At 54.2% G+C, this 1021468-nt stretch overlaps 379 protein-coding genes across 379 annotated transcripts; 189 read left to right on the forward strand and 190 right to left on the reverse strand.

Annotated features, from left to right (window-relative positions):
• Positions 1 to 210: 210 nt before the first annotated feature.
• A1O7_00983 (uncharacterized protein) lies at positions 211 to 504 on the reverse strand (the record flags this gene model as incomplete). Its single annotated transcript, XM_007755022.1, has 2 exons — positions 211 to 412; positions 491 to 504. 2 exons carry the CDS (start codon positions 502 to 504, stop codon positions 211 to 213), a joined length of 216 nt encoding a protein of 71 aa, XP_007753212.1.
• Positions 505 to 1646: 1142 nt separating this feature from the next.
• On the forward strand, positions 1647 to 3375 carry A1O7_00984 (uncharacterized protein; the record flags this gene model as incomplete). Its single annotated transcript, XM_007755023.1, has 2 exons — positions 1647 to 1920; positions 2093 to 3375. 2 exons carry the CDS (start codon positions 1647 to 1649, stop codon positions 3373 to 3375), a joined length of 1557 nt encoding a protein of 518 aa, XP_007753213.1.
• A 436-nt stretch (positions 3376 to 3811) lies between these two features.
• Positions 3812 to 5647, reverse strand: A1O7_00985 (uncharacterized protein; the record flags this gene model as incomplete). Its single annotated transcript, XM_007755024.1, has 1 exon — positions 3812 to 5647. One exon carries the CDS (start codon positions 5645 to 5647, stop codon positions 3812 to 3814), a length of 1836 nt encoding a protein of 611 aa, XP_007753214.1.
• A 1883-nt stretch (positions 5648 to 7530) lies between these two features.
• A1O7_00986 (uncharacterized protein) lies at positions 7531 to 8211 on the forward strand (the record flags this gene model as incomplete). Its single annotated transcript, XM_007755025.1, has 1 exon — positions 7531 to 8211. The coding sequence occupies one exon, from the start codon at positions 7531 to 7533 to the stop codon at positions 8209 to 8211; it is 681 nt and encodes a 226-aa protein (XP_007753215.1).
• A 70-nt stretch (positions 8212 to 8281) lies between these two features.
• On the reverse strand, positions 8282 to 9562 carry A1O7_00987 (uncharacterized protein; the record flags this gene model as incomplete). The annotated part of the gene is made up of 1 exon (XM_007755026.1): positions 8282 to 9562. The coding sequence occupies one exon, from the start codon at positions 9560 to 9562 to the stop codon at positions 8282 to 8284; it is 1281 nt and encodes a 426-aa protein (XP_007753216.1).
• Positions 9563 to 9855: 293 nt separating this feature from the next.
• Positions 9856 to 10758, forward strand: A1O7_00988 (uncharacterized protein; the record flags this gene model as incomplete). The annotated part of the gene is made up of 2 exons (XM_007755027.1): positions 9856 to 10077; positions 10126 to 10758. 2 exons carry the CDS (start codon positions 9856 to 9858, stop codon positions 10756 to 10758), a joined length of 855 nt encoding a protein of 284 aa, XP_007753217.1.
• A 1007-nt stretch (positions 10759 to 11765) lies between these two features.
• Positions 11766 to 12092, forward strand: A1O7_00989 (uncharacterized protein; the record flags this gene model as incomplete). Its single annotated transcript, XM_007755028.1, has 3 exons — positions 11766 to 11780; positions 11833 to 11942; positions 12005 to 12092. 3 exons carry the CDS (start codon positions 11766 to 11768, stop codon positions 12090 to 12092), a joined length of 213 nt encoding a protein of 70 aa, XP_007753218.1.
• Positions 12093 to 12508: 416 nt separating this feature from the next.
• On the reverse strand, positions 12509 to 13132 carry A1O7_00990 (uncharacterized protein; the record flags this gene model as incomplete). The annotated part of the gene is made up of 1 exon (XM_007755029.1): positions 12509 to 13132. The coding sequence occupies one exon, from the start codon at positions 13130 to 13132 to the stop codon at positions 12509 to 12511; it is 624 nt and encodes a 207-aa protein (XP_007753219.1).
• Positions 13133 to 13555: 423 nt separating this feature from the next.
• Positions 13556 to 14466, reverse strand: A1O7_00991 (uncharacterized protein; the record flags this gene model as incomplete). Its single annotated transcript, XM_007755030.1, has 3 exons — positions 13556 to 13915; positions 13968 to 14298; positions 14351 to 14466. The coding sequence occupies 3 exons, from the start codon at positions 14464 to 14466 to the stop codon at positions 13556 to 13558; spliced, it is 807 nt and encodes a 268-aa protein (XP_007753220.1).
• Positions 14467 to 15710: 1244 nt separating this feature from the next.
• A1O7_00992 (acetylornithine aminotransferase) lies at positions 15711 to 17195 on the forward strand (the record flags this gene model as incomplete). The annotated part of the gene is made up of 1 exon (XM_007755031.1): positions 15711 to 17195. The coding sequence occupies one exon, from the start codon at positions 15711 to 15713 to the stop codon at positions 17193 to 17195; it is 1485 nt and encodes a 494-aa protein (XP_007753221.1).
• Positions 17196 to 17207: 12 nt separating this feature from the next.
• On the reverse strand, positions 17208 to 18173 carry A1O7_00993 (uncharacterized protein; the record flags this gene model as incomplete). Its single annotated transcript, XM_007755032.1, has 2 exons — positions 17208 to 17881; positions 17930 to 18173. The coding sequence occupies 2 exons, from the start codon at positions 18171 to 18173 to the stop codon at positions 17208 to 17210; spliced, it is 918 nt and encodes a 305-aa protein (XP_007753222.1).
• A 786-nt stretch (positions 18174 to 18959) lies between these two features.
• Positions 18960 to 20243, forward strand: A1O7_00994 (uncharacterized protein; the record flags this gene model as incomplete). Its single annotated transcript, XM_007755033.1, has 1 exon — positions 18960 to 20243. One exon carries the CDS (start codon positions 18960 to 18962, stop codon positions 20241 to 20243), a length of 1284 nt encoding a protein of 427 aa, XP_007753223.1.
• A 1920-nt stretch (positions 20244 to 22163) lies between these two features.
• Positions 22164 to 23097, forward strand: A1O7_00995 (uncharacterized protein; the record flags this gene model as incomplete). The annotated part of the gene is made up of 3 exons (XM_007755034.1): positions 22164 to 22395; positions 22446 to 22980; positions 23031 to 23097. 3 exons carry the CDS (start codon positions 22164 to 22166, stop codon positions 23095 to 23097), a joined length of 834 nt encoding a protein of 277 aa, XP_007753224.1.
• Positions 23098 to 24153: 1056 nt separating this feature from the next.
• Positions 24154 to 26262, reverse strand: A1O7_00996 (uncharacterized protein; the record flags this gene model as incomplete). The annotated part of the gene is made up of 1 exon (XM_007755035.1): positions 24154 to 26262. The coding sequence occupies one exon, from the start codon at positions 26260 to 26262 to the stop codon at positions 24154 to 24156; it is 2109 nt and encodes a 702-aa protein (XP_007753225.1).
• Positions 26263 to 26491: 229 nt separating this feature from the next.
• Positions 26492 to 27061, forward strand: A1O7_00997 (60S ribosome subunit biogenesis protein NIP7; the record flags this gene model as incomplete). Its single annotated transcript, XM_007755036.1, has 1 exon — positions 26492 to 27061. The coding sequence occupies one exon, from the start codon at positions 26492 to 26494 to the stop codon at positions 27059 to 27061; it is 570 nt and encodes a 189-aa protein (XP_007753226.1).
• An 852-nt stretch (positions 27062 to 27913) lies between these two features.
• A1O7_00998 (uncharacterized protein) lies at positions 27914 to 28764 on the reverse strand (the record flags this gene model as incomplete). The annotated part of the gene is made up of 3 exons (XM_007755037.1): positions 27914 to 28528; positions 28570 to 28689; positions 28738 to 28764. 3 exons carry the CDS (start codon positions 28762 to 28764, stop codon positions 27914 to 27916), a joined length of 762 nt encoding a protein of 253 aa, XP_007753227.1.
• Positions 28765 to 29966: 1202 nt separating this feature from the next.
• A1O7_00999 (uncharacterized protein) lies at positions 29967 to 32354 on the forward strand (the record flags this gene model as incomplete). The annotated part of the gene is made up of 1 exon (XM_007755038.1): positions 29967 to 32354. One exon carries the CDS (start codon positions 29967 to 29969, stop codon positions 32352 to 32354), a length of 2388 nt encoding a protein of 795 aa, XP_007753228.1.
• A 333-nt stretch (positions 32355 to 32687) lies between these two features.
• Positions 32688 to 35252, reverse strand: A1O7_01000 (uncharacterized protein; the record flags this gene model as incomplete). The annotated part of the gene is made up of 2 exons (XM_007755039.1): positions 32688 to 34003; positions 34058 to 35252. The coding sequence occupies 2 exons, from the start codon at positions 35250 to 35252 to the stop codon at positions 32688 to 32690; spliced, it is 2511 nt and encodes an 836-aa protein (XP_007753229.1).
• Positions 35253 to 36406: 1154 nt separating this feature from the next.
• On the reverse strand, positions 36407 to 37372 carry A1O7_01001 (uncharacterized protein; the record flags this gene model as incomplete). The annotated part of the gene is made up of 1 exon (XM_007755040.1): positions 36407 to 37372. The coding sequence occupies one exon, from the start codon at positions 37370 to 37372 to the stop codon at positions 36407 to 36409; it is 966 nt and encodes a 321-aa protein (XP_007753230.1).
• A 1152-nt stretch (positions 37373 to 38524) lies between these two features.
• A1O7_01002 (6-phosphogluconate dehydrogenase, decarboxylating 2) lies at positions 38525 to 40291 on the forward strand (the record flags this gene model as incomplete). The annotated part of the gene is made up of 5 exons (XM_007755041.1): positions 38525 to 38538; positions 38628 to 38812; positions 38865 to 39316; positions 39367 to 39795; positions 39851 to 40291. 5 exons carry the CDS (start codon positions 38525 to 38527, stop codon positions 40289 to 40291), a joined length of 1521 nt encoding a protein of 506 aa, XP_007753231.1.
• A 681-nt stretch (positions 40292 to 40972) lies between these two features.
• On the forward strand, positions 40973 to 41791 carry A1O7_01003 (uncharacterized protein; the record flags this gene model as incomplete). Its single annotated transcript, XM_007755042.1, has 2 exons — positions 40973 to 41103; positions 41161 to 41791. 2 exons carry the CDS (start codon positions 40973 to 40975, stop codon positions 41789 to 41791), a joined length of 762 nt encoding a protein of 253 aa, XP_007753232.1.
• Positions 41792 to 46558: 4767 nt separating this feature from the next.
• On the reverse strand, positions 46559 to 48672 carry A1O7_01004 (uncharacterized protein; the record flags this gene model as incomplete). Its single annotated transcript, XM_007755043.1, has 2 exons — positions 46559 to 46839; positions 46932 to 48672. The coding sequence occupies 2 exons, from the start codon at positions 48670 to 48672 to the stop codon at positions 46559 to 46561; spliced, it is 2022 nt and encodes a 673-aa protein (XP_007753233.1).
• A 686-nt stretch (positions 48673 to 49358) lies between these two features.
• A1O7_01005 (uncharacterized protein) lies at positions 49359 to 50950 on the forward strand (the record flags this gene model as incomplete). The annotated part of the gene is made up of 2 exons (XM_007755044.1): positions 49359 to 49796; positions 49847 to 50950. 2 exons carry the CDS (start codon positions 49359 to 49361, stop codon positions 50948 to 50950), a joined length of 1542 nt encoding a protein of 513 aa, XP_007753234.1.
• A 914-nt stretch (positions 50951 to 51864) lies between these two features.
• Positions 51865 to 54882, reverse strand: A1O7_01006 (uncharacterized protein; the record flags this gene model as incomplete). The annotated part of the gene is made up of 1 exon (XM_007755045.1): positions 51865 to 54882. The coding sequence occupies one exon, from the start codon at positions 54880 to 54882 to the stop codon at positions 51865 to 51867; it is 3018 nt and encodes a 1005-aa protein (XP_007753235.1).
• Positions 54883 to 56147: 1265 nt separating this feature from the next.
• Positions 56148 to 58469, reverse strand: A1O7_01007 (uncharacterized protein; the record flags this gene model as incomplete). The annotated part of the gene is made up of 3 exons (XM_007755046.1): positions 56148 to 57886; positions 57943 to 58156; positions 58209 to 58469. 3 exons carry the CDS (start codon positions 58467 to 58469, stop codon positions 56148 to 56150), a joined length of 2214 nt encoding a protein of 737 aa, XP_007753236.1.
• A 717-nt stretch (positions 58470 to 59186) lies between these two features.
• On the forward strand, positions 59187 to 60353 carry A1O7_01008 (2-oxoisovalerate dehydrogenase E1 component, beta subunit; the record flags this gene model as incomplete). The annotated part of the gene is made up of 1 exon (XM_007755047.1): positions 59187 to 60353. One exon carries the CDS (start codon positions 59187 to 59189, stop codon positions 60351 to 60353), a length of 1167 nt encoding a protein of 388 aa, XP_007753237.1.
• A 737-nt stretch (positions 60354 to 61090) lies between these two features.
• Positions 61091 to 62614, reverse strand: A1O7_01009 (uncharacterized protein; the record flags this gene model as incomplete). Its single annotated transcript, XM_007755048.1, has 1 exon — positions 61091 to 62614. One exon carries the CDS (start codon positions 62612 to 62614, stop codon positions 61091 to 61093), a length of 1524 nt encoding a protein of 507 aa, XP_007753238.1.
• A 464-nt stretch (positions 62615 to 63078) lies between these two features.
• Positions 63079 to 66000, forward strand: A1O7_01010 (uncharacterized protein; the record flags this gene model as incomplete). Its single annotated transcript, XM_007755049.1, has 3 exons — positions 63079 to 64134; positions 64183 to 64369; positions 64418 to 66000. 3 exons carry the CDS (start codon positions 63079 to 63081, stop codon positions 65998 to 66000), a joined length of 2826 nt encoding a protein of 941 aa, XP_007753239.1.
• A 237-nt stretch (positions 66001 to 66237) lies between these two features.
• Positions 66238 to 67716, reverse strand: A1O7_01011 (homogentisate 1,2-dioxygenase; the record flags this gene model as incomplete). The annotated part of the gene is made up of 3 exons (XM_007755050.1): positions 66238 to 66419; positions 66490 to 67589; positions 67646 to 67716. 3 exons carry the CDS (start codon positions 67714 to 67716, stop codon positions 66238 to 66240), a joined length of 1353 nt encoding a protein of 450 aa, XP_007753240.1.
• Positions 67717 to 68455: 739 nt separating this feature from the next.
• A1O7_01012 (uncharacterized protein) lies at positions 68456 to 68950 on the forward strand (the record flags this gene model as incomplete). Its single annotated transcript, XM_007755051.1, has 1 exon — positions 68456 to 68950. One exon carries the CDS (start codon positions 68456 to 68458, stop codon positions 68948 to 68950), a length of 495 nt encoding a protein of 164 aa, XP_007753241.1.
• Positions 68951 to 69790: 840 nt separating this feature from the next.
• A1O7_01013 (uncharacterized protein) lies at positions 69791 to 70966 on the forward strand (the record flags this gene model as incomplete). The annotated part of the gene is made up of 1 exon (XM_007755052.1): positions 69791 to 70966. One exon carries the CDS (start codon positions 69791 to 69793, stop codon positions 70964 to 70966), a length of 1176 nt encoding a protein of 391 aa, XP_007753242.1.
• Positions 70967 to 72384: 1418 nt separating this feature from the next.
• On the forward strand, positions 72385 to 73838 carry A1O7_01014 (uncharacterized protein; the record flags this gene model as incomplete). Its single annotated transcript, XM_007755053.1, has 2 exons — positions 72385 to 72451; positions 72511 to 73838. The coding sequence occupies 2 exons, from the start codon at positions 72385 to 72387 to the stop codon at positions 73836 to 73838; spliced, it is 1395 nt and encodes a 464-aa protein (XP_007753243.1).
• Positions 73839 to 75146: 1308 nt separating this feature from the next.
• Positions 75147 to 77042, forward strand: A1O7_01015 (uric acid-xanthine permease; the record flags this gene model as incomplete). Its single annotated transcript, XM_007755054.1, has 3 exons — positions 75147 to 75486; positions 75558 to 76502; positions 76555 to 77042. 3 exons carry the CDS (start codon positions 75147 to 75149, stop codon positions 77040 to 77042), a joined length of 1773 nt encoding a protein of 590 aa, XP_007753244.1.
• Positions 77043 to 79142: 2100 nt separating this feature from the next.
• On the forward strand, positions 79143 to 80886 carry A1O7_01016 (uncharacterized protein; the record flags this gene model as incomplete). The annotated part of the gene is made up of 4 exons (XM_007755055.1): positions 79143 to 79309; positions 79361 to 79486; positions 79540 to 80635; positions 80695 to 80886. 4 exons carry the CDS (start codon positions 79143 to 79145, stop codon positions 80884 to 80886), a joined length of 1581 nt encoding a protein of 526 aa, XP_007753245.1.
• A 1499-nt stretch (positions 80887 to 82385) lies between these two features.
• A1O7_01017 (uncharacterized protein) lies at positions 82386 to 84191 on the forward strand (the record flags this gene model as incomplete). Its single annotated transcript, XM_007755056.1, has 1 exon — positions 82386 to 84191. One exon carries the CDS (start codon positions 82386 to 82388, stop codon positions 84189 to 84191), a length of 1806 nt encoding a protein of 601 aa, XP_007753246.1.
• Positions 84192 to 85172: 981 nt separating this feature from the next.
• On the reverse strand, positions 85173 to 86799 carry A1O7_01018 (uncharacterized protein; the record flags this gene model as incomplete). Its single annotated transcript, XM_007755057.1, has 3 exons — positions 85173 to 85495; positions 85562 to 85720; positions 85782 to 86799. 3 exons carry the CDS (start codon positions 86797 to 86799, stop codon positions 85173 to 85175), a joined length of 1500 nt encoding a protein of 499 aa, XP_007753247.1.
• Positions 86800 to 87480: 681 nt separating this feature from the next.
• On the reverse strand, positions 87481 to 88713 carry A1O7_01019 (uncharacterized protein; the record flags this gene model as incomplete). Its single annotated transcript, XM_007755058.1, has 3 exons — positions 87481 to 87635; positions 87721 to 88431; positions 88494 to 88713. The coding sequence occupies 3 exons, from the start codon at positions 88711 to 88713 to the stop codon at positions 87481 to 87483; spliced, it is 1086 nt and encodes a 361-aa protein (XP_007753248.1).
• Positions 88714 to 89276: 563 nt separating this feature from the next.
• A1O7_01020 (uncharacterized protein) lies at positions 89277 to 91348 on the reverse strand (the record flags this gene model as incomplete). The annotated part of the gene is made up of 7 exons (XM_007755059.1): positions 89277 to 89483; positions 89532 to 90678; positions 90728 to 90831; positions 90879 to 90927; positions 90981 to 91123; positions 91173 to 91232; positions 91286 to 91348. 7 exons carry the CDS (start codon positions 91346 to 91348, stop codon positions 89277 to 89279), a joined length of 1773 nt encoding a protein of 590 aa, XP_007753249.1.
• An 875-nt stretch (positions 91349 to 92223) lies between these two features.
• A1O7_01021 (uncharacterized protein) lies at positions 92224 to 92952 on the forward strand (the record flags this gene model as incomplete). Its single annotated transcript, XM_007755060.1, has 1 exon — positions 92224 to 92952. The coding sequence occupies one exon, from the start codon at positions 92224 to 92226 to the stop codon at positions 92950 to 92952; it is 729 nt and encodes a 242-aa protein (XP_007753250.1).
• A 479-nt stretch (positions 92953 to 93431) lies between these two features.
• On the reverse strand, positions 93432 to 94439 carry A1O7_01022 (uncharacterized protein; the record flags this gene model as incomplete). Its single annotated transcript, XM_007755061.1, has 1 exon — positions 93432 to 94439. One exon carries the CDS (start codon positions 94437 to 94439, stop codon positions 93432 to 93434), a length of 1008 nt encoding a protein of 335 aa, XP_007753251.1.
• A 764-nt stretch (positions 94440 to 95203) lies between these two features.
• A1O7_01023 (uncharacterized protein) lies at positions 95204 to 98071 on the reverse strand (the record flags this gene model as incomplete). The annotated part of the gene is made up of 1 exon (XM_007755062.1): positions 95204 to 98071. The coding sequence occupies one exon, from the start codon at positions 98069 to 98071 to the stop codon at positions 95204 to 95206; it is 2868 nt and encodes a 955-aa protein (XP_007753252.1).
• Positions 98072 to 98796: 725 nt separating this feature from the next.
• On the reverse strand, positions 98797 to 100727 carry A1O7_01024 (uncharacterized protein; the record flags this gene model as incomplete). Its single annotated transcript, XM_007755063.1, has 7 exons — positions 98797 to 99539; positions 99590 to 99858; positions 99910 to 100129; positions 100183 to 100336; positions 100385 to 100505; positions 100561 to 100584; positions 100636 to 100727. 7 exons carry the CDS (start codon positions 100725 to 100727, stop codon positions 98797 to 98799), a joined length of 1623 nt encoding a protein of 540 aa, XP_007753253.1.
• Positions 100728 to 102936: 2209 nt separating this feature from the next.
• Positions 102937 to 103888, forward strand: A1O7_01025 (uncharacterized protein; the record flags this gene model as incomplete). Its single annotated transcript, XM_007755064.1, has 3 exons — positions 102937 to 103179; positions 103219 to 103546; positions 103635 to 103888. The coding sequence occupies 3 exons, from the start codon at positions 102937 to 102939 to the stop codon at positions 103886 to 103888; spliced, it is 825 nt and encodes a 274-aa protein (XP_007753254.1).
• Positions 103889 to 104110: 222 nt separating this feature from the next.
• A1O7_01026 (uncharacterized protein) lies at positions 104111 to 104899 on the reverse strand (the record flags this gene model as incomplete). Its single annotated transcript, XM_007755065.1, has 1 exon — positions 104111 to 104899. One exon carries the CDS (start codon positions 104897 to 104899, stop codon positions 104111 to 104113), a length of 789 nt encoding a protein of 262 aa, XP_007753255.1.
• A 686-nt stretch (positions 104900 to 105585) lies between these two features.
• Positions 105586 to 107625, forward strand: A1O7_01027 (uncharacterized protein; the record flags this gene model as incomplete). The annotated part of the gene is made up of 1 exon (XM_007755066.1): positions 105586 to 107625. The coding sequence occupies one exon, from the start codon at positions 105586 to 105588 to the stop codon at positions 107623 to 107625; it is 2040 nt and encodes a 679-aa protein (XP_007753256.1).
• A 1383-nt stretch (positions 107626 to 109008) lies between these two features.
• Positions 109009 to 110283, forward strand: A1O7_01028 (uncharacterized protein; the record flags this gene model as incomplete). The annotated part of the gene is made up of 1 exon (XM_007755067.1): positions 109009 to 110283. One exon carries the CDS (start codon positions 109009 to 109011, stop codon positions 110281 to 110283), a length of 1275 nt encoding a protein of 424 aa, XP_007753257.1.
• Positions 110284 to 110729: 446 nt separating this feature from the next.
• On the reverse strand, positions 110730 to 114719 carry A1O7_01029 (uncharacterized protein; the record flags this gene model as incomplete). The annotated part of the gene is made up of 1 exon (XM_007755068.1): positions 110730 to 114719. One exon carries the CDS (start codon positions 114717 to 114719, stop codon positions 110730 to 110732), a length of 3990 nt encoding a protein of 1329 aa, XP_007753258.1.
• A 717-nt stretch (positions 114720 to 115436) lies between these two features.
• On the reverse strand, positions 115437 to 116513 carry A1O7_01030 (uncharacterized protein; the record flags this gene model as incomplete). Its single annotated transcript, XM_007755069.1, has 3 exons — positions 115437 to 116093; positions 116155 to 116237; positions 116294 to 116513. 3 exons carry the CDS (start codon positions 116511 to 116513, stop codon positions 115437 to 115439), a joined length of 960 nt encoding a protein of 319 aa, XP_007753259.1.
• A 1206-nt stretch (positions 116514 to 117719) lies between these two features.
• Positions 117720 to 118438, reverse strand: A1O7_01031 (mortality factor 4-like protein 1; the record flags this gene model as incomplete). Its single annotated transcript, XM_007755070.1, has 3 exons — positions 117720 to 117866; positions 117955 to 118068; positions 118130 to 118438. 3 exons carry the CDS (start codon positions 118436 to 118438, stop codon positions 117720 to 117722), a joined length of 570 nt encoding a protein of 189 aa, XP_007753260.1.
• A 123-nt stretch (positions 118439 to 118561) lies between these two features.
• On the reverse strand, positions 118562 to 121232 carry A1O7_01032 (uncharacterized protein; the record flags this gene model as incomplete). Its single annotated transcript, XM_007755071.1, has 3 exons — positions 118562 to 120409; positions 120541 to 120784; positions 121060 to 121232. 3 exons carry the CDS (start codon positions 121230 to 121232, stop codon positions 118562 to 118564), a joined length of 2265 nt encoding a protein of 754 aa, XP_007753261.1.
• Positions 121233 to 122807: 1575 nt separating this feature from the next.
• Positions 122808 to 123656, forward strand: A1O7_01033 (uncharacterized protein; the record flags this gene model as incomplete). Its single annotated transcript, XM_007755072.1, has 1 exon — positions 122808 to 123656. One exon carries the CDS (start codon positions 122808 to 122810, stop codon positions 123654 to 123656), a length of 849 nt encoding a protein of 282 aa, XP_007753262.1.
• Positions 123657 to 124123: 467 nt separating this feature from the next.
• A1O7_01034 (fructose-1,6-bisphosphatase) lies at positions 124124 to 125348 on the reverse strand (the record flags this gene model as incomplete). The annotated part of the gene is made up of 4 exons (XM_007755073.1): positions 124124 to 124570; positions 124624 to 124696; positions 124752 to 125156; positions 125215 to 125348. 4 exons carry the CDS (start codon positions 125346 to 125348, stop codon positions 124124 to 124126), a joined length of 1059 nt encoding a protein of 352 aa, XP_007753263.1.
• Positions 125349 to 126078: 730 nt separating this feature from the next.
• On the reverse strand, positions 126079 to 128036 carry A1O7_01035 (uncharacterized protein; the record flags this gene model as incomplete). Its single annotated transcript, XM_007755074.1, has 7 exons — positions 126079 to 126118; positions 126178 to 126374; positions 126429 to 126618; positions 126694 to 126746; positions 126800 to 127161; positions 127513 to 127780; positions 127857 to 128036. The coding sequence occupies 7 exons, from the start codon at positions 128034 to 128036 to the stop codon at positions 126079 to 126081; spliced, it is 1290 nt and encodes a 429-aa protein (XP_007753264.1).
• A 368-nt stretch (positions 128037 to 128404) lies between these two features.
• A1O7_01036 (uncharacterized protein) lies at positions 128405 to 130315 on the reverse strand (the record flags this gene model as incomplete). The annotated part of the gene is made up of 1 exon (XM_007755075.1): positions 128405 to 130315. The coding sequence occupies one exon, from the start codon at positions 130313 to 130315 to the stop codon at positions 128405 to 128407; it is 1911 nt and encodes a 636-aa protein (XP_007753265.1).
• A 4354-nt stretch (positions 130316 to 134669) lies between these two features.
• On the forward strand, positions 134670 to 136268 carry A1O7_01037 (uncharacterized protein; the record flags this gene model as incomplete). Its single annotated transcript, XM_007755076.1, has 1 exon — positions 134670 to 136268. The coding sequence occupies one exon, from the start codon at positions 134670 to 134672 to the stop codon at positions 136266 to 136268; it is 1599 nt and encodes a 532-aa protein (XP_007753266.1).
• Positions 136269 to 138060: 1792 nt separating this feature from the next.
• Positions 138061 to 139715, forward strand: A1O7_01038 (uncharacterized protein; the record flags this gene model as incomplete). Its single annotated transcript, XM_007755077.1, has 5 exons — positions 138061 to 138093; positions 138161 to 138233; positions 138280 to 139127; positions 139192 to 139352; positions 139403 to 139715. 5 exons carry the CDS (start codon positions 138061 to 138063, stop codon positions 139713 to 139715), a joined length of 1428 nt encoding a protein of 475 aa, XP_007753267.1.
• Positions 139716 to 141131: 1416 nt separating this feature from the next.
• A1O7_01039 (uncharacterized protein) lies at positions 141132 to 142992 on the reverse strand (the record flags this gene model as incomplete). Its single annotated transcript, XM_007755078.1, has 6 exons — positions 141132 to 141205; positions 141298 to 141803; positions 141894 to 142206; positions 142268 to 142338; positions 142433 to 142592; positions 142644 to 142992. The coding sequence occupies 6 exons, from the start codon at positions 142990 to 142992 to the stop codon at positions 141132 to 141134; spliced, it is 1473 nt and encodes a 490-aa protein (XP_007753268.1).
• Positions 142993 to 143674: 682 nt separating this feature from the next.
• On the forward strand, positions 143675 to 144294 carry A1O7_01040 (uncharacterized protein; the record flags this gene model as incomplete). The annotated part of the gene is made up of 2 exons (XM_007755079.1): positions 143675 to 143780; positions 143852 to 144294. The coding sequence occupies 2 exons, from the start codon at positions 143675 to 143677 to the stop codon at positions 144292 to 144294; spliced, it is 549 nt and encodes a 182-aa protein (XP_007753269.1).
• Positions 144295 to 145703: 1409 nt separating this feature from the next.
• A1O7_01041 (uncharacterized protein) lies at positions 145704 to 146488 on the forward strand (the record flags this gene model as incomplete). Its single annotated transcript, XM_007755080.1, has 2 exons — positions 145704 to 145706; positions 145757 to 146488. The coding sequence occupies 2 exons, from the start codon at positions 145704 to 145706 to the stop codon at positions 146486 to 146488; spliced, it is 735 nt and encodes a 244-aa protein (XP_007753270.1).
• An 835-nt stretch (positions 146489 to 147323) lies between these two features.
• A1O7_01042 (uncharacterized protein) lies at positions 147324 to 149155 on the forward strand (the record flags this gene model as incomplete). Its single annotated transcript, XM_007755081.1, has 3 exons — positions 147324 to 147537; positions 147592 to 148889; positions 148946 to 149155. 3 exons carry the CDS (start codon positions 147324 to 147326, stop codon positions 149153 to 149155), a joined length of 1722 nt encoding a protein of 573 aa, XP_007753271.1.
• Positions 149156 to 149772: 617 nt separating this feature from the next.
• Positions 149773 to 154533, forward strand: A1O7_01043 (uncharacterized protein; the record flags this gene model as incomplete). Its single annotated transcript, XM_007755082.1, has 4 exons — positions 149773 to 149870; positions 149979 to 150408; positions 150469 to 154144; positions 154199 to 154533. The coding sequence occupies 4 exons, from the start codon at positions 149773 to 149775 to the stop codon at positions 154531 to 154533; spliced, it is 4539 nt and encodes a 1512-aa protein (XP_007753272.1).
• A 529-nt stretch (positions 154534 to 155062) lies between these two features.
• On the forward strand, positions 155063 to 155932 carry A1O7_01044 (uncharacterized protein; the record flags this gene model as incomplete). Its single annotated transcript, XM_007755083.1, has 1 exon — positions 155063 to 155932. The coding sequence occupies one exon, from the start codon at positions 155063 to 155065 to the stop codon at positions 155930 to 155932; it is 870 nt and encodes a 289-aa protein (XP_007753273.1).
• Positions 155933 to 156627: 695 nt separating this feature from the next.
• On the reverse strand, positions 156628 to 158659 carry A1O7_01045 (uncharacterized protein; the record flags this gene model as incomplete). Its single annotated transcript, XM_007755084.1, has 4 exons — positions 156628 to 156939; positions 156997 to 157122; positions 157177 to 157708; positions 157767 to 158659. The coding sequence occupies 4 exons, from the start codon at positions 158657 to 158659 to the stop codon at positions 156628 to 156630; spliced, it is 1863 nt and encodes a 620-aa protein (XP_007753274.1).
• Positions 158660 to 159580: 921 nt separating this feature from the next.
• On the reverse strand, positions 159581 to 160243 carry A1O7_01046 (uncharacterized protein; the record flags this gene model as incomplete). Its single annotated transcript, XM_007755085.1, has 1 exon — positions 159581 to 160243. The coding sequence occupies one exon, from the start codon at positions 160241 to 160243 to the stop codon at positions 159581 to 159583; it is 663 nt and encodes a 220-aa protein (XP_007753275.1).
• A 239-nt stretch (positions 160244 to 160482) lies between these two features.
• On the reverse strand, positions 160483 to 163318 carry A1O7_01047 (uncharacterized protein; the record flags this gene model as incomplete). The annotated part of the gene is made up of 3 exons (XM_007755086.1): positions 160483 to 160795; positions 160863 to 161003; positions 161073 to 163318. 3 exons carry the CDS (start codon positions 163316 to 163318, stop codon positions 160483 to 160485), a joined length of 2700 nt encoding a protein of 899 aa, XP_007753276.1.
• A 783-nt stretch (positions 163319 to 164101) lies between these two features.
• On the reverse strand, positions 164102 to 164632 carry A1O7_01048 (uncharacterized protein; the record flags this gene model as incomplete). Its single annotated transcript, XM_007755087.1, has 2 exons — positions 164102 to 164232; positions 164293 to 164632. The coding sequence occupies 2 exons, from the start codon at positions 164630 to 164632 to the stop codon at positions 164102 to 164104; spliced, it is 471 nt and encodes a 156-aa protein (XP_007753277.1).
• Positions 164633 to 165125: 493 nt separating this feature from the next.
• A1O7_01049 (uncharacterized protein) lies at positions 165126 to 166274 on the forward strand (the record flags this gene model as incomplete). Its single annotated transcript, XM_007755088.1, has 4 exons — positions 165126 to 165224; positions 165303 to 165518; positions 165606 to 166116; positions 166168 to 166274. 4 exons carry the CDS (start codon positions 165126 to 165128, stop codon positions 166272 to 166274), a joined length of 933 nt encoding a protein of 310 aa, XP_007753278.1.
• Positions 166275 to 169507: 3233 nt separating this feature from the next.
• A1O7_01050 (alpha-ketoglutarate-dependent 2,4-dichlorophenoxyacetate dioxygenase) lies at positions 169508 to 170622 on the forward strand (the record flags this gene model as incomplete). The annotated part of the gene is made up of 3 exons (XM_007755089.1): positions 169508 to 169660; positions 169720 to 170399; positions 170469 to 170622. 3 exons carry the CDS (start codon positions 169508 to 169510, stop codon positions 170620 to 170622), a joined length of 987 nt encoding a protein of 328 aa, XP_007753279.1.
• Positions 170623 to 171082: 460 nt separating this feature from the next.
• A1O7_01051 (actin like protein 2/3 complex, subunit 5) lies at positions 171083 to 171658 on the forward strand (the record flags this gene model as incomplete). Its single annotated transcript, XM_007755090.1, has 1 exon — positions 171083 to 171658. One exon carries the CDS (start codon positions 171083 to 171085, stop codon positions 171656 to 171658), a length of 576 nt encoding a protein of 191 aa, XP_007753280.1.
• Positions 171659 to 171881: 223 nt separating this feature from the next.
• A1O7_01052 (uncharacterized protein) lies at positions 171882 to 173606 on the reverse strand (the record flags this gene model as incomplete). The annotated part of the gene is made up of 1 exon (XM_007755091.1): positions 171882 to 173606. One exon carries the CDS (start codon positions 173604 to 173606, stop codon positions 171882 to 171884), a length of 1725 nt encoding a protein of 574 aa, XP_007753281.1.
• Positions 173607 to 174026: 420 nt separating this feature from the next.
• A1O7_01053 (uncharacterized protein) lies at positions 174027 to 175103 on the forward strand (the record flags this gene model as incomplete). Its single annotated transcript, XM_007755092.1, has 1 exon — positions 174027 to 175103. One exon carries the CDS (start codon positions 174027 to 174029, stop codon positions 175101 to 175103), a length of 1077 nt encoding a protein of 358 aa, XP_007753282.1.
• A 314-nt stretch (positions 175104 to 175417) lies between these two features.
• Positions 175418 to 176112, reverse strand: A1O7_01054 (40S ribosomal protein S7; the record flags this gene model as incomplete). Its single annotated transcript, XM_007755093.1, has 2 exons — positions 175418 to 175867; positions 175951 to 176112. The coding sequence occupies 2 exons, from the start codon at positions 176110 to 176112 to the stop codon at positions 175418 to 175420; spliced, it is 612 nt and encodes a 203-aa protein (XP_007753283.1).
• A 972-nt stretch (positions 176113 to 177084) lies between these two features.
• A1O7_01055 (alcohol dehydrogenase) lies at positions 177085 to 178294 on the forward strand (the record flags this gene model as incomplete). The annotated part of the gene is made up of 3 exons (XM_007755094.1): positions 177085 to 177261; positions 177319 to 177925; positions 177987 to 178294. 3 exons carry the CDS (start codon positions 177085 to 177087, stop codon positions 178292 to 178294), a joined length of 1092 nt encoding a protein of 363 aa, XP_007753284.1.
• A 451-nt stretch (positions 178295 to 178745) lies between these two features.
• On the reverse strand, positions 178746 to 179834 carry A1O7_01056 (uncharacterized protein; the record flags this gene model as incomplete). Its single annotated transcript, XM_007755095.1, has 3 exons — positions 178746 to 179307; positions 179565 to 179649; positions 179759 to 179834. The coding sequence occupies 3 exons, from the start codon at positions 179832 to 179834 to the stop codon at positions 178746 to 178748; spliced, it is 723 nt and encodes a 240-aa protein (XP_007753285.1).
• Positions 179835 to 180650: 816 nt separating this feature from the next.
• On the reverse strand, positions 180651 to 181662 carry A1O7_01057 (uncharacterized protein; the record flags this gene model as incomplete). Its single annotated transcript, XM_007755096.1, has 2 exons — positions 180651 to 181143; positions 181193 to 181662. The coding sequence occupies 2 exons, from the start codon at positions 181660 to 181662 to the stop codon at positions 180651 to 180653; spliced, it is 963 nt and encodes a 320-aa protein (XP_007753286.1).
• Positions 181663 to 183486: 1824 nt separating this feature from the next.
• On the forward strand, positions 183487 to 184425 carry A1O7_01058 (uncharacterized protein; the record flags this gene model as incomplete). Its single annotated transcript, XM_007755097.1, has 1 exon — positions 183487 to 184425. One exon carries the CDS (start codon positions 183487 to 183489, stop codon positions 184423 to 184425), a length of 939 nt encoding a protein of 312 aa, XP_007753287.1.
• Positions 184426 to 185083: 658 nt separating this feature from the next.
• A1O7_01059 (uncharacterized protein) lies at positions 185084 to 187825 on the reverse strand (the record flags this gene model as incomplete). Its single annotated transcript, XM_007755098.1, has 2 exons — positions 185084 to 185179; positions 185276 to 187825. The coding sequence occupies 2 exons, from the start codon at positions 187823 to 187825 to the stop codon at positions 185084 to 185086; spliced, it is 2646 nt and encodes an 881-aa protein (XP_007753288.1).
• Positions 187826 to 189340: 1515 nt separating this feature from the next.
• Positions 189341 to 190701, forward strand: A1O7_01060 (aquaporin rerated protein, other eukaryote; the record flags this gene model as incomplete). The annotated part of the gene is made up of 6 exons (XM_007755099.1): positions 189341 to 189543; positions 189595 to 189781; positions 189833 to 190018; positions 190069 to 190110; positions 190161 to 190233; positions 190280 to 190701. 6 exons carry the CDS (start codon positions 189341 to 189343, stop codon positions 190699 to 190701), a joined length of 1113 nt encoding a protein of 370 aa, XP_007753289.1.
• Positions 190702 to 191188: 487 nt separating this feature from the next.
• A1O7_01061 (uncharacterized protein) lies at positions 191189 to 192805 on the reverse strand (the record flags this gene model as incomplete). Its single annotated transcript, XM_007755100.1, has 1 exon — positions 191189 to 192805. The coding sequence occupies one exon, from the start codon at positions 192803 to 192805 to the stop codon at positions 191189 to 191191; it is 1617 nt and encodes a 538-aa protein (XP_007753290.1).
• Positions 192806 to 193489: 684 nt separating this feature from the next.
• Positions 193490 to 196356, forward strand: A1O7_01062 (dolichyl-phosphate-mannose-protein mannosyltransferase; the record flags this gene model as incomplete). Its single annotated transcript, XM_007755101.1, has 3 exons — positions 193490 to 193752; positions 193805 to 195839; positions 195886 to 196356. 3 exons carry the CDS (start codon positions 193490 to 193492, stop codon positions 196354 to 196356), a joined length of 2769 nt encoding a protein of 922 aa, XP_007753291.1.
• A 412-nt stretch (positions 196357 to 196768) lies between these two features.
• Positions 196769 to 197740, forward strand: A1O7_01063 (RP/EB family microtubule-associated protein; the record flags this gene model as incomplete). The annotated part of the gene is made up of 5 exons (XM_007755102.1): positions 196769 to 196782; positions 196840 to 196911; positions 196963 to 196997; positions 197045 to 197122; positions 197190 to 197740. The coding sequence occupies 5 exons, from the start codon at positions 196769 to 196771 to the stop codon at positions 197738 to 197740; spliced, it is 750 nt and encodes a 249-aa protein (XP_007753292.1).
• Positions 197741 to 199890: 2150 nt separating this feature from the next.
• Positions 199891 to 201278, forward strand: A1O7_01064 (uncharacterized protein; the record flags this gene model as incomplete). Its single annotated transcript, XM_007755103.1, has 3 exons — positions 199891 to 200322; positions 200372 to 200593; positions 200646 to 201278. The coding sequence occupies 3 exons, from the start codon at positions 199891 to 199893 to the stop codon at positions 201276 to 201278; spliced, it is 1287 nt and encodes a 428-aa protein (XP_007753293.1).
• An 805-nt stretch (positions 201279 to 202083) lies between these two features.
• On the forward strand, positions 202084 to 202980 carry A1O7_01065 (uncharacterized protein; the record flags this gene model as incomplete). The annotated part of the gene is made up of 1 exon (XM_007755104.1): positions 202084 to 202980. One exon carries the CDS (start codon positions 202084 to 202086, stop codon positions 202978 to 202980), a length of 897 nt encoding a protein of 298 aa, XP_007753294.1.
• A 2400-nt stretch (positions 202981 to 205380) lies between these two features.
• Positions 205381 to 207389, reverse strand: A1O7_01066 (uncharacterized protein; the record flags this gene model as incomplete). The annotated part of the gene is made up of 2 exons (XM_007755105.1): positions 205381 to 207099; positions 207159 to 207389. The coding sequence occupies 2 exons, from the start codon at positions 207387 to 207389 to the stop codon at positions 205381 to 205383; spliced, it is 1950 nt and encodes a 649-aa protein (XP_007753295.1).
• Positions 207390 to 208655: 1266 nt separating this feature from the next.
• On the reverse strand, positions 208656 to 210842 carry A1O7_01067 (uncharacterized protein; the record flags this gene model as incomplete). Its single annotated transcript, XM_007755106.1, has 1 exon — positions 208656 to 210842. One exon carries the CDS (start codon positions 210840 to 210842, stop codon positions 208656 to 208658), a length of 2187 nt encoding a protein of 728 aa, XP_007753296.1.
• A 3107-nt stretch (positions 210843 to 213949) lies between these two features.
• A1O7_01068 (uncharacterized protein) lies at positions 213950 to 215014 on the reverse strand (the record flags this gene model as incomplete). The annotated part of the gene is made up of 1 exon (XM_007755107.1): positions 213950 to 215014. The coding sequence occupies one exon, from the start codon at positions 215012 to 215014 to the stop codon at positions 213950 to 213952; it is 1065 nt and encodes a 354-aa protein (XP_007753297.1).
• A 1694-nt stretch (positions 215015 to 216708) lies between these two features.
• A1O7_01069 (BUB protein kinase) lies at positions 216709 to 220930 on the reverse strand (the record flags this gene model as incomplete). Its single annotated transcript, XM_007755108.1, has 2 exons — positions 216709 to 219807; positions 219926 to 220930. 2 exons carry the CDS (start codon positions 220928 to 220930, stop codon positions 216709 to 216711), a joined length of 4104 nt encoding a protein of 1367 aa, XP_007753298.1.
• Positions 220931 to 221375: 445 nt separating this feature from the next.
• Positions 221376 to 221907, forward strand: A1O7_01070 (uncharacterized protein; the record flags this gene model as incomplete). The annotated part of the gene is made up of 2 exons (XM_007755109.1): positions 221376 to 221440; positions 221496 to 221907. The coding sequence occupies 2 exons, from the start codon at positions 221376 to 221378 to the stop codon at positions 221905 to 221907; spliced, it is 477 nt and encodes a 158-aa protein (XP_007753299.1).
• A 301-nt stretch (positions 221908 to 222208) lies between these two features.
• On the reverse strand, positions 222209 to 223186 carry A1O7_01071 (40S ribosomal protein S4; the record flags this gene model as incomplete). The annotated part of the gene is made up of 4 exons (XM_007755110.1): positions 222209 to 222271; positions 222324 to 222618; positions 222695 to 223023; positions 223079 to 223186. 4 exons carry the CDS (start codon positions 223184 to 223186, stop codon positions 222209 to 222211), a joined length of 795 nt encoding a protein of 264 aa, XP_007753300.1.
• Positions 223187 to 223552: 366 nt separating this feature from the next.
• Positions 223553 to 224770, reverse strand: A1O7_01072 (aspartate-semialdehyde dehydrogenase; the record flags this gene model as incomplete). Its single annotated transcript, XM_007755111.1, has 3 exons — positions 223553 to 224358; positions 224420 to 224659; positions 224716 to 224770. The coding sequence occupies 3 exons, from the start codon at positions 224768 to 224770 to the stop codon at positions 223553 to 223555; spliced, it is 1101 nt and encodes a 366-aa protein (XP_007753301.1).
• A 1380-nt stretch (positions 224771 to 226150) lies between these two features.
• Positions 226151 to 227601, reverse strand: A1O7_01073 (uncharacterized protein; the record flags this gene model as incomplete). Its single annotated transcript, XM_007755112.1, has 3 exons — positions 226151 to 226553; positions 226603 to 227227; positions 227277 to 227601. The coding sequence occupies 3 exons, from the start codon at positions 227599 to 227601 to the stop codon at positions 226151 to 226153; spliced, it is 1353 nt and encodes a 450-aa protein (XP_007753302.1).
• A 6294-nt stretch (positions 227602 to 233895) lies between these two features.
• Positions 233896 to 234819, forward strand: A1O7_01074 (uncharacterized protein; the record flags this gene model as incomplete). The annotated part of the gene is made up of 1 exon (XM_007755113.1): positions 233896 to 234819. The coding sequence occupies one exon, from the start codon at positions 233896 to 233898 to the stop codon at positions 234817 to 234819; it is 924 nt and encodes a 307-aa protein (XP_007753303.1).
• Positions 234820 to 239158: 4339 nt separating this feature from the next.
• Positions 239159 to 241030, forward strand: A1O7_01075 (uncharacterized protein; the record flags this gene model as incomplete). The annotated part of the gene is made up of 1 exon (XM_007755114.1): positions 239159 to 241030. One exon carries the CDS (start codon positions 239159 to 239161, stop codon positions 241028 to 241030), a length of 1872 nt encoding a protein of 623 aa, XP_007753304.1.
• A 490-nt stretch (positions 241031 to 241520) lies between these two features.
• On the reverse strand, positions 241521 to 243635 carry A1O7_01076 (uncharacterized protein; the record flags this gene model as incomplete). Its single annotated transcript, XM_007755115.1, has 8 exons — positions 241521 to 241727; positions 241855 to 241918; positions 242041 to 242090; positions 242148 to 242332; positions 242386 to 242560; positions 242612 to 243233; positions 243286 to 243411; positions 243466 to 243635. The coding sequence occupies 8 exons, from the start codon at positions 243633 to 243635 to the stop codon at positions 241521 to 241523; spliced, it is 1599 nt and encodes a 532-aa protein (XP_007753305.1).
• A 1679-nt stretch (positions 243636 to 245314) lies between these two features.
• Positions 245315 to 246313, forward strand: A1O7_01077 (uncharacterized protein; the record flags this gene model as incomplete). Its single annotated transcript, XM_007755116.1, has 1 exon — positions 245315 to 246313. One exon carries the CDS (start codon positions 245315 to 245317, stop codon positions 246311 to 246313), a length of 999 nt encoding a protein of 332 aa, XP_007753306.1.
• A 337-nt stretch (positions 246314 to 246650) lies between these two features.
• A1O7_01078 (uncharacterized protein) lies at positions 246651 to 247652 on the forward strand (the record flags this gene model as incomplete). Its single annotated transcript, XM_007755117.1, has 1 exon — positions 246651 to 247652. One exon carries the CDS (start codon positions 246651 to 246653, stop codon positions 247650 to 247652), a length of 1002 nt encoding a protein of 333 aa, XP_007753307.1.
• Positions 247653 to 247914: 262 nt separating this feature from the next.
• On the reverse strand, positions 247915 to 248738 carry A1O7_01079 (vesicle transport through interaction with t-SNAREs 1; the record flags this gene model as incomplete). Its single annotated transcript, XM_007755118.1, has 3 exons — positions 247915 to 248002; positions 248072 to 248493; positions 248559 to 248738. The coding sequence occupies 3 exons, from the start codon at positions 248736 to 248738 to the stop codon at positions 247915 to 247917; spliced, it is 690 nt and encodes a 229-aa protein (XP_007753308.1).
• A 610-nt stretch (positions 248739 to 249348) lies between these two features.
• Positions 249349 to 250881, forward strand: A1O7_01080 (uncharacterized protein; the record flags this gene model as incomplete). Its single annotated transcript, XM_007755119.1, has 1 exon — positions 249349 to 250881. One exon carries the CDS (start codon positions 249349 to 249351, stop codon positions 250879 to 250881), a length of 1533 nt encoding a protein of 510 aa, XP_007753309.1.
• A 3-nt stretch (positions 250882 to 250884) lies between these two features.
• A1O7_01081 (uncharacterized protein) lies at positions 250885 to 252120 on the reverse strand (the record flags this gene model as incomplete). Its single annotated transcript, XM_007755120.1, has 1 exon — positions 250885 to 252120. The coding sequence occupies one exon, from the start codon at positions 252118 to 252120 to the stop codon at positions 250885 to 250887; it is 1236 nt and encodes a 411-aa protein (XP_007753310.1).
• Positions 252121 to 252707: 587 nt separating this feature from the next.
• A1O7_01082 (uncharacterized protein) lies at positions 252708 to 255425 on the forward strand (the record flags this gene model as incomplete). Its single annotated transcript, XM_007755121.1, has 1 exon — positions 252708 to 255425. One exon carries the CDS (start codon positions 252708 to 252710, stop codon positions 255423 to 255425), a length of 2718 nt encoding a protein of 905 aa, XP_007753311.1.
• Positions 255426 to 256099: 674 nt separating this feature from the next.
• A1O7_01083 (uncharacterized protein) lies at positions 256100 to 257143 on the reverse strand (the record flags this gene model as incomplete). Its single annotated transcript, XM_007755122.1, has 1 exon — positions 256100 to 257143. One exon carries the CDS (start codon positions 257141 to 257143, stop codon positions 256100 to 256102), a length of 1044 nt encoding a protein of 347 aa, XP_007753312.1.
• A 2850-nt stretch (positions 257144 to 259993) lies between these two features.
• A1O7_01084 (uncharacterized protein) lies at positions 259994 to 262115 on the reverse strand (the record flags this gene model as incomplete). Its single annotated transcript, XM_007755123.1, has 2 exons — positions 259994 to 260533; positions 260580 to 262115. The coding sequence occupies 2 exons, from the start codon at positions 262113 to 262115 to the stop codon at positions 259994 to 259996; spliced, it is 2076 nt and encodes a 691-aa protein (XP_007753313.1).
• A 2058-nt stretch (positions 262116 to 264173) lies between these two features.
• Positions 264174 to 265650, reverse strand: A1O7_01085 (RuvB-like helicase 1; the record flags this gene model as incomplete). The annotated part of the gene is made up of 3 exons (XM_007755124.1): positions 264174 to 264635; positions 264688 to 265235; positions 265287 to 265650. 3 exons carry the CDS (start codon positions 265648 to 265650, stop codon positions 264174 to 264176), a joined length of 1374 nt encoding a protein of 457 aa, XP_007753314.1.
• Positions 265651 to 265966: 316 nt separating this feature from the next.
• On the forward strand, positions 265967 to 267301 carry A1O7_01086 (uncharacterized protein; the record flags this gene model as incomplete). The annotated part of the gene is made up of 1 exon (XM_007755125.1): positions 265967 to 267301. One exon carries the CDS (start codon positions 265967 to 265969, stop codon positions 267299 to 267301), a length of 1335 nt encoding a protein of 444 aa, XP_007753315.1.
• Positions 267302 to 267622: 321 nt separating this feature from the next.
• A1O7_01087 (uncharacterized protein) lies at positions 267623 to 268372 on the reverse strand (the record flags this gene model as incomplete). Its single annotated transcript, XM_007755126.1, has 1 exon — positions 267623 to 268372. One exon carries the CDS (start codon positions 268370 to 268372, stop codon positions 267623 to 267625), a length of 750 nt encoding a protein of 249 aa, XP_007753316.1.
• A 1018-nt stretch (positions 268373 to 269390) lies between these two features.
• A1O7_01088 (uncharacterized protein) lies at positions 269391 to 273002 on the forward strand (the record flags this gene model as incomplete). Its single annotated transcript, XM_007755127.1, has 1 exon — positions 269391 to 273002. One exon carries the CDS (start codon positions 269391 to 269393, stop codon positions 273000 to 273002), a length of 3612 nt encoding a protein of 1203 aa, XP_007753317.1.
• Positions 273003 to 273609: 607 nt separating this feature from the next.
• Positions 273610 to 277695, reverse strand: A1O7_01089 (xanthine dehydrogenase; the record flags this gene model as incomplete). The annotated part of the gene is made up of 1 exon (XM_007755128.1): positions 273610 to 277695. The coding sequence occupies one exon, from the start codon at positions 277693 to 277695 to the stop codon at positions 273610 to 273612; it is 4086 nt and encodes a 1361-aa protein (XP_007753318.1).
• Positions 277696 to 278491: 796 nt separating this feature from the next.
• On the reverse strand, positions 278492 to 281249 carry A1O7_01090 (uncharacterized protein; the record flags this gene model as incomplete). Its single annotated transcript, XM_007755129.1, has 4 exons — positions 278492 to 279135; positions 279201 to 279327; positions 279386 to 280600; positions 280653 to 281249. The coding sequence occupies 4 exons, from the start codon at positions 281247 to 281249 to the stop codon at positions 278492 to 278494; spliced, it is 2583 nt and encodes an 860-aa protein (XP_007753319.1).
• A 1094-nt stretch (positions 281250 to 282343) lies between these two features.
• Positions 282344 to 284070, forward strand: A1O7_01091 (uncharacterized protein; the record flags this gene model as incomplete). Its single annotated transcript, XM_007755130.1, has 4 exons — positions 282344 to 282632; positions 282688 to 283579; positions 283616 to 283781; positions 283831 to 284070. 4 exons carry the CDS (start codon positions 282344 to 282346, stop codon positions 284068 to 284070), a joined length of 1587 nt encoding a protein of 528 aa, XP_007753320.1.
• Positions 284071 to 285762: 1692 nt separating this feature from the next.
• On the forward strand, positions 285763 to 287934 carry A1O7_01092 (uncharacterized protein; the record flags this gene model as incomplete). The annotated part of the gene is made up of 1 exon (XM_007755131.1): positions 285763 to 287934. One exon carries the CDS (start codon positions 285763 to 285765, stop codon positions 287932 to 287934), a length of 2172 nt encoding a protein of 723 aa, XP_007753321.1.
• A 2046-nt stretch (positions 287935 to 289980) lies between these two features.
• A1O7_01093 (uncharacterized protein) lies at positions 289981 to 291207 on the reverse strand (the record flags this gene model as incomplete). Its single annotated transcript, XM_007755132.1, has 2 exons — positions 289981 to 290030; positions 290103 to 291207. The coding sequence occupies 2 exons, from the start codon at positions 291205 to 291207 to the stop codon at positions 289981 to 289983; spliced, it is 1155 nt and encodes a 384-aa protein (XP_007753322.1).
• Positions 291208 to 291686: 479 nt separating this feature from the next.
• A1O7_01094 (ATPase) lies at positions 291687 to 293345 on the reverse strand (the record flags this gene model as incomplete). The annotated part of the gene is made up of 1 exon (XM_007755133.1): positions 291687 to 293345. One exon carries the CDS (start codon positions 293343 to 293345, stop codon positions 291687 to 291689), a length of 1659 nt encoding a protein of 552 aa, XP_007753323.1.
• A 298-nt stretch (positions 293346 to 293643) lies between these two features.
• Positions 293644 to 295468, forward strand: A1O7_01095 (uncharacterized protein; the record flags this gene model as incomplete). The annotated part of the gene is made up of 2 exons (XM_007755134.1): positions 293644 to 293990; positions 294040 to 295468. 2 exons carry the CDS (start codon positions 293644 to 293646, stop codon positions 295466 to 295468), a joined length of 1776 nt encoding a protein of 591 aa, XP_007753324.1.
• A 1230-nt stretch (positions 295469 to 296698) lies between these two features.
• Positions 296699 to 297646, forward strand: A1O7_01096 (uncharacterized protein; the record flags this gene model as incomplete). Its single annotated transcript, XM_007755135.1, has 1 exon — positions 296699 to 297646. A coding segment is annotated over one exon (948 nt), but the record flags the coding sequence as incomplete, so codon positions are not given.
• A 321-nt stretch (positions 297647 to 297967) lies between these two features.
• A1O7_01097 (N-acetylglucosamine-6-phosphate deacetylase) lies at positions 297968 to 299282 on the forward strand (the record flags this gene model as incomplete). The annotated part of the gene is made up of 2 exons (XM_007755136.1): positions 297968 to 298315; positions 298428 to 299282. 2 exons carry the CDS (start codon positions 297968 to 297970, stop codon positions 299280 to 299282), a joined length of 1203 nt encoding a protein of 400 aa, XP_007753326.1.
• Positions 299283 to 300021: 739 nt separating this feature from the next.
• Positions 300022 to 303993, forward strand: A1O7_01098 (uncharacterized protein; the record flags this gene model as incomplete). Its single annotated transcript, XM_007755137.1, has 5 exons — positions 300022 to 300122; positions 300216 to 300399; positions 300456 to 300866; positions 300919 to 302362; positions 302414 to 303993. 5 exons carry the CDS (start codon positions 300022 to 300024, stop codon positions 303991 to 303993), a joined length of 3720 nt encoding a protein of 1239 aa, XP_007753327.1.
• A 1254-nt stretch (positions 303994 to 305247) lies between these two features.
• On the forward strand, positions 305248 to 307719 carry A1O7_01099 (uncharacterized protein; the record flags this gene model as incomplete). Its single annotated transcript, XM_007755138.1, has 1 exon — positions 305248 to 307719. One exon carries the CDS (start codon positions 305248 to 305250, stop codon positions 307717 to 307719), a length of 2472 nt encoding a protein of 823 aa, XP_007753328.1.
• A 630-nt stretch (positions 307720 to 308349) lies between these two features.
• Positions 308350 to 309727, forward strand: A1O7_01100 (uncharacterized protein; the record flags this gene model as incomplete). The annotated part of the gene is made up of 3 exons (XM_007755139.1): positions 308350 to 308474; positions 308535 to 308725; positions 308775 to 309727. The coding sequence occupies 3 exons, from the start codon at positions 308350 to 308352 to the stop codon at positions 309725 to 309727; spliced, it is 1269 nt and encodes a 422-aa protein (XP_007753329.1).
• Positions 309728 to 310111: 384 nt separating this feature from the next.
• Positions 310112 to 310962, forward strand: A1O7_01101 (uncharacterized protein; the record flags this gene model as incomplete). Its single annotated transcript, XM_007755140.1, has 2 exons — positions 310112 to 310426; positions 310498 to 310962. 2 exons carry the CDS (start codon positions 310112 to 310114, stop codon positions 310960 to 310962), a joined length of 780 nt encoding a protein of 259 aa, XP_007753330.1.
• Positions 310963 to 312399: 1437 nt separating this feature from the next.
• A1O7_01102 (uncharacterized protein) lies at positions 312400 to 313344 on the forward strand (the record flags this gene model as incomplete). Its single annotated transcript, XM_007755141.1, has 2 exons — positions 312400 to 312535; positions 312650 to 313344. The coding sequence occupies 2 exons, from the start codon at positions 312400 to 312402 to the stop codon at positions 313342 to 313344; spliced, it is 831 nt and encodes a 276-aa protein (XP_007753331.1).
• A 1138-nt stretch (positions 313345 to 314482) lies between these two features.
• On the forward strand, positions 314483 to 316764 carry A1O7_01103 (acetyl-CoA synthetase; the record flags this gene model as incomplete). The annotated part of the gene is made up of 5 exons (XM_007755142.1): positions 314483 to 314536; positions 314606 to 314634; positions 314691 to 316164; positions 316216 to 316248; positions 316330 to 316764. 5 exons carry the CDS (start codon positions 314483 to 314485, stop codon positions 316762 to 316764), a joined length of 2025 nt encoding a protein of 674 aa, XP_007753332.1.
• Positions 316765 to 317459: 695 nt separating this feature from the next.
• Positions 317460 to 317736, forward strand: A1O7_01104 (uncharacterized protein; the record flags this gene model as incomplete). Its single annotated transcript, XM_007755143.1, has 2 exons — positions 317460 to 317568; positions 317624 to 317736. The coding sequence occupies 2 exons, from the start codon at positions 317460 to 317462 to the stop codon at positions 317734 to 317736; spliced, it is 222 nt and encodes a 73-aa protein (XP_007753333.1).
• A 222-nt stretch (positions 317737 to 317958) lies between these two features.
• Positions 317959 to 324062, forward strand: A1O7_01105 (uncharacterized protein; the record flags this gene model as incomplete). Its single annotated transcript, XM_007755144.1, has 4 exons — positions 317959 to 321534; positions 321768 to 322013; positions 322063 to 323868; positions 323961 to 324062. The coding sequence occupies 4 exons, from the start codon at positions 317959 to 317961 to the stop codon at positions 324060 to 324062; spliced, it is 5730 nt and encodes a 1909-aa protein (XP_007753334.1).
• Positions 324063 to 326148: 2086 nt separating this feature from the next.
• Positions 326149 to 326382, forward strand: A1O7_01106 (uncharacterized protein; the record flags this gene model as incomplete). The annotated part of the gene is made up of 1 exon (XM_007755145.1): positions 326149 to 326382. The coding sequence occupies one exon, from the start codon at positions 326149 to 326151 to the stop codon at positions 326380 to 326382; it is 234 nt and encodes a 77-aa protein (XP_007753335.1).
• Positions 326383 to 327290: 908 nt separating this feature from the next.
• On the forward strand, positions 327291 to 328031 carry A1O7_01107 (uncharacterized protein; the record flags this gene model as incomplete). The annotated part of the gene is made up of 3 exons (XM_007755146.1): positions 327291 to 327344; positions 327398 to 327490; positions 327540 to 328031. 3 exons carry the CDS (start codon positions 327291 to 327293, stop codon positions 328029 to 328031), a joined length of 639 nt encoding a protein of 212 aa, XP_007753336.1.
• Positions 328032 to 329620: 1589 nt separating this feature from the next.
• Positions 329621 to 331333, forward strand: A1O7_01108 (methylmalonate-semialdehyde dehydrogenase (acylating); the record flags this gene model as incomplete). The annotated part of the gene is made up of 2 exons (XM_007755147.1): positions 329621 to 330817; positions 330917 to 331333. 2 exons carry the CDS (start codon positions 329621 to 329623, stop codon positions 331331 to 331333), a joined length of 1614 nt encoding a protein of 537 aa, XP_007753337.1.
• A 612-nt stretch (positions 331334 to 331945) lies between these two features.
• A1O7_01109 (calnexin) lies at positions 331946 to 333761 on the reverse strand (the record flags this gene model as incomplete). The annotated part of the gene is made up of 3 exons (XM_007755148.1): positions 331946 to 333127; positions 333174 to 333587; positions 333642 to 333761. 3 exons carry the CDS (start codon positions 333759 to 333761, stop codon positions 331946 to 331948), a joined length of 1716 nt encoding a protein of 571 aa, XP_007753338.1.
• A 364-nt stretch (positions 333762 to 334125) lies between these two features.
• Positions 334126 to 334938, forward strand: A1O7_01110 (methylthioribulose-1-phosphate dehydratase; the record flags this gene model as incomplete). The annotated part of the gene is made up of 3 exons (XM_007755149.1): positions 334126 to 334222; positions 334279 to 334780; positions 334830 to 334938. The coding sequence occupies 3 exons, from the start codon at positions 334126 to 334128 to the stop codon at positions 334936 to 334938; spliced, it is 708 nt and encodes a 235-aa protein (XP_007753339.1).
• A 443-nt stretch (positions 334939 to 335381) lies between these two features.
• A1O7_01111 (uncharacterized protein) lies at positions 335382 to 335798 on the forward strand (the record flags this gene model as incomplete). Its single annotated transcript, XM_007755150.1, has 1 exon — positions 335382 to 335798. One exon carries the CDS (start codon positions 335382 to 335384, stop codon positions 335796 to 335798), a length of 417 nt encoding a protein of 138 aa, XP_007753340.1.
• A 527-nt stretch (positions 335799 to 336325) lies between these two features.
• A1O7_01112 (6-phosphofructo-2-kinase/fructose-2,6-bisphosphatase) lies at positions 336326 to 339316 on the forward strand (the record flags this gene model as incomplete). The annotated part of the gene is made up of 1 exon (XM_007755151.1): positions 336326 to 339316. One exon carries the CDS (start codon positions 336326 to 336328, stop codon positions 339314 to 339316), a length of 2991 nt encoding a protein of 996 aa, XP_007753341.1.
• Positions 339317 to 339485: 169 nt separating this feature from the next.
• On the reverse strand, positions 339486 to 339815 carry A1O7_01113 (uncharacterized protein; the record flags this gene model as incomplete). Its single annotated transcript, XM_007755152.1, has 1 exon — positions 339486 to 339815. One exon carries the CDS (start codon positions 339813 to 339815, stop codon positions 339486 to 339488), a length of 330 nt encoding a protein of 109 aa, XP_007753342.1.
• A 353-nt stretch (positions 339816 to 340168) lies between these two features.
• A1O7_01114 (uncharacterized protein) lies at positions 340169 to 342649 on the forward strand (the record flags this gene model as incomplete). Its single annotated transcript, XM_007755153.1, has 1 exon — positions 340169 to 342649. One exon carries the CDS (start codon positions 340169 to 340171, stop codon positions 342647 to 342649), a length of 2481 nt encoding a protein of 826 aa, XP_007753343.1.
• Positions 342650 to 342918: 269 nt separating this feature from the next.
• On the forward strand, positions 342919 to 343898 carry A1O7_01115 (uncharacterized protein; the record flags this gene model as incomplete). The annotated part of the gene is made up of 2 exons (XM_007755154.1): positions 342919 to 343690; positions 343750 to 343898. The coding sequence occupies 2 exons, from the start codon at positions 342919 to 342921 to the stop codon at positions 343896 to 343898; spliced, it is 921 nt and encodes a 306-aa protein (XP_007753344.1).
• Positions 343899 to 344305: 407 nt separating this feature from the next.
• Positions 344306 to 345454, forward strand: A1O7_01116 (uncharacterized protein; the record flags this gene model as incomplete). Its single annotated transcript, XM_007755155.1, has 1 exon — positions 344306 to 345454. One exon carries the CDS (start codon positions 344306 to 344308, stop codon positions 345452 to 345454), a length of 1149 nt encoding a protein of 382 aa, XP_007753345.1.
• Positions 345455 to 346593: 1139 nt separating this feature from the next.
• A1O7_01117 (uncharacterized protein) lies at positions 346594 to 347825 on the forward strand (the record flags this gene model as incomplete). Its single annotated transcript, XM_007755156.1, has 2 exons — positions 346594 to 346824; positions 346881 to 347825. The coding sequence occupies 2 exons, from the start codon at positions 346594 to 346596 to the stop codon at positions 347823 to 347825; spliced, it is 1176 nt and encodes a 391-aa protein (XP_007753346.1).
• A 1239-nt stretch (positions 347826 to 349064) lies between these two features.
• Positions 349065 to 351304, reverse strand: A1O7_01118 (esterase/lipase; the record flags this gene model as incomplete). The annotated part of the gene is made up of 3 exons (XM_007755157.1): positions 349065 to 351102; positions 351154 to 351238; positions 351298 to 351304. 3 exons carry the CDS (start codon positions 351302 to 351304, stop codon positions 349065 to 349067), a joined length of 2130 nt encoding a protein of 709 aa, XP_007753347.1.
• An 828-nt stretch (positions 351305 to 352132) lies between these two features.
• On the reverse strand, positions 352133 to 353544 carry A1O7_01119 (uncharacterized protein; the record flags this gene model as incomplete). The annotated part of the gene is made up of 3 exons (XM_007755158.1): positions 352133 to 352919; positions 352967 to 353385; positions 353434 to 353544. 3 exons carry the CDS (start codon positions 353542 to 353544, stop codon positions 352133 to 352135), a joined length of 1317 nt encoding a protein of 438 aa, XP_007753348.1.
• A 631-nt stretch (positions 353545 to 354175) lies between these two features.
• On the reverse strand, positions 354176 to 354737 carry A1O7_01120 (mitochondria fission 1 protein; the record flags this gene model as incomplete). The annotated part of the gene is made up of 3 exons (XM_007755159.1): positions 354176 to 354505; positions 354556 to 354649; positions 354700 to 354737. The coding sequence occupies 3 exons, from the start codon at positions 354735 to 354737 to the stop codon at positions 354176 to 354178; spliced, it is 462 nt and encodes a 153-aa protein (XP_007753349.1).
• Positions 354738 to 355072: 335 nt separating this feature from the next.
• A1O7_01121 (kinetochore protein spc24) lies at positions 355073 to 355774 on the forward strand (the record flags this gene model as incomplete). The annotated part of the gene is made up of 3 exons (XM_007755160.1): positions 355073 to 355099; positions 355148 to 355545; positions 355597 to 355774. 3 exons carry the CDS (start codon positions 355073 to 355075, stop codon positions 355772 to 355774), a joined length of 603 nt encoding a protein of 200 aa, XP_007753350.1.
• A 1092-nt stretch (positions 355775 to 356866) lies between these two features.
• On the forward strand, positions 356867 to 358260 carry A1O7_01122 (uncharacterized protein; the record flags this gene model as incomplete). Its single annotated transcript, XM_007755161.1, has 3 exons — positions 356867 to 356923; positions 356975 to 357403; positions 357451 to 358260. 3 exons carry the CDS (start codon positions 356867 to 356869, stop codon positions 358258 to 358260), a joined length of 1296 nt encoding a protein of 431 aa, XP_007753351.1.
• A 177-nt stretch (positions 358261 to 358437) lies between these two features.
• A1O7_01123 (thioredoxin reductase) lies at positions 358438 to 359517 on the reverse strand (the record flags this gene model as incomplete). The annotated part of the gene is made up of 1 exon (XM_007755162.1): positions 358438 to 359517. The coding sequence occupies one exon, from the start codon at positions 359515 to 359517 to the stop codon at positions 358438 to 358440; it is 1080 nt and encodes a 359-aa protein (XP_007753352.1).
• A 495-nt stretch (positions 359518 to 360012) lies between these two features.
• Positions 360013 to 361065, forward strand: A1O7_01124 (uncharacterized protein; the record flags this gene model as incomplete). The annotated part of the gene is made up of 1 exon (XM_007755163.1): positions 360013 to 361065. One exon carries the CDS (start codon positions 360013 to 360015, stop codon positions 361063 to 361065), a length of 1053 nt encoding a protein of 350 aa, XP_007753353.1.
• A 304-nt stretch (positions 361066 to 361369) lies between these two features.
• A1O7_01125 (malate dehydrogenase (oxaloacetate-decarboxylating)) lies at positions 361370 to 363177 on the forward strand (the record flags this gene model as incomplete). Its single annotated transcript, XM_007755164.1, has 2 exons — positions 361370 to 362409; positions 362457 to 363177. 2 exons carry the CDS (start codon positions 361370 to 361372, stop codon positions 363175 to 363177), a joined length of 1761 nt encoding a protein of 586 aa, XP_007753354.1.
• A 44-nt stretch (positions 363178 to 363221) lies between these two features.
• A1O7_01126 (uncharacterized protein) lies at positions 363222 to 364247 on the reverse strand (the record flags this gene model as incomplete). Its single annotated transcript, XM_007755165.1, has 1 exon — positions 363222 to 364247. The coding sequence occupies one exon, from the start codon at positions 364245 to 364247 to the stop codon at positions 363222 to 363224; it is 1026 nt and encodes a 341-aa protein (XP_007753355.1).
• Positions 364248 to 365026: 779 nt separating this feature from the next.
• Positions 365027 to 366541, reverse strand: A1O7_01127 (uncharacterized protein; the record flags this gene model as incomplete). Its single annotated transcript, XM_007755166.1, has 3 exons — positions 365027 to 365116; positions 365180 to 365401; positions 365453 to 366541. The coding sequence occupies 3 exons, from the start codon at positions 366539 to 366541 to the stop codon at positions 365027 to 365029; spliced, it is 1401 nt and encodes a 466-aa protein (XP_007753356.1).
• A 406-nt stretch (positions 366542 to 366947) lies between these two features.
• Positions 366948 to 368056, forward strand: A1O7_01128 (uncharacterized protein; the record flags this gene model as incomplete). Its single annotated transcript, XM_007755167.1, has 3 exons — positions 366948 to 367169; positions 367216 to 367717; positions 367764 to 368056. The coding sequence occupies 3 exons, from the start codon at positions 366948 to 366950 to the stop codon at positions 368054 to 368056; spliced, it is 1017 nt and encodes a 338-aa protein (XP_007753357.1).
• Positions 368057 to 369546: 1490 nt separating this feature from the next.
• Positions 369547 to 370011, forward strand: A1O7_01129 (uncharacterized protein; the record flags this gene model as incomplete). Its single annotated transcript, XM_007755168.1, has 1 exon — positions 369547 to 370011. One exon carries the CDS (start codon positions 369547 to 369549, stop codon positions 370009 to 370011), a length of 465 nt encoding a protein of 154 aa, XP_007753358.1.
• A 3413-nt stretch (positions 370012 to 373424) lies between these two features.
• Positions 373425 to 374919, forward strand: A1O7_01130 (uncharacterized protein; the record flags this gene model as incomplete). The annotated part of the gene is made up of 3 exons (XM_007755169.1): positions 373425 to 373646; positions 373731 to 374820; positions 374876 to 374919. 3 exons carry the CDS (start codon positions 373425 to 373427, stop codon positions 374917 to 374919), a joined length of 1356 nt encoding a protein of 451 aa, XP_007753359.1.
• Positions 374920 to 376347: 1428 nt separating this feature from the next.
• Positions 376348 to 379773, reverse strand: A1O7_01131 (uncharacterized protein; the record flags this gene model as incomplete). The annotated part of the gene is made up of 1 exon (XM_007755170.1): positions 376348 to 379773. The coding sequence occupies one exon, from the start codon at positions 379771 to 379773 to the stop codon at positions 376348 to 376350; it is 3426 nt and encodes a 1141-aa protein (XP_007753360.1).
• Positions 379774 to 381636: 1863 nt separating this feature from the next.
• On the reverse strand, positions 381637 to 383445 carry A1O7_01132 (uncharacterized protein; the record flags this gene model as incomplete). Its single annotated transcript, XM_007755171.1, has 2 exons — positions 381637 to 382985; positions 383049 to 383445. 2 exons carry the CDS (start codon positions 383443 to 383445, stop codon positions 381637 to 381639), a joined length of 1746 nt encoding a protein of 581 aa, XP_007753361.1.
• A 2049-nt stretch (positions 383446 to 385494) lies between these two features.
• Positions 385495 to 388214, reverse strand: A1O7_01133 (uncharacterized protein; the record flags this gene model as incomplete). The annotated part of the gene is made up of 2 exons (XM_007755172.1): positions 385495 to 387920; positions 387971 to 388214. 2 exons carry the CDS (start codon positions 388212 to 388214, stop codon positions 385495 to 385497), a joined length of 2670 nt encoding a protein of 889 aa, XP_007753362.1.
• Positions 388215 to 388722: 508 nt separating this feature from the next.
• A1O7_01134 (uncharacterized protein) lies at positions 388723 to 391711 on the forward strand (the record flags this gene model as incomplete). Its single annotated transcript, XM_007755173.1, has 4 exons — positions 388723 to 390084; positions 390131 to 390302; positions 390350 to 390709; positions 390756 to 391711. The coding sequence occupies 4 exons, from the start codon at positions 388723 to 388725 to the stop codon at positions 391709 to 391711; spliced, it is 2850 nt and encodes a 949-aa protein (XP_007753363.1).
• A 259-nt stretch (positions 391712 to 391970) lies between these two features.
• Positions 391971 to 393738, reverse strand: A1O7_01135 (uncharacterized protein; the record flags this gene model as incomplete). The annotated part of the gene is made up of 4 exons (XM_007755174.1): positions 391971 to 392759; positions 392811 to 392957; positions 393013 to 393618; positions 393679 to 393738. The coding sequence occupies 4 exons, from the start codon at positions 393736 to 393738 to the stop codon at positions 391971 to 391973; spliced, it is 1602 nt and encodes a 533-aa protein (XP_007753364.1).
• Positions 393739 to 398758: 5020 nt separating this feature from the next.
• Positions 398759 to 399352, reverse strand: A1O7_01136 (uncharacterized protein; the record flags this gene model as incomplete). Its single annotated transcript, XM_007755175.1, has 1 exon — positions 398759 to 399352. One exon carries the CDS (start codon positions 399350 to 399352, stop codon positions 398759 to 398761), a length of 594 nt encoding a protein of 197 aa, XP_007753365.1.
• Positions 399353 to 400831: 1479 nt separating this feature from the next.
• A1O7_01137 (uncharacterized protein) lies at positions 400832 to 402586 on the forward strand (the record flags this gene model as incomplete). Its single annotated transcript, XM_007755176.1, has 3 exons — positions 400832 to 401836; positions 401896 to 402231; positions 402284 to 402586. 3 exons carry the CDS (start codon positions 400832 to 400834, stop codon positions 402584 to 402586), a joined length of 1644 nt encoding a protein of 547 aa, XP_007753366.1.
• Positions 402587 to 402714: 128 nt separating this feature from the next.
• A1O7_01138 (tRNA (guanine-N7-)-methyltransferase) lies at positions 402715 to 403793 on the reverse strand (the record flags this gene model as incomplete). The annotated part of the gene is made up of 3 exons (XM_007755177.1): positions 402715 to 403244; positions 403340 to 403551; positions 403627 to 403793. 3 exons carry the CDS (start codon positions 403791 to 403793, stop codon positions 402715 to 402717), a joined length of 909 nt encoding a protein of 302 aa, XP_007753367.1.
• Positions 403794 to 404177: 384 nt separating this feature from the next.
• A1O7_01139 (uncharacterized protein) lies at positions 404178 to 407248 on the reverse strand (the record flags this gene model as incomplete). Its single annotated transcript, XM_007755178.1, has 2 exons — positions 404178 to 407002; positions 407053 to 407248. 2 exons carry the CDS (start codon positions 407246 to 407248, stop codon positions 404178 to 404180), a joined length of 3021 nt encoding a protein of 1006 aa, XP_007753368.1.
• Positions 407249 to 407693: 445 nt separating this feature from the next.
• A1O7_01140 (uncharacterized protein) lies at positions 407694 to 408440 on the forward strand (the record flags this gene model as incomplete). Its single annotated transcript, XM_007755179.1, has 1 exon — positions 407694 to 408440. One exon carries the CDS (start codon positions 407694 to 407696, stop codon positions 408438 to 408440), a length of 747 nt encoding a protein of 248 aa, XP_007753369.1.
• Positions 408441 to 409938: 1498 nt separating this feature from the next.
• Positions 409939 to 411531, reverse strand: A1O7_01141 (uncharacterized protein; the record flags this gene model as incomplete). Its single annotated transcript, XM_007755180.1, has 1 exon — positions 409939 to 411531. One exon carries the CDS (start codon positions 411529 to 411531, stop codon positions 409939 to 409941), a length of 1593 nt encoding a protein of 530 aa, XP_007753370.1.
• Positions 411532 to 412881: 1350 nt separating this feature from the next.
• Positions 412882 to 414594, reverse strand: A1O7_01142 (gamma-glutamyltransferase; the record flags this gene model as incomplete). Its single annotated transcript, XM_007755181.1, has 4 exons — positions 412882 to 412919; positions 412998 to 413368; positions 413462 to 414382; positions 414437 to 414594. The coding sequence occupies 4 exons, from the start codon at positions 414592 to 414594 to the stop codon at positions 412882 to 412884; spliced, it is 1488 nt and encodes a 495-aa protein (XP_007753371.1).
• Positions 414595 to 415823: 1229 nt separating this feature from the next.
• A1O7_01143 (uncharacterized protein) lies at positions 415824 to 417593 on the reverse strand (the record flags this gene model as incomplete). The annotated part of the gene is made up of 2 exons (XM_007755182.1): positions 415824 to 416764; positions 416861 to 417593. The coding sequence occupies 2 exons, from the start codon at positions 417591 to 417593 to the stop codon at positions 415824 to 415826; spliced, it is 1674 nt and encodes a 557-aa protein (XP_007753372.1).
• Positions 417594 to 420149: 2556 nt separating this feature from the next.
• A1O7_01144 (uncharacterized protein) lies at positions 420150 to 422837 on the forward strand (the record flags this gene model as incomplete). Its single annotated transcript, XM_007755183.1, has 1 exon — positions 420150 to 422837. The coding sequence occupies one exon, from the start codon at positions 420150 to 420152 to the stop codon at positions 422835 to 422837; it is 2688 nt and encodes an 895-aa protein (XP_007753373.1).
• A 262-nt stretch (positions 422838 to 423099) lies between these two features.
• A1O7_01145 (uncharacterized protein) lies at positions 423100 to 423701 on the reverse strand (the record flags this gene model as incomplete). The annotated part of the gene is made up of 3 exons (XM_007755184.1): positions 423100 to 423257; positions 423311 to 423619; positions 423671 to 423701. 3 exons carry the CDS (start codon positions 423699 to 423701, stop codon positions 423100 to 423102), a joined length of 498 nt encoding a protein of 165 aa, XP_007753374.1.
• Positions 423702 to 424560: 859 nt separating this feature from the next.
• Positions 424561 to 426603, forward strand: A1O7_01146 (uncharacterized protein; the record flags this gene model as incomplete). The annotated part of the gene is made up of 1 exon (XM_007755185.1): positions 424561 to 426603. The coding sequence occupies one exon, from the start codon at positions 424561 to 424563 to the stop codon at positions 426601 to 426603; it is 2043 nt and encodes a 680-aa protein (XP_007753375.1).
• Positions 426604 to 428776: 2173 nt separating this feature from the next.
• A1O7_01147 (aryl-alcohol dehydrogenase AAD14) lies at positions 428777 to 430290 on the reverse strand (the record flags this gene model as incomplete). Its single annotated transcript, XM_007755186.1, has 5 exons — positions 428777 to 429469; positions 429542 to 429692; positions 429754 to 429842; positions 429948 to 430031; positions 430156 to 430290. 5 exons carry the CDS (start codon positions 430288 to 430290, stop codon positions 428777 to 428779), a joined length of 1152 nt encoding a protein of 383 aa, XP_007753376.1.
• Positions 430291 to 432006: 1716 nt separating this feature from the next.
• A1O7_01148 (ATP-dependent RNA helicase DED1) lies at positions 432007 to 434159 on the reverse strand (the record flags this gene model as incomplete). The annotated part of the gene is made up of 3 exons (XM_007755187.1): positions 432007 to 432101; positions 432154 to 433904; positions 433957 to 434159. The coding sequence occupies 3 exons, from the start codon at positions 434157 to 434159 to the stop codon at positions 432007 to 432009; spliced, it is 2049 nt and encodes a 682-aa protein (XP_007753377.1).
• A 731-nt stretch (positions 434160 to 434890) lies between these two features.
• A1O7_01149 (peptidyl-prolyl cis-trans isomerase B (cyclophilin B)) lies at positions 434891 to 435966 on the reverse strand (the record flags this gene model as incomplete). Its single annotated transcript, XM_007755188.1, has 4 exons — positions 434891 to 435168; positions 435256 to 435407; positions 435454 to 435719; positions 435778 to 435966. The coding sequence occupies 4 exons, from the start codon at positions 435964 to 435966 to the stop codon at positions 434891 to 434893; spliced, it is 885 nt and encodes a 294-aa protein (XP_007753378.1).
• Positions 435967 to 436320: 354 nt separating this feature from the next.
• Positions 436321 to 436738, forward strand: A1O7_01150 (30S ribosomal protein S13p/S18e; the record flags this gene model as incomplete). The annotated part of the gene is made up of 2 exons (XM_007755189.1): positions 436321 to 436365; positions 436430 to 436738. The coding sequence occupies exon 2, from the start codon at positions 436481 to 436483 to the stop codon at positions 436736 to 436738; it is 258 nt and encodes an 85-aa protein (XP_007753379.1). The 5' UTR covers positions 436321 to 436365; positions 436430 to 436480.
• A 431-nt stretch (positions 436739 to 437169) lies between these two features.
• A1O7_01151 (uncharacterized protein) lies at positions 437170 to 440915 on the reverse strand (the record flags this gene model as incomplete). The annotated part of the gene is made up of 3 exons (XM_007755190.1): positions 437170 to 439525; positions 439574 to 440859; positions 440889 to 440915. The coding sequence occupies 3 exons, from the start codon at positions 440913 to 440915 to the stop codon at positions 437170 to 437172; spliced, it is 3669 nt and encodes a 1222-aa protein (XP_007753380.1).
• Positions 440916 to 441864: 949 nt separating this feature from the next.
• Positions 441865 to 444195, forward strand: A1O7_01152 (uncharacterized protein; the record flags this gene model as incomplete). Its single annotated transcript, XM_007755191.1, has 2 exons — positions 441865 to 443950; positions 444017 to 444195. 2 exons carry the CDS (start codon positions 441865 to 441867, stop codon positions 444193 to 444195), a joined length of 2265 nt encoding a protein of 754 aa, XP_007753381.1.
• Positions 444196 to 445008: 813 nt separating this feature from the next.
• A1O7_01153 (uncharacterized protein) lies at positions 445009 to 446645 on the reverse strand (the record flags this gene model as incomplete). The annotated part of the gene is made up of 2 exons (XM_007755192.1): positions 445009 to 445317; positions 445365 to 446645. The coding sequence occupies 2 exons, from the start codon at positions 446643 to 446645 to the stop codon at positions 445009 to 445011; spliced, it is 1590 nt and encodes a 529-aa protein (XP_007753382.1).
• A 1789-nt stretch (positions 446646 to 448434) lies between these two features.
• A1O7_01154 (uncharacterized protein) lies at positions 448435 to 449094 on the reverse strand (the record flags this gene model as incomplete). Its single annotated transcript, XM_007755193.1, has 1 exon — positions 448435 to 449094. The coding sequence occupies one exon, from the start codon at positions 449092 to 449094 to the stop codon at positions 448435 to 448437; it is 660 nt and encodes a 219-aa protein (XP_007753383.1).
• Positions 449095 to 449911: 817 nt separating this feature from the next.
• Positions 449912 to 451158, forward strand: A1O7_01155 (branched-chain amino acid aminotransferase; the record flags this gene model as incomplete). Its single annotated transcript, XM_007755194.1, has 2 exons — positions 449912 to 449948; positions 450053 to 451158. The coding sequence occupies 2 exons, from the start codon at positions 449912 to 449914 to the stop codon at positions 451156 to 451158; spliced, it is 1143 nt and encodes a 380-aa protein (XP_007753384.1).
• A 353-nt stretch (positions 451159 to 451511) lies between these two features.
• Positions 451512 to 452771, reverse strand: A1O7_01156 (uncharacterized protein; the record flags this gene model as incomplete). Its single annotated transcript, XM_007755195.1, has 1 exon — positions 451512 to 452771. The coding sequence occupies one exon, from the start codon at positions 452769 to 452771 to the stop codon at positions 451512 to 451514; it is 1260 nt and encodes a 419-aa protein (XP_007753385.1).
• Positions 452772 to 453499: 728 nt separating this feature from the next.
• A1O7_01157 (uncharacterized protein) lies at positions 453500 to 454047 on the forward strand (the record flags this gene model as incomplete). The annotated part of the gene is made up of 2 exons (XM_007755196.1): positions 453500 to 453834; positions 453885 to 454047. 2 exons carry the CDS (start codon positions 453500 to 453502, stop codon positions 454045 to 454047), a joined length of 498 nt encoding a protein of 165 aa, XP_007753386.1.
• A 165-nt stretch (positions 454048 to 454212) lies between these two features.
• A1O7_01158 (uncharacterized protein) lies at positions 454213 to 454941 on the reverse strand (the record flags this gene model as incomplete). Its single annotated transcript, XM_007755197.1, has 2 exons — positions 454213 to 454707; positions 454759 to 454941. The coding sequence occupies 2 exons, from the start codon at positions 454939 to 454941 to the stop codon at positions 454213 to 454215; spliced, it is 678 nt and encodes a 225-aa protein (XP_007753387.1).
• Positions 454942 to 456112: 1171 nt separating this feature from the next.
• A1O7_01159 (small nuclear ribonucleoprotein B and B') lies at positions 456113 to 456814 on the reverse strand (the record flags this gene model as incomplete). The annotated part of the gene is made up of 2 exons (XM_007755198.1): positions 456113 to 456691; positions 456755 to 456814. 2 exons carry the CDS (start codon positions 456812 to 456814, stop codon positions 456113 to 456115), a joined length of 639 nt encoding a protein of 212 aa, XP_007753388.1.
• A 584-nt stretch (positions 456815 to 457398) lies between these two features.
• A1O7_01160 (60S ribosomal protein L11) lies at positions 457399 to 457980 on the forward strand (the record flags this gene model as incomplete). Its single annotated transcript, XM_007755199.1, has 2 exons — positions 457399 to 457549; positions 457604 to 457980. 2 exons carry the CDS (start codon positions 457399 to 457401, stop codon positions 457978 to 457980), a joined length of 528 nt encoding a protein of 175 aa, XP_007753389.1.
• Positions 457981 to 458776: 796 nt separating this feature from the next.
• A1O7_01161 (uncharacterized protein) lies at positions 458777 to 460292 on the reverse strand (the record flags this gene model as incomplete). Its single annotated transcript, XM_007755200.1, has 2 exons — positions 458777 to 460105; positions 460155 to 460292. The coding sequence occupies 2 exons, from the start codon at positions 460290 to 460292 to the stop codon at positions 458777 to 458779; spliced, it is 1467 nt and encodes a 488-aa protein (XP_007753390.1).
• A 1386-nt stretch (positions 460293 to 461678) lies between these two features.
• On the forward strand, positions 461679 to 462818 carry A1O7_01162 (uncharacterized protein; the record flags this gene model as incomplete). The annotated part of the gene is made up of 1 exon (XM_007755201.1): positions 461679 to 462818. The coding sequence occupies one exon, from the start codon at positions 461679 to 461681 to the stop codon at positions 462816 to 462818; it is 1140 nt and encodes a 379-aa protein (XP_007753391.1).
• A 643-nt stretch (positions 462819 to 463461) lies between these two features.
• Positions 463462 to 465858, reverse strand: A1O7_01163 (eukaryotic translation initiation factor 3 subunit B; the record flags this gene model as incomplete). The annotated part of the gene is made up of 4 exons (XM_007755202.1): positions 463462 to 463884; positions 463944 to 465489; positions 465538 to 465683; positions 465736 to 465858. 4 exons carry the CDS (start codon positions 465856 to 465858, stop codon positions 463462 to 463464), a joined length of 2238 nt encoding a protein of 745 aa, XP_007753392.1.
• Positions 465859 to 466359: 501 nt separating this feature from the next.
• A1O7_01164 (uncharacterized protein) lies at positions 466360 to 467385 on the forward strand (the record flags this gene model as incomplete). The annotated part of the gene is made up of 5 exons (XM_007755203.1): positions 466360 to 466366; positions 466420 to 466556; positions 466613 to 467050; positions 467099 to 467152; positions 467200 to 467385. 5 exons carry the CDS (start codon positions 466360 to 466362, stop codon positions 467383 to 467385), a joined length of 822 nt encoding a protein of 273 aa, XP_007753393.1.
• Positions 467386 to 468130: 745 nt separating this feature from the next.
• A1O7_01165 (uncharacterized protein) lies at positions 468131 to 470682 on the forward strand (the record flags this gene model as incomplete). Its single annotated transcript, XM_007755204.1, has 2 exons — positions 468131 to 468649; positions 468703 to 470682. The coding sequence occupies 2 exons, from the start codon at positions 468131 to 468133 to the stop codon at positions 470680 to 470682; spliced, it is 2499 nt and encodes an 832-aa protein (XP_007753394.1).
• Positions 470683 to 471301: 619 nt separating this feature from the next.
• A1O7_01166 (uncharacterized protein) lies at positions 471302 to 473820 on the reverse strand (the record flags this gene model as incomplete). The annotated part of the gene is made up of 5 exons (XM_007755205.1): positions 471302 to 472273; positions 472323 to 472382; positions 472439 to 472465; positions 472516 to 473313; positions 473365 to 473820. The coding sequence occupies 5 exons, from the start codon at positions 473818 to 473820 to the stop codon at positions 471302 to 471304; spliced, it is 2313 nt and encodes a 770-aa protein (XP_007753395.1).
• A 1665-nt stretch (positions 473821 to 475485) lies between these two features.
• A1O7_01167 (uncharacterized protein) lies at positions 475486 to 477492 on the forward strand (the record flags this gene model as incomplete). The annotated part of the gene is made up of 7 exons (XM_007755206.1): positions 475486 to 475635; positions 475696 to 475957; positions 476054 to 476149; positions 476206 to 476423; positions 476476 to 476815; positions 476868 to 477086; positions 477251 to 477492. 7 exons carry the CDS (start codon positions 475486 to 475488, stop codon positions 477490 to 477492), a joined length of 1527 nt encoding a protein of 508 aa, XP_007753396.1.
• A 445-nt stretch (positions 477493 to 477937) lies between these two features.
• A1O7_01168 (uncharacterized protein) lies at positions 477938 to 478621 on the reverse strand (the record flags this gene model as incomplete). Its single annotated transcript, XM_007755207.1, has 2 exons — positions 477938 to 478477; positions 478577 to 478621. 2 exons carry the CDS (start codon positions 478619 to 478621, stop codon positions 477938 to 477940), a joined length of 585 nt encoding a protein of 194 aa, XP_007753397.1.
• A 1593-nt stretch (positions 478622 to 480214) lies between these two features.
• On the reverse strand, positions 480215 to 486016 carry A1O7_01169 (uncharacterized protein; the record flags this gene model as incomplete). Its single annotated transcript, XM_007755208.1, has 1 exon — positions 480215 to 486016. One exon carries the CDS (start codon positions 486014 to 486016, stop codon positions 480215 to 480217), a length of 5802 nt encoding a protein of 1933 aa, XP_007753398.1.
• Positions 486017 to 487734: 1718 nt separating this feature from the next.
• A1O7_01170 (uncharacterized protein) lies at positions 487735 to 491154 on the forward strand (the record flags this gene model as incomplete). Its single annotated transcript, XM_007755209.1, has 2 exons — positions 487735 to 488124; positions 488182 to 491154. The coding sequence occupies 2 exons, from the start codon at positions 487735 to 487737 to the stop codon at positions 491152 to 491154; spliced, it is 3363 nt and encodes a 1120-aa protein (XP_007753399.1).
• A 951-nt stretch (positions 491155 to 492105) lies between these two features.
• Positions 492106 to 494811, forward strand: A1O7_01171 (uncharacterized protein; the record flags this gene model as incomplete). Its single annotated transcript, XM_007755210.1, has 1 exon — positions 492106 to 494811. The coding sequence occupies one exon, from the start codon at positions 492106 to 492108 to the stop codon at positions 494809 to 494811; it is 2706 nt and encodes a 901-aa protein (XP_007753400.1).
• Positions 494812 to 495512: 701 nt separating this feature from the next.
• On the reverse strand, positions 495513 to 497147 carry A1O7_01172 (uncharacterized protein; the record flags this gene model as incomplete). Its single annotated transcript, XM_007755211.1, has 2 exons — positions 495513 to 495700; positions 495776 to 497147. The coding sequence occupies 2 exons, from the start codon at positions 497145 to 497147 to the stop codon at positions 495513 to 495515; spliced, it is 1560 nt and encodes a 519-aa protein (XP_007753401.1).
• Positions 497148 to 498865: 1718 nt separating this feature from the next.
• On the forward strand, positions 498866 to 499768 carry A1O7_01173 (uncharacterized protein; the record flags this gene model as incomplete). Its single annotated transcript, XM_007755212.1, has 1 exon — positions 498866 to 499768. The coding sequence occupies one exon, from the start codon at positions 498866 to 498868 to the stop codon at positions 499766 to 499768; it is 903 nt and encodes a 300-aa protein (XP_007753402.1).
• A 732-nt stretch (positions 499769 to 500500) lies between these two features.
• On the reverse strand, positions 500501 to 501109 carry A1O7_01174 (uncharacterized protein; the record flags this gene model as incomplete). The annotated part of the gene is made up of 1 exon (XM_007755213.1): positions 500501 to 501109. One exon carries the CDS (start codon positions 501107 to 501109, stop codon positions 500501 to 500503), a length of 609 nt encoding a protein of 202 aa, XP_007753403.1.
• Positions 501110 to 502053: 944 nt separating this feature from the next.
• A1O7_01175 (uncharacterized protein) lies at positions 502054 to 502872 on the reverse strand (the record flags this gene model as incomplete). The annotated part of the gene is made up of 1 exon (XM_007755214.1): positions 502054 to 502872. The coding sequence occupies one exon, from the start codon at positions 502870 to 502872 to the stop codon at positions 502054 to 502056; it is 819 nt and encodes a 272-aa protein (XP_007753404.1).
• Positions 502873 to 504332: 1460 nt separating this feature from the next.
• Positions 504333 to 505193, forward strand: A1O7_01176 (uncharacterized protein; the record flags this gene model as incomplete). Its single annotated transcript, XM_007755215.1, has 1 exon — positions 504333 to 505193. The coding sequence occupies one exon, from the start codon at positions 504333 to 504335 to the stop codon at positions 505191 to 505193; it is 861 nt and encodes a 286-aa protein (XP_007753405.1).
• A 279-nt stretch (positions 505194 to 505472) lies between these two features.
• Positions 505473 to 508379, reverse strand: A1O7_01177 (uncharacterized protein; the record flags this gene model as incomplete). The annotated part of the gene is made up of 3 exons (XM_007755216.1): positions 505473 to 505937; positions 506010 to 508216; positions 508271 to 508379. The coding sequence occupies 3 exons, from the start codon at positions 508377 to 508379 to the stop codon at positions 505473 to 505475; spliced, it is 2781 nt and encodes a 926-aa protein (XP_007753406.1).
• A 532-nt stretch (positions 508380 to 508911) lies between these two features.
• On the reverse strand, positions 508912 to 510144 carry A1O7_01178 (uncharacterized protein; the record flags this gene model as incomplete). Its single annotated transcript, XM_007755217.1, has 3 exons — positions 508912 to 509776; positions 509825 to 509904; positions 509956 to 510144. 3 exons carry the CDS (start codon positions 510142 to 510144, stop codon positions 508912 to 508914), a joined length of 1134 nt encoding a protein of 377 aa, XP_007753407.1.
• Positions 510145 to 513499: 3355 nt separating this feature from the next.
• On the reverse strand, positions 513500 to 513837 carry A1O7_01179 (uncharacterized protein; the record flags this gene model as incomplete). Its single annotated transcript, XM_007755218.1, has 2 exons — positions 513500 to 513669; positions 513741 to 513837. 2 exons carry the CDS (start codon positions 513835 to 513837, stop codon positions 513500 to 513502), a joined length of 267 nt encoding a protein of 88 aa, XP_007753408.1.
• Positions 513838 to 516387: 2550 nt separating this feature from the next.
• On the forward strand, positions 516388 to 521100 carry A1O7_01180 (alpha amylase; the record flags this gene model as incomplete). The annotated part of the gene is made up of 2 exons (XM_007755219.1): positions 516388 to 520959; positions 521014 to 521100. The coding sequence occupies 2 exons, from the start codon at positions 516388 to 516390 to the stop codon at positions 521098 to 521100; spliced, it is 4659 nt and encodes a 1552-aa protein (XP_007753409.1).
• Positions 521101 to 522099: 999 nt separating this feature from the next.
• Positions 522100 to 523655, forward strand: A1O7_01181 (uncharacterized protein; the record flags this gene model as incomplete). The annotated part of the gene is made up of 2 exons (XM_007755220.1): positions 522100 to 522468; positions 522624 to 523655. The coding sequence occupies 2 exons, from the start codon at positions 522100 to 522102 to the stop codon at positions 523653 to 523655; spliced, it is 1401 nt and encodes a 466-aa protein (XP_007753410.1).
• An 819-nt stretch (positions 523656 to 524474) lies between these two features.
• A1O7_01182 (3-deoxy-7-phosphoheptulonate synthase) lies at positions 524475 to 526080 on the forward strand (the record flags this gene model as incomplete). The annotated part of the gene is made up of 5 exons (XM_007755221.1): positions 524475 to 524480; positions 524560 to 524617; positions 524694 to 525596; positions 525689 to 525884; positions 525954 to 526080. The coding sequence occupies 5 exons, from the start codon at positions 524475 to 524477 to the stop codon at positions 526078 to 526080; spliced, it is 1290 nt and encodes a 429-aa protein (XP_007753411.1).
• Positions 526081 to 528291: 2211 nt separating this feature from the next.
• A1O7_01183 (uncharacterized protein) lies at positions 528292 to 529062 on the reverse strand (the record flags this gene model as incomplete). The annotated part of the gene is made up of 1 exon (XM_007755222.1): positions 528292 to 529062. The coding sequence occupies one exon, from the start codon at positions 529060 to 529062 to the stop codon at positions 528292 to 528294; it is 771 nt and encodes a 256-aa protein (XP_007753412.1).
• An 863-nt stretch (positions 529063 to 529925) lies between these two features.
• Positions 529926 to 531536, reverse strand: A1O7_01184 (uncharacterized protein; the record flags this gene model as incomplete). Its single annotated transcript, XM_007755223.1, has 1 exon — positions 529926 to 531536. The coding sequence occupies one exon, from the start codon at positions 531534 to 531536 to the stop codon at positions 529926 to 529928; it is 1611 nt and encodes a 536-aa protein (XP_007753413.1).
• A 778-nt stretch (positions 531537 to 532314) lies between these two features.
• On the reverse strand, positions 532315 to 533765 carry A1O7_01185 (uncharacterized protein; the record flags this gene model as incomplete). Its single annotated transcript, XM_007755224.1, has 2 exons — positions 532315 to 533498; positions 533549 to 533765. 2 exons carry the CDS (start codon positions 533763 to 533765, stop codon positions 532315 to 532317), a joined length of 1401 nt encoding a protein of 466 aa, XP_007753414.1.
• Positions 533766 to 533792: 27 nt separating this feature from the next.
• A1O7_01186 (uncharacterized protein) lies at positions 533793 to 534299 on the reverse strand (the record flags this gene model as incomplete). The annotated part of the gene is made up of 1 exon (XM_007755225.1): positions 533793 to 534299. One exon carries the CDS (start codon positions 534297 to 534299, stop codon positions 533793 to 533795), a length of 507 nt encoding a protein of 168 aa, XP_007753415.1.
• A 1147-nt stretch (positions 534300 to 535446) lies between these two features.
• A1O7_01187 (uncharacterized protein) lies at positions 535447 to 536628 on the forward strand (the record flags this gene model as incomplete). Its single annotated transcript, XM_007755226.1, has 1 exon — positions 535447 to 536628. One exon carries the CDS (start codon positions 535447 to 535449, stop codon positions 536626 to 536628), a length of 1182 nt encoding a protein of 393 aa, XP_007753416.1.
• A 352-nt stretch (positions 536629 to 536980) lies between these two features.
• Positions 536981 to 538507, forward strand: A1O7_01188 (membrane dipeptidase; the record flags this gene model as incomplete). The annotated part of the gene is made up of 1 exon (XM_007755227.1): positions 536981 to 538507. The coding sequence occupies one exon, from the start codon at positions 536981 to 536983 to the stop codon at positions 538505 to 538507; it is 1527 nt and encodes a 508-aa protein (XP_007753417.1).
• Positions 538508 to 540756: 2249 nt separating this feature from the next.
• Positions 540757 to 542459, forward strand: A1O7_01190 (uncharacterized protein; the record flags this gene model as incomplete). The annotated part of the gene is made up of 4 exons (XM_007755228.1): positions 540757 to 541012; positions 541063 to 542033; positions 542085 to 542239; positions 542288 to 542459. The coding sequence occupies 4 exons, from the start codon at positions 540757 to 540759 to the stop codon at positions 542457 to 542459; spliced, it is 1554 nt and encodes a 517-aa protein (XP_007753418.1).
• Positions 542460 to 542537: 78 nt separating this feature from the next.
• Positions 542538 to 543349, reverse strand: A1O7_01191 (uncharacterized protein; the record flags this gene model as incomplete). The annotated part of the gene is made up of 3 exons (XM_007755229.1): positions 542538 to 542939; positions 542989 to 543233; positions 543289 to 543349. 3 exons carry the CDS (start codon positions 543347 to 543349, stop codon positions 542538 to 542540), a joined length of 708 nt encoding a protein of 235 aa, XP_007753419.1.
• A 586-nt stretch (positions 543350 to 543935) lies between these two features.
• On the forward strand, positions 543936 to 545761 carry A1O7_01192 (uncharacterized protein; the record flags this gene model as incomplete). The annotated part of the gene is made up of 4 exons (XM_007755230.1): positions 543936 to 544035; positions 544092 to 544712; positions 544775 to 545088; positions 545162 to 545761. The coding sequence occupies 4 exons, from the start codon at positions 543936 to 543938 to the stop codon at positions 545759 to 545761; spliced, it is 1635 nt and encodes a 544-aa protein (XP_007753420.1).
• Positions 545762 to 546040: 279 nt separating this feature from the next.
• Positions 546041 to 546829, reverse strand: A1O7_01193 (uncharacterized protein; the record flags this gene model as incomplete). The annotated part of the gene is made up of 1 exon (XM_007755231.1): positions 546041 to 546829. The coding sequence occupies one exon, from the start codon at positions 546827 to 546829 to the stop codon at positions 546041 to 546043; it is 789 nt and encodes a 262-aa protein (XP_007753421.1).
• Positions 546830 to 550626: 3797 nt separating this feature from the next.
• On the forward strand, positions 550627 to 551964 carry A1O7_01194 (glycerol-3-phosphate dehydrogenase [NAD+]; the record flags this gene model as incomplete). Its single annotated transcript, XM_007755232.1, has 2 exons — positions 550627 to 550709; positions 550755 to 551964. The coding sequence occupies 2 exons, from the start codon at positions 550627 to 550629 to the stop codon at positions 551962 to 551964; spliced, it is 1293 nt and encodes a 430-aa protein (XP_007753422.1).
• Positions 551965 to 552463: 499 nt separating this feature from the next.
• On the forward strand, positions 552464 to 554692 carry A1O7_01195 (uncharacterized protein; the record flags this gene model as incomplete). Its single annotated transcript, XM_007755233.1, has 1 exon — positions 552464 to 554692. One exon carries the CDS (start codon positions 552464 to 552466, stop codon positions 554690 to 554692), a length of 2229 nt encoding a protein of 742 aa, XP_007753423.1.
• Positions 554693 to 555766: 1074 nt separating this feature from the next.
• On the reverse strand, positions 555767 to 558652 carry A1O7_01196 (uncharacterized protein; the record flags this gene model as incomplete). Its single annotated transcript, XM_007755234.1, has 1 exon — positions 555767 to 558652. One exon carries the CDS (start codon positions 558650 to 558652, stop codon positions 555767 to 555769), a length of 2886 nt encoding a protein of 961 aa, XP_007753424.1.
• A 315-nt stretch (positions 558653 to 558967) lies between these two features.
• A1O7_01197 (uncharacterized protein) lies at positions 558968 to 559720 on the reverse strand (the record flags this gene model as incomplete). The annotated part of the gene is made up of 1 exon (XM_007755235.1): positions 558968 to 559720. The coding sequence occupies one exon, from the start codon at positions 559718 to 559720 to the stop codon at positions 558968 to 558970; it is 753 nt and encodes a 250-aa protein (XP_007753425.1).
• A 1402-nt stretch (positions 559721 to 561122) lies between these two features.
• Positions 561123 to 562326, forward strand: A1O7_01198 (homoisocitrate dehydrogenase, mitochondrial; the record flags this gene model as incomplete). Its single annotated transcript, XM_007755236.1, has 3 exons — positions 561123 to 561150; positions 561212 to 561252; positions 561304 to 562326. The coding sequence occupies 3 exons, from the start codon at positions 561123 to 561125 to the stop codon at positions 562324 to 562326; spliced, it is 1092 nt and encodes a 363-aa protein (XP_007753426.1).
• Positions 562327 to 562879: 553 nt separating this feature from the next.
• On the reverse strand, positions 562880 to 563953 carry A1O7_01199 (uncharacterized protein; the record flags this gene model as incomplete). Its single annotated transcript, XM_007755237.1, has 3 exons — positions 562880 to 563013; positions 563120 to 563796; positions 563859 to 563953. The coding sequence occupies 3 exons, from the start codon at positions 563951 to 563953 to the stop codon at positions 562880 to 562882; spliced, it is 906 nt and encodes a 301-aa protein (XP_007753427.1).
• A 451-nt stretch (positions 563954 to 564404) lies between these two features.
• On the reverse strand, positions 564405 to 565898 carry A1O7_01200 (uncharacterized protein; the record flags this gene model as incomplete). The annotated part of the gene is made up of 1 exon (XM_007755238.1): positions 564405 to 565898. One exon carries the CDS (start codon positions 565896 to 565898, stop codon positions 564405 to 564407), a length of 1494 nt encoding a protein of 497 aa, XP_007753428.1.
• A 718-nt stretch (positions 565899 to 566616) lies between these two features.
• On the forward strand, positions 566617 to 567693 carry A1O7_01201 (uncharacterized protein; the record flags this gene model as incomplete). Its single annotated transcript, XM_007755239.1, has 1 exon — positions 566617 to 567693. One exon carries the CDS (start codon positions 566617 to 566619, stop codon positions 567691 to 567693), a length of 1077 nt encoding a protein of 358 aa, XP_007753429.1.
• A 1197-nt stretch (positions 567694 to 568890) lies between these two features.
• A1O7_01202 (uncharacterized protein) lies at positions 568891 to 570550 on the forward strand (the record flags this gene model as incomplete). Its single annotated transcript, XM_007755240.1, has 2 exons — positions 568891 to 570247; positions 570330 to 570550. 2 exons carry the CDS (start codon positions 568891 to 568893, stop codon positions 570548 to 570550), a joined length of 1578 nt encoding a protein of 525 aa, XP_007753430.1.
• A 2037-nt stretch (positions 570551 to 572587) lies between these two features.
• On the reverse strand, positions 572588 to 575570 carry A1O7_01203 (uncharacterized protein; the record flags this gene model as incomplete). The annotated part of the gene is made up of 3 exons (XM_007755241.1): positions 572588 to 573762; positions 573804 to 575244; positions 575298 to 575570. The coding sequence occupies 3 exons, from the start codon at positions 575568 to 575570 to the stop codon at positions 572588 to 572590; spliced, it is 2889 nt and encodes a 962-aa protein (XP_007753431.1).
• A 977-nt stretch (positions 575571 to 576547) lies between these two features.
• A1O7_01204 (pyruvate kinase) lies at positions 576548 to 578452 on the reverse strand (the record flags this gene model as incomplete). Its single annotated transcript, XM_007755242.1, has 7 exons — positions 576548 to 576875; positions 576929 to 577762; positions 577810 to 577931; positions 577984 to 578064; positions 578117 to 578163; positions 578217 to 578261; positions 578335 to 578452. 7 exons carry the CDS (start codon positions 578450 to 578452, stop codon positions 576548 to 576550), a joined length of 1575 nt encoding a protein of 524 aa, XP_007753432.1.
• A 772-nt stretch (positions 578453 to 579224) lies between these two features.
• Positions 579225 to 579636, forward strand: A1O7_01205 (uncharacterized protein; the record flags this gene model as incomplete). The annotated part of the gene is made up of 3 exons (XM_007755243.1): positions 579225 to 579230; positions 579284 to 579366; positions 579492 to 579636. 3 exons carry the CDS (start codon positions 579225 to 579227, stop codon positions 579634 to 579636), a joined length of 234 nt encoding a protein of 77 aa, XP_007753433.1.
• A 763-nt stretch (positions 579637 to 580399) lies between these two features.
• On the reverse strand, positions 580400 to 582646 carry A1O7_01206 (uncharacterized protein; the record flags this gene model as incomplete). Its single annotated transcript, XM_007755244.1, has 1 exon — positions 580400 to 582646. One exon carries the CDS (start codon positions 582644 to 582646, stop codon positions 580400 to 580402), a length of 2247 nt encoding a protein of 748 aa, XP_007753434.1.
• Positions 582647 to 583837: 1191 nt separating this feature from the next.
• On the forward strand, positions 583838 to 584941 carry A1O7_01207 (uncharacterized protein; the record flags this gene model as incomplete). The annotated part of the gene is made up of 1 exon (XM_007755245.1): positions 583838 to 584941. One exon carries the CDS (start codon positions 583838 to 583840, stop codon positions 584939 to 584941), a length of 1104 nt encoding a protein of 367 aa, XP_007753435.1.
• A 5296-nt stretch (positions 584942 to 590237) lies between these two features.
• On the forward strand, positions 590238 to 592202 carry A1O7_01208 (uncharacterized protein; the record flags this gene model as incomplete). Its single annotated transcript, XM_007755246.1, has 4 exons — positions 590238 to 590832; positions 590894 to 590974; positions 591035 to 591083; positions 591149 to 592202. 4 exons carry the CDS (start codon positions 590238 to 590240, stop codon positions 592200 to 592202), a joined length of 1779 nt encoding a protein of 592 aa, XP_007753436.1.
• A 1206-nt stretch (positions 592203 to 593408) lies between these two features.
• A1O7_01209 (uncharacterized protein) lies at positions 593409 to 594712 on the reverse strand (the record flags this gene model as incomplete). Its single annotated transcript, XM_007755247.1, has 4 exons — positions 593409 to 593519; positions 593601 to 594002; positions 594059 to 594296; positions 594420 to 594712. The coding sequence occupies 4 exons, from the start codon at positions 594710 to 594712 to the stop codon at positions 593409 to 593411; spliced, it is 1044 nt and encodes a 347-aa protein (XP_007753437.1).
• Positions 594713 to 595844: 1132 nt separating this feature from the next.
• A1O7_01210 (uncharacterized protein) lies at positions 595845 to 597560 on the reverse strand (the record flags this gene model as incomplete). Its single annotated transcript, XM_007755248.1, has 4 exons — positions 595845 to 596074; positions 596160 to 597169; positions 597222 to 597279; positions 597326 to 597560. The coding sequence occupies 4 exons, from the start codon at positions 597558 to 597560 to the stop codon at positions 595845 to 595847; spliced, it is 1533 nt and encodes a 510-aa protein (XP_007753438.1).
• Positions 597561 to 600183: 2623 nt separating this feature from the next.
• On the forward strand, positions 600184 to 600679 carry A1O7_01211 (uncharacterized protein; the record flags this gene model as incomplete). Its single annotated transcript, XM_007755249.1, has 2 exons — positions 600184 to 600268; positions 600333 to 600679. The coding sequence occupies 2 exons, from the start codon at positions 600184 to 600186 to the stop codon at positions 600677 to 600679; spliced, it is 432 nt and encodes a 143-aa protein (XP_007753439.1).
• A 163-nt stretch (positions 600680 to 600842) lies between these two features.
• A1O7_01212 (uncharacterized protein) lies at positions 600843 to 601458 on the reverse strand (the record flags this gene model as incomplete). The annotated part of the gene is made up of 2 exons (XM_007755250.1): positions 600843 to 600954; positions 601019 to 601458. 2 exons carry the CDS (start codon positions 601456 to 601458, stop codon positions 600843 to 600845), a joined length of 552 nt encoding a protein of 183 aa, XP_007753440.1.
• Positions 601459 to 603450: 1992 nt separating this feature from the next.
• Positions 603451 to 603648, reverse strand: A1O7_01213 (uncharacterized protein; the record flags this gene model as incomplete). Its single annotated transcript, XM_007755251.1, has 1 exon — positions 603451 to 603648. One exon carries the CDS (start codon positions 603646 to 603648, stop codon positions 603451 to 603453), a length of 198 nt encoding a protein of 65 aa, XP_007753441.1.
• A 4002-nt stretch (positions 603649 to 607650) lies between these two features.
• A1O7_01214 (uncharacterized protein) lies at positions 607651 to 608273 on the forward strand (the record flags this gene model as incomplete). Its single annotated transcript, XM_007755252.1, has 2 exons — positions 607651 to 607723; positions 607780 to 608273. 2 exons carry the CDS (start codon positions 607651 to 607653, stop codon positions 608271 to 608273), a joined length of 567 nt encoding a protein of 188 aa, XP_007753442.1.
• Positions 608274 to 611003: 2730 nt separating this feature from the next.
• On the forward strand, positions 611004 to 612636 carry A1O7_01215 (uncharacterized protein; the record flags this gene model as incomplete). The annotated part of the gene is made up of 4 exons (XM_007755253.1): positions 611004 to 611214; positions 611263 to 611561; positions 611615 to 611736; positions 611793 to 612636. 4 exons carry the CDS (start codon positions 611004 to 611006, stop codon positions 612634 to 612636), a joined length of 1476 nt encoding a protein of 491 aa, XP_007753443.1.
• A 1293-nt stretch (positions 612637 to 613929) lies between these two features.
• A1O7_01216 (uncharacterized protein) lies at positions 613930 to 617611 on the forward strand (the record flags this gene model as incomplete). Its single annotated transcript, XM_007755254.1, has 3 exons — positions 613930 to 616355; positions 616409 to 617015; positions 617069 to 617611. 3 exons carry the CDS (start codon positions 613930 to 613932, stop codon positions 617609 to 617611), a joined length of 3576 nt encoding a protein of 1191 aa, XP_007753444.1.
• Positions 617612 to 618136: 525 nt separating this feature from the next.
• On the reverse strand, positions 618137 to 618811 carry A1O7_01217 (uncharacterized protein; the record flags this gene model as incomplete). Its single annotated transcript, XM_007755255.1, has 1 exon — positions 618137 to 618811. One exon carries the CDS (start codon positions 618809 to 618811, stop codon positions 618137 to 618139), a length of 675 nt encoding a protein of 224 aa, XP_007753445.1.
• A 921-nt stretch (positions 618812 to 619732) lies between these two features.
• A1O7_01218 (uncharacterized protein) lies at positions 619733 to 619912 on the forward strand (the record flags this gene model as incomplete). The annotated part of the gene is made up of 1 exon (XM_007755256.1): positions 619733 to 619912. One exon carries the CDS (start codon positions 619733 to 619735, stop codon positions 619910 to 619912), a length of 180 nt encoding a protein of 59 aa, XP_007753446.1.
• A 25-nt stretch (positions 619913 to 619937) lies between these two features.
• On the forward strand, positions 619938 to 620506 carry A1O7_01219 (uncharacterized protein; the record flags this gene model as incomplete). Its single annotated transcript, XM_007755257.1, has 2 exons — positions 619938 to 620030; positions 620081 to 620506. The coding sequence occupies 2 exons, from the start codon at positions 619938 to 619940 to the stop codon at positions 620504 to 620506; spliced, it is 519 nt and encodes a 172-aa protein (XP_007753447.1).
• Positions 620507 to 622172: 1666 nt separating this feature from the next.
• On the forward strand, positions 622173 to 623359 carry A1O7_01220 (uncharacterized protein; the record flags this gene model as incomplete). The annotated part of the gene is made up of 4 exons (XM_007755258.1): positions 622173 to 622496; positions 622589 to 622918; positions 623061 to 623112; positions 623178 to 623359. The coding sequence occupies 4 exons, from the start codon at positions 622173 to 622175 to the stop codon at positions 623357 to 623359; spliced, it is 888 nt and encodes a 295-aa protein (XP_007753448.1).
• Positions 623360 to 623779: 420 nt separating this feature from the next.
• On the forward strand, positions 623780 to 624373 carry A1O7_01221 (uncharacterized protein; the record flags this gene model as incomplete). The annotated part of the gene is made up of 1 exon (XM_007755259.1): positions 623780 to 624373. The coding sequence occupies one exon, from the start codon at positions 623780 to 623782 to the stop codon at positions 624371 to 624373; it is 594 nt and encodes a 197-aa protein (XP_007753449.1).
• Positions 624374 to 624865: 492 nt separating this feature from the next.
• A1O7_01222 (uncharacterized protein) lies at positions 624866 to 626960 on the forward strand (the record flags this gene model as incomplete). Its single annotated transcript, XM_007755260.1, has 3 exons — positions 624866 to 625341; positions 625397 to 626227; positions 626297 to 626960. 3 exons carry the CDS (start codon positions 624866 to 624868, stop codon positions 626958 to 626960), a joined length of 1971 nt encoding a protein of 656 aa, XP_007753450.1.
• Positions 626961 to 628632: 1672 nt separating this feature from the next.
• A1O7_01223 (uncharacterized protein) lies at positions 628633 to 630555 on the forward strand (the record flags this gene model as incomplete). The annotated part of the gene is made up of 5 exons (XM_007755261.1): positions 628633 to 628846; positions 628910 to 629614; positions 629670 to 629837; positions 629892 to 630083; positions 630140 to 630555. 5 exons carry the CDS (start codon positions 628633 to 628635, stop codon positions 630553 to 630555), a joined length of 1695 nt encoding a protein of 564 aa, XP_007753451.1.
• Positions 630556 to 632191: 1636 nt separating this feature from the next.
• A1O7_01224 (uncharacterized protein) lies at positions 632192 to 632914 on the reverse strand (the record flags this gene model as incomplete). Its single annotated transcript, XM_007755262.1, has 2 exons — positions 632192 to 632841; positions 632875 to 632914. 2 exons carry the CDS (start codon positions 632912 to 632914, stop codon positions 632192 to 632194), a joined length of 690 nt encoding a protein of 229 aa, XP_007753452.1.
• Positions 632915 to 633360: 446 nt separating this feature from the next.
• A1O7_01225 (uncharacterized protein) lies at positions 633361 to 636969 on the forward strand (the record flags this gene model as incomplete). Its single annotated transcript, XM_007755263.1, has 1 exon — positions 633361 to 636969. One exon carries the CDS (start codon positions 633361 to 633363, stop codon positions 636967 to 636969), a length of 3609 nt encoding a protein of 1202 aa, XP_007753453.1.
• Positions 636970 to 638381: 1412 nt separating this feature from the next.
• A1O7_01226 (uncharacterized protein) lies at positions 638382 to 641909 on the reverse strand (the record flags this gene model as incomplete). The annotated part of the gene is made up of 5 exons (XM_007755264.1): positions 638382 to 638589; positions 638661 to 641173; positions 641223 to 641404; positions 641455 to 641677; positions 641727 to 641909. 5 exons carry the CDS (start codon positions 641907 to 641909, stop codon positions 638382 to 638384), a joined length of 3309 nt encoding a protein of 1102 aa, XP_007753454.1.
• Positions 641910 to 643241: 1332 nt separating this feature from the next.
• Positions 643242 to 644116, reverse strand: A1O7_01227 (uncharacterized protein; the record flags this gene model as incomplete). The annotated part of the gene is made up of 2 exons (XM_007755265.1): positions 643242 to 643382; positions 643436 to 644116. The coding sequence occupies 2 exons, from the start codon at positions 644114 to 644116 to the stop codon at positions 643242 to 643244; spliced, it is 822 nt and encodes a 273-aa protein (XP_007753455.1).
• A 621-nt stretch (positions 644117 to 644737) lies between these two features.
• On the reverse strand, positions 644738 to 646288 carry A1O7_01228 (uncharacterized protein; the record flags this gene model as incomplete). The annotated part of the gene is made up of 1 exon (XM_007755266.1): positions 644738 to 646288. The coding sequence occupies one exon, from the start codon at positions 646286 to 646288 to the stop codon at positions 644738 to 644740; it is 1551 nt and encodes a 516-aa protein (XP_007753456.1).
• A 1860-nt stretch (positions 646289 to 648148) lies between these two features.
• Positions 648149 to 649943, forward strand: A1O7_01229 (AAT family amino acid transporter; the record flags this gene model as incomplete). The annotated part of the gene is made up of 3 exons (XM_007755267.1): positions 648149 to 648375; positions 648432 to 649391; positions 649448 to 649943. The coding sequence occupies 3 exons, from the start codon at positions 648149 to 648151 to the stop codon at positions 649941 to 649943; spliced, it is 1683 nt and encodes a 560-aa protein (XP_007753457.1).
• Positions 649944 to 651187: 1244 nt separating this feature from the next.
• A1O7_01230 (uncharacterized protein) lies at positions 651188 to 654625 on the reverse strand (the record flags this gene model as incomplete). Its single annotated transcript, XM_007755268.1, has 1 exon — positions 651188 to 654625. The coding sequence occupies one exon, from the start codon at positions 654623 to 654625 to the stop codon at positions 651188 to 651190; it is 3438 nt and encodes a 1145-aa protein (XP_007753458.1).
• Positions 654626 to 656186: 1561 nt separating this feature from the next.
• A1O7_01231 (uncharacterized protein) lies at positions 656187 to 656867 on the reverse strand (the record flags this gene model as incomplete). The annotated part of the gene is made up of 1 exon (XM_007755269.1): positions 656187 to 656867. One exon carries the CDS (start codon positions 656865 to 656867, stop codon positions 656187 to 656189), a length of 681 nt encoding a protein of 226 aa, XP_007753459.1.
• Positions 656868 to 657294: 427 nt separating this feature from the next.
• A1O7_01232 (uncharacterized protein) lies at positions 657295 to 657649 on the reverse strand (the record flags this gene model as incomplete). The annotated part of the gene is made up of 3 exons (XM_007755270.1): positions 657295 to 657418; positions 657474 to 657505; positions 657572 to 657649. Coding segments are annotated over 3 exons (234 nt in total), but the record flags the coding sequence as incomplete, so codon positions are not given.
• A 656-nt stretch (positions 657650 to 658305) lies between these two features.
• A1O7_01233 (uncharacterized protein) lies at positions 658306 to 661258 on the reverse strand (the record flags this gene model as incomplete). Its single annotated transcript, XM_007755271.1, has 2 exons — positions 658306 to 661072; positions 661164 to 661258. 2 exons carry the CDS (start codon positions 661256 to 661258, stop codon positions 658306 to 658308), a joined length of 2862 nt encoding a protein of 953 aa, XP_007753461.1.
• Positions 661259 to 661693: 435 nt separating this feature from the next.
• Positions 661694 to 666194, reverse strand: A1O7_01234 (uncharacterized protein; the record flags this gene model as incomplete). Its single annotated transcript, XM_007755272.1, has 3 exons — positions 661694 to 662864; positions 662913 to 663479; positions 663526 to 666194. 3 exons carry the CDS (start codon positions 666192 to 666194, stop codon positions 661694 to 661696), a joined length of 4407 nt encoding a protein of 1468 aa, XP_007753462.1.
• A 1122-nt stretch (positions 666195 to 667316) lies between these two features.
• A1O7_01235 (uncharacterized protein) lies at positions 667317 to 668484 on the reverse strand (the record flags this gene model as incomplete). Its single annotated transcript, XM_007755273.1, has 5 exons — positions 667317 to 667499; positions 667552 to 667661; positions 667715 to 667773; positions 667892 to 668131; positions 668261 to 668484. The coding sequence occupies 5 exons, from the start codon at positions 668482 to 668484 to the stop codon at positions 667317 to 667319; spliced, it is 816 nt and encodes a 271-aa protein (XP_007753463.1).
• A 1280-nt stretch (positions 668485 to 669764) lies between these two features.
• Positions 669765 to 670832, forward strand: A1O7_01236 (uncharacterized protein; the record flags this gene model as incomplete). The annotated part of the gene is made up of 1 exon (XM_007755274.1): positions 669765 to 670832. One exon carries the CDS (start codon positions 669765 to 669767, stop codon positions 670830 to 670832), a length of 1068 nt encoding a protein of 355 aa, XP_007753464.1.
• A 260-nt stretch (positions 670833 to 671092) lies between these two features.
• On the reverse strand, positions 671093 to 671812 carry A1O7_01237 (uncharacterized protein; the record flags this gene model as incomplete). Its single annotated transcript, XM_007755275.1, has 4 exons — positions 671093 to 671270; positions 671318 to 671510; positions 671663 to 671719; positions 671788 to 671812. 4 exons carry the CDS (start codon positions 671810 to 671812, stop codon positions 671093 to 671095), a joined length of 453 nt encoding a protein of 150 aa, XP_007753465.1.
• A 441-nt stretch (positions 671813 to 672253) lies between these two features.
• Positions 672254 to 673645, forward strand: A1O7_01238 (uncharacterized protein; the record flags this gene model as incomplete). Its single annotated transcript, XM_007755276.1, has 2 exons — positions 672254 to 672960; positions 673084 to 673645. 2 exons carry the CDS (start codon positions 672254 to 672256, stop codon positions 673643 to 673645), a joined length of 1269 nt encoding a protein of 422 aa, XP_007753466.1.
• Positions 673646 to 674181: 536 nt separating this feature from the next.
• On the reverse strand, positions 674182 to 676365 carry A1O7_01239 (uncharacterized protein; the record flags this gene model as incomplete). The annotated part of the gene is made up of 3 exons (XM_007755277.1): positions 674182 to 675117; positions 675471 to 676209; positions 676268 to 676365. The coding sequence occupies 3 exons, from the start codon at positions 676363 to 676365 to the stop codon at positions 674182 to 674184; spliced, it is 1773 nt and encodes a 590-aa protein (XP_007753467.1).
• Positions 676366 to 677344: 979 nt separating this feature from the next.
• Positions 677345 to 680146, reverse strand: A1O7_01240 (trehalose 6-phosphate synthase; the record flags this gene model as incomplete). The annotated part of the gene is made up of 1 exon (XM_007755278.1): positions 677345 to 680146. One exon carries the CDS (start codon positions 680144 to 680146, stop codon positions 677345 to 677347), a length of 2802 nt encoding a protein of 933 aa, XP_007753468.1.
• A 1085-nt stretch (positions 680147 to 681231) lies between these two features.
• On the forward strand, positions 681232 to 682446 carry A1O7_01241 (uncharacterized protein; the record flags this gene model as incomplete). Its single annotated transcript, XM_007755279.1, has 1 exon — positions 681232 to 682446. One exon carries the CDS (start codon positions 681232 to 681234, stop codon positions 682444 to 682446), a length of 1215 nt encoding a protein of 404 aa, XP_007753469.1.
• A 1014-nt stretch (positions 682447 to 683460) lies between these two features.
• Positions 683461 to 684357, reverse strand: A1O7_01242 (uncharacterized protein; the record flags this gene model as incomplete). The annotated part of the gene is made up of 1 exon (XM_007755280.1): positions 683461 to 684357. The coding sequence occupies one exon, from the start codon at positions 684355 to 684357 to the stop codon at positions 683461 to 683463; it is 897 nt and encodes a 298-aa protein (XP_007753470.1).
• A 3167-nt stretch (positions 684358 to 687524) lies between these two features.
• Positions 687525 to 689381, reverse strand: A1O7_01243 (uncharacterized protein; the record flags this gene model as incomplete). Its single annotated transcript, XM_007755281.1, has 2 exons — positions 687525 to 687886; positions 687992 to 689381. 2 exons carry the CDS (start codon positions 689379 to 689381, stop codon positions 687525 to 687527), a joined length of 1752 nt encoding a protein of 583 aa, XP_007753471.1.
• A 1075-nt stretch (positions 689382 to 690456) lies between these two features.
• On the reverse strand, positions 690457 to 693524 carry A1O7_01244 (uncharacterized protein; the record flags this gene model as incomplete). Its single annotated transcript, XM_007755282.1, has 2 exons — positions 690457 to 693300; positions 693360 to 693524. The coding sequence occupies 2 exons, from the start codon at positions 693522 to 693524 to the stop codon at positions 690457 to 690459; spliced, it is 3009 nt and encodes a 1002-aa protein (XP_007753472.1).
• An 897-nt stretch (positions 693525 to 694421) lies between these two features.
• On the forward strand, positions 694422 to 695552 carry A1O7_01245 (uncharacterized protein; the record flags this gene model as incomplete). Its single annotated transcript, XM_007755283.1, has 1 exon — positions 694422 to 695552. The coding sequence occupies one exon, from the start codon at positions 694422 to 694424 to the stop codon at positions 695550 to 695552; it is 1131 nt and encodes a 376-aa protein (XP_007753473.1).
• Positions 695553 to 695962: 410 nt separating this feature from the next.
• Positions 695963 to 696590, reverse strand: A1O7_01246 (uncharacterized protein; the record flags this gene model as incomplete). Its single annotated transcript, XM_007755284.1, has 3 exons — positions 695963 to 696249; positions 696318 to 696453; positions 696507 to 696590. Coding segments are annotated over 3 exons (507 nt in total), but the record flags the coding sequence as incomplete, so codon positions are not given.
• Positions 696591 to 697833: 1243 nt separating this feature from the next.
• Positions 697834 to 699083, reverse strand: A1O7_01247 (uncharacterized protein; the record flags this gene model as incomplete). The annotated part of the gene is made up of 2 exons (XM_007755285.1): positions 697834 to 698248; positions 698305 to 699083. The coding sequence occupies 2 exons, from the start codon at positions 699081 to 699083 to the stop codon at positions 697834 to 697836; spliced, it is 1194 nt and encodes a 397-aa protein (XP_007753475.1).
• A 397-nt stretch (positions 699084 to 699480) lies between these two features.
• A1O7_01248 (uncharacterized protein) lies at positions 699481 to 701529 on the forward strand (the record flags this gene model as incomplete). The annotated part of the gene is made up of 3 exons (XM_007755286.1): positions 699481 to 700774; positions 700824 to 701101; positions 701167 to 701529. 3 exons carry the CDS (start codon positions 699481 to 699483, stop codon positions 701527 to 701529), a joined length of 1935 nt encoding a protein of 644 aa, XP_007753476.1.
• A 496-nt stretch (positions 701530 to 702025) lies between these two features.
• Positions 702026 to 702859, reverse strand: A1O7_01249 (uncharacterized protein; the record flags this gene model as incomplete). The annotated part of the gene is made up of 1 exon (XM_007755287.1): positions 702026 to 702859. The coding sequence occupies one exon, from the start codon at positions 702857 to 702859 to the stop codon at positions 702026 to 702028; it is 834 nt and encodes a 277-aa protein (XP_007753477.1).
• A 762-nt stretch (positions 702860 to 703621) lies between these two features.
• On the forward strand, positions 703622 to 704092 carry A1O7_01250 (uncharacterized protein; the record flags this gene model as incomplete). Its single annotated transcript, XM_007755288.1, has 1 exon — positions 703622 to 704092. The coding sequence occupies one exon, from the start codon at positions 703622 to 703624 to the stop codon at positions 704090 to 704092; it is 471 nt and encodes a 156-aa protein (XP_007753478.1).
• Positions 704093 to 705638: 1546 nt separating this feature from the next.
• On the forward strand, positions 705639 to 706388 carry A1O7_01251 (phosphoribosylglycinamide formyltransferase; the record flags this gene model as incomplete). The annotated part of the gene is made up of 1 exon (XM_007755289.1): positions 705639 to 706388. One exon carries the CDS (start codon positions 705639 to 705641, stop codon positions 706386 to 706388), a length of 750 nt encoding a protein of 249 aa, XP_007753479.1.
• A 1026-nt stretch (positions 706389 to 707414) lies between these two features.
• Positions 707415 to 709436, reverse strand: A1O7_01252 (uncharacterized protein; the record flags this gene model as incomplete). The annotated part of the gene is made up of 2 exons (XM_007755290.1): positions 707415 to 708570; positions 708622 to 709436. 2 exons carry the CDS (start codon positions 709434 to 709436, stop codon positions 707415 to 707417), a joined length of 1971 nt encoding a protein of 656 aa, XP_007753480.1.
• Positions 709437 to 710231: 795 nt separating this feature from the next.
• On the reverse strand, positions 710232 to 712080 carry A1O7_01253 (uncharacterized protein; the record flags this gene model as incomplete). Its single annotated transcript, XM_007755291.1, has 2 exons — positions 710232 to 711967; positions 712029 to 712080. The coding sequence occupies 2 exons, from the start codon at positions 712078 to 712080 to the stop codon at positions 710232 to 710234; spliced, it is 1788 nt and encodes a 595-aa protein (XP_007753481.1).
• A 637-nt stretch (positions 712081 to 712717) lies between these two features.
• A1O7_01254 (uncharacterized protein) lies at positions 712718 to 714358 on the forward strand (the record flags this gene model as incomplete). The annotated part of the gene is made up of 2 exons (XM_007755292.1): positions 712718 to 713228; positions 713280 to 714358. The coding sequence occupies 2 exons, from the start codon at positions 712718 to 712720 to the stop codon at positions 714356 to 714358; spliced, it is 1590 nt and encodes a 529-aa protein (XP_007753482.1).
• Positions 714359 to 715054: 696 nt separating this feature from the next.
• On the forward strand, positions 715055 to 717058 carry A1O7_01255 (STE/STE20/YSK protein kinase; the record flags this gene model as incomplete). The annotated part of the gene is made up of 1 exon (XM_007755293.1): positions 715055 to 717058. The coding sequence occupies one exon, from the start codon at positions 715055 to 715057 to the stop codon at positions 717056 to 717058; it is 2004 nt and encodes a 667-aa protein (XP_007753483.1).
• Positions 717059 to 717382: 324 nt separating this feature from the next.
• Positions 717383 to 718519, forward strand: A1O7_01256 (uncharacterized protein; the record flags this gene model as incomplete). The annotated part of the gene is made up of 1 exon (XM_007755294.1): positions 717383 to 718519. One exon carries the CDS (start codon positions 717383 to 717385, stop codon positions 718517 to 718519), a length of 1137 nt encoding a protein of 378 aa, XP_007753484.1.
• A 1577-nt stretch (positions 718520 to 720096) lies between these two features.
• On the reverse strand, positions 720097 to 721930 carry A1O7_01257 (uncharacterized protein; the record flags this gene model as incomplete). Its single annotated transcript, XM_007755295.1, has 3 exons — positions 720097 to 721613; positions 721669 to 721819; positions 721871 to 721930. The coding sequence occupies 3 exons, from the start codon at positions 721928 to 721930 to the stop codon at positions 720097 to 720099; spliced, it is 1728 nt and encodes a 575-aa protein (XP_007753485.1).
• Positions 721931 to 724296: 2366 nt separating this feature from the next.
• A1O7_01258 (uncharacterized protein) lies at positions 724297 to 725339 on the forward strand (the record flags this gene model as incomplete). Its single annotated transcript, XM_007755296.1, has 2 exons — positions 724297 to 724503; positions 724557 to 725339. The coding sequence occupies 2 exons, from the start codon at positions 724297 to 724299 to the stop codon at positions 725337 to 725339; spliced, it is 990 nt and encodes a 329-aa protein (XP_007753486.1).
• Positions 725340 to 725940: 601 nt separating this feature from the next.
• Positions 725941 to 726432, forward strand: A1O7_01259 (4-carboxymuconolactone decarboxylase; the record flags this gene model as incomplete). The annotated part of the gene is made up of 1 exon (XM_007755297.1): positions 725941 to 726432. One exon carries the CDS (start codon positions 725941 to 725943, stop codon positions 726430 to 726432), a length of 492 nt encoding a protein of 163 aa, XP_007753487.1.
• Positions 726433 to 726785: 353 nt separating this feature from the next.
• On the reverse strand, positions 726786 to 728252 carry A1O7_01260 (uncharacterized protein; the record flags this gene model as incomplete). The annotated part of the gene is made up of 1 exon (XM_007755298.1): positions 726786 to 728252. One exon carries the CDS (start codon positions 728250 to 728252, stop codon positions 726786 to 726788), a length of 1467 nt encoding a protein of 488 aa, XP_007753488.1.
• A 1929-nt stretch (positions 728253 to 730181) lies between these two features.
• Positions 730182 to 731439, forward strand: A1O7_01261 (uncharacterized protein; the record flags this gene model as incomplete). The annotated part of the gene is made up of 2 exons (XM_007755299.1): positions 730182 to 730541; positions 730597 to 731439. The coding sequence occupies 2 exons, from the start codon at positions 730182 to 730184 to the stop codon at positions 731437 to 731439; spliced, it is 1203 nt and encodes a 400-aa protein (XP_007753489.1).
• Positions 731440 to 732784: 1345 nt separating this feature from the next.
• Positions 732785 to 734016, forward strand: A1O7_01262 (uncharacterized protein; the record flags this gene model as incomplete). Its single annotated transcript, XM_007755300.1, has 2 exons — positions 732785 to 733308; positions 733362 to 734016. 2 exons carry the CDS (start codon positions 732785 to 732787, stop codon positions 734014 to 734016), a joined length of 1179 nt encoding a protein of 392 aa, XP_007753490.1.
• A 674-nt stretch (positions 734017 to 734690) lies between these two features.
• On the forward strand, positions 734691 to 735626 carry A1O7_01263 (uncharacterized protein; the record flags this gene model as incomplete). The annotated part of the gene is made up of 1 exon (XM_007755301.1): positions 734691 to 735626. The coding sequence occupies one exon, from the start codon at positions 734691 to 734693 to the stop codon at positions 735624 to 735626; it is 936 nt and encodes a 311-aa protein (XP_007753491.1).
• Positions 735627 to 735787: 161 nt separating this feature from the next.
• Positions 735788 to 736195, reverse strand: A1O7_01264 (uncharacterized protein; the record flags this gene model as incomplete). Its single annotated transcript, XM_007755302.1, has 1 exon — positions 735788 to 736195. One exon carries the CDS (start codon positions 736193 to 736195, stop codon positions 735788 to 735790), a length of 408 nt encoding a protein of 135 aa, XP_007753492.1.
• A 1159-nt stretch (positions 736196 to 737354) lies between these two features.
• Positions 737355 to 739682, reverse strand: A1O7_01265 (uncharacterized protein; the record flags this gene model as incomplete). Its single annotated transcript, XM_007755303.1, has 1 exon — positions 737355 to 739682. The coding sequence occupies one exon, from the start codon at positions 739680 to 739682 to the stop codon at positions 737355 to 737357; it is 2328 nt and encodes a 775-aa protein (XP_007753493.1).
• A 3546-nt stretch (positions 739683 to 743228) lies between these two features.
• A1O7_01266 (uncharacterized protein) lies at positions 743229 to 743580 on the reverse strand (the record flags this gene model as incomplete). The annotated part of the gene is made up of 2 exons (XM_007755304.1): positions 743229 to 743426; positions 743521 to 743580. 2 exons carry the CDS (start codon positions 743578 to 743580, stop codon positions 743229 to 743231), a joined length of 258 nt encoding a protein of 85 aa, XP_007753494.1.
• A 601-nt stretch (positions 743581 to 744181) lies between these two features.
• On the reverse strand, positions 744182 to 748133 carry A1O7_01267 (uncharacterized protein; the record flags this gene model as incomplete). The annotated part of the gene is made up of 2 exons (XM_007755305.1): positions 744182 to 747913; positions 747966 to 748133. The coding sequence occupies 2 exons, from the start codon at positions 748131 to 748133 to the stop codon at positions 744182 to 744184; spliced, it is 3900 nt and encodes a 1299-aa protein (XP_007753495.1).
• A 434-nt stretch (positions 748134 to 748567) lies between these two features.
• On the forward strand, positions 748568 to 755971 carry A1O7_01268 (1-phosphatidylinositol-3-phosphate 5-kinase; the record flags this gene model as incomplete). The annotated part of the gene is made up of 1 exon (XM_007755306.1): positions 748568 to 755971. One exon carries the CDS (start codon positions 748568 to 748570, stop codon positions 755969 to 755971), a length of 7404 nt encoding a protein of 2467 aa, XP_007753496.1.
• Positions 755972 to 756984: 1013 nt separating this feature from the next.
• A1O7_01269 (kynurenine 3-monooxygenase) lies at positions 756985 to 758340 on the forward strand (the record flags this gene model as incomplete). The annotated part of the gene is made up of 1 exon (XM_007755307.1): positions 756985 to 758340. One exon carries the CDS (start codon positions 756985 to 756987, stop codon positions 758338 to 758340), a length of 1356 nt encoding a protein of 451 aa, XP_007753497.1.
• Positions 758341 to 760264: 1924 nt separating this feature from the next.
• A1O7_01270 (phosphatidylserine decarboxylase) lies at positions 760265 to 763722 on the reverse strand (the record flags this gene model as incomplete). The annotated part of the gene is made up of 4 exons (XM_007755308.1): positions 760265 to 760504; positions 760554 to 763382; positions 763431 to 763475; positions 763528 to 763722. The coding sequence occupies 4 exons, from the start codon at positions 763720 to 763722 to the stop codon at positions 760265 to 760267; spliced, it is 3309 nt and encodes a 1102-aa protein (XP_007753498.1).
• Positions 763723 to 764504: 782 nt separating this feature from the next.
• Positions 764505 to 765950, reverse strand: A1O7_01271 (uncharacterized protein; the record flags this gene model as incomplete). Its single annotated transcript, XM_007755309.1, has 1 exon — positions 764505 to 765950. The coding sequence occupies one exon, from the start codon at positions 765948 to 765950 to the stop codon at positions 764505 to 764507; it is 1446 nt and encodes a 481-aa protein (XP_007753499.1).
• Positions 765951 to 766592: 642 nt separating this feature from the next.
• On the forward strand, positions 766593 to 767192 carry A1O7_01272 (uncharacterized protein; the record flags this gene model as incomplete). Its single annotated transcript, XM_007755310.1, has 1 exon — positions 766593 to 767192. One exon carries the CDS (start codon positions 766593 to 766595, stop codon positions 767190 to 767192), a length of 600 nt encoding a protein of 199 aa, XP_007753500.1.
• A 308-nt stretch (positions 767193 to 767500) lies between these two features.
• Positions 767501 to 769255, forward strand: A1O7_01273 (uncharacterized protein; the record flags this gene model as incomplete). The annotated part of the gene is made up of 2 exons (XM_007755311.1): positions 767501 to 767532; positions 767581 to 769255. The coding sequence occupies 2 exons, from the start codon at positions 767501 to 767503 to the stop codon at positions 769253 to 769255; spliced, it is 1707 nt and encodes a 568-aa protein (XP_007753501.1).
• A 528-nt stretch (positions 769256 to 769783) lies between these two features.
• A1O7_01274 (uncharacterized protein) lies at positions 769784 to 771968 on the forward strand (the record flags this gene model as incomplete). The annotated part of the gene is made up of 2 exons (XM_007755312.1): positions 769784 to 770692; positions 770739 to 771968. The coding sequence occupies 2 exons, from the start codon at positions 769784 to 769786 to the stop codon at positions 771966 to 771968; spliced, it is 2139 nt and encodes a 712-aa protein (XP_007753502.1).
• A 457-nt stretch (positions 771969 to 772425) lies between these two features.
• On the forward strand, positions 772426 to 774241 carry A1O7_01275 (uncharacterized protein; the record flags this gene model as incomplete). Its single annotated transcript, XM_007755313.1, has 3 exons — positions 772426 to 772635; positions 772686 to 773092; positions 773140 to 774241. The coding sequence occupies 3 exons, from the start codon at positions 772426 to 772428 to the stop codon at positions 774239 to 774241; spliced, it is 1719 nt and encodes a 572-aa protein (XP_007753503.1).
• A 1007-nt stretch (positions 774242 to 775248) lies between these two features.
• A1O7_01276 (uncharacterized protein) lies at positions 775249 to 776379 on the forward strand (the record flags this gene model as incomplete). Its single annotated transcript, XM_007755314.1, has 1 exon — positions 775249 to 776379. One exon carries the CDS (start codon positions 775249 to 775251, stop codon positions 776377 to 776379), a length of 1131 nt encoding a protein of 376 aa, XP_007753504.1.
• Positions 776380 to 777061: 682 nt separating this feature from the next.
• On the forward strand, positions 777062 to 779752 carry A1O7_01277 (uncharacterized protein; the record flags this gene model as incomplete). The annotated part of the gene is made up of 1 exon (XM_007755315.1): positions 777062 to 779752. One exon carries the CDS (start codon positions 777062 to 777064, stop codon positions 779750 to 779752), a length of 2691 nt encoding a protein of 896 aa, XP_007753505.1.
• Positions 779753 to 780976: 1224 nt separating this feature from the next.
• On the reverse strand, positions 780977 to 781159 carry A1O7_01278 (uncharacterized protein; the record flags this gene model as incomplete). Its single annotated transcript, XM_007755316.1, has 1 exon — positions 780977 to 781159. The coding sequence occupies one exon, from the start codon at positions 781157 to 781159 to the stop codon at positions 780977 to 780979; it is 183 nt and encodes a 60-aa protein (XP_007753506.1).
• Positions 781160 to 782863: 1704 nt separating this feature from the next.
• Positions 782864 to 783842, reverse strand: A1O7_01279 (uncharacterized protein; the record flags this gene model as incomplete). The annotated part of the gene is made up of 2 exons (XM_007755317.1): positions 782864 to 783570; positions 783632 to 783842. The coding sequence occupies 2 exons, from the start codon at positions 783840 to 783842 to the stop codon at positions 782864 to 782866; spliced, it is 918 nt and encodes a 305-aa protein (XP_007753507.1).
• Positions 783843 to 785544: 1702 nt separating this feature from the next.
• Positions 785545 to 786249, reverse strand: A1O7_01280 (acetyltransferase; the record flags this gene model as incomplete). Its single annotated transcript, XM_007755318.1, has 1 exon — positions 785545 to 786249. The coding sequence occupies one exon, from the start codon at positions 786247 to 786249 to the stop codon at positions 785545 to 785547; it is 705 nt and encodes a 234-aa protein (XP_007753508.1).
• A 252-nt stretch (positions 786250 to 786501) lies between these two features.
• On the reverse strand, positions 786502 to 787477 carry A1O7_01281 (uncharacterized protein; the record flags this gene model as incomplete). The annotated part of the gene is made up of 2 exons (XM_007755319.1): positions 786502 to 787355; positions 787411 to 787477. 2 exons carry the CDS (start codon positions 787475 to 787477, stop codon positions 786502 to 786504), a joined length of 921 nt encoding a protein of 306 aa, XP_007753509.1.
• Positions 787478 to 787821: 344 nt separating this feature from the next.
• Positions 787822 to 790317, forward strand: A1O7_01282 (SCY1 protein kinase; the record flags this gene model as incomplete). The annotated part of the gene is made up of 3 exons (XM_007755320.1): positions 787822 to 787944; positions 787996 to 788765; positions 788814 to 790317. 3 exons carry the CDS (start codon positions 787822 to 787824, stop codon positions 790315 to 790317), a joined length of 2397 nt encoding a protein of 798 aa, XP_007753510.1.
• A 2205-nt stretch (positions 790318 to 792522) lies between these two features.
• On the reverse strand, positions 792523 to 794521 carry A1O7_01283 (uncharacterized protein; the record flags this gene model as incomplete). Its single annotated transcript, XM_007755321.1, has 3 exons — positions 792523 to 794231; positions 794329 to 794366; positions 794421 to 794521. 3 exons carry the CDS (start codon positions 794519 to 794521, stop codon positions 792523 to 792525), a joined length of 1848 nt encoding a protein of 615 aa, XP_007753511.1.
• A 1051-nt stretch (positions 794522 to 795572) lies between these two features.
• Positions 795573 to 796082, forward strand: A1O7_01284 (uncharacterized protein; the record flags this gene model as incomplete). Its single annotated transcript, XM_007755322.1, has 1 exon — positions 795573 to 796082. The coding sequence occupies one exon, from the start codon at positions 795573 to 795575 to the stop codon at positions 796080 to 796082; it is 510 nt and encodes a 169-aa protein (XP_007753512.1).
• Positions 796083 to 797257: 1175 nt separating this feature from the next.
• On the reverse strand, positions 797258 to 799429 carry A1O7_01285 (uncharacterized protein; the record flags this gene model as incomplete). The annotated part of the gene is made up of 1 exon (XM_007755323.1): positions 797258 to 799429. The coding sequence occupies one exon, from the start codon at positions 799427 to 799429 to the stop codon at positions 797258 to 797260; it is 2172 nt and encodes a 723-aa protein (XP_007753513.1).
• A 2814-nt stretch (positions 799430 to 802243) lies between these two features.
• A1O7_01286 (uncharacterized protein) lies at positions 802244 to 804789 on the reverse strand (the record flags this gene model as incomplete). The annotated part of the gene is made up of 2 exons (XM_007755324.1): positions 802244 to 804087; positions 804138 to 804789. The coding sequence occupies 2 exons, from the start codon at positions 804787 to 804789 to the stop codon at positions 802244 to 802246; spliced, it is 2496 nt and encodes an 831-aa protein (XP_007753514.1).
• A 519-nt stretch (positions 804790 to 805308) lies between these two features.
• Positions 805309 to 806748, reverse strand: A1O7_01287 (uncharacterized protein; the record flags this gene model as incomplete). The annotated part of the gene is made up of 2 exons (XM_007755325.1): positions 805309 to 806138; positions 806196 to 806748. The coding sequence occupies 2 exons, from the start codon at positions 806746 to 806748 to the stop codon at positions 805309 to 805311; spliced, it is 1383 nt and encodes a 460-aa protein (XP_007753515.1).
• A 1224-nt stretch (positions 806749 to 807972) lies between these two features.
• On the forward strand, positions 807973 to 809040 carry A1O7_01288 (uncharacterized protein; the record flags this gene model as incomplete). Its single annotated transcript, XM_007755326.1, has 1 exon — positions 807973 to 809040. The coding sequence occupies one exon, from the start codon at positions 807973 to 807975 to the stop codon at positions 809038 to 809040; it is 1068 nt and encodes a 355-aa protein (XP_007753516.1).
• A 726-nt stretch (positions 809041 to 809766) lies between these two features.
• Positions 809767 to 811126, reverse strand: A1O7_01289 (methionyl aminopeptidase; the record flags this gene model as incomplete). Its single annotated transcript, XM_007755327.1, has 3 exons — positions 809767 to 810450; positions 810511 to 810903; positions 810986 to 811126. 3 exons carry the CDS (start codon positions 811124 to 811126, stop codon positions 809767 to 809769), a joined length of 1218 nt encoding a protein of 405 aa, XP_007753517.1.
• Positions 811127 to 813558: 2432 nt separating this feature from the next.
• On the reverse strand, positions 813559 to 814715 carry A1O7_01290 (uncharacterized protein; the record flags this gene model as incomplete). The annotated part of the gene is made up of 6 exons (XM_007755328.1): positions 813559 to 813640; positions 813692 to 813738; positions 813787 to 813874; positions 813922 to 814412; positions 814461 to 814527; positions 814579 to 814715. 6 exons carry the CDS (start codon positions 814713 to 814715, stop codon positions 813559 to 813561), a joined length of 912 nt encoding a protein of 303 aa, XP_007753518.1.
• Positions 814716 to 816197: 1482 nt separating this feature from the next.
• On the reverse strand, positions 816198 to 819212 carry A1O7_01291 (isoleucyl-tRNA synthetase; the record flags this gene model as incomplete). Its single annotated transcript, XM_007755329.1, has 1 exon — positions 816198 to 819212. One exon carries the CDS (start codon positions 819210 to 819212, stop codon positions 816198 to 816200), a length of 3015 nt encoding a protein of 1004 aa, XP_007753519.1.
• Positions 819213 to 819828: 616 nt separating this feature from the next.
• On the reverse strand, positions 819829 to 820806 carry A1O7_01292 (uncharacterized protein; the record flags this gene model as incomplete). The annotated part of the gene is made up of 1 exon (XM_007755330.1): positions 819829 to 820806. The coding sequence occupies one exon, from the start codon at positions 820804 to 820806 to the stop codon at positions 819829 to 819831; it is 978 nt and encodes a 325-aa protein (XP_007753520.1).
• A 522-nt stretch (positions 820807 to 821328) lies between these two features.
• On the forward strand, positions 821329 to 821654 carry A1O7_01293 (anaphase-promoting complex subunit 11; the record flags this gene model as incomplete). The annotated part of the gene is made up of 2 exons (XM_007755331.1): positions 821329 to 821502; positions 821550 to 821654. Coding segments are annotated over 2 exons (279 nt in total), but the record flags the coding sequence as incomplete, so codon positions are not given.
• Positions 821655 to 824133: 2479 nt separating this feature from the next.
• Positions 824134 to 825416, reverse strand: A1O7_01294 (oxidoreductase; the record flags this gene model as incomplete). Its single annotated transcript, XM_007755332.1, has 4 exons — positions 824134 to 824439; positions 824585 to 824674; positions 824733 to 824763; positions 824827 to 825416. The coding sequence occupies 4 exons, from the start codon at positions 825414 to 825416 to the stop codon at positions 824134 to 824136; spliced, it is 1017 nt and encodes a 338-aa protein (XP_007753522.1).
• A 567-nt stretch (positions 825417 to 825983) lies between these two features.
• Positions 825984 to 828620, reverse strand: A1O7_01295 (uncharacterized protein; the record flags this gene model as incomplete). Its single annotated transcript, XM_007755333.1, has 1 exon — positions 825984 to 828620. The coding sequence occupies one exon, from the start codon at positions 828618 to 828620 to the stop codon at positions 825984 to 825986; it is 2637 nt and encodes an 878-aa protein (XP_007753523.1).
• A 498-nt stretch (positions 828621 to 829118) lies between these two features.
• On the forward strand, positions 829119 to 829659 carry A1O7_01296 (uncharacterized protein; the record flags this gene model as incomplete). Its single annotated transcript, XM_007755334.1, has 3 exons — positions 829119 to 829279; positions 829335 to 829435; positions 829487 to 829659. The coding sequence occupies 3 exons, from the start codon at positions 829119 to 829121 to the stop codon at positions 829657 to 829659; spliced, it is 435 nt and encodes a 144-aa protein (XP_007753524.1).
• Positions 829660 to 829833: 174 nt separating this feature from the next.
• A1O7_01297 (uncharacterized protein) lies at positions 829834 to 830760 on the reverse strand (the record flags this gene model as incomplete). Its single annotated transcript, XM_007755335.1, has 3 exons — positions 829834 to 830449; positions 830509 to 830526; positions 830582 to 830760. The coding sequence occupies 3 exons, from the start codon at positions 830758 to 830760 to the stop codon at positions 829834 to 829836; spliced, it is 813 nt and encodes a 270-aa protein (XP_007753525.1).
• Positions 830761 to 831319: 559 nt separating this feature from the next.
• On the forward strand, positions 831320 to 832786 carry A1O7_01298 (phosphatidylinositol glycan, class M; the record flags this gene model as incomplete). The annotated part of the gene is made up of 1 exon (XM_007755336.1): positions 831320 to 832786. The coding sequence occupies one exon, from the start codon at positions 831320 to 831322 to the stop codon at positions 832784 to 832786; it is 1467 nt and encodes a 488-aa protein (XP_007753526.1).
• Positions 832787 to 833130: 344 nt separating this feature from the next.
• A1O7_01299 (uncharacterized protein) lies at positions 833131 to 834461 on the forward strand (the record flags this gene model as incomplete). The annotated part of the gene is made up of 2 exons (XM_007755337.1): positions 833131 to 833250; positions 833304 to 834461. The coding sequence occupies 2 exons, from the start codon at positions 833131 to 833133 to the stop codon at positions 834459 to 834461; spliced, it is 1278 nt and encodes a 425-aa protein (XP_007753527.1).
• A 576-nt stretch (positions 834462 to 835037) lies between these two features.
• Positions 835038 to 836924, forward strand: A1O7_01300 (uncharacterized protein; the record flags this gene model as incomplete). Its single annotated transcript, XM_007755338.1, has 1 exon — positions 835038 to 836924. The coding sequence occupies one exon, from the start codon at positions 835038 to 835040 to the stop codon at positions 836922 to 836924; it is 1887 nt and encodes a 628-aa protein (XP_007753528.1).
• Positions 836925 to 838367: 1443 nt separating this feature from the next.
• Positions 838368 to 840650, reverse strand: A1O7_01301 (uncharacterized protein; the record flags this gene model as incomplete). The annotated part of the gene is made up of 7 exons (XM_007755339.1): positions 838368 to 839262; positions 839335 to 839408; positions 839470 to 839946; positions 840001 to 840137; positions 840200 to 840271; positions 840333 to 840467; positions 840536 to 840650. The coding sequence occupies 7 exons, from the start codon at positions 840648 to 840650 to the stop codon at positions 838368 to 838370; spliced, it is 1905 nt and encodes a 634-aa protein (XP_007753529.1).
• A 1822-nt stretch (positions 840651 to 842472) lies between these two features.
• Positions 842473 to 843305, forward strand: A1O7_01302 (uncharacterized protein; the record flags this gene model as incomplete). The annotated part of the gene is made up of 3 exons (XM_007755340.1): positions 842473 to 842776; positions 842843 to 842998; positions 843049 to 843305. 3 exons carry the CDS (start codon positions 842473 to 842475, stop codon positions 843303 to 843305), a joined length of 717 nt encoding a protein of 238 aa, XP_007753530.1.
• Positions 843306 to 843483: 178 nt separating this feature from the next.
• A1O7_01303 (uncharacterized protein) lies at positions 843484 to 845391 on the reverse strand (the record flags this gene model as incomplete). Its single annotated transcript, XM_007755341.1, has 1 exon — positions 843484 to 845391. The coding sequence occupies one exon, from the start codon at positions 845389 to 845391 to the stop codon at positions 843484 to 843486; it is 1908 nt and encodes a 635-aa protein (XP_007753531.1).
• Positions 845392 to 846448: 1057 nt separating this feature from the next.
• On the reverse strand, positions 846449 to 847573 carry A1O7_01304 (uncharacterized protein; the record flags this gene model as incomplete). Its single annotated transcript, XM_007755342.1, has 1 exon — positions 846449 to 847573. The coding sequence occupies one exon, from the start codon at positions 847571 to 847573 to the stop codon at positions 846449 to 846451; it is 1125 nt and encodes a 374-aa protein (XP_007753532.1).
• A 1931-nt stretch (positions 847574 to 849504) lies between these two features.
• A1O7_01305 (farnesyl-diphosphate farnesyltransferase) lies at positions 849505 to 851076 on the reverse strand (the record flags this gene model as incomplete). The annotated part of the gene is made up of 3 exons (XM_007755343.1): positions 849505 to 849657; positions 849706 to 850954; positions 851009 to 851076. The coding sequence occupies 3 exons, from the start codon at positions 851074 to 851076 to the stop codon at positions 849505 to 849507; spliced, it is 1470 nt and encodes a 489-aa protein (XP_007753533.1).
• Positions 851077 to 851636: 560 nt separating this feature from the next.
• A1O7_01306 (uncharacterized protein) lies at positions 851637 to 853279 on the forward strand (the record flags this gene model as incomplete). The annotated part of the gene is made up of 2 exons (XM_007755344.1): positions 851637 to 852992; positions 853055 to 853279. 2 exons carry the CDS (start codon positions 851637 to 851639, stop codon positions 853277 to 853279), a joined length of 1581 nt encoding a protein of 526 aa, XP_007753534.1.
• A 1019-nt stretch (positions 853280 to 854298) lies between these two features.
• On the reverse strand, positions 854299 to 856311 carry A1O7_01307 (uncharacterized protein; the record flags this gene model as incomplete). The annotated part of the gene is made up of 1 exon (XM_007755345.1): positions 854299 to 856311. The coding sequence occupies one exon, from the start codon at positions 856309 to 856311 to the stop codon at positions 854299 to 854301; it is 2013 nt and encodes a 670-aa protein (XP_007753535.1).
• Positions 856312 to 856762: 451 nt separating this feature from the next.
• Positions 856763 to 858829, forward strand: A1O7_01308 (DNA polymerase kappa subunit; the record flags this gene model as incomplete). The annotated part of the gene is made up of 1 exon (XM_007755346.1): positions 856763 to 858829. The coding sequence occupies one exon, from the start codon at positions 856763 to 856765 to the stop codon at positions 858827 to 858829; it is 2067 nt and encodes a 688-aa protein (XP_007753536.1).
• Positions 858830 to 859947: 1118 nt separating this feature from the next.
• A1O7_01309 (uncharacterized protein) lies at positions 859948 to 861046 on the reverse strand (the record flags this gene model as incomplete). Its single annotated transcript, XM_007755347.1, has 2 exons — positions 859948 to 860708; positions 860815 to 861046. 2 exons carry the CDS (start codon positions 861044 to 861046, stop codon positions 859948 to 859950), a joined length of 993 nt encoding a protein of 330 aa, XP_007753537.1.
• Positions 861047 to 862640: 1594 nt separating this feature from the next.
• On the forward strand, positions 862641 to 863363 carry A1O7_01310 (uncharacterized protein; the record flags this gene model as incomplete). The annotated part of the gene is made up of 1 exon (XM_007755348.1): positions 862641 to 863363. The coding sequence occupies one exon, from the start codon at positions 862641 to 862643 to the stop codon at positions 863361 to 863363; it is 723 nt and encodes a 240-aa protein (XP_007753538.1).
• Positions 863364 to 864621: 1258 nt separating this feature from the next.
• On the forward strand, positions 864622 to 866262 carry A1O7_01311 (uncharacterized protein; the record flags this gene model as incomplete). The annotated part of the gene is made up of 1 exon (XM_007755349.1): positions 864622 to 866262. The coding sequence occupies one exon, from the start codon at positions 864622 to 864624 to the stop codon at positions 866260 to 866262; it is 1641 nt and encodes a 546-aa protein (XP_007753539.1).
• Positions 866263 to 867234: 972 nt separating this feature from the next.
• On the reverse strand, positions 867235 to 867757 carry A1O7_01312 (uncharacterized protein). The gene has a single exon (XM_007755350.1). It carries the CDS (start codon positions 867680 to 867682, stop codon positions 867350 to 867352), a length of 333 nt encoding a protein of 110 aa, XP_007753540.1. The 5' UTR covers positions 867683 to 867757; the 3' UTR covers positions 867235 to 867349.
• A 598-nt stretch (positions 867758 to 868355) lies between these two features.
• A1O7_01313 (uncharacterized protein) lies at positions 868356 to 868892 on the forward strand (the record flags this gene model as incomplete). Its single annotated transcript, XM_007755351.1, has 1 exon — positions 868356 to 868892. The coding sequence occupies one exon, from the start codon at positions 868356 to 868358 to the stop codon at positions 868890 to 868892; it is 537 nt and encodes a 178-aa protein (XP_007753541.1).
• A 931-nt stretch (positions 868893 to 869823) lies between these two features.
• On the forward strand, positions 869824 to 871127 carry A1O7_01314 (actin-like protein 2; the record flags this gene model as incomplete). The annotated part of the gene is made up of 3 exons (XM_007755352.1): positions 869824 to 869898; positions 869965 to 870108; positions 870171 to 871127. The coding sequence occupies 3 exons, from the start codon at positions 869824 to 869826 to the stop codon at positions 871125 to 871127; spliced, it is 1176 nt and encodes a 391-aa protein (XP_007753542.1).
• A 525-nt stretch (positions 871128 to 871652) lies between these two features.
• On the forward strand, positions 871653 to 872678 carry A1O7_01315 (uncharacterized protein; the record flags this gene model as incomplete). Its single annotated transcript, XM_007755353.1, has 1 exon — positions 871653 to 872678. One exon carries the CDS (start codon positions 871653 to 871655, stop codon positions 872676 to 872678), a length of 1026 nt encoding a protein of 341 aa, XP_007753543.1.
• Positions 872679 to 873468: 790 nt separating this feature from the next.
• On the reverse strand, positions 873469 to 874893 carry A1O7_01316 (pea pathogenicity protein 2; the record flags this gene model as incomplete). Its single annotated transcript, XM_007755354.1, has 5 exons — positions 873469 to 873720; positions 873960 to 874188; positions 874479 to 874526; positions 874604 to 874669; positions 874766 to 874893. The coding sequence occupies 5 exons, from the start codon at positions 874891 to 874893 to the stop codon at positions 873469 to 873471; spliced, it is 723 nt and encodes a 240-aa protein (XP_007753544.1).
• A 525-nt stretch (positions 874894 to 875418) lies between these two features.
• A1O7_01317 (uncharacterized protein) lies at positions 875419 to 876175 on the reverse strand (the record flags this gene model as incomplete). The annotated part of the gene is made up of 2 exons (XM_007755355.1): positions 875419 to 875897; positions 875950 to 876175. The coding sequence occupies 2 exons, from the start codon at positions 876173 to 876175 to the stop codon at positions 875419 to 875421; spliced, it is 705 nt and encodes a 234-aa protein (XP_007753545.1).
• A 1567-nt stretch (positions 876176 to 877742) lies between these two features.
• A1O7_01318 (uncharacterized protein) lies at positions 877743 to 879594 on the reverse strand (the record flags this gene model as incomplete). Its single annotated transcript, XM_007755356.1, has 2 exons — positions 877743 to 879331; positions 879402 to 879594. 2 exons carry the CDS (start codon positions 879592 to 879594, stop codon positions 877743 to 877745), a joined length of 1782 nt encoding a protein of 593 aa, XP_007753546.1.
• Positions 879595 to 880866: 1272 nt separating this feature from the next.
• On the forward strand, positions 880867 to 881112 carry A1O7_01319 (uncharacterized protein; the record flags this gene model as incomplete). The annotated part of the gene is made up of 1 exon (XM_007755357.1): positions 880867 to 881112. The coding sequence occupies one exon, from the start codon at positions 880867 to 880869 to the stop codon at positions 881110 to 881112; it is 246 nt and encodes an 81-aa protein (XP_007753547.1).
• A 6943-nt stretch (positions 881113 to 888055) lies between these two features.
• Positions 888056 to 889598, forward strand: A1O7_01320 (uncharacterized protein; the record flags this gene model as incomplete). Its single annotated transcript, XM_007755358.1, has 3 exons — positions 888056 to 888988; positions 889039 to 889344; positions 889395 to 889598. 3 exons carry the CDS (start codon positions 888056 to 888058, stop codon positions 889596 to 889598), a joined length of 1443 nt encoding a protein of 480 aa, XP_007753548.1.
• A 6121-nt stretch (positions 889599 to 895719) lies between these two features.
• Positions 895720 to 897054, reverse strand: A1O7_01321 (uncharacterized protein; the record flags this gene model as incomplete). The annotated part of the gene is made up of 1 exon (XM_007755359.1): positions 895720 to 897054. One exon carries the CDS (start codon positions 897052 to 897054, stop codon positions 895720 to 895722), a length of 1335 nt encoding a protein of 444 aa, XP_007753549.1.
• Positions 897055 to 897704: 650 nt separating this feature from the next.
• A1O7_01322 (uncharacterized protein) lies at positions 897705 to 899552 on the forward strand (the record flags this gene model as incomplete). The annotated part of the gene is made up of 7 exons (XM_007755360.1): positions 897705 to 897908; positions 897971 to 898004; positions 898056 to 898244; positions 898300 to 898412; positions 898463 to 898585; positions 898643 to 899159; positions 899212 to 899552. The coding sequence occupies 7 exons, from the start codon at positions 897705 to 897707 to the stop codon at positions 899550 to 899552; spliced, it is 1521 nt and encodes a 506-aa protein (XP_007753550.1).
• A 1514-nt stretch (positions 899553 to 901066) lies between these two features.
• A1O7_01323 (uncharacterized protein) lies at positions 901067 to 903668 on the forward strand (the record flags this gene model as incomplete). Its single annotated transcript, XM_007755361.1, has 2 exons — positions 901067 to 901915; positions 901968 to 903668. The coding sequence occupies 2 exons, from the start codon at positions 901067 to 901069 to the stop codon at positions 903666 to 903668; spliced, it is 2550 nt and encodes an 849-aa protein (XP_007753551.1).
• Positions 903669 to 904417: 749 nt separating this feature from the next.
• A1O7_01324 (uncharacterized protein) lies at positions 904418 to 908136 on the reverse strand (the record flags this gene model as incomplete). The annotated part of the gene is made up of 5 exons (XM_007755362.1): positions 904418 to 907068; positions 907145 to 907512; positions 907570 to 907697; positions 907753 to 907980; positions 908032 to 908136. The coding sequence occupies 5 exons, from the start codon at positions 908134 to 908136 to the stop codon at positions 904418 to 904420; spliced, it is 3480 nt and encodes a 1159-aa protein (XP_007753552.1).
• Positions 908137 to 909214: 1078 nt separating this feature from the next.
• On the reverse strand, positions 909215 to 912787 carry A1O7_01325 (kinesin family member 11; the record flags this gene model as incomplete). The annotated part of the gene is made up of 2 exons (XM_007755363.1): positions 909215 to 910246; positions 910298 to 912787. 2 exons carry the CDS (start codon positions 912785 to 912787, stop codon positions 909215 to 909217), a joined length of 3522 nt encoding a protein of 1173 aa, XP_007753553.1.
• Positions 912788 to 913270: 483 nt separating this feature from the next.
• Positions 913271 to 914863, forward strand: A1O7_01326 (isoleucyl-tRNA synthetase; the record flags this gene model as incomplete). Its single annotated transcript, XM_007755364.1, has 2 exons — positions 913271 to 913334; positions 913383 to 914863. 2 exons carry the CDS (start codon positions 913271 to 913273, stop codon positions 914861 to 914863), a joined length of 1545 nt encoding a protein of 514 aa, XP_007753554.1.
• Positions 914864 to 915431: 568 nt separating this feature from the next.
• On the forward strand, positions 915432 to 916744 carry A1O7_01327 (uncharacterized protein; the record flags this gene model as incomplete). Its single annotated transcript, XM_007755365.1, has 2 exons — positions 915432 to 915549; positions 915600 to 916744. 2 exons carry the CDS (start codon positions 915432 to 915434, stop codon positions 916742 to 916744), a joined length of 1263 nt encoding a protein of 420 aa, XP_007753555.1.
• A 1260-nt stretch (positions 916745 to 918004) lies between these two features.
• On the forward strand, positions 918005 to 919773 carry A1O7_01328 (uncharacterized protein; the record flags this gene model as incomplete). The annotated part of the gene is made up of 7 exons (XM_007755366.1): positions 918005 to 918282; positions 918339 to 918366; positions 918473 to 918673; positions 918721 to 918800; positions 918848 to 919405; positions 919463 to 919550; positions 919609 to 919773. The coding sequence occupies 7 exons, from the start codon at positions 918005 to 918007 to the stop codon at positions 919771 to 919773; spliced, it is 1398 nt and encodes a 465-aa protein (XP_007753556.1).
• Positions 919774 to 921464: 1691 nt separating this feature from the next.
• Positions 921465 to 922385, forward strand: A1O7_01329 (uncharacterized protein; the record flags this gene model as incomplete). Its single annotated transcript, XM_007755367.1, has 1 exon — positions 921465 to 922385. One exon carries the CDS (start codon positions 921465 to 921467, stop codon positions 922383 to 922385), a length of 921 nt encoding a protein of 306 aa, XP_007753557.1.
• A 932-nt stretch (positions 922386 to 923317) lies between these two features.
• A1O7_01330 (myo-inositol-1-phosphate synthase) lies at positions 923318 to 925039 on the reverse strand (the record flags this gene model as incomplete). Its single annotated transcript, XM_007755368.1, has 3 exons — positions 923318 to 923452; positions 923506 to 924268; positions 924321 to 925039. The coding sequence occupies 3 exons, from the start codon at positions 925037 to 925039 to the stop codon at positions 923318 to 923320; spliced, it is 1617 nt and encodes a 538-aa protein (XP_007753558.1).
• A 2224-nt stretch (positions 925040 to 927263) lies between these two features.
• A1O7_01331 (uncharacterized protein) lies at positions 927264 to 928841 on the reverse strand (the record flags this gene model as incomplete). The annotated part of the gene is made up of 1 exon (XM_007755369.1): positions 927264 to 928841. One exon carries the CDS (start codon positions 928839 to 928841, stop codon positions 927264 to 927266), a length of 1578 nt encoding a protein of 525 aa, XP_007753559.1.
• A 3314-nt stretch (positions 928842 to 932155) lies between these two features.
• A1O7_01332 (glutathione S-transferase) lies at positions 932156 to 933217 on the reverse strand (the record flags this gene model as incomplete). The annotated part of the gene is made up of 1 exon (XM_007755370.1): positions 932156 to 933217. The coding sequence occupies one exon, from the start codon at positions 933215 to 933217 to the stop codon at positions 932156 to 932158; it is 1062 nt and encodes a 353-aa protein (XP_007753560.1).
• Positions 933218 to 933658: 441 nt separating this feature from the next.
• On the reverse strand, positions 933659 to 934882 carry A1O7_01333 (uncharacterized protein; the record flags this gene model as incomplete). The annotated part of the gene is made up of 1 exon (XM_007755371.1): positions 933659 to 934882. The coding sequence occupies one exon, from the start codon at positions 934880 to 934882 to the stop codon at positions 933659 to 933661; it is 1224 nt and encodes a 407-aa protein (XP_007753561.1).
• Positions 934883 to 936495: 1613 nt separating this feature from the next.
• On the forward strand, positions 936496 to 936759 carry A1O7_01334 (uncharacterized protein; the record flags this gene model as incomplete). Its single annotated transcript, XM_007755372.1, has 1 exon — positions 936496 to 936759. The coding sequence occupies one exon, from the start codon at positions 936496 to 936498 to the stop codon at positions 936757 to 936759; it is 264 nt and encodes an 87-aa protein (XP_007753562.1).
• A 432-nt stretch (positions 936760 to 937191) lies between these two features.
• On the reverse strand, positions 937192 to 938056 carry A1O7_01335 (40S ribosomal protein S2; the record flags this gene model as incomplete). The annotated part of the gene is made up of 2 exons (XM_007755373.1): positions 937192 to 937707; positions 937787 to 938056. The coding sequence occupies 2 exons, from the start codon at positions 938054 to 938056 to the stop codon at positions 937192 to 937194; spliced, it is 786 nt and encodes a 261-aa protein (XP_007753563.1).
• A 398-nt stretch (positions 938057 to 938454) lies between these two features.
• Positions 938455 to 939117, forward strand: A1O7_01336 (protein sym1; the record flags this gene model as incomplete). The annotated part of the gene is made up of 4 exons (XM_007755374.1): positions 938455 to 938468; positions 938519 to 938573; positions 938623 to 938728; positions 938774 to 939117. The coding sequence occupies 4 exons, from the start codon at positions 938455 to 938457 to the stop codon at positions 939115 to 939117; spliced, it is 519 nt and encodes a 172-aa protein (XP_007753564.1).
• A 577-nt stretch (positions 939118 to 939694) lies between these two features.
• Positions 939695 to 940478, forward strand: A1O7_01337 (translation initiation factor 4E; the record flags this gene model as incomplete). The annotated part of the gene is made up of 3 exons (XM_007755375.1): positions 939695 to 939841; positions 939898 to 939993; positions 940041 to 940478. 3 exons carry the CDS (start codon positions 939695 to 939697, stop codon positions 940476 to 940478), a joined length of 681 nt encoding a protein of 226 aa, XP_007753565.1.
• A 2574-nt stretch (positions 940479 to 943052) lies between these two features.
• On the forward strand, positions 943053 to 944300 carry A1O7_01338 (uncharacterized protein; the record flags this gene model as incomplete). Its single annotated transcript, XM_007755376.1, has 2 exons — positions 943053 to 944130; positions 944185 to 944300. 2 exons carry the CDS (start codon positions 943053 to 943055, stop codon positions 944298 to 944300), a joined length of 1194 nt encoding a protein of 397 aa, XP_007753566.1.
• A 6173-nt stretch (positions 944301 to 950473) lies between these two features.
• A1O7_01339 (uncharacterized protein) lies at positions 950474 to 953536 on the reverse strand (the record flags this gene model as incomplete). Its single annotated transcript, XM_007755377.1, has 1 exon — positions 950474 to 953536. The coding sequence occupies one exon, from the start codon at positions 953534 to 953536 to the stop codon at positions 950474 to 950476; it is 3063 nt and encodes a 1020-aa protein (XP_007753567.1).
• A 469-nt stretch (positions 953537 to 954005) lies between these two features.
• On the forward strand, positions 954006 to 954947 carry A1O7_01340 (uncharacterized protein; the record flags this gene model as incomplete). The annotated part of the gene is made up of 1 exon (XM_007755378.1): positions 954006 to 954947. The coding sequence occupies one exon, from the start codon at positions 954006 to 954008 to the stop codon at positions 954945 to 954947; it is 942 nt and encodes a 313-aa protein (XP_007753568.1).
• A 2752-nt stretch (positions 954948 to 957699) lies between these two features.
• A1O7_01341 (uncharacterized protein) lies at positions 957700 to 959255 on the forward strand (the record flags this gene model as incomplete). Its single annotated transcript, XM_007755379.1, has 2 exons — positions 957700 to 958908; positions 958959 to 959255. 2 exons carry the CDS (start codon positions 957700 to 957702, stop codon positions 959253 to 959255), a joined length of 1506 nt encoding a protein of 501 aa, XP_007753569.1.
• A 1293-nt stretch (positions 959256 to 960548) lies between these two features.
• On the forward strand, positions 960549 to 964680 carry A1O7_01342 (uncharacterized protein; the record flags this gene model as incomplete). Its single annotated transcript, XM_007755380.1, has 3 exons — positions 960549 to 960915; positions 960962 to 961166; positions 961218 to 964680. The coding sequence occupies 3 exons, from the start codon at positions 960549 to 960551 to the stop codon at positions 964678 to 964680; spliced, it is 4035 nt and encodes a 1344-aa protein (XP_007753570.1).
• Positions 964681 to 966172: 1492 nt separating this feature from the next.
• On the reverse strand, positions 966173 to 966508 carry A1O7_01343 (uncharacterized protein; the record flags this gene model as incomplete). Its single annotated transcript, XM_007755381.1, has 1 exon — positions 966173 to 966508. The coding sequence occupies one exon, from the start codon at positions 966506 to 966508 to the stop codon at positions 966173 to 966175; it is 336 nt and encodes a 111-aa protein (XP_007753571.1).
• Positions 966509 to 967417: 909 nt separating this feature from the next.
• A1O7_01344 (uncharacterized protein) lies at positions 967418 to 969391 on the reverse strand (the record flags this gene model as incomplete). Its single annotated transcript, XM_007755382.1, has 4 exons — positions 967418 to 967519; positions 967663 to 967761; positions 967838 to 969111; positions 969202 to 969391. The coding sequence occupies 4 exons, from the start codon at positions 969389 to 969391 to the stop codon at positions 967418 to 967420; spliced, it is 1665 nt and encodes a 554-aa protein (XP_007753572.1).
• A 1486-nt stretch (positions 969392 to 970877) lies between these two features.
• Positions 970878 to 973217, reverse strand: A1O7_01345 (alpha-D-xyloside xylohydrolase; the record flags this gene model as incomplete). The annotated part of the gene is made up of 1 exon (XM_007755383.1): positions 970878 to 973217. One exon carries the CDS (start codon positions 973215 to 973217, stop codon positions 970878 to 970880), a length of 2340 nt encoding a protein of 779 aa, XP_007753573.1.
• A 774-nt stretch (positions 973218 to 973991) lies between these two features.
• A1O7_01346 (uncharacterized protein) lies at positions 973992 to 974195 on the reverse strand (the record flags this gene model as incomplete). Its single annotated transcript, XM_007755384.1, has 1 exon — positions 973992 to 974195. The coding sequence occupies one exon, from the start codon at positions 974193 to 974195 to the stop codon at positions 973992 to 973994; it is 204 nt and encodes a 67-aa protein (XP_007753574.1).
• Positions 974196 to 974408: 213 nt separating this feature from the next.
• A1O7_01347 (uncharacterized protein) lies at positions 974409 to 974744 on the reverse strand (the record flags this gene model as incomplete). The annotated part of the gene is made up of 1 exon (XM_007755385.1): positions 974409 to 974744. One exon carries the CDS (start codon positions 974742 to 974744, stop codon positions 974409 to 974411), a length of 336 nt encoding a protein of 111 aa, XP_007753575.1.
• Positions 974745 to 975263: 519 nt separating this feature from the next.
• A1O7_01348 (uncharacterized protein) lies at positions 975264 to 976840 on the reverse strand (the record flags this gene model as incomplete). Its single annotated transcript, XM_007755386.1, has 2 exons — positions 975264 to 976162; positions 976222 to 976840. 2 exons carry the CDS (start codon positions 976838 to 976840, stop codon positions 975264 to 975266), a joined length of 1518 nt encoding a protein of 505 aa, XP_007753576.1.
• A 2274-nt stretch (positions 976841 to 979114) lies between these two features.
• A1O7_01349 (uncharacterized protein) lies at positions 979115 to 980194 on the forward strand (the record flags this gene model as incomplete). Its single annotated transcript, XM_007755387.1, has 1 exon — positions 979115 to 980194. The coding sequence occupies one exon, from the start codon at positions 979115 to 979117 to the stop codon at positions 980192 to 980194; it is 1080 nt and encodes a 359-aa protein (XP_007753577.1).
• Positions 980195 to 981433: 1239 nt separating this feature from the next.
• A1O7_01350 (uncharacterized protein) lies at positions 981434 to 982497 on the forward strand (the record flags this gene model as incomplete). The annotated part of the gene is made up of 2 exons (XM_007755388.1): positions 981434 to 981553; positions 981610 to 982497. 2 exons carry the CDS (start codon positions 981434 to 981436, stop codon positions 982495 to 982497), a joined length of 1008 nt encoding a protein of 335 aa, XP_007753578.1.
• Positions 982498 to 982974: 477 nt separating this feature from the next.
• A1O7_01351 (uncharacterized protein) lies at positions 982975 to 984435 on the forward strand (the record flags this gene model as incomplete). Its single annotated transcript, XM_007755389.1, has 1 exon — positions 982975 to 984435. The coding sequence occupies one exon, from the start codon at positions 982975 to 982977 to the stop codon at positions 984433 to 984435; it is 1461 nt and encodes a 486-aa protein (XP_007753579.1).
• Positions 984436 to 987581: 3146 nt separating this feature from the next.
• On the forward strand, positions 987582 to 988181 carry A1O7_01352 (uncharacterized protein; the record flags this gene model as incomplete). Its single annotated transcript, XM_007755390.1, has 1 exon — positions 987582 to 988181. The coding sequence occupies one exon, from the start codon at positions 987582 to 987584 to the stop codon at positions 988179 to 988181; it is 600 nt and encodes a 199-aa protein (XP_007753580.1).
• Positions 988182 to 988567: 386 nt separating this feature from the next.
• On the reverse strand, positions 988568 to 990107 carry A1O7_01353 (ornithine aminotransferase; the record flags this gene model as incomplete). The annotated part of the gene is made up of 2 exons (XM_007755391.1): positions 988568 to 988753; positions 988842 to 990107. 2 exons carry the CDS (start codon positions 990105 to 990107, stop codon positions 988568 to 988570), a joined length of 1452 nt encoding a protein of 483 aa, XP_007753581.1.
• A 647-nt stretch (positions 990108 to 990754) lies between these two features.
• A1O7_01354 (6,7-dimethyl-8-ribityllumazine synthase) lies at positions 990755 to 991441 on the forward strand (the record flags this gene model as incomplete). The annotated part of the gene is made up of 1 exon (XM_007755392.1): positions 990755 to 991441. One exon carries the CDS (start codon positions 990755 to 990757, stop codon positions 991439 to 991441), a length of 687 nt encoding a protein of 228 aa, XP_007753582.1.
• A 197-nt stretch (positions 991442 to 991638) lies between these two features.
• On the reverse strand, positions 991639 to 992629 carry A1O7_01355 (20S proteasome subunit alpha 7; the record flags this gene model as incomplete). The annotated part of the gene is made up of 3 exons (XM_007755393.1): positions 991639 to 991962; positions 992014 to 992571; positions 992627 to 992629. 3 exons carry the CDS (start codon positions 992627 to 992629, stop codon positions 991639 to 991641), a joined length of 885 nt encoding a protein of 294 aa, XP_007753583.1.
• Positions 992630 to 993469: 840 nt separating this feature from the next.
• Positions 993470 to 994356, forward strand: A1O7_01356 (uncharacterized protein; the record flags this gene model as incomplete). The annotated part of the gene is made up of 2 exons (XM_007755394.1): positions 993470 to 993568; positions 993619 to 994356. The coding sequence occupies 2 exons, from the start codon at positions 993470 to 993472 to the stop codon at positions 994354 to 994356; spliced, it is 837 nt and encodes a 278-aa protein (XP_007753584.1).
• Positions 994357 to 994937: 581 nt separating this feature from the next.
• On the forward strand, positions 994938 to 997450 carry A1O7_01357 (uncharacterized protein; the record flags this gene model as incomplete). The annotated part of the gene is made up of 2 exons (XM_007755395.1): positions 994938 to 995177; positions 995234 to 997450. The coding sequence occupies 2 exons, from the start codon at positions 994938 to 994940 to the stop codon at positions 997448 to 997450; spliced, it is 2457 nt and encodes an 818-aa protein (XP_007753585.1).
• Positions 997451 to 998418: 968 nt separating this feature from the next.
• Positions 998419 to 1000590, reverse strand: A1O7_01358 (uncharacterized protein; the record flags this gene model as incomplete). Its single annotated transcript, XM_007755396.1, has 1 exon — positions 998419 to 1000590. One exon carries the CDS (start codon positions 1000588 to 1000590, stop codon positions 998419 to 998421), a length of 2172 nt encoding a protein of 723 aa, XP_007753586.1.
• A 576-nt stretch (positions 1000591 to 1001166) lies between these two features.
• On the reverse strand, positions 1001167 to 1003452 carry A1O7_01359 (glucosamine-fructose-6-phosphate aminotransferase; the record flags this gene model as incomplete). The annotated part of the gene is made up of 4 exons (XM_007755397.1): positions 1001167 to 1001387; positions 1001438 to 1003014; positions 1003066 to 1003297; positions 1003356 to 1003452. 4 exons carry the CDS (start codon positions 1003450 to 1003452, stop codon positions 1001167 to 1001169), a joined length of 2127 nt encoding a protein of 708 aa, XP_007753587.1.
• Positions 1003453 to 1004856: 1404 nt separating this feature from the next.
• A1O7_01360 (uncharacterized protein) lies at positions 1004857 to 1005754 on the reverse strand (the record flags this gene model as incomplete). Its single annotated transcript, XM_007755398.1, has 3 exons — positions 1004857 to 1004988; positions 1005042 to 1005658; positions 1005709 to 1005754. The coding sequence occupies 3 exons, from the start codon at positions 1005752 to 1005754 to the stop codon at positions 1004857 to 1004859; spliced, it is 795 nt and encodes a 264-aa protein (XP_007753588.1).
• A 1214-nt stretch (positions 1005755 to 1006968) lies between these two features.
• On the forward strand, positions 1006969 to 1010851 carry A1O7_01361 (histone-lysine N-methyltransferase SETD1; the record flags this gene model as incomplete). The annotated part of the gene is made up of 2 exons (XM_007755399.1): positions 1006969 to 1010695; positions 1010742 to 1010851. 2 exons carry the CDS (start codon positions 1006969 to 1006971, stop codon positions 1010849 to 1010851), a joined length of 3837 nt encoding a protein of 1278 aa, XP_007753589.1.
• A 1034-nt stretch (positions 1010852 to 1011885) lies between these two features.
• A1O7_01362 (uncharacterized protein) lies at positions 1011886 to 1012326 on the reverse strand (the record flags this gene model as incomplete). Its single annotated transcript, XM_007755400.1, has 1 exon — positions 1011886 to 1012326. One exon carries the CDS (start codon positions 1012324 to 1012326, stop codon positions 1011886 to 1011888), a length of 441 nt encoding a protein of 146 aa, XP_007753590.1.
• Between the last annotated feature and the right edge of the window lie 9142 nt (positions 1012327 to 1021468).

A 1021468-nucleotide genomic window follows, 5' to 3' on the forward strand; every position in this document is an offset into this window, starting at 1 on the left:
TTGTGCCGAGGAACAAAATGTACAAGAAGAAATATTAACAAAGTATGATTAATCATTCATTCGAGGATTGAATTGAATTGATCCAAGCTATTTCAGCTGTTGAAAGACTTTCATGAATGCCCTCATTGCAAGGATTGTCTGGGGTATCTTAGAACTCCTGCCGGCCTTCCTGCCATGTCCACCACATCTCGTTGTCGTTACAGAACATGTTTAGTGCTTTGCAGCCTCCTTGTGAACATCGGCCTTGCGGTTGTGTCCTTGCTCGTCAATTTTGTCACCGATAGCATCGAAGCCAGCCTGGGCACGGGTGTCGAGGGGAGCGTTGCTATCTTTGGCGACGTTCTTGTTGGCCTCCTTGGAAGCGGTCGAGCCAGCGCCGGAGACGGACTCCTTGACGTAGTTGACGGTGTTCCTGAGATTAAAGTCAGTTGCTGTTTGAGTCTCTAGTGAGGAATTCATCAGTGGGAGGTGGGAGGCGAGAGATACCTACTTGATGGAATCCATTGCGAAGAGTGGTGTATGTGACTGAAGTCTTGCAGTTGTTTTGTTTGAAGGAAGTTGTATGTTGAGTTGGTATGAGTCTGATGTTTCGTGATGGAGGAAAGTTTCTGAAGCAAGGTGCAATCTCAGTTTATATACACAAGAGAAGTCGACGCGTGAGCCCCTCCTTGTTGCCCCTCCCAGGCAAACACGCTGGTCAGCTGCTTCTCAGTGAAGCACGTCAACGGCTGGCTACGTCACTCGTGGTTCTTTGTTTCCCCTTTCGGAACGGCTCCAACTACGTCACTGACGTTGCTTGGATTCCTGCAAGGCACAAGCCTTGGCGTTGGCGGCCCCAGATCCTTTCATCGTGCCATGACCTGCTGTGACATGCCCAATCATCGAATTCCGCTCGCCACTACTGCCTCAAGTGCCTCTTTGGCACTGCCACTATTTGGCGATCGATCGACACGGTTGCGGTGGCACCCGTGGCTCGATCTGCGCTTGCGTGGCCGTGCTTCATTCTAGCTGCTTCTCCGTTTTCGTGTTCAGACCTGAGGTCACAGTGAACCGTGCCACAGGAACAGGTGAACATGTGAAGATGTCATGCCTCGGCAGTTCTTTTGTCCTGCGCAACGATGTAGTCATCGGATGACTGCGAGCGCCAACGCTTCGTGCCAGATTTGCCAAGCTCGGCGATGTTCAGCTTCGACACGGGTGAGGACGAGCAGCCGCCAACAGTATTAGACTGAGAACGTGTACTGATACCAGTGCGCTTGCAGCTACGTCTCGTTCCTTCCATCTATGCTCGTACAAATTTGAGCAGTTTGCATTTCTTCTGCTGCACTAACGGCTTGGGCTGTATGTCTACATCGGCAATTCACGAGCTGTTGCACGAATCAGAGATATTCAGCTCAACACGTGGTAGTGGTAATGCAGCGCTCATCTGCCTGCGAAATATTCTGCATGATATTTAAAAAGCTCGGTCATGAACGGTTTGAACGTCTATTGTTGCTTCCAATGGTTCCTGAGTTCTCGCGTGTCAACGGGTTTGCTCCCTTGCTCGTTCGGCGAGCTTACTACTCAGATCGATCATCTGCCTTCAGATTCACCAATCATATCCTTGAACTGAGTACTAGCTAATATCAGCCAAACGACCAGTCGCCATGGTTATGAGGACGCTACTTCTCACTGCACTCGCTGCCAGCCTTTCATTGGCATCTCCTTTTGAGCGAGCTGCGACGGCAGTCAACACAACTACGTGCAATGGGCAAACCTACGTATACCAGGCTCTGGCCGGCTACGGGTTCACTCCATCGGACTCTCGCGACAAATTTGGCGATACTGCTGGCGGCATCGGCAGTAGTGCTGCTATCGATCAGAAGTCGTGGGAAGTCGACAGCAACGGTGTCTACACAGGTATACTCTGGAGTCTTCCAGGTGAGTTGCCCTATCTCTAAAGCTGAACTTGTCGACCCGTACATTCATTCAGATAAGACGACGTGTCGGACATCCCATTCCAGTGTCTCAAATATACTCCAGTCGACAGCGTTTGAGTTGTCAATTGAGCAAGCCTTAGGGGTCGAAGGTACAGTCTCTGATGCCTTCACAGATCGCGGTTGGAATACTGAAGGCACTTTGAATTATCAACCTCGAGTTCATAAGTTCCAAATCACCTTCAAGCCTGACACGGTGTCGAACTCGAGCTCGCCCAACCTCCATTTGGAATATCTCGACACAATCCGCTTCACAGACCCTGTGGGAACACCCCTGACTGGCCTGGATCCTGACCAACAGCCGCCTTACCTTTCATTTCCTGGCTTCTCCGAGCTTCCATCCGCCACTTACATCGGGGATGGCTTTGGCGGCAATGGGACGGGCGGGCAAAGGGTCGTCGGCGACACTGAAGGTCTTGTTCTCGCCGACGACGGCTTCTGGATCTCAGACGAGTACGGGCCATACATTTTCCACTTCGACCACAGCGGGCGAATGACGGTCGCTATTCGCCCACCACCCGCAATCATTCCCCAGCGCAACGGCACCGATTCCTTCAACGCAGCCAGTCCACCAAGATATGACCCCAACATTACCACTACCCCAACGAATCCTACTAGCGGGCGGTCCAATAATCAGGGGCTTGAGGGCCTCACTTCCTCGCCAGACAGGAAGACCCTCTACGCACTCATGCAGTCCGCATTAGTCCAGGAGGGCGGTCGCAACGCCTCGACCCGCCGTCTCGCCCGCCTGCTCGAATACGACATCAGCGACGCGGCCCATCCCGTCTACAAGGCCGAGTATGTCGTTCCGTTGCCGGTCTTCGCGAACAGCACCCTCGTGGCTGCGCAGTCGGAGATCCACTTCATCAGCCCGACCCAGTTCCTGGTGCTTGCGCGTGATTCGGGTCGCGGCCACGGCCAATCCAACTCCCAGTCCCGATACCGCCATATCGATGTGTTTGACATCTCCAATGCCACAAACATCGCCAGTAGCGGAAGCAGTAAAGGGTACGACGCGACCACCGCGGCCGTCGCCTCCGTGGACGGCGTCCTTGCATCCACCGTGGTCCCAGCCACCTACTGCCCGTGGCTCGACTTCAACGTCAACGCCCAGCTCAACCGATTTGGTGTCCACAATGGTGGCGAGCAGGATGCCGGCCTTCTCAACGAGAAATGGGAGTCCATTGCCATTGCGCCTGTCAACCCGCCCTCGAACGCTGGGTGGAAGGACTGGCAGGCTGGGTCTCAGGGCGAATACTTCATTTTCAGCCTAAGTGACAACGACTTCATCACCCAGAATGGGTTCATGAATGGAGGGCAACTCCCGTATGCGGACGAGAGCGGGTATAGTCTGGATAATCAGGTTTTGGTCTTCAAGGTCTCCCTTCCTGTCGCGTAAGCTCAAGTACGCCCAGCCAGCAGGACGCCCAGCCCATGTCGGTTGGGAGAAAAGTCGATCGCGGGGGTATTTAAGGGCTCGACCGACTTATCATCTGTGCATCCAAGATACCTGCAGGTACGCGATTCACGCAATGTATATGAGACTGAGACAATCACATCAGCTTATGCAAGGTCCACGTGCATCATTGCGTATTAGCTCTGCTTTTCGAGATGGCTTACCCACGGTGACGCGCTTTCGGAATGACAAGCGTTTGTTTCGGAGTCTACAGCATGGTGAGCACAGCATGGAATATTCACTGTAAGCCACCTGGACCAAGTAGACGTACCTAAGTACCTTTTGGACTAAAAGTTCGAGTGCTTCGGTCAACAAGCGAGCTGCAAGTCATGGCGCCGCCGTCGCCGATGAAAACGAGGAAGGTAGGCGTATCAGTCGGCTAGATCAGAGCAGAACAGAACAGACAGTCTACATTCTCATTCTCATTCTTACTATAATGTACTTGCTGGTCGGGGAGGATCTCCCAGCATTGACTGCGCGTCCACGCTACTTCTCCCCTTTCTGCGGCTGACTTCGGTTGGGATTGGGTGTCCGGCTCGGACTCCAGAAACACTTCAATCCCAAAGCAAGTCGCCCGATCGGGGTAGATGCGCGTGGCGATCGCGGTGCGCTCGTTGACAAACACCTCGAGCGCGCTGACGTCGTAAAGGGCTCGCACGTCGAGCGGTTCCTGCGGCACGGTGCCAGTGCCAGACGTGTCACAAAAGCGGAATAAAGTATGAGGAGCCGTCTCCGGGGTCGTGTCCACCCCGGCAATGGTCGTGGATTGGGACCGGTCGATCACGAACGTCTCTTCCCTTGCGTCGAAGTACATGGTCGTACGCTGCTTGGCGTCGGCGGAGTGCAGCATCGATAGGCCCACGCGACGGGTGTCAAGGGCCAGCAAGCAGGATACGTCGATCTCCAGGTGCGCCGTCGGGTGGGGGAACATGGCTATACGGGTACTGGTAGCGTGCTTCATGGCTGGTGTGGGTGAGGGAAATGGTAACAGGTTGCCACGTAGCTTCTCGAGTGCGGGATGTGGGGCCGACGCCAGGGTGGATATGGTGTATGTGCCTTTGGGTTCGAGCGTTTTTCCGATCGAGGTGATCTTTGACAAAGCGGTCGCCAGCGCGCCGTGGACGGAGTGTAACTCGCTGTGCTTGACCACTCGTGGGAGGGAGAGCATCCCCGACCAGCACTGCCTGTCATGCCATATCTCGGGGAGGTCGTGCTCCTGCAGCCATCCGAACACTACGTGATGTTGCGAGATCGGGTCCCAGAATGAGTTGGCGGCATAGTATCTCCTGCCGTGGTCGAGACGGCCTCCGTAGTCGAATGTCATCGTCGGTTTCCCCTTGTCGTCTATTCCTATCCATGCGTGCATCCACATTTGTGCGTTGTGCGGCTTTCCCTGCTCTGACAGACATCCTTCCACGGACATGATGAGGTAGTCATGAGGTTGTGCTGATTTGTCAGTCGTGGACAGAAAATTACCGACTTCCCAGTTGACGCCGTAGTCGCCGGTCCATTGAGACGGCGTGTGGTTGATACATGGAGCACTCAACGGTCCTAGATATTCCCACGAGTTCAACGCGTCCTTTCCGATCGCGTACAGAAAAGCGGCGGGCGCTTTGTCTTTGATACCGCCAGACACAAGTCCGTATAAGCGTTTGCCAGGCTCTCTGCCAAGGGCACGGTCCATGGAATGCCACTCGGCCACATACGGATCGCGCCAGCCAATGACATCCAGTTCCGGAGGCGGTCCTGGGACAATGGGGTTGCCTGTGTACGGTATCCAAGACTTGCCGTCATCACGAGATGTTGCCATGTGGATACGCTCGGAGCCGCGGTCATACGGGAGCGTGTAGTGAATGGGAAGTCTCCGTGCAGAGGTGTACAGGATGGTCAGCACTCCATCGGCCTGACCATCCACATTCGTTGGTTGAAGACATCCCGTAAACACGCCTTTGCTACCACCGTCTGATTCTGGAATGATCGAAGGAGTGCTTAAGACCTCCCACGAACAGAGATCTCTGCTTCGCGCGTTTCCCCATGATATACTTTTCCAATGAGCCGATCCAGGATTCCATTGGTAGGCCACATGGTAGAGGCCCGTCCTGGGGTCGTAGCCGAGTCCGCACGCGTCGTTCATCCAGCCACTAGGGGCTTGCAGATGATATTGTGGCCGCCATCGCAGAAAGTCTTCACTGGGGGACAAATTCTTCGAGTCCATGCCGTTGAAAGGAGTACCGAGCCGCGTCCTCTGCGACAATGTGTCTCGTTCAGTGCATGAGAGGGGCAGATCGTCATTTGCCCCCAAATCAACTATGGCTCACTGGACTCTGGAGAGTCGCTCTTCAATAGCACGTCAGAGCAGGCTTCGGTCAGGTCGCGTCACTCGATGCTTCGAACATGATTTTGACGAGAATGCTCTGCAGGTACATTTCGACTGAGCCTTTCACAGTGGTGCAGCTGGTATCCAAGCTTGGGACATGGCAGAGCCACTGTATTCAGTACCACAGTTCATTTCTCAGAGTCCAGGATTGGCAGAAGGCTCCAGCAAGCAACGGAAACTCATCAGATTCGTGGTGAGATGAAGTTGCCATATGCGGGGTTATACTCCGCAAGGGCGGAATACAGCAGGCCATATGGTTAGACACGCACATCCACCAGTAGCCTTGCCAGCCTTGCCAGCCTTGCCGCTAGTGGGAAGGACTTTAAACTCTTCAGGGTGCAATATTTTTCCCTTTACTAAGCCAGTGCTGCCGCGCAAGCAGACTGGACCTTGCATCTGGCCGAATTATCACCCTTTGAACTGGTGACCATTTGCGAGGATGCAGGGATACTTATCGCTGGCCCCGATCACGCTGCCCCGTACGGAGTATACTTGTAGTACCGCGACTCGCCCACCAGCCACCGCAAGGCCGCCACCCGCAAAGACCCGGCCCGCGAAAGTGCTGGTCTCCTGAAGATGCGGGAAATGTAAAATCCCTCTTGCGACGCTTCACGCAGCTCGATATACCGCGCTTCATCCTCCTCTCAGATGCCGTCTTTCCTTTGGGATAGCACGCTGATTTCTCACCATGCACGTCTAGCCGGTCTGTACGAGTGAGACTGCTGACTCATTGCTAGGCACGCTGGGCACGCTGGAATCGTGAAGCTCACCTCATATCCATTACATATCTGGGGTGGAATGAGACGCTGCTTCGCTTATTGAGAGTCAGCCGCTCTTTCAGCCCTCTTCTTTGCCACCGGCACCGTTCGTCTAGCGAAATCCCAATTTGCGATTCCATAAGGCGTATGCACCTTGGCTGCAACCTCCCTATGAGGTGCAATGTGGCTCCCGTCTTTCTGATACCAGCTCGCATCGACGGTAATCAAGAGACCACCCGTGCCACCCCCCAGCACATCTTGCCGATCTTCCGTTGTCCTTTCCCTTGCATGTTCGGTTCTTGGGACCAGGGTCACGGGCGCACCAAGAAAACCACTCGCACACCGGGTTTGGCTGGGGCTATATCTTACAAAGGCCCTCTGGGCTTAGGTAAAGGCCGCCTAAGGAGCCCAGCAGCAGCATAGTCAGTCTTCCGGTTGCAACCTGTCCATAGAATATTCTTTCCATTATCAAAGGCGCGCAGCTGTTCTCGTCCAGGAATCTGTCCCTTTTCTTCTGTTGTGCCTTGCTTCGGAAACCAACCCGCCGAGTGTTACTTCTTGTCGGCACGACTTATCCGCATTTCCACGCATGCCTCGTCTATCGTCACGACGAGGTCCCAAGCCCCGAGCGACACCAACTCGACCACAATAAATGCGTCAATGATGGTATTTTGCCGACCGCGACTATCGTTTCCTGCTAGCTTGTTCCTTTGCCCTTCCATCATCGGCGATTACTCGGGGGAGGCCACGAGGCTACGTGATCACGAAGTCAACTCTCAGCAGCTCTACAACAAGAACTCCTCGCCACCACTGAACATCACAGGGCCTGGATGACCTGTTGACTCCTTCAAAAATCCCTCGAGTGACACCATTATACAACGTCAATCTGTCTTTCTGCATCTCCGAAATCCAGCAGCCAAACAATCACCAAGTCCAGCACGTCCAGCCCAACAACCAACAGAGATGGTCTCCAAGCACTCTAGTATAACAGTCCAAATCACCGAGCCGGAATCGCAGATGGAAACCCCAGGCGTCTCATGTTGGGATTTCGCATACCCAACTGGCAAATGCGACCCTGCGCCCACGAAAAGCTGTTACTTCTCGAAGTCGCACAAATCAAAGCAGGGTGAGCGCTTTCTCACGCCCACTGTTGGGCCGGCAAATGACATCTCGCACGGTGAACGACCTCGTCAGAAGAGCAAGAAGCGGAGCAAACACGCCGGTGAGACCTTAGAGCCGAGGACGTACCTCCTCTCCTCGCCGACGCCGGTCTCGATCACCTATCCGCAGACCAAAACCACCATCTCCACGCTTTTGTCCCAACCAAACACCAAACTCATCTACTTGGTTCCACAGGCGAACATTGTGTGTCCGAAGGTCTGCGAGTTGATGCGACTGCCCCGTGCAACGGGCAGCAAGTTCCAGGTCCTCCCTGTCCCGCCGGAGATCAAAATGAAGGCTGGAGGTAGCGACAGCTGCCCGATTAGCGACGTCATGGCCGTTCAGGAGGTTGTCCAAAAAGTGCTGAAGAATACGAAGGCCAGGAACTTTGACGGGTATATCGCCTTCGAAGACGAGCGGGAGGCATGGACCTTCTTGGAGCATGTCGGCAAGGGAGTGAAGTGTTCGGCGACGAGTGGTTGAGAGCCGAATAGGGATGGGCCCCTATCGGGCCAACCGTATCAAATCTGCCACCTGTTCATCTGTCTGTTAGTCAGCCTCGTTTGCGCCTCATCCAGCTCCAATGCCCCTTCACATCCTCGAGCATTTCCCTCCATTTCGGCAGGTCCTCGGCTCCAGGGCCGAGCCTCAGTTCGATCGCCTCAATGCACAACTTGGTGTATCTCTTCGCCCCTCTTTCGCTGCCGACGGAGTTATACACCAGTGCTGCGAGACAGTACGCCGGATCAAGATAGCCGTTCAGCCCTTCTTCACGGTGGATCTGAATGAGCCGTTCCGCTTGTTTGGTGCTGGCCGTAGAAGTCGGATCCGACCAGCGCGAGAGCGACCTTTGAAGAGCCGTGATCTCAGCGAGCGCCGCATCTCCGGCCTCGCCCCTCCGGCAGCGCGGGCACGTACATTCGAATCCGAAAGAGTCCGAGAGATACTTCTGTCGTTTCGCAAACCCATCCAACGGATTCGTGTACGCAATGGTGATCTCGTCGTCCTTTGCGATCGCCCTCGTCGCACGGACTGTATGCGCCAGAGCCGTCGAGTTGAATCCAAAGATGGCATTCGGCGCACAGTCGTGGTTGATCCGCGAGGGTTCGGGAATCACGGCAAGATGCGCCGTGCCACCAATGCACATCTCGAATGAATTCGCGGTGGCGACATCTTGCATGAAAAACGCTTTATCGTGGAACATAGTGGCGAGAGCGCGGTACGCGGCTCCTGTCCGAGCCGGCAAGCGGCTCACTGCGTGGTGGAGGAACGACTCCCTCTCGTTCTTCGGCAGGACGTTTTCTTTGTACGCGAGCAGGACGGGCGTGTACGACGTGGTCAGATCGCCCGGGTTTAGGGCATGGCTAGCGAACATACCAATACCTTTGCTGGGAGTCGTCTCGGTGTACCAGGCGTGGGTAGGGACGTTGATCGAGGGCTCGTAATCCACAGGGTGGGAGACGACGAGTGAAGCTACCGTTTCGGCGTGCTGAGGGGTGGTGAAGATGGAAATACCCCTTCCGTTACTGAATTTGGTGTCAGTATAGACGCATAACTTGCTTTGAATCCGTGCAAGGTGTTCTGTGCAGATGGGTTCATAGGACCACGGCGAGAAGGAGTTTTCACCCTTCACATCCAATCCGTCCAGCGTGGCGTCGTCGTCTTCGGTGTGCAGATCGAGCTCGAGTTCGCTAGACTGTAGAAGTCGTTCCAAAGCGATCTCGTACGCTGCCTCGGTGCGTTCGACCACTGATGTCGTGAAGACCCGTGGCACGCACAACGATAGACTCAATGCTACGATATGTCTCCAGATCCACAATAGTTTCCGGGCCATGGTTAGCGAAGGTTCTGACTCGCAACTACTCCCAGCTGCCACCGGACGCGGCCGAGGGTGATGCCGTCCTGTCGACTACAATGAGTCTGGACTTGTGTGCCGTTTCCGTGCCGGGTAAGTTAGTAGAGATAATAGGCTTTGAACAGCCTACCATGAGCCAAATGGAGGCAATGAATGAAGCCCCACACAAGTTCCCCAGCATCGGGGTCCCCACTTCTCTTATACTTAAATCGATCATCTGGAACTGCTGATCCTCGATCGGAATTCATCTCGACTCTAGGCATTTGAGAAAGATGAAGGCTCCCAAGTACGCAGAGATCAACGGCGGGGATGTCACGACGACAGTACAGTATCTCCAGCCCGGGTCGAAGAACATTCGATACTTTGGCAAGGGTAAAGAGGTGAACATTGGCAAGTACGACGATGTATCCGTCGTCATCCACGACGCGCGGCCCAACAAGGACGAGTATACGCTGGAGAATGGAGGATTCGCGTTAGTTCAGCATGATTCCAAAGTATGCTAATTACTACATTCAACGGTAGAGCCGAATTGACATGGACAGGTCACGGAATGGAACTCGCGCGAGCAATTGGACACGATCTACCCTGACGAGATGGCCGCGCTGGTCAAGTCGATGACTGGCGCGGACGACGTGGTCGTTGTCAGCCCGCCCGTGCTGCGCAAGACGTTGGCCGAAGTCGGCTTGGGACATCAGCCTCGCGCCGCAGACGTGCACACGGATTGGTCACCCGCAAATGCCGAAGAGACGGCAGTACGGCACGCAGATAAGGATGGAATAACGTACTCGCGCTGCATCTTCGTCAACGTCTGGCGCGCGTTGTCGCCTCCGCCGCAGGACTGGCCACTGGCTGTCATTGATGCGCGGACCGTCGGCGCCGACGAGGGCGTGGGTTACCCGATGATCATCGTGGACAAGATCCCCGAGACGCTGCCAATGGTGCCACAGCCATCGTATTTTATCGAGGGTGCCAATTTCAATTACAACCCAGAGCACCAATGGTGCTATTTTCGAGATATGAAGATTGACGAGGTTCTGGCGTTCAAGCTTTATGACTCCGATAGACATCGTGGGTCGCAGAGCTGGAGGTGTCCTCACACAGCCTTTTTGAATCCGGTGGAAGGGAGCTCACCAAGGGAAAGCGTCGAAGTTAGGACGATTTGTTATTTTAGATAACAACCCGATACTTGTGACCCCGAACAAGACATCGTGCAAAGTTACATTGATTTCCAATTGGTCCCTAGGTACTCAACGATAGAGATTTACACAGAGTGTAAGACGGGGAAACTTCGACGGGGCTTGCATTGGTAGCGGAGACCAGCCGGTATACTGGGGTACATGGAGCGAACGCGAAGGCTAGAGTAGGTAACAGCGAGTACGAGCGAAAAGGTGAGAGAAAACGTCTGGCTTTTCCCGGGGGTCCGCCGGAAAGGGCTGGCTGGGGTGCGACAAAAGCGGCACGTGTTGGGTGAGTCGCACGTGAGCTTTGGGTGGTTTCGCCCGTCCTGAATGGCCAATATCGAAGTCATAAAATGTTGCGGACTGCAAGGACTCAACAGGAAATGGTAGAGAGCAGGGTGTGGCTTGGTACAATGATACACAAGAACCTTCTGGCATGCCTTGTGCGTTAAGGCGGGGTTGCCTCAGCTCGCAGCGCGAGTGAGAGTTTTTGTCCTCGAAGTCGAAGTTGAACATCGGATTTCGGGTTGATACTGCGGTCTGCCTGCAGGAGGAACTGTGCGTGAATATCAGGTACTCCAGCCGGAGATGAAGTTCAATTGAGGTGAGGCAGAGAAGAGAGTGAATGCACCGAGTACGTAAACTTAGATGCCTGTGAATTTGTGTCTCAACCCCGGAGATCTTCCGATCGAGGGGCTGCGGTAATGCCCGACCATTACGTCATTGTCACTGTCCTCGTGCCCGTCGCCAGCCGCCTTGCCGCTATCAAATGCTCCTGAGAATCGAGGTTCATCCCACTGTCACCATCCCACCCTTCATCTTGTAACCTGTTGACCAAGATTCCCATTCTCTTGTGTCTTATAAGTAGGACTTTCTTTCCCAGCCACATTCTTCTTTGCTTTTCCAGCCTGAATCAGAGTCTTGACCACATCCTAGTTCGCTTTTCCAGCAATCAAACAACTCGAACAGACTCCCTTGCTTCTTTACCACCACTCACATCCAAGATGCCTCTCTTCAACGTGAGCTCTGCGCGTCAAAATCTAGATAATCCACACTGACGGTCATCTCAAGGTCACACTCAAAGAGAACGCCTCTCCAGAAGAGCTCAAGAAGGCGAAGGACAAAGCGACGGCCGATGGCGGGGAGATCAAGCACGAGTTCACCCTGATCAAAGGTTTCACGTAAGGGCTTCTCGAACTCTCTTTCTCACATCCCGCGAAGCTGACAAGTCTGCGTGTTATAGTGTTGAATTCCCCGAAGACAAGGTCGGCGTCCTCCAGACCAACGACCACATCCACGTCGAGCAGGACTCAGAGGTCAAGACACAATAGGCGAGTGCCTGGTGACCTTGTGCTTAGGAAGACAGTCGATCGGAGCTTTGACGAGATTTCACATGACATGAACGGGGAATGAATGGGCTTCAATTCTATAAACGAATCAAAAAAACACCTTCTTTTCTCTCCATTCCGGTGGGCCTGATGATACAGCTATGATGGCAATCATGGGGCCACAATGAATTGAGCACGTGGATGCACGGATGGCACGCGATCCACAGTATAGGGTCAAAACACCAGATCTGCATGAATGGTCCGGCACGTGGGATATTGGCTGATCGGATGGCACGAAACATCGCATCGAAATCCTCAGACGCACTGACACGCGGACGAACAGCTAGAATTGGAATCCAATGCTCATATTTGAAGCCATCGCCCTCCACTCCTATGCACGCCCCTCTCTTGATCTCACGCTAGAAATCTGTAGCCCGCCCATTATAAGTCCAATCTCCCGAAGCGCCCCATCGCAGCGGCTCGTTCTTGGGCCCTCCAACCTCGCCCGTCTTGGGATTGACATCGCCTTCAAACTCGGGCTGCGCCCCTCTGACCACATTGGGATGTAATTCTTCGCCCTTGCCCCTCGCCTCAATCACCTTGTCGTACATTTCCTTGAGCACTGAGGGCCCCGTTCCGCCCTCGGAGTCCTCGCTGGCGGTACTGATCCTGTCGACGCGCTGCGAGACCGTGGTCTGCGCGTCGGCGACTTCCGCGGCCGTCGAGTCAGGAGACTGGTTGATCCGCGGCGGGGCGCGCCGTTCTGACACGGGCGTCGAGAATGCGCCGGTCGACTGGCGCTGGAGGGACTCGAAGATTTCTTGCTCTTCCTTGGGCAGCCGCGGCGGGGCGGCCATGCCTTGGAAGGAGAACGAGGATGGCTCGTCTTTCTTGACACGGGGCGTTGTGCTCAGGTGGCGGCGGGCTGGGGAGGTGAATCGGGAGCGCTCGCGAGTGGCTGAGCGGGCGAGAGTAGGTGTGAAGAGATGAGCGCGGGGAGCCGCGCAGTGAGCTGCTCGGGGCACACTGATTGCGGTTTTCATTGTAGTGAGCGGGTGATACTGAGCCAGATACGTGTTTGGCTTTGATCCAGTACGAGTAGAGTGGTCACTCGTGCTCTGTCGAGTATGAGTAGCGAGGAGTGAAAGAGGGAGATCCAGATGGCAAATAAACTCGTGGGCCGCCACGCAAAGCCTAGAGTCTCCGAAGTCGCCCCAGCGAGCAACATATCCCTCGGCAAGATCCGTCACCATCAATGACGAAGTACATCCGTAATAGCAAGGTGTAATTGAACGAACCGCCATTTGAGGTTCTAACCATTAAATTGAGATATCATGCCTCCAACGACAAGAACAGCTCGAGATGAATATCTAGCTATCAAGGAGTGACCACCATAATCCTGAAACAGAAGAGAAACACCTTGTAGGCCCATCGCCTCCGAAGCTACCAGACCAGCACAATCAGAACTATGATGGAGCCGCTGCTGGAGTGGTTGTCGTTGCTACTGCACGTGTAGTTGACGCCGTGCTGCTCGATGAGCTTGCGCCAGAAGAGGGGGCTGCACCTCCCAGACCTGCTAAATCCGCAGCCCAAGCACCGCTGTTGAACTCGGCATTGACCTCGCTGATCTGTCCCGAAGGACTGATCGTGAAGGTGTCGATCCCTTTGACAGCGTATTGACCCGAGCCGATCCCTTTGGCAACCCATCGCCAGGCAATCTTGTTACAGGTGTTGAAGATCTCGAGGGTAGTCACAGTGGGAATAGGTGGCTGGCTGCCTTGACCGGCAATAAAGGCCTGCTTGCTGGGGAAGGTAGCCCCTCCGAGCTAAAGAAGGTTGGTCAATCTGCATGGGTTAAAGATCGAGCAGAAGACTCACAGGATACCCAGCGAGGAAATTGATGGAGTCGCTATTGTCTTTGAAGTCATCCGCCAACAGGGTAGTCGCCTTGAACGCGAAGTCTGGTGCTTGCGGAGCAGTCAACAAGGAAGAGAAGGTTTTGACGATGTTCTCGGCTTGAGCGGAGCTGAGACAGGTGTAGGTCGGCTGAGCGACTCCGAGACAGGAGCAAGCACTACTGTAACGGGTGTTCCCACCGCAAGCCGAAGCGTATGATGGAACCGTTGGAGTAGGCAGCGGACTGAAGAAAGCAGAGCAGTCTGCCTGACGAGTGGCTAGTGGCTGCGGAGCATTCGTGCCGGTCACGGCTCTTTGAAGCTGTTAGCATTACACTGCGGTCGGGAAGGTCGCCAGTCCTTTACCTGGCACAGTTGTCGGCAGCGCAGACCCCTCGCTCCTTCATGAACGGGTTAGATCCCCACGGGTTGGCGGCCACGAAGGGCACGGACGCGGAGACAGCAAAGAGAAGGGACTTCATGTCGAGAGGGGTTTGCAGGGGATATTGGGTTCAATGTTCTTCCTAGATCTTGTCTCAAGAGGCTGCCTCGCTCAACTCACAACGACCGCTGGGAGGGAGAGACAAGTCTTTTATCTCTGGTTCTTTGAAAAACACAAGCATGGTAAAGGGATCCGTGCATTCAAACCTACTACGGGATGTCTCAATCAACTTTGTAAACAATCTCAGACATCGGCGACCGGACCAGGGTGCGAAATACGAAGTCGAGCAAAAATAGACGCTGAGGGCATGTTTTCTCGGTTCTAGTCACGGGAGATGTCCAGGATATCGGACGACTTCGTGAAGTGCAAATCAGTTGGCTTCGAAAATGCTGCTGAAAGCCGACGCATTGTCGATGGATTGATGGCGCATCTGAATCAGGGACGGTCCAAGGGAGCCTAGAATTTGGAGATGTGGTCGGTATTGCAAGGAGTCCTAATAGAGCTGTTGTGGCGTAAGAGGAACACGAAGTATGCCAGTCAATCTCAGGTGGCAGTACCGGTTTGAAAAGTGAGCAGTCCGAACGCCAACTGCCAAATCGCAGAGGGGCTCCCTTGCATGGTTTTTCCGTAACTGAGTGGATTTCCTGGATCGGGAATGTAGGTCTCAGATGAGATCTCGCAGGTCCGCTTCAGCTTTGCCATGGGACAGGATACTATCGAGATGTGATACGGAGTTTGGAGCAACTCTTGAAATCGTGGCAGGAAAGGTGTCCCGTATACCACAGTACACTCAGCATGAGGGCTGAACAAAACAAAGCTGAGTTTTGTAGGCCAGCATCCACAACTTGGCCCTCTCAGACTGATAGCGGAAACCCGTGTATGCCAATAGCAGGACTGATTGGCTATACGAAGCATAGTCTCGATACCTAGGTATCATCGGTAGGAGGTCTGCCCTACTGAGTACCGCGTACCTGCTGTATGCAACTGACGTTGTAAAAGGTCAGAAAGGTCCTGCTTCACTCTGTACTCTTGGTTTCTTCTAGGCCAACTTTGGCATAGTCAATGACGGATGTGCTGAGACTCCCCGCACTTTTCTCCAAACTTTTCGTGACTTCACTGGTGACTCGAAGGGAAAAAATGTGATAAGGCGCGGTCGTTGTTCGCTTGAATCTCCTGCATGCTGACAGAAAAAGTCTTTGCTGTCTCGCTCTAGCCGTGCTTGCTCGCAATTGCCCTGGAGCTGCATCATAACACTTTGGCAAACTGCTCCATTGCTCTTGCAACATGGCCTTAGCAGCGGGCAGGAAACTCGCGTGCTCGCAGCTCTCGAAGCTGTCGGCTCCATCACAACGAGCTTCTCTGAGCCTGAGACGATATGCTCATGCTGCTGCCGTTCCAACCTCATCTAGCCTTCCGGCCCAGGAACAGGCACAAATCCGACATGAAACCTCCGTTCCCAACCCAGATCCTGCCCCAGACTCGCCCACCGCGGCGTTCCTCAATCAATCCGCTCCCTACATGGTCCCTACCTACGTTCGCCCCCCACCTATGATGGTGCAAGGAGACGGATGTTTCTTATTTGACAACGAAAATAGACAGTACCTGGACTTCACTGCTGGGATAGCCGTCAACTCTTTGGGGCATAATGACCCCGAGCTCAATAGGCTTATCGCGCATCAAGCTCAGAGGCTGATTCATGCGTCCAACCTCTACCACAATCCGTGGACCCCCACACTGTCTAAGACCTTGATTGAAGAGACACAGAAGCAGTCTCCTGGCTCTCAGCTGACTCAGGTCTTCATCTCGAACTCTGGTTCCGAGGCGAACGAGGCTGCCTTGAAGTTCGCGAGGAAGGTCACATATGCTAAAGACCCAAACACAAAGCAGAGGGATATTGTGTCGTTTCATGGATCCTTCCATGGGCGTACCTATGGGGCTCTCTCTGCAACCCCGAATAAGAAATACCAACCTCCGTTTGGCCCAATGCTTTCTGGTTTTCGTTATGGTCAGTACAACGATGTTGCGGCTGTCCCCGAATTGGTGAACGAGAACACTGCAGGAGTCATTGTGGAGCCCATCCAAGGCGAAGGCGGCATCAACGTTGCTACTGCCGAGTTTCTGCAGGCTCTCCGCAAGCGTTGTGACGAGGTCGGCGCAGTCTTGATCTTTGATGAGATTCAGTGTGGTCTGTCCAGGACTGGAGATCTCTGGGCCTACACTGCAACAGGAGTCCACCCAGATATCTTGACATCTGCCAAAGCATTGGGGAACGGTATCCCTATCGGAGCAACTATGGTGTCGGGTAAGACCGTTGCACCGCACATAAAGACGGGCGACCACGGCACGACCTTTGGAGGCAATCCCTTCGCCTGCCGCGTGGCACATCATGTCTTCGGCCGTCTCGCAAAATCCAAAATGCAAGAGGAGGTCAGGCGCAAGTCGACATTATTCTTCAGCTTCTTTGACACAATCAAGGAGAAATTCCCTGGTGTTGTCTCCGAGGTCAGAGGCAGAGGACTGATTGTCGGTTACCAACTCAGCGACTCCGCCAAGGACAAGGCCACAGAGATCATCACGGCAGCCCGAGAACGAGGTCTTCTGGTAATAACCGCAGGGGACGGCGTCATCAGAATCGTGCCGCCTCTCGTCATTTCTGACGAGGAGATCAACAAAGGTCTTGCAGTTCTCGAGGATGCCATTCGCGTGGTGTTCCAGAAAGCAGGCGAAGTCGAGGGCACCGCTGGTCAGCAGGAAATGGCTGCTCGCTGAGTCCACGTCTACTTACACCGTCTGTTGCCTTCTTTCTCCTTCAGGCACAACCATGCCATGGACGCCACGGTAATCAGGCCGCTCCGCTGGCTTCCACTTTCCTCCTAGGACCTTATCTTCATCCAGCAGCTTGAATACCTCTACTTTCAGAGGCCTGCAGCACTTGATCATCTCCTTCTCACTATCACTTCCAAAACCCCACAAGGACAGGTCCCCACCCGGGCATGTCGACAGTGCCATCAAGAGATCCTGTTCCGCAAAGAATTCTATATGGTCACCAGGTTGTGCAGGGCTTGGATTCATGAAGTATCTACCCTTGGAGTCCAAGCCGGTGACCTGGAACAGGTTGATCACATCGTGCACGTCTGACTCGTTGAGACCATACGGTAGTACGGCTCTGGTGAGATTGGAATGGCAGTGATAGTCGTACGATGCTTCTGGCCCGGAAAGCACAGTGTTGATATACGGGTCGCATCTGGTACCGAGAAGGTCGTGGACTCTACCACCCGTCTCGTCGACTCCATACCAAGAAAGGGAATCAGCGATAATAGTGACCAACGGTCGCATATACGGTAGGCAGGACCATAGCCTATCGAAGGTCGTGACGTGGGACGAGTAGAGCTGTTTTGTTCTAGAGGCCCAGAACCGCTCACGAGGGTTGTTTGCGTTCCAAATATTCAGATCGCCTAGACAAGGTCAGGAAGTGACAGATTAGACATTGTGTCGCGACATACCGACTTGAGGTCCCTCTGGTGTACTGATCCTTATAATGCTCTTCGCAGGAGCTTTCCAGGCACGTCCCGAGCGGATAGGCAAGACGAAAGAGTCGACAAGCTCTCTTCGGCCTTGCTGGATAGAGGTGTACAAGTCGTGGTCCACCGTAAGGGGTGACTCCGCCGTGGGTAGATACGCGGGATACGGTGTTGGAAGAGGCCTTCTCGCCTTCAAGCGTTCCTCGTCCGAGAGCTGGCTGGACATCATGCAACCCTTTATCCAAGATCAGATTCGAAATCTGTCTTTTGCTCTACTTGAGACTCATCTGAGCTTCCGATTTCGCGCTTCATGGAACGACGAACAGGATTTTATGCTCGTGATGACAGGTATGTCGCGGACATGTCCGAGGTGGACATTGCCCAGATCGGTCGTGCCGTGGCAGCCTCATGCAAGACTGACGGATTTTGGATTGGTTCGGCTTGCCACTGCAGTATGGCAGGACCTCTTGGGCTTCTTGAGTATTCATCTGGACGTGCAGAAGCATCAAATGCGCAGGCCGAACAACGAAGGAGCAAGATGAAGTTAGGCAGCCCGTGGCCTCTCCCTGCATGGGCGGCATGAACCATGACCAGTACATAAGAAGTTAGGCACTTCGCCATTGGCTTCATTGGTCCTTTCTGCCGCCCCAATGTATAGTCATCGACCGGCGAGCTGGACTTCGTATCAGAGCCCTTTGTAGGGCCTACTACAACGTGTACGTCTGCCATGGCTGGGCAAGGCAGACACGCCCCGAAGACACGTACTGCGTGCCTCACCTGCAAGAAGAGACGGGTCAAATGCGGACTCGAGCGACCGTGGTGTACAAGGTGCCTCAGGGCCGGACGAAAGTGTGATGGCTATCAGCTTTCTGTGATTGAAACGCGGCCATGCCCGTCGTCTGTACAGATTACTCTTGCTCGCCCCAGCAGTTCTTCATCGCTTCTCTCGGCCTTTCGAGCCACGGAATCAGAGTGGTTGGCATACGCTTTCTACACCAATAAGATCTCTGGCATGCTGGGCGGCGCTTTCGATGCGGATCTATGGCAGGGGCTCGTCATGCAAGTCGCCGACACTGAGCCGACCGTGCGGCACGGCGTCTTCGCTCTCGGAAATCTTTTCAGGCATCATGGCGTCTCGGACGGCATGTCAGAATGCGTGTGCCCTCGTTGTCGACAAGCATTGCGGCACTACAACAAGGCCATTTCTTCCTTTGCGGAATATATGCAACGGCCACCCGATCGGCAGGCGATTGATGTGGCTCTGCTGTCATGCCTAATCTTTATCTGTATCGAATCTTATCGGCTGAACGACAAGACAGCCATCTCTCTCATCTCAAAGGGATGCGGCATGATTGTGGAAGCCAGGCCAAGAGCACAGGAAACTCAGACCATCGCGGTTGATTCGGTGCTACGGAATCAGTTCGACCGACTGTGGCTGCTTTCGAGCATGTTCGGACACCATATACCTCGTCCGTCACAAAGACCTGCTCCGTCGATACTTACCGCTGCCGAGCTCCCCATTACTGGCACTGTGCAGACAGCAAGAGATCGCTTGCACGGGATTATAATACTCGTCCAAAGCCTCAGGCTCCGAGTGTTTCGGGCTCAAATGAAACCAATGGCCGTCTCGGAGTGGTCTGCGACGATAACCGCCCTTCAGGAAGAGCAACAAACCGTCTTACTTCTGTTGGAGAGCTGGCACAGCGACTTGCAAGGCCTGATCGACCGACAGGGTCTGCACTCTTTCCGCAATTCCCAAGCCTGGTCGATCTTGACCGTCCATTGGCTGATCACCAAAATCAGGGCCGGCGCAAGCACGGACCCTTCGAAGACAGACAGCGAAGATCAGTCCGAAGACTACAGAAATCTCGTGGCCGTCGCTGAAGAAAGTCTCATGCAGCATTCACAGGACTGCGAAGCGAACAACTTCTCATTCGAGCCTGGGTTTCTTCCAGCCCTCTATCTCACGGCGCGCAAATGTCGGGACTCACTCATCCGGAGGAAGGCTCTCGAGTTGATGTCCCTCGCAGGAGGGAAAGAAGGCTTGTGGTACAGGTCTGAACTAAGATGCATTGCGGCGAGAGTCATCGCACTGGAAGAGGGTCTCGCTGTGTTAGACTCACAAGACCAGCTAGGGTCGGTTGATCAGAAGCCCGTTCGCTTCTATGATATTCTCGCCGACCTGAACTACCGCCACGGTGGAAGGACGTACGTCAACGTTACGTATCTGATGTATGATGCAGACAGTGACTCGCGCTGGCGAACCGCGCGAGAGACGTTGACCATTACGGATTGAGGAGTGCATGTTTGTAACGACGGTGAGAGCACGCTCACGAAGAAGACGTTCTCGCAATGGGTCTGACGGGTGGAAACCGAACTCGATCGACGGGTCATCATCGTTGTCGTCAGGCATCGTGTTCATGTCATTGTCCTTAGCCTAGCCCTGCCTCTTCCCGGCAACCGGTTCCACTGGATGGAGCGAGGCGTCCGCCATATGGGTGGGGGGTTACGCGACGGGTAATGAGGCGCGTCAACGAGTAGCACAACGCCACTGGTCTGTGGAAGCCAAGTGGCGCAGCAGTGGCAATACCTTCAACACTCCTGCATGTATACACGATAGAATCTTCTGTGCTTGATCTCCGTGAGAAACAAATCGCACCGTTGTGGTCACTTCTCTCCATGCTACTGTCGTGCCCAGGACTGGGAAGGTGTGTAATGAAACCGAAGGACGGATCGGGCACCATTTCTAGTAAACACTCACGAGTGCACATTTCATGGTGTTGAAGGTGAAGAGGAGATTGACGCATTCGGACGGCCGTAATCATCCTCGCAATGTTGCTGACGCTGCTCAGACACAGTTGTGCCATACTTGCTGTCTGAGGCCCAACGGGGCCTCATCAGCCCATAGCCGCCACCTGTGGCTGACGGCTAATGGCGGCCCCCATCGCTCCTTGGCTGCATGAAGGCTCGGTTAGCGAGACTCGTCTTGATTTTCGACATCCCAACAAAAGTCGTCGCCGTACTGTGGTAAACTTGCTTTCACATGTGCATCCGATCCGCGCCAATGAACACATGTTTGCCGCTCGTGAGATCCATATTTGCATGTATGCGCAGCCCTGGAAAGTTGCGGGCACCAGCCATACTTCCCGGTCCGAAGTCTTATGGGGCCTGCACGACGTGCACTGTGCTTGCTCGGCGTGGAGGAACTCGCAAGGGTATCCGCACGCTCGGTGGAAGTTGAGGAATGTGGTATGACAGGATGATGATATGATTTTCCAACTTCCAAATCTGGGGACTCTTCGTGTTTGAATATGCCGTGCTTCGGAAAGCCCTGGTTTTTGCACAGCAAATCTTGTGTATAGCATCTCGTTGACGCTCGGTTGGCCTTCTGCTTCTTTTTCTCTGGCCCGATCGCGAGCCTTATCTGATCTCGGTCCGAAACCTGTTTGGCGAAAGTCTCGTACGGACTGACATTGTATGAGAATTCTTGCACTGGAAAATTGGGATATCATCGAGCTCGGACCTACAGACTTTATTGGTGGTGGCAACCCGACTTCTGCTATCGCTCTCGTTGCAGAGCTTGGTGGTTATTGATCTCGACAGACGTTCTCTTGAACAACTAAGCTCATTGGAACTCTTGATCGGAAAGCTGCGTGGGCAACAGCCAGATATCTGGGTACGTGATTGCGGTATGAAATCTGTCTGTTCGACATGTACAGTTTTCGACATCGACGTACCCGGCAAACTGCTTTCATGAAGTCATGGCTATTGGAGTTCGATTCTCTCAAAGCTCCCAGGGATTTGCCCGTGGACTGCTGTACTGCAAGTGCCGGACCTGGCGAATTTCCGGGAGCCTCCAGTCATCGCATTGACAGATTGCCTCACTGCTGCTGCCGAGCGATGCTGGTGCTTCAAACGCTGAATGGGCAAGCTCGAGTCAAAAATCCGGCAGTCACGACTCCATCCAGCGTCAGAATCTTGTCTTCGATCAAGCCTGAGTCACCTTTGGAACCGCAGTCGGGAAGCGTTTTCGTTCTTTGGCCTCATTGTTACTCACCTCATAGCCCTTGCTGACTATGATTTTTTGCCAGGGTCACCATCAGGCGCTTCTTCGCTGTCGCAAACGCTTACTTACCACCATCTCACGATCTTGACCTAGCTGGGTGTATCCTGTCCCGTCCATCTCCACCGACACAACCACTCGGTACGATACACAATGGTTTCGACGACCATCACTTTCGATAAGGACCATGTCCAACCTCCGGTTTTTGTCGCTGGCGGTTTCACCGAATGGGCACCCGTCGAGATGACGTGCGAGACGACGGAAGCGAACGGCTCACTCAAGCACGTCTTCTCCTACAGGACCGAACTCGAACCAGGCGAGTATCAGTACAAGTTTCGGTTGGGACCTGGTGATTGGTGGGTTCTGGATGAATCCGCGCAGAAAGGTTCGATATTCTGCATGGAGCTGGAGTTATCGCCACTAACCGTATCATAGCGACTGATGAGCTCGGCAATGTGAACAATGTCCTTTCGGTAGAAACCGAAGAACGCAAAGCCCCCTCGGAGCCACCCGCTGAGGCCATCCCAACTCCACTTCCACGTGTCCTGAACACAAAGGATGCCTACATTATGGAAGACGAGCCCACGGTGAACGGATCCGCGAACCATGAGCACTCTTCACAGCCCTATCCACCACCGGAGGAGGTTGTATCAAAGCTTGTTGACTCTCATACACCCAAGCAGCCAGCTGTTGACGTACAAGAGCCCATGGCAGAAACCGAGAAGCAGGGCCAGTTCAATCAGCAGGCTGGCAAGGAGTCGCGCGAGATTGTTACGCCAAGGAGCGAATCTATTCCTGATTTCGCTCCTCCGCCATACTCGGTTTCTGCGACTGGGGCCGTTCAGGAGTCTGGTGATAAGGTCCAAGTGGCGCCAGTAGCCGAAGCCGGTCCTCAAAAGCAACCAGCCAAGCCAGCAGCTAACGAGGATGAATCAGAACAGAAGAAACAGTCATTGGGATATAGCACAAAGTAAGTCTTTCATCATCAGCTACTCAACGCTGTCGCTAATCGTCGTCTAGGAGTCTATTGATGGTGGTAGTGCTGGTCGCAGTCCCTGTCGCTGTATCATACTACCTGCGTCGGTAGCGTCGATAGAACAATGATGTCGCCGGCCACGGCGTTCCTTGGCGGTGTACTTCTATCCACGACAGCAATATCTGATTTCCTGTTCTGTCTCTCTTCTTTCTTTCCGGCCCCCTTTCAGCCACACTCACATCCTCCATCGCAAGCACAAACTCTTTGGTGACCGACAGCCCTTCATCCTCAACCAGACGCTCAACACTCCCCTCATCAGCCCTCTTCAATATCACTCCCTCTGCGTACAATGGCAGAACGGCCTGTGGTGGGCAATGCGCCCGGTCGGGGACGACGAATTGATCTTCACCTTCCGGCTGAAAGACGCCCGCGGTTGGGACTGCGCGAGCAAGCAATGGTTCGAGCAGCCCAAAGAGCAGAAGAAATGAGACAGGAGCGAGCCAGAGGCATCTGGGGATGGATCTGGGGGCGGATCCTGAGGCTGAGACGGGGGTTGGGCGCTGTCTGGGGCTGGCTCGTGGGCGTTGGCCGGGCATTCACGGCACATAGAAATCCTAGGGCACGGTGGGCGTTTATCCCGCCCGTCGCATTCCAGAGACGTTGACGATGGCGGGTTTTCGGGTGGCAGCGCATGATGATGACGATGTCACAGCGACAGCGACGGCGTTCGGGCTATATCGAACGGGCCTTCTTCAGAAACAACAGCATGACACGGCGAACTGAGACAGGCAGCACCTGCACAGAAGAGGCGTTGAGACGGGTCTTGAGGAGAGTGTATGCTCTCTCGCTAGATGCGACTGATATGCACACATTACACATACACAACCTGTTTTATTCTCACCTGAGTCGAGTGCGACCTTTTCCAATGCTGCACACCCACCGCATATCGTCTGGGTGAGTCTCGCATGGCATTTCAGCCCATTGTTAACGTGACTCCACACTTGCTTGACTAGACATCTAGGTACCTGATCATCAAAGCACTTTCATTCAGTCATCAAACTGTTGTAAGTCCCTACGAACCTGAGCTACGTCTGGCGACCCCTAACCACGGCCTCAACCTCCCCAACATATACCCTCACCCTCGAAGCACCTTCATGCACACCAATATCAGTGCTCACGACCCAAATCCCTAACCACAGCCTCAACCTTCCCCACGGCCTCCCTGACGCTGGGACAGAAATGCCTCTTCAGAATCTCCACTTCCCACACCCCAGTGCCCACGCTGAGCACATTCGTCCCCTGGACAGAATCACTACCCCCGTTGAACACGCCATCCCCCTTGCGCTCATCACTGTACCACAGCGGTTCGACCTTGCGGCTATGTCTGTCCGCGATCTTGCCCAGCAGGGCCAGGACCGCGAGGCACGATTTCTCGGGCAGTTGTAATGAGACCGTCAAGAGGCGCTTGAAGAAGGCTAACGCCGTGAGTGTGGGTGGAGGGGAGGAGGGAGTTAATAAGATGGAGGTGAGGACTCGCGTGAGTAGGAGGATGGGGGTCGAGATGTTGATGTTGACTTTCATCATGCTCCTTCCACCGCCGTTGCCATTTGCGTTGCCGCTGCTGATACCATTGCCGCTACCGTTGCCATCACCGCCGTTGCGGCTCGGCGAATGCGGATCCGGCAGACGTAAAGATTTCGGCCCGAGTTCGATGTCTGCGTCCAGACCGAGCGGGTATATCGCGCGGTAGGCGTGCGCGGTGAAAAAGCTGAGGTCGAGATTCAAGGCCGAGGCCGCGCGGGAGGCGTCCTGGCCCGAGAGGAGCGTAAAGGCCGTCTGCGTGGCGAGGAGGGATTCGCGAGTCAGGTTGCGCAGCGTGGCGCCGTCGGCGTCGAGTGCCTCCGCCTCGTCTGTGAAAGCCCCGTCGGCGGCTTCGGCGTTGGCGACAATCTCCTTCAACGCCTCCAGCAGATCGCCAAACAGGTCCTGGTTGATCAGGTGGGCGTAGCGCGCCAGGCCCTCGAGCACCGCGCCCATCAGCCAGGGGACGCGCTGCTTGAGGACGCGAAAGTACGTCACGAAGACGAGCTTGAGGGTCTCGGACTGCAGTTTCTCGCGCTCCTCGTGGTTCACCAGCGCGGACGCCTCGGCCATGTCCTTCTCGACGGCTCTGCGTTCTTTGCGCAGTTTGCGCTCCTTTTTGGTCACGTGCTGCGACTTCTCCTTCTTGATCTTCCGCCCGTGGATCCTGGACGCTGCAGAGTCTGCGCCCCCTTCGTCTGTGTTGGTCGCGGGCGGGAGTTCCGACAACAGGCGCAGCTGGAAGAACGTGTTCAACGTTTCCTCCCGCACGCGATAATCTTTGGCCTTCATCGTCTTGGTCAGCAGACTGACTGCTTCGAGGGAGGGCGCGCCGTCTTCGTCGTTCGCAAAGAATTTCTCGAGCGTGTCAATGCACTTGCTGAACTCGGCCGTGGCCTCGCGGCTGCACAGCTCGTGCACCAGGACGGTTAACAACTCTGTGCGGAAATTGAAGTGCGGGACGGACAGGAGAAGCGTGCACACGCAGTTCATCGCCACGCTCCGCAACGACCGGTGCTCGACGTCGCCCTTGCGGTTCTTGGCAAGACTGCTCAACTGTTTCACGTAGGCGTGGTATCCTGTAACCAGGGAATGCTCGTATTGTCTCGTCTTGCGCACATCCTTGGAGATTTTACTCCCCAGTTCTTCATCCTTGTAGCTCCGTATTCGGTACCCGGGGATGTTATCCTTGTAGACGGCTGCTTGGGCCGCGAGCACGAGTTTCTGCACCGCAACGGGAGATGTGGGCATAGAGAGTTGGGCCAGCTTTTTGAATGATGAGGAGTGTTCTTCCGGATCCTCGTTGAGAAGGGTCGCTAGACGGGCGATTTCTTCTTTGGCCGACAGAACTTGTTGCTTTACCGGTACAGATTGTGGTTCAGGGTCGGTGGGGGGCGTAGATTGCTGAGCGGTTGCGGCCTCCTCGTCGGTGCCGGAGCCGAGAAAACTGTCCGAGTCTGCATCTTCGTCCTCGCGCGGCGCCTGGACTTGTCTGACCGTCCCTTCTGCGGTTTTGATAGGTAGCCTCGTTGATTCCTTGGTCTTCTTGCCCCGCGATCTTTCTTCATATTCTTGCTCGAGGTCCCAGTCCGCGACTCGGTTGAAGAGGTCGGCTGCCTTGACAGTTTTGGAGACTCTACTGTCGTCGATCGGCGGCGTCAACCGCCTGCGCTTTGCAGGCCGTCCGTGACCCATGGCTGTATCTGCCCGTAGAGAAGAGAGCCCGTCGCTTCATTGCAACAGCATGCGAAGTCGAGCATCAAAATTTCCACAAGAGTTTGCCCGAAGATTTTCCGCCCCGCAGAAATTATTTTGTCGTTCGATATGCGACAATCGGGATTCCTATTCAGTCACGCCTTTGCTTGCGACCGCCAGTCCAGCAGCTCTCCATAGACCCGTACTGCTCTGCATTCTCACAGTCAAGATGCGGCCCCTTACCGACACGGAGACTCAGACTCTCTTTACCAAATTGGCGAACTACACCGGCCGCTCGCTCACCCAACTCATTGCACCTTCCGATTCCTTGTCCTCCTCTAAAGACGACAGACATGTCTTCCGCCTGCACGAATCCCGCGTCTATTACGTGCGTCTCTCCCTCGCGAACCTCGCCACCTCAATCGCCCGTGACAACCTCCTCTCCCTGGGCACGTGTATCGGCAAATTTACGAAGACGGGCAAGTTTCGACTACACATCACCGCATTAGACGTGATCGCCCCGCATGCGCGATACAAGCTCTGGATCAAACCGAACGGAGAGATGCCCTTCCTGTACGGCGGCCACGTCCTCAAGGCGCATGTCGGAAGATGGAGCGAAGACTGTCCTGAACATTCGGGCGTCGTGGTTTTCGCCATGGACGATACGCCCCTCGGTTTTGGCGTGACTGCTAAGAGTACGGCCGAGGCGAGGAAGCTGGACCCTACGAATATTGTGGCCTTCAGACAGGGCGATGTGGGCGAGTATTTGAGGGAGGAGGATACGTTGTTCACGACTTGACGTGGCATGGAACGGGTGGTCGTTGGATGTTATTGGAGTACCAAATCTGGAAGCACGGCCCAGAAGAAATAGCACGAGCCGACAAGGGCACTATGATCTGCGCCGGTCGAGGAGTCGAGTTGAGACGTAAGCTCAAGGGATCAGTCAAGATTTATTCGTCTCTGGGTACACGTCTCATAGCTCGTCGGGCAGTCCTTTTAAAGGGTGCCGAGACAGGACGCAAACCGGCGGAGACTTCTGGAGAACTAGTGCCTATTTGTTGAAAGGAGATTCATGTTGAAAGGTAAGGTGATGAGGACGTCACCTCAACGTCCGGGCTCTCACCCGTATCTTGTGAAATTCCGCCAGAATCTCGACGCGACGGATGGGCAGCAGGCATATCAACACGGAGTGTCAGGTTTCGAATCGGAGAGTAAAGTCTTGACCGGGGTGGTGCAGGAAGCTGGTGGCGGAAGGATATTCCACTTGAAATGCGTTCGGCATACGATTTCAGAGGACCAGGTATAGGACGGACATTTCTCTCCACGAGACAAGATGTGGTAGACTCATTGTTCTGCGAGTTTAAACGAACAGGGTCACGGTTCTCATGTTTCAAATCCACACTTTTGGCTCTCATGGATTTTCACACACGCACAGTCAGTCAAAGGACACGGAGTCACAAATAATCGGCGGCGAGGTAATCACGCAATAGGTACTGGGCATTGACGACAAGTAGGCGCTTATACTCATGAAAAGACCAGACGCCTGGTTTCTGTACATATGGCAAGTCAGTGGCCCCAGCTCGCCTGGCTGCAGCGGTCTGCCACACAAGCCGGCGGACCCGTCTGCGAACCGCACTTTGGTGTTCTCTGTTTATTTCCCCTTGGAGACCAAATCCTCCACGCTTTTCCTGGCCTCAATTGTCTTCTCATCTGCCCATTCGACGGCCTCTTGTGTGATGCCCCGCGTCTGCTTCCACGCCTCCTGCACGAGCGCGCTGATCTGCGTATGCGTATCAGCAACCACGGGCACTCTCTTCTCATACTCCCAAATCAAGTGTGAAGTGTTCCGCATGGTCACGGGGATCAAATACCAGCCCGCGGCAATACCCACGGCCAGTGGGAATGTAGATCGCAGGATAATACCTCTGTTCCGCGAGATTATCGAGCCTGTAAGCGTCGCGACAAGGACGTAAATGGCTCCCGGGAGGAGTTGCTCTCCTGTCTCCGGCTTAGGAGCTAATGATGCGATGGTGTTGCTGAAGTCTGTTTCCTTGCGGAACGCCCAGGTAAGGAAGTTGTTGAAGGATGTCTCGGCGGAGAGAGAATGATGGTAGAGGAAGATCCGAGCATTCTTTACCTGTTCTGCGAGCCTGTCCGTTGGTGTGGGTGAGGTAGGGTTAGGTTGTGACACGGGTGAAGTGGCCGACGGTTGGGGGGTGGTGGGCGCGACTGGGTATGGGGAGTATATGGGCTTTTTCTCGGGGAGCTGGCAGAGAGTCAGCAGAGTTGCATGATATTCGCCCATACGGTGTTCCGCACTTCGTCTTTAGAGGGAGCTTCAGCGTAGGCTGTGCGGAAAGGCGACGGGATTGCTGAAACTTGAGTGCCCGCTGCTGCTCCTACGGCAAATATTGCGGCTTGACGCGACTGTCCTGGTCGTTAGCGAGGTCAGTTGGCTCAATCAGGAGAACTTACAGCTCGCAGCATCCTTATCCGTGCCATGCTGTTGGGTTGTTGAGCAGTCGTGGCTGCGGGCGCATGCTCGCAAGGAACGGTTCAAGAATCTTTGCATCGGAGCTCTGACGCAGCTGGGGCCAATCGGCATAGGGCTTGGCATCGGTGTCTTCACCTCATCTCGAACAACTGCTATGAAGAACATGGCCTCGTCCCCGTGTAGGCCAATCTCGCCGATCAAAATGTGGGAGCGCGATTCTCACACAATGTCACGCTTTTACCGCATTGGACGACAGTTCGCAAGGAGAAGGCATAGTTCCCATGAATACGAAAGACTCCTGGGTGGAGAAGACCCCTTGAGATTGAAGAAGCCTCAGAGAAAGCAGGTTCCTTAATGGAGCAGGCTGCTGATTTGCTGTATCCTCTCCATTCATCAGCTTCCGGAGGTCATGTCAACGAAAACACCATCAACAAATTTCCTGTGATATGGGAATTCTGGCCACGGTCGTGACACCTCCCTGCTGCTGTCTCATCGCCCGGCCCCCCAGGCAAGCGCCTCGGTCGCGTGCTGCAAATTACCAATAATCCCCATCTGCTGGGACTTCTGCTGAATTGTCTGGCTGACACACGGGGCATCTACTCATGAGCTGCGCGGCTCGGTCTCGTGGCGAAGCCGCTTTAGGAAGCTCCAAAGACTCTTGCGGACTTCAGCCTCCTGTCCGCCAGCATGACGTGGTACGCAAGGAAGTCGTCAACCCCGGTGTACGAAAGATGGCTTCGAAGTCATGGGCGTTCGCCAGGTCGACTTCGGAGAGCTCAGCATGGAGGGGTTCTCGACCCGAGCGCGAGAGCGGCTTGAGCGGACGTGTGGATGTCGCCGATCGCGACGGTTCCTACAGCGACGCTGGGGGCCTCCATCGTCCAAAAACGCTGTAAATTGTACTGTACACCCTTGCCAGAAACAAGCGCTAGAAAAGCAAGTGTCAGGCCTGGTGAGGTGAATGCTGGCCTACGTATGCCTCTCCTATAATAAGAATAGTGTCTCTGCGTTCAACGGTGGAAGAGCCCCGAGAGTGCGGCGCTGGAACAACAATGTTCCACCTACGCCGATACCGCAAGTCACGTCATTTCGCGCCTGCGCGATCAAAAGTCGCAAGGGTCTGATAACGCGCGAAAATCAACCTGCAGACGAGGGTAGAGTAACACTTACCGTGTGACAGAGTGAACCTGCTTCTAGGGCTGGTTGTATTATGCACAAACTGCTGCGGCGACAGCCATGGACTTGTGCCAGGTGCCTCCGCAAGCAGAAAAGGTACAACAGCACAGCTGCTGGCGTTGTAACCGCCGATAACACCTTTCGTTCTGCGTACCTGAATGGGAACGCTTCTGCTCACAGCAAAGGCGACAATGATCTCTTGCGCGAGGTGTTCAACCGGCGAAGCCTGTCCAAGGCCACCCCTGCACGACGATCCGGCTTGATAGGAAATACACTCCTGACCAACCCTAAAGGCTTTCAGAAGTTTGCGGAGACGTCGGTTGTGCAATGCAAGAGGTTGGTAGAGAGGACACTCGCTGCTTCGACAGTTGAGGAATACAAGACGATCCCTAGAGACTTGGATCGTCTTAGCGACCTGCTATGTCGAGTCATAGACCTGTCAGACTTCATCAGGAGCATACACCCCAGCGCCGACGTTGCCGCCGCTGCATCCGCTTCGTATTCTCTCATGTTCCAGTACATGAACGAGTTGAACACGACCACTGGGTTGAATGAGCAGCTCAAAAAAGCCTGGGACATGCCAGAAGTCCGGTCACAATGGAGCGAGGAAGAGAAAATGGTTGCAGTGCTCCTGATGAGGGATTTTGCCAAGTCTGGAATTCATCTTCCAGATAAGCAGAGGCATCAGTTCGTGTCGCTTTCGAACGACATTGTACAGCTCGGAAACGACTTCATCAACCAGATGGACCACGCGAAGGAGTATGTATCATTTTCAGCACGGCAACTGGATGGCCTAGACCCTACCATGATTCAAAGCCTCAAATACCGCGAACGAGCTCAGATTCCAGTTTCTAGCAGATGGTCAAAGATGGTCCTCCATTCGGCCAAGGACCCTGCAACCCGGAAAGAGATGTACATGGCCGAACGACGTGCCTCGGAGAAGACCATCATGACTCTGGAACAGCTGCTTCTCCGTCGAGCTCAGCTCGCCCAACTCACGGGCTTCGACAATTTTGCGCAAATGACCTTGGTCGAGAAAATGGCCAAGACCCCAGAAGCAGTAAACAACCTTCTCGAGTCGATCAACGCAAACAACAAGATCCATGTCCAGAAAGAGCTCGCACCACTCTTGGACCTCAAACGCAAAATGGACTCGAGCGCCAAAGACCTCGATCCATGGGACCACAACTATTTGCTCGCCAAATTGCATCAGATGGAAGGCGCCTCCGGACCACGAACCTCCAAATCGCGCTTACAAGAGAGCGCACGCTCGTACTTCGCCCTTGGGCATGTGATGCAAGGTCTCTCTAGTCTTTTCGACGCGCTTTATGGTGTGCGCTTTGTCCCGAAAGACACCGCCCAGGGAGAAATCTGGCACCCCGACGTGCGCCGCCTAGACGTCTATACCGACAAGCACGAACACATCGCCACCATGTACTGCGACTTATTCTCCCGTCCGGGGAAACAATCTCACCCGGCTCATTTCACGCTCCTATGCTCGCGCGAAATCTCCGACGAAGAAATCTGCGGCTGCGCCGAACGAGACGAGCCATTGAACAATGGTATGCCGACGCTCCAGTCCACGGATGATGCCTCTGGGAGGACCACACACCATCAGATTCCCGTCATCGCCCTCGTCTGTGGATTTCCCCATTCCCACAACGCCGATGAACCCGCCCTACTGAGCCAATACAACCTGATCTCCCTCTTCCACGAGATGGGCCACGCCATTCATTCCATCCTAGGCAGAACCTCCATGCAAGGCATCAGCGGGACCCGCGTGGCCACGGATTTCTCCGAACTGCCCTCCGTGCTCATGGAGTCCTTTGCAACAGACCCGTCGGTCCTGAAACTCTTTGCCCGCCACTACGAAACCGACGCCCCCATGCCGGAGGAACTACTTACTCTTCTCGCGTCGGAATCTTCCAGAGAAACATCCCGCCAGGGCGCTTCGAGCAACGAATCTCAGATCCTGATGAGTATCCTCGACCAGATATACCACGGTGACGGGCCCGTCCGGGCCCTCAACTCCGGCAGGTACGACTCCACCGCCGTGTACTACGACGTGTGGAACAAATTCGGCAGCATGCCCGAGCCGTGGGGCACGAGCTGGCAGGGGTTCTTCGGGCATTTGCACGGCTACGGCGCGAGCTACTACTCGTATCTGTTCGACACGGCGATTGCGCGACGCGTGTGGAAGGACGTGTTTCGGAGTGGAGAGGATGCCGGCGCAGTCGATAGGCGAGCGGGCGAGAGGTTCAAAGAGGAGGTCCTCAAGTGGGGTGGTGGGAGAGATCCGTGGCTGTGCCTTGAGGGTCTTCTGGGAGAAGGAAAGGGGGTCTTGGCAGAGGGAGGCGATGAAGCCATGTTGGAGGTTGGACGATGGGGCGTCGGTGCTGGCGGGGTGGGCGAGGTTGAGTAAAGCACCAATCTAAAAAGATGAGTGCAAAGAGATGGCTTCAGCGTATTAATAGCAGAGAAAGAGAAGCCTATCCTCAACCAACCGTTATTGCATCATATGTGTATCTCGACCTTTAAACACCCATAATCCATCAATCCGTCAACCCCGTCGAGCCGCGAACCGCAAAACGCTGCATAACTGCCGTCGGTTGTATCTGCATGTACGAAATTACGAAAGTAGTACCTAGGTAAGTATGTCCGGATCATTCTGAGCTTGCGTGGCCCAACCATTGCCTGTAAACTAACGCCCCCGCCAGCGAAAGCATATGCGTATGTGCTCGCCCTCGTCAATGCATCAATGCATAGCAATCTCAGGATAACCCCCACCGGACTGGGCTCCCGTAGTGACACTCCCTGTCATCTTTGCACCGCCCATCGCACCAGTCCCTCCACCACCACCGAGCATACCGCTGGTGTCAGCCGCGCCAGTCTCATAGCCACCTGCTCCTCCGGTGGTGGCGTCATGCATGCCACCTGCCAACGAGGTATCCACCCCGCCCATGGCCAGATCCAGGTCCGCGCTCGAGAAGGCGTCCCCGTCGAACAAGGGGTCCTGCCAGATCGTCGGCATGGAGAGGTCGAAGAAGCCTTCGAAGAGATTGTCGAGGTCGTTGAATGAAGAGTCGTAGAGCTCGAAGGAAGGGTGCGAGTCCATTGCAGCGGGATTGAAGGGGGCGGCCATGGAGCCGGAGCCGGACGTGAATGGGTGCGACGAGATGGCAGTAGAAGAGGCGTGGGGGTTGCCGTTTAGTGAGATATATCCCGGCATGGGTAGCCTGGAGGGTCGATTCGAGTTGATGTTGTAGGTGGCTGGGCCGTTCGAGGCAGGGACCTGGCTATACGCGGAGGTATAGTTATTCCCTACGTGTTGGGGAGTGGCCGCGCCGGTGCCGGTGCCGGTGCCGGTGTTAGCGGTTGTTGTGGGGGAGTCGAGAGTTGGCGTGCCTGTTAATGTCGGTGTAGCAGCGGTGCGACTTCTTCGGCCGCCGCTGCGTGCGGTGGAGGGAGAGACTGCTTTTCCCGCTCCTGGTGTGGCATTGGAGTGTGTGGCTGCGGCATCAGAGAGGACGTGCAGTCCATTACCTCCGCCGCTGCCGGATGATGCAACTGTAGGAGGACCACGCGTGCTTCCAGATGTTGTTGCAGGAGAAGCAGCGTAGCTAGGGTGGTGGCCTTTTCCCTCGAAAGGTCCGAATTTACAGGCAGTGACTTCGGCTTCCATCGCGTTGGCGATATTTGCGACGCTGGCTTTCCTCACACCCGTTTCCTTGAGACTCTTGAGTGCTTTCCTTCCAAGCCGGGCCATGGCGTCGGCTGTCCACCAATACGTGCTTAACGCTTCTAGCATTTCACATCTCGTTGCCAGGTCTGCTTGAGCCCGCTCACCGTCTTCAAAGGCGTTGTCGCGAAGGCCCCGATAGGTCACGGTCAACGTCAGACCGACTGCGTATGGAATGAGCGGAAGTGGTGGCACTGATAAGTGCTTGCCATCAGAAAGAAGGTCTTGGATTCGGCTGGCGGCGGAAATACGGCGCGCGTAGCTTGCAGTTGTCGGACCGCCAGCGCGACACGAGAGAATCGAGATGACGAGGTAGCAGATCTCCAGAACGTCTAAGAGCGTTAGCAAGCCTTGGTGGTGGTGGTATGTAGAAAAAGACCACATACTTTGTTCGGACCCATGGAGTAAGTCGGGATCAATCCCCTCCGCCAGAGAATCGTACGTGGGAAATTCTGTCTCCCATCCAGTGCAATCTGGGTCTGCAGTCGGTCTGTAGAATTCAATAACGTCATCGAGGAGATCGCCCAGCCTAAGCCACATGTTGATAACATTACTTCTTGGAATCGTGCTTTCCAACGGCGGGCGGGATATATCAATATCCCTGTTCGCAATCACGATCGGCCTACCGCCTAGACAAGCGTTAATCTTGTCAAGCGTCCAGATGGTCCACCACAGCATGCTTGACTGATCTTTGAGTGTTCTTCCAGGGGTGTGGATGTGTAGACCAGAGGTCCATGCATCGTGGATCGCCATGGACAGGTGTAGAGAAGAGTCCTCGATTCCGCCCGGACCATCATTATGCAGATGCATCAAAGTTAGGATCTGGATCTTCGTGACTCGGTCAGGTTCGAGATCTGCCTTCATTGCGGCGTCCAGGCCTGTGTGCAGGCTCCGAGCGAACGGGATTGGATCGAGAAGTGGCCCGTCATCATAGAGTCGCAAGTACGCTGCCGCCTCTTCAGTCTTGCAAGTCACCAGACATATCGCTTGCATCAAGAATATTGAGCATCGGCCTTCGCTATAGTCTTTGAGTAGCTTCATGCCGTTTAGTATCGGCAGGAGTCCATCAAAACATGCGATGTAAGTGGTAATCATGGCATCCTGAGTGGCTTTTGGCAGAACCCGGAAGGCTCCTACAGCCTGTAAATAGTTCCGTTGGTGGCCAGTCAACGTCCTGCGGCCGCCCTCCACTTTGCCATACTTTTCGACATTCAGCGGTGTTTTCTCCCCTGACTTCTGTGGAGGAGGAGGCCCCAGGTCGTCTGGCGGCAAGCTATCCTGGACATCTCGCGACTGTTCAATCCAAGTACCGACTCTACTGATACGTTGCGTGCCCTGTTTGCGTGATGATAGATCGGTCAATATCGACTCTGGGTTGAGGTCACCGACAAAGCGGATGGGTTCTTTGTGAGTCAGGTTGGGCAGTACTCTTTCCAGCCCATCCGTGTCGGCTTGCTGATCTGGCGGACGTTGAAAGGTGTGGTGACACCGCTTTTTGGCAGCTCGACATTTCTGACATGCCCGTGCTGCTCTCTTGCGGCTGGCAAAGGCCGCAGTGTCCGCTTCCCAGACAACTTGCATCGGGAGGAAATCGAGAACGAGCGCGATATGATGAAACAAGTAATGGTGGGGTGTGATGCCGACCTGAAAACTGCGATCTGGCCGAATACGGTGATCTACACAGATAGTGGCGGTGGTTTCAATGGCTCGCCGTATGATTTTCCCATACAATGGCATGGGCCATGGGTACGTCGGCAACAAGGGGACAAATATGAAGAGACCAGAAGCAAAGTACGGTGTGCAGTGGGTTGTGTCTTCGCATTGCCGCCGATCCCTCGACGAGTTTCTCTCGAACGGCCGTCCCGAGAGCGTCTCCTCCCATCGTCCTTCCACTAAACGGAACTAGCCACGTGTATTATGGTACAGTCCTCCGAATGCGTGGTCAACTCCACCGCAGAATCGGTGGTAGGAGGATCGGTGTGCAGACCATTGGAAATGCCTTTTGCACTATGCATTGCCTGCCTCTGCTAGTGGAATACCAATCATCTCGAATGGAACGTGAATCTCAGCTGGGCCACCTGACATGTACATAGTAAAAGGGTTCCCCTTGAGCCTGGAATTGAGATCCCCAGCATCGCTCCCCTCTTCATCACCATCACACCCGTTCTAGCTTCATCCTGGAAGGCCAGCACTCAGTCCAATTTCGATGTTGGAGCCCTAAACCGGCTGGTTTGCCCCAGATGTGAACGGGTCTTCATCTATCTGTTGCTCCCCACAAGCTCAGAGCTGTTGGCCTTGCACCAATGCCACCTTCAAGACCTCGACGGTACTAGCAACTAGATTCGGATAGTGGGCCGGCCATCAATGTTGATGGCTGCTCTGCGAATCTGGTAACTTGAGATTCCAGTGTAGCCCCACTAAGCTGGGGCGAAGTATGAGGCAGACAAGGATTCCTGGAGCGGCAGACAAACTTCGGTCCAACCATATTGTCGCCCAGACGTTGAAACAGCCACCTCGTGGTATACATATCGTCGTACTGGAATGTCCTTCTCTCCTTTATATCTCGATTCCATCCACATTGTTGAGAAGCTGCGGACTAGTCGTCCCTGGCGTGGAGCGGACAAGTGTATCAGCTGTGAGCCTCAGCCTTCGATCGGTCATTACAAGCCCAGGTCAAATGACTTCAGTCTCCTCCTGAGACCCTTGGCGCACATTCTTCCTTCCGGTCGCGTGGCTCAGCCGAGGACCTTCAGTCCGCCTTTCGTCTTCGGCTGCTTCTTCTGCACTCCATCGTTCTGCACCTTTCCATGTCCGCCAGCACTCTTGCCTTTGTTGTTCTGTTTCACTGTCGTGGGGCGCACGTCCGTATTCGCCTTCTTGATTGTAACGGGGTGGCTGCCTATATATTTGCCAGCCATATCCCTTGCAGCCCGGAAGTAATCATCTCCATCAGCAAAACTTACGAACCCGTAGCCTTTTGATTTTGTGGTTCGTTTGTCGCGGATGACGCGGGCCTTTTGTACCGAGGGGTACTGCGCAAAGGCCTTGAGCAAAGAGTCATCAGTCGTTTCACCCGCGAGGTTGCCGACGAAGATGCGGAAGTGAGCGGGGTCCCACTCCAGAAGTGTTGGGTCGGTCCACGTTGACCCACCGCCGCTACGGAGAACTGTCTTGGGCGTGGCATCCTTGCTATATGTTGTGGGATCTTTCTGGGACGTGGACGTGGTTGCGACCGAGGGCGAAATGTTATGCGACCCCGCCGTAGGCTTTGTGTTAGTGGCATTACCAGCATTGTTGTTCATGTAGGTGGATTGCCATTGCTGTATTTGAGCTTCGTATTCGGCGTCGTAATCAGCATATGCATTTGCAGACGAGGCAGCATCGGACGTCGCGACGAAGGGATTGCGGATTTGGGGAGCACTGGAGTATGCAGAGTCATATTGAGACTGCGCTCCCGGCGGTTGATATGGCGCTCCCAAGGTATAAGTCGCTGCAGGAGGAGTAGGAAATTGTGCTGGGCTGCTCGTGCGATAGGTGTTCGCGACCGACCTCGGCGCAAACGCTGTGATCGCAGGTTTCGTTACGCTGTTCGTAGCTGGTTTGAACGCCGGTCCCGCACTAAACGCTGAAGGTGGCGGTCGCGCAGGAAGCGACGCAGGAGGCTGAGCGGTGTTTAGACCTGGAGGCGGAGGGTACGACATGATGAATATGTGGTCTGGAACTGAGATTGCTGGTGTCAGTGACGTACCAGGTGCCCCTCCTGAAGCTGATCTTGTAGCGCAACAAGCGATCCTCGCTGCGAGGCCACAGAGACGCGAAGCGTGTTGATGGTGCGTATGCGTATGTGTACTTTTCTACGGCGAAAGTAGGGCGAGAGAGTTGCTGTCGCAGGACTTTCGAAATGGTCAATCACCGCAGCCTTGGAGCAACATCGAGAGACTTCGTGTACACAAGTACACAGGCATACAGGAAGTGGAATCGGCCAACGACGCAGGGAAGGTGTAGCGAGGCGCTAAAACAGAACTAGTATGAGCTAGTGGGACAAATCGGCCCAGTCGTTCCGCACGAGCAAATTTTCAAAAGTCGGTTTCAGGATTTGGTTGCTCGGAGTTTGCTACCTGCCGCATCGATTATTGCTACAAGGGCGACTGTCAACTCAAATGAGCCTCGTTGCCGCCTGAGAGTGTGCACCGCCGGAGTCAGTTCGGGAGGCATTTAACTCGAAAGCTGTCGAACAAATTGGCCGACAGCAGCAGCTGGTGGTGGCAGACCCGGCCGGCTATTTTCGGATTTGCTGAGGACCGCGATCCCGGCAATCGCAGCGTCACCATCACCAATGCTTGCCCGTTGTTCACTGCTGACTCAACCGGCTTGTGGTTATTCACGAATCCCAGCAGCACATGGCTTTCTTGCGGGTTGTCGCTGGCTTGTTCAAGCCTCATTCCCGACATCTGCGTAATCGCAGTCGTAAAGTAGACGCTTCATTGGGGAACCGACCGTGCCTCGATGAGTGGTCGAGAGGCATGGCCTGAGTAGTCAGCCAGCAGAGGGCGACTCAGTGCCCAAGGTTCCGATGCTAGGTGACTTGACTGCCCCTCCATGGAGCCCGTCTGCGAGAATTTGTTTGGTGGGGTTTAAATGCCTGTCCGTTGCTTGCGGTAATCCAGTCGCCAGCTCTAATCAACATAATTACTGCCAATTCCCGTCTCGCTCCTTCCTTTCCTCTTTCTAACCATTCGTGACTCTCGTCTTTTTCGGTGCATTAGACAGAGACTCGATTGAAGCCCTAGTCTTCTTCTACTTCACCCCAACCTTCTTATCAGACCAAGTCAATAGTCCATTCAGCCGTCAACATGTCGGGTCCAGTGTAAGTCTAATCGATTTTTCCAAGCTTCATTTGAGCGTCATACATTTCCTTGGTGATACCCCGATTGACGAGCAGGATGCTGACTATAGAGCGCGACTGGCTGGCCTCAAGGTCGGCCCTGCGCAGTCGGAACCCAGTGGTGATTTCGGTCTCATTGGCCTTGCGGTCATGGGCCAGAATTTGATCTTGAATGCTGCCGACCACGGTTTCACCGTTGTTGCGTTTAACCGTACTGTATCCAAGGTCGACCGCTTCCTCGAGAATGAGGCCAAGGGTAAGTTGCAACATCTGGTTCGGGGCCGATTTTGGGCTAACATGAACCGCAGGCAAGTCCATTGTCGGGGCCCACTCGATCGAGGAGTTCGTTTCCAAGCTCAAGAAGCCCCGCCGTATGATGCTTCTGGTCATGGCTGGCCCTGCCGTTGACGACTTCATCGAGAAGCTGCTGCCGTTCTGCGAAAAGGGCGATATCATCATTGACGGTGGAAACTCCCACTACCCCGACTCCAACCGCCGTACCAGATACCTTGCCGACAAGGGCATTCGATTCGTCGGAACCGGTGTTTCCGGTGGTGAAGAAGGTGCCCGTTATGGTCCTTCTCTCATGCCCGGTGGTAACGAGGAGGCCTGGCCATACATCAAGGATATCTTCCAGAGCATTGCCGCCAAATCTGATGGCGAGCCTTGTTGCGACTGGGTCGGTGACGAGGGTGCTGGCCACTACGTCAAGATGGTGCACAACGGTATTGAGTACGGTGATATGCAGTTGATTTGCGAGGTGAATTGATCCTCAACTGTGCTCTTGGACCACCACTGACTCCACTTCAGGCCTACGACATCATGAAGCGAGGTCTCGGAATGAGCTACGCCGAGATGGGAGAGGAGTTTGCCAAATGGAACAATGGCGTCCTCGACTCCTTCCTGATCGAAATCACCCGAGATGTCCTCCGCTTCAATGACGATGATGGCAAGCCGCTTGTTGAGAAGATCCTCGACTCCGCCGGTCAAAAGGGTACCGGCAAGTGGACTGCCATCAATGCTCTGGATCTCGGTATGCCTGTCACCTTGATTGGTGAGGCTGTGTTTGCCCGTTGCTTGTCTTCCATCAAGGAGGAGCGTACTCGTGCCGAGAAAGTCCTCAGCGGTCCCAAGCCCACTTTCAGCGGTGATCGTGCTGCATTCCTCAAGAACCTTGAACAAGGCCTCTACGCGTCCAAGATCATCTCATACGCCCAGGGTTTCATGTTGATGCAGACTGTAAGTTGACAATAAGCTGCATCCAAAATGCATATGTACTGACACTTTGGTGCAGGCTGCCAAACAATACGGCTGGAAGCTCAACAAGCCATCCATTGCCCTCATGTGGCGTGGTGGTTGTATTATTCGGTCAGTCTTCTTGAAGGACATCACGGCCGCCTACCGTGCCGAGCCCGATCTCGAGAACCTCTTGTTCAACGACTTCTTCAACAAGGCTATCCACTCGGCCCAGGAAGGCTGGAGAGACGTGGTGGCATATGCGGTCAAGGCCGGTATTCCCATGCCTGCATTCAGCACTGCTCTGGCCTTCTTCGACGGGTACCGCACCAAGGATCTCCCTGCCAACTTGCTCCAAGCTCAACGTGATTACTTCGGCGCTCACACTTTCGTCATCAAGCCCGAGTACGCCAACGAGAAGTACAAGTCCGGCGACCACATTCACGTCAACTGGACTGGTCGTGGTGGAAACGTGTCTGCATCCACTTACAACGCATAGTCGCATTGTGCATCCGTACAGGCATCAGTCTGGCGGTCTCTTTAAGGGATGAGATAAAGGGACGCGCTTGAAGCATCACTGCGCGCAGCCGTTTTCGTAAGGTTTCGGGTGTACATCCACGGCATAGATAGTGTTCATATTTGGGCTTTCTTGTGCCGGGGTCAATAAAAAGTGATGCTGCCGAGCTTGGCCCCTTTCCGGAATGCGGTGTAACTTAGATCCGGCCAGCCAATCAACAAGCCGTAGTCCGTAGTTCCCCCTTAGCGAAATAAGTTCATGCCTCAAAGCGCAACACCAACGGCAACCGCACCTGCACCTGCACCCGCACCTGTCAACTGCGGCACCTCGCGCTCATCAACTTCCTGAAGTTGTTGACCCGCGCTTTTCATTTTCTCTTCTTGTAATTTGCTTTTTTGCTTCCTCGTTCGCCTTGCGACCATTCGCATCTTGGCGCCCGGCGTATTCGTTTCGCTTTGAATTTTGGGCAAGCGAGCATCGTGACTGCCGGCACGAGCCAGGACTGTCGTTGCCTCATCATACCGACAACGAGTCGAGGCTGTCAATCAACCTCGTGCGCGCCTCTCATCACGGACAGCTTCGCCACCTGCGGCACCTTTGCAAAAGGACACTCATCGTCGTGATAGCCCCATCACCTGACGGACAGCCTGGCCTTGCATGAGGATGGCAGCCGACACTAAGCGCCAGAATGCAGGGACTAGAGTGCCGGTTGCTTTGCCCAAGGGCGAGCCATCTCAGCCCGCAGCGTCCTCGGTGTCGCAGGATGTGAGTCTGCAGCAAGCTATTGGAAGTCGGTAAGGCAGCACCAGAAGTGCAGGATGGCTGGTCGGCTTTTGCTGACAGTCCGACAGAGTGCGTGTCACCACAGCCGCGCCGATCCAGACCACCGTCGAGGGCACCGTTTACACAGCCGATCCCCTGACTAACCTACTTGTCCTCAACACCAACGCCGCCGTAGGCACGTCTTTGACTTCCGCCTCTCTTCTTGCCCCTGCCGGCATCTACCGAATCATTCCCATCTCGCAAATCAGCAGCTTTCAACTCCTCTCGCTTCCTCAGTCCTCGTCCGAGCCCGCCCCTAGTCCGGCCTTCAACGCGATCGATACCAATGCCGTTCAAGCACGGCTTGCTAAAAACATAGCCGTGCAGCAAGCGGCTCAAGCCCGCGTTGGTCCCAAGGGCACCAGCCCTGTCGATCAGGCTCTTTTTGACTCGCTTTCAAGGACCCATCCAGCTCGCTGGTCAGGGAATGTCATGATAATCTCTGATACTTTCCTCATCGAGAAACCATATGGCCAGTCAAATGTTCGTCACATTGATGGTCAGAGCGTTGGGGATCTGGAGCGGATGAGGAAGGTGGTCGACATGGAGCGGAACAAGATCACACTGAGGCTCGCAAAAGGCTCGCTTGATGGAAAAATCGGGTCTGATTCTTCCCTTGGCAAGGCTGCTGCGAATACCGTGATGAAGAAGGGTGGATGAGAAGAACAACGCTTTTTATGAAGAAACTACCAGGTGATTGCTGGAAATCGCTCCTGGAGGATACGACCAACAAATCCTTGGAGGGGTGCCTTTTGAGCTTCATGGCGGATACACCCAGCGGATGGTGTTTTCACAGGCTATCGACCTGCCAAGGCCTTGGAGACTCTACCAGGATATCACTCTGCGCTCTTCAGAGCCTCAAGAACCTGAAGTGGTGTCGCGATCAGCATGCCTCCGTGCAGGCGTCTTGACCACCACCACACAATCGCGAAGGGATGTGGTTCCCCACCGCGGATGGTGGTCGATCGGTGTCGGCTTTGACTGAAAAGTCATCAGGAGCCACGCACGGGCTGACTGTAACTTACGGTAGCTGTGTAGCAGTCTTGTTTGGCTGGCCGGAAAACAATACAAAACGTCCGGCTTCTGTCTTCACTCTGTTGTTCACTTACCTTTCCTCGCCGCACGTTATCGTGCCACTTGTGCCGGATCTAATCCAACTATTCCATACGTGGCCATCAGCGCTACAAGCTAAGAATTTCTTAGTGCCGCTGCTCCACGAATTGAACGAGACAGAGCTGGGGTCTCCTTTCGACTTCAGCCTCGCGAGCTTCTTTCTCTATGAACAAGTGATTAGTTAGAAGGCTGCTTCTGAGCCTGTGGTCCTAACCCAAGATAGCCATCCAGCAGAGGCGCAAGTGCTTGCCCTGCAATTTATAGCATGCAGCGCCGGGTCAGCTACGGAGTACGTACTGCACTAGGCCACTGTGCTACGCACTACGAGTTACGGAGTAATCTTCGATCTTTGGTTTCCCCATTCGGACAAGGCTGGATTTTGGAAGTGGAGAAGGGTGACTTTGCCTCTGCCCTGCAATTTTAGCTCGGTTGGAGGGATCGATCAATCGTCGGGCTGGGACCGGCTTGGACGCGTTGGTTCTGAGTATCGGATCTCTACTCCGTACTCCGTACTTCGTTCCAACACTGGGAGCCCGTTCTCGGGATCGCGGTTTCTGGGCCCCTTGGTTGTTCCCACCGGTGGAGTCGACAGAGTTGATAAGATGCAGGCATGGAGGAGGGGGTTGCAGTTCCCTTGGTTGGACCTACAGCGCGGAGTTGGTCAGTTCCAATTTCCGAGCTGTGGCGTAATTGTAGTATAACTAGTAGTTACCGGTATTTTAAAGGAAAGAACGGATTTTGAAAAAGTCTTAGCAACTACACTAGATATTATTTTAAAAACTTTTACTCTCTCTCTCTCTCTCTTTTTCCTCTTTTTATATAACTAATTATAATTTTATATATATTATTATTATCTATCCCTACTTCTATACTCTTCTATACTCTTCTAAATATTTGCTGTTATTACTTTATAATTTATAAAGACTTGAAAAGCACTAAAAAGCGATAATTTTAAGTATTAGCACGAGTTTAGATTAAGGCGTAATTTTAACTATAAAATTTTTACTTTATAATCACTTTACCTTTACTACTATACTTAATAAAAATATTAAAGATATATACTTATAAGACTCTACTAACTTCTAGTTATTACTAGTCCTTTATATAAATTTTTCTTTCTAATTATAATTAAAAGTTACTAGTAATTTTAATTAAGATTATATAGTAAAATACTAGCCGAGTTACTAGGCTAAACTAGTAATAACTAGGTTAGATAGTTAGTACTAGTAGTTACTAGTAATAATAGAAACGACTAGTTAAAACCTAGAAATACTAGCAATATAACTATTAATAACTAGTATACTCTAGTAAAGTATAGTAGCTACTAAGAGCGCGTAGATCTACCTAATATAGTATTACTAGTTACGCCTAGTTATTATAGCTAAGCTTCGCTAGATAGTACGCCTACTTACTAGTTACTAGAAATTACTAGTAAGGTTAAGTTATTTATAGTTAACTACTATTATAAGAATATACGGGTATTACTAGTTTAGACTAGTAATAGTATAATTATAAGTACTAATTACTAGGTATTACTTATCGTTATTAATAATTTCTAAGTGATCTTAGTATATATAGTAGCTTGCTCGTTATACCTTTATATATTATTAAGTATATAACTAGCTATTACTAGTTATTACTACTAACTTTTATAAGTAAAGATATATATCCTATAGGGATAATTCGAAAGTATATTATATATTAATACCTCGTAAGTACTATTACTACTTATTAATTATTATTACTAATTTTTATAAATTACTAGATAAGGTAAAGGTAGCTGTAGATACTAATCTCTTAAAGGTATTTATAATGGAAACTATTCTAGAACTAAGTAAGTACTATATATTAATTATTATTAGCTATACTAAATATTACTAGAAACTACTATAAAAGACTACTTATAAAGCGCTTATAACCTTTTAAAAAGTAGAAGTATATATTATTTTATAGATATTACTAGTTATTACTAATAATTTCTAGGAAGTTAGTGAAGAGTAAGGATATAATAACTATTAATAGTAATAACTAGTAAGTATTAATAATATATATAGTGTAAGTTTATAGAAATAACTAGAAATAATTAGGAGAAATACCTACGGAGTTCGGAGTTACTAGTAGTTACTAGGAATAACTAGTAACTATATTTAACGACGAGATTTATACTTATTAAGACTAGTTACTAGTAATAATACTTAGTATATAATCGTTAAATTTATCTTTATAACTAGTAACTAGTAATTACTAGTTATAGAAAATCCTAAAAAAGAGTATACTTATAATTTATAAGTAAGCTAAAAAAGACTACTTCTTTTTAGTATCCTTAAGCTATTCTTAATAAACTTTATACTATACTAGTAAATACCCCTCGGTAGCTATAAACTAATAATAATTACTAAGTATATATTATTTATATATATAAGAACTATTTATTAAAGAGGCGCTATATCTTTTCCCTTAAAGCTAATAACTTACGTATTTCCTAAAAAGTATTAATAACTTTAAGTAGTATCTAGTTTTAGAATTATTAAGAACTTACTCACGGGATTTCTTTTTAGCTCCTTTCTTTATAGAAGCAGGAATATTTAGCTTCCTCGAAATACTATTAATAGTACTAGTAAGCTTTAGTAGGGGTTAAGTTTAAAGCTTCTTAACGGTATATTTAGCTAAATCTTAAGAATCGCTTAATATTAGTTATCTATATATCTTTTTAGTATTTAGATAATCCTTTTAAGAGTTAGTAAGAATAAATTTAGCTTTTAATAAGGAGCTCTTTTAGCCGGAAGACTCTTAAGTATTAGTAAGTTTACTAGTAGCCTTTAGTAGCTTCTTCTTTAAAGAAGGTATAGTAGAGAATATTTGTCAGGAATGGCGACCAGAGCTTACTAAGCCTGCCAAGAGGACGCCTTCATCTCTCATGCAGCTCGCATGAGAGTCTTACCCTCCTTTCATGCTTTGAGTCCTGTTTGACCTAGAGGTCTAGGGACACCTAATATCATTGAATCCCACCACTATTACTCTCTGCCTATCGCTATAGGCTGTTCCTAACAATAAATAACTAATTTATATAATAGCTACTCGAATTCGAAAATTAATTAAAAAAGACGATAATTTCTCTCCGGACTTACTAGAAAACCTTAGTAATTCTTAGTTATTTATTATCCCTTTTAATTTTAAAGGTGTTTCTTTAAGTAAGATTTTAAAACTAAGCTTTATAAAACGAATATAAGCTAGTAAAATAACTAAAAGTATAGTAATTTCCGAGAAAGAGCGGGATTAATTACGACTTTAAAATTAAGAAAAGGCTTTAAAGCTAAGAGAGAGGGAGCTATATCTTCGTAAAGAGGAGTTTAATCTTCGGGAACGGGAGAACCTAGTAGTGTCTAGGACTAAATAGTCTCGCCTAGTTCTAATAAGTAATTCTTTTATTATTTTCTAACTTTATATTCTTTAGCCTTTAGTAGTAAGAAGAGATAACTAGGTAATATTACTATTATACTTAAGAATATTATAGTTTATTTAATCCTTTAGAATTAGAATTATTTATTTATCGGTAATAACCTTAATAATTCCCTAGGTATAGTAATAAAATTTATAAAAGGCTATATAATAAACTTTATTCCTAATATAACTAACTACTTCTAGTTATTACTAGATATACTTAGTAAATTCTAAGGGTAAAGTGTTTATAAAGTTTCTTTTTACTACCTTTTATTACCTGTATTTTACTAATTTTAGTTACTACTAGTAATTAATACAGCCACAGCCAAGATTTTCGGAAATTGGAACTAACTAACTCCGCGCTATAGGTCCAACCAACGGAACTGTACGCCCTATGGAGGAGGTCTCTGTTTCCATTTAGTCAGGGAGGTTTCAGCCTCGGCATTATCCGCCTGGAGACTTTATCGTAGCGGCCCGTGACTTGTGAACCAGCACCATAGGGCCGCGACCCGAAGGAAGGGAGCAGAGAGGGCGCAATCAGTCGTGTTCTGCATACGTCAACATGTGCCAGCCATTACCTAGTCACCGCGGCGGTATCGGGTTACAAGTGTCCGCTACCTCACAGTAATCTCGTCTATCAACACGAAGATCGCAACGCTCGACTAGATGCGAATATGGCCTCGACCCATCGCTGTCCAAATGACCATCTGAAGCCCAGGACCAATCTTTCTCGTCTTTCACAATCTAATGCCATGGCTGATGTCTTACAGAGACAGGCCGTTCTTGTTCGTGAAATAAGGGTTAGATCGCCCACTCCCCAATCTGACAGTAATTACCCCGGGGTCAATTCGGGCCGGTCAATCTTCACCAACCTCAAAACCCGACTGCCCAATCCCCTCTCGTGACCCTCTCCAGGTTAATAGCCGCAGAGACGTACGCGAGGTGAGAGAAAGCCTGGGGCGTGTTGCCCAGCTGCTCGCCGCTGATTGCAATTTCTTCCGAGAGCATCCCGACGTGGTTTCTGAAGTTGGTGACGGTCTCGAACATGCTGTTTGCCGTGTCGAAATACTTGCGGTCGTATTTGCCTGCGCGGATGAGCGATTCGATGAGCCAGAGCGTGCACATCACGAATGTGCCTTCACGGCCGCCAACACCTGAGCAATCTGTTAGTAAGTGTCTGTACACGAGGTGATGTAGGTAGGGGCGACATCATAAGGGGAAGTGAGAGGTGGCATGGGAGAAATACCATCATCTGTTTGCTCGTGGTCGTAGCGGAACACAAACCCGGCAGACGTGAGACCTCCTTTCTCCGGCGTGCGGAGGATGCGGTCGAGCGTGCCGACGAATTGGGGATCATTAGGAGCGATGAAAAAGACCAGTGGCGCGACTAGCACGGCCGAATCCAGCGTCGTGTTCGACTCGTAGCTTTGCACAAAGCTGTTGAGCTCGTAGTTGAACCCTTTCTGCATGACTTCCTCGTATATCGTGTCGCGTGTCTCTAGCCATTTGTTGCGGTTCGGACACGGGAAATTGCGCTTTTCGGAGAGCCGCAAGGCGCGGTCGACGGCAACCCACAGAAGCATTTTTGAATAGGTGAAATGTTGTTTGCGGCCGCGGACTTCCCAGATCGACATGTCCGGTTGGTTCCACACGCGGCAGACGAAGTCGGTGAGATAGCGGATGTCGAGCCACTGGGCGTAGCAGATGGGTTTGCCATGTTTATTGTACAGGTAGATTGCGTCCATAAGTTCACCGTAGATGTCAAGCTGAACATGGTCCGTTGCCGCGTTGCCGATGCGGACGGGCACACTGTCTTGGTAGCCCGAGAGGTGATCAAGTGTAAGCTCGGGCAAGTCTGTAGACCCGTCGATGCCAAACATCAGGGGCAAGTGATGTATTTCTCCTGGCCCAGAGGCTTCGGCGTTTTTACGCCATTCGGCAATTCTGGCAAAGATAAAGTTGATGTAAGCTTCGGCTTCTGCTGGGAAACCCATTTTCAGGAATACATAGACTGTAAAACTGGAGTCTCGGACCCAGGAGTATCGGTAGTCCCAGTTTCGAGGACCGCCGATCGCTTCCGGTAGAGAGAAGGTTGGGGCGGCACATATAGCACCAGTGGGATCGTAGGTCAACAGTTTCAGGATCAGCATGCTTCTTTCCACTTCCTGTTGGAAGCGACCGCGGTACAGGCAAGATCGGACCCAGCTAGTCCAGAACTTGTACGTCTCGTCTTCGAGATTGATCATAAGATCTTTTGTAAGATGAGGGCCAACACGACGGTTGCACATGATCATATAGACTTGTTGGCCTTCTTGGAGTTCGAAGTGAGCTCGACACGAACGGGTCTCGTTTTCGCTTGCTTTTCCATCCTTGGATTTGGCCGGTTGAAACATTGCGGGTGTATGGCTGAGAGGTTGGTCATGCGTGCAGTAGGTTGCGAAGAAGTCCGGAATGTCTTTGGGGTCGGTGCTGTCATTCTCATGAGGAACCCAAGAGATTTTCTGATGGTATGTGCCGTCCTCGCGTTTTACCTGCGTACTCTTCATCGAGCCTTGGTCGCGAGCATAGTCCGGTCGCGGAGAAAGCTCAATGTCGATTGACATCTTTCCCCGGACACACTCCAATTTTCTGACTAGGGTTGAACCACTCCATTTGTCCCGTAGCACCTTGTTGTGTTTTGACAAGGCAAAGAAGTCGGTCAGATCTACCACACCGTTCTCGTCAATCCACTTGGTCTGCAGGATGTTTGACGAGCCGCGATAGTTCTGCTTGCGAACCGTTGCACCCCGCGGACTAATACTCCAATGCCCTCCGTCGCCCTTGGTGGTGTCGAGGACTTTGGCGAAAACCGACGGCGAGTCGAACTGAGGCCAGCACATGAAGTCGATGCTCCCATTCTTGCCCACCAGTGCGCAGGTTCTCATGTCCCCTATCAGGCCATAGTCCTCAATTTGCTGGGGTTTCCCCAGAAGTAGTGCGTCGCCCATGACGGATTAATGATGACTAGTTGGAGGGGATTCCTTGGTGTATGGTTCAATCAACGTTCTTAGGTAGCTGTCCCAGTGCCAACGAGCGCAAAGGAGTGATAGCTGGCCGTGACGGACTGCAGAAGGCCTCCTAATGAAGCTATGAGAAGTGTTTCAGACGTGTATCACGGGGACGCACAAAAAGAGAAAGACGAGGATGACTAACGCACGGCAATACGAAGTGTGTAAGGCAAAAGCAATTTACCTACTTCATCGAATTGGAATAAGACTGTGGGGAGAATTGTGTGTTAATGGTACAATGAGTACCAGGTAGTCCTACTGTGTACTACGTAATGTGGTGATGATGTCGACTTTTCCAGGAGTCCCCGGGTTCTTTGTGCAATTGATAATTAGCTGGTGGGAGTGTCGGATCTGCATATCCGACACTAGCAAAAGACGCCTATTAACCGATAAGATCGCGGATACCCAGTAGGGCTGAGGACGAGGTACATACTGTACCGCTGACCCCTTGCCTGAGTTGTCTCAACACCCTCGTCTCCTGCTTTCCACGTCTCCACAAGACCCAGTGTGTCATCGTTCTTACTGTATGGAGATCAGGCTGTCTGTCGCTCGCTCATCCTCTGTCACTCCTTCCCTCTGACCTTCCATGACTCGATCGTTCCTCGCCGCAGTCTCACGTCCTTCCCATGGACACACCATCCTACACCGACCGCGTTTCAAGACCGTCTTCCGCAGCACCACCTGCGACAGCCGACGAGAATAGCTTGGTCATCAACTCCCGTCGTAAGTTCAGACGGCGAGGTACAGGCTCCGTGTCCGAGTCGAAAAGCGAAGGCTCAGAAGATGAGGCAGGCTCCATGTCGGAATCAGAAGAACATGAATTAGGTCTGCTGGACTCGGATGTGGAAGGCGATCAAGATGCAGAGACTGGCCTGAGTCGACATGACAGACGCAAATACATCAAGAGAAAGCGGCGGCGAGATGGCCTTGGTGCAAGGATTGCTGGCACCGCAGGCATATCCAATGATGAAGCGAGGGAGGCGGACAAGAATGTCCTGCGCAACCTGATCATCAACGCCGTCCTCATAGGCCTGTGGTACTTCTTCTCGCTCGCTATATCGATCGTGAGTCTAGTGCTCTGGTTTCCTGGCATTCATCTGACTGACTGGTGCAGTACAACAAGATGATGTTCTCATCCGACCACCTCGACTTCCACTTCCCTCTGTTCGCAACTTCGCTACACATGGTGGTCCAGTTTATATTGGCTTCTGCCGTCCTCTTGACGTTCCCATCATTACGACCATCCGTTCCCAGGAACCCAGACGGGTCAAACCCTTCAACACCACTCGTTTCACCTTTATTCTATTTTACACGGCTCGTGCCCACGGGTACTACGACCTCTCTCGACATTGGACTCGGCAACACCTCGCTCCGATACATAACCTTAACCTTCTACACAATGTGTAAATCATCGGTCTTGATCTTCGTCCTTGTGTTCGCCTTCCTCTTCCGCCTGGAAAAGCCGTCGCTCAAGCTCATACTCATCATCCTCACCATGACGCTGGGAGTTCTCATGATGGTCGCTGGCGAGACAGCATTTCACGCCCTCGGCTTCGCATTAGCCATTTCTGCTTCCTTCTTCTCCGGTTTCCGCTGGGCATTGACGCAGATCCTCCTCCTTCGCCATCCCGCAACGTCGAATCCGTTCGCGACAATGTTCTTCATCGCGCCAATCATGTTCGTCACGCTATTCTTGATCGCATGCGTCTCCGAGACACCCTCCGCAGTCATCACGGGTCTATTTCTCCTATTTAGGGAACACGGAGTGCTCAAAGCCCTGCTCCTGCTGATTGTCCCGGGTTGCATTGCTTTCTGCATGATCGCCAGCGAGTTCACCCTGCTCCAGCGCACAAGTGTTGTTACGCTCAGTATTTGCGGCATCTTCAAAGAAGTCGTCACCATCAGTGCCGCCGGCATTGTCTTTCACGATGAATTATCCGTGGTGAACATCTCGGGTCTGATCGTCACCATCATCAGCATCGCAAGCTACAACTACCTGAAAGTCGTCAAGATGCGAGAGGAGGCGAGAGAGAAACTGAAAAAGAGGGACGAGCGGCAATATCACGAGGTGGAGGATGAGGATAACGGTCTAGGCGACACACCGAACTCAAGTTCGGCCCCCTTGATCCGCAATGTAATAACTGCGGAGCCCGAGGCGGACACATCTACAAGGCCTGCTATGGGTTCTTCGGCAAAGCGGAAGGAAGCTACTGAGTGAACAAGACTTTTCTTATTTCCCTAGACTGCATTGATAGGAGTTCAGCATTCGCCGATGAATGGCACATTCGTACCGAGTTCGGCGCTCCGCTTCCTGCCTCTGATTCCCGTTGTCCTCTTCTATCATTTCGTTCCTGCGTCCACTGTGTCTCGTGTTGCTGTTCTTCATTCCTGCCTGCCCTCTGTCTCCCGTTGCTGTTCTTCATCCCTGCCTGCCTTGTGTCTCCTGTGCTGTCCTCCCTTCCTGACCCGTGGTTCGTAGTGCCGTCCTTCAGCCGCGGGCTGGATCGGGGCAATGCGCCATATCCGTCGTAGATATAATGCAGCGCTTGCTTTCGTTGATTCCGTTGAGTCCCTCTTGAGACATTTCATGTTTTGCCCTGTAATTCTGCTGCTGTCTTTCTGATGCGGGCTGGGCACAGCGCAATACAGCAGACTCGTCGTGATTCCAACGCGGCATATCCGTTTATTGGATTCCATTATGTCCTTTTGGGACACCTCTGGTTTGCCTGCATGGTCTGTAGCTGTCCTTTCGCTGCGAGCTCGTTCGAGGCATTGAAGCATGTTCGTCGTAGTTTCAATGCAGCGCTTGATTGTTGATACCATTATGTCCTCTTGGGACACCTCTGGTCTGCGCTGCGATGCTGTTGCCGTCTTTCAGCTGCGGGTTGGTTCGGGAGAATGCGGCATATCCGTTTGTTGGATTCCATTATGTCCTCTTGGGACACCTCTGGTTTGCCTGCATGGTCTGTTGCTGTCTCGGAGACGCGAGCTGGGTTAGGGGAAAGCGGCATATCCGTTTGTTGGATTCCATTATGTCCTCTTGGGACACCTCTGGTTTGCCCTGCAATCCTGCCGATTGTCCCTCAGCTGCGGGTTGGGTCAGCGCCTTGCGGCGGCATATTCTCCGTAATTTCACAAGCACTTTGACTCGTCGATCCACTTCCAGAGGTCCTCTTCTGACTCCTCTGGCTCTTGCGTGTTCTCGCTCGGTTCGTCAATCGCAGGCTGGGTCGTCTGAGCTTGAGTCTGGCCTTGCGGTTGCTGTTGTTCTTGGACCTGACCCGGTTGTTGCTGGTGAGGCTGCAGCAGATTCGCAAAGGGGTTTGCGTGCGTGTTCGTGTTCTGCTTCTTGACACCTTCACTCTGCACAGCCGTGCGCTTCACGCCTGCGAACTTGTGAGGACTCCCGGGAGCTTCATCTCGTGGTGATGGTTGTAGCTGGGCGACCTTTGCTTCTGCGGCGTCTGCTTTCTCTTTGTACATCATTGCTGACATACTTGAAGCTTCGGCCTGGTTCGACAAACCGCGGTTCTGCTGCTTGAGTTCCTCCATCTCAGACACAGTCTGCTTGAGTTCCTCGATTTCGTGTTTGAGAAAAGCATTGTCAATCAGTGCCTCGTTGTCAGCGTCGTCAACCGCCGTCTCGATCTGATCTTTGAGGTCCTGCTTTTCTTTCTCGAGCTTCGAGATCTTCTGCTTGTGATCCCAGGCTTGCTGGTGGAGCGTTCCTTTTTCTTCTTTGAGCTTCTCGATCTCGTCCAAGAGTCTTACGATGCGGTCGCCTTGGGCATTCAGTCGCTTGTTCAAGTCGTCAATCCACCGCTGGCGCATTTCTGCTGCTCTGGTAAGCTCTGAAATTGATGTGTTGGTGGACCGTCCTGTGGACGACTGACTTGGCAAGCTCGAGATGCTGGTTCCACCAAATTCGCTGGGGCGATGTAGAGTAGGGGTTCGCGGTGCAACGGGAGTTTGTGAGGTTGCCGGAGTTGGAGTTGTTGGAGGCTCGACCTCCATGTCGTCTGAGCGTGAGACGGAAGTTGGTGTAGATGCTGGTGCAGAATTCGCGGCGTCGACCTCCATGTCCTCCGGAGGGGGCATGGTCAGCTCGGCGATCGTTGCCACATAGCCTTTGATCTCGTCGTCCTTGGATCGACAGTATTCTTCTGCCTCTTGGAGCTTCTTCTGAAAGTCGCGCTTCTGTTGGTCGGCCTGGCGCTGAATCTGCTGAATCTGCTGTTGCCGCTGCTCTTTCTTCGCCTTCTCGCTGTCGCGATCTCTCTCGGCTTGCTCCTTCTTCTTCAGCAGCTCCTCTTGAGCTTGATGGTAGGTGTCATCTCGGCCCTTTCGGAGCCGCTCAAGGTCCTTGGCACAGGCGACCAGCTTCTGGGCATTGTCTTCTCGGCACCGATCTGCCTCCTTCCAGTGTGCTTGCCACTGCCCAGCGGCCGCATTGGACTTTTCGAGGTGTCCTCGGGCCTCTTTGAGCTCGCCTCGGGTGGCCCCAAGTTCTTGCTGGGTGGATTCCAGCTCCTGCTTGAGGGCCGCCCTTGCCGACACCTCCTGCCCAGCCTCCGCCTTCAGTTGGGAGTTAGCTGCCTTCAGAGAGGCAACTTCTTCTCCCAACGTCCGGACGTTGGTTCTCAAGGCCTCTTTGGCAGCGGCCTTGCCACGAACAGCTGCCTCAATATCCGCCACGCCGCTGTCGGCGGTGACGGTTGGGGAGGCAGCTGCTGCAGCAAGGCGCTCCTCAAGTACCTTGATCTGGGCGTCCTTCGCGAGGCTGTCGTTGAGGAGGTCGGCATTCAGCTTGGCCATCTCGTCTAGGTCCTCCTCTGCTTGCGCTTCTTTGTCCGCAAGCTTCTTCTCAGAGTCCGCCTTTGCGACTTCCAGCTTACGCTGGAGCGCATCGGCTCGCCCCTTCTCGGACGCAACGGACAAAAGAAGACCGGCCTTCTCGTTGCTGGCTGCAGCTCTCTCCGATGCGAGGGCAGTTGTCAAAGCTCGGACTTGCTCCTGAAGCTTTTCGGTCGCATCGGAGTCGGAAGCGTTCGCGGTCGCCAGCTGCGCCTGGAGCTCAGTGAGCTGTTCAGTGAGCTGGGCGACACGTGAACCATCCAGGTCGCTGAGCTTGTTAGTCGCCTCGAGTTCCTCCTCCAACGCTCTGATCACCTCGGCTTGATCCAGGATTTGCTGGTCCTTGCTTCGGACGAGCTTTTGCAGGAAGCTGACGCAGTCGACTGACGAGGGCAGCGACCGGGTGCCTCTTCTGACCAGGTTGCCGAGGTTGCCTTTGACCTGAGCGTACATCGTCTCCACCACCGAGTTCCTCTCTCGCAGCTGAGCGGCCTCCGCCTTGGCCTGTGAAAGCTCCTCTTCAAGCCGAGCTGCATCGCGCAGCGCGGCTAGAAAGGCTGTTTTCTGCGCGAGGACGTCGCATATTGGGGTCGTCACAAATGAGATGCCGGTGCATACTGCTCGCTTGCCATGTCGGAGGGCATTGATGAGGGTGGTTCTGGTGGCAGTGACATAGTGATTGTTGACGGGGTTGACGCAGAGCTTTCTCAGAAGACAGATAATCTTTGAGGCAAGCCAACCGACGGAGTAGACGAGGTTGTGGAGTAGCAGTAACAAGTACAGCCATATGTCGACGGAGTCCCAAAACCATGCCATCAGAGCGTCTTGAAATGCTGTGCCGCTATCATCACCGGTGAAGATAACACTGCCTAGAAATGGGAGAAACGTCCACCAGAAGCAGCCAACGACAACCGAAAAGGGGACTGTGCAAGCCAATTCCACCCAGTTATCTTCTGGCAGTGCGGGGACCCAATATGTCAAGATCGACAGTGATAGGAAAATGGCCGGTAGTAATGATAGAAAGTCTTTCATGAGGGATGGAAGGAGAAGTTGTTCGAAAGGTCTTTGAGGCATGATGGGCAATCCTGGTAAATCTTCTTTCCAAAAGCCGGGGAGAGGTCTTTCTCTGAGAATTGTGAAGAGGTGATCTTCTTTCCGCGCAGTGTAGAGAGGAGGTCTTTCTCTGGAAACTGTGAGGAGGTGATCTTTCTCTGAGAACTGAGTTGAAGATGTGATCTGTTGTCTGAGGACTGTGAAGAGGTGATGTTTGTCTGAGGCGAGGTGAAGAGGTGACATGTTCGCTGAAGACTGTGAAGATCTGATCTTTCTCTGAGAACTGTGTTCAAGAGGTGATCTGTTTTCTGAGGAATGTGAAAGTGTGATTCATCTCTCAAAATGGTGAAGAGGCAGTCTTGTTTCCGAGAACTGTAGAGAGGAGGTCGTCTCTGAGATCTGTGTCTAGGTGATCTTGTTTCCGAAAACTGTGAAGAGGTGATCTTTCCCTAGAGTGAGGCGGAGACGCGATCTTTCTCTGAGAGTTGTGAAGAGGACGTCTTTGTCTGAGAATTGTGTCTTTGTGTTTTTGCTCTGAGAATTGGGAGATGATCTTTCTCTGAGGACTGTGAAAGCTTGAATTTTTTCTGAGAACTCTGAAGACGTGATTTCTCTTTGACGATTGTAAAGTCGTGACTTCTCTCTGAGGACTGTAAAGACGTGGTCATGTCTCCAAAATTTGTAGGGATGAGGTGTTTCTTTGAGAATTGTGTCGTAGTCTTGCGCTGAGAAACAGTGAAGAGATGATCTTTCTCTGAAACTTGTAAGAGGTGATCTCTTTCGAAGATCTTGTGACTTGGTCTTTTTCTCAAGACTGTGAAGACGTGATTTTTCTCTGAGAAAGGAAGAGGTGATCTCGTTTCTGAGAGCGGTGGAGAGGCGACCTTTCTCTGAGAAGTGTCAAGAGGCAGTCTTTCTCTGAGGACAGTGGGGCAGTCTTTCTCTGAGGAGGAAGAGCAGTGCTCGAGGAAGGTTGTGCTGGAAATCAGACCAAAGGTCACCGGCGGTTGAATCTCAACTGAGGTCACCGACGCAGGATCTCGCACAGAGAAGGGCTGAGATAGCGCTCTGGTGAGAAGAAGATGGTCTCATAGAAGTTGAGACTAAGCAAGTAGCAGATGCAAGTGAGGAGCTTGCAGTAGCAGGGGTTGTGGAAGAAGTTGAAGGTGTTCGAAGAAGTGGAAAGATGAAAGAGAAAGGTCACTCACAGCACTGCCTCGACAGGTTGTGGGTTGTGAAGTGAAGACAGCAGGCTGCCAAGCGGCGGTGTGATTGTTGCGGCTTCACCATGAATGAGGTCTCCGAATAACCCACTGCCTGACCCGATTCCATCAATAGTGAATACATTACATGGCTGTTATTGTTATTGAGTCCGCCCAAACCGAGCCCGAAGCGCTCCAGTCGTCGACGACAATTGAAGAGTGTCCCCTTTTTGAGAAATGATGTCGATATTCAAGTGAGCACTTTTAATCTGCTGTTGTCGCTCTCCACCATGGCCACCAGCTCTACTAGTCGCCCAACAGTGGCTGGCGTTCTCCCTTGCCGTTGCCGCGCCCATGCTTCCGTTTGCGCCGCTTTTTCTTCTTCGAGTCATCTTCCGGATGGTCGTCTGGATTTTCTTGGTTACCACCTCGAAGTTTTGTGGTAGAGTTTCCGTTCTCGTCATATGAATGTTGCCCCTTGTTTGCCCCGGAATTTTCGTCCTCCTCGTTCGACTCGCTGCTCGATGTCATCTCAAGGACTACCTTCCGAAATCCATTGGTATCGACAATGTTTTCCGTGATACTACCACTCCTGGCAGGACCTTTGTGATGGTAATAAGGGCTTCTTGACTGCTGCCGGGATCCGGGTAAGCTTCCTATGGTGCTTTGACTGTCCATGGTCCTGACTGATGGCCGTTCTTGATACGTGTCTTGGTCAGGAGTGCCGTTGTGGTCGAGATCTTTGTCTAGTGGCGGCCCTGCTTGGACTGCTTTGTTCGCACTATGCGGTCTTCTTTCACTCGGCGAACCCGATATGGTATCATAACCCTGCTTCAAGGCTTGCACGCCACCACTGGCGTTCTTACCACCAGAACTGAGCAATCCTTCTCCAATGCCACCCTGGTATTCCGAGGCGGGTTCTGATATGCGGCGAGCCGGAGTTAGCCGACCCTCTGGCTTCGTCGCTGTGGCTGTCCCGGGCTTGATCTTCACTGTGTTGTATCGCGTGGTTCGGGGCCTGCTGGCCAGATTGGATGGTCCAAGATGCTTCAGGTGCTCTTTGATTTCGTCTGTGCTCGCATTTCTCCGACCAGCTTTGTTATCTCCACCCATACTGTTTGCGCTTGAGCGTCTCCTAGCGCCCACAACATCCTTCTTTTTGGGCGGATTTTCAGCCGTTTTGGCGCGTTGAAGATCATCTGGCGAGAGTATCTCGCTTTCGGCAATATCGACCAACTCTGGACCGGCGCCATTGACTGTTGAGGGCTCGTCAGGCAGGATATACGTTTTTGGAATGCGCCTGAACGGCGCTGCCATTGATCGGCGAATGGCTTTGTGTACGTCAATAAAGACATCAGATTCATCCACGATTTCTTCCCCAATCAGTTCTTCGATCACGTCTTCGAGCGTCACCACGCCAATCGCACCATGGTCCTCGCCTGGATACTCGGAGACAAGCACCATGTGAGATTTGCCCTCCTGGAAAAAGTTGACAATGTCAAGACAACTCGTGTCAGGACGAGTTTCTGGCAGGGTAGCTAGGGCGAAGTCTCGGACTGGTTTGGCGTCTTCAGGGTCATAGGTGATGAGCATCTTCACAAGGAGCATGCCGACAAAGTTGGAGTCATTGTCTGGGTGGTGAATGGGTATTCGGGAATATCCTTGGGACAGAATCTCGTCCATTGTGGCTTCATCGAGGACGTCATCGAGCGACAAGGTGAAGACATCGTCCATCGGTGTCATGATGCTGCCGATCGGCTTGTCCTTGAGGTCCAGGACTGCACTAATAATGGTCACCTCATCCGAATTGAGTTGTTGCCCGGCATCCCCCAAGCTCCTATGCAGGGAGACAAGTGTTTTCAATCCCGCCTTCTTGTATGTAGTCCCGTGATCTTCTCCCAGAAGGTAATCGAGGAGCTTGGCGGTTGGCCATCCGACAGGAGCTAGGAGCCACATTAGGGCCTGGACAAACGGTGCCATAAAAGCACCGATTGGCAAGCCGTAACGGACGCAAACGGACTGAGGGGCAATTTCGCCGAAGATCACTTCGAGTCATCAGCACAGGGCTTCATTGAATGGAGAGGAGGTGGGAAGGACATACCAATAAGCACAGTCGAACCCAGAACAGCAGGCCATCCGCCACCGAGGGACCGATCCAGCACGATAGGTAAGGTCTCGTTGGTGATGACATTGCTCAATAGCAAAGTGACAAGAACCCAATGCTTCCCACTGCGAAGCAATTTTAACACCTTTGCAGCATGCGCCCTCTCTTTACCTTCACCAGAATCCTTTATGACCTGGAGATATATCTCATCCTATGGGCGAATATTAGTGTCTGAATACGATTGGGGACGTCCCTGCACTCACTTGACCCATCAACGCTATCGTCAGACCTGCAAACGCTCCACCTAGCAGCACCAGCACCGCTGCGACAGTCAAGTATATCCATAGGCTTGGATCATCCGGAGGTTTTGCTTCTGGTTCGTCGGCTGAAGAGAATAGGTCTCTTGCGAGGAGGGGTGCGGCTTGTACAATCGGTAACCGTCCGACTGAAAGGAAGAGGGCCTTTGCAAGACCCAGGACCAGTGGCCGTCGGGCCAGGTACGAGTTCGTGGTTCGTGTGTTCATACTGCGATCAGAGCTGAGAGTTCGACTTCGACATTTTCGATGGTAGGTAAGAGCTTCCTTCGGTGTTCGATCCTTTCGTAGCCCGTTCAGCGAGTGTGATCGAGCGGTACCACAGATCAGAAGCTATGCATATTGACCTGAGTCTGTCGATGTGAAAGAAGTCAGTTGAGTAGCTGTGGGCAGAGAATTGAATGATTGGCGGAGCAAGCGGCTTTGCTGCGGACGACGATCGAAGGCTTGTGGAATTGCTTTGATAAGAATTACGAGTATCGACCTTCGGCGTACAGGCGTCTTCTCAGCGACAGATTCAAGCTCGAGTACTCGTACTCCGTACTATGTCAACTAATATGCCTATTTCATGCTCTACGAAGCTTGTAAGAAAGCAGTGGGCTGCACCCAGCTCGATTGATTCGATCTCCGCCTTTACTAGCATCGTAACGCGTCATCGTGCACGCAGGCGAATAGCTTGCCAAGGAGGCAATTTCGACGGGCCTACTCTGTACTCCGTAGACGAGCTAGCTACGGACGAGTAAACGACCTAGAATGGTGGTCTTGTCCGTGCCCCACAACCGCATCAGCGTTTGCGGCAGAGTGGCTGACCAGCGCGCGGTTATCCTCGGCATCCTCTTCGACGAGGACAAGGAGGTCTTCAAAACGCCCAAATTTCCTCTGCGCACTTGTTGACCTCGACGCAAGACAATCTCCCGAGCATTCACAATGCTTGCATGCCGGAGGAACGGCTCTATTCTCAGGCTGCTCAAGCCGACATCAATACAGCTTCGCCATGCGAGTCAAGCACCCTCGACCGCCCAACTAAACAAACCGATCGACTTCAAAAAGACAGCCATTCTACACCAATCACAAAGCAGTGCTCGCTCTGCCTTCGGTCTCTCACAAGATGCCCCAGTCGACTGGGTGAATCTCCATGGCGCCATCAACGCTTCTCTGCATCACGCCTTGAAGACTGACGAGAATGTGCTTCTCTTCGGAGAGGACGTCGCATTCGGCGGCGTCTTTCGATGTTCAAAGGGACTAAGCGATGAATTTGGAACAAGCCGAGTTTTCAACACGCCCCTAACTGAGCAAGGCATCGTTGGATTTGCAATCGGCTGTGCAGCCGAGGGCATGAAACCGATTGCAGAGATCCAGTTTGCAGATTATGTCTACCCAGCCTTCGATCAGTTGGTCAACGAAGCGGCTAAGTTTCGATATCGAGAGGGCGGGACAGGTGGAAACTGTGGCGGGCTCGTCGTCCGAATGCCATGTGGAAGCGTCGGACACGGCGCTTTGTACCACTCGCAAAGCCCAGAGTCGCTATTCACACATATCCCGGGTTTGCGGGTGGTGATGCCGCGATCACCAAGTCAAGCTAAGGGCCTTTTGACAGCGTCGATCTTGAGCTCGCGCGACCCCGTCATCTTCATGGAACCGAAAGTCCTGTATCGCGCCGCAGAGGAATTCGTTCCGAGAGACCCGTACACGTTACCACTCGACAAAGCCGAGGTCCTGAAGACGGGCAAAGACCTCACAGTCGTCTCTTACGGCCAACCACTTTATCTCTGCTCGGCCGCAATCGAGGCTCTAGAAAAGGAGATCAAAGGCCTGTCTATTGAGCTTATCGACCTTAGAGCTATCTACCCTTGGGATCGGGCGACGGTCATGGAGAGTGTAACGAAGACGGGCCGCGCAGTCGTGGTGCACGAGAGCATGTACAATGCTGGTGTAGGCGCAGAGGTCGCTGCCAGTATTCAGGAAGGGGCCTTTCTCAGGCTTGAAGCGCCCGTGGCAAGAGTCACAGGCTGGAGTACTCATCCCGGATTGATATTTGAGAAGTTTAATGTTCCAGACATAACGAGTGAGTCTCCCAGGCCTTCGGTAGGGTAAGACATGCTAACTGTGCTCGAGGAATCTACGACGCCATGAAGAGAACCTTGGAGTACTAAGTTCAAATGAACCGAGTCCCGTGCGGACGACTGCTGGACAAGGGAGCGATACTTGGGGGGCGCTCAGAAGTCGCCTCCTCTGTAATAGGATGCGCCAGCCTGGTAGGTATCACCAGCTGGTCTCGAGGAGTCCTACAGACCGAAAGCCAGGTCAAGCATAGCTACCGAGGCGCCAGTCGGTACGCCAAGCAATTAAACTTCTATTGCCGTGCAAAGCAGCAAGCAGCAAGTGACAAGCGAGTCTTTCTCATCAAAGTAACTGGCCAGGATAACGGGAAAGGCCGTCACGCCCCGCACAGGAACGCGAGCGGAGGAGATTTTATCCGCTCCGACAAGCGGAAAGCAAGGTGATGGGTTTATTCTTTCAGCACGGGCGACGGAAGGGAAGTGGAAGTAGTGCGGGAGACAGTGAAGGCACCAGTGCAGAGCCGATGCAGTTCGATCAGTCTGACAAGCGAACACGCTTCGCTGCTCATGACCGGCAAATATCGGGCATTTCTGACAGTGCTGGGTTTGAAGAAATGTATTTCTAACCCAGAGCACGATTCATTCTATCCATCCTGGTCGAGCAGATCCCAGCTAAGCAGGAGGACGCTCCCAATGAATTATGCTTCCCCAGTCGTCAATGCAGCCTTTGTTGTCTATGTCTTTCCGTGAGCCGCGCGCGAAGCTCGACACCTAGTACTCCTCCTTAAATACCATGACCTTCGGCTGTTCGGTTCCGCTGTTCTCATCGACTTCAAAATACGCTCTAAACAGCCCTCCACAGTTGAAGTCGAATACCACGCGTCCTTGCTTCTTCTTCGATTTCAAATCACCATCCCCCTTGTCACCACATATTCTGGCTGGTTCCTCCTCCTCACTCACCACTTCGATCCCAATAATTCCACCCTGGCCCTCTCCAGTCTTGCCCCACCGATCGCCCGCCGAGCGCTGCAACTGGCCTTGTTGTCCAGCAATAACCCTGACTGCATCAGTGAGAGGCGGAGACGGATGGTCCAGGCGACAGATTGAAGCAGCGGTGCGGCAGGCGTTCACTCGAATGAATGAGTCACCGTTGCCCGTGCCGCTCATCGCGACTGCGCGACAACGTTGGCGAACTGGTTGTCGAGTGTCAGCACAATGCGGGTTGTGGAGGGAAGGTGGTTGATAGGTGCGGTAAGCTGCGGTGGGCTGGGTGGTGTAGGAGGGAGGAGGGCTTTGTTCTTCATAGTATGGCGGTGAGTCTTCTGTTGCAATCACAGCAAGGCAGGGTCCCAAGAGGCTGCTGGTATGCGTCCAGATTCGGTCTAGGACTGGCGCCCTCCTACGTAGGTCGAGTAGAAATTGTTGCGATGGTTGCGAGCCTGGAGTGAAATTATTGGTGTTGTTGTACGTATCTTCGTGCCAGGCTTCGGCCCAAAACCCGGCACCTACTGTCGGCGTATCACCTATCCTACCCGCTTTCTTGTTTGTCAATCCTCCAGTCGAAGTCGCAACCGCCAGGTTGCCCCAAGAATCCAGACACACGGCCCCGACGGTTCCCTGGCTAGGGATTTCTTTCACTCCGTCCAAATCATCGTCGGCGGCTGAGACCCGCTCCGACAGGGGATCGACGGATGAAAGAAGATCGGCGAAAGTGTATGATGGGTTATTATTGAGACCCCTTCTGTGCTCCTCCCATCGTCGCTGGGTCCAGAACCACCGATCTGGCTTCTTCTCGAGTGCCTTTTCTTTCCACCCCCATTCTTCAACGTCTATGCCGCTGAGATGGCAATGCATGGAACTTGTGCCTCCCAATCCAGCGTCTTCGTCAGCCGTCACCAATACTTCTTTGGCCAGTAGAATGGGGTGTCTCGTGTTCCGGATGAGACTGACAGCAGCAGCACGCTTTATACCCCCCGTAGGGGGCCCTGCCGGATCAACAGAACAAACCATGACACTTGCCTCCATTTCAATAGTACCTCTTTCAGTAAAGACCGATCCTCGCCCGCAGTTGAACAAAACATCGTCTTCGAGCAGCGTAACAGCGTGACAGGCAGCATCGAGCGCCGAGGCGCCCGAGTCAAGCAGCTCTCTTGTCACGGTCAGGTTTCTGGAAAGGGAGGCACGATATCGTGTCCAAAGCTCCGGAGGGAGGTTGGCACGAGAAAGGGCGCCAGCTCCGCCATGGAGAATCAGCGTTGGTTTGAACGGACCGAGCTTTGTTGTCTTTTCAGTCATTCTGATGGCTGTACCGAGAAATAGAGATGAGCTTCAGGTCTCTTTATGAAGCGCGTAATCTGAGTCTCGGATCACGCCATCAGCAACCGAGTACCCGGTGATGTGAAGCCGTAATTTTGTCCTGTGAGTCAGGCAGAGCAATGACTATGCTTCAGCTTCAACCTGACGTGTTGAAGGATGAACTCAACAAAAAGTGTATGACACTACCTTATTTTACGGAGTTGTGAAAGAGAGACTGAGAAAAAGTCCGGGGCCTCTCGTCCCCGTAGAATTGGGCCCCGCCTACCTGGAGCTGCCGCTTAAGATGTGCCAATTTGGCGAATCAGGGTCCGAGACGCGTCCAAATCCAACACCTCTCGTCCACAAGCAGCAGGTAAGGGCGACCAATTAATCGTCCCAGCGACTCCTCCCTTGCTTTGTTCTTACTTCATGGTCACATCGTTTCTTTGACAGTCTCTTTTTCTATGGCCTCAGCTGACCGCCTCAAGCAGACTGGGCTACTCGATTCAAGCCCTACTCTGTCTAGGGAACCGCAGTCGCTTGACGACTCAGATGAGGACACGACTTCCGATGCTGAGGAACCTTCCTCTACCTCGAGACCATCTGGCCCTGTGAAACACCCAATCCATCGAGTCAACGCACCCGGTAGCGTCCAGGCTGTCGCAATCGATGATGATGTTCTCTTCGCTGGCACTCAAGGAGGCAACATCGTTGTCTGGTCACTCGAAACTTATGAGCTGCTAGCCTCTGTGTCCGCCCACAAAGAAAGCGTGCTTAGCCTGGTTCTATCTGAGGACAAAACACTCCTGTTCTCGAGTGGTGCCGACTCGATTGTGAACATCTGGGCCACGGCGTCCTTGCAGCGGCTGTACTCCTTGTATTCGCACTTTGATATTGGTGATGTCTTCTGCTCTGCTCATTCGTTGCGCACCCAGACACTCTTCTGGGGCGCCCAGAATTCCAGCATTCAGTGGTACAAGATCAGCACAGAAACTGGGTTGAAGTCTCCTGCGACATTCTCGCCGGGCTCCCGGAAACACCGATTCTTTGACTCGCTTGGGCCTGGAGGCATGACCAATGCAGTATCGGATGAAGATGGTCCAAACAACGACCTGGGTGGCCGCGTCTTGACGATTCCGAGCCAAAACTATCTCCCATATGCTCATAAGAGCTACATCTACAGCGTCCTGTTGGTGAAAGGGATAAGCGCCCACGACAAGGATGAAGAAGTCCTCATCACCGGAGGTGGCGATGGGACGATCAAACTTTGGACAATCGATAACCTGTCTTCTTGTCGGCCCACACAATTCACCAAGTTCAAGACTCCAGACTTGAGTGTCTTGAGCCTCTCATACCGGAACTTGTTTCTCTATGCCGGCTTGTCGGACGGGACCGCCAATATCTACAATCTTGCTTCAAATCAACTCGTCCAAAGGTTACAAGTGGGCCACGGTGATGTGAGCCAAATCATCTTGAGCATCGATAGTATTTGGTGCGGAACAAGTGAAGGATGGATCAAGGTGCGAACCCTAAATCACGGGCAAGGGTAGTGACTGACGCCTCGTCAGCGGTACAATGACCATTTCATGGAGACAGAATCCTGGCAAGCCGCGAAGGGCAAGATCCTTGCTTTGGGAACAATTACCACACCTGATCACGATGTTCTCGTTTCAGGCGGCAATGATAGCCTCGTCTCTTTCTGGGGAAGTCGAGGTGCCTCTGACGACCCCAGTGCCGCATCTGCAAGAAGCAACGGTGAGCATACCAGCAGTTTATGCCTGCTTTGAGTGCTGATGAGGTCAGATGAACTCGTGAACTCACTACGAGAATTTGTCGCTTTTCGTACAGTGGCATCAGCCTCAGCGCATGTTCGTGACTGCCATGAAGCTGTGACGTTCTTGCGGAAGAAATGCAACACTTTCGGTGCTGATACCCACCTCCTCTCACCTCAACAAGGTGTCAATCCAATACTATTGGCGAAGTTTCCCGCGTCCAACCCTTCAGCTTCGACCCGGTCCATCTTGTTTTACGGGCACTACGATGTTGTCGATGCCGAATACGACTCGAACAATCCACATCCAACATGGTATGGTGATCCCTTTGTCCTGCAGCCTTTGAGTTCCTTTCTCTATGGTCGCGGTGTAACCGACAACAAAGGCCCCATACTGGCGGCCGTATATGCTGTGGCTGACCTTGTCCAAGATGGCAAGTTATCATGCAATGTGACCTTTCTCATCGAGGGCGATGAGGAAGCCGGCTCTCGTGGTTTTCGTAAAACAGTTGAATCAGCCCATGATGCTATCGGCCCTGTTGACTTCGTCCTGTTATCCAATAGCTATTGGCTTGATGACCATATCCCCTGCCTCACGTTTGGTATGCGAGGTGTCATCCACGCCAGCATCACTGTTTCATCTAACAGACCAGACTTGCACTCTGGAATGGACGGAAAGTCCGTACAGCACGAACCGCTCAAGGACCTCACGGTCCTTCTTGCCAAGTTGGTCGGTCCATCCGGCACCGAAGTCACTATTCCAGGCTTCTACGACAGTGTTGATGCACTCTCTGAAGACGAGGTGAAAGGCTACGCCTCGATCACTTCATCTCTCCTACCTGGACATCCAGAAATCAAAAATGAGAAGTCTTTCGCCCTTTCACTTATGCAGCGATGGAGATACCCCAATCTGACTGTACATCGCATTGAAGTCCCAGAAGCAAAGACAGCTGTCACTATATCCGGGTCTGCAAAAGCAACACTGTCGATAAGGATTGTGCCATCCCAGACAGCCGAACAGATTGCACAATCATTGACACGGTACATCAAGGATGAGTTCGCCAAGCTGCAGAGCTCCAGTACCCTCACGGTTGCCATTACATCAAAAGCGGATCCTTGGCTTGCAGATGTGAGAAGCGAGATCTACGAGGCTCTCAAGGACGCTATAGTCGATATATGGAATCCTGACGTTGCAGTATCTCATCAGCGAGCTTTCAAGATAGCCGATGACATTAAGAGCAACCCATCTACCCCTTCTCGCCCTGGCCCTACACCCACCTTTTCCTCGCCGAAGTCGCCCACGTCTACCAAGAACCCTTTCTATCCAAACTCCTCGTCGTCGTCAACACCGACCCGGTCCTCCCATAGACGAGCTTCCTCATTAGCGGCCACTGGTTCCTTCCCACCTTCGGCACTTCCGCGTGAACCGCTGTTCATCCGCGAAGGCGGCAGCATTCCGGCAATCTCATTCCTAGAACACGAGTTTAACGCTCCTGCAGCAATGTTCCCTATGGGACAGGCAAGCGACAATGCACATCTGGATAATGAGAGGATGAGAGTTGAAAATCTGTATAAGGGACGGGAGGTGCTGAAGAGAGTGTTCGCGAGACTGTGATACAAAGGCCAGGGTACGACCTGAGAGCAGAACAAGAATGCTGAATATAAGGGTATTCGAAGTTGACGACTTTCGCAGCGCTTTTAAACCGTATACTATGGCGATGATAGTGCATTGCTGAGCATTTGCAGCCGCTTGGATCGGACGGTGACTACAATACGTGGCATCTCATATTCCAGATTCAGGGTCATGCAGAGAAGCGCAAACTGAGCATCGCCGCAGCACTGCACCCAGGGTTTACATCTTGGACGGCCTCGTCGGCTTTGGCCTGGGATTCGTGAGCGCCGCCTGCACAGCCCAGTCACTCAGGTAGAGCGGCGACTCAGTCTCGAGCAGGAACACGGTAATTCCGTCCGTCATCAACTTCGTCGGCTTCAGGTCCGCATTACGCGCTTTCTCAAAATCCTCTTCCGTCGCTCCTATCATACAGTTCAGCACAACAAGACAAGACCGAACAAAACAGTCAGCAAGGGTAATACTGGTACGTACCGTGTGTCGTCATTGGCGGATGGAGCCCTGCCACAAAAGGCTTGAATTCCCGCCCCTCATTGAAGGGGTGCTTCTTGTCCTGCTCGGTGATTATGGGCGCGAAGAACTCACTCATCGTATTCCGGTGGTAGTAGGGCAGCCAGAATGTATCCTCGGCGACCTGCCAGCGGGGTGGGATGATGGCAAAGTCCAATACGGCGGTGCCGGGCTCGCGGTGCGACGGTACCGTGAGGACGACGTACAGGCTGGGGTCATGTTCGTCGAAAGCGACGTTCCCAAGCACGCAGAACCGCGCGAGATCATACTTGTACGGGTAGAATGTGCCATGCCAAGCCGCAACGTCGAAGGGCGTGTGATCCTGAGTGCAGCGCCAGAGGCGTCCCGCCTGGCGGGAAACGATGGTATACTCGGCGTTCCGTGCCACGGCGACACCGTCCTGGAGCGAGCCATCGAAGTGCGCCGTCGGGATCTGGAAGTCTCGAACGTTGGCCAGGCCCGTGGAGCCTATGGCACCCAGGTCGGGCAGGCGAAAGTGTCCCTGGAATAGCTCGCAGATGTAGCCACGGCAGGATCCTGAGGGCAGGTTCACACGGTATCGGATACCGCGGGGAATGACGCAGATCTCATTCTGTCGGACGAGCAGATTGCCGAGCTCGGTGTGGATGTCCAGGGCGCCGGACTGCGGAATGATCAAAGAGTCGCCGTCGAGGGAGGAGAACACAGTGTTGGGTTTCATGGACTCTGTGGTGGAGAAGAGCCAGATGGCTAGACCGGTCTTGGTCGCCGGATCGCCGTTTCTAGCGAGAAGGTGCTGGGAAATCCAGTCCGAATTGTCTGGCAGGGGAACGGCAGGCCACATGTAGGAGTTGGGCGTGAGCGTGCTGGGTGTCTTCGGCGTGGCTGTGTCTGTGGATTCTTGGTCATACGGGACGAAGTCCTCGTGATCCAGCGATGAAGTGGCTCGGTACATCCATGTCTGGAGGTTGGTATCACGCGGTGCTGTGAAGGAGCTGCCGCTTATTCTCTCGGTGCGAAGGCCATAGGGAGGTCTTTGAGGAGTATTGTTCACGAGCGGATTGGCTCCTGGGAGGGCCTCTGATCTTGATACGCACTGTCAAATGGGATTTGAGTGGTAGGCCACATGGGTTGTGCTTACGAGTGGTAATTCCCAAAGCCTTGTAGGTAGGTGTAGTTGTCCTTGATGGCGAAGTCTGTCACAGGCGCCATGTTTGTTTCGCAGTATTACACATAATATGCCTCTGTTTCTTGAAGAGGTTGTCATCCGAGAGAGGAGAAGTAGGTTTTTTATATATCTCAGCCTTCGGCCACCAAGAAGACTCCGTCTGAATAAGCGACCAAGAGCATTCTCATAAGCATGGGGAGGCATTTACCAAACCTCCTCGTGAACAATGACACCCAAGAACCAAGGCTGAGGTGAGGCGGCATCTGTCGGTATCGTGATCTTTCTTGGGCTGCGAAATGCGGGGGATGAACTTCCCACGGCCTTCCGCTTCCAAGGCTGCGAACATCCGAGGCACAAGATGCACCTACTCTAAGAAGTATGCAGGCACTGCCTCCAGGCGATATAAAGCCATCGCTAGCTTGCTAGACCTCTTAGGAGCGCGTCGATGTCGGATTCAAAATGTCTTCCCCTGTGACACAGATAATCTACTTGACAGTCAATCCAGATAGAGATCTTGCAAACCCACGATCTGAAGCCGGCAGAAGATGGTCCGAAGCATTGGATTTGCTGGAAGGGCACGGCGGGTTCCGTCGCCTTTATTGGGGTCGATCACCTGAAGACAGGTCCAAAGTCCAGTTACATGTTGGTCGGTATAATTTCCATTGCATTTTCATTTGATTCCATGGAAGGACTCTATGAGCGCGGAACTTGCTCCAGCTGAACTTAACCGGATGCCCCTCCTCGCTATGTCCGTAATCTTGGCGTCGACTAATGGATGGGAGCATGACAGTTCGAGATCAACTCTCTCAACACCAAGACTTCCTCAACTCGCCTCGATTTTCGAAATTCCAGAGCATCCTCAAAGACGAGATCGAATCTCCGACGAGTCTATTAGTCCGTCACGCGTACATTAAGGAGTTTACTCCCGACTGTCAAGCATTGGGAAAGGGCGCCCCGTTCACTGGGTCGGCAATCTACGTTTCCACGGACGCCGCGTGGCATGAAGGTGCTTGGCCGCTGTGGACGCATGTCGTGAGATACGTGGATGGCTGTCTCGGCTGCGCAGGTGGCCCCGTCGTCGAGGCCGTCGACGGGCACGAAAACTCGTACATCGTCTATGTTGGCTGGGAGAGTATCGAGAAACATGAGGCCTACCATCATACCAAGCACTTTGAGCATCGGAGAGTCATTCTGGGATTGGGCAATAAGGGATATCGAGAGTATGGGCACGTCCAGTTTGAAGGTTCACGAGAGCAGCCCGCTGCATGGCGGCTGTGAACGAGTGGGTCGAGAAGTGGCAGGGCATTGTTCAGCTTGGCAATAAGTAATACGGAGTTTCGCTGCGTCTGTCATCTCACGAGAGTTTTAGTCATACGCCGTTGAGCTCCTTCCAATCTATGATAGTCTTCCAGAAGCGGTGCTGGCCGTGATGGTCAGCATTTTATCAGTTGCTGTGGTCGCCTGCCTCGCCCACGGAAAAATACCCCAGGTTTCCTTTAGGTGGCCAGAAATAGGCTGTTGTGGCTGTGTAGCGGTGCCTAGACCGACTGCAAGGTACTGGGGACTAACTAGATGGGGCTCTCCGGGCTCTGGCCCGGGCCTGAATAACCACCCAGTTGGACGAAACATCAGTCGCTCCACCCTCGTTTTGGTCGACCGCCATTCAACTTCATTGGACACGTCAAATGCGGTTTCAGACTTGATTCATCGGACGCTACGGAGTATTCCTCACGATGTCCTGATCGTCCGCCCAGAAATGGTGGGGCGGAGCTTTGGCCTGTGCCCGCCGGAGGGGACTTCGTCTCTGCGCTGCCACCCCAGATGTCCCCGTACGCGCGGCTGCGTGCTGGGCGCATGTTTCGTTCACCGAGTTTGTTCTTGTTCAGCACTCAGCCGCAACCAAGTCAAATCAATCCGTCTCTTCAGGTCAGAAGCTGGGCTTTTGAACCTTTCCTTGTTTTGTCGACTGCTTTGCTTGCGTTTCTGTTTCGGTCGCTGCTCTTTCTTTGTGCTTTGGATTTCGCTCAGTTGATATTCATTGAATTGGAACAATCACCACGACATCGTCGACGAAAAGCAAGCGAGCATTTCAATTTGGACCTCTACTCCCGTTCCAAGATGATCCTACGGCCTCTAGTATCCTGCCTCTCGTTCCTCAGCCTCAGTACCGCAGCGTCATTCAAACCGTCGATATCGGGACGACAGTCGACCTCCTGCAACAATTCGCCTTCCCTCTGCTCGAAACCCTACAACAGCATCGTCCACCTAGGCGCCCACGACTCTCCATTCCTTCGAGACGCCTCGACGGGATTCTCAACCTCAGGCAATCAGTACTATAACTCTAGCGTCCAGCTATCAGCTGGCGTGCGTCTGCTCTCGGCACAGGTCCACCAATCTAACGGAGAATACCATTTGTGCCATTCATCCTGCGACCTGCTGGATGCCGGAATTGTGTCGGACTGGCTGGAAGAGATCAAGACGTGGCTGGACAGCAACCCGAACGAAGTGGTGACGATCCTCCTCGTCAATTCAGACGATGCCACCCCACAAGAACTGGGTGCGCACTTCACGACGGCGGGAATCACAGATTATGCATACGTTCCGCCGTCCACAAGCGTACCTCCGTCCACAGGAGCATGGCCTACACTGCAAGAGTTGATCACCGCAAATAAACGGCTAATGGTTTTCGTCGCGTCGCTTGACAACCCAGCCTCCATACCAACGGAATATGCGTACCTTATGGACGAGTTTACGTTTATATTCGAAAACCCGTTCGAAAACGTCGATCCGAGTGACTTCACCTGTGACCCCGACCGGCCCTCGAGCTTGCAAGGAAATAGCCAAGGTGCAATCGCGTCGGGTCGCATGGCTCTCATGAACCACTTCCTCTATAAGGAAGGCCTCTTCGACATCGAGACTCCTGACGTGGACAAGATCAACGTCACAAATTCACCGGGCAATAGCATTGGCAATCTCGGCTACGCGCTTTCCACCTGTAATTCCCAATATGGCAGACCACCGACATTCACTCTTGTGGACTTTTTCGACGAAGGACCGGCCATCGCTGCCGTGGACGCCTTGAATGGAGTGGCGTCGCCGGTTGGACGGACACCTCTGCCTCCACGAGACACCAGGGAGGATATCGATCGGAGTCAGTCGAGTTTCCAAGGTGTCGTGGATTTGGTAAATGATGTTAAAGACGGGAAGAAACCTAGTGTCGGTGCATGGATCTGGGCTTCTGGGCTGTGGACTTTTGGCGGGATCAATCTAAGTGGCGGGAATGTTCTGGAATGAACATGAGTATCCGGCAAGGGAGCTGAAACGATCTGCGAAGGGCAAAGCGACCGTATGCTAAGTGATGGACGACTATCGGCGTTGCGGGACCGAAATTGATGATATGACACGACGTGATTGATATGGTTTTGGATAGGCTGAGCCTGCACGGATTCTAATACCACAATACGAGATACGGCTTCGAGTCGCTATCAAGCTCACAGAGCTCGCGATAGCGTTGAGCCCGGAACGATCTGGGAACTATCGCACCTTTCCTCAGCCGTTTCTTAACGATTCAAGGCTCAGGAAGACGGCCGTTTTGGTACAGCCTAGTTGCAGATACAAAGGATAGTGCATCAGCATGGAAGAAGCGCATCAACATACAGCTGAAGGGCAACCACGACGTACAACTAGTGAGAAATCCTCGGCAAGTGATGCTGGGGCAACAGATTCAACTGGCTATGGTCAGGAATGCCCACGATGGTCTCATCTTTGACCGGGTAGATGGCACTACTTGTCCAGGATGTTTGTCCATGCGGCCATCGAACAAGACAGATCATCGGTCGCAGACCGTTTTCCCTCAAGCCCGGACCAGGGTCCTCTGGTCGACTTGCCATTGCGGACCCTAGAGTGCAGAGGGGGAAAACACAGATCAGGTTACCCGCCACAAAGCTGACGGCTGGTCTCGCCTGACCTGACGGGGCTCACTAACATGGGAGACAACTCGAGCGCTGTGATAGAGTTGGGGAATGTTCAGCCACACCGGCAAGAGATGCGCAGACCGAGCAAAGGTCCTCCACGCCCAGCTGGGGCTAGGTTGTGGTATTACCGATGCCAGAAGGAAACCATAGGCGACAGCTAGAGGAATATATGGCATCGAGAAAAACGACGTCTTCTCCGTACTTGTCAATGATGACGCGGACGAGGGCACCCACGGATGTTGGGCCACTGCTGACAGTGTTGCAACTCATCCAGTATATGTTGTGATTGATGGGATATTCCATGCATGAAAGTATTCATTGCGCCGAAGGAGGCAACCCGCCTCGATTCACAGCTATCCCGGGTCCTTCTTCCTGAGTCTCGATGAGAGATACGTAGGTATCCGCCGCAAATCGAACAGAACCGATTCTGGTGTCACAAAATGTAGGCTTATGCTGGTTGTCACCTCATCGTAGAGGCCACCTTCCCTCCCTTGCCTTCCATTCATTTTCCCCGCAGTGTCACTGTGGTCGTCGCGTGGCAGTGGCTGGGCAATCTCGTCCCTGTCCATCCCCGAACCGAACGTCTTGGCTCCAGATTACGTTGCAGTGCATTTAACAAATTGTGGGGAGCTTCATTCTCTTCTGCCGGCTGCCTCTCTATTCCACCGACCGTGCTCAGCCGAGATACCTCTTTGCGAGTCATTCACTTGATTCGCGCCCAAATCTCGCTCGTCCATCATGGACTACTTCAAATCACTTGTGGGCGGCAAGCCGTCGCAGGCGCCCATTGTCGCAGAAGATGCAGGTAAACAAAGCTGTTTCTCCCCTGCACCAGTGCCATATACTTACCCGGTTCTCATTCAGACTTCGCCGACTTCGCGGCAGCTCCCCCTCCATCGCCGGCTTCCATCCCCGCCTCGCCAGCCGATGCGCAAGCAGCAAGTCCAACAGGAGCCAATCTCGCGGCAGGAGATCTACCCCGGCAATTGACCTACACGAAATGGTACCGAGTATGGGAGCGAACGCAGCTATCGGACTTCACCATGGAGGCCATCCTCATTCCTTTCCTCCTGCTTGCTCTGCTGGTGCACTTTTGGGGTACGAGGACGAACAGGCGCAAGGCGCGGAAATGGATCGCCGTGCATGAACCATTGCTGGAGCGAGAGTTTGCGCTGGTGGGTTACGGCCCGGCACCACAAGAGACAATAGAAGCGGCGTCCACCCCGGTAGACGCAAGCCTCTTCAAGGAGCTGGTCAAGAAGAGCGGGAACGGCGTGTCCGAGGATCTGCTCAAGGAGAAATCTGCCTATGAGTTCGAGTCGTATGCGACAGGCCGCCAGAACGTGGCCTTCGCCGACATCAAGATCTCCCTCAAGAGAAGGATGAACCCTCTGGTCTTGATCGCCGAGGAAGTCACGGGCCTCTTCATCGAAAGCATCAAGCCCAAGCCCGAAAGAATCGAAGCAGTCATCTATGCCTTCGACGGCAAGGAGAAGGACTTTGTGCCCCCTCCAGTGCCCGGCTCCGAGGAGGCAGGCAAGCAAAAGGGCGTGAGCAACTCGAGCTACGACCCGTTCGTCTTCGCCGTGGTCAATAAGCTGGCAATGCGTCGCCTGCGCGACGAACGCTACGACCTCTCCCTCACCTTCACCAAGGACAACGCCAAACTCCCCGAGTGGGCCACCGTCATGAGCGAGTCCGCCGAAGTCAGCGAATGGCTGCTCACCAAGGACCTCGTCGACGCCGTCAAGGAAGCCGGGCCGGACCACTTCCAGTATTTGATAATTACGGACCAACCGCACGACAAACCCACCAACCTGAACGAGACGGCGCAGAAGAAACGGCTGCACCTGGCCCTCAACCTGCCCTCGTCCGAGGAGCACTACTTGCACACCCTGCCGCTGTTTGCCCTCTTCCTGCGCCTGCCTGATTTTCTGGTCTCAAACGCAAAACTCCGCCCGGAGGTCTTGCGCAAGATCAATGCCACCCGCGACCAGGAGAAGAGCAAACTCAAGAAGATATCTGACAAGGAAGCCGAAGAGGAGCGCCTGAGGCAGCTGGATAAGTTGAAGAAGGAGGAGCGCGACCGCAAGATGAAGGGCATGAGCGCCGAGGAGCAGCGCAAGTTCCTGGACCGCGAGAACGAAAAGCAGCGCAAGAAGAACGAGAAGAAGATGACCCGCCGTGGTTAGGTGGCTATGTAGAGCAGCTAAGTCTTGAGTTTCTGTGCATAGTCCCAAGAAGCAGAGTCGCCTTGTTTGTTGTTATACCTCCAAGGCCGAGAGTCAGCTTGTTCATTGTACAGTATCTCGATGCGCCAGCAGCCAGCCGCCAGCCGCCAGCCAGTGCAAGCAGCGCCGGGTAGGCGGTACATCATATCCAAATGCACATCCGCAGCCCAGCTCATTTCGGCTTGTGCTGTGTTGCCGCGGAAAAAATTCATTTACAGTCTCGACAGTATATATCGTACCTAACTAACTTCCTTAAGTAGCTCGCCTAAATGGGATGAGTACATTACTGTATGCACTCACAAAAGCCAAAAAGGCCTGGCAAGATGGATGGCTGCTGCACACACACACAGACACACAGCTATCAGACAAACAAAACTATGTCAGGACCTGGGTATGTTGTGCCCTAACCCTCGACGCAGTGAGCGTCAGCTGTGAATACCAGGTCACAGTAGGGCACACATGTGTCTTGCTGCACGAGCTTTGAGCTCTATTTGACCTGATATCGGCCTGGGCTTTTAATGTAAGAGGTAGCGAGATATCGCCCCATAGTCGCATGCCGACCAAGATCGGACGTGCTCGTGCTCATCATCTCAGGCACATCAGGAGCAACTCGGCAACATACCTCGTAGTCTGCAGGGCTTTATCTCTAGGTCATGCCGTGCTACGTCAAACGTGCAACTATGCGAGCTGCACACCAAAGAGCGCCTATAATTCACGTGGAAGAAACAAGATGAGGTGGAAAATTCTTGTGACTGGCAAGATTGAGTAAAGGTGGAAGCTTATCTGATGTCGGTGGACACCGGGCCAATCAACGCTCCTGGATAAGCTTTATGGCGGGCCCCATGAGGGGCAGCTATCGGAAGGCGTGTTCCGACGACGCGTTTTGTCAAAGCAGCTCCCGATCTCCTCCCATTTATGGCTCCCTTCTGATTACTCTTCGCCGCCGCCCGAGGGTTGGGAGCTCGCTGGTGTGGATCTCCAGACGATCGGTCCTTGCAGACCAGCTCTGGCCATACGCCATATTGATATGCGAAAATTCGGTTGGTGGTTGCTCGGCGGAGCTGGCCATGGCCCGTCGAGTCAGAAACTCCAGATCGGTAAAAGAAGATTCTATATTAGAGCTCGGTGCCATGCCTCTGTCGGTCTTGGTCTTGTTACAGGCTGAACGGAGCTATTGAACACGAGCCCACCACAAATTCTGTTTCCTGCTCACCTCCAGCCGAACAATCGCAGACCTGATTTTCTCAAAGTGCCACCAGAACATTCACAATGGGTGAAGCACAGAGCCTCCCTCATATGGGACCGAAGAAGACCTTCGCCGACCGTGCCAACGGCTTGCGAAAGGCCCTCTTCACGAGGAAGGGTCTCGTCGGCGACTATGACTACGCGTTCCTCTTCCGACCGAACCTCCCTTTTCTCACCAAGACTCGCCGGGCATCACCGTTTTTCGGCCTTGACGACTCGATGCCGGTCGTCCTTGCTCTTTTGCTAGGTTTCCAGCATGCGCTTGCAATGTTGGCGGGCATCATAACACCTCCACTCATTTTGGCCGGCGCGGGCGGCGTCAACCTGCCTGTAGATTGGCAACAATATCTTGTTTCGACCTCTTGTGAGTTCGACTTTTCCCCCTATCCGTCGCTTTCCGTACGCAGGCATAGACTGACTGACTGATTGTTGCAGTGATTGTCTGTGGCATTCTGTCTTGTATCCAGATCACAAGATTCCATATCTGGAGGACGCCATATTACGTCGGAACAGGCTTGATCTCTGTTGTGGGCACATCCTTCGCCATCATTCCTGTCGCTACTGGCGCTTTCACTCAAATGTATGCCAACGGTAAATGCCAGCTGGATGCCGATGGCAACCGCCTGCCATGTCCCGACGCATACGGTGCACTGATCGGCACTTGCGCTCTGTGCGCCTTGGTGGAAATTGCGCTCTCTTTCCTGCCACCGAACGCGCTGCGGAAGATCTTCCCACCCATTGTCACGGGTCCGACGGTCATCCTCATCGGTGTGTCCTTGATTGAGTCGGGATTCCAAAACTGGGCCGGCGGTTCCGGTCTGTGCGCCGCCAGGCCGGAGAGCGGGCCGTTCCAAGTTTGTCCTCAGGAGGGCGCTCCTCACGCTCTCCCGTGGGGAAGTGCAGAGTATATTGGATTGGGATTCTTGGTCTTTGTGACCATCTTACTCTGCGAACGCTTTGGTTCGCCTATCATGAAGTCCACCAGCGTCATCCTTGGTCTCTTGACTGGCTGTATTGTCGCGGCAGCCTGCGGATACTTCGACAATTCGGGCATCAACTCTGCCCCAGTCGGCTCCTTCATCTGGGTGAAAACCTTCAAGCTGAGTCTTTACGGCCCACTCGTCTTGCCCATCATGGTGGTCTTCATCATTTGCGCTTGTGAGGCCATTGGCGACATCACCGCCACCTGTGATGTCTCCCGCCTCGAGGTCGAGGGTCGTCAGTTCGAGTCTCGCATCCAAGGCGGTGTCTTGGCTGACGGTCTCAACGGCTGCTTGGCTGCATTGATGACCATCACGCCAATGTCGACCTTCGCCCAGAACAACGGCGTCATTGCCTTGACACGATGCGCAAATCGCAAAGCCGGGTACTTCTGCTGCTGTAAGTCAAAAACTCACCGTCTAATGTCACGGTTGTCTAACGATTTCCGCAGTCTTTCTGATCGTTGCCGGTATCTTTGCCAAGTTTTCGGCCGCGCTTGTCGCCATTCCATCGTCAGTTCTAGGTGGCATGACCACTTTCCTCTTCTGTGCGGTGGCGGTGTCTGGAATGGCCATTGTCAACCGAGTCCCCTTCAACCGGCGAACTCGATTCATCCTGACGGCATCACTTGCTCTGGGATACGGCGCCACGCTTGTCCCCACGTGGTTCAACTATGTCTTCACATATCAGGGTGACAATCACGCACTTCGAGGCTTCTATGACGCGCTCGTGCTGGTCTGCGAGACAGGCTTTGCTATTACCGCGTTCGTGAGCATGATTCTCAACCTGACTCTGCCAGATGAGATCGAAGACATCCCGGCCGCAGAGCCCCAGCAGGATATGCTTGTGAAGCCCGGGTCTGATGCGGGAAGTTCGGCTGCTGAAGGCGTTGAGACCAAAGGCCAAATGAGTGTTGCGCCGGGCAAGGAGCTTGTGTAAGAATTTTGTTGTAGAAAGATACCCAGTTTCATAGTCAGACACGACTCTCACCCTGGAGAGGAGAAAGTCATTGTCCCAGCCCTTCCATGCTTGCCTGGGCTCATCTCTTGTCTGGCGCTCTTAGGTCGTTCGCCAAACATACCGCCGCATGTGGACTTGAGAGAATGGTAAGCTCGGCAATGCGCACTCTGCATTGTGAAAAGAGTCACAATGCTGCGCTCACTGCGGCCTCGGTCCAAAAGGGAAAACGGACACACCAGTCAGGAAAGGTCATCCCACCGATCTCCGAAATACTTGACTAGCTCTCACAATGCCGCGTGATATCTACTAGGCTCCGTGACAGATCGGGCGCACGTGGACGACGATCAGTTCAGATCACTGGCCAAAGCACTGATGGACTGGACGCACTAAGCAGGCGAGCGGGTGCTCTCCACGGCTGGACTATCACCCGGACACGTTATTTGGAAAGGTGGCAGTTTGGCGACGAGCATGTGCCGTGACGAGAGAAGCAGCGCGAAGCATTATTGGGCCGAGACTTGTGTCTGTTACCGTGTGGCGCAGGCGCTGCTCACCAAGCTTGGGTTGACCGTTGCCTCATTTCTGGTTCATCTCCGGCACAACTTTGTCGACCTTCCTCATTCTTGCTAATGCTTGACTGCCTTAGGGGCCATGGCGAGGGAACAATGGCGCCTCCTACTCAAATACCAGGTGCATGACAGACGCTCTCTTCCCTAAACATCAAGGAGGTGTTTCGAGCCACGAACGCAGGGCGCTGTCTTGCCGCAGATACACAAGTGGGCCGACGTTTATCCTCCGTCTCCTCTCAATTTAGCCTCATGCCTGCCGCCTTCTACACCCCAGCATCGACTTTACCCGTCTTGGGTGTTGAAGATGCGTGGCATGCCTGCTGCCACCGTGTTGCATCGCAACCTCCACTTGAAGAACACGCGACCGGACACAGCTGGTCTCATGGAGCACCATGGAGAAACATGAACAAATAATGGAGCTGCATCCAGTACCCCATGGGGCCGTGTCCGAAGATCAGCCTATGGGTCTCGTGTATCCTCGAATTTAGCCGGATATGCAGGAAGCTGGAGTTCCGCCCCAGCTAGTGGAGGAATACTCCTCATCTCATTGCTGGACGCGGACCGTTGGCTATTATCCGTCCAGCAAGAGCCTGGATCTCAAAGACGTGGAGGGAAATCTGGGGGAAAGGGGGAGGAGCTTCTCCCGCTTCTACGGGGGAAGTCTATGATGCAGGAGACTTTTCTTCGATGCGTCTTCGTCCGGCTCGATTGGACCGTAAACACGCGGGGGCCGCGCAAGTCGATCCAACTCCGCAAGCTAGACCCCGTCTTTTTGGGAGGGTCAGCAGGCGGTCTTTTGAGTCTCAATTACCCAAGGCCAAGGCTGAGGATAAATGCTTTCACCAAAGCGGAGGCCGACAGCGTTCGCCGCAAGGCTCTGGATGATCAATCATCTGCCACCCAGAAAGCCACGAAAGCGGTGACCACCACAAGACAAGTCTCAACCCCTGGTCAAGCATCGATCGAAAGGGATTGTCTGTCACCTTGGCGGATTCAAGCTATGCCGTAAGCAGCCTTCTAGCAACGCCAAACCTGGAGGCGAGCGAATCACACATCCGTCCGCGCGGTTGGCAATGCACCAAGACATGCACCACCAAACCTCTTGATCACTCCATTTGACACCAAGCCGGCTTTGATTACATTTTCAGACGGTCGAAGGGAAGGTCCTTCGGCGATGCTCCCATTCAGCATAGGCTTCGGGGATCGCGACTCGGTATCGATCCACACCCTGGGAACCAGGCTTGTCACCTTTAGCCAACCAAGCTTTGACTTCCGTGCTTCCATACCTTGCATCGAACATGCCAACCGTAATTCAGCCGGGACGTGAGACCTTTGCCATTATCGGCAGATAGCGTGGTTGCGAGGGTTGTTGCTGGAGACTGGCGTTCAAAGGTCACCATGCTCTGCATATATAATACCACGATCTTCCCGCCAGGGTTGCATCTGTTCCTCCAGACCAGCTTCGACATCTTGCACGGCACATAGCACACTGTCACATTGACCTGCCGTCACCATGGTGAATCTCAAGAAAGGTCCTACTCACGCTGACGATGTTGCCATTGCTCAGGCTGAGGCACCTGAACTTGAGAGGGTTGTTTGGCACAAAGATCCAGGCTTGAGGAAGCTGTATTTCTATGCCGCGATTATCTGTATCGCCTCCGCGACCACTGGTTACGATGGGTGAGTCTCCTGGGAACCATCAATCGGGGTTCGGGGGCTGATGGTGCGCAGATCTATGTTGAACAACATCCGTATCCTGCCTCAATGGACAGAATACTTCAACGACCCTCAAGGCTCCAACCTGGGCCTCTTGACTGCGCTTTACAGTATTGGATCCATTGCAAGCTTGCCAGTCGTGTAAGTCCAAGAGCCCAAGCGTTGTGTATATCCACTACTAACGGAAGCGCCAGACCCTTTGTCGCTGACCGCTTCGGCCGCAAGATTGCTATCATTGCGGGCTGCATCATCATGATCATCGCCGCGGCCATCCAGGGTGCTTCACAGAACCTTGCAATGTTCAAAGGCGGACGATTCCTGATGGGTTTCGGCAACAGCATGGCTCAGCTGTCCTCTCCTCTGCTGTTGACCGAACTCGTGCACCCCCAACACAGAGGTCGTATCACCGCCATCTACAACTGTCTCTGGAACTTGGGTGCCATCATCAACACGTGGCTGTCATTCGGAACAAAGCAAATCGGCTCTGAATGGTCATGGCGAATCCCCACCATTATCCAAGGTGCACCCTCAGTCATCCAGATCATCTTCATCTGGTGGATCCCCGAATCCCCCAGATGGTTGATCTCGAGAGATCGAGGCGATGAGGCTCTTGCGGTACTTTCCAAGTATCATGCCAACGGCAACAGCGCCCATCCCACCGTCCAATTCGAATACGCCGAGATCAAAGAGACCCTCCGTTTGGAGTTTATCGCGAAGAGGACGTCAAGCTATTTGGACTTCCTCAAGACCAAGGGCAACCGATACCGATTCCTCCTGGTCGCCTCCCTGGGTCTCTTCTCGCAATGGTCTGGAAACGGCCTGATCTCGTACTACTCTACCGACATCTACAAGTCCATTGGAATCACCAACGCGAACACCCAACTCGAGCTCAATGGCGGCATGGTTATCATGTCGCTGATCGTATCATGCACGTGCGCCTTACTCTGCGATCGGGTTGGTCGACGACCACTTTTCCTCGCCGCAACACTGGGCATGCTTCTCTGCTTCATCATCTGGACCATCTGCTCGGCCATCTACCAAGATACCGGCAACAAGGCTGCCGGCCAAGCAGTCATTGCATTCATCTGGATCTTCAACTTCTCGTACGCCTTGGCCTGGTCGGGATTGCTGGTCGCCTACACCGTGGAAATCATGCCATTCAAGATCCGCGCCAAGGGGTTGATGATTATGAACTTCTGGGTCCAGGTCGCGCTGGTCATCAACCAGTACGTGAATCCCTTGGGTTTCAAGCATCTGCAGCCCAACTGGAAGCTGTACACCATCTATACTGTGAGTCTTGTTTCCCCTTCCTCGAGTGGCAGAACCGTCTACTGACAACATTTTGACAGTGCTGGATTGGCTTCGAGCTCGTTTTCGTCTACTTCCTGTATGTTGAGACCAAGGGACCTACACTTGAGGAGATCGCCAAGATCTTTGACGGTGAGAACGCTGAGGTTGGTCACGTCGATTTCGACAAGACTGCTATCGTGTCGGGCATGGAGAAGAATGAAAGTTCTGTCGAGCACCGCGCGGTTGTCTAGACGCGTGCCGGCCCGCCCCAAGTCGGGTATACCGGCAGCAGAACTTTCAACTGAGGAAAGAACAAGACAGGTGCATATACAGCATAGTGACAGAGCGACCAATCTCTAATTCCGAGCCGTGGTACCAGGCCATAATGCAAGTTGATGGTGTGTAGTAGATCTGCACTCATTGAATGAATAATGTAAAGTTCTTTCCGATGTGCATGAACCTTAAGCTATCTAGGGAGTGCAGCTATAAGAGTACTCCTCCGGCGGCCGTATCTTAAAGAATATTTATAAAAGTAAACTGTACCACGCGTGTAGTCCTGTAAAAAAGGAAAAAGAAAACGAAGCCGCTTTCTAGATATGGCTATACCCAACTGGCCAAGCTGGTCTACTCCATATCTCACTCCCAGGGGAGTCGATTTGAACTTTGCCAAGTGAAACAGTAGTCGTGGCGGGATTCGAACCTCCGGCCAAGTCGATCGATGAGGTGGGACGGTGAGAAGAGAAACGCGACATGAACGCCTACTGGCCCGAAGCCAGTTTGACCGGATCCTGTCGAGACTATTACTTCTCTCGCCTATCTGGGGAGGCGCTTAATCACTTTTGTCGATTTTGGACCGTCGCCGAAGTGATTTGCTCTGACCTCGCCCAGATAGGGGTCTTGGTGATTTAGGAACATATTTCTGCCCTTCAAATTATGAACATTCGATTTTCGGTTGCCGAGGTCCATCTGTTTTTTTCTTCTTTTTTCTCTTTTGCTGGGGACAGTGAAGATTCACTGAGCTGCCTGGGCTGAACCAGGTATTGGGAACAGCCTCGCGCTCGTGATTGGGACGCCAAGCTTTCTTCACGTGATGCCTGGGCGCACGGTTCCAGCGTTTGAATGACCGGCCAGCAGCATTTTCATGGTTGAGGCTCCAAAGTCATGTTTTGTGCAAAGTTGCAGTTTTCTACGGGATAGAATCAAGAGTCAGATGCCCCTGAAGCTTCGATGAACCTACGACGAACCACATTATGTACGATGATGTCGAGATGCATATGCGCCGAAGAAGGCATGTGTGCCGGGGTTTGCTCCATGATTCCTTGAATTTCCGATGCTCGGGCGATCGGCTATTCGCCGTGAAAGCAAGAATTCTTCACATTGTCAATCTCGCTTCTCCAACACTGATGCCTGTCCGAAGCACAATAACAACAACAAATACACGCTGCTCCCGTCGTGTCCTAACTGCTACACCGGTATTACTACCATACGAGCCGATACTTTCCCACACCACGATTTCCTAGTGAAAGCATTGCAGCTGTGAACTGCCGACGGATGGGTGAGAGGCGCGTCATACGACCCTATCAGTCAATCTCCCCAACTCCGCCGCATCCCCAGGCATGTGCGCCGTCTGAGTGACCAGGCCGGCAACCGATTCCCATCGTACCATACAAACAGAAGATGGACAATCGCAACTGAGGGTCTTCATTACGTCCGCTCAAATAGGATCTCTACGTTCTAACGGACTTTCACAATGGCCTTCAACTTCAACTGGTCGCCGCTCTCGACTGATGCAGGCTTCCTCCCCCGGGCCCAAGAACTTCTCACCAATGCCCTCAATCGCGCCGACCCCAAACCTGCCATCATTGTCGACGACATCATTGTCAATGAGCTCAACCTTGGCAATGTGCCTCCCGAGTTGGAAATATTGGAGATTGGGGATTTGGCAGAGGATCGGTTCCGCGGCACTTTCAAGATGATGTACAAGGGGAACGCATATCTGACGTTGAAGACAAAAGTTCAGGCCAATCCGTTGAATACCTATCTACGGACGCGGTCTGCATTTGCGACACCACAACCGCTGGCTGCGGATACAGGGTTGACTATACCGCTCCAGATCACGTTATCCGAGTTCCGCTTGTCCGGATTTATCATTTTGGTCTTCTCACGGCAGAAGGGGTTGACACTGGTCTTTCGAAATGATCCGCTCGAGTCACTGCGCGTGTCCTCGACTTTCGACTCGATACCATTCGTGGCGAATTTCCTGCAAAAAGAGATCGAAACACAGTTGAGAGGGTTGTTGATGGACGAGCTGCCAGCGATCATCCATCGGCTCTCACTACAACTACTCGTTCCAGAGCGCAACGCGAGCGAAGAACGCAAACTCTCGGCAGTCCCGGTATCGAAGGACGAAGTCGTCATTGATCCACTAGCCAGCCCCCCACAAGATCCCGTCGACTCTACCGGAGCAGTCCTGACTCCTGCAGAGGTTGCTTCCTTATCGCTCGACTCGTCAATTGAAACCCAGTCGCTGTTCTCGCGCAAGAATCTCATCCGCCTGGCCACTCTGACCGACTCGCATAGGACTTTGTCGCTTTTCACGCCGTCGATTCGCGACGCTGTCTTTCGAGCCTGGACAGGGCCGCTGGAACGGGGAGAGATGCCAGGTCTTTTGACCCGGACAACAACCCCCGCCCTGTCCAGGACTCACTCGTACGCAGGCAGTCTCAGCACCACTACTGGCTATACCTTCGACAGCGGTTCTGCCAGACCGACTTTGCACAGCCATGTTTCTTCAAGTCATGGCTTGAGCATGAATAGTGGCAGACAGGGCCACCGAACACGGAAGAGAAAGAAGCGCGTTGTTGATTTACGCCCGCATCCAGAGACAGGAGAACCGGAAATGGTGGTCGATGATGGTTCCACAGCGGACTCGGCGAGTGTTTCCGAAAGCACCTCCACCGCGGCGTCTGTATTCTCAGCGCCCGCGGCTACCATGTCCTCGGATGCCAGCCAAGGTCTTAATCCTGTCACGCCACCGAGGAGTCCCACGTCGATCCAGCGAAGTGCAGCGTTAGCGGCCGTCAGACAGAGTCTTACTGATGGTGCTCCCGGGCCGAGCATTTCCGTCGACCGTGACGAGCCCCCTATGGACGTCCACCAAACACCGCGGGCTAAGGACGCCAACGCGACCATTCGCCTACGTTCGCGGAGAACCATACCCGCCACTTCCGACGATGACGAGACGCCTCGAGCATCGATGTACTTGGCGGGTCAAAAGGCGCCAGCCGCACCTGTTGCCAGTGACACAACAACAGCTGCAGGCGAAAAGACAGCCGTCCCAGCTCGAGCAGGGCCGTCTCGTCCAGGGTTTCCGAATTTCATGCAGTACGTCACGAGCTCCACCAACGCCACCTCTATCGCGGAGCAAGCGTGGATGATGAAAATGGCAAACGAAATGGCCCGGCGGTACGAGGAGGAACGGCTGAAAGGGAGCTTTGGCCTGGCTTCTCCAAGAGAAGAAGACGCGAATCCTCCTCCGCCTGCTTATGCGCAATGAGAGGCGTAACTCCCCTCGTATGAACCTTTCACGTTCAACTCGGTCGGTGCTTTTGAGCGGGCGTTTGAGGACAAAAGTGACTGGGGCCTAGCATAGCGTGGCCATTGTGCTTAGTGGTACAGGGTACAGAGTACTACTTGCCACCTAGCTAGTCTTTCTTTGTACCATCAATGTATGGTGTAATGGTGATGGTGTAATGAAGATACGACGCTACTGATGTATATAGAGAAGAGAGTAGACTATAGGGCACGGTACGCTTACTTTCTCTGCTCAGCTACAGTATGTACGCACTTTGAAACGAGAATCTTGCCCTGTCCACCGCGAAAGGGATGAGGATGGTTTGATCGTCGCGCTTGTGGCCGTGGTCGTGGTCGTGATCATGCCCATTCCTCTACCCGTGTTCATGGAGGGGTGAGGGATGGTCTGATTGCCACGGTCACGGCCATGGTTGTGGCCGTAGTCGTGCTCATGCCCCTTCCAACCGGTGCCCACGCTGCCGTTTGTACTGAAGCTGCTGCTGTAGCTACTGCAGCTTGGTGCCTACGTCGTGCCTAGGATGTAATTCGCTGTCGTGCGAATACTCGGTAGTATCGCAACCACTGCACAGTACAGAGTACACGAGAGGTCTACTATGTCACGGTTCGCTGCCACAGCCTTGGCTGTCAGCCTCGCCATATGACACTTCACCGGAGATGCTGTGCTCTGATTGGCTTGATTGCGCGCGTGTGCATCTCGCCAGAAACCATGACGGCGAGGCACTCTTTCGCAAACCTCTCTGTTTTGGAATTCATATCGTAATCACAACGCCAACGGTTGACTCAGTCAGCTCTGCTGACGCGCCGCGATAGTCTAGATATGTACCCGACAGGGTAAGCACAGGTACTCTAGTCTAATTGCCAGCACGTGACGGAATATAACTGTTGCGCTCACCCAAGTACTGCTGCTCGAGGCCCTGTCTCTACCACTTCTTGTTGCCAAGTTCTAGAACGTCTTCGCAAGCGGACTCCATCTCCTCAGGACCGGGCCCCAGAAGAAGAGCACATAGACGAGCACGACCAAGCCAATCGAGATGAACCCCAACGTCGAAAACGCCCACCTGACGTCCATGTTTGCAAACATGGAGACCCCAGCGTGCGCGCACCCTGCCGCGATGAGAAAACTGGGGATCAAGAAGGCTGCGATGGCACTGGCCGCCACGTTCGGATACGAGTCGGTGATGTAGTTGAGCATGGCGAGCCACAGGAGCGGATCGCAAAAGCCCAGGACCGCGCCCGCGACAACGGGTGACCAGAACGAAGTATCGCCTGCATCGAATGCGTCAGCAAAAAGTCTATAGAGTCATCGTCGTCCCGCAGATACTCCGTACTCACCGTCGCATGTCCACGCGAACCAGAAGAGGCTCACAGGGAACAGCCACACCCCTACCAAGGAGGTGAGGAACCGTGCTTCAGGCATGTGGCCATGCTTTAGCCGATGGCGTCGGAAGAGATATGTCTGGACCGGCACAAAGCAAAAGGTCACGGTGACACCTGGTTCCCTCGTTAGCGCCTTCAAGATTGGCCCTTTGAGCTTGGCACGACCACGACTAACCGACACAGAAGTTGAGGTACGTCAACGACGCACCAACGTAGCTGAGACCGTTGTTGACGACGAACACGCCAAAGACGCCATCGAGGTACAGGAAGAGTAATCCATAGGCAAAGCCGTTGTACAGCGCGAGTGAGAGGATAATCGGTTCCGTTATCATGATTCTCAGAGCCATGGTTGCCACGAACCTGATTTCCCGCAGGACAGACAGCTTGCTTGAACCCATGGCAATGTCTAGTTCGTTCTGGTCGACGCTACCCCGTCTTTTGACAGCTCTCGCAATGACGATCCTGGGAAGCGTCTCGGGCATGAAGCACAGGCCGAACGCGAACGCGCCACCAATGATGATGTTGATGTAGAAGATCCAGCGCCATCCGAGGTTCGGATTGATGCCGATCCACTCTCCTATCGGGCTGCCCAAGCTCGGGCCAAAGTTCGCAGAAGCCACGAACAGAGCCATGGGCTGCGCCGCTCCATCAGTATCGCCGAATAGGTCGGCAATTGTCCCAGCCACATTGCACAGGGCGACAGAGCCGGCGCAGCCGATCAGAAAGCAGAAGATGACCAACATGGGGTAGTTGTATGCCAACGCAGTGCCGATGTTGAGGATGGCATACATTGCGATTGAAAAGACGTACACCCACTTCCTCCCATTGATATCCGACAGTGGGCCTAAGAATGCGGGACCAACAGCAGTGCCGATGATGAACATGCTCTGTCCGAGGGTCGCGACCTGCGCAGAGCTTGTCCATTTCTCCATGATCAAGAATTCAACCGACACATAAGTTGTCGACGTCAGGGTGACAAACACCTGCAGAAGACAGTAGACAAAGACGATGGACCATTTCTTCCGGAGCGGCCACCTGATCGGGTGAGCTTCCGAGCTGGTCTGGATCATGGAGAGGAGAGCCAGGGGATCGTTTCTGTCTGTAGTGGCTTCGAGGTCGGCATTGGCTGGCATGGTTTTCTTTTTCTCTCTGGTGTCGGCCATGCCTTGCGGGGCAGAGGCTGTAATTGCCATGTTGAACGAACCAGGCAGGCTGTCAGGTGCAATATGGACTGAAGGCACTGGAGATTGCGGAGCAGGTGCGTGCTCCAGGCAAGACGAAAACCAACCCCGGAATGTCGACGAGGTGAACGAAGAGCCAACCCAGGGAAAAGTCGATCAAATATGAACGCACGACGGGGCTCGGCACCTAGTCGGAAGGAGGCCCACTGATGATGGAGCCATGCTGGGGGGGGATGAAGCTTGGGAGAGCTTATCACAAGGCTTGCATTTGAATCAGTCAAGCCGCCATGCCGTCGCTAATCGTCGCAACGTGCACTCAGCCAGAAGCAGGCACTGCTGCTCGGTTCCGAGGCGTTGTTACGCATTGTTATCTCGGGAGACCACGATGAACCAGTGACATAGCGAGAATTCGACGTCAACCACTGATAGCGGCATGAGACGGATGCTCTGGCTGTGACTCCAAAATGAGAATTTGCCTCGCGTCTGATGACGTGAAGCTGGATTTGATTTAGGAGAGATGCAAGATAGTGAGGAGAGCTAGTCTAGAACGCGTTAGCACATCTACTGTCGAGCACAGGCGCAAGTTGGCCCTTCTCGGAACCGGTGTAAAATTCAGCCGTATGAGGTCTCGAGGTGTACGGAGTACGAGCTATACAGTGCTTGCTCCTCAATCTCAAACCCGTGCTTTCTCTCCTACAACCCTGTAGCCAGAGCCTCCGTCCTTGACTGGCTGTTTGGATCAAAGTATGGCGCCTCCCCAATACCCACGGCCCGGTTCCCAAACCTCTCGCCCAGCCCATCATAGTCGAACGTGGCACAATGGAACGCACTCCGATTATCCCAGATAGCTATCCCGCCAATGGTATAGTTAGCGTCATATCCTCTCTCTCTGTGTGTGGGATTGTAAGATGCGAGAAACGCGTTCAGACCCACCGATATCGTGCTCGTTCCTCCACTTGAAGCGCACTTGCAGATCGTGGTTTTCAGCCACCATCCGCTTGAACTTGGCGAGTAGCTCATCACTCTCTTCGGCGTTCAATTCGTTAATCACTTTGGGGAACGACCCGATGGCAAAGACACTCTTCCACCCGGTGACCGGATTGGTTCTGACAACGGGGTGCACCGCCGTCAACGCCTTACCCGCATTCTGGGGGGATCCTCTGGGCTGATCGTACAGCGTCGTTCGGCCTGCCTCAGCGGCCCTGATGAACCCGTCCCCGATGAAAGTCGCAGTCAACCCTTCCAGAAATTTTTGGTACGTTGGACTGAACCGATCGTAGACCTCGTAACCAGAGGCCCAGAGCGTGTCTCCGCCGTTCTTCGGCAATTGCGTCAACCTCAAACTGGTATAATCGGCTGGACACTTCTCAAATTGGATGTCTGAATGCCACTGCGCGGCGTCGTACCTCCGGGGATTCTTGACCTCGCCATAGGCACCGAACAGCTTCTTGCGTGTCACGGAGCTGATGGTGCTGATTTCGTTGTCGTGCCCGAACTCGCTGGTGCCGTTCAACACGGGGTGGACGTGCAGCGTTGAGGTAGCGGGTTTGTTGGTCAACTCGCCCATGCGTTGAATGAACACCTTTTGCAGGGCGTCGGTAAGATTCATTTGCGCGCGGAAAAAGACAACGCCGCGCTCGGAGACTGCGGGGTGTGAGCGGAGGTGCCAAATGCAGCACATTAATGATTGCAAGGGGAGCACTTACTGGTGATGGCGAGGTCTCTCAACAATGTGTCCGCATCGGGGGAGTTGAGCAGGTCGTCCACGATGTTGACTTTCGGAAACTCCCGTCCAATGACTGGTGTTAAATCGTCTGATTCGAACTTCTCGTTGAGCAGTCCACTCTGCTGGAGTGGTTTCCTGGGGTATCCATGGTCATCACCATTCGAATGGCTGTTGGAGTACGTCTCGCCGAGTGAACCCATATTGAACTTCGCGTGGAATGATCTGGCAAGCTCGCAATGAAAAGACTTTCAAAACAGGTACTTGTCTCAGACATGGACATCAGCAATGATAAGATATAGGATCTTATGCGAACAGTAGATGGGTTGCACATGACGATCATCTCCGATATTGATCACGCAATCCATGCACGAATCAGCAAATGTGGTTCGTCTCAGTTTCTTCTCCTCACCTTGATGTGCCATCAGCGAATGAGGTACCTAACATCAAATAAATGCACATGTGGTATTGAGTAGAGGCTCGGCACGGACGTCCTTCTGGACCCTGCGGTAAAAGGTCACATTGTCTAAGAAGAAAGCTGTCCATGAACGCGTGTTTTGTTAACTGCCCAGATCACGCGCCGGGATCTGGGTACGATGACGAGGCCATTGGCTCCTGAAGTTGTCAGTTGAGGCGGCGAGGCCTCGAGGGACGCAACAAAACAACAATATTGGGAGAAACAGGCAGGCGCTATGCTTTTGACCACTTATCCATGTCGCTAACATCGAGGAAGAATGCAATGTATCCAGGGGCGGCGCCGTGTCTTCTATGACGCTTTCAAGGCTTTCACCTCTGAAACGAGTTGTTCCACCGTCTTGGTTAAAGTGCTGATCTGCCGTGACTGCTGTGCCAGAATGGCCTTCAGGTTCTTGATCTCTTGTTCTGTGGGGTTTGATGTCGAGGGTGATGTTGGCATGTTGGAAGCTTCGCCGTTTTCAGCGCTTTGCTCCTCGGGTAGTTCCTTTTCAGTCATCTAAATGATGTCAGCAGGTGTATCGAAGAAGACGCTGTAGCACTTTACCTTGTGGTTCGGAGCGGCTTCAGTAGAGTCTTTGTTTGCAGGTGGCGCTGAGGACTCAGCTTTCTCCGCAAGAGCTGCTGGCTTAGTCGCACTGGTTCGCTCGACAGGCTTCTCTACCTCCTCAAAATCTGATTCTTCGTCCGCCTCCTCTGTGGGTTCAGTGTCTTTGAACTTGTCGGCAGCAGACGCCATGGTAGCACCTTGCTCTTTCATTGAAGGGGGAGGAGATCGAATGGCTGCTGGTGTTGGTTCCGGAGCCGGCTCGGCAACTGCTTTCTTCGGTTCGACAGCCTTGATCGCTTCGGGAGCCTTCTTGACTGGCTTGGCCTCCTCCGCAGGAATTTCTTTCACACCGGTCCCCTCGTACAAGCTCTCCATGGAGATCTTTGGTGGCAATCCGTCAGCACCATCAAACCATTCTTTGCTGCTTACAGCAGGTTTCAAACCAGTCGTGGGTGGGTAGATGTCCTCCTGGAATGTTTCTGCTCGTCTGGGTACAATGAAGGAAATGGGTTCGATATAGCTGTCATTCACAGTCTTGTATGCTCGCGCAACTTCGTTCTCGTGAAGGTTGACGCCTCTCTTGGGCACGAAAGCGACTCCGCGTTGTGGGTCAGCTGACTTGTACTCCGAGAGGTATTCGAATCTGTCGTGCTCGTATTCGTAGTATCGGATGTTGCCGTCACCTCTACCAGCGAGGAACAGACATTGCGTGCCTTCGTCCCAGAATGGCATGCAGACTCCAGATATCGAGTCTAGCATCTGGAAGCCATCAACGGGTTCTTGGGCGTTTCGGATATCCCACAACGCCAGCTGACGGTCGCTCATCCTGGAGAAGCCGGTAGTGGCGATGCGATCATGTTCACCCATCCATACGGCTCTGCTGTTCTTCGCTCCGGCATGGCCCGCCCCTTCGTGGACTGGCTTCTCCTGCCGGGTGTCCCATATCCGCAGCTTCTTGTCTCGAGAAGTGGTGACCAAGAGGGAACCATTTGCGCTCCACGACAAAGACTGGATGACCTCGCCGACCTTCAGGGAGAGCTTAGAAGCACCAGATTCGATATCCCATATCTTCACGGTAAAGTCTCCAGCAGCTGAAGCGAGCACGTTTTCGGCTGCAGGGTTAAAGAGCACATGCCCTACTTTTCTGGTTGCGGTCAGTATATTTCGTTTGACGTGGAGCTTTGATAGCGTACTTGGGATGACCGCTGAGCTTTCCGACTGGGGCAATGTCCTGGATCTCGTCTGCAGGCAGGTCTATATGTAGCGTGAAGTCATCTGGGACCCTCCAGAGGAAGACCTGCCTAGGTCAATTCCAGTCCAAAACACATGATTTAGGAACCATACCTTCCCATCGTCGGAACCAGAGGCAATCAAGGAGTCATTGAAAGGATTCCTTCACTCTCTCAGTCCAAACACTCTTGCTGCATGTATCCTTCTAGCACTCACCAATCTGTGTCCAAGACCACTGCTGTATGTCCTCGGAAGAGCGGTATTCGTTCTGGAAGGCGCCCCTTCTCGCTTGTGGGAATGACAGCAAAGGCACCACCACCGCTACTGTCCCAGTTGAGTGCGAGGTATTCTGGATTGGCCTGAGGTCGTTAGCAAGGGAGGGTTTCACAAGCCGGACCTGAAGCGCACTTTGACCAAATTTGTGTCCCAGGCATTCTTTGACACTCGCAGATTGTCATAGCATTGTTCCTTTCCACATTTTAGCTGTAGCTCGTCCCGCCTGGAACCAAGCAGAGGCGCACCTTGCGAGTCGGACGACCAAACACGTGCCGGTATTTGGAGGAGCGCACAAAGCGGCCTGCCATGATTCGGGCAGTTAGACTAGAGGGTAAAGATACTCGAGGTAATGATGGACAGGTCAGGTCTTGAATTCCCCGAGGATCTTGTAGGGTCGGCTCAAACCAAGCTGAAGCAATTACAGTGCCATCTTGTCCTTTCGGGCTTTCTCTGAGCTGACCGCAGCCGCTGCCCGCAGCTCGAGCCCTTTCTTTCTTTTGCTCCAAATCCAGCTGTCGCGCACGGAGCCCCTCCAAGCCCCAATCGGCGCTTGGCTTTGAGGACCGATCGCTGCACTAACCCTTTTGGAAGCTACGGTGGACCATCACGTAATCAGCCGCTGTACGGAGGACTGAAAAGAGCATTCGATGCGGAAAAGCGAGTGCTCTCATTCTCCGCGCCCTGTTATTACCTTCCTATCTTTAATGTGTTTACACCATCGCCGGCGCGAGTGATGTTCGCTCCTGTGTTGGAGTCGTCTGCATGTCCGTCTTTGCCTCATCATGACGCTGTGGCCTTAGCACGGAGCTGGGGGAACTGTACAAAGGACTGTAACTGACACTTACCAGGAAGTGAACTAAAGGCAGCCATTTCTTTTATTTCCTTTGAATCTTTGTGAAGTTGACCTTTGTGATATTGTGAGGCTCTGTTTGACCTTTGTGCCGGTGGGGCCGTCTTTGAGGACTCATCTCCGCCACCATAAGGTTGACTTCTTTCCAAGTTTCGGCTCATGCTTCGCTCGAACCACGCGAAACTCGAAGTATCATTGTCTGCGCACCCGCTGCGCAAACAACAATTTTCGAGTTCTACTCCGACCGAATTCCAAGGTTCATCCATGTCTGATACACCACTGCCGGACTACACCTCAAGAGCCTCAAGTAAGCTCACCGCAGAACCCGTCAAGATGCATAACATGTACGTGGTTGACCCGGAGACCAACACCTCAGCTCTACCCTACCGAACCCACAACGAGAAGCTGGAGAGGCTATATCGCCGTGCTTGCTGTGGATCGGTTGCTGGCGTCCTCCTCTGGATTGTCCTCTTGTTGGTTGCCATCTTCGTCCCCATCGGTGTGCTCGTTGCTACAGGTCAGTTGGGATCCCACTCACCGCCACAGCTTCAGACTGCACCTCCGACCTTGACCTCATGGGTATTTCCAGCTACAGCAGCTTCGACTGCCGTGGTGGTTTCGATCTTGCCGGGTATGTCGACCACAACTGAGACGGTCGCGTCTATTGTGGGGTCCTCTGCAACCAGCGCCGAGACAGTCACGTCAGTGGTAACCTCGATCTCGGTGAGCATTGTGACCTACTCAGGACCCTCGACGGCCACCACCATGGAACCAGTCGCGACAACGGAGGTCCAAACTGTCACTGTGATTCCAGTGGAGATTACAACCCAAGGTGAGCGATCGATCAGTTTCACCACCATAGAGGTCACAACCACGACGGTCCTCAATCTTCCCACCGTCCACACCATCGAACACACCGTCACCTCGACAGGGAGCTTCATGGTCCATGCGACAACGTTGTCCGCGACTGCGACCCAGCCTTTCGTAAACCCTCTGGTAGGAGTTACAGTCCTACCGAAGTTGACTCCAACTGTCAGCTTCGTCAGCCTTGTGACCAACTGATGACGTGAGTTCTTTTGTTCCAAACAGACGAGAGAGAGAGAAAAGGAAGCTGATATGTATCGGTGTGAAGAAGAAGACGTACCAAACGTGCACATGGATCAAAATAAGATGCTGCCAGAACCGCCATTTCGCTTCATGTAAGTCCACACCTCCGTTCCTGTACATCTTATCCAGTAATTGCTTAACATGTCGCCGGTCAGTGTCCCTCGTACACAGCATGCGCGCTCCTGAATACTGGAGTATGTCCATAACCTCGCTAGACGAAGGGAAGAGCTGGTATAAGACGATCTTGTAGAGACGCCGTTGACTCAGTCGACGTGAGAGTCCGTACAGGACATATCATATCTTGTCGCCTCAGCCCTCCAGACCATCTACCCTGTAACATCCCCCATCACTTTACAATACCAGCAATCAGCAAGCTAATACCGCCCAGCTTGACACTATCACTCGCTCTCTCGTTCACTCATTCGCTCGCACACTCACTTTTCAATCCACTCCACGACCTCCACACGGTCTCCAACTCTAATCTTCCTACTAAACGGTTCAGCAAACGCATACCGCCCGAAACACGGCCGGTAAGGGAAACTAGGATTCACCCGCCGGTCTTTAGCGAGGAGCTTGAAGAGCTGTCTCTCCGGCGTGACGAGCCCGCCCGTGCGGAAATCCACATTGAGGGATTGGCATCGGACGGTACTGAAGACGAGGTCGAGTCTGATTGGCACCGTCGGATTCTCCTCGCATGCGATGTCCATGATGTGAAGTGTCTTCCACTGCTCCTCTGCGTAGGGTGCTGACTGCGAGTGCATTTCCTTCTCGTCGTCACTGATGTGTTGGCCAGCGTTATCGATGTGGATATTTGAGCGGAAGCGGGTGATCACGTCGTCGTCACTGGCCTCATCTCCTTCCCCTGCATCTGCGTCGATAGGGATGCGTGACTTCGCATCCTCTTCCGACGAGACTGTCGTGATTAACAGAGGTGCCGCGTCCGCGAATTGGATCTTGTGCGTGTGTAGTTCGTCTTGGTCGCCCTCCGTGGCTCTAAGCCATGATAGGATGCCTGTCTGTTGTCTTGGCTTGCGCGGAATCAGCTGCGGTGCGACAATCTCCCTCGTCCCAGCGCCGTCATCGCCACCTCCGCCGATATAAAGCAGCCTGGCTTTCTGTTCCAGGTGTTTGGAGAACCAAGCTGCAATGTCGTCACCCAAATCAAGCCCCGTTGCCCTTGTGCCGAAGATCTCCATGGTGAATTCTCTGGCGTCTCGCAGAGCCTGTGGGACGGGCGTCAAAGGGAACTCGATCTCCGAGCCACTGAGTGTATGCGTGACTCGCAGTATTGGAGATGGTCCTGACGTTGGGCGGGAGTCGATGGAGGGTTGGAACAAGCACAGCTTCGACAGCGTCTTGATGGTGAGATGCTCGCTGGGGTGTGCCTCAATATCCTTGATCAGGATGAAGGACCGATCATGTTTCAGACCTGTCCGGGTCATCTCCGCCTCGTCCACTTCGACGGGCAGGAGAGACTTGATGGGGTATATGAAGAGCTATCGACAACGGAAAGGGCGACCGAGTTAGCCATGCTAGACAACCTATAGACAGGGGTAGCTGGTGATTGGTTCGATGCAGACAGAAACGGGCGGCGATAGAAGGGAGCGAGAAGAAGCTCACCCGCTGGATATGCATCTTGTTTTGCTCTCAGTCAGAGCAACGGCCGACCCTCTGCTAAAGGGCTTTCAAAGGGGAGTATTCGCTCTCGGGGAACGTGCAACGATGCCAGGGTAATACTTCGACGCAATATTGGGGCGAAATAATTGGCATCCACTCTGCTGAGGCTAGTTCTCAAATTCTCACCTGAGAGTAGCTCGGCAGATATGTTCGGGCACTCCCAGGAAAATAAACAAACGAACAAAGTATATAAAGAAGACGGATTAGTGACGAACCGCCAAGCTCGACATCGAAACTCCTAACCGCATGAGGAATATGCGTTCAAGATGCCAGCGCACATGCCAGTATTCCATTACTTGAGTGTTTCGCATACCCTGAAGAAGGTTTCTGGAGGGTTATCTGATGTGGGCCGTTATATTGGTTCTGGTACCATCGGTATCGTTTAATCGCGGGTCCTGCCGTCAAGACATCCAAACATAATACCGAACCAGGGTATCTCGAGCACAAATTTGCCAATGGAGAATTTCGTCCCAATTAGATCCGTGTCGTGTAGCGTTCGCGTCGTATAGTGTTCGTGTCTTTAGGGAGTCTAGGCTTGATCCCTCACGAAGATAGCTGGGAAGAGTCCAGCATCTCCAGCATAGACTCCATGCCACCACTCATCATTGATCTCCTCAATTTCACAGACGTCGGCGTACTTGGGAAATGCAAGCTCGTCTGTGCCTTTGCCATCGTCGACGACAGGGTAATAACTCCACCGGGCCTGACAGACTTTGCCTGAGCCGCCGTCGGGAGGAAACTTCACGCCCGACTGAGGCAGAGTGGCCGTCCGAGCTCGAGTCGTGCGCCGAGTACCAGCTTCGTCGTCTCGCCAGCTCCACTCACCCCGAGCAGCTGACAGCGTCGAGGGATCAATTCGGTGGATGTTGCTCATCGTAAGCTTCCAAGCCGCCATGTCGTCGTCCGTCATTTTGGCACCGCCGACAATGTCCCGTACGATCACTCTTCTTTGATTGCCCTCGACATCTCGGTCGAACACAACGCTGACCATGCGATGACCTTCCGAACAAAGGCGCCAACCGTCGGGCCCATCTTCGCGATTTATCTGCCCTATCCTCACATTGTGAGCGTAGCAACTACCACAAATATCGTAGTCACCTTTGAGACTTGGGTCGTCTGGTGACGGTGTGGAATGCGTTGGACAGTGGAATCGGGTCTCCTCCGGCGAGATTGACCGAGAGCAGACGTCGCAGTTCGTGGTGATGACCAATGGTCGGAAATCAGCTCGTAGGCCAGAGTAAGGTCCAGTTACCGAAGTACAGCTGGAGGCCACGCTCTGTGCCGGAGACGGGTCACGTCTTCCACTACTGTAGGTGTTCAAGGTGGCGTTCCCGGGGCGCAGGGCTGCTCCGCCCACCTGCAAGCCTAGCTCATTTGGATCGTTTGATATACGGGCGGCAGGCAGCAGAGGATGGGTACAGCAGTGGTTAGTGTTCACACAGTCGTTGCAAAATCCCCATTCGCCCTCGTTGCAGACGTCGCAAGTCCAGAAGTAATCGTTGGCGAAGCGCCAGCATCGGTCACAGAAATTGCCTTCTCGTAGGCGAGATGCGGGATCTGAAGCGGCATGCCTCCTGCTTTGTGTCGGAGGCCTCAGATACTGTCGTCCGACCATTATATGCGGAAGCTCAACAGGTTGATTGTGCCTGCTTGGTGGACGGGATGCATTGAATTTGCGCATGGCCGCATCCCCAAACCCAAACCAGTGGTTGCATCCGCGCCCAGATCTGTAGCAACGGAGACAGAGATCCACTTTACAAGGGTCACAATGCTTGTAGACCTCATATTGGATGCTTTGTCTGGAGCATCGCGCGCACACAACGTTAGGTTCTTCAGACCTACTCGAGACGGTGGCAACACTTGATGCGGTGAGTTCTGGCGAGTCTGAGGTGGGTATCACGGTAGGTACTGGTCCGGTGGTTACGCTGGACATGACCGGTCGAGAAGAATCTATCCTTGGCGACTGTTGCCCAGGGGAGTCGACGTGAGCAGGACTCAAAGGTTGTCGGGTACCAGCGGCTTGCCATATCTCAGAAGCTCTTGGTGGAGTTCTTGGCTCTGTATTCGCTCTGTGTGCGTGTGATTGTTGCTGTGTGCGGTTCGCGGCGTTGCTATGCGATTGAGGCCTATTGGAGAGATCTGTGGCAGACCTGACGGCAGGATGAGGGACAGACTCACGGTCTGCCCTGGCGACAGACGAATCACTGCGCCTGCTCTCATTGGATGTCCGTCGCCGGTGTCCGGAGGGCTGAGGTAGAGACAACGACTGATCAGCTGTCGACTGAACAAACGATGTTGGAGGCCTTCCTTCGGAACCGCCAATGACAATACCGCGACTCGTCCTTGGACTTGGAGGCGCACCATCTCGATTGCTGCCCCTTGAAGAGTGGCGAGAACGACGCTCGGCTTCCTCAGGCTGCGGCTCTGCAGGTCTTGCGGGAGCGCCTGCACTGCCGTTACCATCACCAGCCTCTGCTCTTCTGCTGCGTTCGGCTTGCAGTTCCCTGTACCTCTGGGCGATGATCTCGCTGAGCTCATCTTGCTCTTGTTCTGTCAATTCGTCAACATTGATGCCATCTAGAAGGCCCGCGTCCAGAATCTCTTGCATAAGCTGTGCTTCATTCAAACTTTCCCCAGTGCCGGTTCCATTCTCCGAAGCACTGACCAGGGATATCAGACTCGCTTGATGGGCAACTGTCCGAGCTCCCCTCTGTCGCGCTTCAACAGCATCAGGATGGCGGGGTGAACTAGGTGGGGGAGACAGCAAGGCGAGGTCGGCGGAACTCGAAGACGTTCGCGTGCGTCGAGAAGCACCATCTGACTCTGAAGTCTGCTGCTCCTCATTTCTTTGCCTATTCCGAGCCTCTCTTCTCTCACGGCTTCTGCTGCTTTCGGTAGTGTGCCGTCTGCGATGGGCCGAGGCCGGATCCAAGTGCTGCTCTCGTCTGGCTCCCTCCGTCGGGGCCCTACCAATGGCGCGTGCCTCCTCTTCGCGTCTCTTTCTCTCCCTCCTGTGATGGCCCTCTTCCTTTGGCAGAATCTCATCGCCAGGCTTGTACACCTGCGCCATCTCCGCCTTTTCATCCGCAGTCCTGTCCTTGCCAGGGTTTGCGGCGAGAAACATCTCCAGGAATGTGTTGATCGTCGCATTCCGCTGAACATCCTTGACGGAAGCACGGCAGGTCGGACAGGTATATGGGTTCGCTGGCGGCGGACGGGTATGCGCAGCCTTTCGGTGCTGGTGGGAAAACCATTCTTTCAGGCAGGAGCCACAGAATGTGTGTAGGCAATCGAGCAATGTGCGAGGCTGGTAAAGAATCTCGGTACAGATGAAGCAGACGAGCTCCTTCTCTAGATTGACGAGACCCGTCGCAGGCGTTTCGGTCGTGGCAGCCATGGGGGAGTCGCGATCATGGTATCACAATGGTTCTCGAATGGCCATTCTTCTGGAATCCGACCCCGCAATCTTCCGTCTTTGCCTGAGGATTCAGCTGGCAGTACATGAACAGCACTTATGCAGAAATATCGACATGCGCCAAAGAGTCATGGCAAGCTGGAAACAGGGAAAGTGACACTTGACACTGTGGAGTCATCGTCGCAGTGAGGTTGAGATGAGGCAACTTTGAGCAGAGTCAAGGCGAACTGCATGCCCAACCAACGCCTATTTTTACTATTTTTACCTCGGGACGCAAGTCAATAGGATCTGGAGAAGCTCGTTTGGCTAGCTTGATCGGGGTTCCATATGCACGTCAGAAACTCTGATGTTGTCCTCAGCTCAAGCCTTGCCAGGATCGTTCACCTGCAAAGGAGTTCAGGGTCGCAATCAGCTGCTGGCTTGAAACTGAAGACCAAACCCTTGAGAGTAAGGAGGATATCACTCTTAGCCAAGTACTCCCGTCCGAAATCATGCTTAGCGAGACCTTCGCGTAGTGTCACAGAAATGCCAGAGCTGGTCAATCTTCCATCTAGCTAGCATGGCTGCCGGGGGTGTGACATGAGCCACTCATTCTCCTGACCTGTCCCTTGCTTGGCCATCAAACTCATGTCCAAGACGTCTTCGCTATCAAACCAGCAATCAAGTGTCGAACACCTTCTGCTTCCGCAAGTGAAGTGCCGTCCTGTTCAGGACGCCTCATTTTTCTCGACTGTTTGAGTCGTGTGACCAACCTCAGCATGGTCACTTTCCTGCCGCTCATGGTGGAGAGCGTAGCTCAGCTTCCTCTCAGCATCGACCTCGCCATGCTCTTCTCTCTTGATTTTGTTATACTCGACGCGAGTGTTCCACGGCTTGACATTGCTCAAGAAGAGCTCCTCAACTTCTTCGAGAGTCTTGCCGGCCGTTTCAGGGAAGCAGAAGAATACGTGAATGGTCATGGCCGTGCAGAACACACCAAAAATGATGTACACCTTCCACTTGATGTTGACAAATGCTGGAGGGACGAAGTATGAGAGGGCGAAGTTGAAGATCCAGTTGGCCGATGTGGTCAGAGCGACTGCCTTGCCTCTGACGCGCAGAGGATACAATTCGGGCGGATAAATCCACGATACCGGACCCCACGATGGAGCAAAGGACGCCACGAACAAATATGTGCAAGCGATGACACCCTTGGCCGCGCCACCGTGAATCTGCCAGGACTCTTCCTCGACGTGGTCGACTCCTCCAGGAGGGGCCGGAGAGCCATAAGAGGCCATCAGTCCGGCATTGGCATACATCCAAATAGCCATGAAGGTGGAGCCAATCATCAGTGGCCATCGACGTCCCCAACGATCGATAAACATGAGGGCGAAGATAGTCATGAAGACGTTGATGACATATTGAATCGACGAGGCCACCAGGTTCGTATTGCCAGAGAGACCAGCCATGCCTGTTGCCGGGGGTCAGCACGCGACCAAGAGACCAGGATGATCCGCCTACCAAAGACATAAGTGATGTAATACATCATTACGTTCATACCAGTAAGCTGGCTCCAGATCTGGGTGAAAACACCAATATGCGTTCGATTGAGCATCTTGGGCTTGAACAGCTCGAGGTATGTTACGTCGGCATTTCTGCGCTCGAACTCGCACATGTCCTTGATCTCGTTGAGCTCGAGCAGCACAAAAGGTGCATTGCGGTCGCCCTTTGCGTGAACAAGAGCCAAAACACCGTGGCACTCTTCCCAGCGATCTTTGCGTGCCAACCATCTGTACCCAGATCAGCGGTGACTCCACCCGGCTTCTGCGACTGTGGCTTACCTGGGACTCTCTGGAAGGAGGAAGAGGGCAAAGAAGAGGATGATGGCAGGAATCATTTGCAAGCCCCACGGAACACGGAAGGCAGCTACGCCATTGATGAAACTGCAGCCGTAGCTGATGTAGAACATGATCAGGATACCCCAGGTAATTGCCCACTGTTGGGCTCCGACCACTCGTCCTCGTTTGCTGGGAGGTGCCAGTTCGGACACATAGACGGGGACTGCCTCAAAGATTAGCATTGTGGGCTCCAGGGAGTGATTGGACATCAAGTACCTTGAGCAGAGCAGATACCGACACTGAATCCGTTGATGAAACGACCAACCACAAGCATGCCAATGTTCTGGGAAGCGCACACGATGATCGAGCCGATACACCAGATGACGGCACCAATTTGAATCGCTCTCTTGCGACCAAAGATATCAGACAACTACAGATATGTTAATCAGCAGTCATGGTGAACATCGCGGCCACGTACGAAGCCTGATGCTAGAGCACCGACGAATGAACCGCCAGGCATGGACGCAGTGATGCCACCCTGGACATCAGATCGGGGACCAGAGCATTGCGGAGGTCCATGCGGGCCTTGGTTGAAATAGCTGAAAGTCAGTCAGTCAACGCTTCGAACCGGTCCTGCTTATGGTGGAATAGTACCATTTGTACTGCTGCGTGCCGATGCTGTAATCTAGTCAGTTTGCATACACTTGACACTGTTCCTGTGCAACTCACATGGCAGACATCGAGGAGATATCGAAACCGAACAGGCCACCACCAATGACGGCAATGGCCGTGATGAAGTAGATGTTCCCTATCTGGTACATGTTGGCGACGAGGTTCGGTAAGCCAGTCGCGGCACAAAGAAGCTGTCTCGAGAGTCACCTGGGATAGAAGAAGGATGGACAGCTCTCAGGTGGCAGTTGGGCCTCTTGTAATCCGACAAGGCGGGGAATAGCGTCGTCCATATCAATGGATTGGACCAGGACCTGCGGCTGCAGGCAATGAGCGAGATGGTGTCGAGGGTGTTCCTGTGACCATCTGCGGAGAAATGTTACATGGCGCGTTCATTGCCCTGCTTCTCATGGTTGTACCCAACTGACAGGCGAACAGTCACATGTTTCGCTTGTGGAGAGATGGGAGGAGAAGCTGGAGATTGCACGGTTCCATGGTGTCCGAGGCATGGAGAGTCCCGAGCTCGAGGCTTTGCCTCGAATAAGCGTCAGCCACTTGAAGCTTGTCCTGCAGGCGCCATCGATGCCTTTTCGCCCAATCCCAATGTCTGTCTCGCTGCCAGGCTGGCGATTGCCGGGGCTAAAGGGCGCCAGGAGAAAAAGCCGAGCACGCTGTGAGCGCCACTGACCGCATTCCTTTGTTAAAAGTTGTGGAGAGCGTCCTTGGGAAACCTTCCATCAAGTGCTCGGCACGGCTAACAAGGCATGGCAGCTCCAGTAAGGGCATCAATGGTGGCCTGACAGCAACGGACTGTTGATCATTTAAGGATGCTCCGCACTGCCATCCACTGGGGTTTCTGTATGTTGATCAATGCAACCTCAAGTGTGAACGGCGACGAAGCGCTCCAATCCGGATGTCGTTTGATGTTGGCGACCAAACCAGTTGTACGGCGTATTTGGTCCATCTCGAGCTGGACACAGGTTGAGACAAGCTAACTGGGTACTCCTTCGCGTGCGAGGTACACAGCGCAACGCAATATGAGGTATCTCAGTTCCAGTTCTGGCATGATTTGCAGGTGTAGACTTACTGCATTATGGTAAATGATAGAAACAAGCAATTGGTAAGTCTGATTGCCTACGAACGGGGACAGAGATATTTATCCTGCGGGAGGCACTGTGCTCGAGGCGGTAACGCTCGAGGCAGTTACGCTCGAGGCAGTGACCCTGTCACTCAGATTATGTGACTACAAGATGTACTGTGAATGAAGGACCAAGATTCTAGACTCCATACTGCAAAAATTTTCCACTACGTAGCTATCAAGGCAGTCTTCACATAGGGGCATTCACCTAGTCCAACACTAGGTTCGAGATGCAGCCTTCGAACGCTCGCCGGATCGTCCACACGTGTGACTGTGCCGTTGCTGATCTCGTATCCCATACGAGCTGCAGCGCCCTTCTGGTGGATTCCGAGCCGCAAAGGATGCATTGCGACCGGGATTGCGATGCCGAATTTCGTTCTTGACCATGTCTGTTGCCACCAATGGCGTTTGACGTGTCGCCTACTGTGTACACAGTAAGCGAGGATATGAAATGATTCAACGGGGACTGAAGTAGCGAGAACTTCAAGTCCCACTCTGCTCTACTGGAGCTGTAAATAGCGCACATGTTCCTTGTTGCCGGCCGAGCAAGGCTGCGTAATAGCTCAGAAGCCACGTCGGGGACGTAAGTGTTAAGTCCACAAGTACTCCGTAGAATGCAGTGAATGGATGTATGCATAAAGGTATGCACGAAAGACTTGTCCTCATCCAGACCAGCTAGAGGAGGACGCATACATATAGCCCCACGGGCTGTTTGGGCTCTTGGTCAAACATACAAAGGAAGTGAGAGGTGAGCAGGTTCCTTGATCGAACACAACATATTGGCGGAGAATGTGATGCTGTACCTCTGACGTGTCCCCTACAACCGCCTTATACTCTCAGCGACTCGAGTAGGTCCAGTTGGATATATGCTATCATAGATTCACCACCGCTACCACCTCTACCATCTCATTTCGAAGTGAGACGGTTTCTCAACATTTCATTGGCTCTCCGTCGCCTCGCTTTCTGGACGCTGACTCATAACCACGGCACGCCCGCTGTTGGATTGTAGGTACTCATGTTCTAACACAGGCGTCGACATTGCGCAAATTATCTTGAGACGAAGGATCAGGTGATTGGAAACGGGCGCTGAGCAGCGTCACAAGCAGGTAGGAGGTGGATAGTTCAAAGCTGAATCCGCAACCACGTGGACGTCCAGAAAGCCACCGGCTTCTTCAGACAGAACTTATCGAGGTCGACAGGCGCTGCTACCGAGTTGACCGAAGATGGAGCCTCTCTCATTGTTACCCGGCTCCGAGGTCGCAGTCAAGCCGATCACATCCGAGGCCGACCTGCCCTTCTGCGCACGTTTGGCTGACAGAGCCGTGAAACCGGACCCATTCCATGAGTTCAAGGCTCGGTACAGTTCGCAGAACGTATACGAAGAGACACTGCAGAAATTGACCGAGTCACTGCGCGACGATCGAGGGAAGTATTGTTTGCTCAAGGCCGTCGTGCCGGCTTCATCGGTTATTGCGTCGGGGCAGAGCAAAGAGCAGACATCGTAGCGGTCTGGAGCGGACGACGCTGAGATCATCGTAGGGTTTGCGCAATGGCGGCGTGGCTATGTCGAAGTCCCCAAAATGGATCCTTTCGCGACACGCAAAGCTCCAGAGACGAATACAAGTCTTGATATAGGTATACCATGCGTGGCTAGCGCTGAAGCAAAAGAGCACGGTACACCTGGTGCGGATACAACGGACCTAGGTTCAGTGGCTGGTGCGAAAGTCCAAAACCCCCGAAAGACACAGCCCTTCTACTCCAATCCACACGATGAACTCGCACGGAAACTGATGAACACATATATCGGCACTATGCGAGGGAAGAGGCATGTGTGTAAGTCCAGGCTGGCCCACTCTGTATCTTGGTCCGCTTTCGTATTCTTGAGCTCGGACGTAACTGACCATGAAATCCATGTCCTCAGATCTCCACCGCCTGATCGTAGACCCTTCTTATCAGCGTCAAGGCATCGGGCAGAAACTGCTCAACTGGGGAATCGAGACAGCCGACCGGGAGAATATTGGCGCATGGCTCTTCTGTCGGCCAGCTGGGTATAAGCTGTACGAGCGAAACGGGTGGAAGGCTCTTCTTACGACTGAGGTAGACGTACCCGACGAAGATTTGATAGTTCCGCCTGTTGTGGTGATGTTAAGGCCGCCTGCCGGACACGGTGGATAGTGAGACTGATGTTCAGATATAAGACATGCGGTTGTTTCTCGGGCTCAGGCTTTATCTCTCACATATCAGCACAAAGGGTGCGGCACCAGTAAGTCGAGGCATAACACCTGTGCGGCTCTCGCGCGATTCACATCCTGAACAAGCTCGGCTGAAGTACTTCGCGCCGAGTAAATGGGAGTGGCGAGAGGACGTCCCATTGCCAATTTCTGCAAGCACAAAAAATCAAGTCCTCTTCTTCGTGGCATTCATGGTCGTTGCAACCTTGAAGGCGGAGGAGATCTCCACAAAGGCCGTGTACAGAACCCAGAGGGGTATGAAGACCCACAACGTATTGAAGAACACCAGGTATAACCAGAGGTAGACTGGATCATCTCCTGCAAGTGCAGTGTTGCCGCTAAGCCATTCTGGTGCAAAAGTCATGAACCCTCCATACAACTCTCCGGTTGCCAGCGCAATGACAGTGAACCAGAGTGCCGGTAGATATCGACCTTTGAGAGCCTCGTCTGCCGAATTGGTGACCTTTGTTATCAGATAGCATATGTACACCGCGGCAGGTCCAGCCAAGCCGACAGTAAGTATTTCCAGCGAGATGACCGTCAGGTCTGCTCCACCCCATCGTCGATCGGCTTTTGCATATTCTTGCCACAACCTCGCCATTGGCGCTTGCGAGTATAGGGCACCGTAGCGTCGGTCAGGTCGATTGTACAAGTAGGCTTGTGGCTCCCCGCCCCAGGCCGCCGGGTGCGAGATGTCTGGTGTTCTGGCAGGTAACTGCTGGTAGGAGAAGAAGCAGTGGTAAAGGTAGCTGCCCTCGATGATAAAGTGGGTCAGAAAGTCGTATGCATGCCACAAGAAGAGAAAGTACAGCTTCCTAGGCGTGGACTTGGGGAGAGCGTAAGCTGCTAATACCTGCGCCGACGGCATCAGGGAAAAGGCAATGGCGAGAGAGAAAGCAGTGCCGGCATCGAGCTTGAATGGTGGGCTTGCGGCCATCACCACGGCAGAGGCCATCGCGATTGCTCGGAGTGCCGATAGAGAGAGGAGAGGGGGAGCTGGCCAGATGTGCTGAGTGAAGCCTGTTCCAAGAAGACAGACGTTCTAACTGCCTCGTCGAACGGCCGATCACTAAATCAAATGCAGGAACCAACGGGTTGGTGATTACGGAGAAGTCGGGCTCGCCTAACCAGACCTAAGGAAGGCCCCAGGCTGTTTTTGGTCAAGGCCGGGCCAAGCCCTAGGAGGAAGTCCTTCCCCAGCTTTTCCAGCCAAACAGCCTCCCATCGTCTGGCTGCGCCCCGCGGTTGGGACTGCAACCCCACGCAGAACGAATAACATTTCACTCAGAACGAGGGGCTCGAGGGGCTCGAGGGGCTTGAGCCTAGTATTGGCACGCCTATTCTGGAGCATCGCGTTCAGCTCATCACACGACGCACATGGCTTGTTCCTGTCTGGACGATGTCATCCTCTGCTCTTCCCTTCCGGCACCCTGAAGCCTCCTCATGCCGTCGCGGTGACTAGACACTTCCTGCCCTCCGATCCTTCGCAGAATGCTCTGTCGCTAATGGCTTTGGGCCCGTGTCTCTCGAACCACTGAGCCGGTCTGGGCGACGCCGCATGACCTGAGCATACATCTCCAGGCCTGGCTCCCCGGCTTTCGTCTTTTGAGAGTCAGGACGGGTCTCGCGGATATCTCATGAATGGCTGACGGTTGGGAAGCTCAGCCTGAGACCGGCACTGAAGCCCAAACAGCAGCCGAACCACTCCAGTCACTGCTGCCATGCGATGCATGCAGGAAACGCAAGGTGAGGTGCAGCAAAGAAGAGCCTTGCGACCGATGTGTCGCGGCTGGGCTGTGGTGCACAAGAGACATTGTGCGAAAGAAGAGGGGCCCAAAGAAGGGTTCAGGCTCCGTGATTGCAAAGCTGCGAGATGAGAGCCAGGCATCGTCACCGCAAGATCAGACCCTACCTCCATTCGACCTATCTCCCTTGCAGCTGCAGATGCCTGCCTTGACCCGGACAGGGACCAACGACGTCCCATTGGAATCGCCACTGACCTCTCCAACCACTTCCCCCTTCGGCGAGACATATGGACCGACGATAGATCCTTTGAACGTCCCACGCTCTGTTCCTGTGATTCAAAATGGCACCGGTTTGGATCCTACCTCGCATACAGCATTTGCACAAGCAGGGATCCAATTTCGCGCCTCGTGGCAGATGCAGCCTTCCGAGCTTTTGCAGTTCCAAGCGCCTTTGTCGCCGAATGGATACATGTCAATAAGTGATCTCGCGCATGAAATATTCCAAGAGCCGCATTCTTCAATTCCACAGGACCCCCCTGCTAGGTCCATCATCCAGACGCCTTCAAGGACCTCCACTCCACTCACCAAACCCACATCGTTGGACGCATTATTGACCGGTATTCCCAGCGGCGGCGTTTCTCCATCTCCAACCACGGCCAGCTCGCCAAACCCGCTATATGGACCTAAATACCTGTATCGGAGTGATTCTGGGGATTTCCAGAATCCGTATCAGGCACAGATACAAGCCCTCGCTGCCGAGTTCGAGTTGTCGGCATATTTGATGACACAATGCATTCGCCAATACTTCCGACATCTCTATCCGATACGTCCGACGATCCACGAAGGTTCATTGCTTCTCCGACTTAATCGACATGACGAACTATCTAATGAAGAGAAGATTCTCATCCTGTCGATCTGTGCCAATACAGTTCTTCATGCAGCCCCGCAATCTGACCTCTCCTTGGACAAGAAGATGCAACTAGGGAAGCAGTTCGTGGAACTATGCCTCTTTTTACGTCGGCAGTATGACTGGGCCGAAACAGCCACCCTCTTGTCGATACAAGCTAGCTACCATATCTCTGTTGCGCTTTTTGAGCTCAAGAGACCCCGGGCTCATCATTTCTACCTGCGAGAGGCCATCTCTATGTCTATTGAGCAGGGTCTCCATCTTGAATCTACCTATGTTGGCATGGACCAGGTCCAAGCAATCTGCTCTCGGCGCACTTTTGCGCTCTTGTTTATTACGGAACGAGGCTTGGCCATTCTCCGCAACAAACCAGCCCAAATGTGCCGCTTGCCCCCGCTCTCCACGGAATACTTCGACGACCAGGATGGAGTCATCCTCGCTGGCTTTGCTGCTCTAGTCAATTTATTCTCTGTGCTGGACGAGAAATTCGTCCGTCTCTGGAGCTCAACATCACTCGACTCTGAGTCTTCCGGGTTCGAACCTTATGAGAACATAGCGGCGATTCAACACTCACTAAACGAGATGTCCTTTGAGAACTTCCACATGACGGACATACAAAAAGCAGACGTGCTTATCACACATCAATGGTTGCGTCTAATCTTTTGGCAGGCCTCTATGCGTCAGGGTCTAATCAGCTACAGTGCGCCTGATCCCATATTTTCCTCCACCTATCCTATCACCATCGCAAAGAGCCTGCATGCCATGATTGCGGATATTAGCCACAGTGCAATCCTCGTTCACGGCCTCGGGATATTCGAGAAGCTCTTTGAAGTTGCATATACGCTGATGGATGCCTTGACTATTGCCAACGCAAATTGGTCTGAGAGCCAGGAGCTACGTTACCTTTTCGATGTTCTGAATGCGAGTCCGAACAGTCAAAGCATCTATGTCAAGATGCTGAGAACAAAGATCGAGACAGAACGGAGCCCGGCAGCCAGTCCTCCACATCAGAGATCAGGCGTGTTGTAGTTGATATATACGAGAGCAACGACTCTGGGATATACGAGGGATGATTCCAATGGGTCTGAAGCTGCGGAGTATGGAATCATTGAACAACATACCCTGGGATAATGATGCATCGGATCGGCGATGCTATGTGCTGTCTTCAAATATTAACAACAGCAGTTCTGAACCACCATTACGGTCTACATATTAATTCTCGCAAGTCTCCAACATCTGCCGTTCACCATAGCTGGACTATAGCACAGATGATCAAAGTCTTCACACGCTCCTGCAGTCTGCACAAGACATTCTCATTCAAGCCTGGGCTAGCGTGACAAGCTTTCCGCCATGGAGTCTATACCCAAGCTTGCGGCCGCGGGGTGGAGATGGGCGCCATGAGCGGCAGCCTCCCAGCCACCCTCTCCTGATCGTCAAACTCACCACGAAGAGCACGTCCTCTCTGGCTGGCAAAGCACCAGCCTCTGTGGGAGCTGCATCACGGGTCGTCTATCTGAAAGCGTGTATTCCCACAAAGTAGGAGAGACTCTGTTATCTGCCGCAGCATCTTTATGCACAATCCAAGGTTGCAACCTTCCATTCTCAAGGCAGGGAGGGAAGGGACGGCGCATCACACCTTGTAGACGTACTGTGCGGAGATCGGACCGCCCTATGTCGGCGGTTTTGGCTTATCACAATTCATCCTCTAACTGGGGTTTGCTCTTACATATCTCTCACGTCTTTTAGAGTTTGTGCTACGGAACTCATCTAGTCGAGTTTTATAGCTAGCAAGTAACGAAATAGCTGGTCTAGCAGAGGAAATGAAGACGAGAATGAAGGGAGTTTGAAGATGCACAATGCCGTGAGTAGGAAGAGTCGGGCTGCCCAGCCAGTGGCATCTGTGTGAGTAGTCATGTCTTTGCATACTTCGCCTGTTGACGGAGTACACAGCGGTAGACGGCATAATTAAGTCTCCGTGGAGCGGGCGAGTGTGGCGGGGTACCCGTATTAGGAGTCCGCAGATGGGAATCGATTTGCCCATACACAGTACTTGAGTTTCCGCCGTCCCGCTTTTGAGCATACATTGAGCCAACGGGAGGTGATGCAGAGTTACAAGCCCCATGGCACCCGCCTCACGTGGAGCCGACGGCGCCACAGGTTGGACCAAGCAGGAGGTGGGCAACTCAGGCCAAGTGCCAAACGCCGGTACTTTCACTCCGCCAGTGACAAAGAGTCACCGTGACCTCATCGTGAAACAAAACTCGCGTTCGTAGTGCCTGGCAGGCAGCATCCAATGCATGCCAGTTTCCTCCCTACTAATAAAAGATAATTACCTTGGTTCCTCTCTCATCATCGTTCTACCTCCCAGTCTAACTCCACCACAGGACATCCACAAGCTACCGTACAGTCAGAATGTCGACCCCAACCAATGGATATCTGGCCGAAAAGGTGCCTGTCGTCGAGGTGCTCCCGGCGCCAGCGACGTCTACCCGTACGCCTCCAGCAACACGCAGCAGCCTGGCCTGCCGCTTGTTCAAAGGTGGCTTTGCCGTCATCAGCGTCCTGCTCGTTCTGAGACTCCTCCATCTCGGCTTCGACGCCTTCCCCCGCGGCTGCCACGGGCTGGGAGCGCACAAGTCTTCCGACTACCGTCCTCTCGATGACGGTGGTCACCAGCACCCATTTCCACCAATTGGGGACTGGAAGCCCTTTCAAGGTACTACTCACTTTGAATTCGAGCCCGCCGTTGCGTCTGGCTTCTCCGTCCGTGGAACCCAAGCCTTTGGCAAAGTCGTTTTTGAGACCTCCAAACTATCGGACAAAGTCGTCATCGACTTGGACATCAAGACCAGCAAGAAGGACAAGGATGGCCAAGTCACAGTCGAGGAAAAGAATGGCTACCTCACCGTGGACACACCTACCACGGGCAAAATGGAGACCTACTCCTCCGCCAGGATCCAGATCCCCTCTAACATCATTGGCAAGTTCGTAATGCCAGAGTTCCAGGTCGATGTTCCTCGTCACATGGTCGACTTCAGTGGTCTTCCCGAGTCCCTCGAGATCGACACGTTCAAGGTCCGCATCGGCCAAGGATTCGTCAAACCCGGGCCTGTACACACCAACACAACGACGATCTCTATTGGCAATGGCGCGCTGAAAGGCTCCCTTATCCACGCTACCTACGAGACCAACATTGATGTCGCTCACGGCAACGTCACCCTCGACATTCCTGACATCTCATCCGGCAACCAGGGCGCCACAAAAATCCACCTCGGCAACGGGCACCTGAAAGGCACGTTCTCCGTCTACAACTCCACCACCGTGGACGTGGGCTCGGGCGGTATCTACATCGGCGTTGACTTCAAACACTCCGACCCCCGCGCCAGCTTGTCGACGAAGATTGCGGCCGGAGACTCACGTGTGTACGTCAACTCTATCGCCGCCGAGCGTCTGCTCGAATCATCGCACACATCCATCAACGGCGACCAATTGATCACATACCCGTCCAACTTCCAGGGCACGATTGATGCGAGAGGTGTCTTGGGCGACATCAAACTTGCAGGCAAGGATCTTGCAGTTGAAAAGGTCGTCGGAGGTCTTGTGGGCCGACAGGGAGACAGCGACCGGAATAGCGTCAGCGTCAAGTCTGTCAGGGGCAAGCTGGACATTCTCGTCGGAGATGAGTAGCGGACGGCAGAAAAGGAGAAGCTCTGCCTGATTGACTATCATTACCCGAAGGCGAACGTCGTGGCCGAGAGTCAAGGTAGGCGGGCAGAGACGCATATCACCTCGGTCCTGGCACCTGGGATGGATGCATGTAGTGATTGTATGGTACTGTATTATAGTTGTGGCCTATGACAGCGAGTCAGGCTACCATCAAAAGTGATCGGGAGGTTTCGACAGAACTATGAATCCCTTTTTCAATCTTGTTTCCTGTGGCCCACCAACACTGACAGTGACAGCAACAACACACTATCGCATTGCATATCCAATCGGTAATAGCAGCTCTGTATGCCACAGCCTTGTTCGTAGCATATATCGTCTATATACACACAAGAGTACCCAAAGTCACGTCACATAGACATGACAATCACGATGTCAGACTTTTCCGATTATATATATCGTCACTGCCTTCATCGACCCAATCCAACGGACTTGCCCACGCCAGCGAGGTATCCCCCTCCAGCCTTTGCCGCGTTAATCCCCGTCTCTCCAGCCCTGCCGGCCACGTTGGCCGCCGAGCTCGCGACCCCTTTCGGGACTCCGACTCCGACTCCAGCTCCAGGCAGCGAGGGTGCCGAGCTTTCACCTTGTCGTTGCGCCGATGTGGGACCACCACTTTGCTTGGACGCGCCATCACTTGCTGTCCCTTTCCCCGTCCCCGTGCCTGTCCCTTTTCCTGGCCCTGATCCAGATCCAGAACCAGTGATGTTATTCCCCGCGCGCTTGCCCGCGCTCGATACAGCGCCGACCGCTTGACTCGCCGTGCCAGCGGCCGCGGCACCAGCATTCCCGGCCTCCTTCGCGGCGCTTCCACCTCCAGTGCTCCCAGACGGTATACTAGCTAACCTCTCACCAATCGCCGCCGGCGTGGGTGGTTGGGGAGTATGCGCCTGCTGCTGGCTTGACGCCCTCCTGGGCCCTAACTTTGGCGGCGGCGGCGGCGGCGATTTGATCCCACTCTCGCTCGCGCTGCTTATTCGCTCTACCAGGTTTGGTGTCGGGACAGATGTAGGAGGGGATTTCACCCCAGAACCAGACATTGCGCGACCGGGTTTTTGTGGCGGGGATTTTGCCCCAGAACCAGATGAGGCGCGATCGAGTTTTGGCGGCGGTGACTTTACGCCGGAAGAAGGGAGGCGGTCGAGTTTCGGAGGAGGGGACTTTAGTCCTGATGGAACTCGTTCCAGGTTGGGTGCAGGAGACTCTATACCGGAAGGGCGACGATCGAGCTTCGCTGAGGGCTTTTTCTCGAGTTTCGGTGGCGCGCTCTTCGCTGCATCGTCGGGGACATCTTTCTTTGCTTCCGAGGGTCGTTTCTGCAGTTTTGGTGGTCCAGGTTTCAGTTCAGGTTTCGGTTCCGGTTTCGGTTTCTTCGTTCCGCCGCCGCCTCCAAAGCCCAAGCTCGACATGCTGGGCAGATAGGATGCCGCTCGCGAGGTATAGCCCTGGCCTGTCTTGGCCGTGGTTTGGGCTCCCTCGGCGACAGTCTGGCCGGCATTCTGAGGACCACTGGTTACCACTTTTCCGGACTCGCCTGCGTTGTTCGTCACCGTATTTGTGGCATTCTGTGCCGTCTGTGCCGCGTTCTGTACAGTCGTGCCTGTAGCGTTGGAGACTTCTTCTGTCTTCTCCTTCACTGGAGCAGGCGTACGATCTTTGGCTTGATGGATTATTGGTGCCTGTTTGGCTGTGCGTTTTGTGGATTTGACGGCGGGATTCTCGGTCGGGTTTAGAGTATTCTCGACAGTCGGTGTGACCACGTCAGAGACGGTCCCTGCCGTGGTTTTGGCGGCGGAGGTGGCTCTATCTGCTCCTTTTGACGCGGATTCCGTAGGCTTTTTTGTAGCTGATTCTACCGGCCGCGATTTGGCTTCCTTTTTACCTTTACCGGGACTCGACAGTAATGGCATGCTTGGTAGGGACGGTAAGTACTGCGAGGCTTGCTGGGCGTAGCTTTGCGCTTGGCTCGTTACCCCCTCTGTAGCCTGCTGCGCTTGGCCCGTTAGCCCCTCTGTAGCCTGCTGCGTTTGGCTCGTTTCCCCCTCTGTTGCTTGCTGCGCTTGGGTCGTCTTGGCCGATTCGAGCGGCACGGATTTCTGCCCTGGGTCAGTCGCCGTCGTGCGGTTAACATATGGCATGCTAGGTAAATGTTTGTAGATATAGGTCGCATAGCTCTCCGTTGACGTTTGAACGTCTTTGGCCGTTTGACCCGCCACGTCGCCAGCCTCGGTAGGGTCCCGAGCAGCCTTTGCGAGGTTGCCGGCGACCTTCTGAGCGTCCTTTCCACTCGGCCCGCTCGGCATGTAGAAGTACTCGATCGCTCTCGTCACCAGGCTCTTCTTGGTCTGCTCCTGGATCTTCTTTTCCAGTTCGTCAGCTTCGGCTTCTCCTTCGGCAGCCTCGTCTACCTTGCCGCCATTCGATTCGCGTCTCAGAAGCCACTTTCTTTGAGCCGCAAGAGATTGCTTCTTCTCTTCTTCCTCCATCTTCGCCAGTTCTTCCTGTTCACGCTCGATGGCAGCCATATCGATATCCTCGAACCCGATCTTCTTCAGGATCGCGCCAATGAGATAGCGGTAGCGCTGATGGCTGCTCACATCTTCGGACACGTCGAAGTTCTCCACCGATGCCAAACCTTCGACCTTTTGTAAGCCGGCAACACCATATTGAATTGCGGACGTGCGGTACATGAACCCGAGGACATAGTCATTGACCGAATAGACGTTGACAAGTCTACCCGCCACCGCACTTCGAAGGACTCTCCAGTCGCTCGTATCGCTTGGTGTCGGAGCGCCGATCAAGACTGCATTTTCGACGAGACCGAATTCCTTACGTTTTGCCAGACTCATCAGGCAGGTGTAGATGACCCGGGCTCCTAGGGAATATCCGATTAGTGTGACTGGTCGTTCCCCTTGGGCGCGGTTGATCAGGGCGTCGGCCAAGACCTCGCCGGCTTTGTCGGCTCGACTTTTAGCGACGCTGAAGGGATTGTCGACGACCCTAGCCACTTTCATCAGCGCCATTGGCCACATCGCTGCTGCAAGATCGGCAAAAATGGTCTGTGCAATGATTTCCTTCTGAGCGTAGCTCCATGCGGCCGACTGCACCATCCCGTTCATGGCATTGCCCAAGTTCAACAACGCTTCAAGCTCGTATTTGAGGGCGAAAATCTCGGCGCCTGTCCCAAGAGACCGCCATGGCTTGACAACTTCTTCTTTCTCGGTCAGCCAGCCAGAAATGCCAATCGTGACGCGAAGCTTGTGGTCGTGTTCGCTGGCTTCCTGGGCGCCTTGGTCTTGGTCTTCACTCGTCTTCTTGCCGCTGCTGCCGTGGATCGGGAGGAACTGAAAGTCCTCAACCTCACGAGCATACGAGTCCATCATCTGGCCTGTCATCCTGCCACCATACGCGCCGAACAGACTTCCAACAAGAACCGAGCTCCCAGCCACAGACCCAAGATAGGCGGCTGCAGATGTTGCGCCCAAGCCCAATCCACCCATTACAGAACCGACACCTGCAGCCACAAGAGGTGCGGCCATGCCGCCGGTGACACCAAGAATGGCAGCTCCCGCGACGGTGGCATACCGGACCCTTCTTTTCCTCGTCTCCTCGTTCTCCTTGACCTTTCTCTTTATCTCGTCGTCTGCCGACATTTCCTTTGCCGCTTCGAGGAGTCCTTTGGCTGTAGCATACTCATCTTGCTCGAAGGTCTTCAGTGGCAATTTCAACGATGAAGTTAGGTTGAGCAAAAGGACGCGAGAGTATGCGTTGTAGTGTTCCAGCGACAAGAGCAGCAAAAGTAGTGAATGGAGAATCAGTGTCCGCTCGCTCATGGCCATCTTGGTCAAGGGAGTCCTCGTCGGCGGGAACAAATCCTTGAACTTGAGATTGATGGTGCGGTTGCCAGCTTCCATCACCTTGCCGGTGGTATTCGGGGCTTGCGGCTTCGCTTTATCGGCCCTTGCACCCTTCTGCATCTGCTCTTGAGCAGTCCTTTCCGAGTTCACGACTTGTCCGACCCGTAAGATGACCTGTTCGCGCCAGTCGTCGAAGGCCTTGAGAGAGTTCTTCTTCAGATTCTTCATTTTTAGTGTCGTAAGGTCCTTTTCCATGTCCGCCTTGAGTTTGCGCTCTCGGTCATAGGCGCCAACGTCGGCGTTCGCAGGGTCCGCCGCCATTAGCTTTTCATCCTCGGTCATTCCGGCCCGAAGAAGCTTCTTGTCCAGACCAGCCATTGCGTCGAAGTTGTCGATGATTAATTTTCGCATTGACTCGGTCGCATTGGCAACGAGTAAAGTCAGGTCGGCGCGCTGGCTCTCGTTCAGAATGGTGTTGAGGTCCGTCTCATCTTTGTTCTTTTGGCCCTCGACGGCCGGCTGAGAGGCTTTTCGCTCTGACATCTCGACTGCCAACTGTCTGAACTACCTGGAGACTAGCGAGATTTTGTGGCGCGAGGGCTGGACGAGAGTCAGGCTCATCAAACTCGGGGCAGCTGAGGCCGGCTTTAGTCAGGTTAAGTCAGCACACACCATTCCCAGCGGCAACGAAGCGGAATAGGCGAGATAGAAGACGTAGATAAGCGAGAAGTAGTCGATCACATTTAAACTCAAGAGCAAGGCAATCGGATGTCGAGGTGTGGCGGTGCAGGCCGATTTAATGGGGAGCCGAAAAGCTGGCAGGATAATGACGTATGACCGCGAGACAAGCTGTAATGGTGCTGGAATTCGACAAGCCAAATCCCTGCAGCCACGATCCTTGCTCCGAGGGTCAATATGCTGCAGAGAACCTTGTGGTGTTTGTGAACCGTGGTAGCGAGAGAGCGGAGAGGAAGTGTTTAAAAGTGTAAATTTCTTACTTCTTCATGGATATCGTTCCATCGTCCAGTCCTTATCCTTGCGTGGGCACGTCGTCTTCTTGGCTTCGCCAATTCCCAAGAACTCACCAAGACCTCTAGAAGCTCAAGTACCCTGGAATTGCATTGCTTGCCAGTTGATCACTCCAGTCGCCTTGCTTGTGCAAATGCTGACAAAAAGCCTGCCAGGAGCCAACCTAAAGAATGGTGCCAAAGCTGTTTCCGTGTCAACTGGACGTACACAACCTTTATCGGGACGTAAAACTTACCCGAACGTCTGCTTGATGCTGCGGACATAGTAGCCTTCCCAGTTTCTCTGCACCACCTCTTCCTGTCCAACAGGCACGCCAGTCCACGTCACCCGCATGTTGGTCACTCGGTCGACATCGTTCTGGTCAAAGACGATCTCCTGAGTGCTCATATGTCCTTCTGGCCATTGAGCTAATCGCCATGTCTGAACCAGCTTCTTAGGTGGATTAAGTTCAACAAACTCTCCGGAGACATTGCCGTCGAAGATGGCGAACTTCCCTCCAGGCTTGGCGCCTTCGAATACTCGAGGAGGTGCGCGTGTGAAAGCTGCCAGTCGCTGTGGGTCGGTGAAGGTCTGATACAGTTCGTCTGCCGTGGTGCGGAATTCATCTGTGGCGGTGACTGTGGTGGTGTTGACGGATGATTTGCCCGACGTCGAGGTGGTGGGAGCAGGCGACAAGGGTTTGCGTTCCTTCTCAGGGTGCCACGTTGGTGTTGCAAAGCCGCTCGACGGATTCGAGCCGGGTGCGTGTTGTAAATCTTTCCCGTGCTCTTCGATCAACGCTGGTCCGAACTTGGAGAAAACTGTTCTCAGTTGCGGAACTAGTTTTGAACGGACTAGATCTTTGACAGGCTGTTTCTCCTTCTTTTCCGAATAGATGTCTATATCGAACTGCAACGATGTTGTTAGTACTCACAACTACGCCTTGCGCCGTCGAGCGACGAGCACATACCACATAGTCATCAGCCTCTGTGTCATATGCGCATTCGGGGACTTTGATGCTGCCGCTGACGTCGGTGCCATCGTCGGTCTTCCCTGCATAAGTATGAGCCCTCTCTTGTCCATGCATCATGCCACCGGCGTGCTCGTACCTTCATACTCGAGCTGCAGCGAAACATCGAAGATCGATATAACTTTCCCTTTCCGCTGGCTCACTTCGACGTCGCCGTCCATTGAGATGAGTTTTGTGATCTTCGCCGACACTCCATTTTCTTCTGCCGAGACTTGTCTGACCTGAGTGTCCAGGTAGTCTTTCGACCAAGGGCCGGCATCTTTGGTGACCCAATGCCAGTTGTTTGGATTGTGGAGCATAACGGAAGGCAAGTTCGGGAGCCGCACTCAGGAGGTTTCAGGAAATATCTATCTCGGCTCGAGTCAGTGTTGAGTTCGGCTAGGAAACTTGATGGAAAACGAGTATGACAAGTGAAATATTCAGACTGTAGGCTAATTGCCATGATGCTGATCCGCATGTAAAGAGTACAAGTCTTCTCAGACTGGTGCCAGCTGGTGTCTCATCATTGTAAACAAAACAGAATGGCGCAATTTCACGTACCTATGCGTGAAAAAGACAAGCCAATGTGTATCAGAATCTGGTGCCGTCGCAAGGCATGAAAAGGATCGCCAACACTAGCTGAACTGGTTGCTCTGCGGTCAACCTGCAGTGCTTGGATAGCGAGCGTATATCAGATGGACATTGTAGCTAAATATCTGAGGACTGACGGGTGCGTGCATGGAAACGTCTAGCACAAGTCGGCCTGTGGGGTTTGCGACTGCGGTACGGAGGAAACAGTACACAGTACTGACTACGGCGTACCATATGCAGACAGAGCACACTCTTGTTAGTGCTCTGCCAAGCCGTAGCGCCGATGGAGGTGGGTAAAATCAAGCGCCCATGGACGTACTGTGTATAGACGACGAATGTCTCGCCTTTTGACTGTGCTCTCACGTACAATAATGCTCGCACAGACACCAGAAAGGTGTATGTTTGTCCCAGTCGTCGCTATTCCATGTGCAGGTGCAAATAGAGACAGTATCACACGCAACAGTGAAGGAGGCGGCCTCTTCTACTCGTTAACTTGTCTTGCAACCAGCCGCCCAAGCCTATTAATTGCCGGCTTTGTTGCGCACAAGAAGGAACTTGAAGAAAGCGGTGTTGAGACATGCCCTTGCATTGTGTATTATCATTGATGCTCAGCGCCAACTGGCCAGTGGGGGCATGACTCTCTGGATGTCGAGGTACCAAGTTGCCAATTGAGTCCATCCTCGATCCCATTTCCAAGCGAGGCTCGCCAGCAACGCCGCTTCCCAATGCACCTCCGCTCCAAGCATCAAGCATCACTTCACGTCATCTTGTGCCCATTCACTTCACAGCTACTGCGCCTTTCCACCTCGGCCCATAGCGCGAGTGACAGGTCTTTCTGCCTGCACTTGAGTGTCCTTCTGGGCGTCTTTTTTCGGGGAAGTTTTCTTCGGAGATTCCTTCTTCTGAGCATCTTTGTTTTTATCTTGCATCCGTTCCTAACGGGCATTCTCAACATACTCGGCACTCGGTTTCTCGTATTTGGCGCAGAAGAACTTGGAGCTATTGCGGGACAGCCAGGTGGAGAATTTGCTCAACTCGGTTTTCAGGCGGGATACAGCTTCAGCGTCCATATTTGTCTGGGCCTGCGTAAGGCATTAGCTTTTACACAACGCGATGGTGAGAGCCTGGCAAAAAGTCCGAGAACATGGTGAATAGAGAGGGAGGACTTACAATCATTTCAGGGAGATTGACAATCATGCGAGTAAGGTGTTCGGCGCCATAGCAGTCACCTGGACCTTTGCCCTCCCAGTCCTTGTACTTGCCGGATTCCCAGAGCTTGCGGACCTGTTGTCAAAAGAGCAACCGTTAGATGGTGCTGTTGCAATGAAACAGATAGATGATATACCTCTGCCAGCTGGCTTCGCTCAAAGCGATAAAGCAAGATCTTTCCCACCGCCTTCTCAAAGTACATTTTCAATCCCGCACAAAATTCCTCCAAGATGTCTGCCTCAGCAGACCCGAGGCGTCGGTTAATCTTCTCTTCGTTGAAATACTCGTCAATGATGAAGTTCGCAGGCGCTTGACTGGGAAGAGGGACGAGAAGCAGTGACTTTGTGACATTCTCCCAGTCGTCGACAAGGAGGTTCTTCAGGTGGTCGGGAACATTTATGCGGATCGACGGGCGCGAATAAAATGCATCTTCCTGTTCGTACATGACCAAGTAAGCATGGGTTATTCCGTGTTCGACGTCAAGATAATAAGGGTTTCAATTCTTGGGCAAGGACATTCAATCCTGGCACATGGATTCGACGTCCAGTGAATGGGGGAAAGAATCAGGCTAATTGGAACGTGGTCGCATGGGCAGCGGGCCATCCTGCGTGTTTGGAGTAGAGATAGATGCTGGTTCAGTCTTGACTCCGTTGCCCTGAGTGGTCCTGGAAAGGTTGCCTGGATTGCCGAGGACATAATGAGCTGTTCCAGAACCAACAACCTCACCTGCGAGCGCCAAATGGTCCAGCGTGGTAAGTTCTGGCTTCGGTGGAATTCTGGCGCGAAGAGGCAATGGCAGATTACTAGCACCCAGACCGGCGAGATCCTGTTGTCTGCTGTGGACACTTGTCGTGCGAATGTATTTCTGTTCACTCCCAATACTGGGATTAGAAGGCGCAAGCTCGGTGGAAACACGGGCAAGTTTGAGCAAAGTATTCGCACCCTCTTTGGCTCGTTCGGTTTCGACTTTGACCATGAACGAATGGATGATTTTGCATCCCTCGTGTTTCTGCCACGTGGTCCAGAAAGGTGAAGAGTCGGGAAGCTTCTTCAGAAGTGTCCAGGGGCGGTAGAGCAAGAGGTCATATCTCAAAAGGGCAAGAAGATCTATGCGAATGTCCTCGAAGACTGCATCCGGTATCAATCTGATTTCCTCATCTCCCCAGCCTTCTGGGAAGCATGTGCCGCTACGATTAACTTTCTTAAGAAGGAGGTGAGGCCATTTCAGAGCGTCAAAGGGTGTGCCAGACCCGGGTGGATCGACCTCTAGCTCAGCATAGTCTGGTGCGCCTTCCACAGACTCTTCAACGTCTGTCTCTGTCGCCTGAGAGTCGCTCTGGTCAATTGGAGAGGTGTAACCAGCGGAATCTGGCCCATCTGCAGCATGAGACTGTCCGGGAAGAGAGTCAATTGTGCCAGAAGAAGGACGCTTGATCGGCTTTGCAGGTGACTTTGCGTGAGCGGCGCTGCGAGTCTTTCTGATAGCAGGACCGGTTGAGGCCGCAGCGGCAGATCTTGTAACGCGACCGGCGACTTTGGCTGAGGCAGTCTTCACGCCATTTTCAGAAATTTCCGCCTGGGACTGAAGGGTGATTCTGGCACTGGACCTGGCAGATACTTTTCGGTCATTCTCGACAGGTGTCATTTCGCTATCCGCACTATCGCCATATTCGCTGCCAGAGAACTCCAGCTTTGCCTTAGGAATGGGCTTTCCAGCAGAGCTGGCCACACAAGATCTTCGAGAGTTGTTCTGAAGAAGAGGGACACCTTCGTCTCCGCTGCTTTCATTTTCCGGATCGCTAGACTCTGGCTTGACCGTTTCGTCATCTTCGGTGTTTGTGGGAGAAGAAGAGCCATCGGACTCAGACGGTGCGGCGGGGCGGCGAAGACGACTTTTCGACACGGAGCGACGTGCTAGCGGGGCGCGGGCAGCTTGAGGACTTGCTATACGGCGAGATTTGTTTACTCGGACTGCAATTCCCTTTCGTGCAACCACTTTGGGCTTCTTGGCCTTGGGCGAATGTTCTGGGGAGACTGCGCTAACTGACAGGCTACTTGGCGCCTTGGTGGTGCGTAGTGCCGAGACAGAAGGCTTTTCACTCTTGAGGGAGTCATCTCTTTCTGGTGCTTTTCTTTTCCTCGTTTTGACAGGTGAGCGGCTCGCGACAAGGGGCATCAATTTTCTGGATCTCTCAATTGCCATACCAGCTTTGATTGCGGCTCTGCGGGGCTGGTACACAAACTGTCGCAGGCCAGCTGGGTCATCTGGCTCTTGTGCGACGGTGTCCATGTTATCATACTCTTCTTCGGCTTCCTCTGACTCTTTGTCCGGATCCATGTTGTCGGTAATAGTGCTAGAGACAGGGGTATTGATGGGTCCTTGGTGTCCGATATCCAAATTGAGGCCAAGAGCGTTCTGCAAGGAATCCGGACTGACGAGAGAAGCAGGATCACGCGTGTCGTCCGATAGGGGCATCATTCCAGGGCAGATTTGATCACGGGGCAAACTCGACAAAGTGCACTTGTGGGACGGGAATCACCACTAACCTTTTCGATATCGTTATCACGAACACGCTTTGATCCTCTACCACCGCCAGCAGGGACTGATGATGTTCTCTCCTCTGAACCTCTTCCAGAACCGATCTCCGAACCTTGACCGCGACGAGACTTCGAGGTAGTCTTGGATACGGCCTTTTGCGCTTGAGTGTGTTCTCGACGGAGTTGGGCTGCTAGTTCACGGTTCTCGTCCGTCCACTTCCGCAAGCGTTCGAATGAGACCCAGTCGTCCCAACTGGAGAAGAAAAGGTTAGCTTGTGGACAACTGAGCATCAATAGGGCCGAGGTGAAGGCGAATCATTTGACGCGCAGCCGGCGGCAGTCAAAAGTACGAAGACAAGAAGTGAATCTCAACTTCGAACTGCGTGTTTCTGAGGGCGGTCACAGTCGGTACATCATTGGCCCTGATTTGAGGAAGACGGGAATATCGTGAGTGAGGGGAGGGCAGAAAAGGACATGGACTCGCAGGCAAGACAATGCAACAGCGACAGCGGAAGGACTGAGACTCACGTGTTCTTCCACCCTTTGTAGTGGATCTTGTACTCAAAAGGAGACTTGGGGTCTTTGGGTTCTGTTCGTCTCAAGTCTTGGATCTTTGCTTCGTACAGAAATTCACCATGAAAGCAAAGCACCTTCTCGTTGTTCTGGTAAGTCGATTTGCTCTCACCGGACTGTGGGGCCATGATATTGCGGAGACAGTCTTTGATCTGAGATTCACGACATGAGGCGATCCGATTCGAGACGGGTTGAGTTTGGGGATACTGTGAGAAGAGGGCTGCAGGTACAAGAAGAAAGATAGTCAGTCGTGGATGAGTGGAAGAGTCGAAGGCTGAGAAGGAGACGAAGTGAGAGAACGAGCCAAGATCGACGCTCATTGGCGGGCCAGAACGCGTCCATTTGCCGGAGTTTCCCCGGCGAGGGCGATGAACAGACGACAATAAACAGGCACGACAAGTAAAAGCATGTCGCAGCCAGTATGAGTGTCTAGCAATCACTGGTTCAGCGATGGATTTGCCATAATGCCGGGACAGAACGCCACGACATCTCGCTCTAAAGACGGCATCTCTGTGGACAAGCACCTCAGAGGCACTGAATCCTCAGCACCACCCTCATTGATGGTTCCCTCTCCAGAACGTCCAACCTCATCTCTACAGAACCCAAACATCAGCCGACCTGCTCATCGGACGTCTTCTCCCACAAAAGCAACCGCAGACATTAGTCCAGCTGTGGCCGCTACACCACTACTTCACCAGGCCCAGCCCGAACAAATTGAGGAACCGAACTGGCGGTTTCTGACCATCTTGGAATTAGAAAACCTCCTGGGATCTGACCATCAAGTGTGCCGACAGCGACGTGAACGATTATAGGGAGATCTTCAGCGTCAACAGAGCCACAAAGAAACCTACAGCGACGCATTCTCCATTGTTACTCCATGGGACCCTGGTGTGCTAGCCGAACTTGAGTACAAGCCGTTGCAAAATCCCTTGACGAGAGAGGAATTCGAAGAGCTTGTGAGACCTAATCACCCAGGTCGTCCGTCTCGACGTGAACGGCCAACCGACCATCTTGGAGAGCACAAGTTCAAACAGCACTTTAAGATCAATCCGAACATTCCGCTTACGTCCTCAGACTTTCCTCTACACCAACTTTACCAAACAATTGACGACGGAGAATCAGCTGGCAAAAGCGGCGTCCGCTTCTGATACTCCTGTCATACCCCTGCCAGCAGAAGAGAGTGGACAAAACGCATCCTGGCTCTCCGGAAACAAGGCACGGCCTCATTAGCAGCGTACAAGGACAAGGCTTGTCATCGTCAGGGACTCGCACTGTCGCTGCAGCGACACGAGCAGCAAGCGGATCAGACGCCAAAAAGGGCAAATCCATTACCTGATTCGGTCGGGGTCGACGTCGACGCGGACGACTGAGCGAGGTGAACGTTAGGAGGGTCACAGATACCTTCCATCATCAGGATAGCAAAGCAGCGCAAGCACGACACGACCGTCAGCAAGTGGAACATAGCAGGTCTCCCACCAGTGGACATTATTCAGGAGAGAGAGCTCCGATTTCAGTGCCTTGAACCCAAACTCGGAGACGGAGTCTCGACGAAAATAAGTGCTCCAATTTCGACCTACAACCTCATCATCGACAAGCGTCCCCCCTATCTCCCCCCCCCCCCCCCCCCCCCCCCACAAACACAATCGCCTGGCCCAACTCAGTTGACACTCGATCAACAACCTCAACCTGGATCTGACTTCAAAATGCCACCGACACAAACGCCGACAACGGCCCATCCCACCGAATCCCAAATCCTCCAATCCTACCTCCTGCACCCCTCCCCCCTGCCCACAATCGTACCATACACGTCCTTCCTGGCCCTGCTGCCAAAACACCAGCCATCCCGCGCCACCGAGCTGAAGCGCCTCTACCGCGACCTGGAGTTCCAACGGGCCGTCACCGTCGACGACATCCGCCGCCGCATCGAAAGAGAATGCAACAAGAGCGTATCCCTCACGGCCCAACTAGCCAGACAGGTCCGCCGGGAAGAGAATTTCAAACAGCAGCGCCAGCGGCAGCAACAACAACAACAAAAAAAGGATCGGAACCGAAGACGGAAGCGCAAGCGAGGTCCAGAAACCGAGCACAATCCCGATCACGACCACGACGACACGTACTCGTACACGTCAGACGACGACGGGGCCGAAACACCCCACCTCGACGTCAACACCCACACCCACATCCAGACCGACACGGCCCTGCACGACGGAGTCCCCCTCTCGAACACGCTACTTCAAGCAACAGGCCCGGGCCCGTCCAAGCACGGCCTGTACCATGACGGCTCATCGCTCCTGCTCGCGATGGACAAAGCGACGCAAGATCTCGGAGTCGAGATCGCGGATCTAGAAGCCGAGATTGCCGACCTGCGCAGGATCTGCGAAGGCACGGTCGGCGGACTGAGTGACTTGCGGTATGGGCGGTTCGGGAGAGCCAGAGGCAGTGGGAATGGGAACGGGAATAGCGTGAACGATGATGTTGGTAACGAAGACGGGGTGGCTGATGAAGTGCTCGGCGCGGTGGAGGAGTTCAAGGCGATGTTGGCGGGCAAATAAGTACCCAGTGTTGAAGGGGCGCGAGGGAGCCATCACATCGCATGGAGGGCCGGTTCCTCGGGTTTGGACGGCTGAGCTGAATATTCTAAGCGGCGTACGTGGTACTTACTCCGTATTCTTGTACTACGGTATTCTTCAATGATAGGTACGCCGACACCAACAGCATTACCATCACCATCACCCTTTCGTTGAGCATGGACGTTAGATAGACCGACGTAGGAAATAGACGACAGGTGATTTGATGTGACTTGATGTGACTTGGTAGGTCCGTCATATCAACATCCAATTAACGCCGTGGCGTACGCCAAATGGTGGGTACATACAGTATCGGCAAGTTCAGAAGTGAGAACCGACATCATCTCCGAGTCAATTGCTTAGTCGTTCTTATAACACGCGCGTGTATGTCCAATTCTCGCCCCTACCTCGGTGCCACCGGAATGTTTCGACCTACACCACTGGTCTCCAACTTACTTGTGCGCATCAACAACCTTTTCCATCTCCTCTTTGCTCCCCATGAATATGCCACTCCGATCGTGGATATGCTCCGGCTTGACCTCCATCATCCGCGTCATGTTGCTGTCCACCGCCATACCACCTGCATTCTCCATGACCATGGCCATGGGAGCACACTCGTACAGGATCCTCAGCTTGCCCTTGGGGGATTTCTTGTCGGCCGGGTACGCGAAGATACCGCCATACAGGAGCGTGCGGTAGGCGTCGGCAACCATGGACCCGATGTATCGAGCCGAGTAGGGCTTGCCGCCTTCCTTGGCCGGGTATTTCAGCGATTCGAAGTAGGCTTTCGTCTTGTCGGTCCAGTAGAGCGAGTTGCCCTCGTTAACCGAGTAGATGGCGCGTTTCTTGGGGATGCGCATGTTCGGATGGGTGAGGATGAACTCGCCGAGAGCATTATCCTGTACGCGCATAGCCGTCAGGACTGATTGGGCTTCTCCAAGGATTCACTTACCAGTGTGAAGCCATTGACTGTGCCACCTTTCATGGTGATGACCAGTTGAGCCGAGGCACCGTACATGGTAAATCTGCTGCTGTTAGCCGCTTGCAGTGTGCACCAGGGTCGTGGTCTTCTGATCTCACCCAGCAGCGAGCAGCTCCGTGCCCGGCATCAGCAGGTCGTCGGGGCTGGGCTTCTTCCCAACAACGCTGTCTGGCAACTTCATGATGCCGAAAATGGTGCCCACACTGACACCGGCGTCCAAATTGCTTGACCCGTCGATTGGATCACAGGCAACAACATATCGCGCATTAGGACTGTCGTCAAAGTATATGACCTCCTCCTCTTCCTCTGACACAAGTGCTCTGCACTTTCCTGAGCCCCGCATGGCTGCCACGAAGAGGTCATTGCCAATCACGTCAAGTTTCTTCTGGTCATCGCCGGTTGTATTTGACGAGCCGGCCAGTCCAGTGAGGTTGATCAACGTGGCTCGTCGAATGTAGTAGGCGATGGATTTAAAGGAAAACTGGAGAGCGTGACATAGTAATCTGCGTGATAGTCAGCTGCAAAGTTCCTGTGGTCAGGTAAATTCTGGTCCGGTCGCACGTGAAGTCACCTGTTGCTTCCTTGTGTTTGTTTTGCTCTTCCGTCAAGTGTCTGGTAAGGGTGATGATGTCTGTGTTGATCTTCTCGGTGCCGGTGCCAGTAGTATGGCCATTACTATCCCCGTTGGTTGCCATATTGCTCGTTATAGGAGATCAGAGGCGACAAGGTCGAGCTGGTAAGGGTGACGTCGAGGGCACGCGATGTATATGAGAATTCGGTGGAAGGGAAGCAGTGACGGTATGGATGCAGACAAGACTGGTTGGAGAATGAGCTGTAGACAAATCGAGATGGAGACGAAACAAGCACAGACAAAAATCCAAGACGTAGGGCTCTAGCAGGAGAAGCTATTCTTTTAATAAGGCGACGTTCATGACAATCAATTCCGACCAGCCCCATCTCGGGTGCTCGTGGCAGAGGGGGAAGCGCATCATTGTCAACATCACTGGTGTCCGAGTCTGGACGTTCGGGAGATGATGCAGGCTCGTCGACTGCGGAGAAGCCACCCACTCCCGCCTCCGACTGCTGGCCATTTGCGATGGTGGATGGGAAGCATTTGATGGGAGATGAGTGGAGGGGAGAGGCAGGGCGAATGGAGGGGCAACTACGGAGTACCGCAGTCGAGCTGATGCAAGCCGAGGAAAGATTCGCCCGGCTCATCCCGAAGGCCAGTCACGTGATTGCGTCTGGAACGCGAGAGAGATAAGAATTACCGCCGCACGACCGTGTCTCCTTCGACCTTTATCACAAGGCACAAGCGCTGCAGCCCATGTGCATTTACCGCAAACAGAATTCACAAAGAGCAAAGGCGAAAGGCCCAACAACCAAACAATTTCCGCACCATGTTCGGTGCACCATTGACCCGAGCTACGGCCGTCGGGTGGTTTCGGAGAGTGTCGCGCAGTATCTAGGGCTAGAATCTTTAGCCCAGGGGGTATCACAAAGATTTTGCTAGCGGCGAGGTACACTGAAAGGATCACCACGATCTCATCAATCACGCCTCGTTCAACTTCTCGGCTCGACGATAAAACGGCGGCAGTGGCTCTAATTTCTGTCTCAACACCCAACACTCGGAAATGCCACACGGCGTTCTTCATCTGGTAGCTCCTGTGCTTGCGGGTGCTGACGCTGAAGACTTGATCGAGTTCTTCGAGAGTCAGGGCCTGTGAAGTACGTTAACATCGCGCACTGAACATCAACGCAAGGCTCGAACCTACCTGGGTCTCGGGCACAAACAGAAGAATCAAACACCACAAGATGATACACCACGAGCCATACCAAGCAAAGGCACCTTGAGGCTTGAAGGCCGTCAGAAGATGCGGCCAGGTGAAACTGAGGATGAAGTTGAAGCACCATGTGGTCGCGATAGCGAATGACATGCCCACATCACGAACGTGCACCGGAAATCTGCGAGCCATGTCAGTTTTCGGTTTCAACAGTCGCTTCGAACGCAGCCGTCGTCTCCGAGTGGGAAGCACCTACGCCTCAGCCGAGTACGTGAAAGGCACAGGGCCTTCACCAGGCGAGTAGAAGACCTGGGAGAACAATATGAGTAAGACGGATGAGAGGAAACCCGATTTCCACACACCTCAAAAAGATACATTCCAGTGGTAACCATGCCGACCCTTGCCTTTGTATTATCGAACCAAAAGCTGAAGCCCGTCCACAGCAATAAAATGGCCAAGAAGGGGAATGTGAACAAGAAGAGATTTCGTCGTCCCCATCGATCAATGGTGAAGACTGCCGGAAGCGCAAAGACCCAGTTGAGGATGCCGGTGCCCATGGATGCGAGCAAGGCCGATGTCGTCGAATAACCCGACTCGATGAAGATAGTGGTCGAGTAGTAGGCCATCACGCTGAGCCCGTACCATTGTTGAGCCGAACATCGTGATCCAAGAGGCCCAGGTTGCTCGGCGGTTTCGCGGTACGGTAAAGAGCTCGACGAATTGCCTGAACAGGTTCTTGCCCTTGTGAGCCTTGCGTTCCAGTTCGACGCCGATGTAGGTGTAGTAAGTGTCTCTTGCTGCCTGCATATCGGTGAATCTCAGGCGGCGACCCCTTTGGAGCCTCAAGGACTCACCCAACACGAATCGAGCCAAGAACAAGTTGACCCATGAGTTTGGCGCGCCCTCCAGATAGAGGCAATAGCGGCAATGAAGCAAGAGATGAAAATGGTGCCGCGGCGAGCAAAGACCTTGTTGCACGGCTCCGTCAGCCAGCAACCCAGGATTGCACAGCACATTAGGACGAGTCAGCTGTCTACCCGAAGAGCAAGGTTGCTGCTGGAAGAACATAACTTACAGTATCGAGCGCCCACAACAAGCCCAGTCAGGTTGTCTACCATGCCCGGCGGAAAGCGGTCCGTGGGGATATTCAATTGCTTTAGGTACAATGCTTGCGCACCATTGTTGACGGTTTCGTCCATCCCTTGTCCGGCTGCTGCTAGTGAGCATATGACTACGAGCCAGTACAGCGTCTTCGGCTGATGCCACCGATGAGTTTGTTCTCTCTTGAGGACTTCTCGGTCCTCTGGCGTCAACTCGAGGATGCCTTCCGTTTCACGAGGGTTCTGAGCCACCGGGGCACCGCGGCGGAAGGCATCGATATGCTCTGCAAGGTTGTTGTCGCCGACAGAAGGCCTCGACCTCCTCAAGGAGTTGCTCCTTGGGGATGCCGCTCAGCGGGTTCTCGAACGCAGCACTCAGTTTGTCCTCATCAACGTCCACGAAGGACCCTTTGCGAGGTCGTGCATCTTCAACGGCAGCGGCGGTTCGCTCACTGTCAACGGAATGCTTTTCGTTTACGGACTTTTCGGTATGAGCCATGTTGCACAATGTGCGCTATGGTCAGTACTTGATCAAGTGTGTACATAATACGAGCAGCGCTGGGAACAAGCGAGGAGGGGGGCATCTACCACATGTGACTACGTTGCTGTGCTCGCATGCCCACCACCGTCAGTGCAGGGGCGGTAACAAGGCTTGCCTATGCAGCCGCTTCGATTCCCGGTGCGCATACTCCCAACAGTTCCCTGATAATATGAGCATAAGAGGGTTTCCAAGGGAAGCGCAAATACGCCAGTGTCATTATCCATGTCGTTCCATCATTAATCGTATCCTTGAGATAGTACTATACCCAAATGGTATCATGCCAGCATAGCTCTAACCAAATCGCTTGAACGCAGTGCGGCAGGTATTTATTCTTGTATAGATTCGTCCCAACCACCAATGTTTTCCAGATATCTCCTGACCTGCGCTTTCTTGCCTTGAAGCGCACTGCCTAGTGCTTCAAGCCATTGCTCCTCAATCATCGCCACTTGCTGCTTCAGTTCCGCAGTTGCTGCCGTCTCTTGATCGCGTCGCATGTCCTCGGGGTTGTCCCCGGACACTGGGCCGTCGAGTTCAGCGCGTGCCCTGCCCGCTTCGACAGCGCGGCATCTAGCTGCGAGGAGGCCGACCTTCACCTCATGCACCAGACAGTGGAGATTCGTCTGCGACTCGATGAACTGATAAGTCGATTTTTCCGCGTGGTCGAGCAGACTGTATAGATATTGCTGCGGGAAATCGCGGTACGCTGGGTTCTCCACGTACTCGGCATCCGGGATGGCGATCGGTCCTAAATCGTCCAGGTCATCCGGTATTCTTTGGACCACGTCCAAGAGTCCGGGAGCAATGTCCCAGAAGGCTGACGATTGAAGTTCTACTTCTCCACCAACACTTTTTGCAACGAGTTCCGAAAACTTTTGATAGCGGACCAATGCTTCGTCGAAGAATTCTTTGCGCCGCTGGAGGTTATCACGCGCGAAGAAGCTTTCGGTATCGCGAATCTTGTCCAAATTGCTGTTTTGATGATAGGGAAGCAGCACAATGGCTTTGTATTTGTCATTCCGCTCGGTGAGAAGGTCAAAGATGTCTTTGTAGATGGTCTCTCGAGTCTCGAACAACCACTTGAGCTGTGTCAAATATTCCAGGATCTCGGGTACTGCGTCGCCTTCCTGTTGTGGTCTATCAAGATTCTGAGCGCTTGTTTCAGCCACGAGTTGTTCTGTCAATCCATTGATGTGCGTCGTCAGCTGGGCGACTCGGTCGTTCAGCATCTCATGCATTGGATTAATCACCACATCTTGCAATGTGTCGAACTCTGCCTTCAGGCACGTCTTCTCGGATTCATTCTCCTGCAACCGGAGAACTTGTTCGGCTTCTGCTGCTTCGGTGTAGGTAATGCTACCATCGTATATCTGCGCTGAGATATTGGCCTTGAAGTTTTTCTGTCTGTCAGAGATTTTCCGCTTGTGTTCCGTGCGGAGGGCTTCCACGCTTAGGTTGTGTCTCGACCTCCTGTCTTTCAACTCACTCAGGTCACTCAACAGTCGGACAAGATTTCGGTATACGGACAACTTGGGATGGTTGTTGTTCACTGCGGGGTAGTGCCTCGGGTACGGTGGCGGCAAGGTAATGAATCTTGAAAAATCGAAACCCATTGGTGTCGAGGGATTCGCTGGCGTATCATCAGGTCTCGGTATCGGCTCACCATCGTCGTAGACACCAAAATGCTGCGGGTCGGACTTTTCCGGCGGATAGCCCTCTGCTGAACTATATACCGCATCGAGGTTTGTTGGCGTTGCGGCCTCGGACAGCACTTCATGCAATGAAAGCGTTGACAGGCCCATGTATTTCGATTCTCTTTTGGACCTTTTCAATTTGGTAGGCGCACCATCAGCTTCGGAACCTGTTTGTGATTGCCACCACCGACTTGCGGTCCTTCCACGAGAGCTCAACTCATCGTTACTCATGCTCGCGATCGGAGAGAGATCGGGGTGATACTCCTTAGACCAAAGCGTGTCTGATCGTTGAGGGGGGTCGATTCTAGTCGCATGCATAGGCGACTGTCTCGTGGCAGGTCGCCTATTGGTGCTATCCCGGAATAGACGCTGTCTGGCCTCGTCCGCATTGAAAGTACCATCAACGAATGGGCCTGGGCATCGTTCCCGTCGAATGTTCGACTCTTCGATGACGTACTGCATAAAGATCTCCAGTCTTTCGAGCTCGCTGTTTGCTTGGCACTCTTGAAGCAGAAATTCGTGATGCCTTCTAGATGTGTCCTGCATGAACGCATCATATTCACCACGACCAGGTTCTGAGACCGAAGAGGCAGTCGACGGCCGGACACTGTGGGCAGATGCAGGGTTTTTCTGGCTCAATGGGGGTGTTGGCAATGCTTTCGATGGCACAAGTGGCGTGTGGCTACTCCTTCTCGACAAGCCTGGAGGGTATGGCGAATCTATGGGCGTGGGTGCGTTGTCATAACCTCGATAACCAGATCGAGACCTGCTATTCGTGCGCAAGCCACGTCGCGCAGTCTCTGGGGTGGCTCGACCAGTACCGAGGGGTCCGAGTGTGGGCGAGTGTTCGGGACTGGCGGCTGCCGGGCTCATACCATCAAACCACGGGTCGGTATCAATAGTCAAAGCACTCAAATCTGCTACTTGACCTTCATGCAAACTCCGACGCTGCTTTCGGCGTTCGAGCAGGCCCTTGGCCGAGGAGACTCGAAGAGCAGCGCTTCTACTCAGCCCTGCAGGAAGAGACCCTGGCGGATCAAGGTTGGTAGTTTCAATGTGCAATGGAACCGGTGCTCTAGAGTTTGATCGCGACGCGGACTGGTCCCTCCAATTGGCAGGCGTAGGAGGCATCGGACTGAGGAGTGGAGCCCGCAATGGAATACGATGACTTGGTCGACCGCTAGGTCCAGTAGCTTGTGGCTGCGCCAGATTCCGAGACCCGCCTGTACTCTGCGACCTCGACGACGACGGAGGCGGGCCAGGCGGTGGGCCTGGCAGGGGCATCCCTGGATACCAACTCCTCTGTTTTGAGGACGACCGTGAGGAGGATCCATCGTGGTTGTTAACGCTGGCGTCATAGGAGGAAATAGGGCCTGCTGAAGCTGCTCTCCTCGAAGCTGGCGGTGCCGGAAGTGGTCCGTGACTCGGCTCTATTTGTGGAGGTTGAGCCATGCTTCGTTGCGCCGCTGCCGTATTGATCAAAAGACCAGTCACAGTGACAGGCCTGGTCATGCCCAAGGCAGAACCTGGCCGGGATCCGTGGTGCTGTGAAGAAATACTTAATCGGCTCGGCCGAGTATCAAAACCGCCGGCTTGCCCTGGAGGCAGGCTGAAGTACGGCTGTCCATTGGGTTCAGTTTGATTTTGACCGCTATCAGCCACTGATGTCTGGTTCGTTGGCGACAAGACCCCAACTGTGCTCGTCGGCGTGTTCGACTGCGTATGGTTGCCAGCAGTGAAAGTCGAGTCGGTGGGCGAGACGGTTGAGCCAGCACTTGTTGCCTCGCGAAGAGCAGCCAACGAGGCAGAGTATGGCGGAGGTGGATTGGGTATTCCATCTGCATCAATAATGAGTGGTGTTTACCTTGGACAAATTAGTCAACGTACCTTCTGCTTGTGGCCCAGAAGATCGGCCATCTAGCACCATCGACGCCCGTTGACTTCCTCCCACCCATTCTCTGGGGTCGTACGGAGCATTGTAGTTGCTTGTAACTCTTGCAGCCATTGGAAAGGCACTTCGTGGACTCGGCACTGGCGACGCAAGGTACGTTGGAGAGAGGGGACCCTGCAAGGCAGGCACCGAGCCTAGCGTATGGGTCGGCAGCCCACGAACGGAAGCAACGTTGATGTTCAATGGTGGTCGAGCTGGAAAGTGACCAAGCCGCAGGGGAGAGGCTGGAGGTCGGCCATCCCTTGGAGGTGGTGGAGGAAGAGGAACGATGACAGTGGGAGTCCGTGGGGACTGTTGATATTCAAATTGGGCGTGTTCAGCCGCAGGCAATGGTCGGCTGGCGAAAAGATGTTAGCCTCGCTATGATCTGTGACAAGAAACAAAATAGACGAGGTCAACATACACGGACATGTTGTGAAAGAGGTAGTCCTGCCCAAATGCCTGATGGAGATTGGTAGGCTAAGCGCCCACACGGCTCATGTCACATATGCCCACTGTGGCCATCGTGTTGTTCCGCCATTGTCGGCCAGGGTGATTGCGATTACGATTCCAACATCAGACCGAGCCTCACGCAGTGAGAACAGAAACCAAGCAGATTGTGTCTGGATCAGTTGATGCCCCAGGCGATAAGGTATGGAATAGCCAGAAGGAATTGTAGAAGTGGGGACTGGGGAGTGGCAGGTGTTGTTACTATTCTTTGCTCCAGGGCTGCAGGCCAAGCTTAAGTTAGAGCCATGCCGGCTTAGCTGAGCACCTGGCCGCTCGTGGCCGGAGAATATCTCGTGGTCTGGGCTGCCTGTCCACTACGAGGTATCATCGCCAACCTAAGGGAGCAGATTGGATGCTGACAGGATAGATGCGGGCAGGTGTGCAGGAACCTAGATCAGATGCGGGATGGTGTCGGATAGTCTCATTGGTAGTAAACCAATGGATGATGGCGAGGCGGCTAATGGTGCTTGGTCCAACACAAGTCACGTGATAAGTCAACGGACAGAACCTGCCCGCCGAGCGAGACTTATTCAAGCCTAGCGTATTCGGTCAACCTGCCTTGTTCACTTCTGTGTGATATTGGTTTCGACGCGATTTTCCGAGTTGGAGAAAATTTGGTACTGTTCGACTTCATTGTTGTCCTGCACCTCGAGAACACCTCCTGCCCTTTCGTGCTCTTCCTCCAAGAAGAATCTCTGACAAAGATGCCAAACTCTCATCATACTCAGCAGGGAGCGAGAGCTTCACACTGCAAATGTGTTGTAACAAACGACCCAAAGGAAATGCTAACTCGCAGGCTGCCCTGTCTGAACGCCAGACCCGTCCTGATCTGACACCGACAGATTTTACGCGACACACGTAGTAACACCGACCTTCTCCAGCTTGTCTGATGCCTGACAGCATGACCTGCGATGGGACTCAGCTAGAAAATGGAAGAGTGCAGGATAAACATACAGAAATGGTTCGTCCCACACAGGTCCTTGTCTCCCACAATGATGAATCTGCATACCGTAACAAACTAGAGTCTTTGATCTTACGGGACATGAAACTCAGTACGCAACGCACGTCAGTCTGATACTACGGAACCATCCACACGCTCTACAGTCTTGTCGCTGAGCTTCTAAAACTAACCTTGAGTACAGATATCCAACAGACGACTCCACCTCCTCCCTCGACCTCTCTGAGTTCTCTCTGCTGGGTATGTTCCTTCCACGTTATCTATCACACTCCGTTTATTATGATGATCTATATCAAAACAATATACGCTGGAAATTACCGGCTGAGGCCTTCGGGTCGCAGAAGATATCAAATGGCTATATCTGATTCTCCCAGTCACGTCGCAATCTTACTCGCTCAGCTCGGCAGCAATCATGCGCTAACAGTTGACCAGATCTAACGAGGTACGGTGACGATTGTTTCCTTGTCGCTGTCAAATCACCACTACTTGATGAATGGCACTGGGCTCCGACAGCCAAACACGGCTGGTCTTGATGGAAATGCCCTCTTGAGGCAGGCCTAGAAAACCTAGCCCACTGATTGGATCAGCTTCGATATCTGTCACCACAACCTCGTCTGCAATCATGCTGATCGTCTCAAGTGAGGTCGGGTTCACGTATGACGGTGCATTGTTCCGTGCCTCTGTGAGTACATGGCACTATGCTCTGGCCCTTTCCCAATGATGAACACTCTAGATGACGAGTCTTATTCAGCACGCTGATGCAGACACAACTCAAATTACCATTCATGCATTTCCTGAGTCCCACACTCATCAACAGTTCTCCTGCCTTCTGAGTATGCACCACTGACCTCACCTCAATCCAGACACGTTTCTAAGACAAGTATGTCGATACATTCACGAACTTTTTGACTCCATTGTGATGAATCGACACATTCAAAAGACAAGCATATGTCCAAGCCAACTTCGGTTCGCAAAGACGAAATTGTCAAGCCTGATATCCATCATTGTCGCCCTGCTCCTCAAAAAGCTACTATGGCAGGATACTGATACGCATCTTGCAGATGTGTTCTGTACCATGCTTCTGGCGTGAGTACCCTCAATGTTCTCCCCCAGTGTTTCTCTCCGAGGATGATTTATTCTACTTTATCACGACGGTCAACGTAGCATATGCTTTGACGACCACGGCCTTTGACCGGGCTTAGATCTGAATGCTTCGCAACCCTGCTTACTTCCCCAAGCAATTGCTCGCGCCATAGCTAACTTCTGTCAGCGCGGAAATAGTCACGGGATTGAATTATGGGAATATCTATGTCACATTGAGCCGGTGACAAGTTTCCCAGTGGCAGTGCTCACTTTCACCTGCTTCGGGACTTTCACATGTGGATGATCCATTATTTGTTACTTTCTCTACCATTCTTCAACCTTACCTCTCTTTTGCCTCCTTGTACACGAACCACTTGATCATTCCTTTCATTGTCTTCGAGGGTGGCACCCGATTCAGAATGGCAGCCACATATACCAAGGCCAGGCTTGAGCATGCCCTCAAAGCTTTCCGCGAAGCACGTATATCCTCCAAAGGTACCACGCCCAAGGTGCAACGTCATCTACGCGACGATTACCAATTCCGGCAAGTCAGAGCTACCAATAACCTCAATCAAGCCACTACTTGGGATGACCACGACGCGTCATCTGATGAGTACAATCCTGAAGCTCCGAAAAGGCGTCGGCTTCTTAACGCTCGAGCAGCTAGGGCTAAGCGCACTAAACAAGGTCAACAACCAGCGAACCCCACACATACCACAGCTGGGAAGCTCGAAGACCGCTTTGTACCTTTCCCTACCCTGCTGACTATTCGGTTTGGGTCTTTACGCGGTAGACTCCTCCTCGGTGAGCTTGCAGTTCAGCATGGCACAGGCTATGAGGTGAAGCACAAGAGCGACAGAAGGACCAGGAGAGATGGTCGTCGCGGATCGAACAAAACGTATCTGGAGCTCCAAGATGAGGAGAGCTGCAAGATCGACGAGGGAACCACCCGCAGTGGGCTCAAGAGGAAGATCGATTGTACAGCCAAGAACCCCGGGTCTCCTTCCTGCAACCAATCTAAGAAGCGATGCGCGACGAAAGACTGTCCAAACTCATCCTGCAAGCACCGCGATGTTGATCATATCAAGTGCGGTGCATCCAAGAACGAAGAAGAGTCGACTAAACTTGGAGAATCCGTAGGGTCGAAGCGGACTGAAACCATACATGTTGCACCTCCCTTGACTCCGTCTTCACTGTTGGCTCAGCCGACTCCGTCTCCCTCTCCAGTGGCCGAGAGGCCTATCGATAACTTGCGCAGACATTATGTTGAATTCCAAGCCATACTGGGCACCTCAGGATCGGTGGCTGGAACATCGCGCCAAAACCCTATCACCTTGGACTCACCCAGTCCATCCCCTAGGTTGGCGACCCCAATGCCGTTCTCCACATTCACCATTACCACGCCTTGGACTCATCCCATTAACTTCAAATATGCCGTTGATGCGGAGCCGTCGTGCCACTTCTGCGATGATTTCAGATACGGTATTTATGGGTATGGTCCCGTTGAAGCTGAGGTCGCACAGCGGGAAGATGGACAGCTACAGGAATGTGGTAAAGGGCACAGTTTTCAAGGAAAGGAGATGACGCGAATGTGCGTGGAGTGTTCACTCAAGCGTCTCCACATTTCGAGGTGTAAAGAACACTTCGTTCACCAGTTTGGCAACCCCGAGCACGCCCGGTTCAAGGCGTACATTGGGCAGTTACTGGACAAGCGCTATCCGAACGGGCCCGCCATCAAACTCGGCGTCTACTACACCTGTTCGCTATGTACGCAGCCTGCCTTTTGGCGATGTGTGGCCGACCAATCGCGAAATAGGTACGGGCAGAAGTTGGGAGCGGGGGAGGGAAAGGGCAGGGGGTGCGGATTGTTCTTGTGCAAGTCTTGCTCTGGCAATCTTCAAGCTGACAACGGTGTCCTTAAGAAGACCACAGTCCAGAAACCCAGTGGCCATGACTGCCGCCGGGCTGACATGGAGTTTCTTTTCCCGGGTAGCTTGCTTCACAAGGCATACAAATGACTTGGGGAGCGCCCGTGGTGAATTCGATTGGAGCATTGGAAGAGCTTCGAATCCAGGACAGGTCTTATCGTGTGCCTGATTTGGCTCTATGAATTGGAAAAGAATTGGAGGCATGGCCACAGCCCTTTTTCACGTATCTTAGTCGCCGCCGAGAGTAGCGGTGATGATCGCTGCAGCAAGGCACCTGGAACTAGACAAAAGCGGATGACCCAAGCCACCGAATAGATCTCGGGAGGCATGCATCTCGATGCACACACTACCTCAGCGCAGCTCCAAGAGATATTGCTTCGTGTTGTTAATGATGGCATGCCCACATTGACGCTGGTGACCGTCTTGAGGGACTTTGTCATGTTGTATGTAGGCCGATAAGCAAATTCTGGGGGCGATAAGAAACTGGGGGCAGCTGCGGCTTGTACCTCGCCTCCCACCGCCTGTCAACAGCTGAACAATCGTCCATCAACTGACTCTACTCTGCTACACGGCTTCAAGTCTCTAGGAGACGACAAGGTGCCGTACGTCCTTGTGATTCTCCCATCGTCCAAGTCCCTGTCTTGCCGTCGGCGCGTTTTCCCCGTGAGTCCATTAACAACACAGACTCCAGGCGGCGACCGACCGCTGCACGAGATCCGTCTGTTCTTCTTCCGAATCTCCATCAATCTGCACGCCTCGTTCCATCAACACAGCCTGATACTGGTGAATGAACCGCTACCGAAGACGACCTGCGTCTTGCATTGTCCATTGAGGCTGGATGTGACGTCCACAACGCGTCCCTGGACTCCCCCTCCCCAAAGCGAAGGACGACTGCGGGCAATCTGAACCCCACGCCCAACTTCACACCCAGCGGAATTGGACAAACCGGCTCAGTCGCACCGCAACCCAGGCTGGAGCCATGAGTTTCGTCCAATCCAGCCCTATAGCCATGTTGAGCAGGAGCGCATTGAACAGAACAATCCAACCGTCTGAAGTGAGCACACCTTTCATTTCATATCGCTTCTCATATTGGCCTTGACTCTCTGTTTGCTGCTTCGTTGTGCATTTCACTGCGCCGACCTTGGACAATCAGCTGCGTGGCTGGCCACGGGAGAATACTTGTTCGACGTCAACAATCCATCCCCGGATCCGGCATAAGATCTGATGGAGACTGCCCCTCAAAACGGCACCTAGTGGGGGGTGCCGCCCACCCTGCCAACCGAGGCACAATGCGAGTACTGTAGCAGGTGTGACGCAGATTGTTGGTACGCACCGCCAGCAACTCGATGACATCGGGGCACATGGTCCGATGGCCCGGCCAGGCGCCGGACATACTTTTTGTGCCCGCCAAACGAATACAGCCCTGCGACACAGCAATACAACAAAACGACACCGGACTACTGGTTTACCCTCTGCAAGGAGTAAAGCCGCGATCATTCCGTGGTTGGGTTGTGGGGAAGCAAGATCTCCCATCAGCCCTAGGCCAGTCCCTGATTTTTCCGAGACAGGCAAAAATTCAGTTTGGACGCATTTGGCCATTGGGAGGACGCCTTTTCTACTGGCACGCCCACTTGTCGTTGTCGTCGGAGAACCCCAGGAGCGTCGCCGTCGCTATTGACATCGACAGCCGCGTTGAATCCCACAAGGACGACATCGTCGCCAAGACCTGCGACTGAGGCTCTACCATTTCAAACACTCCCACCCACGATGGGGCCAGACGTGAGCGCGCACAATTCTCCTCGTTGATACGTTTGTTGTCTCTTCCTGTTGTGTCTTGCGTTGTTCCTGCTGGCCGTCAACCAGCGTAGACAAAGCCGCCATCATGGCGTTTTACGCTCTCCCCGCCCTCCACCAAGTATGCAGTTGCTCCTGTTTTGTCTGCGCGTCTTCCTAGCCTACAGATGCTAACCGGTCGGTTACAGGGCGATGTCACCCAGATCGTGGTGGTGATGGTCGGCTTGCCGGCCAGAGGGAAGAGCCTGATAGCAGGCAAAGGTACGCTGTGCCTATCGCAGTCTATCGAAGACGCTAACAAGTATAGTCAAACGATATCTGCGGTGGACCTCAGTCAACGCTGAGGTGTTCAACGTTGGCAAGTACCGACGAACAGACAACCCTCACCCGGACGCCAAGTTCTTTGACGTCAACAACCCCGAGGGCGAGAAGGCTCGAAAGGCGGCAGCGGAGGCGGCCGTCGCCGACATGTTGAATTGGTTCAAGAACAAAGAGAACAAAGTCGCCATTCTCGATGCCACCAATTCCACCAAATCCCGGCGCAAGTGGATCCATGACAAGATCAGCGAGGCCAACCTCCTTCACCTGTTCGTCGAGAGCAAATGTGACGACGAGGACCTCATCATGGCCAACATCCTGGAAGTCAAGACCACGTCGCCAGACTACATCGGCCAGGACCCCGAAGAGGCTGCCAAGGACTTCCGAGACCGCATTCGCAACTACGAGAAGGTCTACCAAACCATCGACGAGTCGGAGAGAAACTTGACCTACGTGAAGATCATCAACATCGGCGCCCGAGTCGTCATAAACCTCATCCAAGACTACCTGCAATCACGCCTGGTGTACTATCTTACGAACCTCCACATCAAGCCCCGAAGCATCTGGCTGTCACGACACGGTGAATCAATGTACAACCTAGACGGGAAGATTGGTGGTGACGCAGACCTGTCAGAACGCGGCCAACAATACGCCAAACTGCTACCAGCGCTGGTCAAACAGTCAGGCTTGCCGAAAGACGCTCCGCTCACGATATGGACCTCCACCCTCAAACGCACCGGTCAGACAGCGCGATATTTGCAGGAAGAACTCGGCTGGGAGAAGTTACAATGGAAGGCTCTCGACGAGCTCGACAGCGGCGTCTGCGACGGCATGACTGTGAGTTGGCACTTCGCATGATCTTCTTCCCCACTTTGCCGTGTAGTGATCTTTGTGACTTTAGTACCAAGAGATCGCCGACAAGTACCCCGAGGACTTCCAAGCCCGAGACGACGACAAGTACAACTATCGGTACCGAGGCGGCGAATCGTACAGAGACGTCGTCATCCGTCTGGAACCGATCATCATGGAACTGGAACGTAGCGAGAATGTCATGATAATCACGTAGGTGCCAGTCCTCCCTCCCCTATTTGTCTACGCTAATACCCCCACAGCCACCAAGCCATCGTCCGCTGCATATTCGCATACTTCATGGAGATCCCTCAAGAAAAGTCCCCCTGGATGGAAGTGCCACTACACACGCTCATGAAACTCACGCCAAAGGCATACGGCACAGAAGTGGAAAAGTTCAAGGCAGATATCCCCGCCGTGTCGACATGGCGGCCCAAGGGCTCCACGGCAAAACATCATGATAGTGTCAGTGAAGGGATGCCGGAGGTTGTCGTCGGCGAAGCCGAGGGGACAAGCACTAAGCTCAAGGAGGACTCGGTACCCAAGATCGTCATGACCGGATTGCCGATGCCATAATTAGGCAGCAGAGAGGCGTTGACATGTCGTCGAGATTAGGGTACGAGGCTACCACGGGTAGCAGAGAAGGGTTGAGCATGTTGTTATCTTCATGACTGGATCGCAGATACCATGGGCAGCAGAGAAGTGCGGAGACAAAGGGCATTGAATGCCGCAGCACCAGAGGCGAGCTACAGTGTCAAAGAGCTAGCTATGCATAGCGACGAGACGTCAGCTTCGCTGGTGAGCGAGAATCGCTAGCCAGGGGCGACACGGCAAAGTCGAGAACATAAACGTCCACTTCCACGGTTTCCACCTCCCTTGTTTGACCGTAGACTGTTCTCTCGTTCGTCCTGGCTCGAATGCGCTAATATGGAATGTCCTGTTTGAAGAAGTGAAGGAAATATCTCGTCCGCCCGACTTCTTAAGGGCGCATACTTATTGGAGCATGTAATGACATGAAGTGGACAGAGATCTTATCGTATTCAAGGTCACGACCAGACGATAAAATCATGAAGGGCTACAGTAACATAACATGGTCATCCGCCATTACAGTACGTAGGTATTGATCGGTGCGTACCTAGATAGGCACCAAGGCCCGACTGGTCAAGTATTCCAGCAAACTCAAAAGTACCTAGGTAAGTTTACTCTGAACGTACTGAAAGACATGCCTTATGATTGCAATGGCGATTGCGATTGCGATTGCGATTTTTTCTCGGCAGAAAACTTGTGTAAGAAGGATCTAAAGAAGGGTGTCGAGCGTGGAAGCCCGCTGCTGAGGGGGGGGGGGGCCTATGTACCCTGCTGAGCCCAGTTTTCGTCCCTTGTGTCGAAACCGCATGATTATTCCATGCCAGCATGAGGACTCGCGTCGCGACAAAACCAAAACTTCATGATCAGGCACATGCACACACACATACCACACGCCACGCGGCTGAAAGATGGGCTTGTCAGCTGGGGTGGGGGGGGGGGGGGGGTTTGGTCGGTCGTGTAGCATGTTGCAAGTGATGTGTTCGCCGTCTTCGGAGCTGAGCGGGCGGAGGTCTGCTCGATGCCGCACACATCGAAGCTGCGAGGAATGCTGTTTCGGCAGTGACAGAGGTCATGTCGATGCAACAAGGGGGGCTCACGCTTCATGCCAGCCCCAGGGGCGTTCAATCCACTCGGCAAAAAGGCAACGAGGTAGAGAGAGCGTCGATTCCTACGGTTACCACAGCAGGTCGAAAAACGACGATTCCTTCCGTTCGTCATGGGGATGAGTCCCGAACTCTAGGGTCTTTGTTACTCTTCATCACTCGGACAACAAAAGGCAGAACGCTTAGACTAGATTAAGCCCTCTGAAACTTGGAGCACACCTGATAGGTACAGAGTAGCCACTTTACATACTGTAATTAACCGTCAGAGTCGTGCCTACCATGTCAATCTCTTCGACGCTCATCAGCAAGCAAAAGGCTCGCCGACAGCACCGCTGTTGTAGGCGTCGACGATGAGCTTGACGGAGACGTAGGTTCCTACAGTTAGTGGGAGGTCATTAGTAAAGTCTTTCCCGTTGCGGGCAAAGCTCAAGGGCATAATGAAAGCCTGGTTGGCTCCAAAGACTCACCCGCAACACAAATGAAAGCCCCAGCTAGGAACGTTGCCATATTCACAGCGGTCTTGACGGGGCTCCCTGTCCATGCCCTCATCCCATACGTGCCTCTGACGTGTCCCTTGTCCAGCCCATGCCATGCGTCGTACAGCCAAAACGCGCCCGCGATGCCGTACGTATACCAACTGGCAAACAAAGAGGCGGCAATACTAACGAGGTACGCAAAAATAGGCACACCGACGGCCAGCACGAAGGCGGCGCCATTCGCAAGGATGATCAGGACCGTCCAGGTTCCCCAGCCGAGCATCGTGTGCTGGTGCAGGTGGCGGGTCCTGCGGAAGAGACGGATGAAGAACAATTTGGCGGCCGTGTGGGAGTATAGAGAGCCCGCGATCAGGAAGTTCGGCAGCGCGATACCGTACGTGGCTTTTGCCCACTTTGTCGGCAGGGACGAGAAGGCTGGTGACGCGACGGATGGTCCGAGGTACACGTACATCACAATGGCGAAGACGGCGTAGAACCTGCAGACCTCAAGTCAGTTGTTTACCTGGCTAGAGGTACAGATCCGAAACAGAGAGACATTTTTCCTGACGCGGGGTTTGTCAACTTACGTGGTGGCAAACACCTGTAACACCCAGGCAGCCTTCTTTGCGTCCTGAGGCCGCTTCATTTCCGAAATCAGGATGAAGAACATGAAATGGCCTGCATATGAAAAGACCGGGTTCGTAATGGATACGAATGCATCGTAGAAACTCGCTGAGCGCGCTATGTCGACGTGCCTTTCCGGTGCTGGGTGCGCTCCCGCTGCGGCCATGCCGACAAGCCCCGCCACGAGAATACAAATGCACGAAGGGATGCAGAGCCAGGACAGTTGATCCAGGGTTCGGGGGAAAGATAGGATGAGTGTTGGGATGGCGAATATGCCTGCCTCGTCGTCAGTGATTCGTCTTGGCTATGCCCGTGCCCATGGCCTTCGTTGACGCACCTGTATACCACATCAGGCAGAGCTTGTTGTCTGATAGCACGCCGAGAGTGATTTGACCGGCCAGTAGCTGTCTGTTCAGGTCAATTAGCATTTCCGATGCTGACGAGCAATGACAGGGGACTGTGTCGGAAACGGTCCCGGCTTTCGGTGATTGGGTGCACTCACGACCCCGTGGCACAGATGGCGAAGATGACAGTTCCGGCAGCTAGTATTTCGCGTAGGATCGGGCCTCCTAGGATCTTGCCGGCGTCACCCATATTGTGGACTTCTGGGTGGTTGAGCTTGAAATCAATGAGGACTAGCGAGGTATATAGCGCAAATATCCCTATGCGGCCGTGTGTCAGCGACATCGACCGGGGCTTTACGGTCATATTACCGAGAAACACAATCAAGATGACGCCGGGCACGATGCCTACTACGGCGGTAGCTGCTGGTAGTGAGAGCATGCCATTGGAAACGATCTCGGCGATCATGAGGACGGCCACGAGTGGCCAGGATAGCGTCTTGTACTTGATATCGGCGCCTTCCTCGTTGCCGAATACATCCCGGTCTATCATTGTCAGCCATCCGCAACTCGTGAATGGATAGTATCTGATTGATGTACCATGGTACCCGGCCGGCGCGCCGTCGATTAGATTCCCTGACTGGGTAGCGGATAGTCCTTTGGGTTCGACGACATCATCACCTGGGCCTCTATAGTCGTAGTTCTTCTCGAAACTGGACATTTCACGACAGTGGAGCGACGTCGCTCAGTGGGCTCTCGAACAGCGACGGCTCCCTAACGAGCAACGAGGTGTGGCTCCGATGGGCCTTTCCACAGAAGGATTAAAGGGACAGGATGTGTACAATCCGGAAGAGTCAAGGCCTCGCAAGACGGTCGTGGACGCCTGACGGCCGTGGGCATTTAAGCTCGTTATGCCCATGGTTATCGCGACGTTGCACCCTTTGGTGCCAAAAGAGGAAGGTCGGTAAGCTCTTGGGGAAGATTGTCGTGATAGAACCACTTGCAGCCCGTGGGATAGAGTTTCTCAGCAGCCACACCACTACTTCCAGCCACAGGCCAGGGTCGGCTTAGCGTAAAGTGGCTTGACCATGCTTGACCGCTCGACCTGCTGTGAGGGAATTCACGAAACACGAAAAGCTGCACATGCTGGAATTGCAATTGGGAAACTCGCCCGACCAATCATTGGTCTGGACGGCGCCCCACTGTTCGTCATTCCACTTGCGCTGGTCTGCAGTTCCAACTTGCCGTGGAAACCTGGCAGTGGGAGCTTCTGCTCTTTTGCCTGTTCCGTCATTGTCAACTCTACTCACAATCACCAACTTCGATTCTCTGCGCTCGTCCTTCGAGTCCGGCTCAGTTCTCCTTCACTTGCTGGCCTTGTTCTCCATCAGGCGCCCGACGAGATGAGTTACGCCGACATTGCTGCCAAAGGGCCCAAGCAGTCTCCAGAGGAGGTGCGTCACCCTGTCCTTCTGGTTGAGACTGTCCCTAAACTGACAAACAACAGGCGTACGTTGAAGCCAGGACGTTCGTTTCATGAGTGCGTAGCTGACTTCCAACCTTTAGGCGGGCCCCACCAGTTCCTTCGCTCGAACCATCCGAGTCTGAATCCGCAAGCTTGGTCGACGTCGATTCACCTCATGTCAGTTCCGTCACGTCCGATTTCCGAGAGCAATCGGTCAAGACGGACACCCAAGCTGAGAGACTCGAACACGAAGCGGAGGACAAGGCTCGTGCTGCGGCGAGGGAGATCTCTCACGATGCCGACAGCGCTAAGAAGAAGGCTGCCACCAAGGGCAAGCAGATCAAGGACGAGCTGAAGAAGGATGGCAACAAGTTGAACGAGAACAGGGATAATCCTGTGGTCATTGGCAACGCTCTCATCTGGGGCATTGCGACCGTCGCCATCGGATACGGCGCCTACCAGAAACATACCGAAGGCAAATTGGACTGGCAGCTGGCTGGGACCGTAGCTGGTGCCGTCGGCGCATTCGCTGTGGCCGATTATTTCGGCAGCAAGTAAGCTTGAGATATGACCTTGAATTGTGTGGACCTGAACTAACGGGTGTAGGTGGCTCCTGGAGAACAAGTATCCTCCCAAATAGACGATGATGGCCAGCGAGACCTAACTCCGCGTGGTTGGGATCGAAATTGTGTAATTGTGTATGGGCACTCTACTCGGTTGGACGGACAGGGCGGCTTCTCGCGTGCAAGCCTCTGGTGCCAGGTTTCTTTGCTCCGAAGAATATGATATCCCTTTTTCGATTTCCTGATTGCAGTGCTTCCATTTCCGCCACTAACCAAGGTTCTATTGCAGAACCTCGCAAGTGTCCAGCAAATCTGACTATGCTAACAGCCGTCTCCCTGCGCTTCGTGGTGCTTGTCCTTATGTGTCGGAGTGCCCGTCATGACCCTCGTCGATCTTCGAGTCAGGACATGTTACATTTCCCGCATGCGAGGAACACAAGAACGATTGCAATGCGACCATGACAACAGTGAAAAGCCTGCAAATTTCATCCTGCGCGTGGACGTCGAAATGAGGCTGAACTGAGGTGTTGAAAATTGAATGTGGGTTGACGGCAGGATACAGCAGGCTGAGGAATCCATTGATGGAATGAAGAACTAGCACCGGGTTCAAGATCGTGGTGTACAGCAGTACAGGATTCTTTCGGAGCAGTTGAGAAAAAGAGGGACTGTCCTCGGAGGACGTCTGTTCGTGACCCATTGAGTTGTTCTTGGGCCCAGGCAGGGTTGATCGAGGCGGACTTGTTTCTGCATTGCCGGACGCCATGCTGGGAGTACGAATGCGGGTTGCTTCTTGAGAGATAAGGGTCGGGAGGCTATTTTGTGCAAATACTGGCAACGAATAGTACTTCCGAAAGGAAAGAATGGTCTGGATTTGCTATTGGGTGAATTGAGGTGAGAGACATGAATGAAGACAGCGAGGAATGGTTTGTTCCTGCGCGGTCAAGGGGTGATACCTGCCTCAGCTTCACATAATTACAATAGGTCACAGCTGAGAAGTTGCATTGTCTTTAGTGCTAAAGAAGATCCTCATGAGAAGCCCATCGACACCACGAAGCAACATGCAACTGAGCCTCCAGCTCTCGAGAGTCGATGGCGATACTATAATACTCTCCCCTTGCATTCGAAGATAGACTTTGTTAGAGGTGACCTCTAGACCTTGAACCGACTGTGTATTCAACGTAGTACTGTGAGTTGGCACTTGTGCAGTGCAGCTGGTGGGCGGAATTCTCTCCATGACTTGACTGCATCATTTTTCCAGGGCTCAACCCGAAGAAAGCGAGCTGGAAGGACAGCCTGTCTTTCGACTATTTCTCGACAACATGATCCCTTGACAGATTCAACCTCTTCATTCATCACCGGATACCCTCGCCTTCTTTGTCAGTCCCTTTCTGAGTCTTCAGCAAGATGGTAAGCCGACAGTTGTTCCTGTGCGCCATGACCTCGTTAACACATTGCAGAACGTAGTCTTCAACCAAGCGCTCAAGCAGTCTACTGCTATTCGAAAAGACCTTGAGGCCTTTGCGCAGGCACCGGCTACTGCGTCTCCCGCTCTGCAAGGACAGATTTCCACGACACTGACGAGCCTATCGCGGACCCTCGAAGACTACCAGAATCTCTCACGAAATGAGTTGAACGAAGAGAAGAAAGAGAAGGCTGCGGAGCGACTGAAGAACTTTCGCGCTGATCTAGCTTCGTACCGCACACAGTTCGATCATCTCAAGAAAGAGCGAGACAGTGCTGTCGCAGCCAACAACAGGAACGAACTGTTGGGGAGACGGCCTCATCATGCGGCCACCCCAGAAAACCCGTACGCTCACGCCTCCTCGACTCAAAGTGCATTCGCGCCAGCGCATCGCAATACCCAGGATGGCTTGTCGTTTGGAGCCGGACCCAGCAACTACACTCGCGAAGAACATGCTCTTCGAGAACAGAATTTCTTCGACTCGGCCAACTCGCAGCTGGACGAGTTTCTAGACCGTGGTCGGGCAGTGCTCGGTGATCTGGCAAACCAGCGCGACATCCTCAAAGGCACTCAGCGCAAGCTCTACAGCGTCGCAAACACGCTGGGCGTCAGCGGTGACACCATCCGTATGGTCGAACGGAGAGCCAAGCAGGACAAATGGATCTTTTGGGGCGGCGCCATTATCTTCTTCACCTTCTGTTTCCTGGTCATTTATTTCTTGAGATAATCCGCGCACTTGACTTGATGTAACCAGATGCACCTCTCTTGCTGGAATCCGTCAGCCAACCGCCTTACCTGCTTGCAGTCTTGATGCTACTCGACCAGATTGTCGAAGAAAAGGGATGGCCGCGAGCAGTGCTCCGAGGACTTTGGCCCCGAGATCTAAGCTTCTTTTACAGCAAGCTCACAAGGAGTTGGCATCTCTCAGGCAAATCCATCTCAGCACTGATGATTTCATTCTGGATTGACGGTCCGAGACCTTGACAACACCAGGGAATGGGCGGCCTCCATTCACCCCTGTGCCACGGGAGCACATGCAACGCAAGTATGAGTCAGCAATTTCGCTGGCTTTGCGGTCTCCCCACGGCCATCATAGTACTCCGTATGGGCGAGTCGTTCCGCTCTGCTACTTTGTCAGAGAAGCCGAGTCAGGAAGATCGCGCGACAGAGGACTCAGGCTGGGAGCTCCAAGTCGAGTCATGCAGGGCGGACGCGGAGGTCCAGACCGCGGCCCACCCGCTCTCACCACTTCCCCGCAGTACCTGGGCACCACGCTGGTCCATTGGCTCGCCACGACCCGCCCACGTCTGTCATGGCCGTCCCTTGTCCACTGTTGCTCACGCTGGGGCATCTCAATTACCTCGGACCAAGCTGTGCCGGGCAGTACTAGATCAGGTACTGCTTTCATTTGCCGATCTACAAGTCTACCTTTTAAAACGGTCAACGCCTTTTCCTGCACTCACGCTGTGAATTGTCTTGTACCATTTGCCAAAGTACAATTCAAGGACACGCCCTTCTCTTCGATCTCTATCTAACCAGGACACGCTACCCAAACAGCAGCGATGGGGGGCGACATGCCGTGGCCTCAAGTGCCTGTGGGCAACAAAGATCACACCGAGGCAGCCGTGGTTATCATTGGCGCCGGCATCTCTGGCTTGTGTACAGCAATCGACTTGATCAAGAGGAACAATTGCAGAAACTTCATCATTCTGGAAAAGAGTGGAGGTCTCGGGGGTACATGGCGCGATAACAAGTACCCGGGATGCTGTTGTGATGGTAAGATCCGTCTGGTAGACATTTTGGCAGAGAGACACTAACACTCTGCGTCAGTATGGTCGCACCTGTACAGTTTCTCTTTCGAGCAGAACCCGGAGTGGACGAGAGAGTATCCTGGCCAAGAGGAAATTTTGCAGTACCTTATGGGAGTGGCCCAAAAATACGAGCTATACCGCTATGTTCGCTTCAACACCGCTGTTGAATCTGCGAAGTGGGACGACGCGGAGAAGAAGTGGAAGACAAAGGTATCCGTGCAAGGCGCCAAAGATGCAGAGTTTGGAAGCACATACACAATCACTTCAGACTTCCTCGTCTCCGCTGTTGGCCAATTAAACGTGCCAAAGATGCCTGATATTCCAGGCGTGGATGAGTTTCGGGGGAAGATGATGCACAGTGCTCGTTGGGACTGGAGCTACGACATACGAGGCAAGAAAGTCGCAATCATCGGCAATGGAGCGACAGCTGCGCAAATCATACCTGAAATTGCGAAAGAAGTTGGGCATCTCACCATTCACCAAAGGACACCAAATTGGGTCATTCCCCGTCTTGACTCTTCCATTCCTCCTTGGAAACGGAATCTGTACAAGTACATGCCCTTGATCCGACATCGCAAACGTGCCGACATGATGGACTACCGGGAAAGCTTCCATGCCGCCGTCTTCGACAACGCTTCCGCGACCGCGCAATTCATGGAGAAAGTGAGCAAAGATCACATGCGCGCACAACTCCCTGATCGTCCTGATTTGTGGGAGAAGCTGGAGCCAAAGTACTCGATTGGATGCAAGCGTGTCATCATCAGCGACGACTACTTCCCCGTGTTCCTTCGTGACAATGTCCGGTTGGAAACGGGCAAGATTGACAAGATCACTGAGAAGGGCATTGTTACTGATGGCAAAGAGGAAGAGTACGATGTCATTGTGCTGGCCACAGGCTTTCGCACGGTGGAATTCATGCACCCTATCGACATCACTGGCAGCGCCGGCCGGACCCTCTCAAGCATTTGGAAAGAAGGCGGGCAGGCACTTTACGGTGTCACCGTCGAGAGCTTGCCCAACTTCGGCATGCTCTACGGACCGAACACGAACCTTGGTCACAACAGCATTATCCTGATGATCGAGGCGCAGAGCAAATACATCAATGCCCTCATCAAAGAAGTCATCGAAGCCCGACGAAAGGGCCGCACCTTGGTGATTCAGCCCAAGGTCAAGAGGATTCAAGAATTCAATGACGAGATTCAATCGGAGCTGGAGAGAAGCAGTTTCGCCGATCCCAACTGCAACAGCTGGTACAAAGTCAAAGAAAGCGGCAAGATCACCAATAACTGGAGCCGGACGGTGGTCGACTATCAAAAGGTGAGATCTGATCAATACTGACCTCGAGACGCTCGTAATGCTGACTTGTTTGATAGCTACTGAGTAGTGTGGACTGGTCAGACTATGATCTCTCCGGCAGCAGCGCAGAGAAGCTCGCCGGGCAAAAGCCGACGTACATCGGGCGCGTCGTGGAAGAGTCGCAGGTTAGCTACAAGACCATGGGCCTGGCTGCCCTGAGCTTTGCGGCTGTGGGTATCGCCGCTGCTCTCCGACAGAAACAGGCGGGTAGACTGCGGTTTGGCTGAGGGACGGGATATGCTGGCATGTGCATCACGGACTGTACAGAACCGCAGGGCGCACTGATATTTGCAATTTTGAGACCGAGCACCAGCATCCATAATGTTTTGTGCGTGGCCTTGGGGGTATGGCGTGGGGCGATCGAGTCCAGTCGGGGGCGCAACCCGACAATCGTGGAAAGATCTCAGGAGAATTCGAGTTCCGGTGCCTCGCCCTTAGCCCCTTCCAGTTAAGCGTAGTGGTACCTATAACGAAATCATAGGCTCGCCCGTGCCAGTGGAGTAATTTGGTATGCACCTGCTACTGGTCGAAAAGAGACCGTCAGTCACTGCTTTCTGTTCAGTCTTTCCTCTCCTCCAGTTCCTCCCCCGAACTGAACGACCTGACGTGAATTTATTTTCAGCCAACTGTGACACCCAACCATCTAGCCACGAGCCGTATACTACGCCCTGTAGAACCATCCATATCCGCAAACCTGTCGTCCATCCTTCGACCCTACCCGCGCTTTTCGCACACTCGAGAACTCACGCGCCCACATACCGCATTTCGTCCTCGCATCCGTTAAGAAGCTGCTGTAGCGGACCCGGTCCACAATACGGCTTTTCCTCCTTCACACACTCACACGATGCCTTCTCCATTTGCACCAACCTTTGCCTCTGCGGCTGCGAGCACTAACGGGGACAGTTCGGCAAGCAGGAGGGACAACGGTGGCTCGGGTGATTGGTATGACAACGAAACTCTTTAAGAAAGCACATTCACTGTAGAAGCACAGTATCTTCAACAAACTTACCCCTCGTACCATTTTTGTTGACTATTTTGCCATATTTGCAGGTCTCGAAGAAATGTGAATGGTGCCACCCAGACCTTCCGCAGACCCTCTCTAGCCACCACGCCTTCACAGACACGCGAAAGCGGGACTGCCAGTGCCTCAGCTAACAACACCGGCGGCGTGTACATTCCTCCCCATCTCAGCGCCGCGAACTCCACCATGTCGCGCAATCCCCCTCCAGGCGATATGCGGTATTCCAAAGACCAGCTCCTGAACATATTCCAAACTTTAAAAGAGACGTCAGCTCTAGACAGGAATTTGGAAGATATATTCGCTGGCACCTGGGATCCTCTCGACAGCAAGAACGGGCTGGGGAACCAAGGCGCTGCGAGTGACGGGAAAGATCAGACGCCTGGACCTGAGGTTTGTTGGAACTACGGTGGGAATCCAGAACCTTTCGGCCTGGCAAACTTGACCGAGGAGGAGAAGCAGGTAAGAAACATTCTCGAGTCATGCGCGGGCCATGGACATGACGGCTGATGTCGGGAGCAGCTCTTTTCATCATCGGTCAACTCGCCTATCAAACCACAGCAAAATATCACCAAGGAGTCTACTGGGGTCGGGGTCATTGGTCGCAAAGCGTCATTATCGACATATAGCAACACTCCGGGGGCTTCAAGACCTGGCACTCGTCGGCGCGAAACGAGCGATTCATTCATGGGCAACGGCCCCCTCTCACCTGTAGAGGGAAAGACCTTTTTCCGAAACGAATCCAATACTGCAACACCTCCGCCCGCTCTCTTACGACGTCGAACGGACTACAAAGAGGAGGAAACCACGCCGACGAGCAAGGAAAATCAAGAGCCGGAGGAAACACCCGAACCACAGCCTCCATTACCTGGACTGCGACGAGCTGCAACTGGTCCTTTAAGTGCAGGAGGAAACCAGCTCTCTGCCTCGCCCTGGTCAGCAGGTGGGCAGGGTTCAACGTTTGGTTCCATGGGTACCTTTGGCAGCTTCGCCATCGGCGCTACAGCGACGCCGTCCGAATCGAGCGACAAGAGACCCGGTTTCGGCAGTGCTCGTGGTTCAAGTCGATTCAAGGATATCCTCCAATCCAAGGCAAGCTCGGAAGATGTCTCCCAGCTGGCCAAAGACAAAGGATTGTTTGGTGCCCTGGAAAACCTCCCTGAGGAGGACGCCGATCCCAGGCATGCCAGGCTGCGCGACGAGCTGAGAACTCGCCCAGGTCGTAGTGAGACTAATCCGTACGAGGATGATCCTATGCGAGCAGGAAGTGCAGCTCTCGGTGGGTCCCAAGACCCCGGTCCGGCCGTTCCTGGCATTGAGCGGATGGGTATGTCTGCATTTGGGGCCCATCATTCCATCGGGACCCGCGATTTCACCCATGATGATCCATATCAGCAAACACCATACGGACGAGCACAGAATCCCCATGAGCCGATGAGCCCGACAAACACTAATCCATATCAAAGCCCCCACGGCCGTATCGAAGACGAACAAGATACAAATGATTCCGCATCTCAAGCTTCAGGTCTTCCACACTTTGGTGGTGCTGCACCACGCCGCAATATGTATCCCAGCACCGATGAAGGGAGACATTCAGCGAGTGGTCTTCGTAGCGTCAGTGGCTTTGGCGGTCTACCTGGTTTTGGTGGTCTCGGAGGCAATCCAATGTGGTCTGCGGCAGGCATTGGGTCTGGCAAGCCGGCCATGGACCGTGGCATCGCGTCTGCATTTGGTGATCCGGTATTCGGTCCTTTGTCTGATTTACAGTCTCCCGGTGGTCTGGGAGGCGGCTTCAGTGGCTTCGGCTCTGCCGGTCGTGCGAGTCGACTCGGAGCTATGTTGCCGGCTGCCATGCAGGAACACGTCCGTGAGGATAGCAGGAATGAGGCGCGATCTTTCGAGTCTCGACCTGAAAGCGCTCAGCAGCATCCTATGCGCGATCCTTTTGACGTGACCTCTCGCAGACAAGACGACTTCCCTCGTGGATCCGGTGCGTTCGAGGACTCCCCCTCAATGAGGAGCGTGGAGGAGCCGGGAAATGGGCAGTACGGTCTTCCAGGCTCAGGACCCCCAACCAGCTCAGTTGCCATTTCTGGTGCAGGTCCACAAACCGGAGGACCAAGAGCAGGCGGATCGGAGAACTACCAATCCGGCCATGGTCTTAGCCAATCGAGCGGTAGCAGTTCCTCAAATCAATTGCCGGCGGCACAGCAGCGACAGATGGTCATGCCCGACCGTATGCGTTGGATCTATCGGGACCCTCAAGGCAATACGCAAGGGCCATGGTCAGGTCTTGAGATGCACGACTGGTTCAAAGCCGGGTTCTTTACTGCCGAACTGCAGGTGAAGAAGCTTGAAGACGCCGAATTCGAGCCGCTTGCTCAGCTTGTGAGACGTATTGGAAATTCTCGCGAGCCCTTCCTGGTGCCTCAAATCGGTGTTCCGCACGGTCCGCCAACCTCTGGTCCAGGGAACACCTGGGCGAACCCAGCCATACCACCGACTAGCGGCACTACTCAGCCGCCATTCGCGAATAGCTTTCCCAGTTTTGGCACTACTTTGACCGCGGAACAGCAGAATGCCTTGGAACGACGCAAACAAGAAGAACAGTACCTGATGGCGAGACAGAAGGAGCACCTTGCGCAACAGCAAATGGCGATGAAGATGCAGATGCAAAACGGCATGCATTCTTTGCAGCACCACTCAAGCGCCCACTCTCTTCAGAGTCAGCCCAGCTTCGGCAGCATCACCTCCCCTACAGGTTACCAACCATCCCCCATCCAGCCAATGATGCAACCCCAACAGCAACAGCCGGCACCCTTTGGTCAACACGCTGGCCCTGTTGGGGGACCAGCTTTCGGTCGCGAAGATGACATCCAGAATCTGATGGAACGCCTGAGTTTCAGCCAACGTGCGGGTCTGCCGTTTACCAGTGGCCCTTTAGGTCCACCTCCGCCAGAGGCGGGCCCTTCTTCCCAACAAGTCAACACGATGCTTCAAGATAGGGCTCGACTGCAGCTGCAACAGCAACAAGCCGATATGCGAGGGCATCAAGAGTCTTTTTTAGGCCCACAGGGTCGCAACGAGCGACTGGAGGAGTTCCACAGCCTACGTGGACAAGCAGACCTCCCGGCCGGTCGTCTCGGCCCTGACGAGCCGCGACAGCAACCCATTGGTGCTCCACGTCCCACAAACGAGCAGCCTATGCCGTTGGCATCGGCTAATCTCCCTGCACCTATCGGACATCCACCTGCTATTGCCAAACCAGAACCCGAGTCACTTTCTTTAGCTCAGCAAGTGCAGATTGCTGCCGCTAGTCAACAGGCGGCGGCTGAGGAAAGCGAGTGGGCGACGAAAGATACTCCGATTGAACACCCGCCTGTCTCGATCTCACCCTTGCCTGCCCCAGCGGCCCAGCGAAACCGACAACACGTTGCTGACGCTCTAGCTGCCGAGTCAAGGTCGGCTACTCAGACGCCGGTCGAGACTCCTCTTGCGTCTGTCGCTCCGTGGGCTGAGCGGATCGTGGAACATCCAAAAGGCCCATCTCTGAAAGAGATTCAAGAAGCTGAAGCCAAGAATGCCGCAGTCCAGGAGGAAGTCGCAAGACGTGCTCAGGCAGAGCAGGAAAGACTGGCTCTGGCGCAGAGTCAAGCTCCGGTTCCTGCGCCAGGCTTGCCATCGACGTCGACGTGGGGCAGTGCAGCCTCTCCCGTAACTCCTGGCTCTCAGGCGGCATCCGTCTGGTCTAAGCAAACACCTGCAAAGGTCGGAGCCGGAGCAAGTGCGGCACCCAAAAAGACTCTAGCACAGATCCAGAAAGAGGAAGAAAGTCGCAAACAACGGGCTGCAGCGGCCCAAGTCGTAGCCAATGCGCAGAATGCTGCCAACTCCGCTGCAGCTGCCGTGGGCAAGAGGTACGCGGAACTTGCCAGCAAAGCTGTCCCGGCTGTCCCAACCACGTCCGGAGGTGCGTGGACCACGGTGGGCTCTGGTGGCAAAGCCAAAGCACCCCCCGCCGTTGTTGCCACACCCCAGCCAGTGTCTCGGACCGTCTCTACTAGCAACACGCCAAAGACCCGACCGACGGTACAGACGGCCAGAAGCACCACCCTTCCAAATCAGAGCAAAGCCAATGAAGAATTCACCAAGTGGATCAAAGGGTCGCTCGGGAAGGGGCTGAATGCCGGGATCAACCGTGAGTCCACCCTTGACTATCTGCTTTGGTTCTTGTATGCTGACACGATTACAGTTGACAGTTTTGTGCAAGACTTACTTCAGCTCCCACCTGAGATCGAAATCATATCAGATAGTGTCTATGCGAGTTCACAGATCCTTGATGGGCGGCGCTTCGCTGAGGAGTTTGTCCGGCGCAGAAAACTTGCGGACAAGGGTGTGGTTGAATCTGCGGCTGGCGCTCAACCGATGATGGGTATCGGCGCTGGAGCGGACACGAAGGGTGCAGGTGCCGCGGGAGGTGGCTGGTCCGAAGTGGCGAAGAAGGGCCCAGCCAACGTTACCGCTGCGAAGGAGGAAGGGACTGCTCAGTTCAAGGTGGTGCCGACTAAGAAGAAGGGCAAGCGGTGAATGCGAGCAAGGGAACCTGGCTACGGGATACGGGGTTGTGCTCGGGCGTGTCCCTGCTATGTCTGTGGTGCGAATGCGAGTGTGATGAGAAACGCAAGCACGAGCGGGGAGTTATGTGGTTACGTAGTTGTCCCATGAGGTCGAGTCAGAGCAAATGAGAAGCGACTGAGTTGCAAATGAGATAGAATGCGAGCCGTGACGAAGAGTGCGTATATGATCGCAAGCAATACTTTGTACACGACCAGCGACGAATATCAATCACGTGAGACGCACTTCGCTTACCTAATAGCGCCAATGTCAGATCCGTCTTTTGAATCAACTGAGCGTCATTCGAACGGACAGCCAACTTCACCCAAGTTTCCATTCTGACAAGGCTTCCTCAATTACTGTCGTACAAGCAATAAAAAGCGGCATTGAGCATTTAGAGAGCGGCGTTATTTGCGCGAGGTTGTCTTGACTCTGCAAGCATTGTGGCCGCCTGTGGGAACCTTCAAGACCTTGCCTCAACGACTGGGGCTAATTAATTACCATGGCTATGCCCATGCCCAACCCCACGAACCCCCCTCTCCCCCTCTTACAGTATCAAGTCCTATCCTTCGACGTCTACGGCACTCTGATCGAATACAAGGCTCACGTCCTCGACGCCTTCCAACCGCTCCTATCCCGACTACCACCCTCATCACCATATCTCAACCCGGAGCCCTTGTCAAGCACGATCCCCGACTCGGCAACCGTGGGATCGATCGAGTTCCTCAAACTCTTCCAACGACAGGAAGACGCCATCAAGCTCGAGAAGCCGGTCAAGCGGTTCGACGTGATCTTGCAGGAGATCTGGCGACGCGTGGCGAAGGAATTGAATGTCGACACCTCCGAGGACGAGGCTCAAGCGTTCGGAAGCGAGGGCGTGATTGCGAGTTGGCCGACCTTCTCTGGCACTTTGGACGCGTTACGGACGTTGAGTCGGTATTTTAAATTGGTCGCGTTGTCGAATATCGATCGCTACGCCTGGGAGATCACGGCCTCGTCGGGTGCGAGCGGGCTTGGCGAGGTACAGTGGTGGAAAGTGTTCACGGCGGAGGACTTTGGCAGTGACGTCTCCCGTGCCGACGATGCCAAATTGGAGACTCTGATCAGGTATTGTGCCGAGCAGGGTATCCAAGGGGAAGGAATCCTGCATGTGGCGCAGAGTTTGGGGCATGATCAGGCGCCCGCGAAGAGGGTGGGGCTAAGTTCGGTGTGGTTGGTGGGGGATGGGCCGCGGTGGGGGAAGGAGGCGGAGAGTCGGATCGCGCTGGAGAGGGAGGTGGTGGGTTATGCTTGGAGGTTTCAGGATCTCAGGGGGTTCGCGGAGGAGGTTGCGAGAGTAGCGGAGGCTGAGAAGAACAGAGGGACTGGTTGAGGTGGTGCATTGGTATTTTATCATGCAATGACTGATGACTAACGGGGCCAGCATTATTCATGAGTGCCATGACTTTGCTTGTGTCCCGGTTGAGGCGTATGCTCTGCTCCGGCTGGCGTGGGCTACTGAAGGCGTAAGCTCGCATTCACGCATGGCAAACAAATCCCCTTGGCTCATCTTCTTCCCGAGTCTCCGTGGCCAACTTCTTGGTCCGGGCCCACGAGGTCTGTTCGGCGCCTCGATCGCCGGATCGGGATGTGAGGCTTATTTAGGTTGTTCTTCCCGGCACCCATTCAATGCCTACCTAGGTATATATCCCTCATACCAGTTAGAGATTGAGTCCTAATGCATATTGTGCGAGTCACTTTCCGGCCGAGAAAGGTCAAGGAGAGTCCCACAGCCTCTGGGGACTGCCCAAAAGGACCGAGAATCCGAGCGCTATATGCTGGAATTGTAGGGGGCCATCGTAGGGAAGCTACGCGGTGAGTTTGGCAAGAAAACACTCCCAGCCATCCGCAGCCTTGTACGCGCTCATTGGCTCGCAACGCCTCGACTGCCTTGTTCGGCATAGCGTTGACTGGGGGGCTGCTGTCAAATGTCTCGCCATCTACGCCAAGGAAGAGGATTAAAAGTCTGCGCGGGCTCTTTCTAGTCTGGCTGATGGTGTTATCGGTGCGGCGATACCAAGATATTGCTTATGTGACTTTCTGCGCTTGATCTGGAAGATGAAGACTCGACATTGCCGCCACTAAATGATCCTCCTCGTAGCACAAGACGTGGTAGTTCGTGCTCGTCTTCACCTCGTCATCGTCCGGGTATGCTGCTTCAGGCCACCTCAGAGTCTTGATGTCATCCCCCTCCATGGTATAGTGGACATCAGCGGCGTTGGCGAGATCTTTCATACCCCCTTCGTCATAGAAGACCTTGCCAATGAGAAATGGTATGGATTCCTCGTTTTCACCCATGTCAACAGCTCTTTTAGGAGGGTTGCCATCCGTTACGGGCACCTGTGTTGTTGTTACCGTTAGCGAAACCGTTCGAGTCCCAATTGCAGCTTCACTCACCCATTCGCAGTTTCCGATATCAACGAGAATTTCACAGCGATAGTAGTCTCCTTCTTCGGGGTGGAGAACCTTGGGCCTAGAACAGGTTTGCTTCGGATAGGCAATCCAGCTGGCGTCCTCCCGAAACTACGGAAGCGGTGTTAGCAAACTGACTGTCCTGTAACGAGCTTCATGGCATACCTCTCCGACGACCTTTCGACCGCCCACATGATATATCATGTAGTACATCTTCTTGTCACCCACACTGTCCATGAAATGTGGGACCGAGTCGCCCCAATCTTCCGGCCTGAAGCGTGAGAGCGGAACAGTCTTTGGCCATCTGGAAAGTCGTTCGCTAGTAAGAGAAGATTCCTTTGCCCGTTGTGGACCCAGGATAGCACGCAGAATCATCTCGATGCGGTCCACATGTGGCTGGAAGTGGTTTCGCCAGACTAGGCCGTCGGGACTGAGCAATGTGCGGATATCGGCACGAGCCATGCTAGACAGGTTGTCTCCACAAGGGCGGGTCTTATTGCGCTCCTGGGAGCGAGTGATGCTGTCGTATTGATAACTAAAGGTTCCGTTTTCCAGTGTCGAAACTTCAACGTCTCTATGCTTTGAGATTAGGAGGTCGAGGTCGGCAAGCCGAATCTTTGGACACAAAATGTCGTTTGCAGAGCCCGCATCGTTGATGTAGTATTTGAACGTGCGAACAAGGAAGTCATTCTCATATCTGCGCGCAAGGATCAGCATCCGGGAGAAAGGGAAGGCGCTCGCGGACCAAGTCTTACAGTGTTTCGGTCGTCAACAGACTTTCTCGGCGATTCTTGTATTGCTCCAGGAGTGATTGCATGACTTCTACACGCTCTTTCGCCAGCAACAGCAGGTTCTGAGAGTCAGACTCAATCATGATATCTTCCTTATCCAGCCTTCCGAGCAGGACATAGTAGCCACGGAGAAGGATTTCTAGAGCTGCTGCGGCTACGAAGCGAGGGAGGTGGTTTGTCTTGATGTAGTAGGTCCCGTCTGTCAGATTGTCGATGCCCCGCTCGATACGCTGCAAATGGACGTTCACGTTCTTGCGCTGCCTCTCGATCTGCACCTTCAGTTCGTTCCTCTTCCGACGGATAAGATCAATCGGAACGTTGCTGACACCTCTAGTTTCCACCTCCTTGAGGAATGGCACTGTTTCTTCTCGCAGAAAGTCTCGGATGGAGGCTGAGTCGGCTTGTAGATAAGTGACCTCATGGTCGTCGAAAGTGTCCTCCAACACTTCTTTGACGGCGACAACGACGCGGATCGATTCTGGCTCTAGATCTTTTGCTGTTTCGAATACTCCAAGATAACGCTGTCGCAGGACATCGGTCTGAGCTATAGTGTCGAGCTGCTTTGCACTCTCTTTGATGTCGTTCGCCAGCCCCTGCAGTATATCCGATACTGCGAGAAGCTGTTCAATCCCAAGGATAGGTGCTACCAGTGGCATGCAAATCTCGAGAAAGTCGTCTTTGTTGAGCTTTCCGGTGCCCAGCTCAGAGGCTGCCGCAAACAACTTTACACTCGACGGGTCCTTGACGGTCATGCCATTGGCAGCGAGGTTTTGTAGAATAAACCTCGGATCGACAGCCTGAATGGTCGAGGTCGATGATGTAGTTGATTGTGTCACCTTTGCTGTAGCTAGTGCCATGGTCGAAGGACAGAGCCACGGGGCTGGAAGGAGGAGTTTGGAAGGAGCCGAAACTTTGGCGCCATCTCAAGAGGTAATGCAGGAAACATTTCGCCGTTTATGCAACCTTTATGTCGTGATTGAAGGCCAGAATCCCACATACGGAATACTATCAGTCCAGAGCCACGAGCTGAAGGGCCAGGTCGATAATCGAACGAAGGAGCCATGCGAATCAATGTCTCAGGATCAGACCCTCTCGGTTGTCCTGCCGCATGGGGCTTCACTAACCTTTCTTGGTAGGTGCGCCCCTCCACGGTCTTGGCAACAATTACTGCCGAATTTTCTGATTGGTCCACGCAATTCTGGCGCACCACCTCTTCAGCTCTTCAGCCGCGGCTGCTGCCTTCACTGCATTCTGCTGAGATGAATCTGAGCCTCTGAGACAACAAACATATCTGGCCAGGGCTGGCCTCTCTTGGCTCTTCACGCCACCTTGGGAGGCGTCCATGGCGTCCCCGCCAGCAACTTCAAGTGTCGAGGAGGCGCATGTCTGGTCTGGGTGCCTTCGCTGCCTGTCCGAGCAAGTCACGACAATGACGGTATTGACCAATGGCCAGTCACCCAGGCACACCACGGAGGCGCGATGAGTGTCGTCGACGCGGCAGGAAGGTACACTGCCACGTTCCATCATACTGTAGTCGCTCAGAGCTAATGAAGTATCGACAGTGCGACATAGCCGGACCCGGATGCGTCAGATGCGCCTCGAGTGGCACCAAATGCGGCGGACCAAATAGTCGTCGTCCTCACGTCAACCGAGATGCTCAGAATTTGCACCCACAATGCCATCTGTTTAGACACGCCAGTGATGATATCCAGAACTAGGTACGTTCCACCAAGTGCCCTAGCCTTATCCGACTTATACAAGCCGTGCCAATACGCCTTCTACTTTGGGCTCCCATAGCCGAGAGATGTCCTCACTCCTTTGTTCGCCCTCGCACTTCTCCTCACCTGGCTGCCGTCCTTTTGCTTCAGATCTTGTTCTTGCTGCAGAACCTGTCGCTCGATATTTCTTACCGCTTCGGCCACCTTTCCACCAGCTTTGGGCGCAGGCTTGATTGGTTTGTCCGAATCCAAACTACCTTCTTCTTGTCCGGCATCCTGGTTTCCCTTCTTTGCCTGCTCGACAAGTTTGCCGACCGACTGAGTTGGCTTTTGCGTTACGTTGCGACTCTTCGGTTTTGTCTTCGTGCCAGTCGTTGAGCGCTTCTTGACCTTTGAGCCCTGCACACCTGATTTCCGCCTGTCGCCTCGTTTCGGCTGCTTGATCGGCGATTCGGGGACTGGTGGAGGGAGTGGCCTCTCTGGAGACCGGGATCGATGCTCATCGGGTTCCAAGTCCGGTGCAGTAACAGCTACATCCCGGCCTAGGGTTGACGGAACAATCGTGCTCCCAGAGGCGTCGCGCATTTCCACATCGCCGTGGTTTGAGAATGGCGACGGCGTCAATGAGCGATCCTCATACGCCGGAGTTGAATCCCGGGTCCAATCTGGTGGAGGGTATTCCGGTTCCACGCTCTGTCGGACGTCAGCCTGGCTAGGCAGCATCAGCTCGGGCTCCGCACTTTGTCGAACAAAGTCGCGCAGCACATCAGCATCATAGGAAGTCGAGGCGCCCGAGTCGGCTGGTGGACGCGGAGTATCCGGCCGACTTGGAGGTACTGGGCTTTGTCGACTAAATGTGGCGACAGGTGCTTGTATTGATGTTGCTGCGGCCGTCGGATGTAAGAAGCCACCAGTAACCGACGGAGGTGCTTCTGGCAGCCTTGAGGCTGCCTTGCCTTGGGTCAATCCTTCATGCGGTGGATGATTGAATTGGCCTGAAGGCCACGTCGATGCCGTCCGAGGGAACGTCGGAAGCGGTAAGTCCCCTTGTGGCTGTCCCCATTGATCTGGTGCAGATAGTGGCTTGCGACAATTGCATCGACCTGCCGGACAGTGACAAGCCCCATTAGCGCTGCAAGGGCAGTCGTGGTTTTCGCCTGGGACTCTCTTCTGCGCGAGCTTGAATAACCTTTCAGACTCAGGAATCCGTGGCCATAGACCCGAATGGGTTGATGGAAGTTCCATTTCCGCCTCCGCCTCCGTCTCCGTTCGAGGCTGACCGTGGCCGACATAATGCTCCTCGCAGCCCGCACAACTGCAAAGGCCAGGCAGACAGACACACCTCTGCTGCGTGTTGGCACCACCGCAACATGCCCCGTGCTGTTTGGCAGTCTCAGTCGGTGCTTGTGCATTACCCTCGCCCTCTCCCCATTTGAGCTCTGCCTCTTTGCGCAACTGTTCCGCTTGCTCGGTGTGGTCACAGCTTGAGCACGGACAGTATAGAGGATGACAGGAGCAGTTCGAAGTCTCGCCTCCGCAAGGACAGACACACGATCCCGTGTCCCCTCCTTCCGGTGATCCCTGACCATTATTGTCGTCCTCGTCCTTCCCCTTTACTTCGGCCTCCTCTTCCTCGTGCATTTTCTTTTCCTGCGTCTCTTTCTCCCTCCTCTTCTTCGCCCTCGTCTCCTCCACCAGAGCCTCAACCTCCAAGTCAATCGTATCCATCATATATAAACTCTGTTCCTCGCCCCAAAGATTTGAATCATGAGGCCCGCCCTTGCCGAAATGTTCCCCAAAGAACACGGCCTTCCTCCGCCTCTTAATCTCCCTGGCCCGCCACGCCCTCTCCTCCACCATCTCTCGTCTCTCATCCGGGCCGGCCTCAGATAATTGCTCCGCCTCGCCCTCCAGCGCGGGACCACGCTTGTCGCGCGTGTAGGGACCCCGTCCCTCCCGTTTGAGACGCTCATAATATAGGAGGCAGGCGTAATCTTTCTCGTCCGCGCTCAAGGGACGCAGGAGCGGCGCCCACGTCGATTTGGACTGTGTGGCGTATTGGGCGAAGCCTTGGGGTTTGGGTTTGGGTGGTGGAGACCCAGCTGGCTTCCAGTAGGGGTCGTCTTCTTCGGGGTTGTATCGGTCGCGGAGGTGTGCCCAGGGCTTCGAGTCGGAGAGGATATCTATTGTCTCGGGGCGCCGAGGAGGCCATGGATCATCTTCGTCGGAAGATGTCTGATCTGGAACTTGACTTCTATCTTGATGCTCTCCTCCTCTTTCGGCTTCGTCTTGGTGTTGGGTTTCACTGTGTGGTTCATCATGGTTAACGTGGTGGTTATGGTGATGGTGCTCGTCGGCCGAATAGTCTTGCTCTTGATCCCGCTCGTTCTCTTTCGTTTCGTCTCCACCATCAGGTATGCAATGGTACGCCCCTTCAGCATCATCCTCATTGTGTACCGCGCCTTGCTTTTCAGCATCATCCTCATCGTGTACTGAGTCTTGCGTCTCAGCTGGGGAACCACGTCCATTCTTACGTTCCTGCCCAGGCTGATCCACATTGTTCTTATTACCATCGTGACCGCCGCCGCCGTCGCCGTCCTTCTCTTCCCTTTGAGTTTTACTATCACCGTCATCATTAGCGTCTCCATCATTGCCGCTGTCATCGACAGCGGTGAATGACGCGTCTCCGGATCGGGACCCAAACCCAACACTTCCTCCCGGCTCTCCTGCCTCTCTTGTATCTTTTCCCTTCCCCTTCCCCTTCCATTTCCCTTCTTCCCCTCCAACTGCCACTGGCCCCAGCACGTCCACGAAGCCAAGCGTCGGATCGGGCTGGAATTCCCTCCGCGCGTCCCGTCTCTGTTTCGCCAGCTCCAATGGGTCGTCCTCCCACTGCGGGTTCTCGGTCCCTGGGGGCACGCACGGCCGGTCGTGCTCAGCCCACCCCTGCTCTGTGAACAGTGCGCGGAGGAGGGTCGAACTATTGGGTTTGCGGAGGGGATTTGCGTTTGTACTTGCATTCGCACTCGCACCCACAACCACACTCTCTCCGGCATCCGCACCTGCACCCGCATCCCCAGTCACGGTGTCCGTCGCATTCGAAGGTGAACTTGACGGTGCAGTCGCGTTCGCACCGCCGCTGTCGCTGGATCGGGTACATATATCCACATCTATATTCGGATCTGAGACTGGGATTGAGACTGGAATGCGCGGTGGAGGGAAAGACGTGTCTGGAGTCGCAGCTGTAGTCCCAGTGTCGTTCCCGTTCTGGGTCCGTGCTTTCACCCACGACGATACCTCCTCCATCGCCGCTTCCGAGGCGCTGTCGCCGAAGAGGGAGTCCATGTCTGAGGGGCGGGGTTGGTGGTTGCGGTCATGAGGCTCAGGTTCGGGTCTAGGTCCGGAGGGGGATCCAAATCCAGATACAGACACCTCAGCGTCACCCTGGCCTTCGCCTTCGCCTTCGGCACTATATCGTCGAGCCACGCCGGGTGGGCGACCACCACCTATGTCGTCAGGAGGTAATGTCGAGAATGGCGTGACGGGGGCACCGTCTAGGGTTGCCGAGTCTAATTCCGCGTACGGAGCGTAAGAGCCTGCGTAGTGGGTGGTGGGTTCGGCTTGCCCAGTGCTCGGCTGCTGCCGCCAATGCTGCTGCGATGCGGCCGAAAGCCCGCCGTTGACGTTCGCGGAATGGTTGCTCTGTTGATGCCGCGCTTCATCATGTGTATCGGCCTCGGGCTCTGCTTCGGCGCACCAGGCCTCGTACTCATCGTCTTCGAGCCAAGAAGACGGCATGGCTTTGCTCGGCCCTTCTGGACCTTTTTGGCCTCTTGGAGAATCCTCGCTTCGATTTGCCTTGTATGCGCGTCCGCTACTCCGTCTGTTGGTCTGTGAAGTACCGTGTCCCGGCGCAGAAAATAGATAGACGAATGGGGGATTCAAACCCTCGAAAATCTAACGCGACACTTCGATGAGTTGGGAGCGTAAGGTGAGTAAACAAACATAGTAACAGGAAATGGGAAGCTCGTGCAATCAAATTGGATTCGAGCGGCCGAAACAAGCGGAATGACGGGCCAACTGTAAATCTGTTGCCATGGTTGTGCCTCTTTCGGTGGGGTTGGAATGTGGTTGTCAATACCCTGGGACTTACATTCCACAAGACGACGACAGCCTAGGACGCGGCGGAGGCGGTGCTGTCGTGGACGGACACAAAGAAACTCCTATCTAACAAGGTCAGTGTCGAGCCGACTTCGGTTCGACTGGTCGTTGCGGAAAAGTGCGATAGTTTCCTTTGTCCTGCAAGGCGAGGCGACGGCCAAACCGAGGAGAGAAGAGTGTGAGATCGGAGAGGGTTCAAGCTGTACTTGTCGTGTAAAGTCTTCTTCATCATTGTGCACATTTGAGCGCGAGTCAGATGCATACCTTCGGCCATTGCTGCCTGGCTGCATCAAGTCCTATCACCACATGAACATATCCAAGGGACGACACCACCGTTCGATTTCATCGTGCTCGCCTCGATCATTCCTCCATCTAAAGACTGCTGCTTCACTTGGAAACTGAACTTCTGTCTCAAACCATCTAATATTGCGGGCCCAGGTCGCTTCTCGGCGCCATGACTGTCCAGCGCATACAGTCCTTGAATAGCATCCCGCCGACTATGGGATAGGCCCCGATTTTCATCTCATTCACCGCGTTGATTGTGAACAGACCTGCCACTTCCAGTCAGTAATTGTAGATATGCAAGGAGGAGAAAAACCGGTGATACTCACAATTCTCAACAAGCACTTGCTCGAAGTTGTGATAGCAATCGTCGGTACCATAGTCCGGCATGTGGATCCCGTTCCTATGCTTGTCGGTTGGGGAAGAACAACCGTTGTAGTCGAAGTGGAGTGCAAAGACGATCGGATAATTCTGGAAGAACGTCGCCCAGTATCCGGGGTAGTCCCACAGCTGGCAGATGCCGGGCACCACATGGTCCGCAGCATTGCCATTACCCTCGCGGATGGTGAAGTCCGAGCCCTTGTCGGTCAAAAGTTCGCAGAACCGCCAGAGGATGGTCTCCTTTTTTTCTTTCGAAAACGACCCGATGTCGAACGGCGAAAAGGGCATGCCCGTCGCCCAGGCTATATCCGCTTTGAATGTAGGAGTCGCGCACTGCACAGTATGTGGCGGAACTGGCGGTGTGGTTGTCTTAAATGCCGTCCAGGGGGCACACGAGAGTATACCGAGTCCCGTACCTGTTTGAACGCCAGGTATGACCGTCTGAATGGCCCAATCGCTGTCACAAGTGCTGGAACCGAGGTATGCAGTTCCTTCACAGGTGAGAATCGTCAAACTGTTGCGACCTCCCTGTTGTGCCAACGTCGTAGTCAGAGTATGTGGCCCTGAAGGGGCAGGCGGAATTGACGGCAGCGATACTGTCCCCGTCAACGGCACGCCTGAGGCTGAAAAGTCCCAGGGTCCTCCAGGGGTCGAACATCCAGTGGTGGAGGATATGAATTGCGACGTCACACGCGTACCTCCCGACACGACATCTCTCCATACGTTGCAGTCTGAGTCTGTCAGCACAGTTGTGTAGTACAACAACTCACTGGCTGTCAGCATGCCTGGCTCAAAGGAACTTGTCGACATAGTGGTACAGGGTCCGAAGCTAAACGGACCACATGCTGGCAGCACAGAGCCTGTCACAGTGGAGATTACGGTGGCTGAGATCACTTGCCCACCAGAGACAAGCTCGCTCCATACCTTGCCGTCCGAACTTGTTCGGGTCACCGTGTAGTCTAGCAGGCCCGTTGCGACAGACGCAGTCGTGACAGGAGGTTTGGATGACGTCTTCGGCGTGGACGACGTCTTCGGTGTGGACGACGTCTTCGGTGTGGACGACGTCTTCGGTGTGGACGACGTTTTCGGTGTGGACGACGGACTAGCCGTGCTGGATGATGTACGCGACGTGCTAGTAGGTGAGAAACTTGACGAGGAGAATGCAGACGTCGAGGTATTTACCATTGGCGTCTGAGTGGCGTTGTTGAAGGTTGCGAACTCCGTGCCATTTTCTGTGATGATGGGAAACTGAGTAATCCAGTTCGCAATCTGGGACGAAAGAGATGGGTCGTTCCACCATGGACTCAGCGTGCAAGCAGGGGCGGCCGACGTGAAGTTCAGAGAAGTTGTCGTGGATGCAGTGTTTGTGCCGGAGCAAGTTGCAACAGTCTCGCACGAAGTAATGGTGGTCAAATCGGTAAAGACAGTGCCGCTCGACGTCACATTGGACACCGTCTCACTGCACGTGATGTACGCTGACTCTGAGCAGGAGCTGGACGAGCTGGACGAGCTGGATGAACCGGACGAGCTGGATGAACCGGACGAGCCGGAAGAACTGGAGGAGGTGGAAGTACCGGAAGTACTGAATGATTGTGATGGATCCGGTGAACCTGATTGTTCACCTCCGGGTCCCGGCCCTGGGTTGCCAGTCGTGCATGGTGCTGCCGTGCAATGTGTGACAGGGAGCGTCAACGAAGCCGAGATTAACGGCGGAATCGGTGGGAAATGTGGAGGCGATGGCGGGAAAGGGAACCCGAACTTGCCCAAACATGGTATGTGGCAGTTTGAGAACAGACTGAGGATACATTTGACTGCATCACCAGCCACTGCCATCGGATTTCCGCAGCTATCCTTGCACAATGGGCCGAGGCATTTCCAGTCCAATGACGGGAAGACGATCCAGCCACCTGCGATGGTCTTTGTGCTGTAGGTGAGTGTGGTCGTGTATGATGCCGAAGTTGTACTAGAGTCTTTGTTCGTGATAGGGCAGCCGTTGACCAGATCCCATTGTGTTGTTGATGAATCGTAACAAACACCACTGGGGAGCGCATGTGAGGGTCCAGATGGCCCAGCAGTGACCGCACACCACCATCCCTCACCACAGTGTGACCCAGAGGGTCTGTTCTCATGGCATAGATCGTTTGAACCAAGCCAACACTGCGGGCATAGGCAGTGAGCTGAGCTCTGAACAGCGACGATGGCGTTCTGGTCATTGGTTGTCGTGCTGAAATCTTCAGAAACCGACAGTGGGTATGTCCAGCACCATGGCTCCAACGTATACCACGTCCAAATATTGGCTTCCGGAATCCATAAGTCGCTGTACGAACATGTAGGCTTCAGCCCGACCAAGGATACAGTAGGCAGGGACACTGTTGGCGGCGGCGTCAGCGTCGGCTCGAACACAGGACCCGGGACGTTCGAGGGGAAGGCGATAGTAACTGAGCCTGTACAGGAGTCGTCCGTGCATGTTCCAGTCGAAAGGTCGGAAGGGAGAGGCAGAGGTAGAGGTACGATTGTAACTCCGCTCTCGCTAGCCTGGGTGCTGTTTGTCGTGGAGGAAACGGAATTCGGGAGACCAACGCTGCCAGACTGACTGCTCGACGAGACTTGAACTGAGATAATGGTTGATCTAACCACAGTTACGAATGTGGTGTAGTCCAGAGTGACAGTGCTCGTGAGTAAGGCGACGACATCTGAGGTCTCATTGCTGGAAGAAGCTGGTGATGAAACGGATCCTGCGGGCAAAGTGCTATTTCCAGTGGACGATGCCGGGACGGCCGTCACTGATTCCTGCGCTAACGAAGACGCAGTTGAGGAGGTGCTTGAAGTAGAAGACACCGCCTCCTGGGACTGTGAAGACGAGGTCGAAGTCACCTCACTGGTGGATGTCCCACCTGTCGCCGCAGGCTGATCTGTCGGGGTGGAGCTAGAGCTGCTGCCGGCTGAAGCCTCACTGATGGATGTCCCACTTGTCGCCGTAGACTGATCTGTCGAGGTGGAGCTAGAACTGCTGCTGTCTGTAAGCTCACTCGTGGATGTCTCACTTGTCGATGCCGACTGATCTGTCGAGGTAGAGCTCATGCTGCTTTCTGATGTTGCACTGGAGACATCAGAAGACGCCGGTGATTCGCCGGATGAGGTGGTTGACAGTTCTACACTCGTGGAGGCCGAAGTCGTGGAGGTAGCAGAAGAAAAGCTTTCAGTCGGACTGGATGCGCTGGTGTCTGAGGCTGCAGAGCTGCTTGAGTTTGCTGAGCTACTGAGTGTTGGTGCAGGAGAGGTATCAACACTGGTCTCTGCGGTGACTGAGGCAGATTCTGCGGTAGTAGAGCCTGAGGAGTCTGCAGGTGGCGGCAAGACACTTGTTTCCGTAACAGTGAAAGTATTGATCTCTGAGGTGGTCTCTGTGACAGTATGCATGGGAAGGCTGGAACTGGTAGGCTCTGATCCGGGCTGCGTCCCAACACCTGTGACTGTCACATCAACGCCAGTAAATGAAGTAACTGTCTCCGTGCCCGTAAAGACGATCGTGACTGTGGGTGGGGACATCTCAGCGCTGCTCGTCATGCTCCAATCTTCCCAGGGACCGTGATCTAGGCAATGGTCAGTAAATGAGAACGTGGCAAGCGGAAGACTTACTGAATTGCGATTGCGATTGCGAACCACCACAGGCTGGACAATCTTCACCCTGCTCTGTGCGTTTCTCCTTGCTGCCGATCCATCGCGCATTTGTCGGACTGCACAGGCTCGTAATCAGGCCGAAGAGTAGGATGGTGAGTAAGGGAGCCATAATGGCTCGCGAGTAAGAGGGGCCCTCGAAAGGCGAAAACAGTGAGGTTGTGTTGATGGTCACAAGCCTGTCGATTTGAAGATGTGTTGAAGACAAAAGACCAAAAGTCGCGAGTGAGAAGAACGGCATACTTATGCGCAGATTGTCTGTTCTTCACTTTGTGCACAAAATCTCACTGCCTGTGAGTGAAGCCTTGGCGGAGTGATATTCGGAAGAAGCAGGGTATCGCTGGCATGACAGTGAAGAGTAGGTCGGACCCCTTCCTTCCGTGAATATTTCATTGTCACTTGGTACCAAGCCCCGAAGAGCAACTGGGTAGAAATGGCGAAAAAACATCCCTAGCAGTGAATTTGTGAATTGGGAAATCCTTTCGCTTCCATATGAATGAACTTGGGGAGGTTGTCAATTAAAACAGTCGGTCAGTTGTTACCTGAAGAGACTTGTTTTATGAAGGTTCTTTCCTGCAACTGACGGTCCTGAAATGGGAAGCCTAGAAGAAGTCATGGTTGGGGTGCCTTTTGGGTTATTGTTTCCACCCGTCTACCACTTCCTCGCATGAACATGGTTCTTACCTGTCACCGCCACGACCAGCAGCCCATTTGAAGCTTACCTTGGCTCGACAAAACTGAGAGTTCTCGGAAGCCAGCAGGCACCGGGTACCCACAATGCAAGTCCTTCCGTCTCCTTCTCCTTCAGCATTGATAATCTGACTCCTACTGTCGTTAACCAGACGCAGCCTTGAGGTAGAGTACAAGACTCCCTCTCCCAGCCGGACGGACGCAACCTTGCTCTGCAAGCTGTCGCCAGCTTCGGCTCACATCAAAAGTCTGCATGACTTGTAGAGTGTCATCATCGACATGACGTCAACAACCGGGGCAACAATATTGGAGTTGATTGATGGGGCGCTAAAGCGACGCATAAGAGTCGGAAGAGAATAAGAGGCCGGGTGGTTGAGCTAAAATAGCTTGATCGATCCAAGCACGGGCGTACAAGTTTGGAAGCGTGCGCGCCCAGCCGTAGTTGCCACCTGCATCAGAACCTCTTTCGAAAACCTGCAGATGCAATGGTTGCTTTTGGGGAGACGTCTGGTTGTATCTCGCTTCTCCGTTCGAAGAGGTTGATCTCCAATCTTCCCCGCACAACTTCTTGAAATACTCTGTGGGGAACCTCGAGGCTGACACTCTCTCCAGACAGGAGTGTACATGGGGCTTCGGCAGATGCAGTCAAAGCAGGCGGAGACTTGCCGATGTCTCCCCAAGCGTTGATATATTGGTAGTTGGGTACCGAGCACTTGCAACTCGGCATTAAATCAAACATTTAATACCACCGCTTCAGCCCTTGAGGTAGCCTGCTCATTCCGAAAAGCGACCACAATGCCTGGACTTCTTCTGACCCCGGAGACGGAGTTCAAGACTCTAAAGATCAAGAAACTGCACCCGACGTTCGCGGCCGAGATTGAAGGAGTGGACTTCTCCAAGCCTCTCGATGACGACGTTTTCAGGGAGATCCTCGCCGCATCAGCAAAGGTAGGAAAAGCATTGAAGGATGCTTGGTTGGTGTGATGGACCTGCTGACAGCTCCATAGTATGGCGTGATCGTGTTCCGCAAGACGGGGCTCGACGACACAGGCCACGTTGAGTTCTCCCGTCGATTCGGCGAGTTGGACGACATCAGACCGTACATGACCAATGGACGCAAGCCTCGATATGGCTACTACGAGCTGTTCGATGCCGGCAATATCGACCCAGACACCAACACAGTGCTCCAGCCAGATAGCCCGCGAGCCCAATACAACAAAGGCAATGCTCTGTTCCATGTTGATTCGTCGTTCAATCCTCGGAGGGCCTCATACTCGCTCTTGAAGGCGCACGAGCTGCCACCACCAAACACTGGCGGTAACACCGGCTTTGCTGACACTCGAACTGCGTGGGACGAGCTGGATCCTGAGTTGAAGGCCGAGCTCCTTGAGAAAGACTATGTCGGCGCTCACTCGTTGTACTCATCACGCAAGAAGGCGGCCCCTGAGTTCTTCAAGGACCTCAATGTGAATGACTACCCCATGCACAAGCACAAGATAGTGCAGAAGCACGAACCTTCCGGCCGGACGAATCTGTACATTGCTGCACATATGGACCATGTTGTGGACGTGTCACCAGAAAAGTCGAAGGAGCTGATGGACAAGCTCATGACCCATGCGACGCAGGAAAAATACACGTTGAGCATTCCGTGGCACGAACCAGGCGACTTGGTCATTTGGGACAACACGTAAGTGGCCTGCACCTTCGAAGATATTTGTCGTGTGCCAGAACCTGCATTGCTGACTGGTGGATTTAGCTGTGTCATGCATAAAGCTGAGGGCGGTTCTTTCGCTGGCAAGTATCGTCGGGACCTGAGGAGAACGACCGTGCATGATGACTCTCCGTGGGCGTGGGGTTTGAACAAGGAAGGCAAAGATGAGAGGCCGGGCTTCGCACTGTATGACTTGTGACCCTGTCAAACGATGAGCCGTATTGACTGTGAACAGTTTCAACCAAGCCCCGACGGCGGCAACGCCAGCATAGGGGGTTATGAAATAGGGTGGACGGGAGATGACGGGGAAGTAACGAGAACCTGAATCAGGCGAGGCTGGCCAAGGCGCCTGTCACGAGGCTGAACCAAAGACTCTTGGCCGATTACGTAAGAGGTCGAGGAGGCTTCTTCCGTTAGTTTGTCCCGCACCGCAGCATGCGTGCTCATGTATCTATTTCAATAGAGGCCATTATATCACTTCTCTCTCGTACACTCGTCCGCGTGGCAGCGTCTGTTGGCGCTCTTCGACAGCCGCACGCACACACTACTCTCCGAACCCCCACAGTAAACCTGTATTCAAAATCATCAACTGCCAATCTGGTTCCCCGCCGTCGTTCAGGCATAAGCGACCCTGCCGGCACATTCACTCTCCGGCAACCATGTCCAACATAAATTGGCGGACAATAAACATAGACGCCTACGACCCGGAGTCAGCGTTCAACTTCCCACGTTCCACCCTCCTTCCCGCAAACCTACCCGCCCCCTCAACATCGTCTGAATCTGCTCAAATAGGCCAACAAGTCCGACAACTGCTTCGCGCCGGAGACAGCGTAGGCGCCCTACAGTCCGCCCTTGAGACCGCCCCTTTCGCCGGTGACGAGGGCGCAAAACAAGTCCACCTCACCACCGTGCTGGAAGTGCTGCAGGGGATCAGACAGAGCGATGTGAGCCGGATATTGGCGGAGATGCTGAAACAACCGGGCGGCACGGCCCTGGGGGATACACTCATGAAGTACATCTACAAGGGTATGGCGAGCGGTACTGGAGGAGCTGGAGGCAAGGGAGTGAGTCCACAGGCCACAGGTTCAGGGTTCAGTCAGATACAATCACGAAACTTCGGAGAAGGTGGAGGCGGACAGGTCATGAGTGTGCTGCTGAGTTGGCACGAAAAGCTGACGGAAGTAGTTGGAGTGGGTGGGATAGTGAGGGTCATGAGCGATCGGCGGACGGTATGAAGCAGGTTACAATGCGACTGGGTGGCCAGGTGTGTCGACAACGACGCAACGACAAACGCGCGGAGCAAGACATAACAGCTCAGGAAGCCATCGTGCGCGACCAGAGCTTTAAGATCCACATCAGGAAGACCTTCGTGGCCAGCTCGATCAAGTCTAGTACACAAGGTATCGCAAGCACCCATCGTTTCTCTGAGCCCAGCCTTCCACTCATATTATGCTCCCTTCAACAATCCACCCGGCCAATCCCAAGAACCATCCAATAACTCAACTCCCTCTTCCCGTCGTCTGCCTCCCCATCTTCATCAAGCACTTTCTCCCTATCACGCTTTCTCCTCTCACCGATCCCTGCATCAGCATCTTCCGTGACCGTCCACTCTAGCCTCACCCGGATGGGAATCTCCACGACATTCTCGTCCTCGTCCAGCTCCTCGCCTTGCTTCCTGAAGATACTCGCTGGGATTATTTCAATGACTACGCTTGCCCAATTTCGTCCTTGGTCGTACAGTTTACCCGCGATTTGTTCTCCGCCTGCTGTGTTAACATCACCCGATGGAGCCGGTTTAGGCATGGTGTTCAATGCATCGTCCCAGGCGTCACTGTTCTTGCCGAGCTGAAATTGCGGGCAGAGGATTGTGACTCGGTGGCCGTGCTTCCCTGGCGTGGTATTTGGACTTCCCAAGCTGACAGACACGTCGTCGAAGAGGGGGTTGCGCAGCGTCATGATGAATTGCACAGGTTTCCCTGGGAAGAGGACTACGTCACTTCCATCTGGGCCCGATGGGAGAAGGCCGCCCGGGACTGGAAGTGGCTTGATGCTCACAAACGGGACGTAGCTGAGGGCGATCAGCTTGATGCGGTATCTGGCTGAGGAGATTTTAAGTTCTGGCCGGGTGAGAATGTGCTTGCATGTTGCGCATCGTTTGGAACGCTTTGTGCGCATGAGCGTTGGCATAGGTCGGAGTTCAGTGACTGTACGAGCTTGCGTGTTGCCGATGAAGGATGGGTACTGGAATTTTCGCTGTGAGGGTGTTGTTGTCTCGTCGAAATGACACGGTTTAGGGTGGGAGGGACCGGGGAGCTGAAGGCCTTCGCTGCTTGTCCGGGCCTCGCGCATAATCGTGAGCTTCTGTTTCGCTCGCTTCATGGAGTTTTCTCGGTTGGTATAGATATTCATGATTCGTTGGAGGGATGATGGTGATGAGTAGGCAATGTCGAGCGCGGACGCTGGGAAACTAGCATCTGTGGCTGACGACTCTGCGATCTGGTCCTTGTAGAATGCCCTCAGAGCGTTGAATCTTGCTGTGGCGTCCAATGACATTTGTGTCGTTGGTTCTTGCTTGTCTTCCGAGGTAGCCTCCAGCTCTTCTTGAGACAACGGAGGCCGAGATAATGATGACTTGCGGCCCAGAGAATCTTGATCATTGTGTGGCTTCTGCTGAGAGGGTTTGCGTGAGCCGCCGTTTGCTAGTCCGTCAAGCTGCCCACGAAGGCCTGTCGGCTTGTCGAACTTGATCCCGACGTCAAGAGTATTCCACATACAATAATTGCAGTTTAGGATGAAAGGACCGTCTTTCGTGTCTCCAATAGAAGTGGTGATCATCTGTGACCTACATATTGGGCAATGAAAACAGTTTCGAGGACATCTGTTCCCTTCCCCTCTCACCATTGCCCTGGGACTTTCGAACAGACAGTCTGGGCAATAAGTAGCGTTGATTTCTTCAGTCACGCAGCGGGGGCACTTGATCTCGTGACATTCTTCGCAGTACAACAAGTGCTCAGGAGGAAATAAAGAGAATGCTGAACGAGGATCCCTGGGATCGAATGTGTCTTCTCCACCTTGGATTTCTTCCAAGTCGACCTCCCTCGAAAGCCGCCCCGACTTGAGGGCCCTTCGTGAAGCATCTGAACAGGGGCAGGAGATGAAGGTGTAAGGGAAGGAGAGAGCCATGATGACCTTCTGGACACTCTCACATGCAGAAGCAGAATCTCATCGAGAGTACAGCAGCGATCCTCTCATACGGATACCTTGCCCGACTAGGTCGCAGACAAAGGCCGAAGAATCGGGAAGATTGTGCTGCTGCGTTAGGCAGGATGTAGGTATTACTGTGATGGCTGTCGCTTTGCCGATCTCACATCACAATAGCTGCCTCTCCAAAGATAGTATCTCATTGGGCTCTATCCCGCCAAAAGCTTCTCTATCGGGGCAAGCAGAAGACATCGCGTTGAGACGCGTCTGCGGCTAACCTTCCTCATGTCCGACTACAGGTATTGGCATCATTGACGACTAGAGCGGCAATGCCTGGGTGATTCCCCTTCTCTCTATCAAGCCAGGCATTGACTTGCCTGAGCTCCAGACACACTGTCAGATATGAAGCCGCTGACGCTGAGGCCGTGGCTTCCAACATCGGCTCTTCGACGGCGTCCCTACTTTCGGAGATGTTATGCAATCCAGGCACCGGGAGGTCCGACCCATCAAGTCTTCAACGAGACCGTCAAATACCTCCAGAAAGAAAGAACTGCTGCCAACGCAGAATATAGCAGGCAGGTGGACTATCTGAAAGATGAGGTGGCACAGAGGCTGGTCGATCGTCTGCTGGACATCAATCGAGAATTCCCGCGGGTCCTTGATCTGGGTGCAAACAGCCTTCAGATAGCACATGCGCTGTCAAAGCCACCTCTCATTGCGCCAGAGTTACCAGACGGGACGACAGAGCAGAAGATACCGCTCTCAGAACGGATCCACCACCTTACCTGCGCAGACATCTCTCCCGTATCTCTCCATCGGGACGATGCATTGCCCGCTCCCGCGGTTCCAATCACTCGGGAAGTTTTACCATCCCTCGAGACATTACCCTACGAAGCGAACACATTTGATGCTGTTATATCTTCGTTGTCTCTTCATTGGGTCAATGATCTACCCTCCGCGCTAGCTAGCGTGAACCACATCCTGAAGCCTGACGCTCCCTTTCTCGCGGCCATGTTCGGAGGGGATACACTCTACGAATTGCGTTCATCCTTACAGTTGGCTGATCTGGAGCGCCGGGGTGGCGTCTCCCCGCATATATCACCGTTGGCCGATGTGCGCGACATTGGCAGCCTCCTTGGGCGAGCAGGGTTCAGTCTCTTGACCGTGGATGTGGACGATATCATCGTGGAATACCCCGACACTTTTACTTTGATGACGGATATCCAAGCAATGGGAGAAGGAAATGCGATTCTGAAGTCCATGGGGGGGCCAATTCAGAGGGACGTTCTGTTGGCCAATGAAGCCATATACAGGGAATTGCATTGCAAAGAGGACGAAAAGGACAGAATCCCGGCCACTTTCAGGGTCATCTACATGATCGGCTGGAAGACTAGCAAGAACCAGCCACAACCTCTGGAGCGAGGGAGTGGGAGCATCAACATGAAGGATGTACTTGGGGGAGGAGACTTCGGGATGTAACATAACTCCTGTACAGAATTCAACAAAATGGACTCTCGGGCAGTTTGAACCATATCTTGTCTTCTATTCATCGGCTAAAGTCAACCGCCCAGAACTTTTGATGCTGCGTTGACTCTCAATCGAGTGGTATGGCATCTGTCTTCGAGCCGGGAACAATGCCTCAGTGGCCACACCTGTCACCATCCATTCCATACGATGCGGGTACATGCATAGTCATCGAGAACAACGACAGTCGTCGCGCACGCCGATTGTGCCTTCCTTTCGCCGTGGTACCATGTCTGCGTGGCGCTCTCGTCCCCTCGTCATCTCATCGCCTAGTAATCCGACGCGCTGCTCAAGGGGAACTCAAAGCCACAAACCCGTCCAGTCAGTTTCCGGTAGACCTCAGAGTAAGTGTCGAGTCTGTAATCAACGCCACCGCGCTCCTTCTCGTCCAAAACGACCTTCAACACCTTGCTTCCATCCTCCTTGGTCCTCAATCTCTTGCCCACAATCTCGACCGGGTAAACCACATCAGAGAGGATAGCATCGTGCACGGCCGTCAGAGTTCGAGAACGGGGACGCTTCTGGGTCTGGCTGGTGCGGGAGCGGTTGGAGCGCTTTGGGCGGGGCAGGATGCGGCGCATGGCCAGGATCAGGACGTGACGGTCAGAGAACTTCTTCTCGAGTTCGCGGGTCAGGCGTTGCTGAACTTTGTGGAAGCCGGCGAGGAGGGGCACCGGGACGAAGATGACAATGGCGCGCTTGCCGTGGCCAACTTCGAGCTATCGAGAATCAAAGGTATTAGTGCTAAGTCTTGGACTTCCACGCTTAGATTTCACGATGATCCGGTATCATATTGTCATACCTCGCGTGCAGAGACAAACTGGAGCGGTCTCAAGGCAACCTTGAGTTCGGGGATGTTGGTCTCGAGTTCATAGAGGGCGGTTGCGATGCTGGTTTCCAGCTCCGAAGGGTGTTGCCTCGAGGGGCTGTTGTGGGCGATCTTGTTGAGAGCTGGTTGAGACATGATTGCTACGAGGACTTGACGTGGTCTCTGCAATCAGGGGGCGTCTCGAGGATTGAAGGTTGTCAGTAGAAAGTGCCTTAGCGATGTCGACGAGAAGGTGCCAATCCACAATTCCTTCTGCAGCCGCCAAGCCCGCCAAGATTTTCGTGCATTGTGTGCTGCCATTCAGCTATCAAAGGCGCGCCGTACTGGATAGAGTACGCTTCTGCTCCTATGGTCGACCCTACGCCAAATCCCGCGGCTGCTCGCGAAACACGAGGGGCAGCCCCACCAACAAACTCGACTTCCTCGACGCTGGATTGTACAAGTTCTTTCCGGAGTAGCCGCTCGCCCACATGAATTGACCCTACCTGACTGCTGTCCTTGCATTATTCAGCAACGAGTCATGAATGTATCCTCCCGACCCTTTGTCGCAATCTAGCCGCCACCGGACCAATCCTCAAGAGCCCGGACGAAGACGGCCAAGCATATCATGCGGGGACAGTCTATCTACGAATCCAGCCTTCATCCGTCCTGTTCAAGAGGGCCTTAAAACGGGCCCATTTAAGGTATGTTGCGTCAGACAGAAAACGTCAACATTACTTTTGCTTTCAAATTCGGCAGATTGGAGCTCGAACTACCAATCGAGGTACCAAGATGACCTTTGCGTAAGGCTAGATCACATTCCTTGCGGTTCTCATTCACAAGAACGTCGCGACCCAGGCACTGTGTCAATTATTGGACATAAAAGACTCCATGTTCGACCAGTGGCCTCGTCTAAGGCAGGTGGAGCATACTAGTATGCTATATAAATGCGTTGTGACTTCATCTGTGAGCTTGACATCGGCATAGGTTCTTATCCCATTTCTCTCTCATCTCACGCTTGCTAGACTTCCAGTTCATCAGCATTTTAGTCTTCCTTCTGAGCGTGGTATCCCAAGATCATCGTCTTCCTCTCCCGTAACCCGAACAGGACCAGCCATTAAAGCAAATATGTCTCTACCAAAAACCACACCCGCCTGGGTCGTCGAGGCTAGCAACGCGGACAAGCCAGGCTGGGAGAACTTGAAATTTGTCAAGGACTATCCTGTCCCTGAACTCGGCGAGAACGACTGTCTTGTTCAGATCCAAGCCGTCTCCCTCAACTACAGAGACCTGGTGATTCCGAAGGTAAAGTATACAATCTCGCGAAGATGCCCGAGCCCTGGTTCCACTGACGGTCTGTAGGGCCAATATCCTCTGCCGCTAAATCTGCCCACTGTTGCATGCTCGGATGGCGCAGGTCGGATCCTGGCCGTCGGCTCCAAGGTGACTCAATTCGAAGAGGGCGACAAAGTCGTCACACAGTTCACGCAAAAGCACCAGCACGGCGAGCCGACTCCCGATATGTTCGACAGTGCCTTGGGCGGCGGCGCACCTGGTACTCTGCGCCAATACGCCGTCTTTCCAGCATGGGGCCTCGCTCGAGCTCCGTCAAATCTATCTCCCACCGAGGCAGGGACACTAACCTGCGCACCTCTCACGTCATGGAACGCGCTCTTTGGTTTGCAATCAAAAGCCGTCCAGCCCGGGGATGTTGTCCTCACGCAAGGCACTGGCGGTGTCTCGCTCTCAGCTATACAGTTTGCAAAGACCGCCGGCGCAACTGTCATTGCCACGACTTCGTCAGACGACAAGGCGAAACGGCTGGAGAAACTCGGCGCAGACATTGTCATCAACTACAAAACGGACCCGAACTGGGGAGAGACAGCGAAGAGGCTTTCTCCCGGCAAAGCTGGCGTCGACCATGTCATCGAGGTCGGTGGCCCTGGTACGATGGCACAGTCTCTAAAAGGTACGATCCATTGCTTCCCGCACCATTTTATTTGCCGTGCTGACCGTGCCTCCTTCTTCAGCCATCAAACTCGGAGGTGTTATTTCCGTGATTGGCTTTCTCGGCGGTGCCGGCCACGAGAAGGAACCAAGCACGCTCGAGGCCCTCACCGCCGGCTGCATCATTCGCGGCGTCTTGATTGGATCGAAGGCGCAGCTGGTGGCCATGAACCGTGCCATCGATGCCAACAACATCCACCCGGTTGTAGATGAGAAGATCTTCAGTCTGGACAATGCGCTCGATGCGTTCGAGTATCAGTGGCAGCAGAAGAACTTCGGAAAGGTGGTGATACAGCTAGCCGGACCGGTTCTAGGAGAGAAGGAGGGATGAGCCGAGACCGAAAAGGCCAACAATTATTCTAGGCGGTAGAGTAATGCGAAGTTGATTGGGAGTGTGCAATCAGGTATCGACACTACACACCTGCAGCTCAACGGAAGAGGCCAACACGGCTACAGGGGACATGTTGTCAAGTCCTTGGCCATCCTCAGTGCCCAAGTGATCGTAAACCGCAGTATCTAGTACACTGCATGTTCTGTTTAGATGACATGATTGCACGCCTGAAAGCCACCACGGCATGCGGTCGATTCGCATATCCCCGCTTTACAATCAACAATCGCAACACCCCCTCATACATGACAGGACTGACTCGCGTGTGCCCGATCAGTAATCTCTACCAAGTGCTATTGGCGCAGGGATTCCTGATCCCTTTCTCGCGGTACTTCTCGCCCTCGCCCTTGGCCGCTCCTTCCCACCCCTTGAGCCATAATACAGCAACAAACCTCTAGTAGGTATCCCTCTCGAACCACTTCGCAGCAGCATCATAGACCTTCTTCAAGACATCACCCCCCTCAAGCGCCCACAACCTCTCCGCGACACCAAGCCTATCGAGCATCCTCATTAAAGCCAGGACCATGACGTCCGCGTAAACAATCTCCTTGCCTTCAAGCCACACGCCGCCCTCATTCTCGGCATACCACCCCGCCAATTCCTTCCACAAGGGTTCCACGTCGCGGAACGCCTGCTCGGCGTTCTTGGCGTGGTACTCCTGCAGCGGCATGCCCAGGGTCTTCTCACGGTCCTGCTCGAAGTATTGCTTGGAGGGCGGATTCAGGAACGTGACGGGCACCAAGGGCATGAAGATGGGACGCACCGTGCCGACGAGTTTGGGCAGGAATTGTTCGGTGCGCGCTTGGTACGGCGAGTCGAGATGTAGTGAGGGGTCCGGGTAGAGGGCCTCGAGGCGGTCGATGATCTTGCGCGATTCCATCACGTATTCGCCGTTCGGAAGGCGGACCGTGGGAGAAGTATATTCGAAGGGGCCGGAGTCGTTGGGTGGGATGCCACTGGAAGTGTGTGAGCGAGGGAGCGATGGAGTGAGTGAGTGAGTGCCTGCGCAAGTGGATTCGGTGATGATGTGAAATTGCGACCACCCTTGAGACACGCCGCATGGAGTACGCAGTGGCCCAGACATTCAACAGGTGAAAGGGGCAAAAGGCTTCGGAGAAAGTGATCTGCCCTGAGTATCTATACAGAACGACGGCATCTTGACCAAAAACGCATCTGTACCTCACCTGAAGTGTTTGTTCACACCCACACTTACAGTTTCTGGAACGTCGGCTTCAAATCGGGATACTCGACCCACTCGGTCCTGTATGGCAGACCCTTGATGTTCAGCGCGAGCCGAGCTTGACGCAGACGCAGACGTTAGCAAGGGCGCAAACCATGATTGGCATCTCCTTCACCAACGTCACCGACAGCACCAAACACCGAAACCTCGCACGGACGCCGACTTACTCTTCCAAGGGTTCAGACTCCATGAGAATCCCTGCTTCGAGGGGAGATCATATAGGATAATTTCATCAGACGACATGGCGGTAGGCTATTGGTAGGTCGGTTGTCAGCGAGAGCTGACAGTGAGGGAGTGATGTGGTCAAGGAACCTGTGATGCAGATGCAGCAGGACGCGCTGTGGTGATCTCGAAGGGTGGGTTGAAGAAATCACAGAATCCTCAAGGCTTTCATATAGCTTGGGTGCTTGGGATCGTGTAGGTCAGGTAGAATCAAATATCGGATGAGACGAACGAGATGGACAATCACTCATTTGCTGTCGCAACGCGGGCATGGAGACATTCACAAACCCGCGTCCACGGAAACGAACTGACCATTTGGGCGTACTTATTAGGTGATCAAGATACCCCGTACTGCATGATGACGGATCTCTGCCCGATCGTTCTCTAGGTACGACCGCTTGCTTCCGAGGTGATGTCTAGGTGATGGAGCACGCTGTTATTCCTCGGCGAGGGGGCGAAATGTGAGGAACACTTCAACCCCGCATTGAGGACGCAGTTCCTCATTGCCCTGCACAGGCTATGTACGTTCTCTGCGCGTTTCAGGACTTCGTCCCGACACGCAATTTGTAAGCCACGATTGTCCGCGGCGTAAGGCGAGAAGAAGCATCTGGGGGCGAGGCGATCGCCTACGTTCTCGTAGAATTGCAGGAGCTTGGCAGCAACGACCATTCACAATTAAATGTTGTTACAGAAATAGTACGATTGCCGTTCGTTCAGTACATGACGTTTCTCATTGCTGGAGTCTGTATATCCATGTCGTACTTTTCCAAGGGCCGACGACAACGTAAAGAAATTTCGTTAAAATCATCAACTCCACGCTATCATAGCACATCCGCTTCAGTCCATGAAGCCGCGCTTTCCATCACCATCAGCATCGACACGAGGGTTCATCCGATCAGCCAAGCTGGGCTTTGCTCCTTCGGTCGTGCCCATAGGGCCGGCGCCTCTGGCTCCAAGGTGCCTGTCACCAACTCCGGTGCCAGTTTCGTGATGATGATTATCCCTGCCAATGCCACCTGAGGTGAGATCATGGCCAACACCACCAACACCAGAGTCGGTAGGACGGTGTGTCTTGTTGTGATCGCCGATACCACCGAGACCAGTGGTACCGGTTGTGGTCCCGGTGGTGTGATGGCCGCCGTGGAACTTCTCTTCAAGTTTCTCAAAGGTCGTGGAAAGCTTGTCATTGTATGGGCGGGGTGCACCCTCATACTCCTCGTGGCTTGAGTGTTGACCACCCACCAACGCACCGCCTGCTGCCTTGAACTCATCAAGGGTCTTCATGGGCAAGGCAGACAATCCGTGATGCTGAGCAGCGGCGTGATGTGTCCTGCAGAAAGTCATTACATGAAGGTTCGTTCTTCAGCGGACAAACTTACTCGTGTACAGGAATGGTGGTGTGGACGACCTCGGGCTGGATGGTTTCCTTGTGGATGACTGGAACGACGGTCTCGTGGACGTGGTGGTGAACGTGCTCGCCAGTCACGGTGGGGGCCGCAGCTTGGGTGTGGACGGTCTCGTGGGTTGTGGAGTGGCTCTTGAAGTTGGCCATCTCAGCGGCGAGCCTCTCCTTGGTCCTTGATTCGTCATCATGGTGAAACTCGCGGTGTTCAGCCGGGAGGATGTTATGAGTGTGTTTCTCTGGAAGCCTCTCTTGGTGAGTAAGAGGTTGCACTGTGGTGTGGTAGTGGTGCTGATGCACTTCACGGTCGACGGCTTGGGTGGCTTCCTCGTGGATGTGAGGCTTGACGGCTTCATGGGTGACGGCTGGGACAACGGTTTCTTCAACCGTGGTATGGTGGCCCCGATTGCCGGTAAGTTTCTGAACGGCTGCTCTTGCTGCTTCCATTGTGAATGTAGGTGGTCGTTTCTGGTGCTGATGAGAGGTAAAACTGTAATTGAACTGATCTACTTCTGGGGAGAGAAGTTCAAGGTACCTAGCGACCATTTATACACAGCCAGACGATATGAGACGCTACCACACTTTGTCCCATCTCGTAAGGTTGTGATATCATATTGAGCAAAGCTAAGCTTGGACTGGGCCCCTCGCTGTGAGGTCAGTGACCCGCAAGAGATCGCACTCACACAGTAGGGAAGTGTCGACAAAGGGAATCGACGTGATTGGGACTGATCTCGGCTATCAGCGTCTCCCTCCATCTGTCGATCAGATGCGGTAGCTAGAATTCGCCGAAAATGTCCTGCATATACCTAAAGAGGTGTCAGATCGTCACCGAACAAGCTTTGCATGTTTTTGGATTCAGATCTCATTATTTCCGTCCTGTGAAGGGCGTAGAGCGATCTCCACGGGAGCCTAAGAAACACTCACGGTCGCTGAAGGTTACGGTGGCCGTCGCAGTTACTCTCACGGAATCGAACGGTGTCTTCCTCATCCGTGGACCGTGCCGTCATGGGAAGGCACCTCTGGGTGGTATTGCATTTTCCAAGGTCGTGGTGCATCCCCATGCGTGAGAGGGGACAAGCCACATTCGATCTTACTCGCACACAGTAGCGCGCATGGTGCACCAGATGCGTCATGATACGCCCAACCGCAATGGGGAGATGATCCATCTCATGGTCAAATCCGGCTTGTGGCGAGTGATGATGATTGAAGTCAAAAGAGACCACTCGCTGACGTTGGGGTTCAAGCCACAGGCGGACAGCCGTTCAAGCCTCTCTCGGGGTTTCCCTGAAGTTCTCTGTGGCAGCCGTCGACGTTGACCTCATCATTCCAGGGCGTGGCTTCCGTTAGTTTCACCCGGGCCAATCCCTAAACAGGCCACCAGAGACCCGCCACTTTCGTGCTCTGGGAGCTAGGACGTGCCCTAAGGCGTTCCCCTAGTTAGTTAAAGCCACGTCCCGTGCTCGCCCGTGCTGAGCATCGGCCTGCTCTTCCTGATCAAGCCACCTGCCCAGTTTTTGTCGATCATGGTCCAATCCTTACGCGTGGCCGCAGCAATGGTGGGTTCGCCAGGGTCCCTGTTCTTGAGTTCACCTTCGTTTCCATGGGTATCCCTGAGCCATGTTCTTCTTTCACGCCGCGTTGGGTAAGGCCGTCGTTGGCCAAGATTTGACTTTGGATCCGTGCTTGCAAACGAGAGGATCGCTTCGAGCACTTCAGCTTAGCCAGGGTGAGCCGTTCTTGCGACGCAGATACCAGACAGGAGGTAGCTCGTGAGAACAGGTGGGTAGCGTGGAAAGGGTGTCTGTCTGTTGTGTGTCCCGTGAGTCTCTGCTCCCGATCTGCCCTTTCGATCTGCCTCGTGTATCTCAGCTCGGTAGGTCAACACCAGAAAGTTTCTGGAGGGGCACCACTTTTCTTTGCTAGAAGCTTCGTGGAGGAGTCATGGCCACTGCCGTGACGCCCACTCAACGTTTCGCAGACACGGGCCATGCCAATTGGAAGTGCTTTCCAGCTCCATACGTCATGCAGAGCGAACAAGAAAGAAGTCGCAGTCGGAGTCGAAGTCGCAGACGCAACCGCAACCGACGCCTCAGTCATAGCGACAACTCTCCGACACACCAATGGCGGGAAGAGCCCGTACAGCGTCCTGCTACAGCGGCTCCTACCGTCAACCATGACTCTGCCCATTCCGTCCCCCGGTCCCGGTCCAGAAGTCGTCTGAAAAAGCGTCCCTCGCAACATACTGTGAAGAATACTGCCACCACTCTTGCAATGTCCCAAGCCAGCTCTCATTCGCAAGGGTCACCTTCCAACCAGCAAAACACCTTTCCCTTGCCTCAGTTACCTCAGACAATTCCCGAGCGGCGCTCTTCGTTACGAAGGAAGCCCGTTGCTGGCAGTACAGACCAACCAAGACCAAAGAAAGACCCTCCGCCAGAGCTGAAGCCAGCACCGCCTACTCATGGACTACTTTCTATAAGACCTAAACCTTCTTTAACGGAGAGCAATACCAAACTCGACTCTGACAGCGACCGCTCATCATCGGCAGGTAGCATTCAGAGTCCCACCTTCCCTCCCCGAACACCGCGACACCAACCACTAGCACCGAACGATCCCTCTCCTCTGAACCCTCGCTACTATATCCCGAGCTCGGACTTCCCCAACGCAGGAGCCACGCCCCCGGTGCAGTCGCCCGGCGCCACTGCGCTGAGGCATGAACACGTGCTACTCCCTGCTGGCTTCAGACCAGGCAGGACTGAACACACCTACGTCGAGGAGGTCGTGAAGCCAGCAGTAACACACGAAGTTATCAGGAACAACAGGACAGAGATCGTGCAAGAAGAAATCACCCGAGAAATCCATGTCCATCACTACTACACCTACACGCAGCCCATCAAAGCAGTCGAAATCCTGCCTGCGCGGCACTTCATTGTTGACGGACAAACCGGCGAAAAGGTCGAGATCCCGCCGCCGGAGGGCTGGGTTATGCCTGCCAACATGCACCCGTACAAGCCAGATCTCAGCAATCTAGCCCCAGAGACACGGCATTACCTTGTCGATGACGAGCATCCCACAGGTGTCCTCGAGCCGGCACCACCGAACGTCCAGGAGCGGGAATCACAGCCCGAGTTGCGGAGGGAATCGCAGCCCGAGTTGCGGAAGAAGACGAGCGTGACTGGACGTTGGACTCCGTTTCCGAAAGTGAGGTGAATACCTACACCAAGGGGACGCTGTGTCGCCCAGTGTACGTTGCAATTTACTTGTCCGGCATGCTTGCTCTTCTCGCCATGCATCTGTATCATCAGCGTTTTTCTGAACGAGATATAATAAGACGGGGATTTGGAAAATGAGCTGACGCATTGCGATGTTTCCGGAGCGGATAAATCATGTAATTCTGTCTTGCCATATTATACCACGTGTTGTATATTATTCACCTTCGATACCCGATGAAGAGCAACAAATATCTGTCTTGTATCTCATCCTGTCTCTTTCATCCTGTCTAGTCTCGGTATCGGATCCAGGTCACGTTATCCATCCCGCCGTTGTCGAACCCTCATAAATCGATATACAGGTATTCCCAGTAAATGGATGTGGCGCAGGGTCGAAGGAGAGTTACGTAGCATAGTACGGCAACAAAGCGAAGGACAATTCATGCATGCAGGAGAGAAAATTTACGATGATGCAACAATGCAACCATGCATCCAAGACTCCATTGCAGCTATGTAGACTGGTTCGTTCCGGGGGCCTTGCACCAACACACCCCACCCGTCCAGACTACTGTGGTAATGTGGTAGAAAAAAGATGGGTATATGAACGACGGCGACGGCCACGGTGACTGCTACAGAACGCTTCTTTCAGCCTAATCATGTCATCGGTTCCGGTCGACGGGCGTCTGTCTCCATAGCGTATCGCCACTCAGGCGATTAACGCTTGCGCTGACAATGTTCCTCCACATGGACTGTCCCTCGCCACCGTCTCGCCCGTGCCCATGCCGTGGTCGCGCCATAGGGCCGCCCCTGGGCGTGCCTGCTGTGGCTGTGATTGTGCTGGAGGATTCCACGGACTCGTCGCCTCCCAGCAGGGGAACATCCGGGTCCTGGCCGAGTTCGATATCTTCATCCTCGCGACCGATGGTAGGGATGGGAATGGCGGCACTTGGCTCCTCGTTGACTGTCTGGGCGACGCGGTTCTGTATATCATCGCTCGTACTCTCGTCGTGGCGCATGCCGGTTTCGGCGCTGCTATCCTCCTCCTCGTCACCTTCGGCGACATGTGGTGCCCGCTGGCGGGCCATGCTCCGTACTACATCGCCCTTACAGATTGGGCAAGTCCGCCGCCTGGTCACCAGCCACGGCGTGATGCACTCGGCATGGAATTCATGTCCGCAAGGGAGGGACATGACTTGGCTTTCGCCATCGACGTACTCTTCGAGGCAGACGACGCATTCAACTTGCCGGCCAGTGTAGCGTTTTCGTTTTGCAGGTTTCGGAGAGGTGGTTAACTTCTCGTTTTGAGGGCTTCTGGGCTGTGAAAATTGACTCTCGGCGCTCGTGCCACCCGCGAAACTGCCTGCAGTCGTCTGCGAGCGTGGCCGAGGGCGCTGAGAGACGTTCTGACTCGTCGAGATAAGGAGTGGAGAGGTGGGTGATGCATGCTCTGGGGATGCTTGTGCCGATGTTGTCGAGGAGGCTGTGGTCATCGTATGGTATGTCCGGACTGGTAACCGGTCGACCACGGACTTTGGTGCACGCCATCTCCTTCGTCGGATACGCGAGCGCAGGAGTAGAAGTGCGTACACAACCGTCAAAGTCACGAGCGGACTGACGACCAGGACCAGTAGAGTGTCGAAGAACGGGCTGGTCGAGACGCTGGTAGGTGTGAGGGTTACCCACAAGCCAGTGTGCTCGTTGTCTTGTTCCGGTGCTGCTGAATTGGTACTTGGAACCTTCTCTCCCTGACTGCTCTGCTCTGCAGAAGGTCCTCCGTCCGACTTCTTTGGAGACGCACCAGACCGGAAGACATCGAGCCACGAGGCCCTTTCTCTACTTTGACGGTCCGTGTCATGGCCGTATCTTTGATTTGTAGGAGCTTTGCCACGGTTGAAGCGGTTCAGAGGTTCAGATTTCTCGTGATCATACTCTCCACTTCCCGGCGTGATGCTGCCGCCCTTGAGAGTGGCTTCTGGACTGCTTGATGTCTTCACCAAGCTGAGCGTATCTTGAACAACATCCTTCCCGGCCTTTCCGGCACTACTCGATGAGGTAGTGGCGGGCTTCGGTGCAACGAGGTCAGCGTCTCGCCAATCTTGGACACCAATTACGAAGTCGTCTTCGCCTGGGCGTTTCGCGCTCGTGGCTTTAGGCCTGGCTGCCGTTGCAGACGAGGTGGGAAGACTAGGGACCGTATTTGCCTCCTCCAAAGGATCTGGGCGTGCTTCTTCCTTCCAGTCTTCTACTAGCACCCATTCTACATTTCCACTGCTGGGAGGTCGGCGGCTGTCCTCGTGTTGCGAAAATGGAGAATTGTCGTCAAGGCCCATGGCTGACAATACATTGCCTACCCAGCTGTTGTCTGTTTCTTCCTTGTCCCCTTGTACAGTGGTAGCTCGCGAGCGCGAGGGCTTCGTAGATGTAAAAACAGGCTTGTTTTCCTCCTGGTTTTGGTTTGGACTTTTCCCGGAGTTCACGGTGTTGGTTTCCTCATCGCCCTTCTCTTCAGCTGGGACAAGCGAAGAGAGCAGATGAGCGGAAGTATATGACGTGAAGAGTGCCGGTATTGTGACGTTGGAAGTATCGCCCTTGGCATACATGATGGTCAACTGCGCACCCTTTTCGTTGTCTCCCACGATCAGGGCGATGCCTCCACGACGCTGAGCCCACTTGACCTTTTCCAGGAATCCGCAACCGCCCCGACTGAGCATGACGATCTTGCCTGCGATAGCAGCGCTTTCCTGTAAGGACTCAATATCGGCATGTGTAGGCGTCTTGTTCTTGTCCGACTCGGCTTTTGCAGGCTCGCCAGGTTGGCCAGAGGTTGCAGGGTTCGAATCACGAAGTGGACGGTGCAGATAGTCGTCAGTACCGTCGTCTTCGATTAGGGACCCATCCATTGCGACGTTGTCGTGTTCGGTCCCAATACTGTCCAGGCTTCTGGGCAGTCTTGTCTTTCCTCCATCGTGTGTGACAGCCGTCACGTGTTTGATGCTCTGTGCCTTTTCTTCAGCCCAACCTGGAACGTCTGAGCAACCAAGTTCCCATCCTGCTAGATGGAGATTCTCCTCCTTTAACAAGGCATCGTCCCCAAAACCCTTTCCTACCCATAGTTGTCCACTCAGCCCCCTCGATGGCAGGCTTGGTCCGAAGGCAGCAGGCCGCGCCAAGAAGAAGGTCGAGTTGTCGTTGGTAAGGCTAATGACAGCCGAGGGTGGAAACAAGGAGGAGGGGGTCGAGAATGAGAAGAGCGCCCTTAAGCGACTTGGCCTGGTATTGTAGCCAGCATTAAATGAATCTGCAGGGCTCTCGGCACCGGCCGCGACGAACGACCAGAAGGTCAGCGCTATAGGGAGAGCAACGAAGAATATAAGTAACAGTAGGAATCGAAAAGGACGCATGGTTGTAAGGTTAATAGTAAGAGGCTATTGCCACGGAAGGTCAGGAGACACAGAATAAGACTCGATGCATTGGCACTTCTTCGAACGTTGTGCAGGAGGACGGCACCCCGTCGATAAGAGGCTCTCAGTGGAGGTGGATAGGAGCGGTATGGCAAAGACTTTAGGAAAGATGGTTCTCCAAGTTGAAGTTGGCAACTGTCAATGCAGCCTGATCTGGATCAACAGACCACGGAGATCAGATGCGGGACAAGGACGAAATGCGTCACGTGATGTCGCCCAACTTCAGTGCCCGACGAGCCGAGACCGAGCCACAAAGTCCGGATTATGTACACAACATCGCAGAGCGCGATAACTGCTCGTACAAAGTAGAGCCCCTGAGCACCCGGATAGCGAGGGCACGGAGTACGTACTGTACCTACTACTCCGTATTCTGTGTACAATCATTAACTCCGTGTGTGCTGCCGTCTCCAACCTTAATCATGTTGAGGGGCTCTAAGCGATTCACTCAGTGCTGCCGCTCGTGCTCGGGTTACTTCAAGACTTTTGGCAACCCAAAGATTGCGCGTCGTACAGCGAATGTCCGCGTATGGACTTCGAACGGTGATGACATTGCTACCCGTCGGCGATCCGTATGACACGCTCGATCATGCACAATTCAGGACTGTGTATGCCTGAGGTGTGCACTAGGCACATTCATACGAGTACTGTGTAACTGAACCCTTCAGCAGTCGAGCCCGAGAAACAAAGTCCTGTGCCCGATGCCATCCACTGGTGGTCTCCAATGCTGCCGTGCTCCAGACCGTGCCTCTAGCCCACGTCAAGTGCCATAGCAGGACTTTTTGATCGCTAGACACTCTCGATCACTTGGCTCGCGCGTTAGTCGCCCCCATTTGCCTCCGCTTCAAGCTTAGGCGCACCGCATAGAGCCATTGGCTTCCACTGGTCTGCGGCTAAGGCTGGGCTGGAGGGCGCCATGCTCAACTGACACCGTACAAGGGTGCCTCTTTCGTCATCCAGAATGCCTGCGGCGACTCTCCATCTCAGCTGTCGATGCTCGTCTAGGTTCATCCCTTGACACTCGGCTAACATATGACGATCACCACATCGATTTCCGCGAGGCACTATCAAACCTCCACAAATCTTTCACCTAGGATCGTGAGTTTGCTCCATTGATGACCGGCTGCTTCGTGTGCCGCCGGGGTAGCGCCACCATGACTTTTTTGATGCCGCGTCGATCAAAACGACCCTTATCTGCACCATCTCAGAGCTGAACATGTTCTTGTGTTGTTCTTGATATCTTAGACTGCTTGCTTTGTGCTTCGTTGTCGCTCTTGTTTGTCCCAAAATCGTTCGGCTATCGAGTTCCGCCGTATCCATTGTGTTCAGCAGTGATACGGGAGCGATTACAGCCTCGTGTGTGAGCGACTCTTTCCCACCAAGTGTGGTCGCACCTTCCTCCTCCCGTTCGTGGTCATCAAGTGCGCGTGACTCAAGGGGCAAGAACGAACCGTGGCAATGGACAACATCAATGCGAGGGCTGGCTTTATGCCTGGTCTCTTTGGTCGACACAGAGGACCAAGGACCGGAGCAACACCTGCTGGTGCAGACGAGAAAATGCAAGGCCCAAAACCATCCTCATTCTTCATGAGGATCCCTAATAAGCCTCGAAATCACTTCATTGCCATGGCCGGCGAATTCGTTGGCACTTTTCTTTTCCTGTGAGCGTCACCTCTGACACGCCTGCGAGTCAAGACTGACAAGTCCTTCAGCTTCTTTGCTTTTGCTGGCACCCAGGTCGCCAACACTCCTCAAACCACAAGTGGCTCGCAGAGTACCGATCTGCCGCAGGGCCCGAACCCAATCCAGCTCCTCTACATCAGCCTCTGCTTTGGTTTCTCTCTTGCCGTCAATGCATGGATCTTCTTCAGAATCTCAGGAGGACTGTTCAACCCAGCTGTAGGTGACGCAAACCAGACGAAGAGATGATGTGGACTGATAATCTGCCAGGTGACCCTAGGTCTGTGTCTGATCGGCGCCGTCCCCTTCCTTCGAGGTGGTCTTGTCTTCATCGCACAAATACTTGGCGCTATTGCATCGGCCGGAGTTGTCAAGGCGCTGTTTCCCGGGCCTCTCGCTGTCTCAACATCTCTTAGTGGGGGAACAAGCAAGGCACAGGGTCTCTTCATTGAAATGGTACGCCTGTAGGGAAGGAGAGCCAGAAGAGCCTGCTAATGCCCCCTTAGTTCCTCACCGCTCAGCTTGTCTTCACCATTATTATGCTTGCCGTGAGTGGCCCAACAATCGGAGGCGATTGATCACTGACAACTTTCTGCAGGCCGAGAAACACAAAGGAACATTTCTCGCTCCTGTCGGCATCGGCTTGTCTCTCTTCATCGCTGAGCTAGGCGGTAGGCAGATCTTCACAACTGACAGATGAGTCCTGACAATTTGCAGGCGTCTACTACACCGGTGGATCTCTGAATCCAGCTCGAAGTTTCGGTCCTTGCGTGGCTAACCGCCGCTTCCCAAGTGAACACTGGATCTACTGGGTTGGACCCTTGCTTGGAGCTATTCTAGCTGCCAGCTTCTTTTGGTTCATCAAGAGCTGCGAATACCAGACTGCCAACCCAGGTCAGGACTTTGACGACCTCGAAGCTTCTGCGTACAAGCCAGAAGAGGATCTTACTCGGCCCGTTGTCAGCCCAACAGCTGTGATCCCTGACCGCTCGATCTCCCCTGTCGCTTCACGGCCGTCTAAGGAGGAGCGATCCGGCACGTATCAACCAGCTCGACTGGGTTCCGGTGCAACGAACACCACTCTAGGACCGGCTGCGAATGGCAACACAATTCATGATCGGACCACCGTTCCGACGTGATCTCGAAGGCAACATATTTGATTTGCTGGATGCGCCGCTTGTTACCCAAATCGCCCAGGACTTCTGGAAGTCATCCACCTTGTTCTTTATATTTCCACTGTGTGAACTATCGGATACCCCGTCCGTTCTGCTGCTTTCGTGTTCAAGCAAGTTTCTTGTGATTGTTGCTGTTGTATTGATGTACCACAATGTGCGTTGGACTGTGGTAGCTTGAAAAGCCCTCAAGGAGTGCTCGAACACTGCGGTTTTTGCAAGGTGTGTGGGCACAATATGTAATCAAGGAACATCTGTATTGAGGAACGACCTCAAGAGTCGGATTAGCGGCTATTGCCGTCATCAGATGGATTCAACCTCCACATGGTACACTGTATGTGGATACGATAATACATCTTATTGAATGGCTTCAAGCACGAAGCTTTGGCAACTTCTCTGGCTGCTCAATGCTCACGACTGAGCAACGGAGTCCCTCAAAATCAAGTTATTCGTCTCATGACTTGTACTTGTTGTGAATCTGGCGTATCTGTGCTTGCACGTCCGGTTTCGGGCCCTGCTGAGCCACTGGGTGGCCTGCAGCGCCGAAACCAGAATACTGTCCCGCTGCAGGTTGATTGTCCATCTTCAACCTCTTCCTCCTCTCTTCCTCTTCCTGCTCGCCCAGCACGCGGGCGGCTGCCTCTGCCACCGGATCGTTCACCTCCCCATCCGTGCGCGCTCTCAACCTCTTGAGGTTAGCAGCAACATCGGTGCCTCCCAGATTCGTCGTGCTGAACCTCGCGGCTGCCTTGGACTGCTGCTCTTTCCAGCGTGGATCCAATAATTCGATGCGAAGATGCGCGTCGAGTTCCGCAACGGGAATTTGTTGGCCGCAGTTGGGACACAAGGCCGTCGCGACGCGGGATTGCGCTGCGCGGGCCTGGGCGCGCGGGATGTAGTCCTGTTTGATGCGCATGGGGGGTTGCCCTGGTAGTTGAGGAGCTGGAGACGCGGTGGACGGTGGTTGTGGTTGCGGTGAGGCAACGGCGGCGGGAGGCGCGGGCGAATAAGCTTGTACGGGCACGAGTGCTGGAGCTGGAGACGGTTGAGATGGGAAGGGGGAGGGCGTGTATGCTGGGTATGCCTGTGCTGCGTCTGGAGCAGGAGCATGGCCGTTGTTCTGCTGCGGATAGTTCGCGTAGGGGTCGTTGTACGCGTAACCGTTCATGTCGTCTGACGGCATGGCTTCTTCGATGCGCATGTCCGGTCTGGCCAGACTCATCATGGCTTTCTGCTCGAGACTGGCGCTTTGGAGGTCGTTTAACGTCGTCGGAGGCGGCAGGTCCGCCTGTTCGTCTGCCTCTGTGAACAGGACTGTTTCCACCACGACGAAATCATGCCAGTCGATCTGAGCGTATGCTATCCTCTCGGCCTCCTCCGCCTCTTCCTTCTTTTGTTTTTGCGTCTCTTGCCATTTGATGTATTCGGAGCGTTTCTTCGCGGAGCCCAGCACCCGGAAGCGATCTTGGAGGTTTGCTTGAAGGACTTGGATGCGTGCTTGCTCGGCTTTTTGGCCCTCGAGACCCGTCTGGAGGAGGATGGTGTACTGGTCGACTAGACGCTGGAAGAAGTTGTACAGAGAGTGTTGGGGCCGAAGGAAGTCGAATTGGAAGTTCCGTGCTTCTCGTTGCGAGAGTGCGGTCATCCAGCTCTTGCCCTTGCGCGCGACGTGGAGTGCCGTCAGCTTGACGACTTCGAGGTCGAGGGCACTGATGTTTGGCATGCGCGCACTGAATTGGAACTCTGGCGGCGGTTCTGGGCCCTTGGGCTTCTCGGGCACAGGCGTCGCGTCGCCTGCCCTGCCAGCAGAGACAGCCGTGCCCCGTCCTGACTTGACCTCGGATAGTCGCCACTGGTAGAACGGAGCGTATGCGTCCTGAGGCGACAGGAACGAGAACTTGGGATTTGACTGCTCTTTGTCGCGGATGCGGTCTTCGAAGACAGATCCGTTGCGGGCGACGTAGCCTGCCGTCTTCTCTATGATTGCCCGGATGTCTTTAGGTGGTAGGACCACGCCTTCTGGAGGCTTCGAGACACTCTCTGGGAGGTCGGGTACGCCGTTGGCGGCCATGGCTGTTCGAACCAGCCCAGTGGTGGGCAGAATTGGTATGGTTGCCCCTCACTGCTTTGCTGGATTTTGTGTCAACAACCTGGATTCTTGGAGGGCTTCCAATCGTGAATGTGCCGCGGCAGCAGTTGAAAGGCGAAGTGCGTGGAATCTCAAGCTTGAAGCCAGGTTGACATGGACGTCGGCCAAAATGCGAACCTTGATGGAAATCTCAATGTGGCTAGTGCAGCCTGTGGCGCCAGGCTTGAGTGTGTGGAGATCGAGCCGGTTCTGAAAGGGGAGGGCAGCCGACGCTTACTGTGTAGGGACACCTAAACTTAGCATACGAGGTACGACGCGCATGTGCAGCATCGTGTAGCGCAGCGCAGGGCTGGCGGCATTTCGGTGCGGAGACAGACAATAACGAACAGTTGTCAATTGTTCACTTTCTCCTGAGTACCTGGGCTTCCAGTCTTCACTTTGGAGCTTCCCTTGGATGTTATTCCTTCGCGCTGTCTTCTTCTTGCTGGCCATGGTCCCTTGACCAGGACTTCCCTTCTCGTCTTTCTTTTCATCCTGATTTTCCCCTGAGCACCCTAACGCGAAGGGGCCGAAAAAGTCCATTGACCTCCCCGTCCGTTCAGCCTTCTCCCACCACCTTACGACACCATCCAATCCTACCGAGACCGGGACTTGCGTCTGCCCAAGATGGCGGCGACATCTGCGCGGAAGAATGCGGCCTCCCAGAAAGGTGCCCCTGCTTTAACGGCCAGTCAGACCGGCGCTGATGTCGTTCGGACCCAACCTGGTAAGAAGAAGCAGAGCTATGCATCAGAGGGAGTCACAGACAACGATGTGTTCTTGTTACCTATGAGCGACTACCAGGTCATGGCGCTGCTGACCCTGCTCGCTGCGGTGGTGCGCTTGTTCCGGATCTACCAGCCTACCAGTGTCGTTTTTGACGAGGTCCAGTAAGTCATGGTGGATGCGGAGCTGGGAAATCATTCACTGACAGATCGGTAGCTTTGGTGGTTTTGCGACAAAATACATCAAGGGCAAATTCTTCATGGATGTCCACCCTCCTCTGGCCAAGCTCCTCATCACTCTTGCTGGCTGGCTGGCCGGCTTCAATGGTGACTTCGACTTCAAGGATATCGGAAAGGATTACCTCGAGCCCAAGGTGCCGTACGTGTCGATGCGCCTGCTACCTGCCATCCTCGGAGTCCTCACCATTCCAACCATGTTTTTGACGTTGAAAGCATACGGGTGCAGGACAGTCACGGCTTGCTTGGGCGCAGCACTCTTGATCTTTGAAAATGGCTTGGTTACACAATCCCGCTTGATTCTTCTCGATTCGCCTTTGGTCATATGCACCGCCTTCACCGCTCTGGCGTGGGTATGTTTCACAAATCAAAATGAGCTTGGCCCCGAACGCGCCTTTGATGCTAGTTGGTGGTTCTGGCTTGCGGCTACCGGTCTCGGCCTGGGTGCAACTGTCAGCGTCAAGTGGGTTGGTCTGTTCACCATCGCCTGGGTCGGCAGCTTGACCCTTCTTCAGCTCTGGGTCTTGCTTGGTGACAGCGTGAACGTACCTCCCAGAAGGTGGGCTAAGCACTTTTTTGCACGTGTTTTCTGTCTCATCGTCATCCCGGTTGCATTCTACGTCGGCATGTTCGGTATCCACTTCCTCTGCCTGGTCAACCCTGGAGATGGAGATGGTTTCATGTCCTCCGAATTCCAGGCAACACTGAACAACAAGGGCATGGCCGACACTCCCGCGGACGTCCTCCTCGGGAGCGAGGTAACTTTGCGACACCACAATACTCAAGGTGGCTATCTCCACTCTCACCCTCACATGTACCCTGCGGGCAGCAAACAGCAGCAAATCACCCTGTACCCTCACAAGGACGAGAACAACATCTTCCTTCTTGAGAACCAGACTCAACCTGTCACTCCAGACAATGTCACCGTTACCGGTCCCCAGGCATGGGGCAACTTGACCGAGCCCATCAAGGACGGCGACGTGATTAGGCTGTACCACCTCATGACCCACCGTCGAGTCCATTCTCATGATGTTCGACCTCCTGTAACCGAAGCCGAGTGGCAGCAAGAAGTAACAGCTTACGGCTATGAAGGATTTGAAGGCGATGCCAACGATTTATTCCGCGTCGAGATTGTCAAGTCTATGTCCGATGGCGATGAGGCGAAGAAGAGACTCAGAACGATCCAGTCCAAGTTCAAGCTGGTGCACGTCATGACTGGCTGCGTGCTTTTCTCGCACAAGGTGAAATTACCCGACTGGGGCTTCGAGCAGCAGGAGGTTACCTGCGCTAAGGGCGGCACTCTTCCCAACAGCGTGTGGTATATCGAGCAGAACCACCATCCAATGCTGAATGAAACTGCCGAGAAGGTCAACTACAGGCACCCTGGCTTCCTAGGCAAGTTCTGGGAACTACAGAAGGTCATGTGGAGAACGAACGCCGGCTTGGTCGAGACACACGCTTGGGACTCTCGTCCAGGTTCGTGGCCCATTCTCAGACGTGGCATCAATTTCTGGGGCAAGGACCATCGCCAGGTCTATTTGCTGGGCAACCCGGCCATCTGGTGGCCCTCCACTTTGGCCATCTTGACCTATGTGGTCTTCAAGGCACTCTCCGTCCTCCGCTGGCAACGCAGCTGCAACGACTACTCCAACATCAACTTCAAGCGGTTCGACTACGAAGTCGGCCAGACGGTTCTGGGATGGGCATTCCACTACTTCCCCTTCTACCTGATGGCCAGACAGTTGTTCCTACACCACTATTTTCCGGCACTCTACTTTGCCATCATGGCTATGTGCCAGATCTTCGACTTTGTCTTCAATCGCATCTCCCTTCTTGGACTAAAGAAGCGACCTGAGTTTGCCTGTGGTGTCGCGGTCGCATTTGTAGCATTCGCCATTGGTGTTTTTACCTTGTACGCTCCTCTGATTTACGGCAACCCGTGGACACAAGAACAATGCAGAGCTGTCAAGCTGTTTGATACCTGGGACTTTGACTGCAACACCTTCCATACTGATGTAAGTGGCCATGTTGATGAGGATGACCTGCGCTAACCGAGGATAGTATGCCAACTATTCAACACCACTTCCTCCACCATTTGGAGACGCAACACCCACAGTTCCGTCGGTCCAGATCGACTCTGAGCGTAAAGATACACTTGGAGCCGCGATTTCTCAGCAAATCGGCGAAGGAAGAGTGATAGAGCAAGAGGAAAAGGTCGAATATCGCGATCAGGATGGGAATTTGCTGAACGAGGCGCAAGTCCAAGCGCTTTTGGCGGAGGGCAAAGCGTCATTCCAGACCAAGTACGAGACGCGGACAAAATTGGTGGATGAGCAAGGCAATGAGATCAACCCATCGGACGTCGCGCCACCTCATCCAGATGTAGAAGGTCAGAACCCGCAAACGAAGGGAGTCCCAGAAGAGCAAGCCAATAAGTCGCCAGCTGAAGCCGAAGCAGGAGGATCGGCGAAGAAGGATGTCGATGAGGGCAAGGCCAAACCCGCGAGTGATGCGAGCGAGGCGACGAAGTAAACGATGGTTGAATCTGGCCGAGTGAGGGAGATAGATGCAACGACCTTTTCAATGTAATAACAATGGCTACGAAAAGCGGCTTGGTGATATTTTTTGACATGTGCCTCAGTCTTCACCCTCACGTGACTCTCTGTTTACAGCGAGCACAGGCAGTGGGAACACCAGTGATACTGCACTTCCCCGTAGCAAATTAGTGCCCCTCTCGCCCTCAATCCCCAAAATTCAGGGAGCGCGTTGGCGGTTGCAGGTCAACACGGCGTCCTCGTCTCCCTGCGCAGCAACCACCGCCGCAACAAAACCGCCATCGTGTTGTCCTGACTCAAAGGCCTTGTCTTGGCTTGATCAGCTACTTTTCAGCTTTGCTATCACCGTGCTGTTGTCTGTCTCTACAGTAGTCCGCCTGCGCACAACGATGGGCGAGTCAAGGTAGGACAACTTCTGGCCAAACCCGCCGCTCATTACGCATCGCTAACTCACTTGCAGGCAAGAACTCCTCGCTTGGTTAAATGGCCTACTACAACTCAACATCACCAAGGTAGAGCAATGTGGGACAGGGTATGGCATACGACCACATTGGACTTCGCGATACTGATCTCCTATCGATAGCGCCGCTCTCTGCCAGTTATTCGACTCCATCTTCCGTAGGTTACCAGCGGTGTACTATGAGTGCGCGCTAATCAGATGACAGTTGATGTTCCAATGGGCCGAGTCAAGTTCAATGTGAATACAGAGTACGCCTACATACAGAACTTCAAGATACTACAGAGTACGTTTCTCCTCGAGACGGGGCGCATTCTCCTCTGATCGAACACCGACTGACGGTCACTTGATAGATTGTTTCACCAAGCATGGTATCGATCGAACCGTCCCAGTCGAGTCTCTCGTAAAGTGCAAAATGCAAGACAACCTCGAATTCCTCCAGTGGTCAAAAAGATACTGGGATCAATACTTTCCTGGTCACGAATACGACGCTGTGGCGCGGCGCAAAGCCGTCGGCGCACCTGCGCCCGCGCCCGCGCCCGCTGCGGCACCGCCAAGAGCCAGCACGGGGTCAAGCACGACTCGAAAGACGGGAACAACGCCCGTCAACAGACCAGGGCCACGAAGCTCAGGGACCGCTACCATTGGGTCCGCCGCACTCAAAGTTGAGAACGATCAACTCAAGGAAGCAATCAGCGGTCTGGAGAAGGAGAGAGACTTTTACTTTAGTAAATTGAGAGACATCGAGCTGCTACTCCAAACTGCTTGCGAACAAGATCCTTCCCTCGAAAAAGACGAGAACGGGTTGATCAAGAATATCCAGACGATCCTCTATAGCACAGAGGAAGGGTTTGAGATTCCGGATCTGGAAGCGAACGGCGCCGAGGAGCCAGAGACATTTTAGTTGCGTCGATGGAGGACGCTGGGAGTTCAAGATATTTCACTGTGTAAGACAGTTCTCATCGGACAGGTTCCGAAATTCCAAAAAGCGCATGAGAGGTAGCTTGCATAGACTGATGGCATCTAGCCATTAGTGTCTTTGAGTTTCGAATGAATGCTCGATTCCGACAGATAAGCGATGTCGTCGTCCCTGCGGCCATCACACCAGCCCAGTTACAGGAAGAGCGGCAAGTTACGTATCTTTGTCCCGTCCGCCAAGGCAGCAGACTGGGAGCCAATACTTCCCTACCACTCCCGGACACAAGACTCTAGTGGTTGGTGCAGGCTTGGCTCAGTCAAGGTGGGTTGCTGCTTATATACTTGGTAAGATAGCTGTGGGCAACGCCCACGGGTTCCCGACTCGGTTTATCACCAATGCGAAGCTGCAAAGCCTTCGTGGCGCCCACTTGATAATGACTGTCCACGTCAGTCGGTCCGGTTTATATTGAATCGGGTTGCTTGTTCATGACTCTCCCCTTGTCGTACTCATGAGTAATTGTCTGCCATGTACAGGCATCACCATAAGAGAAGTCGGCAAAGATTGCAGCCGGCAACCTTGCAAGGGGCAAAACGATATCCACCCCTTTAATCCCTCTCTCCGTTAATCATGCGTCCATCGACCTGTGAAACTGAGGGGAGCAAACGCAGCGACTGTTTTACCTTGGTGACACGGGCATAAATGTCCCTGCGCGCTGCTGACCGTGCTCGGCAAAAGGGCCCTTCAACCAGGAACAATCCTTGAAACCTCGAGAAGGCAAAAGACATAATTTTCTTGGGTGTTTGTACGCTGGGGACAGTCTCCCATTTCCTTGCACTACAATATACAGTAGGTGGCACGTGGACCCCTACTTACATAGCCTAATGCAGACATTCATCTTCCTGCAGGATGGGAGCTATACGACGAGGTTGCTGATGGCGTCCATGTGCAGGAATACATGAGCTAAGATGGTTCCGTTCCAGAAAACCGACAACACTGCGCGGACAGATGGGGGTTTTTCTTGCAATATGATTTGAGCCGGCATGTGCAGGATGAGGGCGTTCGCCTTGTGGGCGACGAGTTAGAATACTCGGCGTAGCGATCAACACAGCTACTTTGAAGGGCGAACAGGCATACCTCGAGAAAGACATACTGCTCTATTGCTTGACACTCAAGTGCAACGTCCAGCCGTCTATTCTGCCGTCTTCATCGGTCAGAACGCTATCCTCACTGAAGCTTTCGTCAGGTCTCATCCTCCATGGCGGGACCGTGCAGCCTCTGCAACCTAACTATTCTCCCGACTACTTCGAGAGAGCGGTTCTTACACCACGTCCAGGTGAACAATGGGTCGTTACACGTGTGGGCATGGATTTTCCAAGTACACTTGTATCCTGCTATTCGAAGGTCACTGGGCATGCAGATGGGTACTGGCGGTGACAGACGAGGTGTCTTGGATGCTGGAAGCACTGCACAGTTGTACTTCGCACGCACTCCGTCTTGGATACCTAGACATTTCCACAGTGCTTGGAGCAATGGGCTCACCGGCGAGGCTGCCTGTTTCAGAGGTGCTGTACAAGAGCGGTCACCCATACGCGCGCATTCTTGTTGTTGTGTGCTGCAATATTATACAGCATTGCTTACTTGATGTTCTCATGTCGATTATATTTGGCACGGCAATGATTACGCAAGTCGCCCAATCATTGCTGCCATGAGGATAAAGCTCCCAGCACGCAGTCGTAAATGGAGTATTGTACCTATCGGAGTATCCCGTGCTGTGTATGCGTGCCTCGCGTGCCTCGTAAGCGAGCTGAGAGATTCTCCAGATGCGGCCCACTTAACGCGATCTGCTAACAACCTGCAGGGCACCAACGTTAAACCAACGCGGCCAATTGGGCGCGCTTCAGGCATGGCAAGGCCCGACGGTTAGAGCCCGAAGATTGACGCTTGGTTGATCTTCGGGCCTCTGCACCTGCATTTCATTCCATGTTGATGCGTGTCTCGATACTTTCCAACGCGACCACCACAACTGGTATTCTGTCTTTGATTTTCGCGCTCTGGAGTAGATTGGTGTTTCCTCTCGCCAGCAGCCGACCTCTCGAACTCCTCCTTGCTTATAGCTCGATCGTGTCTCGCGCAAAATGACGACCGCGGCCTCCCCCGCCAGACGCGTCCTCGGGCCAAAAGACCCGAACGCGCCTCTACAACAACCCTCTAAGGCGTCGAGACCGGGGCTGCAGATTGTCGACACCGTTTCACAAAGGGTGTCCGCGAATGGGTCGCTTCTCACCAGTCCCCGAGCCGGTCAGAAACGCAAGCTGGAAGAAGTATATGAGTCTACACAGGCGGACTCGCGGGAAACAATCAGTGTACACACTCTATCCCAGGTCACGGCAATGCAGAGCGATGCGGTGTCTGAGGTCGAGGAGACTGCGCAGCCCTCGATGACTTGGAGCAAATCAACGCTGGACACATCTTTTGCCTCATTCCGTGGCTCGCAAGAAGAACCATCGCAGGTCGAGGCCGAGTTTCACATACATGAAGAGCCCAGCCAACAGACACTAGACACTATGGTATGTTCTATCACTTCGGACAGACAACAACTGCTAACCATGCATCCAGCACGCCGTCAGCTTCGCGCAAACCACGTCCCAGCTCGTGCCGCCTCTGCGTCCAAACCTGGTCAAAGAATCGTCTCAAGTCAGCCTAAGCATGTCAAGCTTGATCGACTTTGACAACAACCGCTCCTCCCAAGAGGAGGACATGCACATGATCGAGGAGCTTGAGGTACCTATACAGGTAGCCGCCGCCAAGGAGGATGCGAGGAAAGAGATGATGCTCGAGGTAGACCATCCATTGCTCGGACATCAGCCACAACGTACTGACATCACCCCAGAGAGCAGAAGCCCTGCGCACGCGATTACAGCTCGCCTTCTACAAGATACAAACCAACCAGATCATGACGCCACTTGCACGCCTGCAAGTGCCAAAGGACAGATCGTCGTCGCCCAGCTTACCAGCACTGTCGTCCTCCCCACGGTCCTCGTCAACCGTACGACCAGACCATAGTGAAACTACAACCATATCTCCCGAGTCTCGAGTTGCATTGGCACGTGCCCGAGCGACGTTGGGTCCTAGACCGGCTGTGCGCGCCCTGTCGACACTGCCCATACCGAAAATCACGCCCACCGCGTTCTCTGCCAGGTGGAATGACGAAGATAGCGGCCTCCGCGAAAGCAAACGTACGGGCCCCGCCCAGGAGGACCTACCGAGTAGTCCGCCTGTAGACGTCGGTCCGCGAGATGCCGCTGAAGAGTCAGGGGAGGCGGAACCGAAAACGCCCGAACATTTATCAAGCTCTGTGATTTGTGATCTTGAACGCGACGTCGATGAGAATGAGATTGTCAAGGGGAACAAGCTACGGCCACGTGCTCTCACCAGTAGTGTTGTCAAGGGCGAGGCTGCAAACAGCTTGCTTGAGCTCGTTAGGGCGGCCCGGTCGGCAAGGTCAGCAATGTCGGAATTGTGAGCGAGGGTTGTCGACGATGAGCTCCAGCGTACATATCTCAGGTACATGTGTAGGCTTCGTCAGCTCGCTCACCATGGGAAATCTTGTTATAATGAAAGCATGTCCTTCCGTTCTTTCAACTATCGCTTGGTCAGATCCGACCTTGCCTGGATCTCTTCGGCAACTTCGTCCTGGTATCAGTGTCAGGAGCCTAACAGCTCCGTGATCGTCCTGGGTGCATCCAGGCCGCCAAGTGACCTGATACGGATCATTGAAATCATTGACTCCCTCACTACCTAGGTACGTACTTGAGTGCTCAAACGAAGAACGCATGGTTCCGTGAAACACCTGTTTGTACTGTTGTGATTATCTGGTTTTCTACCTCGGCTCATTACAGTAAGTCAGCACCGGTTCGGTGAATGACTTGCACAGTGATCATGCACGCAGACACATGCATGGCACGTAGCCTCGATCTCGCATACGACAATCACCACTATGACCCGCAGGTAGGTAGGAACGTGACTACACTTCGAACGGGACGTACGATGATATATACCTGTACGCCCGTAGTCTCGATCCTGCAAACGACTGTTCACCCGATGGTCTGCGTGACTACTGTCCGAACGGGACTTGCAGTGATAGAAAAATGTGTTTGACGTACCGTCTCTCTTAGGGGATTCTGCAGATACAGTCCTATCTAGACTACATACGTCGGTAATAGCTGTCTCGCCGGCTGTTCTGCCTTACGTATTACAGTAAGATGGAAATAGATAATTGTACGAAGACTCTATGTGGACATGGATCTCTCGGAGACCATAACGTGACCATGGAGAGGACACACCACGTTTACAGATCGACACACCACCCTGTCCTCATCCACGCACATACCGACACCGACACCGACGCGGATCACACCTTCTCATTCATCTCACCCTCCGCCTTCTCCACCCGCTTGCGCCATTACCAGCACGGCTCCCCCCCCTCTCTCGATCCGATCACCACAAGACCATCCGTCATCTCATCCCCACCCCCCTCCTCCTATACCATTGCTACCGCCAGACGCGCCATCTCAATCCCTAATCCTACAACTCCCTGTCCCACCGCCCCCAACGCCCACGTCATATTCCACCGGCACTACACCGGCCTGGAAACCAGGCCGCGGCGATTCCCCGTCTGTATTTCCCCAGGTCGGGGCGTCATCGTGCGACAACCCTTCCTCATGCCGGGCATGTATGGTTGGACGTGTCTCAGTCGGGAGTGTGAGGTCGAGAGATGCGAAGAACGGGTCGTCACGTTTCCTGGCGACGTTCGGAGGTCGGTACCCGAACATACGGTTCGCATTGTGGGGAGAGTGGAGGTGGAGTTCTCTGTCTTGCAGGGGGAGGATGTTCAGGTCGAGGTTCATGGTGAGGGTCCTACCGGACTCGGGCGAGATGAGCGCGATGTGGTCGATGTCCGTACCGGCCGAGATAAAGGGATGGGGCTCCATGCGTCGCGCGATGGGGATGTTGAGGTGTCTGGGTCACGCAACGAGAGAGGCCTAGTGACAGGACCACTCCTAGTCAATCAAGACGCAGTCCCAGTTCGGATCAGAGCCCGTGCCTGGGTGGCTGCCGCGAATGAGGAGTTTTGTCCCATGGGAGGGACAGAGGGCGTGGGGATCTGGATCGGTGCTGAAGATGCGAGGGAGATCGGGTTCAGCTTGCGTGATGTTAGCAAGTGAGTAGTGAGTCTGGCGCAGCGGGTAAAGGGAGGCTGGTCTGGTCCTGGGATCTTCTTCCACATGATGTGGTCGTCGAAGTCCAATGACCTAGAGCGTGTCAGTACGGGGTACACTGTGGCTCTGGCGGGCATACCGGGACTGAAGGCGTTGTGTTTGTCCTGGTAGGTGGATGGGCGGTGACACCACGGTCTGGCTGACGATCCGGCTGGCGTGTTGGTGGTGGAGGATCCTGGCGACGGCGGAAACCTGAATGCCGCAGAGCGTCATGTGTAACCAATTGAGCATTGTTCGTCTGCTCCTCTGTCTTCGAGAGGCAATGTTGCCCCTACGCCGGTGATAGGGTATATATCAAGCGTGGTGTTCCTGCGCCGGAGGTCGGGCGTGTCTGACACTGCTTGATGAGGGTACCCTCGGCCGAGTCGTCCTTACGAGTGGCTAGATGGCTGGCTGACCGGCTGGCTGTATGGCTGGGCTGGCGAAGGCCAAATGCGTGAGACTGGAATCTTGGTATGCCTGCCGGACACACAGGGCCGGAGCGACAAGCGTGATTTCCCCTGATCGATTCCTAAGAGTGCTACGTAGTCGGGGATTGTCCATCAAGGAGCTTCTGGTTGAAGAATCGAATCATCGGTGGGTGGACTATTGTCTCTGGTGCCTCCAGCGAGCCAATTGCCAGACGGTAGGGTGGATTTTTGAGCAGCGAGGAGCCTAGAGAATACTGTGCCTCTGTCCAAGGCTTGTCGTAGAAGGTCCGTTCCCAGAAGACGGCTCGAAGGAATGCTGATTCCCGCCGGATGGAACTGTTGTTCGGTGCGAGCAAAGTCCTGCCCAACGATCTCGGTGCCTTACTGACCTGACGATCCTGCGCCATCTCCTCCAATATACCTCCCAGCCAGACGCCGGTGACATGACTGAGTTCGCGATCATCCACACCTGGTGACATACCTGAGTCCCCTCTCAGATCCGTTATGCTGGAGACCGGACTTGTAGGAGATAATCAATCACTTCCACAACTCGATTGTTGAGGCAAGTGAAGTGGCGGACAAACAGGAGGGTATACTTATATCCTCCTCATGTCCGCGAGTAGCTCTTCAATGCCCGCACTCACTTTGTCACAACCTTTCGGTCTCTTGATTTGGTACTGCTAAAAGCAATGGGACATCAGAATTCGTCCTCAAACCCGATCGTCGCCAACGTCAATACGGCGGAGACAAGGTGAAGAGATTCGCATGGAGGGCTTCCACATCGACCCCACAAGCAATGGCCACTCGAAGACCACGGAACACGTGCGTACCGCACTATCGGGCCAGTCCGGTCAGACGAGCAATTCAACTGCACGAAGATTGGGTGGCTGCGAAGTGTGGGCAAAGACGATGAGAAGAGCCCGGCCATGACGATGCGTCCAGCGCCGTTTTCTCTCTCGGGAAAGGCATCATCCTCCACAAAGAGCTGTAAGGCAGTCTTTCATAGTCTAACGGGTCACCGACCACTCCTTGGGCCGGCGGTAAGCAACTCGTCGACGGGACGCAGCAGGATGAAGTGATTAGACTGATGTCTATTGGCAGTCATTTTTCCTTTCACCGTCCGAGAATGGCACAACCTGAAGTCAAGGTACCATCGCAACAACCTCTGCGCCTCACCATCGTGGGACTGGATATTAGTGTGAAGGGACGAGCGTTGGCGCGGATTGGTTCCAAGGAGAGGGAGTTTAGTGCAACCAACGTATCGTGCTGGCGGGGAAAGACTCAAAGCCGATGTCTTGGGTATTGATAGAGGCTGGTTCTCACGCTGGAGGAAATGAGGCGGTCTGATGGCGGTGGTCGAAAGCGACCAGAAGAACAGAGCCAAGTCTGGAGGGTCGATTGTGAATTACACAGTAGACGTCAGCATGGCTCGGGGTTAAGCGGTGGAGACGGTATCAGCAGGATGCAGATAGCCGAGAAGCCCTGAACCCGCTGTTGGGGACGATGGCTCTGTGGACTAAAGGTCGTATATGCTCGTGTGCTGGTCTGGACACGGCGGTTGAAATGCATGAGCCGCTAAGCTATTGAGTGACGGCCAGAACATCAGCAAGTCGGCGGTGGAGGAAGCGCTGCCAATGTCACTAGGTATGTACGACTATGTATGAGCAGGCTGTAATACAGGTGTATCCGTCATGCCTTGTAAGATACATCACGCCAGCCAGTGAGCGGGGGCATCTTCACGCCGTAACAGACTGAAACTAATGGCCTGTAACGACCGTCGAATCCTAGTGCTGAAATGGACTCAGGGTCACATTCTCTAGGCTACCTCACTGCGCTGTACGAGGTGATGGGCTGGCACATACATCCCATCCCATCGCGAATACCCAAGCGCTGCCCCGCCGGCGAGATCGAGAATCCCTACGCTTTCATCCTCATCTCAACTAGACGGGCCAACATCGAACAACTTGCTCAAGGTCTCCTCCATGATCATTTCATCGTAGACGTACCTCCTGGAGAACAGCTCCTTCACACAACTGAACTGTAGATACCCGAGCCGCCTGGCCAGTCCTCCAAACTGCATGGAGAACCACGGCCGTGCCGTTTGCTGTGTGCTGCCGCTGACACTGTCATCACCGTCGTCCGCACACGGCGCCACCTTCCATTCTTTCTGATCCCAAAAGCCAGCTGCCTTGGCCGTCGTGGCCAAACCGGGGATCAGATTGTGAGGCATCTGCCTAGACACGTCTGCTTCGAAGCACGCTCCGATTGCCACGATCCACAAAAGATCTCGTGCTGGCTCTTGCGCATTGGCTTGCTCCTCTCCAAGGGCCGGGGTGTCAAGGCCGCATACGCCGCGAGATCCGACCGTGCCGCATCCTTCCGCGTACCCAAAGAGCAAGCTGTCAAGGATCTTGCTCCGTGCCAGCATGTCTGTATATTGAGTGGGCGCAGCGTACGTTGGGTGCCTGACGGGATGGGTCTCCAAGCTGAGGTAGATGAATAGTTGTGCTGCAAGACACAGACAGGACTCCCGCGATACCCGCGTGGACTCCTCTACGGATTGACAGTGAGAGATCTGGTGGATAGGATATTCTGATGACGATGGACATCGGGGTGGATGAGGGTGAAGGAAGTTCCAAAGCCGCATCTTCAAGGCCATCCTGCGCAGATAGGTCCAGCGGAAGACCGGGCCCAAGTGATCATCATCTGACCATTTGCCACGCCGCTTTATATTCTCGACGGCCACCAGTTCGCGCAGAGCCGCTAGGATCTCGGACAAGGTATCAGGAGTGTCGGCCAAGGGCTTGGTGGGCGGATTCGCCTCCAACGCCAGCGGAGAGGCATCGTCACTGAGTTGCCCTTGCCAAGGACCGGGGTCCCAGGCTGCAGGATCGATCTCTGTAGCTGTGTCTTTCACGACGGCGGATTTGGCGAAGAAGTTCACAAACAGTTCCCGGTACACCAAGGGAAGTCGTTGCAAGCCGCCCAGGAGCTGTACCAGCCGCAGGAGCGCACCTCGATGCTGTAGGCTCCGGTCACCGCCCCTTCGGATGGACTCGGAGTACTCGGCGCTCGCGAGGGGCCAGATCGTTTGTACGAGGAGCATCAGCTGCTCATCTGAGTTGTCCAATGTGTCGATCAACTCCCGGAGGAACTTGAAGCACTTCAGCGAATACTTCATGGATGTCTGTCGATGGTATGCCGCCCTTTCGGGCTGTGCAATGGCCATAAGATTGTACACGTACGAGAGGAGTCCGCTCATGGGGGCCTGGTGGGTGAAATACCTTCTGTACAGCAGCAGATGGGCGTTGTACAAGCTGCATCCTTCGCGACAGGCTTCGAGCTCGTCAGGCCAGTTGATTGCAAAGGTAAATGATTTGATATAGTTCAAGACGTCGTGATTGTCGGCTGTGATTGCAAGGGGCGTGGCGTCGAAGGGGTCGCACGTGGCGTCCGGCAGAGGTCCAGGTGTAGGGAGACATGCTGCAGCAGAAGTTGAGGCATCCGTAGGAGGATGTCCTCTACATATCTGATGCAATGGCGCGGAAGGGTGGACGATGCTAGACACGAGGCAGATGTCCTCCAGGCTTGGTTCGAGAGGTTTGCCACAGAAGCAGCAGTAGCCGAATTGCTGATCCGACGCCTCGGTTGGAACCTGCGCAACGTGTGTTAAGCAGGGGCATCCCACAGGCTGGATCGTTCTGCTTCACATACTTTGGACGGCGTCACTGGCAATGGACGCCTCTGCCGGCGTGACGAGGACGCCTCACGACTTGACGCTGATGCTGAATCCTCACTGCCCTTGGCGTTCTTCCTCTTCCTGTTCGGCCGGGAGAAGGAGGCGGCGCGCAAGGCTAGAGCACGGACTTCCTGCCGTTGTCGTTTGCATGGGAAATTGACAGGAGTCTTCGCGTTCATGAACAGCACGGGCTTGGAGGTGGCCATACCCACGGCGGCGACAGCGAAGTGGTTCCCATTGAGGTCCTCGAGGTCTGCTCATGTAGTGTAGAAGAAGTATCGGCTCTCATCGTCTAGCCAGGCTGTGGCCAGTCCCACTACATGGTATGGGACGGTCAGCATTAGTGACGGCGAAATCCCTACTCCTCGCCCCCCACGGCCAGTGGCTGACCAGCGCATTGAGGCTGATGACCAGAGAACTTAGTCATCGCGGCCACGGTCATGCAGCTAGGGAATCTTGCTTTCTTGGGCGAGTGTCTGGCTATGCACTGTCCCTGAAGGGGCAGCTCACAGGGCGATACCAGCCTCCATAGTAGGAAGGGTGGTAGGTTCGGAGTAGCGAGATCGAGACAAGGCGGCCAGAGACTGCACCAGCCGGATCGATGGCTTGCGTATCTATTGTACGGTGACTTTGCGACTGGGTACGAGCCAGTCGTCAGGTTAGGTAATTACCTAGGTAGGCTAATCGCTGGATCTAGCTCGCCCAAACCAGCAGTGTTCATGCAGGCACCTACAGCAGCATACACACGAGTACGAGTACACACTCTGTACTCTGTATGCTGCGGGCAGCTGTGGAGCAGTGGGTCCTGTCCTCGTTGTTGTCGCGCACTTCCTGTATACGTACCGTGTATACGGAATACAGTTCTGCCAACAGCAGCACGGGGTGTCGCCAGGCGAGTGGCGTAGGGCTACCAAGTCACTAATGCCTTGCGACAGCGCAAACAACCTGTATTCTGGCATAAGCTCCCCAAGGCAACATCCAACCTGGCCTTAGTGCTAGCTTAAAGGATTGGCATCAAGTACGCAAGGCATTGGTTCTGTGTGGTGTCTTCCGCTCATACGTCAAAATTCATCATCTCGTGATGGGAGAGCACGTTTCCAATGCTTCCCAGGACGACTCGCCGGCCGTCTGCATGGGGCGAGGCGATTCTCCATTCAAACGGCCCAATTTGTGCAATGGTAGAATACATTGATAGAAACCACTAACGCTCCACCATTCACCAAGCATTGCCACCATTCGTCATGCTGGGAGGCCCCCTCTGTATGTTCAAACACGTCGGTCATCAAGCCTGTTGATCTTCTGTGGTGTGGCCTAGTCATGTTTTCGAAATCAATCATTCACATAGAACCTGTCCTGCCAGCGCCATCGCGAATAGTTCAAACCAGTAGATAATCCACCAATGTAGAAACCGTGCTCCTCCACTTCGTACCATCCATCCCCACGGAGACCCTATCCCAGGCCGCCCTTATTCTTCAAGTGAAAGGGTCGTCTTTTGGTCGATAGTCCGGAATCTGACGCGAAAAGTGAGTGGGGTGAAAGGTACTGAATCCCGCTAGTCGCTCCCCGATGCTCATGGCTCCGTTCCCATGACTGGGCGTCGCGGCGAAGGCACTCGTGCTGATGAAAGGATCGCTCAGACTTGGCACATGGCGAGGGGTTTTCGCTCGATAGCTCCGCTTGTTCGGATCCAGTTCAAATGGACTGCCCAGACGCTTCTGAGCCGGGTCTGGCTCTGGTGGAGCTAGACCAGCAGGTCTACCTTGCACATTGGAGTTTGCCAGCGCGGTCAACGAGGTAGGCAGCGGCGGCACTGGCGGAATGCCGTCGCCGTCTGGAGTTTGAGTGATCGGTGGAGTGAAGAGACGTTCGAGGTGCTCCCGATTGTTCATAGATCCCATCGTTGCACCCCGGTTGCGGACTCGGATTCTTCGTTGATTCAGATCACCGGCACCGGTGAATACCAGCTCCGGTCGGATCTGAGGCTCGGGTATGAACGTCGTAGGCGTAGGGAGGTTGTTCAGCTCAGCATTCAACTTTTCAATATTGCTCCCACTTGGACTCAGTTCATCTTCGAGATTGTGTTGGGCACGTCGCTTGTTCACGTTCAACGATAACTCCGGTTCGAGTTTGAAAGGCGATAGCAACCTTGTTCCTGTCGCATGAACAGTCTCGAAATGGTTGTGGCTGATATGACGACGGTGCTGGCTATTTGAGTTACTCGATCCATTCCACGTGCTGTAGTTGAAAGGTGAAGCCAGACGCGGAATGTTGCTCGCTACTTGCAACTTGTCGGGCTCCGGGTTGATCCCCAGACCCGTACTTGTCGATATGGACATGCTGCCAGAGGAGCTGTTCACCGGGGTATTGAACCAATCATCCGACATCCGCTGACTGGGAGGAGAGTCGCCTGTCACTAGCTGTGCTAGAGGTGCAGTGGCACCGCTAGCGACGAGAGAGATCCCCAATTCTCGCGTAGCATATGTGGTGGACGCTGCGTCTTGGGCAGAAACCGACCGAGCAAGCCGCGACGGTGGTCGACGAGGAAATTGCTCATGGAAAGGCGATGGGCTTCTCGATTCACGCAACCGCTGATAATGAGCAGTAATGGTGAATTTCTCCTTGCAGAGCTGTTTCAGGCGTTTTCTTGTCGCGGATTCAGAAGGCCAAGAACCCCTTGCATCATTGTCCGTACGCAGGAAGTCATTTGGCTCGGGTGTTCTGTCTCTAAAATTGCTCCTGGACTCAATGATGTTTCGCATCTTGTACCGTTGGATGATTGGCTTAGACACCCTCGAGGCCTTCGACCACGTCTCCTTGGCTCTTCGGGCAACACGATGGCAAACACCGGTGGGCGGAATACTGCCAGGGACGGTTTTGAACGGGGTGACAGTAGGGTCAGCCAGGTACATCTGGTAGATATTGAACAAGTGGTTGTCCATTTCGATACTCCACTGCACATTGGCTTTCGATGTAAAGGTATTGACCCTCAGCTTTTTGTTCTTCCTGGATGGTGTATCAGGGATGATATTGACCTTGGTCGGAGAAAACGGGTCGAGGCATTCGTTTTCGGGGCTTGTTGCACTGCCATCAAATGATGTCGGCCGAGTGGTGAACGTATCGTCGGACGACGAAAATGAAGACTCCGACGCAGATCGACGCATTTCCCATGCACCGTTCTTGTAGTCAATCGGAGCAACCTTGGTTTGAGCGATCGGAGTACGCGGCAGTTGAGAGTCTCTCAAGGCGGAGAGCCTAAGTCTCTCACTGGGCGTAGGATCTGTAGAGCTGTGCGTACACGACGGTCTGGTCAGATGATGGTGGAATTCAATAGAAGGTAAAGCCGTGTCCGCGTCCGACACATCGTTGTCTTTTGGCGAGCTCGACGGGATGGGGATGTCTGAAGCAAAGAGGGTGGCAGGAAGCGCGTTGTTGCGCGATTGGAAGTTGTCAATTCCAAAGCGAGACCGGCGCAACCGACAGGTCGAGTGGTGCGGTGGAGGAGGCAGCTTCAATTCCGCGAAAGTCTGGTCTGGAGTCTTCGGGTCGTCAGCGCCGGTGAGTCCTAGAGGTGCGAAGTTCCGGGGAAGCGTTATCGACATCTGTGATTTGCGTTGCGCCGATGAGGCTAGAATTGTAGGTGATAGTTCTCGGTCGGCCATCGCGCTCGACGCGTTTTGCGACTCGTGTATTTTGATTCTGAGATAGCAACGAAGACGAACAGGAAACGCGCAGACCCGATTGCTGCAGGCTTCTGGGTATACGGAGTGTTACGGGAGCATGCTGCTGCAACGCGTGCGGGAAGCGGCTATGCAGCTATGCGATCATGGTTGTCTTGCGGTTGACAGGTAAGCGCCGGGATGGTTGGTGGTTGATCTCGCTGGCAAGCGAAGAAGAGGTCTGTCGTGGATTGGAGGATGAGAGTGAACGGTTCGGTTCAAGGGTGGTCTAATGCGACGGTAGAAAGTGTTGGACGCGCAGGTTGTCGACGCCGTCAGATCGGAGGTGGAAGATCGAGCCAGGCCGAGTGCAGTTGGGAAAATGACGGTGGCTGGGAAAATTGGGAGAAATTGGAGGAACCAGGGTAGTGAGACTAGGGTTCAGATCTGAACAGGGCCACGGCGATGATCGTGAGAGAAGTGGTAGAAAGTGTAGAGAGGCAGTTGAAAATGTGGTCGCTTTGCAAAGGATTTGTTTACAAAGTTGTTGACGTGAGGAGGGATGTGAGTGTTTCGGAGTGAGGATTGGAATGTTGGAAGTGGACAGTCTGGAGGTGGAAAAAGGTGGACGTAAAGAGGGCGAAGAGGAGGGACTGGCCCTGTTGGAGTGCAGCTGTCTGGTTCAGGGTCTCACACGCTCTGGTGGGCTCCTGGGCCAAGTGCTGTGGAGAGTCACGGGGGCACCAAGGATGGGGGCTCGTGCCCGTTTGAACCGCCGACCGGGTGGCGCGCCTATCGCAGGGCACCCATAGCCTTCGAAGGTGTGATATCTGGTGTGAATTGACTCAAGGACGTCCACAACGGCCGGAAGAAGTGAGTGCCGAAACAAGAAGAAGAAGAAGTGATCTCAAGAAGCAAGGAAGCCGAAAGTGAAGTGGAAGTGAAGTACAAGTGAGGGGAAGGAAATCTTCAGAAATGCGGTTTACATATCATGGCCTTGGAAGTTCATCATGTCCCGCGTCAGTGTTCAGCGTGCTTGCAGCGTTGTTCTGCAGGCGAAGAAGCAAGCGTAAATCGACGATGCTTCCACCAGGGAACCTGAACCACTCGAAAACATCGACTGTGTTTGGTAGTGTTTGTCTTACATTGCACGCTGCACGCTGCATCGAAGTGGATATCAGATGTCGAGAAGAATCGCCCTTCGACAGCTCTTTCCTACTGCTACTGCAAGAGCGATCCACGAAGTTTGCGCTTGTCCTCAACCCACTACCACTAATTCATCCTCTACTGCTTACGAGACCTGATGCCGTCCTCGTGAGTGCCCGCTTCACTTTGTCCGCTATGCCTACTTGTAGCTGCCCAACACAAAGCTGCGATGCACAGCACAGACTCGCGCGTTGTTCTTATGCTGCCCTTCTGCCAGTATCAGGAGACCACATGGACAGCCCCCGTCCAGCTTGCCCAGCTCCTTCTTACTTCCTACGCGCTCTGCTCAGTAGATAGCCGGTCTGCCAATAGCCCTGACTCCGAGTCTTTGGTCCGTCAACGTCGAAGACGCCGGGTACGACATGGTGTGGTCGTGTGCTCGGCTGGTAGCCCCATCATTGACGCGTCAAGCTGTAGGTTTCACCAGACGCGAAACCAACACGCCAGCGCTCCAACAAAGCCTGAGTGGCTCTACGGCAGCCAATCAGTGGCGTTATAAGGGCCCTGACGCCACCTTCGACTGCGAGCTCCATGCGCTTCTTTCGTTTGACGGACCGAAAGCCGCTGATGGCAAGGATCTTTCAACTTTGTTCAACAACAGCGGCATCTTGACAGCAAAGTTAATCGGGCATGCCGCTGCGCTTCAAGCTGCTCGGCATGTCACTTTTCTCTTGGGGGAAGACGCAATTGAAGGGTGAAAAGCAATTCGATTCGACCCTTCGATGGTTGAACCACCCGAAACCTTGTCCCTGTCCAGCTGCCGCACGACGCACTCGTCGTCGACCAACAAACACACGGGTCGAGCAAACAAGTACAAGTACTGGAGAGTGGAGTTCATGCCCCGGATTCAGTCGCGATAAAGGACTCACACCATACTCCCTTCATAACAGAGCGGCACAATAACCTTGTTTCGAGATGTCTCATTGCCCTTGCCTCCCGTCAACAATCCAAGTGGGATCACTTCCTTCCTGCACCTGTCATAACATGTCATATCCCTTCCAAGACTGTCAGTACGTACACAAGAAGGAAAGGAATGCTATTTGATAGACGAACCGATGGATAGAGTGAGTGGTGGTTACACAAGCAGTTCAACACTGAACTCTCCCCATGACCACTTCCAGCCATATCCACGACGTCAGCATCTCTGCTAGGCTCCATGCTTTGGCAGCTTCGGCAGGATATGCGTCCTGCTTTGCAAGCGCCCACTTCAGTACAGGTCCGAGTAAGTGACTCGAACCTTGACGTTGCGGCAGCCGAAATACGGGGTACAGGAAGCTAAAAGTCTGATACGTATGTGCGTGAACGCGCCGCACCTCGCTTACGACGCACAGTGCAAGATCTTGATGGACTCCCGTGTGCACCTCGCTTAATATGTACAGTGCAACATCTTGATGAACTCCCGGCTACATGGTATGCATCCGGACTACCGATACGCCAGTATTGCGCTGTAGGCCAGCCAACCGTGGCCGTCTCGGCTTGAGCTCGCAGCTTGACTGCGATCCGGGATCACGGCACTCGAGCATGGGATACTATCTCCGGACACTCGATGCATGGGAAATCCAGGCTCGCGTATCGTGTATTCGGGCCCGGGCTCTCTGTACTACAGGAGAGTACACAGTATGATATAACCTACACAATAGTCAAGACGAAGTACGCAGTATAGCAATGCTGGCAACGTAATGGAGCGTGCTATGCTCGTCTATGTATGTACCACCTGTCGTTGAACTGAGTTCTGGAAAGCCAGTGTCTACGTGGACACACCACATCGCATCATATCATCCATAAACCGAAGCTTGATCTCTATAATTCCATCCCATCCATCGCGCATAAGGAAGAGAACAATCAAGTCATTTCAACTCACTCGTGCGTGACCTGACCCTGCAATTTCGTCCACTCCACGCCCGTCAAGCCTTCCAGTTCGCGGCGACCTTGCCCTTGTCCTCCGAATGCTGCTTCGTATACGCCTTGGCCGCGACCTCGACCCTGCCGTTCCTTCGATACCCATCCTCCCAACTGCCCACAAGCGCGCGGATGGCTTCCTCGGCGACCATGACTCCGCGGTTGATGTCCTCGACGCCCGTCCAGCCCGGTACGTGCAGGAACGCGACCTTGCCCAGCCGTTCGCGCGCGAGCTCGCCCCGTTGCGCAATGGCAGAGGCAGATGCCGATGCCGATGCCGACGCACCCATCGCCGCCTCCGCCACTGCCGGGCTTCTGTCTTGGTCTTCCTCCGCTCCCCGCGCGTCCAGCCACCGCCGACTCAGACTCTCAAACAGGGCGTACTCGCACAGAAACCGGCCCGCGTCCGCCGACAGCTTGACCACGGCCTTCCGTCGATGTTCGTCCGCCTTGGTCGCGCTCGCGGGCACATTGCTCGTGCCCCACATGAGATGGACCGGGCCATGGCCGTGAGTGCGTGGCAGTCCGAGTACAGAACGGGCGTCGGGTTCAGGTGAGCGTCCATTCTGGGTCTGCGTACTGTCCATCTCGGCTTTACCCAAGAACCCCCGTTCCGCCAGGCCCCTGTTCACGCCCTCTTCCCACCGTCTCAGCACGTCCCCTTCCTCCCACCCCACGTACAGCACGTCCGGGACGTTCTCCCGCCGCCACCGCTGCTCGCCGCACGTCAGCCCGTCCGCGTCATCCACGTCTTTGATGCGGTAGTTGTCTCTGTGCGCGCGTGTCTCCAAGCTGTAGCAGTCCCGCCCACCGGCCATGCCGATGTGGAGGACGAAGTCCGGGTCCAGGGTTGAGAGCAGGGCCGGCACCGTCGTGGAGACTGTCGAGTACGAGACGCGCACGGCGGACGGGTGGACTATCAGTGTGATTTTGTAGGCTGCTGGGGATTTTGTACCCGTGGACGACGTGGCGCAAGGGTAGAGTTCGTCCGGGAGGGCCGAGGCGATCAGCCATGACGGGTTTATCAGGAAGGATTTGAAGGGCTGTGCAATGGATGGTTTGGTTAGCATGGTTCTGTCTCTGTCTCTGAGATGCGTGGAACGGGAAAAGTGACGTCCGTGGTTCCCTCCGAGGAGAAAAGGACTGCGTAGAATGAGACGACATCGCCCCTGGTATATAGGCTCGGGCGCGGCTGATCGATACAGCCCGAGAAAGGAAGCATCCATGCTGCATGCTGCGGATGCTCAACGCCAAACGCAACTGTGCAGGAGTGTGTATGCGCGGGCATGTAGTACTGCAGAACGAGGTGCCCTGCTGTGCCCTGCTGTGCTGCGAACCAAGTTTCCGCATTTTCGTTCCCTATCCCTCATACCGCCTCTTTGCCTCTTATTATGCCGAGTCATACGGCTCGCTGATCACACCATGATCTCCAAGACCGCGCAAAACCCGGCCGCCAGCAGCGTGGGAGATCCAAAGAAAGACAAGGAAAAAGAAAAGGAAGAAACCTACCCCGAACCCGGTGACCAACACCTTGACCTCCCTTGGTGGTGTCGCTTCATCCGCGCCCGCCTCTCCGACTTGCACGGCGCTTTCCTGCTGCAAGATTGGGTCCGGCGACGGAGGGCCCGCGTCGCCCATATTGTCTGATTGCGATCACTCGCCAGCTACGAGGTTTATGGGATTGCAGGCAAGACTTGGGCAATATCTTGATTGGTGATGTATATAGGTATGCTGACTGGCTCGGCTGCTGGCGGGCTATCGACGCGAATTCCTAGGTTCTTGGAGTCTCGGTCTAGAGGGGGAAGTAGGAACGGGTATAGTATGATACTGCGCCTCTTCCTGTTGCTGCGTTGCGTTGCGTTGCGGTGTGGAACGATATCTCGAGGGCAAAGGAGGAGGCCGAGGTTCTGTGCTGGGCGAAATCGAGAATGACAGCGTAGTGTAGACGATATGGCTGGTTGGATTGTTCGTTGGTCACGCCAATGTCAGCACCGTAGACACTGCATGTTGTGCTGCGCTGCTCTGCTTGCTTGCCACGTGTCGCAGACGATGTTTCAGGACGGTGTGAGAGCAGTCTCCGACTTGCTATCGAACGGGGAGACGGAGGAAGCACCCGATCGTTCCTTATCAAGGACTCGACACGCTCGGTACGAAGTAGCTCGTAAATCGACTTAGGTACTTAGTGCGGTACCGACGATATGAGCGTGCATCAAGGACTTCGCCGCCGCGCCTGGGCATGCGGTGATGTCAATTGCGATTGAGTAATTAATTTGGTGGACACACGACTCAGGTGCGACTCGATGCCGGGAATTATAGTACGAGGTACGGAGTACATGGACTGCCTTTTGGGGAGAGCCGAAGTCGGGAATCTCCCCCGCATTGGGAGAGACGGAGAAGATCAACGAGACAAGACTCGAGAATGGAGACTGGAGACTGGAGAATCAATGCCTAGTCCACGTTCCAAGTTCCAAGTCTCATTATGCTGGTTTCTCTCTCTGCCTGTCGAAACTCATGTCTTTGTCGAGATAACCTCGCCATGTTCTCTGAGGAATCTCCCGGTGATTACGAGCAAGCCACAACACCTGCAACACCTCCAACGCCTTGCTTGCTCGTTCGTGACTATTTCCAACCACACGATGCTGTATGATGAAATGAAGAAGAACACCAATCATGCCTATCCAAGGGCACTGTCGCCTCTCCTGTGTGATGCCCCGTCCTAACGGCCACGCCGAAAGAATCACACAACCTGAACCGAGCAAGTCGTTCATTTGCACACCAAGCGCTCCATCTTTCGCAGGCTTCCTCTCAAGTCACGGCCGCCCCTCTCGCCTTCGTCAACTAGCCACTTTTCCATCCTCGCCCTCACACGTCCGAGATTCTTCTGGATCGGCATCTCCTCTCCGTCCGCCACACAGCCAGGGTTCAGGAGGGTTGCGAACACGTCTCCCCAGACGTCTTTCTCCCAGTAGCGCTTGAAACTCTCTTTGAGCTTCCACGCCTTCTTCTGGCCAGGGCCCAGGGAGCTACCTGGTACGGGAACAGTGTCCATGTACTTGCCAAAGAGTAGAGAATGCATGATGCCCGCGACGCCGTGGTAGTCAATCTGCCATTTCCAGGGACGACACTCGCGGATCTCTGCACAGTCCTGAGGGCAAGAATCCCAGTCGGCGATGAATTGTGCATTGGGCTTGAACATGCGGGTGTCGATGCCTCGGCCAAAGTCGATCAATTTGATGCCTCTGCTGTTCCAGCCGTGGTTGCCTTCGGGGCAGTATGGAGCGGTGAGGTCGGCGGAAGTGTCGAAACGGACAAGGCAATTGTCCCCCTTCAGATCGCCATGGAGAATTCCCACGCGATGGAGATCCTCAAGAACCCGCAGGAGCTCAACGGCGAGCCACATGGCGACAACCTCATCAACGCCCTCAGCTGGCTTTCCGCCTTTGGTGTTGTCGATTCGGGCAGCATTAATGAGGTCGAGTAATGTTCCCTGTGGACTGTATTGGAGAATGATGAATGCTTCGTCACGATAGAGGTGGCATTCATGAGCAAGGACGATTGACTGCATGATGCGAGCTGCAGAACCAAGACGCTGCTTGACTGTGCGCAGGATATGGAATTCCCAGACAAGTGTGCCAGGAGGACATTCGGTCTTCACGGCTTCAAGATTCTCACGGCCTGAAGCAATGCCGTCAAAGGTTGGTGGGCTCTTGTTTTCCTTGTCATTTTCATCCAACTCTTGGCTTTCTCCAGGATCATAGCTATCCACCAGATACACCGGTGCAAAGGCACCTTCTCCCAGTTCTCGCTTGACTGCAAAGATTCGAGTGGTGCCTTCGAACTTGAGGACAGGCGGTACGGCTTTGGTAAGTGTCTTCTCACTCTGACTCTTTCGTGGGCTGGCCTTCGTTTTCGCCTTCATCTGTTTTTCGGCAAAGGACTTGAGAGTGTTGTAGCGACCGGACGTGGTGGTGGAATGATCGTAAAAACCCTTCTGGGTTGACAATGGGGGATAGACCGCAGTCAGGATCTGTTGGCGGACGGCATCATCACATGGATTGCACTGTAGGTCTGGTATGATGGGGCCTTTGCGGATATTTGTGAGTGGTGGTCTGGTCGTCGCTTGGGTCGTCGACAAAGGAGCAGGAGCCTTGAAGACGGCATCTGTGTCAATGTTTGACAACGCGAGTGGGGCTTCCAGCTCGGTAGACTTGCTGACGGGTTTCTTGTGCGGTGATGAAGTGGTCACTTCGTCCTCAGTTGCGCCAACTTCCCCGTGTTTTCTCTTCGCTGGGGATGCCGATGTAGGGGTCGATGCCTGTTGTTGTGGGCTGCTCAGGAGGAGATCTGCGACCCCCAGCTTTGACGGACTGTCATACTTGGATCTGCTGGGCGTCTTCGCATCGAAGTAGCCTGGAGCGCTGAAAGCGGTGGAAGGGGCAAGGGAGGACTCTGTGCGTTCTGCAATAGGTGTCATGAAGGGCAGTTTGTTCTGAGCCATCAACGCAGGGTCACGGTATGGTCGAGCAGGCGTCGGCTCGTAGTCAACAGGAGGCAGCGGGATGAAGCAAGGCTTGTGCTGGATTTCGACCTGCTCAGGAAAGTCGTTGTCGGTAGGGGTCACCAGAGACTCATCGTTGTGGGTTCTAGCGACGCGCGGTGGACCTGTTTTGCCTGCGCCCTCGTTGGTGCCTGCAGTAACGGCTTTGTCGTTACCAACCTCATCGACAGCTGCAGTGGCTGCCTCATCGTCGACGCCCTCGACAGGGACATCGGCATCGGCGTCGACATCACCAGCCATCAGGGCAATGGCCTTAGTGTCCAACTCGTCGAAATCACCATCGGCAATTGCAGCGATCGCTTGGGTGTCGAACCCACTCATCAGACCAGAAGTCTGAGTGGGATTCTGGCTGGACGAGTCGACGTTTTCCGTCATCTCCTCAGATGGATCTTCTTGCTTGTGTCTCCTCACAGTTCGGGTTGAAGAGGCTTTGTCCTTGGCAAGACGCGGCATGTCCTTGCTGACAGAGAATTCGGACCAAGAAGAGACACTTTCAGATTGGCTTCCACTCTGTGATTGTCCTCTGCGGATGGATGCCAAGGTATCGTCACCGAATTCACTGCTGGGCGCGGAGACCCGCCCAGTACCTGTACTCTCGCCCGCGGTGCTATACCCATCGTCGTCGGCGAATTCGGTGTCTTCACCGCTCTGAGTATCATCTTTGGCTACTGTTGGTTTGCGCAGGGGCTGGTTGAACATATCATAGATCTCATTCGTGGCGGCCTTGGAGTGAAAGGTCATTGTTGGTTCGGCTGCTGGGTTGTGCTTTCTCTTCAGCTTCCGGCCGGAAGGCGAATCCAATCGAGTCTTGACAGTCTGAGTTTCCTGCTTGACCTCTCGGACCTTGAGTCTTCTCTCTTTCTTCACTGGCTGTGAAGATTCTCGAGGGCCAGCCTCAGGCATGCCGACCATTGACTGTGTGGACACATCACAAACGTTAAAGCTCGAGTCTGGCTCCTTGTTCAGATCAGCCTTTTGTTGAAATGAGTGGGTGAGATTCTCAATATCATCTGGCTCATGGGACTTGGTGACCTTGGATCTGGATTTTGCGACTGGATTGCCAGTTGCTGGCTTCAGAGGAGACAAGTCTTTCTGCGGCCTCGGTGCTTTCAGCGCCCAGCCACGCGACATAGCTCGAAGTTCTTCAAAGCTGAACTCAAGATCACTATCAGGCGGGTAGACAGCTTCCAGGTTCACAAATACTCGTTCTGCTCGGCCGGTTCGTGGATTGACAACCTGGCTGGCTTGCTTCATTTCTAGCCTGGACGACGAATGCTTGCACTGTTCAGCTGGCACTGCGAATGCCTACAAGGAAACAGGTCAGTCGCTTTCTAGTCAACGGATACGATAGGTACGAGGCAGAAGGGCAACGGAAATTGGGATTGAGGTTGTCTGAGTCTAGGCACAGAAAGATCAATCATACCGGATCCTTGAAGACCTCCATTTTTGGTACGGCCCCCACCTTGCCGCCAGCCTTCAGCTTCTCCCCTGCCCACGGTCGAGCTTCGATGGTGTTCTCCTTTTTGCGCTCCTTGACAGATCCAATGCTATCCCATCCCTTGGCACCACCGGCAGTTGGAGGAGGTTGCTGAATATGTGTGGAATCTGAGAAGATGGCCATTTTGGGCTTGCCTGAACGCGAGGGTGCTGCAGCGCGTCGTTGCTGAGCTGCTTGTGGATCTTCACTCGTATGAGCAGAGGCGAAAGGATCAATCTTGGCAGCCAATGCTGGTCGAACAGTCGGCAATGCTGGAGAACTGGGCTCATTGTCGTTCTGTGCCCTGGCATCGAACCGTTGCTGGAAGTGATTGTATTTTCGCACCAGTCTTTCTGTAGGTCTGGCTTCGCGCTCAATGCCTAGCTTGTAGACTTCGTCTGCTTGCATCCACCTCCCTGCGCCTTCCAACCAGGCTGCAAACTCCTCGTAGAATAGACCCAGCCCTTCGCCTATGCCATGTCGAGCAAGGAATGCAAATGTCTCCCGAGGAGTATCGGAGAACAGGCGGATATAATGCAGCCATAACTTTAGATAACGGGGGTCGTTCTTGTAGTGCGAGGATGTAAGAAATGCCTTTGTGGCGCGCTCGAGCAGTGGTAAGAGTTGTGATTGGGGTGTTGCTTGGGCGGAGGGATAAGAGTTCAGAGTCCATCTGACATAGCGGTCATAGATGTCCAGCGGGTCGTCCGACTCTGCTATTGATTGCAGTTCAATTTCGTATTCTTGTCGGATCGCATCATTGAGTGTCTTCGTCTCTTCCAATGTAGGTGCTGTGTCTGCACCCCCTGGTCTGCCTGAGGGTAGTGGTGAGAGGACCGACGCCAGCTGTTTCGCCGAGCGGCCACTGGGTAAGGACTGAATGTTCTCTTTATGCGATTCTATAATGTCGAAGTTAATGAGGTCACTGTCAGTAGCGACAGCGGCGGCCATTGCTGCTGTATATGGCTGTAGTGCTACCCTTGCTGTCGTTAATGTATTGTCGCGCGATATATGCTGGATCAAAAACGTCAAGGTCAAAAGTGTCAAAGTGAAAGAGCCGCAAATGTCGTTGATGCTGATTGGACGGCCAATGGTTGCCATGCACACCGTAAACAAACAAAGGAGGACCCCAGTGGAGGCTCAGGCCGGCCATTCCTACCGAAGTTCAAGCGGCTCTGCTCTCCCCGCACGCTAAATGCTGACAACGGTCTTACTCTACTGTGAGACTACATGTAGGCTTGGGAGTGGTAGGCCTGAGATACATCCTGGTGCTTCTACCCAGGGTGCCAGGACATGTGAGGACAGATGATTGCTGCTTTTCCTCTCGTTCCTCGTTGCAGTAGTAGTTTCTCCTTCTTTTCAGTGTTGAACGAGAAGAATATCGCACCGCGACATGATGGCAATCTCAGCACTCCCCGCCTGGCCTTTGATTCTCTTCGGCGTCCTTGAGCCTGCCGCGCTGTATGATTTAGTACATCCATGAAGACGCTGAAGTTGCACACTGACCGATGAGCAGAGTCTGGGCCTATTTCATCACACTCTACGATCCACAACAATACTACGCCGATCAAGCTCCTCAAAGCTTGCGCTCGGATCATGTCTTTGCGCCCCAGTCCCTCTCGTTGACCTTACAGTTAGGCAACGTCTTCCTGCTCCTTGCAGCCATGGCAGTCATTTGCTGCTTCACCACTCACGCGGAAATCGCAAGGAGATATCTGATTGCAGTAGCGTTGGCAGATCTGGGTCACATCTATTCGGTGTACGGGGCGTTAGGCGACAAGGTCTTCTGGGACCTCAATCAATGGAATCAGATGACAGCTTCAAACGTTGGTGTCAGCGTCTTCTTGCACATCAATAGACTGTTGACCGTGGCCGGATTGTTCGGCAAGCTGGGCGCGGGTACAGATGCCAGTAAGAAGAGTCGGTAGGAGTGGAAACAGAAGAACAAAAACATTGTGTCCAAAGTCTCAGTTTGCGAAGGGTGTCTTCGATTCTCAGCGCAGCGGACTGGCTGGTTCTTCTTCAGCATGTCTTGACTCTCAGCTCACACCTGCTGAGTTGATCGATAGTCGGTGGGACGCCCGAGTGACATTTTTCAATGTGCCACGCGTTTGATTCTGCAGAGCTTCGAATCTATCGCAGATGTGGCTATGACACGGCAGTACTTCTGCCTGCTATTGGGTTTCAATTGTCATACAGTACATGTATGCTCAAGCCACCGTGATAAATTTAAGCACCACCCTTGGCCATCTGAACGGCGCGACGACGATCTCTCTCCTCGGCAATAGACAACTAGGTTCACCTATTAGAGAAGTGTCATTATAGAAAAACAGGGAAGAAATACCTTGACACCCTTGCCCTTAGGCAGACTGATCCACGGCTTTTCCTTGCCAATGATGAAGACGTTGTTCTCTCGAGTAGCGAACGAGTTGTCAATGGCATCCTTGATGTGAACGATGTTGAAACCGCCGTCGTGTCTCTCTCGGTGAGTGATGACACCGACACGGCCCATGTTACGACCACCAGTGACCATGGCAATTACACCGGTGTCAAAGCGGATGAAATCGGTGATCTTTCCAGTAGCAAGGTCGAGCTTGACGGTGTCATTGACCTTGATGGCCGGGTCAGGGTATCGGATCCTATTAATCCACGTCAGCATTTTTGTCTTCTCTTTCCGACCACAGCTTGGTCCAACGGCTGATAGATGCGACTTACGTTCGAGCATCATGCGTAACCAAGTATGGGATGCCTCCTCTGCCGAGTTGCACTCTCTTGACCTTGCCGAGTTTGTATTCTGCCTCAGCTTGTTCGATACGGTGAATGGCAAAGCGGCCCTTGGTGTCGTAGACCAGACGGAAGTGCTCTCCGGTCTTCTCAATTGAGATGACATCCATGTAGCCAGCGGGATAGGTGATATCTGTGCGGACCTTGCCATCGACCTTGATGAGACGCTGCATCAAGATAGCTCTCGTCTCGCGGTTGTTCAGGGAGTACTTGAGACGGTTTCGGAGGAAAACGATCAGAGGGAGGCAGTCACGGCCTTTCTGTACACTTTCTGTCAGCCGCTGCGTCCTGTGCGCAATATTGAGGACGACGAACGTGAGGTCCAGGGGACGCCTTCGGGGCATAGGCGCCCGAGAGCTTGTCCAAAAGCCAGTGCGAAGGCGCACTGAGACGCTTCTGATGTTTTTTCGGACCGCGACCCATTTTGATCTGATATTGGTGGTGATAGAAGAGGTGAACGATCGCAAGACGAGCCTTCGGAGACAATTGATTTCGCGGGTCGCAGGTTCGATTTACAAAAGTGGGCTAGTCTCTAAGCGGCTAGAATTGCCAAGATTTCTCCGTGCGGATTTCACCAGGTCAATGTGTCATTTGAAATTTCACCCTCGACGCTTTTCTTCCAAATGCGACTTTAGGCTTCAGGAACTTGAGAGATCTCATTTGCAATTCGACTGTCCTACCGTCAATTGATTTGATGCTGTAGCTTGATCAAATATCTCCTCGGCATCTCGTTCATCCCAAATCTGAATAGCAAGGAGCCCTGTATGGATGGAGCAGGACTGCCGCAGATCACAGTAAGCCCTGGATAATGGCAGCCTCTGCGTTCAGGATGGACGACCCTGCTGCACCAATAACAGTGTTGTGGCTGAGGGCTGCGAATCTGATATCGAAATGGGACCCCTTCGCCGCTTCGCGGACCCTACCGACACTGACGGCATATCCGCCAGAAATGTCTCTGTCAAGTCGCGGTTGCGGGCGGTCTGGCTCATCGAAGACCACAATAGCCTTCTCTGGTGCTGATGGACACCCTAGTTTCTGTGCCTCTGCCACGTATTCTCTCATAGCTGCCTTAACTTGCTCCGCACTTGGTGGGGGTCTTTGCTTGAACCTCAATGACACGAATGCCATGTGACCATCGGTGACCCCGACTCTAGTGCATGTAGCTCCCACGGTCAGGCCTGCCTGCTCCTCGAACGCTGTGGCTTCTGAGTTGATCGAGCCCAGGATCTTTTGAGCTTCGGTCTCAAGCTTGTCTTCCTCCCCAGCAATATATGGAATGACGTTATCCATGATGTCCATACTGGCGACACCGGGATAACCCGCACCTGAGACAGCCTGTTCTGTGAACACTTCGACGTCTTCGACGGGTCCAAATTTGGCCTGAAGTGCTGCAAAGGGGATAACGATCCCAATGACAGCACAATTCGAGTTGCACACGAGGAAACCTTTCTTGAGACCGAAGTGCTGCTGTTGGTGAGGGATCAACCTCAGATGTGACAGGTTGACGGTAGGCACAACCAGCGGCACCTTTTCATGTCGTCTGTAGTTCTTTGCGTTCGAGAACACGGGGATCTCAGCCTTCAAGAACTCCATTTCTGTGAAAAGTTAGTGTAAAGCCGAAAATGCAGAGTCCGTAGACGTGAGTGGGCCCCGTACCGACGTCCCCCGCTACATCGCTGTCCAAACCCGAGAAGACGAGCTCACAATCCCGGAAGTTCTCGGCTTTGCATTCCCTGACCACGAGACCTGCGAGCTCTGGAGATATCGGCCTTGCTTGCTTCCACCTGACGGCATCGCCGTAGGCCTTTCCTGCGGATCTTGACGAGGCTCCAACAGCCTGTAGATGGAGCGTAGGATGATCAGCCAGAAGGAGAATGAACCTCTGTCCCACAGAACCTGGTGACAACATCAGTTCAACCAAAAACGTATATAGACTGATGGATGTTACGGACCCGTGGCTCCCAATACGCCGCATTTCCTCTTTGCCTGTGACATGCCTCCTACCATGGTGAATGTGCTCGATCTGTAGCGGACAGCCTGGATTCGGAGGAGTTTCAAGAACGAAGCGCGTGAAATGAGCCCAGCTCAAGTCTGGTAATTGAGAGTATATAAGCTTCCACTCACTAGGCAAGCTGTTTTCTTGCGAGGACTGAAGTTGGAGTGTACAATTTGGGAGATGGAGAATTGCGGAACGGATTGTCGTCCGAACTTTGCATTGAGTCACTCCAGATCCAAATGTTGCGCGTTTGGGTTGTAATGACAGCCGCACGACGAATTTGTGGCGCACTCTTGTGGCTGCAATTCGTCGGCACGCACTCAAGGGACCCCGAGGATCGCAGACGACAGACCCATTCCTTCTCTTCCTATAGTTAACTACGCAACATGGCATTGTAGAGCACCTCTTGTTGTAAATGTACTTGGTGCATATCTCGCAAGGTCCTCCCCCTCCACGAATCAACCGCACGGTATCCCATGCGCGGCCGGAATTGCTGACAGCAGGTCTTGGCATCCCGGAAATCTGAGCACTGTGCAACAACTTAGGCATGAAGGTTCATTTTTATATGCTGGGGAGTGTTCAGTATGACTTCTCTACCTGTCCCTCAAGTTTTACGGTAAGAAACAAGCTGTGTAGTAGTAACTGCAGTGATGATGTACTGTGTATATCTCGGATCTCTCTACAGCTACAGTACACGCAATATCTTACGAATATTGTACGTAACAACTTAAAACTTGAGATATGAGTAACGAAGTCATGCCGAACACTCTCCAGCATATAAAAATTAACCTTTCATGCCTAAGTTGTTATACAATGCTCACATTTCCATGACTGCCAAGGATGCTGTCAGCAATTCCGGCTGCGCATGGGATACCTGGCTTGCGAGAGAGGTAAAGCTTTTGCCCCATTATCGGCCCTGACCCTTCGAGGCTGGGCGAGGCAGCCGCTCTTCATTCAGTCCCAGTGGCTCTCTCCTCCGAAATCGTCGACGTTCTTCCATCCTAGCTGCCGATGTTTGATGTGTAAGTCGTCACATCGGCTCGTGCTTGTGCTCCAAGCAAGTACGCACAATGGCTACAACAAAGACCAAGTAAGACTGATCACGATGTTGAATGGGCAACCGTGCTCACCGACTTGAGTCAAGGTCTTGGATTGCCCATTTCCCTGATTATATGTTCAAGTCAACTGAGCCAATCACGGGCATTCCTCATTCGAGCTGTTTCGAAACCAGTGTGAGGGAGATAAGCTCGCTATGCCGTGTTCGTACCGAGAGGTCGACATGAACATTATCCGAGTTGATGTGGAGTCGGTGGAAGAGGGGTTGACGACTGCATCTGCTGGCTCGAGCAGGACAATTCAAGCATGCAACGCTCCGCAAAAGCAATCTACTTTCAAGCTGGGGGAAGAAAGCACGAGAATAGCCCGGCCTGGATAAAGGCGTAGAGCACCATCCACCGGATAGCCAGCGAAGCTGTCCTCGGCTCGTCGGTCAGCTTGCACGCCAGCCATATGTACCATAACGGATACCCGGATGACAGCCTGGTGATGATCTGTACATGATAACTCGTCAGGGCGAGGATTGCCAGCAAAAGTTGCGGCAACGCAAGACTCATTATGATACGTTTTTGGATAGATGAGATCGATGCGGCTGAGACAGAAGACAGTCCTGGCACCAGACTCGAAGGGTTCCGTAAGGCATCGACCGCCGAGTATGTCAAGAGCCAAAGCGAGGGACCGGCGAGAAGAAACAACGGGAGGTTTGGCACCGTCCAGTAGCGGAATGGGCCTACGTTCCTAGGGCGTTGTGTTAGCATGATCGTAAGGTAGATTTGAACGGGCGTACCAGTAATGAGACTGCACCCAAGTGAAGATAGACGGGAGCGTCAGGTTGCACCAAGGTCTCCTGTCGTCAGGTTCCCGGCCATAGCAGTACTCCTTATAAGCCAAGAACTGCGGGTACGCCAGACCAATACCCACCAAGAGTCCACCAGCGACGAGCGACGCAAGTTTGGTCATCCGCACCGTCGAAAGACCCTGGTACAGGATGCTCAATGCCGTAGCTATCGCTTCGAAGAGGAATGGTATCCCAGCCAGGATCCCGTTGCTTCGAATTATAGTGGCGGCGCATGATGTAAGACCAGCCAGGACCATACTCGTAGATGCCGCTACGGTTTGATTTTGGTTGAACCGCTGAAGCGCATAAACAAAGCTGAGAAAGGCAGACATGGCCAGGAATGAGAAGAGGCTTTCTGAATATGGAGCCGAGAGAAAAACCCCTGCTGGAGAGATGATATGCAGCGCCGCAGCATTGAGAGGTACGTTAGAGTAGCTCAGACATTGCATTTCTTCAGCAATAGACTTGGTCAAAGCCCAAAGCTGAAGCACAGATAGCCAATGAGATGTGTGAGACAAAACAATGCCAGCGAGTGTTGAAGATAGTTGATCGCTTACGCCCAGCGCAGAAAGGACTGAGACGTTGTCAGCAGAAAAACAGGATGTCTGTTTTGGCGACCATACACCTCGCAGTTCGAGATATTCCTGTTGACAAGCCGATTCCAAACGCCCACTCCTGCTCGAAGACGTGTCCCTGTTGGGACATGTGCGTGAAGTATATAGCATCCCAGCGTACGAACTTTAGCCAGGAGCTAGGCATCGGTTCTGGGTTATTGAACGCGACATTGTCGCGGCCAGGGCGAGCGGCCAGGAGACTGGTCGACGTGTCGTATCCGACACCAGGGGCAGCCAGAACGAGTAGAGCGATTAAAGATTTCCAAACAACAAAGAGAGCGAAGAGGGCGAGAAGAGGTCGGTTTCGTCCATAGTTGGACCACAGTCCTTTCATCCTTTCTATATCACGTAGGAAGGAGGTTGTGCTTAGACCTACACGGTACACAGCACGTGTAGTAGTCCCCGTGAGATCTGTGGTTGTTTTGATCCACCCGACCAGAATGCTCCACCGAATTTTTGGGGCATCTCGGAACAACCTCGGCTTACGAAGAGTTGGCACTCGGAGTACGGACTAATCTAATTCCGGCTTCATCGGGTTGAGTAAAGTCCGGAGTATCTCATTCTCTGGTGAGGTGGACGATTCCCTTTGGGAGCAATCCCGCGATGGCCGCAAGTCCTTCCTAACCACAAATATTCAGCTTTTCTGGACTGCACCGTAGGATGATTCAAGTCCCATTCTGTTTATGCTTTCCTTTACTACGTCCTTGCATAGTAGTAGTCCTTCGACGCTCTTTTGGTGCCGGCAAAGGTAAAGAGTGAGGGGTGAGAGCCGGCCAAACGACGAACGGAGGTGGGAGGCAGGGGTATGTGCACACCGTGATTCAAGTGTATAGAAACTAGGCTGCTACGAACACGACATGGGCAACCTCTGAGATGGCTAGCAGATCTAAATGGCTGGTATGGCCAAGTTGGCCCATGGCTGAGCTGATGTAATCGACCGGGACACAAGGTCGCAGCTCACGATACGGTTTCCCACGATGAGATGGGCGAGAGAACCCGCGTGACGCGGGGTAGTAATCCAGACAACCAGGTCCAAATAATGCACGAGCATTCCTACATGCCATGCGGGTGCGAAGTGTCTCATCCCAGCGTGGTCAATGGGCCACCAGAAACTACGGAAGACGTGTGGCTACACCGGATCGCTCTTCAGATCGCTCGCCAAACCTCAATCCTTGGAGTTGTGATGAAGAATCCAGCGGAGAGACTAAAGAGGGATGGGGACGGAGCAGTGATTCGTTCTATGCGAATCAGTACTCCGTACGTGCTGCAGCTTCCTGATACAGTGTGAGATTTCGAAGGCTTGGAAGCATGGTCCTCGATTGTCAGGTGCACGCTGTTGCCAAGCGATCGGCCACATTGACGGCGCATCTGTCGTATAAGCTCGTAATCAATCTGTCCAGTTGATTCTTTGAGCATTGGTATCCGCAGAACTCGATCGAAGCTCCGGCGGATAGCGTGGCTGCCACCTACGCAATGCCGCACCGAAGCGAGGTGTGCATTTTTGGACAAGGTCGGATTTGGCTGGCGTGCTGGCTCGCAGGTCCAATATCGCGTAATTGTAGATGGAGATTGGGTTTGCAGGGGTCCGGCTGACTGAAGTAACGAGGAGGTCAATCGTCCAATCAAGCCAGCGGTTCTGGGCCTCGAGTCTAGACTGTGTGGATACAGATGTCCTGGAGGCCTGGGCTGCCGCATCGAGTGCTCCATGCAGATGATCGATCGAATGTTGTGTCGCTCGAGTCTGGTGGCCATGCTGTCAATGTGCGCCTCGAGCGTGCGCCATGTCGCAACCCCTGGCAACCACGTGGGAGTCTTTGTTCACGATCACTTCTCGACGATAGAGTTGGATACGAAGCCGCCCATATCAGGCAGTCGGTGCACCCGACTCTCGCCAAAGAGGACATCACGAGGTAGACTGTCAAAGCAAGCCAAGAATTTGTACTCACATCGTACCTACTGTGTAGACGTTCCCCAACCATCCCACAAACGCAAGGAGAACAGTGTCAGCGCCTGGCGCGACCCGATTCGCCCATAGACCGATCTGGCACACACAGGGGTCCGGAGAGCTCCAAGATTGCACGTTCATACCGAACGGGAATGCGGACAAGCTTGGCTACGCCTCTGAACAGTAGATGCCAGTGGGTACTGTTTGTGGCTTGCAGAAGTCAAAGCTCTTCCTTGAATCAGACCCAAGCCGATAGATAGATCGAACAGGTTGCGACGCATCTGAGATCTTCGAAGGGATTCGAACCGTGACTCCTGCTGCATCTCCCACAGTATGGCACATGCAACCTTGAGTCTGGATCGGTCCGTATGACAGGTTCTGTGTCAGGCTGCATGCTACATGGTCTGGACCATCATGGGCCCAAGCCACTGTTCGCGGCGGGTTGTCTTTTCCGTCATTGCTTGGCGTTAGGAGAGGTCAGGCTGAGGCGCAAGGCTGGAAGGCCAGCGCCTGTTGTCCCAAGGCGCCCTACGTCGTGAGAGAACCCGACGCGCCTTTGAACGAGGTGAAAATTAGCTCTTTAGCCCGGGTAGAAAAGCATTTCCGACTTGCTTCGGGGTTGGATCGCCGTTGGACGATCCTCAGGCGGCGAAGTTTTCCGTATTGGTGGGGCAAATAGGATTCGATCGAAGAGACACCCCTGGCTCTACTGTGTGCCCGGACGAAGCAGGACCGCGTCGCGCGGTGGCCCACCCCCGTTGACACGGTTAAGTCGGCTTGGATGCAGGAAAGACCCCGAAACGATATGGTTCGGACGCGAATCCTGTGGTGGACAACAGTTCTCGTAGGATACCGAACTAGACATGTCGTTGACGTCGATGGTGGCTTTGTGCACTCCGGACCAGAGGCCAATCGCGTCGCCGAAGGGCGAAACTGTCCAAATTAGCGACCTGCATACGGAGCATGATTCCTCAAATTTGCAGGAGACTACTCCGTAAAGGCCCCCCTGTCCCCCGAGGACCCTTAACCACCAGCATCGTTCCCGGAGGCTGTTCCCAGGTTGAAGGGAAACATACGAGAGCTCCTCCTGGGACTTTGACAGCCCCTGGTGCATCAGTCTCGCCCGTATTCTCATTCTAAGAGACACTGACTACTCGTACCTGATAGGGTGTCGACTGGTCAGAGCTTTCCCCGTGGCGGCCACGCTGCTGCCACGTTACAGTTGACAGTCAGGTGTCCATTTGCTTGCATATCGACAACATCCGCGATTTCGGATCCTGCGCGAAGATCAGGATAGCTGGATCATGCCCCTGCACGTTTATTCAGGTTCAACACGCCAGTGCGCCTCGCTAAAGGCAGTCACACTCATGCCGCACGATCAAGTCCGCATTACCGCCACTGGCCCCAGCGCCAGCTTTCAAGCATCTTCGTACGAGTATGTATCGCCTCGATGACCACTGTGCCCTCACGCGCAACCCCTCCATGTCAAGCCCCACGGACTGAGCGTAAGCCTCTGTCATTGGCCGACTGCTCTGCATGGTAGCTGGTCTCGGCATCGAAGACGTCTCCATAGAGACAGAAGCCTTCTGCCCACGGATCCTGTTGATTGTTAACGTGGAAGGGCGGAGCAGGGCATCGATGTCATGGCTGGCAAAACCAACATGTCGATCTGTAGGCCCATCTAACCTATTTCGAGCGGGACTGCCGCCAAGCAGTCCTCTTTGGTCCTGATCATGGCCCAGTTGGCGACGGGACTTTCTCCTTTGATCGACCACGCCAGCAGGAACGAGCTATCTGGGACAGCCACGTGCGACAAGCCTGGTGTCAAACACCCTTGCCGTTCGGATGGGCATCCGATGGACTTTTGGCGTGGTCTTCCTGCTTTCCGCCTGCAGTCGCCGGCTCCCAAGCCTCAAACCCGGAAGATGCTGTCGAATAGCACAAGAGGAGACACGTAAAATCTCGCAGCCTTCACCCTTTGATCGCGAAGGATCGATGCAGATCAAGGGGAAGGGGCGGATGGTGCTAGACCATGGTTAGCTGTGCCCTGCTCTAGCTCCATCTACAGGTGCAGTCTGTCTGCTGGCTTGATCCCCCCTGGTCCGACCCCCAGTGGTCACGAAGTGGCTTGCTTCGGCCCGGCCTGCTGACTTCACGTATTTACTCCCTGGGGACGACCGAATCTCGTCAGACATCGAAACGCGGTGCACAAGATCCCGGATGAAGCCGCTCATTCTCCCGATCACCTGGGCTCCTCTGGCATCATCTCGACCGGCATCGCTTGGCCTGGACAAACTGCCTCAAGCAGCACACCTCCGATCACATTCCTGCAGGATTCGCTCTTGCGCGTCTGCGTGTCAGCGTTGCGTCTTGCAGCCCGCCCAGATATCAACGTCCCCAACGAGTTGCCCTGTTGTGACAGCGAAAGCCACCAGTACTTGCACTGCTGTACAGGAGGGACACAAAAGGGCCGGTGGAGCGCTCGCGAACGGGAACGTTGTGGACTTCTCTGGCCTTTAGTGCATGCTGATACAGCGAATCTGGGGGGTCGTGGGTTGCCCAGGTTCGATGAGCACTGCACCCGAGGCAATGGTCATCAACTTCTCCAGAGTCGGCTCAAACGCTGTTACGTGCGACAATTACGACCCTGCAGCATGATATCCTCGCCGCCGCACCAGCTAGCATCGCCGTCCAAGCCATTGTCGAGGACTTCTCCATGCCCTGTCCTTATTCATTCTTACACCGGCTTGAGAGCACGCTGAGTTCGTGTTCCCTGCGCTCCGCTGTTTCGGCACAATCCTTGCCCTCTGTGTGGTAAAGGCCAGAGTCTTGCCTCCTCCTGACGACCTCATCTGGAGTTTCCCCAGCGATCCTTGAGATTGTTGCAGAAAACCTGCGCGTGCTGCTCGAGCAGAACCGTCCTATTCCACGCTGCCCGCCCTGTGCCGCGCGTCGCGCAATCTATCCCCTCCAAACCGAGTGTACAAGTAAATAGACAGAAGAACTGCAAATCTTCAGACTGCTCTCGGCGCATTTGCTGCGGTGGTCACCACCTGCCTTGACGGACCCGACTCCTCCGGACTAAGACAGGTATCTACTGGATTCGACACATGTCCTACCATACTACTCGGCCTGCATTTGCGACTGTACACGATTCGCACGTCATTCATCCGCATGCGCGCTTGCTCTTGCGCGGAATAAACGATTCTCACACCAACAGGCAGGCGTTGCCCAGCGTCTGCTCAGGCCTTTTGGTCACGTCTACCAACACATCTATGTACAGCACTCAACATCACTACAGCAATATCGCGATATAATTCTGCCATTATAACCCCCACTTTGCACCGTTGGAAAATCGCAAGCTTCTCGCTTTCCACAGAGCTAGCTCGCAATCGCCACGATCACGGTTCCTCACAAATTGTTAGCATTCTGATCAGAGGACCTTTTTCACAGACATGCCCACGCTAGAGAGCTTCAGAGTCAAATGCCTGGACAAGAGCTTGGTTGTGTGAAAATTGCGTTTGCTTTCCTTGCGCTTTTCGACTCAGGCGCCAAAGTTACCGGTCTACCGGGTACAGCACGACTTGGAATCGCATGCTGATTGTCTGAAGCCCGTCAGAACAAGGCAAAAGGTGTCCGCGCACACAGTGAGGACCATCAACCACATTTGCTCGGCCGCACAATTAGGACAAAGTCCTCGCTCCCACTCTACCACTTTACCTGTGATTTCGGGCTTGGTCTTCCCCCAGACCATCAGTTTTCTTTGGCTTGACCCGGCTCGACTCACCTCGAGCTCACTTCAGCGCAGCAACTTCCTCCACCAGCGCGGCTACGGAAGCTCTTCCAGTGAATTCTCCAACATTGTTTGAGTTGACGACAGCTCTACCTCCAGCATGAACGTCAGCCACGATCCTGATCGTGCCGAAGGCAACCACATGAGGCCCCCAACCATCCCACACCGACACAGGCGTGATCCCTACCTCACCCACCAAGTCAACACAAGGGCGGCGCAATACAGGTCGGTTATTAGCAAGACACATCCCGAAATGCAGACGATACCGTCGTTGCAAGGAGCAAAACTGACAAAATACCTGTACAACAGCGATGCATATGCGCTTACAGTACGACAGCTACCTAGTGTCTTTGATGTTCAGTGTCCTGCAAAGCAAGCGCAGCAAGCTCAGCGCCCCCGCATAGGTCAGTAACTGCGGCCTTACCCACTTTCAATGCTGATCACGCAGCAGGCAAAGCCAAGAAGAACATGCCCAGCAGAGGAGCCTGGATCGAACCTCCACCCGTCGTCGAACTACAAGTTCACGATGATGACCAGACCCGGTCTTGGCTCTTCAGCCCCTATCTATCCCTCGTGGCGGAGCTCTATCAAATCGACGCCCACGGTAGACCCATTCCGACGTCCTGTGTTGGTTCATTGGTCTCGTCTCTGAGCGCAGCCAAATTGCCCAACTTCCCACAGAGTATGTGTTTCCGGACCCTTGCTGCCTTGACGGTCTTTAACGACAAGCAGAACGCGGTTTCTTCGTTTTCACCGACATAATCCCGAAGTTCGAGGAGGACACAGCTGGTTCATACAAGTTCAAATTCACACTCCTAGATATGCGCGTCGAGTAAGTGCCATGTTCTTGTCTGCGCTCTCCTCTTGCTAACACGGAAACAGTCCAGAGAATGGCCATTTCGCACGCGTCATCAAAGACGTCTGGTCCCCTCAATTTGCCGGTTAGCATGGGTCATGTTGTTACGAACCCCTGGAGAGAGACTTACAATCTTGCAGTTGTGTTCCATCCCAAAGCTCCTCAGATACCGCCATCAACCCAATTATCCAAGGACCTGGCAGAATCCGGGGTCAAAATAAAGCTCAAGAAGACTGTAGTACGACGCCAGAACAGAGGAAAAATTGACTGGACCGCTCCAAAACCTACCACACACATTGGGCCAATGCCTGACAGCGTTGTTGGCACGCAGCATTTGGGCTATGCCAACTACTGCAAAAACGGGCCCCAAGATGTCGCTGTCATTCAAGGCGCCGACATCAGTGGACGTGTGACGATGCACCAACGACAGACGCAGTTAGCAACGGAATTTAAATCGGAACAGTCAACGTGGCAGCCCACGGAGCGGTGGATGGCGCCACCATCGGAACAATGGGCAGCATCCTCAACAGAGCAGTGGCCAGCGCCACCAAAACAGCATTGGACGTCGCCACCAACGGAGCAGCCGATATGGGCCCATCAGCATCAGCATCAGCATCAGCATAAATCCCATTCTCTATTCGCAACATCCGACGCCCCAGCAGCTCCTGTTACGCTTCCTACATGTCAAGGCTCCCTGGACGCATTGCTATCAGCACCGCTTCCTGAGGCGGCCTCAGGCATGCCACAAGCGTGGCAGACTCGTATGCAGTGCACTTGGCCAACAACGTATGCGGCGGCCACGTCTGGCTTCGAAGCAACCGCCAACGACCAGCAGGCGATGGCGCCAATTGATGCAATCGGGAACCAGGTGCCATCTTATGTGCCTGTATTCTTCGCCGAGGAGGAGCAAGAGGACGTCCAGTACTTCGGAGGTGGCATGGACAACTGGGGTCCATGATTGTGTTAACAGGGGGAGGAAGTGGTGTTTAAATACCTTTCATGGTGAGCGAATTTTGGCCCTGAGCCGGCGATACTGATAGATGGCGTGCACGAGCAAAGCACTGGCTCGGTACAAAGGGATCATCAAGGAAATCTTGTGCATACAAACGAAAAGCGTGCGTGGGTTATCCACTACCGATTATGTGGGTTTTGAACGGTCTTCCATGGTAGCTAGAATGAGAGAGAGTTTGGAGGACGAATGTTCTCCGACGTGGGACTTTTGTAGCATTTTTAGGTAGTGATTCTGAGTCGTTCGATAGTTGCAGTTTAAATCTACTGCACTGTTCATGTTGTCACTGATCGCACTGGATTCGCGGTATGTGCGATGCGATATGCGGTTCGGCAGCACCGGTGTTCCACGTACTACGTGTAGGGACGGGCGCCCCGGGCTTCGAGCCTGTGCTCCATCCACGTGCCCACCAGGCTCCGTGTGTTGATACAGCTTGGTGTCGCAGACCACATGACGGGAACATCGAGATTTTCCATTCGTTCTTGCCTGCGCGTTCTGGAAACACGGAGCGGAAATGGCACCTCGGCGAGGTTTTGGCTGCGGATGCGCAGGGTGCTCTGGTCTTCCCACTGTTCTGAATTCCGGATCACCAATTCCACATGTTATGACTTCGGTACCAGCACTCGAGAAGGGTACTGTCATCTGCGGAGAAACATGTCACTGCAATTTTCGAGTGTTGGAGCAGCGGCATACGTCGGATTAGCCCATGATGCATATCGAAAGGTCGACCAACCATCGGCCGAGCCATACACAGACAAGATAGCAAACCACTTCTTCTTTTGCAGCTGCAGCTCCGGCTCCAGCCCCCTAAAAAGACTGCTTGTTGTCTCTCCAATTTGTGTCTGATGCAACCTGTGCGAAATCCTGTCCCGTCCCTCGCCTTTCCGCGGGCTGTGGACCGCCAATCGCGAAAGATAGGAGGACGACTGCCTGGGTCTACCAGAAGTGCCAAAAGTGTAGCGAGTTCGGTGAAGTCAAAGTGTCCGTTATCACCGGGGGCAAACAAAGGAGCTGTGGTATTCTTGGGACCTTTTCTATGCATCAACGGTGATTTAGACTCAAATCGCCTCCGAGGGTGGTAGAAGTCAAAGTGAGCGAAATTAGGCTGCAGGGAGTAGAAAAGTCTGTTCCCTCACCAAGTATGTTTCATGAATCAGAAAGAAGCAGTGGCTGCCTATCAGATTCATGACCACATATTACTCGGATAGACGGCATTGAGACTCATGCCCAGAGTCTCATCTCAGACCGGCGACCCTGTGCCATTTCACCAGAGCTGAATTAAGATTTCGACTCCTGACTCACTCGATAATCAGGCCGGTCCACGTCCACGTCCAAGATCCCAAACGTCCTTTGTCTACGTCCTCGCCGGCATTCTCGAAGCACACTTTCTTTCAGGCACCCGTCCCGCGTATGGATATGAATGAGCAGGTTGCAAGGGCTCATGACGAGCGCTGGGCCCATTTGGCTGCGATCACGTCTCCTTATGGGCTTGGCGGGGCGTAGACAGGTGAAAGAATCGAGAATGTGGTTGGTACGTAAAGGCGTGCGACTGTGAGGTCGAAAGCGGGTCTCGGCCTCGGCGGAGGCGATGCAACATATACATTCTTAGCAATCGACCGGACAATACCAGAGGTAAGTGACGGTTGCTCCGGCGCCTTCTTCGAGATGATCCGGTCGGACGCAATCTGCCACCTGAGACCACATTTTGCAATGCCGCAACCTGTTCTTTTCTGGCTTTCTGTCATCTGGGCTCACTCAGCATCTCTTCGAATCGAATCCCCAGGGTGCAAGACCTGAGATCGCGAGGGCGTCGATGGTGATTCTTCTCGCCACAACGGCCGCCCTCCACGCGCAAGACATGTTGTCAGCCCGACTCATGGGCTTCGCTGCAGCCTGCGCCTTCTTGTATACGGCGCCACACTGCAGATGGAGGGTCATCAAACAAGGCGCCTGTCGAGACCCAGTGTAACCTATGTCACTCCCTACCTAATTTTTGCAGGTCCCGTCCCTCAAAGCCTACTGAAAAGTGGTCCCGCTCTGAGCGCGGTACTTGAGAGGCTGGCGGCATCGCAGCCCATCAGACCAGCGTAATTGCTTCATGTTCGCAGTATAGGGCGGTACACAGATCGATGGGACATCGGAACTCAAACAATGGATACAACAGGGCTGCTAACTGGACGCCGGCGAGCATTCAGCTTGCAGCCAGCAGATCTGTCGTCCTCGATCACCGCTGTCCCTCTCGACAAATGAAGAGACAGATGCTTCGGAATCAATGCTCCATATTAATTTGTGGATCACACTTACGTCCTCCTCCCTGACACTTCTCCAAATCTACCACATACTCGTCCTGCGTCTTGGGTATCACTTGTCGAGATGGCTCCTTTTGAACAATTATCCAACACCGAGCCTAACAAACAACCTAACCCTCCTGCCAGCTACTTGTCAGCTGATATGTGGTTAAGTATGTTAACGCAGATGTATAGCAAACTTGTTGAAAAGGAAAGGACGAAGCCAGAGGCCATTAGCGTCTTCGTTGTCACGGCTGAGTTGCATGGAGTCAGGAATGTCGTCGCAACTAAATTGCGTTAAGTCAGGAATGTCACATAGGTCCCCCGGGGTACTCGTTGTTACCGTTCCAACACATCCATAGAGACGCACTGCGAACTTTGTTGCTCCTCGTGCACCCACATCATACGCCTACTGAACACCCGACTGTACGAAGCTGACTAAGCGGGATGTTGCTGGAAGGTTTGGCCCCTGGCCTGCTGCCCGTCCAGTCCACGTTTTGCGGGTCAACGGCCAGACGGCATTCTTGAAGGGCCGCTCGAAGGCACATACGGACGGCGTACATTCCCGACAGGCGCCCAAGGCGCAGAAATATCGAAAGAAGCTTATCACGACGACCATGCGGCGGTTGACGCAGGATAGCGCGAACCTACCCTCGGTGTCGGGACTACGAGTCAAAGCTGGCCTCTGCCTTTTCGGACTCTGCGGGGCATGAGCTTCAACTTCAGCTTAGGGTGTTTCGACAACTTCAGTGACCTGGACTTCGTGCATTCTGATCCAGCTAAAGTAAAGAGTATATGACCTTCCATATCCTTGGGCATCTTTCGTACCCAGGATGCTAGGCTTGGCCCTTCAATGGTCGAAACATACGATCTAGTACCGGGTTCTTGTCGAACGGTCTCAGTACTGTTTTCCTGACTCGTGCTTTGAACCCATAAAATGGTGAATACTCCGACTGAAAACGTCTCGGTGGGTGGAAAGTTCTTGAGGGCGATGAGTGTGATTGTGCTCGATTCAACCGTCCACCCACAGTTGAGCGTGAGAACTCCTGATCGCGCCTAAGCCACACAACCTGCAATCTTCGAAAGGCACGCGCGCACGTGACAGGCTCGGAGCTAAGCCAGATTCGAAGTATTTGAGTGGTTCGCGCACCAAGCCACAGCGCACTATAGCTGACGCGTGGATTCTCCCACGCCATCACCTTCAAAATCACGTTCGACTGCGCTCAAACCAGCTCTTACAGTACCTGAGCACAAGATCGGGCAGCACAGCGGTGCCTGTAGAGCACGAGGGCTTTGGACCCAATTCAAGCGTTGATGGTTGGATGAAATCCGAATTGGCGCTGACCCGTCGCAGATGACAACCATGCCTGAACGACGTTCTCACACTCTGCTCAGACGAAACACAGACAAAAGTCAACGAAACCCATCAACCTGCCGCTTCGATACAGCTGTGGCGGTGAACTTGCAATCGAGTCTCTGCCAGACATACTCGCTCCAAATAGGGGACCTCTATTATCTTCCTCGATTCTATCGATACACCCACGGCGTCGATGTGAACAGTCTACAATCCCCACGCCATGATTCGTTCCACCGAACAGGTCAAGTGAATGCTTGAATGTTTCTTTAACCTGGTAGGGAAAAGGTATTTCTCATTGACCGTCACGTGGGAACAATGGCGCACTATTGTTCCTTTTCCCCATCTCCTTGTTCTGCCTGACCTGTTCACCAAATTTAGCTTGAATGCTATTGTTTGGCTCATTCATCGTTGAGGTGTGCGACTTTCAATGCACTATTCAGACAGCATCCATGATGCACACCAATGATCCGCTTCATGAATTTCCGGGTAAGAGAGCAGTCCTCGTCGAGCGTTCTGTAAACCATACTCTTCTCCTTCTTCAGCTCAAGCACAGTGATATCTCTGCCTCGCATATCAAGTCTGCTCTGTCACATCATACCGTCTCTCAGCCTGAATCTACCACTGTTGCTATTTCTCTTCAATAATGTCTGCACAAAAGTATGCAGTTTTCTTCCCCGAGGGCGATGGCTACCTTTTTTGTCGGCCGCTGGGCAATGGCATGGAGGGAGTCACCTCGATCGTCCGCTCCATCACGAACAACAAGAACTATGTGAGAAAGAAGACAAAGCCGACCTCAGCAAAAGCAAGCCACAGAGATGGAATCCGGTGCCCAGAAGTCGAGCTGTACGAAGAGTTCCCGAAGATCCCAGCCCTTGTGTGTTCTCAAGACTTCAATGTCCTCCCCAAAGACCACGCCTCTTACAGTGACTTCAAGTCAACGGCCATGATCTTCGACTACTGCAACGGAGGCTCGCTGGACCGTTTCTTCGCCGTGCTGGAACGAGAACGCATTTTGCCACCACAAGCTCTGGTCTTGCAACTGCTTGACCACCTGATGGAGGCCGTGGACTTTGTGCACCGGTACTGTGAGCCGCCCGTGATCCACCAAGATGTCCACGAAGGCAACATATTTCTCCACTTCCCCACCCCAGACAGCAAGCTCCTGGACTTTCTCCTAGGAGATTTCGGCCTGGCCGGACGAGCAGCAGAGGACTTGTTCGAGGTATCTGGAAATCCCGTCAGACGGCGAATGAGAGACCTGGCCTCGCTCCAACAAGAAGACGACCAAGCGCAGCAGCAATTCGCTGCTCGTCAAGCCGCTGGGACGCCGACCGCTGCCGACAAGCCCCCCGAAACACGCACACGACAAGTCAACAGGATGTTCGACGACATCAGCAACCTGTACGAGATCATCCACCGCTCCCTCGTCGGCCGCCACCAGCAACCAGAAACTGCCAAGTACGTCGCGCTGCGCCTCGATTTTTCGGACTGGCTGCGCGAACTGGGCAAACGGTACGCCGCCCGCGAGAACATCTGGCCCGGCACGTACAACCAGTGGGTGGACCTCCACCAGTACATCCGCACGTGGGCGGAGCAGGCGCGCCAACAGGCCGACAAGCTGCCAGACTTGCAGTGGACACGGCAGGACCGGTACCGAGACAACGTGCCCCCCAGCGACGCGCAAGTCGCAGCCCACCCGTGGACGTTCTACAACCAACATCTTCCACCAGAGGCCGACCAGCGGCTCAAAGCGCCCTGGCAGCACGCCCCGTCTCCCAGCGTCCAGCTGTTCGAGACAAGGCAGGAGCTGCTCCGCCAGGCGGCCGCCGTGCCGGGTCCATGGCGCATCGCGCGTGTGCGAACGGTCGCCACAGCTGCAGTGCTGCGCGTCGAGGCTGTAGAGGAGCACGCCTTCAACCTGCACGTACCGCGCCTGAGCGACAACCCGTGGAAGTTGCCCAACGGCCGCCACGTCAACGCCGACGACGTCGAGATGGAAGACCAGCTCGTCGCCACGGCGGTGGACGGCATTGGCGGGATCGACACGTTCATCGCGCGGTCTGAAGCCCTGTCGCTGAATGCCGCCGTAGCGGACGAGTTGGCCGACGATCTCTTCGGCGTGGACGAAGCGTGGTGCGCCAGGCTGGCCAGGCTGGCCAAGCAGGCGGTGGAGTCGACGTTGCAGGCCGAGGACGCCCCGCCGGCGGCGGCGGTCATACAATTGGCCCCTCAAGATGCGGCTGCCGGTGCGGTTGCTGTGTCTGTCGCGGCGGCTACGGCGGACGGTAACCTCCCCGTCCAGCCGGCCACGCAGGAGGCAGCAGCAACGCAGCTGGCGCCCGTCGCGAGGAGACGACGGCCACGCCGTCGGCAGGTGCGGACTGGGCCCAACGTCACCACGAGGGCGATGGCGCGGAGGGAGGAGATGGACAAGAGGAGGGTGACGAGGAGCATGGCGCGGGCGGCGGCGGTGGAGGCGGAAGCGGAGGCGGCGAGGAAGAAGAGGAAGGTTTGAAGGAGGAGGGGGGGGGGGGTGTCCGCAAACGAAAAGGAGTGACATGCCAGGAAAGCTGGCGTGATGATCATCAGGCAGGCAGGATGCGTTGCATAGTGCATATCGCACACCAGGCGTAGGCCATAAGGGACTTCAGAGACAACACAGCGAAAGTGATACCACCAGCCCAGCGCCGACGAGCACGTGCTTGAAACATGACATGACATCACACCGCACAAACCGCAGAGTCAAGTTCCCTTCAGGTTCGATGCACATCTAGATCCCTTTTCTACAGTAGTCCGCCCCCAGGAAAAGCTTCACATGGTGAGAATATGGCTTTCCCCGGGCTGTAATCGGTAGGACATGACCCCGTACTGTAGGACATGCACTTGACGCCACCACCGACGGCTACGTGAGGGCGTGACCACGTCTTCCTTCCAGCACCGCGCCCACAGTTGGTACGGTGCCTGCACCTTGCACCTTGCACCATCTCAAACGCGCTTAAAGTGCACTAAACGTGCTGTTTCTTCGGCGCACTAACGGTCTCCACCTCCGTCACCTCGACTTCATGCGCCATCTTCTCCTCCACGGCGTCGAGGTCCACGTGGGCGACCTGTGCGTCCTCGCCGTCGAAGATCTTGGCCACCTCCTCCAACGTGACGCCGCGGGTCTCGATGAAGAAGAAGATTACGAAGAGGGCTTCGAAGAGCAGCCAGCCCTGCGAAAAATCATGGAGTCAGTTTCGCAGTATGATTGGGGAAGCATGGGAAGGCGACTTGGTAGCGCAGGGCGGTAGTACACAATGCAGGCTGGAAGGGGGCATGTATGTTTGGGGTCATACGTACGCAGTAAATGGAGTAGAATCTCCAGCGGGGTTGGAGGTGGCTCAGGCCGATGGGGTTGATGTATCTGTTTGGTGAGCATGTCAGTGTGCATGCATGTCTTCTGAGCGGGGACTGTCTAGCATAGCAGGGGGAGGCCATAGACAGGATTAAGGTATGATATGTCCTGATACGAAATGCGCCACTTACTGGTTGAACACAAGCGCGGCTTGGACGAAGAAATTCATGAGCATCAGTCCCTGTGGAGATACATGGTCAGCTGTTTGTTACCAGGCGCTCGGTGCTCGCTCTCCCACCTTTGCGCGAAGTTTATACGGCATGATCTCGACGGTGTAGCCGACCAGCAAGCCCGACCAGGCGATGTTGTAGAAGACGCCATGTAGAAAAATGAAGAAGATGACCGTCTTGCCGGCGGCGAGGTTGCCCTCTAGGTCGTACAGCGCGGAGCAGGCGGTCCAGAGGACGAATGAGACGAACATGCCTGGGAGAGGTCAGTGAGTGGTTCGCAAAGGCCCTAGAAGCACACTCTTTTACCGAATGTGGCGGTGAGAAAAAGCGGCCGTCTGCCGAACTTATCCACCACTGCGGCGGCGATCAGTCCAACAATCAGGGACACGATGGTCTTGGAGCCGTTGATCTCGAACTGCTCGTTATGATCCGTAACGCCGATGCTCTTCATGACGAGCGCGAAGTAGTAGCTGGTCAGTCCCTGGTAGCAAGTTAGCATCAGGCTCACAGACTCAAGTTCGGCTCGACTCACGTTGCCGCTCCACTGGGAGAACAGGCCTAGCGCAATAACAAGCAACAGTCGGTATCGGTTACCTTTTGTCCGCAGAAAGTCCAGAAAGCTGCTGGATTTCTTTGACTCGAACTCCAGGCGCAGCGTCTCCCTGATTTCGCGGTACTCGAATTGAACGGTCAGGTCGGTCTCGTCGCCGTTGGAGTGATACTTTGCCAGCGTGGTCAGGGCTTCGGCGTGTCGGTTCTTGGAGATCAGCCAGCGCGGGCTTTCTGGGATGATCCAGATAAAGCAGAAGAGGATCAAAGTCGGGAAAGCCTGGAGGATCGAGGGGATGCGCCACGACCAGTTGTCCTTGATGGTGAAGGTGCCAAAGGTGATCCAGGTCGCCGCGATGGAGCCAATGTCCCAGAGCTGGTTGTAGACGGTGGTCACTCGGCCACGGTGCTGCGGATGGCACAGCTCGGTGAGGAGCAGAGGCGCCGAGTTGGAAGCCATGCTGTTGCCGAATCCGACGAAGAAGCGGCCAGCGATGAACATGGAGAAGTTCTGGGACGCGCTCTGGATGGCAACGCCAACAAAGAGAAAGATACATCCTGCCATTATGGCGATGCGTCGACCAAATATGTCGCACAGATACGGTCTGGAGGGCACTCTCAACACAGGCAAGCGGCCCTCGAAGGGGGCAAACTCACGCGAATGGTAGGCCAGCCAAGCTTCCGATGCTGTAAATCGACCCAAACAGGCCCAGGATGGACCCCGTAGGGTGCTTGAAGTAGTCTTGCCAGACGGGCAGGATTTGGAGGCCGTTCAACATGGAACTGGTCTTGTCAGTACGGCCGTGCGGTCAGACAAGGCTCGGGAGTAGCCCTCACCCATCATATCCAGTGGTTGCCGAGGCGAAGAAGAGCGCAATCGCCAGACCATAGAGCTTCCTCAGGCCGGGGTCTTTGTACCAGATTACGCGTCTCAGCTCAGGCGCCTCAGCGACGGCGACCTCTCGCTCCACCTTGTGCACCGGCTGCACTGCAACGATTCCGACCATGTTGGCGGCTCTTGCTAATCAGTCGACACGGGTGTATCTCTGCGGGATGCTCGAGCAGGAGAAGGGATTGGCAGTAGTGTCTGCGACAAGGAACTCCATCCTCGCTGCGCATATATGTTCTCCGTCCCATCCTGTTGATCACATTGCCGAAATTCTTAGTATGCGCGCTACCGGAGAGGTGCAGAGCTGTAGCCAACGCTGTCACGAGCATGTGTCGAACGGAACCTGCCACGAGCTCAAGAATCCCCCGCGTAAGTGTGTAACAATGGAGATACCTGATTTCAGCCTGCTTTAGGCTAATAGGAGAATGACCTGTGCGGCGACATATGGTGTCTAACATGTCGATCTTGCTGTGGAGGTTGGGGACATGTCTACCCCAGGTCCACACGTCCACTCGACGCCAGGGTCAAGCTGCATTAAGCTCAAAGACCCTCGGTACGGGTGTCATCTTATTCGCTCGTCTGTGCAGCCAGACAAAGCTTCGGAAACTCGGCAGGATTGCCAAGCTGCAGAAGTCCCCAGGCTCAGGGTCGCGTGAGGATCCACTTGGGCTCGGAGGCACGAAGTGTATAGCCGGCGGATGGCATATGGTCTCGTGCATCGCTTGTGGGAAGCTCTGCCCTGCGAGCCGACCTAGCCCCGGTGAAGTCGAGGTGGCGCGTCGGCATACGGAGCAGGGTGGGACTATCTAACAATGTCTTCCACGTACGCGAAGGGCAGGCACATAGCCCGCAACGATTGTAATGGAACTCTACTCTGGTACTTTAGACAAGGTGTATGTGTCGACAGATCAAGCAAATGGTCAAGACTCGAGCTGGAAGCCACTCAGGGGCATTGCCGAGTTCGGAATGTACTAGCCGCATGCGGTAAACACATCTTTGATAACCCAGCAAACCAAATTGGCCACCTTTGAGACCAACACACTCTTGGACGAACAGGCTCGTGATCTGAGTATAAATTCTGGAGTTTCCGCTCATACTGTAATAACGCGCGCAAAACTTTGACCGTGGTCGGCTGCTTCCAAGTTCATTCCTCCACTGTTGGCTTCTCCTCGTGCAATGCTTGGATAATTATCATGGCTCTAAGCTCAGTGCTATCAAGTGGAAGGAGATATCTAATTGTCCAAACGCGATCGACGCAGCACGGCACTGCTGATCCGTCCTCAAAAGACGCGGGGGCCAGCCACCTAGCCAGCGGACTCCGCAATTCGAGGTGGCGCCGAGGGCGCTTCCCCAACTTGGTGGAGAGAGCCGCAACAGCACTTGTGTACAGAGTACAACGGGGCAGTAGGTACTCTCCTATGCGGAGCGACAACCACATGAACGGAGAGGTGGCCGCCTGTCCGCTCGGACTTCTGATCCTGCAATTGACGGCTCGTTGGGCTTGGGAACCGTCTGGCGAAATGGTCCGCCAGCATCATGTGAGTCTAATCACGAATTCCGGCTAAATTCACGCTCTCGACGCACCGTATTGGTGAGTCGAGAATCGATCCGTTAGCAGGGCTGAATGAGTTCCGGGTCCTTGAGCTCATCAGGCCTCAGGCGATAAGAGTGAATATACGATCATATTCATTTCTACCCTGCATAACAGCCGACAGTAGCAGATCAATAACGACATCAAAGTCCAGCAGTACTACATCTAAGCGCACCTATATCCACACATAGCTGTCGGCCACCGATATGGAAGGCAGGACGTTCCAACACCTGACTCCGGAGCAAGTCGAGAGCTTCATGAAGCATGGGTATCTGCGAATCCCGGGCTGTTTTACGCGGGAGGTGGCAGAGGAATGGACGAAGAACGTTTGGGTGAGGCTTGGTTTTGATCCCAAGGACCCAGAAACCTGGACCACAGAAAGGACCAACATGCCGTCACATGAAGAGGTGGCGATCAAAGACTTTGCCCCCAAAGCCTACGATGCCATCTGTGAGTTGATCGGAGGAGAAGACCGAATCACAGAGCCATCCAAGGTATGGAAGGACAGCTTCATCGTCAATCTGGGCACCAAAGAGCACTTCGGCCAGGAGGCGCACCCCAAAGAGTTGACGGGCTGGCATGTCGACGGAGACTTCTTTGTGCATTTTCTCGATTCGCCAGAGCAAGGGCTGTTGGTCATTCCCCTGTTCACGGATATTCTCCCCAACGGCGGCGGCACCTGGGTATGCTCGGACGGCCCTGAGAAGATAGGAAAGTATCTGTACGAGCATCCCGAAGGCGTGCTCCCACGCATGACACCGGTCGGCGGCGGTCCCAAGAACTACGAAGACGGCCTGGAATATTACAACACGCTCGTACAGAGCTGCGCAGAATCCTCATTCCACGAGATGACCGGCTCGGTGGGAGACGTGATCCTCCTTCATCCGCTGATGCTGCATTCGGCCTCGAAGAACGGACGCCGCCTACCGCGGATCATTACGAACCCGCCGGTTTCGCTCGTCGAGCCTTTCAACTTTGACAGGGAGGACGAGAGCCAATACAGCCTTGTCGAGTTGAAGACGATCCAAGATATCGGAGGACAAGGAAAGCTGCGGGGCTGGAAAATCCAGGGCAAGAGAGCGGAGGTTGTACCAGAGAGAGTAAGACGGCAGGCAAGGATGCTCGAGGAGGAGAAGAGGCGTCTGAAGGAGAGGGAGCTGCAAGCTGGACAGGCCCAGTTGCCGCGTCCTGTTCCTGTGGCGTAGATTTTGGACGATAATCCAGCAGGGTTCAACGCGTGTAAGAGAGTTACCTACTGAATGTAAGACATGTCATACTCGAACAAGTTTGGTACAGTACCCAGGTCAGGTAGGATGTAAAGATTCACACTCGCTTCACCTGCCCGCCTCCCACCTGCGCATCTCCAACTCGCCGACAGCGGGCGAACATAGAGTACACAGTGAGACAGTATCTCAAGCTCACTCACAGACGCGCAATTGACGACCCTCGACACGCACCATCTTCCAGACCGACACCGTCGCCGCCGCTGCTTAACAGCATGCCCGCAGCCAAAGTGTCCGTCCCCGTACGCGCACCGCCTCCATGTCCCTAAAACCACCGCCTCTGCGCCCACACCCGCAACATGACGAACCATACGATCACGCCCACGACCCCGACTACGAGCTCACCATCCGCTTCTCAGCCTCGCTGCCAGACCTGCTCCTCTCCGTGCCGGCCTCTCTGAACGCCAACGCCGCGACACTGAAACAGCTCATCCGCTCGCGCATCCCAGACCGGTACGCGAAACATCGCATCCGCCTGATCCATGCGGGGAAGGCTCTCGCGGACGACGTGCCCTTGAGCACGACTCTGAAAAGAAATGTCTCGAGGCCACCCAGTCGGATCAGCACGCCCGGACCGTACGATGAGAGGAACAACGGGTCTACAAATGCTACTAGAGGAGGACCCGACGGTGGTGATCACAAAGGCAAACAACCGCTCCGAGATCCCCCCTCGGCGACCCATCAGCCCAGAATCTACATCCACTGCTCGATAGGCGACATTGTGCTCTCGGGCAAGGAACTCGCGGACGAAGCGGCGGCGGCGGCGGCAGCGGTTCAGGTGACAGGGGATGGAAATGGAACTGCCACTGGCGACGAGCCCAAAGCGAAACAGTCAGTGACAACGACGCCCGCGCCGCGCGGCTTCGACAGGCTTCTCAACGCGGGGTTTAGCGCCGCAGAGGTGCAGTCGCTACGTCTCCAGTTCCTCGCCATCCAAGCGCACACGCACACGCCGGACACAATGCCGAGTCCCAACACCCTCCGCGACATGGAGGACCGGTGGCTCGACGATTCGACGGGCGCTACGGGCGATCTGGACGGCACCACGGCTGGCGGTGGGATGGGCGCTAGTGACGACGACATGCAGGCCGGGGCGCTGGACGATATGATCTGGGGCACGGCCATGGGGTTCTTCTGGCCGGTCGGGTGTCTGATGTGGGGGGTCAGGGAGGAGGGGATATGGAGCCAACGGCGCAAGATGGCTGTCGTTGTGGGGTTTCTGTTGAATATTGGGCTGGGGCTTATACGGTATGGAGGGTGAACTCAATGATCGGTAAACTGAGGCTTATAAGGTATGGAGGTGAGCTCAACAACCGGTAGACATGCGCGAGGCATGAACCATGTTTATAGTGTGAAGCTTTTGGGAGGCAACCAAAACCTATTGCCAAAGGGGCGCTCTCGCCCCCTGATCACCATGGAATGACCGACCTCTCCTGCTCCCGCTACTCCTAGAAGCTATGTACAACGAAAAAGAATGGCGGTTGCCGTGCAACCACTCGAGCTATTACCCCTTCGTCTCGGGCTCATCTGAACTTGCTGTAAATAACGCCGATGATAAGAAGCACCAGCACCGTGATGATGGCGATCGTGATGATTCGATTCGTGGCCATCCTACAGCCAAAATCAATGGCAGGTCAGCTCACTGTAATCCCGTTGCAGAGGCGCAGGACGATATCTTACCTTCTGGCCATTCCCCTCAGCGTCTTGACACTTCGGTCCACGTAACCCTCGCTCTGCAGCAGATTCCGATGTGTGTTCTCAATGACATTCCGCTGTTGGTGTAGATCCGCCAACGTACTCGCACCGATCTGTTCCGTCTCGAGCGCTATCCTCTGTGATTCTCTAAGCCGGTCGGAGCTGCGTCCTAGGCGTTCCGTGCCCGAGAGCAACTGCTGGCGCTGTTCTAACTGCAAATCCCTCGGTCCGGATTCCGGGTCATCGGTGTAGCGGTCGCCGAAGAGCTGTTTGCGGTCGCTGTCGGCCATGGATTTCAGTTTTCGTGAGAGCGCGTCAACGTCGGATTGGTGGTTGCGGAAGCGCGAGTTGACCTTGGAGCGTTGCGAAGTGGGAATGTTGGATTTCTCGAGGTTCATCTGGTCGAGCTATAGACAAAAAGATCAGTGTGTGCCGTCCTCTGCTGTGGGTCGTGGGCGCGAGATATACATACCAGCTCTTTCGCCTCGTCGATGGCTCGTTCCGCTCCGCGGATGGCTGCTTTCTTCTCTTCGCCCGCCAGTTCGGGGATCTGGTCCAGCTTTTGATTCACATCTGCCTGTACGAGTTTGAGCTCGGCTTCGTACGTGCTGAATAACTCGGAGCCGGCGTCGGTGTCGAGAGGGCTCGACATTGTGGGTAACTCAACCTCCGAGAACTGGTGGGAAGCGCAAGAGTTGTGGACGGGATTCAGTGGCGCCTAGTTGAGTTTCAAACGTGGATCGCTTGCGGGGGAAAGTCAAGAGAGGGCTAGTGGTGGGCTTCGAAAAGGTGGTTCAGTAGATCAAATCGCTATTGCGTCGCGAGGAGGTTGGTGTGACGTCGCTGGGTGTTACTATGTGGACGTTTATGCTCTGGGGGAAGCATTCAGACAGCGGCTGATTGACGTCGACAACGAGGCCGCGGGCAGATCGCGAGCCGTTTTGGGAAGGAGCTGCCGCCGCTCTAGAGACTCAGCCTGATTGGATGACGGCAGAGGATCTTCCTGACCAGCTGAACCATGACTCTCAGCTCGATCACTAGCGACGCGGACCCGACAAGTCTCTAGACTTACAGCTCGAGCGCACCTTTGTTTTCTTGCCGAGTTCCCGTCATGAGGCTCTGCTCAGTTTGTGAAAGGAAGGTCCGCTCGGCGTGGTGATGAGACCAAGGTAGGCTAACTCCGAGCATTTTGATGAATGAGCAGCTGCGGCAGGGTCTCTCCTGGGTGTGCAGTGTACAAGCGGCCTGAATGATTTGCAGTAATGGGGAAGCGTGTGGCTGTCGTGGGTAGCGGTTGCTCGGGTATTGCTGCATTGTGGGCTCTCCGGAACGGTACTGATCATGAGGTCCATCTGTTCGAGGCTGCCTCGCGGTTGGGCGGACACACGAATACAGTTACCTACGAAGCCATGGATGGGCAGGAGGTCGTGGTAGACACCGGCTTCACTATAATGAACACTGCTACCTACCCGAACTTCATCCGATTCCTCAAGGTACTTGGTATACCGACCAGAAGGACCGAGATGACGTTCGCCGTTTCCCGCGATCAAGGTACTTTCGAATGGGCTGGCACGTCTTTGTCGTCCATCTTCGCACAAAAGAGAAACATCTTCAATCCTGGCATGTGGAGATTGCTATTTGACGTCATTCGTTTCAATGAGTTTGCCCTTGATCTATTGCAGGACCAACCAGAAAGTGAGCGAGATGCAGCCGGGGGTATGCCCAAGGCAACTGGCAAGCCGGCTCCAGAGGAAACGATTGGAGAATATCTCGACCGGGAGCATTACTCTCCAGAGTTTCGCGACAACTACCTCATCCCCAGGACTGCGGCCATCTGGAGCACAAGTCCTGATAAGAGCTCAGAATTTCCGGCCACGACATTTGTCCGTTTCATGCACAACCACCATCTGCTGAGGACGAATGCATCGCGTCCAGACTGGTTGACTATTTCTGGAGGATCGAACCAATACATCGATGCTGTAATGGAGCACTTTCCCAGCGATCAGGTACACCTCAAGTCCAACGTGACCGCCTTGACACCCACTAAGAGAGGCTCTGTCATCTTGACCGCCAATGAAAGAGACTATGTGTTTGACCATGTCATACTGGCCACACATGGTGACCAAGCGCTGAAGATCCTTCGGCCCATTGCGAGTACTCAGGAGGCTGAGATCCTGAGTGGATTTCGCACCGCCAGGTCTGTGGCGGTCTTGCATTCCGATGTCTCACTCATGCCCAAGAGGAAGGTCGCCTGGTCAGCCTGGAATTACATCGCCGAGTCGCCGTTTCCGCCATTGAGGAGCCAGACCGCCCCCAAGACGTGCCTGACTTATTGGATGAATCTGCTGCAACATATCCCCCAGGACAAGTTTGGCCCGGTGCTAGTCACACTGAATCCCTTGAACATGCCAGATCCAAGGCTAGCACAGGGTATCTGGGAGTACTCTCACCCTCTGTACAATGCTGCAGCGATCAGATCACAGCGACTGTTGCCCAAAATCCAGAATATCAGAGGCATCAGTTACTGTGGAGCATGGACCGGGTATGGATTCCATGAGGACGGCTTTAGCAGTGGTCTATCGGTGGCGACCAATCATCTTGGGGCGAAGCTGCCGTTCGAGTTCATAGACTCGACTTCCTCAAGGGGTAAGAGGCCTACTCTGACCATGAAAAATCATCTGCTGAGGCTGGTTATCCTTCTGCTCCAGATAGCTCTGTTGCTGGTCGAACGAGCGTGGCACGCCAGGACTGCGCTTTTGAACCGGCGGACGGCGTTAGCGAAGAAGACGAGTTGAACTTCATCCTGCAACGATGGCAAGGTCTGCGACCTGCCTCATCAAAGTCGTGCTCCCTTCCTCCTCTTCCACGTCCACCGTAATCGTAGTATGGGGTCGGCTTTTGTTGAGACCTTCCAGCAGTGTGCAAGCTTTGCAGATCTTCTGGCTCGACATGTAACCACACCGCTCACACTGACCCATGACTTGCTTGACAACCTTTCGCCGTCCTCGTTTCTTCTTGTCGTGGATGCTCACTTGACCATTGGCTTTCGTAGTTGGTGCTCTTATTTCGGTCTCTCGTTCAGCGGCGGCTTCATTGGCGACAAGAGTCTGCTCCATCTGAGCCATCGAGTCGCCAATCTCATTGCGACTTCCACAACCATTTGTTGTCTCGCCACCCGCTGCACAGGCTGCGGATCCTGCGACTTCTGGGGGAACAAGTGCAGCCATGTCCTCTCCACTCCTGACGATATCTAGGATGCTGCTAGGCCTGATCTTTTCCAGGTCTTTGATCAATGTTCGTGCACTGCCCCTGAACGCCTCCGGCGAATAAATGCACTCCGTACTGAAGTAGTCCAGCTTCTTGTGGTGTGCATAAAGAACAATCTCCTTCTCGTATGCGTACTTCAAGGGTTTGCTCCGTTTGATCTCGCTGGCAGCACTCGAGGTCACAATAGAAGTAGCTCTGGCGAGTCTGGGCAGATCACCACGCAGTAGGTTCATCATGACAGTTTCAGCGACATCATCGGCGTTGTGCCCGGTAACGACATGCTTGATGCCCAGCTTTGCAGCCCCTCGATCCAGTGCCTGTCTGCGAAAGACGCCACAGTAGGTGCAGTTTCCCTTCTTGCCTACCTGTGCCACGACCTGATCCATGGTCCAACCATAGAGCTGGTCGTATCCCACGATTTCAAGTGGCATGTCGTACTGCGCCGCATTTCGTTTCACTGTTTCCAGGCTGTCGTCTCGATACCCTTTGATGCCCTCGTCAATAGACAAGAGCACAAGATCCAGTCCATAGTCGTGGCGTTCGTTCAGTGTCTTCAACACAGAAGCGAGAACGGTTGAGTCTTTCCCGCCTGAGGCACCGATGGCGACGCGCTCCCCACGGCGGAATAAATTATTACTCACGATGGTTTCGTGGATCTCGTCTTCGAAGACAGATATGAAGCAGTGCTTGCAGATTTTCTGTGAGTTCTTGGGTCGAATGACCGCTGCTCGCGAGTCCTTGCAGACCTCGCACGGAAATGGGGGCATGCTCGTCTTACACGACAGATAAATATATGTCCGGACAGGTTTTGATGTTCGACTCGAGGCGAACGAATGTCTCCAAAATTATGGCGGTGCAAGCGGCATTTTGCGTCAGTCTCGCTACGGCGAAGTGTTACGTCCCGATGCGGAAGTTGTGGACAGAATTTCGTTCTTTTCCCAACCCAAAGACACGTCTTCCTTCTTGCAGGAGGTATTCTTCCCCGTCGCTCGCTCGAATGAAAACGACCTTGCAGGCGGAACTACGGTTCTCGCAGATTATCTGTTCGACTTGTCGTCACTGCGCCCAACGCCAGCCAGGAAACGCCCGCCGCTCATTTCATACCGCGCCTCGCCCGAGGACAACGCCGAGATCTTCAAATGTAGGCTCGCTCGGTAGCAGGGGTATTGGCGACGATGCGAAGAGCCATGGAGCTGCTCGATCGGACATAGTTAAGGAGGACGCAGACGACGATCAGCAGCAACCGTCCCCTCTCACTCATAAACCGCAGGCTCCCGCCCTCCCTCAGCCTGCCGACGCTGCGCGATCCAGGGATTTCTATGGCTCTCCAGCGAAGAGGAGGCTACGGAGTCGCATGAGCAAGGAGCCGGAAACGGATCTCCAAGCTCCAGAATGGTCGAAAGACAATAATATAGCACTATGGGGCGTGGACATACTTCCTGGGACTCCTTCAAAAGTCCACACTGTGGCTGCAGATTTGATTACCGGCGAGCCTCTGGAGCAAAACTTCTCCCCCGATTCAGGCGGGTCGTCTCCATCGGGTCCTAACGGTGAAGATGGCAGTACTGGCTCGATCCGGGAGGTGGAAGGAGGACGGTCGCCGGCAGAGACAACTTCAGAACTAGAGGGGCCATCACCCTCTGCCGGATCCGAGTCAAGCCCTGCAGCTTCTTCAAGATATTACGTTGTCGATGAGCAGTATGATGAGGTCTTGAGAACCGCCAGGGGCCTCTTACAAATGTCGCAGAATCAGACCTCGAATGGTGTCGAATCTTACAGAGATCATCTTCATCTTCAATATGCAGGCAAGGACGGAGACTTGCTTCTGGACCATCTCGTCCAAGAAGTTGCACGCAAACTCGGCTGTGATGTGATGGTGGTAGATGCTCAAGACATTGCAGACCTGATTAGCCGGAACCATATGAACCAGTCTACCGCGAAGGCCGGTCGCATGCTCAGCTACGACGTTCTGACAACTGCCTTCCCCGACCCTTCAGAGCCGGCTAAGCAGGAACAGCTCGACGAAGACGATGAAGAGAACGAGCTCGAGGATATGATGGACGACATGGATTCACCCCAGACCTCTCCCCGGATGGGAATGTCTATCTTGACTGCACGGCCTGGCGATATCATCAAGTCTCTAGTCGGGCGCTTTCCAGAGATGGGAGAAAGTACACGAGCCGAAGGTCAAGGGAGCATGTTTCGCATGGTGCCAGACTTTCTGGACCCTCAGAAACCTCGTGACGAGGCTGGGGCCCTTTCTGGAGTCATCTACAAGATGTTGAAGACCATATCCGATCGACCAACCTCACAATCACCAGTATCTAGTGACGAGCAGGCCCCTGACCTGAAAAAGCTGCGCGAGAAGACCGAGGAACAGAGCGGGGTGCCCCAAGGCGCGGTGATTGTCCACATCAGGGATTACAAGGCTATTCAAGATACCGTGGGCATCGGTCGGTCTTTTCTCGCGAATATGCAGAAACAGCTCGCCCAACGACGAGCAAAGGGCGAAAGACTCCTGCTCATTGGCACCGATTCTGCTCGTGACGACCAAGAGCCGTTCACCAAGGAGCGCATCCACGAATCGCAGGCAGGCTGGCTTGAACGCAAGTCGCAAAATATCATCCTCACGCCCGTCCTCCCTAACACCACCTCAAAGCTCGCCCTCCTTCACGACAGGAAGCAGCGCATCGCCGCAATCAACATGAGGCATCTCTGGGAAATGCTGAGATTCTGGAAACCGTCCGTCTTTGCCAACTTCGAACCAGGTTTCTGGCGACGGGATTTTTCCCACCTCTTGACTCCGAGTGACAGAGCTTGCCTCGAGCCGCAGGTCTGGACTTACCAATATGTGCAACGATTGGCTAGCTATATCGCTGGCGCTGCCCCCACGGATGCCAAGATTGCAGCAGACGCTGCCCCAGTACCTATTATCAGCGCGGCCACTTCGCACCTCAACCACAGCGATAACACCAAGATACGCTGGGCAGAGAAGCAGTCAAAAGAATCAAGGAAGGAAGTCCCAGAAAGGCATATGACCCGAGACAACCGACTCGCCAGAATACGTGCTTCGGCATCGAAATACGAGAAGCGTTTGCTGAGCGGCATCATCGAGGCCAAGAACATCACCACGACCTTCAACGACGTCCACATGCCAGTAGAGACGATTGACGCCCTCCAGACCTTGACCACGCTTTCCTTGACCAGACCGGATGCTTTCAAGTACGGCGTTTTGGCGTCCAATAAAATCCCGGGCCTCCTGCTCTACGGACCACCGGGCACGGGCAAGACGCTCGCCGCCAAGGCCGTTGCAAAAGAGTCTGGTGCCACCATGCTCGAAGTCAGCGCGGCAGACCTGAATGACATGTACGTTGGTGAGAGCGAGAAGAACGTCAGAGCGCTGTTCAGCCTTGCCAGGAAGTTGTCCCCGTGCGTGGTATTCCTGGACGAGGCGGACGCCATGTTTCGAGCTCGCAGCAATCAAGGCCCACGAGTCAGCCATCGCGAACAGCTGAACCAATTCCTCAAGGAGTGGGACGGCATGAGCAATGACTCGGCAAGTGCCTTTATCATGGTCGCGACCAACCGGCCGCATGATCTCGACGACGCAGTGTTGCGCCGTCTGCCGCGACGACTGCTAGTGGACCTGCCGACAGAGGCTGACAGGTTGGAGATCCTCAAGATCCATCTGCGCCATGAGACTGTGGCTGATGATGTCGACCTCGAAGAGCTCGCGAAGAAAACTCCCTTCTACTCTGGTTCCGATCTCAAGAACGTGGCCGTTGCGGCAGCGCTGAATGCTGTGCGCGAGGAAAATGAACTGGCCAGGAAGCATCAAGGGAAGGAACCGTATCAACACCCCGAACGACGGACCCTGACGGAAGCCCATTTTGACAAAGCTCTGGAGGATATCTCGGCCAGCATTTCGGAGGACATGTCGAGCTTGCGGGACATTAAGAAATTCGACGAGCAGTACGGCGACAAGCGAGGAAAGAAGAAGAAGGTGCCCAGGCTGGGATTTCCGGTGGACAAGGAGGATAAAAAGAAGGATACAATCAAGGTGAGGGATTGATGGGAGGATATGACTCAGTCTAATCGGGGTTGTGCATGGCGTTTCCGGCACGTCGAGACGAGTACTCTGGTGTGGCAGAGGAGAGGCTATTGTGACTTGAGATTTTTTTGAGGTCTTTGCAGCTCCAAAACCGTCAGCCATGATAGAGTACGTAGTACGCAGCTGGCTAGTCGAAACCCGGTCCAAGCAGGCAGCTTCGTGGCAGTCTGGCTGAAAGCAGGCCGTCCGCAAATGTATCGCATCTACCGGTGTTGTTGTGCTGTAGGTGTCCTTCCAACAGAGCGCCCGAGATCTAAGCATGCATAGATCTCTTGTCAAGCCACCTCTGAGTCCTCAACACGGACTGCAAGGAGAAAGAATAGTATGACAGGATTACTGCTCGTAACGAGCAACGACACACCTCTTCTCACATCGAGGTCGACTTTACTTCCCAATACACAAACACACGTATATGTACCTATATAGATGCTGGGTGGACGCACACTGCTCGTGTCTACCACGCCCATCACACATGGGACCGCCGTGCACGTCACGGTCACGGTCACGGTCTCGGTCACGGTCTCGGTCACCGTCTCAGAATATGCTATCAGCATACACAGCTACTGTATCGACTGCATCTATTGCATCTACTTTATTTATCTATTTATCTATTTCCATCCATCCCCTCTGTCTGTCTATACCCCAACCTTCTCCTCCACCGCCTCCTTCACCCTCCCGACAGCCCACTCCAACACCTGATGCATCCCCCAGTGCCCACCGCCCGGACACACATCGATGCCCTCCCTAGCACACACCTCCTCGTCAAGGATCTCCCCATCGACATTGCCCGCCTCGTACATCCACGCGTGATATCTCCGGTAGTTAGGCCAGACCACGTCCTCGACGTACCCGGGCGGATCTGTCCAGAAGCCTTCGAGCGTGACGTAGCCCGTGCGGGCGGCACGGCGGGTCAACGTCTGAGCACGCGTCGAGGGGATGAACAGTTTGGGGTGCATGATGGTGTGAGTCAAGGTGTATAGATGGTTTAGCTGGTCTTGAGAATGTGGATCTGATGACGTGGGGGCCGCGCCGGCTGTGGCTGTGGATGGAGGACCCGACGCGGTTCCTGACTCTGATGCAGGCGGCGGCGGAGGGGGAGGAGGGTAAAGCAGGAAGCCATCGACGATGTAGATCCTGATTTCTCTCGTGTCGATGTTTAGGCTTCCGGTCTCACGCTCGTGCTCTGCACCAGGAGGACGCCTTCTCGCAAGATCATCCAACCACGCCCTCATCTTCCCTTTCCACTCCTCCACATCCGCAGCCGACACGTGGGTCTCCGGCACGCTATTCTGGTCCTCCTTCGAGACACTGTCCTCGGGCAAGGATCCATATGCTAGAAGGTGTTTCAGCGTGTATTCGAACAGAGGGAGATCAAGCGAGCCGATGCAATCCCAGTCCTGGAGGTCGCGGGTGCCGAACTCGGCGGAAGAAACAGTCACGGTGGGAATGTCCTTGTCTGTCTTGTACGAGTCGTCTTGGTGCAGGATCGCCAGGCTGATGCTTAGCCCTGGGGATTCCAGGTTGGTAATCTCGCGCAACAGCCGGGCGAGGGTGGTCTTGCCGCTGGATGATGGGCCGGAGAGGCCGATGATGATGGTTTGGACTTGTCTCCGGGTTTCGGGCTGTGGATTATTGGCATCCTCATGCTGGCGTTGAGTAATGGATGCTGGCTTCTCCATGGCTGGGGAGGGGCGGAGGTTTGCGGCACGCCGGGCACGAAGCCAGCAACTTGGTGAATTAGTCGCACAGACTTAATTGACCGGGGGCTTACAAGAAGAACGGACCTGTAAGTCTGTCGCCTGCTCGGTACGGATGCAGATCTTGGGAGGTTCACGGAGTGGACGTCCGGCGGCGGGGTCGGGAGAGGAAAACCAAAACGTAGGCAACACGACGACAGAATGGGACTCTCAAGCACCGATATGCTGGCTGGATCTGAAGCCTAAGGCCGGGCAAAGTCTATGAAACAGTGGTAGTGACGACGGGTCTCGAGCCTTCACGACCGACCAGCGACGTCTTGAGGCTTCCCTCCTCATTGGGATTTGAGACATTGAAGCTTAAATCTGCCGAGACAAAGCTTGGCTGAAACTATATTTGACTCTTGCGCTGGCTCGGCTGGAATCTGATTTCACCTTCATCCCCAAATCACTATTACTATCTATTCAATAGGCTTTCAGGAGCTGCCACGTCATGCTAGACTGCGAAGGTCGTATGCTGGAAGACTCACCAGGCATTTTAATACTAGCAGAACCACCACGGCATTCGCAACTCTTAACATGTGTATATCAAGAAGATGGACTTGTACATTTTTTTTGAGGTTCCTCGACTCAACTGCCTGGCACCTGGACGTGAAGCAACCATCTACTATTTCTTTGGAAAACCGTCGGCTGCCTCACGCCTCTGGGGTGGACTGGGTTGGATTGGGTTGGCTCTGGGCTCGAGAATGGTGAGAGCGTTGTTCGTAGAGAGCGACATGTTGCATTTGACGAAGCCAGTTCTCGTGCCCTGTATCGCCTGCGACGGGGATGGCAGATGGATGACTGTCCTCCAAGACCAGCAAATCATGGTCTGAAGCGGCACTGCATTTATGCGTCACATGCATCATACCTCGACGGCGTGTCGCGATGTCATCGAATGCTCTGCTTATCGAGGCAAACACGCCGAGAAGCTGGAATCTCACACCGCTGCTCCCCACTTCCACCACCTCTCATATCTCGAGGAAAATCTTGATGCATCGTCCCGCCGACTCCCTTTTAATCGACATGTGGTGAAGCCGTACTGTGAGGTCCGTGGGCCGTGACGTCCTGGATCATATCCGGTATTGTCCGGCCTGGTTGTCTGCTGTCTGTACGCTCCTTCTCTGTGCGAGAAGCATCGTCTCTGCCTCACTGGGCCGACGACACGCGATACGTGCTCAGCACGCGGAATGTATACACACATACATAGGTACAGTACCTCCCTAAATACGTACCATACATACTAGTAGCTAGGTACACAGTACACCATGCGAGCAATCGGCCTAAAGAGGTTATGCAAATCAATACAAAGCAACGCAATGCCCATTGAGCCCCTCTGTTCTGCATCTTGTTCTCACAGCCCTGTTGGTGCCACGACGTCGTCGTCGTCGGTGGCGCGGCAAAAGGCTCAGGTATTCTTGAAATGTCCTCATCTGGCAGAGCCCATGCATGCGAGTAACGAGGTACTATCGGCCACAAATACCCCAGTTGGCGTGCCTTGTATACACTACGTACCTTTGTGCGTCCTCGTACTCCGTACTGCAACCACCCAGTGGCCCTGCCAGTAATGACTGGATACCGCTGAACCGGAGAGGCTTCCCTTCAGCCGCTGGACACACCTTCAAAATGCAGATCTCGAGGGTTCGGCGGACATCGAGGACAACATTCACCGCGTCACGTCGAGATCACCAGCCACTCCATCTACGTCCGGTGAAGCCATGTCTTCTGGCCCTGGATTGTGAACCCACGAGATCCAGCTGGAGTAGCAATTCGCAAATCCGCGGGCTCCTCGTATTCACAAATAAGAAAAATGCCGCAGCTGGTCTTTCCAATCATTAAATTGCCATCAGGGTAATCCCAGATCTATCTGTCAGCGAGCAGCAGCAAGACTCAATCAACATGACCTCCTGTCCTCAGTATCAACCCGACGCCCGTGCAGAATCGTACTTCTGCTCATGAACGACCCTCTCCCCGGCGCCAAACAATGATCGTCGTTGCCACCATTTCCGTTTTCATGAAGAATCGACTTCGCCGCGCTCCTGCTCCCCCATGTCTCGTTGAGTGCAAACTTCTTGAGCTCGTATGCTCGTGTCGCTTCGGGCGTCGTATGTCCAAGACGGCGAGGGATTCTGATCGGCCCTCGTAGGACCGCCGAATCCATGGAGACGAAGCTCGCAAAATCGCAAAAATAAAGGCGAGACACAAAATCATATGATACAGAATCCTTGAAAAATGTCCATCCACCCATGTTCTCCATCGGCAAGCCTTTGTATCGAAATGGCAGCCGAGGACAACCGACAATGGCGTATGTTGGGCAGGGGATATCTAGTGATCGACGCATTCCAGCCGTACATGTCCAGTGATGCCAATCGTTCTGTTCTTGAACTCCGACACCGACACCCAACCCCACAGGTGATTCCTATAATCGGGTATATGCAACTTCAAAACATAGACAACGACGATTGATACCGGACACTCCCGATCCGACGCCCTGCTCGAGCGCACCCGCAGACTGACGCAGGCGCCCCCCTATTTCGTGGCTCACTTGACTTCCTGCCAGGCTGCATTGTCAATCTGCCCATCCCGGACCCATGCTACACTTCGAACAGAAGACGGAGGATCAGCAAGAGGGTGCAACCCGTCGCCTCCTGTCTCATAGTCCACGTGGTCTGATTGCCGTGCGACCATGTCAGCAGATGGTAGTAGTACTGCTCGAAGCAGGCTCGGAGCAGGCTCACGCCGGGAGACCGCCTCCAGAAAGCGGCGTTTCCTGATTGGCCTGGATAAGTCTGCCGTCTATGCGGATCCCTTCTGCCTCTTTCCGCCCACTTTCGGACTGGCCTTGACTTTATTCGGTCCGTTCGGTTCCCCTTGGGCGTTTTCATCTTCCAGCTTGACAACACTAGCACGGCGCCTCTTGTTGGAAACATTAGGGCTCGTGTTCGTACTGGGCCCTTGACTGCCGCTAAGATTTGACCCTTGAGCGCTCATCTGGTGCATCATGGCCACACCCCCTACACCAGGGTTTTGCGCAGGGCTGGGCGTATGCACAGGGCCACCCATCATAGGTGAGCCTTGGGCTTGGGGGACATTGAGGTGTCCCATTGCCGGCGAGTTCATCATGTTAGGACCATTCATGCCGGGGTTCATTTGATTGGGAAACGCGATCTGCCCATTGGCTGCTCTTGCCATCTGATTGAGTCGCGCGTTGTTGACCTGGGCCATGTTTTGTGCATTCTCCTGCGTGACGCGGAGTAACGAGTCTTTGGGCGAAATGCCTGGATGCTGGTGATAATACTCCATGAGCGGACCCATGGCCGTCATGACCTCGGCAATCTTCGCATAGGTTAGTCATCGTTCACTCACTCCACAACCCACATACCTCTAAGAACTGAGAGATGTGTTGCGGCACACCCCATTCACCAACCCCCGAGCTAGGTATCACTGGTCCCATGATCGGCCCATTGGCCTTGCCTTGTGTCCGTTTGACGTTCTTGTTGGTGATCTTGGGACTCTGTTTCATTTCTGGTGACGAAGTTTGCAAGAGCGCATTCCGTGGAATGTACTCCTGCCACCCCGAGCAACTGATGTTGAGATGCTCGATCACTTGCATATCGTTGAACAGAACGCGTAGCTGCCCGGACGTCGTCACTCGGAGGTCGTTGTCAAAGACATATGTAAGACTCGCATTGCTGCTGGTGATGTGAACACCGCCATTGGCCGTCTTCGTCTGCGTGTGTTCATAAGATTGCAGAAGGATCTGCCTTACACCAGCGGCAAAGTATGAGTGGTAATATCGTGGTAGCGAGGGAAATTGTAGCTGGAATGATTTATCCCCTCCGGACTTGTTACTAAAGAACTGTTGCCTCAAAGATCCGAAAGGTGAAAAGAATTGACCTATGAGCTGTTCCCAATACTCCAGATCATGTGGTCGTTCTGGATTCGCCAGAAGGTCCTGATACATGATCAGTCGCAGGATACACTGACCTCCGAAAGCGTCTTGTTTTCCGAGGTCGGGCATCATCATGTTGGCAGGAGCATCGGGTTGCTGTTTGATCTGGGGTTCTTCTTCCGGTTCTGTCGTTTTCACAGGCGGGTTGGCTGGCTGAGTTGGCTGTGAACTGGGAGCGGGTTGTCCCTGGGGGGGCTGCTGCTTGGGTTGCGCGGGTTGCTGTTGAGGTTGTGTTGTGGGCGGAGGTTGCGGGGTAGGCTGTGTCTGAGGAGCTGGTGTGGGTTGTGGTTGTGGAGGTTGAGAGGTCTGCTCTTGTGAGCGTGTCATTTGCATTTGCTGCGCAGCCGCCCGTTGATTCTGCGCTGCGGCTGCCATCTGAATCGCATGTTGTTGCGCGTGGGCCTGAGCTTGCTGCGCTCTGAGCGCTTGCTGTTGGTTGTGTTGATGCTGTAGGCTCTGCATTTGGGGGTGGTTCGGATTCATTGGCATCTGCGGATGCATGCCCATACCCATCTTCATTTGTTGCAGCTGTGCCTGATTGAAGCCCTGAGCGTTGGGCATACCCATCGGCATCCCTTGCCCCTGGGCCATCTGTTGCATCATGCGCTGTCGCGCCATGAATTGTTGCTGTTGTGGCGTGATCATGCCCTGACCATAGTTCATCTGCGGATGGTTCTGCTGAAACATAGCTTGTTGTGGGCCAAGATGCGCATGCGCCATGGCCATGCCGTTATGCATAGGACCGGGCGCAGGTGTCCCAGCGCCAGGAGGCATGCCAGTCACCATCGGACCTTGAGTGACCTGAGGTGCAGACACTCCTGGATGCATGGCCTGCATCATACCAGGCCCAGGTTGACCTCCCATGTGAGCGGCGCCAGGATGCTGCATACCCATGGGATGAGCTGTGGGCATTCCAGGATGACCAGGAGCAATGCCCGCATGGTGGGGGAAAGGTTGGGCCATCATCTTCGGGAACGCTGACAGATGAGGTGTCGAAGCGCAAACGTGATCGAAGTGTAATCACAATAGCCGTTACTATCCTTGTCCTTCTCTTATTCTTCCCGGCTCCGATTCCTTCGGCCCCACTTCAGTGGCCGGAAAGACGATGTAATGTCTGGAACTGCAAAAGAGATATTACATTTGAATAACTTGATGGTCGAGTATGGTCGGAATGGTATTCTTTCGCCTTTCAGACGGAATGCCGCGCAGGTGTTTTGGGGAGAAGTGGTATGGGATGATGACTTCCCCGGGTTCGAGTCGCTTACGGGGCTTTCTCCAAGTGTCGCGACGAGGAGGACAATCAAATCATTTGACGGCAACAGTGGGAACCGATGCGCGTAGACGTTTCATGTTCTATCCAGCATCGTGGAAGAGGAGGACGAGGTGTAAAAGCGAGGAGCTGTGTGAAAATAAGTGATCCGAGTTGTCTGCGGGCGTGGTTGCGGTGTTATCGGGCTGTTGCTGGTACCCGTGATCCGCTGATCCTGGTAGAGAGTCACGCCGCGAAGGGTGCGGGAATTAATAGATGGCGTCCCGGAGCGAGGGAGATTGTGCTGATGATAAGAAAAAGAGCGACAAGAGATCAAATGCGCCAGTTGAAGCTGTATCGCGAGTCCGGCCTCAAGGACTTGAGCAAGGCGAGGCGGAGGTGAATAGTTGGTGAAGTCGCAGGTGCAGATTCAGGATCTGCAGGTGCGCAGGAGAGACAGACGGAGGATGCTGGGGGAAAGAGCCACCCACCGATGCGTCGCTGGCGGCCCAGTGCCACTTGGCCCGCCAAGCAATCAGCCTATGCCAGTTCGAGCACTAGCGGCTTGCGGTTTCAGAAATATATTTTCCTACCAGAACCAGCACCTATTTTTCTCCGACCACTTCCTCCTCGACTTCTCGAGATGATGCTTCTTTGTGATCTTCGACAATGGTGCTGACAGCGCAATGTATACGGTAGACGTGGTAAGCACCCCCCCCAATTCCCTCTTTCTCTTTCCCACCTCGAAGATGACAAAACCCAAATACTTCTTTCTACCCTGAGTCGTCCTTGAAGAAACATCCGGACTGTCAACGCTGGACAGTCTGTTACTAGCCAGTATATCATGTCTGATATTGTTATTTGCCTCCTCAGCCCGGCACAGTATGAGTGCGAGCTATTTACTGATTGAGGTTGCAGATCCTGACTCGTGAACGAGAATTCGCACGATCCTCGCTCCCGAGCACAGCTAATCTCTTGAATGAGAACTCGCACGATCCTCGCTTCCGGGCACAGCTATTTAAACTAAGGTCCGCCCTCAGTTTCCTGCCCTTCCGTCGACCTACCCTAGCAATGCTTTCCTATGATGAAAACCTTTCCACATTCGCAGTTTCCACGCTAGCCCTGGCATGCGAACCTACTTTAAGTCCAGGTGTCTTTGAGCGATTGCACTTCCTTGGATGTCTTACGGATCACAGCTAAACACATGATTTGACATTCGTCCGATCGTTCAATCGCTGACTAGCCTTTTCCATAGGTAATCTCGTCTTTTCACGCCCTCGGAAAGTCTCGCGAGAGGTGCCCTGCGTTTTTCGTGGCAGACGTCCCGTTTAGAATCGCTAGCTTCACGAGAAGAGCATACGGAGACTAAAAGGAGGAATTCCAATAGGAAATCAATAAAAAGATGTTCTGCTCGTCTTCCTACAACCGCGTGGAGTCTGGGACATAAACGATGCCGCTCAAGTACGATGAAATTTTCAGCTCCCTTTGCGTGGTCGTGACTGTTTTACATACGCTTCGCTCGGCACTCTCTGCACTTCACCTCATCTTGACCGCTGCTCTTCGGTTGTTGGGCGGTGTCGCGGCTTGAGAGGTGGCAGCCTTGTTGCTGTGTCCGGCGCGCGACAGGTCCCAAACCCGCTGGCGTGCGGCCATCATACTAGGCGGTAGCACGTATCAGATTCGGCGATGCCAGTTAGTTGGGCTCAAACCACTGCTTCTGGTGGTTGACGGCCGAGCTTCGTAATTTTCCATCCAATTGAATCTCCTCTCTTCCTTCAGCTGATAAACAATCCACCTGCCTGCTCTACGACCTTCGCGCTCCTCCTCGCGTCGATGAAGAGGTCTTCACATTCTGCGACGTCGTCTGGGGAGATCTCCGATCGCCCATTGACCTTCGCTAGGATACTGCTCGGTGTTAACAGCTGCAGAGCATACCGCAAGCTGACATTCGTGCCGTGTCGTGCTACCCTTTCCAGTGCCGGCTCTGATATTGAAAGACCCTCTGTCTTTGAGCGTAGTCGGATGATGGTCTGAACTTCTTGGGCATTGTACGGATGGGTTGGGATGATCAGAAGACGCGCAAGCAAGTCCGGAGGGATACCGTGAGCGCCCGTTATGTCTTGTGTACCACGAATGACGGTGTTGCCCCGATTCGAGGCAAGAATGACAATTGGGGCGATTGGAGATTCGAGAGCGCGGTTGAGGTATGTGAAACATTCGATGTCGAGCATGTGCACCTGAATTGCATGTTAGTATCTGCTTCCTCCCCAAGGCCTCGCCACTACGTACCTCGTCAATGAACAGGACACCGGGTACCAACTCGGCCACGCCCTGGTCAATGTACCGACTGACCACCTTGTTGATCTCGGCGCGGAGCTTGTCTGTGATCTCAGTCTTCTTCGGCTTCATCAGTTGGCCCATCATGCTCATAACATCCTGGCCACCCTGAGGTCGCGCATTGGCCATGTCCAAATCATGCAGAGTCACGTCTTGCACCACCTCTTTCTTCTTGTGGACCTCGCCCTTGGGGACGGGCACATATTCTTCGGCCTCGAGATCGAATTCGGTCGCGTAGGCGTCTGATCGGCCAACTCGCTTGCACGCGCCGGTGTTGGCTTCGATATAGATGACGTCGCCTACCGTGACTCGCTCTCGCTGGATGGCTTCGTATATGCTGGGGTCTAGACGTAGTTTCTTGGTGCCTTTGGCGGATTTGAGGGTGATGACAAGGTGGGAAATGGTGCGGCCAAAGCCACCCAGCGGATTTTCTGCTTCTTCGGGGAGGAGTTCGGTCACCTCGCCCTCGTATACTTCTTTGGTCTCGCGCACTCGCAAGCCTGGTTGAAGTTAGCCTGAGCTCGCAGCGCAGCCAAACGCGAACCGCATACCGATGGCTCTTCTGAAATTCTCCATCAATGCCTCTGTTTTCTTGACTTCTGTTGAGTAGACCTCACTGCCCACGATGGGACAGAAGGGTACTTTCGTCCCCAGCTCTTGTGAGACTGCTAGGGCCAGGGCTGTCTTGCCCGTACCAGGTCCGCCGGCCAACAGCACTGCTCTTCCGGACATCTTCTTCGCCTTGATCAGGTCCACGACCACTCCGCAGGCCTCGCGAGCCGCGGCCTGACCGACGAAACCATGGCCCGACGGCTCTGCAGTGCCGTCTGGTCTCAGACCCAGGCCCTTGATGTGAGTATGTGCCGCGGTCCTGTTTTCGCGCGCATTGCCCTTGACTTCGCTAATGTTGACCATGGCGCCGGACGGGTCGCACAGAGTTTGAACGGGTCAAAGATATTGCTTCAAGAAGACGAGAGAAGCCCAAGAAGAAGTATTAGGTCCGGGGTGTCGCGGTAATGAATTGTAGTTGTCGCGATCCTAGGGAAATGGAGTTGGAGCGCAGGCCCGAATCGCGCTAAAATTTGGGAAATTCAAATCGAACGAGACCACGCATTCCACTTCCATTGTACAGAATAACCACACTTGTACGCAGAGGACTCTTCCCCTTGCTCCCAATCCTTCACCTCCTCTCCCGGCCTTCACGCAGCTCGGATCGGGGCTCGCTGTGGAGATGGCGGCGCCGACCCAGATCACGAAGCTCCCAGAGGTACTCCGCAGTCCGAGCACGATCCAATATTTCGCCTACAAGCACAAGGTCAAACATTCGAACCCGTACTTCAAGCCTAGATTCACTTTCAAGCTCGAAGACAGACAACATACGCTTCTGGCAGAAAACAAATGGCGACATACAGATCCCTTGATGCCGCCATACCCCTACGGGGAGAACATGCATTTCCCCGAAGCGAACTTTGGTCTGTACGGGGGTGCAACGGTGCAGTCTGGGAGTAAGATCTCCAAAGGCAGGAATAAGGGCAAGACACTACGGCATTGGTTTCCCAATGTGCGGGTCGAGACCGTCAGAAGTGAAGCCTTGGGAAAAGAGCTCAAGTTGCCCATCACTGCCCGTGTCATGAGGACTATCGAGAAATGCGGTGGCATCGATGCATATGTCACGGGCATCAAGCCGGCGCGGATAAAAGAGCTGGGATTGCTAGGCTGGAAGCTCCGATGGCTCGTTATGACATCTCCCAAATACCGCGTTAAGCACGAACAGCAGCTGCAGAAATACAACCTCCCAAAGCACTACTCCCTAGAAGGCACCTTTGAAGATGCATGGAACGACGAGAACGTGAGAGCAAAGATGATCGAACAACAGGAGGCCGCATGGCAGGATTTGCGCCAGGCTGCTGAACGCTTCGAGAAGCATGTCCAGAAAAACTGGGTCGACAACGGAGAAAAAGAGTCATATGAGATCCCCAAGTTAGAATCACTCAACCGAGGCAGCGTCTACAATTTGAGTCTGCCGGAGCAATTAGAGGAACCGGATATCATCGAGGGGAGGTACAGGCGCCTCAGAACATTCAATGAGCAATTGACCCCGGCGACACGAGCTCAGGTGGTAGCGGGCGAGCGTGGCTCGGAGACCGGAGGCCCTGCGGAGCAGACCAGGCTATCGGATGACCTGCCTTCACGTGTCGAAGACTCAATCGAAGGGGTTACTATGAGCATGGAGGCGCAAGATCTCGGGGTGGATCCATTAAAAGACGACGCGCAAAGCATTGAGATGCGGCTTGAAGCCGTCAAGCAGATGATAAGGAATCATGCGCAGGATGCTGAAGCTGAGGCATCGACTGTGAGGGCCGATAAGGAGTTGGGCGACAAAGCGGAGGTCTTGCTGGCAAATGCTGCCGAGGACCACGTTGCCAAAATCGATCAACAAGTTACCGAGCGTGATGCTGAGAACCACCTTGAAGCAGCCCGAGAGGAGATGAAGAAGGACAAAGGGTCTCGGAGACATGGGACAAGTGAGAAGACAGGTGATGTGCCCCAATCCACAAAGCGATGAGCACAGTGACACCCAGGCAATAGACCGGCGAGTACTGCGCCGAAAGTTAGCCATTGTTCGAGTAACTCACGCTTTGGTGTGTTCTCGCATGAGCGGTAGCGAGATGGTCAGGACTGGGTTGAAGAGTGCCGAGCACCATCAACTGTATATCCAAGCATCTGTACAAAACACCTTGGCCCGTCACGACAGTCGGCTTTTTAAAGCCTGTCTGCGGGGATATTGAATACCCTCTTGAGGTAATAGAAATCTCCCACTACCATCTCGACATGTCATTGCTGATTTCGTTGTAATTTTACTCACGTCCCGTTGACTTTCCGAACATCACAAGCATGAGTCTCCACTGGCACCTGTTCCAGCACCCGCTGGCAGCTGTCCTTTCGCCTCCATAGTCTTCCATCTCGCGAACAGACTCCTGAACGCCGACGGATCCTGCGCTCCACTGACCTCCCAGACATCATTGATTTCGTAAAACGGCACGCCACTGATCCCCTTCATATGAGCTTCCTCGGCCATCTTATCGATCAATTCCCCATCCTTGCCCGACGTCAAATACTCGGTGATCTCCTCCTTGGTGCCCAGGTTGGCCTCGAGCCCGACCTCGACGAGCGTCTCAAGCGTCGTGATATCGACCTCCTGCTCGAAATACCTCCTCCAGAGGCCCAACATGACTTCATTCTGCGAGTGCTCGCCGCCCTTGCCCTGCGCCCAGTAGACAAGCCGATGTCCGTTCCGGCTGGGCCCCGTCATGCCGCCAAACTTGAAATTCAGCCCCTCAGCCTTGGACGTCTGCGTCATCATGGCTTCGATCTGTTTCGCGCGCTCGGGGCCGAACTTGGCGGCGTACATCTCCCTTCGCGGCCTCGAGGGGGCCGGGAAGGGCGGTGGCGCGGGACCGTTGCCTGTGGTTAATTGAGGTGGTGGCTGGAGGTAGAAGGGTAGGTATTTCAGACTGAACTTGTCGTCGGGGTGCTGCCTTTTGTGTTCGGCGATGGCGCGCGACAGGCGGTTATGGCCGATCATGCACCATGGGCACACGATGTCGCTGGTGATGGTGATGTTGTAGTTTGTCATTCTGGCGAAGAGGGGGCGGGTGGGCGTGAAGCGCATCAGTTATGGAAATGCTCCGCCGAGGAATGGGGGGCTTAATTGGGTTTTTATGTTGTCGATGGTTCACTTTCGAATCCTTCTCTGGACGACGACGAGAACCGAGGGTCGTCAAGATGTGATGGATTTGTCAGCCACGACTGTCGCTTGGGGGTGGAGTTCGGCTTCGGCTAATCTGTTCCGGGCCTGCGGAGGACTGCATTTCGCTGTCCGCTCTGGTTCTGCAAAGAGATAGACAAGCATCATCGCAGAGTGACTCTGCAGGTGGAAGCTGAGCATGGTCTGCTCTTGCGTTCGATTAGCAGTTGCGGAGCCAGTCACTGAGGCCGACAAGGACTGTTGTAGCTACGGCTTTTTCATTGCAACCGACCGGCGACTTACACGTAGCTACTCAGACGTCCATCGGGAGCACATCGATTCTTGATCGAGAAGCTCACCTGGTGGAATATGTAGTCGGAACGTTTAGCTCTGCTTTGGCCCCTGAAACGATCAGGCTGCAGTGCCGCATCTCAGCCTGCAGGAAAAGCCGTCGTCATGACCTTGGGTGGCGATGATTCTTGCAGCGAATCTCGTGCCTATATTTCTGTCAGACCAAATCAACTATCCATCTCTCTTCAAACGAGGCTCCCCTTTGACTTGCAAGCCATTCATCCGACGCACAACGTGATAGCACCCATCTTCTCGGGCGATAGACTCTTTCTTTCCCCTGAGGATGTCGGACCCTCCCTCACGTCTTGAGCATCGTCCTGATGATGGTGATGATCAACCCTTTGATACATGTCACTTTTTCTTGGGACCCGGGACAATTGACGGTCACATTAACGATCCAGCCGAAGCTTCGCAGAAACCGTCTTTGTCCCAGCCAGATCGAAAGGTATAGATCATATAATATTCTCAGGGGCATCTTCACTAAGCATTCCAGACTCATGAGCGAGGTGCAACTCCACGGTCTGCCGGTCGCTCAAATGACTCTGAACCTTCAAACATGGATCAGCATCATACACCGTCACCGGATGCGATAGATGACTATCTCGCGCTTGGTACAATCCGTCTAGTCCGACGTACAGGAAATGGTGAACAAGGCGCTTGGCACATGATCGGACCCAAGTACACGATATATCCTCACCCAGAAGTAACGAAAGGGGAGGCACGAGGATGGATTACGACTTCAGTTATTCCACATGTCAGCGATCCTGCCTACGCTTCATTGAAGGTTCACGCCTTGCCAGAAGATGTAAATCGAAGCAGTCGTGGGTCAATACAGCACCATAGGAAGCTACTGAAGTTGCTTGCCGATTTGATTGACACATCTGTCGAGGCTTGGTATGGCAGCTTCGACCCGAACTCGCCCATGCAAACATACAAGGAACCCGACTTCTCGCAGGAAGAATCTCTCTTCTACACCTTCAACACCTTGGCTTCGCCACAGATAACTCTCGGTGACGCCGGGACATTTGTGCACAATCAACAGGCAATGGCTGATGTTTTCCAGGACAGCATCATTGGCCTCAAGACGCAGTTATACCCGTATCAGAAGCGGTCGCTTGCTGCGATGCTACGGAAAGAGGTGCACCCTTCCAAGTCCCGTGATCCACGCAAGCCCCGGTTTCGAGACCTGAACGGTACCGAATTCTACTTCGATGCGCATGAAGGTGTCCTTCTCCGTCACCCACATCTGTACAGTGAGTGTCGCGGAGGGATCCTGGCAGAGACTATGGGCTACGGCAAAACCTTGATTTGCATCGCACTGGTCCTAGCCACAAGAGGTCACTATCCTGCCATCCCCGAAGGCAGGATCAGTACCGTTCCCGAAGAATATAACGAGCGGACACCAAGTCTACTCGCATTGGCTGCAAAGAAGATCAAACAAGCTGGAGTGCCCTGGAAGTCGCACTTTGCCGCTTTAGAAACAGAGGGGTACCATTTTGACAGCTGCACGGAGGAGTTGGCCAAGTATGATGGCGAATATGCTGAACCAATCTTCCACCCTACTACCCCAGACCGCAAGAATAAGAAACGGGAAGACTTCAGGATGCTGCGTCAGTCATTTGCCACTTTGCTCATCGTCCCGCTGAATCTGCTCGTGCAATGGCAGCACGAGATTGTGAAACACACTCATCCTGGTGCACTTGACGTCCTTGTGCTCGACTCGACGACAAAGGACATACCGCCCTGGAAGTCGTTGATGAAGTACGACATTGTGCTCATCACGAAAGCTCGATTCGAGCAGGAGTACCGAGATGATCACCTCAACCAGGCTAGGCAATTCAGAGGCTCAGAGAAATTTCGCTCCCAATTGACCGAAGTGCGATGGCTACGCGTGATCTGTGATGAAGGCCATGGTTTTGCCGGATCAAGCTACAAGACACATGCTGTGGCTATGCTGGATAAGATGTCGATCGAACGTCGGTGGGTCGTATCGGGCACACCGTCGCACTCTCTCCAGGGAGTTGAGGTCAATCTAGCACTGAACGAGACCAATAACTTCAACGAACTATCACGGGACCAGTCGATCAAAACAGCCTTGCAACGACGGAGGGCTAAGGAGGCAGTAGATGACGAGCTGAAAGACATGGAACGGTTGCGTGCCATCATCGTCAACTTTCTCAAGGTCCAACCTTGGGCAAATCAGAAAGGCGCCGACTATGCCGACTGGAAAAAGTATCTGCATCCTTTCGATGCGTCACAAAATCGACGTTTTGCGCCAGCTCTCAAGGCCATCCTCCAGTCGCTAATCATCCGACACCGGATCGAGGACATCGATGCTGATCTCTGTCTTCCTCCGCTTCACAATACCACCGTGTGCCTCGAGCCGAGCTACTATGACAAACTCAGCATGAATCTTTTCAGAATGGTCTTGACCTCCAACGCCGTCACCTCTGAAAGAGTAGACGAAGACTACATGTTCCAGCCCAGGAACCGCAAATATCTAGACGAACTCATCAACAACCAGCGGCGCTCAAGCTTTCACTGGGTGGGCTTCACTACGCACGAAGTCGCAGAAACGGTGAGGGTGAGCGGAAAATACCTTGACGAGCATCTGGACACCGTCTCCGATGGAGACGGCGCGCTCCTGACAGAAGCAATCATGAATGGCGAACGCGCCCTGAACGACTCGGGTTGGAGAGCGTTCTCCTTCTACCATGAGATAGGAGTCTACGTCAAAGATTTCCCCAGCGCTGCGGCGCAAGCTTGGGCCCTGAACAACGAACCCTCGGATCCACTCCTCCTTGGCACCAAGCAAGCCCGAGAAGCACAGCAGCATGTTCTGAAGCATCTTGAAGGCGGCGATCCTAGCTTCGGTCTTGTGGGAGCAGGATTTCGAGCAATGTTCGCAGCGCGCGGACGAGCCACCGAGGAATTGAAGGCTCGAGAGAAAGCACGCCCGAGCCCGAACGGCAAGCCTCCAACAGCCGGGACCGCAGAAGAACCGAAGATCAAAAACCAAGCATCTACGTTCTCGTCCCCTGTCCGTTCCTCCAAGGCCGAAACACTCCTGGTTGCTGGCCACAAGCGCAGTTTGTCGACCATCGGCGCTACGGTCACAGCGTCTCTGGCCAAAACCAAGGTCGTCGGCTTCACATCCGCAAAGTTGAACTACCTGTGCTCGCGCGTGCTGTCGTTACAGAAGAGCGAGAAGATCATCATCTTCTATGATTCCAACAACATTGCTTTCTGGATCGCCGAAGCACTCGAACTGCTCTCGGTCAAGTTCCTCATCTACGCCAACACGTTGGCGGTGGCCCGTCGAGCCGCGTACCTCGCGACATTCAACCAGTCAGACGTGTTCCGCGTGCTGCTCATGGACTTGAAACAAGCATCGCACGGCCTCCACGTCGCTGCCGCCACCCGCATCTTCATCGTGTCCCCCATCTGGCAGCCGGACGTCGAATCCCAAGCGATCAAACGGGCCCATCGCATCGGACAGACACGGCCTGTCTATGTAGAAACGCTAGTACTGAAGGGTACACTTGAGGAGAAAATCCTCAAACGGCGCCGCCAAATGAGCAAGGCCGAGCTGGTGAAAGCCGAAAAGAGCCTCCTGGACGACGACACAATGAATGGTGTTATCCGCGGGGAGGGCTTCCTGAAGATCACGGACAACGAGAAAGACCAGATGAAGGGCGGAACGCTAGATGAACCGGTCCCACTATTTGAAAGACGCGACGGACCATTCTCTGCAGACGGCACTGAAGACAGTGATTCGATTGTAGGCCTCGAGAGCGGGCGCTCTCCGAAGAAACGCAGAAAATGGTCAGCAAAGGGGAAGGAGACAGGAAAGGACAATGGTGGGAAGGGCTCGGAAAAGACCGTGGCATCTGCCGCTGCTGCGGACACGCTGCTGTCCCCGCCAGTCACGCCCGCCGCGCAGACGAGGTCCTCGATCTTTGGGGGTGGTAGTGGTAGTGGCACCGGTTCCCCTGTCACCACCGCGAAGCCGAAGAAGAGCGTGGGATTCATGATTGAGGCTACGAGTCACACGTCCCCGACTTCTGGGTCGGACCCCAGTTCTGGTTCCGGCACGGGTTATGGTACGGGTCCTTGTTTTAATCGTGGTCCTGGGCCTGGTCCTGGTTCCGGAGGAATGCTTACTTGAGCTCTTGCTCATCGGGCCGGGTTGACAGGGGCAAGATGACGTTGAGAAAAGCCCCAACGGTTCTTGAACTTTGCTCATTTACAATACAATCAAACAGAGATAGTGTAAAGGGCGCGTCAAAAGCCGTTGACGACGCAGATGTGAGCTTTATTCCAGGCGATCGGAGTTCATAGAGCGAGACGAGATATAGAACCGAATAATGGCTGAGCATATATCTCCGGAGTGAACTGGAACAAATGATAAGAGCTCCATTCTAACATATCACAAACCACAACCCGCAAACCATATCCCACGCCATGAGCCGTTGCCGAGCGACACGACGACGAGAGGTCATGATACCAGCTCGACGTGTCAGAATCTGCCGTGTGAGACCATGCCAAGGAGAATACTCCCCAATGAAAGGTCATGATACATATCAGACGGACGGATCGGACTCTGTCCTGTGAGACCACGCCATGGTGAAACCGTGAACGCCCCCATGTGGAAACACACACTGGAGACCGCCACAGCACAGCTTAAATTTATCTCAGTCCCCTTTCTTCACCTTGACCTCTCAAAACCGAGATGAAGAAACTCATTTCGCCCACTCCCTCGGCTCCACCGCGCATCAGATCGAGATGAAGAAACTCTTTTCCCCTTCCCTCGGCTCTACGGCGCATCTCTTGAGAATCGGATCCGCACAACTGATCCGGATCCTCTCGGGCGTGGCCGGGCTCCTCAGACTCAGCACCTCCTCCACACCATACTGCTTCCGCGCGGCCTTGAGGGCATCCCTGATGGCGAAGAAGACCGCACTGCCCATGAACAGCGGCGGCTCGCCGACGCCGCGCGACCGCTGGATCGTGCGCAGATTCTTCCACTCGACATCCTTGAGCAGCGAGACGTTCATGACCTGCGGAATGTCGCGGAAGCCGGGGATCTTGTAGGCGCCCGGACCCCTCGTGAAGAGCTGCCCACTGGCGCGGTGCCAGAGAGACTCCTCCGTGGTGAAGAGTCCTTGGCCCTGCACGTACGCGCCCTCGATCTGCCCGTAGTCGATGGCCGGGTTGATGCTGCGGCCGACGTCCATCTTGATGTCGGAGCGCAGGCACGTCCAGTCGCCCGTGAGCGTATCTATCAGGACTTCGCTCGCCGTCACGCCCTGCGTGAAGTAGAAGAACATTTTACCCGTGTTCTCCTTTGTCGGGTCATCGGGGTTGGGACCCCAGATGTAGCCGATCTCGGGCGTCTTGTAGAATCCATTGGCCGAGAGGTTGACGCGGTCAAAGTACGCTGCCGTGGCGAGCTGGTGCATCGAGGCCTTTGGGCCGAATTTCTCGCGGTACGGCGCCAGCCGCTCATTGATCTGCATGCATGCGTTGTACGCGGCGTAGCCGTTGAGATCGGATGAGGCCGACGCTGCCGTGCTGGATGAGTTGGCGACCGTGTTGGTTGCCGTTTCGGAAATGTGTACGTCCGTGAGAGGCACTTGGAGCGCTTCGGCGACGATCATGCAGATCTTGGTGTGCAGACCTTGACCCATTTCTGTGCCGCCGTGGGCGACAAGCACCGAACCGTCGTGGTAGATGTGCACGAGTGCGCCGGCTTGATTGAGGAATAGTGCCGTAAAAGAAATGCCGAATTTGGTCGGGATGATGGCAAGGCCTTTCTTCTGCCACTTGTGCGTGGCGTTGAACTCGTCGACGGCTTTGCGGCGCGCGTTGTAGTCAGATTCCTCCTTGATTTGCTTGTACATCAACGGGACATGCCAGTCCTCGAGGGCTTGCTTGAAATGTGTCTGCTCGCCGTCCTTGTAGAAGTTGATTTCGCGGAGGCGGTCGACGGGGATCTTGAGATGATCCGATATTTCCTCCATGTACGTTTCGGCGATGAACATGCCTTGGGGGCCGCCAAAGCCACGGAAGGCTGTGTTTGAGACAGTGTTGGTCTTGCACACCCGGCCGTCGACGTCTACGTTGGGGATATTGTAGCACCCATCGATGTGTGATAGGGCCCGGTCCACGACCGCAGCCGACAGATCTTGACACCATCCTCCGTTGTTGAAGACATTGCATCTCAGAGCTCGGATCTTGCCGTCCTTGTTGACTCCGACCTTCCAGATGGCCAGGAACGGGTGTCGCTGGCCAGAGGTCATGATGTCTTCGTCACGGTTGAGCATGCATCTAACTGGCCGCTTCACTTTGTTTGCTGCGACAGCACAGATTGTCGAGAGCTGGATTGATCGGGTCTCTTTGCCGCCAAAGCCGCCACCGAGACGCTTGACTTTGGAAACGATCTTGTTGGACTGCACGCCCAGAGCTTTTGCGATATAGGCCTGCGTTTCTGACGGATTTTGCGTGCTGCTCCAGACTTCCATTTCACCATCCTCTGGCTTGGGAATCGCGAGAGCAGCGTTGGTCTCGAGGTAGAAGTGCTCCTGCCCACCCATCCTGGCAGTACCCTCGAAGACATAGTCGCATTCTTGAAACGCTTTGTCGACATCACCTCTGCGGATGTACCGGTAGTGCGCGAAAAAGCTTTGCTTCTCTATCGCCTCTTCGATGGTATAGATAGCCGGCAGTTCTTCGTACTGGACCAGGACAGCACGGGCACCAGCAGAAGCTTGCTGAGGCGTATTTGCCAGAATCATACCAATGGGTTGACCCGCCGTGAAGACTTCGTCCTCGGCAAAGAAGACCTCGTCGCACACAGGCGCACCCCACCAGTTTCCCTTGGGATTCGGGAAATCGTGCCTGTCAACCCAGGCGGCGACACCTGGGAGTTGGAGCGCCGGGCTGGCGTCAACGCTGATCAGCTTCGCATGTGACTTGGTCGATAGAACGAGGCAGCCGATAAGCTCGTTCTTCTGTGTAGGGATATCGTCCGTATACTGGGCTTCTCCGGTGCACTGCTTCAGTGCCGCCAGATGCGGGTGTTCCTTCCCAAGAACCTTCTGCGAGTAAGCGACAGAAGCATCGTGGTCTTTGTGGCCTTTTGAGATTTCTCGCTCAATCTCTCCGACTACTTCTGTATCTGCTTCCTTGCTCGCTTCTTCGATCTGAACAAGGACTTCTTGGTAAAAGCGGTAGAAGAATCCCAAAGCCAAGGATTTCCTGTACCAGGCCATTCCTCCGGGCACGCCGAATGGAAGGTTGAAGTCGTGTTCCAAGGCACTCATTACTCCCTCTAGTGTCTGTGGATCTGTGAAGGTCTTTCCCACGATGTATTCAGACGCTTGTTTAGCTTCAATGGTGATAGGAGCCATTCCTCCGTAGACCAGGTTGGCGTTCTTGACCTTGTAGTTGTCGTCCAGCGCGACTCGCAGGCAAGCATTGACAATAGCGATATCGTCGTCTTTCCGCTTCGCCTGCTTGTACGATCTGACGTATTCTCCTTTCTCAGCGGTGATGGGGACTCTCATCGCTGCGATTACAGCATCTTCAGGCAAAGCGGTCACTCGGTAGCGCTTAAAGAAGCTGCCCATAGGTATCTCTGTAGTCTTCTTGAGGGACTTGGCAATCATAATCGAGTTTGTGGCGACGAAGACTGGATTCAGATCGGAGATGGGAGAAGCTGTTGCCAAGTTGCCCGCGGGAGTGCCAACGTTTCGGATTTGTCGACCTGCGAAGTACCTGATAGCTTTCTTGATGGCTTTAAATGGTTGTGCTTTGGCCTCGCCGTAGTGTTTGACAGCCTCGTCACAGATGTCTTCGAGATCTGTCAAGGCGACATTGCCACCAATCTCCAGGTAGTCATCATGGAACGAGTACTGTCGAAGTTCGGCAATATCGCCTACATATACTGAGGCCGAGTATTGGGCTGCCTTGAACTTGATCTCGATCTGGGTCTCAGTGCTACCACCAATCAACTTAGCAGCTGGGTGAGCGTTCTTGATCTCCAGCAGCTGCTCAAGAGTAACGGGCCTGTACCACTTCTTCCTCTTGTTCCCAAACGCGAGCGGCCTGAGCTCATGCTTCCTTAGTGCAGGAGGATAAATCAACTCTGTTGACGGATCGTAGTGAATGAAAGATGGCGGAGTATACTTCTTCTCAGGAGCGTCCACGTCGCTGGCGCCATTTGTGGCACCGTTGCAGGAACCCCCCTTGTCCATGCAGCAGCCAGAACCGCCGTTGGCAATCGACTTGCCACAAGACTTGTTGAAGCTCTGAGCTGCGTCGAGGATCGGTCGGTAGCCCGTGCATCGGCACAGGTTGCCATCGAAGTTTTCCTCGACCTCGATCTCTGATGCCCCAGGACCATTATTTCTCAGTAGAGCATACAAGCTCATGACTATACCCGGTGTGCAAAAGCCGCACTGGCTCCCACTTGCCATGGCGATCCGCTGCTGTGCGGGATGAGGGTTCTTGGAATTGCCAATGCCCTCGATAGTAACCACATGCTTGCCATCGACGCTGGCCAGGGGAGCCAGACAAGCGTTGACTGAGGCATGGTATATTTTCTTGGTGGTCGGGTTCAGTTGTGAGACCACCACCGTACACGCACCACATCCACCTTCTGCGCATCCCAGCTTTGTGCCCGTCAAGCCGATGCCTCTTAGATACTCCAACAAGGTGAGTTCTGGGTCCACCGCATCCAGCTCGACCCTCGTCCCATTGAGGTAGAAACGGAGTGTGTCGTCGTAGCTTTCGGTCAGTGAGGTGAGCGAGATGACGTTCTCCGCGCTGCCGGCTGGCTCAAGAACGCCCGGAGCCATCTCGCCTCGGGAGTTTGTCAACAAGAGTGAGGAGGCAGCAAAGTCAGCGGCCCTGTCAGGTCAGCATCCCACGTCGCTTTTGCACAAGTCGAGGCGAATGGAAACGGGCGAGGAAAATATAGAGGCAGATGTCGTACAAGCCGAAGTGTGGCGGGGTTCAAGAGGCGGAAGAGACAAACGAAACTCCCCGCAGGCACTCACTACAGCCTCTTATCGGCAACGGCCTGAGGCTACTCATCAATGCAAAAGCAATCTGTTTCATACGATTTTGATAGGAAACGGGATACGACGCCTTGACGCACGAATCACAGGGGGGCAATTGCAGCACAACTGAGATACTCGTCAAGATAGCTAGACATGGATCGCTAGTGAGGGGAGAGGGTAGTCGGCGTCCTGGCCAATCGCCTCCCATGGAATTGAGAGCTGGTCCCGCCTGTCTGCAGCTGCGGCGGTGGTGGTGGCTTTCTGCGGGCGGCGACCTCCGATGGTACGAGCGGCGCGTTCATCTGACTGGAAGTCGGCCGTCCTCAAAAGCCTGTAAGTACGGAGTAAGTACATAAGTGTACGAGCAATACCGAAAACACAGAGGAAGCATGGACAGCCGGGATGCCTTATCCGGTTGTACGAGTCCAATGGCCTTCATTTTCATCTCAACTCAGCTTGTCACTGAGACGGGTACAGCAACTATCGCCTTTTTTGACCCTCCAACCTCCGGCCCTCGTTTCCAAAGCAGCTCTCCAGCAGACGCTGTTCATATTATCTCACAAGCTGACCATCTATCCAAATGGTCCCTGTCTCATATCGCAGGCAGCGTGCGCTGAAGGTTCCACATAGCGTTCACCTCGGCTACGTTGTAGAAGGAGTCCGGCACCTTGTAGCCGCCCCATTCTCCTGGCAATTGCATGCACAGATAGGTTAGGACATCCTCTGTCCAATTGCCAGACCGGATCAACGCGTTCCGAATCATGATCATCGCCCGGTTACAGCTGTCTAAAGCAGCAGGTCTCCCCACCGCCAGGATGCGCTGGATGTGGTATTGGAATAGTCGGGCCTCGCATCCCAAACTTTCATTGAGTTCAAACTTGACCTGCACCGCCAGCTTTCCTGTTCCACGAACCGCGTTCCACTGTGCTGGCGTAGGTTCCGCAATGCTAGGGTCGATCTCGTCCAAATCCGCAAAGATGAAGTAGTCTGCCTCGTCCATGGCACGGTACACTGCCTGTCTGTGGCGTTCAATGAGGTTAGGCATCTGCCCCATGACATAGGGACGCTTTGGGATCTGGTAAGGGCGGATTGTGTCTTGGTCAATTGGTCCGGTGATCTTTCTTTGGCGGCATTCTAACACCCAGTGTCGTTGCATGTCATCGTAGAGGTGCTGCTTCTTGCAGTAGCGGGTGAAGCTCGACGTCCCACAGGCAGGGCAGATGACCACGTTGCGATCTGGACAGGTTCTGGGTGTTAGCAACTAAGCGTTGACGATGCAGTCTTGCGCACATCAGACTTACCCCAGCAGCTTGTCATGGCACGGCAATCGGGCTTGGGACATTTCAACAGCGGGTGGAAGCCGTCGAATTTGAACTCGGGCTGAGGAGGGGCGGGGTTTGAGGTCGCATATGGACCAAGGCTGTGTCTCTGCGGAAGGTTGTTAGCTGGAGATGAACAGAAAAGTATCATAATTTCAGTAACTCACATGAGGATTTGTAACGCCTTCCTTCTTAATCCTGCTTTCAACCATGCGGACTCCCTCTGGGCCTTTACCTTGCGCTTCTTCGGTCTTCTGATTAATATCTCGATCTTTCGCAGGTTGCTTTCCTTGCACTTCTCCAGTTGCTGATTTGACATCCAGAGCATCATTCGATGGATGAGGACCCACTTGACTGCTGGCAGAAGAGGGTATGTCGGTTTCTCTTCCAGAAGCTCTCTTATCGACGCATGGCTTTGAGACTGCCACGGTATTTGGTTTCTCGCTGGCATCTGCTATTTCTTTCTTGCTGAGGTTCTCGGGTGTCGATGCCGCTGCCCCTGTGCCTGAACTCTCCTCCTGAGTTTGTTGGCGTGTGGTGGGTGGAGTAGGCATAGGCGGCCCGCTGGAAGAAGTCGACTGAAGTGTGGACTTGTTTGGGACATTTGAGAATGCCGTTCTGTCTTCGTTCTTACGCAGGTCTTTGTCTCGGGAGTACTGTGAACCTTTATATGGCCCACCAGGCGACACTGCGCTTGGGGGAGGTTTGGGCGGCAGTGGTATTGTCGGACGAGTAGGAAGTCTCATTTTGGCTATGTCGCCTGCAAGGTGACTGACCTTCTGGTCTACTGAAGTCGGTGCCCCATCATTTGCTTGTGCCTGGTGCTGTGCAGATGACGAAACCTTCAGGCTAGATGGAATGAAGGGGAGTTTGGGGGCGATCGAACTCGGCATGTCGTCGACTGGGAGACCGGGTTCACGCTCTGCTGGAGGTAGTTCACTTCCTTCCGAAGGGGTTGAAGACTGCGTGGCTGCCTGCTTCTTTGGCTTCTTCTTCTTCTTCTTTTTTGGCTTCTTTGCCTTCATTGAGGTTTCATGGTTATTGGCCGTCGCCTCTTCAATTGGCGGCGCGTCCATGGCGTCAAGTGTTGAGGAAGATGAGATTTGTGATGAAGATCGTGCGCGTGTGTTCTCTTCTTGTACTTGCGAATCTGGGTCGGCGAAGGAGTCACTGTCACAGCCTGCCGGAAGGTTCTTCTCGTCACTGCGGTGGGACGACTCAGCGACCGTCTCTGAGGCGATCGTCGTCAGCCCCAGAAACTCTCCACGCCTAATCTCTTGCTGGAGCATGCGCCCTTCCCCAAGTCGACAGAGTTGCTCGTGAGCGGATCGACACTCAGAGAACAAATTTAGGCTTGCCAGGACGAGAGTTCCGTACGCTTGCTGGAGGACAGTCAGTACACGAAGAAGTCTCTAAGGGCGTCAAAGTCCGTACGAATTCAGTTTCAGTGTACCCAGGACAGAGAGCCGCAAACTCCGGGTGATCGAGCTTTGCAAAGACTTGCCACGACGATTTGACTTGGCTCATACCAGGAACATCAAAGCTGTGACACACAAGTTTGAAAAGTCCAGCCTCTTTCAGAGACTCATCCACGATCACTAAGTCTTCGTCATGGCAGCCGTGGAGTGTGTACTTGTTGCCTTTCGGACCGGTCCATGTGTGATACTGGTTCTCATGCTCTGGCTCTTTTCCTTTGGCGCGGTGCTCTTCCCGAAGCGGACTGAACTGGTCGTTCTGTTTCGTCCAGTCGAGCTCCTTCACTCCCTGGATACCCAGGGGCAAACGGTCACGGGCAAAGACACCCTTGCCGTCGAAGGCCCTCAGAAGCTGTTGGAGGATGCCACAGACGTGGCGGAGTTCCCCTGGCGACATCCCGTCAGGCGCAGCAAGCCCCACACAGAAAGCGAAGAGGAGGGCGCCAGCAGCCTCCGCAGAAAGCCGTACCAGGCGACGCTGCTCAAATTCGAGGCGCCCCCCTCTCCACCCGATGGTCTCGATAACCCCCTGGTCTGGGGATGGCACGAAGACCATCGTGTCACTCAAGGCTCTGGCATACGAGATGTAGGCCATCGACCCCCTGGCAGATCCCGTTGCATCAGCGCGTGGTGATGAGAATTGAAGGGCAGAGCTTACCTTGGCGCCATTACCGAGAACATTGACGGTGCCTCTGAGGCACTCATTGTCGACAGGTGGTGTGGATGTTGGTTAAGAGAGACTTGCTCAGAGACGCAGGCAAACAATGGCTTGTGATATACCCGAAGTGCGCCCGATGTCTGACGCTGCTTCACAACCATGGACAGTGCGGTCTGTTTAGCGCTAGACAGATGAAGGGGGACAACATGGGATGGGAACCTGCTCTACACAACTCACTGGTGATTGCTGTGGGGATATTCTTGGGATTTGTTTGCCACGATACAAACCCAGGACCAGCCCGACCCGACAAAGACTTCTACCGTCATGCCTGGTGTCTCCCTCTTGTGTTAATGCATATGGCCTAATAAGTCGATAGAGGCCCTCGGCACCATTTTCACCTTAACAGGGGTCGAAAAGGGAGGCTTCCGGGTCAGATAGAGGAAGCTGCCCTTCCATGCAAGCAGCATCCATCCTCATCCTCGAGCATCTTTGGAAGAGTTCGAAGCAGTGGTCAACGGAGCCGCATCAAGCTGCTCACAATTATACCACGGGTGTACCGGCTTGTTACAAAGTTCTCTAATAGCCGAAGCTTCGGCGGTACAAGAGTTCTGCGGCCTTTGGTGCTATTGGCGTTCTGCTGTTCCCGCCTAAGAAGCGTCTTCTTCCGTCATGTTCGCCAGGTTTTGGCTGGGTCCGGGGTTAAGTGAGTGAAGTTGGAAAAATGATTCAGGGGACGGAACTCTTTGGGAGAGGACGTCACGTGGAAAACACCATTTCAATCACGTGATGAACGGAATTCGAGGGAACTTTTCGCCGGACGCGGTTTCACGTTGTTCGAGGTTTGGTTTCTCTCTAGAGACTCCAAACTGGAACCTCACCAACCCCTCACACAATTCTCCTTCGCATCTCTTTGGGGCAATCACTAGGCTGTCACTTTTTCCACCCTGGTGCTCTTGATACGCTTTCCTCTGTTGTTCGTTCTCGAGCTCGTCATGGCTGATCTCAGCAACATCCTCGCTGCTCTCGCAGCGCAGAGGCAAGGAGGTACACCCTCACAAGCTCCTCCTCCACCTGTGCCTGGCATGCCGTATCCACCGCCTCAATATGCCTCTCCTCCTGGTAGCGCTGCGCCTTATGGCCTTCCTCAACCAATCAACTCTGGCAGCGTCGATCTGGGGGGCATCAAACCTATCAGCTCTGGGTCTGTTAGCATTGCCGACGCGATAGCCAAAGCTCGAGGAATCGCCGCCGAAAAAGGCCTCTCTTATGACCCAAGTCGACGTAAGACATTTCTCTGCTCTGCCCCACGCTTACTGAATTGATTACGTACGAATAGCTCCTATCAATCCCGACCCTAGAACCGGAAGCAGAGGCTATCGACGCTCGAGGTCGCCGTCCAGATCCCCTCCACGGCGAGACGGCTACCGGGATGCTTATAATCCCTACAGAGACGACAGACGGGCGAGCGACCGCGGATACAACAGAGATCGCTCTTTGTCCCCACGGGCTGCACCGTACTCTCCGGGAAGATTCAGAGATGACAGATCACCCGGGCGCGACCAGGGAGGTGAAGGTGAATCCGAAATTCTACCTCTAGATAAAGGCGTGGTCGGGCTCATCATCGGGCGATCTGGAGAAAATCTGCGACGGGTCGAAAATACCACGGGTGCTCGTGTCCAGTTTATGGACGGACCCGAAGTCCCGGGTCCTCAGAGACATTGCAGGATAACAGGGACCCGAGCTGCACGTGCCGCTGCCAAGAATGAAATCTTCAGAATCATCGATGACAACGAGGTTTCAAAGAGAGGCGGCCCAGCTCAAGAAAAAGTCCGCCACCAGAGCAAAGTCACGACAACGAAAGAAGGCGACAGTCTCCAAATGATGGTTCCTGACCGGACTGTTGGATTGATCATCGGACGTGGAGGTGAAACCATCCGCGACTTGCAAGACCGGAGCGGCTGTCACGTTAACATTGTCGGAGAGAACAAGAGCATCAATGGAATGCGACCTGTCAATCTGATTGGGAGTGCGTCAGCGCAGCAGTACGCGCGAGATTTGATCCTGGAGATCGTGGAAAGTGATCAGAAGGGCATTAGCGTAAAAGACCTGCACCGCGAACGAGAAGACTCGCACGGCGGTGGGGCCGGTGCGGGCGGCGGTGGTGGCAAGATCAACGATAGTATCGTCGTGCCCGGCGACGCAGTGGGCATGATCATTGGCAAAGGCATGTTGCAAGTAAGTCTTTTTACGTGTTTCGCTAACAGCTGCTTAGGGGGTGAGTCTATCCGTGATATGCAGAATCAAACAGGATGCAAGATCAACGTCTCGCCTGCAAGTGGACGAGACATTGAACGTGAAATCGGACTTATTGGCAGCCGCCACGCGATCGATGCAGCCAAGCGTGCTATTATGGAGAAGGTGGACGTTGTGGTAATGACGGCCTACGATTGCTTTCCGTGCACATGCTAACATGCCATAGCGTGCTCGAACTCAAGCTCGTGAACGTGAAAGTCGGGACGACTATGGAGACAGGTACTCGGGCCAACAAGCCAGCTATCCGGCTGCGGCTGGCCTCCCTGCGCAAGTGGCAGCACCTCCTCCAGCTGCTGGGGCTGCAGACCCTTATGCCGCCTATGGTGGCTATCAGAATTACCTCCAAATGTGGTACGCCGCCATGGCACAACAACAAGGTGGCCAGGGTCAAGGTGAGCAACGTTGAGGACGCGTTGAGGTGACCGACCGTGAGCTCGTGCATGTGGATCTCGACGTCTTTGCTGGATGACCCCTTGATCGATACGACAAGTCCGCTTCGTGTCATGGACCTCTCGATAACCTCTCGCTCGCACGCTGTCTTCGTCCGGTCGATTTGTACATGCTGTGACCTGATCTGAACCTGACTGGACCTCGCACACCATGGCATGCTTGAAACTTCTGCACATTGAAGCGGACCTTACGCTGCGGCACCTTCTGCCTTGACCATCATCGTATGCTCGACTCGGCAATCCTACAGCTTCGACGCTTCGCACATGTCGTCTTCTACGCGCAGACGTCCTTATGGCCAATCTGTCACTGTGCACTTCGCCTACAGACGGGCAAGACCTTTCTCGCCTGAACCAGGGCAAGAGACAATGTGATGAGACGTATCGAATAACGAGACGCGATTCTGGAGGGGAGCAACGCTTGGTACTGATATTCGCCGCTCCAATGAGTGACCTAGCCTGGAATTTTTCGCACAGAGCAGCACGCGGTGTTTTATGCTTTTACGTGGGCACTCTAGTTGCCTCGAGCCTCGAGCCTCGAGCCTCGTGGACGCAAGGCTGAAAGTATTCGAAAGGACACAGTGGGGAAGCGAGGGGACTTTGCGTCTGCACTAGTGAATACAGGGACTAGCGCATCGAACAGGGATTAAAACAGGGAATGATCTCAGTCTCGCTAGCGAGCGCCACAGCAAATTGCCGATCCCGTGGCTGACTGCCAGCATCTCATAAAAGCCTGCCTCCGCGTCAGTTGGCCGGCGTTCTTTTCTGTAGACACAATTGAGATCATCGGATTGCTTCGTGGTGTCTCCCCCTCCCAGCTGTCGGCTATCCCGCTGCAGGCACTGCACCTGTCCGCCTACAATGTCCAGAGACGTGCCCGGCGCCAATGTTGTCGGTGTTGCGCCACCAGTCGGGACAGGTTCTGGCAGCGCTGCAGCGGGATTTGGTGGTAGCTGGGAAGACGACGAAGTAGGCTGAGGAAACGCCTGCGCTGCCGTCTCATTTCCCGATGCGATCTCGTTTCAAGTTTGAATTCCACGTGAGAGCGCGTGTCTGGCGTGGAAGCGGCTCGGATGAGACGGTTGGTGGGCGCTTCTTCGGCCTGGTGGCGCTGTTTTTGGGCTGCGCGCCAACGTCCAGTTTGGATTCATCGACCACCAGCCGATGTTCTTGCACCACAACATGCAACAACTCTTTCGAAACATGACAATCTACAGTATTTCGGGAGGGCCTCTTGTGGCATGTTGTTGGTGTGTCTGCGGCCTGGCGCGGGGATCGGCTGGAAAAGCGGTACGTACTGGCAGAAGTGCCCTTCATTGTTCACTGCTGCTATTCTTTATTGTCACCGTCCCGCACAAAGCTTTACCAATAACCCTCCCTTCACCTGTCCCTCATTGTCGACTCCTTCTGCCTCCTGTGGCGTAACGAATTTTCTTTGTTGCTGTCAATAATAGATCTTTCTTTCGCATGTCTCGATGACTGCCTTTGTCACCTAATCCGCCCTGCGACTGTATCACTGCCTGTTTGCTCTGTGGCTTTCTCCCTTCGAATCTTGCAAATCATCTTCCTGCAACACTCTGCAGCACCTATAGCACGATCAAGACACTTACTTGGACTCGAACGTCAGATAATTTCCTGTCGATCTCAGCGCCATGTCTGCCCCGTCGGCCTTCGCGGCTGGCGCTTCTCCATCCATGCCTGCCGGCAGTCATGAGGTACGAGACTACTACTCCTACCAAAGCCCACCTCGGTCGCTACCACACACTGCACCATCCATCACACCCTACCTTGGCCTCCGGGCTCGATTATCGCAAATATGGATCAATCGATGGACCATCCTTCTCCTACTTGTCCTTGCTCGAACCCTTATCGCAATCTCTGGCATCGACCACAACCTGGCATCCGCTCGGCGCGAAGCTCTCTCGGCATGTTCAGACGTTGAATCGATGGGTTCTGCCATGGCCTCCATGCCTCACTACATGTCTCAAGGCGTGAACGAGCTGGCTGCCACTGGCATTGAGAAATCGGTCAACGGCCTGATTCAGATGTCGACGATGGGCGTAACTGCTGTTGAGGAAATCATGGTGTTTGTAATCGGGATGATGACCAACACCTACCTCTGCCTCATCACCTTTGCTGTCAGCGGAAGCCTGCACTCAGTTATTGGCGTGCTGGACTCCGCTCAAGATGGTCTCAACAAACTCACTCAGACGCTCGGAAAGGATTTGTCGGGCGCCGTAGACACCTTCGAAGATGCATACAACAGTTTCATCGGCAAACTCGAGAGCTTCATCGCTTTCGGACAAACTGTTGATCAGCCATCTCCTCTCAATCTCACTTCGGAGATGGATGCGCTGAAAAATCTCAAACTCCCAGCAAATCTTGACGCCGATCTCAAGAAACTCAACAACTCAATCCCTACATTCGATCAGGTCAAAAATTTCACTGAAAGCATCATCCGCCTGCCGTTCGAGGAAATCAAGGAGCTCATGAACGAATATGTGGGCAACTATACCTTCGATCGATCTTTGTTCCCCATCCCACAGAAAGAACAACTCAGTTTCTGCAGCGACAATGACGGGATCAACGACTTCTTCGACGGCATGGTTGACCTTGCTGCTCTCGCACGCAGAGTCTTTATCGGGGTGCTCCTTACCCTCGCAATCCTGGTCATGATCCCCATGGCGTGGCGCGAAATCAAGCGATACCGAAAGATGCAGGAACGCAGCCAACTGGTCGGCTCCAACGCTCAAGACCCCATGGATGTTGTGTACCTGGTCAGCCGACCCTACACCTCCTCCGCCGGCGTCAAGCTCTCCAACAATTTACAGTCGCAGCGAAAGAGGGACTTGGTACGTTGGGTTGTCGCATACGCCACATCTGACGCAGCATTATTCGTCCTTGCACTGGCCATCGCCGGCTTGTTCTCTTGCGCCTGCCAAGCTATGCTACTTCATTCGCTGGAGAAGGAAGTGCCAGACCTTGCCAATCAAGTGGGAGCCTTCTCCGACAAGGTCATCGCGTCACTCAACAATGCATCTGAGCAGTGGGCTATTAGTACTAACGCGGCCATCGAGGCGACGAACAAGGACATCAACCAAAACATGCTGGGTTGGGTCAATACGTCGACAACTGCGATCAATGATACACTTGTCGCATTCGTCGATCAGACAACGAAAGTCCTCAATACCACCTTTGGCGGCACTATATTGTACGACCCGATCATGGAAGTCCTCAACTGCCTTGTTCTGCTCAAGATTCAAGGGATCGAGAAGGGACTTACCTGGATTCACGACAATGCGCACATTGACTTTCCCCTGCTTCCGAATGACACTTTTAGCACAGGTGCTGTGGCCAGCCTGGCAGACTCTAGCAATCCTTCGGACTCATTTCTTGCCAGTCCGGGGGATGCTGCTAGTGACAAGGTTACCTCAGCTGTCGCCAGATTCATCGACGAGCTGGAAGAGGCCATTCGTACCGAAGCGATAATCTCAACTGTCATCTTGCTTGTCTGGATCTTTGTCGTATTCCTTGGCATTGCCCGAGCATTGATGCTTTGGTACGGCCGCGACAAGGTCCGAGGCGAAGGGGGCGCTCCCGCGAATGCTTCGACCATTGCACCAGGCAATGACTTTCGCTCCGACGACCAAGACCGGTACGCGGGATTTGCCGATATTCCGTTGAGCAACGTGAACAAGAATCGGCCAATGTCGCCTGCGCCCGAATACAGTCCACCAGAAAAGTCTGTTCCACATGAGGACGATTACCAGGATTCAAAGCTGGGATTCAGCGCGCGACACAACAGCAAGCACGGCTTTATTTGAGGGGAATTGGGAATGAAAATACGAGACTGGGACCGAGATTGTGTTGAGAAAACCAGAGTGAGAAATAAGGATCAAATATTCTACCATCTTGAGCAGACCTCCACCTATTCTGAGCTGAACAAAACCGGCCAGAGTTGCCATACAGTGGAGAGCAAATGAGACACTTGTGGAGAAACTATGGAATTCCGATCAGAAACATAACCGCGACAAATGAGCACACATATGGGTGGCAATGGTATTGTGCGCTGTGATGTTGAATGATGAAATGCGTTGTGGACGAAAAGCTCTCTTCTCTGTTCTGGACTGCCGAACCGCCCGGCGCAGGATCGAAACAAAAGCACCTGGCCATTTTACCACGCCGAAGAACAAAGAAGACCTTTGCCTCAAGGTCAACGACTGAGGGACTAGAGTTCCTTCCCTGCCCGTGAGTCACTCCTCTAAACCTGTTCCGTGTGATTCGTCTCCTCCCATTCGTCAAAACCGCAGCTAACAACAAGGCAGCTTCTCCGGTGGCACAGCACGGTTCTTTCTTCCTCCGGTGGAAAGACTACCTTGTCTGTTTCTCCGCCGACCTTTCGATAGCCCTCGATCCCCAGAGTGGCTGTCGCGCCTTGCCCCTACATTGTGCGGCCAGGTGTCAAGCAAGGCCTCGGTGCCGCGATCAGGCACTGTGCCGTATTATCGCAGCTGGAGTCGCGTGATGGAGTGGAATCATAAGTCCTAACGATCTATATGCCATCTGCCTTTGGTGCAGGTGGCATCTCGGGGACGAAGCAGGTTTTGCACGAGGATGTTCTGGGATCCACTGGCTTAGAGCCCCCTTCATCCCCTCTGTGGGGGTGTCGTTGTGTTGGCTCTTCCAACCCGGACCGATTCTCTGTTGTCGAGCTATGGACTCGAGGGATATCTCATGATTGTTGCGGTGTGCGCGTGGATGTCGAGACCCTCGTCCGCGGTTGAGGGCCACTTCCTCTCATTCAGCTTGCTCGTGCTCACGCGTGGTCGCCGTGTTTCTTCACCGATCTTCGGAGACGTTGGATGCAGGCGGCTTCGGGTGACAAGGGCAGACTGGAAAAGAGGATGGAGCTCCCACCCTGTGGATGAGTCCCCCCTTCGAAGTGGGCATCTGGCTTGTTTGTTTTCATTTCCTTTTCACCACGGCTTCTTCGACAGTGTGCACCTCCCGAAAACCAAAGGTCCGCTCGCACCGCATATCAAGTTTGGCGAACCATTGCACTCCGGTCGAATCGTGGCTGATGTACATATGCAACAAGCCAGAGAAGCTACTTCGGAGAAGGTCCGCCTCTGCACATGCTTCTGGTGGCATCAATTTCCAGCATGCAGATTTTGACGCCACCGGTATGCAGAAGTATGCGTCGAGGCGGACGGACTTGTGGCTTGCCCGAGTCCACCAACCAACCAACCCCTGAATCCCCTAAACAAAAAGAAAAATGCCGTGGGCTGGGGTCTGAGATCTATCTATTTATCTGTCTGTCTTCCTTGAAGGGTTGTCATTCACGGATCGAAGGAAGATTGCAGCTCGCATTAGTCAACTTAGATAGTCGAATAGATGGATAGGTGGATAGATGCCAATATCCAGCTCTAGCCTGACAAATTACTGTACTGTACGTGGACGCGGCTTGCTGTGTGCTCCTCAATAGACGATACAAGCCGGGAGTTCTTGAGTTTCTGGTACCTGTGCGGTAGACCTGACCACGAGCCATGCTTACAGCCTCATAACGAGTCAGGTAATTAGTTGCGCTTCTGGTGTCAGACACCGGTCGCTGAAGTTCCTTTATCACCAGGAAACAAGTCCTCGCCGCCTTTATCGGTATTAATCCACCCCACTTGTCACACATACAGCAAGCAAGCTGATTATCGAAATCCGTGCAACGTACAGCCCAGTCTGTCTAGGCTGGAATGGTAGCGGTGGAGCTGGGCATGGACATGCATATTCGAGTTCATAAGAGTATGGCTCGGCTCGGCTCTGCCATGACTACTCGGCACACACATGTGCTGTATACATGCCTCTCCTCCCGGGATTTCTCAAGGCTGCACATCGGCAGTTGCCACGCCCAGTTCACTATCCCCTTGGCCTGTTTGTCGTCTTTTGTTAGCCATCCAGCCATCCAGCCATCCAGCCACAATTGATCCTGGACTGGACTTACCGAAATACAAATACCATTTTCCCTTGAACTGCACGAGCCCCTCCGCAAAGACGACCTGGTCGACCTGGCCCTGCTGCTCGTTGCCCGCCTCGGGCACGAGGATCGGCCTCTCCAGCCGCGCAACAGGCCCGTCCCGCAACGCCGGCTGATACACGCCATCACTCACGTTCAGGGTCGGCCGAAACGAGCCGGACGGGTCGATCAGCATCTGGCCCACCGAGTACTGGTTCTGGGGGTATCCGACGCGGCCCGTCGTCATGCCGTTGTAGACGAGCAGCCATTTGCCGTCGCGGGTCTTGATCGGCGCGGGACCGGGCTCGATCAGTCGGTTCTCCCACGGGTTGACGGGTCCGGCGAAGTAGTTGTCGGCTGGGAGGGCCGTCCAGTTGAGCATGTCCGGCGACGTGGCGTGGTAGAAGAACGAATCGCCAAAGTACATGTGGTACAGGCCGTCGGGCGTCGGTTCACTCACGATGGCGCCGGACTTGGTGTGGTTGAGCCGCGGCGACGGCACGTCGATGTCGCTGTACGCGACGTCCTGGAAGCCCGGGAATAAAGGCGGGTGTTTCTTCCAGGTCAGCAGGTCCATCGAGGTCGCGAGGCAGAGTTGCGCCGTCACGTTGTCGTAGGCTGTGTACGTCATGTAGAATGTCCCGTTGACGCGGACGAGGCGGGGGTCCTCGGTGCCGCCGATCTGTTCCCATGGTTCCGTCGCGTACACGATCGGCCGGTTCAGACGGGTGAAGCTGACGCCGTCGGTCGACCAGGCGAGGCCGATAGACGAGGTCTTGGTCGAGTTCTGCGCACGGTAGAGCAGGAAGATGGTCTCGTTGAGGACAATGGCCGTCGGGTTGTACAGGAAGGCCGACTCCCAGTTGGCGGATGGGTTGGGGGTCAAGATCGGGTTCCTGGCATATTTGTTGAATGGGGCTATTGGGAAGATCGGGGCGGAATAGTTGGCTGTGTTCAGGCTGGTGGACGTCGTGATGTTGAAGGGCAGGACTGACGCAGTGCGCGCTGCGGACTGCTGTGCAAGGGACAGTGGAAAGAGAAAGACGAACGCGAGGTGAAGAACATGTGGAAAGCTGACGCCGGAAGAAAACATGGCGATACTCGGACAAACCTGTACATCTTGAGAGGCCACTGACTTGGATCTCTGCAGTGTCTTTATGTACCCATGCTTACGGGAGGCTCTGCTCCGCTTGGTCCCCATCGTCAGTGGCGTGCAACGACGTTACAACGGCGACAGATGGTAATGTCCAATGAAAAGTGGATGATCACCAAGCTCGTCATTTCCCCGGATGCCTGAGTGCCAGGGTTTCGATGGCATTTGTGGGGTTTCCTCCACTGCTCGCTTCGGTTCCTGTGCGTGTCGGGCGAAACGTACCTCGTAGGGAGAAAAGCATGAGCAATGCGGGGATTCGACCTTCGCTTCCTCTTCCTCTTCCTCTCCCTCTGTCTCCCTCGTAGGGCAGGATGATCCCAGAACGGCTGGTAATCCGCCCTGCGCGGTTGTGCATGAGCCCTTCTAGCGGACACGCATATCCTACTTCGAATTGCCTTTACCAGATCCAGATGCTCCCATCAGCCGGCCTCTCTTCTGACGGCTGCACCTCCATTCTCAAGCTTGATCTCGTCTTCGATGTCTGGATCCACCTTGTCGCCCAGGTCCCTGTCCTCAAGAAATTTTCTACCCTTCATCGCCTCAGGCACATACTCCTGCTTGACCCTGCCGTTCACGTAGTCTGGATTGTATTTGTACTCCGTGCCGTAGCCCAGTTCCTTCATTAGTCTCGTCGGCGCATTCCTCAAGTGAATGGGAACAGGTAAACCCGCCACGCCCGGTTCCTGCAATGCATGCATGACGTTGGCAAGGCCCCTGTAGGCCCTGGTCGATTTCGGTGCGAAACATAGAGCGATAGTAACGTGCGCAAGGTTAATTCTGCATTCCGGCATACCGATCTTCTCACAGGCCATGTATGCAGCAGTTGCGAGCGGGAGCAAGCTATTGTCAGCCAGTCCAACGTCTTCCGAGGCAACCACGATCATCCGCCGCGCTATATACAGCGGATCTTCACCACTCTGCAGCATGCGCGCGAGGTAGTACAGCGCCGCATCCGGGTCCGAGCCGCGTACTGATTTGTGAAACGCTGAGATGGTGTCATAGTGCTGGTCTCCTGCACGGTCGTAGACAAGCGTCTTGGTCAGGGATTGTTTCAGGGCTTCGATGGTCATGTTCGGTCGCGTAGAGAGGTCCATGGCCAATTCGAGGAGATTGAGGGCTGTGCGAGCGTCACCGTCAGCGAAGGCGGCGAGGTATTTGATCAGCTCGTCGTCCACCAGCTCTGAAGGGTTGTAATTGTCACGCTGGGATTCGAGCGCTCGATTCAGTATCGAGCAGATGTTCTCGTCTGTAAGCTTCTGTAGCGTGAATGTGCGACACCGGGAGAGCAGAGCATTCTGGACCTTGAAACTGGGATTCTCCGTCGTGGCGCCTATGAGTGTGACGTGCCCTGCCTCGACAGGACCCAGAAAGACGTCCTGCTGACTCTTGCTGAACCGGTGTATCTCGTCACAGAAGATGATGGTCTTTCGGCCGGTCAGGGCCAGTTCGCTTTTCGCTTCTGCGAAGATCTTCTTGCACTCTCCCACGCCTGAACTCGTCGAGTTGATCTCGACGAAACGGCTGCCCACCATATTCGCGATGACTCGCGCAATCGTTGTCTTCCCTGTCCCTGCACCGCCCCAGAGCACCATGCTAGGTACACGGTCTTGTTCGATAAGGCCTCTCAGCACCCCATTCGGACCTACTAAATCTTGTCCGCAGACATCGTCCAGGGTCCTTGGGCGCATGCGCTCAGCAAGAGGAGCTGCCTTTTCGAATGCATTTGGTTTGGGTTTCTTCACTGGTGGTACTTGGCCGTCGGCCGTACCATTCTGATGCGACCATTCATTCTGGCGATTGGCTTGCGAGTCCTCATCTTTTGACTGCGTCGAGGAGAAGGAGTCAAACGATCGCTTCACCGCCGTCGGTTTGGACTCGCTCGGAGAAGGGAGAGGTTGACTGGATGAGAAGAAGGAATATGCATCACGCTGTTTGGTGGCCGGTGTCTTGAAGGTTTTCCCGGCACCCGGAGTCGATGCGCTGGTTTCCTGCTCGATGTATTCAGTACAGTTCGAGTCGATGTGGTCATTAATGGTTGCTTGTTTGACAGACTTGCCGCAGATGGGGCACGCGACCATCATTGACACTGCATAGTCCGGCCTGCGGTTCGATTGGTAATTGCAGCAAAGCAGGAGATCAACAACACATGAGGCGCACCTGAGAGTTGGGGATGGTCCACCATGTCACAAAACACGCGGCGGGCGCGTTGGAGTGCACGTTGGGTGGAGTGCGCGTTGAGTGGATTCCCCGCCCTCGACGAGGCTGAGCATCTTACTGTACCGAGCCACGCGAGTCTACCATCCATCCTGCTTTGAAGCCAACCCTCGCTCAAGCATCGCCCCTTCAGGCTCTACAGACAACCATGGTCCCGTTGATATGCAGAGAGTTCGGCGTCTGCACCGGAATGATGAGCGCCTCATAATCCACTTCGACTACGACTGCTTCTACGCGTCTGTGGTCGAGAATGAAAACCCCGCGCTGAAATCGGTGCCATTGGCTATCCAGCAGAAACAGATTGTGGTGACGTGCAATTATGAAGCGCGTCGACGGGGTCTCCGCAAGTTGCAGCTCATCACCGAAGCCAAGAAAGTCTGCCCCGACGCTGTCATCGTCCTAGGCGAAGATTTGACGCGATTTCGTGACGCTTCCAAAGTGCTGTACAACTTCTTGCGGGAGTCCATATGGAGTGGAAGAGCAGAACGACTGGGCTTCGACGAAGTCTGGTAGGCCAATCTGCCCCAATACCCTGCAGTATGCTGATTGGAATGACAGGCTAGATTGCAGCGACATGGTGGACTACAACATGGGCTTGCTCAATCGCCACGATCTTGCTCACTCCTTCTTTTGCCTGAGCAAGGATGATCCTACCATCGGCTTCGAGTACGACGCATCTAATGTTTTTGGACCTACCTTTCCCTCAAAAGGCCTCCTCCAGCTCTCGGAGCAGGATGTGGGTCTGCGACTGCGCCTGGTGCTTGGAAGTCATCTTGCTCGGCACCTCCGTCATGAGCTGGAGTCTCAGAAGGGGTACACCGCAACTGTTGGCATTGCTACAAACAAATTGCTCTCCAAGTTAGTTGGCAATGTCAACAAGCCTAAAAACCAAACCACCATTGTGCCGCCTTATCATCCGTTGGGTGACGTTGAGGCGACAGTCACTCAATTCCTTGATGGGCACGACATCGGTAAGGTCCCTGGAATTGGATTCAAGCTGGCCCACAGAATCCGTGGTTACGTCCTTGGTCGAGACGCAGCCTTCTCCGAAGGGCTGGTGTACGGAGCGACAAAGGAATCCGTTACAGTGCTAGACGTTCGCACGTACCCTGGGATGGGACCTGACCTGCTGGAAGAGATTCTTGGTACTACGGGTGCACCAAGGGGAATTGGTGGAAAGATCTGGGAGCTCATTCACGGCATCGATGACACAGAGGTCGGCATGGCTAAGCGTGTTCCGTCCCAGATCAGCCAGGAGGACTCGTATATGAAGTACTTGCACACCTTCGACGAAGTTAAGAAACAGTTGCAGCTGCTGGGTGAACGCCTCATTCGGCGTATGCAAATGGACCTTCTCGAAGATGAAGACGAAGGCGAAGACACTGGCTCAGAGCCACGACGTCGTTGGATGGCTCACCCACGTACTTTACGGCTGACAACCAGACCTCGTCCTCCGCCCGGTCCAGATGGCGTGCGAGCCAGGACGTTCAATCGCATTTCTCGATCAGCTCCGATGCCCAACTACGTTTTCAATCTCAATGATCCAGCCACGGCTCTTGCGACCAGACTGGTTGATGAAGCACTAGTACCAATGTTTCGGAAGCTTCATCACGAGAAGGCTGGCTGGAATTTGAGCTTGATCAACATCGCCGCGACGAACATGGCAGAGACCGCGGCTGAGAGCAAAGACAGTGCAGGCCGCGACATTGGGAGGATGTTCAGGCGGCAGGACGAGGTGTTGAAAGACTTCAGAATCACGGATGAGCCGGACTGTGTCGACGACCATCCCAACTACGCCACCGCTGTTGTGCCTCAAAAGTCACCTGAACAGATACGGTCTGAAGCCCAGGGCGAAGTACTTGTGGCTGATGGGTGGGACACGGAAGATAGTGATCGCGAAGCCTGGGAACGGTGCGAGTTCTGTCAGAGCATCATGCCGGCGTACGCCTTCGCTGCGCATCGGAGGTTTCATGAGTTAGGTGGTTAAATACGGTGTAGACACATATACCAGCTCTTCCAGTGTGCGGCATAGATGCATCATCAAATGGCAAGACACTCCAGTAATCATGTACTGTGGTAGGGTGTCGAGTGAACATCGGCGCAGCGGCTCTACCGGCCGGCATCCCGCGCATACGAGTACTGTAGGTGGCTTATGTAGTCACGAGCGTAGCCAGGAGCCGAAGTAACTGATACGTCCTCCGTAGCATACTGCCTAATTCCTATGTAGGACGCATGGGATTTGGGACCACGACTCCCCATACGCCTACACAGCACATAGAACGCGAGCGGCTGATTGGAGCGCTATTTTCATCAGCTCTCCGCCGACCAGCTTTTGAGTTCGATGTTCTCGCCCCAATAGCATCTCTCAGCCGCTTGTTCTGGCCTCGCCCATCCTGCCATTCCACTACTCCGGGCGGATTGGTGCTGAAAATAGAGCTCAGCGGTTACGGATATGCGTTCGACGGCCACATTCTGCCTGATCACATCCTAATCTCGTCCCTGTATCCTGTTGCTCGTCCAAAGGAAGCGCCGACACTGCAAGCTAAGCATCCCACCCGCCCGGTGTCTGTTCCAGCTCAGCAGCCGCGTCCGACCCCGACAATTCCAGCAGCCACATCTTTTCCCTCCGCTTTGCAAGAGCTTGATCCGCGCACAGCCAGAACGGCAACTCCGCTGCTGCCAGCCCCAAGCACGCGAGATCTTGCCATGGAGGATTCTTCTTAGCTAGGCAGTGGCGGTAAATATGGCCACACGCATACTCCGGACAGGATCTCACATCGTGGCTTTCTTGGCCAGATGACGTGGTGGGCACGCGCCCATCGTGTCTCTTTTAAACTCCAGCTCATCAGCTGCTCATGTCCTTTGACTAAGTCAAGAGTTCTCTTACGGCTGCATATACACTGCTTGGTGCTGATGTGATGCCATGGATGCCCTGATTACCCTTTCCCTTTTTTCTACGGCCGCCTCGTGGTCATTCCGCTCAGGCTGAAGCGTCTAGGACTATTTGGAGACGATCTCACCCTCTGGCGTGCTTATGTGCCACCCCCAGAAGTTCCTGTTCTCGATTAATCCTTCTCGCTTGTGTACTTTTTATCCGCCTAGCTCATGCATAAGTACGGACAGGACACTTAAACGAGAAACGGGGAGTGCAAAAGATCACTTGCTTGATCTGATGAGTGGACCTTTGGTCTCCTCAGCTCGCACTTCAGAACCCAAAATGATGGCAATATCCGCCGTCCCGCCTTTGACGCACCTTCTTTATCAACATGATCCGATAACGTCGTTGTCGATGCTCCCTCCACAAAATGTCAAGCGTCTGGAGCCTTTGTCGCCGACAAAGAAACCGAAATTGTCGCTGAACACTGCCGATCTCGCCCCAACCTTTCATGGCACAGTAAGCCGGCAAAGTGGCATCACCACGAACTCCACTGCCACTCCCACCACATTGAACACGTTCAACAACACATTTGATCTTACATATCGACCATCCCCGGTGTCTACAGTGTCGTCACCAGGGACCCACTCTCGGTCGAAACCAAGCATACATCCGTCATCGCCCAACACAAGGATATCCAATCAGCCTTACAATCTGAACCTGCCATTTGGAGTCCATCCTATCTTGAAGAACAGTCCGCTTTGGAAGGACACTCGCCGTTCCTCGATCAGCGCAAGCCCGCGGTTAGCTGGGCTAAAAGTGCTCTTTCCGGCACCGAAGAAAGTAACGTTTCGAGTACAACTGGAGGATGAAATTGTCACGAAGCGTTATGTAGAGCGCCACGTCGACTTGAGCTCCTCGGAAGACGAATCAGCCCCATCAGAGGCAGACGATCGAAGTAACACAGCGAGTGATGAAGAGGCTGGCAAGGGCCGACCAACGATTCGAGTAGATGAGTTCTCGGTAAAAGGGAGGAGGAAACGGAAGTCTGTGGCGCTATCTCGATCTCCTGCGACTGAGATTGGCCGTGGTAGGAAAGACATGTCACGGAGTACATCAACTCGCAGATCGAAACGGAGGCGTAGGAGATGGGAATGGACCATACAGTTGGAAGGGGCCGAGAGTTCGAAAGACTCAGTGCCAGTAAAGGAGTCTGAAGATGTCGAAGGAGACCAAGCGTCAACAGGCATGGAACTGCCGATACCTCCTGCTCCCAGGGAGACGGAAAAGTTGGGGCCTGTTCATGAGGCTACAAGCCTCTCACTGCCAGGTGCTCAATCTGTTCTATGACGATTGCAGATTTGCATTCACAATGATATCAGAAGTTTCTCTCCGTTAATGTGCACATTCGGTCATGAGCAGATGATTCTCCCGTGTTTGTCGCCTGGCCCATACCGCAGCTTTGCAGAAAAGCGTAGAAGTTGTAGTCTCACCTGAGATCTCCGGTCGGTTTCCCGATGCCCCGAATCCTCCAAATTCGTTGTTTGGCTTTCCCGAGTCTGCACATCAGTCTGCCACGATTCTGACCTGCACAGCTCTACGTCTGGTATCATGGACCGAACGCTCAAATGCTTTACCAACTGTCTCCTCTGCGTCTCAGGCGAACTAGTAGCCCAGGACATTTACTTCAGTACAGAGCAAGGCACCATCACTCCGAACTACTATTACAGACAAGAAGGAGTTGAGAGAATAGATCTGGACGGTAAAATAGTGTCACCGGGTTTTCTGGATTTGCAACCCAATGGCATGAAAGGTGTGCACTTCACTCATCTGGCCCAAGGTGATGGCTTCGAGGACGACGAGCGGAAGTTGCAGGAGGTCAGCGAGATGGAAGCCAGTCACGGAGTTACGGGCTGGTGGGCAACTGTACCTACGGTCGATAGGCATCAATGGAAAGAGGTAGGCATGCGAGACGCATTCATATCTTATTCTACAAGTGCCCCATACCTGGCAGTCAAGGAAGATATTCTCCAGGCGTTCTACAAGGTTCTCGCTAAACGGCTCATCTTAGATATTGCCAACCTTGAAACCACGGACGTTCACTTCAGGGGCAGATTTGCTCGGCGCACACGTTGAAGGGCCATACATCAATGAGTCGAAGAAAGGGGCACATAACGCATCCTATCTGGTTGAGCCGACTCAAATATCTCCCTCCGAGTTGTATGGAGACGGCAGCCTCCGTGAAGCGGTCAAGCTGATCACACTGGCGCCCGAACTGCCCGGAGCCATTGCACTCATCGGCCAGCTACAGGAAGAATATCCTCACATCGTCATCTCCCTAGGTCACTCATCTGCCACGTATGACGAGGGCATCGCTGCTATGCAACTGGGTGCTCGAGCTCTTACTCACGTCTTCAATGCAATGAATCCTCTGCACCACCGCCTTCCTGGGCTTGCAGGACTCATGAGCACGGGCAAGTGTCACTACTCCATCATTCTAGATGGCATCCATTTGCATCCTTCCGTGGTAACGCTGTGCATGCGTACCGACCCGAGGAAATGTGTCTTCATCACAGATAGCATCGAACTCGCCGGGATGCCGGACGGGCTACACCCCGGGCACGGGCAGATACCACAACGGCAACTCAAGCAAGGCAACAGGGTGACGATTGAGGGCACAGACACGTTGATCGGCAGCTGCTGTACATTGGACGAATGTGTGCGCAATGCTGTGGCATTCACCGGCTGCAATCTGGCTGAGGCCGTGCAATGTGTCACAGAGAACATTGCTGATCTTATGGGCGAGAGGAAGAGGGGAAAGCTCGAGCCAGGAAGGAGGGCGGACTTCGCTATCTTGGATAGCGAGGGAACTGTCTTGGAGACGTGGATCAGCGGTAACAAGGTCTGGGAAAGTACGAGTGCATGATGTCCGAAAAGCGAGCATCCACGAGATATACAATATTCAAGGACGAGTCCATCGTAGGAAGACAACCTGAAACGCACAGCATGACAGTTGAATTGACACGGCTCAACGCAGATCGAGATTCCCAAACCCAATGAGGGCGATCACCATTCTATGGAGCCTCTGCTGCGCCTGTGGCTGTCCCCAGTGTTCCTGTTAGGGAAGCTTATCAGCCACTCTCGGCTACCTTCAGCTAGCTTGATGCAGCCTGCCATGTTTTTCGGCTCGCCGATGGTGCCGATTGCATAGGCGGCTTCGAATCTTGATCGGTCCTTAGGCGATTCGATTCGCCTAAACAGCCCACGAACGCCCAGCCTGACGCGTTCCATGGGCATATCCGGCTTGAAGCACGCTGAGACAAGCCACAAGCGTCTGTAGCGGTCGGTGAGCCACTCCACTCCTGGCTTCAGCTTCACTCAAGCTTCACCTGGAGAGCACAATTACGTCACACAGATATGGACAGACATCCCCGAGAAATTGCGGATGCCAGCCAAGTTGAAAACGACAATGCTGGCCCTGTCCCCGCTCCTGCAGTCGTGCCAGGACTGCGCTCGTTGTGCTTTATTCTCTCGTTCTTCTCGTTCTTCTCTTTCCTCCGTGATCAAGTGTCTGACATTGAGCCAAACCGGCTGTGCGTGGCCAATACCCCTGATCGTACTCTCACGTTGGCTTCCTTTGCCTCGGTGCCAGCTCGGAGATCAAGATGGCTGAGCAGCAGAGATCTGGCAAGCCGTGGAGCGGCACCAATCGGATACCTAACATCAAGGAGTTCGTTGACCGCCTCGACAGGGATAAGGCGACACGGTGGGTTCCTCTTGCGCTTGACGACTCCGCCGCTGCTGGAGCAGTCGTTGTACTCGTTCCGTAGTGGGCAGCGCAGCTGATGGATATCTGCAGAGACAAAGACATCGATGCACATAACAAGGGCCTTCAGACGCAGAAATACTCCTCCGAAGTCCAGCCACACAAGAATGAGAAGCCAAAGACAGAAGGGAAGACGGTGACCGATCCAGTCACTGGCAACCAAGTGGTCGTCGCCGATGTGGGCAAGGAGTATATGGAGCGAGCAGACAGTCCTCAGGTAAGGCTGCGCTCATCATCCAATCATGATCTCTTCCCAGAATAACACCATGCTAGCTATCTGTCCCCAACCAGAATCTCGGCAAGCCAACCACGGTTGGCACAGATCCCTCCCAGAAGAACCCCGAATACAAGGAGAAGCAAGATATCACCGCCCCTCCAGACCCCATCGCGGAGGGGAGCACTTCAGATGTGCCAATCCACGGCGAGAAGACGAATATTCTCTTCCATCCTACTCCCTCAGTCAGCTATGAGCCCATGTTTGAAGCTCTTGAGAAGCGAGCAGGCGGTCTTTGTATCGCTATCTTTCTCTCCGTCGTCATCCTCGGCAAGATGTTCGGTGGCTCACTCAAAGGGTTGATCCCGCTTGGCATGTGCCTCGCTTCGGGTATATGGCTCTGGATGAAGGAGGTCATCAGAAGCGGTAGGGAGGTGGAGTGGAGCAGTGAGCAGAGCAGAGGGGAGACTGTAAGTCCGACCAACTCCAACTCTTACCGCGAAGGGACACTAACATGTGCAGGCTGTGGCCAACCTCCTCCCAGAGTCCGTGGAATGGATGAACACCTTCCTGAGTATCGTTTGGGGGTTGATCAACCCGGAAATGTTTGCCGCAGTGGCAGACACGCTCGAGGACGTCATGCAAGCGTCCGTTCCAGGTGTCATCAACAACGTTAGAGTCGCCGAGATTGACCAAGGAAGCAACCCGATTCGAATTCTGAGCTTGCGAGCACTTCCTGACTCGAGAATGCACGAACTGAAGCAGAGCATCCACGAGGAGAACAAAAAGACCAAAGATCCGCAAGAAGCCGCCGCCGACGAAGAAGGCGGTGACTACTACAATCTCGAGATCGCCTTCGCCTATCATGCCAAACCAGCTGGTGCTTCTGCCTCTTCCAGAGCAAGGAACATGCACATGAATCTTGTCTTCTATCTGGGCATCAAGGGACTGATCGGTGTTCCCTTGCCCATCTTCGTCGAGCTGCAAGAGCTTGTTGGCACCGTCCGCTTGCGACTGCAGATGACTCCCGAGCCACCATTTGCGAAGAGCCTCACCTTCACATTGATGGGTGTACCTCATGTCCAAGCAGGCTGTATTCCAATGGTCAAGAAAGGGGTTAATATCCTCAACCTGCCACTGATCTCGAACTTTGTCAACTATGCAATTGGCGCAGCTGCCAGCATGTATGTCGCCCCTAAGTCCATGCAGCTTGACTTGAAGTCGATGTTACAAGGTGACGACATAACCAAGGATACCCAGGCGATGGGAGTGATGTGGATACGTATTCATCGCGCCATCGGGCTCAGCAAGCAGGATCGACGCGGCAGCAAACATGGTGGAAGTGACCCTTACATCAACTTGTCCTTTTCCAAGTATGGCAAGCCGATGTACTGCACCCGTGTTATTACCGACGACCTCAATCCGGTTTGGGAAGAAACTGCCGCTCTTCTCGTCACACCGGAACTCATCAAAGCCGATGAACAGCTCAGTGTCGAGTTGTGGGATTCGGATCGCAACTCAGCGGATGACATGGTCGGCAAGATCGAACTTTCCATGCAGAAAATGATACAACATCCTGGCAAGATGTATCCTCAAATCTCGAAACTTGCTGGTACTCAACAGGGAACAGAGATGCCCGGTGAGCTGCACTGGGAGGTCGGCTACTTCGGCAAGCCCAAGTTCCGCCCTGCTCTTCGCACCGACGGTAAGGACAAGAATCTGCCGCAGAATCTCCAAAACGATGAAAGGTTCCAAGACGAGAAGGGTACTATCGACAACGAGGATGCAGATGCTGTTGCTCACACCCCTCCTGACCCCTTGTGGCCAAGCGGTATTTGCAGTGTCATTGTCCACCAAATTGTCAACTTGGAGCTGGAGAACATCAAGGGCAGCGAGGGGAATCGGAAGGGTAGAGAGTTCGAGCCAGCCAAGGCTTATGGTGAAGGAACAGATGAGGAGTCTAACAGTAAGTCCTGTAGGTGATTTTCGTGCAGGGTTTGTGCTGACTACTCAACAGAACTGCCAACATCTTATTGCACCATATTGTTCAACGACGCGCTGGTCTACCGCACTCGAGCCAAAGCCGTTAGCAGCAAGCCAATCTTCAACGCTGGTACGGAACGATTCATGCGGGACTGGAGATCTGGGATTGTTACCGTCACTGTCCGTGACCAACGTAACCGCGAACATGATCCCATCCTGGGTGTGGTGCCTCTTCGACTGTCTGAAATTCTCACGACCAGTTCTCAGGTGACGAGATGGTATCCTCTCGATGGCGGCATTGGCTTCGGCCGCATCAGAATCTCGCTCCTCTTCCGGAGCGTGGAGACTCGCCTGCCTCCCAACATGCTTGGCTGGGACGTTGGCACCTTTGAGTTCATCTCTGACAGGATTGTGGCTACAGGCTGGAAGTCGAATACCAAGCTCAAGCTGAGAACCGGTGGAAGTACCGGAAAGATCCCCCGCAACCACTGCCATAGTAACGAAGCAGGGGACGGCGTCTTTTTCGACGTCTCCGCAGAAGCTAACAACCATGTTCGCTTGCCCATCAAACACCGATACCGCTCACCGGTCATCTTCGAATTCCATGTCACTGGCAAGCGTGGGGCGGCCGCCTATGCATCCGTCTGGCTCCAGAACTTGGTCGACAACGAAGAGACCTCCATCGACATCCCAATTTGGACAACCAAGAATGGCAATAGACTCGTGCAAAACTACATCACCGAGGAAAACGCCAAGGCGTTCATCGACAAAGGCTTGGAGGACTTGCAGGAGGTTGGGCGACTGCAGTTCAGAGGCCGCTTCAAAGCTGGTATGGATGAGTCCCACCGAGAATATATCATAGACAACGACACTCGCGAGACGTACGAAACATTCGAGGCATGCTTGACCGAGGGTGTACGCGAGCGAGTTGTCGAGAGTGAGGTGCCCGAACAGATTCAAGAACTCCACGAGGCCTCTCTACAGCAAGGTCGTGATATCCTGAATAAGGAGCTCTCGGAGAGGGAGAAGCGGATGTGGAGGAGTAAGTCTGGGGAAGACTGGTCCGGAGCCTTCAGCCATGACCCCAGAGCCTACACGAACAAGAATCACGAAAAGATTGCTGAGCCGGGAACGGATGCGCCACCTCACGATCCTTTCAACCCATCAGACGACGATGACGATGACGCCGAGCCGATTGACGACGACTCTTCGGAAGACTTGGGTATCACCGATGGCACCAACGCCCAAGAGGGCCAGTTCAGCAAGGGTCCCAAGGATGTCCATGGACTGGATGGGAACCGTGACGAATCAAACGGCTACGCAAATGGACGGCCAAGTGCAGATACCACTGCCACAGCGGGTACTGACTACACCACCATGACAGAGACCTCAACGAACTCGGTCCAGCCCGTGCAGAAGCGTGACAGTACTTTTGAGAAGAAAGCTGGGAAGCGGTCCGAAGAGCGCAAACACCGAGGTTTGTCGCAGTGGAAGCCAGCAAGGAATGTCAAGTTTGCCAAAGATGAGGCAAAGATCGGGATGGGTAAACTGAAGCAGAAACTTGGCATGGGCGGACTTAATGGCAGAGAGCCTGGTGTGGAGAGTGAGGCTTGAAGCGGCGTTGACCAGTACTAATATTCCAGCTTCATGACTCTTCCCAGTGAAGAAAAGGGCGTACGAAGGCGGAATCTTGTAATTGAGAACTTCGGATAATAGCATGCCTCGTAACAGAAAGAAAGAAAATAAAGTTGTCCACTTGTGATGGGCGCTGTGTCAGAAACGTTTGAGGCTGCTCGAGGAAAGGCTGCGACACAGCCGCTCGGCCGCCGGGGCCCCTGTGAATGCCATAGACGGGATGCCGAACACCGAGCTTCTGAGACAGCCGTGTACCGGCCACTGCTTCAGCAGGAAGAAGCACAATTGTCGGAATATATCGCGAAGCACCGCGTGTAAAGCGTAAGGAGAGGGCTTGGAGTCTTGGGAGCTGACATAGCTAGCCAGGATTGTCTTGGATCACCTACGTTTGCGCGTCATGCGGGCCGTCAGCGAGCAGTGATGCGTAACCACAGTAGGTATGTCACCCACCAGACATTCATTCATGCCGCCATCAGGATTTGCAAGCAGGCCGTCGGATATGGTTGCTTCGCCATAACTGCAGCAGGCATGCAGTATCGTAGCGACCTGCTCCCCTGGCTTGTGTTATTACCTGGCTGCTGGGTTTTTGGGCTGCGTTGCTGGTTGCCTGAGCGTGCAATATTTGTATACTTAGCGGACGGAGTTTTCTGTAACCGGGCAGTGATAGCCCCGGAGTGCTTGGCGGCCTCGTAAGACGCGGCCCAGCCGCCCAGTGATTCGGTCAGTGGTTCGTCGAGGTGGCTGCGCCCTCCACAACGCTGCGCCCATCGCCCGCACCAACGTTTGCCAGTCGCCAGTTGCCCGCCCGCTTCTCCCTGAACTTCTATCGCAGGCATCCCGTCGGTGACTTGACTGTAACCTCGTCCGGTTTTGCCGTCTGGGCACAAGACTGCACAGAACGCTATACATTCGCTGACTCTCGATCTTTGTTCTCCCCATCCTTCCGTGGACAACATTCACTCTTCGGTGCTTCTTCTTCTCGCGGAGAAAAGTAGTGTTACACTAATTGAGCTGTGCATTGGATATTGATATTCGCCACTGACGACGGAAGTGTACATTGACAGCAACCGATCCTTTACCACCTCTCAAGAGTCTGTACACGTATCCACCCTCAGACGAACGTTCGCTACACCAGAACACGGCCTGGACGACTTGTTTTGTGCTCAAATGCAAACCGTATCGAGTATATAAGCACCCTACAACCCGACCTTCAGCCTCACGGCTCAGCGCAGCATGCGCATTCTTCAAAGCCTTGCGGCGGTCGTCGCTTCGTGCCTGTACCTGACGTCCACCGCCGATGCACACTCGAAATCGAGAAACCCACTGAACTACCTATCGCTAGTTGAGAACCCTCGAATACACACGCCTTCACAGAGGGTACACTGTACCTCAAGCTTCGATCTTACATTTGACCTCCACAAAAGTACAGAGCATATTCGGCTCAGTCTTGAGCCCAATCATGACATCCTCCATCACGATTCGTACATCGAGTTCGTGGACAAAGATGGCAATGTCAGACATGCGGAGAAGATGCAACGGGAGGATCACAAAGTCTTTCAGGGTCAAGCATTCGTTGTCGGCGAGCACGGCGTCAATCAACATGTCGGCTGGGCCCGAGTTACAGTGAGAAGAGATGGTGTCAAACCTCTTTTTGAGGGTGCTTTCACCGTCATGGGCAATCACCATCATGTTCAGCTAAAGTCGAACTATATGGCCACCAAGCATGAACTGGATCCCGAGCTGGAAGAGGATGACGACGAGTATATGGCCGTTTGGAGGGATACCGATGTCAGCCGACAGAGTCATATCGACCTTAAACGCAGCGCCGGCCTAACCTGTGCTTCCGACAAGCTGGAATTCAATACTCATCCCGACCATCCCATCTACCGCGATTTGATGTTGAAACGAGACGATGGCTTCTGGAGCGACATGGGCACTATGGCCATCAACAACATGTTCGAAAAGCGCCAGAACATTGACGGCGGCGGTGTCGGTTCGGGTAATTCAGCTGGTGTCAATTTGGCTTCCACCATTGGAAGCACGGCCGGTTGTCCAACCACACGCAAAGTCGCCCTTGTCGGCGTTGCGAGTGACTGCACATACACGGCGAGTTTTAATTCCACCGATAGCTTGCGGCAGGACGTTATCAGTGTTGTCAACACTGCTTCTGAGCTTTACCAGTCCACGTTCAACATCACGCTTGGTCTCCGCAACTTGACAGTCTCTGACGCCGAGTGTCCCGGAACACCAAGTACCCAGACGCCATGGAATGTGGGGTGTTCAAGCAGCACGGATATCACGCAGAGACTGAACTTGTTCTCCTCGTGGCGTGGACAGCGGGGCGACGATAATGCGTACTGGTCCCTCTTTACGACTTGTAACACCGGGGCCGAGGTCGGCCTCGCGTGGCTCGGGCAGTTGTGCAATCACGGGGCAACTTCCCAGACAGATACGAGCGGCAATACCCAGAGCGTGACTGGAGCCAATGTCATTGCGAAGACCTCAACCTTGTGGCAAGTCTTTGCGCACGAGACTGGCCACACCTTCGGCGCCGTTCACGATTGCGATTCCAGCACGTGCGCCGACTCAAACGTCGTGAACTCCGGACAATGCTGCCCCCTGTCATCCTCTAGCTGTGACGCCAGCGCGCAATACATGATGAACCCATATTCTTCCCCTGGCATCACCAGATTTTCGCCTTGCTCAGTCGGCAACATCTGCTCAGCTCTGGGACGCAACTCGGTCCAGTCGCAATGTCTCACTGACAACAAGGGCGTTGTAACTATCAGTGGGAACCAATGCGGTAATGGCATCGTCGAGGAGGGAGAAGATTGTGATTGTGGTGGTGAGGAGTCTTGCGCGGGTAATTCATGCTGCAACCCTACCACCTGCAAATTCAACACAGGCGCAGTCTGCGACCCAAGCAACGAAGGATGCTGTACTCCGCAGTGTCAATTTGCTTCCAGTGGAACGGTCTGTCGCGCCAGCACAGGTCAATGCGATCCTGCAGAGACATGCTCGGGTACCAATGGAACCTGCCCGATGGACACCACAGCACCCGATGGAACGGACTGCGGCAACGGACTCGAATGTGCCAGCGGACAATGCACAAGCCGAGACTTGCAATGCAAGACTCTGATGGGTAGCTATACTAGCGACAACGACACCTATGCCTGCAACAGTCAGACGTGTACCCTGAGCTGCGCCAGTCCGGACTTTGGAGCGAACGTCTGCTACAGTATGCAACAAAATTTCCTGGACGGCACAACTTGTGGTGGTGGCGGACGCTGTGAGAATGGCGTCTGTAGGGGAAGCTCAATCGGTGGGGAGGTGAAGTCATGGATTGATGATCACAAGACGTTGGTGATCGCCCTGGCCAGCGCGCTGGGAGGTCTTCTACTCCTTGCTGTCCTCGGATGCTGCGTTCGCGCGTGCAGGCGACCGAGAGGGAAGCGAATGCAAGCCGTCGTGCCTGGCGCTCATAGGCATAGAGGCGGCGGTCACCGCAACGCCACGCGTGGATGGGATGGACCGCAGGTTCCGGACCAGATGAGAGACCGTGGGTATGGAGGTGGATGGCAACCACCCCCGACGCAGCAGCCGACGTCGCCGCAAGGCTGGTATCCTCCTCAGCCGCCGCCTGTTTATGCCGCGGGCGGCTATGGTGGGTATCCCCAGAACGGGCACACTGTTAGATATGCCTGAGGTATTTGTTACTAGAGGAGGACACGAGCAGTGTCTAGCACTCCTGAGGAGGTATCTGTAAAGTTTGGATATGCCTGTCAAGGCTGGAAGCATTGCATATTTGGTTGGCGTTCATATGCCTGTGGATCATTGTAGCTACGACCCCCTCTGATGAATAAATGTGAATCATGAACATACGAGGACTTTTGGTGCTCTCTTGCCGTTTGGCTGTCTCTCCCTTCCAGTCGCTCTGGTCAATCAGTGGCGGTCGGATAGCCGAGTCTATGGAGTTTTGCGTACTCCGTACGGAGTCTCTGCTTGGCATCAGATGTCGTCAGTCCAAGGAGTAAGCGGAGCTGCAATGATCCCGGTCCGATCTCGCAACAATGTGCAGCCCCTCACTGGTGAGATGTTAGAGTACCTGTGTCCACGCAATTCTCAATCGTGGATGCTCACCACTGACTGGCACGTGTGCGCCCTGAAGTGTAGTGTCCCCTTGATGCCCCTAGACGTCGACTCTGCAGTTGCGGCATGAACTTCAACCTCTCGCCTACTCACGGTAGCTCACTCGTGGTTCGGTCAGTCAGTCGCCAGGTCGTACGTGCGGAACAGCGCTTAACTTGGTCGCGCACCTTCTCTTCGCACCGCAGGATGGACGCCAAGTTTGCGCCTGCGAAGCGGGTGGCCGGGCAGAAGCAGGATGTCTGGTCCATAGTAAACGAGGCGGCCGCTGCGTCGCCTGTACAGCCCATCGTCAACATGGGCCAAGGGTTTTTGTGAGTATGCAGACACGCTCGCAGTTCGCAAGATTATGCTTCTGACAGCGCGCTCAACAGTGGTTACAACCCTCCCCAGTTCATCATTGACGCCGCGAAGAGCGCACTGGACAGAGTCGAATGCAACCAGTACTCGCCTACGAAAGGCCGCCCGAGGCTGAAGAAGGCCATTGCCGATGCATATTCACCGTTCTTTGGAAGGACGCTGAATCCGGAGACCGAGGTCACCATTACAACGGGAGCCAATGAGGGTAAGAGTCCGTCGTCAAAAATGTGGTACATATCCCTAACACTGTGCAGGCATGCTCAGCGCGTTCATGGGCTTCATCGAGCCAGGCGACGAGGTTATCATATTCGAGCCCTTCTTCGATCAATACCTCAGCAATATCGAGATGCCAGGGGGCACAATCAGATACGTCCCCATGCATCCACCGAAGGATGGTGCGGAACGGACGTCCTCGGCCGCGAACTGGACCATTGACTTTGACGAGCTCGAAAGGGCGTTTAACGAGAAGACGAAGATGATCGTGTTAAACTCGCCGCATAACCCGGTGGGAAAGGTGCTGAACAAGGAGGAATTGACGCGGATCGGCGACTTGTGCCTCAAGCATCAAGTTCTCATTCTCTCCGATGAGGTCTATGACCGCTTGTACTACGTCCCCTTTACGCGAATGGCCACACTATCGCCAGAGCTGGCCAAGATCACGATCACAGTGGGGTCGGCGGGCAAGAACTTCTACGCGACGGGCTGGCGCGTGGGATATCTGATCGGCCCGCCGGAGCTGATCAAGTACGTGGCCGCGGCACATACGCGCATCTGCTACTCGAGTGTCTCGCCTTTACAGGAGGCCGCGGCCATTGGCTTTGAACAAGCCGACAAGGTCGGCTTTTGGGATCAGCAGATCACCGAAATGAAGGGCAAGGTGGACCGGTTCTGCGAGGTCTTTGACGAGCTGGGACTCCCGTACTCCATCCCGGAAGGCGGCTACTTTGTCCTCGCGAACTTGTCCAAGGTAAAGCTGCCCCAGGGATACGAATTCCCGGACCATGTCAAGGACCGGCCGCGGGATTTCCAGATGTCGTGGTTTTTGATCATGGAGCTAGGAGTGGCGGCCATCCCACCCACGGAGTTTTACACGGACGAACGGGCACATCTTGCGGAGGACTGGATGAGGTTTGCCGTGTGTAAGAATGACGATGTTCTCGAGGACGCGAAGAAGCGGTTGAGGGGACTGAAGAAGTACATGGCTTGAGGGAGGATGGGCGAACAGGCTGGATGCTAGAATGCCAGCATGTAGGAGAAGATACAGCAAAATACGGGGATTTAGATGGGAACATATCTGCTCTTCGATGGTACATAGCAGCCTTGTTTCCCGGTTTGCCGGTCGCCGATTTGCACCAGTTGGAGACTGGGAGAGGAATTTGGCATCGGCATTTTCCCGAGTCGCGTCCGTTTGCGGCGGCACGCGTCCAGCTCGCTCGGCCTTTGTCCGGTCAACAACAAATACTGTACCTACATACCACCCGTTTTATCCCATACACAGCACACTACAGAGCACCTGCCGCCACCATTCACATTCATGCCGCGACCAAGGCAGTACAGGTGACAGTTGGCGCTTGGATGCCCCGCGCCGCCAATGTCGCAAGGAAATCTCGCCGCCTTCCCGGGTCGCAATGTCTACGCATCCTCGAGCAAGCTGCCCGACCGCACGGCGCAGAGACCCGGCACAGTTGGCGCACCTGCACCTGCGCCTCCCCAGCCGCAACACAACACACAATCGACCTTCGGGCGCCGGCCCGACACCCAAACAACATATCAGTACGCACCGCCTCTGCACCAGCAGGCGCAGGCGCATGCGATGCCCGGGGCCGGCCGACAGAGCACCACCGAGAAGGAACCCAACGCGCTGAGCGAGCTGAGCGAGGAACAGCGCGACGAGATCAATGAATCGGTGGGTGCTGCGCGTGCCTCCCCGTGAAATGTCGAAAAAGAAAAATGCTGACCACTTTCCCACGTCCCCAGTTCTCCCTCTTCGATCTCGACCGCGACCGCCACCTCGACTACCACGAGGTGCGCGTCGCGCTGCGCTCGCTGGGCTTCACCGTGCCCAAGGCCGAAATCGCCAACATCATGCACACGCAGGGCGTGCCGAAGCCGAGGTTCAAGAGATCGGGCCTGGGGCGAAATGCCACACAATCACATTCGTACCACGTCAGCCAGCTGCTGCTCGCGCAGGTGCCCTTCCAGCGGATCGCAGCCCAGAAAATCTTCGAGCGTGATCCCGCGGAGGAGGTCGAGCGCGCGCTGCTCCTCTTCGACCCGGAGCAGAGGGGGTATATCGAGGTGGACGATATACGGCGCGTGGCACGCGAGCTGGGCGAGACGGGGCTCACGGAGGACGAGATCCACGCTATGATTGAGGAGTTTGATTACGATGGCACGGGCAGTGTCGCGAAGGAGGCGTTTTACGCGATTTGTTTGCAATGAGAGTGAGTGGTCTTGAGATTGCAACACCTATTTGACGAACGTGACGATACCCATGACCATTGGCATTGGCGCTTTGGCTGCGAACTGGAACTGCATTGAACTTGGCCAGCTACGGCGTTTCGAAGTCTTTGGGATCTTGGAGAACTTGCGCCATCGTCCTGTCCTGGCCTGGCTTTGTGGTAATCTAATCAAGCTCAAGCGTCCTCCACCACAACGCGTGCCCTGCCGGCATCTGGCGTGATGCCGTGGAGGTTTGGTGGACGACAGTACCGGCTTCGGCGTCCTCATTCACCGGCCCTCACCCTCTCGGATCAGCAGCGTCACCCTCTCGGATCAGCAGCACACCGTCCTTGGCTCTTACATGTCTCACTCAGCCCGAGAAAATATGTGATGGTCAAAGTCGTGGAGCGCGTCTCACCAGAAAAAGACAAGTGCATCCTCCGCACGGCCATTCTATCTTAGCTTGTCTTCAGGTTATCACAAGCGCCGAAGACGGAACTATGTGACAAGAAATCGTACGAGATTCCTTCTCAGTGGTTTGGGATCCCGTATCTCAACTGGGCTACGCAGAAGTCATCTCCCAGGGTCATATCCGGGAGGGAGTCGACGTATGAAGGCCGTCGCGAGATCAAGGTAATCGGGCTTCGACAAGTACATCTCATGTCGGACCAAGGACCAAGGGGAGTGTCAGGGCCATCCATCTTTTTGCATATCGGAAACGTGTCTGCTGGGGGTCTGGCAGTAATTCGACCGCTAAGCGAGCGCGGGAGGGAGCGGGTATTTTGGGCATGGCATGACTTGGATTGACGGGGCAACATGCAGAGACATGCTCCGACCAGGACCGGAAAGAGGGTCGCTAGGGTGCAGGGCAATCGAAATGGCAAAAGTCACCGGAGAAGAAGGGACTCGAATGTGTAGCAATAGAGACAGAAATGTTGATGGTCAATCGATGCACCGGCAACAGCGACGTCATCGGCATCTGTGTACGGATTTCGTGCTTCTCCAACTCTTCGGGACCACAGTACAGTAATTTATCACTGAACAGTGTCACGGCAAACGCGACAAGTAGAGTTGCCACGCCCTGTCTCTGCCGTTCTTGGACTACTGTGGCGCTTCATCACCATCTATTGCTGTACTTGCCAGATTTCACGCGGTTTCGGGATTTCCTCGCACGGAATTTGCAATTGCACGATACCCGAAAGACCACAGCGTCTACGCCACGTTGTCCTTCCAGTGGCAGCCACAACCTTCTGGCGTTTCTCTCGCGCCACGACTCCTTGATCTCTCTGTTGAGCAGGGAATCTGGGTCCAGCATCGCTTCTGTTGCCGCAACTCCTTGATCTTCCTGTTGAGCAAGGACTCTGTGTCCAGCATCGCTTCTGCTGCCACAAGTCCTTGATCTCCCTGTTGAGCAAGGACTCTGAGTCCAGCATCGCTATGGCGGACGCAGAAGAAACACCGGCCCAGCGACAGGCGCGCATTCGGCGACAGAAGCGTGAAGCCAAAATCACGGGCACTGCGGCGGAAAGACTGGACAAGATTACGAGGCTTAGTGGGAGGACTCCGGAAAGCAGTGAGTCTTTCAAGAATGGGGTCGTTTGGCCTCATCAATAGGGCGCACCAGCCTCTCCCTACATTCAAGTATTGTCTGTAGCCAGCTCAAGCAAGCTAACTCCAAATTCCGCAGTGCGAAATGAATCGCCCGCGCCAACACCACCTGCCACTTCCACTCCACCGCCGCAGACATCGGCGCCGCCCGCAGCTGCGACTGCGTCACTGACACCGGAACAAGTGAATGTGCAGCAGGACTATTTGAGGGCTATGTTACGACAGCCGCTACCACAAGAAGGACAAGAACAAGGTCAGACACAACAAGAAGATCCGATGTTGAAGATGTTGCAAGCCATGATGGGAGGGATGGACGGCGCCTCTGACCCAAGCGCGCCGGACGGGATGGGTGCAATTCCCGGGCTGTCTCCCGATGACATCTCAAAGGCGACGGGCCTTCCTCCCTTTTTGACGAACATGGTGATGGGCAACCAGAAGGCTCCACCTAGCCCGGCCGAGATCCAAGCGACGCGGATCTGGAAGATCGTCCATGTGGTATTCGCAATACTTGCAGGGCTGTATCTGGTGTTCAACATCCACAACTCCACTCAGACGTATGGCGAGAATCCCCCGGCTCCCGCAACGTTCCAGAACCCGTTTATCGTGTTCTTGACCGGAGAACTGTTGCTGCAAAGTGCAAGGTTAGTAACCAAAGGCGGATCGGGCAAAAGGGGAATAGGGCTGTGGATTCAGATGGGCAAGGAACTATTCGGAGATGGCATGATTATGGTCTTCGGCCTGGGGCTAGCGGCCTGGGTCAAAGGAAGAGTCTGAATTTAGAAGGAGACAATACTGCGGTCACAGCGCAGTGGCAAAAGGTTTTACACTGGTCAGATGAGGTTTTTGAGAAGTTGCGGGCTTGACGGGCAAAGACTCTTATCGATGGACAAATTTGACGTGCCGATATGTACAGTACTGGGCCAAGAGGTCACGCTACGGCGTGGCCTGCTTGTCAACCGACCTTGGTGTCCGCTTGTGCCTATGTACCGGGCCCGTGTACCCCGTACAGACTTTCGGAGGCCTACGAGCTGCCGGCCTAGGCGCGACGAGGTTTCCGACCGATGATGCAAGGTCGAGGACTTGTGTAACCGACCGTGAGAGGCTCCTACCCGTGACAGTTGAGAGAAACCCCGCGTGCGGGGTTCTACTTAACGTGCTTTGTCCCTCGACGGCTCCTCCGCCAAAGAATCTCAACGACGTCTGATCATTAACGCCTTGGGTTGGGGACAGGCCCTCGTCGAAACAGATTGGGGCCATTGTCTCCTGACCATGGACGAAAAGATACGGATGATCTCACACTGCGGATGGGCTTTTCTGGCGCGTCAGCCACTGCATGGCGGATAAAAGGAAAGGGATGTTGGCGGGGCCTACCTGGTATCGTTGGTTGGAGGGGTGCTCGCAGGGCACTCCACCCTGTATCGAGGGGCAGCGCTGGTGGCCGACAAGATCCAATCGAAGCAGGTGCCGCTTTGCGGGGGCGCCCATCGCGACGCAGTGTCCCAAGCTGTTTCCGTAAAAACGGTCTTGTTTCGTTCTTGGGGTGACGATATGCCAATGCAAATCCGCGCGAATCTTCGACACAGCCAGGCGTGCAGGTCACTCGATCAAGCAGCCTCCCTTTGCTCCATGCTTGGTGACTGTGCGGCGTAGCGTCATCAGGATTTCCTGCCGTTGAGAGTCGGTGTTACACCATTCTATATTAGAGCTCCTGGTCTCCCCGCCGTGGCACGGGTCCTGTTTTCCTGGTGTCCACTCGCACTCGTCGTGCGCAACTAGAGCCCCCAGTACCCGAGTCACGATATAAACATAAGCTCGTTCCCGCTCCTGAGTAGCTCCAAGCTGGACTCCTACTCTCCCGGTTTCCCCAGCCCTTGCCCACCTTTAGTACCAGCTCACCGAGCAGCTCATCACAATGTCCGAAGGTGACGTCCCGCCTCCAAATCCCAAGAAGGATGGACCCGTCGTGGTAAGCAGACTTGGCTCCTTTCACCCGGATCTCGTGCCTCTCTGTAGAACTGACCACGCACACGCGCAGGCCGAAGCCCACCAGGTCGATACCTACCAGTATGCTCGCACAGCGCCCGTCCTCCACTGACTCGCTCGTGCTAATTCGGTCGCAGTGTCCCCAAACCGTTTTGGAAGAAGGGCCCTGGCAAGGCCCACATTAAAGACCTGGACGAGTACTGGGCCATGTACAAGGAGTCTATCGAGCAGCCAGACAAGTTCTGGGGTAAGATGGCCCGGGAACTGCTGGACTGGCAACGGGACTTCAAGACAGTCCACTCCGGTACGCTGGCCAACGGCGACAATGCCTGGTTTCTGGAGGGCCAGTTGAACGCCAGCTACAACTGCGTCGACCGCCATGCAATTAAAAACCCCGACAAGCCGGCCATCATCTACGAGGCCGACGAGCCAGGCGAAGGCCGTGTCCTCACCTACGGCGAGCTTCTGCGCGAGGTCTCACGGGTTGCCTACACCTTGACACAGATGGGCGTCAAGAAGGGCGACACCGTTGCGCTCTATCTCCCCATGATTCCTGAAGCCGTCATTTCCTTCCTCGCCGTGACCCGTATCGGCGCCGTCCACTCAGTTGTGTTTGCCGGTTTCTCCTCCGGCTCGTTGGCGGACCGAATCATCGACGCCAACTCCAAAGTGGTCATCACCACTGACGAGGGAAAGCGTGGTGGCAAGCTGATTGGCACCAAGAAGATCGTGGACGAAGCTCTCAAGAAATGCCCCGATGTCCACCGAGTGCTGGTTTACAAGAGAACAGGTGCGGACGTGCCCTGGACCAAGGGCAGAGACTTCTGGTGGCACGAAGAGACCGCGAAATACCCTTCCTACATCTCCCCAGAGCCCGTCGCGTCCGAAGATCCTCTGTTCCTGCTATATACGTCGGGTTCGACCGGCAAGCCGAAAGGCGTCATGCATTCGACTGGGGGTTACCTGCTAGGCGCGGCGGCGACTGGCAAGTACGTGTTCGATATCCACGACGACGACGTCTTCTTCTGCGGCGGTGATGTTGGTTGGATTACCGGCCATACCTACGTCGTTTATGCTCCTCTCCTCCTCGGTGTTGCGACCGTCGTCTTCGAGGGCACCCCAGCCTACCCCGACTTCTCTCGCTATTGGGACGTCATCGACAAGCACAATGTCACGCAGTTCTATGTTGCGCCGACTGCACTGCGTCTGTTGAAGAGAGCCGGTGATGAGCACATCCACCACAAAATGCACAAGTTGCGCGTGTTGGGCTCCGTAGGTGAACCCATCGCAGCCGAAGTCTGGAAGTGGTACTTTGAATCCGTCGGCAAAGAGGAGGCCCATATCGTGGACACATATTGGCAGACAGAGACTGGCTCTCATGTCATTACACCGATGGCTGGCATCACCCCCACGAAGCCCGGTAGCGCATCTCTGCCTTTCTTTGGCATTGAGCCTGCGATCATCGACCCGGTGTCGGGCAAGGAAATTGACGGCAATGACGTTGAGGGCGTCTTGGCTTTCAAGCAGCCATGGCCGAGTATGGCCCGAACCGTGTGGGGTGCGCACCAGAGATACATGGACACATATTTGAACGTTTACAAGGGCTATTATGTGGGTTTCTGTTCGAGCGCCGCAACAGACGTTTGGCTGACAAGATGACAGTTCACTGGTGACGGCGCTGGTCGTGATCACGAAGTACGTACTCCCCCTTTCCACTTCCGCATGTCCTCGTTGTGATTGTCCTATCGCCAGGAGCAAAGACTGATGATGACCCAGGGCTATTACTGGATTCGTGGACGTGTCGATGATGTCGTCAATGTATCAGGCCATCGTCTCTCAACGTCAGAAATCGAAGCTGCTCTGATCGAGCATGACGGTGTTGCCGAGGCTGCCGTCGTTGGCATCAATGACGAGCTCACTGGCCAGGCTGTCAATGCCTTTGTGTCACTCAAAGACGGCGTCGATCCCGGTGAGCAGATACGCAAGGATCTCGTCCTGCAGGTCCGCAAGTCCATCGGGCCATTCGCCGCACCAAAGGCCATCTTCGTCGTCGACGACCTTCCCAAGACTCGATCCGGCAAGATCATGAGGAGAATTTTGAGAAAGATCCTGAGCGGCGAGGAGGACAGCCTTGGAGACACTTCGACTCTGAGTGACCCGAGCGTGGTTGACAAGATCATTGAGACTGTCAAGTCGTCAAAGAAGAAGTGAAGGAGCAGCCATATTATATATATATACCCAATCATTGCCTCTGGTTGATTTCTGCCTGCAGTGAAGGAAGCACATAGCTTTTCGTAGTTGGATAGCTCTGCAGCATCTCACAATTCTCGGGCCGGCTGCCTAGCCACGTATTGTTCTGGACCGTAATCGATCAATGCGCCGCCTGTAAATAGATCCATCCCGTACGTGCCTGACGCGATGCCAAAGCACCAAAGTGCTGAAAGTGGTCAACGCACCAAAAGCACCAGAAAGTATCTGGTGGAAGTGGTGAAAGTGTGCCGTCGCTGAGTCATCATGATGGCGGTCATGTGATCGTCCCTGGACCTGACGAGTTGTCCAGCTCAATTGGAGACCCGCTTTCTGGTAAGCGCAGGCTCTATTCAACTCATCAACTTCGACCTCCTAGCGCGTCGTTGCTCGTGTCTGATCCATCCTTCTCGTCACAGGGAGATCCGGTGGCATGCTGGTAGTGGGAAGACGCCGTCTTGCACGACAATCTCTCCGCCGATAGCCGTGCTGCCTGGATCGCTTCTGCCCGTCGACTCGGACTAAAAGCTCGTCCCAGCGCGTCACCCACGAATTTCCTTCCCCCATCCTTACACACCTGATCTTCGTACGCTCTTTTGTGCTCCCTTTGATTCCTTTCCCTTTCGAAAATAGCGCGACGCGCATCAATCCCCGCCAGCATGTCTTTCGGCGGTGGCGGCGGCGGCGGATTTTCGTTTGGTGCGAGTAACACCAACAATCAGGGTGGTGGGTTTGGGGGCTTTGGCGCCAGTACGAACAATAACACAGGTAAGCAGATGTCACCCCCTCCGATGAGGCTGCAAGGCTGACTATACGGTATCAGGAGGCTTCGGTTCGAATACGAGCAATTCTGGTGGCTTCGGTTCCAGCACCGCGACCTCGAATCCGTTCGGGGGCAGCACATTCGGGTCAAACACAAACCCAGGAGGTACGTGACAGATGCGCGCAGGCAGCAGGCTTCACTCGTTCAACTGCCTCACCTGGCGATAATTCTTTTCCCCTTCATGTCGCGGTTCACCTTGCTTCCAACCTCTTTCTCGACCGACTGGTCAATGCGGACACAGCACAATGTCGAGATGGGGCAAGCCTTCGCAAGCTTCAAAGCGCAATGCGCCAATCTATTTAAGTCGTTCCGATGACGGAGATTCGTCTCACCAAATGGACACCGATAAACTAACGACCAGCTCTGCAGGCTTTGGGACCAACACCTCCACCACCGGCTCTCTTTTTGGCAGCAAGCCAGCGTCCAATCCCTTTGGCTCGACAGCCTCCAATACCGGCGGGGGGCTTTTCGGCAGCTCAACAGCCAACACTGGCGGCTTTGGCTCAGGAGGCGGGTTCGGAAGCAGCACCACGAACAATGCCTTCGGCAGCAATACTGGTGGTTCAGGCTTTAGCTTTGGCGCGACAAAGCCTGCGTTCGGCTCGACTACCAATTCTACCCCGTTGTTTGGCCAGGGTGGCTCAGGCACAACTGGTGGCTTTGGCTCGTCTTCAAGCCCCTTTGGCGCCGCGGGTAGCGGAACTGCTCTGAGCAATCAGTCCGTCCCTCCCTCAGAAGGCACAGCCTCGACGCCGTATGCGCCGACCTTGGAGAAAGAAGCCGCAGGCGTGTCGAGCAATTACCAGAGCATCAATTTTATGCCCCCATACCAGAAATACTCATTTGAAGAGCTTCGACTGGCAGATTACAATGCGGGTCGTCGTTATGGGAACAACACTGGCCAGGCTGGTGGATTCGGGACGAACAGTTTTGGTGGTTTCGGAGCAAGCAACACCGGTGGGTTTGGCAGCAATACCAACTCTAATCCCTTTGGCGGCGCTACGGCTACCACCTCGTCAGGCTTTGGCGGCAATACCTCAACGACTGGTTTCGGGAGTGGTGGGAGTGGTGGCCTGTTTGGGAGCAAGCCTGCTGGTGGCGGCTTGTTCGGCCAGCAGTCTTCAGCAGCTCCCTCAGGTGGCCTCTTCGGGACCTCGAACAATACATCAACTAATGCTTTCGGAGGCGGCGGCAGCAGCAGCACCGGCTTCGGATCTGGCGGAGGGCTCTTTGGGAATAACAACAACCAGAATCAGCAGAAACCTAGTTTGTTCGGCACCAACACCGGCAACACCGGCTCTTCGTTCTCGTTTGGCGGCAATACCAACACCTCCACCACAGGTACGGGCGGCGGCTTATTCGGCACCAACACCAACAATTCGAACACGGGTGCGTTTGGTGGAAATCAGCAGCAGTCTGCTGGACTATTCGGAAACAATAACAACACACAGCAGAAGCCTTCGCTTTTCGGCACCAACACGGGTGGTTTCGGAGGCTCGACAAATCAGAATCAACCTTCTGGGGGCTTGTTTGGAAGCACCACAAATACCAGCACTGGTGGCGGTCTGTTTGGCAACAATGCCAATACGAACACTGGCACCAGTGGTGGCTTGTTTGGAAGCCAGCCCAGTACAAACACTGGTGGAGGTCTCTTTGGGAGCACTTCCAATAACCAGCAGAAGCCCGGTGGTCTGTTCGGAGGTAGCACGTTTGGCGGCAACAACGCTTCCAATACAGGCACAGGTCTGTTCGGAGGGAACAACCAGCAGCAGTCAGGCGGCTTGTTCGGAAGTACCAACAACAACACTGGTTCAGGGTTCTCTTTCGGTAACAATGCCAACAAGCCAGCGACTGGCTCGCTTTTCGGGACCAGCACCAACCAGCAACAAGGTGGCTTTGGCAACAGCCTCTTTGCGCCGACCCAGAGCACTCAACAGAACCAGCAGCAATCGGAGTTCAAGACGTCGTCCTTGAATGATCCCAACCCTTACGGTCAGACGTCCATCTGGACTGGGCTGCCGGTCCCGACGCCTGACAACTCCAAGCCACTCTTCACCCCTTTGTCGGCGACTCAGAAGATGAAGGAGAGTCAATCCAAACCACCACCGAGTCTGAGATTGAACCAGTCTCGCTACATGACCCCACCTCGTCGGTCGGGCTTCGGATTCTCGTACTCAACATATGGTACCCCCAACAGCGCAGCCAGCACACCCGGCGGCAGTGGCTTGAGTGGCAGCATGTATGGTAGCCGGAGCTTCAATGGCGGCAGCTTCGGTCGTTCATTTGGAAAGAGTGCATCTGTCAGCAATCTGCGGTCTCATTTCAATGCAGATGGCAATGGCGTCCTCAGTCCAGATGCTTTCGCTGTTACCAATACTAGATGGTCCGGCGGCAGCATGCGCCGTCTGACTATTGATCGGAGCATACGAAACGATCTCTTCAGCCGACCTTCCTTGCCCGCTTTTCCGACGAACGGCCTTGACAAGTCCACCAACGCCAATACCGCACTCGCTCCAACGAATCTCGACTCATCAGGTGCGGAGCCGGCGAACAAGCTCAAGAAGCGAGTTAGCTTTGACAAAGATACCGCGGGGGGCCAGAATGGCGCCTCGAACGGTGAAGCTGGTGCTCTGGTGCCGGTCGAGGATGACGAAGACGAGCACGAGCGCATCAGAACCACGAACGGAAGTGCCACACCTGAAGCCGAGCCTGTCCGAGGGAATGAGCTTGCTGTTGTCCCGGAAGATCGTGAGGCCAGCGATGTATCCTCCCGAAAGGTAACCGTGCAGGCCAAGCCCGATCCTCAACCTGGCGACTACTGGATGAAGCCGACTCGTGCCGAACTCAGTAAGCTTCCGCGCGAGAAGTTGTCGCGGTTTGTTGGCTTCGAGGTGGGCCGGAAGGGATGCGGTAAAGTCGTGTTCAACGGCCCGGTCGACCTGACCAGCATTCCACTCGACGATCTGTATGAGAAAATCGTCGAAATTCGCCTCCGTTCGGTCACAGTCTATCCCGACGCGAGCTCCAAACCGCCAGTTGGCAAGGGACTGAACGTTCCTTCGACCATCTCGATCGAGAACTCTTGGCCCCGGGCTCGCGGCCAGCCGTCCTCGGCCACTAGCGGACCCATCTTTGACAAGCATGTTAATCGCCTCAAGAAGATGAACGGTACTGAATTCGTGAGCTACGACGTGGCTACAGGCGTTTGGACCTTCCGAGTTCCTCATTACACGCGTTACGGATTGGATTACGATGAGGATGACGAGTTGGGCCAGAGCCAACTCTCCGCTCCGCCCGACTCACTGACAAGCTCCCGATCTGCGGACCACTCGGGAATGGACATTGACAGCGAAGGACACGATGATTACGAGGATGAAGGTGACGATGACGACGATACCTTCGCATTCAAGCAGAAGACGCTGCCTGGTGGTTATGGTCGCCAGTCTGCCATCGAGTATGAGCGTGATGTTCCCTCAGCTCAGGAAGTCGAGGACGGTTCGGCAGATTCCGAAATGGAGGAAGACGACTATGAGGAAGAAAACCAGGACGAAATGAGCATGGCTGGTTCATACCCGCCTCCAGCGGCCAGTCCTGCCAAACCCATCCTCAAGGCTAGCACCATGGGGACGCCCCGCAAAGCCCTCATTAACATTGATGGCGACTGGGCGGAACAGCTCCAACGTACCATCAGCCCGCGGAAGCAGAATCGCGATGCGCTTCGAGAGGTCCAGAGCAAGGTGCTGCTGGATCGTGCATATGAACCAATCAAGCCGAGCTCGACGAGAATTGCGAACAAGAAGGACTTTCGAACCAGCATCGACATCATGCACTCTCTGTTCAGCAGACATGAGGAGAGAATGGCGGACTTGAAAGGGAGGAAAGGCAAGGCGCAGACTGAGCCGGATTTCGAGGTTTGAATTTCCTCTTTTTATCCCCCCATCACTCTTTCTTGACCCCTTGTGCTCTGATCCCTGCGGCGGGTTGGAATATTCAATGAAAGCTCAGGTGACGGGATGAACTTGATGCCCGGAATGTCAGACAGGGGTGCCAGGGATCAGAGACCAGGGCACGGTCATATTCCCCATAGCACAGATATGTAGGTAGTTCAAATGAAACACATTGCTGAAACATTTCGTCTTTCTAGTTTCCATATGCCAAGCGCGCAAAGACCTTCGACGACCAAGCTCAAGCCGATGCGATCGAACTCGGGGAAGACGACAAGCACTGGCACGCCAGTTTCAAGCCCCATTTCACGCCGACAAACAAGCTCATCTACAAGTCAGACGGATTGGCAGGTGATAAAGGCCGGACCACGCAGCTATTGGCACACAGTGAAGCGACTGGCAAAGAAGTTGTGGCTGCGTCGCTCGAGGCGGCCAATACCGAGGACGTGCGTGAGACTGTTACTCGTACCGATTTTTTGCTAACTCATCATCCAGGCCGCCGTGGACGTCAAAGTCCTTCTAACGGATGTGAAGGTTTCTGTCAAGGACAACGTCCCGTTTATCAAACACGACGCTCTCCCATTCTCGCAAGTCAAAGCTCACCTGGCCCAGCAAGTTGGTGGGGCCGACGAACTGGACGTCTACGAGCTGCTGCACGTCCTGTTCGATGACTACGAAGACGAATTCACCACCGGCCTGTCCCGCCAACAGCAGCAAGAGTATACGTCGCGGATCCGAAAGGACCGACTGTCGAAGTATCTGGCCGACCTTGTCTGGCGCCGCCACGGGGACCGCATCAAGGCAGCCTCCAAAATCAATGCCGCGACCGCTGCCATCCTCCAGTTGACTGCGAAGAACGTGCACGCCGCATGCGATGCGCTGATGCAGGAGGAGAACTTCCACCTCACATTGCTCGTGGCGCAGATCGAGCAAGCTGATTCGGCCTTTCAGGCAGATATTGCCACTCAGATCTCCGACTGGCGCGGACAGGCCGTCATCTCCGAGATGAGCGAAGAGATTAGGGCGTTGTACGAGATCGTCTCGGGAAATACTAGTATTGCGCAGGGTCGGCAGAACGTAGCCGTCGAGGACCGTGCCTCGACATTTGCCATTTCGGAGAAGTTCGAGCTGGATTGGATCCAGGCGTTTGCGCTGTGCTTGTGGTATGGAAAACACAAGAACGGCGACATCGGTGAGATCGTCGCGGACTTTCAGACCAAGTTGACCTCCAACCTCGAGTCGGCGACCCCGGTGCGCACCAACGGATCCGAGGATCCTCTATGGGTCGTGTTGAGGCTTTTTGCGAGCAGTACCAGCAAGGGCAACAAGGGAAGCCGAGCAAATGCTGCCAACGCCGCCGCCAAAGTCGAGAAACCGGTTCTGCCGCAGGCCTTGTCTGCGCTGTCTGAGCCATGGAACTCGCAGAAGACGTGCCGCCTGCACAACGCCATCGCCGCGGCGCTGTCCCCTGATGTTTCTATCGACCAAGAGAAAGCCGACGCCCTCGCCCTGACGCTGGCGTTTGAGCATTCGACCCGCGGAAACATTGTGGAGGCTGTATACGCGCTTCTGCACCTTAGCGACGCGACAATGCGAGCACGTCAGATCCAGGACCTTCTCGATCGCCACGCTGCGAGCCTGCCGGCACCATCTTCACAGTCCCGGCCGCTTTGGACTGCTCTTACCACGGCGTTCCACATCCCAACCACATGGCTGTATCGTTCAAAGGCGCTCTACGCGCGGTCATGCAACGAATCGCTCGCCGAACTCCACTGTCTCGTCCTGGCGACGGAGTATGCCCAAGCTCACGCGTGCTTACTTCGCCGCGTCGCGCCCCGGTTCGTCATTGATGAAGACTGGGAGGGACTAAGCAACGTGCTTGCGCGGTTCGGCGAGGATGCTGCACACAAAGTCGATGCCGCCGCCGCCACCGTCACGGCTTCAGCCGAGCAGGACACGAGTCCAGAATGGAAGAGCGGGGGAGGCGTCTATGCGGACTTTGTGGACCTAATGGCACTCATAGGTCCCGCACGCGCGTCGGGTCAAGGTCAAGACACAACTGAGAAGCGCAAGAACAAGACCGCTCTGCTTGAACGACTACAAGGCGGGCTGAGGGAATTGAGTGCGCGGTTCAAATCGGGCACAAGCAGCTCTGGTTCGGATTCGGATCTGGCGAAGGACCGAGAGAAGCTCGAGGAAAGAGTGGCGCTGCGCGAGATGGGCAGGGCCGTGGCCAGAGCGATTGAGCTGGAGAGTGAGACGGACAGTGACAGTGGCGATGACACCGGCATGGCCCACCAGGTAAGTACCGTGCGAAGTGTACAGCGCGTGGGTTTCGTTGCTGCAGGCGCACGCTTACGGAGGACTGACTTGCTAACCACTTTGTGACTTAGAAATCGATCCTCGATCTCCCACTCACCGCGGACGCGAGGTTGGTCCACGCGCGAGCTCTGGGCGTGGAATACTATTGTGGTGTCATGGCCGTGGCGCATTGACGTGGCGCATTGACGTTGATGTTGATAGACGGGCAGGCTGGGGATTTGTACTGCGCGCTAGAATTTACGATCGACGGTACGGAGCAGTGTTTTTTGTATGTCCTAATACCGAACCACGGGAACCACAGGAACCACAGGAAGCAGAGAGGGCAGAATGGACCGCGGTGGAATCACGATGGCGAGGGGGCTGGCTGGCGACCTCGCTAGCTGGTTCGTGTACTGTGCACGTATGTATCAAGGGAGAGATGAATTCGACTTCGAATCCGAGCCCCGCGTTGCTGGTTCAGCGTGAAGCACAGGGCGTACTAGATACCTAGGTAGGAACGTAGGAAAGGGAGGGACGAGCCTGGAGAAAAGAGTAATTACGTTTTGTATTCGAGAATTCGATTAATCCGCATACCGTCGGATCTGAAGCCGCGTCGATGCAGCGCGTGTCGGGCGGGAAGACAGGAAGGAGAATATGCATGCATGCATGTAACGAGACCGCGCTATCAGGGCCGCACTATGTACCTTGGTGAGACCTTCGATTGTTCCGTTTCTCAGGCGTGGCGGCAAGAGTGCTCGCCAGATACTCTCGCATGCTGCGCATGTGTGCCTGGGGGCATGTCCTCGATTGGTTGTCTGTCCTGTGTCTAGCACGGTATGTGTGTGTATGTTGTCCTGTGTCTAGGACGGTATGTGTCTGTATGTGCGTATATACCTATGCATGACGGATGACTCTGGCAGCGCAGTGTGAAGGCCTTGGTGCGGGGATACATATGGTCCGGTCCGGGATCCACATCATACTGGACGCTGTCTACCGTACTCTTGCCCATACGCTGTACATTGTATACTGTTCGCAGGAAAGTATTATATTGGGATACCGTACACTGTACAATGTATACTATGTACTGTGTATGGGGGCATAACCAATCCCAATAATGCTACACGCTCTCTGGGAGAGGCAAAGTCAGAAGCGAGAACGTAGGAAGCAAAGGAGGAGGAAGAGGGACGGAGACAGAGAGGAAAAGAAACAGAAACAGAAACAGAAACAGAAACGGGACAGGAAGGTGTTCAGTCCAGTGCCACCTTAGGCTTTGGTAGGTATGTAGGTACATAATTTTTAGTTATGGTATCGAGATCTGGTATAGTACCAAGATCAGGGATAGTATCGAGACCAGGGAATACTATCAAGATCAGGTATGGTATCAAGATCAGTATGGTATCAAGATCAGGTATGGTATCAAGATCAGGTATGGTATCAAGATCAGGTATGGTATCAAGAGCAGGTATAATATTATGATCAGGGATGGTATCAAGACCGGGCACAATAGGTGACGCTGAGTCATTGTCAGGCACGGCAGGCCAGTAGATGTGCTGCGCTGGGTTCTCTACAAGGCGTCCATTGACGCCGGACGATTTTGCGGAATGGCGTCCCACGAGGCTGACATGATACAGAACTGGGGAACGGCCGATCTAAAGGCTTGGCTGACAAACGTTAACGCCAGAAAGAGAAGGATGGGGAGTTATATATTCGGGCCTGAAGGCTGCGTCGACGCACGATACCCTCGGACCACCACCATCAGACTGGACATGATGACCCGCAAGGCCCTAGAAGGAGGGGGCATCGCCGGGCTGTGCCTCGCCCGAGGATTGCTTCAGTACTGACAGGTTGAGGTCCTCGGGTACGAGCAGGTACTGCAGCATAAGAATAAAGGAGTATCTCTCACGTTGCACGCCGATGCCATTGCCGCGATGGAGTTGATTGACCCGGTCATTAAGCAGGCGTTCTTCAGAAAGGCAAATAGTATGCTCGAGGGTGCCGAGGGGGAATTCGCCACGCAGGCCATGATGGCGGAAGGGAAGTATAAGGGTGAAGTGGTTGCTAGGCTGGGTTGCGCGTAGGGGAGGAAGACCGTGGCGAGGGTGGATCTGATGGCCGGTTATCAGGAGCTGCTCCCCAAGGAAAGTGTACTCCTGCAGAGGAGAGTAGAAGGGATTGAACGTGTAGAAGACAGCAGCGTTGGCCCCATATTCTCGGACGGCTCGACAGCCACGGCAGGTTGTCTCATTGGGGCTGACAGTATTCAAGGCTTCGCGAGTAAGAATGTGCTCGGCAGAGTATCCTGCTGCCCAGCCGGTTAACCATGGACGGTGCTACGAGGTTGAAGCAAAGATTCACATGGAGGTTGTGGAGGAAACATTATCGCCGCAGTTCCTCGAGTTTGTGCCCATCCTCTGTGGTCCTAAGGGGTTGTTCAATATGATGCCATTTGAGCACGGCAAGGCGATGACTATCGGTATATTCGAGAAGGCGCAGACAGATGAGGAAATTGTATAGCTGTTGGACCCGGACGACTGCCTAGACCACCATCCTGATTGTGTAAAGATGGGGGAGCATAGTTGCCATTCCCGTATGACGATGGCGACGGCCACGATGCTTACCTCTTCACTTGCAGCTGGTGCGAAGCGCGTAGCACGGGGACGAAGTCTTGGCCATACAGAACCACGACGCAGCGCCATACTTCAATAGAGGCAACGTGGTCATGATCGGGGATGCTGCTCACGCAACGTTCCCATTCATCGGGAATGGAGCAGCACAGGCGATCGAGGATGGAGCTGTACTTCACGCCCTCTTCACCCGTGTCAAGGACAAGTCGCAGCTCTCGACAGCTTTGCGGCCTTTCACAACTCATGGGCCCAAGAGCGTTGCGGGTTGTGGATTTGTCGACAAAGGCAGAGTCGACCTACTCGTATGGGTTTGACGGGTTTTGGAAGGAGGCGGACGGGATCGAAGCTCCGAAGGAGGAGTGGACGAAAATTGCTTCCTTTACCCACGATGTTGATTCGGCGACCTAGAACAAGATGGCCATTGCTCCTTTCAATAGACGATGTCTCAGGTATCGAAAGTGGTTCGTCCACGCGATGGAGAAGTTCTCGATGGACGGTGTTCAGTCAGGCTGTGAAGATAGATGCCGAGTACGTACTCCGTGCACTGTACTCTGTAATTAGCTGCTACGCGACCATGGCGGGGTAAACGCCTACAGCATTGTTGACACGTCAAACGCCAATCGTCAAGAAGGCACACCGCTGCTGCCAGTCCGTTTTGAACTACACATCAATGTTCCAATCTTTATGTTCCTTCTTTAGGCATCATCAACTCTAGAATCGCTTCGCGCCTCGTGTTGAGGAGCAGCAACAGTACATCCATCATCACCACTCACATAGTCCTCCCCCAATTGCGCGACCATGGCTGCACCAACTGAGATCACCTGCACCAACCTCTCCGGCAAGTTCGTGATGGTAAGAACTCATCACTCTGACCGAAAGGAAGGGACTTTGCTGACAGAGAGGAGAACAAATCGCTTTCGGACGATACCGACCCTATGCTTGCACTCCAAGGACTGAGCTGGCTTACGAGAACCGCAATCCGCCTGGCAACGGTCGTGGTACGTCGGGCACACCGAAACTGCCAGTGTCAAGACTGACTTTGGACAGCTCACGATTAAAGAGTACAAGCAAGACGACGTCTATCACATCGACATCACCTCAGTCGCCTCCGGCCTGACCACGACGCAAGAGAACCGCACACTCGATTGGGAAGAGCGAGAGCACGCTGACCGAATATTCGGCAACTGTCGAGGAAAGTCACGGCTATGGAAGGCAGGCGAGTTCAAGATGGAGGGTCCTGGGTCAGAAGAGGATGCGGCGTTCTTGCAGGCTCACAAGCTCAAGGACGGCCAGACAGACTCGAAGTTCTTGGACGACGAACATGTCCAGAGCTTGGTGAAGAATGTCGACGACGCTGGAGGGTGGCAGGCTGAAATGGTCTGGGGCTTTGAGGAAGTCAACGGCGAGAGGCGATATACCCGACGCGTTGTGGTCTGGAAGAATGCCGAGTTCCAGAGAGTCCGACTTGTGTATGACTACAAGGGACCGCCTGAGAAGCAGGACAATGACGAAGCGCATCTTGCATATGGGGAGGAATGAACAGACATGAACAGAAGGACGACGATACCCGTGAAGCCGAGCACATGCTCGTTAATGAGATAGATTTTGCTGGCAGGCTCGAGATTCCTTGTGTGTGTGCTCTTCTTTGAGCATGGATCAGGCGCGACGGTATGCCCCAGCCACGAAAGCTGACAAGATGATGAGATACTCCCCAATAGAAAGAGGCTGTGCCTTGATCATTCGTCTACCCGAGAGGTATCGTTTATTTGCGACGCGAAGCATACGCGTCGGCCTGCCGCACCTAGCACCGTGCGTACCCAGTGCCAGAGCAGTATCCAAGTCGACGTCACTTATGGAGTACCGGTCGAACACTTTTCCACGTCGTTGCGCGATTTTGCCTGTCGAGACCTTCATCTTGGGGAAAGTCTGCCGAGCTCTAGTCCGTTTTTGGTGCTCGACGCGCATCTGAGCGAGGCTTTCACCTTCGCACAGCCGTGCACGGCCAATCGCATCGGCCCTGACCTCGCAGCAGAAATCTCGCATGTTCCTTTTGACAAAATCATGGGCGTCAGCTGCGTGCAAATGCCTCAGAAAAGAGTACAATAATTTGCCAGCGGCGAGGCTCTGTAACTAGAGTACTCATCCGAGATGGTTATATAAAGGTAGGTTGCACCTCGTCTTGGCTGCATCATTGTCCACCAGACAAATCAACACGAACAAGATCTCCAGTAGCGGATAAACCGAACTAAATCAGCACAACCGTCACAACCAATCCAGCATCTAATCTTCCATACTATACAGTAGCACCAGTATATCACACACAATGTCTTTCTTCCATCACAACAACGAAGGTGAAGAGGAATCACCCCGTCGCCGCAACTCTGCCCGCGACCTTCAAGCGAAAGCATACGCCAAATGGGTATCCCAAGGTATCGTCAGAAAACACAGCAGACCCAGTGCTTTCGAGGCTGAAAGGGCTCGACGACATTTCTGGCAGGAAGAGGCAGCACGCTTTGGAATGGTCATGAGATACTGAACTGTACCATGCGCGGTCAGTAAGAGGTTTCTGAAGGCGCCTCTGTGGTTGGACTCTGGGAAGAATAATGGGGGACTGTATTAATACGAATAACACCATTATATCAAAATGAGCTCCGTACCAAGAATCCCATGCTGACTCGTAGCCGATAGGCCGTGGACAACCGATCTCCGGCTCTGTCATGACAATGCCAGCCCGAAGTCAGTGAGTCGGTCTCGGTCGGTCTTCTCCCCCTCAGGCCCTGCAGCCGCCTTGGCCGCCAATAGAAAAACAGCCGGATTGCGGCCAAAGAAAACCTCGGACGGGATTTTCTCGCCTCTTCGCCTGTTTGGGGGTTTCTCCGCATCTCGGATGCTGCATTTCATCACGGATTCTCTTCAATAAGCTGCTTGCTGGTGCTGCTTGCGAAATATTTTTGTGACGGAGAGATCTTGTTGTCTGGAGGGTGTGCACAGTATCTGAACCAGTTTCTTTCTCTCCACTCACCTTCCCATCACATCCTACGATGGCCGCCCGCCGGTCGCTAATGAGAGCTGTCCCCGCATTGACAGCCAGACGAGCAGCAGCACCTCAGATCTCAAGGACCCTCAGAATGTCGCCCAACGAGCAGATTGCGAAGCGGCGGCTGCATGCCACGACAAGGCACCTGGCTGCCACGAGCACGGCGGTCGCCGACTATCCCACCTCGCACGAGCAGATCAAGGACGTAGTCGACACGCACAACTTCATCGACAACGAGTTCGTGCCCTCCAAGACGTCACAATGGATCGACCTCAAGGATCCCGCCACCAACAACATGGTCACCCGCGTGCCTCAGTCGACCGAAGAAGAACTGAAAGCAGCTGTTGCGTCGGCAGAAAAAGCTTTTCCCAAATGGCGGGCCACATCCATCATGTCCAAGCAGCAGATCATCTTCAAATTGACGCACCTGATCCGGCAGAACATGGACCGCCTGGCCGCGTCCATCACGCTCGAGCAAGGAAAGACATTTGCCGACGCAAAGGGCGACGTCCTCCGCGGATTGCAAGTCTGTGAGACGGCCTGCGGCATCACAACCCAGCTGACGGGCGAGGTCATCGAGGTCGCAAAGGACATGGAGACACGATCTTACCGTGAACCCCTGGGCGTGACGGCAGCGATTTGCCCGTTCAACTTCCCGGCCATGATCCCTCTCTGGAGCATCCCTCTGGCGACAGTCACCGGCAACACGTTGATCCTGAAGCCCAGTGAACGGGATCCCGGTGCCGCCATGATCATCGCCGAGCTGTGCAAGGAGGCCGGCTTCCCGGATGGTGTCGTCAACATCGTCCACGGGTCCGCCAAGACGGTGGATTTCATCATCGACGACCCGGTCATCAAGGCCATTTCCTTTGTCGGCTCCAACCGCGCAGGCGAGTACATCTACACCCGGGGCAGCGCGCAGGGCAAGCGCGTCCAAGCCAACCTGGGCGCAAAGAACCACGCCGCAGTCCTCCCGGACGCGAACAAGAACCACGCCCTGAACGCCCTTGCTGGAGCGGCCTTTGGCGCCGCCGGCCAAAGGTGCATGGCTCTCAGCACGCTCGTCATGGTCGGCGAAACCAAGGAATGGCTCCCCGAGCTGGCCGAGCGCGCCAAGCAACTGACCATCAACGGCGGCTTCGAGCCCGACGCGGATCTCGGCCCCTTGATCAGCCCGGAGAGCAAGAAGCGCGTCGAGGACCTGATCAAGAGCGCCGAGGACGAGGGTGCCACCATCCTCCTGGACGGGAGAGGGCAGCACCCTCCCAAGTATCCCAATGGCAACTGGGTAAGTTCGAACCACCAAAATCTGTCTCATTCTCGCCCTCCTTTCCTTTTTTTCTTGCTCCTCACTCTTTTATGAGCTACCGTACTGACATCCCCCCAGGTCGGCCCCACCGTCATCACGGACGTCAAGCCACACATGAAATGCTACACCGAGGAGATCTTCGGTCCCGTCCTGGTCTGCCTGAACGTCGAGACCACCCAGGAGGCCATCGACCTGATCAACGCCAACCCCTACGGCAACGGCGCCGCCGTCTTTACCCGCTCCGGCCCCACGGCCAGCCTGTTCCAGAAGGAGCTCGAGGCCGGGCAGATCGGCATCAACGTCCCCATCCCCGTGCCGTTGCCCATGTTCTCCTTCACGGGCAACAAGAAGTCCGTCGCCGGGACGGGCCTGGCCAACTTCTACGGCAAGGATGGCATCAGGTTCTACACGCAGTGGAAGACCGTCACGAGCTTGTGGCGGGCCGAGGACGCCTTGGCCACCGACAAGCAGGTTGCGATGCCGACGCACTCTTAGCCGGGTGGCTGAAGGAGGGGCTTTCGCACAAAGAAGGTGAAAGCTAGGACTTGACTGGTTATCAACTTGTGTAAATCTGGGAAATTGAGAACCCCCATTTGACAAGGGCGTTTGGTCGAAGCGGCTTGTTCTAGTTGCGGAAAGTGTCTTAGGAACAAAATGACCAAAGCACATTCTGTACGCCTCTACACTGACGTGGGCTATGGAGAGGAGTGGTCCTCGTCGTGCCTGTGAACACGGCACTGGCTGTCCAGGCACATATCCGATCAATCGCAAATGTAACGGGCAAAAGTGTATTTGATAACATGAACTTGAATGCCATTTTGATGCTGCATAATCTCATAAACACTCCGGCACGCAGTCCTACTGTCTGTGAATCAACAGACAGGCTCGCTCCCCTTGGCTCGGCTTTTATTCTGATGTACAGTGAGACATATCTCCGTCGCAAGGTTCGGCATATTCGAGCTGCCGCCGATTTGCTAAGTAGCTGTGGCGCATCCTCCCAGTAGATCCTCGTCATCTTGACCGTAAGGTCAGACATTCGACTCTATTGCCTCTTCTCGAACCGCGTATCAGCCGTGCCATCAGACACATTCTCCGATTTATATCAGCCTACTCGGAGCTGCCAGTCGACCGGGTGACTCTCTTGTTGACTTCCGCCTTGACAGTCTCTGCGCCCCTGGTAGCTGCATCCTTGACCTTGGCCGCGGAATCAGCGGCCTGCTCCTTGGCCTGCTGTGCTGTTTTCTTGATGTCTTCCTTACTGGGAGCAGCGGCGGAACCACCGGCACCAGCAAGACCAACAACAATCGCAATGAGAAGGGCTAGGGCACCACCAATACCACCAGCAACCTCGGGCATAAACTTGATGGCCTCAATGGGATCCTTCTTTGCCAAGGTGATGAAGAGGTCGAGCTTCTCCTTGATAAACGTGACGGGATCCTCGGTGAACTTGAGGTCGGAAGGAGACTTGGGAATGTCGGCCGGCTTGGGTCTGCTCTGTTCATCTGCAGCTTCCTCAATGGGTCGCTTGACGTCGTAGGTCTCCTCACGGAACTTGGCAGCATCCTCGACGGAGTGACCAATGTAGATGTTGTCGAAGGTGATATCAGATTGCATGGTCCAGATCTCAAAGCCGATAGCGCCAATTGGCTCGAAGTTGGCAGGGGTCTTGTCCTCGAAGTAGTCTGGGTTGGGAATCTTGCGCGGTGCCCAAGGGCCCTTGTAGAGGGGGTTCTCGATGTAAGGAGCAGTCCATTTGCCCTTGTACAGGGGATTCTTTATCATTGGTGGAGACCATGGCCCACAGCCAGAAGCTTCTTCACACTTGGGGTTGGGAACCTGAGGGGGAATCCAGTCGCCATCTTCCTCGTCGTCCCAATCTTCTGGCTTTTCCGCTTCCGGGTCCGGGATCGTCAATGGTTCGTCCTCAAGCCAGTCATCAGGCTTTTCGGCGGTTTCATCGACAATCTCGTATGGCTGGTCCTCATCCCAGTCTTCTGGCTTGGTGGCCTCAGGATCAGGGATGCGGGCTTCTTCGACCCAGTCATCAGGCTTTTTGTCCTTGGGATCGTCAATTTCCTTGGCAGGGTTGACGGCAGGAGAAAAGTCTTCGAGAAGAGAGCCATTCTTGGCGGATTTGTTGTCAATCAACATCTCGAAGGTATTGTCCGGCTTCACGATGAGGGTGTACAAGGTGGTGAGCTTGCCAGTCTTGGCCTGGGGAGGACTCTTGAGGTGCTTCTCCTCGTACTCGCCAGTCTTGGGGTTCTTGTGTTGGAAGATGAAGTGAACCTGCAATTTATCAGATAGGCTAGTCAGATATCGTAGGCAAACTCACCTTGTTGGTCGCACCACACTTGTCTGGACCAAACATGATCACGTAGGGGGATGCATTGGAGAACTCTTCAGCGTGTAATTCCTTGTTCTCGCGCAGCAGCTTCATATACGCGCCACCACACTCCAAGCCGTTCTGAAGTTTGACCTCGTACTGGACCACCAGAGTTTTGTCCTTGTTGTTAACCGCCGTGGGGAATTTGGCAGAGATGGCATGGTGAGCAGCAGCGTTTTTCACCACGAGACCTTTGTCACCGACAATGCCGGGCAAGGCAGTAGGCTCTTCGACAGACCACTCGCCGACATATGCCCAGTCTTCATCACTCTTGGAGTCCTGCTTCTTAGCATGTGAAGGGGTCCATCTCGAGGACCAATCGTCGGTAAATTGTTCGAGGAAGGGAGCCTTAAGGTTTGTCGGCTACCATGAGGTCAGTATGTGCGCAGACGATGCGTAGCAGACATATTCACTTACCGTGAAGGTCGGGCGCTCAACGGCACTCGTTGAGGTCTCGACCTCCTCTTGTGCCAATGTGGTGCCGGCGAGGAGAGCCGATGCATAAAGGGCCGGAGCAATTGCTGCATTGAACCTCATGGCGGGCAACGAGCGTGGTGAACGAGTGCACAAGCAATTGACCCAGAACCTGAGAAGGGAGTCGAGGGAGAGGAGGAGGTCAAAGCGAAAGATCGGGTGAAAGTCGACCTCTGCGACAGATATATTTTGAGTTGCGGCGGGAGGCTTAAAGAAAGGTGTCTTTAACGAACCCGAACTCCACTAGGGGGAATTTCAAATGTCACTCAGGACCCAAAGATCGGTGAAGCTCCTGCCATCTGCGCAGTAATTAGCACAAAGGCGGGGGATCACGTGCGTGCATTTGCGCTGTTCGTCGATTTTCACCGAGTTTCTTTCCTCTTCTCTGGACCCCTATCATTCATCTGTGCGACAGTGCAGTCCAAACATGGCAGATCTGGGAAACGAGCACCTGGTACAATCGGAAGACCCTGAGCACCCTGCAAACCTGATTCCCAGGTTATGCAAACAATTCTACACTCTTGGTAGGTGAAGGTGGTAAGTGGTCTACGCGGGCCGTCAAAACTGACTCCCTTCAAAGGATGGGTCACTGGCACTGGCGGCGGCACCAGCATTCGCAAAGATGAACATGTCTACATTGCTCCTTCTGGAGTCCAAAAAGAACTCATGAAATCTGAGAACATGTTTGTGCTCAAATACCCGACACCCAAGTACCCTCCCTCTGCTCGACAGTACATTCGCAAGCCTCTGGATCTGAAGCCATCCGCGTGCACGCCCCTGTTCCTTGCTGCGTTCGAACGTGGAGCTGGCTGCTGTATCCATACACATTCTCAATGGGCGGTTCTTGTCACTTTACTTGTCGAGAAATTGTTTGGCAGGAAGGCGTGTTTCGAAATTAGCAACATAGAGCAGATCAAAGGCATACCAAAAGGACCGGGAAAGGGCATGCTGGGATTTCATGACACCTTGCGAATCCCCATCATCGAGAACACTCCTTTCGAGGAGGACTTAACGGAGTTCTTAGAGAAGGCCATGGAGCAGTATCCGGACACGTACGCGGTGCTGGTGCGGCGGCATGGAATGTAAGTACATTGTCCGATTGCCAGAAGGCATTGCTCATACCTGATACAGCTACGTCTGGGGTGATAATGTCGCCAAAGCCAAAACGCAGTGCGAGAGCTTGGACTACCTGTTCCAGCTGGCTGTGGAGATGCACAAGCTGGGTTTGCCATGGACCTGACTGCCTGGTGGACCATCAGTTTTAGGAATTTCCAATCCTCCTTCGTTCCTACTTACGCCAGAGACATTCAACAAGCCCTGGCCGTCGCCAATCCTTCTCAATATGCACACTAACTGCCACGAAGATAGAGTATTGGATCTTGGATTCTGATGTTTGATGAAGCGCGCAGTCGTTTTAACTAGACTCTGCTTGAACCGACCAGGTAATTTCTAGGCTGATAGACTTCGTGGATGGCACCAGATCTCTCATATCAACGTGCCAAGCCTATATCCATGCATTTCAGTCTCCGTGGTTTCTTTCTCCAACTCGCTTGTCCTCATTTCCATTGTCCTCACCCGAAATGTCACCTAGGGTCGTATCCTACTCACCCCCATGAACAATGTTTTGACAGCTTCTCGTTTTCACCAGTGACTAGCAGGCCACAATTGCAATTGCTGTAAAGTATGTCTACAGCTGCCTCGGTGACTTCGGACCCGGAGAGGCCGGCAGTATCATCAACACAACGCACCAAGGAAGCTAAGGACGCATTCACGGCTTCGCTCAACTCTGTCGGCGCCAGTATCGACGCGGAGCTGCAGTCCCGAGCCAAGAACATCCACGCCAATGCGAAGGCTCTGACCAAGCAGGAAGACGACCTGAGAAAGGAGACCAAAAGTCTTGCGAAAGAGAATGATTCTGTCCAGAAACTGCTTGACAAGACGAAGAAGGAATTGAAGGGACTTGATGATCTAGACGACATCATGGCAAATCTCGATGCGGATATGGCAATGATTGAAGAAACTTTGAGGCTTGCAGAGGAGGAAGAGGAGGGGCAGCTGGCAGAAACAAACGCCGGAGAACATCCGCCTTCGGGACGATGAACGATGACCGACTGCGGAAAGCCGACCTGAACGTCAATCTGGCAGTTGTGACATTGTTTGGATATGGTTACCGTTCTCTATGTATTTGGCTTTGAACAAGCTGGTTTTGTTGGATAGAGTGAAGGGTTATGCTGGTCGGCACTCACCATGCAAAGCTACCTAGTTGTTTCGATACGAAGGCTCCGCCGACTTTGCTTGCCCATCTCCACCGTTCACTGCCAAATGAGGCTGTGCAACCTCTGCCTACAACGAGCTGTTTGGACCGCCACATGGCCACCACATGTGTAGCCTCGCATCAATGATAGAAACACGCGTTAGAACGTTTCTGACGGTGCAGTGACTGGACCAGAACGAGCCCCCCCTTTGCAAGGCTGAGGGTCGACCCATGACGTAGATGTGATTCCGCGAATCACAAGGCTGCGCTCTCCGCAACGACCATCGAAATATAGCCCGCAGTCTGCACATCTTAATCTCCTTGTGCTCGCTGTGGGCACTAGTCTCGCAGTGGGCGCGAGAGTCACAATCCGATGCTCTCGGCATTTACTGCTCAGCCCATCGTAGAGCTGAAGCAGCGGGACAAGTCAAAGATCGAGTCCGTCCTCTTTCACAGCGATCAGCTACTTGTCGGCCTCAACACTGGGGCTCTCCGCATCTACCGCATCAAAGGCCCACCCTCCCGTCCTGATGAATCCTCCGACCAAGATGGAGGGAGCGCCCCTGTCGCACGCACTCCTGCTACTCCTTCAAAACCGACCGAATTGCTGAGAGAGTACGAAAAGTTCGCAAAGTACAAGATCGAGCAGTTGGCTGTCTTCCGCGAAGCGAATATCCTCATATCACTGAGCAACGGTCTCGTATCCATACACGATCTGGGCACTTATGAGCCCCATGAGCAACTCACGAGATCCAAAGGTGCAAGCACGTTCGCCGCAACAAGCAATATCGTGAAGGACAGCTCGACCGGCGTCCCAACCCTTGTCAGTCGGCTAGCTGTAGCCATCAAGAGGAAGTTGCTACTATGGACATGGCATGAGGGAGAGCTGGAAGGCGATGCCGTGGAGTTCGCGCTGTCAAACAGCATCAAATCGCTGGCTTGGGCGACGGGTACAAAGATCGTTGTTGGGTTGACTGCAAACTATGTCATTGTCGACATCGATTCGCGTGAGGTGAAGGACATTATAGGGCCTGGAAGCATCGGGGGGACACCGGGTCAAGAGAGTAGCAGGTTAGGAGGGACAATGAGCTATATTGGCATGGGCTCGATGGTGCCAACGCCCCTGGCGACTGGGCTGGGAGAGAACGAAATGCTACTCGCCAAGGACATTAACACCCATTTCATTGACCGAAATGGGGACCCGATCGGACGACGACAGATACCATGGCGTGTACCTCCTTCAGCGATCGGATACTCATATCCTTTCCTGTTAGCGTTGCAGGAAACCAGTAAAGGTGTGCTTGAAGTGCGCAATCCCCAGACACTCACTCTCCTTCAGTCGATTGATCTGCCTGGCGCCGTGCTGTTACAGGTCCCCAATCCAAACATTAGCCTTGCTCATCAAGGCAAGGGGTTTCTGGTTGCCAGTGAGCGGATTATCTGGCGGATGCAGGGGCTGAATTATGATGCTCAGATCGATGCACTGGTCGAAGGCGGTCAACTTGACGAGGCCATCAGTCTCTTGGATATGATCGAGGAAACTCTGATCAAAAACAAAGGCGGCAGACTAAGGGAGATCAAAATGCAAAAGGCTCAACAACTCTTCGACGAGAAAAAGTTCCGAGATGCCCTGGACCTTTTTGGGGAAGTTTCTGCACCTCCTGAGCGTGTCATCAAGCTCTATCCTCCCGTCATTGCGGGCGATCTAGCAAACGACGGGGGCAAAGCCACATCTGAGACAGAAGAAACGCCAAAGAACGAGGAGAGTCCTCGACAGACGCCGAAAAAGTCTGACAGTGTGCCCAGCCCTGTCAAAAAAACAAAGACCGCTGCTTCAGATGCTGACACGGCAAGTGTCCGTAGCACGAAGACTGCAGAAAATACGGGCAACGAAGGACTTTCGGAGAAGGAACTCAAGACTGCTGTTCGAGAACTCCAATCATTCCTTGCTGATGTTCGGCGCCGCCTACAACGGTTTTTCAACCCTGATCAAACCGTTCGCAGTCTGTCCGAGGTGCAGAGTGCAGCGCAGTCCGAGGACATTCGACAGATCACCGAGTACCTGCTTGGACTATCTTCGTTGGACGATGTGGACCTGGCAGACAAGCTGTTGGAGGTTGCGAGATTTGTTGATACAACGCTGTTCCGAGCACACATGTACGCGACACCCTCGCTTGCTGGTTCGCTCTTCCGCATCTCCAACTTCTGTGACCCTGAGGTGGTGATGGCCAAGCTCGAAGAGACAGGTCGGTACAATGACTTGATCGAATTCCTTTACGGAAAGCGACTCCACCGGCAAGCATTGGAAAGACTTCAAAAGTTCGGCCAAGCTGAAAAGACGGAGGAAGTCGACCCTCAGCTGCGCGGTCCGGCTAGGACAATCGCTTATCTCCAAAACCTCGGGCCAGACCTGATCGATTTAATCCTGGAGTTTGCTAAGTGGCCCCTGGAGGCGGACCCTGAGGTGGCTATGGAGTTGTTCCTGGCGGACACAGAAAACGCCGAATCCCTTCCGCGAGAGAAAGTTCTTGGGTTTCTCGAAACGATCAGCAAAGAACTGGCACTCCGGTACCTGGAACATGTGGTGGACGAATTGGATGATCAGACTCCCGACCTGCATCAGCGGCTCGTCACACTGTACCTCGAGGACTTGAAAATCCCATCACTTCCGAATCGGGACCAGCATTTGGACAAGTTTTTAACATTGCTGAGAACATCAGACCAGTACTCTCCGGCAAAGACCTTGGGCCTGTTGCCGCGCGACGATCCCACCTTCTATGAAGCCAGGGCCATCGTCTTCAGCCAGATGGGAAATCACAAACAAGCCCTGGAAATCTACGTATTCAAACTTCGCGACCCAGCGAAGGCGGAGGAATACTGTAACCAGACCCATTTAGAGGAGGCCGGCAAAGGAACCGCAAAAGCGTTTGGCCGGCGGAGATCATCCACTACTGATCCGACGGATGAGGAGCCATCAATCTACCACATTCTTCTCAACCTATATCTCAATCCTCCGAAAGGTGAGAAGGCATTGTTCGGGCCAGCTATTGAGCTGATGGCCCGCCACGGACCGAGACTGCCAGCGAATTCAACTTTGGAGCTGATACCAGAAGATCTGCTCGTGAAGGAGTTCGAGGCCTACTTCCGTGGACGAATCCGTAATGCCAACAGCATCATGAACGAGTCCATGATCGTCTCCGGGTTGAGGAAGGTCGATGCCGTGCGAGTACAAGCGGCTCTCTTACTTGGGGAAGGCGTGCAGTCAGGTGGCCGAGGGAGAAAAGTACGTATCGACGAAGACCGTGTGTGCGGCGTTTGCTACAAGCGACTTGGTAGCAGTGTCATCAGCGTATTTCCCGAGTAAGTCCAGCTTTGTCTCGTCATGTCGCGCAGCTGTTACTGACACGTTTGCCAGCAACTCTGTTGTCCACCTCGGTTGCGCAGTACGCAAGCAGAATGAGGTCACCGCAAAGGTGGTCTGAAGACCATGCATCCACTGACTTTTGAGATACCCATAACCTAGCATAAACTTGTCATGTATCGTCCTCGGCATCTTCTTCGCCGTAATTCTCTTCCTCTAACTCATCTTTTGATTTCTGCTTAGAGGCGCCGTTTAGACCGTCCTGCCCAGCGGCTTTCTTATCTTCCTCCATCTTCTCAGTCAAGAACTTGTTGATGTCTCCTTGTAGTCTCCTAGTAGACGCCCGCAGCTCGGATAGGTACGTGGTCTTGGCCTTTGTGTCGATGGAGCCATCGTTCTCAACCGGTGGGCTAGTGATTGTGTCTGCGAAGGTTTTGTGCCCGGACGGCGAGTCGTAGGTAGCGCTGAGACTGGCGGACGAACTTCCGGTCGTGGGAGCCATGATCGAGTAGCTTTATTAAGGCCGAGCTGGGGCAGAGAAGAGAAATCGAGTCTGTTGGTGAAACAGATTCAAGCGACGATCGAACGGCGGGGATCCGGGCAGGAAACGCATCCTCCGAACTCGAGGTACTCTTGTACTTGTCACACTGGTCACGACTTGTCTGCTCGCTTCAAGCTGTGACTGAAGATCATCCACGTCTTCACGCGACACCTTTGCCCGTTCTGAGTACGCTAATCGACAGCAGCATGATGTCCAGGCACATTTCCTCGCAAATGCCTGTTGTCCGCATAGTCCGATGATCCCCCTCTCTCACGACGTCGCAGCAGGAACATCACTCGCCTGCCTTTTCAACCATGGAGCCTCCTACCCAGCGGCGGATTGCCCGGTCGCCATTACCTCCTGCTTCCACAGCGTCGCCGAACCCATCACGCTCAGGCTCGAAGCAGAGCAATCGACCAGACTCGAGTGGTAGTGACACTTCTGGCTCGTCCAGTCTCTCTGTCGTCAAGCGCTCTCCGTACAATCAACCACTACCCACGTTCGTGTCGCATACTAATGCCAGTAATGCCTCGCTAGCGTCTCATACTCGGCCATCGGCACAGTACATGCCCAGAGATGGCGCTGCAAAGCACAACCTTGGACCCCCTCCAGAGCATCTACAGAAGCACCGTCCTCGCCAACATTCGCAAGGCTATTTCGAACCCTCTATGCCCTCCGCCTCACTCGCAAGCCAGTCCCAGCTCCACGATCAACACGGCATGCCGGCCCTCAACCCCTCTCAGATTGCTGCACAGGCTGCGATGCAGCACCTCAATGTTACGAACCATTCACGCAAGAGATCGCAGACAGTGCCTTTTCCGCAGGAGCAGAATCAGCAGGAGGGCCGACGCAATAGTAGAGGGTCGGCTGGGTCTTACGAAGGTCAAGCTCCTGCGCCGGCACCCGAACAGCAGTATCGCAACGGGTTAATCGGCACCAACGCGGCCGCCACAGCAGCAAGCGTCGTCTTTCCCAAGAACTTCGCATCCGCTGGTACGACGTCAGTAGTGGAAGAGGAGAAGTCTAAGAAGGGTCTGAAGCGATTCAGGCCAAAAAATATGGTGCTTTCCAGGGATAAGGACAAGGAGCCGAAGGAAAAGTCTCTTCCCTCACCAAGCCGACTAGCACCTAGTGGCCTATCCAAGGTTATGAACGCATCCAACGCGAGCCTGGCGGAATCGCTGTCGTCCAACAACTCTTCCTTGTATCAACTTGCTAACCCCTTGTCTTCGACCGTTGTACCTCTGCTCGATCAGAAGGAACAGAAGGACAAGCACAAACACCATGGTTTTCGTCAGAAGCTGAAACTGAAGGACAAGGACGACACTTATGCTCTCCCTTTGTCGTCGGCCAACTCAAATTCGAGGCCTGTAGACATCAACAACCCCCAGTCGCTGTATTCTTTTGCCCCTCCGTCACCCAACCCAACCTCGAACTTTGCGAAATCTGTTTCTGGTCTAGACCTTCGTCATGGAGGTCGTGCGCTCAGGGAGAAGAAGAAGGAAGAGAAGGCTCAACAAGCGGCGTTTGCCAATCTCGAGCCTGTCTACAGCCGTGGAGAAAGCGATACTTCTGAATGGCCCTCTCTGGGGACGAGCTTCACCAACCAATCGGTCAGCAATTTCAACACCTATAGCGAAGTCAAAGAAGCAGGTGCGAATTTTGGCCTCTCGAACATGTCGGCCGATGATGCCTGGGATCTACTCAGGGCAAAAATCTTGGTGGTCTTTGAAGGCGAGGACGTTCGGATCGCCGTGGAAGACTTGAACAAGCTTGTAACAATTCATGTGCAGAGATGCGTACAAAAGAAGGACCCGAGCATTATCATTGGTGACTTGGAAGATCTGCTGAAGACTGGCTTTCTCAGCCTCAACCACACATTACGAGGTGTCAGCGACAGCAGCCTGGTGCCACGTCTTGTGGCGACGTGGATGGAGGTCTTCGGCAAGATTTTGCCGTTTATGCAAGCCGTGTTCCTCCCGCTCGACCAAGAGTTCAAAGGAAGAGGTACTATTTTGACGGGTCCGCTGATGGCTGCTGAGTTCTGGGGCGCTCTTCCCAGCCACGACAGCGGCGGCAAGCTATCCTCGTCTCCTTCAACGTGTGAAGGCATTGATTTTGTGGTCGCCGCCGGAGAAGAGTTGGAAGTCAGACGTATTCTCCTTATCTGCTATCGAGACAACCTCATCTTACCGCGGTACGAAGTCTTGAAATCGACGTTCTCCCGGCTCAGCCTCGACAGTATCAATGCCTCACTCACGCAACATGACGGCGGGAATCGGAATCGCGGCAACAGCGGAGGGAGCGACCGACCGGGCACTGCACAAGGCATGGAATACGGAAGCTATAATTCACAGAGCAGCACGTTACTTGGTAGCATGACTTCGGGCGGGAGGTCTAGGGCCACGTCGAACCTTTCGGTGGTGAGCAATCCTGCGCAGGATGTGGCCTTCCAGTCGTTCAGCTCGCCCCCAGCAGCGAGGCCCAGCGATAGTTCGTCCTCCCATGTCACCGAGACGGTGGGGCGTATGCTGCAGTGCCTGTCAGTGTTATGCTCAATTCAGTCGGGAGACGATGCTCAATCCAAGATGGAGGAGCTCAACAAGCAGCTTAAGCTGAACTGGCTGGGCCGTGGCCGGACCGGCAGAAATCGCAAAGGCTTCGTCGGAAGCAGGGTCAGGCCGATGGGTAGCGTTGGCTCTACTACGATACGTGGGCTCGACCGTGATGGGAGTCCTACGCCAACGCCGACCAGACAAGGGACTGTGAGCAGGCAAAGTGACGATGCTGGCTAGCGGGGTTGTTTCTGGCATAGCCTTACGACATATTATTCGACTGCATAATGATGAATTGTGCCCAACGAGCTGATTCTGAAAAAGTGCCTTTTGGTCTGCAAGGATTTCGTTATGTCTCCACACACTGTGACTTGCCGTTCTTCACGCAGGGATACAAATACGCGTGGAAATGCCGCCCATCAGTCGAGTTTCATACGCTCTCAAGCGATCAGACCCCATATTCTCAGTGTCTCACACTCAGTGTTTAACCTTCAAAGGAAAGAGCAAGAATGCCCTTCATCCACTCAAGCCTCGATAACACTCTGCTGCACTACGTCGACTATAAACCAGCAGCAAGTCCCCCGCGTTTCCAGCCGACCGGTGATGCAGCCAAAGACCACAGCAAGAGCGACATTGCACTGGTGTTCATCCATGGATGGCCAATGTCCCATCAAATGTACGAACATCTGATGCTACCCCTGTGCGAAACCTACGGCATCCGGTGCATCGCCCCTGATCGACGCGGCTTCGGGAAGAGCGACTGGAACACCAGCGACAGCAAGGATGTCACATACGACACCTTCTCCCAGGACAGCATCGATGTCATCGAGGCTGCCAAGCTGCAGAGCTTCTTCTTCGTAGCCAGCAGCATGGGATGCGGCGAGACGCTCCTGGCCTACCTCCAGATGCCAGCAGACCTTCGGAAGCAATGTCGTGGGTTCATATGGCTGGGTCCATCCCTGCCGTTCCCGCTGGCGACCGCGGCAAACCCCAAGGCGCCGTCCCGATCGCTATGGGATATGATCTTGACCGGGATCCGAGAAGATCGAACGGGCTTTACCAGAGCTGCGCTCCCGGGCGTGTTTGGGATTCCATTCAATATCGGCATTGAAGTCCCCGAGACGGTGCTGCAGAAGTTTGAAGGAATCGTTGCACAGGCCGATGTACTCGCCGTCGAGAGATGCGTCCAGATCATCACGAACAGAGACTTTACCGAAGACCTGAAGGAGCTCAACGGGCAAGATGTAAAGCTACTTGTCATTCACGGGGACAACGACCAGAGTAAGACTCACCTTCGTCCAGATGACGGTCCGTTTTAGAACTGACGAAATGCGTCGTAGGCAATCCCGCTGAAGCCACCGCTCATCTCATTCCGAAACTTGCAAAGCAAGCCGAAGTCAAGATCTACGAAAGGGCCGCGCATGGAATGTACCTCACACATGCGGCAAAGGTCTTGGAGGATATCCTCGCTTTCGTATTCGGAAAGTAAAGGGCGTGAGAGGGGGTCTGGGCAAGAGTCGCACCGCCTATCGGACGGTCCGTTGTCCTCGTCTATCTCGGCTCGGTTCTCCACCATGCAACCATAACGTTATGCTGGGTGGTGCTCATATCAACTTCGAGGCTGTTTGTTTAGGGTCTTCGCCATGGTGATTCCGAGCAGCAGCAGGCTACACGGGTCCGACCAGCAGCTTCCGGGCAGCAGACAGGACAGAAAGAGATAAAAGAAAAACGGCTCATCCGCCACTCTTCCCATCTTCTCTTCCTGCTCTTTACACTGAAGACCGGTCTAGCCATTAATTATCCCCTCAGCCCCTCGTGTGAATCTACGCGGCCACAACGTCTGCGTCTTCTGACAATCGTGGCCATTCTCAGTCTCGCCAGTGTACATTCCACGCTATGCCGGTCCAGAAGGGTCAAGTAAGGGCTGTGCCGCTGGCGATACCGGAGCCCGGCGAGGACGCCGCGGAGAGGAAGCGAGTCCTTAACGTGCTTGCGCAGAGGCGGTATCGACAAAAGCGAAAGGAGCACATCCGCAAACTTGAAGCGAAAGCTGTCGTCGCTGACCAGCCGCAGGAGCCGCCGCAGCTCAACGGCTCCAAAGACCACCGTGCATTGCAAGAGCCGCCGCAGTCCAACGGCTTTAACGACCCACGTGCATTACAAGATGTGGCTGAAAAAACATCGAGCAATATCCAGCACCAGCAGTGTCCGTTCGCGGCAGCACACCTTTACGTGCCTGACGACGGTCAGGTCTTGCCGGATGATTTCAATCTGGCAGCACAAACGCTTGTCTCTCCTGGGGATCCATTCAGTAACATTCTTCTTGACGACCAAGCCCTGTGGGACACCTCGATCCTGTTGCCCTCGCTACCAAGCACGCCGCTGTCCACTTCACGGCATTCGTCCACGGACGAAAGCGAGACATGGTCATTGACACCTGCTGCAGCGGCGAAGAGCCCTCCACAGTTACAGCCACCAGCTTTGGCCGCCAACGGCGGCATGGCATATTCCTTCCCGGACGAAGCATACCTGGAGATGACCGAGCTCAACCTGCTCCGCGGACTCATGGCGATCGCCAAGCGGTTAAACGTCCACGACACCGTCTGGTCCCTCACTGCACAGTCCCCCTTTGCGAATCCAGCGGCAGCAACAGCGATAGCAGAGTTCAATCATCTACCGGTAAACTTACGACCGAGCCTGCTGCAACTGACCGTGCCGCATCATCCCATCATCGACCTGCTACCCTGGCCGTCGACACGCGACCGGATGATCAAGATCCTGGCGCAGCCGCCTGAGTTTCGACCGCCGAGTGCCGCCTCGCCTATGGCCTTGTTGGATTTTGTGTATGACGTGGAAGATAGCGCAGAGGGCGTCAGAGTCTCCGGTGATGATCCTTACTCGGCGAATAATTGGGAAGTCGGTGAGAAGGTGTTCAAGTCGTGGTGGTGGGTGTTTGACAAGGATATCATCATGAGGAGCAACGAGTTGAGGGCGTCGAGAGGTGCGCCCCTGCTGGGTGGGAGTATTCTAGGAGAGGTTGCATGACACTACTCTTACACAGGAATGTACGACATCCCAGTTGTGGATGTATTCTTGGTCAATGCAAGGGTGTAATTACCGAACCTAGTATTGGTGAACGCGAGCTTGGACATTAAAGACTGCTGTTTCTCATAGACCTCGGGCCCCGGACGTTCGGCGCCAGCCACCAAAAAAAGATCTGAGCTGGCCTTGTTAGGCGTGCATCTGCCAATTTCGCGGCGAATCTGGGGGCCCGCTCAGACACGAGGCGTACCAAAGCCCAACTGGACGGGCGCTGCTGGTGAGCTCCCCGGGAAAGTTTGGCGCGTCAGCGCTGCTGGTTAGCGCATCCAGGTGACTCCTTCGGCTCCCAGTGGCTTTTTGCCTTCTGCCGCTCCCCGCCTGTCTCTTTCCTTTTCCCCCGTAACCGTGCTCCGTAATCGTTGATCAAAGCCACAACCTCGTTGTTTTGCTGCGTGCTTCCGCGCGTGTTGACAGCCGAGCATGGCATCAAACAGTCATAACACGGGCCGTGGGCCGCAAAGACGCATAGTCGCAGGCGCGCAACAATGTCGGACCATGAGTCTCTTTCTCCCCCCTCGTGAAGGATCAGATGCAATTCAGGCCTTCGGGCGGATGCCCATGCAGCTGACAGCATCTTACCCATTCCGGCGAGCTTCGGTGGACTGAAATAGTACTGTTACGACTTTGTCTTCTAGGGCTGACCGGGGACCAGGACTCCAGTTTGCGCCGTTGAAAGGCACACCCCGAGTTTGGTCGAATCTGGCTGGCCTTGCAGAACTGGCCCTGACGCTACCTCAAGCTAACCGGGCTAACCCGTCGGTACCTGCATGAGGCTGCAGCTGCAATTCCATCGCGTATGCAGCTTGCCGGGCTATGGACGCTGCTCGCTACTCTTACCCTGTCGCACTGCCTGCACGCCACCAAACGAACGATCCCAGCAGTCAGCTGCTCGGCAGGGCGTTTTGGTACACGCTTGGAGGACAGCTGGAACCGGGAATACGTTCCTCACCTCATTCCCTCTTGTCTCTTGTTGTCGTTGCTGCTCTCTTTCTCGTCGCTCTTGTTCGCGCCAGGACCACTGAACGCATCTTCACAGCCCGACCTCGACACTGTCCCCGTCGATTTCGCTCTTTCGGCTCGACATGCGTCGGATGCTCGTCCTTTTTCTCGGTCTCGCCGCAGTGGGATTCGCTCAAGACACGACGACTGCTCTTGCGACCGACTCGTCAACACCTACTCCTACTGATTCGATCACTCCAGCTCCCTCACCAACAGATGCAACTTCGAGTGCGGACAGCGCCGGATCTACCGATTCAACGAATGCTACGAGCACGTCGCAGGAACCGATAACGCATACGGTCGCGGTCGCTTTGGTACGAGGAATGAGAGCGTATTTGGCAGGCAGGGATGGTGCTAATTGCGTCGATAGGGAGGCCACACGTTTGTGCCTGACGTTACGCTCGCCAAAGTCGGCGACACAATCCTGTTTCAATTTTACCCTACGAACCATTCCGTCATCCGAGCAGAATACGGCTTTCCCTGCATTCCATACGAAGACACGGGTGTCGATAAAGTTGGATTCTTCTCCGGCTTTTATCCAGTGGATGCAATATTGAATGAGCCGCCCGAGTGGTCCATCGTGGTCAACGACACGAATCCCATCTTCTTCTACTGCGGCGCTCCGGGCTCATGTATCAACTACCAGATGCTCGGAGTGATCAATCCCAATGCCACGACATCGCTTCAGCATCAAAAAGACCTCGCCTCACAATCGCAATTCATGCTCCTGCCGGGTGAGCCATGGCCCGAGGAGAGCGACGATCCATTCACCACGACCGCATCGACTACCAGTCCGACAGCAACCGCGACTGGCGCAGAGTATGGAGCCTCAGACACCGCAGCCAGCTCCAGCGGCCACGGCCATTCGGGTCTATCCAGTGGAGCTATCGCCGGCATTGCAATTGGAGCTGCTGCAGTGGCCCTTGCCGCCGCTGTTGCCCTCTATCTCTGTGGTCGTCAATCCCGAAGTCGCGGCACAAAGCATGTCGACGATCGTCCGAGCACAGGTCACGCTACCCAAATGTCCTATAATCCGGCGGCAGGCCACATGTCATACATGACCGACCCGAACAAGCACATGTCGGTGCACAGCAGTGTCGTTGGTTTGGGACCATCGCCAGCATTACCGGGATACGTCCCACCACACGATCCGGCCATGTCGCCGGGATTATATCCTGCATACATGCCCGTCAGCGACTCACTTGGCTCGGCACCGACGGGTCCCGGAAGTGATATCGCGTCACCGCACAGCCCAAGTCCGAGCCAGATGTATTCCGTGCCAGCCTATCCTGGCGGGATGCCACAGAGCATGTAAGTGTTGGCCCCGTCCATCTCAATTCAGAAAAGCGACTAACCACCGGGAACAGGCACTCCACACCACATCAATCACTCATGTACACCGCAGTGCCATCTCCTCACGTTCACGAGATGGCCGCTTCAGAGCCATTTCTGGGTCAGCCGCACCCGCAGCCGCAATCACAATCGCATACACCTCAAGGCGCTGGTATAATGGGCTTTATCCGCCGATCCAGCGTCAGCAAAGCCGGAGGTGTGGAGAGGTATGGCTGACATGGCTTACTTCTCCTCTCTTTCCTCGTCCGATTGATAGCTGGTGGGATGAAGTCTTCGGAGGTAGCTTAATTAGCATTGTGACGAATAAAAAGCCAGACAGAGACACGTGTGTGTGTGTGTGTGTGTGTGTGTGTGTGTGTGTGTGTGTGTGTGTGTGTGTGTGTGCGTGTGTGTGTGTGTGTGTATCTGTATATGCGGCGTTCGTGTATAGGTATCGGTACCTCGTATCTTGGTTGATGGCTCTGTATACTGTACTGTACCGTATCTCAGCACGGCGTGGAGTTGGAGGATATCTCGATTTCGAGCGATGGTGACAGTACATGGCATGGCGTCCGTGATGGCATGGCTTGCAGCCACCGTGAAAGTCCTGATTTAAACCATTATTCATATCTCACTCGACAAAGCTAGGATACGTACATACATCTGTGTACGAAGATGACCCTGTTCGACCTCTCGAACACTATGCTATGCTATGCTATGCACGGATAATTCGAATGGAACTCCACCGGTCTTCACTTCTCTTCTAAACACCCCTAGCTACGTATGTACCTACAATGCTCCAGTAATCTCCAGGTTCTGGTTTTTGGTGTCTGATTCGAGGTCTCATGCCACGCCACGCCACATCATGCAATGCATACCTTACAGCGCGGGCACGTATGCGGAGTACGAAGTTCATCTTCTCGCCCTCTCGAACGCTATGCTACTCTATGCTCTGCGCGGATAATTCTCATAGTCCTTTATTAGTCTTCACTATTCTGCTGAGCCCCTAACTAGCGACGTATGTACCTACAATACTACATCGACTCCGGGTTCTGGTTTCCTAGTTCTGGGTTCTCGTTCGAGGTGTCATGTCATGCCATGCCATGCCAGCCCACGGTATGCATAGTTACCTACCTATCGTGTATATCCATCCATATCGTACAAGGCGAGAACATACTGCTGACATGTCATAGAATGGCCACTACCAAAATCACGTCATGAATCACGTATCTTGCGAACCCAACAGTCCCACCGTGAGGCCCTTCATCCGCCGCTTGAGCAGGTCTTCTTCACTGCCTAGACTGACGAGGCTCTTATTCCGGGCCGGCCTCTCTTTATCCCTGTCCTTTGCTCCGTGTTGCTTCTGCCAAGAATGCTCGCCCTTGACCGCGCCGTCTGCGTGGCCCGCCGCAGTCGAATCCTTGCTCGGCTGTGTAAGACTCGACATGACGAGGGGGGCGTCGTCGTCCATGCTCTCCCCCGTGGCTCGCCGGCTATGATGCCTCGCCTCGGTGGTCGCAAGTTCGAGCGACGAGCTCGAGTCATGGTGGAGGCTCCCGTTGCGCAGGCGGGCCTCGATGCTCGGCCCCTCAAACATGTGCGGCGGCCGGGCGAAGATGTCGGCGATCCATTTCCCGCAGCGGAAAACGTGCGTCCAGCCCTCGGGGAAGATGCTCACGAAACTGACAAAGCCGTGGCTGATGCCCGGGATGAGCGTGACTTCGACGTGGTCCTTCTCGTGGAATTCCGTCGTCGACTTCTCCAGCCCCACCTCCTGCCGGTCGCGGAAGAGGTGGAGCTTGGCCTGCCGCAGGCGGCCCGCGAAGATGACCGTGTCGTCGACGAGCGGGTCGCGCTCGCCGGTCAAAAAGTACGTCTTGGGGAACTTGGCGAGCAGGCCCTCGGGCGCCACGGCCGGGCAGAGGAGGTGGTCCGTCGTAAAGTCGGGCCGGTTGTAAGGGCCGACGTACAGGATGATCATGGCCCGCATCATCTCCGGCGTGAGGATGCGGTCGCCAAAGTAAGAAATGATGCTGGACACGGCGAGGCGGGTTCTGAGGGTTTGCGGCTTCGACGTCTGCACGGCCTGCTTCTGCGCTTCGATGTCTGCGTTCTGGCGCCCGGCGGGCTGGATCTCCGACTTTCCGCCACGAGGGGCGAAGAAGTCGTGGTTCGGATCGTCGTCGTCGTCGTCGCTGGTGGGCTTGGGCGTCGTGGGCGTGTATCGGCGGTCGATGTCTTCGCTCTTCCGCTTGATGAACCGCTCGTACTTCTTGGCCGTGCGTGGGTTGCGGATCAAGGCCATTTGGTCGTCCGCCATCCAGCTGCCAATGTTGAAGTCCAGGGCCGGGTACAGCAGGACCAGGCCGGCCGGGGAAGGTAGGATCCCGCGAGAAGAAGCGCCCGTCTGGTTGGATTGAATGACCATCAGAGTCGTCCCGCATGCTAGGTTCCCTCCGGCACTGTCGCCTGTGATGACGATCCTGGGGCACGAATCCGGCTTCATGCCGATACATCGGCCTCGGGTGGCGACGATCTGCGTGTAGACGTCGAAACACTCGTTCAGGGCATACGGGTAAGGATACTCGGGCGCCTTGCGGTAGTCCAAGCTCAGGATGGGCAGGCCCGTTCTCCCTGCCCAAGCGAGCAGTTTGTCGTCGCTCGTCCTCGGGTCCATGGCGACGAAACCTCCGCCGGGAATGTCGAGCACCACGTTCTCCTGCTTTTCCAGCTCTGCGAGCGTGCCGTCAAAATACATCCACGCAACGACAGGTTCTTTGTAGTGTGACTGCTTCGGTCGGGGGATCCGAATCCGGCGTGGCTTGTACTTTGTGAACCGCGGCCTCATCAGTGCTGTGAAAAATTTCAGGTAAGGCGTCGTGGGTTTGTTCCATGCCACACGCAAGTGGTCGACGGTCAGCACTGCTCGGACCTTGCGGACCTTCTCCTCTGCCTGCTCCGCCGCGAAGAGGTAGTATATCGTGAAGATCATCGAGCACAGGTCTCTCAACGGCTTGTTCCGTATCTTCATGGCACTCCAGAAGCCAGCATCCAGCGCCGTCGTGACCCATGTTGCTCGAAAGAAGGCCCTGCTGTACAGGTTCGCCAGAGGTTCTGGGGACTCGAGGCCGACAATCTTTCCGAAGTTCCGGCACATGTACAGCCATAGGAAGGTCAAGACGACGGACCGCCAGGGGGTGAGACGTTTCGCGACGCGCTGCGAGAGGGATCGAAGAACAGGCGGGCCATGCTTGTCGCCTCTGCAAGGAAGTGAGTATGTCGACCCCGAAGTAGCGAGAGGGGAAACAAACCTCAGCAAGTATAGCGACCAGAATGACACGACGGCAACGACTTGGTATTTGCGAAACTGCGAAGAAGGCCTTCCGAGTACATGGTCTACCCATATCCGTCAGTCATTTTGGAGCTCCCATGTGATGTCTCTTTCTGGAACGCACCTATCATAGCTGGAAACGACCGGATACCGAGAATCCAGGTGGGATGGAGAGGGGTCTCAAGGGCGGAAGTGTTAGGGAACGTCGAAACAAGGCAACGCCATACCAAAACACGGACTGTTCGTGCTTGTGTACGCAGAAAGAATTCGAGAATCTAAGACGCGGGAACAGAGGCATCGAGCTCGACAGCTGACAAGGCGTGTGACCTGTGACCATACGCAAGGAGAAGATGAGGATCTGTGACGCGGTCCTGCTCCGGTACCTGAAGCTGAGCCCGCACCGGCGAACGAGACGGATGGCATTGGCGGGCCGAAAAATGCATGTGAAAGTTACGCAAGGCCATGTGACGCACGCGCATGTGAAAGCATCGAGGCGGTGCATCTAATTATTGACCAGGTGAGCGGACGAGACTTCCTTTCTATTAGTAGAGAGAGGCATGCGCTTCAAATCTTTTACCTATCGAGCATTACCCAGGCATCCCGAATCGTAACCGCAACCTTCACCTTCAGCGCTCGCCTCCCTCGTGCATTAAAGTTATTCCTTGTCACACAAGCCCACATTACAGGGTGCCGGGGACCTCACAGCGCCTCTGCTTCTTGCATACGCGCCCGCAGCTTGCCTACCACGATCTCGGCGCATGTCTTCGGCTAGCATATGGTCAATATCCCTGCTAAAGCGGGTGGCCTGGATAAAGCAGAGATCCAAGGGCGCCGATAGACGCCGGAAATGTCTCGCGTCCTGCGCCTACGAGGTGCCGCCCTATGGATGCGTGATGCACAGGTCTGTTCTTTGCTCATTTCAGAGCATGTTTCTGTTCGAGTCTTGAATACTGCCGTCGTCAAGAGAAAGGCAAATGGTCTCTGATCCAGCCTGTTACTCCACCCCCACTGTTTCCACCACCACCCCGGCTGCCTCCATTTCCCCCATGATGACTTCTCGAGCTGTGCCTCCTAAGATCACTCTGGCTGCTCGAATGTCTGTGATGTTCAGGACGATGGGATTCGTAGTCTCGTCTTCTTCCGTAGTACTGTTGTCTTGCATCCCTGAGCGCGCTGGGGCTTTCTGGAACGGGAATTGGGTTGTATCGGCTGCCCTCTGGTTGGTATGCGCGAGGACTTGATACCGAAGATGCCCGTCGGCTTCTTCGTCGCGAGGGTTCGGGGCGTCGTCCTTCTTCGGAATTCGTGATTGGTTTTCGGCAGTGCGGGCACGTATCATGCTCCTTAAGCCATGAGATCACACACTCTCCGTGAAACCAATGGTTGCAAGGAAGAACTGTCACCTCTTGCCCTACATCAACATTGTCCATGCATATCGAGCACTCAGCTTTGCCGTCGTCACCCAGCATTTCCCTATCTACCCGCTTCTTCTTGAGTGATCGGATTGCGTCTTCCGAAGCTGGCGGAGGAGCGCTGCCGGCATTGTTCTGCTCCATCAGCTGCGTCATGATGCGGTCGAAGGCTTCCTGGCTATAGACCGCATCGCCGGTACGAGCGTTTCCAGGATTCAACATATGATGGAGAAGGTCGAATGGCAAGGGAGGTTGTCCGAGTCTTCGGCGGTCGTCGGGATCTTGACCTGGCATCATACCTGGCTGCATTGACTGCAGAATGAGCGAGAACAGGCTGCAACACATCAGCAGACAGCCTCGGCGACGAAACGTCAAACTTACTCCTGGAGGCTTGCTGGCTGCATATGTGGTGGAGGGCCATGGAGACCTGGACCGGCCTCTGCTCCGGGAAATCCAAGTGGGCTGAATGGAAGGGGTCCGCCTCGATTCTGCTGTTCAACCAAATGGGTAAGCAACTCCTCCATCTCTACATCTTCAACAGCGGAATCAAGCAGGTCATCAAGTCGTACATTACGGCCATCAGGGCTCCACATCCGTGTACTGAACATCATCCTCCCACTTCCACCATTGCTCGTGAACTCAAAGGTCGTGAAATTCCCATCATCGTCGGTGCGCGTGGTATCAGCCCATGGGTTATGGTCTCGAAGGGGTTCAAGGGGTGGTAAGGGCGGTTCGGGAGAGGCTGACGGTGAAGGCTCGTGGTTGAAGTCATAGGTAGATGGAAGCGCACCCGGTTCAAGCTGGTTGAAGCATCAGCGTCCACTCATATGAGCCTGATGTGTACCTACGATCTCAGTGAAGTCGCCTTCGCATCTGGGACAGATCAGGCCGCCGTGCGCTCTGTCCCATTCATTCTGGCACTGATGACAGAAGACTCGCTCTCCCTGTATCCGCGACATGGTGGCAATCTGTGAGGATAAAGGACGAATGTGATCACCAGCCGCAGAGGAAGTTCGTCAGCCGCGTGAGAGACCCGTGGCGAGGCTGTGCGTCATGCGCACCAGGAACTCGGGTGTGGCAATGCGGAGCGGAGAGTTCGTGTCTGTGTCCGCTCGAGGTTTATCTGGGGAACGTGGCGGCTGCTGTGGGAAGAGGGTCGAATGGGTGCGGCGAATTTGTCGATCACAAGGGAATGCTAGGACTGTAACTCCCAATGGACTGATATCGGGGAATATTAATGAGGACCTAACGATAACTACAGAGAAGGTCGTAGGTTTCCGTTCTGCATGCGTGTCACTCCGCAGCATTGCATCACCGGCCCAGCTTTATCGATAAAACCAAACCTGTTTCAGTCGGCTCACAACGAGCGAGGAGTGACCGTGAAGGTATGATACTCTGCGTTGTATTGCTCGTGATGACGACCAGTCAAGGCGATAATTGTTTGGGTTTGCTCATGTTTGCTCTTCCACGTCGTTTTCTATCCTTCCAGCCAGACCTCAGTGATCATTATGTACTCCATTAGCGTACAGTTTCTCCTTGCAACCGGTGCATGTCCGAAGAACAATCCAGAATGCGCAACGCTTCGCAACATCATCGCTTCCGTGCGCCTCTCATCAACATGCCTCCAACGATTCCTGCAGCGACAGCAACGCCGCCGATGATTGCAACACCCATCAGGCCTTCTCTCGATACCTTGTCGTCGATAAGTTGCTGTAAGCTGCTGGCCTGCAGATTTCCAGGCTCCTTCTCCAGCAGCAGATCATTGTACCGCCGGGCTTCAGCATAGTTTCCCAACTTGTAGTTCCCCAGTGCCAGATAGTATAGACACTCTCTCCTCCGCTCCGGCGTCGTCTTGAAGATATCCGAGAGTAGTTGGACGCCCAGCTGTTGTTCGCCTCGTTGATTGGACTTGATCAATCCCTGGAAGTTGTTAACGAGCTTCACAGTTTGTCGCAGCGCCACTAGCATACCCAAGCATAATTGAACTTCGTTTGGACTCCCACGTACTCGCCTTCCTTTTCGTACTGCGCGCGGAGGACTTGGAGTTCGGCAGGCTTTAAAGGACTGCGGAGTGTCAAATGCGCCTGTTCAGGTACACAGCTGCTGAAACAAACCTTTCTGCATCTGCCGCATACGGCAGGTTTGAAGGCATTGTGGCCGCTGCGACTGTAGTGACTGATGCTGTAGGGCGACAGAATAGTTGGTTCGAGGATGATTGCTGTTGCCTCCGCACGTGCACTTCGGGCGACTGCTGCAGTGAAATAAAGCTGCAGGGTCCCTCTGTGGCTGAGCATCACTGATAGGTGGCTCAGGCATGACGCGCCGCCCCGCAGGGCCTTCTGGAAGGTTGTTAGGGACCGTCGACTTGCCTAGGAAGCTAGTTGCTCCCCGCAACCACCACTGCGCGGCGTCAACAATCTACTCAGCGAGATCCAAGAACAGTTCAGCATTCAGCACCAGTCCACATCTTCCAGGCTATCCTCGAATATGCTGCTCGACGAAGATCCAGCGACGGTAAGTCATCACGCCGCATATTGAGGACGACAATAACAATTATCACAGCTCATCCGCGCCACCGTCTCCAACTTCAACATTGCCCCGGACAAAGCAGCGCTGTCGCGTGTCAACGATTCCTTGTCAACCCTGCAGCAATCGCGTGATCTGCGAATCCGAGATGCAGAGACGGCCCTGAGAAAGCTGTCTCGTCAGTTATCTACACTCTCCTCTCAGCATCGAGAAACGATTTCCAGCCATGATAGCGGCCGACATGCCAGCGAGATCGTCCAGCTCGACACGAAGAAATTCCGAATCGCAAAACAAGCTTCAGAGCTAGAGGCAGAGAGCGAACGATTAGAAGCCGAACTCGAAAGGCTGAAGATGCGGCTCGCGGATTTGGAGGAGCAAGGCGTTGAGGGAGATGAGAACACAAGACGGTCAAGGGAGGCGGATGATCCCACCATGTACGGTTGACGAGTATGAATATTTTACGACTTTACTGACGAGAGTCACAGATTGCGGCTTTGGCTGTACAGATCCCTGGGCATTACCCTCGAGCAGGACGAAGCAGGCAACTACAACAAGGCCACGATTGCGAACAAGAAGAAGGGGGATGTACATGTTGTCAACATTGACCCGAAGTTTCCGAAATCGTTCTATGCAGACTATTTCTGGCAGACAATGCAAGGCTGACTTGTATCGATGAATGCTGCTTTGTGTGCGGTTTAGCGAGGAGTTTAGGGTTGGTCAGGACGATTAGATGACTTGAGACGATACGAAGATTTGGGATCTCGTGATGGTACCTGGATGGCATGAACTATTGCGCAAAGTAGCTTCATAGTGCAATTACAATATCAAACCAAGTCGACTAGGTCTGTAGAATATCTTGCTTGCTGTGCTGTGCCAAGGGCATTTCGTGCAAACTTTCCTACAATGTTGTGTTCGACGTTTCAAGAGAGCACACCTTGCCCATTCGGAAGAGTAGTACTACGTCGAAGGTTGCAGCGGACTAGAAGACTATCTGTCCACATCCAAGGTGCAGCTGACAGTAGGAGCCTGCGATTGCGTCAGAACCTCTGAAGACGTGGCCTCCAGCTGACCAGCTCATCACCTTGGTCACCAGGAACCAAGGCGATGACGATGCTGTTCGCGGACGCAATCTCTTGATGTCTGTAGGCTCCGACAACAGCAAAACCTCGAACATCCATACACGCCCACCTTCTCGTCTTCTCTTGCTTTGAGGTCGTTGTCGGCCACACCGCTAGAGCCTGGAGTAACACGAACTTCACGCGTCCCGATCAACCACCGACTGACCGACAAGACAACACGAGATCATAGAGTTGCACTCACTTCTACCTGCCTTCTTCTCCAAGATCTTGCTCAAGGCAAAGATGCATGATGAAAAAGTTGTGATGATGGCCAAAAAATGCGCGGACAAGAGCCCCGTAGGACACTTGAAGGCGATATCCACCGCGATGTGCAATGCAGGGACACCGCCATAGCAGGCTGAATGCTTGAGCTCAGTCGCTCCCACAAGGTCTAGAGAAATGTTAGCGGTCGGATTTCAACACATCATGCTCGGAGTAGTGACACTTACAAGTATGATCAGGTTCAAGAAGGATGGAGGAGGAGCAGGAAATATATACTGGTGTCCTGCCAAGCAAATTAGCGCAGCACGTGCCGATTCGGCGGAAGGAGACGATGTTCCATTCCGCTAGGTCTTTTACTGCAGCAAAGCACGAGATTCTTCGACGCAACCGACCAGCAAGACTGTCCATCTCGACCATGCCGCGCAAGGCGCCGACACCTTTGAAAGTCAAGAAAAACATTCTGTCCGATGTGGTTAGCAAGAACGAACACTAGACATCGGGCAACGTTGCTGACAACGTACAGAAAGTCCGGCAATCATGGAGCAAGTACAATCTCTACAATCTCGCGCGACAGACACCCTACTCCGGCAGATTTCATAATTTCTTCAAACAAAAATGGGCAACAAAGTCCCTGGCCCGCAACTATCATGGAGAGCATGTTCGAGAAAAGCAGTGGCTGCGGATGTTTGACAGGCGGATTCGGTCGGTCATTCCAATGGATGCAGCATACCTCGCCGCAAATGATGGCTCGCGGGAATCTGCTGGTCGAGGTTCGGGCTTGGAGAAAAAGGGGAAACAGCGCGTGAACAGCCCTATTCCATATATGTCAATGACCTTTGCGCCGATGGAAAGGAGGTTGGATACTGCAATCTTCAGAGCCCTGTTCGCAAGCAGTGCTCGACAAGCGAGGCAATTTGTGGTACACGGAGCAGTCAAAGTAAATGGCAAGCAGGTGGGATTGATTGCTACCTGTCGTGAGCTATGCTGACACGGTCCTAGATGCGGTACCCTGGCTACCTACTGAACCCCGGGGACATGTTCCAAGTCGACCCCGAACGGGTGATGTGGGCAACCGGCGCCACCAAAGTCCCACAAAAGGCGGCCCCAGCGGAAGGTGAAGGTGAAGAAGAAACTACGGAAGAGAGCACGTCACGGCCTGCTGAAGGGGAACTCGTCGAAGAAGAAGAGGCGGTCGACGTGGATCGAGATCCCCGGGAAGTGTTGAAGGACCTACGAACCAGGGCGAAGAGCATCCTAGCTACCTCGAAACGAGATATTGGCGCGAAACGAAAACAAGACCTTCGAGCGTTTGGCACCGCCATCAAGAAGCTGCTTTCGCGATCCGGATCATCGACTGTTCTCACGGACAGTCTGGAAGCCCAATTCACGGAAATTCAGCACCAGCTAAACATCAGAAGAGAAAACCAAGCTGCCGGTACTACATCACTCCCATCGGCCCAGGATGGCGAGCAACAGGCTCCCAAGGAAGAGTCTGTCGAAACCCCGGCACCTGAACCCAAGCAAGAAATAATCCTGAGCGATGCCGACTACAATGAGCTTTACGCTGCCCTCCGGTCGATGCAGGAGAACCCTGTTGATGACTCCAAGCCCTATGCCACACCTTGGATGCCGCGGGACTACATGAGCGCTTTTGCCTTCATTCCGCGCTTCCTCGAAGTGAACCACAATATATGCGCGGCGGTGTACCTCAGGCATCCGGTGGCAAGGCCAGGTATGGCTGAAGTTCCAAGTCCCTATCCGGTGGATATTCTTGGTTCGGCCTTTGCATGGTATTTGAGAAGGAGGTGAAGTGATTGTCGATATTAGGCTGGACCATGTACAACTACTGGCTACGGCGCATAGCGATGGGCGCCGATTAGAAATCATGTGCTTTGAAGAAAAGCATTGCGCAACTCAAAAAATACCTTTTTTGGATTTCGATATAATGTCTATCCTCTATGCACTCTAGTCATAGAATGTACATGCTCATAACAGCGGATTCGACCGGTACTCTGGCGCAGCGTCGCCGTTGACTTCGGGCTTCTTGGCCTGGTTCTCCTTCTCAATATCCGGGACGTCGTCGTCTTCCAACTCTGCCAGGTACTTCTCGGCCTCGAGTGCGGCTATGCACCCGCTTCCAGCACTTGTAATGGCCTGCCGGTACCGCTTGTCCTGCACATCGCCGGCGGCAAAGACGCCGGGTATGCTGGTATAGCTGGTCCCCGGCTTCGTCAGGATATATCCATCCTCGTCCGTATCGACCTGGTTCTTGAACAGCGCAGTCGCTGGGTCGTGGCCCACGGCGTAAAACAGCCCATTGGCTTCCAGCACTTTTTCTTCATTCGTGACGACGTTCTTGACCTTCAGATGTGTCATCAGGCCGCGGGGTTTGTTCTCCCCTTGCACTTCCGTCGCGACGTGGTTGAACTTGACCGTCACCTTGGGGTTCGCGAGTAACCGTTTCGCCATGGTCTTGGACGCCCGCAGCTTATCCTTCCTTACCAGCACGGTGACGTGTGAGCCGTACTTGGTCAAGAACATGGCCTCTTCGGCGGCCGAGTCCCCACCGCCAATGACGACGAGGGGTTTATTGCGGAAAATGGGCACCGCACCGTCGCAGACGGCGCATGCGGAAATGCCGTTCTGCCAGTATGTTTCTTCTCCTGGGAGATCTAACCTCCTGGCGTTGGCGCCCGTAGCAATGATGACCGCATCGGCGGTATGTGCGGGTTCGTCGGACTCTGCGTCGTCATATTCTCTCCACAGACGGAACGGCCGAGATTTGAGGTCGACCCTTGCAATGGTCTCCGTGATGATCTCGGTGCCGAAACGCAGGGACTGTGCTTTCATCTCCTCCATCAGTTCTGAGCCGCCTATGCCCTTTGAGAAGCCGGGGTAGTTCTCCACGTCGGTTGTGGTGGTTAATTGGCCTCCCGCTGCCGTGCCGCCGGCCAGCATGCCCTCGTACATGACCGGTTTGAGCTCGGCTCGAGAAAGGTAGATGGCGGCAGTGTGCGCGGCGGGGCCAGAGCCGATGATGGCCACTTTGGTGTGAGGCGGCGCCATGGGGCGCGAAGAGGAGGAAAAGCTCGCGGGCGGGTGCTGTTTCTGGAGAGAGGCTGTCGTAGCGGCGAGGGACAGGCCGAACGAGGAGCGCACAGGTCGCGAGAGACGGTGGAACTTCGAGTAGAACAGTTTGGCGGGTGTTTGTAACAAGAGCAGACCGAGTCCTTATACAGAGGGTGTAGGAAAGTTCAGAGATCCAACGAGCGGTTCCAGCGACGTCGATTGACAAATTGTGGGATTGAATTGCAAATCGCAGAATCGCCGCGGCGGGTTGCGGGTCGAAGCGAGGCGCAGAAAAGAGACTCAAGCTCGCACCATTCACCCCTTGCTCATGTAATACATACCCGAGGGGTCTCGCGAGCTTCTTCTGGTCACGGCATCGGTGCTGGAATCAAGCTTGTCCTGTCTTTCATTGGTTCTACGCTGCTTCGCTCGCTTTGGTTGGCCTTCGGACTATGCTTTACGGACAGAAGCTTCAAACTACACGCCGCAGCAATGGGTCTACTGGGTTCGATGTTAAGGACCTTCGTGAAGCCTCAGAAACTCCCTATGTTTCTAGTCACCCTCGACGCGCTGGGCACACTGTACACCTTCCGACAGCCAGTAGCAGTGCAATACTTGCAAGTTGCTCGACAGTGCGGTCTGGATGCGAAGATCGATCCCAAGGAGCTAGACCAGGCCTTCAGGAAATCCTCCAAGCATCACAACAGCGCGTATCCCAACTATGGCAAGAACAAGCTGGAAAGCCCCGAGGTCTGGTGGCATCTGCTCGTCAAGCAAGCGTTCAGTCAGCTTGTCGAGGGAGGAGAGTCAGCTCTCCCGTCTAACCTGGGCTCAGCACTCTACAAGCACTTTTCATCCGGCGCTGCATATGAGCCGTTCCCTGACGTGAAGCCCTTTTTGCAAAGCATGGCTGCGCTGAAGAGACGATTCACCGACCCTGATGGACCGATCGTTCTTACTGGCGTCGTCACAAACTCTGATCCGCGAGTGGCCGTGGTGCTGCGTGACCTGGGTTTTCGGGTAGGGCCATCTGCGCTCCCCAACTTCCAAGACGTGACCAGAATGGCCCGCGAAGCTGCAGGCGATACTTCCGGGTCACCGCTTGAATCTGTCTTCCGGGGATATTACAATATCAGTAACGACTTTGATATCGTCAGTACGAGCTACGATGCGGACGCCGAGAAGCCAAGCGGCCGCATATGGGACCACGCTGAGGTGCTTGCTCATCCTACGGGCCTCTCTCGAGGCGAACAGAGCATCGAAGTTGACCCAGCGGAAAGTCTTCGAAGCCAATTCTGGAAGACCGCGTCGGCTGTCAAGTATCGGATTGACGACGCAAAGAGGATGCGCATTCATGTCGGAGACGAATACTCGAAGGACTATGTTGGAGCAACAAACGCAGGCTGGGAAGCACTTCATCTTGCACGCGAGGAGGACCAGTTAAAGGGCATCTCGGACGACGTCAAGGTGGTCCGATCTCTCGATGAGGTTGCAATGATCGTGAATGTCATGGCCAACGACTTCTTTGAACAGGTGGAGGCTTGACAAGGCCGGCTGCATCTTATCCTTGCCGTCATTTCCCATCTGCGGAGCACCGGCCATGATGTTGGCAGATGCGGCGTCCGTTGGCCCCCGATTGGGTTACAGCTCCACACGCTCGGGCCTGAAATCCGCCGCCCAATCAACGGCGCCCCCCGGTCTATGCATTATGCGGCTTGCTTAGAGCTTGTCCGGGTCTTGTTTGACATCATTCTCTACAAGTACATACCAGCAAAGTCTCTTCAACCACCTCATTGTGCGAATGTTCGCTTCACGAATACGACACCACCTTGTCCGGTCGTTGACCACCATGACACATGGGAAGAAGAAATTCGAGCACCTCCCCCTTGCTCAGAAAGGCCCGCTCGAAGTACCTTTCTCTGGCCGCCTGCTCCTCGACAATCCCTTCTACAACAAGGGAACATGTTTCACTTCGCAAGAACGGGTGGACTTCCATCTGAAGGGCCTCCTTCCAACCAATATCCAAACACTGGACGAGCAAGTCGATCGGGCTTATCAACAGTACTCGGCACAACCAAATGATCTCGCCAAGAACACGTTCATGACCTCAATGGCCGAGCAGAACTCGGTGCTGTACTATCGCCTGATCCAAGACCATTTGCGGGAAATGTTCAGCATCATCTATACCCCCACTGAAGGCGATGCCATCCAGAACTATTCCCGAATCTTCCGCAGACCCGACGGCTGCTTCCTCAGCATCAAGCATCCAGAAGAAGTCGAGGAGCGGTTGAGCAAGTTCGTGCGAGAAGGCGAGCCCGACGGCGGCGTGGATTACATAGTCGTCAGTGACGGAGAGCAGATTTTGGGGATTGGCGACCAAGGTATTGGAGGAATACTGATCAGCGTGGCCAAATTGGCTCTCATGACGATCTGCGCTGGGGTGCACCCTGACAGAACTCTTCCGGTCGTGCTCGATACTGGTACCAACAATGAGGAGCTGCTGAATGACGATCTCTATCTGGGCCATCGTTTCAGACGCGTTCGTGGGCAAAGCTATGACGATTTTGTGGACACGTTTATGAGGACGGCGAAGAAGCTATATCCGAACGCTTATATTCACTTTGAGGATTTTGGCCTCACGAATGCGCGCAGATTGCTGGACAGATACCAAACCGAGTACAGTGTCTTCAACGATGATATTCAAGGAACAGGGTGTGTAACGCTCGCGGCGATCATGGCCGGACTACATATCAACCAAGTGAAGATGACCGATCTGAGAGTGGTACTCTTTGGTGCTGGAACTGCTGGCTGCGGGATTGCAGAGCAGGTGCAGACAGCTATCGCCACTGAATCGAAGAAGAGCAAGGAAGAGGTTGCGAAGCAGATATGGTGAGTTTATAAGTGCTTACCTCTTGTGACCATGCTAAGCGTCTCAGGTGCGTTGACAAGCCCGGGCTCCTGCTCGACAACATGGAAGACACACTTTCCATCGCCCAGAAACCCTACGCACGAAGGGCATCAGAGTGGCAAGGGAAAGACACTAAATCCCTGCAGTCCATCATCGCCGAGGTGAAACCGCACGTCTTGATCGGCACTTCAACGAAACCTGGCTCGTTCACAAAGGAAGTCGTGCAAGAAATGGCCAAGCACGTCGACAGGCCGATTATTCTGCCACTGAGTAACCCGACGAAGCTGCACGAAGCCAAGCCCGAAGATCTCATCCACTGGACCGACGGCCGTGCTCTGGTTGCCACAGGCTCTCCGTTTCCGCCCGTCAAATACAACGGCAAGGAGATCGAGGTGGCGGAATGCAACAATTCCGTCTGTTTTCCGGGCATCGGACTCGGCGGTGTTCTGTGCAGGGCGAAGTTGATGACGGACAAGATGCTCGTGGCAGCTGTGTCGGCGTTGGCCAGAGAGGCGCCCGCGATGAACGATCCAGAGAAGGCTCTCGTGCCGGATGTGGAGCACGCCCGGGCAGTCAGTGTCAAGATTGCCATGGCGGTGATTCGAAGTGCAGAGGAGCAAGGATTGGCCCAGACTCCAGATATTCCGCAGTCTGACGACGAGTTGCAGGAGTGGGTGGAGGCGCAGATGTGGGACCCGGTCTATCGGCCGTACGTGAAGGCTAAGAATGCATTGCACTGTTCACGTTAGGGTACTCGTCCTGAGTGACCAGTATGAGAAACAGTCCATGGAGGTCATTGAGCTGCTGAGATCAACTTCTCCAGCTTCTCCACTACAATGTCATCAACCTCCAGAAACCCTCCAGCCCTCGTCTCTGCCCTGCGCCGGTTGGACCGTTCAAACGGCAGCCTTAGGGCATTCCCTGTCATGGACGGCGCCGTGTGAAACGCCGTGATCAGGTTCCCGACCTCACGCTTGAAATCGCCCATGGGTCTGAACCTCGCCGGGTCAATCGCCATGATGAAGAACCCAAAGTCCTCCAAATTAGGCGGCAACGCAGGCGACCCGGCCAAAATGCCCAGCAATTGCACCGCAATCGCGAGCCCACTCCCCTTTGCACCGCCCCACACTGCCAGCGCGCCCTTCAGCGCCTCGTGGGGGTCCGTCGTCATATTGCCGTGCTCATCGAACGCGGTGTCCGGGGGCAATTGCTCCCCCTTGCGCATCGCCAGGAGGACCTGCGCGTGAATGATCCGCGACGTGCCAATGTCGTAGATGATGGGTGTGGCTTCGTCGGTAGGCGCCGGCACGCCGATGCAGAACGGATTCGTGCCCACGAGCGGCTTGTACGTCCCCTCGGGCGCCACCCAGGGGCTGCAGTTCGAGGCGATGATCGTGACCAGGTCCGCCGCGGCCGCCATCTCGGCATAGTAAGACAACATGCCGGTGTAGTACGTGTTGTGGGCCCCCACGGCCGAGATGCCCGAGGATTTCGCCTTCTCGATGGCCACTTTCGTCGCCTCGTGCGCGACGAGGTAGCCGAGCGCGTCCTTGCCGTCTAGTTGCGCCGTCGTGGCGGATTCGGATGTCGTGGTGATTGATGATGACGAGGCTGGGGTCGGTGTGGGTGTGGCAGACTGTGGTTGCGCGGCAAGGCGGTCGGCGATGCTCAGTATCCGTGCCAGTCCCGCGATGCCGTAGCCCCGGAGCTCGCTGTCCAGGAGGTGGTCGCGGATCGTGGGGATGTCGGTGTCGGGGTAACCTATGCGCTGGAGGGCGTCGTCGGCGAGACGCTGGGCTTTTTCAAGTGAGATTTTCATCTTGACCGGGCAGAGTGGTGCGGGTAGAGCACGACGGCAGTTTCACTCCAGGATGGAAGCGTGGTGGTCGATGGGATACAGGGTCACTGGGTCTAGCGATACATACCTTCATCCAGACGTACCGTGAGTCGGTCCAATATGTACGAGTATTGAAGTCAGTTGGGGAAGTTGGAGATCCCCTTCGTAGAACGGAAGCCGTCACCGACGTCGGCGATGGCATGGGAAACGACTCCGTTCTCCAAGTAAGAGTATGCGGACAATGTATGGGGTGGGAGGTACACCGTGCACGGTACACGTGCCTGGTACAGTACCATGTACATAGTCATCATTATCCTAGACTGACTCCTTGACGATCGAATGAATCACACAAACATGGCTTGAGCCTGCAGGGATCCCGCCTGCCAATATCTCAATTCTGAAAGCACCGACACTACGTGTGTGCGGAACGACGTGCGGTTCAGACGCCACTCCTTCACTTCGGATGGTAGCCTTGTGGTCGTCCGTCTTTACTGGCCAAGTAAGACTGCGGCGGAGTTCACGAGCGCAGACCGACATGGTCGAGAGGGATGACTACGGGCAGAGGGCCGGGCACCTGGAACTTCTCAACCAGCAGTGGACGACAATTCGTATCAGATGTCATCACTATCAGCGCTCGCACGGACACCATCCGCCTCGCTTGGACCATGGAAGGTCCGACGATTGCATTCCGGCTGTAGGGCATCTATGAGACCTAAGCACAATTTCTTTTCGAGCTCATGTCTCGGCGTAAGATCACGCCTTCATTGATGACCGAACGGACCGCCTAGCTTGTTGTTTGGATCGTATCTCTTCTTGATCTCGACTAGTCTGTTCCAGTTGACGCCATACACCTGGATTCATCAGTCAGCCAACCAAACTTCCACTGCCACAAACGAAAGTCACTCGTCACGTACCTTCTTCGGATCGACAAAATCCTCGATGAAATTCGGGAAGTAATCTGCGCCAGTGTGGCCGGGCCGGATCTCGTATGGTCCTTCTGCCATAGCTTTGTAGGCCAGGGCATCACTCTCAGGCGAGCCCGGTACGACCCCAGTACCCAGTTGGAGGTTGTGCTGATTCTGGGTGTGCGGCCATGCCGATACGCGGCTTGGGAACCCGAGCGATTGATATACAGCCTGGCCTTGTCAGTGGTGGGAAACGTCATGTCTGAGTTCTTTCTTCCTCACTTTCTGCATCACCTCCATCAGGACATATGTGCCCATGACCAACCTCGGGTCCTTCTTCAAGAGGTGCAGGTACCAGTGCCAGGCGCGCAAGATGAGATCTTCATCCACGGCTGGAACGGTCACACCGGCTGCCCACGTATTGAGCTTTCCGAAAGGGGCCTTCGATTGATCAAACTGCTGGTTGACCTCCCGTAGGGTCATTGTCTTGGTCAAATCGACCGCCCCGGGGATGTCCAACGCCCACTTGAATCCATCTGGGCCTCTTCCGTGCTCAGGACCATTAGCGTCGAACACGGCGAACGCCAGCCCGGGTTTGGGTTCCTTCCCAGCGTAAGTCCCGGCAGTCATGTCCAGACAGTACAAATGCAGAGCCATCTTGGGATCGCTGCATCGTGACGCAAAGGCGGCAGTCTCTCGTGCAATATCGTGCAGTGCTTCGGGGGGGTAAACAATCTGCCCACTGAATATGGAAGAAGGGTACTTGTAGACCCGCATCTTGTAGGCGGTGACCATTCCGAAGCCACCACCTCCGCCACGCAATGCCCAAAGGAGATCAGGCTCACTGCTTGCCCAGACAACGCTTCCGTCCATCTTGACCACTTGGGCGTCGAGTAAGTTCTGTGGATCACACGCTAGACCGTGCTCAGAGCTCAACCAACTTTGTCCGCCGTGGAGAATAGAGCCGCCAACACCGACATAGGTACATCGTGCGCTGACTGCTGCGTAACCAGGTGCTTGCTCTTCCACTTTCTGGTCGATCTCCCCCCAGCAATGACCCGCGCCAAAGACGATTGTCTCCTCACGCGGATCGAAAGAGAATGACTTGAATGTTGACAAGGAGATCAAGACATCCTTCGCTGTGGCATTTCCGATACCAGTGCAGCGGATGCCGATGTCAAGACTGGTGGTATTTGCGTAAGAGATGACCTCGCTAAGCTTTTCGACGGTCTTTGGAATGAACACAGTCGCAGGATGCCGGTTCGCTTGAACTGCCCAAGTTCTGGATTCTTCTTCGAAGCCGGGCGAATTTCTTGTAAGAATTTCATCCGGCGACACCAAGGCCTTGAGATTCGCAAGCTCGTGATCCATGCCGTGTTGGAATGAAAGAAACCTGCTTATTGATGTGGGCAGGGAACGTGGCCATCTATTTAATGGCAGGGTATGTTCATTGCCGTCCTCGCGAGGCGTTCAGCTCAGGCCCCCAACACACCGTCCCAACAGCAGCTGAACGTCACAAGAACCCACATCGGCATGACAGGTGCCGGAAATGCGAGCTTGTCATTCTCTTCATGATTAGAGTCTTGTGTGCGACGCTGCGACATCGTATAGGTATACCCGCTGTTGACAAATTAAAAAAGACACCAAACTCGGACACATCATCAACGAGAAGGTTTAAGGACGCCTGTCAAGTGACGTCGCCAAGTGCTGGAGCCGATCTCCGTGCATCCGCGTCGCTTACAACCCCGGATCACCCCATCAGCAGTTCGTCGAAATCATGGCTGCGCTCGATGAGATCGACTCGCTTGAGATCTTGGTGATTGTTGATAACGAGGTCGACCCCATCTCTTCTTACCAACACCCGGACCTGCAGGTCGGTGGTCAGCTGCCAGATGTGGCCCTTAGAGCGCCACTACCGGAGGGAAGCAGAGGCGGGGCCAAGTTCGAGATCCGGCTTGACAATGTTTGCTGTGGTGCCCATGGGTTGTCATTGATGATTGTGAGAATCTGATACCGGGGAGCTGCTATAGCTGACGTTGTCCTAGACGTCAAAGAAGGGCGAGAAGCGCCATACTGTCTTGTTCGACACTGCACCCGAAGAGCATATTTGGAAACTTAATGCCACACGACTGAGAGCCCAGCTTGCGTCCGTCGAGTGGATCCAACTTTCTCACTGGCATCGTGACCATTCAGGGGGAATGTTGAAAGCAGTGTCCATGATCAATGAGGCAAGAGGGACCACGGGCATCCCTGTCGACCTTCACCCAAACCGACCAACATACCGAGGATTTCTGGGGCCTTTCGGTCCTGTTTCGCTTGAGAAAGACCCGACATTCGAAGAAATCGAGGCCGTCGGAGCCAAGGTGATGAAGAACGATCAGCCGCACACCATTCTAGAGAGTATGTTCCTTGTTTCTGGCGAGATCCCGCGTGTCACTCCGTACGAGAAGGGTTTCCAGCGTGGGATCAGATTCAATCAAGAGACAAACAGCTGGGAAAATGACGAGCTGATCTTGGACGAGCGCTTTCTCATGTGCAATGTAAAGGGTAAGAGTGGCACCTCGATTTCAGGGCGAGGCTGACGATAGTGCAGGCAAGGGGCTGGTGGTCTTCACAGGATGTAGCCACGCTGGAGTGGTGAATGTAGTCAAGCACGCCTTGCAGTTGGCTGGTGAGAATGTTCCGCTATATGCAGTGATAGGTGGCTACCACCTCGTTGGTCCAAACGAAGCATGGATCAAAGACACGGTGGCGGACCTTAAGGAGCTGGATCCTCGGATCCTGATGCCTGGGCACTGTTCGGGATGGAGGGCGAAATACGAGATCGAAAAGGTGATGCCAGGAAGGCTGGCTCCGTCAACAGTAGGAACACGTTTTGTCCTATAACAAGTCAATGAGCAGTAAGCCAATCTTCGGTGTTGGAGAAGTGCTAAATTCAAGTGTGGTGCTTGTTCATGTAGATTGCTTCGATCTCCGATGATTCGCGAGTACAAGTATTCCGGTTGCACAGAAGGCCTTTTCTTCGTGTCGAAAACAATGTATCAACGACGTAATTCCATAGTTGACCTAAGACGATCAGCCGACTACTGGCGGTGCTCATGAATGATGTCCAGCAGGGTCGCTGACGGCCGGAAGGGCATGGAATGTTCCATCCATGGGCAGCCATGCCAGCAGGTAATTGCCATTTCGCTTTGCTTCCGGTTGTTTGACGTTGCCAAAAAGTCACATCGAGATACAGCTAGCTGGGAGACAAGAGCAGGAGCAACCCCCTGTCTATATTGTTTCCCAGCTCCTCGGAAAGTTGCGCTGCGGAGGAGTATGTTTTCTTTCGCAGAAGGATGGACACCCGCTGAAGGACAAACCTACAAGACATTTTGCCTGGGGAATCTCAGTCAAGGGAGACTGGACTTCAGAGCACCAAGCTGATCGTAGGGTAGCAGGTCCCTTGGGCTTCATGACGGTTTGCGAGGAGAAGGACGTAGCGAGATGCATCGTAGAGAGGTTCAGCAATGGAGGCATGGTAGATGACGGCCATAAGCAAGACTTGCACTGAAGCGAACTGATCTGGCGTGCCGGCACAACTCTTACAAGATTTTTGGCGCCGTGCGAAGCGACGCGTTAATTCGTGCGCGTCGTAGGCGCGGGTGCGGCACCAGCGATGGAAACCTCGATGATGTCATACCTTGAGTCGGCATTCATTTACCCATCATTCATCCACCGTTCACCTACCTAGGTGTTAATTACAGATGGAACACTCACCCAGCACTCGTACTCGGACACTCCCTACGCCCCGAGCCTGTCCTCGAGTCCATCAGTAAGCCATCAAAGGTAAAGGAAAGCGTTAGCTTGCCCGTCTACAAAAGACGTCGTATGACAGTCAGATACAAGGAGGGTTTCTCGACGTATCGTAAGGTAGGAAGTTGATCAACTTACCTAGATAGTCATTAGCAGATGGATTCGGGAAGTCCAACGCTCTACTTGTTGCCTCCCGAGTCCTTGGCGAAAGCCATTGGCAACGAAAACTTTCCTCCCCAGAATTCAAGACAGTTAGGTGTACGGAGTAGTTCACGGTTGGATCCATCCAATCCATATTAACCCTTAGTACAGTATAGCATCTGAGTGCAGATTTCTGTCCACAGCTTTGAAGCTTCGCCAGGACTCGGGATTCAGCAGAGTCCATTCTCATCCCCTTCCATCTCGACTCGTCTCGCCCCATCTCGATGATTGGGCCACCGCTCGGCCAAGCAAATGGATTGAAAGACAACAGATCGGAGATAGGAACAAAGCGGACTTAGGCCTTTCCTTAACTGAGTCGAGAAACACCTACCTGAAGACTGTGTCAGCCAGCATCAACACCTAATACTATGAGCCGCGGAATGTGGAAACAGCAGCAAGTTGCTCTTGCATTCTTAGATAGCTTCAGGAACCTCGATTATGAGGCCAACATCAGTCTTCGCACGCCCGACTGCCAGCATTACTTCGCACCAGCATCGCTGGGCATAGAAAGAAAGAACAACGAGCAATTCCGAAGCCATGTGAAGTCCCTTCAAAATGTTATCGAAGGCATTCACGTCACAACTAAGGACATATACGAGGGGAACCATCAAATCACGGTCTGGGCGACCGGCAAAACGAAGTTCAAGGAAACAGCAAAGGCCAGTGATCCCGGTCTCGACTGGACCTATGAGGGGGAATATGTCTTCATATTCACCTTCGACCGTGCCGGTGAGAGGATTCAGCAGATCCTCGAGTTCCTCGACAGCAAGAAAGTCGAGGAAGTACGGCGGTTGATCCGGGTTGCTGAGGGTGCTTTGGCGGGGAGAGTGACAAGTCCGTCATGAGGACACCGTGCGAGATGCCCGCGGCCGGTACGCCATGTTGAAGATACTAGACTTAGTAGTGTTGGAATGCCATGTTGGATTTCCTGCTCGCAGGCGTGGACTGGGGTTAGGTACTTAGTACCTTAAGTATTTAGTACCTCAGGTCGTCTATAGGACTACGGGGTGAAGCTTTGGGAATGCTGGTACAAGACCAGCCGGAGAGCTCTTGTTTACCACTAGTATGTATCTGCGCACAGTGAGAAGTGGCTGTATCTGCATGGGTAGAATGCTCTGCCGAATGCCATCCCATCTGCAAGAGCAGGGTTCAGATGTTGAACTAAGACCTCTATTCTCGCTATGATGGCAGGAATGTCCAAGAGACAAGCGGCAATGAGGCTGATTTTGTCCGGAAATGCATCCTCGGCTTCGCAGGGCTGCGAACCGGGGAGCCAGCGGTGTAAGGTGCTTGTCCACAGTCCAGCATGCCGGCTCAGCTTTTAGATTTCACGATCCAGTGGGCAAGCTTCGCCCGTGGCCTGCGAATCTTCAAGTTGTTCTTCGACGTCGCCCGCTGCAACACCGATAGTTCCACGCTCTTCCACATGACCATCCTCAAGACAGTAGCACAGTTCCCTTGCACAGCCGGGCCTCTGTTTGACTCAGGGCTGCGCAATCCTATTTCATCAATGGTGTACTTACTGCCTGCACCGGTACGGCTCTGTCAGTCTACCGTAGGGTTGTATTCCGGCGAGACATCAGAGGAAGACTTCGCATCGCTCAGCCTCAGCGAACGGCAGCATCTATCACGAAGAGAGAAAACTTGAATGACATGGCCTCAAAGCTTCAATGTTGCTTTCTGCTTTGAAACAATTTGAAGTTGGCAAGTCCGTCCAACGGAGCGACGGTGGTTCAGACAAACTTCTAAGCGTAACAAAACTTTTATTTACTTACTACTGTATGTTTAAATGTCGTGGCTCGTATCGGAGGCTTCCCACTTGCGACGAACCCCGTTGTTCGTACCGATCTTCGCGTCCAAGTCTCGGCTTGTTTCAGGCCTATTGAGAGTCGACGTCACGAGCACTGGGCGATGGGCATCACCGAGTGCAACCAATGGTCAGGAACATGTACTCGACTTCAAGTACATAAGTACTTACTTATTGTAGTACCCATGCCTCTTCGCACACCACTAGTAGGTCTCTCCTGAATTCAAGTTCCAAGTGCTCTGCAGGGAACAGCAGGAGCAGCGTCGTGAAGAGAAACTGATGATAGGCTAAGAGATCACGCGCATGAGCTTGCGGCCTCTAATCCCGATGCGGATGCTCTGAGAGCCCTGTGAGTGGGAGCTCATCTGTGCGACGTTTTAGATAACATGTCGGAACCGTGTCCGCTCCTCGGATAGTAAAGTCTTCTGAGGTTGTCGCAAGCGCCATCGAAGCTACAGCATCTCGAGGCGCTCGGTGGTTGACAAAATGCCTCTGCTCATACTTTGTGCGAATTTTAGGTGTGTCACGAAAATGGAGCGTAAGTGAGTTGAAAGTGAGGCCGGGATGATTAGGACACTGAATGTTCAATTTCAGCCTCGGATATCAATCAATGCATTTCAACAACAGTGCAGCTTGCTACACTCCAGTCACTGCTGCTCTTTCTCGCCGCTCATAATTTCAAGTCCTTGCCCAGAGTGAGCACCCTTATAAAGCACAAGCCGGTACTGAACCATCTCTGTAGAGCAGCTGCCGATACTTACTGGTTAGATCGGGCTACTACTTACTTAGTATTGCGAGATTCTAGGTAGTGACTTACAGTACAGTTTCATCTACGGTGTGTACAGAGAAGAACTTTGATTACAATATAGTACGGGTAAACTACAATAGAGAGCACTAATTTCGCTTTAGTAGGTTTAGCCTGCTTAATGCACGAAACGGATTACTGTATACAGTAAGTACTTAGTATTAACAGCATCGGGTGCCAAGCAAGCTTGGCAGAAAGTGCGTATTTTTCCTGTGTCATTTGCTCCGTACCAAGAACTAGCAATAATACTAAGAACTATATCGGCTTCTGCTTCTTTGGATCTTTGAACCTTTGAAGGAACCGAATGGAACAGAAGAGGTGGCGGCGAACGGGGTGTGCGACTTGCTGTTGCCGGCGCTTCTGCTTAGTCCCGCCTGTGATTTTCGACTATCACCACGGTACCAGATTCTTTACAACAATCTCAAAGCAACGACCGAGACCTCATTCGAAATTCGAGGCGGATTTCTTCCCGCTGAGCTCCAGCAAGCGCGGCAGATCCTGATGCCAGACTTTTGCAGGTGACGAAAGAAAACCAAGTTGTCAACGATGCGACACAGCCAAAGTTGAGTGCGCAGGATACTAGAAGATGTACTTAGTACTTACTTACACTCTGTAGTAGTACATACTAAGTACTTACTCTCTGAAGACGAGGACAAACTTTCCATGTAGACGCTAAAGAGAGGGCTTCCTCAAGTTAAGACAACTTGAAATGCAGAGCGCAAGTCGTCCGTCACATTCCATCAGGTCGCAAGCCTTAGCGCTGGCCCTCGGAGGGCACAGGATGGCTACTATGTACAGCCCCAGATTGAGATCGCTCAGCCAAACTCTCTTGGGAAATGTCACGTAGGTACATACTCTGGGAGACTGCATATATAGGTAATTGTAGTCAGGCAGCGATAAGGGAAACCTGAAAGCGTGACAGGACAAAACAAACAAAATTCTGCATTTCGAAGAACAGCTGATGGAGGAGTGATCCTGTGACAGTTGTTGGCTGATCTTGTGCCGGCCGCCGACGAGAAAACACTCCGAAAGGACTTATGTAGGAGAAGCATGAGGCCTTGAACGTGTTCTTTGTCAAAGGGTGCTTTCTCCAAGACCATGACCAGGACTTACTATATGTAATTGGACATGCTGATTCAGTGCTTAGGCACGACTCTAAGTCTCCGCCTCGAACAGTGCGGACTCGTGCGTTTTTAAAACGTAGGGAAGCATCAAAAATGCAAAAGGACTCTAGATCTACCGGCTAATCTGAGATCTCGCGGCGATACCGCAGGCTAACTTTGTACAGTAAGCCCAGCACGGGGTCGGTTAACTTTCAAGCAATCGCTTGCCAAAGCAAGCGTCCCTAAGCGGCAGCGGCGGTAGCCCGCCACGCGGCTTCCGGGGCGAAACAGGGAAATGGTTGGCTCAATGCCGTCATCGATGCAGAGAAGCTTAGAGATCCACAGCAGCCTCAAGATCAAGATCAATGCCCAGCCATCGAGCCAGTTGTACTTACTCTGTATTTGGTTCTTTCCTCGCTATTGTGTTTCCCCGGTTGCTTCAGAACATTCAGGTCTCCTCCGTCCTCGACGCTGCTTGCCGGCCTCCCAGATCTCCGCTTATCCTCCTCGCTGCAGTTCAGGACTCGATCGCAACCCGGTCCCATGGTTGGAAAGCGAACACTCAACACCACCAAGACGCGTGCAGAGGACCGCTGGCGGAACCCCGATCTGGAATCGGGCCATCATGAGCAAAGACGGTTCGCCGGATTCAAAGATGCCGTGGAATATGCCCTCGATCGCCGAACAACGGCCGTGTTGAAGGAACAATTGCGGACTGGTGTCGACAGAAGAGAGTTTGAGAAGTACAGGAAAAGCGGGGAAGAGGTACATATTACAAGCAATAACTCAATGTTGCACACACAAGGAGGACGCGATGCTGACTGACGTGTTTGTTGGCATGTGACACAGATCAAGAAGATCAAGAACAAGAAGATTCGCAAATTCTACGAGAAGCAGAATGCCGTGCTGAACGACTGGGCTGAAGTCGACACCATCGTGCTGGCCATGGCGGACGAGGTCCTCGAGAGCATGAATACGGACGCTGATCACGACGGGATCCGCGAGAGAGAAGGCAGACTGCAACACGTGGAGGAGCACATCGACGCGCTGTTGCCGGAAGACGTTCGAAGCGCCCGGGCAAAGGCCGACCGAAACGCCCGATGGGCCGTCAACATCAACGTCATCGCGAATATCATTCTCCTCGTGGCCAAGGGCATAGCAGCGCTGAAGTCGTCGTCTCTGTCGCTCATCGCCTCGCTACTCGATTCTGCTTTGGATCTCCTATGCACCGTCATCGTCTGGACGACCACCAGACTGGTGTCATGGAGGCTTTCGGCTCTGGCGCGGAAGTTCCCCGTCGGTCGGCGGAGACTGGAGCCGATCGGAATTCTGGTCTTCTCCATTATCATGGTCATTTCGTTCATCCAGATCTTGCAGGAGTCTGTCGAGAAGCTGCTACCGAATGGAGATCACTCGATAGCCACACTGCCAGCCCTGGCCATTGCCTCCATGGCCGGGACAGTCGGAATCAAAGGCCTAATCGGTCTGGGCTGCCTGAGGATTAAAACCACCCAAGTGCAAGCCCTGGTGCAGGATTGCAAAACAGACGTATATTTCAACACCCTCAGTTTGCTTTTTCCGCTGATTGGGAAACACGCTGGCGTTTGGTGGCTGGATCCCCTGGGTGCGGCCCTGCTGTCGCTGTACATCATTTACGATTGGGCAGATACGTGTCTGGAGAACGTCACGCGGTTGTGCGGCTTGGCCGTGGACGACTCACTGCAGAAGAAACTGATCTTTCTCGCCTACCGCTTCAGCAGTGTCGTTTCGGGCTTCAAGTCCGTCACTGCGTACCATGCCGGAGACGGCGTTTGGGCGGAATTCGACATCCTGTTGGAGGAAAAGACGCCCCTAAGACGCACGCACGACATAGCCGAGACGTTGCAGTACTGCTGTGAGGCACTTACCGAAGTGGACAGGGCGTTTGTGACGACTGATTGTAAGTTCTGCTGTACTCTGATGATAGTTTCCAGGACGCTAATACGTTCTCCCAGATTCCGTCCAAAACCCTGGAGGGCATTCTCAAGATCTCGTATGACCGTGCAGTAGTACTTGTAGTAGCTCATTGCAGTATATGGTCATAGTCATTGTGCATAACGAGGAAATGCCTGGAATACATGCAGCATTCCCTCCGCAAAATGATGGCACTTGTTTACCCAAATCCTGGTATCCTCTGTTCTGTCCTCCTGCACAAACATATTCGTCGCCTAGTACAGAGTAGAACTCCCTGAATAGTACTATGTATTAAGGCTTTCATTGTTCGAGTCTGTCTTTTTGATGCCATCTAAACAGAGGACACACGAAGTGAAGCATTTCCACGGACGATAACGCGGGCTTCGTGGCAGCACGACAGGCCAGCAGGATAACAGCCTGTGATCTGGACCAGTGTCATACTTAGTAACCAGAGGTTCTTTCCATTGGTCAACCCACGCCCACATCGCCTGCATATACCATATCCCATATACACAATACTCTACTCTGCGTACCTACCTGCTCAGATCCAGTTAATTACAACTCTTGCTTCCACGGGCCTGTCACACCACAGTATATCCCTTCCCGGTCCGACCATACATAGTAAGTACAGTATGATAGACCTTGGACCACGCCACAGTGGCCCCGCCTTTGACGATAGACCCAACCCTTCAACCCTTCAACCGTCACGAGATGGTAGACTACTACCTAGGTACAGTCTATCCTTTGACTCAAGATCGCCAAATAAAACTTGGCGCTAAAATAAGAAATGAGTGCCAGGTACAGTATGAGCGGTGGCAACCTCTTCTTTGATTGCGAGGAAGTTGCTACCCCTGTTTGAACTACGCTCTGAGGCTCTCCATGATTGAGAGCATCCTCTAGGTACATATGCATGGCTGTGTTGGCTGTATGTGGCGGTGGGGGAACCATAGAGCCTGTTTCATTAGACGACTTCAAGGATAGACAGTAGACAACAGTAGTAATTAGATTCTGTAACATTGGTCCAGGTAGATACTTGGCTTCGATGGCACTTTTGTGAGGACCATTTTCCGCCCTGTCCATGACATGCGTTCTGGGTCTCAGTATAGTCTGTGATGGCTCTGTATGGAGAATTGCCCGCCCAAAAGCAACCAAACGTCGATCGAGTTGCACCTCCTCCCTCCCCCATCCCCACATATGATCGGCCATGCCCATGCGCGTCAAATACAGTCCAAGAGCGTCCGCTAAAGGCGCAAATAAACGAGTCTTGCCACCCCATAAACACATAGAACACACACAAAAGGATAAGCATACAATGACCGTGAACCGACACGCCACCGGATCCCACCCCACGCTAGAAAGCAAGTAGCGAGTACATCGAGACAATAAGAACGTTCGTGGTGGGTATCATAATAAACTGGTACTGATGAACGAAAATTCAAGAACACATCAAATCATAAGAACGGCGCAGCGGTTGGTCATTGCTGTGTCCCAGGGCCGGACCCCGCTTCTCTGATTAGCCCGAGATGGAAAGTGTCTTTTCCCTTGGAGCCAAGTGAGCCCAGGTGAGAAAGTCAAACTTGTCCTTGTCCTTCCCGGACCCGGCTTCAGGGTTGGGGCTTCTGTTGGGTTCCTTGGGTTCCAGAATCAGGGATCGACGATAGTGTAGTTGGAAACTCTTGTCCCCAGCAGATCGGACCCTGATGAGTTGGTCCTGCATCCACGTCTGAAGCTCAGAGACCTCGACGAACCGGTAAGGAGCTTGGAACCTTTGCAGGTCCGAGATGATCTTGGCCGTCTTCATGTGCTTGTCCAAGTTGATCACGGATGTCGCCCCGCCGTCAATCGACAACGGTCTCGTGGAGGGATTGGCGGAATCCACCATTGTAAGATCGGTCAGGTAGACACCGATGAACGGGAGGCAGGGCGGTATCTGGGCTTGAATGCGTTGCCGCAGGACCGCATAATTTTTCGAGACATCAATGATCTTGCACATGTCGTCAAGGATTGTCTTCGTCTTTTGGGGCACATAGTCCCAGGTTCTCTTCATCCGCTTCAGGTTGGTCGAATCCAGTGAGCAGACGATCGCCATGAGAGTGTCGTAGTTGTGCATCTCCAAGCATTTGTTTGCAATCTTGACCCATTGCTTGATGATGACGGCTCGCTTTTTGGGCTCTTCCAGCTGGAGGACAGAGTCCGACACCAGATTGGAGATGTCGGTAGAGAGTGTGGACATGGCCCGAACATTGACAGCGAGCGAGCTGTTCCGTTTCGTCCATTCCGTGCCCAAGAGCTCCTCGGGGAGGATGGAGCAGAAAATCCCCGAAGCCTTTAGAGTAATTTGACGTGCGATCTCCTGTGGGTCAAAGTCGAGGATCGTGACCGAACCTCCGCCCATTTTCCAGGCTCGGAGCGCAGTAAGCTGACTTTTGGAGATGATGGGACCGGGCATCGGAGTGTTCGGATCAACATAGGTTGCGGTCGATGTGCTTGTCTTCCCAATGGCTGCCACGACTCTCGGGACGATGGCCGCATGGGTCATTGCAACTTTCTCCGCCAACCCGAGAATTCTCTTACCCGCCATCGGCAGGGAAGTAGCCAGAGACTCCCTCGCAAAGCCCACAATCGCTGGGAGTGCTGCGTCGTCACAATCATGGCGCCAGTGAGATTCCATCCATCCCTTAAGCACATTGTAGACCCGGAGTCGGACAGGCCCTGCAATGTCTGCATTTTCCCCGACATACTCGAACCGGAATCGCAAAGCATTTGCAAAGTCCACCGGTGTTGTGAAGAGGCGAAAAGTAAGATAAATGGTCGTGACGAAGAAGATATCAGGTGCTGATTCGGGTGTTGTCAAGCGTTCCACCAAGGCATTGAGCGTGCCCCCTACGACCACGCCCTCTCGATTAAAGACGAGCTCTTGTGCAAATGAATGCACCAAGATTTCAGCCTCCGCGTCGGCCACATCAATTGAGTCGCTACGCGCATCATGCGAGCGCCTGGAAATGGACGGCTTCAATGCGTTGCCAAGATCTTCGTGAAATGAAGTGACGCGTGTGGACGCCGAGGAAACGTTGCTGGGATTCGACCGCCGATCACTTCGTTCGAAACTGCTGTTACTGCTTATACTTCCTCTGACCACATGGCCGCTTGGCCGGTGGTGCTTGACCTCGGTGGGTGTTTTCGATGCCGTAGGCGCCAGAGCCGCCTTCTGGTGAAGTAGAGATGGGTTCTCTACAGGGGAGGAGCGGATAATGCCCGCGACGGCCTCATCCTGCGGGGTCGGGGGAATACTACCAGTGCCAGTGGAGGGAGACTCCGAAGTGTGGAAGGAAAGGGGAGGTGTCAGCGACGGCTGATTGGTGGCAATGCGAGGTCGCTCATGCGGCTTGTGGGCTTCCGTTGTGACAGGGATTGAGGCTCCGGAAGGGGGAAAATCAGGGGAAATGTTCCGACTTGTTGGCTCCGGTGTGCTTGAAGCACCAGAGCTGCGTCCCAGAAGGTAGCTGAGATTTTCAATCTCGAAGTCACCAATCTCTTCCAAGGTTGTCTTTGTCCTGGTGACGCAGCGCCCTGCGGCACTGACACAAGCTGTAGCGGCCTGTACCAAGTTGTGAGCCTCGTCTGGCGAATAGATCAAATCATCATCCATAGAGCGGATGGGTTTGAACACTTGTCGAGCAGCGTGGACCAGTTCAGTAATGGCGTCGTACATGGAGTCCTTCGCCTGGACCAGCGGCCTGGAGGTGCTATAGTCTCGATCAATGACCGTCTCGACGACGGCAAAGAGCTGACGACATGCTCGCACGGCGTTTTGTGTGGTGAGCAATAGTTCTGACGACGACCTGGACTGCATGTGCGAGCCGAGAAATGAAGCTAGCACTGTCAGGAATTCGTCGTAAGAGCGGTGGAGAAAGTCGGAGATGAGGTTGGAGTTCTTCTGTGTCGGGGCGCGAGTGTACGACATGCGATGTGTAATGGAGGAGTGCCGTCGTACGTGTGTTGGATTGACTGTTGAATTGTGACTGTTATGCTTCGACATGCCATTCACGGCCGGAGCTTTGGCCTGGACCGACGTCGATACGTGACGGCGAATGGTAGAGTGCGACCTACTTGACTGTTGGGACGCTACGACTGCGATAGACTCCAAAGATGACTCGGCTGACCTTGTTGCAGCTCCAGGTGATGCATCTGCCTGCTCGGTCCACACATCATAGAACAAGACGGCACGCGTGACGATCCTGAAGGCTTTCAGGAGCATATCATCGAGCCTGATGTCGAGCATCTCTTTGTCGGGTGCTTGACCGACGCTGACGACTTGCTGCAGCTCTTTGGCCGCTCGAACAAGGAGCGCCAGGTCAGATAGCAGACTCTTCCGCGTTCTGCGTATCCCATCTTGTTGTTTGACCAAGAAACAATCCCGAGTCAGACAGTTGGACCGCTCCAGGAGAGCGCGTACCCCGGCAACCAGGCCTCTCATGTAGTCTTGATTGCGAAAGAGGCCTAGATTTGTCTCGCTTGCGCAGCGCACCAGATCCCAGAACTCGGTCAACGCCTTCAAAAGAGGTCGCATGGCAGCATAGTCGTAGCCCTCACAGTAATTGGTCGGTAGCCACCCACGAGCACCGGTCTCCAACAGCGTGCCATCAGCCCAACCGTTGACATGGACCGAATGCACCAGAATGATGTCCCCTGCGCTGAGCGGGAGGGTGACCGTGGTGGACGAATGCGGTGACGAGGGCTGGAAGGGATACAGAGCTCGGAGGTAGTTGTGGAAGCGTGCAGGCGAGGAGTTCATGTCGTCGAGGGAATCTATTGATCTCGGGCTGTGGATGGCCTCTGCCAATGCCAACTCCTCCATCGCGCCATGGCTGTCGTCGTCATTGTCCTTGCGAATTCTGAGAGGTGCAATGAATATGCTAGAAGGTTGGGTTTCGCGCATATTGGTGCAGTACTCCGGGTATCATGGCGTTCAGGACAGTACCTGCGCCTGCAACAAGGCCATATCACACGGAGTCGACGACAGAAGGATGAGCCTGAGAAGTATGTTCGGAGTTTCGGCGCGGTAGCGCGATCGCCTCTGGTCTGTGTCGAGAATGAGACAAGGGGCGCGATAGCACGACGTCGAGGCGAAGCGAGGGGTGGTGGCTTCCACACTGTCTGCAAGGACCAGGAGGAGCTGGGCGGCTCGGGGATCAATGCACCAGACGACGCCTCAGGAATGAGGCTGGCGGTCGTTCTGATCGGAATCAGATGGTGATGTGAAGTGACGTCCAAGCAACGACAAAGAATGCACTGTACAAATGATCTATTAGGTACGTACTCGGAACAAAAGGGAAATCGAAGCTGAAGTGCCAATATTCATGACCGAGGAAGGAAAGCACCGCTGGGAAGAATCTCCAGTGCCAGCGGGCTGTCTCCCTCTCTCCCTCTGCTCGAGAGCCTACCAGGTGAGATGCGTGGGAGCCCGCGGCCCACAAGCGCAAAGTCCACGCCCACGCCCACGCCCACCCACGCCACTTCACGCCTCCAACAGCCACCAAACTCTCTTGGGTGCCGCCTGGACCGACTGCTACCCGCCAATAGTGCCTGGGACTGAGGGTTCTAGGCCGTCTGGACCTTTCGTTCACCTCACTACATCGTGTGTCGAGTCATGACCTCTGGGAGGTATCTAAGAGTAGACTGACCGAGTACTATGTTCTTACTGTAGGTACGTACCTGTTGGAGGGGCCGGAAATGACGTTGCAGCGCGAAGTCATCTGTACACAGAAGCTCGGTCTATTGGCCCTGGTAGCCACACACGCAACTGCTCTGTGCTTGTCCGTACGCTCAGCCCACCGCAATCTTACATCTGCGCTTCTGTAAACAATAATTCGAGTGATGGTCGGCGAGGTCGGCCAGTCAGATGTCCGCTTCTCGGCAGATCAGCACTCGTCACAGACTTTCACGTCGGAGCCCAACAACAAGCAACGGGTGACGAACAGCTCTTTGGTCCATGGTTCTCTGCGTCAACAAGGGTTATTGTGTACTGGGCTTTGCCCGACGGGTGAGCATCTATCCACACAGTCTGGGACGGCGATCCCGCCTCACTGTCACTGCCGACAGCGACATTCAAACTAGGGAACGAAGAAACACCCAGCATATCACAGCCATGCGATCAAGGTCAACAATCATAGCAAAGCCTACGTACGGCGTACTCATCGACAGATCGCCGATTACCTCGCCTTGGCCTCCTCAACCCGAAACGAGTCTGACGCGGCGCCTCGTGTTTCGAGTCGTCGCCAGAGACACCAAACAGAAACAGCGTGAGTGTTTTCTGCGTGCTGGGAAAATGCATCCGGCTTCGCACAAGCACGATGGCTAGATGCGATCATCACACATACAGAATCCAAGGCGATAGACCGCCATGCTTGGGAAAATGGCTTTCTGCGTCTTTGCCGGTCAATAATGTTTGCTAGGTGGACACCCCCAGAACAACATCAAGCCTTTATGTCAATGACTATTGAAGGAAATTCCCGCGTTTCAACCTTGCCCTGGGTCCTCAGAGCGGCCCGAGGCACGCTCGTGCGCACCAAACTCAAAAAGATACGCCAGTCGCATCCATTGAGGTCCAGAATCGGTGGTCGGGCTCATCCGTTTGGGATCAATACTCCGCAGAAAAGCGGGAACAGGCAATTCAGTCGTACTTCATAACCACATTGGCAAAATGACAACGCTTCAGATCATTACTGCATCAAGAGAAAGAACAGACCAGCACCATCGTTCCGTGTAGAAAGCACAGGCCGTCTCCCCTCCTCCCTCGTCCCTAGAGAGGAATCGCATCGTCGATTCGGGCCCGGCTAGCTCGCTGAATCTGGTTCGTCGTGAGCGATTCGCAAACGACGGCGCCCGGTTCAACTGTGGCACCTTCTTCGATCCTCACACCTGGATAGATGACAGCTCGGGCACCGATGATCACATTAGCAGCTATAAAGACGTCGCCAGCGCTCCAGTGGGGACCGCGGGTGCCTTTCCGGTGCACCAGATCCTTCCCGTAGTCTGTCGTCAAGATGGTGACGAAGGGAGCGATGATAGTTCGAGGCCCGATTTCAATTGTGCCAGAATCGTCGAAATAACAACCCTTGCCGATATACACGTCCTCTTGAACTTTGAGGTTGTACCCGTACGTGCATGTGAACGGCGCCTCGATCTTGACGTTGGGACCAATATGGCCCTTGCTGTGGTTGTGAGACGGGAGTCTATGGGTGGTGTCTTGACTTGGATCGATGACCTTGAGAAAGAGATTGCGCACTTCTTGCTCGCCAAGTCCACTGTCCAGCTTACAAGCGGCATTGTACCGTTCGACAGCTCGGTCGCACCGTTGACGCTCGTACAGCAATGTCGCATCGAAGTAGTTATAATGGACCGACCTCAACATCTTAGATTTTTCAACGTCCTCTTGACTAGAGACTTTGAAGCTGGACCTCGGATGGTCGAAGCCAGAAGACGACATCCGCGTATGAATTGGTGTCGTCGAGGGACCTGAGGATGGAGGATGTGTAGGCGTATACGCCCGCTGATTCCACTGGCTTGGTTGCTGTAATGGTGGAGGAGCTGGTGGAGGATGAGTAGGAGCTGGGGCCGGTGGTGCTGCATGCTGAGGAGGATACTGCATTGGCATAGAAGTCTGGCCCTGATGGGAGGGCGGGGGATGCTGAGGGTAAGGTGTACCTTGAGGTGGCGGCCGAGGCATAGCGTGAGGTCGTGCACTCAGAGGTTGCTCTGATCTATTGGCATCAGACAAAGCGGGAAGATGGTCAGAGGTATAAGAACTTGGGGTGTGTTGTTGCGGCCGTTGTGGTTGGCCAGGGTATTGCAGTCGGTTTGGAGGCCCGTTTCGTGGTGGGCTTGACCCGTAGGATGCTGGACGCGGTCCATCATTGTCGTTCATGGGTGCCGGTCTGGCCTGGCCGCCATCAGGATGAACTGGTGGGCGCCCGGCGTGGAGGGCGTCCATGTGCGGCGCAGTGTAAGGCGAGGACTCGGACACGTCACCTTGATCATCCTTGGACTGTAGCGGCACAGGGGTTCTGACCCCAGTGGCCTGGGTCGGATCGACCCCCTTAGCGGAAAGATAGCCCTTACATTCAAAGCCACCCCGCAGACAGTTATCGCCTGTCAAAAAGAAACATTAGTAACCCGAGTACAGCTATCTGGACAAAAGGTAGCGAAACTCACAGCGTGGACGGGCTTCATCACATTTCTTCTTCCGCGTTCGACAGGTCAGACAACCCGTCTTCGTCCTGTTGCTGAAGTTCCGTTTCCGTTTCAGGGCGACCGTTGTTGGGGGCGTGACGGCTTCCTGACCATATTGGTCATTTGCTGTCTGTCCGTTTGTTGTGGGCTGAGACTCCCACGACCGAGACGGTGCTTCGGACGCGCTTGATTCCCGTTGCAACACTTCCGCCATCTGCGCCTCCGAAGTACTGTGCCTGACACCGTTTGCGGGTGGATGTGACTGGACGGGCCCCTCGGAGTGCCACGTATGTCCATTGTGCTGCTCGTTGCCATTTTGATAGTAGGGTGCTGCGCTGTGACTACCGCTCCCAAGGACATGCAGTGCACGATTGGCCATGTGTTGCGGTTCTGGTCTTGCGGACGGGCTGTACTCATGTGGGCGCTGGTCACAATACGGCAGAGGTTCTTCCATGTCGGATCGCTTTCGCTTATGGCCCGCGTGTTCCTGCCCATTTATTTGTGGATACATGCCGGCGTGACCTTGGGAAGGACGTTCGCTGTCCCTCCGAGATTGCTCTCGTGGGGACGACATTCTGCTGGAGACACTATTCTCTAAGGCTTCGTCAGGAGGGGCGTACCTCGTCGGGGAACTTGGTGACCGACCGTTATCGGAAGCGGCCTTGACTGCGACAAACCGTCGTGAGCCAGCATCCGGGCTTGAAGTTATGTCATATTCTGAACTGTTGTGACTGACTGGAGGGGTGAGCACCATTCTGGGCAAACCACTCAGTCCAACTCTTCACCAGCAGGCTCGGCCAAACGGCGTGGTATAAGTGCTCCTGGACCGCCTCCGATCCCCCTTTTGCCGTTCGACTCCTGAAGAAACCCAGGAAAAGGGATCAGATGGGCAATGAGCCTCCCACGAAAGTCGGCGCTTCCGAGGGCTACCCCTTCTGCAGGAGCAGGGCGAATGACGTCGTCCCCAGCTTGGATTCGTCCGATCCTGTTTGAGAGTCTGGATCTTGCAAGCGGGCGTTGCGCGCGGTTGAAAGGTAGAGATCTGAGTGGGCGCTTATGACCCGTCACAGCCTGGAGGGGAAGAGTAGGCGCCCGGGACCGCTCACGAGGCTGATATGGAAGAACACTGGACGTGGGTGCCACGCCTCGGCAAGGTGAAAAGTCCGAAGAGGTTGCGCAGAACTTTCTCGTGTGAATAGGGCAGGTTAGTAGGTATCCAGCTCTGAAGGTGCAATGTTGCAATGTCGGCCGCTGAGAGAGGGGGGATTCTATGGTGTCAAGTAAGCGAAAGCCGCGAGAAGCGCAGCCGGTGGGCGGCAGAGAGAAGATCAAGTGGAAGCTGATTGCTTGACTCTGCGTTAGTCAGCGGTTAACGCCTAGGGAGCCGCCCTTAGGTGTAAATTTGGCCCCGGCGTGCAGTCTCACAAAGGAGTTGAAGGAGGACGGGGAGACCGAGGAGGAAGATCTCAGTTGTAAAGTGCTGCTCCAGCAGAACGCCCTTAGCCCCGTATCAAGCTACATGCAGTCGAAGAAGGGAGAGACAGGAGGGGAGAGAAGCATAAGCCTGCTCTCACGCTACCATTCATTGATGCTGGACGAGGCAGCTGCAACTGGCAGGGAACCGCACAGACACCCCCCGGCGCTTGGGGAAAGACGCTTGCCGCTAGCCGCATCGTTCAAAGCCCAGCTTCGGGCGCTGATTGGCGCCCATGCTGGAATTACCTCGAGTCTTCGGCTGCGCCAGGGGCCGCCGGGCCACCGGATCCCAAGCCCACAGCGCGCGGCAGTTGTGTCTTCATACTCGTTCAGAAAGTCCTTTACAGACAACAGATCGTGGTCGTTGTCCACCGCTTATGCTAATCGTCACAGAGCCTCTCCATACTGTTGCTGAAAGCTCCGCCACCATCGCGGCAGCAGTTCATTCAGCGTTTCCCACGTTCTCGCCACCTGGATGCCACGAAGAATTGTGGATGTCCTTTGCGCCGGCCTTGCCTCCGAGCCGCACGTCGGTCACCGCAGACACACGTCCCAAACAGGCCTCAGGCAGCTGTTTGACTCATGTGATGGAGGACTATCAGAGGCTACGATTGGGCGCTTGTTGTCGAATGTGGTGTCGAGTTGCGGTTGCCAGCAAGCCGCGCTGGCAAGAATGCCGCCTGATCCCTGCACAATCACGCCGGACGCCGCGCCGCGACTCACCATTGGATGCGGCTGTGTGACGACGGATTCTGCGCGCGTCTGGCCCCTCCGTCGCATTTTGAAACCCATCATAGATTACGAGGCGCCTACGTTGGTCTACCGCCCAGCCGCGAGGTGCATGAACGAAGCTTCACGAGTAGGAAGAGACGGGAATAAGAAAGAAGTAAGCCAGAGTGTCTAAATTGTAGGCTGCTTTCCAAGGGGTGCCTCCGTATCCAAGATGCCTCCCTCACTTAGTATCAATCCAATCCCTCCAAACATCGCCATATCCAAGAGCGAAGTCGCTAATGCGCGTGTGCGCGCTGATGGCAGGGATGAGGCTTTTCATATCCTGCAAATCCGCCACCACTGTCAATGTGGGTCTACCGTGCGCACATTGGAAAGGGAAAATGCATTGAGCAAGCTTTCGGACTAGCTCGCGGCTTTGGTCAGGTTTCAAAACCTCATTAAACATGATGGCAGTGCGGCACGATCGAGATTTGAGCATTTCGATCATACCCTGGGGACAACCTGCGAGGTCTGACCACCAGTTCTGCGAAGTTTGATCGACGCGGTGAGCCGCGAGGGAATGAGATCGAACCCGGTCTGACCATATTTCTCGTCGCATGAGACCGATGAGGAGTTTTGGGTCCACTCGACAACGTTCCGCAAGGAGACTTGGCAGCGTGGTGACCTCTACTATCCGCAGTGGAGGCTTGCAGGTGTCTGTCGAGTCCCGCGGGACTTTGATGAGGTTGTAGCGGAGGCACCACATCTGGAAATGCGCTCTTTGCTCCTCAAGAAGTCGTACCTCAGTTTCGTCGACCTCAAAGAGCAGTGGCCTGGAAAGTGTAGTAGAGGTTCGCTTGCAGAACTCTTGGCACAACTGCTCGAATTTGATCCGCTCATCAGCCGCATGCTGGTCGATAAGAACGATCAGACTTCTCTCAATGCCTTCATTGTGCTTGGTGTGAGCCGCGACAGCAGCGAGCACAAATTTCTGGTCAACCTGTTGGATCGCCCTTGCCGCAGAAAGCGCGCGCGTCGTCACAGCCTGAGAGGAGGGAATAACATTGGATGCAGGTCCGGGGCCAAGCTGTTCTCCTCTCAGAGCTGGACACTCCTCACGTGCAATGCTTGCAACAGGTGCTTCAGCCAGCTGCACGCAAGTTGTCCTAAAGTATTTCTGAAGGGTCTTCGCTGGCGGCCTTGGTTGGGGCATTGTATGACCGGATCGTGTATTAGGTGGTAACGTCCGAGCTCGGCTCGAATGTCCGCAACCTCCCTCCAAACGACCGTCACCCTGCGGTCCTGCTGTAGGCGCGATTGCTCCCGTGCGAGGATTGAGATGGATCATCTGATCGTTGCGTGGATTCGTCCACAAAAGGTCGGTGGTACTGTCGGCCCCCTCAGCACTCGCGACATGTGCATTATGCAGTCCTATTGCCGGTTCGCTCTCCTGAAAACGAGCATCGGCAGGCGAACGATCCGCTTCTAGAATATCTGCAGGTGATGGGACGTCATCCACGGCCCCGTCAAGGCCTAAGCCGTACCGGAAATTCTCCTCTGATGGCCACGCACTCTTCACCCTGTGCCAATAGCTCAGATACCGAGCTTCGGTTGCACTTCGTGAAAGCTCAGAAACAGGCAGCCTTGATTGCAACTGATCACCAGGGTCATCTTTGTGCTTTGTACCACTGCGTAACCTACTCACGTCTCCTGGCTTTGGTCGATGAGCAAACCCAGAGCTGGTCAGGAAGTGGGATACAAGCGATTCTAATGCCTTTTTCAGATGCACTGTGACCGGGATCGCATCCGCCGAAGGTTCATTCTGTCCCACCAACCAGGCGATTTGCTCCAGCTCGGTGTCAATTCGAAGGTAGAACATAGGCCACCTATCGATGCCTTTGCCCAATTTGCTGGCTTCTGTAATGGGCTGATCCCCTTCCCGTCGGCGACTTCGGTTCCCTGATATACTCCGGTTGGCATCCAAGGCGCCGAAGTTTGATGCCTCGAACAGACGGTCGATTGTCTCAAATAAAGAATTGGCTCCCTTGCTACGCCAGATTGGCACTTGCCCGACTGAGATAAACTGCGCTGCCTTGGACGGTGCTGGACGTGTCGAGATAGCGGCGCGAATGGAGAAGTGACTTGTTCGGACAGAGGCTGAACGCCATCGCTTCGTGTCTAGGGTGCCCAGGAACCTTGACTGGAAGAGAGTAGACACGGTAGACTCCAGCGACAACGGCGTACTGCCCACCTGGGACGAGCTGCAACGAAGATCGTGTTGTTTTTCGCCTTTCAAAGTAAACCGCATCTCGACCATGCGAGGACATGCCAGTAGGTAACCGACAAGCATCTTCTTTACCCGCTCGAACGCCTTTTCAGTCTCCAGCGCAGAAGAGTAGCGTACTGACAACTGCTTGCGTCGAACAGGAATATCGCCAAACAGGTTGTGTACCACGGCGTTCGTTCCTTGTCGGATGAGTCCAACCTCCTCTTTGCACATTCGCACCTCGCGATTCACAGCGACACCGCGGTGAAGGACCAACCGGCTTGCGGTCGATTCGGAGTGATGCTGGGAGGCGATGAACAGCAGACATATGAACGAGAGGTTGGAGAGAAAGCGGCCGTACCGACCGTACGATGGCAGCGGCACATTGAACTTAGAAGAGCCTGAACTTCAGTTAGTTTCGTCCTCAAAATGGGTTTGGTTTGTCTTGTACAGTGTAATTTGGCGAGTTGCCCTTGCTGCGAGAATTCCACCTCTTTGATGCCATTGCCATCGTCGCAAACGGCAATGTAGCCTCTCGCAAAATCCGCTTCGACGACAATCGAACGGGCGTCTGCGTCCAGGGCATTTCTGACCAACTCTTCGATGACAGATTCCGGTGTGGTGATATCACATGTTGACGAGATTCTGGCGCGGACATCGCCTGGGAGCAGGCTGATCCGAAGCGCCTCAGCCATTGCTGGCGACGAGTCTCAGCCGTCCTGCGTTGGCTGCGGCGTAGATAAAAGGCGCTTCATGGGGGCTGCCAGAGGGAAAGCGCTTGTTCGTGGACAAGAGGAACGATATTATGTAGCATTGCTTCAAGAGCACCTGCCGTCGTTAGTGATCATGGACGCCACGGGTTGCAGCAATCACGTTATGTGGTCGCCTTTCATAGGAAACTGAAGATTGCTGGAGATCCAAGTCAGAGGCTCATCTCCATGTTTGGGATGTTGGCATGCAACTCCATTCTCTCTCACACTTTAATTTGACTGACTACGCGTAATATCACTGCCACCACCACCTCGTTCGGTTACTGGTGTCCATCAGGGCTTGCAGTAATGGCAAGGTCATGATCTGGCGCTTGAGCTTGGGACTGCTGGAATTTGGGTCTGATCCCTGAGGTCTATCCTCCTTCATCTCGTGGTCAGGGAGCAACTGTCTCGAGGACGACCTCGTCCCTGGAATGAATTCTCCCGGGTTATCATGACTGTTTCGAAATGGACGGCTATAGCTCGCCAATGTCTTCGCCGTCGGATTTCTGTTCAACAATTCGGCGACCTGTTGCAGGCACACGATGGCGAAATTGCAGTGAGACGTTTGTTCGATGCTCTGGTCGACTGTCGTGAATCCTTCTGTGCGCCTGGCGATCCTCTCGTCTCGCTATATATTGATCATCTTGGAAGCACTGGGGCCATCTCTGTCTCTGACGCGCTACTAGTCTTGACGAAGCGGTGGAACAATGCCAAAGGGCAGCTTTCTCAGGATGTCGTTGCGTGCTACAACCAGACGGTGCAGGATCTAACCATGATCATGATCGGCCCTAAGTACAAATTGGAAGCATCAGAGGCACGAGTAGCATTGTCGCTCTCCTCACGATGGCTCTCGGCTGTGGCACGTCAAGCTTCGCGAGAAGACGGCGAGAGGACTGGCCTAGAGTACAATGCTACAGTCGAGTCGCTTGCGTTTTTCGTGGCCTCTCTAGCCGCCACTGATGCTGGACTTGAGGCCCTGTCCCCCAACGTGACATCGAAGAGAGAGGGATTGGATGGTCCATTGAGCGACCTGCGAGCCTCGATGAGGCAGGCTTTTGAGCTATGCCTGCCACTGTACTCTGTTCTCTCCTCGCAGCTCGTGGAGCGAATCAACACTGTTTTGAAACACATCAGTCTTCTCGACGGCGGCCGGCCTCAGGAGAGCAACATGTCGACCCAAGCATCAGAAATCCAAGCACTTCAATTCCAGGTGTCCATCGCCGAGAGTCAGCTGGTGGCTTCCAAGGCCGGTACTATGCTTTTCCTCTCGAGCCTCCTCCTGACAAGCTCGACAATTGATGACGGGACAGCTGTCAATTGGCTCTCCTCTCGTCACCACAACGACTACCAGGCAATGTTTAGCGACATTTTCACCACCTCTTTTGCGATTCTGAAATGCCAGAACTCAACACCAAGGCAAAACCTTTGCATGCAACAATGCCAGATTTTCATTCAAAACAAACTGCCGGCGCTTCTTTCAATGATTTCCGCAACCTCCTTTAACGGTTTCAGCACCGAACAGGCCATAAGCGACGCATGGCATCAAGTAGTGCCGCTCCTCTCCGAGCACGATCTACTCGCAATTGGCGCCCACTTCCTACATGTCTGCTCTCTGATCCATCTGTTACCAGGACAGATGGTGTCTCAGCTTGTCGGGAATGAAGACCTTCTGAAAGGGCTGAGCAAGGGGCTTTACACTAAGGACGGTCTTGTCGAACGCGTCAACTCAAACCACGCCAGAGGACCAAAGCTCGTCGAGGAGCTAATCCGCGGCGACGGCAGTGCAGGGTTTATCAGTCAGGCGATTGTGGAGGTACGCAAATCAGTGAGATGATAATTGTAAGCTGACGGGGCTCCAGATCATGCACAGTTATTGCCAAAGCAAGGAGACCCAGTACCTCAAAGAACTCGCCAATGCCATCATACGCAAACCGGCTGCGATCAACTGTGTTGCACTCTTCATCCGTCCATCCTTTTTCTTGAGCCCTCTGTGCAGCCTCCTGGATGACTGGCGGTGGGATGAGATCCATGGTGAGTAACATTCGCCACTGGCACCAACACCAGCTAACCTTGATCAGGCGAGGCACAACCCGTATATGATGATTTCGGCGCGATATTCTTGCTCATATTGGTTACCAAGGCACGGCTGGATTTGCCCAACTCGGGATTGGGGATCCGCAAGAAGGGCGGCTTCCTGTCTGAGTACCTCAGGCACGAGAACTACGAACACAGCTTAGACGATCTGTCGGAGGAGAAAAAATCCCACCTGGGGAACTGGATCAATGCCCTCTACCTTGCTGAAGGCCTTAGTGATGAACTCTTCACCTCCTGCAGTCCGCACGACTTTTACCTGCTTATCCCCACTCTTCTGCGGCAATCAGTCACAGCATACCAGCAAGGAAAACTCACGCACGACGCATTGAAAGCTGGCTTGGACTGTAAGTGCAGACACCATATCTGGAGACTGCCAGCTAATCATATCAGATCTTCTGGAACCGTTCCTATTACCTTCCCTGATCTCGGCGTTGGGCTGGGCAGGAGAAGTCTTCCATCAGGACAGTGCGGTCATCGGGAAGGTCTTGGACGTGCTGACCAAAGCACCCGGGACGATAGAGTCCCGAGACATACACCACACCATTCTGGCCATGTGCGGACCCCGTCTGAAGTTGCGCTTGACGACCTCGGCCTCGAAAGACAGCAACATCGGCTCCGTCCTCACAACGCTCGACAAATGCCCGGACTTCACGCTCGCGGCCGAAAGAGAGGTCCAGAACGAAGGCCCCGGGGTCGTAAGCCTCCTGCAGCACAGCTTGGCGACCCTCATTACGTCCGCGAACACTCTGCATCCCGAGCAGCAAGTCAGCCTTCACGACATTCCCGCCCTGATGAATCGGACCGTGGAAATCCGAGGCGCAGAGGTAGCTTTGCGGGCTCTGATCGGGGTCCTTCTGCAGCTGAGCGACAGCCATCAATTTCTGTTCGCTCTCGACGCCGTCACCACCGTGATCTGTATGGGTGGGGAGGGCCTCCATGCCGCGTTGCGCCTGCTGTACCACAATCTGGGCGGCACATTGAGGAGCGGCGACACCCTGACCGCCGAGGCCGTCGTGCGGCTCTACCGGCAGGTGGAAGCGTACAAGAACCTCCTCACCGTGCAGGAGATGGGGCTGGACACAATTTTCGGCCAGCAGCTGACCGACATCGACACGGCAAATCCCAACCTCGACGCCGCGACGGCCGTGTCCGGAGGAGGGGGAGGAGGCGTGGTGGACATGCAGGCCGCGGAGCAGGGCGAACCCGACGGCATCGACCAGGTGCTCGACGAAGTCGCGGCCATGGGCAACTTGGACACCAGCGACGCGGACATGAATTTCGATACCTTGTACGGCTTGGAGGGGAACGAGATGGACCTCAACGACTTGGATCTGGATATGTTCTGATTCTAAACATTCAGGCACTCATAGGCCCTTTGGAAAAGCGTTGGTCCCTTCCGAGTAGATAGGTGGTTGGTTGAAAACAATTGGGTATTAAACTCGCTTCTACGCTATCAGTCGCTCTGTAAATGTAACTTTGAAAACCCCTGACCTGCAGTTCTGTGATCCAGACAGGACTGATCCGACGCTGGTTCTTTTTGTCCTTTCTTTCACCTGATGCCAAATCCCGGTCCGTAACGGTTCTTTTTTGTCCTTTTCCCTTCTTTCACCTGATGCAGAATTCCGCCCGAATGCGTTGCAGCGCGAGGAACATTGCCTCTCGCTGCCCCGGCCCCAGATATTTCAACATGATCAAATAAGACAGTGGGCCCTGCACTTGCAGCGTTGACGGAACATCGACGCCACGAAGTTCGCTCGCTGCGCCGCCGGTGACGAATCCCGTGGGGACGGAACGTGATTGCCCGGTCTCATCCACGTCCCCCAGAGCGTATGCCATTTGACCGATAAAGTCTCGGACTGTTTCCTGCAGGACGGCGGTGTTCGAGATGATCAGGTCGTCGATGGTTCTCCCGCTGACGCGCGTGCTTTGGGTTTTGGGAAGCGTGGACAGGGCGTCGAGGAGCGCCGCATGGAGGCACGCCTTTGCGACGAAGAATCGGTTCCAGTGAAAGAATGCGTCCCACGAGCCGAAACAGTGTAGTCGGAGGAGCGTGCCCGATGTCCACGGGTTGCGATCGAGATGCCGCTGGGGTGGTGGTTGTTCGGCGAGCACCTTGCGAGGCAGCCAGCTCGGGTCCGTACACCATCCGTTGACCTTCTCCTTTAACCTGGCTGCCGCCTTCAGGTAAGATTCCACGACCTGTGCCCTGTCCACCGTGGTATCGTCTTGCATGGACAGAAAATTCCTGATCCGTGCACGCAGCTTCGTCACCCCGTGGAAGAAACTCCGCAGCCGCAACGAGGCCTCTGGCACAGCTGTGGCTCGTGGGAGCTGTGCTTCCAACGCGAGATATTCCTGGCTGGGCTCTTCACTGGCAAACATAGGCTTCCAATGCTGAAACTGGTCAGCGCTCAGCATGCTCAAGGTCCTACCTGGTGCCCATACCATTGCTGAGAGGAGAGTGGCATAGAGGTGCCGGCCTGCTGGAGTAGAGAACTGTTCTTCGCCACGGAGACGCAGGAGCATCAGGGTTCCATCGACGTGTGTCTGGTGCGCTGATTTGCTCTGTGGGCCGTTGACGCCGGCAAGAAGCTGCATGGATGTCAGGCTAATGCACGATTTGGGCATGAGAATCGACTTCGCTCACCTCTCTGATCCCGAGCAGCCATACTGCGACCAACGTCTCGTCCCTCAGATACTGGTCAGGGTCTGCCAGCGCTGCGGTGACGCGTGACACCGCTCGAGCGTATTCAAGCTCGATCATATCGCGCATGTCAACTGTTGGTGATCGGTTGGCAAGGTTGACCGCGCCGACAGATCGCATGGCGGCGTAGAGGTAAGAGTCTCGACCCGCGTCCGCAAGGATTTGAGGGAGGAAGTTGAAGGCATGGTTGCCGTAGAGGACACGCGAGTTGACGTCGAGTTGCGTGAGGGAGTAGCAGACGGCTTGTTCCGTCAAGTCGGCGGACGGGTAGGTCAACGGTTGTAATCTCTGCGGAGATTGGGTCTCGGAACGGACGATAGGGTCGGTTTTGGCCGACTCACTCTCGTCGCTATCGCTGGACGACGATCCTGCTCGATAAAATGCTGGCTGAGGAAGGCTCTCGGTCGACAACGACCTCTGAGATTGAGTGTCTGTTTCGTTTGATACAAAAAGTGTAGACCGAATCAGGCCGTAGCCCGGTTCTCGATACCCGGGGCAGGGTTTCTTGAGCCTCGCACAGTTGCGGCATCCTGGGCGTCCTTCGTCGCACTAAATCCTCTGCTGTCAGCATCAGAGCACTTTCCGGATGTGTGAATCGGCGTGGCCGACCTTTACTCGCCGCTTGCGACACAGGAAACACCCGGTGCTCGGACGACCAATGTTACCCATCGGGAATCGAAGCAAAGCATAGGTCTGGCGGCGAGGTACTCTCTATCGGGGATTGATGGCGAAGTCAATTTGGGATTCCGCCAGGCTTCACGATGCGAGATGCATGTCCCACGGCGTGTTGCTTAGTACTTTCAAACTCTCGAAGCCGCCACAATCTGGATCCTGTGCGAGATGAGCGCCTTTGAGCGGTCCCCTTTCAATATTTATCGGTGTGTCGGTTGTGCTGTCAACCCGAATTAGCCGTGCGTGCTGATAGTCTTAATTGTGCCAGAATGTCTTCGCCGGCCAGGGGTCCGTCAGGATGGTCTGGATGTTGCATCGCATCATCTCTGTGGGCCAGGCTGTGTGATGGGGGCGCCAGCTGGGAATGCGATTGTGTGCGGTATCTCGTGTCCCAGCGAAACATATCCGAGCCTCGAGCGCTGGACACTGAGGTCACTCACGATTCCGCGATTGGAGAGCCTCGTCTCGAGGGTCGCGAAGTGATAGCGCTCGTGGACGCACGTCGCATGGCTAACCGGAGCAGGCTTAGCAAAAGCTGGAGAGGGTCGAGCTGGAGGCCAATGCCCATCGAGCCGTGCCTGGGGAGGGCTGGGCAGCCACGTGCGAGACCAGGATGCAACTCCAGCTTGACGAAGTTAGAGAGCCTGCAATGGTAGTGAGACGTCGCTGACTACGCAGAGAGGGAGACGAGCAGCTGACAGAATGTAAAAGTTTGCAGAATGGGGAAGCAAAAAGGAAGCCATGCCACGCGGGCGCAGGGAGACGCAGGCGGTTGGCAGTTTTTCTCTCGCTTCCACTGAATGCCCGCAAACGGAAGCATACGCGACGCTGGCCTGTGCATTGCCGGCCCCGCCTCTTTCGAGCTGCCCGTTTGGACTGATATCGCTCAATCGGGCACGGGTCGCGCCCAAACTATCGACGTCGACAACCCGTCCACCAGCGTCCACCCCATGACGGCCCCGCACTGGCACCGCGAATCCGGCAACTATCGCGTGCCAATAGCCTCTTGCTGCCCCTCGATTGGATCGCCACTCGTGGTTTCTGTTTTTGGCCCTCATGCCCCTCCAGAGCCGCGTATCCTTTCCGATTTGGTTTTGGGTGCGCGAGACCTTGCATTCCGGATCCTTTAAGTTTCGGCTCAGCTGGACCGCAGCCGACGTCGCGCACTCAATACTGGGGACAAAAGCTTTTCTCATGCTCTGAATGGTATGACGCTCACTCGATGCCTATGTTCGGAGGGCAGTGATGTTGTCATTCAAGATAGACGCGCATGGAGCTTGTCTCATCGCAGCCATGTCTTCCTGCAAAATCTCACCTCCTCTTCAAGTTTCGAGAAGGTGTCATTGGCGTTCGCTTGGCACAGCCTCAGCCGTCGCAAAGCTTCGCACGAGAGAGTGACATTGGTCATGACCTTGTAGGAGCCTTGGTTGTCGACACGAGATTTTCTCCCGCGCACAATGACTGCACCAGATGTCGATGCTGCACGTTGCGAGACGCAGAGACCGTTGGGAAGCTCTTTACGGCAGGAGGTGACGACGCCGGGCACTCTCCATGGCTACAAGCTTAATCCTGCCTGCACTTCAGCCGCATTGCAAGACTAGCATTCCGTCGCATGGGCATTTGGAGACCCTATAGACTTGGCCCCTTCATACGTCCGCACGATCTTGTTCAGTTTATGCGGTCCGCGACACCACAGCGAGGATGAGAGAAGCATTGGTCATGTGCAACTTCGTCCACTGACCGCTGCCTCGAATACCTAGCTGATGTCTTTCGCAACGTGTCAGATCCCGGCCGAGGGTTGAAACTCGCCTGCGTCCCGGGGCCGAATGACCCATGATGCTGATGATTTGACCGTGCACAAATCCCGAAGACCAAAATAATCTGAGCTACCTTCTTGAGCAACAATCCTTGCGGAGATCTAAGGCACAGAATCCGAGACACGACCCATGGCGGTCGATGGCTCTTGACCACAAGAAATAAGCTGAGAAATTTCGGGCCGTCAGAAACATTCGCGACAAGGAGATAGACGGCTTGCACTACCATGGAGATGCTCTCGGTTGTGCTCAGGGGCAAGTTTGCCTCACAGTGCCAGGTTTGTCGACGTCGTCGGCTCATCTAGCCGCGCGGCCAGTCTGGCTCGAGCAGACTCCTCTCTATTGACAGCGTGATGCACCAGTCGCCGTTTAGAAGTGCTGTCGGCGTGAAGGCCAGAAGAAACATGCTGATTCTTTTCAGCAAGCTCCACATGAGCGGGTACCAAACGTGGATCTGTACTGGACGTCACAGCGAGGTACGGTCCCTCTCTTCTCACTCCCTACAGGAAGATCATGCAATCTATGCCGAGCCAAAGACGGCACATCACCACACACCGGCACTTGGCAGTTTCGGCGATGACTGGATACCGCTCTAGCTCGCCCTGGAGCAGCTCTGCTGGGTCGAGGCCGTTGCCCAGTGTTGTGATTTCTTGTAGATCTTGTCCAATCAGGGCATGAGTCCTTCAAATTCCCACCAGATCCTTCCCGCCTGGGAGTGGTCAGGTTCGTTGGCGGTACGCTCGTTATCTGGCACAGGTGGTGGTGACAAGGGTTCTGAGTTTGAGCAGGAACCGTGGATGGGCCAGAGGAGAGTCTATGCCCGCAGGCCATCTAGGGTCTGGCGAACTGTCCTGCGAGGTGGCGTTCATTTCAAAGCCTATCACTACTGCAGTGGAGAAGGAGAAAGGATGGTCAACGAAACAGCCTTCCTGGAAAAGACGCCTTTCACCCCGATCCCGCCGATCCCGCCAGCCAACCGCACGCTTGCCTTCACTGAGTCCGCATACACAGAGTTTTGACTAACAGCCGTTGTCTTCGATGTTGTTGGGCCCAAAGTGTTCTCAGCCAGGCTTCTCCTGATCGACCTTCCACGACAGGCTCTCTGCATGCCTGCCACTAGCGTGTAGAAGCAGCGCCCCTATTTCGAACGCGCAGGAGATGATCGAAGAGCGGTCAGTGGGAACTTGACATATAGTATCACAATGGAAATCAGGCGGCTCGACAAGGGACTGGGACTCCCGGTATGCCATACAGCGCACGCAGATATTCCATATGCCGCGCTTCACCAGCCACTTTGGCACCTGTACGTCCGTCAGGGACCGTCGCCACATCCCGGGCATCGGACAGACTTTCCTCAGTCCCTCTGTGCAGATAGACCGGCCGGCCTGACGATAATGCCGAGCTGATAGTCTTGTTCCAGTGATATGTACTAGGCTAAACATCTTGGGCGCCGGGCCTGGATAGAAATTGCGCCATGTCTCAAGATTTCCGGCTGTGTCTCCATTCGTGGGTACTCGCTAACAATGTTTTCATCGACAGATCAACGTCAACATGGCTTCCACGCCAGCTTTCTACTGCCATCGGCAAGACTGGACACGATCTCTCCGGAGCACGACGACCGTGTTGCAATGCAGGCAGAGGCATCCGCTTGGGCGACCACCTTGCAGGAGATATATCTCGGCTGTTGTCACCAGCCTCGCAGTTGACACCTCCGGGACTCCTTGTACTGAGAGTTGTAACCTAGGGGGGCATGGCGCCTTGGGAGTCTGGACACGAAGGACAACCGGCACCGAGGCAATGATGCATCCGGCGGCCATCATTGCCGGGTAATTGAACAATTCCTAGGTGCTGAATGAGGAAACTATTCTTGGACATCTAGCGACTATCGCGGGCACCGAGAACCTGGTCTCTGGTGAGTAATCGTCACTCTATCTGTCTATGTATCCATCTTTCTCTAACTCCTCCACAGAGAGCCCCATATCCCGGTCTCTTCCATGACCGAGACGAACCTGATAATCCCGATCGATAGTCCACCTCGTGCGCGTCCTCACTTCTTCACTTCTCCAGCATCTTCACCCAAACCCACCGTTCCCCTTATGTGGCCACCAGATTGTTGCGCAAGTCTCGGGAACGCCGATTCCGCAACTGGCAGGCCGTGCCCCTGCCGCTCCTGGACAGGATGTGCATCTCCCTGCCTGAAACGTGGCGCAAGACAAGTACATCAAACCCAAGAATTCAGCCACGGACGCATTCACAAGAACGTTCGGGATGCCACCCTAGGCAATGCCCGAGCAAGCCGACCCCGCGAGACCAGTGTTCGACGGCCGAAATAGAACAACAGGACGATCTACCTCCCGCGATGCCTTCAGTCACCGAGATCGATCGGGCGGGCATGCTTGGCGATGTATCGGCCACAAACATCGCATATATGGGCATCGTTGGGCGGAGCGCTAGCACTATGCTGAAAATCCTAGAGACCACTACCGCTACTATAACCGGCGTCTCCGCTGCAGGAACCACCACTCGAAAAAAAGCCCGAAAGAGATTCGTACTACAGGACCAGAAGAGGGCAGTTTCGGCTGGAACAGCAGCAGCAGCAGCAAGAAACCAGACAGGTGCTCCAGCCCTACCTTCCGAAAACGGATGAGCACGGCATTCCCAAGGAGCGGCCCGATACAGGGTGCGCCCCTCTATCATATCCGCTGCAAAATCTACACGCCTGAAGCGGTGCGCAGTGCGAGTGGGTTCAAAGACACATCCGAGCCGCCATAACGCCAGAGTACCCGCGGGTTTTGATTCACGACTTCGTGCTGCCCGGAAAGTTTAGATATGAGAGGCAGAGAGACTCGCCCTTGGTGAAGACAACAATCACAGTAGTAGAGTGCTTTGCGAGCGTATTAAGGCTTTCAACTTCGATATGTTCTCGTGCTGTCTGCTGAGACTACCAGCATTATGTAACCCTTATTTCCGAGCCCGCGCGGTGTATCAATATCCTTCCCTGATCCACGGTTCTACAGTAAGAGTGATAGTACTGGTAACGTGATAGTGGTGGTGGTACACCACGCTGTTAAACCCCCCTCCACCTTTCGAACTGCCCTATGGCAACGCCGTTTCGCCGAATACATGGTCGATGGTAGCGCATGTACACGTATGCATGTAAGTAAGTCCAAATACAAAATGTTAAAGCGGAAGCAAAAGCAAAACTAGCCCAATTTAGGGACGTTGTGGGCACGAATCTTCATGAGAAGCCGTTCAGTCCGAGCCCGCAAGGTGATCACTCGGGCCTTGATCTGGCTCAAGTCCGGCGTCGGCGCTGGACTTGGCTCAGGGCATGTCGAACTCGAGGCACTACTTGTTGCTGGAGTAGGGGAACTCGAGGCCCCTGCACGGTCTGGTGTCGAAGTGCTCAGATCATCCGGGAGCGAGATCCTTTCGAAGGTTTCGCATTCTCTGATCTTGTCGGCCACGCCGTCTTCCGTGTCGACATGGTCGGTGTTGTTATTGTCATGGCTGGGTACCGCGGATACTCGCTTTCTTTGCGACTCCCAAGCCTTCATCACCTCGAGCTTCACGCCCGGTACGTCCATCACGTCGCCGATGACGCCGGTGGTCCTGCATTTGGTGCAAATGTCGGGGAAGACATGGACGTTGTCGCTGACGTCGTCTTGGCACACCTGGTGGTTGGACGCGATGGGCGTGCCCGAAACCAGTAACTTGTCTATAATGTCAGCGCATTGGACGATGGTCTTGATGTTGACGTGGCCACAGAGATGGAAAATCGTGTGAGATTCGCACATTGCCTCCTAGGAACTCGAGTGGGAGAGGGCTTGGTTCGGTTGTTTGCTGCTGCTGCTGCTGCTGTTGGCGGACCGGGAGCTGAAATGAACGACATGGCTGGAACGCGGACGACCTGTAGATTCTGCGCGACTTTGGGTATGTTTGACACAAACAAAGCTGGTAAGAAAGGCCTGGTGGACAATGAAAGTACGCTCTGGCGCGCTTTGTTGTTGTCGCCAAGTTTAGCATCCCTTGCATCGTTAGTGTCGGTCAATGACAATCCAGATCAGATGGTGTTCAAGTTTCTTTGTTCTTTAGATGGCTCTGATGTTGCTTGCAGTAAGAAGCGGCAGTGGCAGCGAGTCCACTTTCTCTAGGCTTCATCGTGGGCATCTCAGCAGCAAAAACAGGTGGAATGCCTGATGGTCAGTTTTCCCTGCACTAGCCATGCTGTGTAAGGCTGATATTTGCATGCGTGAATGTGTGACTCAAGTGGAGGACATGATGAATTCCAGAGGGGTCTGGGCAGAGACCCGACTATATCGTCACGGAGGCCTCTGTAAAGAAGACGGTATCCTACAAAAGGGGGGGTGGCCCATGACAGCCCTTGGCGCTGTCTGTCCAACCCTCGGGTAACCTTCCCAGTCACAAATGGATAAGGCTGAGTCCGGAAGCATCGGTCAAAAGATACGTCATTGTCCTCGGCAACCGAGGCTGCCTGTCCGTCCCGTGCTTTGTTCGCATTGCATCCTGCTACTGCGCACCGTATCCACCACGCCGATGGCTTTGCTCGTGGTGGTAAAGAGCCCTTGTCGAAGCGAAAGGATGCCGGGTGCGATCTCGCATTTAGTAGGTGGTGGCGTTCAAATTAGCGGTCAGGCGTCATGCCTGTATATACGTACACAGTAGAAAGAGCGATGGAGCGACGGGGAAATACTGTACCTAGGTACACAGTACGTGTTTACGAGTAGGTAATGGCAACAACACTAAGAGCGAATGCGGGTGACATCGTTGGTTCGGCAGCGGCGAATCCGGGGTTCAACGTTGAACTTGGCTCCGTCTTCAAGCTTTCGCTCCATCCGATCGATGCAACGCCAGACTCACGCACACTCAAAACATGAGTCGTCGGAACGAAGATGATCAACTCCGTCCACAAATCGGGCGGGTCATCGATCATCCACTGTCCGGCTTGCAGTTACGGTTTGGAGGCAAAAGTCGACCATGACCGCATGCGCATGGCCTGTGAATGTGCGCAATCTCGCGTCCATTGACCGAGCACGAGACCCTTAACCCAGTTAAACCTCGGAGAACCCCGTGACTGATACTGTAGGTGGCTGATTCATCGCTCATCCCTCATCACTGACGTAGGCTGCTTATGGACTTGTCGAAAGCGTGCCATGCCCTAACTCGCTTTCCTCCACCCCCCTTCGAGAAGCTCTCTGCTCACTCCTCCCTGTAAGGGCAGTCATACACACATCGGCGCCTCACAAAACGGCAAGATGGCTGAACCACGACGACGATCGAGCACCGGGCGGCGGAGGACGAGTATCCAGGACGATGCGGCCATGCTGGCGGGACTTGGCGTGAAGCAAGAGTTGCAGCGCAATTTTTCCTTCTTGTCGATGCTGGGGCTGGCCTTTGCGATCCTGAACTCTTGGACAGCCCTTGGTGCTAGCATGTCGCTGGCTTTGCCCAGCGGTGGCCCCGACGCGGTCATCTGGGGTCTTGTTGTTGCCGGTATCTGCAATCTGAGCCTCGCAGCGTCACTGGCCGAATTCCTGTCGGCATACCCAACTGCGGGTGGGCAGTACCATTGGGTGGCGGTCATTAGCTGGAAACGATGGGTGCCGTTGCTTTCTTGGATCACGGGATGGATCAACACCGCCGGCTGGGTCGCCTTGACAGCCACCGCTGGACTGTTGGGAAGTCAACTGATCATTGGAATCATTGCGCTCTGCTCTCCAGGTTACGAGGCGCATCGCTGGCACCAGTTCTTGATCTACATCGGTTATAATCTCTTCGCGTTCGCGGTAAATGCCTTCATTACCAGGCTGCTCCCTCTGGTCAACAAGGCCGCCTTGATCTGGTCGCTGACCGGGTGGTTGGTGATCTCCATCACCGTTCTTGCTTGTTCGTCGCCAAACTATCAAGGCGGCGGCTTCGTCTACCGAACATTCATCAATGAGACTGGCTGGCCAGATGGACTTGCTTGGCTCCTCGGCCTACTGCAGGGAGGTCTGGGTCTGACCGGATTCGACGCAGTCGCGCATTGTGTTGAAGAGGTGGGAAATCCGACGGTCGTGGGTCCTAGGATCATGATCGGTTGCGTCCTCATCGGCGTCTTCACCGGCTTCATTTATTTGAGCGTTCTCCTGTTCGTCGCCAAAGACGTGGAAACTGTCATCAGCTCAGCAGCTGGGCCAATGTTGCAAATCTTCTATGATGCGACTTCGAGCAAGGCCGGATCGGTGTGTCTGTTGATGTTCCCCCTCGTCTGCTTGTTGGTAGGTTGCATGATCTGTGACGCTGAAGAGCGAAAGCGGCGCTGACACAGTCTACCCAGTTCGCCGCGGTCAGCATTATGACGACAAGCAGCCGGATGGTGTACGCCTTCGCCAGAGATGGAGGGCTACCTGCCAGTCGCTTCTTCGCCAAAGTTGACAGACGACTACAGGTCCCTCTCAACGCGCTCTGGCTGACGACGATCCTGGTCATCATCTTCGGCTGCATCTTTCTCGGCTCCAGCAGCGCTTTCAACGCCATAGTGTCAGCGTCGGTGGTTGCGTTGGGCGTCACATACGCCATTCCTCCAGCCATCAATTGTCTTCGAGGTCGGCGGATGTTGCCAGCTTCGCGACCATTCATCCTTCCTACCTGGCTGGGCTGGACCTGCAACCTGGTAAGCTTTCTGACCGACAACAGAGATGAGGATCCATATTGACGCTGCTCAGATCGGAATCGCATATGTCATTCTCACCACCGTGCTGTTCATGTTCCCGCCGGAGAAGGACGTGACCGGGAGTAACATGAACTATTGCGTTGCCGCGTTCGCCATCGTGTTGGTCATCTCCACAATCCAGTGGTTCATCGACGGTCGGAAGAACTATACGGGCCCTCAGATCGACATCGATGCTCTCAAGGCAGGGGAGATTGTCGGCATGGCCCCTGCAGAAGGCGAGGCCGGCGGTGTCAATGTCACCCGGTCCAGCGATGACACGTTGAACGGAGGCGCGGAGAAGAAGGCTGAGATCTAATTCCTTTCTGTACTGGCAAACGATTTACACAAAGATCCTTCCTCGTGCGCCGTAGCAAGACGATTTTCCACATGAAAGAAGCTTCTTCGTGCGCGTGTGCTGAGGATGTTGAGAGCCCTCTTCTTCATTCAGCCAGGCCACTCGGGATCCTCCTTCCTCCGAAACACAGCGACGAACTTCCTCCCCCCATTCCTCGTGACTTTCTTGCTCTCCTCCGTCTCCTCACTCATGATCCTGACGCACGGATCTCGCTCGAGCTCCTCCTGTGCCACGCGCTCCCACAATTCCCTGCCCTCCCCGGCCTCCTCGCCGTCAAAGTGCCTCGTCATCCACCCGTGCAGCTCCTCGACGTCCGTGATCGTGTAGACCAACCCGCCCGGCCTCGTCACGTAGGCGTACTCGGCATTCAACTGGGCCGAGACGATCCGCGCTTTATGTTTGCGCTGCTTGAAGTGCGGGTCCGGGAAGCAGAGGAAGATCTTGGCCAGTTGGCCGCGCGTGAAGTAGTTGGGCAGGAACTTCATGCTGTTGGTCCGTATCACGGAAATGTTTTGGTAGAGGCCTGAGTTCTGATTCTGGGCGCCCGAGTTCTGCGCCCGAAGCGCCGCGATCCGATCAATCACGTAGTTTGTCACTTGGATGCGTAGTTCCATGCCTGCTTCCGCCACCTCCGTCAGCAAAGCGATCCCGATCCAGAGCGAGATACGCACACGGGGCGAAAAGGCGAATAGGGAAAATCCAAGCAGAACTGACCGAGCATCAAAGTCTCCGGAAAGAGCGGCGCCAGGGCGACGAGCAGCCCGCCAAACCCACATCCGATATCCGCGATCTCGACGTCCCGCGTCATGGGCGGTCGTGGTGTCCCGATTTCACTCTGAGTTTGACTCTGGCTCTGGCTCTGACTGGCATTCCTCACAAACGCCGGAAAGTGTCTCGTCCAGTCCATTTCGGCGGGACTCGCGGGGCTTGGTGACTGTTAGCATTTCGAGTCGTTCATCGACAGGTCCTAGACCACCAGGGAGGGAGGCCGCGGGACTTACTACGCCAGCGCATGGTCCGAGAACGGGTTCGCGTGGGCTCGTTGCCGGTAGAACTTTTTCTTTGGGAGTTTGATCTGCTGCTCGGTTCCAGAGCCTGTTGCTAAGCCCCCTTGTTGGCTCTTTTTATACTCTTCGCGTTTTTGTCGCTTGTTGGGAGGGCCGACCATCGTGTTGGCTGGCGACGGGCGTGAACGAGTCGTGGTGGCAGAGCGTTGGCGGGTCCAGGATAAAGACTTCGTCTGAAGAGGGAAAATGCAGTGGATGCATCTAAATTGTGCTTGGCGGCCTTTTGCACCTTGCACAGTAAGAAGCTTGATATAAGTTATTGTAGGGACAAAAGTCAGTCAGGTTGAATGCTGATCCCTGAAACAAATAGACCAAGAGTCTCTGGTCAAGTAGGGCTCAGATCATGGGTCGAACAAAACAACCACTGGCAAAAGTCACCACTTGAGATTGAACTAAATCTGTCCGTCCCATTGGCAAGGACAGCTGCTTATGGCAGTAATGTTCTCTCGTCTTTTGGCAAGTCATCCTCTATCGCCTGTCGCGTTCTACGACCCAGACAGCGCTACGATCCGGACTCTTCTCTTTCCCTTCTCCCGCGCGCCGCTTTTCTCTTCGGAGCTCACTCGGACCTTGAGCTGCTGGAATAACTCTACCGTAACACCATCCTGCTCGTGGCCTTTCTCAAATACCGTGAGTTGATACGCATCAGCGTTGAAATTGCTCTCTCTGTGTCGTGCATCCCCGGACTTCAGCCGGAAATCATCAAGCCGGACTAGCCCTTCGATTCCAAATTGCGGGACAAAGACCACGATTCCGTTCTCAAACACTCGCATCACATATCCATCGACATCGATGGGAGTGTCAGGAGATTTCTCCGCACGTGCCTTGAGTGCTTGTCCGACATAGTATTCAATGCTCGCTCGGCCGGCCAACTGAGCGTTTCGGTGTCTGAAGTTCAGATTCTGGCAGACTCGCTCCAGCTTGCCCTTGTTGCGCAGGTCATAGTCGACAATCTCGCTTCCTTGACCGTCATAGCCGATAGCGTAGGCCAACTGGCGATGGGCTAGCAAGTCGGCGTATCTTCGGATAGGGCTGGTAAAGTGGGTGTATATCTCGCTAGCTAACCCATAATGGCGGTATTCAGGTTCCGCGTGAGATCCGCTGCAGAAGTACTCGGCCGAAGTCATGCATCGGGTTGCCATGATCCGAATCAGTGTATTGAAGAAAGGATGTCGGGGATCGACGCAGCGGTCCAAAGAATCGGCAAGTGCCTTGGAGCTTGATACGTCCAGCTCCAAACCGCGCATCCGTTTCAGTTGCTCGCCAAGGTCTGCGAAATTCGTGGCTGGTGGTGCTGCATGTCGTCGCAGTAGAGCAGTTTGAGGAAAGACTGACTGGATCTTTTGTGCCACCGTGATGTTGGCTAGAAGCATGAATTCCTCCACAAGTGAGTTGGTGGCCAGATGTGCTTTCGTCTTGACGTCGGCCAAAGAGTCGGAAGACTCGCTGTCTGCTTCGATTCTGACTTCTGGGCTGGACAGGTTCAATGCGCCCGCATCCATTCGTTTTTGACGTAACTTCTGAGACAAGGACAGCAGAGCCCGCATGCCCTCAGTAAGCTGATCAGTAGCATTTGGATCATCTATCCGTTTCTGAGCTTGCTCATACGAGAAGCCTTCTTTAGACAGGATGACAGATTTGGTGAAGGAAGAAGACACGATTTCAGCACCTGGAGTGATTTCCCAAAGCGTGGAAAACGCGTACCTCTCAACGTACGGTTTGAGCGAGCACAAGTCAGTACCCAGTAATGGTGGCAGCATGTCGATTCTCTTGTCGACGAGATACACGGTTGTGCCTCGAGCAGAAGCTTCATCGTCCATCGCGTTATTGGGCTTGACAAAGTGAGAGACGTCCGCAATGTGGACGCCGACCTCAAAGTTTCCGTTTGGCAGCGGTCTTGCGTGCAAAGCGTCATCAATGTCCTGACATCCGGGTGGATCGATGGAGCAGACGAGCAGGTGCCGAAGATCTTTTCGACCTTTCCACCCTGGATCTGAAGGATCGTCTGGCACCTTCCAATCGTGCCCTTCTGCAGGCAAGCAATCCAAAACAGCCTTTGGGAACGGGCGATACTGGACGTCGTACTCGAGAAGTAATGCTTCGGTCTCAGCCTCCTTGGTTTCTAGCTCACCCAGCGAGCGGATGTAGTGACCAACTGGATATCTCGTGTCTCGTTCCCACGAATCGATCGTGGCAAGGATACGCCTGCCAATCAACTCATCGACCTGACGAGTTCGAATACGTATCTTTGGAATGCGCTTGTCCATCGGGACAAGGAATACGGTCGTTTGTCGGTTCCCAGAAGTCCCAGAAGCAGCATCAATTGTTCCAACAAGTTGTCTCCAGTTTCTCTTCATGATACCCACCACTCTGCAAGTGGGCTGCGCTTTTGTCTCTCCTCCTGCGGTGTGAGCGCGTCGAACGTCGTCCTGAAGAGCTCGTCTCTCGTTCTCAGTAACGACGGTTTCTTCTTGCTCTTCGTCTTCGGGGTTGTCGTCCTTGTTGACAGTCTCCTCGTCGAGAATTTGAGTAGACGGTGCTTTCCACTGCTCCTTTGGCAGGATTTCGACCACGACCACGTCGCCCGACACTGATCGATTGCTGCTCTCTCTTCCGAGGATTAGTAACGGTTTTTCGAAAGCCGGTACCTTGACTGTCCCTTCGAGGTAATTGTAGGTAGACACTTTGAAGACCCCTTGATGCAGTGTCCCGGCTTTTATGCCCGTCATCATTCTTGACATCGAGTAATATTCCGGATAGATCATTTCGCTTTGCACTTCTCGAGCTTCCCGGCTCTCGGCACTTTGACTGACCATGTCAAGCAACCGATCGGCATCCTCCAGGCCTGCGACATACTCTCGCAGTGAAACCGCATTCATATGCTCTGCCTTTGCCCGTTTTCGGTTTTCCTGGTCGTTCGTGATTACCACAATGGTGGGAGGCTTCCTTGTGACCTGGGCCAGATGAGTCATGTACCACGCCGCGGCTTTCCTTACGGCTCTGTCGTTTCGGTCATTGACTGTCTCGCCGTCTGCTCGTCGGACTGCCGTTTCCGAACGGAACTCATTGAAGAAGAGATAGAAACGCTTGTCCTCGGACTGTGTCAAGGACATTAGTCTGTTGTAAAGAGGAAGACTCCTGTTCTTCAACTCTTCCAGCACCGTCTGCAGTATGATGGTGTCGCGGAAATGATTGGGCTCTTCAAAGAGATCCATGCCACTGAGCAGTACATTTGTATCCGGGATGAGGTAGTGGCCATTCGGGTAGACTTTCGTGGCACTCGGCCGCTTCGAGAGAACGAGTTTGGGGACTGGATTTACTCGTTAGGGTATTGCGACTGTCTCTTGAGAGAAGACTCACCTAGTCCGTTGGCGCTGCCAGCTGCAGTCGAAGCGCAGGTCGTGCATAGCTGCGAAGAGCAGGGAATGTCCTTCCTCAAATATTGTTCTCTCACGATCTTCTGGACTCTGCCGCTCTTTGTCGATCTGATGTAGACCTTGGTGGAGATATTGGCGGCACTCGGATCAGCGGCTAGACCTCTCTTGAGGCTCTTCATTGTCTCCTGACGGTGCTGAACGCCAACTCAAGAAGGAGGCAGCAATAGATTCAGAGGCCATGGAAATTCATCAAAACCCCACGCTTGCAGCTGGCAGTCAAATACGTCGACGTACCACTTGTCCAGTACGGTAAAGTATTAATGCCGTCGGATGCCTTTTTTCGACGCACGAGTCTGCTTCCCCTCGCGAGCCTCAACAGTTGCGGTCCGGCTAGTGAAGGAGGATTGGAACCTCCCCGTGATTTCCAGAGCGCAATTTTGTATAGTGACGCTTCAGCCTCCCGGGGATAGTGTTTGGTCGCTCACTCGCGTACCATGCCGCTGAACTCCTGCCCCGCAAGAGACATCCGTCACTGATCAGACTGCTTTCGTTTGCTGACCATAGCCTCGGACCTCCCTGACCATCGTGACAACACATGGGTACCAGCGGACATTGACCTTCAACATGTCCGAAAGGCCGCCCTACATCGTGCCTCCCACAGCCGAAGCCTCCTCTCCTGCCCGGCCTGCAACGCTGATCTTCCTACATGGTTATGGAGACGACGCGGACGGCCTACCACTGGGCCTGGCGCAACAATTCCAGTTCTACAACAAGATGCAATATCTGAAGTGGGTCCTGCCCTACGCCCCGCACAACCAAGAAGCCATGACCCGGGCTTGGTATATGCCTCGAGCATTGCCTAATGCCATGAAACCCCGGGTCCCGGGCGAAGTGGCAGAGGAAGAGGCCCCGGACGACGAGGCAGGTATCATGCGAAGTGTGGATGTCTTGGATGAACTGGTCGAGCAGGAGATAGAAAGCGGCACACCACCGGAGAGGATTCTCGTGGGTGGATTCAGCCAGGGCTGTGCCGTTAGTCTGGTTTGGGGTCTGACCGGGCGGCTGCGGGACATAGTGGCAGGCGTTCTCTGCCTGTCAGGTTATCTCCCACTACGGGATCGAATCGCCGAGCTGCGGAACGAGCGAGCGGTCGGTTCGAACGAGAAGGATGCGAAGCAATGGTTCTATGTCCACGGGACAATGGACATGCTCGTTCCCCTGAAGCTGTTCGTCCAGGGTAATGAAGACCTACTCAAATGGGTGGATAGAGAGAACATCGACGGACACGTATACGCCGGAATGGGTCACTCGACCAACTCGGCCGAGCTGAGAGACATGCTCGCATTCTTTGAGAAGGTCATTCCGGCGTAGACAGAGGCGGACGGAGCTGTACGATGTGAAGCAGAATTGGTAATGAAACGACTCGACACCACCCTTAATGTCTGCGTCTCTGCTACTCCGCATGGACTTCTCCCTTGGTTCGTTGTCAAAAGAGTGACTCGTAGCAAAGAAGTCAATATTCTCCCCTGGGAATCAATCGCCTAGTCTTGTTCCACTGCGTCCCGTTCTCCCCCACCTGGGAGCCGAGCAATATTCGCAAAGCCGTTCATCGCGGGCAACTCTGTGAGCGAACAGTCGTCAGCATCTCTCTTCTTCCTTCAAGAACACTCGGCTTGTGACACCACGCCCACCCACCCATCTTCTCGGTGTGGACCTCAGCGCCGTATCACAGCCACTCTAGTCGAATCTGGTCGGGTCGAGTCGAGTCAAGTCAAGCCAATCTCATATCACTTCCAAGACACCACCATCGCCACAGAAACAAGCCATGTACAGCGTATATACCGGCAGGACAGGTTGGGAGGCACTCACCGCTCCACAGGAACCACAACTCTTACTCCCCGACGAGATGGTAGCCCCGCACTTTGGACACCCGTTGTGAGACATTCTGATCTGATCTGCCCTGGTCTGCCCTGTGGTGCTTGTTCCGATCGGGCGGTTGGCGAAAGGGAAGAATGCGCAGTGAGAGGGTGTCTCTGTAGCTTGCACCCGAAATGAAACTGTAGATCCTCGTCCTGCCCAGTCAGAAGGGGTCAACTCATCTGCAGCGCAAGACAAATACGCATGGAAAGTATGAAATGGAATAGAATGGACCGGACCGGACCAAACGGGACGTACTGCGAGCAGAGTGTACGGCGGAAAATCAGTCAGTCAGGGTAGGTGGTCAATTTTCAAGGTCGGAATCAGTGAGTTGCTTGAGTGAGCGGACGTGTAAGTAATTGACTGTCTGTCTAGGCGTCCTATATACACGTCCGTGCCCCTCACTTGCTCTATTTATGCTCCCCACGCTCGCCCATCTGCCACGTTATCTTGAACGCAACTCGTACGCTGACAGTTGGGTGCGCGTGACTGGTTGCATTGTTCCCATACCTCTGTTGCGCTCCGTCCAGTCAGGGACTGTGCCCAATACGGGCCCATGGTGAGCGTGGAGCGTGGAGCGTGGTCATTTATCACGGCGGAGACGTGGTTGGCCATGAATTCGAATCCGTGGTTCGTATAATTACCGCGTGGTCCTACGTATATCCGGCAAGTAGGAATCTTGCACGCTTAGACGAATCTTACGCCACTGTCTTGCAAAATCTGAAGAGATCTGATTCTCTATGCTGTTTTCGCTTCGCTCATGGGCCCTATGTTTTGATATGATCACTGCAGGAACGCCGTTGAATGCATATGATTATGCCGATGCCCACGCCCACGCCCACGCCCATGCTCATGCCTGTGCTCATGTCTAACCCCACGTATGTAAGTATCCCTATCCCTTGGTACGCATATCCTGAAAACGCCATGCTCTTTGCCAATCAGAAACCGACACTCACAACTTCACTGGATACTTGTTCCGGATATGTTCGCCGTACCTGAAGAATATCCACGACAGAGGCGACATTGCCAGGGCGATGAAAGCAAGCAACGAGTTGCCCCATCCCAGGCCCAAGGCCGCGTACATGTCCGGTCCTGCGAGGGGCAAGAAAGCACCCATCAAGCTCCTTAGAACCGTGTTTGCTGCGATCGCGGAAGCGGCATGAACGGGGTATGCGTCGACCAGATACGTCTGGACGGGCATGAAAGTCGCCAGTAGGCCCAGGCCGATGAAGAGAGTCCCGATGATTGGCATGATCCAGTGGATACCCTTGTCTGCACTCCAGCCATACCAAAACAGACCGATTGGGATGATCAAGCTGCCAGGAATGAGAGGCGGGAGCCGATACTCTGGTTTCATTTCTCCCTTGGCGGACATTTTCTTCACCGTCTTGTCTGAGAGGGCGCCGAAGATGACCAGACCCAGCATGGAGCCGATGCCGATACCTAGGAAGCTCAACCCCACGGCGCCTTGGCTGAAGTGGTAGGTGTTTTCGAAGACCAGGGTCAGCGTGGTGAAGAGCAGGTAAAGGTATCCGTACACGACGGCCATGTATATCGAGAGGGACAGCACGATGGGCGAGAGGACGAGCATCTTCGAGGGTCGGATGAGGGCTCTTGTGAAGAAGGCGCGCATGGGAATCTGTTGATCCAGCTTCGACCGCAAGTTCGCGTTGCCGGTCTGTTTCCGCAGTCGCTTGGCCTTGCGCTCCAGCAGGATGGGTTCGTAGGTCTCGCGCATGAAGATGACGGAAAAGGTCAACGCAACACCGCCGGCGATGGTGATGAGCCAGAAGATCCAGCGCCAGCCTGCACCTTGGCCCAGGTACCCTCCTGCCACTGGGCCGATGACGGGGCCCATGAGAGGCCCCAGCGCAAAGATGGCCATTGCCGCACCGCGCCTTTCCTGGACAATCAGGTCTGCGATGGAGCCGCCGCCGATGGTGAGAGGACAGCTTCCAGCAATCCCTGCCAGGAGGCGGAAAACCAGCAGGGAAGCCATGCCAGGGGCCAAGGCGCAGCCCATGGTCCAGATGACGAACATGAAGTTACACACATGGTACACATAGAGCCTGCCCCAGATCTCGCTGCACGGTGCCAGAAACAGGGGACCCAAGGCGTAGCCAAGGATGTAGATGGAGACGATGAAGCTCGCGATAGTCTCGTTCGAAGAGTTGAACTCCTCCATGATCAATGGTGTGGCGGGAGCGACCATCGACGACGCCAGAGGAGTCAGGAATGTCACACTCGAGATGATCGCGACGTTGCTCCATTTCTTCCTCTCGGTCCAGTTCAACGCTTTCTCCGGATCGTCGGGTCCGTCCCAGTCCACAATGTTTTCGTCGCGCTGGACGGTTGTTTCGCCAGGGGTCTTCTCGTCTGCATCTTCAGTGGTATCGATAACGGGGACGCCCCGTTCTATGTCGGGATCGACCTGTCGTTCCCGTTCTTTCTCGGAAAGCGATATCGAATGGGTGCTGGTGTCGGCGTCGTCCCGTTCGAGATTCTTGTCGTCGACAGGGACAGGCCGCGGCGACTCGGCCGCCATGTACTCTGAGCGCCCATCTTGTCAGCACACGGTGCAAACCAGCCGCTGAAATGCAGCTTGAAGTGCTTGAATCGAGGGATGTAGTGAAAAACGCACGTACCAGCTGGCGGGATTCGAGTTGCTGGGGACCGTGGTACTTTTGCGGGGCTAAGCCTTCCAGATTCGGCGCGTCAGATTCGATTCGGGGGTCAGCAGGAAGCCCGTAAGATCGCGAAAACGGTGTGGAGTGTCCTGCGCAATGATGACGGCTCTGAAATGGAAGCGTCTGAAGGTTTGATCTTGAAGGATTGGGATATTGTACGGAGGACTATGTACAGAGATGAAAGAAAGAGAATAGGCAGCAAGAATGGTTTATTTGTTTGACGAATCTCCATGCAGCTGGAAGGTGATCTCGGTCCAAGTCTTAAGCGGGTTCTATTTAATGCTTGGATATTGTGCAGCACTTCTTTGTGCTCTCTCTGACTCCTCCACCATCAACTTCGAGCGCGGAGCCTCCATGTGAAGACTCGAAAGCCACTGGTTCTCTGCTCTCCACCAGCCGGCAATGCGATTCCCGGGTGGATCTGCGACAGTTAAAGCCGCTTATGGCCGTGAACAGAGATCACCTTGCAGACCGTGGTAGATCTTCCATCTTACATACTGTCGCCGAGCAACTTGACGCGCTGCAAAGGCCGACAACGTGGTCTGTAGATTCCAGCAAATGCTATTTAGAGTGTCATCTTCTGGTCAAGAAAGAACGGACCGAGCAAGTACACGGACGGGGTCATTAGTCAGTCAAGAAGGTGTCGGAACAGGAGCGCAAGAGCATGCACAATCGAATTTATGCGGCTTGACACAAATTTATGCTTGAACCCCACAGGGAAGCACGCGAGCCTCACATGCCCAAACGGGGCGAGGGACAACGGCTGGCACGGCTGTTCGTACTGGCACGGCCGGGTAGCTACAGTTCACAGCGTCTATTTGTACGAGGTCTCCAAAACCTGAGAGCCATCCATTCAGCTGCTGCCGATTTCGGCGATGTCTGTAAAACCATCGACTGCCGAATAGCCGGGATACTTTGTCTAACAAGCCCCAAAGAGGGAGGATCTTCTGCCGACCCGGTGCTAAGCAACATTCTTCTCGAACGTGCGAAGAAGGCACTCCTCGACGCTAACATTCCAGCGGTACGGCAGGTATCGAGTGACTTCTGACCACCACCACGTCCGAAGTCCGTAACACTTCAGTTGTGTCAGGTGCATAACGAAACACACTTGATCCGCGAACTGACAAGCATATCTAGTGCATTATCTGGGATGTGTGCGCCGCAGTGGGCGGCAAGCTCAGTCGATAATGTTTCCTTCATGGACTTGATCATATTGCCAGCCCAGCGGAGTTCTTCTGTCGAGGCTCTAAAAGAAACAAGACATATTGTTAGCATGCTGTCACCGTACAGAGACCCGCGACGATAGCGAATTGAAGGCACTTACCACCAGCAGCCTCGAACGTTCCGTTCGGCAGCCGTCGGATGCTCTGAGCGGAGCTTTGGCCAGGAGCAATCCAGGTCACATTATGTCCCCGGGCTTTCATGAAAGCGACCGTCTTGTTGTTGTATGCATACTCGAATGCCACCTGGTTGGGAATAAGTTGGTCGTGTAGACGGGGCTGCGCCAGTGCTTGGGGTGCCGTCATGTTTTGGTCCAGCACATGCACAAGGCTTTGGATGGTGGCAGTGATGATTCGAGAACCTCCAGCAGCACCAGTGATGTAGTACAATGTCCCATTTGCAAACTCGGCGATGGTGGGTGAGATCGAGGATAAGGGGCGCTTGCCCGGTCGAATGTAGTTGGAAGGACTCGGACTGATACGGCGTCAGCTTTTTAAGACCTCTGTTCGGACAGCAGACCAGTATGCAAATGCACGTAAACCGGGCACGGTTTCGGGGAATACTTACACATAGCCAAACGCGTTCGAAGATCCGGGGATAGAGAAGTCGTTCATTTCATTGTTCATGATCACTCCGGTTTCCGGCACCAGGACTTGTGAGCCAAACAACAGGTTGATGGTCGTGGTCAGAGAAATGGCCATCCCTGATGCATCCGCGGTGACCACGTGAGACGTGCCCGGCGTTTCAAGCGATTCAATGCCATTGGGATCATACGCCGAGACGTTAAGGGTGTTGTGGTCCGAGATCTTGTTCCGAATGTAGCGTGCTGTCGCTTCTGAGAGCATGTCGTCTTGGTATGCTGACAGGTTCCCAACAAAGGATGGGTCCCCAAGATTGGTTCTCTCTCCGTACCCGAATCTGATAGCTTCGTCCAGCCTATGAGTGCTGAGGTTGAGCATTCCCCCATGATAGAGATCGGGGTACTGCTCCAGAATTTTAAGCACAGACAATGCTACCTCACCAGAGCTGGGCGCGCTGCAACTGAACAGCCGGTATCCGCGGTACGTGATGTTTGCTGTTTCTCGGACGGCGACTGTGTAATTGCGCAGATCTTCCAAAGTCATGGTTCCGTTCGCCGCCTGTACCGCCGCGATCGTGGCTTCGGCGATGGGTCCCTTGTAGAAAACATCGGGTCCTTTTTCCGCAATCGTTTCCAATGTATCAGCATATCTCTTCCGCGTGATTGTGTCCCCCATCCCCAGAAGAGTTCCATTCGGTGCAAAGTCAATAGCCCAGTTAGGATCCTCAATCAGGAAGTTTGGTACTGCCGCAGAGGCCATCCCCGATTTCATGTACCTCACAAGATCCTCGGACACCTCCCAGCCTTCCCTTGCCGTCTTAATTGCCCCCTGCATGACTCGCTTCCATGGCAACTTGCCGTAATTCTGATGCAAATGCGCCAGGCCTCTTATCTCTCCTGGTACGCCGCTGTTGAGGTTAGCTTGCCGAAATTTCCAGCCCTCAGGGTCCAAGAGCGCGTACCTAGCCAGTCCGCCAAAGATGCTCGCATTAGTGTTGTTGTTGTACATATCCTGGAAGGCAGCAGCAGGCGCCGTCTCGCGGAAGTCTATGACCTCGTAGCTCCCATTTGAACCGCGCACGATCATGAAACCGCCTCCGCCGATCCCTGAATGATACATGCCGATTACTCCTGTGACAAAATGAGAACTTCACCAAACCGAAAAGGCCTGTATGTTCGCCACGGAACCAGGGAGGATCGTACCAGTGCAAAAGACGGTGCCGACGAGCTTCCAGACATTACTCCATGTTCATTCTCATTCACGGACAGGTTGGGTTGACTCACCGCATCAGCAGCATTTCCACCCTGCCGCAACAGGTCGATGCCAATCTCGCTGCATACGGTGCTCTCACTCGCGACAGCGCCAATTGTGCCTGGCGCATCGCTCTGGCGCACCGCGGGAAGAGGATTGGCCCCTGCCTGCTGTAACAGAGGCGGCAGAACGATGGCACAAGCCAGCTGCAGAAGCGACAACATGACGAAGAGATGCGCGAAAGCCTTGGTAGCCCACGAAGAGAGTGAAGGGAATGCACCGTTAAAGAGCGACGACGGCATCTTTGCAATTGCAGATCAGTTGCCTATTAAGCCCAACTAGGAAGCTCTGGAGCAGGAGCGGGCTTTGCAATGCAACCGGAAAGTACAATCCCAGTGACCGGCCCTTATCAGATTCCCTCTAGTCAAGACGCAGGTCTAGCACGCCAGCCCAAAGCGTTTGCACCTGGAAGTGGACTGTGTAGTATCAGACGTTCAATATGACGCAAGTGACAGCGGGCAGTCCAGTTACGTACTAGGTACCCAGGTACGTACTGGCTTCTGTTACAATGGGAGCCGAAGCACGCGAGCACCCTAGCCTCGCATATCACAGCCCAATTGGTTTGACGGATGTATGGTATGGGCGCAGAAAGAGCGTAGATTTGTCCAGTCGCACAAGAACCGTAGAAAAGATGGAGAAAGATAGAGTCAGGTACGTATTGGATTAGGATGAGTTACAAGAAGTGGTTGATATCGGTCGCTGACAAGACGTAGGAAGACCAGGGAGATGCATCCTATACACAGTAGCTATGTACCAACCAAATCAGCAAGTACTCGATACGCCCACCGCCTCCAGACAATTCCAAAAGATAAAGATTGATAACCACACAACTTCCCCAAGCCTCCGAGCCCGCAAGCCCCGATCCCCCGGTCATCGACCCGGCTGCGCGGTGGATGTGCGGGTATCGGTGTCGGACGGATTTGTCCGCGTCTCGGTGCAGGAACGATGCAGCAGCCAGGTCGACAAGCTGATCGTAGGGCCTTTGCATTGGACAACGGCCACAGCAGCCACGTAGTTGTGACCCAATATGTGGCTCTCTACAGTTTAGAACACCTTTCCCCGTCAGAGAACCATGACAGTCCCGTCTTATGGATCCCGAGCTGCTTCCTGACGAGCTTCAAGGTTGGCGTGCGAGGAAGAGCAGTCACCTCAAATACCCCTCCACGCAGCTTCTTGTATCCCGACACTTGACTATCAATAGTCCTCTGAATACTTTGCAGTGCCTGGACCTTTTGGTCCGGGTCCTTAACATGCGCTTTGAGCACGACGTAGGCGGTAGGTAATTCGGTCATCTTTGCCGAGTCCCAGGTCCCTCCGACCGCAGCATCCAGAATCGCCGGATGAGAGATGAGATGGGCTTCGAGTTCGGTGGGCGAAACCTGGAACCCATTGTATTTGATAAGCTCCTTTGTCCTTCCCACCACCTGAAGATGGCCCTCTGGGGAGATAGTACACACGTCGCCAGTGTTGTACCATCCAGTTTCGTCGTAAGCAGCTCGATTCGCTTTAGGATTGTCAAGGTAACCAGCCGCCAGGTTCGGACCTTTGAGCCACAGCTCTCCCGGCCCGCCCTCTGCAGCGCTGTCACCGTTCTCTAGCCTCAGCGAGCAGAGAATGTTTGGCAGAATCGTTCCGCTCTTGCCCAGCGGCAGCGCCTCCCCAATTTTTTGCCAGGCGACGTACGGGGCAGCCTCCGTCATTCCGTATAAAGCCACTGTCTTCCAATTGCCTTTCCGCAGAAATCTGTCGTAATCCTCCTGTTTCAGTGGGAAAGCTCCGCACGTCATGTGCCTGATACTCGAAAAGTCGTAGCGTTCGGCCAAGTCTGTCGTTGCGATACTCAAGGCAGCATTTGGGGTGATTTGTGCCGCTGTGGCCTTTGTCCGTTGCATGGTTTTTGCCCACCCCTCGATATCATATGATAGCATGATGATGTGCTCCATACCAGTCCACGGTCCGAGAAAGAGCGGTATCGTTGCTGCCAGGTCAATATCAGCAATATTCCGACATGCCCATACGTCCCACGACACCGATCTCCATCACAGGACCTGTTGTCAATAAGCCTCAGACTTACTGTTCGCAATGTGCACAAACGGCGTGTAGGACACAACTCTCTCTTCCGGGGACCAGTGTTCTGGGTCATGCGCCCACATCTGCAACACATTCGCAACATAATTGTAGTGTGAAAGACCCACCCCTTTCGGATTTCCAGTCGTTCCCGATGAGAGGTGAATAGATGCGAGTCTTTTTCTGGTGTCTGTATTGTGAGGTACCGGTAACGGCTTGGAGGCCATAAAATCTCCAAATAGGCTTCGGCACCCTTTGACGGGAGGTCCGATGGCGGTCAGCAATTCCGGAGGTTTGAAGCTGGAGCAACCTTGGCAGGCCAGTTTGACAGCATCCTTTACGTGCTGGACGACTTCTGAGTACACGATGAGGAATGCGGGCTTCGACACCGTGAGCGCATGTGCAATCTCTCCCACCTTCAACTGATGATTTATCGGACAGAATACACCTCCTAGCCATAAGACAGCATGAACCGCTTCCAGGTAGGCAACACTGTTCGGCAGAATCATCCCCCAACGGCTTTGGTCTTCTGGTCTGTATTGCTTTGCCAGACCTGCTGCGAGGCAGCCGGCGTTCGATCGAAGCTGGCTGATGGTGAGAGCGCGGTATTCGGCATCGTCCTGGGCTATGACATGGTCAGCTGGTAGTGCTGGTGAGCGAGCACTAGTTAGGAGCAGTTCTGTAAGGTTTAGATCAGTCGGAATGTCGATGGCAGGGTCTTTCGATTTATAAGTCTTCATTTCGAACACTTTGGGTCTTGCAACACCTTTTTTCCTGATACTCCGCTAGAAAGCCTTGGACACCTGATCTATCGTTGCCTACTCACGAGGCAGTCTGGGATTCCCGACCACCAGTTTCTCAATTTTCCTATATTCACGCGACATCTTGGAGGCGTTGCCTCGGTTGCTATTGCCAACCTGGAGCCGAAGCGGGAAGCCGTCAACATAAGCCTCGGCCCCCGCAAATCGAGCAAGCCGTACACCATGTTCGAAAGGATCGATCTACATAGCGAACATAGTCGTTACCAACACAAGTTGTGTGTGCAGCCAGGAATGTTGGCACAGACAAGAGATACTTGATTAGCACCAGGAGTCAAGCACGAGTCGGCCCACCAGTCAGATTCTTCACAGGACGGTACAGACGCAAGATGGTGATTGACGTGCCGCGTGTCGAAGTCGTATATCAGCTCTCGATGGGATCGCACAGACCTAAGAGTCGTGTCCGGTAGTTGGTTCGTAGCGCTATCCTTCATCGGACAATCAGGAGAGACCGGCTTGATGATATGGGACAGTGATTGCATATTCCAGGCAAATAAGTGCTTCGACGCAGTACCGGACTTGGCATCTTGGTCACTGCTGCTTCATTAATGTGCTCCAAGTAAAGTGAAACACATTCCAGAGCACAGTCAGGGGTGATTGGAGCGACAATGTGCCATGGAGTGCTATGAGTACTGGGTTCATGTGATGTACACATTCTATCAACTTCAATGAGTACTCGTACTCGGTACTGAGTACTGCAAATACAGGAATAAAGCGTCGCGTCCTTGGACCCGAGCTCAAGCTTGGACCTTGACAACGGAAAAGAGTTCAGTGCCGCCGGAAGAATTTTGATGTCGACATGCCCCCAGTCGTCTTTGGTCATTGGCGGTGAGAGACACAGGAAGCGAGCCAGTGCCAGCAATGCCGACTTAGCCGCAGCGAAGCACTTTGGTGATGTCATTGGCGCTAGTCGCAGTCCAGCGCTATGGGGGCAAACGTAGGCGATGAAAAGCCTAGAACATTTGATGGGCATGAGGTGTACCGCATTCATAAAGTCGCTCACAGCATCTCGCATTTCTGAATACCATGTACCAGAACAAGATCACGGCTTGATGGAAACCTCTGCGACCGATTTCTGTATGTCTAGCGCATGCCCGTGGTGCTACTGGTGTCAATGCGAGTGGTGCGCCCTGCCAGGAATGTGCGGCGACTGCTGTCCTGGCTCCGTAGACAGACTGCAACACAGCAAAGGCACCGACGGCGCTGTGGCCAGATGAAGACTGCATGTGCAGGGTTGTTGCCCGGTGGATGCGGTCCATCCAGGCCTAGACTCCCGCCACGGTTGCGCATGTCCAACGGCATGTCTCCACTGCTCTCCTGTTCAGAATCGAACCGACGCTCTCGTGGCTCTCATAAATCCAACATGCTGACGCCCCGTGAGGGCATACTGTGTATTCTGAAGAAGGATGCCACCCGCGTCATGCAACAGGCGGTGCGTTATTTTAACTTCAGTTTGCAGGTGCCTAACATCTAGGCCTTCGCGTAGTGATGCGGCTTTGGTGTGGACGAGTCAAAGAGGCCTCTGCCAGCACTAACAGAGGCCTGTTCCCCTGTACGAAACTATGGGAAAGAGGAACACTTGCAGTATCCAAGATGCCACACGGGAAATCGCATACACGGGAACCTTGTAGAGTTGCATTGGGATGCCGGCTGCGCCCGCATTCGCTACTGGTCCGAGCTGAGGGCTCTAGCAATCCTCATTCAAGTTTCGCAAGGATGGAAATTCCGGCGGGCGTACTCCGTACTCGCAGAAGTAGAGAGAAGAGGAAAAGTCGGAAAGATCTGTTGTACAGTACGAGGTAGCCTTGTGTAATGGATCGACGCTCCTTGCAGGCGAATGCCAGAAGAATTCTTCGGCGCTTCACATTGTCAGGAGCTGTCTTCGGCACCTCACCGGGCTTTCCCAGACCAAAACACGATTCTATAGTCCGTGTATAAGTGAGAATAATCACGATCAGTCCCGGCACACGGTCTTAAGCCTGAGCTGGTAGTACGCACCACAAGTACTTCATATCTGCCCATAATCTGCGGGCGGGTCGGGCGCACGCTTCAGCTTCAGCCTCCGCCCGGTGTTGCATCCTGCCTTGGCTTCTTGTCCTCGTCCTCCAGCTGCGTCCCGCTACCAAACGCTTCTCCTGCCTTCTCCATTCATGTCTCTAGCTTACTAGTCACCTCTCGCCAGCGACCCGTCTGTTGATAATTTCTACCTGTTCCCAACCATTCACCGTCACCCTGCCGTTCCCGTACCTGGCCCCTCTGCGTTCTAGAATTCCACATCGCACCTAGGTCCTCCTGACAAATCGAGCTTGGCGATACCGAACTACAAACACCTTACGATTGATGAAGGCCTTTGTGGCCTCTCAGCATCCACACAGCACGACACCTGCGACTTACGGGCGACCCCGATGTTGACGAGGTCGGTCATTGCATGTAGCATATGAGAGCTGTGTGAGAGGCGAGGAAAAGGCCATGGCAGTAATGGCTCGACAACCTCCTGGAATTGATCCACTCATACCTCTCATCGAACGACAGTCGCTGTGTCTCCCCAGCCTTTGCCCCGGTGTGCCTACGCAATGTGGAGAAGATGGCTTTCTTCAGAATCTGGCGAGACACTTTCCCTCGGCGGAAAACAATGCTGTGGAGAAGGTGGTGCAATTGAAAAGGGAACTGAAGACGGTGGACTCGGATACCTTCTGGAAAAAGCTCATGGAGGGTATGACCGAGATATGCCATGCCCAGTACGGATTTGTCGCGAAGCGAGTACTGGCCGATGACCACCATTCAGCAGTAGAGATGCCCCCCTTTGGCGAGTCAGGCTCGTGCCTGCTGGGTGTTGCCTTCTACTACAACGACGGGGATGAGCAGAAAGCCATGCACCGAGACTACAACTATCTTGCTTGGGGGTCTCCTTGTTCCTATATGAAGCATGACAAGGTCTTCCTCATTCCCGAACACATGAGCTCTTTCATCACGCACAATCCAAACGCCCTACCGTCCCCAGCAGAAGGCTATATCGGCATTCCGCTCTTCGCAGATGGCAAGTGCTTCGCCCATTTCGGTATGATGTGGACGCAGGAAGGCCTGGATAGGCGCGAGACGACGTGGAGTTTCACGGAACTTCTATTACATTCCTTGGAAGATGTCATCGTCGAGCGTCTCTTGACCGGGCAGGGACTTGCCAAGTCTCGAACCCGCACCGCTGTTAAAACTCGACCGCCTCATGTTATTCCCTGTGACGCGATTACGCCAGGGACCCAGTCGCTGAAGCCATACGCCAAAAACTTGTCACATGAACTAAGGACGCCAATGCAGGGCGTCGTAGGAATGTTAGATGTCATGCATGCTACGGTGCAGGAACAGATCGAGAGCGTTCCGGATACTTCTGTCTGTCGACTGTTCCAGAGCCTGAGAGACAATATCGAAACCATTCAGGACAGTGCCAAACGAGCGGTTGAGGCCGCCGACAACGTTGTCCATGCGTACGACATGAATATGCAAGTCCCAGATACTCCTTCGAACGACAACGAGTCGCCAGCTGCTGCATCCACCGGCTACTTCGATTACAAACCATCGCGCCTGATCGAGGGCAGCGACATCCATCTCAATACGTACAAGCGAAGACGAAGCAGTCCCACTTCATGGCACTTCGGCAATGCCACCAAGATCCGGCAACTTGCACCATCCAAGGGCATTGATGTGTCACCGAAGAGCAATACGTTCAGATGTCCTCCTCCCCAATTACCCACACCGCAAACACTCGGTTCAGACACTCGCATTCCGACCGTTTTCACACCAACGTCAGAGTTCATTACCCCCGGAGATCTAGACACACCTTCCACCAAGTTGTTATCGTTGGATAGCGATACCTTACCAACGCCGGGGTTGAAACATTGTAGAATTCGAGAGCTAATACCGACAGTTATTTACGAGTCTCTGCGTGTGGGTGGCAGGCCGGATTCTGCTATCGGCGAACCCATCGACTGTGGAGAACGGATAGTGGTCAGGTCGCGAGCGTCGAATGGCCATACCTCGCAGAAGACGATCGAATGGTCCGTAGCGCCAGATGTCCCGGAAACCCTCTACGCCGATGAACGGGACTTGACCAAGTTGGTGTCAGCCATCTGCCTCAACGCCATTAAGTTTACAGAGGAGGGCTATATTATCCTGCGTGCTCGACTCTCAAAAAGCCAGAGGTTTCTGGTCATTAACTGCAAAGACACGGGCGATGGCATTCCAGTGGATTTTCAACCGGAGTTGTTTAAACCATTCTCGCGAGAGGACGATTCTCTGACGCGGACCAAGGAAGGTCTTGGTTTAGGACTCTTGGTCGCCAAGGGTCTAGCACGACGACTTGGTGGTGATATTATTCTCGTGGCATCCGATGTCTCGGGTCCGAACAAAGGCTCCGAATTTGAGATCAAAGTACCTTTTGAACCAAGCGAAAGTAACAACAGCCGGTCTGGTACCCCTTGCAGCCGGACCCCAGAAGCCTTGAAGGGCGTTTCTCAGCAAACGACCTCGCTGACAGTACCGGAGTCGTCACCCAGTGCGCCGGGGAGTCCCCGCCCACCACAGATATATATGCCCTCCGTTCAGGAGCACCCTACTTCGGGACCCCGCACTCCGGCACCGACCAGTCCTTTCAAGAGAGACCAGATCGATCGCTTTCTTGCACAGAAACATCCCCTTACATTCCTGGTTGCCGAAGACAACAAAATCAACAGAAAGCTACTCGTCAATATGCTTGGGAAACTAGGATACAAGGATATTCTTGAAGCATTCGATGGCAGGGAGGCCGTGAGGATCATGCGCGAACTGCATAAGATGGAGCGGGATTGCGCCAAGTCGAAAGCGCAACGGCCTGCTAGGAAAGTGGACGTCATACTGATGGACCTTTGGATGCCCGAGATGGACGGGTATCAGGCGACGGAGAACATCATGAAGATGTTCCAGCATCTTCCAGATGCAGATGCCTCCGACTCTAGCCACGTGGCTCCTCCCATTGTGCTGGCTGTCAGCGCCGATGTCACAGATGAGGCCATCGATCGGGCGACCAAAACAGGCATGGAAGGATTCATGACGAAGCCTTATAAACTGGCCGATTTGCAGAAACTGATTGTTGAGTTTTGCGTCCGCAGCGAAGGCGTTGCTGCGACTGCGGCTTGATTGAGGGTTTTTTTCGTAGACCCTTGGGGCTTATTGGGTCGTCTTTTCGATGATGTTGTACAGATTTATGGGACCTTTGTCTCACGATGGTCACGACGATACAATATGATACCCCTTTATGAAGACTTTGCCGTGGGATTCAATGTTCTTGCTGAGCGCATGCGGCCCTCGTCCCGAGCGTACGCATATACCTATCGTCCAGCTTCCGTCCTTATGTGGCAGCCTTTCAGCATGAAGGTGCATGGTCGGTGCTCGATCTGCTTTACCCACAGCAAACAGTCGGCTCCTCGATACCCCGACCAGTCGACGCTGCCAACATCCCGCCAGCCGGCACCCTTTGCACCATCCAGTCGCAGAGGAATTTTCCCAGTCCAGCCCCAATAAATATGCTGATGATGATATATCCATTGTAGTACATTGCTGGACCACGAGGCTAGTCAGTGGTTGCGTGACAGTCAAGGGCCCCAACTCACCAAGCAGCATGACAATGTATGCAATTCCGAATGTGACGCCATGAATGACTGCCCTGACGAGCTGCTGGAGAGGTGTGGCGCGAAAGACCACGAACTGGGGCTCAGAGACGCAGCCCTCGGAGCTGTTTGTTGTCTTTAAATCCGCTGCACGCGCGGCCACGCGGCGCTGGAACTGAGCGAGGATGGCGCTGTCATACTCCTTCCCGACTCGCCGCATAAACTCAATGCTGACAGCGAGTAGGGCGGCACCGATGCAAGAAGCAGCAAATGCTCCTTCGGAGCGGACGTGCCAACTGGAGGCGAGGAAGCCTGTAGCCGCGTCAATGGATACGTCTTGGCTTCAGCGAGCGCGAGACAGACAGGTATCGATCGTGTACCAGTTCCACAGCATCTGCTCGCTTGATCAGCACGGCCGATACCATTGCCGTCAACAGGATCTTACCGAAATCTTGCAAGAGCCTCCCATATCCATACCCTCCATGCTCATGACGGACGATGTGGCCGCCGGTGCTGCAGCGGTATTGGACGCCATTGACATGGTCATACTTGCCATAGTCGAATGGTCCATGCTGATCGCAATCGTCTCTGCTCGCAATGCGTTGTGAAGTCTGGGGTGGACGAACGGTTTCCTACACCAGAGGCAACATCCGCGCATATATCTCCCCAGGTTATCATCTCTGAATGTAGCAAGGCCGGTAGGTGGCCCGTAGCGGAGGCGAAGGACAGCGAACCGGCCAATGGCACTTCTACCGACAAGAGGAATGAAGAATAACAAAAAGGAGAGCATATTACCCGCTTTGTGGTTAGTGCTCGCCAAGCTAGCGGGTGCAGAAGCTGTCGATACAGAAACTTGCTCACCACGACAAAGAATCTGCGCAGTGGACTTGGCAAACTTGCGCATCCTCCCTGCATGGCATTGCTCGGTGTACTAGCATGCATCACCGCGATCCTATCGTGCTATCAACCGCTGTAAGCGGCATTCGTCGTGAGGGTCTCGACTATCAGTATCCACCCTGTCGGGATCGAATAGGTTCGGCCGTGTAGGTTGATCCATGCTCGAACCAGACAACACGATGACCAAAAGAATCGAGGCTGCTGGATCAAGCGCCTGAGGAGGAGAAGTGATGGGACATGGTACGGAGCTCACAAAGCAGGAAATTCGATGATATATGCGATGGCATCCCTCTGCATTTGGCGCTGCAGCAGGCACATTGAACTCGATTCAGCAGCGCCCCGACGCCGTATCCGACATGGCTTCGCACTCCAGCATGCTGGTCTCTCGTCATATCCAGAATATAAGCGAGGCTAAGTACCTCCAGCCTCACTGGGGATATCCGAATCGAGCACTTCCGTGCACCAACGATCCAGGCTCGTGCGAATACTTGGACGTCGTATATCACAGCCACGACCTGGGTATGTTGTATTGCGGGATCATCTGGGCAACGATCGGAGGCATTCTCCTCGTCTGGGCTATTGGCAGGCATCTCTTTCCACCCCTCGATACGGAGCAGAGCCGGCTTCTGACCATGGAGAGCCAGAGAACCGACAACAAGCACTACATCCACCGCCTGAAGGATTCTGTTGCAGCCCTCTGCCGTCATTACTTGCTTTCTGAATCCCTCCGAGCAATCTTCGGCCGTACAACTCGTCTCCAAGTGCTCGTCCTGCTCACGTTGACTGGATATCTGACGGTCTTCTCATTCGTGGGGATTGAGTACCGCAGATGGGTAACTCCCGTCAAGAACATGCCCGGGGTAAACAATACTCGCACAAGCCTGGGTCCTTGGTCGGACCGGATTGGAGTTCTGGCGTATGCCCTGACGCCCATGTCGGTGATGCTGTCGAGTCGAGAGTCGCTACTCTCAATTATCACGGGCGTGCCTTATCAGAGCTTCAACTTCCTGCACCGCTGGCTCGGCTACATTATCTTCGTCCAGTCGGCACTGCACACGATAGGATGGTGTGTAATCCAGATGAGGTTGTACCAGCCTCAGCCCTCGGTGGGCCTCGAATGGATCCAAGAAGAATACATGATATGGGGCGTGCTCGCCATGTTCTTCCTGACCGTGCTCTTCGTGTTGAGCACACCATGGGCCATCCGCCGGACGGGATACGAGTTCTTCAGGAAGTGCCACTACGTGATGGCAATACTGTACATCGGCGCCTGCTGGGGCCACTGGTCCAAGCTGAATTGCTACCTCATTCCGTCCCTGGTAATATGGTTCATCGACCGTGGAGCACGTCTAGTCAGGACGGCACTGCTACATTACCACTACCTCCCTGACGGCGGCATGGGCTTCCGAGGAGCAAGCGCAACGATTACACGATTTCCAGACTCCGTCAATGGGGATGTAGTCCGCCTGGACTTTGTGCATCCGAGCAGGCCCTGGGAAATCGGCCAACATTTCTATCTCTGCTTTCCCGAGATCACTATCTGGCAATCACATCCGTTTACTCCATGCAGCCTGCCAGGAATCAATCCCCAAGGTTCAATCCATTCGTACATCTTGCGCGCGAAGAAGGGGGCCACAAGAGCCGTAGCCGACCTGGCAGCAGCAAAGACCATCGCTTCTTCCCACGACAGCAAGGTAGCCGCCACTCCGGCCGCATCGACCTCAGTACTTCTCACCGGGCCGTACGGCCAGGAAATCATGGACCACTTGACGCCGAACACGAACGTCCTCTGCATTGCTGGCGGAACTGGCATAACCTTCGTTCTGCCCGTGCTTCTCGGACTAACTGCCAGGCGCCCTGTCCCCGACCGCAAATTGGACCTCGTCTGGGCTGTTCGGAGGGATGCAGATGTCGCCTGGGTGAGGCAAGAGATTGATCAACTGCGCCGGTCAGCAGTGTTGCATGATATCAAGGTTCGCATCTTTGTTACGAGGGAACGCGACTTGGATCCTGGGTCCCATGGCCTCAAGCAGGTCGAAGCCTTGAGTGTAGGACCTCAAGACGACAGAATCCAAGTGTCCTCGGCTTCGGTCACGTCGTCGTCCTCCCACCAGCTAGAGAAGGACAAAGAAGCCACGTGTGTCGATACCTTATCGATCCATCACCCGACGGACCCCGACTCTGAACCCCAAGATGGCCGACCAGATCTCACCAGTATCATGCAGGGCTTTCTTGATACGACGGTCTGTGGCCCTACCGTCGTGTATGCTAGTGGGCCGGGTGAAATGGTTTCGGATCTACGAAGGATTGTCGCGGGCTGCAATTCTGCTGGCCAGGTGTGGAAGAGGAAGGAGAGATATGACGTTAGACTTGTGTGTGACGACCGTCTGGAATGGTAGAGCCAAAGCAGAGCCGACTGGAGGTACTCTCCACGCCACGGCAAATCTGAGCAGCTCCTGAGAGCTACAGAGTATGTGGTGGTATGCTAGATATACTGTAGGTATGCAAGCATGCATCCGGCCAATCAGACGAGGCCTACCATGCAACGTCATTCCCCCAGGCACTGAGTCCCTTCGGTTGGTGCTGCGTGGTGCTGTCACCTGCCAATCACCTTCCTCTCACTCCCCATTCACAAGGCATCAGTCATACCAAGTACGAGTTGGCAATCCCTACCTATACCTGTCCTCTTCTCCATTGCCGTCTTCCCTTCCGCCGTATATATACCACCTGAAGCCGGATGTCTGTACTGCCCACACCCCGCAAAGATCAAGTAGTCGGTACCCTCAAACAACTCTACGAGTCCTGGAACCGGCACCCGAGACTGAACTGATCCAATATGCCCACTCCGCTGGATCGAGCCATGCAATCTCGTGTACGTCGCGTTGTCTCCTCTTCCCTTTGCCTCCACTGTTACACGGCCATTTATTTGTCTTGACCTCAAACGGATACACTGTACTACACTACAAGGGGTGACTTCTCTCCCGCGCCACAAGGGGGAGCGATCTCTAACGTTATCACTAACTCGATGGCTGGTGTCTAGAACCTCTTCTTCGGTTTGTTCTCCATCCTTCACACTCCTCCCCTTCGTTCGCGTTGCGATGAGACGGGATGTGATGCGACCGCTCCAGACCAAACAGGTCATACAATCTTGCATCTTGCATCTCAGACCACATAGTAGACTATACACTGGCCGACCCATTCCTGTTCGCCATTCCACCTACTTCCACGAGGTCTACACACAGTCGCGCTTGAGATTTGCCAGAGATCAACCCGCGACCACATCCCAAGCACCACAAGCACAATGCCAACCCTCGACACTGACCTCTTCTACCCCTTTCTAGGGTTCGCGGGCCTCGTAACCGTCGCGTCGCTTTGGAATATGTGGTCTGGTGAAATGTTTCCCCCGGAGAAGGATCCCACTGGCAGTATGTTACGTTGTCTACTTACCACTTGCCTCTCTTTTTGACCAGCAGGTTGTGTCACATGTGGCCATGTACTTGACCGTTACTTCAAGGGCTAAAATAACCTCTATCCACAGATCCAGAATCCTGGACTGAGACCGAGCTACGGAGGTGGCTGAAGCTGGTGAGTCCCTGTGTTTGTTTGTGCGGTTGCCCCCTTCCATACCTATTTGCGGGCGTACCTGTCTACCTGTCTACCTATGCGCGTCAGTCGATCATTATTCGGATGGCCGCATACGTACTCGGACAGTGGTATAGACTTCCATCACAATAGCACACCCCGAGGGACGGGACGGATATACCGACACATGGACAATGTTAACTATGTGCGCAGCGCAACCTCACGGCCGATTCGAAGCTGACGAGGGCGGAGCTCATCGAGCGGGTTAAAGCGAATATGAGGGTGAGGACATCGTGATCTCTCCATCGTTGACCCGAGACGACTTGCGGAATCGAAACGGGATCGAACTTGAAATTCAAGCGGCGTTCAGGGTTGATGATGGATGATATGCTTGCTACGAGGGTTTGATTGTCTAGCCACCCAATATTGGAAAATATGCCACTGGAACGGAGCTGCTGCTTGGTTTATATGTGTCCTTGATATTGCCTACTGTGTGCTTGCTTGTGCGCATTAGCTCGGTGATTCAGCGGGCGGTGAAAAGGAAGCAAAATTTGTATACAATAGCTGTCTGGCCGGACCACGGTAGAACCCACGGCACACAGACATCACTGCTGCGAAGGTTGCCCCAGAACTCCTACTACTGTCTCAATCGAGAGCACCGGAGACTGAGTATAGGTCCACAAGCGGATTGATCGAGCCCAGGAGCACAAGGGTTCGGCACATACATCGAGAATCTGCGTGACTTGGCAAAGAAACCGCCTGCCCACGCCATCTACTGTACCCCTAGATTCTTTGCACTTCCGACGTGTCAACTTGTTCATCTTGTTCATCTTGTTGTCTTGCGCAGGGTTTTCACACCGCCTACCCTTCCTCAATGGATGACGGACAGCACCATCAATCCTCACGCCTGCACGTCCCCCTCAGCGTCCCACGGCCTGCCCTTCTCCAATGGACCCGACTGACAGAACAGCAGCATCCTCATTCTCCCACTCAATGCCCCGCGGCCTTGGCCGGCGTGGGATACGCAATCTGCGCCGTACCCGCCACGATCCACGAACTCTTGCCCGTCGCCTCGGGCGACTCGCCCACAAAGTTCGACGGAAACCCCACGTCGAACTCGGTCTGACTCTCCAGGTACTGGATCTGCTCGTCCGTCAACTTGATCGACAGGGCCTTGATATTGTCGTGGAGGTGCTCGACCTTGCGGCCCCCAATGATGGGGAACACGCGCGGCGTCTTCTGGAGCACATACGCCAGCGCGATCGTCGAGAGCGACTCGATCCCATGCTCTCCCGCGACTTTCTCAAGCGCGGCGGACACTTTTTCCTGCTGCGGCGTTTGGCCCGCCGGGCCCATCATGCTGCGTAGACCCTCGCCGGCCTTTTTGCGCTCCTCGATCTGCTTCTTGCTCTGGAACTTGCCGCCGCCGATGACGTCCCAGGGCGCGAGGGCCATGCCGAAGTGCCGGGCCATGGGGATGATGTCGCGTTCAAAGTCGCGCGTCATGACATTCCAGCGACCTTGATAAACTGAAAACACAGTCTTGCCGTGGGACCGGGCGTAAGTGTTGGCGGCGGACACGATCCAGGCGGGTGTGTCGGAGATGCCCAGGTACAGGACCTTGCCTTGCTCGACTAGGATGTGCAGGCTGTCCATGACCTCCTCGATCGAGGTCGTCCAGTCCTACGTGAGCTGTGTCAGCCGGCGCACTCCCTTCAAAGTTGAAACAGTCAAAGAACCTAGATTTCAACTTACCCACCAATGCACGTACAACAGGTCAATATAGTCGGTTTGCAACTTCTCCAGGGAGTCTCGCACCGAGAGGTGCAAGCTCTTCTTGTGGTTGCCGGAGTAGTTGACCGACTTTCCTTTGCCGAGTTCCCAGCTTCGGTAGCCGGTGGTGAACCTGCGACCCGTGTTAGTCTGCGTGGTGCAAGAAGAAACAATGCCGGGAACAAGAGACGTACTTGGTGGCGAGGACAACTAGGTCCCGGTTCTTTCGTTCCTTGATCCATTCGCCGATCCACTTCTCGGACTGCTCGTTTTGGTAGTTGTTCTACAATACGCCAAAGTCAGCGTTGCTGGGGAATTGCGCCCTTGCAGGTGTCCAATGCATCGTTTTGATTGCCCTAGGAGGTTTCGTCTGAGGGGGGGAACGTACCGCGGTGTCGATGAAGTTGCCACCGGCATCGTAGAAGGCGTCGAGGAGCTTAAACGATTGCTCCTTGCTCATGCTTCCCATGAACTATACATGCAGCAAATTGATCAGCATTCGTCCGCATTCAAGAGGGGCCGAGATTGAAGTTTCGTCTCTTGTGGACGTCGGACTTCGCTCTTGGCCAAAAAATCCATGGTGGTGCGGAACTCACATCGGACCAAGCATCACCGATAGACATGGCACCCAGGCACAACGGCGAGACCCGGACGCCAGCGGTGCTGGAGAGGATGCGATACCGACCCAGCTCTGTGGGCGGCTCGGGGGCGGGGGCGAAGATACTACTCATGGTTGCTTTGCTGTTGGGTTCTAGGGAAATGTGAAGGAAGAAGAGTGAGTGAGTGCAGGACGAAACACAAATGGTCACGGGAATATCACAGACAGTGCGGAGGAAGAATGTCTCTCGAAGCTTTGGAGCTCAAGCGTTAGTGACAAAGTGATGAGCCAAAACCTCCAATGAGGTGGCTCCTTTATATATTTCGTTGACGCTGTCCTTCGCGTGTCCGCACGAGGACGGAGTACGGACTACTCGTACCCATCACGCCAGAAAGCAGGTGGAGATAGGAGCAGCTACTGGATCGAGGCATGCGAGGGCAATGAGTTATCTCCATGGCTAAAGTCCATAGCTCGTACCTACAGCAAGCTCTTCCGCTGCGATTCAGGCAGACAGTTGGATACAGGCGGTGGCGTAGCCCCTCTTTTCTCCTGGGCGAAGCACGACGGGTCTCGAATGAGGTTTCGGCTGTTGTTTCTCGAAGATGCACGGTCTGCTTCCGGTAGGTGTCCGGTCTGGGGTGGGCACTCATTCTTTCACGGGTATCCAGTTGCCGCCCGTCTCGACACGTCCATCGTCGACTCGGGCATTTCACTCAGTCTCGAACCACTGCGGTGCCTCGAAGACAGTCTCAGGAGGTAAACATCACACGCCGAGAAGCGCTGACATGGAGAAGAACGGCTTTTGCGAGTCACGGCAGTGGGATGGGGAAGCCTGTCTGCTCCCGGCGGAGTGCGGACGAATCTTCAGCAACGTCCCGACCATCTGCAAAACACTGGCGCACTCGCTACCTCGTCCTTCTGACAATCAGACCCGGACGGGCAAGGCCAGCATGTTGGTCAAACTGGAAACGATTTTGTCATGAATAACTTTTCATTGACTGTGAAGCTAATGGTGCAATTGTGGCCTGGTAAGCCTGATTCTAATGCGCCAGCGAAGACCTTTCCCTCTGGGTCTCGTCAAGTATGCTCGGTCGTCAAGCACAAGCCTTTGGAGCGTGGAAGAAGCCCACGGACCAGAAAAACCCTGGGAAGATGCACAGATGCTCTGTACCGATTATCTTTCTGCCCTTGTCCGTGGTAGAAAGCTTCCATCCATATGATCCCGGTCATTTCCTGTTGTCCCCTGGACCTCTCGTAAAAGCTCGTGATTGATCATTCGTGTCATGTCCACATGTCGAAAAAGTCTATTTGATTCATGTCCCACAGGATGGCGAAAGAGAGAAGAAACCTGCAATAACTTTTGGTGCTTTTCGTCGCCGAAGAACGAACCTCGACCGTGGCCGGAAAGGAAGCCTCCAAGCCTGAAAGCCCTCTCGAGGGCCATCATTGAGTCTCGTCATTCATTGCTGCAAGTTTGTGCGTGCGCCGTCGCCACTCTCTTCCGTTTGAAACCGACGCCGTGTTGTGAGTCTGGTGTTCGTCGCACACATCGTCTGTTTTTCCTCTGTTCACATGAGGAAGTTTCGACATGCTGAGGGTATCTGGAAATCGATCGGAAAAAGCCAACGCTATCTATCAGTGTATCATGCTGTGCCCGATAAAAACAGTTGCTCGAAAAGCGACCTTTGCGTCGCCATGGTCGAAGAAGCAAGCTCCTGTTGAGTCAGAGCCTGCTCATGCTTCACAACGCCTGGCCGCCCTTCAAGAGCACAAGTGTCGAAGTCGAAAGGAAATACCGAGTTGAGAAGAAGAAGTCAATGCCGTGTCGTGCGTAAACGCCATTGACCGTTTACCACCAGGAAGATGGACCGCTGGCACCACCAGGGTTGCCATATCCTCCGCCGCCATAAGCCCCACCGCCGTAGGGAGCCCCACCACCATAGCCTGCCACTGTCAGTGAATGCTTTGAGCAAATGGAAGCTGAAAGGAGACTTACCGCCGCCGCCGCCGTAGCCACTGCCACCACCATATCCGCCGCCGTAAGAAGGAGGACCTCCTGCTCCGCCCGCACCGCCGCCCATGCGACGCATATCACGAGTAGCAGAAGCACCACGACCGCCACCGCCACGGCCACGTCCTCCGCGACCGCCTCCGAAGCCAGAGCTCTCGCGAGCAATGTTCTCCAGGAAGCCGGGGACTTCCTGGTTGGCCTCCTTGAGAAGCTCAATCAAGTCCCTAACAATGCCTCGGTTACCGCGGTTGAAGAACGCAGTCGATAGTCCGGTGTTGCCAGCACGACCAGTACGACCAATGCGGTGGACATAGTCATCGATATCAGTTGGGAGGTCGTAATTGACAACGTGCATCACATTGGGAATATCAAGTCCTCTGGCGGCAACAGCAGTGGCAACCATGATTGGGCATCGTCCATTGCGGAAGAACTCGAGAGCTCGCTCACGCTCACGCTGGGTTCTATCACCGTGGATTGCCGTAGCTGGGAAACCTTGATTGATGAGGTAGTCGGACAAGGTATCAGCCATGCGCTTGGTCTCCACGAAGATCAAAGTCAGACCGGCTTTGTGTGTGTGAAGGATATCAAGCAAGATGGAGCGCTTGTCTTGATCTTCGACATATTCGACCTTCTGGGTGATGTTTTCGGATGTCGAGCCGACACGACCGACAGACAAGAAGACATAGTCCTTGAGGAAATCTCTCGCCAACATCTGAATGTCGCGGGGGAAGGTTGCTGAGAACATGAGCGTCTGACGGTTCTGGACGGTGGGCATGTCTTCGCCCTCGACAATGCGGCGGATCTGGGGCTCGAAACCCATGTCAAGCATACGATCGGCCTCGTCGAGAACCAGATACTTGATGTTGGCCAATGAGATGCGACCTCGTTCTATGAGATCGACGAGACGGCCGGGGGTAGCAACGAGCAGATCGCAGCCACGTTCGATGGAGCGGAGCTGAGTGCCAATGTCGGCGCCACCATAGACCACACATGGTCGCACCCAAGAGCGGTATGAGAATTTTCGAGCTTCGTCGTAGATCTGGGAGACCAACTCGCGGGTGGGGGCAAGAATCAGAGAAGTCGGGAACGCCTTGCGTTGGCGGAAACCACCTCCGCTTGCTGGATTGGCAGACGGACCATTCTGGAAGGCCTGGGAGAGGATTGGGAACAAGAAACCACCAGTCTTGCCAGAACCAGTCTGAGCGCAGGCCATGAGATCTCGTCCGCCCATGACGATGGGGATCGAGTACTTTTGTACAGGTGTGGGGGTGGTGTAGCGAGAGAGTTTGATGTTGCCGAGTAGGTGATCATCGAGGGGAGGGTTTGTGAAGGAGTTGACGGGTTCAGGAACGTCATGACCGCTGGCTTCGACGGGAATGTCGTCGTAGTTGGCGAAGTTGATGCCAGTAGTCTGCTTGGTCGGGTCGTTGGGCACGCCAAACAGCTCACGCTCGACCTTCGGATTCGGTGGACCAGCAATGTGTTGACCATCTCTCCACTGACCTTCTCCTGAACCTCGGGCAGAACCGCCACCACCGTAGCTGCCACCATATCCGCCGCCATGGCCGCCGCCGTGACCACCACCCGGAGCACCGTAGGCATTGGGATTGAAGGGACGAGGATTGTGACCGGCGCCCCAGCCGTTGGACTGAGGAGCAGGGCCAGGAGGCCCAGGGGCAGGACCACCAGGGCCGGGCTTGAAATCAGGAGCAGCCGCCCAGCTTCCGTTGTTTTGGCTGAGAATTGTCAGTGAATTACTCAGAAGGACCAGAGTGTTGTTCAACATACGTATTGTTGGCCCAAGCACTACCGTTCAGACCTTGAGCTGCCATCGGCCCAGGGCCAGGACCAGCGCCGTCCAAGCCCATCATTGGGGGAGGACCGCGAGCGGATGAGCCGCGGAGGTGAGGTGGGATGTAGGCAGCTCGACCGCCTGGAGCGTGTCGAGAGTCATTGAGAGAGAGACCATTCATGTTCAGAGAATCAGCCATGTTTAGCAATTGATTCGGTTGTGAAATCTGCGAAAATCCAGGTCAGTCAAAACTCCAGGTGGGATGATGTCGATCAAGGATTTGCCAGAGTAATGTTTCCTCAAGAAAATTCCAGAAAAAATCCAGGTCTCGCGAGGATCGAGGAACAGGTGCGGGCGAAGCAGATCGATGAATGGAGGAGGTGAAGGACTCACAGGTTGTTGTGATAAGTGATTTGAGTGTGGAATTGAGGCTGCGGATGAAGCGTTGAGTCTTAAGAAACTGAGGGACTGGTGAATCTTTCGTGTCCGGCAGATAGAATGAGAGACACAGAACGCCTCTCCAAGTCTATCCGAAAGTGAAAACGAAAGGCACAATGAAAGGACAGTGGACTTTTCAGTTGAGGTGTTGTGGATGAGGGAGGATGTTTGATTGACAATGTGGTTTGAGGTTTTGAAGATGAAAAGTTGAAAGCGCAGCCTGTTACGAAGAAGTTAAAATTTCTCTAGGGAGCCAGCGGCAACCTGCAGATTCGCTGATAGGCTACGCCATTCTACGCTGCCAAGATAGCCAGGTTTGCCACGATAGGGGTTAAGGCTTAATTAGTGATGCAGAAGCGTGCGGTCGGTGGCAAAGCGACGCGCTGCTATTACTGTGTACGTGCATTGCACAAGGAACATGAGGCTTTTACATTCACTGACGGTAAGTCATACACCCTTCAGACCTTTTCATCAAACATGGATTTTGTCTGTCTATGCCATGCTTTTCTCATCCACTTTTTGGTATGCCGCTCGCCGTCTTCTAACTAGGTAGAAGATGACGGCCATGATCAACAGGAAGAAGACGGCCTTCTGCATGTAGGCTTGTGTGATCAAAGCCTCCGCAGGAGCAGAAACCTCTCCCGCAGCTGGCACATCCTTGGCGGGAGTCTCAACCTCGTTCTCTGGCGACGGCGCTTCCGTGTCGATCTTCTCGTCGTTATCATCGTCATCCAGGTATTCAGGGTGCAAAGTGGAATACACCGATGGTTCTGCAAAGGAGGTCTCAGCGACCGTTCAAAGGAGTAGTAATCCGAGAGCAGTACCCGCCCTCAAATCCTACAATTCGTTATGGATACCTTCAGGCGGGACTTCAAGTTCTCCGCTCTTTGCGATGGTGACCGGTTTGGCCGGACGGTCGCCTGAACCCTTTGGAACATTCTCAATCTGCTCCACGACGTCGTAGCCTTCGAGGACTTCGCCAAAGACGACGTGGCGGCCATCAAGCCAGCTGTGGTTCGTTAGCGGGTTCACTTGTCCCAAGCGAGATCCCGTACCTTGTAATCACCGTGGTGATGAAGAATTGAGACCCATTGGTGTCCTTTCCTGCATTGGCCATGCTCAGCAAGCCCTTCTTGGTGTGCTTCAACTTGAAGTTCTCGTCTTCAAACTTGTTCCCATAGATCGACTTTCCGCCTGTGCCATCTCCTTTTGTGAAATCACCGCCCTGAATCATGAATTGCTTGATGACTCGGTGAAAACTCGACCCTTCGTAGCCAAAGCCCTTCTCGCCTGTAGCCAGTGCTCGGAAGTTCTCTGCAGTCTGAGAAGCAGGGGGCTTTAGCAAGAGATTCGAGGCCGAAAGGACCAAGTCAGCGTACCTTTGGTACGGTCTTGCCGTAGAGACCCATGACGATTCGACCCAGAGGCTGGCCGTCATGTTCAATGTCGAAGTAGACCTTGTGAGTGATCTTGGGGCCCTTTGCAGCTTGAGCAGTCTGGCCCATGAATAAGAAGGTTGCGGTCAAAATGACCATCAGCGAGATGATGATTCGCTGGACGTTAGCCATCTCGAGCCACATCGATCTGGTTATGTCGAGCTTCTAGCGATGTAACGGACGGGTTGGGGGTCGAGGTCGAAGGATAGACGGGACGGGGCGCTGAGGGACACATTGCAGGCACTTTGACCAGCCAAGGGCAGTACGGTGAATCCCTCAGCTCCGAGCTGCGACGAGGCTGCGGTAACTATCGGCAAGGCTGTACTTCACCTTCTCGGACATGCCAGAAATTCGGACCAGTCTCTTGCACATCGAATAAAGCAGCCACCACAGTACCCAGCAGAAGCGGCGGAGGAGGTGGCATCATGGTGAGCATTCTCTCCAAAATATCGGCAAGTTGAAACGATGCTGACGGATCGTGAATAGGTGTTCATCCTGGGGGTCAACTTCCCGGAACACCGTTTTGTATGGGTATGCATTCTCTACTGCCCTCTCTCTTGCTCGACCAGCGCAATCTTGTTGACGGATTCTACAGCGCTCCCTTGAAACCTTCTTCGGTATCGGCTCTGCAACTCGAGCCAAAATAATGTCGCGCTTCCACCTCCACAATACTATCAAAGTTGGCGAATTGACTCAAACCCAAGTCCTCGACCTAACCGCGCACCTCGACTCCATGCCGATCGAAAACCACCTGCGACGGAAAATGCAGCAGGATATCGCCAGGCTCAGGGATACCGGCACGTATAGAGGCAGAAGGCACGCAATGAACTTGCCTGTAAGAGGGCAGAACACTAGGAGCCAAATCAAGACAGCACGGAAGCTCAACAGGGTGGAAAGGTTCTAGTTTGATGCCTGTCTTTTTACACAGCCTTATGCTGTTCGCGACGGTGCATGGCACGTTGAGTGTACAGAACGCTCACTTGAAGCTTGTCGAGCGATGCCTCGACAGTCGAAACGTGATGATTTGGGGGTCTGGGCGACTATCGGTTGCTGTCGCCGAACTAGACCCGAATGATTTCTAAGATCACTTGGTACGGGCCGTTTCCTTCCACGTTGGAAAGGCCAGGGAAATCGAGAGCCTCGTGAGTGGCATTGGAGAGTCTACATTCCACTGAGCGGACAGCAGAGTGCATCTACTTACCATGAGACTACGAGGGAAGGATGCTGATCACTATGGATCGAGTTGTATTTGTATGTACATCTCGTGATCATGATGTACAATCAAAAGAAGTCGTTCTAAACCAAGTGTAACGGGTATCATGAAGCTCTAACCTCTCATAAGTTCGTGGTAACAGTCATGCTGTTACTATGTACCAGCAACGTGGGTGGCAGTCCACCAGCCAAAACTTCCAAGTCGCTAATATACCCAAGACTGTCCGTTTCGCTACGGTACGTTCCCTCAAATGGTGCAGGCAGCGTGGTAAAGATGACTGCCGTGTCATCACTGTTCTGGGAGATGATCTCGTTCAGGATCAGATGTTGTGCTCGACTTGGAAGTTCGTTGAACGATAGCGGTATCGAGGCACCTGTAGGGAAGCCCTGCGCTAAGGGTTGAGGATTGGCACTGTCGTCTCGTGCCCGCTGGTAGATGGATGGTTTTGGCGCTGGGATATCCTCATCTGCTTCCTGCCGCCGTGGATGTGGATCATCGGCAAACATAATCGAAGGACCAGCCTCATCTTCAACATTCACCTTCGTAGGTGGCACTGGCTCAGACGTGAAGTTGGAAGATACTGCTCGAGATGCGTGGGACGAAGCAGCAATGTCTAGGCTGTGCCTAGGAGATGAAGCAGCAGGGTTGGAAACCGCCCGACTCCGTCCTCGCCTTTGTTCACCGTTCTCTGCATGCAAGATATCCTCTTCGAACTGAAGTTGTGGTCGTGGTGAAGTTGATTTTCCCCTGCTAGAGGTTTTCTTGCTCTTCCGGCTCGATTTGTTGGAGCTCGCCCTGCTGCTCTTCTTGGATGAGGACCCACGTACCCTATTTGGCGGGCTGCCCTCGGACCTGTCCTGATCCTCATCATCGTCGTCATCGTCATCGTCATCGTCGTCGTCTGTGTCCCCGTCCATGTCGTCGGTATCAGAACGCTCCGAGTCGCTTGGATGAGATGCATGTCGGCTGAGCATGTCGTCGTCTATGCGTGAAGTTCTCATAGAAAGGCTGACGCCTAGACTTGATAAATTGCCATAGGAGGACCTCTTCCTTGGGTGCGTCAAGATCCTACGCAGTCCATCGAGTCGCACAATTGCACTCTCTCTTCTCCCTGGGAAAGATGAGCTTGGCCAGGCAACATCATCTGTAAGTGAGAGAGCATCAATAGCATTGATGTCGCCGGACCGTGTTCTACCACGAAGTCTGAGGAGTTCTTGCCACCATACCTCGTCTTCTAGGATCTTGTTGACGTTCTCTTGGGTTTCCTCGTCCACAGCTTCTCCATTGACGATGTAATTGTAAGATTTGAGGGTTCCACAGGCAAACCAGAACACCATGACCTCTGCCTTGATACGAAGATTTTCCAGCAGAGAACGTACTCGGGATCGCTCCTCCTCGACGTCGCTCTCGTACTCGACAAAGACACCAACTCGAAGTTTGTACGACCGCTTCCATGACGGCACGGTGTTGAGAATGCATCCCAGCTGTAAAATCAGCGTGTAAGTGTCGAAGTTGGTGGTTGTGACATTCCGTGGCTCGCCTTCCGCCTCAGAGGTAAGATCGGCGGACATCTGAATAGGCCAAAGGTCGATGTATTTCTTCGTGCCGTCCTTAACCTTTGGTAGCTCCAGGTCCGCGAAACCGACGGCAATGGCAACGTTGGTTCTGAGCTTGAGGATCATGTCCTCCAAAACCATAACGTAGCTCTGAATGTCTGTTCGTTTCTCGATGTGACAGGTATCAGTGGGAAGCTCTCCTTGCACCTGGCTCCGGCTCCTTAGTCGCCTTCGAACTGATCCTGCCTTTCTTTCCGGTGGGGGACTGGGTATATCAACTAGCGGCTGCTCTGACCGGAACTGCTGCAGGTTGTAGAAGCCGAAAACGACGATATTGGGGCGCATGCCGCCCAGGCCAGCAGAAAGGAAGATGTTTCTTGCTCCCCATTCAATGGAGGGTGATATGGCCACGTTGACAAACGCCTTGATCCGGGACATCTCGATGAACTTGTTCCATGCTGCTTGCTGACGGCGAGCTTCAGGCACCGAATCTCCAAAGTTCTGAGTGACAATGACGTGACCGATGATGAACAAGGCACCTTTCTTGAGGGAGTTGCAGAACTGAATAAGCTTGTAACTCCGTCTGGGGTCATTAACAAGCAGCAAAATCTGCGGTCGCCAGAATTTGACGTGCTCGGTCTTCAGTCTTAGCAGATACTTTCGTACTTGGTGGTAGATGAGCACTTCCGAAATTGAACCCCACGGCTTCGGAGGCGTGGTATAGTGGATGAGTATGATCAAGACGAGCAGGATGCAAACGGAGCCCGACGCCGAAATACCATCAACAAAGAACATGCTGCCGATACTGAGGAGTGCACCGGCGGCGGCAGTCCACCAGTTAAAATAGGAGAATGAAGGTCGAAAGTTGGGTGCCGATCCGATTTTCAGGAGGAAAGTTGCCACATTCAGGGCGAAGAATGTCCTAGAGAGTCGTTATTGCTAGCTGCCAATCAGTAGATATGCGACTTACATGAGGTAGGCCATGGTAATGAGAGAGGCAATCTGATTGATGTCCAGGAGGAGAACGAGTTGAGTGACGACAAATGTGCAAAGAATTGCGTAAATCGGCTCGTCGTTCTTCGCTGTACCCTGCCCGAATATTGATAGTCCGGGTATAACTTTGTCTCTAGCAATGGCCTGTAGCTGTTTTGCCGGGCCGATGATACCCATCAAGACGGAAAAGAATGTCGAGGACAACTCTCCAGCCAGGATGAGAACTCCGGATACACTTGCGTCCTGGACCACATTGGCGTTCCTGTAGAAGGACTCTCTGGTAATACTTGCTGCCATAGCCACGATAACGAGGGTATATGCAACGAATGTCAAGCCGAGCCCGGCCAGAGTACCCCGAGGAATGGACGAGCTAGGATTTTTCAGATCGCCAGACATACTCGCTCCGGCAAGAATACCTCCCGTAGCCGGGAAAAGGATGCCAAAGAGGTCTTGATAGTTTTCCTTGCCTTTCAACTGACTCCCAGCAGCTCCCTTTGTGAAATGAGGCAGCAGATTTTCCTTCAACGTGTCAAGCCTGAAACCCGTGAACTGTAGAAACTGCTTCTTGGTCTCAAATGGTCCCCGAACAATTGCTGACAGTGGAACGCTGAAGGTTGCAAGCAGCAGAATCATCAGCAGGCCATTGCTTGCTCGAGCAAAGATGGAACTTCCAGCCATACAGATGACAACACAGAGTATGACTACCAGGGTACTCCAGAGGTATGCCCACCATTTTCCTTCAGGCAGCGTGTTTTCCCAATTGCCACTATCACGACCAAAGTTGTAGGTCACACAGTCAACGAGACCCGCAGCGTTCATTCCTGTGTTGAAAACGAAGCCGAGATACGAGACCAATCCAATTGCTCCGCCAAACTCGGGACCGAGAGATCTGGAAATCAGGTAGTAAGCACCACCACCTCTGACTGTCCCGTTGGAAGCGACTGCAGACAGAGACAGTGTGGTGACCAGATTGATGGCATAGGCAGCAACGAGCATGACCAGCATACCCCCCACGCCGCTTTGGCCCAGGATAAAGCCGAATCGGATGAACATCAGGATGCTCAGCACATTGAGACTGGTGGGTATAAATACCCCAGAGATCGTTCCCAGTTTTTCCGTGCCAGCAACTGGGCGCGCCGGAGTGCTGTCCTTGTTGACGGCGGACGTCTCGACCTTGCGGCTTTCACTAGCGGGATGTACAGTCAAAGGATGTCCTGGTATGGACAGGCCTGTGACTATAGTATCCCGCTGGCGGTTGGTGTCCTGCGTATCTTGAAAGCAGTCAAAGGTACCATAAGCTTCGGACGAGGCCCTGCCATGTCGGCTGAGGGAAAGATCCGGCTCGAAGGGCTGGGCAGTTCCAGGCCTAGCACGAAGATGGCTTGAGACCTCGTGAGCAGACTGTGGACGATGTTCCTCAGGTGTTGCCGGCAAGGATGATCGTCGTAGTAATTGAGCAGCTTCGTCAGTGGCCGTCCGTGTTAGAAACGCAGGACCACGTCGGCTCCCATGGCGTCGTCCTCTTCCCAAGTCGGGCCAGCCTTTTCCTCCTATGCCAGCCATAATGGTTTGAGAAGAGCTTCCAATGAGAATCCATAATCAGTCCATGATTGGTGGATTATCCGGTATGCGGCTCGGGATGGATGTCGACTCTCAGACCCTTGGTCTCGACGTTGAACCAATCCTGGCTCTGAAGGCAGTAGTTCCTGAGAGGATTCTCAAACTCGGAAGAAGCGATAAAACTATAGTATCCGATACGTAAGAGGTGGAGAGAATGCTAACAGCACCAGGAACTATTACACATAAAGAAGAGATCTGAGGTCAATAATGACGCCGCAGAGGTCGAAGCCACGTCGAAGGGTTTTCCTTGTGGCGTGCGGCACCCGAAAGGCTTGGAAGGACCAGAAGCAAGGGCCCGGGACTTCTGCTAGGGGGAACAGTTAAAGGATGCCATTGGCCCAAGCCTCGCTATCGGCTTCCTCCGCACGCAAAGGTGCGCCCGGGGCCCCCCCATCTCTCCCCTAAGGAACACGCGCTGTGGCTGCGGTGCCGCAAGCAGCATAGGCGTGTGACGTCGGACCTCAAAGGGAAAAACGCCTCCCAATCCGCGTCCTCGAATTTCTTCGCTTGCACGGCCGTTCGCACCTGTACCTGATCACTTGCTCCGCCCACATGCCATATCTTTGCTGGGTTACCTTCCGTGTAGGAGTTATATACCAGATTGTATTCTCATGATCTTGTAATAGCACCATCTCCACAGTGGCCTTAATGTCGTCGGTCAGATCCACGTCTACTCCTGTGGACGTAGGCTCAAGAAGTCCAGCGGCAGTAGGCAGTTTACACTCCAGACATGCCTCGATAGCACGATTATCTTCGCCAGTCCCTTCGGGTCGCCTCAATACGCCTCCTGTCCAGCAAGTGCCCACACCCCAGCAGATAGCAGCCGACTACGACGATGCCAACCTGCCCAAACTCGACCAGTCCGGCTCATTGCCAGGACCAGGACCGTCTGCCCTGTCGAGTGCGCTCGCTGATGCAAGAAACCATATTCCGCCTCAAGCTCAAACTCCTCCACCCGCCTCAACGCCGAAACAGCCCTTATTAACAACTGGTGCAGGATTGGGCGGTCATGACAGATTACCCAGAAGCAATTATGGCTCGTTCAGCGCTCGTGACATGGCTGGCAGTCCCGCTCCAACGGAAGATCCAGAGGTGGTCAAGAGACATCTAGTGCAGCCGGAACAAGGCTCGACCAGATACGGGAGGTCGCTTCGCTTGGACTTGACGGATGGAAGCGGCCTGGACGCGAACGAGTTTTCGAGCCTGAGATTACAGGGAGGAGATGTGACACGCGCCGTATATCGGTGGGCAGAAGAGCAGGCGACTAATCAGCCGGGGAAGGCCCAGAGGAGCAAGAGCTTCACCATCGCACGGCCTGACCCGGAAAGTGAGACAACGGATATCCAGAACATTCGAGTGCCCGGCGGGTTTCGTCGACACTTCCTGCGTAAAGCCGCAGAAAGTCCTGCCCGCGAAGGTCAAAGAGCGAACGGCAGTGCTGCGACTGGCAGAAATCCCCGTACCCCGTCTACTGGCAATGGTCCGCCTCGCCTGTTCACGAACAATTTTCTGGAGTTCCTCACACTGTACGGCCACTTTGCAGGCGAGGACCTGGAGGAAGATGATGAGGTGCTCGAGCCAGACGAATATTTCTCCTCTGACGCTTATGATGACGAGGGCAGCGACAGAGAAGCGACGGAGGACAGTGCTTTGCTTACGCCCGGTGGACTGCGAAAACGGAAACACAAGGAGCGCGCACCAACCGGCACTGGCAGCAGCTTCAACGCCGCTTTGCTGCTTCTCAAATCGTTTGTCGGTACAGGCGTCCTGTTCCTCCCTCGGGCATTCCTGAACGGAGGCATGCTCTTTTCGTCGCTGGTCCTGCTCGGCGTGGCCATGCTCAGTTACTATTGCTTCCTCTTGCTCATCAGTACCCGCAGCAGGGTCGAGGCGTCATTTGGTGACATGGGCGGCATTCTGTACGGCAAATGGATGAGGGCCGCAATTCTGTTCTCAATTGTTTTGAGCCAGGTCGGCTTCGTGGCCGCCTATACTGTTTTCACGTCCGAAAACCTGCAGGCGTTCGTGCTGGCGGTGTCCAAGTGCAAAACGTTCATCGACATCAAGTTTATGGTCCTGATGCAACTCGTCATCTTCCTGCCCCTGAGCTTGATCAGGGATATAGGAAAACTGGGCTTCACGGCTCTCGTTGCAGACGCGTTCATCCTCGTCGGCCTGATTTATTTATATTACTACGACATTGCGACCATTGTCGACAACAAAGGCATCTCAGACATCACCCTCTTCAACCCAGCGACATGGACTCTCTTCATCGGCACAGCCATCTTCACGTTCGAGGGTGTCGGGCTCATCATCCCCATTCAGGAATCAATGAGGAAGCCTCAGAACTTCCCCGGCGTCCTCGCCACCGTCATGGTTATAATCACTTTGCTCTTCACGTCCATGGGCGCCCTTTCGTACGCGGCATACGGCTCCAAGACCAAAACCGTGGTGCTCCTCAACCTTCCACAGGACAACAAGATGGTCAACGGGGTCCAATTCCTCTATTCGCTCGCCATCCTGCTCAGCACTCCATTGCAGCTCTTCCCAGCCATCCGCATCATGGAGAACGAACTGTTCAGCCGCTCGGGGAAATACAACCCCTGGATTAAATGGCAGAAGAACGTGTTTCGCTTCTTCCTCTGTTTCGTCTGTGCGCTCATAGCTTGGGGCGGAGCTGGCGACCTCGACAAGTTCGTCGCCCTGGTCGGCAGCTTCGCTTGCATTCCCTTGGGTAAGTTCGACGCCCCCTTTAGCCACATTATCGTGCATCAAGGCCAAGGCTAACAAACTCAAAAAGTGTACATCTACCCGCCAATGCTTCACTTGAAGGCCGTCTCAAAGACCCGGTGGCAACGCGGCCTGGACTACGCCATGTGTATCTTTGGTGTTGCAAGCTGTGCGTATACCACCGTTTTGACTGTGCAGCAGTGGGCGGGAGGAAGTGGCGCGAAGGAACCCGGATACTGTGACTCTTGAACCACGCATTGTTTCAAGAGAGGTGGGTTGGATATCACCACCACCAGTATTTAGATGTATAGAAGTAGGGACAGCGGGAAGCATTAGAGAGCGTGCGTTCACTGATACAGTACCCCCCTTGTATACGGCATGACAATCCATGATAGCGTAGCGCTGTGGATGCGTATAGATGCAAGAGTTGCAAGAGCTTGGCCGGATATGAGGACTCTGCAAGAAGATTGAATTACAGTCCGCGCAACTCCAGAGTTAGATACCCCGTACTCGTAGCAGACTCTCGTGGGCCGCTCCTTAGTCCAACCCCTTCGCAGCCGATGGTGGTGCAGGGTCAGGGTCAGGGTACTACTAGCCCAATGCATACCTATGTTGAAGCGACGTTCAACTTGCTAAAGACCCGTGAAGCGGAGATTTGATCCAGCAGTTCCTTCTGTTCACCATACGCTTGGCGAACGTTCGCGTATGCTTCATTGCTGGTTATTGTACATACATAATATATTTCATACACTGTCTGCTAGATTCTTGGTTCTGCGTGCCTTTGTAGGTACACCACACAGTGCGATGCTGGTGGTTGGAGCTCCCCCCTCTGAAGTGTCCTCCGCGTGTGCTGCTGCGCTGGCCAAGTATACCTTGGTGATGAGAAACGCCACACAATCCTTGCAACAGGAGCTGCAGCCTGGGCAGAGCTTGTCGTAATCGCACTTTTGAGGTAGTGGAGCAGTCAGAAATGGTCCGACATTGAATCGACAGGACCTGGCTCCTGGAAGCTCGTAGGCGAATGCTATTGTTGCGAGGAAATCTGCGACTTGCCGCGAAGGTTCAATGGGAGGACAACAGCAATGGAAAAATAACGTCCACCGAAGGCTTCACGTCAGCCGCCAAAGCAGCTGGGCCGTAGGTCATGTCGGCTCCTACCACAGCATGGTCGAACGTCCTGTTCGACTCGTCGACCTCCATCAGATCCAGGGCGGCTTTCATCCTTTCCGGCATGAACGGCTGGAGGAGGATAGCCATGATTCGAATGGATTCGGCACTCATGAAGAGCGCACAAAGGCCTAATGCTCGCTCCTCCGGCCTGTTGCTCTTGACAAGTCTCCAGACGGCAGTGTTCTGAAAGAAGCTATTCGTCTGCGGGAGGATTAGCATGTCGCTCTGCCCAAATGGCGGACGCTTACCTGTCCTATCAGCTCGCAGATGGATTGTACAGCCTTGCGCGGGTCTGGCTCTTTCATATGACTGTCTGCAACATCTCTCGCCGAGCAAAGGTTATTGTACTGGGCCCTAAGGATGTCATGGATTGGCCTCAGGGACTGGTCGTGCCCATTCCACTCCTCGTGAGACATCATAGCCGAAACATGCTCATCTTCTCTCACGGCTTTGACAGCTTCGTGGACACTGAAATGCTTGCTCCTGAAGACACGGTGGATGAGGTTTCCCAGACCGCCCCTCAGTAGATGATTATACGTTTCAGCGATGAAGGAGTTTTCATACATGGCGTCGTCTACAATGCCGCCATTGTGAGCCATGTAGAAGCGGATACAGTCCACGCCGAAACGATCCATGGCATAGAACGGATTCACACCATTGCCCGAGGACTTGGACATCTTCTGATTGTTCATCGTCCAGTGAGCATGAGTCAGAAACCTTTCAGTTACCGGCAGATTTAACGCCATGAGAAATGCAGGCCAGTAGATCGTGTGAAATCGGATAATATCCTTCCCTATCACTTGACAGTTCGGTGGCCAAATCGTAGTTGGATCGTTCTTGTGGACGAAGGGATACCCCGTCATGGTCAAGTAGTTGAATAGAGCGTCGAGCCATACATAGATGGTTTGACTGTCATCTCCCGGTACTCGGATGCCCCATGTGAGTCGCGACGCTGGCCTGGAGACAGAGAGGTCTTTTAATCCACCCCGAATCTCATCGAGAATAAAATTCATGCGTTGTTTCGGGACGATGGCGCCCGGATTCTTGTCGTAGTGCTCGAGCAGGGGTTGCTGGAAGGCAGAAAGTCGGAAGTGATAGTTGGTCTCCGAAGTCCACTCGACGTCCTTGCCAGTCTCGATGGAGACAATCTTGGTCAGACCCGTGGAGGGATCGAGCACTTTGTGTATCTGGGTGGTTGGATAAAATGTCTCGTCGCTGACAGAGTACCAGCCCTCATGCTTTGCCTCGTAAATGTAGCCGTTCCGATTCAACTCTTCCCAAACATAGCGAACCACGTCTTTGTGGTCTTCGTCTGTTGTGCGCATAAAACGATCGTAGCTGATGTTGGCAGCGTCGGCCAAATGTCTGAACTGCTCGGCGTGATGGTCACAGAGCAGTTTGACGTCTGTGTTGACCTTTTGCGCGGCTTTCTGTACTTTCATGCCATGTTCGTCCGTCCCGGTGAGCATTTTGGCTCCGTCATCGCCGCGAAGGTTTGCCCATCTTTTGAGGACATCGGCAAGGACCATGGAGTAAAGGTGGCCGACATGGGGGGCTGAGTGTCTGCGTCAGAAGGGAGATCCCAGAGCGAACCGCGGAATCACATGCCTGAATTGACATAGAAAATGGGAGTCGTAACGTAGTAAGGCTTGCTCAGGGCGGGATTTGAGGACCTCCTGGATTCAAGGGCAGCCGCGAGTCCTCGTCGCTGAAATCTGACCGGATGCCGGGCGGAGGAAGGCCACGTGCGTCGTGCAGAAGCTCGACATTGGAGAAAGAAGCTGCGAGCACGATGCTCGACAGTGAGCATGCCGGAGGAGAAGGTAGTGGTCGAGGGATCAATGCACGCGTGGCGGAGCTGGAATCGACACGCTCGGCCAGCAGCGAGAACAGATCATGAAATTTCCCCGCGTCACTTCGCTTCGCTTCTCCAAACCAAATGTGCGAAGCTGCACGGCTGCAAGGCTCAGAAGGCTCACAAGGCTTCCGATGAAAGGCACAAGGCTCGTTGCCTGTTGGGGCTCTGGTGTCCTTGTTTCCTTGATGACTTCTCTATGAACGCTAAATCTGTTCTACTACAGTATCAGAAACCGAAAGTCAATTCCATGATCAGCCGTCTGTTGAGGTGGGAGGCGGACTCGATCCAGAGCTCAGGCGAGCACAGCTCAACGACCTTGTGTCAAAGGTGAAAGACACGGCTTGCGCAACACTATTCTGCAGAACCACTCCACGCCGCTGGTACACTCCGAAACCCCCAGAGTTGGTGTCTGAAGTGGTCCTTTCCCTTTTCCTGGGCTTTCCTTTGTTGAAGTGCCCATTGTTTGCTCGGTCAGATGCACGTTCTGGACACGGTGGTGATATGTATAGTGTAGCCGGGAGCCGAACAAAGAACAAACAAAGATATTGTTCTTCCTGCTGCTAAATTTGTCCAGATTTCGTCTTTTCCCGCTTCCTGTAGCAGCCGATAAACATCGAACAGTGCTGACGTCTGAATCGCTCTGCTTGTGCAGCTGATATACCATCCTGATCCTGTGGTGCTTCCATAATGAACTCTGGGAAAGTGGTTTGAACCAATATCAGAAGTGCCCGTTGCAAAACCAGATGTAAAGGGCAGTACAAGAGGCGGCAGCTGACAATCGATCATTTCCAAAAATCCGCAGACCCTTATACCACCGATTTCACCACCGGAATGTGTACGACACGGAGGTACATGTTTTTATGCTCCCATCCGGCCACACATCGTTTCCGCAATGAGATCTGCGACTCTCCAAGCCTTCGTGGATGCCGAGTTCGCGATTATAACAGCTATCTCCGCCACCCCTGCCAGAAGTGCCGAAAGCGGGGGCTGACTTCGATGTATACTGGTGAACAGGAACGGAATTACAGCGATGTATGGCACATTCCCAGCCGCTGTTTCGTCGATGTCGGGTTTCAGAAGCTTGATCCATTCAGGAAGGAGGTCTCGGAATCCATATCACCCACCCTGCCTTCGCCGAGACCATCAATTGACGAAGATCCCTTGGCTCCACCATCAGCTCCGAGCAAGACCAAGGGAGGTGAACCCAACATCTGTCGGAAGCTGCTTCGTCGACTGACTTTGAGGAAACCGGCTCCCTGTTGCCTAAACCAGGCCCAGGAAGGGCCATATGAGGCGACGAGGATCGAAGGACGAGATTATCGTCTCAATGGAGTCATACCAGCTCGGTGTGAATCGCCACACTAGTGGTTGTGTCCGAAAACCGTGGGAAAGAACAAGTCCTCATATTCTAGAGTTGTGCCAATAGTTTGATCCAATGTACAACAAGAACAACAACGTTGTCAGCCACCTCTTGTTTCACCCTCCACCTCGATCTCGACGGAGTCATGTCTCGGGTGGTCCTTCTGCGTAGCAATGACGTCGCTGATCATTCCCGCCTCGCTCATCTCTTCTTTCTCCTCGTCTGCGCAACCGCAATCGTAGAAGTCGCCAATATTCGCACAATCAAAGAGAGGTTTCCCCTTGCTCTCGTTCACGACATTGTGGACAAAACATGCCCAGGCCGCTGCACTCGACCGCGACCCGGTTTGTGGAGGGTACTTTTTGAGGATCTGCTGGAAGTGCTCGGCACATTCACCGCAGGGATACAAGCGGGCGAAGAGGTAGACGTAACTTTTCAAGGCATCACTTTCGTCCTGGGTTGGCTTGTCTGGAAACCGTGCCATAGTGGTATGTAGGACTTTCCAGGCTGCTCGGCCGAGTTCTGCTTTCAGGGTCTCGTTCCCGAGTTTCCCCATAACATGCTCGCCATGTAGGGTATCCGGGGTCGCGGTCACAGTTGGTATGTCTGCGGTGCCAGGGCGTTGCAACTTGTCTTGGAAGCGGTCGGAGTACGACAGACCGCTCATGGGTCGCTCATGGTCTCGTGTCCATACGACGTACCATAGAAATAAGGCAATGGCGGCCAAGACAATCATAAATGGAGGCGGACCACGAGGCATGGTGAAGGCGAGACGGAGTTGTACGGGAACGAAGGTCTCCAGGAAACAGGTTATCGCAATGGAAAGAAATCAATGAAGGAAGGAGTGTTCAAGTATCAAGGCATCTCAATACCGTCAGGTGATGAATAAGAGCAAGACCGCACGGCACACGACGACTGACAGGTGAGATGTGAGAAACGAGATGAATTCGGCTTCGCATCTGAGATTCCGGGGCAAACGAGCCTCGCGTGAAGAGCAGGCGGACAGCCACAGCAGCCACCACAGCCACTGACGAGGACTAGTGCGGATGCGGAGGGGTGCGGGATTGAGAGTCACGTGCCTATACTCGACTCTAATGCTGGACCCTGAAATGTGGCTGGATGCAGACAACCGAGGGTTCATGCTCTCCTCCGATTTCGCTGGAGGTGGGCTCAGGAACAGACTACTTTCTGCCGAATGAGAAGGAGGCTGACACTGCCAACCGAGATCTAGAAAAATCGTCAAGAACCGTTTGCGAGGACATTGCTGTCAGCTCGATCTATACACGAGCACAAGTACGTGTTTGAGCTGCCACAGGGAAAACGTTGGCGGAGTTGTGCTTACAGCCGTGCAATCGGAATCCCACCGGCGGAAAAAGATTTCTGTTTGAAGAGCCTTGTAAAAGTATCATTTCCGTTGTGACTCCTCTGCATTTCGAAACTCGCGCCTGTGCTGCAGGGAAGCCCACGCAGGTTGAGGCTGTTGCTGTCCAAGCCCTAGCCCGGGAGCCAACAGACGATCGAGTAACAAGGGACGAGAACCCTTTCAGGCCATCTCAAGCTCACTACCTACCAATACCATGGCACCTTTTCCTCCTCCACCAGTCAGCACAATCGGTAAGCCTCTCATGCCTTGTCCTTGAGCCCTAAGAGGCAATCGTCTTTGAAGATAGGAGCAGGAATATTTCGGATTGGCGCTTCTCTGACTTATTTTACCCCAGACTGGTCCAACGTCGGGTTCAAAGTCCGCGAAGTGAACGGCCACATCGAATCCACCTTCCGCTACTCCTCCTCCGACAAGCCAACATGGAGCAAACCGCGCTTTGTCACCTCTCCTCACCTCTCAATCCACGGCATGGCGCCCGGCCTCAATTACGGCGTGCAATGCTACGAGGGCATGAAAGCGTTCCGCCAACCAGACGGGAGCATCACCATCTTCCGACCCAACGAGAATGCCCTGAGAATGCAACGGTCCGCCGAGTATATCTCTGTGCCGCCCGTGCCGGAGGAGCATTTCGTCGAGTGCGTGAATCTGGCGGTAGGGATGAACGCCGAATTTGTCCCGCCCCATGAGACTGGCGCGGCCATGTATATTCGGCCGTTGTTGTTCGGGTCCTCTGCTCAGCTGGGTCTGAGTCCCCCGGATGAATATACCTTTGTGGTATTTGTCATGCCAACAGGCGTGTACCACGGTGTCCATGCCGTCGATGCCCTCATTCTGGAAGACTTTGACCGCGCGGCGCCGGAGGGAACAGGAAGCGCCAAGGTTGGAGGAAACTATGCGCCTGTGCTGAGACACAGCGAGAGAGCTCGAAACCAGGGGTTCGGAATCACTCTGCACCTGGATAGCAAGACGCGCAGTGAGATTGACGAATTTTCGACATCGGGCTTCCTGGGCGTGCGGAAGGATGGCGACAAGACCACGATTGTGATTCCAGACTCGAAGAATGTGATTAAATCCGTCACCGCGGAATCTGCATGCCAGATCGCACAAGAGATTTTTGGCTACAGTGTCGAGAGGAGGCGCATCGACTATAATGAGTTGCCCGAGTTCAAGGAAGTCATGGCGGCCGGCACGGCGGCGAGTCTGGTCCCCATTAAAAGCATTACGATGAAGTCCAAGAATGACAAATTCGAGTATCCCGTCAATGAGAAGTTGGACCCTGGCCCGGTTTGTTCGCAATTACTGAGCACGCTCAAGGGCATTCAGCAGGGGAAAGTCAAGGATCAATTTGGCTGGAACTTCACGGTCACGGAGCCACCAAAGGACTTTGCCAAGGCTGCCACGAATGGTGGTGTAAACGGTGCGGTTGATGAGTTACCCTGAGTGAAGAAGGCTGCTGGGGTGCCCGTGACGAGCATCGAGCCCTCGATGTGGTGCAGGAAGTGTTCGGGAAAGTGATGGAAAACAGGTGCAGGAAGACATATATGCACAAGCAAGAAAAGCCCAGAAGTTGCATGGATGCTAAAAGCGGCCTGTACAGAACCCATGCATTTCAGTCGATTACCAATGAGAATAGCTCTATCATTAATTGGTGTTCCTTCACGTGCTTGCAAACGCCTCTACCATTGTATCCAGGATGGGTATCGGTATCGTCATTCGTCCAGTGTCATGTCAAGTGCTCACAGAGCTGCTCATGAGCAGAGTCGCACCAAGTATAGGTAGAGGTAGGACCAATGTCACTCCGGCATGGGTAATTGGAAGTCTGCGTCATCCAACTTTGCGTTGTCGAAGGGGAAGAAGTCGCTCTCAAATAGTTCCTCCTCAATATCAGCATTGTCTTTCGCCAGGTCGTCCTCCAGCAACTCATACTTCTTCAGTCGGAACCACATGTCGCTCTCGACCGGAGGCGAGCCGTACAAATCTCGAAAGTCTCGCGGGTGAATGGATCCTTGGTCTATCTTGACGGGCTTGGGGGCCGAGATGGCGGCGCTTCTAGGCATTATGGACGGAGCTTTCTTTGCTTTGGGGAAGCCGATGGTGTTTCTAGAGATGGCGGAATGGTTCGATCGAGTTGATGTTGGTGGGTTTCGTACAGACAGAGGAGCAGGTTTCGTGCCCGCGAGCAGATCCCGCTTCTTCTGCTCTGACGCCTGGGTAGGTCTTGTGGCAGCGGATGGCAGCCGAGGCTGTGGTTCAGAGAGTGCAGCAACAGCACATCTTGCCTCAGTTGAGTCTACTCTCGATAACGGACCACGCTTTCTTGGGCCGGCCGCAATGATGTCATTAACTTGCTTGTTGAGCTCTGCAAGCGTAGGGAAAATGGGCTTCCCTAGATCCTCAAGGCTCTTCTGAATTCGCTCTTCGTCCTGTTTTTTCCATTCCTCGTCCTCCTTTCTTTGTCGAATGGAAAATCCGTTCTCATCTTTTGGCGAATCAAAAGGGTAGGCTAGGCCGTGGCCGCGTTGTAGTTCTTCTGTAAGCTCATGGTCTTCTTCGAACGCAATTGGAGGATCTGGGAGCTCGACAGGTGCGGGAGGAGCATATCCGAAGTCCGGCTCTTCCTCCTCTAGGGGTTGCTCTGTTAGGACATCAGCATCGAGGGGTTCTGCTCGAGCAACAGCAATCTTTGATCGGTTTGAGCGTCTGCCAGACGTAGAAACCTTTTGCTGGGTCTTGCCCGGTTTTACTGTCAAAGGTCCGGGGGTTTGGAAAGCTCTGACATTCGTCGTCTTTGCCCCAAGAGGTGCTCGATTCCGTGGAGCTACTGGTGTGACAAAGGAGCCCTTGTCCTGTTTGCTGGGCCCATCTTTGCCGACAGTCTTCTGACCCTTGAGTGTAATAGGTAGGTTCTCGTCGTTCTTTGCTGGTTTGAAAGGAGTCTTAAGGTTGCCTGGGTGTAGTGCGCGAATATTCTGGTTGAGGGACTTTCCAGCGGCCGTGGTTTGACGGGCATGTACGAGGTTCTCCTGATCTCGAGCAGCTAGTATGTTCGCCATGGTTGATGTCTCGTAGCTATTGCATAGTTCGAATGTGCGTCCTAGTTGTAGCAGTCTGGCGTGTTTTGTTAGCCGCTGGAACCAGAGGCAACCTGAATCCCGACAGAACGCGGACGTACTGCGGATTGTTGACGCGATTGCCCCAGCAACCGAGGCTGCAGGCAACGGTGCCCTTGGCCTGGCCAGAGAATGGGGCTGTAAGGGGCGTTGAAACACCTGAGACGCAAACGGCGAAGCCTAAATCTCCGGCAGCCTCAACTTGAGAAGCCAATTGTTATTGGCCTGATGAGCGATCGCTTCCCCTCCATCCACCGCCCGCTGACTCCTAAGGCTTAACACAGTACTTGACAACGGAGCGTACCTGTGACCGCCTGTTGTATTCATCCTGACCAAGTATTCTTATCAAAAGCATCGACCGCTCTTGCACACAGTCGGCCCTCACCTCAACTTCAGCTACAACTCAGTTACCAAAACTCACAATGGATCGGATCAAGGAGGTACGTCTGCCAGACCCTGCACCTTCTCCCTCGTGCTCCTGCCAGGCACCATGAATTCATTTCGCGGCTGCCTCTGCTGCACCCATAACGCAGACCTTCAATCAGCTTTCACTTCCTGCTGCAGTCGTGTTCGAAATACCATCACCCGTCATTCTCTCTTCAAACCCACAACCCTGGAGCAACGCCCTTAGTCGTACTCATCGCCCGTTCTCGATCCTACGATCAGTCACCATGGCGAGCGCATTCGCTAATTTCCAACAGAAAATGAATTCTCTCCGCATCGAGGCGGACGAGAACGCTGCCAAAGCCGAAGAAATGAAGGCCAAAGTCAAGCAGCTCGAACAAGACAACCTACAGAAAGAACAAGAAATCACCTCCCTCAACCACCGCAACCAGCTCCTCGAGGCCGAAGTTGAGAAACTCGAGACCGGCCTCAAAGAGGCAAAGGCTCTCGCTGGTGAGTCTGCGGGCCACAGCACACAGAATGAAGCCCTTCAGCGGAAGCTTCAGGTGCTCGAGGAGGAAGCCGAGCAAGCTGACAAGACTTTGAGAGAAACCAATGAGAAGTAAGACCACCCCCTTTACGGCCAACGATTGTTCTAATATGTCCCCACAGACTTCGACAGACCGATGTCAAAGCCGGCCACTTCGAGCGCAAGGTCCAAGCATTGGAGCAGGCTCGTGATGAATGGGAGAACAAATACGAAGATATGGCCAAGAAGTACGCCGATCTCCAGAAAGAGCTGCAAGAGCTGGAGCAGAGCATGGGCAACATCTAATTTGGTACGGAACACCTTGGTGTCGGCAGAAGTGTTGGACCAGCTGGGTGGACAAGGCAGGATGCTTAGACCTCAGCCATACCTACGATACCACGGGCATTTGATACAGGGCGAATTCGAAGGCAAGCGTTGACAGTTTTCGTGAACGAGGATCCCACAACAGTGTTACGATCCGCCAGCTCGTCGTTCTCGAGCCTGCCTCGAGTTCCTAGACTTCTGCTTCGCTCGTGCTTCTTTCCGCTCTGCTTTGCCCTCGTACCTGAAATTCCGTTTCTTCTTACGCTTCTTCACCCCGTCTTTAGGTTTCTCTTTTGTCCAAGGACGTTTCTCTTTGCCGGACGAAGCACCTCCGTTTGTGGATGTGGGAGTCACTCCATTGTCATCCGAGTTATGTTCATCACTCTCCTGTTGCGCCCGGAATAGTCCCTCCTTCGAGACGTCCAGAGCCTCGACCGTCACCGTGGTGTACTTCTCCTCATCAACGTACTCTGCCTCGTGGTCGATCGGCGGTGGGTCGGAGTCTGAGATGCCTTTCCATTCCTCGTCGGAATCCGTACTTGAGTCGCCATATTGTTTATTGCTGGCTGCGGCAGGCAACCCCAGCATCGCGTTCACTTCCTCCACATGCCGCTCGAGTTCGGCTTTCCTCTGTTCTCTCAGCTATAAATGGTCAGTACAAGAAGGCAAGCGACCAAGGCACCCGTCGCCCACCTGCTTCCTCCCTTCTAGTTTCTCCGCTCTGGCCCGCAGCTCGGCAACCTCCTGCGCATGCTTGGCCCTCTGCAATTTGCGCTTGTGGAAGCCGGTCAAAAATTCATACCGAGCAGCCGGGTCGAAAGCGATCTCTTCGACTACGGTGGGTTCGACCCTCCGGCGCTTTGTTGGAGGAGGCATCTTGCGTTTGTCTACGGAGTAGACCTGCGTTAATCCAGAACATGGCGGCTTGGGCGGGCAGTAATTAGAATTCTTGCGGAGAGGCAATTTTGGGGCGAAGCATAATTCTCTTCACGCAGCTCCTCCAGCCTCCAATCGCGTCCTGCTTGACTTTACTCCGTACCTTCGCTGACCTTAACATGCGACCGAGTCCATTGAGTAGTGAGATCGAGGATACACAGTCAAGCCTTACCTGTCGCTCAATCGCTAGGTACTTATTCAGAGGCCACTCAATGATGAAATACGTTCTCATTAGTCAGACGCAGAATGGAAAGCCTTGGCTTCGAAACTCACCGCAGTCGCTGCACGAGGACGATGGTCCGGACGTGGTCTGAGATAAGACAGAGAATCAGTGGCAGTAGCGGGTTGCTGTAGGAGTGATGCTTCCGGTCCTGTGCACAGGATTCTGTCACTCTGTATGGACCACTTGACCTACACTAATAGCCAGCCGTGCACAACGATTTCAGATACTCGGTATAGTACACAGTACATCAATACATGGGCATACGGTCTGTGATACGGCTAGCACTTCGTGAGAGTCAATTCCGACGATAGCAGATGATGTACGAGGACTCCCATGTGGAGGAGCGAAATCGTGGTCGAGGATTGTGGACCTCAAAGCCCGCAAACAATACCTTGGTTATCGTTGCGGACGTATTCTATGCTGCGTGCTTCGCAGCGTCTGGCTATGCCTAGCCTTTGCAACGCTCGGAGCCATTCGAATCTGTTTGATTCGTGTATCCTGGCATGGCCAACCACTTCGCCTTACAGCTTCTTCGAGTCTGGCTCGGTATCTGACCCACCGCAGGACTCCCGCTGTTCTATAGTGTTCGTGCAGAATTGGATTGATGATCCCCATTTCTTCAGCGATCGCCAGCACCTCAGAGCTGTGTGATCACACAACTGTGCTGGCCAGCCCCCTCCACTTCAATGTGCCAATGCCTTGCACGCAGATCCAGGAAATGCGGTAGGTAGGCATGAACTTTTCCAGTATGGTTTGGGTTGCCGAGTGTTCGCTGTGCCGATGCATTCTGCACGTAAAAGTGTCGGAGGTTCTCGCACCCATTCTCTGGTACTTGTGTAGAGCAACTGGAACGATCTCGATTTTTCATCCTCGGCTCTTCTCTTTCAGCTAACGACCACCAAATCCTGGGGGAGGAAACCCTCTCCCCTGCCCAGGAGGCCCTCCGAACCCGGTAGGTGGTCCACCCGGTGGTCCTCCAAACCCAGGCGGCGGCCCTCCGAAGCCCGGCGGCGGTCCTCCCCTCCCAGCAAAACCTGGGGGCGGAGCACCTCCAGGGAATCCTCCGGGTGGTGGTGGAGGAAATCCAAACGGTGCGCCTCCAGGTGGTCCGCCGCCTGGTGCTGGTGGACCGCCCATTCCCACGCCTGCAACCGGTCCACCCAATCCAACTGGAAGGCCTCGTCCCGCTGGTCGCGAAATGCCCGTCCCGGCCTGTAATGCGCTCGGCGCGCCTCCCGGGGCTGAAGTGCCCAGCCTTGCACTCGGGTCTGATGGAGGAGGTCCTTCAACTGAACAGCTTACGATATTCGTCCCACGGAGAATCACCAGGCCTAGTGTGCGCTTCTCTTCTGTCTCGACGGCTTGGGAGGTGGCAGCGGAGCCAGGGGCACCGGGGGCGGAGGGCTTGTTTTGGCGCCGTCGGACTTTGCGGAATTCCTCAGTGTCGGCAAGGACGAGGTTCATGTGCTATAATACGAAGAGGTTAGCGAAAACGATCATGAAAGAAATGTATCCAGGGAATGAGCCGACCTTGTCAAACGCCAGCATCTGCCCGGTCATCTGGCGGCCGTCGTTCAGTGTCACGCGCATACGGTAGTTGATCTGACGGTCAAGTTAGCTTGGGACGAATATCTTTCCCGTTGTTGTTGTGGTATCACCAAGTTTTGCTACCACGATGTTAGCATGTCAACCACGTGGCATGGAATAATCTTCCAGGCTCACCATCTTCCCCTGTTTGTTCGCCATGCCGGGCAACTGTTGCGCAGGAATGCGACTTAACCTTTGGCTCGACTTGATCTCCCGCCGCAATGAAATAGAAGTATTGGAGATTGAATGCTTTAAAAAATTGTACTAGTGCGCAGTTCAGAGCCGCAGCTCGACTTCGCTCGCAACACGATGGCTGCAACGCACTCTTGGGACACAAGGAATGAGGCAGGCCCGAACTTGCAATGTTCTTCTTCTGTCGTGCAGGCTGCAGGCGGTGGTGGTCGCGAGACTTGGAGGCTAGGAAATTGATGCCCTCCAGCTCTCCAATCTGGGTTTAGCGTCTCTGCCAAGCCTCCCTCCGCGCACATCGGTTTTCGAAACTGCAGTCAAAGTTGCACCTCATCAACCAGCACAGCACCCGCACACAATAACTCTGTCACACTCGTTAACACCACCATTGACACGCAATGGCGGAAGGCAATGACAAGAGCTCCAACCCCATGCGGGAACTCCGCATCGCGAAGCTGGTGCTGAACATCTCGGTCGGCGAGTCTGGCGATCGTCTCACCCGCGCTGCCAAAGTGCTGGAACAACTGTCTGGCCAAACGCCCGTCTACAGTACGCATTCTGGGCCACTCCACACTGGCTACTTTCTCTGATATGTTGCAACAGGCAAAGCCCGCTACACCGTCCGCTCCTTCGGCATCCGCCGCAACGAAAAGATCGCCGTGCACGTTACGGTCCGGGGTCCCAAGGCCGAGGAAATCCTCGAGCGCGGCCTCAAGGTCAAGGAGTACGAGCTGCGCAAGAAGAACTTCTCCGATACCGGCAACTTCGGCTTCGGCATCTCCGAACACATTGATTTGGGCATCAAGTACGACCCCGCGATCGGTATCTATGGGATGGATTTCTACTGCTGCATGGGACGGCCGGGTGCGAGGATTGCGAAGCGGAGACGGGCCAAGGCCAAGGTTGGACGCGGCCACCAGGTCAGCAAGGATGATTCCATCAAGTGGTTCAAGACACGGTTCGAGGGTATTGTCCGATAGACGAGATGCGGATCGCTACGAATGAGGTGCGATGGCAGTGATGTTGTTGGGGCATGTGGGAAGGAAGACGGATCACCACCATCATCGGCGTTATTCACTAGCCACGAGACACCGCAGCCCAATTCACAAAAACCCAGCGCCCACGATGAGAACTCGCCGAGAGCAGATTTGCAACGCCAAAAGAGCAGTCCTTCTGGCAAGAAAACTCAAATCCGACCCAGCTCTGTGCAGTGGCGGAAGAGCACCCATCTGCCCGCCCAGCATTGGTAGAATTCAAGCAATTGACCAAATTATGTGCTTCGGATAGTCGTTGTAGCCGTCTTTATCTCTTCAATTTGTCAAGTCTCCTGGCCGTAGCGTATGTGGTCGATGCTCACCTCTCGCACATCAGAATATTAAGGGCACTTCACGACCGATTCTTGCTTCAGCTTGTCTTCATGCCATGCTCATCATCGGTTAGAGACAGGCAGGGCATCAAGATTGTGGCAAGGCAGGCAGAGGCATGAAAGAGCAGATACATCGTTGATATTGTATCCCCACAAGACATTACAGTCGCACGCTCTCCCTCCGAAGATAATAAGTATCAACTGTCCACACCACTAGATGTGAAAACTACCTTAACCCCAACGCCGTGCTTTTTGTGCATTACATTGCCCTTGCCATGACATAGCCAAAAGTACATCGTCGTCGTGGATGTCATGCTCATTGCGTTCATTGCAGATTCCTGTAAGACTTGGGCAAACCCATTTTCTCGAGAGATCGGATTCCTGGCCGTCTTTGCCCATGGGAATGGGGTTCATCTCCGCTGTGCATTCTCCACTACTGTGTCCGCATAGCTTGTTGCGACAGGCGAAGTTGGGGACACTGTGTTTGAGGGAGCAGACTGAACACTGGGGGATACAGGCGTATTTGGCTCCGTTGCTCCCGATACGCTGATCCTCGGCAGGTTCAGCTGTGGTAGTTGAGGTGCAAGACTTGCATTCGTCGGTGCTCTGCTGGGAGTACCTGCCTGCCGACTAGCAGCAGTCGCACGACGCGCAATGGCAGCCTCGTAAGCAGGGGCATCGCCCCATTCGAGGTAGTCGTACTCGGGCGGCCGGTTCGCGTCGCTTAGTTCCGGGGGCTGTAACCGTGCCTCACCAATGTCTTCTGAGCCGGTGCTTTCATCAGGCGTGAATCTATTGGCCGTGGGAGAAGAGTTGGATGTACGACCACTTGGGGGGTCATCGCTCTGTCTTCTTTCAGAGCCAGGGGTAGGTTGAGGATAGCTGTCTGAGCCCATAGTTGAAACACTTATAGCACTCCCTGAGCGCTCGCGGCTGTGCATCGATGTCGCGTCCGAAAGGCCTCGAGCTCGGCCAATGTTCTGGCCCATAGGTGCCGCTCCACTCAGCAGCCCACCTCTTTCCGAGTCGTTACTGTTCGCTCGAAGCCGAGTTCCATCGTGTCGGACCTCGCCCAGTGAGCCATAGGCCACGCTCGATACTCTGCTTTCTCGGCCGCGGGACTGATGCTCTGCAATGAGCGTGGCAGCCGAGACGCTGGCGCCACCGTTGAGGGAAGCGGCGCTCTCACTTGCCCGCTGCCGAGATTCTCGTCTCAGCTGCTCCAGTCGAGCCGTGTCTCCTCTGTCACGAGCCTCTCTTCGTTCACGCCGGCGTTCTTCTCGTTCTTCGATTTCCCGTCGTCGGGCCAGGCGAATCTGATATAAGGATTCCATCTGTTCTTCACGGCGGTTCTCTTCTTCGTCCGCTGTCTCGGGAAACTCCACGACGGTGTCCATACCACCTCTCTCTCCCTCCCGCCCGATCACCTGTTCAGTGTCTTTGGGCGTCCTTGAATACGCAGGTAATGTCATCACGGATCGCACGCTCGTGTTCCGGTCTACACCCGCACCACCTCCCGCGCCCGATTCGAGTTCACTGCCATTGTATGCGGTAGTCGTGGAAGAAAGATCTCGATTGCGGACGGCATTGTATTTTCCACGAGGCTGCCACTGTTGCCATTTCTGTTTCAGGAATTTTCCCGGGATATACTTCGGCCTCTTTCCTTGAACACGCCATCTTCGGAGCATGGTATAAAAAATGACGCAGGCGGCGATGAAGAGGACTATCCCGGCGAGTGCCTAAAAACATCAGGAACTTTCTCTCTTGCTAGAGGTAGGACCTACTCACCCCGATTATGACAGCATTTGCACCTATTCCCCCTCCTTCGTCCCCGCCGCCCAGCGGTCGGTTGTTCTGCCTTATATGTAGTTGACTTGCATCTGTGCTGCGTCTCCTTCGGCCTCGTATGGCTGAAGCGGCCGCCATGGCGGTGGAGAAGTGCGAGGAGAAGTCCAATCGACTGGTTGTAAGCGGTCAGGACTCTACCGGAACATTTGATCGAGGTCGCAAAGCTCACGAACCAGCGTGAGCGGCCAGACCCGGAACGAGAGATTTGTACGACCTGACGAACGGGGAATATCCTGCAAACGTGTGGGAGAAGAGTGGTACAGGTCAAGCCGTGGCAGAGTAGGTCAGCATTGAAAGTGCCGCTGTAGTAGGTACTGTGTACAAGGTACAGGTGCACGCAACAAAAATGTGGTCAGATTGGATGCTGTCTCTTAGCCATCGAAGTGGGCGGCATTGAAGACGTTAAGAGTTGGCAGGGCAGAAGCAAGCGCAGGGAACTCGCAAGCACCAAAGCCATGCCGTCAGCCTCACAGCGGCGTCGACGAGTGGCACGATTACGCTCATCTCTCAGGGCTGAACAGCCTAGGATTGGTGGTGCGGAGCTAGGCTGTGCGAGACACGCAGGCAAGGGTCCAAGGGTGCCAACCCGTCTCTTGTTCGCGTAATCGCCGAACTCCATTGGGTTGGCTTTGGTGCAACTGTGGGCAGGCGAGGCAGGCCGAGGCGGGCTCGATTTTCAGGACCTGAGTTCTCCTTCACAGCAAGCACCTAAAGTAAAGTACGGAGTAGTCGCTTCCTGAAACTTTTCTCGACGTCTCTATCTTGATTGACTGACGCTCGAGTCGGCACGACCTTGGCCTCTCGAACAGGGTGCTTCCCCTACTTCACAGTACAGTAAGCAAACTATGAGACCGAAAAATGCTCGGGAACAGGCTTAATGATGCGAACAAGACCCCGAGCATGCTGGGTGAGACGAGACAACGTGATGCAGAATCACATGCCTCCGGGACTGGAGGGGACTCGTACGAGGTAGCTCCAGGGCACAGACCCTTGCTTACTCGTACGCTTAACTTAGTGAGCTGAAAGTGAATCGGATGTGCTGCCCCTCTTGGCGAAGCCGCGTGTTTCCTCTTTCGGAATCGCATAAACAAAACACAGACCACGAACACTTTGCTTTGGGATTTCGACTCTGCAGCACTCATCATCCGTTGATTCAGCATCGCCGATACAACTTACTAACCGAACAGTCATGGCTCCCTCACGGTTCGACCAAGGGACCCTCAACACTAATTACAGCAGCATCCATTCGCATGAAGCCTTCGTAGGCGAATATCAGGTACAACTTGAAGCTTGCTGTCGCTGAAATCTACTAACAGACCCCGTCAGGTCATGTACACTCCAGGGTCGACTTCTCCGCAACTGAACCGCCCCAAGAAGTCGACTCGCTTTAGCAGAGCGGCCTCGTCAAAGTCGCAGCCGAGCCAGTCCTTCATCCTACCCAACATACCCAACACGTCCATGATCATGCCCGACCACGGTCAATTGCCGAATGTCAACATCCATTACTCCATTCCCGCAGATGAGAAACAGATTGTCGCGTCTCTACGCACTCTCCAACGCGATCTCAACGAAGCCATACAGACCATCAATTCTTTAACCCGCGAACGCGACGAAGCCCTGCTTGAGCTTAGGTTGCTTAGAGCTGCATCTAAGAAACAAAGCACGCCCGTGAGGAAAAACAGAGCTGCTTCACGCGTTGAGGAGGAACTGTTCGACATCAGCCGGTCCATGACTCCAGAAGAAGGTCCAGCCCGCCGAGCTTCACTGAGAGAGAAGACCTCAGAACCCAAAGGAGAAGCCAAGACCACCATCTCTGACGAGGCCCGTGTCCTGTCACCTGTCAACATCAACCCACCGCTGTCTCCCAACGCTGAGAAACGACTGAGCAGCAAGAACGAGGCCAACGCCAGGAGCAGAATCCAGCCCTACCAGAGACCAACAGTCAATGACACCGAAAACAGCGTCCTGGAAGACCCTACTGCCGCATCGAACACTTCGCGCCGCCGACGCCACGCTGCCCTCGACGACAATATGACCTCGGCATACATCATTCCGGATATCACTGTCAGTCAGCCCGCAAGAGCCGAGGTCTCAAAAGAGGCTCGACATGTCCTCCACCGCCATGGCAGTGACCCAGATCACAGTGACAACTGCACCGTCTGCCAACGCCTCACAGCTCCAGCTCGAGCATCCAAACAGCTTGCTCGCACCATTCGCTCCACATCCGCTCCGGCCGAAAAGCTTCCCCGTAACATCCGCGCCACATCCGCGCCAGTTGAGTCCAGACCCGACTTCACCGCCCAAGTCACCCACCTGATGAAGGAAAACATGCTCGAGGAACCGACATTGCGGCCCAGGATCCACCCCTGGCACGCTCTTGCTAATGTCAGGCAGCTTCTGACCGATCAGTTCGAGGAAGCCAAGCGGAAGCATGCCCTTGCGTGGGAGCAGTACGATGCGATTGAGGCCCCCTTGAACAGCAAGAAGCATGCGGCTGCGAGTGAACAGCTGTTTTACTGGTCGAAGAAAATGGAGGAGTGTCGGATCAACTTGGATCAACTGAGGGATGTCGAGGAGGGGATGAAAGACGACGAGAGTCAGTAGTGAGGCAGCATTGTACGGCTGGAGTGGAGTTGGGGGTGATTCAAGCTGCTGCGAGGCTTTGAAACGCACGGGTTGATCTATGGTTTTTGTGCCTATGTCTGTCTATGACTGCTCTGATTGAATGCCGATTGGTCGCGTGGGTTGGATTCCGAAAGCGTGCATTGCGTGGAATTGGGATGGGCCATGGCGTAATGAGGCTCTCAACAGTGTTGAGGTTGAGAGCCAGGTCAGGGCTCCAAGCTCTATGTACTGGATGGGGGGATGCAGGCAAAGCATTCGAAATAGGAACGAGGCATTTCTATTTAACCTTGTGACTCTGGTAATTCCTTTGGTGATCTTTGATGCGACATGACTGTTTTTGGCCCTTGCTACACGCTCCCGTCGATATGCTGCTGTTGAACCTCTACACGATGGTCTTCATGCAACATCTAGGTTTGCTGCGTACCCAGGGTACCAGCACGGCATCAGCGCTCGTTTCATCTGCCCCAAGCTCCGCAGGTCCTGAGCTTGCACGAGACAAATGCATTCGAGTGCGGACAACTCTCCTGCCTACGTGGATGCATAAATCATGATTTCGAGACGTTGCCATTGACATGCTCTGCTGATTCCATCCCTTTGACAACATCACGAGGGACACACGCGACTACTGCACGATCTCTTCCGTCTCGTCCAGCACCTCCTCGATGACCTCCTCGACGACCTTCTCGCCCTCGCCCTCGACGCTCCTCGTCCGCTGCAGAGCCAACTCCTCCTCGGGATCTTTCAGACCAAGCTCCTCCCTCTCCTCGGCCAACAGTTCCTTCTCGTGCTGCACCCAGCTGTACCATTCCATGTACAGCCTTCGGCGCGCGTCGATGACGGCCTGGTTGGCGCCCTCCTCCATTTCCTTGTCGAGCTCCTCGAACTCCTTACTATATTCGCGCAGGTTGCGACGGACGGTACGTTGTTCTTCTTTCGACAGGAGCGTCGGCGGTCGCGGCCGCCAGAGAAGTTGTTTGAATTTCTCCGTCGGGTGTTCAGCGAGCAGGGTGCCGTGGAAGGTCCAGAGACGCCAGCCGTTTTCCATCTGAAGAGGCAACGTCAGTCTTGGACGAAGGGGAAGCTATGATGGAAAGCATTTCTTACCTGATGTGTCCACACACTCGCGCTGGTGCTGACATAGCGACCCGTTGGATCCCAGTCGACATCCGTCACACCGTAGTGGTCCTCACTGTTCATCAACATCAAGTTCGCATTTAGATGTGCGGCGGTATCGTTTTCCGGCCTCTCGCCTTCATAGTCCATATCATAGAAATCAAGGTCCGAGTGCTGTTGCACCGAGACTGTCGCGACAACCACGAATCGGCCCTTGGGCGACCAGTAGATGCCGTTGCTATTCTTCTTGTCGAATGTCTTGACGAGCTTGAATCCTCCGATTCCAGGTCCTTTGACCTTTTCCGGAGCGAAGAATGAGACCGCCGTCTTGGGAAGGACGTTACTCCCAGCCACGGCTTCGCCCGCCGTGATGAGCACGAAGCGGTCGCCCTTGGGCTCCCAGGCGAAATTGATGACGGTATCTTTGAGGGAGTCGACGACTTCAACGGGCACGCCCTTCTCGCGGATGCGGAAGATCTCGAGGTTGGTGCCGACGGATTTCTTCGACTTGCTGTGTCGATCGACCTTGACGCAGATGAATTTGCCTTCAGATTGCCAGTGCAGTTTGGCGTCGGTGACATTGAAGAGGTTGCGTGTGCGCACAATCTCCTTGCTGGGCACCGACATCAATGCCACGCTGGCCGGCTTCGAGCCAATTTCGGGGGTCCAATAGCAGAGGAGCGATTCGTAGGTTTTGATTCCTTCGCGCTGGGTGATGGCCGGAGACCATTCAAAATCCATGATACCTTCGGCTTTGATCGAAGTCTTCTCCAGCAGGTTCATGCGGGGTAGTTCGTAGACGGATATGCTTTCGTGGGGTTTCATGCGAGCGACGTACTTTTCATCCGCTGACCATTTGAAAGCTGGCCATTGAACCTTAGCTTTGGGGGGAAGAGCTGCAGCATCGGTGCCCGGAGGAGGCGTCAGATCGTGAGCATGGAATGCTCGGAGTGGTTTGCCTGTCTCGATGTCCCAGATGATGATGTGTTTACCCTCCTCATCAATTGTTAGGGGTCCTTTTCCTTCTTCAACGACAATGGGTTGGTTCGACCAGGTGGTTATGTATGACTCGCCAGGGGAGAACTCGATCAGGCTGACGAACGGGTGTGGAAATTGTCTGATTCTCTTGAATGACGACCCTCCCCACAATTGCACGCCTTGTTGATGGATTGAGGCGAGATATGTTCCCTGAGGCGACCACTGGACAAACAGCTGTGTCCAATGCCTGCGGTCAACGATGGGCTCTGGCGGTTCTTTCTTTTGGTTCCAGAAAACACCGACATTGTCACCGCGGAACATGACGAATTGATCTCGAGCTTGCGGGTCGAAGAGCCATGATCTGAGATGTTCTCGGTCTGCAAAAGGCTCAATCTCGGGTGGATGGTATTCCTCGTCTATCCTTCCTTCTCTGCCGTACTTTTCAATTTCTGTGAGCTTGTTGACAGCGAGGGTGTGTCTCTTGTCGAGTGGTTGTCCGTGCAGCTGTTTCGTGGCGGCGACCGCTTGTTCGGGGGTTTGATATTCGACAAAGGCAAAACTGTATTGGATTAGGCCCAGCAACAAGAATTGACAACATGTAACATACCCCTCAGACATGCCTTCATCATTCATGGGCATAAAAATGGATTCCTCGCCGTCCTTGATTCTGCCAACCGAGTTCAGTCTCTTGAGCAGGAACTTTATGAGTTTGGCCTTCTGCTCTTGGTTGACTAGTGGAAGGCCGTCGATGACCTGTTCAGGTCAGTGTGTCGTTCTCAAGCACCTTAGCTTCCAGCATACGTACAACGAAAGTGTCGAGGCCCTCTTCCATGCGCACATCGTAGCGCTCTTTGAGATCACTGAAGTCGATGTTCTCAAGATCGTCATCGTAATCGTGGTCGGACAGCTGGTCGAATCCTGGAGCCATGCTTGCGGTTATCGTTGATCTGACTATGCTGTGTCGTCGCCTGCAGCGGAACAGTTCACACGGCGCGGGCAGGCACTGATTGATATGGACTTGATGAACTGGAAGTTCTCGAGTGTGGGTCTGTGTCGGCGCCAAGCGTGCGGCGTGACCTGCAACGCTTAGTCATTCAAGTTGGAGACGCTCCCGCATCTTCACCATCGCGGTTTACTCTGAAGCCCACCACGAAACATCTTCCAGCAGCGCGGTTCCTCTGGCCAGCCCGTCGCATAGCCTTGCTCTACCTGCTCGGCTGAATCGCGCGCTGGGTGCCTCACCTAAGAGTGCGGCGATTATTGCGCGCCTCTGCTGCTCAGCGCAAGCCTGTCAGTAGCCGATGAGCGGGCGGTGGAGGATGTCGATGGGCGCATGACTTGTCACTCACCTCGACCTGTTCGTCACCTCTTTTTGTGACTGTTACTTCTGCTTCTAGCTCCTCTCTCCACTTCGAGAAACCTGGTCGCCATGTCATGTGAGTCTGCTGCGACTGTCATGCTGGGTTCCGTTTTATTGACAACTGAGCAGTGCCTGCCGAAGTCCGCGCACGCTATGTTACAATCATAGACTCAATCCTCGAGAATGCTGATCTCACCACAATCACAACCAAAAGCATCCGGCAAGGCATACAAGACCGGGTGGAATATGATATCACTCCGCAGAAGGTGGGTACAAGCATTGGGGTCTCCCCTGGAGAGGGATTATTGACTCACGATATCAGAATGCTATCAAGGGTTTGATTGGCGAACGGTTTGACATTGCGAACGCGAAGCGAAATGGTGAACCTACAGTGGTACCGTCTGTCGAGGCAGTGGAACCTGCAGAAACGGCACGGCAGACTAATGGTGTTCACCATTCATCTGAGAGCTCACCCGCCAAGCGCGTGGCAGAGAGTGACGAGGTTTCAGATGTAGCAGATACACCCCCACCAAAGAAGAGGCAGAAGGCTACAGTCGACGCCGATGCCGCATTTGCGGCCAAGCTGCAGGCCGAGGAGGATAAGATGGCGCGACCAACCCGAGGCGGCGGGACTCGGAAATCCGCCCCTGCGAAAAAGAAGAAGAAGAAGCCCAAGAAAGATCGCATAACGGCCTCGGATGATTCTGAAATCGATGGAGAGGAAAAAGAGTCTAAACCTAAGCGGGATACAGGATTCCATGTATGTCGTGTGCATCACTGTACCTGCACAATCCACTGACAGATTTAGAAACCGCTGAATCTGTCTCCGGCACTTTCAAATCTCTTTGACGGCGAGACTCAGGTAAGAAATGCCGCTTTGTTTGAGTAATCGCCCCTAACGCCGAGCAGATGTCGAGACCTCAGATCACCAAACGGATCTGGGCCTACATCAAGGGTAACGACCTGCAGGATCCGAGCGATAAGCGCTTTATTATCTGCGATGCCCGGATGCGAGAGGTCTTCAAGCAAGATAAGGTCCATATGTTCACCATGACCAAGTTGATATCCCAACAGGTTTACAACCCGGACGAATGAGCTTTCTGGTGGCCTCCCGCTAGGAAGCGTGTGACCACGGGCTTGGATCATTAGAGCAATATTGCCTTCTCTGTGCTTCATCAGTGCTTGATGAGCCTTTAGCGACATAATGCTTCGACGAGAGGTCGGCAACAGGCGCTGTAACGGCAGGAGTCGGACCAAAACATTGAGGGAGCTCTCTTTCGCTCACATGGATCTCAGCACATGATTTAAAGATCTCGACGATGGACAGTTTACCACGAATATTGGACATGGAGACATGAGGGTAGAATCATCCATCTAGCAGTCAGTTTTTGACGTCAGGAGCGACAGCCTTGCTGACTAAAACTTGGATGTCAACTTCGAACACTCGCTGCTTTTTGTGACCCTCTCGCTGGCAGTCATAGACAAGCATGAAATGACTCACTTGACTCGGTGTGACTTGGATATGTAATGAATGACCTCAAGTGCCATTCTGTAACCGGCTTTTGGTGCGCGCCCTCCCAGGAGGGAATCCGGAAGAAATCCAGAGAGTGGAGTGGTGCAACTCTCGCATCTCATTTGCCGGTCCCTGAATTTGATCCTCACGCTGCTGCAAGCTGCTGTGCTGTAGCCAGCATTTATTTGCCCCACCACTCCGTAATTGTGCTGAAGCCGTTGTCGAACATATGGTGTCGAGTAACTCAAAACCACGAATCATTCCTCCATCTACCGCAAACTCGACCCCACGACAGCCTTCGCAGGGATCTATTTCGCACATCAAAGCATGGACGACACAGCACCCACGAACGAAGGCTCCTCGACGGCCCGCGGCGGGAAGCGAGGCCGAGGCAATCGACCGCACCAACACAATCGTAGCGGAGATTTCGACCGGGACTCCCATGACAACGGCGGCGTAGGTAGCAGCTCGAGAGGAGGACGAGGTACAAGAGGAGGAAGAGGGCGAGGGCGAGGGCGAGCACATGGACGAGATGGCCCAACCCCGCTCACCACATTTCCACCTCAAACCGCTGCGGAGGTCAGCTCGGGAAGACCACCAGGAGGCGGCTTCGGTGCTCGCCTGACCGAAGCTGCCTCGAGAACTGAAGGCGACTCCGAAAACCCCCGATCTCGACAGAACGACGCTGAGGCTGAAGTTGCAGTGGCCGAAGAACAGGAAGTCTGCTTCATCTGTGCCAGTCCGATTGAGCATATCTCTGTTGCTCCCTGCAATCACCAGACCTGCCATATTTGTTCTTTGAGATTGAGGGCACTCTACAAGACACGAGCATGTGCTCACTGCCGGGTGAGTGGGTTCGTAGCTTCCCTTCATGCACAAAATACTGACTAGACCTTCAGACAGAAGCACCCTTCGTGATCTTTACTGACAACACCGAGAAACGATACGAGGACTGGGCGGACAACGAGTTCGTAAAGATCGACGACAATCTCGGGATCAAGTATGAAAAAGATGTCATCCTGGAGGATACCGTCCTACTGCTCCGGTACAACTGTCCAGACAGGGACTGTGATGTCGCATGTCTCGGCTGGCCCGATCTTCATCGCCACGTCCGAAGCAAACACGGGAAGATGATGTGCGATCTATGCACCAGGAACAAGAAAGTCTTCACCCACGAGCATGAGCTGTTCACATTTGGCGATCTGCGAAAACACGAGAAGTTTGGCGACGACAACCCAGGGGCCGTGGACCAATCTGGCTTCAAGGGACATCCCGAATGCGGCTTCTGTAAGCAGCGGTTCTATGGGGACGATGAGCTCTACAGCCATTGCCGAGAGAAGCACGAGCGGTGCCACATTTGTGACAGGCGCAATGGCGGCAGGAATCCCCAGTACTATCTCAACTACCAGGAACTAGAGAAACATTTTGCAGCGGAGCACTTTGTCTGCCTGGACGCCGAGTGCCAGGCCAACAAGACAAATGTTTTCGAGTCCGAAATGGACTTGAAAGCACATCAACTCTCAGAACACCCGAACGGCCTGTCGAAGGATGCGCGTAGAGACGCACGTCTGGTCAATCTCTCGGGATTCAACCTCCGCGAAGCATACCAGCCACCGCGAAGAGAGCGAGATCGAGATCGCGATCGAGGCAACCGTGGCGGTGGAAGGGGCAGAGACCCGAATGCTGAGCCACTGCCGCTTTCCAGTGCACAGCCCATCGGACGAGCAGAGCTGGCTTATCAACGTCAGCTCGCGATTCAAAGTTCGCAATCCGTGTCAGGCAGGACTTTCGGAGGACAGCTCACCCACCCTACACCTGTAAGCCGTCCCCAGCAGGCATCAGCACAGCCAGCCCCATCGCTACCGGCTATGGATAACCTCACTCTAGAGGAGAGACCCGTATCCATGGCGAATCTGACCCCGCAAGAGCAAGTCAGGGCTCTGCGCCACCAAGCAGTAACCGAACGTGCGACATCACTTCTCCAAAACGACAAAACGAAACTCTCACAATTCCGCACTCACGTCTCCGCCTACCGGAGTGGCACCAGCTCTGCAAACGAACTGATCGACGCATTCTTCTCCCTCTTCGACTGCCCCAGCTCGGAATTGGGGAAACTGATCCGCGAACTGGCAGACCTGTACGAGGATGAAACGAAGCGGCAATCTTTGCTCGAGGCGTGGAACAACTGGCGGAGTATCAACGAGGATTACCCCAGCCTGCCCGGTCCGAGCGGCACGCTGCCCGGGGTATCAAGCGCAGCCAGCAGCGGTCGACGAGTATTGACACTCAAGAAAAGCACGGCGCAATCATCCCGCTCAGCAGTGGCAAGACAAGATTCTTGGGGAAACAACTCGATCGCCAGCGGCAGAAGCCAGGACCCTTTCCCAGCGTTGTCCCCTGCGAACGGCGGCTCTTCTCGTGCTTCTGCCGTGTCAATCCCGCCAGCGTGGGGCAACACCTCCGCTCCATCGGTCTCGAATACCAATGCGAGCGCGACGCCGTACCGCCCGCCACCCCCTACAGCGGCATCCACGCTCCGCCAGAAGACTAACTCGCGTCAGACCGCCCCGCCTCGCGCCACGGAAGATGCTTTCCCTTCCCTTCCTGCCGCGGCCAAGCCGAACACGATGATGGTCGGCTTCAACACGCGGGGCTCGGTGAAGTGGCTTGCCTCGCCCTCTGGATCGGGGACCGCGACGCCCGTCAATCCGTGGGGCAGCGGTGGCACGACTCCCACCCCTGCGCAGGCCCAGGCTGCTGTGGCCGCGGCGGCAGGCGGTGCCAGATCCGGCGGCGGTGACGAAGATGGAGACACCGCAGCAGGGAAGAAAAGGGGCAAGAAGGGAAAGAAGGGAGAGACCCTGTTCCACTTCGGATGAGCCAGGGCGGAGAATCAACGCTATGTTGGAGCCGCTTGGGCTGGGGGATAGTATCCTATTGAGCCGTCTCAGTAGGGATCAGAAGGCACATTCGATTCAAGTACTCTAAGGTGGAACCGTCCGGCCGCTAATTAGAGTGATGGAATTCATGTAGCAAACCAGTCGATGATGCAAGATCCTGATGAGCATCCGTCGGAAGCATCTCGAATGGGTCATCCAAGGCCCCACCACGATCTGAGGCGGCGATGTGGTCAACTTCACGTCGAGTCCAACCGAAGAAGCGTCATCCAGCCTTGGACATGGTGACGAGACAACGGGATGGAGTCGGCCAAGGCATCTAGCCAGTCGATGGATGCTAAGGGGAGGCAATATGAGGGATCACAGGGCTTAAACTGTTCAACGACCTCACTACTAGGCAACGGCACGCTCGGGAAACGAGAACAACGGCGGCACTCGACGACCTCATACCTTCCCTTCGCTATCTCTGACGCGATAGCACGGGGCCACTTGCAAGGCCCAATGTGTAATTATCATGCAATTGGGGTGAGGCGCATAGAGGTTAATCTATGCCAATTTGCTACCCCTTTCTGGCGCAAACTCCCCTTGCATCGAGTTTCTCTCAAGCACCCATCGGCTCACCATGGACATACGGGACACAGGTGTAGTCGTCGGCGTATCGCATTTGAGCAGGCCACATGCCTCGATCTTTCTCCAGCATGGCCTTCACTTTGATCGCACTCTTGATGTCACTGAACTCGATCGAAGCAGAGCCTTCCGCAGTGTAGCTGTACTCAATAACGTGTTGGTCGTAGGGAGACCTGATCTTGTACGGTAGCGCGTTGTAGACGAACTCGTCGACTTCATCAACGAGAATGATTCGCGTAGCTTGATTGTCGCCAAAGATCTCTTGGTCGACTTCGTAGTTCCGTGGATAAGTTGGGTCGTTGGGCATCCAGCAGCGAACGGCAACACCGTTGATCTTGAACCGCCTTGCCCCGGCATCCTCGTTGGACTTGGCCTCTTGGTGCTTGATCATGTTGTGCGCAGACCGTTCGAATACGAATATGACTCGAGCTGTCATGAAAGAGGTCGCCTTGCCGATGGATGGGAACAACTGTATAGACTCCACCGAGCCACCCTTGACAATACTGAGCACGTCGATCATGGTGCTTCCGGCTGGAATCTCGTCGATCATGACAGTGCGATAGGCATCGATGGTGCTAGCTGCATCCTCAGGCATGTAGCGAACAGGATGCTTCAGAAAGGGGCTATTGCGATGGAAAGCGACCCCGTTTCCGCAGGCGGCCTCGAACTTCTCCTGCTCAGTCTCGAAGATGGGATATTCTTTGTTGATGAGCCATTTCGTTTCTCCATAAAGATTGCTGCCGATCTTGAGCGTCATGCGTTCTTTTCTAGGTTGGTTGGTGGGAGAAACAACTGCAGTATTCAATTCTGTATCTTCATCATTTGCTGAGGAGATCGGATTGTGTCTGCCGTTCCTCTCATCTTGTGGAGGCTTCACTGCGTGCTCAGAGAAGCCCAGTGCCTCGAGGTTCCCGATGTGATCCATCGCGAGATCGGCACCATTAAACTGGATGTCGGGTTAAGACCTCACAGGTGTGAGGAAGGGGTAGACGAACCTTCTCTTTCAAGGACACGGAAACGGCCCGGTGGCGATACTTAGCGACAGCTTCTCTACTCTAAGTGTTGGTCAGTGATATGCGCCGGGTGACAGACACAGAGAGTGGGCAGTTACTGAGTTTAGATTAGTATCTATTGTAGTCTGTCTGTTGTCAGTGCTGATCAATGAGTTGACTAGATCGAATCACTCACGGACGGTTGGATCTGGGTCCGAGTGAGGCTTCCGTGGCCGTTAGTCACAGGGACGTGTTCTTTTGCCCGCATGGTGTCCTTGCCCTCAGCGCCTGATTCAGGGGAAATGTCGATCAGCCTGTTGAGACTGTCACGTGTATTTTGAGGAGTCCCTGGTGCTTTGCCGTCATCTGCACTGCTGTCGAGGGAAAAGTTTTTGCGCAGGGTTCGGCGCAAGACTGATTCGACAGAGTCGCCAGCGTCTGGTTTCACAAGCAGGTCCAGATTGTAGAGTTGGGAATCATCGACAACTCCGACTGCTTCCTGCTTCGTCAAATCATTGTCCTGACCTGAACCGTCGCTGACAAACTCCTTTCCCTTGCCTGGCTCTTTGCTACCTTTCTTTGCCCCTTGCCTGAGCCTGTTATATTCACGATAGAAATCCCGTAAAGCAGTTTCTTCAGCTTCCTCAGAATAACCCACTTTGTTATGCGACTCATCCTGCTCCGAGTTCTGCTTGCTGGTGTTGTGTTTGATTATGGCACCGAGACTCTTGATCGTGACACTCATGCTTGCAATTTGTTGCTTGCTTCTTCTCAATTGGTCCTCCAGCTCAACGCACCGGGTGATATGCTGTGCCAGGGCAGCCTTTGTAGCATTATGAGTACGCTGCTCGTTCGCAAGAGCATTACACAAGGTCTCGCTGATCGAAGCAGGGTCTGAAATGCCTGGGCTGAGGGCATCCGCTGTAGGCATGAAAGTGGCAGCTGTCGGATCCATGCTGGCTGCAGGGTTTTGGGGAGAAGCCACCTGTGAAATCTAGATGGAATGTCAGCCGGAAACGTAACACAATCGCGGCCTGGCACGTACACTGATAGAGCCGCTCGGATGATGGTAGTTCACGGAGAAGTCAGGCTGTTGCTGGACGTGGTTCCACGACGGTTTCTTTGCTGGGCTGGCTCCGTCAACGGCGGATCGAAGAGCTGCAGGACCCAATCGCAGACGAGAATCTCCGAGATCAGGCTTGATGTGTCTGTTGAAAAATTCAGCATCGATACCATATTGGTTTGGCTGAGGGGGCCCTCTATCAGAGGACCAAGTGCTGGCACTGTCTTGAAAAGCCCCCGTTGAAGAAGCTGACGTTACAGATAGTCTCTGCCTCTGGGAAAGCTGATGCTCAAGGAATTGGCTCGCCGACTGTGTAAGGGATTTGAGGTCCACAGGGTCAACCGGGGTGAACTTGAAGCTCCCGAGCTGAGACTGATTGAGATCCTGGCGCTCCATTGGAGGGTACTTGAACAGTCGCTCACTCATCTTTGAAGGCATGATGAGTATTGAGCAAGAGGAACAGGGAAGATGATGCACATGAAGAAATGAAGAGGACGGACGGATAAAGCACGACAGGATGAAGGGAGGAACGGCATGTGAGTGGAAGAGAGCCGAGATTGTTGGAGGGTGAAGCGGGAGATAATGTAAGAGACGCCCTGCTGGCGATGGAGGTGTGAGGAAGGAGCAGATTCGCCATCACGGCGGTACAGACATGGTCACCGTCGCACCTGCTGCATCACCATCGACAACGAGACCCAAACTTTACCAGAGCTCCTCCTCGTCACTCACCCATCATTCGATTTCTTCTGAAGGCTGCCTTTCTCATCTCGCAGTATGTTCAGGTACTTGGATCAGAGGTCGTCCCAACACATACTCTCTCACCTCCAGCTTGGACGACTTAACGAACCAACCGCCAATGAAGGTCACTTTGTGATCAGGCATCCCTCGAGGTTGAATCGGTTGGAGATTTCAGATCCCTGCACCAACTACCAGTTGAGAGAGATGACCTTAAGTTGCAAATGCGTCCTCCTAATCACTTCCACAACATCATCACACCGACAACAGCATGCTCACGGAGCGATCTGGCTGCATTATGCGATCGTAATGGTCGTGGGCGACAAGCAAGGATATGACTCCCTCCTCCAGCAATGAGATCACATGCCGCGTTGTACCCGCAGCTGTATGGTTTTGGTGGTCTGAGATCAGGACAGCTTCCCTCAACTCGAGTTCAGATTGAGCAGATTCAGTCACCACTATGTCGGCGTCTTTGCCGTTTACTCAGGCCTGCAACGTTCCGTACGGAGGCCGGTAGTTGAAAGCTCGAAACTTCGATCAATTAAAGGCGGATTGAAGGTTTGGGCAGAGCGACGCAGAAAAAATTCCACTCCACTCGACTCGTTCATCCGGGCATCCGGGCTTCCGGGCACATGAGATACGAAGCTCGCATGCTACCCACATGCCGCGCACATCCCGTCTAAATACTTAGGCGGAACGCGAGAGTCGGCGGTTGAGAATGCAACGTTGGTGCACGCACATCCCACCTGCCGAGTGTGCTGACCAGCTTCGGGCACTTCGCCCACAAACCACCCTCTTACCGGCAAATGACCGGAGGCCCCGGGCTCCCCGCATATCCTTGGCTGAACCACAAGCTCCCCAACCCTGGGGCCAGGCGAGCCTGTGAGGTCGGTGGAAACTTCCTGCAGCATGCTTCTAGCGTGTCTTGGGCACGAGAGCTTGGTAGAGACAAGAATGTCTTCGACGTCAATGGCTGGCTCACGTCCGCACACACGCCGCACAAGGACACGAGCCTGTCTATCATCCACGCTCACTCCACCACATGCCACCGATCCCCGTTGCGACCTTTACCGAGCTAACACCCCATCAGGAAGGACAGCGATCATGCCAGGATGTGCACCCAGCCTGACGTCTTCTGTCCATTCGCCCACGACAGGACTTCTAATGCCGGTAGTAGCTCCATGTCGTCCACTGCAAGTGGTCACCAGGCCTACTCGGTGCATCTTGATTAAAAATATCCCATCGGGTCTCTTCAACCCCATTCTTGACGCGTTCTCGAGTTGGGCCCTCTCTTCATTTCTATATAGTCTGCGCGGTCGCTGCCATCTCATCACAGGACATACGCACTTGGCCTAATTGCTCATCGCCATGGAGAAGACTGATCCCAAGATCTCCGACTCGGACGATGCTCGTGCGCCGTCCGACAATGAGAAGCACATTGAAGGTGGACAGCCCGTCGGTATCCTCGACATCCCTGATCCCGATGAGGGCTTGAGCGAAGAAGAGCGGAAGAAAATTGTGGGTGACGATTTGACTGCGCTGTTGTGTGTGTGCGACTGTGGCATTAACACCCGCCAGGACCGCGCCTTGCTCTGGAAACTCGATATTCAACTGATCCCGTGGCTCGCCTTTCTTTACCTCATTTCCTTCTTGGACAGAACCAACATCGGAAATGCCAAAATCGACGGTCTTCAACAAAACCTGAACTTGACCAACAACCAATACAATGACACATTGACCATCTTTTTCATCTCGTATTCGCTCTTCGAGCCTTTGACCCAGATTTTATTAAAGCGCTTCAAGCCTTCGATATTTCTGCCCACAATCATGGTACTATGGGGTAAGTAAGGCTGACTTCAACGCCGTGGTGGATTCCCACGTGCCATGGAGTCACTATCAATAAGGCGGCCCTTACTGACCCGTCTTCCTACTGCAGGCATCTGTATGACTACCATGGGTCTTGTCCACAACTTTCAGGGATTGATGGCATCACGATGGTTCCTTGGTTTGACCGAAGCAGGTCTTTTCCCTGGTACGTTGGCTTGTCCTCCATTATGTCGTAGGAGTTTTATCTAACAGAACGTCGAGGTGTGAACTATTACCTATCATGCTGGTACAAACGTTCCGAATTCGGTATTCGTGCTGCTATTTTCTTCTCCGCAGCAGCCCTTGCCGGGTCCTTTGGCGGTCTCCTTGCGGCGGCTATCGTGCAGATGGACGGAGTGGGAGGTAAACCAGGCTGGGCATGGATCTTCATTCTTGAAGGTCTCGCCACGATCCTTGTAGCGTTCGCTTCCTACTTCATGGTATGTTGCACTCGATTGCTTTTGGCCATGACGCCATTAACGCGAGCGGCAGGTCCATGACTTCCCCGACGAAGCCAAGTTCCTCAGCGAAGATGACCGGCGGCGCGTGATCCGGCGGCTCAAACTCGACAAGCAGTCCAGCGCTGAGCACGAAGAATTCAAAGTGGACTATCTGTGGGCCGCGCTCAAGGACTGGAAGACGTTGACCGGGGCCATCATCTATATGGGCTGTGATGGTGCACTGTACGCCTTCTCACTGTTCCTTCCGACCATCATCCAGCAAATGGGATACAAGTCGATCCACGCCCAGCTGCTGAGTGTTCCGCCCTATGCCGTTGCTGCCGTCGTCACCGTCGTTGTCGGTTTTGTCGCCGATCGAACGGGACAGAGAGGTACGCATCGATGTGAGCCTGTTCTTTTGTCTCCTGCTGACACGTCATCCAGGCTACTGCAACATAGTCATGTCTTTCTTCGGGATAATAGGTTTCGCCATGCTTCTCGGCTCAGGGACACCGCACGTACAATACGCAGGCACCTTCCTCGGCGCAATGGGAATCTACCCTTGCATCCCCAACACGATTTCTTGGACCGCCAACAACGTTGAAGGTGTCTATAAGCGAGGTATAGCGTTGGGATTCGTGATCGGGTGGGGAAATCTGAACGGTAAGTCAGCGGCACCTGGCATGCTCTGTTCTCGATCGCAGGAGGAACCTATCGATCAAGATGCGGAGGTCATGTTTCCTGGCTGTCCCAGGGCTATCGAGCAGTATCTCAGCCTCTTCTCCACGGCTATCGTATGATAGAGATCCACTAATGCCCTGTTCCAGGAATCGTCTCCAGCAACATCTATCGCGCCGAAGACAAACCACGCTTCAAGCCGGGTCACGCGGTGGTTTTGGCTTACGAAGCTTTATTCCTCCTTGGCGGCTCAATCCTGCAACATGTCTTGCTTAGAAGAGAGAATGCGAAGCGTCGGGCCGGAGAGAGGGATGTTTGGGTCCAAGGCAAGACAGAACACGAGATCGAGAAGCTGGGCGACAAGAGGCCGGATTTTATCTACACGCTCTAGACGTGTGTGGTCTGTAGGTGGTGGATGGAAGAGGAGAGGGCGCCGGCTCCAAGGTCAAAAGTTGTCTCATTGACGTGCTGGAGGCCGCTGAACGCAAACCGCCCATGCAACAGCTCATTCAATACAGGCTGCCTGTCTCCCATTCGCGTTCACGTCGCGACTGAAGCGGCACACAGTATCCATGTCATCTCATTGCTCATTGTCTCTCATTGGACCGGGCTTCTGCCTGGTGCACAACATCAGGGTCTCATGTTATCCTGTTTCATCCCATCTCATCATATCATTATGGGCGGGGAAATCATGATGCCCTTCAATGCCAGCTCACAACACAACCCTCATCACACCACTGTTGAAACAGGCACCTCCCCCACCGGCAAGGCGTCTCACTCAGATCTCAGCCCTCATCTTCATCGCTAGAGTCACTCCCCATCTCAAAGGCAGGTCCCTATCCATGCCTCGGACTCTTACTCCTATTCGCCCCGGGACTATCGATCCGCGGCGGACTCCTGCTCTTGCGCCCCGGATGCGGCGAGTTGCTGATACTCCGCCTGCGCTCCCCTTCGCGCCGGAACTCGTCGATGATCTTGAGCATTTCTTTACGTCCCGCCGCGGCATCGACGGTCCTCCCTCCCAGTGACATGCTCACTTTGTTGTCCGTCCGGACCATCAACAGCCTCTTGAGCAACAGGTGGCGCATGTTCAGGCAGACAAACACGCCACAGTCGCTGCCGTTGTCCTGCAGGGGCGAATCACTCAGATTGATGAACCGCAGGGGCCGATTGATCAGCCTGCTCAGCTTCTGGCTCGCGTAGTGTGCTTCGTTTTGGTTGCCCGGCGGCATGCTGTCGTAGTGGAAGGCCACGCCGTCGACGACCGAGACGAGGAGGAGCGACCAGTGCGTGCCGCCCTCGGCGACAGAGGCCGTGGGGTTGTCGTTTATCGGCAGGAAAATGTGCGTGACGTTTGTGAAATCGGGCAGGGCGTCCTGCGCGCGCGCTCGTACACGCCCGTTAGTAAAATGAAAGGAACAGAACAGACACCGACGGTCGGGGAAAAAGGAAGGATCGTGCGGTATCCTCCATACCTTGATGGTTCGTGGGTCTGGCGTCTGCATGAGCATGAACGACATGGTCGGTCGGAGGAGGACGATGTGGCTGTGCTTGTAGTTTGTGAGGTATTCGCGTTCCAGATATCTAGAAGGGTGCCGGGGCGTCAGTCAGGTCTCAGTCTTTGTTGCTGTCGACATGTGGACGCTGCGCTGCGCCACATGGACGCGGACGTGGTGTACATACTCTTCCCAGAAGGCGATGACCTAGATAGAACACACACTCGGAGTCAGCGTCCGTCGTCTGTCACCGGTGCCGGTAGACCAAAATATTTCGTCTTACATTGTCGGTTAACCAGTCGTTCTTCAACACGGAAATGTCCTCTCTCGTCACTGTAGGGATCACGGCCCATTTAGCCCAAACCTCTTCCAACAAGCCAGGGAGGTCCAGCGTCGCCGGGGGCGACCGCCGCAAGCGCAAGGGCACCAACATCTTATGTCATAATCTGTGGTAGAGACAGAACGAGGTCAGAAATGTGGCACGAAGACGTGAGGTGGAAGTGATGATCGCGAGACCCAGTGAAGGAACACTCACAGCTCAGATATGCGTCCTCTGGCGCCAGCTGTTCATCCACACCAAGTATGTTAGCCGAATTCGATTGTCGGGCGGTGTGGTAGTATCATCAAGGCGGTGATGGGGAAGGGTTGGCTGTTGTAGAGGCGACTGCGGACAACAACTGTCATGTGCAGGGACAGGACGCCCGCGAGGACACAAAGCAACCTACCGATCTCCCGAACGCTCTACTCATTCTCCCTCCAAAGGGGTGTAGTTCAGGCATGTCGCCTGCCTCCTTCCTCGTCTGCTCGAGCGTGTGGTGGAGGAGGGATGTCGTGCAATGGTATCTTGCCAGGTACGGGGGGTTCCGCCGCAGGCAGGTGGTGAGATAGCAGTATTTTTGGCTGTCGACTAGCCACACACCAGAAAACAATCCTGTGGACAATGCGGCTTCATGTTGCATCCATCATAGACGTGATAATACAATCATTCAATGAAACACTCACGCCACGACAGCCAGCCCGCATGTCTATGTACGCGATGAGAGAAAGGGGTCACCTTCCGCTCCCCAAGTTGCAGCACAAGCAAATCCTCTACGTCACTAGCCGGCCGTCTGCATGAGCAAAGCCTCGTCAACTTCCGCGTCAATGCGGACAAGGACATCCACGCTTTGTAAGTGCAAGTGGGACGGACAAAGAATGAGCAAAGCTAGATGAGGAATGTTCAATTGTTTGCCCTTAGCCCACGTAGAATCTTTCCAACTACAAGATACCTCCATCCGCTGGTGTCTTCAGGATCTCTGCCGTAAGTCGTGTCCCATGCCTCGGTACTGTACAGTTGACGCCCTCGCCTCCCTTTTTGTCTTTTGTAGTACATGTCAACGCCAACCCCGCTTGTTCCGCTTGAACGCTCGAATCGCAAGAAATAAAAAAGTATTTCCAGTTCGCAGGGAATGCCGGGTCTTACACCTGTCAGGGTCTCCGGCACGTCCCTGAAAGGCATCCCCTCCAACTTGACCCTCCTTAGGTACACCCTTCCACTGCTCGAGTGGACATCTGGCGAATTGTACTATCCAAAATATCGCCGTCTCATGACCCTCTGACGCCAGAAGACATTGTTGCTCATCCGGCCAGTTTGGCAAAATGCTTGTTCCATATCCAGCCTATTTCTCGCGTTGGATCATCTTGGTTGATCGCCAACCACAACTCCCCGTGTTCGGCAATGATGTCAAAGATCTCCCCTGTCACATATGTAAGGTATCGAAAGCCACCTTGCTGCCGTGACCGATCGATATTAAACTCATAGACACTGGCCGCTGTAAATAGGACCCCCGGTTCCTCTCGTGGCTGGGGGGTTGCCCTCGTTGAACGAGGATGCTCTTCCATCGGCATCGCCGAAGAAAAAACGTTGCCTCCGCCTGGCGCAGGAAGGTGAGGCTGAGACTGACTCGGACCAGGAGCTGCTGTGTAAAATGAAGAGGTGGAGACATGGCGAAGCGTCACGGGGGACTCTGTTAAGAGCTCTCCGAGCGACGGGAACGGCGCCTCCAAGCTTAACCTCGGAGCTGATTTTGCACTGTCGGCCGGAAGCCCCGGACTGGTCCCCGGTCGCGAAGGATTCAGGCTGTCAACAGTATGGAGCGAGGCAGAGACACCTCGACTTGCTGTGTCTGGAGTCTTCGGAGGCCGTCCAGATGCAGCTGAGCCAGTTCGAATCCGTCCATTGGCAAATGTAGAAGAACTCCATTCAGTACGATCGTCACTCTGGGAGCTGAATGGGCCTCCACTGTTTCGATGGTGATGGTCCCTGATTGGGAACGGTGGAATTTCTTCGTTTGCCGATATCGCTCGCTTCATACTGTTCCACGATGGCTGACGGGGAGACTCTTCGCCATTCTGCATCGATCCGGGGGTCAAGAACGAGATCATGTTGACAGCCTCGGCTAGCAATGAACCGTTGCAAATGCTAAATGTCAATGCCGTCGCTTCCTGGTAGTCGAAGTCTTCCTGCCAGTCCTTCACAATATCAGAACTGTCGACCTTGTCCAGGGGAATGTCGATAGCAGCCGAAAATTTCTGACGACACATGCCGAGCCAGTTGAGATGTAGTTGGATCAGATTGGCCTGACAAGCATGAACAAGATCAGCGGTTGACCCCAGGAGACGCTTCATTCTTTCTTTGGCTTCTAGATTCAGCGCTTCCCACTGCTCCATCCGCTCAGTCATTTTCTTGTCAACCTTCTCACCTCTGTCCCTTTTGTTCTTGAATTGATTGTAGTCGAGTAGTCGCTTTTCTCGTTTCTGGATGAGCCCCTTGGTGTCAGCCTTGAACCTCTCCAACATCGCTGCCGTCTTGTCCATAGGTTGTATGACACGCTTCGACACCTGTTCATTATGGTCGGGCAGTGCAATCGAGTTAATTCCTCGCACCACGATTGCGAATTGTCTGAGCTTGCTTTCAGCTTGTGAGTGATTGGTATGTCCCACGTCCACCCACGCCTCTGCCGCCGCCGCTAACTCACACAAGCGACCAACCCACTTGGTGATCGCTTCGACATAGCCTTGGCAGTCTTTGGTGACTAGAAATAGGTGGGCAATATTGTTGTCGTAGCCGATCTTGAGCTTGGCATATTCCTGATCTTCGTACATTTCATTGATTCCAACATGTTGCCTCAATTTTTCTGCACGACGACCGAATGCTTTGGTCAGGCCATTCCGGACATCAGACTCTTTGCGCTTGCGATTGAGCACCTGATCAACAAGCTCGGTATGTTTCTTGACTTCATTTATCCGCACATTGACCTCAGTCACTTCGCTGGCTGCTCTCCGGAGGAACTCTACATCCGGATGAGTGTCCGGTGTCGCTTCCAAGAGCTGGTTGAGCAGCAGAGGATATTTGGTAATGCGCTGAATTGGCTTTACAAGCAGAGCATCGAGACTCCAAGCGTTGGTTATATCACTTGAGTTCTCACTGCACTCCTTGAGCCACTCTTTCACGGTTAAAGATGCCTGCAGCGCTTCCAACCGTTTGTTTGCAGCGTGTCGGGTCCGGATATAGTCCGTGTATACCTTTTCCATGTCAGCCATCGAGGCTTCGAACGCGGTGCCGACCCTAGTGAGTTCGTCCTTTTCAGCGTCTGTCAAGTCAAGCGCGCCACCAATCGAAGCCGCCGAGCTCTGGACGGTAGACGCCCGATCTGCATCTTTCCGTCGGTCCGACCTCTCCATTACATAAGCTGGTTTGACCACCTGCTTCAAGTAGGCAAGGAAATCTTTGGAAAATTGTTGGACTAGGTCGACGTTGCCGAAGATGATTTTGATATCCTCGTCGCTGATGGCTGCAACGGCAGTCTGCTTGTAGATATCGCATAGGACTCTCATATCTCGTTCATAGGTATACTCAGTATCCACAATTTCTTTGAGAATATGTCTTCTCTTCTTCAGCCGGCGCTGCTCGGGGCTCTCCTCATCCACGGAGGGTCTTGTATTGCTGGAGCCGGACGGCATTGTTTGTTGGTCCATGCTTGAGCGAGCAGACACTTGAGAGAACGCGGTTTGCGGCCTTGACAATGGCGGCGGTTGTGGCACAGCCGGTCTCACACCCACTGGCGCAGACCATGAAGACTGGTCGATAGTCGGCAACTTCACTATCGGTGGGGGCGGTGGCGGTGAATGACTAGGTGGACGGGGGATGCCACTCTCAGCACCTATGGGTACGAATGTCTCTTTCTGCTGCTCGTCCTCATCTTGGTGAAGGTCTCGAATGTCTTGAGTGACTGAAGTTGGTGGATCTTCGTCTGCGTATGCCTCACGAGCTAGTCCGGATGGTTGCCGCTGTTCCGCAGGTGGCTTGAGACCAAATTGCATCCAATCACCGACTGATGGTGAAGTTTCTGCCCAGTCCTGCGGGCTATCAAGGCTCGATTTGTATCTATGGTTCGCTTTCCAACTTGACGGTGGTGGCAGAGAAGTGTCAAAATTTGACATTGGAGTATCGGCCGGCCTGTCGGCACTATCGCCTTGCGCTTCTGTCTTCAAGTGCGCCGAAGCCTTCTGCTCTTCATTATGGAAGGTATTGCTCGGACGCCACGGCGATGACTCAAGCTGCTCCCATTGACGGGTGTACTCGGCTAGTTCGTGCAGACACAGGCGTCGCACCTTTTCCTCGTCCACACTTTCGACATCGGCCAGGTCGGGGGAGGCTTGAATGATACGGTGGTATATATCATCCACAAGTTGCTGATCGACCACTCCAGATTCTGTCTGCTGTTGGAGGACTTTATTCACGATTGTGTACGCATCGGCGGCATGATGATCACGACCCGAGTCATCCTCGATACTGGAATGATCCGATTCGAGATGTGAACCGGATTCGACGCCTGCTGCTTCCGCTTCCTGTGGATGGAGTGAATGAGTGACAGAGGCGGAACCCTCGTCTACTTCAGAATCAGGCGAATCTTGTATTGAGGACGTCCAAGAGTTTCGACCATCGCTTCGTGAAGGTGTGGGTTCGGGCTGAGGAACCGGTGCAAGATGTCGATAGCCCTTCTCGACAGCTTCTTCATCGTCAAGGTATGTGGTATTTCGAAGCATGAGGTGGACAGATACTTGGTCGGCATGATCGGAATTCTCGCCAGACGCCTCAGATGTGGATGACAACGGAGAAAAGGACTCTTGGTTTCGAAGGATACTGATCTGGCTATAAAGTGATTGGCCGGGAGTTTGAAGTCGCGAGGTATCGGTCTGGGGCTCAACATCAATCATCGTGGCCTCTGTTGCCACCGTGCCCTCAGTCATTGCGGATTGCGGCTCTTGTTCATCCCGCAGTGGTTGCAGATGGGTATCCAGACTGAAAGGAATGTTGCTGAAAGAGGACCCAGTGTGCCCGAGGGTTGGCGAATCTAGTTCATCGCCTGGATGTGAAGAACTTGACTCAACGACCCGTAGGGCATTTTGTGTGAATGCTTGCTGGTCTCCCGGGCTCTCTCCGAGTGCAGCGTAGAATGCCCGTTCATCCGATGTGTCAATGGCAGGCTCATTCACCACCACAGCTGGAATTTCCAGTGCCTCGTGAGGGCGCTGCCCAGACTCATCAGACTCTTCGAAGGACGGCGTCATACTATCCGACCGACTAGGTGAACCACCGGGAGCGGAAGTGGCTCCGCCCTTTAGATCGTGCCCTTCTCTCGACCTACTCAAGGCCTGAGTAATCTTTAGTCGCCGGGCTTTCAGGTCGATGTCACTAAGCTCCGGAGGCCTTTGACGTCTGAAAGCCTTCTTGTCACTTTGCTGCTTGGCCATCGTCTGAAACTTCTCTGCCATCTTCGCTCGTGACGCTGCTGTGGTGGCAGAAGAAACAGGCATTCGGGGCCTCGAACTTCTCAGTGGAGGGGAGGCTTTTGGCGGAGGAGCAATGATGTTTGCGCGAAGAGAAGGGCTTTTTTCGCCATTTGCAGTGGTGGTGCCGCGACCTCTATTGTTTGGGCTTTTGATTTGCACTGGTGACCGCACCTGCTTGTTGGGACTCTGCTGTCTGCGATCTCCCGGACGCGAAGAACTCGACTGTTTCCGCCCAGATTCCTCCACTCGAAACGGAAGCTGATGGTGTGGAACGGCGGTAGGAGGGGCCGTGGGGGAGCTTGCGGCCGAATCTGACGCTATCCGCTGATGTCGTGTGCTTACCGGTATACGGGATCTGGCAGTGGCGTCCGCGGTATACCTATGACCGCTGGTCCGCGGATGTGATGATGCGGTCTGACCATCTCGACTGTTGGCTCTTGAGGATGGTCCCGAGAAATCACTATTTGCTCGACGGTGAGCGGGCCAGCGCTGGGATTGTACCTCATTCGACAGGACAGTACTGGCCGGATGTACGCCTGAAGGCGACATTGGCGGCCCAGGGAGATGAGTCTGGCCACGCTTCGTTTGAAACATTGGATTAGGGCTACGCATAGAAGACCCCTCGGAACCTCTTCTCAGCCGAGCATTGTGGATGCCATAGCCTGGGGCAGCAGGAAGGTCGTTTGCTGATGGTGCAACTTCGCCAAACAGCAGTTTTCGACCATCGGCGGGCGCTTCGGGATTGCTAATGACTTGGCTTAGCCCACCAGCAGCAGACGCACCTCTGGAGTGTACTGTACTGTCCTTGCTGGGAGTCCGCAACCCCACCGCACTTCCTGCCCTTCTCGTTGACTCAGAAGCTCTTGATTGCGGGCGCTTTATGGGCGGCTGGAAAGAGTGGGATGTGTCGACCGAGCCATAAGGCATGGGACTAGCAGTCCTTGATGCTGGCCGCGATATGGGTTGGGAAGGTAAAGGGGGAATATCGTCAGACGACGCATCGAATCTAGCGACTAGGTCTTTAAACGAAGCCTTCCTGGACCTTAAGCCATTGTGCATGGCCGTGGCAGGCTTTGAAGTGCTCCCAGTAAAGGCGCCGTTCGGCAAGGTCTGGGTGGTTAACGACAGCTTTCGGCCTCTTGCCCCATTTCTTGCCGTCTTTGATGTTCTTTCGTCAGCATCGAAGCTGGCTTCTCCGGCATTGACAAGTGCCTCCTCTGCCGGCTCAATCGGCGCGGTTCGTATGGCCTCTTGGTGGAGGGCTACAGGCGATGCGTTCGTGAAGTGATCTTGGTACTGGCGGTAGAAATCGTGAGGATCATTTGGAACATCCTCGGTCCGCACAGTACCAAGCCTTGAGGTCGACCTTGAAGGGGTTGACAGAGAGGGGGTCCGAGAACGCTGGGTTATTGGCTGCGACGAAGAATAGGCGGTGGATGGGAGGAAGACAAGGGATCGATTTGGCGACTGGGCCTGTATCCCACTGTTTCGAAGCTGATCAGGCAGATTGGTCTGTGATTGAGACGACTGTCGACGATGGTGGGCGGAGTAGTAGTTGCTGCGGCTCGATACCGCGGAGGGCATCTTGAGAAAGAGGCCTTCCTTCGTGGCTGGTGATTGAAAATGCTACGGTCCAGATGCATTGCCTAAGCCCACCATGGTCAGCTTTTTGGATCCAGCTGCGTTGCTGGTCTGCTCTCTGGCAATATGGACCTCGTCGATCCTCCTCTTGCGCTGAGCCGTGGTGCTCACGAATTGACTGGATGGGTGGTGGACTCAGACGCTGGGCGCGGCACACTGAGAGATTGCGGATTGCGAGCACTGTGACGGTCGTCTCGCTAGGCCAGGATGAAGCGTGGGTTCGGTCGTGAGTGAACGGGTGGACTGAGATGTTGTGGATTGTTTGAAGTGTTCTGGAACCGGTGAGGCGACGGTAACGGAAACCAAGTGCGCCGGACAATTAAGGTCTGCGGGCTGCCACAGTTGAACGCAGAATACGATGCCGATACAACTTTCGAAGGGTCTGCGCGCTATAGATTGGTGCAATGTGGTATGCTATGTCGTAGTGCACATCGGGGATGGATATCGTGGTTGGGCTGCGGTTCATGAGGTGGTGTGCCCGTCGGTAGATGGTGAACGTGAAATGACCGCCAACTTCGGCCCAGCGAGAGCGGTAGAGCAGACGACTTAGCGTTAGTAGCCTGGTCCCCTCGCCCACTAGTTGGCGGGCACTATCAAAAGGCTACAGGGAACAAGGACAAGCATTGGTCAGCCTAGAGGAACACAGGCGACAGTTAGTCCAGCATTAGCCGACTCCAGTCATCGGTCGCAGCGCGGGATCTCTCAACGCTGCTCCTGGTTGTTTGCGGGACAGAGAACAAAGAAACCATTGCGTTGGGACCAGCACTTGACCTACTAAGCTACTGCAGTAGTTGTACCTGCAACAGCTTACAAAGTACGTGGGCAATAACAATACCCTCGCTGATACGAGGTAGTCACTGCGCACAACTCATGTCCGGGCGTTGGGCACCCCAGGATCCAAGATAACCTAATTAACCAAGTAAGTCCTTGGGGCCCGAGGTTCATCTTGGGCAGGGCGTTTAGCGTAACTCTTGTACATTACTCCGGGGCCCATCGGCTTGTCTATGCCCGTTTAGTTAACAAACCTTTGCCTACAACTGCACCCTGCTCGACCCTGTCAAGTCCACAGCGTACCGTCATCATTCATCGTCAAGCCTTGATAGTGGGTTGATAGCGCCCCGTCGCCGAAAGTCTTTCAGTCCACTTTTGCCTATGAAACCCCACCGACTCAGCGCAAATCTATGGCACGGCCAAGTCGTCCCTAATTACTCTTACGAGGTACTTGTCCTCGTCCCTAGCTTGGGGTTCTCGCGTTCACGCGGGGATTGATCGCTTTACACATTGCTACTGGTGCTACTTGGGATTGTGGCGGGTTCATGCGCCTCACGCGTCTTCCAGGGCGCGCGCCAAGCACTTGCCCGTGTTTGTGATTGCTTTTCCGCGTTCGAGGGCTTCTGATCAGCCTGAAACACGCGTTGGTGTTTGGGAGATTCATGTGCCGAAGACTCTCGTGGACTCCGACTCCAATCCATGTCAGCGCGTCTGACCTGAACCCAGTCGCGACCCCGATTGCTGCAGCAAGAAGACGCCATACTAATTTACCGAGTGTTCGAGAATTATTGGTGTATCTCGGGCCCAAGGGTCTGTCTCCGATGAAGAGACGTTTTGCGCAGTCGCGTGAAAGACATCCACGTGCTTGATTTCTGGAGCAGTGTGCGCTCATGGCAAGGAAGAGAAAATGTCCTGGAACAACATCCAATCGCGCAGTGAAGAGAGCAAAATCCGCCAATCATGATCAGGATGGTGTGCAGGAACGATCGCCCTACTTGCACCATTCTGTGCTGTCATCCTTCTATCCTAATGTCTGCACGCTGAGGAATTATCTGCTAGCAGGCCTGCCCACCAGTTCTCGTGTGCGGAGACGGAAGCTGACGGGTTTTGGAACGGATGAGGCAACTTCCATCCTCGACACCTGCTTAGTGGGCTTGTTGACGCAACCTTCGATTTCTGGCAAAGAGTCGCGCAGGGTTGAATTTGCGACGTTTACTCAAACTCAATGCCGTGCAACCGGGGCCAATACAGGCCGAACCCAGCCGTGTTGCATGGATGAGGTAGGGGATATGTCAGACCTGCCGCATTCGACGAAAGAGATCTAACGTGTGATCTAGATTGCCGACTTTGTCATCTGGTCGCTATTCAGAGGCGACCTGACGAAGCGTGGTCGGCCTTCCCACATTCTGTGTCATGGTCTCCGAAGAGGAGCTGTCCACGAAGACGGTCGTGGAGCGGCGCCAACTTCCCTGCCTGGTATCATCCGGAGGCATCCCAACAACAATCTGACCGCTCTAAAGACTGCCCCGTGGTCGGATATCCTGCCTTTGCTGGGTGCAGATGCTGAGGTCATCTTCTCCAGTCTTCTTTTAGACTGTGGTATTTTTACACGGATTGAAAGTGGAAAGGACAACTATTTCCAACTCAGTGGCATTCCCATTTCAGACTTGCCGGAAATCAAGCCTGCTCGCACCGAGCGAGCTCATACCAGCAATGCGCGAAAGGAGCACGTCCTGAGTGTTGGTAGCATTAGTTTTGTGAGGCACCGAATGCTCTATGCCAGGCCGTCTTTGAATGCTGCTGGCAAGGTCAAATTCGGACTCCATCATACCCACATCCTACAGAGGCTCGCCGACGACACCGACCAGCGCCAGGCTGTTCACCTTCTGAAGTATATCTTCCCGCGGCAGTTTGGCCTCCACAATGTCTTCCGGTCCAAAGCACGTGCAAACGAGACGACTCAGAAATATAGAGATTATACCTTTCGCGAACAGGAAATCACTAGCCAAAGAAAGAGATCACCAAGCTGGACTCCACGTCGACTCCGTGGCGAAACCATTCGACTCGTCCGGAAGATCCAACGGAATCACAAAGCTTGCTCATACAGCCAACTTCTGAGACACTACTGCCCTCTTGTTTCGAGCCAATCTCAAGGCCAGCCTGCTCAACCCGCGGATGCCGGATGGTCCATATCTGGCTCCGACCAGTTGGTCACACAACACTTGCTCTCTGGGATATCGAAGGCGAAGGCGGACACGCCGGTCAAGGAACATGACAGCGATACCTCATTCCTGCCACATTCGACCCCTGTGGCTAGAGTATCGGCGTTTTGTCGCGCTGTCATCTCCAACTTGCTCCCACGCAATGCCTTCGGAAGTGGACTAGAAGGTCAGGAAAATCGCAATATATTATTGAACAAGGTCGACGGCTTTGTGCAGATGCGCCGCTTTGAGAGTATGACCATGCATCATGTTCTACAAGGTCTCCGCATAACCTCCATTCCTTGGCTATCCAACCACAGAGACCCCAATCCAAAAATGAGCAAATCCGACTACTCGAAGCAGTGCGAGCTCTTGCAGGAGCTTATGTATTACGTCTTTGACTCGTTGTTGATCCCGATAATCAGAGCACATTTCTATGTCACAGAAAGTTCTACCCATCGGAATCGCTTGCTCTACTTCCGTCAGGACGTATGGCGGAAACTATCAGAGCCCAGCCTGGCGACCCTCAGGTTGAAGATGTACTCACCCATGACACCTAGCAACGCCCGCCACAAACTGCAATCACGCAGCCTGGGATACAGCCAATTAAGGCTGCTTCCTAAAGATCACGGGGCGAGACCGATCACCAACCTAAAGCGAAAGCAATCGAAAACGGGCCCCGGGAAAAGAGTGCTGGGCCAAAGTATCAATACTCAGCTTGCTCCAATCTTCAGCGTTCTCAACTTCGAACGTGCACGGAATCCCTCGCGGCTGGGTTCTGCCTTGTTCTCGGTGGGTGATATTCATGGCAGGGTGGCAGAGTTCAAGAGGACAGTCCCGCCCGGGTCTCGATTGTTTTTCGCGAAAGTCGACGTCGATTCCTGCTTTGATACCATACCCCAAGACCACCTCCTTCACTTGGTCGAAGAATTGCTCTCTGAACCGTCGTACCGGACGACCAAACACATAGAGCTGAAGTCGCTCGATTCTGGAAGTCAAGTGCACGCCCAGGGCCTGAAACGAAAGTGGGCTGGCATCGCTCGTCCAGCTGACGGACAGGCCGTGTTTTCGGAGACAGTGATATCTGGGCTCGCGGCAAGGAAGCGCCAGGTGATATTCTCCAGTGTGGGGCAGGAGAGCGTGTGGAGTCGGAAGTCCGTGCTCAAGCTTCTGCAGGATCACGTCAGCGACAGCATGGTCAAAATTGGTAAGAGCTACGCGAAGCAAATTGACGGCATACCACAAGGCTCTGTTCTAAGCAGTCTACTCTGCAACTACTTCTACGGAGCCTTCGAGCGAAGCGAGCTAGGGTTCCTCCATCCTCAATCATGCTTACTCTTACGACTGATTGACGACTTTCTGCTTGTGACAACGAATGACAAGCTTGCCCGAAGGTTCCTGGAGGTAATGGCAAATGGTGACCGGCACTATGGCATCCGAGTCAATGCCGATAAGTCCCTGGTCAACTTCGACGTGACTATCCACGGCCGAAAGGTTCCTCGAGTTTCTGGCGAGGCTGCATTCCCTTATTGCGGAATGGCCATCAACGTCCGGACGCTGGAAGTGAAGAAAGACCGAGAGAAAAAGGACAAACAAGTGAGCAATTCTCTGACCGTGGAGAGCTGCTCAAGGCCCGGAGTGGTCCTGAAACGGAAGATCATGGCCTCGCTAAAGAACCAAATGCATGCCATGTTGCTAGACCTGTCCCTGAACAGCCGAGTCCAGGTGATCTCAACGTTGGTTGGGAACTTTACCGAATCAGCGATGAAGATGCACCAGTACATGGTGGGATTGGCGGCCAGGAAACGTCCGCCACAAGAGCTGGTGCGCGGTCTGGTCCAAGACTTGGTGGTTGCAGGTTGTAAGATTTGCCGGGCGAGAAACAGTTCCAATGGTCAGGTCCAGCATATCACTCAAGCGCAAATGTGCTGGATCGCAGCTGTAGCATTCGAGAGAGTGCTCGAACGGAAGCAGAGCGAGTACAGAGATCTATTGGGGTGGCTAAGAGCTCTGAGGGAATACGCACAGCCCAAGATGAACATGGGACAAGCGGTCCTTGCACGGCTCCTCCACGACAACAACCAAGCTTTTCAGGCCTATGTGTACTGAGTGGCAGACACTTGAGTAGCCGCACGATTGGTTGGCATGTACTCGTTCGATACGACTCCCAGTATTCGGTAGTCTAGATTATCGAGCGCATTGGCATCTGCGGCTCGACTGCGCTTGCAGCACCAGCCACCAACAAATGCGCCTCCATACGTGCTCTCGCTCACCTGTGACCAAGATGCATATCAACCCTCTCTGCCCTGCGCATTCCCGCAGTCTCGCTTGTCCCTCGCTCGCTTCGTTCTGACAATACTACGAGTGTATAACTAACACAACGAATAACCGCGACTCAGCCGATCCTGGCCGATAAGATCCAGATCTCGTTCAGTTCGAAGAGACCTGCATCGATCGTCGTGAAACAGCCACACTGCCGCAGACAGCAGTTCTCCCTGTCATTTGCCCATCTGTAAGTGTCGAAGGTTCTGCGTGATCCTTTACGACAGCCACGGGCCTCCGCGTTGACGCCTGTCAAGCTGCGACACGTCTGCCTGCGGCTGAAACACCCCCTCCTCCGAACCCTCAAACCAACGCTCAGCGACTAATGTCCGGAAGCATGTACGAGTATTATCGATAAGCCGACTCAAACAGCAAGATCGTCACGGCTGCGTCAAGATTTCCAAAAGAGGGGGACGAGCCAGCGAGACATCGAACCATTTGTGGATCATGACGGACGTTGTCAATCCTTGAAACCTCCCCAATCGATGACGGACGAGCCTACGCAAAATCCTGCCAGCCACCCGTGTTGCACCCAGTTTCCCACTCTCGAGCCCACTCTTTGAGGTAGGCGGCCGGCGGTCACGGTATCGGCACCATTGTCCTCCGGATACGGCCCCTAGCCAGCCTCCCAGCAGCCAGTCAAGGGACATGGAAGGGCCCCTAGGTCGGCTACCTCTTAGCCATGCTTGGTATGGCTTCCCGCATGGAGCTTTGCCAGCATCATGCCAATCCTCCACCATGTCAGCACCTTCTGCGCTTCCACCAATCGCTCGGCCATCCTCGTCAGGGGTCGAGCCAGCGCCACCATGGGAAACTTTCCCACTTGGTTGCGCGCAAGCTTGGACTCTCGACCCGACGGACCTTGGCCTTGGAACTGTTGAAGTTGTCGAGGTCGACAGTGAGAATGGCAGCTGGACACTACCAACATTCGTTCCTCAAAAGCCAGCAAAGCATCGGCCAGCAGAAATAACATCGTTGGCGCGACCAAACACCATCGTCAACACCTCTCGTTCATCGGATTCATCGGAAATTAAGTTCCCACCACTATCTACGTCCCTGCTGGGGACCTATTCACGAAAAGAAATCGAAGGCATCCGCGTCGATGTTTTATCCTTGAACTCAGCGCAAGGCTTAGACCTTGACCTACGCTCGCTTACTTCTCTATCGCAGGCCCATAATATCTTCACTATGGCCACAACCATTACTGAGGCTCCGGGTTCGCCTCCTGAGCTCTCGGGCTCTCGGTCCTCGAAGTCGTCCTCCTACTCCTCTTCCTTTTCGAGTCCCGATGACAGCTTTGAGTCCGACATAACCAACTTTGAAGAGATTGGGCTGGAGGATGAGAAGCACACGCTCTCGAAATTCACCCATTCGCGCGACGTCTCCATGCAGTCTGTGGGTTCGCAACATGAGCTGATCAAGGCGAAAGAGGTGGCTTCGGGAGAGAAGAGGCCGACGCTCCCACAACTACAGACCCGTGTCAAGGCATCGGGGTCGAGGCAGGACTCCGCACCACCACGAGTGAACGTTTCCAAGATGGCCATGGTCAGACGTGGCTTCACCAGCCCCGAAGCATTCTACTCTGCGAACAACATGAGGACGCGGTCGTCCTCCCCTCCGAGCAGAAGACATCTTGCGTCCGCCTCGACCCCGTCTCTTAGCGGTGGTGGACTTCGGCCTATGCCTCAATCCTCAGCATCGTTATTGGGGCTCCCTTCCCGGCGTGCATCATGGCAGCCCCACCGAAAGACCGTGGAGGAACTGGAAGCTGAGTACCACGACTCCGATGACGACTTACCAGAAGATGCGAGCCTGTGGAATGTCCCTGTGTCTCCTCATACGTCCGGCCTACGATCACACCGGTCCAGTTTCCGCGGAAGCCCCGATAGATATCAATCGGCTCCCAGTCCCCGTCCGATCCCTTTGGAACATGCAAGAACTGCTCCCGACATGCCTCCACGGCCGGCTTTACATTCACAGCAGAGCCTACCCAAGACCAAGCCTCTACCACAAAGGTCTATTTCGCTCACTCCTGCAAACTCTAATCCTTCTTCGCCTAGGAAAGGCGACTTCGCTCTCAAGAATAGGACGAAATCGTGGAACCTCGCCATGGCCGATCTTAGTGAGGAAGCCAAGGTCATATCTGAGGCGCTGGAATTCCATGCCGAGGCACGGGATCAAGAACGACTCGACAGGCTCCAGGGTGGCTCCTCTCGAGAGAGCCTGGAGACTCCAACGGATCGTAGCTCGCGGATGTCGTCTATCCAGCTCCCACCGATACAAAAGAGCACGCTCGACTTTATGCCGATCTCCAAGGAAAAGGAGGCAATTTTATCACGAACAAGACCGTCTTGGCTACCACCCAAGGATCCCAGAGAGGAGAAGAAACATTTGAAAGAATACCAACGGATGATGGCCGCCTCCATCGAAGCAGAGAAGAAACGTCGCATGAAGCTGCAGGTTCAGCAATGCGAGAAAGACGACACAAGACAGACGTTGAATCGAATATGGCGTTTCTACGTTGATGAGTCAACCGACCTCACGACCATTGATAAACGAGTCAACGACCTTTGCTGGCGTGGCATCAGCGCCAACCTTCGCGGAAAGGTCTGGCAAAGAGCGATAGGCAATCCGCTGGGCTTGACTGCGCAGACTTATGAAAAAGCGTTGAACCGAGCCAAACAGATCAAGAAGCGGACAAGCGACCAGCTCGACCAGGACGAGAAGAGTATGGGACGATGGTTTGTTGATATCGAAAGAGATGCCGAAACAGCGTTCCCGGAGCTCAGCTTGTTCCAGAGGGGCGCACCTATGTGGCAAGATCTCATCGACGTGTGTGAAGCCTACGCGTGTTATCGCAGCGACGTGGGGTACATATACGGCATTCAACTGATTGGCGCGTTGCTCCTTCTACAGCTCCCGACGCCCTCGGAGGCATTCATCCTTCTGGCGAACTGCCTCAACCGTCCCGTACCGCTTGCTTTCCAGACCGATGAGAAGACCATGACGAGTCGGACCTACAATCACGCGGTGTCGACATTAGCTATCAAATTCCCTCGTCTCCACGAGTACCTTTTCGGTTCGCTCGAGCAGGGTGGTTTGGGCTTCCGCGGCGAGGAGGTCTTTGAACCCATGCTTCGCACCATATTTTCGAACGGCCTAGACGTCGATCGACTGTGCCGCGTCTGGGACATATGGATTTTCGAGGGTGACCGAACACTGGTCAACGCAGCTGTCGCCGTGCTGGGCAGCCTCCAATCACAGCTGTTTGGCATGGAAGGCGATCTGGACCTGAAACGGCGCAACATCCAAGAAATGCTTGGATGGGGCCCCTTCAACCGCTTGCCGCGGTCTGGCCACTGGAATCTGCAAACAGTCGGCGATGAAGACCGGTTCGTCGATGAAATTCGGCTTGCGGGCACGCTCGACTACACGGGCAAGTAGCTATTAATGACCGAATTGTACACAGTCTGTACAGATGATTACTCAAAAGGGGGGAGGCGGCTTCTAATCCACGACGGCCGTCCATGAATGATTACCTTCATGCCCGGACGAGGCCATGTTACATATCGGGGATGGGATTGGACAGACACGTAGGACTTTCTGATGACGGCGCTGTTACTGTTGTGATGACACGAGAGGGAACATGTTATCTTAATTAACGTTTCAATGTCAAGCGCATTACCCCGTAACATCTGGTCAGCTTGCTCTGTCTCCTCAGGTTGAACAAGTAATTGCGTGCAATGGTGTACGCAGTACACATAGAGAAATACCTGTAGGCCAACTGTCATGCTCAACACGCAGCCCTCGGCCTTGCTCTGTTCGAAGACACCACGTCAGGATCTTGCTCACAACAAGAATGAGATTCCAGTATGATATCTCATCGCATCCTATGCGACTCGTCAACAGCATAAGGCCTCCGAAAGCCCCGACCACCGCAATATATGTCGCCCATGATTATTGTAAGTAACATCGCCAGTCCCAGGTCTAAGAACCCACGAGTCAAGACGTTTCCTTGCCACTCCAACTTTTGGTGAGCGCTCCCTACCTCCAAAGAACGTTACCCATAGCATTGCGGACCAGAGAGGCTCCTCCTGGATGAATTCTAACCCATGCGTAGCGTGACTTGATTAGGGCCCCATATTTCACAACTTGGCCTTCAACCCGCGGACCCAGCCCTCGCCGTACCCTTCCGACCCCAACTGCTGTTCGGTCCACAAGCGGTCCTGCACCTCGAGGTCCAGCAGTTTCGTGTTGACGTACGATGGGTTCAGCTGGTCGAGGGACGTGACGCCCATGCAGCGGAGGGTTGTTTCGATTTCTTCGGACAGGACTGCGAAGTCAAGATAAGATGGTCAGCGGGACGAGTGGTTCAAATCGATGGAAAGAAAGGTGGGGCGGCACTCACGTTGAATCACCTTGTTCACGCCCTCGTCGCCCATCGAGACGGCGTACATAAAGGGCCTTCCCAGCGCGACGCCCCTGGCCCCCAAACAGAGGGCTTTGATGATGTCGGCGCCCCTCCTGACGCCTCCGTCCAAGTAGATCTCGACCTTCTGGAGAATCTCCGGGTAGAACTTGCGGATCTCGAGCAGTGTGCGGATCGAGGAGGGCGCGTCGTCGCACTGCCGCCCGCCGTGGTTGGACAGGTATATCGCATCGACGTTGTACTGGTACACCGCCAGCGCGGCATCCTCTGCGGTCTGGATCCCCTTGAGCACGATGGGCCCGGCGTCGGAGCGGCCCTTGACCCAGGCGTCGCGGATCCACGGCAGATCGTCCCAGTTCAGGGTGCTTGAGTGGTGGCCGCGCAGGGGCGGGGCGTTCTCGTCGTCCTCGTCGGCGGGCTTGTACCACTCGTTCAGGACGGTGTAGTCGCCGGACGAGGTGGCCACTTCGGCGCGGTACCGTTCGTCGGCCTCGCGCTTGCCCACGACGGGCGTGTCCACGGTGATGACGAGCGCCTTGTACCCCAGGTCGCGGGCCATCGTCACCAGCTCGACGGTCCGCTGCCGCTCGAGCGCCACGTACAGTTGGAACCACAGCTGCGCGCCGTCCTCGGGCGCGAAGCCGCGGAACTTGGTGGATTTCTTCTCCGCGGTCAGACACTCCATCAGCTCGTCGTGCGGCACCGTCGAGTACGTGCTCGGACAATACGGGATGCCCCAGCGCGCGGCGCCCCGCGCGAGACACAACTCGCCGTCCTCGTGCACGAGGCGGGCCCGTGCCGCGGGGGCGATGAAGAACGGCAGCCGGAACTTCTGGCCCATCATCGTCCGCGTCATGCTCACGCGGTGCACGTTGCGCATGATCCGTGGGCGCAGCGACACTTTCTTCCAGTCCGCGTGGTTGTTGTGCAGCGACCCCAGACTGTCGGCCGCCGAGGAAAAGTACACGTACGCGGATTTGGGAATGATGCGCGTGGCCGCCTTCTCCACGTCCTCGAGGTTCAGGCAGTGCGCCAGCGGGATGCGCGCCATCTGGTCGAGATCCCGCGTCACCTGGGGTTGGGTCGGAGTTGACACCGTCGACGGGTCTACGGGGCCCAAGTGCTTCTCCTTGGGTAAGGACCGCTCGATCGTCCCCGGCGGGTGGATCGGCTCGTACATGGCCGTGGCGTCCTTGCCGCCGTATTGCAGCAGGATCTGGCTGCCGCCGGGGTGTTGCTCGAGGTACTCGGTCACGTCGTAGACTTTGCCCGACACAATCACCCAGCACGAGTCTTTCGACGCGTGGGTGGCGACCTCGTTGCCGTTGAGCATCTTGGAGTCGTCCGACATTGCTGTGATTGTTGATCCTGCGGAGCGTAGCGTAGCACCTGATGGTTGTGAAGTGTGCTTGTTCGAGGCCGAGACAAAGCTTGTTGCAAGCAGGCAGGCCGGAAAGAATAATGTTTATCAATGGCGGTAGCTGGATTGGGTGAGTTGATGTCTTTCGTCCAGCACGCCCGGGGTCGGAGAAAATCCCGTCAGTCCCGGCCCCCAGCCACTCCAACCGGGCAACCTTGGTAGGTGTGTATCCCCGCATCGTGTGCGACAAGAAGGCCGTGGGGGGTGATGAGCCCAAGGCTGAGGGGTAAGGGGGGCCGGCACTGGGGGGGAGTGCCTGGGGCTCCATGGATTTCTGTGCATCTCATTCGTTGTGTAGCGTTGGTCTCAACAGTACGAGTCACCAACACGGAGTATCTGTGAGGGAGCGGCAGATTCAGTAATGCTGTCGTGAAATCGAAGTTGTACCGACGTCGACACCGCCTTCGACTTCAAGTCTTGAAGAAGCCTGCATCTCGTACGGAAAGACCACGTATTGCACCGCTTTGCTTCGCACACTGCGGCATGTACATGCTCCGCACTCCGAGTTTCAGGCCTCTACAGAGTACTCCGTACGCGTCAAGCGATGAGCGACCGCGGCCATGCTCTTCGAATTCACGGGCAGGAACGCGACGAGCCGTCACTTAGGAATGAACAGCTTCGTTGCGGGTACATCTCGATGTTGTCAATTTCCGGGATCGCAACAACCATATGCCTCATCTTAGCGATAGTCAGACCATGGCGCAAGGGAACAAAGTAGAGAGTCGCGTCGCCATGTGCTGACAAGCTCGCCACAGTCTACGAAGTAGGCAATCGTTCAATTAATCTCTTCCTGATGGCATCTTCGCAAGGGATACTCTGCAAATGCCTCTTCAAATGTATGTCCTGTCTGATGTGATCTTAGGCCAGCTGCGCCCAGTAGGCGGGTAAGCAAGATGCAGGAAGCTAAGATAATGCCTCTTCCCCTTCAAGTACGTCGTATCTCCGTGTTCGACCGACTCCGGCTCCGACGAGTGACACCTTTCCTTTCCATGGCTCATCTCATGCCATCCACACAGCACAGCATATAGCGTGGAAAGGATATTCTTGCGAGCTCAGGCGCCCCAAGTCTCAGGAGATTGGCTGCTGCCTGGTGCTTGGTGCATGATGCCTGGTTTGGCCGCCGCAGCACCGCATTTCCTGATATTGTCATGGCTATCACCGAGCCGCTGACGCGGTACATAGTTAGGGTTCGGAACCTGGAAGAGTGTCATTGTCGGTGCCACTACTGTGTGGATGAACGGACGGATGAATAATATCCTTGACGTCGACACGGAGCAGGGTGTACTCTGATATATATTTTGCTTTCTCGACTTGGTTGTTCACTGGGGTACATACTAACCGGGGCAGCCACTGACCATTTCCGACGTGTGAGCTGCCAGTCGCCGGTTGTCAAGTACAACAGGAACACCAAAAACAGCTACGGACGTTGCAAACGAACCTCGATTCCAGACCCGAGCGTCTAGGGGTCCCTTGCCCTGACGCGTCCGGAAGGCGCTAATATCGCGAGGGGACTACCAATCCGTCACTACACTTACTCAACATCCAACGTTCTGGCACGTAGTCGGTCCTGCATCCGCCCGTCCATAGCCCGAAGAAAAACAACCTCACAGGACAAGTACTCGTGCACGACTGGCGAGCCTGTACGACAAATGGTCCACCTCATCCTCACGGGCGCCACCGGCCTGGTCGGCTCGTCCGTCCTCTCACACATCCTCTCCCTCCCACCGACCAGCAAACCGGCCATCGACAAACTCTCCATTCTCACACGCTCGACCTCGATCCCCTGGCTCTCCGCCACGCCTCCGCCCGGGACGCCAACCACCAACAAACACACCAAGATCGAAGTGATCGAGCACCGCGACTTCGGGGCCCCCTACCCGCCCCAACTTCTAGAGAGGCTGAAAGGCGCGGACGCCTGTATCTGGGCGTTGGGCGTGAGCCAGAACGACGTCTCCAGGGACGAGTACGTCACCATCACGCGCGACTATGCCGTCGAGGCAGCCAAGGCCTTCTCGGGGTTGCGCGGCGGCGTGGCGGCGTCGTCATTGTCGTCTAGTTTAGACCCGAGTTCGAGTTTCGCCGACGCTGACGCAAACAAATCCAAATTCAAATTCATCTACGTCTCCGGCGAGGGCGCGACACTGCATCCCCGGCCGTGGACGCCCATCTTCGGGCGCGTCAAGGGCGAGACGGAACGGGCGCTGCTTGAGCTGTCCAAGACGGCTGAGTACTCGCCCTTGCTGTCGGTATACTCTGTCCGCCCGGCCGCCGTGGACGGCGCCAACCAGCCGTGGATCTGGGATCATGTGCTCAACACCAAGAGGACGGCGTTTCAGCGCTTCTATCTCAAGGGGGTGATGTGTCCTATTCGGTGGGGGTGGGCTGGCCAGGGGATGCACAGTCCGACGGAGGGCTTGGGGCGAGTGCTTGTTGGGATGGCAGTCAGTGAGCAGAGGGGTGCGTTTGAGGTGGGCGTTGGCGTGGATGCAGAAGGGGAGGGCCGTACGCTAGGGAACAGCCGATTGAGAATGTTAGAGAGGGGGCAGTGGTGATGGAAATGATGTCGTGGATAATCTCACGCTGTGCCCGACACAGCCCGAAGGATCCCCTGGATGGAGGATGCGAACTTCCCGCTAAACGGAGTGATCACCCTGTTCTGTGGTTTCACGGCTCAGCTGTGGCTGAGAGCACAGCTTGTCATCCTCGAATATTTGCAGCCGTTATGGTAGGCTGCGGTCGATGCAGTCCATCCGTCATCGAAGTGGGAGGTCGCAAGGTCCGCGCAAGCATGTCTTAAGTGCATCAGCTGTCAGCCTGGGATCCGTCGTACAACGAGTATGCAGAGGGGCCGAGTGCTAGCGGTATATTCATCTTCGAACGGGCTGTGGATCTCGACGACGGAAAGAAATGCAAGACAACTGTCGCACAAAGGTCGATGGGTCGAGCCGCTGCAGCTCCATGCCCGTGTCTCGAGTGGGGCTTCGCGGTGGTGGATCCAGGAGCAGCCCTCTTCATTCCGGGCGCGTGCTTCTCTTTGCTTCCTGGTGTGGATCTGTTCTCATCATGCAGATGAAGGACTCTCCCTGAGTATTGTGCCCATGTCCCACTGGGAAGCCATTGCTGAGGCGCCGAGCATGCTGCCTGCCGGATTGACGAAGGTGGATAGCGAACAGGTACAACGAGCAAGGCCACTGCCGGCGTAGAAGACTGTTGTCATTCTCCTTGGACGGCCTCGCCGCCAGGTTCTCATCTGTCTTGAGAAACACATTCAGAACGACAACCCCTCATGGCCCTCCATCCTCAAAGGTAAAGTCGCGTTCCTTTCTCCAGAATCCACGATCATACCTGTACAGAGCCAACCCAATGACCGTGCCTTGACTGCCATGGAAATGATTCCCAAGCTCTTCGAGTGTGTCATTAACGACTGCCTCGTCATCGACCTTGTTTTGAACCGTATAGTGGGCTTGAAAACTCCGATCCTGATGACTGAGGAAGGGGCTCCACCGAGCTTTCAGCTCCTGATGAATGCCTTTCGCTTGGCCAGATTCATCGACCACGCGGATACCTACGCCTCGTCTCATCCGAAATGGCGCATCCGCAGTGATTGAGAAGGGCCTTTGCGAACCCGCGACACTGGCAATATCCTGTATGATCCGAGACAGTTGTGATCCCGGGAGAGCCCGGAACACTGCAATGTGGGCTTCGAGTTTGTTGAGGGCGGGAGGAAAGTACTGTTCTCGAAGCGATGTCATCAGCTTGTGGTGCTCCACGTTGGTGTGCAGTGTGAGCACGTAGCTCTCCTCGTGCTCGTTTCCAGTATGAGCCTTGTGCTCGTTCCTTCTCTGATACGCCGGCGCTGAGGAACCATATGGTGCGTGGGGAATGGTCGACATTTGTCCAAGTCCAAGCTTTCTCAGGTGCCGTGTTAACGAGATCCCACTCATCATGCTGCAGCGAAGTAGTCATTTCGACTAGAGTTGGGAGCGGCCTTGCCATCTTATGGCTGGCCCGTCACCTACCTAGGTACCAAGCCGCTGACCGTTACCACGACGTCGTGGACGTCATGACTTGAAGGGTCCGCAGTTGCCAAACTTTGAAGATAGAGGTCTGGAGACACCTCATACTCGTACTTCCGAGAAACAAGAGCGACAGAGAACCTGTCAAAGCTTGGTAGTGGCACCTTTCTCCCTGTAAGGATGCTTGATGGGCATTAGGGGTAGAATGAAGTAGTCCGTATGCTCTGCCTCCCCAACTGGTTAAACACCGCTGGTTTTTTGAAAAAAGAGGGGGGGGGATTGCGGGTCCCCTGGCGCCATGCTTCAAGCGACCACTTCGAGACTTGGATCCTTGCGGCACCGGGGAGCACTTTGGATTTCCCTATGCTGGCACTCATCACGGCGACATCCTGCCTGGTCTTATCAAACAATAGTCGTCTATTCTAGCAAGACCCCGTCACCAGCCGTATGACTTTGTTAGTGTTTCCAAAGAGCATATGACCTGCTGCATATGTCCGGACCTGGGAGCACTGCATCTACACTGTACATAGCATGGAGACAAGTGTCCGACATCAGAGAGACATTATTACATGCATTATTGTAATATGCACGGACCGAGCGATGGGCCACAGTTTGGCCGCGTAAAGGGAGCTATGTATCCTGGTGGTCATTAATTCATTATTCATATTCATGCTCGTGCTCATGTACATCCTTTCCCTATCGCCTCGCAAGGGCACCCAACACTACGCCACGTCGTCCTTCCTGCATTGCATCGCTGTTGTCCTCCTCTATTAGTGAGCGCGTCCAACCGACGAATGTGTCCGATATATTCAATATGTCCATCATGACATGCCCAGGCCGAAGAGTAGCGCTGCCAACGTAACGCACACCGTAACCAGCAAGCCCTTCCTGTCGACCTCAGCCATGGGCGCACCGATCGATTCCCCACTGCTCGTCGCTGAGGGCGTATTCGCGCCAGACTTGGACGGAGAACTCGTGCTGGTCGGCGTCCCGCCCGTAGCACCCCTGGTGGCTTCCAACTCATTGAACCCACTGCTTCCGCCGCTCCTCTCAGGAAGGACATTCTCAACGAAGAACATGTTATCCTCGCCCACGATGTTGCCGACAGGCCAGTACTCACAGACCAGGTAGATGCCGTCCAGGCCGTTCCGCCCATCACAATCTGTCCAGCCGCACCCTGTGGCCTGTGTGCCCTGCCATACTAGCTGTGTGAAATGCCCGGTCGCCTCGGTGAAGCCCGTAGGATCGGTGGTTGAAAATTCGTACAGAGCGCGCTCGTCGCCCCATGCGTCCACCGCGGAGGTCACGTCAGGGTATCCGCGGGCCAGGTTTTCTCCATACGGACCGTGCGAATGCTGCCACTGACAGTTCTCTGAGTATGACTGCGCGTATCTCGCGAGGGTCTCGTTCCAGTATACGTAGCTCGCCGAGTGCTGGTAGCGGTAGGTGTTGGTGGAGTTGAGGATCGACTCGCGGAAGGTGAGCGAGTTGATGTATTGTGGGGAGGTAGGGGTCGTAGAAGCTGCGGCTGTGAATGTCTGTGTTACTGTCGTGCGAATCACTGTTACCGTATCTTGGCCGAAGGCTCGGAGTGGGAGGGCGAGGAGGAGGGTTGCGCGGAGGGGCAAGTTTGTGAGCATCGTCGCGTTCTGGCAGGGGATGTTTGAGCGTTATTGTATGATTTCTTTCGTTCTTGAAAAAACAGCTCTTGCTATAATGGCATGATGTGGTATATGTACAGGATGGATCTCTTTCTGCTAGCCTCGGGTCAAGGCCATTGCTCGCTTGGTGCTTTCTATACTCGAGGCTGAACGAGGGACGAAATGAAAGATGAGGCACAGACAATGAGCGGACCGGCCGGATCGAACAGGTCAGAAGTGTGCGTACTGCTCAGGAAGACCAAGATCAAGATGACTCGACAGATGTCGCGCATTGAGAGGCACAAGGAAGGTATATGTAAGTCATTGAGGCGTAGCTGTCGCTACTCGTAAACTGCTCGGCCGCGAAACAAGGCATCCCGTGTCCGTCTCGTATACGCCAGGATGTAATTAGCGGGTGGTTGGAGAAGAGATGCGAGCCATGACGATGGATGGCCGAGGATGCGTGGAAGTTGCCAGTGGTCAGCTTGCAACGTCACCAGGCTGCATGTCGGCGCCCCAGACAGCCGATAGGCGCGTTTAGGCCTTGTCTCTTCGCCCTGCAGCGCCATGTGGAGGTCGGCGTGGTCTGTGTGCTGGGAATCCGGATGCATACGCGGAGCCCGCAACGGCCGGTAACCGCGGGCAAAGTATTAATAGAGATGCCCAAGACCACTTCTGAAAAGAGAGTACTCCGTACCCCGTACGAAAGAGACAAGACCCATTCGCTTTGGTACGAAGCTCATGCTCGAGAGGTCACTTTGCTGTCGAGATGCGTATGAAATATCCACGCCCTGCTTGGCTCGAGGCTCGATGGGAAGTGAGCTCATCTGGCTCTGGAAGGGGAGGTGGTGGTTGTTTGCATGCTCCACCTTGACGAACACAAGTATGGATGGAAAGAAGGTACAGTACATGTTGGAAGAAGGAGAGACCTGAAGCATGAATGCCTTCAAGAGACCTCAGCCTTTTCTTCACAGTCATGGATCTGCAGTTTTCCGTTTCCAACGGGCAGTCACCGCAAACAGCAAACATTCGCTCTGCTCTCTTACTTTGGCATCAAATTGCATTCGTGTTTACTGAAATGTCTTCTTCTGTAGGTGTTCTTCAAATGCAGTTCATGCCCCAATCTTTGCTGAATTGGTAAAAGCGTGACACTCAATTTCTCGGGTCGCCTTCGTGAATTGGGATGAAGAGATCGCGACGGTGCTGAGAGGCGCGAGAAGTCTGGCTCCCAACAAGCACAAGAACAGAATGGAGGCGGCCGCGCCTGTTGAGTCTACCTTGAAGCCGTCACACAGCCGGCATGAGACTGACCATGAGTGAAAGCGGGCTTAGATCCGTCAAGCCTAGCTACTTCTACCAAGGCCGCAGAGCCCGTCGAGTCCGAGGGAGAAACCAATAACGATGATGTCAAGTCTGCCACCGTCAAGCACTCACAATCCGACATCGCAACGACCAGCGACATGGCAAAGCTATCTATAAACGGATACGAACAGAGATCCGCGATAAAAGATCCGCTGAGCAGGCCAGACACCTCCAGCGCATACGGGCTAGGATCAGCCAGAAGTTTGCCAACCACACCAGCAGAAGCCTCATGGGATCGGAAGAGAAACGCCTTCGAAGACCCCAACTCCGCCCGCATCCCCAGAGAAGACATTCTAGCCATTTACCCATCTGAAAAGGCCTGGCGCACCGTGTACATGGGCGCGCTCTCGAACAACGCCTTCGCCCGGAGAGTCCTCATGACGTACATCCTCTTCCACTCCGCCATCAAGAACACCGAGATCCACGACGTCCTGAACCGTGGCAAGCAGCTCCTGACAGGACAGTGGCCCTACACCGCCGTCCCACCCGAAGTCAAGCAGAATTACTTCGACTGGCTGAATTGGCTGGCGTGTCTGGACGAAACGATCCCCAACGCCCTCAAACATCACACCTGGATGGTCCTCCTCGAGCGAGAGTACGCAACCGCCGAGCCAGTGTGGACCCGTTTCTGGGACCTGGACCGCGAACTCAACCGGGCTGAATCGCGGTGCGAGCTGCGGGAGGAGATGGACGACATTGAAATCAAGATGGCGGCACATAATCGCAAACGCCATTTCTTGCAAAGAGCCTTAATTGCCGGGAAAGACTGGGTGCTGAGGACGTACCTGCCACCGCCAATGTGGGTTGATTGGAGTCAGGTGGTCCAAGATATTGTCGCTGCTGGGTTGCAAGATGGTATGGACGATCGATTCCATAGCGATGAGACGCAAGTGGGATACGAGAGTGGGCATATTTCCGACCCGGAGGCAACAGAGACTGAAGAAGAATTTGAGTTGTGAAAAGCATGCGAGAAATCTCGTATCAGATGGCCGTCTACGGCGTTGATAGAATTGGGAGTCTCAGGAAGAGGGTCGGTCCCAACAATTGCATTGAAAGGGAGCCAAGGACTATGTAGGATGCAGCACAGCCCAGCACAAACAGAACATAATCCAGGCCATACCACTGGCTCAGATCATCGGTTACCAGCACTCGAGAATACGGCCCACAGCACGTAGTATGACTTGTTCATGGGTGAAGAGATCGTCTCTAGCATTTGCATTGTGACTTGTAGCTCCTCTCTACATGACCACGCATCCATCGCCCTTGACCTTCCCCTCCACTCGCGCCCTCAACAGCAACCAGTCGCTCCTCCGTTCCGCGAACTCGACCACCTCTTCGACGGTGAAAACACCCTTGTACCGATCCTGGTCCGCGATGATGGTACTCATCTCGCGCACGTCGCGATCACTCGTCCCCTCAATCAAGTAGATCTGTGCGAGCGACCGCAACGCCGTGAAATAGCTGGACAGGTCCGGGTTTTTGAACGTCGAGATGAACTGGGCATACGCCGTCAGGTCCGAGAGGAGATTGAGCGACCCCGCGCACGAGATCCGCTGGCGTTTGATATGTTTGGTCAGCGTGGTGAAGAGGCGGAGGCCGACCTCGGTGATGAAGACATCGAGCAGGCTCTTCTCCGTCGCGCCCGTGAGCATGCTCGTGTGGTGGCCGACCAGTTTGATAACGCGTTGGGCCGTGGGCGTGGGCTGTCCGGAGAAGTCCATGACAGTGCTAGGGAGTTTGCTGGCGATGGCGATGCTTGCCGGGCGGCCAGCCACGCCATTTAAGATTGAGCTCATGGTATTACTGGCGTGGTGGTGGGTTGTAGTGGTCGTGTGGTCGTCCTGCAGGGCGAGTTCGGGGTAGAAGTCCGTGGGGAGTTGGGTGGTGGCGCAAATATATTCCACCTCGTCCATGAGGACGTCGATGCCCTTGCCCAGTCCTGCAGCGACGCGTTCGTCGAGCATTGCCTCGAACTTGCGCTTCTCCTTTACATTGACGTCGAGGAAGTCGTCGCGGTTGGAGATGCGTAGTCGGACGAGCTCCGACTCGTAGAAGACGTCAAGCATCTGTTGGATCAAGTCACCGACGTTGACTAGCTCGAGGAAGGTGGCCAGTGGAGCAACCTGGACGGGTGCGGGTGTTGTTGTGGTGTCGCCGGTGGCCTCGCGAGGCGAATAATGAGAGAGGTGATCAATGGCTTTGTCGAAGCCGGTTTTGACGTGGCGGATGCCTACAGTCTGGACCAGAATATTGAAGATGGCCGCGCATTGCGTTCGTGCGGATTCGCCTGCTTCGTCTGGAAGCGCGATGAATTGGGAAGCACGGTCGAGGGAGGACTTGGCGGCATGGACGAGGTTGAGGGCGATCTCAATGGAGAACAGAGACTTGATGTTCTCGAGCTTTGTGTTCATCAGAGCCGCCTTTGCAGCAAGTTCATCTGTTGGTGCTTCTTGAGGGAGGTTAGGGGTCGCAGCTCTTGGACCACCGCCTGGAGTCGGGGTGGATGGCCTGGACAAGCTAGATGCTTCGGCATTGAGCTTCTTGACGGGCGTTTTAGCAGTCTGAGACCCGCTGAAGCTCGGGAGGATATTGACCGGCATCATCAACACCTGCTTGAATGATGACATAAAGTCCTTCTTGTCGGCTTGCCGATTGATGTTGGACATGAGGAAGCTTTCTGTTGATGCTGCTTGCTCGGATAATGCTCGATCCCAATGCTCGATCTCCGAGTCTGCCTTCTGCCGAAAGAAGGCCATTTCTTCCTCAAGATATGTCTCAAGATGAGGTGCAAAGATCTGAGCTCCGATTGCATTGCAGCGGGTGATGGTGGCCTCGTCCGTGTCGTCGGAGAGAACAGCACCCTCGATGAATTGTTTGGTGGCCTGAAATGTCCCCGAGATGATCCGTAAATAGATCGATGTCCCGCGAGCTCGAGCTTCTTCGAACAGCTCAGATAGAAATGGTCCCAGAATCTCCTTAGCGACTTCTTCAAGTAGTAATAGCGATACTTCATTCGCATTGGGAAAGACAGCCTGGACGATCCCATTCTCTTCCTTGAGAGCATTTCCCAACCTTTCGAAGTATGCTTGGACTCGTTCGAGCGATAACTGACCATAGCCCAGAGAGTAGTCGATGCAGTCGGAGACTGAACCGAGTTCCGCTTTTTGGTTTATGATCTTGTTGTCGTGTAGAAAGAGGTCTATACCACTCTTACCGCCATTGAGGGTGTGCATGACCCGTGCGTACTGTCGCATCCTGCCTTGGATATCCTTGAACTCGTACCCCTTTCGAAATTCTAACAGAGCTTGAGTATCGTATTTCGCAACAGCCTCCGCGATGTGCTGTTCTCTCCTCCCTGATCCCGGGGAGAAGTCGCTTGCAGAGAAGATTCGCACGTTGACTAGAAGCCGGACTTGTTGATCGGGAATGTTGAAGTCTCTGAATATGCGGCACTCCATGGGGTTAGATGTCGAGAGCAAATCCAGATAGAACGGCGCCAGAAGTCTATAGATTTTGCCATATTCCTGTCTGGCTTGTCCTCGGATAGATCTGACGCGGGAGAACACTGACAAGGGCGCATCATGATCAATAGGCAATTCTGAGGCAGATATGGCCCGTGAACTTGATGTTTCAGCAACATCGAAGCCGTCTGGCACCGTAAGTCGAGGCTTCGATGGTGAGAGCAAGCTCGGTTGGCGCGTCGGATAGACCGGAGCTGCATCCACATCAAACAGAACCTCCGGTCTGCCTTTGCCGTTGATCAGATTGCAGTCTACCGTACTCTTTCTTCGACCCGGGGTGTTGGGTGTCTTCGGTGGCTCGACTCTGCGTCTGGCTTCACCATCATTCCAGCAGCCCATGATTCTCAGTCTCTTAACCCATCTTGCATCGTCGTACACCATCTCGTGCATGCGGCGAGAGACACGTGCAAACCGAAGGAGATCGGGCACCGCCAGGTAGTCGACCATAGTAGCCAGCACCTCTTGAGTGGGTTAGCAGATTCGAATGGCTACTTGAGGTGAGGAATGTGCTTTACCTGCTGGAAGGATGGGTTTCGAGATGATCATATCCGCCATCTTCAAGGATGCCAGCGGGTCTCTCCGCGGCACCTTATTGGGACCTGTGGGCTTCGTGGGTTTCGACATGCTGGCGGTCGATCCGAGGGCCCAGGATGGCGAGACAAGGGCGTCACTTTTCCCCGTAAGTCATGTCGCTGGAAGCCGCATGGCGCGCTCGAGATACGGGCCAACTGAGTGATGCCGGACCCAGTTGACCAACTGTGTATCTATGGGTTGCCAAAGGAGCAGTGACAGTCGCCTTGCACCGGAAGTCAAGTGGAAGTGGAAGTGGAAGCCTTGTTGGACCCTGATTCTCATTCTGATTCTGAGCCTGAGCCTGAGCCTGATCCTGATTCTCCCACGCTGCTATAAACATCTTGGACCACAAGGCTGGCGCTCTACCGGACTGGACTCTCAGAATCCAACCCATCCAGCATGCGTAATGTTCAGGTGCTCTACGAAGTAAGATCCTTGTATTTGTACTGTGTGCCCGGTTTTGTATGCATAATGGGCCTATGCCGATACCCATCCCAAATGATGCCCCTCCAAGACAAGAGACTTGGCAGATATGTCCATGTTCTGCCTGAGAACTTTCCTCGGGCCCCTGTGTATTGAGATCCTACTCGTCTTGCTCATCATCATCATCGTCATCACTGTCCTCTCCACGATTCCGCTTCCTTGTCTTACCCTTAGTATCTGACTTCCGGATCGGTATCTTGATCCCTTGCAGCGCAAATTTCTCGCTCCAAGCAGTGGTCTCGACTACACCTGGGAATTTCTTCGCACTGAATACCTTGAAAGGTTTGGTGAATGTGGCAGCCAGGCAGGGACATTCGACGAGCAGTCCGTTACGAATCTCGCCCGTCACTCCTTCTTCACCGTCCAGACCTAGTTTGCCCAGCGCAAAGAGTTGGCATTTCAGTCGAAACCAGCCTTCGGTTCGAACACTCAAGTCTTGGAAGATGAAGAACAGCCCCGGGATCTCGTCGAGGCCGTCCAATTTTTGAAGGCTACTATGACATTGGCCAATCAGGTTCTTGGACGGCTCAGACCTGTTCGGACTCGGTGAGCCCGTATCTTGCGAAGGGCGGGACTGAAGAGATGATGCTGGGGAGGGAGCCATCTCCTGAGGAATGCCTCGTTGTGGGTAACCGCCGTTGTATGAGTTCTGGTAGTGTCCGTTGTAAGCTTGATGGTGGTTGGGAGGGAACGCCGGAGGTCTCTCATAAGGAGACGATGGGACGCTACCAGGTGTGGGTGTAACCATCACATCTCTACGGTAGGCGGGAGCATTCATGGGATCGTAGGAAAAGAGTTGCTGGGCTCTAGGACCCATCTGCTGGATTATGGCTGGATAAGCGGTGGTGGTGGTCGCTGAGATGGATGGGGCAGCGGCATTATGCCTGACACAGTTGTCTTCGTGCTCGCCGTGGACATCCCAGAGGTCTACGCTGAGAATGAGCTTCGACCATTCCGTATTTGCCCTGCGTCCGATCAATAATCACGTTGTGTGTACGTCGTGAGAAACGTACTCGTAGTTGATCTCCTGATTTGTCGCCGAGTCGACAATCAGCAGCTTGACAATCAGGGGAGGTGTGATGGGTCGACGGTCCTACGGAATAGGTCAGCCTAGAACGTGTTGCGTCGGAGAGGTCGCGTTCACCTTGTCGCCAAAACCACACATGCGTGCGCGCTGCGGTTGCTGCTGAATGACCAGAACAAAAGCATGCTTTCCCCAGACTCTTGACATTGTCGGGAGGTCTGGCAGATCATAGTTCGACAGATCATCAGTGGTAATGCTTGTTTGGCTCGGACTGGGTGGTATTCCGTTCCCATTCGCTAAAGACGACATGTTGCTACCTGCAGTAGGGTATGTGCCATTTCCAGCTATTGCATGCATGTTGCTGTTCGGCAGAGGCTGTCCCATGCTATACGGGGCATACGGCGGTAGTATGCGTAGTGGCGCAGGAGCTGGCGAAGTATGCAAGCCCTGATGGAGCGATACCTTTGGAGGTGGTAAACTATGCTGTTGTGAAGGATACATAGTCCAAGGAAATGTCGCGATATATACTGAGACACGAATTTAAGTGAACATCGATTGCGCAGCATATAAGTCCTGGCGGAGGGAGTCGTTGGTGTGCTTGATTGGCTCTTTCCCAAGGCAAAGACTAATCTTCCAAACCGGAGGTGGTGGTCCAGTAACGACAGTCGGATTGGGGCTTTGAGGAGGTCAGAGGCCGGAAAGAGGCCCCGACTCTCGAAAGATCAAATTTTCCGTCCGTGAGCAGTTGCGGAACAGCAGACTTTTCTTGACAAAACACTTGCTCCGCCACACATCCAACCGTCCCCAAGGAACAGAGGACCTTGGGCGCCCAAACAATAATGGCTTTGGGTCAAGGTCAGGTGAGGGGGCAAAAAATCCACCAAACAAACGGAAGCGCTGAGGTGACACAGAACGCAGGAGGGCGAAGCACGACTAGGTGCACAACTGGTGGCTCTCAAGTGACCCGGGTTGGAAGAAGGACCACCAGTGAGACTAAGCGGATGCTGCTTGTTTTTCGAAGGTTGGTAACGCCGAACAGGTTCAACAAGGCGCGTTCCTCGTAGACCGTCTTGTCGAGTCGCTCTGTCCACGCGATGCAGAGTGTTGAAGCGTCTGCGCAGGTGAAGGGCTGTAGGCGGATGGTTTCTGACGAGCAACGAGTTTATGTGGTTATGAATATTTGACCACGCCCCTCTTCAAGCATCGCCACGCTCTCAAGCACGTGTGTGGAAACAGTGGTAGACCGAGACTTTGATGACTTCCACAGTCCAAAGCTGGAATACAGGTTGGGACCGTGCGAACCCTGGGGACCGTCTGGGACGCGGCCAGTGGTGGCGCCGACACCGAGAAAATTGTTGTTGGCCTGCGGAGTGACTGAGGACCTCAGCGATGTTGTTGGCCAAAGTAACAAGGAGTTGTTGGTGTCATGCTGTATACACTTGTGTAGACCGTTGGAAAGATGCAACTGGTCTGGACCGACTGTGGCATAGGAGCTTCTTACACGCGCCTGAAGGGGCGAGATTTGGTACTATTCGTGCCTTGTCACAAGACGTGGTAGCTAGCTGATCAGGCCGACAAAGACTTGAAGCGCAGAGCTGAGATCTAGTGAAATCAATTGAATTCGAGGTCAGGTATGATCTAACAACTCGGTGCGAGCAAGACAAGGGAAAACTTCGCGGGCATCGAAAATCAACGTTGCATATAGATAAAGCCCTGTTGAAAGACTTTAACTGGCTCGCTCAATTACGGACAGAAGTGCTTGAACACGAAGGTCGAGAACCCAACCTCCACCAACGCAACCCCCAAACCAGATCCGGCAAGGTCTGGGGAGGGCCAGAGCAGTGTGCGCCGACTTGAGTTGCGATTGTGTTTACTAAGACGCCGACAAGGCCTCGGCCTCCCGGGCCAGCTCGTGGCCGCAGAATGGGGTCGCCTCATGAGCAACTCAGGGTCCATCGTGTCGAGTGAGGCGATCAGCCTCCTTGATCCAGCCACCGAAGTCACCCAGCAAAAAGACGATCACCGGCATCCATGTACTGGAGCTCCAGATCGGAGCAACAACTCAACTTGTGCGATGACCGACGGAGACACCCAGGCTCCCCGATCGATAGAAATCGCCTCGTGTTTTAATGCGGAGTGTGAGACCCAAAAGGAGGCTAGACAGACATTGTAGCCGGCCGTTGAATCAAGAAACAGCTGTCATGTCGGAAACAAGCAAGGGACTTACTCGTGCTTCAGATTTCGGTGTAGCAGACAGGGATGCGGGCTCGATGCCGACAGAGGCGGCTGTACATCCGACAGGGCGGGGAGAGAATCAAACCCACAATTTGTCCCTGACATGATCGACTGCTTTCAGGGCTCGCCAGGACCCATAGCTCCATCGGCACTCTCGTTCTTACTGTATGTATTTCAAGATCTCCTGTTGGTTACCGTGCGCCATCTTCGGCCTTTCGAATTCCGCCCTGGCTACGGAACACGGAGGACCTTTCATGCATTGCTTTAGAATGCCTTCACAGCAAGAAAGGCGGTTGATCCCACACACTTATCCTACCTATTTCGACTAGCTATGATTACATCCTCCTCGTATCGGCGCTTCGGTCACCACAGGTAGAAGAGTGTGGGTGTCCAGGGTGTCCAGGGTGTCCAGGGCTCGAGATCAAGCGTGCCACTACTGTATCTCGTGTACAAGAAACCTCCCGAGCTCGCTCACAGCATCACTAAGCAGCCACAATGACTCTACCGCTGGTATCCTTCACCGACACGGTCCAGAGAGTGCCAGTATGGTATTATAGAAGTTGCTGGCAGCCACATGCGAAAATTCGACAAAATTCCCTGCTTCTCAAGCGGGTTGCCTCCCTGCCGTGGACGGCGGTCAACCAGACCTGGTATTTTGATCTTGCATACTGCCCGCGTGTCCAGGGTCTGGTGAGGCGCTAGCGCTGAAGATCTCTGTGACTTGCTCGGTGTTTATCGCCTCCACGGACCATCCGACCTCAATTCAGCTCTCAAGAAATCGGTGGCTTGACCTTTCTCGGTGTCCGGCCACTTTTCTGACGTTTCCATTTTGAGACCGATCGAGCTTGCATTGCCCTCCAGGGACTGTGGGTGTCTCGAGGCAAAATAGCCACGAGGTTGACAAGGTAGTGCATCAAATCATTTGACTGTTCGCCACTCTGGGACGATTGGGTTGCTCGCTGACATGTGCAGCAATCGGCTATAGCAACTTACGCCAGTGATCCCTACTATAATGGCTCTGGACCTTATCCGAGCATATCGGTGCTCGATGTCCAGGGGTTTGCCTGCGACTAGCAACCACGTCCAGAAACTCGTCCAGACCCGTCTCAACCCTTCCCGGTACCGCTGCCGCGATTGAGACCCTATTCCCGCTATGCAGCATCCCGCTATTCGCATCACGGACTCGGCGGGCTCCTATACCTCAAGGAAAGATCAGGCGCATGGATAAAATGACCAAGAATCGCGTGAAAATGTGACTACAGAAATAGGGCGGTTCCGATCCACAAACCCTTGATCGGTGCATCTGTCCCAGTAATTTCTTGTGGCAAAGCTGGAAGCCTCTTGAGAGCGACAGAGATCCCGCCAAACCCCTGGTCCGTCGGGGATCGTTCCAAGATGCTCTCGACTCTTTGTCCATCAACAAGCCCCATCATTGCTTCTCTCCGTTGCTTTTGCCGACCAAGTTATCTTTTGCCTTACCCGCTAAGCCTTTGAGACCACTTCGGTCCTTGCTGAATGACTCTGATCGCACCTTCTCATTATGGGCCCGTGCTTCCCTTTGCTCCGCCTCTGTGGGCTTATATAAGTTGGCTGCGCCACCTGTCATGGAGGGGTGATCAGTTTGACTGCGCTACAGACGATGTACGAGTACTTTCAGTGTTCAGGCCTACCTCTGCCGGTATGATGGACATTTTCTGGGATCGTAATTCCAGGCACATCAACATCCTGAGCGCGCCTTGCCTCTTCTGCACTATCAAGCTTGGCCATGTTGCCAGTTCCACCACGACCAGTGGTGTAAACCTGCGACTTCAATGTGGGTGTGGTCTGTGGCTTGAAGGCAGGTGATTTAGCGTCTTTCGTGGTGACGTTGCCTGACCGAGAGATTAGAGTCGCATCTCGTTGTGACTGCGATCTTGCACTGACCAGCTCCACCACGGCCATATGTTACCGTCTCGTTCGTCATTGTTGCTGTGGATTTGCTGCTTTTGCGTTCAAATCCTGATGTTGCGCCACTAGCACAAGGGACCGTGGAGACAGTGCTGGGACCCCTCGGAACTCAATAAACTCCTTCTATGTGCAGGTACTGGAAATCGAAAGTGTGCAGTAGGGACAATAGATAAAGAAAATTATCGGCAAGTCGGGGACGTAGTCGTGGAGGTGTGGAGTGAACAAATGTGAGGGAGCCCGAGCTCGACAGTGACCCATCTTTCTACCTTTTTATGCATTGACCCAGTAATACAAGTTACTTCCTGGACTTGGAGTCTTGCATCATAGCGCCCCGACATTGAAAATCTCTCTGGAGGTCACACGTGCGGAGAGAAAAGGCAGCTCGAGCCTGGAGTAAGGAGGAGTACATACGAGTTGGGCGAAAGTTGGACGTAACAGAAACAGCCTCATCGAATTGATTTGAAGGCCAAGAAGACTGGGCATTCAGGTCAGGTCTTGTCTGCCTTACAGCAGCTACATCGAAAGACCCGGTCTGCCTCGGGCGCTGTCTGGCGTGACCTGGTAAAAAAAAGTTGTACTGTGACACCTGCTCACATGCAGATTTCCGCAGGCATGGACTGCAACGTCCCTTGGGGCAATTATTCTGTGCTGACTTCTCGAGGTGCGGTGAGGGAGAGTACCTACTTACCCACCTAATTACCCCGGATTTGAGAAGAATTGCCAATCGATGACGTCGACTCTTGTGGTCGCCTATCTCCGCACACAATGATGGAGCACGACCAGTGGAAAGAAAGTATTAAGCTTGAGATGATCTCGACTCCTGATTTGCGTGCTCACTCTGTGGTGAGAGATAGCTCCCGCTAGAGATCAAGAGGAAGTTCCTGGCACAATTGTAGGTGTCTGCAGACGCGTTGTTGGCGTGTGCAAGACTACACAGTTGTCTATTCACCGTGCGAGGTACAATTGCGTCTGGCCTGTCTCATCGCCTTTTGTCTGCTGTGGGACCGCGAGAGGTACTACTCAGCGCATTCCGGGATACGTCCGACTTACATATTGCAAGAGAAGTATACGAGCTCATTGAAGGCCATGTCGGTTGATTGAAAGTCGCCGAGACTTGCAACGTCCTTGAACGGCAAAGGGTTCAACAACATCACATCTTCCCTGAAAGCGTCACTGACTGGAGAGATGACAAAACACTAATGAAGGGCGTCGTCGGCGCACTCCCACAAAAAGCCTTTGAAAGCCGGCGCGCCTCGTCACGACACACAATGGCCCTGCATCACGAACCGTGCACAAACCAATCTCTACGAGATCATTTCGTAAATGGAGTGCTGCGTTGAATGAATGAGGTTTTTACTTGTCTGTAGTAGGGCAGACTTACTCCATACTCCGTATGCGGCTCTATGATAACAATCGTTGGACAGGCGGAGGCTTACTCGGAACATCGAGTGGCTGGATCGCCAGGATGTGCAGATCGACATCGATATGCACTGGATACCCCATGGGGACGGACAGCGCAAAGTTTTCCTGAACATTTTCCAGAAGGGAACAATTCTGTTGGAGACTGGAGGTCAGGGAGACCGTGATCGTACATATACGCCGCTCCCGCTACTTGCTACCTCGTACTCCGTGGATTCTCAACCACAGCCTTGAAAGAGCTGTTTTCTCGCCATCCTCGCTTGCGGCTCCAATCAGCCACTGACGCAGGAGATTTCGCATCTCAGCGAGTGTGCAGCCCCTCTGTTTTAACGATAAGCACCCGCGGCTAGGCGTCATCAAGGTACGGTTAGCACCTAAAAAGCTCGATTGGCTCTCCGCTAGTCGCCCGGTAAAGTTGGAATTTCTCCGTTCCTTTTGCTGGAAAGTCGGACAGGTACTCCGAACAGTGGGATGCAGGAACACGCCTGACAGGAACTTTTCCATGTCAAATCGCCCAAACAGTGCTCGGAATCTGGTTTGAACCACAGATTGATGCGCCTGCCGTGGGGTGGACTTCCCAGCCGGGCTAGCTGTTTCCTTCCCGCTTCCAAAGTTCCTGCCTCGCCGTCGCTGTTCAATTGGCGCTTTCCTCAAAGTGTCATAATGAGCTTTACAGCACTAGAGCTTCATTCGATATTTCTTCTCTGCTTTCTCACCCATTTTCCGCTGAGCGACCACCCTGTCTGACAGCTTCGGTGCTCGCATCGTGTATTCCTATCACTTTTCAGTCTTTGATCCGCATTCTTTGAGTATCATTGTTACCAGCCAGCACTTCCACCTTGTTCCGCTTTCAGATTCGAATTGAAGCAGTAGCCGACAATGCAGCAATAGAATAGCAACTCGACAGAACTCTACCCCAGGCCCACCTCAGTCTTACCGCGAGCCAGGAACATGCCTCCCAAGACTCATCAGAGCACCCGCCAGGTCTACCTCCTGCCTCTCACCGATGCAGGAGCTCCGGACGTGCCAAACGAGTACATCTACTTGCCTGCGCCAACCGAGCCAGCCTACTATTTGAGGTTTGCCATTGAGGGTACCAGCTCGATATGTCGTCAAGGCAGTCTCTGGGTCAATTTTCCCTTGAACAATCAGCCCTTCGATCGGAACCGGTACCATGAATTCAAGCTGCACCCGGATTTCAACCGCACCCTCGAGATTGACATCCCCATCACCTCTGCCGGCGCATTTTCTTTCTACACCACTTACACGCCTCTACCCGAGTTCTCTACGTCTGACGTGGAGCCTCCTAAGCCTACTCGCACTCCTACCTACTATGTCGATATCGAGCCCAAACTGCATCTGGGCGGCGGCACCTTGCCTCTCGATGCTCTGGGCATCTTCTCGGTCGTCTCAAAATTCATGGGCAAATACCCTGAAGACTGGGACAAGCATCTCAGAGGAATTAGTGCAAGAGGGTACAACATGGTTCATTTCACACCGCTACAGACCAGAGGCGAGTCCAACTCGCCCTACAGTCTGTACGATCAGTTGGCCTTTGATCCGGAACTCTTTCCGGGAGGCGAGGACGACGTCGCAAAGATGATCAAGTCCATGGAAGACGTACACGAACTCCTTGGGTTGACTGACGTCGTCTTCAACCACACGGCCAACAACAGCAAGTGGTTGGAGGAACATCCCGAAGCAGGCTACAACGTCGAAACTGCTCCTTGGCTGGAGTCTGCGCTGGAAGTAAACCGCTCTCTCCTTGAGTATAGTGACAAACTCGAGTCGCTAGGCTTCGCCACTGAGTTCAAGAATACAGATGATCTAAACAAGGCTGTGGATGGTATCAGACCACACGTCATCGAAAAGATCCGTCTCTGGGAATACTTCGTCTGCGACGTCAAGGCTGATGCTCAGGCAACCATCGACGCCTGGAAGCGAGGTGCCGTCACTCCGCCTGCTGAAGGTTTTGAAAATACCATTGGTGGTGGGCTTGACACAGTCAAATCCTGGAATCTCCATCAGAAGGCCGCTTTCCTTCAGGACAAGGGCATGCTCAACGGCCTTCGCATTGATGGCCGCTTCTCACGAAAGGTCAACCCTGAAATCGCTGCTGCCATTCTGACTGCCCTATTTGGGCGGTACGAAGATGGGGCAAACGCAAACGCTGCAATGGATGAGATCACAGCCATTATCAACGAGCTGAACGTCCCTTTCTACCAAGAGTTCAATGATGACTCAGCCGCTATCATAGAACAGACCAGAGGCCGACTCCAGTACACGAGGATGGACCCCAATGGTCCCAGACTGGGCCCTATCACCAAAGAGAACCCGCTGATTGAAACGTACTTTGTTCGGCTCCCCCAAAACGAGACCACGGAGAAGCATAGCCCACGAGCTTTAGACCTGGCCGTCAATGGCTGGATTTGGGCTGCTGATGCTATGAAGGACAATGCTGGTCCGGACTGGCGGCCTTACCTCAGAAGAGAACTCATCCCGTGGAGTGATTGTGTCAAACTGAGATACGGCAAAGGTCCCGAGGACAGTCCGTATCTCTGGGAACACATGACGAAATACGTTCGATTGATGGCCAAATACTTCACAGCTTTCCGCATCGACAATTGTCATTCTACCCCGATTCATGTTGCTGAATACCTGCTGGACGAAGCACGGAAAGTCCAGCCCAATCTGGCTGTCTTCGCCGAGCTGTTTACTGGCAATGAACAGATGGATTATGTCTTTGTGAAGCGTTTGGGGCTGAGCGCCCTCATCCGTGAAGCCATGCAAGCCTGGAGCACGCAAGAATTGAGCCGCATTGTGCATCGCCACTGCGGTCGACCTATTGGGAGTTTCGAAATCAACGTTCCCTCAAGATCAGCCAACAAGTCTACAGATAACGCCGTTAACGGCAGTGGTCCACAGACCAAAGAAGTTGTGAAGCACATCAGGGAGTCTCCGGTCCACGCATTGTTCATGGATTGCACTCATGACAATGAGATGCCGGCTCAAAAACGAGATGCCAGAGATACTCTGCCCACGGCCGCGTTGGTCAATATGTGTGCGTGTGCCACAGGCAGCGTCATGGGTTTTGATGAGATCTATCCCAAGCTTGTCGAGATTGTGCACGAGGACCGCAAGTACACTTCCATCAGCTCGGAAGGCGAAGTCCATACTGGTGCTGGTGAGGGTGGCATAGCTGGCGTCAAGAAACTGATGAACCACATCCATACCATGATGGGCAAGGATGGATATGACGAAACCTTCCTGCATCACGAAGGCGAACTCATCACGCTTCACCGTGTTCATCCAGACTCCCGAAAAGGCTACTTCCTGATTGCCCACACCGCGTTCCCGGGCTATGGGAATGGCAATGGCGGCCTGAGCCCTGTTCATTTGGCTGGTACAAAAGCACGGCCCCTTGGTGCTTGGGTTCTCGAAGTTGACCAAAGTGAGCAAGCAAAGAAAGCTGCCTTGGAGGACAGCGAATACCTCGTTGGTCTGCCCGCACGAGTCAGAAACATCAAGGGCAGCACCATTACTCATGAGAATGGTGACACCACCATCACTGTGGCCGATTTCTTCCCGCCTGGCTCCATCGCGCTCTTTGAGACCTGGGTTCCCTCTGCCGAGCACTCTCAAGGCCTCGGGACGTTCATTTCCAGTGGTACCGATGAAGCTTTTGGCGGACTTGATCTCATTGACATGAACTTCGTTCTGTACCGGTCGGACGCGGAAGAGCGTGATCTCAGCGACGGTCAAGACGGTGTTTACAACATCCCTGGCTATGGTCCCTTGGTCTACGCCGGTCTTCAGGGCTGGTGGAGTGTCATTGAGCCAATCGTCAGACGGAACGATCTCGGTCACCCGCTTTGCAATCATCTCCGTCAAGGCCAATGGGCCCTGGATTTCCTGGTCGGACGCATGGAGAGAATTTCGAAACAGGAAGGCTTCTCAAGACTCCTTCAACCCGCCCAGTGGCTGAAGGAACGATTCGACGCAGTTCGCACCATACCAAGCTTCCTCTTGCCACGTTACTTCGCCCTGATCTGCCAGATTGCCTACAATGCGGCGGTCAAAAGGGCGGTCGAGCTGATGAGTCCAAACATCCAGCATGGCCAGAACTTTTTACAAAGCCTAGCGCTGGTCAGCATTCAACAAACCGGATTCGTCAAGTCTGCCTCATTGTGGCCTGACAAACGTGTACCGTCACTGGCTGCTGGATTGCCGCACTTTGCTGTATCCTGGGCAAGATGTTGGGGTCGAGACGTCTTTATTTCCCTGCGTGGCTTGTTCCTGTGCACAGGTCGATTTGAAGAGGCAAAGGAGCACATCAAGGCCTTCGGTAGCGTTCTGAAGCACGGCTTGATCCCAAACCTACTGAGCAGTGGCGCAGCTCCAAGATACAACTCGCGAGATTCGCCTTGGTTCTTCCTGCAAAACATTCAGGACTACTCGAAGATTGCACCTGATGGAGCCGACATCCTCAAGATGAAGGTCCCGCGGCGATTCTTGCCCTACGATGACACGTGGTTCCCATGGGATGATCCGCGGGCGTACTCCAAAGAGTCGACCGTCGAGGAAGTCATCCAAGAAATTCTCCAGCGGCACGCGTCCGGACTGTCTTTCAGAGAGTACAATGCTGGTCCTGAGCTCGACATGCAAATGAGACCTGAAGGGTTCCAGATTGACGTCCACGTGGACTGGTCGACGGGAATTATCTTTGGCGGCAGCCAGTGGAACTGTGGCACCTGGATGGACAAGATGGGTGAAAGTGAGCGGGCTGGTAGTAAAGGAGTGCCGGGAACACCGCGAGATGGCGCCGCTGTCGAAATCACTGGGCTTCACTACAGTGCCTTACGATGGGTTGCTGACCTCAATCAAGGAGGACAGTACCAGTGGTCTGGAGTCAAGACTGAGACAGGGGAGGAAATTTCCTTCGTGGAATGGGCCGACCGCATCAAAGCCAACTTTGAGAAGTGTTACTGGATCCCGTTGGACCCCAAGGACGACATCGAGGATGATGTTGACCCGCGGATTATCAATCGGCGGGGTATCTACAAGGATCTGTATCGGTCGGGCAAAGAATACGAAGACTACCAGCTGCGGCCCAATTTCCCGATTGCCATGGTTGTGGCCCCGGATCTGTTCACCCCCCAGCGGGCTCTTCACGCGCTGAAGATGGCGGACGACGTCCTCCGAGGACCTACAGGAATGGCGACGTTGGATCCGTCGGACCTGAACTATCGACCGCACTACAACAATTCCGAGGACTCGACCGACTTTGCCACGTCCAAGGGAAGAAACTACCATCAAGGACCGGAGTGGCTATGGCCAACCGGGTTCTTTTTGCGAGCCTTGCTTTACTTTGATCTTCAGCGACGGTCCGATTCGGCTGGAAGATTGGAATCATTCCAGCAGGTGACCAGACGTTTGGCGGGATGCAAGCAAGCCATCAAGGAAAGTCCTTGGAAGGGCTTGACAGAATTGACCAACCAAAATGGGTCGTTCTGTGCCGATTCGGTGAGTAGAGCCATGCATGCCTTTTCCGGAGCGCGACAGCTAACAGTGTGACAGTCCCCTACGCAAGCATGGTCGGCGGGTGTCATGATTGATTTGTTCCACGACGCGTACTCCCTGGCACCACAGACAAATGGAGCATGAGCAGGATAGGGCAAGGAATAGAAGGAGGGTGGGGTGGGAGCTCGGAATGGAGATGGGCGAGCTGCCTACCTTGGAGATGTCGATATGAGGCTACACCATTGATCCCTAGAATGGATGAGGTCCGGGCTGTTACACAGCGCAACAAAAGAATATCATTAGATGGCACAATGCCCTTAGAAGCGGAATGAAATCAAGACTTTTACTCTACCGTTTGGATGCCTCTTAAACATAATCATCGACTCGGTCCTCCTGCGAAGTACACGATAAAGACACGAGCTGCCCCAGCCTCCGCCACAGTGCAGGAAATCGACATCGAGCTCACTCCCGACTAGGACGAGGGTGAAGCCGCCCTGTGCTCACCCCAGTGTCGCCAGATTCTGCTAAAAGTTGGCGCACGTCGAACGCTAGCCACTAGGGGCCGACGTGCGCTACGTGGCTAGCGTCCGACGGGCGCCAACTTTAACTTAATTAGTCGAATCTCTCGTGGCCTACATAACTGAGCTGAAGACCGCACAAGCGATGAGACAGCTCGCTAAAGCTGCTGGTCCTTTGCGATTGCAATTATGCGGCGTCTGCCAGCTGAGGTTGTATCCTGTTGCGAGGTGCAGTACTTCATATCTGCAGAGTCATATCATCTCGCTCTGGCTGGTAGGCCACTCAGCGCAAAATCAAGCATCTGGATGCGAACAACCGAAATTCGCACCTGTCATCCTGCATAAGAGTTTGAGGGAGCTACTGCAAATCTCTCAACTCAGGTCTGAGCAAGCACTGGCACACCTCTTCCGGACCAGGCGAACCACTGATGTCGCTCAGCTCGCAAGACACCATGTTGCGAGCCGAGTCCGCATCTTGATGCTCATTTCCCGTGCCTGCTTCACCATGGAGTCTCCTGGCTAGACGATATAAAGTAAGTCCTCCAGACTCGTACTTCTCTTGAATTCTTTCATTGCCAAACTGATCTCCTGAATCCCACATAACTGTCATCCACCTGACTCCATCATGGCTAAAAGAGCCGACAAGAACATGATCTTCCAACGAATGGACCAAACTGGCGACACAACACATGTCGTTGCGTCTCTTGCGATAGATCCAGTCAACTCCGTGTTGATATTGTTCAATGATCAGACCAAGCCGCAGGACGTGAATCTGCTCAAGGAATATTACGTCCGCGCGACGCGTGACCGTGACCGTGTCCACGCACTCGGCATGAACGGTGAAACCAACGTCGAACAGTTATTAATGGGCGACGGGAGGTACATGGAGAATTGGAACGGGTTATTGAAGCCTAAACCCAGCGAGAAACCCGAGGAGAATGCCCTTCGAAAAGCTTTGCAACAAAAGCCGGTCCTCCTGCCGGGCGAGAACGAGGTTAGGAACCCAAACTTGTCCGCGTGGAATTTATCAACTGTACCAGCCGTCCCCCGACATGACCTTCATCGAAAAATTAAATCAGATCATGCAGTACCCGAACGGTGTATGAAATTCGTTATGTTGGCTTCGCGACGCTCAATATCAGGGATAAGTTTGTGGATGCCATCAAGAATAACAACTTGACGGAACTCTACCGTGACATCGCATCCCGTACCTCGGGCGCAACAGAGTACAAAATCGCAGAACTCTTCAAGGATGCGCAATTCGCCGGTCAAATGCTCCCGGCCCCTAGTTTGAAACCGGTGTTGCTGCTTTGTCCCCGGTATTCTGGCTTCAACAAACCCGGGGGAGGCCACAATCCGGAGGGCGATAGTGACGTCCGAGGACAGGCGCAGCTCATCCACCTTTTCGAGGAAAGGTTCACCATTATTACTGTTGGACACGATCCCGTAAATGACCGCCCTGGCAGCCCCAACAATGACGACATCAATAGCGCCCATGCCAAGTGCCACCTGGGTGAGTTCTATCTCAAGGACCCTCTGGCCGGTAAAGGGAGAGGAGAGCAGGTGTCGTTCCTGCTCGCCCTAATGAAACGGTATCCGGGCAGTCTATACCAGTTGGGACAGAAGACTGGCGCAATGGATGCAGGCGCCCTGGGTGGGATCCCAACGCTCTACATTGAACACGAAAGCAGCCCGACCTTCAAGCGCATGCTGCCCTGGGTGGAGACCATACCTTTCTATCGATGCGCGAAAATCAACAAGCCGCCGACGGTACAGAATAGTCTCAGCAACTTCGACAAGGAGGCCCTAGCCTTCATGCGCGCTGGGTTCAAGAAGCTCAACGAAGAAGGCCCCGCCGCACGGTCGGACCTGCTCAACCTGGGCCCAGAAGATCAAAAGACACTAACCAAGATCTTCAAGCTGAAATCTCTGGTCGCGCCGGTGAATGCCCAACCGTCTCTGTGGGAAGTGTTCAAGGTATTTGACAAGGTCGACGTTGCCGGTAACACGAAGATGGTCGAAGATTTGGCCGCGCAGTGGGAAGACAGCAACATTATCAAGGGATACAACCAGAAGGACCGGAAGATTATCACTCAGGGCATGGGTGATCTGGTGAACGAGTACACGGGCAAGGCTGTCATCATCAAGCCCGAGGGTAGTTATGAATATCACTGGAGGTAGAACCGCCAAACCCCATGCCTGATGTGAAGCAAGGCTCGGGCTTTGGAGGATGTGTGGTGGCGTAGGAATGAGGGTTTCCAATCGCCTATATAGGGATTCGATAGTGCCAATTGCAATTACATAGAGAGGTTTGCGACATCTATCGACCTGCCAATAGCGATTTGCTATTAGCGCTGGCAGTCAGAATTCCACCACTAGGACTCGCTCCGAGATCATCGCTGGCCGCACCCGTGGAATAGTGCCCCAGCGTGCTCAGCTCGCCGACAGTGTAAGGACATTAAAGCTGGGCACTGTGCGCGTCTAGAAATCATGATCTGCAAGGCCCCAGCTCATAGTCCTATATTCACTGCCGCGACCACCTCTCAGCTAGTTCCTACGACGGTCTCATCACGATCTGACCGAACATGGTCGAAAGGGAACGATTGGCACGCCGCCAGTGGTGGATCGTCTTGTTGGCGCTGTATGCAGTGGAGAAGTCGAGGATGAAGGTTAAGTGTGAAGGTGAGCGAGGTGAGTGCGAGAGTACGGAGTACTGTAGTCGTTCTTAAAGCGGCACAGCTAAGCAGTTTCCCTTGACTTAAGCCGCCAATCAGGCCTGGAACAAACGACATGCGTCATGCAAGGCACCGAAAGTCCAGGCCCTCGGCGCTCAAGATCGGATCAGATCAATCCAGCGCCACCTTGAGCTTCTCCGCGAAGTAAAAATAATTCTGACCGCCCCTCCGCATTCTCGTTCGTGCCACAGTCATATTCAGCACGAGCGAGCATCATCATTTCTGGCTGCGACTTTTCATTTCTGCGCAACCACTGTACACAAACATGGCTGTAAGTGGGCGGAAGCCACCCCAGAGAAAGACCTGCGGGGCGATGTTGACTGACTCGTTGACGGCTTTGCGACGAACAGTCATACTATATCACGAACCCCCACGTCGGCAACAGAGAATCTTCGGAAGATTGGCGGAGTATGTCTTGTCACCCAATTACCTCTCTATCCTACCTATCCTTACTCGACGTGCTGATCCGAGACGACACGCACAGTCAGTGGTTACAACCCACTCACGCCACCGGACCTCCTTCAACACGAAATCCCGCAGACTCCCCAATCGAAAGCCACGGTGCTAGCCGGTCGAGATGACTGCGTCGCTGTGGTGCAAGACACGGACCCTCTGCGGCGGCTACTCGTCATCGTCGGACCGTGCTCAATCCACGATCCGGCCTCCGCGCTCGACTACTGCGACCGGTTGCTCAAGATGAAGGCAAAATACCAGGACGAACTGGTCATCGTGATGCGGTCGTACCTCGAGAAGCCGCGCACAACCGTCGGGTGGAAAGGGCTGATCAACGACCCGGAAATCGACGGGTCGTTCCTGATCAACAAAGGCCTGAGGCTCAGTCGGCAGCTGTTCGTGGATCTGACGTCCAAGGGCATGCCTCTTGCCAGTGAAATGCTCGACACAATCAGTCCGCAGTTCCTGGCTGATTTGCTGAGCATTGGCGCCGTGGGCGCCCGGACAACGGAGAGTCAATTACATCGCGAGCTGGCCAGCGGTCTGTCTTTCCCTGTGGGGTTCAAGAACGGCACAGACGGCACGCTGGGCGTGGCGATCGACGCCATCGGCGCGGTGAGACACCCGCATCACTTCCTGTCGGTCACAAAGCCGGGCGTCGTGGCCATTGTGGGTACTGTTGGGAACGACGACTGTTTCGTCATCCTGCGGGGAGGGACCACGGGGACGAACTACGATGCCGAGTCGATAAAGAAGGCCAAGGAGGCGTTGCGGAAGAAGGGTCTCCGTGAGCGGGTCATGGTCGACTGCAGCCACGGGAACAGCGAGAAGCAGCATAAGAACCAGCCGCTCGTGGCCAAGGTTCTGGCCGAGCAGATCGAGAATGGAGAAGAGGGGATCATGGGCGTCATGGTTGAAAGTCACATCAATGAAGGTAGGGGCCGAAATACCGTCCCCCTCACTGTCACCAGCGAGATTCTGTTATTTCCTTTTCCTCAAAAATCCACGTGCTGACTTTCATAATAGGCAACCAGAAAGTCCCGCCCGAAGGCAAGTCCGGCTTAAAGTACGGCGTGTCCATCACAGACGCGTGCATAGGCTGGGAAGACACAGAAGCCGTCCTGGAAGTGCTCGCCAACGCCGTCAAGAAGAGGAGAGAAAAGCTGGGCCAAAAGGCCGTCAACGGGGCGACGAATGGGGAAAGTGGGCAGAATGGGCACGCGTGAGCAGGCTTCCTGCTTTGATAAATGGTTATAACATTGGTTCCACTACAGACTACCGGTCATCCCAGTTGCGAGACCGTCCGCGAAGAGAGTGTGAAGCGGGATCGCGATCGGAAACCTGAATTCGGTCAGTGGCGGCTGAGCCTCAATGTCAAGACAGCGGGACTCTACATTGAGGAATGGCTGGTGGGGTGAATGAATGGATGGATGGATGGATGTAGATGCACGAACGACTCGACGCGACGCGACGCATGACGGACGGATTGGACGCATAGATACCACCCCACAATACGACACACGCAGGCTACAGTAAACCGGATGAGCATGCCCGCACGTCGGGCAGTCAAAAAGTCAATGGAATATCTCAATGACCATTCATTCATTCCTTCATTCCTTCACCCACCGGTATGCCGGCCCCCTCCTAAAGGGGCACGAGCATCGCATGTACTGTAGGACTAACGACGAAATGCAACGAGGCTGTGTGGTACCTAGGTAATAAGGCAAGCCAAGCCCATGTTCTAGCTCGGGTACGGGTACAAGCCCGTGCATTGCTACATGCACCATGTCCATAGCCCATATTCTGTAATCATGTCCTATCATTTACAGGGGCTAAAGCGAGCGGGATATACAGTTAGAGCAGAAGGAAGCGCAAATACTGTATTTAGCCCCCACTCACTCGCTCACTCACTCACTTACTTACTTACTTACCTACTTACCTACTTACTTACTAGATAAGCCTAAAGGAACGCACGCGGGGAGTTAGATAGTCAGACAGGTAAGTGGGCAGGGCACGTAAATAGGCTAGAAGTACATTGGTTAGAAGTATATATATATACATACATACGTACAGTACGTAGACACGGATCTCGGTCAGTGGTCTGCAGTACCTATGATGTGCAATCTTACGAGTCCATACTTATCTATAGGTACCTAGGTAGGTAGGTAGGTAGGTAGGTAGGTAGGTAGGTAGGTAGGTAGGTAGGTAGGTAGGTAATACTCTGTCCTATCCCATCCCATCCTATCCTGTCCGAATGAAAGCTCGAAGAAAGACAGTCGCATGAGAGGAAGCAAAACAGTCAAATCCAGTCCAGACTCCAGTTGATTCGCCGTCGGGTTGCATTCGTTCGCATACCTGTTCGTTCGTGTTGGTAACTGACGACCGTCGACAAGCACGGGGATTCCAAAGCTGAGTAGTTTCGAGTAGACCTTCCTGCGCGCGTGCCGCAGTCTATTGACGGGAAGGGGAATCTTTCGAAAACGAGGGAAGTGTGTACGGTGTATGGGATAGAAACCAGAGGGGTAAATTAGGGGTAGGGACCAGGGTAGAAAGCAAGAAAGAAAGGCGAAAGTTGAGGTAAATCATGTGCACGTTGGTAACTACCACCAAGCAGGGGGACTCTAGGCTGAGTAAACCCCTTTTTTGCGTGCTTGCTGCGGTCTTATTGCAGAAGAGGGTGTCTATCGAAAACAAGGATGTTTGTACCTATGGGATAGAAGACAAAAGGGGGCAGGTGGTAGGGGACGGTGGCAGGGGCAGAGGGACAAGAAGGAAAGGTGAAAAGAAGTGGAGATACTGTATTTGGTGGATGAAGCTGAGATACCTGACTCGACGCACCACGCACGTAAGGAGTGACTTCCTTGAGGGGATGCCTCGAGGGTTGGGGTCGGGGGATCTCACGTGTCGTGCCCACGTCCGCGTCCCTGCCCACGTCAATGGCAGTTTCAATGGCATGTGTCCTGGTCCGTGCACGTGGCATTTCTCTGCTTGTCTTTGGCGTGTTGAACGGAAGAACTGGAAGAGAGAGGGCAGGCCAGTGAATGCAAAGACAAAGGCGGGCAGTGGGCACTGTGTTGATCAAAACTGTCCTCGCTCAAGCCCTGTGTAGCAGGCATGAGGGAAGCAGAAGCCAGTCCAAAGGGGAAGAAGGAGTGAATATTGCGACGAACGACCTGATTGCTGGTGCTGCAAGTAGATCGGACGTGGTTGGTTGGTCGGTTATTTGTTTGAATGATCCATCCGGACGGCGACGAAGTGAAATAATAAGGGGATGCGTTGAAGTGAAGACGCTAAATAATGATATCGTCGACCTCGAGTCGAGGGCCAGCTCATCTGAGGGATCGCGGATGATGATGATGAATAGTGTGACAAGGTCGTTTCAGCCAGCGTGTCGAAGGGAAGTAGACCGACAACTTTGTGTTTACTCAACGACTTGTCTGTAGGGCATGAATCTGGAAAAATGTTTCGCTGAGGCGGTGAGAAAGAAATGAGAAAACTTGAAGGCTGATACTGTTGCTGTCGGTACTGCCGATGCCGTGTCGAGTCTGCCCATCCATGAAGTCACGTCCAGCGTGCCTCTGCCAGGGTAGGAGAACTGTTCGGTCGAAAAAGCAGACAGAGCACCAAAATTACTCCTCATCAGCCATCGGACCGTGGCCACGAAATCCTTCGCCGCCGTGGTTCTTCCATGGCTGTCCGCCCTGTCCGTGCTCAATGCCGCCTGGAGGGCCGCCAGCATGCTGGCCTTGGCCATCACCCTTGCCGAAGCCAGCAGGAGGGCCGTCATGCCCACCCTGGCCTTGACCCTGACCGCCCATGGCGTGGCCAAAGCCAGCAGGAGGGCCGCCGCGATGGCCATCCTCGGCGGCGCCTCGCTTCCCCAGCCCCTTTGGCAGCCTAACTTCTTCCTTGACGTTAAAGTAGCTGCGAATGTTGGGGTTCCCTCCGACAACGGGGTTCAAGCCGTCGCCGTTGCTCTGGGACTCCCACCAGTGCGACTTGGGTGCTTGGATGTAATTTATGCCATTGATCTTGGTGAATCCGGGCTCAGGCGCGCGGCGGACGATGCTGGCCATGGCGGCGACGGTCGGGTCCGGGTGGTCAAGGTAGGGAGTGAGGTCGTCATCGTCGGGCATGGGACCGTGATTACCCTGGTTCATGCCCTTCCAGTTGTGCCCGACGAAGGGCCGGGCTTTCCCGTCAATTTGCCAGTTCTTGTGCTGGACAGGGCCGTCGCGTTTGTCAAGGTCGGCTTCGTCGGCGTAGTACATGGGCTCTTCGGTAGAAGCGGCCGGCGTATCGGACGCGACTGTGCCGGCATCTTGAGGAGAAGGAAGGGCGCCGGCCTGAGCCAATGCATAGGCCAGAATGGTGGCCACCGTGTACGTGGTAAGCTTCATCGTGTAAGTGAGTTGCAGATATTATTGATAGTCAGTTTTGTCAGTATGAGTAGAATACTATATGTGGTTTGTATGTGCAGAGGAAGACTAAATCGGCATGGACACCTCCAACCTTGAAGTATTCCGGGCACTCGCCAACAGCTCTTTGAATGTAGCGATAAAGAGATGTCGGAGAGTGGACATGCCGAAGCAGCAACATCCTGACAAGAAGCCGGTGTAAGAGACAAGACAACGGTAAAGAGACTCCGCAAGGAGAGTTGAATAGGATCGCACAAGGACCAGTGTTCAAAGACTCGATGTCAAAAGAAAGAGATGGGATTGCGAGCTATACTCGATGTCGGTTTGAATAAGGTTGCACAGATGGCTGCTTAGACTCAAAGCTGACTTGAATAGAGGCGTGGTGAGGACGAGGCTGCCGGATGTGTATTTGAATAGAGGTAACTGCGCTTTACCGCTTTCGGACAGGGACAAGGCTGAAAATCGCTGGCGCTGATTGGTTACAGCTCCGCGGGAATCCTGGTTAGATGTGTGTATTCTTGTCAAGGTCGATGCTCGGCTGACTGTGTGGTTCCGTTCCTGTTGTCATGATGTCGCAGTCGATCAATAGAGGAATCGTGATTGCGAAACACACCCGCAATAACTCGACCGTCTGCGCACATCGGTCAGGGTCGAACGAGCTCTGCACGGCAGAAGATGAAGTCGGCAAGAAAAAGATCTGCTTGAATATCAATGACATTTTAAATGCCCGCTCGGAGAAGGTACTGTCAATATTTCAAGCTCGCTGAATCGCTGACAGATGGAAAGGTACAGATGAAACTGGGGTAATTGAACCAAATCCACCACCAAACAAGGGCTATTTCCTCTCAATATACCTTCTGGGCCTCGCCGTTCACTCGGTCATGTTCTGTCTGGGGAGCAGGCTCAGAAGCGATCGGTTCTGTTTTCGCATCGGCATTTATGGCATCTGGCTTCGTGGTGTCGGAAGACGAAGGCTGCCCTACCTCTGGCAGCGTGATTTGATCCTGCTCCTGCTGACGATCACCGTAATTCTCCTTGTCTCCAGTTTCGGGCTCTTTCGGCGTGTCCACGTGCATCTTTGGTGGTTGCTCTTGCTTCGTCGTTGGCTTAGTCTTGGGTGGCAGCATTGTCTTTCCTCCTTTCTTGGGAGGAGTACTGGGTTGCGCTCTCTCATGTGCTTTCTGGGCGCTGCTTGCCGTTGGCCTCATCATCCTGGCCAAGAACCCTTCATCCGGTTTGCTTGTGCTAGCACGAGAGTGCGGTCTCTGGTGACCGTTGGTCAAAGACGCTCGAGAGGCCTTTTTGGCCAGGGTTGCGGTTGTAGATGCGGTACTAGCCCGAGGCGGCCGTGATGTGGGAGGAGCGCTCTTCTTCATATCATGTTTACGCTCGGCCTCGGTTGTTGGGTGCTGTGCCTCGTCGTGCTTAGCCGCTGCTGATGCTGTAGTCGCAGTAGCCGCAGCAGGAAGTTTGCCCGGGACTGTGGGAGGTTTGGGCTTGACTATGGTGGGTGACTTGACGCTCTTTGGGGATGCAGGAGTTTGCTCTTTCTTTGCTGCGATGGGTGCAGGCCTTGACTTGGCCTGTGTGTTGACCTTGGACGCGGGTGGCTGTGACTTCTCTTGCTCGTCCTTAGCCTCTTTCGGCGCTTCTCTCGCCTTTTGCGCTTCTTTCGCGGAGTCAATCACTCCTCGGATCTTCGCAGGTCCGCCTCTGATGTTCATCTTGGGGGAGGTAGGTGTTCTTGGTGAGGGTTGTGTGACAATAGGCGACTTGGGCACAACTTTGGAGTTGATTTGTCTTGTGGGCGGCGCCTTTATCGGCTGCGCAGTCTCTGTAGTTTTGAGTGTGGTCGTCGGTGGTGGTCCTGGTTTGTTTTCTTTAGATGCCTGCATTTTGTCCACCATCGCAGCCGCATTTGACTCGTTCTTGGGTTTCGAGGGTGACGACAGAGGTGCTTTCTGTTGGAGTCGACCCGAAGCAACAGCATGACCCAGATTGGTCACATTTGTAGGGGGCTTGGAAGGAGTGTTCTCAATAAACGCTGAGCCTTTAAGGATCTTACCCAAGCCGCCGTCTTCATGGGCACCGTCCGAGGGGAGCGTCGATTCTGGAATGTTGGCGCTGACATCCTTCAATGCGGTGTCAGTGTCGGATGAGACAGACGGCTTCTCTGTGCCCTCGTTGTCCACAATAGCATTCTCTTGTATGCCTCCCATACTGCTCACTTCGCTGGCCCTTCTAAGACCTAACAATGCGGGGCCTCCGTTTTCGCCTGGTTTTTCGACGGCCACGAAGCTCGCTCGGACCTTACTGACAGGTCTACTGCTGTTGGAGAACTCTGAAGGATTGGGAGATCGACCGCGGCTCGGTGGAGATGTGGATTGATCGCCAGATTTGTTCTCGAACATTGCCCGAAGATTCTTGACTCCGTTGTTACCAGAGCTGGCAGACATGGCTGCAATTCAAGCGAGATTAGCAGGCGCACCCAGGTGCAGAGGCGGCGGCAACGAGAGAGGCAGAAGCCGTGGGATAAACAGGCACCGCAATCAGGTATGCATTGGAGCCGATTTTGGAGACTGCTCTAAAGGACAAAATGATGGTGCAGTTGCAGTGCAGTTGCAGTGCAGTCAGTGTGTGCAGTGAGCAAGTCAAGGTCGAAGGTGGCCTCGGGTGTGGATCTGGGGGGAATTTTGAACAGGGGGTGTTTGGTCTTGGTTCGTGGTTCAATTCACGAGCCGGTTGCCGAGACGCGTTTCGCCTCAAGAAAGCGCGTCGCTGAGCGATGTGACGGGCTTGCAAGAGTGAGGAGCAGGAGCTCAAGGACGACTTACACACAAGCAGCCCAGTGTCCGATGGAGTCTACCAATTCCAATGCTCGAGGTGAACAGCATGTGAAGTCAAATGAAGCTCTTGTGAGGGATCTGTAAACTTGCGGGTTCCGGGGCCACGGCAACCACCATGACGGTGAGCTGCATAAGGAGGCCACGGGGGCTCAGCTTACCCACATCTACCGTGTACACGTGATAGACACTGCCCGATCTCATTCTGCTGTCTATGCGATCCTCCAACCAGAAGTATCTCGACAGCAATTATCATTACTCTGCTATGGAAAGTGGTCAACACAGATCGCCGCTCAAACACCGATATGTCCGCACGCCATGAGAAACTCCAGTCCTCAGAATCGTGCCATGTTCGCTGACTTAATTAAACGTTCTCACTTCGGACCTCTGCTCACACATCCGTCAGTATCGCGTCTGACTCGTCGGTGGGGATGTGAAGGACGCCTGTTGCAATCGCCTTCAGAGGTTTCGCGCTCACGAGATACACAAGCTTCTCCGTCCAAAAGTGCGACACTATCGCTTGGAGCAGAGGCACGCTTCCGAACAAGGTTCCCGCAACCGGAAAGAGCAGGTAGTCCATTATTGAGACAACCGACAATCTCTTGCGGTAGGAGAACTCGTCCGCCAGCTCCTCATACAGACCGGCTTTCTTCATCTCGTTCGCTCTGGCATAAATACACGCTTGATGATAGGCTTCATAGAAGACGACAAAATATATCGTCATCAGAAAGAAACTCGCGGCTCGGAGGTATGAGGTTAGGTCCAGGACAACTGTCAGTGATGCGCACGATGTCAGTGGATATGGTAGAGCCGCGTAGATGGCTGACGCGAGGAGTACAAGGAATAAATGGATAGGTAAGAAGTGCGCTTCAAAGAGCCGGCTGAACAAGATCAGGTTCCGCCAGGTAAATCTTCGAAGCTTTGGGCCATGAAGGGCATGTTGGTTTAGTTGCAAGTGAATCTCGACATGACGAGGCCGTTCGGGGTCGGAGCCGACGGAACTGCCTGAGCTGCTCGAGCTGCCTGGAGTAGCCTGCTCTTGGGCTTTGTAATCGAGGGAGATGTTACACCACCGACGCACAGCATATCCGGTGTCAAGGCATCCCCACATATGTCGAAGGCCTTGAGCATAGCGAGCAGAGTGATCTGCCCACCAGCCCCGAATCCCTGGCTTTCCAGTGGTAACATTGCATTGACTTGCCGGGCTCGCGATGGGTCTGATCATCAGGCGGCCGTTGGTGGCAAAATAACACTTCAACATCATATGCATGTCTTCACCAATCGCCTCTGAACCGGTATCCCAGCCTCCTGCTAGGCAGACGAGAGGAAGCGGAACAGTATAGACTGCGGTCGGAATGGCAATGGTGGTCAGAGTTGGTTTGCTGGTGAAGCAAGAGAGACCAGCACCAGCCCACATCAGATCTGCTACACGCACCAACTGGGGCACCAAATGCGCATTGCGGTCGAAGACAATGGGAGGCATGTACAGCGTCATGTCGGTCATGCCTCCGTTTCTGCGGCGTAGGTGGTGGGCAACGACGGTTTCGAAGTACTGACTCAGAAGATGAGTGTCGCCTAAAACCGTGTCAACATTTTTCGCATGCTGCAATCTTTGAAGCACTGACTGTCCATTACCGTGACCAGGACGCTGGACCAGTTGGGATTGTTCAGATATTTTCGCTCGACTTGTTTCGCTGCCCAGCTGACATTGCTCGATTTTCCAGGTGCTTCGCCGGGCAATCCGGCAGGATGAACAGTGTATTGCATGTCGCGGAATTTGCCAGAAAACAGGGTGATGAGGCTCTGAGCCACCTTGGTGCCGTTGGGATCTCTTTCCTCCATGGCCAGAAAGATCTGCTGATTGGTTAGTCACTGATGCCACGTAATGGTTCTCAGGGTTCGTCTTGCATCGTATGAGGATCGGGCGAGTGCATGGCTTGCCAGGACTCTGAGAGAACTGTCTAGTATTTCAAACTCCTCTTTGTAGCTGGGCAAGACCACCGCGAATGTTACCGAGTCTGACTTTTTAAGTGCACTCGGCTGGAGGTCGGGATCATGGCGGAGAGCGTCGACCGTCGCATTATTGGCGGTAGTGGGCTTCGACAAACCGTGTGCTGCTTTGATATCTCGGGTGGCCGCGTAGGCCGAGGCACACAGTCGCAGAGGAAAGAGGAAGGCCACAACGTGCAGGAAGACCGAGTATGAGATGAAGAGAGTCTGCGCCACGACAGGACTTGCGATGTGGTTGAGAAAAGGAGGATAGAAGAAGCTAAGCCATTCCGTCTCGACGATCCTCAATGCAGCTTCGAGCAAAATGAGGAGGCAGAGTACTGACAGCCCAGGAGTGCAACGCAGAAACCACCTGAGAAGGGACATCCTCGTGGTGCTGGCCCTCTTCGATAGGAGCCTTGGGCACTGAAAGGGAGGAAGATGGGAGCAATAAAGGAGAAGCGGTGCAAGAGGCCACCCTGAGGTCGGCGGATGGCAGCAACGAGTGTGATATGACTGACAAGGACTGATTCGTCGAGGCCTTGCTTGGTTCAGGCTCCGATACTGACAAGAGGAGAGTGGTGCATTCCGAATTCCACACAATTAGTCTGAATGCCTCTCACCTTCGCTCCATCACGCCAGTCTTTTCCACTTCGTCGCACGATCTTGAGCCGTAGCTTGGATGTTCCTGGAAGGCGGCATGACCCGCGTGGTACTTGCCACTGGGCAGCCGCCGCTGCGAACTCGATAGCACCTGATCAGCCATCTGCTTACTCGCCTGTCTCCATCATGTTAGCGCAAAGACGATCAGTCCAGCTGATCTTGTAGTGGCAGAGCAGCGACAAAGATGCGAACTCGCCGTGAGGTGTATACCAAACAACGAGGCTCGTGGGCTCGCTGTGAGAGTTGCCTAACCAGTCATGGCGATTTGAAATTGGCATGTGTGCTGTCTCGGTTCCCACCAATCAAGTCCTCGATGGCAGCCAACGTGCATCATTCGCCGCTCACTTCAGGCTCACATTCGGTTTTGTCTGTGCTCGCCCAAGAAACAGCTTGTTGAATTGATAACCATGTCAAGTGACTTGTGTTGTGGGACGGCTGTGGTTGTCGTTGAGAAATGCGGGAGGATGAGAAACCCAGCGCGGCCGAGGCACTCATATATGGCCGGATTCGCCGTCAGTTGCTTCTGGCAATGCAAGAGTCAGCAATCAGTCGGGGACGTTTGCATGCAGCCAATGATTGATTTTAATCGCCCGGAACTGTGCGGCTCGCTGCGACTGGCCGCCAAAATGTGCGATAGACAATGTGCGGTCCATCAGCGACCTGCCAGAACAGTCCGAGATCTTAGACTTGGGATCTCGAGGCGCAGTTTTCGCGTTCGTCAGTGATGGTCTGGTTACTTTGGCACCGCCCACGCAACTATAGGCTGCTCGCAAGCCGAAGTGGGCGCAGGCGCACACGCAGGCACAGTCTGTGGAGCATTGTCAGGACGCCAGTAATACTGACCTTTCTTACCTTGAGCGGCCTCTGGCTCATGGTGCGGATACTCTGGTACCGAGGAAGCCTTCCCGCAGATTTGTCGTTGTACCCTGTTGCCGACTTGATCAAAGCCAATGTCACCGTCCCTTACGACCGCAGCGGCCGATCCATCAGCCCACCCCTCAGCACCCGGGGCCGCGACATTATCGATCGAGATGGGCGCCGCATCAAGCTTGTTTCTGTGAACTGGTATGGGGCGAGTGACGTTGACATGGTACCGGGAGGTTTGAGTGTGCAGAATCGCACCAAAATCGCTCGGGTCATCTGTGAGCTTGGATTCAATAGTGTTCGGTTGCCGTACGCCGACGAACTCGTCCACAAGAACCCATTGATCGATCCCAAGCACCTGAATGCGAACCACGACCTGATTGGACTCCGAGCGTTGGACGTGTATGCCGCTCTTGTTCGGACCTTGACCGAGGCCGGATTGGCTGTGATCATCAACAACCATATCACGGAAGCGAGATGGTGTTGCGACGGGAATCCATGTGACATGGGGTGGAAGAATAGTGACTTGGGACCTTTCTGCCCCGTCCGACAGACGGAGGAGGACTGGATACAAGACGTCCTGACTGTGATGGAGCCCCATATCAATGATCCGCTAGTGGTCGGTGTCGACCTGCGGAACGAGGTTCGTGGGTTCGCTGGACGTCTGATGTGGAATTCATGGGCCTCTGCTGCGGAGCGTGCTTCGGAAAGACTACATCGTCTTCAGCCGGAGTGGTTGATGATCGTCGAAGGGGTACAGTCGGCCAACGATATCAGGGGAGCCAAGGACAGACCGGTCCGCCTGGCACATCAGAACAAGGTAGTGTACTCTTCTCATGTATATGGATGGTCAGGCTGGGGTTCGCTGGTGCCGTACTGGTATCGGACGTACAAGTCTTTCGCCGCTGATATGACGAGGAACTGGGGATATTTGCGGCAGACTGACACAGCGCCGGTGTGGGTAGGGGAGATAGGGGCCCCGAACTCACCTTCCAGGCGCGACTACCACTACTGGAAGAACTTGATGAAGTATCTAAGGGAGTCTGATGCCGACTTCGCATACTGGGCGATCAATCCACGCAAGCCGGGGAGTAATTCTGTCGAGTCGTACGGGCTGCTACACGACGACTGGCAAACACCCATCTACGACTATAGATTGTTGGATATGTCCAGGTTGAGACAAAAGTGAGCGTTGGACACAGAGCGCAACCTCGACAATATGAGAAGCAATAGTAGGAGTATCTAGAAGTCTGCGTCATGCCTAGTTACTCGTACCCTGGACCGTGTTGAGAAGCTCTCCCGGCACGCCCGGCTGATCGGGCTTCTTTCTCGGGGTATGATTGATGCGGAGGCCGATATCGTTATCAGCAGAATGCGCGACAAGCTCGCGAGCTCGGTGATGAGCTCGGCCAGGAGTTTCTCCGCCTCGACCAACCTCGTGCGCATCTACATCATGGAGTCCTCTAGACGTGTTCCTTCGCCTCCAGGTCGAGGTGTGCGGAGACCGGTCGCCTATCAATCCGTTCGTGCAGAAATCAACGATGTCTCCGAAAGAGGTTGATCCTCTACTGCCCCAGAACGAGCCTGCTCCCGAGATCCAAGGCCGCGGCTTCTCGAGATACAGAGGATACGAAGGTATCCAGCCCTTGCCAGAGTATAAAGAACAGCCGAAGCAATGGGAAGACGTGCGCCAGCTCCAGTCGGGCTACCAAGACGAAGAAGACGATGATGAAGACACACAATCTATGTCGCTGGAATCGACAAAGTCGGCCTTGCACAGGATTATCGCCTTCTTCTCCATCGTGGTAACCATGGGCTTCGTGATAGCCCTTCTGAGCCCGCGCGTCGCAGATCAAGAGCCCATCCCTGTCCCCAAGCGGCCTCAGAGCATCGAGGAACGAGTGTCGGCCATCCTCAACCACACCCCGCTGATAGACGGCCACGTCGACCTCGCGATCTTCATCCGCGGCAGGTACGCGAACAAACTGCACACCAAGGAGTTCAAGCAGAAGTTCAAGAACGGGAACATGGAAGAGAACGTGGATTTGCCCCGTCTGCGCAAGGGCATGGTCGGTGGGGCGTTCTGGAGCGCCTTTGTCGTCTGTCCGGAACACGCAAGCGAGGACTTCTCGGACGAGCAGTACGCCACGGCGGTCGCGCACACGCTGTCTCAAATCGACGTGCTCCGCCGTCTGCAGGCCGAGTATGCCGGCAACTTTACCTTCGCGACGACATCGCTCTCCGGGCAGCTGGCGAATTTCCACGCCTCGAGGAGTCTGATCTCGCCGATCAGCATTGAGGGGCTGCATCAGCTTCCGCAGTCCGCGCCGCTGTCGACATTGCGGTTGTACCACGCACTAGGTGTGCGTGCAGCGACGCTCACGTGGAACTGCCACAACGCATTCGCCGATGCGGCGTTGATTTCCACGCGCAACGGCACGCACGTGGCGCCGTACCATCGTGGCGGGCTGACCTCTGCAGGACGAGAGGTCATCCGCGAGATGAACAGACTGGGCATCCTGGTCGACATTTCACACACGTCGTACTGGACGCAGAAGGCCGTGTTGAGCAACAACACCTCCGCGGCCCCGGTGATATACTCGCACTCGTCGGCGTTCGCGCTGTGTCCGCATCCGAGAAATGTCCATGACGACATTCTCGAGTTGGTCAAGCAGACGGGGAGTGTGGTCATGATCAATTTTAGCCCCGGGTTTATTTCGTGCCTGCCGCCACCGGATGAGACCGTGTTACCCGAGTTCTACGAGAAGAACAACACGTTGCACCAGGTAGCGAGGCACGTCGTGTATGTGGGCGAGAAGATTGGGTATGACTTTGTCGGCCTGGGAAGTGATTTTGACGGTATGGGCGAGCTGACACCAAAAGGTTTGGAGGGGGTTGATAAATACCCTGACCTGATTGCTGAGCTGTTGAAGATGGGTGTCAGTGATGCCGACGCTGCGAAGGTGGCCGGTGGGAATCTGATCAGGGTATGGGAAAAGGCCGACGCCGTGGCTAGAAAGCTGCAGCGGGAGACTCTGGAGGGAGAAGATACCGTCTCTGGATGGTGACCTTGCACATAACAAGGCTGGTAGATCACCGGTGCTCGGCTTGATAGGCAGAAGAAATCAGGACAGCCTCCACTTAGTATATCAGGCCTACGACGCACAATTACTGTGTATGCATTCCCTCTGTGAACGGCGCCGGACGTGAGAGCGAAAAAAGGGGAAGACACGTCCGTGGAGCCGACCTGTCTCGAACCTGGTCCTATATTGCGAGCTTCTAAAACGGAGAAAAATAAGAGTTCCTCAGCGACATGGAATCGAACCACAGCCACCTGGGCACGGCTCTTAGACCGCCAGGTATTCTACCACTAAACTATCGCTGATCCTGATTGCAGAGGATACGACCTCTACGGCGGAAAAGGGCTCTTGAATTGTTAGAACAGAACGTGTCTTTGCATTCGATAAGGGGATGTTTTCCAAAGGTGAAAATCGGGAAATCAGGAAAGCGAGTATTTTAGGTGGTGAGTCAGCATTCGGTTCGCCGGAGCTGATGAGAGATATGAACTGCCTTGCACGCTCCAATCGTTTGGCCATCACGTGGAAGGTCGGATTGGTCGGTAGAAACCCGTGAAAGTGCCCATCGTCGATGGGATGGAGGGCGTCAGTGTAGTCGATTGGTCCAAGTGTCCAGAGTACCGTGACCTGTGTTGCCCGGTTGCAATGCTTCCTCTTGCCTAGAAGGGTGGCCGACTATCAGTGTGGGGGAACACTCGCTTCTATGACGAGCAGTTTTCCCGCCAGCACGCATGGCAGTCGTCGCCAGGCCTGCAAACTGTGGAAGAGGGCCGGTGCATGTTTGGCTGGATTTCTTTGGCTGTAGGCCACGACAATCCTATGGCCCTTGGCGTTTGTCGGAAGTGAGTGCCAGTACCGCAGTCAGGTTCGGTATTGTCAGAAAGCCTTCAGCATAGTGCAAAGCCTAAAGCCGTTGTCACTCTCTCCAGTATACCATGAAAACGCTCCAGTTCAGTATTAGGTGGAGTTGACATCGGAAAGAGCCGAACATGTCGCTTTCCGTCCCAAGCACCTACCAGATCTTTAACTTACCTGCCACCGTCGTGAAGCGCTGCGAGAGCACGGACACTCCCCTGGCAGATCAGTTGCCCTGGTTCTTTACGAGCTTGCGTGACATCTCCAGCGAACGATTTGGGATAGCCGGGGGACGGGCGAAAGAGAAAGTCTGCTTGCGCTGTGGACGCTCCAAGTCGTGTCCCCATAGAACCTGCGTCAAACGATGCCATGAACACGTAACGCGGATGGGCCGAAATCTTCTTATTCCAGAGTACAACCCATATTTTCGGGCTTGATCTGTGTTCACTTTTTGTTGAACAGGTACACGAGCTGTGCGGAAAGATTCCGGTAAGAGAAAGTCGAAGCCGCGGACTCTTGGCGGCTTAAGTAAGAAGGGTATCTTTCCCACCATTCCTGGTGTTCCCATCACGCGTTGCCACGCGTTGGGTGCGCGTTGCTCAACCGAACCGCGCCGCTTCAAAACCGTCTGTTGGAGACTCACCTCCTGTCACCATCTCCCCTACTCCGCTAAGCCTCTTACATGACTCGGCCGGCGCAGGAACTAGAGATAGTGCCTCCATACCCGATCACGTCGAGCCTTGCCGATCTTATCCATCACGGCCTGGACCCAAACGCATACCAGTTGGTCGCCATGGAACCCTTGATATTGCCCAAAGTCCGCTCGACAGGCCGTATCCAGCAGGGGCTGAAATCCGTTGCGAATGATTCGTCACACCCTCATCTGGTTGGCAATTCTAGGCACCAGATACTCGAGATCCACGCGAGGACACCGCTGTCTCTCGCACGAGATTCACCAAAATCAGGACCATCTCTAAAATGGCCAGGCAACTGTGCGATGCCGTGCTCATCTGGTGTGTACGGAGCATATTAACTTCATTCCCTTAACAACCAGAGCCAGTACTGGCAAGCTCGAGCTACTTAGTAATTAGCGGCGATCCTGGTGGGTGCTTGGCAATGCAATGATTGGGCCAGCCTACAGCAAACGAAGCAATCAGGGCTAGTGTTACACCGTCACCTTGTTCAGGCCTCCACCCTTGCATTCAAACTCTCCGAGCATACGGGGTACAGGCGTCCCAAACAGGGCCTGAACATTATGTCTCCGAGTGCAACACGCCCGATTGCATCATATAATCTGAATACAAGAGCTGGGTGAGAACTACATATGATGGGAGAAAGAGACTCCATCTTGCCACTGCCTGTGCGTGCTGTACAAAAACACCGCGATGTCTGAGGGCAGAGTCTTTGAGCGCGTGCAAGACCTCGTGCAGAACCTCGACTCTATTCATACTGTCTTGCTGCTCGTCTGCCTTTGGATGACATGGCAAGTACTGCTCTACCTCTATCGTCTCACATTACATCCTCTAGCCAAGTTCCCTGGCCCGAAGCTTGCCGCAGCATCGTACTGGTATGAGTATTACTACGATGTCTCGAAGGAGGGAAGATTTATCTGGAAGATTATGAAGCTGCATGAGCAGTACGGTAAGCAAACGCGGAAGCGGGCTGTCTGGCGAGGATTAACGTGCGGGAAGGCCCGGTGGTCAGGATAAACCCGAACGAGCTTCACTTCAACGACCCGGACTTCTACGAGGAGATCTACCATGGCAAGAAGCACAAGACCGACCGCGACAAGTGGTTCAATCTCGACCACATCGGACAAGGACTCGCTTTCACCATCGACCATGACCTTCACGCGCGACGACGGAATGCGCTGTCCCCATACTTTAGCATGCAATCGATTCGAGCTCTCGAACCTCGCATCACAGATGTTGTCGCGATAATGTTAGACCGGATCCAGGAGGCGTATCAGGACGGCAGAACGATCAATCTCTACCACCTGTTCACCGCGTTTGCTATGGACATAGTCTCCGAGTACGCCCTTGGGAAAGACCTCTCGATGCACTTCATGACCCACCCCGACTTTGGCAAGCAATGGGCCGAACTTACGGTCGCGATCCGGATCAACAACTTTGGGAGACATTTCAAGGGGATAATGGCCGTGCTGGTATCTGTCCCGGAGTTCATCATGGTCAAGCTGAACCCACGCATAGGCGGCTTCATCGACTTCCACAATATTTTGAGAAAGAAGGTGCAACAAGTCTTGGATGAGCAAGGAAGCGAAAAGTCAAAGGACGAGCCGACCACGCTGTTCCGAGAGCTGATCAAAAGCGACCTGCCCGCCGAGGAAAAGACTCTACGACGCTTGACGGATGAAGCCAGCATGGTCTTGGGAGCAGGAGGGGAGACCACTGCCCAGGCCCTGGTGCGGACTTTCTACCACCTCCTCGAGAACCCACATGTTGTCAACAGACTCAGAGCCGAGTTGACTGCTGCCATGCCTGAACCGAACAAAATACCGTCCTTGGCAACGCTCCAGAACCTTCCCTACCTGAATGCGGTAGTCGACGAAGGGGTCAGGATAGCATTCCCCGTGCCAGCAAGGTCGCCGAGGGTGTTTCATGATCATACCCTGCATTATGACAAATGGACAATCCAGCCTGGGGTGAGTACCACGCGCGATATGCGTACGTGTCTCAGCTAACATGCAACGCAGACTGCCGTCTCCATGTCGCCTTGGATGGTCATGATGAGCGACAAGATATTCCCCGATCCTTTCAAGTTCGACCCGGAGAGGTGGCTCGGAAACAAGGAGTTGCGCAAATATCAGGTCGCTTTCTCCAAGGGGAGAAGGGCCTGTCTCGGAATCAAGTGAGTCAGTCGGCCTCAAGGAGTTTGCAGATGCTGACCTTCCCGCAGCCTTGCCTATGCTGAGATGTTGTTTGCAATTGCATTGATCATCCGCAACTTCGAGTTGGAATTGTTCGAGACGACGTGGGAAGATGTGGAGATTGTGCATGACTTCTTCGTGGCGCTTCCAAGGTTCGATAGAAACGGTGTACGCGTCAAGGTGAAGAAAGAGTTGTCTTAGACATGACTATTTACAATATAGTTCTACTGCACGGTTATGCTCTGCGTTGAGTTCGTGTATGCACTTGATATGACATGTTCACAATTTTGCTTTGGCTTCTGCTTCGAGCTCGTCGGGAGGGATGATTCTCGTCGTCGTGAAAGGTACCTCGAGATGATAGAAGACCTGGTCCCACCGATCGTTCCCGAACCAATCTCGGCGGTGGCCCTTGGAATTGACGGCTTGAATCCAAGGCGCGCCGAATGCGCCAGCACTCTTCGTCAGCTCGATGACTCGCTGTTTGTTCTCCGGACTGAGCGCATTCTTCATTATCTCCTTGATTTCCTCCTCGGTGAAGATCCCCGCCAAGGCCTTGAGTACACCTTCCGGCTTCGAGATATTGATGCCCTTGCTCCAGTACGCCACGCTGAACGCTGGGAAGGTTTGGTCGAATTTTTCCGCCGGATAGTGGTCTTTGACCCAAGTCGCGATGCGGACGGCCTGTTTACCATCAATCTTCAATCACCTACAAGCCTCAAAGACAACTTACGAATAGGGACAGAATCGGGAACTCCTTGGGCCGGACCGGTTTCAGGCCCAGCATCTCGCCTGTCAGCGTGAAATCTTGCTCCCCGAAAGCTTCCCTCCACTTGGGTGTCGGCGTGAATGGATTCCCGGCGCTATCGCGAGCGGCGCCCAGGAAGAATGGGACGATCTCGACCGAGACGCCATACGCGTTGAGAAGTGGTCGGTAGCGAATGGCATTGGTGAAGCCGAACCATGAGTACGGCGAGACTGTAGACGCCACGTGAGTTGCGACGCATGTGGACGTTCAAGGCTCGATACTTACCACAGTCCACGAAGATGGTAAGCTTTCCTCCCTCTGGATTCTTTTTCGGAAACAGCGACATTCTGAGAAGCTCCGAACTCGTCCTCTAGCGAGGCTGCCGTAATTGACTACCCCGTGTGGTGCAGGTCAGGCCTCCTCCACGACGAACCCTGGGCTGGAGGCTAATCAGATTGCGTGATGTACCCTACTGTTCTACTCGGGGCAACCGTCGTGATAATCCAGTGTTCTCTCTGCATGACAAAAAGGACAATAGAATGGAGTAATCTCAAGAAGCGGCGGCTCATGAGGCCGACAAGGACAAATGAGGGATCTCGGTAAACCGAGGCTCCCCAGCGCATCACCGTCCGACTAATCATTAAAGTGATGCCGACAGCATACCAGACCTAGATTTTGTCTCTCATCAGACCCTCCGCCACGAGATTGTTGCTGCGCCGGTGGAGTCCCGACTCTGACACCGACGCAGCTGGCTACGCACGAAACCAGCGTCTTCTAATCAACCCAATGAGAGAAATGCTTTCAAAATGGCAGGGAGGAGCTTCCCCATGGGGCGGAACTGTCGCTCGCAACAACACCTCTTGGTCTCATACAATACTTTGTCGCAGCTATTCGAGCTGCGGCCCTGACAGCACCGCCCAAATCGCAGCACCATGCCCATAGAATCGGCCTATCCACCGATCACCATCCCGCCTGTCGATATTTGGGACTTCCTGTTCGAACGACCTGAACGCGAATTTCCAGAAGATCACGGTAGGCAAGTGGGAAGCTTTACGGGGTCCAGTCATTGGGCTAACAGGTGCGTGAAGTTGTCTTTGTGGATGTCGCGGCACAGAAGCAGCAGTCCGTGCGCGATGTTCGCGAAGCTGCCACACGTTTCGGCCAGGGCATCTGCCAACAGTGGCATTGGCAAAAGGGCGATGTGCTGGCGCTGTTCAGCCCCAACAGTACAGATATCGCGGTCGTGACGTTTGGCACACTCTGGGCCGGCGGCGTCGTATGTCCGTTTAACAATCTATACACTGTCGGCGGACTTGTGTCACAACTCAAGTCTTCGCAGGCGAAGGCCCTAGTCACCCACGTGGCATGTCTTGAGGTGGCCCGGGAGGCTGCCTTGCTCGTGGGCCTGCCGCTCGACCGCGTCATTCTCCTAGGACCGCGAGGCCCGAAAGAGCGATTCAGGCACTACTCCGACGTGCAAGCCCGGGCTTCGACTGCTGATGTACTCCTACAGAGAGTGCAGATCGACCCGAAAGAGGACCTGGCCTTCCTGGTGTACTCTTCCGGCACCACCGGTCTGCCAAAGGGCGTGATGCTGACACATGAGAATATTGTCGCAAACCTGCTCCAGGCCGCGGTCATGGACGCGCAGCAAATGCACTGGAGCAAGGACAGCACGATCGGGTTCCTGCCCATGTACCATATCTATGGTGAGAATCGAGATGTGTCACTCGTTGCATCCGCGTCAGGATGCTGATCTTCTGGGACGCAGGCATTGCAGTGCTCCTCCTCCAACCGGTCTTCCGAGGAGTAGGAGTCCATATCATGCAAAGATTCGAGCTGGAGCCGTTTTGCCGCCTCGTCCAACACCACAGGATCACGTTCGCCTACGTTGTCCCGCCCGTCGTGCTGGCCCTGGCCAAGCACCCCTCGGTCGACCAATACGACCTGACCTCCCTCCGCATGATGCACTCATCCGCGGCACCGCTCACCGATGACCTCGTCCAAATGGTGTACAAGAGGCTGAAAGTCCCGGTCAAGCAGGGGTACGGATTATCAGAGGCCTCTCCCGGGGTGGCTTCCCAGGTACGTACGCGACAAGAGCCTCCCATCTTCTGTGACGGTTACTTACTTACGCTCAACTCATTTCGTGTTGCAGCCTTGGAGTGAATGGAACAAGACCGTCGGTTCAGCCGGGACGCTCCTCCCCTCCATATCTCTGAAGTGTGTAGCAGTTGATGGAAACGAAGTACCGCCGGGAAAGACGGGCGAGATCTGGATTCGAGGCCCCAACGTTTTCAAGGGGTACTACAAGAACCCACGCGCAACGGCGGAATCGATGAGTGGCGGCTTCTACCGCACAGGCGATGTCGGCTATGTCGACACGGCCCACAACCTCTACATCACGGACCGGGTCAAGGAGCTCATCAAGTACAACGGCTTCCAAGTCGCGCCGGCTCAACTGGAAGGCCTGTTGCTCGCGCATCCGGCCGTCGACGACGTGGCTGTCATTGGCGTGTACAGCAGGGAGAAGGCGACGGAGTTACCCAGAGCGTATGTCGTGGCCGCGAAGGGGTACACCGCCGGCTCTGAGCTGGAGGGAGAAATCTCCGGGTGGTTGGAGAAAAAGGTAGCTCCACATAAGAAGCTCCGGGGCGGGATTCGATTCGTGGATGCCATCCCAAAGAGCAGTGCGGGAAAGGTGCTCCGGAGGGCCCTGTCTGAACAGGCGAAGAAGGAGGAGTCGGCTCGACTGTAGTGCGATATTATATATTCCATGGACATGGTTAGTTGGTGCTCGCGGGAATCTGCCCTTTCGCGCCCGATCGGTTGGGAGAAGAGTACGTTTTGCTGCACAAGAAGGGAAGCGAAAGGGATTGAAATTCGTACAGACTGCCTGCCGTCATCATTGAGCTCGTTTTCGCTCCCCGTATAGTCAATACAACCCAATATAGGAACTCCAGCATGATGATAAGATGACATTTCTGTGGCAAGCTACAACCCTAAACATACACTAAACATCCCCCTTTGGTACGTGCTACAATTTCGAGAACATGCTCTCCCCCTGCGGCCGAACGTCCAACTCATGCGTCCACGAACTCCGCGGCTGCGTATGCAAGAACCAATACGTCTGAGCCAGATCCGCCGGCGCCACCAGATGGGCATCCACATCGTCCAGCTTCCCTTCCTGCCCGCGCCGCTTCCACTCCCTCCTCGACCACTCGCCAATCAACTTGCCATCCACGGGACTGTCGACGATGACGTGCGCCGCGTGGATGCCCCGGGCCTGGTACTCGCGCGTCACGATCTGGCACAGCGAACGCAGGCCGAACTTGCCCGGCGAGAAGCTGGACAGGCCCGGGTTGCCGCGCAGGGCGCCCGTCGCGCCGGTAAAAAGAATCGTGCCTTTGCCCGCGGCCAGCATGTCCGGCAAGACGCACTTGGTCGCCCAGAAGGCGCCGAACAGGTTGATCTTGGTGAAGTTCTCGAATTCCTCGGACGACGTGTCGAGGATGGACCGGCCGTTCACGCGCCGCGCCCCGGCGTTGTATACCAGGACGGACACGGCGCCTAATTCGTCGCGGATGTGCTGGAAGCTCGTGAGCACCGAGGCCTCCTCCCGCAGGTCGGTGATGTAGTACTTTGCCGTGTCGGGGCCGTGGTCGGCCTCGATGCCCTGGGCCATCTTGTGCAGCTTGTCCTCTGTACGGGCTAGCAGGGCGGCGTAGAAGCCTTCGGCCACGAAGCGGCGGGCGACGGCTTCGCCAATGCCCGGGCCGGCGCCCACGACGGCGATGACTGGCTTGTTGTGCTTGTTTAGAGACATGCTGTTCGACGGTGTTGACTGGCGCTGGCGGTGCGGGTGTCGTGTGGGTTGTCGAGGTTGTCTGGCCCCCTGTCTTACTGTACTAATTAAGTTCCGTGGAAGATCAAGATGTGAGGGAAGAATGTCAATTTACAGCTCTCCTACTCTGTTCGTTCCCTGTCGTCCTGTCTGTCTCCAATGTCAAACGACGTATCCAGGAACCTGCTCGTACTACTGTGTTTCGACAATATTTCAAGTCATCGATCGGCAAGGCGATCATCCTCTGCTTGTGTATCAGTAATCCTTCTACGAGGGCGGAAATAGCCTCGCCCTGGCCTTCAACCTCGGCAGGCGCGCCCAACGCCGTGGTGCCGGCCCCGGCGTTTGTTGCTGGAATAGTAAACCGCCGTCTCTGCTCATGCACAAGGTACGAAGCAGGTCTTACTGGGTACGCACGTAGGCATTGGCCAGTCATGTACTTTGAGTATGAAGATGCCATCTACTGCAGTGGTGGCGTGATTCTCAGGCGCAGTCGTGGAAAGGTCGACTGTTGACCAGGGTTCCGTGAAGTTCGGACGCGCACAAGTTCAAGCACTGTGGTGACGTTTTACTGGGGGTCAAAGCGCCTAAAAGGGAACCTACTGTAATTGCAGCATTCCGCTAGCTTAGGCGTACTCGCGGGCCCCGTAGAAGGGTTTCCGGGCTCTCAACTTAGGCATCACCTTCCACGCGAGCCGCGCGAGATACCGATAGGGAGCCCCCCCCTCGTGCAGCCTTTCCTGTTTATCAAACTTCATCGTGTTTCAGCTCGAGCGTGTGGGCCCATGTCTTACCTAACGACGGAGATGCATGAAATCTCGGCACCGCAGAGAGACAACGAGAACGACAGCGAATGGAGTCCCGGAGGAAGAGAGACAAGGAGGAACGTTATGCGATTTATCATCTGCGACTGTTTGGCTAATTGGAGAAGTGCGATGAACACTCTCTTCGATGCTCTCCTACACTGCGTATGTACTATGTACTTACTGTACTGTACATGACTTGAGGACTGTTGTGCGTTTACATGGTACATCTATGCTTTGGCTCAGCATGGTCGTCCCTGTCCTCGCTGCAGATATCTCCCAGAGAAATGCCTTCTCAATGAACACCTCCGTAACCACTTCCATAGAATCAGGGGCTACTGGCTCTTGATCTCAACTTATGTCGCGGCCGCTAGAAACGTGTAACATGCGGGAGGGGTCTAGCGAGGCTGAAACGAGGCTGCTTGTCCGAACAGCAATCAGGTCGGATGCGGTGCGCATCCAAGGCACTCATGGCCTTCCTTTCCGCCTTCTCCCGAGAAGTCAGACGTCCCGCAACACGAACGATCTTGAGTGCGTGTCTTGGCCTCCACATCTTGTGGCAATTGCATGGCTTGTTGCGCTCAAGGAGAACAAGGTGAGTTTCGTCGCTTTCCTCTGCCGACATTTCGTCCGTTGCATCCATTTCGTAGATGCTTTTGATGTCCCATGACGAAAGTTGGTGATCACGCATATACTTTTGGGTGTCGCGCATAAGCTCGGCGGAGCACTTTTGAGGATCGCCGAGAGTGTCTGGAACGCTAGCAAACGTTTTCATCCCGTCTTGAGGGTAGACAGTGCTGAAGACCTTGTAGACCTTTTTGTCGCTTTCTCCGTGAGACCATTGCAGGACAAGAATCATTTGCTCAACGGTGACGGTCTTGGTGCATGGCTCGCGCCTGGATGAGCTGTTTGCGAGATCAGGCGGGGTGAGGCCTACCAACATGCGGAGAGAGGAAGGCATGGTGACTGAGATGTAGTTGTGCTGTAGTTGTGTTGTAGCTGTGCTGTAGCTGTGTGTGTGTGGTGTGTTTGTGTCTGTAGTGGTGCTTGCTTGTGCTTGTGCCTGTGGTTGTACTGGTGCTGTGTTGAAGACTGTAGACGGATGGGAGTGGTGTGTAGACCACAATCGAAGGGGAACACAGCTGCTTTATAGACGTGAATGAGGACCTGATCGAGGACCTGTACTGCTCGTGAAAAATGTGCAGCTTTGAACGAGAGAACCGCCATTTCCTTCGAGGACCCAGGGATAGGTAGGTTGTCGGTCAGAGCACCAGAGCCAGAGATACTGTTCGCCCTTACAGGTCGAACATTCGACAATCGCCGCGTCCTCATAGTGACATTGGTTCCAGCTGCTCAGGTCCTCGTGGTCCAAAGCAAAGCCTAGTACTCTACTCCATACCATGACCTGAATTCTGGGGGCGTTAAGGGTGCTCAGGCGCGAGTGGTTCGGATAAGAACTTCCGGGTTGTCCGATATTCATGGCTCGGAACCGTGTCCGTGCGGCAGGTCCTCTTCATAAATGTGAGAGGAAAACCAAGCACTACTACTGCGAGTCTTTCTTGGTTGAGCCAAGAGAGAGCCACATTCAATGTTGTTTGGACATCTTGGCAGGAGTTTACAGGACAGGCAGGGTTTTGTGAGCTGCCTTGCGCGCAGAGTTCGACTCTGCTACTTTGGAGGCGTGTTGGTACGCCGTCAAGATTTTCCGTAGTCGCCAGGGATGCCAGGATACTACACTTTTCGCCGTTAAAGCTCAGTATCGCAGACGGTGATGCAGCACATGATGATAGTCCGAACACGCTCGATTATCATGTGCTCTTTTGCCGCTTCGCGACTTCGTGAAGATCGTAACGCGAATTTAACCTAATCGTCGAAGCAATGAGACGGACCTACCAACAGACTCGCCACAATTTGGCTCTTGGAAATCGGCTCCTCAAGGTCATCTGAGAACTCATGCCGGAGCTTTTGTTGATTTCACTGTGCTCTTCCAGTACATATGTCGACATGAACGAGAAATATACCATGCTTCCGTGCCGAGATCTGGCGCTCTGGTTTCCCTGCTCGGTCTACCAGAAGAGTTGAGCCGGTACTCGATCCTAGGATAGCGAAGCTGCTGCTGAGCGAAATTTTTGACAGCAAACGATCTTCGCTAGGGGGTAGCAATAATACAGCGTGTACGTAGTAGATAAGCGAAAAGGATGGCTGTACGAGCTTGCGAGAGTGGCCTCTTCCTGCCTAGAGTTTTGGTGGGCTAGGACAATATCCTGGTGGCAGTACTGCTCATTAATGTTCGCAAAGACATCGTCTCCAGGATTGGGCTCGAACTCAGCAGGTATCAGACGTGCATTAGACGTCAAAGCCGGCTACGACAAGAGCTTTCAAGGAAGTGTCTCATGTAGTATGCCTTTTGATGAATAATTATCGTTGGGCTTACTGTGAAGAAATGGTCAATATTATCGACAATCGGTGTCAGAATCGTTGCTTTGGGCAGAATCCAATTTCAGATGTCATCTTTGTTGTATGAAGAGACTGATCGATCAAAGGATTCGTTGCGTCTCCATGGCTGCTGAATCTGACCTCGATGAAATCATGCTGACATCGGGTTGTGTGAGACGCGCGACGTGAAATCAATTCTCGATCAGCAGTGCGTCACACCCGAGCCTCGGTGTAGGTAGGCGAGGCTGTTCGGTCTAGCGGCGCCCACTAAGCAAGATAAGGCCTAATCGATCAGCTGGACCCGCCTATTCGATGTTCCTGCGTCACGCGAGATGTTGAGCTGGACCAACGGTCCAACATTTTGCGTCAAAGCCCACCATTCACCAGAAATTCAAACGCAGGACGAAGTTGCTTTTGATACCTGAGTAACGTCACTGCTAGCACTGGATGCTGTTGCCTTCTCGTACAAGTATTTTTCTTCGTTTCTCTAGACTCTCTGTTCCTGTTCATCGTTTCTCCAAACCAAGACCGGCCCTCACCATGGATAGTCTTCGAGCGAAAATGTCCGGCCTCACACCATATCAGAAGAAACACAAGGTCACCGTGGTCGGCTCCGGGAACTGGTAGGAAGGTCCGGTGCTACAAGAATGCTCGACTGACTCAAACAGGGGATCAACTATTGCCAAAGTGGTTGCTGAAAACACCGCCGACCACCCCGACCTTTTCGAGCGAGATGTGCAAATGTGGGTTTATGAGGAAGAAGTCGAGCTAGACCACAAGTCCAAGCACTACAACGAGTCTTCAGAGCTCAGCAAAGGAAAGCAAAAGCTCACCAAACTCATCAACACTTTCCATGAGAACGTCAAATACCTTCCCGGCATTCCTCTGCCTCACAACGTCATTGCCAATCCGGACCTCATTGACTCGGTCAAGAACTCATCGATCCTCATCTTCAATCTTCCCCACCAGTTCATTTTGAATTTATGTAAACAAATGCGAGGTCATATCCTGCCGTTCGCCCGAGGGATCTCATGTATCAAGGGTGTCAACGTCCACGAATCCTCCATCAGCCTGTTTTCCGAGACGATTGGCGAAGAGCTGGGGATATACTGCGGTGCGTTGTCCGGTGCAAACATTGCCAGCGAAGTGGCTCTGGAGAAGTTCTCCGAGACTACGGTCGCGTACGACCCTCCACCAATGGATTCACGAACTCCCACGCCGGCGACATCTCAGGGACCTAGCCCGGCCTCGAGTCACGTCGACCTCACAAAATTAGCACACAAGGATGCTTCAGGAAAGCCGTCGAAGGTCAAGCTGAAGCCGCTCCCAGCAGAATACCATGCGATCGACCACGACACATGGAAGAAACTCTTCCATCGACGGTACTTCCACGTCAGAGTGGTCTCGGACGTCGCTGGTGTGTCGCTTGGCGGCGCTCTAAAGAACGTTGTGGCTGTTGCAGCCGGTTGGGTCGATGGCTTGGGCTGGGGTGATAACGCCAAGGCTGCTGTCATGCGAGTCGGGCTGCTTGAGATGAGAGAGTTCGGTAACAGATTTTTCCCTCATACGGTTCAGCCAGACACGTTTACTGTTGAGTCGGCTGGTGTGGCCGACTTGATCACCTCGTGTTCGGGTGGTCGAAACTTCCGGTGCGCCAAGATGAGCATTCAAGAAGGCAAATCGATCGAAGAGATCGAGGAGAGAGAGCTTAACGGGCAAAAACTGCAAGGTGCAATGACTGCGGGTGAAGTCAATAAATTCCTGAAATACAAGGGCGTGGAGAAGGACTTCCCTCTGCTCACAGCGGTATACGACGTCCTGCAAGGCAAAGAGAAGGCCGAGAATCTGCCCGACCTCATCGAGCCGGAAGACGATTGAGTTGGCCGCGGGTTGTTTGTGCATACACAGGACGTTTTCTCTGCAACTAGGCATTTTGTTTTGCCGAGGCCGGATCGCCGGATAAGAGCGCGACACTTGATACCCAACGACGATGCATGATGGGATGAATAGTTATACAGTGATGAGAGCAGAATCAGAATTCAGAGTAGAATTCCCGGCCTGTTCCAGGGCTTGGCACAGATCAAGGATCCATATGTAACGGAGGTTCTCAGCCTCACTCCTTTTACAGTAATTGCTCGTGTCTCGACATTTTGAGCCGAAGCAGAGACACATCGGTCTCCCTCCAACAGGGTTATCCTGAGTATTACAATTAGAAAATCTCACTGGTTGAACCAAAATCGCCAGAACTCGGCCAGGGACGACGTGGTTGGAATACCTGCCCCCGCTCACTTTGGAGTGAATTATTCCTCGTCCACGATGCCCACAGTCACACAACGACCAAATACACCCTCATCACCCAGACTCACATCCCAACAAGATGAATTATTTTCACCCCCGCCTCACAGAAAAACACGATGAACCACCACCACCATTCCCTCCACTCATCCCCGCCCCGCTGCTCGCCTCCAGCAGATATAACCGCCAACTCCTCCTCCCCCAACTCCGCCTCCGGGGCCAAGAACGCCTCCTCTCCTCCAAAGTGCTAATCATCGGCCTCGGCGGCCTCGGATCCCCGGCGGCCCTGTACCTCGCCGGCGCGGGCATCGGCACATTGGGCCTCATGGACAGCGACTGTGTGGAAGTCAGCAATCTGCACCGCCAAATCGCGCACACTGAAGACGCCGCCCGCGCGGGCCTGTCGAAAGTCCGTTCCGCAGCCGCGACGTGCAGGGCTCTCAACTCGGAGATCCAGTACGTGTGTCACGACGAGCAGGCTAGTGGCGCCAACATCCTCGCCACGGTGGCGCAGTACGATGTCGTGCTCGACTGCACGGATAACCCGGCGACGCGATACTTGATCTCCGATGCGTGCGTGATTCTAGGGAAAGTCCTGATCAGTGGTGCCGCGCAGAGGGGCGAGGGCATGCTCATCGTGCTTAACTCGCCCCCTGCTGCTCCGCCTACGCCGGATGTTGGTGCGGCTGCGGCTGCGAGTGCGGCTTCCGCCACGCAGGACAAAGGCCCGTGCTATAGATGCGTGTTCCCCCGTCCGCCGGCTCCCGAGACGGTGCGTTCGTGCAGCGAGATCGGGATACTGGGACCCGTGGTCGGCACGATCGGGACGCTCATGGCAGGGGAGGCTATCAAGTTGATTTCCGCGGGAAGGCATCTCCCGCCGCCGCCGGCGGTGACACCGACAGCCCAGCGTGTGAACGGCATCGCGAATACTGATGCGGTGGTGGACCCGCCGTCTAAACACAAGCACACTATGCTCCTCTATAATACATTTGCCACGGATCCACGCAGCGTCTTCCGCACAATCACCCTACGAGGCCGACGGGGGGACTGCCTGGCGTGCGGCGACGACGAGACTCTCGCGCAGAAGAATCTAACGAGAATCACGCCGGAGATGGTGTCTCAGGGACGACTGGATTACCGAGCTTTCTGCGGCGTTGCGGACGATGTGAAGCTGCTGGGCGAGGAGAACCGCGTGAACGCAAGTGAGTTTCTAGAACAGCATGCTCGGCAGCGTCGTGATGGCAAGGCGCGGGATGAGGAAAGGACAAGGGTAAAAGAGAGGAAGAGGCAAACCATTGTCGTTGATGTGCGTGAGGAGCATGAGTTCGAATTGGGATCCAAGGTCAGCGGTAGTGTGAATATCCCCCTGTCGAGGATTCTGAGGCACGGAGATGCTGCGTTTGATCAGCTTGGGCTTGAGTGTGGGAGCAGCGCTGGCGATGGGGCAAATCACCCCGAAAGAGTTGTTGATCAGGAATCGAAATCCCATGTCCCGACTGCAGGACAGGAGGTCGTGAACGGCCCTGAATATGAGACTGGTCCACAAGGCGGCCAGATCAACAGGGAGCCAGATAATCCCGTCACAAATGGTACCAACGTCAACTTCCCCACTGCTGGGGACGGGGACAGGAACAGCGGGAGTCTCGCGGCCTTGACGGAGAGCTCAGCGATCGGTCCGGACGGAAGGAAGGTTAATCGGGAATCACACATCCGCGCCCGGGCCAAGGACGAGTACAGCTATCGTGGGAGCCAGCATAAGCCGGATAGAGGAATGCTAAACCGCGAGGCCCATGTTCCCGTGGCTGCGGCTACACGAATCGCCTCTGATACGAATAGCGCCGGTGCAGGCTTAGACGGAGGGATGCTCGATGACGAGTCGCCCATCCCCATACCCAGCCACACGGCAACGCAGTCGACCTTTTTGAGCGCCGACTTCCCAACCAGACCCGCGGAGTCGGTGACGAGTGCGCACGAAAATGTAGATTACAGCAACCGTCCCGGCGACGACGATCATGACCACGACCGCGGCAATGTCAGCGATGACGACGAGCTTCCAGCCGTATACTTCGTCTGCCAGCGCGGGAACGATAGTCAGATCGCGGCGCAGCAGTTGATGACGAGAATTCAGACTGTCCGAGATGCTAGAGGAACGGACAGAGCTACAAGCACAGCGACACCTACAGCTACGGCCGTAGCAGAGACCAAGGCGCGAAGACAAAAGCTCCCATGGATAGGAGACATAAAAGGCGGGTTCCTCGCCTTGGAACGGCACACGAACAGTTACGCCGGCGGCGGTAGTAGGAGTTGAGAGAAGCGGTCATCGAGCTGTTTGCCTGCTCTGGCGTCTTTCCGTCATTCGATCCAGCCAGCCAGCTAGCCAGAGAAGCAAACTCACGTCTGATGAGATTGGAAAGAATTTGAAGATTGAAACGTATGTATGATGTAGAATGTATGATATAGACGCATAGGGACGTAGTAACGTGGTATATGCGACGTAGCCGGTCAGCTCAGTCGCGTCCGTGCGTCAAGATCTACGATCGATAGCCTCTAAAACCCAACGAGGTACGGTAATTCGTACAATAATCAGGGACATCCCTGTCATACTAACCTGAAAGACACGAAAGTCAGCAACCTGGACAACAAATAGGACGTCAATCAAAGAAACATTTCGGCGCAAAGCACGAGTACAATTACAAGTACAAGTACTCCACAGATTGAAAGCGCACACAACACGCAACAACAGCAACAGCATCGTCTGTATCTCAGAAGGGGAAAGAAAAAAAAATGAAGTTTTTTCTTCTTCGCATCGACTCGCTGCCGTAGCAAACCAGTCTCGATCAATGTAAGTTTGAATCAGCGATTTGGGTATCATCATGTACAGTGCTGCGCTGTGCTATGCTGTGCTTGCCAGAAAGCAAAGTGAAGTGAGGTGACTAAAAGAAATTCGCAAGACATACCCGTCCGTCAAATACTTCATGAAATTGATCTTTAGATCGCGAGTTGTGCTCGCGCCGCACCACGGAAGCAACGTCAGGATAAGCCACGGCCGATGCATCTCAGGCTCAGATGGAGACGTTGTATCATGGCGATGTTGGAAGTCAGCAGAGAAGGGCAGACTGAGGATCGACGAGCTTGCAGCTCAGGGAAAGAACAGCAAAGCGAAGGTAATGCAAGAGGAACTTTTGACTGTTGAGTGAGAATGACATGAGTGGGAAGTTTGGCCTTGCCAAGACCATTACTATGTAAGCAGAAGTATCCACCATCGGAACAATAATACTCCGTGTAGCCTCCATGCCTTCGCAGCCTTGCCCTCCCGTCGTACTCAATGCTTTGTGCACATTCATACACAGATATATGACGCCGCTACATATACACATGATATTTATATAGCAGGAGCTCGTCCTAGTCCTGGCGACCGCATTGTCGGTCTGACGACATCATGCTCGTCAAGGAGATATTTCTGGTCCCGGTCCATCAGTGACTCTAGTTCCGGCTCCTCAGCTCGTGCGTCGAACCGAGAACCATCACCAACCAGCGAAGGACAGGAGTCCCCAACGGTGGGTGGAATATAGGGCACACCTGGCTCGGAACGAAATTTGAGCAGCTCTGCAGTCTCTGCCGCAGTTGGTGGGCTGTTCCAGCTTCGCAAGATCACCTCGGAACCAACGTCGATTCCCCAGCGCCATTGCACAGACTCATCATGAGGTGCACCATCTGGTCCTGCAGTCTTGCTCTTGCTTGGATGTAACCACCAACCTAGGGCGGCCTTTTGCTGCCATATTCCCATGGCCTCCAGGTCAGCACCACCAGCGTCGCGCAGCCTTTGAACGACGGAGCTATTTGCCAGCAACGAAAATCGGGCGGCAATCGAATCAGGTGGCTTGGGTAGGATGGACTCGCTGGGGAATTGGATGAAAAGCCAGACGAGACAACAGAGCATCAGGGCGAAAAGGCTTTCAAGCGCGATTGTGGCGTTGAGGCTTTGCACGAGGCGCGGTTCGAGCTGACTCAAAATCCCTTCGAGCGATTGAGTAACTTGGGAGTCGGGTGCTGCTGATGCGAGTGCCAGAGGGCGCAATTGCGTCAAGATCTGCGTACAGTATGCCGTGAGGACAGCTTCTGTTGCGGCTGCAAGCTTGTTAGCGTCCAAGATGCTCGTCAAATTGTCTCCTTTAAACTCTGCATAGGCGGCGAGGAGTTCCCAGAAGTTCGTGGGGCTGCCAATCTTGGGCCACAAGGAATCGCTGGTGAGCTTTCCGTCCATATCGTCACTTTGGGTATATTGCGAGGTGGGTTGGGTTACTGGCGCGAACCAGTATGGTTGCATTGTCGGGTAAGCACGCTCGTGCGTTACTGAGCTCAAATCGACGGACACTGGGCTCCACGGCAGGATTTTCTCGACATCTCCAACCACGACCTTGGAAGTCCTGGCATAAGTCGCATTCACTTGAACAAGGCTCAATTCACGAGCGCAAGAGAGTGCCCTGACTGTAGGTGGGGGGAATGAAAACGTGTCATTCCCAACCCACATAGTCTTGGAGGTAGAATTGTCCCCTAGTTCCATCAAGCTGGCATTCTGAATAGAGTCATATGGTCTGATCAGAGCTGAGACGTCTGCTAGGATGACGTTGAAGGCAGTGTTTACGGTCGGAGGGAGGTCTGAGTTTCCCATCGATTGCTTCGTATCATAATAAGGGTTTTGGACAAAACTTGACCCTTGGTATCGGTACGGAGGGCTGAGACCCTGCTCTTTTGATACTATCGCCTGATGGACCTGCACAGTCTGGTTGAGCAAGGTCGAACAAGTCGCAGACTTGCAATACCAGGTAAATGTCCAACTCGCCGAACTTGAATAGTATTCTTGATTTAAAGTTGAATAGTACTCTGCCGATAGGTTGAAGTCCGAACTCGGTAGCGGCGTACATTTGATATCGACAGCAACCGCCAGGACCCGCACGCTCAGTTCGCTGTCTGTTTGATTGGTCGTTGTTGAAGATAACACAACACTAGTAATGTTGCTAAGGACAAGATTGTTGATTATCCCAGGTTGCTGGGGCACATTGAAGCCCGGGATTGTGGTCCACTCTGTAAATTCTGAGGCCCTCTTCACGATGCTGTCAAAGTCGGATACGTTCCAGATCGAGGCAAGAGTGTCTGGCAGGCTGGTATCGGCCTGAAATGCCACGATGTCCTCGCTCAAAGACGGCTGTGCACCATACAATCCTGCTGCGATCAGCTTCACAACCGGAACTACCAGCAGGATGACAGCCGACGTGACTAAAGTGAACAAGACCTGATCCGTCTTTCGTCGAGTAGGCGACCAGAAAAAGACCGTGTCTCTGATGTTGAGAAGAAGTGTCTGCCGACTCGATGCCTTTCGGAGCTTTTTGTAGGGGAGCAAAGATCGAGCGGCTCGGTCGAACCCAGAAACCCAATATCCGAGCAGGACTAGGACCGTGGCAGGGGCAATGGAGGCGACCGTCGATGATACGAACGTGTACCGGCAGAGACCTCGGTTTCTACTGGACACCCATTGAAGAATACCAAGAGTCATCATGAACACGAGCATCGCGATGATGAGGGCGATCTTGGCCGACAGGCGCAGTGTAAGCGGTCGCCAGGCCTCTGCTCCGGTCGACCTCCGCCCTTTGTCTGCCTCTGGACCTCCCAAATCCTCCAGCTTGACTTCCATCTGGCCCCGGATGAGAGTCGACTGTAGACTCCACTTGGAAGTTAGGAAAGCTTGCTCAAGGGTTTTGGCAGGACTTTGTGCATGCGAGCCCAGTCGCTCTTCAATCCAGGGATCCGATGCAGAGAGCATAAGGGCCGCTGTCGCCAAAGGGCCGGGGTCCGTTCGCAGCAATGTTTTGGGTCTCAGGAAGGTGAGACCGAAAACGCTGATCAGCCCAATGCAGCCTAATAAGGCTTGCATAACCCGCAACGATTCTCTACGGAGGAAGAGCCGGGGCTCTGCTATTTCGATAGTTCCCCGCATTGGTAGCGATGTACCTTTTCTCGAGAAGGCGTTGATGGTTTGAGCCCAAATGCTGCTGGCAAGGCTTTCAACGTCAGCCTGGAACGACAGAGGATTGCGAACGTAGAAGTCGAAAATGTCAGACTGGCCGTTTATGAGAAGATTCGAGAAGGGATCAGCAATGCCGAGCTGTGTCAGCTCAGCGACGGCGGCTGTGATATTGCTGGGGGTTGCCAGCGGACGCTCCGTGGGATTAAAAGGGCCGGGCGCCTGAGCCGCGCCAAACGCACCCATAGTGGTGGTGTCTAAGGGGTTGTTGAGGTATATCCAGAGAGCCTCGACTGACGTTCGGATATCTGTCGGCGAGGCGTCGCCTACAGTTGTATAGCTAGCCGCTCTTTTTGTGGTGCTGTTCACTTTCAGGTGGACATTCTGCCTCGCGAAAGCGGGTGAACAGAGGAGACCAGCTGCCGTAAAATTTCCAAATCTAGCCTCATCCTTGGAGATCAACGTAGCTAAGACGCGAATGTCATGACGGCTATCGGAGCAGCTCGTGAGATTCAGGTAAGCGAGAGTCTCTTCTTGACCATAGAATTGTTGCACGGGAAGTTAGCAATTCGCTGCTTTGAGATCGTCCTCGTTCCCATCGAGTACTGTCAGGTTATATTTGCCTAAGTCACGGGCAGTGTGCCTGAGAGAAAAGCACTTCAGGTCTGCCGAGAGGGCGGTGACGTTAGCCGCGATGGTTGTCCCCGGTGAAGGCGTGTATGCAGTGGGAGAGAAGGCTTCAAAAGCGAAATTGCCGCTGGTCCACGGAGAGGGCGCGCCGTTGGCGAGCCGTTCAGAAGCGACGGCAGCGTACGGCTTTTGCCCGGTGTAGTCCAGGGGCAGAGCCAGCGATCCGTTCGGCAAAGCCAATGTAGCATCAAAATCAAACGTGGATGTTTGCAGAAAGGGCGCTGAAACGATCCTGACGGCCGAGTCGTTGACGAAGGTCAGTGAGTTTGCAAGAGGCACCAGGGCACCAAACAACAAGCCGACAACTAAGGCCATGGCCAAAGCCCAGTGCCCTTTCCGGATGGCAAGCAAGATAGACTGGAACTCAATGCCGCTCACATAGTCCAACAGCACCGAGTCTTGAGCCGTAGCCCACCTACCACTCATGCTTGACCATGGACTCACGACTTTCAGATCGCTGATGACGCCTTTGAAGCCAAATGCGAGGGCAATCACCCCCAGAGTCGGCATGTATCTTGCCAGATTGACCAGGTTTGTCTCCTGTAGCGACAACCCTTGACTGTTGCGGACTAGGACGTCGAAGATTTCGAGGATAGCGACCAGGGACCAACATAAAGCAGCCATCAGGACACATCTGGGCCAGCGGAGAGCTTGTGGGATCCATTCTTCCAGGACAGCGGCAGGATGGCTTCCATGTGGATGTAAGAAGGCTTTGCGACCTTCGCTGTGGCGCTGAAGTTGTTTCCCTGTTCAAAGTCATCAGATTCAGCACTGCATTTTGTGTCCGCCAGCTCACATGAAGCCAACTCTTGCATATATTCACGCGTTACGAAACCCTTGTCACTGGCCATCACATAGAGACATTCCAGAGTCCGAGCTGAGCCTGATGTCAATTCAGTAGGGCAGCCGTAGCGGCGAGTATGGACATCTTGTAGGCCTCAAGACTGCAGCGTGTCCACGGCTTGCATTCTGCGGCTCGCATTGTCACCCTTGGACCTCCGCAAGCATGCACTGGGGTCTAAATTGGGGGCCGGGGAAGATGATCGATGAAAGCGGGACGGGTCGCATGGTTTCGATCAACTCCGCAATGTAACAGAGTAAATTGTGGACTTCGAGGCATCCCCAGTGGCGTGCACTCTGGGTGCGCATGTTTCACCCATCCGGGGCTATGTCTGCTAGCTGTAGCCCCATGACGCCACCAAGACTACCTAGTCATGTCGAGACAGCCTCAGCCTCAGCGTTATCAGTTGGTCTCCTGCGCCCAATCTCATGGCGTAAAGCCTAAGAGTTTGGGTTCGATCAAGCAGGAAAAGTTAGCACTGAAGAGGCTCAAAAGGACAGAAACAGTAGTCTTCGGGTGGTTGGACACGGTGCTCGAGACGCAGATGTACTTGAGCCCCTGTGGTAACGGTCAGGCTGTGCCGGAGCATTGACAGGGAGGTGTTGAGCGACCGTGGTCGAGGCGGAGTCGTTAACTGTCCCTAATGCGCCCAGGTCGCCTGAGTGCATTGGGTTGCATCTCCTACTGTGGTACGATGTGTCAAGGGCGTGCTGGCGGTGGCTGATGCAGATTTGTCAGGGTTTGATAAAATGAACTGTGCACACGAGCAGAAGGTTGAGAAGGTGCGAGGATGTCATGCCCCCCTTCCCCAAGAAACATACCTACCTAGCTACCTACCTACTGTGTAGGTAGCTACCTAATTAGCTAGGTATAGTACTCCGTAATTGGGTAAGAGTACGAAGTGTCTGGTAGGTACCGGGCAAGGCTGGGAAGCCTAGCACGTAGACAACCCGGCGCCCGTACTGCGGACGAGGTACTGTACTCCGTGGGGAGCACATGGAGGGGGCGTCCATCTCGTTAGGCTTAGCCCCCATGCTAGCGTGGCTACGCAGGCACAGAAGCTTACCTAAGGTCTGGTGGTCTCCACCCTCCGCGATCGGAGACGCAGCGTCAGAATTTCTCCAAACAGCTCTTTGAAAGCACAGTCGTAGTTCTTCTCTGAAGGCGCTTCCCGAGCATAACACCATGGCAGCGAGCCGGTCGTTACGTATAGGTAGGTGGACGCTCTTGTCTGTGTAGATGTCAAGGCTGGGATCTAATACCATCGTTTGCAGGCCTCATTCCTGGCGATGGCATCGGCCGCGAGGTCATTCCGGTATGTGCATGGCTCCGGGAGTCTCTCTCACTTGGCACTGACGCCGTCTAGGCCGGCAAACGGATTCTTGAATCCCTGCCCTCCTCCCTAGGTCTGAACTTCTCCTTCGTCGACCTCGACGCCGGCTTCGAATGTTTCAAGCGCACCGGAACCGCCCTCCCAGACAAGACGGTCGAGACGCTGCAGAAGGAATGTGACGGCGCGTTATTCGGGGCCGTGAGCTCCCCGACGACAAAAGTCGCAGGGTACACGTCCCCGATCGTGGCGCTGCGCAAGAAGCTGTCCCTGTACGCCAACGTGAGGCCTTGCAAGACGACGGCATCCCCCGCATTCAAATCGCCCACGCCCCATCCTATCGACCTGGTCATCGTGCGCGAAAACACAGAGGATCTCTACGTCAAGGAGGAGAAGACGTACAGCGACGGTGAAGGCGGCGAGATCGCCGAGGCCATCAAGCGGATAAGTTCCAAAGCGAGCTGGCGCATCGCCAATATAGCCGGTGAAATCGCGCTGCGGCGGCAGGAGATGCGCGACCAGTCCTCGTCAAGTCGAAACGAAGGCATGGTCACAATCGCCCACAAATCCAACGTCCTCAGCCAGACGGATGGACTCTTCCGATCCACGGCGCGGCAGGCGCTGTCGCAGGAGAAATTCTCGTCGCTGCGCGTGGAGGAACAGATCGTCGACAGCATGGTGTACAAACTCTTCCTGCAGCCAGAGTACTACGACGTGATTGTCGCGCCGAACCTGTACGGCGATCTGCTCAGCGACGGGGCTGCCGCACTGGTTGGGTCGTTGGGCCTCGTGCCCTCGGCCAACGTTGGTGAGGGGATCGTTATTGGCGAGCCGTGCCACGGGTCTGCGCCCGACATTGAGGGCAAGGGCATCGCGAACCCGATCGCCACGATTCGTAGCGTGGGCGTCATGTTGGAGTTTTTGGATCTCCCTGATGCTGCGCAAGCTGTCTACAAGGCCGTGGATGGCTCCTTGGGGGAGGGGAAGTTTGTCTCGCCCGACCTCGGGGGTAAGGCAAGCACGCAGGAGGTGTTGGACGATGTAGTCAAGAGGCTGTAAACCAGGACTAGAGGGATGGGTAGAGCAAAAGTCGATCACACTTTCATCATTCAGATCAACGAAGTTGAGTCTCAGCTGAATGCACTTGACAGAAATCGAACAGAGGGACCTGTTCTTGTTGAATGGTCATCTCGCCTTTTGCCCCTGCGTGCTGTACTGAACGGACATGGAAGAACTCTTCATTGCAAGGCACCTGAAACGAAGGCGTCGGCGCAAGAGGAAGGACGAGTGGTCTTGGAGGCACGAGAAGAGAGCGTCTGTGTGTCATGAACATGTTGGACATCAGTCTAAATGAATACGAGGAAGTAGCTATACATGCATGCCTTGGACACGGTGATTCTCCGCCTGCACCATCAAAAAGCTTGCATAGATATAGGCCGCGTGTGCCGCGGAATCGTTAGGTGCTCATTTCTTGCTCCTCTAATGCGGCATCAGGCTAGGGCTAGGACAGGCGACTGTCTGCTCATCTGATCTCACTTCTTGTACTTGGCACAAGTCCCGTCTATTCATGGCTCCTCGAGCGACTTGAACAAAGTAACAAGTCTTCTCAGTCCTACTTCTTCCCCGCGAGTTGGCCCTGCTCTTTATCGAATGCCGCGTATGTGACCTGAAGGCTTGCCACAGCGGAAATGGCGACATATAGCATCGACAGGAGTAGGAAGCCGACGAGGTAACCCATGAAGATTCCTGCAAAACGGGGTCAGCATCACATTGGCACGCATCCACATACGGCTAGAAGAGTAGAAAGCTGCATAGGGAGTATATATGCCACGTGAGCAAGCCAGATACTTACCAGGTGTGAAAAACTGGTACTTATCAAACAATGGCCCGTCAATAATGGTCTGGTTACTGCCCGTCTTGTTCGCCGAAACATGGACGCCCAGATCTCGCTTGAGGTCCAGGTGCAGGCTCTCTTGCAGCTGCGATTCCATGTCATATTCAAGCGCCTCTCTTCCCTGGGCAACCAGCATGCCGTCCGCGGAGCGCGATGTCGTGTACAAGACGGTATAATTCTGCTTGGGAAGCAGATCGATTAGAGACGCCAGAAAGGCGTCATTTGCTGATAGGTCGCTTGTTCTCTTCTCTGATGAAGGAGCGGGAAGATTGAGCTGTATCAGCTGTGGCGAGGTCGTCAAGTCATTTATGGGGATCCCGCCATGTTTCGAGATCCTGGTTGTTGTCGAGACTCCGCATTTCGATGTGAGGACCTCGATCCACGCCGAAGAATCCACCGGGCCGAGCACGTCAGTGACAGCCAAGCTACTTCGGATGCCTGAGTCCGTAGCCTGGGACGGCGATAATGCTTTGGAGAGCAACGGCGTTGATTTCTTCGAGTTAGAGTAGTCTTGGAGGGAGACGCCTTGCTGTGAGACGAGGATGTAGTAATCTGAGGGACATGAAGAGAGAGACAGCGCCACATCGGATGTGAGAAGAGGTGCGGATTGAATGTGAGAGGTTGTCGTTAGGAGTCTATGCGGAACATGGGTCAGTTGAGGGTGTGCCCGGCATCCGAAAGCTCAGGAAGTGCCTACTCAGAGGTCGAGAACATGAAGAATGGCGCAGTGTCGAGGTAGCCGTAAGCATGTTGGGCGGCCAGCGCCAGTGCGCAAAGACCGAGTAAACGCATGGCGGTGGTGTTCGCTGTGGTGTTCGATTGAAGCGACAGCGAGGAAACATCTAAGCTTCGATTCCAAATGATGCGCGCATGCGGCGGCGAGAGGCGGCCACTTGCATTTGAAGTCCGTCCGCTTCAACGTATATCCATCCCCCCCTCCCCCCCAGCCAATCACTGGGATTTCTCGCTTGGCGGCCACCAAGGCTGCAATGGAGGAAAGTCGCCCTGCTTCTGCAATCAAGCGCATCAATCGTAACGAAGGGCACCTCGTTCAACAGTATCTTCAATTTTAGAAACGTTGCGGCCTCTGTTGAATAGTGTTCATATCCATGTTCATTAAATTTTCGTCGGCTTCGTATCCAATCAGTTTCATGTAGGTCGTTGTGCAATCCAACCGCTGTCAACGTGGAATGCGACGACTCGGTCCCTGATATTCAAAAAAACATCCATCCTGCTTCATGGATCAACCACGCCTTCCCTCCAAAAGCAGCGCCATGTTTTCCAGATGCGCATTGAATGACTTGACCCTATCCAAAATTCCACCCCGACCAGAAGTGCTGCTGACCGAGTCTGTCACACTGCGCAACAAGCATTCCAGTCCCTCATCTTCGTCTGCCTCGTTTCTCTCCATCTCCTGCTCGACACGCCGGGCAGCGTCGCTAAGTATCCACTTCTGCCTTGTCTCCTCTTCGCACTCCCAATGTTGCCGTCTAACCGCGTCGCATTTGAGGGCGATTTGTTCTCGCTCGCGACGGAGCTCAAGATATTCACTTTGCAAGGCGGCTTTCTCTCGCTTGCTTTTCCGCACGCGAGCTTCCAGGTTGGTGCGGTTCTCGACAGCTTCTGACATGGCGAAAAGTTCGTCGTCTAGGTCTTTTCCAAATGCCTCGAGGGCTGTCCGTTGATTATTTGCTGTGGCTTTTGAAAGAGTCTGAGCTGATGCAGCGATGCGCTCTACCATATTTGAGATGGTCTCGCGGCAGATCTGGGCTAGTATATCTACCGCATTGGGTTGCGTGCGTGCGGTTGTAGAATCGAATGACACATCTCCGGAAGGAATGCCCTCTTCATCCTCCTCGTTGATCGTTGGTAGTGCCGAGACGTTTGTGAGCCTGTGAGTCAGGATTGGAAATGTCGCAGTGTGCTTCTTACCACCAGGCACGTCTGCGGTTCTGCTACTAGAGCGAGGTTTCCGAGGCTGTCTGGTGGTCCTTTTGCTTGCCGCAGGCGTCTCGGGCTCCGGCTCGCTCTCTTCGACGTAAGAATCATCCTCTTCGTTATTGTCTGCCTCTTTTGGAGTTTCTTCGCGTTCCGAGGCTGGAGTTTGCTCTTCTTGCTTTCTCACTTTCCTAGCAAGTTTGCTGTATTTGCTGATTCGATCCGCGAGCGGCAGGACGGATGACGCTGGTGGTTTCTCTAATGTAACCCGAGAGGAAAGAGCAGCGGCCGAGGTCTCTTGGGGCACAACTGTAGATCGAGCTGGCGAAGATGGAGGTCTCCTTCTCTTGTCGAGAGTCGGAGTCTTTTGGCTTCGCCGCTTCTTCTCCTTGGAGATACTTGATGCCTCTGCTACAGGTGAAGAAGGACTTTCCAAAGCTGAGGGCAGCGTCTCCCCGTGTTCCAGTCGGAGCACCTCATCATCTACTGGACTAGCGTCCTCGGGTAAGGTGGTTGGGTCTAGTAAGATGCGGCCACTTTTCGTTGTCTGCCAGATCGAGTCTTGGTTACTCGATTTAGACTGATGATCTTTTGGCGTCTCGTTCTCTTTCTGCTGCTCGCGCTCCGGTACAAAGAGAGGGGACGTCTGCTGCTGCTGCGCCTCCACCTCCTCGCCATCAGGAGTTGGGCCGTTGACCTGCTGTATGCCCTCGTCTTCGGCAATAGTAAAGACCCTGCCAGAAGTTCTTCTTCGCAATGCTCGGATCGAAGGTATTGACCTTGGTATCTCAACTGACATAGTGTGGTCGGGCGTCGGCTGCTCGGGCGTGATTTTCCTTCTCTTCCTTGACCTTGCATTTTCCTCCGGTTTTGTAGAGGTCTCCGCCGCTTGCGTGCTTTCTCTTTTGTCGAGCGCGACTGAGCTCTGCCTAACAGACTTCGCTAACGGTGTCTCGGACGCTCGTCTCGAAGACGCTCGTCTCGATTGCGGGGTTTTTGTATTTGAACGAAGAGATCGTGCAGGCGTCGGTACCTGTTGTCGCTCATGCTTGTTGTTGCCAAAAGCAAAACTGAAACCGAAATCAACTGTTGGAGGCTTACGGGATCTGGTATCGTCAGCTTCGATTCGACCAGATGCGATCAATGTAAACAAACCCAGCACCACGGACGCGCATCAGCGCCCGATTCTCTCGATTAGAAGCACCCATGGCCATCAGCGCGACTCATAGAACAGCGACCAAAAAATCACACAATACAAAACGCCAGCTACTTGATTGCGTATCAAGGCATCGCGAGATGAAGTTTAAGTGAACAGACGCGTCGAGTGAGGGGAACGCGACCGGGTGAAGCGAAGCAGGGATTCTGGCTTGGCGTCGAGCTGCGGAGATGGGCTCGAAATGTTTCTCTGGGGTCAGATGCATCTCGAGCACTCTGTGTCGTGAGGCTACGAAAACGATCGCATCATGACGCTGTTGTTGTCGCAAAGCTAGTCCCGCAACAAATCAAGTCTTCGAGTCATGGGCTGGTTCTGGGGAAAGAATAGTCAAGATGATCCTGCGAAGGCCCTAGACGATGACTTGAAGCAATTCTTAAAGGAGCAACAACCACGGCCATATGTCCCTGCCGACCCTCCTGTCGAACAGCCAAAGCCTCAAGAGAAGGCCGAGCTGAATCCAAAACCACCGGCAGCAGTTGCAGACCCAAGTCTGTCTCCTGAGGACAAACCGCTACCTGAAGCGTCCCTCTTTCAAGACGGCCGATACAAGCACATCTGGAAGTCCTATGTCCCGCAGAATGACATCGCTGCGGCGACTTCTACCCCGGTAGAGAGAGTGCTTTCAGCAAGGAAGGAAAGAAATCAATCCATACACAAAGCCGCACTAGAGAACTGCGCTTTCGAGGAGGAAATGCAACAAATCTGCTTCAAGGGCGGCAACCTCTCCAGTAGGGTGCGTGGGAGAATGACCATGTGTCACGAGGAGACCAAAGCCTTCAACCGGTGCTACCAGCTTCAAGCCAAGTTTCTGCAGGCATTGGGATACATGACAAGCGCAACGAGTTCTGCGGAGGACGAAGAGAAGATACAGATGCATGCAGACAAACTATACCACCGGATGATGGACTACGAAGCTGAGGCGGAAGACGCAAAGCGCAACGACCAGCCCATTCCACCTCTCTCGTCCCTCTTCAACCCCAACAGACCCGCGCCAACGATCGAGCAAATGGCTTTGCCTAAGGCAATGGAGGACAAGATGAAGAAGCCTCTCCACGATTATCCTCCGCACGAACGAGAACTAGCCGCACGAGCCGCCCTGCAGGAGGCCAGACTGACAGACCTGTATGCCGAAGATCTGTTCAAGTACTCGGTTTCGATGAACGAAGACAGAAAAGCTCGACAAACCTGGTTGACGAGAATATTCGGCGAACCTATCGGCAAATTCCTAATCCCAGATCCGCCGAAAGACCCGAATATCAAGCCGTACAGTCTGAAAGAGCTTGAACGCGAGATTTGGGAAGACGAGAACTTTTCGACCACGACACCGAAAGAAAATAATGGCTCTGGACTTGTCACAAAGACCGGGAAACGCGGCTGATGGAACTGTTTCCGTGAAGCGCAAATATCAGTATAACTCGTGGCGGGTGGTCAAGGTTGCACCTAAGCCAAAAGCATGGCTGGTCTCGAGTATCGACAACCGCCTCGTCTCGCAATGGCGAATGCTCTTTTCCCGGAGATTCGTCCTGGCCAGCGGTTCAGGCGCCCAGGTGTGTCGGGGATGATCGCATTCGCTGACTGGGGACCGTAATCCGAGTTCTGGAGCATTACACCATCGTACTCTGTTTGATGAAGTCGCATTCAGTCGTTAGGCTCGCATCAGGAAAGCGCGGAGAAACGATGCATCTCAGATGCACGATGCCGCGCGCGGGGAGATACAGTCGCCGTAGCGAGCCCGATCAGCCACCATGACAATGCTATCGGACTTTCAGGTGGTTACCGTGTGCAGTCGTCATCTGGGAGAATGTCGGTGTCAGTGGAACAGTCGTGGCGCAAGGTGGCCGCATCTTAAGGATGACTGGACAGGACGTCCGACGTCCTGTTCTATCTCCCTAAGCAGGGTAGCAACGTGGACGGGGAGGATTGCGGCAACGTGGCAGCTGCAGGAAGGGGGGCTCTCCATGCGCTGCCTTGGTGCAACATTCGGCCGACAGAGGCAGGAGGCTTTGGATCCTCCGACGGCATCCCGCAGCCTGGCTCTTATCACCTTCTATAGCAGTCGTAGTATACTTCGGGACACTGTCTGCTACTGTATGTCGATGGCGGGGTCCCCGAAGACGGCGATGTCCATCAATAATCGAGCCCGCTTCAGGTCAACCTTCGTGCCGCTTCCGCTTACTGTGTACGAGACTCACCTTCCACATCTGTACAAGCATGGATTGTCTCTCCCAATCGAGACCCCCTGCACTGGTGGGGATCGCGTGCTCGTCATCCGAAGAGCAGAACAAAAGCAAGCCATATCCACGCTGCTTGGGACGATTACTTCCCGATATTCCATGGCGGGGCAATACATATGTCGCATAGCCTTTCGCAGCCTTCTGATTGCACCTCCTTGCCGTCTCCCTATCGTCCAGCGAGAATGACGGCATAGACCGCGCCATCGAGATCAATCCGACCTGAATTGGACGGTTCTCTCGACTCCGTCAATTATCGCGTCCACGTCGATGATGCGTCGCTAGGTAGAAGCCGTCCACGTCGTCCGACTATGGGCCTCTTTGAAGGCCGCACTCTCGACACCATGGACGAGGCCGAGAGAAGGAAGATGTTCGTCTCCGACGGAACTGACGCCACCGGCTCGATCAGCTTTGCTACAATCGAGCGACAAGACGCACCACTGCTGCAACTGCCCTCTGAAATTCTACATCAGATCCTATGCTACCTGCCGCCCCAGTCACTTGTGTCTCTTGCCCGCACATGCCGCCAGCTACGGGGCCTCGCCTCCAACGACCTGCTGTGGGCAAATCTCCTCCGCCCGAACATCCCGCCCGAGGACTTCCCAGCGATCCCCTACCCATCCTCGTCTTTCCGCGACCTGTACATAACACACCACCCGTACTGGTTCGTGCCGCGGTCCCGGATCTGGATCTCCGACGAGCCGCACATCGGCCGCGTGATGATCGCCCACTACGACCCCCGCCGCGGGTGCATCGAAGGCTACCGCCTCCTCGCCGAGCGGACGCCCAGCGTGGCCATCTTCTGGCCGTACGAAGCGTCGGTCGTGATCCACAGCTTCCGCCCGCGCGTGCACCTCTGGCTGGACGACCCGATCATGAAGCTCCCGCACGACATTGTCCCCTTCAACACCCGCCAAGGCTGGTGGGAGGCCGAGGTCAAGATGTCCGTCGGCCGGCCCGGCCACAACACGTCGGCCTCGTTCTTCCTGGCCCGCAACATCCCCGCGCACCTCGAGAACCCGTCGATGGCGCTGTGGCCGCCGCGCACCATCCCGGACATGCCGCGCGTGCGGGCCGAGAGCGCCGACCGGTTCCGCAGCAGCGGGCACAAACCCCAAAAGTACGACCAGATCTCGCAGACGGCCTTCCGCCTGCGCCACTGGAGCCAGTTCTCCACGGGCATGGCGCACTTTGGCATCCGCATCGGCGAGGAGGTGAGCACGTGGAGCACCATCGACCCGAGCCTGTACACGCCCACGCGCGAGAAGCCCTACCAGGGCATCTACGTGGGCGACTACGCCGGCCACGGCTGCGAGTTTTTGTTGGTGATGCAGCGCGAGCACCCGCCCACTTTACCGGCACGCCGGCCCACGGACGCGTTCCTGCGCAGCCTGATCGGCCTGCCTCCCGTGGGCGAGGACGCCGAACTCGACGAACCGCTGCTCGAGCAGCGGCCGGGCTCCCCGACCTCGGAATTTCAGCGTGATGTGCTCGCCGCGCAGGTCGCCGAGGGGATCTACCACGGCGCGATCGAGGCCGTCAAGTTGACGGGCGACCCAAACATCCCACGCGGCGAGTATACCTTTGTGGCCGACGACATTGGGCCGGGCGGCCTGATCCGCATCGCGGAGGAATATCCCTTCAAGGGGGCCAGAGTTGTGAGAAGTCGAGGACACGTAGCTGCGCGGGGGTTTCAGAATGGTAGGTCGGGCTTACGCGCACTTTGGACGCTGAATTCTATTTCAACAAGTTGACGTGGCTAACATGGTGCCGCTGCTTATAGACGAATTCATCCCCTCGCAACTCATCATGATCAGCCCGAACAAACTGGCCCAGTACTGGGTCCCCTACGGCCACATCTCGTTCTACGAAAGAGTCGACCTCGACGGGTTGATCGACGATACCTTTCGCGGGGGAGGCACGCGGAGCGAGCACGAGCAGAAAGCGGCAGGAGAAGGAGGGGAAGAAGCGGACGGTGAAGGCAGTGAAGCATTAGAGCATTGAGCGGTGAGCAGTGGGGCATTGAGAGCGCATCATATCATCATCTGTCATACATCGTTCAGAATCTGTCGTTCATCTACTTTGCTTTCACGGATTACAGGAGCACGATATAACGGTACAACGCTACGACGCTATACTTTGGCTGGAGCGATTAAGAGCGAGTATATACCGACATGACATGTTGGGAACGAAGAGCACCGCCATAAATACTTAGACTGATGGTCGAGGCGATTGAGAGAGGGACAGAGAGAGTACGACATGTTGGGAACGAAGAGCGCCGCCGCCATGCTTGCAGTAGAAATGATGATTTAGACGGTGCCCGGCACGTTGAGGTTAGGGCCTGAGGAATTATAACGGTGTGCAAGAGATCACTGCTGCTGTGCTGTGCTGTGCTGTGGTGGCCAACCTTTTCCAATGGATGGATTTCTTCAGGTGGTGTACGAGGTACGAGGCAATGCCCATTAAAATGTGCTTCACCTAATACGTTTTAGCGGGTCGGCAGTGGCAAGCACGATCACCCTCCGCGCCCGGATTGCGCCAACTAGCGCGACGCGTCTTACCCACCAACCACCTCCTCTTGCAACCACAACAACTCTATCGTTTTTGATCGCACAGACAAACGCTTTATTGTATTCGCCTTGCCTCGCATCGCCTCGTCAAACGGTCTATATCATGCCTTTTACAGACCCCGCCGACCTCGCGCGGGATGATAACGCCGACCTGCTCTTCCACGTGACCCCGATCGCGTCCGCGTAAACCACCCAGTCCTCCACCACCAAGGCAAAATTTACTCGCCTACAATTGATAGAAGCTATTGAAACAAAAGACCCATCATTTCAGCCTCCCATTACTGTTACTTATCGAGGTCTTACATACCGAGACCCTGTCATGAACTGATGGTCGCTAATTCGCCTTTTCCTCGCCCTCATCGCGCCTATTCTTGATCTTTTGTTATTTCATACCAACCTCAAAGCACAACGACATACAACACGCAGAACAGCATGGAAACGCGTCACAACGCTTGAACCAAGACGCTGGGTTGCTGTCAGACTCGAGATGGCTATGGAACTCGAACACAATGCCCCGATCGCCTCATTCTGGTCTCATAACCACGTCTCGAACGCCTATCTCGCGCCTCAAGAACAACAGACTATTGCGAGCATTGCATGAAGTACCTCTGCCTGTCAAAAGGCTGCTTCGAAAAGCACCACCAGCATCATAACTACCAATTCGAGGTCAAGCTGGCTGGAGGGGTCGCTCTGCAGTCACGTGCGCCGGCGTAAACGTCCCCAGGCACATGTCTGGCATCTTTTTTATATCGATAGATGGCGCAAAGACCAGCTTATAAAACGCCGCAAATTGCACAACAAAAGTCTGCCTGTTTGGTGCTGCGATGCCTTTGCAAAGAGGTTGCAAAGAGGTGGGTGAGGATCGCGCTAGTTGGCGCAATCCGGGTGCGGAGGGGACGAATGTGAGAACATGTTAGCCATCTGAGTGGTCGCGTAGCTAGTGGACGGCAGAAGGAGATGAAGGACCGACTCGCATACCTACGTATACCTGCCTTGGACTCCTAGGTACCCCGTAGTCTGGTAGGTATACGCTACATACGGTAGGACGGATGCTCTCCCGAGTCAAGCTCATTGAGAGCGAGGGCGAACAAGCCATGGACCTGGCGCAAAGCTTGTGGATATTCTCTTTCCTCAACATTGTCCATGATCTCAGCATCATCCATTTCATGAGATCTGTCCAGGGTGCGCGCGACACCACGGTTCGGCTTCGGTTTCGAGAACCCTGCGGGTCGCGACGTGGACTTCGTTCGTAGCAAGTACGGCAAGGGTCTTGTCTTCCTTTCCCTGGCCAATCTCTCGTATTCGTACTCATCGGGGTTTGTGGGCGCGAAAGGGGAGGCGCCCGTCGCTTGTACAGGAGTTTGCCCGTTTCTTCAAGATACAGTACACTGACCCTACGGAGAGGGCAGAAGCGTCCTTAATGCCCAAGTCACCTCATCGTTCCTTTTGCATCCTGTCCGTTTCTCGTCTCTCATGAGAAATCGTCCATTGCCTTGTCGCTCAATTGCACGCCATAATTACCACCAGTCGAAGGATGACTCGAGGCCCCATCATTCAGACTCGCAAGTCTGCGACTCAAACTCCCGCTAACGGCACTCGCTCTCGACATGCCCACGGGCTTGCGGTCGCTGGTTGCAGCCGTTCGTCTGAGGCTGCCAGGCCTGGACTCGCTGTTTGACGCGGCGGCCGACGCGCCGCTCGTTGGAGAATTGTCCGATTCCTGAGACTGGTCATGGTCGTCGTCATCCAATGGTGGTGGGATATGTGGACCCGGTCCCCCGCCGCTGAATGCGCCAGGGAGGTTCGCGCCGGGACTGGAGACCGAATCAGGCGAAGAGAGCTGATGGTACTGGCCGTTTGTCGTTGCGTTCGCTGCGGACGCCGAGGCATTGGCTTCCCGGGCCGCTGCGTTTCTGTCGAGAGCACTCTGATGTCTAGGTTGCACGGGACTGGACTCGTTGCTTCCGGGAACTTCGAGACTTCCTCGGTGCGCAGCGTTGGGTCCGCCCACGCCACTTACGTTGCGGCCATGGCCGCCGTCTGGCCTGGGACTCGCAACGACGGGGAACCGTCCCATCGATCCCTCCGTGCTCTTTTCCCTCCTGTGCCGGTTTGCTGGGCCGGGGGATTTGTCCCGTTGTCTCTGTTCCCTCTGTTCGGTGATTGCACGGGCTCGGGCCTCCATATTCGCCCTTCGAGAACTCTCGTCCGCGGTAGAGACAGCTCGTTGTCGGTTAGACAGGCTGTTTGACCCGGATAGAGTGGACGACTGGCGTTTCAACTCGCCGAAGATGGCTTCCTTGTGGTCGAAAAGGTCGCGGATCAGACGGTACGCGAATCGTTCTTCTAGGGTGAGGGAGCTTTCCGTTCGTGGTCGGAGGATACAAGGTGCAAGGACATTGGCTAGGGCTGCGATGTACGCCTCGTCCGCCGAGGTAAGGTCGATAAGGCGGGTAAAGTGGGTGGTTATGGCGTCCAGAGTGGCAATGTTGTTCAGGCGAAGCTGGCCGAGGGTGGATTGTAGTACCTTTATCCTGGGAGTGGCATCGACTGACTCTGATGAGATTGGGTTGGGCACTGCGTCCTGGGTTGTTGCGTAGATGGTCTTGATGATTTCGTAGACTTGTGAAGAGACGAGGGAATCTGCTGCTGTCAATAACTGTCTACGGGTAGAGCGACCAACCTACCAGGTAACTCGAGCAGATATAGCTTCAACACGCTTGCCACGATGGGCATCTCATACTTTTCCAGGACCTCTCTGGGCGCCGCATTACCGTGGTTGATCTGGCTTCTCAAATGGTGCGTAGCGGCTAAAGGAACATCCACCAACCATATATTCCGCCTTGCTTCATCGCCCTCCAGGTCTGGATAGTGATTGTCAAGGAACGTCAATATCGCGGTGACGACCACGGGCACACGCTTGCGGTCTGCCCTCGCTCGTGCTTCCAGGTCGACGCCGAAAACCTGATCGTCAACACTGCCGTAGTAATTCTCATACGGCGTGACCTTGGGCACAAATGCCCCGGTGCGATAGTTTTCCAGTAAATATCGCAGATCACCGAGTGGTTGAATGGTCTCCTGATACAACATCATGTGATCGACCTGACTCTGGAAGGATGGAATGCTGTTGGAGATGGCGCCTGAGAAATCGAGTATCACCGACTTGATCGCTTTCAACCGGTCTGTTTCGCATCGTTCAAGAAATTTGAGGTGATCCATCATAGCCTCCTCCAAATTGCACCTGAGCAGGTCGAGTCTCTGCACGCCAGCTTTGTACCTTTCATCTGCTTCTCGAGCTTCTCGCTTCAGTCGCTCAGCCGGTGTCTCGTTCGGGTGCGGGTTGTTCAGTGGATTCCAGCTAGAAAGAGTTTCCGTGATGTTGCCGACAGTCGGAGAGTCCAAGATTCCATCTGCTGACCCTCCCGTGAACGACCTGCTCAACGGTTTCCTCTTGTCGGGCACGCCTGATACCTGAAAAGCTCGTGGCTTCCATTGATACTTCATCCTCGAACTGTTTGCGAATGTGTTGCCCATGTTACCTATGAGCCTCAAGAATCCACGATCGATTAGATCTTGCCCTATCTTCTCGGCATATCCTACGCTTGAGGCCTTCATTTCTTTCAGGATGTAGTCTGTAATATCCGTGCCCGCCGACACGTTTTGATAGAGACCCAATATAGGAACTCGGTGTTCGCCCAAGGGGATTTTCTCGAGCATGTCCGTAATGAGAATTTTTAACTGCTCGGGCTGATATGTCCGGTCACCGATGTCGACCGGCAACTCCACGACCTCCTCGTCGGGTAGGACAATGATCTTCGGCGGAGGAGGACTTTGCGGTTTGGGGCTTTCCTTCGGTGGGCCGGCGAAGGCCATCTTGTTCTCTTCCTCCAGATCTTCCACCAACCTGCATTTGTTGAAGTAGTGGCTTCTTAGCTTCTTGACTGCCTCTGCTTGTCTATCGTGTGCCTTGATCTTCGCTTGTAGGTCGTCTTGCGAGTTCTGTATTCGTGCGGCATGGGCGTCACACCATCTCGAGAAAGGATTGACCACGAGTTCGCGAATGTTGTCGGCGATCTTCCTGTGGTTTTTAGAGGCTTCGACCATCTCGCCTCGGACGCCCTCGTACGCCTGCGAAACCGTGCGTCAGTAAAAGGACTCTCGGGTTTTGTTGCGAACAGTACCTTTCTTGTGCTGGCACCATCGTCTCTTGCGAAGCCGCCAGTCATCCGATCAATGGTCGGCGCAATGTCTCCCAGTCGGTCGCTGTACATCTCCTCTGCATCCGCCCTCATGCTCGCGATGGTGAGCACCTGCTGATTCTCCACAACGCCCTGTTGTAGCTTCTGAAAGAGCACTCCCAGCCCTCCAGCATAGTCTGCGGACCAGAATGAATCTGTAAAGCCAGGTATCTTGGGCTTAACGCTCGGCGCGGGAGGAGCACTCTCGGTCGCCATGATTGACGAACGGCGTCGCACCGACAGGGTCAGAGGAGTGTGCGAGCGTCGGCTACCTCAGATGCGAGATCTGGTGACAGAGGTCCCCTTGCAACTGCAGGCGTAGAGGTCCAATGTCGTTTAAAGGGGCGGAGAGGTTACGCGGTCTTCACGACGTGAGCGCAAACGCGCCTCGACTTCAAGAGGAGATAGACCCGGAAGGAAGTTTAACGAAGTGTAGCAAGCGGACAATAACTGATAATTGACCAGTTCTGTGCGGATGCTAGATCAATTCATAGCTGAATCTGAAACTGGACTCGAATGTGTATGGGCGTCGGGGGCCAGGAATAGTAACCTCTTGGATCTGTGAAACACGCAATTCGCTAACGCCACGGGGTTGATATACTACCACTACGTATGCACGGGGTACGGAGTAACTAGCTGATCCTTCCAGGCGTTGGTCGTCGCCCCCAAGACTCCATGACGCTCTCCCTGCGCTGACCTACGCTGCCGCCGAAACGTGCACGTGTCACGCGTGATAGTTAGACGTGGTCAAGCTTTTCTGCGTCTGGTCCCTTGGCGCTCAGTCGCTTCGGGTCCCCATCGCTCATGGCTGGCCGGTTGGTGACAGTGTTACAATCGAACCGGTAGCTATTTGCCCATGTATCGCTAATACGCCATCTAAAGTGTTCATATTTCATATCGTTGAGCGCAGTAAGAGGACAATCACAGCCATGATACGGAGTACCCTTTTCCGCCCTCGATCGCATCTCGTTCATGCAATCCACAATCGTTGCTCGACCTTCTTTGACATAAGGAACTGACGAACTCGGTGCAGTTTGTGTACCATCTCTGCCACTGAGGGCTGATGTTTCCTCTCACATTCTCAGGAAACGCCCCTGCTTCATGCCCCTTGTAGGGGACTGTGGCGGGGTAAAAGATGACATGATCGGCATGACTTTGGAGGATGACTCCGAGAAGAAGTCATCCATTGATAGTCAATCCTTAAGACCCAAGTCTTCCTCGGCGGGCACAACACGAATCGTGTTGGTATGGCCCTGGCCACCTCTCCATCCTTGGACGCAAACAACACTGTCACCTCGGCCCAGGACACCCAACTTGATCCCTTGAGCGATGCCCCATTTCAGACGCTTGTCCACGTCCTTTTGCCAGTCGACACCGCTGAAGTCGGGCTTAGGTTCGGGGAAGTGGAAGGGATAGACTCCACGAGAGAGGTGAGCGTTGCGTGAAGCAGTCGCATTTCGTGTCACCATGATGATCGGACAGACTGGACGGTACTTCGAAACAAGTCGGGCCGATTGTCCACTGAGCAGAACTGTTAGCTTAAGTCCAATTCATCGCCACTGTAGGACACTCACCTAGTGGTCAGAACCAGAATGGCCCCGGCATTCAACTCCATGCTTGCGCCAACAGCAGAGATGGCAATCGACTCCACCGTATCAATAGGACGAGGAGCGGTGGTTCTCAGCTCGTCGAAGACATTGGCATATGGAATCGCAACTTCTGCCAACAAGCAGGTTTCGTGCATCATGTTGACAGCCTCCTTGGGGTAGTTGCCTTTGGCAGTCTCGCCAGACAGCATCACACAGTCTGCACCGTCGAGGACGGCATTGGCAACGTCCGAGACTTCAGCTCGAGTAGGTCGAGGATTGTTGGTCATGGACTCCAGCATCTGGGTGGCGCAAATGACGGGTTTGCCGGCAGCGTTGCACTTGGCAATCATCATCTTTTGGGCAATAAACACCTTTGCAGCGGGAATTTCGATACCCAAATCACCACGCGCAACCATGACGCCGTCAGTCTCCTTTAAGATCTCGTCGAAATTGTTCATTCCCTGTTGATTCTCGATCTTGGCAATGATCTGAATCTCCCTGCCCTTTTCGCCAAGGACTTTGCGGATATGCTTGATGTCTTCTCCTCGTCGAATGAACGAGGCAAAGACCATGTCGACCTTGTTCTTGACACCAAACTCCAAGTCGGCGACATCTTTCTTGGACAGAGCTGGTAAGTCGACGTCGGTTCCTGGCAGATTGACGCCCTTCCTGGAAGAGATCTGACCGTTATTGAGGGCTTTGACCCGAAGGGTCTTGTCATCGATGATCTTGAGGACTTCGAAGGATTGAATGCCGTCATCAACATAGATCAGCTTGCCCACGTCAATGACTTTGGTGATGTTCTTGTAGTCTACGTAGCTGGTCGGTTTCAGCCAAAGGCCTGCCATGGTGGACTACACACTTACAGATTTTTGTCATCACTGGCAGTCTGGTACTTGTCATCGGTGGTGATGTTCAACTCCAGCCCAGCCTTGATGGGAATATCTGCGTCCCCAGGGGTGTTGCCCGTTCGGATTTCTGGTCCTTTCTTTTACAGAGTCAGTTATTGGTCTCCCGTATGGATTCAATCAATCACACACGGTGTCAAGGGCAATCGCGACTGGGCGACCTTCGTAGTCTTTTGCTGACTGTCTTGCGTTGTCAATGACAGATTGGTGGTACTGCGCACATTGTTAGCCATCCTGTACCTACGCTTCACAGTATAGATCGTACATCATAGGAGCCATGAGAGAAGTTCATGCGGACGACATTGCAACCGGCTGCCGACCATTGAGTATTTGTCTCTTTTAGCACAACGTGTCCCTGCACATACCCTTCCTTAGCATGGTAATCTTCTCAGGAGAATTGGTCTTTGGGCCTGTCAACGACGAGTATGTCAGTATGTCCACCTTTTCCGACTGGTATAGTTCTTTCTGGAACTGGCGGCTCACCGATCGTGCAAATGATGCTGGTCCGGCGGTGGTTCTTCTTGGGCTGGTAGTCGATGTTGAGGTTGCACTGCCATTCCAGCTTGGTGCGGTTGGCGAGGTGGTCGAGAGCGTCACCCATCTTGTCTGGTTTTTACAGATGTTCTCTTCTTTGGGTATGAGTTTGAGTTGGTAGGAGACTCTGAAGCAGAGCAAGTCAGACTGCGGTGTGCAGATACTGGCAGTCAAAAAGCGGTGGTCGGCCGCCGAAGGGGCTGATAGGTTAGGAGGATGTCCGTCAGTCACAATGCTTGTTTCACAAGTCGAAGTGAGATCCGATGGCAGGTGTCAGAGGGCAAGGAACCTACTTTGTCACTGCTGGAAGAAAGTACTGTAGCAGAAGGAAAGTGTTCAGTTGAGTCGAGATCCGACAGGCGGGTCAAGGTATCACCGCTTCGCCAAAAAATTATGGCTGCATATCCAGGAACGGTTGAGTTACGTACGAGGTGGCAGCTTGATAATGCTTGGAGCTCTCACGTCACGCTTATCATGATACACTGTCTACCTATGCTAGGCGGGCCTCAGCAACAACGAATGAGGGTTGTTGTGGCCTCGTTGTGCCCAAAAAGAATGGATGGGGATGGACCATTGGGATTTGGACACAGCTGATGGAGGGTCCATCTACATAATTATGCTTCAAGCTTTCAACAGCTGCGTTGGTGGCTGTGCCCCTCCATCGAGTGGTGATAAGATACGCGACACGGGATCGTGATAACTATTCTCCGACTCCGGTTTGTGTCCGCTCCAAAACAGCACATGTGAACAACAGGCCACACTCGATGTTCGCCGTTGCTGTCGACCTCAAGTGCCTCTCCAGCTTGGAACGAGCATAAACTCATACCCACGTCTTCATCATGGTGGTAAGTTGATATAAGAGCTGTCTCTGTACAAGCAACTGAGTTCTTCCACACAGTTAGGTCGCCTGACTCACTTCGCTTTCGACGCCGTCCTCATCTCTGCGTTCCTCGCAGGCGTCAAGAGGAGTACTGGTCTCACGTACGTTGCCCTTCCCTCCAGCTATACTCGGGCCCCGTCCACTCGTCGCTATCAACCATGCCCGTCTACCTGCTAACGCCTCGTCTCCTCTGTCCTCATCTCGGACTAATTCTCTAACACAACAGACCTACCAGTATCAAAGCCTCCTCCCTCGGCGAAAGCAAAGAGGTACAAACCTGGGTTGACCGATACTTGGGTGTCGGAGAGTGGGTCATGGACCAAAGTATCGCCGTGATGGGGAGCAGTAGTTGGTTCGAGCGAAGGCGATAAACGCAGGACGAGAGGAGCCAACTTTTTACCGCCGCACCGAACATGGAAAAACATAAAGACACACGAAGCTCGATTGCATAGCCGAGCAGTGCAGACACCTACACACGGGAAGGCACGAGTGAAGGTCACAGTGGAGACGCTGAAAATGAAGGGATTTACCATGATGCATCACAAGGAGTTCAGGAGCATCCAGCAGGTATGGAAGGGGTAGTTGAAGCATGATTAGGAAGGACACCGGAATGATGTCTGCTCTTGGTTTGGCATATCCTGTTACAAAACGTCAACTCTGATCGAGATGAACCGCAATGTGACCGACTACATACACCATGCCCACAAATGCTGCTACAACTCTGTTCATGCCGCTACCCTGCATGTGGTTTTCTACCCAAAGTCACTATCACAATATCGAATAGTCCTCTTGTTACAGCAGCGCATTTGCCACCGCGCTCGCAGAACCACTTCAGAAACCATGGCCATCCACTTACAGTCTCCGGGAACATGCCGCCACTCCGTTTAGCCGTTTAATCGACACCGTTCGATTTCTAGTCCCCTACTAGCAAACAAAGAGAGTCTCTTCAGAGAGTGAGAACCTCAGTACAGAGTATATCTAACCAGTTATCTAGAGTGACAAAAGAAAGGCCAACAATGATCGTCTGTAGTGTGTCCAAACACGCCTGCCGGGTCGCCAAAATGCAGGAAAGCCAAAAGTAGCTGTAACTGTAGCTGTAGTAGCAGCGACCAGATCATCACCATCCTAGCAGGGTCAAACAAGCACTTCATTCTCGACCTCGACATCCGCTTCCGAACTCAACTCCGGTGTCATCACACCTTCACGCTCATCCTCAGCCTCGCTCAAACTGTCCATCCCGATCCCACTATCGTACCGTCTCCGAGGCTTCTTCTTGAGGATGCCTCTACCCAAGAACGGCGAACTGGCAGGTAGGGTCAATGACGAATGTCTGCGATGTCTCTTTCCCCTGGAGATCGCAACCTGTCCTTCGACATGGTCATCACTGTCGGTTGCGTGTTCGCGCGTGCTGCGATCCTCCTCCTCCATCTCTGAGAATTCGCTGAATCGGACCATGGAGCTAGGAGTCATCGGGCCAACAGGATCGGAAGGAAGATCATCCTGTTCGCTCTCGAGTTCCCAGTTCGCAATGCGGATCTTATTAGAGCGCACAAACGTCTTCTTGTCCTCCAAGCTCTGCTTCGCAATGAGAAAGACGTTCTTGTACTGCTGCTCTGCAAACTCCTCGCTATCTTCGACTTGTTGTCTGTAGAGACGTTCCAGCTCGCAGCGGTCTTTGCTCAACTTGTCGATGCGTGCATTAACGGCAGCGAGCTCACTAGTGAGGCTGGAGACTCGGGAGGTCAGTCCGTCGACTACTTCTTCTTGCGCCCGTCCCGCTGCCGCGAATTGGATTTGGAGAGATCGTAGCTGCTCCTCCACGTCTTCGGAGTGTTGTCTTGCCGCAGAGAGTGCGGATTCCAGTTCATTGATCTTTCGAAGGCGCTCGACTGCGGATTCTTCAGCCGCTCTACGGCCACGAGTTTCTGCAACAACTTTGGCTCCCATGTCTGAGAGCTGTTGACTAAACTCTGCAGTTGTGGCTGCTCGCACGTTCTGGAGGCGAGAAGCCTGCTCCCTCTCGATCAACTCGACCAGTTCCTCCAGATGCTTGACTTCTTTTCTGTACTTCTCAATTGCCACAATCAGGGCCTTGTTGTTCTGCTCGTGTTCTTTGGCCTCGCGCTCTGTGGCTTGGCATCGCATGCGCTGCTCGAGCATTTCTTCGGCATTCTTGTCCATTGCATCCTCGAGTTCTCTGATTCGGGCGGTTGCTTTCCCTGCAGCGATCAAGGCATGGTCAAAGTTGCCCTTTAGAGAACGTTGTTGTTCATGCATTGATCTTAGTTCGGCTTCACGATCGCGGGTCTGTGCCGAGACGAGTTTGAGCTTGTTAAGCATCTCAGGCATCAGGCGGGGATTGTTGAAGGATATGGTTGATTCTCCAGGCACGATACGCTCGAAGTCAAAGCGCATGTCGCGGAAGTGAATCTTGATGGCGGAGAGGCATTCCGCAGCATCATCGCCATTGCAAGGGAAGCCCAAGGATCTGATCTCAGTCGTCATAGCTTGAAGAGCTACCTCGGCCTCCTCGGCACGGTTGATTGCTGCGTTCAACTCTTTCGACAAGTCGTGAGCAGATTGGGTAGGTGCAGATGGGTTGTTTCGGGTCGACGTCGACGAGCGCACAGGCGAGTCTTCAAACTGGACAGCCTTATTTGAAAAGCTTTGGCTCGAGCGGAACATGGCCTCCTTTGCTTGACGAGCAGTTTCCAATTCCAGATCCACTGTTGCGTCGTCTTCCGACCCAGGAACATGGTTCTCGTCGTTGGCTGCATCGTCCTCATAAATCTGGAAGCCACAATCCTCATCAAATTCCGATGGGCCGCTGTGAAAGAGAGATGTCTCTTTGTTAGATCTCTGTGTCAACTCTGCAACCTCTGCCTCGAGTTGGCTGATTTGAAGTTGACTACTGGGCATACCAGGTTGCACCAGGGGCGTCTCGCGAAGCTTAGATGCCTCCAGTTCATCCTTGAGTGTCTGGATTTCCTTGTTCTTTTGATCGACTATCCGTTGCAGCTGGGATTTGGATCGCTTCTCGGCGTAGAATTGATTCTGTTCATCGCTTAGGCCAATGCGTCGAATCTGTCGCTTCGTCCGAGCGGAAAGTTCCTCGCGGAAAGGGGTATATTGAACTTCGTCGTGGTCCCGAAATCGGGTAAATGCCGGAGTTGATACTCTTCGCTTGGGAGTTTTCAACGAGGCTTTTCCAACAGCTGGTGTGAGGCCGGTCGTGTCATGCGCTGGGACGGGCTCCGAGAAACGTGCTTTTTTCTTGAGTCTCTGCCTTGACGGCGTTGTTGCGTCTTGGGGTTTGACTGGGGAAATGGCGGCAGCCGGTCTCTTGGAACGGCGTGGGGGACCGGTACTTGAGTCTGCCATGATTGCCGTGTACGATGATGCAGGATACCAATGCAGCAAAGAGCAAGTCCTTGATAAAGACGAAAGATGAAGGAAACAGAAATGTGGTGGTCCCAGGTGGTCGGGAACCTGGTCGCATATAAACAAAGGGACCTCGAAATGGCAGTGGAACAACAACCTTCCCAAAGCGGTTTAGACTCGAGCAGTGCAATGCCAAGTGGGGGCCGACGCGAAGCTGCTATCCCCGACGCGTAAAGCGTGTTTCAACATCTTTCAGCCTCTGCTGGATCATAGGCCAAAATCGATCTGCTCATAAAGGCAGTCCAAGACCGTCTGTTACTGGACAAATGCATGGCTTGAGATCATGGCATTTTCGGGACTACCTTTGCTTCTTCGAGCCTCGTCTCAGTCATTGTCGTGCATGCTAATCCACGGCTGCCTCGCATGGACAGTGCTAATTGGAAGAGAGCTCGTGGATGTTCGGCCGGGCATTGTTCTCCGAGTAACAAAGGCTGAGATGCTTCATGAAATACTGTCTTTTAGTTTAGGGGATGACTGTGATGAGGCAATGTGCTAAACTTCAGATGTCCATTCGAAACAACATGAGAGTACTGTAGCACATGGAATGGGACATTGAGCGGATCTACAAAGGCCGGTCTCTTACCGGACTCAGGTCTTGAAAGCTCGTCGTTGCAGGGATTGGGGCGCGGAGCCCAGTCACATCCAGTACACAGTGTCCCATGCTGGACAGACTAGAGCGTCGCTGATGGTGTACCACACTTTTTTTTGGCACAAGCATCATAGGTACCGAAACCCCACATTTGAGGCAAGCTTCTGGCAAAGATACCGACAGCACGGGATCATAGCAGCGCATCATCATGACTGCCTAGGTGGTTACCTAGGTACTGAACTGACTTGAGATGATACGCGCATTTGCATGTGGTGGTGAATTGGAGATAATCGTTAGGTGACTGTAAAGTGAGAAGTTTGGCTTTTACTCAACGAACACCATCAACCCAAAGCCGCGATTGACGTCACCGCCGTCATCTTTTCGTTGAACAAATGTTTTTGATCGACACTGACGCTGTTGCCCACGCTCATTGCTCACAATCGAGCTCACGCTCTCACCTTTCCGAACTACATCTCTCTTCAGTGCCCAAACCTCCGCCTCAACCGAGCCGCCTGTCACATTGCTCTTTCCACCCGTTCATCATGGCAGATCAGTCCATCCCACCTGACCCCTCCAACGCCTCCCACCACTCGCAATACCGCCTGCGCGTAACGGCTGGTCCGTCATATAATCCATCAACACACAAAACCGTCCCCGTAAACGCCTCGAAGACTCTCACGTTCGAAACTCCCTCCATCATCCTCTCGCTGTGCGTGCGCATACGCCATTTCACAGGCTACCCATCCGACTCCCCAGTCACTGCGGAGAAGTACTTCACCTCTGACCCGCATAAGTACGACCAGTACAGTATATCCTTCAGCTTCATCCCGAAGACAGATATTCCGGGCGAAGATCTGGTGTTTGGGAACGACTTTGACCGACCTCTGCGAGACAGACTGCCGCCAGGGGCGAACCACGCGCTGAGGATTGTGAAATGGTGGATTGACCCTGGGCTTGATGGCGACATGTACGCCGACAAACCGTACCTGTATGGCCCGGCGCTGAGCAGCTGGAATATCCTACGGATAGGCGATCAGGTTATACCCAAAGACCAATTACAGTCATCAAGTGGGGAGGAGCATAGCCACGACGACAAACACGAATGGAAGGCGCCTCATGCCTCGGCCGAGGAGTTTCACGACGCCATTGTCGAGGAAGGATGTGAAGGGTCGGGCTGCGAGTTGCGGTCCTCGTTATCCATCCCTGCCGATAGCGCTGCGCGGAAAAAGCACTTCCTTACGGCCTCGAACCTCAGCACCTTCACCTTCGAAGCCGGTCGCCTGTATCAGGCTGACTTTGGCAATGGGTACCTCGACTTCAATGATTTCTCCCTCAAGTTACCTGGCTTTAGTCTGAATGTGGTTGGGTACATCGACTCGAAGACACATGAACTGCGTTATACATTGAAGAATAGACGGACCGGGGAAGTCTACGCCGTCGTGGTCTTCACGTTGTTGTTTGGAGAAGAGCTGGCACAAGCGGAACGAGAGCATGGTGGAGCCAACGTCGAGGACAAGGCCGAGGAGCACGGTGCAGCGAATACAGAGCATGCCGCAGCCAAGGATGGTCCAGGGACCATAGATCCGGCCAAAGACAAGAAAGATGCCGATGAAGCCGTGCCAGAGGATGAAGATGACATAGACTGACTTTACATTGCGAGGCCGTCGTACATACACTAACGTCCATACATATCTCTATACATAAATAACCTGGTGGTCTGTCCGTCGGAGGTTATTGCACATTGCGCGCGCTCTTGGGTCTGTGTAATCGTTCTGTCACGCTTGCTCGGATTTGAGATCAAAAGTTGACAGGCGTGACAGGTCCAGCTCTGGCTCTGTTGGCTAATGTTTTGTAGTAAGCATAGCGTACCCCACCTAAGTATCGGCCCCTAACCTTCCTAGTGCGGCCGCAGGGTTCGCGCGAAGATCCCCTAATTAACGAAACCCCTTGTGATAGGGGAGTAGGACTTCTGCTCTGACACCTTCATCTTCACATTCTCACACGCTCTAACATCCACTGATGCACGTTTCAGTAGCGTTCATGATGCTCAAAGAGACCGACACGGCTCTGACGCCTGGGCAGCGTGGTGGTCGATCCGTTTTTGGTGGAGTAGTAATGCACTGCTCCCTCGAGCCTCCTCGACCTGTTCCCAGTCCGCCCAGTCGTGCGAGAGTTCACCGAGACGCTGTCTTTTCTATATGGTATAGTCGCGCCAGCTATATTCTCCTTGATTCTCCATGTCTACCAGCGAGTGATTGTCTCTCGGAAACTCCAAGCAAGTCTGGATGGAGACTTTTGGTATATGTGACTGATGGGGCCAGGAATACGGCATCTTCACCCAGGCAAGAGCTTCCTGGAAGCATTCGCGAGTCTTGCTAAGATCACAGTTCATCCGCCAGCACTATGAGAACCTCGCCGTGTTCCGTGATGCTGTTGGTGATCTCCTTGATACCATCCCGGGCAGTGGCTGAGAAAACTCGAAGAACTTGCGTTCGTCTGCTTTCCCATCTTACGCTCTGTTGCCTCGCCACCCCATATGTCTCCCACTGAAGGGCAACCACGTCCCTCACAAGCAGCATACTGTAGTAGAGGGTAGGGTCTCTCGTACGAGTTTCGACCGCTGCTTCCCCAGGTATTTGCATACGATGAAGGCAAGTCCGACACAATCGCCGACGCTGCTGGTGGCAAGTTCGAGTCGCAGCTGCCTTCCTTGCACTCGAAGCAATTTGTACGTTCCCCACAAGTCCGTTCTGCTTTTGTACCTCAGGACAAGTCCTGACGGGCACTTATCGACCTCGTCATCAAATGTCGAGGCCTTCATGTCATCCCACTCAACGCACTGATCGAAGAATTATATCCTCTTGGGCTAGGGCGTGATGGCCCAACTATGGTTGGCTACCCTGTTATTTCTCTTGGTCTGCGAAGCTCTTTGTTTTGCTCGAGAACGCCGAGCTCATCCAATTCCCGCTCGGGACGAGACCTGCTCAACATGTCAATCTCAACCCAATTCCTCTCGTAAGTTGTTGAGAGAGTCTTGGGAATCCAAGTACTAATGCACGGACAGACAACAATGGGTGGGAGGACTGGAGCAGCAATTCTGTTACAACAATGCGTACCTCGAGTATCTCTTCCACCGACTGGACACCCTCGACAAGCAGCACTGGTGCTGCACTGTCATCGGCTTCCTCTTCTGCTTCGAGGTCGATTTCCGCGAACCCTACCCAAAGCTCTTCTTCACCATTGTCGAGTTTGACAAGCACTGCCAGCCTCCAGTCCTCCAGTACTGGCCCTCTGCCTTCAACCTCTCCATCTGCCGCTGGTGACGGTTCTTCTACATCTACAAGCAGTCAGCGTGAGAGCTCTGGTCAAAGCCTACGCACATCAACATCTCAGATACCTCCGTCTACGGATCAGTCACAATCGGCTTCAGTGTCAACTGCTACTTCTCAGTCGCGTTCCACACGCACCACCTCGACATCATCTGATCCTACAGGTCCAGCTTCGATAGTATCTGCGGCATCGTCAACCTCCATTGTGTCGAGTTCTTCTAGTATGGGACAGCCGGGGCCAGCCTCCTCCTCCGCAGTATTTTCCACTTTTACTAGCACAGTTAACTGGGCGTCAACGACGTTCGTTACGGTCATCAGCACCATCATCACTGTGCAAGTATCGTCATCCAGGAGCTCACCTGGTGCTTCTTCATCCCGCATAGCCTCGTCATCGAGTTCGAACTCAGCACCGAATAGTGGCACCACTTCCACTACACCCCGAGGCAACCCTGCGCCCTCAGCATGCCCCCAGTGGTGTACCCGCTTCGGCGACAGACAGCAGCGGGCTCGTGAGCCTCTCATTACCCGGCTTCAGTTCAACGTCTGGAGGTTCATGGCCTTTCCCAACTCCCATGAACGGATCCCTGCCCTGTGAATGGAATGGTCTTAGCCCATGGTGCCTCGACACTCCGAAAACCTCAGCATCCTTGAGTGAATACTGCCTGTGCCCGTTCTGCTGGCTTGACTCACCCTGGCTCTGTGACGCTTCCAAACCTACAGACACGAATGACTGCCAGTTTGGCTGGTTATGTACTGTTACGTCGACCTCTGGCGGTACACTTGGCTTCCGGTTACCCTCGGAAGTCACCTATGCGACGGCATCACCTACTTCATGGAACGAAACGTGGCAGACGATCACGAAGACTGATGGATCCCACAGCTCTACAAGTGCAAGGTGGACCGCGACTCTTTCGACGAGCACTCTACACCGCGACAATGGTATCTGGATCGAGTTCTCATTCCGAATCTGGTGGTGTCTCGGGGATCTTTGCAATCCAGGCACTGGTTTGGGCTTGTTGAACCTCCTGGAGTGTCTGATACCGTTCCTATGTTCGCAGGGCAACAACAATGGAGGATGGCCATTCTCACCGGTGAGTTCTTCAACCTCATCTCGACTTGCTGTATTTTGACCCGCTCAGATCCCTATTGTCCCGCCAATCGGCCCGCCTTCGTTATCGCCTCAGACTCTGCCAACAACGCATTATCCTCCTGACACACCCACTCCTTCCCCGAGTGCAAGCAACCCATCAGGAAGCATCACCTCTTCTGCAAGTGCTCCGTCAACATCTTCAAGCACTTGTTCAACTTCGCGGACGTTCTCGAATTGCGTCGTCGTTTGCACAAATGGGACCGCTCCTCCACCGGCGACCGAATCATGCTCGACGACGTGTAGCATCGAGACAGCATGCTCAGGTACGAACACGGTAACCACAGCGACGGAGTCGAAAGCTTCATGCGCTCTCAGTGCATGGTGGAATGATCCGGTGATCTCATCTTCAATGGCAAACTGGATCACACAGTTCCCACTAGTTCCATTTACATCTCTCGCGTGGAATAGTACGTCCTTCGGCTCTTCAAACACGACTTCAACCCCAGCAAATACAAAAACCGTTGCTACAGGGTCCGCGTCATCAACGCCTACTTGCGCCAGCCTTTCTTCCAGAGTCTGTGACACTCAGAAAGTCTCTGGTCCACTGACTAGCTCTACATTCTCCTCGGTCTCCTCCAGTCGACTTTCGACTAGCTCTACGTCTTCCTCCACCTCCCCGAGTCAGCAGTCCACTAGCTCAACTGCTACGACAACGTCGAGGGTGTCACATACAGCTCCCAATCTGACCAAGCGTCAAACAGCTTGTTATCACTGGACACCGCTGCCAAAGGCCACGATTGATTGGACGGAGGGTCACCACATCAAGTGCGCCACGGCTACTGGTTTGCAGTCTACCAGCGCCCTGCCCACCGCGTGGTCTCTTCCGACTCAGGATTTCCAACCTTTTAGAGATGTCGATGAACCCATTAACAGCTTCTGCAACAATCTTGCTGTCCGGAATGCGACATTGTGGGCTGGCACACTGGACAAGAGCGGCACTACTGTGGGAGAATGCAACCAGTTTTCGAGAGAGAACAATTCAATGGTTCAGATCACCCAGACCGGTTACAGTTTGAGCATTGGGCTCACCTATGTCAATGCATGCGATTCGCACACGGAGTATGATTTAGGCGTCCCAATGGGAAAATACACTGCGGATCAATGCGCGAGAAATTTCAAGTACATAGTCAATTCCTGTAAGACTGACTGCGTCCTGTGGCTGCGTGTTGCTGACGATGCCAGGCACCCTTGCAGGCGACTATCCAAAGGAAGTAGGTCTGGGAGATTACAGGCATATCGGAGGCAGGTTGTGGAGAGACTGTATGCAATACACCATCCTGGCGGCAGATCCAGCACATGCTGCCCCTGAGACATATGGCATCAACGACGACCCCAAGGCTGCGCAAGGACATCTGAACGCTGGCCATGCTCTGCGGCATTTGGCGAGTACTCTCCTTGCATGGTACTAGGCATTCGGTTGATATCGGATGTCCCAAGGCCCGAATCCCATTCAGAGGTGGAAAGAGCTAGACTGTTTATCATTCGCTCGTAGGTATGTGCCAATCGGGTGTGGATCCAGAACTCGGCGGATGGGATACTTATGCTGGATGGAGCACAGGACAAGGCTTCCTGCAACAAGGCTTTCCTGGTGCGCAACCTTTCTTGCGCTTAAATCAAGGCGTATATTTCTGGTGGTTGTTGGACCTTCGAGACACTACCGTCATTTCTTTAGCACCTGGAGGCGGACATCGATGAATCTGATAAGAGACAAATTAGGGCGATACAGTTCGGAGAGCTGAACACAGATATCTGGCTTGATTGAGCATAGTTTCTAGCCATTTATCCCACTCAAGAACGACTAGCCACAGAAAGGTAGATTCTTCATAGGACTTTCCCTTTGCAGCCCTTGAGGTGAATATCAACTGCGGGTAGGCTGTCAAGGAACGCTCAAATTGGAAAGGAGCCACGGTTACAGAAGAGCGGTGCGTAGAAGTCACAAAATCCCGCCGTACTCTTCTACTGGCCGGTGCTTCTGCGTTTGCCGCTGTTCTGCACGTGGTGCCAAGCGAGTCGGGCCACGATTGAGCCGCTCGTGGCGCTTTGTGATCCACTCGGTCAAGTTTGGCGCCTCGATCCGAGTCTTCGATCCAAGCGAAGATTCAACAACCCCCTTGAAATTGGTCCGACTCCCTTATCATTGGACACGAGCCAACAGCTGGTCCCTTTTTGGGCTGTCAAGGGCGTCGACGTGAATTTCAGTCGCTCCGAGATTTCGCATTATGACCGTCCAGCTAGCGGCGGGCCCGGCAAGGTTCCAGGGCTGTGAATCATCAAACTCCCTTTTCGTATTCAGAATTAGTTGCCAAATACGATGTTCAGGCTTCAATCATATATCCCTATATGTGGCCAAAAGATTTCTCCCTCTTCTAATCATTCTCGAGAGTTGACGGACTACTAATCTGGACTTTCTGGAAGCATACCTTGAAGAGGACGATGGCTGTATCAGAGGCTCCAGTGCCGCCAATGGTGACAGCGTCGGAGCGAGAGCCGGAACAAGGGCCAACACCCCCTTATCAAAACAATGTCGACACCACCTCAGTCTCGTCTGCCTCAACCGTCCACAAGCCCACCGACACCCTGAACGAGCAGGAGGAGAAATCTGCCGCCGCCGTTCTTGAGAAAGAAAAGGGCGAGGAGGGAGATATACAAGTTGATGCCGAGACCGAGACGGAAGACCATACTAACTACCCCCATGGACTCAAGCTGGTCACACTCATCATCGCGCTTTGTCTGGCTGTCTTTCTTGTCGCTCTGGACCAGACCATCATCGCCACGGCCATTCCCAAAATCACCGACCGCTTTCACAGTGTCAACGACATCGGTTGGTATGGGAGCGCATATTTCCTTACGTCCACGGCGCTCCAGCCGAGCTTCGGGCGCATCTACAAGGTCTTCCAGATCAAATGGGTCTTTCTCTCCGCCATTGGCGTTTTCGAACTTGGCTCCTTGATCTGCGCCGTTGCCCCGTCAAGCACTGCGTTGATTGTCGGAAGAGCCATCGCCGGCATTGGTGTTGGCGGTATCTTTTCTGGATCTCTGGTCATCATCGCTCATTCAGGTAAACTATCATCACACCCTCAATCTCGAGTCGGCCCAGTAACTGACCTGCCATATCACAGTCCCTCTGATTCGCAGACCCTTGGTCTTTGGGGTTTTCGGCGCCATGTGGGGGCTCGCCAGCGTTGCAGGTCCGCTCTTAGGTATGTCCTGCTCGGATTCTACCGCAACCGACCGAGCCTCAGATGCTAACTATGCCGCAGGAGGTGTCTTCACGGACAAACTCTCATGGAGGTGGTGCTTCTACATCAAGTGAGCATAACCCATTATATTTCCCATCCAGCGGAGCTTGCAAACTAACAGCCCTGCTTCTTCAGCCTCCCCGTCGGCGCCTTTTCCGTTGTCGTCGTCCTCTTCGTCCTTCACATCCCTCAAGACCCCAAACTATCAGAGAAGCCCCTCCTCAAGCGAGTGATGGAACTCGACCTCGTGGGCGCTGGCATTTTGATCCCTGCAATCGTCATGCTGCTGCTCGCCGTGCAGTGGGGCGGCTCAACCTACCCGTGGAGCAACTCCCGGATCATCGGCCTCTTCGTTGGCGCGGGTCTCATGCTCGTCCTCTTCTCCGTCTCCCAGTGGCGACTGGGCGAGGCGGCCACGATTCCTCCCCGCCTCCTCAAGCAGCGAACCCTGATGGCGGCGTGCGGCTTTGTCTTCTTCTTCGGCGCCGGCATCTTCATCCTGATGTACTACCTCCCCCTCTATCTGCAGAGCGTCAAGGGCTCCTCGCCGACCGAATCCGGCATCCAGATCCTGCCGCTCATGCTTTCCACGGTCCTGACATCCATCATTGGCGGCATCATGGTCACGATCATCGGCTACTACACTCCCATCCTGATGGGCGCGTCCGCGCTCATGGCCGTCGGCTACGGCCTGATCAGCACCTGGACCGTCGACTCACCCTTTGGCGAATGGTTCGGGTACCAAATCGTCGCGGGTCTCGGCGCCGGCTTCGGCTTCAATTTGCCGCTTGTGGCCGTGCAGACGGCTCTTCCCATGGCAGACATCCCCCAGGGCACCGTCCTGCTCATGTTCTGCCAGTCACTGGGTGGTGCGCTCTTCATTGCCGTCGGACAGTCGGTCTTCTCCAACGGCCTGGTCGAAGGTGCCGCCAAGTACGCCCCGGACTTGGATCCACAGTTCCTCCTCCGCACGGGCGCCACGGCCATCCGCAGCGCGCTGCAGCAGAGCGGGATGGAGGGCGAGCTCCGCCAGGCCATCCAAGCGTACGTCTACGCGCTGAAGGATTGTTATCGCGTGTCTGTTGCGGTGTCGTGCGTGGCATTCATTGCGTCGTGCTTCCTGGAGTGGAAGAACGTGAAGAAGGCAAAGCAGGCTGGCGGCGGAGAGGCTATCCCGGTGATGGCGTAGGCGCCGTGCCAACACCTGGCCCTGTATTGGATTCTCGTCTTGTCGTTCCTCCACTCTTGACTTTTCGCAATCCAGAATAGACATGTAAAAGGTATACGGAAAGAGGTGCCTCGAAAATCTGGATTTTCAGCCTCGTCTGCCGCTTTCAAGCTTGAACATAATTAATGTAAGCAGCCGTCGGTGAGGACTCTGTTACGGTAAGCATGCATGCTGGAGCGGATTGTGCATGGCTGGACACTTCTCGATAGAGCACCCCATACCGATGTTGGTGATGTGCCATCATGATCGGATTCACATACACGGTAGTTAGTAAGCACCACGCACCACTGCCGACCCAGTACGAATACGAGTACGAGTACGGATACGCCGATCACGATGCCCTGCGCTTCTTTGTAGCTTGAACTACTATGGGGGAAACGAGAAAAGAGGGAGACGAGAGGAGAAAAAGGCGCAGCGCCATCACGGTAGCCTTTGTCACGCGGTATGTACCGAGCCGGGTGAAAAAAAAACAGTGGCACATGTAAGTGATGACAAGTAGACACCCAAGCTACTTTCCACGAGCACTTGATACTTTTAGTGCTAACCAATGTATATAGTTGCATAGATCGATTCTGTACCTCTTACTCTACTCAGCAGTACCAATGCTATACAGCATCATCTCGGAAAGAATGGTTGAATAATGGTATGTTTTGATGACCGAACCCGTGGTTTAATCTGGTTCGACCACAAAAGTGTGCCACTTGTTTTGTCACCCGGCTCGGTACGAGTGCGAGTAGACAAGACAAGGCACCCACCAGGCATCAGGAGCGTGCCCTGCAATTTTAGGACGAGCGCAAGGTCTGGCTAAGTACCGACCAGGTACAGTGCGACTCAATGGTACTCACTATTTCGGCCGCTTATTGTCGGCATGCAGAGTACCCGATTACTCTCTTTCGCAAGCCTTTGAAGCGACCAGAGGGCCAATAGGCAAACAGACGAGAAGACGATCCTGACGCAACGACCGTCGACAAAGAAGTTATCCGTACCAGGTACGTATGAGAAGTGCCTACTTGTACACACTGTGTATACACGGGACCCAAGAGATCAGCGACTGACCTCCCCTTGTGGACTCGTCATCGAGATCGTCCCCATCACGTCCAGATGCATATGCTTGCCTTTTTGCGTCTCCTTCTCTCCTCGAATGCGCAAGCACTCTATACACTGACCCTACGAAGGGTAATAATCAAGCTTGTACTCGCTCAACCCCTCCAACGTGTGGATCGGGATGCCGGCAATCTTGAGCCGTTCCAGCTCCTTCTTCTTCATTTCTTCCTGCATCTGTTCGCGGCAACGGTTAGCCACTACTTTCTTCCTGGGGCCACGCTGGTGGGGACGTCATATTCACGCATAATTACTTACCTGTATCCGCCCACCCGCCGCAGAAAGCAACTCCCTCGGCCCCGTGATTGTCCAGTCCGGCAACCCCTCGGGCCGGCCGAGATCCTTCAACGTCTTGGCCTCGACGAGACTATACCTGCCATCCGCGCGATTATAGTTGAAGGGCTCCTTCAATGCCACCGGCGGGTTGGTGATGATGCGGACCTCGCGCCGCAGGTTCTTGGACGCCGAGTGCAGCATGAAGGGATGCAGAAAGTACACGTCGCCGACTTGACCCGTGGCCTCGTGGAAGGACTCGTCGCGGGTGAGTTGTGGGTCGCGGACCCAGGAATTCCACAGCTCGCGCCGCCGCGGGTTGGATTTGGGGATCTCGGGCGTGCCGCGCTCGGCGAGGTACGGCGTCGCGCCTTGGGGGAGGTCGTGCTGGTTCCAGCCCTGTGTTAGTAGCGGTGGCACTGGTCTAGTAGGGCGTGACGTACCAGTCTTTTCGCCACCAGCTTGATCCCATCCGTGCAGATGGCCGTCCCGCCGCCCTTGGGCTTGATCTCGGTGAACAGCGGGATCACGAGCAGGGCCTGCTCCGGCGAGTCGAGGTAATGCGTGAACCAGTCGCCGTCGCAGTGCCAGTTGTCGAGCGCGCGGAAGTCCAGCTCGTCGGTGGGCTTGTACTCGGGCTTGCCCAGGTTCGGGATCCAGCCGTCCTTCCAGTTCTTGCACCTGGTGGCAGTTCAAGAAGTCAACATGATGGTTCTTTCAGCGTGGACGAAAACCTCCATTTCCCGGACTGCCGCAGCGAACAAAAACCCTCGGATCGAACAAATAGAACGTGGCCACACATACCAGTCTGCCACCCGCTCCTCGCCGCCCACCAACTCACACATGGCCGCGTACGCTTTCGGGGCGTGTTCCTTGACCGACACGACCGTGTGGCCCGGCATATTGAGTTTCTCCGTCGGCCACGTCGACTTGTCGTTGGGGTCGGCCCCCAGGCGCGTCCAGATCGAGCTCGTCCACCGGTCGGCAAAGTCGCGGGAGAAGCAGCCCTCGATCTTGACGAAGCCGTGGTCCATCCAGTGCTGCTTCTGCTCCTCCGTCAATTTGTAGTCTGTCCATTCTTCGATCTTGCCCGGCATGGTTGCTTGCTTGCCTGCTTGCTTGCTGTGGTTGATTGACGAGTATATCTGTTGTGTAGATCCCCGCAAAAGAAAAAGCGCTCCCTACCTTTGCTCTGCTGCAGTGGCAGTCTTAGTTCTGGGATTCCACGTCCTCATATCGAGCGCACGGGCCGGAGCCCAGATGTCACGTCCAAGCTACAAGTCGTGGGGGACAGATCCGAGGATCCGAGCCGAATGGACGGACTGCACGGACTGGCCTGCACGGAGTCATTAAACACCCACATGCCAGACATCGCGGGCGACGCGCTCGCAGAGGGCTCATTCATGCTTGATTCGATGCGTCAACTCACGCCCGATGCCATCAATTAGCCTAAAAGGGGGTCAAGGCAGAAATGCGACTGGTGCGACGGACGGGCAAACGATCGTCCAACCCCTATCAGCTGAGACGAGGATACAGCTCAAGTTATCACAGTATTTCGGTCCTCGTACGGGCGGCGGCCTGGCGTACAGTACTGTGCTCCGTATGTACTGAGCCGTCAGTGCTCGATGGAGAGAGATTCCCCCGCAATCGGAGACCTCTCCACGCGGACTTCTTAGGACGTGGAGGTGGTAGGCAGGGGGGTCGCACCTCGAGATTGACAGGATGGAGGTCTGGCTCTGAGATACTGTAATTACCACAGTAGCTGCACTGTACTCCGTAGCTTGGAGCCACAATTTAGCCGGAACTTCTCGTCCACAGAAGTACAGTACGTCCTCCCTCCGGAGTACAGTATTTGCCTGGGCATCGCTCGGGGAGTCAGCGGGCCCGGCTCTACCTCGTTAGAACTCCGGGGGTCGGCATTACATGTTCGATAGACAGCAGACGGGGGTATGCTATGCTAGCCTTACGGTCTGACAGGATGCCACGAAATGAGCTTTGATCTACGTAGATTTTATGGTTCAGGCGTGACCGAAACGCCCGGCCACATCGACGAGCTGCTTCTCGCTCAGACCGTTCTCCCTCCCCCGGCATGGCAGTGGGAGTCTCTTGTGACAATAGCGACAGACACTAGTCTGTTATTCCGGCTTGTCCATACATCAAGCATTTCTCCCTCGTTGTCTATAGTATGAGGTGCTGCACAGGACCATAGATCTATCTCATTTGCTCTCCTCATGGAACAGTAGTCACCGCCACCTCAACGTTCCCCTTGGCGCCTCTGTCGATGAGTTCCTTGCCCGAAACATTGGCCTCATCTCCGTCGAAGAGCCGAGCTATCTCTTCGAGAGTCGGTCCCTTGGTCTCCACAAAGTAGAAGTAGATAATGGCAATCTCGCAGACCAGGATGGCGATGTAGACGAAGTAGAACTTCCAGCCCAGATGCTCGAGACCGATAGGGTTGACTGTGTGGCCGCAAATGTCAGCCATTGCCGCGGAAGTGTAAAGTACGTGGGTTCTGCACCGATCAAGGGTATATCACACACATACCGTACTGGTTAAAGACGGAAGCGAGGGCCTTGCACGCATACAGGCACGCAATCCCCTTGGCGCGGAGATTAAAGGGCAGGATCTCGACCGGGTACGCGACCGTCAGGCCCGGCCACGCGAGCCCCGCAGCCCCGTTGAACAGGAAGATCATTCCGATCACGGCCTTGCCGACGCTGGCGGAGTGGCTTTGAGCATACACGGCCGAGCAGCCGGTCCAGACGGAGAAGGCGAGCAGCATGCCCACGCCAGCCGCGAGGAAGAGGGGCTTTCGCCCGACTCGGTCGACGAGAAATGCCGCGCTGAGAGCCATGAGGAATGACCAGATCGAGAGGCCGCCGTTGATGATGCTCTGGTCGTACGAGCGCCTGATGCCGATGGTGTTCAAGATGCTGTGCAGGTAGTAGCTGATCAGGCCGTTGCCAGAGCATTGCGAGAAAAATGCCGTCAGTGCGATCAGTGCCAGCCTCTTGCGGTTTCCGGGCGTCTTGAAGAACATGTGCCAGCCGTTGCGCGAGTTTTGCTTCTCCAACCGGATCGTCTCTTGGATCTCGTAGAACTCGGACGCCACGAACCGGTCGTTGACGTCTCCGGCGCCGTGGTACTTGACCAGGACGGCGAGGGCTTCATCGTGGCGGTCTTTGGACACGAGCCAGCGCGGCGATTCCGGCAGGAACCACACGAGCAGCAGTTGGATGCCTGGCATGAGCACCTGGAGGCTGTTCGGGATGATCCATCCGGTATTGGAGTCATATTTGACTGTTCCAAACACGGTCCAGGCGGCCACGATTGCACCCGCCGCGTAGATGACATTATACAGTGTGGTCATGCGACCTCGGTGTTGAGGGTAGATCAGCTCGGTGACCAGCACGGGAGCGCTGCCCTGCGAGATATTGGCGCCCAGACCAACCAGGAACCGGCCTCCAATGAAGCGGCGGTCATGGTTGGCTGCTGGGACGACCATGATGACGGTGCCGACGAAGATGATCACAATACCCAACGACACGCCCACCCTGCGACCGAAGAGGTCTGAGATGTAGGCCGAGAAAGGAAGCGCAGACAAACCGCCCAGTGTAGCTAGCATTGAATAGTCCGATCCTAGAGCCTTTGGGGTGATTGTAATCTGAAGGTGTTAGCGCATGAGAAGGACGTGGAAGCTGTGGCCATACAGTCCTGCCACGGCATCAGTGTCTGTAGGCCATTGAGGAGACTGCTGTCATAGCCGTTGGTGGTGGCAGACAGAAACAGGATCGGGATCATGAGATACAGACGCCGAAGGCCTTTGTGCTTCCACCAGGTGACTTTTGGTATCGTGAGGCCTTGGACGTGTTCTTCCGCGTAGAGGCCGACATTGCTCTTGTCGAGAGCTGGGAGCTCGACGTGCTCAATGTTGCTTTTGCTCATGGTTGTTGCTGTGGTCAACTCAGTGCGTTGAGTGCGGCATTGACTTCAGTCTTGTGGCCGCAACAATTCATACGTCGACGAGGCCAATTTGCTCCGTCCCAAGTCCTCGCCTTGGTCGCCCGTCGGGATGGAGATGCCTATTAGCAGTTTCCAAATAGCCTGTTGCGAGTCGTGTCTGTCGCGAGTCTCCATGCCGCTTGGTTTCGCAGTAGCAAGCAAGCGTAGCTTCACCAAGCACTAACGTGGATTCCCCGCAAACAGATGTCTTGCGACCCTGATTATCCTGGGGCTGCAGTGGAGCGATGATGTCGTTCATCACTTTTGTGGAGTTTCCGCTGCGTTTGTCGTCCATAGAGGGCAATACCGTGGAAATGTCGGCTACCGGAACGGCCAGTCTTTGACGTGTGGTTCGGAGAGTGGCCGGTCGCGATGTGACTGTGGTCGCGCAATCGCAGCTGATGCCGCATCACAATAGTCCAACTCAATACCGGAGAGGAGGTGATACGCTTGCTAGACTCTATATTTTCTGCCACTCCGACGTGCACAGCCCTGACAAGACTCGAGCGGCAAGCCGCTTCGCAAGCAAAGTCGAACGTCCTATTGGGAGAGCCTGGATTTCAGACTGTATAGCGGAGCTCCAGCAAATACACTGATATTGATAGGGTTTTGTTGATGTAAACCGCGAACCAGTGATCACGAAGCCGCGCACTCGAACTTCCGCAAACCCGGATCCACTGGACGAAACGGTGGCTGCTCCCCCATGCCGTAGAAGACACCCAATGTCCGTGTCTGCTTAGTATCTGACAAGCCATGCAGACCACAAGCTAGAGCATGAGGGCCGGTCGATGGACCAGGCGTTCTGATATCCGACATACCACCGACATGAAGAAGATCTCCCTCTATTTTGATTGATTTGATGGTCAGAGGCGTCCTTGCCCAGGGTACACTTGACCTTTGCTCACGCCCATACCCGTCCGCGCAAGCCATTGTTGTCGATTGGCCCAGCTACCGAAGATGAGAACCGATAGTTCGCCGGGTCAGGCCCAGACGTTATACGCACTCCAGCTTCGACGGGGTTTGAGAGTCAAATGGTCAGTTGTTTGATTCATTGCAACCATGGAGCCTACTGCTCCTCTGTCAAATGCAATGCCCAAAACTTTGGAGGCCGGAGACCTATCCTTCGAGGTCTTCAAAATAATTTGAGCGGGTGCCAAGCAGACCAAAACGGGCACAGTATGTTTCGTTTTGGGTGTCGAGCGATTTATCGAAATACTACAGAGTACTCTATCGAGCAGCTCCGAGACCGACATCTCATCCTAGAGTCCAGCTGATATGTCACGCCCCTCCCATGAGCCGGTTGGCGGCCAACCTCGCAATGACAAAGACCTTCGAAAGTTACGACAGGTGCAACACCAGAGCAGTTGGTCGTACCGCGGAGCTGGATGGATAGGTGGCATCTGCTAAATCCCACGACCTTGGTGCTCCAGCAGTTCTGGAGATGCCATTCTCGACGAGCCAGAGATGGCATATTCAACTGGTGGTATTATCGATTCTTCATCGGAGAGCCCTCAGCTCCCCACCCATGCAGGAGTCATGAGCCATATCTGAGACCTGTTCCCAAGCAGATCGAAGCATATTGAACGCATCTCCGCGGCGGTGTTGTCATAATTGGATGCATGAATCCAGACAGGTAGGTGATAAAGTCCCGCGCCCAACACCAGCTCTGTGGGCCTGGGTATGTTGTCTAAAACGGGGGCTTTTGGTATCCGTTGAGAGCAACATGAGATGGTTGTTCTTGCTGTGCGTCGTCGGTTTGGTCAGTATTGTGGGCACTGACGGCGGGCAGATGGGTGGCATTCCCACAGTAACTCTTCATGATGCGGTTCTACGACTGCCGGCGAGCAGTCACCGTTGTTAGGCCCGTCGCTGCAACGACCATCATTGCGTGCCGATATGCCTCCGGAGGAGCGGAACCTGGAATTCACTCGCAACGGTAAGCAGTGCGGATAGGTTTTGGGCATCTGGGACGTGGTCAGAGCACAGGCTGAGACACACATTGAGCTAAAGCCGCACGGCTCCAAATCAGTAACCTCACTGCTAATGCGTCGGCTTCAATCCTGCCACGTCGAGCCCTGGAGTGGGTAGGTTAGGCACGTTGATGCTCTTGCATGCCGTTTCACTATGCCACATGCCACTTTTTGAAGATGCGCAGTAATGAGAGAAGATCCACGAGCCCATGGGCAACAACCAATGGTGAGTAAAGCGTAAGTTGTGGGGTAATTGAGGAAATCAATGCCAAGCCCTTGCTCACCGACACGCCGCTTGAGGAACAGACCTCAGGCACTGTCATCTTGGCTACAGTATCGTAGTACAGGTGTGATGGATTGACTTCGTGCTGACTGCAGAGTGCATACTGCACAATGCACAGTGCAGACGATGGTTTCTCAGGCTCTCTTCTTATCGCCGAGAAGGAGCAGCTCACCGACAGCCGAGTCGCAATGCCTTCCCAAGCAACTTGACAGCTTCGTTTCGCCATAGTAAGGATTGTCCCTTTTTTCCTGTTCCAACTCTTGCGACTTCCAGCGCGAATCCCAACCTTTCTGTCCCTTGAGCATCTGAGAAAATGGCCCCCATCGCAGCTATCCTTTGTGGCAAAGAGCCGAAAATGGCACAAGGCATGATCAAGCTTCTGGCTCCAAAAATTGAAGGTTTGTCCTTTCTGTCCCTCTCTCGCGAAAGCCAGGTCCCGAGTTGACATGAGGTGGCGGCCAGTCGTCCACGTGTGCACCTCTCGAGGCACGGCCGTGTCGGAAATCCCGGCCTTGCTTAAAGGCGAAACGACAGCGCCGTCGTCAGGGTTGGGTGCCAATGCAGAGGGGAGTGCTCGCAGCGACGTTTCTCTCGTCGTTATCGGCGGAGGCTACTCGAAGGATGACGTTCAAGCGATCAAGGAAGCTGCAGATGCGGTCAAGCCGTTGCCATTGTTCTGCGCCGATGTCAGCAAGACGGCTGGATCGGGCCCTCCACCGCCGGACATGATCAAGAAGAGAATCATCGAGAGCATTGAGAAGGAGGAGAAGGGTGAAGGGGAATGGACTCCTGGTGTCTACATGTACTGAGGACAGAGACGAAATTTGCGCCTCTTGGGCGGTCAGAGAAGACCAGAATGTGCGACTGAAGAAATTGATAATGGGCAGTCGACAGATTCAGAGAAGGATGGCACCATTCTCGAGTGCACAGAATGGAAGGAAGGGTCGGCAGGTATTTCCATTTTACCTTGGCCTACAACTGGACGACCTCTATATTCGTGGTGACATTCCCTCGGGTGGCTCGTGAATAAGGGCACACTTCTTTTGCCTTTTCAATCACCTTTTCCAGATCCGTCTTGTTCAGCCTGCAGAAACAAACATTGGTTAGTTGTCTACCCTTCTGTTATAGGCCGTGGTGCGAGGACCTACCCTTTTACGCTGACTTTCATATCGACCCTGATCCCCATGTCTAGCTTCTTCATATCCCCCACGAGATGCACTGTTGTTTCCACGATGCTGTCCTCCTTCTTCTCTGGCATCTGAACCTTGAGGCTTATTGCCGAGACGTTCATGGCAGACTGAAAGCAGGCGCCATATCCCGCAGCGAATAGCTCTTCTGGGTTTGTTTTGCCCTTGTCCCCCGCCCCGCCTAGAGCTTTGGCCATTGTGAGATCGACATTCAAGTCATCGCCTTCGACGTGGCCGGTGCGAGCGCCAACAACTTTGGCGTGGGCGGAGTAGAGAACCGGGGCTGTGTCGGTGTTGAGATGCCTCAGAGAGGTCCGGATCGGGTGGATCTGGATGGTTCGAGGCGTGGCTTGCAGGGGAACTCGACGCGCAGACGCGTAGAGGGAGCGGATGGCGGCCATGTCGTCGAATTCTGTTTGGGTATTCGACGAGACTAGACACGAGGTGCACAGAGAACGTGGACAGGTTTCATGTGAGAGAAGTAATACTGTACCTGGAGCTAAACCCTGCAGAATCTCTGCATCAATGCCTACTCGATTACGTGCTAGACTTTTTGACAGAAGGTTCAGAAATGTTTTGATTTGCGTCATGACTTCTGTTTCTGGTATCTCCAACTGGCTGCCTCAGGATGGAATCCGCATGGCTGTGCTGGTGGTATTTTGCCAGCCTCGTCAGGCGAAGGTCGTGGATGAAGTGCCAAAGCATCGATGTGAAGACATCGCAGTCGAGGCTCGGTAGAGAGAGAAGAAGTACTCCGTACTTCGCAGGCGTTCGACACGTGGCCGAGGATTCGCGATTGCGTGCCACGGTCCCTGCGATGAGTTGCAGATGTAACCAGGACCCAGATGTCACCCCGGACCGCAAGTAACCGTTTCTTAGAGCTCGCGATAGGTGGTGGTGCAACAGTCGCTGCAAGGGCCGTCGGACTCATGGGATACGAGATGGAGCAGGATCTTTGGTCGTGACGAGTCAGAGACGTTTTCATGCATGGTCCTTCGGCAACTACTGCAGCTAACGGTAAACTGCAGGTCATGTATTCAGAGCGAGTGGCATGCGCAGTTGCGTGCAGCGATACCTCCACAGGTCGCTGTCGTGGCATGCAGTAGTCGTGGCCAAATGTAAGGTACATACTGGCCGACTTTTTGGGGAAAGGTCGCGGCGAGACACATGCGATTTTGGAGCGTGTGCATGGTCCTTTGGTTTGCCACGCAACGCCTCCGTTGCCTTGGAGCCTCGGAAACCACCGGTTACGAGGAGGAGCAGTACCTGACCGGTGTAGATTCTGGGTGTGAGGCCTATATCGTAGTCCTCGGAGCTGTGCTCATGTGTTCGCAGCAAGTTGAATCCCTCCAGAATAATGGCTCATTACCCCGAACCAAAAGTTCCGCCAAGTCAGCTTCTTTGCGCCCGGAATGGGAGCACTCGGGGGATTTCCAGCGGCGCAAAGACCTTTGGAAGAGTCGAGGATGACTCCGGAGAGACCATTCGAGTCTGGCGCTTCACACTGGCCTATCGTGAGCGACCAAGGCAGAGGCTCCCTAGCCCCAAATTGCAGGAGCTTGCTAGGGTCCTCGCGCGGGTGTAACCACCGAATGGAGATGCTCTCACGTTCGCTTGACTCAACCCCGACTCGAGGGAATGTGCCCACTGCGTCGGGCGCAGCTAGAAGCAAAAGCAGCTAAGCCGCCGCCTCACCCGTCCCGCTTGATTGGAGGCCGACGGCTGTGTCACGATTGGATGCTTTGTATGACGATCTTACATAGTACTCCGTATTGTCTTTGCCGATATGCTTTGGGCTGCCGTGATCGACACCGAAGAACTGGGAGACGGGAAGAAAGAGACTGTCTTTGCCCGAGCAAAGGAAGGTGAGATAGACTTGCGCCTACCTAGAGAATCACAGAAACCACGTTGAGCTGAGCGGGACTATGTTACTGTACGCCCTTGCATTCTCGGGGCGGGACCCATGATGGTTTTATCGATAGGCTGGAGATATGCTCCCGCAATCGATAAAGGCAAACCCTGCGAGCGATAATCAATGCTCGATATTCCATAGAGTACATTCCAGACTTGCGTCCTTCTCTTTCTAGAGTTCTCAATGTCTATGACCTGAGCGAGGCCTGGGACAGTAGCCAGTGCCTCAGAATAGTACAGAAATGGGTTGAATAGCAATCCTTGACCCAATGACATAGGAAACGCCTGAGCAATAGCTTCCCCTCCTCTTCAAGAGTGGCGATAAGCCATGGCAATAACCAAATACCAACTCCCTTGTACTGCCTGGTGGCCTTCCTCCAACCTAACCCGTCAAACTCCTTCGCTTGGTATCAAGTGGCCCCGTGCAAAAACCATTCGTGTCGACATTGCGTGTAGATGTTTTAGTGTTTGTTGGAACAAGATCACGTCCATCTGTTATGGCTCATGCCGGATGATCGAAGAGGCTCGTCGCGGGTGACGGTGTTATGGTGGATGACAACAACCTCGCGTTTGATGGGCTTGCGAGGCTCCTTCGGCTGTGGTCGTTCTCTCCGTGAGTCGTGGTAGATTCTCTCACCAGCGCTGCTGGAGCCAGAGGAGCTGTGATATTGTGCAGGCATCTTGTTGGTTGGTGGTTGGCTTGCCTGAGTGAGAGGAGTAATTGGTTTCTGTTTGTATGTCTGTAGGCCGCGTTGTCGAAGTAACTGAGGTCACTCCAGCAACAGGACGACGGAGTGTTTTGTACTCTCAATGGAAAGTGGAAGTATTGTATGATCCAAGCAAGGCCGAAGTGCTATAGGTGTTGCCTGCTGGAAAGTCTGGAAGGATGGCTCGGGGTATTTGGGTATTTTGTGGCGATGTTCTAAAAGTGGTGACAGTTGATGGAGGTGGGGGCGAGTTCCAAGAATGTTGCTAGTAGTTAAGGGGTGACGGTTTGGCGCTGAAGGAGTCTGACGGAAGGCCTGTGGCGTTGGAGAACTGGTTGTCAAAGTGATGACAGACAATGCCGATCGAGAAGGGAACTGAGTGTCTTATATGAAGTGAAGTGACTCAGTGCACACTGAAGCCTGGTGAAATGGGGTTCGCATCAGGCAGACTCCCAAATTGGTATCTAGCATCAGGCAACGAGAGCTAAGCCTTGCTTGCCAGGAATGACTGGCACGCCCCAGGACGGGGTTCTCGGGTAATAAAGTCGCAGCAGTAGCCAGCAGCAGCCAGCAGAATGGTGGCTTGAAAACGGCAGCATCCGCAGTACGAGGTAAGGCGAGATGTTTGCAAGCAGACGCAGGTGTGGATGCTAAAGGGGCGAATGTGGTAAAGAAGGCTGTGGAAACCGTCATGGGCTGTGGAGATGTGGATTGGCACCAGCAGGCAGGTGGACAGAATTGTCAAACACACCAGTGCCCAGTGGGCGATCAGGCAGCACCATCGTCACGCTTGGGAACTTGTGTTCAGCAAGATTGATTAGGCTACGGGAAGCTGGGAGAGTGGATTGATTGGGCAGCTATTGCAATTGTCTTTGTGTCGGAAAGGGATAAGATGAGACACATTGGCAACCGGGGGGAGCGGTCCTCGTAATGTCACTCTTAGGGATGACGTTCCTGGGAATGCGAACAAGTGAAGGCGCCTTTGGATTTGGCGTACCATCAGTCCAAGCATGCCGCCAACCAGCGCGCAGACAGGAGCTCTGGCTGTCAACAGGAGGAGCCGACAACGAAGAACTGCAGGGCTGGGGTTAAGCTGCAGGCGAGTGGCTCTTAACTGGAAGGAGCAGGGGATTTGCAGCTTCAGGCGCGGCTTGGGTGCAGCTACGCAGCTGAGCTGTCAGTGGCTCCCTGCTGCAAATGTCCATCATAATTCAGGCCTATCCGGCACACTTTGTTCCTGCAGCTGCGGCAAAAATCATAGAGAGGTGTCCACTTCTTCTGTCGCGCGTGATTGCTCTGCACATGAAATGTGCCTCGAACCTTTTCCACCCTGTCGCTGTGGCTTTTGGGTTTGCCACCGTAGCATTGACAACCCGAGCTCAGTCGACCAGTCCACACTGAATCCTGCTGATACGAGTTACGAGTCTTCCCTCGGCTCCGGAAAGCGCTCACCTGCGTCTCAGGTGACCACAGCAAACGGGCCCAGCACTGGCGCCTCCTTTTTGAAACAGGCACGCTTTAGAGTCACCAATGCCGCACGACAGCCTCAAGCTGGCTCGCAATGCCCACCTCACCGAAGCGCCGAAGGAGGTAGGGAATGCTCCTTCATCACCTGCGTACCTACGAGGTACGGCGGACCGTGTACAGAGTGATGGCTCCTCGGCTGATACTTTCTTAACTACACGTACACAGTAGTACTACGTACACCGCCATGATCTACCTAGCCTCACCCGCTTTGGCCGCCATATTAGAGCCTCGGAGGCCCCCGGGAGGAGAGCCCCTGCTTGACAGTGGAAGGAAGTCGCGGGCGCCACATCTCATTGCCTGCGCCACAAGTTCGTACCACATCCGTCGTCTCGATCATTGCTGGACTTCCTTTGCAGCTCGGACAAGTGAGGTGCATTTGGCACTGCATCGTCAAATTTAGGATTGAAGATCATAACGCCCGTTGCCGGTGGCTCCTCAGTCAGCAATCCTGCTGACTGATGCTACGAGGAACACAGTGCTGCTGCAGATTTCCTTGTGAAAGATGGGGTGCTTCTTCGCCGCCCAATTGTGGATTCTGATCCTCTCGAGCATACTCCGTACGGAGTAGCTTCGAAGCTTCGCGCCGTTGAGCGAGCATCAACCAATTTTCCGCTCAGACGATCCGGTGCTCATTTGCGTCGATCGCTGTACGTTTCCGCTCAGGGTGAGGCGGAAGGGGTGCGAGGCGGGCGCAAGTCACCGGAGCCCTCACTTTATACCAGCTAGAGCAATAGACATCCACGTGGCCACGAGAGACGTTTCGCCCACCGGCACGTACAATGTCTGGGTGGAATTATTTGTCCGGAGCAGAGATACGACGCCTCTTGTACTTTATGCTTCGACTATGCTTCCTAGGGCGATAAGTCAGTTTGTGCCCAACGAGAGTGCCGATCATCTCGCCTGGGACTGGGTCGCCAGAAAAGATACCATGGATGTCTGGCTAGGCTATCACTTCCTTTCCGAGTTCTTGATGGACAGTACGACGAGAATTGTATGACCAGCTTTGCGCCCATATGGTGGTTGGCGTCTCTGGCCTCCCCAAGTGCGAGCGACGAGCGGACTCCTCTCGTCACCTTGCATGCAGCACTCCTGAGCTGTCCATGGCATGCAGTAGAGCGCCCACACGGTCGACAGTCCGACCTCCACATCTTCGTGTTACTTCCATGATGAGCCCTTTGCTGGTACTATAGCTGACCTCTCAGTTAGACTCAAGCGTTGCTGCCCAAAGCTACCGACCAAGCATTAAAATCAGCTTCAACCAGGCGTATGGTTTCTTCTATTCGTTTTCGATTCCTAGGCTTCGACTCGACGGTGCCGGGCTATCCGTCGTGAAGGGCCGTGGTGATTTGGCGAGCCGCTGCCCAACAGATCTTACACAAAAATCCTCACCGCCAGGACATGACCTTGACCGGTCTACTCGTCCGCGAAGTATGTGGTGTTCGACAGGGAAAAGCCTCGGCGGATGCCCCTAGCAGGAGACCTATGAGACTGCAGACGCCCTACGTCGTCTCTTGGAAACGCGGAACATGGCGCTCATTAGTGTGCCCTTGGGCAGCGTTTGCTATGAGTTAGATGGGAAACATGCCGAGCTTTAGGCAAGGTGAAGCGCGTCTCGAACAGCATGGAGCCCGCTCGCCTTGGCTGTATGTCTATCCGGTGACTTTGGCCTCCTCCCTTTGTTAGGGAAGAAACGACAGAGCCCAGTGTACATCATACTGACAGCAGTCAATGAGGATTACTTGACTCGTCCTGGGTGAAGTCCTTCTATGGCCTCGGCGTGTATGGGGTTGCTAAGGACTGTCTGTCGCCACGGTCAGGCTAAGTCGAATTCTCCATGGATGGGGATCCCTCACTTTTATTCAGTGGCTGCCAACACCTAGGACCCATGCCAGGGTGGCTGTCAGATGTCTGATGATTAGTGGAGGATCAAACCTCACACTCAGAAGTTCAATGTGCGGTCCCACAACAGTAGCCATACATCTGGCTTGTATCCATGGATGCACTTGGTTCTCGCGTCTATGGCGATCTGGATTTGGACCATGGAGCTTATAGGGCCATAGAAACCGATTTCACAACGTGTGTTTCTATCAATGCTCCAAAATATCATGAATGTGGTATTATTCAATGGGCTGGATGTGGAGAATTGTCTCTGGCTGGATCTGGACGATGGACAGGGTTCAACGTTTGCGAACTAAAGATACTCGTACTTTTCGCCTACTTGGTCTACTCGACAGACGACAGCTCTAATACATCTGCCCAGTACACCAAAACCAAAAAAGACGTGTACATTACGTCCAAGGACTTCGAGAACAGCAAGACATTAATATGGTCATGCATTATATGGTATGGAACTCATGGTGATCAATCGTAATTGAAGTGTTATTTTAGATGTGGTGTTGTGGGACACGAGCCATGAGACATGTTCACTGTTATGACAAGACTCCACACATGTTTCATCCTATCCTCTGGCAACATACCCCTTCCGCCTTAGTGGACGTCGGTTTGATGTTGGACTTTTCAGGTAATATCATTACAAAAGAGCCACCATACCAAGGAACAAGCTACCCAACACTCCAGTAGCGGGCACTGTGTACCCGTTGGCACCATTCCCGGCGGCACTTGTCGCGGAGGCGGAAGCACTGCTTGCAGCCGAGGATGCAGATGACGCGGCACTGCTAGCAGCACCTGATGCTGAGGTCAAGGCGGAGGAAGCCGCGGAGGTGGCGCTGCTCTGGATCCTGCTCTGTGCGGAACTGGCACTGGCGAGAATGCTGCTGATCCGGCTTGAAATACTGCTTTGGGCCGAACCAGTCGCTGTAGCGCCGACTGACGACAGGCTGGAAATGTCGGACGCGGCCGAAGCCGAGATCGAGGAGACTTCAGACTGGACGGACGAGACCAACGAGCTGACGTCTGTCTGCACGCCGGTGGCGAATGAGGATGCCACCGATTCTGCTGATGAGATGGCTGAGCTGGCGCCTGAGGTGGCAGACCCGAAGGCAGAACCAGCGTCGCTGGCGAAGGATGAAGCGAGTGAAGTTGCTGCTGAGACGATGGAGCTGACGTCTTGAGCAGCGACGCCGGCGGCGAAGGCCAGCACGATAGACTTGGAGAAATGCATAATGAGGGACTGTTCGAAGTGACGGAAGAGGTACGACGGTTTGATTGGCTTGTCCTGGGTGGTTATGTCTTGAGTTGATGTTGAGAGGATTGACTACGAGGTCACAGAGACAGGACACTTTCAGCCATATATACCCAGTACGTTGTCCCTCCTCGGAATGACGTTTCCCAGGATATTATGGAACAGCACGAAATGAGCCACAATCATCACGTCTGTCCGCCAGCCGCATGTGGGCCGTATGGGAACATCCAGCCTTGCAGGCCGGCCTTGCAGGAAAGCCTGTCCAACAGAGGATGCAGTTCGGCGCAGATCGCCAGCTGGACGGGTTTGGATTGGCCAACATGCAGCCTCTTGAGTCCACAAAGGATGTCAGGGAATGTTTCGCAACACAGCCACCACGTCATCTCGCCACATCGGCCACGCAAGCCTTTCCTGTTCCTCGAGCTACACTTCTCTTCTGGGCGGCCTTAGAGCGTTTCCGGTTGCTGCGCAACCGGGGTTTCGAGACACCACTCAGCCAAGCGAGTCGTCAAAGACTGTGTACACAGTAACTCGGCCTCGCACTCGTGCCACATTCGAGTACAATATGCAACGACGGGACTACGTTTAGACGTAGCAACAGACCTGCGTTGGTTTCGGACAGTCTGCAGGACAACCAGATGTCTACCAAATCATGATATCCATGCCGGAGACTTTTCCTTGAATTTAGGGTTGAGGCATTCCCACCTTTGACGTCCTCAGCCATGAAAATGGCGTCAAGCCTGATGCTATGATTGTCGATGGGGTCGCAGTCCGCTCTACACAGTATGTCCCCGCAACTATGGGACGATTCGTGGTCGTACAGAGTACGGGTAAGCCAGGGCTCGTTAAAGGGTCAAGAGTCAGCATAATGGACGTTGCAACATGCTGTGTTTACGCGGTACGAGGTATTCGATTCATCTCTTCCGGCAAATGCCGTCATTATTCTTCATGCGGCGGCTGTCACCCATCAGTTACCTAACTTTTACCTCGTACCAATGGCATACCCTAACGCCGGGGTCCCCACAAGGCTTACCATCTGATGGATTTGGGGCCACTGAGCGATAACTGGCTGTGCATTCCGAAAAAAGCAGCATAGAGGGCAGATGTCGGAGGATCGGTGTATGCAGTGTATCGGAGACGTTCGGTGCAGGAAGCCAGGACCTCACTGAAATTTAGAATGGTATTCCCGACGCCGGCTGATACCATTCATAACAAGATTACCTAAAGCGATGGCTCTGAGCGCCGCCACGACGCTGTGGCTTGACAATTCTCTAGCAGGCATTCAGACGGCACAAGCTTGCACTACCACAGTATGCAAAGTCGGTCAAAGGAAGTCCGGCGGAACAGTCATTGCGGTCGAATAATGCGAAGTACTGCAGGGACCTTTGCAGCTCAACAAACCCGAATGACAGTTCTACGCTGTAACAATCCGACCATGAATAGGTCGCGAACTATCGCTAAAGCATTGTCGCAGCTCGGGCAAAAGCATTAAATGCGGCTACATCAGTGACGACCTCCCGCCATTGTGGTCGAGGAAGACGCCGGCAACTACCCTTCCCTCAAGTCAATGCTTTCCGTCGTCCGCTGGGTGTCCACTGCAGCGAGCAGGTTGGCAGAAGTTGCCTCAGTTTGAAAAGATCAAGACGACACTATGGCGTTGACAATAATGAAGGCGGTCTTTGCGAGCAACAGACTGCCCGTCCTACTTGGTGTGATGGCCGCTGTCAAGCCGGCGAAGCTCCGGATCGACAGCATTGGATCCGGGGACATCCGAAGCTGGTACTCCGTAGTTCGAGAAGATACGGAGTACGGAAGACCTGCTCCGTACGAGGTACTGTGGTACCTCGTACCAGACATCCCATCCGAGCAATGCTGACTCTGCTTGGCTTCGGGTCACGACAAGTTCCCACACCGATATTCCGATATCAACAGCATCCTGCGATTCCGAGTGCAATCCCTGCTGTGATACGAGGTACCTGCTGCCCGTCTGTGGGCCTCGGTCAAGCCGCTGACTAACAAAGTACGACGCCGCCTCATACCATGGACTGACGAAGCGAACTGCAAGGGTGGCTATATCCGCTGGCTGAGCTATGCCCAAACAGCAGAAAAGTCAGCGCTAGTATGATTGGATCAAGGGGCAGATCGAGAAACAAGAATCGAGCGATCTTCCAGAATCCATCTACCTCGGAAGCTTCAATCGTCGTCTCGAAAATCGAACGCGCGCCACTTCAAACTGCCGGCCAAAAACAGCCTGGAAGTTCAGGCATCCCGGACAAATCGAGAAAGCGTACATCTCAGATCTTTGGGCAGCCTGGTTTCGTGGCCGAGCGGATCGCCCGATTATCAAATGCCGTTTTGAAACCTGTTCGCGCGGTGTGCCCGCACAATTTCCTGGGAGCGTTTTCCCCCCGAAGGCTTCGCTCAAAGCTTCATCTCTCTTCCAGCGAGACAGGTTCCAGCTCTCCCTTCTCCTTTTCGCCAAAGATTGGGAAAGTGTGGTGTTTCGATTCATTTAGACGCCCCTACCATCCCAGTGTTGCCCATCTTGTCAAACATCAAGGGTAACCGGATGGCACTATCGTAACAAGCCTCGCAATGGTTAATTCCCGAAACGAAACACCTGCCGATTGGCGAAGAAGCAATCAGCCCTATCAGGCTCATGGGTGCCCAGGATCCCTTGAATCATGTTCGACGGCTGCATCGGCGAACCCGTCCGGTACAAGTCAAGGACAACCGTGATGCGCCAACGATTGTGCCGTCGACGACCAAGGAGAAGCTGATTCTCACGCCGCTGGACTCCTACCGCCGGGATGTCTTTGCATCATATCCGTCAGGAGGTGGAGATATGTCCAAGGAAAGTATTGACGAGTGTAAGCAGATACAGTCCAGCACGTGAGGGTCTGTCTGACGGTCTGCAGATATTGGCATCTATCGCAAGGAAGAGCTATGTCTCAAGATCACTCCGGACGTCGACCATCCTGCGGTATCGGTCGTCTTCCCAATGTCGATGCAAGACCCTGATCTTTTCAAATGCCTCCTCATGGGAGCCCAGAGTCTCTATGACTGGCGCCGCGACCCTTTCCATGTCAACCGGTCCCATGACATGCTCAAGTTGCAGAACGAGGCTATCCTGGCGGTGCGCAAGCGGTTGAGCGCCCCCGAAGCCCACCTTGACGATGGTATTCTGGTCGCCATCACCCATCTCATGGTTGCCGATGTAAGTCAGTTACTGCCACCACCAGGGTCTGAGCCTGACTCTGATTCCGCAAGTCATGTCGCCGCGATCTGCTGTCGCTCAAAGCCCATCTGAGAGGCGTTAGACAGATAATTAGCTTACGGGGTGGCCTGGGCAACTCGCCTGCTCATCTGGCGGTGACAGCTATCGTCAACATGTAAGCCTTGCTACTGCAGCACAAACCTTTGTCAATGCGAGCTGATGGCCAAGCAGGATCGAATTCTATATTGCGCTTGGTCAATATCTCGAGATCAGTCCAGACGACCCGGCCTCAATCTCCACGAGGCAAATCGAATTCATCCACCATCCTTTTCCGCCTGACATCTGCCGCGACATCGCTAAGCTTCCCGTTGGTCTGGCTGAGGCGGCACTGACTGGTCATCTGAGCGTGCAGTGCATCAAGCTGCTCGCTGAAGCTGCATCGTGGGCGCCCTTGGTAAATGGTGCCACCACTTCACCCGAGCAAGCGACGAATGCGCGGGATCGATACTGCCGCCTCTTCGCCGAGCCCAGAGAGTGCTCGCGTAACGCAGTCATGCTCCTCCTTGACCTCAGGCGGTCAGGGCTCCCACCAGGATTGGAGCATGTCATTTGTCTAGGTCTCGCTATTGCCGTGCGCCATGTCAGTGGAGAGAACCGCACAAACATATTCGACACGGCATCGCTCGCAGCGTTGGCGAAGGTTATTAAGACCATCGACAACCCATCGGTAGCAGACTCCGAAGTCATTATCTGGATGTCCTTGCTCGTCACCTGGCGGACTCAATCTGCTAAGCCCATTCCCCGGGCAAACGAACTCCTCGACTACGTCCTGGAATCTTTCCCTGCTTCGCGGACATGGAAAAGGGTCTCGATGATCTGTCGGAAATTCTGGTGGTTCGAGCGCTTTCAGTCCGACTGGGAGAGATGCTGGCGTCGTGCGATCACCAGGCAGCAGCAACGGTCGGTGTCCGAGAGCAGCTTGCGCGGTGTCCGGTGTCGAGAAGCATTTTTGGCCTCTTCCTTGCCCAGCTCCGCGTCTGTCCGCACGCATTCGAATATAGGCGAGGTCGAGTGACGCGCGCCGTTGGGCAGGAAAATAGTCAACCACCAGCTCCCTGCTGGACAGCATTCAGCATGAGCCTTGCCCAGAAGTGGCCATTCTCACTTGCTCCTCGGCTGCTACTGTCACCACAGTGGGAGAGGCCATGAAGGATCATCTGCGGCCTACCTGAGACGAGGTCTACCTAGAGGTGACCCATGTGAATTCATGATCCTCCCAGTTTAAGCCTCCTGGACGACTTCCGGCATACACAATGCCGCCGCAACTGATGATCGGCAGCCAGGTTGGATGCATGGTCACCGGTCCGTCCTCTCGAAGCTACTCCGAGAAGCGATTTCCAGACGCTCACCATGTCTGTGCTTGCGTGACGGCGAGGGTGGATATTCGATGTTCAACCCCAGGGTTGACGCCGGGCATGAAGACTGAGCTCAGCAGTCGCAGACCCCAAGCGCACGGTTTACAAGATGCGTAGACGTTTCCAGGAGCTGGGGCGCCCGTCAGTATTTGCTAGGCACAATGCGTGGAGCTGCATGATTGCGAGTATCTCCGGTGGACTATGTAGAACGATTTCCGGAGATAGGAGGCAGCCAACGTTCTAGTGTGAACTGCGCAGTGCCCGATGCTGGGTGAAATGCACACGAGTTCATATCTGACGTGATCCCAGCGAGCTTGACTCGGTCTGCGGAGAGCCGCTGATTCCGCGCATCTACACAAGATCTTGTTTGCCTTCATCACGAGGGGTACGTGGACCCTGTCCGCGAATCAGAGGCCCGAAGCCGCGATTGACGCCCGAGACGTGGGGCAGATGGTGGGCGGTCCTTGGATAGACACATCTCCAAGCGCTTGGTTGGAGCGGCTACACGCCTTGGACGGCCACTCGCGACGAAGCGGCAGCGCAGGATTCCATCTGAAAAGGAGTGGACGAAGGCTGAGCGCTGGAAGCCTTTACAAGTTGTCAAGCGCACGCTCGCTTGCTCGTTGAATTCAACACAGAGTGAGCGCTGCTGAAGACGCGGTGACGAGCCACCGCAGTTCCCCTCCTCGACTTCCTCGCTCTTCCTCATCTTGCGGCTGCATTTCAACTCATACTCAATCGATTGCAGCGCTTGTTTGAATATCTCAGGTTTGATTTAGCATCAGCCAACCCAATCCGCCGTTGCTAATTCCGTGGCCTGGGCCGACCGCAGCCCGTCGCCTGGTCATCCTTCACGAGGCCGGACCCCACCTCGACACACAGGCCGATTCACATCTTGTCCTTTGTCTGTTCTTCCTATCTTCTATATTGAACGGCCTGGCCGGTCCTTTGCCATGAGTGCGCCTGGGCAGCAGGGCCGTGGGGCCGATGAGATGTTCCTGAACCGAGCGAACGACCGCGATTCCCCAACCATTGTCGAGCCGCTGCGCATCAACAAGAGGACTTCCAGCGGATCGTCTGGCGTCCCTTCGATCACAGGAAAGCAGAGTCCTGCTCCACAACAGCCGATGTACCCCATGCCCTCTCTGCCGTATCCAGACGAGCAATTGCGGCAGCAAGCTCAAGCCCAGGCCGCTGCCTCAGCCCCTCGACCCAATGGCGCCCCCGCCGCAAACCCGTACCCATACCCATATCCAGATGTGAGAAGAGTAACATCTCCCCAACAGCCAGGAAGTGCCGAGAGCGGCATAAGGCAACAGGCAAAGAGGACGACATCGGGGGACGGACGCACTGGCCAGACTCTGGCCGAGCGCCGCGGCACCCTACCAAAACCTCTGCCAGAGTCCCCAGGTCCAGATGCTCCAGATAAAGACGGTCTGTTTCAGCGTCCGGTACACCGCAGCGACGCTCCCAACACTGCCCCTCTGCCAAGCCAGAGTCAGGGCCAGCAGCCGTATTGGCCACCTCCGCCTGAAGGTGCTTCGTCTGCAGCTGATGCCTTGAGCCGACTCAAGATCCGAGATCCTTCCTCGATCAATCGAATCAGTTCTACCGCTTCGACCTCGACCGTACGAGCCCAGCGGGGATCTCCACCGCCGCCAGAGACACCTATCGTAGCCCCTGGCGTCCGGCCGCAGACTGACATCGAAGCCCGATATGCGGCCTCGGGCATCGCGGGAACTGCGACATTAAACAGCCTTCAAGCTCAGAGCCTGGCTGCCCAGCAAAGAGCAGCACATTATGGCGCACCTCCTCAGCCAGCCCAGCCACAGGCCGGCCAAGCTCCCAGACGGCCTTGGACTCCGACCGAAGACCCAGGCAGCTCCCACCATCCGGCTCCTACAGTCTATCAAGGCATGGAAGAAGCGCGCCCATTGACTCCTCCTTCGGCCACGACCTCGACACACCGCACCGGACCACTACAGTCCCCCACGCGGGCACCACATCCCGTAGAAAATGAGCTATCGAGGCTGCAGCCTCATGACGAGCCTCCACCAGCATATTCTCAAATACCAGGCGCGCGAGGTGGGTTGCCGGCTGAGAAGCAGAGACGAAGCATGGTGGGCGCGGCGCCGGCGCCTGCCCAAGGACCAACAGCGGCAGCGGTGCCGCAGTCGACAAATTCAAGACCAGGAGCAGTGGTTCCGAACCAGATGGACCATCCTGCTTTCGCAAATGATCCTCGGCAGGGTACTCAAAGCTCGCATCAGGCCCAGCAGATCTTGAACGGCCAGGTACAACACGCGCAACCAGTCATGCCGCAAACGCCCTCTCAATTGCCGCCGGCTTCTCCTCCACCACTTCCCGAGGGCTGGATTGCACACCTGGACCCGAACTCTGGACAATACTACTACATACATCTACCAACGCAATCCACGCAATGGGAGTTTCCCAAAGGTCCAACACCTCTCAATCTCAACGAGACTCCATTATCGCCGGTAGCCAGTATTTACCAGAATCCGCTCGCTTCGCCCGGCTTGTCCTTTGCTTCGAAACCACTGGCCTCGCCTGGCCTACCGATGACTCCCGGCTATGATCAGCAAAGCGTCATGGGCATACCTGGACCAGCAGCCTTTACCGGACCGCCTCCCAGTGCAGGTGTGGACCTGTACAAGGTGGTGGCAACCAACGGCGTGTATTTTGGTCCCTACCTTCGATATGCCAATATGGATATCGACCGCGGAATCTGGTTCGGCTCCATACTCTTGGTCACAGACGCACCCCAGCCGCCTACGATACACTTGCACCAGAGTGTCGATCTGTCTCCTAACCCGCGCCAGTTGAAGGCCCACAAGATCTCGACTCACCAGCGATGGACATTCTACAAGTACGACATCGATATCCAGATGGAAGAGTCTGGACCTGCCAAGTGGACCTATGCCATCACCTCGCATCTAGGCTGTACGAGGTACGAGTTCTTGGTCGCCGGGAAACATGAGACGAACTGGCGGTTTTTCTGCACCTCTGGAAATGACTTCTCGATCAACGTGAGTACCAACGAGCGCGCCCGGCTAGGAGGCGTGGGGTTCATGTGGAAGGACATTATGCAGAAACACGCAGAATGTGGCGGCTTCCACTGCCAGATTGGATTGGGAAGCCAGATTAGCGCCGATAGACTGTGGAAGGAGATCCCTTCTCTGAAACAATGGTTGGCCACGAGCGGGAAGGAGAATCGCAAGAACGCAGTATGGACTGCCGCACACGAGGAGGACGTGACGCACGCATATTTCCATTATTACACAAGTCACTTTGATCAGCCCAATTTGCGCGAGGCTTTTGCCCAGATACCCCATATTTTGACGATTGATGACCATGACATGTGGGTTTGATGACTGACACCTCGTCGGCGAGCTCGAAGCTAACAGAATGCAGATTTGACGGATTTGGTTCTTACCCAGAGTACATGCAGTTCAGCAACATGTTCAAGAACATCGGACGGATCGGGATTGAGATGTACCTACTGTTCCAACACCATACGACATTGGAGCTCCTTCGAGACGTGGCCGACGATCGAGACCTCTTCACCATCACCGGCACTGGATGGCACTTTGTCAAGTTCCTGGGGCCGGCCGTCGCTGTGGTTGGCCCAGATACTCGGAGTGAGCGAACTTCGCATCAGGTCATGGCAGGCCCGACCTACCAGGGCCTTTTCCCGAAAATTGCCCTGCTGCCTCCGACGATTCAGCATTGTCTCCTCCTACTCGCCGTTCCTATCGTCTATCCACGCTTGGACGCCGCCGAATCCATCGCCCACACCGTGGCTACGGGGAAGAAAGCAGTAACGGGCGCGTACAACGTCCTCGGCAAGGTGACGAGTTCTGTGGCAGGGGTGGTGGGCGCGAAAGGCGCCGTCGGATCCGGCTTTGACTCGGTGAAACGCGCTGTAGGCAAGTCCGGACTGATGGGAGGCATCCTGAGTCCATTTGGTGACATTGATGTCCTCGACGAGTTGAAGGATCTATGGACCCATGATTCCAAGGTACGTATATGCCACTTTTGGTTCCGGTCGGTCGTCGTTGACTCTGTGAAAAGGATCTGGAACGGACATACTTTATCCGCACGCTTCAGGGGATTTCTCACCAGCGGTCCATCCGCGTGACCTTTCTCTCCGGGGCTGTCAACACCTGTGGCGCCGGCTTGGTTCATGATCCATCCCACCCCTCGGACCACAAGACGATGTATCAGCTCATTTCATGCCCCGTGGTCAACACCCCGGCGCCGGGCTACGTCATGAAATTGTTGAACAACAACCGACCTCTCTACATTCCTGCCAACGGGCAGCGATCGACGCCTTCCCAGCCGACAGACACGAAGGAGGACATGATGGAGATCTTCACCCACGACGTGACGGGCCAGCCGACCAACAACCGCAAACTGATGGCGCGGCGCAACTACGTGGCAATAGTGGTGTATGACCCTGAAGTCGTCAACGGCACGTTTGGCCAGACGGGCATGAACAGAGGTTCGGGCAGGTTGAGTTTGGCGGCCGACTTTTTGGTCCAAGGTGAAGGTGCGTATGGGAATGTGGTCAAGTACGGTCCCGTTGTGGTTCCCAGCTTGGAGTACGGGCGTTGAAACAGGTTGATTTGCGTGTGATAGCGATAGGCAGGTTGATTTGCGTAGGCTAGCGGTAGGATACAGTACTCTGAACGGTTGAGGCAGAGATCAAATGAGATATTTTACTCGTATGGGACTTTGGTCTATATAGTTAGTCCCCAAGAACGCGGTCTTAAGAGGATCTGGTCAACACCACTTGCGTAGCCTGTCTTTTGAATTCTTGGTTCTTTGGACAGCGTGTCAAGGATCTATCTTGCGTTGGGACGTGTTCTAGTTGTCTGGCCATGTCCGTAATTTAGCGGAGTAGGTCTAGTGCTGGTGGCTCTTGCACCCTCTTGCACCAGTATCTAAGGGGAACGCTGTTGCATACGTTGCAGCCATCGTGATGGGGTACTGGCGTCGAAGGTCGCTTCTATGATCGTCGAGATAATAGCGCATCCTGCCTTTGAAACCCCGAACTCGTTGCGATGCCGCGGCTCTCGATTTGACGTGGATAACGTGGAGACCCGATTGGAGTCTGCGAGGAGACCTCTACTCTTGTTGTTATAACTTTTCTTGCCTCTTCGTCATCACCCACAGTCCTTCGGCTTCCGTCAGGACCTTGCCGTCTTTGTCTACAATTTGTCCCCTCGACAACCACTTCCGACCTTCTCTTCCGGCGAGCCAGCACCGCACAAGGACATTGTTCGGCGTTGGGATGGGCGCGCGGTAAGTGACATTCAGGCTGGCGGTGAAAAGAGAGTCTCTGGGCCCTGAGACGTGTTGGTGATGTAACATCACGCACAATCCCATCATCTCGTCGAGGATAGCGCAGGCCATGCCACCGTGGATGACTGACGGGTGGCCATCGAGACCCGGGTGCCCGAGTTCCAGAAGCATGATGCAGTCTGGATTCTCGGGTACTTGTGTAACCTCATTGTGGGATGTTCTCATTTTCAATTGTCCTTTGGGAGTTTCTTCCTTGAACGGGAAATCTTTCAACTGCAGCGTGACTAGGTGGGGGATGGTTGACGGGCTGCTGACGGTGCGCGAGAAGAAGTAGTCCTCGCCAGATGGTTTGAGCACGCGCGAGAAGGTGGGTACGGCCTTGTAAAGAGGGTTGGATAGGTGCTTGTTGGTCCACTCGACCGATGCGAAGCGTCGGCAGGCATCTTCGGGGACTCGATGTGTGGCTATGAACTTGGACAGGAAGTCCATCTGTTCAGTTTGTGGTGCCATCTTAGACGGATACAGTGTTTGGTGTGTTATACATCGGGTGTGACTACAGCAAGAGCAAACGGGCCGCGAGCAGGAAAGTCGTGTTGTACTGTAGTTGCGCCATCCTCCCACCTCGACTTTTGAATCTCCAAAATCATGGAAACGGAACAATCCCGAGCTTGAGCCTCGGTCTCGATAACAGTTTGACTTTGACCGTAGTCTGAGCCTTCTGGATGGTGGGATCTCGGTTGGGGTAGTCTCTTCTGCTTGGAGGATCCAATGTCCGGTAGCTACGGCTTTCGGGGCTTTGGGCTTGCTGCAAGATTGTCCGCAGTGGAGGGGGTCAAGCGATGCGCTGCCCCGGTGATTGGCGCGGCCCTTAATGTGTTTTAGAACTGAGCCAGCGCAACGAATTGGGAGGCCCATGCGTGCGTAACCCCAGTCGGTCACCAGTCACTTCGGGTTAAATAGCTGCCACTAACGATCAAACCGGCATAGTGGGTGATGGGATAGCGGCATCGTCAATGGACATGATACCAGCCTTCACTGCAAGTGGAAATGCGCAGGCCTTTCGCGATGACTCGCAGAAAATAAAAGAGCCACGCAAGCCGGCATCACCTCGTTCTTCCTCAAAGCTCTATCTCAAGTTCTAGTACTTAATACCGTAGCAACCGCACCGCATCCTCAGCAGAGCATCGAGTCGCAGCTACCCGCCTCTTCAAAGATAAAGGTGAGCTCCCCATCAAGTCGCCGGATGCTCTTTCCCCGTCGCATCTTGCACAGATCGACTATCGAATTCTGCCAGACTACTTACTTGCCTGCTCCCACCTTCTCGTTCTTCCAAGCACTTTTCCCCTCTCTCATCCTCTACACCGATCAACAGTATTTGAGCATCGATTGACACTCTGCATTGACAACAGACTCCTCCATTCCATTGCCATCATGCAGTACCAAATCCTCCTCGCAGCTTCTCTTGCTGCCGTCGCCCATGCTCAGACCATCGTCACCTCGAGTGCTGCCTCGGTCGCGGCCTCGACAACCGTGTCCCAGGTGATGCCTCCTGCCGCCACCCAAGCGTTCAACCCCGCCGGAATTGACCCTACCACTGCCTGTAAGAGCTGAGAATCCACTGGCTTGACCAGAGAAAATGCTGATCGCAATAGTCAACTGGTGCCACGCTCAGCTGAACACCTGCCCTCAGATCTGCGGTGGAGCTGCTTCCCAGAACCAATGCGATCAGGTGAGCTACGAGATCTCTCACATCGATCTTGCTTGAAGCTGACTTGTCAGAACGCCTTCACCTACACCTGCGTGTGCGCCAACGGCACCGTTCCCGACTGCACCGCGTTCAGTCAGACCCTCCCATTCTTCATCTGTCAAGAAAGCTATTCCCAGTGCATCGACGCCCACCCTGATGATGCTCAAGGACAGCAAACCTGCACTGAGAACATGCAATGTGGTACCCGCAACGCCACTGCCGAGGCTCTCGCTCAGACCTCTGCTGCAGAAGCGTCTTCGGCCTCTTCTACCTCGAGCTCTGCTGCTTCCTCAACCGCTGCCTCCGCTGGTGGCTCTGCTTCGGGCTCAGCCTCCAGCTCCGCTTCTGCAACCGGTGCCAGTGCTGAGCCCTCTAACGCTGCCGTTCCCATCTCTCAGCATGCTGCCACTGGCGTCTTCGCTGCTGTCCTGATGGCTGCCTTCAAGCTCTTGGTCTAAGCATTGCCGCCTACCAATTCGAGCTATGAGCAATGGCACCTTCACTTCGTCTCTATGCCTTACTATTGGAAAACAATTTTCTCTCGGCCACGGGAAAAGACAAAAGCATCAGGGGCGAATCACGAAGAACTTGTCAGGTAGTATTGGCGGCGCTCGGACCATGCCACATGGGAATATGACTTGGGTTCTGCATAATGTCGATGGGTAATGGGAGGGGATGACGACATTGAACTGAGCGATGATTTATGGGTCTGAGCGTGGTGCTCATGTCACAGGCACGAGCACTTTTCAATCCTTTAGCGAGCGTGTTGGCGCGGACATCACTCTTGACTAGCCAGAGATAGTACTATCGCACCGAGATGGAAGGCAGTGAATTGCTTCCGCTAATATGGACTGATGTTCTGAAACCGAGACATGGAGACGCTTCCCCGGATCTGCATGGTGATCCTCGTCTTCATCGCTTTGTTCCACTTTTCAATTACCCACAGAAACTCGCGGAGAAAATCCTGACCATCCTTGGACTCGGGCTGGTTTCAGCCACAGATAAACATGTGGCTCGGTTGTGGCTGTTTGCTGACCTCGGAAGAGCTGAAAAGGCCCCAAATGAAACGCTCCGTCTCCATGTTCCCCTCACATCTACAAGGACAATGGAACCCTGGCCCATGTGCCCTTGGTTTCCCGTTGGTTGTGTATCTGTACGAGGTAGGGACGTTTGCAAGGGACTCTCATGACATCTCCGCTGGACCGCCACGAAGATTCTACAGGAGCATGCAAGAAGACTCCCTCTCCATCTTTTCTCGCTCTGTTCTGGTGCCTGACGAGCCAGCGTCTCCTTCATGTTTACACCTTCAGGCTGAAGATCACGTTACTTTATAGAACTCTTATATCCCCTCTACACTACTCCCTACTTCCCCACATCACATCTGTAACCAAGAGCTTCAGATCGCCTGCCTCACCTGTCCGTCAGCGCGTCGACTGTAACTTCGTCTGACGGCCCCAGAAAGAAGAAGCAACAGCAGCAAGGATGCGCGCCCTCCGATATCACGGCGTCAAGGACCTTCGTGTCGACCATGACATCCCGGAACCGAAGTGTGGGGACAACCAGATCAAGGTCAAGCGTTAGTCTGCCTGCACTAACCAGGTTACTGTTGCTGGTTGTGCTTTGGTTGGGTGAGAGGAGTGACTCGACTCGTCGTGGGAGTCGCCCGTGGCTGTATTTTGTACTGTGTGTTTGCTGACGCGGATGCATATGACGATAGCTGCGTTTTGTGGCATCTGTGGGACTGATTGTAAGTGCTCCTTCAAACTTCAAACTTGATCCGAAAGCGTGTTCTCCATGCTGTGAGAGGAGGAGATGCGGTGGACGAGGAGTCCGTTCTCCCTACATCGAGGATGGACCTATACAGCCTGGCTCTGATCTGTGGAGTCGGGCGGCTCAGCCGTACCAGACTGGAAACGTGTTCCCGGCATCTCTCAGATTTAGGCAGACTCATCTTGAAATAAAGGGTCAGAGTCCAGGATCTGCGAAGCGACCAGTCGTCGTCCTCTCTCACTCCATTATACAGACAGACTCTACTTACTCACCGTATCACGCCTAGTGCACGAATACTCGTCCCCTACATTCATCCCCCAACCGTCCGCACCCCATCCGATCACCGGAGAAGTCATGCCCATCACAATCGGCCACGAATTCAGTGGTGAGATCCTCGAGATCGGCTCCTCGGCCGACAACCCGCAGGGTCTCAAAGTCGGGGACAAAGTCGCCGTCCAACCCACAATCGCTTGTTTCGACAAATGCGGCCCCTGCGAAGAAGGATATCTCAACTGCTGCGACGCGGCCGGGTTTGTCGGCCTGAGCGGCGGAGGCGGGGGCATGAGTGATGCTGTGTCCGTGGACGCGGCGTTCGTGTTCAAACTGCCCGAGCACATTGGACTGGATGTGGGCGCGTTGGTAGAGCCGCTCGCTGTGGCGTGGCACGCAGTCGATCAGGTATGCCTCGACTCACCAAGACTCGCATTGGTGTAGATTGGCAGCAAATACCGTCTGATGTCGTCCTCTCTCGTCGCTGACCACAGGAGCAGTATCCCCTCAAGGCGGGCGACTCGGCCCTCGTCATGGGCGCCGGCCCGATCGGCCTAGGAGTGATTCAGTGCCTCAAAGCCCGCGGTGCGGGGACCATCATTGTCGTTGAAATCGCCCGCCAGAGACAAGAGTACGCGAAGCAGTTTGGGGCAACGCACCTCATTGATCCGAGGAACGAGGATACTGTCAAGAGAGCAAAGGAGATCACGGGAGGGCTGGGGCCCCATGTTGCGCTTGATGCGGCGGGCGTGCCGGCCAGTTTGAGGGACGCCTGTTTGGCTGTCAGGGCAAGGGGCACGGTCGTCAATCTGGCCATCTGGGAAAAGGAGGTGCGTTCGCCGAGCTAACAACCCCTCTCGTACATCCCAAGCCTATAGTTCACCGCCATGTTAGAGAGTGAAATCGTGTGGGATGGAAACGACGCCGTGAGCACTAGTCCCAATGCCACTAGAGCTGACTTCAAATGAACAGGTGCCCTTCCAACCAAATAATCTCGTGTTCGGAGAGAAGAAGTATCTGGCCAGTAAGTCGATATCATGTCCGGCTCTTCCCTTCTACTCGCTCTCTAACGTGGCGTGCGTGGCGTAGTTCTCGGGTACCTACAGGCGGATTTTGCGGGCGTCATCAAGGCCCTTGACGAGGGCTCACTACAGCCCGCGAACATGATTACCAGCAAGATCAAGATCGACCGAGTCGTCGAGGATGGATATAGAGCCTTGATCGATGAAAAGGACAAGCATGTCAAGATCTTGGTCGATTGCAGGGCGTAGTACTCAGTGCGCAGTTCTTGGGGTTCCCAACCGAGTACTGTATGGTCCTCTACAATAGCCCCGTAGGCTACCAAGAGAGGGACGTCGGATTGCGAAAATGTAAAGGGACTGGTCTACCTGCTCTGCTTAACCTGTAAGCCCGCTGGGCAGTGACAACTCGACCACCATCTGACCTTACTCACCTGATCGTAAGAAGTCTTTGGCGACCACATCGCCACGATGCCACTCGTGAATGACACCACGGAGCATCACTGAGTCGGTTGTGCTTGTGACCATGCAAACGATATCTTGTCGGCTACGAGTATATAAAATTCACGATGCTTCGTAGTACTTCGAGGGATTCCTTCCTGGACTCTAACTTGGCCTTTCCACACCATACAATACCCACCCGGAGTCAGAAGTTGAACACAAGCCTGCAGCATGAAGAAATCGATCTTCCTCCTCTCCTCCATCTCTGGCATGCTGGCCCTCGCAAACGCCAGCACCACCATTTCGCACCTCAGCAGGAACAGAGCCGCCAGAGAAGCACTCCCACTCCCACATGAGCAAGCACTCATTTCGCGCGACTGGCCTCCTTACCTCACATTCGACATCGTCCCACCTCTTGAAGGCTCATTCGTCTGTGGACGAACCACCGGGCGCGGGGTCTGGCTCACACTCCGCCTGGCGGATTCCTCCAAGACCAGCGACAAATGTAACCGGGTCGACGTGTACATATCTGAAGGCATCAAGAAAGGCCAGACCCCATACAAGTTCATGAACATCATCTGGGTCTGTCCAGACGAGGTCCACCTTACCGTCCCTAGCCCTGTGATCCAGAACCCCGCCGGCGGCAAGTTCATCTTCGTGGGAGATGCCGACTTCCCCTCGGGGCACGCGCGCACCATGGCGATGTTGAATGTCACTGACGCGGATCACAAGCCTCCGATCCATATCGCCAATGTCCAGGTCATGGTGGGATATGACAAGTCTGACAAAGGAAAGCCGGCCATCAAGTACCTCTACTGTATGTGAGCGACACGGGTCGCAAAGAAGTCGAGGGCTTCGCCATGATCGTGATACTGTAATGACGGTGCCGGTACCTTAATTGTCGAGTCGCACATTTGGGGGCCGAATGGAGACTTGGGGGCGACGCGTGAGGCGCACTCGTGACCGGCGATGGCTGATTGGTCAAATATTGCGGGCTCCGAAATGGGTCTAACTCAATTGAGGCCCGCTCCAGCCGTTAGCTGAACCGTGCTGACTGGCGGCTGAGATGCCTTTCATCTTCTCGTTCTTTAATCTCCTGAAACTGTTGCACGGTCTCTTACATTCCCTATCACTGACTTTGGCGTTCTGAGCTCCCCATGAATTGGTCGCACAGCGTCTGCAGTTGCTGTGTTTTGGTGTAACGCGTGCGTGACTGCCGGGCAAAAATCAAATTAAGGCCTCCAACCCCTTCTCAACAGCCTTACGGCCAGACCTCACCCCAAACCCCGACACAAGGCTCACGTCGAGGGCACGAGGATGGCGGAAGTTGGCCTCGTGGCCACCATCATCGGCATTGCCGGCGCGGGCGTCAAGCTCTCAATCACGCTGTACACGTTCTCTGAGACTGTGGCCACGGCGTCCACGGAGATCAAAAACGTCGCCCGAGATGTCTCGCTCACTTCGTCTGTCCTCGAACAGCTGGGTGCCTATCTCGACCAAGACGAGCACGCGAAGCTGTATTCTGGCGCCGCGGTCCAGACAGCCAAGGACGTCATGGCCGAGTGCGAGGTCGTCTTTCAGGAGATCGAGGGCGTGTTGGCGAAGGCCACTGACAGTGTCGCCAAACGATGGCCGAGGAAGGGCGGCAAAGTGGCCTTGTCGGCGATGGATAGGCTGAAGTGGCCGTTCCTGCAGCCCAAGATGGCCCTTCTCAGGGGCAACCTGGAGAGGCTAAAGAGCACGCTGGTGCTGATGTTGAATGTGTTGACTTATGCGCGAGACTCGCGAGTCGAGTAAGTTCGTTGATTTGCGGCATACAATGGCGGACTGACTGACCTTTTGGCTTAGAAGGGAGTCATCTCCCGAAGGCAGAGGGAACGATCTATACCAGCGGACGTTGTTGGAGAATCTCTTCCTCGCGAACCAACAAGCCACGAGGAAGTACGAGGCGCTACTCAGGATGGTCGAGTCACACGGGGTGAACGCCCTCGCCGCGACGGGCCAGCCGCTGTATCAGGATCCAGGCTCAGAGCCCGAGCTGGCTCCGTCGGTCAGAAGCTCGCTCAAACACATCGAACGGGCATTACTCCAGTTTGAGCGCTCCGCGTCATTATCGTACGGCAGCTCGCGCATGGGTGTCCAGGTCGAACTGGAGAAGGAGCTCTCTAGATCTCGCGACGCCAGGACAGGGTCAAAGCCATGGGTGTTGGTCTCGATCGGGCGAAAAGAAGACGTTCCACCTTCGTACAACGAGTCGTGGATCCCATCCGAGGGGGAGATGTACGGTTCAATCGCGGCCGGGGCCCTGGAGGGTCTGACGGTCGCTGACTACGACGAACGGTCCCGTTCACGTTCGCGATCGCGATCACGCGTGCGCTTTCAAGGGCAGTCTTTTGACTCCTACCGACCCTATCAGAATTCGCAGCCAGGCCCCAGCAGGAGGACAGACGCCCTGCAGGCGGATATTGATGAGACCTTGGGCCTGATGCACGAAAACGTGAACCGAGTTGCGCAAAGGGGGGATCGGGTGGAGTCGCTAATGGGTAACGCTATCGTAGGGGAGTTTGACATCGGCGGGCCAGTTCAATTCCGCAAGGGCGCTCCGCGGACGAAGACGTGGTACGAGTCGATTTTTGATTCCATCACCTCGCCCAATTCGGCGATCAATTCGTTTCAAAAGTGAGTTTGAGCTCTCTGACACAGAAAGACCGATGAATGAACACTGACTGACCTTCCTCGGCATTAAAGAACCGTGAAAAATACAGGGCTGTTCTTCGGCGTCGACGACGCCAAAGAAAATCCAGACACCGTGCTCGAATACCGCAAGGATTCGCGGTTGGCGTCGCCACCGAACTCGCCCGGCGCGAAACTGGGCCGAGCCTCGACGTTTGACGAACTGCTCAGGTCGCCCTCGTCGGAAGGCCAATACACCCCTCCTTCCACGACCGTCTCCAAGGAGGAGGACGCGAATGCTAAGCTGACCGACCCTGACGCCGGGACGCACGCCCCAAACGTCGGGTCACCCGAGGGAGCCGCCAAGATCGAAAATAAGATCCCTTTCCTTGTCCCTACCGAGAACGAGGCCGGGGATATAAGCGGACGGACCACGCCTGAGGGGAATATGAATCTCGGAGACAAGGTGCCTGAGACAGGGGAGACGCCCACCCAGCAGGCTATGATTGAGCTTGAGGGAGAGGAAGCGACGGAGCAAGTTTCGAGCGAGAATGACGCACAAAAGCAAGAGCAAGAGCATAAGAAGGCGGAAGAAAGCCAGCCCTCAGAAGGGCCGGCAGAAGTCAGCGGCTCGAAGAGTAAAGGCAAGGGGAAGGGCAGGGCCACAGACATCGCCACGGATGAACAGCCCGATGAGATCGATCAGTTGCTGAAGGAGTGGACTACCGTGTACGAGTGATCGGTGTGATGGGTACCCGGTACAAGGTATGGATTCCGGGATTGTACTGTAGGATGAGATTGAAGCTGAAAAAGCATTTCTCGAGCATACTGGCATGGGACAGGGTTCGGGGATCGGGTCTTGTGAGAGCGGAAGACGGAATTTCCTGTCTTTCCGTCTGTCTGTCCATCTATATAATTGTGCATACGAGCGCAAATACCGGCATGCAGGATACCCACACAGTACCAGTAGAGAGTATAAGCATGGACTAAGCCATGAGGGCGAGGCTGAGCGGAACCACCACTACAGTTCACGGTGTTTTGCTTGCACACCGTAGGGAGTACAGTCAGTCAGTCCTTTTCTCCGTGTCCCTCGCGCTCTCCGCTTACGGGTGCTAGAGGATCGTAGCATGGCCAAGGGTTGTACGACCTTGCTTTCTCTTGTGCCGTCGGATATGCTTCGACTCACGCCTAGCTTGGGGTAGCTGCACGCAGGCGAAACAAAAAGGGCCGTAGGAGACGCATGATGTTTGGCAACCAGAGAACACTGGTGGCGGGTGTCATCGGCGGCGCAGATGGAGCCTCTTCAAAAGTCCGGGAGATGATACTGCCGGAATTCAAGCTAATGTATGCAGGACATGTACTGCTCAGCGGATTTGTCTCGACCAAGGAGTGTGACAGACGCTTCTAGCGTCTTATTGCTTTACCCAAGACTCGGAGATTCGGAGTTCAGCTCGTATACCGTTCCTGGGGGCGACGGCGGGACCCCAGACTGTCACGACCTTCTCGGTTGTGGCTGATACCAGACAAAGACAAAAGACTTACGGGAGTTGACGACGGCCATGAGAGCCAGGAGGAACTTCCTTACATCACCACAAGCGGGCAGGCGAGAGTGAGTTGCAGAAGAAATCAGGGGAAAGGCAAAGAATGAGCTCTCCAAGGTAGTTTGCAGAGGTAGCGGTGAAGGCAAAAGCGGCCTTTCGGCCAAATCGGCACAGATGCTTCAAGGGCCACCGAATATTTTCTGAATCGGAGAGATATCGCTCATTGTTGGCGGCGGCATTTAGGCCTGCTTCCGCCACGCCCAGTTTTGACACTGCACCTGCAAGATCTGGATCGCTCCTGATCAATGGAAACAGCCATCGCGACTCGCCTCGTCGACCCCGGATGACACAGGTCACGAAGTGAGTCCAATCTGTCCAGCAATGTCCCGTTTGAGAAGATTTAGATGTTCTTCGGCAGGCTGCTTCAGGGTCAATGATTTGGAACTGAGACTCCTATACACTACTCGTTGCGGATGTAAGAACGTGATGTGACCGGGAGCCGAGACCAAGGTGAGCGAAAGATGAGTGACTGTTAAGTCTTGGACCAGCTGATGCTCCGCTTGCCTGGCAGACTGATTTGATTGGCAGACTGGCCTGGGGCTCCACTCTAGACGTAAACAACCGCCAGTTGCCCGCAATGCAAGCCATTTGAGCGCTTCACTGCGACATCAGTCACCATTGAGCAGGCATTCCTGCGTCAAATCGTCCGTCGGCTGTACTTTGACTCGATCGCTCGGAGGAGGACATATCTTTATCATGAGAATTGATGGTATTTAGCCACCGGCCAACTTTGCGCCCGCACATGCGACCGACTTCCTTTACAAACGCGAAACGTTACCCTGATCGCCCACCAGCAAACCGCATCTGACCATGCTCGTGGCGCGCCCGCCCTTGCAGTCCTTGCCAATGTCAACTATTCAGAGGGAAACGCGAAGATTAAGCACAAGAGTACAAGAGAAGGAAGACGCGCCGCTACCTTCAAGTCAGGCGCAACACACCAATGGAAATGTGAAGTCTGTCGCCGCTTCTTCGTACCCAGCTGCCGCGCAGAACGTGAAAGCAAACGCAAGGAAAAGGAAAATGAGTAGGTTTGCGCAACCGGCTAGCACGCGGACACCGAACATTATTGCTCACATATTGACCCTAGACTACGACGAGGAGGACGATGGCTTCACGTTCAAACGCGTCAAAAAGAAGGAACCAGAGCCCAAGCCGGCCGAGGGCGAGAAGGCTACGACTCCCGCTCAAGGAGACGCGTCGGAATCGCAACAAGCGCCCACGGAACAGTCAGATGCACCCAATAATGACGACACAGCACCCAAGCCGAGGGTCCGGCGGAAGAGAATGTCATTTTCCACACCGAAACCGAAAGGCAATCCGCCTCCTCGTCGGTCGAAGCGTCTGTCCAAGGATAATGACCACGCCGATGCGAGTCCGGCGAAGAGACCCAGCCGTGAGGAGGTATCTTCCAAGCATCCTGAGCGACGGGTTGAGCCCCGGCCAAGGGAGGCCCCTAATAGGGCAATTCGACGAGAACCTCCAAAGAAGCAACCAGAACAAAGGACGTTGATCGCAGATCATTCGCCTAGAAAACGGCAAAAGGAGCAAATGGAGGAGGATCCAAATGACCGACATTCTGAAGGTACCCAAGATGGTCATCAAGCAGAGACCGTCCCTACGTTACAAGAGAATAGCTCTGGGACAAGAATTGCCCTGCCGTTGGCGGACACTCCTGTGATCAAGCGCAACAAAGCCATGCGCGAGGGTAAGTCTGCCAAAGGTGAAAGGAGGAGTAGTTTGGGCAACCGCGGGCGTCGGGCAAGCTCGCTCATCGAGTCCGGGACTTCCAATGGTAAGCGAGGCAAACTACGCCCAACTTAGGTGGTGCAGGCTAACACAGCGTGTAGCACTTCCTCATTCAGAGGTTGACGTTGCGGACTACTACAAGCATATTGAAAGTGAAGGCCTTCCGGAACCGAGGCGGATGAGGCAACTACTTACCTGGTGCGCGGAACGCGCATTGGACGAGAAGCCTATAGGCACAGAATTTGAGCACTCAAGTGCCCGACAAGCAGGTTGGTAGTCTCCGCAATCTACGCCTTTGACGGCCACGCTGACATCTTGCCCAGCTCGAGTAATCGAGGAGGAGCTACTGAAAGAGCTGTCGAGTAAGTCAGAACTATCAGACTGGTTCGCCCGAGAAGACGTCCCGGTACCGAAACAACCACTTCCCGAACGGCCAAATCCCAAGAATGTGCAGAACCTTGAAAAGCTCGCAGGGCTGGAAGAACAGATAAAAAGGCATGATAATGAAGACAACCGTTAGAAAGTTGTGACTGACGTTGTTTCAGGCTACGGATCGAAAAGGAGTCGTTAGAATCGTTCTTGCAACCTCCCAGCCTACCTACATTACACCAAGGCACCACAGAGACAGAGCCTTGGGAAATAGACCGATCTCTGCTCTCCGAGGCCGAAGCAGTTGCACTTAACTCGATAGCTCCTGCCACCAATCCGGCTTCAGCAGATCAAATCTCCCAGCGAATCAATGAAATATTGGAATCTATAGGGCCGACGATCGACCAATTCGCAGACGGAGTTCACCAGCTAGGTCAATATCAGACCGCAGCTGAAAATGTAGCGGGCAGAACATTGGCCCTTTGCGCCGAGAAACTTGCAGAACGAGAGAAGCAAGGGAGAAAGAAAGCACTGGCAACAGCAGGCCAGATGCCACCAGACACGCCACCAAAGGATATTGCCAGCGTGCTGCGAAGTTTGAGTCGAGCAGACCGATGATGGATAATGTCTCTCGTGAGAATGTGCTGCTCGCAAGCGTGCTACATGAATGAAATGCTTGACGAACTGTGTGATCGAGTACAAGAGCCATGTGCTGCCCTAAGAGATTGGCGACCAGTCTGGCGCAGTCATATCCAGCAATCTCGTGCATATCGACTGCGCCACATCGAACGCCACATTTCGTCGATCTGATCTCAGCCAAGGCTAGTGGCCGTAGCAGCCACGCGCTAACACCGAATCGCTACGTCACTTCGCGCCATAAATGTCGACTCGCGAGTTCCTGTTCAACCTCTGCACCTCGCCTTGATCGCACGTCCGGACCCAAACCCTGATTCTGTCGACGCGAATAACCGTTCAAAACTTGGCAAGAGGTTGCTAGCCATTCAATTAAGTTCCTGAAGCGTCATCCAAGACCATTGGAGACTCTAATAAGCCGTGTCCTAGGTCGGTCCCTTTGGACTATGTTGCTGCCCGCTCTTGCTTGTCGATCCATGCGTAAACGAGGAACAGTCGTCACACGGAAGACAATTGAGTAGGCATGTATATAGCACTGCGATTTCCAAGGATGAACCCGTGTTAGATGTCACTGCTTCTCCCTCTTTTTTAGGTCAGCTTCCGAAGTCTCTCACCTGCAAGTGACAACCACCCTCACCTAACTATACCGCACTACCTGCATTCTTCCTCTGCTGCACCTGCTACTGTCATCATTCTGCTCCATCCGCAATCTCCACTCTCTTCATCAGAAGCATAGGCGCCATCCACAGTGGACGATCTCACGAGCGCCAACACAAGCCGTACTCGAAACCTTCATCTAGCCAACTCCAGCTCGATCCCGAGACACAAAAGACCCTCGCAAACTGAGAAAGCTCGCTTCTAGACCCCTCAGACCTCTTCGAACGTATTCCTAAGAAACATGCCGTTTCTCTACACAAAGTGAGTACATTATCCCTGTATGAGGGTGGGCGGGACGTGCCACCTTCCTGCCGATGCGGCCTTGTTCGAGTCGGGCTGTGGATGCTAATTGGGCAAACAGAAACTGGGGCGGTCGTCGCGCTGGCGGTGGAGTGACAGTTGATCGTCACGGTGTCAGACGAAATCCTTTCAGATTCAGCCTTGGAAGGTTTAGCTGTTTCCGTTGAGCAGATAGAGATGCCATCGAGCAGCGAGGACTGTACGATGTTACGAGGATGACGAGCAAGAGCATCACCAATTGCGGCAAAGCTCTGGGTTGAATTGTTAGCGAATTGCTACGCAGTGAAGAGAGGCCAGGCCGACGGTGAGGCCGTGGCTACGTGTGTATTTACGTGCCAGGCGTCCGGAGGTTCATCTGAATTCGGTGACAAGGCGAACATTGGCATGGAGCAGGAGATGGCGCATCACATTGAGCAAAAAAGGAGCTTGCGGAGGGTCTCAATCGCGTCTGATCAGTACTGCCACCATCCCTAGCTGTCATACATAGTAGCCGACAGGTGATCTGATACTCTATTCTCATATCAATCTTGATGGGATTCTCTGGCACATCTCCCTGGTCATTACTGCGTTCGCATACTGGTACATTGGTTTGGGCCATATGTCAAGCCGCCGTGATCCCACAAACATAAATCTCGCTGGTTCTTGCCCACAAGTGAAGTGGAAATCAGTCGACAGCGACCTTGTGCGGAGGTTCCTCGCTGCCGACAGAGCTGGTTGAGGGCGTCACCTTCGTATTCTGCGTGGCCGTAGTATCGTCATCGTCATCCCAGGCGTCATCGGGAGCATTCTCATCCCAGTTGTCCAGTTCCTCCTCGATGGACCTCGCAGGTACAACACCACTCTCCTGCCCGCCATCACCCGCTCTCATTGTACCATTGGCACCCTCGCCGAGCTCCAGATCTTCACCCTCCAGCCCGTCGCCAGTCAAAGCAGAGTACTTCGCCCGGCGCCTTCGCTCTGCTGACCGTCGATGATATGCGCTCGCTAATCCCAGCGCAGCCAGACTCCCCAGGACATTAGCAAGGACATCCCATGCATCGAACTCGCGATCGTTAGGCAATAGTCCCTGTGCAACTTCGCTCCCAACGCCCAACAACAGAGTGCATATGATGAGCGTCAAGTGGATGACCCGCCGGCGCGCGGTGTCGAATATGAAGTAAAAGACGGCGGTCAGGAGGAAGAAACAGATAAAGTGCAATGCTTTGTCGGACTGAGAGGGGATGTACGGTTGGGCGGCGGCCGGAGTAGAGGGCAGGGAGGAGGACGGAAGGAGGCCTAGACTGGAGGAGAAGAGGAGGAGGATCAGGAAGCCGACTGGGACATGTTAGCATGAGCGTAACCAAGTACAGGAGAGGAACTTGCTTGCAAAGGGAAAGCGGATTCGCATCGTATTGAATTGTCTGTGTAGAGCAGAGAGTTGAGCTGCTGTACCATAGTTGGCGATATTATGCGAGAGTCTGACGCCCGCCGCAGGCCACGGGGAGGTTTAAGTTGCAGTTGGAGAAGCGCCTGGAGCTCGACGCGGGCGACTGAGGACTGTGGACTGAACTGCCACTCACTGCCTGCTCGCTCATACCTTCTTTCAACCTCCACCGTCCTTTCACGCAGGCCATCACCATCAGAACCCGTCAACCCGCGCATCAACCACCACGACTAATTCAACAGTTGAGCTCTTCAAACCGCCGCATCCCATCACCGACACGTCCAAACCTTCCGTCCCCCGATTTTGATGTCCCGCCGCCATCTCGTTGACCTTGCGCGCGCGCTCGAGATTCTGCAGGTCACGCTGGCATCCGCACCCTCAGTCACCATTACGCGGGGGCAATCCCGGCCATGTCGGTATCATGGCCGCCCCCAAACGCGCAGAAACCACCCGACGACGAACCACTCCTGCATTCCTTACATCGGGACTCCCTTATGAATGGCCTGCTTCGAGCACCCTCCCGACCCCATACTCCGAGTTCCTTCAAGCTGCGTAGTCTGGGGAGCGGTGGTTCCCAGTCCGGCCAACCTGTGGAGCCAGAGGCCGGTCCCGATGAAGATCCCCAGATTGTCCGCTTTCGCGCACTCTTTGAAGAGACGGAGGAGAAACTTGCCACACTCTTCAATGATGTCGGAGAGGTCGTCGTCCCTCAAAAGCGCGTTACCGCCGTTGCATCTCAGACCGAATCCGCATCCTCCTCGGCGCCCATCCCTGCTCCTATATCGAAGAAGCGCAAATTGGACGATGATGACTACGACGAGTATGACGAGGATGACGACGAGGAGGATGAATCTGCCGATGCTGCAAAGGCATCCCCCCTAAAGGACAAGCCGAACAAAGTCCACATTGTCGCCGATGCGACCTCGTCGCCGGTCCCGAGGCCCGCTCCGCCCGTGTCCATACCCTCCGATCCTGGAAAGACGCACTCAAAGACCGGCTCAGTTAAACAGAAAGAAGATGCAGAGGATGCCCGGAAGAAGCTAGAAGAGTCAAAGCGCAAGGAAATCGAGACCGTCAAGACAATGTCGCGTACCATGTTCTTCACCCTGGAAAACGACCGGGACGCCATGTTAGATCAACAACGTCTTGATGAGGCAGAGCGTCGTGCCGAAGCAGAAGCCGAAGGCCATGCAAACCGACAGAACGCCGCCATGCAGCAAGGAAGTCTCAGCAAGGCCAACCTCGGCGCATCCAGTCTGACCCTGAAAAACCTCATTGCAAGGCTCGACGAACACCGGAACTTGGTGCACGCGACCGAGTCGGAATTGCGCGCGCTCATGAGCGAAGTTCGCAAGAATCGAAGCAAATGGGCAAGTGAAGACAAAGTCGGCCAGGAAGAATTGTACGAAGCGGCGGAGAAAGTCCTGACTGAACTCAAAGCACATACCGAACACTCGACTCCATTCCTCAACCCGGTCAAGAAGAAGGACGCCCCTGACTACTACCTCATCATCAAGTACCCTATGGACCTCGGCACCATGACCAAGAAACTTAAGCAGTTCGCTTACAAGTCGAAGAAGGAGTTCGTCGACGACTTGACTCAAATATGGAAGAACTGTCTCAAGTTCAACAGCAATCCTGATCATCTGTTTCGCAAGCACGCGCTATTCATGCAGAAGGAGACGGACAAGCTGGTACCCCTGATCCCGGACATCGTCATTCGAGATCGCGCTGAAGTCGAGGCCGAAGAGAGGAGGCAGCAGATTGCCAATGGCGAGCTAGAGGCCGAGGCGGAGGAGAGCGATGACGAACCCATCATGTCGTCGAGAGGTCGTAAAGCTCCCAAGAAAAGTGCCAAAAAGGGCGGCTCGACGTCGCGAAAAGCACCTCCTGAAACCACTCCTATACCGGAAACGAAACCAGTCTTGCAATCGCTGAGTTCGGTGCAGAACGGTATTCGAGCCGAATCCGAAGTTGACGGGAGCCAAGGTCATTCGACGCCCCCACCAGGAATATTGACACCAGCGGGAGCTCATGGCCCCGGAAGTGTGATTGGAGCCGGAAGTGAAGGCATGGACTTGGATATCCCTGTCTTACCTTTACAAGCACCAATGCCCGAGTATGAAGACGAAGATTACAAACTTTGGAAACAAAAGACGAAGAAAGATCGGGCATTGCTCGCCGCTGCGCGGCACAAGCTATTTCGAGGGGACAAGTTGAATGTTGAAGAGACTGCATTGCTGCGAAGCAAAGCAGGGATGCGCAGGTGGCAGCGAATGCAACAGGAAGCTACTTCAAAAGACATTGCCGAGCTCGGCGTGGATGCATCGGAGCGACAAAAAAGAGGAGAGATCCAAGGGCAAACGCTGGCCGAAGGAATGGAAGTCGAGGAAGAAAGCATGCTTCCGGACTACTACGACTGTCTTTCTGCAATCCCAGATATCGATCCTCGAATGCGGTGGGAACAAGATGCCGAAGGCCAGGTCATTGCTCAAAGCGAGGAATTTATGCGTCTCGTCCCATCAGGTTATTTCATCGCACCCGAAGGCAAGCTTTCCAGGAAGATAAACGCCAACACGCGTCAATTACAGGATACCCGCAAGGTCGTCTCCAAGATCGCCGTCGTGAAGCAAATGCAGCTGCAGTCGCAAACCTATCAGAACCAGTTCCAGAAGTACCAGGCCGAACCGTTCGTCGAGGCGGACATCCCGAATCATGTCATGAGTGACGATGGGCCTCTGATGGCGCCGTGGGTGTGCAAGGCCGCGTTTCAAAGGTCTATTGGCAAGATTTTCTTCCACGCCGGGTTTGAAGAATTTCAGCCTTCGGCGCTCGATGCCATGACGGATATCGCAGCAGACTTCTTTCAGCGGCTATGCACGGCGTTGGCGAATTACAAGGAAGATTACAAGATTCCCGTCACGACGACGGTGGCTGCGGCACAAGGTCAAAAGACGGAAACGATCTACAAATCTCCATATACCAGCGAAGAAGCGATTCTGCATGCGTTGCATTCGGGCGGCATGAGCATGAACGACCTGGACATCTATGCCCGCGAGGACATCGACCGCTTCTCGGCCAAACTCACCACCATGCACGACCGCATGAAAGCGCATTTGACCGATCTTCTCCGCCCTGCACTGACCGACGATACCGCCCACGGCCAAGGTTCCTTTGCCGACGGCGGCGAACAATTCGTCGGCGGCGACTTTGCGGGCGATCTGGATGAGGATTTCTTTGGCTTCCGCGAACTGGGACTAGATAAGGAATTCGGAATGGCGAGCTTGACCGTGCCGTTCCACATCCTGCAGAACAGATTGGGCATGAACAGTCAGGCCGTCGGACCGGTCGACGTTGGGGAGTCGATGTTCAAGGAACCGCAGCGCTGGCCGCGGATCAGCTTGGATAATGTGGAGGATCAGATCGGACTCATGCGCGATTGGTTCCAGCGCAGGCTCCGCGAGAATGGCGATCGACCGCTCGTGGAAGATCTGGAGTTGCCGCTCAAGCAAAGGCCAGGGTACGGGCGGGCACGCGTTCCAGCAAGCGGCAAGATTGGAGAGGGGACGCTCAAGAATAATAACACGAGTCCCCAGAAGAAGGGCCCGACGAAGGGTCCCAACGCCGTCAAGAGTAATACTGCTGTCCCTGCCAACGCCAATGTGACGCCGGCGAAGAAGAAAGGCAACAACACGGACGAGACGCCCGTGATGAATGGCCCCGGCAACGCGACGCCCAGTACGCCCGGGCCCGGCGGAGATGGGAGTCCCGAGAAGAAAGCCAAGCCGGCGACGGTCAAGGGGAGGACAATGACGACCACGACGGACATGAATCAAGCGGGAGGTGAGAAGGATGGTCAAGGTCAACCCGGCGAACCTGCTGTCGAGGATTTTGTCGTGGACGGCATGATGGATGATGACGCCGTCGAGGTGGAGGTCAATGGCGTGGCTGATGGCAAGGCCAACGGGATCAAATCGGGGGATGGCGATACAAGCATGATGAGTCCAGAGAGCTTGTAATGATAGTGTCGATATCTGGAAATCCGGTCGGTGTTGGGTTGACTGAGCATGTTGGGTGGAAAAAGTTGCAAAGCCTCTGGTAAGTGTCTGAGTAAGACTAGAGACAACGCAATGACAATATGGACACAGTATGATTGATTGATGAAGGGGCTTATTATTGTTATTCCCACGGTTGTGTATAGGACTTATACCCAAGGGCAGGAAGGGCAGGGAGGGCGAGATCCAAGTACAGTACAGTAAGAATGAGACTGCCGGACCGATGGTTTCAGAGTTTGATTACGTGCGGTGTGTGGGTGCGTGCGTGTGTATGTGTGTGTATGTGTGTACATTGCGTGTTGGATCGCCCCGGAGCAAAAGTTACAGTATGATACTCGGTCTAGTAGAGGATACGGGATGAGTACATATTGAATCGGCCTTGTTCGTGGGAGGCACAGTATGTGTACGTGTGCTGTATCAAGCAGCGACATACGCCGTACGGCATATATACATATATATACCCGGTGTACCTCGCTGCCTAGGTACGTACCTTCTCGCCTTCCTTCCCGTGCTTGAACACATCTAGTCCGGGTGTCCCCAAACACAGATCTCCTTGCCGAGTACAGTACCACTTCCCGACTGTACTATATATATAGTGGTCTACCAGCATTAGCGAGAGTTTGCTACTTGGAAATGCGGATTGCCATGGTGGCTACGAAGTACCCAGGTAATTAGCTCGTATAGATGTACATAGGTACCTAAGGTAGGTAGGTAGACAGATACTACGCACGGCGGACGTCTGGGATGTGGGATGTAGGATGTGGGATGTGCAATGACTGTCCTTATGGCCTGTGTCCAGTTTCCAGTGGCCCGTGGAGGATTGCGGAATGATGAGGACATCTACTCTGTCTGATCTACTTTACTTACCTACTCACCTACTCACCTACTCACCTGCCGAGATGATAATATAGAGCACCAGGAGTAAAGTACAGCAGGCGAATGTGATACCCGTCTATGTTGAGTAAATCTCTCTCTCTCTATAGATTTCATTCTCGACTCCGAGTCATTCACATCACACACACACACACACACACACACACACCTTACCATCGCGTATCATCCCATCCTGTCATGCCTGCCCTGTCCAGACCGCCATCATATCCTATTCCCTATTCTGTTCCCCTTCCATCTCAAGATGCCCGCTTAGTCAGTCGCTTGCGCGAAGATCCGGACGAGACTGTACCTACAGCGACAGGTCGCGGTATTAGAGAAATCACTGCACCACTTACTCCGGCACTGACACTGACAATGATATGCTTGCCTTGTGGACCTCGAAGGTGACTCCGAATCACAGCTAGGTAGACACTCGAGACACTGTATCTCTCTCTATCTGCTACATCCCCCATCCAATCCCAGGCGGGGGCACTCGCGAAGCATCACGAGAAATAACTCCTCACAGTCCTCTGCCCGTCGGCACTTAACCCCTGCAGCGTCTGCTCGGCATTGATCCCCGTCTTGCCCACCAGGACTTTGGCGCTCTCGACAATCTTCTTGGCCGTCGCGCCTTGGATCATCTCGGCCTCGAGCGCAAGGGCAATGTGATGGAAGACTTGCGCTGCTTTTGCAAACACGGCGGGGTTTTCTCTGTGATCATGATAGTTAGCGATGGCGATCCGACGTGGTACAAAGTAACATCTACGTGGGGAAGGACTCACTGATCAATCAACTGCGCGACGAAACTGTAAGCGTAGGGCGCGGCCTCTTCATCGTTTACGACGGGCAGCGAGTCGAGCCACTGCTCCACTATCCCCTGCGGGTTGACGACCTTCGAGGCATTAAAGTGCAAGATCTTGGCCACCGCGGCGCACGCATTTTCCGTGGCAAAGACTTCATCGTCGCTCCGGGCGTTAGGCACACGCGTGACTTGGAGGAGCGTGTCGACCGAGGCGGCCACGAAATCGCTCCACTGCTCGCCGCCCTTTTGGGCCGCGACTCCAACCCCATATGCCGCTGCCTGTCTGTTGTTGGCATTCTCGTCACGCATGCCGTTGATGAGCGGGTTGATGATATGCTCCGAGTACTGGTATGACTGAGGGCCGCAGAATTCCAGGACATCGTCAAAGATGCAGATTGCCCATTGACGTTGCATGGGGTCCGCGGAGGTGGCGAACCCATCATAAAAGGGCATCAATCTCTGCCATGTCGGGAGGAAGGCGACGCCCATGTTCTTGAACACCGTGTGGAAGGCTTTGTTCATGTCGGAGAGGAGCGTCTGGTCGTCCTCGATGGCATACTGAATCGAGAGTGAATCGTCTTCGTCGGCATCCGCGGCGCCCTGGTTGGCTGCCGCGTCGGCGGCTCTCTCTTCCGCCCGTTCTTGTACGCGCTTCTGGAACTCTTCCAATGTCGATTGTACCGACTCGATGAACTTTTCCATGTTGTCTTGCGTGAGGCATCCTTTACCTACGACTTCAACGCTCTCGTAAAAACATTGGTACATTTCTGCCAGGGTGTCGATCGAGGGTTCGGCACTGAGGATCTCGATCTCCTTGGGGCAGCATTTCCCCCAAATCTCTTGAAGTTGTGGTGACTGTTCGCCGTACCGTTTCTTGATCGAGTTGAGCAGTTGAGGGAGGAGCTTGGCGCAGGAGACTCGGACGGGGTCGTGGAAGAAGAATGCAAGTCCAGGCAGAGCGATCCGTTCCGTGATGTCAGCCACGTAGGGTTCGAAGTCGGCCTCCAAGATCTGGGCGTATATCGTGATAAGCTCGATCGAGGTGTTTTTGTCCTCCAGCGTTGATGTTTTGATGCCAATCACCTTGCCTTTCAGGGGCACCAATTCCCAGCCTTCTTCATCTATCGCCTCGTCCTCGCTGTCAATCAGTTGAATGTCGGCCTTTGCCGCGGCGAGTTCAAGTAAGGGAGGCATGACACCGGGGAGGTACGGCACGAAATCACTGCCCAAGACTCTACACATTCGTCCCCAGCAGTGCAGCAAGTATTGTGATTGCGGATCATCGTCATCAGCAATGTTCTGCTGAATGTTGCCCAGGATCTGAACCAGTGTGATGCCGTCTTGGCCCATCTTGTCCTTGCCGACAGCCAGTGCAATGAGTGTGGCGCATTCCATTGCTTTGGCACGCAACAGACGATATTCTTTCGATTGTTCCGATCGCAACACGTTGAAGAGAAGAGGCATCAAGGTGTCATAGTATCGCACGAAAGCGCTCTCGGCCGAGTCAGCAATGGTGGCAATCGTCGACAGCGCCTGTTCCTGGACATATCGCTTGGGAGACTGTAGCAGCTGCAGGAGGTGACTGAGTAATTGGTCGAGATAAGGTTCCAATATCGACTTTTCTGCCTCCTCGCAAAAGTTGACGAGCGCTGCGGCCGCGTGGGCTTGGACGCGAGGCTCAGGAGCCTCGAGCACGGGGATGATGTTGGTCAGGACCACTTGGTGGTACTTTTCTTGCATAGGTCCGGCGAAGTCGGTGCTCATCTGGCCCAAGGCATTGCATCCCGCGAATCTGACTCGGGGATGAGGATCTCTCAGTGATGGGACCACAAGTTCCAGAACCTTGTCAAGCTCGCCAATCATCAGGTCTCGACACCCTTCCGATATTGCGGAAATGGCCATCAGCGCCGCGTGCCGATCTCTCCAGGAGGCGGAATGCATCATCCTCGGCAGCCAGGTGAAGGTCGCAGGGAGCATGATCTGCCCTCCGAGCTTGTTTGCCAGCCGATCCATTGTTTGCTCGCCGGCCACGTGGTTCATTTCTTGGTCTTCCCCGTCGAGATCTTCGGTGGCATTCCACTCTGCAGCATCGTCATCGTCGGTGCCTATGTCAGTCATCAAGCTGAGACATTGTGTGACCATGTCGTTCGTGTAGGAGGGATCCTTCTTGCACATGGCAGGGGCCCATTCGGCGAAAGTGGCCATCAGCTCCAGTCCGTTCTGGCGCGTCTGATCACCCAACTCTTTGTCCTGGATGACCGAAACGCTGAATTTGACGAGATTGTTGAATAAGCCTTTGAACATCTTGGGGCATATTTCGGCGAGTTCGATAAGAACAACCAAAGCTCTTGATAGATTGTCTGTGTCTCCAGCTTCTTTCAGGGGTGGCAGAATGTTGAGGATTTCAGGGACCAGCGAGTAGTATTTCGGCTGTGTCTTCTTCTTGATGGAATGGAAAAAGGCAGTAAATGCTTCGGTGGCAGACAGTCGGACCTGGAGGGGTGAGTACGGTGCACGTAGAAACTTGGGTCTCGGTTCTTACGTCGACTGAGTTGTCTTTGAAACCCTTGAGGAACACCTCTTGCACCACACCTTCGTGCTCTCGTTCGATGACTCCGGGAGTCGTCGCGAATATCCGAAATGCACATTCACGCATCCCAGGCTCGGAGGACTGACTGGCCTGGAACAAGGCGTGGAGAAGCTCGACCCACGTCTCATTCTCGCCTGTGCACTGTATCAGCCAGAGCGGGGTCCGACACTGACAGACTGCTTACCAGACTCGACATATTGTCGGGCAATCTCTGCAATCGCATCTCCGATCTTGTTCCTGACGGGACTGACCTGTTCTCTTGCCAGTCCTTCGAGTAATTTTGACCTGATGGCACCCTTGGCCTCGCCACTGAGCGTCCAGAAGAGTTCTTTCGACTCGTTACCAGGAGGGATTTTTCGTTGTTTCGAGGCTTGTTTGCGGAACAGGACTGCGGCAAATGATCGTGTCTGGTAGTATCTCTCAGCATCCTCCCTGCGACATCATCTCCTGACCTACCGATGGATTTTCCGCGACCTGTAGTTGCTCGGCCAATCCCATCAACAACATCTCAGGGCGATTGGGGGTCCAGTCATTGTTGAGTTGCTCCTCCGCCTGACTGCGGAGAGTGTTATCGGGCGACTGGAGGGCTTGGAGGAGTTGGGTCAAGGCTCCCTGCACCTCGGCAGGGAGAACAGACATGTTGCCTGATGGCGGTCTATGGCATACACGAGCGAGGGCAGTCGGTCGCGGCGATCACAGGATGTTGACGGGGGACTGGAATGTGCACCGGCGCGTGTTCGCTGAGAGACCGCTTTGTTGGGCCCGGACAGGGATTAATATATAGCGGTAGAACGGTGTAGGCTGCGTGCGAGATGGCAGACACAAACAGCAGTCCACGAGCCAGAACCCCCGGGATCTCGACGAGAAGCGATAGTAAGGACGAGGCACCACGGTAAAATGGACACTACGGGTTCGTGACAATAATTTTGGCCTGTGAATTGTGAATCGATTGAGACTCCACCGCCGACTCCAACTATCGAAGCCTCGTCCCAAGTCACGTGAGACGGCGGCTCGGTTCCTATTCGTCCACGTATGCACGCCTCAAGCCTGCCATTCTGCCCCCTTGCGCATGTCTGTTTCATCTCGCACCAATCTCGCCTCGCTGCACGGTCAAGAATCATGGATGATGTGCCGGCTTATATTGGTGACTCATCGGCACATGCAGAATCTCCTTTCTTCAGACTATCTAGGACTCAGAATCTGTCCTCCGTTTCGAAAGCTGCTGTTGAATCGAGTTTGTGTACTCCCTCGTTTGAGTACTGATTGGAAGGCATGGCTTGTCCCACAATCGATTTCAAGGATGTCGACCGAGGAGGATAGACCGGGGTTCCTTTCTTGCTTTCCCTATGGTGACGACTGTGCAGTTGCTCTTGCTGTGTCAACAGCCCAGGTGTGTCGATATGACCAAGTTCAGCAACGTCAGCTATCCGGCGTTATACCACTATCTTCTCGTCTGGTGCGATCGGGCTACCTGACGGGCAAGCGCTCTGAACATCAACTCCCAGACTCAGGTCATCGATGACAGCACGCAGGGTTTTCAGCGTCGACGATTTCGGAATGCTCGGGATTATGTAACAGCCCGAGGTGCCTCTATCCGCGTGATGGGGCGGCGTCGCTTCGCTGTGTAGACTGGTGACTCTGGAGTCGGTATCAAAGACAGTATCAGAATGAGAATCTGACACTTGCGTTCCTGAGAAGGTGATATCTTGATCGTCGCAGTCACTATCTTCCCCCATGCTGCTCGGAATCTGAACGAGGTCACAAAATGTGCCCGCGGACGGCGGCCACACTGTTTCTGTGCGTTTGGAGTCTTTCGCCAAACATAGTGTGAGATCCTTCAAGGTCGATTTCCGAGGCAGCATAGGCCGCAAACTATGTGCTTCAGAGACTGACCCTTGATTGACAGGGGAATCAGTCCAAGAGGCAGAAGTGAGAGATCTCGACTCCTGCGTCAATGGTGAACTTTTGCGGCTACGAATGTTGCGGAAGGGGTTCCTCTTCCGTGACCCTGACAAGGATGAACTGCTTGTCGGATAGGTCGCCGAGTTCTGCACCATTCTCGTCCCTTCGGCTCTCACACCAGAGAGTAATGTTGTGGATAATGATCTGAGACTGTGGGGTCTAGATCTAGGCCAACCAGCAGTACGCGCACTGACAGAACCGACCGGGACCTCTGCCTCTGGCTCGCTCTTCTCAACCTTGTGTAGGTTTGACCGCGTCAAAGGTCGCCCTCGTTCTGCTTGTCGCGAATCTGTTGAGAGTCGTTCTATGCGGTCGAATTCATCATCAGCGTCATCGAGTTCATAAAGCCTGCTCTGAGAGTCACGCCCGTGCCTCTTGGACAGGTAGTTGGGCGACTTGGGTTGACAGGAACGGGTGTAATACGCGCTTGCCGGGAATATTCCAAGGGAATAGGTCCGCGAGGAGCAGACGGGTGGCGAGGCTGTGAAGGTTGGTGAAGGCAAGTCTTGTTCAAATCCACTGTGGTCTTCGTACTGGATCGTGATCTGGACCTGACTCTCGAAAATCTGCCTGTCGTCATGGGGTCCGACAATAGGCTGAGGAGCAGCCTGCACAACTGCGCCTGTCGAAGACACCAGTCCTTGATCCTCAATCTCGATTCTGACCTCACTATCCCAAATGAGACCTTCTCTGCTCCCTTGGACAGGAACCGAAGTCTCATGTGTGTTGTCACCGTTCCGATCAGGGTTGGCCTCAGTATCAAGCTCTGCGAGCAGACAATCTTCGCATATCTGGTTGAGAAATGACTTCTGCATGGTACGGTGGTCGGCGCAGTCTTGGGGTTTGGTAGGCCTCGCTCGCTCTATAGGGTGCTTGTGTGCCATCTCGGCGGTGATTCCCGTCTCTTGAAGCCATCGATACAAAGGATATTGTATGTTTGGGGCAAAGCAAGGGGCGCACTGGTTTCGATAAGACCGGCAAAGCACGCTATGATTGTAGAAGCAGCCACACTCGCGGTAGCTCCAGACCTCCGTCACACACATTTTGCCGGCAGTTCTTTTTACTGAAAAGTCAAGAAATAAGGACGAGTAGGCGAGTGTGAACATGGAACTCGCAAGGGATTAAGACATAATTTGAAGATTGTGAATTCAGGGTGTCAGGAGCCCGGACCGCAGAAGAGTGTCAGCTCGCGTCAACTGTTGTGTTATCTTGGGACTGAATTTCTGCCGCACCTCTTGCAATCTCAGATGAGGGAAAGGTACAAGACTTTGACGCTGTTTCCAGACCATCCTCTTGTGTGACATTGCTGGTCTGAGTTGGCAGCCTCTGCTCAAATCAATCTGCACTGAGTTCGGTTGCGTGCATACATATTATGTTTGTGCCTGGTACGGCCCGCATCTTGCCCCGTGATTTTGATCTTTCGTTCCTGGTGCTATCGGTCTGGTCTGCGCTTTCCGGACAGGGGCAGTGCGACTGACAGCGAGTTGTCGGCAGTCAGTCAACCATCAACCAAGCTTTGTGAAGCTGATGTGACATTCATGTTCCACCATCTTCGGCTTTGTCTCATCGAAGAAAATCTCGAATCGGCTTGTAATACCTGGAGAGGTGTCCGGGTGTTTTGCAGATGTCTTATACTTCCGGTACACCGCAGCCAGTAAGGTAAGCATTTCTGCGTTTGCCAGATGCATTCCAATACACATGCGGGCCCCGCTGGAGAAAGCCCAAAAAGTTCGGTTCCTGGGATCCGATTCAGGGATGAGGGTGCCATAATCTGTAAGCCACCGCTCCGGTCTGAAAGTCAAGGCCGAAGGATACACAGTTTCTTCTCGGTGGAGGCAGAATGGTGACATGCCCACGACTGTGCCCGCAGGAATCTCGTAGCCATCAACCACTGTGTCGACAGGCGAGGAGCGAGGTTCAAACGCAGGCAAGGGCGAGTACAACCTCAGGGACTCCCGGACGACTGCATTCAGATAGGGTAGTTGAGTGAGATCCTTGGGCTCAGGGAGCCCCTGGCTGTCCACGGAGATCTGCGACAACTCCTCTCTCAACCTCTCTTGGCATTCCTTGTGCTGGGGCAACGACAGTGCCCAGATCATGAACATCAGGGAGTCTGAAGTGGTATCAATCCCTGCCAACAAATGGTCAGCACATTCGGAAGCAATGTCCATGTCGGACAGGTTTGCATCCTCCTGAACCTTGAACAAGCGACCAATGACGGTGGACTCAGCACTCTTGGCCTTGTCTTCGTGCGACGCCTTCTTGAAGCTGCGGAAGGCTTCCAATGCATGCTGACGGATGCCAGAATACGTGAAAGGCTTCCGCATCGGCATCATGCCCATCGAAGTAAGCAGTCTCTCCAAGATACCGGTGCGGGTCGTTATCCACTTGGTGTAAGCAGGAAAATACACCGTAAACCACGCCAGTCGCCGTCGAGCTGGATTGAGTATGTCTTGGATCAATTTCCTTGACTGCTTCGATCCCGCCAGAGCAGTCGTGCCCCCATACTTAGATCCATAGACGAACTCAGATATTGCGTCAAAGGAAAAGTAATGCAAACTGGCGAAGATCTCACTACCGAGGTCCGGCTCACGCTCAAGGAGGTTGATGTAGGCTGCCACCTTGCTCTTCACCAGGCTCGCGAAGTGAGGCGACAGAACGGTCTGATTTGCATAGATGTGGCTGATCAGCTTCTTTCGTTCCCGATGAAGCTGGCCTGACGCAAACGTGAACAGATTCGGTCGGCCATAGACATCGAACATTCGGTAAAAGTCCGTTCGTTCGAAGCCGCTGCCGGCGCCGTATATCGTCCTCAGCGCGGACAGACTGTTTAATGAGATTTCATTCGGTCCGATGCGAACAACACGGCCGTATTTTCGGTGCAGGCCGTGCACAGCATGAATTGAGCGGGCCTGCCACGCATCCCAAGCCAGTCTGAACCTAGTTGTCGCATAAAGCCATGGGCCCGGGATTTTCCTGAGCTTTGCAGCACGCGAGGAAGGACGTGTCGCAGCATAAATTAAAAGTGCCAGCACGATCCACAAGCTGACAGGCATTTCGTCGATCAGAGCTGTTTGCTGTCTCAACGTTACAGTCTCCCAAAGATCATTCTCAAGGGCCTCACCTTCTAGCTTCACCTTAGGCCTGGTACTTGTACTAAAAGGTTTAACCGAGCCTAGAAATGGACGTCAAGACACGGCCGTGAAAAATGCATGTCGTCCACAGAAGCAATACATCCGCGAGCGTTGAGCCTGCCGCATCTTACACAGCTCGGCGTCTGCGGGCATGTCCGGGCTCGCTCAGTCAGCGCGGTAGCCGTCGAGCTGAGCAGATTCTATTCTGTTCATTGATCGACAGCGACGTTGGTGGCTTCGTGTGTCCTCTTGTCCTTCCTTGTCACCCTCCTTGATAGATTGGTGCTCCCAGGTTCTCGCATGTCACCATAGTCGTAATCTGTACAGGCTCACATCTCCGCTTGCCAGCTGCATACCCGAAGACTGAGACTGAGGCTGGGCAAACTGGGGAAGCCAAGCACAAATAATGTTTAGTCCGGAAGTCAGGACATGTCCGCTCTGCAAGCCACAATCTTGTTATCTTGAGGTCGAGAAGTTTGAAACGGCCGAGAACAATAACGGACATATCCAGTGCTCAACCAGTACCGTGGAGAGCATCAGGGAAATGCCGGCAAGGAATGATGACATTAATATCTTCTCAGATGATGGGGGAAGTTTTGAGTTCGGCAGGCATGGGGCGACGCAGCTACAGGTCGGAACCGTGTGTGCCTGAGACAAGTACTCGTACTGGGCCAAGGTCGGTGGTTCGCCTATCAGATCAGCACTTCTCGATCGGTCTGAAGGATTCGCCGGGCTTTCTCGAAGCATGGCCCAGTTCCTACCTGCCCTGGAGGGCCCTGGCCCGCGCAAGAGCATAGTCGTAGCCATATCCATTGCGTCGGGAAGATGCTTCCAGTACCATGGCCTCGGCACGTGGCGTGGCGTGGCCATGAGGCATGCAGCTGGGGTCCTAGCTCGTTGCTACCATGCAGCATCAGCAGGTTGGTGCTGAAGCGAGGTCCGAGCTTCAGAAGTCGAAGTGATGGCATTTACTACAATAAGAGTAGCAATAACGCCGCCGACGGTCGACCGTCAGAGCGGTTGGCCTCAGGAGATCATGGCGAGCACGATTAATATGGCATGCTATGGCGGTTGAGGTGTGGTGTATTTCGAGAGCCATGACGATCACGCAGAACGCCGTCTCGGCGGCAAAGCCTGATCAATGACACTGGAAAGCTAAAAGCCATAGCGGCCGTCCAGGAACCGTCGAACGTACACAGTATCAAGAAATCGTTCAAGACATCAACACGTGGGCCGATGCTTATCGCAGCCTCTGGTCTGGGCACGCCGGGCTGGCTGGGCAATCCGTGTGAGGATACCTGATCCCGGCCGCACTGGAGCGACCAGGGCCCAATGGAAAGGTAGGTCAGATACGTGATCCCTGCGGGAAGATATGCGGCGGGAGCAGCCTTAGAGAGCTTCGATGGCGTGTGGCCAAGTGCCCTTTGCGTTGCAGCCAAGAGCGACCAAGATGAGTCTTACACCTCGCCTTCGCCTGCCCCTTCACGCACTACCTTATCAATAGCCACTGACAGTCCTGCGCTACTTCCATCCCACCCCCACCAGGCAGTCAGCTCGAGCCTTGCCCGTCGTGTTGCTGTTTCTGTGCCCATACCACTGCTGAGCTCGAACTGACCCCAGATATAAAGACATCCTTCTGACCCCCGTCTCGACCATGTCTCGGCTTCTTCCCCCCGTCCCTCAGCTGCTCTGGTTGCACTTCACTGGAGAAGTCCATCGATCTGAGATACCCCCTTGAGCAGGGCAGATCCGACCTTCCAGGCAGACAGTAGCACTGTCGCCATGGCCGAGAAAGACTACACTGACCCCGAGAAGGGCATCGAGCCTGTCAAGAACCGGATCTCCGTCGACGAGCATGGCCACAGACACTCGATAACCGGCCGAAAGTCTTCTGTGGCGGAGTCAATCATCGTTGCAGACTTGCTCGATGACCGCTACAACATCACTCAGCGTGGTTTGAAGAGCAGACATGCTCAGATGATCGCCCTGGGAGGAACCATCGGTACTGGGTATGTCTCAATTTCTCCGTTATCTTCATCATGGCGACTAACTTTCTCCCACCCAGTCTGTTCGTCGGTTCTGGTCAGACCCTCGCTCTTGGTGGCCCAGCATTTATTCTGGCAGCCTATCTTATCATGACATTCCTGGTCTACTGCGTCGTCACCGCCGTCACCGAAGTGGCCGCCTACCTTCCAGTCCATGGCGGCACAATGTCCTACTACGGCTATCGCTACGTTTCTCGGTCCATGGGATTTGCTCTAGGCTACCTTTACTGGTACGCCCTGGGTATCTTGGTTCCATATGAAATCACAGCCGCGGGCCTTGTCATCAACTACTGGCCCAACGACGTCAACATCGCCGTCTGGATGACCATCATGATCGTCGTGATCGTCGGGCTCAACTTCCTGCCCGTCAGATTCTATGGGGAAACCGAATTCTGGTTCGCCGGCACGAAGGTCGTCCTGATGATCGGCCTGCTCATTCTAAGCTTCATTCTCTTCTGGGGTGGCGGTCCCTCTCGCGACCGCCTCGGCTTTCGATACTGGAATGACCCGGGCGCAGCACATCCTTATCTCGTCGGAGGCGATACTGGGCGCTTCATCTCCTTCTTCCAAACGCTGGTCTTGTCAGTCTTCCCCTTCACGTTCGCGCCGGAGCTTCTGGTTGTTACGGGTGGCGAGATGGAGTCGCCACGACGCAACCTTCCGATCGCATCTAGACGTTACTTCTACCGTCTCGTCATCTTCTATGTCCTAGGGGTCCTCGCCATTGGGGTAACCTGCCCGAGCAACGATGAGCGATTGACCAACGGCGGAGCTGGAGCGGGATCTTCCCCATTCGTTGTGGCGGTTGCAAACGCGGGGATTTCCACGCTTCCATCGATCGTCAACGCGGTTATCCTGATCTCGGCATGGTCGTCCGGCAATTCATTCTTATACATCTCCTCCCGCGCACTGTATTCCCTGGCCGTTCAAGGATCCGCTCCGCGAATCTTCAAAGCCTGCAACCGTTGGGGCGTGCCTTAGTGAGTTTCTTCTCCCTCCCCCCGGATCCGGATTCACGCTAACACATTATCTTTAGCATGGCGGTCGCCTGCTCCTCCCTCTTCTGCGGCCTAGCGTACCTGAACGTTGCTGACGATGGGTCCACCGTGTTCAACTGGTTCGTGAATTTAACTAATACTTGGGGCATGACTTCGTGGGTTTGTTGTATGGTGATATACCTCCGGTTCCGAAAGGCGTGCGCCGCTCAGAACATCCAACCCATCTATCGCAACTGGGTCCAACCATACGGAGCATACATCGCCATGGTGTCCTTCACGATCCTCTGCCTCATCAACGGCTTCACGGTCTTCTTCCCCAGCAAGTGGTCAGCCAGCTCCTTCCTGACGGCGTACATCGGCATCCCCATCTTCGTCGTCATGTACGTCGGCCACCGGATCGTGTTCTGGCGGGACAAGTGGGCCTGGGATCCCATGGAGGTCGACATGCAGACTGGACTGCAAGAAGTCATTGACGCGGAGGTGCCGTTGAAGAAGAGGAGAGGTTTGGGCCGGATATGTCTGATCATCGAATAATTAAATATTAGATCTGTAGAAGTTCGATATGCGCATTTAGCGCCAAGACTACGCCGAGATTTATCAAGCCACGTGAAGAGCAACTTGAAATACTGCCTCTGCCTCATGGTCGCGAGCAGTTCGGACAAAGTGCGGTGAGAAGACGGATAAAATTGGCCTAACCTCGTACCTACGGAGTCACGGAGTACTGCGGCGTGGATTGCTGCACACACGGTACCAGTCCTGTGGTGCTGTAGACGAGATGCATTCCCGCACGTGCTCCCAGAAATAAGGTTTAGTGCGCGCTGTTACAGGAGGCCACACTGCAACTGTGACACGACCCACCACTGCCTATGTACTTGCGTTCTGTACTCCGTACTATTTACAGTATATTAATCAACCCTGCCCACGCCCCGCACAAACCAGTCTGACTACGGAGTACGGAGTACACCTTACGTCTTACGCATCTCCTACACTGGGCACTCATATGGGTACCTAGGTACCTACTACGCCGTAGGCGCTCACCCTGTGTAGGTGTAGCGGTGTGGGGGTTGCGCCAGCTCTGAATCCGGATACTCGTAACTACCTACTGTAGGTACCTTTGGGGATTAATATCATGAGGGGAGATGGGTTGTTGTAGCTTTTTTGAGATCAATCAATGATTGATTAGACCAAAAGGTGAGCTCGAGGCTGGGGGTTTAAAGTGAGATTCGGAAACATGAGTCGGTACAACTGTATTTCCCTCAGTGGAAAAGTGTAGGCCTTTACAAGTTGTCACTTTGCCACCTGGTCACCTCACGAGGATGGGACCGGTGCTTCTGCTCAACCCAACTGCGAAGGTATCCGAATTTCAGTCAAGTATCGAATTCGCAGGACCTCGAAATGTCCACGTTGCACACGTTGTTTCACACGGCAGCAGATATGTTGAACGCAATAAGTGATATAAGTTGTGACCAGGGTTCTGGCGTGTTATCCAACTGAGACTTTTCTGAAGTCGCTGATTGTCCAACCCGTTTTTGTACTTATACACATGATCGATCTCTGCAAGCCACGGCAACCTAGCCTCATCCAAGAATTAGGTATAACCAGAAGTCGCCGCCGTGCTTCCTAAAATGTTCACCTCCACCCAAGACTGGTTGATCATACACCCTGCATGGATATATGCTCCAGGACGCAAAACCCAACGTCATAAAACTCCAGCCGAGGCCCTATCACCTTGGGTTCGGACACGCGGCAATCAATCGAAGTGGTCGACTTTTGTTCACTCACTGTCTCGCCATGATCCCAACAGGCACATCTCCCAGGTCAACGCCGTGGCTAGCCGTTAGGTAAACGCCTTTCCTCGAAGCGCCGGCTTGCCCGCTGGAAGATCTGGTCCCGGCTGAGCCGCCGAATCCACTTCCGTGTTCATAGCCGAAGGCCATTCCACCCGAATAGCGACCAAATGCTGGCGGAGGATGCTGCCTGTCCAGATGCCGTGGATGCAGTTCTTCCGCTATTGACGAGGCAAAGCTGCGTGCACTATTTGCTCTCGAGTGTGGTCGTGGGGTAACAGCTCCGTTCGCAGGCCGAGGCTGCGGGAGAGGGCGGTGGCGGGAAGCTTCTCTCGATTGGTTCATATATGGGTAGCGAGTGTCGTGCGGTATGGGGTACTCTCCGTACGGTCTCGCGTACGTAGGTTCATGATCATCTGCCTCGTATGGCGATCGATACACCTGTTGGTGCCGTGACGGGCCCATGTTCCCTCGGTGGTACTCTTGTGGGGATGAGGAGAACTTCTTGGGAGAGAGGTATTGCGCCCGCTCGGATTGCTGTCCCGGAGGTATAACTGGGTATAGAAGCTCATTATCGGAGCTTTCATGATACCCCTCGTACTCCTGATAGTCCCAGGCTTGTCGTCTTAGAGCTTCGCCTGCAGACTTTCTACGAGCCTTCCACGCCGCAGCCCGAGCAACCCAAGGGTCAGCCGTTATGTCGACCGGCTGAGGTGAATGCGGCGGAGGTGGCGGCGCCACTGCATCACACTCAACCTCCTCATAATTAAGATATGAAGGACGCGATGCATGTGGTGGAGGAGGTGGCGCTAGATCGGTGCTCCATGACGGTTGTCGTTGCATAGAAGAGGTCCGATATGCCTTCTCCAACATTTCAGATGTGATCGGAGGTGCTTCACTGGAAAACCCGGCTGGGCTAAGGTTCTTACCAGGTATGCCACCTCTGTCATTGAAGGAAAGTCGCCGCCCTGGGACAGTATATTCACGCTCCCGAAGCGATCGACTTCGACCCCGGGACAACTCTGCGGCTGTTCTATCGTCCATCATCGAGCGGGGTTGGGGAGGAAGAGCCGTAGAGATGATAGGCACAGTCCCTGACTTCTGCGAAAGAGCACCGTGGCTGCTCAAGTCGTATGGACTTCTTCCCAATCCTGCACTGTCAGTACCATAACGATCAATGATGGCATTCGCCTCGGCTCGACTGATGCCTGAATCGCCTCTCGAATCTGTAATGTCCGTTTTGGAACGTTCAAACCACGTCCTTGGTCGACTACGAGACCTCGATCGCTTGACTTGAAGAGACTGCACCGGACCAGGCGAGGGAAACCTGAAAGCGGTATTGGACAGGTCAAGCAGAGATCTATTTGGCGTGTTTTCCATGATGTCCGGTGGCATATACGTTCGCTCCAGTTCAGGGACTGTCTGCGACCTTACGCGAAGGTTTTCTCGTGCCGCCGGAGAAACCTGAGGGATGCTTTCCACCTCAAAGGACTGGACCTTGACGAGAGAAATCTGACCGGGACTTTGGCTCACTGGGCGTCTTTTCTTCAGCAACTTTTTCCGGGCTTTTCCAGGCTTGGCTTCATCGTTCGCAGTCCCAGGTACAGCTGTTGCCATCGAGGCAACCGCCGGCTCTGCTGACACGACGCTGGATCGCATATTGGCAAGAGTCGGCACATTGAGCTCAGTCCTTCGCAACTTCAGAATGGATGGTCTGTTGACAAGGAAGGAGGCAGGTCGAGCTGATTGTGGCGTAGCGCCGCCCGTTGTCGAATTTGAGACCTGTGGGAATGCTTCCATCTCTACCGGCGGTGGTGTTGTCCGCTTCGCGGCGTGAAAAGATCGGAGAGAGTTGCTGGAGCTATAGCCACTATCTGATTTCTCTGGCGCACGAAATGGTTTAAGTCCATTTCTAGTGGGTGAGAGCTGGACTTGGAACTCGACCGCTGATTGAAAGGCTTCGTCAGCTGGGTCTATTGCCTCCATCGGAGAATGCCAGCTCATTGTGCTATCAGAAGTGTGGTGTTTATGATCAGGCGTCATTTGCAGGAGTCGTCGGCCCGCTGTCTCGAAACTCGTTTTGCGGATTACCGAGCCAGTTGGAGAGACCGACAGCTGCAAGGGACTGCTTGGAGAGAGCTCACTCGAGCCTTTCTCAACTGAAGGTGACCTTTGCAGTGATGAGCGCGAGCTGGGCCTCCAGAAGAGGGACGAATCAGATCGAGCTCTTCGAATACTGTCGACGGGAGAGCTCTGCCTTTGCTGCTCGAAAGGACTAGCTGGGAGCTCGGCAATGTATTCATTTGCCATCAGCGACGTGTGGTTCCCAGTGGTGGTGTCTTCTTCTGGATTCATGACGGTCTGCAGTGGATGGCTTCGCGGAATGACCTCGTCATCATCCTTTTCCCAGCTGAAAATTCGACGCTCCACTGGCCCATTGCGGTCGCCGTGAATGGATGGGAGATCGGTTTGTTCGACCTCTTCATCAGCATCGCCGTATTCACTAGACACATCTCGGTGCGGCGGTGTATGGTTCGTCAGAAGCTGCCTCGACACCTTGGACGCTTCGCTGAAAGCCGGTGAGGCACGACCGTTGACGATTTGTAGAGAACCATGTCTCAAACCGCCCAGTTGCAAATAGCCCATGTCTGACGGTGTACCGGCCCTGCCAACGGTCCTTGGTGGGGGAGGTTGCCAGTCCAAATAATCCGAATCGACAACTCTCGCTGCAGTGTCTTCCAGCTCTTGAAACTTATGCACTTGTATATCTTGTTTGGCCTTGATGGGGGATGTTCTCCTAGTGGCAGTGCCAGGGGCAAAAGAGGCCCGACGGGTTGGAGGAATGGAAGGCGATTCCACAATCTGGTCGAGCGAAGGAGTTGGTGTGTTCGTAACCGCCGTCTCAGACTTGAGCGAGTTAACTCGTTCATAACTGGGGGTTCGGCTTAGACTGGACTGCCTCTGCAATGACAACCGGCGAAGTAGAATAGACTTCCTCTTCTGCGGCTTGACTGGAGACAACGGCGCCGGCTCTAGCGGCTGCTGCTGCGCTTGCTTCTGGGGTGTTTCAGCTGTTGGCTTCTTTCCTTCAAGTCGACTGACCATGTAGGCTACCCTCCAACTCGAGTCGTTCTTGACTGTACGAGTGGGGGAGTGACTGTCATCTTCTTGGGCGAGGATGTCGTTCCGGATGTGCTGGCGCAACACAGTGCCTGAGATCGCCGACAACGGGCTGGCAGGCAGCTCCGTTGTGCTTGCATTCTTGCTCTGAGTGGGAACCTGCAGACTAAGCGCCAGTGCACTCGTGGAGGTCTGGATCTTGGTTGCGTTGCTCGTGAGGGGCTTCGACAGTCGGTTTCGTCGACGAGTTTCGGGTTCAGTCTGGAAAGAGTCGGCTGCTAGACCCGATCTGCGCCGGCCAAACCGCATCTTGAGTCCTAGTATGTCCCTATGTGCGGGATGGTTTGGACGCGCAGGCTTTCTAAGGCCCAGTGACAGAGATATCAAGTTCCCGAAGGCATCACTCCACCCCCATTAGCATACGTAGTGACCCTAGCTAATGACCTCTCGCGATAGCGTGAGCTGCGACCACTATGCAAATACTGGCCTGGCGACGTTTCGCCACGGGTAGATAAGTTCAGCGTAATTGTCGTATTAATGGTCCGTTCACCAGGAACAAGTGGGGTGTCTGTGAAGAGAATGGCTCGAACGAATGAACAAATTGTGACTGAGACCGGCTTCAGACGCAAACTGACCAGAGACCAACACAAGCAGCGAAGCAGTGCGGGCTCTCTACTCTGTAGCTAGTGAGATATGATGGTGCCAGAGAAGAGAACTGGCAAGGTGGTGGGCACGGAAGTGGTCACTGCTCCATGACGAACTGTCAGTTTCATGTTCACCAGAGCTCGGGCCATGAGTGCGAGGCAGCATGGAGTCTGAAGAGCTGATCCTTCGTGGAGGTGGAGATTGTACGAGTATCGAGATCGGGGAGCCATTGGCTGACACGGACGGCGCCACACGCGATTCGTTGCCAGGGAAGCCGCGTCCCACGAAGCGAAGCAAAGCACTGGCCGGCCACTGTGCAGAACCTGGTTTGGCTGCAGCAAGATGCGCCAACAGGCCAAGTGGTCAGCCACCGCCAAACCATTTTCTCAACACACCATCATGCAGCCGAGATGGAACGCCACAGCTGCTTTCCCGATTCTGGGGCCAGATGGCCGGGGTCAAGGTCCAGACACGCCTGACGCAATCGTTCAGCCACTGATCGCTGACGAGGCGCACGATAAAGCTCGAATATCCGGCTCGCCACTCCGATGTGAACTGTCGATCGAGTTTCCACGGGCAAGACCTTCGACATACCAGCCATCTCTGTGGCGAGTGAGGCATACATTAACTTAGACCTTCGCATGTCAAACTAGACACGGATTTGTCGAGGCCGCGTCCGCGGCGCAAAATCCGTGCATGTCACTCATGCAGCCAAGACCGATATGCCGGCGGAAGTGAGGAGATACTCAACACTTGCACAGTACATGCGTCAACTGCACCCTGAGTTTTCGGGATCCTCGAAGAGCAAGCCCCTTTTGAGACACATGCGCGGAGTACGCAGTATGCGCAAGCTATATGTCCCAGCCTCCTTTTCACCTGTCAGTGGTGCACAAAAGATTGGGTGTGCGGGGCCTATGCTGTGATTGGGTTGGCAAAGGGAGAAACTCAGGTGGCATGTGCAAGTCTGGGTTGACTGAGTTTATTCTAGGCAACTTTCAAGGAGTGACAGGAAAGTATACAACCACTAGTCATAAAGGCAATACTGGAAAGTCTGTGTCAAGACTGAATGGATTTGTCTATCAATGATCCTATGCTAACGAACCCGACCCCGATCGCCAAGTTATTATGCTGTCTATGCAATATGCCATTGTCGTGACGCCACGCTATGCAGTCGTTATGCAGGTGTTGTACAGAACTCAATGTCCGCGATTTGAACGTCCATCATTTACTCGATTGCGATGCGTCGGCTCTCATGGGCGGGTGCCTTAGGCACGACAATGTTGAGAATACCGTTCTTGAGTGAAGCCTTGACACCTTCCTGGTTCACCCGGTGAGGGAAGCTGAAGCTGCGCGTGAACTCTCCAACATGGCGCTCAGAGATCCAGTATTGTTGCTCAGGTCGTTGTTGTTGCTCCTCGGTCTTTGCTACTTGCTGCTCAGGCGCAGCAGGTGTAGATGCGGCCACCTCTGTCTTGTTCTCGGCGGCTGTGGATGAGTTGGCGGGCTCCTCGTCTTCAACGGTGGCACGATGTGACTTGACACTGCCGGTCTCCGAGTTCACTGAAGTTCCCTCAACGGCAGCCTTCTGCTCGGCCTCGACAGCTTGAGGCCGTCGGCCAGATTCGGATTGGCGTTCGGTCCGGCCTTTGATGACCAAGGTATGTTCGTCGGTGAACTCGATGTTGAGGTCTTTCTGGTCGATACCAGGGAGTTCACCCTCCAAAGCGTAAGCCTCCTTCGTCTCCTTGAGGTCAAAGCGAGGATTGAATTGTTTTCGTGCTGCTCGGCTAGCTCTCTGCAGCTCGTTGAAGGTGTCGTCGAGGAGGCTGAAGAGAGGAGCGGCTTCGTGGCGCACTGGTCCGCAGCGCACGGGCGCGAAAGCGATTCTTGGGAAGAGGAAAGACATGTTTCTAGCTTTGGGGATTGTTGGCTTGATAAATCCCGATGTGCGAGAACTTATGGTCGTGCTGGTCGAATGCAGGAGATTTCTTGTGTGTCGTGATCTTGCTTGATGTCGAACTTCAGAAAGTGCCGTGTCAACGAAGACTTTATACCCATTCATCTCGTTTGGTGGAAGATACTAGGTTGATCCAGCCGGATGAGAAAGCAGAACCGTCGTTGATGCTGGATGCTTCTCAGGCCAGGCAGAGTCGGCTTGCGTCTTCGTGATTTTGCCACAACGCGCCAGTTGCTTCGACCAAGTGCCAGAAGATTCGTGATCACGTGATCAGGCAAACAGAGTCAGAAGTTTGTTAAACACAACATCCTGCTATGTGAGGTTATTGCGTGCTCGATGCGATGGCTCGACCCAGGACCGTAAGACTGGTTGCCGTTCAGTGAATGTCTTTGACTCCTGGCGACGAGCATAACTCGAGCTTCCGGATCCCCATCCTGATCAAGGCCTCGACAGCGCCAAAGTCCTTTTTGTCAACGGATTGGTTCTTCCGGAATTCTCGCCTTGGACAGTTGATTAGATCCAGCGAAAGACTACCGCAAGTTGGAAAGCGCTTACCGTGCTGCGTTGCGGAAGTTCTCCCTGGTCGCCTATGAACAGAAGACATGAGTAACGACGAACGCAACGGCAAATTGAGCCGCGAAGGGTTCCCGCACCTCTGGTTTGTTTCGTGTAGCTCGTAGGCATGCGCGGTATAGTTTGAGAACTTCACGTTGCAGGCCCGAAAGGCGTGCCATGCTCTCTCGGTTGAGTGCAGATTGACGACTTGGAATTGAAGCGGGATTTACCATAACATTGAACGATGAGCTCAAATCCACGGAAGTTGCCACCTTACCCCATTCGGGGATTTGATAATGCCGCTTTAAAACGAAGCGATCTCTTCCTGTCTTGAAGACACCGCGTCTATGAGGTACGGAGCACCAGGAAAGCGGGTGCGCAGCGTCGACTGAGTGCCGACGAACCCAGAGAAGGCGGGCCTTCCTACGAAGCGAACCAACGCTTGGATCGGATAAACTCCCATCCTCTGTGCCTCCCCTTTGTTAATGCTCAAGAAGCAACCCGACAAGACGAAATGTCATTCTTCTGTATTGAAATGCATCGCATTGCGCGATGTGCTTGAATACTACTCTGGAAGAAATCGTGGTCTCGTACTGTATCCAACTCATTTGTTCGTTCGTATTGTACATCGCCGGCGGTGTCGGGCGCCGGGGTTGCTCGCTTGCTCCAGTGCTATTTAGAAGTCGAACCCAACAACCTCCTACCCAGCCCTCGCAGTTTCGTCGAGATCGATTGCCCATAACCAGGTTTGGGTTGAGTCCGTGTCGCGTTGCCGCCATGCGAGATACCCACCGTGGGAAATAGCTACGAAGGTGTGGGGTCTAGACCAGTTCTACTCCCCTTCGTAGCCGTCTCCGACGGTGGGATCTCGCCTGACGGTGATCTCTTGCATTGCATGGTCCCCTTCTCGTTCACCTTCCAGCACGAGCCCTTTCTCATTTGCCAGGTGGAGGAGACAGATGAAACAGTACGACGTGCTGATGTCCTTCATCTGCTGGTCGGGATACACGGAGCGGAGATCCTGGATGAGGTCCGTGAAATTCAGAGCCTGGTCCTCTTGCTGGTCAGAAAAGGGTTCAGGTGGTTCGTTGGCGGCAGATTGAGGTTGAGGTTGATCACTGGGAGGGTCGTCGACGTCCATCATATCCACATCACCATCACCATCACCTTCGCCCTTGTCGTTCACCTCTGGCTCGTTGGGTATCCTGGGAGCCGCTTGGTCAAAAATGCGGATCAGTTTCGTCTCCATGCCTTTCCACATATTCTCCTTCAGTCGCCGTACATCGACCTTCTTTGCCGTCCTCGCGTAGTTGACGTATTCGGGCCGAAGTCTCTTGCCCGCTTGCGTCACTAGCTGGCTGCCAAATGACCCGGGAAGGAGATCGGGTTGGCTGTTCGGGGCTTGAGAGTCCCGGTGTTGTGATATCGCTTCTTCGTCTTGGCCATTAAGCGCGTCGAAGATGTTCGGCTGTTGCTGGGATTCCGGTTGAGGCGATAGCATCTCTCTTGCATCCATGAATGCCTGCCCGTCGTCTGCCCCTCCGATATCGTCGTCGTCGTCATCATCGTCAATCGGTAGGGGCCCGTCAAAAGGTAGAAGCTGATCATCATCGGCAAAGAAATTCGCATCGTAGTCGCCCTTTCTTCCCACATTGTCGTCAACATCTTGGTCGCCGGCGATAGTTGTGCCGAGACGATTCCTTGCGCCGAACCCTTCATCGATGATTCCCATGGAAACACCCCCTTCTTTCCGTCGGATCCGTCCGACCCGGCACTTTGGCTTCGTCCACAGCCGCATAAGTCTCCGCGGATCGACAAGCTCGTCATCCTTGTCGAGCAGATTATGTCCTTTCGTGCGCCACTGTGCTTTCGGCAGGGAAATCTGTGAGTTCAGCACTGGTGGCTGCTGCAGTAATTCTTGCAAACTTTCCGACATGGGTCCAAGAAAGTCAATCTCAAACGGTTCTTTCTCTTTGCGTTGTCTCGTCGGCGCAGCGTTGGTCCCGGTCGCCTCAGCTTGTTGCGCTTTCTGGATCTTCTGCATCCGCCAATTCTCGAGGGTCAGAAATGCAGTCTTGCCTTTCGCACGGGAATTGAAGGCCCTGTCAAAATAGGCCATGATGGATTCATGCTCCGCGTCTTCTTGGTATTTGTGCTGCAAGGACACTGCATAGTCCTGAGCACCTGTTTCGAGCAAATTGTCGTCCACGTCTTCGGCACGAACGATGCGGGCCTGAGCGTCCACTGCGGCTTCCTTAGCCCACGCTTCGCCGCCTTGGCCAAAGCCAACGTTGTCTGCGACATCAAACCCCCCGAGTAGTCCCCCGTCATCGTCATCATCGTCGAAGCCCATGGCATTACTTCCATCTAGGAAAATCCCTGTTTGGTCTGCTAGATCCAGCGGAACAGTGTGCCCGGGAGCTGGAGTTTGTAAGCCTTTCTTTTCTTTCCAGTCGTCCGGGGCTTTGAGGAACGGGATGTCCAGAGAGCCGGAAGGGTCGCCCAGTGTGAAGGTTTTCATCGAGGGACAGATGTCTTGAGAATCGAGCAGGGACAAGTCGGGGAAGAATTTGGTGGCGAGGGAGGGGAGGTCGATTTCGTCGCCTTCTTCGTCGATGGCTCCTTGGTCTTCTTCGGTTGATGTATTTGAATCTTTCTGTTGTGACTCTGCTGCTTCGCTGTCGTGCGTCTGCTCTTGCTGGTTAATCTTTTCCCCGCTCAACGCGGCATCACCAGCATCATCACTGCTGTCAAAGACAATTCTTCCGTCCGAGTCGATCGACAAATGATTCAGCAGCAGGCCCTTAGCTCCTCCCTCATCAAAGTCGGCGCTCGCTTTCTTGAACAGCGGATCAACAGCAAACTCCAATTCGAGCTTCTTGCCCTGGAACGAAGCAAAGCTAGGCGCGAGAGTAGCTTCGTGACTGCGCGCTGGTTTCCTCTTGGCCTTTTTCTTGCCCTCGCCATCTTCTCCGTCCTCTCCATCTTCACCTTCTTCCTCATCTTCCTCGCCGTCGGCATTCTCTCCTTTCCGATTCTTCTTCCCCTCTGCGCCACCATCCGCGAGGCCGCTCAACAAACGTCCCGTCTCGGTCGCCACACTATCGACCCTAGACGTATAGATCTTGACACATCCGTCCAGCGTGCAGCTCGCTTTCTGAAAATTGACACCATCACCTTCCTTCAGTAGACTCAGGTCATGGAAGTAATCTATCAGCGCAAAGTTCCAGCTGTTCGCTGCATTGATCTTGTTGTCGGTGGCCATTTTCATCCACTCCTCGAAGTTGGCAAGGATGGGAACGCGTTTCATGGGCGTGACGCCGTTATCGCCATGGCCAAGGGACGTCCGCATGCTGCCACCAATACTCTGCCTGTGTTGCCCAGCTCTTTTCCGCGCCTGCGCTATTGTTCCCGCGTCTTGCGTGCTCGGCGTGCGCGGTGAGTCTGACATATTGCTGTAATTCGATTCTCTTCGTCTTTGGTTGAGCTTGCGTACTGGACTTGCTGCCGCGCGAATCTCGTTCATGTGGATTTCTTGTAGGGCTTGCCGGGAATGCAGACGCGCAACCTTTTCACCTTTGTCATCGTTGAGCGGAATCCTGAGGAACTGTTAGCTCGGATGTGCGATCGAGGCTGCGTTGAGCACGAATGCGCCTTGATGCGCTCGAGTGACTTTGGTTGAAGTCTTACTTCACCGGTGATAGCTTGCTCTTTTCTCGTGCCATATTCATAACAACTGCTTGCCGGCTAGGACGGACATTCGACTCTCTAGTAACACGAGGCATCTTGCCTTTGGCGTCCCAGGTAGTCGTTTGCTGTGCTGTCAGGTATTGGGTTGCCCTGCACTGCCGTCCTTTTATTTCACTTCGCCGGGCCCAACTGGTCTCCAACCGGCTACAACATTGGGATATTAGGCGACTCTGTAGCTTCACAGATCTATAACACAATCTGAAGATTGGGGTCAAAGTGGCCAGCCTTCGGGTCTCCGCTTGTTGACATGTTGACAGTGTCCAGAATTGGTTAGCGCGGATAGCCACTTTCTCAACGTCACGTGCGCGGCTCGCTTGGACGAGCGTGGACGAGCAACTCGGGGAGGGCTGGAAACACACTCACACAGTCATCGGATTATATTCATCTTATAATACCCGGAGGCGCTGCAGCATGAGCTTCTCCGTCTCTCATGTTCTTCGATCACTATGACCCTTTCACCTGATATCTAGCTAGCCAAGAACCCTTCCAGCGACTGAACTAGCACTACGATCTTTCGTTTCTGTCTTCCGCAAGCCCTTGCCCAACTGAATCTCACCCAGCAATGCACCAATGTCAGCTGTCCCTGCACGAGCAGGCGCAGGCATCGGTGGTGGAGGGGGCGGACCTCCAGGGGCATCAGAGGTAGGGAATGGTGGCGGCGGTGGAGGTGCGGTAGGGGCATCACTTCCAGGCATCGGTGGTGGCGGTGGAGGTGCGGAAGGGGCGCCACTCCCAGGAATCGGTGGAGGCGGCGGAGCAGAAGATGGCTCAAAAGCACCAGGAACTGGAGGCGGCTCTTGAACAGGCGTCTGGGGCTTACTGTCCATTGCCGAAAGTGGCCTCGGCGGTGCCATGGTGCCGAACAGGATAGAAGCCAAATGCTTCGCAGATCCGCCCCCGGGACGATCTTCGTCGTCGTCGCTTTCTTCGTCTTTGTCAGATCCCGCTGCCGACCATTCATCCTCCTCGGGACGACGTCGCGACTGAGCTCCAGTAAAGCTCGGCGTCAATGGCTTCGCAGTCTCTTGTTGGGCGATGCGGTGGAAGGGATTGGTAGATGCGAGACTTTCAGCCGGTGGCGCAGGAGCGGTTGGTGGTGCTGGTGGTGGTGCAAATGTTTGAGCTTCTGGAACCGGGGGAGGCGAGAAGACTGGCCGCCCATTTTCCGCGGGTTTGCTCTGTGAAAGCTTGCGGAAGTACGGGTTCCTTGACTCTTGAGCAGCAGGGGGACTAGAAACAGGCGTGGGTTCATAGCCACTGCTTGCTGACCGTTCTGGGGCAGCATGGCTGAGCGGAGGTGAGGCAACTGAGCCTGTCAGCACCTGGCTTGTTGCAGGTGTACTCTCTTGAGGCGTGATTTGCTGCGGGCCCTCGTCCTCGTCCGATGAGGAGTCATTCTCAATTTGCTCAAGCTGGAGCTGGAGTTGTCGCTCTCGCTCACGGGCTGCTTCCAGCTCAGCTCGCTGTGCTGCAAGCTTGGCCTCCTTCTCCTTTGCCTCTTTCTCCGCAGCCTTTTTGCGAGCCTTTTCTTCCTGCTTCTTGATCTTGCCAGCCTTGACTTGCTCCTCTAGTGCTCGCAACCGAGCTTGAGCAGCCTCACGCTCTTTCTCGAGGTCATTTTCTTGGGCGCTGGCCGCAGCCCTAAGATAGTGTCAGCTGATGCAAGGTTCATACACGCGGAAAACTTACTCCAGTCGTTCTCGTTCACGTTTCTCAGTTGCCTGCTCGGCCCTGATCTGCGCGGCCGCCTCTTCTTCAGCCTTGGCTCGTCCAGCCGCTTCTTCCTCCTTTGCACGAGCAGCAGCCTCGGCTGCTCGCTTGGCCGAGAAATCCGAGCTGTCCTGTCGCTGCTTTCGAGGTGCCGGCGGAGGTGGCTTTTTCTCGTTTTTGGGGCTGGGAGGAATGACGCCCTCGTTAGCAAGTCTCTGTTGTCGCTCCTGTTCGCGTTTCGCATCTTCGGCCTCGGCTTTCCGCACCCGCTCCTCTCTCTCCCGCCTTTCACGTTCCTGCCGCTGCGCTGCTGTCTCGCCAGCTTCACCAGCAGGCTTGAGACCGGCGGCTGCCATTCTTTCCTGGATACGTTTGAGGGCCTTCTCTTTGGCAGAAGCGACACGATCTTGCTGCGACTGGCCCACGGACGAGGCCGGGGGTGGAGAACGTGGCGTTGATCGTAAAGGTGAATCGCCATTCGCGGGCTTTGTTTCCTCACGGTTGTAGTCACGCGAACTTCTTCTAGCAGGAGCTTGGCGAGATTGCCTGCCTGCGTTAGTGAATAGTCATTGCAAATGAGATTGGTGCTTACTCTTCTTTCCGGACCTTGGCAGTCCTACTACTGCGTTGCAGATCGTAGATGAGTTCTTTGATTTCGTCCTCGACGCCCAATGCTTCTTCCCATCTCCTACGTTCATGTTCTTGGGTCGCATTTTCCCCTGAGTCACGCAGACCATCCTCTAGAGTTGTCACGAAATCCTTGGCGCTCTCTTCGACATCCCGTGTCATTGCTTCGTGCCGCTCCTGTTCGGACTTGATGCTGGATGTTTCTTGTTCCAAGCGCCTCTGAGCACCATTTTCGTCGTCCGCTGCAGGGGCGGGACGGCCGGCTAGTTCGGCGGCTCGTGCTTGCATCCTAGCGCGCGCTCGCGCCTTGATCCGATCTGCCTCGGTGACACTGCCGCCAGGACCGGTTCCCACGATGTTTGAGGCGCTATTTGGGTGGGCTTTGGCATCCTTTAGACGGAAAAGCTGCAGCTTGGTCTCGGCAATGCTCTTTTCCACCTTCCGCACATCGGATGCTAGTTGTGGTAGTCGATCCTGGTATCGCTGTAGCTCCCTTCTCATTGCTCTCCTCTCAGCACCTGTGTCACCGCCAGCGAAACCGGAATTGGGATGAGTGTCACAGTCATCCTGAACACGGCGGATCTGTCTGAAGAGTTCTTCAGCCTCCCTTCTATCCCGACGATCCAGGACATCATCATCATCCGCTTGTCTCTCGTCCTGAAAATCAGTAGCGTCAAGCATTATCTTCTTCTCACGGATCTTCTTCCTGATCTGATCAGGGGTCAGATCGTCGTAGGCTGAATCGCCGACGTCGGATGACGGTGCAGGAGACGAAGTTCGACTACCTCCATCTCCAAGACGGCGTCTCGCGCTTGAGCGGTAGCCAACAGCGTCGTCGTTATTCCGGAAGATTGTTGCATCTTTGCGGCCAAAACTAGGTGAAGCTGAGCCAGAACGGAACGAATGATCCTTCAGATAGCTAACGCCCGTCTTTTGCGGTTGCAAAAACGCGCCCGAGGTCTTCCGAGCCTCGGCGTCCTGAGAGAGCAGCGACTTCACAGTATCAATAGAGCTGTTGAAGTTCTTCGTCGACGGAGGGATCAGTTCGGGGGGAAGTCGAGCAGGTATGGCATACCCGTTCAATTTCCGGTAGATGAGATGCATAGCTACGGCAAACTCATCCATATTCAACCGACCTTTGTTATTGGGGTCAGAGAGCGTCCAGATTGATTCCAGATCCGATCTTTCAAGGCCGCTCTGGCCCATAATCTCAATCGCCGTGTCGCCAGAGATGTAGCCTCGGCCCAAGCCGTCCCAAGCACGGAAGAGCTGGTCGTAAATCCGCTTCTCGTCCTTGGTCACGGCCCAAGGAATCTTTGCATTGCTCGTGAGACCTTGCGTCGTCCAGCCTCCTGCTTCACGGCCAGTTTGCGGCATCAGACGCTGTTGCAGAGCTTCAATGTTCGGCAAGCCACCAGCTGGTGCATTCACGAATCCCCACTGGCCGGGCATGCCCGTTGGCTGTGCCTGCATGAGACCAGTCTGTTGAGGCGACACATTTGAACCAAAGCCACCACTTGGCATCAGAGGTAGGGACGGTCGCGCACCACCAAAACCCGCCGGCTGAGCGGCACCGGGAAACCCAGTCGCCTGGGCTTGCAAACCTTGTTGCTGTTGTCCAGGAAACCCCGTGGGGTGCGATTGAAGGCCTGGCATTTGGTTGTAGAAGCCGGTCGGCTGGGAGGTAAGCTGTGACAGGAGCTGGTGGTTGTTGGGTTGCTGGGGCGTAGGTTGTTGCGGAGCGGGAGGAGACATCGCATTTTGCCTCAGTGGAGCGTCAAAGTCCGGTACGTTGGTTCGCGGGGTCGGGAGAGGTTTGTCCTCGATAACACTGAATGAAATGATATCGACCATACTTGACACCTCGTTCTTGATCTTCTCGGGCAGTACCGGCGGCAACTCCTTCCCCGTCAAACTCAAGTTGCAAAGATACATGGCCAAAGCAAACTCGGGGAACAGGAGCTGGCCGGACTTTGTAGTGTCTGAGAGAATCCATATCTGCGACAAAGCGCTGCCTGGCAACTTCGACCTCAGAAGCAGATCTCGGGCCTTATCGCCGCTCAGTGCTTGACCCTCTCCCACCGCGGACTTGAACAACTGCTCAAACTTTGCCTGGTCCGTGGCAGTGATGAAGGACAACCTGATGTTTGGGATCTTGCTAGCGCTCTTGCTCTGAGCTCTGCCCCTCCTCGGCGGAGGTGCACTTGACGAGCCTTGGGTGAAGGACGCCGCGATCTGCGAGGAAGTCTGCTGCGAACGCAGAGGGGCAGCGGCGGGCTGCTGTGGTTGAGGGGCAGGGGGAGGTGGAGCGGCTTGAAAGGAAGACTGCTGTTGCTGGAAAGGTGGTGCCTGCTGAAAGGGGGGCTGCTGGACTTGATTCTGAGGAGGATAACCCGTAAACTGAGGCTGTTGCGCCGGAGCCTGGAAACCCGACTGCTGCTGAAATGGAGGGAAGCCAGTCTGCTGAGCCTGCAACTGACCGGGGAAGCCGGTCGGCTGTGGAGCAAAGGGACCTTGCTGCTGGGGAGCTTGATTAAATGAGCCGAACGACTGCTGCTGCCCGAAGCCTCCAGGAGTAGGACCAGGGCGGGCACTATTGGCGCCGCCCAGGAAGGAGTTGGAAGCCGAATACATGCCTGCAACACACGGTACAAAGCAGAAAAGCAGATGAACAACGCGGAAAAGATGGAAATCGAAGAGGAACTGAGTGAGACGATGCTCAGTTTCAACGACTCGGATCAGTCAACGCCATTACGAGTTCAGCTGCTACGGCGACGTGGCTATGCTACGGCGGAGCGCCCGCACAAAGCTGCTTAACGTGACGCTGGTGACGTCGAGCGCGACGTGCCGGGCGCATCGAAGTTTACCTAGGTAGACGCTGCCGTAACCACAATTCACCGTCCACAACTGGCAAAAGCCACCTGCAATCACAAAGGGCGAGGCTGGTCGAAAGCAAGCAGTATGTTGTGACGAGTTACCAGTACTCTGGACGGTTTTGTTATTCATTCTGTGGCAAGTACTCAAGTAGCTCTTCTAACGCCTATGCTAGCCAGCCCTACTCCTCAAGTCTCATGCAGTCCTACGACTGCGGCGGTCGATTTACCATCTCCCTTAACACGATGGTCCAATCGTTCGTCGCGGTCTCGTAGCCCTTGCACCGGACAGGGCTCGTCGTCGCGGTCTGGCTCTAGGAGTCTATCTGTTGCCCGTGGTGTATAGGCTGTCCGTCTCCGTTGGTCAGGGATGCACGATGGTGATAGTGAGTGCGTGGACTGGTGCCTCGCAGCTACGGAGCCGCAATATGGATGGGTGAATTCCACGGTTTGGGCACCTACAACTGGATGATGCCCAAAATTGCGGCAGATCGAGGCGGCGTGGTGCAGGTAGGCTGTGGGGTTGGAACGGACCGCTTTTTGGGACGCGTTGAACGCTGGGATGGCTTCGGACTAAACTGCGCTTTGGCTCAACTATGGCGTGTATGCATGCATCCAACCAGGCAGTTCCGTGTTTTGATTCAGCGATTTGAGTACCGCGTTCTGTCCTTATGGATTCAATGACCTTTTCATTGTGCTTCTCTGCATGCGTGCATAATATAGTCCTTTCCCCCACTAAGCCGTATCATGCAATATCACACCCCGTGCAACGCCCATGTCCAGAATTCAAGCCGCCCGTTAAGAGTACAGGGTATCACCGCATCGCAGTCGGAATCTTCGGATCGTATCATGTTGGGCCATGCCTCTGTCCCAGCGCAGGCAATCACTGTCCATTCTGTGCACCTCCAACCATCTTCCTCAACTCATATTCGCGGGTGAAGTTGGTCTTGAGGTTGTTCAGGTCCTGGACCAAGTCCCGGGAACTGGCGAGCACGGCTTCCTTCGGAGTGATCTCGCCGTCCGTCTGGACTCGCAGTTCGAAGTTGGCAAAGAGGGGATGAGGGATCTATTTGGGTTGTCAGATCTGGAGCGAGAACTTAGGTCATTACATGACTTACGCGGTAGGCAGCGAAGGTGACGTGGCTGTTCTTGAGGAGTTTGTCACGAAGCAGGTTGGCAAGGGTGTGGTCTTCCTTGTTGAATGTGAAGATTGTGGTGTTGGGAGTACCTTGGCCAGAACAGTCAGTAGGCTGTATACCAGGACCCATTCAAGCCACTCACGAGTATCGATCTTCTCTTCAATCTTCTTCTCGCCATCTGCAAGGAGGAAAGATTCGGTACTACACCATCAAAGTCAGCCGCTGCCACCCCTACCGCAAGATTGGACGCAAGCAAAGCGTAGTAGTAGCAACCGCTTGTGCCGAGTATCCTTTTAATCCTCTCCTCGTAATGGCGCACCTGTCAAGTATGTTGATCGCGTTGTGGTCGATCCCATTTGCCCAACAATGGAGTTTGACACCTTTGCGATTGGCAGGGTAGTTTCTCCAGGCTTTACCATCGGCAGGAAGGCCACCACGGCCGCGGTCGAGGGCAGAGGCGCGAGGTGGAGATGGAGGTGGTCCAGGATCCTCAGTGTCAGTTTTCTCGATATCTGCGATACTGCCTTTTGCCGCGACCTTGCTGTTGGTATCCTCATTGCTGCCAAGTGTTAAAATGGGTTCAAGTTCTATTGTCGGACCAGTAGCACCTCCAAATCCAGATCTGGTCCCAGAGTTGATCTAGAGACCAGATTCCAGAACTGGAGCGACTGTGGAAAGGTCAACTTACACAGTTGATAGACCTGCGCCGTTTGTGTCGACCCTGGAATTGTCACCTCCAACCAGTTCGCTATTTGGCTGCTCCAACCAGACTTGTTGCTTGGCCGGTATAAGACTAACAGGCGAGACTCGTTGTGCCGGGAGATTGAAAGCAACCTTGCGAGCTGAGGAAGATTGTCCGGGGTCGGTCGCCTCTTCCGGTCCTATGATCTGGCGTGCTGGAGTCTCCGACATGATGAATGACAAATTTTCTTACAGAAGTGGTGTACAGCACTTGGTACGGCAATTCGAGGGTCGATTAAATTAGGTCGGCAGGTTGAAGTAAAGGCGCAGGTGAAATATGTAGTCCTGTGAAGACAATGCCAAGGCTTGAGTCGTTTGATGCAGGCAGTTTGTCCAGGGAATTCTTCATGGCAGCCAACACGTCGTCCGCCGGTGAAATGAACCGTTGTGTCGTTGTGTCGTTGTGTCGTTGTGTCGTTGTGTCGTCGTGTCGTTGTGTCGTTGTGTCGTTGTGTCGTTGTGTCGTTCCAGCTGGACTAGGGGACAGTAGGGCTTGTCGCAGGTGGTTCGACCACTACCACGTCTGTCTCCTCAGGTGGATTCATTCTTGAGCAGATTTCCATCTTCCTTCTTCACACCGCCAGTCGCTTGAGTGCAGTAATACCAAGCAATAGAAATTTCTACATACCGGTCTGGAGCGTTGGACATCTTGTCAAATCTGTGCGAAAATATCCAAAATGCAAAGACGTCGCGTAAATGACTTTGCGGAAGAGGCAAGGTGCCAGGTGGTTCAGAATTGTCCCAGAGCAAGGGGATTGGAGATTAGAGCAATGGTAAGTACGCAGAAAGGACACGAAATGAAGGCGACGAGATGATGAACCCGAGCTCGGGCGAGAAGGCGGTAACAACACTGTGGCTTCACTCCGCAAAGGCCTATTCATCCAAAAAGATTCGACGGGATGAATGAATAGAGCGGACAAACAAGGGAAATTTGCCAAGTCAGCTTCGGGCAACAACAACCGAGTCTCGCTTGCTCACTTTGCTTTGGCCTACCGTTCACCCACTGTTCACCCACACTACTCCGTGCAGGCCGTCGGACCCAGACGGACAGATACATACGCCGCTGCATTATGCAGGGACCGATACAAACACGTAACCTTGCTGAGGCATTATTCCATCCCCCGTTCATGCCCAGCAGGCACTCGTATCGCAAAGCCAGTAAAGCGGTTCCGTCTACGCGCAATCGGACCTGTGGAAGCCATCATTCGCCGGCAGCCAAGAAAGACGCAGGTCTAACAGGCGCTAGCATCCGTATGGGGCACGCCTTGATGTGGTACACCATGACCTCCGATTGGGGGTTCTTTTTGCAGATCCGTTGTTGCGCTCCCTCTCTCGACGAGTTCGATCCTACAAGATAACGGATCCCGAGAAATTGTAGGTACATGTTCTGCTGGCACGTCGAAGCCTTGACACTGCCACGAGAAGCTTTCTACTTTTCCTGTCGCGACGCGATGTCGCCTGCTCCCCATCCTCTCCGGGATGCCTATCCATGGACCACCCCAAATGTCCCCGTCGTGGTTTCTGCGCCAATGATGAAAATCACACTAGGTCGCCTTGCGATTTCTGTCTCTTCTGCGGGCGGTATAGGCTTCCTTGCCGGCGGCTTCGACCTCTCGCAGCTGTCAGACAATTTAGCTGAAGCGGCCGAGTACGCGAAATCAACTAATACACCTCTTCGTAACGGTCAGCTCCCCGTTGGCGTCGGCTTCCTAAGCTGGGGCGCCTCCCTCGACCTGGCGCTCGAAGCACTGCGAAAGCATCCCGTTGCAGCTGTATGGTTCTTTGCGCCGCGCCATCTGTCCGACCTGCTCGATTGGGCTAAATCGATCCGCCAGACGAGCAACAATATGACAAAGATTTGGGTACAGATCGGCACCGTGGCGGAGGCGGTAGAGGTTGCCAAGACCACGAAACCAGATGTGCTAGTCGTTCAAGGGAGCGACTCGGGTGGCCATGGTTTGAGTGAGCGGGCGAGTCTTATGACCCTTCTGCCGGAAGTGTTGGATGCTTTCGAGGAGGAAGGAATTGAGGGTATCCCAATTGTAGCAAGTGGTGGCATTATTGATGGCAGAGGCGCTGCTGCTGCGCTGACCCTAGGCGCGGATGGAGTCTGTTTGGGAACAAGGTTTCTCGCGAGCAATGAAGCGGCAATCTCGAAGGGGTATCAGGACGAAGTGCTCAGGGTAACCGATGGAGGTGTCAGTACCGTGGCGAGTACGATATATGATAAAGTTAGAGGAATCAATGACTGGCCACAGACATATGTGGGCAGAGGGGTGGTGAACAGGACCTTTCTGGACGCGGTGGCTGGGATGAGTGAGGAGGAGAATATCGCATTATACAAAGAAGCCATGACATCGGGAGATTCGGCTTGGGGACCAGAGGGCCGGATGTGCACCTACGCCGGGACCGGGATTGGGCTGGTGAAGGAAGTGATGTCTGCTGCTGACATTGTAAGGAGGGTACAGCAGGAGGCAGTCAAGGTATTACGCGAGTCCGCTGTAAAGTACAACTCGTAAAAGGGCGTTCTGTCATGACTGCTTGCCTGGAAGAACCAAGCTCTGGTCTTGACCATGAGCCGTGCCGAAATGCCCAATATTCGTGCTGCCGCCAGTGCCTCGTTGCGGCCATGGGGTCCATCCTGCTCCAGCGAGCTCTACTGCCATGCTCTCTTCCTCCCGGGCCAAAATGCGAGGTGTCACAGGTTTTCGTCGTTTCGTATGTCGTCATGACGCTACGGGAGCAGGTCCCTCCCCCCCGGGTATCAGCTGGTCGCATGTTAGCTGGACTGCTCAGTATTCGCCATGTTTTGGGTGACGAAGACATCGTGCACCAGAACATTCGGCGCTGTGGAAAGCAGCTTCGCCAAGAGCGAGGGACTGGGTTGACCTACCATGCAGATGTTGTTTCCATTTAACAGAATCTTGGGCAGTTTTGTTTGCGCTCCAGTATAGTCGCTACCCCGATTAGTCTCATGTCACAAGTAAACCAGCGCGAGGCTTACAATTCAATCACATCTTCGAGTACCATATCTATCCAGAGAGGCAGATTGACGTCAGCATGCGCGTCGCCCTCGTCGCACAGAAGAAGCCGAGTCAGAACAGTCCGTTCCAGACCGCCCCAGGCATTTGAAAGAGGGCTGCAAGGGGATAACATACTGACGTAGTCATCAAAGCCAATTAATGTGCCAGCGAAATCTGCACATTCTCGAGTCAGTAATTCCAATGCCTCTGAGGACCAAGATGAACGCGGGAGAACTGGGCTAGAAACATCCCAGTGACAAATATATCAACGGACAAAGTCGGAGCTGCACAAGAAATTCCACTGCAAGCACTTCGGTAAGCTGTACCTTTATCACCCTTCATGATGATCCATATCCTCGAGCCGACGCATTTGTCGATCAGTTCTGCAAAGCAATGGTTAGCAATGTGTCCGATTTCTGTAGAACGCTTCATGCTGAGAAGTGGAATATACCTAGAGGCAGAAGTTGGGATGCCATGGCTGGCGCTTTCGGCGTCAGCATACGGGGGCGGGAAAGAGGGCGACCGTTCGTTGAGATGCGCACCAAAATCTGCTTCTTGAACAAGGTGCTTGAAAGATCGGCAATTGTAACAGTCTTATGTGCTGGATCGAAATGCAGTAAAGGCCCGACAATGACTACTCATCACAATGCACTCGAGGCTTCAGAGCCTTGCCGCCAAGGCCGGACGGCGAAATATATTGCCGTGGCCGGTCTGGAGATTTGATCATGGGGAAGAAGGTGCTAGGAACAATGCTTCTGACGTAAAGATCATATGACGCCCTTCCCCCCAAGTCCTAGCACACCCTAGAAGCCCGCCCATCTCCCGTTCTTCGATGCAGAGGTGATCCTCAGTTGCACCGGTTCGTTACGAGTAGGAGCACCGCGCAATCATCGAGAGTCATACACTGGCACTTTCCGATGCTGTCCGTCTGGACAATCTTGTGGTTATGGACAACCCTCGCCGCAGCGCTGCCTGCGAACTTCCCAACCACCACCGACGGTAACGAGGTCTCGCAAGCGCTCTTCGAATCCCTCGAAGAACTCGCTCGTATTGTCGATATATCCTACTGCGTCGGCACCAGCGGCATCCACAAACCCTTTAAATGCCTGTCCCGGTGTAGCGATTTCGAGGGCTTCGAACTTATCACCGCCTGGAACACGGGCCCCCTGCTGTCGGATTCGTCAGGATATATCGCGTTGAGCCATGCGCCATACGAGAAGAGAGTCATCGTTGCGTTCCGGGGGACATATTCGATCGCCAATACGATTGCCGATCTGAGCACGAATCCAGCGGAATACGCGCCCTTCCCTGCGGATAGTAACAACGACAGCGTCTGTACGAGTGATGCTGGGGGCGATGACAAGCCAGTTGGTGGCCATGGCTACCAGAATATCAAAGAACCACTACTGCCACAAATCGTCCAGCAACAACCGAACAAGGAGAAGAGGACCGTACTGGAGCCACCCGAGTGTCCCAACTGCACCGTCCATTCCGGGTTCATGACCTCCTGGCGCAATACACGCTGTATAGTCGTCCCGCACGTGGAGAAGGCACTGCGAGACTATCCTGGCTATCAACTGGTCTTGGTAGGCCACTCGCTCGGCGGAGCTGTTGCAGCCTTAGCGTAAGTCGCCTTAGCAGAAGGACAACGGGTGTTGTGTTCATGTTCCCCTCCTCCCAGTTTTTGCCTCGTTGACATTGCAATCTATGCGCACACCAGACCCATGGACTGACTCGAAACTCACAGGTCGCTTGAAATGCAAGCTCGAGGCTGGGATCCCCACGTAACCACCTTCGGCGAACCGCGCATCGGCAACGCAGCCCTCAACCGATTCATTGACAAGCGCTTCAACCTGAACTCCACGGACCCAGAATCGCTGAAATATAGGAGGGTGACGCACATCGACGACCCAGTCCCCCTGTTGCCCCTCGAAGAGTGGGGCTACAAGATGCACGCGGGCGAGATTTTCATCTCGAAACCATCTCTGCCACCAGCGCGGGCAGATGTCAAGCATTGCGTGGGCGACGAGGACCCCTCATGCATCCAAGACGTCCCTAGTGCTGCAGCCAGCCATGTCCTCGAGTCCAATGGTACCGACAACACCAACCCGGGCGGCCCCTCCTCCGGCGTCCAGCACATGTGGGAACTCGGCCGGCGATATAAGCTTTGGGAGCTTTTCTTCGCGCATAGGGATTATTTCTGGAGGCTGGGCCTCTGTGTGCCTGGGGGCGATCCTTGGGATTGGAGCCGTGGAAAATATAACGTCACTGGAATGGCAGTCGACAATGGAACCCCTGATGAGTTGTAAGTTATATGTGATGGATTAGTGACGATGGATGATTGATGATTGATGATTTGTCGACTTGCCTATTGGATGCCCTCTCGTGGACTTCGGGATGCCTTGCTTTGCAAGCGGGAGGCAAGGGAAGTAATCGTGGAGTACTTATAAAGGCATGGGGCTCGTGACCAAAAGCGTTGAAATGGATGTGTGGCGCACAGGATTCTGATCGTATATAGTAATAAGATGTCGTGGCGGTGAGACGCCCACAGACGCCGCATTGAGCTGCACTACCTGTACGTAATATCTAATGGGACATGGAACTGCAAAAGGGCCCATACAACGAGCTGTTTTGGCGCTGGGACTTGATGATAACACGAACTTTGGTCTCTACATGCAGAGACCAAGGTGATGCCTTTCCTGTGTTTAGATTATATACGGATCGTATCGAATAGCTCTGACTGGGTCAGTCGATCGACGCGAAAGCAACGCACCGTATTCCCGCCTTGCACAGCAAGAGGCCAGCATATTCACAATTTTAACCATCTATATATTTATTTAGGTCCTCACAGCTGAGTTCCGCCGTCATCGGCTTGACTGTCAGAATCATCCGCGTCGTCGTCATCATCATCTTCTTCGTCTTCGTCAAACTTTTCGAAGTCATCATCAGCGGTGGTAGCTTCTCCATCTTGGTCGACACTTTCGTCCCCTGCGTGGTCACTTGTAGGGATCGATTTCTCATCGACCGCTGCTGCTGCTGCCGCCTCAGCACCCGTATCCATAGTTGCCAGAGCATCGGCCTTCCGCTTCCCAGGCATCTCGCCGAGGCGGCCTTCTCGGCCTTCGACGATCTGCGTTGCCGCGTCGGCATCCACGTCTTCGACACCCTCCCTCTTGGGCGGTGCAGTGAACCACGGAATCTTGCCCCTCAGAAAGTCGTTCAGCACCATCTTCGCGACGCCGTCAACGTCTGGTTCTCCGCCTTTCAGTAATCTGCCACCCTTTCGGGCCAATATGCTGAGAAACTCCATCGCGTTGTCGTTATATTCCGCGGCTTTGAGCTCGTACGTCCGCTCGATGTGTTTTGTCTGCGTCCGTCGCAGGACGGCCTCGACGTACTGGGCCGGATGCTCTACGTTCTCCACGCGCACGACACCCCTGAGCAGGATATCTTGTTCGCTGTCGCCCTGGCTGGGCGGCACCACTCCAGGGCAATCGATCAGATAGATCCTCTTCATGAGGGTGATGTATTGCCAGACTTTTGTCTCGCCAGGTATAGGCGCCACCGTACAGACGCGTTTCTTGCGGAGGGTGTTGATGATGCTGGATTTCCCCGTGTTGGGGTACCCGATGAAGCCGACGGAGATTTGTTTCCTCGAAGCATGGAGCGTCGAGAATTGGCGGAGCAAGGTAATTAGCGACCCTTTGCCGAACGAATTGGTCATCGAAGCATGGAATGCTAAGGTCGGATATTCTTTCGACAGGAGTCGAACCCACCGGGCCTGGTTGCTGACAGTCAGTCTTTGGTGGTTTGAAAAAGTGTATGAGACATTACTAAGAGATATGCTATGGGTGATGAAGAGCAGACCTCAACTCAAACGAAACACGCGTTGCACTCTGTAACGGATGCTTCCAAGACGGATGCAAGTGTCGTGAACCGTCCCTGAAGGGGGAGGGCGAGCGCGGCTTGATGTACCAAAGCTGTAACAGGCTGCTTTCACGGAGAAAGGTGCGCACAGAAGAGCGCGAAAGTAGCCTTGACTTAGCGATGGAGCAGAAGAGTTCTGGAAGTCGCTATCGGGACTCCAGCGGAAGGAGAAAGGGTCCAAGGGGCAGACAAAGACAAGAAACTTACCGCAATGCTAGTCGGCACCAGATCGCACTTGTTGAGCACGAACACCAGGTGCTTGTGCGGCACCTCTTCACGGATGTACTTTTCGACACTCCGGCATCTGGTGCCCTCAGGGTCTCTTGCGTCCAGAACATGGATGATCACGTCGGAGGAGTCCATGACTTTGTACAGCTCGTTCCAGATGCGCTTGCTCTGGCCCTTTGAGAAGATCGGCTCGCGAGCCGTGGTGAGCTCACCGTCTTCCTGCCCTTGCATCTGTTCGGCGGTTTGGCCGCTCAGGAGCTTGTTTTCTTCCAGTCTTTCAAGATAATCGTCGTGCATCTTGACAGACTCGCCCGCCAGGTCGGCCACTGAAGCGGCACTCAACTTCACCCTCTTGCGCTGCGATTTAGGACCGAAAGTGTCCGCAAATGGGGCGGACTCGACGGCTATTTTGGCCTGGTGCTGCTTGATCCCGTTCCTGGTATTCTCCGCGTCCCGAATCAAGCTCATGGGCAATTTATTCGTCTTGAGAAGGACCTGATACGGATCTGCCGCTCTCTCGGCCACGGCCTGTCGAAACGAATCCAGAGCGTCTTGTGATATAACTCTCGTGTTGCCAAACCACTTCCGATTCGGCTCGACTCGTGCTTTGGGGAGTTCGCGGGACTGGTAGGAGGCGGCTTTTGTGATTTTCCCTTCGGCGTTTCGCTGCGCTTTACCGTCTTTGAGCATATTCAAAGTCTTCAGCTTTTTGGCATTGCTATATCTGTGAGTTAGCTTACAGACCGGTCGCCCTGCACCAGCCAAGTCAAGCGCACCGATAGAAATTCTCGCCTTTGACCTTTACGTTGGCCATGCCATCTGTTGAAACACCCTGCCGCTCACGACGGGATGCTTCTTTCTTTCGTGCTCCCATCTTGAAGCCGTTCAAGTCTAGATATGGGATTGACCCTTGCTGGTTCTCGAGCTGGGCGTCAGACCGCAGGTAGGAGAACAGTTCGAAGTCGTGAAATTCAAAGACCTAGAAATTTTGAGATGGACGGTAGAACATCGGAAGAGAGAGTCGAGCCTGCGTGCCTGCTTGGCAGCCCATGAACCTTACATAAGCTGATGAGGCTGCGAGATGCGAGGCTCTGGGTGTGGCGTGTGGCGAGAGGGTCCGATACTGCGAGGCTGTGATGCCTTGATGCCTTCGTCTCAATTCCAATCAGCAAATGAGGCAACACTTCACTTGCTATGGTGCGATTCTGTCCTTCCCGACTTGTTGCCCCTGTAATTGCCTCATCTATCTATACTGGCGGTTTGGTGGCACGAAAGACCATTCTGGCTCCGTACATTGTCGTGCCGAGGATCTCGCCCAGTCCGCCGTCTTCGAGCCCCTGCTTCGCCTAGGGGTTACTCAGATTTTGACCATCGTTGAGGCCAATGATGTTGCGCATGCCAGCGTGTACGCCAGAGCAGTAAGCTCCTGCACTCCTTGAGATTGGCAGCGAAAGGCCGCTCGACGGAAGAGCAATCTTCAGGAGCCTCGACTAGGCTGCAACATCGATGGGATCAAGGCGGTAAAAAGTAGTTAGGAGTAATATTTCCGGTCGCCAAATCAAGGCTTGTTGAAAAACAGTCGGACGAGCAGGTGCGGAACTCAAAAATACCTTCCGGTCTATCGATGCCCATGGGCGGAAACCCCTATTGCTCGTGCAGTCTAATACAGGGTATCTTGGTGGCATTGATCTCTACGCATTCCTTCATCAACTCATCAACCGTCCGTTGAATCCCCGTCCGCTTTATCAGCAATGAAATAAAAGTTCACGCCCAGCTCTCCGAACGACGCTCCCGAGGATCGTGCTACGTTCCTCGTGCGAGTTTCTCCAGTATTGACAACACGCCTAGAATTGTTAGTTGTAGATCTCACACGTATAAGCTTGCAACTTACCAGTCACACCTTGGGTCAACGTAGCCGATGCTTCGGTGCTTCTGGCACCCAAAGTCACGGTGATGACATCCCGGATTTTGCCTGCCTTTTCCAACTTGTGCGCCCAGTTGAAGACATATTCATCCTCCCTCGAATCTCCAATGACCATGAGGAAATCTGGAAACGTGGTACCGTTTTCCTGGACTTGCTTTTCCAAATTCTCGGCGACCAACTGAGCGGCTGCTCCCTTGTTGACATCGATTTCCGAAATGCAAAGCCCATCCTCGATAGGGATGGCATTGACGTTCTGCCCGCGACAAGCATCGTTGATGTGATTGGCGCATTCACCGGCTTGTTTGAAAGCTCCCGATGTATCCTCTGCATCAGCGTAGTCGAAGATGATAGAGGCGTGCCGCATTTCGATTCGACTTCCCTCCACCCTCTCCACATAGTACTGAAGAATGCTCCGCACTCCTTTCTTCCACTTCTCAACATGAGTGGTGTCAATCAGCTCCTGCCATTCATCTGCTTCCGGGTCCCTCACGAAGGCACCATTCTCGGCGATCAAACCAAGGCCGCTAACTTGACTGAAGAGTCTTTCCATTTCTTCCGGCATTCTTGAGCTCATCACATAGACCATGTTCTTCTTGTCTTCAATGAGGTCATTTAGAACGTCGATCGACCTCTTCGGAGTGGTCAATATGATGTCGGTCGGCGAGCCCCAAGATGCCAGAGTACCTTCGTAATCCAGGATAATCAGGCGTCTCTTAGCCTTGAGGTACTTCGATTTTGTGGAAGACACCGACAATCGGGGAACTGCCGTGGAGTCACGGATCCTGTGTTCCTTCCATGCATGCTCCAGGTCATTGAGGTATTGCTCGTACCATCGCACCGCGTTCTGTTCTATGACAACATCGTACATGGCCTTCCAACGCCTCTGACGCTCTTCGGGAGACATATCAAGAGCTTGCTTAATGGCGTCGGCACAGTTGCTATAATGCCATGGGTTGACCAAAATAGCGTTGTTTCCGAAAACGGTGGCAGAGCCAGTGAACTCACTAAGAATTAAGGGACCATACTTGTTCTCCGACAGCTTGCCATCCTGACATTCGACCCATTCATGGCTGGTCAAGTTCATGCCTTCGCGCAGACTAGTTATCATGAGACACTCCGCTACAGTGAGCAATGCCATGTACTGAGCAAAGTCAATGTCTTGCTTCAAGAACACAAGAGGTTGATGAGCCAGGGTCGAGTGAGTAGAGTTGACACGCGTGACGATGTCGGCCACAGTGGCACTGAGTTCGGGATCCTCAGTAGACGACGTGGCAATCTGGATGAGCACGACCTGATCTCTGTACTCAGGGTACTTATTGAGGAAGAGCTCGTAAGACAATATCTTCTGACGAACTCCGCGAATAGTGTCCAATTTGTCTCGCGCGACGATAATTCTCTTGCCGCGGTACTTTTCGGTGATGGTCTGTACCCACTCCTTGACCTCGTCCGCCTGGCGTTGATGATCGATAGCCTTTGGATCAATGCCAATCGGGCACGTGTCCACATGGACGAACCTGCCGTCCTCAAGAATGACCCCATGTTTGGTGGCTTCGACGTTGAGGAGACGGCTGCAAGTTTGTAGGAAATGATGGCCATACTCATCGTTCTGAAATCCAATCATGTTGGCACCCAGCATACCCTGAAGCAGCTCGGTCCGCACCGCAAGGCATCGGAAGATCTCGGACGAAGGGAACGCCGTATGCAAAAAGAAGCCGATTTCAGCTTCTGGGAGCTTCTGTCGCAGTAAGGCAGGCAGCAGCATCAGGTGGTAGTCGTGGATCCAGATCTTGTCTCCCTTCTTCCAATTCTTTGCGATGCGCTCGGCGAAAGCCTCATTGACCTTGACGTAAAATACCCACGAGTGGTCCTCGTACGCCTTGCTCTTTGGGTGGTCTGGGATCTGATAGTGGACCACCGGCCAGAGGATGGTCTTGCAGTAGTGCTCGTAATGGCCATTCAAATCGCTGTCGCTGGCGTAGACGGTCAGACAATCATAGTCATTCTCCAATTTCTCTGCAATATTCTCTTTCATATGATCGTCCAGGGCATCGACTGGACAACCGAGGGTCCCAACCCAAGTCTTCTCGTCGCAAATACCGGCATCTACTGCGGCATCAATTGCATTGTAAAGACCGCCATTTCCCAGGGGCGCTCTGTCAATCTCGTAGTTGTCGTTCGAAAAGCGCCGTTCCTGGCTGACAGTTCTTGTCCGCTGTCGGCGGTGATGCCTGGTGGAAGAATTGTATGCAATCTGAACGGCTTTCTCTTTAAGCTCCTTAAGCTCTTTGACACCGCCTGCTGCGTGTTTCAGGATCGAGCTGGGTGGAGGCGACTTGGCTCTTGAGGGAGGTTGATTCCAGCCAAACGTCTTCCCCCAGCCAGGTGAGTGGAGGTCGTGTCGAGAGATGGTTCGTATAGGAGCGCCGGCGCCTGGTCTGACGTTTGGAAGCCTGAGGCTGATCTTGCGGTCAATATGAGGGCGAAAGATCTTCTCATGGTCGGTGGTGCCGCCTGGAGTCGGAGGGATGGGACCCGGAGTCTGCACAGGAATCCCAGTTATGCCGGCGCCCGGTGTGAAGAGGCTGACGGGCTGCGCCTCGAGCAAGGTCGAGGCCTCAGAGACTGCCGATTGCGGTCGGCCAAGTTCCGGAGACAGTGGCCTGGAACTGGAGCCAGGAGCGTCGAAGTTGACGGTGTAGGGGAGGAAGAGGGACGCCACGAAGATGGTCATTGTCGCTTTCAATGGTGCGAGTTCGCGTCAAAGATCGACGAGGCAGAAGGAGACAGCAATGCCTTGAGAGAGGTAGTCCGCAGACTTTCTGGTGATCAACCACCTCAGTCTAATGGGAGTCGAGCTGGGGAGTCACTTTGACGTAGGAGTTGATTGGGCTGAAGTACACAGTAGTTGCACTGGATCAGGTAGCCTGGGCCGTCACTGTCAGTAAGTGAAGGATCGGCAACCGTTTACTATAGTACGGTGCTAGAAGAGACTGCGGCCTTGGAGACGGGAGGTTGTTAACAGGGAGAAAGGAGTGAATAAGAATAAGATCATGGCACGTAGTGGGTGGAACGAGCGTGGTACGGCAAGGGCGAGAAAGTCAGTCGTTTGAAGCTATGATGCGTGGGCGCTGTGGAACTTTTTTACACATGCTACAGTGATACAGGCCCACGAGGCCCTACTTGGTAGCCGCCTGCATGGTTGGGTGACGGTGGGTATGGAACTAAGTCCCGTCACTGCCAACATCCAACATCCGGCATCACGATCAGGCTTCGAGGAGCGCGGTTGGTGTCGTCGTTGCTGGCAGGAAGCCGCGTCCGGTTTTTCCCAGCCTGGGAGTGACGTGAATGCTGTGGGGCATTCTGGGCATTGCAGGGGAGCAGCTTCCTGCGTAGCGCCACGGTCGGAGCAATCCGTTAGGCTCTGGATGCCACCTGCTCGGACCTCGTAACTCGTAGCAAGGCCCGAAAGAGCCCGGAACTTCGGCCCAAGAGGAGTTTTAGCCTAGAAAACTACCTCTGGCCCGCCCGGAAGAAGGTAAGCGCGCCCTTGTTGCCTTCTTTAACTGGCTCGGTCTGTCTTCCGCAACCCAATTCGCAAACTCTCTTCCAACCACGCCGCTGAAGGTTCTAGTCAATTCCTCGGAACCGGCCACCACCAACCACATCGCCGTCGCCGTGTCCGGTGGTGCCTAGTGAGATTTTCTGGGGACCTTGCCTTGTGGTGTTGGTGAGACTTTGCCGCAGTGGCGATGCAGCTAAATACCACAGTACCCATCATTGTTACTTTTCTCCTTTCTGAGCTCAGTCTCTCCTGCCATGCCCCTCTATCTCACTGCGTCCCACTCGTCGCGGGTAAATAAGCCGGCCAAGAGACCCGCTGAGACTGGACGTCGACATTCTTCGTCACCTTTCGCGAGTCTTCCGCGCAGTAAACCGACGGGTCAGCGGACAAAGTCACTTGCTGAGGCTGTCGGCGACGACCCAGATGGACGGGAGGATGGTGAGGACAGATTGACACCAAGCGGCAGAGTCCTCTCGACCATCACTGTTGACTCCGCCAGAGATGTCCTGAGTGCCGTGCAGTATGCTCGTGCGTCTATGTTTGCGCTGCTACCGGAGCGAGCGGGCATGAACAGTGTGCGCGTTGCCGAGGTGCTCAACTTCCAGCGGAATATGCCACCTATTGTGTCGTTAGCGCATGTTCACGCTCTGATGGCCGCCTCGTCCAAGACGGAGCGAGACATTGCTGCGTTGCAAGCCACCGGTAAGATTCGAAAAATCAAAATCACGGGTCGAGGCAACGATGTCAGTGGCCTCGGCGAGGTGGTCATCAGCATGGAAGAGTTACAAGCCTTGCTTGACCGAAGCGATGTTGGACCAAGTGTTCGCGCTGATTTCTGCAACGTGCTCCGCGCTCAGCCTCGAGCCACGGGCATTCCACCCCATGCATTGCCAACGTCTCATGTGACCGCATTGACTCGGAATGGCTTTCTTGTCTCCTCGTCGCTGACCGGATCTCGGAGTGTTTCTTTGGCTGGTTCATCTCTTGTGTCCATGCCCAAAATATCCCGTGCCGCCTCAGGCTCAACAGATGCCATTGGCGGGGAGTCGGCATTCGAGAATCTAGGTGGTGTGGGTGCGGCACGGCGGTCGAGCTCGTCCATCCACCAGACGCAAGGCTTGCAAGCAAACGAGTTGGTGCTCTCCGTGCCAAATATCGGGCCATATCTGAGGCTGCTAGCTGCTGGTCGCGCACATTTACTTGAGCTACTTGGCAAATCGAAATACAGGGAGGCTCCGCTTCATCTGCTCCGCGAACGATGGGACGGGGCTGTGGATTCCGACAATCGGGTTTCTACTGCCAAGCGAATCAGGGGAGAGTTTTCCGGCGTCATGCCGGCGAAGACCAAGAAATGGAAGGACTTGTATGGTCTGAACTTCGATTGGGCTCTGGAAGAATGTCTGGGTGCAGGACTAATCGAGCTATTCGAGACTCGTAGCGTGGGTCTCGGCGTACGAGCACTGACTTGATACACAGAATGCCCTCCATCAAACAGTTATGGGGCCCAATATTGTCTTCCAACCATCCGTTTTTTACATACAGTGGCCGCGCGGCTTGCCGACAAACGGAGGTATAAAGCGGCAAACCCGCCAATCGAGGACGTACTCCAGAGCCAATATCAACGCACTGTCCTCCCCAGTTCACAGTTCGATGGGAGCTTTGAGCTCGGTGCAACAGCATCCGATTTACGGGCCGCCTTTAGAGACGCGGGCAACCTGCCCGTCTCAAAACGTTCTGATGCCGGCGACGTTTACCACAGATTACAGCATCTGAGCATACCTGCAAACAATTGCTTTCACGGTAACCCTACGCACAAGGAGTGCTGGGCTGCTTGTGTTCCACATACAGGGCAAACCGGCGTACGCGATCATCCGGAGGTGCTACAGGTGCAGGAGTGCTATTCGATTACAACCTCTTTGCGTTGAGAGGAAATAAATGGAGGCCGGTGCTTGCATTGCTCCCTCGTGGCCGTTTGCTCACGCGCTTACACGTTCGAGCTTCTCCCCAGCAGGCGATATTGCGTCCTCACCCCAGACAGTTTGGAGATTGGGAGTAAAAGGGTGCCAATGTTATGCCACGCGCAAAGCGAAGAAACCAAACACTAGGTCTATCTGGTTATCCACCAACCAACCTCCGCCTTTATTACTAGGAGAACTTGAACATTTTCCTGATATATCAGTAGGAGGCCAGCAGCGCCAATCTCTCAAGATAAGGAATAACCATGCCGTAGCCAAAGAGCCGCTGCACAAGCCCGACACATGGTCGCTCGCCTGACGAAGCGCAAGGTTTTAAGATGTAACTTATCCTTCGTAACAAGTTTTGTACAACTTCTTGCAGTCTCGACACCCGGTTTCTTCTCAGCGTCCCGGGCCCCAGCGTCCTGGCACACGTATTTGTACAATTCCTCCAGCGACGGCGCCCACTATCCAGCCAACTGAGTCAATCAAATCTCGCCGACGCTGCTGTTCCGGTTACAACCCAGCTCACAACTTCCCACCACTCAACCGCTCTGCAATCTTCTTCATGCGCTCTTGATCCTTCCTCGCCCGCTCCGTGACATCGCCAGGCAACATGGTTCCACCGCGTCCGTCGTCCGCGGACCGATCCCTGCCCCGAGCAATCATCGTCTCGACGGTATCCGGCTTGCCCTCCTTATCCCAGATCGATCTGCTCGAGTCGAACGCCTGGTCGATCGCGGCCGCGAGCTGTTCTTTCGTGGTAATGAAGTTCCGCGCATTCATGTACAGCGTGTGGAGGTTATCGAGGCGGTCCTCATGTTTTGCGGCCAGCGTGGCTTGGTGGGCAGCGAGACGCGCGTCGTAGATTTCCCGCTCCTCTTCTGGCGTCAATTGATGCAGCTTCTGCGGCCGCATGGCGCTGGGGATAGAGATGTTCGTAAGGCGTGCGTCTTCGCGTTCCGATTGAGAGAGAAGTCTCGCCCGGTCGAGCTGTTTGGCTGCACTCCGGGATGCAATGGTGTTGTCGATTGATGTCTTTCGAGCGTGCAGCTCTGTTAGACTCGAGCGGAGATGCGTCTTCCGCAGCGCGGCCATGCGCCGTTTATATTTGCCCGTCTCGGTGAGTTGTTCTTCAGATGGGACGTTCTTGGGCAGGGGATCGCGCGTGACGTTGGCGAGATATCCCTGGCTGGGCTTGTCTGGACGGCGGGCGGGGAAGAGTTCTCGTGGTAGGGGCAGGATGCCTTTTGCTCGAGGCTTGCCGTCACGAACTGGTTGGAGTGGTTGAGGGACGTCGATGTAGGCGGGAGATTCGGGTGGGATGTACAGTCGGGAGGAGGACGTGCTGAAGGGTCGGTATGGGGATGATTGAAGGAGCCGGAGGCGGCAGGACCGACATATTGAGCTTGAAAGCGAGTCCATCGAGTTTGTGGCAGGTGATTGTGACCTCCTACACCCAATCGCCCAGATGAACCAAGGCGTCGCTGTCGAGTAATGGCCACACGAACAGATATACGGAGTAGAGCAGCTCCAATGTCAAAAGTTCGATGTCGACGGAAAGGGAATAGTCTCCCGTTCGAGAAAGGCAACTATGCCGCGGTGTCGCACGCCCCTTGAGCTACAGTACCACTCGAGGACGCTACTTGGCCCAGTTCGAAATTCCCACGTCAACCAGCGCCACACTTCTTCCAACTTATTTTCCATCTGTGTTCACGGTGTGTACAGATAAACATCTTGAAACAGGGTATCATGTTGCTTCCGCCCAAGCCTTGCGTCGAGCTCGGCCAGCCTCGCTAGGCAGCCTCCGCGTCGATTTCTATGGCTGTGTCGTACTCAACCCGTCCTGCGTCACTGGCTCTCCCCTGCCTCGATATTTCAATATCTTGATATCAGGATAGGACATACTCCTGTCGATACTTCCGGGCAAGCTTTGCAAGACGGAAGAGGTAGGTATTTAAGCATCACGTGGAGGATCTCTGATGCTGTCTCACGTCACAGCTAAGATAGCCTTGTCCTACCGCACAATCATGGCAATGTCGTTCTTGTCTCGTCAGTGCTCCTGGTGGCCCTCTGCTGCACTTGCCCACAGCGCCCCCAAAGCTACTTTGCGAGTGCGGAATACGGCAAAAAACAATCTCGTCCTCGACCACGATCCATTCGCTGAATAGCCGCAGTTCATGCATCGACATTGTCCATTACAGGAAATCATACATACTTTGTGGCGGAGGTCGGCGACCCGCTCCCCTGAACAGTGCCGGATTGACGGTTCAAGTATGATGCACGGGATGCCACAGCGCCGCTGAGTCTCCGAATAGCTCTTGCCTTTGGATTGCGGCTTTGGATGCCACGTATTGGCACGGATTGACAAGGAGTATGTTGGCTAGTCAAATTTAGTGGAGCCGTACAGTTTGTCAATACTAAGATTAGTGTACATGCAGTAACAGACCTGTTCGAGCGAAAGTGTGCGAGGCGGACGGCGTGCTACATGAGAAGTGGGAGTGTGATGCTTGCATCGGCGTGTGGTGACGGGATAGGCCCATTCCGGTGACCATCAGTAGGTTGCATATGAACGGATTCATGTTTGCGTCTGTCTATCTGTCATGTCAGGTTTGGAGGTCTCTCCGCCTCGCAGCATGAACCACGTAATGTGGAAATAAGGAAGATGTGAAGGGTGTCGGTAGAAAAACGAAGAGGGGATCCGGGAGGGAGTCATCTCCCTGGTGCCAAATCTTCACACTTCCTGCCCAGCCCTCGGTCACCTGCTGCGAGATGCAGGAGACCAAAAGTCTTCGACATGTGCTTCACCGCGCTGCTTATGTGCTTCAGGCACGTTTCTTCGAGTCAGCCCCCACTTTCAGGCGGTGGACGTCCTGCGGCCTCAATGCCGCAACCACCCAATGAGGCCTAAGTATATGTACCTCGCTGCCCGTTATTAAGCGATGATCTACGGCTGATCATCAGCCCTATGAGCTCCGCCAACACGAGGCACGCATTACTGTGTACTACCGCTGCACGCTGTCTCCCTCTTCTCTTCATGTGTTGGCTGCGCCCTGTCAGCTCTACGCCAATTTGGCCTTGTCCCTGCATTGTAACTCAACCATGCGTGTCTATCAGGGTCCCTTTTCCCGTCGGCTACGTCCTACGTACTCATCCTCTGAACTCTTAGCTTGATTCGTCGGTCCAGGTGGGCGAGCTTCTCGCATGTGGTCAGCTTTGGCATCCCGCAACTGGCCTCTATATCGAGGCGCTGTCAAGCTGAGATTTGAGATGCTGGCATGGGGCCGCGGACCGAGTCCCACCCAACGCTGGCTACATGTCATGGGACGCACGTATGTATAAAGGTGAGAAAGACATCTCAAAACATTGCTTGATCTCTCCTCCAGCATTCCAGCCAGCCTTTCGCACAGTCCAGACCCTGCACACAGTAGAGCAAGCAGATCTCGGCAGACGCCGCCAGAAGCAGTCACGCCGCCGTCCGGGGACGCCGTGCCACAAAAGTATATACCACAGTATATCTCGATAACATTCAGGACCATGGCATCAGCATTCTTCGCTCGCAGATCCATCACCTCCCTCGACTCGACGACTCCCACAACTCCAAGCTACAGCAAATCGTCGTCATCCTGGAAGACCTCTCTACTATCATCATCATCATCATCACAACACGCCACATCCACCTCATCAACCCCTTTATCAGGCAGTTCCGCCAAAAGACACATCGCGAGCCCGAGCGGTGGACGAACATCCGAGACAGATTCGCTGTCGAGTTCCATGAGCAACAGTTACGGATCATTCATGCGGTCCCCGTATGCAAGGGGACTATGACGGGCGCTGGTAATCTCCAAACCTTCCTCGAAGGAAAGAACACGATGTGATGGGACCCGATCGAGCAGTTAGCAAGCTGGGCACGACCTCACGGATTACTCTCCCTCCGGCTCTCTTCTCTATAGGAATAGAGACATCTTCCTTGTGGGTAACAGTACCGAGAGGGAATGATCTTGCACGAAGACAGTAATTACCGCAGCTTTGTCCCTAGTATCTCTGGCCTGTCCCAACATTGTGCTGGAACGTCGCCTCTTCGCGGTTGTGGCGGCTTCTTTGGATTCATCCACTGTAATGCTCAATTTGCTCATTTCAAAATTTCAAAATTTCGATTCCAGGAAATCCTCGACAGAGCCTCTCTACCTTTCCCATATTCCAACTCTTTTCTTTGGTTCATCTCGCTCACGCCATCGAGAGGCTGGCTACTTGGTCTCCACTACTTTCTCTCTTCTTCTCTTCCACCTTCAACAAGCGGTTCGCGGCCTCACACAGCGCGATGGACTAGCTCCCTTCTAGCAGATCGGACAGATGACGCTACAATCAACTTCGCTACTGTACCGCAGATAGCCAAGGTAGGTAGTCACTCTGCCAGAGATTATGTAGTCGTATCCAAATCACATGCAATCAAATGTCATGCCGCACCAAGAGACCACGACCCATCTACTCATAAACATCCCTTTCAAAGAATCCTCACCCGCTACCACAACTCGATTCCACGAACCCCCAAACGACCCGCCGGTAACCCCCTTTCATAACGGCGCCACTCCCTACAACTTCGCCTTCACCGTTCCCTGACTGGCCTCTTGCTCTTCCTCCTTTCGAAACTCCGTCTTCGCCCGCTCCTTGAGCACACGCCTCAAAATCTTGCCGCTCACGCTCTTCGGCACGGCGTCGACGAACTTGACCCCGCCGCGCAACTTCTTGTGGTTCGCGACCTTTGCGTTCATCCAGCCGATGATCTCCGCGGCGTCGGTCGGTTTCACAGCCGACAGACCGCCCTTGCGCACGATGTACGCGCGGGGGGCTTCGGTGCCGAGGGCTTCGCTTTCGACGCCTACGACGGCGACGTCGTCGATCAGGGGGTGCGAGGCTAGGTAGCCTTCTAGTTCGGCTGGAGGGACTTGAAAGCCTAGAGAGAAGAGGAAATGGTTTAGTAAAGGTGAGGGTCGAGAATGTGCGTGGCCTTGACAACACTTCCACGAAGGTGTGCGAGAAAGAGACGTTCGCAACTCACCTTTGTATTTGATCAACTCCTTGACCCGGTCCGTGATGGTCAAGTTGCCGCGCTCGTCCAGAAACCCGACGTCGCCGGTCCGGAACCAGCCGTCTTCGAGGCATTCGGCCGTGGCGCTGGGGTTGTTGTGGTATCCGCCAAACACGTTCGGGCCTCGGACGTACAGCTCGCCGATCTCGCCCCGGGCCAGTTCCTTGCCACCGTCACTTTCTTCGCCTGACCCCGGAACGGCACAGAATTTGGCTTCCAGATTCGGCACCATCACGCCGGTGGTGCCAATGGCGGAGCGCCACTCCTCCCACTTCTGCATGAAGATGGTGGGCGCCGTCTCGGACAAGCCGTAGCCCTGCTTGACCTTGACGCCCTTGCGCGCGTACAGGCCCTCGACGAGTTCGCGGGTCAGGGGCGCGGCGCCCGAGTTGGTCATCCGCAAGGATGAGAGGTCGTATTTCTCGACCACGGGATGTTTGCACAACAGCAGCACGATCGGCGGCACGATGTAGCTGAATGTGATTTTGTGGTCCTGCACGATGGAGCACCACCGCTCGAGGTCGAAGCGCGCCATCACCATCGTGTGCACGCCCGAGTAGATCGGGGAGAGGACGAGGCAGTTCAACCCGTAGATGTGGAAGAAGGGCAGACACGCGAGGATCTTGTCCCCCTGGCCGTGTGCCGGTAGAGGTATGTCGCTGTTGGGTGGCGTGCTGGTGCCGTTCCACGTCAGCCAGCCCTCGGCGCTGTGAATCTGCTCAATGTTGCTCGTCATGTTGAAGTGCGTGAGGCGCACGCCCTTGGGCCGCCCCGTCGTGCCGGACGAGTAGACCAAAAACGCGAGGTCCGTTTTAGGGTGGAACTTGGGGAGGCGGAACCGCTGCAGCCCGTCCTGGTTGCGGATCGAGGTCCAGTGTTTGATTCGTGTGGTACCGTCCTCTTGCTTCGCGCCGAGTAGGAAGATATGCGATTCCGGTATGCCTGCTTCGCGCGCTGCTTTACACGCCGTATCCAGGACGGACACATGCGTGCATAGGGCCTTCGCGCCCGAGTCTTTCAGCTGGTACACCAGTTCCGGGACCGTGTAGCCTGGGTTGGCGGGCGAGACGACTGCCCCGGCCCATAGCGTGCCGAGGACGACGGGTGGGACATCGATGTCGTTGGGGACAAATAATCCTAGGACATCGCCTTTGCGAAACTCGTACACCGTTTTGAGGCCCTTGGCAAAGTCGACGGACAGTTGCCGCAATTGCGCGAATGTGTATTGCCGGCTGAGCGTCTCGGCAGATTGGAAGATGACATGGTCGTCCGGGAATTCTCTGTCCTTCCTGTTGAAGAGGAAGGACCAGATATCTGTGACGGAGAGTTCGACGTCCGGGAAATCCGACTTGATGGGCATGGTTGCAGGAGCCTTCGAGGTGCCTTCTACGTGAACTGGAAAGTCGTTTGAGAGCTTCGTATAGTATTTGATGAAGAAGCGCTCTCCGCCGTAGCGGTGCCTGGCTGATCTGGCGGTGTGTGTAGACCGAGTTCCAGCTGGGGAGACTCGATGCTGAGAGCAGAGACACGATACGGCCGAGATGACGTTCGGGCGGTACGGGATCGGATATTGTCAAGTTGGACGATATTTGCATACAGTTTGCTGACAGACTAAACAAGACAGCAAGCAGCTCAACCGAATTGATTGTCGTGGTCAGTCTTTCCAAAGCCAAAGCCGGGCCGAGCCGAGTCGAACTGATGAAGCTGAGTTAAGCTGTCTAGCACTCTCAGCGAAGGCCTTCGCTGAGTCGCCTTGTAAGAGTACGGAGTATGTACTTTGGTATCGTCATGGCCGTTGGTCGCCTCTCCGTCGCAATGCGACCATGGCCGATAGTGGTCCGTGCCTGATCGCAATGTGGCTCGCGTGGCCAATTGCGCGGAAAAGATGCCGAGGTCCTGGAAGGACGACCAATGATGCGCGTTCGGCAATTGCATGGCTATTACTGTGTACTGAACGCATTGCAGGCGCCGGATGTAGACCCGGCCAGGGCGACAATCGGGGTGCTGGATGTGCGGGACTGGCTGACTGCGTACTGTATTGATCACGGCTCCCGTCTGCGGCATTTTTCTCGACTGACTAGGACCGAGTTCATATGTGTGCTGAATGAACTATGCTGCATCGGATCGTGCGCCTCATTCGAGACAATAGGAGCGTTGTACTCGTGCCATCCATCAGGTAGTGAAGTTTTGAAATCTTTAGGTGAAGGATAGTAAGGGCAATGTGATAGTTGGGTAAGAGTCGCGTGCTTGTGACCACTAGTAACTCAAGGCGTGGTGCGAACAATGCAGAGCTGTCTCAGAGTCTTCCTTTCTTAGCAAAGATATATACCATCACTATGTACTCCGTACTCATGGCAGACAGCTTCCAGTCCGATGCCCCGCAATAGCCTGAACTCCAGCCCATCCATGCCGTCCATGCCTCGGGTATACAAACGTCAAATTCCAGCGATCAGCGTGTCGCCCCCATATCCAAGCAATTCGACAATAATATTGCCAATGGTAGACACCGACCACAATAGGATCAAGCCAAACCCTATCTTGCGGTCCATCTTCCACCCGTTCAACGGCACAACAATCAACAGCCCGATCAACGTGACGAGCAGGGTCACTCCCGATATCATCAGGGTCGTGCTCACTTCGATCTCGTACGGTTTGTACTTGATCGGCTTGTGGGGATGTTTTGCGTGCTTCTGGGTGGCCTTGTTGACAGTCATATACAGCCCGCCGATGCCAATCCCGAGCAGGATGTTCAGCATCGGACCGCCAAAGCATGCTGACAATGCCATGACTGGGTAACCGAGTTTTGCGACAGTAATGTCCGCAACCAAATCACCGCAAGAGTTGCCCACGGCGAAAATGGTCAATCCTAGGATGGCATCCGACATGCCCAAGATGACCCCAAAGGCCTTGAGCACTCCGACCACTTCATTGGCAATTGTAGAGATCCAGCCTATGGCCACGGCAAATCCCAAAAAGCACAACAAAGGCCGGTACTTGGGCTCTCGATCAGGACTTGTCAAGGACAAGAGTATGAGGAGCAACACCAGCGAGAACACCAGTGAGCCCAGAACCATCTTCACATACAGTGTGCCGTTGAGGTCGTCATCCATGTTCGCCCAGCCGATGGTCACCACAAAGAAAGGTGCAGTGAATGCTTGCAGGAACACCAACCAGCGGTTCCAATCTTTTGGCCCACTGACTTCATCAACGCCATGAATGGGGCTCTTGACATAGTCTGACATCTGTCTCGATATTCCCGTGCCATGTGGGTGAGGCGGACCATCAGAAGAGCCGAGCTTGGGAAGCGATCCCGGAGTGGCAGCGACGTGGCTGTCTGATCTGCTACGAGGCGCGCTCCCGGGTGACAGAAGCGCTGGATCGGGATCCGGCACTTTATCTTCCTTTGGTTCGACAACAGGAAGTGTGATAGTGAGCAGAAACACGCTGGGAGCAGTAACCAAGCCCAGCATTCTGTCAATGTGTGACTTCTCACGCCAGCCATAAAGAGTCGGGAATAGTGTCGAATAAATGACCTGAGGGGCTGGAAGATATTGGTAGGGCCACCACGCGAACCTCCGCAGAGGCTCGTCCTCTTCATCCGGGAGAAGCCCAAGATGCGCAGTAGACTCTGGTGACATACTAGGCGCGGGAAGGCTGATGCTAGGCGGCCGAGAGCCAACGGGGGTGAGAAGCATCGGAGAATCCACGTAAGGGGGAAAATCTTCGAGTCTCAGCGCTCCCTTCGAGTGGTCGGGATGCGGTGTGTGCAGAATCGGAACTTGCAGGGTCGAGCCACCCCGAGGTGATGACTTGCCGCTTCGAGAGTCAGACCTATGCTCATCGTTGTAGTCTGGGCGGCGGAAGGTCGTCGCTGGTGGTGCCAGGAGATTGGCAGATCTGGAGTTGACGGCATTGGAATGCAGCGACCCGGTCTCCGGCTGCGAGCCTGAGGGAGAACGAATGCGCTTTGGAGACGGTGGCCTCTGATTTGATGGGTCATTGAGCGTTTTCAAAATATTGGCACTCGGCCGGGTGTGTGTGGCGGTCGGGTGTGGTGACGACTCTTCGCTGGCGAGGGCGTTCTCGGAGCTTCGCCCTGAAAATCTGTCGCTCAGAAAATCCGTATCGAGGCGTAGGTGAGCGGCATCGTTGGCCGATACTGCTCGTGCGCGGCGGGGACTTTCGCCTTCAACATCCAAATACTGAGAACTGATGAGCTCTGGCTGGGAGGCACCAGGAGGCGCAGTGGCCGGAATGGGAGTTTGGGTGGACGATGCGTCGTCGGAGTATCTCCGAAGACCAATAGGCTGCGCATTCGTCGCTTTTCTTTCCAAAGAGGTCATAAGGGATCTGAACTCCAACGCTCCTATCAAACTGGGTCGAATCGGGGTCATTGTATTCCTTCGTTCGCCTCGAGTCGGCCGACTGACTCTCATTTTACTCTGTAGCTCAGCCAAGTATCGATCTCGCGCTTCATCGTCCTCGTCGTAGTCATGAATCTTCCATGCGGGCGTCCCCGGGGTTCGTATGGTCGGGAGAGTATCGTTTGACTGGCCACGAAGGAGGCCTGTCCGCTCGCTGGCAGGGCGCGATTCATCGTCCTCGTCAATGGGAGGGGCCTCTAATTCCTGCGTGTCTGGAATATGGTGATGCAGCCTAGCTGCAGTCTCCGCAAGCCTTCTCTTCCGCCGCCGGGTCAGCCACCAATGCCAAACCACCACAAAGATGACGTAGAAAATGTAGTAGACGACCATGGTGATACACTCCCAGAGCCGCAAACTGCCGTCCGCCAGGAATACCAGGCTAAAGCTTGCGGCCACGGCGAAAAATCCAACATCCCGGATGAAGCTCCTCCTGGCGACCTGGAAGGGTGCGACCAACGCCATACTCCCCGCAACGACGGCGGAGATGAAGCTGGCAGCGCCCACCAATTCCCCCACCGCCAGACTACCACTGTTGCTGCGCATGGCTGCAAATGTGGAAAAGACATCGGGACTCCCATTGCCAAAAGCCAAGAATGTGACGCCTGTTAAGCTCTCGCTCATGCCCAGAATGTTCGCAATCGTGCTCAGATTGATGCAGAGAAAGTCGGAGGCGGCGATGCCGATGGTGCTGAAGAGGAGACTGACCCATACTACCAGGATGAGGAAGGCGAGGGGTTGAGCGTTGGACAGGCTGCAGTAGTAGAGACGGAGGTAGGAGATCAGGCCAGCTTCTTCGTCGGGGCAGTTCTGTGTGATAAAGGCGCACTTGTCCTCTGCATGATGGACGAGCCGACACTAATCGCAAGCGTTAGCTTTGCGCATATCTACATGTCCTGGACGGATCATCGTGGTACCTCGAGGTCGCGTGCTTCGAGGCTTCGCACAGCCAGCCTCTGCGCAGAAGGACCGTGACTGAAGTCTCGAACGAAGCTATAAAAAGCGAGGAGGGTGATGATGAAGGCTGTCAGATAGAAGGCGCGGCCTTGCTGGCGCGCTGGGCGCATTGCTTGTCGGGTCATGGCGGCCTTTGCGAGGATATCTCATACTGAGTGCCGGTGGGAGTATGAATAGCAGGTCATCTGTACAATGGTGACAGAGTCCAACGCATATGGAAAGGGTGAGGTTGAACAACGGCCATGAGCAATGGCGGTGTTCGAGATGCAAACAGGACACAATCACCCTCGGGCTAAGAGATAGATTATCGAATGGAAGAATGGAGTATCTCACTCCACTATGCGACAATGCAAGAAACAAGAGATGCCACGCATGCTAAACTTGGTAAAGCACCACTGAGAGCACGCCCTCACGGAAGGGTCTGGGGGTATTTCGCCCCGTGTCTCGTCATTGTGCATCACTCATGGCGATTGTGTTGGGTGGCTTGCGACAAGCTAAACGCACAGCCACAGGTCCACGGCGTGGCGAAGATTTAACCGTTGACTGGCAGCCTGTTCCAGTGTCCACTGATGGTCGAATGTGCAACGGGGGGTTCTTGTTTCTTGCTTTGACTGCCTCAGGACTTTTATGCCCTGTTGATCAGTTCGGGCTGAATTGAAAATCCAACTCCTACACAACAATGCTCCTGTCCACTCGTGTTACGACTTTTACACCCGGGCTTTATCTCATCCCCATCATCGAACACGACTTCGACCATTGTAGAGCAAGCAAGCAAATCAAGTGAGTTCAATTAAAGGGACGTGCAGCGATCCAGCCCACCGGGCGCCTCATGCCGAGGCTCATTGTCGTTTTGGGGTGGAAGCCGTTTTTTGGATACTCCCGAACTCCTGGCAACCGCGAAGCTGCTGCGAACGTGTATGGTGACATTTGCTTGAGATCTGAATAAGCCTCTCTACAGAACATGTTCCTGTGAGCGTTCTTGTATCTTGTCCTCGTCCTTCCCGGTTGCGCGCCACGCCACCATGGTCTTGCCCACTTTCGCAGACGTCCTGCCCATCAAGCAACTTTCCTCGCATCAATATGCTCTCACTCTTGAAAATGAGTGGTGTATTGGCACAGGTAAACCCTCAACGATTACTCTAGCCGGCTTGGGCCAAGAACTTACGCACAACCTGCCAACAGTCCCCAATGGAGGCTACGTTACGTCGGCGTTCCTCGTCGTCGCGCGCAAGCACATGTACCTAACCCACCGCGCCCGCTCCTCTCCACACCCGATAAACCTCCATCTCGAGTTCTTACGGCGCACGTCTGTCGGCCCTGCGACTTTCACAGTCAAGGACGTGAAACTGGGCTCCCGCATATCGAACCTACATATCACTCTATCCCAGAAACAAGACGCCAGCAACGATGAAGGACCCGACCAGGATGAAGCGCAGGGGTATATCACGATGAGCAATATAGCCACGGAAGAAGGGTTGAGCCTCGACACGCAATACAACCTGTACCCTCCCGCCTTGCCGGTGAATCTTTCCCTGCTGGCCTCCCAGGGCCATGACGAGAATTACACTCACCGGGCGTCTGATCCGTTCCCCTCCTTCCGACGCGCCGCGCAAAACATCCAGATCTTCCTCGTCCGTCCTGAGAGAAAGCCGGCGGCCGACAGTTCGACGGGCCGACCTCGCGCGATGGTCGAGCAATGGGTCCGCTTCACGCCGAAGACACCACGCTTCGACGGCGCCGTGGGCCGGTGGACCAACGATGCGCTAGGGTTCCTGGTGGATATGTTCCCTCAGGTCGTGGAAAGCTATGTGAACCCCTTCGTGGAAGAGGCAGCAATAGGCCAGCACAGTCAGTCGGACTTGAAACAATTCCTCGCCTCGAACGAGCCGAGAGCAAAGTACTGGTACCCGACTCTGGCGTTAAATCTGGACGTGAAGAAGCTCCTACCCGGCGAAGGGGTGGAGTGGCTGTTCGTCCGTGTAAAAGCGAAAGTCATCAAGAACGGACGCTTCGACTTGGATATCGAGGTGTGGGACGAACAGGGAGAACTAGTCGCTAGCTCGGTCCACGCGAGTCTGGTCATGGATGCGAGTAGAAATATTTCAAGGAAGAACGGGAGTGGGAGCGGCAAGAAGAAGGATTCGAAGTTATAGCTTCTACATCTAGACATTTTGTATAGTGACTCGAAGTTCTTACAAGGACTGAATTAGATGACTGTGGGCCCGCCTAGCATTTATACATAACGTTCAGTACACAGTACTCCGTAGTCGTAACCGGAAGAAATGGCACAAGCAAGCTACTTAAGCACACAACGCAATACCTAGGTATCTTCTGGGTGGATCCGCTTCATCTAGTAAAGATTGAGTTCATTCGTATTATGCTATATGCTCTCTTTTCGACAGCCTCTCCTCATATCCTTCGCACAATCCGACGCTTCATGTCTCATTCCTTTTTCGTCTGTCACATAGTGCAGTCATCTGCGGTGTCGTCGCGCGTGCCTCATAACTATATTCTCCGCACTCCGTCTCCTCTCATCCGGCACTAAGGCCCCATTCCCTCATATTTAGAGCAGGGCAGCAACACCCAATCCAACGACGCCAGCAAGGCCAGCCCACTGCTGTCTCAATGCGGAAGCGGCACCAGTGTACGACGCGGCAGGTGGGACAGCGGTGCTCACAGCCGAGTAACTCGCCGGTGCGTAGCTGGTAGTCGTTGCCGGAGTTGCAGGCGGAGCAATGGTTGCGGAAGATGTGAAAGTCGGTCCAGGAGGTGGAGCAGAGGCGCTGGCGGTTGGCAAGGTGATGGTGACACCTGCAGACCCGCAGTACTGTTGCGCGAATGCCAGGGTCGCTGTCGAGCTGGTGGTCAGTGGGGGCTTTGAGAGTGGAAAAGTGCAAAGATCGTTCATGAGCACGAACCAGCTTGGTCAGTGGGGCTACAGGCTGTGCTGATGCATGATTGTACGCCGGTCAAGAAACTGCTCGCCGAGCAGACGCAGGCGGCGTCCGTGATTGCGCAGCCTGTGCTGCCAATGGCGCTGGTGGCGCACGACACCTTCGTTGAAGTAAGCTCGTCTGTCCGACGCCGGTGTGGTGGCCAGTACATACCGCACACGATGGGAGCGTCGACAAGTCTTGCGAAGCTGCAAAATGGAGGAGAGTCGAGATGCCGACGGCTGCGACAGAGAAGAAGCGCATCCTGACCGCTGGTTTGCGAGTAATTCAGCTTAGGGAGCGTAACAATCTGGGTGGATATTGTGAGGATGGAGCTGTCGCTCGAAAAGACAGTCGAGAGTGAAGTGAGTGTGAAGAGCGAGTGTTCGATCAGGGTCAGAGAGCTCAGGTATCAAGTTACCGTTTTGACCTTCGATCAAAGAGACCCGAAGGAGCAGAGCAGGCCCGATCCTAGGTTTATAGCTTTCCCATCTGTCACCGAGCCGTCTTTGGGCTGCCTGTCTGTGCATGGATAGCTTGATGGCCACTCGAGTAGACTTACCGTGAGCTCTAGAAACTGCCGTCTTAGGAAAGGACGCAGCCTCCAGTGATGCGAGTGCAAGGCAGGCGAACCCCTCATAGGCAAGCGTTCGGGTTGTGTCGTAACCGTCGTACCTGGGACGCTTCGCTGGATTCCCATGTTCAGCTGGTGCTGATGCAAGCCCACGAGATCCGAGCAAGTAATGACAGCAGAGCACGGCTGCATGTCTCAGGTACACGATGGTCGAGACTGGACGCCGGGTCCGAAGCCGACAAATTGAAAATCGGTCAAGCCGACAAGAAGCGTTTGGTGCCGTGCCCGCTCACCACTAAATCATGCTCCAACGATCGAGGATCGGGAGTGGAACGATCCCGAGAGAAGCTCTGCGGTGGATCGGGCGGGCGCGCGGGGTAAGAGCACCACGAGTTGACAAGCGCCATTATTAACTACCTGTACACAGTAGCGTAGGTAGCCAAGTCGTCCCACTCGTCCACCAACGTAAACTGGTTAGAAGGTGCAACGAAACTCATCACACGTCTTTATAGCTTCTTCCTAGCCCGATAAGCATTGACTGCGATCGACTTTCCCGCTTAAGCACTTTTCGCTAAATTGAGAATCTTCTCTTCTGTGGCAGCGGTACTTAGTCACAGCGTCCTGCGGGATACTTCGGGTATCCCGCCGTATATTATAGCAGGCACAGCACACCTTCCCTCGCGCGGATGGCGAAGGGCGACTGTCGCGCACCGCGCTGCGGTAGCCGCTCGCTGCAATGCCCTATCTCGTGGTTGGCAATGTGGGAACTCTTGAAGTTGTACCCCGGGAGTTTCGTAATGTGCTCTGGAGTTGGAGACTCTATTCGATTACGACCCGAGTGGGTGCAGAACACAGGGAGCATGAGGTGTTTCGAAGGCGAAGCAGCGTGAGGCGAATGAAATAAGCCTGCTCAGACATGGTGTAATCTCAGACGTTGGGTAGGGGATGTTTCCAGGCCTGATAGCCGACCCATGCCTGGAAGATGGAAACAGCAAGGCCGAGTATTCCGAGAAAGATGGCGATGATAACGCCGACGAGCGTCGCCATCATGACGTGCCTGGCGCCGCTTCTTTTCTCGACCCATTTGTCAACCACGCTGCGTGGAGTCGGATTGAGGAGCTCGTCGTAGAGGTCCATGAGCTTAGCACAGAAATGCTGGTACACGATGTCGTTCTCGCTGTCGGAGCGGTGAGGAGCGGACTCAAAGCGCATGCAGTCAGGGTCAAAACCGGCTTTGGAGACGAGCGACCGCAGGAGGGACTGTGACTGTAGGTCCGGCGGAAAGAGGATTCGTTGTACAGAGTCGAGGGATTCGAGCGTCAGTTGGCGTGGAAGGTTTCCTCTGCAAAGGTCAGCCTGCACTGGTTATCTTCGTTTCGGGGGCCCGAAGGCACCTACAACTCGATGGCTTGGCCGGCAGAGGCATTCGTGGAGATAGACCGGCTCGCAATCAGGTGTTCGGTCAGGAAAGCTGTGTGGTCGAAGATCAGCACAACTCCAAGCTTTTGGTCGAGCTTCAGATGTTCTCTAAGATCGTTCGTCGGCTGGAACTTCAGGCCGGCGACCTTCTTGAGTCTCTGTGCCGTCAGGTTGGCCTTGATCTCTACTGAGCTGCCTGTGTTGTCCTTCTCGCCGAGCGCAGGGTGGTTCGTCTTCGGGAATGCTTCCCTGAGAAACTGAGAGAGCGAGATTTCCTGCCGCCATTGTAGAGGTCTGATTCCTAATTCGAGGGAATCCGAAGATTGCCTGTCTGCAGAGCATTTAATCATGGTCATAGCTCTGACCGCGAGATTGACAGCTCTGTCCTGGTCGGCAACGGGTGGCAGAGGAGCATTGCCACCGTCTCTATTTGAGAAGTAGTGCTGTGTCAGCTGTGAACGGGGCACATCAGGCTGGGTCTTCAGCGCTCGGATGATCTCGAACAGATCCTCATGACTTCTCAAGGCAGGATGACAACCGGGGAGAAACTCAGGGACGTAGCTGGCCGTAATGTCCTTGTAGAATGCGAAATATCGGGCCAGGCGGAGGGATCGTGGCCATGGGCACTCTGGCACTGTGCAGCCTTGGCCAGCTCTGCAGCGCAGACAGATTTTCCAGCTCCAGAGCACCTCGCACAGCTGCTGGAGGTGTTGATCTGAAACGTCCTCCAAAGGGAACGGTGACCGCGAGAATATCATCCTGCCGAACAAAGTGCAGGGCCAGGACGGCGAGGAGCTGTCGAGCGCTCTTGTTTCGGTCATGAATGTCGAGAACTACGTTAGCCGTTGGGGCGCAGCTTGTGTCCAATATGCCTCGTTTTCATGGGAGACCAAGCCCATGTCGCGGCTGGCTGTTATTTGCCCTCGTCATTCGCTGGGGGCGGCTGGCTGGCCACGAAACATCCAGTGGTGGCTGTGTCCGCTGGCGCGAAGCCACGGTGCCCATCAGGCTTTTCATGATCTCTGTCCGTTGAAATATCATTTGGGCACCTGCCACTTCTCCATCAGAAACTGGAGGAGCGTGAAAGTGACGACTTCTCCTTTTTCGAGAATTTCTAATCTCCAGTTTTGAGGTCTGTGAGAAGCTGGGAAGAAAATGACGTCGATAAAGGGCGGCGTTGCTCTTGAAGGCACGACCGTGCCGCAACCCCGTCCGATCAGTACCCAGACAGGAGATGCGAGCTCAGCCTTCGATGGACCTGCAGGCCCGCCTGTAGACTCTGGTTATGGCAGCGCGTCACTGACCCCGAAACCCCTCGAAAAGACCGCCAAGCCGTGTTCCGTTGACAGCGGCGGTGGTGCTGGCCGAGTGCTGTTCCTTCCCTCTGGTAGGGGCAACTTGCAAGAGTTCAACAAGCCGGTCGACGCAGCGACTATCGCTCGTTTCAAAGATGTCCTCGAGCGGGTTGAAGCGCCGTTGCTCCGCCACATGAAAAAGCGATCAGTAAGGCGTGAGCCGATGGCGTTGAGGCTGATGGTGCTGGGACAGACTGAGGAAACCGCCAAAGTCTGGATTGTGGTATTATGCCACGAGACTGGTGCCAAACGGGCCCGAAAGTACTTCGAACAACAACACGTGAAGGACGTCATCCGACCAGAGGACTCATCAATCCCTTCCTTTGACGTTTTGGTGGTCGGCCAATCTCCAAAGACCAGAGGCGCTGCAATCGATGTCTGTATAAGGGATCCCATGGATCCTCCGGGTCCGATTACAACACTGTGTGGCGCACCGATCAAGCTTGTCAACGGCGATGAATACCAGCTCGGAACCTGTGGGGGTCTTATCAAGCTGACTTTTCACGACGGTGATTATGCTTTGTACGGTATGACTGCCCGCCACCTCACAAATCGATGGGATGGCGTACATTCTCTACATCTAGCGGCAAGTGAGGACGACAGCGATCGCGACAGTGACCATTGGGACCACGAGGACGAAGATGAAGACGAGGACCTCAGCGACCCTGACGACCCATTTGAGACACCCCAGCCTCCTGTACTCGGACCGGCGTGTGGCCTTGACGAACGGCCGTCGCCTGAAAATCATCTGTCCTCGTCGTGGCACAGGGTAGGACAGTTCATTGCTCCATCCGCCGCGCAGCTTCCTCGGAACCCACAGGATTATGATTGGGCACTGATTGGCTTTGACGACCGGCATGCGTTCCGACCGAACAGCTTTGGAGCTTTCGAAGGCGGTCATCGCCAATACCGTGCAGGGGACTTCAAAGTGGGCGTCGTCGATCTCATGGATTCAGCAACATTCTCAGTCGTCATGAAGAGTGGTGTGCAAGGGATCCAGTCCGGAGTGATGTCGTCTCTACCCTGTCGAGTCTGGCTAGGTTACGGCAAAGAGTTTGTGGATGTGTACACCTTGAATTTGGAAAATGGCGCCGGTAAGTCCACACGCCTACGGAGTGTCCACTCGGCTGACCCGATGTGCAGAAATTCGTGACGGCGATTCAGGGTCTTGGGTCCTCAATCCATCTCGGCTTGAAGTCTACGGACACGTCATCGCCTCTGATGCCTTTGGGTCAGGTTATATCATTCCGATGACCCGTAGCCTGGAAGATATCCGACAGACAGTAGACTTGGCCTCAGTTGAGCTCCCAACTTTAGTGGACGTAGCTAGCAAGGTGTTTTCGGAGGACTTCCAGGGCGACGACTATGCGGATCTAGCTGTTGTTTCCTCCCCCCCTCGAACACCAAAACGCCCGGTTGAGGTAAGTCACCGCAGGCCAATAGCCACCTCACCCGTGAAATAACGAACTTGCTAACTCTATACCAGCAGGATGACTTTGAACCCGAAGAGGCCCGTGACTTTAAGCGCCGATTTTGGTCCCCAACGTCTGTGGATCTCTCAACCGTTGGGCCCACCGCTTACTTGCCGCAAGACTCAGGCTATGTATCCCAGCTACCTTCTGCGCCTAGATCAGCGGAAGGAACGCCCTTAACAGCTCGAAAGCCTAAAGCGCCGATGGATAGTGACGGAATGAGAGACCAAGTCCCGTGCGACCAAGCGAGTCGTGTATCCGATGAAACAAAAGACACGCTACTCTTCGTCAACGATTTCAAGTTCATGGGCGGTGGACTATTACCCGATTCGGAGGATATTATGAAGGAGTTCGAACGAATGCCTACCTGGTACTAGGTATATAGCTACAAAGGGCTATGTCCATTAAATACCACGGACGCGTTATAGCCTGTCAACCTAGAGGCGTATACTAATAACGCCTGGAGGCATCAACACAGACTCATGGGAAACAGCCTCAGGCTTGATGACCGTCTCCATCAGAGTTATCAACGCAGAGGCACGCGTGCAGAAAGACTCTACAGCAGTCACCCTCACCCAGAGGACGGCGGCGGAAGTCAGATAGTTCAGGCGTATGAGAATACTATGTAGTCTGTGCTGTTATGATATTCATTCGAGAGATTCGAGCGGTTCCCAGGTCCCGCCCTTGCCTTTCTGGTTGCCAGCGGAGTTCCTCGCTTAGACACAAGTTTTCATATCCCTTCCCTTGGACTCACGATCAATCACAATGAGGCATCTCACGTATCGTTCAATGTCTCATATTTGTCCCTGGTTAGAGGCATCTTGCGGCTTCCGTATCACGCATCACAAAAGCCCGTCCCTTTCCCTATGCCCATCAGAACTTCTCCCTCGCAGGCCTCATATCCAACTCATGAACCCACAAGTCACAGCTCTGCCGCATACAATCCAGATACAACCTTCCCACACTCTCCGCCCGTATCCTCTCTCCTAGCAAGATTTTACCCTTTTTCTCCTTCGTCTCCGCATCATCATCACCCGCCGCAGAAGAGGTGTCAGCATCCACAATCCCACCATTCGCAATCGCATGCACAACATGCACCCCCCTGGCCGAGTACTCCCTCGCCAGACTCTGCGCCAACATCCTGACTCCCGCCCTACCCGCGCCGTAGGCCGCGTACCCGGCGTTGGTCCTCAACGCGCCCAACGTGCCCGTGAAGATCAAAGTCCCTTTCTTGACCATTTCCTCCTCGCCGCTTCCAGGGTTCCCGGCACTGTCGTGGGGGTACTGCTCCAAAAACCACTTCAAGGCGAGCTGGCTGAACACCATCGCGCCCGTGACGTAGACTTGCAACGAATCGCCAAAGCGGGACGAGGTCTCCTCCTCGAACGCCGTCTTGTGACTATGCTTGATGCTCCAGATGGCGAGTTTGAGTTTCAGCTTGGAATCCCCGTCGTCGAAGGACGCCGCCCATTTTCGGACCTCGCTGAAGGCGTCGGTCAGGCGGGTCTCCGCGGTGTCGGATTTGAACGCCTTGAGCACACCGCCCCCGGACTCCCGGGAGAGGCGGTCCGCGAGGGCCGTGTCGCCGCTGCGTGAGAGGAGCGCGACGGCGAGATTTCCTTGGGAGGGACGGGCCAGCACGCGGGCGATGCCCGCTCCGGTGGTGGGACCGGCGCCCAGCAAGATCGCGAGGCCCGAGGGTGGCATCCTGCACAGGTCTACCGGTTTAGTCGGATGGGACTTACTCCGTCGGTGTGTCAATAGAGGAGAACACGTTTGGCTTTTGGCTACCTTGATACGAAGGACGCAGTAGGTGCGTTACACATGTATGAGGCCGGTCAGCTACCCAAGGTACCGCCAGATACGACACAGACGTACGAAGTATACGTCAGGGAGGAGAACCTCCTTTGTGGAGACTTCGATGCAGGAAGTACATCGTCATATCGGTACAAGGACCGAGCATGGCGGGCGGTTTGTTACGCCGCTCGCTTCTCGCCTCCTTTTCACCCGCCACGTGGCTGGTTTCATGTTCGCTCGCCGGGTGACCCCGGCATGGCTACCCTCACAGCATCTTAGCCCGCGCGTCGACAGGTGACGGCCGTTCGTGATAATCGGTAATTGACGGCAATGCTTCCAGGCACAGAATAGGCACCAGCCCCCTACGGCCTTGGACCGCCCAATCAGCGATAGGACTTAGGGACACCAAGACTCCGGCAATATAGAAACTGCGTACACGGATTACCGAGTAATATATTTATATTGATCTACCATCCAAGATACAGAAGACGACACGCTGGCACCATTCAGCTCTGGTCGAAGTACACAGTATATCTAGCGTGTACTACCCATCGTGAGTCTTGGTCGGTCCGACTACTGGACCAGGACGGTCTACCGCTTGCACAGACCAAGCACCGCATCGCAGACCGCATCTACACAATTACCATCGTGGCTCTGCAAGCCCTCTCCGAAATGTCGACGCCCGAACAAGAAGACATCAAAAGAACATTCCACGGCTCCTGCCACTGCAAGTTCATCACATACACCGTTGCCATCCCCCAGTCTCGGCTCGACAACCCCCGGGCCGGCCGCTGTAATTGCACAATCTGCCTCAAGCAGGGATACACGGGGATTCGGCTGCCACGCTCGGACTTCCACTTGATCTCCCTGTCTTCGTTCTCTGAGTGCAAGGACTATCGCATGAATCCTGAACACAACGTGCACAAATACTTCTGCGGCACCTGCGGCATCCATGTAGCCGCGGAGGGGAGCTTCGAGTGGAAGGGAGAGACGATCGAGTTCTTTCAGTTCAACGTGGTGACGCTGGAGCAGCCGCAGGAGGGCTTGGATTTGAGTCAGTGGAAGATGTGTTATACAGACGGACGCCACAACAAGTTTGAGAACATCAGGGACGATGCTCCGTGGCCGGGCGGTGTGCTTTGAGCAGCACGAAATGAGAAAAGTTAGGATTGTGTCTCTTGGTGAAGAAAGGGAGCATTTCTCTTCGTGCTTGGCTTGGGGATGGGGCCGATGACGTTTGACCAGCCTAGATATGATCGGTCTGTCTGAAATGCCATGGCAGAGAGACCCTGCTACAGTGAGATGTGTCTTCTTCCGAAGTCCAACCCCCGGACCTCGGACGGACAGATAAGCAGGAACAGGGAGCCGCCTGCACTGTTGATTGAATAGTTGCGATGACCTTCTGTGCGATCAAGGTGACGTCACAACAGGGAACTTCAGTAGCGACCACATCAAGCTTCGATCCGGCGTGCCTGAGAATCTTCGTCCCAATTCACGGACGCTTGTGCTGGGGGAGTATCGTTCAGGCCGCAGGTTAGCTTCGATCACGAAAAACAGGTTGCGGATGCTAACAGATCTTGCGGCTATCTGTCGGTCGTTCATTCATTTGGAAAGAGGCCCAATGAGAGTGTGACAGCTGTACCAATTTAGGGCGTGCATTCGACCCGCTGCTCTCTGCATGGCATGGCGACTTCTCGGACTCCGTCTTCTTCCGATTATTCTGCCTGGTGTCGAGAATTTAGCGATCTCCAAGCCGTCGATTGCCGCGGTGGAGTGGCCCCAGGATACACTTCCCGGTGCAAGATGATGTGAGGCTGGAACGATGGCATGCAGTCCGTCAAAATCCAAGAAGCGATGGACGCCCAGGATGGGTGCCGGGATTCTTCCTCTGAGGTACTTTCCCCATGCGTGAAGTGAGTCTATCTCGGCCCATTGGCCTGGATGACGGGTGGCTCGAGGACGTCTAGAAGATGAGCTCAAATAATGCCTGTACTCCGTAACGAGCACGCGACGTAGAAATGGGTCTTTCTCCTGAGGAAGCTCGAGAGAAACTACCTGCATGCGCTTGAGCAAGGATCGGCTGCCAAACCAGTCCAGAGGCACTGCCGAGCTGTGGTGTGACGAAGAAGATCATGAGCTGAAGGGACTGAGAACAAGAAAAAGCTGCCCGCAGGTACGAGGTACGTACCCGAGCCCAGGCGCTAAACAGTCACTTCCGGGGAGGTTAGGCGCGAACACTTGATCCCCGGCGCCTCACCCGGGTTTTTAGGCAAGCCTACAGCCCTAAAGCACGTCAATGCATATGCTTACTGGCTGGGGCGCGGCTGGTTCCTGTTCCGCTGTCGTTCAGGGCAAGCTCTCGAGTCTTGACCATCCCCTCTCTATGCCTCTCCACCCGGGCAGGACCCCACCTGAGTTACATGTACTTGTAGCACTTTCACACGCTTCCACAAGCCCTGCGCCGCTTCCGTCTGTCTGTCGCAGCCCAGATGTCGCACCTGTCGCTTGTCTCTCACCTCATCTGTCTCTTCGCGCACATACAAATGGGCAGTGCAGGATAGACAAGCGACCACCGTTGTTGACCCGGTCGTCGCCGACGCTCTAAAATTCCTCGTCGACCTATCTCTGCCCTTCTCGCTACCTACTGCTCTCCTTGTTGCTCATAGTCACGAGCCACGGTAGCGGCAACATGTCTTCAAAGCCCGTGTCGACCGATCAGTCCCGGAAATGGAGCGCCTCCACGTCCTTCAATTTGACCGTTCTCATCTCCGGCTCCGGTACGAACCTCCAGGCGCTCATTGACGCTTGTGGGCAAGCTCCTTCCTCGAAAGATCGATCAACTTCCCACCGAGTCCTCCCAAACGCTCGCATCGGCCACGTCATATCAAATCGTAAAGAAGCCAAAGGGTTGGTTCGTGCCCAAGACGCGGGCATATTCACCACGTACCACAATCTGGTGCAGTACAAGAAGAAATTCCCGGATACAGAGGCCGGTATAACAGCCGCGCGGAAGCAATATGATGCAGACTTGGCTCAGAAGATTCTCACGCATATTCCGTGCCCGGATCTGGTCGTCTGTGCAGGCTGGATGCATATTTTATCCCCAGGCTTCGTCAACGCCCTAGCCTCGGCCAACGTGCCCATCATCAACCTGCACCCAGCATTACCGGGACAATTTGATGGCGCAAACGCCATAGGTCGAGCATACGAGGCATTTCAAAGGGGCGAGATTTCGAAGACAGGAGTCATGGTCCATTATGTGATCGACCAAGTCGACCGAGGAGCGCCCATCCTGGTCAGGGAAGTTGAAATCAAGTCGGGAGAAACCCGAGAGGAACTCGAGGAGAGAATCCACGAAACAGAGTGGGCCCTGATCGTCGAAGCTACCGGCAAGGTACTAGCGGACCTTGAGGAGAAGCGGAGACGTGAAAGCTATTGAACGTCTCTTATCTGACGGAAGCAGAAGGGGCCAAAGGGTGGCAACGTCGACTTTTACAGGACAAGCGCGGTGTTTGGCAGGGAGATTTGGACAATCTCAAACACCTGGAGTATATATGGATGTCGGCATGGGGTCTCAAAGGTTCGGGCATGTAGCTTGATGCCACAAGCCCCTGCCACACAAAAGTCAATGGAAGGAATGCAGGAGCTGAACCACGGTGGATATGTGAACCTGTGAGTGGGACACACAGTGCTTATGCTTTGAACGGCCGAATGGGATAGATAGGGACGAGACCATAGTGAAAGAATGAAGGTCGACAGAGGATGTTCCAAGGATCGGCCTCCAGCCGCAGTAAGCACCCTTCACAATGAAAGGAGAAACACCTTTCCAAGTCATCTTGACCATAATATACCTGCACCATTGCTCGTACTGTACCTAGGTAAGTTACTGTACAGCACTGGTCGGACCCATCTCACCCACATATCGCCTTCCCCCTTTCACCTCGATCAACTGCTCGCCTAAATTACAGAGCCTCCCAAAAGGGTATATACGTACAACCCCACAGTCCGCATACATGTGCACACACAGTCAGATGGATCGTGATGTTCGCGTACAGAGAAGAACACGACACCTTGCATGGCATGGCAGGGGATCGCGTGGGCTGAGTCTGCAGAACGAGGGGAAAGTGTCAACATACCAGGTAGGTACTATATGTCTGTTTCAATCAAACTTCCAATACGGAGTACTGTGGTACCATTACTCGCACGCGCAAAGGGTATCAATTTTCATCTTATCTCATCTCGTCGCTATCTTTGTACGGACTCACAAACCCCAAAAACAATAGGTCGCTGAATTGAAGTCTGCAAAAGTTCTCGATTTCATCCCACAAGGTCCTCAATGCTACCAGTGTTGCACCTGATCGGGCTGAGCCGCTTGCGCCGTAAACGCAAGTTTAATTCTTGGCCACAAGAATTTCAAGTCGACTTCGATGCTCCTTTTTCTGGGGATCAGGCGATTCGAGCGCCACTACCGCTTTGCGTTCAGATCGCCGCCTTCCGCAGCATGAGCAGGGGTGGCTTGTTGCTCGCCCTTCTCGTGTTCTGCTGTGCCATCGACGCCACGATCGTGGAGAATCCTCTCCGCGTTGACCTGCTGATCGTCAACTGCATCGCCATGATGCTCATCTCGTCCCCCGTCCATGAATTTGTGCATCTCCCTCTTGTACCGACTTTCTTTCGGGGGCCGATCCTCGCCGGCTTCGGCCATCGAGTCTAAATCCGATTCGTCAGAACTGCTCAAGCTTGACAAGCTGAGGTTCTGCATGTACATGACGGGTTTCCCTCCGGCAGTTGCTTTTTTCTTCTCCCTCTGTTCCTTCTTGAGAGCTTGTTGGACCTCCGCGTCGGCTTGGCAGTCGAGCGTTTTGATCTTCAGGCCTGGAAGGCTTGCCCTGAGGTATTCCTCTAGAAGAGGGAGCTTTTCTGCATTGGGCCGGTAGGTGCCGCTGTCGTTGTCAATGATGAGCTGGTAGTGCGTCGGGTCTCTGTCCTTCTCGGGTTTTATATTGTTGCCGTTAGGTTGAGGCGAAGGAGAGGAAGGTGCGTTGTTTGTTTGACACGGACAACCTAGGCTCGAACATAATTTTGTACCCGTGCATGGTCTGCCCGAACCTCCCTCATTGTCGTTTTGTTCTTCGTCGGGTGGTGTGGATGGTGGGTGTGTTTCTTTCTGAGGATCAACTGTTGCATCGTCCTTGTGCATCTTGGCATGCTTAACGCGTCGGATGAAGAACTCTCCAGAGAAGGCGATATAGATGCTCACGTCGCTGTGCATGGTATGTTTACTTAGCAGGTCGATTCCAAACTCTTTCCCGGTTTCTGTGAAACGAAATTGTCCATCGAGGGTCAAGACGTATGTGAAAATCCGTCCTCCTTCGTCGTAATGGACGAAATCAAGAAACTGATTCGTCATCTCGAGGCACGGTTCGGCAAAGGAGCCGTATTTTGTCGTGCGATCGTAGTTGTAGATCCGGCTGTGCTGGTGGTGTAAAGCGCGATTCAGGAGCCGCCCACGGATGCTGTGCGAGGTGAACATGCCGGCTACAAAGGGCCGAAATTCCACGTAGCGGTGATAGAGCTCTGCCGGGACGGGCCCGCGGAATTGCATTTGAATGGATTGGAAGCTGTCGTTGAGTCAGTGTCTGTTAAAGGAAGAGCAGTGAAAATTTGCTCACTTATACCGCTGTACCTCTTTCCCGTCTTTGCCTTGTTCCGTGTTTTTGGTACCTGTTATCCGCCCGATCAAGGGTGAGTGGTGTTGCGACCATGGTAAAGGGCTGAGGGTGTACGCGCGACCACCGTCCTCTGCGTCGGTCCTGCCTAAATTCTCCACACTGACGATAAGGTCTCCGTGCAACTTCACTTTCCTAGAGATAAGAGCGGCGCATCCACGGAGCGTGTAGGCTCTTTTGCTGGCCATGCGCTTCTTCAATTGGAACTTCTTGTGCGAGAACCCTTTCCAGTTGTCGTCAATATGAGGCACATCGACGTGTGCATTGCCGAGCCGATCATCAGAGTCAGCGGGATCCTCGTCGTATAGTCTGCACTTCATATGGAAGCCGCTTGCGGGAATATTCGCAACAATCCATTCCGTCTCCCACTCCGGGTCTGTGTTCCGATGTATCGTCGGCGTCCTCAACTTTAAATCTGGATCCTGTTTATGCCTCTTAGGCAGCTGCGTCTGGAGGATCGCGAGAACATATGGATCGGACGACAGAGTGCCAAAATCTGCAAAGGGCAGATTCTCCGCTTTGTGGAATGTAATCTTGACCGTGTAACCAGGCGGTGCGCTTGGTACGGGCGTGGCATCGAAGCCGCCCGCTGGTCCCTTCTTTTCTTTCTTGTCGGAAGTGTCGGCGCCGGCTGCGCTGCGATATACCTGCTCGAGTTTCTCTGTTTGTTCGGCCAATTTAGGTCCGAGTTTGTCGGCTTGGTGAGGGATCACTCCGTCCTTGCGCAGGACGGGTGCCTCGGAATCAGTGTCCGCCATTGGGTGGTGCTCAGTTGTTGCGGTTGATCTATATGGAACGTGTGTGCAGGTGTTGACTACGATGGCATACCGAAGCTAAAAGGGCGCATTGAGTGAGGATATGGCGGTCCACAATAGGTAAACATACATTCATGCGAGATAGACTAAGGAACGAGAGATGGTATGAAGGACAGCGCAGGCAATTTTGGCAGTTCGCTTAGCAACATGAATCCGCAGGAGCCGACGAGCAGGTTGGGGCGCCATCAGCCCACGGCGGCATGGTGGGTGGCAGGAGCGAATGAGTTAATTAGGCTTTGGGGCATGGCTGACGCACGCCTGTAGGCTTCCTCCAATGAGTGATATGGGCTTGCGGAATTGCCTATGGGGCCCTTTCGCCCTTGACCGGGTCCGGGGCGGCAATAAGCATGGCAGGGCTAGCTCTCCAATAAAGCTTGGCCTAAAGCTTGGTACTAGCTGGTGATTAATTCCTAGCTGCTGTGGCATTCCCCTCATGTAACCCGAAGTGGACCACGTGTACGAGGGGGACGCGCAATCACCAGTCACAACTGACATCATATCTTGCAGGACGCAATTGAGCACCGAACGCTGTCATCCAGAGCTACGGCGCACGGGGCGCTGGAAGCAAACATAACGACTGTGGTATTCAAACTCCTATCGTCGCTTGTGGCGGAGGTCGGAGCAAGATGCACGGTCAGAAATCCGAGACACGACACACTCCTTCGCTTCGTGCAGATAATAGCCCGGTAAACGCCAGCACCATGCAACATCGAGACCAAAAGTCCACCCCTTACGCGATCATTCTTCGTCAAGTAATCTCAAAAGCAAATCAGAGCCCGGCCCAGTAAGGCTGTCTCGCATTTCCTTTTCTGAAACAGCGCTTACCACCAGCTTGTCATCCATTCCTCCTCTTCCAGATCTAGAAGGTGTGTTAGTAGGGGTGAGCAGCTTTGACGTTCGCCCGGATGCTTCTTGCACCAATCCCAGAGTCTCCAAGCTGGCCACCACATCCCGAAACTCAGTGTTCTTGAGCGGTTGCAACAATCCTTCGTCACGCTTACACAAAGCAGCATATTTCTCGAACAACTCTTTTACGGTAGGTACTTTTGACCACGACTTGGAAGGAGTGGTGTAAGGATCACGGCGGAACTGCCGATTTTCAGAAGCCACCAGCGAACATAGCACTGCTTTCTGTTGCAAGTTGAGGCCGCTCAAACGAGAAATAGTCCCATTGTTGAAAATGCTTGCCGCAATTTTGGCCACATGTGCAATTGTCGCTCTTGGTGCGGTCTCAAAGGTGAGCTGTCCGAGTACCGAACGCTGGTCCTTGAAAGGTGATGGAGTACCGATGCTTGAGCCCATATTGCGGATTTCGCTGAGAGCTGTTTTGGTTGGTGTTATACTCTGTTCCTGATTCGTCTTCAACAAGGTTTCTTGTTCGATCTGGTCAATAGCACGACGGACCAGACTGAATGCCTTTCGCAGATCACCCGTTTGAGAGGAAATTTTCTTGCCAGCTAGTTGAACGGCTGCGGGATGCATCAATGGGATGAATTCCGACCCACCGGCCGTCCCACCTGGTATAAGAGAACGAAGCTTTTCGCAGATGATGGTCGAAATTTGCTGTGCAGAGTACGGCAGGAATGGTAGTAATTGTGGTTTGACATTTCTCAGCTTCAGACGTGGCAGAAACCGATCGGTCAGGTCCAGAGCATTGGCGATGCCGATCAGGATGAGACATGAGGAGGGATGCATGGCCCATTCGAAGATGTTGTACAAGATATCGCAGTCACCATGGAGCAGCGTGTCAATCTCGTCAAGCAACACCAGATACATGCTGGAGTTCGCCTTTGTGGTCGTGAAGAGTTTTGCCAGGCTAGTCTTGGTTGACTTGGCATTGCCCTTGGTTGAACAGAATGCGCTGTTGAGTTGGACGAGTACATCGTTGGCAGATTTTAACGAGACACAGTTGACGATGGCGGTCCGGACGTGTGGCTCTGAAGATTCGTGCATGATCTCCTGGACAAGTGCACTTTTTCCAGTGCCGGGCGGCCCGCTCACATACGTGCAGCCTCCAGTTTTGGATTCAAAGGCTTTGGAAATGAACTTCTTCAAATGGTTTCGTTCTGCCTCTCGTCCAATAATATTTCCATTACTGGCATGGGTGAACAACTGTCGAGCTCGGGAATACACATTTTGTGACTTTGGTGTAGATGATCGCAACGATTGAGGCGTAAGGAGCCTACCCGAAAGGCGGACGCGGTGCTTCGGGGTACTGGGGGCGACAGCAAAGACGTCCTTAAAGCGAGCAGCTGTTGGAGTTGAGACATTGGACGGCGGCAGGTTTTCGTCCGAGAGTCGAATATCATTCTCGACAAGATTTACAGGACTGTCTCGAACGGTACGCTTCGACTGTCTGTTACGTGTTGTGACGGGCCTTGTATTCGTCCCTTGCTCTGGAGATGCATCTTCATATATCTCAGGTACTGAGCGTCGCGTTCGTCTCTTGGGAGAAGGAGGTACATTGGCGACATCTGCAGACACATTCGGTCAGTTGCATTCATAAAATCCGGGTGGGCGGGAAACATTGCGTACCTTCTGCATCAAGGACCTTGCGAGATCGCTTCCCAAGAACTGTAGCAGCCATCTGGAATGGTCGTCGCTGCTTTTGTTGCGGTGGTGGTGGTTGTACGAGCTGCTGAGGAAGGCACGAGGGACGCGGATTTAAGATAATGGGAAGGCGCGACTCGCTCAGTCATTTGAAAAAGACGCGTTAAGTAGGCAGGCGCGACTTAGCGTGCAGGCGAGATTCAACCGCGGCTTCCCCAGCCTCGCCCGCAAACTTCAGCCACGCAAGCCCCCACGCGCACTCCCTGTGGCATTGCACTCCGCCGTAGTGCTCCTTTGTGCCTGAAGCTTGGCGAGTTTGCCGTCCACCTTGACCGTGACTGTAGCCGGCTTTGGTGTGATGTCGGCCCGGTGGGTTTTCGTCATAGGCAGCGGTGCCTTGTGCCTCTCCATCCCTGTCACTTGTGCGGTGCCTCGTGCTTGACTTGCCTCACAACACCAGCAGGGTGGCTACTCCAGTTTGCTCTGACACATGGCATCTCCTACCTTTCGCTACTTGCTTCGTCGTCGTCTTCTGCAATAACGACATCTTCCACTCTCATATGACCACTTTCCGATCGTTAACGGCTCAAGAAGGGGAGTCATTTATTTCACTGCCTGCAACCACCGAGTCTCCAACTTCACTGATCACCACGGACTGAACCTCCCTTCTAAAGATGGATGAAGCCATTGCCACCGTGGTGGCAGTCTGCGGGACGACCCCGGAACTGGCTGCGCAATACGTTCAACTCGCTGATGGCGACCCCAACCAAGCAGTTCAATTGTTCTTCGAAAACGGTGGCGTCGACCTTGCTGGACCGCCGTCAGGCCCGTCATCACGGCCTCCCCCTGCCACAGCCCCACATCACACCGGTGACGCAGGTGATCCTATAGACATCGACGCTGAAGAGACCATCTCAGACGACAATGATCCAGAAATCACTGGTTTTCGAAAGACAACACAAAGACCAGTCGCAGCCTTCGAAGACGATGAGGCTATGGCACGCAGGTTACAAAACGAAATGTACGGTGCAGGCGCACCGGAGGAAGATGTACGGGCCCCCATTGCTCGGCAAGCCGAGACGCTGGTCGGGGGATACGGAGGTGGTCTTGCAGCAATGGGCGGTCCCACATATTCCTCGGCTGTAGAAGAACGAATGCAAGCTATTGAGAGGAGACGACATCAAGGTCAGTATTCCAGTCATTCTTGCGCGGTGGTTCCAACTAACGCAGGAATAGCCCGCACTGGGATTTTCAATCAACATCAGCCAACCTCCATCTGGGATCAAGATGCTTATGCCAGCCCAGACGCCCTTTCAGAATCCACTGGTGGAGCATCAGAGGCTTCTGCGAGATCGACTCGACTTGCCAGGCTCTTCCAACCACCGTGGGATCTGATGTACAAGGGCGAGTGGGAGAATGCAAGAGCTGAGGGCAAAGAACAGAAGAGGTGGTTACTAGTCGACATACAAGATCCTTCGATATTCGACTGCCAGGCACTGAACCGCGACTTGTGGAAGAACGAGGGCATCGTGGAGACTGTTCGGGAAAACTTCCTCTTCCTGCAGTACAACAAGGACGACCCCCGAGCGTCACAATACGTGCAATACTATTTTCCGAACTATGAGCTTACGCGCGAGTACCCTCATGTTGCCATCGTCGATCCCCGAACAGGCGAGCAAATCAAACTCTGGGCACGCAAAGTTCCTCCCGCCCCAGAGTTCTTGATGCAACTACATGAGTTCTTGGATCGATACAGTCTTGATACTCATGCGCGGAATCCAGTCGCAAAGCGGAGATCCGAAGCTAAGAAAGAGAAGCCGGTCGACCAGCTCACGGAGGAAGAGATGCTGGAGAGAGCATTGCAAGCCAGTCTCGCCGTACAGAACGAAGAGCAGAAAGCGGCGCCGGCTGAAGATCCCGATGACTTGACTCGAAGTGTCGGAGACTTGCGGAGCGCTCAAACGGTCACTAATGACGATTCAATGGACGTCGACAAGAACGGCACAGAGGAGACTGCAGACGGGGCTGCTTTTGCACAGATCCCGTCAGATCGTCCTCATACAGAGCCGGCTGCAGGACCGGGTGTAACTCGAGTGCAGATTCGGCACCCCGGTGGCCGGATTGTTCGACGGTTTGCAGAGCAGGATCCTGTGCAACGAATCTATGAATACCTCAAGGCTGCCCCGCTAGAAGGCAAGGCCGGCTCTGTGTTCGAGTTGGTGTCAATGGGGAAGAACCTGATGGATGCTCGACATGAGACCATTGAGAGCGCCGGTCTGAAGAATGGAACGGTTATGGTGGAGTTTGTCGATTGATTATCGCGGGGTCGCTACTGTGAGGCGTCTACACCCGAGCTTCTTTCTAGAGGGTGCAATTGAGCTAGTTGGACATGGCGTTGGTCCTGCCTGTGCCGTCCTGAGATAGGATTGAATAATGAGACGACATGAGGAGAGTTCTCCAACGTGTTTCTGAGGCCGGATTGGATTCCACCTTCACTGGCTGTCACAGTAGATTCCTCGGTGACGCGTGCAACCAATCGGAGTGACCATCATTGACCCGGAAAGGAAGCTCGTAAACACCGGTTGTCGAGGTGTTTCATCTGCACTTTGATTACGGCTCATCTCCGACCTGGACATGGGTGCGATCCCGACACGACCTGACGCGATCCACGACGTAACGAAGCTGAACGAACGGTCTTGTGAGCAGTCGCAAGAGGAAGTCGCGGGCAGCGCCCTTGCACATTGCCGGCAGCAGGACTTGCCCTGCCCAGTGCGCCCCTAGGAATTGCCAGTGCGGTGCCCCCAGCACTCGACGTTGCACGTACAATTCACCAGAAACTCACCAGCTCTCCACTGCGCCCTTGATTCTGCATCTTCATGTCAATTTGAGAGCCAACGCGCCCCCTCTCGATCCCAAATCCTGCGCCCATCTTCTCCTGCAACCACGACCTCGACTGCGACACTCGCAGGGTCTAACTTGAGTAAAGGGCGGAGGGGCTGTGGCGCGGCACAATGGACCCTGAGGAGCTCTACACCAAACAGAGTTGCATTGGAGGCGGGAGTTTTGGCAAGGTATACAAGGGTGTGGACAAACGAACTGGCCAAGCGGTGGCAATCAAGGTTATTGACGTCGAGAATGCCGAAGACGAGGTCGAGGACATCATCCAGGAAATCTCCATCCTGTCCGAACTCCAGTCCCCATACGTGACCAAGTACCATGGCTCCTACCTGAAGGGTTCCGACTTATGGATTATCATGGAGTTCTGTTCGGGCGGAAGTTGTTCAGACCTCATGAGGCCGGGCCTGATACACGAAGACTATATCTGCATCATTGTACGCGAATTGCTCATGGGCCTCGACTACCTGCACTCAGACAAAAAGCTGCATCGAGATATCAAGGCAGCCAATGTCCTGTTGGGTCAGAATGGTCAAGTCAAACTCGCCGACTTTGGAGTGTCGGGCCAACTCTCGGCCACCATGACCAAGAAGAATACCTTTGTGGGCACGCCTTTCTGGATGGCTCCGGAAGTCATCAAGCAATCCGGTTACGATCACAAGGCAGACATTTGGTCACTCGGCATTACAGCTATCGAGCTGGCGCAAGGAGAACCGCCTTATGCAGATATTCACCCTATGAAAGTCCTCTTCCTAATACCCAAGAATCCTCCTCCAACGCTACAAGGCAATTTCTCGCGCACGTTCAAAGACTTTGTCGAGTTATGTTTGCGGCGGGATCCCAGGGAGCGGCCTTCTGCGAAAGAACTGCTGAAGCATCCATTCGTGAAGAGGGCCAAAAAGACGACATACTTGACGGAGCTGATTGAGAGGAACGAGAGATACATGGCAACCCGCGGTGGCCGATCGTCCGACGATGAGGACGAAGAGGAAGATGTGCGGCCAGCATTTCATGAACCAGAAAATGAAGACCTGTGGGATTTCGGCACGGTGAGGCCGGTCGGGGGTCGCGGAGTTGGACTTCGACCCATGAACGACTCTGCCGCTAATGCACGAGCTTCAGCAGAACCAGTTGCAATTGCAAAGAGCAAGGATGACTGGGATGAAACTGTAAAAGTGCCCTCGTCACCTCAGAAGTCGCCAGTGAAAGCTGCATTTCCACCTACGCCAGCGAACATACCATTGCCTCCGTCACCAGTCAAAGTGACCACATCAACAGCCGTCGAAAAGCCTGGGCCGACGGCAGCACCACTCTCGCCTTCGGCGACACCAAAGACACCGGCTGTTCCATTGACCAATAAGGCGCTGCCCGTTCAACCGCAGAGAGATAGCCCAGGGTCGAATGAATACAACAAAGCATTTCAGGCCCAGTTAGCAAAGGACATGGGATTCCTGAAGCTTGACGTGGGAAATAGCCCGAAGACACAACTAGCCCAGGGACAAACACCTCCAGGCAAGAAGTCACCAATGGTAATTCCAGAAATTCCACCCTTCAAAGGAAAACTGGGAAGAGGGGAGGCAATTCAGAAAGACAAACCAATACCATCAACTAAGGCCGTCCCGCCATCATCATCGTCATCGCAAATCGGTGCATCTTCAGGATGCCCTGCCTCGATGGCCAACCAGCAGCCACTGCCGCCGCTTACGGCAAAGACCAACGGTTCGCAACCCTCAGCACCTGCCACCCCCACCAGCCCATCCTTACGGCCGGCGGAGGAGCGTACAGACCAGGAACTGACTGCTTTGAACTCAGTCCTGATTCCCGCACTTGAGGCGTCCATGCATCGTCGAACTTATATGCTCAAGGAACTCGCACGGACGAGCAAGCTGAGCTCGTCAGCAGCCGCGGAAATGCACCAATACCGAGTCCAGGCACACGAAAAGGTCAGAAAGCTTGTTGCGAAGGCGGCAGGCGTATTTTACGAGATTCAGAAATGCGATGAGGAGTGTCCAGTAGGTATGGGTGGAGGAGTGACCGAGTTTTTGGAAGGCTTTCTGGAGGAGATACTTGTGAGGGTGGAGGCTGCCGAGGAGCCTGATGCTGCTCCTGGAAGGCAGTAACCACAGCGACAACATCTCGATTGTCTATGGGTTAGCCAGCTGTATGATTACCACACGAGCGAGGATGACGGCGTCTGAGAGCCGTAGCATAGCGAGCATGGCTAGCACTGCATGGTCCAGAGCCTCGTCGTACCTTTTCAGCCTTGCCATGACGCGTTGTACGGACAAGCATTGAATCAATGATCGACGGCGCGTGTTGTAGTGTTGACCGTGTTTGTTTCCAGCACTGCTGATGCAGTCATGCATTCCACCTGGATGATACATTCTCCTGCGAAAGCTTTTTTCAAGCGTTGCTAGACTCGACTCCACATTTAGCATGGTAACATGGCTACTAACACCACCCAGAGCAACCTCGTCCGCCTTGCGGCCCTACAGCTCGGCGAAGTGCCCGCGCATCCATCTCTCCCATCCTCGGAGGACACCACTCCACCCGAGCTTCTTCCCTTCCTGTTGTCGCTCCTCGACGACGGGGTCGACTTCCTCTCGTCCACCAGCTTCATTGCGAACTTCAAACACCAGTCCACCAAAACAGCTCTGCCCAGCGAAGCAAAAGTCGACGTCCTGACATGTGACATCGCCGCGCGAGAGTTGGAGCAGATCGTGAAGTGGGAAGGCGGTGCAACCACGCGCATCACGGCGGACGACAACCGTCCCAATGGCGATGGCGCACAGGGTCCCGGTCCAGGTCAAGGCCAGAAAGCCGATGAAGAGACATACACTCGACCCGGACGGAGCAAACCACCGGCCCGCGTCCTGAGCGGCGGCGAGCACTGGTTCGCCCGCAAGTCGGTGCACAAGGACCTGTCGTCCAAGGACGCGACCTCGCCCGGCAACGCGAGCTGGAAGGAATTCATCTACGGCCTGCGCGACGACCACTCCAAGCACGAAGAGGCATTCACGCCGAATCTCTACGACGCGCACCCCGTGTGCGATTGGAACGGCGAGCTCCGGGCCCTCGAATCCCAGAGGGAAATCGTGGGCAAACACGGCAGGAAATACACCTGCGCCACGATGGCGATCTATGAAATGTGTCACGCCACGCCGCCGCCCACGTCTGCGCGCTGTTTTCCCGTACTGGTCGCCACGGCGTCGCTTGGCCCGGAGGAATTTGTGGCAGTCACGGTGCCCGTGACGCTGGGCACGTCCGTGGCTGCCTCGTTCTACTCGTCCGGCCGGAACACCAAGGAGGGCAAGACGCCGCAGCAGCGCAAACCGGTCGTGCTGGGGATCTATGCTGCGGTCGAGACGGTGAAGCGACGGCCTAGAGAGGGCGCCGAACGGGGCGTCGAGGGTAAAGAGGTCGAGTGGATCATGGCGACGGCGAGTGATGCCAAGGGGAATCTGCCCATGTGGGTGCAGAAGATGAGTATCCCGGGGATGCTGCCCAAGGATGTCAGCTATTTCATGAAGTGGATCAAGGGTGTGAAGGACGAGGACATTGAAGCCGTCAAGGTGGTGTGAGAGATTGAGACTGCGGTGGGGGGAGATGCTCGACCATGGGCGCGACATTTTGGTCCTCAAGTGGCTGGAGGTGATTTGAGGCTCTACAGGCGGCTTCAGGCGTCAAAGGCGACTTGAGACTCTACCCAGTACAGGATTTGGCACAGAGTGCAACGCTGTCCTCTTCACGGCTAGCACGACACCAAGCCAATTGCGATATCTCGACGTCAAACCTGTCGGTTTAGGAGGTCAGGATGAGCCATCCAGACAGCCGGTCATCGACGCTATCGAACACCTTCATCTTTAGCGTGCACGTCCAGATCACACGACAGGAAACCCCTCATCATAACGTCTACCGAGCTCACACTTCACTCCACGTGCCAATGCAATGCATCCATGCATGCATGCATAACAACCAGGGATAGGGATAGGGATACCCTCTCCACAGAGTACGGATCGACGACCGATGATGGATGGATGGAGTGGATGACCTTATTGCTACCTGCCGCGGACCTATCCAGGCCATTTTTATGTCCTGTGTGCTAGCGGTCTCGATTGAGTCACAAGAGGAAAGAGTGGAAGTGAAGGCAAGAGCAAAGTCACAAGTCACTCCACTAGTCGAGCCCGCACCCCATGCATGAGGTGAGCGGGCGATTAAAAGCCATGGTTCATCAACACCAACACCAACACCAACACTATTACATACCGCATTTCTTCCGATGGGGAGAGAGAGAGAGAGAAAGAGAGAGAGAGAGAGAGAGAGAGAGAGAGAGAGCAGCCCTGGTTCAACTTCCCTCCATCCCAGTCCAAGTATCCTTGCAGTTGAAGTACAGTGCTCGGTATGATTGATCGTGCATGCCGGTCTAAGTACGTACAGGTACCTAAGTAAGTATTCGTGATCATAATAGCGGTACATATTTACTCCAACAATTGTACGATCTGTAAGTGCGTTATGTCGTCTCGTGTGGCACTGCATGGCATGGCGCATCGTCTTCGTGCGAATAAAATACTGCGCCTCACGAGCGCGGAGTCATGTCAGCATGTCGCAACTTTGAAGGGTACTGTGTACGAGTAAGCCACAGAGGATGCCCGATTCACTGCGTCGGTCCATACACGGTAGTCCGTACTGTACATATTATTGGTAGGGAAAGAGACGCGCTTATTCGCACTCCAGGCAATGCATCCATCCATCCATCCATCTGTCTGAATTGGGTATCTGCCTATTTCGGGAAGGTCAGGGCGCTGGTCTGATTGATCGGATGGATGAGGTTGTCTAGAGTGTGTAGAACCGCGGAAATACGCATTCGCCCGCGCGTTTCTCCGCCCGCCTGCCCGCCCCCTAATTACCTCGTACAGTAGGTTGAGTGCTAAATGGTGTCTCCCGAAACTCCGCTCCAGTGCTGTCGTACTTTACATATGCTCGATTGAGGAGCATAGGCCCCTCCCCTGATCTTGAGAAAAGAACGTGCCCGGCTTGCCTCGTGCACCCGATCGATGCCTTAGGCAGGAGTTCTGTCGGCCCCCGGATCATGTACTCGGATGCTGTCGTGAATGAGTACGCTCATTCTTCGGTTTTCCGCCCCGTCCCGTCTGAAGCTTCATGCCGCTGGCGCCGCCAACTCAACCCCCTCCCTTCTCTTGAATTGCACGACCGGGCCCACACGATCTGATATCAGCCAATCCCTCAGCTGATATTCGCCCTTCCTATGGCGACCTGCGCCGGTGGCCCATTCGACTGCTCCTCCCTCGCCTGTGTGATCGCCTTCTTTCAACCTCGTGTCGAATAGGAACATGACCCGCGCGACTGCCGTGTAGAGTTCCATATACGCCATGTTCTTGCCTACACAGCCTCGCGGGCCGGAGCTGAAGGCGTGGAATGCGTTCTTCGCGACTTCTACGGACGTCGGCGTGACAAGGAATCCCGCTGTGGCTGAGGATTCGGGTCCCGGGATCCATCGTTCGGGAATAAACGAGGAGGAGTTCGGGAAGTAGGTCTCGTTGTGGTGAAGAGCGTAGATCGGAACCCCGACTGTGGTGCCGGCGGGGATGTGATGGCCATCGATTGTGGCACCACCCTGGAGGACGAGGCGATCGAGTAGGCCCGGAACAGGAGGAGACATACGCATTGCTTCGTCGATACACGCTCGCAGGTACCGCAGGTTGGTCAGTCGGGCCGAGTACTTGATCTCCTCGACGTCGGTGAATGCCGCGCGGACTTCGTCCTGCAACTTCTTCAACGCCCTCTCGTTGCGCGTCAAGTAGAAGAACAGAGCTGAGATCGCCGTGCTGGAGGTGTCTGAGCCGGCGCCGACAAGCAACGCCGCCTCGCCGACGAGATCCTTGGGCAGGAACGTCTCCCCTGTCTGGGGGTCTTTGGCGTGGAGAAGGTAATAGAAGAAATCCTTGCGTTTGTCCCCTTCTGATTTCTCGGCGTCAGCCTTCTCCACGGCGTACCGCTTCTCAACTAATTTGCCTATGTCCTGGCGGAAGCGGACTTTTTGCAGCAATTCCTGGGAGCCGACGGCCCGGCCGATGGCGTACAAGTGGTGAGGTTTCATAAATGGGAATAGCAATTCGCGCGGAGGGAGAAAAGAGACCTTGGCATTTATCAGCATCGTCGAGTTGGATGACGGCGGGAAAATGTCACTAACCGCTTGCTGAAACCGAGCGCTCGAAATCAGTAGCTCCATGATATAACAGCCTTCTGTCTTCATGGCATTGAAACTCGCTCCGAAGCAGAGCTCACCCAGGACATCGATGGTCAAAAACGTCGACCAGTGGGCCATATCACGGTCCTTGCTCCACGACGACTTCTTCTCGGGGTCTGAATCGTCAGGTTGGGCGAGATATGCGCACCACTCACGAATCCGTTCGAGGATGTACTTGTCTAAGTTGCCCATGGCACGATCGGAGAAGGCGTTGTTCAGCAGTCTCCGCTTAGCGGCATGGAGTTGACGATCAGAGAGGATGTGAGTAGTGATACCCGGGTTGATCATTTCGCCAGTATGAGTCCAGCCTGTTTTGATCATGTTGGCTCTTCGATCAGTGTATATGTCGTTCACGGCCCGGGCGGTTCGGAAGGAGAGTTTGTCGGGTCCGAACCGGACAATATCGCCTCAAGAAGTGCTCTGTCAGTTGCGTTCCTTTTGCTCGCGAGGTTCCGGTCATACCGTATTTCTCATGCAAAAGTGCTAGGTCGACATGCCTTCTCCCTGACCACGCGGATCTTGCCTCGGGCCATTGTGTCAGTTTCCATAGTAGCGGTCCAGGGTATTTGGCGAGAGGGTGAAAGTAGAGACGATAGATTGAAAGGCCGATAAACTGCGTGGCGTGTTAGCGGTGACTGGAGGATCAGAAAGTCATCGTACTTACATAGACGACATTCGCAGCGCCTAGCACAACAACAAAGTCCACTACTGAGAAAACAGCCATATTGAACAACTGCAGACGCTAGCAATTTGTCTCACACAAGGTTCGGGAGTAGGGAGGGACTCGTAGGACCGTATATATGCAGGTCACGGTCGTCCTCCTACCTTTACCTCGTGGGGGTCGATACCACCCAACGACTCCGCTGCCTGGTATATCGTTTCCATGAAGCCGACCATCAGGCAACCAGGTCTCCCAAAGAGCGAACGGTGGATACAGCAGATCCTGGGCAAACAGGGCTCTGTCGGACGAATCTGGTGTTGTGCTCCGATCTGTGGATGACGATAAAGGCATATGGCCGAAGCGGACAATGAAGCAGGGGTTCGGCTCCCCATCAAACCCGAAGGCTACACTGATTGCCTACCCTCCTATTGACCGTTTGGCGGATCCCAGAACGCGGTGTAAGACGCGTCGCCTGGCACTGACGTAGTCCAGTGTCGCACCTGTTTTGAGATGAAAGTCGCCGCTTCTACGAAGCCTTCGTGTAAGCGGCAAGACATGGGATCAGAACCAAAAGAGGAAAGGACTACTGACTGCCACTGGCATTTGAGACCGCCCGAAGAGTCAGCACTTTGTTAGTTATGCGAGACTGGAAACGTTACTCTGTACCCACATCGTAGTACATAGTAGAGTTGGCCTGCGTGCTAGTCGACGAATGCGGCGTGCATGCTGATACAGGGTATGAAGGCGCGCACAAAAGGCCTTTGCAACGGAAGTAACAGAATGACCGAGCTATGAACGACAGTTCGTTTTCGATTGGCTGTCCTTGGCCACTGCTCCCAAAGCATTTGTTCCCAGCAAGAGCACCTCTGTTGTAACCCCTACAGGTAGCTTTTGAGTTCTGGCTGTGCTGAGCTTACGCTTTGCGGCAAGACCTGAGGCCATTATGCCAGCACCAGAAAGGCACGTACCATCGTGCGGTTCGGATCCACTCCGATCAGCACGGCAATACCTTTGCATTATTGCAATCTTCCAGTTGGTGCTGCTAATGTCATCGAACCTTGTTGTTTAGGCTAGGCAACGTTGCAGGCCGAGACATAGTACGCCGCCTTTGTTCGGCTTTCTCGGACTCGTATGCTGCATTCCGCGAGTGAGAACTGTATACAGCAGGCTGAGTGGTTAAAAGACATGATTGGCCGCCTTTATTGTGCCTCATCGCTTGTTGGCAGCGTACAGCTACGAATGCTGTATACTCCGTAGACGTCAGGCTATCAGTGGCTAGGCGGCCATTTGGCCGCCCAACGACAAGAGCATGCGTATAATCAATCGACCCGTATGACGTTTAAGCGCACGGTGATGAGCCTTTTATTGACAGTGCCTGATGCTGACAATCAGGAAGAGCAGAGAAACCTAAGCCGCTGATACGAGTACAAGGCCGGAGGACCCCCGAGGTCGAGAATGACTCGCGCACATCCATTAATTCCACACAGCCTAGTATGAAGTGGCCAGAAGGAAGGAACTTTCGGACCTACACAGTAGATCCACACCATAAGACTTGCATTAGGTAGCGCTCAGTTTCTTTTTGACACGTCGAAAGGTAGACTTGAGTACGGAGTATGGCCTGTTATGATTCAGGGATTCGTTTCGGGGCCCCTAGTCGTGTGGTTCGGATGTAACTCGTACTCGCAAGCACCTACGAGCTACTGAGCGAGCGGATGGGCGGAATGCAGATCCCCAAAGCCACAGGAACGGATACACCGCCAGTTCGACACTACCTTGAGTATGATCAAGTCGCATGCTGGGCGCTTGCCTGTCGGGCCGGATATCACTGGGGCATTTCCGCAGCAACCCGTTCGGGAGTATGAGTTCTTACAGTATCTGTGTGTGCGAGAAGGAGATGGAGGCCTTGGCGGCCTTGCAGCAACCTTGGTAAGTATACTCCGTAGTCCCCGTGACTCCACGTGACTAATTGCAGACATGAAGGGACGTGCAAGTCCAAGCGAAAGCAAACCTGGAAGGTGTGGCGCTGCCGGCCTTGTTCCGGTCATTTGAAATGAAACTTGTCACCGATAAAGTGGCCGCATGCTTTGCCGTAACGACTTGCTCCAATCTTCTGGGAATGGCAGCAACCACATTGCCATTACCCCAACACTTCCATGTCTGTGGAGTGTCCACCACACGTTGAAATGGCCATGTGCGAAAACAGCACGGAAGGCTATCGCACTGACCTAGACCCAGACGCATCCAAGCACGAGCCTTTTGACGTTTGCATTCTCGATCTGTTCCTGAGGATTGCATGTCCTGATACACGTTCGCTCTTTACCGCTTCGCTTGGAACGAGCTCGTCACCATCTTCGAGAGGATTACTTCATTGACACCAACCTTGCAACAGCGCTCAGATACTCCCTCAGTACATCTGCATAAGCACCATCATGGATCTATCCAAGATTTCCGGTCTGGGTTTCGTGGGTCTAGGGGCCATGGGGCTTCCCATGGCCGGGCACCTTGCAGCAAAGCTTCCCGAGAATGTCCGCATCTTCGTGTATGATATCAACCAAGCAAGCATGGATCAACTACACCAGGACTACCCTAAGAGGATAACCAAGTGCTCCGGAGCAAAGGAGGTAGCCGACAAATCGGTAAGACAGGACAAGGCGACCTCTGAGCTTACGGTTGCTGACATGCGTTTCAGGAAGTCATTCTGACCATGCTCCCGGAAGGAAAACATGTTCGATTAGTATACATGGAAGGGGGCTCCGACACAATCTGCTCGAGTGATGTGTCCGGAAAGCTGCTGGTTGACTGCTCGACCATCGACACGGCCAGTAGTCTGGCTGTGAAGGACTACATCAACGAAAAATTTCCGACCACGTCTTTCTATGACGCCCCCGTCAGCGGGGGTGTGGTGGGAGCGCAGAAGGGCACGATAGCATTCTTCCTCGGGTGCGACGGTAACGATAAGAACCTGCCTCACGTGACGCGCCTGCTGCAGTTGATGGGCAAGGAGGTGATCCCCTGCGGCGGGCCGTCGAAAGGCCTGGCTGCGAAGTTGTCCAACAATTACCTATCAGGCATCATTGCGATTGCCGTCTCCGAAGCCATGGATATGGGTATGAGGTCGGGCCTGGATCCCCGCGTGCTGCACAAGGTCTACGGAGCAGGGACGGCGCAGAATACTATATGTGACCGATTTTGTCCTGTCCCAGGTGTCTATCCCGAGGCGCCGTCATCGAGGGGGTACACCAATGGATTCAAGGTGCAATTGATGCGCAAGGACTTTGGACTAGCCTTGGACATGGCGAAAAGGGTGGGCGCAAAGAACGTGCTGGGCGAGGCCGGATATGCGACATATGACGGAGCCAGTAATGATCCGCGATGCAAGGACCTAGACTCTAGAGTCGTCTTCCGGTACCTGGGCGGGAATGAGGACTGGCAGAAGGACGCCGACGAGGCTACGGCGAGCAAGCTGACATGATAGGGCTTGTCGCACCACGTGCGCACTTCAGCCTTACATAGCGAACCTCTAGCCTCAATCTGTGTTGTGCTCCTGCTGAAGTCGAGTTAACCACGACTATTTCCCAGCGTTGTCTTCGTCGGTCCTGTATCCGAGGCACTGACAAGGGAAAAAGAAGACCCGTGAGAACCACAAGACCCACCGATTTGGGGAAATTTGGAGAAGACGAAAACCCAGACGCGTGCGGAGCACCGCCGAGTTCCCGATAGCGGAGCGTCGACGAGAACATTGGAGGGGTAAATAGGTAGAACTGGGGCGTTGCGACAGTATTAAGTACCGGGTAGAAGTAGGAGGTAGCTGAGGGGTGGTTTGTTCTCGCTGCCATACCTGTAGTTTCTTGTACCGCAACCCCACGAAAGAGGTCACGCCCAGCGCAAAGGCCAACAAGCCACGGGAGCACGGATTATTCGTCGGCATCAGCCCAGCCAAGGTACATACATACGCATACTATACGAGACCGAGACGAATCGCCCCAGATAGAGACAACAGCTTCTGACCTGACGTTCACTCTACTGCGTACCTACTCGATTCACTCCGTCTTCCACATCCACACCCACACAACATGTCTTCCTCTTCCTCATCCGACCCCACCAAGGCGACCTCAAGCGTAGACCCCTCTCTGCGCCCTCTGCACGAGGGCCTCTTCAACGCCGGGCTGGCAGTCCGCCGCGCAGTCGTGGGCGACGCGTACGTCGACCGCGCCCTCGCGAACGGCAGCTCCGAATTCTCGCGGCCCGGCCAGGAACTCGTGACGGAGTTCTGCTGGGGTTACGCGTGGACGCGGCCCGGCCTGTCGCGCCGGGACCGCAGCCTGCTGAACATTGGCATGTTGATGGCGTTGAACAGGGCCCCGGAGTTGGCCGTGCATGTGCGAGGGGCGCGGAACAATGGGTTGAGCGAGGAGGAGATCAGAGAGGCCATCTTGCACGCCACGACGTATTGTGGGGTGCCTGCGGGGGTGGATGCTATGAAGACGGCGGAGGCCGTGTTGAATGATATGGCGGAGAAGGGGGAGATGGCGAGGGAGTTGGGCAACAAGAGTAAGGATGCGTGAACTTGAAGTCGGGCAAAGAAGTGAGATATCGATTGATGCCAACTATGGGGTCGTACTATGAGATGGATTTTGAGGACTTGGGCTTGAAGCATAAGACAATCTTCGTGGGTTGCGCCGGTTTTACAAGCAGAGAGAAAAGAAGCCTCTGGCATTGAACATGATTTTCCACTCACCAAAGCGTGACCACCTTTACTTTTTGCTTTGATATATAATATGTGCGAATGTGTGTGTATTTAATGCCCGAACAGGCTGTCGCTTGAGTCCCTACTTTTTGCCCAACCTCGCTAACATGCGGCACGAAATCCAGAAACAAGGCGCTTAGTCTCAGTTGTGTGGGCTGTTGGTCTTGCTGTTCATACAGCATCAGCAACGACAGCATGCTTGTCTTTGGTCTCGGTCTCCTTCTCGGACGCAGAAGGTTGTGCCTCAAAGGTGTCGGCCGTGCTCTCCGACTGGGCCTTGGCACGTTCGAATTCCATCGATATGGCTGACGTGGTGGCTTTGGCTCTCAGGGCGGCTCTGATCTCAGGCAGGGAGCGATCATTCCAAGCCTCGTAATCGCTCATGCTCAGTGGGTACAAGACTTTGTTTTGTGCGGCAGTAACGAAGTCTTTCGTGGTTGGAATGGGCATGCTCGTCATGACATCGATATCAGAGGCCAGCTCTCGGCAGAAAGCATCGAGGGGAAGGTCGTTGACATCAACACCGAAGGGATTTTCAATCTCGTAGCCAATAGCCGCAAGTCCTAGGATGATGTACGCTGCAAGCATTGTACCGAAGATGGTCATCCAGCCCAGCTTGCTGTAGAGCTGGAAGGGCAAGGTCAGGATATACACCCATGTGATTTGGGAGATCGAGATGGAATACGCAATGGGGACTGGTGTATTGAGAACCCTTTCAGTACCGGTGAGGATGTCGGCAAGTTGAACCAGGCTGTTCATCGAATTACTCTGGTGAATTGGAAGTGCGAGCTGGCCGTTGGTGCAGATTTCCTCCAGGTAGGCGCCTAGGTAGTTGAGGATCTCCAGTGGAAGGTTGCCCAAGTTTTCATGCGAGCGCTTGATCACCTTCCGAGGGTTCGAGTGGGCAAAAGAGATCCCAAGGTACTCGCCAGTGGCTTTCCAAGAACTGACTTTCTTTGGCTTCAGGATCGCCTGGTCAGCTTCACCAGCCAGGGTGTGCAGGTTCCCAATGAGCGGTTGGAGGTCTGGATAGTCAATGGCGGGTTCGAACCGAAGCCGATGTTTCAGCGCCACGGCGAATGCATTTATCAGATTCAGAGCCGTCAACTTAGCCAGGACATCTGCCTTGGTTTGCTCCTCGCCTTCATCTTTCCGTTCTTTCGTATGAATCCAGATCATCCTCGCCAAACTCCTCCCCGTAACCATTAATTGTGCCCAGTACTTCCGCCCTTCTGTGTATCTTTCGTAGGCGGTAGAGGAACGGAAAGACAGAGCCAAACCGACCACGAAACCAGTGATGGTGAGAAGTACCGAATCGAAGACCAACTCGCGCACAAACTTTGATATGCAGGTGAACAAAGTAGCCCAGCAGGCGACAAAGAAGAGTGGGAGGATCATCTTGGGTACAACACTGCCATGAAGCCGCAAAAAGAACGGCCATTTCGAATGGTGGTTCATATCACGAGGCCCAACAAACAAGTCTTCAAGATCCGTTGAATTGTGAGTAGGAGCCCGTAGTGCTAGAGGTTTGAAGTTGGGGTTTCGGCCGGGAGAGAGGAGCGTATTGGGGTTGTTCGATGAGGTCGAAGAGGCAAAGTCGGTGACTGTTAGCTTGAGATTCTTGTTATTTCCTTCCATCTTGAATACGTCCGCTCGAGCTGAATGTCAATGGAGAAAATCAAGCTAAGGGAGGAATATGGGCGCAATCTGGGACCTGAAAAAGTATCAACTAGACGAAACCCGAGGATTTTTGCTGGTGTTCAACACCAGTTAGAACGTGAAGGAAGACAGTGAATGAAGGATCGTCGAAGGATTTCTCAACAAAGGTTTTAAAGGCAAGCCTGCTAGCAACAAGGGAATAAAAGCTCGCCAAGTTGTGACACGGACAACATGGGCACAAAAAAAGGTCCCCAAGGCGTGTCGGGTTAGTGTAGCCACGCATTGGGTACAACGGCGATGCTTCTGGTGCTCACTCCGTACGGCTGAGAGAAATGAATACCCAACTAGGGATAGTGCGGATGACATCCTGGGAAAATGCCATGGATGTTTCGGCGGCCAAGTAACGCCATCTAACGGGAAAGCTGTGTTGGCTGAAATCCGTTGTGGCATGGCCAAGGTCTTGGACTTTGAGCTGAAACAGGAGGTACGGAGGGACTGGTCGAATGGACTTCAGCCAGGTGACCTGGTGCATAGCCTGGACACATGGTTATTTCTGAATGGGGGACTGGCACCGGGAGATGCAGATGGCAATCGGTTGTGAAACCAGGAGGCGAGAAGAGATGGCAAAGTGGAAGGAGCTTTGGCATCTTCAGGCACAGGGGCTGAAGCCAAGCTTTTGTAGCGGCGGTTGGCCTAGCCGGTAGGCGGCTCTACAGTAGCCCTGGTGACTCGTGATTATTGTCGCGCATCCCCGCATGGATCCTTTTTCTTAGGGTTCCCTAATTTGTAACAAGTCCATGTACATACTTGGTCCGCGTATCGAGAGGTGAGCTTCGACGGAGAAACCGGTGCAGACTTTTGCCCTGTAAAACTTGCAGAGACGCCATTGTGCATTAACCCATGGACAAGCTTCGCAGTTGAGGAGAGACCTCTACAGCTCCAACCTGGCTCTCTGACACGAACCCTGGAAATCCTCTCTGTCAGGGCGTTGAGGAACGTTATCACGTGATATGTCAACTTCCTGCAGCCCAGCTCTGCGCAGTGTCGACGACTAATGGTGTCGGCTGCAGGCAGGTGTTTCTTGCGTTCTGCTCAATCACCGCAACCCTTGCTTCCTGATAGAAGGACAAAGTGCTCGTATACGATGATGGGCCTTCATGGTGTCTCCTCGGCTTGCCACCTGTCGGCGGCTGACCAACGCTGTGTACGCATAGACTGATCGGTCACCCCATCAATTACACTGGAATCCGAAATTGGCCAAAGCTTCCCCGAGTCCGCTTCTGCTTCATGACACTTGCGGGACTTCACAAGTCACGCTGAGCATTAACGTTTCCCAGCGGTCTTCCCAGTAGAGCCGAAGAACATGCCTATTTAGTGGTACGTCGAGTCGAAAACAACAATGCACCGCATGCAGACCACTGATCTGATCGGCGCCCACGAGTAACTACCTCGTACTTTGTACTCGTCCTTGTACAATGCGGATGTGTGTTTCCGCCCGAAATTGGGGTACGCCGCTGCATCCGGCGTGACCGGGCACTGCCCCCTCCAACTTACTGTAGGGCGTCCGAAAACGACCAAGCGGGCTTGTCTGCAAGGGGCATAGCCGGCAACCGCAGCGAAACCGCTTCTGGCGGATTTATGGTAGAGACACTGCTGGTTTCGCTCCTTGCTGCTTCGCCAGTCTCGATGCGCACTTGAAAAACCATGCGGTTGGTAGGCGACAAGGTCTCATGTGTCTTGTGGGGCTTGCCTTGGCTGGGCAGAGTCGACGATCTTGATGAGAAGATCGAGTGACAAAACTGCGAGAATTCACTGCGCGAAGGGGACGACGAACAGAGGACGCCAGGTTGACCACTCACTCGGCGAGTCACCGTTCCACTATACTGCCTCCCCTTCTCGACAGGCGCGATGCTGTTTCCTTGGCCAGCGCGGCTCAACTTCGTCGTCGTCGGCGTCGTTGTTGCACTGATCTTGTTCTACACATCCTTCCATGCACCTACTCCCACCTGGCAAGATGTCGTCGAATTTCCTGCTGCCACTCCCGCCGCCTCGAACACGAAGCCAGCTACCAAATCGAGCTATCTCGATGATTCTATATACCAAGTGCAAAATGAGACGCTAGGTTTTCAAGAGATATACATGATTTCGCTTCCTGCGAGAACGGACAAGCAGGATGCTTTTGCGATGCAGGCAGCGTTCTCGGACATCTCATATACGCAGGTGGATGGAGTCTATGGACACGAAGTACCCCCGAAGGCTCTACCCCATGTGCGTGTCTCCTATCGAATACATCGAATCGCACATCTTCCTAACTACATCACAGACAATGGACCAGTCGGGTAATGTGATTGGATGTTGGCGCGCACATATGAATGTCTATCAACATATGGTGCATGACCAGGTGTCTACCGCCCTGATTTTCGAAGACGATGCCGACTGGGACGTAGCGATCAAGCAGCAACTCGTACAATTCGCCAGAGGATCAAGGTTCATCATGAACACGACCGAGAATGCGACACCTCATTCTCCCTACGGCGATGATTGGGACGTTCTGTGGATCGGCCATTGCGGTACATGGGTGCTGCCTGACGACAACCGTCGCTTTTTCGTCATTCCCGACGATCCTACCACTGAACTACCGCAGTTTCGGCATGACAATGTCGATCAGCCCAAGATGACCCCCTGGGAAAAGGGTCCCAATGGTGGAAATCATACAAGGATAGTCTTCCATTCCGAGGGAGGAGTGTGTACTGCGGGATATGCCATCTCCCAAAAAGGCGCACGGAAAGCTCTTTACCACATGTCAATGGTCCCATACAACAGTCCGATTGACTGGGGTCTGGCCGGCCTGTGCAAGAATAAAGAGTACAACTTCACTTGCATATCACCGTGGCCGCAACTTGTTGGGGTATCTCGACCGACCGCCAATACGGCCAAGTGGAGCGACATTGGTTATGGCCCGGACGAGGGGAGACAGGTCGAAGCGGGCCAGTCACTACATCTGGTTTATCCTATGCGTCAGAACATCCCAAACCTGCTTCAAGGGAAGGAGATTTTCGACAGCAGGTATCCCGACATCTCGCCGCCTAGGAGCATTGCAGAGATCGGTAGTGCAGTCGGCCATGTCGAGATTCTAGAACCCGAAGACGTGCCTGAGGTGGGGTGAAGACTGAAGGCATACAGGACGGGCCACTTATTGCAGTTTAACGGGCCCATCTATCAATGCCTCCCTATCAACGGCGAAAACAACTGGTGTGGCCTAACTACAGAGACAGGGTCCTCGACCTCAACTCACCAGCCTACTGGATACCGCATATCATCCGGAACCAAACTCTGAGGCGAAGCGGGCTCGAGCACTTCCTAGCCTGAGCAAGATCCAGAAACACCGCATACTTCGTGTGCGAGTGTGATGGTCCCAGAACTGCATGGAGATGCTTTATCAGAGTGTTTCAGCAAGCTGGTACGCAGGCGTCGCATCCAGTCGTCACACGCTCGTCGGGAAATGCGGTCAGAATTTTAAGAATGCTGTTGAATTGGCACATTTTCAGAGCCGTCAGATTTGCGGCTCCAGTCGAAACGCAACGAGCGAATGGGTGCATTTGTGGGTAGACCACCCGTGCAATCGAACAAGACTAATAAAACAATTTTTAGCTACTTGCTTGGTTGAAGATCTTCAGACTCGCTTTTCAGTACTCCAATCCAATATTGTAGACAGCCGGAACCATTCTGACTTTCCATAATGGGGACCTTGGAGTGGCCGAGGATACCAGACGCGTCACAAACCACGAGGAGCGCGAGGTGTTATCGATAGGTAAAATAGGCTAGGCGGCATTACTAAGTACAAGGTAGTGCCCCGGCGGCCCTGCATGCTTCATTTGTTCATTTAGGCTTGCGCCACGGCGATTTCCGAGCCCTGAGCGTTGGCGCAGGGGTCAGGGACTTGGGGATGCGCCCTTGCGGACCAAGCCTCACCTGAGGCCAGAGTGAGCGAGCTTGTCTGTCATCTCTCCAGATCTGCGTCCGAATGACAATAGATCACGGGCGTACCCAGTATGCGTCCTCTCTTCTCAGATCTCCAAACGACCGACTTTGGTGAGTCTCTGGTGGAATCGGCGAATGGTATCGGCACGCCGCATCCTCGTCTGGGACCAGCTGGACCCGACCGTGCATTTCATACGCGAGCCGAGACCTCGACCAGTTATTCCGCCGCACGAACCCCTGAGGCTTGTCCTACTCGGGCCAGAGTCGAGCCCAGCAAAGCCACGAAAGATGGGGGATACCACACTTGGCGTCACCCTTGCTTTTGCCGTTGAGCTGAAGAGTATCCCTTGATGCAGCAGGTGTAGCCGCAGCTGCTCCCTTCCTGTTGGAGCATTCGTCGCGACCTCAGCCGCTCTTTTCGTTGTTCTTCCTTTTAGCATGCCCTCCGATCGACACTTACGAAGAGTTTCCGACACATAATTCGAAGCCTTGTGCCTGTCGGTCGTCTCTCCCCTCGTACCATGGGAAATATGGACTCAAGCCCGTCTCGGAACGGAGGCCCTCTACAGCAGATCTATGGCTCGCGAAGGTCATTACGATGGATTGCATGCCTTGTGCTGGCGGCGCTCGCCATCATATACCTGACCGGATCGACCTACGACCCTACAGCAATGGGCAGTACCCTTGGAACCAACAGTACCAACTCCGGCTACATCTCTCATACGAGTTCGTGGAGACATTCACACAAGAAGCAGGCGAAGGCACTGAGACCGGTGGATCTGATGAAGAGACCGATCTCCCGCGACCTACAAGCGATGCCTAAGCTTATGCACCAAAGCTGGTCCTCGACAGAGCTCCCTGCGAAATTCGAGCGGTGGAGCGCGACGTGCAGACAGCAGCACCCCGACTGGGAATGGGTGCTGTGGACGGATGAAGACAATGAAGAGTTGGTCAGGACGCACTTTCCATGGTTGCTAAAGACATATCTGGGACTGCCGGGGGTGATATATCGTGCAGACCTGGTGCGGAATCTATACATGTACATGTTTGGCGGGTGAGAACATCGATCTCTGCGAGTCGCACATGTGGAAGCTAACCGGTATACAGCTTGTATGCCGATCTGGACGTCGAATGCTTACGACCTCACGATCAATTGTTTGCCGAATACAACGTATCTACCATCAAGCATGGGCAACCTAAATCGCAGACACCCAATCTGCCGAAAAGTGGCCGAAAAGCGTTCTTTGGTCGCATGGGTACCGACCCGGGCTCCTCAAACTCGATTCCCAATGCATGGATGGCATCTACTCCGGGCCACCCTTTCTTCCTGATCGTATTGGAGTCTGTCATGAAACAGATCAGCGACGGTGATACCGACTCGGTTGAGGGTGCTACTGGGCCTGGAAAACTCTACGACATGATCAACGAGTACAACGAACCTGAAGGTAAATGGGTTGGAGAAGCCCTCGACAAGCATGTGGCTAAGAACCCAACCGCTAAACAATTTACCCCACGCAAGGGCCTGAAACACTCTGTCGAAGTGCTGCCATTTCAGTACGTTTACCCTTATTCTTGGGAGCGCGACGGCGAGGCGTTTCGGGAGATCTGCTGGGCGACAAAGAACGACTTCAGTGCCGAGAGGTGTAAACAATTACTGGCAACAGATCATTGGCCCAGTTACGCGATTACCTACTGGAGCCATACTTGGACGAGTGGTGGTCATGATGAAGGAAACGTCCAGAAACTTGACCAGGATCAGTAGAAAAAGAATTCGTTTCATCAGTGGCATTTTAGAACGGGTGGCTTGACAGGATTCGGTGTACAGGACGGGCACTGATTAAGACAATTCTATGAGATTAAGATGAGCCCTTCGGGTGATGTTTGCAAAGGCGTTTGGCGTGTTACTGTTACTGAGTTCGGTTTCGATGCAATATCGGGAATCGAAGCAAGGGAGGCATGTCGAGCGTTTCTGCCCCAGCCAGCCGGGATGAGGTGGAGGAATGGATGCTTATGATACTGCGAGATACCCCCATTTCTCCCATTCCAGCCTTGTCGGAGTTGTCAGCTTGACGGAAAACAGCGACATTTCCATTCCCATTGCCCAAGGATCATGACAACTTCGTTGTTCATAAAGGTGCGTCTCCCTCTGCCAGGCAGATGGGCTATCAGAGTAGTCAGCCTTGGTGTCAGTCGACATTGTGACACTCCGTGCATCCAACCTCGTCCCTATGGCCCATTGAGCTAAGTGCCTTCGACTGAACAACAATGTCCCATTGATACAGGAGAAATCTACAACGCCTCCTGTACTCAAGTTCCTGCAAGCCTCGTGACGAGGCAAACACCGCTAGCACGGGGGACTGGTATCGGTACTGGTAGTGGCGCTGTGCAACAACAGCGCTCTTTCTCCTCGCCGCCTCTTGCCACTTCACCTGCACAATGCCATCCCACCACATATCCGACACAATCCAGATCAACTACACGATCCACCAACCCGCGACCCCTGTGGACCCGCCTCAACCATGGATCATCCTCATCAACGGCCTCGCCGACCCGCAACAGACCTGGGCGACTCAAGTCCCCGCCTTCACAACAGCAGGATACACGGTCCTCACGTACGACAACCGCGGCATCGGCCTATCGTCCCGCTCTGTGGCAGACCATGAAGTCTACACCGCCGCCACCATGGCGTCGGATCTGCGGCAGTTGATCACTTCTCTACATGTGCCCAAGCCGTACCACGTCCTGGGAGTGAGCATGGGCGGGATGATCGCCCAGACGTACGCCCTGACGTACTGTCTTCCGGGTTGCGTCGACGGCGGGGGCAAAACTGAGAGCGCAGGCGAAACTGAGACTGGGAGGGCGAGCGAAATCCTAACACTCACACTAGCGTGCACGTACGCCGCCCCCGGCCCGTTCTGCAGCCGCATGTTCGCGCTCTGGCGCGACATGGCCCAACGGATGAGTGTCGCGGACGTGATGCGCGACGTGGCGCTCTGGGCCTTCACGCCTGCCTTTTTCGCGGACGAGAGGAGGCGCGAAGACGTGGCAGCTATGGAGGCCGAGATGGCGCAGATTGATAGCGATATGGGTCTGCGGAGTTATCTCGCGCAGTTGAATGTTATTACCTCGTTCGATACGCGGGGGGTGGTTGGGAGGTTAGGTGGGAAAGGGGGAAACCGCAAGGGGATGCAGGTTGTGGTCCTTGTCGGCGAGGCAGACATTTTGATCCCCGTGGGGTTGTCGCGCGAGTTGCATGCCTTGATTGAAGGGAGTGTGTTTGTGAGTACGCAGGGTGGACATGCTTGCATGTGGGAGTTTCCTGAGGCGTTCAACGCGGCGTGTTTGGACGTGTGGAGGCGAGCGAACGACTGAGCAAGCGACTTGGGAAATGGTTGAGGGTGAGGTGAGGGTGTGGTAGAGAGCGCAGCACGAAAGACGACGTCAATCAAGAACTCAGCAGTCAGCAGTCAGCAGTCAGAGTCTCTCTCGCGGAACCACGTCCTTTTGTGCACGCACAATCAAGCAGTCTACAATTACAGCTTTGCTCCCTCCCTTTTCCCCGTCTGCTTTTCTTGCTCCTCCCCCTCCATCAACGTCTCATACTCGCGCCGCACCCGCTCAGGAATACCCTCCTTGGCCGGCCTCCCCAGCACGCCCCCCTCGTTGACCACCCACACATGCATACTCCCGCCCACAGCCTTGACGGCGTCATCGCCCCGCTTGAACACCCCGACCTCATACACCACGCTCGAGGTGCCCAGGCGGGCGACGCGCAGCCCGACGTCCACCATGCCCGGGTACTCGACGCTGCCGAAGTAGTCAAAGTAGGTGTTTGCGATGATGGCGCTGTGGGGCGACTTGTTCATGGCGTAGCCGCACCGCTCGATGAGGAACTGGTTGGCGATGCTGTCGCAGAGGACGCCGTACAGGGGGTTGTTCATGTGGCCGAAGACGTCGTTGTCGTTCCTGCGGGGAGAATGTACTCTTTTAGTCCAAGGCCACCCTACCCGGACGGAGAAAGGACGGGCAGCAGGATCATGATTGTGATGGAGGAGAAGGAGGGCTGTTTCTTCATCCTCTCTCGCACCTCGGCTTGGCTCGGGTTGCGCCCCCAGTTACAGTGCCACCACCACTCCAAAAGACCGACTTGCGTACGTGCGTACGTGCGTACTTTCACATCTCACTTACCATCTTAACCGATATTCCAGGCGGTATGGATAGTCTGATAGTTTGCGTTTCCGCTTTGAAGCGATGTCTAGTCCGAGCATCGCTGCGCGGTCAGCGGACTGGGGTCGGATGAGCGCGCGTGTAGGATTGACTCCACGTGAGTGTGGATGTACTCAGTTCTGGTCGTTGATGGGTGGGATGTTGAATGGAAGACTCTCAGGCAGGTGGATGAATCAAGGCCACTTTTGTCCTGGACTGTACTGTCCTGACCGGCCAGTTCCGGCTAATATGACAGCCGCTGATATTAGGGCTACTAAATTTGGGAAGGCTGAGTCCTTGGTTCACGGTCGCGCTGAATGTACGATATTAGAGAGCATTGATGTTTGTAGGGAGTAACTTGATGGGACTTGATCGCTAAGGCTCGTTTGGAGTTGAAGCGAGAGCCTCGGCTGATGACATAAGAATCGGCGTCCAAACTAAACCAATTCTGTAGGTGCTAATCACCCACCAATCATCATGCACTTACCTACCACTGACGCCTGCTCGCCTACCTACCCAGGTAGGTACCTAGGTACAGCGTACAACACACCAACGGCTCCTCTGCCAGCTACCGGGGCCACCAAAATTACTCGCTGCTGACACTATTAGACATCGGCCAGCTCGCCCGCTGAATCACCTACGGATACAGGCGCAGAGTCTCTGATGCCACTCAGCCATTATTGCGTTCAGCATCTGACTGTATTTGTTTTCCTAGAAATATGTTCTGTTTGCCATTAATCTGGTCGATCATGAATTTCGACCTTGAAAACATCTCTCCCTGATACCTCTTCCCAAAACATGAACAGCCAGTCAGTTCGCCTTCATTCGCCTTGCTTAAAGTGGATACTGTGACAGAATGTGCTCATGGATATATCATCGCCTCAAGGCTCGTCCTCACCGATGCGAAGAAATGTTTGAAAAGTCGTCAGATCCTGGACCGCCACCTACTCGGCTCCTCGCCGTGCTGGGCATGACTTGCAGACCGGTGCTACCTACGGGCCCTCCGACCGCGACGCCGATCTCGCTCTCGGCCGGCTGCTTCTTGGGGTGCATCCTCTTCTTGTCCTTCTCGTCGTCGAACTTGGCCCTTGCGGCTTGGGCAATGTCGTCCGTAATGGTCACGCTATAGGTCGGCGACTCCATCGACCCGGAGCCGGGACCCGAGCCGCCAGGACCGTCGATGGGCACCTTCCGCACGGCCGTCAATAGCGCGCAGATGAACTTGGAGCGATGCTGGGCGCGGACGTGGTCGGACGCGAACTTGGCTTTGTGCTGGAACTCGATGCGGAGCTCCAGCTTGGACAGGTCGGCGATGGAGAACAGCTGGATTTCCAGCTCGGGCATGAAATCGCGCTTGTTCTCGGCGAGGAAGGTGAGCATTTCGCCACGCAGGGTCTCGATGTCGTCGAACGAAGTCCCGACATTGACGTTCAGGGTGATTTGCTCGCGGAGTTCTTTGGATCGTGTCAGATTCTTGATCCACACGCCGTTGATCACGCTGTTGGGGATCTGGACCATCTGCTTGGAGTTGACCTCGCGGAAGACCGAGTACAGGAGGGAGATCTTGACGACGTCCATCTCCGTGTCGTTGACGTTGATCCGGTCGCCCACATCGTAGGGGTGCTTGATGAAGACGGTGATGCAGGCGGCGAACAGCTCGCCGGCCGTGCTGGCGAAGAGGAACGAGCACCCGGTGAAGGCGGACCAGATCTGCGTGTAGTGGTTGGCGAGGTAGTCGGAGAAGAACGCGGCGTAGATGAGGAAGACAAAGATCAAGACAAAGACGCCGAGCACGCGGTCCAGCACCTTGATGGCGTCTTTGACGTTGTTGGCGCCTTCCCAGATGGTCTGGCGGTCAGAGGCCACCTTCTTGACGAGTTCGACCATCTCTTCCAGCGTGACGTCGCCGTTCTCGTCGGCGTCAACTTTGGAGTGGATATACACGGCTTGCGCCTCCCGTCCAGCCCCCAGCATGGTGGTGATGGCGGTCTGGTCCAGCTTCGTCTCGCCGAAGTTGGTGAAGGAGTTCCAGATCCGCCGGGCAAGGGCTTCAGCGCTGACGGGCCTTTCGAGGGCTGCCTCGACAATGGGACCTGACGCAGTCGGCATAAGGACTTGCTTCCCGGCAATATCGCTGACCAAGTAACCGACCACCGCGGTCAGCTTGTCGGCGGTGCTACTCAGGTTGGACATGAACTCGGCGGTCGACTGATCCTTGGTCCGGAGCCGGCCATGTCGGTCCTTTCGGTAGCCCTTGGTATCGTGGATATCGAGGTCGTCTTCGAGGAAGCGCTGATGGTTGTCACAGAACCTCTGTCGCGACACATCGTACATGGTCTCGATGGCGCGGCTCAGAGTCTTGAGCTCCTTGATGTTGTCGTAGAATTGCTTGCCGTGGTAGCTGACGCTGACCATCTGGATGAGCATCCTCTCGACCAGGTATAGCGCTGTGACGCCGACGGTGGCCTTCAGGACATTATGTAGGGTGTGCAGCCACTTGATGTTGCCGGCATGCTTGGCGTGGAAGGGCTTGTCAAACACATAGATCAAGGACCAGGAAGCAATGGAGAGGATGGCCCAGAAGAACAGCGAGATGGGAATCTCAACCGCCTTGAGGACGAGCCAATATCTGCGGATGCCCGTGTGGATTGCACCACCAACAGTCTGAAAAATGATGGGAACAGCCTGAGCCAGGAGTTTGGCAATCCACAGGAGGACCCAGACGACTTCGATCCAGATGAACAGGCCCAGCAGATGGATGCCATCCTCGTCGGTGGTGGTTGTGGTCTGTTGGTAGACTGTAGATGCAGTATTGTTGTATGTTGTGGTGCCGTTGGCGGCAGTAGGCTCGATTGAGGTGATGTTCGAAGAGAAGATGGGTGTCTGCGACTCGGTTTTGAACTTGCTGATGATCTTCTTGTCCTTGTACACGGTCGCACACAGAACGATGGGGATGGCCAGCAGGATAGCAACCGGGACAATGTAGATGATGTATCGGACGAGGACATTCCTCCGTATCCTCTGCCATTTGAGGCCGAGTTGTGTCAGTCCGTAGTCCTCGTTATCGCTGTCAGACAGCTGTCTTGGAGCTTGTGGTCTGTTGATCGGGCTCGAGGATTGGCGTGCCAGGTCGACGCTGCCATTGGGATAATGAGCCGACTGCTTCTCCTGGTAGTCGGAGACGTCGTCTTGCACAGTGACGATGGGCCCTTTGCCGGCCATGTTGGACGATGATTTTCGGGATGGGGCTTGTTGATGGTCGGCGTGCCGTAGGTTGAAAGAGCTGGTCAATTGCGCTTGGGGTGCCCGGCGAGGTATTAATCGAACTCACCTGCTCGACAATTCTTACCTTTGGCACCGTCCGCAAATTGGACCACGCGGTCGAGACAAAAAGACACTGGTCTACGGGCTGTCCGCACGCCATCGTCCATGCAGCTGTCAGAGCCACGCATTGATGTTGCGCCCAACAGAGCGGCAAGGTTTCGATCTAGACGTTTCCAAGAGGAGCTTCCAGCTACGGCAGCGCAAGCCACAAACGTCCAGAGGCAGTCGGAAAAAGTCAAAGACACCCCCACAGAAGGAGCTATGGAAGAATCGGCCACACACCCGCTTCAGCTCCGAGTACCACAGTAGTGTATTATGCAGTGGGACAGGACGCTGGCTACTCAGAATCGTGATCATGGTTCAGCTGTCGCTTGGCCGCAGAGCGAGGTCGAAAAGAAGCGAGCAGACGCTGTCCAACGTGGCGGCTGAAAGCTCCTAACGAGGCCCTAGACCTTGTCGAGCACCCAGAGCTGTCGCCCTGCCAATTGGAGAATGACTTGCTTGTGCGAGGACTCGAAGCGAACAGTGCCAGTCTGCTCCTTTTCGTGTCCAGACCACGGGTGGCTGCACTTGGCTTCGCGCCAGCTTCTGCCATGTGTCTCCAATTTCCACTTTGCATGTGTCCAACACCCATTTCGGCATCCGCTTCACTATCGACATCTTCTTTCCGCTAGTCCGGGGCCTCGTGCGTGCGTGTCTCGCGTGACCCTTCCTCAGTGATCAAAGGCCGTACAAAGCGCTCCGCATCCAGCTGCCCAGACGAACGCCACTCCGGCATCGCCGTCAAAATCTAAGATGTCTTCCAAGCACGTACAGGATACCATGGGGAGTGCTTGCATGGTGCCCCTCAGCTGAAGACGTCGTCGTCCCCGATATTCTGGAGCTCAGCCGTCGTAGGCGGGGATGGCAGCAGCAGCGAACCTGTCGGCGTACATCAGCGACGAGTCCAACGTGTCCAAGAAGGAAGGCCGTGTCCAGATCAGCAATGCCGACGGACAGCGGCTGTCCTCCCCGGAAGCCGGCAATGAATCGCCCTTCCGAGCCCTAAAGAATCGTGTGCTCGATGCCATTGAGAAATACAGTACTGGCTCTTTTTGAGTTCTTCGGATGGACCTTGGCGCTGGGCTGCTTCCTACGCACCGTGTCTCTTCGCGCCCTTACCGTGGCAAAGAATCGCCCGACCGGACCTCGACCGTGGTGCTGGCCTTTATCACAAAACTTTCGGCCTCACCACCAACACTGTCGTCTCGGTCTTTACTACGACGGCCTTCAGCTCGGGAATTCTCAATCCTGTGGCTGCCGCGACTCATTACTTGGAATGAATCTGGTTCCAGACGCCGCGTCCGCCTCTGGCACATTCTGAGAAGTTCAAGTCTGCTGCCCAGGGGTTTCTAGAGTCAATCTTGCTTCTGTGGACTCTGCGTTTTCGGTAGGTCCAATGGTGTACGAGAACATCTTGTGAGCAGTGGGCTATGAAGCCATGTATCGGTGCCGTGATTGTCCTCGCTGCCCTTGGTGCTGGCTTCTCCTTCCAAGCGCTGCTTGTCTACTCAATCCGAGCAGTGCCTGTCGGCACCTCAGCGATTCCAAGAACCAGCCATGAATGGTAGCCCACCAGCAGTAAGTTTGCTGCCCGTTAGAGGCTTGTGTTATTACTCTTACAGACATCCCCAGACACGACTGAAGTCCCCAGAAGTTCGATAGGAGTGGTCTATTCCGGCATCTTCCAGTACTCGAGCGCCTTTTCCAAATCGGTGGTTCGTCGACGCGCCGGAGATGAAGGTATCCTGATCAACGGGTAACTGCACGTGGCACGAAACGTATACCTCGCCGAGCGTGTGTGCCCAGTGCCACGATATCAGCACCTCGATCCGCGGCACCTCCGGCACCGCCCACGCTCCCTCGAACGGGTAAGAAGCTCGACCACGACCATCCCCGTGCAGTTGCAGTAAAATCGTCTGGGGCCGCGGGACTACTGTCTACGATCTGTATCGTCCAACAACATGGCCAGCTCGCCTCGGTTCCACGCAGATACCAGGGTCTCGCTGCTTTCCGTCGTCACCACACTCTGTGGAATCCGAGCATTCCCACTCCCAAGCACTGCAGTCCCATTCCCCCTGACGCACGGCATCTTCAGCAAGGCAGCCATTGAATGCGGCATCTTGAAAGCACCAACACCACCGTCTCGTCCGATAGGTTGAACGAAAGAGTCATAGACACGTACGCGTCGTGGCATTATCGCACGCTCGACAACCCCTACGTCCTCGAACCACGCTCATTGTTCACCGACGGATCCACGAAAGACAACCCTAGCGCAAACGTCTACTCGACGCCGAGCTTCCTCTTGATCAAGCAATTTTTCAGCACCTTGCCCAGACGGAGGCGGGCAGTATCAATCCCAAATCCCTCTGCACCGGCCAGATGGCGCGGCTTCTCATCCGCGAAAACTCCGCCACCTACCGGACCGGGCCATCTCCTCCCGGTTGGCCAAGATCGATCAGCTACGCGATGTTTCTGCAGTTAGGGCTGCTACGGCCCTGGGCTTCGCGTATCAGCACAGACCCCACGTCAAGGTCCGGCGGGGATGGCTTGCCCTGCTGGCAAGTATGCTCGGCGGCTAGGCTGCCGCCACGATCATCATCATGGCCAAGGAGAAGACACTGCTCTGGAAAGGGTCAAGTCCGGCGGCGTTTTCGCACCCCTAGACAAGCGATGCGCGCAGGGCCGTGCGTGAAGCGCGGAGTCCGCATGAGGTCGTCAGGGTGGCCGAGGCCGAGAAGATGGAGGGCAAGTGGGAGCGCGGACGGATCGGGGGTTCGGGCTTGTGAGGCCTTATGAGGCGTGAGGCGTGACCAAGGCAGGAAATATGTATGACGACAAGGGTGAGCGTGGATAGGAGTATACCACAGCGTCACGACAGCGGATACGAATTGTGCTTTACGATTTATGGTTTGTGAAGATATCGGGATCGATCAAACTGCTTGTAATGCAGCAATAGTTTGCGAAAGATGCCGTTACCCTCTCCATCGCTCTCGGAGACACGCACCCACATGCCGAATCACCTTCATTCTGGTCTGACTTGCTTGCCATGCCCTTGCCATGCATGCATGCATGCCTGGTCCTGACAATTCACCGCTTTCCAACCTACGTACAGTACGTACCTGCTACAGTACTGTGCCTCGTACCTAGAAGACGACCTACTTACTGCGCCGCCGCCGCAGCAGTGACCAACCCCCCAAGGGCCGTAACCAACCCCGTCGGCCGATCCCCATGCCTAAAATACCACGCACTACTCCCCCAATAGACCCTAGGTGAGAGCAAAGAAACGCGTGTTAGCCCGAGCGAGCGAGCGAACTTGCGCAAAGCAAGTCGAAAAAGTCGAAAAAGGCAGTCAACTTGCGGAAGTAACACGAAAACCAGTGGAAAAAGCCAACGGGACGCAACTCACGCAGCCAACATGCCCAAAATCGCACGGTCGATCTGCGTCCAGGTGGCGGCCGGCTTCTTCGACAACTGGTAGGTGTACAGCGCGAGGATCGTGAAGAAGGCGCTGCCTTGGTACCAGCCCGCTTTGGCGTAGCAGGCCAGTAGGGCCGGGAGGGAGCGGAAGGGGGGGAGCGAGAAGGTGTTGACGCCGTGGACCTACAAGAGGACGTTTAGTCGATTCAGAGGGGAGATTCGGATGTACGGATATACGGGGGTAGGCGACCAGAAGACAGTCGCAAACGTAACTTACCGTGTGGCCCACGGCGACGAGGGCGTGGGTGACGCTGGCGGCGAATGCTACGGTCGACATTGCTGATGCGCAGACAGACAAGTGCAGACTCGAATTCGAGGTCTGGTTCGGAACAAGGATCAGATACAGTACTGTCTGCGGCTGCTCGTCGTTCCGATGGGGACAGGAACTGTCGCTGAGACTGGACGGGCAGCGCGTGATGTTGCAAGTGGCAGCACCAGCAGATCGTACTGGTACTCGTATCGCACCCCCGCAACTTGCTTGTCTCGGTTCGGGCCACGTCCCACCACGTCCATATTAGAGCCGAGGCTCGCGCTTACAGTAACGACCGGAAGCCAAGTGCGGAGCGCAAATACAATAACTTACCGTGTAGAGGCAGGGTGGGATTTCGGCCGCTCAGCTTCGACAGTGATGCGAAGGGTTTACATCGCAAAAGGGGGTCTCTACGGTTTCCACTCCACTGCTCTGGGAAGAAAAGGGCACCCGGACAGTTGCAGGAGGTCACACGAGGACAACCGGGTGTAGGTACCTTCTTCCCTTGAAACTGGGACTTCAAAGGACGTCCAATTTATTGCAAGTCGCGGAATTGGATTATACGATGATCTGTGCGTCAAAAGTCGTCTTCTCATTCATCAACCATCCACGCTCCTGTTCAGAACGCTCAGAAAGAGTTACTGTCGCAAGTCCTGTTGGAGAGCGTTCCCTTCCGCCAGGAGAAGATATCGATGCCCATGCCACTAACACCACGAACTCCACGAACATTCTCTGGGGACTTAGCCTTTGCAACAACGTCCCGGGCTTCCTTCTCCCTGCACAATCGAGCGTACTCTTTCTCGAAGTGGGTAAATGCCGTATTGGTTCCGCTAAAACTCCTTCGTGACCGCTCTCCTTTTGCAGCCTGCGAAATAAAGGCAATGGGTGCCGTAGAAGTCGCCGAAGCTGCTCTGACCACTGGCGAGGGCTGTTGTGGCCTCACAAATGATCTTGGTAAGGAGTCCAGCTGCGCCTGAGCTGTGCTGGTGGGGGCGCGGTTCTTCAGGTTCGATCCTGTTGGCTTCGACGTTGTTGGCGGAAGACGTGTGGCCTTTGGAGACGTATATGGCGGGGCACTGAGGTTTCCTGCTTTCTCTAGATTGGAAGCCTGAAGAAAGCTCCTGTCGATATCTGCACTGCCCAGCTCCGGCGAACCTCTTGGAGCAGCGTTTTCACGCCATTTTTCAATACCGTTAATCGATTGTTGCGACAAAGTCGCCCCCGGCGGTGGCTCTGAGGGGATACTCCCGAGAGACTGCTTTTGCTTCCGCACCTTCTCGAGCCCGTCTCTCATCAGCGGCTGTGGAAGTGCAGTGACGGACAGTGAAGACCGAGTGTTTCGTGATGGCGACGCCCCGATCACACTATTGGCTGTCATGTTCGATCTTCGCAACTGGTTGCGATGGGCTTGCCTCTCCGGGGCGGTGAATTTGATAATACGTTTGTAATGCGACGGATCTTCGACGCACTCGTTGAAAAACTTCACAAATCCCATCACTTCCTTGTAAGGCTGATAACTGTGGTAGTGGTGGAACACTGCATCGTCCAGAAGGGATGAATGTATTTTGTCGGGCTCGTCGTTCAATACACCTTGGATGAAATGATATGACCTGCGAAAATCGTCCGCGTTGCCCTCATAGTCAGGATAGGCCGCACGATATTTGACAAAGATCTCGCCTTCAGACCCGGCAGCAACGGCAGCGAGGGAATGCAGAGAAGCCGAGTCACCCGGTCTAAGGTGGTCCTCAATATTCCACACCCCACTGTAGGTCGATTGGCGGGTAATAGGTGTAGACGACGGTCGGATATCGATTGTGGAGTTCCGTATTCGACGTTGCTCTGCAATGTTCAACGGTGCCCCATGTAGCCCGCTACTGCTATCCACGTCCAATTCCGATGACGAGGTCGATGGTCGCACCAGTGTCCTGGGCTTGCCGATAGCCTGCAATTTCTCACGGCGGTCGGCCCTCCTTTTCTCGAATATCGCCAGGTAATCCGGGTCGACGGGAGTTGTCTGCGAACTCCTTCGCTGTCTTTTGCCGTGAGCGCTGCTCCCTCCCAAGCCACCTCTTTTTCTTTTTATGGATGCCGGGCTTCGTAAGCTCCCTGTAGCCGCAGTCGCTAGATTCGTTTCTTCCACGGACACTTCGGGGTCTCTTCGTTGTTGAAGAAAATACTCGTCGTTACTTTGAGGACCAGCGTTCCCAGCTTGGTCGTAGTCGTCATCTCGAGTCCGTTCTGCCGTTGGATTGGGCAACTCTACCCTGAGGCCTTGCACATCTTTTAGCCCGCCCGAAGCCACAATTTGGTCACAACTGCGAACAGACCCTTGCGAGACACCAGAGACACATGAATATCGTCGTGAGGTGCCCCGCCCTACTGGCCTCACAACCTCCTCTTGGTGCGGAGGCTTGATCGGTTGTACTGTTGATCGACTGGCGGTCCTTGCAGGACCACTCTCACTGGCGGCCTCACTAGCCTTGACAGTCTCGACTGTCAGTGCAGCCTCAAAGTGTCCGCTTGCGCCTTTCAAGGAAGCTGATTCACCTGGGGTTGGGGACGTGTAAGTCCCTGGGACAATACTTGACTGTGGATTCTCATCGGCGATACGATCACTACGTGGTGTTGGAAATAGCGTTGCGCCTTTGCCTGGATAGGGGGTCCTTTTCACTTGTATTTCCTTGGTACTGCAGCTGCCTATCATCTGCGAAGAAGAGGAAGGGTTGTCCGCCGGGTGGACTCTCCTATTTTCTGAATGGTCGTCCGACGAGCGAACCGACAGTGGCGTCTGCGCCACAGGTGGCACGGCCTTGTCGCCCACTTGAGAAATGGGAGACCAGGATCTGCGGCTGGCATCGTCCGGGAAGGAGTCGAACTTGTCCTTCTCGACCTCATGATCCTCGTTGATGGAGACCTCATGCGGACTTTTGCTATTGTGCCCTGGGCTCCTTACAAATCTTCCCAGACCAACAAGCTGTCTGTCCTCTCGAAGATCCACTGGAGGACTATCCCGGGGCAATATTGTTAATTGGGGTTTTGGAGATGGGCTGGGCGACAACACCTGTGATTCTGCTGATCCGCTCAAAGCGTCGTCGTCGGACTCAAATGATATCATTTTAAGTCGGCGCTGTTGAGTGGGTGGGCTTTGCGACCATTCACTCACAGCCTGGCTTGAATCTTCTTCATTCGATTTGGCTTCGGCCAGGTTGTCATTCCGCCCGTGTGAAGAATGGGAGAGCCCCTGTACCGGCAGATTGACAGCTTTTGCAGGACTCTGGGCTTCCTTATCAGCTGCATCACATAGCCGTTCCAGCAGAGGAAGTGGCACCTCTCCTGGCCTTTGTACATGGCCGACAAGCGGTGGTTGCCAGCTGTCACCAGACTCGAGCAGTGACTTCAAGAAGTCTTCTTGGTCTCGAGGGATTTTGCAGACATATCGGGGGACATATCTCCTTTCCTGAGCCTGCAGTCGCCAGTGTTGGAGCGATCCAGCCGGTGCATGAATGTTCCCACATTGGGTCATATGAGGCGCTGGGACCAATTCCGCACATTCCCGAACTTGGTTCTCGCATCTGGCCTTCTGCAACGATGGCGCAGATAAATCAATGTTGGCGACGAGCTCAGTGGTTTCAATGGGGCTGCTGTTTTCGTGCTTGTGATGGTTGATAGCAGTATCAGGAATCCCAGAAGAGGACGGCTTGTTTGAGTGAATTGGAGCTGACAGGCTGGTAAGCGGTGTTGGAGATCTCGCCCCTTCGGAGGCAGGCAAACTTGAAGCGTTTGAGCATGGCTTCATTTCTCTCTTCTGGAAAGACCGCAAAATCTCGACCTCGTTGGCCTGGTTTGAATCAGCTGAGTGCGGTGGCGGTGATAGTCTCTGTGGGTCTCCCAAGTTGATAGCAAGACAGGGCTGGGTAAGGAATTGGCGCTGAGAGAGGTCTCCGTCGTCTTCTTCATCGGCTCCTGCATGCTTCCGTGGACTGAACGGCACCTGAGAGACGATGGACTGTGGGCTGCCATGCGGCGTGGGAGTCGAGGCGGCGCAGTTGTGGTCCTTAACTGTCTGATATCTGACCATGCTGTCCAGTATAGCTTGTTCTTGCATCACAGGCACACCGGACTCGTCTGGAAATTGGTAGTGGTCATCCACCATTGCCCATTGACCAACTTCGAGCAGGGGCTTCGGTGGATTCACATGTGCAGTGACTCGGATGCGAGGATCTGTCAGGCGGAACACAGTCCCGCACTGCACACCTGCTTGGAGACGGGCTGTAGCAATGTCGCTCGGGAAGACGGCTTCGATAGTGTGACCGCCATCGGTCACTTCGCCTCGAGGTTCGCTAATCCCAAGTTGAGGTAACTGTCCACGATGCTATTTAGTAGGTGGGAGGAAAGAAAGTCGAGAGACCAACCTGTAACAGCCGGACCGTTCTGACATGTCTGGACGTTTGTGTGATGCGGAGGACATGGTCGACTTTGCGAAACGAATACTGGTTGTTCAGAGTACCTCTCAGTCTGTGGAACCAAGCGTTGACGCCTGACTCAATGTACTCGACCAACCACGGCTGCTGCACGTCCATTTAATCCGGGCATGGATGGAATAGACATAGCTCGTGGCGTCTGTGCAGCTGTTGTGCGACTGATCTTGCTCACGACCGCACGCTCGTAGCTGCGCCTCAGGTAGTTAAAGACGCGCTCAACTTGACGCGACTGTCCGCGGCACGGATGACTAAGCCACATTCTGGACGCCACATCTGGACGCCACTATCAGCCACCGATGATGGCATTTGTTAAGCCCGTCTCTGGTGATGGTCTGATGTGTCGCTGCACTCACCATTCACTCACATGGTACTATCCACTACGCCGCTACCAACGCTGGCAGGTGTCCTCTTTGCTGTGGCACATCAGCGCCGTCCGACATGAGTCGATGAGCATGAAGCCCTTCGAATACCAACACAGCAACCGTCTGACTGCGGCCGACAGGCCTCCAGATTGACGATTGCAGGGAACCACGATGCCTCCTACCAGTACTATCCAGGACAAGGACAGCCAAAAAGACAAAGACAGAGACAGCCCCTCAGCCTCGTCGATATTTCTTCCTCTGGGGAGGACCCGTCGCCGAGACTCAAAGGCATCGTTGTCTCACGAACTCGATCAAGATGCCCTCAACCAAGCCCTCAACAACATTCATACCGCGGCTTCCCAGTCCAACAACCTGACCGTCTTCAATGACTACACAGACCCTCCTACCGCTGCATCTCATATCGAGGGCAAATCTCTGGCTAGTGAAATACAGGGTGGCATATCTGGGTTGTACAACAAGTTGAGGGCTACAGTCGGAGCCGCGAAAGATGTGGATGAGCAGTCTCAGGAAACACAGCCCGCCTTGTCCGTTGTCGATGACCGAGCCAGTTCCACGTCCAAATTCAGCTCCGGCTTGACATCCCGGGCTCCCTCGCCTCGAGTGACGGCTTCGGACCCGACACCACCTACCGAGCCTCCCTCTTCCAAGGTGTCGTCCAAGCCCACCAGTATCTCCAGACCTTCGGTTCCGTCAACTCCAGCACTGCGTTCGCCTACCGGTCCACCACAGCCTTCATCCCATATTGTCGACCCCTCCGTCACATCAGTCAATATACATGCCACTGGTTCCGCAAACCATTCAAGGAGCGGCTCTACACTAGAAGTTGAATCTCCACAGCACCGAAGTCTTGCGGCCAGTGCCGATAGTGACAGTCTTCGGAAAGCTTTGCAAAAGCCCTCCAAGGAGAGCTCGTTCTCTGACAGAGCAAGTAGTAGTCTCACTTCACCCGTCCTGCATGCCCGGGGCACGTCATCTTCGCATGAGCGGGGACTGTCTCAAACCTCAATTCAAGGCCACTTTAGCAACACGGATGGCTTGACCAGCCCTCCGATCCTTGTGTCTCCTCAAGCCGAGAAACCAACGGCTCGTGTGGTGGTTCACAGACAGGATGTTGCTCAGCACCAAAGACACATAAATCCGCTGGATCTCCTGGCCGAGAATGCAGCATCATCGAAGACCGCAAGCGCCTCCCATGCGAGATCTACCGAACACCCGGGTCTCAAGTCGCCTGGCTTGATGACGTCGGAGTCAAGGCCGGTCGATAAATTGGGCCCCAAGATAAGCCAATCACGGTTACCAGGCTTCTATGTTTCCCGTACCACTTCATCAGATTCGTCAGTATCTGCTGGCGTGCTACGTGCCAATCTAGACCACATGGACGATGATGGCCGTATCCAGTTCGCAAGTCGAACTTACCAAGCCAGGCCAATTAGCAAACTACGCAGTAAATTGCTGAGTAAGGAGTTCTGGATGCGCGACGAGAACGCCAAAGATTGCTTCCACTGTGGTGAACAGTTCACTACGTTTCGAAGGAAGCACCACTGCCGTACCTGTGGTCAGATCTTCGATAATAAATGCACTATCCTTATTAGCGGAAGTCACTTTGGGTCAAGCAGTCCTGTTCGAGTCTGCAAGCCGTGTCAATCAATTATAATGTCCCATGATGATGACGATTCATCGGATTATTCTATCGAAGACCTGGCTTTGAATGACCTAGCACCGCGACCGCGGACCCCGGAACCGCCACCCCTCAACCGCGCTTTGGCCCGCTTTGAGGACGATAATGCATCTGTCACCTCTCAGTCGCTGGAGCAGATGGCTCGCACTCCCACCTTGAACTTTCCCCTACGACGGGCTTTCGATGGTGCCAACCGAAATTCAGCCATCCTAGAATTCGATACAACCGATCGGCCACTGCCTCGACCTAGCTCCTCGAGGTCATTGAAAGCGACCCATTCCATTGGCCACACTCACAAGAGACACCACTCGAAACACCAACACATACGGAACTTCAAAGCATATCACGAAGACAGAGCTCCGTTCCAGCGCCGCGCCGCCGATGATGGCATCAAGGAATTCAAATCTTCAGCTTTCCACCGAGACAGCATCATCGATCCCGACCTTGCACAGTATCTTTCCGATGACCCTTCCACCGATGAAGAACCGTCTATCGGAGAAACTCTGAGTCAGGACAAATTGTCCCGTAGCGGACATGACAGCGACAGGAGCGCAATTGGCGGCCTTTTAGCTGCAGTACGCAAAGGTCGCTCGCGGCTCGGAGATCGAAGTATCGCCGGATTCCTCAATCTGGGAAAAGATTCCGATGAGGCAAGTATCACGTCCTCTCGCAATGTTGAGGCGCTCAGAGGTTCGCGAAAGCGCAATCTGAGCGTCTCTAGTAGTATCCATCGTGGAACGCCAAGGACCACCAGGGAGAGACTACAAATTATCATCCCCGGAAGCCATGATGATGCTCAAGATGGCTACTTGGAGACGCCGAGCATCTATCGTGGACGGTCGAGGATGATTCGAAGTGCGTCCATGCACGGAATGGCTGCACCAGCCATGGAGCTCAATCGTGCAAGTATTCAACATGTGCACAAGATGCTCCAACAGCTTCTCAGGGACGCCAGTGTACCCAAAGTCCAAAGTTGGGAGGATGCTCTTGTCCCCATTCTGCTGAAAGCTACTGACGACGTTGATCCTGACGTTCAAGGAGGAGACGATATTGATATCCGCAACTATGTCAAACTAAAAAAGATCCCTGGTGGAAGGCCTGGGGACACTGCGTACATCAGTGGTCTCATCTTTACAAAGAACGTCGCTTTGAAGAGCATGGCCCGCTCTCTCACTAACCCGAGGATCCTGATCATCACTTTTGCAATCGAATATTCCAGGCATGAGCCACATTTTATGAGCCTGGATCCCGTGATCAGACAAGAAAAGGAATACCTGAATAACTTGGTTGGCCGCATCGCTGCTCTCAAGCCCGACCTTTTGTTGGCTCAGCGAAATATATCAGGCCTTGCTCTTGAGCTGCTTGAGAAAGCGAACATTACGACCATCTTCAATGTCAAATCCTCGGTGCTAGAAGCCGTATCGCGTTGCACACAGGCGCGTGTTGCACAGTCCATGGATAAGTTGACCTCGCTCGCCGATCCGTTCGGAAGCTGTGACTCCTTCGAAGTCAGGACTTTCGTGGCCGCGGGTCGAAAGAAGACGTATGTCTATTTATCCGGGTGCCCGCCTCAGCTTGGCTGTACAATCGCTCTCAGGGGAGCAGATGAAGAGACCTTGTCCAAGATCAAACGGGTCACCGAGTTCATGGTCTACGTCGTCTACAACCTCAAGCTTGAGACTTGTCTGATGCGTGATGAGTTTGCATTGATACCGAGCGCGCCAAATGCCGGTGGTGAAGAAATAAATGGTTCATCAGTGAACATGGTCACAAAGATTGTGAATAGTAAGAACGAAGCAACCTCTCAAGAAAATGACGCGGGCGCGGAGAAGACCGATACTCGCCTTCCTGACCAGGGAGACGTCTCGAATGCTGAAGTCATCGCTCTGGAGAAAGAAGGACGCTTCACTCAGGCGGCCAGAACCGATAGCACAGACTCGGTGCACATTCCTGATGATATACCTGTCCCCACTTTCTATGAAGACCTTGTTCTCAAGCACGAGACTCGCATCCTCTCCGCGTCCCCTTTTGTGAGGTTCATGCAACCTTATCTTCTCATGCGAGCGAGAGAATTAGAAAGGCGGGTTGCGTACTTGAAACGACTACGCGACCAGGATCTCACGTTCGAGCAGACCCTGGAAGAGAAGGGCAAGAATTCAAAGTTCACGTTAATTCACCCAGAAATGGTGCACCGGCCTCTTGCAGGAGCCAGCAGAAAAGTTCGAGAAATCATCCACGCAGTACACGACGCCGAGTACGAGAAAGCCGCTTACAATTACGACAGCCAAAAGAAGCAGTGGGAAACCTATCTTTCCGGCAATCGGAACCTCTTTGATCCTTTTGCCCACCAAAATATCGTCGTGTTGTTCAGCCTGGTGTCCACAGCAACGTCTGTTCCGTGTTCAGGCCCGGATTTACTGGCTTTCAGCTTTTACAACGAACATGAAACAGAAGCGGAGTTCGAAGCCGATTGTACTCTCGGCCAGTATGTTGAAGACTTGTGCTACCGCGCCATGGAGATATGCCCGTCAGATGCCTGCGAGAAGAAAATGCATGAACACCATCGCCAGTATGTCCACGGAGAAGCACAGATCACAGTCTTCGTGCAGCCGTATCCAGCCAAGATGCGTGGTTTCCAGGAAGTCATTCTCATGTGGAGTCAATGCAAGATTTGCGGTGTAGAGACCACAGTCACGCCCATGTCAACCAGCACGTGGAAGTACTCTTTTGGGAAGTACTTGGAGCTCTCCTTCTGGAGCGCGGATTTGCATGCTCGCGCTGGGATTTGTCCACATGACCTGCACAGGGACCATCTCCGATATTTCGGCTATAAGGACTTCGCCCTCCGCGTGCATTATGATCCGATCGACCTTCTGGAGATCATCGTGCCCCGAATGAGGCTCACGTGGAAGGTCGATAATGACTTGAAGTTCCGCAACGAGATCTTCAGTCGAATGGAGCATCGCATCACCAAGTTCATGGTGTCTGTGAAGCTACGTCTCAAGAATATCAACATCGAGGCGGTTGAGCCTGAGAAAGCCGACGCATGCCGTGAAGAGATCGAAAGACTGACAAAGAAAGCCAACGAAGAACATGCGGGTCTTATCAAACAACTGCAAGAACGGTATACGAACTCAAGATACTGGGAAACGATACCACTGAATTCTGCCGTGCGCGCAACACAAGAGAAGGTAACTGAATGGGATGATGCTTTTGCAGACTTTGAGAGAAATTACTTCCCGACAGAAAAGGATATTCGAAGGCTTGCCACACTGCAACTCAAGAAGATTTTCCTCGACCGCGATGTCTCCGTATCTTCTTTGAAGTCTGATGATGAAGGGACAACCACCCCTCCTATTGAAGAGGTGATTGACGAAAAGGATTCCCTGTCCGAGACAATGCCAATCGAGAAGCCTAGCAGATTGTCACCCGAAAAGACGCAGAGCTTTCTTCAAAGCGTGTTGGAAGAGCATGCCACTTCACCTCCACGGGAAAGAGAAAGTAGTGTCGCGACCGTGACAGAAGTTACCAAGTCTGATATAGATAATCTTCCATCGGTGCTCGAAGGACCTCGAAATATTGAGGACGTCAAACATCTGGATCTAGCCATAGCGACGCCGCTCCAGCCAGCAACAGTACCAGTGGAAGATGTGCCTCTGCAAAGCACACTCAGCCCGAAACTAGAGCAGGCATCGGCGCCAGGTACAGAAAAAGCAGTGATAATTGAGCCGGACGACGGCGACGACGAAAGAATGGAAGCCGCTGTTCCCGTTCCACCCACTCCTCCAGTCGATCTTCTCCATCGCGGCTCTTATGGTGCCGTTCGTAGTCCGACATCGAGACGCGTGCCAGACGCAAAGTCCAGCTCGCCATCTCTATCTCGCGCCCATTCTCAGCCTGCCGGAGCTGTTACATTGCGCTCCCACGCGGGCCAGGCATCTTCTAACACTCTATCGGCCGTTAATGCTATCAACGGTTTCTCCAGGCCAAGCCCCGTGATGTCTGCGAAGAGTGGAGACTCGGAAGCTAATATACCAGAGAAGAGGTTGTCTGACCGTCTCGGATTCTCTCATTTGAAGAATAAAACCTTCACCAAGGGCCAGTCCTTAATACCGCGAGCCGTGTCACACCGCAAAGAGTCCCGAGTGTCAAACCTTGCGAAACATTTTGAGCAGTTGAGCCGCGAGTTTGAAAGAGAGCGGATTCGAGAAAGAAGGCTTCGCGCACAGAGGACCATGCAGTCAAGGGTCTACCCTTTACCGGTTTCCAAGCCCATCGTCGAAGTTTTCAAGGACGTGGACGAGGCTGTGGACGAACGAGGTGACTCAGATGATATTTTCGGCTTAGAAGAAGAACGGCCCATCGAAGAGTCGGGCAAAACAGCAACTACAGCAGAGGGTATGGCTGATGTCGCTTCTCGTGAAGAAGACTCTGGTGTCCTGGTCGAAGAAACCCCAGCCGAAGCGACGGAGAATGAGACTGATGTGCAAGCCTCAACAGCGGCATCTGAAATTGAGGAGAGCGATGTTGATGAGGAGATATTTCTACCTGATTCTCCAGAAGACCTGATGCGCATGTCTCAAGAGGATATCGACCTTAAAGAGCTTCCGAAACATGAGCGGACCTCGCTGATGAAGATGCTGACCAACTTTTGGGCTGAGCGGTCATCGAGTGGCTGGACCGCCCTGGACTACCCACTGGCAGCATCCGAACACATTTTCGCCGATTGCGACATCGTCGTGCGGGAAGATGAACCTAGCTCCATCATTGCATTCGCACTGGATTCGGAAGACTACAAGACAATGCTCGACGGCATGCAAAACGAGCCACCACAGGACGATGGCGCGGCTGACTTGATTGGGCACGTTCATGCTGATCAATCCGACGTCATGCACTCCCTTCTCCGAAAGACTGGGAGACACTTGAAATACCAGTTCCAAGAAGGTCCCGCCAAAATGCTGTGCAAGATGTTCTTTGCCGAACAGTTCGATGCCGTGCGCCGCAAATGCGGTGTTGCTGACAGGTTCGTGGAGTCGCTGTCTCGCTGCCTCAAGTGGGATTCGAAGGGTGGCAAGACCAAGTCACTCTTCCTGAAGACGCTGGACGATCGATTCATCCTCAAGTCCTTGTCGCCGATCGAAACTCAGTCGTTCCTCAAATTCGCGCCCAATTATTTCCAGATCATGTCCGAGGCCTTCTTTCATGAACTACCCTCTGTGATTGCGAAGATGTTTGGGTTTTACCAGATCATCGTGACCAACAAGAACACGGGTCTGGAATACAATTGGTTCCTGCTCGTCATGGAGAACCTCTTTTACGATCGTGTGCCGACCCGGATTTTCGACCTCAAAGGAAGTATGCGCAATCGTAAGATGAACGCGACAGGCGAGCGCGGCGAAGTCCTCCTAGATGAAAACATGGTTGAATTCATCTACGAGAGCCCCTTGTTCGCGCGGGAGCATTCTAAAAAGCTTTTGCGATCGTCGGTGCATAACGACACGCTTTTCCTAGCAAGGCAGAATGTGATGGATTACAGCCTCATGGTCGCCATTGATGACGCCCGCAAAGAACTCGTGGTCGGCATCATCGACTGTATACGTACGTATACGTGGGATAAGAAACTCGAGAGCTGGATCAAAGATCGTGGGTTGGTGCCGGTCCGCGGAGGGGGGGCGAAGGGACGGCCCACCGTGACGAGTCCACGGGAATATAAAAAGCGCTTTCGCGAGGCGATGGGACGATATGTTCTCGAGGCGCCGGATTGTTGGCACTTATTCCGCAGAGAGGGCAGAGAGAGGGAACGGACTGCGAGGCTGCTCACAGAACGGATGGTTGAGGGGGGACAGGATGGCGATGAAGTGCAGATTCTGTCCTGAAACGGGATACACGCAAGAATCAGTGGCGAAGTGCAAGAGACATGGTCTTCCATTACAAGCGGCAAAGCATCATCGAAGAAAGCGACATTAGCGAGTGGCGCATATTGGATTTTGAGATTGGGAGGCAGAAGCATTGGAGCATGGTACTTGCAGGGTAGCTGGATACCTACGAAGCGGCGACCGGCGCCTATACTCATGAGGAGAGCCACTCATGACTACATTCAATCTTCGTCTCCTCCATGCCCAAGCAACCATGCTCGTGACTAGATTTGGCAAGCGCGGATCAATGTGTGTCTATAGAGCAGCCTCTGCTCTCTCTCGGTTCACTTTTGAGCGCTCTTCGAGAAGACGACGTGAAACAGAGGCTCCCCTCTTTTCTGCAGCCTTGTAACCGACGATACAGCGACAATGGCCAGCCCACGGACCGGATCCGGCAGAAAGTTGTTCCGTCACGCGGAAGAGGCCGGAGCCGTGAATGATGTTGATATTGAATTATTGACGCACCACATCATTGACTCATCACTCAGGGTGCATTCACTCTGCGATCACGGGCTCGTTTTCGTGTATAAGTGCCTTTTCCCGCGCGTCGCCGCCCTCGGTTCTTCTTCATTTCCACCTGTTTGTCAGTTCCCAGTAGGATGGAGGGAAAGAAGGTGGTGGTTGTTGGTGCTGGGCCAGTCGGCTCGCTGGCTGCGGTTTATGCTGCAGCGCGTGGCGCCACGGTAGACGTATACGAATTACGGAATGGTAAGTCGTGAAGTCCTGTCGAGAAGTCCTGTCGAGGAGTCCTGTCACTCGTCTCTCAGGTCGTTGTCGCTTCTCCCTCTCGGGCTGGATGACCTTTCCTATCCTGTTCGCAGCCGATCTATCATCAACTTCGCCTCTTTCACATAGTCGCTCGGAAAGGACTTCTAATTTGCGTCCTATGTCTTATTTTTCCCATATTGTGTCCATTGAATGCCCCTGTCTCTCAGTCTCCATTCCTAAACACATGGTCGATCTAAACGCTAACGATGTCCTTCGCAGACCTGCGTGACGAGGAAACCACACCTCTCAACTTCACAAAGTCAATCAACCTTGCTCTGTCTGAACGTGGGAGCAACGCGCTTCGGTCGGCTGGAAACACCGATCTGCTGGATAGAATCCTCGACCGGACGATCCCCATGCATGGCCGGATGATCCACGCCCGGACCGCCACGGGCGCCCTGTCCCAACAATCCCAAGCATATGATGTCCATGGCCGCTTCCAACGCTCTGTCGACCGTGGGGAGCTCAACAAAGTCTTGCTCGACCACCTGGATTCCTTACCTAACGTCAAGTTCTTCTTCCAGCACAAGATGACAGGCGCCGACTTCCGGCAGAAAAAGGCATGGTTTGAGGTCATGGATAAGGACAGCACCGGTTCTTCCGGACGGGCAAAGGAGATTGAGGTCTCTTTCGACCTGTGTATCGGCGCTGATGGTGCACACTCGGCAACCAGACACCATATGATGAAGTACGCACGTATGGACTACCAGCAAGAGTACATCGACTGCTTGTGGTGTGAGTTCAGAATGCCTCCATCCAAGGCAGGCGACTTCGCCATCTCTCCAAACAATCTGCACATATGGCCGGCTGGCAGCTTTATGTTCATCGCTCTCCCCAACCTCGACAGATCCTTTGTATGCACGCTCTTTGGGCCCGTCGAGCTGTTCTCCAAGCTTGAGAATGGGTCTGACGCAGATCTGGTGTCGACGTTCGATCGGTACTTTCCCGGCGTGACGACGTATATTCCGCCAGCGGACCTGGTGGCGCAGTTCAAGCGCAACCAACATCTCCCGCTGATCAACATCAAATGCTCGCCACATCATTTCGGAGACAGTGTCGTAATACTAGGAGATGCCGCGAACGCGATGGTCCCTTTTTACGGTCAAGGGATGAACGCTGGGTTGGAGTCGGTGCGGGTGTTGTTCTCAAAGCTGGACAATACTCCGAACAGCATGGACGCACTCGCCAGCTACACGGCAGAGCGCACAGAAGATGCTCATGTCATTGCGGATCTGGCGCTGGCAAATTACACCGAGATGAGCTCGTCGGTCACCTCGCCTCTGTACAAATGGCGCAAGTGGATTGAAGAGCGGCTCGACAAGTACGTGCCTAGCTGGGGCTGGGCCACCCAGTACTCTAGAGTCAGCTTCAGCAACATGCGATACAGCGACGTGATCAGGAAGTCAAAGAGCCAGAAGCGCATACTCACCGTCCTGTTGCTAGTCATTGCAGCAGCTGGTGCTACGTTGCCGGTCGCTGGCATCTGGTGGTTGTGGCCATTAATCAGGCGGAGGTTCCGACAACAGCGAAAGGCGTTCAACCTAGGCCGTGCTGGAGGATGAACGCCGCTCCGCTTACTTCACTACAATCACTGCTCTATGCCGCCGACGTCCATCCGAGTGGTTTGGTTCTGCGAAACCGTGCCTCGCGCCCACCTCGGTCTTCGTTGGATTGACCCTACCTACCCTCTGTCAGCCGTCACTAACTATCCGGCTCTTATCGTCAGTTCAAGATGGCCAGATATTCGAAACGCCGCCAGAGCTGCTCGTCCTCGTGCTCGTGCTTGCAATCATGGCTGAAAAAGAGATATACCTCCACACTAGCGCTTCGTCCGCTCCTCACCACAGCACGTACGTTCCACGGTACCTGATTGGGTGAGTTCAATTTCCAGATCTTTCATAGCAGACAGGCCTGGTGGGCTATCAAGTGGCACCTCGATTGCATTGGACTGAACTGAATTGAGCCGAGTTGAACCCCGCTAACCAAAGGCTATCTTAGATACCAATTGCAGATCCTCACAACTATCACACGGCCTCACCGCTTGAGAACCAAACACCACCCCAAAGGGGCCCTCTACAAGCCCTCCTGGCGTACATCCCCCACCAAGTGACGGACCACCTGGACGTCGCCTCACTCAATTCCTTCTGCCTCGGCCTACCCTACAAGGCGCAAGTTTTCCTGATCACGCGCGTAATGTAGCGCACACCATCCGTACGGCCTCGACGCTGGATTGACTTCTAAATTTGCTTCACGCCCGAACGGTTCAGGTTCTCATCGCGCACAATGTCCCTATCTTGCATCATCGCCCCAACCATGCAATACACGCCGGCCTTTTCGGACCCGCGCGTCCTGATGCATCAACTCCGCCCGTTCATTTCGTTTATGCCGTCCACACGTCAAAACTGTATGTCAGTTGAGCGGGGGGAGATGGATGATAATCAGAGCATGGAAAATTTCTTCGGTAGATTTCTGCTTGAGCAGCTACGTGGGGCGGGAACGGGTGGCGATGGCTGGCGGCGCCTGTGGCTGGATGTGCGTGAAGTATATGCCCATCTGAAGCGGTGAGGATGACGCCGGATGGCGCGTGACCAGCAGAATTGCATACCGTGGGCGCCAAGGACCTCAATACCGCTCGTCTACTGGAGAAGCTGTCGGTCGGGGTGCGCGCACACAGGCGGTGGGTCGCGATGGTGACTATTGTGAATGGGCTTCAATTCGTGCGACTCGCGTCTGGCGTCTGGCAAAAGGGGTGTGGAAGGGACACTCTAGAGGGGAATGCCATGTTCATTCATGCGTGGCTGAGGTACCGCGACGATGGGGCATTATGGCCCCACAACAACTTCACGGTCGGATCGATTAGATATGCGGGCGTACGAATGAGCGTCGCTGAGGACGAGCATAGGCGGGTGATGGCGGTGATGGACTTTGTGTGAATGGGCTGTGACTCGGTGACTCGCGTCTGGTATCTGGGGATGGGCGTCCGCCTCCGGGGGAAAGGCACATTCTACCATGCGTGGATGAGGTACCACGACGAGGAGGTATATGGCCCGGCAATGTTACAATTAGGTCACTTCAATGTCTGGGCGTATGAATGAGCGTTGCTGAGATCCGGTACTCCGCGGCATGGGCAAGAGGACGTTGCAAGTGAGAAAATGCGTTGGAGCAAGCGTGTCGTGGCATGGCCGTCGCAGTTGAACGTGACGACACGAACCATATAATTATGAGACAGGCCATGTCCAGTGACCGCTAAACGCCATGACAGGCGTTGTTTCCCGGGCTACGTCTCCCCAATATTCTTGCCCATCCGCGGCTTTTGCTTATGCTGATGTATACCTCGCCGGACGCGTGCCATCCAAACCGGGTGAGGATTTTCACCCGGGCGACGCGTCCGCCTGTATTCGCTCATCATGCTTCAATTTTCCCCAGCATTACCTCGTACCATCATCTTTTTCTAAGTCATATGCTCATCATTCATGCTCTTCGTCATCATTGCAGATTCGCCGGATTCAGCGAACTCATTCCGGGCGCTGCATCTCCTGCCGCGTCTCCCGAGTCCATATCGTCTGGTAGCATGTTCATAGTGTCCATCTCAGGGGCGAGGCTACCTTCGATCCGGCGACGTGCTTCCTGCCTGTCTTTCATTGTAATGTTTGCTTCGTCCTTTTTCATGTCCGGCTTGTGTGGTTCCACGTTCGGTGAGTGACCGATGGACATACCTACGCGGATCTATCGCCTCGTCAGTATGATGCCTGAATGCAAGAAGTCCGCAACATACCAGTGTTTCCAACGCTCCGGTACTGTTCGCAACCAGGTCTTCGTCGTACACCATCTTTCCCGGCTCGAAGAACAGCAGGATCGTACTGCCTCCGAACTTGAAGTACCCAAGCTCTTCGGCTCGCTTGACTCGTTCGCCGGGTTTCCGTGTAATGACTGTCGACCCGACCATCATTGCGCCTATGCATACGTACATGACTCGACCGTGCGCGACCGAGTCGATCGGCACCAAAACACGGACGTTGTCACCGTAGACATCTAGCGCCGATCTGATAGCCATTGGGTTGACTGTATAATACTCTCCTTCGATAGCCTTCGGCGTCCCCAGGGTGCCGTCAACTGGAATGTGAAAGCGGTGGTAATCTTGAGGAGCGAGTCTGAAAATGCCCATACTACCACCTTTGTACCGTTTGGCCTCAAGCGGATATGCGTCACCAAACAGCTTCTCAAGGCTGTAGTCTCTGCCTTTGACCCAGATGCGCCTAGCATCATCAATCGTGTTGAAGACTACAGACCGACAATCTGCTGGAGAGGTGATAATCTCCGGTCGATCGGGTGCGCTGCACGGCCGGGCGTTGGGCTTCAAAGCGCGATAGAAGAACTCGTTGAAGTTCCTGAAGTCGGAAGTTGGCAGCAGAACCTCGGACATGTCGAGTTGATGGAAAGCGATGAACCCTGGGATCTGAGCAGCTGAGGCAGGATCGTCGAATTTCTTGCCTTGCTTGACGGATAATGACCTGAGCATCTTCTTGATCCGTTTCTTTTCCATCTCACCGGCCCCCAATCCTTTGTAGAGAAGGCGGATGCCAATGCGGACATAGACCGACATTCTTTCCTCGTTAATCTGTCCAGTGATGCGATCCTGGACAAGGATGTTCGCGCTGTTAGCGCCGAGTTTGTATCCTCCGTAGCTGATTTTGGTGATGACCTTGGAGTACCACTTGCGCTGGGCTTGGCTCTGTGTCACAAAGCCACCCATGACCAAGTTGTTGACTTGTCTCCAGTCCGAGCTAGCACAGGTAGCTATGTGGGTTATGATGTCGGCTTCGGTGCGCTTGTTCAGTTTCGGCTGGTGGCAGATCGGACACTCGCGAATCTCGATAACATGCTCTTCGTCTGCTTCTTCACCCAGATCATTCCCTAGAAATCTGCCTTCCTCGCCAGGCGTTCCTGTGGACTCTTGCGGGATGTTCGGCACTTCAGCATTGACCGTCGGAACCTCTGGTATCACATCATGGGAGCCCCCGGCACTTTTGATTTTCTCCAGTTGAGACTTCTTCTGGCTACTTCTCTGTAGTTGTTCCTCCAGACAAATGACCGCCTGGTCAAAGGTCAGGTCGACCTCGCCAAGGTCTTCATTCTCTGCAGCGAATCTCCCGAAGAAGCTGTCGATGGTGGATTCCTTCAGAGTGGAGCCTAGCGTGTCCAGCATGGTAGTGAACTCGATCTTGCTGATTCTCCTGCTTTCATCCACATCATACTGCTTCAGCATGGCCCGCCAGAACTGCTGTCGCAGGGCTTTATAAGACAGGTATTTCCCTCGAAGATGCAATTCCGGACTATGTTTGGCTTCCCACCGTTCTTTATTTTTAAGCTCCAGAGGAATGACGTACGAAGTCATTGTTGGGTCGTCCGCTGGTTGGGCTGCAGGAGGTTCAGGCACCGGGCCCTTTGAACTAGTCAAATTGGTCTCTGAGGGCATACTCGTTGGCGGTGGGGGTCGAAGTGCTTCATTCGTACTCAAAGTTGACAACGACACATTCGAATCCTCCTTTTTCAAGCCTGGGCGGCTCGCTCTCGAGATGCTGCTAGCCGACGAGGTACGTGACAGTGGAATCCGGAAGCGGCCCTTCTGCTGTATTGCTGGCGAGTACTCGGGAGGCTCAGGTAGATCGTAGAGACCTGTCTCTGGGTCCTCCTGAGGAGAGTTGCTTATCATTTTCTGGATGGGGAATGAGGTCGAAGCCACAAAGTCGTTCCCCGATAAGCTGTCCCTATCAATGACGCTGAACGTCAAGGAGTAGCCAGTCTCATGTCGCATGATCTGGAAAACCATCTTCTCGTTGTAGATTGGGTTCAGATTATGTCGCACCACCTTCGTTCTGAGGACTTTTCGACCCAAGGCGACAACGACAAACGGATCCATATCGAATGATGTTCTCGTCATATTTCGCTCGGGCGGCAAATCGGTGATCTTGATCACTTCCATGAAGAGGACGCCGTTCACATCGTTGTCATCTTGCAGGAAATTATAGGCTCTAGCAGCGATGGATCGGCGACGCAGGCGGGCCAGCCTCTTCTTCTTGGCTTTTTTGTCGACAAGCGCCGATTTGTGGGCAGACTCGTTCTCGGTGACTGACTCCTGGTCATCATCGAGGTCCTCGGGATCTAGATCGTCGTCCATGCCGGGATCGTCCAGATTGGAGGAGACGCGGGACAGTTCGTCGTCCTCTTCTTCAGCTCCAAGGTAGGCCTGAAATTTCTTTCGAATCTCTTCTGGACTCGCGGATGGGTTGGCCGAGTCGACCAGAGAGAACTGCATGTAAACTTCTCCTGACACATTGCTTCCCTTTTTGCTTGCAGGACGACGGGAGTGCAGCTTGTACCAGTGCGGTTGAGTTTGTATCTGGCCGTTAGGAAAGATGTCTTCGATGGGAATATCAAATTCGCCCATGTAGTCCTTTTTGAAGCGATCTTTATCCCAGCAGATGCATTCGAGGAGGGGAACACCCGTCAGAGGCATATCGAAGCATATCTTCCATTCTGGATTGAGCGTCTTTGAAATGGAGGGCGTCGATTGCCTTGCATTCCCGAGGGTGACAACCAGGTACTGGAACTATTAGCTCCGGCTCAGAAGCGCAGCAGACAAGGCACTTACTGGATCGGACGTGCCAGACCGATCTTTTGCAGCCAGGTTTCGGGCCTGCGGACACCATTAGTGAGGCCCAGGACATCTGCTAGCAGTGCACTGGTACCTTTATAACGTAAACTTTAAGGATCAATGGTTTCTGGTCGACCAGAGCAGCGGTGCTGTTGTTGTTGCTCCCGAGTCTCGGTGGACTGGGTCGTCCCCCACCATCGCCATTGGCACTTGAACCATTGCCTGAGTGGTCTTTATCCTTGTGCTTGCCCAATGAGCTCAGACCTCTGGGGAGTGATATGTGCACCATCTCGATGTATTATGATGTGTCGGTCCGGGCTTGTTGACGCTCACGATTGCGAGGTTGCGGACAAGAAGAGCAGGAGGCCGAATAGTTACGCTGGAGCCGAAGTGGACGGAGCGAGGTATTTGGGGGCAGTCGCAAGGAGGACGCTTCACGGAAGGGACGTGTCGATGCCGGGGTGCAGACACGCAGGATGGGATTCACAGGGAGATGACACCTGAAACAGGTTGCATGCAGGCGACTTGTATTGCTACGTCGAGGTGTCTCGGTCTGAGGGCCAGTGGGGATGGACGTGCAGTACAAGACGTGGAGAAGCAGGTGCGAATGATGCCATTGCAGCAAGTTGCCCACGTTGCCCCTCGTGGTGGAGGTGCTCGCTGTCCCTGTCTCGTTCCTGTTTCCTGTCACCGCAGCTTCAGGTACGGAGTACGAACTACCGGCCCGTATGCAGCGCTCTTTGTTTGCATGTGACTGGCCGCTGGCCAACTTCTACCTCCTCTTACCTCTCAATCTCAGATCACGGCACATTTGATCAGCACTGTTGTCCGGCTCGCTACTCGTAGGTGCTTGCCAACTGCCCGCACACTCGGAACTCGGCCAAGACGGACGCATCATCAGCCTTGCCCACTTCATCCGACTCGTCCAGATACCGGGCCTTTTCCCAAACCCTCTTTATCGGTGGCCAACTATGGCATCGATGAGCGCCTTACGTCCCAAATGGAGTACAAGAAATGTCATTTGGAATGCTGTAGATTACACTTTGCAAGAGCGAGTGCGAAATGCCGCACCTAGCAGGAAGTTGCATTGTTTGCAGATACTATCCCAATATTCCTTCGCCCCATATCTGAGACCTCGGGCAGAAATTCTCCTGCAGTACTTTCGACCTTTTTCTTCGCTTTGAGGCTCTGCAGTTCGTCTCCTGGAACGGTCTTCACGGTAAGATGATCAGAGTCCTTTTCTTCAACGACAATGCCGCCTCCTTGGGCCATTGACATCAACTCCTCGCTTGCTTTTGTTCGCGCTCCGGTCTCTTTATTCCAAACCCAGCCTTCTTTCAACCACATCCAAGTAAGCCACGCGCGCAATTCCTTATCCAACGGGACGACTCGCTTCCACTCGGGTTCAAAACCGTCGGGATTCTCCGCACCCTCCCCGTTCCAATTCTTAGCGAGGTTTCTGAGCCTGTCACGGCAGAACATGCGCCAGCTGTCGTGTGAGTAAGGCCCAAGCCCTGGCAAATGAGAGATCTCCCATGCCACACGCCCGTCATTGTCATCAAGAACTTCAGTCATTCCGACGTCCCGTCCATCGCCTTTCAAAGGGTAGTTTTGCTTCTTATACCGCTTCCCACGTTCTGGCGGCTTCTCGAGCCAAACTTTGGACATGGCGACGCATTTCCGTGCTCTCTGGTTCTGAAACCCCAATTCGTAGATGATGGCAGTCACATCGCTGACTTCAGCATTGGCGAGGTCCGTCGGCGTCGGGTAGCGCGACATGAGCTGGTAGAAGACTGGCATTGCTCGCTCGCCGGGCGTCTTGTTCAAGAAGATGGTCGCGATGAGAAGACGAAAAGGGTCGTGAGCGAGGCGTTCCTGCATCAAGCCAAAGGTTTCGTGGGATAGAGGCGGAAATGGCAGGGTTGATAGGAAGGTCGGTCGATGCCTGTGTGCCGACGCGAAATACGGTGACTTTGTCGGCACTCGCACTTTCTTGGTATTGACCTTGACTGCCTGTACCACGGTAGGGATTCTGGGCGACGTGACATCTGAAGAGAAAGGGTCAGGTCCGATATCTTCGGGAACATCCGTGAGACTCGAGTCAGATGAGAGCTCATCGATGTTGAGTCCATAGTAGATTCGGGGCCGGCCTGGTATCACCGGGAGTGTGCTGGTCTTCGAAGTATCATCCTGATTCACATTCGATGCATCGTTACTTCTCAGCTTAGAGCCACCTTGTTGGTCTTCCTTCTGCGGCGCAACTTCTTGCTGGTCATTCTTTAGCTTCTCCGTCGGAAAATGCCTCGAGATATACGTAAGCTTGCGACGCGTCCCAGCTGCTTTGCGCTTTCTTATCACTTTCAGTGCTGGCTGAGCTTCAGCCGTTTCCGGAGTGTTATCATCGCTGGCAACCATGCCCAAGTCATCGGTGGGGATGACTAGCAGCTCAAGGTCTGAGAACGGCGAAGGGGGCGGTGACAGAACGCCATCATCGCCCGACGCGTTCGATGAGGTCATCCTTGTGGCGTCCTATGGCGAACTCGTACCTGTTTGCATGTCTGGGAGCTACAACAATGGTATATTCTTGCTGGAGCATAATTTCTATGTGAATTTTCATCTTCTGAATGCGCAAAAAGAGAATCAGCTTGAGGTCAGCCGCAGCCCACGCATTCACTGCCCTCCACGATGTGATCAGAGGGAACAGGACCGGCAGCATTGTCGCCAGCCATTGCTTCAGCCCCTCCACATCAGATTGCTGCTGCGGAACTCAAAAGATGCGTTCGTCCGCATACTTTCTGCATTATCACCACGCAGCATCGATCCTGCGAGATCTGAAAAGTCTTGGAAATGCTGTCCCCGACTTCCGTTGAGAGACAACCACAGTCACGGCCGGGTATGCCAAACTCGGCCAATCACAGTCGTGGCTGATGCGAAAGCGAGGCGCGCAATTTCCTGCTCCTGAATGTGAAGATGCTCTCGCTGCTCCCAACAGGTCGCTATGTATAATAGATTCCGGACGACAGTCGACGCCCACCTCGCTGCCGCTCGCGTTTGATTCGTCGTGCACATTCCTACTCCAACCGACTGAAGACTAAAGACTACTTGCTACGAGAGCCACTCCGTCTACTACACTCGTTTCGAAGGAAACTGACTACCGACATGGGCGAGGCAGACGAAGCAGCCTTCGATGCCGTGAGGACAACAACAGTCCGACGCAAGCCAGTGCCAGCACCACAGCCGCCTTCGTACCCGAGGCAGAGACGAGGACTCCTCGATCAATGGAGGAATTCCTCGCGCCGAACTAAGATCATTGTTCTGGTGGTTGTCCTCGCCATCATCGTCTTGATCATCGGTCTGGCAGCGGGCCTGTCGACTCGCAAGCATAGACAAAATCTCCCGTTACCCTCAGGGAATGGCGGCCCATACACCGGCGACCTCACGTACTACGAACCCGGTCTCGGTGCCTGCGGCGTTACGTCCCAGAATAGCGACAAGATTGTCGCCGTCTCGCACATTGTGTTCGATGCTGTCAGTGTTGGTAGCGACCCGAACGCGAATCCGTTGTGTGGCAAGAAGATAAGAGCAAGGAGGGACAATAAAAGTGTGGATTTGACGGTAGTGGACAGGTGTACTGGCTGCCAGCCCAAAGATATCGATGTCACCGTCAACACCTTTGCCGGTCTCGCCGACGTTGACCTGGGCAGGGTGCTGGTCGAATGGAACTGGTTGGAGAATATTCCTCCTAATGCTCAAGGCTGATGCCAACCCAGCGATGGGTTGTGTATTGTCGGATTATCGCCATCTAAAGGTACCCGAAGGCTGCTTTCAGGACAACGAGATCCATACCCTCGACCAGAAATTGACCATCTTGCGGGTGCTCTCTCAAGAATCTTCCTCCTCCTTTTTCCTGGGTCGGGTCCTATAGAGTGGAGATCAACGCCTGCGACATCGGACTTCAGCGTGGCCCATCGACGGAATATCAGCAATGGCGTTCATGCTTCCTAACCCGCAAGCAGAGAGGCGGCAAGCATCCTCGAAGAGCGTAGACAGAGAAGGATCTGTCGAGGATGTCGATCGTAGCATTGGCAGAGGATCAGCAGTATGTCAACTCGATTTCCCCTCGGAGACATATCTGACACCTGTGAAGGTCGAGCGTTACCCTCGATGTCCTGCACGATGTCGCCGCACGAAACAACATTAGGATCACTTCTAAGGCTGATGAAGAAGCCTTCCTACTCGTCCTCCAATCGGCCGACGTGACAGCAGCGGTTGTCAATAACCTGCCTGACTACGTTGATCCTAGACTTGAGCCAGTTCCCACCCTCGGCGGACGAGAGTATTGGAAGGTAAAGAGTAACAGCCACAATGCCTGGAGTCACCAGGCAAATCTTGTGGCGGAGAAGCCAGCTTTACATATCCTGGAAGGGCGGAAGATCGTGATGAAGGACAATATGGCTGTGGCTGGACTGCCACATACCTGCGGCACCTTCCCTCAGTTTGTTTCCAGGGATGGCACATACCCGATCGCCACTATTGATGCCCCTATAACCAAACGACTGCTGGAAGCCGGAGCCACGATTGTCGGCACGTCTACCTGTGAGAACTACTCCTTGACGCCTATGTCCTACACTTCTGCGAACGGGCCGGTCCACAATCCGTGGCTGCGCGACCACAATGCTGGAGGGAGCACCAGTGGCGGCGCATTCCTCGTCGCATTGGCCAACGCCCGTGCTGCTGGGGTCGCTGGGTTGGACGACGCAGGCGACGACGTTGAACTCGCTATGGGCGGAGATCAAGCGGGTTCCATCCGCCTGCCCGCGGCATACTGCGGCATCTATGGATTGAAACCCACACATGGTCTAGTCCCATACACGGGTATTGCGGGACTTCATCCCATGATTGACTACACAGGTCCAATGGCAAGGAAACTAGAGGACATTGCCACGTTATTAACTGTCGTTGCCGGATACGACGGCCTCGACCCTCGAATGTCACCTGAATCACCGCTCCGGCAAAATGTCACCGACTATTCCATGGAGCTAGCATCTGCTCCAAATCCTGGCAAGGGTCTCAAGGTGGGCATCATCAAAGAATCGCTTGCGTTCCCAGGTTCACAAGCAGAGGTCTCCGAAACTGTACGTGCTGCTGCAATCAAGCACTTCGAGGCCAGCGGAGCGACAGTGTCCGAAGTCTCGGTGCCGATGCATTTGTCAGGACCTGCGATCTGGACAGCAGCTACACGGGCACATCTTGCAGGTTTGGCGATCGGCGGCCGGATTCCTGACGTCCTCAGCCATAATATCCCACACCTCTCTCTGCGCTGGCCTCCTGACCAAGAGATGTACGATCTCTTGAGAGTGGCGAACCCCGCCGTGATCAATATCCTATTTTGCGAGACGTTCTTGAAGGAGAAGTTTGGTCCGGAGGTGCAAGCCAAAGCCCATCGCCATGTGCTGCAGTTGAGAGCGGCTTATGACAGAGCTCTAGAAGAGTTCGATGTCCTTGTCACTCCTACAACGCCAGCGGTCGCGCCTCCACATCCTGATTTGCGACCAGAAGTCGATGGTGGGAGTACTGTGATGGACAAGATCAAACTAGCTGTTGGAGCCACGAATAATACATGCCCATTCAACGCCACTGGTCATCCAGCTTTGTCCGTGCCTTGTGGCTGGGCACCAGCAAAAACCGGAAAAGGAATGCTGCCTGTGGGTATGCAAGTGATTGGCCGGAAGTGGGACGACTTGGGCGTTCTGAAAGCTGCCAAAGCATTTGAACTTGGAGGTGGGAGCCTGGGGCCCTGGCCTGGCCAACCGCACGGATAGGCCATGTCCAATGGTTGACCGCCTGGGCCATAGGCTTTTAACGCGCTGCTGATGTGGAAGCCGTTCACCGAGCACAGTGGATCGGGAGGATCAATGGAATGCGCATTTATAGCCTAGCAACTGTGCATTGCAGCGCGTTAGTTGAATAAGACCGAGATGTTGCAAGTCAAGGAGGGACGAGTAATTGCGATGCAGGTGTCCCATCTGTCAATACTCCGTGTGCCTTATAGTACTTTGAATCCATATATGTATGGGAGTTGGAGCCGGGGTCGCCTGCGACTGACAGTTCCCATTTGCGTCTGAAATGTTGTCTGCTCATGAATGATACAGGTGATTAGCAACCTGGAAGACTCCGTGGCCATCTTCGTGACTTATGATCTCTTGGGCGTCAAACAGTGCATTTACAGCGCCAAGACTGCTGCTGGCTCTAGTACCCAGGGACGGAGTCTTGTAGCTGCGCTGCTGGCTGTTTGACGGTTTCAAAGCTGTCATCAAGTCGATGCCGAAGCCGATGAAATTATCCTCGTCATGTCTACAACAGCCGATTCTCCTGAAACGCCGCCTGGCGGGTCTCAACGCCAGCGTTCGAAGCCGCCGCGGATGCTCGCTTGCGTGCTGTGTTCCCAGCGCAAAGTCAAATGCGACAGGCAACTGCCCTGCTCCAATTGCATCAAGTTTCGAGCACAATGTGTGCCAGCGACGCTTGTTCCGCGCCAGAAGAGACGCAGGTTTCCTGAGCGGGAGCTGCTGGACAGGCTGCGCAAGTATGAGGAATTGCTTCATCAAAACCACATCGCGTTCGAGCCACTGCATAAGGAGTCGGGCCGTCAGTCCACCATCGAGTCAAGCAAGGGCCATGACTCAGATGGAGCTGATACCTTGACGCCCTCATTGTTGGCCAGGTTCGGAAGTCACTATGGAGCTAAGAACATCCTGCACAGTATGACCCAGAGCCTGGGAGACGACGGCAACAACAGCGACTCGTCGCAGGACGATGGGGTGCAAGTGATGGCCATCAAGGAAGCGTGGGAACAGTCCCCTGAACATGCTGACCATCTGCTGTTTGGCTCTAGAGGGGCCGCCGTTGACGTTTCTTCTTTACATCCAGACACAGTCCAGATTTTCAGGCTATGGCAGGTATACTTGGACAATGTGAACCCGCTGCTCAAGGTCACACACATCCCTAGCATGCAAGGACGCATCATCAACGCTATCAGCCAAATCACAGCCATCGACCCTATTCTCGAGGCTCTCATGTTCAGTATATACTGCACTGCTATATTGAGCCTCTCCGAAGAGGAGTGCCAGACCATGGCTGGTTCTCCAAAGGAACAACTATTGACGAGATACCAGTATGCCTGCCAGCAAGCATTGCTCAATTGCGGATTCCTCCGGACAAACGACCGCGAATGTCTCACCGCATTGTTTCTCTACCTGGTAAGTGTTTGGCTCCGGTTAGTCTCTTGCTTTGCTGATGTTGCAGATCTCTCTCCAACCCAGCGCCGTGCCGCAATCTCTCCATTCGATGCTGGGCGTCGCAATTCGCATTGCGCAACGCATGGGCATCCACTGCGAGTCAGCTCTTGCGGATTGCACCGTCTTCGAGGCCGAAATACGTCGGCGACTGTGGTGGTCTCTCACGCTCTTCGACAGTCGCATCGGGCAGCTTGCCAGCTCGAAGACAGTAACGCTGGACCCGACATGGGACTGCAAGATCCCACTCAACGTGAACGACCCGGACCTCCGACCAGAGATGAAGGAGCCGCCCACAATCCAAGGCGGCGCCACCGAAGCCATCTTTGCCGTCGTGCGGAGCGAAGTCGCTGATTTTGTTCGATACAGCGAGTCGCACCTTGATTTCACCAGTCCAGCTCTGAAGATCATTGCCAAACAACACCCCCGGGTCGGTACTACGGCGGAAGCTGCGGACCTGGCGACAATGGAGGCAGTGATCCAAGACCGATACCTCAAGTCTTGCGACCCCGAGAACCCCATCCACTTCATGACAATTTGGACTACACGGTCCAGCTTAGCAAAGTGTCGACTCATGGACGACTACGTGAAACACTCGGGTCCAAGCTTGCGCTGGACGGGGGAGCAGCGCGAGGCTGCCCTTTCCCACGCGTTGACGATGCTGGAATGCGATACGAGGATCATGAGCTCGCCCCTTAGCGGCAGATTTCGCTGGTTCAATCACTTCTACTTCCCGTTCCTCGCGTACATCCACATCATCCAAGATCTGAAACGGCGACCTATGAGCGAGCAGGCCAGGCACGCCTGGGAAGTCATGAGCGACAACTATGAGGCTTGGTTTGGCGCGCTGTTCAGAGATGGAGATAGCCCCGTCTTCCAGATGTTCGCCAAGCTTATCCTTGGGACGTGGCACGCTTGTGCGACGACCGCTGAGCGATCAGGAGAGACCTTGGTGCCACCTAGGATCGTCTATTTCCTTAAATCTAGGCTGGCGCATATGGGGGAGGCCGCGCTGGCTACCTCTCACACCGAACAGGCAGGCCCCAGTATGAGTTCGGGAATGGACGAGTTCTCAGTGTCCATGGACCCAATGGACTTCAGTCATCAGAGCCAACCCGCTATCACAAAATTGCAAGGTGGCAACGGAACGATGGAGTCAGAAATGTACCCGGGCCCCCATATGAGGAACCAGTTGGAATGGGCTACATTGGGGGGATGGCCTGGCTGGGGCAGCTTCTGAGCTGGACGACCTGCCAGCAGTCCAGTATTCACTTCTTAGGCTACGAGCCCACTGAGTCAGAGAAACGCGCATTAGCGACAGCCGTGCAGGCGTCATCATACCACGTGAAGAGTCACGACTTGGACACCCTGAAAGTCCGATCGGCCGGTGAGGAAAGCAGAAGCCCCGAGAAATGGTTAGCCGTGGCGAATCGGGGCTTTTCGAAACCATCAACACCAACGGACCGTCCGCAATCATCTCCTTCCTGGCGAGACTTCTGTCCGCCCTGTGCCTTAACCATGGTCTCTACGCTGGCTCGGGTTTTAGATTATACCTAGCAATGACTGTGAAGTATCTGGCGAACTAGATTAGTGCTTCCATCTCCGGGGCGGAAAGCTATATTATGAAATGAGCTCGCCGCTGGGCAACATGTCGTGAGACACCCTCAATCCGAAAATCCATTATCGATCGACTGACAATGGTCTCTACAGCTTCTCCCTCCTTCAACTCTGCCAAAGATGTGCCGGCAGCTCTGCCAGCCCAGCCGGTCGACAGCCAGCCAGCTCATGATAAGAAATCAGAACCCGCCAACGAGTATGAAGATGCCGAGAAGAATTTCCAGCCCAAGTCTCTCAAGTTCTGGACGGTCATTATCGGCATATTTCTATCCGTCTTTCTGATTGCACTGGTGCGTCTCCCATGCGACCTCATCCATGGATATCGAGCTCATAGACACAGGATCGTACCATTCTTGCTCCGGCCATCCCACGAATTACCGACGACTTCGACTCGATCCAGGATATTGGCTGGTATGGGAGTTCTTACATGTTGACCTGCGCCTGCTTTAATCCCATCTCCGGCCGGGTCTATCAGATCTACTCGACGAAATGGGTCTTCGTGGTCTCGATTGTGATCTTCGAGGTTGGATCAGTCCTTTGCGGTGCCGCTCCTAACTCTACCGCCTTCATCGTCGGACGCGCCATTGCCGGGTTAGCAGCAGCCTTCATCTTCTCGGGCGCTATGGTCCTTACACTTCCACTCATTCCTCCACGCAAGCGGCCTGTTATCAACTCGTTGTTCGGCCTGTCCTTTGGGGCAGCGTCAGTGGCGGGCCCCGTCCTGGGTGGCGCTCTCACTGATAACGTGTAAGTCAAGTAAGGGGCCAGTAAAGGTTACGTGCTGATTCAGTCAGTTCATGGAGATGGTGCTTCTACATCAACCTACCGATTGGCGGATTCACGTTGCTCGCGGTTCTCGTCTTCCTGCATCCCGAAGCGACTTCGAAGAGCGAGAAGCTCTCTGTGATGTCGCAACTCAAACGGCTGGACCCGGTCGGAGTCCTTTTCTTCATTCCATCCATTGTATGCCTCATCCTCGCCTTGCAATGGGGCGGTTCCATCTACTCTTGGTCGGAACCAAAGGTTGTCGGCCTTCTTGTGACCTTCTCGATCCTGTTCGTCGCCTTCATCGTTGTCGAAGTCGTCATGCCAGACACGGCGATGGCGCCCACTCGCGTCGTCCTTAACCGGTCCATTGCTGGCAGTTTGACCTTCATGTTCCTTCTCTCCGGAGGCCTGATGTCCGTCACCTATTACCTGGCGGTTTGGTTCCAGGCAGCCAAAGGAGATTCGGCAATCCAAGCGGGCATCAGCACCATCCCGCTGTGCCTTTCGTTTGTTGTATTCGGCGTCCTCTCGGCCATCATTACACAAAAGATCGGCTACTATGTTCCCGCGATGGTGGTAGCACCTGTTCTTTCATCGGTTGGCGCGGGTATGCTTTCGACCCTGAGCCCAATCTCCGGGCACAATGCCTGGATCGGCTATGAGATCCTCTACGGCTTTGGTGTTGGTTCAGGCTTTCAGAACTCGGTCCTGCCAGTCCAGTACGTCTTGTCCCGCGCGGACGTCCCGATCGGTCTGGCCTTGACATTCTTCATGCAGCAGCTTGGTGGCTCCGTCTTCCTCGCCGTTAGTCAGAACGTTTTCTCGACCAACCTTGTTGCCACTCTGTCGGGGACCACCGGTCTCGATGCTCACGCCATTGTCAACACGGGTGCGACGGATCTTCGGAGAGTCGTCCCGCCGGAACAACTTGGCACGGTCGTACAAGCATACAGCCACGCGTTGACACGGGTGTTTCTTCTCACGGCCATTCTTTGCGCCTGTATGTCACTAGGTATTTTACCAATGGAGTGGAAGAGGATTCCGGGCAAGAATGAGACTAAGGGAAAACTACAGTCCACGGATACCGAGATGGGGCATAGTAAGGGTGAGGTGAAGATTGAAGAATAAAGCGCAGACTACCTACATTAGAAGATTTGGCAAATCAGACCATATCGTGAAGGAGGCCAACTGGCGAGTACAGCCTGTTGTGGAAGTCTCATACCAGGATTGTCCGCTTCTCCATGCTGTGCACCGCCACTCGCGCCACACCTAAGCGATCGATCTTGCGGGGAGCCCAGTTCTTGGCGTTCTCGGCAGAAGATCATGACGACAGGGTGGCTTCCTCCTCATCCGGATTCGGCACGGCCAACCCGAGACACCCCTGCTCCCAGCTTTCAACTTCCCACTTTCTCGTCTGCTTCGAACCTTCAATCATCGCCCGTGCCGTCCTTGCCAGACACTCCCCGCGATCGAGGCCAGCCTCGTCTCCGTCTCACGGATATGGTCCGATCTCTTCCGGTCCTGATTGGGCATGGGCGGCGCTTCTGAAGGTGGGACTCCTGCTAACACATGGTCAGCGCGTCCTTTCTGGGCCTCTTAGTTAAGGTCTATGCTTCATGTCTGGCTGTGGCTGCCCGGGCTCCAGTCCAAAAGAAGAGAAGCTGATGGTTTCATTGGTCTTCTTGTGGGGGACAAGAGCTTCCCATCCCTTGCAGAGAGTACAACTCGTCATCGATATCAGGCAATGATGTTGACTGGGGCATCGCCACGAAAGACGGCTGTGCGTGTGAATGTTGTGGTCCGATCACTGCGGAAGATGGTCCCATGCTCCAAGACATTGGCGTGCTCAGCGGGCCATACTGCACCCTTGGAAGGTTTGAGTTACACGATACCAAGGCAGTGCTTGCGTGGCAGCAACCGACGAACCGGATCAAGACACACCCGCTTGTGGTGAGAATCTGTCAACTGTCATCCCGTCTGGTCTGGAGAGAACACCCCTCCAGACGGGCTCTCAAATACTGTTCACTGTGCTCCCATCCTCCAAGCAAGGTCTTTCTTTCCACTCCCTTCATCCTCCGTTGCTGACAAGCCAGCCTTCCCACGCCATCTCAGTAGTGTTGCTCACATCCTACACGATGTTGTTCAAGTCGTTGGCTATCAGCGCGCTCGCGGCTGCAGCTATTGCCCAGGATCTCACCACGTTGCTGGCAAACACCACTCAACTGTCCAACCTGACTACCTACCTGGGACTTTTCCCCGATCTTGTTGGCCAGTTGTCGTCCAGCCAGAACATCACACTCCTTGCTCCTAACAACCAAGCTTTCTCCAGGTTTCTCAACTCTTCAGCAGGAGCGGCACTGGCGCAGAATGACACAGCCCTCATTCAAGGCTTGTTCACCTACCACGTCCTGGAAGGCGCATACCCCAACTTCACCGACATCCAATTCGTTCCGACCTTGCTGCAGCCCACTCAGTATACCAATGTGACTGGAGGTCAAGTGGTGCAAGCGGTTCCTGGCGATAACTCCACGTCGTTTTTCTCTGGCTTGCTCAACAACGCAAGCTCCACCGGCGCTCCGCTTAACTTCAGTGGCGGTGTTATTCACATCATCGATGAGGTGTTGATCATCCCACAAAACGTTTCGGAAACCGCCATTCAGGCCAACCTCACCGCCGTCGCGGGTGCCCTGACCGAGGCGGACCTCGCAGAGACCGTTGACTATTTGACCGACGTGACTGTCTTTGCTCCGAACAATGCCGCCTTCGAAGCTATCGGCTCGGCTCTCCCCAATCTTACCACGGAGGATCTGACCTCGATCTTGCAGTACCACGTGATTCAAGGCACCGTCGGCTACAGCAATATGTTGCAAAACGGCAGCCTCATGACTGTCCAGGGCAACAACGTCACCATTGCCGTTGTTGACGGCGATGTCTTTGTCAACAGTGCGCGCGTGGTTGTGGCCGATGTACTTGTCGCCAACGGTGTGGTCCACGTCATTGACAATGTCCTCAACCCGAACAACGCGACAGCTACTGCCAACCCATCTCAAGAGACTGGCGCGCCTGTGTTCAGCGGTGCCAGCTCCGCCAGCAGTATCCCTTTCACCTCAAATGTTCCAACTCCCACCGCCAGCGCGGCGACTGAGTCCGCTCCCGGAGCCACTGGTGCATCGAGCAGCAGTTCGGGAGCTGCTATGCCCGTGAAGACCGGCGCTATGGGAGCTGCTGCTCTATTCGGTGGCGCGGCCTTGGTCATGAACATGTAAATGGGGGAAAAGGTCCGCCGGACGAACACAAGCATCAATTGACATGAGACGCGCGATACGATAAGGTTGGCGTCATGCTTAAGTGAGGGACGGAAATGCGGGGGATATTCACTGACCTGGCCTTGGGTGAGGACGTACTCCATGATGGGTACTGTGTAGTACTGTGTTCGTACTCAAAAGCCATCATGTACTCCGTAGTAAAAATGGACATGCTATGTTAACTCGACGGCGCACAGCGTCGGGCTCTTGACAGTCTCATGGGGTGGACTCCGGCGCAAGCGAAGTGAGCCCTGGTTGAGCCCAACTTCAAGTGTGCGCCCAATCAGACGGGCTAGCGAGGCTTTTACTATTTCCTGCCACCGCCTGCGCCTCGGCCACCAACGACATCATCGCAGGCAGGCTTAAGTTCCCGCCAGGAACCAAACCACAACGTGACACGACAAACAACGCATGGCACGATCGGCCCTTGACTTGCTTGACTTGCCTTGACATTCCGCTTCATGTGGGATCCCAGACCTTCCCTGCTCCTGCAACCGCTGTGACATGGTATTATTGATCTTCGCCGCCTAAGCGCCGTGTCACTCCACAAATAACTGGCCTTGGGCGCAAATGACACCCGCGATCTAAGCGCCTTGAGCAAGAACCATATGCGGCCACATCATGCACCTTTCCGTCCATAATCATGCCTTCCAAAGTACGAGATAGCAGCGCCGAGCGACGGCGCGAGAAAAAGGAGTCGTCGCGCATCGACAAAGACCGAAGAGACCGCGACCGAGAAAGACCCAAGGACAGAGACAAGGACCGAGACAAGGAACTAGAAAGACACCGAACAAGCCGCAAAGTGTCGACAAAGGAGAAGACATCTTCGAGAACATCCATCTCACCCGTCGATGAGAAGAGACGGTCCTCGATGCCGGGCAAAATCATCGACGATGGCTCCCTCAGATCCGAGTCAAAGTCCAGCCTGCCGTACCCCTCCTTGTCCAAAGAGCATGCTCGCGAGAGTCTTGGATTGGGCCATCGACCGAATCTGGTGAACCCCTTCACGCCTCCGGCGACTGATTTGAATGCCTCGAAAGACAAACTACCCTCCTCCAAGCCCTCTACAACTGCCCACCATGCCCCACCCAGTCCACCCCTCACAGAGAAGAATTCGGGCACAGGGAAATGGAAGCCCAATGCAGGGAAGCCCGTGTCGGTCGAGACGATACAAGAAGAGAAGGCCTCGCAGGCCAATGGCGATTCCAAGACGACGGCCAAGGTGAGGACAATGCCTAAACCAAGGGCGGAGAATGGCCACCTACGTAGTACCTCTGAACTTGGTACGAATAGTTCACCCACGAGAAAGCCTCGAGACACACCGGCGTCGACCTTGAAGACCTCGACGCCGGTCTCGACGACCCTGCCTCAAAGATCAGTGAGTCAGCCCACGAGGACAGATTCGCCGGCCACCGCCACCAGCGCCACGAGCGCTACCGGCTCAGGCACGAATCTCAGCTCGGAAGCCACCTCGATAGCCCCCGAACAGCCCAATATACAGCGACCTGGATCAAAGATCCCTCCTGCAGCCGTGTACCCTGATGGTCCTGCCGTTATTCTTCCCCACTCGAGGGGTGTGACTCCGATGGAGGTTTTTATCGAAGACGACAGGTCGATAATAACAGGTACGCCGGGTGGTGTCTCCCAGACTCCAGGACCTCCCCCACCTCCTCCGCCGCCGGTGCCAATCTCTGTGCCCAAGGTCGACTACCTCCTGCAGCACGGTGGGCTACATCACTCGGTGCCGAAAAATCTCCTGCTCGCAGGTAAACCCATGGCAATCCAGCAGGCGCAATCTCCCGGACAACAACCAATCGTGGTTGCGAATCTCTTCGAGCCCTACATCGGCCTCCTCGACGACTTTGAGAAGGTCATCTCCAAGAACGGCTCGTTAGCTGTGGCGACGGGATACCGCTCCGTAGCACGACGACTGCTCGACCGCCTCGAAGCCGTCTTTGCACGTGACATCTCGTCTGAAGCCTGTCAATGTCCGATGTGCGAGTACGACGGCGCCGAGGACATCAGAGGCGTCAGTTGGGGCGAAGTGCTGGAACTGGTCTCGGGCAGAAAGGACTGGCCGGCCTGGCCTCCTTTCACGTTTACCCAGTCGCCCGTCGGCCTGGGCATCTCACTCGAGCTGCACGTCCCGATGCAGCAGCTGGATATTGACGTTCCGGAAGAGTACCGGGACCACTATATCCGACAGTCGCGCAAGACCAAACAAAGCGTGGACAAGTGGCTGAATCGGCAAGGCGAAAATCCGACCTCCCCACCCGAGGAAGTCGACGACGAGACTCTGACGTTTGCCATTCTAACCCATCTCCCCGCCGAGCAGAGACCCATTTTCAAGGACCTGCTGGGCATCGTCGATCGACCTATCGAACCCCCGAAACGAGTACCCACGCCCGAATTGGAGAAGCAAAACGGTGCGTCGTCTCGCCTTCCTCCCGTGCCCACGCCAACACCGACACCGGCCCCCAGAGCGCGACAACCACATATAGCGGTCGCATTGCAGGCGATCCAGCGGCTATATCGCCTGAACTTCCAACCGCGAGACTCCGAGGCAGCGCTGTTCCTCCTGAATAACCCGTCTCTACACAACGCCCTGGCAACGCTCGCCGCAATCTCAAACGACGAATGGGACATTTTGGTATCTGGGCGCTTCGACGGATTCTTGCGAAGCGGCGCCGAAGACATCCCACACCCCCCCGAACACCTCCCTCCGTCACGGGGTCCAACGCCCTACCGACCACCAACCCGGGGCACAACACCTGCCTATGGCGGTGCAGGCTACGGCTCCCGCCAAGGCAGCTATTCCAGCACCGGATACGGCGCCCCTCCCAGTGCGCAGTACGGAGCCCCTATCGCCTTTGACGAGGAAACCGAACTGGCCACACTCGCCGAGATCGAACGAGACGTCTACGCCGGCATGGAAGCCCTCGAGGACGCCTTCGAAGCACTGCACAATAAGGCCGAGGTCGTCCGTCGGGCGTTGCGAGAACGGTCAGCGGGCCTCGCTGCCGCGGCGCAGAGCAGGAGAGGTGCAATGGGTGGAGGGATTGAAGTCCGCATGAACACTCCCGCAAGCGGTGTGTTACCTACGGCGGGAGAACACGGCTTCGGAGGAAGATGGGAAGCAGAAACAGACGACGGTCTCGGCGAATGGGACGGACTAAGTGAGATTGCGCCGGACGACAGCGCGAGTAACATCTCGAGTTCACGCAGAAGGAGGCCAAAGAGGCGTAATGAACGGCGCACACCGGCGCTGATCGAGGAGGAAGACGAATTCGAGGACGGCGTTAGCGAGGGGACGGCGAGTCCGAGGAAGAGATGACTCAGTGACGACGAGTGAGGTTTCAAGGGTCATGGATTCAGCACCCAGGAGTTTCATCTCTTGTTCTTCTCACGCCTAGCCTAGCCTTGCTGCGTGTCGTGCATTTGTTGGAGTACAGCATGTATGTATGGGTGGTGCGATGCGAGTGCAGCCTCAGATCCCAGATCTCTGATTCACAGACCACAGCACGGGGATGGCCAACGTATGTAGTCGAGGTATCGATGATGATACGTGTTGCCGCGCCGCAACTTGAGTGGGAGCACCTTTGCTCTGTACCCGTACAGTAGAGCAAATGAGTGGTTAGATACCTATTTGCTGTCAATGACATGTACCAAGGTACGAGATCCAGAGGACGTTTGCCTCAATCTAGTCTTTCGGCATCACGTGGGACGTCCACCTCTTATACGGAGAAGCACTCGCCGACTTACAGTGCCTATTTGCTCATCACCAGCTCCAGCTCCCATTGCCACCCAGGCCAGCCACTCTGCATCCTGAACCTTTCGCCTCTCGCGATGAGTTGCGTGGTTCCCAACATCCTTCACGTCCAGCATCACATCTCGCTGTCGACACGGTTGCGACCTGACCGTATAACCCACATAAGGGATCACCTTGGGACTCCGCTCACCCTGCAAGGCCTTGAAGCGGCGCGCACCGCAAACATTCATTCACTGGATATTACGCTCCTCGCTGGCGAATTTTGGGCCCTCGCTTTTCCTGCCAGAGCATCTCTCTTCCGAGGTCGCTCGCTTCTTGGTTACCTAGTATTCTATCTTTACCACTTGGCTGATGGTTTGTATTGTTATATGTTATATGTTATATGCTGTATATTGTATGTTGCACGTCCTGCAGACGAAGATGCATGTGCATGCTCTTGAGACTTGCCCTTTTCCCCGTCTGTCTACGGAGTACCTGATCTCCCTTTCCCAGCCATCATACACCCAGTCCGTCCCGACGCAGCTCGATCACTATTTCCGGCCTCTGTCCATCCCGATGCAGCTTTTGATCTCCCTCCCAAGACGCTCGAATCGGCGCGGAAGGTCAACTGGGAGAACAACCCTGACGTGGTTCCCCAGTGTCATGCGTCTCTGTTTTGTTCTTGCCGATCATAACAAAACAAAAGGTATGCGAGGTAGACGAGGTATGTGGCTTCGTTCTGCTCCTCTCTGCTCCGCTTTGCTCCGCTCTGCTCAGCGGTGCCCCCTCTACCGCTACCTCTACCTCTACCTATTTGAACCCATTCCGTCGCCGTTCCGCCCTTCTCTTCGCCTCGGCAACGCTGGCCGGATCTCGGACCGCGTACATGAACACGCCCAGCGGGATGAGGAATGTCGACAGGAAGCCCGCGAACTGGAAATGGTGCGTGGATGCGGGGACGGCCGACGGTCTCCAGGCTCGGATGGCGCTCATTTCGAGAGTTGCGGTGCAGATTCGTGTGATTGAGGTTGGGTCAGATATGGTCGCTTGGTACTGTACGGCCTGTATGGCCTGTGTGATATGGTCTGTATGATATGGTCTGTCAGAGGGGTTGTGGATGACCAATGACCGATGATTGACTGAGTGGATTGGAGTGATTCGAGTGCCTGGTGTCCTTTCTGTTCTGTCCTGTGTTGTGTCTCTCCTTTGTCTTTTCGCTTGATGACTGGCAAGTAATTAGGGGATGGAATGGAATGAGATGAGATGAAATCAAAGTCCAACGCCGAATATAAACGAATGATTTGTTTCGGCATTCGGAGCGGTGCTTTGCGTTTGAGAACCCTACCTTTTGAATTTTCGAGCTCCATATTCCGTACCACCGTGCATGTGCGCGTGGTGTGTGCGCGTGGTGCGTGCGCGTGGTGTGTACTGGCTATGTTGCCATGCCAGTCGGCTTACGGAGAGCCCTTCTTTCGTACGGGGAGCGGCCGTGGTGTGGTTGTGGTGTGATACATACCGCGTACGGTACATACGGCGGCGCACGAGTCACACCACAACCACACCACCGCACCGTCATCAGCCTGGGCCCTGGGTATGCCGAAATCGCGCACCCGAATAGAAAGCACAGTACATGTCGCACACCACCTTGAGTCGTATGCATTCCTAAGTAGGCACGCTCAGCACTATAGAAGGTAACGGGTTCGAAAGGAGCCGTCTACACCTGGCAATCATATGTCGACCGATTGTGTGTGGCAGCGCAGTAATTATTCGGCGATACTCCGCCAGGCGCCGGATATCATTCGACGAGTAAACCTGATGTTAGCTACATACCTCCCTTCTACATAGACTTTATTACACGTGCACACAATACGGTACTTGGTATGGAAGAGTCCTTGAGGCCCACAGCTTGCGAAAGGTGGTCCGACTACGGTATGACAGTGCTGTGATTCCAGCGCCGGCCATCCCCGGCAGCCATCAATGGATGGATTGGATGGGGACGTTTATCCAGAGGGTGAAGACTCGTGCATAATCTGACCGAGACAAATATCTCGGACCGTGGATGGAACTCGTGGTTTTGAGTGGGTAGGTTATGAGTGGGTAGGTTATGAGTGAGATAGAGAGAGTACGTCGCTGAGGTGGTGATGACGCTGTATTCCGTTAACCCTGGCAATTTATGCTTGGGGATTGAGGGCGCTCCCGGTGTTGAGGCGAGCCCCGGGAGCCCAGGGTACAATACCGTGGGCAACCACTGTATTTAGGGGTCCACAGCCTTGTCAACTGCGACTCTCCAATACCCTACCAGTCACTGACTGGTACCCCGGCGGCTGCGCCAGTGCGGGGACCTCAGGAATGGAATTCAATGACTTGGTATTGCTTGAGATAGACAAATAGCAACAGGGCTGCACCGGATATGACAGGGGCAGGTCCTCGACGAGATATTGCGTAAATGCCATCGCGGAACGCCGACGCACCAGTAGCGTTAAACGATGCGATCGGCTGGGTACGCCGTACGTTCAATGCAATGGCAGTCTATCACCTCATTCGCGTGGCTAAAGATGATCTGATCTGATCCGAACCAACTCCCCATGCGTGCAGAATACTACAGAACCTGCACAGCCAATCCTGTACTCCGTAGGTGCTCCGATTTTGCTGTCTTGAAATGCTCTCATCATTCCTCACGGAATGAAGCAATCGGCCTCACCAACTTCCACCCAAGCAGAACTCCTTCAAACACGTCGCCAGTCTCTCTTCCGCTTCCAGGGCCAAGCTGTGCCCACACTCGTCAAACATCTCCGACCTGGTGACAGTCTCCGCAACCTTCAAAGCACAATCCCTTACCTTTGGACCAAAGAACTCGGGCGCACCGATCGTCATGACGGGCAGTGTCAACTTCTCTCGCGCCAACCCGCGGTTGATCTCCGCGTTCTTGAAACCGGCACGATACGTCCCGAGGATACCCCTCAGACAGCCCGGCTGCTTGACACACTCGATCCAATGATCCAGAGCATGTGCCTCTACTGCCACAGGGTCAAAGCACTCCTGCTTGATGAAATGCTCCCAGAATTCCCGCTCATGGCCCTGGATCAACATCTCTGGAAGGTGAGGGATGAAGAAAAACCCCAAGTGCCAGCACCATACGCCTTGCTGGCGGAACTGAGCTGACACGTTCTCCGGCGTCCAAAAGGAAGACTCCTCGAGCCCGAAGCCCGAGAGGAGCATCTCGCAGAATGAAAGGGAGAGGATGCGGTGGCGGTACAGCGCGGCGAGGGCATAGGCGTATTCGGCGCCGCGGTCTTCGCCGTGCACGTGGTACTGCTCGTGGCCGAGCCGGGACATCAACTCGGCGATGTCGGTGGCGTTGGTTCTGCAGTCGTACCCATCGGTCGTGGGCGGTTTGTCCGAATCTGACCACGCCGTCAGTCTAGCGTTACAGTCCGAGATGACCAGAAGCGGTCCGTGACATACATCCAAACCCCCGCAAGTCAGGCGCCACCAGGGTGAAGTGCTCCGTCAACAAGGGAAAGAGCTTGTACCAGTAGTAGCTGTTCTTGGGCGTGCCGTGCAGGAGGACCAGTGCCGGTCCCTTGCCCGCCGTGATGTAGTATAGTCGCATGTCATTCACTCTGGCTCGGCCCCCCTTGACGGGCTGGCCGGCGTGATCAAGGACCCGGACCATTATGAATCAAGTTGCGGAGGACCGTGGGCCTCAGACACTTCGAAAGAAAGGACGAAATTAATCCCGAGGAGAGGGCAAACCTGAGCGCAGCACAAAGAGAACTTCAAGGCTGGGTGTGAACCCCGCTTGGGGAAAGGCAAGTGCCTTCGACGATTGCATCACTGATCCTTGATTCAGTGAACAGAATAGGACGCATCTTAACATGCATATCTCGTGTCTCTCAAATGTGTGTAGCCATGTGGAGGAGATCTACGATATAGACGAGAGTCTTCTACGTCGTTGCATGTTGATTAGCGCTTGGCCGGCCTCGGTCGTACTCCATCTAACGGCCGAATGAGCATGCACGACCCCCGACGGCCGTAGTAATTTGTTCCCCACGGAGCCTGGAGACATTCGGGATGACATGTGTCTACGCCCGGAGGAACTCAACGTTAGTCCGCCCGCCCGCCTGCCATTCGTCATTGGCGGCCGGGTTAGCCATACGTCCGATTTTGGAATTACAACAATTGAGCATTACAGAGGAGGACGCAATATATATCTATGCACCTGCTCAGCCCGTTCAACGTGAAGATGACTTCTGTCAGGCTAGCCCATCGGAAACGAAGAAAATTGTTCAGCGATAACCATCTGCAAAACGACAAGGCCCGAGAAAATCCATTCAACCTCCTCGTTCAGTACTAGACGAGGTCACACAAAGGACTCGACTTGGTCCCAGAGGGCCTCCCCAACATAATCGCATAAGACAGTTCCAATATGTGCCGAAGCAAGCGCACCAACTGCACCGGTTCGGCGTATGCTAAGCAAACCGTTGCTGTGGCCGACCCAGCAGTCTCCCTAACCGGATTTGGCGACGCCAATAGCCGTGACTCCGGAGACTGTCTTGGCTGCGGCTATACAAGCCATATAAGCAGTCGTGCGGCTAGGAGGTGCGGTTCCTCTCGTCCCCGTGCTTGCATGGCACACAACTCCTCTCGCCACCACCAAGGTTGTGAACATGGCTATGCCAGCTGCCGTCGAGGACGACATTGCGGCCGTCGAAGCCAGGCCAGTGAATCAGGAGCAGTGATTCTGTTGGTAAGTGGGTTGACGACGATGATGAGAACTCAGCTGGAGATGAAGGATAGAAAGAAGGTTGAGCCTCTCGTCGTGAAAGATGACAAGCAAGTGGGAATGGGTGGGGGAAGCGAGAGCGATAGCGATGATGAGGGTGAGAGCGAGTACGAGGTGGAGAAAGAGCAGCAAGATGCTGGAGAGGAGGCGGAGTTGCCGAGTTACCAGGCTGCCATTGAAAAGAAGTAGACCCTTGCGTCTTGTATGGGGTGACAATAGGCAACACATTCATTCAAGTATCGAGATGAGTTGAAAGCTTCCAGTCCGACAGGATGTCTGCCCATTTTCTGGTATCTTCAGGTGTCCGAGTGCGCGGAAGTGAAGTTTCGCTCCTGAGAGTCCGCCGTTCTGCGTTGGACTCTCTTCGTACTCTTGTACAAAGTCCTGCTGGAGCTGGCCTTTGTCAAGACCGGGCTTGAAGAGAAGTCTGTAAGTCAGGAATGAGCGACGGGTCCTAGCCAGTCGTACTCGCAGGCCTCTCCTGTACCCGACGGCACTATTCACAGCTGCACTGAGGATGGAATTGGTTGTCGTTTCCTGCTTCCGCATCGGAAGAGTAGCGCACTGCGTTCTGCAATCACGCAACGCCCAGTCAGTACCGCGCACTTGTCGAGCCTTCGTTCCTCTCCACCAGCTCGCCCACTCCCAGGCCCCTCCCGACCTTTACCTTGACCATTTTCTCCGTCTTGCCAGCCTCACCGTTGACTTCGGCCTCCTCGCCCTTCTTGCCAAAACTGCCTACTCCGTCGCCTTCGTCTTCGTCGTCCGCCTCCGGCACGTGCTTGATCTGCAACGGTCGAAGATCCATTCTCATTGCATAAGCATCCTCTCCGTCGCCGTAGTATTTGCTCTCCACCTTTTCCACCTCAAAGCGCAACGTATCCCGATAGAGATGCAGCGCCGCCGTATTCGACATCCTCACGTGCAAGCTGACATACTCGGCATTGAACACCTCGGCCATGGCCCTCTGGCTCATCCTCATGAGTTTCTCCGCTATGCCTAGCCGCCGATGAGTGCGCATGACACTTAGACTGGTAATATGCCCATGCTGCACCCCGTCAGGCGGGTCTTCTTCCATCTTTGCGAGCACGTAGCCGACCACCTTGGGGTATTTGGGTGGTTTCGAACCGGGACCGCGTACGACCGCGACAAAGGAGAGTTGAGGCCATGTCAGGGCGTGGTAGATGTAGTATTTTAGGAAGTAGTTCTCTGGGAGGTTGCTGAGGTTACATTGTTGGATCGAGGGGAGAAGGGAGATGTGTGAGGGATACGAGGAGACGGGGACGATGTCAACCATGCCGATGAGTCTCGAAGATGGGCAAGGGCTGTCGAGTACAGAATGTTGGCCGCAAGTTCGGGTGGTGCTGTGTATTCAATGCTGGTCAATATCGTGGGACGAAAGGCCGTGTGCGGATGTTCAAATGACGAGCATCTTCCGTGTCACTTCAGCCTTGTCCGAGATTCACACATATCGCTGTACGCTCGGCTCGCTCTGATTTCAAACTCAATCATTTCTCACCCGTGACTGACTAGGGTCTTACATAACTCATCATGCTATTGACATCTTCATGCCACCGTTTGCACAGATCACGCTTCCTGTCGTCCAACCACTCTCCTCAGAGCAAAGCATGCCAACCACACCTGCGATCTCGTCTGCCAAAGCTGGCCTCTTCCCACCCATGCCCTTAAGCACGATATTATCAAATTCTTCGGGATCGCCCCCTGCACGAGCTCGAACTGCATCATCGCCAGCCGTGTAGTTCATCAGTGGAGCACTGTCCGCATACTTTTGGTTTACCTTCCAGAAGCCTTCTCCTGCCTGGGTGTACATGTCTCCCCATACAGGCCCTGGGTTGATCGCATTGACTGTACAGCTCTCTGCCAGCTCCCTTGCCCATACGCGTGTCATCGCCTCCAGAGCAGCCTTGGTGCCAGCATAAATCGACTGTGACTCATAACCAATCGACGAGGATACACTCGACACATTCACGATCCGGCCAGAGCGATCTTTGGGAAGGTAAGGTTGACACGCCTGCACCAGCAACAATGGCGCTAGCACGTTGACGTTGTACTGTTTGTGAAATTGCGTCTCTTCGATCGGTCCTGCGTCAGAATCGTTCAAAAGCTTGTTTCCTGCTATGCCCGCGTTGTTGATGATGATGTCCACCTGGAATGTACCCGTACGTGGATGTGCGAAATGGTTCTTAGCGGTGGCTAGGATATGAGGAGCGGCTCGGCTCGGGTCTGACAGGTCGGCTTGTACCGGTACGCAGAGGATGTCGTTCTCTTCAGAGAGTTCTTTGCAAAGGGCTTGAATAGGTTCTGTGGAGGAGTCGGAGGTGTAGACGAGAAGAAGAGAGCATCCTTTGGAGGCGAGATTGCGAGCTATGCCTGCCCCGATACCTGCAATGCATTAGGCGTGTAAAGAAAGGTGTCGACCCTGAGGCGCCATATGTACCTCTTGAGCCTCCGGTCACGATACCGAACTTGCCCTCGTGTGGGCGATAAGCCATGCTTTTGGGCATGTTAGTCGAGGAGAAGCCTCTCCGGGCAGGTGGTCGGTCTGCCATATTGTAGCTACTCAAGGTTATTGGGAGGAATGTCTCCGGACAAGTACTGTACTCTATGTACTCCGCAAGGCGTGTTTGCTGTTACTTCCTGGCGTGCAAGGTGGTTGAATGGCAATGTAACGGGCGCGGGGAAATTCCAGGCGCGTGTCCGTGTCCGTGTCCGCCTGCGCATGCGCCTGCATGGCCTCTGCGGCGTCAAATGGCCCGCAATTGAGGACAGTTTCACATGAAATTTACCAACAGTCTACCCTCCGAGGAAGGCGCCTGTTGCGGTCAATAGTGCAGCTCTGTCAACGTCGATGGACTTTCTTAAGTCTGCTGTCGCTTCTGCCATCGCCAAGTCCAGCTCCTTCCCTGTTACCATCGGAGATAGAATCGACATCGGGGATTCCATATGGACGGTGCACAATGGCATCAAGAAGGTGCGGCGAGAGTCAGCTCGGCAAGCTGGTCCTTGATTGACATGAGTCCAGGACGACGGCTCCGCCTGCTGTGTGTTCAACTTCGACATCAATCAAAACAAGTCTCGCTTGCCCCTAGCGAAGAATGCAGCCCGGAAACTGCGAACCTTGCGACACCCGGGCGTCATACGTGTCATCGACGTGATCGAGAACGAGACGAACATATACATCATCACGGAAAAGGTCACTCCTCTCGGGTGGCATGTCCGGCGCAAGAGTTTGAGCGAGGAGACCATAAAATGGGGCTTGTACAGTGTGTCTTCTACGCTCAAGTTCATCAACAATGATGCCTCTTCAGTGCACGGAGCTGTACGGGTGTCGTCAATATTCACAAGTGAGAGCGGAGAGTGGAAGTTGGGAGGGTTTGAAGTGCTCAGCTCAATGAATGAGGACGAAGCCATAATTTACAACTATGGAAGCCTGCTACCAGACTCGAATCGATATGCGCCTCCCGAGGTAGTCAATGGCGGCTGGTCCGCTATCAAGAAGAACCCGCTGGGAGCGCCGGATGCGTACGGGCTCGGCGTGCTGATCTTCGAGGCGTTCAACGGGAGTTTCATGGGAAACGATCAGCTGGGACAGCCCAGGAGTATACCTGCCAACATGGTGCAGAGTTACAGGCGGCTCATCAATGCCAACCCCAAGTTGAGGTCGAATGCTGGACAGTTCGTCGACCTAGGGAAGAAGGCTGGAGGTTTCTTCGAGACCCCTCTCATTCATATCACAGAAGGAGCAGACAGCTTGGGCCTGAAGAATGAACAGGAAAGGAACGAGTTCCTCGGGTAAGTGCCATGGTCACATCTTGGATCTTGTAGCTGATGCGGTTGCAGGGAGCTTGAGAGTCTTACAGATGACTTTCCAGAAGACTTTTTCAAGATAAAGATCCTACCGGAGCTGCTGAAGTCAGTCGAATTCGGTGGCGGAGGCCCCAGTGTCTTCAGTGCCATCATGAAGATCGGCCTCAAAATGTCCGACGACGAGTTCGAATCACGGCTTGGGCCTGTCATCATCCGCTTGTTTAACAGTCCCGATCGAGCCATGAGGGTATGCTTACTCGACAACTTACCGCTCATGATAGATCGCATACCACAGAAGGATGTGAATGGCAAAATATGGCCTGCGATGACTGGCGGCTTTACTGATGGCGCTCCGGTGGTGCGAGAGCAGACAGTGAAAGCCGTTCTTTCCGTGATATCCAAGCTATCAGATCGCGTTATCAACGGAGAACTTTTACGGTTACTCGCCAAAACCGCAAATGACGAACAACCTGGGATTCGGACTAACACCACGATCTGCTTGGGGAAGATTGCCAGAAACCTCGGCGTCAGTTCAAGATCCAAGGTATTGATCGCAGCTTTCGGACGGTCACTTAGAGACCCTTTCGTGCACGCCCGGAGTGCAGCTTTGCAGGCGCTGAGTGCAACCATTGACGTCTTCAGTGATGATGATTGCGCCACCAAGCTCTTACCCGCGATCTGTGTCAGCTTGGTGGACAAGGAGAAGTTGGTCCGCGATCAGGCGAACAAAAGCGTAGACACCTACCTAAGCAAGGTCCGCAAGTATGCGGCAACCTTGCCTGAGACTGTTTTGCCGCCGGAACAAGGACCAGGAACCAACAGTGCCGCCTCCGCTGCTCCTGCAAGAATAGGCAACCAGAGCGATACAACTTGGGCGGGCTGGGCAATTTCTTCATTCACAAACAAGATGGCCGGCGCGAAAGGAGAGATGGCCCCTGCAGCGACCGCAAACGGAGCTCCTCTGCTTCAAACACAATCATTGCCAACATCCGGACGAACAACCCCGACAATCAATGTCATCCGCGAGAAATCGACCACAACTTCCTCGAGAGTGCCGACTTTGCAAACAACAAGCACACCAATACCACCTCCAGATCAGGCCGAAGACGCTTGGGAAGAGGAAGGTGACACTCTGGACGCATGGGGCACCATGGACGATGAAGGAGATAGCTTCTTCGACGCATCTTCTGCCACAAAAACGTCAACACCTGAGCCCGCCCCTGCTTTCGATGATGGTGGTGAGCCGGACTTTGCTGGGTGGCTGGCAGCGCAATCAAAGGCGAAGTCACAAAAAGCACTGCCGAAAGGTCTAGCCAAGCCAACTACCGCAGTCTCCAGTTTAAACGTTCGTCCGGTCGCTCCTGCGAGAAGCGTGTCGGCTGGTGTTGAAGCTACAAGCGCCGGCTCCAAGAGACCGACCGTCACAAACACCAAACCCACAGCTCCTGTGACTGCCAAGAAAGAGATCAAGAAAGAGGTTTCCAAGCCCAAAGAACCTTCCGTCAACGACGATGACTGGGGTGAAGCTTGGGACTGAGTTGAGCAGCGAGCAATAACGACTCGACTAGATATTGCGGGCGGTGCGAGGCATCAGGAGCCCCAGTGCACCACCGACGGCCGTCGCAGATATGGGCGGTAGAGATCTACGAGTATGTTCCACACTCTGCTGATGGCACACGAGGTGGTTCGTCGGAGATCAGACCTGCCTCCAGAGGTAGAACACAGCGGCCTTGACCAGCCCACCGTTTAAACCGACGAGGAGCAAAGCAGCCCTTCGCAGCACGGTTGATTGCATCAAACGAAACCAACTGGTTAAATACTGCTTGCTAACCTGCAACGGCATCGGTGGCTCGATCACTGCAACCACTGTCACCAAGTGAACGAAACAGCACGAAACCATGTCACTACTGCCGTATTGGTTGGGACTTGGTCCCATGACCTACACACCGTACGTCAAGATTAGAGGTGGTGGAAACAAGAAATCGCCAACTCCGTCGACATATCTTGACGACTTTGATGAGTCCGAACCCTCTGGTTCTACCATGGAAGTCTATTGCCACCAAACAATAGAAGGAACAGAGGAACACCCCGTTAGTGGATATGCACAAATACTTAAGGATGTCGATACTCCACCTCTGGATCTCTGGGAGGAGTCTAACGCAAACATCATACGCAGGGACCTTCAAATACAAACAGCACGACACAATCGGAAACGCATGGAAGAACTACGGGACCAGGCCGTCGCGAAGGCTAAGGAAGCCATTGACGACACCATCGCTACGGGCTCGCAGGCAGTGCCCCAGCAGCCGTCGAATGTGAATAAGAGATGGAATAAAGGCGCGACGAAGCAGAGAAGCCAAGAGACTCATGACCGTGTTCTTGACCCTCCCTGGCCGCGAGGAGCGCTTGATGAACAGCAGCAGCACGCTCGTCAAGCGAGAGGTCTACAACTTTCGCCCTCATTGTTGGCATCATGTGCCGTTCGTGGTCGAAGACAGGCACGTCAACACGACGGACGCAGAGCGATGACCCACGCAAGGGACCGAGGACACCACAGACCCTTTGATCCGCCGGCACCAACGACACTCCTGCCCACTACGCCGAGTAGTCCAAATTCGATCACAGTTGCTAGAACACACAAGGCATCATCTCCTTCAACCACGGGTGGACCTTCATCCTGGTCGTTCTCTCGCATGCCATTAGCTCGAGGCATCTACGGCACCAGACATACCGACCAACCCAGTTCGACGTCCTCAACATCTCCACTCCACCCACCTAGGCTGTACGTCCCTCCACATGGCTTCTCATCGCCTCGTCACAGAATGCACACGGAAACCGCCGAATCAGAAGAACGCAACGCTCGTGGGCGCAGAAGCCAAGCTCCAAGCCCAACACCACAGCACCAGCAGTTACAAGAGGCAGCGCGGAGCCACGAGCAGCAGAAGGGGAAGATGGCCGAACGAGCGTCCAATGAGGCCAATGTAACGGACGATCCAGATCTCGGGGATGTCTGGTGGGAGGTAGATTTTCTCAGGACCGTCGTGATGCGGTTGCTTGGTATTGACTCCTCACAGTATTTGGCATGGTTGGAGGGTGAAGCAAGGCAGTCGAGTTAGGGAGGAAGAGGGGCATGATCACTTTCTGCAGCGGGTGACGATCGTTTGGGGATGATGAGACCCCGAGCTTGTGCTGAGGCGATTCACAACGAGAAGGACGACAGCAGCGACGACGACGGCTCAGAGCTGATCCTGGAGTTTGAGAGGGCGACGGTGATGGTGTTGGAGCAGAAGCATAGGCATGCTCCAGCCACCTCGTTGTATCACGTGACCAGGACGTGACTGACACGTGACTTGATTGTGTATATAGTCACTGTTCCCTCTGCCATAGCCTTCCTCAATCTCCAGCAGCTTCCATACGTCTCATCTGACAGATGGTGATTGTGGTAACGGTGATGGTAAAGACAAGGCTGGAGTCCTTCCATCAGCAGATAGGGTAGAGTACAGTGTACATCCACACGTGGCTCAAAGGTGGTGTACATTGTAAGCCTCATGCTGGACGCTGTTCCAACCCATGATTCTGTTTTAACGCGTATTGGTCGTGAGGGCATACATATTACAGGCCTCTCGCTGTTCGTGGACTCGCCGTTCCACCACTTCGATTCCCTTTTAGGACCGATGTTGATACCCAGACTCTCCGCGAATCGGACACCAATGCCTTCGTCTTCCGTCCTCCGTCCAAACATTTAGAAAGACACCCACTCCTGCGTCCAGACCAAGCCGCCCGTTCCGCTCTCATTCCATCGATCCTCCCCGGTCCATAACCCTGTGCCTCGGACGCGTCCGCCCTGGCCCTCCCTATCCGCGTGACAATACCGGAGCAAGACCCGCCTCTCGTCCAAGAAGAACGTAATGTCCACCCACTTGGGCTCCAGCTGCTCCGACACGGCCCCACACGCCGTGACGGCGTGCTCTTCGATCGACGACAGCTTCTCGGCAATGGTATACACGCCCAGCGTGTCCCAGACGTGGTGCTGGATCTCGCTCTTGCTGAGCAGCGAGGTGACCTGGTGGCGGACCTTTGTGGACCGACAGCGCGTGGCGCCCAAGTACAGCGGCGGGCCGATCCCGCTGTCCACGCTCATCGAGTGGTCGTCGTAGGCGAAGAAGCTGGAGCGGTTGAAGATGCTCTCGCTGAGGATCAGCAGGCGGGCAAAGTGCGCGTTCAGGGCCTCCTTGCGCTCCGCGTACGTGCGGCAGCTGCGGTGGCAGTCGCATGTCTCGGGCGGGTCGCAGAGCGGGACGATCACGGCGCCCGTGTCGGGCGAGTGGAATGCCATTTGGGTGAGGAGTAGGAGGTATGCGGCTTCGCGGTAGGCTTTGAGCAGTTGGGCCGGGTGCCGTTCTGAATGGTTCGCCCGCAGCGAGGCTTCGCTCTTGCTGTACTCTGCGTAGGCCATGCTCCAGCGCAGGAGGCGCACAATGTGGATCTGGTGCCGTTTCCACCCGACACCCATCAGGGAGCCTTCTTCGAGGAGCGACCACGTGTGCCAGATCCATTTCGCTTCGGTGAAGAGCACGTCACGGGCTTGCGAGAGGGAGGAAAATGCGGTGGGGATGTTGTACGGATTGGGATCGGGGATGTCTGACTGATAGTCGTCGGTTTGCGAGAGCGGCGTCAGATATGCCTCCTGGAAGGAAGCTTCTGGGTCGCTGAGAGTCGTGGCTAGCCCGCCAAATAAACGGACGGATTCTAGCTCGAGTTTTAGAAACAGCCGCCGTAGGCTTTCGTAGCTGATGTCCACGGCACGGTACTGCGTGTCTTTGTAGGTTGTGCGCATCCTTCGGTTCAAGAGCCCTTTCAGGGCGTTCGTCATGTGCAGTTGTGCCGCATCGTAGTTGCCCTGGAAGGTCTCGAATATGCTGAACAACTTCATCACGATCATGTTGATTTCTGCGGCATTCGGGTGCGAAACCATGTCATCTGACAATTTGCGCAACGCCTTCTGGTATAACTTGTCTGCGATGTCGCAGTACTCGAACGCTTCGCGGGAGATGCCCAGCTCGAACCGTCGATGGACAGCACCCACTGCTGCTGCCGCAGCGGCGACGGTGGGATGCTGAAAGCATGCTCGTACAATGTACGTGCGCCATACCGAGCTGTCGAAATACGCCGCAAACTCGGGACCTGTCCTCGAACGGAAGAAGTCGAAGCAGTAGAAATCGTTGTCTGTGTCGAATCGGAGGTTGGAGAGTAGGGGATAGATTTTGTCGCTAGACGAAGGGCTCCTGGACTTTGTTGCCGCAGGGATGGCGACCTTGTTAGCGGAGATTTTGACGCGTTTTGCGCCAGGTTCGGAGATTGTAGGTGAGGATCCTTCCGAAGTGGACGTCTCGAGGGTAGGTTGAGGGCCGTATCCATCGCATTTCCGACCAGTACTGGTACAACGGCGACCTGAAGATTTCGGATCTCGTTAGCTTCTGCCAAGCTCGACAGAACAGTATGATTGTGTCAAAGGCGGAAAGGGTCGAAGGTGAGTCGGAGAACTAACAGGACGGCTTTTCCTCGTCGCACTTCTTTCTTCTAATCCTACATAGCCATGAGTAACGCAGGACATGCGCCCTTCCAGATCCCTCAACTTACTTGCACGTTATGCAGCCCGTTCTGACTTTGTGGTGAGTCTTTCGTGTCTTCTTTTGTTTCTCCATGATGGGGAGATTCGCTGTCGCCGCTGTTGCACTCATGTCGGGCGGTATCTCGTACATATTTCTCGAAAATAGACAGGTCGTCGAGGATGCAAGCTCCAATGCGGGGCGGGAAAGTATATGTATGTACTCGAATGCGACGCCAACACCTTCTTTACCGAATACGTGCATGGAGTTTCTGACGTCTGTGGTACTTTCCCCATGTCGCTCCGGGGTGCCTGACTAAGGCCGCAACCGGCTGTGTGATTGGCCTGGGCGTACAGTCGAGGTGTTGCTGACATGAACGCCCAGGCAGATCCAGGCAGCGAAGCCTTCTGGAAGCTCTCAGATTGGTTCCAGCGTCCTCGGATATCCATGACCGAGCGCGGCCGGGTTGATGACTCCGCTGCATCCTCAGATCCGACCCAGAGGTTGGCCTCAGATTCGCCAGTTCAGAAGCAACCTTGCGGCCAGCATCGGATATCTCATTGGCAATGGAGGCCTGATCAGACGCGAGTGGAAGATAAGGGTAGAATACTCGTAGAGGCATACTGTGCACACCGCAATACTGTTCCCGCGCCGCCTGTGTTGATTTCGAAATAATGATTTCTTCACTATTCTCCCCATCCACCAGCAATGACTGGCTGAAGATCAAACCATTGCAAAGCAAGACACGCGCAGATTTCAGTCCATCAGAAACTCGCGTCCATGGCTTTGGTAAGCTCGAACAACAATGGTAGGACTGATCGGAGTACAACAGTACCACAGTCGCGCAGCTGCGCAGGGGTGAACAGGTGATGGACAGGTGAGCGAGCGGTACATAAGCGGCAAGTGACACGGCGGAAAACGCGGCGGTTCGGCGTTAAGAGGGGCGCCCTCTCGCGCCTGGCCGACGGTGAAATGCCCCTCCATGGTGCCCATCGATGTTGACGCCTCATCGCAGCCCCACGCTTCTGTCGAACAAGAATATATCTTGCGGTCCACAGAACACAGCACACGTCAGTGAAACAGCGGCACCTCATTCTGATCAAACATCCAACAGACTCGCAACCCATTTTCCGCCTCTTCGACCCGACCGAAAACGAGTTCCCCTCCCAATCCTGGTCGCACCATGACGAAGCCAACACCCTCCAACAACCTCGCCTACACCGCACCCATCAACCCTCCCTCCGCATCACCCAAACTCTCAACCGCACAAATCTGGCGCGGTCTGGAACTGAAGATCCGCGCCGGCCAAGACTTCGTCGGCGGCGCCCTGCTCTCCACGGACATCATCTCCGAGTCACAGGACGACCAAGGCCGTCCCGTCACTGTGCGCGAGGTCGTCTTTCGCGACGGCAACCGGAGGGTGCGGGAGACGTGCGTGGCTTTCAAGCCCATGAAGGTCGAGTTCCACCAGCCCGACGGGTCGAAGGTGCAGAATGTGATTTCGCAGGGCGCGGGCGAGGAAGGGGTCGACCTGTACATGACGTATACGTTTGAGTGGCTGCATCCGGAGTGTGAGGGGGCGCAGAAGGAGTTGGAGGAGAAGAGACGCAAGGAGACGCAAGTCGCGAAGATGGCTGTGGAAGAGACGATCCGGGTCATGAGGGAGATGGTCAGGGATGGGAGGATCAAGTGAGGTACATAAGCAGATGGGCCTGGTCATTGAGTCTACCTAATTAGACTGGAGGGACTGGGACTTCTACTCATATGAAAAATGCGACGATGGCAACACGGCCGATGAGGTGGCAATGACTCAATGGAGTTACAAAAGTGCGATTGCCATCCCCGGAGGGGAGGAGCATCAGATATCACCTTGCACGGACTACCGCATGCTGCAGTTTGCCGAATAGCTTTGGAATAGTGCCGTAGATACTGTAGCTACATTGCTAATCGCGCACTACTGGGTACGTCCGCAAGAATAGTATACACGTGCTATGCTGCCTACGCCACGGCTTCGATGCTATCTCCGTGCGCCTCAAAACGAAGTAGACCCTCGAGATCACGAAGGTCCCCACGGCGAGTTCCTCAGCCTTAGCGTCGGAGTGCTGGAACGAGGTCAGCAATTACTCCGTACTCGGGTACTGATGAGACATTGCTCGAGCCCGCTTCTCGATTTGCTGTTCTCGAATTGGCCCGTCGATTTTGTCGTTATTTAGGCCTGCGTAGGATGCGGAGCTGACATGTATCCCGTACTCTGGTCCTGCGTAGCTTGTTAAGTTGCGTTGGCAGTCATTGCGGGTATGAAGGGGATGGCCTCCCCAGCTTCGATGTCGGCACATTGAAAGAGGCGTTATTCAGTGTGAGTGGTACGAAGATTGCGGGTGCTGAAGGCGTTGTCGCCGGGAAGGACCTGTTCGACCCGGATGCTGTCAGTGCTGGAGGCGCGAATTTGGTGTTTCGCCTGGCGAAAGCAGGATGCTGGAAGGAAGGCTGGTAAGGGTAGATCAAATGAAGCAAATTGAGACTGTCGTAGTGGGTTCCCATGCTGATTTGCTTGCCGAGCATATTCGAATTCATTGGGTGGACGTTTTGCATCCTGGCACGAGAAGACGCACACGGCCCCAATGGATGAGATGCTGCTCTTGCTGATCACTGCCACCGTCGAGCGCCAGTCATTAATATCTGCACGTTGTCAGCCTCAACATGGCTTGATTGGCCTCGCTGCCCACCAAGTTTCTTCTAGGGAACGTCGGACTTGTCTGTTGCCAGATCCCTTTACTGGAGGATACTTACCTCTCGCGAGTGTCTTCAGCCATTGCGAAGTAGTAGCCGTCAGCAATGTGGAAAGGAAGACAAGGCTCATGGTCCACCTTAGCCCAACCGGATAGTATCCAATGGAAGTTGGTGAATCTCAGCCAGCGCCTCCTTGGAGACCGCCTCGATTTTGGACAGCGCGAACTGTCTAGCCGCTTCTGCCTCCAACCACAAGTCTTCCAGACCTTCCTCGATCGCAGCGGCCTGTGACTCGCACGCACGGATGACCTTCAGATCTCTTGTGTGATCAACGTGACCTTTGGTATCCTGTTTGAACACGATCGAATGATACTCATACGCGAGGGCGATGATGATGCCGACTCTTCGCCAGTGATCTTGCTTCTTCTCCAAAGCGAGGAAACAGAAGCTGTCCTCCCAGGTGGACCGTCCACCGTTCCTGATTGTTGCAATGAAAAGCGCTTTGCCCGTCTCCGGGAAGGATGCAAGGGTCTGAGAGCCGATGCGTCCAAAGTCGGGATAGAAGCATATTCTTCTGAACTTTCCAATATCTTGAAAAATGGCCAAGTCAAGGCTGCAAAGGTGTAACCACGGCATCAGCTTGTAGTCGCTGTATTTTGAAGCTCGCTTTGGATCCAGCAGTCTGTATGATAACAAGGGAGCTTGAAGTTGGAGGTACTTTGATTGCTCGGCCACCATCGAAGAGTCTTCGCTGTGCGGCATGAATAGATCAGAACACCGTATGGGCTGACCCAAGCTAGATTCCACAAAAATATCGCAATGTCGGACGAAATGATATTTGTCGGAGTCCCTAAAGATCGCGAAAGGGTGAACACGCCAGCGGCAAGAAACCCACGTCCAGGAAGGGAATTTATCATCCTGGACCGGAGGCTGGAGTTCGGCGGCTTTACTCCTCGCCTCCTGGCGATTCATGCTCGATGTCACATGGTGCCACAGAAGGCCCACGCAAAATCCCGTCTCTTCAGTTTCGTCGTGGGATGCAGACTCAGACGGGCAATGGATCGGTACGCCCCAATAGGTCCTTTGATCGATTGTCGCAAGGTAACCCCGAAAGGCATCGATGGCGTCCATCTGGTTGGTCAATTTCCTTCTACTGTAGTCGTCCACTGCCGAAGGGAAATCTGGGCGTAAGTCTTTATAGTTCCTCAGACGCAACTGGCCGTCACCAAGTCCCAGTGTTTCAGGCACCATTGCCTTGGCACAGTCAATAAGAACTTCGTTGTCGCAGCAGTAGATCCGTCGGGTGGAGATGACTTTCTCTTGATAACACCAAGCTCGCGTATTCCATGCACTCTGTTCAATCCTGTAATGATATTGGGTGTCGTGATCCATAAGAATCACGCCGCCAGAGGGAACCGTCGTGAACGATGGAGCTCGTCGATCGACCGACACACCAGGCAAGGGAACTCTGTTGTTGCTCCCAAGCGCGACAATCGTAGCCCAAGCACCAGCAAAGATTTGCCCCATCAGTTGCAACTGCTGTTTCACGTGGTCCGGTTGATTCTGCCGGATGCAATAATAGTCCACCCAAAGATAGCGCTTTCCTAAGCCCTGAGTTAGCCGGATTGCGTCTGCAATTGTCCATGTTACCACGCCGCCGAAGCCGTCAATGTTGAGCGGTTGCGGGTCGTTTGTACCGGCAGGATGGTCGCGACCCCAGACGTAGCTGAGCGCAAGATATTCAGGCTTTCTGGGTGCATCAATAACTTTCAGATTGCGACAATCGATGAGGAGTAGGTTTGGTATGGTTTCGTCTGGCGAGGTGTGATTATGTTGGTCCACACACACCTGTATTTGAGACAAAATCCATTCGTATTTCACTTTGAAGTTCCCGCATGTCAGTCTGGGTGTGGTCGACTCCGAAGACGGCCAAAAGGTCAGTCTGTACGGGTAAGCATCCCAATGTCCTGTGCCATCTTCGTATTTGCCTACGAGTGCCAAGTCCACGGGCAGGGCATAAGCAGATGCCCTTCGCACTAGACTCAGGCCTGTAGTCCTTTTTCCACCATAGACGTAGTCTCGGGCCAAGCAGAACAAGGCACACATTGGGCATCCAGACGTTGGATCCTGTCCTAGTGTCGAGAGATCGAACACGGTTCTGTATCCACGAAGACCAAATTCACTTCTGTCATAAGGTTCGGGTCCGGCCACGTCAATAGCTGCTATCTCGCCGAAGTCGATGGAGTTGCAAACTGAGCAGAAGCCATTGCCCATGTCATCTGGTGGCCCTGTCCGAATGTATCGTCGCATTGTGGGGGTCATAGTGCTTCAATGTTGACGGGGATCAGGCTCTCTGAGGTTTTGGTTACGCTGCGCAGGATCCGGCATTCTGGATGACATATCTGGTAATACCGCCTGCAATGTGTTGAGCGCCGGCTTGGATTTGGTTCTTCGAATTCAATGCCTCGGCCTCCTGAGTTCTCATCACGCTGAGAAATCAAGAGAAAGAGACTCACGCGAGGTCAGCGCCAGCTCATCACTGGTCAGTGCAGATGCACGCTCCTATGCGTGGACGCAGTGGCTGAAAGTGTGCTGACGGCATCGCGGGGCTGGGGGTCTTCTTGCAACTCATTGGAGGACATGTCGAGATTTTGAAGGGGTCTCGGGGAGACGCCTGACTACCAGGTATATGTTCTCGAAGGCCTCACGACACCCGAGCTGGTGTGCTTCTAGCAGCATCGTTGATGTCGAGACCTTTTGTCGTCATGCAACCTCCTCGAACGCTTCGTACCTTCATCCAGTGAGTCCTTTGTGCCGGCGGACGGCGGACGGCAACCAGCTCTTCGGACACACGTCTGCAGGTTCTTGTTGTGGTCTCCATCAATTCTTCCCCAATCTAGACGGTGGCCAGCCTGGTCAATGTAGTCAAGCCATGGTCGGAAAGTCAGGGACGCGAACATGGTAATTACACCTCGCAAGTTGCCTCGTTGCTCCGTTGGAGCAGCCAAGTGTTTGTTCAACTGCTCGCGGCTCACACTGCATCCGGCTTAGTGTGATGCCGCCCTGTACACCCCTCCGGCTCGCGAGAGTCAGGGTGAGCCGGGTGAGAGGCCACCGTTGTCTACTGTCTAGTGTTGACTGATTGATCGCAAGTCTAGACGTAAATACCAGTGTCTGGGTATCAAAGGCACCACTGGTGTCAAGCACCAGGTGCAACCCAGCAACTCAGGTGGTACATAAGCACACTGAGGTACTGTGGGTGCCCCCTGCCACCACAGATGCTCCAAATGGCTTGTAACCAGCAGATTCCAAGCCAGAAGTCATGGGTAGGCACAGGTGCCCATGGATAAAGCATGGCTCATACAACGCGAACAGGAGTACGAAGTACTTAGTATCGTCCAAACAGAGCCGAGAGCCAGAAGAGCATATGAAGCTACATACTTCTCCTGTCCGTTCTCATGCTCGCATTCTACGGTAGTCTAGCTATGTCCTTCGGTCGACTGTTCTGCAATCCCCAGTCAGTCTTGCCACGGTCTTTCTTGTCCCTGACGCATCAACTCGAGCTGCCATTCCTGGAGTCAGATGGAAGTGGCCAGTTCTCGAGATCATGTCGTGTGTGATGGCAGGGACGGAGGCTGAAGCAGTCGTTATTCACTTCTTCTCACTCACGAGAGCGTCTTCACGAGGGCCATAGCTAGGAACCGAATGATTCTTCTTCTGACGAAGGGGCCTGGTGTCCTTCACTCGACCATTTGGGCGGTGATACTGCAGTTGGGATAGGTCGAGCTGCCCCTGATGGTCAAGAATACTGCTTGGACAACATCACCATCTATTCACGACAATGGCACAGGCAGTCAGTTTGGTGCTCACTCAGACTGCCTTCGCGTGTCACTGCCCATCTGCTGCGCCTATATATCTTATGCGGAATCAACGATGAACAAGCACTTTCTCGCCCTCATGAACGTCCCAGGATCACCCATCAAAGACTCCACTCGATCCCAGAGATCGAAGGACGACCGCAACCGGCGCACAACCCGAGGACACCACGTATCAACAAAGCCTTTTCCGCATACTCCATCCCAAACATGGGCAACACACAGTCCGGATACTCCGAGCTCCGTCCCGGCAGTAGCCTCTAAGAGTCTCGTTGGTGAAGTGGTGGTGACCGTCCCCAATACATTCCGTGCGACACCGACTACACATTTGATCGACACCGAGCTCCATACGGCCGCAGCACTTATGACTCCTATCGCCCTTCTCGACGCCGGCACGACGACACTTTCGATTGGCAACACGGCAGGTCCTCTGCACGTGTGCCACCTCGAGCACCGATGCCACCGAACTGGAATCGTAGCGGATACGCAGGAGGAAGCGACCCCTTTTACTCGAGACGGCGACCGGATCGACGAGCCCATCGTACCGACTTCGACTTCTCTCGCGATTTTTCTCACGTGCACCACTAGGGGTCTTCTTGAACCCACATGAGAGGTATGGTCCTTTCATGAGCGGTGGTATTGGTCGACGACCATGATGGCATGACACTCCTCTGAGATGGAGATTTGGGCGTGCAGCGAGCTCTGTGCAAGGATTGTCCATACAGGTTCGGGACAAGAAACAGACAACACGAACCCTGTACTACCTGCTCCGGAATTCTCACGCAGGACCTTCGTTCTTTTTCGACAACTCTTCGAAGCCACCAGCCTGATGGCGTCATTCCGACAGCAGCGGATACGGACCACCGCTAGGTGACCCAGATGGGGAGACACAGATTGCAACTCCGCGTGGTTGCGATCGTGGTGCATAGAGACCATGATATGAAACCGACAATGGTGTGCCAAGAAGTAAGACTGGCAGCGCACTTGGCAAGGTTGGATCCAGGACCGCTAGCGTTCGAATATCAGAGGTTTGGAATGGGTTGACAGAGGTCCACTGGCGACGGTGCACAGTTATCGACGGCCGAAGAAAGGCAAGAATCGGCGAGATCATGGCGTCTTGAGACCTTCGAGTCCCGTACGCTTGCCGCTGCCATGGCCTGCGGTCCAGTCGCCATGATGCCAGATTTTGAGGTAGTCCTAAAGGTTGCAACTCGTTGTGTGCTCGGATCTGGCCGCCGTCCAGGGACGGTCACGTTCGGCGGGACATGTCCAGTGAGTTGCCATCCCCCCAGGCCACGTGAAGGTCTTTCTGTTCTGCGAGCTTCTCATCCTTGTACCACAATTCGAAAGTGACATCAGCTGGGCCGATATTGACCCGAAGTTCGTATTCTGCTTCCAGGTGAGTCTTGCCTCTTTCATACCAGGACCTTTTCTTCTCATCAAAGTCGTCGATATACTTGTACATGTCTGCCTCAATGGTGCAGAATCTCTCCGAGCCAGGCTGCGAGGTGCTATGCGGCAGATCGCCATCCATGTCCGACACGACTATGTCGAATCTTAGACGTCTTCTTCTGCTGACCTTGGTGGGATCAATGATGCGCGTCACTGGCACACTCATGATATCGTTAGGTGTCAGCTTCTGGCCCTTTTTGATCATCCATATGATCTGATTCACCGCCCAAACCTTTCCGGTGACCCGGGCTATCTCGTTTTTCGAGTCCAGCTTGTCCTGATAAAGATGCTTGTTTGGATCGAATAACTGCTTGCCGATGAAGCCATAGCTGTAGCGACTGATCCATTTCCGGAGCACTTGTGGTTGTGACTCTCTGTGTATCCAGGACATTTCGTTGACGACAAGACCCCTAGCCACCGCCTGCTGGGGCTCGCTCGCCGTGAGGACCGTCATGCCTCTTAGGCACACGCGGGAGCTGTTGCAATATCTCTCCTCGAGCTTTTCTTTGACATAGAGATTGCTTCCCAAACCACCTGTCAGCACGATATGACGCACAGAGCGGCCCTTGGTGCGCTCCAACTGTTCCATGCTCTGGAATTGCCTATCCAAAATCTTGTAGATCTGTTCCAGGCGTTTGTCAAAGAGAGCCGCCATACGCTCCGGGTCGAATATGAGACATCCTCGCTCCACGTCGGCGGCCTTGTGGGAGAAGCCCCGCGTAAGCCCCTCAATGGGAACTTTGAAGGGCACGTTCAATCTTTTGCTGGCTGCGGAGAGACTCCACTTGTTTAACTGGAATTTTCGACTCGCTGCCATCATCTCCGCGACCGTTCGAATGTCGGAAATTAGGCCTGGACAGTGATTGTTGATTATCTCGAGCTTCTGTGCCACATACTCTGCGAAGTCCGTGTCAATAAAGGCCGCGCCAGCGACTACACCGTTCACTCGGTCGAGTTGGTCGAGCTGCAGGGGTTCGTCCTGGGCGGACGCAACCTCGAGGAGTGTGATATCCGTCGTGCCACCTCCGGCATCACACACAAGGATAATTTCGCCTTGCTTGAGAGCAGATCTCCGTTCGCGCACCGTCTCGACGGCTGCCGCCTGCGCATCGGTCAAAGTGACCTCAGCCGTATGGCCTTGGAATCTGCCATCAGCGAACCCAGCTTTGCTGATGACATTCTTGAAGCAGGCAACCACCTCTGGGTCCCAAGCAGTGGGCACACTGAACACAAAGCGTACCCTTCCCTGCCATAGCTCGGGTCTCGAGCTCTCGAAGGAGGACTCGATATGTTGATAAAGCTCGCCCAGGTAGTCTCGAAACCACCGCTGGACATCGTCGTGAGTGATGCCATCAATATGTTCCGGACGTTGGCTCAAAAGCACACGGTCGTCCAGGAATAGCTTGAAAAATTCCCGATTCATCTTGTTCGGAGAGTATCTTTCACCGTCTTCGAGTGCGAGTAAGCCCCAAGAGGAGAGTTTTTCGATCATCGAATAACTACGCCTCTGCCGCCCGTGGTTCATTATGTCATACACCAGGAGGGTCGGGATTTTGTAGTGTACTTCGCCGGCCTTCGAACCCGGCCAGTCTTTGTACAGCGGCTGTGGTGGTTGATGTTCATCACATGCCCATGACACGCCTACAGGAGCTGTTAGCAGTAACTTCCAATGATTCCTTGGTAGAGCATACCCGTATAGGTCATCCCAAAATCGACGGCAACGACGAGTCTCTGCTTCGAGGTGCTGGGCGTCTGAGCTCCAGCAGCAGTCGACGGTCTTTGGGCAGTAAAGTTCGGCGCGCGCCCACTTGTTGACCCTCGAGACCGTATCGTCACGCGCTGCTTGCGCTTACTACGATCGTCTGCGAAACGCGGCATGTCACCATCCGTAATGCTTTCCCCGTCACGCCGCAGAGGGGTGGCCCTAGTCTCCCTTGTAACAGCTTCAAGCGTGCCAATGCAACGAGAAAGCGAGACATAGCTCATCTGCACCCTAGGCATATAGAGCTTGATCGCATCGTTGTCTTTGAGAGTCCACCTCACTCTTGTATAAATCCTCAGTGTCCCAGCTCTTTCCAAGTCCTTCAGGCTCTGCTGGTTGGCATCCGCCACGGCGGCGATAGAGTCTTTCGCATCGCAGATGACTTGCTGTACCCTGTACCTGTCCCCGTTGCTCAGGTAGGGCCATGTAGATTCTGCGAGGTCACAGAGATCGAGGAGTTCACGCTCGAATTGCTCCAGATATCTCTTTGCTTCGCGCGCTTCAGCAGAGGCTGAGGCGAGCCGGAAGCCATATTCGATGACCGGCTTGCCAACAGTGAGTGCGGCGGTTGGCTCAACCATGAGGTGCAAATTGCTAGAGACATGATGCTCTTCCTCCCGGCAAGGAGGATATGAAGCCTACATATGAAGAGTGTTTCAGCTGCAGACCGGAACATGAGAGGTCGCTGGAGGCTGAGCGATACACGAGGACGCGCCTCGACCACTCAAATGCCGCCCAACGCCGCCACACGAATTGGTTCCTACCGCCCCAAGAAAGAACTGAGCGATGATTTGATGATCGTGCTTGCACTGCCGCGGTGGCCTCGCGCCGGCCACGATGCATTTTGCAGCGAGGCGTTCGACAAGGCAACAACCACTGCTGGAACTTTCGTCTACAATGCCGAAGAATACCGGAATACACATGTACCACGTTGGGTGTACGTAGCAATCCCACTTTCGTGCAAGTACTGTATCATTTTACTCCAGATGGAATACCTTCGCTATGCAATTCCAGACAAACTTTCATCCAACATGGTAGTATCACCATCTCCCCGATCGCAAAGCGTTTCAATATCAAATCGAAGCGCTTCACAAGTGCCGTTATGAAAGTAATACCCAAGAGGTGGAAGCCCATAGCAGAATATACCATTTCAGCCGCGCAACATCCTTGACAGCAATTCCACCGTTCGTCGTGCCCGCCGTGCCACAACAACTTGCTCGATCATAATTGACGCCATTGGCATCGGCAGCAACCTGGAAGACACTCCCATTGAAACTGCCAATGTTGTAGTAGTCCACAAGCAAGAATGTCGGCGGACGATCCCACATCGTGGTGCAGTTAGCCACCGCCCAGCCCGCGGAGCCGTACCCTTCGACCGCATTGGTCTCATTGAGGACTGGAAAGAATGGCACGTCAATGCTGATTCCCGCCACAGCGACTTGAAGGTTCAAGTTATGGTTGGCCATGTACATCCTCTGCTGGCGGACATTGCGTGCCTGATCCGGTGGCCGTTGTGCCGTGCATGGAAAATCCCGATCCGTAGGCGAGAACAGCGTCTCCCACATTTGCGAGAATTCGTCAAGAAGCCACGGGATGGCCGTCTGGTTTGCCTCGTAGTCCAGCATGACGACGGCGCGCTGATTGCGGAAGATCATTTCCGCGAGAGTCGGCCAGCTGTCGAGCGGCATGGGCTGTGTAGGAGGCGTGTAGACAAAGTCAATGAGGCCCGAATTGACTACGGGGGCGGTGTAGTTCGCCGGCGTAACGACATCGTAGTTGCCCATGAGAATGGCGACAACGTCGTACGGATGCGCGCGGAGCCACTTGGCAACGGTGGTGAGGTAGTCTTCTAGTGTCCCGACATCGAGCAGGTCACACGATGTGTGGCAGAGGTGCATTGTTCCGTTCTGGAGGTGTGTCTGGAATTGTACTGTAGTTCACTGTTAGTAACCGCAGGGCCTTGGGCTGTTTAATGGCTGCCACCTACGCATTCGAACGCCGTCGTTAAGCTGGGTCTCGACGTCCAGCATCTGGTTCGCGGCGAGATTACCGGGCCGGATGAAAGGGCTGTTATGAGCCCCAACATGGGTTATATTGCTAAACTTCCGGTTGCAGAGTGCGGGATGGCCATTGCATGGGACTGTATTGGTAGGTTGCGCAGAGGTTGATGTGCCTGAAGCCGTGCCGTTTGTTGTCGCTGTGCCGTTCAGAGAGGTGGTCGTCTTTGCACTGCCAACCAATATAGTCTCGGTTGGACTTGACGTGGTCGTACCGTTACCCGACCTGGTCGTTGATGATGCGGTCCCGTTATCGGTCGCAAAGATGCTAGAAATGTCTGTGACGGTGGCATAGTCGGTGCTCGCCGTGATGGTTATCGTCCTCGACTCATCTGCGTATGTTGTTCCGGAGGTGGCATAGTCTGCGCCCGTAGCCGTTGGTAACTGTGTGGTCTCCAATGTTCCGCTGGATGTCTCCTCATCGGATTGAGCATACGCTCCCAGCACAAGTGCAGTGATGAAAAGGCATACAATCAGTTGCATGTTGGAGGCACTCCCACGGCAAGAGATCAGACCCGACCATTAGCCAGAGACAGCGAAGACTGAAGCCGATTGTCTACTAGAGGATGTCCGCTAACAGGTAGACAACTTCTAGAAGCTCAGCGCTGATTGACGGTATTCAGGAATAATCAGGCAATGGAGGACTGGACAAATACAGAGTTTCTCGATCGTCGTAACAACGCAAGACACTTCCGAACACATGTGAACATGGCATGTCACTGGCGGAGTGTACCAAAATCCTTGACAGGGGAAACGACGCCGATGACGCGTGGATGGCCTGGGCGGGGCCTTTACCGAAAACTTTCAGCTGAACGACAGGGTTCTGACCTGCAAAGTCCTGTCTACTGGCACCTGAGCCTCGCCGCGGAGGAACATGAAGACCTCATGGAGTTGACATTGCTCTTGTTCTCAGGCCTGTTAGAACGACGTGGCAAGACCCGGTTTGCGCAGCCTCGTCCAGCTTCAGCACGCGGTTGAGATGTGACAAGAAACTACTCGTACTGTGTGCACAGTACACAGTACCACAGTACCTCGTACGAGGACTGGGTCTGTCTTGGGTCCTCGTGGCCTGTGTATCGGCACCGCGTCGATCGGAAGAGCTTCTCTGTTCGATTCGTGCCAACCTAAATTGCGCTTTCCTCAGAATGGTTAGTCTGTAATGATCTCCCCACTCAGTGGAGACAAGGCTGCCACATTATGTCATTGGCACCCACTATACGCCCAAGCCACCTCAACTCGGTCTTGCCTGTCTCGCAACGCTCTTGTTTGTGCTGTGCAAGTTTATTGATAGGGAGGCCGATATGGAGCCCAAAGGCTGAGCAGGAGCTCAATATGGATACCAGTACTGTGTACGGAGAAGTCTTACGAGTACCCCTCGCCCGGACGTCCCGTCTTGCAAGGCCCACGTCCTCCCTAGATTCCTCCTAGGTTCATCCACATCCTTGCACATAGTGACGCATTTATTTGTGCTCAAACTGAATTATCTTCACGAATTTTTCCAATATTTCCGGTTCCGTTCTGGCTTGCTTTAGCTGTCTGAGCTGTAGCCATTTCGATGTGTAGAGGACGGATATGAACATCGCAGACACCTGAAAGACTGTGCCTGCGTTTGCAGTTCCCGGGTTGAGTTCGCGGGCAACCAGTAACGCAGACCTCGTCGATCCGTGCAGAAAAAATCGACAGTCCTCTTCTTCCCCAACAATCAAGATGGCCATCTTCGGGCGCTCGAAGTCGAAACAGCCTCACGCAGAGGCCTCGTTGTCGAACAAGGAGAAGGACATCAACGGCGCTGGATTGGGATATTCCAAACCACCACCGACCGGCCTCCGCGTCTTCACCATAACAATCTACACCCTTGCGACAGTCTTCCTCATCCTCATCCTCATAGGCAACATCAACAACAACGCCGTCATCAGGAGCACATACTTCCTGCGGATCGAGCTCGCAAACATCATCCCCGCGTCCGTCCCGTACGCGGTCTTCATCAACAGCATCGCCCAATCGATAGGCCTGCACGATTTCTACCAGGTCGGGCTCTGGAATTTCTGCGAGGGATACAATGGAGAGGGCATCACGCACTGCTCCCCGACCGAGACGCTCTACTGGTTCAACCCCGTGGAAATCATCCTGAACGAGCTCCTCGCGGGCGCGTCGATAACGCTGCCAAGCGACGTCGTCGACGTGCTTGACCTCGTGAGGCTGGCCTCGGCGTGGATGTTCGCGTGCTTCATCGTCGGCGTGTGCCTCACCTTCCTGTGCGTGTTCTTCGCGCCGATGGGCTTCTCCAAGCACCCGCGCTGGCAGCACCGGACGAAACGCATCTTTCTGCGGCAGTTGCCCATCACGATCCTGACCTTCGGGGCTTTACTATTGACCGCGGCAGCGAGCGTCATTGCCACGGTCATGTTCGTCATCTTCCGCAACCAATTTCAAGGCGCTGCGGACTTGAACATCCACGCACGGCTGGGCCGGCCGATGTTTGCGTTCATGTGGATCGCCACGGGGCTGAACCTGGTCGGCTTTCTCATGCAGGTCGGCACGTGCTGTGGCGTGTGCTGCTGTACTGGGAGGCGCAAGGCCGAGAGACGGAGTCAGAGACAGAGTCAACTGGATGGATCTGGTAGGGAGGGAGGTGCGAATGGGGAGGAAGAAAAGGCAAGACAACGCAATGGTGAAGAAGAAAAGACCAGACAACACAACGGTGTGGGAAGTTCCACCACAGGGACGCGCACGCCGACGCCCGGCAGATTCGCCAGCCAGTTTAGGAAGAGATAAGGGAGGCTGGCGGCACAAAGGAGTGCGGGGAGGGCTATGTAACAGCTATGCCCTCCAATTCGCGTATCCCATACACCGCGTGTATCGGAAACGCAGGTGTCTTCCCTTTCGCTTCCACTTTATGGTTCACATTCACATTGACATTTAAATGCATTGCCAAATTGATCACCCTTTCCACTATTTCACTCGACCTGTGTTGGTGCACGGAGCCTAGACAACCTACATCACGTCGATATGCCTGCTAATACAGTGTGGAGCATGGACTGAGTATACACAATCATTCCGCCGTGGAGAAAGCTGCCGGCGGTCCCGTCCTGAGATTCTGGAAGCCTGCAGATGCGTAGACGCACGCTTGAGGTGACCATAAAGCACATAGTGGATTCTGTCTTGAAAACCGAAGCGTGGACGAAAGGCGAAGGCGAAGACCTTTGAACTCACATCCGCAAGGACTTGGGAGAAACAGATCATTTGGACATCTCGTGACATCTATGTCTGTAGTGTTCTTACTCCATATCGACGGTACCCATTGTTGATTCGTGCTTTATGATGCCTCCTCTCATAGACAGACAGCCGGCCCCTGCTTCGGCAAGCCTTATCACGTGATGCAATGGAATGTACCCAATGTCTCCGTACTAAGTGCTGTTGATGCAGGCGCTCATGCCGCTAACAGAACGAACAAACCTCACAATTGTCTACCTCTACCTCTACCTCTGCGTCCACCACAGCTCACGCCTTGGCACTATCTCCATTCACTTCTCCATTCGTCCCCTCTGCCCTAGGCATGGGCACAGGCCCGCCCGGCGAGGTGGGTAACCGGGCCGTCAAGACCTCGACGCCCTCCTCGGTGACCAACAAGGTATGTTCAAACTGCGCGGAGCGGCTTCCATCTGACGTCACGGCCGTCCAATCATCCGGCCAGGTCTTATCCTTGTAACTACCCAGGCAGATCATGGGCTCGATGGTGAAAGTCATTCCGGGCTTACATTTGCCGACGGCCTTGTTTTTGGCATAGTGCGGGACGTTGGGCGCGCAATGGAACAGTGAATTGATGCCGTGGCCACAGTACGTCTTGACGACGCTGAGATTCTGCGATTTGGCGTGCTTTTCGATGATGTCGCCAAAGTCGCCGATCTTGACGCCCGGCTTGACGTGCTCGATAGCCTTGTCTAGGCATTGCCGCGTGGTCTCGACGAGGCGGACATTGTCGGGGTCGGCCTTGGCCTTGTCGCCAATGTAGTACGTCTCGTTCAGATCGCCGTGGTAGCCTTCGTGGTAGAGCGTCACGTCAATGTTGAGGATGTCGCCGTCTTGCAGGACCCGCTGGTCGGGTATGCCGTGGCAGATGACTTCATTGGGGGATGTGCAGACCGACTTGGGGAAGTGATTGTAGTTTAATGGGGAAGGATATGACTGGCATCGCATGCGGTCAGCCGGGGTAGAATGTAGCGGGGCTGAGAATTCTCAACATACATTCCGTTCCAAACACGCATTGTGAACAACTTCGTCAATATAATCCGTCGTCACGCCAGGCTTTGCAGCGGTAGCGGCAATATCGAGCACCTCTCTCGCTAGCCTGCAGACCTTCCGCATGCCCGCGATGCCCTTCTCATCCAAAGCCTGGATGTTGTTTTTCCGCACATACGGATATCGCGGAATCCCGTCCTCCGACCACTCGGGATGCGGTATCGACTTGGGAACCACCCGCTTCGGCGACAGAGGGTAGACCGGTCTTAACGGGCCGGTAAAAGGATATGTGGGGTATGGGTTGAAGTGGCCGGTTTCTGGATCAACTTTAGACACGACCTTGGGAGCGACGAAATTGCGCAAGGGATTCGTACTCTTGTGGAGGGCCTTGTGTTCAGCCTGGGCGTGTTGCGGATTAGCATTCTCTGCGCTCTTGAGGGACTGTAGTCTTTTCCTCACAAAAGACCAGAGGTCAGCCTACCCAGCTCCGCTTGAAGCAATCCTGTGAGCAGAAGAAGCTGTCCACGTCCATCTCTTTGCACTTGGGGCATTGTAGCGAAGAGGCATCATTTTCGCAATTCAAGCCCGGGCATTTTCGCGGTTGCGCGGCCGCTTGGTCCATAGTGATACGGTGGGTGAGTCGACTCGTAAATTAAGACTGCTCACTACCGGGGACGGAATTTCGAGTCTCTGCGAGGTAGTGCGAGGTAGACAAGAGCGAGTCCTTGACTGACCGAGAACCAGAGGGCAAAACGATGCAGATGTTTGATGTTTGACACAATATTCGGATTCGGAGACAGGCAAATTGCGGAGTGACGGTCTGCACTTGGAGGGACATGAGGGAACCGCGGATTAAAGTCCCGCCGTCGCCGACTGCAACAAATCACCACTCATTCGAGGACGAGCATTATGCCACCATGAAAGACTACAGCTGAATGCTATATTAATCTCTTCGCGACGAAAAGGATCAAGGCGAGCGTATGTATGTGTACAGCGAAACTGGTACCTGCAGCTCGTCCTCCTGCCTCAGGATATGTACTCCACTCGCTTTTCAGTATTTCAGCCAGACTCAAATCGTATCCTCATCACTAGGTACCTAGTTACTCCGTTCCACACGTCTATGGCTACCTTACTTGATGCGGGGTGTCCTCCTTCCCGATCAAGCAAGCCTTCTTCATCCTTCATGACACAACAAACCCCATTTACGTTAAGGTCAGAGTTTAGGTTGAGCTGTTAGGCATACTATGCATATTTCTCCAGCCGCGAGCTGGAAAAGCTTCGGTTGTGACCATCATTACGCCCCTCTTCCCGACGCAAAGGACAATCGAATAACTAGTCAGGTACGGAGTATGGTCAGCGTCGTTCCGTCAGAACAGCTTGCCTGGGACACTGATGCTCGGCTTCTGCAATGGTTGGTTCTGGCACGAGTAACATGAGGAAAAGGAGCGACGTTCAGTTCGGATCTGGGTCTGGCTGCTGTGGGCTAGCCGATCAATGAGTAACTGCACTGCTATTCATGCTATGGCAACTGCTGTGGGAGAACAATCAACACTTTCAAGCACTGATGAGCATAAGAGCACAACTGGCTCATAGATACGCCGTCAGCTTTTGCCGATGTACCTCCTCTTCTGCCTTTCTCCCTGACAATACTAGATTTCGTCTCCCAACCGTCGCGGATCTTGAGCCAAACGATGCGAATAAAGGGAGAGCAGCCCCCGCTACTTCGCCACCTTTCTTCGCCGCCGCTCATCCTGTCTGTCGCCCTATGCTTTGCAGTGATTCAGCCCGGCCGGAAACACTCAGGCATTGGAAATGCTGCATCGTGCACTTGTCACAGTGGTGGGAGTCGACGCAGTTACCTTTGTAGTGAAAACAGCTTCCTAGAAAGCTATGTCAATAAGACTCTGACAAACTCGGCTGCACCTTGAACAAAGGGGAAGTGAGGTCTTGTGTTGACAACCTACCACGAAGACGTGGCCGTACGGCAAGACGATGATGTCTGCACAGCCATGACAGTCATAAATCGAAGACGTGTATGTGGTGAGAGAGTAGTAGATGCTCGTTGGTCCCGCCTGGATGACTGGTGCAGTGTATGCTGTAGTTGTGCAGCCTGGGATTGCTATCACTGACGAGGTACTCGTGGGCGTACTGTTGAGGTCAGCCAAACATGTGCCAAAAAGCCGGACTGTTAGTCTTTGGCGAATGTGGCATACCTGAGAACCGGAGTTGCCAAAGCTTCAGCTTTGATGGCCACCGGCATCCTCCAGGGGAAGATTCCTAGCAATGAGAAGAGAAGTATGACGATGAGCATCGTGGCTGCTGCTTTCAATCTGAAAGAGCAAGGTCTTTTCTCACAACAAGAGTGCCAAGTACAGGATTGTTTGAAGATGGAATCACTGAGAATAGATGAGTGAAGTGGTTTGTATAGACCGAGAAACGTTGATCCAAACTTCAGTAAAGGATATTTGAAGACCGGAGGATCAGGTCGTGCCTTCCTTAGTCTTCATATTGACCTGGAAGAAGCCATTAATAAGGACTCGAAATGTCAGCATCAGGCGAAGACAGAAAAGTGAGGCTGAGATCAGGACGTGGCAAACGAACGATCAACATGGCAGGTTTGCTACTCTGTGAAACTGTCACGTACAACTCAGTCGTCATTCAGTGGACAACAAACACTTTAGAGTGCAAGTGTGTTGTCGTGTGTCTCATGCAGCCTAGGTGTATCGTCATGCCATGCCACAAAATGAGAGCTTCTATTGTACAATCAGTCCAGCGGGCTGTGTAAGCCGATAAAATGCCGCCTAGCGATACGAAGCAGCCATAAGAAGGTTATTCGTGGGGTTCCATTCCGGTAGTTTATTGTGCACCGTCACATCAATGCAGCGATAATCATTGCCACTCCATTCGTCTTCATACTTCGTCTTCGATCTCGCGCGTTCCTGTCGAGTCGTCCATATTCATTTGCCAATTTGGGAAAGAGGCGGGTCGCACAACGGTCTTGCTGTAGTGTGCGTTTAGTCTTCGTCACCAACCTGATTCTGTCAGCAAGCGCCTTTAGGCTTCGCCGTCATCACCAACTCGGAGAGTGCCTTGTTCGCCAAAGCCATGAGCCCAGAAGCCCTCAAGCGAAGGCGAGCTGTGGAATTCGTCAGTGACACAGCAGCTTCAGGACACGGGCTCAACATACGTGCTTGCCATGCTGTCGTGGGTGAACAAGAGCCAGAAACCGAAAACCTGTCAACCGGTCAGCAGATGTTAGAACAAAGGATGGACTTAACTGACTGGTTTGGCGAGGATATCGAGGACGGCATAGGCAATGATCTCGGAATCGACATTGATGATGTGGCCACCCTCAGAGAGACCCCAGATACTATCCTTTGTCAGTGACGTGCAGTTGCAGATCGCCAGTGTACTCACATTGGGTAGATGGTCCATAGAATCAAGGTGAACCCAGCGATGGAGGCGTAGAAGGCCTTGGTCTTGCTGTCCTTTCGAGCAACAGTCTCTCGGCCGCCGATAGCAAGTTGATAAACGATCACGAGATAGGCAATGCAGCCCCAAGCGTACCAACCCCACTTCTGGCTGTCCTTGCCCTGACCGAAGGCGGCGAAAAGACCAGTCAATACCATGATGACATCGGCGACAATGGCAACAAGGATGTTGGCACCGCTGAGACCGGCGAGCAGAGAAAGATCGAGAAGCAAGAGAGGGGTCGTGATGCTCCAGTCAACATATCTTGCCCAGTAGATCTCGCGTTTGACATCAATATCAATGCTTGGAACTTTCTTGTGATGCTCGGTTTTGGTGTAGCTGGCAAAGCTGATGCCGTCACCAGTAGCCATTGCGAAGTAGGACAGGAAGGCGAAGGTGGTGATGAAGGCGGTTATGATGTGGAAGAGACGTTTTTGCTACAACTGTTAGCTGCGTCTGAAAGTAGGCTGTGTGCCATGACTTACCACTGGGACGCGGAAGGCCATGCCATAGAAGGCGAGCGAGGAAATGGCCATGATCACGACCACCACCCTATTACCGTGTCAACAACGGACACCTTTAGTAGAAGCATAGTGAGCATACCACAACGTCCTATTGCCAACATCTCCAGCTGCGACAATATGAGGAGGGGTGGGGACGATCGTAGGGATAGGAGCCACCGAAGTGGAAGCTGTCGGAAGCGCTGAAGCTGATGGAATCATTTCTGGGCTGACAATCATGTTGACAGCTGCTGAAAGGTCTGAGAGAACAAATGCTGGACCAAGAGAGGTGTGATATGCTGTGCTAGAGTTCCTGTGGTAAGAAGCAGGAGAATGCAGCGGTCGTTAAGAACACGAGAGGAATATGAGACGGAAAGAAGTTTCAAGGCAGCAGTCGAAGCAGAAGCAAGTGGTACAAGTGAGGAGCTGGGAAAGAGCTTGTCGTTGGTCGAAAGCAAGAGAAGGAAGCTGTGATGACGACAAGGTACTCCAACTCACCGTGGAGCAGGCACATGTATGATTGGTCCGTCACTTTGCTCTCAGAACGTGCAACAACAAAATACTTCCGTAGTTGCCGTGTGATCAGATGGCTCAGCACCCTTGTTGATGTGAGTGGATTCCGAGCTTTCCAGAGGTTTCTTAGCTTCTCACTACGATGCCTGCGCTTGGTCCGAACTGTCAACGAGATGTACAGAAAACTCGTATTTTGTACAGGTTGCGGGGCAAGCACGAATGAACCGGGGTGACAGCGCCACTCTTTGCCTGGCCCCAGGGCTGGGAAAGCCAATCACTGAAGCCAGCTCCCACGATAGCCACTTGCTCTCGAGTTTTAGCACCGGCTTCAGCCGCCGCCAGATATGCACAAGCGGCCAGGCCTCACAGCTGCTTCATCCAACGATGAGGAGAAGTTGAGGCACGAGAAGAGATATACACTATGCTATTGCTCAACAGAGAAACTTTCGTTTGTGGTAAGCCTTGCTACGGGCTATGTGAATAAGCCGTCACGTCCGTCAGCAATGAGATCCATGTCAGCAACAAATCGCCTGACTCTTTCTTCAATGGTGTCTTCGAAACTTGAAACTCGTGACTCCGGCTCAGGCTGCACGCTACTGTATTAGGCAACAGAGCTACCCACAAAACATGACTCCATGACGTCCCGAGACGCCCAGCTCTCGTCCCAAATGCTTGCCGCCTCGATTTGCAGACCACGCTTAGTTAAAGGACCTTGGTCCCATCAGCTCCAGCCATACTGTGTATGCTGGCAGTTTGTGCCACTCCATGATCAGACCATCAGCGGCTACAAGCACGCTAATTGGCCGGCGAATGATCAAAGGTTTCTTCCTCAGGTCGTCCCGCTCAATTGCTCTGACCGATCAGATAGGCGTCTACCCCGCAATGTGCATACGGGCCGGCGCTGATCGGTTGTTTGTCAACCTCTTGGGAGTCCCATGACCATCGAGGCAAAGCAGCATTGTGGCGCTGCGATCGAGCGTGCGGCACGAGCTGCAAGTCGATTTCGTGCATCGAGTCCTTGAATCCCCCCACGCCAAAGCTTGCATCTCATTACCTTGTACAGGCCGCTCCGTTGCCCGCTTGACTGTTTCGGGGTTGTTGCATTCGCATATCCGTTTTCCTGCCGTGCTTCCGAATGTGAAGTGCTATTTGATGGAGAATTCGACCTATTGGTACTCGTACATGGGGTATCCAAAAAGCTGCGAGTCCCTATGTTCGCCCTTGGAATTCCGCAACTACATCTGCGCAACGCCCACAAAGCAGCAAAGCCTCTTCCACACCAGCTCTTGTCTCCTCCTGTGGTTCCACAATATACCGCCAGCATCGACTACACTTGAGACTGGAAGGGCTCTTGACAACAGCCACTCCAATTCTCTGGCCGTCCTGGGAGACAATGTCATTTGAGTATGACCACGACTCAGATGACGTTTCAATGTCAGCTAGCTGCGTGGCCTCTTCACCTTCTATCGATGAGACATCAAGGTTTGATACAACCAGGAGCTCCTTCCAGGTATCTCTAGGTATACGGGACATGTCGATATTCTTTTGTAGGTAGATGACAACATCTGATGCAAGCGACTGTCCCATGAGTTTTCGAGTCCGAGCTCGCTCCTGAGCCGCTTTAACACTCGAGTTGACGGCAACAAGCTGAGGCAGCAAGGCGAGTAGCGATGGATCTTGCCATTCTTCCGGCACCGAAGTCCACACTCGTTTCAGCGGGTGCTGTAATTGCTTGTAGAAATCAGCACTGTGCTCCCAGCTCTCTTCGACCAGCAGCGGGGTGAGGGGCCCAAGCATATTCTGCAACTGCGTCAAGATGTGATGGAGTGCCGTTTGAGCACTGACACGCCTATCGCTCGTGATGCTGTCACAATACAGCACATCCTTGATAGCCTCGAAATAAAAGCCCGATAAGTCGCTCGTTACCCATCGGTAGAGGGTAGCATTTACTTTATGGAACTCAAAATCCGTGTAGGCCTTGCGAACAGAGGAAAACACCTGGTGTAGATGCAGCAATGCAATTTGATCCAGCCGGGACATGTTTTCATACGGCAGAATCAGTTTGGGATCGAAGTCGGCTAGCATACCGAGCAACATCTTCAGGGTCAGACGGTATTTGTCGAGCATGCTGTGGACTGACGAGACAACTGTCTCGCTGATGACAACATCCTTCGTCCATTCGCTTGACGCAGCCCAGAGTCGCAGGGCGTCCGGTCCGAGCGGATGAATCTCGCGTTTATGCTTCGTCTGCTTTGCGGGAACTCCCAGACCAGCAATGATCTGGTTAGGAGCGATCACATTGCCAAGAGACTTGCTCATCTTCTTGCCCTGAGAGTCCAAGGTGAACCCGTGTGTCGCAAGGACGCGGAATGGAGCATACACCTGCCTTTGTGGCTGCAAGGCAGGATTCGGGCTTAATTGGGATGACTTCTGGTATGCGATATAAGTGAGCAAGCTGGACTGGAACCAACCTCTGTGTTGGTCTGTGCCCTCAACATAGACGTCCGCGAGCGGTGTTGGCTGGGGTTTCGCGTCCTTGAGCATTAAGCTCCAACTGGTTCCACTGTCGAACCAGACGTCCATTGTGTCTCTGCCGCGGACATAATCTGACGCATCTCCTGGCAGACCAGGAAGAACCCACCTTCCGTCATCAGGAGCGTCAGACCACCATGCGTCGATGCCGCGCTCATCAATGACTTTCATGATGTGCCTGATGCTGTCGAAGGTCAATACTGCTTCGCCAGAAGTCTTGTGATAGATTGCTGGGATGGGGACTCCCCAGGCGCGCTGCCGAGAGATGCACCATTCACTTCGATTCTCGACAAAGCTTCGCAGGCGCGCCTTGCCCGTCTCGGGCAGGAACGTAACCGCCTCAAGAGACTCGAGGGTGTCAGTCTTGATCTTGGAGACGTCGGCAAACCATTGGGATGTGGCACGAATGATAATTGGTTCTTTGGTACGCCAATCGATCGGGTACTTGTGTTTGTACTCATGCTGATGAACCAGTAATTTGCTTGCCTGCAACATCTCCAACACGGTCTTGTTCCCTTCCTTGAACACGTCCAGTCCTGCGAGTAGGCCGGGATCCTCGGGTGAGGCTGTCTCGTCAAAACGGCCGAGACTGTCCACCGGAGCTTTGACGGAGACAACTGAGGCTCTGATCAAAGGCTGCAAAGCCTCATAGTCTTCCATGCCGTGACCCGGGGCACAATGAACCAAGCCCGTACCACTCTCGGCAGATACAAAATCAGCATGGACGACAGGTCTGTTCGCGGCTTCGTGCCCAAATTGCTGCAGGCCGGAGTAGGTGCTCTGCAACAGCTTTTCAACCGGTATGTTGTCCATGATGACCTTCAAGTCTTCTCCAAGGGTCTCTTGCAGGTATGAGATCCTTGAATGAGCCACGATCAGCAGGCCGTGGGTGAGTGACTCGACAAGACAATACGGCACAGAGGTGTGCACCGCAATGGCTTGATTTGCTGGCAGAGTCCAAGGTGTCGTGGTCCATATCAATGCATGAATCGTATCACTTCCAGACAGTCCAGTGTCGGTCAAGGGGAACTTGACCAATGCTGCCGTAGAGGCGTGGTCCTCCTCGTACTCTAGTTCTGCTTCTGCCAAAGCAGTCCCCGAGGATGGGGACCAATAGACTGGTTTATTCTTGCGATAGATCAACCCGTGCTCTGTCATTGCTTGAAAGACCAACAATTGGCGCAGCTCAAAGTCTTTCTGCATTGTCTTCCAGTGGTTTTTCCAATCACCCATGACGGCCCAGGATCGAAAGTCGGCCAGTTGCCTGTCAACGGCCTTGTACGCAAACTTCCGGGCTGCGCTACGGATTGCGACTGGATCAACGCCCTGCCCGCGGGCCCATCCATGCTTTTCGAGAGCTTTGAGCTCGATCGGTAACCCGTGACAGTCCCATCCGGGTATGTAATCCACTCTCCGGCCTTCACTTAGCTTGGACCTGCATATAATGTCCTTGACGATCTTGTTGAGTGCGTGGCCGGCGTGGAGATCTCCATTGGCGTAGGGGGGTCCATCGTGGAGGACGAAAGTGTCAGAAGCAGGCCGCTCGCGGCGCTGCCATCCATAGAGGTCATCTGTACATCTTGGAAGGTATTTGGCAAGGTCGGCCGGCGTCGGCCGTGGCGGGAATGTCGACTTTGGGAGACGGAGAGTGCTCTTCAGAATTCTAGCAGTATCTTTTAGAGCTGCGGGCATATCACTCTACCAAGCACTCCGCCGAGCTGGAGAGCTGTTAAAGTGACAGCAGCGCGCAACCAAGTCCAAGAAGAAGCCTAAGGGAAAGAGAGGCGAAGGCGGTCGAGTAAATGTCATTGCCTGCACAAAGTCATACTGTATGTTACACCCGGAGGTGGGACGCGACATCTATCGCGCGTGCGTGATGCAGGGAAAGAAAATCCCGGTCGAGCACAACTCTACAAGACGCAACAAGCGTCGTTCCAGTGGGTCTCAGGCTAACGCTCTGGTAACACAGCTCACACTCATTTCGTGTTCATGAGCAATGCCAGGACAGGGATGCAAGATTCATCGCTCATGCTCGCAAGGATCAGATGTACATGAACATACGGCAACGCCACCAAAACCCCAAGTTCCTAGCCAAACGCCGGGCGCCTCGCTCCTGGAAGATGCGGTGAATGCAAGCCAGAATATCACTCTGTCGATAAGCGCGAAGTCTTTGGTGAACTCTCTGTAGACTTTCCTCGATCGGAGCCCTTTCCTTGAATCAAACCACTGCTTGGCGATACTCTAGAGGCCCATTCCCTGCGACACGTTAGCAAGTCTGAAAGTCTGGCTTGGTGGTGTCAAGAGATACTCACGTCCAGCTCCCATCGTAGAGCCTTCGATCATGCTCTGTGCCAAAGTCTGCCTCCTTAAGGGCAGCCTCGATGATAGCTGCCGTTACGCCCGTGCCACAAGTGGTAATGAAAGGTGTTTGAGGGTCAAGCTGCTTAGACTCGAAAACCTTTCTCAACTCTTCACCCGGCAGGAGCGTCTTCGTGTCTGGATCCAGCAACTCCTGGAAGGGCACGCTCGTGGAGCCAGGCATATGTCCGCTTCTGATCCCTGCTCGTGGTTCTGGCTCGGTTCCTTCCCATCTGCCCTTAGATCGGGCATCAAGTATCTGGATGTCTTCCGAGCCCTCTTTCCCATGATCATAGCCTATTGTCTTCATTTCTGCAAACTTCACCACCATGTCCGTGTTGTAAGAGGGCACGGCATACTTCGTTATGTTCGGGACTTGTGGGGGGCCTGTCTCGACGGGATACCCTTCCTGGACCCAGACACGGAAGTTGTTCAACACGTGAACTTTCGGATGGCCAAAGACACGCATGGTCCATGCCACTCGAGGGGCGGAGAACAAGCCGAGCTCTTCTGTGTCGTAGATGACCACTTCGTCTTCTCTCCTCACTCCCAGCTTCGACATCGCGTCGGCGAATGCATCGCATGTCGGTAACATATGTGGCCATTCCGACTCCTGGTCTTTGATCTCATCGATGTCGAAAAATCGAGCCGTCGGAATCCTCTTCTTCAGGAATGCTTGTCGACCTGTCCTCTTCTCTGGATCATTGGGCATAAACCATGCGGCACATATGGGAATGACCTTGGGAGCTGTGGAGATGGCAGTGGGAGCGTTTTGCTTCAGAGCTTCGTCAAGCTCCCTGGGGCTCACGAAGTATGAGGAAAAGCCGCGGCATCGTAAGAAGGATGTATGATGGGCATGGGATTGCAGTGGGCGAACCGCTGCGGGGCGCCAGAGAGGCACGAAGCCCGTCAGCGTGGGTGCGCGCATGTTGCTTGCTGATATTTGGGCAGATTATCGTGGCATTGTTGCGACCAGATCCAAGAGAGGTGGACCGCTGTTTTCAACTCAGCAGTCTGTATCGTCACAAACTACTGGAGCTGGACCAGAAGCCGCATGAAGATAGCGGTTAGAATGGCTAACAGCTTAGCAAAGAAACCTTCGGGATGGTATCAGTTCCTCCTCAAAGCTTCCCGAGCTTTTCCTTTCTACTCCGCATCTGACGTACTGTCGCTAACTGCGAGCAATTAGTGCCAGTCATTAGCGTGGGAGTGCAGATACGGATGCCAAAGGATACCGCGACCACCAATACGAGTTACCTTCCATCCTCAGTCTCCAATCTTCGGATCGCCGACCTGGAGCTTTTGACGCGGCGCTTGACACGCGACAGGCATGTGAAGCATTACACAAACAATACCAGAGTACATTGTACCACCCACCATTGTAACCTTAACATCACCACATCCTCGCCATTCATCACGACACACACATATGCACACCTAGGCAACCACCATGAAGGTCAAGATCAAGAAGTGGCACGCCGTCGCCACATGGCGATGGGACATGCCCGAGGATGAAGTCTGTGGCATCTGTCGTGTCCAATTCGACGGGACTTGCCCTACGTGCAAATTTCCTGGCGATGACTGTACCTTGCTCATGGGAAAGTGTGGTCACTCATTCCATATGGTGCGCACTTTGTGGCCTTAGTCGTCAGGGCTTGCTGACTGGCATAGCATTGTCTTTTGACCTGGATTCAGCAGGAGTCCTCGAAGGGGCTGTGTCCGATGTGCCGCCAAAGTAAGCCGCACCAGCCACATACAACGGCGTCGTCGCTGACATTTCAGAATTCGAGTGGAAGCAAGGCGGTGGACAGGAGCAGGTGGCGAATGCAACAGGACAATGAACGGCTGCCCACGAAAACACTCCACCTGAGGAATATCGACTATCACACATGCTCAGATGCGTCACGCCAGACACCATTTCTTACAAGGAGGCACTGCTTTGACGTTCAGCTCGGCGAAATGTTGAACCTCTGCTACGGGCTCCAGTAGGCTGTCAATTCGACAGTTCCGCATTTCCAATCTCCGCCCGCGACTTATACCTACGAGTATCAGCTGGTGGGGTCCACACTCGCTCTCAGCAGTGGACAAACTCGACGTCGACACACAGGCGGAGGTCATGCAATGTGGAGACATACCCGCACACCGAATGAGGCGGCAGACAGAGTGAGACAAACTTGGTCACTTCTCTGGATGGCGAAGAACCCTATCCATTCTATGCAAGTTACAGCGGGAGAGCCTACAGGGTGGAGCCCGATATGCCATAGTCTCGTTCCGGCGGTCTTGTGCCAACCTCGTTGAAGGCCTTGCACTCCTCCTACGACATGTTGATGGCTACAGAAGCCGGGAAGGGGAACTAGGTCAGGCTTGCTCCTCAATGTCCGAACAACAGGTCGTCCACCAGGTCGCTCTGAATAACTTGAGTACAGCCTTGACCGGATCATTCAGAAGGCCCGCGCCTCTTCCTCCGAGTCTGTCAGTCAGGGGCGCCGTCTTTGAACCAAACAACAACTCTCGACGGTTTTCGCGCCTTCCTCACACCGCGGGTCAATGTCCACCACACAGCAACAAATGCAGCGTCTCAGAGGAGAATCGGGAACATCTCTCAAGGTGCTTCGCATCAACCTCCAACCCGCGGGCCGGCTTCCATGCCACCACTCGGCTTCCCTTCGTTTCACCGTGGTTCTCGTGCGTCGGTTTCGGCCATGCTCCTCTGAGGAGATGCTTGAAGTAGTTTCTACGAGAGAGACTGCGGATGTGGATTTCGCCCACAATGCTGTGCTGTTCGCCGTCATCGTCCATCCATTGTGGAAGTGGTTCATCCAGGTTCGGGCTCAGATGGTATGTGTGGGAGAGATCGTCAACCGAATACGATGTCTCCAAGGTGCCTTTTGCCGTGTGGAAAGTGCTCAATAACTGCATCAGTGACAGTCTCAATCACAGTATACCAAATCACCTACCAGCAATTCGTGCGGAGTTTACCAGACACTGTAGTGCGTCCTTGAGCTCTTCCTGGCCTCTCGCGTCCGGGTCGAATTCCTGAGACGCCAACGCTCCAGTACAGGCACACCTGTCTGCCACCTGGGCCGCAAGCCGTGCCCACCTACATGAACCTGTCTTCGATCCTCGTATCTCTCAGCAGCTTTCTTTCTCTCAGGGCCGGGACGACCGTGGAGTCTGACCTCCCCAGCATTCAGAGCAGCCTTTTTACACTTTGCGCCTCGATTTCGAAGTCCTTGAATCGATTGACTCGTTCACCGCTCAGACAGGTATCGTCCCGTCCCGAACCTGGTCTTTTTATCTCGGAGCACGGGGTCCTGTCGGGTGGGCCTTGTGGTTTCGGCACTCATGTGGCCTATTGCAGATATAATACGAAGTACCACGACATCAACGTGTCTCAGGCTGTGGAATTCAGGCTTTTCTGTGTCATCTCGGTCCTTGTCCTTCTGGCCACCTAGTACGTTACGGTCCTGCGACGTCTTTGCTGATAGTGTTTCTGAAGATCACGTCTGTTTGGTAAGCATCGTGGCCCTGGACAATAAGAGTTCTTCGTACGAGCAGCTTCAACTTCTCAGTCGGCTGTTCCGCTACGATGCACACATGTCCGTCTGTGAGTGATAGCAGATCTTGCCTGAAATGGGGATGCTCCGAACGATAGGTCTACACGACTAATTATGCACTGACCGGAGATACAGTAGTGCAATAGGTCAAGACCCTTTCCAGCCGCAGCCTCGTCAGGCGACCCGTATGGGATCTTGGCGTTCGAGCTGGTTCGTGATTGCAAAGACACAAAGACAAGGCTAATTACTAGACTATGCACTACCTACACAGTGGTCTATCTCACGCTGTTACAGCGTAAGACTGATGGTGGGGCGCTGATAATGAGATGGGTATCTAAGTGCATACATCGCATATGCAGGTACAGTGGTAGGACGGGACAGTTCGGCACCTTACTATGTGCCTACGTCGCGCTGGCTGCCGAGAGCACTGAGAGGACGAGAGGATTAGTCGAGTTTGGACAAGGGTGTTACACATTTCGACGACTTGTAGCCATATTCAAGCGGTTGGGCAGGGTGTGGTTTCAGTGCGCTAGAGATGCGGCGCTGGGGCCGGTCACTGACAGGCAGGGTTATGGCTCTGACCACGAGTATGGCATTTTCGTGCCTGGTTACCTGCCTTCCTTCTTTTCCCACTGCATCGAAGCACCCAACCAGCACGCACATATGTACACACAACCGCAAGCACGCACATCTCCCCACTACCGCCAATAACTCGGCCCTCGCCCCTTCAAGTACACTTCCCACGCCTCATCGAGCACCTTGACCACCTCGTCCGGCAGAGGCCCCTTCTCCAAATCCGCCAGATTACTCTCCAATTGCTGCAACGAACTGACGCCGATGATGACGCCGTCGTTGCCGCCATCCTTGGCGAACTTGAGCACCGAGTGGTGGATGCACCATCTCAGGGCGGTCTCGAGGAGCGTCAGCCCGTTCTTCTGGACCACGGGTTCGATGTGTTGGAGGGCGAGGAACGTGTTGTCTTGGAAGTACCGGTCGCGGTACATCTGCGACAGTGTTAGATATCGTTGTTCAATGTTGTGGGTTGTTAGCGCTCTCTGAGGGTTGACGCAATCGGTGTCCATAGATCGATCACGACTGAGCATATGCCTAGAAAAGCAGGGATTTCATCACCACTGATACAGTACATACCTTTCCTGCCTTGTGTAAGTCCGCAAAGCGACCTTCGCTCGGAACTTCCGATTTCGACTTATACTTCCCGCTGAAGACACCGCCGGCAAGCTATCGCCACCGGTCAGCAATGAGCCTGGACGCCGACTCAAGTTGGACTTGGACTTACCGGGTTGTAAACCACCAAGTCAATGCCGTATCTGGAGCACACGATGTCAGCTACGGTAATTGAATGCCGCATCTCTGGTTCTTGTGACACTCACTTCCTACAAGCCGGGACCAGCTCCTTTTCAATATCCCTCGTAATAGCATTATACATGGCCTGATAGATCGAGGGCTTGACCCACCCCCTCTCATTGGCGATATTCCATACCTCTGCGACCTCCCAGGCCGCGAAGTTCGACAAGCCAAGCTGCACGAACTTCCCTTCCCTGAACATCTTGTCGCACTCCTCCAGCGTCTCTTTGAACGGCACAGACCTGTCCGGCGCGTGCAGGTAGAAGATATCCACGGTCTCGGTGCCCAGCTCGTGCAGACTCTTCTCCAAACTGGCTCGCAGCTTATCGGGCGCATGATCCCCGGGTTTCACCGGGTAGCATTTCGTCGCGAGCGTCAAGCCCCTGTCCTTCCACTTGGCTTCTCGGGTAAAGGCCTCTTGGTCGCCGCCGATGTACGCCCGCGCCGTGTCCACCTCGTTGTATCCTTGCGACTGGAAGACATCGAGATTCTTGTTGTATTCGTCCAGAGAGGTGATTCGGCCGCCTTTGGACTCCGTGCCGGGCGGGCCAAAGGTCATCAACCCGAGGATTACGCGTGGCTTTTGAGGGCCCATGGAAGAAGTGACGAGGGGCATTTTGGCGATCTTCGGCGTGGGAGGGCGTAGCTGGTGTGTGAGTGATGCGAGGCGCGCGGTGGTGGTGGTGGTGGTGCTGGCGGGGAACGGAGCGACAGAACGTGTAATGGATCTACTCCACATCAAGATGGAAGGGAATCTCTGTCACGTAGACTACGAAGGGTCTGGGAAGATAAGGTGAAGAAACATCGTCTCAACGTCGCGATCCCGACATCGGATACAAGCCCGTGTTGCCCAATGACCGCATTGAAAGTGTCTCCAACGTGGCGGGGAACCCGATCCTGGCGGGGGCACCAGATGGGACCCGGGAGCCTTCCTCAAGGGGCAATGGCGTTAGCACACGTTGTACGGCACGTTGTCGCCATCATGAACTGCCATGATAAGAAGCAGGCTTTCCCGATTGCGGACGCCACGTGGCCATTCAAAGATTCGCGTTGGGCTAAGATCTGGGAAATAAGCTTGTATGCTTGAAATGATGGGTATTTATCGGATGTACGGAATAGTGCATAGGTCGCCGTCGTAGCTCGTGCGCTCTATCAGCTCCCGAACGACCATCGACTTCGATCTTCAAGCCCCGCCTCCTCTCCCCCTTCCCCTGCCCCTTCTGGCTCTTGTACCAAAGCGGAATTTCATATCGTCGTCATCGTCGCTGTCGTCGTTCCGGACATTTGTGACACGCAAGGTCTTCTGACGTTTGGGCTTGCTGGTATCAACAATCGAGCTCGCGGGCCTCTTGCCTCTCTGCACTTCTGTCCTTCTCTGGGTCGCGCCGCCGCCTTTGGTGTCAGAACCATTCACGCTGGCTCCTTGATTTCGGTCTGCGGCACGAGTCCGTCTCGGTATGGTCGGATCAATTTCGTGCTCTGCGATCTCCGCTGCTTCGCGCTGCAGACGCGATGTTGCTGGGCTTGTTTGCGTGAATACTCTGTCTTGACCATCCTCTCCACCAGAAGCGTCCATGTCATCGTCGTCGTCATCGTCAACCACTACTCGGGCCTTCGATCTCCGACCGCTGTTTCCACTCATTTGTTGCGTCTGACTTTGAGTCGTCCGCTGACTCCTCGCCTCCTCCTTGCGTCTTCGTTGCCTTCCAACCTCCCTTTCCTCTTCGCTGCGTGGCCAGTATTGATCGCCCAACCCACCGCTCTTGATGGGAACTGGCTCTAGCGGCACAATAACTTTCCTAGCATTGACTCTCCGCTGTGGCGGATCGCCCTTGCGACGGAACGCCTTGAAGTTCTTGCGTCCGTTCCATTTTGGATCCCACTCCGAGCCGTGGTCTCCGTTCATACGGTCTTTGGTCCCGTTACTCTTGTCGCGGAGGGGAAGATCCAGAGTAACAACCTGGACCAGGTTGGCAGGTGCTTTATCTTCAATATCCGGCAGACCCATATGGGAATCATCCTTTCTGGCTTCCTGTTCCTCGAGACGCTTTCTCACGGCTTCACGCACGTCAAGGACCTTTTCCTTCTTGATCTTCTTGACCGACGACTTTTGCGGTTGGGGCACCTCTACGTCGAGACGACCATTGGCGACTGCCTCCGCTAGCTTCTGTCTCTTCAGACCGGTTGCAGCTGGAAGGAGATCATCTATCTGATTAGCAAAAAGATCAGCTGACTCCGGAGAGCGTTGTCTCTTCCTAGCCGTGGACAGGGGCTCTTGCTTGATGTTCGAGACCTGAGTCTGGAGTCCTGGCTGTGTCCGTGGTGCTTCAGGATCGTCCGATTCTGCTTCCTCAACGACCTCATCATCGACATGCTCATCGATTGCGTCCGGGTCGAATCCATCATCGAAATTCTTGAACTTGAGGGCCTGCGAGATTTTAGGCGCTGAGAACGGTCGGGGAGTGGGCTCTGCAGAATGACTGTTTTGGGAGACATTCTGAGACGCAGTCCGCGGATGGTGGGCGGCTGGAGCGCCTTCGTTTGTTGCCAGGCGTGTATCTGCTTCTGGAGCAGCACTGATATCTGATATCTGAGACCCGGGAACACCGTTCGTGTGGGCCGACGTTGGTGTGGGCGAGACAAGAGAATTAGCAGCAGTCGGTGCAGGCGCAATGATACTATCATTTGTGCTCTCAAATGGCACCGTCTCCTTCAAGACTCCAGCATCATTGGACAATATGGCCTCCAGAAACTCAGATTGGTCAATGGCCCGTTGATCCATCTTCAGCACAGTCTCATTGATGATTGTGTTGGTCCATTCCTGTAGAGCGTCGTCCTTGACGGAAGGACGGACCAAGATGACCCCGCCCTTCGAACAGCCATTCAGCGTCTCACCATGCTTGCGGCCAGCAACACATTGCACGAATTGTAGGAGGTCATCACCCGTTGTCTCAGCATTAACCACCTTGAATAAAAGCGCCTTTCCATGCCCGTCTGTGATGACCGGCATCAGATTATCATACTGATTCTGATCACAGAACACAAAGGTGTAGTGCTCAAAGACACTGGCTCGAGCTGTATCTGGTTGATAGGCCTCTGGCGGTTTCGCGGTGGGCTCCTTTCCAGGAGGAGGAAGGTACTCTTTTGGGTCGGGCCAGTTGACGTCGAAGTCGATTTCCAAGGGAGATAGATTGACATCTTGGCTCAAAGTTGCAGGGGTGGTGGCATAATCCAGAGCATCCAGATATGCCTCGGTCACAAGGTGTTTGCCGTTGACCAGTGCCTGCAAGCCCTTGGGAGTATTCCTCTTGGCGGCAACGACGTGTGTGGTGTGGTTGGAGAATTCACTGATACCTTTGATATCATAGTCTCGCACTCTTGCCTGCTTGTCCTTTAGCACGCCAGCCTTGATCTCTTTCTTGAGCAGGTTGAAAGTGAGCACACACGCCTGCCACGTAAGCGTAAACTCGTACGGGCATGTTCCTGGTCGAATTGAGTTTTCAGCACGCTTAAGCTCGGTGGAGGGATTCAGTTCCGCCTCGTTCTTTGGATCCTTCTTTTTGAGAGGCTCGCCATTGACGAAGGTGCCGGTCTTCGAATGATCTTCGACTCGTACCTTCGTCCGAGCAAGGATATTTCCCACATCGCCTTCTTTCACCGGATCGACAGTGATGGTGAAATGCTGTCTGGATACCGTCTTGTGATCGATGGCGAGCATGACACCGTCTTTCTTCACCCGACCGAAGAGGTAGCGCTGGCCAGGCTTGAGCCACATGCGCTTGCCCTGCATGAAGTCCGCATTGCTGTCGAGGATCCACATCTCGGCTGCATCGTAGAGTAGGAGATAGAAAGAAGAGGAAGGTGTTTTTTGTAGAGGCTGAGATGAGCGTTGGAGCAGGCGGCAAACTGCAGGCTGCGCAGGAACAAATTATTGCGACGCGCGACACGCTCTGACGTTTGACGCCTGGAGGAGCTGCAGGCGAGGAGAGCTAGTGGATTAGCGGCATGGTGCCTAGAAGGTTGCTCCCGCACACCTTGGGGGCCAGGAGCTTGCTTAGCGGGCGCTGATGGTGGGACACCTGGAGGGGTCCTAGCCTGGCAGGGTCCTGGCCAAGTGCGGGGCAGCCTGGACTCATTGGCACATCGGATCAGCAGGGCCATTCTAGAGGTCGCCAGCTTGTTTATTGTCATTGGCAACCGGCTTTACCAGGGGCCAACCAAGCAGATAAAGCCATTGCAACCCCAAGCTCCTTTTCGTCTTTCTGTTTCCTAAGCCCAAGTTCAAGAGCCCATCCAGCAGAGGCATATCGACTACAACATGTCCAACTCGATCGAAGAGAACAAGCCCGATCTCAAGGTCGACGAAACCCCAATCTCACCCATTGAACGCCGCAACTCGCTCGAGAAACACCTGCAGCATCGCCCTGACGTCCAGGACCTGAAGAACCGCAATATCCTCTACGATTCGAATGCTGCACCGTAAGTCTGCTGCGCGGTCTCGAAAGGTGATTTCAGGTACTGATTTTGGACGCAGGTCCTTACAAGCCAAGCAACACGAGCTCGAGCGCCAGCAACAGTCGGACAGCCTCAGAAAGCACCTGGAGAAGCGTCCGGAGCGAGATGAGTTGGTTGAGCGTTAGTTTTGACTCGCCCTGGATAGAGACCGCACGTCTGACAAGTCGATAGGAAACATCCTGCCCGACTCCAACGCCGCGCCTGCCCTACAGGCTAGCCAGAAAGCATTGCAAAAGCAGATGCGAGCCGACAGCCTGGACCAGAAGATCCAGCATCGGCCGAAGCCGGAGGACTTGATCAAAGAGGGCATTCTGGAGACAGAAGAGGATCCGACAAGGGCATGAAAGAAACCGAGTGCTGTCGAAACGGTTCCCTCCTTATGGGGTTGATCTAGGTTGACAGGGTCGTGGCTACCTCCCAGTGCAAGATCCCAGATATACAAATGCTTCAGTAGCTCATGCAGTAGCCCAGCATTTGACTAAAAGCCAAACTGTCTCCTCGTTGAGCGTTGTCCTATTTCAATAGCTCTCCACTGCCTCAGTCTCGCCCCCACCTCTGGTGTCGGTGTCCGGCCTCCAACCTTTAGGCCTCTCCTTGCCCCGGACGATCATCTGGTAGACGCCGTTCTCGACCTTCTCCACCGACTGCCTTGTGGTCTTGAGTTTGGACTCGAATTCCTTTGTCAAAGGGTAGACTTTCCCGGGATTGACCCCTTCGAAGGCGGCTCGGAGATCTTGCATATCAGTCAAGATCGAAGATTTGGACGACTTGTCTTCTCCTGAATGTGTCGGTAATTTCCCGTTCGTGGCCATATATGTGATGGCAAACCGCATTAGCTCGCCAGTCATATCAAACAGGCCCAGCGCGTAATCCTCGTAGGTGAGCATGATACCTTCGGGGAGTTGAGCCGCTGCCTCATCGAAGCTCATGATCCGCTGGGTCTCTAGGTAGTACTGGAATGTCACCGCTTCGATGTACTCCTGGATGCCTCCTGTAATCCTGTCTCGGTATCGGTACGTGTTGATGCTCTGTAAATCTGGGACGACACCTTCTAATAGGTTGCGGATGGTAGTGTACATGGGAGTAATTGTCTTCGAAATTGAAGGGTGGATAGGCTTGCCCAGCTCACGGACTCTGTACTCCTCGCATGAGCCAGGTTGCTTGCTGGCCGTTTGTTTGTGACAGCGTCTTACCTTTGTAAGGCGAAGATGCTGCGCACATGATTTCAGTGGTGGTCACATCGGTCGACCAAGAGCGCCGACTTACATCTTCTTACTCTGAGCAGTCACATCTCTGGACGCTTTGGTGATATTCTCTCTACGGTCATGGTGCTCGTCCAGCTCTGCCCGGAAGGTTTCGAAAATTGGAAGAAATGGGGACTTTGTCTCAGGCGATGTGGCCGGATCGGTTGCCATATCTTCTGGTTTCCTTTTCACGCCTGCCATGATGAATTCTGAGGTCTCGAGCGTGGTGACACAGATGCAGAGACAAACCTTGCACAGTAACAGACAAGTGATGAGAACAAAAAGGGAAGACAAGGTCGAAATATTACGGTGAAGTTGATCCAATTCCCACGCTGCTCGGAGAACGGATTGCTGATTCCTCAGTCAAGGTGACAGGCGCGAATTGTTTCTCAAGTTGGTCTCTGGACGACAGTCCCTAAGCCAGAATATAACTTAACAACTCCCCGTCTCATTGACTACATGGCCCTCTGTCGTTACTGGTTGCGGCTGGAGCAAGGCTGGTGAAGCTGACGTAAAAGATGTTCCCAGCTCTGGCGCCTCTGCCAGCATCGGCCACTAATGCAGCCGCCCCTGAGAGCTTAAATCGCGGGTGTTAAGGGTGGTGCGGCTCGTGTCCGTCACGCCCGTCAACTTCTAAACATCACATTCCGGAGTGACGGCGGTGCACCAGAGCTGCTGTAGGAGGTATCTGTGTGTGGGAGAAAGAGAAAGTTGCTTGGGCACATTGCAAAGCAGAGGAGATGCAGCTGCCGCCAACGCCATGGGGTCACTCGTTGCACAACTCCTCTCGTCACGCACCTCAGTCTTCGTCGCAGCGCTCCTCTTACGCACCATCCTCCTCGTCTACGGAATCTATCAAGACTCGGTCTCGGCCTTGAAATACACGGACATCGACTATTATGTCTTCACAGACGCCGCTCGAGCCGTTTCAAGGCACTCTTCTCCCTACGACCGTGCTACCTACAGATACACTCCGTTGCTGGCGTGGATCTTGTTGCCCACCAGCTGGGGAGGGCTGTGGTTCCACTTTGGCAAGGTGTTGTTCGCTCTGTGTGATCTGATTGCCGGAGGGCTGATTCTCAGGCTACTTAAGAGGAAGAGGCTGCGGGAAGAGAGAGCGTTGAAATATGCCAGCGTGTGGCTGTTGAACCCAATGGTCGCGAACATTAGCACCCGTGGGAGCAGCGAAGGCCTTCTATGTGTATTGGTCATGGCACTCCTTTGGGCATTTGAGACAGAAAAGGTTGCATTGTCGGGACTCTTGCTCGGACTGTGCGTTCACTTCAAGATATACCCCTTCATTTACGGTGCAAGCATGTTATGGGCCCTCAATACTCCTGCACCTTCAGGGGAATTCCCGAAGCCGATCTCGCAGCGCGCATTGCAGTTCATCAATCTCAACCGCATCATCCTGGTTGTCACGTCGGCACTCACATTCACAGCACTCAACCTCTTGATGTACAACATCTATTGCGGTCCTTTCCTTCAACATACCTTCCTCCACCATTTGACACGAATCGACCATCGACATAACTTCTCCCCTTACAATACGCTCTTGTACTTGGCTTCAGCCCAGCCTAGGAGCGCGTCCGGTGTTGAGCCAACACGATCCGTATCGTTCGAGTCCCTAGCGTTCATCCCGCAACTCCTCCTCTCTACAGTCCTCATCCCTCTTGCCCTGGCGAAACGAGACTTACCAACAACCATGCTGGCCCAGACATTGGCATTCGTCACGTTCAACAAAGTTTGCACGTCACAGTACTTCTTATGGTACTTGATTTTTCTGCCCCTTTACTTGCCGGACTCATCCCTCCTCCGCCAGCGGTGGCTAGGTATAGCGGCACTAGCGCTGTGGGTTTTGGGCCAAGGTCTCTGGCTGCAACAGGGATATCAACTGGAATTCCTGGGGAGGAGTACTTTTGTTCCGGGGTTGTTTGGAGCAAGCCTGCTCTTCTTTGGGATCAACTGCTGGATACTAGGCATTATCGTCGGGGATGTGGTGCGAAAGCAGCCAAGAACGCAGCCGCGGTCAATTGCGAGCATGGAGCCAAGGCAAGCAGTCTCTCCATCGGCCAAAAGTTCGGGAGAGACGACAAACAAGACAATTGCCTCGGATGTCATATCAAAGTCAACCGCCACTCGACCACGTGGAAACAGCACCATCGATACCAGCAGTATCGCGAACGTCCATCTCGGGCCGCGGAATCGCGTGTTGAGGAGCAATTGAGGTTTCAAATCTACCAATATGCTATCACGAGCCTCACCATGCGATCATGCGACTGCTCCAATTGTGCTGGGCGCGCTGAGCCTGTCGTGGCCCGTCTGCTAAATGTACCCCACACAAGTTCGGTTGGGGAGCTCTGCCGCTCCGACTTTCTAGATGACTTGTGCCCCGCAACTCCACTTGCATGGAGAAGCTGCTCTACCATGGTGGGTGCGGCATTGCGACATGGATGTAATGTATATGAGGGCGACGTGGATTCCAGGGGAACATGGTGGTTGCGCTGCTGATTATCCCAGTGTCATCTTTCGTGCCTGGTGATTACTGAACCAGCCTGCTGCGTCGCGACGATGGGCGAACCAGAAGGGACTGTCGTGAATGGAAATGGCCTTGCCACCGGCGCGAATGGCACCCTTCTCAATGGCGACGGTGGTGAGAAGCCCCCTGGACAACAGAGGGACAACGTTATTGTGGCAAGTAACCGTCCTGTCGAAGCCTCGATTCTTGTGCTGACCTCACACAGGTTGGCGCAGGCCCTGTCGGATTACTAGTCGCTCTTCGTCTGGCTAAAGCTGGCATCCCAACAACCGTCCTCGAAATGCTCCCCTATGTTGAACAGTCGCCTCGAGCAGCCGTCTACCACGCCGTCTCTGTTCGAGAGCTCGACCGGGCTGGCGTGCTAGAAGACTGCCGGAAAAGAGGAGGCACAGGCTCGGATGTCTGCTGGAGGAAGCTCAATGGTGAGATCATCGCAGAGATCGACCGTAGGCCGGACCCCGGCGAGTATGAAGTTCTGGTTCTGGGACAACATGAGCTTGCAGAGGTCATTTTCACGCACTACAAGCGATGCGAGGGTAGTCAGGTGTTGTTCAACCACAAAGTGACTGAGATCCAGAACTCGGACACAGGAGTGGATGTTACGGTGGAGACCCCCGAGGGCGTCAAACAGCTCCATTCCAGGTATCTTGTCGGCGCGGACGGAGGTCGAAGCAGCGTCCGTCGTCTGCTCGACATTCCTTTCGAAGGGTTCACGTGGGATTTCAACCTGGTTGCCTGCAACGTCGTCTATCCATTCGAGAAGTATGGGTTTCAGGGCGGTAACTTTATCGTTGACAAAGACCACTGGTGTCTCATTGCAAAGTTGAGCGAGCCAGGCTTGTGGAGGTGCTCCTACGGCGAGCTCCCTGGCTTGACACACCAAGAGCTCTTGGATCGACAGCCCATGAAGTTCGAAGCGATTTTTCCTGGTGAGAGACCGCTCAAATACGACTTGAAGAATGCGTCACCCTACAAGATCAACCAGAGATGTGCAACCACTTTCCGGAAGGGCTCCGTCCTGCTTGCTGGCGACGCTGCGCATCTGTGCAATCCATTTGGGGGCATGGGTCTCACTGGAGGCATTTTGGATGCTGGCGCGTTGGGTGATGTTCTAGTAGCAGTCATCAACCAAGGCAAGTCGGACAAGCTGCTGGACAGGTACTCCGAGTTGCGACGAAAGGTCTTCCTGGAACTGGTAGACCCCAGGTCTCAGGCCAATGTGCGGCGGATATCGCAGACCGACCCCGATACCGTGGGGCAGACCGACCCGTTCCTGAAGATGTTGAATGATCCGGCGATAGACAAGACGAAGATGCGAGGGTTGGAGGATCTCTATGTCGATGTTATGGCGGGATACGAATAGGCCAGGTCGGCTTGCGCAAGCCTTTGTTTCCACTCATGCCGCTGCCGAATATTAAACCCCCACCTACACGTACAATAGAGAACACAGCATGGGAAATAAAGACTCAGGGTCGTGCTCGACAATGTTTGCGGATGACACGAAACAGCTTGCGAGCTAACTGTGTAGGCGGCAGCGAGGGTGGCCGTGGCAGTGCAAATGGTGACTCGTGCTTGTGGCTGTGCGTCTCGCAATCAAATCGCAACCGCCCGATAATCAAACCACCGACTCGAGCTGCCAGCCCCCTCAGCCCCCTTCACTCGTCTGCAACCTGTCCTTGTAGCAGAACACCGGACATTAAGTGAAGGAACGTGTCCGCCGTCACCTTTGCATCCGGCGTAATTTCCCACGGGACCGTCGGTCCTACAAGCATCAAGAGACAGCGACAGCAAATTCCGCCCGAAGCATTCAGCTGCTCCGCATTCCACCCTCCGAAACGGCCAGCAATCCCAGTAACCGGCCTCGATCGTCTACGCCTGACAACAAGAATCCTGTGCGTGTCGTGAGTGCGGCCTTCGAGGCCGGCGCAGTCTCCTCACAATGCCTGTACAAGAAGTAGTCCTCGACAACCCGACAGCGGCGCAAGATCTTCAAGGGCGGCATTCAGTACCACCCTCCAAGGTCTCCCGCTCAGACGTTGCTTTCCCCCTAATGACGCCTCGGAAACGAGCCCCGTCCGTGGCCGACGCCCTCGATCAAGCTGGGAAAACCATGGGAGTTCTTACCATACGGGGGACGGACTTGCCGGTTCAAAATACGGAGACGGCTGAGACGGCTGGAACCCAGCACGACACGTCAAGGCAACCATCGTCGCTGAGTGACCTGCCACTGGAAGTCCAGGGTAAAGTGCTCGACTTCATCTTTGGAGACATGCATTCGGTCTACGCCGGGTCGACATCATTGCGAGGAAAGAGCGTATCGTCACTCATGCGACATCCGCGGAGGAAGGCCGTCTCAGACCTTGCCTTGGTCTCACCCACCTGGCGCGACTTGGTGCAAGAACGGATATACCGACACATCAAGATCAAGGGCACAAGAGCCGGGTTGAAAGAATCGGAGGAGTTCTTCTGCAACCATTCGCATCTCACGCGGCTCGTGCGACATATCGAGTTCTGGGTGCCGGTCTGGGGAGACAAAGCATCTCTTGACGACCGCGCCTTGAATCCTTTTCTCGGCCCTGGGCTTCTCCTCGACGGCAGCAATGCATTCCACCAGCTCGCCAATTTCCCAGCCCACGAGCGAGACCTGATGCCCGCGCTTGACCCGTTGAGCTTCAGCTTCAAACTATGCGTCTACTCGGCGACGCTGTCGGAGATCTTCTCGCACATCAACTGTTTCTTTCCCCACGCCCGTGTGTTTACCCTCGAAGGTGGCCACTGCAAGAAGTCAAACATGATCCGACAGTTTCCTCAGACGCTGTTTCCCAATCCGAACCAGCGCCTCGAACAGTTACCCAACATCCGCACCTTCGCCATGCGAGGGGCATGGAATATTATGCGCGAGTACACCCATTGGGCGACCATCGAGAAGGCTCTCCCGAACGTGGAAGAATGGCATTGCGGCTACGCCAAACCGCGCTACGAGGCCGACGTCACCATTAACGAGATTCTGGCCCGCCTGCCCTCTCAGCTTCGACACATTAATATCTCCCTCGATGGAATGTACAGCAAAGATCCCACAACGCTGGGCTCGAGCTTCCCCGGGTCACCGATTTTGCACGCCCATCAAACTCAACATCTATGCGAAAGCCTCGGCCAGGTCCTCCCTCATCTGGAGTCGCTCTCATTTACCGGCAAAGTCTGCGAATGTCTCTGGACCAGCGCCATCTCAGCGCTCTCGTTGCAGAAGGAAGAGCCCAGACTCAAGCACCTTGAGCTCGTCGTGAAATCGTGCTGCCGGCAACGCGTCACGGAAATAGATCCCGACACGGGCGAACTCATCATCCACGAATTAGGCGGCGTGATTGCAGACGGAGCGGGCATCACGAATCTCGTCTTCATCAAGGCCTTTGAACGACTGGTGCTCCAGACTGTGGAGGCCTTGCCGTTATTCCCGAGCCTCGAGTACGTGAGGATACGCTTCATCGACTTGGACTCGCCCTGCACGCTGCTCAACCCATACTGGCTGCTGGAGAAGACGAAAGTCTACGGCATCTGGAACGAGGAGATTGTCGAACGGCTCGGCGAACTGAAACCCGAATTCGGGTATGTCGAGTTGGGTGACGGGATTGAGTGCGTGGGGGCAAGTTACCATAAGCGGTCGTCCTCGAATCCCGCGTCAACAGGCACTGGCGCCACGGCGGATGGATTCGGCACTGTCGCGGTCTCGACGAGCGTCGGATCGAGCTGCAGTCTCTATCCCAAGTCGAAACCGAAGAGCATCAAGACAAGTTCGTACAAGGTCGTCGCGGAGGCAAGGGGTCAGTGAGATAGTGCTTGACAGCGCGACTGTCTACTCATACGGAGGCGTCATTGCAAGGCATCTCACTGTTCCCCCTCATTCCCGCCGTCCGGGTCTGGTTAGCTGCTTGATAAAAGTTTGGCTGGTCTACTACGTGTATGGTTGCTGAATGATGGATCGAGTATTTGTCCGTCCGCCGAGATCTCTTGATTACCGATCCGCGAGCTTGCATCTCGCCTAACCTGGGAGCTTCGGATACTGTACGGGGTACAGATTGACGACAGACGACATACAGGGCGCTCTTCTTTTCTTGTTCCAGCATCAAAAATGTTTATAGCAGCGAGTTAGAGGCATTGTGTTCAGTGTGTTGCGCGCGAAGATTTTACTCTTACAGATTACCTAGAGGAGTCTTGAGTTACGGCACAATAGTGACGCGTGCGAATGGAATAGAGAACAGCAGTTCGATCCTGGCCCTCCTGTACTGTAGCTCTGTCGCCTATGTACCTAATACCCAATACTCACCTAGGTAGTCGATTACGCGTGCATTCCAGAGGGGGGTAGCAACTCACCCTCCTGTACTCCGTCTTTCCCTGAAGTCGTCGAATGAAACCGCGCTCAATTATGCAAGATACTCCGCATGAGCGGCGGCGGCACTCCCTTCATGCTTTGCCAGGAATTTTACTAACTGGTTGTCCGGAGTACAGTACGATGCCATTCATGCTTCACAGCATTCTACCCCGTTTATGTATGGCTGTACTCCGTATTCGCGGTGTAGAGCAGCGGGGACCCATATAGCGCGTGTGTTTACCTTTGACGACTTCAGGGCACAACCTACGGATTAGTCTGTCGGTTGAGATCTGCGCAGCTGGTAGACACGTCTTCACTTGATATAAGAAAGAGCCGTGGGAGCCCGATGATCTCCACGCGGGTGATCGGGATCGCCAAGGGCGTTTGGAAAGGCAGGCTCCTTCCTCGAGGTACGGAGTACTGTAATGCCCTCCCAGGCTCCCAGCCGCTAATTATCCACTTGTACTGTATCTAGTTACTGAGTTACTGTACGCCTGCCTGTCAGATTGTGAGAATGTGTGTGTGTGTGTGTGCGGCTACAGCCTCGTTCTCGGTCTGTGTTCTATACTATCCTTCCCTTGCCCTGACAATTACTTACATGGCCCCTTTCTCACCTGAGTCATCACACTCGTGATTTCAAGTCGGATCATGTCAAGACAAGTCAAGTCAACCCATGTCAAGCGGGAGGTCATGTTGTGTCGATCCAAGCGTCAACCGTTAAACTCAATGACACCCCACCCTTCCCTCCCACCCCCGTCCCTCCTTCCCATCAGTAAGACCACTCCGTCTGATGGGTACAACCACGCATACACGCACACATACAGTACCCTCTATGCTTCAGCTTAACAAGTCAAGCCATGTTCCTCCCTGATCACCGAAACAGAGTAGCCTTTGTGCCTCCCCTCAATAACTTGAAGTCAAGCCATAATCCTCCTTGATCAGCAGGGCCGCCTTCTCGGCAAGCATAAACACAGGCCCCTGGAGATTCACATCCGGCAATCTCGGCACGGTACTCACGTCGGCAACGCGGAGACCTTGGACGCCATAGACGCGCAGCCTCGGGTCAACGACGCCGCCATCCCGCTCCGGCAACATCTGGCACGTGCCGCTGGCGTGCCAGTTCGGGATCGTGTTGGCCTGGATGTACTGGAAAATGACGTCGTCGGAGGCGTTGGCCGGAACGTGCGCCACCCCAGGCTGGACCTCGCCGTTATCGGGCCCGACCGTGTACTGCGCGAGGGCGGGATGGGCGAGCAGTTTGCGAAGGTCCTTGAACGCGTTGATCGCCACGGCCCGATCGGTCGGGTCGGCGTAGTAGTTTGGGTCGATGTTGGGGGCGTCGGACATGGACGACGATTTGAGCGTGACGCTGCCGCGGCTGAGGGCCACGAGCGGGGACGCCGTCAGTGAGATGTACGACAGATTGGACTGCGGGATGTAGTATGGGATTGGGAGCGAGTGGGCAGTGTTGCCCGAGGAGCAGGCACTGGAGCCAGAGCTGCCGGGCAAGAGGGCCACGTTGCTGGGGTAGAAGACGGATTCGTACAGGAACTTGACGTGCGATTGGTTGACCAGGCCGGCGTCGAGGACGGCTTGGGCGCCGATGGCCTGCAGCATCGCGTCGGAGAGCTGTTGGAAGGCGTTGGTGATGCCCGAGGGCGCGGACCAGGGGCCCGTTCCGTCCCCGAGGAATTGCTGCTCTGCGGCCGCGAGGGTGCTGTCGTTGATGGCTATGGAGCTGGTTGACGCCGACTGCTGGACCGTGGCCATGATGCTGAAGACGGAGTGGTCGTTCATGCTGCGGGCACGGAATGTCAGTACACAGGCAGAAATATCCGCGGTGACTCTCGCGTTCGAGTCCGAGACTTACTTTTGACCGACGTTCTCGTTGATGTACACTGGCTTGATGCCGTTGGTGGTCAGCTGCGCCTCTGGCCCAGTACCCTATTAGAAGCGATGTCAGCAACAAGAGCGCCGCGACTGTCTACATGCAGGGCTTACGCACCGAGATCATCAGCAGCTGAGGCGTGTTGAACGCTCCCATGGTGACGATGACTTCCTTGGCGGCATTGACGTTGACGAACTGCCCTGTCGGCTGATCTGTAAAGGACACGCCCGTGGCGATGGATGTTCCGTTGCTGCTCTTGGTGAATTGAATCGCCGTGACGAACGCATAGTGGAGGACATCGAGATTGGTGCGGTTCTGGATCGGCACGTAGAAGGCCTCGTAGCTGGAGCTGCGTCTGAGTCGACTGTCAAAACACCCGGTACCCTGCTTCACGCCCGTGTTGTTACCGTTGTTGAGTTCGTTGACGATAGCGATACCGATCGCTTCGCCGGCTCGGATGAAGCCGACATTCGAGTCGGGCACAAAGCCCTGGAACGCGATCTGGAGCTCTCCATTCGAATATGCTGTGGGATCCCACGTCTCGAAACTGTGGTCGTTGGTGTCGTGGAAGTTGGGAGCATTGAAGTGTGTTTGCTGCACGGTTAGCCACGATTTAGTCCAGTGGCCACCGCCGTGGATAGTACACACCTTGACGGCTAGAGGGTAGAGGTCATCCCATCCCCAGCCTGGGTTGCCCATTTGGACCCATTTGTCGAACACGCTGGCGCTTCCCCTTCCATAGTACAGGCCGTTGATTGTCGAACTACCACCTAGCCCCCGGCCTCCTAAGCATCGGTTAGTACCCTCGTTCCCTTTCTGCCTTGACCGCTGCAGGGTGGACACGTACTGTGATAGGGAAGAATCCGATTGTCCAAGTTCTTCTGCGGCACTGTATAATAGTTGTAGTCAACCGCCGTACCTGGGCAGAGTAGTGGTTAGTCACAGTAGCGGGAATCGAAGAGCAGATCGTCGGAACTTACCAGCAAGATACTGATTCCCGCCTGGCGTCTTGGTGTTGGCAACCGCATCTGGCACTGGCCCGTTTTCGAGCACAAGCACTTTGATATTGGGACATTCAGTCAATCGATTCGCGATGACAAGCCCTGCAGTGCCGCCTATGAACAATGGCTACTAAGCACGCATGCATACACCGGGATACTCCAGCCGAAGGGTGTTGTCCTACCTCCAGCAATAATGAAGTCGTATGTATCTTGAATAGTCTGTCGTTTGATCTGTTTGATGGGCTTCGCACAGACCAGACCGGCGGTCGCAACGGCAATAATTGAGGAAAGATACATAATTAGCCGGAAGATTCTTCGAGCACCCCTCCTACAGATGAGTGAAAGTGGCGACCGAGCCAGGAGATGAGGCTCCATGTTCATCGTTGCTTTATACTCCCCCAGATACCGGGGAGGAAATGGCACACGCAAACATGAGTCGCCGAAGCCGCTCCGTCGTTGTCATCCCACCGCAGCTACGGACGCATGGCATGATCAGGCCAAGTCAGCTCATTGACAAGATACTGTGATGTCGATCGCGATAGGTATGCGGAAATAGGCTGCTGAAATGATCGAGTCGATCATCATCGTTCCTGCTCTGCTGCCTTACACCCACAGGTGTTCGGTCCTGAGGGCATTCGCTTGACAACACAATATCATACCAGAGGAAAGCCTTGCTCTGACACAAAGGACCAGATAGAGAGATTACAGCCGCCAGGATTGCTGACTGTTGGAGATCGATGCTGACCTTACACATTTGCTCCCTTAACGGTGTTGGATGGTCTGTGAGGTTCGAATGGCAGTGTATGGCGCCCCGCTTGCCCTTACTGTGAAAACAAGACTGGATTCTTGATGATCCTGCTCGTGGGGCAGGAATTCTATGCTACGCGAGGTCGACTGACGAGGCTCTTTAGGGCGCGACCACACTCGAATGCGAATGTGATGCCCGCGGGCCTCAGCTGGGCTTGGGTATGGTAAAAGCATCAACAAACCGGTTGATGCTCCGGGAGCCGTAAACAGTTTCTGCATTCCGATTCCGTGTCCCACTTCCGAGAGCGGTCATATCATCAACGTCTGCGTGTCGTGCTTATGTCAAGATCCCGGGTCCATGGTGCAGACTCCACTAACCCAATCAAGGCTCACTGTCCGTGAGTAGAGCCTCATCAGCAAAACCCGCCATGCCAATCGTAGCACAGCGGGCTCCTTTGTTGTCAGCCACGACACGACCTGTGAAAGCTGTCTGTTTTCCATCTTCGGTAGTAAGAGCGAGTATGAGGCAACCTGCCACAGCCAGTTCCCGTCCGCCACGCTGGAGCACTGATCATGGCATTTGAGCCCTCATGCTGCAAGTCCACCACTATTCCTCTTTACAGTCGGTCCAGAGTGCTGGCATCGACAGCACAGGTCAGCCTTGGGTGGAGGAGCTGCTGTGCCAGGAAAGAGGCTGCGTAGCAACCCAAGGCAGCGACTGTCAAGAGCTTGCAAGATCGTCGCTTGTGACATCCGGGCGAGTTGTTGTTGGATCTTGCGTACCAGTCCTCCTTACGCTTACTACTCGATCTTACCTGCCATTCAGCGGTGACCGTTGCGAAGCTGGGCCACATCAATGATCCGTACATGTCGGCAGGAACAACTGAGCACAGCCGGATTGAGGCTGAGCTGAAAAAGGATCCTAGTGCCGTGTCTCTATAGGACCTGCTCGCGGACCCGATGAAAGCAACCTGCGTATGTACACGAACCGGTCTTCTGCCGCTGAAGGTTGGGTATGATACCTTCGCGACATGGAATCTCCCGGACACCGAAATCGGTAGTGGTACTCCGTATTCCGTAATTGTTTCTGTGCGCACAGCTTCTATGGGTATGATTGAAGTATTTTCCGTGGTGGACACTTCTGGCTGTCCTCGGAATATAGGCTGACTTAGGATCCGGTCAATGTGCTTGACGCTCAGGTTGTCAAAGTCGATGGCACCGTATTATGGGCTTCTGAAGATCCTGACCAGCTCTTCGCCCACAGGGGAACATATGGCTTTGCTGGCAGGAGTTCACATGATGTGGTCGTGCTGGAAGGCCGATGTCGTAACAGTGGTTACCCAGTTCAAACTCGGAAATTGCACATATCAGCATGAGGTATGGGGCGGGAACATTTTCGTTCCAAGAACTCAGCCGAAAGCAGTCGGCAAAGGCATCGTGGCCATGGACTCGAGACTCGAGACCACCCAGGCCTAAAGTAGCCTTCTATCTCTTCATGAGGCGGAAAGAACCACATCCTTTAGGCGCGAAAGACGACATATTGATGATTCAGGCGTTTGATGCACTAGCCGCAGCGCAGTGCAGAAATCCTCATGGCTTCAGATGGACGCTTGACTGTCCTAGGGCGTCCGACAGTACCAAGATCTTGGGCCTCTCGGAATTGGCCAAGTTGCGACGTAGGTCCTTGCGTATGAATCGAGTATCCTAGAAAGACCAGTTCCAACACAGAGAAAATTGGCAAGATCAGAGGCCCAGCGAACACGTGGTGGGCACCAATGGCCCTGAAGAGAGTGGCTGGCGCAACACTTCTTCGAGCGTCGACTGGTATGATAAGGCTGCGATGTCGGCCGGCATCGTTGGAATACGGGTGGCTTTGTTTCCTCGAGTTCGTCCCCACAGTAAGCATCCGGCTCGCTTTAAATTTGGCAGCGCTGACTGAATGTCCCAGCGAGACTCTTTGCCCCCGGATATCGTGTCAGCTTGGCCACGTCCAGAAGGGTTTCAGCGAGGGTTACGATCAGCGCCGGCATAGACATCGCTGCTTCTGATGGAGAAGCCGATATGGCGAGAAGTCTTGTCCGCGACGGTGCGAAACAAGTGGTGAACTTATCAGGTCCTATCCAGATTGTACCCAATGCCACAGAGGACTTTTATAACCCTGTCGCGCAGGTGAGTCCCATGCCCAATACGAAGACGGGTTTCTGAAGATTGGCCGCTGATATATCGAGAAAACTATCCACGGCTGCGAAGGTCGAAGCAGAGATTTGACTCGGTTAATAAATTGGGAGGTCCTGTCGAGTTGACATCGCCAATACTATTTTGAAGCCTGCAGTACGACCTGGGCTTAAAGTAGCGGCAAAAAAGTACCCGTCTGCATTGCGATTCAGCGCCGCTGGATTGTGCTCTGGATCTTCTTCGCACTGTGTACTTGATCAAGTTCTTCAAAGTATGGCTTCTCTGCTGGATGGAACCATTGGGGTGGCCCGTAGACTGGCTCAATCAACTCAGTGTCTGTCGAGGGCATTGGGTGAAAGTCATTCGGGAACATCACAGCAAAGTCAAGGCCCCAGAGGTTGCGGTGCACTTCAATCGGTGTCTCGTCCAGAAGTCCATGGCGAAGGTTGTTCATCCACCCGACGTGGCCCTCGGCATCGATGTTGTTTTGCTCTTCGTACTCGTCCTCATTGTCCCATTCGTTACTGACCGTGTTCTCCTCACCGTCGGACTCGGATTCATCCATGGTCCAGAGACCATGTCTGGCGAAAAGCCCGTCATATGTGGTATTGGAATCGCTTTGGTAATATGCGTCGGGGGTAGTGAGAGCATAGTGAGCCTCCGCTCTGCTAATCCTATCAAGGCGGAAGTTTGCGTCCCATTCGATTTCTATGTCAATCGTGTCGAAATGGTCGTAAAGAGCCTGCTCCACGTCTTCTTGCTCAGAGGGGAAGGGGTGGTCCCAAGTTTCACCGACGTCCCCGTGGAAGATATCAACGTCTTTGCCCCTCAGGGTAGGGTAGGAGAGCTTCCTGGCTTCGTCAAGCGCTTTTGGCCAAGAATTGAGTCTCTCCCCCAGCCACTCTAGCGGCTGCGTGAAATCGGGAGCTGATGGGTCCGGAAGTGATTCTCCCAGAGAGCCGGTTTTGATGTATGAAGCAATTTTCCAATCCATCTCGTACCGGAATCTGTACTCGAGTTCCAAAGCGCTATACCTCCACCAATCACCATTGTTGAGTGTGTCACCACGCTTGTGCCTTTGTTCAGCCACTTCGCACTGCAAATCTCCCAGGTTGTCAAAGAAATCGAGTATCCTTTTACGGGCTTTTGCTGCCCAGCCTAACAATGCTGGATCTTCCCTTGGTAGACCCCGGGGGTCAACCTGAAAAAGCACATAAAGCACCGGAACATGAATAGATCCTTCTGTATAAGAACTCTCCTCGAGGATTATGTCGGCCAAGGCGGCAGCTCTGTACAGACGTGGAGAAACTTTGTAAGGCTGATCTTCAGCATAGAAGAAGTACTCGATGGCGAGGGTCTCGCGCAGCCAATTTGCATTGCGAGTTGCCCGCAGGGCTCGTTCGTCGAGGAGGCGCCAGAAGTCCAGTGATGGTTGCTGTTGTACGTCCTCGGTATCAGATCCTATGATCTGAGCGACAACATTGCGAAAGGCATCGTTATAATGCAGGTTGTAACTTTGTGCCTTCTCATCGCCGAGGGTCAAAACCCCAAAAACTCGCATCTGACACTGGAAGATGAGCTCAAAGTCCCAATCGGCGGTATAAGCATTCAGGTCATAATTTCGGTCAATCGCAGCGTCTTTCTCCTGCTCATCTTCATAGATGTCACTATCCCTCTGCAAGCGGACGTCCCACATGCACGTCTCTAGTTGCAACCAGCGGTTATCCTCATCTTCACCGGACATGCACCGCCCCAGCAGAACTTCCAGATCGCTCTGTCCTTCTAGGAAACGCTTGATGAAGAGAGGGAGACACTTCTCCTTAGCGATGGCTTGGAACTGTGTGATAGCGTACAGCAGGTTATCTGATAGCCACATCTTCACTTGACCCCATGTACACCAGGAGCTGTTCAGCACGGCTCGTGTCATGCTTCTGACATCCCAGCTGGAAAGCGGAAGATCAAGGATAGGAACAAGATAGTGTAAGTTGTAGATGGTGAACATGTTATCAACGTCATGGCTGTAGAAAGCCAGGAGAAAGGCAGCGCGGTAAACAGCTTGTGTTCCTGACAACTTCACAGCGATTCGCGGCGAGGCTGTGAGCAAGTTTCCGTTCATGGCCGTGAGGAATATCTGTTGTAACAACTCAGCCGGTAGATTTTCCAGGTGACAAGACGCGGTGCTACGAGTTTCTCTCTCCGCCATAGCTCTCCGACGTTTATTCGCGTGTCCGCTGAGCTGACGCAATGTTGATGTTGTATCCGAGTAAATCGAGCCATTCCGTGTTCGCTTCAGAGAAGATGTCCACTCCATGGCCCTACCTCGTAGAACTCTTTTCCGCGGCTGTGATGGTTGGCTTGCGTACTGCTGGTGATGATGAACAACCGGCAGGAAATGGGAATGCTTTAATTCAAGGAGTGGAAGCGAAGTTTCAGGAAATTGGTAATTAATGGCGCGTTCACCCTGACGCGCAATCATGTGCACAACAGTCACGTGAACCGAGATTGAGGAAGATGAGAACTCGTCCCCCGAGCGTAAGATATCATGATCGTGGAGGCACCGCGAAAAACAGGTGGGAAAAAGGGGATTTCAAGTTCTCATTCTAAGGGACACTCCTGGTGACTCTATCCCATCCTCATCAAGTCATGTCTCGTAGTCTCGTCCGCGCATACGTCGATATCGTCATTTGGTCTCTTCCAGCTCCCCAGTGCTTCGCCAACATGATTTGCTCGCTTGTTTGCTATGCAATCGCTAGATTCCAATCCGCATGAGAGAGATACTCCTGAATGTCGAAAAGCATGTCCTGCCTAGTCACAATGTTATAAACCCATCTGTCTTCCTCAAGAGTATTTCCGAGATGCTGAAGCTGGGCCGATGCTGTGAAGGAGAGAAGAGGAAACAGCCCAGTGCCACGAAGCGCCATGCTGAGAATTCGATAGCATATCCCAGCGGTGTAGATTCCGTCAAATGCCCAACAACTCCTCCCCAAGATCGGCCCCAAGTTGGCCCAGGGTCGCTCTCGTCTTCTCCGGTGTCTTGTTGTTCTGGTTATTTGGTGGCGGCGATTTCGATGTGCTTCTCGCGTTCTTCTCCCTCCCAACAGCGCGTTAGCGCATTCGCGACCTAACCTTGTCGTTGTTCACAACAAAGAAAATAGGGACAAGAAGGAAGGGAATCAGTAGTCGCTCCCGCGACCGCGACTCACCGCACGTCGAGACCTAGACCGTCTGCTGCGGGTGTCATCGTACTCCGGGGAGACACCGCCAGCTTCTTCATACATGTCCCTTGCGCGATTCGAATCTTTGATGGCGAGTCTGTCATCGTAGTGACCACCAGCGCCGGATCCACCTCCACGGTAACTTTCACTACTCTGGGGTACAGGGCCATCGTAATACCAGCGACCGTCACGTCCCTTGTAATAACCGCCATGTTCTCGTGCTCGGGCACGGCGTTCTCGCTCCAGCCGCCTTTTGTGGTGTTCCTCCTTCTGTGAGAGGAGTTCCTTGTGCTGATTGTGTTCTTCGGACACTTCATTCCATTCGCTCACAGCACCTTTGATGCCCAGCGCGGCAATACCAATCGCGGCGGCGTCCTGCCATCGGGACGCTCGTTGTTGCTTGTGGGCCTCTTCCGGAGACAATTTTCCTTCACGAACTTTCTCCATACGTTTGTCGTGCGACTCAATCGAAGAGTACACCTTCGAGGCGGCATGAATGGTAGCCACACTGGCCAACGCAGCGGTTATCCATTTTTTGCGTTGCATCTTGTGAATGGTCTTCTCTTCTTCGGTCGATGAAACCAACGAGGAGGACGAGGAGGAGGAAGATGAGCTCCGTCTGCGACGGGAGCGACCAGACGAAGATTTCGCGCGTACTCGAGAGCGTGGCGGGACCGAGCCTTCGGAGTCGTAGTAACTGTCCCGATGATGGTCTTGATCTCGGCCTCGATTGTAGGCAACTAAAGCACCAGCCCCAGCACCAGCACCGGCTGCTCCTGCTGTTCGCGCGTTGTTCATGGAACTGGATCTCCGTTGCTGATGGGGACGGCCGGGTCGTCGAGGCAGGATTTCACCCCTGTGTCGCACCACTTCAACAATCTCTTCGTCCGAACCCACGTCTCTTCGACGCCGCAACACAAGACCTTTCTCTTCCATTGTTCTCCTGTCGTAGAGATCGGGATCTCGTTGAGGGCCCTGTCCACGCATCTTCTTATATTTGCGGTGTAAAGGATCAAGAACCTTCTCCTGATGGGTAAGGGCGAGGTTGACGCCATTCAGGCCGATACCGAGAGCCTGATCCATTTTGAAACTAGCCCGGTATCACACTGCTGGGGCCTTTCCGTGGCCTCTCCTGGTCTTTCGGCTATGCACCTCGTGCAGTGAATGCGTAACTGGGTTCACGGACGCCTTGCAGCAATCTGCGCCCGAATCGCATACGGCTGAAAGGCGCTTCGCGGGGTAAAGGTGCAGGTTGCAAGGGAAGATTGACCTATTGGTTGATGGATGACTCGACTTATGCTGGAATTGGGATGCTGATCAACCGGCCCGATGCATAGCAAACATTTTGCAGGTACACAAAGCAAGGCTGAACTATGTAATGCGACGTCGACGAGATCTTGTAATGGTTATGCTCGCACAATGGCTCGAATTGCGGGTAAAAGTAAGAGGACAAGCAGACGATTGCAGACCATAAGCAAATAGAAGTAGTAAAGGGCAGAGTCTATCGAGAAGACGTCATTGTGTAGCTTGCTACACCGACTTTGCAGGTACTCATTGGGCTGCTGAGGGTATTTGAAGGCAATAGGCTCGATATGAACGCAGTAGAAAGGAACAGAAGAAGCAACGAGCCAGGGTTTCGTCGGCCCTTATAGCATTGGGCAAGCAACTCGGCAAGTGGCGCTGAACGGGGACCGCAAATCCCCTTGTACGGTCTAGCTCTCGGGGGCAGGAAAAGAATGCCATCTCGTCGTGGTCCACTTCATAACGGCAAAGCGCTAGGACTCATCGCTCGAAACTCGCAGATCCTCCGCAAGGAAAGCTTGAGCGGTATGTCAGGGTCGATCCGGTATCTCTGGATCGCCGACCATGCAGCGGCCGCATAGCCGAGACGTCGAGATGGCCAAGACGAAGCAGGAACGACAGGGCCGCAACCAGGATCCGACATGCTGTTACGGGCACTCTGTATCGTGAACAAGTTTGAGCATTTTCTCCCGGCAAAAGCAGGATTACTAGCGCTCCCGAAACGGAAGACACAAACCAGCCTCCTCGATCGATCGTTTGAGGAGCTGAGCTCGAAAGCCGTTTTCAAAAAGCGGATCGAGGCAAAAGGCACCGAGGCAGCACCTGATGCACTGGAGAAGGCGGTGACGTCGATGCATCAGTGTCGGCATCGCCAATTGGTTCCCTGTTTAACGCGCGGTCATTCTATTAACCCACATTTTGGCTAGCCAGCAGCGCAAACATCTCATTCGTTAAGCGCCTCGGAAGTGCCATCTGCCGTTGATGGCAAAATTGAATCCCCCAAGATCCCCTTGCCCAATGCACCTTTGCCATGTGTGCACGAGTGTTGGGGTCGATGACGGTGGTACACTGTACGAGGTAGAGTGACAAGGAAATCCTGCGCGACTCACGAGGAGTGTCAGGTGACAATAACAAGAACTTGAGGAGTATCATCAGCAAGACATGATGCCCAACCTGGGAGACCCAAAGAAAAAGTGCCCACAGGCATCTGTCTACTTTACCAGACCCTGCATGGTCTAAATACCGTGATAACAGCAGACCTCTCAAGAACGAGGCCATCGGACGGATGGTCGCTCTATTGCATTGGAGATGGCGAGGATCCGCTCCCCAGTACATGCGAAGTCCTGTGTAATCAATCTGGCAAGAAACTGAAATGACTTAGTTGTTGGAGTGCCCCAAATATCTTTACATTAGTAGTGGTGGTATATGTATGCTCGACCGTAACAGGACATCTTAAAGAAGTAGTCTGAGGCCTGTCAATTGTCAATGGCGAGCATTCTTGTCGATCAATATCAGCACATCTTCGGCACAACAACAGTCATGAAAGCGGCTGAGTTGCAATTTGACATCCGTGCTTTTACGTCGTGTCACTCGCAAAAATCAACTTTTTCTGTCTGGACGGGTTTTGCTGGGGAAGACTTGTGGGACAGCGAGAACGCCAGGTAATTTGTCCTATTAGTAGTAATGTACACGTCCCGGTGCTGATACAGCATTCATAATTCGCCATGATTCGTGACATTGGTCAGCGTCCGGTTTTGACCACCCAAGCCTGGAATGAGACCGCTCGCCTTGATATCGACCCACGACTTCTTGAGTTCGGCGAACGCAATGTCGAATCTGGCACCTGCGAGCCACGCAACAACAAGCTGAAGGCACGTTAGCGCGGCCACGTGAGTATGTCAAAATGCACCTACCATGGAAAATGTGACGAAAAGCAGCATGCCCATCACCGCGCCGAGCAACATCAAGGTCTCTTTAGTACCTGCTTTGCCTGCTTCCTTCTCTTTCTGTGCGAGGGCCGCTCGAGCTTCGTCGGCCTTGTTTCTGGCCAGCGCATCCTCTACTTTTTGTGACGGGAAAATTGATTCAATGAACTGTTCCACTTTGCCGCATGCGATGCTGATCTTCAGGAAATTGGGGTCCTGAGGTCGATTCTTCTTGCGAATGGAGTGGATGTGTCTCCGGAAGACATCACAGGCGATCTGGAGATTCTGAGTCGACTCGGTCATGATCTGACAAGCCTCCCCCTTTGTGATTTTGATGTTCCGGAGAAACATGTCGTAGTTTCTGAAGCAGAGATCCAGTGTCGCAATCGCCATTGTCTGCGGAATGGCGCAAAAGTTGAAGACACTCTGCTCCCTAAGCCCAGCCATGAAGAAGAGGCATTCATCGGCATGGTTGAGCGCATTCAGCACCATCTCCGAACTGCAGTTTAGAGCTTGCTCCCTGTATTCCGGCTTGAACAAGTCCCCGAAATCATCGACATGTTTGGACCAAATTTCCTTGGGCCAGAATATCCGCTTGTCATAAAAATCTTCCCGCACGTCTCGGATGATGTTCGTCTTCTGCAGGAACGTACCCATTGAGTTGTGAAGATGGGGTCTGTCGAGGAGAGCTGGGTTCCCGAACTTGGCCTCGACAAACATCCTCGTGAGGCCTTCGCCCACGAGGCCGGCCACATAATAGCAGTACTCATCATATTCAGCGATGGTGTTGACGCCAAACTCGTCGTTCTCGGACTTCAGACAGTAGTCGGCCATGCCGTTCCCCATCCTTTTGGCAATATCTTTGATTATGGCTTGATAGGGGGCCTTGATCTTCTTGAACTCCTCGATGACGCACCCATAATGGAGCATCAGCTCGCGGTCTTTCTCTTCCGGTCTGTTCTCGGTGAACGTCCATCCATCAATGTCGAGAACGTCGTCGAAATTGCGCAATAGAGGTTCCTTCTTCTTCGCGGGAATTGAGGTATCGTCCTCAATGGTGTCTAACCCACGCAAGACAAGGTAGAAAAGAGTAACAACCATGAGAAGTTCGGGATGTAGTTCCAGAATGACGGCGCTGAAGGAGCGACTCGTCTTATTCAGGTATTTGAAACATTCTTTCGCCGCCGGTGTGTCTTTCGACTCATCCCGTTCGTGGACCGGGTTATGCCAGACTTTCCTGCGTCCCGTCAGTCCACAGCACAGCCGCACCACAGGGCTCCGATCGACTTACCATTGAATTATGGCCCGCAGCTGATTGGGATGGAGGAGGTAGAATATAACTTCGCTGGCTTTCGGCATGACTGCAGTTGGATGCGCTGCTGCAGCGTGACAAGTGAGCTGGATCTCTTTTCCTCACTCTACGTAACAAGCGCAGGAGAATGAATCAGTTGGAAAAGAGCGACAGATGAACGAAGGAACGAAAAGAGAAAAGCTTTCTGGAGGCCGCACCGCGCTCTGTGCGTACTAGACCATCTCGTGTCTGCGCGTGTGGGTTGAAGACAGCCGAATGGCACGATCTTTAACCCGAGGAATTAAGAAGGAAGTGCCCAATCGGGTTCCAGGCGCTACCCTCGCCTGTCGCTCAGGGTGAATCGCGCGCACGAGCACCTTCGCAGGTGCGCCCAGCCCAGCCCATCTAGGCGGTCCCTCCATCCATTGGGCAGGCGTCGCAGCCACTGTGGCTCAGCTGGAGGAGAGATATCACCCTATGTCGCTCACCCTATGACTTCACCGGCCGTCTCCACGCTCCGCCAAACAAGGCTGCAACAAATCTTAGTACTGAGTAACTCACGTACGACCATATCTTCTTACTTTTGCTCTTCTCATATCCCTGGATATCTCTTGTTACCGCGGTCGAGATGGTCGTTGATACATCATACTACGATGCCCTAGGCGTCAAACCAGATGCTACCGAGTTGGAAATCAAGAAAGCCTACAGAAAGCTCGCGATTACCACTCACCCCGACAAGAACCCCGGCGATGAGACTGCGCACGCCCGCTTCCAGGCGGTAGGAGAAGCCTACCAGGTTCTGTCCAACAAAGACACTCGTGCCGCCTACGACAAGTATGGCAAAGAAAAAGCGATGCCCAGCCAGGGCTTCGAGGATCCCTCCGAGTTCTTCAGCATGATCTTTGGCGGAGATGCGTTTGTGGATCTCATCGGCGAACTGACCCTCCTGAAAGACCTCACACATACAATGGACATCACCATGGAAGCAATGGAAGAAGAACAACTCTCCAAGGAAGCGGAAGAGAAGCTGAACATCCATGAACAACAGCAAAAGGATGCCACTGCCGCGCAAGCACATGCACCCCCATCAGAGTCCGCCTCTACAGGCATGAGTGCAAAAGAGAATGAAGCAAGACAATACTCAGCATCAGAACCTTCGTCCGCACCACCTCCGCCGTACGTGGCGGGCGCTGAGGAACCGTCGTCATCAACACCTAAGCCCTCCGAGTCCGGCACAAGCACACCGCAAAGACGCTACCTCGGCCAACAAGCGATAATGGACCGCTCAGAGGAAGATGCGCGCATGGACGCCGCGGGCCTCACCCAAGAGGAGAAGGACTTGCAAAAGAAGAAGAAAAAGGGCGGTCTGACAAAAGAGCAGCGTGAAAAGCTAGAAGCGTACGAGCGAGAGCGCCGGAAGCAACGCGAGGAACGAGTGGACACACTCGCCAAAAAGCTCATCGACCGAATCAGCGTGTGGACGGAAACCGACAAGGGCCCCGAAGTCACGCATGCGTTCCAGGAAAAGACTCGCCTGGAGGTCGAAAACTTGAAGATGGAGTCATTTGGCATCGAAATCCTGCACGCCGTCGGGCAGACATACGTCCAAAAGGCCACCTCGTTTCTCAAATCCCAGAAGTTCCTTGGCATATCAGGCTTCTTCTCGCGCTTAAAGGACAAAGGCACGCTCGCCAAGGAAACATGGAACACCATCTCCACCGCCATCGACGCCCAGCTGACCATGGAGGAAATGGCCAAGCTAGAGGAAAAGGGCGGTGCAGACTGGACAGACGAGAAGAAAGCCGAATACGAGAGGAAGGTTACAGGCAAGATCTTGGCCGCGGCGTGGAAGGGGTCACGGTTCGAGATCCAGGGAGTGCTACGCGACGTCTGCGACAAGATCCTGAACGATAAGAACGTTCGCTTGGAGAAGCGGGTGGAGAGAGCGCACGCCCTGGTCCTCTGCGGGACGATATATCAAAAGGTAAGCCTGCGGCGGTTCGCTCCTCATTTTCCCTCACAAACTGACCTTGCAATCCAATCTAGGCCGAGCGCGACCCGGAAGAAGAGGGCGACTTCATGGCCTTCGAACAACTCATGGCCGAGTCCATGAAAAAGCAAGAGAAAAAGAAAGAAAAAGAAAAGCAGAAGGACACCACCTCACATCCTGATACACAACCACAGCAACCGCACGGCCACAGGCACAACTTTTTCGGGGGTGGGAGTGGCGAGAAGGGCTCGCCAAGGGCATCGACGTCCGAAGCGAAGTAGCGCTTTGAATGAGATACTATAGGATGCACTGATTCTTTCTGCGATATGGCGCTTACCTTCGGCAAAATGAAGACCCTTCCTCTGAATGAGTGCCCGGAAGTGCAACGCGGACGATAACGAGCACCAGAACAGCAAGTCACTCGGGGCAGTGGCGTTTGCAACATGGGTGTTGAAGCAGTCGTCTCCAAGCGAATCGTCTCGCACGGATACGATACAGTTTTGGACGCTGGATACCCTGGGTTCTCTGTGTTGGAGTGCAGTGCAGCGTGCAATGCAGTGCGGCCAATTTTTTCTTCTCCTCCTACTCATTTATTTCGACCTGTCTGGTCGGTTCTTGGGGACCAAAGACCAGCACGGGCAAGTCATGCAGCAGGGCAGGGCTGGCTTCTCAACGCCCATTTTGTCGTGCTTTCTGGATTTGAGCGTCCAAGGGATAGAGCTCGATGTCTGCGTCTGTGTTGTTTCACCCCGAACTATATACCTACCTTGATGCGAGCGAGGCTATTATAGACTGTCATTGCGCCATCGCGAATGGACTCGCCCTTCGTCTACGTCCTCTTTCAGACTGTACTTCACTGTCATTCAATTGTAAATGAGGTGAATTTAAATACTGGACTTGGACCACTGGACCACTGACACACCTCCCGACACGCACACACATTAGCTGTAGTGTTTCCTCTCTTCTCGCTTCTGCTTCTGCTTCTGCTCCTTCTGTTCCTCAATTTCCAACGAACTTGAATCCTAATCCAGAACTCCTTGGCGGATGGGGTATCATTTACAATCTCGCAAAAACCGCTTAGGCTCTCATTCTCTTACCTCTCAACCTGTTTCCTTTCTGACTTGAGTTATTTGATTCCACTTCGGTTCTCTGCACCCACTCCAACTCCACTTGAGCAAGCCGACTCCCACGCCAACCAAGATCTTCCTGCTAGCCCAGCCAATTTGCAACGCCCGAAACGCAAGGCCAAAACAATATATCGTGCGTCGTAACAAAGGAGACAGATGTGTAGTTCACAAGATCAAAGGATTCGCAATTCCGTATTGACGGACTCGAGCAGATCAGTGAGCTCGCCAAGCGAGGCAACGGCCATTGCGTCTTTGGCATGCTCTGGTGCTCCTGACGACGGCAGTGGCAGTTGCTCGACAGCCCAGAGCTGCGCGTGATCTAGATTTGCCTTGGCGACACTGGGACTCAACAGCCCCTGCCTCGCCTCCACCTCTTCCACTCCGCTGGCCAGGCCCCGCTCGTCGAGTTCGTCATCGCTAAGAACTCTTCCTCCAAGCTTGACGTCGCCAATCCCCACTCTATATTCTAGAGCTTTATTCCCTTCGCGGATCAAATCATCGGTGCATGTAAGACATCGTTTTATGCTCTGGCTGAGTCTCTGGGAGTCGACAAGGAGTTGTTGGTGGCGGGAGAGGTCTTGCATCAGGCGTTTCTCATCTCGTGCGCGTTGCCGGGAGCGTGCGGAGGGGCTGGTGAGGGAGCCGGAGTCGTTGGAGAGGAGGGAGGAGTCTTCGTCGTCATAGTCGGAGAGGTCACTTTCTTCGTCCAAGTCGGACAAATGCTGGCCCTCCCCATCTATTTCTGTGACCGTGTCGAGGCTGAAGTTGGTTTGTTCTGAAACACTTCGTGCGCTTGGAGCGATGGAAATTCGTCCGGATCGCGACAAGCGGCGGTAGCGCCGTAGCTCAGTAGACTGTTTGCGGAGTTCCCGTTCGAGAGTCTTGTTGATAGCTAATAGGGATGAATTGGATATTTCGAGGTCGAGCACTTTTCGCTCTCGGCGCGCGTTGGAAGCTAGATCGACCTGGGGCTGAACGGGGGTCGCCGGTGGCTCTGCTTTCTGGTCGGAAGGCGATGCCAAGGGAAGCGTGGCCGGTACAGCGATCTCTGATAAATCCGTGTCGCTTGTGACAGAGGTGGTGATGGTGTTAGTGGAGTTGAGACTGATTGACCTGGGACTTAATGCAGTTGGTGATAGGAGAATACTTGCCGCAGTATGCGGGGACAATGTGGGAGTGAGTCGTAGATCTAGCGGCTGGGGCACCTGTGCTCGAGGACCGCTCAACTTCCGCGTCGGCTGAGAAGTCTTCGAATCCGCACTCAGGGATTTTCGATGGCCATGGGTGCCGGCTTCCAAGGGGCTGCCACCGCTGGAGGTGCTCTTGGGACGTTCGGCTGTTGTTCTCGGTGCTACTGGAGACGCTGTCGGCCCTGAGTGGAACTTCCGAGGTGACGAGGGCTCTGCCGGTATCATACCATGGCTCTTCTTGGGCGACTGAGGCGGGGTGCCCCTACCCGCCGAACTGTTCAGTCTGTCTGTAGAGATGTGAGGAAGAACTGTACGTTTCGACTGAGCGTTTTGAGGTATATCATTGGCCCTGAAGAACTTCTCATCTGGCTCTGACCTCCCACTGGCATGATCTCTCGTGGCAGCGAGAGGAGGAGAGCCAACGAAGAAATGGCCTGGTTTTGGCGGAAACCGGTGGCTTTCCTCCAGTCCCGGAGATCCAAGGGCGGATTTGACCTCGCTGGCATGGAAGAACTTTGATGATACATCCTTGTTCCCCTCTACAGCACTCTTTGCGGCGGATATTCTTCGATGAATCGTCACTACTGGTGCTGAAGAAGCAGGCCCAACTTTTGCTAGTGTAGGTGTGCTTGCAACAAGGCGTGGACTGGTGATCCCAAGCACTTGTCCAGGTGATTTTTGCGCCTCATTCCCTGATGATGCTCTCGATCTCCGGCCATTTGGAGGCACCCGTGGTTGAGCTGGAGCCAGTGGTGACTCCGTATCCGCCCGTGACTTTCTCGCAGCAGACCTGGGCGTAACATTCCCACCCAAAGGCGTCGTCGTCTGATCAGGTTTGGCAGGCGACTTGGCTCTGACAAAGGGTTGACTCGACGAGGGGGTGGGCGAGCCTGCAACCCTTGGTGTCAATGGGCTCTTCACATTGCGGAAGTTGGAGCTGAGGGCTGGTGTGAGCGGTTTCGAGGTATTCGACTTAGTCGGTTTGTCGGCGGGCATCGTGGTCGGGAGGGGCGACCGGCGAGAGCGAGAGACTTGAAGGGGCTGATTGCGGTCTCGTTCTCGCATGGCAGCGATGTGAGCAGTTCATGTGCGGCTGGAAGAACATGGTCGACGGATGCAAGTGCACACGGTCTGTCTCTGTGTGGTCATGGCAGGAAGCGGGTGTCGAATGAATGTCAACAAGACATGCGAGATGCACGCTCTGAATGGTTTAGTTAGTTTAGCGTCAAGGGCTCATCATTAACGGCGAGCCTAAGCACCGTTGAATCCCGTGACTGCCCCCGACACGCTCCGCCCACACTGCCACGCCAAGCCAACGCCCCTCATCGCGCCTCCCTGCAAAGTCGCGTCACCCTGACTTTGTGCTGAACACTACGAGCACTGCCCCGACTCCATACCTTTTCGAGGAACACGCCATGTCCACCTCCACCGCGACTTCAGTATTGCCATGACCTCAACTGATACACAGAATGCCTCTTCTCCAGATGTAAACCGAGCAGGCAACAGTGGCGACGATGATGCGAGTCAGACTGAGCCTACGCAGGCAGCGGTGCCCGAAGCATCCCAGCACCACTCCTTAAGGCACCATCTCCTGGGCCCGTCTTTAACAAAGGCTGGGCAAGATGGTGTCGATCAGAAGAAGGTCTCTGAGATCATCTACGAGGCCTCGAAAGGCTCGAAATACTTTAATAACGAGGAGGTCAAAGACAAAACCCTGACGCTGAAGATCGACCGCATCCTCAAGCAGAAGGCCCAACTGGAGAAACTAGACCTGAGGTCAGACCAGCGTCGAGCAGATGACTATATTGCCTCCCTCGAGTTGTCGAGAAACTTGTCACAGTATGTTGTGCACATTGATTGTGACGCATTCTATGCAGCTGTCGAGGAGATCGACCGCCCCGAGTTGAAGACTGTGCCCATGGCTGTTGGCCAGGGTGTACTGACGACATGCAACTACGAAGCTCGCAAATATGGATGCCGCAGCGCCATGGCTGGATTTGTTGCAAAGAAGCTTTGTCCGCAGCTGATATGCCTACCATTGAACTTTGACAAGTACACCGCGAAGGCGAAAGAGGTCAGGGCCATACTAGGCGAATATGACCCACGCTTCGAAAGTGCCAGCATTGACGAGGCGTATTTGAACATCACAGACTACTGCGACGCACATCACATTGACCCAGAAGCTGCAATCGAGCAACTTCGGCACGAGGTCCACGAGAAATGCAAGATCACGATCTCTGCTGGAATCGCACCGAACGCTAAATTGGCCAAAATCTGTTCCAACAAGAACAAACCCAACGGTCATTTTCGCATTCCCAATGATCGAGCTGCCGTCATGTCCTTCATGTCGACTCTTTCTGTCCGCAAGGTCAATGGAGTAGGCCGAGTGTTTGAACGCGAACTTGAAGCCATCGGCATCAAAACATGCGGCGAAATTTATGCTCAGCGAGCTTACTTGGCCAGACTGTTTGGCGAAAAAGCATTTCAATTCCTGATACAGACTTATCTTGGCCTAGGACGAACGGTGGTACAACCTGCAGACGAGTATGAACGGAAGAGTGTCGGTACAGAAAGCACATTCCGAGATATCAGCAGTAAAGAAGACCTCCGTGAGAAGTTACGGCACACTGCGGAAGAGCTAGAAAAAGACATGGCTCGCGTCGAAGTCAAAGGGCGAACACTTGTGCTCAAAGTCAAGCTCCACACGTACGAAGTCTTCACGAGACAATTCGCTCCACCCAAGGCGGTTCATCTCGCAGAAGATCTGTACAACTACAGCGTCCCAATGTTAGCAAAGCTCGAGAAGGAGATACCGGACTTCAGGCTCCGTCTTATGGGGCTGCGTTGTACGCACCTCGTGAGCACGAAGAAAAACACGGGTGATTTCTTCCGTCGGAAAGTTAACACTACGCAAGCTAACGAGAAGCCGACCGATGCTGGCGAATGGGAAGTCTGGCCGGACTCGGAGTTTGAGGACGCAGCACGACAGGAGCGACAAGAGGAGATGGAGGAACTAGAGCGATTGAGCCAGGAACAAGCTCATGACCCAGCCTACGACACCGACATGGAAGACAGATATACTTCTACGGCCGATTGGCACGAACCTTTCGGGCGATACAAATACGGCAGTGAACCCAATTCGCCGGCTTCAGTCGCCAAAGCCGGGCATTTGAGGAATCAAGGTGCAGCACCGTCCGCACACAAGCAGAATGCGACACAACTGTGGGAATGTCCAATCTGCCAACTTCCGCAACCAGCCAACGACCGGGATTTCAACAATCACATTGACCTATGTCTTTCAAGGCAGACGATCAAGGAGGCTGTCGCCGAAACGGACGGGCCTCCTCGCGGGACATCTTCCCGCTTGTCCCCGGCGGTCGTGGTGCCTGGAAGGTCTCGCTTGACGAATACGACAATTAATGGCAAGGCGAAGAGAAAGGCAGCTGGCAGCAGCATATCTGCACCCGGCGAGGTTGACCCAGGCAGGAGGCAGAAGAGATTGTTCTTCACATGAGATGCACGCAGAGAATACCCAGCACCCACCGGAGCCAGCTGTTTACGAGACACGAGAAATGAAAACTTGGTTCACAGTACGTACCGTGTAGAGTTGACGAGCATGGCATATCACAATCAGTCAATGGCCGAGTGAACTGCACAATCAACGCGCGAGGGGGGTTTGTTCGTGGGTCCTTTCGGCGTAGAGGTGACTGCGCCAAATGAACGGAGTTGCAGTCTAACGTAATCTCGGTAATTGTATACACTCCTAGTCGTCCTCGTCATTATCCTCCGCTCCCCTAAAAAGGTACCCCTAAAGAACATGAATATAGAGAAGTTGGCCGTGGAGCTCGGTCCATACTCACACGGAGTAGCATGGGAGTGCGTGAACTGCATAGTACATAAGCGACCAAGCGAATCCTTTCCCATCTACTCCATCCGTGCAGGACCAAGTCTCCTTGACAGCACGACACCACGCGCACGGGATTCCCAAGCTCGTCCGTTCCATCGCCAACAGCCTACGAAGCTTGAAGCTTGAACCTTCAAGCTGCGCGCCCATGCCGTGTATGCCCTCACCCGGAATACTGAGAGACCAGCAATTCTGTACGAACTGACTAGATGAACGCGTGGGTTGGGCCTCGGTCGATGGGTCCCCATCTCGGTTCTCGCTTCGTGGGAAGGGTCTGATTCCAGGGTACGGTCTTTCAATATCAGGACATTGGCCCCAGGTTTTCGCTCATGCTCGTGCTCGTGCGACTATTACGCCGGTAAATTGGACATAGGCCGGCTTGGATTCCATAGCTGGAGGTGGCCGGGGACAGGACTGCTCAGTGGACGTTAAACGCCATTCACTCGGTGCTGGACTTGTACGTAGAGACGTCCTTTCGATGCCCCGGAGCTTCAAAGATCGTGTCTCTGTAGGATCGATCTTGTTCGGCAAGTCAGGTCAAGTAGCACACGCGGATGGATCCTGCACCTTCCGGTATGGTTCTTCTGGTCGTCTGGGCATAAACCCACTAGACTGCACATGGAATCACTGCTGGACGAAGCCAGACGAACGATTGACGAACCCTGGCCTTGACTTTCACAATGCTGAGTAGATTCCAGCCAATCTATTGACGAATTCAGGCCAGCTCATTACCCCCGGCTCGCCCTCGGATCAGCCCCTAGTTCAGCGACAGGAGTCTTGTGCTCAGGCGAGTGATCTAGTTCCGCGATAGACTGGTGATGCAACTCGGCCGGCTCGGCATCGTAAAGCATTCTGTTCTTCGTCTCGTGCGGAAAAGAAGCCCCATGCCCATCGTAGGGAGTTGCAAGTTCCTGGACCTGTGCGTGTATCTGTCTCTGCCTTTGGGTGTGCTTTCTTCTCCTGCGAAAGAACCAGAACAGGATGGCCGCGAGGGCGAGGACCGCGACCGCGACCGCGACGCCGAGGCCGGCTGCTGCACCACTCGAGAGACCGCCTCGCTGCGCGGACGCCGAAGCTATGGACGAGGATGAGGCCGAGGCTGAGGCTGTCGCTGGGGAAGATGTCTGTGTTTGCGAGCCCGAGCCCAGCGACGTGGGGGTCGAGGAATTTGTGGGAGTGGATGTCGCGCTTGCGCTCGGGGTCGTCGCCCGGACGATGCCCGTGGAAAAGGCAGGATCGTCAATCGGCATGATGGATTGGAATCCCCATTTCACGCCCTGCTTGGTCGTGTCGTTGGTGAAGGCCACGATGTTGGTCGCGTTCACGGACAGGTGATAGTCCGAGTACAGCGGGTTGGAGCTGCTGAGCTTGATGTCGAAGGTGCCGTCGCCGTTGGAGGAGAGGATCCATTGGCGTTGGGTGTCCGTCGCGGCCCCGAGGGCCATGCATACGTCCGTGTCGTCCGGGGAGGCGTCGGTCGGTGCCGTTGCTATCAGGGAGTGGTTCGGTCAGCTTTTCGTGTCTCTCTTCCTATATGCACAGAAAAGTACCGTCTTATCGAGGGTCTCGCAACATACTCGACGTTAAATGCATACACTGCGACATGTACGCGCCCGAGCCTGTGATCTGGGCGCGGAAATTCCACCCTCCACCACCTCCTGAGACGGGGAAGATTTGCCATCGCTGTTGCGGCGACGTGAGGTTCGTGGCAAACATGTAGATCGCCGTGTGGCTGTCGCCGACACGCAAAGAGTCGACGCTCGCGTCGTACAGGTCGTTCGAGACCTGATACCAGACATTGGGATCGATGTTGAATTCGTTGGCCATTGTTCACAACGAAGGCGCAAGACGCGCAATGAGCCGTTGATCAACAATTATGACGGACAGAGTCGGATAACGCCTGGGATACGTGCTGTGGTGAGAGAAAGGGCGATGCACAAAGAAGAGAAGGGGAGGTCCCTCGTAGGTCCACGTCGTACGGAGTACGGAACCCACGATCGAGTATTCAGGGCGTCGAGGACAGCTTTGAGTGGAAACGCAAGCAACGGCATCCATAGTTACATAGACGTCCCATAGCAAGGCCCAAGGTTTTGGCTCCATAAAGCCCGCACACGGTTGCTCAAACGCCCATGCCAGGCTAGGCTGGGCTTGACCTTGTCGTCGCCCGTGTGTGAGGCCACCATCGCGAATCGGAGCCTCCAGCCCACTGGCGGAGACGGCCTGAAAAGCGTAATTTTGTGCCAAAGTCGCCTCCATTGTTGAACAGGCTCTCTTTGAAGGGGGCCGAAACGGAACGCAAGGCTATTGTCCATTGGCTCATCTGGAGCTTTGTCGTTTCTGAGACACCCAGCGTGCCTTAGCGCTTGTGTCGGCGGTTCGAGGCGGCAGCAAGGGCTATTGTGGGAAATGTCGGACCCAGTGCTGAGTGCTGGGCAAATGCTCCGTACCTCTGGTACTGCATTCGGATTAGGACTACCACGGACTACACAGTAGGGGCACTGTGTACACAGTACGGAGTAATTACGGAGTATCATCCTGGGTACATGGAGATGCCGTCTGCTCCGACTGGCCAAGCTCCTACTTACCTATGGCACCAGCGGTCATGAGTTTGATTATGATTGCGTACGCGCACTCATACAAAGGCTTGTCTGTATCATGCTCTTCAGCCTTGTCGACGCTAAGTATCCTCCGGCCATCCTTCACACGAAACTGTCGTTTGGATGTCATGGCACTTGCTCAGCCTGGGTGTCAGCTACGAAATCCAGCAACTGATGCTGGATGATCTAGAAAGGCGCGAAATCGTTGGCCACCATTTCGCTTCGCGACACCGCTGGTTGATGGTCCCTGAAACCAGCAATATGAACTTCAACGACACGTTGACGCTCTCATCGAAGAGATTGTTCTACAACTTCTCTGAGTCTGCGCCGACGGCAGCAACCTCAGCGCTGATGGGTGGATGGACATGATAAAAGGAGCTGTATCCGGGTGTTCTTCTGCTGGCGATAGTTACGTGTCCGTCTTTCGGTACCACCGTCCGGTTGGAGATGCTGCATATCCCGAGACTCGGTGTGCCGAACCTCAACACACGAATCGATGGAGTCTAGCTCAGACCCCGTTCAGGCCATTTAGGAGTCTGGTAGATCACCAACCCCCGAGGTGAACCTTCCCCGCAACCGGAGGCGTGGGGTACATGGGCCTCGCATACCCGAGCTTGTGAGGACAGCACTCTGGCAGCCAGTGGGCGAAACGTGGGATCTCGAGATTGGGGAGATCCTTGTCTTCGAGAATGGTCGATATCTGAGATCCCCTTTGCCCGCCTCATCGCCTCCTTCCCTCAACGGGGTGCTACTTGAAGCCGCCGAAAACCCCGAACTGGTCAACTCATTGAAAGAGAATTGGCAAACCGTCTTACTTGTTAGATATGAGCTCCCCCACAGACCGGCCCAGCGGACAATTGCACCTGCTCTTTGTCCGCCATGGAGAGACACAGGACAATATCGACAAGATCCTTCAAGGTCTTCGAGACACTAGCTTAACAGAGAAAGGACTCAGAGAAGGAGAGATTCTCGCAAAGAAGCTGCAGAACCAAAGGATCGATGCCGTTTACCACTCACCTCTGAATCGAATCGTCCAGACAATCCGACCGATCCTCGCCGATCGATCTGATATCCCCGTTCACGCAGATGCTGATCTCACGGGACAGTCGCTTGGTCAACTCGAGGGCGGCTCATACGATACCATTGACATGAGCAATCCCAGAAGCGCGGACGGCCAGCCCGGCGTCGAGCTTTTCGATGACTTTGTAAGACGGCTGAAGAAGGTTTTGGCGGTCATCGTTGGCACCGAATCGCGGCAAGTCGGCGAGCAGGACAGGACGGTCCTGATTGCGACACACGGCGTGGGCATTACCTCGATATTCAAGGCTCTCGAGGCAAGCCCCTCGTGTGAAGGGTTCAACCCCAAACTGGCTGTTCGAGGCCCGGAGGCGTATGAAGTGAGATGGACAGATAGTGATGATGTGGCGAAGCTCGTGGTCCCGCGACCCAGAGACCTGCCCGTCAAGGATGGGTCTCTGGATTGGTCCGCGCTTTCAGGTCAACCGTTTGTGATTGAGCGCTGGGGTAAGAGAGAAAAGGCGTTGTAGGGCTGCGAGGAATTATCAAACCGACAGGCACTTCTGGGACGATGACCTCGACAATCACACTTTCTCACAAGTAGACCTTGAAACATCACGTTCCCCCGCACTGTACCGCATACCGTCCCATGTAAGGTTCGACACTGCCCTTGGTACAGAAAGACGAAGGCCTCGGGTAAGGCGTCGTACCGTTGCGCGTGCCACGAAGCTCAGCTCCCTCGCTGCGTCTTTACGGCCAACATGGAAACACCGATGGTTCGAGGCGGGCATTGGGTATTCTCGGCTGTCATTGATAGGATATCGATCCAAGGAGCTCATGCGTCGAGGTGAGCACAATGAAGCGACTACTTTCTGGCAAGGCTCTCCCATGTCGACAATCAATGGCGCCCTGATCCCAATGAGCCCTACGGTCTGACCATTGCATGTTCCTTGAAGCAAACGCTTGTCGGAGTCATGCAATTGCCCTCCTCGGCTCAGTTGCGGAGGCCGCTTCTGCCGCTATAGAGCAGTATCTTCGCCCGGGCCATGTCTGCCATGCTATCATGCAGAAACAGAGCGGCGGTCCTTCAAGTGATGTGGGGGATGTGACGACAAACGAGCTAAGTGACCAGACGCAGTGGGTTGTGGTGTAGACTGTCGACGAGGCAGTGTCGGCATCAGGTCTCCGTAGTACTCGTAGAAAATGAATCAAGATCCCTCGAGGCTGTTTCACCTCCCACTTCCTGGCGCCATGATCTATCAAACCCTGTCTGCCGTATGATGTGCATATGCCTGCCGACCTACCGAACCTGTTGCAAATCCGGAGTCATGGCTGGAGGTGGCATGTGAAGGTCAACCCACGCTTCGTTTGGCGGCTAAGCCCAGGTGGGAAGACGGGCGTTGACGGTGGGATAGGGGTCCAGTTAGGCGGCTAGGCGTGCTCGCTAGAGCCCCCGTGAGCCCCCACCACCCCGCTAGGCAGGGCCCGTCAAGCGCGCAGATGATGGAATCGCTTGACCTCCACGACGCTGAGAAAATGGTGCAATATCTCCTCGCTTCGTTCCATTTGTTAGTCTGCCCGATTAACGTTGCAGGCAGACACAAGACACCGACCGACACATGTTGCGAAGCCTGCTTAGCCATCCGACCCCTTCCTATCACGCACGCCTCCTGAGTGCTGACCCACCACGCGAACCGCACGCAGCACGGCGCCACGTATCGTTCGGCGAGTGTGTTACCCAGTGACCCCATCTGGTGATACTAGCTGCTTCCCTCAAGTACCGCATGCATGCCACCGTCACCGTCAGACCGGAGCAGCGACTCGTCCGGCGGGGACTTGATATACACGCCTGCTGGGACCGAGTCACCTTTACCTCAGCATCCCTTTTCTCGAGCCTCCGTGCGTCCTGCGAGCCCCTTGCGGTTGACGTCGCTCCCCAAGCCCATCAAGGAAGAATTTCGTGCAGACCGCCAGTACGGCAAAGGGGTGCACTTTGAATCCGATGCCGAACCCGAAGAAGACGGTGAAGACGACGACGAACAAATGGCAGGACGGACAAGCATGCACCGGCCCACGGGACCCGAGTCGCACGAACCCTTGTTAGGAGAAGACAAACAGTCGTTAAGAGGCAGGCCCGCGAGTCCCCATGAAGCCGGCTCAGCACGACTGCCGCCCTCGCGGCGGAGCACGTTCCGCTCGCGGTCGCCCTCATACACGCACTCGGAGGACATGGTGCGGCGAAAATACGTCTACGCCTCGTTCTTCCTCGTGCTGTCGCTCGTGTCGTTTGTCGTCCAGACCGAGACGGCCGTCTACATCCAGCACGAACTGGGTTGGAACAAGGCCTACTGCATGATGTACCTGACGCACGGGTCGTGGATCTTCCTGTGGCCCATCCAGCTCGTCTTCCTGCGCATCCAGAAACGCAAGCTCTCGTGGCCGGCCTTCTGGCGCAGGCACGTCTACCTGGTCCGCAGCACGGCGCAGATGGTGCGCTCGCAGGAACTGCACCAACACCTGTCCAAGTCCCAGACCATGACCTCGCCGTGGCCATACATGATCAAGACCACCGCCTTCATCACCACCTTTCTCACCATGGCCGGCGGTTCGTGGTACGTGGCCGTCAACCTGACCTCCCCGTCCGACCTGACGGCCATCTACAACTGCTCCGCCTTCTTCGCGTACGTGTTCAGCATCATGCTCCTGAACGACAAGCTCCGCTTCGACAAAGCCCTCTCGGTGGGCCTGGCCATCATCGGCGTCCTGGTCGTCGCGTACGGCGACAAGGACGACAGCACGCCCGGGCCGGGCAAATCCAACCCGGGCGCCGAAAAGGGCTTCGGCACCAAACTCGTAGGAAACATCGTCATCGGGATTGGGTCCGTGGCCTACGGCTTCTACGAGGTGCTGTACAAGAAATTCGCATGCCCGCCCGAGGGCACCAGTCCCGGACGGGGCATGATCTTTGCAAACTCCTTCGGCAGCATGGTCGGCCTGTTCACGCTGACCGTGCTCTGGATCCCGATTCCCATTTTGCACTGGACGGGGCTCGAGACGTTCGAATTCCCCAGGGGCCAGGCGGCCTGGCTTCTCTCCATTAGCACGCTTTCCAACGCCATCTTCTCCGGCAGCTTCCTCGTCCTCATGTCGCTCACGTCGCCTGTCCTGTCGTCCGTCGCGGCTCTGCTGACCATTTTCCTCGTCGGCATTACCGACTGGATCATCACGGGCAAACCGTTGAGCGCGGCCGCCTTGTCCGGGTGCGGCCTCATCATCGTGGCCTTTGTCATGTTGAGCTGGGCCACGTATCGGGAAATGAAAATGGACGAGGCAAAGCGCGAGGGCGAGGAGGATAAAGTCTTTGACGATGACGATGAAGACGAGATGCCTGACGATGAAGGGGCCAGCGCGCGTCGAAGAGACAGTTGATTAGATATTAGATACGTGGATGGCTGATTGACAGGCTCTGTCAACGAGGCGTTGTTGTTTTGTTGATATGCATCTTCGGCACAAGCTGGTTCCTGGCTTCTGGGTGCTGGGTGCTGATCGAGCGTTGCTTTGAGGTCCAGATTCAAGGCGACACGGAGGCTAGGCTAGGTTAGAGCTCAAAGCCCGGATCGTCTGCCTCGCGTTGTGCTCGCATATACAGAGTACAGTATGTGCGTGATGCGGCATCTGCGTAGCACATATATATATTTGAACTAAGAATCAGAATACCGAACTAACTACCAACGTCGTGGAAATTAGTGGGATTGGACGATCCAGCAAAGCCTTGAATGCCTTTTCACGGGGTTGCTTTTTACTGCGGTAGGATATTTGACGGAAATAGCCAAAGACGTATATTTCCATGTCCTACAAGAAAGGTGCTACCTGTGTACAGGTCTTTCGCCTTCCATCGGAATGAATTCATTAAGGCCCCCGGATGTGTAGCGTCCGGCGAGCATGCAGATAAAGTCCTACATCGGCCTGAATTGGGGATCGCTTGCTAGGAGCTGCAGACTGGCAGAGATGGCTTTGTCGAAGCCGAGCTGAGCAGTACCCTCGAAGGCTTTGGCCCATAGCTTGACTTCGTTCCTGGCCATGGCTCTGATTTGCGACGCCTCATCTTCTAGTATGTGTGGCATCCCTATTAGAGGAGTCTCCTGGATAACGCCGCGGATGATTTCGAGGAGCCTCTTCTCGACCCTGCGAAGTCCTTCAACTCCAGAAGTGCCCACCCATTGCAACCCGCTCAAGACCGCGTACTGAATGCTCAATGCTGCGAAACGGCGACGTGATACGAGCAGTCAATTCAAGGCCATGTCTCACGGACATGCTTAGCGCATGTATAGCGTGGAGAACAGCTCGGTGGAGAGAATGTCAATTTGTCAATGACAGGAGAAGACCATTAATGATGCTTCGCTAATCGTGTGAGAATAGTCCTTGCGCAAGGCTGTAGTTGGCATCGAGGCGGATATAGGCAAGTCGCAGCAGCGCAGTGGCGGTGAGCCCGAGTGGTCCCTTGAATGACATGGGATCAAGGGTGGAATCTGTAGTCATTTCCCAAGACCGCTGCCAGGCACAAAGAGCATTCTCGAAAGACTTGATGGTTTGTGGCAGCATTAGCCCTGGCCATTGTTGGCGTATTAGGAGGATTTCCTGGAGAATGGCATGGATGAGAAATATAGAGGGCAAGAGAGGACAGGGGCACATCCGTCAATGGTGCTTTGCCGCCTAGCAGATTTCGCAGAATCTCCTGGAACCCTCGATGACCCGAATGACCTCTTAGGCGCCATTGGCTTGCGGTTGACGCTTTCCACCGCTCCGCATCACTTTGAAGAGACAGGTCGACTTCGCCATTCTGGATCATAGGAGGGTGTATTGAAGCAATGCTGTGAATGTTCGACAGCGTGTACGCTGCATACGACGTCCTGCGCCTGTCCTCGAGAGCGATTAGGCCTGCCACGGGGCATTATAAAGCCCTAAGAAAGACGCTGTTTCTTGAGCAGAAGGGCTTCCTCGTAGTGCCATCGAGGCCTTACTTGGGTCGCCATAACGTTGACTCGGCAGCTTGCTTCTGTTCTCGACGGTGAGGCGGTGCTGTTATTGATGTCACCAAAGTCGAAAACCCATTGGCATCAAGCATGTCTGTGCATGTCTTGTCGCCAAGCTCCGCCGTAATCTCACCTATCTCCACGTGACCATTTACCTCCTTATCAGTGCGTTTACCGAGGCTTAGGCTTCGGCTTCGGCCATGATCTTCAATGATCAGGCTGTCCAAAGTACTTCAGACTCATGAGAGATTTCTGAATGGAGCTGCGACCAGACCCTCGAGACCCGGGGGCACACTCTCTTTCGGTCCATCATCTTTGCACGGGCCAAGACTACACTGAATAGAAGGTTGCATCATCTCGAAATCGCATAGAGAATACTCAGATTGTCGGATCTTCTCAGAAAACATACAAACCAGCAACTTTCCTTGCATCAAGTGCACCAGAACAGGAATAGGACCGGGGTCAAGTTCTTACCTCTGCCCTGCTGTCATGGAGATTCACCCGGATTTCAACATACCATGGTGCAAAGCTCTTCTTGAGAAGAACGTAATAGACATGGAGATTCCCACCCAGCGTCGACTTGAACCTGATGATGAAACCTCCAACAGCATGTTCCAGCAAACCCTCTACACTCCATCCGCCATTCGTGCGCAGATCAATTTCAGGCGGCCAGCACTCGAATCCGACTCCATTACCTCCTGGGAAATTTGCAACTTACTGTCCCTCGGCACGGGAGTCGACGGCAAGACAGGTCGAGCACACGGAGGATTTAACGCCCTAGTATTGGACCAGATAACAGGCATGACAGCCGCCGCGATATCAGGTGCTGCGGCCCCGGCGACGGCGACCATGACAGTGGACTATAAGGCGCCGATCAATACGCCGGGTGTCGTGCTCTGTCGTTGCTGGGCGGTGGAAAAGCAGGGAAGGAAGACGTGGCTGAAGGGGAGGATCGAAGACGGAGAAGGAAAGTTGCTCGCGAGCGCGAAGGCGTTGTTCATTGACCCCAAACCAGCGAAATTATAGACTTCACTGCTGGCAAAGCCCGCAAGATTGCATCTGCCTTTGATCGGTCCGCCTCATTGTGAAAGCTGATCGGTGACGGAGTCTTCAAGGCAAACCTTCCAGCGTTAGCCGAACGACTCCCACAGCAACCCAGTGAAAAGCATAAGCAAATGGCAGCGTGGGATGTGCACATCTGTTCCCTGCATTTCTTGATGGGTTGATTCATCAATGCTGGTTTACTCATCCTGGAGGCGTTAGAGAGCCTTGTGGTCTGTACTGCGCCTTATGTCGAGAACTGGTCCGGGTTCGGAAACGGTCAGGACCAGTTGTAGCAGTTGAATCCTTGCCCACATCACACCCACAGGTCGATACGCTTATAGGTGTTGACCTCCTACACGTTCGAGTGCAGGACCACCAATACCTTACCATGTTTCACCTGCCCATGCTTGAGTTCCACAGCATCAGATTGTGGACGATGACACGGGTACCTAGGTAGGTATGTGGTGTTTGAAGTGCGACGACGTGACTAGTATGCGCGGAAGCGTAGGCGAACTGCAGGAAGCGCTCAGTGCCCGTGTCTGTGCCTCCTCCAGAGATAACAGCTCGCTTTTGCTTTTGCTGGCTTGGATATAAAAGGATGTCGGCCTTCAATCAGAGCATGCGGTGCCAACCTCAGCTCACAGTGTGCGACTGTAGTGACGGCCGGACAAGCGATTACATAAACCGCGCTTGGCAACTTTGGTGGGCTGCGCGTGTGCAGGCTGCCCGACCTTGGACTTAGGTTGCGCATGAAAGAAGTGCTCCTCGTGAGCGACGACTACATACCACTGCTGCTATACCACTCCCCTGGAAATTCGACTCCAGCTCTCCTCAAGCACTCGAACTAGAAGACACCAGATTAGCACAATGGCCGAACCTCCCATCGGTGCGACCCCTCGCCCAGTCCTCTCGCATGGAACTCCTGCTGACAGGCACTTTAGTTCTCGATGGAGGTACCGGTTTCCTCAAAGTCGGCTATGCTGCTCAGGTATGTCTGGAAGGGCCTGTGTCCGCCACTGTCGACTACGGAGCGAGCTAAGCAATCACTGTCCAGAACTTCCCAGAACACCAATTTCCATCCATAGTTGGCCGGCCGATTCTACGATCGGAAGAGAAGTCAGGCGACATTGTGGTCAAAGATATCATGTGCGGAGATGAGGCTGCAGCGGCAAGATCAATGCTGCAGATAAGTTATCCTGTACGGTGGACAACTCCTGGGCCAGTCTATCAGTTGGCGCTGACAAGGACATCTGGTGGTAGATGGAGAACGGCATCGTCAAGAAGTGGGACGACATGCAACATCTCTGGGATTTCACTTTCTTCGAGAAATTGAAAATCGACCCGACAGGCCGCAAAATCCTGCTGACCGAACCGCCCATGAATCCGCTGAAGAACCGAGAACAGATGTGCGAGGTCATGTTCGAGCGCTACGGCTTCGGCGGCGTGTACGTGGCCATTCAAGCAGTGCTTGCTTTATATGCGCAAGGTCTATCTTCGGGAGTCGTCGTCGACTCAGGTGACGGTGTCACACATATCGTGCCCGTATACGAGTCAACAGTCCTGAACCATCTCACCCGTCGTCTCGACGTTGCTGGCCGAGACGTAACACGCAACCTTATCGCCCTTCTGCTGAGAAGAGGCTATGCCCTGAACCGGACGGCCGACTTCGAAACGGTGCGTCAAATCAAAGAGAAACTGTGTTACGTTTCGTATGATCTGGCTCTAGACCAGCGCCTGTCGGAAGATACGACTGTGCTGGTCGAGTCATACACGCTCCCAGACGGACGGGTGATTCGAGTCGGTTCCGAACGGTTCGAAGCTCCGGAATGTCTCTTCCAGCCTCACCTGGTCGATGTTGAACAACCAGGCATCGCTGAATTCCTCTTCAACACAATTCAATCCGCCGATGTAGACGTCCGCTCGTCGTTATACAAAGCAATCGTCCTTTCCGGTGGTTCCTCCATGTATCCCGGCCTACCCTCTCGCCTGGAAAAGGAACTCAAACAGCTGTGGCTGACAAGAGTCCTCGGTGGGAACCCAGAGCGATTGAGTAAGTTCAAGGTGAGGATCGAAGACCCGCCTAGACGGAGGCACATGGTGTTCTTGGGAGGTGCGGTCCTGGCCAACATCATGGCGGATAAGGAGAACATGTGGGTTAGCAGGCAGGAGTGGGCAGAGCAGGGGTCGAGAGTGTTAGAAAAGCTGGGACCCAGATAGCAAGACAAAATGATTGACTGCATGATAGAGAGAACAGCATGGCCGGGCTCAGTGAGTGGCAAGACAGACACAACAGAAAGACCTGTCTCCAGCAAGCCTGGTCAAAACGAAATCACGCCAGCGCCGATCGAGGGTCTTCCTAGGGCTTCGAAGTCCAAGAAGGTAGACATAGCCGGATGGCCCACGACATGAGGAGAGCATGGTGTATACATGAGGTACCTTAGCCTTCGCCTGGAACTGGCTTTTGCTGGCCTCGAACCTCTGGCAAGCGTTATACGCCGTGGATGGAGCCTCATTCAAGCGCAGCCTCGTAGCCTCGCAGCCTCGTAGCCTCGCGGTTCGCAAGGCTGCAGCCTCGCATTGCGCGGAAACCCCCCACATTCTCCACACCGAGTGACTGGTCAACTTTATTGTCTGCCTTGCATAACCAGATGCCTTCGGTTTATCTGTACCTCTGCTTCACCATGCAGCGACATCTGTCAAGATGTAGCACCTCACCACCGACATTGACAAACTCTGTGTGACATGTCCCAGCAGCCCCGTCAAGTTCCCACTCACTCCTCATCGCCGTCGAAATCATCATCCCGGCGAACGACCAGCGGTGGCGGTACCAGTACGAGTACTCGACCAACATCGCAGGCTCCGCAGCAACAACAACCCTCGAACACTCGCAGTCTCCTGTCCTCTCCGCACTTTGAAGATGACCCGATCGTCGCATCCCACCAGCAATACAGCAAGCGTCCCAGCTTGACACTCAACGACCCCGAATACTCAGAACACGCCGTGGCCGAATCCGAACACTGCAGCCATGGCCTTGGCTCGGCTCATCCGCAAACAACAGCCGAATCGATCCCGTCCTTCCAGCCGTTCTTCACCCTGATCGAAGACAGCGTTACAAATGAGCACTATCACCCTACCGTGCATTATATCTTCGCAGACGATGACACGGACATGATCACCGAGGCTGCGTTGAGGAGCCTGGAGGTCTTGGATCCAAGTCAGCGAGCTGGCACCGGCCCACACGGGCAGTCACAGACGCAAGGACATGACGCCCACCAGAACCACGAGGAGAGCTCAAACGCATCCCGACTGCCGGCCCCTGTCGCGGGAATGCGGGAGCACTATATCGTGCTCGATGTGCATCCCCAGACTTCTGGCACGCAGCTGGAAGACAATTCCGGCACAACTACCGCTACCTCGGCATTCACGTACGAAGTTTCGTCTGCACACTCCCTGAGTGCGGAATGGCAGGTCCTCCGGACGAGCATATCCACTGCACCTACCATTGGTGACAATCCGTCCGCGGAAGACGAAGGGTTGATGCTTCGGATCGAGGGGAGGGGGAATACACCCGGGAACATTGTGCAAAAGGGCAAGGAAGCCGACGGGGAGAAAGAGAAGGAGAGGGAGACCATGGAGGAGATGATTGAGCGGTTTCAGCGCCGGCTAGAGGATGTCAGGATGGTCATCGAGGCTGGTGGCGGGACGTCTGGTCTCAATATCGGAGACGGTGCGGGTATGGAGGATTTGATGCCGCAGAGCTCACACTAACGACTTGCATACAGACTGATCAGCATGAATTGGGATTATAAGGGTGGGCGTACCGGGTACGACAGCCGGGTGAATTAATGAGCCGTGCAGGGCAGGGCAATGCCATCTCGGCGTTCGGAGTCCTCTTTGGATAGCGCTGGCCGGACCTCTCGATGACAGGATAGGTATCTAGGGTTCGGTTTCTGCGCCGGATGAACAGCACTTGGAAAGACAGAAGATAAAAGAGGACATCCCCTCCAATCGCACTCCCTCGTCTGGGAATTAACTCGCCTCCAAGTGGGACGTGCTCCCTCCAGGCCCAAATGTTTCTACAAGTCCTTTATCCATTACCTTTGCAGTTTGAGCACTGAGGCTCCCAAGGTTGTTGTCACTTCACTCCGATTCCCACATCAGACATTTGTTTGGAAAGTGGAAGCATACCTCCCGTTCAGGTAGAAAGGTCGTCGCCAGTCCCAACCAACCGGGTTATTGCAATGCCTCGATCCCTGGGCCAGATGCCTTGCCAGATTTGACAGTGCAGAAGAGCAAGATGGCGCACCCGCACCTCCACATTGCATCAGATGAACTGCGTCCCAGATAGCCCCAGATGAATTGTGTCCCATATATCGGTGTCTACCAGCTCACCGCCTGCGTATGAGTGTACCTGGCGAAAACGGCCTTTCCTTTCCGCCACCTCGCCTTCGATCTATCGTCCCACCCCACCGTAGCCCGTCCATCACATGGCAAGACAACTCACACATACCACCCCTATATAACTGCTCCGCTACGCTACGCTCCGCAGGATCATGTCTCAAATCTCAACCTCCCCACCCTCCACCCAGCTCTTACACTGCCAATACAGCAAATCATGCTTCTCGCCACACGCCTTGGAGCCACCTTCGACACCATTCTCCCGCCTATGGCCCGGCATGTCCCTGAGCACTTTGACACCCATGGTTTCTTCCTGACAGTACGCCAGATAGCGATACCCGCCGGGAAACTGTCTCAGTCGGTGCTCGTCGAGAATGGGGACTTTGGCGGGGTTCACTGCGATGAGTTTGTCCTGATGCAGACCGCCACTTGTTAGCTGGGGACTCGAGTGGTTCGCGCGCGATCGCACAGACGGGCCAAGAAGATGAGCATGACAGAGCAGGAGAAATGAAACATGCAACGTTGAACATAACCATAACCATGGACGTATACCCCGAGTAGGTAGGTACGCAAAGTGAGGAACACACAACGAGAGAGAGGGCGGGAAGAGAGAAGCCCCCACACGACAAGCGCGTGGGTGTAGCTACGCACCTTCTCATACCAATGCCTCACATACCGGGCCCTCCACTCTCCGGTCTCGGGCATCCTGATCCAAAAGAAACAAAACCGACAATCACTCTCGGCGTCGACCTCGCAGCCCTGGATCACGAACCGTTGGGTGATGGTGGCTTTCATCTTGGTGACGGCGCGGGTCGCGTGGCTGTCAATGTCCGTGCTGATGCCGTGGCAGCGGTGCATGATGAAGGCGCCGGCGTCCATTCTGCGTGTCGTGTCGCGTTAGAAGAGGATACCGAAGGGAAAGCATTTGTCAAGTAGCAACAGCAAGCAACGCGACGAGTCGAGACACAACAAGACACGCTAAGGGTGGTGTTAAGAAGGAGATGGATGGAAAGTATTTTGGGAAGCAGCAAGCAGGAAATGACTCGCCACGGCAAGGCACGGCAAGGCAAGGCAAGGCGCTCTGCAGCGTACAAAGGTCATCCAGGGGCCCAAGGGCCCGAGGACAAGGGAAAAGAAAAAGGACAAGACCACGCAACAAGCTCTGCCTACCCGCGCTGCGAGGCGGCGATGAAATCGAGATGATGCGTTCGGCCGGTCCTGTCAAACGTGTGGGTGGTCAACATTGATACCGGGATACGGAAGCGAGTGCCGCTGCTGCTGTCGCTTTAACGCACCACGTCGTGTAAATGTACGCGTCGGGATGGAAGATGGACTTTAGATTCTCCCATTCGCAGGCGTCTCTGGTACAGTAGTTTGGTCAGCCACTCGGTCAGCCACTCGGTCTGTCTGTCGACGAAGCCAGCCGAGGGTGTCCGCCAACGACAACAGGTACTCACCTGTAGAGAGGCCAGCCCTCGGCCAATTCGCGGAGCTTGTATCGCTCGAGGGCAAGGTCGTTGGGGCCGTTGTTGCGGATTGCTTGCTCGGGGCGGGATCCCTGGGGGAGGGAATGAAGGTCGACCATGCTGATGGACTGAGAGGTGGAGAGTGAGTCGGCACGAGTACAGCTCAGAGTACAGCTGCTGAGCCGGTACAGAACAGTAACTGGCAGTGATTGTTGACATGGATCCTCGACACGTTCTGATAGAGTATGTAGACAGACAAGACGTCTGCAAGCGCGGGGATCGTACATACCTCGTACATATGAGTGGCAGGGGTGTCTATACGCAACGAGCAACCAGAAGCAGATGAGCAGGGGCTCTCCGCAATTGCAAAGGATCTCGTTCCGAGCAGGGGAGAATTGTGGACGACATATATTTGCATCTGCATCTGAGCATCATGTTATGGCTTCCAAAGTCAGTCGTTCTGATTCCATTCTCTAGTCCTTTGGAGCGACTGAAGAGACTGGGCTGTTCCGGCCTATGTCGAACAGAACAGAGAATCTTCTTGTACCTAGTAATGAAAACGAGAGCCCTTCGCTCGGAAACGACCCAAAACACCCGTCGTGTCTTCGACCATATCAGGACCCAACCAAGTAAAAGATCACGCTCTATTGCCAACCGGTGCATGTGTCAATCCACTCGGTGGCGGAACAGGGGATGAATGGGATATCCGCCCTTTTGGCCTTCTTCTCCGACCTCTTGACCTCGGCGTCCCGCTTCTCGACCGGAGCGGTGCCAACATCCCTCTTCTTCACAGGAGCGGCGACCACTTCCCGCTTGACAACAGGCTCTGGGGCGGGCCACCCAGTGCACTCGTCAATCCATTCCGTGGCGGAGCAGAAGATGATAGGTTTGGGAGCTCGCTTCTTCAAGTCGTCCTTGACGGCGCCGGGGACAGCGGCACCACCATCGGGATTGGTCAAAGCGTAGCCGAAGCCCATGAGCGTGTTCCACGTATCGGCGGTGGATTTGTCCTTGGTTCCCAGGGATCGGATCTTGGCCTGGGCTTCGCGGCAGAGAACCACTGCTTCTCTGTTCGCGCCACAGACTGTTGACAACTGGTCGCAGATACGGTTGGTGATGATGTCTGGAGCCAATATTAGCATTTCTATTTGTGGGGATAAATGGATGATGCGTACTTGGATTGGAAGCTTCTTGCTGGCCACGAGCACACAATGGGTCCGAGGGCAAGAAAGTAAAGTCCATGGACGGTCGCCCGCCGAGTCCACCTTCAAACTTCATGGTTGGAAGGCAGAGGCCGAAGTCCGGGTCCTCCCTGATCACTGATTCCTTGCCGTAGATGACAGCCGCGTTCGCCGAGCCAACAGCCACCATCAAGGCGACAGCAGTGGATTTGACGAGCATTTTGGATCTCTTGAGAATCAATAAGTAAAGAATGTAGTGGTCGAAGAGAAGGAACGGACAATGTCAAAAGCCGACCAGCGGTAAAGAGCGAGAAAATGGAAAACAGAACGACGACGACGGCGAGCACGAAAGGAGTGTTTGAATGAATGGGAAAGAGAATAAACTGCCAAGGAGGATGCTTGTTATAACTGACGGAGAGCCGTTGAAGCGGATCGAGGGCCTCCGGTTTGGGTGGTGGGAACGTGAGGCAGTGCGTGTCGGAGATGGTGTTTCAGGGGTCGCCCCAAGACTTTGCGGCGGCTGCGACACAAGCTTCAAACGCACCTTGCTTTGAACTGAGATTATTCAATCTACCACGTTCCGTGCAGGCCGTCGTAAGCACAATCTCTGATGATGCTGTTCGTACTTAGTTGTCCGCATGTGGTTACGATTCAAGAATTGGATCCCTAGGAAAATGCTGCTGAGGCTTTGGCGACGAGGGACTCGTCTTAACGGCCTGCATAGAAGATTGACTTTAGTGGGCAACACCATGGACTATGCTTCAATGCAAGTCAAGTCCAGATGCTCGACGTTGTCAGTGACTCGACATGAGACCCGGCTGCGGTTTGTGATTTGCATTGCTCATAGCTACAAGGCATGCTAGAAAAATATAGCGATGACGGACAAGTCCCATGAGGAAACTGCGATGACAATGCGCTGCTTCAGCGCACGACCCTGTGCCGTAATTGCCTTTTCAAGTTGAGTCGACCAAGCTTGTGATGTGTGAATGGTGAAGCAGGCAACGTCGCAGGCTGGAAAAGGAGCAGAAGGAGTCGCTCAAAAGTGACGTAGCATGAAGCACGCAGCATCGCGGCGCGTCCTTTACAAAGACGTGTTGGCTTTGGTCACGTGTGAGACATCAGTCACGTGGGACATCACGTGCACCAGGGAATGTCTGTCACCACAGAGCTTTGTTCCAGGCCCATTCAGTACTCAGCCTTAGGTACACAGCACATATGCATAACACTTGCAACTTGCTTGCCATCGTCTTTCGACAGGCAGCTCCAAAAGTATTTACAGCTATTGGCCTCAACGTAGCAGGCTCCCTGTTCGGGAGACTTGCTCCGTACCGTGTATTGTGAGGTCTTGTCATTCATGGCAATGATATGCTATGTTCCCCCAACCGTTTGCGCAAACTTAGCTCGGAGGAGAATGAATGCCATCGAGATTACCCGAGCTGGGATGAGGAGCAACTCGAGCTGGATCGTCCGTCACGACGATGACAGTTTGCCACGTCTACGGAGGGAGTACCTGCGCCGGAGAACTCCTTTCCCCATACAAAGTCTCGATGCACACCTGGTGGAGGGATTCTATGCTTGTATGACTTCAAAGCTCAAGCTCTTAACGCCGGACTTGTCGCTGCCATGTCTTTCCCTCTGCAGACATGCAAGGAAATGGAACCATGCTCAGAGAGTATCGACCCTGAGGAGGTCTCCTCGCCACGCTTGCTGCTGTCATTCATGGCAGTGTCCAAATCCGCACAAACTTGCCTTGTCCGCTATGGAGCTTTCGCACGCGCCACCCATGCCTATTGTTTCAATTCATGATCACGTATCTCGTTCTGCTCGACCTTTTGCTGTCCTTCCCGGATCGTCTCTGGCGCTACAGCGGCGTAAGGATCCTGTCCTACCGATGCTGCCACGTCTTGGCTTTTCGTGGCTTCTCCTTCCTCCTCACTGGTGCTGCTGTCCATATCCGCGTCCTCCCGGGTCTCCTCTCCGTCCATGAGCTCGGTTTCCGCTTCGGATTCTGCTTTCTCGGACACCGTGTCGGCGTTCCCCCTCACGGACCCTACCTTGGTACCCTGATACATACCACCAAAGACCGAAGGAGACTTCTTCCTTGCCACCTTTGGACTGGGCTCCTGAACCTCAACGACCACCGGTCCCGTCTCCTTCTCAGCGTATTTCTCAATGAACGCTTCCTTCACGACTTCGTAGATGAACTGGTACTGCACCTCGTTCATGACCATCATCATGCGTTGTTCTCGTAACGTGTTGACCGTCTCCCATATGACGTCTTCTTCGTCCTTGGGTTCGGGAGTACGGGCTTTGGGAGCTCCGATTGTGCCCCGCGTACCGTTGGTGGTGGTGCTTGTTTGCGCTGCGTTCGGTGGGGTGGATGTGACTGATTGTGACGGGTCACAGTCAACTAGTCGGCCTGCTTCGAGCTCTTGCAGGAGGAAGTCCAAGGCTATCCAAGTGCCTGTTCGACCCACTCCAGCGGAGCAATGCACAATCCGAGGAGCATCGCCGGCCACAGCTTTCGATACCTTTGTGAGTTCAATGAGGGCCGTCCGATCCTCACCTTCGGGTTTAGCAAAGTCGGGCCAGCCACCGAAGTAGTAATGATAGATGATCTTGGACTCATTGTCAATGGTCAACCGTAGCTTCCGTACATCGCAACCGATATTGGCGTCGCGGTGGGAAGATAAAAGGGTGACTGAACCAGGTGGATCGTGTTCTTGAGACTTGTCGTCCTCGTCTGCGGCATCCGACGTTTGTGACGCTTCAGAATCTGCACAATGACTATCAGCATCGGCGCTACCTGTAGGAGAGTCCAAGAAAGGGTCACCATCATCCACAGGCCCAGGCTCCCCATCCTCGTCACCACCTTCATGAGCGGGCAACATTATGGTTGGGTTCTCCACGCTAACCGGGTAGTACTGGGCGCATTTCTCCTTGTTTCCCTCCACATGCTGCGTAAGCATGATGACAACACCCACGTCGCCCGGGGTTTCTTGCATGACCATACGCCAAAAGTGAGAGAATTGTCCTTCTTTCGGGCCTTGGGTGGCAATGTATCTGTATTCGTTTTGAGCGACCAAGGCCGATGAGGACTGGCGCGCAGGAATGGAGGTTGCTGTGCCGCTCGGTGCGTTCTTAGCCGTGCGGCTCTTCAGCACGATTGGAGACGCATTCACGTAGTCAGAACCCCCTATGGGTTTCTTCAGTCTCACCCTTGACGCATCCCAGGGTTGAACGTTTCCATATCTGTTGCGGTCAAAGACAGTCTTGGATCGATCTACCCGAAAAGGAGAGGTGTGAGGGTTTTGGAACCCATGCTGAAGTCGGAATCGCTGCTTCCACTCGAGTTCTTGGAAAGCCAACGAGATTTCTGCACCGATGGTTAGGCATTCGACGTTGCTAGACGCCTGAAAATTAGATTGCCTCAAGTGAGAACTTACTTGCTTTGGTCTTGTTGAGATATGGGGCGATCCTCACGTTAACGCGCCCTGCTGAGTCATCTGGCCCGCCAAGCGGGCCGTTGGATTGTGCCTGTCCAGAGGATGTCGGCCTGGAAGGGCTGAGCGGCAACTCTTGGGATCGTTGCCTCTTGACAGCAGCTTGTTGGGGAGTAAGTGTAAGCGACTGCGGCATGATGTCTGTGATTTCGGCAATGGTCGCGGCATCGGAATGGGATGAGCCAGCCCGACTCACAGTCGTAGATGGAGGCGGTAAAGATGAAGAAGTGGTAGGTCTGATGGTGAGGTTTGGAGTGGGCTTGGTCCTCTTGCCCGATGTGTGAATATGTAGTCTCTGGAGAATGGACGGCCTCTTAGACGCCGTCGTGTTGGAAGACTCCCGAGGGTTTGAATCCTGAGGAGCGGCGCCGGCTTTGTCAGAAAACAGCCTTGAGACTGTCGTTGTGACTCTGTCCTGATAGTCTCTGGAAGTGTTGACGATGTTTTGACTGCTCCGAAAAGAGAGTGAGGCCAAGCAATATGGGGTGAAGCAGGATCGTCTAATCTGGTTATGAGGGTTAAGGTGAAGACGAGGGTGAGGCAGAGGTCTGAGGCGAGAGAAGTTGGTGATGGACGCGCCTGACGTGACTTTCCAGGCTCGCTGCTGAGCAATGAAGCCTTGAGCCCCTTCCGCGAAAGCTGGACCGGTCTTCGAAATGCAAATATGCAGCGTCCGAGCACTATACAATCCTGAAGCGTAGACCAGGGGCCCTCTAGATATCGATCGACTGGTGCCGGTTTCACGAAGCGCCGGAGTGATTGAAACGTCCCGAGGCTGGTTGCATGAAAGACGTCTTTGTGGCAGTGGATATAAGGAGCCTTGTCCTCGATAGTGAAGACGTCTTTGGATATCCAGAAGTGTATCCCGCTTTAGCGACGATGCATGCTTCCAATCAAGAAGATATTCAGGGAAACTGAAGGAGCTGAATGGCTTTCTGGAGAGGAACCGCTGACCTCATTCTGCAGTGCGCCAGGTTGAGGCAACCTGATCCGGTAAACCGTGGTAAGACACAGGACCTTTTCCGCTCTTGATGTCGTTGTAGAGGCGGTACGGGTTGTAACAGAATTTCAAATTACAACTCTAATAGATTTCTCGGCAACCGTTCGAACATCACAGCCATCACCATACAGCTTCGATTCTCTGACTGAGTACATCAATCTACCCATCAGGTTCCAGCAGGGTTGGTTACAGGCGCACGTATCATCCTTCCATCTGATCTGGGACTTCCATTCGACATCAATCCACCGACGTAGTCTGCAGCATGAGTTGGTGGTGGTTATTAGAGGTTTGCCTCCCTCTCGACTCACTTCCTCTAATGATGCTCCAGTCCGCGACTAACACCACGAGCAGAAGCGCCTCGTAGATACGGTATGCTCCCAGCCACGATACCATTGCTTCCTTTTCGACATGATCAGACAGCCTAACAGACCGCTCCCTCTCCAGCTCCTCCGCAGCCCAGCCTTCCATCGCGGCGTCCAGCGAGTCCACAAGAAAGTCCATGAATTACAACATGGCAAGCCCCCCGAATACTACGGCGGCACGCATATCGATCCCCAAGAAGCCGCCGATGGCGGTGCAAAGAACTTCTTCAAACTTTTCTGGGAAGAGTTAAAAACAGGACATAAGCCAGAACCGCCACCACCGAAGAAATAGCAGTGTGTTTGTGAAATGCGACATGACCTCTTTGATGGTTTGACTGTATTTTTGATATTCAACGTGGACGTGTGAATTCGAGCGCAGGCGTTGGAGGCGTATGTTACATTTTACATCCTTGCAGAGATATGGCGGCTGCTTTGCGATTTTCTAAGCCGCGCAGAAGCCGCGCGCGATGAGGGATGAAGAGCCAGCCTGTCTGGCTGCCAGAACCCCAAGAAATGCTGCCGCGAACCACACAATATCTGGATTCACTGCGGGTGCCTCTCTTACTGCTGGTATCCAAGGCAATGAGTTGGCGGTCACATCACGGTAAGGGGGGCTTCAGGAAAGCAGCACCAATTCACACCTCTCCCTATACTCCTAGTCCGGCACTTCTCGGACCCCAGATAACATTGACACGGATATTGATTGGGTTGGCTCGTTCTTGTGTCCCATGAGAGCTGTGACCCTCATTCCATCCGAAGAGCATCCTGCTTGCCACATTTCACGCTCTGTTTCCTTTCTTGCCAGAAACATAGATCAATTTGGGACGGCAGACATGAAAGCCTTGAAGAGAATATCGCCACTCGCTTTGCTGTCTGGGAAACTAGGTTGGCCGAGGGATTCGAGGATTTCTGATCTGCTGTAACCTTGTGCATGTCTCCCCCCTTACAAGATATTACTTCAAACATCAGTCGTTCGTCAGTGGGTCAAATAGTATTCAGATATCAACTATCAAAGCCACAGAACCCAAATGTGGTACCTACCTGAAAGAGCCATGGACGGGCCCGGTAGGGTTGAAGTCGGCCACCGGCCTTCGACTTCTCTCATTTCGTCCATAGAGTCGCGAGGTTGTACAACATCCGCAGCGGTGTGATATTGACGGAAGAAGCAGTTGGTTTACCAAGGCTGCTGCCCAAGAAATGGCTTCCTCTAACAGTAGAGATCTGCAGCAGCCTCGAACACAGATCTCCAAGTGGCCCGAATTCGCAGATCTCATGTGCCCCAGCGATTTATCAAACGCGGACTCACCAGTATCGATTGCATAGCCTCCATCTCAAGCCCATGCCCGTCAGAGCGGTGAGCGCTCTCGCCCAGCTCCAAGGTGTTTGACCGAATCGTGTATGTTCCCGCTGTCATATGCACGTCGAAGAATCCCGGGGACGGCACTAGAGGAGATGCAGATGCCCGTCTGAGCAGCATAAGGCTAACGACCTATTTGAAACCCGTGGGGAATCACAAACGTCCATTGTTCTGTGCAATTGTGATGCAGTGGAAATGAGAAAGGGGATCGAGAGACAGAGGGTCTCTCCCGAAGAAGACTGACCTCTACCATGATCGAGCGGGAGCCCGGCATGCTGTGCATCTCAGCTATTTTCAAATGCGCCTCTGTGTGAGAGCGTGCGAAGGAGGCACGCCATCACAGAACATGGGTGGTTACCCTCACACGGGAGATAGATTGTGGACTCTGCCACCTGCAAGCATTGCTTGTGCTATTGTTTGTCCGTCAGCAAACTCGGGGTTCCCAAAAGGTACAGAAATCGGTTTGTTTGTCAATGTGCGGTTGGGCTGAAGGTAACCCATACCTTACTGTGTAACATTCGAAACCACTGAGTGCCTGGGACACGGACATGTTAAAGTTAGAGCCAACCCCCAAGATCCTTGTGTCGGAAACCGGCCCCATTGAGTTAGTAGTCATCCCTACCTTTACATACTACTGTAGCATGTTATCCTGGGTTACTTGTTCATCACGACGGTACATCAAGTCCCGGCGTATTTCACGCATGATGAAAACATCAATTGACAATGACATGTCCTCCTATGTCCGTGAACACAGTAGTGGAGATGGAGAGGCGATTTCGACCTGCCGAAAGGGCTGGAGGCCCAATCCAATATTGAATGATAGGTCGGCAACAATAATGGTAACATGTGTGCGAAGTCGAAGTCGAAGTCGAGGAAATCGGGTCCGGCTGCAAAGGATCTCTTGGGTTAGTTAGTCGTCTTACGTGGGGGCGAGATCAGATACCCTCGCGTCAAATCAGACCAATTCGATTTCTCCATCCTAAAAAGGCAACGGGGTCAGGATACTCGAGGTCACACACTGTGTAGGAGCTACACGGTAAGGCTCCCGCGATTGATGGACGAATGCAATCTTGTTGTTGAGCAAGCCAGTCCAGATCTCTTTGCTTGCTACCTGCCCCGTGGTACAGAAAGTGACATGCCCGATAGGGTGTTGGGTATTACGATCTGTCGTACGGAGTACTCCGTACTTTGCCGACTAACCTGGACGGGGGATCAAGAAATTTGCCATCCAGAAAAGTCGGGAACCAGACAACGGCATTTTCCGGGTTATCCATCTGTGAGGCGAATGCGAGTACAAGCGCAGCTGGTGCCCGACCGGTGCCGGGACGAGGTCCAGACCATCCAAGTATGTCGTGATTGTACCTCGTAATCCAAAGCTCCTGGTGACGCGAGTGTAAAAGCATTGCGGTGGCCTGTCTGTGACAAGCACCGCCAGGGTGTCAGCGACCCAATAGTGACGGCGAGGGGTGGAGAGCTGAAAGTAAAGGATCTGCTAGGAAACTGCAAGTCGACTGTGCGGAACCATTGGCCGGCTGAGGTTCGCAGGGTTCGTAACTCAAGTCTGCTGGCTTTTCCATATGTGTAGAGAGCTTCAGCAATGAACGAGTTTGTGTGACATCGCTTGCATGTCAGAACCACCGAAGCGTTGAGGCCGAGGACGAGGACCTTGCGGCCTTCAGGGGAGACTAAGAATGTGGCTGAGCGCTAAGACATGCACCAGATCATGATCGTTGATCTCTGATCGCTGACCGGGGAAGCAGTATCATCTAGATCCAGCAACTTGACATCCACTCACGCCACAGCGGCCTATCCGTCTTGACACTCTTTGACAGGCTGGACAGGTCAGCCCAAGCTGAAGTTACAGTGAAACTTCTCCACCGGTACATCTTGTGGCGGCGCTCAGATTACGTTGACAAGAAAAGCCAACACTACATAGTTACGTACCTTTTCTCATAGCCGAAGGAGCAACTGAAAAAGCGAAGACAGAAGAAACTAGTGATTGGTGGGGATCTACCTCGAGCAACCCGACCGCATCGCGGTATGGACGGTTTGGATCGTTTGCCACGTGTTAGGGGCGCTTTCCCGTTGGAGCGGGCGCCCTAACGAGTGCAATACTGTTCACTGAATGGCTTTCACACCCACCTCTTGCTGCATTAATTTCACCGAGGGAGAGTGCTGATGGCCCCTACCATACGGGGTGGAGCCCGAAGCCACTCTTGCAAGCTCCAGAGCATTTTTCGCGATGCAGGCGATGGGTTATGCGACGGATAGATCGGAGGGCGGTTACCCAATCCAGTGCCTTTGGTAAACGAGCAGTCCCACCCAGTAATAACCTTCAGCAATTCCGGGTGCTTTCCATGTGAATGTGAGAAGTTCGGTGCTTGCTGATCATAATAGGACTAAGGAGACTGTACTGACTTGACGCAGGTATGCGATCTATGTTGACAACATGCCTAGATACGCTGGTTTGCCAGCAGAGAGCCAGCATCATCATGAAGAAGTGGTCACTGGAGGTCACACTCGTCTCATAAGACAGCCAACTTCATCCTTCTGTAGAGAATCCCCGTGATCCATGATGCCTAAATCATGCTTCAGCACCGGCTCCCGCATTGTTGACTGGAGCGAGAGTGCATATTCGCAGCAATTACAAAGTGCGACAGGCAGCATCAGTTGCATAGTCTAGGCAAACGAAATTCATGACAGGTGGGTTGTCAAACAGCATCTCTTTATTCTTCGCGAACCGGGGAGACGACCTACCGGTATGCGAACCAAGTGGCACCCACACACCATAGCACCGAAGGTGCGAGTAATTATCGCTATAACAACGCTCGTGTCGAGGTCTCAGCACTGATTGTACATCCGTGCCCAGGAAACAGGTGCTCGCATATTCGAGGCACGACCATGTTCCCTACGCGGACATACCGCAACATGCAATAGAGAAAATATCCATAATTTGTACCGTGGGAAGCAGGACGATCAGCTCCAACGTCGAGTCGCGACCAAGTCGGCAATGATTAGCCAGGAGAAACAAGAGCCGCTGCAAATCGACATCGTGCGTTTGAAATGAAGATAGCCGAGGTCGATAGCGGATCTGAGGGTCCCTCAATTGACGATGCTCAAAGCTTCAGACGGGATGGTTCCATGACGGCGGACGGGTAGCATCTTAACTGAAGCCTGCTGGCCAGTCGATGTAGCGACGGCATGCTCCAAGGGCGCCTGGGGCTGTCGATCGGACGTGTCGATACGTCAGGCGGGATATCGGGACGATGGCTGAAGTTTCAATAGGATACCAGTTTTCAAACCTGAACGCTAAGCTTTGGCACCACGTGTGGCAGTCGGTGCTGATGAACTTTGCATGATATGGCAAGAAGGGCCGAGTTGGCGTCGTCGGCGTCCATAAGGCCCATTATCCTTGGAAGAACTCTTGAGCACAATGGATTACGCTGCTAGAAAACCGGTGCTGAACTTGCCTTTCGCATTGAGGTAAGAAATACGAGTGGGTAACTTCAAGGTTGAAAAGGCTCATCGACAATCCGCATCATATCAAAGTCTAGACTTCAGAGACTCGCCACGAGGTAGCAGAGTATGTAAAACAGCCGACACACGAGACTCACGCACCGGGCTCCGAAACAGTCCTTTGCGCCCACGGCATACACAGTACGGGAGGCTCAAACAGTGGCCTCCAACTGTAGGATCAGTGTTTGACAGCGCTACTCCAGGAGCAACGAGTGACGGATGCAGTAGTGGCCCTGTTACTCGAGTTTGGTGTACGTTTAGGTTTGCATCATTACTGAACTTCGCGTTCACGCACTGCTGGATCAAAGCCAAAGCTCCAGTGTCCAAGGGAGGCTGTCCAGAATAAAGGGTTTGGCCTCCGCGGGTGAGGCGCCTCGCTTACTTTGCGAGCAACAATGGTGGAGTTTATTTTCCCAGTTGCTTGGGGTGAGTCAGATAACATAACATTTAGATCGAAAGTGAAGCGACCGCATCAATGTCCGGCGAGCTATAGGCGAGCCGACTTGGTGGGATCATGGAATGAATCCACGCAAAGACTCAGGTCCGTGACTGGATAACCTGAATGGTGTGGAGGAAATGTCGAAGGCTTGACACTGGCATGACCACAACATTTTGCCGTCACGGTCATGGGAACAGGCGGGTATGTGAGCCCGTTCGGGGCACGGTGGACAGTGGTGATGCGATGGAGATTTCCCACCGCAGGCGCCGCAGGATGCACGGCCGAGTTTCGGTGCTGCTCGCGAATCTCAAACAAGGCGGGCAACCTGTTGGAGAAACAGCAGCAGGACTCCGGCAGTCTCATAGTCGTATGGGAAGTTGCTTAATAGCATATACTGGATACGGCGCAGAGACTTTTCTTCACGTGCAGGTACGGAGTACTGTGTAGCGCTTCAGATCCGACATGCGAGCAGCGAAGCACCCAGTGCTGTTTGTGTACTGGAGGCAACAGCTGGCGCCCAAATGGCTTAAGCTTGGGGCTGGATCGACGTACCGTCATTACCCGGTACCACACTTGTTCTAGGCGTTGGCCCGGTGCCCCAAAGGAGTGTCAATCACGTTCCCGGGTCCATGCTCTTCGCCCCTTCGGGTGAGCAGATTAGCCTTCACCACATCCTTACCAGCTCCTCACGTACCCCCTTGCCCCGGCTCTTGTTCCACTGTCCAACAGCTCCATCAGCATGCCATCTCCGGCATATCTGATCCAGCACCCTGGTCACCAACATCATCGGCCGAGTCCATCGTGCAGTACGTCGTTCTGTGATCATCATCACCTAGCAAGCCCCCCCTGTCCGCGCTCTACCAGTCAATCAGAGACGTACGGATTCTTCCCTGTCGTGTGTCGAGACTGAAGTCAGACAGGTCAAGGCTTCTTTCCCGATCAACATCGACCCCCTCAGGTGCGCCAGCCCAACGACCGCCCACAACCACCAGAGTCTACCTCCTACACAGGACTTGGATTGTTGTGGTGCGTGAGATCTCCAGTATCGCGAGTGCCACTGACTGACCTTTTTTGGCCGGGTCAGACTTTGAGCGTGACAGTGGGCTTGAGAGATCCAGAAACCTCTCCCCAGCTCGAACTCTGACTCGCCAGGTTCAAGCCCACCCGAAGCCCACTTTGGCTCGCACAGTCTGGCGCTGGGCACCCGAATTCAAGGTTTCCACCTGTCCTCGGGCCCATGCTTAGCGCGATCTCTCGATCTTTCTCCGCCCATCTCGCTCTCTAAGACTTGCTCATCTTCCAGACTTTCACTATCTAACTATCTTCTCGACCCGAGGCCGCAAGATCCCGCATTTGCGTTGTCTAGACATCGATTTTTCTCGCGCTTCGCCCACTTCACCTATTCACTCCCTCAGCTCAGGTCATCGCACATTCTCAAGCACACATATCCAAGTTCGCTGTCACTTTCGAGTTCGGCCAATCGAACCACCAGCTGCCTGGGGCCAGTGCAACTAGACAGCGTGCGCTGGGATTGGGTTTGCGCAGTTGGAGATCACACGCAGAAGACCTAGGCAACGGGCTTCTTCACAAATCATTCTTGGGTCTGTTCGAGGTGCTCAAAGGGCGAAGGTACGGAGGATTTAACAAGAGCTGTGACGTGTCTTTACCATATCGAATTACTGGGTGCAACGGCAACGGGTACTCAAGGCTTTGCGTCGCACTGAGACGGACGGTCTTGCGACCCTGCAGCGACGTACTTTGGCCGACAACTTCACCCTTACCCTTGCTTCGGCCTCATGATTGATCACGGTCTTCTGACATCATACACATAATACCTGTTGAGGAGTGACCGGGTCCTCAATTATCACGATAATGGCGACAATAGATCCAAGCTCCAGACCTAGGTATATTTCAATCCCGAGGATGCCCTACCATGGCGCTGCTGACATGCTTCATAGGGACACCTTGCCCTCCATAAGTCACCTTGACCTGGAGAATATCAGATCTGAGAAGAACGACCTCTCCAGATTTTCAATCGGGAATGGGTTGAGCATATCTACAGGCTCCCTAGCTAGCCCGACAGCGTCGATGTACTCGGGACCCCCGCCGCCCTACTCATGCGCGCCTTCTACTGGGGGATCGGCCTCGGGCTTAACGGGTTATATCTCTCCGCCTGAGTCTACTACTAGACGCTCGACGCGCGATGAGAAGGAGTCCCCTGACTTCCGCAAATCACTACCCTCTATCCAGGAAGCACTAGCAGACAAGCCGATGGCTTTTCCTACGACTTTGCCGGGCTCTTCTCAGCATCAGTCTTTGCCCACGCCTTCGACAGCCATGGCACCATCATTTTCGGAAGGGCCTAAGGGTCCAGTAAACCCGTTCTCGCAATCAGCAGTTGCACCTGTGTTGCGTGACGTATTCTCTGGACAACCAAAGCCTGTGCCAACCCCGACCGAGACGCAGACCTCGAAGCCAGCATTTCCTCCCGTGTCTGCACTTGACCCTCGGCAACCAGTATCGCAGCACTTCGGCTACCCTGGCTCCCCACGCACTCAGCCATCGTCAGCCTTTCGTTCGTCATCGTTGAGCAATACTTCATTCACAACCCACAATGAGGTCTCCCAAGCCAAGTCTCCTCGGACCCATGAGCCTCCCAGACAACAGATGCCCTACTCAGCGTTTAACAATGCGGCTCCGACAACTTACCCGGCCACCAGTGAGCCTTACCAGTTTTCTGCAGGCCCAAAACCCGAAGAACAGCGAGCTTTTCCTAAACCAGTGAATGAAACCCTGTATAGTGACACAGTCAAGAGACATCTGGAGGTATTCGATGCCGAGATGGGACTTAATGAAGTGCGTTGATCTACTCACATGAAGGAGCTTTATATCTGACTTTTCCTTAGATCAACGAGGCTTCTGCTCGTATCCTGGACTTTTCCGGAATTTGGACCCAACGATATCTCCAGGGAACCCGCTCCGGCCATTTCCACGAATCTCTTCCTGGGCTGCATGAGGTCGACGACATTCTCCGTCAGTCTCATCGCATTTGGGAGAACCTGAGCTACATGCGAGAAGTTGTGATTGCCCAGCAAAACGCCTTGTCCGAACAGCGTGCTCGACTTGCTCGAAGTAATCAGGTGGAGGAGGAGTACGCTGATGAATATAAGGGCGGGGGTTACGTGGGCGGTGATGCGAAGAAACGTCGCGGGGTTAGTCCTTCGTCAGCCTTCGGGAACACAATAACTAACACACCTCACAGAAGGCCGCACCGCCTGGCCGATGTCACAGTTGTAACCGCGCCGAGACGCCGGAATGGCGCAGAGGCCCCGACGGAGCGCGCACGCTTTGCAATGCGTGCGGCCTGCACTACGCGAAATTGACTCGGAAAATGGGCGTCAACAAGGCAGCAGCCCTGACCGGATCGAACCTTCGGCCCAAGCATCTGGACGCAACGAGGCCATAAAGAGCTTGGGCACCAGTGCCGCAATGAAAGCAACGAATTTACTTGCCGGTACATATGCAATCTCTTTTAGGAGATGATGTTACGACCACCACGCGAGTGAAATGTTGGAAGAATACTCAACGACGAAACCTGCCGGAGTTCACGGGGTGGCATTGTCTATTTGCTTGTATTTTGTTTTCGCAATACGGGAGCGTCTTCGGAAACACGCGTGTGCTCATATGAATGTACGGATGAGGCCTCGATCATTGGAAACGACCAAAAGCTTGGGGTAAAGATGGCGTCACTGCACAGTCTGATGCCTTATTAGAGGCATTTTTGGAAGCATAAGCGCGTATGTCGCTGGACAACATGGGTTTGTTTCTGATACCCCGACCGATGCCTTAATTATAGGCATGCGGAGCATTTTGGCTCCTTGGAAATATGTCTCTTATGATATTTGTCATTACTTAGGGATAGTTGGGGGTGGGTGGCAGGAGGCTGGGGAGTGACTGAGAATGTTGGCGAGAGGAGGTAGCTGCTTGGTGATTCTTCGACGAGGTGTTTACGGGAAAAGTCGACGGCGTTTAGTTCCAGAGAAATTGAGCCGCTACATATCTGGTCGTTGTGGTGAAGTTTCTCTTCTCGCCCTCAAGCAACAGTATAACGAGCCATCCAGGCAGTTCGGGCACCATTCTGCACTCAACCGTTCACGTGCCGAGCACTGTGTGCAGACAGATGGATCCGTGCCAGCGGCGTAAGATGATTGCAGATCACTAGATCAAATTCGGAATGCTAACTCAGAGCTCTGAGGACCTCGTAGTCCAACCCGAATTCAAACTCTGAAGGTGTCCAATAGACGCAGTTTCGCATTGTCACTAGTGATAGTTCTGGTACGGACGGAGTACCTCGTCGAGCCAGCACCGTGCAGCAGAGTCACACCACCTACATACTCTGTCGTGTCCGTATCGATCTCGTGAATCAGCCGACGATTCCTAGCGCCACAAGGTTCACCAAGGGCCTCGCAATCTACGAGTACTGTGTAGGTAGGCACCAGATCATGTCCGGAGGTACGAGTACGTTCCTGTGCATACATGGAACAGTCACTTCAGGGTTGAGAACGAGTTACTTTTTCCAAAGGTCTAAACTCGTAATAACCGTTGAACAGGCCTCATGCAACAGTCAACCTGGAAATCCCTACTAAGCCGCGACGGGATATCCATGGTGGAGCAATCCAACACCGTAAATATGTACCTCATACGGAGTACGGTGTGCACCATCAACGCAGGATCTGCGCTTGTTGGAGGCAGGGGTAACAAGAGCCAACCGCTGATCTGCAACGCTATCATCCGTGGCTGGAGGCCAGAACTCACTGACACTCCGAGAACCACATGGACGGCAACAGAGATAGCTGGACGATGGGCAAGCTCGGGAACTCAAACAGATATACGCTGTCAATTGGCCGCACGGAATTTCCGGCGTGCAGAATACTGAGTCGGTCGGGCTCTGAAAGACACAGAGGTTTGTTTCAGAACACGGCAGGACGAAGCACAAAACCCGAGACAGTCTCCATTATACTCTTCAGTCTCGTGATATCACCGAAGGTATTTCCTGTACGGAGGGTTCTGCGTGAGCTGAGCTCCATCTAGACGCCGGCCTAGAGTAGTTTCCTGCGATGTCCGTGAGTCTATGCACGGTACGGAGTAGACGCTGACCATCTCAGTGGTAGGTACGGAGTAGGGAGTACGGAGGACGGTTTTACGATCTCCCCGGAGTAGTCCGCCATCTGCATGTGCCCCGGCGAGATGCAAGATGCCGAGATGGGGCAGAACAAACCCGCGCGATGAGTGTCACCCCAGGCAGAACTCACCCCACGCCGATAGAACTCAGGCTGAAGTGGCTGTGGACTGAGTACGTACTCCGGACGACTCGTCGAGTCTCGTGTACTGTGTCCTTGTCCCGACACGCACCCATCTCATGATCGACTAATGGACTACTCGTACGGAGTGCTCGCAGTGATGACTTCCCTATCAAAGGGAATGTCGGGACTGAAATACAAGCCATTGAAGCGCACGAGCTTTGCACAGCATCACGGAGTATTCACTTTCTCCTCACAAGTGCCTCAACCGCCCCACCAGGATATTACGTCAGAGTGGTTGGAAAGGCGTCCGCACGGTTGCAGGGGCTGTGGAAAAGCAGCCCGGCCGCCCGGGCAAGTGCAAGCTTCTCCATCGCGTGCAGGGAGCGGCGGTTTGTTCGGGACCATCCATCCCACCTCTTCTCAGTCTCTCTCTCTCACGCACTCTTGCTCGTCCACCGCGTATGGTCGCTACTTTACATCCACCTCTCTGACTCTGGTTGTGACAAAAATCAAGGCTCAATCTGAGATCTGATACTCCGTACGGAGTACGCACTGCGAGATTGCCGGACCCATCAGACTTGCATCCACCTTTGGTACAGCACAGTCTGGCAGCCAATTGGTGGCGAGCAAGCTGTAACGCCGTTAGGCGTTGGACGCCCTGTTCCCGTCCTTGCCGCAGCGTAGCGGACTGCACACCGTCGTCATCGAGCTTCAGGAGGCACCAGAAGCGGTTTGTGGCGTGGCCTGGACCGATCGATGGATCCTTCCAGACGCGACCCAAACCACTCTTACCAGCCCCCATCTCTGGTGTCTCCTCTCCCCACTCCTGCCCCTTCACCGCCGTCCTCCGCCAACCACAATCAGGCTCAAGGGGTCAAGTCGCAACGGTTGATCTCGATCTTAAGCGGCCCCTGTCACATCTGCTGCTGGCTCTTTGAGTTTACGATTCCGCAGCTTAGCCTGTTGCAACGATGGCTGTTGGTTCCAACTCACCACACCATATCGGAGCCGCGACATCCAAGGTTGTTGTTCTCAGGCATGCCGTGGACGCCTCTGCAATCCGAGTTTCCTCTTCCCCGGGTACGAGCCTCGAATCTGAAGGGTTCCCCCCCTTTCCTTGGAACTCTACCACTACTCAGTACGGAGTATGTGCATCCTTCTCAAGCGAACAAGCGCCTAATCGTAAACTGCCCCTCCACCACGCTAGTACCTGGGCTGCGCAAACAAGATTGACAAGACCTCCAACGGCACAACATCCCGGACATGGCCTTTTTTTGCCCAGACGACTAGCGTGGCGCTTCGCCTTGTACGACTTACTGTCAACTCGGTTTATCTTCTTGCATTATTCTCACAAGGGACTACGGAATACTCGTATGTGCACATGGCTCATACAGTACGGCACAACGGTGGCCGTCAGCAGCTTGGATCACGGATCCTGCAATATCAAACGCATAGTTTCCAGGTGCGTGCTTCAGAGCAAGCGTCTCTACTACTACACCGTATACGGTAGTCGGAGAACTTCAGTCCCGCCAAAATACCCGCCTTTTATGCTCTCAACTGCACCCACAAATGCTTGTCGCGAATGCTCATGTTTGGCTAAGCGTGATCGAGGATCGCCCTCACCAAGTTGGGTTCTTCGGTTCGACTTGTTGTCTGCGCTCTGTGGCGTTTTACCCGAGATGAGGTTCTTGCGAAGCGAGATGTGAACATCTCGAAGAGGACATAAAGTCGTCCGGTGCCTTCAAAAACGAAGCCGTTGATGTGCCCCCAAGAATAGATATGTCCCCACGTCGCCTTCAGCGACGCGCGGGATACGCCACCCACAAAGCCGCATGCCTACCGTGTACTGTGTACTCTGCTTTGGCGACGGTCCTGTCTCTGTAGCGTCGCTTGCGTCTGGTGTCGGGATCTCTTCCGGGCCATGCCAGTTACTACTCGACGGGGTATGGCAACCTTCCACAATTGTCAAAAAGTCGACTCCGTTAAGCGTAGTCTCCTAATCGAATGATCCCAACCCTATACCGGAAACACAATAACACCACACCAAGACGGCCAATCAGTCCAGAGACTCCACTACATTGGTGTCCTCAGACATGTCCGATTTCAGAGCCGTGCATCTCGCAAGCATCAAGATACCCGGCCACGGCGTCATCACTGTCGCTGCCGGGCCAATGAGCGATCTGTTCGATCAATTTGTCAGGAAGGACTAAATTATTGGCAGCAGCCTCACTAACGACCACTGCTCTGCCGAGCCGACGAGTATTCCAGGTTTGGGATTCGGACCTTCAACCACTATTGATGGCACTTTCATCTGGAGTCGGCGACCCCAAAACGTGGTCCTGGCGGGGGGATGCATACGAATTGAGTCCGAATCGAAGTTGTATGGTTCAAGCTACGTCGCTCGAGATGGGCCAGAGCGTTGAATCACCAGTATTACCACTGATGAATTACTGGCACCCTCATACATCCAGTGCGCCGGCGGTGAGCCTCTAGTCCACGGCTGTCGTTGCCAGACATATTCAGTTCTTGCTTGTTTAGGTAGTGAAGCCGCTAAAGCTGAAGCTCAGCAACCTGCTTCACCTGGCTGACCTGGCTAATCCCTACGGAGTATATCCAAGTCATTCGCAAGTGTGCTTCAACGCAAGCGGTCAATCGCGAACTAGTGGTGACTTGGGTCGTTGATCGGCATAGCAATTCATGTCCAAGTCTCGGCCTCTCCCAAAACTCAAAGCACCGATACTGAAACAGAAACTAATGCGGTCAGAGCGGCTGTCACAAGACTTACTGGTTGATGCTAAACCCGTGCATACTGAGTACGCCTTCTAGCCGATGGGCCATACTAACTATTCTCCATCTATCTGTGAATTCGGTACATATCACGAAATGCGATTGGAGTGAGGCGACAAACCATCATTGCCCTTGGATGAGGAGTCCAGGTCTGATACAGATTGGGGGGTTCGGTAAATGTAATCGATGTCAAGGAGCAGCCATTATTAGGAATGCATACAGAGTACTTCGCCTGCTTGGACTGGTTATTCGCTTCTCTAATTATGCCATTCTCCCTAACGTCTAGGTGCCAAGAGGATCACTATGTGTCGAGTCAGGTACTCGTATTGTGTAATTGCCTCGGCGACACCAAGATTCGCGGGAATGGGGGAGGTCCGCCTGCAGTGACGGTGCTCCAGCTCATCTCGTACCACCGCCTTCAGGCATCCGCCATTGAGAAGTCCTGGTTGGGTGCATCCCTCCTTCCCTCTACTCGAACCGACTGTCATGCGGGCGTCTGTGGAGGGGACAGTCTCAGACTCTAATGTAAGTGCACTTCGCCGTTGGAGCTCTCATGCAATTCAACGCAACGCACGGGTTATCAGGTGCCAGCAAAGCTCGGCTTGACGCCGCCTAACGCAGAGACGGCGGCCTAACAGTCCCACAAATACGCCGATCATACTATCCGGAGACAGTGTCAGATATCTGATTCTTGCCGTCCTACGAGCTTCCTATTATCGTGTCTCCTGGGGTATCCAACACATTGGGCAGTGGGAGTGCAGCGAAATATCTGTCCATCGTGCCTGCCTTATGCGCCGTTGTCGGTCCAACTGCTGCCTTGCTCCATGCTTCAGGAGTTGTGCAGTGGCAGAAACATAGGACTCATTCCTTTGCATTCGAATTGCTGATCACTGGGATCTACAACAAGATGTTGCCTTCAAATATGAAGTCAGAAGGCTCCTAGAGGTCTGCAAAACTTTGAGCCGCGGCCTTCTCATTGTTTGCGATTTGATACTGCCCACATGGCGCCTTTGGTAACCCCCATTTGATTGCTCCTCCAAATTCGCAGGCAAACGTTCGAACGGCCTCGATGGTTCCCACAACCAGCCAGGCGAGACACCTCCCGCGTTTTGCTATACTCTGGCGACGACGATTACTAACACTACAAGCCTGAGAGCCTGTGACTTCCCCTCCACAGCCATGCTCGAGTATCTCAATACACCTACGTGAACCCGTGTCCTACGGATCAGGAGCATGGCAACCACGTACCGCGCTCAATCGGGATGAGTGACGGCCCCTTGCGGGCTTCTCGACAGATGCATCGTTGGCGGCCATTCCCTGTCAAGTCACCGCGAGCCCACAAGTTTCTCGTTCTACGCATGTCAAGATGCGGCCCTCCGCAAGTGCTCATCGTACCGCAGTACGCTTTCGAGCAAGACTTGCGCACCGCGAGCACTAGCAGACCAGTATATCAGCCTTCGTTGGACGATAGACCAGGGTCGGAATCCCTATGGAAACTTACCACTGTTCTGACGACGTGAATTCATCTGGGTGATGCGAGATACCGCCCTTGGATGGCACGAAAATCATGCTCGTCGGGACTCTATCGCCTGTGTGGACGCTGTCATGTCCGGCACCAGCCACCATTTCCTTGACGCCGTCCGTGCCAGCTACGGTTATGGCTGCTTCCCTTACACAGCTGATGCAGTCCGGGTGGAATTGCACAGCAGGGCTGTTCCAGATGTCTTGGATTTCGACAGAACACTTGTTGGCATGGGCGATTCGCGCGAAATCTGAAGTGGTCTCAGCTATCATGGCTTCTCGAACTTCGGTGGAATGGTGGCTCAAGTCGACGCTGAAGACAACTTTATGAGGTACCGTGGCTGGAGACTGGGGCCACGAGTTGATGACCCCCACCGTCGATAGACCATCAGCCGCGACGGCTATCTCCTCAACGCGGGATATCATCCGAGCAGCAGACGTAAGAGCACATGCTCGGCGAGCCATCGGGCAGGTACCTGAATGCTGATTCTCTCCGTGGACCGTCACGATGAGCCATCCCATACTCTGCACGCCGGTTACGACCCCCACTTGCTTCCCCTCGTCTTCCAAGACCGGACCCTGCTCAATATGCAGCTCAAAATGTGCACTCAGTGGGTTGGCCTCGTACGACGCCGGTAACGTGCCCAGAAACCCGATCCGCCTCAGCTCGCTCTTCAAGGTCATTCCCTTGGTCTTGTCCTCCGTGGCAGGGAGTGCATGAGCAAAGTCCAGCGTGTATCGACCGGACCAGACGCCCGAGGACACCATACCTGTGTTGAATCGCGCCCCTTCCTCATTTGTCCAGTCGATGACTGCGATCGGCGCATTCGACTTGTGCCCGTTTTCCTCGAGGACACGCAGTACCTCAACGCCAGCGAGCACACCGAGGATGCCGTCGTAGCGCCCGCCCGCCGGCTGCGTGTCGAGATGACTGCCAATTCCAATCGCAGGGAGCGACAAGGAAGTTCCCGGACGCGTGGCGAAGATGTTGCCCATCTCATCCACTTTCACGCTGCAGCCCAGCGATTTGACCGACGAGACGAGCCACACTCGCACGGCTTTGTCCACATCTGTCAGCGCGAGACGCCGGATACCCCCGTCCGGCGTGGCGCCCCATTGTGCAGTGTGGTGGATTGCATCCCAGAGGCGCTTCTCGTTGACTCTGAACCGGGGAATAACGCCCTTGGCCGCGGCGGCGAACGTACGCACAGATCCTAGCGTGAGCGAAGATGTCCTGTTCGGAGATGAAGAGACACTCGATTTCGTCTTCGTGCATGGGGTGCGAAGCATCCGCGGTTTGCAAAGCGACATTATGATGGTCAGGACTTGTCGAATCCTTGCTGGACTCTGTCCGTCACAGAACAAGAGGCGATATCTTCTCACACTGGCATTTCCTTTTCGCTTTCGCCCAGCGGGTGCTTAGCTCCTTCCTATATCTGCCACTGGTATAGTGCCATTCCCTCTGTAGAAGGATGACGGCGATTACATAACGTGTCTATCGCAACATCCGCGACAAGATCCAAAAACATGTACTCCAACATGGTCGGGAAAGTCCGCCACACGGGATGCATGCATGTGGCACATGCGAACGACCTGCATTAAGCATCCATTTCAGGAAGGAGACGAGGCGGGTGAAGATAACTTCCATCTCCATCGCTCATATTCCGGTGCGGGACAAAGGTACAGTCGATCGGCGGACCTTACCATTCGCCCAAGTGTCTTTTGGGACTGTATCTTCGTGTCAGTAGCGTCGGGACTGTATCTTGTACAATGCGAGGTGGAGACATGCACGCCGATATCTCTAGTCTGTCCGATACCACTATTGGAGTTCAGGGGGGCCGTGTTTGCCAGCATAGGGCACCACTTCATATATGGGGCGGGACGACGGCAGGAACCACTGACATTCGCAACCTCTATCAGGGTTACTTCCCAAGGTGTCGACTTCTTGGGAGTCCTCAGCCATGTCGAAAGACGTCGAGACCATCGCGCACGCGACAAGGCCCGTTGAGCCGCCCATTTTAGAGACCAACGAGAAGCTCGCGATCCACGAGGTAGACGGAGCTCTTGCCTTTCTTCGAAATGAGGTCGACGCATCGATTGCCGACTTGGACGAGAAGGAACTGGTCCGCAGGATCGACTTTCGCATCATGCCCCTCTTGTTTGGAGTGAGTTGTCCAGCCCTGTGAAAGCACTGGGCAGGCTCGCAGCTGCTGACGCAGATCCACAGGTGTACGTCCTGCAGTACATTGACAAGAGCTTGAGTATGTCTCACGAGGTTCTTGTCTAAGGGTGGCCGCTAATGTGTTCGACAGTCAATTATGCCAATGTCATGGGTTTGAGCAAGGACACGAACATGAGCGCGGCAGACTTTTCCTACCTTGCGACCTTCTTCTACGTCACTTTTGCCGTGTTCCAGCCGGTACATGCCTATCTGATGCAGAAGTTCCCAACCGCAAAGTATCTCGCAGTGAACGTCGTGCTATGGGGTGTCATCTTGGCTGGTAGGTTGATATGGCAGACCGGTAACCCTGCCACTTGCTGATACTCGCCGTGAAGTCCACAGTTCCTGTCATAACTTCAGCGGTCTCATTGTCGTGCGTCTGCTTTTAGGCGTCTTTGAGGCATCCAGTGCTCCGTGTCTGATTCTGATTACGGGGATGTGGTACAAGGTGCGTACCGGACGGTTACGCCTCCAAGCTCCTCCGCTGACTCCTTCCAGCGTGAAGAACAGCCTCTGAGAGTGGCGATATGGTACCTTGGAGTCGGTGCAGGGACGATCGTCGGCGCCCTCGCGTCCTTTGGCTTCCAGCACTATACGGATAAGTCGTTCAAGTCGTGGCAGGTTAGTGGCTGACACTTTGGGTTCATGTCGCTCTTGCCGACTGACACATGATCACAGATCATGTTTCTGGTGTTCGGTATCGTTACCGCCGCCTGGGGAATTGTTGTCTTTCTAATCCTGCCCGATTCTCCCATGGCATCGCGCTTCAATCACAACGAAAAAGTCTTTGCCATCGAGAGACTGCGCGAGAACCGAACCGGGATTGAGAACAAGACTTTCAAAAGAGAGCAACTCTCGGAAACCATGCTGGATCCCCGGACATGGCTCATCGTTGTGATCGTCATTGCCGGCAATGTCCCAACCGGGGCTTGCGGAACTTACTCATCGACACTGATCAAAGGATTCGGGTACACGCCGAAGCAGTCAGCCCTGCTGAACATTCCGAGCGGTGCCATCTCGATGATTGCGGTGCTGTCGGCGTCCTGGTACGCCGGCAAGTTCAACAACCGTGGGTACGGGATCGTGGCGCTCTTGCTGCCCGGTGTCCTTGGAGGCGGTCTCATGGCATTCCTGCCCAAGAGCGACAAGGCAGGCAAACTGGCGGGTATCTATCTCACACAAGTGTTTGGGCCCAGTGAGTAAGCTCCTGTTTTTCCCCCTTATGCCCATTCTAACCGTGTCGATAGACCTGTCGATGATGTACTCCTGGGCCGCGGCCAACTATGCGGGCCACACCAAGAAAATCAGTGTCAATGCCACCATCCTGTTCGCGTATGGTGCGTCCAACATCATCGGACCACTGACTTTCACCGGGTACACGGCTCCGGACTATATCCCTGCCAAGGTTGCCATCATGGCTTGTTTGTCCTTGGGCATCGTGACGGCGTTGGTGCTCAGGTACTGGTATTTCTGGGAGAATAAGCGTCGGGACCGCGTGGCAGCTGCCGAAGGATATGTCCACGTCCCAGACGCCGAGTTTATGGACCTGACGGACAAGCAAAACCCCGAGTTTAGATATGCGTTGTAGCGCAGCGGAAGGAGGCGAGCGCGTTGAGCGAGATAGGCCAGCACAAGACTGATGCCCGACCTCTCTACCAGAACGTACAGGTATGTATCTGCGGTAGTATGGATCAGTTGTGCCACTTAACTTCTCACGCTACTGAGGACAATCCAGCCCGCAGAGACACCCCCCATGCCCACACGTGGCCCCCAGGGCAGAAGGAGAATATGTTAAGTTCGCCCTCCTCCCTCTCGCCAGACTTAAACAACTTCTACGCCTTCGCTTCAATTGACCCTGAGAACGTGAACCCGTGCAAGACAATTCTTGACACTCAAGCATCGGTTGTCGGACTGAGGAGCCTCGACGTCTCTCGCCAAGTCATCGCGCTTGCATATTCCCGAAGGCTGCAATCTGGGATAGAAACCCCTCCACACCGTTCCCCCAGACGCCACACACGGTATGCTACACCATGCTTTCACAACCCAATGACTTATATGCCTACCTTGTTCATCCCCCCTACTCTGTATGCTCTACGCGAGTCCTTCTGGGCCGTTTGTTCCTAGCTACATGAGTCGCCCCATGCGCACTGCTGGCCATGGCATCGGCATCCATTCGACATGGGACGACGAGTCGTGTTCTAAGTTTTGAGTCGTCTACCCAAGTCGTGACAACTTGTACCCAATCGATACAGGATCTTGAGAGGAATCTCTCCGAATCCATGGCAGCATCGGCGGAAAATAGATTGAATCTGAAGATGGAACAATTGCCAGCAGACACAGACGCGGACACAGGCACAGACGCAAGCCGAGCGACGGCCCCTGTCCACGACAACACAGACCACGACTACAACTCCACCCTATCGACAGAAGTGCTGATGCCATGCGCCATAGTCTGTGCCATTGATTGATGATGACTATGTGGAAGGGTGTCGTGTGCCTACTTCTGCTAATTCTGAATGGCATCGTGTTGCATCTCTGCTATGTACTCGTGCTGTGGTGAATTGTGCAGCGACTGAATACTCGGGACTCGAGATCAAGTACTGTAGATATATACCTAGGTAGATATATACTCCGTACCTCGCAGACTGACCGACTGCGTTATTGGTTCCCCGGTAGGCCCTCACTACTCGCCGACCCCGGACATCTCCCACGCCTAGCTAATCCGCCAGACGCACCACGTCCTCCGTCCAGTGTTAAGTGAGCGACTCGATCTCTGGTCCGATTAGTAAGACGCCCTGTCATCCCCATCTGGGCCTGGACCTGTGGGGAAGAGTGACCTCGCTCATCAGGAAACAAGACATCACTTCTTACCAGAGCCACAAGCCATGCTTCCTCCCTGCACTCCGCGGACAGCACATTCATAGACGCGGCACCAAAGCGACCCCTCCCGCTTTGAGACGAATTCCTCGTGTTCTGCTCGCCGCTTACTCCCCGAAGCCGGCCTGAAAAGTCTCGAGGCAAACTGTCTTCAGCTCTTCGCCGGCATGATCTAATACAATGGTAGCTTGAGAATTGCTCTCGTCGCCCGCACAGAGATTACCAATGAGCAGCCTGGAAACCTCAGCCACGTCGACCTTGAGCGGCCTGCATTCCACGGAGCGCGTCGTCAAAAAGCGAGCTTCGCAGGCATGCCACCACTGCAGGACGCGGAAGGTCAAGTGCGACCTTGTCAAATCCGGCATCCCGTGCCACAATTGCTCCTCCGACGGCATCGAATGCGTCATTCTCGAGTCGAAGCGGAGCAGGAAGTACCGTCTTCAGAAACGCCAGTTGAGCAGCCTGGTCTCGCTGCCCACAATCTCTCAGGCACAACCCAGATCCACGTCGGACTCCACACTTTCGTGCCCTGGACCAAACGACGTCCACACCATCGACGGCACGACTGCTCCTGCCACGGAAGGGTGGAGGACGGACGTCCGCTCAGTCCACACCACCCCGATCATTCCTTCTTTCATTCCCAACAGCTTCCAGAGTCCTCCCGCGGTTACTCCCGTCGGTGCACAGAGCCAGGTAGGCGCGACTTCGCCCGTCTCGATCCGACAACAGCCGGCGTTCGAGCTTCCAGCGTATATCCGTCCCTCTCGACCAGACGTCCGGCAGGATGACTTGGAGTTTCTGTGTCGCCGGGGCGCGTTGAGCATACCGGTGGGCGAGCTCCGCGATCAACTTCTCCACTGTTTTGTGCTCTACGTTTATCCCTTCATGCCCATCGTCGACCTCGAGGATTTCATGGGCGCCCTGGACGGCAACGACGCCTCACCAAAGATTAGCTTGATTGTGTTCCACGCGGTTTTGTTTTCTGCGACCGCCTACGTGGATCTGCCGCTTCTCCAGGAAGCAGGCTACGAAAACCGTAGAGCCGCGAGAGCCGACTATTATCAGAAGGTCAAGGTGAGTCTTTCCGGAGTGCAACTCTATGGACGCATCAAATTGACACCCGTAGCTCCTGTACGACTTCGACTGGGACGTGGACCGCATCGCTCTGATCCAATCACTGCTGATGATGAATTACTGGTATGTTTCGGAGAACGACCAGAAAGATCCCTGGCATTGGCTAGGGATATGCGTCTCGCTTGCCACAAGCATCGGCTTGAATCAGCCCTTTACCTACACTCAAAAAGACCCCAAGACGGCCGCCCTCTGGCGGCGCGTATGGTGGTGTTGTCTATATCGCGACCGGGTCATCGCCATCAGTATGCGGCGACCCATGCGGATCGGGAATGAAGCCATACGGCTCCCGCTGCTCGGTCTGAGCGATTTCGAAACTAAATCGGTCACGTCGGCCATTCCGTGCTTGAGAGACTGCGACTTCCTCACCAACGCGTATACTAGGACCATGTTGGCCGAGATGTGCGTCGCGAAGATCAAGCTGCTGGTCTTTGTCGGGCAAATCCTGCGAGACTTCTACCACTTGCGTGGCTTTGGCGGCTCAACCGCGGAATCGACCATGCTCTACACTCCGAGACGGTCCGAAGTCAACTCGAAGCAATATCTCGACCTGCAACACGCGCTGGACCAATGGTACCGCGACCTTCCGCCCAGTTGCTGGTTGGTTACAGGCAACACCAACGTCGACCCCGACACGTCCACTGCAGACGCACTCTTGGTACACAGATCAGTATTAAGGATGCTCTACCTGATGGCGACCGAAGCCCTCAACCGTCCGCAGTCCCTATCGAAACCTTCCGGCGGCTCTTCAGGCAACAGTCCGACCTCAAAGGTCAAGGAAGCCGCGGAGAAAATCGCCGAGATGGTAGAGTCGATGCAGGAGAAGGATCTCATCCGATTCCTCCCACCCCTCTCCGTGAGTTTCATGCTCCTCGCGCTTGCATCATTCCTAGTGGATATCAAAGCAAAGGGACAGACCGTGGGAGCTCTACCGGGCCAACAATTCCACGTGTGCGTGCGAGCCCTGTTGCGGCTCCGCGAGATCTGGCCCATCGCGGACGCGGCCTGCTTCCTCATCGGCCAAATGATCACCAAACACCAAGTAGGCAAGATCTCGACCCCAGGAATCCAGCCGATGCCCATGGATGCAAGCGACGCGCCGACAAACGTGTGGCGAAATCCCGGCGAGACCACGCGCTCGAACACAACCCATACTGCCGTGCTACCATACGCGGACTTAGAAGGTCCTGGTCCCACGGCGGTCGCATTCACATCTTCCTTCCAGCCATCAGGGGATCCAGGAACAGTGCCCGGAACGACAGCACCAACACCATCAGCAGCAGCGGCATTAGCCACAGAAGGGTTTGCCATCCCGTATACCTGGACCGGGGAGGATTTCGACTTCGAGGGAGGCGACTACGGCCCCATGATCGAGGCGCACGCCCTGAACATGGATCTCGCCATGCCGGACGCCGACGTGCTCGCGTACTTCGAGGACAGCACGTTTGTCTTCAATTTTGAGCCGTCGCCCAACAACGACCACACTAGTACGAATACTGGAGGTGGAGGTGCTCCTGGCCATAGCGAGGGCATGTTGGCTTCATATCCTTCACAAACACAAGCACATGCAGTGGGGCAGCAGCAGCGGCCGCCGTCTATCGCCTCATCCATGGTGGGTCAGGGTCAGGGGCAGAGCTGGAATCCCGTCGTCGCGAGCCAGTATATGGAGACGTTCCGATCCTCGCAGTCGATATGAGGACCGCTCGATGGACCATGCAAGATATCTATGGTATAGTTGCAGGTAGAGGTGAGCCCGCACAACGATCTCTTCTACAGTAGCTTGGGAGTGCTGTTGAAGATGGAACAAACGAGACGCGAGTCGGAACCAGATTGAGGAATGAGAAGCATAAAAAGAACAAGGACATCATGATGCCTCTCCATGTCATACGCATATACAGACTACGTACCTAGGGGACGCCGCCTACAGAGCGAGTAACTGAAGAGCTGTAGCTGTTTCAGACTTCAACTTGACCTTCCTCTCACCTTATCTTCACCTTTTCTTGGACCGGATGCCTGTAAAAATGCTTACCTGGGTACTGACTTACTTACTTACCACAATACATACTCCATATAGTATATTGCCTTCACCCTTATCCATCGTAGTAAGCGCGAATTAAATGAAAGCTAGATCTCTTGTCTCTTGTCTCTTGTCTGGCGCTACGGTTCTCTCCATGCGGAGTATATATTGAACGTATCTATGCATTCACTGATATAGTATTCTATATATGAGATTCAAAGATTCGTCTCTACTCACGGGACCGGCTAAGTCGCTTCTCGCATAGCGCACATGGCATATATACGATATAGCATAAGTACGTTACCGTGGCATCTACGCAGACCTTAGGCACTACACCGGAGGCCTTGAGAGTTAGGCAGCGAACATGCGGCATTCCATCCGCCCCCCCGCTCAGATTGGCTGACCTGAATAGTTTCGGTCCGTATTGCCTATCCCATCTCGACCCGCCCCGCCGGCGTTACCTGCCATGGATGCACGATATTGTCAGTCCCTGCTGGTGGTGGGGGCGGGGGTCTTGTCGGCGGCGGCGGACTGGCTACATTTTCCGCGCGGGGCTGCGTGATCGAATCGGCACTCCATGGCATGGAGGAAGTATACGAACTGTCAGAGCTCCGGTACGCAGGACCAGGACCGTCCATGGCAGACACGGTCTGGTATGACATGGCGGAAGGGCCCGGCGAGAATACGCTGGGTTGAGATACGCCGGATTTCCTGAGGTTGTAGACGTTACTGGCTACCGTCGCAGAGCGGTTGGGCCTGTCGGTCACGGCTTCTTGCCATCGTCTTGTGACGTCCCTGTACCGGGACGACATGTGTTCGGACTTTGTTCTGGCGGGAGTGGTGTCCATGTTTGCCGAGGATGCAGAAGCGGGTGGTTGTACTGCTGAACGGGCTCTCATGTAATGAGGCATCGGGGGACCTGCATCTGCTTCTGATCTATTCCGACGACTAGCGAGCCCAGGTTCCCCCAGTGGCATTGGAGACACACTATTCGACGGCGGTTGCGGCGGGTCTCCAGACGAGTATTGCGATTCCGATTGTGGTTGCGATGGTTCCTCGTAGGAGAACCGCCGAGATAATTTGGCTGGTCCAGCTCGAGTGGTGGACGACCTCAACTCGACGTGTCTGGGTTGTGTAGCTTGCTCGAGTTCAGTGACGCCACCGTTATCCATATGACCTCGGGGAGGCCGCGCAACCTCGCTCTCCTGTACCAGACGCTCCGTTTCCTCCGCGTTTCGGAGTAGAGCCATCACATGCTCCTTTCGATCCTCGGGGATGGTGACGTTCTGTGCGAAGCCAATCCTGTCTGCGGTAAGATTGAAGCCCCATGTCTGGATGCCTGGGATTGAGGCACCAGCAGCAAGGAGCCTCTCCACCACCTCTGGGTGACCATAGTATGCACCATAGCGCAACGGTTGCCAGGCATGTTCATCCTTTTCTCTCACGGAGGCGCCATAACCAATAAGCAGGTCGACCACGTCAGAATGCCCATTCTTGGCCGCAATGCAAAGAGGAGAGTCCTCGTGAGAAGGGCCGGCAGCGAACTTGGAACGGAGAGAAGCGCCCCGATCCAGCAAAACCTTGACTATCTCTGTATGGCCATGGCTGCTTGCAAGGAGCAGAGCACGATCGCCGTCTGCATTGCGTGCATCGATCATTGCGCCATGCTCAAGAAGCATTGTAACGTTGGAAATGTTCCCTTTAGTTATTGCAAGGTGCAGAGGCCGGTTCTGGGCACTTGCAGTCGCTTCCACATCGGCTCCGGAGCGAAGGAGAAGAAGAACAATGTCGGTATTGTCAAAACCGCAGGCGTAGTGCAGTGGCCTGAATGAATCCTTGCATCGAGCCTCGAGAGCAGCATTCTTGCGCAACAACAACTCGACAACGGCGAAATGCTCTGCCATGACCGCAAGGTGAAGTGGAGTTCTGCCGTCAACATTAACCGCGTTGATCTGCGCCTTCTTTTGCGCAAGAAGGTCGACGACCTCGACGTGACCATTAAAGGCTGCCCAGTGTAGAGCGGTCATATCCCCCGAGCCCTTGCTTTTCAACGAGGCTTTCCGTTTCAGAAGAAAGTCCACTGTGTGTGCGTGACCTGCCGAAGCCGCAGTCATGAGTGGAGTCTTGCCCTCGTTGCCTGGTGTTTCGATATCTACCTTCTTGCTTAGGAGAAGCTCAACAACATTATCGAAGCCTCCATCGCAGGCGTAATGCAAGGCGTCCATGAATTTGGCATCTTTTGCTGAGACGTGTGCGCCGTAATTGATCAGAAGGGCAACCGTGTGGAAGTCTCCGCGCTGGGCTGCGGCGTGCAGCGATGTCAGGTTGCTTTTATCCCGCGCATTCACTTTGGCGCCGTGAACAAGTAGGAGTTCTGCGGCCTCGAGGTGTCCGCCGTCGCAGCTGAGACGTAGGGCACTCTTATCGTGCGGGCCCTTTTCCTCGAGCGGCACATCCTCAGAAACGAGGAGCTGTAGCACACCTACATGACCTCTGCTGGCGGCTAGATGCAGTGGCGTATAATGCAGGTTGTCCTGCTGAGAGATCCTGGCACCATAGCGAAGGAGGAGCTCCACAACCTCTGCATTGCCACAGTGTGCTGCCACCGCCATTGCATTCCGCCCAATCGGCCTGTAGGATTCTTCTATGTCCGCGTGTGCCTCCAGCAAAGATTCAATCTCGTCGATTGAGCCCGTTTGTGCTGCACGCACAATGGGCGGGCATTTCCTCGCGGCAGAGGTCGACAAGTCGACGCTGGTGTGAAATTTGTTCTCAAAACCCTTCTTGCCGCGCTGGGAGCCGGGAATGGGACTCTTGGTCTCTTGTTGCCGGTTGTGCTCCTCAATTGCTGAATCGCTCTTCCGGCGCAAACTGTGCCAAAAGGACTTCTTCCTGTCGAGCGTCTTCACAGTGGGTGACTGCAGAGGTGAGTATGGCAACCGCGAACTCGAATCGAAACGTCCAGTGAGGTTGGCAGTCTGGATCTTATAGACATTGCCGGAATCTGATGCTCGCACGGGGTTCGTTTCGTAGGGTCTGAGGGGCCTCGAGGTGGACCCGCGAGACCATGTAGGGGACACTTGGCAAAGTTAACTCAAGATACTTAGACTGTAGCACCTGAACTCAGACAACGGGCCTAGCAAGCTGATACGTACAGTGACTGGCCGATGGCGCCGAGTCCGACGTCGTCCTGCTCATAGTATCGTAACCTTCATCAACCAGGAGATGGTCCTGAATCTGTATGTTCAACTCAGGTCGGCGAAGGACAGTATCACGACGAGAGTCGGATTTGGATCTTTGGTGGTGAGTAGCATTTAGGTAGGCATCTGTCCTCAAGAGCTCCTCATCGAATGGAAAAGCTCTGCTCGGTATAGTCGAAGGACCGCTTTTGATCGAAGGCGAGATGATCGAAGCACGCTGACTCCGTGCCGCACGGATAGTTGAAGTATCGTCGACGACATCCTGGATTTTCTGCTGATTTTCTGGCGTTCGAAGAAGCCTAGTCTGCTCGGAGATGTTGGTGCTTAAAGCCCAAGCCATTAGCGATACTGAGGGGAGCACATTAAAGACGGCGACATACCACTGTATAGCAGTAAGGAGCAGATGCAGCGCCCCAGTCTGTCGACTGAGTCTCTCCTGGTGATCTTTGAGAGCGCTTTCATGCCAGACAAGTCTCGTTTTATCTCGAAACCCAAGACGTAAGTGCGACTACCGAGATATGGCGCAGTCAGAGACGTACTTCTCCTGCATGGGTGGTACCCACCTGGCCCTGTTCGAGTGTGTTCGAGTGGAGGAGGTCGGCCACATCTTCAGCCAAAACCTCCATTGCAACCCTACATCCCTCAAGTATGGCCCCGAGACCCTCACCCAGCTTGGGCGCTTGGGTCTGGTCTTCTTCCAGGTTGTACTTTGCCCAGTCATGTATACGGTCCAAGGCGCTTTTGATGGCCGTGAGTTCGGACTTAAGCAGTTTTATGTTTGTGTCGGCGACCTGCGCCCGTTAGTTATGTTGCTTGGCACCGTCGCAACAGAGCATGCTCACGGCGAATTTAGCTCTCAGGTCAGCGAGGTCTTTGAGGGTGCCCACTATGCAGGCGGTAATGGCACCCGCAGAGCCCAGCAAGCCCAAGATCGAACCTGGATCCATCTGAGGCTGCGGCTGAAGCTTTTCTCGTAGTACTCCTCAACCAATGACAACGAGTGCTTGATTTCAAAGAGTTCTGCGCCCGACTGAGCGTTTGAACCTGTCGTGTAGTCTTCACCTGCCTGAGGCATCAGAGCAATGGGAGGGTTGGCCGGACCGCATCCAGTGAGGCGGAACATTGTGAATAATATACAGCAGAAGACCTCGTATTGTTTCTCAGGACACCCAAGCTAGTGGATGTGCGTGGGAACACAGGCGAGCAGCGCGCAGCATACGGCCGGTATTCGAAGGTGTCGTGGTAAGGACGAAGCGAGGGTTGGCTGCAGGAAGCCTCCTCACTGGCGCTGCGGCGTGCAACATGACTGGCGGAGAGGTTCAAGGGCCATGAGCCACAGAAGGCGCGGACGATCGCATCCATGGATAACGATGGAAGTTCTGAGGCATCGAGGACGTGCACCTGCCCAGCCCCCTTCGCTCAATTCTGCTCATCTGGTCAGTCTTACAATAGCTGTCCAGATCATCAGACGTAGCTGGGGCCTGGGAGCCTGGAATGCATGTCTCACCCAAAGAGCGAAGGGAGACTTCGAAAACTGGTGCGGAGGCTATGCAGGCCCTGGACAAAGTGAAAGCATCGAGAGTTTACGAGCTTCATATGCACGCCGCGTCTCTTGGCAACGGAGCCGCTTGCGTTTGGTCCAACTGCGGCTCGCTGGTAGACAACCTTGTACCCTCTGTGGCAGCGCAGTCGGGGGCCAAATACGGTGGGGACTCCACGCCTCTTTGGTAAGATGTGATAGAGTGGCTCAGACCTGCGCGAGCGAGATGAGAGGAGAAGTGACGCGTGTCGAGGAACGGGAAGGGTGCATTGTCAGCAGCAATCTACCATCTTGTTAGGAAAGAGCGATGAACGAGTAAATAAAGCTATGAGGGAGACCGTCCGTACCATTGTCTCCCAGGCTGAACAGTGAGCCTAACCAACAGAAGGGGTATCTCTCGATATACAAAGATCAGACCAAAATGCCCACGACTTCAACGCTTACACCAACGCCTCTCAATAACCAAGCAGGCTGTCAAGACATGGTCACTCTGGTGGACTGCTTCTCAATCTCCTCCCACTCCCGAGCGGCCCTACGCTCTGACTGAAGTTCTCCAGTCCGATCCCTGCGGCTGTACTCCTCGTCGCTCTGCCCGCCTTCGTGGTGGGCAACCTGCTCTCCACGACTGCATTGGCAGTGGCATGCCGTTTGAGTGGGGGCTGTTGATGCTCGCTACCGACGCTTTTGCTCAAGTCCAGCAGCACAGGCTTTTCTTCATTCTGCGAGGAGGAAGATGACGCCGAGACAGGCCTGTTGCTGTTAGCGACGTTGATGTCGATTTCCTTGAGCCCTCCCGATTTTGGCTCGTTGGAGACCTTCGTAGAGATCGTGGTCAAGGCCTGTGTTTGCGGTGTTGCTGTCCCTGGCTGGAACACAGGCATTTCCACGTCTGTAAACACCTTCGTTTTGCTCGGACTGGGGATTTTCGATGGCGACCCTGGGCCTTTTCGTGGCGACGCTTGCTTGCGAGGCGATCTGGCAGGAGTCCGTGCTGATGAAGGCGTCTTGGTGACAAGCCCTGGTTCGGGTTGGCCTCTCGCCCTAGCGATGATCGAGTCGTGGTTCTCAGTCCGTGGCAGCTCAGTAGGGTAGTTCCAGTCTCTCTTTTGTGGCGTGTCTCCTGTCGACGTGTATTCGGCCAAGCTGCTGTCTGATACCTCACGCTTCAGCTCCAGCAGTGGTTCCCGTGTATCGTTGCCCAGGGAGCCAATCAATCTGTCAAGATCCATTCTTTGTTGCTTCTGGTCCTCCATGAAGCTTTCAAGCGCGGCTTTGGACTCGTGCGAATCCTTTTCAAGAGTGGCGTACCCACCTTGGGCTCGAGACATGACAGTGCTTAGTTTTTGCAGGCGGTCAGCATGGTGATTGTCGTTCTCTGTCCGTGCTCTTGTCACAAACTCGTCGAGTGCCGCCATTTGGGTGGCGACTTGGGCGACTTGGGCTTCGACAATCTTGACGGTCTCCTCGTGCACCGCTTTGGTGGACTTCTGGATGGCTGTATTTCGCGCATTGATCGACTGGTTCACCATTAGTGACAACAAGATTGCAATGTGCTGCAGTCCACTTACCGTCCAGTCTCCCTTCATCCTGCCCTTCAAATCATCCTTAGACTTCACCACCTTCGTCATCAACTCATTGTGTCGAGAAGTCCACTTCTCCATGCCATCATGGTGGGCTCCATTAGCAGTTTCAAACTGCTCTGTCGCGTCAACAAGATTGGCTTGAACGTTATTCAACCTGCTTGACAACCTTTCCTGTTGTTGATGGTGGGAGGACTCGATCAGTGCAAAGATCTGCTCTTTCAGCTTGTCCTTTTCGTCCTGCGCAACCTGTCTTTCCTCGTCTCGTATAGCCTGTAGCTGAGTTGACGCTGCCAGTGACGCCGCGATGTTCGCGTGACTTGCTTGTTGTAGAGCCAACCTCAAGAAGTCGATTTCATCCTGCTGCTCTGACATTTGTCTGGTGAGATCGTCGAACGTAGCCTTGAAGTCCTTGCCAAGGCCACTGTAAGACGAATGCAGCTGAGTATGAAACTGCTCCAGCTCCGATATCACCTCCGCAGAGATCTTTGCGGCGGCTTGAGACAGACCCTGGAGGCCCTCGCTGACCTTGTCCTTGACCTCTTCTCGCAGATCCTTGATCTCCTCCAGCACGGTGTTCATCGAGTCCCTGGCTTGTGCCGACTGATTCTCAACATCAGTGCAATCTTCCGCCAGCTCAGATGATGCCTCAAGAATTCGCCTTGTGGAACTCTCTAAACGGGCCGTCTCCGCCCCGATGAATGCCTCGATCCGACCAGAGCTTGTAGCAACCATCTCCGAATGTGCTGCCTGAAAATGGCCGATGCAACGATCAAAAATTTCCGAAAGGTTAGAGATTCGATCGACGTGAGACTTCCAAGATTCTCGGTTTCGACGCTGGAGATCGGAACGTCGCCTCAATTTCGCCCGCAGACCGTCGATGTCCTTCAGTGACGCACCGACGGTTGAAACCAATTCGGTACCCATGCCGAATAACCGCTCCTCTGTTGCTTCATGTGCCTCGCGAATAATGGTCTCCTCCATGAGTAGCCTCGTCGTGTCCGCAAGTACCGCTTCAGTCTTTTCGAGCACACCCTTGGTACTTTCTAGAATGACCCTAGTCGCCTCATTGTCTCGTTTAAGCAAGGTGAAGTTGTTGGTCAAGCTGAACAGCTCCTGGACCTTGTTGCGGAGGCTGACCTCCATTGTTTCTATTCGCGCTTTCTGCTCCTCGCTGAGGATCCTCCTTGACTCACTCTCCACCGTGATTCCTTCGTACTGATCGTTGGTGAGATATACTCCATTTCGTTGCCTCGTGGCGATCAGCTCGCTTTTCAACTTCTCGATTTCAGCGGTAAACTCTTTCAACAACGTCTTCTTGGAGACCATTGAGTTGACCTGTGGCTTATTGCGGATGTTCTTGGCCCGAAATGCATAGTCCAGGGTGGAGATCGTCTCTTCCAGGTTGCTTTTCGCTGGTGAGACCGTCGCAATGATGCACGTTTTCGTTCTTCCACCCAGAGAGTCTTGCAGTAGCCTGGTAAGCTTTGACTCTCGATAAGGGATATGAGAACTCTTGTCCACGAGAGCATTGATCACTCGGCCCAAGGTCAGTAAACTTTTGTTAATCAAACCAGCTTCGGCAGCTCTCTTGTTCTCGGCCCCACTTCTTTGGATGTTCTCACTGCCTGCCAGATCGACAAGATTCAGTTTCCCAGAGCAGATATAATCATCGCCTGCTTCGCTGGCTTTCTTGATATAGGTCGTGATGGTAAAGACTGTGTGGCTTCGGGAGCTAAGGTCATTGCATTTCGTGGCCGCAACCTGCCGCCTGTGGCTTCCTTCTCGGAGTAGTTTGATTCCCGCGGCTGCAGTGTTGATGTGTGATTCCTCCATGCCCTGAACCACCGTGGCCGGATGGCTCTTTCTGTTCGCATCATCAAAAATCTTAAGCTTGACAGAGTCATCCGAGGAAAGCAGATCCCTCAGCTCCTCATTGTAGAGCTCGATGAATGAGCATTTCACCGAGCATTCCACCTCATCTGCCTCAAGCTTCTGGAAGAGTGAATATAGCACCCGGGGGATGATTCCCGCAGCATCGGATAGCATCCCTAAACTGTCTGTCATGTCCCCTGACATGGTGTAGGTTTTTCCGGTCCCCGTCTGTCCATATGCAAAGATCGTGCAGTTGTAGCCCGCGAGCACTTCATTAAGAACTGGGGCCACAACATCGTCAAATATGATTGCCTGGTCGGCCGCCGGGGAAAAGACTTTGTCGAAGTGGTAAGCCTTGTTGCTGATAGCATTTGGTCCCATGGACAATTCCACCGTCTTGCCCTTCACTCCACTCGTTGATACCACCACGCCGCTGTTTTCTCTCACTTCTCGCTCACTGCGGCCTCGACAGCGTACCACCACATTGATATTCGTCTCTTCGCCATGGTCCTGGTCGAAATCCCTCTCCTTTCTCTTCGTTCCCGCGTTAGAGGCACCGCTTGAGGATAGCGATTCTGCCGGTGAAGGGGCTCGGCCAGTCATTGAGGCATACTGTGTGGCATGTGGTCGTAGTGGTGGGCGCATCGACGTCCTCGTAGATAGGGTCGCAGTACGCTGCGGTGCCGCCATGCTTCTTGCAGACATGACCGTGCAGTGGTGTCAAGATTCATCGAGGAGATATGATTTGGAGGACAAGGGCCAGGGTGTAACGGGAGCGGGAGTGTGGTATGGCGGTACTGCATCTTCCACGCACCAAAACCAAAGAGGCTGAAAAGTAAACAATGCCAAGCCACTAGTGCACGAGTGGAGAAGTCAGCAGTGCGGCACGAACTGAGCTAGGCACGTGACGAGGTCAGGCTACAGCAAGCGCGAAACTCTATTGGCTGGTCGCGTGTGGCCTTGAACCTCATCATCCCCCTTGACTCCTTGTGACCTGCTTTCTACTTCCGTTGATCACAACAAAAAGGCAGCGCTTCTCGAGATCGCCACGCCTCAATATCTTCCCCAGAACATGCAACCATCATCATGACTGAAGCTCCCTCTGAGGCTGGTTTCCAGATTCAACCAGATAGAGGCATCAGCTGGATAAGTATGCATTGTCGGCTTTCTCACCACGTAACCTAACTAATCGCGACAGCCCTCGGCTCTTCCATCTACAGTGTGATAACGAGGCTGAAGGCGTCCCCGCATATTTACACCGGTCTTGACTTATCCTGTTCTGCTGTGGAACCACTCACCCAGCCGATCATTCTGAGCCTACCATATAATGGTCTGAGACTTCGCTTCGACGGTCCCGATCAACGGCTACGACTGATCGAAGTACTCGACTTCTCGCTGAGCACATTCGTCTATAAGAACACCGCGCTGGTCCGCCGAGCTAAGAGCTCGGATGATGTTAACCAAGATGAGGTCAGTCCAAGCGGGCCAACCTTTCGCCATGTCTATAGTCGTCTGTTCGGACCAACTTATGCGGGAGAATATACCGCCCCAGAAGCCGGCGTCTCCGAAGGGACGTACGTCCTTTCATATCCTGGCTTGGCCTTCACGTTTCCTGTGAAGCACAAAGCGTGGTCAGAAAAGGTGGACTTTGTGTCAATACTGTCCTCGAATGCGACAGGTCCGGCGAAGGCGATGGCTATCTTTTCGGGGTCATCGTGGACTGAAGTGAGGTCTAACCTGTATACTAAACCACCAGTCTATCCACGATCACCGGCACTTATTGGCAAATCCGTGGAGACTGTCCCTGACGAAATCGAGGAGGTAAGAGTGCTTGGAGGCGGTAGGCTGGAATTGATCCGAAGGAGCTCGCCGCCTCTAGCGATCACCCTAAGCGAGACAACTCCGCAAGATCTTGTGGCCGACTTAGGTCCACCCGATGCCATTTACCGTAAGCATGACCGCCGGATATCCATCCATGCGAAAGGCAAGCCTACCAACCGACGACAGTCAAGCGTGTCTCCGGGACTCGACCCCCAAGCACTGGATACCGATCAGTCATCCATGCACAGTTATACAGAAGACTCGGACTTTGATCCGGAACTCGATGAAGATCGCACTGATCCGTCCAGCGATGAATGCTTCTACAACTACTTCAACCATGGATTTGACATATTGATCTCGTTTCCTGCCGCAAGAACACCGCGTTTTCCCGGTTCCGAGCTCGGTGAGATTTCAGCATCGTCCAGCGCGCAACTGGTTGCCACCAAGATCTTATTGCATGGCAACGTACCAGGGTCATTTCCATTCAATCGGCATCGGCGAAGTCGGTGGGTGATACGACTAGATGCAGAGAGCAGAGAGCCATGGTTGACTTCCGAGATGCCGTTCTCTGAGGTATCCGCGGCACTCAAGGACGTCTGGCACGACACGTACAAGGACGAGAACGAGGAGAAGCAGATGCAGCGCGGCATGGTGCTCAACCGAGGATGGGGTGAAAGCCCCGAGAGCTCGATCGAGCTGCTGGGGGATCTCGAGGAAAGCCCAACCCGAGAGAAGGCCGATGAGCATGGTCTGGGAGATGCTATCGGTGTAATGAGCAACACGGAATTGTTCGGGTTCCCGGGCATGTTATTTGAAGTGCTGAAGAATGACGCTGTTAGCTGCTTGACAGTGTTTTAGACAATACCAGGTACTCCGTAGAGTTACAGTTGCTCAGGGCTGCAAGACGCAAGCCCCGCCAGTCACCAGTTGGGCGACCCGACGGCGGAGATGGTGGAGGCCTGCGTGATTCGCCCACCCGCAATGCGATCCGATGCTTGTTTCTCCCTGCGCTTGTCCCGCTTCCAACCTCCGATTCTTCCCTCCCACGCCACACTGCCGACTTATTGCTCATCGTTTGTAGAGGTGCGACTTGTGGCCGCTCACTGCACGACCTTCCGCTGTAAATGATGTATCCCATGAAACTCGCCTATTGCCGTAGCACGGCCTTCACATATTCCTAGCGAAGATGCGTATCTGCACCCGCCACTGCTTCTGCGCCATACACATACCTGGTACTGCGCCTTGAATGCGTTGGATTCACCTCTCTATCATTGTGTTCTGAGGACCTTAACAAACACTAATCCGTTACTGAGATATGCAGTCGTAGCGCCAAGCTACCGCGCCTTTCAGAAGGTGCGCTGATGCGTTGTTGAGTTCGCAAAATCTCTCCATCTATCCATCGAACCACATATCCGAACGACACACCATGTCGAAACAAAATCCCATCCTCTGTCTTGTGGACGACACGGCCTTGACCAGAAATCTTGATGAGATCGAGAGCTGGGTCTCACAAGGCCTCATCATCCTCGTGGTCCCCCTGTACAGTAGGGTTGCCCTTGCCGCGAGAGATTCTCGCCTCCGCTAACTGAGACAGCGCTTTCCCGCCTTCACGTCCTGAAGAAAGACTCGTCGCCCATCGGTATCAGTGCGCGCAAAGCTGTCAAGTTCCTCGACCGCAGCACCTCCTCGCGTGGAGATCTCCCACACGACCCTGTCATCCTGCAAGGTCCCGACGACCAGTATCCGACCTGGGCTGAGGTGGAGGAGCATTACTTGAATGAAAGCCTGAAGAACGCCGGCATAAACGAAGAGGCGGCGCTCCCAGCCATACATAGCATGCCGGAGAAGGGGGTAGAGATGCCGTTGAAGGGCAGCGCCGGCGCTGGAAACGCGCTTTCGCAGCTGTTGCTCGACAAGCTCAACTTTGCAAAAGACCCTGGCACTACCTCGCCCAGTTCGACCCCACCACTGTCACCATCTTCCTCTGGGCCACAAAGTTCCAAGACTAGTCCTGAGGTCAAGTCCGCCACGATGTCGAATCAAGACCAAATCCCTGTGCCACCGTCGCTGAAACCCTTGCTTAATCCGGTGGTCTGGTACGTAAACGAGAAGAAATCATTACCAGACGAGAGTCTCATCTTCTTGACCAACTCGGCCGACACCATGCATCTCGCCCGCGACTTTGGCATCCCTACGAAGAATATCCACCAATTGAGAAGTGCACTCGGCATGGATGAAAATGAGCCCGAGACACTGGAGAGTTCCAAGAAGGACGCACCCAAGACAGTTTTGGCCTCGGAGCCCAAGACTCTTTTCAGCTACAATGATGTAGACAGCGACGAAGAGGAGGTCGTTTTCAAGCCGAGAGGTCGCGGGTCCACCCGAGGCGCACAGCCGTCACGGCTCACGGTGGCTGGGGCGGGCAGTGTGCGTGGAAGAGGAGGAGATACTCGATCTCCACGAACGTCGTTCAGTACTCCCAGCCAAACCCCAGCCAGTAAACCTCAGATCCCGGTCGAAGAGATAGACCCAGATTCCTTCGACCGTGGCAGCTTCGCGCGAGGCAGCACTCCGCTTGCGAACACAAGCAACCACGTCCCCAACCAGTTCAACAGCGGGCGTGGCGCGTACCGGGGCAACTACTTCCGGGGAGGACGAGGAGCCAACTTCAACCGGGGCTACGGCAGTGGATTTGAACGGGGATCGGCCCGCGGAAGAGGTCGGCTGTTCGTGCCTTAGGCAATGGTGGCAGCTGTTGCATGCTTCAGGGTCTGCAGCAGTAGGAACACCTTACCACACCTATCGACAACAGCCACAACTGTTGGTCAACTCCAAACTAGGTTCGCCTATCGTCAGAGGCTGCATCAGTTTCACCAGCCGCAATCCGACACCGTCAACTAATTACCACATACGAGGTATCCGGCACAGGACTTTTGGTGCAGGCGTCAGGTCTCTACACTTGCGGCTTGATTGATCATTCGGCAATTTCCAAGCAACCGCCTTTGTGGCTGGGAAGTGCATGTTGGGGACCGCGTGCTCAACGGCGGTCTCACGGAGCAGGAGACGTGAGAGGAGGATGCAGAAATGCTCTCATTTCTATCCCTATGGTGGATCAAGATTAGAACTGATGTTGTTGCTCTGCTTCCACCCCGTTCACTTGGTGGGCAACTGCCGGCGTCGACATCAGCTGGGTCCAGGGCTCAAATTGATCGAGGAGGAAATGGGAACTTGAGACGCTCTTTTCGAGGCCTGGTAGCGACAGGTCATGTTGCAGGATATCCATGCTCTTCGCATCATATCCATTCTTGGGAAACAGCAACTTATGTCGAGTCCATTCTTTTACATACTGCCAGCATCGATCTTTATTGGCCAGCTGGAATTCCGGATTCTGTCTTCGACGCAACTAGCGCAAGCTAGCCACATTAGCCGCTAACTATGCCCGCTTGTGGAAGGTTTCCATGCACCAAAGAAGACCCTTGCCCGTGATGACAGAACCTGCACGCCCGTGACAATTGAGCTTTCTCTCTTTTTGGCCTCTGCTTCTTTCAATGGCTGCACATCATTCGGCCTGGCACCAGCTTGCCGCGGCTCTAGTTAGTCATCTTCATCTCCAAGAGCATCTCACAAGCTCCGCTGCAATGCAGGGTGTTTTAGTCCGCCGTCGTTGCCGGCTTGCTCCATATCGAATATTAGCTCAGCCGTGGCTTTCTGCTCCATGGAAAGCCCTTTGTCGACGGTCCATCAGCTGTCTACCCGTATAAGTCTATCAGAGAGCTCGCCGCGGTCCGTCATTGCCTTTTAACATATTCCCTCGCGTCTCACAGACACCCGAGATCGAAGAAGTGGCCGTCTCTGAAGAAATATCAAATTCGTCTTACACCGCGGAGAAAGATTATATCGGCTCCGTTCAAGAATCCCACAATCCCGTTTCCGACGTCACAGAGGCCAGTTTGTGACACATATTTACTCCAGTAGTCGCACTTTGCCCGCGAGATGGTAATGCCCGATCCCCAGCCTCGAGAGGCTCGACCAAGGGCCTTGACTCGGAGGATCACCAGCGCCGCCGTCAGTCTGCAGAAGACATTAAGCGGCGGCGCGGACAAGCATGGCGACATTTCAACCTGGAACCCCGCCCTGGGAGAAGCTCATCAAGATCTCACCTCCCTAACACGAGCTCCTATTTCCTCATCCAAACGGAATGGCAAGCAAATGGCGTTGGACCCTAGCAAAAATGGCGAAATTGGTTGGAGGAAATACGTCAAGTACTTCACACCATCGTATGTGGCCATACCCTTGTAAAACGAGAGACAAAGCGCCTGACTTGCTGCTGAAGATGGTTTACCGTGACGATGGGAACAGGCGTAAGTGCCCTCTCTCAATGCCAATATTTGGATGAGCGAGGCTATTAAACCACGAGTTCACCCTTTGATGTGTCTTGGCCTACAGCGCTAATCCAAGACTTCCTAGATCGTCGCGAGCCTGCTGAATCAGTTCCCCTACGGCGCAAGATGGCTGTACTGGCTTTCAGTCATCGTCTTCTGCTTGAACATCGGGCTCTATGTCTTCTTCCTCTTCGTGTCCGTCCTACAGTTCGTCCTGTTCCCACCGATGTGGATTACCTTGCCTGAACGACCGAACCAAGCATTCTTCTTGAGCGCCATACCCATGGTAGGACCACTCGGCCGTTCATGGCGCTCTGCTGATTAGCAACACAGAGTCTTGGGACCATTGTCAATATGATGGTGTTCGTTTGCGTGCCTGCATGGGCAGAATGGGTGATCTATCTATCATGGGGGTTAGCATCTATGCGGAGTAGAGTTCGGCAAGGTCTAACCAATGCAGATTGTGGATGGCAGACGCGGCGCTGTGTCTGATCTGCGCCTTGTTTCTGCCTTTCCTCCTTGTCATCGGCCGACAAGAAGAAACGCCGCTCTCAACAATAACAGCTCTACAGATGTTCCCGGTCATCGGGACAGTCGTCGCATCGGCGACTGCAGCCCTCGTCGCCGATGTTCTACCGAACAATCAACAGGCCCTTGCTACCGTACTGATCGGCTATATCCTCCTTGGCGTCGGCCTCCCGACGGCTATATTCATCCTGATCATGTACTGGCAACGTCTAACAGTCTACAAGCTGCCGCCTCGCGAGGTTATCGTGTCCTGCTTCGTCCCTCTCGGACCCTTCGGCATGGGCAGCTTTTCCATTATGAAACTCGGGGCAGTAGCAATGAAGGTGTTTCCTCAGACGAAGAGCATACATCCTCTGGCTGGCGACTTTGCTTACAATTTTGGGGTGCTCTTTTCGTTAATCATGTGGGGCTTCGCGTTGTTGTGGCTATTTCTTGCAGTCGCCACGATATACCACGCCAAAAGCTTTCCATTTAACATGGGATGGTGGGGGTAAGAAAGGAGACGCGAGCCCCTCGTTGTAGCGGATCGTTGCTTACATTTCACCAGGTTCACTTTTCCCATCGGCACATTCGCCTTAGCATGCAACACGCTCGCGAAAGAGATACCCTCCGAGTTCTTTCGAGTCATTGGCTCCGTAAGAATGCTAAATCCCCCTAAGACACATCGCGTTCACACAGCTAACTCTCGTTCAGATGGTGTCTGTTTCCGTCTTCCTCCTGTGGCTTCTCGTCGCATATGCGACCCTGCGAGATGTCATCACTGGCGGCAAAAAGTTATTCAAGGCGCCTACTCGACAGGTCAGCAAAATCAATGACAAAGCACCTGATAAGTTCGAGGATGGGGAAAAGCTCGTCTGACAGACTGCAATGGTTGGTGTGGACATCCGTCGAGACTTGCGGTAGGCAGAACAGATTCCAGTCTCGACTAATACATTCAGGATCTCCCACAAACCGAAAGCCGCTCACTGGGGTCAAAATACGATTCGAAGGCACCGCTGCTCCACCGCCCTCTTCGCGGTATCTCAAGCAAATTCGATCGTGACGTCCTACTTGGCTGTCGCAACAATAGCACCGACCTTGAGGGGCGATTCGGCCGACGTCTTGGTTCGAAGGCCTGTCCACTTGATCGCGCTGCGCGTCTATCTGGGTGCTGGCATCGCCATCGCTCTGTCCCAGGGCCGTTCTGCGCTCCTCGGTCTGCGAGTCTTGCGACAACGGCAATTCTGGCATGGACACTCGATCGGATGCAAGTTCCGCTTGCTGACCCGACCATCTTAGGGATGTTCTCGCTCGCACACGGGTGCTCACAGATGTGGCATCTCCCGCGGAAGGGAGTCCCTTTAACTGCAGTGCCAGTCGCGTGAGTTGCGGAGCAGAGCGAAGCCCACACAACGACTGGCGCTGGGCTGACTCGCGCCTTTCAAGAATCACACGCGACCTGTGCATAGAGCTCATATTTGGCAGAGTTCCGATTTATCCCGCTGGCTGGGCCTTGATCGTCTAGTTGCTCGCGATTGCTTCCGGGTTGTGCTTGCGTTCTCGTGGGATAACGACGTATCACTGCGACAGATCTTGACACTCTTCTTCTGGACAAGAAATACCGCTCGCTGGCGGCAGCCCAGGCTTCCGGCAACGTCATTCGGTGCGCGCTAGCAGCAACCGCGGCGTCATTCTGGCAGGACTTGGTCGTCCCCATAGAGATCGGCTGGCCATTCACGTTTCATGGGTGCCTTGCCTGTTATTGCTCTGGCTCTCTTTATCGCTGATGACCATTGAGGCACGTGGTGTCGACAGAGGCATACCTCTCCAGCCTCAGGCGACATGTGATAGAGGTCCGGTGTTTAGTGGCCCGGGCCAACGTGTTGAACGAACACAGCTTTGGAAACCGCCGGTTTATTGCTTGGTGCTGCCGTATCTAGTACCTGGTCTTCGAGTCCAGACCTTGGCGCCGACAACGAACTAGGTCATCGGCAGGAGGTGGGCATACTGTACAATCAGGGTGAAGTTGACCAAGACAAGATCATCGATGCTTGTGGGACCGAACTGTCAGTGGGAGTTTCTACTGTAGAAGAGAGTACTATCAAGTACGGAGTACATAGGTAATCAACGACTAGTACCGGGGGGTGTGGACATTAAGAACACGTACCGTATCATGCCTAACCGTAACGAGTGAGAGCCGGGAGCCAGAGTCAGGGAACCCCTCCCCGGATGCCCCTAGGCACTGTATGTAGCATGCTTGACCCCGCGCTCTGGAAGATGCCTGTCATGCTCCTCGCGTGAGGTGTGCGTACTGACGTACAATCCGTAAACAAAAAGCCATTCATTCAACACCCAACACATCAACCTGTCCTCGACTGTCGCATACACTGCATCATCCTGCTTGCCCCAACTACTCTCATACCACGAACTGCACAGTGGTGAAGATCCGCACACAGCCCGCTGACGAGCCCCTCGAGAGCACTCCGTGCAGCACCTCATCCTTTCCACCTGCCTCACCCCAACTACATTAGTACTCCGTAGACGAGTCGCACACAACGCTCCGGACGACGATGACGACCTTCGACCCCTCCCCTTCACCCTCAACAGCGGGTGCAACACCCATCCGCATCCTCATAATCAACCCCAACACCTCACGACACATGACCGACGCCCTGCGCCCCGTGGTGGCCTCCCTACGCCTCCCCCTGGCAGATTACACCTTCTTCACGTGCCCCGCGCCGGGCATTCCAAGCATCAACTCCCCCGCGGACGCCGCCGAGTCGGCGAGGATCTGTCTCCCGCACGTGATCCCCCTCTTGGACACGCACGACTGCGTCCTAGTCGCATGCTACAGTCAACACCCACTCGTGGGGCAGTTGAAGAGAGAGTGCGCGGCGCTGAAGTCGAAATCGAGGTCGGCGCCGAAGAAATACGTTACGGGCATCTTCGAGGCCAGCGTGCTCGCGTCGTTGGCGCTCGTTGATTCGAGCGACGGCGGCGGCGACGGAGACGGTGACGACGTGGCCCCCGCATTCGGGATCGTCTCGACGGGCAAGATCTGGGAAACCGCGCTACAGGGGGCTGTTGAGGAGTTTCTGGGTGTGGATGCGCCGACGCCACACTCGCGCTCGCGCTCGCGCTTCGTAGGCTGCGAAACCACGGGCCTCAATGCGAGCGAGTTACATGATCTTGACGGCGCGGAGGTGCGGGCCAAGATGATGGACGCGACGAAGAGGCTTTTGAGGAGGGGCAAAATTGGTGGTGGTGGTGGTGGTGGTGGCTCAAACTCAGGCTCTACGTCAAACTCCCGCTCTCGCTCCCGAGTTCAGGCGATCTGTCTAGGCTGTGCGGGCATGGTTGGGCTGGATGACGCGGTCAGAAAAGCGTGTGTGGAAGAATTGGGCGATGAGGTGGGTGACGCTGTGTATATTGTTGATGGGGTCAAGGCTGGGGTGGGGATGTTGTATGGTTTTGCTAGGGGCGGGTTCTGAGGGTCTGTATCGCTCGCTGGAAGCTGGTATTTCTACGCCAAAAGTAAGCAGCTGGAGTGTCGTGGTCGAGGGCCCTGGCTCTGGCTCTGGCTCTGGCTCTGGCTCTGGCGCTGGCTCTGGATTCCAAGGGCAGGACCGAATTTCGCTGCTCGATAACGAGATCGGGTCGGAGTGGAGGCAGCATTACCCGGTCCTGGATTAGAAACCGAGAAGATGGCGAACGCGGCTGGACGGTAGCAAAATACTGTAACTGGCTGGAGGTGCCACGATGTGAAGAACCCGGCCTGGCCGAGCATCAGCTGGCAGAAGATTCAGCCTGCAAAGGGCAGAGTTGGAACCTTCGACAGAATGGGAACCTTCGACAGAATGGGAACCTTTCACAATATAGGAAGCTTCTACATTATCACGTCCCCGAGACGAGCAGTTCCAGCACGAGACCGGCAGCGACTCCATCTCTCAGCTATCACAGGCCTGGCTTCAAGTCAGCATACCTCAGTTGGGTGTCTGTCTAGAAAACATCATCGGTGCAGAAACCAGAAAGAGAGCGTTGTGGTGGTCTGCCAGGAAAAGCACGCAAGCACTGTGTATGCAGGGCGAACCGCCCGCCGCCGTCGAGAGCAACACGGTTATGTATTGCTACCTACAGGGACTATACTCAGCATACTATCTGCATCAACGAGGGACACGAGTTGGCCAAATCAGAAATCAAAAACAAACTGTGCAGTCACGGTCAGTCTACAACCCCCCGTTTCGCCGCCGCAATGCAAGAAAAAAGGCAGTCTAGCCACCCATCGCACGCAAAAGCCCGAAAGGCAACTGAGTCCTGTCTGTTTTCTTGCACACCGCCATCCGCCAACGACGTCGTCGCCATCACCATCACCATCACATCACATCATCCCGCACTGCTCTACTGGGTCGGCGTTCCAGGTGGGTCAGAAGAGCTTGTGCTCGAGCGTCATGTCCGACTCGGGCTGTAGTCCGACGCAGGCACGGAAGATGTTGGTCAGGGCGCTGCGCTGCTTGGCGAGGGCATTGACGACGGGGGTGCCGGGTGGGGTGAGCGGGGCCTGGTGGCGTCCAAGTTAGAATCAGTGGGCATACAAAAAAATGCTCGACGTACCTTCAACATGTAGCTGAGAATGCTGAGCACGCTGTGGAAGCCCTTGTACTCCGCAGCACTCTCGGTCTTCCACTGGATGCGGGTCATCATCTCGGCGACGAGCACGAGGTCGATGATCAAGGGCGAGGCCAGCAGTGAGTCCTCGCAGACGTTGAAGATGCTGATGGTCTGGTGGCCGCCCATGAAGATCTGGGCGTAGTACTCGTCCAGGGCGCGCTTGTTGTCCCCCACGGCGGGCATGTACTTGATGACGACGGTGTGGTCCGGGTGCTCGTCCTTGGCGTACAGCACGCTGTTGGCGGCGACCATGTCGTCGACGACGTTAGACTTGGAGATCTCCTTGGAGCGGAACTGCTTCTGCGAGCTCAGGTTCTTGCCGTCGTTGTTGCCCAGGTGGTTGTAGCTGGCAATCGACGTCAACTTGATCCCGGCGTTGATCAAAAAGTCGACGAGCGCGGACTTCATCTTGGTCTGGCCGGACTTGAAGTCGTCGCCGCCGATGAACGAGTCATGCTTTTCGGCGAGTTGGATCGCGCCGGGCACAAAGGTATTTTGCGGCGACCCGTTGATGAAGGCCGTCTTTTCCAGAATGCAGGCCACGGAGAAGACCGTCGAGGGAGATACCTCCTCGTGTCCTTGCTCGATGGCCTTCATTAGGTTGTCGGCCGTGTCGTTGACTCCCGGGATGATGTCCGCGTACCGCTCCGTGTTGGCCGTCCAGAGAACAATGACCTTGTCGAGCTTGTTCTCGGCTTTGAAGGTCCTGCGCACAGATTAGTATAAGAACAGAAACATCTGACGGCTGAATGGCATACCTGATGTCAGTTCGAATTTGCTCCACATGGGCCATGGATGCCTTGCTGCCGGGAAGAACATTGTCGGCCCGGTCTTCCTGGTTGGCCGCGATGAAGTCGGGATAGTAGATGCTTGGCAGGGGCTTCATGAGAGACATTTCCTTGTAGACCAGAGCTTTCAACGTCGGTTCCAGAACCTGGGCACGATCCATAGAAGCTGCAATGTTCATGCTGCTGATGTCCCAACCTCCGACAACAATGTCGTTAGGGTGCACCATAGGCAAGACATCGTGGAATGGAATGTTGATCTCTTCGTTGGTTTCTGCATCAGTTCCCAGCTTGATGGTGGATCCCATAATAACAGAGCCGTAGTAGTTGGCGGCCTGCCGACCTTCCTTGGTATCCCAAACCAGGCCACGTCGATTGGCAATGATTCCTGCCGTGACTGTGGAGCCGTTGTTGCCACCCCACCCGACCAACATCATGCCGACCTTGGGCACTTTCCGGTCAACCTGGAAGTCATAGGTGGTTTCCTTTGGGGTGGCCGTGAATTTTCCGTCGGCTGACTTGCTGACCGCCGTGGTCCGGTAGATATACTTGCTCTTGATGTGGTCGTCGGTATAGACCACGTTGGGCGAGTTAACCGTGAAGAGTTCCTTTGGTGACTGAGCTGAGTCGGCGGTGTGGTGAGTGCTATACCCGTTCATGGAGCCGACGCCTATTTCCGCGTGTGGTGCCATCTTGACTGCAGAGATGTGGCTGATTGAAGAGTTGAAGATTGAGCGGATTTCGAGAGAAGGCGTTTATCGGGTCTTGTATGAATCCGATGCTCCTCCGGGAGGGGAAGAGCGTCGGCTACCGTTGAACGGGTGATGAGACCTTTTAAAGGAACGAGACGTCAGTTACAGGTTCCCAAGGCGGTATGCAGCGGACCATGGAAGGGATGGGAAGCAAATCTCAAAGAAACCAGTGGTACAGGCTCGACTGAATGCGCCATGTTCAAAGGTAAAAAAAAAGACCATCGAGACAATGCCCGCCAACGGTCAGCTGCATGGCGACACAGCTAATCATGATGTTTAAAAGTCGCCAGGTACAAACACTGAAGATTTAGATGCCAGCAGGGCCGAATGCAGGTACCAGGGCTGAAAAGCCAGGCCCAATCGAAACCCTCACGCACAATGGCGATCCGGTGCAACGCAATGCAGGACTGAGATGTCAGATGGGGGAGGAACTTACGAGGGCAGCAGATTGGAAAACGTCTTGGCGGTTTGGCGGATCACTCGGAAGTGATCCTGTGGTAGGAGAAAAGTATGAGAAACGACCACAGCTGGGCGGTGGTCGGGCTCAGATTCGAACAGATCGTTCAGATGTTGTTTGTGGTAGAGACGGACAGATGAAGACTGATCACACACGGGCGAGATCGAAGTCTCTTTGTACTCATGCGGCCGGGATTGTGATTTTGTGCGGTGGAGTGGGTGACTAATGAGAACGCTCGTCTGTGGTTGTCTCCCAATCCGGGCCCAGGCGCTTAGGCGAGGGGCAGGGATGCGACAGGCCAGCCGAGGCAGCCTAGACAGCCTACAGCCTAACCCTAGCCTTGCCTTAGCCTCGCCTGACCGCCTCGACGTTCGACACTCGACACTGGACATTCTCCCACCACGATAACGGTGCACGTCGATTTTGTCATGGTTATTATCGCGTGGTGATTGCCCTCCAGCAGTCTCGCTGTTGGCCGTATCGATGCCGTCGGAGAACGATTGCTCCAGTGCTTATCGACGTTTCACGGTGCTACGAGGAACTGCCGCCCAAGCAACTGCTGTGTCCGCCGGACCAGCTGTCCCTTCTCCTTCCGCACCACTTCCAAGCACAACTCTCGTCTGCGTGTAGTGCCATGTCAGCGTCCGCTTGTGCCCGAATCGATCGATCAACTGCGCAATAGGAGCATGTGCATTTCGACCGCATGAGATGTGCAGACATCGCTGTCACAATTGTGGCCCGGGGCCACTGTTTGCATCTTGGACGTTTGCTTCACCTCCAATCAGTGCGGTACACGCTCAGTAGAGTCTTACCTCATTCTGTCCGCTTTCCTCCGAATCGAGTTGCGATATCCGGCTGACTCCAGTCCAGCACCAGCTCAGAAAGGGTGATCCAGACTCTCGCTGGCTTCATGAACTCGACCCGCGATATCGGTCGATGGGTCACGCGCGCGATCAGTCCAGTTTGCAACTTCCTCTCCTAGGTACCATTTGAAGCGCGACTGCTGCATTTCTTCGCTCGAGGCATCTGGCCCAAAGAGACTCTCAATTCCCTCCTCTGAACTCTCGTCTTCGTCTTTATTCCGCACGGAAGATGATTCCGTGTTACACCATTCTAGAAACCACAACTATCGTCGTCAAAGCAAGCTTCGGGCTGCCTGGTCCCTTCCCGATGCCTGTCATTTCAGAGTTGACAATCTTTTGCCTGTCTCGGGTCTCGTTCACTTCTCTGATTGCTCATTCAAGCATCCACCATTAGCCACCCCGACGCTCCACGCGTATGCCGTGTAACCATATGCAATCGAAGGCTGCTACATACATGACAGGAGCTGGTCTGCAATCGGTAAAGACTGTGCATATCGGCACGCGCAATTGGGAACACACGATGGAAACGTATGGCAATGGGTTTGCAACACACGGTAGCATACACATTATGTATATGGTCATATCTTATTGATCCTCGCGCGGCCAACCGGTAATAAATCGGCAAGAGGGTATCAAATTATCTGCTCAAATTTGGCCCACAATTTGTGTCACTCGAGCGAAACGCGGCCGATGAACTCGTGCCGTAAACGAAGTCGAATAATGTTTTGTGCAGATCCGAAGAGTTGGTACCCAATCCCGACTCTCGCCCGCGAAATCTGAGACTCCGTACCGTCCGACGCCCTGTCGCGGCGCTCCAAATCATATTATCTATGCTTGTCGTAAATTAATCCATGGTCATAAGTCTGGTCGTTCTTCGCTCGGGGAAGTTCCTGCCCTTCACGAGTCCAGGGTCTCCGCTGGAGATGTATTCTCGAACCAAGGGACTCGGACGACTGGGTGCGTTATAGGGTGACTTTGGCGAGCTTGCAAGTCTAAATGCATCTCGTTCGCAGTACACCTTGCCGGAAAGCTCAAAGTAATCGTGATCCAATCGGATTTTGCAAGTCGTACATTTCAAGCAGTCCGGGTGGTGTTTCTCTTTTCCTCGGCCTGCCACATTGGCTGTTTCCATGTATAGGCCTTCTATGCCATTCCCACACGTAGCACACAGAGAATTTTCGAGCTCGTGATAGTGGTGTGCACAGTAAGGGTGATCGTTGTGAACGTAGAACTCGGCAGTCGGGAAGGAAGATTTGCAAGTTTGACAAACAAAGCAGTCTTTGTGGTAACGGCCCGTGAGTCGCCCGTCTGCACTTGACACTGACTTCTGTCCGACGAGGATGAGCTGAGAACAGCCACGGCACACACCCTTGTTTGGTACCGACAGTTTGGCCTTGCTGCGCATTGGTGGCCGAGGCTCTGGAGCCTGCGTTGGTTCTGGGTTCGTCTCTGGCTCCACGTGGATCGAGGGCAAGGCATCGAGGGAATCTTGTGGGTGATACCCTGAGTCCGGGATTGGAGACAGGCGCCCTTTTTGAAATAGAGGATCTGTGGGTGATTCGGCTGACAGCTCTGGTAGCTTTGGTCTCAGTGGTGCAGGTATATCGACGATGCTGTTCTTGAGCAGTGCAAGGTCTGGCGAGCTGAACGGTTCGATTGGGATTGGATCCACCTGAGGCGCAGTCGACCTTGAGCTTGTTGTACGTTCAGTAAAGCCAATGGAGCCATAAGAGGAGGCCGAGTCCATGGAAACACGTCGGAGAGCCTCAATCAGCTCCGACCCTTCAGGGGCAGAGGGAATCTCGGACGTTACGAATGGCTCTGGCGAGTTTGTTACGTCGAGATCGGAAGGTAGTACCTGTCCCGACCTCTTTGATGGCTCGGCGGCAGACTCGACGAACGCAGCTGTTGGGACAGCAGTGGTTGATTCAAGCGCCAGCCCTTCAAGTGCCTTCAAAGACTCTTCATGGCTAGGTGAAGGCTCGGGTGCCCTTAATGGTGAAGTGGCGAGAGGGGAAGGTTCTGCTGTGAAGAACGACCGTTCGCTACCCGGACTGAACACACTCTGGCCTGCAAGACTCTTGTCGAAGGGCTCTGATTCGTCGCTAAGAGCCTGTCGTACAACATCTCGCCGAGAAGTGGCGGATTGGGACCGACGTCGACTGAATAGTCTACCTAAGCTTCGTCCAATGCTACCGCTTGGCGAAGGTTGCGGTGCTGTAGGGGACTTGACCAAGGGGGTAATCTCGTGGAGCGGAGCAGGCCTCCTTGATTTGTAGGCTGGTTCGGTTTCGGCTCGAGCACGCTCACTCAGCCACGGCTCGACAGGGCGTGATTCAGATTCGCTGGATATGGTACCACCGACGTCCGTTCGACTGAGACTGGGATCTGAGCTTGCATCATCTGGAGGCTTAGGTTGCATGTTGCCGGTCGACGATTGAAGGGGCAGGCTGATGCCTGGCAAAGGCTCCGTGGTCGCACCTGAGATTGATACAGGTAACTGGACGTCCGGCAGGTTTTGAGGATTCGCTTGATGACCCTCCAACTTGACCTCATTGCTCAAAGGGCTTGTGGGTCGAGACTGCTTCAACGTCGGCAACGCATCACTCGACTTTGCGCCAGAAGTGTTGGACGATCCTTCTCTTATGAGCCCAGGACGCCTGCTGGTGTGTCCCACGGCTTTGCGGCCTTCCCGAGACCGGGATCTCTTTGTCTCGCTACGCTCCGTCCCAGATCTGTCTCTTCTTCGCGTTGTGGCGCTTCTGCCAGGCAAGGGGAAGGGAGGGAAGGCGCAGTCTAGATTTGTGAGCTCTGGGGAAGGCGGTCTTCGAGGTCCTGGAAGTGATCCTTTGCGCACTGTAGGCCATGGAGATTTCGGGCCGGAGCCTGCGCTCACAGGCGAGATCATGGAGTTATGACCGCTGCTCGCAGGTGTAAATTCTCCTTGATATACCGGAGCTCGAACTGGGCGTAGATCAGTCTCTCTTTCCAGCGAAGAGCGTCAGCGACTTACAACCAACAGAAGGATCGATCTTCGGCAGGGGCGGTCGCTGCGATCGCATACTTCGCAAGCTGTTGGATGAATCTGTTCGTGGAGGAGGCGGAGGCATGATTGAAGCTGAGCCGTTAGTTGATTCAATAAATCTGGGTCCACAACAATGGAATTTACCTGGTGGAGGTGTTGATGCGCACTGATGCACGGCCAGACCAGACATCTGGACGTCCTTTCCACAGCTCGAGCACTTGATGACCGGTAATGTCCTTGGATCCTTGATCGGTACTTCCATCCCTTCCTCAGAATCCTTTGCTCCTGCTTAATCAGATGTCTTTTCCTTCCTTCCAAATCCTTGCCCGGGCAGGTATCAGCAACACATGACAAGTAGACACCTGCTTGAACGTTGAAGTCGTCGAGGCCGCAATGCAGAGTTGGGTCAGTCGCTGCACAAATAGCTCGTATTCAGGTATCTAGAGCTTTGCGACATGGATTGCAGGAAATATGGGTGTAATAAACGACAGGCCCAGGGCCAGAACAACCAAGCCGCTGGTAGGCACAAGCCAGGGTATGTTAGAGTGCTCGAGCGGACGAGATGACCGGCCGCGAAGGAGCACCGTGGGTATGTCTAACCGCCCGGCCATTTTCGTGCAAGACGCCGTGAATTAGCAGACTGGGGCACTGTTTGGCTGGGGTAGGAGATGAGGCTTTAGCAGAGTTTGAGACTAAAATGATTGAACGGTGGAGATAAAGCTACGGCGTCGATCAAAGACAGCAATCGAACCCACTTGGCCTGCGGTTGGCTTATCGAACGCAGGTTAGCACTGATCTCTGGCAAGGGGAACTGCATGCCATTGCACTGGCAGAGACTTCAGCACACGCTCACACCGCTTACGCTCAACGCATACTAGACGACACCTTTGCCGTACACATACGGAATACTCACGCATCGACGGACTACAGGCAGTCGGAGACCTCCGCCTGAGTTGCATGCACACGCGGCACCCACAACAGCGCAGGCAATCTCACGTTGTTGTGCAACAATTCTCAAGAAGTCGGTTCTCAGAAACGAAATTGGAGAGAATGTGCCGACCCATATTTGGAGCCCTCGTCATCAACGGGCCACATACTTCTGCCAAATCAGGACTAAGCGACAGCCACTTTCACAGGGTTCCAGGGGAATTGCGGCACTGGTACGAACTCGATATGGACGCATTGAGTAAAGTCGCAGGTGGCGCCCTGAGACGTAGCATGGAAATTCTCCGAGAAGAAAAGACATTGCACATGCAATCGAAAGCGGTCTGCCAGTGCTGGGCACTGGGCACAACCAACTGCAAGCGTACCAGCTTCTGGAGCTGGGAATGCACCAAGAATCGAAGCCAGATTAGACACATCAGCGGTATATCAGGACAAACGCACACGTGGACCGACAACCATGAGTGGTTTCCAGACGAGATTGACATGGAGATGAGGTTCTCAGTGAAGATTGGCATGCGACTGATAACTGGGCGGCTGGCTCGGCGTCACGGGATAAGCCCCTAATCGTCGAGCTAGACGCGCTACCAAGCCCACACCGAACGCGTCGAGGCGCCTACCGGAGCTCCTCAAGCTTGGCTTTCTCCTGATCTCGCCTTTGCCTCATTTGATGGAAGAGAACCAATAGCAGTGCCTGCTCGATGTTGCAATCGCTGCTCGTTTCCTTCGAATTCCCAGCACCACCAGCTTCCTTGGACATGACTTCGAAAGGTCCGCAACGAAGCCCCCTGGCCCAGCGGCAACTTCAAAGTCCTCAACGGTCTAGTCATTGGGGACGACGACATCATCAGACCTCTTGCCACGACCAAGGCAAGCAACATCCAAGTAACAAGCCTAGGCTGTAGAGGATTGTAGTCAGACGTTTAATCCAGATAGCGACGTCTGGCGCTACGAGATATCAAGCTAGGGAATCAACTCAGTGACCAGGATCGTCCCGGAGTCGACATCTTCCACCGCTGATCGTTTTCCCTCTGCACGAACGGCAGATCCATTTGCATCTCCCGTTATGTGATAACAACGACGGCCTCCGTACTTGTTCTGGCCACGATCGGAAATGGTAAGCTCCATGACCATCCACGCCGACTCTTGCAGAGTGGCGCATGTTGACATCCTACGTGTATCCGGCATATACCGGCGAGATACACGACCTTTCCAGTGCTGGGATAATTAGAGGAGCGCAGCAGCGGGCCATCGCATTTGCAATTTTCCGGATCCAACGGTGTGGAGAGGAGAAGTCTGGCAGCATACCAGTGATAGTGGGACAAAGATTCATTACGTAGACCACCGGAGTACGGAGTACAGCAGGTCTCAGTCCATTGCTCCGGGGCCCCATCGCATGCTTTCACCGCAGAATAGGCTTATCATTCGGCCTCTGCAAACGAGGACTGACTACTCCGTACTTAGTTTGTCTCCGCAATATCAACGGCGACCAGATCGTCGCTGCGCCGAAATCAATTCATGCAGGAAACAACCTCTCCCATCACCAAACCAGTTATAACGGACAGCATTTCACGTCGCCTGCAACCCTGCCGGCCGGAATTCTGTTCTTGCGAAAGGCATCGCGGCCAAGTCTTCGCGCAAAAGCTCCATGCCATCTTTCGTGCCCATGTAACGCGATCGGCTCGGTACCTACCTAGGCACTCAGCTAGGTACTCCGTACATTCAGACTTCGAACCCCTTCGAAACCAGCACGTCAAATGGGCGACTGATCATCCCGGCAACTGTCGTTCCAATTCCATCACCTTGGGCATCCTAACGCCCCCGACCCTGACCTTGCTAAGATCAGGCTCGTACGGCTCTTCCTCAACATCGGGATAAGGCCCCATCGGTGTGATAGCTTTTGGGTTGATATCGTAATGACTCTTTGTATAGTTCTCCTTGATGTGTTTGAAATCCGTCGTCTCCTTGAACCCCTTGACATTCCAGTACAGATTCTTCAACCAGTTGTTCACCTGGGGATAATCATGCCGGATGGCCCCCAAGTTGCACTTGAAATGCTGCACATACACGGTGTCGAAGCGCACGACCGTCGCGTACACCCGGATGTCCACCTCTGTGAGTTCCTTTCCGAGGATGTACGGTCCTCCATTGCCGGCCAGCATCTTCTCGACCTTGTTGAGCGCGGCAAACACACGAGGCACATTCTGGTCATACGTGTCCTGGTCCGGGGCAAAGCCGGCCTTGTACACCCCCGTGTTGAGGTCTCGTTGCATCCATTCGCTCACCTCGTCGATTTTCTGCCTCAGATGCTCCGGGTACAGCGTCACCGTGGCGTACTCCTCCGGTAAGAGCGTGTTGAACCCGACCTGCAGATTCCGCATCAGTTCGGGGCTCTCGTTGTTGACGATCGTGCCGGTTTCGCGGTCCCAGAGCACAGGCACGGAATATCGTCCTTTGTACTCCGGGTCGGCCTTGAAGTATACTTCGTGAAGGAACTTGCTGCCGAACAAGCGGTCGACAGTTGCGTTGGGGTACTCGTCATCCGAGCTCGGAAACTGCCAGCCCGGCCAGCCATGCTCGTCGCCCTTGGGGTATGGTTTCACGATGGAGATGTCAATGATGTCTGTCAGACCTTTCAGGTGCCGGACCAGATTGGCCCGGTGCGCAAACGGGCAGAATAACCCGACGTATAAATGATATCTGCCTCTTTGCGGAGGAAATGGTCCGTCCGGCGTGATTTGGCCGTGCCACGCTTGCGCAGAGCCGGCAACATGCTCGGCTACTGTGCTTGGAGATGGTCGACCTGGGGCGATCGCATTCGTCGAGCCCATTGTCGTCGACATCTGCCGTGGAATTTCCTGGTTGGAAGATAGGATGATCTGCTTCGCTAGCGACTGTAGGCGTTTCATGAATGTGCGTCCATCGGCGGACATATATCAAGCGACGCCGATGGTATACGAACATTGCAGTACGGAGTATTCGTCTCGCGGATGACAAAATGGAGAGCGCCACAATTCCGATACAGTCCTCACGCATGACGTCAATTTGTTCACGCTTTTGTCGCATGGATGCGATGCATCGGGCGCATTTCAATTCGAAACGCATTTGCTAGCTGGCTTTTGACTTGACCTGTATTCAGGCATTTTGGTACAGAAAGGCTTCTCTTGCTCTTGTTTGCTGTTGATCAGAATTTTGTCTCAAGCCATGGACTGCCTCCACGCTGCGTTCAAGCTCCACGCTTCACGTGCTCCTGAGCGAGCTGAGGACGACTACTATGATTTAGCATCAGACTTGGCCTTCTCCTTCAGTTGTTGTCCCTCCTCAACCTTCTGGGAGAGAACCTTCTTGATATCCTCAATCGCACTCTTTATGAGCTTTTCCGCCTCCTGGCCATGCTTCTCGCTGAGTTCCTGTAGCTGCTGCAACTTGGGTCCAATCTCTGTCCCACCGGGAATCATATGCAAGAACTGCTCGATGCCACCGCCAGCGCTGCCCGAAGCTTTCTGTGCTTGGTTTTGAACGAATTTCTGTAAGTCCTCCGTGTTGCCTGATTGTGTCGCCTGTTGCACCTTTTGCCACAACTGGCCTAGATCCCCTCGAAGTAATTTTCCCTTGTTCTCTTCAAAGAGCTTCTTCAACTCTGGTTGCTTGTCCAGCAAAGGCTTGGCCTGTTCCATACCTTTCTGCCATGCCTGGTCGCCAAACTGTTGCACTTGTTGAGTCTTCTCTTGTATCAACTGTTGAAGCTTCTGGGCTGTCTGGAAGCTGACACCGCCGGCGAGAATGTCACGGGCTTGGTTCCACGTGTCGTCGACCACCTTCTTGGCTTCAGGACCGTACTGCTCTCCCATCTGTTGCAGCTGCTGGAACCGTCCGCCGAACTGCTCTTTGAGCTGAGGATGGTTGTCAATGATTTCCTGCCCAGCACTGCCTGCGAGCTTGCCGATGCGCTTGAAGGCATCTTGTAGGATGTCCCAAGCCTGCATTGCTGCTTCCATGCTGAATCCTTTGTTGGTGGTACCCTTGAGTTTACCGTAGGTGTCGTTGATGATCTGATTGACCTCATCTCCATGGTTCTCCTGGATCTTCTCAATGTCCTGGAAAGCTGAGTCAACGTACTTGCTGGCTCCTGGGATCAGCCTTGTGTAGCTTTGCACCGTCTCTTTCAGCCATTGGACCGCTTGACTGGGCTCCGGCGCATTCTCCGTGGTTTTCTTGAACGCACTCTCAACATAGGACTTTGTTGAGTGCACGCTGTTGACTGCAGATTTCATGCCAGAGAAGGAGTACCAGGTGTAACCTAGCAGGAAGGCAAAGGTGCCGCCAGCCAGTCCACCTATCAGGGCGTGGCTTGAGCCAGAGGGTGCATTTGAGCTGGCGTTGGCCGGAGCGTTGGACTGGAATCTGACGTTGCGAGGTTGCAGGGTTTTGGGAGGTTGACAAGGTTTCACTACTCGAGTCGAGCGCAGAGCTGCTCTGGGTGTTCTCGAGAGCATCGTGTCAAGGATGTTGGTGGAAGCACAAAGACAGAGATGTGGATGGGCAAAGTATCAAGGCAGCGCACAAATGGTTGTAGAGCTACGAGCTACTCGTAAGGTGAACGTTAAGGTGAAGGTGAGAGCAAAATGAATAAACAATTGGAAGCTTTCCCTTTCGTCTGAGGAGCTCTTCAGGTGAACCGGGGCAACATGACGCAGCACCCGAATCCTTCCCAGAAATATTCCTCGCGTGAATTCGATTGGTGGGACGTCAAGTCCTGGGGAAGAGGCAAACAAAACGTCATCCTCAACGGAAGGACGTCACGCCGGGGTTTCGAATTCGCAGCGCCGATCCGTGGTCCTTCTTTTCTTTGACGTGCAGTGGGAGTGCCTACGAGGACTTCGCGTCGAGATACTTGCGCAGTTGTCTCAGGGTACTGGCTACGAGTACCGGAGGCACAGAAGGTGTCAATGGAGGGCGGTCAATTAGTTATCTATGCAAGGAACCAGGCACCATCAGACCACTTTTCCCTTCCCCAGTTTCCTTGTACAGGCGAGGGACTCTGAGTGGTCGACCTGGAGACGCCTGTCTTGCCCGAAAAAGCACCTCCGCCCAAACATCAAGGTCTCATGGACTCAGGCTAATCCCTTGTCGAATAAGAGCCTCATCAACCATCTTTGGTACCAAGGGGAGTACTCCGTACCTCGCACAGTACAATGTGGCCAGATCGGAACCCGCCTTATTGTTCCCTTTGACGAAATGTGCGGTTGTTGAAGCTTTGCTCACCTTCCCCCCACATCCTCTCGGTATGTATCATCAACTGCGAGTAATACTGCCAACACAGTGCGTGCATAATCTTATTGTGAATCAAGGAGTATTCAGTTATTCCGCACCGTCGTCTGACTGTCCAGGAGCTCCAAGCCGTCAGATCGGCCACTGACCGTTCTGTAGGACGGTGATCTCTGGCCCGTCCTTCTCGTTGTCTAGATTACATCTCCGCAACTGTTCGAGTCCCTGAGGATGTGCGGGATGACACAGCAGACTCCACCAAAAAGGACGGGAGCTTCCATGGGCACATTGTTGCCGTTGGCGAAGTCCAGCCCGAGATCAGACTGTCCCTTGCACCCCCACAAGCACTCTATCAATGCAACAAAGTTGGTAGCAGGAGCTTTGTGAAAATGAAAAGAAATGGTTACTAGATGAATTTTCAGTCTCGCCTAAGTGTGCCTTGCACTTAACTACTCACTGTGGTAAGAGGGCGCCATTAACAAGACGTCATTGTCCCAAACCGCCCAGTTACGTGCCATGGGGCTACCGTTTGTACTGGGCTCGCTGGTAGAGCCTTCAAAGCCTCAATTTACCCAGTACTCGTGACCTAACTTTTATTTTCCACATCGTGCACGTCTCACCGTGTACAAACGCCAGCATGATTCCCAGAGCCTGCATGCGGTCTCTTCAACGGGCAACGACTCGCATCCGACCTACCTTGAGCTCCCCATCATGCAGAACAATAGCTTGCATATCCCGCTCAAGACGGACGACTAGACTCCGTTCCGTCACATCTCCACATTCATCGCCCTTCCACACTTCTCTCATCCATCCCGCTCAGTCCCCGACAGCCGACGCACTGATGGAAAACCTCAACGAGCTATACTCGACGGCGCGCGACGAATTCGAAATCGCGGCCGAAGAAACCGAGAAGAAAACAGTATACGCGGCTGATGATCGCGAAGCGGCGGCTGATGCCCTGAATATGCTGAAAGAGTCCTTTGCTAAGGCGCTGAAGGAGACGAGTCCAGAAGTATCACGGGAGATCCAGACTAGGGTTGGGTCGAGAATACGGGAATTGGAGAATGCGGTCAAGGCGATGGAGGAGATGGCGATGGAGGATTGAGAGGAGGGAAAGGAACACGATGTACCACGACGTCGCGCTGGAGGACTGGTGTCGCGAACGCGACGAGCAGGATGCACCCGGTCTTAAAGAAGGTGCATGGTAGACTATGGAAGACGAGTCATGTTCAATAGATACAGAGCATCTCGAGATTGGCCCTAACCGCGCGAAAGAGCTGAGACATAAGACAGAGTTGCAACATGCATTGCTGGCATATTAGGAAGCGTTTACACGACACGCGGGTACGAAACAAGTGAAACATTCAAACAAGCCCAATATCGGGCACGGAGGAGAATTCTTAGGTCATGCTATTCTCTGGACCTGGTACAGACAGATCGCGTTGTCCGTACGCCATGCAGACCTTTTCATTTGTTTGCCCATGCAACCTTCATACCGTCACCACCAGGTCATCTTCCACTTCATGCCACGGAACGCTTAGTATCTCTTACCCTCCCGCAGGACGTCACCGTACTCCTCGAGGGGACTTCTGATGAGCTTCGTCTCCTTCCACAGATTGGGGGTCAAGAAGCCGTATGAATTGCTGACCGCCACGAAAGTCGCCTTCAGTGTGTTCTCCAACGTTTTCGTACTTCCAGCAGATGAAGTGTACGCATCCTGCACACCAGCCAATTGCAACAATCTCTTGACGGCAGGGGAAGCGACGAGACCAGTGCCTCGAGGCGCAGGAATCAGTCGGACTGTGACTGAACCGCACTTGCCAGACTCCTTGGTGGGGAGCGAATGTGGCTCACCAAGGTTGGTACCCCAGTAGCCTCGTCGGATGGGAAGAACGGAGAGTTTGGCAATGATGATAGCGGCACGGATGGCGGTCGCGACTTCCTTGGAGGTCTTGATGCCGAGCCCGACATGTCCTTCGCTGTCGCCGATGACCACGATAGCCTTGAAACGGGTGCGTTGACCGGCTCGAGTCTGCTTCTGGACGGGTTTGATCTGTAGAAAAATCCCTGTTAGACACATAGTCTACGCGAGGATCGCCGTCATTCGATTTCTCGACATAATTTCAGCTCACCTTCATGACTTCGTCCTTGAGCTTGGGCAAGAACCAATCGACGATCTGGTATTCCTTGATGGGCAGAGAGTGGAGGTAGATCTGTTCCATGCTCTGGATTTTTCCCGCCTTGACGAGACGGCCGAGCTTGGTGACGGGTTGCCATTCCTTCTCGTCTGATTTTGGGCCACCACGGCGGGGTCCTCGTCGTCCTCGACCACGGTCACCTCGTCCTCTGTCTCCACGACCTCGGTCGCCGAAGCCGCCGCGTCCACGAGGAGCGTCAGCCATATTGAGTGAATGCGCGGATGAGGGATCGTCAGGTTGTGGTGCGCAAGCTGCTCGTTGAACGTCTGCTTGTTTTGACAAGTTCGGTCAATCGCAGCCAAAAGTTTGGGCGAGATACTGCCAAGGATTTGGGGGATTTTGTGGGCTATACCTGATTAGGAAGACGCGGTCCAGGTTCGAAAGCGGCAGCCTCTCCGCTCCACCAGCGCAAGGCTCAAGCCAATGACGCAGTGTCAATCTGGAGGTAGATGAGGAAGGGTCTCTTTGGTTTTCTACAATGGTTGACTATCTCTCGACACTGAGATAACGTTAAACAGTTGTGCAGACTCAGCAATAGATTGTTATGCTGGCCCGCGAACCACATCAGGATTTCTAGACTGATCTTAGAGGAGGAAGGAAAAATGGCTTTACGCTGGTATGCCACCACATGCCCTTGTGCAGTTCCCCGGGTTGACTGTCAGTTAGGTACCAAGCGAAGCTGGCCAAGCGGCCTCTGTTGACTCAGGCTGTCACTACCGCTGTAAGTTGATGCACTCGGAAACCGGTCGAGTATTGGCTGACTACGAAAGGTCCTTTTCGGCGCTGGCGACACGCTCGCCCAACAGGCTGTGGAGAAGAAAGGCTTCGAAAAGCATGACCTAGCGCGGACAGCTCGCATGTGCACATACGGCGGCTGTAAGTAATGGTATCGATGCTGTAGAAATATGTTGACCGTCGCAGTGGTGTTCGGACCGGCAGCAACCAAATGGTACAGCTTCTTGCAGAAGAACATCAACCTGAAGTCACAGAATGCAACCATCGCGGCACGAGTACTGGCAGACCAGACGGTCTTTGCAACGTGCAATCTCGCATTTTTCCTTTCGACAATGTCGGTATTGGAAGGGACCGATCCTAAGGAGAAGCTTGCGAAGAGTTACCTCCCCGGGCTCAAAGCAAACTGGGCGCTTTGGCCGGCAGTCCAGGCAGTGAATTTCAAGTTTGTACCCTTGGAACATCGAGTATTGATTGTCAACATCGTCAGTTTGGGCTGGAACTGTTTTTTGAGTTACTTGAATAGCTCATAACTGGGAAGCGCACGGGGATCGTTTGCTACTAGTACTTGCAGCCATTTCGTTATGCTTTAAACGGGCCAAGATAGAGCATGATACCACAACTGAAGCATTCTTGGAGGCAGTCACATCCAGTACATCGGATGTTTGAATGAAGGAGAAAATGCCACACAATAGGGTCGAGCCGGAGGAAGCCGCGAGTGAAGAACCCATACCAGGCTAACCGGATTTGGACCTAGATTTTTGTTCACTGCGTGAAACGTGAAATACAGAAACAACGAGTGATTGGAAATAACATCCAGTTTTGTACTCTATCCTCGCCTTCTTTCCAGCTCTCGAGGACTTGGGTTCCGCTAGCACTTCGTTCAGCAGATTTTAAATCGGGCAGTCGCGCGAGAGCGTACGAGTAGTCGCCGTCGGGCAGCGCCTGCTTGACCTTGATTGCCACACCTGGCTTCTCCTCACAAACCGATCTCGACTTTTACGCTTGCTCAACCATCAAGCCCGCCTTTCTGCTCCGTCGCATAGCATATTTTACCTTGACTGAGTAAACCAAGCGAAGTAGCGAGACTCCCACCACATCGCCTCCACAATGGCCGAAGTCGAAGTCCCTCAGCCCGTACCAGGTCCAGTTTCAAATGAAAATACAGCACCATCCTCGGACGAGATCAAGACGGTCTTTCATGATGTGAACAACTTTAACGTCAAACATCCTCTTCTGAACAGTTGGAGTCTATGGGTGAGTGGAATACACCGCCACAAGACGGGAACGCCGCTGAATCGAGAATGTTACAGTTCACCAAGCCACCCTCATCCAAAGGCGACAACTGGAACGACCTGCTGAAGGAAGTTATCACGTTCGACACTGTGGAAGAGTTCTGGGGTGTCTACGTATGTCCACAATACCACTGTCATTTCTACGTCTAATTGGCGCGCAGAACAACATTACAGCGACCTCCGATCTTGCAGTGAAGTCCGATTACCATCTGTTCAAGCGAAACGTACGGCCGGAGTGGGAAGACCCGCAGAACAAGCACGGAGGCAAGTGGTCATACACGTTCAAGGACAAGAAATCCGTCAACATTGACGAGCTGTGGCTGCATACACAGCTCGCTGCGATCGGCGAAACCCTTGAAGATGAGGGAGACAACGAGATCATGGGTGTGGTCGTCAACGTGAGAAAGAGCTTCTACCGAATTGGTCTATGGACCCGCACAACAGGGAAGGGGGCGCAGTCACAGGACGTTCTTAAGAAGATTGGTGCCAGATTCAAGCAAGTTCTCCAGATCCCCGACAATGATCAGGTCGAGTTCAGTGGCCACAGCGATGCAGCGCACGCAGGCAGCACACGTGCGAAGACGAAGTACACTGTCTAACCGGCGAATATTGGGCTGTTGTATCAAAAAGCCTTGTGGTTACGACACATCCCTTTAAGCCTCGTTGGTCAGAGACGAGGTCCGAACGGCGTTTTTACGGGAGTCAAAACGGTCATCATACGAGACAGTATACCCTGCATGTTTATTGATGACATGTGCATTGCGGAGGAGCAGGCGCTGAAGGTATGCGAACATACAAGCATGCTTCGGTACTTCAACCACAGCTTTACTGGTCCATAGCTCGTGACGGCTGGCCCAATCCGGTCTTTCACTCTTGTAAAATACAGAAAGAGAGCCATGATACTTGAGACCCTGACTCAGTTTGCAATCTAGCAGCCTGATGCAGCCTACTGCAGCCTGTTCTGCTGCTTGATTTCATGCTTAAGCCAATTATCTGCTGTGACAAGTCCCAGCCTTCCTGATTGCGACGTACAGGTGGCGACCAGATGGACTGATGTACTTAAGCCCGCGGTTTCCCAGACTTCTGCGCCTCTATCTAACTTATTCCCTCTCTAAGCTATATGGAGAGCTATGTCCACTGCAACTTGGCCTCACTTTCACACAATGCAAGTTCTCGGATTCCACTTCCCGTCCTCGAATGCATCTCGCGTGACAGGGTTCGGACAAGTGGGACAACGCTTCCTAGGAATTGACGCTCTCAGTGATCAGGTGGCTTCATCCCCTTCACGCATCAGTTTCAAGTCGCACTGAGCGCACAGGACGTTCTGAAGGTCCAAAAGTTCCTCCGTTAGTGACGGACAAAAGTTACCAAAGAGGGGCCACCGCAGTGATGACACCAGCAACATCTCGGCCAGCTTCGGGCAGCACCTGACATGATCTTCGCTAACCACGGTTGATTCTAGCTTCTCTTGAGGCTCGAGTCACGCGATGCGGTTGGATGATATGGAAACCACCATGCCCAAAGCGCAACCGGTGACCAGGATGGTGTCGCTTGCTCTTTGGCAGGTTTCTGACGTCCATTCCGGCTGATTGGAGCACAGCCCGCTTCTCCCTCTCGCTTTCCCTCAGAAAGCTCCCAGACCATGAGTTGCGTTCGAGATTCGTGAAGCATGGTGCAATCTCAATGCACAATGTGTATCAATCGGCTGTGTCTAACACACACCTCCGCCCGAGAATTGCTTGCGCTGGCACAAATCATGCAATCACGCCCGTTCCCTACCCGGCAGACCCAGGATAGCCCTCGACCATCCAACGCTTCAATGCGAGTTATAGCACGTTCATGCGGTTCTTGCCGCAAGACGGACAACACTTACCGATTCCCATGCAAGTAGAGCCATTCAATTCCAAGGGTCGCGTCTTTCTCGAGTTCGTTCATATACACTGCCTCAGATCGCCTAGTTGCCTAGTTCTCCTCCATCCTTTCCCTCCTGCCTCCACGAAGCTGGCCAAATCACCTTGCAAGCCTGCCTTACTTGCGGCTCCCCGGGCATACTTCCGCCTCTTGGTCTGTGCACGTTCGACAGCCCTGGGAAGAGAAGCACCTTGCTCGTAATTCAGCAGTTGATATTTCGCCTGACCGCAGATGGGGCGTCCTCGTCGGCGGACTGGTCACCTCGCTGGCACCTTCCCACCCCCTGCCATTATATCCAACCAACATCAAGTTCAACACGGTCTGCCCTCGTCACAGCCCCTACAGCAACAATCGCCGTTGCCACAGTTTACCATTCCCATCCGTCAGCCGATTTCGCAGATTTCCTCTCAGGACAGGGCGTTCCCAACTGTCGAGCCGACCTTCACTCCGTCAACGACAGAGGCTCTAAGCCCCGTGACTAGCCGAGCAACGCTTTCACCTGGCTCGACCTCGGCTGATTCTAGCTATACCATAGCATTGGAACATGTCCGTCATATGTCGCCGGAGGCAGCTACTCCCACGAGCTCGACGACAAGTGTATCACGGCACCAGCGTCTTCACAGTTCAGATTATGCAAATGACCAGTTCTTGTATCCGACAGGCTTCAGATCTGAATGCCCGATGACAGGTGGCACCTCTCCTTTCAAAATTTTACTGCCCTCTAGACTGACTCGTTCCACAGAGGGCCTGTTGGGCATCGAAAGTCGTGCGCTATTGCAGGAAACATCGCATCATCTCTACCAGAGTCCTCAATTCATCACGTCGCAGGATCCGTCGCCGACCACATATCAGAGATATCCTGGAACGAGCGGACCATGGAGTACCTATCCGTTGCGGTGCGAGGATCAATACATCAATATGGAAGAAGGCCCGCACGTTTCTATGGAATTCATCCAAGGGTCTTCCCATTCACCACAAGGGCGCGAAAAGGGAGGTGGAAGGATAGGACCTCTTAGTGTGGTCCAGCGGCAACAAGCCAGTGAAGTCCGGAAGCGTGGGGCTTGCCTGCGCTGCACAATAATGAGGGAGAAGGTAGGTTTCGACAGGTCTCACTGACAATGGCTGACTTTTGCAAGTGTGATTGCAACTACCCGTGTACGACCTGCAAGACTAAAGAACGACGAAAATGTCCGAGGAATTGTATCCCCAAAGATTTCGACTGGGGGGCACGCAGGACTAGCCTGTTCCCGGGTATGTATACCATGCTGAGCAGCTTGAATCTTGCTAACAAAGAAGACGAGTTGACGTGTCGGTTACGCAACGACAACGTGCTCAAGCACTTGGCCAGCTGTTCGTTTATCCTGTCGCATCGGCCGCAATTTACGATTTCCCTGGATTTGCACATCGGAATCCCTATGCAAGTTGTGGTCAAAGAATTCTGCCCGCTTCAGTCAGCGCTGGAAGTGCGACATGCGTTCCAAACTGTCTTGAGCGCAAATGGCACAAGGTCGTATGGAAGACAATGGTACTGGAATCCGCCTATCATCATGCTCCTTGGTTGGGGCAAGTCGTACGGGAAGAGCGTTCGCGTGCAAAAAAATATCTGCGACATATTTGACCAACTGCTGGATGATCCAGAGAAGTACAGAAAATGGACGACTGAATACTTCGAGGACCCGGAAGAAGACTTTCAGACAACCATCCTTGGCTTCCTTGGAGCTTACTACAGAAAGGACATTAAAGAACACGCGATCCTCAAGACCGCGCTGAAACTGCTGTGGTTCGAGTATCTCCTCCTGAATAAATTCATCATACCTCCCGAAGCCGTGGGCCATCTTGAGGCTAATCTTGAAGCCACGCGACCTGTTGGAGCTCATAAAGATATCTACGTGATCCCAGAGACCATCAACCGTTTCTTGAAGGCTATCATCCTACCCATGGCCGAGAAGGCCGCGGAGCAGCTGACCAAGGGCCTCCATGACTTGCTGTTCAAGATGGCTGTGAGCCAGAAAGTGTCGACAGCGAACGCAGACCTGGCGCTCTGCATGCTCTTCAGCTTGATGATCTTCCTTGGACGAACTCAGAATGCGCTGCGCCTTCTCACGCAGACCCCTGCCGCAGAGCTTGGTGAGATCTACACCGCTGCAGATGTCGAGGCCAAGATTCGCGACATGGAAGACAAGGTCAGCGACTACTTTGTAGACTTTCACAAGTACACCTTGAACAGAAAGTCATCCAAGTCAACCATGAACTCGACCGATGCCAAGTCACCCTTCGAGAAGCATGCGTTGGAGTTCCAGCTAATAGAACGGCTGCGCAAGGAGATAGAAGAGGAATATGGTAAGCTTGATGCTTGCTCCTCGAATCTACGGCTCTGGTCTGACCATGTCGCAGAGCGCGAACGGCCTGCTAGTCTGAAGGTTAGTGGGTTTCACGTTGATACGTTTCGATACATGAATGTGCGTCGATTATGTTGGATGGTGTTCAAGAGCGTCGAGGATTCGAGTTAGCATACCTATGATTAATGTAGAGGCCATGACAGTTGGCCCAAAGATCAGATGCCTCTAAAGCATAACTCTCGGTGCTCGCTCGGGTCCTCACCTGCCCCTCTTTCCCCTCTGGGCGCCTAGCAAGACTCCAATCCCGCAGCTCCAGCAGGTACGTACCTGTCGCTTCCGGGCGTGCTCCGGCCGTAACGCACGCCCAACTTTCATTTCACTCTTATCAGTACTCCGTACTTCACGTTCCATGCTTTCGCACTGGCCCAATAATTAATGTTTCCTGGTCACAACTTCTACATTCAAAGACTGTCCAAATGGTAAATGCTCCGTTTCCATCCGTGGGATAAATTCAGGTACTCCAATCGAACGCCGCCGATGCGTTAAGCCAGGTGTCCCTGCCCACGCCGCCTTCATGCCTGGTGTTGGTGTTACAAATCCCTGACGTCAGCGAGGAACTGTCCGGTCCAGCTTCCCTCAAATTCTAATGCCGAAACTGCTCGTTCTTCAAAGTATCATCCATCGATCAATGGTTCCTTCCGTCTATTGCAAAGTCTATTGATACAAAGCATGCTGGTAAGTCCGTATTCCTAACAACCCCCTGTTCCCCCCCAAACGCCGTCGCCATTTGTGAAAGAAAGTATGCGTGTGTGTGGATGAACTCGATTGAGATCAACGTTGTCGCACGAAGTGATGAAGGGGTCGCAGCTCTATCGTCGATGTTAGTAGATTTCTTGCCGGTGACAAGAGAAGGGACTTGTACCTCTTCCGTCATTTACATCTCTCCTTGTCATGACTGCTTCGCGCCACAGATCCATTTCAATGCCAACCTGCAATTTTGTAAGTTTTTGGCCATCGCGAGGGAGATTGCTGGGAAATTTACCCTGAGGTTTCCCGGGTTGCCCGGGGGGTGGCTTTGGGCGCACTGGTCTGCCAGAAAACGGAAGTTTCTGTTGTGAGTTGTCGTTAACCGCGGTCCATCCTGAGAAGTGTGAGCTAGAGAGTTTACGACAAGATCCTGGAGCGACATACCGCCGGTAGGTTTGCCGGGCTTTGGGTCCCGAGGCGGCTTTGCGTGCAATGACATGTTGTACGAGTTGTTGCTGCTTGAGCTTTGTGCGTTGGGATAATATCGGTAGTGGTGTCGATGTCGATGTTGTTGGGGTTGTTGTTCGAAGTCTTGCTAGCGGCAGGTGATGTCTGGGTTGGGCTGAAGTACTGGCGACGAGATGAAGTATGGTTGTGCAAGAGCAGGAGACAGGAACGAGGATGGGCAGTCGAAGCTCGAAGTGGAAGCAGAAGGAGATTTAAATCTGACCTTGGATCGACCAACCAAGCAGGGTGGGTCGGGGGCGCCACGATGCTGAGGCAATGAACCAGTACCTTCGTCCTCGTTCGAGAAGTGAGGCAAGACTCACGGAGCCAGGCAGTGCCACCCTCAGGACGAGGAAAGTCTCGGTCCACCCGAAACCTGTGTGTACGCAATCACAGAGCGGTTCAAGCATTGAGATTCCGAAAGACAGAGCGGGGACGAAGGCAGCGGGCAGGCAAACCCGGGTGGCGAAACTTGGATAGCGATGGAATCAACAGGTAAGTAAGCAAGTTGGGACCGTCACATGTGATCCGGGAGAGAAGACGAGCACGCGGAAGGCAGCAACATGCAACGGCAGACGGGTCCGTCAATCTCAACGCCGGGTGAACATTGCATTCAGCAAGCACGGCAAACCCACTGTCGCTTGTGGGCAAAAGAGAGATTTGAAGCAAAACATGACCGGAGTTTCGGGAAGAAATGTGTGTCAATTGCACCAGGGCAGATTTGATCGGGGAATTGACGACAGACAGGGCTTGATTAAGTTGTGTGGAATTGGCGCGGCTGGATATCGACTGGACATGAATGGAAGGGCAGTTCAAGCAGGCGATGTTGTCGAGAGTTGAAAATGCTTGGACACAGAAAATTCAGATGTCAGGCCGGGAATTGTTCAGGCAGGAACTATTGCTTGAGAGGCTAAGAGTCCCCCGCTACCCACAGGGATACCGTCAAAGGCAGGGCTCAAGACGTCAAAGAGCGACAAAGAGCGGCTAAGCGCCAGGCTCCAAGGCTCCAAGGTTGTGGCCTAGACTTTGATATTCGACGTCAGGTCAAAACACAGGAGAGGGCGGGTGACCTGGGGCGTATCAGAGCCTTCGAAGCAACGATAAGGCTCTTGACCGCAGCAATGAACTGCGCCATGCAAGTGGATTTGAGGATGGTTGCCGGTCGAAATGGACGTTGATTGGTACTGTCGAGCGACAAGGCTGGAGAACGGAGCTACAGCAACAGCGAGACGAAAACATTTTTGGCCGTGAGTCACAACGCACAATTGGACGAAGAACAATCATTTCGGAAGCCAAATGCACAGCCGCGTCAGTGCCCCGAGCGTGAAAAAGGGTAAGAGACGAAAGGTAGCCTACTCAAGGCAACGGCCGACGACTAAATGCCTGTTAGGCTGTCATCAGGCTGACCCAGCGTGGTTCGCAAACTCGTTGGTGAGGTCAGACTTCAGGTGACCTCTTACGGAAATCCACTAGAAGGGCGCTAAAGGTTCCAGAAGATTGCACAGCGAAGCGAAGCGACGCAGATTTAGCCGCCCCGTGACGAGGGCAAACCTGGGCTGTTTCTCACGGAAGTTGGGTTCCTAGAAGCCGGGACGCCTTCTAGCGTGAACTTTCGAAGTGTCTTGCACGATTGCGGGCGCAAACGGTGACGGGAATGGGTGGCTTGGGGCCAGACGGAACGGCTAATCGGCTTGGGGGCCAATTCAGATAGCGAGCATTACAGACTTTCCGTGTCTCTCATTTGTGGTGACCTTGCGGAGTGCGGAATGCAAGGTGCTGCGTACACAGTAGCTAAGCGAGATTGGGCAACCTTCTAGAAGGCGCAGAGCAAAGACACACCCGCCGAATGGTGGTCGGGGTGTAATAGAAGCAGGAGAAGGCGGGTTGTGGGGTCCGCGCATCAAAGCAACGAAACAGGACTAACTACGGAGTATCTATGCCACCCGTCACCACCATCTACATATCGCCAGCGCGGTCCCGGGGCAGTGTGATGTGATAGCAGCAGGGGCCGGCGAATGAGAATCTCGTGCCTGGATCCGAGAGAGGCATCATATCTCCCCAGTGCGAAAAGGGAGGTGCGTCACAGATCTGTGATGAATGTGCCAGGTGCGTGCAGGTGCGTGGAGGCGCTGTTGCTGTGCAAGGTCCCAGAGCGCACAGTTATGAGTGGGACACGCTGAACACGCAGCTACACAGTATGTATGCAGCTAATTTTAGCGGGGTTGACACACAGTCACGCAGTGCAATACTGTAGCCAAGGAGGACTGGGTGTTTGAAGGGGGCACTCAGTCGATCGGAGGACGGTCAGATGACTACGGGAGCTCATATGCATGGGACTTAGGGAATCCGTGCCAACCGTTCTCGTAGAGATTGAGAGAAATGGGGGGATCGAACCAGCAAAGCAAGGCGTCGGTGCATAGCTAACATAGGGCTGTCGACGCAGGGACGGGGCCCCGCCTACAGGAAACTCAAATCGCTGCAGAGTTGCAACGGCTTTGTGACGAGAGGCGACAGATGGGGACTTATATGTAGGTTACAGTAGATTGGATTGGCGCTGCGCTGTGGGACGGGCACCATTGAAAGTGTTGCCGGGACATGTGACGACGAAGATGAAGGATGAATACGAGATACGTATGACGATCGATCAGGTGTCGATCCTGTGTAAGTAGATGAGTCGATGCGATGACCACGATGACCCCAATGACCCAATGCGCCACGTGGTTGAGCTTTGTCACTGTTTTCAGAACCAACAAGGGGTGTGATTGTCTCGTCAGGGGTCGTCTACGGAGTACTGTGTACGAGATACGCAGTGCTTGGTGCTATGCTACAGCGGGGACGAGTCATCGTGATAATGGCGCGAACCATGGCACGTAGATGCAGACGAGGGTGAAAGGAGAGGGGTAAACCGCATGTAAGAGGTCTACCCATCGTCACTTCGGCCTGGGCTTGTACACACAGTAAGGGAATGGGTAGGACGGCCAGTCGAGCCGAACTATTTCGGGGGGGTTCGCGTTGTCATGCGCAATTATCGTCCTCGAAAATCGCTATTGCCTTTAGCTGGTTGGGCGGTTAGTCGTGGGCAGGCCCGTTCAAGTCAAGCAAGCGGAGTCGGTGACTTTCTGTCCTGTCCTGTGTACCCGTAGCCCCTGCTATGAGTGCGTACGCAGTGCTGCTTGGTCCACCTTCGGCTGGAGTTGCTTTCGGTCACAGACGCAAGTCGGGGAGAGCAGCCGAGGGACCCGTGTGAATCTTGCTCCAACAGAGGCGTTGCAACCCGCAGAACTTACTCCGTATGTATTTAGGTACTCTGTATGGGTACGGAGTACTTTGGAAGTAATGCATGGGAAGTGATTTCCCGCAAACATCCGAACAAGCCATCAGTGATACGATGCATTACAAGGTAAATAGCACACTCGACCATGTATGTACAGCATACTCCTGAGCGGGAGGATAGGAGTGAATTGCGCCCAAGCGATATCGTTACTTACTGTCCTCCGTACAACTCGCGGGACGGCGAGAATGGTGGAGTCGGCGCCCGCCCTGGGTCCTGCCGGATCATGGGTCCGCAGTGCCGTGTACTGTGTATAGTATGATGTGATGGATCCCCAGCATGTTTTCCGCCCTGCTGTCTAGAACCCTTGCCTACCTAGCTACTGTAAGTTAGAAAAGGAGTGTGACATGAACGGGTCCCAGAGGCCCAGCGCCTCAAGGGGGGCAGGACCAACTTCAGCCACAAACTTACTGGGTACTCCTACGAGGACTCGAGGACGCGGAGTGGTAGCTGAGTATCAACAGCACCCCACCGCCACCAGCCGACAACGCCCAAAACGTTCGAAAGTGAAGCGATCAATTAGATAATGCAACTGACTTCGAGGGACTCGCGGAAGTTCCTCTGGTAGGTCCCGGGGGAGAAGAGATTCCAGGAGCCTTGGACTTGAGACGGCAGCCGTAGCCACTGTATGTACTGTATGTCTGGACCACAATGTGCGCCCATGCCTGGGAACCTGAAGAACAGACCCCTCCCCCCCGGCTTGAACTACTCCGATGATACCTACTGCTTGCATTGGATGCACTGATACGGAGTACAGTCCTCGGTACATGGTACCCGTTGCACAGCATTCAGCTCGTGGGCTTCGAAGCTTGAGGCTCGGATCTGAGGTCATGAATGTGTCACGGCTCTAAAGACACCAAAGCCAGGGTCTCCAGGCACGATGCTGGAAAGCCGGCGTACACAGTAAAGGCTGGATTACCTCGCCCGGAGCATCGCTGGACTCGTTTGCTGGGCCATACGAGAACCACACGGTAACAGGGCCGTGAGACCACCGACTACTGTCCATCTCCTGCTGCTCGTGCTGTATGATACACTAGATGGCTGGCTCGGGGGAGTGGATGGATGGATGGACAAACAAATGGCCTCTGACGAGCCTTCCGTTGCCTCCCCTGCCACCTTGAAAGCAAGGCACAGAAACCTACCCCAATACACCCTTGGACTCATACTCACAGTCAATTTCGACGGCGTCGGCTGGAGTGAAGACTGATAGAATCCGGACTTGAGGGATACATCAACACTTCCATTCCGCCCGAAGTTCTACCTACGGAGCGACTCTGCCACATGATACTGTATATATCGCACACTGTCGCTCCCCGTCCTTCGAGTAGTACTCTATGAGTACCATGAGACGGGAAGGTTAGCTCGTGTTCTCGCCGATGCTGTATGCCACTGCGCTGTGCTGTGCTGTGAGTGCGGTGAAGTGCTGTATCAGGATATCAACAGTCAATGCTCAACGAGACGATTATTCAGTCTCAACCTTCGTATGGTCCTGCGGCCACACACTGTGCACAGTACTGTAGACGAATTCCCCATCAACACGGTCATGAAAACCTCGTGTCGATGGCTAGGAAGTCCATTCCACGACACGCGTGGCCTGCAGCGTTATCTGGGTGGACTCTTATACTCTGTACTCCGTTTCAGTCCGGCACAACTGTGTGGTTTTTAAAAGTGTTGCTGCTTCTCAAGCTCTGAATCGCTGGTGTATATATGCAAGCCGTCGCAAGTGGGTTCTGGCTTGTCTCCACGGCTGGTCACTCATCTAAGCGGCTGCCTGACCAGCTTCGGGGCCAAGCACCTCTTCTATAGGTTGGACACCTCTCTTCTTCTTCTTCTTTTTCTTCTTCACGGCCTCTTCATCCCCACCAGCACGCTCTTCACGCCCGACCTCGGCCTCGACCTCGACCTTGGCTTTCGTTCTCTTTTTCTTCCGTTTGACCACCGTGCCTTCCATGTCCACGCCCTCACCCATCACTGTGCGCTGCCGTTCCTGCTCGCGCTGCATCTCAAGCCGTTTCTTCTCCACTTCCCTCAGGGCCATTTGCATTTCGAGTGCTTCGGCTTCACGACGGAGGATCTCCATCTCAGTGTCGGCTGTCCCACCAGCTTCGAGACTCAAGTTCTCGAGCGTAGAAGAGTCGACGGTGAGGAGTGAGCGAGTAGGACGGCTTGTCGAACGAGATTGGCTTTGGGTTTGGTCGCGAAGACGCGTCGATGGACTGAGAGAGCGAGGTCGTTGCATCTGATCGAGCACGGATTGGTTGGGTGTGTTTGAGAAGGACTGGGAGGTGGGCGTGCTGGTGTCGAGGGTCTCATCGGCGGCAACGACGAAGCGGCGAACTGGCTTCTTCTTGCGCGGTTTGCGGTCTTCCGTCTCAGCTCCAGGGTGGGCCGCTGTGGTTTGGGAGTGGTCGATTTGTAGGTCGATGATAGGGATGGAATCGACGTCGAGGTCATCACCTGCATTAGATTTACTGATGACGTCGTGGAAATGAGAGTCCGCATCTTCCGCAGGAGCGATATAGAAGGGGTCGTCCTTGTTGCGCGCCATCCGCTCTGCTTTGCGTCGCGCTTTGGTTGCAGGTGACTCAGGAGCAGATTGGTACGAGAGTGGTTCTTTCTCGGCAGCTGCCGCGTCGATGTACGAGGCGGCTGTTTGAGGTTGTAGTGATGTGGTTGTCTGCACGGGTTCACGCTCGTGGTAGAAGGAGTGGAAGGCGTCTTCATCGTCGTCATCGTCATCCGCGACCTGGGAGGCTTGCAAGATAGACGATAGGTTGGGGTTGATGGGTTCATCGAGGTCGAGATCTTCGGGTAGAGGGACCTTCTTCTGCGCTGCTGCTGCCACCGGGTTCAATTCAAGGTTTGTGAAGAGATTGGGGATGGCAGAGGTCAGGAGTAGTGGCGCTTGATTGCTGTCCCCGGCTTGTGCAGAAAGCGCCTCCGCGGCAAGCCGGAGCAGTTCGAGGAATTCGACGCTTCTTTCCTGCACCTCGAGGTTGGGGTGCGACGACAACTTCTCCAAGAATTCCGTGGTTCTTGCAAGCAGGAGCGACATGGTGCTGCCCCTGGAAAGATTCCATTCTTGAACGGCCGTTGTGGCAATCTGTGCAATGATTTTGGGGATTGCTTGCACGACTATCGCCAGGGTTGACCACAGGAAGCTCGTGGAAGACTCGTGTATCAATGAGTTGAGAACCTCATAAGGGTTGGATAGGTACATGGCAAACTCTCCGCATATCCAGGCTGCGGACTTGATGACTGGACTTTGTCCCGTACCGTGCTTAGGATAGGCAATGGTTCGGTTAGACAACAAAACCAGCGTTTCGGCTGCCTTGGTCGTCTCTGGGCGTAGTTCTTTGACTCTGACCGCAATATCGCGAAGCTGACCCCCAACACGAGCCCCGATCAAGGTCTCGTCATCAAGTGAAGACCGTGTCGAAGCCGAGTCTTGATGGGCCGGCAGATGTCTGACAAGATGCACTAGAATCTCGATGTACCAGTCAAAGTCGGTAATGTTGGCGTAGGTATTGTGAGAGCACATATCGAGAATCCTGCTGATGATATCATGGCGATATTCGTCCGGCAAGGGCATTTTCTCGGATCCTCGTTTATCTGGGACAAGCCTTTGCTCCATATCTGTCTGCTCTTCCTCAGCGTGGCCGTTAGCCGCGTCAGTGGCTGTTGCCGATCCGGCAAGCTGTTTCATCAGTCGATTAACGACAGCTTGAATGTTGTCGCTGTTGACCATGCCTGACACCAGTTCCAATGCCTGCATTTTGATGGAGATGTCTGGATCGTCTAAACAACCCATGATCACGTCCTGTTGCAACGCAACCAGAGCTGGATGCGAAGCCACGATCTTGTTGAACGCAAGCAACGCAACATATTTCAGATTTGGGTCGCCATCGAGTACAATCATGCCTCTTAGCTTCGATATGCATAGATCGGCCACTTCCTCCACGTCCACACCGCTCTCAGCGCCGTCCAGAATGCCACCTTGGATGATTCCACTGATGCACTCGTAGAGTAAGGACATTGCCGTAGTTTCTTGTATCAATTTGGTGAGTGGCCGCACCAGTTTCTTGACTAGTCTCGGTTCCAGTGGTGTCAGGACTGCGAACAGTTTGATGATCTTGATGCCCATCCAGTTGTTCTTCTGAGCAAGCAAGAGATCGAACAGCCTGGGTGCCAAAGGCAAGAAGTCTTGTGGCCTCCGCCAACCCAGTTCACAGACAACATTGACTGTTGCGGCTGTAACGCTGCTGTCTTCCTGTTCGTCCAAAAGCCTTTCCTTGATTTTCGGCCATGCCACCCTCAACGTCTCAGGATATACCAACGCTAGTCTGTACAAGGTGACAATGGTCTTCTTGCGTACAGCGGGCTGAGAATGTGACAATCGTGGCAGGAGCTCTGTGAGAATGGAGAGAGCCAGAGAAGATGTCACAATATGCGGAAGGGTGACGAGTGGCAGCGACAGTACTGGTATGGAGGGAGAACTGAGATCTTTCTTCAACAGGTTTTCCGCCAGCATGAGAACCTCCATCTCGGGTCGAAAACTCTGGACGGCGGCCAAATACCCAACGCGCTTGTGAACCGGTTTGGGAGATGCCATCACTTCCAGGACATTGAATGCGGCCCATGTCATATCATAGCCAAACATTTCGAGGTAAATGAGCTTGAGTAGCGCGGTGGCCTTGAGATCCAGATCCTGGGAACGAATCTCGCTCCGGCACTCTCTCAGGGCGCCTTGAATGTATTCTGCCTCATTTCCCTTATGGCCGCGCAAACCACGGATGAGATCGACAAGCGACTTCTCGAACATCTTGGATCGGTCGGATCAGGGCGTCATGAAAAATGCGCGGTCAATATCTCGTTACAAAGCCCAGATAGCATCATCTCTCACGCGACACAGCGTGGGCCAGAGGTGCGGATTGAAGGGTTCTTCGCAACTATGCATGGATCAAGCACGCCGGGCCTTCTGGTTAAAGACGAGTTTCTCAAGTGTCCTTGTGTGTTGTGCTCCCTTGGTTGGAGTCTGCAAAGTGATGGCAATAACGGCAGCCAGAAGCGAATGATGCCTCGAGCGTTGTGGAAGTCGATCAACAGAATTGCTCCAGCTGCCGTTTGCTCCGCAGAAATGATGGGTGCCAAGATTACTGCCGAGCAACAGCTTCGAGGCCGCAACTGTCTGCGACCCAAACACCCCATGCAGAGGGACGAGATCTATTATTCTACATCCGTTCTTGTGCATTGGTCTCTTTCCGAAAAACGCAACCTTAACGGCATACGCAATGGCTGCTGTTGCCACCAAAGGCCCGGCCGCTGATCCGGCCTCCGCTTTACAGATAGCGCAAGGTGCTGCCTCGATCCTTGCAAAGTCGTCCTCCGTCAGTACGACGTTTCCTGCATCTATGTTCAACACAGCGGACTCGGCAGAGCTTTGGGACGATCTGGAGCAACTCCTCTATGCATGTCTACGGACGGGTGACGACAAATCTGCTTTCTTGTGCGTGGAGCGACTGAGCCAGAGGTTCGGCGCAACGAACGAAAGAGTAATGGCTTTGCGAGGGCTATACCAGGAGGCTACTGCACCGGATGAAGCTGCTGGGCGAAAGATACTGGAAGACTATGCCAGAATATTACTGGAGAATCCTATGAACGTGCCCATACACAAACGACGGATTGCCCTAATGCGCAGCCTGGGAAAGCCCCAAGATGCCATATCGGACTTGGTCCAGTTTGTCGACTCCTTCCCCACGGACATGGAGGCGTGGTGCGAACTGAGTGACCTGTATCATTCCCAAGCATGCATCCCGCAAGCGATCTTCTGTTTGGAGGAAGCCCTCATCATTGCACCTAATGCGTGGAACCTTCATGCACGACTGGGCGAGTTGGAATACCTGGCAAGCCTGTCCGTGACGGAGTCCGCCGATATCCAGAAACACCTGACGCAGGCAATCCAGCGGTTCAGTCGCAGCATTGAACTTTGTGACGACTATCTGCGGGGGTTCTACGGTCTCAAGATGGCTGCAGATAAGCTTCTGCGGACGAACACGACATCAAAGGGGAACACCGGCTCAACGACGCCCCCAGAAAAGCTGCAGAAGTTGAGTCGGCTGGCCACGTCTAAACTTGAAGCGATCGTAAAGGATCGCACTGCGCGCAGATCATCTGGGGCAGAATCACCCGAAGTTATTGCAGCTCAGGAATTGTTGAACAGATCCAAGGGTTGACCACGTACGCAATTCCGGGAACTTTGGACCGAACGCTGGCGAAAGTCTTTTCCCCGAATGAAACGGCACCTGCGTCCGAATCTGAGTTGTCATCTGAATAAGGGATTGACGGAGCCAAAGTTCCTGCAGACGACCGACTGGTCGCGGAGGAAACAATGGTTCGTGGGCGATCATGTCAGATGCAGGCGTCTCCACTAGCTTCTAGCGTGCTGCGTGGTTGTTTGAGTTGGGCAGCATTTTGGCACCAATCGACGTGGCATTGTTTCTGAGGATGCCTCAGTTGTCACGACACCCAACCGCCGACGAATGAGGCTCGCAGCCAGTCAGCATCCGTGGGTCTTGCTCTCATGTCCTCCGGTTTAGAGTCACTGCAGCCTTGCCTTCCGACAAACTAACAACCACGAGGTGAGGATTGCGACAACTAGCCCGTCCCCAAGTTGAGGTTCTGGTGAGCAGATCACCAAACGAACACTGCTGTTGTCGGTTTGAGGCGAACAGGTCGGGTATCAGTCCAATCGCCCAACCTCATGGGAGAGCAGCCCAGGTGGCGGACTGGGCTGTTGCGGGTTTGCCCTATATAGAACGAGAATGCCATGACGGGTCGAAGGAAGACAATCACCTCCAGCTGTCCTGATATCAACCCAATGTAGGCCTATTTGCGCTTGACTTGCACTTCTCATTACCACGACATAAAGAATACCACACCCGTTGCTCTCTACGTCTCCTTGTAAAGGAGCCCTCGATGTCTCAGAATCACAAATCCAATCGTAATCGAAGAAAGACAGCGCGGAAGAAGCGCTTACCACTACTCGATCCAATCCCGTTCAGATTGCTCGCATCTCGAACAGAATTTTCTGTGTGACACTGCGTCACCTCAGTGCGCACCAAGATCTGCGGGTTGTTGGAGCTCTCTCTTGCTCACACCATCTTACTTCTCCTTTCAGATTTTTGACGGAGGCACGATTGTTTCTCGTTGACTATTACTGTCGTCGTTCCTGCTAGCCAGCATTGGCAAGCGCTGCGGCTCGAAGAGCTCACAAAGCTTTGTCCACCGAAGACAACGTCGAGGCTTACCTGCTGGCGGCACAGTACTGATCGTTGCTGGTCTCTCTCGAGGCCCGGAGCATTATCGCCATTTCAACACCTTCCTCGGACCATCGACGTCGGGACTCATCACCTGCCAAGGAGCACCTATCCGACTGCACCAATTTGGGAACAAAATATACGTTGACATCGACATCGACATCAACCGGGACTTGTTGCGAGGAGGTCGGTCCGGACTTGCACTGGAAACATAGCGGTTTTCATTTTTTGCTCATCGTTGTCATTGAGGGAAAGTTGAGAGACCTGGATCTCAGAGCAAGGGCAAGAGAGCCCGAACCGGCATTAGCCCCACCCTCAAACGCGGCACACCTAACGGTACCCGCACGGCGCCTGCACCTGGCGAATTAGGCGCCGCTTGTGGGTGAGCAATTGGGCATCAGTCTCCAAATTTGAATCCCCGTTTAGGCCGACAGCTGCACACCGAGACACCAAACATCAGGATTGACTGACTGTCACTGACTGTCCACGCGCGCCCTCGACTCACCGTCTCGTTTCCTCTCGCTTCATCTGTCGTCAACAGTTACATACTCCTGATCCTGATCTGCGGCCTCTCCCAAACTCCCTTTACAAACTGCTCTTATCGGATCTACCCATTGCCATCTTGCATACTACAATTATACGTTCCCATACCGTCGGCATCCTCTCGGCACAACGCATATGCAACTACTTGTGCCTCTGGCCGACCCTTCGTTCCTTTCCTCCCCACGGATCCACCTCGTCGGAATTTCACGACGCACCGTCTTCACGACGCTCCCACCACCCGTGGGCGCACCTGAGGGCGGTCACCACATCCCCCGCTGCGCCGTTCAATCTCTCCCACCACGGTCTCTGAAGGGCGGCTATCTCAGATATACTCTGGATCTGGCCCATTTGGATGGTCCTATTGCCTGAAGTCAGCCTCACACCTTGGTTCGGTTAGCATCCCTTGAAACTAACATAACCCTCAAGGCTATCTCGTTCAACCTCCCTCTGGGGCAGGTTGGACGCGGTAATCCCTTGACCTGACTCAGTCTCTCATGGGGTGGGTTGTTTCAGCAACACTTTTTCCATCAGTGCTAACTCGTATTCCCATAGGTCTTCCAGTCGCGAAAGTCACACACATATTGACATTACTCACATCGCTCCCCGCTCTCCCTCCCTGGGCTCGCAAGACGACGAGCTTCACGAAAACGGGGTCCACGTCTCCGCCGGAGTGTCACCTCAATATTCTGTCATTCACCCCACACAGAGCCAAAGTCAGAGTGGCTCTTCCTCGCACCAGGGCGACTTTGTCCATCTGCAATATCCGAATGAACTGGTCGAAGGCGATGGCTCAGATTCTGTGTCAAGAGTAGACCACCGTGACCGAATCCAACACTACGACTCCAGGTCCAATTCAGGACGGCGCGAGGCGGCCCGCCGCCGTGAATCACTTCGTGCTCCAGCGCGTAGTAGGACGCGAGAATTGCAGGAATCATCACCCACAGAGAGCGGAGACTCTACCGAGGAGTTTCTTCGACAAGATCTGGAGTCTCGACGAATGCCTCGTCCTCAATCTTACTATGGGCACAACGGGTATACGATTCACAGCGGTTCATCAGCCCAGTCGTACCCATATCCTCCTGTCCCGCCTCACGCAGGTCAAGTGGTAGCTCTTCAGCCTCAAGCAATGGCTATGCCATATCCTCCTCCCTTTCCTCAGGGTCAGCCTGCCCAATATCCTCCTCACGGCGCATTCCACCCGGGCGCCTTCAACCACCCTGCTTCGTCACAAGTCAGTTCGCCATACACCTCTTCCCCTTACGGACCGCCTACGATCGTCAATTATGGTTCCCCACCGCCTCCCCCCGGAAGCTATTTTCCGGGCCAATACCCCTCCCCTTTCGGCCCACAGCAATATCCATCACAGTACATGCAGTACCCTCAACCGATGCCGTCGCAGTTACACTATCCATATCCATTTCCTCCCATTGCATCATCTCCTCAGCCACCTGCTTCGGCAAGGACTTCGGCTGAAAAGCTTGAACCGAAGAGCGACGAGGATATCGTCAAACGTCTCCAGGCCATGATGAAGGAGGAACAGGCCGCCAAGGATGCGGATGCTGCCGAGAAAGCGGCCGAGAAAGCAGCCGAAAAGGCGAATCTAGCAGCCAGTCTTGCCGAGCAAGAAGCTCGTTTCCGGGAACAGGCTCTTCGACAAGCAGAGGAGAAAGCCCGACAAGACGCTTTACGTGCGGAGGAAGAGAAACGCATTCGAGAGCAGGCCATGCTGCAGGCTGCAGACAAGGCTCGAGCCGAGGCGGCGGCGGCGGCGGCTCGCGCCGAAGAGGAGCGGCGTATTCGTGAAGACGCCATACGGGCTGCAGAGGAGAAGGCTCGTGCTGCTGTAGCCGCAGAAGCGGATCGCCGGGCACAAGAGCAACGGATCCGGGAAGAAGCCAGGCTTGAGGCGATTCGGGCTTATGAGGAGCAGGTCCGCAAAGCCGCAGAGCAGGCTGCACGAGAGCAGCAAATTCGGAAGGAGGCCGCGGAAGCCGCTCTGAGAGCCGCCGCGGAAGAAGCTCAGGCAAAGGCCGAGAAAGCTGCCGCGGAAAAGAAGATTGCTGATGACGCTGCAGCAGCGGCAAAAACGGCAGCCGAACAAGAAGCGGCGGCGGCAGCTGCCGCTCTAAAAGAGGAGGCAAAGGCAGCCAAAGAGGCAGCAGAAGCCAAGCTAAAGGAGGCTGAGGAAGCGGCGGCCAAGGCCAAAGCAGATGCAGAGGAGGCGGAGAAGAAGGCCGCCGCTGCAGCTCCTCCAGCAAAGAAAGCACCAGTCCGGTTCAAGGACGCAATTGGTCGTAACTACAATTTCCCGTGGGAGCGATGTTGCAAATGGAGAGTAAGTTGACCTGATCCTGCAAGTCGGATGGTACACTAACCTGCCGGAAGGATATGGAGGGTCTGATTAATCAAGCCTTTGCACATATCGACAATCTGGCCGAACATGTCATGAATGGCCGCTACGATTTGATCGGCCCTGACAAAGAGATCATCATGCCCAATTACTGGGAATCAACCGTGGAGCCCGATATGCACATCACAATGATGCTCTGGCCCATCCCGGAGCCTAAACCGGTGGAAGAGGAACCACCGCCGCCCCCTGATGTGATACTTGATACGGACGGCATTCTAAATTTGGATGGGATCGACATCATGAATCCACGGAAGGAGAGAAAGGGTATGTGAACTTCTGCGTGTGGTACTTGTTCTGGGCGTCGCTGATCTCTTCTCTTTAGCGGCTCCCAAAAAGAAAAAACCCAGTGGTCTCGCCGGCTGGATGCTGGGGGGAAGTAGGGGGTCGTCGCGGTCTTTAAAAGGTGATAAAAAGCCTGATGTGGCCGCTAAATCTCAGCACGGTGCCACCGACCAAGGTGCATGCATCGTTATGTGAGCGGATTTCCTGACGTCGAAATCGACGAAATGTACAGCCTGGAGGCAATTTTGTTCAGCAGAAGATGTGGGAGATTGGAAACGAGGTGGAAGTTGGGCGGCAGTGTCCATTGCTCATCCATTACAGCATAAGCGCCTGGATGGCGACGACGACTACGACTACATCTCTCGGTTCTCTGCAGCAACTACCAGTTGGCGACATTTCATGAAGTCGGCGAAGGAGGCCCTCTCGCATAGGCCACTTCAGGAGGCATGGCTTTATCCTCTCGAGAATTCGGGATCGGTTTTTCATGCCTCGGGGGACGAGTTCGTGGATGTTTTTCCTTTGTCACATTGACGAATTATGAGGGTGTGCATTTAGCGGGAGTTTTGAGAATACACGTTGGATGGAGCGATCTCATGGTGATCGATTCGATGGCCACGAGCTCGTCTACAAGAGTAGGCGACATATTGGATGTGGATTGAGGCTACTAATGTCATGCTATCTGGTGTTGCTCGCTCGGCGCCCCATATGATACCCAGTTTAGGTCGGCCGCCATACTTGGCCATGTTGCTCATCATCTTGGAAACAAAAGCCTATGTAGCAACAAGACTCAAACAATAGACAAGTATCAAAGACACGTACTTGTTCCTTTTACGTGGCTCCGAATTCGGGAAATAGCGACACGCACAGCGCAACATGTGGTGGCTCCAGTCATGGCTGTCGAAATCTCACTCAGCAGCATGTCACGTGACCAACCGAGACACCTCGACCACCGCACCTTCACTTGGGCCATGCGTCACACTAGTCACCCAAACTCCTTGACGACAACTGCATCAATTCGGTGTATCGGTGGCGTGCTGAACTCGCATCTCCAGCACCCACGAGATTGCAGATCGTCCATTCTGCGCAAGGCCAAGCAAGATAGTGAGCGCTTCCGGGCCTAGACACCGAGACTTCAAACCGCCTCATCACGCGACCGAAGTCCGCATAGGTCGATGACCTCGCCTGCTGGAGGTAATTTTGGCTCAGCCCGGCCATAGACAGAGGGTCCTGATCATCTCGGCAATGAGGTCTCGATTGCGCCTCATCCAGTAACCTTCGCCACGATGTCCATGAGGGTATTGATCCATGACTACCCACATCGAACGGTGGCTCTTGCTACGGATGAACATGTCTTGGTCTTTCGCCATTCACATGCGGCTTCCGACAGCCACAGGAACTCGATCTCTAGCTCATCAAGCCTTCCACTGAGTAATGGTAGCCGACCGGCCTCAACGCCTCGGGCCATGGTCGAGTTTGGGGAGAAGTCTATCGTCAACCTCGAGCATTTCCACCCTGTCACCACAGCTCGAGGCACTCTAGGCCTCGTCACACTCCACAACGATGTATTCCTATGCGTCATCACCGGTTCAGAAGAAGTTGCAACCGTGCGACCCGGGGAGACTGTACAGAAGATCTTTGCTGTCGAATTTTGTAAGTGGTCTACTGCGCGGAAGCATGCGGTGCTAATCTAGCCAAGACTGTCTCAACCGTGCGGACTATGACCACGCCCATGGTCCTTACCCCAATCCTTATCCTGGACAGGTCTTTCACTCGGACGACGTTGACTACACACAAGGCGATGATGTCTCGGAGCATCCTTTTCACGCCTTGAGAAAGCTGTTGAGCAACGGCAACTTCTACTACAGCACTGACTTTGATTTGACACGGAGGCTACAAGACCGGTACGCTGGGAACGATGATGTGGGGAGCAACAACGGCTGACTCGCTTGTAGAGCCGAAGCCGATAGCACCATCGACATTTCCAGCTTCGACCAAGGCCTCCTCTGGAACTCGTACATGATCGACCCACTGATAAAGTTCCGAAGCAGACTTACCGACACTGAGCGATATGCGTTGGACCACAGTCGGCTTCTCACTTCCGTCACACGAGGATTTGTCAAGAGTCTTGTTGTCCCACCTTCGTCGTCGCCGATCCGCGGCACAACACCAGGGCATCCTACAACGTTGACCATCATCTCAAGGCTTTCGTCTCGACGAGCTGGCACGCGCTTCAACTCCCGGGGCGTCGACGACGACGGTAATGTCGCAAACTTTGTAGAGACCGAGACGGTTCTCTGGTCCCCAACCGGACTGTGCTTTTCATACACCCAAGTCCGAGGCAGTATACCAGTATTCTGGGAGAGCTCGAGTAGCCTCATACCAGGGCAGCAAAAGATTCAAATCACTCGCTCACCAGAAGCTACACAGCCGGCCTTTGACAAGCACTTTGCGAATCTAGAAAGGACCTACGGAGCCGTACACATCGTTAATCTTCTAAGTGCTACTAAGCCTGGTGAGGTGGAGCTCACAGAAAGGTACCGACACCATGTGGGCCGGAGTCCCCTGCGACGGCATGAAGAAGGGGAGATGGAGGAACATCACCTCCTCCGCGAGACCGAGTTCGATTTCCACGAACGGACACGAGGCCCCACCGGATACGAGGCTGCGAAGGGGATTCGACCGTATCTCGAAACGAGCGCAGACTCGTTTGTGTACTTCCTTTCGGAGGAAGTCGAGGAAGAGACCATCGTACAAGGCCGAAAGAAATTGACGAGGAGGCCGATTGTTATCATGCAGCAGAATGGTGTCTTCCGCGTCAACTGTCTGGATTGCCTAGACCGAACGAACCTTATCCAGGGTATCATCAGCCAGATGGCCCTCGAACTCTTCTTGTCACATCGCGGCGAGCGAGGAAATTCAGACTTTTGGATGCGACATTCTGCACTCTGGGCAGATAACGGTGACAATCTTTCCAGGATCTATGCCGGTACGGGCGCATTGAAGAGCTCATTCACCAGACACGGGAAGATGAGCCTTGCAGGCGCTCTTGCCGATGCCAGGAAGAGTGCTACTCGTCTTTATGTCAATCATTTCGAGGACAAGAACCGGCAGAATACAGTGGATCTGCTGCTCGGTCGATTGGTTGGTCAGACGAGTGTCGACCTGTTCGATCCGGTCAACGACTGGGTTGTCGCAGAGGTGGCTCGACGGAGAGCGGAGTTTGAGTCGAGAGATCAGCTCAGGCTTGGAATGGGGACATACAACTTGAACGGCAAAACCGCCGGCATCAACGAAGACTTGACCCCTTGGCTCGACGTTCGGGGCAGAAACTTGGATATGGTCGTGGTTGGCTTCCAGGAAATCGTCGAACTGAGTCCTCAGCAGATCATGAGCACGGACCCGAATCGCCGAGTGCTATGGGAAAGAGCAGTCCGAAATTGTCTGAATGGGTACGGTCCTGGTGAGAAGTTTGACGGAGTGCCCACGAAAGGTGACGAATACGTGTTGCTGCGGAGTGGACAATTGGTCGGAGCCGCGTTGATGGTTTTCGTGCGGGCAAGCGTTCTGCCCCGGATCAAGAATGTGGAGGGCGCCATCAAGAAGACCGGCATGAGTGGTATTGCTGGAAACAAAGGTGCAGTGGCGATCAGGATGGACATCGAAAACACCTCGGTGTGTTTTGTCACGGCGCATTTGGCTGCCGGGTTCGCCAACTACGAGGAGAGAAATCGTGATTACACCACCATCACCTCTGGATTGAGATTCCAGCGGAATAGGAGCATCGAAGACCACGAAATCATCGTCTGGGCCGGCGACTTCAACTACCGCATCGGCTTGGGCTACGAGAAGACGAAAGCACTCGTCAATGAAGCGATCATCGGCTCCGAAAAGATCAGAGAGGAAGCACTGGAGAAACTGTACGAGAACGACCAATTGAACATCCAGATGGTGGTGGGCAACTGCTTCAACTACTACCGTGAAGGGCGGGTTAAGTTCCTGCCCACATACAAGTACGATATCGGCAGGGATGACTTTGACTCGAGTGACAAGCAGCGCATCCCAGCCTGGACGGACCGGATTCTGTGGAAGGTCAACCACAGCCGCAACGTGGTGCAAGCGGGCGAGGTCCTCGGCTCACAGATGAAGCAGCTGGAATACGACAGTGTCATGGGCCTACGATTCAGCGACCACAGACCCGTATACGCGATCTTTGAGATGGGCATCCGCGTGGTGGACGAACAGAAGAAAGACGCGCTGACGAAGAAACTGTACGCGAAGAGAGCGCGAGAGACGAGGATCAAAGCAGGCGATTCGACCGAAGGGTTCGAGGACATTGAGACCGACGATGAGACCGAGAGCGTCGTCGACAGCCTGATGGGGTACGAGAGCATCCAGGAGGGGCTGCCGCCCGCGAGCAGCGACAAGCGGAAGTGGTGGCTCGACGGCAACAAGGGCGCGAGAAGTACCCTCCGCCCACCCAGAGAAGGCGCCATGTTGAGTAAAGACCGAGAAGCCAATCCCTGGAGAGAAGGAGGAGGAGGCGAGGACGATTGGGTCGAGGTCGAGAGACCGCCCATCATAGAGTCCAGAAGTCGAAGCCGACTTGAAAGTTTGAGGAAACCGGAACCACCTCCGCCGAGGACAGTGAAGAGGATGGTTCCCCCGCCGTGGGAGGGCGAGAGGGTGGCGACGGGCGGCCAAGAGATGAGACCCGTGCAACGAGGCCCAACACCAACACCACCAGCGCCAAGGAACAGATCCTCCAGCGCGACGACCTCGCCCATCCGTTCGCCCGTCCGCCTGCCAGACGTCCCTGCCAGATCGTCTTCCGCGGCAGGATTCCCCACCAAGAAACGCCCGCCTCCAAAGCCGACCAAGCCGTCGGCCCTGACCAGCTCGTCCAGCCAAGTCGCCGTCCCGCAGTTGAGTCATCTCCCAGGCCCAGCCATGCCGCGCCCCCTGGCGAGCATATCTCGGCCGGACACTGTCTCTCCGGGCCCTGTGGAGGACCGTCCACCGCCCCTCCCTAAGAGACGGGAGACGGCGAGTTCGACGGCGAGTTTCGTCAGCGCGCCGGACTCGATCGGCGCGGGCGCTTCCATGGCGTCTAGCATTAGACCGACGTCCAGAGGCGCAAATCTCATACAAAGGCAACAACAACAACAACAACAACAACAGCAGCAGCAGCAGCAGCAGCAGCAAGTGGCGGCGAGAACAGACGGGATAAGTGAGGTTATTGCCCCGCCGTTGCCCCCGAGACGCGACACCAGCAGCAGTGTGAACAGTGTTTCTTTGCCGATTAGGAACAATGGAGGTGGAGGGAACCCGAGCGCAGCCGGGCTGATGCTGATGGACCAAGATGACCCGTCTGGCCGGGGCGGGCTGGATCGGTATAAGCCGCTTGTGCCCGGTTGAGGATTCAGGGTATCAGAAATCGAGTTTGATACGCCACGCAAGGCAAGGCAGGAAGGGCAAGCGTCAGGCAACGAAAACGGTGGATCGACAAGAGGAAAAGGGGGAACGAGGAAACGTTAAGGACAAAAGGGAGTAGAGTTCTATGGCATCCATCTACGTACGTACAGTACAGTACAAGTAAGACGTACTAACCAACGCTGCTCGACGCGTTGAGTCTGGTTTTGGTACTACATACCTAGGTATGTCCCTAGTCCTTGCTATGGGAACACGTACTATCATCAATGCTTGCTCGATGCCGTTTGGTTCTAGCACCCCCATTCTGGTTTCCCTCGTCCTTGCGATGCCTGGGGCGGTAAAAGACACTCTGTCGCTCTCTCTGTGCATTCATGATTATTGCTACATCTTCGTGATCAACGTGGGATCTAGCGGCTCCTTAAGTTCTTGCGAAGCGGTGTCAGGCATGACATGCCAGATGAGCGGGTGCTACCGTAGGTGTTGACGTGTCTCTCCTCTACTCCGTACCATAAGTAATGTCCCCCGTGAGACGAGACACGTGGATGACAGGGCAAAGACACGCATATCTAATTAACAATGGCGGTCTGGTCCTGTATCATCCGCGGCGGGTACCGGGCGCGGTATCTTCAATTCGTATCGTAGATAAAACATTCTTCTTCAATGTTGCGCGTTAGTTTTCAGACGAGTCCCCGTCCGACACGACAGCGGGGATGGCTTCGTCGATGACGGGAAGCACACCCGCGTTGAAGGGTGGGTTGGTCTCTTCGGGGACAACGATGGTTTTGATGGTCCTGTGAGTGTGAGAGACGAGGTCGGCGAGCGTGCGCGGTTCAGCGACGACGGAGGGTGTTGTTGGGTGAGCCGTGGCGAGTGCGGCCGCGCAGGCGAGAAGAAGGAAGGCCGGGTTGCGCATCGTGAGGTGAGGTGAGGAACTTCAGGGGGTTGTCAGGAGGCCGAGGTCGTGGTCGAGATCGTGGTCTGGATCCAGGTCGAGGATAGAATATTGTAATGCCGGGTCTGAATAGGGATGAGAACGAGGACCGGATTTCCAAGAAGGCAAGGGCTGTCGTCTTTTTATATCGTCGCTGCCTTCTTGTTCGATAGGTCCTCATCATCGCGCGCCTGCGCGGGTCAAAGCGTTCATTGGACTTTGGATTGCCAATGGTTCTGGTGAAGGTCCACGAGGCGTCGATTGGTCCTGATTGCATGCCGTGACTGTGACTTTTTGGCTGAGTGGCCCGAGCGCCCGGCGCTGTCCAGGCTCCTGCTCGGATCCCATGTACCCTTGCTGACCCGTCATGTTACTTCCCAGTCGAGAGCCACATCTCGGCTGCTGTAGAAGAACATCAATAGCACAGAATAGCTTCACGGCGGAAGTGTGCCCCAAGTCAGGTCGTCTGAGAGCATAAGTCGCACGCACCGACTCTGCGGTCTGTCATGTCTCATCGGGGTACATTCCTCTTGCACGCTGTCACCATCACCCAGCGCCCGGTTTATGTCCCTTTCTCCCCTCATCCAACAGTCTGACCTCCTGCTCAAGCGACTTGATCTCCCGGTCCTTCTCGTCCCTGATCGCCTCGGTCTCCAACAACAGCCACGTCCAGTATGTAATCTGATACGTCAGAAACGACAAGGTCACCACCTTCGCAAAGGCGCGGCCGTGGACTTGGTAGAAGTTGACCGGGCGCTCTGGTTGAGTCGGGCCTTGCCGGGTTTGAGGTCGTAGTCGTAGTGGCGTGGAACTGAACGTGCGGAGGTTGTGGCGTTGTGGTCGTCGGAGCTGGAACTGGAACAGTGGGCGTGTAGCTCGCATTGTGGGAGTGAGCGAGAGACGCTGCTTGTGGAACTGGATTTGGGAAGGGAAATGGAGCTGTAGTCGGGATTGAGCTTCGGCTCTGTTGGCTTCAAGTCGCGCTCATCATCTATTTTCCTAAAGTCGAGGAGCAGATCAATGTTTGTTGTGTTTGCCGCGTCTGGCTGCCAGATCAAATGTGGCGTATCATTTCAAGCGCAAGATGAATACTCCGTAGAGTCCCCGGGGCGCGGTGAATGATCGAGCTTTGACGAATTGCATTATACCTGCATCCCCAATCACCTCGAGACAGGCAATTAATTGGCTGAGGGGATCAACACTGATCTATGCTCGATGAGGGGTCGCGTGTTACACAGTCTGTATGCAACACCTCCCAAGCTCCATTCATAACACCCGATGCCCGGCCTAACTCATCCACCGAGCATCGGTGGTAAAAGACATGATGCCCGTACGGAGTACCTGGACCAAGACGACCGTGATTTCACTCGAATGACCGTGGCTGCGTCCTTAACGACACATGCAGCACCAATCGATCGGTGCAATTCGAGGTGCATCCGTTGCCTGCCCTACCATGTCTAGACCTTGCTTTGCTTGGGAACCTAGAGTCCTCGGAGACCAGTTCAAGGGACCCAGAGCGACGTAAGGATAGTTAGCATCTTCGTCCACTAGAGTGGAGACTAGTCTTGAGCTGCTTTGGTACACACTAGACGATACATCCACATACAGTACGAGTTACATCTCTCACCCAAAATGAAGAGCGTACCGATGTCCAAGTCCATCATCACGCAGCAATCGTCCAAGCGTAAGCGCGGACGTAAGCGCGTGCATGCGAGTTCCAGGACGTAGCGTCGTCCATAAGACATGCAAGGCCAGCACCATCTCAACCCTCACTGCGTTCATGTTCTAGGCTCAGTTCTTCACCGTCTCCTTGACGACGTCGTCGGTGTTGTACAGCTCCTCTTCTGCGATGTGGTATTTGGCGGACTTGCGCGCCGGGACGCCATGTTGGAACTGTTGGTTAGAAAATTCGGTCAGCATGATTAGAACTTCGGGACTTCTGGACTCTCATATTGTGCAAGTCCACATGCACACACACGCGCACGCAAATCTACATGCCCATGCATATGGATCAAGCCAACGCGGGTGTAACGTACCATGAAATCCAGCTCGCCAAAGGTGCGGCCCTTGGTCTCGAACAGACGGAAATAGCCCCAGATGAAGGTCAAGGTGGCGAGGCCGGCCCAGAAGAAAGCCTGTAGCAAGCGAGAGTAAGTAAGTTACCATCAGACAGTTGAGATGCGTAATCAGGGGCCCGGAAGTCCGACATACAGTCTTGCCCTTTGCATTCCACGCGCCCGGCGAGATGAGCTGCGGCTGAAGCAGGCCTCCACAGATGATGTTACCCACATAGTACGTGCTGCGGGCCAGGACGACGGTCTGGGTGCGCAGCCGCGTCGAGCCCACCTCGGAGACAAGCACGTAGATGATGGGCCCGACGGACATGGAGTAGGCGCCCAGCCAGACAATGCACAAAATGGACTGGGCCCACGCGAGCCTGAGCGTCTGGCGAGGCAAAGCCAGGAACCCGATCAGCCAAAGCAGCACGACGAGAGACGCAAACCCCCACAGCCAGATGGTCCGCCGGCCGAGCCGGTAGATGTACAGCCAGGAGATGACGGTGCCGACAAAGGCGATGCCCGTGCCGCCCAGGGCGATGCCGTACGCGGCGTTGGCGCCGATGCCCGTCTGCTGGAAGAAGAAGCTGCCGCTGTAGCAGAGCGCGCCGCCGTTGGTGATCTGCGACAGGAAGCCCATGCACGCGATCTCGGTGCGCCGGCGGTTCGTGCCCCGGAAGGCGTCCCACAGCTGCACGCCCGCCCGCTCCGCGATCTCCAGCTTGTTGGTGTGCACCATCATGGCGAGCGTGGCGTCGATGCCGCCGCCGGACTCGTCGGCGCGGTGGTGTTCCGGCTCCGTGAGGCGCTCGAGCGACTTGCGCGCGTCTTCGAGCCGGTCCGTGCGCACAAAGTACCACGGCGATTCCGGCGCGAAGTAGGCCGCCACGAACAGCGGCAGAGGCCACACCCATTGGATCGCGAAGGGGATCTTGTAGCTCCATTTCGTCGGGTTGTTGACCAGGCCCTTCAGCACGCCGGCCGAGATGAACTGCCCGATGCACCAGCACAGGTTGACGTACGCGGTCAAGTAGCCTCGGATCGCCAGGGGAGTGACTTCGGCGGCGTACGAGGGGCCCGTCGTCACGAACACTCCCCAGGGGATGTTGCATAGGAACTGGCCCAAGAGCATGATTTCAATGGTCGGCGCGAAGAAGACGATGAAGATAAATCCCGCGAGCAGGACGAGCGTGCCCATCAAGACCCGTCGGTGGCCCCATCTCGCCGTCGCCCAGCCGTTGAGGAGCGCGCCGATGATGTTGGCCAGCGCGCCGAGACAGTTGAACTTCTGCTGCCAATTCGCCGAAATTTGGTAGCCGCTCTCTTCGTTCAGGTAGGCCCCGTATTTGAGGCGAAAGCTGGGATACCCGAAGAAGGAGCCGAGGAGCGTCACGTCGTAGCCTTCCATGATGACAGTGGTGGAGATGACTTGGTAGTGGCGGGCAAGTCAGTCAAGGGGACAAAATGTTGAGTCACTGAGGTACGGGCCGCCGCGGGGAGAGACGGAGAGTCACGTACCGATCGACCAGAAGGCCGCGCGCTTGTATGTCCTGAGGGCCTGTAGGACGCCCATGCTGTGTTCTTGCGCAGCGCCCTCGAGCGCACCCCCAGCGAGAGCCGCGTCGCGAAGGTCTACATCCTTGAGGCGTTCAAGCCCTCCTTGGGCTTCGAGATGGATGGCGTCGACGGCTGGCTTGTCGGTTGCCATCTTTTATGGACGGCGGCGACACGGGGACCGAGCAGATGCCTGAAGCGTATGCGCTTCCAAGTGGTGGTGTTGTTGTTGTTCTTCAAGGAGAGTTGGTTGAACCCGACTCGTCGAGCACTGACGGCTTGCAGTGGGAAACTGCGGGGGGAGGGATCCATGTATGTTATGTAGACGAATGGAGCATGGGTTCACGGTCGAGCTCGCTCCGAGGACCTTTTCCACGTGGCACCTACCTTCTGCCCATCAGCATGGGAGGTCATTCCATGCCGCTTGGGTGGCCAGAATCCCCGGCTCTTGATAGAGCTTAGCCCTGTGGGATCATCCATGGCAGAAAGTCCTTGCTTGCATTCTCGCACCACGAGACTGGAAATGCGAGGCAATCTGGGACCAGTACTCAACTGGTCATTGAGGCTAATTCCACACACGAGTCGGATAATACAGATGGAGAGATACATGGATAGATATATGAATGGAAAATTGCACTTACTGGATTTTGTAAGCACGGAACGAGCCAGTGCATAGGAGGATCCATTGTGGTTGAAGTCTGGGTATATTGATAGTGCAAAAAAGTCGTGCTTGGGTTTCAAATCTCGATGCTACACCCCTCCGCGGCCACCGGGGTCTTTCCAGAAACCAATGGTGCAGAATGCAACGTTGTGGTCTGCCATCCTTGGATCGTGCTCCAGTACTTACTACTGGGTACTAGGCATGTTGGTCGGAGCTTACCCGTACGAAAACACGGCTGATTCGTTGTGCAACATGTTGGAGCCCCGGTTTATGGGGGGGTGGGGACTCCGTACAGAGTCCGGAGTACACGGTACGGAGTACTCGTAGAGGTTGAGGAAGGAAACGAGGGTTGTGAGTGGCCTACCGTAGCACCTCGTACGGGGTAAGGACCAGTTATAAGCAGCCCGCGGCGGCTCCGCATCGAGGCTGGGGTTTTAGCCTTTCTCTCCATCAATCCTAGAACTGGAAGACTGTCAGCTCCGTGTGTAAGGTGCTTCTGGCACTTCTTTGGCCGATGTGTAGGCTGGAGGAGTCCTCTAGGCCCGGCCGTCTCAGTTCAGATCATCCCGGCCACTCAGCATCCGCCAGCTCCTCTCTGGCCAGGAGCAACTTCGGTAGAGCAAGCTGTTAGCACTGCCGGAATATATCCAAGAACGGTATATACTCATATGCATCATCTCTGAAGTATCTCCGGTGGCATCTCGCCAAGTGCGCATCGGTCCAAGGCGAAATTCTTGTCTCCATGACCATGCCATACGGAGTACGACGTCCAGGACGGCCGGTTGGCTCGCATGCGATTTCAGGTTGACAACATGGTCCTCCGCGCCTCAGCGGTGCTAGTAGGGATAAGTGTTTAGTAGGAAAACTCAGGTTGTTTTGTTTTAACCAGTGTTTTCGTCTGTCCTTGGAAACTGTCGGTCCTATGCAGGCCGAGCGTGGTCTGCATTACAAGCCGGCCATCTTTTCTTGTCGGTGTGTTCTAGCCTTGGCTCAAGTCCACGACCTCGATACCTTGTAGTCCCTTGAGAGCAAGGCTCTCGGTGACGGCAAAAGTCTTCGCCACTTTTGAGACATCGCTCGCTTCCACAAGCTCGACGACCTTCTCACCCTGTAGTGGCCCATTGACCAGTAGTTTCAATCCATTCATGATGTCCCCGTCTGGCTCCTTCAGACTCTCGTTAAAGGGCACAGCCGCTCCAGGTCTGAGAAGGATTGGCATGGTGTCGAAGCTGTGAGTTTCGGTGTACCATCGACCTTCCTCGTAAGTTTTGCAGTGATCGAAGAAGCTCCTCCACATTGCCTGCTTCGCCGTTGCTGCCTCATTGGACGCACTGCCGGCCCGCCCAGAAAACGGCACGTAGAACGTAACTTCTCCTCCCTTATCGAAGACTGGCGCGATCAGCAACTCCTCCCCAAGCATGTATTGCGTGTCCAGATTCCACGAGTTCGGGTCGGATTCTCCAAATTCGAGAAACATGGCCCGCATCACAGGCGTGCCCTTCGCATAACCCTCAAGTGCGGTTCGTAGCAGATAGGGCATTAAGGCGAGTTTCCGCCCTACGCTCTCTCTGAGGACTCTGCTGCAGGCTTCATCCTCGCCCGGATACTGATTGGGGTCATAAATCCAAGGGACGCGATAACTCGAGCTGCCGTGCAAGCGGGAGTGGCTTCCCAACAGACCGAACTGGACCCAGCGCTTGTACAGCGCCGGGTCAGGCAGTCCTTCGAATCCGCCGATATCGTGCGCCCAGAACGCAAAGCCCGACAGTGCAAGAGACAACCCTCCGCGTAGCGTTTCCGCCATAGCTTCAAAGGTACTCTCGCAATCTCCACCCCAGTGCACAGGGAACTGCTGCCCACCAGCCGTCGCGGCTCTTGCAAAGAGACATCCCTTCTTTCCGTGCGCCTCCATGGTCTCGTACACGGTCTTGTTGTACAGGTAGGCGTAGAAATTGTGCATTCGAACAGTGTCTGATCCGTCATGATACTTGACTTGATGCGGGAGGAATGGGATTCGTTCTCCGAAATCCGTCTTGAAGCTGTCGACTCCCATGTCCATCAACCTGGCCAAATGCGCAGAATACCATTCCCGGGCAGCGGGGTTCGTGAAGTCCACACACGCCATACCTGCCTGCCAGTTGTCCCATTGCCAGACAGTCGGCCTGGGGGTATCGGCGCGCATCATGAAGTAGCCCTTCTGCTTCCCCTCGGCAAAGAGAGGTGACGCTTGCGCAATATACGGATTGATCCAGACACACAGTTTCATCCCGCGGTCTTTCAGGCGTTTGAGGTAGCCCGGTGCATCGGAGAAATTTTCGTCGTCAAACTCGAAGTCGCACCACTGAAAGGACTTCATCCAGAAACAGTCAAAGTGGAATACCCTCAAAGGGATCTCTCGCGACTTGAACCCATCCAGGAACGACGTCACCGTCTTCTCGTCGTAGGACGTGGTGAAAGAAGTGGTAAGCCAGAGCCCGTACGACCAGGCTGGAGGTAAGCCAGGCCGGCCAGTCAACGCGGTGTAGCGGTTTAAGATCTCTTTGGGTGAGGGGCCGGCTATTATCATGTATTCGAGACTCTCGCCCTGAACTGCAATATTGACGCGGGTCGTCCGCTCAGACTGGATTTCCAGCATAACCTTGCCCGGGTTGTTGACGAAGACGCCGTAGCCCCGACTCGACATGTAAAGCGGAACGTTCTTGTAGGTCAATTCAGAACTGGTCCCACCGTCCTCGTTCCACACGTCGATCGTTTGGCCGTTCTTCACGAACGGTCCAAAACGCTCACCGAGACCGTAGATTTTCTCCCCTACAGATAGATCCAGCTCGAGGAGGATGTAGTTCTCCTGCTGCGCGTACATGCCTTCCTCGGCCCTATACCTCGGCGTGTCCGAGGAGGATACCACTGCAATGGAGCGATGCGAATGGCCGGTGAGTCTCCTGGACTGATAAGAGTATGTGAAGGCCAGCTCATTGCGGGCAGTTTTGATCGACAAATCCAGCGGGCCACTCGAGTAGTCCAGCGCTTTGCCTTTGGAGTGGTTGATCTTAGGCGCAGTCGGCGACTCAAACAACGGGAAATGTGGCCCCAGGTCTTCTTCACCACTCCAATGTGAGAAACTGGCTGCGACCACTCCTTCTAGCGGAGACCAGATTCGAGTTGAAATGGTGCCGACATTGAGCGTGCCCCCCCGTGTTTTCTGCTGTGTTGTGAGAAGCAAGTTGACGTCGTCCTTGGTGAAAGAAAGCCTCTCCACGTTGCCCATCCAGTTGAAACAGACCCCATTCCTGGTCCGCCACATGCCCTCGGTGAACCTCATGTTTGGCAGTGTTGGTGTGAGGCTCGTGTAGATTTCGGGGCTGCCTTCGTTTACACCTAAGGACTTACCACGCGACGCTATTGCTGGCGCAATCCCAAATTAAGGGATCAGTGAGGCTGAGTGGGTGCACACCGATAGCAAGGCTGCTGGCTTGGCTGCCCATCGTACTCAGATAAGGCACAGCATGACGAAGGAAATGTGCTGATATGAAAGATATGGGATACCAATGAGGATAAAACCCGGCGGGTCACTGACTTGGTTCCAAAGTGCCACCAAAGTGACAGTGACAGAAAAGTGAAATCCTCGCTGGATAAGAGGTTGGCGAAGAAGACACAGTCTGACAGAAACAAAACCCGTCCCAAGTGCATAAAGGTGTGCCAGGCAGAATCTATTGTTGGCCCATTTTAATTAGGCAAAATCCTGCAGCTCACCGGAGCCCAGATGCGCACGCAACCTGCGCTTCCTCTATTTGTAGCTCACAAGATCACATGCCATCAACTATTGCCCTTGAATCCCAAGAAAAGGCCTCCTGGGATCTTGGACTACCAACGCGATTTTGCGTTGAAAGTCCCGATGCCCAGCTTCGCCTTAATCATCCGAACATCATCCAGTCCGTATCTGATCATTCCGCTGACCGATTCGGAGGGTCACTTGGGTCCCTCTGGGAACTTAGACAAAGTATGCAAAGGCGGCTTCGATCGAATGTGAAGCAAGCGAGCTGCGAATGCTCGGTAGGGGACAATGCAGACCGACACCCAGGCGCACCGTGACTGTTCAATATGGAAGGTCATCGTGGGGCACTCTGTAGTCAAGACTTTCTTTCTTGTCAATCTCGGTGTCCGTCCAACCCGCGGCGCGGAGGATGCGTCGGATGAGTGGATTCTTCTTCTGCCCGTACTCAAGAGAGTGCTGTGAGGATGAAGCAAGCTTGATTTTTGTTTGCCCATACTCCTTCTTCAGAGCTTCGTGCTCAGGCATTCTCAATGTGTCGCGGAGTGCTCGATGACATCGCATGATCAAACGTCCGTCCGGGTTTTGCCTGTCAATGATATAACTATTGCAGAGTCAGTCAGAATCCACGATGCTGGATCCCTAGCGAGTGCCAATCTGGCGAGGCTGACGCATGATGCACCCAGTGCCACACTGAGCCCTTCGGAAAATCCTGCAACACAGCGCCAGGCTTAGGGAAACTTACACGCTTTGACCCGGAACTACGCGTTCACCTTGGATTTTCATACTGAGTCTGCCCCTGATACCGCCGTCGCCGATGCATTTGTAGTGTGCTTCTGGTGGTGGCTCGTGGATGAGAGCCTCTTTTGCCAGTTCAACATTGTGAGCGTCCGGCACTTCAATGATGATGTCGATAATAGGCTTCGCTTTCAGACCCGCCACCGCTGTGCTGCCAACGTGTTCGATCACTGGGTACTCCACGCCGCAAAGGCCAAGGTAGTAGCTTAGCTTTTCGGCTATGCGTTCGAAATGCGCCGGCCATGTGGGATCATAGTCGACGACTGAGACGGCAGGCATCGTCGTCGCTATGCTTACGAGAGCGATCTCCATTGGGGGTGTCTCCTGTTGATGCTGGAGATCATGGATATGCATGGCGTACCCACATTCTGAGGAGGCATTTTGGGATATAAGTAGACGAGGTTGGTGTTGGTAGACGTCAGGATACGAACAAAAGGACAAGAAATATCTTGTTGGTAGGTCGCGGGCTCTTTGTGAGGCGCTGAGATCGGTTTGCCGAATGCTCAATGGAATCACTTGGGCAATCGACTTGTGCTCGCTCCCCTTCACTCGCCTTTGTAACTTCCCTACCCTGGACCTTCATTACGAAGCCCTTCGCCACGAGTGACAGCCGCCATAGATTGGAAACGATACTGGGCAGGTATGTTTAAGCTCGGTTGCCGCTCGTCTGACAACGTCGTATGGAGTTAGAAGGTCGTCGCACATGTTGCCTTGTGTCTCTTGGCTGTGCTCCGGTCGATAGTTTCCCCGACTAGGCTGGAACGTTGCTGAGAAGGAGTTTGATAGCTGTTGTCATCATCAGCCAATCTCCTCATCGCGTTCTTTGAGCCTGTCGTGGGTAGGCGCTTTTGCCAAAGCCCGCCTTTTCAGCTTCAATGTCTTCAGGAGTGTCGTCCCAGGATTGAGGCCAAATGCCACCACAAACACAAGCAGGACAAGACATAGTCCAACCACACAGTAGACCCAGAACCCAGGTTTACCAGGCGCATATTCTTCCTCCATGCTAAACAGCTGAGAGGCTAGCCCAAGTGGGATAAATACCATCGCGAGTATGCTGAGCTCCTTCATCCTCATAGTCTCGATGATGCTGACAAGGCCTGTCATAGAGCTGATGACAGCCTGAACTCTGCCGCTCAGCTCACGCAGATCGTGGAGGATATGGATGAAGTCGTCCTCGCCGGGATCGTTGCCCGCTTGTCCAGGGAAACTGCCCAATGTACCGGAGGCCTTGAACTGGCTAATCGACCGGTCGACCTGCTCGCGCCAGCCGGCGACCCGGTCATTCAGATGTTGCACGTCTCGTAACGAGTTTTGGATCAGCGTCGATGATACGCTGGCAAAGAAGCAGGCACGATGATAGGTGTTCTCGTATTTGACCAGGAGATCGAGGTTGTACCGCAATTGAATCATCCAATGCGACGCGACATACCGCTTCAAGACCCCAGTGACTGTCTCCGGTGTGTCGTATCTAGCGACTCCGGGTGGCTCGGCTTGCGTGTAGTAGTAGATTAGATCTTCCAAGGCGCTTTCTCTCCTAGGGCCAGTGCGAGCAGCGTAATTCGGGGCGAGGCTGTCCTGTCGTAGTGGAGAGAAGTCGATGTAACCTCCACGGTACAGGACACTTCTGAGAGTGCACTGTCTCTTTTCGAGTCCAACATAGAACTGGTCACCTACTGGAGGATCCAGCAGAATGATCGCTGTTTCAGACTCATCAGCATCTTGAGATGTGAACACGCATATTGAGGTGAAGACTTACCATCCCATCCTTCTCCTTTTTCTCGTGCTCTGAACCACACGCTTGCGGTTTTCCGGACAATGCCAACGCCATCGAACACCCCATTGAACTTCGATACGCTAACTCTCCGCGGCTGGTCCAACACGCGAAGCTCCCAGTCACCAATAGCATCGGCGAATTCTCGAAGCTCGTGGTATCTGATGCAGAATGACCCTCGCGAAGTCGGATGTGAAGACAGCAGCGGGACATCTCGCATGCTCTTGTTGGTGTGAATGGCCATGCCACTGAGGATCTGGCGAGCAAAGAAATTGGGATCGATGTTGAATGCAGCGCCAAGGGTTTCGATATAGTTTGACGGCAGACCTTGGACGAGGAACAAGCGCCGGCTGCAGGTGTGATGATCGGTTATATACTCCTGGAGCTGAGCTGAGGTGCAGAAGCGTTCTGCTGCCGCAACAGTATCTCGGAGTTCAACCACAGCAGCAGCGCCTTCTTCTGAGGGCTGACACAAGATCCTGGCGAGGCTGGAAAGGTTTGGATGGTTCCTGCTCATTGCACTCACCAGACGGGTATAAGGCCTAACACTTGAGTCAATCGATTCAGCCCCTTGACTGTCGGCATTGCCGTCATATTTCTCCATGGCTACAACTGTTACTCGAGTAGATAGAAAGCGTACAGACCAGAAGCTTGCAGAGCCATAGGAAGCTGTTAATCACTCAGAGAGGGACGAGCCTGCTCCTCTTGATATTTTTACCCGGTCCATTTCGTGACGACCTGACTGTTGCGCCCTGAAGTAACAATCCATTCGGGCGCAGACTTCGGGGTCACTGGACCGAGGCAACAACTCACTGGGACTGTTGGTTGACTGATGCCAGCCGTACCAATTGAAGATCGCCGAGGTCGAATGGATTGTACGGGTACATTGCAATAAGTGAGGCAGAGTTGCCTATCCGGCTTCTTGCTTGCGTATTCGATCAGGTTCGCGAACCACGCGAGCCACGGCATCCATCTGCCGTAGCGGGCTGTGCCAAGTGATAGCGGCCGACCGGACCGAAAGCCGTTAGGCAGAGAAGATACTGCACAGCACACACCCACATCTCTCCTGATTCCAGCAGAGTACGAGCTATCACTAAGACAATTAGTTCAGTGTCAGTGCCAATGACCGAGGCGTCGGTAGTGGGAAATGGCGCGTATGGCCCGGCTACTGCAAGAGTCGTCGTTCCAACCCATATGTACTCCCATGACGACGATGTTGGCAAAGGATATGAACGTCCAGAAGTTACCATCAATACCTAGACACATGTTGGTTGAAATCTCGAGCTCGCTGTGGCAACGACACAATGAGGCACCAGTGTTGGGTCCAGGAACTGATACCGAGTGTTTTTGAATCTCAAGACTTTACATCAGATGAGCAGAGCATTGATACATGCAGGAGGAAGAAACTGTCTAGAGTTGACTTCCATGCCAGCTGGATGCCGAAGTGAAAGATACACTCCCATTAGCATACGCCATTGCATGGAGTTTTTGATGTGAAAGAGAAACGAGACGCGTCGAGCTTAACACGTGGTGCCCGCGCCTGCCAAGAAAATGACGCCCACTCAAACTTCCGTCACCAACCCTCGCCACCCGTCGCTAGCCCTTTCTGCCTTTACTACGGAGTACAAAGCTCTTAATGAAGCATGATGGCAAAGACGCCGGGTGCAAGTTGTGTCCGTGTTAGACTCCATACCCTTCGATGTCATCGCACAGAAATGTCAGTGACCGTTCGTGGTACCTCCAAGTGGCACTCTATCAAAGTTCAGCGTTGAACCCGTCTGCCGATGAGCCCAATACACCTTTGGACATTATCTCAGTGTTGCCGCCTTGTTCGCCTCATTTTGGCATTCGGAAACTGACCTGTCCAACCAGCGACATGCCAGTCCCTCAGCTAAAACCCAGCACGGGAAACGAACGATTCCCTTGAATGAGCAACATTGGTCCGGAACCTCACGATGAAGGAGGCAACATGCGGCTCTGGCGGGTGACAACACAGACTCTGAAATGCACTCTTTGATGCAAAAAGCGGCCACTGTTCCCCGGAATTTGCCCTGAAAGTCACGACATCGGGGCTCCTCTCGTGCTGAACTCAGCACTAAAGGCACCAAGGCTTGATGACTGGAATAAAGTACCAGAGCTGGCGGCAGGCGAGTCCTGTTGAGGTGCTCCCCTGGGCCAATGAAACTTTAGCACAAACCTCGCTAACGTCGTGCACTATTTGTCAGATACACGGTCTATGCAGTTTTGCTCCCGCGGCACACTGCGAGTAGATGCCTCCAGCGAACAACGGACGAATTCCACACGACTCCAGACCGTCTGTCGACCCACTGTGTGGCTGCCCTTCTGGCTAAGCTTCATACGGAGCTGGTTGCAATGGGAACGATCACGTGAGGTCGTCACACACCTGCCGCGGTCGAATACATCGAAAAATTGATCAGCAGGGCCGGTAGGATCCATCCCCCACATCTACTGGGTACTTCGATCGTTCCTTACCAGACCCTCTGGTATACCCTGATGCTCTTTTGTTCTCCCTACAATCGCAAGAAACCATGACACCTCGAGCACTTCTACCGCGTTTCCACTTTGTCGACGAGAATGATCCTGAGAAACGACATAAATCTCGTGCACATCTCGCAAGAGAGCTACACAGGATGAAACGCCAGCGCTGGAAAATGGGCCAGGCCAAACCAGGAACAATCTCCCAAGCACAGTACCAGTTCGATCAGTTCAGATGGCCACTTGAAGTTGCGATTAAGGCAGCTTCTCCCACAGTGGAAATCCCCTCGAACTTGACGACCTCCGACCAGTTTCTTCTCCATCATTGTATGTCCTCCAAACGCTTACCATCAGCTACTGAGCCTCGCTAGATATGGTCATCATGCCAGAGTTATACAAGGCTCGCTGGAGACTTGTTGATGACGCCCCCCCTGTTGCAATGGCCCCCGTCACCGACCTGTTCCAATTGTACTGTCGCGACGAGATATCGTTCCAGGCAATCTTGTTTGACGCAGCAACTCACCGATCAGCCCTCCAGGGCAAACCAGCGCCGCTTGAATACGAAAACCGCCTCTTGCGGGCTATCAGATCCAATCTTCACACACTCAAGATTGGCATTATTCTGGCCACGGCGGTCCTCTGCAACGTCAAGTGCATGGATGGATCAGGCGGCTCCTTGCACTGGCTGGGCCTCAAAGAAATAATAACCATGCGCGGCGGGCTTTGTTCGTTCAAGGATGACCACCTCCTATTCACCAAGCTGATCTGGTCCTTCCTCGCCCTGCCCGGGCCTCTGACAGGATTTGACTTTACTCCGGACCTCGACCGTGGACTCCAGGATCTCAACGATCTAGTTCGGGCCCGTCAGAAAGCCATCATCAACCTGCTACCGACTTCGGAGGAAGACGTGGATCGTTTGACTGACTCCAAGCGGATGAGGACATTCAAGTCCTCGAAGCTGAGAAGTCGCCTGCAGCCACGATCATTGGAGCACCCAACAGAGCGTAACTGTCGTATTGCCGTCATCCTGTTTCTCGCCTCAGCACTCATGCTCTATGGTGACTTTGACACTGGTACCGACCTTTTCATCGAGACCATCGGCCGACACCTACAACAAGTGAATGATAATGCATCACTGTCACCACCGCACCTACTGTGGTTCACGGCTCGGTTAAGTAGCATGCATTCTATTGGCGACAAATACGCTCAAATCTGGACTGGCGTCATACGGATGTCAACTGCGTTCCATCGACTGGCCGCTGCAACGCAAGACAAGGCAGAAATGCTGCTGTTTAGTTCGCTTGAAATGCCTGAAACCCTTGCACATATACCCGGGCGATGGAAGGTGGACGGAGAATTGCGGATCGATGCAGAAGACGTCCACCAATCTATGCAAGATCGCTCCGTCCCTGCAGAATGCTTCTGCGAGCTACTTTGGTTTACTGAGCCGCCAAGTGAATGACGCGGATGTGTCTGCTCAATTGCTCAGCATCTCTCGCGCGAGGACATGCAGCTATGGTTACACTCGTTCAACGCCTGCCTTTTTCTAGGGTTCATGGTACGTGGAAACATGAATGGGACGTGACCCTAAGCACGTCCGTTACGTCCACTACGTCCCGTCACGTCAGCAGCATCTTATGCGGCCTTTCAGGGAAGGCAACATGCCCGTATCAAGAGCGGCGCACCCCGCGGCAGGTATTATACTGCTCTATCACGTACTGAAGAACGGCTCAGATTCCCGCAAATGTACTTGGTGGAAGTCGGAAAAGGTGTCATGAGAACGGGATTTTCCCCATCAAAGTGGATCTCCAGGTACCATGCCTCCTTGGGGCTTGAGCCACACGGTCATAAAGGGGAACCTGGGCAATCCTAGCTCTTGAAGTCAACAGGCATGGGACTTGACTCCATTAACGGTCAGAATTGTGTACTGCGTAAAGAATGGGCCACGGAGAACGGCCGTTCATGGCTTCGGCGATACGCCTACGCACGACTGCAGCCATGTCACAACTCGCGGCAGGAATGGGGCGGCACCACCTTAGATCCCTGTGGTCGGAAGATCGGGCGTATGCCTCATATCTTTTGCCACCTCTTGGTTGCCCGTGGATGGCGACAGTCCACAAGCGGCGGAAAATTACAGACCGTGTCCATTGTGCCGGTACCTGCTGTACAGGAATCGACATTGGCAGAGAGGCGCCTCCGCAGAGAGTTATCAAGCAGCAAGCTATCCCTGACCTCGCCTTCTTGGTTAAACGTCTGTCCTTCGGGTACGAGAAGCCTAGCCACCCACTGGCGGAGTGTGGAGATCAGTGACATAGTTGTTATTTCCTAATCGGGTTCTACAAGGGTGACTAATGCGAGCCGGTTCTTGAACCGACACAAGGCCTTGATCGGCACATATTTTCGGCATGATTACTGACGAAGGACGGCCATATGGCTTTCGGAGCAACACTTGATGGGTCACCTGCATTGCTAAGCACGTTGCGGACGACGGCGCCCTGGGCTCTGGCTTCGAAGCGAACATGGCATACAAAAACTAGAAAGACAAGGCGTGTTACTACCAACCTCGCTGGAGAAGACTTCACGTCAAGGATTGAGACCAGCAATGCATTGACCCGGCGGGCAGCTATTCAACGACATCACTGATCAGAACACGTTGCTGCCCCTGCTCACTTCCCTACCCGTGTGCAACATCAGCCCGAAGATGACTCGGTTTCAAGATTGGGAGACCCAGCTGGTGCCGACAGTGAACGGGAGGATCTTCTTCCGTTACGCTGGCAAAGGTCAACCGATCTTACTCCTTCATGGTGTGCCACAGCATTCGGTGCGGCAGTATGATGCAGGGGTTCACCTCGATGCACGAAGCTGACCGGCTGACAGCTCATGTACCACTCCATCGCGCCGGCCCTGGTGTCGAAGGGCTTCCTCGCGATCGTCCCCGAGCTACCTGGCTTCGGGCAATCCATCGTCAACAAAGGCGCCCCACTGACATCCAAGAATGCCGCTGACGCGCTCCACACGGTCATGAAGTTTCTGGACTTGAAGGAATTGCACATATTCGCGTTCGACAAGGGTACTGGACCTGCCATCCTCTTAGCTCGCGATTATCCCAACATCATCAAGGGTCTCGTCATAGCGGAATACGCCCTCCCAGGCTTCGGTCACGAGATTGCGCAACAACCGAGCCGCGGTCAAACTATCTTTGACCACTGGCATCTCGGTCTCTTTACTCTTCCTGAAGTGGCCGTCTTCCTGATCCGCGGCCGCGAAGAGGAATTTCTCACGTGGTATTACTGGCATACTTCGTACAGTGGCCACAACGCACTACCGGATGAATTGTTCCAGCAATACGTCAAAGAATGGCGCCGACCAGGAGGGGTCGAGGCTGCTGCTGAGTTCCTGGGAGGCTCAGTCTGGGCAGACATGGAAGAGTTTGACTGCTTTAAGAAAGGCACGAGACTTCAGCAAAGACTGCTGGTGATGGGTGGCGAGGCCAGTATGGGCAGAGATGGTATCTTGGAGGCTTCCTGGAATGGGATCAGCGCCGAGCCTCTCGAGACAGTGATTGTCCCCAAGGCGGGTCACTGGATTGACACCGAGAACCCGCACTTCGTGGCTGAAAGAGTGGTAGAGTGGATCGGTCAGCTTGGCAGACCTATCCAAGAAGTGGACTTCAGCTGGTTGGACGCCAATTACAAGGACAGAATTCAGGCTGTTGAAGCCGCTGTGAAAAGAGCGACCATCACCTTTCACGTGGGAATACATTAGTCACGCACAGAATGCAGCTTTGAGCGGATGCAGTACATAACGCCTGTATGTTACCTCCAGGGGTGAATTGCCACAACGAGCCAATTACGCTTGCGCTTCTTAACAGACAAGGTCCAATGGTGCAATGGTGCCATAATACACACACAGAGCTGAACAGGCGGGCGGTGCCTCTTCCCTTTATTGGTTGCGCTTAAATGTGCGTACACACATAAAGACACGACTGGCACAATTGATTGGTGGCCCCAATACTGCACGTAGTACAGATTATGTAGGGACTCTTCTGCCTTGCACTGTATCTCAGCCTGATACATCCCTCCTCCGACTCTATTTCGTCTCTTCTACGTGGGTATAGTAGTGGAAGCAGACACAGTATGAGTGGGCCTGCCGGTTTTATTCTCGGGTTTCTCTCCCCGTAGCCGCAATCCCAGACACTTGCGCAATACTCGACTCTCGGTTGATTTGGTCAGCCCATCTGTAATGTCGAAAGCAACCACAGCCTCGCGAAACGCAAGCCCGAGACTCAGCCACCATCCATCTATCCAGCCGGCGGCATCGACGGACACCAGGCATGACAACACAGCACCCGCACCAGAACCTCGCAGGACGTTCGAAGGCCGCTTGCTCGGCCCAGAATTCCGTATCCTCGAATACCTGCGCTCCGACAACCATGGGGATGTGTACTCAGTGACGCGGACGCCCGCGCGGACCAGGCAAACCACGCAAGCGCGGGCCACGGACCGCGAGTCAACACTACTAGCATCCTCGAACTCGTACGAGGCCAAGGCCGTGGATCTCGCGCTTTGTGGGAGGGAACTCAGAACCCATCGCCAGAAGCATATCAAGAGGTTGAAGGCGACGGCGTCGTACGTGTGCGTTTTGAACGCGTGGGGTCTGAAATGGGTGGTTCGGCGGGTCAAGTGCTCGAATGCCGTTGTCATTGTCAAGGATGCAGGCACAGTCACTGGCACAGGCACAGGTAAAGACGCAATCAAGGGCGCTGTCACGGGGAGCGGTGATGGCACTGGCACTGGCATGGGCAGCAGCAGCAGCAGCAGCGTGGGTACGACGTCGGGCGCAGGTCCGATTGGTGACTATACTCCTCGTGCGAGCTCATTGTTTCCGTTTTTAGACGGAGATGATCCGCCTCAGCAATCTGAATGTGTTGCACTTCGATCACCTTCTCCTTTGCATCATGGTGGTGCCGAGACAGAGCAGGTTCAGGTGGAGGAGGGAGGAGGGCACGACCAGGACGAGGACGGGCACGGGGACGCCATCAATACCAATATCGCAGACGGTCCGTCCGTTGTTGTCGCGGGAGAAGCCGCCGGGCATGCCGCTCCCTCTGCGGGTGCTGAAGCGTGCGAATCAGAGAGCACACGGTCGGAAAATTCGTCTCCAGCACGCGACGGAAGTACCAGACCTCAGAAGCAGAAGGCCCGGTGGCGGGCCAAGCAGAGAGAGACGCGCCGCTTGATCAGGACACGACGTCTGGAGTCCGCCGCCGAGTCGAACGCAGTGCTGCTGCCGCTGCCGCGGCGGAGAGTGCGCATCGCGCTGAGGTTGCCCGGGAGTGGCGGGGAGCTCTGGGTCGATAGCTGGTACTGGTTTACTGCCGGCCAGGGAACCACTACCTCGAGCGATGCCCGCCCTGAAAATCCTTTGTCCAAGGTTCTCGATGGGCTGAATTGCCGCGGCGAAAGCGCGCAGGTTTACCTCCTAATGCGGAGGTCCGTATATGCGCCCAGGCCGTGGCACCATACGAGACTACTGGTTGGGGGAGGTCCCTCGGACTTCTGGAAGCACGGCCACGACACGACTTTCATTACGGTCGATAGGGACGGGCAATGGTCAGTCCCGGCGTACAGATGGGCTTGTGACGGTGAAAGATGTTCAATATGCCATATCGATGACACGAACTATGGGCAGAAATACCCATAGAGGAAAGCCTCATTGACGGCTTCGAATTCGGGTCTCGGCCGGCATTATTCCCCCGCAGCCTATTTGGCACCAGGGATTAGTCATCAACTCTTAAAGTAGCTGGCACTAGGTGGCTGGTGGGTGGCTAGGTAAGACTTCTTAACTAAGAGCTTTAACTATGGATTCCTTATAGTTAAGACTTATAGTTAAGAAGCCTTACCCAGCCACGCCGAAAAATCCCATTACAGACACCTACTCGGTCACTATTCTTATTGCTGCAGCAGTAGTTACTAATACTTAATGTATACTCCAGGTCAGTTACAGCACTGGTTACCACTATTATTGCTGTGTAACTCGCACTTGAGATACAGCCATCTTGGTGAGATTACACACAAAAAGTTGATGACTAATCACTGGTGCCAAATAGGCTTGCGGGTGAGATATCGATCCGGTGCCAGCCTGGCTTAATTTGGTGTCCCATTGCAGGCAGTACCCTGGAATGCATTCATCCTCGACTTCAGTTTCGGTTCTTACGAGCCCTGCATCGGGATACGTGGCACAGTAGCGTTCCAAGGTCGACTAAGTTCTCAGCCGGCTTGCTGTCCCCGAGCGTCCATATCTCGCTTTCCTCAGCGACAGACTCGGGGTGTTTGACATGTCACAGTGGTCACCACACCAGCACGGATACGAGGTAGTAGGCCAAGTGCTTGCATTAGTCCACTTAACCGTGCACGGTGTTCCGTCCTCCTGTGCAAACCAACACTCTCATTTCACTCTTGTTCGCGTTAGTCCTGTGCGTCCTAACCTATCGAGAAGCCCTACAGTGCCCTTTCAACAGGGTGTACCGCAGTATGCAAATGGAGTCTTCCTAGTGGCATATTTGAGTCCACTCCGCGATGCCTTCTTGTCCACAGATCTGTAACCAACCAGCCAACCGTGACCCGGTCGGGTCGACGTGGTGCAATAAAAACGGAAACGCTGAAGCTTATCCAGTTGGATACAATTGCCGCAATAAGGATAAACGAAAGGAAAAATGACCATCCGTATACAATGCTCTGTTACCCAATCTCGGTGATCCATATCTCAAAACCATGCGTGCCCAAACACTCGAACGACCTCTTTCGTGCAGGATAAACTGTCAGCAAACATTCGTCGAACCCTTATTCTCCTCTTGAGCTTTTCATGTCGGGGAATATCGTGTGCACCGCCTCCCGTGCCGTTTGAGGTGATCTTTCCGCTTGTAGGACTTTCCACATGCACAGCGAAAGGAGCACTGGCTCAAGGCGCCGTGAATTGTTCTCATGTGGCGGTCAACCGTGCGTCGATCATCCTTCAGGGAGACCTGGCAGCCCGGAAAGCCACAGATGACGTTTCTGTGTCGAGCCACATGGATTCTAACATTGATCAGTCCTGTGATCTGGGCATATCGAGGTGAAGCCAAGATCACTTACTCGAACCGTCGCGCCTCTAGCCAGCCCGACCCGTAACGGTCATTGCAGTGCGGGCATTGGAGGGCGAGATTTGGGGCAAGACAAGCTGCTGGCATGAGTAATGATTCGCGCTTGACTCTGTCCCTGTTCTGCGGCGGTGCATAAACGAGGGGCATTTCATTCATGAATGCCTTGGACGAAGGTGTTGTGCTCGAGTCGACCGAGCACGCGACATCCTCGACAAGGATGGGACATCCTTCCGGGAGATCACACTGACAGCCAATGCCAGGGATGCCGTTGCAGGTGACACAAGGGTCATCCAAGGGAAATTCTCCATACAGGAACTCTGGGCTTTGCGGTGAGGAATCATAGACGGTCTCGTGCTGATCAAGACTCCTGAGAGAGCTTGAATGCTGAGGGGTGAAGACAAGGCTTGGGGGCTGGGCTGGGTCGTCGAGGGGTTCAACTGCGTAAGATTTGAGGTTATGGCATTCCTGAGACGAGCAGAGAGCATCGTAACCTATTCGGAGGTCATAGTGACTGTTATGGATGACGGGTGCGCGAAGACAAGATGTCTCCGCGCACGTCCGTCACCCGGGCTGCGGGTTGAGTGATTGCCTATCGCCCAGAATAAGTAAAACAAAGCAGGACCACGGAGCACATTGGAGATCACGCACCCTTAGGGCTCTTGCTGGCTTCAACAGCTGCGGTTGTACCTCTTGCGAGGGCCGAAGAGGTCCTAATGTCCACGATGGACAGCAATGGAGCGGAAGAGAGAGATTCCAGGGGAGAAAAGGGCTGAAGATCATTAAAAGAAGTGAACGCAGGACACGCTGCCTCCCACATCAATCGGGCGCTGCTTGCGTGTATCATCGAGTAGGTGAACGCTCCTCTCCCATTCGAAAGGAACGGCACTCCGTGTTGGGGCTCTTCACCAGAGCCAATCGCTTAGACATCTGTGCGCCTCGTCACCCACTCGTTAGGCTGGTAAATTCGTATTTTCTCTTGCTGGCTGTGCTGGTGATAGGCTCAGGCTCAATGACCTGTCAAACAGGCTTAGGTCTCCCGTCGCCAGACTCCCATCCTTCTTTGGGGTTCAGCTTCGTCTCCAATGGTTGTGCTTGTGCTTGCATATGAAGACGGCTGTAGTCTCCACACAAGCACCGAGCTGTGCGGATCAGGGTGAGGTACAGCGTTGGTTGCAGTTCACAAGCCTGACATCTCTAATCATCCCACACATGTCCCCTGTCCCATGTCCCCTGTCCCATGTCCATTGTCCCTTGTCCATTGTCCCTTGTCATCTTACACGGCTGATCTGCGGCGCAGACACCTGCGCACCTCGAGGCCTAGACCAACGCTCCTGGGGCCATCCACAAAACACTGTGAAAAAGAAAGTCCAGGAGCCTGTGCAACCATGAGGCTCACGCCAACAATACACATGTCAAGTTTGCTGGCTTTGGCTTTTTTAGGCCATCAACCGGTTCCATTGAATTGGTAAGTGATTCCCTGACCTCGCCTCCTCGGCAACATGGGGCCTTTGCCACCATCCTCTGGTTCTCGACATCGTTGCCTTCGAGGTCCAAAGCACCGGCACGCGCAAGCAGCCAGGTGAGGCGAGACGATCGGTGACCTTCACAGCGATTGCAGCGTGGATCGTTCGTTAGAGGACACTCGAAGGTATAAAGATGCCGTGCTACTTAAAAAGGTAGGCATGAACGGCTTTGCGCGACGCCTAGGATGGCAGCCGCCATCTGTCCCAGCGAAATATCCGCGAACAAGTGTGAGAAGATGACGAACAGCTTCCAGGAGCGTGGCGGGTTCTTGCCAATGCAGCGCTTCATGGCCGAGGACTCCAGGAAGCAGCCATGGAGCACCGTCCATCTCACGAGCGAGACCAGTTTCCACTGCGTGCACGCGGCAACAACATCAGCATCACGGGCATCTACCTCATTGCCGGACTCATCGAGTGCAGCCACGAACGGCTCGGCGAAGGCGGAAGTAGCAGGAGAAATCAAGCCTTACCAAACATGCTCCGAGTTCAACCACGGGTTCAACAAGATATGTCAGCATGGCAATGGCGCCCACCAGCACAACGGCAAGCGCAACCCAGAGTCCAACGCTCGTTGCAACCGCGCCGATTTGCAGCTACCAGTCCGATGGGCTCAACCTTACGGTAGTCCTTCACAAAGGCAACAACTCCGGCGCCGCGAAGGCTCTACGAACCATGGTCTGCTGTACATCGGATATGTGTTTGCAGACGAAGGGACGGCCGGCGGGAAGTTGTCACGAAGCGAGGGAGGAAAGATCAAGGAACTCGAAGTCCAGGCGCAGATCTAGGCTCGGGGGCTCAGATGGCAGCGGAGAAGGTAGGGTTGAGCTCATAGAGTAGATGTCGGCCTTGGTGGTGGAATTTGAGACATGGGCAGGGGTACAGTACATGAGTCGAGGCAACTGGCACTACAGCGATCCGTGCCGCGCTATAAGTATACGCCTAGAGCTATTCATGCAAAATCATCAAGCCGAAGCTGAAGCTGGTGATTACACAACTGCCAGTGATCTCTCTTTTCACAGGTTATAGTGCCGATGGCGCCAACTCCTGTGATAATTTCACATTCTGCTTGTCGGTTGTGATACTACAATATCCGATGCATCGTAATCTCTTGCTCATCATGTCTATGATCATTGAAGACCCCAATTTGCCAGCCTTGCTCAACAGAGGAGGCTTAGTTGTCCACCCCTATGTGGACGTTCTTCTCACCCTCGGGAATGACTTTCTTCTCCTTCTCACCCTTCAGATCCGGCAACTCCTCCACGGCCTCACCAATAATCTTCAGTGCACGCTCGATTTCGTCCTGAGTAATGACCAACGGTGGGGCGAGGCGGATAATGTTCTGATGCGTTGGTTTGGCCTATATCGTACGTTAGCCAAAATACAGCCCGCCGGAAGGACCATGCTAAGAGCCTGAGCGAACATGCAAACTCCCCCGTTTAACTTACCAGCAACCCCTTTTCTTTCATCAACATGCACAAATCCCACGCACTGTGTCCATTCGTCTTCTCCTCATCGATCACAATAGCATTCAGAAGTCCTTTCCCTCTTATCGTCGTGATGAGGGGAGACTTCAAATCTTTCAACCCATCGCGGAAGATCTGTCCTAATCTCTCGGCTCGCTCGGTCATTTGCTCGTCACGGACGAGCTCGAGAGCGCGGATGGCCACCGCACAGCCCAGTGGATTGCCTCCATAAGTTGACCCGTGTGTGCCTGGCTCGACTGTGAGCATTACATCTCTGCGGCCGAGCACACACGAGACTGGGTACATGCCACCTGAAATGGCCTTGCCGAGTAGAACCATATCTGGCTTGACGCCAGCCCACTCGTGGCAAAGCAGCTTCCCAGTGCGGGCAATACCAGTCTGGATTTCGTCGCAAATGAGGAGAACATTGTGCTTGTCGCATAATTGGCGAATCTCATAAAGGTAGTTGTCGTCAGGAACCACGATACCGGCCTCACCTTGGATAGGCTCAACGAGGAAACCTGCAATCTTGTCTCCATGCGACTCGAAAGCCGTTCGGACAGCCTCGACATCGTTGTAAGGAATCAATTTGCCGGTCTTCGGACACGTGCTACCAACACCAGGAAGGTACGGACCGTAGTTATCCCGGGACTCGGGATCTGTAGACATGGAAATGGCTGAAAAGGTCCGCCCGTGGAAGTTCTCTGCCACGCTGAGGACGATAGCCTCACCCTGAGGTATGCCTTTGGATTTGTAACCCCATTTCCTGGCGATCTTAATGGCTGTTTCCACTGCTTCGGCACCCGTGTTCATTGGCAGGACCATGTCGAAGTTGAAGTAGTTGGTGACGAACTCTGCGAAACGAGGGAAGACATCATTGTAAAATGCTCTCGAGCTTAGTGTTAATGTCGATGCCTGTTCCACTAGAGCCTTGACAAGTTCAGGGTGGCAATGCCCCTGGTTGACGGCAGAATAGGCGGAGAGAAAATCCAGATACTGGCGGCCTTCGGGATCCCATACTGTTGTCCCTAGTGCTCGGGCAAAGACGACAGGCAGAGGGTGGTAGTTGTGTGCAGCATACTCATGCTCGGCATGAATGGCTTTGTCGGAGGACGAGGCGTGGTATTTTGATCGATGGACACCTGCGTTTACGGTGCCAGCGGGTTGGAACACGGGAGCTGTTGCTTTTAACTGGGTGCCATTGGTGGTGCCATTCACACTATCACTAGTCGTTGCGGAGGGCGCCATCCTGCTTGACAGTGTGGTTGTAGAACAGATTTCTCAAACTTTTGGTTTGCACGGTAATGAGGCGAAGCTGATTGGCCAGTAAAAAGGGTTGATATTGAAAGAATGCAGGTGGATTTGTGCTTTTGCGGCAGTGAAATAATCGTTCTGGCCCTGCAAGAGGCTGTGGGCGAAGTCAGAATATGTACTCAATCGCACAGAGTCCACCTTAGGTCATGTGCAGAGATTTCAATTCAACTTACACAATTGGGACTCTTTTCTGATGTGGTATGCTATGCCTCTAAGTGCAGGTGTATCCCTAAAGGAAGGAGACTGATCGCTAAAAGCAAGGTTAAGCGTATGCCGCACGTCTAGCCCGCGTAATGTGGGCGAGAGATAGACTGGGCTCCAGACTGGTTAGGCTTGCTGGTTGGTCTGTTGGGAGGGCGTGATTGAGCGTATGCAAGGGCAAAAGAGAGGGAAGAGGAGGGGGCGCACGAGGGGCAAATGGGAAGCCGCCCCGCTGACGACGCCCTTGGCCTTGCAGGGCATCTGCGGCTACGCGCGGGACAAGCCAAGCCAGGCTCTCTGGACCGTCCGCAGGCGCTTGCATCTAATTCTTGAATACACTGCAAACAGGGTCAGACACACTTCCAGCGGTAGCTTCAACGATGGCCACGCTAAAAGGGCCAGGTGCCGCTCAGAAACACGATGGCTCTGACCTGCGGATCGCCATAGTACACGCCCGGTGGAATACTACCATGATCGATGCCTTGGTCAGTGGTGCAAAGAAAGCCATGCTGGCTCAAGGTGTGAAGGAGGAAAACATCCTCGTCGAATCCGTACCCGGCTCATACGAGCTCCCTCTCGCCGTGCGGGGTATCTACCAGGCATCGCAAATACAGAGCACAGCGAGCACGGTTGCTGGTGGCGTGGGCAACCTCGCAAGCGGAATCGGGGATTTACTCGGCGGAAGCAACTCAACCACAGATTTGCATGGCAGCCTCCAACCAGGACCTCCAGAGCCAGAGAAGAAAGAAGCCAAGGGATTGAGACACACCTTCGACGCGATAATAGCAATTGGTGTGCTGATAAAGGGAGAAACGATGCACTTTGAATATATCGCAGATGCGGTGAGCCATGGCCTCATGAGGGTACAGCTGGACACGGGCGCTCCCGTCATCTTCGGCTTGTTGACAGTGCTGAACGAGGGTCAAGGGCTGGCGAGAGCTGGTCTTGAAGGCGGCACAGGGAAAGAAGCAAAGGGACACAACCATGGAGAAGACTGGGGCAATGCAGCTGTTGAGCTTGGAGTCAAGCGCAAGGGTTGGGGAGAAGGCAAGATTGCTGGAACGTGATACGACGAAATCAGCCACCGTGCCTGCCTCTCCCAAGCGCCGAGGGAAAGGTTTTGGTGTACGCCGAAAGCTTGCAGCAAGCTCCAGGGCCACACTGGTAGACCGCATACAGCCTCTACCTCTGTAGCTCCGAAAGAATCGACCTCTTGACCGTATCGAACGCCAACAATGCTACAATTCCGCGGCGGCAAGACCAATTACTCCTGCATTGCATCCTCTTCCTCATCGTCATCGTCGTCCCCTTCGAGAGTCTTCTTGGCCGTCTTCTCAGCCTCTTCGAGTAACTCTTGTGGCACTTGTTCATGTCGACCCTTTGTCGGTCCATCCAGGCTAGAGATCCAAGTCATTTCGAGCTCGAACTCCTTGTCTTTCGAGTCTTCATGTGCGACATAAATGATCCTGGCGGCTTCCATGACCGCATCTTTGAGGCTGAGCGCGCAGGTAGGTGAACTTAGATCTAGCTTTTCCAACTCGGCCTTTGCAGCTTGTCGTCCTTTGCCAGTTGCAGCACCGTAGTAGCCCTGTAGATTGTCAGTCTGATCCTTTTTCTTTTCTCATCCTCATGTGCGTACCCAATAGAGACCACTCGGCTCCACCATGTAAAGACCAGGACCACCTCGCTGGGTCGTTTCGTCCTCAGACTTGCCTCCTGAACCAGATTTTGGACCTTCTCCGACCTGGCCGTCAACACCCAGCTCGGCTTCTGAGTCCCAGCCTCCCAAGATAGCTGTGATGCCAAACGGGCGGACGCTGGAGTAGAGCGTGTATGCTTGCACATAGCTCCCGATCCTTGATGCTAGAGCGGAGGTAGGAATGGGAGCTTTGTATGTTTGTCTCCAGCTGCTCGCCTCGTCTCTTGCTCTGTTAATGAGATGCCGACCATCTGGTAATAGCCCTGAAGTAACAATGCCTGCATTGCGGTCCACTGTGGATATCCGTTTATTGGCACCGGGCTTCAGTAGCTTCGAGGTGATGATCTTCTCGCAAGCCAGAACAACTCCGTGCTTCGTCCGGATGCCAATGCAGGTACCGCCATTTTCAACTGCTTTTACCGCATACTCCACTTGAAAGTTTCGACCATCGGGTGAAAAGACGGAGTTGGAGAGATCGTAGCCAGTGCCTATCGACGTCTAGACAAAACACCGTTAGCACCGTCCGAAACCAGAACAAGATTAGAATACACACCATTTTGGCGAAGAGCTCTGAAAGAGGGACTCGTTAGGACTACAAGCTGAATATCAGTGAAAGATAGACCAGGGCGCGCTGATTGCACTGCTATGGATGTCGACAGGAATCTCGGTCAGGATGCAACTTTATTGCTGGAAACGCGCGCCTTGCACTGGCAGGCACTCGTGATGCCGCGTTTCTCAGCCTTGTTTGAAGGACTAACGTCTTGGCGCAAGGCTGAAATAGATCGGCGGTTTTAGGTTGGGCACCGACGCAACGTGTCATCACCTTCCTCATGTGTCATAATCCTCGGACAGGCACCAAGGCTTCTCCCTTCGCACTCTCCTCATCTTAGCTTGATCAAATACAAACCTCCTTGCCATCCTTGAAGAATTACATCTCATCCTACGCCAGCTGGTTCTTCACGCTTTAATGTTGAGCTGAGAACCGCCTTGCGTACACCGACGACTTGCAAGAACTCGGTTCGAAGCCACCCTACCCCGCTCCTTCCCTCATCCTTCCCATCCTCTCTCCTCTTGACCCTATCTTCACAAACAGATCAACAGCTCCCTTGTCCAAGGCTTTCAGGACCACACAGCCCCGTGGACTGGACCTCTGGATCCTTGGATATCAGTGTTTGTTCTGGAACTTACGCCCCGCTTGGACCACCTCCCCCGGATCCGGACACCACTGGCCTGGACCTCCTGTAGCAGAGTGTTGTTAGTTAGTACAATACGAATTTGAAGCCTAAATCCACGAATTTTTGCTTCCTCCTCTTCCTGCCTGGTTGTCGTTGTGTTGCAGACAAGGGATCTCTGACCGCTGGTGTTGCCATATCTGAGGTTGTCAGATCTCAGGAGTATGGCTTCTTCCGTCTTCTACAAATGCCACCACTGCGGTCTCGAGACGGATCTCTCGAACCATCTGGCGGCGTTTGAAGAACATCCTCACTGCAGACAGGTTTGTTCACATCCACTCCCGGTTCATGACCTTCTGATTCTTTGTGCTAGTGCGGACTAACGGCCTCTGAGAGCGATATCAAAATGCAAGACGACCTCATCAATATGATGACTCGCAATCTCCAGCTCAGCGCCCCTCAGAACGATGTGTCCATGCCTTCGACCCCGCAAGTCGTCCCGCAGTCAGCCCCCATCACATACATCACTCAACACTATCACCACTCTGCTCATCAAGCACCAAATGATGCCCCGGTCTCGACCTTCCTCGAACGAGCCAACATAAATATGTCGGCCCTCTTACCTTCACAGCTGCAGCTGTTCCAAAATGCTGATCCCGAGCAGAGAGCAAGATTGATAGAGCTTTGGCAGATAGCACCCCCTACTCATGGCAGTCAGATGCACCCTGACCACTTCAGCAACTGGCCAGAGACGAGCATAGAACGAGAAGAGGAGGCTGCCAAGTACCGGATGCAGATGTTCGAACAAGAGAAGTTGAAGAACCTTTGTGCGTTTCCTGGGTACGATACGAAACACAATGCTGAGCCCTATATAGTACATGGCTATGAGGCGTACCCTAACAGCAACGGAGTCACGGATCTTGGAACTGCAATGATGCAGCCGGAAGAGTACACGAAATCAACAGATCCGGTGTACAACAGCCGGGAGTGGTGGCATTTGGCGGATGAGGAGCCCATCGAGCATCAATATGGTATGCTTCAACAAATGTGGGGCTATGGGATCGACTACTCCGCCGCGAAGAGAAGCGATGGTGACTCGGAGATGTCCTGAACGATCTCCTAATCCATAAGGATCAAGTGGTGGAGGTGGCAGCATCCTGTTGGCGTTCGGCATGCTTCTGGGAATATCCTGGTATCAGCTGCATAGATCAGATTGTAGATAGTCTTGGGCTTCCCTTTGTCGGGGAGATGGCAGATATCAATGAGTTGGAGTTCCCGCTCGATCGTTCGAATAGCTATGGCCTTTTATTCCCTCTGTTCGTTGAAGTGCACCTAAAGTTTGTCTCCTCGAAGAACCATTTGCCGGTAACTGTCGTCTATTCGCTAGGGTTGGGCCGAATCGGGATCTCCTACTCCGTCCTGCACCCATGATTGGAGACGAGGACGAACAGAGGATAGCTCGAGCTAGACGATTAGAGTGCGGCGACGGCACATTCGCAATCTGTCTCGAATGGACTGTAGACATGACGAGATATTGACAAGATTCTGTAGCTGTAGCTCAACCATCGGTGGGTGGAGACGGTCGCGATCATCTCGACTCAATCTCGCGAACCGATTCTGCGTCCCCTCCGAATGTCGATTGTCCCGTCCTCATTCTCGCCACAAGGTCGGAGCCACGTTGCAGAGCTCAGGATGGCTTCTTCGATGAGTAAAAGAACGCAGGCGCGAAATGAAAAGGAGCTCCATCAACTACTGTCGGTTGCCGGAAACTCGCAGTGCGCCGATTGTGGTGCGAAGAACCCAGCGTGGGCAAGTTGGAATCTGGGCATATTTCTATGTATGCGATGTGCCTCGTTGCATCGCAAGCTGGGAACGCATATATCCAAAGTCAAGTCCTTGAGCATGGACACGTGGACCTCGGAACAAGTTGAGGTGAGTTTGACGGACTTCACGTTCGAGTGCTCGCGCATTCACTGACGACTCAATAGAGCATGAAACTTAACGGCAACAACGCGGTCAATAAAGCGTACAATCCCAAGAATAAGAAACCCGATATGCCGCTCGATGCCGACGAGGTAGACTCGGCCATGGAAAGATTTATACGGAAAAAGTACCAGGAAAAGAGTCTGGCAGACGGGAAACCACAGCCTCCCCAGCGAGACGAGTATTCACCCACCGCTTACTCTCCGAGACCGCCTCTTGAAGACCCAAATTCGCCCCCGCCTCCTGTTCCTACGAAGAAAGGCAAGATATTTGGATTTGGACTGAGGGCGTCGTCATCGGCGTACCCGTTCTCCAAGTCGGACAAGAAGAAGAAAGCACAAGAACCTCGCGTGGATAGCGCGTTCACTATCCCTACTAGAGGCTTCGATTCCAGAATGGACGATGCGCACTATGAGATGACAGACGCGGAGCTGGAGAAGAAGTTGGCTACCCTGCGAGACATGGGCTTCACCGAGACGGAGCGGAACGCAAGCCTGCTTCGACGGTTGAACGGTAACGTGGAGAGGGTTGTCGAGACTTTAGTTCGACTGGGACCTCGAGAGAATGGAGACACTACTTCGAGGCAGAACACAAGGTCGGCTCCAGCTCAAGCACACCCCTCTACTTCGAGAGCTCCTGAACCATCCTACAACCCTTTCACGCAATCGGCGAGTCAGCCTACTGTTGGCCTGTCATTGGGCAAGCCACAAGAACCCTCGACACCGACAAGCGCGACGACATTCGGCAGCAACAATCCCTTTGCTGCTCCGCCTGACCGGACGACAACTGGGCTTGAGCAATCGTTTCAATCCATGCAGGTATCGCAGCAGCCTCAACAAGCATTGTTTCCCCACAGCACTGGGGGTTATCCTAGTCAACCTGCCCCTATACAGGATCCTCGCTCCCAGTACTCAATGACGCCTCCAGTCCCATCCACGCAGTATCAAGACTTCGTGGCATCTCCGCCAACACTTCCCATGCCCAGCAACCCTTTCTTCCAACCCACCTCACTTTCAGCTCAGTCTACAGGAAACAATCCGTTCCTTCCCCAATCTCAAGTGCCTATGTCTCCACCGACAAATCCATTCCTCAGTCAAGGCTTCATCCAACCACCGCAACCACCACAAAGGCAGGTCTCGCTACCGGCCAGTTTTAATCCTTTTGGCATTCCACCTGCACAGACCTCGCCCGGGCATCAGCAGCAATTCCAACCGCAAGACCCCTTCGCCACGACTTCGCAGCAGACAATCCAGCAACAAAATGACTCTTTCCCGACGCAGGCCGCACAGCAGCAAGCTCAGCCAGCCGGCTACCAGACAGCGCAATCCCAATTCGCATTCCCCAACACCCAGTATGTCCAAGCTCAACCACAGGCGCCGGCCCAACAGCAGGCTCACGCACAAACACCGCAATTTCTACAACAGCACCAGCCTTCTTATCAGCAACAATCAGAACAACAATTTCCGCAACAAGCTCAGCAGCCGTTCCAGCCGTTCCAGCACATGCCTCAACAAAATAGCCGCCAGGACAAAAATTCCATCCTCGCACTCTACAACTATCCCCAACTTACGTCTCAACGCCTGGCATCCATCCCCGAGCCAGCAACTGACCAGCATCAGCAGCAACAACCCCAGCAGCAGCAATCTCAGCAACAGCAGCAGCAATACCAACAACAGTTCCCGCCAATGCCATCAGACCCGTTTGGGAATTTGCCATCACCGAAACGGAGCGTGACCATGCCAGTCAGTTTATCGAACATGCACTCCGCAGGGGGAAGCGGGAACCGGAACCCCTTCATGACGAATACAAATGCTACAACTCAGAATACGAATGCAACTACGAATCCCTTCGGTGGAGGTACGAGTCCATTCGCATCACCTCCGCCCCAGCCTGGTCCGCAGGCACAATCGCAGCCTTCACCATTCGGGCAAGTCCAACCCCAACCCCAAACCCAACAGCCCCAACCACAATACGCACATAGCCAGTCCCAGTCCAACCCGTTCGGCCGGGTCAAGGAGATCGGCCACGGCTTTGTCACGGGCGGCGGATTTCCTGGTTCGATGACAAATTACAGCCAAGGACCAATCTTGTCCACCCAGCAACGACCAGCGCAAGGGATTGCGCCACGGCATGCGAGTAGCGAGAGTATGGCGGTGAACAATCTTGACGCAGGGAGACACAGTCCCGACGCTTTTGCGAGTCTAAGTGCGCGGTACGGATGAGGTGGGAAGCGCGTGGAAAAGTAACGGGACCCTGTTTTGGAAGCTCGCACATGAGCGGACGAGAATATTATGCGATTTTGATGCGATGCGATGCGGCTGGTCAGGGAGAGGCCGAGGCCGGAGATTCGATTTGTATAGTGAGTGACGACTTGCGTGGGCGTGGATATGGATATGGCATGATGGGGAACATGGAGCCTGACAGCGGGCGCGACAATGAGTGCTGTGTCGCAAGTTTTCTCGGCAGTCTGTGCTGAACCCGAAAAATGATGATCTGAATGACCTCTGAACAGCCCGTTTATACAGCCACCTCGTGTACACTTAGCCGAGCAACCTGGAATTAATCCTGACAAGTACAACAATAGTGCGATGTACCCCGTAATGAAGCATGAGATATACATACCGTCGATCCGTGCTATTGCTGCCGTAGCAGGGGATGAGCCTTTCACCTCTGTCCAAACTCTTTCCTCTTCCTTCCTCATTCGTCCCCGACGGGTGCCCAACCGTGTCTTTCACTTTCCATACGGTTCGCGTCCATTCCGCTGTAGAAGTACCCGGCCGCGGGCCAAGTATAAATTATTATCTGGCAATCAACGCCAAAGACCCATGAAGCAACCCCCCCACTCTTCCCCCCCCCACCAAAGCAGCACGTACGGTCACTTAAGGCCGTCGCCGCAACCGCTGGGTCGTATATATGTGGACGATCCGTACGAGGTCAAGATGGAGTCATCATCATCATCGTCAACCCCTCAGGGGACCGTTCCCTCCTGCGAGGTAGTTACGTGCTCTACGCAAACGATGTTCCCATTGCGTCTGGATATAGTGCCTCGTCTCATCAGGTGAACCGAACTCAGACGGCGTCTCCCTCATACCACCCACCGCAGAGACTTGGAGACCTTCAGACTTGCAGACTTGAGCTTGGAGGGCGATACTACCACAGTACCTCGCCTGCTCAGCCGTCTTGATCCTCCTTAGTCGGCTTCTGGTTCTGGCTCTCTGTGTTTCCAGAACGGCTTCTCCACGACCCGTCTGAAAGGTTCGGTGTTGCTGTGGGGGCCCTTTGACATGGAGTCTTCCTTCTGCTTGCTCTTCGCGTTCCTCGTCACGTCTATATTTGCTCCGTCTCTCTTCGCGTGCCCTCGTCCCAGGATTTTCTGCCCACCATTACTGCCCTGTCCATGTCCTCCAGCCCCTTCTTCAGCTTCGACTCCAGCTCCCCCTGCGGGCGCAGCTCCACGCGTGACATGCTTTCGCAAACCCTTATTGCCGTTCTCACCCCACCGCTTCTGCAGAGCGGGATCCAAGCACCAAACGACCACGTCGCCCACCCTCCTCGCATCGTCATGCCAGTGGGAATTAAAAGCCCGCCAACACTCCGCGTACGCACTGCCCCGGAGCGCAGCCTGCATAGTCGGCTCCAAGTGGGCAAAGAAGACGAGATAATCGGGCCAGGGTTTCCGGCCCGTGCACGTGGCCCAGAAGATCTCTTCGCGCTCCCTGGCCAGCACCTCGGCTGGGAGGGTGTCGAGCTTGTGCGCTGAGCGTGGTTCATAGTGATGGTGGCGTAGTGGTGCGTGCCCTCCTCCCATGGCTCGGTCGTCGAGTTGCGAAGAAGCCAATGGCATGTGCCGGCTCATGTGCTTCTTGATCCACATGGTGGGGTTCGCGTAGAATTGGTCTGCCTCGTCCATGTACGTTTGCTTCTCCGTGTGGTTGAGGTCCAGTGGTGGTTCACACGTCAATGCCCAGCCTCGGATGCCTGGGTCGGTTGACGAAGGTGGATATTGCAGGTGAGAGCGCCAGGGCGTGGAGTGGCACGGCATGAGGGTGCCGATTGTCATGTTGGCTTGCCGTCCAAGGTACTGAGATTCGAACTCTCCGCGGAGGTAAGTTGTTAGGGAGATGATGCCGGAGTTGTGCATCTGCGAGGTATAGTATGCGATTGCGACGTTGAGGGCCAGGACGGGCAGTAAGATCGATTGGCGCGCCAAGGCCGGTCGTGTAGAAGGCGACAGAGATAGGAAGAAAGACGATACCGGGAGGGCGGTGATGATGTGCAGAGCCGGGAGAAGCGGGTAGATGAAGCGGACTTCCTTGTGCGAGATGAGTGAGAAGGCGGCGGGCACGAGGAGGGATATTCTCGCGAGCAGCCTCAGCGTGATCTGCCCTGCTGGAGTGGCGTCTTCGGTGGCCACGTCATTGCTCGATTGCCAGCACACACGGTATAGTCCGACCAAAGTGAATGGGAGCGCCGTCGTCAGCAGGAGAGGGTACCCCTGTGTAATGTAATAATGCCAGTCATTGTTCCCGTAGAACGAAGCCAAAGACTGCAGGACGTTGACGCGGAGGAAGTTGACAGGCGGGAATACCCACGCGTTGTAGAAGATCCGATCAACCACGGCGGAGAGCAGCAAGATCGTACTTCCACAGACGACCGTTTCGCGAGCGAACATCTTTTTCTCACCCACCGGACCATTCCGGTTCCAAACGAATGTATACCAGCTGAGGGTCATCCAAATGAGGACGTTCGTGGGTCGCAGAATCACAGCCACCGCCGCGCAAAGCAGGCTTCTTCTAAGCCTGGTGAGTTCGTCTGTGGACTTTTCCGTTCGGGTCGACGTCTCTCGGACGCGGACGCCATGGTCGTCGACGGCGGTGACGGCAGTCTCCTCGCGGTTGGGAAGTGGTACTGCCCAGTGCCATGGCCAATTGTACAGAGCGACGACCGTGAGCGTTGTTTCCAACGAGTTGGAGAAAGTCCGCGTTGAACAGAACCATTGCCACGGACTGGCGACTGTTAGAGCAAGGGCAGCCAGCGGCGCAGGGGACTGGGCGCCGTAGATGTAAGAGGCGAGCTTCCAGGTGTACAAGTCGCTCAGGGTGGCGAAAAGAGCTTGTAGTATCTTCGGCGCAGCAAGAAGAACCTCCGCTCGAGCATGACGCCGCAACCCGAGGAGCTCGGCGAGCAAGTCCGCCAACTGGTAGCATGTCCCAAAGATGGCCGGATGGATTGCTGATCGCAGATGGCGCTTCCACTCCTGTTTGTTCTTCATGAGCTTGAGTCCGCCGTGACATCGGGGGCTTCGTTGGATCCCACCCAAGTTATCCATGCTCCCGCTTCGTTTCCGAACGCCCATGGCCATGCTGGCTCCAAGGCTTGAAAGTACTCATCCGGCTGGAAGAACGTCTGCACAGTCAGAGCATTCACCAGACGAAACGCGAGCAGAAATAACAGCACGTTATGCGACTCCATCTGACGCCACGGTTGCCGCATCGGTCTCGACAGAGTCGACGTGGAGGCACTGGCTGTGGTACCGGCGGCATGCCGTGCGCCATTATTGACAACACTACCGCCCCCAGGAGGCTGGTCTGTCGACATGGCTTCCCGATGGATCACCGTCGTGACAGTCTTAGAACTACAGAAGTCATTTGGGGGGCCAGAGAAGCCTGAGGGGTCGCGAGACGCGACTTCGACTCTGAGCGTCGCGTTCTCCACTTCAGCCTTGTTGATGAGCAGCTCGCGCTAGCCTGAGATTTACAGAGGTGATCGAGGACACCCAAAGACCGCAGACAAACAAATTGCGATTCTCTACTGGGTATTGGCAGCTGATGGTACCTCGACAGTTCTACTCCCGGCCTCGATTGTGCGCCCATTTGCCCCAATGCTTCCGTCAAAATGATTCCCACACCTGCCTGGTTGGCCGGACCAAACACCACCCTTACTCGACAGTAACAGACTTGGCCAGGTTACGCGGGAAGTCAACGTTCAGGCCTTCGGCGACAGCCAGCCAGTACGCAATCAACTGCAGAGGGATGACATTCAACAGGCCTTGCAGAAGGTCCACCGTCTGGGGAACTTCAATGAGCTCGGTCTTCGAAGGAGGAAACTCTGGATCGTCCTTATTGCAGATCACGATGGGCCTACCACCGCGAGCAATGACTGTTGTGATGTTAGAACAGGCACTGAGGAAGGAATAAGTTGTTGCTTACCTTGTTGATACGCATTCAACGACTTAGCGAAGATGTTGTCCCGGGTCAAGATCATGATGATAGGCAAGTTCTCGTCGACAAGCGCCAATACACCATGCTTGAGTTCTCCAGACATCACTGCCTCACAATGCAGATATGAGATCTCTTTGATCTTCAGGGCTCCTTCCAGGGCAGTCGAATACTGGCTGCCACGGCCGAGCAAAAGAAGGGATTTCTGGTTTTGCAGAAATTTGGCGCACATCTCCTTGATCGAGTCGTTGAGCTTGAGGATCTCACGGAACTGATCGCTAACCTTGGCGAGGCCGTCGATGATCTCTGCGCGGCGAGCTGCCTTGGAAGCACGGTCCTCGCTAAGCGACAGAGCGAACATGATCATGGCCACAAATTGCGACGTGTAGGCTTTCGTGGAGGCGACACCGATTTCTGGTCCGGCGTTGATGTGGACACCGCAGTGGGTGAGCATTGAAATGGACGAACCGACCACGTTGACGATTCCAACCGTCAATGCGCCACGTTCCAAGCAGTACCGGAGTGCCATCAACGAATCAGCAGTCTCGCCAGACTGTGACACAAACACGCAGGTGTCGTCCCTGAAGACCGGCGCCTGTCTGTCGAGGAAATCCGAGGCCAACTCGACCGCAATGGGGATTTCTGTCAGCTCCTCAAAGGCACCACGAACAGCCATGCAAGAATGATAACTGGTACCGCAGGCAATGAAGATAAGTCTTCTGCATCTTCTGATGGTGCTCATGTATTGTCTGAGACCACCGAGAGTAACAGTCTTGTTGGCTACGTCCAAGCGACCACGCATGGTGTTGACGACCGACTCCGGTTGCTCGAAGATTTCCTTCTGCATGAAATGGTCGAACTTGCCCTTCATGATCTCTTGAAGCTCGAGCTCAATTGTCTGGATTGCGCGGACATTGCTAGTGCCGTCGTCCTTTGTCAATCTGTGGATGTTGAGCTGACCGTCGTGGATATGAGCAATATCATCATCCTCGAGGTAGAGAACCTTTTTGGTGTGTTCGACCAGGGCCGAAGCGTCAGAGGAGAGGAAGAACTCGGCTGGTTGAGGCATGCCATCGTCTGACAGGAATGCTCGTGATTGAGATCGGTGGAGGAGGGACTTGTCCGGTGGTGCGAGAAGGCCGCCGGGAGCCAACAGTCCGTTTGCGGACTTCTTAACTGCAACATTGTGGTTGGCGACCTCAGCAGCCAAAGCACCGCCTTCTTCACCGTACTCGACATCCACAAAGTCGACCTTCATCTTCTTGGCAGTCTTGACGCCCACCACCAGAGGAGAACCCTTACGGGCGGCAATACATTCGTGGGGGAAGTGGACCGACTTCATAAGCAGGCCAAATGCTCCCTGCAGCTCTTTAATGATGGCCTTTCCGAGGGTGGTGAAGTCAATGTCTGGGTGTTGATCGTAGAGGTATTTGGCGAGCTTCGCAATGCATTCGGTATCGGTGTCCGTTTCGAATTTGAAGCCCTTGCCTTCCAGCAAAGCCTTCAATTCTTTGTAGTTTGTGATGATGCCATTGTGGACAATGGCAAACTCCCACTTGGGGTCAGATCTGGTATCAGTCAGTCACAAGTTGTTGGGCGTGTGGAGGTCCCGCGCTGACCTGTGCGGATGGCAATTGAGTCTGGATGGCTGGCCGTGGGTAGCCCATCGAGTGTGTGCGATACCGCAGTGAGAGTCGAAAACCTTCGTCATGTCGACACCAGACTGGGCAACCAGCTCTCGGAGTTTGGCCACCTTGCCCACCTCTTTGAATGCGAACACCTCATTCTTCTTGTCGCCATCGATCGCTAGGCCTGCCGAGTCGTAACCTCGATACTCCAGACGAGAAAGACCTGGAATGTGGCTGTGAGTGAGCAATCTTGAGATGACCGGTAGACTGGCTGGACATACCATTTAGCAAGGTATCTAGGATGAATTTGCGGTCCTTCTCCACCAAGTAGTTGATGTAGCCGAAGATACCACTATTCCCTATCAGCAGTCTGTGCATGATTCCTGACTGGACATACGAACCACATTTTGTAGATTGGTCAAGTGTGTTTCTGGGTTGTACTCTGCTGAAGAGCCAGAGGAGTGAATGTGAAGAGGCACCGCTCGCCCTGTTTGTGGGCGTCGTGTTCGTCTCAATGGACAAAGGAAAGAATACAAGGTCCGTGAGAATAAAGGAAGGGAGGGGCTCAGGGAGGATCGGGGTCAGCGTAAGTTTCGGTGAGGATAAAGGACGAATTCGAGTAATATCTCAAGGGAAAGTGGAAGGGAAGGAGTCAGCTCTATGAGAAGGATATGGAGGATATGGCCAGGTGGTGGTTGCGCAGGCAAGTTCGTTGGTGTTTACTTATTGCTGACGGTCGGGCTGAAATAATTCGAGCCTCGACTGAACAAAGCTGCAGGTCTCGGGCATCAGCCATGCAGCAGAGGCGCATATGGACTGCCCCTAAAGACGCAACGTTCAGGGTCTTGCCGCCACGGCCTCGCATAGCAGTCCACTTGATAAGCCTGATCAACCCCGTCGGCACGCTCCCATCGCTGCATAGCAACGCCTAACATTCTAGCTTGGCAGGAACACTTGCGGAAAGGAGGAACCAGCTTGCTTCCAGTCCGAATCAGAGGGGCATCCCCAAGACTTTAAGCGGGGCCTTGCAGGCTGTGCGGGCTCCGATCTGAAGCGCGGGCTCCCAATCATCAAGCCCTCTCCCACTGGTAGCGCCGAATGTTCGAGGTGTCGTCGCTGGTGGTGAAACAGAGCTCTGTTGCGCTCCACACTTTTGTGCCACAGTCGTGTTGCAACACCAGGCACTTTGGCAGTGGTTCGTCAGTCCCTCTCAGGTGCACATATAGATTCAACGTCTGCTCAGGTCATTTGTACGGAGTACATCTCCAAGAATACGAGCCTTTACTCTGTATGCATTAACCCTAAGCAAGCCGTAGAGAGAAGCGAAGGTCACATTACTGCCCAGAGAGCTTCATCGCCAACAGAAGTGCCAGCCTGCGTGCTACGTACAAAGGCCTCGCAACATGTCCACCCGAGGGCGAGTCAGTGGCGCAGTCCAAAAATACCAGGTATGGACTTCGTCAGCTCCCCCTGTCTACTCGTAATGTTCTGAGACGTCACCACCATTGCCCTCTCCCGCTTCCTGAAACGGCTTGGCCCCCAAAATCTTGGTGCCCTGTTTCAGCGAGCGGATCAACTTCCACTCTGTGTTAGGCCTGATGGGTTGTCCGAGGTCCTACGAGGTATTGCCCAACAGCCACTTTGGGATAGGGGCTACGAGTCAATGGTCCATATGTTCATCACGCCCTACGACTCGTACAATTCCTCGTGACATATTCTATTCTCGTCGAGCATAAACTAATCATTCGGCTTTATGGTACGTCGCACATAGGCCGTGGTACTTTATGGACCACCACCCATGGCTTTGACCATGTTGGCAAAAATCTCCTGGCGCTTGGTCTCGAAGGCTTCGAATGCTTTTTCGGCTGTCCCGACCGGGACTTGCTCCTTACCACTTGCAAGTCCAGCATAGGCCTAGGGTGCTAGATCAGCCGTGCGAAAGCCTCGTCGGACGGAAAAGAACATACCTTGTCGATGAATTCATCAAGAGGCATCCCGATCTGTCGACCATTCTTGATATCGGGTTGATGCTTCTCATCATGAAGTTCTGTCTGCACTGCGGGAGGAAACAGCTCGACCACCTTGATATTCGATCCCTTCAGCTGTTCACGAAGACACAGGACAAACTGGTGCGTTGCCGCTTTCGAGGCACAGTAGTTGCTGCAACGAGTTATGGGAACCATGGCCAGTCCGGAGGTAACGTAGATAAGTGCGCTTTCTTTGCCTTCTTTGCCCTTTTTCTGGAACAGGGGAAGGAAAGCCTTGGTCAGCGCCAGATGAGAGATGTAGTTGGTTGTCATTTCAAGGTTGAGAGTGTCGATATCTATCGAATCGGGGTCGCTGAAGTCCGTCCTTCTCTGAATGCCCGAGTTGAAGAGGATGCAGTCGACATCCGAGTGAGTACTGGTGATGTTCTCAGCAAAGTGCGGGATGGATTCGAGCTTGGTGATGTCGAAAGGTACGGCTTGGATCTTCTCATGGCCGTATTCCTCCACCAGCTTCTGCAGGTTCTCTTTACGACGAGCGACAGCGATCACAAACGAACCATCATCGATGAGTCTCCTGACGAGAGCCTCACCAATGCCTGTGTGTGTCAGTCCTTTGGTGTAGGTAAACTCGGATCATCATACATACCGCTGCTGGCCCCTATCACAACGACTTTCTTGTACGGGAATGGCATGTTGGCTAGTCAAAGAAAAGCAGTCTGCGAGCAGGCGAATCCGATGAAGCTCGTTCCTTGAAGAGCACTGTGATTACGCGAGGGAAGTCACGCACAGCAGCTGGTGGGCGCAGCTCCCTATAACACTTACCTGGTCCCAGTCTGCCAGATACGTTGACATCATTACACGCACCAATTGGAAAATTCCAACTGGAATCCATGATGCGCCTTGGGTGCAACTGCCGAAGTGGCCTACTTACTGGTGGGACAGGGCGAATCTAACAGAATTACGATCAATAAATCTTCCTACTGCCTCGTGTCGCAATCGTGTATGTGTACAACACCCTTTGGGACGTCTTGACTCGGCCATGCGTTTCCACGCTAAGAGGAAGGTCACGTGGCAGCGGCCTTTGGCCGGGCGCAGGCAAGTACCTTCGGGGGCCAAGGCCAAATATGTGCGACGAAAGCTCCTTTAAAGTGATGCGACATCGATTGCAATGTCGCGACGGTAGAGCGATCGCTTGAACTTTGGGTCAGGGTCGGGCGGATCCAGAAGTCTCGGAACCGAGTAGGCAAGGAACGGAGTGAGCCAGGTGCTCTATGGGTGTCATTCAGTCCAGCCTTGTGGGATAGGCCTCGTGTCTGCTGCCTAGCATACTGCTCTTGATCAATGCATTGTTATTGTGGAGTGCCACACAAACCGTCGGTTTGGAATGTGTCTGCTGTTTGCGAGAATGTTCAGCGCAGGCACGCACTGCAAGCACCTCAGCTGCGCTTTTTCAGGATTCGCTTCAAGTTGACCGTGTCGATCTGCGTGCCGAGTCTCTAAACCTAATGTGGACTGGCGTCCCCTTGAACCTCGCTCACAGTGCAGACGCTTGCTTGCAAGTTCCAGTGCAGGGTGCAGGCACAGGCGCTACAACCCTCACGTACGCCTGGATTGTGTTTCTCTTCCATTGCCATCCCAGATACTGTCACCCTCAGTTCGCCTTGAAACACCTCTGTGCCAACTACTGGGAGGGTTTTCAGTGCACCAAACGCCGACTTCGTCGACTGCGCCATCTGGCCAAATCGGCCCCCTTCCGACTTGATCCCACCGACGCGTTGAAACTTCCAGCCACATCACGGTCAACACTCCCTCTGCGCTGCATGCCTACACACTTTCATACTCTCACAAACATATTGAGGAGGGTGCTTGAGAAGATGAGCGCGCAGCTGGCGTCGTAACCGAGGACATGTCGCGCCCGCAGGGCACCTCCTCTCATTCCAAACTCGCTGATTTCTTTCCTACCGCACCCAGTGTCATCCAGCAGCGAAAATCCTCAAAGCTGCCTGACCTCGACAAACCCAAATCGCGCCGTCCTGATGAGCGCGCCGAAGATGCCAACGCCAAAGAGAACCATCTTCGGCACGCGCTGAACTCGTCGTCGATCACACCGCATCCGCCCTCACCCGCTAAACAGCACCAACCGACAAAGATCGAGGACACCGAACACTACTCCGGCGACCTTCTCAATGGTGTTGGCTCCGCGAGCTCGTCCAGCACCGCTTCATCGGTCTTCAGCGCAGCTCTCGCAAATGCAGCCATGCCTGGCGCAAATCATCTCAACCTCAGCACTCTGACACCCCTCACAAGCTCCGACTCTCCTCCAAATGGTAAACTCATAAGTCCACCTGGTGATTCTGGCTCTCACACTGCAATGGATAGCAGCAAACCTGCCTCCTGCCTGCATCAAGGTTCTATGACCCCTCTCCATACTCCTCCTACCCATCGACGAACCGCCCGGGACTCCAATGCCGATGTCAAAGGGACCAAATGCACCTACGATCCGGAACTGGACAAAACACTCAGTTCGAAAGACAAGCGCAAGCTGAAGCCTCAGTTCTTAGAGTTTGGTACGAAGCCCGAAGATAACTTCCAGCCACCGGACCCCCGATTATCCATCCCAAATTATACAAAAGCTGTGGTGGGAAAGGGCAAAGCAAAATTTCGACCTGCACCATACAATCTAAAATCATGGGTCCCAGACGCTACGACTGCGGTTGCGTTGCCTCCGGCTACCACCGTCGTGGTCACTGGCTTTGACCCTATGGCCCCTCTTTCGCAGATCAACGCATTGTTTTCGAGCTTCGGTGAGATAGAAGATTTGGATAACAAGACAGACCCGGTTACCGGGAGGTTTCTGGGCATCTGCAGCATAGCATATCGAGACTGCGCCTCCTTCCAGGGCGGAGGTCCTATATCTGCCGTCCTGGCTGCCAAGACAGCATACCTGGAGGGGAAACGTGGACAAAGGATAGGGCTCAAGACGGTCCAGATCGTGATTGATAGGGATGGCTCGGTCACGGAAAGAATGGTGGAAAAGGCGATTGCGCTGCACCGGAAAGAGAGTGGCTTTACAAATCAGTCGCGCGTACAACCTTCCCCTTCTCCGGCATCGACACCAGCCGCAGTGCCATCGCCTGCTGGCTTCGCAAAATCTACGGGACCGCCACCTACTGCACCAAAAGGTCCTTCAGGCAAGCCTTCCCTACGACCGCAGTCCACGTTTTCGAGCCCGTTCCCCATTCCTGCGAAACCAGAGAGGCCTAGCAAGTTGGCAGCGGCTCCTGCGATGGGTACGGCGACCACCACATCCGCAGCTACCCTCGTCGAGACTACGCCTATCGCCGAGACACTGAAAGTACCCTACATCTTCATTGCGCATTGTTATGTACCTGTCATGACAACCACCATACCGCATCTGAAAAAGAGATTGAGGATGTACGATTGGCGGGAAGTCCGATGCGACGAAACCGGCTACTTTATTACCTTTGAGCAATCACGGAATGGACAAATGGAGGCAAAGAAGGTCTTCCACGGCTGTCACATGCAGCCGTTGTTTACCTATGTGATGAATCTAGAACTACATCTCAATGGCAACCACAAAGCAATCAGTGCGACGGACCCTGCGCCTCTGGCCACAACGGTCACACCGACCGGGCCAGTGGATTTTGTGTATTCAAAACAAGCCTACAGATTGAGAAAGGAGCACGACCTTGATCTTGAGGAAGAAAAACGCCAACGCGCCAGAGACCTCGATCCCTCAAGGGCTGTGGTGCAACTTGTCATCCAGGAGTTAAGGGATAAGCTGCTCGAAGATGTGAAAACACGGATCGCTGCTCCCATTCTGTACAATTATCTGGATCCTGGCAGGCATGCCGAGAGGCGGAAGGCGCTTGGTCTAGATGATCCTGAAGGCACGCGGAGATCGGCCTATGGTGCTGAAGGCTCTCAGACACCAGACTCGCGCATGGGCGTCGGCCGACAACCCCTTGGAAGTAAGAACCTTAACATTCTTTCTTTGCCGAAAATTGGCAAGAGGCCAGGTGCTGGTGGTTTGATTGGATATCGTGATGAGAGAAAGAAAGCTCCTCCTCGGCAGAATGTCAGGTCCCTCTTCCATCAGCTATCTCAGTTCCACGAAGAGGAAGATTCAGAGGACGAGGGCAGGACGTCTGGTACTCGAGATACCGAAGATCTCGAAAGCCGTCCTCCGAGCCGCATGAGTATGACCTCCGTATCCGACGATGACGACGAGCTTTTGCGCAAGGCGACCAAACGCCGACTCCATGCTCGAGAAGAATCGGAGATGGGTGATAGCGTCATCAAGGATGAACTTGACGCGTCAAGACAAACTGCAGAAGACCTTATCATTGCCAAGCTGGAGAGGAACATATATGAGATGTCTCCCTCCTCCAGGAAGCGGAAGAGGCTGGTCAAAGAGCTGGAAGCTCGAAAACGCCAGAAAGCAGATGACGAATTGTTTGGCGTAGGTCAGAACGAGTTCGAGCGCGAGCAGTCCGAGGATGTCAAAGTTGAGACTCCTGTTGAAGCCACGCCAGACCCTGAGCCAGATGCCATCAAAGTCAAGAAGCCGAAGCCTAAAAAGAAAACCAAGAAGCAGATTCGGGAAGAGCAAGAAGCACTTCGACAGGCACAGGCCGAAGCTGAAGCCGCCGAGGTGGTGGATAATGTCCTGGAATATGCTGAAGAGGAAGAGGCACTCGCCGAAGCGGCGGAGTGGCGGCCAGAAGTGGAATGGGGCGTATCGGCTGAAGAACCTCTGCCTACTGTGGACGACGACGAAGATATCGTTCCTGACCTTCGGGGTTGGCAGGCCAGTCTTTTCGACGCGGAAGATCTTGAGTATCTGGCAGCCGCCATGAAATCGAAGAAGCCTATGGACATTGGTGACCCAATGGCGTGGGCCTGGAAACAGGAGCGGATACGTAATCTCAGGTCCGGGGCTCAACCAGGAGCCCTTAGGACGGACCCTGTTATTGGTGGTTACTATGTTCCCAACCAATCGGGCTCGGCAAGAACGGAGCCTATCAAAAAGATCCTGGAGTCTGAAAAGTCGAAATACCTGCCTCATCGCATCAAAGTTCAGAAAGCAAGGGAGAAAAGAGAAGCCGAAGCGAAGAAAGACCCTGGCAAGGCACCTGTGGTGGAACTGCCCAAAGCTTCTTCCCGGGGTAAACGTGCCGATGATCGGCGGACGGTCAAGGATCTGGATAGACAGCGCGAGATGCTGCAGAGTATGGGTGAAGACGCCGACGTTTTGCGCTTCAATCAGCTTCAGAAGCGCAAGAAACCGGTCAAGTTTGCGCGGTCTGCCATCCACAACTGGGGACTGTACTCTCTGGAGCGCATTCAGGCCAGCGAGATGATCATTGAGTACGTCGGGGAGAAGATTCGACAAGAAATCGCCGATCTGCGCGAGATCAAGTACACCGAGAGCGGCATCGGTAGCAGTTATCTCTTCCGTATCGATGAAGGGACCGTGGTGGATGCAACCAAGAAGGGCGGTATTGCAAGGTTTATCAACCACAGCTGTTCGCCTAATTGCACCGCCAAAATCATTCGGGTTGGTGGCACGAAACGAATCGTCATTTACGCTCTGAGAGATATCGAGAAAGGTGAGGCTCAGCATCTCGCACATGAAAGGAAGGAGACTAACAAGAGTTGCAGATGAAGAACTGACGTACGACTATAAATTCGAGCGCGAGCTTGGCAGTGACGACCGTATTCCCTGTCTCTGTGGCTCGACCGTCTGCAAAGGATTCCTCAATTGACGAACAGGAGTCCAAGTATCCGTGGCGTTTTTCAGTTCCCCATGTTCCTAGCATTGCGAAGGCATATGGATGGATTCTGGGTAGGCGTTCTTGCTTTTATAGCACCATGGAGGTTGGCATGAACATTCAACAAAAAGCACGCTGCACACCGGGCAAGTCTGGAGTGGGAGAAGGCCAGCACCAGCGAACGGCTGCCGACGGTCGAATTGACGGCGACGATCTTAATGGGGTTTAACTCAACTCAGGTACCCGAGCATTACGGACAGGGAGGGGAATTGACGCCGAATTGACGAACGCTGGGGCAGCCATGTTTCTCTATTGTATAATCCGGCCATTCTACGGCGACGGCGACTGCAAGTGCAGCAGCGCAGCCCAGCGCTTTGTGGGTAGGCTTCCTGGTGAGGTCTCTTGCGTCGGGCGCTTTGCGAGGCAGCTTTGCTCTGCGTGCTTGCGCGTACATAGATATTTTATCATGTCCTACTAGATCCGGGTGGGATTTGGACGATTACATCCCATGCTCCTCCGCCAGTCAACATCCGACACACCAGAGGAGATCTCCTGCTGCCGGACTTGGTTCTCCCTCCATGTTCATTAGTCACCGCTTTGCTGATGTCGGCCACGATCCTTCCTGGTGTCCATCAGCTCTCTGAGCCAGGGACGTTCGCCTGACACCAACCCTTCTCCGTCTCGAGCTACCTCAAGCCGCCGGGTACATGCTTTGTCCGGTGATGCTCAATACCATACAATCAAGCAGTGCTCGGCCATGGATTTTTCGAGTACCGTGGCGCGGACAGGCAAGAGCCCTACTAATCCATTCATAGAGGGTGTCTTCCCGAGCATGACTGTCCAGCAGACCGACCGAGTGTCAGCCAGCGCGAACGCGCGCACTCATCTTGTCCTGTCCATTTGTTCTGTTTACCCATAGCTCGTGACAATGGGTCTTCGTTTCGTTTCCTCGTTCATGCGTTCCTAGAATCGTCCTGCGTGCCTGTGATCGTGATGTGCTCTCCCGAAGCATATGCTCGACTGCCCTCTCACACCAAGTGCGCCGGTAACAAGAAATTAGCCACCCCTTCTTTAATAGGGTATTCGAACCCGCAGTTCCCGCAGACGAGTTTGCCCTCCACGACGCCCGTCTCCAGCAGCAGAGCATGCAGTTTTCTCAGCACCTCCTCGTCGACCTCGACCTCTTTATCGACGTCCATCCCCGTTCCCTCCGCCTGTTCCGCGTTGTTGTCGTTGTCGTCGTCAAGTGGATTCCGATCGGGGAGCATGCTCGCCACACCTAGTTCCGCGACCGTCGTGGTCAAGGCTTCCCAGTTCACGCGGGGTAGGATGTTGCGGATGAAGAGGGGGTTGAAGTCTATGTCGGTGCGTTCTAGCGTGGCGTCGCGGAAATGTAAAGGGAAGGACGAGGACGAGGACTTGCACGCTTTGACGGCGCAGGTGAGGAAGTTGGTGGTTAGGAGTTTCATTTTGAGCGTTCCTGAAACGCGGTCCAGTGGTATGGCGGTCTATCGATAGGATGGCGTCTACGGGGTGAATGAGAAGCGGTGGTGAGTTGTTTATGCACAGGTGAATGGTGGCAGAGTGAAGTTTCCTTCGAAGACGGACATTAACTTCACCTCGGTCTTCGTCTTGGTCTTTCGAAAGTTCGATATGCCAAGATTTCCGCATCACAGGGCCAGACCTATCGAGTTGCGGCACGGTCTACGGAGTACGAGGCACAAGGGCCGCAGAAATACGCGAGTATGCGATACACCGACTATATACTCTGTCGGGACGTGATGACGAGCAGAGCAGACGAGACGCCCGACAGCCACGACAAGGCTACATGAATCGACTCATACTGTGTAGAGCGTACAGCAGACCTAATCGGAGACCAGAGACCACGACCATCAGCCGTCTCCTGTTTACCATATAGCGTTAAAGTCTTGAAGCTCTTCTACGGAACACTATCGTGTTCGATGACAAAAAGGGAAATGTCCGGCACGCAGGTGACTTCTCATCCACAGCAGGCCTCTCCGAAGAGATAAACCTGCATTGAAAGTGAAGTCTAAAAAGTGCCTTCGTTGCAATCGTTCTAGATCGCCAATATGACCTACCAGCCCATGGTTGCACAGAGCAAGGAATTGGCGGTTGATTAATGCGTTCATGTCATGATTTTTCATGAAGTGTGAAGAAAGAGAAAGGGAAAAAAAATTGTTGGCCGGAGTGTGAGAGGATGTGGAGGTTTTGATGGCCGGAACCGAGCTAGTGTGGATGCGGAATGGTGTGGAGGCGGGCTTGGCGCAGGCCGAACATCGTCAAGCTCGAGATTTCCGTCTTGATTTCTTTTTCTTGAGCAATTGTTCCTGCACGCACTCAGGTCTGTACCGCTGGGAAGCTGGGCTCCAGACATGGGATTTCCCTTGAATAACAGCCGCAATCTGCAACATGCATCTGCGGAATATGAGTCAAAGAAGTCATTTGCTAGGTGTCTGTTATTGTCAAAGATCTCTTGACTCGATGGCTGCAAGCCGGAGCTGAGAAATCCGGGCTACATACAAAGTACTGCCTGGTCAAGCTGATTTTGCTGCTCCCAAGCACGCAAGGTTCGGTTCTTCAGAACGAGACGAGTCCCTTGAGCAGCAACCTCCTCGGCTACCCACCAAACACTCGAAGTCTTATTCCATCAAGGTGAACACCGTACGTGACCTACGAACCAACCACACTTGGAAGCATCTTGACCCTTTATCTCCATGGACAAGAAGTGGATCCAGGGGCAACTGTCCAGGTTGTCCAACAACGCAAGTGGCACAGCGAAATTTGGCTTTTAGCAGGGCCTTGTCTACTCCACCCTGTTCCCTCTGGTCCTGGTGAGGAAGCAGGACTATTTATATGACAGACATTTTGATAGCGCTTGTTTTACTATGCTGACGGCAGAGGAGAGTGAAGCGGGTACAGTATCGTCCTTCGAGGACATAATGCCCTTAGCATGCGCGAGATCATGGTACTTCGGCCCTTCACACACGGTTATGATAGGCATTGACCAAATGCGACGTACTGTACAAGGACTACGAAGAGGGCGAAGGGCATCTTGGTACAACTTGCTTCCCATTGGATGGCTGTAGAGTCTTTCTTTTCCGGTGCTTCCCAGCCGGCTTTGTTGCCTTCACTTTCACAGCCATCCATGACTCTCGAACCTCTATGTTTTCGCGGCACCTCTCATGCTTGCCTCGTCTGAGTCTTTCCGGCTCTGCTGTTCCTCTTCTGGGGACGCTTCCTACAGCTCTATATGGGTCATGCACCAGATTGCCAGCCTCATCACGGTAAGGTATACAGACATACTGCGCTCTACACCTCGATGCCTCTTTCCAACCTCTCAGCGCACACCACAATCGCCTCCAATGCCCGCTCGATCCGGAATGTATAGCAGTGGAGTTGCGCTAGTATCTTTATTATTCCACATCTCGCCGGATATGCGCAGTTTCGAAGCGTAAGGCTGGCACCTCACCTGCCCTCATTCATGAGAGTTGGTGTCGCGCGCTACAACGTACGTGGCACAATGCTTGCAGAAAGCGAGCGATGGGACATGATAATTGGATGCCAGCAGTTGTACTGTAAAGATGTCTTTGGTGGAAGTGCCCTGGATGGTGCAAGGTCGGCTCTAGACTCCGCAAGCCACATCTCCGTCTGCTGCCCAAACACCACAAATGCCTCGTAACTGCGGGGTCGAGTATCACCTTCGCCTACCTCTGTTTTTCGAGATACGCGCGAAGCGCTCTAGCGGTATGCGCGCCCGGGTTGAACCTGCAACGAGAAGTGAAGTGCTCCAGTGGCCGTTTGCTCATGTGGTTGTTGTAGTGGGTCAGTCGTCCTTGATTGGGCTTTCAAGGGCGGGGGGGAGGGTTGTGGATCACTTTCACCGTACCTCTCTCTTTCGAGATACCCGCGCAGCGCTCTGGGACCCTCTACGCCTCGCCTGAACCTGCAAAGAGCCATAATGCTCAGCGGGCCCCTTGCCCACTTGCGTTTGCTGTAAAGGGCTGGTCGTCCGTGATTGGCCTCCCAACGGGGTTTGTGGATCACCTTTGCCTACACCTCTCTTTCGAGATTCCCGCGAAGCGCTTTGACCGCATCTGCGCCTCGCCTGAACCCTGCAAAGAACGAAATGCTCAGCGGCCCTTTTGCCCATCACGATCGTTGTATTGGCTTCGTATTCGTTGATCGGATGCTGCCCAAGGGGCTTTTACTGTTTGCCTTCCGCGGACTCATCACATTTATCGTAGCGGGGTGGTTATCCTTTATCGGACACTTCAAAGGGCGGGTGAACAGGGACGGGGGTTGTTCTGGTCGCTTGCCAGCCCATGCAAGCCTCCCTCGGGGCCCCCAGCGCATCAGACCTTATGTCCCAGAGTCTCAAGTGACACGAGGGGTGGATGAGAGCGCCAGTACAGCCTGACAGCGTGATAACCTTAGATTTGTCACCATTCGCATACGAGCACGGTATCCCTGCGTTTCTGACATCGCCGTCCCGGGGTCTGCGTCCGAAAGCAGCTCTCAAGCCGAAGCATTGACCTGGCGGTTGAGCAAAGTCAGCACATCTTCGCATGAAGGTCGACCTTATTTGGTGAGCAGCACGTTGACTTTGTCAAGGAGAGTACCATGGCCTCTGGGGATCGCCCAAAAGACTGGTGGGAGTCCGAGCACTCTATACCGGATAGAGGACCTCTTAGCCTGTAGACTTGTTATGATACTGGGGGGCTGCCGGGTTCATGGCACGCATGCATCCCGCGCACAGTCCAGTATTGTGATTCAGAATGTGTTGATGTCCAAACGCATCATATGCAATCCTAAGCGAGCATCCAGGCCGGTGTGGGTTCTATACGAGAAAAAACGCCTACGTAGCTGTGGTAGGGACTTGTGCACCTAAGGTCGGTCAGTGCCCATTGCGCCGCTTACTTAACACGCAGAGGGCCTGGGACACCCGGTCCCAGGCTCTGGTGAACGCGGAGCGCCGACACCAGCATGACGTTCCTCGTCCAGTGCGTTGCTTGCTTGTGCGGGCTCTGGAGGCCCCTGATGATGCTCAAGCAGAGCCATACAGTCGCTGTGTCTTCTTCTCCCAGCTCAAGCAGCACCTCTTCTCGGCCCTGGTGTGGTATATAAAGCGTGCGTCTCCTATCTCTCGCTCGTCTTCTCCTTCTTCTTCTCTGCTATCTCCTCACCTTCGCTGCGAAGTATCTGAACCCCTCGATCCCCTTGACCACAAGAATCTATTGTGGCGGACATATATCCCATCTCATCATGGCATGCAATGCGACAACCATGCCCGAGCTTGGTGAGTTAGCAATCGCTTTCCAATTGCTTTTCGTTCATTCCCAATCTCGATGATGCGTATGGTGCTTCTTCAACACTGTCGCTTGCTGATGCCAATCTCTCTCAGCGGCACCCCACAGCCCAGCTCACCTCGACTATCCGATGCAACAATATTTGGCCAGTCCCTCGCGCAATGACCCGTACGTACCTGGTGTAAGAAGCCGCAACCACCTCACGCACCTCATCACCACGCTTGACATCCACTTGACCGCACTGTCGGGAGAGTCCGCCGGCGGTCCTGCCACTTCGGCGAGGTTGTAAGCCACAGTAGGTGGACTGAAGGGGGTATGTCGCATTTCTCTTTGCATCCTCCAGTATTCATTCGCAATTATTCTCAGCATCGAGAAACTGATGTTCCTTGAGCCAAGACACGTTCTATGAGTGTGGTGAATGGTGTTTGTGGTGGGCATCCTCAACCATCATCCACCACGACGATGGAAGAGCCTTCCCAATGCATTTTTCCACGCTGCACTCGATCAGGCAGGCCACTTTGTGAAAGAATTATTCTCGAGCACTTAATAGGATCTAGTGCATTGCGGATATGTCGATGGTACAGTAGAATCTCGACAATGTCGAATTCAATAAATGGGTCGATGGTCGGCCTCTTGGGACGCGTGGGAAAGGAAGCTTGGTTTGTGGTGCGTGCGGAGTGCCGACTGGCTGGCGGCGAATTGTGCCACTTCGGGACTCCTCACGCCAAGCATCAGCATGCACATCACGTGATGCTCCGGCTGGTGTTGCAGTCAAAGGTAGTGGCGGCACCTCTTTATGGAAATGATGAGTTTCTTATGAGAACAATGCATCCGAATGACCGTGATGGTAGCTTTCACTTTCGGCACTTCGGAGGGTTAGGTGGTGGCTGATTATGAAGACAGTGGCCCGAATGGAACTTTTGTGAATGCCTACGAAAGGCAGCTCGGGTCCTGCAAGGCAGATTGGCGGCTGCAGCATCGTCGGATATCAATTCCGTGATGCACCACTTTCAGGGACTTTCAGAGCCTCACTGCAACTTTTGCAACTTAGCCGAAGGCCTCGGCTGCTGCACTCCGAGCAGTATCGATCACATGCAGCTCATAGGTAGTTGTGAATACTAACGGAGTATTTCGTACTCCATCGCGCGATAACATGCAACAACAATGTCGGAGCATCTTTGCCTTCATTCGACCATCCTGTCCTTCTTTTCCGCTCTCAAAGGTGAGCTTGAGCCGTTCCGCTATGCACCAATCTTGGACCAGCGCGTTCGTCATGGCAAGCGTGACGAACGTGCTGTTGATCTCGTGGTGGAAGCGTCAATATATGTGCAGCTTCTCATGTATCCTGGCTAACCGAAAACAGATCCAGGACGATTGACTCCCGTGCATCTGGGCGATTGCTGTTTCGGAGGAATTTGTTCTCGTCCTTTGCGCCCGTTACCGCTCCAGCGTCTTTCCATCGTGACGTCCGCCCTACCGTGCTCTACTCGTTCTTAACAGCGATTACCTATGGTTCGCCGTTGCGAGTGTCAATAATATCAAAATACGGTGGGTGTAATCTGTGGTGGGTTTGCCGCGGGTTCTGCGCGCAGAGTCCTGTACCGACTATAAAACCACAAGTTGTGAGATTCAGGCTTCAGGCCAGACGATGGCGAGGAAATGCGATCAGTAGCCTTTCGATGGCTTCTGGGACGCGGAGTGCGCGACTGTCAATGACGAGCAACACCTGTCTCCATCGACGATGTCATCTCAGTTTAGCATGCCCTCGTGTCATTATCCGATATCCTTCTCGAGCGTTTAATGGAGCGACACAGCCAGGTCCGACGCCTCCCCATTCCCTGCGAGACACCGATCAAATTTGGAGGAGGTCATCGGGCTTCAAGAGCAACAGGACAGATCGCTTTTCTCGGGATCTGGAAATGTTTCTTGTTGAGGGACATACAGGTGACTGCGGAGTGGCCTGCACTTCCGCGACGAACGAAGGGCGGTGGGACCCTGACCATCACGAATGCTGGGAATGTCGCTCTACAGGACAGTAAAGAGTTTAAGAAAGAACGCGAGCTGCCGCTCGGAGGAAGCCATGCACGCTTGTGGAGCATCGCGAGCTCGGCCCTTCGCATCTCTCGACCGCAACTGAATGTTGTCTCCCTCGCGCATACCTCGACTCTAGCATGAAGTGATTGATCAATGCGAATAACTGTTCGAGATCTTTTGCTATGTACGTAGTTGTTCAAACAAGTAGGAGATAGTCTCGAGCACGGACCCCGACTAAGACTTGTGCAAGAGCGGCTTCAAGCGCCCTGGTTCTGGGTCTCTTTGAGTCCATATCTTGTCTGTGCTTTTCCCTTGCTTCTTTTTGTACGGAGCCTTACTGCCATTCATCGTCCCGGGGACTCGCCATCTCGATCTCGTGTCTTATAGTCGATAAACCTTCGTGGCGGGAACCATTTTCGTATCGATCACGGCCGCGAAGGGGGCCGAAGTAATTCGTCAGTGTCTCCGTCGCGGGCCTCGTCAACGAGTAAGTTCTCGAGCCTCGTGGTTCTAGCTGAAGCGGGCGCATGCGTGTTGCAGTGCTTCCCCTCATCCTTAAACAATTCCCTGGCTCAAAGTTTATGAGTTGGGGTATCGACAACAGCCAGGCTCCGTATGTGACATTCTCTTCAACCAGCAATTCTCGTGGTTCGAGTGTAACGACTATTGGAGACTCCTTGACCCAGCAGAATCGACGCTAGAAGCAATGTATTCTTCCGCCATCACCGGCGATGACAGGGCGTAACTTCGTGAGGGGCAGTAGGAGCGTGTCATGGTTTTTTGCCCCGGGAAGGATGCCGAGAAACGATCCCTGCCTCCTGGACGTTCTCGAACCAGGTTTCTGAATGCTTGCTTTAGTTAGACTCGACAGCAGCTGAACTTTCTGTATCTTTCAGGGAATTTCGAGCCTGGCGTAACTGGACGTTAGCCGCGCAAATTCATTCTCACCTGCGCGGATGCAACTCTGGACATCTTGCACTTTCCAATGTTTTGACTCTGGAGTGTTTCGGTGGACAGTCGCATGTTGACTTGTATCAGCCCAGCAGCAATGTCTTGTCAGAGTTCGTGGGTGTGCTAGACCAGTGGCTTCAAGCGGCCATTTCGACCTGCTCGAAGTGATGTGCGGTCGAGGCATTCCGGCGATATAGTCACTGATTGTGGTCCGGATTTGCTTTTGCCCCTTCGCCAAAATCATTGATCGATGAATTTTATATTCCGCCCTCGGCCACCAAGTATGTAGGCAGACGCGAATTCCGCTGCAGAGGCATACCGGTAGCTCTAAAACCTACCGTGTCTCGGGCCTAAGAGGGAAACCAGGTCCACGTACCACGCGAAGGTCGCGAGCAATCGGAACATGAAGGGCTCATAGCAGGTAATCCGGCGCAATGGAAGTGGCGAATAATAAAGGTCGCTAGGAGTCGCCGTCTTCACAATCACCGGGCAAGTGCGCAAGGATGATGTTGGGAATTTTTTGTGGGAAGTCGAGAGTAGGTTTCGTGTTGAGTCTTCTAAATGACCGTTAGTTTCCGGGAATTAGCTGAAGTGTGGTGCTGAATTCCGATTCTGGGCATCGAGTGTGCTGGGTCTCTGGCGCCTACGGAGTATGCTGCAGAGGCATGCGGAAGTCGACGGAGCGACGGAGGGCGCAGATATGTGGCACTGCGAAGGATCCCGCGTGCCCGCTACGGAGCAGCGCAGTAGCCGGCCGGGATAAATCATCTCATGATGCTCAAAACACAAAACCACAATCTGGCGTGATACGCAAACTTTGTTCTTGTCGCGACTCACCGCCGCACGAGCACATGCAACAATGGGGTTCGAACTTCATCAATCGATGTCTCATAAGGTTCTTGTGGCTTGCTGCGGCACGAGCGCGCCAGACAAGAAAGTGATGTAAGGCTGAGCGAGACCAAGGCACCAACAACTAATCGCCGAGACAGCCAAGTGGCAGTAGACAGGGCGTAATACCACAGTATGCGAACGAAGAAAGACGTTGCTGTTCGACAGCGATGAGCAGCACTATATACACTACTAGGGCCAATCTCGATTTGACGTGTGATCACCATAAATTAACCAGGAAACCGAAGGTCAATAGAATGCGTCAGGACTGGAATATAGAAGGTATGTCGCGCGGAGCAGTCGGACTACTCGTACTCTGTAGGATCTTGGTTTTCGAGAAATCATACGGAAAACGTACGAGGTACACAGTACTCCGTGGCTTTCCAGATGGTGGAGTGAGCATGGAGATCAACTTTGTGGAGTGGCAGCAATGCTCAAGTTTAAGTTTGAGTTCGATCTGATGACAATTGCATCATGCCTTGCCTGATTCAGCCATTCAAATGGACGCGCTTGAGTCGTCGGTCATGCGGCATTTGCTCACTGGCTTTCGATTTAGCATTGATTTCCAACTTGACATTCCAGCAAGCCTGTGCTGATGCGCCCAACGGCTTGACTGTCGTGACTGTTCCCGACGGCCGTTTCCAGATTGGAAAACAACACGAGCATCGTTCTCTCCACACGAACAGCCTGCCTGCCTGGGTCCTGTCATGCAGATACACAGTACTCATAATACCAATCCGCTTTTCACGGCTAATTTCTGGACAGGGGAGGTGGACTCCTCGTAGTGCATTTCTCATCGCATCCACAGTCCATCAGTCTTCATATTCTGCTCTGTCTTCTCCTTTACTGCTTGATGTCTCGACTGCTGCTGTACCTGTCGCTCTCTTCATGAAATTACGTCAATGCCAGGACCAAGCATTGTGGCGTGACGGTTTGATGCGCGGCATTCTTGAGAACTCTTGGACCGGTATTTTGCCCTCAGCCAGGCGGCTTGCTCCAAACTGAACAGGAAGCTATTCCTCCGCTCGCCCGCCTTACTGTATACCCTGGTCAAGTGATGCCCACTTTCCGAGCAGTTAATGTGGGAACATTTGAAGCCCCTTAGTTCAGAGCTGGGATCAGTCTCTCTGTGATTCGTGGCCGACATAACAGGCTAAACAGCATAATGTGCGTCCTCCTTTCTCGGTCCACTGACATCGCTTCCAGAAAGTGTCCCTCTTCCCAAAACCGTTCAGATCTCCGTCATTGCTCTTTGGTGACAGAGGGCTACGAGTACCACAGCACGCTTTTACCGATGCAGAACACAACCGTCAGTTCCCAAGAATGAACCAACGGCGATGATCAAAGCTCATCTTGTCATCCCTCCACCCCTCCCAATACCATCTGTCCAGAGAGATCGAGATCGAGTGCC

The sequence above is a fragment of the Cladophialophora yegresii genome (genome assembly GCF_000585515.1).
Source record: "Cladophialophora yegresii CBS 114405 chromosome Unknown aczIN-supercont1.1, whole genome shotgun sequence".
Taxonomy (NCBI): Eukaryota; Fungi; Ascomycota; class Eurotiomycetes; order Chaetothyriales; family Herpotrichiellaceae; genus Cladophialophora; species Cladophialophora yegresii.

Coding starts and splice junctions, on each gene's coding strand:
- A1O7_01312 (XM_007755350.1), bottom strand. CDS start 867,682: ATGATCCAGAATGGCGAAGTCGACCTGTCTCTTCAAAGTGATGCGGAG.